The sequence below is a fragment of the Malaclemys terrapin genome, chromosome 1, assembly GCF_027887155.1.
Source record: "Malaclemys terrapin pileata isolate rMalTer1 chromosome 1, rMalTer1.hap1, whole genome shotgun sequence".
Taxonomy (NCBI): domain Eukaryota; kingdom Metazoa; phylum Chordata; order Testudines; family Emydidae; genus Malaclemys; species Malaclemys terrapin.
Window position 1 is genome coordinate 175,481,034 of NC_071505.1, and position 1,153,433 is coordinate 176,634,466.

A 1,153,433-nucleotide genomic window follows, 5' to 3' on the forward strand; every position below is an offset into this window, starting at 1 on the left:
CATTAACTCTACCCCTCCCACCTGTACAGTCAGTAAAATCACTCTATGTTCCTGCCCAGCACCTGCCTAAGCACATAGTGAGTTTATGTTCAGTCTTTGATGGATGGTGCTACACTGAGATCAGTGGCTGACTTAAAACAAAAAATTAAAATAAATGAATGGGGACGTTCTTACAAAGCATCCATAGGAATAATAGTAAGATGGTTCTTGCAGCAATCAGGTCTAGATTCCAGTGTGCAGTTAGGCTGGCTCTGGGTAGCCTGACTGTGAATCTCTCCTCTGCCTCTTGGGTTTCTGGCCTCTGCTGAGATAAGATGTTCAGTGTCCCAGAAATCCCCAAAGGACTCAGTCTTCCATTGGGTAGGAATGTGGAGAGTAGAAAGGTCCCCTCTGGTTACGATATTTCTTTGCCTGCGACACTGCAACCCAACTAAAACTGAAAGTAAAACCAAACCCTTTGTCTCTGAGTTCTGGCTTCTGACTGATTCTGGTAGTGTTGCTAGACAGTTCTATCTTCACCCTAGGCAATCTAAGAAACAGAGTTTTAACTCTTTGCCACCATTGTTGTTGTAGTCCAGGGCAAGTCCCTGTTAGGGCTGGTCTATACTGCAGGGTGGGGTGTGGGGGAGATCGATCTAAGTTACGCAACTTCATCTACGTGAATAACGTAACTGAAGTCAACATACTTAGATCTACTTACCACAGTGTCTTCAGTGCAGTGTGTCGATGGGAGACACTCTCCTGTCGAGTCCCCTTGCGCTTCTCGTTGAGGTGGAGTTGACGCTAGAGCAATCAGCAGTCGATTTATTGCATCTATACTAGACATGATAAATCGACCTCCGCTGGATCGATCATTGCCCGTCAATTGCCAGCAGTGTAGATACTCAGTGTGGTATTTCAGGAGAACCATTTCCAGAGAGGTTACATATGATGCAGCAAGGGAACCAAATAAAGACAATAACTGCCCAAGAACATATTCTAAAAGTGCAGTATTTCATCCTAGATTCTCTTGCCTGGCCTAATCAAATTAGCTTTGACCATTGAAATTTCTTATTTTCAGAAGGCTCAAAATATATGGTTAAGATTGAATGTAGCAGCCTAAGTGGTTTCAATATGTATGGCATCAGGGTAGGATTGCCAACTTTCTAATGGTATGAAACTGAACACTCCTGCCCAGTTCTCTTCCTGGCCCTGGCCTTGCTCGCTCCATCCTCTCTCCCTCTGTCACTCACTTTCCCCAACCTTCACTCACTTTCACTGGGCTGGGGCAGGGGGTTGAGGTGCGGGGAGTGATGGGCTCTGGACTGGGCATGCGGGCTCCAGATGGGGCCAGAAATGAGGGGTTCAGGGTGTGGGAGAGGGTTCTGGGCTGGGGCAGGGGTGTGTGTGAGGGGTGAAGATGCCAGTTGGGTGTGCAAGCTCTGGGGTGGGGCCAGGGATGAGGGGTTTGGGGTGCAGGATGGGCCTCTGGGCTGGGTCCTAGGGGTTTGGAGTTCAGGAGGGGGTGCGGGCTCTGGCTTGGAGTGTGGGCTCTGGGGTGGGGGTGGGGATGAGGGTTTGGGGTTCAGGAGGGGGAGTCTGGGCTGGGACAGGTGGTTGGGATGCAGGGGGGGATGAGGGCTCTGGGATGGGGCAGATAACCCTGTGAGTCTACAACAGATGGTCGATGTAACCAGCCAGGCTGCCAACTGAATGGGACTCCACTTTAATGCTAGGAAGTGCACATCCCTGCATACTGATGCCTGTAGAAGGGACTCTGTCCAGGTGACACCATTTCAGATCCAGCGGGAGCCCATGAACTTTCTTGAAGATGGACAAGCGTACCGACATCTTGGCACACCATCAGGTTTTCGTGTCCAGCAGATGCCCAAGGATACTGAGATCCAATGGGATGTGGCCAAGATTAACTCCTTACTGCTGGTCCCCTGGCAGAAGATTGATGCCTTGAACACTTTCCTGTATTTCATTTGTCCTGAGGGGATCTGCCATGGTGAAGTTACCTCTGAAAAATTAGGCACCATAAGGCAGTTGGTGAAGAAGTGGCTGTTTCTTCCCCAGAGGGCCAATAATGAACTGGTGTACATTTCGCACAAGCAGGGTGGCGCCAAGTCCCTTGAATGTGTGATCTATGTGATGTTGCAGCGATCAGTTACGCATTCTGCCTTCTGATGTTCTTGGACACTACAATGAGGAACATCACAGAGAGTGCCGTGCATGACTTTATCAGGAAGCAAATCGCCATGACCCCTTCCAGCCAAGATGTTGCCATGTACCTGGAAGGCAAATTTGTGAGAGACAGGAGAGACTTTGCTTCACTTTGGACTCGTGCCCACAATGCTACCTGACTGCTGGAGAAGGGTATTGGCTGCCATTGGATGTGGTGAAAGGAAGTCCTGGTGCCACAGGTCAAGAATATGGAGCACACAATCATCACTCCTAGAGCTAGAACCATGTAGGAGAGGACCCTGAAGGATGCCATCCACTGGTAGTACATGGAACACCTGAGACAGAAGATGGACCAGGGCATGGCCTTTGAGGCGATGTGCAAGTGGGAGGGCAGGAACCACTTTCTCTCTAGGGGAAGTTTCAACCAATCCAACTTCATCCACAGGGCCTGGCTCAATTGCATCCCTCTGAATGGAGCAATCCACCATGAGAATTGGGTCAAGTGATGAATAAAGGGCGGCTATGCCAATGAAACATTACCCCATGTCTTGTGTAACTGCAAGCCCCATTCCTGAATCTGGCAGCTGCGCTACAATGCCATCCAAGTTCACCAGTCAAAGCCATCCTGCCATCCATTGGGAAGGTTGCCATCAACTTGTCTATCCCTGGACCGGACAGTCAACTGTCACCAGCCATCATCACTAATGAGGAACAGAAAAGGATCCTCATGGTGGATGGTATAGTTCCTTTCAAGAATAGGATCCTGACCTTCTGTGACGTCCAGGCTCAAAAGATGGAGAAATACACCCCTTTGGCCGATGCCTTGAGAGCTAAGGGTTATGAAGTTCAAACACACATGCTGATAGTTGAAGCCCTGGGCACATGGGATCTCAGTAATGAGCAAGTGTTGTGGGAATATGGAATTGGTCAGTGCTACGCTCGTTTGATGTGGCGACTCCTGGTATCAGACACCATCAGGTGGTCAAGGGACATCTATTTAGTACATATCACCAGACATTGGCAATACCAGGAGAAATGAGCTAGAATGCCATTAAGAAGCAAAGTTGGGAAAGTAACTGAAATACTTCTCTGGCTGCTTGTATTTACTGAGGGACAACCTATATTTGCTTTTCAGAAGCTACTCTTAGTATAACTTTTTATGACTGTGTCCAAATTTTTGGATGCTAATATTTAAACTGTATTGTTAAATTTATTAACCTTAATTTGTGATATTGCAGACTACAGACTATATGTATTTTATGACTTTTTAAACCAAACTTTGTACTTTTGTGGTAATTTAAGCATAATACCCAGATGTATAGAAGCTCTTTCTTTAACCTGAGTACTACATAATACATATTACTTAATATTAGCTTTAATAAAAAAATTATATCTGTTTAACATCACATAGGGTAAGATTTTACAATCCTTACTTTAGCACTTGTTCAAGTATCATTGAGACAACTTTTTATTTCAGAAGGTTGAAAAAGCTACTAGGAGGGAAGCTGTTCTAGACTTGATTTTAACAAATAGGGAGCAACTCGTTGAGAATTTTAAAGTAGAAGGCAGCTTGGGTGAAAGTGATCATGAAATCATAGAGTTTGCAATTCTAAGGAAGGGTAGAAGGGAGAACAGCAAAATAGAGACAATGGATTTCAGGAAGGCAGATTTTGGTAAGCTCAGAGAGCTGATAGGTAAGGTCCCATGGGAATCAAGACTGAGGGGAAAAACAACTGAGGAGAGTTGGCAGTTTTTCAAAGGGACACTATTAAAGGCCCAAAAGCAAGCTATTCTGCTGGTTAGGAAAGATAGAAAATGTGGCAAAAGACCACCGTGGTTTAACCACGAGCTCTTGCATGATCTAAAAAATAAAAAGGAGTCATATTAAAAAATAGAAACTAGGACAGATTACAAAGGATGAATATAGGCCGGGGGAGGGCGGAGAGCGGGGGAGGGTTGAGAGCCCCCGGCGGCCAGAGCGCCGGGAGGAGGGCGGAGAGCCCGGCCGGGGCCCCGCCGCGCCGCCCCCCTCCAGGCGCCACCCCAAGCACATGCTCGGTGGGCTGGTGCCTGGAGCCGGCCCTGCACCCCAAGCGGCGAAGCGGAAAAAAAAGAAAAGAAAAAAAGAGAAAGCCGCGATGGGCGGCATTTCGGTGGCAGTTCCACCACGCCGCTTCATTCTTCAGTGGCAATTCGGCAGCAGGTCCTTCGCTCCAAGAGGGACTGAGGGACCTGCCGCCGAATTGCTGCCGAAGACCCGGACGTGCCGCCTCTTTCCATTGTCTACCCCAAGCACCTGCTTCCTTAGCTGGTGCCTGGAGCCGGCCCTGTTAAAGACTTAACTTAAGCACCTAAGTTTGGAAACTTTGTCTATGGTCTCCAGTTTTGTATTGAACTTGAGTAAGTTCTCCCTTTTCTCTCTCTCTCTCTATAAAAAACTTTGTGTTGTCAACATCTTCTATAACTCCCTGCAGAAGACAGTAGGTAGACATTCTACAGTTACTTTTCACATGCAAAAGGAATCTATACAGAAAGGGTTATTGCTCACAAGTCAAACACTCTCCTTTTGAAGTTCCATAGAACAGGTTGTCAGTGTTCGTAGGAATGATTGAAAACCATCCTCCGAGCATGCTATCCTGATTTTATACATTACATTATCTCTTCAGAGCAATAAAATTGTGTTTTCTGTCATCCTAGGTATATGCATTTCCTTTAATAATCATGAGTGTGCTATTTTCCAGATAATTGCAAACATTGGCAATTCACATTAAAGTTTATGCATAAGGATATTATAGGTACTGTAAATGTTAGGCTTTATAAAAATGCAGGATTAATTTGATACACATCTTTTATGCACTTCCACTGACTGATGTACGAAGTACTAATAAATTTAGCCTGAAGAGTTTCATTGCAATCTGATTGCCTTGCATTTGCATATCATCTCATTTTCTTGGTTTTGCAGTTGCTGTGACATTGACTTAATAGCGAGACAAAGAGACGGATATTGGGATTTGTGACAAAACAAAGGTGAGTGAGCACCCTTTACTAATGTATTCAAGGCTGAATCTTCGATGGAGTTGGTGTAGGGGACGGCATACACCCACATCCCCAGTGCTAGACATAATGGGTGAGTAACAAGAGTATAACCAATAGGGACCATTACAGTCCTCACCCCACTCAGGGTGTATCTATGCTGCAACTGCAGTATGACTGGAGCATTTGTAGGCATAGGTGAGTTTGCTTTAAGCTAACTAGCTTGGGTGCCAATAGCAAAGAAGTGTAGGGTTTGCCACCCAAATATGTACTCGTGTTCTGTCAAGGCTCCTTCCCCACTCTGAACTTTAGGGTACAGATGTGGGGGGCTGCATGAAAACTTCTAAGCTTAACTACCAGGTTAGATCTGGTCCGCTGCCACCACTCCCAAGGTGCTAATTCCCTTCCCTGGGTAGCCTTGAGAGACTCTTCACCAATTCCCTGGTGAATACAGATCCAAACCCCTTGGATCTTAAAACAAGGAGAAATTAACCATCCCTCCCCCCCCCCACCTCTCCCATCAACTCCTGTGGATCAAGATCCAACCCCCTTGGATCTAAAAAACAGGGAAAATCAATCAGGTTCTTAAAAAGAAGGCTTTTAATTAAAGAAAAATGTAAAAATCAGCTCTGTAAAATCAGGATGGAAAATAACTTTACAGGGTAATCAAACTTAAAGAGCTCAGAGGACCTCCCTCTAGCCTTAGGTTCAAAGTTACAGCAAACAGAGGTAAACACCCTAGTAAAAGGTACATTTACAAGTTGAGAAAACAAAGATAAAACTAACACGCCTTGCCTGGCTGTTTACTTACAAGTTTGAAATATGAGAGACTTGTTCAGAAAGATTTGGAGAGCATGGATTGATGTCTGGTCCCTCTCAGTCCTGAGAGCGAACTCTCCCCAAAAACAAAGAGCACAAACAAAAGCCTTCCCCCCACCAAGATTTGAAAGTATCTTGTCCCTTTATTCGTCCTTTGGGTCAGGTGTCAGCCAGGTTACCTGAGCTTCTTAACCCTTTACAGGTAAAAGGATTTTGGAGTCTCTGGCCAGGAGGGATTTTATAGTATTGTACACAGGAGGGCTGTTACCCTTCCCTTTATAGTGATGACATGTTCCATGGCGGACTTTTACTTGTGCAATTAGCTCGATTAGCTGAGTACCCCAGCTATCTAGAATAAAGTTATCTGGGGTATGTCTGCACGAGCTGCAGTCATGCTTCTGATGGCAGTGTAGACATACCTAGAGAGGCAAGCATGCTGCTTTGCAGCCATTATTGCTGTCCTCATACCAGAGTATCTTACATTGTTCTTAAGTCTCTACTCTGTGGAGAAGAAAAGCTGGTGTATCAACATAGCGATGGTTTCACTATCCTCAACTTTAATCCCACCTCCTGTCAATACTACATGCCCCTAAACCCTGTTGTGTACAGGAAGCCCCATTATAGTTGGGCTCTGCAATATGTAGGGAAATTGGCTACTCTAACCTTGTCCTCATTGTTCAGTGCAACCAAACCAGTTCTGCTTAGTCCTCCACAGCTATGGATAGAGGCAGCATTTCTTCACAAATTAGCATTTCACATGTGGATATCTGAGCTAATATGTGGGTTGGGTCATAAAGGAGAGTGGATTGATGGTCTCAGCTGGTCCCTGATCATCAAAGAACATAAGGCTTGATCCAAAAATAAAAGGAAGGAAGTCCGATGATTTTTAAATGGATTTGGAGCTGGACCTTATTCCTTTGGAAGTCAATGGAATTTAAAAAAACATGCTTAACTTTTAAGCATGTGCTTAAATGCTTTTCTGAATAGGATGCACTTAAGCACATGCTTAAAGTTAAGCACAAAAATTTCCCACAAAAAATTAAGTGAAATTTTTCCAAGATTTTTTCAGTTAGCTCTCCTTATAATATAGTCATAGTAAAGTATAGTTAACTTTGGCAGACATAGTGTAGAAGCTTTAAATGTAAGCATAGAATGAAATAAATATGCTATCATATTATAATTTTGCTGTTATACTGCAGGAATAATAAAATATCTGCACTTTGCCCCTATCTTGGGCTCAGTTCAGCCTCAATTTATACAACACAAGCAACGGTCAATTTATTTGAAGCACACAGGCATTTTTAGGGAAGCACCATATTTATATACAAGCAGTTTTGTTTAGAAAAATGTATTTACAGGTTGGGAGATCAATATTAAAACCTGATAAATGATTATAGTCAGGAGGACTTTTTGTGGTAGAATTGTCAGATATAAAAAGATATTTATAGTTCCTGGCCTAAGATGTCACTTTAATTAAGTTATAGTTATTTTACGTGCTGTGAAAAAAAATGAGAAGTATGGTTAACATCTCTTTTTATTGCACCTCACAACTGGATTATGTTGTGAATACAAGCTCATGAAGACAATGGATTGAACATTAAAGAGTGCTTGTGGGCCTTCCATCCTAAGGGCCAAAAAAAAATCTACTCACAATAATTTCTGTAATGGTGATTTTGCAACTATAGGAAGAGAAAGTAAACAAGCTGCATTTTACTTTGCATGTCTATATGCTCTCTCTCTCTCTCTCTCACACACACACACACACAGTCACTCACTCACACTCACTCACAGTCAACTACATGTGTATCTATGTGCCACAAATGTGGAGGTTCTTTCCATGTGATAAATTGTCAGAATTGCATTTGAGGACTGCTGGTAGTAAGCATATCTCTGGTGATGCTCTGAGTTGTTTCTTGGGACCAGACCACCACTTGGTGACTACTGGATGATGGGGTTACAATTGCAGGGTGTGGTGGGGTGGCTGCCCCACCCCCGGAGAGTGTGGGCTGCAGCAGGCCCAGGCGCCTGCGTATTCCGGCAGCCAATGAGAGAAGGACTTGTTGCGAGCCAATCAGAGAACAGATTGGGGCCAGCCAATCAGGGCCCAGCTCAGCCATATAAAAGACTGCTCAGGGAGCGAGCAGTTAGTCTGTCCCAGGCCTTCAGAGGGGAAAGTCTGTCTCCAGAGCTGGGAGGCCAGCACCATGGACAGCGCAGCGTAGGCCAGCCTTAGAGAGCAGGAGAAGGTCCTACTCTGTAGCCTGCCAGGCGGCCGGCCTTGTAGGAAAGGACCTAGTGGGAAGGAGGGCTGTTGGGGAAGCGGTCCAGAGGAACAGACAGAGGAGGAAGGAGAAGGAGGACAGCGAGGCTGTCGCTAGAGGGCCTCTGGACCGGGACTCAGAGTAGTGGGCGGGCCTGGGTCCCCATCCCCCCTTCCCTTTGTTCCTCTTGGCAGTACACCCAGCCATTGGCTGCAGGGAGCGGCCAGCCGAAACTACACCAGAGCCTTGACCGTGGGGATTGGACTTGAAGGTGTAGGACTGTGGGTCATCCAGCCCCCGGAAGGGGGTGTGAATGGACAAAGGGACACTGTTGGAGGACAGGGTTCCAAAAGAGGACGCTGTGCATTGGGAGCAACGTGAGTCCGCATGCCAACCAAAGGCGAGATGACAGGCGGGACACCACCAGAAGGGGGCGCTCTACTGGATCGAACCAATTCCCTGAGACGACCAGTAGGAGGCGCTGCAGTGGTGAGTCCCAACCCTGTCACACAGGGTAATTCCTTCTCTGCCTCAGGCTGTAGTATACCTAGTATGGATGGAATCTTCAAGGAATTTAGATGCTAAGAAATCTCTACTGATTCATGTATTGTAAATCCACTGGGGACCACTGAGATCATATAGTCTGGCTTTCTATATGACACGGGCCATAGGACTTTCATGAACTAATTCCTGTTTGAACTACAGCATACCTGTTAGAAAAACATTCAGTGTTGATTTACAAATTTGCAGTGATGGAAAATCCACCACAACACTTTGTAAATTGTTCCAGTGCTTATATGCTATCACTGTTAAAAATGTATGTATGTCTTATTTCCAGTCTGAATTTGCTTAGCTTTAACTTCCACCTCCTGGATCTTGTTATATCTAGAGCGAAGAGCCCTCTCTTGACAAATTTCTGTTCCCCATGTAGGTATTGATAGACTGATCAAATCACCTCTTAAACTTCTTTGTTAAGCTGAAGAGACTCCTGGAGCTCAATCACTATAAGGCACTTTCGCCAATCCTTTAATCATTCTCACAGCTCTTCTCTGAACCATCCACTTTATTAGCCACCTTCTTGAATTGTGGACACCAGAACTGGACACAATATTCCTATAGCAGTTGGACTATTGCCAAAAAGAGGTAATAAAAACCTCCCTTCTCCTACTTGCTATTTCTCTGTTTACACATCCAAAGTCCTATTAACATTAACCCTTTTGGCCACAGTGTTACACATGGAGCTCATGATGAATTGTTTTTCCACAATGACCCCTAAATCTTTTTCAGTGTCAATGCTTTCCAGACTAGAGCCCCCATCCTGTAAGAAATAATACCTAGCTCTGATATATGCTTTTCTTCAGCAGATCTCAAAACACTTTGCAAAGGAGGTCAGAGATACAAAGGGGTGAAGTAACTTTCCCAAGGTCACCCATCAGGCTCGTGGCAGAGCTTGGAATAGAATCCAAGTTTCCTGAGTCCCAGTCTAGTGCTTGAGCTACTAGACCACACCATCTCCCTAGCTTTGGCTGTATTAAAATCTATACTCTTTGCGTGCGCCCAGCTTACCAAGCAGACCAGATCACTCAGTAACTTGTCCTTTTTGTTGTTTACCACTCCTTCAATCTTGATATCATCTGGAAACTTCTTCAGTAAATATTTTGTTTTCTTCCGGGTCATTGATACAAATGTTAAAATGTAATTGTAAACAGGGAATCATCTTCGAGCAGGTGTGTGTCTACTGAGGTCACATAGGGATCTCTTCTTGTTCCTATGCTATTTGAGACACATCAATTAAGCAGTTTTTAATGTGTGCCATGTTGACTTTGTAATCTAGTTTTTTAATTAAAATGTCATTCAATCCCAAACCAAATGTTTTACAGAAGTTTACATATATCAACCTAATTACCTTCATCAACTTTATTTACAGAGCAGGAGTGAACTGCTATTATTGAAAGGCTTATCACTGAGCTAAATTTGGGTAGAATTGCATGGTGATGGCAAAAGGTATAACCCTGACACAAAGGCCAGTCTCAGGCAAATTTCAAGTCCCTGCTCCAGAAAAGGGCATGCTAGAGCTTGTCAAAGAAAAGATCACAGAATTTTTCACCTTGGCTTCTTGGAAATTGTAGACCCATTTAGCTGTAATTTTCCAGAAACTTTCAGCCTGAAACAAAGACCCCAGGTTGGAAAATTTGAACCTGAACAATTGAAGTTTGACAGAGGGTCTGTCTATGCTACAGACTACTGGTAGCAATGTGTACTGCACATGTAGCTACATGCTGCAATGAAAAATAGGGTGTGTTCCCACTGTGGTATGTAGTTTCACATATCAGTGAAAGGCTCTGGCAGAGGGGAAGGGCTGTGGCAGCTCCCCGCTGCTGGACCCTTTCACTGTGGTGAAGAAAAACTCTGGAAGGAGGTAACTCGGGTTTGCAGTGCATCTAGGAGAAGGAGAACTCCAAATACAAATCCTGCACCCATCTCAGCTGCTGTGCTTGTGGCCTCTGTTGCACCAGTGCGGCAAAAGCTGCTTGGGTGAGAGACTGTGAAAGGCTGTGCACAAACCTCTCTCTCTCGCTCTTAAATCCATTCATAGTGCAGATTGTTCAGCCTCTCCTTTAACATTTTAACCCAGAATCCTGTGGCAATGGGGAAGTGGTGACAGGGACAGGCAGAGCATGCTGTTGGCAGTCCTTAGTCACAACATTGCACTAAAGCATTAGGGTGGTGATCTTTCTCCACAAACCAGGGCAGATATGGAGTTCGTATCCTCCTGGGGTAATGGAGCAGGCATTTTATGCATAGTGCTGCTCTCCCCAATCTAGGGAAAGGGGTCTGGAAAGGAACCCTACACCCTGCCCTTTCCATACCTGACAGGCTACTGCTCCAGGCTGGTCAGCCAATTCAGCAGTTGAAATAAAACAAAAATTCAGACTGAAGTTTGGGTCATGGAATTTCAGAACTCTTCTTGACAATGACCAAAGACGGGAACGAAGAACAGCCTTCATTGCCAAAACACTGAAGAGGTATAACATAGACCTCTTTGGGTATGGTCTTTCAACCAGTTATGAACCCACCATATAGTAATTTCATCTAGACCATATTTCCCTACTTTGCTTAGGAGAATGTCACATGGGACGGGATTGTCAGACTGGTAATAGTAGGATCTCTGTGGTTCTTAACGTGAAGGTTTGAGAACCACTGTCAGTTTTATTGTAAATGCATGGCTGTCTGTGCATTTTCACTGTGTGGCATATGTTTCTTCCAGGCTGAGTTCGCTGAATGAGCATGTTATTAAAATAAGGAACTAATTAAAGAAGTAAGAACCTCAAATGGGACAAAATACTGAAGACACAATGGAAACATGGATATTCCACTTTCTACTATGCAACCCGCCCACCCCTCCCCTGGAGTGTATCTGTGTTGATCAATATTATTAGACTCATCAGGATTACATCCAAGGCCATGTGCAGTGTCTGCAAGAGGAGAGAGCGCCATGGAGAAAATGTCATGGAACCCGGGGGGTAAGGGGATTCTATAGGGAGTCCTGTCCAGAAGCATTCATTGCAGGAAAACGTGCAGGGCATGGTTTAAAGAGTAAGCTCAAAATGAAGGAACTCAAATGTGAAATTGCAGAACTACTAACTGTGGTATGTAACCTATCACTCAAATCAGCTTTTGTATGAGATGACTGGAGGATGTGATGCAGATTTTTTTTTTTAACTCAGAGGTGATTCTGACAATTACAGACCAGTAAGCCTAACTTCAGTACCAGGCAAATTGGTGAAAGCTATAGTGAAGAGATTTTTCCAGACACATAGATGAACATATGGTGGGGAAGAGTCAACACAGCTTTTGTAAAGAGAAATCATGCCTCACCAGTAAGCAGTCATGGGGTAAGAAGGAAGGTCCATTGATGGATCAGTAACTGGTTAAAAGACAGAAAAACAACAGGTAGGACTAAATGGTTAGCTTTCAGAATGGAGAAAGGTAAATACCAGTGGCCTGCAGGGAGCTGTACTTGGACGAGTGTTGTTCAAGGGGTTCATAAATGATCTGGAAAAAGGAGTAAACAGTGAGGTGGCAATGTTTGCAGATGATACAAAATTATTCAGAGTTAAGTCAGAGAAAATCAGAATTATCGGACTGGAAGAGACCTTGAGAGGTCATCTAATCTAGTCCCCCGCACTCATGGCAGGACTAATTATTATCTAGATCATTCTTGCCAGGTGTTTGTCCAAAGCAGACTGTGAAGAGTTACAAAGGTATCTCACAAAACTGGGTGACTGGGCAACAAAATACCAGATGAAATTCAATGTTGATATATGCAAAGTAATGCACACTGGATTAATCCCATCTATACATCCAAAATGATGGGGGTGTAAATTAGTTGTTACAACTCAAGAAAAAGGTCTTGAAGTTACTGTGGACAGTTCTATGATAACAGCCAGTCAATGTGCAGCAGCAGTCAAAATAGCTAACAATGTTAGGAACCACCCAAGCAATGGAGCAGGTACCAGAGGCTACTCCTGTTCCTGGGGATGCAGAGAAGGATGATGAGCTACCTGGGTGTGGGTGATTGTGACAGCATCCCTGGGGTACCTCCTGGAATTGTGGGACTGCTGTGCCCCCTTAACACTCCAGCCTGGGCTGTTTCTCACAATGCTTTGCCAGTGAATAGCAGCATACCTCTCCAGGCTCTATCACTCTGCCACCAACAGGCAGAGGCACACCCAAAGATGCATGAATACTCTGCAAGCCACTCATGAACTTTACACAGAGAAACACCAACAAATCTCTCAGGCCCCCAGCAATATACCATCGTACACTGCTCAAAACCTTCTGTTAAACAGTGCAAGCTTATTAATTAGTTTGTCACTTTGTCAAAGGAAAGTGGACATGCACCAATCCTTGTAACCTGAGCAGATTTCCCAAGCACTTTAGATAATGTTTTAGCCTTACGAGTGAGTTTAACATAAGTTTACTAACTACAGAAAGATTTTAAGTGACAGGCATAAAGGTCAGAGCTTTTTAACTTAAGAAAATAAAAAGTAAACACGCATTCTAAATCCTAAACTTTTAGTCTAACCAAGAGTTAAATCAAACTGCTTTTCTCACTGGACAGTGAGGTAGGTTTCAGTTCTTAAGGCATAGGCTGAATTTCCTTCTAAACCTGGGATCCAGACTCCTCAGTTCAAAGTCTGTCTTCCCAGCATTCTTGTTGTTTTCAGCATATTTGGGGGGAGGAGAGAGATGGCCTCAGGATACCACTGTCCCTTATTTTATACTCTCAATTCATGTCCATGGAAAGTCACACTGTTGAGCAATCCCTATTGTGTGTTGCTTGTGCAACTGTCATCTTTGAATTGTAGCTCTCTTGTTTATAATTCCCCTGCTAGTCAATGTTTGTTTAGTGCCCGTCTGGGTGGGGGGGGTCACCACTTTAGTTGTCACTAGCAGTGGGAGATTCTCAAACTCACAACATATTTCTGTAACAACCATCTCAAACTTTATACACACTGACAGAATGATGAGTTGCAGCAGACCGTGACCTTTCATAGGGCATCTTAAATGGTATTCTGTGTGTGAAATATCACTACTTTATAAGAAGGATGAATATGGGGGGTACAGGGTGCTGCTTTGAGGTACCGTGTGTCACAGTTGTGTCCTTCCTTGTGCCCACAGTGAACAGGGCAGCCTGGAGGCAAGATTACAGCTCTGGATCGAGGGCAGGCTTCAGTTTGCCAGCAAGAGATAGGGCATGACATTTCAGGAAATAGACATACACTGTTGAGGGGCCTAGGAGTGCAGGTACCTGGGGAGCAAGAGTAAAGAGTCAAAAAATGAAACACCTTCTATCCTCACTTTTGAGCTGGGGTATCTGAACATGAGGTGGAGAAGTGCCCTGGCTAAGTTCACAGAGCCAGTCAGTTATAGCACATGTTCCCCTGCTCTCCCCCACTGGATCTGCTGCGCTTTCTGGACAACCCCCTTTTCCTTAAGCCATCTGTAACCTTATCAGAGTAAAAATCGCCAGCCCACTCTGGAGAGAGTGAATGTTCCTGCCCCCCTCTCCCGATGAGGGAAACAACCACAGTTGGGAGGTAAGCAGGGAGAGGCAGGGTCAGTGACTCCTTGGTCTGGTTCTCAGCAGCATTGAGGTTAGGAGAGTCAGGTGGGAGATTTTCGGTAGCTGGTGTTGCACACAGCAACCACGGAGCTGGAGAAGACGCAACTGGGCACAATGTCCATGGGCAGCTGTTCAGTCAGCAGCTGAAACCCACAAGAAGCATGTGAGATTTAGGACCCTCTGTCCCACAGACACTTCCCTCAGAGTATACTACACAGCAACCACCACGCTACCAGCAAAATTCTACCCCGCACCCATCTGGACCCCCTTGCAAATCCTCTCCCAATTCAGCCTCCCCTTCCCCACTGTGTATTCCTAACCCCCAGCCATCTCTCCCATGCCCCTGCTCTTCCAGGGTTTTTCCTGGATTGACAAAAGGGCTGCTCCGCTATCCCTGTGCTTATCGTGTTTAGGTCCTTTCTCATTACTGGTTTCCAGAGCTGTTAAGGGTACACAGAGTGCACTGCCTTGAATTGGAGTTTTGATTGCTGTGGCAGCTCTGAAATTCAGGCACTTGATCAGTTAGAGCAGGGATCGGCAACCTTTGGTTCCACATGTCCTGCTTTCTAGATCCTGTTGCCCTTCTGTATGACCACTTTCAGAGAGGATCACTGTAGAGGTCATACAGAAGATGTTTGTAATGTTACTGGAGTGAAATCAACAGCCCAGTCAGGAGAAAGTGAACATTCCTACCACTTCTGATAGCTGGCAGGTGACCTGAAAGGGGAAGGGGTCAGTGGCTCCAAGCTCTGGGTCAGAACAACACTGAGGCTAGGGGAGCCAGCCACAAGGCTCCCTGTACCTAAAGTTGCACATGACGACTATAGAGCTAATGGGGGTGGGTACAGAGTCCATGAGCAGCTCTTCAATCAGCACCTGTGAGAGACAAAGAAGTGTGAGACTCAGGCCCCACTGACTTCCCAGAGAGGAGGCTTCAAAGACATCGCTAGCAGGATCCCAACCTCTCTCCTGGGCTCTCCTTTCCCAGTTCCCTCCCTCCTACCCAGCAGGGACCACCTGATTCCTCCATTCCCCAAGGCTCTGCTGCCCCTCCATCCAGCCCCACAATTCCCTCATAGTCCTTTACAAATTAATCCCAGAATTTCCCCCTTTTCTACTCCCTAATCCTCTGCCTCAGGAATTCCTGCTTGCTGCTGACCCCTCCAATCTCACTGATTCCCCACCCTGCTAGCCCAGGAAAGGCCCCCTGCTCCCTCCCACACAGGTAGCAGGCACTGTCGCTCACTCACTCTGATCCTCTGCCCCAGCGCTGCTTTGGAGCAGTGGGACTCTGGGGTGTCCTGCCTGCTTTTCTGTGCGGTGAAGCACATGGTGAGGCTGGCATGCAAGAGGTGGATCTGCTCAACCTCATCCTGCACCCACCGAGAGGGGGGTTGGGAGGAAAGAGAGTGTCTGATAGCCACGGTCCTTCCTGCCACACTCAAACCAGCTCCAGAACTGACACACACCCTGGTGAAGTCCAAGAAAAGCCCCCCTTTAACAAAATAAATCTCCTCCTACACATGCAGGGTCAGGAATTGAGACAGTGTCTGTGCGGGAAGGAGACACCAGATTGTGCGGGACAAATATCTCCATTTCACGGGTTCAGGGTCATATGGCATAAGCTTCCCCATATGGGGTTATGGAGTGTCCAGGATAAGCCCTCCCACAGGGGGTCAGGATGGTGCAAGGGGTAGGATGGACTCATTCTGCAGTTGAGCTGGAAACATATTTTACCTTTTCCGTGCCCTGGAGATGCTCTATGATGACTCTCTGAGCACCTTCCTCTGGGGCCAGGTCCGGATAGTCATCCTGGTCCCTAAGGGTTCCCTGCATCAGGGCAACAAAGGCAGAGGGTAACTTCTGCTGCTGCTGGGATGACGGCCTGGGGTGTGGTGGGCAGAGAAGGGTTAATATTTCCCCCTCCTGAGAAAGGGTCCATGGTAGAGAAGGCCTCAGATTCCATCCAAGAGATGTCCTCAGTCCCATTAAGCCTCAGCGTCACAGGACAGAGAAGGCCTCATATTGTCCCAGACCCCGAGGAGCATCATAGACCCAAGAGACAGTTGCTCCTTTCCCTACAACGCCCGGCTATAGGGTATATCTGTGTAGGACCCACTAGTGATAATGGGACTCATGTGGCTCAGGCCCCATGTCTTGGCTGGGATCCTCCACCCCTTCAGCCACAATCCTGCTGGACTCCAAGGAGCTGCTGTCCCCTTTGGGGTAGGATGAGTTATGGGGGCAAGGATCCCTCACCTCCTGCCCTGAGCCCTTGGCCTTGATGCTCCCAAACTCCAAGGTGCTGTAACTGTACTTTTGGGAGTAGACTGAGTTGCTGGTGCTCACCTGGGGCTCCCCCACTGCCTGCCCACGTGGGGCTAGGAAGTCTCCATGGAGTGGGCAGGAAGATGCCTCCTGGGCCATTGGGCTGGGCTCCAGGGTCTTCTGTTTTCTGTAGAGGAAGCCACAGAACAGCCTTGCCCAGCTCCTGCCATGCTCGGGGTACTGCTTGCCCAGATGGATCATAGAATCATAGAATATCGGGGTTGGAAGGGACCTCAGCAGGTCATCTAGTCCAACCCCCTGCTCAAAGCAGGACCAATTCCCAACTAAATCATCCCAGCCAGGGCTTTGTCAAGCCTGACCTTAAAAACTCTAAGGAAAGAGATTCCACCACCTCCCTAGATAACCCATTCCAGTGCTTCACAACCCTCCTAGTGAAAAAGTTTTTCCTAATATCCAACCTAAACCTCCCCCACTGCAACTTGAGACCATTACTCCTTGTTCTGTCATCTGGTACCACTGAGAACAGTCTAGATCCATCCTCTTTGGAACCCCCTTTCAGGTAGTTGAAAGCAGCTATCTAATCCCCCCTCATTCTTCTCTTCTGGAGACTAAACAATCCCAGTTCCCTCAGCCTTTCCTCATAAGTCATGTGCTCCAGACCCCTAATCATTTTTGTTGCCCTCCACTGGACTCTTTCCAATTTTTCCACATTCTTCTTGTAGTGTGGGGCCCAAAACTGGACACAGTACTCCAGATGAGGCCTCACCAATGTCGAATAGAGGGGAATGCTCATGTCCCTCGATCTGCTGGCAATGCTCCTACTTATACAGCCCAAAATGCTGTTAGCCTTCTTGACAACAATGGCACACTGTTGACTCATATCCAGCTTCTTGTCCACTGTAACCCCTAGGTCCTTTTCTGCAGAACTGCTGCCTAGCCATTCAGTCCCTAGTCTGTAATAGTGAATGGGATTTTTCTGTCCTAAGTGCAGGACTCTGCACTTGTCCTTGTTGAACCTCATCAGGTTTCTTTTGGCCCAATCCTCTAATTTGTCTAGGTCCCTCCAGATCATTAATGAAGATATTGAACAAAACCGGCCCAAGTACTGACCCTTGGGGCACTCTGCTCGAAACCGGCTGCAAACTGGACATGGAGCCATTGATCACAACCCACTGAGCCCGACGATCTAGCCAGCTTTCTATCCACCTTATAGTCCATTAATCCAGCCCATACTTCTTTAACTTGCCGGCAAGAATACTGTGGGAGACCGTATCAAAAGCTTTGCTAAAGTCAAGGAATAACACATCCACTGCTTTCCCCTCAGCCACAGACCCAGTTATCACCTAATAGAAGGCAATTAGGTTAGACAGGCATGACTTGCCCTTGGTGAATCCATGCTGACTGTTCCTGATCATGTTCCTCTTCTGTAAGTGCTTCAGAATTGATTCCTTGAGGACCTGCTCCATGATTTTTCCAGGGACTGAGGTGAGGCTGACTGGCTTGTAGTTCCCCGGATCTCTCTTCTTCCTTTTTTTAAAGATAGGCACTACATTAGCCTTTTTCCAGTCATCCGGGATCTCCCCCGATCACCATGAGTTTTCAAAGATAATGGCCAATGGCTCTGCAATCACATCCGCCATCTCCTTTAGCACCCTTGGATGCAGTGCGTCCAGCCCCATGGACTTGTGCTCGTCCAGCTTTTCTAAATAGTCCTGAACCACTTCTTTCTCCACAGAGGGCTGGTCACCTCCTCCCCATACTGTGCTGCCCAGTGCAGCAGTCTGGGAGCTGACCTTGTTTGTGAAGACAGAGGCAAAAAAAGCATTGAGTACATTAGTTTTTTCCACATCCTCTGTCACTAGGTTGCCTCCCTCATTCAGTAAGGGGCCCACACTTTCCTTGACTTTCTTCTTGTTGCTAACATACCTGAAGAAACCCTTCTTGTTACTCTTAACATCTCTTGCTAGCTGCAACTCCAAGTGGGATTTGGCTTTCCTGATTTCACTCCTGCATGCCTGAGCAATATTTTTATACTCCTCCCTCCATTTTGGCCCAGAAAGAACCTCTTCCCCATCAGTGTCTGCTCTGGGAGTGGCTCTCCTTCTTGTTCAGAAGACCAGGCACCTCCACCTTCTGGCCTTTCCTGGAGCTGCTTCACCCACAGCGAGCATGGAGGGACCACCTCCCTATGGCTCCAGGGCCACCTATGGAGCTTTGTTCCTGAACATGCACTTCAGCCAACGGGCATTGAGACTCAGAGGACAGACTGCTCCCATAATTCCCTCTCACCATCCCCGGCATTGTGACTTCAGGGGAGTCCAATGCTTTTAGAGCAGTTGGGTCAGTCACAAAGACCTTCAGTTAGTTGGGAGAAGCAGGTCCCTCCTTCAGCCCCAGGCTGCACTCCCTTTCCTTTTCCCTTAGGCTACAGAAAGAATAGAACTCAGGTGTCCAGACTGCCCCAGGGAAACTATTTTCTGACTAAGATTCAGAAGGTCCCAATCATGAGGTGCAAGGCCCCCTCTATTCCCACTGATTTCAATGGGGGTGTTGTAGGTGCTAAGCTGAAGAACACCGTGCAGGGAACTTGCAGCCCCAGCCCAGGATGAAAGGATCCTAGGGGGCTGTGTCTGGAAATCAAGTCTCAGAGTCATCTCCATTTCTGCCCCTCCCTGAACTGAAAAGGGGAAGCCACTAAAGAAATGCTAAATGCCACTCACTTGCTCTAGATGTTGGAGCCTGGCTAGTGGATGTTCAGTCATTCATTGTCCCTCATCCTCCTCCTCACATTCCAACATCAGTGCAGGATGGGGGGGAAGGTATATTCACTAATGTATTACACTGCCCAGCAGAGCATAGACACTAAGCTACCTACAGTGGCTGGGAAAACAAACACATATCTTATTGCCAAGGAACAAATAGGCCCAACAGCAAGGAATCCAAAACACTGCAGGGATGACATCTCCCATTTTATGATCTCCCAGCACTTTACACACATTCATGAAGCTTTTCAATCCCTGGGCTATAGGGCTTGGACCTAAACATCACTGATGGGAAATTGTGGCCTGGTCAGGGGAAGCCACTGGCTCAGGGTCACCCTAAAAGTCAGTGACAGAGCTAGGGATGGAGCACAGGAGCCCTTATTTCCAGGCCCCTGCACTTACACCTAGAGGAATAGTCCCTCCCAAAGCTGGGAATTGTAACCAGGACTTTATTCCCAGACCCTTTAGCTTGGGTGGGGGGAGGAAGGGGAAGGAATCTGCTCACGGTGATTGGAGGAGGGGATAGGAATGATGCTTTTCTTATTGACTTATGGGACCTTAGGCAAATCACTCCTTCTCTGTGGCTCAGTGTCCTTCAGCAACATGGGAGTCTAATAATTACCTGCAATTGTAATCTGCTGTGAGATTTATCCAGGAAAATCTGCTCTGTTAATGCTATGGAGCATTTGCCTATTAATGGCCAGATCCAAATTCCCAGAGTGTGGTGGGTTCGGATCGGGGTTTCAATTCAGCCCACTTCCTAGATCACAGGACTTGAGACACAGCTAAGCCTTTCCGGGTTCAAAAGAGGGGCTAACAAACTTTTCCATCTCTATTGTCTATGATTCGGGGCCTAAGAGTCCAGACAGAGTCTCATTGCCTAGGCCCCCCATCACCCAGGAACCGGGAAACAATTTCCAGTCCCATTAGCATCTGAACATCAAAATCAGAGGTTTCCTGGGAATTTACAACCCTGGATTCCAAACTGAAAGATGTGTTATTGGCTTTGGATGATGGTCAGAAAGAAATCAATATAGAGTTTGGCCCACCCAGCAAGCCTCCATTGTTCTTCTGAGCTCCTTGGGCTTTAATATCCCTTATCTGATCAATGTGGATTATTTGATCAAGTTTCATTCTTGCCAGGAAGTTGAAAGTATCTATTGCCATTGGAGAGATGGGAAAATGGAGGCGCCAAGAAGGGAAGTGACCTACCCATGGTCACACAGCAAGGCGATGGCACAGCTAGGAAGAGAAGACAATAGTCCCGACTCCTGATCCAATGAATAAACAATTCTCCCTTAGAGGCAGGGATAGAACCCAGGAGTCCTGACTCTCAGCCTCCTGCTCTGATTCCCTTCACCAGCTGTGAAAAATCTTGTGTCTTCCCACCTGTAGCCTTTTGCATTTCTTATAAGTAGAGCATGTTCCATTGGCTGCACAGACACCCTGGAATGGATCCCGACAGCTCCCCTGGGAGACGGGGACAACAATCCTACACTCCTTATTTTAAAGATAGAGAAACTAAGGCAGAGAAAGGTGAAGTGACTTGTTGAAGGTCACACACCCAGTTAGTGACAGATTTGGGAATAGAACATAGACATCCTTATTTTCTGTTGACTATGTCTAGACTCTTGGAGAAATAGAACCAAAGAGCCCTGCCTTCCTCTGGGAGACTAGCTGTAGGAGTCCTGACTTTTAAACTAACCAGCACAGCTCACATGTCATACACTGAATGCTTGCAATGAAGTGCTCTGAAATAAGCTGTAGACCAAGAACTTGTAGTAGAAATTAATCAATAAGTATTTTGGAAGAATTAATACATTCAAGCAAACCCTAAACTGCTCACAGACAGTTGTTGGAGCCAGATTAATCACATGATCTGTTATGGATGATTTGCTTGTTCTTAAAAGAGAATTACAAGGACCCAGATCTCCTTCTTGTTAACTCAATAATAAGGCCATGCTTGGTCAATAAGTGTTGATAACCTCAGTGGCTAGACGCCAAGAATTCCCATCCAATGGCTCAAAGGAGGCACTCATCACTGGAGGGGATCACTGTTAGAGCAGTAGACCAGCTGCACCTCTTTGTGAGGACCTCCCACAATGAGAGCTGAAGAGCAGCGCTGCCCTTCTAATGAAGGCAGGGGGAGAGGGAAAAGGGAAAAAAAAGAAGAATAAAGAAGGGGAGGGAGGGAAAAGGAATCACAAAAGGACAAACTCCAAATGGCCCTAATAATTCTAAGGGGCACAGTCCTAGGTAGGCAATTTTTCTGTCATCTTATCCTAGTGTTTCCTATGCCTAGAGCTCAGCAGGCAATAGATGGATCAGACTGAACAGGTTCCAAACCTCAATAAGGCTCTTAACTGATGTCCTTTGTGTACAAGCTATCAACCAAAAATCAGCATTAGGAAAGGAGAACACTCCAAAGAGGCGCCTTGCTCGCTCTCAGGTGTGTGAACACAAATGCTCCAAGGAGAGCCACAAGAAGGAGATTTGTTGCTGCAAAGTCACAGCCGTCTACAAGGTTACTCCTGCCTTATATGTCTGATGTCAGAGTCTCTCTGCCTCCCCACCATCTTTGCCCAATAGGCTAACATCCTGACAAATGGCCCTGTGAAGTGACTGCTAGATCCACCCCTCCCCTGCAGGGCTCATGCCCTACCCCTGGCTAGCCCCTTTGGATTTTAAATTGCTCCCCTGTATCACCCCCCTTGGCCACTGTTGATTCTTGGGATCAAACAGGCTATGCAGTAAAATAGCAGAGGCTGTTCTCCATGCCATGCTGAGTTTTTCTGAGATTCATAGACTGTAAGGCCAGAAGGACTATTAAATCATCTAGTCTGACGGCCTCTATATCACAGGTCATGAAATTTCACCCAGTTGCCCCTACACTGAACCCAGTAACTTGTGTTTGCTTAAAGCATATCCTCCAGAAAGGCATCCAGTCTTGATCTGAAGACATCAAGATGTGGAAAATCCACCACTTCCCTTTGTAGTTTGTTCCAGTAGTTAATCAACCTCACCATTAAAATCCGTGCCTTATTTCTAATTTGAATCTGTCTGGCTTCAGCTTCCAGCTTTTGTTATACCTTTCCCCACTAGACTAAAAAGATCCCTGATATTTTCTCTCCATTTATATACCATAATCAAATAAACCTATAAAAAGATCACAAGGTGAACAGATTGAGTTTTTTAAATTTCTCACAGCATAGAATTTTCTTCAGTCCCCAATTTATTTTCTGCACCCTCTCTACTTTTTCAAAATGTGGACACCAGAACTGTAACAGTATTCCCGTATCGGTCTCACCAATGCAGTCTCACCTCCCATTCCTACACCATGAAGAAATGGCCTCCATTCTTTCTTCCTAGATGTGTGGCTTTATTAAAATGTATGTTTGAATGAGCCCAGCTCTCCAAGTGATCCAAATCACTGGGCATGACTGGTTTGTCCTCATTGTTATTTACCACTCCACCAATCTGTGGGTCATCTGCAATTATCATCAGCAGGGATTTCATATCAGCTTCCAAATTGATTAAAATGTTGAAAAAATGTTGTGGAGAGCTTTTTTTCAGACCTCAGGCACCACATACCTTCTTCTACAATGGAGCAGGAAAAGGGCTTCCAGCCCAGCTATTGCATAGGGTCAAAATACAGGAAACACATTTTAAGAAGCTGTATCTGCTATGGGGGTATGAACCCTGTGGGGGGTTGAGCAGGGATGGAGACACCTGCTTACAAACTCATTACAAATCTGTAGTGTAGGCAGCAACTAAATCTGTGTCTCATTTTCCCCTGTAAAATGGAAATAAGCAGCCCGAACTTGAAGATCTCCGTTTTACAGATGGGGAGACCAATGCAAAGAGAGGTGAAGTGACTTGTTCATGGTCATAACATGGCTCAATGGCAAAGCTGGGAATAGAAAAATGCAGGTGTTCTGATTGCCAGTCCTGTGCCCTCTCTCTTGTATGCCTGGCCTCTCTGGTCCACTGGGGCTGTGACTGAAGTTAGAAGTTTTTTTTATTTTTTTTCTCTCTCATTTCTCTGAACTCCACAACACCAGAGAGGAAGGGTTTTATCCAGCTGGCTATAATGCATGTGGATGTCTTTCCAAAATGTGTGTTCCTGCTCACTCAGAATTTATAGGCTTGAGGGAGGAACCACTTAGTGAAACCCTATAGCCTGTGTTATGCACTATGCAGGATGTCAGATGAAACTGTCATAGTGCTCCCTTCTGCCTTTAAAACCAAGGTGTTTTTCTGCTGCCGTTGAAAGAAATCTGGACTTATTTTCTATCATTCACTTTCCTTTGGAATAACAAGTACAGTAAAAAGGATTTACTTTTCCATTGTGTCTTGAGCATCTTTGATAGCAAACAATGAATGTTATACCTAATGTTTCTGATTTCAGACTGCCATAGGGTGAGCCGGCTCTTTTAGAGGTTGAGTGACATCTGCCTTTATGCCAGGTTTAGCTACCTTCCCTGGTGAAGGGAATGAGTGCAGAGTTCACATGACAAAGGGGAACACGTGACTAGGGGATGTAAAGGGAACCTGTAATTTGCTAGGAGATAATAGTCAATTAAAAGTCAGGAGCCAATGTGGAAAAGTCTAGGCTGAGCACATAGGAAGAAGCCCTGGGAATGAGCTTCTATGGAAAGAGAAGACAGTATAGATTATGGAGCAGGCAGTCCAAGTGGTTTAGGTACCAGGGCCAGCAACCAAGAGAAGAGGGTGGATGTGAGTGCTTATGTCTTCCTTCTCCAGCAGAGGCTGCTCAAGCCAATCTGCCACCCCAGGCAAAACTTCAGTGTACCACCCCCACTTATAAGTTTGTGTCAGGGACCTATTCCTTGTCTCCCCAGCTGCCCCACGGCAGAGAAGTAAGGGGAAATTACTTGACTGCAAGGTCAGCCAGTGAGTCCGTTTCGTAATGTATACTCAACAAGGGGGTGAAGTAAGGTTGCACAGACAACCCTAATACGGCATTTCCTAACTTTTGAGAAGTTCACTTTGCAACCTTAAGAATGTTCTTTTAGACTGTGTGTGCATGTGTAATTTCCTAGGTTTTTAAAACTGAAAAAAATCAGTAATTCTATCATGTAACATACTGACACCCAGATGGCTGGTTCATCAGCAGGGTTGCAACATTTACATCCACGACATAGACCTCTGCCACTTGAGCTAACTGATTGCAGTAGTTAGTGGTCATCCTCTATGTGGACTAGCACTAGAGGAAGATGAGACACACACTTTGCCAATGGATTTCTCAGATAGTTAGTGACAGCAAAGGAATAGTGAAACTCAGGAATCGTGGGCTCCATTGCACAGGCTCTAGAGGGGAGTGCGCTCTAGTAGGCACAGATTCTTCTGCCCATTTCCCTTAAGCATGACACCTTCTGCTCCATCCCTTCTAACTTGTCCCAGTCCTGTCTCTTCCCAATCCCCGGCTCCTTGTCCCATCTCCATTCTCCTTGCCTACCTAGTCTCCTTGCCTCAGGCTTCTCATTCCAGTCTCCACCTCCCTTGCCAAGCCACACTCAATCTCCCCCTCCAGGTTTGCTGTCTATGACCCGACCATATTACAACTATTATAAATATACAGAAATAAAACCATATATCATTTTATGTGAGGGTGTCCTCACCTAAGTGAAGCTGCTTTTGGGGTGGAAGGTGATCACTTTTAGATGCAGTTTTGCTATGTTATTTCAGGCTAGAAAGTGAATCCCATAACTAAGGCTTATATTTGGTCATGGGTATTTTTAGTAAAAATCACGGACAGGTCATGGGCAATAAACAAACATTCACGGAAGTCCGTGATCTGTCCGTGATTTTTACTAAAAATATTCCTGACAAAACGGGGAGGGTCCAGCACCAACAGTGGCTGGGCTGCTGCCGGGGTCCAATCCCTGCCCTGGTGGGGCTCTGGTGCCCCCCTCTCCTGGGCTGCTGGGGAGGTCCCCCATTGCCTGCCATGGCTGGGCTGCTGGGTGTTCCTCCTGCCTTCCCCATTGCCTGCTATGGCTGGGCAGCTGGGGAGGTGGGAGTGGGGGCTCCTGTCACCTGCAGGGAGTGGGGGGGGGACTCCAGGGAGCTCAGTGGTCCCCCTGCTGCCCAGCAGCTAGGAGCTGTTGGGGGCCTCCACCAGCAGCGGCTGAGACTGCGGGGCTCCCTGCTGACAGCAGTCCAGCTCTGGGGCAGAAAATGTCATGGAGGTCTCTGGAAGTCACAGATTCCGTGATTTCCGTGACATAATAATAGCCCTACCCATAGCCAATTTCAGACCCACTGTAAGTAGACTTGACTGTAATTATCCATTTTTAAATTGTCCAGTATAATAGAGTTAACCCACCTAAATTTTGAGAGAAAAAAGCCAAGTATTTTCAGTACCCTCCTTGAAAGATGACATTGCAGCAGTACTGTCCCTAACGATGCAGCATTGTTTCAGTATTAACTCAGAACGTCACTGAAGCAAACTTCTTTCTGCGGCAGCTAGGGTTGGTTTTTCTGTTGTGGTGATGGTTTTTTTGAGTTCTCCTATCCTATTCATGCGTTAAGACCAAGCACTGCTTTGTTTATGAAATATGATTTTTATTTCCAAATCTTTATCTATATCCTGGAGCACTTTTCTATTTAATAAGCACTATTTTGTTCTTCAGGACTCATCACATTCTATAACATATTTTAACTACATTTCTAATCTATTTAACCACATACCATAAAAATACTATCTATATTGATCTGCAATTCCATTTTTCTTCATTTGCTCTGTTTTCCAATACTGTAACGTGTGAAAACATTCTCACATGTAATTCATCAGCACTATCTAAATAGTGTGTATGTATGTATTATTGGAAGACTTATCAAATCTGATTTTTCTTCTACTGAATTAATAACTTCATTTGTTTTGCTTAAAATATTGTTGGCCCTTTTTTACCTGAATGCTAGTCAAATTTTGGGCCCCGAGGATATTCCAATTGGAAGTAGGAATTGATGGAGTCTGGTATTTTCTTTGATGCAGTTTTGTTTATTTACAAGGAATGTACATATTCCTGCTGCTCTGAAAGCAGGAAGGGCCAAGAACAAAATGAGCAATTTCTTAGCTTATAGTCCCTAGCTTCTTTGGCCAACAGATCCAGCATATTGCAGGGTCGCATTAAGCCTATGCTTTCTTGCTTGGTTTTCTGGCTTTCTGCCTCTATTTCAGTTCTTGTCTGTCCCTGGTTTCTGTGCGAGAGAACACACCACAACAGTGGAACTCCCTGTCCACATGTTTCGGGGAAGATGCTCTTATGTCTTGTTTTAGGTGTAACTCCTTTGGGGTTTCTTTTAACTATTTTAAAAGAAGGGTGAATTCACACATCAGCTTGAGCAGTTTTAATCTAACCCATAATAAAGTTTAACCCACCATTATAATTACAATTAAACTTTTTTTCCCAGTCCAGTAGGAAAGGATTAACCACACTTTCTAAAGTTATACAGTTGTTCCTCCTTTATTTAGTTTATGTGATGTATTCACTGATTGCACATTTGGATACTAAGTCCCTTTCTTTCTGAACACTAAGCAGGTTGATTTAACCACTTGCAGCTAGTATCTTTGTCCTGATGTCTATAATGAAATACTGTCTTGCCTTGTCTTCTTTATGAATGAGTAGTTTGTATTCATAGGTCTCAAGTTTTACAAATAGGGAAACAGAAGTGTAACTGGGACAGGGTTTCCGAAGTAATGGGTTTAACTCTATTACACTCCCATATTTCCTGCACCTCAGCTTAACTCTTTGCTGAAGCACAGGCCAGTGTACTGTCTTTTCAGAAAGAATTACACAGGAGTTAAAATCATAGGGATCTTGTATGTAGAACCCTTGATGAAGGTGCTAATAGTTACAGCTGGATTCAAAGAGAAAGAATTTTATAATTTCTTAGAAAAACAAACATTTAATGCACAAAAATTGTAAATAAAAGTAACTGACAAGTATTTCAAAAACTAAATACAAATTATTAGGCAAGACATCTACTGCTGTTCCTCATACAAACCCCTGTGTGTGTTAGCATATGCATAAACACATTCACCTCTGCTCTTCTTTCAGAGATGATTTCTCAGTTTCTATAGTGTGGCCATAATATGCAGTGTATTGGATTCTTCACCTGAATTCTTCCATGTGTGTACCGAAAGGCATCAGTTCTTTTCAAACACCTCAGAACCTCAAGAACATAAGAAAGGCCATACTGGGTCTGATCCATGGTCCATCTATCTCAGTATCCTGTCCTCTGACAGTGGCCAATGCCAGGTGCCCCAGAGGGAATGAACAGATCAGGTAATCATCAAGTGATCCATCCCCTGTTGCCCATTCCCTGCTTCTCGCAAACAGAAGCTAGGGATACCTTGTCAGCAAACAAGGGACTTCCACAGCTAGCAGCATTCCACTCCTTGTGTTATGAGTTGATTAATCTCTTTAGCTCCAGGTAAGAGAGGAAACCTGTATTCAAAGTAATACAGATATTGGAATCAGCATATAAAATATTAGTTCCCTGGATGTCTATAAGGCTTTCACTCTATACAGCAGTATCTCTTCCCCAGAAACCCAGCTAAATCAGGTAAGATTTGTAAGCCTTCATTTCACCAAGCTCCTATTTTCTTTAATTGAGACAGAATCCCAGTTTAAAGCAGTTAATCAATAATTAAATATTCCACAGGCTGCGTAACCTCTAGTGGTGACAAATGTTCCCCTCCCAGCTCTTCTTCTAGATCCATAAAACATACCGCAGTGGACTAAACATTCTAGAAGAATCTCTAGCAAGTAAAGCTGGAATAGCACTCACCAGGGATAGGGACCCAGCCCTCACAGAAGACACATCCATTGATCTTACCTACATCAGCTACTAAGTCCTAGGGCTTTCCTTTAACTACTATATTTATAACTTGCCCACACACACTCAGGTTGGCTCAGCTCTCCGAGGATAAAGTCCTGCTAGGGTGCTTGGCCTTAATGCAGGTTTCCCATACAGTTTCAGAAACAGCTATTGAGCATCTCTAGCAACTGCCATAACCTTCTTCTGGATGCCCTTCCAGCTGAGTTGTGCTGCCCTGCTCTCTGCACATGTGTGCAGACACAGTCATCAAGCAAAAAGCCATGCATCTTCCCCACTACTTCTCTCCCTTTCTTTGGGCCATAAAAATCTAATGCTGCAATATAAAGCATGTGAGTTACATAAGCACAGAGAAAGTAAGTAACTTGCTAATGGCAAATTTGGGATTGGAACAAAGGCTTCAAAGTCCGAGCCTAGCAACCATGATACTGAAACATTGCTGCTCCTATAAGTAAATTGCTAGTTTGAGTCCAGTTTCAAGTAAACAAGTGTCTCTCTCATCTTCACAGTTCATAATAATTAGCATTCTGGCTGGCAGCCTCAGAAGAATGCTCAAGGATGGAATGATCATGCAGACTGAACTGTCCCCTCATCCCTAGAGTTGGCCCCTCTGATTCAAGGTTGAGACATGAATGGGGCTGTATGATGGGGAGAGTGCACTATGGCAAAAGACTATCTATGCTAAAGACTATCAGTCTGGCATGTTACACCCTCACTAAATTCACTTTGAAACAAAAATTGAAAAAATAAAACTAAAGGAAGCAGGGACCTTGTGCAGGGCTGGATTAACCCATCACTGGGCTCTAGGCAAACATACATTTCTGGGCCCTTACCTTCCAGTATGATTATGCAGTGGTCCTGCAGCTGGGCAGCTAAACTAGATGCTGCCATGGTATGGATGCATTCCTATTAACCCTGTCCTGGCCAGCACAGTGGCACTAGTGATCTATTAACCCAAGCATGTCTAGCTCCTACTGCACAGATGTTGCTCAATTAACCATCTTGTTTCGAGGTTAGTCAGTGACTGGATCCTACTGCAAGGAACACTGCCCTATTAACTGCTTCATGTCTGCCCTGCCAGGGCTCCCCACCCCCTTTCTCCTGGCCAGCTCCCCTTTGCAGGTACTCACCACAGATCCCCTTTCAATGCCTGGATGATGGCAGCAAAGCTCCAGCTGGTCTGGTTCAGGTACTTGTAGCGGATCTTGAAGCTGTGATTGGGAAAGTCCTATTAACAGAAGGGACATGGGCTGCTGGAAGCTGGGCAGGACCCCAGGGGGGAACACTATTGCAGGAGCTGGCCCCAAGGCAGCAGCAAAGAGGAGAATTGCTAGCTGCCTCACTACCCACTCAGGTTTTTCCTGGGTTTGAGGAGTGGCATTGTAACTGGGGTTCCAGCACCATTCAGTGTTGCAGTGCCTAACTTTTAGGTACCATGTCACCCAGTGGAATCCACAGTCCCAAATTAGGTAATCAGACTCCCTATACAGTGCATGGGGAGAGTTAGGTGCCTAGGAATGTGATTAACAAAAGCCAGCAAACTGAGCAGGGAGCTGGCTAAGCTAGCCAATAGTAAATGCCAAGGAGAGGAGCAGGACTGAAGCCCCACCCCCCAAAGATATTTGGGTTCATAGCTCCATGGGGGACTCACAGCTGTGAACCCTCTCCTAGAGTTAGGTGCTTAACCCAGGTCAGCCCTTTCTCACAGGGAAAACAGACTGAGTACTCCCACACAGTAGCTAGAGCACATGCCTGATATGTGGGAGACCTGTTTTCAAACCCTGCTCCGCAGCAGGAACTTTAATCAAGGTTTCCCATGTTTCAGCTGAATGCCTTGACCACCAGGCTGGTGGGTATTCCAGGATGGGATGCTCTTAATCTCTCCTAGTAAGGCAGTTCCACTTTATATAAATAATTAAATATTCATCAACACAGGGACTTAAACTTAAGTCACTTACCTGCCAGGTGAGTGCCTTAACTGCTGAACTACAGGGTCAATCTCTCTCTCTGGACCAATTAATTAAAAAAAAATTATACAACAGGAGAATTTGAAAGAAAGACCACAGACTGCTCACTAGACTGGGGGTTAGGGTACTCAGCTGGAATATGGGAAACCTGGGTTCAGCCTCCAGTTCAGATTTAGGCAACATGGGGATGTGAACACATTCTAAATGAGTACCCAGTCCACTGGGCTATTGGGTATTTTAATACATAGTATGTCTCTGATTTAATCATGTTTCTCCCTCTCCCCCAGTCTCTCTCATGTGCCCATAGCATGCCTACCAGTTTGGGCCATGAAGGCTCACTAGGTGGGGGAACACCTAATTTGAGAATTCCACCAGAACTTATGTATGAGCTATGGTGCCAAGCACCTTGGTAGAATCAGGCATTTAAAGTGGCAATTAGGTATCGCTTTTCCTTTGTGGATCTAGCCCTGCATGCCAAACTTTATTTAAAGGATAACAAACATGCTTTTTCTTTCCATCTAACAAGAAGTAGACTTGGTTAGTTTAAATGAATGAATCATTGGCAGTGAAAGAAAGCCTGGGCATGGGGTTTTACAATTAGTTTCTAATGCAACATGGTGAGGGTCGTTCTTGTCACAGATCTTTTCATATGATCTGGCATGCACTGCACAAATATTCAAAACTCTGCTTTCTCTCTGGAGATTATTTAATTGGAAAAAACATTTTAGCATTTCTTTTGTAAAGTGTGTTCCAAATCACCAAGAATCAGAAACACCGCAGTCTTGTAAGATGATAAGAGCCTGCATCCTATATTTTTAATAGTTGCTCTCAGGAGATTCTTTGAGCTTTCCCAGATATACCAAATACAACAGACTTGCCTGACATTTCTCATTAGCATTTCTAAAAAGCCTTCGCAAATGAGAGTTTACAGTGGTGGCACTGGCTTATTTCACACAGTGCCCATCACAACATGATTGTATTACCAAACTTTGGCAATGTTTTCAGCTGCAGTAACTCATGCTAACAAGAGGTTTCCAATTACTAATGCTGAAAATCTGCTTCTATACAGAAGCTAATTGAGTAATTTCACTCACTGACTTTTTTTTAGATGGGCCCAAAAGTTGTCCAATTTGTATAGTTTATGAGAGGCTTAAATAAAGGATGGACAAACTGGTTTGGGTAATACAGGAACTAATCTGAATTTTTACCTCAAACTGCAACAAAACTCCGAACTGGAACTGGAACTTTTTTAAAGATTCAAATAATGTTACAAAAAGGGACAGCATTAACCTGAAGTGTAGTCATTTTCTAGATATGAGTTAAATGAATTTTCAGGTTCTACCATCCCTCTGACCTCCTACATGACAAGTTTTATAATTTTTTAATCACATTTTCCAGCTTTTAAAATACTTTTCTCTCCCCTGTTGCTATGTAAAACACTACACAGACATACTCCTGGGGGAATTCAGCAAGGCAAAGTGACTAATTGATTATACAGTAGAAAAAAAGTGAAACAGTCCGTACTTGAAGAGCTATCACAAAGTAAAGCTGAAGGAATACAACAAAATATTTTTCTCTAATCTTTTTTCCTTTACTGTAACCTTAAGTGTTACTTGTAATAGTTGCAGCCACAGACATTTCACAGAGAAACCCGAGCTTTATGTTTCTACTTTCATGTGCCTTATTACTTCCTGGATTCAACCAGAATAGGATGCGTGAAAGAGAAACTACTCTTATGGTGTTTTCTACCCAGCTGGAATGAGAAAATACTAACTATCTGCATAGAAAGCTTTTAAGTTTTCAGCCTATATTATGAACCAGAGAGGTTCATACTGGGTATGAACATTCATACACAAAGAAACTAAAGGCTTCTCTACATTTAGAACACTACAGCAGCACCACTACAGACCTTCAGTATAGACGATACCTATGCAAACAAGGCCTGGTCTACACTACGAGTTTAGGTCGAATTTAGCAACGTTAATTCGAATTAAGCCTGGACACGTTCACACAATGAAGCCCTTTTTTTTTTGACTTAATGGGCCCTTTAAACCAATTTCTTTACTCCACCTCCGACGAGGGGCTTAGCGCTAAAATTGGCCTTTGCGGGTCGGATTTGGACCAGTGTGGATGGAATTCGACGTTATTGGCCTCCGGGAGCTATCCCACAGTGCTTCATTATGACCGCTCTGGATAGCACTTTCAACTCAGATGCACTGACCAGGTAGACAGGAAAAGCCCCACGAAATTTTGAATTTCATTTCCTGTTTGCCCAGCGTGGAGAGCACAGGTGACCACGCAGAGCTCATCAGCACAGGTACCCATGATGGAGTCCCAGGATCGCAAAAGAGCTCCAGCATGGACAGAACGTGAGGTACGGGATCTGCTCGCCATATGGGGAGATGAATCAGTGCTAGCTGAACTCCGTAGCAGTAAACGAAATGGCAAAATATTAGAAAAATTCTCAAAGGCCATGAAGGACAGAGGCCATAACAGGGACGCACAGCAGTGGCGCGTGAAAATTAAGGAGCTAAGGCAAGCCTACCACAAAGCCAGAGAGGCAAACGGAAGGTTCAGGGCAGAGCTGCAAACATGCCGCTTCTACGTGGAGCTGCATACCATGCTAGGGGGTGCAGCCACCACTACCCCAACCATGTGCTTTGACTCCATCAATGGAGAATCACGCAACAGGGAAACGGGTTTGGGGTACGAGGAAGATGATGATGAAGACAATGAAGATAGCTCACAGCAAGGAAGCAGAGAAACCGGTTTCCCCAACAGCCAGGATATGTTTCTCACCCTGGACCTGGAACCAGTAACCCCCGAACTCACCCAACGCGTGTTCCCAGACCCTGAGGGCACACAAGGGACCTCTGGTGAGTGTACCTTTGTAAATATTACACATGGTTTAAAAGCAAGCGTGTTTAATTATTAATGATTAATTTGCCCTGGCAATCATGGCCAGTACAGCTACTGGAAAAGTCTGTTAACGTGTATGGGGATAGAGCGGAAATCCTCCAGGGACATCTCCAGAAAGCTCTCCTTCATGTACTCCCAAAGCCTTTGCAAAAGGTTTCTGGGGAGGGCTGCCTTATCCCGTCAGCCATGGTAGGACACTTTACCACGCCAGGCCAGTAGCACGTAGTCTGGAATCATTGCATAACAAAGTATGGTCCTGGTGTTTGCTGGCATGCAGACAACATCCATTCTTTATCTCTCTTTGTTATCCTCAGGAGAGGGATATCATTCATGGTCACCTGGTTGAAATGGGGTGATTTTATTAAGGGAACATTCAGAGGTGCCCGTTCCTGCTCAGCTGAACAGAAATGATCCCTGCTGCTAGCCACGCAGTGGGGGGGGAGGGGTGAAGTGATCATCCCAGAGAATTGGGTGTGTGTGTGGGGGGGTAGTTGGGTTTGTGCTGCATGTTAACCTGGAAACCGCAGCCCCTCCTTTTATATTGCAAACCCATTTTAAATGGCCAACCCATTTATTAAATGGATGCTTGGTATGGGAAATGAGGGCGCTACTGTTTGAAACCATGCCCACATGTTAAGAAGGTTAAAAAAGCCAAAAGACTGTGGCTTACCATGGCTGCCTGCAAGCCGAAATCTGTTGCCTGGCACTGCGTGAGTGATCTCTCACACCAAACCAGCAGGCCCTCAATATAAGAGGAAAAATGCGATCTTGTAACGAAAGCACATGTGCTGGGTTATGTGAACAGCAAAATTTAACATGAAACAGTGTACCCATTGTTCTCTAAAATGTGTCTTTTTTAACAATCTCTCCCTTCTCCTCCACCAGCTGCAAATGTTTCTCCTTCACAGAGGCTAGTGAAGATTAGAAGGAGAAAACGGCGGACTCAGGATGATATGTTCTCGGAGCTCCAGATGTCCTTCCACGCTGACAGAGCACAGCAGAATGCGTGAAGGCAGTCAATGTCAGAGTGCAAAAAAAGCACAATATGAACGAGAGGAGAGGTGGCGGGCTGAATTGCGGGCTGAAGAGAGCAAGTGGCGGGCTGAAGAGGATAGGTGGCGTCAGCTTGCTGACAGAAGGCAAGAGTCGATGCTCTGGCTGCTGGAGCATCAAACTGATATGCTCCAGCATATGGTTGAGCTGCAGGAAAGGCAGCAGGAGCAGAGACTGCTGCTACAGCCCCTGTGTAACCAACAGCCCTCCTCCCCAAGTTCCATAGCCTCCTCACCCAGACGTCCAAGAACGCGGTGGGGGGGACCTCCGGCCACCCAGTCACTCCACCCCAGATGATTGCCCGAGCATCAGAAGGCTGGCCTTCAATATGTGTTAAAGTTTTAATGTTTTAAACCGCAGTGTGTCCTTTTCCTTCCCTCCTCCTCCACCCCTCCCGGGCTACCTTGGTAGTTATCCCCCTAGTTGTGTGATGAATTAATAAAGGATGCATGAATGTGAAGTAACAATGACTTTATTGCCTCTGCAAGCGGTGCTCGAAGGTGGGAGGGGAGGGTGGTTAGTTTACAGGGAAGTAGAGTGAACCGGGGGGGGGAGGGGCGGAGGGTTCATCAAGGAGAAACAAACAGAAGTTTCACACTGTAGCCTGGCCAGTCACAAAACTCGTTTTCAAAGCTTCTCTGATGCGCACCGCACCCTGCTGTACTCTTCTAACCGCCCTGGTGTCTGGCTGCGTGTAATCAGCGGCCAGGTGATTTGCCTCAACCTCCCACCCCGCCATAAATGTCTCCCCCTTACTCTCACAGATATTGTGGAGTGCACAGCAAGCAGCAATAACAATGGGGATATTGGTTTCGCTGAGGTCTATCCGAGTCAGTAAACTGCGCCAGCGCACTTTTAAACGTCCAAATGCACATTCCACCACCATTCGGCACTTGCTCAGCCTATAGTTGAACAGGTCCTGACTACTGTCCAGGCTGCCTGTGTACGGCTTCATGAACCATGGCATTAAGGGGTAGGCTGGGTCTCCAAGGATAACGATAGGCATTTCAACATCCCCAACAGTTATTTTCTGGTCCGGGAAGAAAGTCCCTTCCTCCAGCTTTTGAAACAGACCAGAGTTCCTGAAGACGCGAGCATCATGTACCTTTCCCGGCCATCCCATGTTGATGTTAGTAAAACGTCCCTTGTGATCCACCAGGGCTTGCAGCAGATTGAAAAGTACCCCTTGCAGTTTATGTACTTGGTGGCTTGGTGCTCCGGTGACAAGATAGGGATATGGGTTCCGTCTATTGCCCCACCACAGTTTGGGAATCCCATTGCAGCAAAGCCATCCACTATGACCTGCACGTTTCCCAGAGTCACTACCCTTGATATCAGCAGGTCTTTGATTGCGTTGGCTACTTGGATCACAGCAGCCCCCACAGTAGATTTGCCCACTCCAAATTGATTCCCGACTGACCGGTAGCTGTCTGGCGTTGCAAGCTTCCACAGGGCTATCGCCACTCGCTTCTCAACTGTGAGGGCTGCTCTCATACTGGTATTCTGGTGCTTCAGGGCAGGGGAAAGCAAGTCACAAAGTTCCATGAAAGTGCCCTTATGCATGCGAAAGTTTCCCAGCCACTGGGAATCGTCCCACACCTGCAACACGATGCGGTCCCACCAGTCTGTGCTTGTTTCCCGGGCCCAGAATCGGCGTTCCACGGCATGAACCTGCCCCAGTAACACCAGGATTTGCACATTGCTGGGGCCTGTACTTTGTGAGAGGTCTATGTCCATGTCAATTTCCTCATCACTCTCGTCACCACGCTGCAATCGCTGCAATGGCCTCCTCGCCTGGTTTTGCTTTGGCATGTTCTGGCTCTGCATATACTCCAGGACAATGCGCGTGGTGTTCATAATGCTCATAATTGCCGCGGTGATCTGAGCAGGCTCCATGATCCCAGTGCTATGGCGTCTGGGCTGAAAAAAGGCGCGAAACTATTGTCTGACGGAGGGAGGGAGGGGCGAGTGATGACATAGCTTACAGGTACAGGGAATGAAAATCAACAAAGGTGGCTGTGCATCAGGGAGAAACACAAACAACTGTCACACAGAATGCCCCCCCCCAAAGATTGTTCTCAAAACCCTGGGCTTATCAGTCCATTGATTTCATGGAGGGAGGGGGAAGTAAATGAATACAGAACAAATCCATCTATTTTTTACATCGTAAGCTGGCAGCAGATGGTGCAGCATTACTGATAGCCATCGGCATCTTCTGGGTTCTTGGCAGAAGATGCTGTACTATGACTGCTAGCCATCATCGTCAAGACAGTTCAATAGGACTGCTGGCAGGACTGAGTCTCCAGGAGACAAAACATGTCTGTCCAGGTGCCTCTGATCGAACTCATTGAGGAATACAATGACGATGGATACCAGTCGTAATACACCATCTACTGCCAAGGGATAGCTCAATGGTTTGAGCATTGACCTGCTAAACCCAGGGTTGTGAGTTCAATCCTTGAGGGGGTCACTTAGGGATATGGGGCAAAAATCAGTACTTGGTCCTGCTAGTGAAGGCAGGGGGCTGGACTCGATGACCTTTCAAGGTCCCTTCCAGTTCTATGAGATAGGTATAAAAGGCAAGGAGCTGCTGCTGTATAGCAGTGCAGACCCACGTCTGCCAGCACCCAGATGACATATGGTGACGGTGAGCTGAGCTGAGCGGGCTCCATACTTGCCATGGTATGTTGTCTGCACAGGTAACCCAGGTAAAAAGGCGTGAATCGATTGTCTGCCGTTGCTCTGATGGAGGGGGAGGGGCCTGACGACATGTACCCAGAACCCCCCGCAACACTGTTTTTGCATCATCAGGCATTGGGATATCAACCCAGAATTCCAATGGGCGGCGGAGACTGCGGGAACTGTGGGATAGCTACCCACAGTGCAACACTCCGGAAGTCAATGCTAGCCTCGGTACTGTGGATGCGGTCCGCCGACTTAATGCACTTAGAGCATTTTATGTGGGGACACACACAATCGACTGTATAAAACTGATTTCTATAAAACTGGCTTCTATAAATTCAACCTAATTTCGTACTGTAGACATACCCCAAGAGGGGTTCTCCTGTTGGCATAGGTAATCCACCTCCCTCAGAGGCAGTAGCTAGGTTGATGGAATAATTATTTTGTAGATCTAATGCTGTCTACATGGGAATTTAGGTCAGCTTAACAATGATGTTCAGGAGTGTGGATTTTTCACATCCATGACCAGTGTAGTTAATTTTCTACTGTAGACCAAGCCTTAGGTGCCTAGATAGTCACTGGAATTCACAAAGCCTGGGTTTGGCACCAAGGCTCCCTGTACAATGAATGGCAGGAGATAGGCACCTCAGAATGGGATTCACAAAAGCCAGCACACTTGGCAGCTCTCCATGTAAGCTAGAGAATGGGAGAAGCCAAGTTGAGCGGTGTGTCTTAAGGCATGCCCCCCTCCCCTGCTCCCAGGAAGTTTGGTGTCTGAGTCCAAGGTAGAGGGAGGCACCTCCCTCTGCTTGGGATTCTCAAAGCAAGCCCCTCTCTTGGGGTTAGGTGCCAACGACTATGCCAGCAGCACTAGCAACAGTCAGATAGTGACAGACTTTTTTTAGCTTCTTTTGTCTGAGAGGAGGCAATGTAGTCTAGTGGATAGGTCACTGGGCAGGGAGTCGGGAGACCTGGGACCTATATCCAGGTCTGCTATAGATCTGCTTTACGACCTTGGGCAAGTCACTTCATCTCTGTCTCTGTTTCCCCACAAACCTTTTGTCTTTCTTGTCTATTCAGACTGTAAACTTTTCAAGGCAGAATGAGACTCTAAACTCGATGAAGCCCTGCAGGGGCACATGTATAAGGCTACGATTTTGTCACAGAGGTCACGGAAGTCACGGAAACTGTGACTTCCAAAGACCTCCGTGACTTCAGCCCAGGTCCCTTCACCTGCAGGGTCCCGCCACCTCCCACAGCTCAGGGAGCTGTGAGATATGCCGGCCGCCTGAGGCGGTGAGCCCCCAAGCTCCAAGCTGCCATGGGCAGGGGCTGTACCCCACATCTCCCAGCCATAGCGGCCTGGGGTGTGTGTGTATCCCCACAGGGCAGGGGGACCCCCACAGCTCCCCACCATGGGGGCAGCAGGGGGATCCCTGCAGCTCCCCACCGCAGGGGCTGGGCAGGAGGACCCTGCAGCTCCCCACCACTGGAGGGCCCAGGGGACCCTGGAGCTCTGAGCCCCCATGGGTGGTGGGGGCCCCAGAACACCCAGCCACCCCACAGCTGCCCAGCCCTTCCCATTTTATTATGAATATTTTAGGTAAAAGTCAGGGACAGGTCACAGGCAATAAAGAAAAATATCCATGACAAAATCTTACCTTATTCATGTAATATGAATACGTAATATGAATATAATGAATAACAATATTTTGAAAGTACAGGCCAAAGCTATTTTCACGGAGTCACCAGGCCAGTGTTCTGGAACTACTTCGTATGAAGCCAGTCTGGACTCTGGGGTAGCATGCCTCCTCTCTCTGAGAATACTGTTGCCAGGGCAAGAAGTTTACACAGCTTTGACCTTGTAGCATTCAGCATCTCCTTCCACACCATGTGCTTCCCTCAGTGAGTCCGTCTGGTGGGGCTCCTAGGAAAGCCAAAGGACCCTGCACCCAAACTCCGCTGTCAGATGCGACTTTCACCAGCGTAAAATGAAAGGTTGATTAGTCAACAGGAACACAGTGTAGAACAGAACTTTTTTGCACAGAAATCAGTGACTTTCAACCAAGTCCATCTTGGGGGACCCCCGGGTCAGACGCCCTGGACTCCCCCTCTTCTAGTCCCAAAATGCAGACTGCCCAGCTTCCAGCGACCCGACCTCCAACACACCCATTGCTCCTCCTTCTGGCCTTTGTCTCGCTTCCCAGGCAAAAAGTCACATGGTCATATCCGCCTCCTGGGTCTCAGATTATGAAGGGCGTCAGCCATCACCTACATGTAGAGCTAGGCAGCCTCAGCTGCCCGAGGGCCTCTGCAAAAGTCACACCCCCAGTTCCCATCACCTAAGTATTGGTGCAGTACACAGGGGAACTGAAGTACATACAGTATTAGTATAGAACAATAATACTCACATGCAACATAACAAGGTGAATAAAACCCCACTTTGTCACACCTATAATTTTTATATTATGTAGGGCCTGATCCAAAACCCTTCAAAGTTGGTGGAAAAACACCCATTAACTACAATGGGCTTTGGCTCAGGCCTTTAGTCATTAAACTACCCAAACTCCAATTGAATTGGTTAAGAGTTTGACCTGAATATGGCCCCATAGGTGAAATTCACCAATGTAGGAGCACCATAAACAACACTTCATACATCACTCAGTTTCATAGTGTGGGGCTTAACTGATGTGTAGGGTCTAGTGTGTTCTCCCTGCTCTGGGATGAATATTGGCTTATATCAATAAGGTTTTTTTTTTTTTTTTACTCATTCTGTGCCTACAAGAGGGTCAGGGACCAGTGGAAAGAGCATGGGACTGAGAGTGAGGACTAATAATTTTCCTATCTATTGTATCTTGCATACCAGATTTTGAAGCACTTTACAAAAAAGGAAATAATCAAATTTCACAATACCCTTCTAATAGTTAAGTACTGTTATCACCATTTTACAGATGGGGAAAATGGAACACAGAGAGGTTAAGTGATTTTCCTGAGCGCATATAGGAAATCATTGACAAAGCAAGAAAGAAAACCAAGGATTATAAGGCAAGTGTGTCTATTAATTTAATATTCGAAATACAATGACAAAGTAGGGAAAAGGATGTATGGAGCAGAATGCATATTAAGATTTATAAAAATAAAATGAAAGAAAGGTATACATTTACTTACAATAAATATATAATTAACTTGTAAAGTGCAAAGTAAATTAATGTACAAGTACATACTTCTTGGGCCCTATATTCAGAAAGTGAAATCTAAACTTTTGAGCTCAGTTCAGCATCCTTGACACTAAACACCAAGAAAAACCCTAAATAGAAATGTTTAACACTACATAATGTTCTCAGGTGGAAAGTGTATTTTCAACTTTCAGTGCTGTGCTCAAAACACCTTTAAAATAAATGGTGTTAATTTAGTGTGAGCATAAAGAGGCCTGATTAACAGTTATGGATACTGAAGTCTATTATTTATCCACTAAAGCATGGTACAAGTGAAGAGAATGCAAACTTCCTTATATCACTATTAAAAATGCGTCTTAACTAGGAAGACTATCATGGAGACGAAAGAGAGATAATGATGTCAAACCTTATGGTGGTTTGTGTGATGCAGCATCTTGTCCAGTAGGAACAGGAGTGACACTGCCAAACTTAGACCTCCAGACAGCCATCAAATGGTAACATCTTTTGGTCACAACACTTTGAAGAATGTGATTTATACTTCTTTATGTTAAAGAGTCAAATATTCAGCCTAATCTCAAACAGGGTGCCATTTGTATCCCTGCAATTTTGTGGGTGCAATTATTTTCAGCATATTTGAAGATATCTAAATAGCTATTTGTGTCTATAAATCAAGTACTCAGACAGTCAACTGACCAGAATTGCTCCTTCAAACAAGTGCAGGTGTAAAAACAGAGGCCAGGTTTAAGATAATTGGCCCAAATACTAGAGTCGGTTGAAATTTTTTGTTTTGTTTTCAAAGGTTCATTGAAGTCAATCGAAAGACTCCCATTGACTTTGATGAGCTTCTGGAAAGGGACTAAATATGCTTAAATATACAATTTAAAATATTTATTTTACAACTACCAGCTTTGCAAATTCAGCCTGTACTCTTGAAAGACAAATATTTGAAACTTTTCTTTCCATTTTCAATGTCATCAGAAGTAATAAGCTCTAATCCAAAGTAGGCCACCTGTGCAGCCCTGCCTTCTGTGCATTGCACCATATAGTCTGAGATAATTAGGCCCTATTGTATTCTACAAATATTCACAGAGATTTTATTACTGCAAGCTTGGCAGAATAGTTAATAAGTGAAAGGCAACACCTACAAACTATCAAAGTTAAAAATGACTATCCAGGTGTTTGGGATTTGAACCCACTCCCATTGAAGTCAATGTGAGCCTTTCAGCGGGCTTTGGATCAGACCACTGGAGAAAAAGTGTTCAAAGCAAAACTAGCGACTCCTCCCTATTCTCTAGGACATACACAGGCTAAAAGAGTTGGTATAAAAGTTAATACTTTTTTGAGACAAGAATCAATATAGACTTGGAATAGCATTGCAGCGAGAAAGTGATTGTAATTCAAAGCTGAATTCAGAATGCATTCCTGATCATTCTAGATTTAGAAAAATGAATTAACAATGACATGGGTACAAGGGAGCCAACTCATTGCATGTGTTTCCTAAATCTGAGACATCAGGCTAACAATCTTGCTTAGTATAATGGGAGAAAATTGAGAGATGCATTTGGAGATGTCATGATCACAATCAATATAATTGACCTGAATGGGGAAAACAGCTTTTTTACTCCATTATGGAGCCAATTAAATGATACTATGTTAATGAGACAATACCAGAAGTTGAAAGTAGAAGTGGCAAAGAATGCAGTCAGGGGCCTACAGGAAATAAATTGGATCTCAGTCCCCATTGCAGTCTAGCGTTCCCATTGCAACTGGAACTCTTGTTGTGAGTCATAGAAGAAAGGACAAGTGATTAAAAAAGGGAACCTTAACAGAGGGCTAGATATTGGGGGTGACATGGAAAATGACAATAGGGTCATCGGAGTAACAAGAGGGGAATCAGTGGGGGAATCTGCTGAACATCTTAGATGTCTATACACAAACGCAAGGAGTATGGGGAATAAACAGGAAGAACTGGAAGTATTAGTCCATAAGCTAAATTAGAACTTAATTGGCATCACAGAGACTTGATGGGCCAAGTCTCATGACTGGAATAATTTATATAAGGGTGTAGCTTGTTCAGGAAGGACAGGCAGGATAAACAGGGAGAAGGGTTACATTATACATCAAGAATATATACACTTGTTCTGAGATCCAGAAGGAGGTCAGAAGCAGACTAGTTGAAAGCTCTGGGTAAAGATAAAGAGGTGTGATATCATGATAGGGGTTTACTATAGACCACCAAATCAGGAAGAGGAGCCATTTCTAGAACAAATAACAGAAATATCCAAAACACAAGGTCTGGTAGTAATGGAGGAGGGGGGGTTCAACTATCCAGACAGCTGTTGAAAAAGTAATACAGCAAAACACAAAATTTCCAGTAAGTAATTGGAATGCATTGGGGACAACATTTTGTTTCAGAAAATGAAGGAAGTAACCAGAGAGACAGCCATTTTAGACTTGGTTCTAACAGGGAGAAATTTGTAGGGAATCTGAAAGTACAAGGCAATTTGGGTGCAAGTGATCACGAAATTATAGATTTCATGCTTCTAAGGAACGGAGTGTGAGCAGCAGAATAAGGACAATAATCTTCAAAAGTGGACTTTAACAAACTCAGATAACTGGTGGGTAAGGTCTCATGAGAAGAAAATCTAAGGGAAAAAGGAGTTGAGAGCTGGCTGTTTCTCAAGGAGACAATATTAAAGGCACAAATGCAGACTATCCCAGTGCAAGCAAAAATAGGAAGATTAAAGAGCTCTATCAGGAGCTCTGTTATGATTTGAAAATCAAACAGGAATTTAGAAAAGTGGAAAATGGATAAATTGTGAAGGAGAAGTACAAAAGAATAGTGCAAGCACGAAGGGACAATATCAGAAAAGCTAAGGCACAAAATGAGTTACACCTAGCAAGAGATATAAAGGGGAATAAGAAGAGATTCTTTTCAATACATTAGAAGCAAGATATTTGGAGAAGCTGGTCCAATAAAAGATATTACCTCACCCTCCTTGACTCTCTTAGGAGCAAGAGAAAGACAAAGGAAAGTGTAGTTCCTCTACTTAGCGGGGAAGGAGACCAAATAATGGATGACATCAAGAAGTCTGAGTTGTTTAATACCTATTTTGCTTCAGTATTCACTATAAAACTGTCTACATTGCACACTTCTTTCAGCGGCATGTAGAGTATGTACTTTGGTAGCTCCCCTAAATTGGATTTAAGTAGCAGCGTACATGATGAGGCATAACTTAAGTGAGTAGAGTACAGATACGCCTGAAGGGTGTGAGTGTATATGCAAATACATATGCTACACGGCTCCCCACTCACTCAAGTTGTCGCTTTCCATCTACACTGTTATTTTTAGCCATGTAGAGTCCTGCTGCCCACCCTCTGGAGCCTTTCTGCAATCCCTGCCACAGGAAAAGACTCTGGCAGCAGGGGAGAGGCAGTGGGGAAAGGCTCCAGCAGCTCCCCACTCCTGGAGATCTTCACCCTCTGCAGACAAGGACTTCAGCAGCAGAGGGAGTCTCTGGCAGGGAAGAGCTGATGAAGCCTTTCTTCACTGCCTCTCCCTGCCAAGCCTTTTGCTGCCATGTATAGCTATACATCACAATGTAGACACAGCTTGTTTTTCCACTGTGGTATGTAGTTACACCTACACTACATGTTTCCAGAAGTGGTGTGTAGCATAGATGTAGGCACAAAAAGTTAATGGTGAATAGATACTCAAGCAATTAATATTATTAACAAAGGGGAAGGGATACAAGACAAAATAGTGAAAGAACAGGTTAAAGAATATGTAGTTAAGTTAAATGTATTCATGTCAGCAGGGCCCAATGAAATTCATCATAGGGTACTTAACAAAGTAGCTGAAACAATCTCATAGCCATTAGCAAATAACTTTGAGAGCTCACTGAGGATGGATGAGGACTCAGAGGGTTGGAGAAGGGCAAACATAATAATTATCTTTAAAGAGCGAAACAAGGAGGACTCCAGGAATTATAGGCCAGTCAGCCTAACTTCGATACCTGGACAGATACTGGAACAAATTATTAAACAATCCGTTTGTAAGAAGATAATAGGATAATAAGGAATAGCTAGCATGGATTTGTCAAGAACAAATTGTGCCAACCAACCTAATTTCCATCCTTATCAGGTTTACAGACTTAGTGGATGGGGGTGAGGGGAAGCAGTAGTAAGACTTTGGACATGACATTCTCATAAGCAAACTAGGGAAATGCAGTCTAGATGAATTTACTATAAAGGTTGAAAGACCGTACTAAAACAACAGTTATCCATTGTTCATTGTCAAACTGGGAGGTGCCAGTATTTAGCAGGCTCACAGGGTCGTACCTCGGTCTGGTACTATTCAATATTTTCATTAATGACTTGGATAATGGAGTGGAGAGTATGCTTATTTAATGTGCAGATGACACCAAGCTGGGAGGGGCTGCAAGCACTTTGGGGGGAAGGATTAGAATTCAAAGTGACCTTGACAAATTGCAGAATTGGTTTGATATCAAAAAGATGAAATTCAATAATGACAATTGCAAAGTACTTTGCTTAGGGAGGAAAAAAATCAAATGCACAACTACAAAATAGGGAAAAACTCGGTAGGTGGTAGTACTACTGAAAAGAACCTAGGGTTATAGTGGATCACAAACTGAATTTGGGTCAACAATGTGATGGAGTTGCTAAACAGACTAAGATCATTCTGGGGTGTGTTAACAGGCATGTCATATGTAAGACTGTGACACGCTGTACCTCAGAAGGGCACCCTAGAACCACCACATTCACTACTGTCATATAATTATGAAGTAAAGTATGCCTTGTGAGGTATCATTTTAAAACTGTTAATCTGTTGGATTATATGTGCTATTATTATATGTGAGGTTATGAAGTATTGCTATATATGTTAATGAAATATGTTGTAAGGTTGGGGGACACCCACAACAGCCTGTCAGGTACAACAATGGAGTAGCCAGTGGATTAAAGGGAATCCACTTTCCCAATGGCCATCCCAAAAGATTTATCAGAGAGAGCACATAGACAATGGAGACTGCTTCACCAAAGGGGGCATACCCCAATGTTATAGCAAAAGAACTTTCCAGCAAGTGGGAAGAAACTATATTAGGGGAAGTAACATTATCACCTGGCCTCACTCTCCCACCCACCGCCCCAACTCAACACCTGGAAGAAATGTCTGAAGGACAAAAACTTTGAACTAGGGGAGGGTGGTCCCAGACTGGGAAAGAATTCCAACCTGTGTATTAAGGATCTATGACCTGCGTATGCTATCTGTCAGAGTGAGACAGTGCTTGATTCAAATTCTGATTAGTTTGTAGAACTCAGACTGCGAATTTATTTTTATTTCTTTAACCAATGTTGATCTCTAGATTCTGCCTACTACTTATAATCACTTTTCTGTAGTTAATAAAGCTGTTTTATAGTTTACCTAAAACAGTGTGTTTTGACTGAGGTGCTTGAGAAATCACAGTTCAGTTTACAAATGCTAGTCTTTGTCCTCTCCACATTGAGGGAGGGGCAGACTGGGTAATTAACTTATACTGGCCAGGCTTCTGACCAGTGCAAGATGGTACAGTTCTAGAGTGCACGGCTGGGTAGCTGGGGGAAATTGACTGGAGCCTCCCTATTTGTGGTTCATGGGTGTCTGGGAGAGATCATGCTTGTAACTCATTTGGGTGTGTCCTTGCCTGTGGATGTAAGTGCAGTGCCTGCCATAGTTTTGTGGCTTGATACAGCACCACAGTGTGAGAGGGATACCCCAGGTTGGTGGGACAGAGAGCTCAGCGATCCCACAGTCCAGGTTGCACCCTGGGAACCCCATCAGAAAAGAGGCAATTGTCCCAATCTACTTGGCAATGGTGAGGCCTCAGCTAGAGTACTGTGTCCCATTCTGAGCCCCACTCTTTAGGAAAGATGTGAGCAGACTGGGGAGCGTCTATAGGAGAGCAACAAAAATGATAACAGTTTACAAAACCTGACCTATGAGGAAAGATTAATAAAAATATACATGTTAATTCCTGAGAAAAGAAAATGGAGAGGGGACCTGATAACAGTTTTTAAATATGTTAAAGACTGTTACAAACAGGATGGTGACCAATTGGTCTTGTGAAAGTTACTAGTGACCCCCCCCCCTTAACAGAGCAGCCTTTATGTCAACCAGGGCCATTAGGGGGAAGCAGACACTTCAAGTACACAGTAGCCTGAATTTTTCAACTGTCTTCCCTTCAAGGCCTTACGGTAGTTGGAGCTGGTCCCAAGCCGGTTTTCACTGACCAGATAGCAAAAGCACGGGTCTGACAACCACCAATCAAGTGTTAACACTGCAAGGACCTTTGTCTGAATGTGTATAAAGGATCTGTAAAATGTGTGTAAGACAGAGTTTTTGTACTAAGGTGCAAAGCTCTCCTTTCTTCTGCAGAATAAAGCAACTCTTCCTTATCCCTGTCTGGCTGTTATTGGCTCTCAGCTAGGTGGACCCGATATTTCGGTAACAGTTTCTGGCGACTCCGCCGGGACTCTCCTAGCTCGGACATTGGACTCCGGACGGCTGCGGCGAATTGGGAACGGCGCCAACGGGGTGTTTCGCCCCTTTTCTCTGCTTCACCGCAGCCCCTGGGGTTCATGCTCCGATAAGGTGAGTCCTAATAGGATAAGGAGACACTATCTGGTTCTGGTCTGGTTAACCGGTTAATGAATTTCTGTCTTATACATTTGGGCGTTAGGTGTGTGGACGGAACTGAGCCTCTCATTCGTAATTCCTCAGAGTGGAAGCCATCGCGTGTGATGAAGCTCTGAGGTCGAATTGGGATCCTTCTGTCCCGTCCCCTGTAGCGGTCAGTATTAGTAGAAATTCCTGTAATAGGATCCTATTAGGCCATAATTCCCTCTGTTCTCTGTGTAATTCTCTGTTAGAGTGTCAGCAGGCAGATGGGTAGGTCTCTGGTCTCTGGTAAAACCCTCTGAGGATAGCCCTTTAGATTATATGTTAAGTAAATGGTCTTTACCCGGTGTTTAAAAAGAAATAGTTACACCTTGTGTAGAAATTGATGTGGCTAGTGTTGTGGAAATTGAATTGTGGAGAGGATGTGCATTTTCCCCAGAACATGTGCAGTGTATATTGTAGCAGAGGTAAAAGAAATGCAAACCTACCAATATAGGTTGTGTTGTCTCTTTCAGATCACTGGGTGTTTGAAAGCAGGAGTTAGAAGTAAAAGGCAATCAAAAGTCTGGGAAAGTTAATTGTGTCCCTTTTTTTTTTTTTTAAATAAGAATCTTTAAGCTGTGGATAGCTTTGGATCTGGAAGCAAGCCAGAAAGCATCTGTATTAATGCAATTTTCTAACTAATAAGGTAGAAGCCACTGAAACCTGGGCTGCCTATGAAACAAATAAAGGAAATATGGGGTAATTCCTCTGTTTTGCCTAAAATCAACAAGAGTACGTGTATATAAAGGAAATATTTTAAGCAATGACTGACTGCCCAGAAGGGGTAGACCTCTGTTCTTTTGTCTTTCAGATCATCAGAGAAAACGGATGCCAGCTGAATAGCATTCAATGTACCATGCATTCACTGGCACAATAGGAATTATTTTTGTGTTCTATGGCCAAAATTGTTGTTAAAATTTGCATACCAACAGTCTTTGGAAACAAGGACATGGAAGGTTAACCCATTCCCCATATTGCCCATGGGAACCTTCTGGCTACCTCAGATTTCTAGCCAGAGGGCTGGGGAGGGAAGAAAGCTATTGGACACAAGAGGTTGACTCCAGAGTGGACTCCTCAAAGATGGGTGTGCTTGTCCTGGTTTGTTGCTCCAAAGCTCTGTAATAAAGTTATTTTACTGGAAGGGTGTACATGGCATACATTGAGTAATAAGACTAATGTACTGTATAATGGCAATGTGTATGTGTTCATTTTTGGGAAAAGGTGTATGAGTGAAGAGTGGAAGTTTCCTTTGTAGGTTAAAAGACGCCAAGAAGGGAAGAAGGAAAAAGAACAGAATGAGTTAACTGAAAAAAAAAATAGCTAGCAAGCTCAGTCCAAAGATAAGATGCTGGCCCAATCCAAGGACACTGCCCACAGCTAAGACTTGACTGATAGCCAAGAAAAGGGGGGCCTGAATGTGGCCAAGCAACTATGAGATCTGCAAAACACTGCCAGGCATTAATGAAATGTGTTAGGTTTCTTTTCTCACAGATAAAAGAAGTGCTACCCAAACACCCTAGCAGCCCTGCCATTCATTGAAACAAGGAGACTGAGTCTACGTAAAGTCCATCAATGAAAGACTGCTTTGACTCCACACTGGAAAGGCCCTTTCCAAGTGCTGTTAACCACCAACACCGCTGTGAAGTGCCAAGGACTACCTGCCTGGACCCATGCTTCTCACTGTAAAAAGACCCCTCCACCTCGGGAGGACTCTCCGACTGATAAGCCTATTTCTCCTTCTAGCTCTGCTGTGCCTTCTGGACAGCAGGAAAAAGGAAAAAAGACAAGGTGAAGTGCTAGTAACCTCTCCCTTGTCCACTGACAGACCTACTGTGCCTCTGGATTTTTCTAGAAGAAGCAAAACCATTACAGGGTGATGTGCTAGTAACCTCTCCCCTGTATGATGCTAAACCACACTGTTTCAGGAAAAGAGAAGAAGGAACACTTGCTTCATTGGAACCACCAAAGTCCAGGGATTCCTGACTACAAGAGACATTAAGAACTGACCCTGGTGAAGAAACAAAGAATTATACACTGGCAGGAAGAAACTTGTGGGACCCATGCTTGGGAATGTGGTATAGTACTACGCCAAAAAGAAATGTATTAGGATATCAATGAACTGTGATTAACACTACACTAGGGACTGTTAAATTTTCATTGCCCTTATCCAGTTTCCAGATTACCTCTACATACCCAAATTGCTCACAGGGGGCTGCCATTAGATTAGCACAACAGAGGGCTTGGGTTATTTCCTCTAGAAAGAAGAGAGACTTGACCGGATCCCTTTGGGATGGAGCCAATAATGCAGCAGCAGTTTGGAATATTTTTAAGAACCAAGAACATGATGAGAAATTGGGGCAACTAGAGAAGGCCATTGGCCTTGTTTCTGGAGTACAACTAACCCAGGTACAGGCTGGAGTTGGTGAGTTACATGTTATTTCCGCCCTTAGTTCAATGACCCAGAAGTTGCTGACAGAGATGGTATTGAATATCACTGAGGCTGGAAAGGCATTGCAGTGGGATCTAGCATGCTCAGAGATTCAGGATTTCTTAAATGACCAGCTAATGGCCATTTGGAATGATCTAGAGCATCAGGCTTGGCCCACTGCCCTTACAGACACATCAGGAGTACCATCTGATCTGTGGCCATGGAGACATACTTGGAGACTTTCTGGGTGGAAGTGCAGACATTGTCAGTGCTCCTTCCAAGCATATGGACCGGTTGGGGGGTGTGTGGGCTCCCACATACCGAATCCTGCTGGGTCCATGGGGAGGATGCATGTGGGATTGGGTAATTCACTGAGACATCTGCGAAATTAGACTACCTGGTATGCCCAATTGATTTTTAGTCAGTGCTCCTGGGATTACACCTGACATTTGGATGGGATTAGGGAGTCAATGGACATTTTGGTCATTAGAACCCCCACAGCTTCAGTGTATCCGTAAACTGAAGCCAGGAGAATTTGTTACTCTTCATGACTACGTTTGCTGGGAGGGTAGGGGACAAGGAACTACCCTGACAGGACACTTATTTTTTCAAGCTAATGATAGCTGTGTGTATGTTAATGACACCATATCGCAAGACATACATTTTAATCTCACTACCACTGCAGGCAACCATATCATTTACTGGCCTGCAGATAGAGTTTTTCAAGTAGCCCTTAAGTTCCAGATACCCTTTAATTGGACTAGTTTAGTATCTGTTAGATTTCAGAATTTGTTTTCACTGTTACCAGAGATTCAGAAAATCTCTGAAGTACAAGGGCAAATTCACATGCTTCAAAATATATATCAAGTTGAAAAGTTTGCCTTTCATACTGTTTATAGAGTATCTATTTTATGTACTAAGTATGATGTATTGTGCTTTATGACTAAGGCTGTACAACAACCCCATTATAGTATTGCTATGGGAATCTTATTGCTTGTATTGTTATTAGTTAGTTTAGGATTATGTTATTGTTGTAAAAGACGTAATAATAGTAATATCTTTCATGTCCATGCTCATCATGCATTGTCATTACATCCAATCAAAACCCTTTAGGTTGAAGCATCTGAAGTAAAATCTGAATTCCAAGACTTAATGCAAATAGAGATTTGAAAATGTTTGTTGTACTAGTATACAAAAGGGGGGGTTGTGGAAGCAGAGAAAGAACTGACAGGAAGGGGATGCAATGCATGACAGTTCGTTAGCAAGAGTTAGGCTAACTGTAACCCTAATAACGTGAGATTTGTAGAAGCGAGGAATGTGTGAGGCGAGTGGGAAAAAACTGTGTGAGAAGTTGTTGCGACCTTGTGTAGATAATATGGAATGTAGACTAAGAGTCTACATTAGTGAGCAAAACAAGATATCAGAATGACCTATGTATAAACAGAATGCTGCTGTTGTTTTCCATGCTGTATCTCTTGATCACACCTTTAGTTTTGAGGACTTCCTTCCAGACCTTGGGTCATGGTTTACGGGGCTCTTTCAAACAATTGTTAAATGGATTCTTTTCTTTCTATGTGTTATTTAGACAATAATACAATGTGCCAAATGCCTGTGTAATGCTATGATCAAAAGCTCTGCTGTCCATAAGAAAACCCAGTATCTGTCCCTCCAGCTTGATCACAAATTGCATAACGGGCCTGACAATTTTTGAATTTGTCAGGCCCGAAGGGGGGACTGTGAAAGTTACTAGTGACCCCCCCCTTAACAGAGCAGCCTTTATGTCAACCAGGGCCATTAGGGGGAAGCAGACACTTCAAGTACACAGTAGCCTGAATTTTTCAACTGTCTTCCCTTCAAGGCCTTACGGTAGTTGGAGCTGGTCCCAAGCCGGTTTTCACTGACCAGATAGCAAAAGCACGGGTCTGACAACCACCAATCAAGTGTTAACACTGCAAGGACCTTTGTCTGAATGTGTATAAAGGATCTGTAAAATGTGTGTAAGACAGAGTTTTTGTACTAAGGTGCAAAGCTCTCCTTTCTTCTGCAGAATAAAGCAACTCTTCCTTATCCCTGTCTGGCTGTTATTGGCTCTCAGCTAGGTGGGCCCAATATTTCGGTAACAGTCTCCCTGTCCACTGAAGGTAGGACAAGATGTAAAGGGTTGAAACTGTGGTAAAGGAGATTTAGCTTAGATATTAGGAAAACTTTCTAACCACAAGGGTAGTTAATTTCTAGAATAGCTTCCAAGGGAGGTTGTGGAATCCCCAACACTGGAGGTTTTTAAGAACAGGTTGGCCAAACACATGTCAGGGAGGGTCTAGGTTTACTTGATCCTGCCTCAGCACAGGGGGCTGAACTTGATGACTTTTCAAGGTCCCGTTCATCTCTACATTTCTATGATTCTATAAGGACTCAGTTCTATGAGATGCTGACCAATCTCAACTTTCTTAAAGCTAATGGGGGTTGAGAGTGCCCAGACATAAGTTTCAAGTCCTAAATGGGTGTTGACACACAAGGACTCCTCTTTGTTTTAACTATATTTTCATCTCATTTAGAAAACTGCTCAGACAAGGTCTTATTCTGTTAAAGGAATGCACATTTAGGACATTCAAACAACCTTAACTCTGCCCACAATCCAATAACTTTTTTATTATAATTAAGGCATTTTAGTGTTTGTGGTGCCAAATTAGATAAAACTGCTTTTGAAAGGCACATTTGATTTCCCCCCTCATGTTGTCACTATAGGGCAGAGCTAAGGGTGTTTAGGGTCCTTAATTGTGCATTTCCTAACTTTAACATTATTGGATTACTTTCAAGTTGAACCTTAACTCTGAATCTCCTGGATTTATAATGCTGGATTTTGGGATAATTACAAGAGCCCAATAGTGTATTTGACTATAAAGTCTTGCAGGTTGTTTCCATTAGGAGGAGAGATTGATACTAAAGTCAAGTATTTCTTTGATACAATCCTGTTTATTTACAAAGAATGTACATAGTTCTGTTCTGCTGAATATAGCAGAATCAAACAACAGGCAACAGTTTCCTTATTCAATATTCCAATGCACATTTTTACAGCCAGTACTGTACTTAAAAATCTTTTACTGAGATTTCTCTCAGGACCATGCTACAAGTGTTTCTCTGGCTGTCCTTGCTTTCTGTTGCCTTCTTTGTCTGCTTCTCTGGTGTTTCTGCTGTATCTGCTCTCATGCATACAGCTCTAGCAAAACAGTACTCAGCAAACACCCTCTGCCCACATAGCTCAGTTTCTGACTAGCCTTGCATGTGGACTGTGTTTTCAGTGGTGGCTCCTAGTGTTTCCGCTACCAGACCCCAAAAAGAGTGTAAATGCTTCTTACATTTAGCCTGATGAAGAGCAGCTGTCATACCCCTCAGCTTCAATGAGGTTTCACCCAACCCCCAACATAACAATATATACCAAAGGAAGAGTATAAGAAAATGAAATTCATCTTAGAAAAATATGTCAGGAGAAAAAAAACCCCACAAACATAGGTATTCAGGGGGAAGGAAGAAACTTGGAATGCAGTCATGCTTTTCTAAATAGTCTGTCCCAAGGGAAGTAGTGGGAAACTCATCATTCAGGTCATTGATTTCAATGACTATTTTGGCTGTATGAGGAGTATGGAATTGGGCATATACACCATCCTCCAAGGAAAACTATGTATTAATGAAAACAGGACAAAGATCACATGACACAAAGCCTTTCAATAGACACACTAAACAGAAATGAGGACATGATTGGACTTTTCCATCTCTAGTTTCTATGGGACTAACTCTTGAATCTCCCTTGTCCAGGGAGAACAACCTGAATGGCAGTATTTACCCCTATTCCAGATCCCACGCTGGGTACCCCACAGGTGCTGGGATCCATCCAGAAGCAAAGAGAGGAGCTGGATGCAGAATAGGCAAGTTGGGTTGGAGGGTGGAGGAGTGGGGGTATTCATACTGTCCCAGCAATCTGGCAAAGATCAGAATGGAAAGAGAATACATGCTTAGCCTCTATTATCGTCTGGCTCCAGTCCTTCATGGTTGTGAACCCCACATTTGAGAGGAAGGTCCCAGGAGGCTCCAGACAGCTTTGGAGCCCTAGCTGAATTGGAGATGGATAGGAGTTTATGTTACCCGGTTGTACATTCAAGAGCCAAAGTTCAGTGAACTCCAGCCACATGGCAAAGCTTATGTTTTCAGTTTTTATGAGATTGTTTTTTCACCAATGCCAGCTGGCTTTAGGCGGGCTGGGTATGTGTGTGGGGAAGGATGGGGTGGAAGCAACACTGTGTTGACTCAGTGAACGTTTATTCATTATAAGGCCCCTTGATACTATAGTGATTGATGCTCTATAAATACTTTAGATAGATAGGTACATACATACCTGAATTAATATACAGGAGCTGCTTTAGTTGTGTTCCAAGACTATGGAATACGTTGTGTCCCATGCTGTTAAGGACCACACTTCTCCACACACCTTCCCAGTTTATTGACAAGATCTCCACCAGCCGGTAGCCTTCCATACCTCTCTCCCACACTGAATGATTAACTGTGGGGCTTCAATTCTGTTCCAAGTTGTTTAACCCTTTCCTGTTCTTTCTTCTGAATGATGGCAACCTTCTGACCTCCATGTCACCTACAAAAACAGTAGCCCTTTCTCCTCATGTCTAAGACCCTTTTTACCCCAATGAAGACAAATGCTCTTGACCTGTCCACCTGTCAAATCCTCCAACCCCAAGATAGGAATATGAGAGATTTTCCAGGGCCTTGCATAACTTACTTCACAAAAGCCCTATTAAAACCTAGGGGTAACTTTAAATACATAAATAAATAGGGCCATATCCTACAGTAAATAAATGTAGTTTCACTAAAATTAGTGGAGCTTTCCTGTTTTATGCTAGCTGAGGGTCTGGCCCATGATGCAAATTCAGACAGACTTGAAATGGTACAAGAAATTAATGTCTGAAATATGCTCAGCTGCTGAAACTTTTCAGAACATAATCTGGAGAGTAATTCAGCACATTCCCAATGTTCTTAACTATAGTGATGACATTTTAGTCTTTGGCAAAGCTCAGTAAGTACACAGTCAAACTTGTGGTGATATTTGACTGCCTGAGAGCTACTAATCTAACACTGAAGGAAGCCAAATGTGAATTAAATGAACCAATGCTAGATTCGATGGGCACATTTTCCCCCAGAAACTGGAATACTGCCAGTCCTCAAAGACTAAAAGCAAAGAAATACACAATCAAACCTAACATTTATATTGTAAGAGCCCATCAGAGACAGCCAGGCACATTGAGGCACAGGCTACTTTAACATTACTCCTCTTCTGAAGAGTTTAGGCACAACATCATCATTCTAGGCCAGTAAAAGTCTGCAAGGGTGAGGTTTCCTTTCTTAAATCTACCTCCCTACTGATCCAAAGTTGAACCCGTCAGGGACTTTCACCCATGATCATTATAAATTCTGTCAGATTTTTTTCACAGAATAAAGGACTATGAATCACTCTCTGACTTCTGAGTCTAAGTAAAATATTGTGTGTGAATAAGGATGGTTAATGATGGCCAGGTATTTGGATTTGAAATGATGACATATTTCTTAAGATTGTTTTAATTCTGCTGTTGACACTGACTTCGCCTGTGGCCTTGGGCAAGTCAATTCTGACAAAAAGTGTGTGCTCATTTTGGGTGTCTCGATTTTTGGTTACTCATCTTATGAGACCTAGAATTTGATTTTCAAAGGTGCTGAGCATGCACAGCTCCAAGAGAAGTCAAAGGGAAGGGCTTGTCTTCAACATGTCTGAAAAGCAGGCCCTAAATGTTTTCAGTTGAGGACCCTAAAATAAGTGGGAAATTTTGGCCTAATTTTGTTGACCCAGAACACAAGGGGAGTCAGAATCTGTTTTGGAGCACACAACTTCCTAGACATGCTCAAACCACTAGACTACATCTTCCAGTATAAACTACAACACCACATACTAGTCAATACACATAAGGGAAGAGAACTTGGCAGATGAAATGAGAGATTTCCTTACAATTCCCATCATATACTCTGCAGGGATGATGCAGCTAGACAGACACAGGACCCTACTTTCAGGCAGTGGGAACAAAACGTTCCTGGGCTGTGGAGCTTCTGGCCAGAAGGGATCAGGCTGAGCCGAAGTTTGATGAATTTGAATCAAAGTTTAAAATGCTTCCCTTCAGAAGCATTGCCCAGGGAGGGAGAGAATTCTATACACATGCAAAATCATGGCCTTTTCCCAGGAAGAACGGGGATTGGGGGGGAATGCCTTTTCAGGGGGAGAGGTGCTTTTGTGTTCCAGAGAAACCATGGTTCTGGCTCTATTCCAGTTACCTAATCTGTCCGTGCTCACTATGCAAGTTTAAAGGTTACTTTGTTACATCAGTGCAGCATAAACAATCAGCAACCAAATCCAAGATCTCAGTCAAAGACTGTCATTTATACGATACAATTAAAAGGAATAAAATCTGTCTATTTTTCACATTTTTAAATGGAGGTTCGATTTTAGAAACTGTAAACATAGCATAGAAAGTGGAATATATGACTATGAAAATCCAGAATCTTGCACTTCTGGCTTTGATTCCCAGAAGGAAATGGAGCTACCATGCACCCCATTTTGTTTAGCACAGAATAACAAAATCTGTTCAAGTCAATGGAAATCACCTGGTGAGGACATTAGCTGGAAATAGCAGTTTGTCAGTTTTACAGAATATTTGCATACAAAAACTCGCTAACATTGCTTCCTTGTTTTATTGCTTTTGTTTTTTTCATATAAAAGGGCTCTAGCGTCTTAAAAGCAATTAAAAGCAGTTCAACTTCGTTTAATCATAGTGCCATAACATCTGCAATTCAGTTCCTATTTAATGATTATATTGGATGCCATTTAATAACTGTTTTGAGGTTACTATTTTGGGGTAGAATTTTAAATTGATCCACCTCAATGTGTGTTGTCAATATTATTTATAGTTACATTAAAAATCTTAATAGCAGAAACCCAGTGAGCATAGCAAAGCTTGTTGTTAATAGCTATACAGTCTTGCTAGAATGATAGCCTATTATGTAGGATCAGCATGCCATGGAAAAATGCAATAATTTGGAAGCTTTATCACAGGGAATTAATTAACAAAGAAATATCAGACCTTTATCGGACACCTTTTATAGAGTCATATGTAACAGAGATGGGTCATTATTAATATAATTTAATTAAAAGTAAGTCACACACTGAAACTAACATTCTATAATTTGAGATGACCCAGTAAATGTACCTTTTTTTTCATGAAAATTAAAATTCTGCTAGGGATCGCTTGCATTTGGCCATTTCCCTAAAACACTGACTTTCACCATCGGGGCATTATATATTTCTCTGAAGCCAAGGTAAGCTACAGTAAAAAGAATGATAAATCAAAAAGGCAAGAACTTTACCTGTTCACAATGAAACAACCCACCTCCCAGTCACAGCAGCACTCAGAGGGCTAAGAAAGCATCCCCTTGTATATCTGCAGTGTGCTGACCACGCCTGTAAGGTGCTGAGCACCCTTTGCTGCCAGAGTCCGCAGAAGTTAAGGGCTCACAGCATCTTGCAGGCTTGAGCCCATAGGTGCTGCAGCTCTGATCCTTAGATGCCAATTTCCTTGCTTCCATTTCAGCCTCATCATTCCTTTAATGTCGTTTCTGATGGATGAATTTCAGTGGGTTAAAAGATCCCAATCTCTTAACTTTTTGTTCAGTCAAAGAAAGAGACAGAAACAAGGCTAATAATCACCACAAAAAAGGAAACAGACAGAGAGGCCAAGATGTTTATAGAGACACAACTGAAGGCAGATGTTCCCCCACAACTCAAGGGGGTTTGAATACAATGTTTTGGACCAAGTCAGTGGGACTGTGTCCCTTCTGCAGCTATACCAGAGCTAAATGAAATGTTGATAATTTTGTTTAATTTCTTTTCTTTGGGAGGTGGGGGGGCAGAGGTAAACAATTGGTCAGAATCTTCTGGAGGATGTGAAGGTGAAACAAAGCCAGCTTTGTAGAAAAGGAGCAGACAACCCATAACCACTATTCACTAATTAACTGTTGCTGTTTGGGTTCTTACCTAGGAAAAACTCCCACTGGTGTTACTTTAGGTAGTGAGAGTTTTGCCTGAGTAAAGGCTATACAATGTAGATTGCCTTCATAGTTAGATTCCTGGCTTCTATCCTCGGTTTAACCACTGACTTGATTTGCATCCTTGGGCTAGTCACTCATCAGTAAATATAGGCTAATACTTACCCACCTCACAGAGGAATTAAGAGGCTATAATAAATTAATACTCTTTAAAGTGCTTTGAGATCCTGAGATGAAAAAATACCTTTACACATCAGGTGCATAGGCATCTTTGTTTGTTATTGTTTCTTTTGTAATGCTTGTTTGTCACACATTCACCATTACAGAATGTGCAAATTAGCATTAATGTACCAATAATATGGTGGCTGCATATGAACTTAGAATAAAGATCTGATACGTTTCTAAATGGTTACAAAGATGATCATAAACAGATTAAAATCTCTGAATTGTAGGACTAAGATTTTCCATATTTTGAAAGATCCTTCTTCTTTCTCACACACTGTCACTAGTTCCTGTCTTTTGAAAAATAATCAATGTTGAATATGAACATTGCGTCCATGAAGCCAAGTAAAAAGCTGTTCTGTTGTTTATCCAGTGAAAAGAACAGGAATACTTGTGGCACCTTAGAGACTAACAAATTTATTAGAGCATAAACTTTCGTGGACTGCAGCCCACTTCTAAGTGCCACAAGTACTCTTGTTCTTTTTGCGGATACAGACTAACACGGCTGCTACTCTGTATCCAGTGAAGACACTAGATAAGCCTCTAGCCAATTTTAAGTACCATCACTTTAGCTCTACAGCTCTAAACTTGTCAAGTGATTGCTCATTTTACTAGGACTTCTAAAAAATCTTTCACAGAGCAGCAATGACTCCAGGGCCTGATCCACCTTTCAGTATGAAGTAATTCCCATTGACTCTTCTCATGCAGAAAACTTCTGGAAAGTGCTTCCTATCAATTATGCAACCATTGTCTGTTAATTACAAACAAACAGACTGATTTGTTGGTCTCTTGCAATTTAAACCGTGTTCTTTGAAATTATGTGCAAAGGCTGTGAATGACATATTCACCCCTTGGTAATTTGTCAGTGACAGATTATTCTCTAATTAAACTTTCAAGTTTCAAGATGGATTTTCTTGTTCTCAACAGTACTTTTATCTGGTGGCCTGAGGTAATGGTGCAGGTGTGTGTTAATAATGCTTTCATTATGAATAGGGACCTACCAAATTCATGGCTGTGAAAAACGCATCACGGACTGTGAAATCTGGTCTTTTGTGAACTTCTACCCTATACTATACACAGAGGCAGATTATGGTTTTATGGGGCCCTGAGCCAGGCAAGTGGGGGCCCCTCCCCCCTTTCACCTGCTGCCCTCCTCCCCCCACACACTCACCCTGGCATTCCTGCCGGGGAAATGGGGTCAGGGCATAGGGGACTTGCCCTACCCTGCCTGCCTGGCCAGTGCTCCTCCTGGGGACCCTGCTCCCCAGCAGGAGCACTGGGTGAGTGGAGCGGGACAAGCCCCCGTGCCCAGACTCTGCACCTTGTCAGGAGCGCCAGGTAGGCAGGCAGACTGGGGTGCAGTGGTGCCCATTTTTCCAGGCCACCCCCAATTGGCCAGGGCCCCTGGGCACGGGCCCCATTGGCCCAATGGCTAATCCACCACTGACTACACAGATTTCACAGGGGAGACCAGCGTTTCTCAAACTGGGGGTCCCAACCCAAAAGGGGGTTATGAGGGGGGTTGCAAGGTCATTGTAGCGGGTCACAGTATTGCCATCCTTACTTCTGCACTGCCTTCAGAGCTGAGTGGCCAGAGAGCAGCAGCTGCTGGCCAGCTCCCCAGCTCTTAAGGCAGCACCCTGCCAGCAGCAGCTTAGAAGTAAGGGTGGCAATACCATACCATGCCACCCTTACTTCTGCACTGCTACTTTCAGAGCTGGGCTCCTGACCAACAGCTGTTGCTCTCAGCTGCCCAGCTCTGAATACAGTGTCACCACCAGCAGCAGTGCAGAAGTAAGGGGTGGCAATACTGTGACCCCACTACAATAACCTTACAACCCCCCCACAGCATCTTTTTGGGTCAGGATCCCTACAGTTACAACACCATGACATTTGAGTTTTAAATGTCTGAAATCATGAAATTTACAATTTTTAAAATCCTATGACCATGAAATTGACCAACATGGACTGGGAATTTGGTAGGGCCCTAATTATGAGGATGCATGTATAAAAATAAAGACATGCAAAATGACTAGAAATAATGAGCAACTCCTCAGCTGCTATAAATCATGATAGATTTCAACAGACATATTCTGATTTATACCAGCTGAGGATCTGGTCCTACGTATTCGAATGTTATTCCCAAAGGCCCCAAGCTAATGACACTGAAGTCAATAGAATGACTCCCATTGACTTCAGTGGACATTGGATCAGTTGCAGAAACAACACAGCATGTGGTCCAGATTCAGATATTATTATTCATATGCAATAACAACTTAATGGCACTGATCGCTCTTGCTATTATGCTTCACGAATTAGAGTATCAGAATCTGAATACATCATATCAGTACTCTATACCATTTTTATATAATTACTCTATAATGGATGGTTAACAAAACAGCAGAAATAACAGGCTGTCAAAAAATCTCTTTATTCCTACTCTGGTGTTAGGTTATGTGTAAAACGGAAGTGTTTACTTAAAGTTCTAGAGCAGGTAAATTAAATTTGCCCCCTTCGCCTGCTTAGTGTGCGTGCCTATGCATTTTTGAACAATGTACTTATTTTTCCAGTGAATTAATTTCCAATCTGAAACAAGCATGCTTTCTCTTGGGCTCCTTTTGTCGTCTGTTCTAAGGTGAAGAGTTGAAGTGAAATAGCTGATGTTTTTTCTTTGTGAATATCCATGATATAAGGGTGTTATTCATGTTTTCAACATACAATGAATCACACAGAAATTTGGAGTGCAAAGGCTGCACAAAATTTAAGGAGTTAAATCCTTAATAAATATTTACATTGCTTGTGTAAGACTTTAAATAAATTATAAGTCCAGAATACTGTAACCTTCCATAAAAAAGGTAAACTAACCCCTACAAGACATGTCAGCTTTTAATACATCATGTAAATCCAACAAAAACATCCAGGAGCAGCAGTACTCTTTGCAGAATTTATTAAAACTGTCTTCTCTTTCCTCCTCCTCCTCCTCCATTCTTCTAATAAATGTATTGTGTGGCAAAGATTTTTCAGACTGTGTACATGTTTTAAAAAACTTCTCAATATATATATAATGCCATGGTGATCTTACAAGATATAGCAGCAACACACTGTAATTGCTGTAATTTTTGATGACTCTTAACAGGTTCAGTTGAGATTCTAATTCATGCTTTTCACATTTCCTGGATACTAACACAATTCCCCGTCACAATGGTAAGGATCTATTTATAAATGGCGTACAAGGGGTTAATAAATGATACAAGCATGTTACAGACGTAGCAATTAATACATGGTTATAAGCAACTTATTGACATTTCAACTCTATAGGAAACTATAACTATTGATTAACTGTGTATTAATATATACATTAAACATTCTTTAATCCTTTATAAACTGTTCATAAATCAGGCCCTAATATAAATTGTGGTCAAACTTCCTCTTTTGAGGTCTAAATCTCTATTCTCTCTATACTTCAAGGGGCCTGGGTGTCTCCATTCTATTTCAGACAAGAAAACCGCATCACTGCAATTCTGTATCATCTTTGCTTTGTGACTTCCTCCATCTCTACATTAAATTCAAAGTTGTACCTGTTTTACAAAAGTGCACCATCCTTTTTTCCCCCCTGACCTCATACCATGCATTTCTTCAATTGAAGGTTGTTGTTTAATTTGCAATGGCCATTTTATCTGGAATCATCTCTTCCTTCTGTCTTAGATGCTGAAGTCACAACTTCATCAATAAAATAACCATATCGAAAAGTCTGTTTAAAATGGTTGAACCATATCCAAAAGACTTCTCAGAGCATGTAGATAATGGAGACTGCTTGTCCAGTGGGGGTAGACCTCATGTCACAAGTATAGACCTTTCCAGACCATAGATCTTTATTCATAGGAATAACCTATGAAAGAAGAGGAATGACCTCATCACTTGACCTGTCCCCCCGCCCAGCTCAGCATCTGGAAGAAATGTCTGGAGGACAAAGACTTTGAACTGGGGGGGAGGGTGGTCCCAGGCTAGGAAAGAGTTCCAGCCTGTGTATTGAGGATCTGTGACTTGTTTGTACCATCTATCAGGGTGAGACTTTGCTTAATTTAATTCCTGCTCACTTTGTAGAACTCAGACTGCGAATGTATTTTTGTTTCTTAAATAATCAACTCTGATTTCTATGCCTGCTACTTAAAATCACTTAATATCTATCTTTCTGTAGTTAATGAATCTTTTTGATATTTTACCTAAAACAGTGTGTTTTGGTTGAAGTGTTTGGAAAGTTTCAGCTCAGTTTACAAAGGCTGGTGTAGGTTCTCTCCACATTGAGGGAGCGACGGAATGGGTGATGAACTTATATTGGCCAGGCTTCTGACCAGTGCAACATGGTACAGTTCAGGGGTGCAAGGCTGGGGAGCTGGGGGGAATTGGCTGAGCCTCCCTATTGATAGCTCATGAGTGTCTCGGAGAGATCATTCATATAACTCAGTTGAGTGTGTCCCTGCCTTTGGATGTATGTGTAAGTGCCAGAACCTGCCAGAGGTTTGTGGCTTGACATCAGCATCACTGTGTGAGAAGGATACTCCAGATTAGTGGGTTGGGAGGGCTCAGCGGTTGCATCCTGGGAACCCCATCGCACAGATATACAATGAGAAACAAAGGGTATGTCTAAATTTGTACTGAGTATATGATTCCCAGCTTGAAGAGAGATACCTATGCTAGCTTTGATGAAACCAGAGTGTTAAAAATAGAGTACAGATATTGGGGTGTGAGCAAAGACAGGGGCTAGCCATGCTGAATGTGATCCAGGCCAATATGTGGCATGTACTCAGGTCAGCTAGGCTGTTGCGTTGCTGCAGCTAAACCCTATTTTTAGCATGCTAGCTTCATGAGGACTAACTTGGGTACATTTACTCAAACTGGAAATCACAGCCCCCACCCCCAGCTCAAAGGTTAGACATACCCTTATATATCATGGCTTCTCCGCTCCTCTCTGTTAAATAAGCTGGGAGTTGGTCTGCACAGACAATAGACTAGGGGTTGTTCTCACTTACACCACTGGCCTGTGGTCTCCAAAAGCCATTACAGCAATGTAGGACTAGACTGAGAGCTTCTCCACATCTCCTCCCTTCTCCTGATGTATCCCCATCCTTCCTTTGATGTGTATCCTATGGTAGTGGAGAGTTTCCCTCCAACAAGGGAATTCACCATTGACCATCTGCAGCCAGAATCTGACCCTTTCAAGTTGCCTGAGCAGTGCAAAGGAGCCAAATCCTAAGAGAGAATCTGGCCCATATATTTTAAGTGTTTTTAAGAAGAAACTGGTGAAAAGAAAATTAAGAAATTGATGATCAGGATGTAAAATGCTCATAAAACCAACTACATATGCACCTACTGTATCTTTCTCTAAAGTACATACACTCATCTATGCACAAACATATGTCTTCATGGTCTTTAAGAAGGGTTCACTTTATGTATTATATATTCCCCTTAGGGCTTATGATAAACAAACTGAACCACTCTTTTACATGTTGACTCCAAATCACAAAACTTGCATGTGCACAGGCTCCAGCCACCTCACTTTATAGTGTGTGTGAATGTTCTGCATTGTTCCAATTATTAACAATAATGACCTCCACACAGTGCATTTCCAGAGGTATTACTGACTGGTATTAACAGCCTCAAGCAAACCCACGCAGTCAGGAATCCCCAAGAAATGTCCTGTGCTTTGATCATTATTGCTTCATCATTACAACATAAAAGGAATCAGTAGCAATTAGAGTGTGTTTCAGCAGCTCATCTTTGAACATTAACCCCTTCTAGCTGGCAATTGCTGCAGTGAATTGCTGGTGGTGCTGGCACTGAATTTTGCACAAGAATCCTTGTATCGTGAAAATTAATGTAAATCTCCCTAAGTTGTTGGCAGTGGTGTAGGTTCAGAATTGAGCCTGAGAAAGTGTTGGCTAAAATCAAGTAATCTAAACTGATTCTACATAAACACAAACCAGACCAACAAGGTCTCTGAGAGTGCTGTGGAGGCAGCATGATTGCTCCCAGGTGTAGCCGAAGGTAAAAGATGTTAAGTATCTTCAGGATATAGAGATAAAATATAAGTATAATTAATGTTGTAAGATAAGGCATATTGGCTTTAGGTGGCAAGATATTCAGCATAACCAAACAAGGAATTGGGCCTGAAAAATGTCAGCATGGCAAGTTAATCAAGAGACAACCCTGTACCGTAAAGAGTAAGATTAGAGTAAAAGACATGTTAAGTGCTGATGTTCTGGAAACTATGCAACAACAAAGTAGAAAATATGTGACAATGTATCAGTTTATACAGCAAGATGACCAGCAGTAACATCTTGGGAAATTTTAGCTTGACCACAAATTACTATGGTAACTATGTGATGTAAATGTTAATGAGAATAAGGGGGACTAAGGGAATAGCCAATGAGAAATGGGATACATCTAAATTAGTGGGGTGGAAGTAAGGATAAGGAAAAAGGGGAGTAAGCATAATTCAGGATAAAAAGATGTTGTCTGGCCCATGTGCTGGTGTGTGTGTGTGGAGGGGGAGGGGTGGAGGAATGCACAGGAGGAAGCCAGGATGACAACCACAAGTGATTATGATGAAAATGCTGATGAGGAAGATAATGACTGACACTCCAAAGTCCCCCAGCAGGAGACGTGAGATGCGAGGGATGCCAGGCATAGGGCTAAACACTTTGCACTCTCTATTTTGTCTATTGTATTTCAGTGTGTGTGGGATTGTTTATCTGCTTTATTAATAAAGGTCTTATGATAAATTGAATTTGTTTCTAGTGTGCTTTTAGGTTCTCTTATTCCAATGACACTAATAATATTGCTGATACTGTAGATCTCAGGAGACCAAACCTTTATTGACCACTGTGGTCTAACTGATTAATCAATAATCAATACTAATTAATAAATCGCCAATCCATCAATAAGGCTACACAGGGAACAAAAAGCAGTTACTGCTATTGGCCTATGCAACTGTATAATTGAAAGGAGATGATGCCATTCATATGCCTGTATTTTGCACCCTTACAAGCAGAGGGGTCCCTGTCTGCTTCAAGAGCTGCTGTGAGACAGATGCCTTTTGCTTTTTAGCTCCAGTGCCTTGAGTCACTGTGTTCTGCCTCTCTCTCATAGAGACTTCATAATTTGTTCTTTCCTTTAATTTGAAGTAATCTAGATGGAGAAATGTGCTCTTGACATGTGGGTATGCCATTCATTAATGGCCTCCCTCTGGCTAATGAAGGATGGTGTTAGATTCTGCAGGATGGATGAATGTAGCCAGCCCTTTTCCATCAAAGAAAAGCTATCCACAGTTTAGAGATTGAATGACTGGAAAAATAAATTAGAGGAATGAGAGGGGCATGTTTGAGGCTCCAACTGGGAGCTGAATTAACATTATTGTATATTATCTAGTTACATTTGTTAAATATTCTCTTGATGATAAAATAAATACATCAAAATATACTGGCCAAAATTCTCAACAGTGACTAGCGGTTTGGATGGCCCACTTGAGACATTCCACTGGGGCCTGGTTATTTTTTTAGAAATGCTGAGCACAAATCCCTTGAAAACCAAAGTCTTTTAAGGTGTCTCAAGCTCAGGCACTCAACATGACTAGATTACATTTGAAAGTCTTGGCCACTGTATTGGGCAAATAAATGTCTTACTAGGATAAACAAGTAACATCGTAACATGAAGACACAACATAACTAAGTAGTAAACCATGATGAAAGAGAGAAAAATCAGAAAATCCAAAGGGCTAGACTCACAAATGGAATTAGGTGTCTAACCAAAGTCCAAAAGGTAGGCATCACTGGCATTCACAAAACCCTTGCTCAGCCGCTGATTATCACTGGAGGCATCTGAAGTCCCTCAACACCTAAATGCCAATGTTAAAGTTGCCTAGGTGGCTAAGTTTCTGTCGCTGAACATGCACACTCCTGTCTCAGTCTAGGCACCTGGACAGATAAGCCTCAGTGGGAACCTGAAACTAGGTGCAGGACGATTCTTAAAGCACACCTAACTCCATACAAAAGGGCTGTGTGATGACCTGTCCCTCTAAATGTTCAGGGGACTCTCTTCTCACCTCATGCAAAGCCACTTTCCTGTTAGTTTATTTTTAAGCCATTGAAGGTATTGGGGAAAATATATGGGACTCATTTGCACAGATGCCCAGCATCCTCACTTCCATTAACTTACTCTGAAGGGATGGTCCTCAACATCTCTGAAAATCAGTACCAAGGATTATTACTCTCTCATGTTCTAAATCACCTAGATTCTTCAGTGGCCCCACCCACTCTAACAGAGGTCTCAACTTGGGCAAGTGAATATAGTGGCACCCAAACTCAGAGACCACTTTTTAACATTGGACATGACTTCAAACTGCCTTGTTCTGCACTGCTAGTGAAGACCAAAGTGTCTTATTCTACATTAGTTTCCAAGAAAGGACATATAAACTATTTCCTCAGTGTTAAAAACCTTTCATTTAGAGTAATGTTCAGAATTTATATTTATAAATATGAAGGAGGTAGAATCTCAACTGCAAATTACTGTGGCTGTTATAAAAATGAACAAAAACAAACCCACTTGGCATGCTTTATTATAGAGAGGATTAGCTAGGCTGATATGGAATGCCATTAAAATTATCATATGCACAAAAAATGCTTTATGCCTGTTGGAAAATCCTGTATTGGTGAGTTACTGGCATCCATGCAATATTCTGTCATACAAATACATGGATACATACAGAGTACCAGAACAATTTACTTGCTAGTCACTTGCATCCCATTGGTGAAGCTACAGAACACAACTCTGGAGCAGGGCTACTGATCTGTGCAGTCTGCCGTAAATTATGGTAGTAATTGCTTACTTAGAATTGAGTATCCAAAAAATGGCATAATTGAAAAAAAAATCACTGTAAGCAACTTCCTCAATTAACAGGGAAGAAAGATTTATTTTAGATTGGGTACCTAAAGAGAATTAGGGGAAGTTTGTTATTTCTGCTAATGCAAATATTACTGCTACAGTGATCAGCAGTATTTAATCTTACACCCACAGGTTTTCCGAACTCTCAGACTACAGCAAACATTTGCAACCACCATCAGGAAAGTAGCAACTCCATTTAATCGCTCTACAAAATGCTGATGTGCCCATAGATGCCGTGTACAAACAACTTGCTATGTGAAACAGCTGAAGCAAGCTGTGTCAAGACAGAATTTGAATTATTACATGCTACTGCGTCTATGAAAGCAGAAGAAGGGAGTACATGATTATGGCCTACAGCATGTAGTTAGGGAGGGAGTAATGGTAGCTTTTCAACGTTAGTTATTGATGGAAAACATCTGCTTCCTTTCCTGTCCCCATGAAACAGGCAATTGGGAAATGTTCCCTGATGGTATCTTTCTGAACCAAGTCATTCCTATCTTTAGACTTCTTATGCAACATTTGAATCTCATTTAAAAATTAGGCTTCATAATGGCTTTTTTGGAACACAGGAAATACCCAGATAAGTAGTTTGGGAAAACTTCATTTTTATCTCTCTTCTGTAAAGCTGTACACTAGGACTACGTTTTAATAACTCCCAACTTGTATCAAAGGGAAGACTGCCACCTGTTGAATCAGCAACACCAATCCTAGATTTTTCTTTGGAGATCACCTATTCATGTACTGACTAGGTCAGACCCTGTTTTATCTTAACAGATTCTAGCCCAAGTTGGTACTGTCAACATTAAGATATAGAACACTAAAGTACAGACAGTAAGTCATATCAATGATTTTGGGCATTCATTTTCTACTATTTAAAAAATGCACATCACTTTCTCTCTCACACACACATTTTAAAATAGAACCACTTCCATAAATTCCCTTCATACATAATGTTTCCTGTGCTGCAGGCTCAAGTATATAAAGCATCACTGCATTCAACACTTTGGGGATGTGATGTGAATAAATCAGTGGATGGCCTGCTAAATCATCAAATATGTAAACTTCAGTATCAAACTATTTATATCATAACAGAGAAAGAGATCTAATTTTTAAATGATTTTAAAAGAATTGTGTTATTAGAAGGGAGTTTATTTTTCATTTCAAACTCAACTTTAGCTTGTAGGATGCTAGAATTGATTTCAAACTATCAAAAAGAATAGCTTGAGAGCAATGCAGGGCTTCCAATCAAGAATATCTGATTTCAGGAAGAATGAATACTGGGAAACTCCTGCAGACCATCTCTAACCTTTCAGAGGTCCCCCTTTTTTTTTTCTTGAGTGGGGGGGAGGAGAATATAATTGTTACAGATGAATGTGCAAAGACTCCAAGCTTTCCTCTAGAAGGCATATGTTTTGTTGTATTACTTAATGATGTGCATATACAATCTTTCTAGTATATTATGTGATTCTGTTTGTAGCAGGTAAGTGAAATTGAAATGACAAAATTTATTTCAGAAATGTTATCTTTTTGTGTGTTGAATTTCTCTATGCTGACATACCAAGATATAATGCAAATAGTCACACAATCACAGTAGGGTGGATATTTGCTTCCAGGTCTCACAGCAACATGGTTTACACTTTACACTTTTGCAAACAACATGAGAAATCAGCAAAAAAAAAAGTTAGGTCTTAACGTTTTCTGAGAAACTGGTGAACAATATGATACAATTTCTCCTCCTGGGGGAATTCTGCTCAAAACATTAAAAATTCTGCACACAATATTTTAAAATTCTGCAAATTGTATTTGTCAAAATAACAAAATAATGTTTTTTTTATTTCTCATGGCAATTTCAATTATTTTGATATTTTATTTCAAAATATCTGTCAACAAGTATGTCTGTAACGATACAGACAACAAAAAAGATTAAGGAAATGTTAATTTGATAAATAGATTCCTTACTAGGAATATTAATACAGAACTTTGAGTAATAGTTCATTTAAACTACAAAACAGAAACATATTTCCCACATCCCTCAGAAGCAGTGCAAAGGCTTGGGGGAGTCAGGGGGAGCTGAGAGAGTGGGAAGTAATTGCTGGGAAGGGACCTGGGAGTGAACCTGGAGGGTTCCTGGGTGTGGGTGGGAGAAGTATGGAACAGATTTTCTTTTGTTGGGGGGGGGAGGCGGGGGGAGAGGAGAAGGATTGTTAGGGAGTTGGGAGCCTCCCCCATCCAGACCCTGACTGACCCCTAGCTTCTCCCAGTCAGTCAGGCACATCTGCCCCCTGTCCCCATGTGGCCCTGCACCCCCACTCCTATTCAGCCCCCGCTCCAGTTTTTCCCCCCACTAGCCCTTTTGAACCCCAATCTACATGACCCCCAAGCAACCCCATGTGCTTTGCTCTGTCACCCCATATCCCATGCCTCCTCACCTAGTCCTGCAGACAGGGCACTGTCAGGAATGCAGCCTCTGCTCTCTCCCAATCTGCTGCCGACTGCTACGATCAGCGAGTGGTGAGCCAGTTGTCTCTGTTCTGGTGCCAAAGCAGCCCATGGTGGGGAAAAGATGTAACTGCAGTGCCTCTCTGGCAGCATGCATTTTCTGCACAGAAAAAAAAAATCTGCATGGCACATGAATCCTGTGCATGTGCAGTGGTACAGAATTTCTCCAAGAGTACACTTCTTTTCACAGCTACAGCATCCTCACATTATGATGCTGTGACATACCCAGGGCACAATCTAGACTAATGAGTAGCTATGTCACCCTTTCCCTCTAACCTGGGGTGCCCTTTACAATGCTTTGCTCCAGTAGCCTCCAGTCTGGACTGCTCACAAACAGCCTCCAGCATGCAAGTCACTCCTAGGTATGTCTATGTGAGCTGCAGCCAGCCAGCCACCTCTTGACTCTTACCAGCTTTTGTTATATTGCAAGGTGACCCCAACACACACACCAGTCCTATATTTTCCTCCAGAAGTGTCTCCAGCATTCTTAACAGACTTATTAAGTACTTCAAAATTGGCTTTGACAGTGACTGGCTTATAAGGCTTTCTGCATGTTGATGCAGTCCAGAGGCATGGTGTTTTGCAGCCTTTTCATATAGGCCGTCAGTCTTGGCTTAGCTGATCAGTCTGGCAAACCAAGCTCCTCCACTTTTACTATATAAATCCCTGGTATTCCCACATCTTGAATACTGCGAGCAGTTATGGTCACCCCATCTCAAAAAAGATATATTGGAATTGGAAAAGGCACAGAGAAGGGCAAAAAAAAATTATTAAGCATATGGAACAGATTCCATATGAGGAGAAATTAAAAAGAGTGGGACTTTTCATCTTGGAAAAGAGATGACTAAGAGGGGATATAATAGATGCCTATAAAATTGAGTGGTGTGGAGAAAATGAATAAGGAAATGTTATTTACCCTTTCACTTAACACAAGAACCAGGGGTCACCCAATGAAATTAATAGACAGCAAGTTTAAAAAGGAATTACTTCTTCACACAGTGCACAGTCACCTGTGAAACTTTTTGCCAGGGATGTTGTGAAGGTCAACATTATAACAGGGTTAAAAAAAGAACTAGATAAGTTTCTCAATGGCTATTTTCCAGGGTAGGCAGGGATGCAACACCATGCGCTGAGTGTCCCTAGTCTCTGTTCACCAGAAGCTGGGAGTGGACGACTAGGGATGGATCACTCAATGATTCCCTGTTCTGTTCATTCCCTCTGAAGCACCTGGCATTGGCCACTGTCGGAAGACAGGATACTGAGGTAGATGGACCACTGGTCTGACCCAATATGGCCATTCTTTCATAAAAATTAATTATAATAAAAATGTTTAGTACAGAAACCCCCCAAGATAATGACCTCTCGAGATAGCGATGATGTGAGATAATGATCTTGCAAATAATGCATTTTAAAAATCTTGTCCGACTGGGAAATGTATATTTATATTAATTTCCCAGTCACAAATCTAGCATTCTGGAGCGAAGTCACTAAAACATTGTCCAACAAACAAATGCTCTGGCCGCTGTTGTTCATCGTGCCACCGTTCACTCCACCACTCTGTCCCCAATTCCCCTGCACTGTCACCTTCTGCCACTGTGACCTCTGCGAGTCGGTCTCTCAAGGTTGCTCTCAGTGATTTCAGCTCTCAGTAGGGAAACCTCATTACTAGTGTAGGCTGGACTGTCTCTTCCACAGAAACACTGACCTACAGCAGGTCTAAGCACTTAAACCTGATTATCAGTGATTTCAGCTGTAATGGTCACTTATACCAAAAGACACTCTATGGAGCCTAATCAGCTCTCTCTCTAAACAGGAGAGAGGGGCAGGTCAAATAGTGCCTGTGACTCTTAGGCAGATCCCACACCACCAAACAAAACACCTGTGCCCTACCCTATCTCTCTCTCTCTCTCTCTCTCTCTTCACTAGGATATGGCATCCCAACCTCCTGCTTAGGGAGTGCAGGTCAGTTCAGAGGGACCAGTGCTTAATTTGTAATGAGAGAGGTGCTGGGGCTCAAGCAAGTTTGTTACTTTCATAACTGATGTGGCAAGCCCAGAAGTCCCAGGCCTATGAACTGCCAAGCCTAGAGGTGCCGGGGCTCAACCCTGACAAGCATTCGTACAAATTAAGCACCAAGGGAGACCCCCTCATTCAGGCAGGCTACATACAGTTCTGCTGTCCTCTACTCATACAACAAGGATAACAACATTTCATGACCCCCATGTTCAAATTTTAAAAAATTATGAAAGCTAATGTTAAAAAATTATATAATGCATAGGTTAAGAAAAGAGTGTCTGTACATCTTGGTATAGTGCTTAGATTATCCACAAAGTTTGTCTTAAAAGTAATAAGATACATGTTGTGCATAATCAGCAATAACTCAAATTTAGGTGAATAAATTTAACAATACAGTTTAGATATTAGCATCCAAGTATTTGGGTACATCACTCATGAAAAGTTGTACAGAGACTTAGTTGTGGAAAGCAAATATATCAATGAGTGAAGATTGTCCCTCAGTAATTGAGAATTTAGGGTAGGTTGTCCATTTACAAAAGTGATTTGTAACCCAGCACCAGCCAAAATTGATCACTTGGGCAGCACAGCTCTGTCTGCTGGATACCTAGGCAGAGTAGGCGAGTTCATATAAATACAGTCTGGTCCTGAGGCCTTTCCACCCACCCATGGGTCATCACTAGCTGTCTGGGGGAGTTCATTCAGACCTTGCTTACAAATCATAATTTGAACTCATTAGGTTGGCCAATATAGCCAAAACAAATGTGCCGACATTGCCATAAATAACAGCTGTATGAGGAAGCTAGTCTTTGTTCATACTTTTCAAACCCATTATGCTTTCTCAGGTACAAGTATTTTCTCATATATTGTATATGCTTTTAAAGTGTGTATTAATGTTCAAACTTCCAACCAATGACTAAATTGGCAACACTGCATGTAACTGGGGGGGGGGTGTTAGGAAAATTCAGGGGGGTGTACACCCCTTAGGGGATGTAGGGAAACCCCTGTTTTTAGGTCAGGACCCCTTTTCCAGTTCAATGGCATTTTCCTTTGCCCTTTCTGGTGCAGTGAATCATTGGGCAGAGAGAGAGAGAGAGGAGAGGTTCCAGTCCTCCTCTTGGAAAACATTTCCAGCTGAGATTCAGGAGACAGAATCTATAGGAAAGGATGTTACCTGCTGATTTTCCTAACCTGTTGGTTTCCATTCCTGCTTGATGACTCTGTTTACTGCTTAAATGCAAATTAAGCAGAGCACACATTCCTTTGTTTGAAACAGACCTGTTTGCCAACCTTAGTTTGGAACATGTGCTAATAACACCATACAGAGGAATCTTATAATTACACATACAGTGTTGCCACAAATTTTATCAGGACACTATTGACCAGAAAATTATGAGTTTGCAGTTAATACCTTACAAAACATATTTATACAAAGATTATTACAATAGTGTGTAGGGTGTGGACATGGGTACATTCTGTCACAATTGCATATATGCTAGACTGAATTGCTCATGTTTATTTACAATATTTTTGGAGGAGCCTGGCATCTGACCAGAAACAGTTCAAAAAACTAATGTCAGTGGAAAAAATCCTTCATGTCATCCAGTAACAGAAGAAAGTTTATTACATGTTCAGTGATGAATTAAAATATTTCAAAGATCAAGCATAATACTTTAGAAGAGATTCTAGAATTTCAGTAAGGCTATAGGGCAAGATTGCGGTTCGGTAAGTAACATAATACAATAGAACTTGGGCTCCTAACTTATGTAGCCATTTCTGGAAATCCCATACTACATATTCAAATATATAGATAGATTTAAAAAAAAACATAGATGATTCCTTTGATTTACGCTTAAGAAATTGGGAGTATTAATACATAATTTCTCTCTACAGACAAGTGGGTGCATTTTATAGATAGACAGACAGACCGATATACACCCACACACATATATACTCACAGGAGGGCAATGGGAAACAGATTCTGACTATGTCACAGTTTGATTCTTGGCCTGGTCCTGGGCCAGCACAACTGTTCTTTGCTCAAGGTTTGTGGTAAAGCCACAATTCAGCCCTAAGATCCAGATTCTGATATTACTCAGCATGAGCTAGAGTAACACACCCAACAAGTAGCCCTATTGAAGTCAATGGGACTACTTGTGGACTAAGCTATTACTTACTGATTTTAAGCATGGCAGAATCTAGTCCTAATGTTATATATGGCAAGTGGAAGGTATAAGAAGCTGGGATGAAATGGAATAAGGACGGACAAGAAATTACAGCAGCTGTATCATACAGTCAATCTGTTTAGACATATGCTTCTCATGATCATTCAATTAAACTTAAAAAAATAATTATTGGCTCACTTTTTGCATATAAGCAGCTAATTCAGGGGTCGGCAACCTCTGGCGTGCGGCTCGCCGTCCCAGATCAATCGGGGCTGTGGGAAGCCGCGGCCAGCACATCCCTCAGCCCACGCCGCTTCCAGCAGCCCCCATTGGCCTGGAGCGGCGAACCGCGGCCAGTGAGAGCCGCGATCAACTGAACCTGCGGACACGGCAGGTAAACAAACTGGCCCGGCCCGCCAGGGGGCTTACCCTGGCGAGCCGTGTGCCAGAGGTTGCCGACCCCTGAGCTAGTTAATAAAAGATTTGAATGAGAAGAGGTAACAGCTTGGCATCTCAGAACTGGGAGGTCATTTAATGCATAGAGGGTAGGGTGGTAAAAAAGTCTGTGGGGAAAGATGTTGGGAGGAAAATCAGACAAATGGGGCATTGAGACTGGCATCGTTGGTAAAGAGCAGTGGGAATGGGAAGATATAAGAAGAGGATGTCAGACCGAGCAGAGGTGGAGTTGTATAGGGCCTTGAAACAATGGAAATTAATTTGCTGGTTTTATAGAGTTGGAGATAGATCCCGAAACTTTGGTCCATGACCACAACACAGCTATAGAGCACATGGTAATGGCTCATCTTCTTGTATCCAACTACTATGTTACACTGAAGGAAAGCTGAAATAAATACTAATACCTTTCTCTTTGTTTTTAATGTAAGCATTTCCTGTAACTGCCACAGGAATGTTCTGTGGCTGCAAATGGAGGGGAGAAGTTTGTGCAATGGTGAATGGATAGGAGGTATCCACAAGATAATCTCTCTATTAAGATATGGCCCTCACTGAAAAAAATCTAAAATCCCCCGCAGTTGAAGAAATATCCCAAACTAGTCTATTTAACATTCTGAAAGTCCTGATGATGACATTTCTGATACCCTAGACAATGCTGCTTTGATACTGTGTGTAGTGGCATCAGCAGCATTAAGGGCAATAGGACCAGGGACATTCTCTGGCTCTTTGAACACCATTGCCATCTGATCACCTTAACAGCAGGTGAGCATCTAACTAGAACCCAGATTCTGAACTTGTTACAACTCACCTTCAGTGAAAGTGTCCAATATAATCTCCTCCATCTCTTCCAGGTGCTTCTATTTTATCTGGACTGAAGCACAACGTTCCTTCTATTTTATCTGGACTGAAGCACAACAAACTAGCTTGTGTCTATGCCCCAACCTTAGGCAAACACTGGTTGTTCTATCGTACCATTTGGGGTGGCAGAGATGGAATCAGAAAGTTGGGTGATGTCAGCATATTAAAGGCACCCAAATGCATCACTAACCCTCCTAGTAGGTCCCTGTGTACATAGAACAAGAGCAGTGACAAGCATGTCAAGGGACTCCAAGGCATGGCAATGAACCAGTGAGTGTTGGTTGTCTGAGTAACATAAAGGGGCATATGCAGTTTAATTAGTAATAAACTATTAAAGTGAATCTCAGTGAATTCATATGGTTTTCCAACATATTTGAGGGTAGATGGAGCCTAGCCAAGGCTCTTAGCTTATGAAACAGTATTTCATGGCTAATGAGGGCAAATGCCCTAGAGAGATGAATACATGCTACCCCAACATGCTGACCTTTTCCCAAAGACATAGCAATGTAATGATCTACCCTGAAAAGCACAATTATACTACAACTCAAAACCTGATTTTGATTCAGTTTCTGTATTCTCATGAAATAAATAAGTGGGGGGAGTGAAGAAATTGAGTGGAGACTTCCAATGAATGGATGAGACAGTTTTTTTTTTTGCCTCCTCCTCTTATTAAATAGGTAACAAAGTGCTTTTAGCACTGTATTACTGTCTATACTGTAGTGTGACAATGTTTTCTAGTTGTACCTTCCATCCACTAGACAACACTTGACACTATGGTATATACAATTTTTGGAAAAGGCAATTTGTGTAGCTGGCGGAGTGGATGTCATATGAGAGGGGAAGAATGTAAAGTAAGATGTAGAGGGTCAGGTAGCAAAGTATTATTTTGCCTTAACTGCAATCATATAAACAAATCTTACCTGTGACCTAAGCTGGGTGAAATTTTTCATCTGAGATTTTCTTCTGGCAAAGAATTCAGATTTGGCAACAGTAGAATGCTTCATGACTGTGGGTTTGTTTCACCAAACTGTTCATGATGAAAAAATTCTGAAAAAGTATAAATATTTTGATATGAAATATTTTGTTTCAAAAATTTTGTGGTTTTGGGTCAGATTGATTTTTAAATCTTATTAAAATAATAAAAAAAAAAACACCCACCCACTTTAAAAATATTTAATTTGACCTGAAATCAATTTTTCCCCCACAGCTTTTTGATTTACCAACATTTTTCAAAAAAAAAATTCATGTCAACAATTTAAAAAAAAAATACATTTTAGAACTACTACTGAACCAAAAAAAAAATCTGTTATTCAAATAGCTTTACTTGTGACATCTCTGCTAGAACTAACAACATCCATTTTCTCCCTTGTCTGTCAGCCTCATCTTATGGTTAAGATCATGCCACTGTGTAAATGTGCTGATTAAGTCAGTAGTTGTCCCTAGGTAATGCATCTACATACACATTTTTTAATTACAAAAGGAAAACATTTTGAATGCAGATTAGCTCAGACACTTTCATCATCTGTGACACTTTAAAAGTGAGCTGAGCTCTGATCTGCCATACTCACTAGAGATCTCTTGGGAATGCATTGCCTGTAAAAGCATATCTTAATTTGCTTGGGAGGTAAGGTATTTCCAGCTATTCAATGTTTTTTTCCCAAATACCATAAATCATATTGTGGTCATTAAGTTCATTCCATTTATCCAGTCCCATTTGCTATACTTCTTCCTGCTACCACTTGTCCTATGGCTGTTGGTCAAGCACAGCGTCATCTCTTACTTTTGAAATTAACAAATTTCTCTTCTATAAATTTATACGCATGGGTAAATCTAAATGAAATTTATAGCAACTAGAGCACCTACACTTTTTGGGCTTTAAAAATACAGACCAGAAGGCCTAAATTTGTTCTTTGTAGCAGCAGAAACGTCTTCTTTCCTTTATGAATGGCTTATGACATTAACTCTCCGCCCCCCCCCCCCCCCCAGCTTTCAGCTTTACTTGCCCTACAGGTAACAGAAAACTCTAAGCCTCCCAAACTATAAAAAACTAATGTTGTTAAACTGCTTATTATAGACCAGTACACATTCCAGCAACATTTTCCATGGTAAGAGGTGATTCTATGTCCAGGCAAAAGATTTCAGCAGAACTCTGTTGGGAAGCTGGTTGCAATACCGTAACCATTCTCATGTCACATAGTTCACTGTCCAGTTAGTAAAGGGGTTCTTAATCCCTTCCAGTACAGGAAAAGGAAGTAATAATCTGAGGCCAGAGGGGATCAGGTTTAAGGGAGAGCTAAAGGCTGCCTGTGTGCATGGGGCAGCCACTTACAGGTAGGAGGTGGTGAACACTGTTTTCCCCCCTCTCTCCCACCCCCACCCCCCGCTGGCTGGGAGGGGGACAAGCTTGCAAGCTCAGAGCCTGGGAAAGAAACTTCCCAAGTTGCTACTGAAACCTGGTCTGGAATGTAAGCTGCTGGAGCCAAAGCCCCAGCTCTGCCTGCATGCTGCACTCTGGAGGAGCAGCCAGTTTTAAAAGGCCACAGCCTGCACCGGGCGCCCATTGACAATGCGGTGCCCCAGGATGCCTCACTCATTACCCTTACAGCCAGTGGGCTAGAACCAGCTGCCTGTCCCCACCCCCACTCACCGGGCAGCCACTGCAGAGCTGTAAGCCCCCGCTCCAAGCAGTCCGCCCTGAGAAGCATCCCATAGTGGCTTGTTCAGAGTCATGAACATTTCAGAGTTACGGACAATGTCCATTCCCATGCTGTCCATAACTCTGAGATTCTACTGGATTAAACAAACTGTATCAGAGTGGTTGTGGCCCCTACTGTCAGCCCAAGTAAAGTACTTCTGTTATTTTCTCACTGTGTGTCTGTGTTTATGGGAACCCAATGAGGACAAGAGCCTGTACAACTGAGCACTTCAAACACCTACTGCACTTGGCCTCCAGCTCATGGCGCACACAGCATCAATAAGGAGTTAGTTGTGAGTGCTGTGGTACACAACACCCTGCAGTGGGATCAGTCACAATACTGAACAGAAAGGACTGATTCTATTAATAAGGGCTGAGTGTTCTGGCCCTAGAGTATTTAAAGAAATCAGCTTTACAACTCGGTCCTCAGGTTAAGGTTCCCTGATCAAGCACAGCATGGATACAAACATAAACCAGGGTAAAGGTTGATGAAAATCAAGCATGTTTTAATAAAAGTGGGTGTAAGGTCTGTTTGAACAATATTGTGAACAATATTGGTTTGTCACCAACTCTAAATCCTTTAAGGCTTATAAACAGGTTTTTGAAGGAATCTGGCAGATTTCTTCTTCTTGATCCTAAACCTTGTTAGCAGCCACAGGTAAACTAGGGTACATTTTTTTTTTGGCAAGAAAATGATGGTGATATTGAAATGTCTTGCAAATTTGTGTTGCTTTCACCAAATGGATAGTTTTGGAAAAATCTGGAAAAAATAAAAGCCTTTCATGTCAACATTTTCTAACAGAATGTTTTGATTATCGGTTCAAAATGACCATTTTGAATTTTATAAAATTAAAGGAAATTTCTAAAGTGTTAAAAATGCTCAAAATTGAACCACTATGTTTCTTTTCACATCAAACAAAATATTTTGTTCAACCCAAAACAAATTTTGACTTTTTGAAATTGCCAACAACCCAAAAATCCATTGTGCTCCCAGCTTTAGTCACCGGGGCCATATTTATAAAGTAGACCCCAATCCCTGAGGTACTGCCAACAGTTCAGTTTACCACTAGTTTCAGAATGAAACTAGAGAAAATGTTAAACTAAATTTCAGTAAGAAATGAACATACATTTTCAGTGTTTGGAGATTAGTAGTTACGGATAATCTGCTTTATAATCGCATGCAATAACAACAATCAGTCAGACCACACCTCAGCTAATTCTACCTAATTAGTAATCTACAGTAGTCTACTTCAAATTAGACCTTTCTCACACACCCATATTAACTTCCCCATCACACTTTCTTCTAAGTTTAAGGAAAATTTTCTCTTGCTATTTTCTCCTTTCTCTCTAACAGGTCAAAGATAGTGTTTTCTTTATGAGATGCATGTTTACAGAATATGAATATTATACAATTGTTGTGTACACAAAGCCAAAATTAGAAATAGGTAGCCATAAAACTGCTCTTAAAGCTTCCCTTTGTATTTGAAAATTGTTTAGAATTTCTCCCAAGATTAAAGCAGCACTGATGCTATTTATACTTTAGCCTCTGAATGCAGCAAGAAATTCCTCCCAATTATTATTATTTAATTATGAAGTTATTATTGACTATGGGTGCTGCAAATGGTACTCAGTTTAATCATCAAACTAATAAAACAATTACATCATATTAGTATTCTGAGTTTCATACTCCAAATAAAACGGGTAAGAAGGTCTTCAGCATATTTCTAGTTTAAATGCATCTCTTTCTTTTTTTCCCCAAGACCTGGTATTAATCACCAGCTTTTTGTTCATTGTGATTCCAATCCTTTAGGCAGATCTGTGAGGGTGGACCCTTCAGTCCACATGGAGTGCCATTGAACTTAATGTGTTCAAGGATCAGCTTACTGGATTGACTGATGCCAGGATGGTTACATGTAGATTTATGTGCATGTCAGAAGAGCAAAATACCTGTGTTACAACTGGCTATGCAGATCTAAGAGAAGAACTCTGTTCCAAACATTTAAATAAATAACGCAAATACCCATGTTCTCCTTTTCTTGCTCTTAGGGAATGTGATGAAAAAGTACAGTAAAATCACCATTTAACAAAATTTAATAGCCACATGCTCTCAATCCATTTCCTCACACATTTAACCTTATCCAAGCCCTGCATTCTTTTGAGAAAGTAAAGTCCAGGAAAAACAATGATTCATAAACCATGGCACTGTTAATCATTTCCATATGGTTGTCTCAAGCTCAGTTTCATCAACTGGTGACAATTCCTACAAGTTGCCTCTGTTACCCAATCCTTGTCTTTCAACATTTCCAGAAGCTTTTTTTTTTTTTTTTTTTTTTGTAACCAAAGAAATATTTTAAACCCTCTTCAGCCTGTATAACTGATTCCTCCCTTTTTTCACTGTTTTTTTCACCCCACTTTTTTGTGAGGAGGGGGGTTGGTATAAAAAGCAAATATACAATATATACCCCCAGCAGTTGTGAATACACAAGAAGACTGAATATAAGTGCTAGGTGATTGAAAGAATAGACCCGTGGGAGCTGCAAGCAATGATGAGAGGTCTGGTACTAATCAAACCAGAAAGATGAAATAAAAATAAAATAGATATAGAATGGAGGTAGGTAACCAAGCATCTGCAGCCATTCCAAATGATGGTTTAATGAGGGAGTGGCTACACCCTTTTTAAGATTGATGCTAGCTTCCCAACTTCTCCAGAAAGAAACCTCTCCTGCTGGAATTTCACAGGCCACATGAACTATATAAAAAAATAAAAATGAAGTTTTAAAAGTATGGATCCAAATCCTTGGACCCTGTCAAGGTTCTTTGTCCCACTCCAGCTGCACAAGCCACCCTTAGAGCTTGCCTAAGCAGCTTGGCATAGAGGTGTCCCTGGGTGGAGTAAAGGAAGCTTAGTTTGTTTTATGATGGTGTTTCTCAGCCTTTTCAGCCTGACACCCCTTATTCAAAGTTAACATTTTTCACAACCCCCTAACATTTACGATAAAGGAAAAACATATCAATGATAAGCCTTTAATACAACTACTACATTTAACTTCACAAACTTTGACGATTTTGGTCACCCAAAGTTATGCTGGAATTTCTTCTTCTTTGCTTTAGAAATGTAATACATTTTTCAACAACTTCCAACTCCCCAATTACCTTTCGTGATCCACTGGGAGTCAGAATCCACTAGTTGAAGGACACCTGTCTAGGGCTGGGCCATTCATGCCTAGCAAAGGCAGTTGTTGCCTTCAGTGCTCTAAAACACCTAAGGTAAGTCTACACTGCAATTAAAAATCTTGCAACTAGCTCATGCCAGCTGTCTTGGGCTTGCGGAGCTGTTTAATTTTGGTGTAGATGTTTGGGCTCGGGCTGGAGCCCAGGCTCTAGGACTCTGTGAGGTGGGAGGGCCCTAGAACCTGGACTCCAGCCCGAGACCGAAGGTCCACACTGCAATTAAATATCCCTGCGAACCTGAGTCAGCTGTCATGGGCCAGCCGTGGGTGTCTAATTGCAGTATAGACATACCCCAAGTGCCCTCCTGGTAGCTGGGGAAAGCCTGTGCAGGGAGGCTTCTTAGCCACTGCACCAGTTTTTCCTTGGAGTGAGGGAGGGAGGTAGCAGAGAGCTCTACAGCACTTGGAAACTTCCTCTTACACATGTAATCATTTAAGCCAACTTTCTGGTTGCCTTGTGCTGCTCTGGTGGCATAAAGCCGCTCGAGCTATGGCTGGGGACTGAGCCTCTAAGCTGGCTTTGAATTGTGTGTATTTAGCCATCTGTTAAGTTTTGCTGTGGCACGCTGTTCTATATTTCAGTGTTCTATACTTTGCTTTAACAGTAGTGGAGTCTCCATTGTAAGTTTTCTTTTAACCTGTCCCAGGACTGTTTCACTATAGCGTCTAGTACTAATAAAGAGATGTAGTAGTTGCAAAGGGATCAAAAGTAGCCTAGCCGTCTGTAATAGTTTCATGATAACTCCAACATCTCTCTTCTATACATTTTAAAACTTTTAAAAAAAACCTTTTTCTTGCCGGCATGGGGGAAAAAACCCATTCTGATGCAAAACTTCCACATCCATGCTGGGAATAAAGCACAATCAGTGAAAATTCCCTTCTTCACATCCAGAAAGAGTGCTGGGTTGTGCCAAACAAAACTTGTCTAATATCCCTTTAATTTATGAACTTGCACAACTATCCATATTTTTTTGCTTAAATATATTGATTCTACTTGAGTGGAAAGATGTTTTAAATATTATGGTGACAAGCAGGGGAGAAAATGTAGATTGACTTCATGACCTCTGTCCAAATCCATTCCATATATTCACAACTCTCTTCTATTCATTATTATTATTATTATAAATTCCTCTTGCATATATTCCCTCTTAACTTCATCCTCCTGGGTTACCTAATCAGATCTTTCCAACAACCTTAAATATATCAAGTTTAATTTTATATCTGCCATTTTAATTAAACCTTAGGCAGTTGAAATGCTTCAGACATGTCCTCTCAACTATTTTCTCCCAGGACTAACTAAGCCCAGTTTTGTCAATCTCTCTTCATAGATAGATAACTCCCTGAGTTCCATTTACTGGGCCAGATTCACCCCCACAGGTGCAAGAAGGTTCAGTCTGCACCACCATCCATCTGTTGGGGCAGCTGCAACAGAATGGAATTTCTCCCACTTACCCTTCCAGGAAAGGGCAGCATCAATATTTGATTTTTCCATTTTGCTCATCAAATATCCTCTTCATATTTCTTTCCATAAAAATCTATCTATGCCACAGCTTTTGGCTTCTTTAATGAAGTGCCATTCCTCCACAATAGTTTTAAAACTTATATATGTTTAGTTTTACATAACACTACACAGTCCCCCTGATCCAGCACCTCTTTAAACTTTATTCCCTTTTTGTCTCCAGACTCCTGGTTTAGATATTTTGCTTAATGTGTTTCTGATTTTATCAGAATGGACCATTTATATTTTAATGTACCTGTCTTTGTATCCAGAAACCCCTTGCTGATCACTGCACTTACCATATCCACTTTACTGGACAAAATGCAGTCTAAAGTATTCTCAGTGAGTTGCCTTTAACATACTGAAACAAAAATGGATTCTCTACAAAATCCTAGTCCTTTTTATTACTGGATGGTTAAATATTGGAGGCAAATTAAAAATCCCTAGATATCACTGCAGTCTCTAATTTAATGCTGTTAGCTAACTCAGAGTGCTTCACTACCATGAAATACATGGTGGTAAACATTTCGTCCTTACCCCTCAGTAATTCAGTTCAATCTGACTCCATGTTTCCACACATTTTTCTTTATTAAAAACCATTCTTATCCACTGCTAAAAGTGTATTACTATTTTATATTAACACCTACCCTGGCTCCCTCCCTAGCATTAAAAGTACCCTAACCTAATCACATCCATCACTATAAGTTTATTTAAGTCCAATAAGAATTGATCCTTTGTTCAGCTGGAGTTTTGTAACATGGAAACAGTAACAAGTCCTCAGTATTTGGTTTCTACGCATATGCCAATATATCTTTAATGAAGATTAGCAGTAACTCCTAAGAATCCCAGTCATGGAGCAAGACCCATTTATGCCAGGTGCTGTACAAATTATATTGCTACCTTACTGTTTCAAACAGGACTATGTTAATGTGAACTAGGTACCTTTTAGTTTGTGCTAGCAGCATCTGCAGGGGCAGTTACAGAGCAACACTTCATTGTGCATTGCAACTCAAAACCCTGTAGTCCACACCATGGGGTTGTGTAGACAAGCCCTTTGTTACATAGCCATTGTGAGATAGTTAAGTGACAGAGAACAAGATTTACAACAGACACTTCCATGATCTATGATTCTATGACATGGTACAGGGAAGCCCTTTGGAACACATGAGTAGAGAAAAAACTGCCCTCAATAATGCTCTCTGCATCTAAAATCAGGAGTGTGGGGAATGAATTTTGCTAGTCTGTGGACATTTGTGCTGCATCAGAGAAGAGATCTTCTACACAATACTTGCTAGCTTGTCAAGGACTAGCTGATACATGAAATTATTTGACCTGCTTCTGGTTCCGCTAAACTGTTCATGAAGATGAGGATCTTCAAAGTACTCTGTTGCTTTCATAAAGATCCTGTTCTATCTAAAAGGAACTATTGGTATGTCAAAGATCCTGCTGTTCATTAAACCGTTCAGCTAGCTCTATTTCATGAATCTGCTCAGAAGAAGTGCTGGATAAAACTTTCAGAATTAAAAAAAATGTTTTGCAAAATGTCTTTTTTGAAAAAAACAACTCAAAAACAATTTTGAAAAATATCAAGCAAAGCACTTAAGCACACACTCAACTTTAAGCATATGAGTAGTCCCATTAAAGTCCTATGAGTGTGACTGAGTGTTTTCCTGGATGCGGGGAGGGGCTGTCACGCAGTGGTACCCTGTGATTCCCTTCAGGCCTTAACCACAGATCACAACCACTCCAGGTCTCCTTCACCCTGTTGTATTGTATATGATATTTACAGTAAGTCGCCAGCTTCCCCATTTGCTTGTGGGGAAGGGTGGTACCATTTCTGAAGGAGGAGGACGAGCCAGTTCTGCCTACTTCTGCCTTCCTTCAGGCTTCTAACTCTTCTCCCTGATTGCTTAGATACACCTAGCTGCTGAGGATACTTCCACTCAATTTGCCCCTCAGCTATATCCCCAGTCAGTTAATTGGCTTTGCCAACTGCCTGTCTTTCAGTTGCAGCTCAATTAGTGTAAATGGGCAGAGATTTGAGGGACAGGGTGCTGAGTTAGCTCTTGAGTCAACATACCCTGTTACCAAGTTTCATTCCATACTCCATGTTCTCTACCGCTCACTGTTTCCCTTTCACATACTCTTCCTTGCTATCCTTTTTAGTTTCCTCTCTCACACTCTTCCTGCAGTACTGCCAAACCCAAGGGTTAAAACAAAACAAAAAAATGAATCTACCCCTCACCCCAAACAAATCATAAGAATGGCTTGAAAGTCATTGTGACTAAAGAATCTCTTAATGCCAACTGTCAAGGAGGTTACAAGAATCTCCCGAATCTGATATGTATGTTCTGGTTCTCAAATGAAAGCTGGTGCATTCTGGTCATCAATATAATTGTGAAACACATATACAGATACTATGTAAATATATACTGAAAATATGTTCTTAGGCTGTATCACCAGAAAAGGTGAAAAACAGGTTTTCTGTCTGACAAGAGATGTTTACATGTCTATCTGTCCATTTACAGGTAAATTAAATATTGTCTCATTCACAGTTCGTCTATCACCAGTGTGAACTAAATGTAAATGAGGAATTGTAAGGACAACAGAAAAAAACTAACAGGAAGAAAAAAGCAGCAGAGGAAAATACCTTATCTGGAGGTGTACATCAAAGATTTGCTTGAGGAGGACAGAGGAAACTCCTGTGCCCTTCGCTGAGGAAGTAAAAGGAGAGTGTTTTTACTCCATGAAAAAGGGGTCTCAACCAGGCTTGGTTAAAATGTCTAGAGAGAACTTTGGGTGAGATAACTAATAAATTACCTTTTTGTCTAAAGGAGCTTACGTTTAGTTTCTAACCGACCTCAGCCCTGCCCAGTGGGGCGGGCACCAGGCTCACTGACAGTTGTCCCTTCCACACCCAGGTCTGCCTCTCCTGTCCAGGGGCTGCGAGCCACTTGCACACACTAGCGTGACTAGGGACAGTTGCCAGTGAGCCTGGTGCTCACCCCAGTGGGCAGGGCTGGGGGCGGTACAGCCACGCCGGAGGAGTTGCCCGCATGGGTCGCTGGCTACTGAGAGCGGCGGCCCGACATGCTGCAGCTTTTGCCACTTGGGGCCAAGTAGAACTCTGCAGTGCCACGAATACCAATTTCTATCCACAGATATAAATGTTGTGTCTGGGTAGGGCTCTAATTACTGTTGCCTTCCCCATCTCACACACTCTTAAACAAGGGGAAAGAGGAAATTAGGTGCATGAAGGAAATAGGACGAGCGCAAATGGATAAAAGCTAGAAAGGGAAAAGAGGAGAAAGAGGAAAATGTAGGACCTTGGGGGCCCCTCTCTCTCCTAGCTGGCTCCACTGAAAGAAGACAGTGGATCAGCACAGAGAGGCTGCAGTATGTGCCAAGATGTGGTCCTTAGTTTCTGTCCACTGCCATTGGTTTGATTCTTTCCAAAGACAATTGATAGACAGATATATTCTCCTTATACTATATACCTAAATATAGACATATATGCTCTTTATTTAGACATGGTGTGTGTATATATGTATACACACACATCCCCATCCACCAGATATATAATGCACTGCCATGGCTGTCTAGCATAGAAAAATGTATCATCTGAAATGAATTAGGAAAAACTGTATTTATGTATGTATCATACAATTTAACATGTTTTCCCTTGCATCATTAAGTCACTGAAGGAACAGATGCTTTGTGCACATATTGTGGGGATATTTTATTCCTACTCTGCATTGTCCTGCCCCATCTGATTTAGGTCTACAACTCGGCAGATGAGGACTGAATTGTTTAGTAGTCTGCAAATGTGCTGAATTGAGCTTAGTTACAGCCAACACCCAGGCAGAGTATTCTATTCCATTTTGCCACAGTCCAAGCCTTGTGTACAGGAGACTTGCATGGATTAGAGGTCATCAAGCTGAAACATATGTTTTATTTCCAATGTGACTTTTGGAAAAGTATCTCTTAACAGGGTTTAAATAGGAGCTGCTTAAAAGTGGGTTTGACCAAACAGTAGGAGGCATTCATCATAGAATGGTGACATCAAAATTTGAAAACAATACTATAATCTGGTCATCATAAACCTTATCATATAAGACTATTTTAATTCAAGACCACATTGATAATTTTTAAATAGCTTACTGTAAATGCAAGCACTAATTCCCTGTGATAGGCTATTTAAAAATCCTTCAAAGTAACCTTTATGGCAGATCTGATAATACACTAAAGTTTTCAGAGTCTATAAATATTCCTAAAGGGTGTTTCTTAATATCAGGTCATGTACTAATATATGATGCCAGTTTCTTCAGCAGATGCATATATTTTTAATCATGCTTTAATTTACTTGTCAGAGATTTTACTGGCTGGCACACAGAGTGGCAAGTGGTTGATAAAGCACTCCATGGTTCTCCATTTGTCAATTTCTTGCATGCGTAAAGTTTTGTTTTCAAACACTATAATGTTGTGTCAGGTGGACTGCATATAGGTGTAGGACTCTATTCAATAAGCCATACATGGTGCAGGTGATTCTTGATATTAGTATGGAGTTGGGGTGCTTTTGCAATTTTCAGTTCAACATTGTTTTATTCTTTTCATCCCATTCATTTGGAGGCGTATGGTTGCAACTGGAAAAAGAGGGTTCTTTTCCTTACAATAATTATAAAGGGACAGAACCTCTCTTATAATCTGGCCTCCTAGCACAGTGCTGGAAACCTACCTGACCATTCTGGGTGGGAAGTCCCCTAGTGTTAGGGGACCCCAGATGGCTTGCAACTGGTGTAACCCTGCCATATATGACCTCCCACTGTAGTCACTGGTGTAGGGTACATATCAGGTATCAGAGGGCATGGCTACTGCACTCCAACTAGTCTCAGCTCATTTTGTCAATGCTGGGGCCACAGCCAACCAGCATAGCTTAGAGCAGCCCTGAAGATGTTCTGAAGTATGCTTGGGATAGCGTAGAACTACAACAGGGAGCTAGAAAACTAGATTCCAAGTAGACACCCCTGCACTCTGCCCTTTGTATATATTTATCTTTCTGGGAAATTGATATTATTATACCTACATCAAAGAGTGTTTTGAGGCTTAATGTTTACAGAGAGATATGAAATGCTTTGCAGAAAGGTTCTATATAAATAATTATTGTTTTGGAACAGAAGGAGCCCATGCATCCAATCAAAATCCATCCTGCTTCTTGGGGAAATTATATTATGCAGTTTACTATGTATATTCTCTCTGGTCTTTATGCTGTTTTCAGATACATAGCTGCAACTAGTCATGAAGTCCATGGGAATTGCATTCTGGGATAGACTCGCAGAGCCTGATCTGCCACTGTTATTCCAGTGTCATGCTGGTTTCTGTTTCATAGAAATGTAGGGACCTTGAGAGGTCAAGTCCCTCCCTCTGTGCTGAGGCAGGACCAAATATACCTCTAGTCAAGTGTTTGTCCAGACTTTTCTTAAAAGCCTCCAGTGATCAGGGATTCCACAACCTCCTGTGGAAGCCTATTCCAGATCATAACTACTCTTACTGTAAGAAAGGGTTTCTTAATACCTAACCTCAATCTCCCTTCCTGCAAGTTAAGCCTATTTCTTCTTGTCCTATCTTCAGTGGACACAGAGAACAATTGATCACAGTACTCATTATAAAAAGCCCTTAACATTTTTATCATATTGTTGGCTCAGATTTTCTTTGTGATCTACATATGCGCCAGATCATTTTCAGCAGTACTACCACCTAACCAGTTATGCCCTATTTTGTATTGGTACATTTGATTTTTCCTTCCTAAGATAAATACTTTGCACTTGTCTTTACTTAATTTCATCTTTTTGATTTCTGACTAATTCTCTAATATACCAAGGTCTTTTTGAATTCTAATCCTTTTCTCTGAAGTGCTTGCACCCCCTCCAGCTTGGTGTCATCTGCAAATTTTATGAGCACACTCTCTACTCCATTATCCAAGTCATTAATGAAAATATCAATTAATACCAGACTTAGGACTGACCCTTGTGGGACCCCACTAGATAGGTCCTCCCAGTTTGACAGCGAACCTTTGATAACTACTTTGAGTATGGTCTTTCAACCTGTTATGCACCCTCCTTATAGTAATTTTATCTAGACAGCATTTACCTTGTTTGCTTATGAGAATGTCTTGAGGGACTGTGTAGAAAGCCTTTATTAACAAAAAACCCAAAACAAACACCACCACAACAAAACCCCGCACAGCCTCAAGATACATCACATCTGCTGTTTCCTCCTCCATCCATTAGGCCAGTAACCTGTCAAAGAAGGAAATTCAGTTTATTTGGCATGACTTGTTCTTGACAAATCCATGCTAGGTGTTCCTTATAACCCTCATATCATTTAGGTGCTTACAAATCGATTGTTTAATAATTTGTTCCAGTATCTCTCCAGGTATCAAACTTAGGCTGACTGGTCTATAATTCCCCACGTCCTCTTTGTTTCCCTTTTTAATGTTAGATATGTTTGCTCTTCTCCACTCGTTTGGGACTTCACCTGTCCTCCACAGTTCTTGAAGATAATTGCTAACAGTGCCAAGATTGCTTCTGCTCGTTCCTTAAGTACCCTAGGATGAATTTCATTAGGCCATGCTGATTTGAATACATCTAACTTAGCTAAATATTCTTTAACCTGTTATTTCCCTATTTTGACTAGAGATCCTTCACCCTTGTTGTTCATAAGGTGTTGAGTGTCTGGTCCCCAGTGTCCAAATACATTCAGAGTTTTTAATTTTGTGTCTACTGGAGAGCTGATTGTTTTCTGCGTCGAAGAGAACAGAGCAGTCTGTGCATATTCTGATGCTGCAGAGACAATGAGCCAAGTTTACCTGGTTTTATACACCTCCATTGAATTTGGCCCCGAACACGTGCAGCTGTGGCTTGTATACAACAATGTTCAATTAATAGATTAAGGTGTAGATAAGTGGACTCACCGTTGGCACATTCCCTAGTGGTTGGGCTAGCACAGCAGGCTCTTCTTATCTAGTGCCCCCCCCTGCTGACAGCTGCTCTGGCTCCATGGTGATCTGCCTCTTCTTGTGACTCTGCCCTACGGGCAGGTCACTTTCATGTCTCACCCCTTCCACGGCAAGAGAGTGCGACAAACCAAAGTCCAATTGCCTCACATGGAGTCTTTGAGCCAAGTTCAGACTCACAAGTCCTTCCACACTGGCTCTCTGGCTCTTTGTACCATTTTCTCAGTGGGCCTGTAGGGAACCCAGGTCTTCCCTATCCTCTAACTTTCAGCCCAGGGACCCTGCAGTGAGCTGGTAGGGTCTGTTTATTCAGGACATTGTCCGGCCCTGGGTTCCTCCTTAGGCTTCTTCCTACCTCAGCCTGTCAGCAGGCCTTTTCCCCAGATCCTTCCTAGGCCCACTGTGTATTTTTTTTTCCTTCCCAGGCTACATGTCCTCTTGAACAGCTCAGGGCTCTCAGCCTGTTTATGTTCACCATTCTTTCCCGGGAGGGGGCTCACAGTCCTGCTCCTGAAGTCCCTCAACAAATCCCAAATGAAAATATAAACTCAAACCACTTCTGACATCCTTGAGCTTGAGCTTTCATCCCTCTTTTGTTTCCCCTACACTCTGTTCCTCAGCTGAATGCCCAACCTGCCTCATGGAGCCTTGTTGCTATTTTGAGGTAGATCACAGAAGCCAACTCCTATCCTGTAGTTTTCCCCAGTTCTCCTTCTGACTAACTCCTACCACACATGTAAAAGGAACTCCCAAACTTCTCATTCCTAGGTCTCCCTCTTCCTAGCTGAGCTTTCTCTTTGTAGGCCTTCATGACCATTGTCCAGCTGTATCCAATAATTGGAATTAAGCCACCCACTCAGGATCAGCTTGAGGGATAGTTGCTGCCATCACAAACAAAGCTGGGCCTGAATTCCCTTAAAGAGTCAACCAGCTTGTGACATAGGCAAGAAGGGACCATTAGATCACCTAGTCTGACCTCTTAAACAACACAGGCAATAGAGCTTCATGCACTTACAGAGCTCAATACAAAGTAACTTTGATTTGATTAAAGCGTATCTTCCAGAAACACACATTCTTGAGCTGAAGAGGTTGAGAGATGAAGAATCCAGCACTGTGCTTGGTAGTTTGTTCCAAGAGTTAAATCACCCTCACTGCTAAAATGTGTGCCTTAGTTTTAATTTGTCTGGCTTTCATTTCCAGCCATTGGCTCTTGTTATGCTTTTCTCCATTATAATTAAAGACCCTTTTAGTACCTAGTATTTTCTCCCAAGGCAGGTACTTATACACCATAATTTAAGCTAAGATTTAGTTATGGATATTTTCAGTAAGAGTCATGGACAGGTCACAGGCAATAAACAAAAATTCACGGCCCGTGACCTGTCCATGACTCTTACTGAAAAGATCCATTACTAAATCTCTGCTTCTGGGCCTCACTGCTCTGGGGGCCCCTGCTTCAGCGGTGGGGGCTGACTGCCCCCAGCAGCCCACTGCTCTGAGGCTCCCAGGGACCGTTTTCCCAATGGTCTAGGGGCCACCCCAGGGGTGATACTCTGGCTGCCCCCAGGATGAATATTGCTCAGGGGGTCCCGGGACTGCCCCCAGGACTGATGCTGGGGCACTCCCCAGGGCCGCTTCTCTGGCTGCCCCCAGGACCAATGCTTGGGTGGTCCCCGGAGTCACTCCAGAAGTGACTGGTGTGGGTGCTATCTGGGGCCAGCTGCTCAGGCAGTCCTGGGGTCAGCCATACTGGCTGCTGCAGCTGTGGAAGCCATGGAAAATCATGGAATCCGTGATTTCTGCAACCTCTGTGACAGAATCGCAGTATTAACCCTAATCAAATCATCTTTCCATTTTCTGTTTACTTTAGCCAACAGATGGAGCTCTTTAAGTCTCTCACTGCAATGCATTTTTCCAACCCTCAAGTCATTTTTGTGGCTCTTCTCTGTACCCTCTTCAGTATTTCAATACCTTTTGTAAAAGGTGAGCACCAGACCTGGGCATGATATTATAGTATCAGTCACACCATTGTCATCCATAGGGAGAGGTAAAATCATACACAGTTAAGGATCACAGTAGCCCTTTTTTGCCACAACATGGCATGGGGAGCTCATTCCTTATGCACTCTTAAGACATATTTCTGTAAGTTTCAGATTTACAGCCAGTGCACGAGTTTGACTGAGTCTCCAAGGAATTCCAAATGTAAATAAATGCTATTTTGTTTTGAGGTAATTGCTGGATTTCTTTATACAAATAGCCTAATTTACTACAATGCAGGCACTCTCAGTTAATAACTTTAAATTGCTGTTGACCAAGCACAAGTGGTGAAAAATGTAAGAAATAAATAGTGATTGGGAGCATTTTTAAAGGTTGACTGGGATTTATAGATAGAGATAATGGTCGTGAATGCAAAGTAAAAACTGACTTAGCATTAAAAATGCTCTGAGATTTACAGCAAAATCTTGTGGTCACTCCATTTTATTCAGAGGAAGTTTGGTCTAGTAACTGGTATTTATTGTGTTTTTTACAATGCTGGTAAAATTACACTACTGGTCTCCACTCTGATATATCCAGTTTAGACCATAAATATGTAAATGATACTTTTGTTATGCTGATTTTTTCCACTGAAACAGCAGTTAAACCATAATAACATATTGACTTTCTTAAAATTATGTAATTTGTGCTTTGAAAAAAGCTGCATTTACTTTTCAGTGGAACACTGTACAATATTTTTATTTAATTCATTGGAGGCTTGTGTATCCTCTTTAAAATTTCTCACTGCAGACCCTACTCGAAACCTTTCAGAAATCTCTACAGTCTTTCACCTCAACAGAATACATTATACTGGTGATGTGACAAAGATTTTATAGCCACACGTTATGGGTATGTAGCAGAGCCACAAGTGAGTTACAGAAGTCATTTCCTGAAGTGCCAGCAAAAGACAATTACTACAGCACCTGGCTGCGCATTTTTTCTAGGACATTTTGGAGACAGAAAACTATAGGCAGTGCATTTTTAAAGTTACTTATAATTTGTTTGGAAGAACACTAGGTCTTTAGTTGGAGATATTAGAAACTTGACATTTTCACAAAGATAGTCTCTAGATTGGGCATACCATTTTTAGTAATCCAGTAAAAATCTATTTAAGTTAAAAAAAAGCATGTGATCATGTAACTAAATTTCTAATTGCATATGCAGAGCAGAATAGATGTAAAGGCACTGAGAACACATTACATTTGGAGGTTCTTTACTTCTGAATACTTCACTTTGCAACCTTAATATTCTTAAACAGTTTTTCATTCACATAATTTGTCTTAAATAAGGATGCATAATTCAGAATGAGACAAACTAAGGACCTCATATTTTCTCCTGTACAATTTTCCTCCAAAATTAGAAATATGTGTCTTTTTTACACATGGATATATAAATACGCATCCTGGCATGTGATGAATTTCAGAATTGTAATAAACAGAGGATCCAAGTGATAAATTGCATTTATCTTGGTCTTTTGGCACCTGGACTCAGCAGCCTGAAACATGATAGTGACATGGGGTAACATTTTCAAAACGGTAAAAGTAACTTAAGTTTGAAAATGGGACTTAGTAGCCTGACTTTGGAATTTAGTAGGTTAAACCCTATTGACTTTCAGTAAGGCTTTGCCTCCTAAATGCCCATGTCACTCTTGAACATGGATCCTAAGAGCCTGTTACTTTCGGCACTTTTGAAAATTTTAACCGTAAGAACTACTTTCATATTCTAGAGGGGACTTTCAGGAACTGTAAAGGGATAAACAAGCTGGTTGTCTTCTGGTATGCTACAAAACAAGAGATGGGGTAAAAATGAACAAAAGGTGGCCCTATATGTTCATTAAATGAACATGATATAAAATATTTATACGGTACAGCAAGATGCTTGCATTATATGTTGAATTAATTGTGTAATATAGGGATGTAACATTGCACACATTAACTATGTGACATTCATTGTAATGATCCAGTAGGGAGAGCTAGAGGGCAATATTTCTGCCAGGCACTTATGGTAAAGACTGCAGATTTCATCATTAATTAAAGCAAGGCATTACTACTATGATATACACTTCTGAAGCACCCCTCACCATAGTGCCAAAGCTCTCTTACCTAGATTTTGATTTGCATCAATTGCTTCAAGAGAAACCAACTTTCCTCCCTTCAATTTTAATCTGCCTACTTGCAGTCTGCGTGGTTTCCTTCAGGAACATATCACTGGGGACATTCTGCAGCTGTTAGAGGAATGCCTGCTGAAAAACCTAAATCTTGCTGGCCTGAAGGTTGCAAGACTTGGAGTCAGTATGATCTCCAGTGGTAATGATAATCAATGGTAGGTAAAGTGGATGGGCAGCTCTGGGTGCTTAGCAACGGAACTATCCTTTTTAACTTGAATAAAATTCTGATTTTGGCACAACATCTGCACATCCATGGTTTTTATATACCTTAAATCACTCACGACATCTGTGTTCTTTATATTTCAGTCCAGTGTACGAGTCCCCTCCATTGATAACAGTTTAATCATACCTTTAAAAAACTTCCCCTGGCTATAAACAAATTTAAAGTGTAATTTTCTTTTGGATTTCTCTTGTACAAATATCCTAATTCACTAAAAAAAAATCTCTTCCATTTAGATGAAGTTTTCATCCTAGTTTTTAGGAAAGTTAAACAACATAAGCAACTGTTTCTTTGGGAGACACGACTCTGCCTCAAACTGAAAATATACAGAAATGTACATTTATAAATAATAAGGCTATATATTAGATACAAACTATGCTGAGAACTATGAAGTTAGGCAATATTGTCTACTGATTTAATGTATATTATGCAGAAGCTCCATTACGGTTGCAAAGTCAAGCACTCAAAGTCTTCATGCCGCCCTCTTGTGCATATGCATGATGACAGTCTTTAATTACATCCCTTTTTCCTACAGGACCCCTGCCTCATTCAGTGCACAGGATGGATGATGCTCCCTGAAGGAATAGCTATTCTATGTTGATTTTTATCCTCATAATTCAGTGTGCAGTGCCAGGCCTTATTTACTGCATACTGCCTCCTACCCCCATGCTCTCATCCTCCCCATGACCAGTTGCTGCTCCTCTTTCCCTCTGCTCCTGCCCCTATACTCCATCCTGGCTCCAGTTTCTAACCCTTCTTACACCCAGGCTCCTATCCTCCCTTATCCTCTCAGTTCCTGCCCCATCTCTTCTTCCTGCTCCCAATCTTCATCCCGCTGCACTCCAATCAGGCAGCTTCCTCCTTATCCTCCTCACTGACTTCCTCCTTATCCTCCTTCCGCTCCTCGCTGCCAGAGGGAGCATTCAGAGCACAGGACAGACTTTACTCTCAGTTCAAGTGGTGGGTGCCACCGCTGTCCCCTGCAGTCAGGAAAAGAAACTGCAGGAATTCAGGCTCATCCCCTGCAGTCCCAAAAATGGAGCACGCTCAGTCATAATGTGGGGGATGGAGCGTGCTCAGTGCAGACAATCTTCAGAGCCTACAGATTGCAAATTCTAACAGGTCTCACCTGAGCATGTACAAACATGTTTTTCAGAGGCTCATAGTTTGGCTAGAAAAGGTTTATCCTTGACATCAGGCAAATCCCATGCCAAGTTTCGAGTCCCTGTGCCAAAGCATTGAAACACAAGAAATTCTCAGCTAAGAGTTGTAAGATTTAAAAACAAAACCAACAAAAAACCGTGGACAAACCATTTCCCCCCCTAACCTTGCTCTTAGAAGTGGGTGCACTGTTTTAACTGAACAAAACCAAACAACCCACACACTCCAGCCTGAGGCAGACACCTAGCATGGAAGATTTCAGTCCAAAAGATTTAAGTTTGGCAAAGTTATAAATAACTGAAAACAGTATTATAATGGAAAGTGTTGGGCAACCTTAACAACAGGCAGTGACCTGTGCCACCTATAGTAAATGTTCAGGAAATGCTAATTCCTCATGACAGTTACCTTTTAAGTAGGTGGGCTCAGTACTGGGCAGAAGGACTGGGGACCTTCCCGCCCAGGCCACAGAGCAGCTCTGAAGCCACTGTGACTGAAGTTGCCACTTATCCCCTGTTTTTTCCCCACAGTGGGGGCTATATGCAGTGACAGGTCATCTGGGCTCCCCTCACATTTCCCTCCCTTTTCTCCTCCAGCTACCTCTGCCAAACACTTTCAACTCTTAGTATAGCTTTGCATCGGGTGTGAACCCCTGCATGGCTCCCAAATCCTGTCCTCACTCCTCCACGTACAGTGGCGCAACCCACAAATTCTCTTTCTACTGCCATAGATATTAAGACCAGATTTGCCCCATAATACATATGCCATCAGCTACATGGCATAATAGCCTGCCACTTACCTGCCACTTCCTCAACAGCTCCCTTCCTATTAGTAACATCCTGGTGTAAATGAAGGCAATAAACATCCCTTTCTCTGAAGTTTCTATTAGCACCTTCCAGCCAAAAAAAAAAAAAAAAAAAAAAAAAAGTTACCTTCTCCTGATGTTTTTTGGAAATTATGCAGCTCCTAGAAATTACATAGGAAATCAGATTGACTTTAACCTGTAATGAGAACTGCCTAATAATAAAAATGAGGAGCAGCATAAATTTTATTACAGACTCTGTATGAGTATATTGATTTTGTGCCAACATCTGTTCTTCTCAGAGTTTTTGTCACACAAATGAGGTTCCAGAAATGTAATGCCTGTATTTTATGAAATAAAATGTCCTATGCCATTTCAAGATGACCTTTTCAATATTTGATATTTTGATGGGTTAGCGGTTTCATTGCTAGGGGCCCGATTTAGATCTTGGTTTTAGCCGTCTCAGAGAACACTTTAATTTACCCCAAAAACGTGATACAATAATATCGCTAGCTTTTGCTTGTATTACTCAATGGTCATCTCCTGGCTGTATTCTGCTCTCCCTGTATTCTTCTCCTGCTGGGCTTCACTCTCAATTAACCCTGGCCCTTCTCTCTCACAGGTGATACTGAGTAACCCAATTGGCCTCTCAGGTTTTTGTTTACAGGGCTGGTATGGGATGCACACTCCAAAAAATCTCCCACTAGAGTTTTGGTCTCTCTCACACACAAAGAGGTTGCATTCCTCAGTTATAGAATAGACCGATATCCCATTACCAGGAGTATTGCTTTTGAGAATGATTCTGTGGGGACAGGTGACATTCACTACCATCAAAGTGAGTAGGAGTTTGGAGACCTGATTTATTCTCAGATCAAAAAGGTGCTAAGTCTAACTACAGACATGTTACCTAAAAGTCCCCCTGCCTTGCATGGAATTTCTTGCTTTGCAGAATGAATTCTATTAAGTACTATTGAGTCAGTGTGGAAAAAAAAGCCACACTCTTCCTGCAGGCAGGCAGACTTTTATGTGACATGGACTTTAACCTCTGAGCATGTAGCTAGACTTCTGAGGAGCTAGTTATAATATTTCAAAAGTATCACCCTTAAAAAAAAAATCAGAATACATGAACAAAAATGCAGGCACATAATCAACTGCAAAACCCTTTCTGCAGGGAAATTACAATGGAAGGAACCTAGATTAGCCTCTAGATCAAATGGTTTGAAAAGATGCAATACCATTTTGGATTAATTTAGGGTAAACAGCCTCTGCTTTAAAAGCTGTTGCACGTCCTCAGCAATACCCTGCATGGTTAGGAAAGGTCTAGACAGGTGATTTTCAACCATTTTACATTTGCAGACCCTTACAATTTTTTGAATGGAGTTGCAGACCCCTTTGGAAATCTTAGATATAATCTGTGGACGCCCAGGGTCTGCGGACCACCAGAAGTTGAAAATCACTGGTCTAGACAGAGACAAAAAGGCAGACACCTATTTAACAATGATATGTTAAAGTGGAGGGCAGTTTGGGTGAAAGTGATCATGAAATTATAGTTTGTGATTCTAAGGCATGGTGGGAGGGAAAACAGAATAATAAAGATAATGGATTTCAAGAAGGCAGACTTTAGCAAACTCAGGGAGTTGGTAGGTAAGATCCCATCGGAAGCAAATTTAAGAGGAAAAACAGTTCGAGAGAGAGTTGGCAGTTTTTCAAAGAACAACAGAGGGTCCTGTGGCACCTTTAAGACTAACAGAAGTATTGGGAGCATAAGCTTTCGTGGGTAAGAACCTCACTTCTTCAGATGCAAGTTTTTCAAAGAGACATTTTTAAGGGCACAAGAGTAAACTATCCCACAGTGTAGGAAAGATGGCAAGTATGGCAGGAAACCACCCTGGCTTAACCAGTAGATCATCAATGATCTAAAACTCAAAAATAGAGACCTACAGAAAGTGGAAACTAGGTCAAATTACAAAGGTTGAATATCAAAAAACAACCCAAGAATGTAGGGACAATATTCGAAAGGCCAAAATGAGATTAAACTAGCTAAACACAAAGGGTAACAAGAAAACATTCTACAGATGCATTAGAAGCAAAAGGAAGACCAAGTACAAAGTAGGTCCATTTCTCAGGGAGTGTGGAAAGACTATATCATAAAATGTGGAAATGGCAGAAGTGCTAAATGCCTTTTTTACTTCAGTTTTCTCCAAAAAGGTTAGTAGTGATTGGATGTCTAACATGCTGACTGCCAGTGAAAATGAGGTAGGAACTGAGGCTAAAATAAGGAAAGAAAAGTTAAAAATTACTTAGACCAGTTAGATATCTTCAGATCAGCAGGGCCTGATGAAATACATCCTAGAATACTCAGGGAGCTGAATGAGGAGATATCTGAGTCAGTAGCGATTATCTTCAAAAACTCATGGAGGACAGGAGAGATCCTAGAGGACTGGAAAAGAGCAAATATAAAAAGGAAAATAACCCAGGGAACTACAGACCAGTCAACTTAACTTCAGTATCTGAAAAAATAATGGAGCAAATAATCAAGCACTCAATTTGCAACCACCTAGAAGGTAATAAGGAGATAAGTAACAGCATGGATTTGCCAAGAACAAATCTTGTCAAACCAACCTAATAGCATTCTTTGACTGGGTTACAAGCCTCATGGACGGGGCGGGAGGGGAGTGATAGATGTGGTATATTTTGACTTTAGTAAGGATATTGATATTGTCTCGCATGACCTCCTCATAAACAAAGTAGGGAAATACAAACTAGGTGGAGCTACTATAACATGGGTGTATAATTGTTTGGAGAACTGTTCCCAGAGAGTAGTTATCAGTGGTTCACAGTCAAATTGCAAGGGCACATCAACTGGGGCCCAACAGGGATTGGTCCTGGGTCCAGTTCTGTTCAATATCTTCATAAATGATTTAGCGAATGGTGGAGTGCACATATACAGTTTGCAGATGATACCAAGCTGGGAAGGGTTGCAACTGCGTTGGAGGTTAGGATTAAAATTGATAATGGACAAATTGGAGAAATGGTCTGAAGTAAACATGATGAAATTCAATAAGGACAAATACAAAAGTCCTTCACTTAGGAGGAACAATCAATTGCACACATACAGCAGGGGAAATGACTGCGTAGGAAGGAGTACTGTGGAAAGGGATGTGGGGGTTATAATGGATCACAAGCTAAATATGAGTTAACAGTGTAACACTGTTGCAAAAAAAGCAAACCTCATGCTGGGATGTATCAGCAGCAGGGTTGTGAGCACAACATGAGAAGTAATTCTTCTGCACTACTCTGTGCTGAAAAGGCCTCAACTGGAGTATTGTGTCCTGTTCTAGGCACCACATTTCAGGAACGACCTGGACAAATGAGGAAATCCAGAGAAGAGCAACAACAATTATTAAAGGTCTAGAAAACATGATCTGAAAGGAAAAACTGAAAAAACTGTGTTTGTTTAGTCTGGAGAAGAGAAGAAGGCGGGATGGGGAGTTTTCAAGTACATAAAAGGCTGTTACAAAGAGGGTGAAAAAATGTTCTCCTTAACCTATGAGGATAGGACAAGAAGCAATTGGCCTAATTTGCAGCAAGGGAGATTTAGGTTGGACTTTAGGAAGAAATTCCTAACTGTCAGGGTTGGTAAACCCTGGAATAAATTGGAATCTCCGTCATTTGAGGTTTTTAAGAACGAGTTAAACAAACACATGTCAGGAATGATCTAGTTATTACATAGTCCTGCCTTGCATCCAGGGGACTGGACTAGACCTATTAAGGTCCCTTCCAGTCCTACTCTTCTAGGAGTCTATGTCACTCTTGTGAAATTCAGGTACACCTTAATGACTAAGAGGGGATGAATTTGCTGTATGACAAAAGTGAAGAGTGACACCAAGCACAGCCAAATGTGTGGACAACAGATAAATAAATAAATAATGGCTTTTAAGGAAGGGCAAGAGATATACAGCTTGGCTCACAGAGTTTCACTTCCATCAGAGGGACCCTCATCTGGGGTAAATCACAGTTGGGGATTGTAGAGATGATGACAGCCGCAAAGTTCAGCTTATTGGACATCATACCAAAAAAATGGATAGAAATTACCCAAAAATTGTACAGAGTAATCTCACTGCATAAGCTGATATGAATACTTATGCTCTCCCTATAAGAAAAATATGGTAGAGACTTTTAAATAAAGAAATGAAAGATGTTAATGGAAGAAACACAAGATATAATATAGCCAAGATTCCTAAACATGGTCTATGGAGAATTGGCTGGTCACACGGTGCTGGATCTTCTCCTTGTTCCCAGCTGCCAAATCATATTAAAAGAAGCTAAGAATGCATTAAATACCTCCTAATGTGAATTTCCATGTAAGCAATTACTGTTGAGGTTACACAGATAATACGTGAATAGGGGGATCGTTCATGTGATCCTGAAGTGCCCATGAAACAGTTTTGATATTAAATTGTAATACACACTCCAAAAAATATTTGAGAACCCCTGTATCATGGAATGGAAGGAATGAAGGAAAAGAAATATCCCTGGGACCATGTGATGACTGGCTTCTTTTGCATTTAGGTAGCTGCATGGAGGGGCTGGGAAGGGGAAGAATCCTTCCCCTCAGGTCGCTCCTGTAATATGGATGGGTTAAATATGTTCAAATGCTTATATACTCCATTTCCTGCACTTCAATATAACTCTTTCTGAAGCATGGATGAACAACTCTAACTTTAGGTCATATGAACAGCTGCTAGTCACCTTCCAAGAGTGTATTCCACACTTTCTTAATGTACAAACAATTACATTAAATAGAAAGAAAAGGGATAAAGGATGGCCCAGTGGTTGGGTCACTCACCTGGAATGTTAGACACCTGAGTTCAGTTCCCTGCTCTGCCACACATACTTCCTGTGTGACCTTAGGCAAGTCACTGAGGACATGTCTACAATGCCCCACAACACCAAAGTGCTGCACTGTGACTCTCCCATGTGGATGCTGGAGGCATGAACCAAAAGGTGCTGTGACTGTAGTCCTCTTCAGACAGAACTACATTAATGCAAAGTAGGAACCTTTTAGATCATGCCCACAGAGTCAACACGGGGGGAGTTACAGCGCAGCACTTCGGTGCTCATTGCTATTGACACCCTACTAGTCTAAACTGCAGGAGAGCATAGTACTTCCCTCAGTCGCTCTGTGCCTTAGTTCCCCATCAGTAAAATAGGGATAAATAGAACTTCCCTACCTCACAAGAGTGGTGTGAGGACAAATACATCAGTGATTGTGAGGTGTCAGATACTATAGTAATGTGGGTCAGGTGAGCATAATAGTCGGAAAGAAACCAATGAAATACTAAAACACTTTAAAAAAAAAAAAGATTAGGTAGAAATTTTACCAAGGAGTTCTCCCTCTGCAGACTTTCACAGCTGCAATTGCAATGGAACAGTTCAGTGTAATATTCTCGCTCCTTTACTTTAGCACGCACATATAATCACACATTTCTCCTCTGATCTTTAGAGACTCTTTTTACACTCTTGGCTGACAAAATTTTGTTTAGGTCATCTGTACTCTTCAGAACTGGCATGAAAACTGCAGAAACTCTGGTGAGTTCTGCTCTATCTAGCAGATTTAGGCTTGACTTGGTCTCCTCAGTTCATGTGGTCAGATAGAAAATCTTGCCTGTTGTAAAAATGTTACAGGTTTGAATCATTCAGCATTCCTTGGACTCTCAATAGCTCCATAACATATTGCTCTCCCCACCTGGGCTCTTATTGGCCAAGCCCCCAAGATAAGTATGTGTAAGACATGCAGAACTGCTTGCCAGTATTTATTTAGTATTTGCATATTCGCCAAGCCAAGCAATAGCATTGTCAGTAGTGAAGTAGAGCTCTCAGAGCCCAGCACTGAATTTGGTTAGCAGGTACTCCTTGACAATGTGTCCTATTGTTTGATCTGTGCTGCAGCTGCACCTTGTTTGCCAATAATGATGGCATTCTATGCAGCTTCAAGAAAAAAAAACTACCATACCTTTCTTCTGGATTGAGTCTGGGCACTTCCAGCTGAGTCCACATACACTCACATTGCTCTTCTCCCTATTTGGGCTAATAAAATAAAATAAAATAAAATAAAATAAAATACTGCAGTAGAAAAGCTGTGAGTTACACTCACTTGAGATTACACCAGCCCAATGTCTGAGGTTGGATTTGGAGTCCCTAATATAAATCCTCCAGAGGTACAAGATGAGAGGAATCTGCTCAGCAAATTGCCTGTCCCCTGCCCCTAGCATGACCATGTCCTGTCCCTTGCTGACCTCTTTACTCTGGTACACAGAGTTCCCCTGTAGAACTGAGCTCTAATTTATACAATCCACATCCACATTAAAAGTCTGCCTCCTCAAACTAACTCTTGTTAATCGAATTGTTGATATTAACAAGAAACCAACTGTATGGCCTCTCAATATTTGCTGTAACTGTCTGATGTGATGGAAGCAAAGTCAAAGAACTTTGCAGGAGATTTTCACAGACACAAATGGCAGTCGTGCCGAACTGTCCTTGATGCACTCAGCTTTCCCTCCTTTGTATTAATTGTAATACTTTTAACTATAAGTGGTATAGTACTCCAATGGATGATGGGGACAACTTCTAAGGTTCATGTCTTGGATATGGAATCTGACCTGGACCACAATGAATGCTGAATGAAGCTAGGTAAAGACTAAAGAGAAAGACAAATTCTTAAATGTATGACATTATTGAAAAGCTCTAGACCAGGGGTCGGCAACGTTTGCCATGCGGCTCGCCAGGGTAAGTACCCTGGCGGGCCGGGCCAGTTTATTTACCTGCTGACGTGGCAGGTTCAGCTGATCGCGGCCCCCACTGGCCGCGGCTCCCACTGGCTGCGGTTCGCCATCCTGGACCAATGGGGGCGGCGGGAAGCGGCGCGGGCAAGGGATGTGCTGGCCGCGGCTTCCCGCCGCCCCCATTGGCCCAGGACGGCGAACCGCGGCCAGTGAGGGCCGCGATCGGCCAAACCTGCCACGTCAGCAGGTAAATAAACTGGCCCGGCCCACCTGGGTGCTTACCCTGGCGAGCCGCGTGCCATACGTTGCCGACCCCTGCTCTAGACATACCTAGATGCAGACAAATTTTCATTGATCCTCATGTGCTTTACCTATCAGTAAACTACTAGTTTAAATTTTTGGACAAGTTCAGGCACTTTTAATATCTATTGGTATGAGCACAGAACTAGTAGCAAGGAATTCCTGAATTCTACTCCCAACTCTTGCTAGCTGCCTTTCAGAAAGGGACTTACTTTCATTCTTTCTGTCAATTTTCCCATGTGTGGAATAGAGATAAATCTACTTACTTATACTTGCCTACTTTACAGAGGACTCATGAAGACACCTTAGACAAGGTTACTAAAACAATTAGCAGATGTAAAGGATTAAGTAAAAGGAAAATACTTAACTGAAATTAGATTAATTTTACAGAAGCAGCGTTAATGCCATTAAGCAGCATTAATAATATGGGTTTGTAATATGGATCTTATTATGACGGGATTCTGATGTGTTATGCTAACATCAAAAAATCATTTTTGTTTTGTATTTTTACATAAAATCAACATGAAAAAAGAGTAGCACTCCACCTCTAGTGCACCAGAAAGGAGACTGGCAGTATTGTCAAACCCAAACATTCAAAAATCAATGAATCAGACCCCCCAAAATTATGACACGGTGATTTAAAAAAAATCACAAGTGTTGAGTTCTTTATATTTGCCTTTTAGGTTTTGAGCTTTTAAGAGGTCATGTTTACAAGCTTTTTACCATGAGAATGAGGGCTAGAAAATTACTTTTTAAAAAGTTATTTTTTTCCCCAGATAACAACATGGCTCCAAGAGTTAGGACTTCCAGAGAAAGACCAAATATCAGAAAATTCACAATAAAATTATGAAAGTTGGCAACACTGGTTCATGTACTTATGGGGGGAGATATAACAATCTGATGGCTATTCAATAGCGTATGTGAGATGGGTTTTATAGACCGACGTTCATGTCAACAGAAACTAATTAGCCTTTGTAGTAGCCTCATATATTGGAGGAACATGTAGATGAAACTACCCGCTCACCCCTCCAGGACAAGGGTGTGATGTACATGCAGGATGATTTGAAGAAAAAAACTTCCACTGCCCATGTAGTTCTTTTTGTGGATGAATAGAGGACTACTGCATTTGGGGAATAAGAGATTCTGAGTTGATAGTTTTGGAGACTGAATTCACCAAGGGCCAGACTGTGCAAGCCTTACTCATGACGGTGAGCACTTACTCACGTGAGTAGTCTCATTGGCTTCAGTGGCACTGCTCACGAGTTAGTGCTCACTGACATAAAGGGCTGCATAATCTGGGCCAAAATCAGAACATTTTTTTATTTCTGATTCATAAAGACATTAAAACATTTTAATTAAATAATTTGGTCACAAAAGAAGCATCTTACTGAGTCAAATTCTTCTGTGGTGCAAATGATCTGATGTCACTTAGGTTATACCTTTGTCCCATTATGCGTACAAGCATTTGAAATATGCCTTGAAGGTCAAATCCAATGGTCCTTATTCAGTTTTGACAACAATTTTACCCAGATCTCTTCAGGAGGAGAATAAGTAGTTGGCAGTCTCACCCTGCACCTAAGTACACACACACACACACACGTCAACCTACCCCCACCCCCCAGCCCATTTTCTTGAGTTTTCTTTACTGTTAACTTAAATAACAAATGCAAATCTCATCCCATACTTGTTTGTTCATAGGTTTTCTGCCTGCCCCTCTGCTTCTCCACTCATGTATATTGCAGAGATACTCAAATCCATTCTATAACATTGTCCTTTGATTCAATGGTGCCACTAAAACTCTTGTTGGATAATTATCAAAGACATTATGCAAGTATCTTTTCTTGTTTCACTAAATATTACAGTAAATCTTGTAAAAATATATTATTACACATGATTTCCATGACAAGTCTTTAACAAAACCAAGACATTTCCTCAGACTACAGGGTTTCATTAGTCCTTTGTTTATTCATCTTAGACATGTCCAACTAATCAAGGAGAATTTTGAAACATAACTTGGGATATCCGTTCTACTCTGGCTTTGTTAGAAGCAAAATATCTGCCATAATATCCAAACATTTGAGTGCTTTTTGAAGGGCAAAAAGTATTTTTCAAACTCCACTATTTGAGAGACAGCAAGGAGGATAAAAGGCTGGCCTGGGGTTATGAGGTACTATTGCTAAATTAGGTCCTTATCAGCAAGGTACTTAAGCAGGCACCTCACTTTAAGCATCCAAAGAGTCCCCACTGAAATCAGGTTAGTTTTGGTTTAAGTCTAGGCATATGTTTAATAACTTTGATGAACAAGGGGCCTTAAGGATTTCTTAAGCAGCACTCAGAGGCAACGGGCATCCACATTAATGTTGGGACTTGGAAGTAAAAGACTGCTCTCCACATGTCCCCACTACAAATTTTTAAAATGAAAACCTGAGACATCAGTGAGGAGTATTATGGAGAAGTGATGCCACATGCACATCAGTGGAAAGGGAATTTAGGCCTAGCTTCTTTCTTTCATTTTTGGTGAAGTTAGTTGGACAGGGTAAATTCTTGAGAAATTTGAGTTAGGATTAAGTTTATGTTTTAGATTTAGGGTTATATTTCAGGTTTCAACATAGAGCTAAATTTGAGGTTGATGTTTCTGGCTTTAACATATTCATAATAAAAAGACAAGAATCCATTATGCTCTTAAAAAACAGAACAGTGTGGCTTGGATTTTATTAGATCTGAATAGGATCAAGAATGGGATTATAACAGCAAGTGAGAGTCAACACCTATAGCGCATTAGTTTATGCCTTCACCAGACATTCATATCAGTGGACTCTTCATTTGCATTACATTAAAGTCCAAAGGAAAGCGACATATGAAACTTGCATTCAGATCCAAGCAACAGTCAAGTCAGCCATAGATTTGTTAAATGCATTTATATTGATTAAATGCATTATATTCGGAGAATAATGAACCTGCTTTTGCTGCATTTACCTTATGATGAGCCCAGGCAAGAAAGGAATATTATGTAGAGATGAATAGTAACCTAAAACAGCTGTTTCTGCAAAAAAAAAAAAGCACGCTCTCTGTAACTCTGTCTCCCCCCATAGCTTCATAATTTACTCCCAGTCCATAAGGTCCTTATTTTCAGTGATTGGGATGATGGATGGCTCTACTTCAGCTGCAGCCTGGGAAGATACAGTAATGTATCACTCCACAGGAAAAACAATAGAACAAATGAACCATCAGGACAGGATGGTGGGCAAAGGAGTCAGGGGAATTCTCTTTTGGTGAAAAAAAAAGAGACAGCCATACCCTAGAGTTATGTAAAACACAGCATGGATCTATTGCTCTCATTGTGTGGATACTTATGTGAAACCTGATAGTGAATGGGATCCAAACTACAGAAGAATGGTAAAAATCTTTTCCACTTGAGTACTTGTGTTTTCACAGGAATAGAGGGTGCATTAGATATGCCATAGCTTTATTTCTGATGAAGTGCCTGGTATTTAACTATTAATATTTGAAAGAGAAAAGAGTCAGTTCATGGTTAATCTCTATGAGCTTTAGTTGACTCTGAAGTTTGCTTGTGAACACTACACTAACCCTAAATCATTCTGTGACAATCAATTACAACATTTATGTTTTACAGTAAGTCAGTGTTCAATTTGAATCCAGTAAATCAACAATTGTACTGCCAAAAACTATCACAGCTCTTATAATAATACACAGCAACAGATCTGGTAAAGAAAAAGCATGACAAACAACTTATTACCTAGCATATTCAGTTCCATTTAAAATAAAGGCACAATTACTTGGTAAATAGTGGTGATTATGCTAGGAACTCATACATTAATCTGAAGGTTTTGGCAATGTGCCTGCCCATAACAAACAGGAGAGGTGAAACACATATTTATATATTAGAGACTTTTAAAATTATTCCATTACAATTTTGATGGTCACTATATTAAGCAAAATAAATATATCTACAATTTAATGCATTTATATACAGCTGTACACCAAAGTTCAAGGGCATTTCATCCTTCCAGACCCATTTTAATGAAAGTAGAAGCAAATCCTGAAGCTCTGAAGTTTTGACTTAAATGCTCTAATAGAAGTGATTTTCTACTTTCATTGGGAAGTTGGGTCAACAGTCAGGGAGAATAAGAACATGAAGCTTTGTCTATTTATTATAGGCACGGCTGGTAGTGCCACCTGTTATTAAAATGCCCGCATTTCCCTTTATAAGACCCTTTTCAATTGTTTTCAATTGCTTATAGCTTTGCCAGATTTTAACTGTTTGGGCTGATATTCTCCATGCCAGGTGTCTGCCTCAGGCAGATTTTTTTTAGAAAAATTTCAGCCACGTTTCAGCCATTTCTGAGAATGAATTTAGGGGAAAATACATTGTTTTGTCCCATGTTAAAAAATTCTGGCAAGCTTTTAACAGCTCAACTGCCCTGTGCTTTGGAGCAGGAAATTCAAATTTGGCCAGGGCATGGCCTTTGCGACAGGTATGTACATTTTGCTGTCCCCATGAAAATCTGACTGAATTTGACCAAGTTATAAGCATTTGAAAAGTCCCAGTTCACTCACGCCGATTAGAGACTTCTTAGATTTAAGAAGCTAAAATCTCTGAAGATTCTGTGTTCACAGAACATGCTCCATCCCCTTACAACTGCTACCTGTAGCCAGATAGTGTATGCACCATCTCCACAGAGCAACTGAGCATACTCCAGTCTAGGACTACAGGGGTGAAGCCAGACTTCTGAAAACTGGGGGAAGACAAATCTGATAAGTAGCTGGAGTGCAACGGGAGAACTGGGACTGTCTGGGAAAAGAGAATGTGACAAGGAGCCAAGGATGATATACAATGAGGCAAGGAACCAGGAAGAGGTTATGGGAGGGACTGGGAGACTGAAAATGATGAAGGAAGGGAGACTAAACCTGGGATCAAGGGTCTTGAATGAGGCAGGGATCTCATGTAGAAAAAACAGTATGTGATCATGTAATTAAAGGTGGTGTCATAATGCATCTATGCACATGGGGGTCAAATTAAGGTTGCACAGACATCCTCAATACTGGCATCTCAACTTTTGAATGGTTAACTTTGCAACCTTAATAATGTTCTGATAACATGGTTTTTCTAATGTGTAATCACATATATATTATATATCTAAGAATACATTAAATACATACTTACACATGTCCCAAACCTACAATTGGTTGCTTTTATACTCATGCAGAGTTTCAATGAATGTACAACTGGGACCACATTTATCACATAAATTTTACTAATTCAAAGGAAAAAATGTAGATGTAGCATTGGGTTTTACAGAAAACCCTAAGGAAGTAAGGTTGACAGACAGACTGACTGTTCTGTGTTGTGCTTTCATTGATCATTGGCAGAGGACCTAACATATAGGGAATCTGGGGAAATGCCCTTACAACTACAAGTATAAAAACTTTCATTTTGTCCCTCTGTGTGTGTGTGTTTGTTTTTACAAATAATTGCTTAAATATCATGTTCAAAAGCTGGTGAGTGAGAAATCTGAGACTAGAATGTAACAGCTACATATACTTTTATATGATCCAAGGGCCACATTCATTTGAACTGTATGGCCTCCTACTAGAATATTTAAGATTATATCTATTCTTGTTGCAATATCAATATTTGTTTCACTCATGGAACCTATGGGTTCCTTTAGTTACATTTGCAAAAGGTTAGCTGCTAAATTCTTTGATTAGAGAATATGCATTCTAAATGCAACATATTAGGGAACTGTCCTTTGAGCGTGTGTGTGTGTAATGTTTTTAATCAGATCTGTTACTTGGTGTAATGTGATCCAAGATTCTTCTAAAGCATTTTCAAATGTAAGGTCCTATTTTCCTTCTCACATCTGTGGAAATCAGGAGGAGTTAAATTGTGTAAATAAAAAAACAGATTCTAAAGCTTTAAATTACGGAAAGTTTGGTTCTTTTTTCTTCTCTCTCTAGCTTTCTACTTCTTCTAGGAATTTTAATTACACCAATATTAATTTCAGATATGAATTCCAATTGTTTTTTTCTGAGATTTCACATTAAAATCCATCTGACATTAAGTTTAATTCCAAATTACTCTAATGCATTTTAAGAGGAGGAATGTTTTAAATTACCCTGGGGAAAAAAGTAAGAACTGAAACAAATCACAGTGAGATTTTCAGTCTAGCTAGAAGTAAAACATTTAGAACACTACAATAGTTTCCAACCTTCAGTATCCCTATGAATGACATGGTAACAATAGAGCTGTAAGCAAATTCCCGATTCAAATAGGAAAAGGGGGAAATAGAATATATATTTTTTATCTTGTTAAGATTAATGTTCCAAATAAAACTGAGAGAAATTCAACATGAGAAAAAGAGAGGATTCAGAGTTGTTTACATTAAATCTTTGAATTCTAAAATACCCCAGCAACATCTCAGATCACCCCAGCTTCCATGCACTCTCTAATAAATATACATTCACAGTTAACTACAGAACAGGATATACATTAAATATTATGTGTCTTCGTTTAACAATCCTTTAGGAGAGGAAAATTTCTTTAGTATCTCCACCATCGATCTCCATAGACATGGAAAAACAGGGAGAGATTTTTTTTTTAAAAGTATTATTCATGTTGAGCAAAGTGCAAGTCTTTCTCCATTTTAAAAGACTTATCACCACACATATGGCAGAAACTCATCACAATGCTGTCACGCTATGCAGCATGATTGAAAGATAATGTACTGAAGGTCATGCTATTGTTTTTAAGTCAGATGCCATTTTTAAAACTGTGTAACAGCAACCCTCTGAATCTTCCTGCTTGAGGAGACAGTTTCATAGACTAGGAATTCTTGACAGGATAAGATGGTAGAAAACAGCGTGCAATGAAGAGATCCATTCCAGAAACAGCAAGTATGAGCATTACTGGTAGAAAGTTAATGGATGGTCCAGGGAAGAATTAAGAATTCAACAGAACTGTGAAAGTCAAGGAGACAACAAAGCCAATTATCACGGTAGCTCAAAATGCATAATGGGATGATGAAGGGAAATGGAAATTATGAACATAGAAATATTAGTTTGGAGCTAATTTCTATATTACGGTGCTGACTGAATGGCCTTGTTTCATCAGTGAAGTTACTTTATTCCAAGAAAGCATTTTAAGATAAACCAATTAAGCCTAAGAGTCTTTTCCCCCAAAAGACAAAGGGTGAAATCCTAGTCCCACTAAAGTCAAAAGCAAATCTCCCACTGATTTCAATAGAGCCAGGATTTTTCTCTGAGTGTGCTACTTCAACTATCCGTAGAAAATTCCCTCCCTGCTTCAAATTGCCAGTTGCTAGTTCAGGAAGAGATGAGATTTACATTTACACAAATGAACATTAACCCTCATCCACATTTGTAGGGTAATGTTATACCCTATGAGCTCATGAACTAGTTGCCCTCCAACTATTCTGCTTTAGGACATAGTCATCTAGGCACAGACAAAAATTCAGTGAATTTTTTTTTAATTTAGCATGAAAAACATCTTGTCTGTATCAAAAAAAGTAGATGAGGTACAAATGTACTTCAAGGAGGTTGGTCCTTTCAAATCCAGGCTTGTTAGGTATCCTCAACACAGAATGGACTGATGTTGGCTCTCTTTGCCTAACATTCTTCTATATTCTTTTCTGTCTAGGTATTGTGCTCTGAACACTGCAGATTCAGGAGACTCGAGGGGGTCAAAATGATGAACAGACAGGGATGATATTCGGCTTCTGACCTTAAAATAATTTGCAACTCTGAAAGGTACTGGTCGTGGGATGACAAGATATTAGATGATAGTGACTGTAACAGGTGGCTTGGAGGGCTGGGCAGCCTAATGATTAGAGCGTGTGGACCTCAGTCCCGTTTGGTTGAGGAGCCTCAGTCTTTAAAGGCCAGGAGGGTAGGAGGAACCTCTCCTCTGAGTCCCAGCCCAGCACCTGTGTACATCAACCACTGAGTGGGTGGGGGCCTCCTAGCAAGGAATCAAAATCTGCTGCCCTGGGCTATTTCCTGTCGGCCTGATCAATTTGGGGTGTGGCCCCTCTTGTCCAATTTGTTGGGCAGCTTGCTTCCTATAGGATCCACTCTTGGGTATTGGAGGGTGCCTTGCCGCGGTGCCAGGCTTCTTCACCAGTAGTCAGCTTGCTGAAGATCTACTCAGTGAAAATTTGATCTATGTAGGAACAATCCAACAAAACAAGCCAGATATACCCAGTGAGAGGCATCCACAATTGCAGCAGAAAAAAAGAGGTCATCAGTATTTGGGTTTGCTGGGCCACTCACTCTCATTTCCTATGTTCCAAAGGAGAAAATGTTGGTAATAATGCTATTGACGATGCACCATGACAGGGTTGTAGAAGGAGACAAAAAGAAACCCAACACAATACTGCAGTACAATGACACTAAAAATTGAGTCAGCAACATGGATTATCTTGCAAGAACATACACCTTCAGGTGTAAGACAAATAGATGGCCAATGGTTCTTTTCTTCAGCATGCTTGATGTTGCTGCCATTGCAAGTTTCATCATTTGGGTCAGCAACAATCCTGCTAGGCACCGCACTTGGCCAAGACAAAGAAGGTGCCTGTTCCTTGTAAGTCTAGGAGAATGATATATAAAGAGAAGAGAAGAATCCTTGATGCCTATCATCTCACTATGCCCATCAAAGCAGCACTACCATCAAAACCCAGCCACTACAGGCTCATCTAGCAAACTCGGCAGCAGACACTGCCAAATTTTCCCAAGGTCAGCTGACCAGTAGAGTCACAAACAATGTGGAGAATGCAGTGAATTTATATGCGCTGACCGCTCCACATCAGTGCTGATGTGTGAAAATTGCATTTATGCTCACACTGAATGATACTCCTGCTAGTTCTTTCATTTTGCTACTTAAATAGTTCTTTTTTTTGTGCCTAAAACATTAAAGGAATTGTTCTTGGTTTCTGCATACATTTGGGATACAAACTTCCCCCATGACACAGATACTGTAACTTTTTTCTTGACACTGGATGAAGATTAATAGAGATTTAACTCACTAGAAACGTTAATTGTTTTATACTATGTTTCTTCCTTGTGGATTGTATACATTTCTCAAGCATATGGCTAGGCAGGTAGCCAGCAGATCATTTATGTCCCTTGTTTATTTATGTAATGAAAAACAAACAAAAATTCATACTTCATACCTGCAAATTTTACACATCACCAGTCTGCATAGCCACACTTTCTTGTTCCTGTTACCCCCATTCTCTCTCAAAAGAATTCCCAAGTCCAGGATAGACAGACATCTGCATCTCAACATTTACTAAGGTAAACCCTGAGGCAATAGATAGCCTTGAAAGTCAACAAATTCATGCTGCAGTGGACCAACCGGAGAAAAAAATTCTAGAGATAAGAGCCTCTCCACTCAGAACTCCCAAGCCTCCAGCTTCCCCTAAGTAGTAATCATTAGAAGTGCACACATATTTCTGTGCATGCATCCAAGTCTGGTGTGCACATATTTTGGCACATGTGCTTTTGAAAATCCAGGCCCTCATATTCAAATCTTGGGCTATTAGTAACAGTGTATTAGCTGATCACCACTGCACAGAAAGCCTGTATTTGAGGTACCCAGGCCCAAACCCTGTATGGATTTTGATATTAAAATCAGAACCTTGAACTGCACCCAAGAACTAACTGGAACCCAGTGAAACTTATGGAATATGATTCCCACTTAAACTCTAATGCCCTAGTCCTGTACTCCTCCACCCATACATGATCATTGCCTTCAGTAGACCTCCACCTGAAGGACTGGGAGCTAACTGGGTCACTGTTGAATTGTAAAACTTCAAATTGTCAGACTTCATTGTGATCCTAGCAAGGGGGATGGTGTTTACTCCTATGACCAATTTAATCTAAAAGCCTTATTTACTTTGGGCCAGATCTTGAATGGTGTAAATCAGTGTAAGTGATTGCAATGACGCTGTAGCAATATATACCAGTTGATGATTGGGCTGCTTGTATTTTCACCATATTTTTGTTCTTCCTCCAGCCCAAATATTTTTGTCTTCTATTCACGTACATTTTTTGCACGTTAGTTATCCATGTGGATATCTGTTGTAAGTAAATACCTCTATGCTTATTTGCACCCAAATGCCTTTAATCTGTATTCTTTTGACCACCATCGTCTGAATGATCACAGGGATCACTCACCATGGAATAGTGCTATGTATTGGTGGCGGCTTTTTCTGGCTGTCTGATATTGACATTCTCACACACACTCATTTTTGAAAAAAAGAGAAATAAAAATTAAGGCTGTTTTCTTTTATTCATGTCTATAAAATAATTAAAATGCTCACCTCTTCAACCTACAAGACAGTGGTGAAGTCTGAGGCAGTATAAATTGCCTTCCTGATGAGCACATTAGCTGAAAGAGGTCTGTTCTCCTGCTATGCAGAATTAGTTTATGCCTGTATGGGGGACCAAACCATTGCAACATTAATCCTCGACACCAGTGGGTGGCATATTAATCGCAGTATTGTTGTTTTTGCTCTTGGCTGAGTAATGTCCAGGACTCAGTTGTCAGGTTGCAGGTTCCTTTAGTTAGAAATAAAGATTTTAGATTATCAGGATCCCAGGGTTCCTTCTGACACTGTCTCCTCACTGTACATATCTTGCTATTAATGAAGAAAGATTCTTGGCAGGCAGTACATTAGTGGGATTCCTGTAATGTGCCAATTAACTCTCCTTCCCCCCCAATTTGGAATAAGAAAATAAGGGCCTTTCAGAAATGGGCTGGGATATATAAAATATTATTAAACATTCAACACCAAGTATCAGGATATTCAGACAGTGCTGTCTGCTGACTCAACCACATTATGACTGAATGTTTCTCATATCTCTAAAAGGAAAGTTTTGTAAGTACACATATATTTCTTTGGGAAAAGTTCAAAGTAAAATATGATGATAGATCTTATAAATATGATGGTAAAAATATGGAAAACATATGTGGCAGCTGAAAATACAGTATTTCTGTGCTATGTATCATCACATTTCAGAAAAAGAAAATATTACCTGTTTTATTATAAATTGTGTAGTGAGACAGAAGACTTTTGTTTTATAGCCCTAGTAATCTTCTTCATTTCTACTTTCAGAAACACCGTTTTTAGTCTGGTACATTTATGGAATTCAATTGCACATCTTTCAATATATCAATCTACTAACACAAAGATTTTTTCTTTTAGTGTCTTTCTGCTTAAGGAAGAATGAGTACTTGTTGGAAATCTTTGCACCATCTTTGTTGCATAAGTGCAAGTTACAGTATAATAGTGTGCATTAAAACAACCTTAGTCGAACAAAATATACGTAAGTGTCTCAACTAAATTCTTCTTAGGGGAAAAGTGAGAAGAACTCAGACTGGACAACAGGAATTCTATTTCTTTGTCTTTCAACTGCTGACATTTTGTCTATTGCTCTGCAAAGTATCCTTTCAAAATGCTATTCATGGTTAACTGCTGCCATTATTACTTTAAATTAATTACAAACCAATTCATTCCTTTAACAGGTAATTAGTATCTGGTTATATCATGTATCGAAATATGGTGATATCACATATCAACAAATGAATATGTGTGTCTATTAACTATTTATTCATTTCTATAAGAACAAATTGCCTCCAATTTCATTATGGATGTGCTTCAAAATGCGCAAGATAAATACAAAAACTCTGATTATACAAATAACTCAAAAATTAACTTTTCATGTTATCATTGTGTTCTAACTGACCAAAAAATAGTTCATCTCAAATGCAAGGCAGGCAAAGGATTTCCTTATAACCAGGAATGCCATTGTATATCCGTTCAGGATGTTATTTATTATTTCACTTAATCAAGGGAACAATTATCAGGATTAGTGGCTAGAATAAGGGTCCTTGAAGATGATAGGTATTTAGCCATTGCTCCAGCATTGCTTTAGGGCACACAGATGGACTCCCATGAGCCCTAAGATACTGAGCCTTTTTCTACCTGGGGGCCCCAAAGCAGGTGTGTTCTGCTGATGATGCAGCTCCAAATGGAGCATACCACAGGTGTTGCTAATTAAGAAAGCTATGGGAATATAAAGGAGCTCACATTTTATTGCTGATGGTGGAGTGCCAAAGGTTAGTGAAAAGCTGGATTGTCTGCTGGCCCAGGGTAGATAAGCACACAAAAGGGCACAGAAATGGATTTGAATGCAGCCACTTATCAGTATGCCTTTTAAACTTCATTATGCTGCATATAATGGTGTGCTTTTAGCACTAAAATTGGGAGTCCTTTTATGAATCCACTAATTTATTAACATCAATTTGTGTCACCATTTTAGTGGTTCCTCTCATTTCTTTAGTCAAGAAGTAGAGCACCAAGTCAGCATTAGACCAATCCCAAGTGGCTCTGATTTTCTTGAAATGGTTATTGTGGGCTGTTGGTATAAATCTGTATTTTGTCCTTATTAGCTATTATGGTTCTTCCCCACAATCAGAAGAAAGTTAACCTCATGTAAAACAAAGATATTTATAGTTTGTAATAAATTGTCATATAACCAGAGCTCATTGCTATAAAAATAGGCCAATTATTCAGAGAAAATATATTTATATACCTTGCCATTAAATATTTGGTATTGATGGATATTATGATAAAATGGTGAATATGAACAAAAAGTAATACCAGATTTATTTGGGCTTTGTTTATGATTGACTACTTGGTATCCTTTATACTGGTTAATGGAACATTAATAAGAATTGCCTTGGATTTATGTTAAGTAATAAGACAAATTGAAGAGAATAATAAAAGTTCAAGGTGAGTAAAAGTTTACTGTCATATGTATCTATGTATCTAACTAAGTCTACCTTCCAAAGCCTATGACTCCTGTCCTGGCCATGAAGCTGTAGAAGTTTAGGAGATATAAAAGAAATGAAGTGTATGTTTGTTGTAACCATGAAATCCTCAGTGGACATGTGATATAGGAAACTTTACAAGAAAGCATTGGTAAGATTGGAGCTGTATTTACAGAGAAGCAAGAGAATGCACCACAAAAATGTCAGCACCAAATCTAGGAAAAAATGATTTGGAATTTACAAGTTCCAGTCAAGTAGCTGGAAGAATAATAACTGTATTGAAATAGAGACAAAGACCACCCAACATTCCATAGGACTGGCAGGTAGAGGGTTGCCAGTTTTGGTTGGATGTATTCCTGGAGTTTTCATCACATGACATAATTTTAATTAAAGTTTAATCTTCAAGTCCTGGAGATTCCAGGACAATCTGGGAGGATTGGCAACCCTACTGGCAGGAGAGGAGAAATTGTGAAAGCTTGTAACTAGAACTGGGTGAAATTTTTCAGTCAAAATTTATTTTGGTGGAAAATACAGATTCTGAGACACAAACGTTTTGTGAATTGAGTGGATTTTACTTAATTGTTTTGGTTGAAATAAAAGTTAAAAGAAATTCTAAAAAAAATTTTCTTTTGACATTTTCTAAATGAAAAACATTTTTTGATTTTTCAATTCAAAATTACTTTCATTTTTAAATTGCCTTTAAAATAAAAGAATTAAAACTTTTTGAATGCTCAAAAATCAAAACAAAATGTTTCATTCAACCTGAAACAATTTTTTAATTGCCAACAAACCAAAAAAAACCTGTTATTTTTCCAGCTGTATTTATATTATAACCTTTGTGCTGTCAAGTGTTCTGTTGAACCTCAAGGAAGGAGAACACAGGAAATTCTTGGAGAAATTGATCCAACATTTGTTTACATATCACCAGCTAGCACAGCCTACAATTTTTTTGTGGACTTAGGGCTCTAGCACCAAAGCCAGGGGACTTCCAATCAGATGTATAGCTCTTCTGATGACACATGATATCTTTCACCAGCAGAATATGATTTTAAAAGCAAGAAAATACAGAACTGAGATACTGCTTCCAGAACAAGTCTGTTTCTTTGGTTCCCAGTTATACGTTCCCCCTACTTAAGAGAACACTCTTTTGAAATAAGGCTAAAGTTTGATTCTGTTTTGTCCAGCAAGATATGTCTAAATTTCAGGATTTAAGGATTTATTTTTGCTGCTGTGAATGGGTATCAAATACTCCAAATACAAAATAAAGCAAGAAACTGATACTAACAAAAATGAAACTTAACACCAACAGATTTAATAAACTGATTGAAAAGCACACACCAGGACTCATATCCAAATACTGGCTTGGACTATTGAATACTATTTTTGGATTATCTGATAATATCACCACACTCTACTGTCACATAAGAGTAGAATGGTCAGATGCACCAGCTTATTAAGACTGCTTTGTGCTACACCTAAGGTACAAAGTAGCCTTAAAGCTGGCTTAATTGACTATCTGGGGATTTGATTCCTCCGGCATTGAGGCTCCTCAGGTGGTATCAGTCCAGAATAGTCACTCTCTCCCTGCTTCAGCTCAAAGGGCATAGCTGAACAAGAGGGGCTGTGGCCAGCAAGCTGTTATATCCATTTGGTCTCCTAGGGCTACTCTTGCACCATTGACCAGGGCTGGCACTTAGCGGACTCTGAATCATATATCCATAAAACCTCAGGACACGCACACAGTTCACACCATTTGATCATCCAAGGGCTATGTCTTTTAAAGAATAATTTATTGCAGTTTAAATATGGTAAAATACACTTTTTAAATAGATTTTGAAAATTCAGTTTACTTTTCATGTTTTCAGATTGCAGATGCATATCTGCAGACAATTTTGTATTCACAAATTTGGTGAGTGCAGTTTGTCATCTAAATATCTTGAGAATTTATAGGTGGGCACTGCGCACATTCATATAGCTGGATATTGGGGTGATACCAGTTATACCACAAATTAGTGGGTACAAAAAACTTTTAAAATTTATCTATCTTTTGGTGGCAGGTTGCTAAAAACTTCTAGTCCTGCTGAATGATCTAGATAAGAATTATTTCCAAAAAGTGATCTGCGCACATTTAAACAATGCCTAGTGTATACATCACTTAGGCAATCACTTATTTGCACAACCATGAGCAGCCAGTGATTAGTAAGCACACTCCTGCTTCCACTTTGCATTACTCACCAAATACAAATTACTCACAGGGGGTCAAATCCTACAGGTTTTATAGCTCTAGCACAGGCAGGAACTACCACTGAAGTCAGTGGACACATCCTGGCTCAACCCATGTCCATGGCACTGAGGTCGAGATCCTGAAAGGTATTTAGACTCCTAGCTCCCAACTTCAATGGAAGTTAGAAGCTTAAATACCTTTGAGGATCTGGGCCTGAGTCCTCAACAGCTCTACAGTACTGCTAGGCTCTAATGCTATTTCCTTGAGGGATCAGAGGCTTCCTCAGAGGAAACCATCTGCCCTGTGGGCTTCACAGTTGCCCAAATCTACACCTTATGCAGGGCTGAAGTCCTTTACTTTTCTCTGCCAACCCTAATCAATGGTACTTGGGATACTGGAGGATGACATAAGAGTAGGAATATCTCCTCACTTCCCAGACAGGTTGGGTGACAGTGAGGGAGAATTTAGGGGCTTCACAGTTGACAAGAGAGAGTGATTATTTTGGATCCATTGTTCAGGGAGGGGTCTGAGACCCTTCATATTGAAGAGCTGATCCTCTCTCCTACCCATTAGATTAAAGGGACAGAAATGCCCCTGCTTGCTTAGTAAAGAATCTTTGAGACAAGCCTTTGATAAATATAAAGTTTAAACTGTTTTGAAGCTCAAATAGTCAAATGCAGCCAGAAAGAATTCAAAATGGTGGCCACAAGCAAGCCTTTTTAAAAGTTCTAGTTTAGTTTAATCTGTCTTTCTTGAGGCATAGATCATGCACAAAGAGAAATCTTTAAAAAACGGAGAAACAAAACTTTAATAGGACTGAAGGGGGCAGCAACAATGATGATCCTATAGGAACAAGACACTGATGGCACTAGAGACTGTGGATAAGTGAAGACAAATGAGAAATGCTTACATTTCAAAACAAAGAGCAGGACAAGATTTTAAAATGTATATTTATTGGTAAATATTTGTTAGAGGTTGGGGTGCTGAGTCTATGAGCAAACAGCACATCATGGAGAATGCAGGTTGCAAAGCTCATTGGGCTGAAAGGAATTGTTCATTTCACATGTCATTTGCTGTAGGAGTGCTACAAAGTCAGGAGATTTTTTTAAAATCTAATGCGTATTGTTCCAGGATGAATTCCAGCTTTGATGACCATTCCCCGTTTGGTGTTTGATCTGCATTTTTGTGAGCTGCGCTTATTGTGCCTCTGGAATCTTAGCTATTTTGATTAGTGCCTCTTATTTGTTCAGCACATTTTCACTCTTTATAGTTATTTTATGCTATTTATACAGTCTTGTAAATACACGGTGCTTTACAGAGATTGAACAGAGCGGTCTAACCCCAAAGAATTTCCAGGCTAAATAAGACAAGTACCACCAGTGATAATGATAGACGGACAATGGAGCAAGAGGGTGGTGATGGTGAAGGGCTACAAAAATAATGATCATGTGATTTCTTTTTTAGAATTGTGTCTCTCTCTCTCAATCTGCATTGTATTTTAATTTGGTGCAATTCCTTTTTTTTCCCATTTGATTTTTAAATATTTACAGCTCTAAAAGGACTATAAATGCTTTTCTCTTTTATTATTCTATAATGACTTGGATGAGACAAAGTCTGTCTTAAAGAAGAAGACAGGTACTATGCCCAGATTATAATGGACAGTGATTTAGACTTCACAGTAAGGTATCTCAATGTGATGTGTAGCCAGGCTAATGCTTCTTCAACAGTTACAGTGTCTTTGTTCTACTATATGCCATAGTGAAATCTCCTTTCACTAGCCTGCTGCCAAATGCTAATAGTTTGTAACAAATTTCAGGAACCCAGGCGCGACATGTATTACATGTTTTGTCCATCTTTTATCTCTATAATAGTGCATTCATTAGGGGATAGAAGGAGTAGCAAGCCCTTTTTCTTGCTCAGAAATAGCACTGTTTCTCAAACTGACAGTGAATGGAAAATTAGCAGTGAATGGCATAATGAATGCACTCATTGCAGTTGAGACTTAAGAGCTGATGCATCAATGTAGGCCCCAGGCTTGCCCCAGTCACTGTTTTATAGCAAAGACTGCAAATGTTCTTGGCTTCAACTGTCGTATGAACGTGCAGAAGTCTGACAAATAATACTTAGCTCTTATTGAATTACTGAAAGCCATCTCATTACAAGTATTCTTATAAATTCTTTTCATAAACTGCACGGGTTGATAGATCCGGGAGAAATGTCTTTTTCTTAGTGTAGTGCAACTCCTTTTTTCCCCCCCCCAACTGAGTGTATCACAGTAAAATCTATTTTATGTACCCAAATCTCTCTGATGGAAATCATTCTTAGGTGCAGAGTAGGGTTGCCTGCTTTCTAATTGCTGAAAACTGAATACCCTTGCCCCAACCCCTGCCCCACCTCTCCCCCCGAGGCCCCATCCCTGCCCTGCCCCTTCCCCCGCCGTTCACTCCTCTCCCCCTCCCTCCATCACTCACTGTCCACTCCCCCCTTGCTCCCTCCCCCGGAAATCACCTGCTGCCTGCAGAGCCAGGCTTGGAGGCGCTGACATGGAGCCTGCCCGCCTGCCCAATCAGGGCACAGAGACGGGGGCAAAGCGTGACAAGGCAGGGGCTGGTCCCTGGAGCAAGGGACCGGGGGGGAAGGGGTCGGTCCCCAGACCGAGGGGCCAGGGCTGGGGCAATCTGGGCTGGCAGGACAGAAGGGAGGGCGTTCAGGACCCCCCCCCAGGTGGCGGCACCTACCTCTTGGAGCCTGGTCCGGAAGCCAACCACTGCTCTCTGTCAGGCGTCAGTAGATGAGCAGAGAGCAGCTCCTCCATGTGACTCCAGCCACAGCTGCTGCTCTTCCTGCTCCCCAACAGTTACTGTGGCTGACCAGACGCTGCCAGATTCCCTTTTTGACCGGACACGCCCATCAAAAAACCAGACAACCCTAGTGCAGAGCCAATTCCTCCAGGATATACCACTGCAAGCAAATTAAAACACTGCAGGATACCAAAATATTTTGCTTATATAGGACATTAAATAATTTATCCTTGCGCTACTCCTTAGAGATAACATTATTTCACAGATTAGAAAATAAAAACAGCAATAAATGGGGTCCAAAGGCCACACAGAATGTTAGTGCCAGCACTATCTGTAGAACCCTTGAGCTGCTTGCTGCTAGCTTTGTTAGTACTTGACTTGACAATGCTGCCTCTCTAAAATTGATGCTGCTAATTAGCTCACTGCAAAGGCTCCATCACATGCTCATCTTTATTTTAAAAATGTTCCCTTTTAAGTTTAAAATAGCAAAACAAATTTCCCCATTAGATAGTGCAGTTAAGTATTCTGCTTCATATTTTGCTCTCAAATCTTCTTTTCAACAGATTCACATTGCAGAGATGCAAAGCCTTACGATGTTCATTCCGACTGCCACCAGGAATTCTACTATTCTCTCCTCTCTCTCAAATTATCACAATATCTAAATATACAGTGCAACAGTTAAAGCTGGTATCACTGATGTCGAGGATACCCCAAAGACCTTCCAGTTTAAATACACAAGTACTGCCAGTGATAACAATAGACAGACAATGGAGCAGGAGGGTAGTGACCTGAGACACAAGGTGGGTAATATCAATTTATTCGACCAACTTTGGACAATTTATGGGACACTATGAGAAACATTTAGGGAAAGTAATAAGCTCACTAACTATTTCATATCTTACTTTATTGAAGAAATATCTATGGAACAAGGTGTATTGTGCAACATGCTCCAGAAAGCCTGATCCACAACTGGGAACTCCTCTCCAGTTGTAAGGTGGCTGAGGTACCTAAGGTAGTTTTGGTAAGAATGAGTTATGAAGGCACCTAACATCACAAAATGACCAGAGGAGGAGGAAGTGGTGCCACCTTATAACGTTTAGCCTACTGCTTAGCGTGCTTCTCCTGAGAGATAGGATTTGAATATAGGTCTCCCTTCTCCCACTCTGGCAGAGGTGGGAATTGAAGTTAGGTCTCCCACATCCCACTGACCTATGGTATATTCTGATGGAGGGGAGGGCTCCTCAAATCTCATCTTTTGAAGCTGTTCCACTGTGGCTAACTACCTAGGGACCTGGGCCAGAGCTAGAGAGGCAGCAAGAGAGAGAATGACAATAATCCAGTGGTTAGGGCACCCATCTGAGAGGCAGAATAGGTGGACTGGATCCCCTAATTATTTACGCAAAGTGGAACAGCTGCAACAGGAGAGATTGAGGGAGCCCTAAATTGGAAATATCCCATATATTGGTGGTTAAAGCACCCTCTGGAATCCCCTGTTCAAAACATTTTTCCTTCTCTAGCAAAGGAGGGGAATTGAACCTGGGTTGCCCACATCCCAAGTGAACAATTTAATCACTGGGCTAAAAGTTATAAGATGGGCACCTCTGCCAGATAGATTTTGAATGGGACACAATCCAGTAGGTGGCCTCTGAGGATGCCTAATGGATCAGGTCCTGAGATAGGCAGGCAAAAGTCTATCTTCCCTGGATTTGTGAATTGCTTTGGGTGGTTAGGCAAGAGATAGGTGTCCAGATGCCTAAAGGGAGGCAGCAGTGTGCATACTCAGAGGAAGAAACATAGGAACCAAGGAAACTTTTACAGCAGAAATTTAGGTGCCAACTGAGTTCAGGCACATACAGGGTTTGGTGGGAATTTTCTGGATTGCTGAGATTTAAAGCACTAAAACTGAGATTTAAGCACCTACATCCCAGGTGATTGACCTGCCTATTAGGCTATGGCATCAGTCTCTAGCTAGTTCTACACTGCAAACAATTGTGTGTTCTTATTTCAGATTAGCTAACCTGGATCAAAATAGCATTTAACTCAGGTTAGCAGCTTGAGTCCAAACATAGGCTCCCCTATAGGCTTTTGAAAGCTGACTTGCTCTGTCTTCACTGCTATTTTAACCTTAGTTAGTTAGCACACTTTTTTTTTTTTTTTTTTTTTTTTTGCAGTGGTAGACATACCATCTCTCTCTCAGAGGTTCTCAAACTGTGGTCTGCGAGATCCATTCAGGTTGTCCATGGATAGTTCCCTCTAAGGTGTGCACCTGGGTGGCTGCACATGAGAGAATGAAGGGCCACCCACCTAATTAGTAGAGCTGCGCAGGTGTGGCTCCACTAATTAGGTGCCTGGATGCTGGAGAAGACGCACATGTAAGGTGAGGTGGTGGCCTTCGGGGGAAAAGGGGAGTAGGGGCCAGTGGAGTGAGAAGAGCGGGGGTGGGCAGAATTTGGGACGTGCAGGGCGGTGGTGGCCAGAGAAAGAGCCAACTTTCCCCGGCTCCAGGGCTGCAGCTGCCGGGGAGAGGCCCCCCTCCTTCCCAGCCCCAGCTCTGGGGCTGCTGCGGTGTGGGAGAGGGCACATCCATCTCATTAAAAAGGTAAGCCTACTGCTATTAAAATATGAGTTGTGCGCTTTTATTTATAGAACAAAAAAAGTTAATTAGTTTTTTATCCAAAGCGCTTTACAATAGTTAGCTAATGGTACAAACAACATTTGAAAAGATCGTTAAATGGTCTGTTGAGACCCTCAGCAATTTTCAAGTGGTCCGCGAAAAAAAAGTTTGAGATGAATATTTAATCATTTGTACAAAGTGGAACGCTTAGAACAGGAGTGCCTAAGAGACAGAGGCTTACTAGTCCTACTCTGAATGAGGCAGGGCAGGGCCTTGAACATGGAGATCACACAATCTAGATAAGTGCCTGAATCACAGGGCTATTTGCTGTTCTTAAGTGTCCGGCTTTTTGTAGAATGCAGAATGGGAACAATTTTCAGAAATATTTGCAGGACAGAAAAGCCATTTCACACCCAGCCCTACTCATCAGACAAAAGAATCTGGTGTGCTTAGTAGCATAGAAGCTGTTTCCTTACATAGTTCCACACTACAAATGCACATACACACTTTGCTTTGCTAGATCTAGACTGCCACAGGGAAACAGACTCCCTGCATATAAATTTATTCCTTTATCCTCAATCTCTTCACCATGCTGTCTCACAACATGATGCAATATCACTTCACCATGTGACATCAGCACCATGTGACATCAGCAAACTACCACCAAAACTGGTAGGTCATCCTATTGTGACCTACTTTGTTCATAGTCTCCACACATTCAGGTTCTCGTTACTACTAGTACTACTTCCTCCATAACAGCTATAAGATCCAGCCTTTCCTCTCCAGCCATATTGATCATATTCTTCTATTTGGGTGATCTCTCCTTGTGTAACTACTGTGATCTCTTCCGCTTCTCCAGCCTCTGTACATCACTGTTCTCACCTCTGTTCTAACAAAAATCCCACTGCTGATGTAATTTCTCTCTCTAGGTGTTTCCACAATCTTAGCCCTTCTTCAAACCCCATCACTGACTGCCTCTCTCTTTTTTGTTTTTAACATTAAATTAATTATCTTTGTTCTCAAATGTTCAGCTCAACCCATGTCAATATCTGTTTTTATTCCCTTTTATGCATCTCCTAGCTCCCTCAGCAATTTTCAAGTGGTCCGCCAGTATCTGCACTTCTTTTCTAACTGCTCCAGTAAGGGACTTGATTTGGATTGAAATCTTTCCAGTGAACACAATAGACTCTGGATATAGTTTCCTTTGCCCTTCCTCCCTCCAAAACTTTTCATATTCTTTTAGGCTATCTTTTATGTTTGAAACAGCCTCCCACATGCTATAAACAAGTTCCCCCTCCTTTCCTTATTTAAATCTTTCCTCAACCTCCCACCACCTACTTTTGTCAAGCCTCCCCAAAGGCTGTCTCCATAATGTTTTTCATTTGAAGTCTAATCCTGCATATAGTATTTGGGGTTCAACTGTAAAATCCCCAGGATGCTGACACTGTTTTACACGTTTGCTAAACTCCATGTGTCTTCATTTTGTAAAAGGCCAAAAATCACTGCTTTCAGTCTCCATCATAAATTTGAGCCCATGCTTGTAAATATTCAGAAACTTGTGTATTGTTTCAGTGGCCACTGAGTCCACAGAAGATGGCCTTCACATATTCTAATTTGATTAGCTACCGATCCTCTCTAATTACATTTACAAATAATCCCTATTTTCCAGCTGGAGATAGAGATAAGATTTTTTCCCAAGATTGAGAAAGAAGGGTTAATTATTGCACATTGTCCAATTTATCCAAAGAGAAGGAGTTACTTTTGAAGACTTTAATGAGTGATTTGATTTAGGCAATAATCCCTAGATGTTAATAAGGAATTATATTAATATACTGAAAAAAGAATCCAGAATGACTAGAATGTCCAAAAGGTGTACATGTATGTGTCAGAGCCAGGGAGAAACTTTACAATTTCAGGGATTGAGAAGAGTTTAATTGATAAACTTGACAGGACAGAGCTGGAAAATAAAGACATTCAGACCAAAGCGCTGAATGTGAGACAAATAAGAAATAATAAGAAGACTAGTCTCTGAATTTACAGAAAATATATAGCAAGTACATGTTACAAAAGCATTCAGGATAGAACCCAGAATATTATGAAAATAGCAGTATGAAATCAATTTGATATAAAATCTTTAATATGTTTTCACATAATTTTGCAAATGTATTAATTTCAATACTTCTTTGTGTACATATAATTGTATATGCTTAGATAATTACAGACTATGTGGTTCCCAAAGTGGTAAAATAACTATGCATCAATAATAAAGTATCCATACCAGAAGTGTGTTTAGAGTAACAAATACTAGTATATCATAAATTCTAACTGTAAACAAAAAATAAGTCAAATAATGACTTTGCAGAGTCCTTAATGGAGTTGAAGGAACATTGGCTACAAAGAACATTGGCTACATTTCCTACAAAGAAAATAAAAAATAAAAAGGCTAATGGCTAATAAGGAAGTCACCAACACATGTGATACAATCTTCAATCTCAGATTCTTCCTTAGTCTCTTAGGATTCCAATGAAATATTATTCTGGGAATTGAGAGGGAAAATTATAAATAAAGAAAATAAGTTTTTCTTCTGGCTTCACTGCACTCTGAGATGTCAACAAGAATAGATGCATGTTCACATACACACAGAAGTGAAACATGAAAAATGGATTGTGATCCAGTAACTTTTCACCTTTGGTTAGCAACCTTGTTGAAACTATCTTTTGGGGACCATGGGCAAATATTTGCAGATGAACCTATATGAATAACTACCCTTCCTCTCTCCCTCCACACCTTCTCCAATGGGAAAGACACAGATGCACAGGATTTACCGGGTCCTTCAAAGATGAAGATGGTTCTCAGAAGGTGACAGCCCAGGAAGAAAGGAAAATCATCTGGGGATCATGTACAAAAACAATGTTCTTGTTACAAGGAGTTTACAATCCAGCTCTAATACAATATATAGCACAAAGAGAATAATCAGCCAGGATGAGGAGCACATGGCTCCATAGACAATCAGGAGACATGACATATGCTCCATGACCATCTCCAGATCTTCTATTCACATGGAATCATTCATTGTCCATTTCTCTGCTTACTTCCTGGGCTAACTCCAAACAGGTTAGGCAACTGCAGGCAAGGGGCTATATTAAATGAGGGATGATAAGATCCATACAAGCCAGGTTTAAGGCAAAGGGGAAATCATATGTGTACCTTAGCAGTTTACAGATTTCAACCACAGAGTTGCAGTGGACTTGTCCCATATTAATTTTCAGGATAAATCAGGCAGGCTCAAAAGACCTTTGCTCCTGCAGAAGGTAGGGTTAGGATTTGGTTCCAAGTTAAAAATCACTAATTTTGGAATATTTAAGTTAAGTACAAAAGTTATTCATTTGTATGCATAAAGATGCAAAAGTTAAAATTCACACAGCAAAAATATACACATGTGTTTATACAGACACATTTTCCCTCCGGTCACAATTCAGCAACATATCCCTGTTCAGCAAAACACTTAAGCTCCAGCTTAACTTGAAGTGCATGCTTAAATCCTGTTGCAGTGACCAAGACTTAGGCTTGTGAGTAATGGTAAGCATGTATTTAAGTGCTTTGCTGAACTGGGTCGTTAATCAGTATGTATTCACACACTGAACTGAATACCTATATAGACACTCTCTATACAGGATTCTGAACCTCGCAAGCTTTGGATTCAATCTATGTGCTAGATTCAGATAAATATTTCTGGATTTTGCCAAGCTTGGCATATAACAAAAATACACTGTGTGAAATATAATATACAATGGGCCACATTCACTACTGGCATAAGGAACACAATCTGTTGACATCAGAAAAGTTGTACCTAGTTACATCAGTAGTGAATTTTGCCAAATATTTGGCTATATATTCTCTATATGGATTAACACTAGAAGCATTTATCTGAAACATCCCTGACTCACCCCCCTTAACTGCATTATGACTACTCCAATAAATGGGTCTGGGATCCAAGCTAGCCCTGGGTTTTGTTTTACAACACCAAAACCTGGCACACTTTGGAAAGCCAAAGTTACCATCCACGCAGGCATATCCAAAATTTCTTTATATATTATTCATATGCAGACAGTTCTTCATTCATCATATTTCACATTTTGGTAGAATTAGGCATGCTTGGAGATTCTGTTGCACTCAGTGGAGCAACGGAAACCAATTAGTTCATCGGGACAACCACTGAATAAAAATGGGAAATTATTCTTCACATAAGAAAAATGTCTTTTTCCAAGCAGTTCTGTACACACTAGTTCACCAAACACACTGTACCCAAAGCTTTTGATGATATTCTTAGATCTTCTGACAGCATTTACAATACAACTTGAGATGGGTAGTTGGGCTAAGCAAAAGAGGAAATCAAAATCCATAATGTAGGAACTTTTGGAGCTTTTTCAATTGTAGAATTACACATCCATAAAGAATCTTTTCAAATGAAACATTTTACTTCCAACAATCTAATGCAGAGAACCAGTGGACATATCCATCCATCAGTCCATCCATCACAAAATCTTCGCCTTATTCCATAATACAATAAATATTTTGGATAGGCACAGATTGTGTGGGTATGTTTATATAACATATCCCCCCAGCACTAAAGCTACAATCTCAGAACTAAAGTAAAATCATCTTTCTAAATGGAATATTAATTTTAGCATAAGCTGCTTTTGAAGACTATGCTCTTTTAAAAACCAAAGCTCCATACAAAGGGTAAGGGGGAAGAAGAGGGAGACTGTAGTTGATGAAATGCAAATGAGGCTTTGCTCAGACAGCTGGCTGCTTCTGGATGACATGTGTGATGAATGGCCCTTAAAACATGAGCAGGCATCAGGCTCCAATTCAGTGTCAGACTGGCAAAAACAGCAGCCTTACTGGATGCTTCCTTTAATTAATGCACCACTTCTGCATTAGTCCAGACATTGCCGATAAATGGGAGAGAACTGATATCAGTGGTAATATCAGAAGTCTTTCAACCTTGAAGCTGGGATGCGTTAGCCAAAAGCCACAGTATCGTAAAAGGTTTAATTGTATTTGTAATGTACCAGTGCACCATGACAAAAATGGGAGATACTGTAAGCAGGACTGGGTAAGCCAGTGATAAATGAGTGTGGGTGAGTGATTACAAAGCAAGGAGGAGTGTGAAAACAGACAATAGACAAGCAAAAGGAAGGGGGGTTATGATAGCAACAGCTATTCTAATGTGAAAAGTAGATGCAGAGAGAAACCTGGTTATAGTTTCATACGGGAAAACAAGCACAGAGCAGCTTAACATAAATCTTTCCTCCTAAACAGATTTCATTGACAAAAGTGAGATTTACCATTGCAACACCTCGCTGGTGGACTTCTTGGGGAAAGAGCTTTCCACCAGTCATCAGCTAGAAAGCATTACAACTTACTAGATCGAAATTACAACTCAAGGTTTTCTACTAATTAAGATTAAAACAACAGGCTCTTCAAATACACACATTATTCATCTATTTTGTGGTTTAAAAATCATTTTGATCAATTTAACATTAAACTATTGCAGAATTTTGCACTTTCAATTAAAAAAACAGTATCTTAAAGCCATTCAGCATCATTATAAAATAGATTAGAATGTTAATAGTCTATTTGAGATTTCTATTTTTTTTAAATCTCACATTCAAAGTATGAAAACATATTATTATGTTTACAGATTACCAACCACTCTGGTTTCCTGTCTATCCACAAGCATTTGTAAAGTATCTGCCACCTTAGTATCTAGGAGGAGGCACATAATTAAGGGCAAGTCCTGTTCAAAGTTCTTGATTATAGCCTATACGTTACACTTCTGAGAAATGGGAATCTTTCACCTAATATTCTTAAAGAGATTTGCAATTATTTGATAATACCTTCATTAGGTGACCTTCTGAATCCATTCAAATTATTCTCTCCCCTCTCTGACACACACGTGTGCTTTTTTTATAAACCTTGAAAGAATCAGCCACAATTTAAAGTGAATGCCACACATATACCCCATCCACGTTAATGCTCTTTTTTATTCTTGGATCACTTTGATAGAAAGAGCGCACATGCCAGACATGGGGTGGGGGGGGGAGGGGCGGAGTGAGGAGGAAAAAAGAGAGAAGCCAACGTACTACCCAACACCACAATCCCCTGCTCTAACTGTTCCACTCTGTGAACTACTGATGACTTCATGGACCACAGTGTGGGAATAACTGCCATAAATCATATTATTTAGGAATCACTTGTATACTTTCCTCATTGGAGTTTTTCTATTTAATATAGTCCTGGAAATATGCATTACATAACGCCCTGTAATACAGGAAAATATCCCCACTCAGGATGGCACTTAAATGTGTGCTTACAGTTCAGCACATGCTCAAGTGCTTTCCTAAACGGGGCCTGCAGTAGTAAATCATATTTTTTTTTATTTTTTAAACAGGGGAAATCTTTCTTAAAAGACATCCAGGTAACATATTGGGGACATACAAGACCTTCTTAATAAGAATATGTATTTTAGCCTTTTAGATACTACATTTCTATATATTTTACATATTATCTGCAAATAAACATTCCCCATACTAGTGGCAATGGCTGAATATAAGCTATATAGTTGATCAGTTAAGTTTGAGGGATAACGGAAGGGGAGGGAGATTACTGGTGAAATTTTTTTCCTGTTCCATGCACTGCTTTTGTTGTTAAACTGCTTACATCCTGTCCTAATGTTTCTACCCTTTCTTCTGTTTGTGTAAATCAGAAGTTTCATTGTCTGAAAATGGTAAATTACAAAGCTTTGTGTTGACTAATAGTGCAAATTAGAGGGGTCAAAGTAGTTGGAATCATAACCATTTATTACTAATGTAATAAAACTCAGACATGACCAAGTTTGACATACCAGATGAACATTACTGGCCAGGTGCTTAGGCAAAGCCAGCTTGCACTTGGTGAAGAACCAAAGATGGTTACTTAAGCTTGGTTTACCTATAGGCCCAGAGTAGTCTGAGCTCACACATGCTCTGGTAACATTCCTAACACTGAGGTTGTAGGAGTGGAGCTAGCTGTAAGTCTTAATCCAAGGAGTACCATTATGAAAGGAGAATCCCCAGGTAAGCAGACAAGCTGGCATTCCAGCTGCCAGAAGAGGGGCTAGAATCAGTCTCTAGGTATTGGGGGAAAAAGGAAGTCCATGAATACATGGAATCTCTTTTCAGAATGTAGGCAATGGAGAGCGAGTGTGAAAAAATATGGATACAATCTTGGCCACTTTTTTTTTTTTCTTTAAAGAGTCAGTCGCATACTGTAGCTTTCCAGTTAGATAATACATTTTTGCTCCCTACTTCTTCTTCCCCACCTGGAATTGCAGATACAAATCAATGCAGTATGAGAGGTGCCATTATAGCTGGAAGTTTCAAATCCTAATAGGGCCAGATAATGATTTGCTTTCTCACGTAGGATAGCTCTTTACTCCATGAGTTGAATGCAATGGGACTACTTGAGAAGTAAGGTGCTAATCATTATGAGTGATAATATCAGAATCTGGTCCAGAATTTGATCTGCTTCTATTGAGAGTTCTATTATTCTGCACTGTTTATTAAAAATTCTCTCCATCTTTGAAAACTCAGGAAACCAGAATGACAATAAAAAAGAAATATCAAATTCCTGCTTCCTAATTATGCTGTTATGGGCCCCGTGGACAACCATAGTATAATCACCTTCCACTATCCCAGCTCAGGCATGTCTCTAGCATAGATGAGCCCTAAAGTTACCACAAAATGTTCCCCTAATGGGATTTGATTTGGACAGCATTTTACACTACTGGATGCTAGCTATGAATAAATAGCTATAAATCACTTTGGCCAAGTTAACCCAAAGGCATGTGCCAAATTCCAGTGTCAGACTCTCCAGCACACATTCCATAATAAACAGAAAACTGTAGTTAGCAGAAAACAACCAACCACCAGGGTTAGCTTAAAATCATTGAACCACAAGGCTAGGCACAGATGGCTCAGACTTTCCTATGGGAGTCCAGAATGCTGGTGACCAGTCATGGTGGGCCAGCACTCAACCACTGTCGACAGAAACACACTCCTGGCTATTCTGTTAAAAAGAAAATGAAAAGACCAAGATAGAGTACAAAACCAAACATTCATGAAGGAGATAAAGGATGTTCTAAACATGAACAAAAATCCACATATACAAAGTCTATGAAGAAAGCAAAAATAATTAATCTCTTGTTAAAAATGCAGTTTATATCATAATTGTTTTCTGAGGCTGTGTTTACTCATTCATAGTGCCCAGAGGCATCTTCAAAGATGTAAACATGACCGCTGTAACCCACTCAAACATCTTGCAGGCTTCAGAACTGATCAGAGGCCAATTTACAGCCAAATTTTCTAAACATTATGAAAATTGGTGTGTGTGTTTACGGGGAGAGGGGGGTACCTTAAGAAAAATCCAAGATGGTCGCAATAGAAGACTGAACATATAGAATCTCTTAAGTTTCAAAAGAATTGTGGACCAGAAACCCAGCTGGTGTAAAACACACCTTCTACTGAAGTCAGTAGAGCTACTTTACATGAGCTGATGATCTGCTCTTGTAATTTTTACATAACTGACTCATAGTTTTGAACAGGGGGTTGGACTAGTGGAGCTCTTCCAACCCTAATCTTCTATGATTCATAGGTGTTGTGAGAAATGTGGAAGTTTTTAATTCACAGTGGGATTTATAAAGTTTGTTTGTTTAAGATTGCAAGGGTTCAGACCACTGGAATTTTGGATACATACAGATGCAGCCTGAGTTCAGGTTTGTGATGGCACTTTAAGCCAGTCAAGTTTTGCTTGGTTTGGAGATTTATTATGAAAGTTTTTCACAGAATGATGAATATAGCAGAAACTTTTTCAGAAGGCAGAGAGGGGTGTAGTTGAATATCAACAACAGCTCTAAGCATGAATCTAGTGATTGGTAGATCATTTTTGGCACATGTTCTATCTGAATTCAGAGATATGGGTCCTCTGGGAGCAATTACTTCAGGAACACCATCCACCAAATCCCATTTCTTATGTGCTCCAAATTCAGCACTCTTTGGAATGCCACTAGTTATTTTACTCTGGCTCTGTTCTTAAATGTAACTTTATTTTGTTCCATAACTTTGTCTAAAAAGCATTGTACCAAATTTAATTCTCCATGATCTATTACTCATATCAACCACTTTACATGTTTGAGTCATAACAGTAGATTACACTTTGAAGAACAAGAGAAATGTGCAGTGGGTCAAACCACTCAGGCAACGTATTGATACTTTTCATCACTATCCAACTGAAATCTACCAGTGCAGATTTCCAGTGAGATGTGCGGAATGTGTTATGGAAGGCTGTGTGGTTAAGTCGATAGGGGACAGGGCATCAGGAGACCTGCGGTGTGACCTAGGTACAGAGAGGTGACAGGACTTGCCCTATCTTTCTCCCTTGTCTATTTAGATGGTAAACTCTTTTGGGCAGGGACTGACTTATATTACATGTTTGCATAGTGTAGTACAATGGGGTCCCACTCTCAGCTGATATCTCTAAGTGATAATACAAATAAGATGTGTGTGGAACATTAGTGACAGTGTATCTATGAATCACCATCTTTATTATTCACCTATGGCATGAAAGGATACTACATTAAGATTTAAACAAGATTAGAAAGACTCCCATATTCCTAGAGAATATCATCTACCAAAAAAAACAGAACCAACCAAACAAAAACCCACTCCTGAGCACAGGAACAAAAGAGAATATCCTAAAAGAATTATGGAAATGGAGCTCCAAATATATGATTTATACATATACCTTAGTCACTTCTGAACAAAAGATAGAGGTGAACTAGCAGGCAATGTATTTTTATCCCTCCTGTTTTTCCTTTACTTTCTCTACCCCTTTAAATGAAAGAGGGTCTGATGGGCAGTTCTTACAAAAGAAACATTATAAATCATCTTTAACATCGTGATTTCACACCTTGGTTGTCATAAAATCCACTTTGTTTTATCATAATATTATACCATCCTTTTAAAGATGAATCCATCTGCATTGAACATCGCCACATTATATGCATCATTACACTGTAAGAATAAAGAGCAAAATGAAAGTATGATGAGACCTAAACATCTTCATAACAATTTCAAGTTTGTAGACATGTGAGATGCAATTGTCAATTACAGCATATATTCATTTTTAAAATGATGGACCACTGTGAAAAAGAGAACAAACATTGATTATGCCTGCTTTCCAATTTTTCTTTTGTGTTTGCCTCAGGCTCTGGATATCAACTTTAATTGGAAAATGTGCTTTAAGGAGAGCAGTGCAAAAGTCAGCATTTTATTCAAAAGATTTTTCCTCCTTGATTTTGGTTCAGATGGATTTGTACCATGTGACTTTCACTCAGCATTTCGGGTTCAAGAGAATCCAAATGAGAAAAATCAGTTTCTAAAAAGGGAAGATCAACTAATCAATAATCAGTTCTGTTTGTTGGAATTTTTTAACTCAAAACCATGAAAACCACCAAGTTTCACATGATTACTAACCCAAAGCATAAGTTAGGCCAGAATCTGTTGATATGAGGCCTAGTGTAGCTGAAAGATTTGCAAAGCTTTTTGCAAACTTGGGCTATATTTCAGGTTGATAATTAAAGTGTCAATTCAATAGGATTTGCACTTTTAAGGGCTTTTTTAATTGTTATGTTTTGATTTTTTAATGGAAAGAGTTCCTTGCATTTTCAGTGTCAGAATGAAAGTAACTTGGTCTGGTTTTACGCTAGCTAAGTTGCTCCCCATCTACTCATGGAAAGGAAATTCTGAGAACTTGCTGAAACAGGGACTGTCAAAGCTATAAAGGGAAGGGTAACAGCCCTCCTGTGTACAATACTATAAAATCCCTCCTGGCCAGAGACTCCAAAATCTTTTTCCCTGTAAAGGGTTAAGAAGCTCAGGGAATCTGGCTGACACCTGACCCAAAGGACCAATCAGGGGACAAGATACTTTCAAATCTTGGTGGGGGGGAAGGTTTTTGTTTGTGCTCTTTGTTTTTGGTGGTTGTTCATTCTTGGGCTGAGAGGGACCAGACATCAATGCATGCTCTCCAAAGCTTTCTGAACAAGTCTCTCATATTTCAAACTTGAAAGTAAACAGCCGGGCAAGGCGTGTTAGTTTTATCTTTGTTTTCTCAACTTGTAAATGTACCTTTTACTGGAGTGTTTACCTCTGTTTGCTGTAACTTTGAACCTAAGGCTAGAGGGGGGTCCTCTGGGCTCTTTAAGTTTGATTACCCTGTAAAGTTATTTTCCATCCTGATTTTACAGAGATGATTTTTACTTTTTCTTTAATTAAAAGCCTTCTTTTTAAGAACCTGATTGATTTTTCCTTGTTTTTAGTCCAAGGGGGTTGGATCTTGATCCACCAGGAGTTGGTGGGAGAAAGGAGGGGGGATGGTTAATTTCTCCTTGTTTTAAGATCCAAGGGGTTTGGATCTGTATTCACCAGGGAATTGGTGAAGAATCTCTCAAGGCTACCCAGGGAAGGGAATTAGCACATTGGGAGTGGTGGCAGCGGACCAGATCTAAGCTGGTCGTTAGGCTTAGAAGTTTTCATGCAGGCCCCCACATCTGTACCCTAAAGTTCAGAGTGGAGAAGGAGCCTTGACAGGGACAATCAGGGGAAGAGTATCAAAAGTATTATTCTACTTTTTGTGGATGAGAAGGAAGAACTCTATTAATGCTTTGGGAGAAACCTACCCCCTGGTTTACTGAACTAGATTCTGATGTAAGGCCCAGCTTGAGCAAACATGGGTACATAAGCTGCACCAACCCAGGAGGAGCTCTGGATAGCATTGTTACTCAAAAAACATTTTCTCCTTGTTTTAGGGCATGTGTATGTCAATTTTCTGCTGCCATATACTCTTTACAGTCCCAAACACTGGCTTAGCTCTTCTGAGCGGAATGCGTGGAACCAGGACTCCATCAGTTCATCGCCTGCCCCCACTCACCTGTTCCAGTGAAGGAATAAGCAAATGAATAGTCTACATAGGTGTGTAAGGAGGTGGTCATATGTCTTTTTAGTACTCCTTTGCATGGGTGTACAGTCTGAGTCAGAACCTAACTCTGCCTTCTTGGTTAGTGAGTCACCTAAACACAAGAACATAAATTCATATGAAGTGTTTAGTAAATATCAGAAAGGAGTATCAAATCTATTTGTAGACTCTTTGAAGGACTAGATATCTATTAATATTAGCAGAAACTGGAACTGCTAACTTCCATTAATATCATACAATCACATTACCTACTGTATGCTAAATATCCATGTTCATGCTGCTAGATCGGATCCCAAACTAATTTTTATTCAGGTTTTCAGCAGAACATCTGCTGGGCTGATTCTTTAAGGCTAAAAAATTGCTATTTAAAGAGTCATAACTAAAAGTAATAACTTTAAGTGTTTTGCACACAGCAAGAGAGTAATAAAATTATTTTGACAGCACATTAAAGCCTGCAAAATTAGATAGTTTTTAAAGTCTGAAATATCATGAGATCAGTTTCTGCCAATCATAACCCAGAAGTGTGGAAATTGTCCCTCCACGCTACACAAAAACATTTAAATACTCTGTCTTTCCATTCTTATGCACTCGTTCACAAATTCTTTCAATATACTAGTGTCAGGTCCAAACAAGCACAGAATAAGACTACATAGGATGGGATTGGCAGAGTGTTCCATTGTGGTATATAAGAAATAACATCTAGAACACTGGGATATACCTGTAATAATACATCAGATGACTTGTGGCTCCTCTTTTTACAGTAATAAGGTCCTGAATCAGCAGTCTATTCCTGTTCAGCAAATACTTAAGTACATGCTTAACTTTACGCATATGCTTAAATCATATTAGCTTCAATGGATTTAATCAAGTGCTTAGGATAAGCATGTGCTAAGTGTTTTGCAGAACTAAGGCCTTAATTAGCAGTCATACTGCTTATTTTTCAAAGTGTGACAGGTCATTCAAAGAAAGGAGACACATCAATCACCTCAGTCTTTGGAAGTCTTTGCTGATTTCTTGTCAATTTCAGACTCTAAGGCAAAAATCTACTTCAAAGTTTTCTGTGGGTGATTGTTCCTTAACATGCACCTCCTGTGACTTTTTTGAATTTATATCTTCACCATTATTATTAATTTATGATACAATTGTGACCAGAGGTTATAATCAAGAACAAGGTCCCATTGTGCTAAGTACTGACAAATGGCTAGGAAGACGGGGTGTCTGTATCCACAAAGGTCACAATCTATTTTAAAGATCATAGAATATAGAATATCAGGGTTGGAAGGGACCTCAGCAGGTCATCTAGTCCAACCCCCTACTCAAAGCAGGACCAATTTCCAACTAAATCATCCCAGCCAGGGCTTTGTCAAGCCTGACCTTCTAAGAAAGGAGATTCCACCACCTCCCTAGGTAAACCATTCCAGTGCTTCACCACCCTCCTAGTGAATTTTTTTTCCCTAATATCCAACCTAAACCTCCCCCACTGCAACTTGAGACCATTGCTCCTTGTTCTGTCATCTGCTACCACTGAGAACAGTCTGGATCCATCCTCTTTGGAACCCCCTTTCAGGTAGTTGAAAGCAGCTATCAAATCCCCCCTCATTCTTCTCTTCTGGAGACTAAACAATCCCAGTTCCCTCAGCCTTTCCTCATAAGTCATGTGCTCCAGCCCCCTAATAATTTTTGTTGCCCTCTGCTGGACTCTTGCCAATTTTTCCATTTCCTTCTTGTAGTGTGGGGCCCAAAACTGGACACAGTACTCCAGATGAGGCCTCATCAATGTCGAATAGAGGGGAATGATCACGTCCCTCGATCTGCTGGCAATGCCCCTACTTATACAGCCCAAAATGCCATTAGCCTTCTTGGCAACAAGGGGACACTGTTGACTCGTATCTAGCTTCTTGTTCACTGTAACCCCTAGGTCCTTTTCTGCAGAACTGCTGCCTAGCCACTCGGTCCCTAGTCTATAGCAGTGCATGGGATTCTTCCATCGTAAGTGCAGGACTCTGCACTTCTCCTTGTTGAACCTCATCAGATTTCTTTTGGCCCAATCCTCTAATTTGTCTAGGTCCCTCTGTATCCTATCCCTAACCTCCAGCGTATCTACCACTCCTCTCAGTTTAGTGTCATCTGCAAACTTGCTGAGGGTGCAGTCCACACCATCCTTCAGATCATTAATGAAGATATTGAACAAAACCGGCCCCAGGACCGACTCTTGGGGCACTCCGCTTGATACCGGCTGCCAACTAGGCATGGAGCCATTGATCACTACCTGTTGAGTCTGATGATCTAGCCAGCTTTCTTTCCACTTTATAGTCCATTCATCCATCCCATACTTCTTTAGCTTGCCGGCAAGAATACTGTGGGAGACCGTAACAAAACCTTTGCTAAAGTCAAGGAATAACACCTCCACTGCTTTCCCCTCATCCACAGACCCAGTTATCTCCTCATAGAAGGCAATTAGGTTAGGCAGGCATGACTTGCCCTTGGTGAATCCATGCTGACTGTTCCTGATCACTTTTCTCTCCTCTAAGTGCTTCAGAATTGATTCCTTGAGGACCTGCTCCATGATTTTTCCAGGGACTGTGGCGAGGCTGACTGGCTTGTAGTTCCCCAGATCCTCCTTCTTCCCTTTTTTAAAAATGGGCACTACATTAGCCTTTTTCCAGTCATCCAGGACCTCCCCCAATCGCCATGAGTTTTCAAAGATAAGGGCCAATGGCTCTGCAATCACATCTGCCAACTCCTTTAGCACCCTCGGATGCAGTGCATCCAGCCCTATGTACTTGTGCTCGCCCAGCTTTTCTAAATAGTCCTGAACCACATCTTTCTCCAGAGAGGGCTGGTCACCTCCTCCCCATGCTATGCTGCCCAGTTCAGTAGTCTGGGAGCTGACCTTGTTCGTGAAGACAGAGGCAAAAAAAGCATTGAGTACTACACTAGGTTGCCTCCCTCATTCAGTAAGGGGCCCTGTAAGGGGTCAGCCTCACCCCTGCAGCGCCTCCTGCTGGTCATCTGGGGAATCAGCTCAATCCAGCCCGGAGCATCCTCTGCAGGCCGGTGATCCACCTTGTCCTCTGGCCCTGTGTCCCTCCCAGGGCCTGTATTACTGGGATGCTGCCCCCTGGCAGTACCCCACAGATCTGGGTCTCCCCTCCCTGGGGAACCCCCACCCACTATCCCCACCTTGCCTCAGTACCAGGCCACTGCCAGTCACCATCAAACCCCTGCTGCCTGGGGCAGACTGCAGTATCAGCCACTCATCACTGGAAAGGGGGGTTTGGACCTGCTGCCTTGGCCTACCTCTGGGCTGCCCTGTACAACCCCCCACCCCCAGTACCTCTTGACCTTCTACTAGACCACAGCCTGGGGCTTTCCAGGCTGGAGCTCCTCAGCCCTGCTCCACCCATCTGTCTTAGCTCCCTGCAACCAGACCCTCTCTCTCTCTCTGAGTACAGAGAGAAACTCTATCTGAGCTCCTGGCTCCCAGCCTCTTTATACAGGGGCATGGCCCAACTGCAGCTACTTCCCAAGCAGCCTAGTAGCTGCTTCCCAATCAGCCCAGTTTAGCAGCTCCCAGCTACAACCTTCCCCCAGGGCTGTTTTAAGCCCTTCAGGGCAGAAGCAGGTGTCCACCCCGCTACAGAGCGTGCTCAGGGTCCTCTGTGGCTACCCTGCTGGCTGGAGCTCTCCCTCCTTCTCCTCCTCTCCAGCTGCCCTGCTGGCTGGAGCTCCTTCTCCCTTACTCCCTGGGCTGCTGCTGCTGGCGAGAGCTTCTTCCCTGGACGACTGCTGCTGCTACAACTGCTGCTGAGTGAGGGGCCTTGCCGGCCAGCCCCCCTCCCCACCATCTCTGGAGGGAGAAGCCAGGATCCCACCTTCACCATCACCACTACCGCCTGTGGAGGGTCCTTCCTGCTTGGCTGCCAGGGTTGCCGGAGCTACTGCTGCTGCCGCCACTGCTGCGTGTGTCCTGGGGAGCTGCTGGAGCCTGCAGGTGGAGGAAGAGGACTGCGCGGTCCATCCGCTGCTGGGGGAGCGCACGAGACTCTGGAGACCACTGTGGAGGGGGCCATTCTGGACTGAGTAATTTTCCAACTGTGCTCTAGTGGTGGGGGTCTAGACTGTGTTTGTGGGGACACAGGGGGTGTGGCGTGGAGCCTGCCCCCTGGTCCATCTGTGTCCCCCCCCAAGCCCCCACCACCACCGTTGCCCCCTCCACCACCCCCACAGCCCATTTACTATCTGCCTGCGCTCCTGCCTCTGGGACTCTGCTGCTCTCCTGGCCTGCCACGCCCTCTTGACATCGTTTGGGCCTGCAGTGGCAGGCAGCAGCACATTGACTTTATGCAAGCGCTCGTGGGCGCACCTACCCCCCCTGGACTGACCCCTTCCCCTTCGCAACAGGCATCCCAGCTTTGCCCCTTGCTACCTACCCCATTTGCCCTCTGTAGCCTTTTGCCCCTCCCCAGCTTCAGTTTGTTTGCTGCCCCGCCCTTTTTCCTCTGCAGTTTGGTTCCGTTGTCCCACCCCAGCCCTGCGGTGAGCCCCTTGGTTCCTCTGCCCCATTCCCAGCCTGGTTGCTCCCCTTCCTTTGCACCCCCCTTGCCCTGATTGACCCCTCCCCTCGTGTGCCCATGCCCCCTCCTGTGCGCTTGTGCCCCCCGTCACATTTTGGTTAATCACTGCACCCCCTACTGTTAGTGTGACCTTCCCTCCCCTAGTGCAACTAGAGGAGCCGGTGTCGGTGACTGTCCCCCCCCCCCAAGCCCTTGATACCCCCCCATCTCCTCCCGTTTTGGCGCCCTCCTCCCCTGTCTGCAGCCTAGTGGGGAGGAGTGGTTGACCTGCTTCCCCTTTAGCCGTGTAGGGGGCCAGGGTGGCTGCCCTCCAAACCTGAGGGTAAAGGGCCTTTCCCTCAGCCTGAGTGGGTGGGGCCAGCCCAAGCTTGCTCCACCCCCTGGAAGGGGAGGGGTGGAACAGGAAGTATAAAGGGCAGGGCCCTTAGCTCAGTTAGGGCAGCACCAGGGAGGGAGGCAGACACAGACTGTGGGCTGCTCCCTTCAGAGCCTGCTGCCACACCAGGGGAGGCCCTGGACCCACGGAAACCTCACCTGGAGGACGGACTGGGGCTGCCAGGACTGCCCGCTGCCGAGTACCCAGAGGAACTGGAGGAGTCGGAGGGGGAGCGGGAGCTGCCAGCAGCCGAGTACCCAGAAGAGCTGGACGAGCCTGAGCCTGAGGGGGAGCCGGAGCTGCCAGCAGCGGACTACCCCGACGCACTCATGGGACCAGAGGGATTCGGGCGAGCAATCGGGTAGGAAGTAGCCCAGGGACAGAGCTGCACAGTGGTGAGTCTATGTAGCGGGACGACCCCACTGACCCAGTGGTGGGACCCCCGTTCTGCCACTGTCAGGGCCCTGGGCTGGAGCGCAGTGGTGTAGGGTGGGCCTGCGCTCCCCTACCCGGCAGAGCCACGCCGGGACCTTTGCCAGCGCTCCCCTGCCTGAGGGGCGCGCTACTGACCTTAGCCGGCGCTCCCCTGCCTGAGGGGCGCGCTACTGACCTTAGCCGGCGCTCCCCTGCCTGAGGGGCGCGCTACTGACCTTAGCCGGCGCTCCCCTGCCTGAGGGGCGCGCTACTGACCTTAGCCGGCACTCCCCTGCCTGAGGGGCGCGCTACTGACCTTTGCCGGCGCTCCCCTGCCTGAGGGGCGCGCTACTGACCTTTGCCGGCGTTCCCCTGCCTGAGGGGCGCGCTACTGACTCTGGCTGGCGGCCGCCCCGCCGCTAATTCCCCGCTGACGGAGGCGTGACCCAGGCCGGCCAGTGATCTCATAGCTCCCCACCGCCCCCTAGCGGGTAGGTGGGCCAACGCCGATCACAAGTGGTGGAGAATGCGGGCAGCGCCCCCTATCCCTGCCGGAAGGGATTAGAGCAAGGAGGCAGCGACAGCCCCTAAACAGAAGATGGAGATGGAAAGGCTCATCAAGGTACTGGCCGAGACTCAGCAGCAGCAGCAGCAACAACTCATACAGCAGCTGGGTACCCACCAGCAGCAGTTGCTTCAAACCTTGGGGGCCCAGCACCGCGAACAACAGACCCAATGTTTCCAGCAACTTGCCGCCCTGTGGCCGAGCCCCGGTGGAGCCCAGCCGGGTGGGGTGACCACCCCCAACCCGCCTGCTCCACCAATCCGTCTGGCCAAGATGGGGCCTGAGGATGACCCAGAGGCTTACCTGGTGACCTTCGAGCAGGTTGCTGCAGTAGCTGGTTGGGCGCCGGACCAATGGGCCACCCTGCTTGCCCCCTATCTAACGGGGCCGGCCCAGAAGGCTTACCGGAGGCTACCAGATGATGAAGCCCGTGTTTACGCCAGAGTAAAAGCGGCTATCCTGGATGCCTTCGACGTCACCCCGGAAACTTTTCGGCGACGGTTTCGGGGAAAGCTTTACCCCCCGGGTGCCCGGCCCCAGGCTGTGGCACAGGAATTAAAGGATGCAGCGTGCCGATGGCTACAACCTGAGCATCGAACTGTGGCTGAGGTGACAGAACAGATCATCCTCGAGCAATTCGTGCACATCCTTCCGACTCCAGGGAGGGCATGGGTGTTGCGGCACCGACCTCAAACTCTAAGTGCAGCGGTCACACTTATGGAGAACTTTCTAGAGGCTGAGGCCCCGATAGCACCGACCACCCGACCCCCAAGCTCGGGACCCGGCGCTCAGAAGCCGGAAAGGGGGTCCACCCCCAAAGTCAATGTGCCCGCTCGAGCCAGACGACCAAACGGCAGCGGCACTACTTTTCCCCGACGGCCCGAGGCCCCACAACCCGCACCGTCCGGACGTCTGGCCCGTCCATCGGGCCCCGGCCAACCCCGCGGCCACCCGGGTGACCCTGCACGGCCGGGGCGCACAGAGGTAGGACCTTGCTTTCAGTGTGGTGAGTACGGCCACCTGCAACGAGACTGTACGGCGATGGAATGCAATTTTGGCCAGGTGTACACCGGGGAGCGCCGGGCCCGCCCACCATCCACGGCCAAACTGACGGCCCCCATGAGCATCGCCGGGACACCTGTTGTGGGTCTAGTTGATTCGGGCTGTGGACAGACTCTTGTCCGCCAGTCCCTCCTCCCGGACACCGAGCAGATCATCGGGGAGGTACGGATACAGTGCATACATGGAGATGTGAAACCGTACCCCACGGTGCAGGTCCCTCTCACGGTAGACGGGGCAACTCAGTTAATGAACGTGGCTGTGGCCCCATCCCTTGCCTACCCAATCATCCTGGGCCGGGACTGGCCAGAATTCGTTGAGGTGCTCTGGTCCCTATCTCCGGAAGAGGCTTTTGAGGGAGACCCCTCTGCAACGGACCCAGGCCCCGGCCGGAGCCCCGACCCCGGTGTTGACCCATCCCTTTCACCCAGGCAGGATGGCCAGGAAACAGGGGGGGGCCCCCCGGTGGACATTAGGGACTTTAGCCGAGACCAAAGGGAGGACCCTACACTCCGGTTTGCCTATGAACAGCTGGCACGGGTAGAGGGGAAGGTCGTGGAGGCCCAGCGGGCGACCCAATGGCCTAGATTTGAACTTGATCGGGATCGTCTCTACCGCGTAAAGCGGGACCCGCAAACTCAAGAGGTCCGGACCCAACTCGTGGTTCCCCGCATTCATCGACGGGCGGTCCTAAAACTAGCCCATGACATCCCAGCCGCAGGCCATTTAGGACCAGAGAAAACCGCGGCTAGGGTCCTGGCCAAGTTCTTCTGGCCCGGCATCCACCGCGAGGTGAAGGATTATTGTGGGTCATGCCCGGACTGCCAACGCGCCACCCCGGCCGGGGTCCGGAAGGCCCCCCTGGTTCCGTTGCCAACAGTGGGCGTTCCGTTTGAACGAGTAGCGATGGACCTGGTCGGACCCTTCCCGAAAAGTCAGGCAGGCTACCAGTATATCCTTGTCTTGATGGACTACGCCACCCGCTTCCCTGAGGCTATCCCCTTAAGGAGTATCACTGCCCGCACTATCGTGGCAGAGCTCGTGAAGATCTTCGCCAGGGTAGGCCTCCCTCGAGAGTTACTTACTGACCAAGGGACCAACTTCACCTCTAAGTTGTTCCGTCAAGTATGTGCCCTGCTGGGGATTAAGAAACTGCAGGCCTCAGTTTACCATCCCCAGACAGATGGGTTAGTCGAACGTTTCAACCGAACCCTGAAGGGAATGTTGCGACGTTTCCCCACCCAGGACCTCCGTCAGTGGGATCAACTACTTCCCCCTTTACTACTGGCGGTCCGGGAAGTTCCACAGGCTTCCACGAAGTTCTCTCCATTTGAGCTCCTTTATGGGCGACGGCCCCGCGGAGTGATGGACCTCCTGAGAGAAACCTGGGAACATACACCATCCTCAACGCAGGGCCTTTTACAATACGTCCTGCAGCTGCAGGAGCGGCTGGCCCGGGCAGGTGAACTCGCAAGGGAAAACTTAAAAACGGCCCAAAGGGGCCAGGAGCAGCAATATAATCGGGACACCCAGGTCCGATTATTTGCCCCCGGGGACCGAGTTCTCCTCTTGCTCCCCTCGGAGGAATCAAAGCTGTTGGCCCGCTGGCAGGGTCCGTATGAAGTCCTTCGCCAAGTGGGGCCTGTCAATTACGAAATCCGGCAGCCTGATCACCGAAAGGGAAAGCAGATTTATCATGTAAATCTTTTAAAACCCTGGCGGGAACGGGAAGGACTACTAATTGCCCCGTACCCACCTGAACCAGACCTTGGGCCACAACCCCCCGAAGACTCTGATAATGGGGAACCCCAGCTGGCCGAGACGCTCACTGCTGAGCAGCGGGAACAGGCCCTCTGCTTAGTGAAGGCATTCCCCAGGACCTTCACCACGAAGCCCGGACAGACTACGCTCGCATACCATGCAATCCAGACCGACCCCGGGGTGGTGGTCTGAGAGACGACCCGGCCATTGCCTAGGCGAATGCGAGAGGCTGTGGAGGAGGAAGTCCAGGCCATGTTGGAACTGGGGGTTATAGAGCATTCCCAGAGCGAATGGCGGAGCCCCGTCGTCCTCGTTCCGAAGCCAGATGGGAGCCGGCGGTTTTGTATTGACTTTCGGAGAGTCAACGCCATTTCAAAGTTTGATGCGTATCCAATGCCCCGCGTCGATGAGCTCCTTGACCGGCTGGGAGAAGCCTGCTATATCACCACCTTAGATCTCACCAAGGGGTACTGGCAGATCCCCTTGGAACCCCGATCCAAGGAGAAGACCGCATTTGCCACCCCTTCAGGCCTGTACCAGTTTACTCGGATGCCTTTCGGCCTCCATGGGGCCCCAGCAACCTTCCAGCGCTTGATGGACCGGCTTTTGCAACCTCACACCAAGTACGCCGCCGCCTACCTGGATGATGTGGTCATCTATGGCAGTAACTGGGAGGAACATCTCAACCAAGTGGCAGCTGTCCTCAGGGACCTCCGCGCCGCCGGCCTCACAGCCAATCCCAAGAAATGCCGAATCGGGCGAGAAGAAACCACTTATCTGGGGTACACCCTGGGGCGGGGACAGGTACGCCCCCTCATCGGAAAGGTTCAAGCACTCCAGGAATATCAGGCGCCAACCACGAAGAGGCAGGTGCGTCAATTCTTGGGCCTAGCCGGCTATTACCGGCGGTTCGTACCCCACTTTGCGACCATTACGGCCCCTCTGACAGAACTCCTGACCAAAGATAGCCCCCGCAGAGTGTGCTGGTCTGAGGACTGCGAGAGGGCCTTTCAAACTGTCAAAGACCGCCTGTGTAGTGAGCCCGTACTCTTCAGCCCGGACTTCGATCATGACTTCATTGTCCAGACCGATGCCTCCGGCGTGGGGCTTGGGGCTGTCCTCTCGCAGGAGGTGGACGGGGAGGAGCATCCTATTGTTTACATCAGTCGGAAACTGTTTCCCCGGGAGCGGAACTACTCCGTCCTGGAGAAGGAGGCCCTAGCTGTTAAGTGGGCAGTTGATGCTCTCCGCTACTACCTCCTCGGGGCCCCCTTTACACTGGTCACAGATCATGCACCCCTGAAGTGGCTCAACCGGATGAAGGACGCGAATGCCCGCCTGCAGCGGTGGTATCTCACGCTACAAACCTACGCCTTCACGATCCGCCATCGGGCGGGACGGGACAACGCCAATGCGGACTTTTTCTCCCGTCTGGGGGAGGCGGGGGACACCAGCTCCGAGGTTCGGGAGCTGGATTTGAGGGGTGGGGTATGTAGGGGGCCAGGGTGGCTGCCCTCCGAACCTGAGGGTAAAGGGCCTTTCCCTCAGCCTGAGTGGGCAGGGCCAGCCCAAGCTTGCTCCACCCCCCGGAAGGGGAGGGGTGGAACAGGAAGTATAAAGGGCGGGGCCCTTAGCTCAGTTAGGGCAGCACCAGGGAGGGAGGCAGACACAGACTGTGGGCTGCTCCCTTCAGAGCCTGCTGCCACACCAGGGGAGGCCCTGGACCCACGGAAACCTCACCTGGAGGACGGACTGGGGCTGCCAGGACTGCCCGCTGCCGAGTACCCAGAGGAACTGGAGGAGTCGGAGGGGGAGCGGGAGCTGCCAGCAGCCGAGTACCCAGAAGAGCTGGACGAGCCTGAGCCTGAGGGGGAGCCGGAGCTGCCAGCAGCGGACTACCCCGACGCACTCACGGGACCAGAGGGATTCGGGCGAGCAATCGGGTAGGAAGTAGCCCAGGGACAGAGCTGCACAGTGGTGAGTCTATGTAGCGGGACGACCCCGCTGACCCAGAGGTGGGACCCCCGTTCTCCCAATGTCAGGGCCCTGGGCTGGAGCGCAGTGGTGTAGGGTGGGCCTGCGCTCCCCTACCCGGCAGAGCCACGCCGGGACCTTAGCCGGCGCTCCCCTGCCTGAGGGGCGCGCTACTGACCTTTGCCGGCGCGCCCCTGCCTGAGGGGCGCACTACTGACCTTTGCCGGCGCGCCCCTGCCTGAGGGGCGCGCTACTGACCTTTGCCGGCGCGCCCCTGCCTGAGGGGCGCGCTACTGACCTTTGCCGGCGCGCCCCTGCCTGAGGGGCGCGCTACTGACTCTGGCTGGCGGCCGCCCCGCCGCTAATTCCCCGCTGACGGAGGCGTGACCCAGGCCGGCCAGTGATCTCATAGCTCCCCACCGCCCCCTAGCAGGTAGGTGGGCCAACGCCGATCACAAGCCGCCTCCCACTTTTTCTCCAGTGTGTTTTCCCCTCCCTCCCTGCTCATTATGGAGGGGAACACGGTGGGCGAGCCCCCCTGAGTAGGCCCCGCCACCCCTCCCCCACCTGCCCCCTTGGCCTCTTCCTCAACCTCCACTTCCGTATCACCTACCACCACCCCCGCTGCGGTATCAGCAGCGGCGGGCGACGGGGTGACCTCTGCTGCTGCCACGTCCCTCGCTCCCTCCGATTCTGGGGGAGCCGCCCCAGCCGGCAGGAAAGGCCAGGGCAAGATAAAGGGAAAGAGCCCCGCTAGGAAGACTGGGCCCTCCATGGCAGGGGCTGCCCCCACTGCCACGGCCCTGCCACCGGCGGCGGTGTCCCTTCAAACTGCTCCCTCCATCAGCTCTGCGGGTGCCCCTCCACCTGCCGCTACGTCATCTCGCCCATCCACCGCCTCTGCTTCCATCTATAGCGGCCTGGGCCCCTTCCCCACCTTGACTAGGAGGCATGGCATCCGTTGCCTCCAGGTGCCCGCCTCGCCGCATGTGGAGACCTATGTGCGGGCGTTGGTGAGGGTGGTGGGGCCCACGGCCATCGTGGCAGCCTCCAAAATGTATGGCAAGGTTGTCTTCTTCCTTGCCTCGGAGGCCGCCACCCAAGAGGCGGTGGAGAAGGGCCTGGCGGTGGGGGGCATGTTTGTCCCACTGGAGCCGCTAGAGGACCTGGGTGTCCGTGTGGTCCTCATCTCCATTCCTCCTTTCCTCCCCAATGTCGCCCTGCTGCCCGCCCTTTCTACCCTGGGGAAACCGATTTCCATTGTTAGCCCTCTCTCACTGGGCTGCAAAGACCCCGCCCTCCGTCACATCCTCTCGTTCCGTGCCGTGTCGGAGAGGCGCTCGAGGGATATTTCCTGGTCCCCTATCAGGGGGCCCATTACCGGGTGCACTATTCCACGGGGGTGGCCCGGTGCTACCTCTGCCGGGCGATAGGGCATGTCCAGAGGGACTGCCCCTTGGCCCGGCACGGAGGAGCATCCGGGGCCCCCAAGCCCCAGCAGGACACCAGCCCCACCATTGCTGGCACCCCTGGTTGCCCGGTACCCGGAGCTGCCCCTCCTCCTTCTCGGACCACCACTGCTCCCGCTCGGACCCAAGGGGTACCTCCCCAACCATGCCCAGACGAGCAGGAGAGCTCCGCCTCTGCTACGTGCACTGTGGCAGGGCCCGTAGAGGAGGGTGCGGTGGGGGTGTTGCCGGGCGCGGGAGAGGGCCCTCCCCAGGGGGAATCCGCCCCCCCCTCCTGCTGCCCCATTGTTACCTCCTCAGGTCCTCGAGTCATCATCTCTGCCCCCCGACCCAATCCCTGATACCCAGCCTGCAGACCATGCCATGGAGGGCTGGACCCTAGCACAGGGTAAGCGGGGCAAGCAGAAGGCTCGAGCTCCGCTCCTGCCATCTGGTGCGGAGGCCCCCCGAAAAACCAGGAAGGGAGGCACCACTGCCGAGCCTTCTGCCTTGCCCGCGGGTACATTATATCAACCGTTGCCGGCTGGGGAAGGTGTGGCAGCACCGGAGGATCCCACCATCGGTCCTCCGCGGTCCCTCCTTGCAGAGGCCCTCGTTGAAGCCCCTCCTGCCCCCTTGCCACCGGTACCTCCTGCGATGCCCGAGGAAAGTGTCGCCTCGGGTGCTAGCGGAGAAGACCCCGGGGTGATGGGAGGTGAGCTCCCTTCTATCTATGAGGAGATCAAGGCCCTGGGTCTGATCCCGGTCACCCAGGGGGAGGACGACCCTCTGCCAGCGGGCCTCGATCTGGCCAACCTCACCCCAGCCCCCTCTTCTCAGTCTTCTGTTCCCCTGCCTTCTGCTCCTACCTCAGAGGAACCCCTGGACTCTTTGACCTGCCCGGCTGCGGGTGCCACCCAGCTGACGGCCACCGAGCCTGTTGAGGCGACGGCCAGTGCGTCGCGGCCAGGACCCGAGTTACCAGGGGTATCCCTCGTTGGTATGGGGCAACCGAGTTCCTTCCCGGGTGGGGGCCCCGTTGAAGATTGTTCACCTCCCGTTGCCGTGGCTGTTCCATCTGCCATAGAGCCTGAGCCAGCATCACTGGGGACCCCCTCCCTAACCCTCAGACCCCTGAGCCCGACCGAGAGGAGCTACCTTCCAGAAGTCCAGCTCCTGGGGCCCAGGATCCCACCTCTGTCCCTCTTCCCGACCCTACTCCTGCCCCTGGCCCTGCCCTTACTCCTGACCCGCTTCCTATCCCCTCCACCTCCCATGATGCTATTGCCGCCTCTGGGGATGTCTCCTTCTCTTTCCCGGAGGATGACCCCCAGGGAGCGGCCTTTGTGTTCCCCAGTCCCGACCCACTACGGGCTGCTGTCCTCCCTCCACCGCTGCCCCCCATTGAGCCGGGGTCTGAGGCGGACCGTGTGGCGCCAGTCCATCGGGCGCCACATCGAGGGTCCATCCCTTGCCTGCCCGTCTTGGTATGCCACGGGGCCTTGCCAGGGGCCCCAATGGGGGATGATCGGAAACCAGTGACCCTACCCCCCCCATGCTGCGAGAAGAGCTGCGGGAGTTTTTAGAAGATGTCTGTGGCTCCCGCAATAAGGTGCCACTCGCTCTCCAGCGATGGGGGGATTTCCACCAGATCCTCCGGGCCGCGAGGGTAAAAGGACCGGGAGGCAGGGTGCTGCGGCTTACCAGCGGGTCCGCAGCTGCCATGACTCCTTGCTCACCTTCGGGGTGGGTCACGGTTTGCTGCGCGGCCCAATGGGGGCCGTGAGCGTCCCTGCCGGCGAGGATCCCCCCCAGCCTTCCTCATGCCACCTATCACCTTTGCTACATTGAACAGCCGGGCCTGTAGGGTGGGTCTCCGCAGGTGCTCTCCTTCCTTCGGGAGGGGGGTACTCTGTGGTTTTCCTGCAGGAGACCCACACGGATCCGGCTGCCGAAGACAGCTGGTGGCTGGAGTGGGGGGACAGGGTCTATTTTAGCCATCTCACAGTTCATACGGCTGCAGTGGCTACCCTGTTCTCCCCTGACCTACGGCCCGAGGTGCTGGGGGTTGCCGAGGTTGTGCCGAGCCGCCTGCTGCACCTCCGGGTTTGCATGGAGGGGCTTGTGGTCAACCTTGTCAACGTCTATGCCCCGACATCGGGCCCGGAGCAGCTGCCTTTTTAATCAGCAGGCGTCTGCCTTCCTCGGCTCCTTGGATCCTCGTGAGTGCCTGGTCCTGAGCGGGAATTTCAATGCTACCCTCGAGGAGCGGGACCGCTCGGGGACCGAGCAGTGCCCGGCCGCCATGGACGTCCTCCGGGAGATTGTGGAACATCACTACCTGGTGGACGTCTGGCGCGACCACCACCCAGACGATGTCTCCACTTTCACCTATGTCCGGGTGGAAGCCCATCGGTCGTGCCACTCCTGGTTGGACCGCATTTACTTGTCACGCTTCCATCTTTCACGGGCCCACTCCTCCGACGTGCGGCCGGCTCCCTTTTCAGATCACCATCTAGTCACCGTGACAGACTGTCTCTGTGCGGAGAGGCCGGGGCCGGCCTATTGGCACTTTAACACTAGCTTGCTGGAGGATGTGGGCTTCGTGGCGTCCTTCCGGGAGTTTTGGCTGGTCTGGCGAGGGCAGCGGCGTGCCTTTCCATCAGCGCGGCGATGGTGGGACCTAGGAAAGGTGCGCGCCCGGCTCTTCTGCCGCGACTACACCCAGGGCACCAGCCAACGGAGGGATGTGGTGATAGAGCAGTTGGAACGGGAGGTCTTAGAGCTAGAGAGGGGTCTGGCCGCCAGCCCTGAGGATCCATCTCTTTGCGGAGCGTGCCGGGAAAAGCGGGAGGAGCTCCGGGCCCTCGACAATCATCGGGCCCGGGGTGCTTTTGTTTGATCCCACATCCGCCTCCTTCGGGAGATGGATCGCGGCTCCTGCTTCTTCTATGCCCTGGAGAAAAGGAGGGGGGCCAAGAGGCACGTCACCTGCCTCCTGGCGGAGGACGGCACCCCCCTCACGGATCCAGTAGAGATGTGCGAGAGGGCCAGGGCCTTCTACGCACACCTTTTCTCCCCAGATCCGACCAACCCTACCGCTTGCAGAGTGCTCTGGGACGGACTCCCGACGGTCAGCGCAGGCGACCGGGACTGGCTAGAGTTGCCTCTCTCTCTGGCCGAGTTCTCGGAAGCCCTCCGCCGCATGCCCGCCAATAAATCTCCGGGCATGGACAGGCTGACTGTGGAGTTCTACCGCGTGTTCTGGGACGTCCTCAGCCCAGACCTAGTCACCGTCTGGGCCGAGACCTTGCGGATCGGGGTCCTCCCTCTTTCGTGAAGGCGAGCCGTGCTCGCCTTATTGCCGAAGAAGGGGGACCTCCGTGACTTACGGAATTGGTGTCCCGTCTCGCTCCTCAGCACAGACTACAAAATCATAGCCAAGGCCATCTCATTGCGGCTGGGGTCCGTGCTGGAGGACGTGATCCACCCAGACCAGACCTACACCGTCCCGGGCCATAGCATCTTTGATAACCTCTACCTGGTCCGGGATCTTTTGGAACTTGGGTGTAGGGATGGTCTGTCGTTTGCCCTCCTGTCCCTGGATCAGGAGAAGGCGTTCGACAGGGTGGACAATGGGTATCTCCTGGGCACTCTGCAAGCGTTAGGCTTCAGACCCCAGTTTGTGGGTTTTCTCCAGGTGCTGTACGCCTCCGCAGAGTGTCTGGTCAGGCTCAACTGGACCCTGACCGAGCCGGTCAGCTTCGGGCGGGGAGTGCGGCAGGGGTGCCCCCTCTTGGGCCAGCTGTACGCTCTGGCGATCGAGCCCTTCCTCTGTCTCCTCCGCAGGAGGTTGACAGGGTTGGTTCTTTGGGAGCCGGAGCTGCGGCTGGTCCTGTCGGCGTACGCCGACGATGTGCTCCTCATGGTCCAGGACCCGGGCGACTTGGTGTGGGTGGAGGCTTGCCAGACTATGTACTCAGCGGCCTCCCACCCGCGCTTCAGGCCATCTGGTGGAGCACGGGTCTGCTGCTCTATCTCGGCGTTTACCTTTCTGCCACGCATCCATCTCTGCCGGAGAACTGGCAAGGTTTGCAGGGCAGGGTGATGGAGTGGCTCTGGAAATGGACAGGACTACTCCGGTGCCTCTCCCTTCGCGGGAGGGCACTGATACTCAATCAACTAGTCCTGTCCATGCTCTGGTACCGTCTCAACACCCTGGTCCCGGCCCCGGGCTTCCTGGCAGACCTCCGGAGGTTGATTCTGGAGTTCTTTTGGCCAGGACTGCACTGGGTCTCTGTGGGGGTCCTCCATCTGCCCCTGGAGGAGGGAGGGCAGGGCCTGAAGTGCCTCCACACTCAGGTCCATGTCTTCCGCCTCCAGGCCCTGCAGCGGCTCCTTTATTGTGCAGGTAGTCTGGCGTGGAGAGTACTGGTGCACGCTTTCCTGTGCCGCTTCTGAGGGCTCTGCTACGACTGGCAGCTCTTTTATCTCGATCCGAGAGGTCTTCCGCGAGACCTCTCCGGGCTGCCAGTCTTCTACCAGGACCTCCTCCGAACCTGGAAACTGGTCTCAGCGACCAGGTCCGTGGCGGCCACCGGGGGGGGGGGGCAGATCTCCTCGCTACACATAAGGGCCAATGTAAGTAGTGTGCCATATACTATACCTACCTGATTCTGTCAATAGAACTGGACAAGGATGAAGTATTTGTTTTTTATTGTTATTTTAAAGAATCAGTTAATGGTTCTAACAAGTAGTAGTATTCCTTTTTTTTTTTTTTTTTTTTTTTTGGCTAGGTGCATGGAAGACCAACAAACATCCAGTGTATGGACGTCATGCAGCTCTAGTGTTATATAATCTCCTTCTCCCAGGTGGTATTAATAATCATTAGTCCATTGTATTGACTAACAAAAGAAAACCCATAAAGGATTAATCACAGGAATTAAGTTGGGAGTAGATTTTTCTAGTAAATTGTGGTCTATAGTGAATGTGTTTAATCCAAAAATAATTAGGGTGTTTGTTTTTTTTTTTTTTAAGAACTGAGATGAAAACCTGAGTGGCCACATACAATAAGAATATTCTCTTGCCCCATCATCTTTAGGTCTAGATGAAGGGCTATATTACAGCAGCTCTCTGCAGCCTGTTTACATCTGCCTGCACAGAGGGATAGCTCAGTGGTTTGAGCATTGGCCTGCTAAACCCAGGGTTGTGAGTTCAATCCTTGAGGGGGCCACTTAGGGATTTGGGGCAAAATCAGTACTTGGTCCTGCTAGTGAAGGCAGGGGGCTGGACTTGATGACCTTTCAAGGTCCCTTCCAGTTCTAGGAGATAGGATATCTCCATTAATTTATTTATATAAAGGAGAGAGAAAATTCACCATATAATTACAGGCACATTTCAGCTTTACTGTGTGACTGTACTAAATGAACAAGGTCTCGTACAGAAACCAAACTTATTGCTCCTAGTCAAAAATATGTCCAAGTTTTTCATCCCTAGACAATTGGTTTCCCAAAATCATACAAAATGGGCACGCAGCTCATTGTTTGCAGAGGTTGCCACTGCAGTCAGAGATTCAGACCCATCACAAGTAAAAGAATGAGATTTTTCCAAATTACTTTCAATTGGCTGAGCAGCACAGTCTTTCTGTCAGTTCAGGACATAAAAAAAGAAATTGTTGGGAAATCTGTCATGAGTTTTCACTACAGCTGATCATAAATAAATTTTCCAAAGAATAAATAAAATGAGAAATACAGGCAGAGACATTAAGAAACATTTATTGAAACTTTAAAAATCAAAGGTTTTATCAATTTAAACTAGAAGCAAACAAAAAGGATGTTATAAGATATTAAAAATCATTTTTAAAAATATCAACAAAATTAGGCTCTAATTCAAGAAAGGATTTAAATTCACTTAACTTTAAGGATCTTCTTAAGTCCATCTCTATTCAATAAGAACCTTAGTACATGGTTAAATTTAAGGATGTGCTTAACTCTCATTAAAGTCAGTGGGAATGGTAAATATGGATGGTCTTAAGCATCTGCTTAAATTCCTTTGCTGAATCAGGACCTATGTATTTTAATCCTGCAATTTGTACTGTGTGGGCAGATCTTTTTACCCATATGCAGTCTTGCTGCAGTGAATCAGGTTCTGCACAGGTACAGAGGCCCACCTGAGTGGATAGCATCACAAGAGCAAGGCACAACTTGCCTGGACCACAGACTGTAATTTCATGAAATTATAGAGGCAACAAAAAAAAAAAAATAGGGGGAGCAATAGTTGCATAAATAAAACTATATGCTTTATGCGGTTAAATATTTTTTTAAAAAAATAACTGTGGCATGTAAATGCAGGCAATTTTACATCTGCTGCTAAAATTTTGGCTTTTAAAATGATCCACCAATAGAATTTAAGGAAAGTTAGGTGGTGAATTGCTAGCAGTTGCATCTTTACTGCACAGTCAGGGTTTTATAATAAGCCTGTAGGTAATATATCTCTGCATACATATTTCTCTTCGATGTGAAGAAAGTCTTTGAGGGAAAACTTCAAAAATATGCACTAACTTTCTTGGATTTTGTTCCCTCCAGCTAAAAAAGAAAGTTAGAAATTGATTTTTACTCTCTACTCTGAAAAAGCTAATTCCAACTAAATGTTTCCAAGAAATCAAAATGCCACAATGTTTTAAAGAATATAAGCTGTGAATACCCATACTAATGAAATTGAAATTGTTATTCTGCATATGCAGGGCCACTGTTTTAAATATCCCAACATCTGATAAATTACCATGCATAGAGGAGATAGGATAGAAAACAATTGGACAAGTCTTTTCACTGAAAAATAATAATGCCATTCATTATTCCAGATGCATTCACAGCATCTGATATTGTGCAGTGTGAAAAGAAACCCTGAGTACCTATTGGTAATTAAATTAGAAATTATATACATATTTTACAGTGCCATAAAATGTGGGGATTAGCTATGAAAACAGTTTTCCCTTAGAGTAAATTATTTCTGTGCAAGTAGGATGTAAAATAGAAGTGGAAGACTCCGTTAAACTTCATGATGCATTTGGGGCATCAGAAAACAAATTACATCTAGAAAAGGTTGTCAGAGAAGAGCTGGGGTGACGTTGCATTCTAGGACACTCATCGTGTCTGTTGTTGACAATGCTTGCTTATCAATATTGAATACTTTTTTTTAAAACACCCCAAAAACTCTAGTGAGCATTTAAGTTACCCCTTGCACAGATAGTGATGACTACTGAATTTTTAAGTTTGGTGTTAAATTCTTCAGAAGAGTAAGTATTTAAAATAAATAAGATAGCAATGCACATTTTTGTTTAGCTAACTATTAACAGGGACCCAGCATGATACAAGATCCCACATCCAGAAAGTCCCAAAGAAATCTACTGTGAAAGTGGCCCTGAAAAGCAGCACTTCCTCAACATTTTGACAGGTTTCAGAGTAGCAGCTGTGTTAGTCTGTATCCGCAAAAAGAACAGGAGTACTTGTGGCACCTTAGAGACTAACAAATTTATTAGAGCATAAGCTTTCGTGGACTACAGCCCACTTCTTCAGATGCATATAGAGTGGAATAAATATTGAGGAGCTATATATACACACATACAGAGAGCATAAACAGGTGGGAGTTGTCTGACCAACTCTGAGAGGCCAATTAAGTAAGAGAAAAGAAACTTTTGAAGTGATAATCAAGATAGTCCAGTACAGACAGTTTGATAAGAAGTGTGAGAATACTTACAAGGGGAGATAGATTCAATGTTTGTAATGGCCATTCCAGCTCAGCAGTCTCTCGGAGTCTGTTTTTGAAGTTTTTCTGTTGTAATATAGCCACCCACAGGTCTGACATTGAATGGCCAGACAGGTTAAAGTGTTCTCCCACTGGTTTTTGAGTATTATAATTCCTGATGTCAGACTCCAACGAGAGACTGCTGAGCTGGAATTGATATGCAAACTAGACACAATCAACTCAGGATTGAATAAGGACTGGGAATGGCTGAGCCATTACAAACATTGAATCTATCTCCCCTTGTAAGTATTCTCACACTTCTTATCAAACTGTCTGTACTGGGCTATCTTGATTATCACTTCAAAAGTTTTTCTCTTACTTAATTGGCCTCTCAGAGTTGGTAAGACAACTCCCACCTGTTTATGCTCTCTGTATGTGTGTATATATATCTCCTCAATATTTATTCCACTCTATATGCATCCGAAGAAGTGGGCTGTAGTCCACGAAAGCTTATGCTCTAATAAATTTGTTAATCTCTAAGGTGCCACAAGTACTCCTGTTCTTTCAACATTTTGACAAATTTTTGATAAGGCTAGTGCCAATGTTCCCAGCATCTCAGTAATCATAGAGTGTTAAATGTTCACTGGCCTGGTTGTAGTATGTGCCCACCCCTCCAGCATTCTCCTGATCTGGACCCAGCAGTAGGACATTGAGAGCTCATGCCAGTCACATGTGAGTGGAATGTAAGTTCCACAGTCTTGTCCCAGTTGTGGATAGTAGAGGCCCTAGCCTACTCAGTAAACTCCATCTAACAATACACAACTCCAGCACCCAGACCTCACCACTGACTTGAGCCGCCACTGCCGCTGATTCCTTTCTTCCTGATCTGTTGGTTGAAGTCACTGAGCTTCTCTCCATGATGGTATGGTGGTGAGGGCATGGAAGCCCCAGAGGGAGAGAGAATTCCAAAGCACCCAGCCCTACTGTTTTGTGAAGTCACCTGGGCACTGCATCTTTTGCAGTGACCAGGAAGGTGTTCAGAAATATCTTCTTGACTGGCTGGGGAAGGACTGCTACTGCCACACCCACAATGAACTTGAGGAGGGAAGAATCCCATTTAGGACATGCTCAGATTTGAGCTTAAGTGGACAAAATAGATCTGAAATATTTATTCTTTTTCATTTTCTCACAAAAATTTGATCAGTCCAGAAATAAAATGCCAAACGCCATCGGTTTTGTGTGGCTGTGTTTCATGACACCACATAATCTCAGATAAACAAACATCATTTAATCGATCCCCTCCAGGTAATCTAAACCATTTCATTGTCCCTCACAGTATTTCAATGCATTGTAACATTAACAACCACTGTCACTGGTCTTCACTGGTGATTGAACTTGTCACTTCATGCTAAAGTATCACCCTCCATGCTAAAGGAGTGAGCAATTTAAAGGATTGCTGTAGTGAGTATCTTTGGACCAGCCACTAGAAAAGGACACAATACACACTGAACAGTAGATAACAATAGCAGTCTCGATTTACCTAGTATCTGCCAATATATATACTCCATGTGTCCTTGGGAACATGTTGTTTTCTTGCATTCTTCTATAGTTATATTTCTCAAACCATTTAATGGCATGGTCCAGCTGCCATTCAGTCAGTGGCAGTTTTGCGATTGACTTCAATGAAAGCAGGATCAGATGTCAAATGCCTGAAAGAGTAAAACAAACATTTTATATTCTAGACTATGATTATATTTGCATCTTTTCATTTATCACTTCTGTGTCCTTGTCTCTGCAGTCAAATGTTATGTTGACAAAATATTTTCAGTCTGTGCCAATAAACCTGAGCTCCTCTCTCCTCCTTTTCCAGGTGGTTGCTTTGGTCTCATGTGGTGTTATGTGCTGCTGTTGTGTTTGCCTAACAGGGCAATTTCATATTCCTAATGCTTTCAGTATGGTATTCAATTCCAGCATCCAGTTCTTTCTTTGTTTTAAAAGAGAGAGACTGCCAGGAAAATGGAAATTTAAATAACTCACAGAAACTCTCAAATGTCGATGACACAAAGCCACTTACTAAAGTAAATCATATCCTGGCAACTTAATGTCTTGCAGTAATGAGAAAATTTGAAGTAATGTCTAGTGACAATAGATCACAACTCTACATCCTCACACGAAATACAAGATAAAATGGAAAAATGCAGTGCCTATTAATAGAGGAAACTGCTCTAAAAGCAAATATAGCAGAACAAGCCTTAAATAAATTGCCTGGACCACCTAAGGAGATAATGCCAAGTCAGATTTGGCCCCCAGCTAAGGTTTCATTTACAACATTTAGTACTACCAGCACTGTTTCCATGAATAAAGAAATTCCAGTATAAACATAGTGGCTGTCTAAACAAGTAAGAAGCCCAGAAAACCTGGTGGCTGAACTTTGTGACTTTGTCTTTACCCACAACTATTTCAGATTTGGGGACAATTTATACCTTTAAGTCAGCGGGACTGCTATGGGTACCCGCATGGCCCCACAGTATGCCAACACCTTTATGACTGACTTAGAACAATGCTTCTTTAGCTCTCGTCCCCTAATGCCCCTACTCTACTTGTGCTACATTGATGACATCTTCATAATCTGGACCCATGGAAAAGAGGCCCTTGAGGAATCCCACCAGGATTTCAACAAATTTCCACCCCACCATCAACCTCAGCCTGGACCAGCCCACACAAGAGATCCACTTCCTAGACACTACAGTGCTAATAAGCGATGGTCACATAAACACTACCCTATACCGGAAATCTACTGACCGCTATACTTACATACATGCCTCCAGCTTTAATCCAGACCACATCACATGATCCGTTGTCTACATCCAAGCTCTAAGATACAACCACATTTGCTCCAATCCCTCAGAAAGAGACAACCACCTACAGGATCTCTATCAAGAGTTCTTAAAACTATGATATGCACCTGGTGAAGTGAAGAAACAGATTGACAGAGCCAGAATGGTACCCAGAAGTCATCTGCTACAAGACAGGCCCAACAAAGAAAGTAACAGAATGCCACTTGCCGTCACTTATATCCCCCAACTAAAACCTCTCCAGCGCATCATCAAGGATCTACAACCTATCCTGAAGGACGATCCCTCACTCTCACAGACCTTGGCAGACAGGCCAGTCCTTGCTTACAGACAGCCCCCCAACCTGAAGCAAATACTCACCAGCAACTACACACCACACAACAAAAACACTAAGCCAGGAACCAAACTCTGCAACAAACTCCGGTGCCAACTCTGTCTGCATACCTATTCAAGGGACACCATCATAGGACCGAACCACATCAGCCACACCATCAGGGGCTTGTTCACCTGCACATCTACCAATGTGTTATATGCCATCATGTGTCACCAATGCCCCTCTGCCATGTACATTGGCCAAACCGGACAGTCTCTATGCAAAAGAATAAATGGACACAAATCTGACATCAGGAATTATAACATTCAAAAACTGGTAGGAGAACACTTCATTCTCCCTGGTCACTCAATAACAGACTTAAAAGTGGCAATTCTTCAACAAAAAAACTTCAAAAACAGACTCCAATGAGAAACTGCAGAACTGGAATTAATTCGCAAACTGGAAACCATCAAATTAGGCCTGAATAAAGACTGGGAATGGATAGGTCACTACAAAAACTAAATAATTTTTTAGTTTCTAAGGTGCCACAAGTACTCCTCGTTGTTTTTACAAAAACTAAATTCCCCTTGCTAAATACTCACACCTTCTTATCAACTGTTTGAGATGGGCCACCTTGTTTACATTGGCCTCATTAGCACTATACAAGTGATTTTCACTCCTTCTTGTCAACTGTTGAGAATAGCCCACTTCCAACTTAATTGAATTGGCTCGTTAGCACTGACCCCCCCCCCCTGTGGTAAGGCAACTCCCATCTTTTCATATACTGTCTATTTATACCTCCCTACTGTATGTTCCACTCCATGCATCTGATGACGTGGATTTTACCCCACGAAAGCTTATGCCCAAATACATTTGTTAGTCTCTAAGGTGCCACAAAGACTCCTCATTGTTTTTCCAAATATGATTGACATTCTCTTACGCTGTTTGCAACCCTAATGTTACAGCATTTTGCCAGTGTATGCCGTGACAAAAGGGAAATTGAGGAAACAATGACTACATTCAAGAAAAGGGAAACTTACTAGTCTACTGTATGTCCAACATGGGAGAAAAGTGTCAAAAGTAAAGAGGGTGATTTAGATTTTGAATATACTTTTCATTTGAAAACTCTGAGGTGGTATAAAGAACACACATAAAGACATGTCCTTAAATACAAACGTGGGCGACTCCATTGATTTCTTAGTCTGCAAAGTACAGTCAGTCAGCTTGCAATCGGTTGTGGTCCCTTCTTCTTAGCCCCACCTTTATGATGACTTATAAAGAGCCCAAAAAGAACAAAATAAGTAGTAGAAAAACAAAGACCACACCTACAACCAACAGTCTCTACATAGACCTATGTACAGAACTCAAACTCACCCTCTCCCCCCGCTCCCCGGGCAGCTCCTCTAATTTTCCTCTGCTCCCTGTAATAGGCAGGGATAATTGGCTGTTGCATCAACCCTATACAGTCTAGGCTAGGGAGAGCCCTTGTACTCCATTACAATGAATTTCAGTTTGACAGTGCCCCATTTAGAATGCAGCAACTAAAGGAAGTCAAAGAAACAGTGTACAGAGATCAAGGAAATAAAATAGCATTCACTTCTGAGGTCTGCTATTCCCTAGAGCTGCAGCAGCCAGTGTGGCTGATAGGAGAATGTTAGAGATGCTGAGAATCTGATTCTCCATTTTGGCTGAACTATACTCAGCACAGAAACACAGCTGGAGAGAAATGGTAAAGGTAATTTCAGGCCCAAGCCAACCTGGTCCACAATGTCTGTTAAACCACACTCAGGGCTGTTTTGACTTGATTGCTGGCTCCTCCATTGGCTCTAAAGGGCTATTCCAGCAGCTAGGAATAGCTGGAATGCAATGCACTATGTTCACATCCCCTTTTCCTAGGTCAACTCTGCTCTAAAGCCCTTATGTTGGGACAGGGGTTATAGATTCTTAGATTCTAGGACTGGAAGGGACCTCGAGAGGCCCTCTTGGCAAGACCAAATACTGTCTAGACCATCCCTGATAGACATTTATCTAACCTACTCTTAAATATCTCCAGAGATAGAGATTTCACAACCTCCCTAGGCAATTTATTCCAGTGTTTAACCAACCTGACAGTTAGGAACTTTTTCCTAATGTCCAACCTAGACCTCCCTTGCTGCAGTTTAAGCCCATTGCTTCTTGTTCTATCCTTAGAGGCTAAGGTGAACAAGTTTTCTCCCTCCTCCTTATGAAACCCTTTTAGATACCTGAAAACTGCTATCATGTCCCCTCTCAGTCTTCTCTTTTCCAAACTAAACAAACCCAATTCTTTCAGCCTTCCTTCATAGGTCATGTTCTCAAGACCTTTAATCATTCTTGTTGCTCTTCTCTGGACCCTCTCCAATTTCTCCACATCTTTCTTGAAATGCGGTGCCCAGAACTGGACACAATACTCCAGCTGAGGCTTAACCAGAGCAGAGTAGAGCGGAAGAATGACTTCTCGTGTCTTGCTCACAACACACCTGTTAATACATCCCAGAATCACGTTTGCTTTTTTTGCAACAGCATCACACTGTTGACTCATATTTAGCTTGTGGTCCACTATAACCCCTAGATCCCTTTCTGCCGTACTCCTTCCTAGACAGTCTCTTCCCATTCTGTATGTGTGAAACTGATTTTTCCTTCTTAAGTTAAGCACTTTGCATTTGTCTTTGTTAAACTTCATCCTGTTTAACTCAGACCATTTCTCCAATTTGTCCAGATCATTTTGAATTATGACCCTGTCCTCCAAAGCAGTTGCAATCCCTCCCAGTTTGGTATCATCTGCAAACTTAATAAGCGTACTTTCTATGCCAATATCTAAGTCGTTAATGAAGATATTGAACAGAGCCGGTCCCAAAACAGACCCCTGCGCAACCCCACTCGTTATGCCTTTCCAGCAGGATTGGGAACCATTAATAACAACTCTCTGAGTATGGTTATTCAGCCAGTTATGCACCCACCTTATAGTAGCCCCATCTAAATTGTATTTGCCTAGTTTATCGATAAGAATATCATGCGAGACCGTATCAAATGCATTACTAAAATCTAGGTATACCACATCCACAGCTTCTCCCTTATCCACAAGACTCGTTATCCTATCAAAGAAAGCTATCAGATTGGTTTGACATGATTTGTTCTTTACAAATCCATGCTGGCTGTTCCCTATCACCTTACCACCTTCCAAGTGTTTGCAGATGATTTCCTTAATTACTTACTCCATTATCTTCCCTGGCACAGAAGTTAAACTAACTGGTCTGTAGTTTCCTGGGTTGTTTTTATTTCCCTTTTTATAGATGGGCACTATATTTGCCCTTTTCCAGTCTTCTGGAATCTCTCCCATCTCCCATGATTTTCCAGGAAGGTAGCACAGAGCCATTATGCTGGTTTGATTCCACCCTGGACTTGGAGGACTGAATCAGCTGGGTTTCTCACCCTTTGAAGTGTCACAATGAAAAATGAAGGGCAGACACTTCTTAAAACCATGGAATTAGGTGTATGATGAATGCATCATAGAATGGTCAGACTGGCTCTATGTCCATATCACATAATCTAATCATGTGTAACTTTAAAATACTTTAAAACTTTGAAAGAGCAAAGAGATATGAAAATAAGCAGACAAAAATGTTTAAAATCGTGCAGAAAAAATTGTAGCACCTTACAACTAAAAAAAGATCCATTTTGATGCAGCCAGTGAGTGTTGCACTGAATGAATAGTTTCTGAATAAAAAGATGAGAAACACCTGGGTCCAACACAGGGTGGTAAATAGATCCATATTTGGAGCCTTGTCTTGCACTCGGTTATGCACAGCTGATTCTTGGGTTTCCTCAGGAGCATGCCTCTTACCACCACTCCAGTGAACAATCAGTGCTTAGCTTACTCATGCTGGTCTCAGCCCTTACCTACTACATCTGTGCAGCAGGAAGAAGGGACATGGGGGCCCAATCCAAAGCCTCTAAAGTCAGTAGAAGACTTTCCATTCTCTTACATGGGCTTTAAAGCAGGTCTGTGGTGCAAGACAGGCCTTGAGAAGAGATGCAAAGTCCTACAAAAGGCCATCTTCCCTTAGCCCCTAGGTGCTCACTCCTATGACTAGACTCCAAACCTTACAGCAACACAGCTGTGCCACTGTAAAGTCTCCCATGTAGCCGCTCTATGCCGAAGGGAGAAAGCTTTCCCATTGGCATAATTAAACTACCCCCAGTGAACGACGGTAGCTATGTCACTGGGAGAGCATCTCCAACTGACATAGCACTGTCTATTCCGGCACATTTGTCGGTGAAACTTATGTCGGTTAGGGGTGTGTTTTTTCAGACCCCTGATCGACAAAAGTGCTAGTGTAGACATAGACCTTTGTTTCTCTGACTCCTCAAAATCTCTTTGACAAGCACTCACTCCCCACTCCCTGCCCTTGAACTATCCTGCAATACCAGAAAGAAAGGATGCAACAGGAAATCCATCTGGCCACGGGGTGTTGAGCAACTATGACAGTAGCTCTAAATGTATGTACACAATTTATTAAAAACAAACAATTGATTGACTTCAATGGGACTTGTAGAAAGTCATTGTTGAATATGGTATTATTCAATGTGAATAAGGGTATCAGAATCTGGCCCTAAATATCATAACAAACCACAACAATAATAATAATTATTATTATTAATTTGTATTGTGGTAACACACAAAGGTTGCAGTCAAGATCAGGGACCATTGAGCTACACCTTGTACAAACACCTAGGAAAATTACAGTTGGGGGTCTCTGTTGAAAATCAAGTTTTTTAACTTAAAGATCTGCTTCAATCCTATTTTGAGGCACCTAAGGCAGGTATAACTCTGAAAATCTAGCACACACCTGAGTAAAGATGGAAACAAAGTTTCCGCAGCTAAACTGAACCCTTTTTTCATTGTGTGATATGAATGTCACTGCACAAGATTGCACTGCAGGAAGCTGCACATTTCAAATCCTTTCACGAAAAGACAAAATCCTTTCATGAAATAGGTTCTGTTCAGCTATCCATATAATCTATGATCTATTGTATTTACAGAGGAACTATTAGCAGAGCATCTTAGTGCCCTCCTCTGGTAAATCGTTTATATAAATAGAAAGTTTATTTGATCAGTATTTTTCTGTATTTTCTTTAATTTTATGACATATTTGAGCTTCGTTCCTCAGAGTCTATTATCTCCCTTCTGCTGAGCTTACAGTACAATGAAGTTATAATCCTGTGTTTTGTGACACCGCACTGTTGCTATGAAAATGATTGTGCTGTTGGAAATGTGGCATCATTATGATTTCACTGAGGGAGATAACAGAAGCCTAAAATACATTAGGGGGAAAGTCTTTCATCTAGAGATGGCCTCAAGCTGCCCGATTCAGATCCGGATTTGTAACTGAAGCACAATTTCCCTGAATATAGGGAAAGTGTTCTGAACCAATGTTCCATTTTAGGCCTGTTGCTATGTGAACCACAGGAAGCTTCAGGGTTAGATCAGATGGGTGCAAAAGTGGGTGACAGACCATACTCACAGAGTAGTTATCAATGGCTCACTGTCAGACTAGGGGATGCATCTAGTGGGGTCCTGCAGAGGTCTGTCTTGGGTCCCGTACTATTTAATATTTTCATTAATGACTTGGATAGTGGTGTGGAGAGTACGTTTATACAATTTGTGGATGATACCAAGCTGGGAGGGATTGCTAGAACTTTGGACGATGGGATACAAATTCCAAACAACCTGAACAAATTTGAAAATTGGTCTGAAATAAAAAAAAAAAAAATTCAATAAAGACAAGTGAAAAATGCTTCATTTAGGAATGAGAAAACCCTAATGCACAACAAAATGGGAAATAACTAGCTAGGCAGTAGTATGGCTGAAGAGGATGTAGGGGTTATAGTGGATCATAAATTAAATATGAGCCAACCATGTGATGCAGTTGTGAAAAAGGCTAAAATCATTCTAGGGTGTATTAAATAGGAATGTCATATGTAAGTGGAGTGGGGCGGGCTCTGGTTCTGATTTCCAGCCCCAGACTCAAAAACAGGTTCAGACTCCACTGTCAGTGTATACGCTGAGCCATTTATTTGAGTTCCCTCTACCAAAACCTTCACAATCCCTTGCAACAGTGCTATTTATAATACCCCTGTGCATTTCGCCCGCTCCTCAGGACCTGAGAGGAGCAGGGGGAAGGAGGGAGGTCTAGTTGCTTGGCTGCTACTGGGCTAGCCTTGTTCTCCTCCTCCTAGCACTTCCTTCCTATGCCTTTTTATCAGCCTTGAGCTGAGAGGCCAGTTGGCTTGTTAACTCACCCAGCATGCAGGCCTGATTAGCTAATAGTTGTCTCAATTAGCTTTCTCCTGGGGAATGTACTGGGTGTCAGAGTGTTCAGAGTGCAGGCTCATCTGTCACACACCTCTCTGCATTGCCTACCTGCCAAGTTTCTCTTCTACCATGCCCTCCTTTCTGTAGAAGGGGGCATTGGACTGCTTCTGCTCACCTTTGCCTCCAGGGTGGTTGCCCATTCTCCACCCACAGAAGTCACATTTCATAGGTAGTGGTCACCCCCATAACTCCGTTCCTGTCCATAGGTCCTCACACCAAGGGCAGCCTGTATCCCCACTCTCCTTAATTAGTTTGGAGTAGGGCCTGTTGCTGTCTCTCCTTTTCCTTCCTCTACTAGTGACTCTGGGTCCCCCACAGCTTCATAAACTGGTCCCGAGAGCCTTCTCCCGCTATTCCAGTGGAGAGGTTCCTTAGGACTGCCTACTTTCATCAGCAAACTAGGGCTACTTTCCGCCCCCTGCATCTTATCCTGGGCTGCCTTTTTCCTTCCCGAGAGAGGTCCTATATTCCTCCTGGCTTCTGTCCTTAGGTCTAGGATTTTCTGATTTTTCTATGTCAAACCCCTTTACCTGATTTCTTGTTAGCCCTGCTTCCTGCCATAGGGGATTTACAACTTCCATTTTTCTCTTATAAGGGAAGGGACTCTAGTCAGTTCCTATAATGACCATATGAGGCAGTTCATCCACCACCCCTACCCACTTCCACTTAATCTTGGGGGGGGGGGGGGGGGCGGGGGATCTCTGTCATTAGGCAGACTCTCCTTTCACCATGGATGCACTTACACTTTTAGTTCCTACCTAGCAGCATCCAATTGGGATTCACCAAATACCTTCAGACTGGTGATGTGCCTGATGCAGCATGCACTAGTCATCTCTGAAGCCTCCTCCCCCAATTTTTACAGGGATGGTAAGCATGCTCCTTTTCCACCTATCTCTGCTAATCACAGTCCACCCACAAAATGCTGTGAATCTATAACTGGGCAGTCCTGCATTATATGCCCTGGATGCCTACATGGTTAGTAACCACACCCTGGTTCCCTGAAAGAATCCCCTTCATCTTTTCCCTTTTTTTCTTCCCTGATCATCCTTGGTATGGTAAAATCATATCCCTTCTTCCCTGAGTCCAGTCTCTGAAATGTCTGGACTTAATTCGTGGGAAAGTCTGCATCCACAAATGCATCTGCAAACTTTACCACCTCCTCTGGGGTCATTGGCTGGTGCCTCCAAACCCAAACGTGTGCTTTCAGGGAGATTCTGGAGAAATTGCTCCTTTATTAACATATCTATTATTTCCTCCACACTTTGGGTGTCTGGCCTCAGCCAGCAAGTCACCTTGTTAGTTAATACGTTTTTGTGCAAACACCTTGAGCCATACCCCTCAAGTACATCTGGCAGCCCAAACTTTCTGTTGGTTTTTATTGACCAAAAGGTCTTCCCTATCCAGAATGGCTGTCTTTACTCCATCATAGTCCCAGGCCTACTCAGGGCACTAGAGACCTGGGCTTTCCATGACAAGTAGGGTGCCACCAGGAAGGTCCACAATTCTTATCCCATCCAGCGCCCATTGCTATTCTCTAGAAAGTTAATAAAGACACATTAGGGTCACCCATTGGGCCCTCTGTGTTCTACTGCTGTTCTCCATCACAGGATTCATCAGACCCTGGATCAGTTGTTGCTTCACCTGCGCTTTCTCCTTCATCAACTTTTACAGGCTCGTCTACTGTTCGGTCTGCCACACAAGGAAGCACTGACTTTCCATCTGGTAGGATTCCTGGAACAAAGGCATGGTTTTATGCATCTCTTTTTGCTGCTCCACTAACCACTGTAGTATCTGTTCCATTACCCTAATGCCAAATCCTCACACCAGCAGTCCCATCTGGTCGTCAGTCACCAGAGATGGGGAAATCATGATCTCAGACAAGCCTCCACATATAGCAGGGCAGCTCTGCTCCTGCCTTCTAGACCCACAAAAAAACAGCTCAGACTCCACTGGCTGTGTACACTCTGTGCCATTTGAGTCCCTTCCACCAACATGGTCACAGTCCTTTGCAACAGTACTATTTACAATATCCCCGTGCTTTCTCCTCCCCACACAGGACCTGAGGGGAACAGATGTCTTTCCCCCCACTCCCCCCGAAGCCTCTGTGATATAGCCCTGTTCTTCTCCCCCTCACAGTGCCTAATTGTGCCTCTTTAACATTTGTGAGCTAATGGGCTAATTGTCTCATTAGCTCATCCAGCCCACTGGCCTGATTAGCTAATTACCTTTAATTTACTCCAATCAGCTTTCTCCAGGGAAACTAATGGGTGTCAATGTGATCAGAGTTCAGGCTCACCTGTTAACTCACTGCACTCTGTCATGGCAGGACAGGGGAGATAATTGTCCCACTCTACTCAGCACTGGTGAGGCCTCAGCTGGAGTACTATGTCCAGTTTTGGAGACCACACTTTAAGACAGATGTGAACAAACTGCAGAGAGTCCAGAGGAATGCAACAAAAATGATAACTGACCTATTAGGAAAGATTAAAAGCATTCATCATATTTAGTGATGATCTACCCTATGAAGTTAGGTCAACCTAGCTACATCACTCAGGGATATGAAAAATCCACAACTTAACTGACATAGTTAAGCCGATCTAACCCCTGGTGTAGATAGTGCTGGATAGACAGAAGAATTCTTCCATTGATTTAGGTACCATCCTTCAGGTACCAGTATAGGTACCTAGCTATACTGACAGAAGAACCCACCCCATTGGCGTAGTAAATGTCTACTCTGAGGCTCTACAGTAGGCTGTATATGTTACAGGCTGTGAGGAAGAGGAAGAGGATCAGTTGTTTTCCATGTTCACTGAAGGTAGGACAAGACGTAAAGGGCTTAATCTGCAGCAAGGGAGATTTAAGTTGAATATTAGGAAAAATGTTCTAACCATAAGGCTAGTTAAGCTCTGGAATAGGCTTGCAAAGGTGGCTGTGGATACACCATCACTAGAGGTTTTTAAGAACAGATTAGACAAACATCTGTTGGGATGGTCTAAGTATATTTGGTTCTATCTCAGTGCAGGAGGCTTGACTAGATAACCTCTCATGGTCCCTTCCAGCCCTGCATTTCTGTGTTTCAATAACACACATTATGGGCCCATGCAAGGTGTTCCCATATTGCCTTGCACAGGCTACCTCCATCATGGGTCACAGAGGAGGATGGAGAAGAACCTTTCCAATGTGCCAGCCACCACAGATGAGCCAGTGTAGAGGGGGAAGTCAGGTACTCCCAGTAAAGAGACAATGCAGCTTATTTACCCTCTGGAGCGGGAAGAGCCAGGGACAGAATTGCAACACCGTGGTCTGCTCCAGGAGTAGTGCATCCACAGACAGCTGCTTACTCGGAGCTTACAGTAACTCCACAAACCAGCCCTCAGTATTCAGCAGAAATAGGGCCTAGTCTTGCAACTCTGATTCGTGCAAATAATGCTTACTCTCACAGTTAACCCCATTGAAATCAATAGATCTACTCACATGACTGAATGTTTTAGGGTTGCGTTCACAGCAAGAAAATGTAAGAGAAAACATGTTAAGTGTACTTTGTGTGTCTGGCCCTCCAGAAGGTGCATACAACCTTGCAAGATCAGGTGCTAAAACAATACTTATAAGGGAACCACCATCTGTGGCACAGAGGACATCACCACTAAGAGTTATAAACCTTGGGGACATAAAAGAAAAAGAAGTGTCTGCATGATTAGAAACATACAAAGACAATTGGTAGTACCTTGAATCTGTGTCCTTGCTAATCAAGTGCAGCCCAAATGATACAACTGGTTGAGCTTGAATGAGAAAAATGTAGATGTCTTCTGCCATGTTTTGTTGTTGTCAATCAGATTCTAAGAGAAAAATACTGCAGAAAGATCTAAATGGTGCCAAGCCTGCATATTGAGTATTATCCTCTAGAAAAGATATTCTCTGAACACCCTAAAGGATAAGAATGCATCTCACTGTTATATAACCACATTGCTTTCAGTGGTCCATTTACACCAGCTGAAAATATGCAATCTGTATGAAATATTGTTAATGCTGTATAAGGAGTACATAACTATTAAATCATATGAGAACACATTTTAGCTAACATGAACATAAACCCTTTCACATATAGTCTATGCACATGTAACATATATCACATGCAAAAAATCTATGTTAAAAGAACATTAAGGTTGCAAAGTCTAGCACTCAAATTTCAGAAATTGATTGAATTGTGTTTATGTTATCTCTACAATCTTGATTTGGCCCCCTTGAGTGCACGCATTATGATACAGTGTTTAATTACGTGATCACATGCTATTTTTTTGTCCCGAAGACCCCTACCTCATGCACTACCCAGAACAGAGGGTGCTTACTTAATGAGCAGCTATTCCATAGTTTGTTTTCTCTTCATTGTGCAGCCCCCAGGTCTCATTTACTGCACCCTATTCAAACCCCGATCAAACGATAGAAAAATCTGCGTGAAAATTAATAATTCAATGTGCTTATCTTTACAGTATCTGAGTTCTTCACAAACATTAAAGAACTTCACAACACCTATGTGAAGTGAGAGGGGGGTAGTATTATTCCTATTTTACAAACGAGGAACTAAGGAATAGAAAGAGTAAGGTAAAAAGTTTCCATTAATTTGGGTTGCCCAATTTGAAACCTTGATTTCTCAGAATACTAGCCTTTTATACCACTTTATATGTTCAAAGCACAGCTGCCATTGACTTCAGTTGCAACTGTAGTATTTCTGCAAATCAGATCCCAGTGTATCAAGTTGGGCACCTGGCAAATGAGGACTATATAATTAGACTGTCTATGAAAAGCGTGGTTTAAGTGACTTTCTTGCATCACATTGGAACTCTGTGGTAGAGGTAGGGAAAGAATCCGATTCTCCAAGGCAACTTTCAATTGGCTCAAAGAGGAGACTGTCTTTTCCCCTTTTGCAATTCCCGATCTTGTTCACTAAACACCTTTCAACTTCTGCCATGAAGACAAAGTGGTCCTACAGTCAACAGTCTCCTTCAGTACACAACTCTGAATCATCGCCAGAGTAAGTCCATCCTGTGTACCCAGTGAAAAAAATAGCATGTGATGGAGTAGTTAAAGACTCTATCACAATGCATATGCATAAGGAGCCAAAATTAAGGTAGTACAGCCAACTCCTTAATTCTAGCATATTCTAACTTCTGAGTGCTTGATTTTGCAACCATGGTGATGCTTTTTTAATGCAGTTTTGTATGTATGTGATTTCTTTGGCTTTTAGAAGAGTACGGTTGGAAAAAAAATCCACCATGTGGTAACATATTGACATTCGTGTGGTTCATCCGTATGCTTGGAACTGTTAGATCCACTGCACAGATTTCAGCCACTTGAGCTAATTGAGTAATTGATAGCAATAGTCGATTGTTATCCGATATGTGAACCCGTAATAGAGGGGGATGAAATACATACTTTGCCAATGGGTTTTACAGGTTTTTGCTGGAAGCTGAGGAATGGAGAGACTCAAGGATTATGGGTTCCAGTCCAGGTTCCAGAAGGGGGTGTGCTATACTGGTCACATCTGCCTGCTACCATAAAGTTTGACCCCTTTTGCCCCAACCCCTTGTGCCTGTCCCTGTCCTGTCTCTTCCCCGTCACTAGCTCACTGTTCTAGTCCCATTCTCCTGGTCTACCCAGTCCCAGTCTCCATTCCTAAGGCTTCTCATCCCAGTCTCAATCTCCTTGCCCAGTCAGCCCCAGTTCCTTCCTCACAGCTCCTCATCTGATCTGTTCCTCCCTTCAGCTCCCCTCCCCCTACTGGCTTCCAGTCCTAGTCTCCTTCCTTAGATTCCTCATCCACTCTCCGTCTCCCCATACCTCCTCTCCTGCTCCTTGCTCCAGTCCCCCCCCCCCACAAACATCCCATTGGCTCCTTCTCTCATTCTCTTTGCCAAGCCTGTCTCAGTTTCCCCCTCATTTCCCAGCTTCCTGTGAGATCTGACTTCCCTCTCCCCTACCTTGTGGCATCCCTACTTCTTTTCCTCCCACTTAATCTGGCTTTTGTCCCCCTGCATTTAAATCAGACAGCTTACTCCTCCACTCTGCCTGGGTGCCAGCAGGGGGTTCACTGAGAGCATAGGAGAAACAGGCTCCCTGCTCTCACTTCCAGTGTCTAACCCAGAGCAGCCGTTATAAGAAAAGTCTGGCTTGCCCCTTATAGCCCTGGACTACAGCATGCTCAGACACTCTGTAGAGATGGCACATGGACAGTCTGATTAGCACTAGGAGCTATGAGAGGCTTGCACATGCTCAATGAGGATGGAATCTTCATATATTTTTATCTATTAAAACCTAAGGAAGTATCTACTGAGCATTGACATTTTTCAAATTCATATAATGTGGCTAAATTTGGTTGGATTTTCATAGGGACAGCAACAGACACATCACAGAACCATCAAAATGTAAGATTGGAAGGAATTGTGATAGGTCATCTATCTCTGTCCCTGCACTGAGGCAGGACTAAGTATTAACTAGACCTTCACTGAAAGGTGTTTGTCTAACCTATTCTTAAAAACCTCCAGTGACAGAGATTTCACAAGCTCCCTAGGCAATTTATTCCAGAGCTTAACCAGTGACAGTTAGGATTTTTTTCCTAAATTCTAACCTAAATCTCTCTTGCTGCAATTTAAGCCCATTACTTGTCCTCTCCTCAGTGGATAAGGAGAACAATTTATCACCCGCTTCTTTCTAACAACTTTTTATGAACTTGAAAACTATCATCATGTTCCCCCTCAGTCTTCTCTTCTCCAGACTAAACAAACCAATTTTTATCTAATCTTTCCTCATAGGTCAAGTTTTCTAGAACTTTAATCATTTTTGTTGCTCCTCTCTAGACTTTCTCCACTTTGTCTGCATTTTTCCCCAAGGTGTGGTGCCCAGAACTAGACACAATACTCCAACTGAGGTCTAATCAGTGCTGACTAGAGAGGAAGAAATACTTCTCATGTCTTGTTTACAACACTCCTGCTAATATATCCCAGAATGATGTTTGCTTTTTTTGCAACGATACTATGTTGTTGACTCATATTCAGTTTGTGATCCTCTTTAACCCCAAATCCTTTTCATCAGTCATTCCCTACTATATATTTGTGCTGTTGACTGTTCGTTCCTGAAGTGTAGTACTTTGCATTTGTCCTTACTGAACTTCATCCTATTCGTGTCAGACCATTTCTCTACAGTATTTCATCAAGATAATTTTGAATTCTAATCCTGTCTTCTAAAGCTCTTGAAACCCCTCCCAGCGTGGCATTGTCCACAAACTTTATAAGTGTACACTCTATACTATTATCCAAATAATTTAGGAAGCTACTGAATTGAACCGGACTCAGGTCAGATCCCTGAGGGACCCCACGCGATATGTGTTTCCAGCTTGACTGTGAAACATTGATAACTACTTTGAGTATGCTTTTCCAACCTGTTGTTCACCCACCTTATAGTAGGGTCATCTAGGCTATATTTTCCATAGTTTGCTTATGAGAAGATTTTGTGACTCAGTATCAAAAGCCCTTCTAAAGTCAAGATATATCACATCTAATGCTTACCCTCATCCATCAAGTTTGTTTCTGTGTTAAAGAAAGATAGCAAATTGGTTTGACAGAATTTGTTCTTGACAAATCCATGCTGACAGTTACTTATCATCTTATTATCTTTTAGGTGCTTACAAATTGTTTGATTATTTGTTCCATTATCTTTCCAAGTACTGAAGTTAAGATGACTGGTCTGTAATTCTGGTCTGTAATTCCCTGGCTTGTCCTTGTTCCCCTTTTTACAGATAAGTACTATATTTGCCTGTTCCCAGTCCTCTGGTATCTCTCCTGTCCTCCATGAGTTCTCAAAGATAATCACTAATGGCTTAGAGATCTCTTTAGCCAATTCCTCAGGTATTCTAAAATGTATTTTTTATCAGGCCCTGACCACCTGAAGACATCTAACTTGTCTAAGTTATTCTTAACTTGCTCTTTACCTATTTCAGCCTCATATCTTACTGTAATTACACTGATGTTGACTATGTTAGTTGTCCAATCATTCCTGTTCTTTTTGGTGAAAGCTGGTCATTGCTGTGTTTTCTGATATTGTCTTTCCCTCCTCATTGGTCCTTGGTCTTCCCCTTCCTTCCAATGTATTTGAAACATCCCTGAGACAGAGGCCACCTCTCTGCCAAATTCCAAGTTCTTCCTTTAAAGCATAGAATGCTAGCGCTAGTCAAAGAAAAGGTCAGCAGAATTCTTTAACATGGGCAAAATCATGTATTTTCCCCTAGCTCCCTTTTAGGAAAGGACTGAATTGTTTTGGTTGAAATTTGCTACAGAGATTTTAGCCTGTGGCAGACACACACAGCATGTGAGCCCAAACCGTTAATTATAAGTAACTGAAAACAGATTCTTATAAAGGGAAGTGTTGGGTAGGTAAAGTTTCCAGTCCCACCTATAATAAAAATTACATTATTTTAATATATTATTAATGTTTAGGTATAAAAGTTAGGCACATGTATGGTTGCTTGAACAACATTAATGGTTTGTGCCCCTGGTGCATCCATCCTCTGTGCTGCAAGAAGCAGGGGTCCATGGAAAAAAAGCCCATCTACCCATGAAAATTAATTTCTATCATTATGCACAAGGAGCAGAATTAAATGCTTGATTTTGCAACTTAAGTCTTCTTTTACTATAGTTTTTTGTATATAATCTCTTGGGGTTTTTTTAAGGAAAAGGAGTAAAAACAAATTCTATTGTGTACAATTGTCACATTCCCTGATCCCCCATCTGTCACCATGCATCATCACCACAGTTAGTACCTTGAATTTTCAACACAGACTGTACCACTTGAGCTAAAATACTAACTAGATTAGCTGTAGAGGGCTATAACTGTATTAGCTGGCAGTAGGAAAGGAGGTAGCTATCAACCCAGTGTAGAGGGGTGAGTTACTGAGTCCAGTTGCTGGGAACAGGTTAGGGGCAATCGGGAGCATGGTATGTCTCTCTTTCTTCCCCACCTCAGGAAGGTGGGTGGTTTCTACTCCATGTGTTGCCCCCAGAGTGGGTATGGGAAACTGCAGTCAGGGGGTCCCCTCCATCCCCACCTCCTACAGGTACTTTGGTAACTCCCAGGAGTTCCCAGTACATTCGGTGCTGCTTTGGTGGCAGTATGGGCGTAGCTCTTTAGACTGTTTGTATTCAGTTATGTGGCAGGCTGCCAACATTTTCCAAAGGATCACAAGCAAGAAGAAAAAAAATAAGATTTTTATCTATTGATAACTCAGCTAAATCTGAACAGAACGTCATCAGCCAAAGACAAGGCACTTCTCTAGCCCAAGGTCTTTCTTCCAGCTAAATGTCAAAAGCCTACAATAGAAGTGTTAGAGCCTCTCTCTCTCTCTCTCAAAAAAAAAACAAAAAACAATTTTTTTTATAAAGAGGTGCAGTAGTTAGCCTATATAGAGAGGTCACTACCCACTCCCTCCATAATATAGAACATACTGTCTTTGTTTATTAAATGTGCATGTGCTTGCCATAAAAGGAAAGGAATTTTTAATTTTTTTTAATTTCTGCAGTAGACTCTATCAACTTAGCATAGCACAGCTATCACACTCTTTTGCCCAAAGGAATCAGCATCTATGACTGTTTGCAGCTGATAGCTACAGATCAGTGCTGTTCAAGCATCATTTGATCTACTGAGATGGCACTAAGTGAATATAGTTGATGGTTACATGGAGTTCTAGTTGTCAGCTCCAGTTGAATGCTAGCTGTTTCTTCGCTGGAGATATAAGCTGAAACAACTAATCAAGAGTGAGATCTCATCTGAATACTTAAACACTCTCTTCGTTTGAGCATTAACTAATTTGCATGGCAAAATTCCAGTTTACCATCTATCACTTAAATGACAGCTTGTGCAATAGTAATTCAGCTCTTTTCTTTTACATTGTTAGATTTCTGCCCAAAACAGATTTCTATTTGTAGAAGATATAAGTACAGTGTTTACAGAGGGGCAGATATTGTAAAAATCACACACACAACACATACTTAACACCACTGAAAGAATTAAATTAAAAATGCGATGTGACATTCCATATTCTTTATAAAATATTCTTATGATATGAATATGACATAACAGATACTTCATGCAAGATGGCTCATGTGAGATATCATTGGAAAGGTTATGATTTACTTAATGTGATTTTCCTATTTGTATGCATATATCATTGCTGTATCTGAAATTAGGAATATTGACTATGTATCTGTATTTCAACTATGTTACGTTGCGTGATGCCCACTGCTAACACTTCAGGTACAACAATGGAAAAGCCAGACAGGGTGGATGGCCCATCAACAAGGCCAATGGACTGTAAAAGAGCTTAGTCTTCCTGTGAATGTGTAGGTCAGCCTGTGAAGAATTGCTACAAGGGCCCTACAGAGGCATGTAACCATGTTACCTGACACTGGAACCCATCTTGAATTCTTTACTTTTCCATAAGAAGCTAGTTAGGGGGGTCAAATTAGGAAACAAAGGACTCCCGCCTTATTTAAGGGTGGAGAGTGAGGTAATCCTGGTCATTGGTTCTCCCTGGCTGCCCCACCCAAGATGACTGCTGGAAACAACTAAGACTGAACAGGGGGAAAGAACTGGGCCCAGGCTGGACAGGCATCTGGCCTGTGAAGAAGATTATTAGAACCACATTTAGGGTGAGAACCTACATGTAACCAGTTGCTTTAGTGTATTAAGCTTCGTTTGCGTGCTCTGTTTTATTTTCTTAGTAATCTGCCTTGTTCTGTCTGCTACCTCTTTAACTACTTAAAAGACACCTGTTATAGTTAATAAATTTATTTCTGGTTTATAATACAACCCAGTTTATGTGATTTCTAACTGGGGGAGGCGAGAAATTGTGCATACCCTCTTCCACATGGAGGGAAGAGGCGAATATCTTTGGGTCTGTACTCCAAGGGAGGTGGACATCTGAGTGCTGGAGCAAGTCCCTTAAGCTGAGTCTTCCCAGGGCATATCTACAGCTCGGTGTGTGTGTGTTAGAGAAGGTTTTAAGAACCTGGCTCAGCAAGACAGGTTAAAGGGAGCCCATGATGGCAGAACGGGTAGACTCAGTGGTATCTCAGCACATCAGGTGACTTCCCAAGGGGTCCAACCCGTCACACAAAATATAGAATAAAATGTCAAAAATTGACATTACTCTTCTCCATTAAAAATTCACAACTCCGTTTGAATCAAACCTGGACAATAAGCAATACCTAATTATCTTCCCAAGGGTTCTCCTTTTAATCCAAATCATCAAAGGCATTTTACAACTCAACAGATTTTCTCAAGCATAATTGAAAGTGACCACAGAATTTTCCTTTACAAAATTGCAAATGTCTGATAGTAAATGCAGCTCCACCATTTTGATGGGTTGCAGAAAGAGTTACGCCTGCTGTGTGTCCGAGTGCATAGAAGCTCCGGTTTTAATACAAATGTTACTTCTGGGGAAGACTATTTCACAGCAAATCCATAACCTAGTTACATTCTTGCTCCTGTGTGTCACTCAGGCAGTCCAAAGGGCCCAGAAACTGGTTAGATCTCCTATGTGAGAACTCCATTTTGTGCGAGGGAGTTTTCAGTTTATCCAGAACCAGTGTAGCTAGCTCTGAACCCAACAGCCTAAAGTATGGAGTGTTAGAGCAGGCACAGGTGTGGCCAGAGCACTCTTATACTTTGGCTATTCTCAGCTCATAGATAGTCACTTGGAGACTGCTAGTGGCTGCCTTAATTTAGAGCAGCCTCAAGTTTGTAATCAAAACTTAAGGGGAAGTCGAGAACTCTTAGTCCTTCCCCAAATACCACCTACCTGAAACCCCACTCCCAAATCCAACTATATTCAGTGGTAGTCAGGAGGTGTGAAGGGGCGGCTGACCTCTGCTGTTCTGCTCAAATAGAGAAAGAAGAATTCCACCAGGTTCTGCTGTGATGTGCAAATACCTGGCTCAATGCTGTGATAACCTCCACATCCTTACCTGTGGGTGGGGACACTGCAAAGTCAGCTCACTGCTGCCACCACCTATGAAATAGGCCAGCCTCACTGTCAAGTCAGCTTGCTACCACCACCAGGCAGGTCCAATCCACTGCCACAAACTCATTTTACACAGGGCTGCAGAATTGCCAGCTGGGGAACACAGAATAAAAGAAGCATATCAGAGAGAAAGGCTGCTTATTGGGATAGATCTCCTACCACCTAAAAAATAAACCCCTTATCCCTCTCTTCCCTACTGAACTTGAGTTTTGTTACCAAACCAAGGCCCATTACCTAATCATTCAGAGGGACCCACTCACTCCAGGACATATTTGGCCCAATTTCTATGCCCTTTCATGAGTATAAAAATAAATAATAATTATTATTATCACATTTACAAATCAAAATATAAAACTCCAACAAAAGCCATAACACTCAGTAGGTTGAATCATATGTAAACATATATGTAAATGAAGCTGGCCAGAGCTGAATATTCCCCTTCTCTCCTACAGAAGCAGCAGAGAGTTCAGTCTTCCGGACCTGGGGTTTACAGTTGAGTCAAGGGCCTCTTTCATATATTATCTCATATGAGCCCATTACGTTAATCATATGCTGGCTATCATTTATCCCATACAGGGCTATATTTCCAACCAATAGGCTGAATGAATAGGGCACTACCAAATTCACGGTCCATTATGGTCAATTTCAAGGATTTGAAAATTGGTAAATTTCATGTTTTCAGAGGTTTAAATCTGAAATTTCACAGCATTGTAACCATGGGGGTCCCAACCCTAAAGGTGTTTGGGGGGGTATCACAAACCTGTTGTAGGAGGATCATGGGATTGCAACCTTCACTTCTGTGGTGCCTTCAGAGCTGGACACAGTGGAGAGGTGTGGGTGTGGAGCTATCTGCAGCTTGGAGAGATACCAAAGAGTGACCCTGCAGGGAAAGAGCAAATCCTGTCCAACCCATCCCAGCCTGGACTAGGAGCCCCTTTTGCTGGGGTGCTCCCAGCAGCACAGGGAAGATTGCATCTAACTCCACAAACCTCCTCCAGTTGCAGGAACCTCTGGAGTTGCTGCACAGTCCCAGAGCATCCTGCAGCAGGTGGAGGCACCTGGAGGTGGGTCTGGTCTCCCCAATCCCAAGAGCGGCTGAGCAGGGGATGGACAAGTCCTATCCCTCCCCAGTCCAGCCAGAGCCAGGAACCCCCTATGCTGGGGTGCTCCTAGGAACAAAGGAACATCGGATTTCACAGGGAAAGGCTTATTTCACCTTCCGTGTCGTGTTTTTCACTACTGTGAAATTAGTAGGGCCCTATGATTGAGGAAACCAACAGGAGTAAAAACAAGGGAATATATATATATATATATATATATACACACACACACACGACTTTCATCATATCAGAAGAGCAACTGGCAAGAGATTGCAACAGATCTTCTTGAGAGACCCTTCAATTGAGAAAAACCTAGGCCTGGACCAGTCTTGAGTGACCCTAAGGCGTGAAACCAGACTACCACTCCAAAACATTGGTGCCAGGCAAGGACATAAAATAAAAGCTACTTATGAAGTATTTAGAGTTTAGGAACCTAATCCAAAGATCACTGAAGTCAATGGAAGGACTCCATTCATTTCAATTGGATTTTGTGCAGAATGGGCTTGTCAATAGGGACATCCAGGGACCTTAATCTGAATTAAGTAAAGGTGTGAGTGGATTAAACTGTATTAAATCCCTATATGAACACCCTTATTCAGATTAAAGTGGTCTTAATTTTGTTTAATTTAATTGCCTTCCCAAATGAATTAAGAGGTGTAAATGGCCTTCAAGAGTCTGCTGAACCCACTTGAAGGCCCTGTCCACTGCCAACACATGGGGGCCTTAGTTTTGTAAATGATAATCTGGTTTTTGTCAGAGGGACATCCGAGATGAAATTGAGCTCCATTGGAATCTCTAGGACTCCTAGTGGTTGTAGCACAGACATCTGATTCCTGTGTGCTCTAAATGTCATCATTTGCAAATGTACCAACTTTGTTTTAACATGTGTCATGTTGGCAGTGGGGGAGGGGAGGGAGAGAGGTTGTTATGGTTTATATTGTGCGAAAGTTTTCATAAAACTTATCCTGAAAGTTTTCAATTTTTTTCTTCTAACTCACTGTATGGCTGAAAACATCTTTCAAACCTCCAAGCATTTGACCAGACTCAGGCTGAAATGCTTTAGGCTTCCCTCTGGTTGCTTGTATAGCAGCTCCATTGGTAGTCATCTTTTTTTCATCACCATCTGGAGGTCCATTCAATTACACTTTAGTTTCCTCTCATCCTGATTACAGTATCCCACTGATCCCATTCCACTGTCTCTGCTTTTTAACAGGATCTCCCATCCTGGCTCTGACACTATAAAGCAGTTAATAATGCATGATTAGCTTTTGCATCAATACTTCAGCCTTTGAGGACTGAAATGGGTCTTCAGCTTCTTGGCCTGGGAAGACAAAGACTCAGATTGTGGACCCAATGACTTGCCTTGAGTAATAACAGAACAGTGGAAGTAAGGAAACATTTGAACATCAGCAAGAGATGATAAAGTAGAAGCATCGGAACCTTTTGTTACATGTCTTCCATGACCTTATATAGCTTTTACTGGACTAGAACAAGACAGTAGTGCTCATGTACGTACTTTATATGTTCTTGACTAGAAGGCTGAATTCCCTATGAAAACATTTACACTTTCTAGTATAACTAGGCAGTTTGTATTGATATATCAGAGTGCTGTATATATTTTATTGGTCATCTTTGCACATGCCACACACCAAAAAATCGGTGGCCACATCCTAAAAAATTCAAATAAATAATTTTATAGAAACATTTTTTCCAAAAAGCAACCCATGATAATCATAAGTTCCCTTGTATTTTCCCAGAATAAAATATGATGTTCAGTTAAAAGTTCCTAGTGAACAGAGTGCTGAACGCTCCAATTTTTAAAAAAAATCTTTAACAAACATATTCCCACAGGTGGATGAGTATTCAGAATTGTCCAAACATCTGTTCCAAAAGATACATCAGGAAATTTTGTTGCTTGTGTAGTAGAATATTCCTAGTTCCAGTGATTTACAAAATTACAAAAACAAACAAGCAAGCAAAACACAAAACAAAATCAAAACACCACCACCAAAATCAAACAAAGCCACACATAGGTAAGCAAAATAAACTTTTAAACTATGCTGTCACATTTCAGTCCTCTCATTCCTGTAAGATGGAGTTTTGTAAAGGAAATTAAAAAAAAAAAAAAAAAAAAGCTAGAGAGAAAGAGAGCAATTTTAGGAATATGCATGCAGCATCCAAAACCCAGGCAAACCATTGTACAATATCTGTATGTTTCTCTGTGAATTTAGCTGTTGCTTAAATTGTTGTACTTCACAAAATACCATGTGCCCTGTTGAGATGTTCTTAATGCATCAGGAAGAAACTCACACTCTCTGTTCTGATTGCTTACAAAGAGAAACTGCTGCCTCTTTGGTCTTTTCCCAGAGGAGATGGGCAGTTTGCCAGTGTTTCATTTTCTAGTGCCATTGTTCACCTAGGGCTTTAGCAAAAAGCTTTTGCTTATTTATTACTAATCCTAGCCTAAGTAATGATAATTTTTAATCCTTTCACATTTCATAACAAATTTTTCAGACAATGACACCAAACACACTGTCAGAAATAGCTCAGGCACTTATTTTTTCATTTAGTAGGTAATGCCGTATTTCACACATCCACTGAATTGCTTTATTAGTTCATGAAGCTTGCCTTCATGAACGTTCTATTGACAAAATCTAAATCAGTTTTTAAGGATTCTTTTCAACATGGTTTCATTAGTTACAGTCTTGACAACACAGCAGTAGAACATGTAGCAGTGTTTATTGCATTACTTAATCCTTCTGAATGAGAATCTTTGCGCCACACTGAGTATATTCATAAATTCACAACATTCAATATTTATATGCATTATAGGTTCAGAGTAAAATTGTTTTACTAAATAACACTTGACATTTTATTGAAATAGTAGCAACATAAGAGAAGCACAGAGTTTTTTAAACATGATTTCAGTATGAGTTCATGCTCTGGTTTTAATGTAAATAAGTTTTGGAGGCCCAGTTTAATCCCTGTTCTCCAAACTAAACAGCATAATTTGGTGTAATTGACTGTGTTCGGCTTGGAGAGGCCCAGAACTGAGCAAGCATTGATGCCAGATGTCATCTTACACATTATAAAAAATCTGATCCCTTCAGTTTGATGGCTAATGTGCTATAATTGCTAAGGGATGCTGTGAATATCAGATGACTACTTCTCTAGTGAGGCTAGTTTAGCGTATCAGCCTGCCAATCCCTAATCTACAGTACAAAATAATTTACCTAATTATTTAACTAGTTTAATGTCAACAAGAAAATGCCTGCCAAGCAATTTGCATTGAATTCATACCATGACTTTTTTTTTTTTTTTAAATTGGCATAACATCTGATGTAAGCCATAAACCCATCCAACCTCAAATTTTACTCATGTAACTTTAAAACAATATTTCTATAGACATATATACTTTAGCAGATTATTTGAATCCTTCATAGAACTCTCAAAGTCTTCCTTGTGACCCACCATTTGTGCTCCAGCTAGTAGTGCCAGAAACACTCTAGAGACTGTTTTTATGATTATGTATTTTCCACCCCATGCAGAAACAGTAATCTTGCATGAGGAAATGGAAAATGGACGTGTCATTTAAGCTGTGCACTGAGGTTATTATTTCATCTTTTATACCAGGAATTAAGCGTATCTGCCAACCTCCAGAAAACAAAATCCAGTTGGTAACATATTTGCATAAATGTACAAAGTTTACATGAATGTATATAAAGACAGAGAATGAAGAAGGACAGCGTGAAAGGGGGACTGAGCATATGAGACAAATAGAGAGATCCTAGCATTTTGTTAGTTTTTTCCTTCTCTAACTGCTTTCTCTTTCAGCATTTCAGTATGTTTCTCCCTCTTCACCCTACAAGCTAAAATTTCATTCTCTTCTTCCACCCCTGACCTCCAACAGTTCATAGGATCCCTGCTCCAGTTACCTTTGAGAAGCCAGGGTTGTAGGAAAGGGAACAGGACTTTGAAGATCTTTTCCCGCTTTTAGGCCTGGAGACAGAGAAGATGAGGAGTTGCAGAGCTGTCAGAAGCTACTTCTCCTACAGCAGTGCTGCAACTTTTTAGCAGTGAGAAGGGAGAGAGTACTAGCTGCTGCATGTTCTGATGGATCTGACTGTCACACAGCACAGGGAGACGCTCTGATTGGCTGCCCTTCCCCAGGAAGCTGGAATATAAGGAAGAATAGCCAATCCAATCGGACACCCCTGCAGGCAGACCTATTTGAGAGCCAGGTAAACCCATAAGTTATGGAGTTTCTCCAACAACTTGGCAGGTTTGGTAGGTGGTAGTGCAGAATACATTACATGTGTGAATGGCAGTTGCAGTCCTGGCAGAGGGATAGTCTTGCTGACAGGCTGAACTGGGGAGGGGATGGGAAGTGGAGAAATTTGAGGGGTAAAAGAAAGGGGAAAAATCTTGGGGCAAGGGGAGAACAGTACGGGGAGATATGCTAGGGTAGGTTAAGGGCTAAAGGGCACAAGAAATCTCAGGGCAAGAGGAGATGTAAAGGTTAGCAAGCATGTTGAATCTGGTTGTTTGGAATGAAGGCACATACCTTATTAACTGCATAATCATTCAGATAGGTCTGAGTCTGATCAGGCTTCTGCAATTATCTAGCTCACACTTGGCATGCTCAAAGATTTGGTACAGGAATTAGAATAGTCACAGTGTCTCATTTGCATAGTTTCCCATACTAGAAGCTCAGGTCCTTCAGCTTCCATTGATTTAAATAGGCACCTTGCAGGATTCCACCACTATATCGGAAAACTATCTATCTATCTATCTATCTATATATATTAAAGCTGGAATTATTTCAAGATACAATATTTGTGTAAGTCCAATTCTGACTTTGTAAAGTTCAAGATAGAATATTTGGGTTAGGCCAATTTTGACTTCGTAAAGTTCAGTAGTCGGGATGTTGCCTTTGCTCTATGCAAAACTTGCCTGTTTCTTTGTCTGCGTGAATTATGGTCCCAAACATCACCCATTTTAACTGCTACCCATTTTTGAGGGCCTGTTAATCCCTCAAAAAATCTGTGCAATTGCTACTTGAGATACATCAGGAGCAGAACTAATACCAAACAGCGTTCACTTAAGGATTTTGGCATTGTATGTTATCAAAAACTTGACTCATAATGTCATCTGCCAAAATCAGTACAAAGTCCCTATGATGGTCCTTGCTCATGGGGAGTGTTGTCTAGTAGTCAGGGGCTGAAGGCACTTCAGCATGCGGGGGAGGGGGCGAAGGGGAGTGGAGGAGACGAACAAGGATAAACTGGGGAGAAAAAGAGAAAGGGAAAATAGAGCTAATGGAGGGAAAGATTGGAAGATGGGACAGGGACAGGGAATCTGAGGGAAAGTAAAAGGAAAAAGATTCAGAAAATGAAAGAGAGAGAGATAAGAATGTTATAAACAAGTAGAAGTAGCATAAGGTAAAATTAAGAAACAAGCATTTTATTGAAAGTAATTAAATGTGTTATTATAGTCTGTAAATGAAATGACACTTTCTGTTCAATGACAAAGTGTATTATATGTTTAGGCAGTTTTCCACCACATTTATTCATGTTAGCAGATTAAGGTATTGGAAAAAATGTTTACACCAAATTCAGGCAATTTAAACCATATATAAAATGTAGAGAAATACTATAATGTGCTCCAGTGGTTTTGTTGTCAGAGAGAGACAGACAGAGAGAGAGAGAGATGCAGCCATTTGAAAAGAGAAGCAGGTGAGTCGGGAAAAACAAAGGGAAATCTCAGACAATGGGGCCACAGTATTAAAGAGACATCAGTCTTGAAATAAAAAGCTAATTAATTGTCAACCTATCGTCAGAATCAACAGCATATTTTCTGTTGATATTTACCAGCTGTGAGAGCAACTCAGCCTTGGAATCCAAGGAGGACCATATTCAGATACTAGTCAAAATCACCACTGGAAGTCCACATCATTCACAAGAAACTTTGAAGAACTGGCAATCCTATTATAAAGATATTTCGTATACTAAATTATGACAAGTCGAATATTTTTCCTCATATTTCTACTGACAGGTGAGTCTGATTTATGCCACAGGCCCCCCTTGCTTGCACTCATTTGGAGACCTAATATAGAAATTCAGTTGAAAGAAAACTCTGGTAAAAGTAATTGAAGACAAATTTAAAATTTCAATAGATTTCTCTGGAAATTTGCCTACAAAGCATATTGCTTACATATCCAACTCCATCCAGTAGGTGGAAAATGTATCCCTGTGCACCTGCTTTTAATATTATAACCATGGTGTAGCCAGGATTCTCATAAAGCTCCGAAATGTTCTAGGCCAAGACAATTCATCAATGCCAGGTTGTATGATGATTTATGACTATAGCTGGCTTGGGTACTGTCTCTCCATAACTAGTTATTTTGAACTGAAACCATTCCAAATAGCTAGCTGGGAAAGCGGATGTAGCATTAGAGATAGAGAAGTTGTTTATTGAATTCCTGAGTAAAATCAGCAGCAATAACTTTCACAGTTGAAGGAAAATGTTGGAAAGGTAACTATTGGAGTAAACCTTTCAATTATACAGCACACATGAGTTAATATAGCATGTCAGAGAAGGAAGCTAGACCTTTCTAGGAGATAAGGAATCCTCTAAAATGGATGAAGAGTTATTGGGTTGGGATTTTTCATCAGACTCTGTCAGTGTACCAAAGTAATGAACAACTGAACAGATATCCAACACATATTTGTGAAAAGAGTACAACCTAACTTAGCAGACAGACATGTGCATACATTTAGGCAGGCTATAAGTGAATCTATTTGTACAGTAGGGAACATGTTGGCTCTGAAGCTTCAAAATCCACTATCTGCACAACTAAGAGGCCACATATAATCTGTATCTTGGGACAAAAGAGCAAAATAATATCCGCAACAAAGAAATGGAAGAAAAGAGCAATAAACAAACAGTTAGCAAATGAGTTTTAGTGGAACCAAAAGCAAAAATCCAACTTTTCCAAAAAAAATTAAAAGAGGAGGGACTTCAGCAATCTACAGATATCCACATTCATGTGTAAAAAATGAAGGCACACACAGAAGGAGGGTCAAATTGACCTGTATTGTATGAGTCACTATGGACCAGATGCTGCTCCGCTTCGTTACACTGAGTAGCACCTTACTCCACAAGTAGACACTTTGAGTTCAATGGGGCTGTTGTGGAATAAGTTGCTACTCATCATAGTAAGGATATCAGAATTTGTCACTACACGTCAGTGGATGAATGTACCTCTAAGGGCTTGTGTACACAGGAAGTTTACTGCACAATGAGTTGATGTACACTACCTGGTGTTCAGTATGTATGCTGGAGTAACAGAGTGCACACAGGACAGCTGTATCCTGTTTCAATTTGCATAATTGCTTACATGGGACAGGGACTTGGTCCACACTAAACATACGGCATTCTGGGCGGGTATCCTCTCCCCCATACCCTTTGCTTCACTTTGCTGCAGCATTGTGTGCATTCTGGGATTTTTCTTACTGCACATTTTGGAATTCTGGGACTTGGAGGGTCAAACCTCAAAAATCCCGTGCTTCCTCCATCCTATGGTTCTTCTCCTTCTGGGCAGACTAGGACCATTTTGACAGAACATGTCATTTTCAAATTGCTCTCAGCCACAACAATGCTCCGTGTCACAATACTGGCAACTTCAAATATATAGCAGCTTTCAGGGCCTTATTTGAGCTATCAACACAGGGTATCTTTGGCACTGGCGTTGGACATTGAGAATGTAGAGAATGCCCTGGTCATTCTGGGACACAAGGTTTATCCTACCCTTTCCTGGCTAAAGAAGCTATTTACAGCATACTGGTCAGAAGGAAGGAACTGTTTTTAACTATGACCTTAGCAGTCGCAGAATGACAGTGGTGTGTGCATTTGGCCATTTGAAATAAGGCGGTGCTGTGTTATGGCTAGTTTACAAACGGCAGAGGGATATTTACCTAGGATTCTAGCTGCATGTTGTATTTGACACAGTATTTGCGAGATTAAAGGAGAAAATCTTAACGCTAGGTGGGAGGCTGAAGTGCAGCGACTGTTCTTAGTGGCATGAGCAGCCGGCAGAGTTTCCGCTTGCAGAGTGTAAACCGCCGGGACTCAGTGCTGTCAGGGATGCCTTTTGTTCTCATTTTAAGGCTGGCACCTGAAAATGTGCACTGAAGTTGATTTAAAAGTGGCACATTGTGGTATTCTTTATTTTATATTGTGTGAAAGCTTTTATACTTTGGGAAAAACCCATGACACAACTGTTAAGTATAAAATTGGTGTTTTTGTGGGCTTTATTCAAAAAAGCATAGGACAGACTAGCAAGCTATGCTGTGATATTGTTCACCAAGATGGTCCTCCCCCAGAAGTGCTGCAGGGGGAGTAAGGCGTTGTTAGCTATACCAGGGGCAATGATCATGCTGCAAGGCTGCTGAATGTCTATACTGAAACCAAGCAATTTCTTAGCCTTAGATTCCGCTTTATCTCTTCTGCAGACATGCAGAAAGTACATTGAAAAATAGATCAGGTTGTGTGCTGATTGTTTAAAACCTTAATGGCTCCCAGGCTTTTTCTATGAAATATGTAAGCCCGTGAAAAGCCATTATGCCACCTTTGTCTATTTGATTGCAATAATGATGAAAATGGTATTTGATATACCTCAGCTGAGAGTCTTAAAAGCTGCATGGCTATGCAATCCCTAAGCTAATCTTCTTTTCCTGTACAAAACCCTGTTTGCCATGCCATACAGCTATATATTCCTCATCTGGGAACATTAGCCTTATTATGTGTACTTGCATGCAATGTGTAATGCTTACATGGAAACTGTGAAATCTAAAATAACCTTATTTTCTTCTGTAATGACTGTCTCAGTAAACTTTTGAATCTGGCACAATGGCAAGGCTTCATTATTTGAATCCACCGTGCAAGGAGAAGGGCAGGGGAGGTTGTGGCTGCGCCATGCAGATGCCATTTTAAGCACACAGATGGGTTTGTTATTGGTGGGGGTAGGCAACTGCTGGGCAGGACAGATGGGGGAGGGAAAAGGAAATCAGTAGGTGGGTATGTGCCCTTGATGGCATAGGCTTCTCAACAGTCAATGGTCAGTGCAGGAGCATGAATTAGGCCATGTCTATACTACCACTTATGCCAGCAACACTTCTGTCGCTCAGGGATGTGAAAAGAACACTGAATGACATAAGTTTCGCTCGCATAAATGGTAGTATGCACAGCGCTATGGTGGTGGGAGAGCTTCTCCTGCTGGCATAGTTACCACTGCTCACTAAGGTGGTTTTATTATGTTGACAGGAGTGCTCTCTCCCATCGGCATAGGTGGCTACATGAGCGATCTTACAGCAGTATAACTATGCTGCTGTAAGCTTGCTAGTGTAGACATGGCCTTAGAAGCTGATTAACCATCCCAACTGCCATTTTGAAAACATATTCCTGGGGGTGGAAGGAAGGGCGACAAAACTGGGTAAGGGAAGGACACAGGGAGGTGGGATCTGGTGACTAGGAAAGGCTCCTAGCTCATATCCACCCAAAAAAACAGTGGCCCTCAGGCACCTGGAGCAGAAGTTACCACAGCAGTATCTCACCATCATCGTCATCATCATAAATTGAAAATATAGATACTTATCTGCTGAGCTCCCCACAAGATGATCTTATTCTTGTGTCCCAGGCTGGGCTGGGGTCTGGGAATAGGGATGACTTCATACACAGCCACTCTCAAGGTCCCAAGTTCTGAAGAGATCCTGGTGTGGGGAGAGCTCTTCATTGTCCTCTTGCGATGATTCATGCTTGTTTTCAGGGGCCACAGTCTCCTTGGTGGTGGCAGTGGCAGTGTACCACACTCCCCAATGTCACTGGGTCTGTACAGTGGTGGATTAGCCACTGGGTCAATGGGGTCCGTGACCAGGGGCCCTGGCTAATTGGGGGGGATCCAGAAAAATGGGTGCTCTTGTGCCCTAATCCATTCTGCCTGCCTGCACGGCACTCCTGCCGGGGAGTGGGCATGGGGGCTTCCTCCACTCTCCAGCAGGAGTGCTGTGCGGGTGGAGCGGGGCAAGCCCCCACACCCAGACCCCACTCCCCAGCAGGAGCACTGGGCGGGTGGAGAGGGGCAAGCCCCCACATCCAGATCCCACTCCCCAGCAGGAGCGCTGGGTGGGCCGAGCAGAGGAAGCCCCTGCGCCCCAACTCCATTTCTACAGCAGAAGTGCAGGGGACGAGCTGGGGGAAGAGGGGTTGCAGGCGGAAGCGGTGGGGAGGGGTTCCCACTTGCTCTGGTCCAGGGCCCCACAAAACTGTAATCTACCTCTGGGTCCATAGTAGCATGCTGGCAAAAATCCTGTCCAGCTCCTCACAAAATGGACAGGTCCAATGAGCACCTCCAAACTTGTTTCTTGTTTCCTTGTAAGTTTTCCTGAGCTCGTCACTCTTTATATGGCGCTGGTCAGTGTCCTGGCTGAGACCCTTCTTGGCCATCTTCTTAGTGATATCCTTGAAACGTTGCTTAATGGGTGGTCGGTCACAAGAGCTTGGTATACCAGCACTTCTCCCCAGATGGCAAGGAGATCAGGGATCTCTGTGTGATGCCAAATAGGTTCATGAGATGTGGTGTGATGGAGAACATCTCTGTAAGACTGACATATTTGATTCCGGGAGCAAATGGGATGACCTTGGCCCTGTGCCAGGCTTAAATGGGGGAAAAGGGACATATGGGCAAAGCAGTGCGGGATAGCAGATGGAGGATTGCCCAAATAGTGTGCAGAAACATTGCATGTACACAAACAACAGTGTGCACTAATTCAATTTGCACTGACCCTACTCCTCTTTGAAAGTGTAGTACACCAAGCTGCACTCTGGCATTTTCATTGCACTGTAGCATGTCCACATGGGACATTACTGCTGGTAAACTGGTGTGCTGTAGATTCACATCCTGGCTCGCCATGTACTAGCGCGTCATGTAGACAAGCCATAAAAGAGCTACACAGACATTAGGGAAAATATACTGTTTCTGTTTTTAACAATATTTTCTAAGGGAACATCTTTTATACAGCGCTGTCATCCAGTAGAGCTTTATTAATAGTGCCATGCTGATAATGGACTACTACATTCTTTTTAATGTACCAGCTAGTGAGACGAAACTGAGCATAGTCAGGAGGAAAAAACAACACCCACAAGTGTTAGTGATGTCGATTCTCCTTCACAGAATCCACAAGCAGGTCTAAGTCATATAATTTCATTTCAGTATTATACAAGCAATTTTGAAGATTATAGCAGGATAGCTTTATTATTCACTGCAGTACCTTTCAGCATATCTTGACCATCTCTGACAAGTGTTTCTGAAGCTGCAAACAGTCAAACCCTCAAATTAAATCTGACAAACACATAAAGCATTTTGAGTTAACTTGTCCTCCCTCAGCACTCGCTTATTACAGAATGATCTGCTCTGTTCAGAGTTCTATAAGACATACATTCCTGTGGTGTGTGTTGATTGCAAGTTGATAGTTATCTTATCTGACATTCAACAGCTTTTATATGCTAGGAAATTAACATTAAAAGGAGCTGGGATGCCCACCGTCAGCAGCAAACTTACACTCTATGTCTACGTAGTGGATCTCAGAGCCCGCCAACAATACCACAGACTTCCACTGGTTTCAATCAACCTTGGGTAACAACTGGTAAAATGATTCCACACTCTTGTCAACCTTTAATTTCCGCCAAAACCTGTGTTCTAACCCTGTCCTGGGACAATCAGAAAAAATGTAAGGTTCATTGCTCCTTTAAAGAGTCAGTATTCAACAGTTTTTTGTTTTAACTGGAGTTACAAAACAGTTCGGTTTAAACACAGCACTGGATTGGTTTAGATTAAAAATAAAACAAGTTTGTTTAATTCCAAAGAGACAGATTTTAAAGGAGTACAATTATAAGAATTAAAATCATGAATGGTTACTAGAAATCTTTATTTATCTTGTAACTAAAATGTAATAAGCTAGACTTGATTCAAGGCAAAATCCTCACATGTTTCCATCAAGATGGCTGACCAAATTCGTGGGTCACGATCTGTCCCCCAAAAGTTAAAGGGCTGGTACCTTTGTCATGTTAGGTGAATGGTAGATAATATGGGATTTCTTGGCCCCTTTCTTTTATAGTTCAATGAATCTTTGAAATGGATTCTTCTGAAGGATGCCTCCAGATAAAAGTCTATTTCCAGTGAGGAGGTAGTCAACATAGAGTCTGTCTTGAAGGAAGTTTCCTACTATGTCTTCCCCACTTAACTTGTTTCTGCTAAAATGATTTTTTTTTAGTTCCTGCTTCCTCTAGTGCAATTGAATGAACATTAGACATGTGATTGTCCATCTCCTCTCTGCTGTGATAGTGTGAGACTTGACTCTGCCCCTTGTTAGCTTGATGGGCCTGTTTATATGATATGTAAATACATTTTCATTGTCTTTCAAAGTACTTTGGAAGTAACTGCCCCGGTTGTGAAACCACATGTCTTTCACAGGGTGGGGTAATTCCTGTTTGGCTGGCAACCACATCATAATAATTATAATTTCAGTTTATGTCCATAGCTGTGTTTCAGTTGCTTGCACCTACATTACACATGAACTTTTCATTGACACCTTGCCTGACACTTAGCCACATTTCATGGCATTAAAGAATTGGGGTACACTTGAACTGCTTAAGCCTGCTGCAATTCATTACCCACTATCTAGGTGCCCCTTGCCCTCTGCCTTTTCTTAACGTCACAGACATTTACAATACATAAAGGTTTCAGTTTGCCATAATGAAGACTTCATCATACAGTGAAAATTATTGGCTCGCTTCAGTCCTGTTGATGATTTCCCTCAAAATTTTAAATGTTGTCAGTTTGCCAGTTGGACTGATCCATCTAAGCACAGACATTTATGAAGTTTTAAAACCTTAACCGCTGGCAGCCGTGCTAGAGTTGAAAAATCTCCCAGAATATCATTTCAGCAATAAACAATGGTCTGCCTAAATAAAGATGTGCTGTCCTGACAGTCCTTCCTGAGCTATATGGTAGGAATACCAGCAAAAGGAGAGGGGACACATTGCAGCATTATAACATTACTTCCAAAAATAAGTACCCTGAAGCTATTAAAAGAATAACCTAATGTCAGCATCCTTTTAAACAACATTCAACTTTATAAGAGATTTAGACTCTGGGAAAAAAAATAATATATGGAGATATACCTATCTCCTAGAACTGGAAGGGACCCTGAAAGATCATTGAGTCCAGCCCCCTGCTTTCATTAGCAGGACCAAGTACTGATTTTGCCCCAGATTCCTAAGTGTCTCCCTCAAGGATTGAACTTACAACCCCAAGTTTAACAGGCCAATGTTCAAACCACTGCGAAGCAGTCTAAAGACCATGCTGACAACACCAACTGTTAGCAAGAGAAAAGGAACTATTTACCACAGAGCATTTTGACTCTCATTGGTCTTGTTTCAGGGGATTCATTTAGGGTAAATTTACTCTGCAGGTGGGTGTGTGCTTCCCAGCACAGAACCTCAGATACTCCTAGCTCTGCTTGAGTTATCATGAGTGGTGTTTTGGGCTAACGTCCTGAACATATACTTAGGGAGCCTGAGCAGGGTTGTACTCAGGAACCTAGTCCGTACTACTACCCATACTATTTTTAGCTCGTTAGCTTGAGCAGAGCTATTGCATGTTGGGCTACCTGAGCTGAGAAGCACATTCCCCGCTATAATGTTGACCATCATTAGAGTGCTGTATTGTCAGTGTTTTAAGCACTAAGAATATTTCACTACTTATAATCTGTTTACTAACATTACCTAACAGAGGTGACAGGCAGAGTACTGAATTAAGTGTAACTATCTTCTTTTGGCAGATAACCGTGGTTTTTCTCTAATCTAATTTTCAAGGTTTGTTTTACTAAGCCCACTACTCAGTTTCTAAAAGGAAGTGTAAGAAGTGTTCTAAAATCAAAGAAATAATATTTTCTTAGTGTTCTCTCCACCTGAACCTGAAAGGGGCCAATGAGCCTGATAGGAAAATGGAAATATTTTGTTTGTATTTTTTGTCAACATTTTCTGATCAGCTGCAGTGCTGAGCACTTCCTGCGGGTTGCTAACTACCAAGTGCCAATAAAATCAGCGGGAGTGCTCAGGCTTGTCGGACTGGTCCCATACAGAATGCAAGTATAAAAGTACTGTACTGTTTACAAAAAAATTAGAACCTTAAATCTCCTGCATTGAGTTTACAAGGTGAGTTACAGCAGAATTACAGAGGGAATGGGGAAAATGTCCTGTTTTTTCTATTAACGGTATCTTCTAAAAGAACATTTATACAGCGCTGTCACCCAGCAGTGCTTTATCAACCGAATACCTTACCAAGGTGGTATGCTGTCCCGGATGGGAACATCTGACTAATTTTTTGATAGGTCAAATTATTTTCATATGCTGGGAGGTTTTAGAATCTGGACAATTTCACTCTAGATAGTACAGAATGGTATAATAGTAATAGTTACATGGTACTGATATTGAAAAAAATATTCCTAATAATATTAAAGGGACAGATAGCTTTTTGTGTACTGAGACAATCTATCTATTTGGCCCCATTACAGCAGTCTTTGAGCATTTCACAGTTTTTAACATATTTATTCTCACAGCAGCCCTAGAGAGTCTACCCCTCTAAATTCTGGGCCACCCTTCCTCTCTGAAACAAACCCTGCTGAAATCAACTGGCTAACATATGGGTAACTAGAAACTGAAATAGCTACATGAAATTGAAATAGAAGCAATTTTGCCTCAATTTAATTTTCCAGTGTAGCATTTTCCTCCATAGACTGTATAAAATAGACATGAGATTTCGGAGAGATGTTTTTTGCTTAAGAGAACACAGAACATTTATGGTTAGCAATGTCCAAATCCTCTACGGACTCTGACATCCCTCAAAGAAGATGCCCATCTCCTAGATATACACACATATGTGCTATTTGGTTGACAGTTGTGTTGTTTTGTGATCTCCATGTGAATCTTCTTGTTCTTGAAGAGATGAACTTCTATCTTAGGGTGCATGTGCTGCAGCGTTTCAAGAACTGTCAGTCATTATCAGTTGGAATGCCTTCTGTTGCTGAACCCAGGACTCCTTTCGAGCCAGTACAGTTGTTGCCAATTTGTGCATTGAAGTCATTTGTCATCAACTTGATGTCAGGGTTAGGCCCATCATCCAATACTTGCTGCATCTGCTCATACCTGCTCACTGTTGCCTACTGCATTTGTTGGAGCATTTACTTGGATTATTGTACACTTGAAATGTCTTGTTTGCAGCCCCTCTGTTGTTATTCGGTCATTCACTGGCTCCCAAGACAGTTTGCTGTGGTGGTAAATTCCTATACCTCTTTCATGCATTCCTCCTGCTGAGTATAAGATTGTAAGACCATCAGAGCCCATCTTGCCACTCCCTGTCCATTTCATCTCACGGATGCCAAGCATGTTCAGGTGGCATTTTTTCATTTCTCATGTAACCTGTGCCAGCTTTCCCATAATATACAAAGTACATACATCCACATGCCGACTGTTGTTACAGATTTGGTCATCAGAATTCAATGTCTCAAGATCTCAGCTTCTTTTGCCTTTCGCGGAGATCTGTCCTACTTAGGTTTTGAGCTCCATCTGCACCAACCATTCTCCATTTTTGATTTAACTGAACAGTTTCTGTTGCAATAAAGTTTTACCTGAGTTGGATGCAAACCCAACTGCAGAAACCTTATCTTTTATCTGGGCTTGGGATTGGCACTGTTGCTAACTGATGGTGACTGTGATAATTTTCTGTTTGTAGCCACATTTTAACAAACTCAAAAGAGATCACAAACATTGGGGGGGGGGGGGAGAGTGTTATACCAATAGACAAAGAAATGTAGTTCAGATTCCAGATTGCACTTAGCCCCTGTTCCAGTACAAAGGGGAGACTTCAAGCAGCTCTATAGAATAGATAGTTGGGGGAGATATTACACATTTTATGGAAAGACGAAAAATAACACATGCAAGAGTAAGGCTGTTGACAGAACAGCACATGTTAGAAAATATCATCAAAGAAAGATGGCTCAGGTGGCTGGGACATGTGCACCATAAGGAAGATGGGTGTCATGTTAAGCAAGCAGTGAAATGGGTACCAACGAAGGAAAGAGAAAGTGAGGAAAAACTTGCAGAAGACAGTATAGTGGATATTGAATGTGCTGGCATCACCTGGGAAGAAGTACCATAATTAGTGAGTTACCATAATCATTGGAGTAACTGGACTACTATATGTCAGCAGCAGCACAGGAAGAAATGAGGTCTATGGTAATATAATGTCAAAATTCCTGGGAGAACACCTGGGACTTGGGCTAGTCCCTAAAGGTCAAAAAGTGTTATTGGACCAGTGAAGGAAGAGTTCCCTGAAACTTCCTTATGCATATACACAAATCTAGGGAATGGTAGAAAGAGCGCCATAGCTAATCCCAGTGAGTTATGAGAGTACACAGAAGACAGAACCATGCCATCTAGTAGGCATGACATAAACCACATTTTATGCCTGCTGCTGTCATTTAAAAAAAAACACTTTAGCTGGATTTAAACAAGAGAATGGATCCCTCTTTACTACAAGCAGAGACAAGGATAATGTCATCTCATACTAACTGGCTGAAAAGCAGTACCTAAAATTTCCTTTCTTCCCTCCATGAATATCATTCATTAGTTACTTTATGTGTTTCAACTTCCTTTATAGTCGGGGTGAAATATTGGCCCCACTGAAATCAATGGGAGTGTTGTCAATCATTTGCCAGGATGTCACCCCAGGTATTTTGCCATTGCTGGAAGCAGGGTATTAGACCAGATGTATCAAATTATATTTCTGTACATAGCTCCTAAATTGCTATTGATTCACCCAAATTCATGATCAATGCTTCAAGGGCTCAAAGTATGGTACAAAAGACACTACTGCACATGCCCTTAAATTTGTTGCTGTTAAAATTAAATCGAGCTCTTTCATTTTCTCCAATTTTCTCTCTAGAAGTATGGTTGAAACACTCAACAACACTTACTTAAGAAAAAAATACTGTAGCTGGGCTTGGAAACCTAAGAGAGAGACCATTCCCTGACTGGGTGATACTATTGATCTGTCTTTTAAATATGCTTAACAAGGGACCCCACTGTTTTTCAAAGACATCTAGCGGTCTCTCGCCTGCCCCTGCTCCTCCACCCTGCAGCCTAGGCTATCTAATCTTATTTTACAGACAGCACAAATATACAACTGAAATTTTATAAATGGAAACATAACAAAAAAGCAAAACCTGAAATATCTTAGAAAGAAAGTTATACCGGCATTGGGGGGCAAAATAAGGAAAAATACCAATTTCCACAGTAAAGACCCAGTGGCAAAGAAGAAACAGTACAGGAGAATTGTTGGTGGGCTAATCTAGCAAAACTATTTTTAAGTCTCTGACACCAGATTTGCAGTGCAGGATTTATTTGCCAGAACCCAGTATTTACGCTGGGGGAGGTGATGAGGCAAAAGCATTTGAGGGATTTATTTTCAATACAAAATTGAACAAATTGTCTTTTTAAGAGAAAAATATCTCCATTCACTCAAGAATATAAGGTTTTCAAACGATTAATGACTAGTTGTGCTTTTTCTACATTGCATCTCTCTCTCTTAATTCTAAGATCTGTTTGCTAATTGTTTTTGTGTTTTTCAGCTTTGCCTTTTGTCTTGAATGTAAGTAGGTAATTTCTATGCCAACAACAATTAAGGTCTGTTGGAAATAAAAGAAAACCTTCTTTCCCCCCTCCCCCCACTAGGTTTTTTTGTCACATTTTATGACATAGCCTTTTCTTTGTTTGGGTCCATTTAATTCCTGGCATTCTCCCTCTTCAGGTTATAACTCTATTCGTTTCTTTTCCTGTTGGCACTTGATCATTCTGTAAATTATTGTTGCATGCTTTGCCATCACTGCATATTGCTCTTAATTTCCCCCTAAAAAAATTCCTATATGAAGGCCGGTAGCTGGTTGTGCTGTGCTTGAGTAGAAAGTAATTTTGACTTGTTTGTGAATTCTTTTTCTTTTCTATTGCAGTTGGACTCAATTCATGTTTGTTTGTGTTGTACCCTGCACATCTAACACCCCCCTCCTGTCCTCCCCTCCCCCTGCCCCCAGGGTGACTAGCATCTTTTCTGCTGTCATTAGCAAGGCCTAGCTAGTAAGTCAATTGCACTTTGTTCCTGCTAAGAAAATCAGTAAAGCACATTAACTGGCACTTGGACCAACTATTGTTTGATAATAAATGTGGCCCCCATGTGGGAATTGCTCGCGCTCATTCCAGGGATGTGTAGTTAACAGGTCACCACTGACATACTTAGGCATGTATGGAATTTTACAATTCCCATCCTCATTTCCCTGTTTTCTCACCATTATTTTGGTACCTCTGCATATTGGAGTCCTGTCCAATATGTGGGAGAGGGGCTGCCTATGTCACTAATTTATCTGTAGCAGGGAAGCTGTATTTTTCTTCCTCATTCACTCCTGGAAACGACAGCTTAGTACAGCAATAAATTAATATCTAGGGATACTCATCGGCACTATAGACATTGATTTTTAAATCTCTCAGGGCAGAGCTCTCACTTACATTGTACTGCCCAAATACAGTGGAACTCAGTTATAAGGACAAAGTGGGGCAAGCCTTTTTTTGGTTGTTAAATCCACATCATTACAGGCTGCTACATGAAACTATGCATAACACATACGCTTAGAGGCAATATCTCCACTCTGCAAGGACAGAGTTCTAGTATGCATTTTACTGCCAAAGGAGGTCAATTAAGTTTAATTGGCTCTAATTAGCACTTGCTCAAGCTGTTATATTCTTTACCTGCATCCGAGTGGCTCTCAAATTGGTGCACATCGGTTTCCTGCTTTTCAACACAGCATAGAAATACTAATGTGATCCTTGAAGTCAAAACTGCATTGATCAGCATAAATGACGGCTAACCCGCATAAATGGCAACTGACTTTTAGAAAAACAAAATGTAAGCCTTATTCTGCATTTCATCAGTAAAATAAATGCAAGTGTGCAAATTGTTGATACTTTCAACATGGAAAGGAAAACACTTGCTATAATTCTTCTGAATGGTGGTAATTTGTTTAGGCTCACAAGATGCATCCTATGGGCTGATTAATTTTTATACATTAGAAAGAGATGAACTATGGAAGTTAGCAATAAAGCACGTTAAACAGAATACATATTAAAACATCATTTTTTTCAGTGACAATTCTTTACCGTGAGTCCAGTATCATGGATAGGAACATAATCAAGTAGATTTGACCTTTGCTTAAAAGAGGCTAAACAAAAGGAACTGGTAATGAGATGGAGTGGGCACTCTAGTGGGTGATTGCCACGTTAGGCCTCATAGTAATATAGTCATTAACAGAAAAAAGAGTAGTTAGCATGTGAATTAAACTCATAGATGACATTAAACTTGAAGAAGTAGTGACTACCACTGAATATAGCAAAGTTACAAAACAGAACATTAGATCCATTCTAAAAATCAGGTTAATAGAACTGGAGAAAGACTCAGAAAGAGACAGCCAATGGGAGGATGAAACCTGGATAGCAGCGATGTTGCTATGTCCAGCTCCTCAAAAGTATGAAGGCATCTAATCCCCATTGATTTCAAAAGTCTAGTTTTGCACCTAAACGCAGTCATTAGCTGCAAATTGTAATGAGAAATGGTAGCAAAAGCAACAAAACAAAAACCACCAAAACCACCCTGCCCAACACACACAGCGAAACCAAGGCATTTTTGTGCTGCATCTGGGATACCATGTGCCCGTCCATGGTTCTGACTGCTATTTCTGACCAAGATATGATCAGCACAGGGACCAAGGGGTGGAGGATGAGGAGAGGACAAAGACCATGTTAATTCACCTTTGTGTTTCCCAGTATTCTGGGTCAAGTGCTTGGCATAAATTAGAGCACACTTGAAGCCTCAAGGATGTGCTAATTTACACTAGTCTCCAGTATTCCCTAAGGGGCTCATTCAGCAGCCAAGAATAGACAAATCACAGATGTGGTATTGCCTGGATTAGTTGTCTTTATGACCCCTTTCCCCCCTTAAACTGATGGAGCAGCAGCCACAAAATAACTGAGATTCAGGTCCTCTGTGGCTTTGGCTGATGCAGTACAACTGGCTGCCACCATAGGCCTTCTGGCCTTCCAGCAAACAGACTATAGGCAGCAGTGGGAGGTGACCTAGGGCAGGGAAAATAGGCCATTGTGGAATTGTTGCACAGTAGCCCCACAGAGGCAAAATATAGGTCTTTGCAGTTGTTCCATGCAGCCTCTATTAATGCTGCTCCAGGTCTAGCACTAAGTAGGCTGAATGTAGAGTTAATCTGTATTAATATTATGAATATATGACCTAGTTATTAAGATAGTCACTGCATAGCCATATTGGGATGTGTGAATGGACTGGTTCGGTTTTATAGAGAGCTGTTGGGAAACAAGTAGGAACTGAAACAGTGGCTAGAGATTAGCTAGCTTGGTAGAAAATACTCAAAGGGTCCTTAAGAGACCAGTGGGTAGGCTACTAATTGGGACATGGCTAGCTGCCTGATGCCAGCCAGGTAATGCCAAGGCTGGGAGCACTAAGCACACTAAACCATTAAAAAACCCTATCCAGAGAGGATGTGTGGAGGGGGGTTGAATGGATATCAACTGCTCAGGGGGAAACACTGTGAGAAATTGCAGCAGGGCAGTCTGTTCCTGCCAGCCCAGAAGTGTGTGCTTTGACTGAATGGCACATACCCAAATTTGTAAGGAAAAAGGAAGGTGTAAATCCCAGGTGGGTAGCCATTTATTGTTTTAACCCTATTTGGGGCTTTTATGTGCCTTTGGGTGAACAAGCTGAGTCAGAGATATCATTTAAGAAAAATTGAGGAGGCAGGAGGCATATAGTTGTGTCAGCATATAGGATGATATATGCTTATATTATAGCCTGCAAAGTTAAGTGATGGAAGAGCAAAAAGAAGTGGAAGCCATAATTGAGTAAATAGATGTATAAAATGGCTGGGGGGAAGCTGTCCCCCCTCCCCCTGCCCTATAGCAAATGATACCCTTGAACAGGTGCTCTGACCCAGAAAGCCAGGCTAAGAGTGTTCCATAGAGTTCCATCTCTGAGTGAAGGAAGTGAAGCCTGTCACATGAAGGGTGCCCTTGAGAGGAACTGTAAATGGGGTCTCAAATACAACTCACCCTGTAACTTTGACAGGGGGGTTCTGAGCAAAGCTGGGGTTCTGCCCAGAGGTTAAGTCTAAGAGTGGGCATAGGTTTCTAAACCTGTATGGCTTTGAGTGTGTGTATGTGATGGGGAGGGTGTTAACATGGAGAGAGAGAGAGAGAGAGTGCGTGTGAGGCATTTTGCGGCTGCACTAGGTATTTTGGCACCAGCCTCATTATACACCTGGAATATTGTCTACAACTCCAGGCACCTCACTACTATGAAGCTTTTGACAATAAAACAAAACAAAACAAAACAAAAACAAACCAGAAAAGAGCAGCAAGAAAGCTTCAGGCTAGAAGAACTGACATAAGAATAAAGAGCTAAAAACGATGAGGTATATTGAACTCTGCCCTGTGTGAGTGCAAAAGAGGAGGGAAGATCACAAGACATCTTGATCTTTATAGTCCACTGTCAAACACAAATAACTATGCAAGGCTACAAATATGAGGAATGCTAGACACAGTAAATGGGTCAGAGAGCAAGTGGAGTCACAGCTCCACATCACCCTCTGCACTAGGCAACAGTGCCCTATGGGAACATCATACTTTCCAGAGACCTTTCTGGGGCAGTGGACCCCTTCCCTCACCTCCATTGTTGAACATTGCCTTGGGGAAGCAGCCCTTATAAGAGCAAGGATAAAGGAAGGGTGTGGTGGCGTGATAGGAAAACACTTAAAAAGTCTTTGAAGGGTGTAAACACCCAGGAAGGAGAGGAATTACAGATTGCAATAAAAGAATTTTCCTGATGAAACTATATTTTCTGATTTCATCACATTACTCAAAATTTTAACTATTTGTTACACTCAGGAATCCCTCTCATTCCTGGGTGTGTGCTCCCGTCAAGGATTTTTCCAGTGTTATCCTGTCATAACCCATTTTAGTGACGTTTAAGATTAATGTAACTATATCAATCAATCTGATAGCCTTTATATTTTTATTTATTGCTTGCTATACTTCTTCCAAGTTTTAATAGAAATCTTGAATGAATCCATGTCCATGTCCCATTTGGTTTTCAAAGAGAACTTATTTTTAGTTAAAGGGTTCCAGATGTGATGAATGAGTTAATAAAAAAATCAACTATTTTTTAAGACCATGAGAACTACATATGTCTAAGTTGTGGACAAAGCATGCAAGTGAATTCAAACGTCTATTACAGAACAGAATAGAACTTAAAAAAAAAAACCCATCCTTTTTTGCCTTCACTCCTCAGCTCAATCTCCACTAATTTGAAAAACAAGAACAAAAACAATGGACATGGCTTAAAATAAAGTTAATGTGAAGTTTAAAAAAAACCAACAGTTTCTGCCCATCGCTTTTCAATTCTCAGGACTCTTCCTCAACACTGCTGCTGAACTTTTCCATTGTCAGGCAACATACAGGTTGGAGGCAAACACAAGCTAGAGTTATTTCGGACTGATTCATAATTTTCTAGCTCTCAGTATAGTTTAATAAATACATTAAAACAATCCATGCTTTTTTAAAGAATTCTCTTTCCTCCGCCCCCAGCATTTGTGTACCACAAAGAATGTACAAAAACTGTTTATGTTGTATTTAAGGATCTTAGGGAGATATTTGTAACCTGGGTCCTGCATTTCTTAAACACTTCAAAGCCCTATTGAAATTAATGATGATTTGGGGGTGTATTAAAGATGCAGAGCAGGGCACTTTGGCCCTGGTTTAATAACCTTTGAATCAATGGAAAGGTTCATTCAATAGAATGGGCTTTGGATCAGGACCTTAATGTTAATGTTTAATAAATATTCTGTTTCAGGTTGCCATTTGTATTTCTGTATGTATTGTTGAAGTAGTTGCCCAAACAGTATCTGAAGAGCAAGTACAATTTTTTTTTATTATTTCAACTGTCTTTTCCTTATTATTTACTCTATGCAAACATCAGGGAAAACTGGTTTAGGGCCTGTTTATACTGGGGATATTTGTACCCGTGTACCTACAGGGGTGCAAATCCCCAGGGTAGATGTGCTGCATCAATGTAAAACAGTTTCAATCCAGGGTAAGCCATACAACTGCAAGCCTTGTATTACATTGATTCAGCACATCTACACTGGGGAGTGTGGCACCAACATTGCTAAATTGGTGAAGTTACATTTGTACAACTATTGGCACTCTAGATGAGATCTTAGACACAAGTCCCCCATGATAAGCAATATTTACCACTAGCCTAAACAGGCCACAGCAGAGTTGATTTCAATGATGTCATGCCACTGACACTGGTGGTAAATTTGTCCCAGAGTTCCTAAGAAAGTTAGTAGCAGTGTTCAGCAGTACTTGGTACCTGTAAGTAGACAGTGAACATTATAGCTCAGTATATGTTATAATTCACTGTTTGTTCCCATTTTATAGATTCCAAGGCCAGAAGGGACTGTTGTGATAATCTAATTTGACCTCTTGTATAACTCAGGGCACAGAACTTTCCCAAAATAATTCCTAGAATATATCTTTTAAAAAACATCCAATTGTGATTTAAAATTTGTCCGAGATGGAGGAGAATCCACCATAGCCCTTGGTAAATTGTTCCAATGGCTGATTACTCTCACAGTTAAAATTTTACATATTATTTCCAGTCTTGAATTTGTCTAGCATCAACTTCTAGCCATTGGATTGATTTATTTAGGTTTTTTTTAGGTTATTTACGTTTATTTACTCTTTTCACATATTGACTCCTTACTCACATTATTTTAACATAAATTTGAAATGTGAATGCGTTTTATTTTTTTCCCCAGTAAATATACAATACACAGCTCGACAATACTATTAACCAACTTCTTATGGCAATTAAACTTTGCTGCACTAACAATACCAATGAAACACATTAAGAGGTCATACTTTTTCATGAACAAGATGTAGCCAATAAACAAATTAAAAAAACAAATTGGAAAACTAAGTGCCACCACAACATCCCCATTTTAAAAGCACATTATTCACAATAAATGTTTTTGGTTTAAAAAAACAGAAATAATATTTTTTTTAAATAGTAAATTAAACTGCATTTTAAAAAATATGTATTGTGATTTGTTGGAAGTACACTTATAGAAAAGAGAAAAAAAAGATCACCTGTAAGATAATGGAGACACTTGGCGATACACACGGACAATTTGTTATGTAATATTGTAAGCAAATTATTAATGAACAAAAACATACAGAAGCAGATGGACAAGGTAGTGAATATCATGATACTGCACAGCTTTAATACTGACACACATTTACTTTCCAGTGGAATAGATAAAACATATCTGAAAGTAATCGGGATGGCTTTTGTCAACTTCTCATTATTCCAATTTTAAAATAGAACATAATGAGAAAGGTGTTCCACCAAAGCTCAGCACAAGTGTTCAAATCAAAATCTTCTCTAGTCATATTGAAATGTTTCCAGAGAACCAAAATTTGAGAAGTGTGCTGAAGAATCTGTATCTTCACATATCAGAGTCAGCAAAAATCGGATGCCCTTTTTACCTTTTTTGAATATTTCTGTACGTTTATAGACAATGGCTTTAACTATATCCATTTAATCAGCAGGAAAATTACATATATTCATTGGTTACATATATAAATAAATTCATACATTTTGTTTTTGTCTTGTAACTGGCTAAATAACAGATTTGACCTTAAGTAAAGTTTAAATGCCAATTTTTGATATTTGACAGTTCTGAATACAATTGAAAACTGTAGTGTTTTATTGTATAATGGAACAATTAAATAAAATGAAAAGAAACACATATATTTAGCAGTGTAATTTACTTGTTCTAGGACTTTGCCATCACTAAAAGTGTACTTCACTTAATACTGGTGAACTCCAAGGCGATATACAAAACAACATAGACAGGATATACTTAAAGGGTGTTTAAATGCAAACTTGCATTCATGATTAGGTGATTAATAGAAAAAAAGCTGTAGACTGTAATATTTAAATTAAGTATTGAATGAATGTGGTATACAATACATGTATTGTATTCTAACAAATGTTTGAAAAATTTACTCATAGGGATTTTGGAGGTGCAGAAAGTCTAGAGAAAGTCATGAAAACTAATGATGAGACAGGATGCTGTTATTAATGTCCACTTACAGAGTTTGGTTTATTCAAAAAGTGTATAAACATGCGTTACTTTGTTATTATAGTAGGGTTTAAATTCACACGTTAAAAGTAGGTCAAAGATTTTTTTGTTTGTATCCAATTTCTGAGAACATATTGCATTGAAAGAAAAATATTTACTGCAAACTGAACATAATTTTACCATTGCTTTCTTTTTCAAACACTAAGAATTTTGCTACAAATTCCGTGGAATCAACTTCAGTTATTGAAGACTTCAGTTAATAAAACACAAAAGTTTCTAGACTGCATAAAAACAACTCATGTAAATGAATTTCAGTGGTGCAGCTCTATCTTCTATTTTACTGTACATGTATTGGAAAGTTGAACTAAGATATTTCAACATATTTCATTTTTCAGAAGCATCTTGAATATGTCTCAATAATAAATTGCCTCTTTAACTATTTGCTAGGTAATCCCAGAGTTTATATTGTTTCTTTTTCCTGGGGGGATTTCTGCATTACATGCTGGCTTTGAGAGATTAATTATGGTAATTCTTTTTAAAATGTAACATAAAAACAGCTTTAGTGAAACACCTTAATTTCTTTTGTTTGTAGCAAGTTTTCCCCCACTCTCCTGCCCTCCATTATTTAATTCTATTGGGCAGGTAAAAACTGATCCTAAGAGTTGAGAAGCTTAGCGTTCTATTCAGAGGTCACAGTTCAACTCTGTAGTCTCTTTTTTCATATTCTCTCCTGAAACTCACATTTTCATCTTTTGACACCCCCCCTTTTTTTAAATAGTAAGAGCAACCATGTTGCTTGTTATTAAAAGATTTAATTCTGTCCCTGACATCTTTGCTAACATCAGTTTTGCCTGTCATCTTCCTATTTCTACACCCCAATGGAAAACCATTTACCATACTCCATTACATCCAGCATTATCCAACACAGCTTACAGCACGTAAAACGTTCTTCACACATTCAGTCTTCTTCTTCTTCATGTCACAAGGAGTAGAGTTTTGTGCTTATCACCAAATAAAATTGCAGTGCAAACTTTAAACATAAAAGTTACACAATTAAAAGTTAATATATGGCACCACAGCCTATTAATTCACATATAGTACAACAGACCAATAAGAACAGACAATAATATGAACATAGCTAAAAAGAAGGTGAGCTTGCATAGCAATGCAACAAAAGAAATTATATACAGAGGGAAATCATTTTCATCCTGGAGGGTGACTTTTTTTTTCTTTCTTTTTTATATACTCCTGACAAGAAATAGTTTAAGGTGGATGGTGTATTAAAGAGACGAACACAAGTATCTGTGGGATATGTGTGGCTGTGTGTCTTTACATTGCATTTACAGTTCTTTTAATAGTACATAAATAAAGAAAATGTTCATTGCACTGTTTAGTGTCATCACTTCCATGAGTTCAGACCTGATGGTCCTTCAGAGCAGCTTGGGATGTCTCTTCTCAACTACTCTATAGAAAGAAAAAGAGAAAAAAATGCACTAAATAAAACAAATCCTCTGGCCACATTACCACAGCACATCTCATAAACATATTGGATTTTTTAAAATTGCTTTTAAAATTGCAAGTGGTTGACTTTAAAAATTCCACAGTTACCACCAGTTGTAGTAAAGATACCAAATATGTCTTCCTGTGTGCATATAGGTCAGGAGACAACTGCAGTCTCTGCGTTACCACTGTGTGGTAACTGCAAGTAAATACAGAGGGTCTGGTTCTCTGCTGTCCCTCATGGAGTGAAGTGCCTGTGCTGAGAGTCCACTGGAATGTGTGTGTGTGTGTGTGTGTGTGTGAATGGGACGGAGGGAATCCTTACCTAACTGATTAATGGGACTAGTGTAAATGCTAACCTAGGGCTTGATCCAAAGCTCACTGAAGTCAGTGAAAGTCTATCCATTGACATACCAGGCTTTGGACCAGACACTAAGGCCTTACTTCTTCAGACTGATCCACATAGGTAGACACAATGTCTGCAGAGATCCACTGACAAAGGGACTCCTTGTAGTGAACCTATGTCCTGCTCAGATATTACCGGAGGAATCTGGTGTAGGTACAGTTAAGCAGGATTAGGAATAGTTACAGGGTTGATTGTATCTAAAAAACATTTATTTGAATAGGTCTGAAAAGAATATTCTGTTAGCACACTGCAATTGCTGTCCAGGTAATATCTGTTATGCAGGTACTGCAATAGTACCCTATTTATTGCTTTTACAAGAGAGAGAAACGGTGACCAGAAGTGAAAGAAATACATAAGTGGGAAGAGCAACATACTTAGTATTTTTAAATGACCTCTATATCTTTTTCAAATGGAACATCTGTGCTGAAGTCAGACCTGGGGCTCAGATTGGATATCAAGTAAAACCTGGTTATTTAGTTATGTACTTCAAGTGTTCTCTAATTGTGTCACTTTTAAATTGCACTGCATGTGGAAATTAACATATTCTTTATCAGAGTGAGATACCAATTTTATGGCTCAGACCCACAGCGGAGGCATGCTTGGCAGAGCTCAGAAAGAGAGATGCAAAGATGTCTTAAAGGCACCTTTGCACTCCTCTGATCCTGGGGTCACTCTGTGATGGGTTGTACTCCTAGCTGCCTATGGCACCATCATGGAAACTGGGACCCATAGGATAGTAGCAAAGTCCAAGCCACATCCCTCTTCCTCTGGCCACATTCCCTGCATTGGTTGCATAACGGTTCACCCTAAGGCCTTGTCTACACTGGCAACAGCATGTAGCATAGGTGTAACTACATGCCGCTATGAAAAGCAGGCTGCATTCATACTATGGTGTATAGCTACATGCATCAGTAAAAGGCTCTGGCAAGGGGAAGGCCTTGGCGAAAGACTCCAGCAGCAGAGAGTTTCCACAGCCTTTCCCTACTGCCAAAGTCTTTCCCAGTGGTGGGGAAAAGCTCCTGCAGTGGGGAGGCAGAGGGACACTACACAGCTAAAAACAGGAGTATAGTTTGGGGAAAGCACTTCTTGGGCATGAATAAAGCCATGTAGGATACATACCCTGAGGTTTTGGTGTATCTTTATTCTACTTGCCTAAGCAGTGTCTTACTGTCTACACTGTTATTTATACCTGTGCTGGAGGGTGTACAATATATGTAATCTACATGCCACCATACATGGAGGCCTAGCCTGAGATACCCTATGTATAGAAGAGCCTTCTGGCACTCGGTAATCCAATACTGACGTTGCTTTGCACTGACAAACATCAGCAGGGGTCAGGTATCAGCCTTCTCTAAAGGAGCTGCTGGTGTGGTGAGAAAGTTCCAGAACCTCCTCCAAGAATTCTGGGCCCAAGTGTGTTCTCACTGTGTTTCTCAGGCAGCCAGAACACCACAGTATTTGCTGTCCCTGTTACTAAAAGGTCAGCTTCTATGACCTAACAGTCTTTGAGGTCTCATGTGAGTGTCATCTAGCTGACATACACATGGCATAGTACCAGGTATGACATACATAGTGGTAACAAATTTGGGAAGGAGTTCTGCTGAGCTGGGAAACTTGAGAAAAAGGGAGGCACCACTTTCTTTGGGATGAGCAAAAGGGAGACTGAATCAGGGGGCAGAGAAGAGAGAGAAAGCTGAATGAGAAAGAGAGGGGGTAAAGAAGGGGAGTGATAAGTTTGTCTGCTGTAACCAGACAAGAATAGAACAAAGGCCTCTTTTTAATGCACTTCTGTAACACCATCACCAGTGCCACTTTCAGGTCAAGTAACTTGAATTTGGCTGAAAAATTCTAAAGGATAACGAGTATCAGGGGGTAGCCGTGTTAGTCTGTATCTACAAAAACAACAAAGAGTCTGGTGGCACCTTAAAGACTAACAGATTTATTTGGGCATAAGCTTTCGTGAGTAAAAACCTCACTTCTTCGGATGCATTTCACTCTATGCATCCGAAGAAGTGAGGTTTTTACTCACGAAAGCTTATGCCCAAATAAATCTGTTAGTCTTTAAGGTGCCACCAGACTCTTTGTTGTTTTTTTAAAGGATAACGAGTAATTCTAACCAGGTGACCTGATGTGGTTCCCTTTACACTAGCATCACAGATTCAAGGATGTGTTAAATAGATGACCTGAGTCACAGTACTAACACAGATTAAAAATCATGTTGTAGGGTGAAGGCGAAGATAAATCTAAAGGCACAGAAAGATACATTTCAATTATTCACTTTTTTCACAAGGAAGTGACCTCTCAGAGATGACAAAGATCTGGGTCAGAATCATAGCTGACTGACAAACTGAGCTTCTCACTCTCTGGAGTCCAATCTTGCATCAGTGAAAATTTTATTATAAATTTGTTCTTTTTTTTTTTACATTTGAATTGCAGCAAGAAAGACACTTACATAATTCACCAGTAAACTGTCCTGGATTATTTGATCCCATATATCCTACATCAAGAAGGTCACTAGCATTGCGTTGGTGACCTCCTCGCAAGGCTTCGCCTTTTCTGGGTCCAGTCGATCCTTTAGAAGAAGCTGTTCCTGAAGAGCTGTGACCACCTGGGGATGGGAAACTGGGCTTACTATATGGCACCAGTGCCTCTTCTAGAAAACACAAAATCATAAACATATTATTAACAGCATTATCCAGGTGTGGATATCAAACTCACCCAGTGTGTATTACATTTAGAAAGGGTTTTTTTTTTTCTTTTCTTTTGCCTTATGATATGGCAGTGATACCAAAAAGCCTCCATGTGCATCCTAAACTGCTTCCACAGATAATGAAACCAATGTGTTTGCATGTAATTTTATAAACTAGTTTGCATTAATTATAAAATGAGATTCATTGTGAACAAATAGCAGATGAATTACAGATTGCTTAATAGAAATAGCTGCACATACAATTTCCAGAATAATGTAATGATTATATTTTCCTTTAAGCTTCTAGGAGTGTGTTTTTTCTCCTCTTCTTTAGTTTAACTTATGGTAACACTGCTTCAATCAATTTAGATAAAGAACTGTGGTATCAGCTAATTTAATTAGCTTCCTGAAGCTCAGTAATTTCCAACCATAGAAAGTACATTGGAAAAATCTCATTTTACAAATAATCCTATTACATAAATATTTGTGGGGGAATAAATCTTTCTGTGACACTGTTTCAGGGGCACTACATGGTCCTCTTTGAACAAAGGATTACGTCCCTCTCAGTTTACCCCTCCTCTTGCACAGATGAAGGATTGTAAGAATAGGTGTCTTGGGAGACAGAAAGTCTTTGGGGATAGGCTTGCACCTTTGTGTTTGTACAGCACTTAGCAAAACAGGGCCTCAAACCTGATTGGGTCCTCTGGGCATTATGGTAATAACAGTAGCAGCAGCAAACAACAGAATTGGTTTGATTCCCAAACTGAGGAGTTTAGCTGTTTATTTTGTGGAACTATTTTTATTTTTAGACAGCACTCTAGCTGTCTTGACTAAATCTTAAGGAAGAGAACTTGATAACTAGAGCACCAATTCAGCAAGGTACTTAAGCATATGCCTAACTTTAAATACATGAGTAGCCCCCACTAAAGTCAATGGGACAACTCACAAGCTTAAAGTATGCACTTGCTTAAGAACTTTCCTGAATTAGGGTTAAGATTTTTTCCCTCTACCTATTGCTAAACCATTTAACTGGGTGAGACGTATCTTATTTAATGGCGGGCAGAGACAGGGAGGGAGAAGTAGAGAGGGAGTAGTGGAAATGGAAGAGGGAGATAAGAGATTATATTTGACTCTCTTCCGTAGTCTTAACACCCATAGGTCTAGAATACTAGCACTGCAGGATATCCGCTTCATATGCTATAATTGTGCTGTCCTTGTTGAAATGTAAGCAAACATTTAAAAGACAGAGCAAGATGGCATTTAGCTATCAAAGACTTTTAAATTTTATTAGCAGTTCTTTTCACAGCAAACCCTAACAAGAGAATCAGAGGGAAACTCATTCCAACAGTTGGATGAAATATGCAGCAACCTGCAAAGGCAGCAATAAACACAAGTAGAGGAAATCAGTTTAGCAGAAGCTGGACACATTTCTAGAGTATAGAATGGAGAAGTTTAGGAGAATGAAATATACTATAAACTGGTTTGTTTTCCCAGTTTTGGGATGAAGACTAAGGTTTTGATGAATAGTCCATTCTTTAGCACTTTTAAGGGTGAAATGAAATATTTAGAAACAACCACCACCAAACCCCTCATGCCCTATTATACTGTTACAATAATTTAATAGAATATATGGTGTTATGATGTGGCCTGAGAAATGTGTAATTCATAAAATAAACAATAACAATATAAAATAACAGTCAGATTTTTCAAACATTCTAGAACTTGGAAGATATTTGTCTAAATCCCCAAAACAGCTCTGAAGGACATTTCCCCACCCGAAAAACAGCTTCTTAGGCCCTGATCCCGCAAAGACTTCAGTATCTGCACATGTGGTTCTCTTTGCAGAACCAAGGCCTTAATTTGCATCTACAAAACTGGCGTTTGTTTGTCCAGACAGGTGTTTGTATGACCCACTTGCACTGGACAACCACAATGTTCTCCTTGTTCTCAGAACTACTCTAATCTGATTTGCATAGTGTGCCTATTATTGGGGTAGCTGAGTATATCACATGTAGGTATGTTGCTGCTGTTACTCCACTTAGTGATCCTGAGCATGCTCAAAAGTCATCAGTGAAAATATGGTTTCCAGTACTAGACTACTCGTGCTCTTTTGAAAAATACATGAAATTAGGGGCTTAGTTCTGCACAATTGAAGTCAATGGGGTCTATGCCCTTGATATCAGTGGCAGCTTGACCACGTCCTAGGTGGGACCCTACAATAGAAAGAATAATAATATCTTTATACAGAATTAGGGTTATTATTACAGCTAGTACAGTACTTTAAAATATTTGTTAACAAATGTAACTGTTATTCATTGAATAAATGATCTGACAAACACTGCAAAATTTTCATTGCATAGGTCAATCAATGTTAAAAAGAATAATGTATTCAGGACTCAGCCAAACTCCTTATTGTTTTATATATACAGCACCCAAAGTGGGCTTGGTGTTTCATAGGTAAAGTATGTATGGCCTCTGCCCCAAAGAATTTACAATCTCAAGCTCTGATCCTGCAAACACTTATGCGTGTGCACAACTTTACTCATGTGAGTACTCCCACTGACTTCATTTCTGAACCAAATCAATGACACTACTCAGCAACACAATTTGTCCCAGATGCAGGTGTGTGTAAGACCCAGGTCCAAATGTAGACATGATACACGGAGTCAAAGCAATGAAATGGGGAAGGTAGGATGAGGGAAGAATGGAAGGGAGGATGCAGCTACTGTGGTTTCTTATGCATGTTTTTTTATTCTTCTGATATATATCTATATATCTATATATATCTATATATAGCTATATATATATATAGCTATATGCAAGTGTTTGCAAATGGGTTGCAATTAGCTTTCTATTGTAAAGCAGATTATGACTACTCACTTTCAAACTAAAAGTCATGCTTTCAAAATATTAAGGCTAACACTCAGTAACAATAGTCATTGTTTTGAATGATATCAAGGCAATTGAGCAAATGGTTTTTCAGAAAGACAACAATTAAAAATGCCTTCTTTTGAAAATATTTGTTAAGTGTCTAACCCTGTTATCTGGTGAATGGATTCCCAGTGAACTTCATCATTAATTGGGAAAATAGTTCAGGACAGATTTCAAGAAAAAAATATACTCATAATTAACATTACAAAAATGATGCATGAGTATCCATCGTTAAACCTAATAGAGAAAATAATATGGAGGAAGAATGCTTCAATACAAGAAGTTGGAGTAGAAAAGAAACACACACACACTGAAAAATGCTGGCACAGCTTCAGTGAAGCATTCAACTACTGGACATCACGGAAAGTATTTGAAGACAGAGTTCTGTATGTCCCACACTGAAGGAGAGGGCTGCAGCAGCTCCAAGTGCACCTCCTAAGGTATGCATGAGGGAAAGCCAACTGCCTTGGATCTGTAAAGGTTCACAGGACAGGAACTCTGCAATCATTCTAACCCCTGAGGGGCTTGATTCAACACTCACCGAAGTCAGTGGGAATCAGTCCTTTGTACTCAATGGGTTTTGGCTCTGACTCAGGTGTGAGGTATGAGAGCCTTACAACTGTAGACCCCCCTAAGTTACATAATAGTTAACATCCTCATCAGCCCTTCCTGCGCACTTACTAGACATAGAGATGGGGAATTTTGAGTTTGGTAGCAGAGGAGCTTCCCTGAATATAGCTTCACATAACAAATATACATACAGTATATTAGAGGTGTATATGTAGAAAAAGTTTGTAAGTATGTCTTGTGGGTCAGAGTTAAGGTTGTTATTGGACTGTACCAGGTGAAATCTCACATATTAATATTGTTTTTAAACAAACATCTGTACTGTAAAGGTGGTAGAACAGACATATAAATGACCTTTCACTTGTCCATACTATTGAAGGATTGTTTTGGTTTGTTTTTAATGGCATATTCCTGTTATTTATTAAAATATGGGTTATAGTATTTATTGTAGCAACTGTAACCAAACATTAACATTTTTTTTGCTTTTGTCTAGAACTGAAGACACCAGTCATTTTTCTTCTGAGGCTGTCCTGAGAAGCAGATAAAGGAGGATAACATACAGGTATCAGAGAAGGACCATTCAGAAATCCTTGCTCCAGGACAGGTGCACCTACCTATACCATTGTTTTTACAGATATGAGATGAGCTCTGAGAATTAGATTTAAATCTTTATTGCCAGTGTCATTGTGTAAGTTTAATACACGCATGAGGGTCCAGCATGGCCCTAGAAAAAAGAACTGTATATGCCTTGCTTCTATGCTGTATGTTCCTTGTGCAGTTGTCCCCTTGCATCATTCTATTTTATCAGCACTGGACTAAGATGTGAGACGAAGGCTATGGAAAATAGTTAGGTGTCTGGAAACAGAAGCTGTGAGTGGCTAAACTGAAGGAATCTGTGAATGTTGTAGAGCTGAATCTCCAGTCCAATCTCACTTCCTGTACATGTCTTTACAGGCCTGAGATCCATTTAGAAGTCAAGCTCAGTAATCAGCAAAGACAAATTCACAGTTAAAGTCTATACCAGGGGTCGGCAACATTCGGCGCGCGGCTCACCAGGGTAAGCACCCTGGCGGGCCGGGCCAGTTTATTTACCTGCTGACGTGGCAGGTTCGGCCGATCGTGGCCCCCACTGGCTGTGGTTCGCCGTCCTGGGCCAATGGGGGCAGCGAGAAGTGGCGGCCAGCACATCCCTCAGCCCGCGCCGCTTCCCACAGCCCCCATTGGCCCGGGACGGCGAACCGCGGCCAGTGGGGGCTGCGATCGGCCAAACCTGCCGTGTCAGCAGGTAAATAAAACTGGCCCGGCCTGCCAGAGTGCTTACCCTGGCGAGCCACGTGCCAAACATTGCCGACCCCTGGTCTATACTATCATCAATCGAAGCCTTACTGAGGAAGGTTATTTGGTCATATACTTGAGTAGAGAGGAAAGGATGCTATAAATATAGCTGGGAAAAAATGGCTTAGGCTAAGGAGGGTCAGCCCTCTGTAAGCATGCAAAACAGCTAGTGCCAATTCAGTTGCTGGTTGAAGATACTGGTATATGTGGCCTTACATGTACAATTAAATACATTTTATAAAGGGGAATAATTAAAAGGCTGTTCCTCTTGCCCTGCCCACCAAGAATAGAGTTCAGATTTTGTTTTTTTGCTGCTACGTTTGACAATATTATTAATTCCCTAAATAGTGTAATGAATGCACTGGCTTAGGGGGTGAATGTATTTATTCTTCTAATATAAGTCTTGGCAATGCTGGGGACTATTGGTTTAAGGTGATCTTATATTCTAGTGAGTTATAAACCTCTACTGGAAATGTTTCAAGAAGCTGTCTACACTTCTTTGACTTGTGCAGCACACACACCTGATCCAAATGCTTGTTTATGTTGGGCTTTCCTGAAATCTTCTTGACGTTCTGTGGAGCTTATCCATTCCTGGGTTTGTCGCTGCCACTCTAATGATGTTCTAGCTTGACGATCCAATGAGCTCTTTGTTTCATCTATGTTGGAAGTATGCTGCCTCTCAAGAGAGCTTCCTTTTCTCTCTGCCGAGCCTCCGCGCTGGCCAGGGCCTATTTGCTGCCTTAAACCCTGACCAGGGGGCGGATCTGGTGGTGGTGGAAGATCTAAAAAATGTGAATAAGATTTAGAACAAGCTAATATTTAATTGAAACATGTTTTGTTTGAAATCGCAGAGAAAAAAATTCCCCTAATAAAAGGATCTGAGTCACTTATTATGACTTTTTTAAAAAAAGGAAATTCATGTTAGTCAGAAATGCAGTTTATTTACCCTCACTACTAGCCTCTACCTCCAGCAATTGTGCTACTAACGTCTTCTATGAAATCAAAAGAATATGAGCTACAATTTGTGTTCCTTGATGTATACATAATGTATACTACTGCATTTGTCTCATTCAGCAACAATCAAGGAATTTTGTCAAGTTGTGAAAAATTAATCCATTTTATTTGATTCAGTTTCTTCTGTTTCAGTCTGTTTGGGACATACTTCTCTGCCCCATCCTTGAGTTTCACTTTTCAGTTTCAGTTTTGAATGAACTCAAAATCTAAAAGTAAAATTCAATCAAATCCCACCAAATTTCAAAGATCAAGTTATTTTAAAAATATGTCACCACTGACAATATATTATTATAAGTGTTCAAAATATATTTTAAACAGAGCTATTTAATAAGACGAATATTTTTTGCAAAAAAAAAATCTCACTTTTTCAGAAAAAAAGTTCAGTCAAAACTTGCTATTTTGGAAAAATTTCAGCGACTTCATAAGTTTAAAGAACATATAGTTTACCCATCAAAACAAATGCTCAACTGAACATGAAAGTCACACGATGTTCAGAATAACTTGTATGCTACATTTCAAAGTTTATACAGTAAACCACTAAAGTGGTAGTACTGTTCAAAAAAAGAGGTTTCAAAGTATGTTTGTGATGACAAAAGCATAAGCACATAACAGCGGCCATACTGGGTCAGACCAAAGGTCCATCTAGCCCAGTATCCTGTCTTCCGACAGTGGCCAATGTCAGGTGCTCCAGAGGGAATGAACAGAACAGATAATCACCAAGTGATCCATCCCCTGTCACCCATTCCCAGCTTCTGGAAAACAGAGGTCAGAGGTTAGGGACACCATCCCTGTCCATCCTGGCTTATAGCCATTGATGGACCTATCCTTCATGGAGTTATCTAGTTCTTTTTTGAACTAGATAAGCATACTTTTCTCATTATAGTGAGATAGTGATCAAAGTTGGAAAATTATAGCTCAAAAAAGTGAAATTTTGATTGAAATTATACAATAGGAAAACAAGAGGCCGTGGCTCTTTATGCCTCAAACTCAGATTGTGAGGAATTGAAAAAAAATTGAGGTGTCTCTGACATTCCCCTGAGAAGCTGCCCATGCTGCCTATCTATAGTGTATGAGGAACAGCCTGTAGCTCATCATTGTTATGTACTATATTATGGTTCAACTAATTGTATTGGGAAAATTTTACAGATATGTTGGGAGAGATCCTCAGATTGTGTAGCCCAGTGGAGTTATGCCTGTTTATACCAGCTGAAGCTCTATCCTTTTGTTTTTTACCCTTCAGAAATTACAGCATTTGAAAACTTTTAATTGGAACTTGACCAAGAACAGTGGATAGTATGAAGGAGTATTCCTCTGCTTTTGGAACCTGCAGTGGAGTCTCAGGGTTGTAGCTATGAAGGGACTGAAGCAATTTTTACATATTGATGAGGAGGTCTTGGTCAACAGATTTATTTTAAAAGGATGGCAGTGTTTCAGTTTTATATGGGGTATGATTCCTCATTTTCATGTCCTTGATAGTAGAAGTGATACTTGCATTTCCTATGTGTGGGGCAGTGTTTTCTCCAAAGTTGATGAAACATCTTCCCAGTCAGCACTTCTGTCTTGCATAGTTAAATGAGAAAATGCTGGTTATTTCGGACAACAGGTCAATGTATGGGACAGGAGAATTATATCTGGTAGCAGCACTGTACCTTTGTTCTTGAATGAGGTGCCAATCCCCAGATTGAGATCTCTCTCTTCTGGCTAGCACAATATTATAATAATCTGTCAGTGGGCTTGGTGTATACTTTATGTTCAGTGCTAATTTATTTGATTTTTTTTAGTTATGAATATAAATGTGACCTTCCATGCCAACGACTGTGTTTGAATTATTGTAGGTGGACGACGGGAGGGGTATGGGAGCCTGCCAATGTTAAAATTGCTTTATAGTGTTGGCTTCCAAAATGGCATTCCTTATAATTGATTTTACTGCAATCATAACCAGTTACTTTACAGAACCACGACACTGGCATCTGCTTATGCAATTTGAAATTCAGATTATTGAAGTTGTAACTTACAACCTCTATTTGAACGTCCATGGAATTCAGTAAAGGCAGTCTGTAATATGGAATCTGATTCTCTAACACAGAACTATTACAATTTCACATGAACAAAATAAAATAAAATAATAGGGAGCAACAAATGTGTACGTTTTAAATCTGCAACAGACAGTAGCACAGAAAAAGAACATTAAATTCAAAAATTGTTTCAGTATTAATATTTTACTGTATACAGTGCCTTTCATCTGACTATCCCAATGCACTTAGCAAACTTTCATTAATCAAACACTCGAGAGGAAGAAAGCCTTGTTGTTGAGGTACAGCTTGGGAATCAGGAGATCTGGACACAACTCCTGGACCTGCAGCAGATTTCCTCTGTGACCTTGGGAAATCACTCATCCTCACCTTTCCTGCAATTCCATCTGTAAAATGGATATCTTTGCCTACTGCACAGCAGTGATGTGAATATTGATGTTTGTAAAGGACTTTGAAATGCTTGGATGATATCAGCAAGTTAAACAAGTTATTTTTGAAGGCAGTCTCACACTTTTTTGGAAGTAGGGTAGGTCTGTCTTAGAGAATCTATCTAGGCTGGTTTCACCGTGAATCGAGGGTTGTGGAGCCCATGTTGTACAAAGGCTGGCAGGGGAGGACTGTAAGCACTGATGGCCCTACTAGCCAGTCATGGTCGGATGTAGTGTTGAGCTGTCTAATTGCTTGCTCTCTGTCTCAGGATTGGCTGGGAAAGCAAAACCCTTTCCTCCCTTTTCTAAAAGAAGTTTTGCATTAGTGGTACCCTTTTGCCTCCCTTCTTTTCCTGTGTCTGCAGCATTAATTATCCCTCCCCCGTACCTTTAGCCTTAGTTAAGCTCACCAGACACACTCTGCTGTCTTCCCTGAGCCTATATAAAGATCTCACTGCATCTGGAACCATGATGAGCCCGTTCCCATTTCACAGCAGGCTAATCTCTCCCGCCCACACACCCTGTTCTGTGTGTAAATCAGTGGTGGTGGCAGCACCGCACATAATATAAAATCACCTCATAGTGATCAGTCAACAGGTTGGGATTTGGGCTACCAGCAAAGGATAAGAGCGACTGGATGGATTTACATTCCCACTTCCCTATGGCCATGCTAGTATGGTTAGATGCATTTCCATAGCACACATGGAGGGGAGTCAACTCGTTTCCTAAGGTCAATAGCTCCAAGAAAATTGTAAACCAAGAAATGAGGGAATTTCAGAGGGGAGACCCTGGTACATGATGGTATTGTCTAGTATCTTAGTTGTTCTATCCCAATGGGATTCATCTTTCTGATGTCAGGTACTGATGCCAGCCACCACTAGCAATATCTAATGGCTGGATCATAAATTTGCATGCCAATTTATAATTGAAATGGTGGATGGTGGGGATGAAGGCCTTGTCTTCTGATTGCCTAATTGAGGGACTGGGATTCAGATGCTTTAGCACAAAACCCAAGCAGAGATGGAGGGTTGGCTTGGGCTTAGTCTAGCCCTCCTTATGAGTGTAAAGTTCTGGCTGCCTTGCATGGCCAAGTCAAACAGGCTCTTGGGCTGTCATCAACTGGAGGAAGGCATAGCATATGGTTGGAAGGTAGGCTACAGGCACCCCTTTCTGCAAGATCTGGCCATTCATTGGTTTCCCAGGAGTGATTATTATAAAGCTGCAGCCTATGAGCTGTTCTTTGCAATCAGAGTGTGAGTATCCTCCTTACAGTGGCATAGGCAAAGGTGAGCAGAGGCAAAGACTGGGCAAGTCAGTGGCAAAGATGAGGAAGTAACTGAAGTGCTAACTCCTGCTCCACTGCTTTAGTCACTAGACCAGGGGTTGGCAATGTTTGGCATGCGGCTCACCAGGGTAAGCACCCTGGCGGGCCGGGCCAGATTTATTTACCTGCTGACATGGCAGGTTCGGCCGATCGTGGCCCCCACTGGCCACGGTTCGCTGTCCCGGGCCAATGGGGGCGGCGGGAAGCGGTGCGGGTGAGCGATGTGCTGGCCGTGGCTTCTCGCTGCCCCCATTGGCCCAGGACTGTGAACTGCGGCCAGTGGGGGCCACGATCGGCCGAACATGCCGCGTCAGCAGGTACATAAACTGGCCCAGCCCACCAGGTTGCTTACCCTGGCGAGCTGCGTGCCAAACATTGCCGACCCCTGCACTAGACATACTTCCTCTCTGATTCTTCTTCTATGGGTTTGTCAAGCATTATGTTCCACTAAAGATGTAAATTTAAAATCAGCCAGAAGGGTATAGTATAGTTAAAATATGTAGCTTGCAGTGCTCTGCAATTTACAAGTTTATTAAATAAATAAGTAATGGAAGAGTTTACTAATGAATTTAGAGCGCCGAGAAATGTTCATAATGGAAACTGACACCACACACCACCTGACTTCTGCATTTGCTGGAAGATTTGTCAAGGCTCACTAACCATTAGAAAGAGCAAGAGACTCATCTCTGAGTGAACACAGACTCACAGGTATAAATCCCACCCAAGCATTGTTTGAGGGATCACAAAGTTCAGAGGATCCTATGGTACCAACTGAAGTAGGGAAAAATGCAGCCCCAGGGATGCCCTTCTTTCCGTCTCTGATTTGCCTGTTTGGAAGAGAGGGCAGCTGCAAAGCATCAGGGGGCACTGAAGGGTTGACCAGAACAATGAGGAGAGCATCCACATCCCCACCCTCATTACAGGAGTGGTGAAAATGGCTGATGGCTCTTTTAAAGCTGATTGTTTGCCCGCTGCCCTCTTCAAATCCTTCAGTGTTTACCGTAGCCAGCTATGAGAGCAGCAAAAGTGGTAAGACAGCCACACATAGGAGTAGCAGATGGTGATTGCTTCTTTTGCTAATCACAAGTGTAAGTGAGGTAGGAATAACAGGAGAGGTGGTTGTTCAGGTGATTAGAAGGAACAGATCCACCAAGGATTTGCAGGTTGGAAGAGGGGACTAGAGAGAAACAGGGGTGTCAGAGAACTGAAGAGAAAGACAGAGCCACTAGGGCGTGGAGGTGAATGGAATTCAGGAATGGGATAGCATTACCAAGCAGTGGGATAGGTGGGCAAGGAAAGCATGGCATGGGTTAATATGGACCTTTTGTATGGGTGGCACAAAGAGCATGAGCAAAGCGGAACACAGCATGGCACACTTTGAATTTGTTTTTGGGAAATTCATTTGAATATTGTTACCTCCATGCATTGGCTAAAGTCATGGTTTTGGAGTGCAACCAGATGAAATTCAGTTGTTTTAGATGTGACTTGCGATGAAATTTCTGGAAACCTGAGAGGAGTTAACCCATCCATGGACGAACCAAAGAAAGGTTTGCTTGAAGTCCTGCTCAATGATGAATCAACCAAGTTTTGCACAGCTCTCATTTCAACATTATTCACTTGACAACTTAGAGAGCTTACATCGTGGAACAAATAGCTCATTGGAGCACACATGCTTTAAGGGAACACTACATTTTTTTCAGTCCTGCATGCATGGAACATATCAGTATTACTACAGAGCTGACTTCAAACCAAAGAACTTACCGTCTGTCATTCCCTCCCTGCGATGAGGCAATGGGGGTTGGTCCAATCTACCCCCCTTGTGTTTTTTAGTAGGCCTAGGCCTCTGACTCTGATTCAGGGCTGCACTGGTGTTACTGTCAGTTGAAAATGGGCTGCTTGGCCGAGGTCGCTGAGAGGAAGGGTATGCTTTGCCTAGAGGGAAAAAAAAAGGAAATCAAAATAGAAAACATTATTGCAATGAAGTAGGCTGTGCTCTCATGTGTCTGATCTGAAGTACTGCATATCTTTCCTTTCAGTGCTCACGTGAAAATTGTCAGCCTTTTGGGGCGGGGACCATCTTTTTGTTCTGTGTTTGTACAGCACCTAGCACAGTGGGGTCGTTGTCTATGACTAGAGTTCCTAGGCTCTCTGGTAATACTAATATTATTAATGATGATGATGAAGATAAAGTAAGTGCCCTGCTGAAATATCCGCTGATGACAATCATTTTAAAATATTCCACAATAAGCCAAGTGGGAAACTCAGCATTATATTTAACTAAAACCATTATGTTAAAACTCTTATATGTTGTTTAACTCATGTCTACTTTTTATACTAAACAGATGTGTTCAGAATAATTTCTTACACTTGCAGGGGGATAAAATAGTTTTGCAATTGTATAACATTTATTCACCATATACCATCTCTTTCTCTGTGTATAGCAAACATATACTGGGTCAGATTCTTATCTTTGTGACTCCAGTGTACTGTATATGTGGTGTAACGCCAATGACAGTAATGTAGCTGATTTTACAAAATATATACTAACTCATGCCTGTAGATCTATGGACCCAAACAAAGAGCAAGAACATTTATTTTTGTAAAGATTTCCCCATTATTTTATTTATTATTTTGTGAGTATGCTCGTGTATGTAAAAACTTATTCTGGACACATGTGGGCTAACTGAATTGATTACTCAGAGTTCTGTTTACACTGAAAACACTTCCTCTAAAAAAACACCCCTCCTCTGCTTGACTCTCTTCTAATGGGGCATTCAAGAGTATCACAGCAGGGCTTGTTTGATGACAATTCAGTTGCTTTTTTCATTTCTATTTTTACATGTATATATTAATTCAATCAAATTCTCCAAAGTCTTTTGAATACATTAGCTTATTTTCTATTAAGATTGGATGAGCCCTTTGGAATCTTTTCAGAATGTTTTATTCTTGTTTCATTTGTTTGACATCTGTAACAAGTACCTTAGGACTTTTAACACTGTACTTTGTTTTGAACTGGTGGTTATTCTGATTTTCTTTAATTGTATCCAGAGTTGAATGTGTTAAGGCAACCAAACATCTTGTTTTTCTTTTAAACCCAGAAGGACCAATGCTTAAGCCAAACTGCACAGGACTTGATAGGAGAGATAAGATGGCTGTATGACATCTTTGTGCTCCCCAGGCTGCTTGGGAGTGGTTTTGGTGTCTGGTGAAGACTGTGGGCTGCTCTAACCTAAACTGGCTGTTAAAATCCCTCAAAGAGCCAGTATGCTTGCAGGGGGTCACTGGAGTACAGTAGTGTTCTAAATACACCCCCTTCTTTTAGACATGCCCTAGCACATACCCTACTCTGGAGGGGTCTTTTAGGGTTAGAGATAGCTATGTTGGCTTTCTGTCATCTGGGGTTTCCTTCGTGACAAGGGAATCTTTATCTGCCAATTGGTAGAGTGTTACAGCCCTTTGCACTGCCGGAGTGGTGCAAAGGAATCAAGATCTCTCCCACAATCTCCCAAAGATTGATTTTTAGTAATTCGTACATGCAAGAATTGCTTTTTCAGCATTTGATTTCTTATTTTTCCTAGTTATAGATTCAACCAGAAACAAATACATGCCAAAATAGTGAGGATTTGATTTAAAAATTGTAAGGAAAAGAAATTCAGAGATGAGTCTGAAATCCCATCATTAAGTCACTCCATATTGCAGCACAGATGTTTTGTAAAAATAAACCCTGCCAGCACGTAGACACCATGGAGTGTAAAAATAACCTCCTCCGTGGAACTTTAATCTGCACCAGAGGAGATTAAAGTCAAAGTTTCCTAGTGCGCGTTAATGTAGCACTGTTTGAAACGGGACTACATTAATGAGCACTTGGGAACTTTTAGTGTACACCAGTACGGTCCAGACTGGTCAGTCAATGCATGAGATGCTAGTGAGGACTAAAATTTGGTGCAGACTAAAGCACTTTGTAGACAAGCCTTGAATCTAGGATGAAATTTCATCTTTAAGTGAATTCTTTTGCTTTCATGGATATAAGTCTAACTCTTAATTCAGCATGCAGGCTTTGGAAAAAATATATGACATGTTTGTGATTGACTTAAGTACCTATGAAAGAGAGGGGCTAACAATAGTACTGACTTGAGTCATACATAGGGCAGGCAGGGGATGTGCAAGCTTCCCAGCACAATTCTTTCAGTGCACCTCAGATCTGACCTGTAGCATATCTGTTATTCTTGTCTCTAGTAAAATCTGCTCAGTTGTGCCAGACTGTCTGTATTGGTGATATAATCATCCCGTTATAGGGTTTTATAAAAATGAAAAGAAAAAAATACTCCAAATCATTGAGCTATATGACAATTAGCACAGTGGCACATGGAAACCTGAATGAGTGTGTCATGAAGGAGAGATACTTTGGTCCCAATTCACCAATGCCTTGTTCCCTGCATAGTCACAGGCACCCATGAAAAGTGAGTGTAAGATGCTACCAAATCAGAAGGCTCCAAACGCACCAGTGATGGTGTTAATGACTACACAGGGTATAAGGTAGTGGAGAATCAGGCCTTGAGATACCATCCCTGAATGACAGTCATAAAGAATATTGCCTCTTCTCAGCTAGAGAAATGTCCTGTGAAGAGTCATTATGGTGCATCAGGTAATATGCATTTTAATGGTCCTATGATGACAAGGGATACTTTGGCATGTTCTAAACTGTAATGGTTCATCAAATAGGTAATATGTCAGCATGCAATTTTAAAAATGCACATCAATCGCTTGATAAACCATAACACAACCATCAAATAATTGGGTGTTTTTCAAGCTGGACACTCCCAATACGTGACCAGAAAGATGCACCTTTCTTGCATGGATATGCTACAAAATAATACATTTTAAAGTTTGTGTGTGTGGAGGGGAAGAGGGCCTGTACCTCTTAATGGCCTGATCCACACAACATTAAATCAACATTGACTTCAATGGACTTTGAATAAGTCCCAGTGAGAGCGCACAAAAACTAGAAAGGGTGCAAAAGTTTCAATGCTCTCACACAAGGCTTTTCAAAAAGTCTCTTCAAGCAAAATAATCACTGTTAAATGATATTTTGGCCAAATTCTCCCCAAATTTTGGCACGTCTGAAGGCAGGCAGTCTATTTATTTCCCTGTGAAAAGACAGACTGAACAAATCAATGTTTCACTACTGCAGGGGAACAATTGGAGAGCTTTGTCTGTTTTTAAAAGTGAAATAATTGGTTTTAAAGATTGATGAATTTAACTAAAGAGTCGGGGTGAAATCCCAGCTCTCCTGAAGTCAATGGCAAAACTACCATTGATGCCAATGGAGCCAGGATTTTTTACCTTCTGTCTTTGTGAGTGGCTTGGGTGAGTGCCAAAAACCTTTTCTCCATTTCTAAGGTATAGCATTTGCCATCTAGTCACTGAGGTAATTTTGCATGCATAAAGACTGCAGGATCAGCCTCTATGTTTATGGGCAACTTTCCTAAATGCAAATAATGTACTAAAGGGCAAACTTTATATGAGAATAGTACTAAAAGTTCCAAAGTTATGGGAACAGAGTGGTACTTGCAGGCAGAAATGTGAAATGAGTGTGTAACCAAAAAAAAAGTTCCCTAATTAATATTGTGCTATTAGTTTATGTCAGTTTAATTAAAAAGCAAAGGTTGTTTTGCAGTTTTGATAAAAGTCAGGATACACAAATCAATTCTCGCTGTGTCCAGAACATTTTATTACATTTTACTTATCTCTCTTTTTTTTTTTGCTAGAAATGAAACGTGAAACATGACACATAAGAGGCTTGTGAATTATAAATTACATAAAGTAAATTATATTTAGTCCTCATCTGTTTCAGAAGGAAAGAGTGTGTTGTTTTCAAAAGCAATACTGATTTTGCCACTCTTACATTTAACTTGTAGATGCAGTTGATATATTTTTAATTAATATCCTGAAATCCAAATATAATAAGTTATTCCAGTAAGTGCCATTAAAGCAACTGATTAATAAGGCTGTTAGTGATAAACTTACACCAGCTCATCCCATGCTTAGAGACCCTTCCCAGAAAACACATTGTGCAAAAGAGATGCACTAGAACAGCAGTAATGGAGGTAATGACTAAGTGTGCTCTTCATCACTAGAAATATTATTGATTGTGAGAAGATTTTGCAAAAAATAAATCATCAAAAATTGCATGGCAAAATTAGTAGTCTCTTTGGGCAATATAAAAGGGAGCACATGTCAGTAAATCCATAGTGGAGTCAGAGTAAAGGGAAATAGCAGACTGAAGCTGGTGATTAAAAGCTTGTGCTATTCATTGCTTCGGAGTACTAAAATTAAAACACAGTGGAAGGTTTTGATTAAAGCTATGCAGAAAAAAACTGTCCAACCTCCTTATTCCATGCAGGTTAAACAAATTCTGAGTGAGACTTGAATTCTCTGAAAAGAAGAAGAGAAAGAAAAGGAAGAGACCATGCAGAAAGCATCAACTTTGAGTCTACAAACCTGTTCTTGTCAGGCTGGTTCCATCCAGCCTAAACCCAGCTTTATCTGCTGCTGCAACCAGTGCTTGTGCAAAACTGCCGCTGGTAAAGATCGAGTCATCTGAGGAGCTACCTACACTAGATCTATGACTAGAAAAGTTACGGTCCTCATCAGACGCAGAACCCCATCCATTTACCATTGAACCTAAAAACAAATGTAGGGGTCTAGTGAGTTGTATACATTGAATATCGTATCTGTTTATCTAAAGCTCAAAGGCCCACCAAGTTTATTTTCTCTCATCAAGAAAACAAGTTTATCTGGGAGAGTCTGGCATCAAAGCAGTATCTGTGTACAAGAAATCTTTCGGGAGTAGATGGAATTACATTCATAGGTTGTCCCTTGATCATTTGAACATATGTACAAAATGGGCCAAATTCTGGTATCATCTATACTTATGAAAATTCTGTGAAAACTCCACCAAAGTCTATGTTTTTACTGCAAATTTACAGCAATGTAAAGGAAATCTATTGCCACATGATCTGACTCCATATGTTGTAAAGTAGTACATAGCCTGACATTTACAATGTAAGGCCTTAATTTAGGAGACCATGAACGTGCATAAGTCTCAATGAACTTATTTAAATTGAACATTGAACGCATGCTTACATATTGTCCTGAACAGAGATGGAGTTAAGGAACTATGTAAATGCTTTCTTTAATTGAGGCCTAAACATCGTTATGTGATCTTTAAGTCAAAACTAGAGAGTAACACATACACACTGCAGTTCATTGTAATTCCTTGAGCAAATTCAAAGAGTTTCGGTCTGAAAGTTTTGTTGGGAATAGATTTGCAGGAAATATGTGACTAAATTCTGAATTTAATATTGAGTCACTTACACATTCAAATGCTGCCTTCCTGCCCTGCTAATGGTTACCACTATTGTAAGAAAAAAGTGCAACTACAGTGACAAAAACATATTTAGAAATAGAACGGATCAAATCGCTTGAGAGAGAGAAAGAGAACAAACATAAGTATAATACTTAATACTGATGGAAGGATACATCCTTTTGGCCCCCCAGTTATCTGTAGTTTTTAGTATCTGAAGCATGGTGTTGATATACAGTGTACAGTATAGTATGTACTACATTTTCAAACGTTATCACTGAGTTTGAGATTTTTAAAGTTGCTAGACACCCATATGACTTCAACTGGGGTTATAAATGTGTGTACTTTTGAAAATCAGTCCCAACGTGTCTCAGATTTCCAAAAACTGAGATACTCAAAATCACACTGTGGCCTACATCTCTGCATACATTGCAAATAAGCAAGTGAGCACATGTGCAGCAGCAGAAATGCTGATTTTTTCAAGATATGAATGGATACATGTGGAGTGATAAATCATCCCTTAGATTTACTATACACTTAGTGATGATGTACAAATGTTGTAGTGAAATTTTAATACCTGACCTGCAAACCCTCTTTTTCATTACATGTACAAGGGAGTTATTTAAAGCCTAATGTCTAAAAGAAAACCTTTAAATTATGGATTGCTTATTAGGCCCAAGTTGCTAGGATAGATATTTGTGGTGTTGTAGATTATTAAAAGCTATCTGCAAAAAGTAAAGGAAAAATATAATTGAAATCAGGAATTCAATCAATAACATACACCAGTGGTTTTCAACCAGGAATACGCATAGTCTTGGGGTACACAGAGGTCTTCTAGGGGTACATCAACTCATCTAGATATTTGCCTGGTTTTACAATAGGCTACATAGAAAGCACTAGTGAAGTCAGTACAAACTAAAATTTCATACAGACAATGACATGTTTGTAGTGCTCTATATACTGAAATGTACGTACAATATTTATATTTCAATTGATTTATTTTATAATTATATGGTAAAAATTAGAAAGTCAGCAATTTTTCAGTAATAGCGTGCTGTGACATTTTTGTATTTTTAGGTCTGATTTTGTAAGCAATTTTAGATTTAGATTTTAACTGAGGTGTAACTTGGGGGTATGCAAGACAAATCAGACTCCTGAAAGGGGCACAGTAGTCTGGGAAGGTTGAAAGCCACAGACATACACTGTACTACAAAAAAAGAGGAAGAGGGAGAAGTTTCTGTGCCACTAACTTTTTGAAAACAATGGATTACTTTGCTGCAGTGACCAAATCTTTTAACATCAGCAAAGTGGCAGGCTGTAATAACACAGGTTCATGCACTCCAAAGATACAAGAACAGAAACTGAAGAGGTCTATGGAGGTCTGACAGGCAGAAGGTGTGTTAAGCGCAACAGAAAGTGACAGAGTTTGATTCTGCTTGCCAAGAGCGCACACAAAATTATTACTTTCCAAATAGACTCCACTTGACATAGACAGATGTAAGGATTCTAAGATAACAGCAAGAGAAGGCTGAAACTGAGCCTCCTTAAAGAAGACAATTTCTTAAACAACAATCAAGGGGTCACAGAACATCATACAGAAAGGAGCGCAGTAGCTTGGCAATAGGTATTGATATGAAATATGAAAAACAATGATATAAACAGCTATAAAAACAATGAAAAGGACAAAAGAAAATGAGATGCTATAGGTGAAGACACTTTAAAAAAATTGCTTCCTATGATCTTAAAGTTCAGCATTTGCTTAGTTACCTTGCTGAATTGGGGCCTACGATTTTAACAATATAAATGGAACAAAAGGAATAAGTCTAAGTATGTTTTAAAGAAGAAAATGAAAACATACTTCCATTTGCATACAGCATTCCATCTACTTGCATACCAGTCATGCAATTTTCTGAAGCAGTTGTTATACAGTATGTACTACACATGCATACACAAACTACACACGCACACAGACCAGGTTTACTTAGCAATACCTAAACTTTAATTATTGCCAAACTATTATTACAAGAGTACCTATTTTTCACATGTATTCTTTCTGAAAGTGTTGGAAAGCCCTGGAGACTGAAGTCTCACTTTTAAGTACAGAACAAGTTGTAGCATGGTGAGTAGCAGTGCGCTCCTAAACACACATGCGCGCACATACCTCTTTCCCTTAATCTGTCATACTTCAGCTGTGTTGTGGAAGCACCATCTCTAGAAGTGAAAGGGTAGCTCAATCCTCTTGCTGATTTGATCTTTAGTTGCTGAATCTGTCAACCTGGTTGCCAACTACTGATGAAGTTTTTGGTATTATGGCTTCCTGTACTTTGGTAGCTGAACTGAGATTCGCAGCTCATTTCACATAGATCAGCAAACTGCTATCAAATTGTAGGGAGTTTTTGGTATCCACTGACTTGGGATATAATTGAACTGGGAACTAGGGATGAAGATATCCAGACATTACTACCAATCTCCTGAGCTATTCTGGCCAACTGCTTAAACATTTTTTTTTTCACCACAATCTGTAAAAATAAAAATGTTCCTTTGTTTATCTTACAAATGTGTGGACCCTCACCACTAAAGACTGAACCTTGTTTTGTTGTACAAACACCCTTAGGCCATAATTCAGCTGGGTTAATCTAACACGCTTAGTAAATGATGACTGTTTTTTAATGGTGCCCACTGGCACTGTTTCCCAAACCAGATAAACAATTGTTATCTGAATAAAGGTAGAATAAAAGGTACTGGTGTCCCTCTCAGATCAACTGTGCATTTTCCAAACGGGTTTTTAGTAGGTTTACCTCTTTACATGCAGTAGCTTACTCTGTGTACATCGGAGTTTTTATGTTTTCTGGCAACCATAAATTTTACTTTTGCAGACAGCAGCAGTAAATGCATTATGCAAAACAAAATCAACTATCTGAAAAGTTGAACTCTGTTTTCTTGCTCCATAAAACATTTTTGGATGCTAAGGCACACAGGAAGTTGTTTTGCTCTTACAGAAAGGTTAGGAGGATAGAATTGCTAGTAGATTGCTTGCTACTGATTTTATTATTTCCTGACATTTTACAGGCAATGAAAAAGCTACTTCTTTGTGCAAACTGAATCTTTCAGTACAACTCTGTACTGTTTTTAAGTCTATCCTGCCTGTGAAACACAACCAACCTCTCTTTTCATAGAAAGCTGACCGTTGGTCCAGATGCCTTCAAAACAAGTTCTTAGCTATTGACTAGTACTAGTCCAGGTGTATCGATTTAAGGCTTGATCCTTCAACATGCTGAGCACTCTGGCCCCAATGTGGCAAAGCACTTAGACCTAGCTTTACAAAGGCATTTAGGTGCCTAAAGATGCAGATAGGTGCCTATTGGGATTTTCCAAAGGGCCCAGGTGCCGAATTCCCATTGGCCCTTTTGAAAATTCGGCTAGGCACCTATCTACATATTTTGGTGCCTAAATACCTTTAAAAACTGGCCCTTATGCACTGATCTAGCAAAGAATCCCTATTCAGTAAAGCACTTATAAGCACATGCTTAACTTTAAGCATTGAAGCCAACAGAACTTAAGTAAGTGCTTAAGTGCTTCCCCATCTTAAGCACATGCTTATCTTTAAACATGGGGATTATCCACATGCTTCAAGTTAAGTTCATGCTTAAGTACTTTGCTTGATTAGGGCCAGAGTGTCCAGTGCTTTTGCAGGATCTAATTCTATGAGCCTGATCCTGCTTCCACTGAAGTGAATGGCAAAACTCTCATTGCCTATATTGTGCAGGAGCAGCCCTTTACACTCCTAGGAGCACATCTGGCCCTTTACATTTATTTATTAATACAAAGCATGATCATTGACCTTAGTGGGGTATCATGCAACAGTGGGAGGCTATGGCTATGCTGGGTAACAGAAAATCATGGGAAGTGCTGAATAGTGAATAAAAAAGTGCTCTATCTATCCACTCTGAAAATAAGACCTTGACATATCCTGTATATTATACAACAGTGATTTCCTCCCCTACCAAATATTGAAACTTATAAGTACGAAATGAAATTTGTATGTTCTTAAAATTGTCTCTTGTGGCCAGGGAATCTTTAATAAAAGAATACAAGCCATTCATACAAGTTTGACACTTTATAGGTCCACACATAATCAAGGCATCTATAAACATTTAATGAAAAATGAATTTATGCCACTTAGCCAAATTTATTTGTGTTTTTATTTTCAATCTTTCTAGATGTTTTGGTTTCCATATTGCTGAAAGGCCCAACATTTTTTCTAATTTATTCAAGCTGTTAGAGAAGAAATGCACATAGAACATTAAGTAGTTGCTCAAATGTTGCCGAGCAGTAAAATACTATGATAAAGTGGCATCTTGCTGTGTCTCTACTACATCTTCAGCACTAAAATTAATTTATGATCAGTCATCAATTCATTTACATGTCATTTTATGCTAAATCCATCCTTGCTGATGAATGCGTATCCCCAGATCCATTAAGCTAGGATAAAGCCTATGCTTTATAGTATGACCCTGCTAATTGTTGTATTACCATTTTTATGAGATACAAAAACTAGCAGTTCCCTATTTTCTAAGCACATATTTAATCCATGAACCACATTCTTCCTATTAAATGCAATCTGCCTAACTGCCTATAAAATAAAATCTTTAGCAATATGTATCCCTGAGCAAATCAATACAAATATTGACCTCTGCCTTGGTAAAATATTGGTTAAGTAACTGATGTTGTATAATTTTCCAGAGTTATGACATTTGTGCTCAGACACACTGAATAAACAGCTTTTACCACATAGCTAACAAGCAGAGTGTTTGGGTTTTTTTTAAATTAGGTTGAAAATATGCAAAAGAAGGCTGTTATTTTCTCTGTGCTATACTTCTTGTTGGCATCTTTATTAGAATTTTAGATTATTTCAATTTTGTTACCCATGTGCAAGAATAACTGTTTACTATTTTCAGTCATAAGAACATAAGAATGGCCATACTGTGTCAGACTAATGGTCCATCTAGCCCAGTATCCTGTCTCTGACAGTGGCCAGTGCCAGATGCTTCAAAGCAAATGTAGAGAACAGGGCAGTCATCAAGTGATCCATCCCCTGTCGTCCAGTCCCAGCATCTGGCAGTCAAAGGCCAAAGGACACCCAGAGCATGGGTGTTGGCTAATAGCCATTGATGGATGTATCCTGTTTCACTTGAGCAAATGATGGGTTTGATTAAACTCCCATAAACCCTGTAGTTAACAGGGTTGCATCTACACTAAACTCTTTTCTCCTCAGCTTCCACATAAGTACAGATGCACTAATCGGGGGAATGGCATGAACCATTATGTAGAATGGTCACTGATGTTAGAACACCCAGATGGTCTACCCTGCCAAGAGCAGGTCTATCACAGATGTCAAAGGCTGAAAGTTCTTAAAATGTCTGTACCTTATTTGTAACTAGAGTGCTCACTGTTTCTACACTGCTGGTGGCAAGGCTATGAAGTTTTAAGGGGGTTGGTCAAGGCCTAGGAGATTTTCAATTGACTTCAATGAAAAATGGATCAAATCCCATACAGTAATCTTAGACAATTAAGTCCTTATGTACTATTAAAGCAGAACAACAAGAATTCTGGTCAAAATTATGGCACAAAATTGCATCATAAATACAAACATTACATTAAACCAATGCAATCCTGTCTCCCAAATTTCCCATTACCAATATTTCAATGAACCTGTTAAAAGAAAAGGAGACATAAATGATCAATTAACTGAAAGTTAAGAAAGCAGGAGTTCTATATCAGCTCAATATTTTTATGAAAACCAGCAACTTAATCGTCTAATAAATTATGGATGATTTAGATGCTGGGAAAAAACATCATAGAGTTAAAATAAGTCCTTCTTTCCATTTACTATTACTCAGAATTTTGCTGGAAACAAATTAATGCTTCAGCTTTTAGATTTATAAAATCATTATTCAAAAGTTTAAACAGAATTTTCCCAGCTTAGGTTTCCTTTATAATACCTAGAGACCATTAAGATGTGTTTACTGTGAACTCCTCTTTCCCTCCCTCCCCTTTTTTTTTTTATACATGTCAGCATTTGCTCTCTCACCCACAAACAGGAAAGCTTAAACACATAGAGGAAAATCTCTGTCTGCATCCTCCATCAGCACTAACTAAATCAAGAAGGGCTGGGAAATAAAGACTTTTTGACAATGAAGGGACCCTACTATAATTTCTAAATCTAACATTTCCTAATTTAGTTGACATATGATCATACTGACCCTAATAAAATAGCCTTTGGAAAAATATCCTGATGGTGACTTTCCATTTTGCGCCTCAACCTCAATCTTTTGGAATTGTATCGGATTTTCCATCTATCAAATTATATGGTATGATCAAAGTAATTCCTCCACTTTCAGATAAAAAGATCCACTACCACTGAGAGACCACTCAGAATGCACTAAAATCTGATGGCATCTCCAACAGCTCTGCTTAATCATGGTCTTGGATGTTATTAGGACTTTTCTAGCAACTTCTATTTTATAACTGCCACAATGGGAGACTTCCTGGGGAAACACCATCAATAAATTCCATCACTTAAACATGCCTCATGTCAGAACTCCAACTTCCAAATGCATCTGTTTCCACTGAACCAGTCTGCATAGCACAAAATCTCCCCCTTAGTGGGTGCTGGATGTAAAACTAGTTGGCAGCCTCAGCAGAAAGCACAAGGATTGACTCTGCTATGAAGACCAAACTATCCTCTCACTCCTAGAGATGATATCTCCAGGTCAGTGCTGAGGCAGGCTGACCTCAGAGCAATGCTTCTATCTTTGTTGTCTCTCTGTTCTGAGGCCTTCAGTATCTGGGGATGTGAGCCAATATTTTTCCATAAGTACTAACCTCACAGAAACACCTCTTTTTAACAATAAATGTTGGCTTCTGAGTTCTTAAGGACCAGGTACTATATTTTTGCTCAATTTTCTAAAATATTCAATAGCTTTAGAGAAATGAAACAACATTATAAAAGTCCCAGGAAATCGCCGTTCTAATGTATCTGAAGCCCTATGCAAATAATGAGCTTGTATTTTAACTCATCAGTTATTTTGTTTGCAGGATATGGGGAGACCTCAGGAATGCCTAACATATCAAAGATAAGCAAATCAGGCAATTTGAGAAACCTTTGAAACAATGGGTTCTACATACTGTGCTTATTGCTGAACATCAAGCCTATGGGGGTTAATGGGATCATAAACATCTCAAAATATTATCCTTTGAAACATCCCCCACAAATATAATATGCACTCCCTCATGTGAAAATTATACTATTGCTAAGAGACTCAAATCCAAGAGAGAAAATGAAGGCTTTTATCGTATTTCCCCATACAGTCATCGAAGGAGGCAGAAGACAATTTGTTATCTAGATGCCTGAGATTTTGTAGATCATTTTACTAAACATATGTATTATTTATAGGTTATGAGGTAAAGCACAACTTCTTCCTGCAAAATACAACTTCACAGACTGAGATTTTTAACACACCAATAATTAAGCAGTATTTCTATCTAGGAAAGCAGGTTTTATTTTTATTAATAAAAGCATCAATTGTAATGAACCCAGAAGTATGTTAACTGCAGCAGAAATGCACCTGTCCTTATTTCATTGACATTAGGTAAAGTAGGATACTAATAACAGTTGAAAATGTAAATGTGTGAAATGCTCATTTTCTGATATACAGATATACCAATATTGACATATTAATACACACTGAAGGGACAATATATAGTAAGCTGATTTTTTTTATTTAGTCCTGTATTATCACTGTAAAACCTTTGCTGCATTCCTAATGGAAAGCCATTAGTGAGATATGCAAAAATATGCAGAATTATAGCCTGAAGGAGCTTATGCTAGAAATTCAGGCAAAGTAGCTTACCATATTCGTGCACTAATAAGTCAGCCTTCTGAATTCAAAAATTTAAACTATAACTCTACAGCTTTCATTTGGATCTGGATTTCAAATCACAACACTAGAGCTACAGTTCTTAAATCTTAATTAGCTTGGCAAGCAGTCTGGCCCAGGGTAAGGGAAAAACCAGAAAGTGGGATAGAGCAGTACACTGTTTAATTCAACAAGGGAAGAAGAGGAAAATTACAGGTACTGATGCTTCATCACTGTCACAGTCCTGCCTCCATCAGTGGGAACTGCAATGTGTTTTCAGAGCTGCAATGTTTAGATAAGGGAGTAAAATTCTTAGAACTTGTAAGGCACAGAGAGGTGAGATAAAATTAAGTGGTGCTACATTAATATGTCCCCAGTGAGCAAGTGTACTGTGCAGGCATATCTAGAAATTAGTGCTTTCACATAAAGATCAATGACTGAAGAGACAAACAGTATTTTTAATGAGCTATGTAAGACCACGCACATTTGAGTCATCAGTAAAGCTAAATCATCATGGATGCAGTACGTTACGTACAGGTCCACCTTCAGTTTAAAGGAAAGTTTACTGATGCCTCAGAAAGGGTTCATAATGTTCATGTAAAAACAGCTTTTTCTCAGAAAACTCCATGGCTTTCTGTCTTTCTTTGACAGCAATTTTACTAATTCAGATTCGTTGGAATAGTTTAGTATGCATTTTCAGGCCTTTCTTTGTTGATCCCAGTTGTTACTTTTCTAGACATCCAAGGAATAAGAAACAGTGAAGGAAAAGATGACAGAATAATTAAATATCTTCACTGAAAGGGAACAATTATTAAATACAGCAATATGAAGTGGGTATAAAATATATGTTTCACCTACATATATATTTTCTTCAGTTTACAAATACATTTTGTGCTAATCTAGCCAAGTTTATTCTGAAAAGTCTTTTTACCTCCCTGTGTTCATCAGTGCATGCTTTTACACAGCCAAATATCTAGAAACATTTTAAGATAACATTTACTTTTTATGCTGCTCCCAATATACAAAATACAGTATATCGTTTCAAAGTTAAGGGCTTCCCCCCCACACCCTTTTTATGTAATAGACTTGCTTCCCCAACAGTCTGAACTTTTCATGAAAGACAGGATATAATTGAGTTTTCTTTCATGTCTTTAAAGCTTTTTAAAATTCATGAATTTTCTTATCATTTTGCAGCAAAAGTATTTTCAAATCCTTCTTTAACTTTAGTGTTTAATATTAACATATTTTAAATATCACAGAAATAGAATGGAATACATTTTTGCTTAAAAGGTATTTGATTTATGATGTATTTTAATATTACAAACATATTGGTTCACTCTTAAATGTGTTCGGTTACCTGTCACAGAGCTGTCTAGATTGTCCATACTGGATCCCGGAGTATGCTCTAGACCTCTTAGTGGCCTAGTGATTTCTATAGCTTCTTCTTCAATATCATCCTCATCATCATCTGGAATGTCTGTTTCCAAATCTGAAATAAGGGTTCCAGCTACATATCCAAGTGGTGGAACTGGGGCCAGAGGAGGTTGAGTATTGCTTTGGATGTGCCTATACAAATAGATAAACAGAAATGCTGTTGGGCTGAGCGGAAGACATTGGTCTGCTGGGCCAATGAGAAAAGAGACAAATCTTCCAGTATACCCTGAATGTATTTACAAAATTGTTTGTAAGTTATTTACCCAAGAAGAGGTGACTCAGATATCTATCTCAGGTATGTATATGGTACCTATTACCATAGTATCTGAGTGCTACCTTTTAATGTATTTCTCCTTACTACAACCTCAGTGATGTGGAGAATTGCTATTACCCCCATATTACAGATGGAAAACTGAGGCACAGAGAGAATTTGTGAGTTGCCCAAAGTCACATAAGAAGTCTATGGCAGAGCAGGATCACTTGGGTTCCAGGCTAGTGCCCAAACTGTTAGAACATCCTTCCTCTCAATAGAAGCCAAAAGCTTTCAAATTCAACTTGTACTGCAGGAAGAGGACATTTTTCCCACCCAAACTAGATGTTATTACATGGAATTCAGCCTGAAGACCAGGCAGTGTTCTCCAGGAGAATAGTTTTCTGGTAGCATGGATTGTAGCTCATCTTCAGCACGCATGTATTTAGTTTGCCCAACTAGAACTAATTTAACTAGAGCACAATGAGGTCATTACTGTGGCCCTTCACAACACTGATTTTGAAATCTGTGGATCCTAACAATGTGGATCCTAACTCTGCAGCAACTCTAATAAGGGGAGCAGGATTCAGTCTCTTAGGCCTAGTCTTCACTTACTGGCTGGTCCGGCGGCACGCCATCGATGTTCTGGGATCGATTTATTGCGTCTGGTTAAGACGCGATAAATCGATCCCAGATCGATCCCGGAAGTGCTCACAGTCGGCGCCGGTACTCCAGCTCGCCGAGAGGAGTACGCGGCGTCGACGGGGGGAGACTTCCGGCCGCGTCTGGACCGCGGTAAGTCCGGACTAAGGTACTTCGAATTCAGCTACGTTATTAACGTAGCTGAATTTGCGTACCTTAGTCCGAAGTCCGGACTAAGTGGGGACCAGCCCTTAGCTGTGAGCTGCTTTCTTGAGCAATCTGTTTGAGTGGGCGCTGTGACAGGCAAGTAGGGGGTTCTCCGAAGCCAGTTATGACTTTGCTTGACAGTTTGCAATCTGTAAAGTGGATCCTTATTCATGATTGGTCAGCATGGTAGAAAGCCCAGAATGTTGGTCTTCTTATTGTCAAAGAAATAGATCCCACAGTGAACTGGATAGGGAGGCTAGGACTTGGAACATTTTACTTGCACCAGCAGTAGGCCACATTAGGTCATCTGACTGCAGTTGAACAGGGCTATGTAAAGCAGGTGTGGTCACCGGGTAGCAACATTCCAAAATGGCCTCCCTACCCCTTATTTGGAAGTTGAGAAGGGCACTTACTGAGCAATTTTGCCTGCCTGCTGGTATAAAAGGGCTTTAGGTGGCAAGAGAGAATTAACTTTGGTTAGTGTATATGAATTATTGGTATTATGTATATTTATACAGGTGTGTTTTTATAATCTAAAATCAGGTGGATAGCCCTCCCCAAAAAAGCATGATGAGATTCACAGTGTCATCTGACACCAAAATGGCACCTGCAGTTTGCAGGCCATTGGAAGCATAACACCTGCAAATTACAGCCTTCACAGGCAGGGCACACATTTGTATGCTGGCTCAAATCAGATACTGGAATGGGCCAGGATTAGCTGCTGCCTCAGATTTGGGCCAGTCCCCTGGGCAGGCTAAGGCCTATACTAGGCACTGTGGCACTGCAGTAGGGCCTAATTACCTTGTGGATTGAATGCAGCTTGCAAATGAGCCTAGAGGCTTCCAAGAGAAAACAGCTGGATTTGATTTGGCATGGATTGTCTACCTGTCTGTTCTATTTACGATAGCAAATGTGGAATATAGTTGTGACCTTTGTTTGCCAATGAAGCATGTCTGCTTCTTCACTGGTGGAGTGTCATTCAGCAACTAGTTGTACTTTATCTTCTGAGATTCTCAGGCTCTTTTTTTATTTTCTCTAGATGGAAAAGTTTTAAAAGGACAACTACTACTTAGGGGACAACTAGAAAGCAACTGGCCTTCAGTTCTTGTCTTGTGCAGCTGAAAAGTTCTTTTTTAGTCCCTGAAGAGATTGCTTCTAATGTTTGTTTTATAGTGAAAATGTTACAGTGATATTTGCTTCTTCTTCCTTTGAATAAGCAAAAAACATTCTAACAGACTAGATCCAGTCTATGTAATTTAACAACTTTCTTCCTGTTGTTAAACAACTTCAACTGTTTCTATTATCTTCTTATTAAAATTAGAGGTGCTATTTCAACATACTATCAAAACTCTTAGCTGTGTGGATACTTCAGTCTCATGTAAATGTGAATGAAGCTAATTGTCCAGAAAAATAATGGTTGTATTGATACTGAAGGTGACCGACCTGAAGTTTAAACAGTGATTTAGAGTCTCGTTATTTCCAAAGCCCTGAAAAATTCAATTTATTTGCTATCCTGAAGTATGTGGATAAAAGTTACCTGTTGATGTGGTTAATCAATTGGCATATACCAGCATTCCAGATGAATATCGTGTTTAGATGTATTTTTAACACAAATTTAATACAATACCTATTTTTAGGTTCCATTTTCATACCATAGAGATACTCTTTTTAATATATATGTTTTTTCAATTAACAGTTTCAGTTGTTGTGTAGTAAAAAGGATTTTGGCACTGGATACTGTATTATTACAGTATCATTTTCTAAAATTACATGTGTCTAACTCAAACATTTACCATGTTTGCTTTGCTATGTCAAACTGGTAGGCCCTGGTTAATTCATCAAGGTGGGCTTGAAGCATTGGCTGCATCTCCTCTCGTGGAGAAGGTGTGAGAGTTGCAGTGGACTGTTGCCCAAAGGAGATTGCTGGTGAGGAGGCCACCCCTCGGACAGGTGGTGTAGGCACTCTGTCATCATCTTCTTCAAGCTCATCCTCCAGGCCCTGGTGTAAGTACGTCTGAACCGGTAAAGGAGGACACCAACCATCACTGTCATATCTGAAATCAAGATCATATAAATTTAGTACCAACCAAAACTAACCTCTTCTCTATACTAAAGGGAAAGACAGGCATCTTTATTATTACTATTTATTATTCACATTACTATAGAGCCCTAGTTATAGGCTAGACCCCATTGTGCTAGGTGTTGTACAAACTCAGAAAAGGTGACTTTTGAGGAGGGATTTGAAGGTGGATAATGAGGTTGCTGTGTAGATGTTTATGGGACATGCCTACCCTGACATGTAGTTTGAGTCTTAATTATTATTTTAAATATAAGTAAGGCAATAATTGCTGAAATTTGTCACATTGGTTTTGTTTCTTTGTTCCTTTGGCTCATAATAGCTAAGCAATTTGAACAAAATTTTCTACAACAAACCACATGTCCTTTATCATGTTTTTTAATATTAATCAGATAACATTACCTCACAATTACCAAAGGAAATGAACTAACTCACTTTCTGGACTATTAAACTAAGAGAATGAATTAAAGATTTACCTGCATCTAGACATGAAAACCCAGACTACTGATTAAAAGACAGTGAATAAACTCAAATATTTAGGCATAGCATTTTCGTACTTCCACCTTCCTTCTAACAAGCATATGTTAGATCTCTTCTTGCATCCCCAAAGCAGTGACCATACCAAGGGAGGTTTGGAAGATTTGTTGTTACCATTATTCCACACATAACCCAATCATTACTCCCACACAGTCGGTAAATTAATCGTAACTAGAAAGGCAAGCAGCCTTTTCACATGCTGTTCTATAGCCTGCTCCACTCCACACTACCCTAATATAGCCCAGATGTAGGGGTAAGGGAGGGTGGTTGGCACAGGAGATGTCTATTCTGGTGTGATGTAAACAAAAATCTCTAAATTGAGGAAATTCTCAGTTGGACACTTAGGATATGTCTACACTGGGTTTTAAAACCCCTGGCAGCAAGTCTCAGTGCCTGCGCCTACAAACTCAAGCTCATGCTACAGACATTAAAAATGGCAGTGTAGAGCTCAGGCTGGAGCTGCCATGGGATTTAGAGTGCGGTGTGGACATACTCTTAGGGCCATATTTAAAAAAGGGTATTTAGGCACGCAGCAGGATTTTCAATAGTGCCTAGATGCCCAGCTCCCATTGGAGCTGGATACCTAGGTGTTTCTGAAACTTCCAGTAGGTGCCTATCTGCATCTTTAGGCATCTAAATATTTTTTTAAAATTTTGCCCTTCGGTCCACATTCTACCCCCTTTTTGCTGCATGCTCATTACAAAGGAGCCAGAAACAGGGGAGGGAATATGGCTCTAAATGTAAAATACTAGTGTTCGTTAATACATTATTACATCTTTGGCTTTCGGTGCACTATATGTAGTGAATTCAAAAGTTATGGTTTCCACAAAGATTGTAAACTGCGTGCATTGCCTTTCTGTATTTTATGCAACCTAGAAAAAGTATTAAATGCATACAACAGCAACACACCCAATTCACCCCAAGCACAATGGGAGGTTATATACACATGATAAATTACAGAGCCATCTGATAAATTGCATTTATCATGCACCTGGGCCTCTCTGCCAGCACCTCACCTACTAATTAATCTCTGTTGGGACTGCTTAGATGACATTCTAAATTTCTAAATATCTTCAACACAGTTGCCACAAATTTAAAAAAAAATGCCAAAAATATTTCCTTCTTTCATTCTTCTCATATAAGGAATTCTCAGCTAGAATTACGTTGGTCTGAGAGTAATACTCAGTCCTGGCCCAAAGAAAAGTTTAGGGTCTAATATATTGTAACTCAACAAGGTTAGAAACTGAAGTTGTATTTTCCATTCCAATAAAGCTATTGTTTCTAGTCCTGACATATCACGAGAGAGAGAACATTAAAGTTACATTATGGACAGAAAAGCTATTTTACCCAATATTTAGAGACTTCTAAAATGAATGAAAGTACAATTTCCCTCTCCCTGTGTAGAAGTCTATACAGTTTAGATACATAATTGTTAAAAGAGCTTGACTTTACAGACAGAAGTTTGGTGGAAAGGATCATGTAATTAAAGACAATATCATAATGCATATGCACAGGCAAACTTAATCCTAACCTTTGAATGATTGCTTTTGAAACCTTAATGTTCTTTTAAAATGTTTTATGTAATGTAACATGTACGGAATACCTGATGGAGTGATATAATATCAAGGCATTGCTAGCACTTATCTGTGATGACCTTCACAGCTAACTCATTTCATCTGATATACCTTGCTTAGTTTTTGGAGCTGATGAAACTGTAGCACAGTAAATATTGTTAACATCCATTTTTCTGAGTAAAATACAATTTTACACTTTCATAGTAGCTATCTATAAAATATGAGTGTTTAATATCACCAGGGATTTCTGGCAATGATTCCACAGAAATTCACTTATAGTCCATGTCTGAAACTTGTCCTGGAAAACCCAAAATCTGTATGTTCCCATTACTGTTGTCACTTTATAGTCTTAGGTTTTTTAATCTATTTATATTGGGCTGTTAACGAACTAATATATACTCCATTGACATGTTGCCTTCTCCTTACAATATGAATTAGATAAGATAAACAATGTGATAGGTTGGACTTTATACCGCAGCTTTGTTATAATAAACAATCTTTCAAGCAAGGAAGGTCCCTTTCTTCAGGAGTTGTCCAAAAGGATGTATTTGAACTAAAAGAGTATCATATTATTACCTTCATTACTTTTTCCTCAAGAAGCAATATGATTAACAATTACATTAATATCGCAACTAATTATTTTTTCCTTTTTATTTCTCGTTAGGAATAATCAATAGCAATAATTAAATGTGTCTTATAACTACCTGTCTGCATGAAAGGTTTCATTACTGGGGTCGGGTGGAATGATGTATATTATTAATGATAAAATTAAACACTGAAAAAAATACTAAAAATAAAATGTAATAATAATTAAACAATCAATGTTCAATACAGCCACTATCCAGATTATTAACTAAAACAAGGAGAAAAATACAGTTTCTTGAGAAAGGGAATTGGAAGGGTGCTTGACTGACAATAACTCAGGGAAAGGAGAGAAGGTAAAAAGGGCATGTGGGGGAACTATGAAAAGTTAGGGAAGACAAAAGGGAATGGAGATGGTGTTAGCGGAAGATCAGGAAAGAGAGCTGGAAATATCCACACACATTGACTTTCTGAATATCTTACCCAACAGCCCACGCCATACAAAAGTCTGCTTTGATTTGGAGATGATGTCTCCTCCCTCAATTGAGAGAATAGGACAGATTCTTTAGCTCATCCAGCATAGCTGAGGCAAAAGGAAAGGCTGGGGGGCAGCCACAGGTAGTCAGTTGAAACTATTTTATAATCCTTAGCCACTCAACTCCAGTGCAAGTTGGAGCCACACAGGAACAGTACTAAGTTAGGTCACTGGAGAATATGGCATCATGGAGCTCTGCTATGCCACACTGGTTCCTCACCCCATTCCTTTATCCATTTCTGTGGCAGGTGCCTGGCACAGCAGGTGGCAATCATCTCCATGATCAGGGAGTTCCCCTGTACAGGGGGAATTCTCCACTGGCTATCTTTGGCCATTTTAAGGCCATTTGTGCAAAGTGCCTTAGTGGCACAAAATGGTCTTAGTGACCTGGAGAATTTGGCCCAATATATCCATCTTATGTTACAAGGGTTTGGGGGGAGCATGGGACTGATTTTAGGCCCTTGTACACATCTGGAGAACAGTAAAGAGCTAAGAGTTTGGCTAGATGACCATGACCATTGTTCTTGGTTGCAGACATCACAACAGTTAGTTCTGGACTGGATTACTATAATACACTTCATCTGATGCTACGCTTGAAAACAATCTGGAAACTTAATCTGGTGCACAAGGTTGCTGCCTGCTAATTTAATGACGAGGCTAATGTAGATTGTAATATACCTGTGCTTCACAGGCTGCTGCCTACGTATAGGTCTCCAGGTGCAATTTAATGTGTTAACTTTGATGTATAAAATCCTTTGCAATTGAGTTTAGTTAGGATGCTCACAGTAAGAGTCCATAAATGGAAACTCAGGGATTAGGGAGAGGAGAGGGTTGGAAGTTGAACATTCTCCAGGACACTGTCCTGCTGGTATAAGTTTGTTCATCTTCAGATCACATTGCAAGGCCTGTCTGAATGGATTCAGTTTTCCTGTGCAACATGGGTATTTCCAAATATGTGATTTTAAAAGTTAAAATGTAATGTTATGGTGGGTATTTATGTTAGAAATCAAACGAATTACGATGAATAAAAATATAAAAATAAAAATCTAAGCAACTTTTTTCCAACATGTCAATATTAAAGCTGACATAGGAAATACAATCTTGATTTTGCACTTTCATTTGACTCTAGAGGTTGAAAGAAAAAAGATGCAAAAGGCCAAAAATGTACTGGCTAAATCCTCAGCTGGTATAAATCAGCGTAACTCTACTAATTTAAATGGAGCTGTGTCTATTTCTTCCAGCTGCAGATCTGGTCTATACATTTAATTTATTATTATTTTTTTTTTGGTCATTTTGATGTATTTTAGAAAGTCTGGTTGCCATTACTATCAATGTGACATTATAAGTAACTGAAAAGTGTAATTTGAAAGATAAACACAGCAAAAACTGAGCCTGAATTGTGTGCAACTTGGAAGTGTGTTGTCAATATCCCTGATTACTCTACCCTTAAATAACACTGGTCTACAATTTTTGAGAAGTCGTCTGCTTCAGAGATAAAATGTGCTATTTATTATGTATTTTGATGTGCTGAATTCAAATACAACAATTAAAACAACTGATTGGCTACTGTTTCTAAGATATTTAAGTTTTTACATTTTATGTCTATGTATACTGTGTAGATAGTAGAGTTTTAATCATAAATTGTAAACCTAGGTCTTTTCATGTGTTTATGGTTGCTTTACATGATAATATTTCACCTTTCCTGTTTATGTAACACTTTAAAAATCAGCAAAAGGGATTATATAAATAAAATTTATTATGAAACAAAAGGCAAAAAACTATTATGTACATAGTTTAGTCCTATTCAGTGTCTACTCGGCGCTTCTTGGCTTGCCTCTTGTATTCATTAAATGGAGCATCTCTTGTTACTGCCCAGCAATAGTCTGCAAGCATTGATGGGCTCCATTTGCCCTGATAGTGTTTCTCCATTGTTGCAATGTCCTGGTGAAATCGCTCGCCGTGCTCGTCGCTCACTGCTCCGCAGTTGGGTGGAAAAAAATCTAGCTGAGAGTGCAAAAAATGTCTCTTTATTGACATGTTGCAACCAAGGCTTTTGTATGCCTTGAGGAGGTTTTCCACCAACAACCTGTAGTTGTCTGCCTTGTTGTTTCCGAGAATATTTATTGCCACTAACTGGAAGGCTTTCCATGCCGTCTTTTCCTTGCCACGCAGTGCATGGTCAAATGCATCATCTCGAAGAAGTTCACAAATCTGAGAACCAACAAAGACACCTTCCTTTATCTTAGCTTCACTTAACCTTGGAAATTTTCCATGGAGGTACTTGAAAGCTGCTTGTGTTTTGTCAATGGCCTTGACAAAGTTCTTCATCAGACCCAGCTTGATGTGTAAGGGTGGTAACAAAATCTTCCTTGATTCAACAAGTGGTGGATGCTGAACACTTTTCCTCCCAGGCTCCAATGACTGTCAGAGTGGCCAAGCTTTCTTGATGAAGTGGGAATCTCTTGCATGACTATCCCATTGGCAGAGAAAATAGCAGTACTTTGTGTATCTAGTGTGCAGAGCAAGCAAGAGAGCAACAACCTTCAAATCGCCACAAAGCTGCCACTGATGTTGGTCATAGTTTATGCACCTCAAAAGTTGTTTCATGTTGTCATAGGTTTCCTTCATATGGACTGCATGACCAACTGGAATTGATGGCAAAACATTGCCATTATGCAGTAAAACAGCTTTAAGACTCGTCTTCGATGAATCAATGAACAGTCTCCACTCATCTGGATCATGAACGATGTTGAGGGCTGCCATCACATCATCGATGTTGTTGCAGGCTACAAGATCACCTTCCATGAAGAAGAATGGGACAAGATCCTTTTGACGGTCACGGAACATGGAAACCCTAACATCACCTGCCAGGAGATTCCACTGCTGTAGTCTGGAGCCCAACAGCTCTGCCTTACTCTTGGGTAGTCCAAATCCCTGACAAGGTCATTCAATTCACCTTGTGTTATGAGGTGTGGTTCAGAGGAGGAGGATGGGAGAATATGTGGGTCCTGTGACATTGATGGTTCAGGACCAGAAGTTTCATCCTCTTCCTCTTCCTCGTCTGACTCAAGTGAGAATGATTCTGGTGCATCAGGAACCAGCAGTCCTTCTCCGTGGGGTAGTGGGCGTATAGCTGATGGAATGTTTGGATATTGCACAGTCCACTTTTTCTTCTTTGACACACCTTTCCCAACTGGAGGCACCATGCAGAAGTAACAAGTGCTGGTATGATCTGTTGGCTCTCTCCAAATCATTGGCACTGCAAAAGGCATAGATTTCCTTTTCCTGTTCAACCACTGGCGAAGATTTGTTGCACAAGTGTTGCAGCATATGTGTGGGATCCACCTCTTGTCCTGATCTCCAATTTTGCAGCCAAAATAAAGGTGATAGGCTTTCTTAACCATAGTGGTTATACTGCGCTTTTGTGATGCAAAAGTCACTTCACCACAAACATAGCAGAAGTTATCTGCACTGTTCACACAAGTACGAGTTATCTGTGCTCACTTTGGCTAAACAGAAATGTGTCCCTTTGCAAAATCAAACACTGATAAATAAGAGAGCACGACACAGTATGATTTCTAGAGCTGATATAAGGCAATTTGTTCAGCAGGGTGATGTAAGCTTCGTTATGATTGCATCATCCATGACTTCTAGGAATAACATGATGCAATTCATATCATGGTATGACGCAATAACAGCTTCAGATTGCATCATTCATTGTTTTGCCTAAAAAGCAAGTACTGTCCAAACCCAGTCATAGCTTTATTCATAGATCCAGTCAAAGATGTATTTTAGTGATTTCTGGTTTAAATTGAGATCCCTTCCCTTTATAACTCACTTATCCTCTGCCATTCCCAAGTCAAGGGTCGTATATACTGACCCAATAGCATATCTTGAAAACTAGAGACAATCAACAATTTTAAGCATCGTTTTCTTTCTCAGTGACCCAGAATTAGTAACGTTTGACTACATTTATTTCAGAAGCATTTTGGCTGTAGAGCAGTGTAACCAGTGTTGTTTTGGTGACTAATATAATTTCTTCCATCTAGATAACAGATATTTTTTGCAACTAAGAAGTTAAGCCCTGTGTCACAAAGGCTTTCTCTAGATGGTACTTCAATTCACTTGTCTTATTTATCAGTTTGTCATCTTTAAAGAAGATGGAAGTGGTTTGCCTATTATTGCGGAATTAATTTAGTTAAATATTAGCACACATTGATTTTAAAAAATAATTAAAACACCAAGCTGATCTAGAGAATTATTATTATTTATCATATCTTAAATTTGTATAGTAGTCTATTAAAGTAGATTGCATTTTTGGAAAAAAATCCTTAAATATAGACTGTACTTTGAAGTCCAAAATATATATAGGAAATAGAGCTGCATGAAATTTGGGGTAAAAACTTTTTCCCTGAAAAATGCATTTTTAGGTTGACTGAAATGTTTAAAGAATTTCGGTTGAATTGACCAAATTTGTTTGGCTGGAAAATATATTTGAATAGCTCTAGTAAGGAGTATTACTGATTCTGGCATGCTTACTCAGGCTGAATGGAGTCTTACTCTGGAAGTCATCCCATAAATTCATGGAGCTGGATACTATTCAATGTGAATAAGGGTAGCAGAACCTGGCTTAAAGGCAATATTTTAGATTTATTTGATCACCTACATTTTGGTATTTTGGAAGGAGGGTGGTTTTAAGGGATATGTAGATCTTTGTAAGCATGATAGAGATTAACTAACAGTATACTGTTTATGCCAGATTGTGGGGGGAAACATAAGCATGGATCTGAGCCTTTGCTCATTTTCTGAAAGGAACCATATCAAAACTTTTGTGCCCATATCAAAATAGTGTAAATAACATTTCTTTCCATTTCAGTAACTAACAATTTTTTTCCTTTCCCATGACATTCTAATAGGCTCCAGCTCCTGCACAACATATTAATCTCCAGTAGCCTCCTTTTCCACCCACCTATCTGGAATTCACTGATTGCACTGCCCCAGCCTGCTCTGTGTAAAAGTGTGGCGGGGGGCTTCACACACAGGGCTACCCCTTTCAAACTCTTCCACCTATCCGGTTCCCAGGGGATGAGTCAGTGTCACCACGCTTGCCCCTTGCCCCTTTTACAGCAGTTTTCCTCTCCACCCCCACCCCAGCCATAAAGCACTGTTCCCTTTATTCAGCCAGCCAGACAACTCCCACATCCCCCTCTAAAGGTGCAGAGTCCATTTCTGGACTTAGGGGGCACAGCTCTGTGGCAGTCTCTCTATTAGGCCACAGTCACATCCATATTCAGTATTCCTATTCTGAGTTACATAACCCAGAATATGGCAATGCGAATTCTTCTTTTGGGACTAGTGCCCTAGAGAGAAGGGTCCAGAACAGTTTTGCCACACAATAAGAGGTTGTATCAATAATAAGTGTTGACTAAAGATGCTGGTGGTAGAGAACAGTGTGTGGGGAAAAAAGGGGGAACAGGTAGGAAGGAAAATTAAGGAAATGTGTTGGACAGTCAGAGAAAAGAAAAACTGTAAGGTGAGAAAGAAAATTATGAACCTGATGGTGCTCCGTTGACTTCCACAAGCTCCACCAGAGATGAATTTGACCATTTCCATCTGTTTTCCTACATTTGTTATAATTTATTTTTTGTTATATTGTGATTGTTCTCCTCAAAAATGTTAAATACATAAGTTATGAAAACAAATCACAGGGTTGTTTCTTTACATAAAATGTCCACTCCCATTTAAAAAATGTTTGTGGCATGCTTTTCTGTCCCTGGGAATGAGTTTTAGCAATCCAAAGAGGTTTAAAGTGTCAAGATGCATGTTTAAACTCCGGAAACTCACACATATAGCGTGTCTATAACTTGAGCTCCTATTTCAGTTCTGGAAGTTGAGTATCATCGACTGGCAGGTCTTCTAAAATTATTCCATTTTGGTGTCTCTTTGGTGATTAATCTGTTGCCAGACTTTAGAAAAGTCGAAAAGCCAGATTCTGCCACCCTTCCTCTGCAAGAAGCCCAATTGACTTCATTGGAGCTACTTGCAGAGTAAGGTACTACTTCGCATGAGTAAGGGCAGCAGAATCAGCTCTAAATTATTATGAAGCAAGGTTATACTTGGTGCCCTTTTGAGACACTCTGAAGAGAATCAATGAGACTTGATCATGTAACCATTACTCATGGAAGCAGAGACCCTGGACTTCATTAAGACAATTTACATGATGAAAGGTTGCAGGATAAGGCCCTTATTTCACAGAGATGGTATATTTTCTACCAAACAATAAGCAATATAATAACTGGGAATGCGTTGCCATGGCTTGCAAACAGTCTAAGATAAGGATGTTTTATTCACACTAAGACAAAATTGACTGTGATAAAGAACTACTGATTGTGTCAAAAGAAGAAAAGGCCTCACCCTGCTTCTTGCTGGTCCTCTCCATAGTGCTCTAGCTCTGTGCCTGGTAGCGGCTGCACAGGAGGAGGTGGTAGAGGAACATTGGCCCAGTTAGACCCATTATTTTTCTGGGGCTTGGAAGTATTTTTGTTTTTCTTCTTTTTTCCTCCTTTCCCACCTGCAAAATCAACAAACGTTACAGAAATATAATGGAAAAAAATATGTTGGCTTTGTACACTTTGGAAGAATTCTGATTCCAGATGGCATATCCAAAAAAAGAAGATGTATTTATATCTTAGCAACATCAGCATCGACATGCTAAGGTTGTTTTAAGGTTCTAAATAATAATAAGATGAAATGGGAAAATATTCTACATAATTGCTGAAAATTGCTTCTTTTAAAAATCTGAACCCCATAAAACCTCATCACAATGGTGCATAAACTGAATAAGGTAGAAACATAGTTTTTCTTTATCAAAAATATATGTATTGATTTATTCATGTCTGCTTTACGCCTCCGTGCATTCATTGTTGGAAAAAATAATAGACCACAGCATATTCTTTCAAATGTCAGATTTCAGTGTATTTATAAGACTGTTTTGCATAATCTCTTTCTGTGGAAAACAGAGAGGTTAAGGACACAACCTAAAACTTTGCCATTAGAGTCAATTTCTTTCAGACAGAATGACAAGCATGGTTGTCAAAACGTAAGGTAAAAGTAATTGGGTTTCTGCTGAAACAGTATTACCAAGTTCAATTAAAAAAAAGTATCAATGAGCCTTTCAAAATGTTTTAGGAGAGTATGCTTCACACGGCTTATTTTGTAGAAAGCATGCAAATAGCTTGTGGACAATGGGCACTACAATTGGATGTGCAATTCAGAACTGGGAAGATGCAGCTGGAAATGAGGTGGGTAATATTCCTTGCTTTTCTCCCTCTTTTTCCCCTTTTTGTTCCTTGTCTTGTACCCTCTTTCATCCACACTTTCCTTTGCTCTTTTCAATCTTTTTGCGCTACTTCCATTTGAATCACTCCTTGTTCGGTGGAAACCAATCCGTTTCTACACATCTCTTCTTTACTTCCTCCTTCCTCTCTACCCTTTTTCTTTCCTTTGTCCTCTCTTTATAGTACAACCTCAAAGATACGAACACCAGAGATAGGGACTGACCAGTCAACCGGACAACATGGGGAACCAAAAATAAGCTATCAGGCAGCAGCAGAGACAAAAACAAACAAACCAGCAAATACAGTGCTGTACTGTATTGCATCTTAAAGGGAGGTACCCTCACGCCCTATTCATCACAATGCGGAGCAGCCACTTATAGGTTGGAGGTGGTGAATGTTGTTTTTCCCTCCCTCTCCCGCTCACCCCTGTCTGGGAGGGGAACAAGCTTGCAAGCTCAGAGCCTGGGAAAGAAACTTCCTGAGCTGCTACTGAAACATGGCCTGGAGTTCAAGCTGCTGGAGCTGGAGCCCGAGCTCCTGCCTGCACGCTGAGCTCTGGAGGAGCAGCTCAGTTTTAAAGGGCTACAGCCTGCACCGTGCACCGATTGACACTGTGGTGCCCTAGGTTGCCTCACTCATCACCCTTTCAGCCAGGGAGCTACAACCAGCTGCCTGCTCCCACTCCCACTCACCAGGCAGCCACTGCAGAGCTGTGATCCCCACTCCGAGCAGTCCATCCTGAGGAGCATCCCATAATGGCTTGTCAGAGTCATGAACATTTCAGAGTTACAGACAACGTCCATTCCTGAGGTGTCCGTAACTCTGAGGTTCTTCTGCATTTTATTCTCTCTTTTCCTTTGGCAAATGCAATTTTGGGAGTTAGGACATGTACAAAAGAGATGGTTGTTCCAATCCCCCTGTCATTCCACCCCCCCCTCCTATCCCATGCCGCTCTGTTGTCTGATGTTCCCGTTCCTATGAGATTACAAGAGAGGTAAATCAGTCATCACTCAAGCCTCTTGTCTCCTGTACCTGCACTGGGTGAGATGCAACCAACATCATGGCAAGATTTCCATGCACCTGGCAGAGCCAAAAAACAACCACCCTCTATGTTCTGATCAGTCCTACTCAGAGTGAATTTTCTAGGACTGGTGTGCCAGCATCCTCCCTTGGAACATCAACTATTACTTGTCATCCTTAAACTGGGGTGTTTTCAGGGGGCAATTCAGGGGCTAGATAATGTGGGGGTGTCAGTCTGTCAGTGGAGGTGGATTAAAGATTGTCATAATAGTCTACCAAACAACCCGAATAGTTTTTCATCAATGTGTAATCAGCAGCATCCATCCGAGAAGCCTACAACACAGCTGAAGCCATCAGCATTTCTAGGCCCATCATTAAAATATTTCCCACACATATTTGCCACCACCCCAAATCAACAAAATTTCAGATAGCTCCTCTGAATCCTAGCCAAGAGGAGGAGTGGCAATGACCATGACTAAGATAAATAAAGTCACAATATATTTTGCTATCGCAGCGCAAAGAGAAGATGCAAGCTAGTCTTCAACCACTTGGAAAAACCTGTGGTTATTGTGGAAGTCATGAGATCCTGAGCAAAACCCAGAAGCATCAACCAGAACAGTAAGTCTATATGATTCCAGTACTGGATTCTTCAAGTAGTCAGTCATCTTGTGGAGGAATCCAGGGGAGTAATAATTCCCATGTTAGTTTCTTGATTCTACAGGAAAAAATTAAGTGGACCAACCCACATGAGTTCATATTTGGGATGAAGCATCTCCTACAGCAAAGACTAGCTTCAGAAAGCACAGCCTAATCCAGCCTGTCCATTCTACTCTCATGTTATGCTGATCTGAGTATGCAGTTAGGCAAATACCAGCCAAAATAGGGTCAAAGGTCACAATACCACAAGCAAGACAGGATTTCTAAGCCATGATTGAACTGTAGGTGGTGCTGCCAACCATGCATCAAGCGTGCTTGTCTCATCCCAGCAATATGAGCAGAAAACCAGCAAGGGGCATAATGATAGAGGCAGGGTGAGTGCAGCTCAGGTACACCAGAACTTTTCACTTGTGAGGGACAACAACCCCTTTTGATAGCTAAGGAGTGAAGAGGCAGTAGAGACTGCCACAGCAATCGGGCTGCTTCTTTATACTGAAGTGCTCAGTCACCTCGTCCCTCTCCTGCAGGCTGCCAAGCTGGGGTTCATTTCACCCCAGCTGGAGGGATGCTGCAGCTGAGACTCCCCATTGTAGCTAGCTCATTTCTGTGCCTTCTCTGCCAGGGTTCCTCCTCTTCTCTCTGGGAGGGTCTGAGAGCTGGTAAGAGGTAGGAGTCTGGTAGAGCTGGGTGGGATCTGAGCTGGTTAGAAGGAGTTCTAGCTATGAGACTGGCACAGCAGTCTCTTTTCTTCTTCCCCTCTTTGGAGACAGATTAGGAGGAACTTTCAAAGGAAGGGGAAAGTGTAGGAAAGGAAGACTTTGGAGAATCTTAGTGGGGGGTAGGAAGGAAAATGGGGTAGCAGCATCCTGGAGCAGCTTAAGGAAAAAGGAACTTCCAGGGAATAGATTAAATGCATCCTTGGGAAGGAGAGGATAGAAATGAGGCTGGAGGGACATGGAACCTTGCAAGGACAGGAGATGGACATAAACTGGGGCACCTGAGGCACCTTAGAGAAAAGGGGAACCAGTAAAAGGGGTAACTTTGGGAAGGCAGTGGGGACAAGTAAAAGGAAGAGCTTGGGGAAGGCAGATATAAGGTGCACAATAGGGAGGAAGGAATCTGTGGAAGACAAGAACAAGGAAGGAAGTTGGGGCAAGGAAAGACAGGGGAGACGTTGAACATTGAGGATAGGCATGGTGTGTGTGTGTGACCCTAATAACATACCAATGCAAGAGGTTCATTGTTATCTGCTAATGTCATAACCTGTATCTAAAAGGTGTCATGTAAGATATCAATAAAACACTAATAACATACTGATCATTAATATTGTTTCATGGTGTATGTACGGAGGACAAATTCAAAATTACAAACATATTGGATACTGTGTTATCAAAGTGTGTCTGCCAGGCAGGGCTAAAGTTACCCTACAAAGGAATATAGTTCTGCCACTTTGTAGGTGCTTTCAAGATACAATAAAAGACAACATGAATGTAATTTACATAGACGGTGCTCAGGACCATTAAGCCAACAAGGGGAGCACTACTGAGCATCACAGCAGGGGGAGAAGATTGCAGTAAACAAATCAATTTAGCATTTTAGCAAACACAAGCGGGGAAGAAACCAGCATGGAACTTCCTTCACCACCAGACTCCATGTTGCCTTAAATGAACTTTACCCTGGGGAAGAGGGGGTAACCTTCAGAAAAATCCATTTCCAAGGTGCACTGGACTATAAAAGAGATGAGCAAAGAATGACAAGGGATCTTTCACCTAAGATGACAAAGGAACTGAGCACTTTGGACTTTGTGGGAGATCCTGACCAACAGGGCACTTAGCCATCTTTCTGGAAGGTAGATTGGTAAGGAAACTACCTCGAACATTTTTTTTTAAATTTTATTTCTTACTTTATTGAAAGAACTAACAAATCTTAATCTCTGCTGAGTGGTGCAGGAAAGGGCAGGACTTTGCAGAGCACAGAGTTTTGAGAAAATTTGGGACTGAGGGTAGGGGTTGGGGTCATCTTGCCAGATGTAATTACGGCTGGTGGAGGACAGAGTGTGGCAGTGGTGTAACAAGCAGGCTCCTGGAATCAGATTTGCTTAGTCAGAGCTGCTTAACACACAGGCACTCTCAGTGCAGGCTTGTATGCCAACTGGCAGCCTCCAGCCAAGGATGAAGCAAAGCATTTTGAGGCACTCAGGGTTACAGGGCAGGTAATGACACAACCCCTCATCAGTCTGGATTGCACCCCAGAATCTGATGGGGATCCCGGGAAAGTGGGCACCTTGGACACAAGTACAAGAAGAGGACCTGGGGCAAGGAGAGCTGGGGAGTGTGGGATGCTGTGACAGCTGGACCTTGGGGAGAAATGACAAGTACTGGGAGACCTTGAGGATACTGGGAAGGGGAGGCAGAAACTTGGGGGACTGTTTGAGAGGAGAGATTTGGGAAGAGGGGGACAAAATTCTAGGCGAGTCCTTTGGGGGAGAGAGATCTGGGAGAAGAAAAGAGATTAGTGAGATAAAAGCCGGGGACCTGGATAGCAAACTAAAGGGGCATACATGCAGGGAGGGAAGACTTGAATGATTTTGAGAAGAGACAAGGAACTTCAAGAAATGAATGGAGGACAGAATGGGAAATAAGGAGAGAAATACAAGGTTGGTGGGAAAAAGTGGGGGAGGGAGAGAAATAATATGAGGCTTTGAGGAGAATATGACTTGTATGGAGAAAGGGAGGATGTTTGGGGAGAGAGAAGGAGAGTGTGGGGAGGGAACTTGTATTACTGTGATCCTTGTGGATATGGGCCACATGGTTCTTTGTGGAAAGGGATTTGTCCTCTCCTCATTCTTTATAAGCAAAAGTACTCCAGTGCCTGATCACAGGAACAGAGAACTAGAATGTAATGTCTAGTCTATGTTTGAATATTGTTCCTTACAAGTCTTATTTCTCCATGCCAGTCAGGCCAGAAATTCAAAGGTCTCTTTACCTCGAATTTCAGTGATTCTACAATCAAATATTTGAATGAATCCAGCCCTTGAACAGAATCTGCCAGTTGGACTGATTTCAGTACCAGCAACACATCTAAAAGCTTTATACTGTCTTCTGATACCTAGCACATACTGACTCATATCTCAGCATAGAAATGTCTGCACTTGAAAATATGGATGGAGAGGAGCTAATTTTCTAAGATACGTGTCAATGCATCTCAGATTAGAGAGCAAGTACAAACATGTAAAATACCACAGTCTCTTTTTGCCAACACAATAAGCTTATTTCCTCATCTAACTAGAATCAGTTATTGTTTCCCGTAAAATGTGAGAATACTTTTGGCTACTTAAATTACAGGCCAACAGTTATATCTGTATGAGCTCAACATTTATTTTGAATCATCATTAAAACTGACCTACAGAAACCATTTCTAAAGTTGATCTGTATTGTTATGGTTGCTTCAGTTTATAACAGAATTTCAAAGGTTCAGAAAAAATATGTACCTCTAGTTAAAATCCCTGGAACTCTTTCCTTTTGTGCTTAAATGTAATGACATACTTTCACTTTAAGTGCAAGTTTTTTGATTTTGTTTTTACTTTAAAAATGGCATAATTTTACAATAATACTATTTTAACAAAGTCAAAATTAAAGAGTATTTATAAAGAAACAACATTCATTGTTGTTCAGTGAAAATGTGTTATGTTTCCAATATAGCATGCAGCACACATATACTATTTACATTATGTTTGTATGCAGACTTGAAACAATTTTTGAAATACCAACCATCTTGAGGATTTGTATGGACCTGAGAATTTTGCTGTTTCTGGTGGCTCTGTTTATATAAAATTTATAACCTGGCTCACAGGAGTTGGGATCCAATAATGATTCAACAAAAATATTAACCTCTTCATGAGGCTCAACAGAGATAATCTGTACTGTAAAGTGAAGACTGATTTGAGAATAAATTCAATATTGTATTAGAAGGGTGAGAATGTTACAAAGTAAGATTTCCAATCATACTGAAAGATACAAAGTCTAGAAAGATTTTCCTATTATCTCTAAATAGGTTTCTTGTGCAGCCTGGACAAATAAGATGGTTTTTTTTTTTGTAAAAGCATGTTTTTATAGACTACAATGACACGTTCAGTGAAGTCTAAATGGACAGACACAACATTTAACTGTAAATTGTGATTGAAGTAATCTCTCTTTCATGGTTATAATCAGGACCACAGAGCAAGCTGCTTACAAACACAAATACTTCTCTTTACACACATTGTAACGAAACCAACCTGAGAGGCTGCCACTTCTTTCTGAGCTGTTGTGAGAGCTGGTGGTGCTGAAATCCTGTGACTGGTTGTGTGGCATTCTATTAGACAATCCCTCAGCCAATCGGTAGTCAGGGATGTAAAGTAAGGCTAAGGGTTAAAGGGCAAAGGTCATAGTGGCATTATGTGATTAGTTTACAGCATAAGCACATGCAGAACATGCAGTTAGCAAGTCAGAAGCAGATGTGGTGGGACTGTGGGAAATGTTTTACCTAGCCTGTCCTAATGGAAATATAGATGGGCTGCAGATTATGGTCAGACAAAGAGGACTAAAGCACAGAACAATTTATTTTGAGATGGTGTAAAGAACAGTATGCATGCAAGGTGCATGTTATTAGTTAAGATAAATATGAATAATAAATCAAACTACAATTTTCTAATTCATGCACAGAAGATCCAGTATAAACAGACTCAGGAAAATAAAAGCAGGAATCACCGTTGTTGCCTTTGCTTTGGTCTGGCAGAGAGTAACCGAATCCCATGAGGTCAGTTTTTTGCTGAATTGAGCTTTTCCACTGAGGATCAGGTAAGTCGACTGCCAACTCATGGATGCTGTTGGAATGCAGAATCTGCGTAGTGGCATATGGTGTAGCTTGTGTGATTTGGCTGGAACTGTTGTAACTAGTTTTGGTGGTGAAGTCAATGCTGCTGTAAATGGCTCCATCAGAAAGCATAGTGGCAGTTTTATCCCCTTGGCCTGGCACTGGTGGCAGCACATCTGTGGTGAGCACAGGGAAATGGAACAAATCAGTGACGCACAGGAAGCCTGAAACTATCAAGGTTTAAGATGAAAAATAAATGTGTCATTCTGCACGTTTGCATTTCAGCTGAGACAGGGTCCATGAGCCAACGAAGGGGAGATGATGTACAACCATTGCCAAGCTATCAGCATCTGTGACAGGCCTACCACTTGTCCTTCACGTTTCACTGCCTAAAACCATCTTTTTTCTTCCATACCTTCAACTGTGAAAGTGAAGTTTGGAATATTTCACTACTGAAGAATGTTTTCAATTGTTCGTTCTATGTCAGAACCAATGAAACTATCTGGGCTTTAGGGAAATGATGGAAGTTAATCTACAAATCACAGAGGAAACCATCTCCCTGCAAATATCTAACAAAACTACTGAATGAATGCCCAGGCTTCTCAAAGTAATTCTTTTCAGGGCACAAAGTGCATTTTTCTAAAGTTTTATCCGTCACTTTATCTGGTTTGATTTTAGAACATAAACAAGACATTTCATCTCAACAATACAGGAAAACTGACATGAATAAGTCATTTCAGAATGTGACAAGATTTCAGCTACACTTTAGAGATTCAGGTGATCAATCAATTATAATGATACAGTACACTGCTGGAAATGGAGAACAACTCAGTTCAAAAACTGTACTATGTATAGATTGAAATTAAACCTTGGAAACAAAATATCTGCTCACTTTTCCACATGCTGAATCATTTTACATATTGCAGAATTATAATTTTAATCATTTAGATCTAAATTCTTTCTCCTTCCGAAATTTCACAGTGACACTTACTAGCAGAATACAGTAACTCCTCACTTAACATTGTAGTTATGTTCCTAAAAAATGTGACTTTAAGTGAAATGATGTTACGCGAATCCAATTTCCCCATAAGAATTAATGCAAATGGGGGGGAGGGGTTAGGTTCCAGGGAAATATTTTTCATCAGACAAAAGACTATATTATATATATATATATATACACACACACACATACAGCATAAGTTTGAAACAAACAATTTAATACTGTACACAGCAATGGTGATTGTGAAGGTTGGTTGTGGTGGTGAAGTCAGAGGGTGGAAGAGAGTGGGATATTTCCCAGGGAATGCCTTACTGCTAAATGATGAACTAGAACAGCTGAGCCCTCAAGGGTTAACACATTGTTGTTAATGTAGCCTCACACTCTACAAGGCAGCACAAATGGAGGGAAGAGAGACAGCATGGCAGACAGAGACAGAGACTCTCACCTGTATGTGTGTGAGAGAGAGATGTGCATTATCCCTTTAAGTACGCTGACCCCACTCTAAGTACATTGCCTTTTAAAGATCAGCAAGTTGTGTCTCCCCCTGCTCTATGGAGATGGAGTTAGCAGGGTGCAGAAGCACCCTCTTCCCCTCCCCCTTGTACAACAAGCAGGAGGCTCCCGGGAGCAGCTCCAAGGCAGAGGGCAGGAGCAGCACACGGCAGTGGGGGGAGGGACAGCTGAACTGCTGGCAATTGATAGCCTGCTGGGAGGCTGCCGCACAGGGAACTTAGGGGAGCGGGGAGCTGATGGGGGGCTTCCGGTCCCCCTGGTTCCAAGCCCCCACCAGCTATCTCCAACGGGCTGATCTTTCTGCAAGCAATGGACAAAGCAGGCAGCTGCCAAACAATGTTATAAGGGAGCATTGCGCAACTCTAAACGAGCATGTTCTCTAATTGATCAGCAATGTAACAACGTAACAACGAAACAACATTAACCGGGGATGACTTTAAGTGAGGAGTTGCTGTACTAGGTTTAAATGTGAACACCTCTGAAGTATGAAAAAGTGCCTGGAAGGTCACTGGTACAATGGCATAGGCAGCAACATGCTCAGTTTATGATACTCTCTCAGAGCCAAGTATTTAAAAAATGGCTCTTTTTCTAATTAGTTTAAGATCAAAAAAGTAGTACTCAGTGTGGAATCCAACTGATGGAAAACATGCGAGCACCCTTCTGCTTTATAACATGACTACCAGCTACTGGACATGGACTCTGACTATACAATTTGAATCATAATAATTATGAATACTCCTAAATTCAAAATGCTCAGATCTGGGGTTTTGGTTCAACGCATTGTAAAAATCAGGGTCATTTGTTGTTTTTTGGGACTATTTCCTACTATGTGTATGTCTATACGGCAACTACCACAATGGGACCCTGACTTTGGTTACAGCCTCTAGACACTAACATAACATAACTAACATCTACTATTCTGGGTTCAAATGTCAAATATGGACAAATTGAGGAGGTTTTGGAAATGAGGATTTGGTTTGGGCTCATCTGTATTTTCAACTTTTGCAGGCACCAGTGAAAGGATTTAGATGTCAAATGATCTATTTGGTGAGGCACAATCAGGTATATAAAATGGCTTAAATTCTACCACGACTACAGATTAATTATGGGCACAGAAGTGAGATATAATCAACGAAGAGCACATATTGCAAAACAAGAGTTAATTTTTCAAAAATCAGGCAGTTAGCATCTACTTACATGGGTCTAATGTACTTTCAGTGTTCAGTTTACAGCTATAAAGATTTTTTTTTATAACTACCAGCCCTGCAAACTCAGCCTGAAGATCTGAGAGTCAAGCTGGGTCCTATCTGGCTTGTGTACCATCACCAATAATAAAGATCAGAGGGGTAGCCGTGTTAGTCTGAATGAAGTGGGCATTCACCCACGAAAGCTCATGCTGCAATACTTCTGTTAGTCTTAAAGGTGCCACAGGACCCTCTGTTGCTTTTTACAATAATAAAGAGTCTACCTTGCCTCAGATGGTTCCATGAAGGTGCAATGGATTAAAAATTAGTAAACAATTTTGTTAAAGATGTACAACAATAATAGAATCCAGCTTAATCAGCCTGTGTTGGCTCTGCTGCAGGGATGTTAGGAGTAAAAAACAGCAAAATATACTTATCTCTGACATAATCAGACATGACTCTAAATATATGCACAGAGCAGATCACTGCTGAATAAGGTGGTACCATTTTTATACAGTCACTTTTCAAAGTAGAATTGCACTTCACTGCAAATTTTATAATATGGGGGTCAGTGTGCACACCTCCCTGGTACTTGGAAATTGTCACTTTGTCTTACTACCAGTGAAGCAAAAGTTTCCCATAAATATTGGGAATTTTCAATAGAACTATTTCTTTTAAATTGATTGTTTTAGTTCAATAAAATGCACATGCTGAGCACATGAATTATTAAATTGTCAACTCACAAAGTAATTATATAGTAAAAAATCAAGCACTATCACAGCAAGACTCATATCATTCAACTATACCTCTTGTGGAAAAGCCTAAAAAAAGAAATGAATTTTGCTCCATGTTGTTATACTCAAAGAGGAAAGCATATTCCAGAATCAAGGTTTCTCTGTTGAAAACACTCCAAATCCTAACCTGCACTGCAGATCCTCATGTAATTGAGACAGTCTTGGAGTCCTGTCTGAGTTACAGCAGCCTCTTCAGCCTGCCGTATGGGGCCAAAGCAAATATTTGCAGCATTCTGTGATATGGGCCTGCCCCCAATATGTCCCTCCCACTTGGCACCTTGCCCTGGCACACCTGCTACACCAGAGATTGCAAGGGGATTCTTGTAAGGCAGCCTTAAAGCCATCCTTCACAGTTCCTACACATGGAAACCCTCCTCTGGCCACATCCAAGATGTCTAGAGACCCTTCATGTCACGCCAGAGTGGGCGAGTATCATCCTCTGACTTCAGCCTCTAGGGTTCAAATCAAGGGACTGATACCAGAAGCATCAAGTTATGAATGCAATTTAGCTGCTAAAATTGAAAGAATAAATGTTATGTCCTTCTGATGAATCTGGCCTTCAGCTCCATCACCATTGAAGGCAAAAATCTCTAAAAGCTACTTCCAGTCTTGGGGCCCATAGAGCCAAATGCTGTGAGAAAATGTTAATTTTTTGTACTATGGGTGCTCATGTAAAGATGTGGAAATGCTGAAGAATCATAGTTTCAGGGCCTCTGCAGTCAAGAAGCTGGCAGATGTATGTATAATACTACCACTGTCCTCTTAATATTATCTATAGACATGCCCTCTTTTACATACTTAAAGATAGCTTTGCTATATTGAAAGTTAATATAAAGTGTTTTAATGCAGTTCAGCGCCATAGTGTAGTATCAGAGAGACAGAGTCTGTTATTCAACAAAACAGTGTTACAAACAAGTTAAGAAGTGATTCTCCAGATGGAACTTTGACACACTTTGGTTTATTTCTGCTTCTATTTTTCCATCATTTTTTTAACATTAGAAATTCAGGTCTTTTTTACATTGGAAGGCTTTATGGAGACAGGAGAACTGGTAGGATTATGACATCACAGAACCAAGGAAGTGAGAGGGGATGTGATTATTATTCGGCATGTTTAAAACTCAGTCTTTTGTGTTTTTTTTAACACCTTTTTGACTAAAACACTTGAGAGAAAAGCTCTCTTTGTTAACGAGTCAACACTCAAAAGTAATGATGCCTGAGACCTTCCAAAAGGGCTTCCAATGAAACCACAGCACAAAAAAGACCCTAAAAAAGTCAAAGAGCTCCCCTCTCACTACCTCTCTCCTCAACAACCCCATCACTCAAAAAATCTTTGAGGCTTTCTTTATATATTATGGCCCTGAGTGAGAACAGCCCTCCAATGAGGCTGTGCAAGGGTAGAGAGTTGAGCAACAAGATTCCTCCTCTGTGGAGATGCTCAAAAGCTGCTCACAACTGTCATTCCTAAGTTCCTTGCTCACTCCTGCTCTCCCACATGACCCATTCCTCCAAAAGCGGTAGAGAAAGAGGTGAGGATATTTCCTTGTCCCCGCTACACCATCCTATAGGGCTGATTGCTCATCCTCATACAGGACTTAAATAAGAGTATTTCCAAGAGCCCACCACATCCCTCCCATTCTCTGTGGGAGGTGCCATGACTCGGGGCTTCAGCCCCCACGGTGGGCACAGGGGAGGTGCTGGGGTTGCGGGGTTTAGCTGCAGGGCGAGGGGGTTTGGGGCTTTAGCCCTGTGAGGCTAAAATATTTACCAGCGCTTCACTCTGGACAGCTCCAGCTGAATTTAAGTCCTGCCCTCATACGAAAGGAGCAGCACCTGGAGAATATCTTGTGTGCTTCCTCTGAGGTGATGCTGCCCTCCGGGCTATAGCTTAAGTCACTATCTAGCCCCATGTTTAAAGAGGCAGAAAATGGGCACAAACATAATTCTATTTTCTTTACAAGTCACCTTTAAAGCAGATGAACATTTCATTTTGAATCAACCATAGTACACAGAAAGAACTGTGCTTTTTACCACCCTGACATAAAAAATAATTTGTATATAGTGCTTATCACAGAGCTTAACAAACATGAAATAACTAATTAATCCTCAACACTCTGGTTTGATAGGAATTGTTACATTCCCACTTAGCGTTTTAATCTCTATGACTGAAGTGCCTAATTTGCCACAGTAAGAAGTAATACTGAAATTAAAGTAATAACAACAATGATTTTACAGACTGGGGAAGTGAGAGAGGTGAAAGTCAACATTTTCAAGAGTAGTCTGTGATTTTGGATGCTAAATTGACACGTTGGGCCTGAGTTTTAGAACTGCAGAGTACCCACAACTTCAGATGAAGCCAACGGAACCCGAGGCAGCTGAGCACTTCTAAAAATCAAGTCTATGTTGAACACCCAAATATCGAGGTAGCCAAAATAAGAGACTAGTTCTGAAAGTTTTGGCTGTAATGACTTGCTTCTGGCAACACAGTCCGTTGCAGTTCTGGGGTGGGAGTCAGGAGCTCTCGGCTCCAAGTGCTACACTCAGACTGACAGACCACACCTCACCTCTCTCCCCTTTCTCTACTATTGGTGTTTCTATGATAGATTTAACAATATGAGTAGGACATATAAGGACTGGAAATAGTGATCTAAAATGCGGATAAAACCCAAATATTGCTAATTAGCAGTGTTGTTATGCTTTAATGTATTGTACTAGGTAGCAATTTTACAGCACTGCTAAGGCTCTTTGATGAATAACCTCCCCACAATATATATATATGCACGTGCACAAAACAGAACCCAATATGAAAAACAAACTAAAGTGAAAATAAAATGCGTTATTCACTGCATGATGACATGACTCAGTAAAACCCACCTCCACGACCAAAATTCCCAAGATCGTTGGGTCCACTAGTGCTGTTGTTTACTGGCAGACTGGTGGCAGGCCAAGAGTCTGCAAGCCAAGGATAACTGGGGTCACTTGCATTCAACAGACCTGGTCGACTGAAGCAGGATGAAAAAAAAAGGAAATGAACATGAAAATATGTCTGTTGGACAACTCTGGACAAGATTGTGATCGAAGAGATTGTATCATTTTTCTCCTGCCACAGTATGTAAGAAACAGTTTAGGAGACTTCAATATATTTCAAATTAAAATTGTGTAGGCTTTCATGATTTAAAGACCTTCGGCAGTTAATTAAGGCTGTATACAAAATAACTTTGGCAGTTGAAATGGAACTAGGCATCAGTCGTGATTCTGCCAGAATCCAAATGAACTCTGTTGTCTGTCTGAAACAGGGAGTAGGCTGTATCACGGAAGGATTCTAAACAAGGGTTGAATGATAAATTGCCACTTCAAGGGAACAATCACTCAAAATGACTGCTCTGTATCAGCCATTTCCAGGACTTTGGGCTACTATTTCTTCACTCCTTGAATCCCAAATGTACATCTGTCATCTATAGGCTGGTAGCTCTTTCTTTGAGTACTCTTGTATAGTTTAGAGGAAAATAGGTTTGAGTGGGATTAATGGAAAGTTCACAACAGTATTTTTATCTGTGACTACAGCATGCTTTCATAGTTTTGTAATATTAAACTTCGAGAGCTGTTGGATATCTCAAAAAGGGAAGAGAACTTTGGCCATAAGAAACTGCACTCACTAAGCACAGGATAAATAATGTGGCCCTATCCTGAAATTCAGCATGGCAAATGTGGCCAGCGCTTTGTGTTTTGCAAGGAAAATCAATCTCTTAACATGAAAACCACAGTTCTGAAGGTTTTCCGGATTATTAGCACACTTATGAGGAAGAAGCAACATTTATAATCATTGTAGTTTTTCTGATAGACCCCTTCTGGTACAATCCCTAAGAGAAACATGGGTTTCTATGGAAACGGCAATAAGAAGATCCAGCAGTTTTCTTGCCACATCCACTAGCTCTCATTAGGCCTAATCTCTTTTTGCTAAAATATTGATTAAATGGGAGATTGGAAGTTATTACCAGGGCCTAATTACAATCTCCATATTGGCAAAGAGAAAATAGATGAGGATATATGGGTTTGTTATCAGCTTTTATCAATTTCAATTGAGTAGCCAAAGTTGTGGAATCCAGTCCCATCAATCTACAACCTATTTATCATCCATGAATCATTTATTTTGTGATCGATTATGTGTAATTGTTCACTCACAGCAATTTAGTGGGAGCCAATAAGGAGTCTTAAACAACAGCAACTTCATTTGCTAATGTCTAATTAATGCAATAAACATCCTGGTAACAAATGAACACATTCCTTGTGATATTTACTACTAATTTCTTCTTGGGCATCTGGGAGATATGAAACATCTGGACTTGATTCCTCTAAAGTGCCCAACAGATAGATCATTAAACCTTGTGGTAAGCCATTTAATTCCTCCTAGACTTGTCAGTCTTATAAATGATCTTTTATTATAATAGTCCTTTATCTATAGAAAAGTTCAAGTTCCTAATCAAAAAGAAAATAGGATGGAAATAGATCTTTTTAACAACAAACCTACCTTCCATTGCTCATTAGTCCTCCATCTCCTCTTTGAAAAGTGACTGTTTGGGTTTAAAAAAAAAACACAGGAAAGGAAAATAAAATCAGTTAGTAATAATTAGTAATAAAAAAATCAGAGTTTTCACCACTCAAGACTAAAACCTCTGGGCATCATAACAAAATATAATGCAGCAGTTCCAAGAAAGAGAAACATGCCACATTGAGAGCATCCACTGGACAGATTTAAATCAATCTGCCCTATAGCCTGTAAGCTAAAATTGCAGGATGGCTAAAGAATCCTGAATTTACTATGGGTCCTCTGACGTGACTTGGTGTGTGAGACTACATCAGGTGGTGAAATTGTGTTTTCCTGGCATGCTTCTGCTTCAGTATATAATGACATTATACTGGAATGTTAATGATATCGGTGTCATGATGCAGCAGCATAATGCCACCACACAAATATTTTGTCCCATAGGATAAATGCAAAGAGGTGGCAGTCCCGCTAGAATTATAGTGGAGGAAAAACAAGTATAAATCCTCTCTCTCTTCTCTCACACATTCAAGATAAAAACATCACACATACAAACGCAAATACATCAACATTACATGGGGGGAAATCCCTTCAGTCTTTCACTGAAGGATGCCAAGGATACACTTTGAAGTATATGAATCGTATTAGAAATCCATAAATGGACCCTTCACAGAAAAATCCCTGCCCCCATCGTATATTCACAGGGGTATATTTCAGGATGGCCCACAGTTGTAAACCCCATTTCTCAGGAGCTGCTTTCAAATGTAGGGCAATATAGGCGGTCCTATATTGTGGTCCTATGTTATTAATTCCTTTATATAGTAATTTTAAGCCAACCTTTGCTGCACACTTGCTGAACAGCAAGTGCAATTAATGCACCGTAGAAATCACTAGGTATTATGAAACAAGGCCAATGAGCAGACCTGGTCCTTCAGTGGCAATAATCTATTAATGATTTTCAGAGATCATTCCAATTAAAGTGCCCTACAGCTGACTATTTTAGTGGTCCAGCCTAGATCCTGAAGACCTTGAACAAAATCCACATCTATGAATGAAGATTGTAATTTCAGATGGAAAGAAGTTCCATGGTCAGCTTAGTTAAAAATAACCTCCAAATAAGGAATTCTGATCACCTTCCTAGGGTAGCCATCTTCATCAATATATATACAGTCACCAAAGCATTTGCAAGGTTCTCCAGCTGTTACCCCCACCAACACAGAAATACCTTTGTTGTATCTAGGCTGACTTTAACCATCTCTGTCAGATACTGCACTCTCAGCAAGATAACAATACAGCACCAAGATGGAAATGCCATGATTAGCAAAGAAGTTGACATACATCTGGATATCAGCAGCATATTGGTGATACCTCATATTTTGCCAGTTTATCAGTTCTCTAAGGGGCTTCGCAATACACATTTAACAAAATTTAATGGTGATCAAACTAACCCCTTTGGAATCTCATATAGAAGGGCTTTTGGGGTTGATGATTAATTATCTATTACCACAGAATGGACTACTGTTTCTACTGGAAAGCCACTGTAGTTCTATTTCACATCAGACTATTTAATAGCTGTATTTTGAAAGAGTTAATCTGAAACAATTAATGAAAAGAAAATTGAAAGCGTGGGAAGTATTAAACAAAAACCTGCTTACAAAAACACCACATGCTAAAAACATTGCAGCTAATTAGCTCTTGATCTGACACTATTTTCCAGTTCTGTTGCTTTTTAATGGACTATCAAGTGATTGTATCACTCGCTGCAAAAAGTGAATAAGCTAATGCTAAAGAGCTGTGGATATCATTTGTGAATATGCAAATAAATGGGTGCTGTCTGGCTATGTCTCAAAACATGTTGTTAAGAAATGTATCAGTAGAAGCTAATTTAATGTTCTTTTTCTTCCACATCCTCAATTTCTTCCAGACGTTCTATCTCTGTCAAGGCAACAAAGATATAAACTCAGAAACAGACCACTAATGTATTTAATAATGAACTTTCTGAATTTGGTTTGGTATTTTATAGGGGGCTTCTAGGATAACATAGTCTACATTGAAACTAATTTCACACCTGAAATGAATATGTTTGTTTAGGCTACAGACTAATATTAACATTTTAATTTTAAAAGAAATATTGTCACTCTGTGTGTGTGTGTGTGAGAGAGAGAAATTTTAAATATGACAAATGGGGAAAAATAATATTTTTGGTCACCTACATATTTATATTTGTAGGACTCTCTACCATAGCTAGAGGGGGGAATACAGAAGGAGAACACACCTACAACTGTCCCCAGAGGCGCTCTACTTGCAGAGCCATGAAGTATGCAGGATACTTCTGAGCATGCTGGGGAGCGCATCATGAGAAGACGTGCCTCCTACACTACTTGTATTAAGCTGTAGTTGATCTCCGCAAGCCGGCAGTCTGCTGGGACAGAAGACAGGTGGATGCCACCACTTTGCCCCACCTTTGGGGTCACTAGCATCTAGTGGTAACCCTGCCTTGTCCTTGCGCACAACCTCACTTTCTGACCATCCAATAAAAGCCTTGTGCTTTAGGGGAGAGATACCGCTAGATATTGGCTGAAAGAGAGAAACCCATCAGAGAGAAACAGCTATGGCAGTGTTATTGTTTTTTTATGGGCCAGGTTGTGGCTGGGCATGCGTAGGTGCATGTGGCTTGGAAAGAGGACGCTCCTTATGCTTGCTTCCACTTTGCACACTGATGCAGGAATGGCTACAACCTTCCCATAATGTGGAACACGAAAATATCAGTCACTGTTCTTGTTCGACAGGCTCCGTCTGATCAGCTAAACTCTCCTATCCAAGGCTGTAGAACTTTTTTTGAAACCAGAGGACATTAGTGGCAGATCACAAAATCATTTTGTATTTCTCAGATTTGCAGGAGCACATCCATTTCTCTAAGAGTTAACAAGGAGAAGGAAAAGGCAGCTAATGGCACAAAAGACATGGTCAGGCTGCCAAAATAAGCACTTTGTTTATCACTCCTGTCATTTGTTTTGTCAGCATTTTTTGCCTGCAGTTTGATTTCTGAAATTACAAAACAGGTCTAAATGCTGAAAAGGAGCATATTTAGTGCAACACAGTCTTGTAGATGTCAATGTAAAACAAAATGCCCAGACAAGCTGGCTTTATTCAGGCTGTCTCCATTTCAAATCGATGCTGAACAGTCTCAAGGGGCAATGGGGGAGGAGGAAGAGGAGGGTCTCTCTAAATCTAACCCAACCCATCTTCTCTTGCCTTTTATCATTGAGAAAGCATGAAAGATCTTTCAGCATTATCTGTATCTCATATATGTCCTTAGAATGGTTGAAGTCCTGCATTAGGTGCGAGGAGGAGATTGGCTTTCAAAAGAAGATGGGGGGAAAACAAGAATAGTGATTTCTAAGGGATTCTCACCAGACTATACTGCAAGAACTGCAAAAATTCAGAGTATACTCCAAAGTGCATTTAAACTGCATACAATGTAAAGAAATTATATTATATAAAGAAAGTATATATTTGTATGAAGAAGAGTATATGTTAAAAGAGCTTTTGCATGTTTTTTTAAATATATAAAGAAGTACCGATGCTATTTACTAATATTATCTGACAAGGTTAAACCTAATCTTCATGCCTGTTAGAACTGGAAAAAAACGAATATATAGTAAGTTGACATTTTGAGGCAAGAAGCTTCAGAAAGCTTTCTATGTGCCTATCTCTAATAGGACACATTTTCCTGCCACAAATGAAAACTTTAATGTTGCCAGCCAAGTCTCATTCCTTTTCCTGATAAGCTGTTCCTCAAATATGAATGTGGATTAATCCTCTTTTAATAAGCATTAACTCAGAACAGATAATCAGTGTATAAAAATTCCATCAACTCTTCTGCCTGCCTTTGGATGATTCTGTCAAATAATTTATACTCCTCTAACAATTTTACGAATTATGCATGAAACATTTAGAATCCCATAATTTACTGTTTTTAATTTGTTTATATTTATTAAGTTTCACAAAATCTTTAATCCCTTAGGGCACTAATCACTAAATAAGCTTACCTACTCATAACTGAACATACACATTTACTTTCCTTGCATGGCTGATGGCCTGTCCATTTTTGAAAACACCTTGAGTATTCAAGTGAGTGGTTATTGGCACACCAATGAGTCAGAGGACACATGAAAGATACATGGATATATGGAGTCTCTCCTGTTTCCGCACAGGAGTTATGTGCATTTACTGTACAGAAACCTGTGTAGAAATGTGATGACACATTTGTAACTTTCCCTGCTAAATGAATCAGTTCTGTTCCAGAATTGTAATGGATGGGAGTGAAAGAACTTACATACTGTACTAGAAGGGATACCTGTTTTGTGCCAGCTCCCCTTCTTTGTGCCATGTGCAAACCTGTGTTGCATGTTTGTATCTGGGGAATGTGAGTAGAGGGTGAACATGAAAAACAGGAAATTGGTGTATAACTCAGTTTCAGTGTGCATAGCAGCAATTTTGCTCTTCTAGAGGGTGTCAAATGTGCACAGACATGTCAGGCCAAATTGTCCTCTACAATCTGCACTGCCAATTGCTAAATAAGGAATAAATCATGCATTTGTGGTTCTGACAGACCCCTGAGTCCAGCTTTTGCTTTGCTGATACACTGCCATCTTCCAAGAATATATATTTAACCCGCTGGTTCCAGTTATGTCACTACTGCTTCCCAGCTAGTGGAGTCACTTATTTCACTCACATGGTAGACACTCATACCTTTAGAGCTTTAAGTCTCAGGTTTAATCCCTGCTGATGAATCATGCAGGGGTGGGGGGAAGGAAGGGGTTGTTACAAGTGGTGGCCTGTGAACCAGAAGGCTACATACATATTACAGCTGTTCCACTGTAAATAACCAAAAAGCATGTATAAGGTCATATTATTCATTATTTGTGAATATGTGAAAATGTTCACAAATCCAGAAAGTTACCTAAGTGTTAGCCCAACAGATTAATCTTCTCCAGCCCAACTATGTAGCAGCAGCATTTCATTTGCTATTTGTTATTTTTCTGATTAAAATATGTCAGTGATTCAGTCATGCAGCAGAAACAATACCTTTCTGATGGCCAATCACACAACGTAAATAGCAAATAGTCCAAGTGAACAATTCACAAACTTCCCATAGTCAGAAAATTATCAGTTCATATATTTAGCAAATATTTTCAAATATCGAATACATACCATTTAAAAAAATCAGTGTCAATTTGTGAATAATTTGCAAATAGCGTTGGAAAACAAAAAAAGATGGTCACAAAAAAAATGAAAAAAATATTCTTCCTTCTTTTTTTTTTTTTTTTTTTCAAAACTTTCCAACCAGTTCTATGTATGAAGCAAAGCAAAAATCTAAATTTATCACAAATATACATAATGAACAGTTTGACCAGTACTATTACATATTCAGATATTCATGTTATATGTATTCATGAAGAAAGCAGATGTTTGGCCTGAGCAAAAATGTGCTTCTTTCACAAACAAATATATTAGGATAAATTCACCTCCAATGTAACTCAACTGAAATTCACCTCTGATGAAGGTGAATTTGGTCCTAAGCCTGCCTAAAAATGTAGCCCTGGAATCTATTTTAGCATACATGGGTTACAACTGACTATGGAAGGAACAACCTATAGACTTGAGTCTTCTCAGATCTGTACAAACAGGGAGGTGTTTGGCTAAGTGAAAATTTAAACATTTTATGACTGTAGATCATATAACCAACTCCAAATTCATGCTGTCAGGAACTTGATGCGGATTTGAGACTCTTCTTGGGGAACTCAGAGTCTGGACATAAATCAGTAGATTTTGCTAATCTCCAAATGCACTTTTGTGCTAATTGTGACAGTTTCTGAAGACCATGGGTCAGATTTTGATCTTCGTTCTCCCAGTGTAAATGGACTTCATTGAAGTAACTGGATTTACTCATTATGAGGGAGATCAGCATCTAGCCCAATGTGTTCAGAACACACATGAGCTAAGTTACTGATATACGGTAGTATGTGATTAGGATTTAAAGCATTCACGTTGTGCCTCCCAATGAAATGAGAAAAGCATTTCAGGCTGTGGTCACTGTCTGTCAAGCTGTGCCACGCCTTACTCTTATCTGAACAAACATGCCAATAGTGCTGTTTTGGCTAAGCCATTCATGAGTTTTCAAACCTTCTCTTTGGTACAGTTGTTCCTAATAACGATATAAAGATTGTGTGGGCAGGTGGTATCACCTCCTCCTCCTCCTTGTCACACCTCTCTCAGCAGCCAGCTGTGCCCTCCTGCTGAGCTGCATACAACTCCAGAGATGGCTGAAAGGTAGACAGAGCTGGAGAGAAGCAGCAAGAAGGGAACAGTGGAAGGTTCCAATGAGCAGCAGGGAGAGGAGCTAACTGTACAGGGAGTGCAGAGAATGAGCATAATGTGATCAATGGAGAAAGGGGGTGGACCCATTAGCACGGGGGAAAGGGGGAGGAATTATGGTAGGATAAGCAGAAGCACCATTTTAAAGGTCTGTTTTCAAGAAAGCCAGGAGTCTGGGGCTGCTGGAGGATTCTTGGTGAGTTTTAGGTTGCTCTACTCCACTTTTTATTGCAACTTTTTGAAGAGAAAATAACCTAAAATTCCCTGAGAGGCATGCATGGCCTACTAGTAGTTGGGAGACCAGTGGCCCACAAGCCCCCAACTTATTTGGAAAAATGTCCCTTGTCAAAATTCTTGGCATTTGGCAGGTATGACTGAGAGGTGTACTACATGCCACAAAATGTTGCACACTTATACTGGAAAAGATTGAAATACATTGGCCACGTACACTGTAGTGCATGGGGATAATGTAATAATTTTTGGGATTGTGACACTCATGCTTAGATATGAGAATTGAGGTCAATTATTTGTATTAATTATTACAGTTAACTGGATACACTGTATCTCTTGACCATACATATGTTGGCAAAGCTGTTTGCAACCTGCTGTTTCAGCCACAGTTCGTTTATTCTTCACATAACTTTAATCACACTCATGATAATGGCCTACCGTATGTTACGCCTTGTAAAAAAACGATAACATGAAGTTGGTTGTGGATTGGACAGGCAGAACAAAGGCAAATGCTTCAATGAATAAAAAGCTTTAAAATGCCTTAAAGACCTATCTAGTGTATCAGTGTGTGTGTATGGGTTAATCACTGGCTAGGTTTGACATAAGTGCAGATCTGAAAACCCCATGCAGAGGCAGATTCATGTAAAGTGAAGAGTGGAATCTGGGATAAGTTTTGCTTCTCTGGCCAGGTGCAGAGGCCTTCAGAAATTTGCAAGTTAAATACACGAATCCTCAAGAGCAAAATTTGGCCCTTTGTGACTAATGCCTGTCTATCGTAGTTATGTTAGTTCAAGCATTGCCCTGAAAATTACCTTTCAAAATTGCATAATTTAGAAGGGTTGGATGAGTAAGAAGTATGCAGAATTATAATGAAAGAGAAGTTAATTGTGGTAGATTGTAACCTTCTTCTGAAATCACTAGCAGAGTCAATAACACATTATTATAACAGATGGGGAATGGGAGTGTTTCTCCTTGCACTTGGTTTTATACCTGTATACCTGCTATGATTATAAACACTTATGCTAATGATTGCAATGGCACGTTGGTGAGGTAAGAGACAGACTAATGGACAGTACCTGCAGGGGTGAAGGTGAAGGACTGAACTGCAAAACAAGAGAGCAAACACATTGTGAGTTACAGACCCTGATAACAAGCACTAATTGCAGGGCACAAGGTTCCCTTGGAAGTCACTCATCTATAGTTTAAAATCGAAAGCAGGTTATAACAATTGAGCTTTAAGCACTAGTCAGCCAGCAGCCAATGAGAAATAAAGGTTGAAGAAAGGTGAATAGTGAATTTTGACAATTACATTTGATGGAAGTTAGTTCTGAGGTGGACATGCTATCCTCCTTATCATAAATATTAGGATGAGTTCTGAAATATGATGTTGTACAAGCTTTCATTGTTAAGAGCATACAGCATTTCACAATTCTGATAATGGTCATTCTGTGTCACGATGCAATGTTCACATAACGTTTAGGTGCTGCAAACGTCATGAGAAAGAATGAGCTACATTAGACAACAGCAATTTAAGCTGCATTTCTAAAGTATAAAAGACTGCTCACAAAAATGTGCCATGTCAACTCACATAGACATAGGCCAAAATCCCTTCTCTGGAAAAATGAGGCTTAGTATGCATTTAGTTAGTGCATTTGAAGTACATGAAAAGGTATGACACCTCCAAAAGGAAATGAGACTACTAAAATCCTGATGTGTTATCAGTTTAATGTAAGAAAGTGATAAAATAATGTAACTATCTCCTACTGTTAATTATCCTCATTAGATAGACAGATAGATAAATCTGTATCTATCTGCATGAATTAACAAATCCTCTTAGAGTAGAAACTGTCATCACGTATATACACATTATTAATTACAAGGAAAGAAAGAAAACATCATGTGCAAACAGCACAGCCTACAAATAATGTTACTTCACCACTGCGGTCATTCAGGCACACTCTATAGAATTAATAAGAAATCAACCAGATTTTGGAGTGAGTTTAGCCTGGCATGCTAATATTGCCAGCAATAAACATGCGTGAATTGCCAACAGTGCTTAACCTGGGCCAAGTCATGAAAGGTCTTTTCCTCCTTGAAACCAATAATGTGCTAAAATTAATTAGTATATTGGGCAAGGAAACTAGCTGGAAAATACCTCAATATTTTAAGAGTTATTTTTCATGTAAAATTGGCCAAAAGTTGGAGGTGGTTTTTTTTTCTTCTTCTTTTTTTTTTAATAGGTTCATATGTAATTTTATTATAACTATCTGACTTCTCCACAACCCACAGGAAACTTGAGATATATCAGCTATAGGAGTGTTACCAGTCCTGATAAAATGGGGAAAATACTAGAATTTTTATTTTTATTTTCCCCTTCCAAACGTAATTCTCTGAGGCTAGATTGTGACTGTAGGCAGAACACTGAGCAAAATGTGTGTGTGAGAGCTGCACCATACTGCTGGGGTAGCTCCAGGAGGCATTGTGCTTCATAGACACATCTGAGACCCTACTTCTCACCCACTGCAAGTAAGTAATTTATTGCTTGACTATACCAGCACTACTTCCCCTGTACAGGCTCAGCTACTCTCGCCAGTGAGTTGGGGTGGATGGAGCCAATGCTCTGCCCATTCCCCTCTCCTTCCTTCCTCAGCCCCCAGCTCCAGATAAAGAGGGAGTGGGTGAGTAGCTCTGCTTACTTGTATGTGCCTAATAAGGTGACCAGATAGCAAGTGTGAAAAATGGGACAGGGGATGGAAAAAGCCATGAATATTGGGACTGTCCATATAAAATCAGGACATCTGGTCCCCCTGGTGCCTAAACCCAAAGTCTGGGGCAAACATAGGAGTAAAGTGGTGAAGTTAGTGGGGGATTCATACTCCCTCTTACTGTCATGTGGTTATGTAGTCTGGTTCGCAATCTAGCTCATAATTAGAGTTGGGAACACTGAAAGACTGCCTTTTGCAACAAGAGTTGGGTGAGAGATACAGTTAAGCCTTTCTGTACTTTTGTTATGCTAGATGTGCTGGAGATGTAAAAGACTGTCTTACAGTAATGATGAAATGTGGTCCAGAGCAATGCATTTAAAGCTTCTCATACACTGGCACTTTTACAGCACACGTTAAACAGGCATACGGCATTCATCCATTCCACCTTTATTTGTAAAACCAGCATTGTTAGGGTTGGGTTTTTTAAATTAGTTCTAATAGCACCTGTCCTGTTCATGATAGAACCTGACAAGTTTGTAGTAAATAGTTACTGTTCTTACCAGCATAATTGCTCAGCCCCTTCCTCTTCTTTCTTCGCCAATACAGCCAGATGCTGAAACCCATCAGAATTACCCAGCATGCCCCACCAATGCCAGCAATAAAGGCAGGCTGCTTGACAACATCAGTGATTTGCTCAGTTATGCTGTTGTTATTTTCAGTGATGACAACTTCGTTACGACCTCCTGCACAAAGGAAAGTCAATATCACATGTTTATAATGTACTTGTAATGCAACCAAGAACCAGAGACCTGAAATGGAAAAGAAACAACAGTACTGTGCTTCAAAATAATTTTCCATGGTGGGATACAGGTAGTTGGGTGTGGATTTATAGGGTGTTCAAACACAGATTTGAAGGCAACGTTTCCTGCAAGAGAACCTACAATTCATTGCAGTTATTCAAACATATGTTGAAAAAAATCTACTATACTACTGTCCCTATAAGCTAACAGATGGCAGCTCACAGTCAATTTTTGTGAAATATTATTGATATGGGTATAAGCAGAATACCACAAAGAGAGACAAAGAGACAAAGTGATTGAAACACAGACTATATGCTGTCTTGATTGTATCTAATGATTTGGAATTTATTGACTTCCTACATATGTCCCATTTTCTTTCTCCTGCTTTTAAAACTGAACTGGTAGCTCAGTATCTGGCTTGATAACAAGCCCCTAATCTAAACTGTTATCTGTGGATGGACGTCACACAAATGCCAAAGTGTGTAGCTCCAGAACTGACAAACACTGTGATTGCTCAGTTATTAGAAACTCTCTTCAAAAATATCACACCTCTCCAATCTGAGCCAGAGACTCAAAAATTGAGCAGTTATAAAAATATGAAAATCAGATAACATTTTCTACAAAAAATATGAATAGTAACCTTGTACATGTTTGGTGTAGAACATCTTACTCAGTATGGGGTTTTTTAAATGATGCCAAAATTATCCAACCTTAATATTTAGAGCATAGACATATCTTGCCCCCATTCATGAAACTAGTTACAGTGTTTTTAAGATGTAGAGGAGACGATTCAGTGCTGCAAATACCGTATTATAAAAAGCAAATATTTCGACTCTTAATTACAGGAACTAACAAATTATAAGAACCTATCCCAAATGTAGAATATTGTAGCAATAAAGTGGTTATTTCAGGCAAATTGTTATAAATATTGTAGCATTATGCCTTGCTGTGAACATTTATATATTCCTCTTCTATAATTCAGCAATGGTTAAATTCACTCTACACTTCTTGGAACACAACTGCTGCTGTGTCAGCATACTGGCTGTAGTCTAAAGTAAACAAACAAGGTCATTTGCTAAAGTCAATGCAAGAAAGAAAAGACTTTAAGGATCTGATTCTTATTCCCACTAATGCTCCTTTACACCACTCCAGCAGCTTTGCAGTGGATGTAAATGTAATATCCCCTTTAATGCTCCCTTTCATTGCCAAATCAGTGTAATGGGGCCTTAATAAATGAGACTCAAGTCCAGAGAACATAAGAGTCCCCTTTACTTTATTATGGTCTACTTGTCTAACCATACTCTATCCGTCAGAGCCTCCACCCCTTACTCAGTCATTGATGTCAATTGCAGCAATGCCTTAGTGACAAGCTCGGTTTAGACCTTATACTTCATTCAGAGGTGGCTGAAGTTACTTATTAATAAATATGATGTAGTGTATTGTGTTGCTGGAACTGCTGGTAGTAATCCATGTGATTTTATTATGCTTTTTCCCTATCTGATTACTCATATCAATATTTAGTAATTTTGACTGTCTGCCTTTGTGAACAAAGAGTTCAAATGTTATGCTGGATGTTGGCTTGGTTTTAGTAGTTTTGTTGAAAAATCACTGACAATTGTACTATAAAGAAGAAAAAACAGGGAATTTTAGGAAACACCAGAGAGTAGAGTCAAGGGAGAAAAGCCCTTGACTGATTATGGCTGAGGGCAACATGCACCCTCCTTTATATACATTTGAAACTTAAACCACAGGCTACAAAACCTGCCACAGTGCTTTCCAAAACTTTTAAATTTTATCCGGCCAATTATCAAAGCCCCGGTGTTTCCCACCCATTATATGGTACGAAGGCCAAATACTCAGTGGAAACCACTGGGTAAGGAAAAGATGAGAGGGAGTAATGGCTCCATCAGATGTTTTCCTCGTCTTTGGTGCCCTTGGAACCCTTCTTTAGGTGCATCATAGAGTTAAGTCTTCCAGGGCCAGAAAGGAATGAGCCTCTCTCCTTGTGTACCTCAAGAACTCGAAGGGCCAGAAGAGGATGTGGTGAGGCAATGGAAGCGCTGCTCCTGAAGAAACCATGGAAAAAGGAAGGCCAAGGGAACACTTTGGACATGCTGGCTCCTTGAATAGAAGTCCAGGAATCCAAAGAAAGGTAAGGCACTGCTCTGAATGAGCTCTTCCCTACCATCTACTGATGGGGAGAAAGACCTCAGGAGCAGACCATATTTTTATAGCTGTATCTACTGTGTGACTAGCAAAAATACCTGCTCTGCCAAAGTGATCAATTTTGGCTGTTTTGGGTTAAAATTAAGTCTTGGATGGAGGGATAATGAAATGTTATCTTTATTATATAATTAAAGGGCAAAAAAAAATCCTGTATTTAATATGCCCTAACTATAACCTCACTTGCTAAGGAGGATAGTGATGCCAAATCGAAGTGAAAGTCAGAAGGGGTCGGGACAGGTGTTCGTATCTGGTAGTGTAGGCTCTGTTAAAAGGTTCTTAGATACCATTTTACCCTTCTCCTCCAGTGTTTAAAGAAAGAGATGATTTTCTATCCATACAGAGTCCTTGATCTTACCAGTGATCACTACAGCTGAAATCATTAATAAGCTGGTCTAAATGGCTGAGCCTTAGACCTGGTGAGGGGCCAGTGCTGCAGTGAAAGACGACACAGAAGAGGCAGCAGCAGTGAGGTTCTCCATTACCTGGTGAAATCACTAGAAGCAGGAGGACTGAGCTAGTGGCAGAACATCAGAACCCAGCATTCCAGCTAAAGGGAGCAGGGTGAGGCAGGAGCTGTGGTAGTGATAGTGGTGGGCAGGCAGAGGCATCACTCAAACCCAATCTTCCCCAATCCCTACTGGCAGGAGGTGAACTCATCTGATCACAACTCTGGAGTCTGTGACTCTGCTGAGCTCAGACAACAAATCATGAGCGTGGATGCAGTGAAGGGAAAGGAGAGAGATGTGTTAAAGGGACATTTGTCCATTGGACTTTTTACACCACAAAGGACTACCACCCACTACACTGTGGGGAAGGTATTTTACTTATGGTTTGCCTGCTCTTGAATCATCACTGGGGTGTTTTCCCAAATTACTACTGTGTTCCCTCTCCTTTTAATATACATTTTATTTTGTTATACACAGACAATGTGCATGCAAGTGGAGAAGCACCCAGGCATGATGATTAGTTTCCCCAGATTTCTGGGTGGGGGCTCGAGCTGATTCTGTTTTGTAATGTTAAGAGGAACCCTTAGATATGAACATAGCCCTTGTTGCTACCGCCACCACCTGGTAGAAAGGTTACAGAAAGGAATCTTGTTTCCCTATAGAAACCTTAAGCCCTGGACTGGACATTCTGCCTTCACAATGAGGTCAGAAACAGGTCCTCCATGAGTAGTGGATGCACAAGAAACTCCGCGAGGAGAACCTCAGAGGAGCTTTCAGACGACTTTATCCCTGGCCAGAGCCTCTTCCAGAGGAAGATGCAATCTGTCTCCAAATTAGGTCAACTTACCTTCTAAGTTAGCAGCCTGGATGTTTGTTCTACCCTTCAGTGCTTAGCAATTACATGTGCAAAAGTAATAATTCATTTAAATGTCAAAATAACATATGCTTTGTGATTTCAGTAGCTGAAAAGTAAATGAACACAGATGCATGTTTCCTATTGACGTAAAACAAAATTAATCTAATTGTAAGGAGTTTGGGGAACAAATTACATTAATTTTGTATATATTTATCTGATATTTAATCAAAAGTAATATATATGTCATCCAAGGTATCAATGTACTATTTCATATACTGCAGGTGTTTCTATAACAATGCTGTCAATTCTACTAATTAGAACACATATGAGGGATGTGTGTGACCTGTAACGCTCCATTGTTCTTGCAGACAAAAATATAATGAAATATGTCTTCCTCCCATTGGAGAGTAATGAAGAACAAAACTAATTTGTTGGACCAAAAATTAATTAGACACATCAGATTCGATTGTACCTATTACTGTGAAAGTTTGCAGCTGTTCCTCATATTATTACACCAACTATAAAATGTAAGTATGAACAAGCCAACTGATTACTGAAAGAATAGCTATATTATTAATCAATATTATTTTAAAATTATTTCTTCTTATAATCCAACTACATTTTCTTCTCTAGCATCCTCAATCCTGGTGAGCAAAATTTTAGTTTTTTTTCCTAGAAATAACAAGTTTGACGTATGTTTCTTTATAGAAGCTTTGCAATGTTTGAAGACACGTGCACAGTTCATGGAAAGAACACAATTCATAACTGTTTCTTTGTATTAGACCAAGCAATCAAAGTATAGTTTCAAGATCGTAATTACAAATCACAGTAAGAAAGTATTTTAATGTAATTAGGGAAAAAAAAATTATTATAGATATCTGGATATGTGATTAGAATGGCAAAGTAAGATATCACTGTGGTATTATTTATACTGCACCATAGTTGTGCAGATAATTTTAAAAAAAATCACATTATGGTTCCTTCCCAATGTAATCAACATTTTATCCTGCAAAAACACATATGTGAGTAACTTTATTCACTTGAGTAGCCCCAGGGGCATAAAATATAGAATCACCAAAATATAGGGCTTGAAGGGACCTCAAGAGGTCATCTAGTCTCTGCACTGAGGCAGGACTAAGTAGACCATTCCTGACAGGTGATTGTCTAACCTTTTCTTAAAAACTTCTAATGATGGGGATTCCACAACTACCCTTGGAAGCCTATTCCAGTGCCTAACTATCCTTATAGTTAGAAAGTCTTTTCTAATATTTAGCCTAAATCACATTTGCTCAGATTACGCTGATTCCTTTTTTGTTCTACCTTCAGTGGATATAGAGAATAATTGATCACCATCCTCTTTATAACATCTCTTCACATATTTGACAACTGTTATCAAGTCCCCCGGAAAGTCTATTTACATGAGTAAAGTTACTTACATAAGTATTTGAGAATTGCAACCTATAATGATCCCCCGTTTACAATTACATTTTGAGACCTGTCAGTTAGCCAGTTTTTAATCCATGTAATGTGTGCTATATTGATTTTTCATTATTCTAGTGTCTCAATCAAAATATCATGTAATACCATGTCATCTCTTAGGGAAATCTTAGGGAAATCAAGATAGTCTATAAACAATAGAAAAAAGATGGGATTTAAAGAAAAGTGAGATGCAGACAGTGTGACTGCTAGTAACTGTATCTTGCTTTCTGAATACAAAAGGGAAAATGTAAGTGAAAAAGGGAACCAAAATCAAAACAGAAAAGACCTTATCCATTACTTTTCATCTAAAGGGCATTAAATATGCAGAAAGTGCTACCAGACAAAATTGTTGAGACATATATTCTGGGATCATTAAAGTAAGAATTAAATGACATAATGAGTATAACAATGAATAAATGAAAAGTCTCTAAGTTCCAACTGGCATTTTCCGATTTATGATGTACTTACATTCTCATGTCTCTTCCACCGCCTTACCACAAATATGGAAACATATCTTTCCATGTAGCTCTGGGGTATATTAACCATTTTTGTAAGAGTCAGGGAAGGACTGATGGCTCAGTCCTGCAAGGTGCTGAGCACTCTAGCCCTGGTCCAGCAAAGCACTTTCGCACATGTTTAACTTGACGCAAGTGAGTAATGGGACTACTACTCAAATGTTTCAAGTTAAACATGTGCTTAAATGCTATGCTGGATTAGCACCATTTGTGTTCAGCACCTTGAAGGATTGAACCCTTAAAGCAGTACTTCAAGAGACACCTCATACAAAAATCAGGTTGTTCAAAAGTAATGAACTAAAAGTGAAAGGTCAGTCTCTCGGTAGAGATCATTTGAAGAGAGGCCCCAAATTCATATCTAGTACCCTTCCCAAGGTTTTTGTAATAGCTGAGTTCATTATTTTCAGTCTTGCAAGATTATTTTCCTTGTCATACATACTCCCATGAAGCTTCGATGAGTAGACTCACCCTAAGGGTAGATCTATCTTAATCTCCTTTTTCAGACTCCCCCTCCAAAAAGAAATACAAGAAAAAAAAACTAAATCTAAACTTCTGTATTGCCCTGCTTTTGAGAGGATACATTTGTAATGTGAATGTCATTAACCACTTAAAATGAAGCTTAAATAAGTCTTAAGTGGGAGCTAGGTCTTGTGCTGGCTTTCCTCTGAAGGGTGAATTTCACCCCAACTCAAATGAACATTCTAAGTCTGAGACATTGCTTTAGTTACATTTTCCACTTTTCCACATTTTCAGTAGTCTCTGTCAAGAGTCCTAAAGGCACAGTATAAGAAATAGAAGAGGAGATTACAAAACCTTATCCCAGTACTCTTTTAGAAATAACACATTTTTAAAGCAACATTAACAGTTGGCCCAAAGCCGTAGTTCAAATAGATCAAATTAATAAACAAATCCCTATACTCGAAGCACTTTAATGCAGCTCCACAACAAAAAAGCTCAATTCAGATCTGTTCAGTTGCCTGCCCCACCCCCAATTTATGTTATAGAAGAATCTCAGAAGGATAAGGTTCTAGGTTTTCCTCAGGTCATGAAATTAATTGAGTATGGAAACCATTAATAAGAAACAGTAATTTCAAAGGAAAGAGATGATACTACCAGCTTTTCTCTTTAGTTGGACTAGAGGCCACTTGTTCTTTGGCAGAAGGAAGCCCATCTGCTTGGGATAGCTGAAAAATGCTAAACTTCAAATGCTCAGAAAACCAACTTTAACAGTGCCTTGGGCAGCAGCAGCTCAAATAAGGCAATATTACAAGCATCTCAATAGGATAAGAGAGCTAGTTCTATAAATCTGTCAACCTGCAGGAGTGGTAAATTCGTAATAAAATATTAAATCAGCTGTGCAGGATAATCTATGTTTTTTAATATGTTTCAGGAAAGGAAGAACTATTTCATCTTATTAGCTGTGAGAACTATACAAAAGAGGAAGAGGCAGTGTTGGCAGGCAGTGGTACATTTAAAGTTAACTAGATAGCTCAAATTGAATTGCACCTTGTTTTTTTGCTCCACTGGATTTTTATGCTTTCAGAAGTGATTTATGAAAGCTTTTCTGAAATACTAAACAGGTAAAATAAAATAGAGGAGACAATCACTTACCAATTATTATGGGTTGTGGTTCACTTTTTACTCCAACACCTGCACTTGTACTTGCTGCAACTTCCACTCGATATTGAATACCAGGGTATAGGCCACCTATCACTACAGAGCGAATGGCTGCATCTACTGTTTTGTTGATGTGAAATCGAGTCTCATTACCTAGGCACCAGATCTGGGGTAGGAATTGGAGAAATAAAACAATATGAAAATAATCATGCTTGCAAACAATGGTGCACAAATATTGTATATTAATATACTGCATTGGGAATATATATATTGATATGTTGAAATGCAACTGCTAAATTCCTTTAAACTTTTAGGCCTGATTCTGCAAAGACTTATGCACGTGCTTAACTTTACACATGGCTAAAATTCTCATTCTTGCTCTGGCCTCTTTACACCAGGTAAAAGAGACAGAGCAGCATAAGGGGGCTATCTTAAAGCCCTAGATCCAACCAGTGTGCAGGAATAGAGAAAGACTGCCACTATCTTCCAAGGACCCACTTACCAGCCCTGACATAGGAGGAATGCTGGGAACAGTGCTGGGGGTGGAGAGGCATGCTGGAGGTGGAGCACATAGCATGGCAGACATTCTTCATGGTACTACTGTCCACAGGCAGCTGGGGATGGGATTCAAAAAGCCCCCAAGCAGCCCAGGATCAGTAGAGTTCAAAAATGGCTTAAAAATCACCTCCTTCCCCATGATCCTGAGCTGTAAGTTCTATGCTTCAATTCTTAGAGGCACAGCCCAGAATCTCACCCATTGACTTTAATTATATTAAGCATATGCATACATCTTTGCTGGATCCGGCTCTTGTTCAGTTACTATGGCTATAATCTACGGTTTCCTAAAATTATTTTTTCAGTCTCATTTTTTTCCTATTGAATAGAAAATGAGCATCAAATATTACAACAAGAAGCATGTTGAAACACTCCTAAGAATATTATACAAAATCTCCTTTTAAGTATTTTTGGCTTTCTATCCTGGTAGAAAAAGGGTGTGTGCAATTCCTAAAATGCTATGCTATGTTGTTGCCGTCACAACTGAAAATGTTCAGGAATCTAAATTTTGCGGTCTGACTTATTTTACCCTGTAATTCAACAAACACAAAAAATGCTCCCTACATATCCTGATATGTGCCGTATTTCAAACCAGCACTTTGTGGCGCGAGTGGTATATTATTTCAAGGCAGTTTTGCTTTTCTCTCTTATATTTATTCATGAGCATTTCCTGAGACATTTTAGCATTGAGATGTTCAGGGACTCTTTTTTAGTTGAAGGGATCTGTGGAGACTATTACTATAATATTAAAGAATGCATTAACTACCACTCTAATTCCACTCAAGGGAACCAATACATAAAAAATCTCATATATGCATGTATGTAATTACTGTACCAAAGGAAGGTGCTGCTGGTTGAAAACAACATGTGGTTGCTGACAAAGGGCTGGATTATCACAGACCTTACTTGGCTCAGCAGAAGAGAAAGCAGGAGTAACATCCCCATTGCTCTGATGCTTGGCACTGCTCAGTTTTTGACTCCAGCTTCACAGTACCAGGGGCTACTCATATGATACACCTCCCTGTAAGCAAGGAGTGGGGGATGGAAGAATCCCTGCTTCCCTTAGGGTCAAACAGAGCTTATTTGCAGGCCAGAGTCCTGACCAGGTGCATGAGGGAGTGGGGAGGAGTCATCATGATTTGTCCTGATCTGGTCCTGGTAAAGTACAGTATTACATGGTGCTCCTAATTTAAGGCAGACTGTAAGGTTGCAAACCAGCACTTAGTTAATGAAAGCATTTTAGACTATTTTGACAATGGAATTGTTGTAGGCATAAATGAAGGAAGAAACAAAATTTGCAGATGTGTGTGTAGCTCAGATTGTAGGAAAATGCTGAGCTGTTATATTACTTAATAAGAGAAATATCACATAAGCAAGTAATTACAGATTAATTAAGATTTTCAAAAATAGGTGCATAAAGGTAGGATCCTAAATTCACATTTATTTAGGTACCTAAATAAGGTACCTAATTTTTAAAAGTGCTGATCATACAATGCTTGCCACTGAGGTAAATGGCATCTACTGGGTCACTTTTGAAAATCATGTCAATCAGGTACATAAATATGGAATTAAGAGCCCAAATTTAGTCTCCTAGGTTTTGAAAATCTTGGCCTATGTCCCAATGCATATGTATAAAAGTTAAGAATTAAAGTTGTGTGGATAATTCTTATGCATTTTCTGATGTTTTTAATGCTAACCGCGAAGTCATAACATTCTCTTAAGATAGTTTTTTTAATGGAATTTATATGAAGCAAATATTGACACACTGGAGTTGGTATGAAGATGAATTGATGTGAAAATGACGTTTCAACAGCATAGTTGGTTTAATAAATTGTGGTGTTGACCAAACCAAATAAAACAAAACAACAAACTAATACATTACAAATAAATATTGTGTGTCTTTAAAACACCTACTCAAGAGAGCGAAATATAAAAGAGCCTACACGGATTTTAAAACTAAGTGCCTGCCTCCCTCCTCCATCTTTGAGTCAGATTCACCCACATTGGAGCAGGGGGTATAAATTACACTTTCCTGTGTGAGATGACCAAACTGCATCCACAAGTGGCAATGCCAACACTTCCACTCTTCTGGGACTTCTGTTGGGGCAGGGAAGCTTCCATTTCCACCAGAGGCTCCATATGAGACCCACTATCTCAGGCTATTGAAGATACTCACTAAAATAGTGTATCCCCCATCCACAACCTTTTGACATCCCCAATAGGATTTGTCCCTGAAGAAGGGAAGTTGTGGCCACTTTCCCCAGATGCAACCTCTGGCCGTTATTTTTGCCTCTGGAGCTTTGTTCCTGGATTCCCACTAGCTTCCACTGGCAGAAACCCATGCTGAATCTGCCCCAAGAGGATGGCTTCTCAAGTTAATTCTCTGATCTCTAGCATGTATGCTGCCAAGCCCATCATTTCCCCTGGCATTTGGGTAGAAGATGTGATGAGGGCTGAAAGGGTTTTACTACTATTACACCTGCTGTGCAGGGCTATTTCTGTTATTCTATGTGCTGCTGGGTATTTATTTACTGGAGTGGGATGAACAGTCCATCGGATAGCATTTTGTGACATATCCACGTTGTAAACATTTATTTATGCATAAGTGGTCCAAGCATGGGATTGACCATTGACTGATACAGCCTCTGAGGATGACACCTTGCAGACAGCACATCAATGATGGAGGACAAGAGATAAGTAAAGTGAGCTACTAACCCACTAAGAAACAGAGACAGCATACTAGTGATGTTCAACCTGTTGCTCCAGGGAGGCTGCTTGTGGCCTGCAGTTCTCTAAATTATGGTCCTTAAAGGCGACCGTGGAAGAAGATTTGAATTTGTTTACAAATTGAACTTGTGTTCTCAGGGTCATGCCCTGTGATTTTTACACTGAAGTGTTTTGAGTCAGCTTTGTTGCAGGGCAGGGAAGAAGTAGTAGCTTTGGCTGATCCACTGCCAGCTTCCCTGTCAGGCTGTGGGAGCTCTAGGATAGGAGCTTGGCTGATTCACCCTGAGCCTAGAGTAGTACCTAGTACAAGCTGGCTCCTCTCCCCCTCACAGATCAGTTTTGTTTTTAACATAATGTTGATGCTGCTTAACTTGAGAAAAAAAGGTATTACTGCTCAGACCTCTCTGCTTGTTATTATACAGATGCGTATTTCATTATGTCAAAATCTAAATCCACAAAAAAATGTGATATTCTATAATTCAACCACACAATTTGGTTTAATTCACATCCCTCCCATTGTACATCAATTCTACCTTATACTCCTGGATGATTCCATTTTGGTGATCTGGTGGGGGAGGGTCCCAGGAAATGCTGATGCTTGTACTGTTATGGTTTCCAACTGTTAGAACAGTAACAGACTGCGGAGGGGCACTTGGAGCTATATCGGGTAGAAGGAACAAATAGAAAAATAACATTAGTCCAGTTGCTGGATCATTAATTTTGCTTAAACAGTGTAAGAGTAAGCAGAGAATCTATGAAGTTTGCATTCTCATGGGCTTGGAGATGCATACATTCTTGGGCAACGACAATTATGAAAAATGCCTTTCTGAAGAGAAGCAGAGCATTGAATGAAAATGCAGTAGTTGTGAAACACAGAAACAATGCAAATCACTCTTATTTTATTTGTTTATTTATTTATTTTAGCATGTCTCAAGTTTACATTAGAATTAGTCTCAGACTTATATTCATTTTCTTATACACATGGTTGCGACTGCATGCAGAAATTAAATCTGCTAACTCAGTCCGCCCTAAACATTGTTCTGATCCCCCTATCCCCACTGTCCCTCCATGATCTAATATTGCCTAGTGATGAATAGAGGGGATATTTTTAAAGACACGTATCCTCAAGGTATTTAAATGTAGGATATTCCAGTTTTTGCCTGGCCAAAGAGTTAAAACACATGGGGCTTTAATCTCAGTCACATTGCCAGAGAAATGGTCATATATATTGTTACTCCTTTTGATTTGAGGGATTAGCCAAAATTTTGGGGCTTTGTGGGTTATCCCAGTTAGGAGGATAAATTGATGATGCAGTCAGGTATTTCTCTGAAGCAATTCTGTTTATTTACAAAGAATATCAGTGCTCAGACTTCTCCGGGACAGAGCAGGACAATCAGACAAATGACAATTTCTTTGCTCACAGTTTGAAGCCTCTTTCACACAGCACTGAGCTCAAAAAGATCTCTCTATCCTTGCTTTTCCTCAGGGCCATGCTCCAAGTGCTCATCCAGGCTGTCTTTCTGCTCTTCCTCTGTATAGCCTTTTATTTTGCTTAAAGTGAATTTAATGTTATAATACACCACCGTGGGTTCAGCTCTGGTTGCTACCGTTTGAAGTTCAACAGAGTGAAAATTGCCTCTGGTGCTTTTTTCAAATGTGGAGACTCTAGAAACACACCAAGTCCAAGAATAGGGACCAAATACACAATCACAAGTACAAAGTCCTGTCCATACTACAAGTTTTATTAAAGCAATAAGTAAAGTTACAATTACAATTGTAAATTGTAACTTTAATGTTTAATTATTAACATGCAATAATTAAAACTGCAGTCATACACACATCCACAAAAAATATTCTAGGGTCTGATGGACTTCTCAATAGATGATCATTGCTAGAGGTATGGTTCCTGCTGGAGGGATGAGATCATTCCTTGGGTTTTCCTACTTTTACCCAATCATGGAACCCTCTTTTATATTGTAATTCTGACTATACCTAACTCCTTATACATATGTATGAAGGTGCTCTCTTTTCCTTATCTGTTCTTCCACACCCCATGACTATTGGAGTGCCCCATTTTTCATAGGCTGTTCTTAGTTCTTCTTATTCTCATTAGCATCTACGCACAACATGTAGCCTGCAGTCAAGACAAACATTCAAAGATGTTACAATTAGGTGTCTAGTGGTTTTGGACAATACACTGCAGTCATTACGATCTACTTTTCTGTAACATCACGTGTTGGCACATCTTTACAGTAATCTTGTGACTTTACTGCACAGAGTTATTCCCAGTTCACCCACTTTTGTCAAGTGTTCTTAAGCCTAGGACCTAGTATGGCTAAACTAACATCTTACAGGTCTCAGCCTGCAGGCCTTGCGTTCCAGCCATGCTTTACTTATACACATAATACACACTCATCACTCCTAAATACTTATCAATCCTATACTTGTATAATCCTACAATTTATTTCTATTTAGCATATATTAATTATATATGAAATAGCATATGAACTGACCATAACATCACATAATTGAATGGTCAAGGGATGATAAAATGAACATCTGTAACCCTTTGTGGTGTGCATCTCTCTCACATGCATCCCCACTCAAAATAGCAAAACCTCTCCACCCATACAGTTAAAATTTCTAAATGACCTCACATGTGCCATTGTTGTAGGTGGTGACATGTGCCTGTGTTTTGTTTGAGGCCCCTATTGTTTCAGCTACCTGGTTCCATAAGAAGTTTAATTGCATCTTAAAATTATTTTACATGAAAGGTGGCAATTAAGAGTCCCTCTGCTTCAACGATATTGAACCCAACCCAAAAAAATATCCACCTCTTCTTTTCCCTGGGCGGTTCCTGTTCTGCTCCATCATTCACTCTTGTCCTGCTGCTTTTTGTATGTTTAATCACTTGAGGGTATTGAACATTTATGATATCTCATTCTTTTGCAGCCTCTCTTCCCTTGTCCATGCCCCAGATAAAGAATACAGAAGTGTTGCCACAGTTCCAGGCTAAGTCACCAAAGTGATTTGTGTTATTAAGACATTTCCCTGGGAAAGAATGTCATCACCTTCAGCATGACACCTTTATTCCACAAGTGAGAACGTGTGAACTGCAGAGTCCCCCAATTATTTTTTAAAGATGTTATGGTAGAGACTACATTATCAATTTCACAGCACCATTAGCACATTCATTAGAGAACCCACTGGCATTGCAAGCACCTCTCACTCTTGCTGTGATGCCAAGTTCTGAAAGCCCCAGCAACCTGTAGGTCCAGGGTTTTTTCTAGTACATTTCTGTCACATTAAACAAAAATTTCACTGAGGTCCAGGATTTCCAACTGAAGCCTTTCCCTCAGTTTTCTCCTCTAGCTCTGTATTCCTGTCCATAAAGGACTTGGTTCACTTTGTTGCTCCATTAGTTCTGAGGGCACCAAAACTCTGGAAAAATCCTTTCATTACTGGGTTTTCCTGATTGTTTAAACACCCTTGGACCATAGTTCCCTGAAAAGTGGGCCCAAAGTCACCATCATCTCCCTATTCACCTTTTGATCTTCCCTGGCTTTCAATGCCTGGGTTACCCAAAAGCCCTGGCAGCCTCAGGGACAGCTGGGGTGTCAGGATCACTCAAGTTTCCTGAGTCAGTCCAGGATTCATTAATTTTTCCTATGGCTTCTCAACTACACCTGATGTTTTGCAGAATATGACCTACAAATCTGGATCCAGGAATTTAAACTCCTTTTAATGATTGTAATGGGGGGATCTCACCTCTTGAGAGACTCCTAGTAGCTGGGTGTGGTACACAATCTTTTTCTCATGCCTGGAACCCTCTGTAGGCTGCCAGCTGACCTTGGTGGGGCTTCAGTGGCTTGCCCCTCCGACCAAGTCACAAAGTCCAAATGAAACACTTCTGAGATAGTAAAGAGTTCAATAAAAGAACAGTAACACTGCCCTCACTAGGGTCTTCAGCCCCAGCTCTGGACCCTTTAAATTCAGCCCTGTGTTTAGGTTCTCAAATAAGCTATGTCCCCTTCTTCGGGTTTATGCCACTGTGACTGGTAGAGGAACCTGGGATCTCTGACTACTTTGGGTTCCAACTCAGGGACCTTATACATAGCAGCCACATAGTGCTTAATTTCAGTTTGTTGTTGTTTCTTCCCTGGGGCGCTTCCTACCTAGTCCCCCCCACCTATTTATTTATTTATTTTTGCTTCACTCTTATCTCAGGGTCAAAGTTCTTAGTCCTCTCTCTCTCCCTGCAAACCCAGCTATTCAAATGCAGCCAGCACCAAACTCTGGCTATCCCTTGAGCACCTGTGGTCAGAGAGGAGAACCTGGCCTTGCCTCTCTTGTCCGAGCCAGGAATTGACCTGCTAAGGCCTAGCAGCTCCTTTTATCTGAGCCTGCTGGGTTCTGATTGGCTACTTCTGTGAAACCTCTCAAAGCAGGCCTGGAGGACCCACCTACACTGCTCTTTTCCTCTGAGCTCACTGCTGGTCTGGGATATCTTTGTCTCCCTGCTTGGGATCTTGACCTACCCCAAGCTCTTTGAATGCATGATCCTGGAGACCACCTCCCTCCATAACCATCCTCTATTGGGGTCTTCATTCCAGAACCTATTCCCTTTCTGTCTTCCCAATACCACCTACTGGTATGGCCTCCACTACTGGTACTGTCTTCTATACTTAATGCCACACCCTTGCATCGAGGTGGAAGAGTCCCCCACAAGTGTGAGAACCTAGGGTTCTTCACACAAAGCCCCTCTTATCTACTTTCCTAACTGCCACCTCCTACCTCCTAGCTGTAGGAATATCCTGCTTGACCTCTCCAAAGGGACTGCTCTGACCTGGGATTCTTACCCATAGCCCTCCCCTCAGGACTCTAACTTCCCCCATATGGTTCAAAATATTATGATAGAAAGCATTCTGGAGTTCTTGCCAAACTTCCCTGTTGTTGTTCTATCACGTTGATCACTAGCAGCAGGTTGGCTGTGGTAGCCTCTTCTCTTATGGCGGTCATCTTCTTCTGCTCTTGGGTTGCTGCCTGTTGTTGCTGCAGGATCAACAGACGTGCCTCCATCTTTCCCTTCTTTCAGGGTCTGGTCTGAAAATCCCACTTCTAGTACCAAATCATAATGGGGCCCTCACCTCTTGAGTGCCTCCTAGCAGCTAAGTGTGGTACCACAATACTTTACTTGCCCATTGCAATGTAGTGGTCTCTAAGGAACTGCAGTAGCTGATGTAACTTGTGCAGCACTTAAATTGCTCTAAGTTACTCCAGGGGCAAATTGGCCCCTGGCCAACCCAAATCAGTGAAGCAGAAAGGTGGCCTAAAGCTACTTTTCTCAACCATGCTGAATATAAAATTGGTGCAGTTGAAGACTAGGACCTACGTTCTGTAGCACTTGAAACAGAACTAAGCCACATAATAAAAACAGTATCAATATAAAAAAATCTATTCTCTCTTTAACAACAAAAATGTAAATAAACGTACCTGATTCTAAAAGAAAATTAATAATAAATGCATGAACCTGTAGGACATCTATCTCTATAACCATCCTGCGTTGGGGTCTCCATTCCTGAACCTAATCCCTTTCTCTCTTCCCAATACCACCAACTGGTAGGGCTTACAACACTGGGACTGTCTTCTATACTTAAAGCCACACCCTTGCACCTGCATTATTATTATAGTGGCAGAGATTAAAACTAAGCTGCTTATCCTCTTTGCATTAAAATATAATGGACTGTTTTCTTGAAATACATTCACTTCCCTCCTTAACGTGTAGAACATTCATTTATATACAAAAATACACAATGCATATGGAAAGATAATACCTCACATATACATACTGTACAAACCTATGTAGAGAAAGAGAACTGAACAAATACTGCAAGATATTTTTGAAAAATATTCATTTTGATTTTTTTAAAAAAAACCTTCAGTTCAACTGTATTAATTCCTTCTTTGAGTTTATATTTTATGACTATTACAGTGAATTAATTTTCTGGAATTTTAAGAGGATACAGAATAATATTAATGGAAAGTGAAATTGAAATTAATAAAAGCCTTGAGTCAGACTAATCCAAACAGCAAGTGGACACTATGAAAACAGTGTCCAATGAACACTAAACAAGAGAGCTCAAGTTTAGAATACCATACATTTGCAATGAACAGGTCTGGAACAACACACAGACCAAGTATTAATTATTTCCTGAGGAATTTCAAATAAGTGAATGAATTTGAAAAAAAAAATCACGTTCAGCTTTTAGGATAATTTGTGAACAAAAAAAATGAAAATTATCAAATACATGATCCATTATTATTTGTCCAGTTCTCTCTTGTGTGTGTGTGTGTATAGACAGTCCTGACTTCTCTCTCTATGATAATATTGCTCTGTCAGCTGGCACCATGATATAAATTAAACCACTTGTCTGACTGTGCTGTAGTTATTAAATAGACCACACTGAAAAATAACATTTTTAAAACTGTTTTCTCATTTCCCTTGATGCTAGCTTGTGGAGAACACCTTGCCTGATTCTTGACAGATCAATTATTCCAGTGCTCAGCTTCTTGCTACAGATATGAAAGAACCCAAATCACTGCTCATCTTTTCCAGACGCAACCAAACAGGATTCCATTTGTTACTTTCACAAGGCCAAAGAGGTAGGAGATGAATGGATACTGAATTGTAACAAATGTCTGATCTAGAGGAAAAGTCTAACTGTGGTGAAATTGATTTTTGGAGGTAGGCCTCAGAAGTAACATTCTATGTCAAATTAAATCCAGTAAAAAAGCTGAAACTTCTTTCTGGTAGTACATTGCCTTTGCCAAAGCTATATATTTTGATGTTGCAAAAATATACAGTATTCACAGCACTCTTCCAAATTGTATCTCTAAAGATAGTATAACTGACTTTTTCAAAAGTCAGGACTGAAAAGTCTGATTTTCAAAACAGAATCAGATGTCAATGCAACAAGTGTGATACCTTTAAAAATACTACTCCTTTTATGTATGAATGAGAACTAAATCATATTCACCAAACATTTATTTGGGACTATCTTTACAAAAGTATGAACAGCAAGGTAATTACAAAGATAACTGGAAGAATCAAAGGAAATAGCCATTGAAATACAATCACTAATTTTCTTACGGAAGCTTATGTTACCTATTGGTGCTTTGATAGAAAAAAAAAGTCTATCACACAAGCAGTTAATTACTGGGGGTTGGGGAATCTTTTATAGTGATTGACATTTGACAAGTGGCAACCATTTGTTTTTCTGAAGAAGACACTAGTCAACAGAGTGGCCGAAGGTTAAACTAATATATACATGGACTGTGACTTTAACACATCTGTAGGCAAGGAAAGTTCTAAAAATCTTTACTGTGTAGAAAGTTATTCCACAAGAAAAAGTGGCCTTTAAAGTAGGAAATTAGCTGACAGGTTCTGCTGGGAGGTGAGGGTTACAAATGAAAATGTCACTCCTGAAGTACTTTACAGAAATAGACTACAGATACAAAGCCTTTTCTCTTTTTTAGCGAGTCTTAATTTAACTTTAGCAGGAGACACTTAGATGAACTAAATAAACAACAAAAATCAATTGAGAATGGACAAGGATAAAATCCTCTAGTGAGGGGGAGAAAAATCCTACAATGAAATTCTAGCAAAGCAATTTCAACTCAGTAAGCTTTTTTTCCAATTTTCTTTTTTTAAACTTTTAAAACAAGCTTTGTTCATACTACAGTGAAGCTAATCTTTACTGAAGAATTTAGGATTTATGATCTAATCAAAGCAATGGGAGTCAGGCATTCCCAAATTCTTAACTTGCCTTTGTCAATGACTCCCTGTATGATCTCAAGCAAGTCATAGGACCCTCAGTTTCTCCATCTGTAAAACAGGGACAGCAACTACCTAACTCACAAAACTGATCCCAGGGTTGGTTACTTAACTGTTGTCTAACTAAGTAATTATAACATGTTTGAAGGTGAAAAGTATAATAATAATAATAACAACAATGTCAACAACTATGATGATGACATGTTCCATTCCAAGATCTCAAAGCATGCTGCAATCATTATTGAATAAACTTCCTCACAACACCCTATGAGTAATGGAGATCACATAGACCCATATCTGAATGATAAAAAAACTCAGGCACAGAAAGATTACAGTCAAGATTTTAATAAAATAGATGCCCATTTTGAAAGTCTTGGCCTACATTTCTTGCCTAAGGCTTCAAAAGAAGTCTGTGGCAGAGCCAGGAAGATAGCCCATATCTCTTGACTCCAGGTTTGTAGTTTGGCCACAAGACCATCCAAGAGATGCCAATGGTGGCTCAGATACTGTGGAAATAGGGATGATTAGATAATTGTGTGTGTGTGTGTGTGTGTGTGTGTGTGTGCGGGGGGAGAGAATACTTATGTCAAAGCCAGCTTAATTTCTTCTCTCTTTACACTCCAGTCAACTCTAAAAGCATCTCTTTCTAAGCAGAACAATACATCTATGTTGCATGATGTACACAGGTTGTTTCTTCATTTCGGTGTTATAAGATGGTTGCTACTTCTGTATCGTATGCATGTTCTGATCTGTGTTTTAAGGATATTTTCCTGACACTGAGAAACGGACAACTGGTTTCATTGTGTTTAGCACCATAGAGGGTTGCTTCAAAAGAATGGTGTGCTACTTGGACTAGTCTTAGTCTTTTTGCACACTAATTAAAGGCATTATTGGGAGTCCTTCACCCATCCTCTTCTCCTAGCCATACCATCCATCTATGTTATTTCCCATTCAGAAAAGAATGCCTATTATTACTCAGTGATCTGCAAAAGGTTTCTCTACTTCCAAACCATGGACTGGGTCTGCTGCACCAGCAGCCTGGGTACTTTAAAGGAAATGCTGTTGCAGAACATGTGTCAGAAACCCAAAATTGCTTGCTGCACACGTTGAGGAGACAAAAGGTAAATTTGTTAGTCTCTAAGGTGTCACAAGTACTCCTGTTCTTCTTCTGGAGAAGAGAGGCATAGGACTGGCCAATGCAGACCCCATAGTATTATACCACCGAAATAGATTGTTAGGTGAAATCCTAAAGCTAGTTTTTCATGCAAAACAGAGAAATCTTCAGTGAATTATGTACAGACATTTTGGAAACTAATTAGAACAAAATTATTTGCACAGTCTTCACAATGAACACAATGATTTCCCCTTTGAGACAAGATGGGGAAGCCGGTTGCTTATTTTTTGACAATTATACTAACCTTCTTCAGTAGTACGGGCAGACTTTGATTCACTATCCATTCCTTGGAATTCATTGAAATAGGGTCGAACTTTAATTTCATAAGAAACCCCTTTTTTCAAGTTGACTAGGACAGCACTGCGCTCAGTGGGGACTTTCACATCCAAATTCTGCCATGCCATTGGAGAAGACAGGCCTGATGTTTGGCGATACATTACTCGATAACCCTGAATAAACTGGGATTGGCGGTCAACCTGGAAATAGTATGAATTGGCACATTAATATACATTTTAAAGTACATGATCCATAATCCAATAATGAAACCATATTCATATGTTTATGACAAACAGCAAACTAGTCAGTTGACTGTTACTGACTTCCTCAAAATCTAAAATTAAAGCTTCTTGTGGATTACTGTCATTTCACTTAATTTTTTTAAAGTGGTGTAACTCTCTCATTGTTCCCTTTACTTTATCCCATTAGATATTATGATACACCTACCTACATCTCAAAGCATAAAATAAATAACAAAAATCATAAGTAGATAATTTTCTAGCAATTTGTCATAATGAGTATTGCATGTGAAACAATTAAAATGAACTTGGCTACTGATGTGCTGAAATATGAGAAAGAAAGGAAAAACCATTTATTTTCAGAAAAGTACAAAGCTTTGAAGATGTACTATATGCTTTTAGTTAGTCCATTACTTGGCTTATGGCTGGTCCTTTCATGAGGTATTCAGGAAAGCAAAATAAACATAGACAGATGCAGAAAAACAATGACCAAGAAAATGTGTTGTTTCCTGTGTTCTTAGACTAACCAGTCTATTTGCATTCTGAGGTTACAGAGCACTCATGCCATCAGATGAGGATGGAATGTTGTTGTTGTTTGTATTTAATTTGTTGCCGTTCAAACAGAATTCAAGGTCAGGGTTGTATACAGTAATATAACAATTCTACCCTGTCTTTCAAAACAATAAACATTACAGTAATTGAAAGAAAGATAGTTCTAAATGTATTATCTTGAAGTGACCACAAGCATTTTTATCTGGAAAAAAAGGTATCATATCAAATAACGTTGAGGTATTATACCATACTGTACTGTAACATTTGCACGAATTTGTATTTTAATCTCTAACAGTCAAAATGTTGCATGCTAAAAGAAGATTTTCACTTCTGCAGTTGTCAAGCAAACAGCCAAAGAAAATAATACAAGTAGCACGTTCTGTGTGTCAGTTTGGACATATAGCTGACTGGGTTGTTAACTCTAGTCTTATAGCTGAGTTGTGACAAGAACGATTTCCTTCACCCTCTTGACAGCTTGCTAACTCATCAAAGATTTTCCAGAATTAGAGCTATGCTTGTTTGGGCTATGTCAAGAATAAGTGGGTCCAAGACTGAAGGCACAAACCAAGATCTTCTGACTTCCACTACCTTTACTATACCCCTCACTTACTAGTCATTAAGTTCTTCAGTTCTTATAACATTAAAAAACAGAGCAAGCAAGAAGAAATCTTAATTTACAAGAGCAAAGCAAAAATGTCTTTAATCAAAATTGTCACCGTTAAAAACCTTGCAACATATGTTACAACAACATTAAGCCTGCATTATATAAACTTTTCTACATTCACTTTAAGTGAATTTATGCACTGAAAGAGGGACATAACTCACAATAATAGCTTGTTAATACTGAAAGAATCAAGCTGTGTTTTTAAGAAGAACATTAAGCAGCTGTTTCCAGATGAAGGGAGTCTGTAAATCAGGGTAAATTGTTTTTATCCATGTTTGACTTTCATTAATTAAATGTTTTACAGACGTAAAGACTTTATGAACCTCACGTTTAATACAAAATACAGTATTAACTCCTTTGCATACTTCATAATACATCATTTTCATCTAAACTACAGTATATGTCTGAGCTGTTTAATAATCCAAAGCTAATTTAAAATTCGATTTCTCTCGAAACTTCAGAAAAATACAGTGTCACTTTTAATCTGACTTTTTTTTTGTGCTGAATCTTTAAGAACTGATGGGTACAAAGAGTTGTCAAAAAGGGAAAAATTAAAAAATACTACGCTGAAAATCAGTAGGCTGTATATAAAATATGTGTATATTTGTGTTTGTGACACAAACTATATGCATTGTGACAGACCCAGACCAGTGGGGTACAGGAGTCTGGTAGAGGGCAAATATACTGGTCACTGGATGAGTAGTTTTCTGTTCCCTGATTGACCAGAGCAGGGGAGCTCACCCCAGTTTGTGGTGGGAGTGTGAGGAGCTGGGAGCAAGAGGTGCAAGGAGCTGAGAGGGTATACTGCTGGAGGACTGAGGAGCACAAGTGTTATCAGACACCAGGAGGAAGGTCCTGTGGTGAGACTAAGGAAGGTGTTTGGAGGAGGCCATGGGGAAGTAGCCCAGGGAGTTGTAGCTGTCATGCAGCTGTTACAGGAGGCACTATAGACAGCTGCAGTCCACAGGGCCCTGGGCTAGAACCCAGAGTAGAGGGCGGGCCTGGGTTCCCCCCAAACCTCCCAATTGACCTGGACTGTGGGTTCTTCCAGAGGGGAAGGTCTCTGGGCTGTTCCCCAACCCACATGGTGAATCTCTGAGGCAAGAAAATCCGCCAATAAGTACAGGACCCACCAAGATAGAGGAGGAACTTTGTCACAGCATGTATATGTGCACCTAAGCACCCACACAGAGTACATCTAATAATGAAGGCTCATAAAGCTGCATACAATGAAACTATAACTATTAATTCAGATCACCAGATTTTAGCCATTAAATATCTTCAATTCTGAAGTGTGAGGTATTGCAAGCATTCACTATACTACTAAATATTAGAACAGAAGACCTTGCTAACCATTTTATAACACGTGTCATCATTTCACTTGTGGTGTGTGCTTAGGCACTGCCACCTGAAACACCCTGACATATTGTTAATGTCATGTATTTGGGCTAGACTGTGGCTGGCCCCACAATCAAATGCAAGGAATATCAGGGAGGACACAAGGAAAAGCGTCCCTTCTCTTGTCCTACACAGGATGCAGCCACAGGCTACTCCTAGCTAGTACAGATAGCAATGCTATCCACCCAAAAAAGCTGGAGAGGAGGTGGAACTAAGGGCACCTTTCTTCCTTCAAATAAGAGGGTGCATATGCCTTCAAGGGGCATATAACCTGGTACCAGAGAATAATTGCGGGTGGGCTGCTGCTCTACACTGCCCCCAATATCATGTGATGCCTTAAAAGGCACAATTGATCTCGATGTCATGATGACTATTTAGTAGAGGAAATAACTGTAACACCAACCAGTTTCCTACACAGGGTAGGCAATAAACAATAGATTTTGTACTGAGCTAACATGTTTGTTTTACCTACTAATAGGACCAGTTAAATACACTAGTGACACTTTGTGCACTGTTAGCACTAGTTACAGATACATTTCTATGGACCAGGAAACTGCCTTTTCCAGATCTATGCACATCACCACCAAATGCTGTATGGATTCTAAACCCATTAGATTATACTATCAGGCTATTCAGGTGTCAAAAATATGACACAGAAATTCATCACTTAGCCAAGCCTGTTGCTATGGCTTCCCGGGGACAAGCCCACTAAGCCGCAGTCTAAAGACATTTTGCAGAACACTTTTTTGTATGTAAATTCTCCTCCCAGAATATCCTGAATAAGATGATACTTATAATTATGCCAATAGCAATTCTCCATCTGGACGGAATAACTTGTGAGTTTGGTCACGGCTACTGTACATCTCAGTCTGTGCCAAGTTCAGCAGTAAGAACTCACCATAACCTTGGAAATTCACCAGCATTCATGCCTGGCCAGGATATCCATAAGGGCTAGATGCAGGATCCTAGTGTGCTCTGAAATCACTCAAAAGTAACTACTCCTGAAGTTTGAAGTGGGATATATCTAATATTTAAAGGGCTGCTCATAATTTCTTATCTCTGACACTCCTTTCAAATCTGTGGGGTTTACTTGGATAACTATGGGATGGGTAGCCAGCTGTCTCCCTCTCTCAGTTCCTTGCCTCCCAGCTCCCATGCTCTGTGTGAGTCCGTGTCTTATACTGTGCACAGTGTGTGACTGAAAGCAGAGGAGTGAGGGGCAGTGAGATGAATTAGAATCAATCAGCTGGTTCATCCACCTCTCTAGTATCATCAAAACCAACTTTCTAACACTCCCTGGAAGGCACAGGGGTTGGAGAGAGAAGAAAAGACATTATAGGGACCAGGTGAGTTCTTGGCTGAGAGGGAAAACAATATTGTGGAACAGAAGAGGAGAAAGGGAAAGAGTTGGAATGCAGAGTGGACCAGGGCAGGGTAATTAAGCTGTATTGAAGTGATGTGACAGCAGGAGAATGCCACATTAGAACTGGCACTTTTTTTTTTTTTTTTTTTTTGGTCAAAACAGTTTTCTGTTGGAAAATGCCATTAAGAGAAAGAGTTTCACAAAAAAATTGGCTATCAATTTTGACAAAATTTCACTGGGGGAGGGTAGAGGGTAAAAAGTCCCACGTTGCCATTTTTAGAACAGATGGTTTCAATTATTTGTTTTGAAACAACTTTTAGTTTCATTTTAAATTTTAAAAATGTACATTACAAATGTTCAAAACTGAAACAAAACATTCTGAATTCATCAAAATGAAAGAGTTTGATTGACCTGAAACAAAAAAACAAAAATGCAGAAATATGTTTAAAAAAAAAGATAAAATCAAAATTTGGGCCTTTGGTCCCAATTTGAGTTGAAACATTTTTTTGGAGTCTCTCTTTTTTTTTTTTTGTGGGATGGAAAATCCATTTTCCAATTGATCAGCTGAGCTCTGATACCATTACAAAGAAAAATGAAGGGAAACATAAAAAGAATCAGCAACATAGGTCTTAACCCAGTAAAATAGCAGAGATCTTGTTCAGAATTGTATAGTGTTTCCAGCCTGTGTTTCACCTACATAGACAAATTCTTTCAAACAGCAGAGTTTACTCATCATTTCCTGACATTTAGAAATTTATCCTCTGTAATGGAATGCTCAAACTATATTATAATGTACAGCCACTAGGTGACACCACTTATAACATACCTCATTTGAGCTGGTAACGGCTTTAGGCAGCAGTGCATTCATGTATCTCATAGAGAACACATCTCTTGTATCTCTCTCAACATGATGGAAGCTCTGTAGCCAGTTCATATCTGCTGCAGAAGCCTGACATGCTAGTAGCAGCCTTGCAACCTGCCATGTACAAGGAGTACATGACATCCTCACTTGGGCGTTTCATCAAACCCCAATAAAGAACATTTTAAAAAGAAGGTATCATAAATGCCTTCAGTGGTGACAAGATCTGAGCAAATAATTCATAACAAAAAATTTATTGGACTCATGTAGACTCTTCTTCTTGTCACAGGACATCCACAAGCAGACAACCATTTCTCAAATATATTTGTTATTCAAAATTATTCAATGTCTTGCCATTTTTTAATCATGTGTTCTAATCATGATTTATTTGTGCTGTGCTGGCTAGTTATGATTAGTGAGACAAGTCACATACTATAGTTTCCGTTCTCTTATTATATGAGTGTGAAAGTGTAACCCACACACCTCCTGGGTGTGGTGCTCTGGCCCATCTAGGAGCACTGAGACTACTTAGAGAAAGAGATTAATGAATTTGCTCTACAGCCTTAGCTAATAGGCATAGTGCTTTTAGCTCATGCAGTAGAGTAGAGGCTCATGCACTAAACTTCAGAGGTCCCAGGTTTGATCCTGCCCACCAGCAACCATGGCCTGTTGGCATTACACAAGCATGCTGATTTGAATTCTCACACACATGGTATCATGGATCCACAGGATCTGTGCTACTTCCTAGATTTTAAACAGTCCTTTGGAGGAATCGCTTCAGTGTGTAAAGGGGTCCCTCTCTTCCTTAAGGGTAGGCCACACAATCTCAGCACCTCCGAGAGTTAGCCTCTGTGCTGCAGCACTCCTGTTTCTGCCTACTGAGTCTCCAAACAAGAACTTTTATTTCCTCTTCAGGGATCAATGCACCTCAGCAAGTATTTGCAGTGACACCAGGCAACTTTTCCAAAACAGAGCAGGGTTTATTAGTCAACTGGAAAACAGCACTGGGAAGCCCCTAGGTTAATATAGAGAAGCAAATGTGAAGACCGAGTTCAGACTAGCCAACATCAGGGCTCTACCCAGTAAAGCTGCTGTGGAATTAATTTTGGCTGCCTGTCTCTCTGTCCCTTTCTCTCTTGTTCCAGAGATGCATGTGTCTTGTATCTTGTTGATCTCAGCTCCTAACACAGCCACCTGGTGCCCTTCCCCTTCATTCTACCACTTGGGATCTTTGCTTGGCTTCCCTGCAGAGAGGTGAGGGAAAAAATCTCCTTCCTCTTGGCTATTGGATGCTAGATGTGAATATCCAGTGGAGTTCCAACTGTCTTTCCAGATCGTTAATTGATATGGTCAGTTTCAGGCAGTCCTTTAACAACCCATTCATACCCCAGACAGATACCTCGTGGCTCCGGCTCTGATCCAAGGGCAGATTTTTAACCATTTTTACCAACAGGATAGTAATTCCTAGTCCCAGTGGTGAGCTGGAGCTGGTTCTCACCGGTTGTTAAATTTATAAGCTGGTGTAGAACCAGTTGTAAAGGGGACAGCAGGTGGGCAAACTCCGGTCCGTGGGCCACATCCGGTCCGCGGGACCATCCTGTCCGACCCGCCTGAGCTCCCAGCTGGGGAGGCTCCCCCGGCCCCTCCCCTGCCTTCCCAGGCCCTCCCCCGCTTCCCCTCCCTCTCGCAGAGCCCCAGTGCGCCGCGCCGCCAGCACCAGTGCTCTGGGCAGCTCTGCAGCTCCTGCCGCTTTGAGCAACATTGTAAGGGGGCTGGGGCTGGGAGGAGGGGTTGGATAAGAGGCAGGGAGTGGTTGGAGGGGGTGGAGGTTCTGGGGGGGGCAGTCAGGTGATTGGGGGGGGGGTTAGGTAGGCGTGGGAGTTCCGGGAGTCTGTCAGGATGGTGGTGGATTGGGTTGGGGCAGTCGGGGGAGCGGGGCGAGTTGGGTAGGGGGTGGGGTCCTGGGGGGCAGTTAGGGTGGGGGGTCTCGGGAGGGGGTGGTCAGGGGACAAGGAGTGGGGGGGGTTGATGGGTTACAGGTTCTGAGGGAGGCAGTCGGGGGTGGGTTGGAGTCAGATGGCAGGGGGGAGCCAGGCACATGGGGCTTGTCCTCACCGCGTGGTTCCCTACCGCAATGGTCTCCAAAGTGGGGTGCGCAAGAGGATCCTTCAGGGTGCGCAGCAGGAGGAGCACCGCCAGAGCAGTGCCACTTTCTCCCCTCCCCCTCTCCCCTCCTCAGCAGTTCGGCCGGGAGTCCAAGCGGCTATTTATTTATTTATGTATTTATTGCTTCAACAGTTCGGCTGGGAGCAGGGGGTGCATGCTCAAAAATTTTTTACTGATGGGGTGCGTGATCAAAAAAATTTGGAGACCACTTCCCTACCGGGTCTTCGGCGGCGGGTGTGTGTGTGTGTGTGTGTGTGTTCACTCGCTCCAGGTGAAGGACCCGCTGCTGAAATGCTGCTGAAAACCCGGAGTGAGTGAAGGCCCCCCCCCCAGCCGCCGATGTGCCGCCGAGGAGCCAGTAGTGAACCGGTTATTAGGATTTTGGGAGCTCATCACTGCCTAGTCCAGTAAGTCACTGCCATGCTTATCATTCATAAATGTATTGCAGAAAATTCCAACTTTGTCACACATGGGAATGTGAAATTCAGTTTCCACAAATACTTGTGCCTGTGACTTTAAGATTTGCTTTATGCAAATATCTGTGCCAGTACAACTCCGTTACTTAAATGTTTATAGGAAGAGACATAAATCTGACTCCTCACAGCCTCAGTTAGGCACATCATATCCTAAATTTTCTTAATATGGCCCCTATTTTACTGCTAACTCTGCATAGACAGACCCCAGTGCCTATATAGAGCCCCATTGAAGACTTTAGAGGTCTGAGGGATTCATCTGCATGAAGCTCATAGTGGGATAAGGTCTAAGATTTTTTCTTATAAGAACCCTGACTCAAAATGTTAAAGATGTGCATGCAGATTCCCTGTAATTTCACTTTTTTTTTGACAACCAAAGGAAATAAACAGTTTAAACAATAACAAACGAAAAAAATTGGAAGGATAATGTTCCCTATTCACCCATCTGTAATAATAAAACCTAGCAGAAAGCTCAAAAATACTTCCCAGGTACACTGATTCCTTTGTTTAAAGTTTTCATTTCCAAATTTCCTCCAGTACAAGTTTTCCTTTAAGTCCCATAGAATCATAGAAATGTAAGACTAGAAAGGACTTCGAGAAGTTATCTAGTCCATCCACCTGAGCTGAGGCAGGACCAAGTATACCCAGACCATCCCTCACAAGGGTTTGTCTATCCTGTTCTTAAAAACCTCCAAAGCTGGGGATTCCACAATCTCCCTTAGGCTAGGTCTACACTACCCGCCTGAATCGGCGGGTAGAAATCGACCTCTCGGGGATCGATTTATCGCGTCCCGTTGGGACGCGACAATCGATCCCCGAATCGGCGCTCTTACTCCACCAGCGGAGGTGGGAGTAAGCGCCGCCGACAGAAAGCCGCAGAAGTCAATTTTGCCGCCGTCCTCACAGCGGGGTAAGTCGGCTGTGATACGTCGAATTCAGCTACGCTATTCACGTAGCTGAATTTGCGTATCTTAAATCGACTCCCCCCTGTAGTGTAGATGTACCCTAAGAAGCCTATTCCAGAACTTAATTGCCCTTGCTTTTGGATGCTTTATAGGTGGAGCCGGTAAGCTTTTGTCAAGGTTACCTATCCACTACAATATGCTGTTTTCAATTGCTTATAATATTGCCATACTCTATGAATTTCTCCATATCAAATGTCTGACTCAAATTGAATTTTTTTGAAAGTTTCAGCCAAAATGGTTCAGCTGTTTCCAAGAACGAGATTAGGAAAAAAATACTGTGCTTTGCTCATGTTAAAAAATTCATACAAATGCTTATTTGAGAACTTCCATTCTCTTCTTCACACAATGCACAGCAAATCTGTGGAACTCATTGCCAAGGGGATGTTGTGAAGGCCAAAACTGTAATGGGGTTCAAATAAGAATTAGTTAAATTCATGGAATATAGGTCCATCAATGGCTATTAGCCAAGATGGTTAGGGATGCAATCCATACTCTGGGTGTCCCTAATCTCTGATTGCCAGAAGCTGGGAGTGGACAACTTGATGATTGCCTGTTCTGGTCATTCCCTCTGGAGCACCTGGTTTTGGCCAGTCGGAAGACAGGATAGTGAATCAGATGGACAATTGGTCTGCCCCAGTATGGCCGTTCTTATGAAGCAGGGATTTGAACATTTGGCAGAGAGGTGAGTTACCCTGATGTTAGGGAAGTGCCTTTCGCTGTTCTCATAAAAAATAAAACAAAAAGACCCACCCAAGTTTGGCCAAATTTTAAGACTTCAAAAAAATCTCAGCTTGTACATGGGCAGTAAAACTTGTTAGAGATTGGCAGCTAAGTTCTCTGACGATGCCAACTGTACTCAGCATTGTACAACCTTTCCCACCTCCTGGGTGCTGACAAGACCATGTGTGCCCACCCTTACAGGGCAACTGAGCATACTATAACCCAGAATTACAGAGCAGAGTAGGACTTTCCCTGAAATTGGGCTTCCTGTCTGGCAGGGGCTGCAGTGGCACTAGCCACAGGAATGGAGAGCAGAGAGACTGTCTCTCTCTCTCTATTGCAGGCTGCATGGAAGAGATGGAGGAAGGCAGAGGTGTACAGGGTGTTTGTGGGGGAAGGGGTTTGAAATGGATAGAAAGGGGTGCAGGAAACAGAGTGCTGAGGATAAAAGGAGGAGGGGGGCAGGAGCCATTGGGGGATATAGTAGTGGTTGACTGGAGCAGAGAGGAAGGGGACGGATTGGAGGGTATATACATAAGTAGAGGGGAAGGGAGCCTGAAGTAGAGGCGAATGAAGGGTAGGAGCCAGGATGGTGCGATAAATAGGAGAAAAGGGAGAGGGAGGCAGGAACCAGGAGGGAGTGAATAGGAGCCAGAGCAGAGTGGGGCAGTCATCGGGGCATGGAGCATGCGATAGATGCAGAGGAGAAAGAGGGCAGAAGCTGGGGGCAGGGAAGAGAAGCTAGATAGCTGTAGAGAGGAAGGGTGGAAGGAGGTGGTATCAGAGGGTTGATTGGAGAGGGAGTGGGGAGCAGAAGTGAATGGTTGGGGATTGCTAGATAGGCGCAGAGAGTGGAGGGCAGAGCAGAGGGAGCTAGGGTGGGGAAGCAGAGAGGAACAGAGATAGGCTGGAGGCACAGGGCAGAAGGGTCTATAGTCATTAGAACACACTCCCCTCCAGACTCTGGAATTGAACCCAGGAGTCCTGAATTTCCACATTCTTCTTCTGTCAGCAAATAACTTTGAAATACACTGACCAAGTTTGTGTCTCATTCCTCTCTAGAGTCTGCTACCTACATAGGACAAGAGACTTTTCTAATGCTACTAGTAATTCCCCTAGTTCAAATGGTAGATGTCTGTGCTGTGGAGGTAAAGGTGATACCCTATTGATGCCCTAAATTGAGATCCATATGATAGATTTTGTTTGCAATTGTTTTAAAACTAATTAATAGATTACATCCAAAATCAAGCACTCCACAGTCAGGAGAAGCCAGAAATAAGGTTGTCTCCTGTGCAAGCTTAATTTGGGCCCCTTATGTGTATGCATTATGGTACAGTCTTTAATTACTTGATCACATACTATTTTTTTCACATGACATCTGCCTCATTCAGTGCACAGGATGGACCTGCTCTGAGGATGATTCAGAGTTTTGTAGTGAAGGAAACTATTGTCTATAGGACCCCTGCTTTATCTGAGGTAGAAGGTGTGTAATGAACGAGGCAAGGGATTGCATGAAGAGAAAGAAGGGTCTCATGGTTAAAGAACGCTGAATGCTGCCCTGGGGGGTTGGATTATATCCGTGCCTCTGCCACAGAGCTCCTTTGTGATGTTGGAGAGGTACCTTACCAGAATTTTCAGTTGGCCACTACCAGCATGTTCCTCAATTTCTGGGTGCCCAAACAACCACACATGGGGCCAGATTTGTAGAAGTGCTGAGCCCTCACAACTAACATTTAAGTCAACTGGAGCTGTACTTTGAATGTATAAAGATGATATATACTCTGAAAAATCAGGTACCAGGTGTTTCAAGTTCAGCACCCAAACTTAGTGGACACTTGATAATTTTGGCATTGATATCTTTTGCGTCTCAGTTCCTCATGTATATAATGGAGATAACAATACCATCTAAGCTCACAGGCATGTTGTGAAAATAAATTAATTAACGTTTGTGAAGCACTCAGATACTATGGTGAGAGCACTATAGCAGCACCCAGGAGGAAATTAATAATTTTGTATTCGGTACAGGGTTGGGATGGTGTGCATTAAATAAAGCCTAGGGGCATTCTTGGAATAAAGAAGATAAAAAGAAATATTGAACAACTACCCATTCATTGAATGAGGCAGGGATCCTGTGGAAAAAATACTATGTGACCATGTAATTAAAGACTGTATTGGGGGAAAAGTAAGTTGTAATGGTAATCTTAATACTGCCATTACCTAACTTTTGAGGGCTTAATTTTGCAATTTCAGACTTCTTTTGACATAGATATTTGGATGCAATATTATAGTCAATACATACACCTCTACCCCGATATAACTCTGTCCTCGGGAGCCAAAAAATCTTACCGCGTTATAGGTGAAACCGCGTTATATAAAACTTGCTTTGATCCAATGAACTGTGCAGCCCCCCTCTCCGCCTGGAGCACTGCTTTAAAATTTACATTTTAAAAATAAATAAATAATGGAGATATCCTATCTCCTAGAACTGGAAGGGACCCCAGAAGGTCATCGAGTCCAGCCACCTGCCTTCACTAGCAGGACCAAGTACTGATTTTGCCCCAGATCCCTAAGTGGCCCCCTCAAGGATTGAACTCACAATCCTGGGTTTAGCAGGCCAGTGCTCAAACCACTGAGCTATCCCTTACCATGTTATATCTGAATTTGTGTTATATCGGGTCATGTTGTATTGGGGTAGAGGTGTATATATAAAGTTTGCAAATCACAGAGTTATTATTTCTGGAAAATATTTCTGGATTTTCAAGTCCTGATTTGGAACAGAGGAGACAATTTCAGAATCATTTTAAAAATCTGTAACAACAGAACCCAAAGAAGGGGAGTGACTGATGCCAGTTTGCCAGCCATCAGAATGGTAGAAAGGCATCTAGGTGGTCTGTCATCTAGCAAAGCATTTGAATTCCAAACAGGAATTTCCAGAAGGGAAAGAGTCACATCATTCTTCTGGCATCTGTCTCCTTTTGGATGCTAGCTATGCTGGATCTTTATGCTACATAAGTTGGCTTTACTCTCTGGATAGTGTGGTTGCTATCCCAGAGACTGTGGTTAATTAAATGGTTTTGTCCTGATTGTTAGAAACTTTCTAATTAGCAGCGCTACCTTCCCCCTCCCTCCCCATCTTTTCCTTCCTTCGGGCAATTCTAATGTACCACTGGTGGGCATTGTGTGCTTGTTAGATGGTGTAGGGTGACTGCTTTTCACATCAAGTGATCTAGCAAAAAAAGCTGATATTATAAACCATAACAATTTATATTTTCCTTATGAAAAACAGGGTAGGCACCAATGTGAGAGTTTGTTCACATTATTTAATCTCTTCCTGGTGGAAAGAATTAGTGTGTCTGGATCAAACTGTGCACTCCATTATGTATTCTGAAGCCCTGTTTTACTAGGACCTCCATTTTGTATTATTTGATGAACACATCTAACCTTGCCCAAGGCTAGCCTATTTAAATGCATTCCGGATAGCTATCCTGCCCAGGAAAGGCTCTTGACGCTTCACTGAAGGACTGTCACAGAGAAGCCATGGGGACTACAAACTGGGGCTATCAACTTTGAATGATTCTTAACTACTGACTCACCCCCATGGAACAAAGGGTTTTCTGCACCGGTGCCTTACTGAGGGAGGGGCTGAGCTTTTCAGCTGAGCATGTGGCAAAAGGAGACAGACTGTATTTAAAAAGAGCTGCTGCTCTGAGTTGGAGACCAACCATCACCACATGTAAGCAGGACTGGCTGGAGAGAGAGAGAGGGCAGGAGAGAATTCCCAAATTCACGGTCAATTTCATGGTCACAGGATTTGAAAAATTGTAAATTTCATTATTTCAGCTATTTAAATACAAAATGTCAGTGTTATAATTGTGGGGGTCCTGATCCAAAAAGGATTGGGGTGGGGGGAGTGGGGTGTCGCAAGGTTATTGTAGAGGGGGTTACAGTATTGCTACCCTTACTTCTGCGCTGCTGCTGGCGTTGACGCTGCCTTCAGAACTGGGCAGCCGGACAACAGCCACCACCCTCCAGCAACCCAGTTCTGAAGGCAGGGCAGAAACAAGGGTGGCAATACTGCGACCTTCCTAAAATAGCCTTGCCACAAACACACACCTCCGACCCCCCCCTGCCAGCAACCCCTTTTTGAATCAGGATCTCCAGTTTGAGAAACACTGGTCTCCTCTGTGAAATCTGTATAGTACAGGGTAAAAGCACTCAGAAGACCAGATTTCACAGGGGGAGACAATATTTCATGGTCCGTGATGCATTTTTCATGGTTGCGAATTTGGTAGGACCTAGGTCTGAGTCCCTACCAAGCCAAGCTCTGTAGTGAAAAGGCAATAAGCCTTACATCAGTGCTGCAAAATTCACCACGCACCCTCTTCCCCCCAACACACACACATACAAATACACACTTTTCATCTTCAGTCCCCTCTTCTCTTTTATAGCCTACATGACTCATTAGCTGCTGGCTGTAGTGAGACTGCATGTGTAAACAAAAAATACTGTGCCCATTGCCTGGATCCCTGCAGTAGCATATATAAAATAATCCTTCAAGCCCTGCGCACTGCTGTGGTGCTTAGTCCACTCTCCCCTCTCTGGTATTCCCCTCCACAGGGTAACTGCCTGAAGAACGAAGCACTCATTTGTGGTGTGTAGTGCCCTAGAAAATCTCTGCTTCTATGGTTACAAATCCCTTCCCTGAAGTGCCAGGAAAATAAATGTAGCATTTTGAAAGCTACATACTATAAACTTAGTCCTCGGGAGCCCTAGCCCTATAGTTTGACCTCTTAAACAGAGATGTTGTAGGTAATGTCAAAGAGATTCAGCCTTCCATAATCCATCAGGTGAAGTTAGAGCTTGTGCTATAGAATGAAATACCATTACATACTTAGACCATGCATTATCTGCACGCACATTTGTCCACAAGTGCCTCGTAGGAAGATCATTATTGCAAATAAAGGTCACCAGGCAATGGGATATTGTGGCGGGAGGTCCCCATGGATTGAAGTAGAGAGAGATTATGAAAATATCAATTTATCCTTAATTCTGATACTTCATTTTGCTTATTACACTCAGTTTACACACCGAAGAATAGTGTAAGGATCAGTCACATTTTTGCATTATGGGCTGAGACACATTCTGCTAAAAAGCTCTTCTTTGTCAGTCAGTTAACATGCTTTGTGCTACATGTGAAACTTCTGAACCTGATTGACTTTAACAAAGACAGATAGACACAATGAAAGCGAGAAAGAAAGAAAGAATCCATTCCTTTAGCACATGGTTCATTGTCTGTATAATGTTAGCTTATCTGGCCACTTGTACTCAGGTCAGACTAGGGTTTTTCAGGGCTGAGAAAGAATTGCAGGGACAAGTAAACAAGATTAAAGCTGTCAATGAAAGGTAGCAATTAGAAAAGTCTTACTGTCCAGGTGACTTGAACTGTAGTGGGTGTCAGCACAACAGGATTATGTAGCCGTACAATGACGTCTCCTAGCTCTTTCTGGACTTGCCTGTGATCCACTCCTTGTGCTGGTGGGCTGATATCTGTGAGGCCAACCAGAGACACAAAATGATTATTTTAATAAGTAGCCTCACTTGTATCATTAATTCATTAGGAGGACTGACAAATTTAATATACTGGGTTAAAATAGTCTTAGTTTGTATCACTTTCAAAAACAATGCAGCAGATAAGATTAACCTATGAACTCTGAAAAGCACCAAGTAAACATTCACTGCCATAAACAAACACCACATGTTCTATTACTTAGGCAATTAGAAAATGTTCCTATCTAGCCCAAATAGTCATTGAAAACATTTTTTTCCCTAGCACCTAGCGAGTGATTGGTGAGATGCCATATTCACATGCTTTGAAATATTCAGATGATAATAGTCTTGATGTGCCAGGGTGCCTGCAAATCTAGAGCATAACTAGTTCATATAATCTAAGCAAATGATATTGCAGAAGCTGAATATGTACATTTGCTTGTTTTTAAACTGTCTATGTTATACTCATTACGCTTCTTCAAATTTTCCCTCCTTTTCAATATGTATTACGATTTCCTTTCCTTTTCAGTTTGACACCATTAGAGTTAGAAAGTGAGAGAAGCCAGGGAACCATACTAAAAATAGCAATTTCCTGTTATTTAAGCCTATTCCACTATAGCAAATGTATACATTTTCCAGCTGTTCATGTCTGAAAATGGGATAATGTTGTGAGGTCAAATTGCCCCTTCTCACATAAAAAAAAACATGGGAGAAAACCTCCACAAGATTATCTTGCAGAGATTAGTCCAAATCATGCCTTCAGCAGGAGGGTGGGGAAGGAAAACATGGATTTCCCCACCTGAAACCAGGTAGGTTCCAGTGACTCTGTGTAAGGCCAGGGTACTCTGTGTGGAAGCTCCATCCCACCACACCAATGTGGCTCTGCTCCCTGTCAATAGTGGTCCTCAAGGATTTCCGTGGCGCTATGTGGAAAAAGTTATGCAATCTGAAATTGTATTGTCTTTTCTGTGTGTGGCCTCAAAATGTGAATCCCTCTAGTCTTGCCTCTGGTCTACCCACTCATTCCCCATCCTGTTCACATTTACTCTGAGCTTACCCATCTGCATTCCATGACTACCTGGAGAAGGATCTGCTAGGTCAGTGCTGAAGAGGTGACTGAGTCACCCTTCTGCTCAGAGAAGTGGCTTTCTGTGCGTGGATCTAGTGCGTGGTGAATTGGCTCCCTAGTATGCAGCACTGTGAGAAACACTTCTCTGTCCCAATGTTTTCAAAATTCCATATATTCAAAGATTGGGCCTCATGTTCCTCTCCACAACATAGCATGGAGGGGAGCAAGTCAGCATAGAAACCTTCGTAGGGCTATGGAAGGAGTAGTGCACCTTTACCACATTCTTCCCAAACTTGCCCTTGGAAAGAATTGAGGATCCCTCCCAAGAGGTGCACTAGTACTCTGGGGAGCTTGAGGTGTTATTCTGGGTTAAGAGTCAGAAAGGAGCCACTGAACATGGCACATGTCCATCTGCACACCACAGAATTCCCAGTGGAAATCCACGTAGGACTTACTGCTACTGGAAATCATCACTAACTTCCTTGGTGTCTGCTTTCTTCCTTGAAGGGCAGGGAGTTGGGGCACAGGCAGGGTGCTCAGATTCAATTACTTCACAAAAGTTGTGCTCCTAGAGGAGAAAGAGGGCCCAGGGGCCTGCTACAAAGTGGATGAGCATACATGAGTTCGGCTCAGATTTCACAGATGATCCACTGGAGCCATTGGTTTCACTGACCACACTTACTTCCCCATATATGCTGCCGCAAACTCCTCACCTCACAAATGGAAGATTCAAACAAGGTGACACATTTTCTGTCTGATGGGTATGGGACAGTAATATGTGGCCCTTTGTTCTCTTAACAGGAAAAAACATTATTGTAAAGTAGAGATAATACTGCTCTTAAGAAAGAAAAACATTCAAAGCATGCCTCAGATACTTCAGTTCTCAGGATTTAGATAAAAATCTAGTTTTCATAGTCCAGATTTCAGCTTCATATTTCAAGCAATATTATGGGTTTTGAGTCACCAAAGAGACACTATCTACACAGGCTTTCTATTGACTTTCAAATGTGTGGGATGAGTCTATGGGCCTCCCAAAGGGAATATAATCCAAATATGGAAACCTTAGCAATGGTACAGAAGTGGTGTGCTCAGCAAAATATGCCTATTCAAAGTGAATGAAAAAGAAAAAGACAGACAGATATTAAGATAAATCTATAACAGAGCAACTCAGACTTGTTTATTGAAACTAACTACAAAAAAAAAACACTTTTATTATACTTGGTATAAAATAATTCCCATAGCTACCCATGATTAAATCTTAGAAAATGTTATCTACCAATGGTACAGAACCAACAGCGTGCTATGATTATATCCCCTTTGGGAGGGAAAAATATATTGTGTATACAGTGTGTATTTTTTTAAATATGGACAAATGTCCATAAGCTAAAAAAATTTGCTAATTAGAGCTACAGCAGGATATCACCACTACACCAAACACAAGAACCTACATGTGTTAGTGTTATCCATGTGATTAATTGCATTTTGCATGCAACTTTAACTTCCATATCGGCATTCTGCCCACTTATCCGTCTTCCCAAGGTCTGCATTCTAAATGTCTAGCAACTTCAGGTTGATTTTGAAAAATGCAGCTATCTGAATGAGAAATATGTCCTTCTCTCCCAGAATTACATTCACCTGATGTCCAGGGCAGGAAATAGTAAGTCCGAGACCCAGGAAGATCCCAGGATACTGTATCTTCAAATCATGCCATTGTTAGGTATAGAAAATGTTCTTTCACTTTCTAAAATTACATTGTGTTCCTCTGCCACTGAACCCTATGTCACTGGATTCATGACACTAAGCATATTTGCCTTTACAGATGAGGGACGTGAAATACGGTGCCAATAAATATTTCTCTCTGAAACATGTTCAAATATTTTTTTCTGAAAAATACCTAGCCGATGCTAAATAAAATGCTTTCCAACTCATAAGTAAGGCAGCTTTTCCAAACTCATTCCAATATAATGCTTTTAACCAAACCACACCACAGAATGTGGGTATAATTATTCTGGAGTAGTCTTTGTGTATGTGATTTTCATGTAAACTTGTTTAATCGATTTTTCTGTTCTACGCAAAGTAGTGCACTGCCCTACAAGATGCTACTCATTTGTATATAAAGCTGTAGAACAGATGTGGGCAAACTACGGCCCATGGGCCACATCCGGCTCACGGGACTGTCCTGCCAAGCCCCTGAGCTCCCAGCCAGGGAGCCTAGTCCCTGGCCCCTCCCCCGCTCTCCCCCCTTTCCCTGCAGCCACGCTGCCGCGCGGGCTGCACCCTGGCCCGCCGCTCCTGCTGGGCAGTGTGGGGAGCGCAGCTGGCTCTGGCCGGGTGTTGTGGCTGTGAGCTCCTGCTGCTAGTAAGGGGGCGGGGAGTGGGAGGCACTGGGGGGGACAGTCAGGGAAGAGGGGGTGGTTGGATGCAGTGGAGGTTCTGGGGGGGCAGTCAGGGGATGGGGAAAAGGGAGGATTGGGAGTGGGAGTCCAGGGGGGCCTGTCAGGGGGCGGGGATATGGATAGGGGTCAGGAGGGCAGTCAGGGGACAGGGAGCGCGGGGGGGTTGAATAGGGGGTGGGATCCTGGGGGGCAGTTAGGGGCGGGGGGTCCCGGGATCCCACCCCTATCCATCCCACCCCGTATCCAACCCGGGGCGAGTGGTCAGGGGACGAGGAGCAAAGGGCAGTTGGATAGGGGGTGGGAGTCCCGGGGGGGGGGCTGTCAGGAGGCGGATGTGTGGATAGGGGTTGGGGCAATCAGGGGACAGGGAGCAGGGGGATTGGATGGAGGGTGGGCATCCCGAGAGGGGGCGGTCAGGGGACAAGGAGTAGTGGGGGTTGGATAGATCGGGGATTCTGAGGGGGGCAATCGGGGGCAGGAAGTTTGAGGGGGCGGATAGGGGGCGGGGGGCAGGTTGTTTGGGGAGGCACAACCTTCCCTACCCGGCCCTCCATACAGTTGCACAACCCCGATGTGGCCCTCGGGCCAAAAAGTTTGCCCACCCCTGCTGTAGAAGAATACTGTGTGATATTCTGTTGTATTATTTGTGAAATTAGGTATGACGGTGTTATGAAAAATTACCCGAGAGCCACAAAGGGGCAGAGTTAGATTGTATGGGCAACCTTACTGTAGTCATTGTTTGATTTCAAGTGATTAATTGTACATTTTTAATGTTTTCTTAACATATTTTTGAAAGGAATTTCCTAGGCTTTATGATGAAAAAAATAGAAAATAAAAATGTCATAATGTGCAACTATTGGCTAGATGTGATTGGACTGTTCCATGCCATGTGGCTAAGACAATCTGCTGGCGGGAGCTATTCTCCTGCAAATCTTAGGAGCTTCGCAGTCCCTATCACTACACTTCTGTACTTCTTAGCAGGCTCACAGCTAGAGACACTTTTGGCTGGTTGGATGAGCTTGGGAAAGGGAGTTTGGGATAGGGGAGGGTGGCACAGGAGCCAGGGGCGCCACTGAAACTTTGTTTACATATGCAAAACAACATTCATGACATTGAAAAACTTGGCGCTGGCCATAGAGAAGTTAGACCAGAGCAGGGTAGTCCAGGAAAGAGAGAACAGATCAGACCCAAGCCATCCTGAAAGATATAGCAATTGGGGTTGCCCGGAAATAAGATATACCAGATTAGAGACCACCTGACAGAAGCCAAACAACAATATGGTGTTTGAGAGCTCCTCAGAATGGGAGGGCTAGCCTCAAGTTGTGTTTGCTAGACATCTTCTCGGTGACCAACATGCCAGAGAGAACCATGTATTTATTTGGAAGTTACAAAGGACTTTATTTTAGCATGACCTCAACAACTATTAGCTCCCAATGAACCTAGTATGTTTGGAAGTGTTTTATTTAGAGTTTATTATTTCAATATTATTCAAGGGTGTTTCTGAATATATGGTTATTAAACATACAAAGCGATCAGTAGTGCTCTTAGTGGCTTGAGGAATTCTTACTCAATGTAAGGATTTGCAATCCAATGGTGTAAATTTGCCCAGTATACCCTGCATGTTATTTGCCATATTTTTATTTAATGAAGCCAAATTTTAAGACATAACAGTTATCATGAATACCTGTTGTGAATTAATATAATGTATCATTGCTTTAATTGCTTCTTTACTTTGCTAGTAATGGCTAGTATGAACAGGCTTTTTACTGCATGTCGGCTTCCTTTGTGAGTCTGAGTTGAATCCAAGCATTATTAGAAATCACATCAAAACATTATGCTAATTCTCAATTGATTTTATGATTTAATTCTACTAAACGGTAAGGTATCAAAGAGCTATACATACTCTACATGTTGCAGCATGTGTGGCTGGCGAACAGCTTGTGGAAATGGAAACTACAATATGTCCTGAAGCTAATGAAAAGAACTGTTTTTGCTGAAATCAAATCTCTTGTCAGTATGTCAGATGTAAAGATGTGGAACGTGAGAGTTCTTAAGAGCTAGATTGTGCTATGAGCATGGAGCTTAGAGTCAGGGCTGGTGCACAGCCGCACATCCCTCGGGGAACTGATGGGAAGCATACTGCTTTGGAAAGCAGAATCCCACCTGGAGTCGCCTTGATGCAGTGAGGGTGGGAAGCAAAAATTTGCAACAGACCTTTCAAAACCAAGCCTCTGCCCACTCCTCATCTGTTCTCACCCATCCCTGCCCCTTTGCAGAGAGGAGCCTAGGATCTCCTACCAGTGCTGTGGCTACTACTCTGGGTGACTCTGCAGGGGTGGATAAGCTGTGTACACCCTCCTTGCCTCACTGCACAACCATACAAGGCAAGGAAAAGACCTTTCTGTAAATGAATCATAGGAGATTACTCTGCATCATCCGTGAACAGGAATAAGTCTGATTAAACAATTGTTCATAACTGTTTTCTAATCTGTTCAATGAAGAGTTATGCTGTGGGGTGCAGAATTTGGTCAATGCATTGACAAAGCTCTGCCACACCCTGTGCTCCACAGAGAAGCGTGTCCATTTTCATTTAGACTGAGCATAGAGAGAGTAAATTGGGTATAAAACAACCATTCTGGTTTGTCAGCATTTCACATTCTTTCTGTACAGGTATAAGAGATGGGAGGCAATGGAGGATCACGCTATCTTCATCTTATTGCACTAGCTGTCCTACAGTTGAGAAGTCCTATTTAGGCCACCCTTTTTAGTTTAGTATTCAGTGGATGAATGTAGAGAACATAAAATATGTACATACACACACACACGTGTCTCAGAATAGCTTTTAAAATAATTCTCAGCATGAATTAGATTTACATTGATTCTCTGCAAAAATATTGGGCCTGACTGATTCATACACTCTGGCTGCTTTGTGCCACTCTGGTGATGAAAACTAGCTGTAAACCTGGCTTCTATCTTTGTATCATACTTATATATCCCCCATTAACGCAGTGTTTAGTGCCTCATGATCTTGAACATATGTATCCTCATGAAAACCCTCTGAGGAAGGGAAGTGCTACTATCCCCATTTTACAGATGGTGAACTGAGGCACAGAGAGACTAAGTATGGTATTAAGGCACCTAAAGTTGAAGATAGGAATCTAGTGGAACCAGGGCCGGCTCTAGGATTTTTGCTGCCCAAAGCAAAAACAATTTTGGCCACCCCCCACCTTATTTAATTACCCCACCCTCGGCCCCACCTCAACTCCCCCCCTTCCCCAAATCCCCAGCCCTGCCTACTCCCCCCAGGCTCTCAAGCCTGGGAGGGAGGGGGAGCAGCGGCGCACGAAATGGCTGCTCGGGATCTCCCCCTCCCTCCCAGGTTTGAGAGCCTGGGAGCGAGGGGGAGCAGCAGTGCGTGAATCAGCTGTTTCGCGCGCCGTGGCAGCAGCAGCAGAGGTGAGCTAGGGCGGCCGGGGCACATTTTTAGGGGCGGCATTCTGGCGCCGGCCATGCCGCCCCTAAAAATGTGCCGCCCCAAGCACCAGCTTGTTTTGCTGGTGCCTAGAGCCGGCCCTGAGTGGAACCCAATGTGAGTTGGGCATCTAGGTGCTTTTGAAAATTCCACTAGACATCTATCTTTATCTTTAGGCACCTCAAAACCCTTACAGATCTGGCCTTAAGTGACTTGTCTAAGGTTATACAAAAAGTCTGTAGTGCAGCAGGGAATTAAATTGGGATTTATCACCTCCCCGCTGGTTGAGGTGGGTTTACAGTGTTTTGAGTTACCAGAATGGTGCAAAGCAGCTGAACTAAACTGGCTCAATTTTCAGAGATTTCCTACCCTTCTTTCTATTATCAAGTCATTCAAGCAGAAGTCCTGGATACAGCTGAAGATCACGTGAACAATTAATGATTGACATTACCTTGTGTGCGAACAGGATCTGACATAGGGCTGGGGTCACTCAGACCTTGTGAGTTGATTGCTCTGACCATAAACAGGTAGATTGTATTGGGTCGCAATCCTCTTAAAGTGTAGAGTGTTGTCTTTACATGATTAGCAACTGTTTGCCAGCTATTGCTCACAGATTGGCTGCAATGAAAAAAAAACATGGTTGAAGACTACAGATTAAAGCAAAAAGAAATCATAGAAATATAGAATTGGAAGGGTCCCTGATAGTCCAGTTTCCTGCATCAATGCAGGACTAAGTTTATCTCTGACGGGTGTTTGTCTAACCTGTTCTTAAAAACTTCCACTGACAGAGATTTTACAATCTCCCTAGGTAATTTGGTCCAGTGCTTAACTATCCTTTCAGTTAGGAAGTTTTTCCTAAAGTCTGAATCTCTATTGCTGCAATTTAAGCCCATTACTTCTTATCCTTTCCTCAGTGATTAAGAAGAACAATTCATCACCCTCCTCTTTATAACAAAATTTTACATACTGGGGAGAGAAAGGATTTGTAAAAGAAGTTGGGTTTCATTTCCTTGCCAAGGTTAACCACTGGGGGGGGGAAAATAGCAAGATCAATAACAAAAAAAATGAAACAGTTCTGCTGGTTTTAGTTAATTCATCAAGAGAGTAGACCACATTATGAAACAAAACAATAGTACCATAAAAATATTTCAACCCAGCTGAAGTTAAAACCTTTCCTAATATATTATAGTCCACTAAAATAAAAACCTGCAAAAGGAACAGATATAGAAAAGCGGAAAAGTAAATTTGAATGATAAATGGGGCCCTCTTGAACAAATGTATAAAAATAATAAACCTGTTAAAAGAATAACTTTCTATACTACAGGGTAAATTATGCCAATAAATTGTCTTGCTAAAAGAATGTGTTCTCCTTGAATTAAATCCATATGTAAAATTACTATAGACCCTTTCAAAAACACATCTGTAAAAGAAGAAAAATGCATGAATATATTTTCTTGTGCTTAAGTTTTCAGTTGGACTGTCCTATAAACAGAATATAGCATCTTGCATCTGTAATGATCTCAAGTTTGATTGTTAAAAATAACTCCCTATGAATACATGGTGATTTTTAGAGTCATCGATGGGATGTCACTGCAGCTTATGTAAAGTCAAATGGGAACTTTTGCTAAGGATAAAGAGAGAATTTCATTTCATAGCTGTCGGTTGTATATTATTCATAAGAAAGTTTTTCTATCTTTTCCATTTGGGCTTATTAAAGGTAGTCATTATTTTCATATGAGTCAAAAGACATATTGGAAGTTACCATTTTTACGGAAAACAATTATTTGCATATTTTAGAAATGGCACATAGATATTTATGTAGAAGGATGAGTAGTCATCATTGTAGCCTTTTGAGTTTTTACTGAACATATTTTAGATGACCATAGACTACCATGCCAACTAAAAGGCAAAATATATTTACTCCTTTTCTTTCATTTTAAGACTCTGATTCAGGAAGGTCCTTAAATATGACCCTAATTTGAAGCACACAAATAACCCATTGATTTAGTAACTTGCTGAATTGTGGCCTAAGGGCTGAATCCTGCAAAACACTGTGTGCATCTGTGAGGTGCTCAGCTCCTCAACTCTGATCGACTTCAGACTTGCAGGATCAAGCTCTAAATAATCAGATGTTTGTTTTTTAAATGCTATATTTTATTCCATATGGTATACACATACTGGAATTTCAAAAGGTTTTTTTTTTTTAGGTTCTGCTTTAAGTCCAAACATCCCAACATGTCCAAGGTTTAGGGAATTCTATTATTACCTTTTTTTTTAATCTGTTTTGCCCGACCCTAATTAAACTACCTCCTCTGAAGCTGTCCAATTTGAATGTCAACATTCTCATCTTAAACCCTCAGTGATGATCAGGATTAAGAAAAAAGTAACAGATGAGTGAATGCATAGTCAAGCTATACTTCTGCTGACCTGAAGAAATAGTCTAGTGCTTGTCTAAAAGTTCTATTAAGAAATAGGCAGTTAATAATAAAAAGGAGAAATTCTTGAAGATTAAGAATGAACTCCATGCCATCAAAGAGAAGGCCTTTAATGAGTTAATTGATTTGCAGATGTCCACACAGGTACCATCGTACCAGGAGCACAGTTAACACTAGGGTTAAAACAAAATTAGAAAGGAAAGAGATGAGAAGTGGAAATTTTCACATACCTAAAAGCCTCAATGATATATGCACTAGCTGGTAAGCTTCCAGGGGTGCCTGGCTGCCAGGACAAGGTGACACTGTTCTTAGTAACATCAGTGACCTGGGGTTTGGATGGTGGCCCAGGAAGGTCATTCAAATCATAATTTTTACTGATTATTGCTCCACCAGACTCTGTAAGGGGTAAATAAAAAATAGTTAACTTTTATCCTTGACTGCACAATTTGATTTAAAAAAAGGAGAGCAAAGATAAAAAACTATAAAAATAATTTACAATAGTCAGCACAATGGCCCCAATGCTTACTGACCTAACTTAACAATAACAACAGAGAGTCAGGTTTCCATTTAGAGGCTTATGTTACTGGATGCTTGGCTGTTGGTCTTTATAGAAACTTTTGCTCATAAAAGAAACCAAAGAAAGCAACAACAATAAAAGAAAAAGGAGGGGAGGAGGCAGACAGCCTGATCTACTTTATTTATTTTTTAATAACTGGAATAGATTCACCTAAAATGTCTACACATCAGTCAATAGAAGGCATGAGAAAGCCCCCAACCCTACAAAAAGATCTCCAATTAGGTAGACTCTTTCACCCCACATGAAGCCCCACTGACTTCAGTGGGATTCTTCATGGCCATAAGGGCCTTCCTGCATGGAAACAGTTAGTTTGTTGGTACTCCAGTTTAGACTAGATATAGCTCTCTAACGTACCTTGATACTAATACAACTGGTTTACTATCAATGGAGATTTAGAGATAATAATACCAAAATCTAAGTCATGTGAAGATATCAAGCCTTTCTACCAAAAATATATTAGTCTCAATCCTGGTTCCCTTTAAAACAGATCTGCTATAACAGAGGTCGGCAACGTTCAGCACGCGGCTCGCCAGGGTAAGCACCCTGGCGGGCCGGACCAGTTTATTTACCTGCTGACTCGGCAGGTTCGGCCGATCGTGGCCCCCAGTGGCCGCAGTTTGCCGTCCCGGGCCAATGGGGGCGGTGAGAAGCCACGGCCAGCACATCGCTCACCCACGCCACTTCTTACCCTGGCGAGCCGCGTGCCGAATGTTGCCGACCCCTATGCTATGATATAGTGAACACAAGCTAAGAGAACAACAAGCCTCTGACATGACTTACCTGTCACCTCTAGCACAGCGCTCCAAGATGTCTCCCCACTTGAACTTGTGGCCACACATGTGTAAGTGCCAGTGTCAGATATCTAGTCATACAAAAATGGTTAAGGGCATTTTTGACAAACCTTTAACATCAGGTGGCACAATCCTCTCAATTTTTTTCTGAATATTTCTTGATGTAAAATAAGAAGGACTTAGTCTACATTGTACATCACTAAAGAACACCAGACATTTCTCAAATAATCATTTAATGGTGGCTTACTTTTAGCGAACTATAATAAGATTACTTGCTCTTAATAGTTTAACTCTGTTTTCTCCCCCCCCCCGCCCATTATTCTAATTCTCATATTGTTAATGCCATTGGTACAGGGTATGGGTATTACAGAATGGTTAATTTAAAACATGTCACCAATGTTTTTTTATATATGAAGGAAGATCCAGGTGAATTCCAGTAAAAGTATAATATAACTTAGATGTGACTGAAATTATAATTTAAAGTGTGTCTAAATTGTGAAATGGGTACAGATTTCATTTTTCAGAGGAGATTAAGATTCAGTTTCATAATCCCTGCCTTGATTTACAGTTTCCAATCCCAGCAGGGTTGTCTCACCTGCTTTTATTCTTCTGTTGTAGAGGAAGTATTACTATGCAGTTTATCATGTATGGGTCTTTTTAGATAAGACTTTAAAACCAGTCCTGTCTAGTTAGTATGGATATTAAAGTCCTCAGGCATAACATTTTCTAAAGGGTAAGGCTGGGTCAGTGGACTAGGCCAAATTTCCCTCTTCTCTCTCCACTTTTATGCAGAGTGGAGTGAGCTTGTTGATGAGCTGGCAGCTGCCTTCCACACGAGAGGGGTTTCAGTGATTCAATGATGTATGTGCGTTTCAGTGGTGCTGTATGTCTGGAGTTTGAGACGTGTTTGGGGATGAAAAAGCATTATATTCAAATAAATGATCCAGATATGCAGAGTTTATTTGGGGAAATTGTTTGTGGTCACATTGACACTATTAGAGTTATTTCCCCCCACTTCTTTTTATTTTTTTCTGTCACACTGACTGATTTCCCCTGATGTTTTGTTATTTCTCATTTTGAAGGCTAAGGGATGCTGTGAATGAGACCTGATGTTTGGTCTGGGGAAATCTACTGAGATCAATGGAATACCGCAGTTGGCCAACAGTGTGTAGTCTACTGAGAAGCCCCCAACCTGCTGTGTGTAAAGCATGTTAGCTTAGAGATGGAAATGGAGTGGGGAAAGTGCTGACTCTGATGATATGAGAGAAGAATTATATTCACTGGGGGAAGGCTGCATTGGAACATCTCAATGGATATAGGACTAAATCCAAAATGGTTTATTGGACTGTAAGGGAATAGTATATGCGTGCTCTGAACTATATTAAATTGGAACTGAAATCAATGTGCGCATAGCTTGATTTTCCAGATGGCTGTTGAGGCAAATCAGCAAGATGCTCTTTACAATATCTGCTGATATATATTTTAATTGATTTTGAAGTTTATCACGTTTGAATCGTGTTGGCACTTTCTGCTTCTGACATATTATCGCTGCAGTATACTATTGTTATGGACAGGGCACGACAGGTAATTAGTGATGTAACTGTTTAGTAGATTTGTATAAGCAAGGCCTGAATTTTAAAAAGATGCAGCTGCCTTGAGTCAGAAAGGCTCTCTGATAAAAGCTGAAATATTCAAAATGTGAACCAGTTGCTGGGGAAAGACAAAGGCACTTGACGGGAGATAGCCTTATCAGCAGGGAAGGGGAGCAGCAGAGCATTCTCTGCTGTACTGTTTTACTTTGTGTTTTCTGAGCTGTTGGTTGGGAAAAGGTACCTCCTCATTACTCTACAGCCAAAATGCTTCTGAAATAAATGTAGTCAAACTTTACTAATTCTGGGTCACTGAGAACGAAAATGATGCTTAAAATTGTTGATTGGCTCTAGTTTTCAAGATATGACCAACATCAGTGGCAGCTTTGTGGTGATTTGAAGGTTGTTGCTCTCTTGCTTGGTCTGCAGACTGGATACACAAAGTATTGCTGTTTTCTCTGCAAATGGGATAGTCGTGCAAGAGATTCCCACTACATCAAGAAAGCTTGGCCACTCCGACAGTCATTGGATCCTGAGAGGAAAAGTGTTCAGCATCCACCACTTGTTGAATTAAGGAAGATTTTGTTACCACCCTTACACATCAAGCTGGGTCTGATGAAGAACTTTGTCAAGGCCATTGACAAAACACAATGCAAACACAAAGCAGCTTTCAAGTACCTCCGTGGAAAATTTCCAAGGTTAAGTGAAGCTAAGATAAAGGAAGGTGTCTTTGTTGGTCCTCAGATTCGTGAACTTCTTCGAAATGATGCATTTGACAATGCACTGTGTGGCAAGGAAAAGACGGCATGGAAAGCCTTCCAGTTAGTGGCAATAAATTTTCTAGTAAACAACAAGGCAGACAACTACAGGTTGTTGGTGGAAAACCTCCTCAAGGCATACAAAAGCCTTGGTTGCAACATGTCACTAAAGATACATTTTTTGCACTCTCATCTAGATTTTTTTCCACCAAACTGCGGAGCAGTGAGTGACGAGCACGGCGAGCGATTTCACCAGGACATTGCAACAATGGAGAAATGCTATCAGGGCAAATGGAGCCCATCAATGCTTGCAGACTATTGCTGGACAGTGACAAGAGATGCTCCATTTAATGAATACAAGAGACAAGCCAAGAAGCGCCGAGTAGACACTGAATAGGACTAAACTACGTACGTAATAGTTTTTTTGCCTTTTGTTTCATAATATATTTTATTTATATAACCCTTCTGCTGATTTTTAAAGTGTTACATAAACAGAACAGGTGAAATATTATCATGTAAAGCAACCATGTGTTTACATGAAAAGACCTAGGTTTACAATTTATGATTAAAACTCTACTATCTACACAATATACATAGACATAAAATGTAAAAACTTAAATATCTTAGAAACAGTAGCCAATCAGTTGTTTTAATTGTCATATTTGAATTCAGCACATCAAAATACATAATAAATAGCACATTTTATCTCTGAAGCAGACGACTTCTCAAAAATTGTAGACCAGTGTTATCTGGTAGTGGAAACTCTTTTTTAAGGCAAAGTTTCTTAAGTGCATTTGAGCATTGCTGTTGCAAAGTGGGGTATGGCACTGGACACTGCTGGTATACTTAGAAGGAAAATACTATATGGGGGGAGGGAGAGCTCAGTGGTTTGAGCATTGGTCTGCTAAACCCAGGGCTGTGAAATCAGTACTTGAGGGGGCCACTTAGGGATCTGGGGCAAAATCAGTACCTGGTCCTGCTAGTGAACGCAGGGAGCTGGATTCAATGGCCTTTCAGGGTCCCTTCCAGTTTTATGAGATAGGTATATCTCCATATAAAGAATACTCAGGGTATTCCACTTCTTCCAGGCCATGAAATCAACTAGCAGATTATGAACAGATTACATGTGTACCTAGTGAATTTCATATCCGCATGACAATATTGTTTGCCTTTTAATCTTTTGTGCTATTAAAACACACAAAAAAGGAGAGAAATCAGACAGTCAATGGCAATTCATTGTTTTTCAGCGTCCCATACCATGGAAGATAGGTGTTCCATGTGGGAGGACAGATCATGCCACTGGCAGAGAGACTAAAACCTAACTTCTACATCAGAGGTGGGAAAACTACAGGTCACATCTGGCCCACGGGACCCTCCTGCCCGGCCCCTCTGCTGCTGTTCCCCCTCCCCCACAGCCTCAGCTCGCCGTGCCGCCAGCGCAATGCTCTGGGTGCCGGAGCCCTTGCAGAGCTGTGGACTGTCCTGGTGCTCTGGGCAGCACGGCCATAGCGTAGGGTTACCATACGTCCGGATTTTCCCGGACATGTCCGGCTTTTGGGGGCTCAAATCCCCGTCCGGGGGGAAATCCCCAAAAGCCAGGCATGTCTGGGAAAATCGGGAGGGCTCGGCCCGGGCCTCTTTGGCCGGGGCCGGGGGCATGGTGCCGGGCCGGGCGCGCGGGGCCGGGCCGGGCGGGGGTGGGCGCGCGGGGCCGGGGTGGGGTGGGCGCGCGGGGCCAGGCGGGGAGCCGGGAGCCGGTCCGGGCCCGCGGGGCCGGGAGCCGCGGGGGGTCCACGGGGCCGGGAGCCGGGGGGTCTGCTGGGCCGCGAGCGGGGGGGTCCGCTGGGCCGCGAGGTCCGCGGGGCTGGGAGCCGGGGGGTCCGCGGGGCCGCGAGCCGGGGGGTCCGCGGGACCGGGAGCGGGGGTCCGCGGTGCCGGGGGGTCCGCTGGGCCACAGCGCCGGGGGGTCCGCGGGGGCCAGGGGGCCAGGAGGTCCGCGGGGCCGCGAGCCGGGGGGTCCACGGGGGCCGCAAGCCGGGGGGTCCGCGGGGCCGGGAGGTCCGCGGGACCGGGAGCGGGGGGTCCGTGGGGCCGGGGGGTCCACTGGGCCGTGGCGCCGGGGGGTCCGCTGGGTCCGCGGGGTCCGCCACCGCGGGGCCGCGAGGTCCGCTGGGCCGCGAGCGGGGGGGTCCGCTGGGCCGCGAGGTCCGCGGGGCCGCAAGGTCCGCTGGGCCGTGGGGTCCGTGGGGGCCGCGAGCCGGGGGGTCCGCTGGGCCAGGAGGTCCGCGGGACCGCAAGGTCCGCTGGGCCGTGGGGTCCGTGGGGGCCGCGAGCCGGGGGGTCCGCTGGGCTGGGAGGTCCGCGGGGCCGGGGGGGTCCGCTGGGCCGGGGGGTGCGCCGGGCCGCCGGGGGCCGGCAGTGCTGGGCGGGCCGGGGGTGGTCGGCCGGGGCCGGCACCCCAGGGCCCGAGCCGACCCAGGCTGGAGCCGCCGGGGGGCCAGCCTGGGCCGCGCCTCCTCCCCCCACGCCCCCCTTACCTGCTACAGGCTTCCCGCGACTCAAATGTTCGCGGGAAGCAGGGGAGGGGGCGGAGACTTTGGGAGGGGGCGGAGTTGGGGTGGGGGCATGGGCGGGGCTGGGGGCGGGGCCGGGGCCCCTGGGAGTGTCCTCCATTTGGAGGCACAAAATATGGTAACCCTACCATAGCGCCGCCAGCCACCGGTGCTCCAGGCAGTGCGGTAAGAGGGCAGGGAGAAGGGGGAGTTGGATAGAGGGCAGGGAAGTTCGCGGTGGTGGTCAGGGGCGGGGGTGTGGATGGGGGCGGGGTGGTCAGAGGGTGGGGAACAAGGGGGTTGAATTGGGGCAGGGTCCTGGGGGAGCAGCCAGGAGGGGGGGTTAGCTGGGGTGGCGGGGGCCAGTCAGGGTAGGGGTTGATGGGGCAGCAGTCCCAGGGGGCTGTCAGAGAATGGGGGGGGGGGTTGGATGGGGCAGGAGTCCCGGGGGGCCGTCAGGGGTTGAGAAGCAGAGGGAGTAGGATAGGGGGTGGGGGCCGGGCCACGCCTGGCTGTTTGGGGAGGCACAGCCTCCCCTAACTGGCCCTCCATACAATTTCAGAAACGCGATGTGGCCCTCAGACCACAATGTTTGCCCACCCCTGCTCTACATAGTTTGTATATCAGCCAGCCCCCCCCCAACGACTGTGGCCAACTGGCTGTTTTTAAGGACATGCAGGGAGACAACTGAAAATTTGAATATATGGATGGATTATAATCATCATTAAGCACTTTCCCTGGTTAGCACTGGGTTTCTGGGCATGCTATGAATAATAAGTAAGCAGCTTTTTTGGAGCAGAGAAGGAATTTTCCTGTCACCATTGACTTGGGTATGGAATTTTTTTTCACTTCCTCACAGCAACCAGGATACTTGGCACATAGGGGAACTGTGTAGATTCACATTCAAGATTTATCACAACTTTGGCCTGGGGTCCAGTGTGGTTGCTATAGAACATGGGCAAGGTGGTGTAGGGGCTCCAGAGTAAATGTCAGCATTGAGCTAAGAAGGACCATACCCATTAGATGTACTTCAATGAGCTACTTTGACATATACATTGAACCCTTGTATGCAATAAGGGCAGTGACAATTATTTTGGTAAGATGCTAAAATCCCTATTGGTTGGTTATTGTGAAGGGGATCTAATTGTAGCTTGCCCTGAGATTGGTCCTGTCTAAAGGACTTCAGTTTGGACCTCCACTGGACTCTCTGTTGATGTGGTAGCCTTAACGGAAGACTTAAACCTTCCAGTTTACATTAATTCATAACAGTTGCAGCTTCCCATTTAAACTAGGGCTGTCAAGCGATTAAAAAAATTAATCATGATTAATCGCACTGTTAAATAATAATAAAATACCATTTATTTAAATATTTTTGAACATTTTCTACATTTTCAAATATATTGATTTCAACTACAACACAGAATAAAAAGTGTACAGTACTCACTTTATATTTATTTTTGATTACAAATATTTGCACTGTAAAAAAACAAAATAAATAGTATTTTTCAATACCCACATTACAAGTACTGTAGTGCAATCTCTTTATCATGAAAGTTGAACTTACAAATGTAGAATTATGTACCAAAAAAACTGCATTCAAAAATAAAACAATGTAAAGTTTAGAGCCTACAAGTCCACTCAGTCCTGCTTCTTGTTCAGCCAATTGCTCAGACAAACAGGAGAAAACTGATGCTGTTACATTAGCAGGAGAAAACTGCTGCCCACTTCTTGTTTACAATGTCACCTGAAAGTGAGAAAAGGCATCCTAATGGCACTGTCGTTGCCGACGTTGCAAGATATTTATGTGCCAGATGTGCTAAAGATTCATAAGTCCCTTCATGTCAACCACCATTCCAGAGGACATGCGTCCATTCTGATGATGTGTTCTGCTCGATAATGATCCAAAACAGTGCGGACCAACACATGTTCATTTTCATCAACATGACTCAGATGCCACCAGCAGAAGGTGGATTTTCTTTTTTAGTGCTTCAGGTTCTGTAGTTTCCGCATTGGAGTGTTGCTCTTTTAAGACATCTGAAAGCATGCTCCACACGTCGTCCATCTCAGATTTTGGAAGGCATTTCAGATTCTTAAACCTTGGGTCAAGTGCTGTATCTATCTTTAGAAATCTCACATTGGTACCTTCTTTGTGTTTTGTCAAATCTGCAGTGAAAGTGTTCTTAAATCTAACGTGCTGGGTCATCATCCAAGACTACAATAACATGAAATATATGGCAGAATGGGGGGTAAAACAGACCAGGAGACATACAATTCTCCCCCAAGGAGTTCAGACATAAATTTAATTAATACATAATTTTTTTAACGAGCATCATCAGCATGGAAGCATGTCCTCTGGAATGGTGGCTGAAGCATAAAGGAACATACAAATATTTATCATAGTTGGCACATAAATACCTTGCAATGCCGGCTACAAAAGTGCCATGCAAACACCTGTTCTCACTTTCAGATGGAATTGTAAATAAGAAGTGGGCAGCATTATCTCCTATAAATGTAAACAAACTTGTTTGTCTTAGCAGTTGGCTGAACAAGAAGTAGGATTCACTGGACTTGTATGCTCTAAAGTTTTACACTCTTTTCTTTTTGAGTGCAGTTATATAACAAAAAAAAATCTATATTTGTAAGTTGCACTTTCACAATAAAGAGATTGCACTTCAGTACTTGTATGAGGTGAATTGAAAAATACTATTTATTTTGTTTAGAGTGCAAATATTTGTAATCAATAATAATAATATAAAGTGAGTACTGTACACTTGGTATTCTGTGCGGTAATTCAAGTCAATATATTTGAAAATGTAGAAAAACATCCAAAAATATGTAATAAAATTCTATTGGGATTCTATTGTTCAACAGTGCAATTAAAACTATGATTAATTACGATAAATTTTTTTAATCATGATCAATTTTTTTTAGTTAATTGCATGAGTTAACTGCAATTAATCGACAACCCTAGTTTAAACCAATTTATGGTGTTGAGTCTTTCTTCCCAGTGTGTCTGATTCAAATAATGCATGTTACTGCATTGGGAAGGTTTAAGGAGTATCTTTCTGAGCCTTAAAGGAAAATGGGTATTAAAGAATGAGCCACTCAAGGATCAATAAAAGCTCCATGTCTTTTAAAGTCATACTTAATGCCAGATTTTCCTTTACCCTGCCGGTATTTCTTTTCTCCTTTAGAGATCACGTGCCTCTAACAAAGACATTAATGTGCTGGCACGATTCAACAAGTATTTTACTGTTTGCATAACCGCATGCAGGCAGGCATCCCATGAGCTTCTGCCTCATGGACACTCCACAGAAGCCCATCATCAATGCTCTGAAAGTTTGTTTGAAATCACCAAGCTCCCACCTTTAATTGCTGCTTTCTAACACTACTGGGGAATCTTGACTATTCAACCGCACTGTTTAATCCAGCTCTACAGTAAAAATGCATTAACCTTCATGGCCCAAGCCCGCCTTTAGCCCAGAGAGGGAGGATAAATTGTTTACTCAAGGAAAGCTAGCATAAATTTTTTAATAAATTCCATTTTGTTCCAAGGAGGTTAACAATTCATTTACGATCACTGATGAGATGTTGGCAGAAAACTAAACGGCTGCTCATTTCTTGTTCTTTACAGTTCTGCAGATTATCTTGATAAAACTAAGTACAAGCATTAGTGCTGATGAAATTAAATATTTCCTAAAATTGTTTTTAAACAACTAATGTTTAAACTATATTTACCTTTCTGCATCATATGTATTACATATTTGGATATCTATAATGAGTATCTCTATACTTTATACATAAATACATACATCTATACAGAGGTTGTCATTAGCAAGATAACATTTACTAACAAGGTATTGCAGATTTTGTTTGTACTCTAAATAAGACATAATAGTGTTATCTCAGATATCAATGTGTTAAATTATTGGTAACTTTTGCCTTTTGAATGGCAACCACTCTGTGAGAGTATAGATATATCAAAGAATCAGTCCTCTATCCATGATCTGCACAGCAGCATAAAGCAGCCAGAAAGCTACTTTAAATGAGCGACTGAGAATTACCCCATGCCACTTGGCTCCTGTCACTTCCCACAGAGGGCATTACCCGAGTGGGGAAGGGACAGGCTGGAGCACATAGTACATGCTAGGACCACTGCAAGTGGCATAACTTAGATCTGCCACATGTATCTGATTCTAGAATTGAGCCTGTGTATGCACACAAAACTACACTTTGTCTCTTCATTCACGATTATTTATTTTGTTTTATTTTGCTTTCTTACAAAGCCTTGTACCCAGCTAATAACCAGCAGATTTTGAACACAGGCCTCCTTTATTTAAGAAAGGAGTGCCAATGACTTCAGTGTGACAATCTGCACGTGTAAGGAGCACAGGCAAGACTACAGGAATGGATCCAATTATATAGGAAAATGGCCTATTAACTAAATTCTAAATCCTCTTTGGAAAATAAACATGCTTCAAATATATGGTGTTTTTATTTTATTTTATTTTAGCTAAAAAGTCATTTAAAATGTTTGACGAGAGGCGATCAAGGGAACCAGAATTTCATTTCAGATCAAATTTCACATTGACAACTTTTCATTTTGTCTCTTCTCCCTATCTGAATTCCACCCTTCTAAAATTCAGGGCATCTGATTTTCAGATACCTCAAAACCAAACTGGCCAGACAGTGTTCCATGCCCTGTGCCAAAGAGGGATGAAATATTGCCCTAACCAAGCAGCAGGGGAAACACCAACACACATAGGACAGAACTAGCGTAGCCAGCTCCAGGGTATCTCCCTCTCCCAGTCCCTCGTGTAGTGGATCTGGTAAGGGAGGGAGTAGCCAAAGCCCTAGGCTACAGTCTAGGAATCCCTGGTTGCAGTAACAGCTCCACGGAGACAATTATCAGCTGCAACAAATGAGGCTGCTCAGATTTGCAACTTTGAATGAACTGGCATCCAGCCTCAGGATCAAATGAGATGGAGATGGTGACTAGTCCCCCCTCCCATCTCCTGCATCGAGTGAAGCTCGACCAGCCCCCACTGCTGGGTAATATGTTCTAACACATTTTGTCTATATCCTAATGTGTTACCTGAAGCCTCTACAGAAACGTTAAATCATATCTCCCTTTTTCATTTCTCTAGCAGAGAATTTTGCTCAATGAAAGCTTGTTGTTGAAAGGCATTATTCTAAATGGAGGGACACATGCCAACTTTGAAGATAAGGATGCCTAACTGTTGATGGGGGCTCCTCACCAGCTCAGTAATGACCCAGTCCCAACAAAGATTCATTCGTATTAGTACTCACCCGTAGACTTTTAATCTGCAAGGTCCCCTGCTCCTGTATTGATGTTCTAGGATCTCTGCCCAGGAACGTGAATCCTTCCTTTAACCAACTAATAACAGGAAGTGGGTCGCCAGTGGCCTTACACTTCAACAAAGCTGTCCCATCTACTGCCAACGTCTGATTGGCTGGACCTTGGAGAATGATGGGTGGAGGCCTATCTGTCAAAACTAAATGAAAATACAACAATTACTGAACCTCTCTACTTTTAAAAATCATGTTTAGCAGTTAGTATCTGGTATAACAGAATATAGATTTTAAGAAAATCGTATACGATATCCAGGGAGGTTGAAAATGCTAATTTCTGCAATGCTCACTATGCATTCATGCACCAACAACTGAGAGGATTGACATTTAAAAGGGTTGTGCTTAGTTACAATGAAACAGTACCTAGATGTGAGTGTGCTATTAACAAACATTGAAAGCTTATCACACTTATTTGAGTAAAGGTATGTCTACACTGCAATATTGTATATCCCTGCAGCCTGAGCCCTGCAAGCAGGAGTCACCAGACACAGGCCAGCCGCGGTTGGTTTTTATTGCAGTGTAGGCATTGCTTAAGATTAGCTAATAGGTAAGGTCCTGGTTCAGGAAAGCACTCAAGCACATGCATAGGTGCTGACTACATGGGTGCTCCGAGGCTAGAACACCTATGGAAAAAAAACTAGTGGGTGCTCAACATCCACCAGCAACCATCCCCGATCAGTTCCTCCCCCCACTCCCAGTGCCTCCCACCTGCAGCAATCACCTATTCAGCAGTGGGCAGGAGGCACTGGGGGGTTGGGGGCGGAGTGAGGGTGGGGCCACTCAGGAGAGGGGGTGGAGTGGGGGCAGGAAGAGGCGGGTCAGGGCAGAGAAGGGATGGGAAGAGGTGAGGCAGGATGAGGGCTTAGGGGAAAGGGTGGAATGAGGGCAGGGTCTGGGGCAGAGCAGGGGGTCGAACACACTCAGAAAGATGGTGCCTATGGCAGCAGCGCCTTTTGGCTTAAAGTAGTTTCTATCGTAATATCAGGTTTACATTTTGATTCAATGGCTCTCAGTACCCCACTATACAAATTGTTCCAGCACCCTAGAGCACATGCTTAAGTTTAAGCAGGTGTTTCAATCTCATTGGTTTCAAAGTTAAGCATATGTTTAAATGCTTTCCTGAAAACAGATGGTCTCCTGAATCAGGGCCTTAGATAAAAGCTAAGACAGTTGTCTACCAACCATAACGGTTAGTTAAAAGTGTGCATTTGATCATGTTTCCCATTCATGTTCAATGTGCAAATGTTAATCATTAGGAAATAACATCTAACAACACAAAATCTTTCCCTAACTGATCTAACTGATTGCATCATGCTCTTCAGTGAGGAACAGTTCAGATTTAATCAAGCTGTCTGTTTACCTATCAAATCATGTTATCACCTTTTGAAACCATGAACTCTGTTATTATTCTAATATTTTATATTTGCATGCTTAAAATAGTTCATAAAAGATTCTTAACTAGTGAGTGCCTAGCTGCATCTGAGCCTTATTCTGCTACCAGTGGGATATTGTGAAGATGAGGTAAATGCTCATGTTAAATTTTCTTGCAAGAAAATTTTTTCATAAATAATTCTGATGTTGAACCTATTCCATGCCATCTGTGAAGGAGAAAAACATAGCTTTGTTGTTTCTATAAGACTTGTTTATGGAGAGAGAGAGAGAGAGAGAGAGAGAGAGAGAGAGAGTAAAATAAACAAGGAGCTGGATTCTTCATTAATGGAAATGGAGTTATACCGTCACAACACCAGTCTAACAGAATTGAGAAACAGTTCTCAGATGTTTAGCTTCCATACTGTTATAACTTTAAATCTCTGAATAGTATGTTTGGCATCTGAATGAAAATATTCTGATAAACAGGATTAGCTCCTGAGCTAGTGTTGGTTCGCATAGCTCAACTGATGTCAATTGAGTTACATCAGTTTACTCCAGCTGAGGATCTGGCCCAATGTATTTAGTATAATACATGCCTTTGAATGAAACCAAAATAAATTGAAGTGTGTCTTAAAGAAATGTGGCTTGTATTGTGTTGAACTGTTCAAGACATGAGCCCACAGCATTATCAAGGCTCAAAAGTGCTTTCGGCATACTGTTTAATATATAGGAAAAAGGAGGGCTGATGTAAGCATCTGTTTTTTTATTCAAAATGTTTGTTTTTGGAACTGTAACATCGCAACCACCCTAAAACCTTCTCTTAATCTGGGAAATAAGGCTGATGAATCTACTTGCTGTAATAATACCTTGGGCTGTGATTTCAACAAACTTATTGTAACTAAAAATTTAAAGTGTGCATTGAAAGCTAATTTAGAACATTTGTCACAGGAAATGAAAACTGCCTTGGAAATTCTGAAATACCATACACTGAATTCAGCTATTACACAGGAACCAGTAGGACACAAGAAAAACACAATGGGATGTATTTTCACCTCAAAGCACATGTTTACATCTCACTAGGGTTAAGCACAGTTACACACAACTGTTGAAGAGAGAGTACTGCCCCGTCATTTTAAGAAATAAAAACTCAATCTCAATTTTATGCTGTAATTAAAGAAACATGTGTATGGCCCATCAAAGTACTATATCTACAGCAAAAATATATTCAGGTGACAACTAGGCCACATAAGTTTTCATTTACATTTAATGCAGATCAATGAGTTTTCAGTTTTCTAGGGGAATAGGTATAGATTAAAAGAATGAAAACAAATAATTGCTTAGGTTGAGAACTATACGTCTTTAGTTATTTGTAGCAACTCATTGCCTTATTTTATGGGTAGCAATATAGGTATTTTAAAAGCTTATTGTTTTTTAGATATTGCTCTTTGGCATCTAATTAGTTTTTTTACTGCCCAAATGAGTAGCTCATAATCTTTTAAATGGGTTTGATCAATAAAGTAATTGAAAGTCTCCTGGCCAGAAGGAATCTTCATCTTCAAGGGTGTTATGGGTGAAAGACTACTACAGGTTTCCATGACACTAAGGCTAAAGGTTAAATGAACACTTAGGATTTCCAGTGATCTGTGAACAACTGTATTGTCTTCACTTCTATGACTTGTAAATCTTCTGTAAAATGTTTCTAAATTCTCCTGTTTTTGTCAGTTATTTAAATATATAAACAGGATTCCCATGATATAGGTCTCTCAGTGAATCAGGAACCAACACTTGAGCAGCACTTTGGAAAGATGTTTGTATATGCATGAGGGTCTATCTATCTCAAAGATGGACAAATACAGTAAAAGGTCCATGAATGGTTGCTCTAATTTTTAGGTGAATTTGTTTTGTCCAAGCTCAAACCATTTTGTGTTCATTTTCTACAAACGTGTGTGATTGAGATATACTGGTATGAATATTCATGAAAAGTGAACTTCAATGTGCACACAGTCATGAAAACTGAATTTAAAATGAGCATCTGCAAGCATTCACATACGCATGTAATCTAGTGATGGAAACAAGATCATGTGCCTTATCTGACCAGTCACAACTAAGCAATACAACTTGAATTTCAAGTAGAGAGAGCTGGATACTTACAGAGAACAATTTGTGACTAATCCATAGAGTAAAAAAACATACACAGTGGCCAAAAAGATCAATCAATAAATATGAATAATGAACTGATTAGAGGAAATTGAAATTTACTTCTGAATATTCTGTGCACAAAAAAGAGGCTAAATTTATGGAATAAATTACTAATTGTGAATTATTCTCTCTATATCACACAGACACACAGTTAAATGGAAGCTTTTAGTTTATTTGCATGACCTGCTGTTATAAGACTGTGAGCTGCATGCTTACCTTTGCTTTTGAAAGATTGCAAAGACTGTCTCATTTTTTTTTTTAAATTATGTTACTTTTCCAGATGTGAGTTAGACTCTGGATTTATGTGATGATCTTTCAAGATAGTACAAGATTTGAATTTCAAATATATTGCAAGCTCTCAGCACAGTCCATAATCAGCAAAATTATCACTCAACTCAGCACATTTCATCACAGCAAGTAATCTTTTCTCATAGGAACACTTGAGTTAAAAATATTTCCAGTGAAGACGTCTAAGTGCAAAAATGTAACAACTGAAACACTGCTATATATGGTATAATTAAGCACTTGTTTTTCTGCACATGACATATGTTTTCATTCTGTATTGGAATTTCAATTGAATCCAAATTACTCTGGGATCAAACAAAAATGTGTTCAAAATGAAAATGATGGCTTGCCACTATTATTAAATCATTAACCAAACAGAAAAATTCTGGGCTATGAAGTAAAACTGAAATCACCAGCCAAAAACTGGAAAGCTAATGCTTAAATATATGGCTAATATTTGAAATGTTTATATTTTAATATATTTTTAAACCCTGAAATTAGATTTCTCTACTTTTAAAAACATTAACTTCTATAACCTATACTCAGCATGAGCTGACAAAGAATATTTAGATATTTATGCTTAATTCCCTAACTAAAGGCAATGTCAAAAATTATCTGATACAGTAGTACCTTTATTTATACAATCACAATTGCAAAATACTCTTTTTGCACATTCTTCATGACCTTCATCCACCCCTCAACTCAATAATGAATTCATATTTCTATAAAATAATCTTGTATTATATTACAGTGAGTGTCCTGACTTTCAGGTTCTGGGAGATATTTGAAGAATGCAGGTTTTTCATTCCTTTAGTCATACAGGCACCATTGAATGCTTTCTTAAGGAATGGAGAATACTAAGTACCTTTGAATGTAATTAGTTCAAGCTGAGTTTGCTTTTTGCTATGGACACCTTAATGAGCTTTTTCTGTTGACTGGCTGCATAAGCTGATGCAGATGCAGAAGAGGTCAATTCTGATTTCTTTTTTCATACAGAGAAATAAATAAAGATTAAGAAGGACCAGAGGCCTTGTCTGTCTACAGGAAGAATTTCTCATCACTGATATCCTTGAACCTGACTTGCTCCTTTCGGCCCCTGTTGCAGTAAATCTCTGCAGCAACAGCAGGTGCAACCATTAACAGCTCAATGTCCTATCAGCCAATGTTTGTATGTTCTATTTATTCCAATCACAGCCATGGCATTGAATCAGACAGCGTCGTGGACAGATATTAAAAAATACTGCCTTTCCATTAATTTTAAATGACCTTTTAATCTACATGTAAATTTGAATTGTATGAAAATGCATCATTTTGTCATAGAGAGTAAGAGAAAGAGAAGACTTAAAGAGGTCACAGAGCGAAGGTTAGGCTTTAATCTCCTAGAAACTATTTTAAGGAAATGTAGTGCGTGCTTGTAAAGATGCAAGGATAAGGAAGAAATTATCTTTCCTTGTCATAAAAATATAGACGGCTTTTGGAAAACAACAGAAAAAAAAGGCATTAAATTCATGCTCAAACCTCTATAGCGTGTGTCTGAACCTCTCTACCTGTCACTCGCGATGAATATGCTTTTGTGAAAAGCCAGATTATTCAGAATTAGACATCTTTTCAAACTTTCATGATGTAGGCAGGTCTCTGAGGGAGCTGTAATAGTGGATCTGTGCATGTAACAACAGTTTTAACAGCAAAAATTCATCAAAGTCTGTCAGGAGATATTTAATGAGTCAGTTAAGATAGGGAATAATAAGGCCTGGGAATGTGATGACCTGCTAGGCAAATAGGAATTTCAGCTCCATTTTCTCTAGTAATATAAAGGCATTATTCTGCCCTAGATCCATGAACAGAACTCATACTGATGTTAACAGGATTCATGGGCTCAAATGAAAGGAGATACATGTGCTATGTAGGAAAGAATGCATTTAAGGTATTTTCCTAAAACAAAGTGTGGAAATGACTAGTGACAAATCACACTGTGTTGTAGTATTTGTCAATCTGTCGGATTCCCATCACTGCAGTATCTGAGCACATCACGCATATTAATTATCCTTAAAACACTCATGTGAGGGTAAGGAAGTATTTGAGATTTGGAGATTTGAGACACAGAGAAACTAAGGGCCAGGGTCCTCAGTTGATGTGCGCAGACATAGCTCCCTAGCTTTAAATGGAGTTTAAAATAACTTTAAATGGAGTTATTCCAATTTTCATGAGATGACGATATGTCTCAAAATGACTTCCCTAAGGTAGCACGAGAAGTCTGTTGTGGAGCTGGGAATTGAACCGAGTTTTCCTGAGTTGCTATTCAGTGCTTTACTACAAAACCATCCATTGCTCATTCTGGATTAGAATACGGGCATCTTAGATTTCAGTTCCACTGTATTGAACACTGTCCCTTAACACAAATTATATTTTGAGCTGGTGTATCCCTCCCTTTTCACTGATCGTTTTAAAGAGGTACAAAATTTCATATAATATGCAAACCTGTATTCCATGTTTTTGTGTTCATGGAGAAGACTCTGCACCGAGGTCCTTTTTGCATTATTCATAATTTGTAGAATCCTATATGTTTGCCAATATGAATTACATGATCTGACATGTCTATATTTACAAATTATATTTTAATTCTTCGGTGGTATTGGTTAAAAAAAACAAACAATAGAAATCCTGATTTCTCACCATCAGTAACTTCCAGTTGAGCTTTTGCTAAAATGCTCCCAGCAACCGTCAGCGCTTGACAGATGTAGTAGCCTGCATCAGATCGTTGAATGTTGGTAATAGTGAGGTCGCCTGTTGGTGATACTGAATACCTACTGTTGGGTTGGAGAGGCTGGTTTGGAAAGAGTAGATTCTGTGGAGACAATTCAAATCCCATCAGTGCAAATACAAGAATATTGCTTTTCCCTCAGTCAAGGGTACAATAATTTTCTTTACAAGCATTATGTATAAACAAATAAAAAAACACTACTGTTTATATAGTATCATAGGTGTGCATAGGGCTTTACAGACACATAATAAGCTAATGTTCCCTGCCTGGAGAAGCTTGCAGTTTAAATTAGACACAGCACTATTGAGAATGATGACAGACAATTGTGTTGCCAGTAGGGGTTGAGGTTTGTAAGAAGTTTCAACAAATACATGCGGGTGATTTGTTTCATATGTATCTAATTAGTTCTGAATTTGTTTCATATGTACCTTGATAACTCTGAACTTTATTTTAATAACATACATATCTGGGTGTTACATCAGGAGGAGCTAACACTAGAGTGCACATTAGAAAGCTATCTAAAAGGAATGAATTATGAGTAGTGTTCTGAAATAGCAGAGTGAGATTGTTTGGCAATGAATACTGTTCCTGGCAAAGGGGGCAGCATGAACAAGGCATAGAAGCAGAAGTGGCAGGAGGACACAAAAGGATCATAAAGAAAGAGGGGTTGGCAGAGCATGGGAGGTGAAAGGAGGAGTAGAAGGAAATTAAAACTGAGACATAGACAAGAGGCAGACAGTGTGGAACCTTGAAGGTGAGGACAAGGAGTATAAATTTAATGTGAAAATTGGCAAGGAGATGATAGTTTTGAGGAGGGGGTGGCACACTTAGATTGGGGGTGGGTTATTTTAGTGAAGCCCTTTTAATGGACTGGAGGGGGAGAGATGAGAACTGGGAAAATAGAGTGGAGGAGATTCAGTAATCAATGCAAAAAGATAATCAAGGCAGGAACCAGGGCTTTAGCAGCTGGGGGCAAATTTTCCAGGGAAAAGTGATAACATTTGACAGTGGCTTTGATGCAAGGAAAGAAGGGTTGAGAAGAGTGAGAGACAGCACTTGGGGAAAGACAGGTTAGTGAAAGTGACGGAGGGGGATGAAAAAGGGGAATAGGGGAGAGGGTTTAGGAGTTATGATGAGACGTCAGTACTTAAAGGAGGAAAACTGCCTGAATTAACTAATTCCATAAGAGTTATGGCACGATGATTTATCGATTTATGAACCAGCTTAAATAAAACAAGCACTGAACCAACCCCTATAAAAATATTACAATTGTTAATACCAGTGACATACCCAAACACTGCAGCAACACTACTGTAAGCTATTGATCAGTACTCTAGGGCAGTGGGTCTCACACTTATTTGATTGTGCCCCTCCTTTGTTTCTATAGTTGCTTATGTTCTCCCCCTGCCCCTCACAAGTATATATACCGCTGTCCAGCTCTGAAGGGAGAGTGGAAACCAGCGGCTGCTGGCTGGGCACTCAGCTGTATAGGTAGTGCTGTGCCGGCAGCAGCTCAGAAGTGAGGGTGGCAATGTGATTATGCAATATCACTTTTCACAGCAGACTTAGCACCCCATTACCACCCTTACTTCTGTGCTGCTGCTGCCACCCCGGCGCTGATAGCTGGAGTCCCGTCGCTACCAGGTGAGGGATGTGGATGGGAAGGAGAGCCGGAGCCAGCTAGTGCTTGGGATCCAGCTGTCACCCCAGGGGTTGTGCGGTGGGGCTCCGGCTGTCCTCTGTATCCTATCCCCCCACCTCCTGGATGTGCATGACCCTTTTGCACAAGTCCCTGCCACCTGGGACTGACAGCCAGAACTCTTAAAAGAAAAAACAGCACACAGCTCAGGCCTCCCCTTGCTTGACACATTCCCATGCCTCCTTTGGGAGGCCCGCTCCATAGTTAGAAAAGCACTACTTTAGGATAAGGTAGTTTTGTTTGGCTTTCTAATAATGGGAGTTTGGAAAAGTTCAGTTAAGATTTCGAAGTTTGCCTAAATATGCAGGATGGGATTTTTAAAAGCGCTGAGTGTTGACTAAAACTGTTCCAAATGGAGCTAATGGGAGTTTTACCATTGACTTCCATGTGAGCAAAGTTAGGGTAATGCTGAGTAGTTTTGGAAAAAATCACACCTCCTATCTGACTTGGCTTTGTTGGCAATGTAGATTCAACTGTGCCAACAGAAGAGTGCTTCTGTCGGCTTAGCTAATGTCATTCAGAGAGGTGGTGTAACAATGCCAGCAGAACTCTTTCTGCCGGCTTATACTGTGTCTACATTAGGGGGCTCTGCTGGAATAGCTATACTGGTCAAGGATCTGTAGTGTAAGCAAGCGCTGAATGAAGAATGAGCATAAAAGCCCACTTGTGTGAGAATTTTGATGTGGCAGAGTTTTGCAGCCATTCATCACCCATCTTGAGGATTTGTAGATGGCATCACAAGGTAGTACAAATCAGGGTTTATAATCATTTTCACTGTTGCATTCAAAATATTAATTTCTGATTATGTGACCATCCTTTTTTGATTCTTCAGCATGGGCCAGATCCTGAGGGGCCTTGGGCTCCAGTGAATTCTACACTTCAGTGGGAACTGATGAGGCTTAGCACCCTTCAGGATCAGAGCCCATGGATTATAAATTGCCATAAATTGACCGCAGAGGTGAATTTAAAAGAATGTAAAATAAAGTAAGTGGATTCAATTAACCTGTTCGCTCATTCAGGCCTAATGGTGACATGCTGGGCCACAGAGTGCCACAGTCATCCCTGGCATAACTCCACTGACTTCAATGGCTTTATGTCCATTAATTGTAATTGAGTTACACCAGGGATTAATTTTGCCCACAGTGTTTAGGAACTAGAGACTAGTAAGAGTAAATTCACTGCCTTAAGCTGCTGCGTTTCATTGGAGTGCTGCTGTCAAGCTTTGGGGGAAAAGGCTACCAAATACAAAGGACCAGCTGCTGATGCACAAGTTGGCACAAGGATCGTTCCAGAGGGAACTATTCCCCTCCCTTCCAGCTGGCTGTGCTTAGTGAAACAGGATGGAGGAACAGGTCCAGGATGAAGATTTCCCTGTAATCACTGGAATGGGCTAGCTTGACTAGCTCTACACAATATTACAATAAACATGAACAGCAGCATTGCAAGGAAGATAGTTTCTTGACTAAGGGTATGTCTACGGTGCAATTAAAAACCTGTGTCTGGCCCGACCGTGCAGGCTGACTCAGGCCCGCCAGGCTCAGGCTAAGAGGCTGTTTAATTGCAGGCTGGAGCCTGGGCTCTAGGAACCTGCAAGGTGCAAGAGTCCCAGATCTCGGGCTGCAGGCTGAACCTGAACGACTACACCACAATTAAACAGCCCCTTAGCTTGAGCCTTTGGAGCCTGAGTCAGCTGGCATGGGCCGACCACAGGATTTTAAATGCAGTGAGGACATTTTCTTGGAGACAAAGAAAGCATTGCAAGTCCAAATGACAAGGAGTAAATACTCAGAGATACAGTGTCCCCATACTCTGCATGTTAACCTTAGGTGTGGCCAAAGTATTGTACTCTTCATTTCAATGATAAAATATAGTAAGTGGAGACTCTGCTATTTAATGGAACAATGTCTTACTTCAAAGCCTGGAAAATTTATTTTAGGATGGTAACATTAACCTGCTTAACCTGTGTTGTTTCATTGTTGCTCAATTAAGAACATGCGGGTATAATGAATCACATTGAGCTATGTTTCAAGGTTTGATTATAAACATCAAGATATCAATTTTTATGTTGCCTTTATTTGCCAAAAAAGAACATTCTAACCCTACGGGATCTGGTTCTCAATATTGTAATTAATTTTCCAGGTTTGTAATTAAACAGCTTCAACATGGTACCATCAGTAGGTAATAACATTCAATTAAAGACAGAAGACACATTTTCACCTTAAAATGTTTTTACCCTTGAAGTGATACCAATGGAAGAGGATAAAATAGAGTATTAACACTTTTCAATTACACTAAATGACTTTAATCCTGCAAATGATGCCCTACTTTAATTAGAAGCTCTTCTCTTTATTACAACATGATGGATGTCCACTTTATTAGATTCAAGCGTGACACTATAAGCCCACTTTACATAAACATTACCATGTTATTAAAACCCTCTACAAGAAGGCTTTTTTGAAATGTTTGCTAGCACATCAGCACTTCCTGGTTTAATTTCAAAATGCTATTATATTTTCCTCCTGGAACAATTTGCTCCTTAGTGAGGCCCACAATACTGCACTTTGCAAGAATCAGAACCACGTATTTGATGGTTAGATCTGAGCCTCCTTACACGTTGCATAATCAGATGAATCAAATTGAGTGAAGAATCAACTTAAACAACTTAACAATTGCACAGGTATGTACTCCTGTAGCTGCACAACCCCAGAGAACATAGCGTATTGAGTCTGGTCTCGATCCTGTGACTGGACTGTTGTGCCCCATGCAGCGCTCCATTAATTTCATTGTGGCTCCGTGTGGGTGCACCTTTGCACAGGTCCGAGGTTCCACTCATGTAGATCTTCTGACTGCACGACTGGGGCCTCAAATAATATGTGCAGTAATAAAGATGTCTGTGGACACCTTGGTGCACAGCCATACCAGCCCACATTCTAACATTCTAAGAAGATGAGCTTTTATACAGGATGCAGACTTTCTCCATTCTTAACTCACCTTCTTGTTATAAAGGCACAATTAGATGGTGCAGAGCAGACTCCTCATCAAACACCTAAGGAATAGTGACTAAACTGATGGGACTTCAATGAGGTCAGGTGGTGGCAGCTCAAGGTGGGACTAGACAAGCAGCTTTAACAGGCCCAGACACACATCTGCAGAGAACACTGGGCTACTAATATTCACTGACCCAAACCAAGAGCGAGTTTTGTTGTGGGTGGAGTGATGTGATCAGAGAACTCTTGCCTAGGGCTACTGGTTATTCACTGAGAGAGGTGGGAAAGATTTGAATGGATTACTGCAGGTTTCCTGATTGCTTTAAACTTTATTTGAATATTACTGGATTGCTGCATTTTCCAAGAATTTATGTCCCAATAAAAATAATGCCTTGTCTACATTGGTGGCAGAATGTAGGACAAGTGTAGCTACACGCCAGAGTGAAAAACAGGCTGTATCCACACTATAGTGTGCTTCCCTGTGGTGGGGAAAGGCTCCAGCAATGGGTAGGCAGTGGGACAGTGTAGATGGGGGAGGCACTGCTTGGGCGTGAAGAGAACTGCATAGGGTACATACCCTAGGGTTCTGGCATGTCTTTACTTGCCTAAGCCGTGCCTTGCCGTCTACACTGCTATTTATACCCAGGCTAGGTGGGAGAGCAGTGTACGTACTGTACATGCTGCCATAAGTGTAGACATAACCTGAGTGCTTGGGGGTGGTGGTGGTGAAGTTCTGCCTGCGTAGGGCAACTGGAAGAGGATTTATTTATTTTTCCCAGAATTCTAGGTGGGGGCTAAAGTCAATTTTAATATTCTCCAAAAGGAACTCTTGACATTTTGAATCTGGCCCTTCTAACTACCATTAACCACCTGGCAGAAGGGTTATATATGAAAATATATCCAGTTGACTCCAGGAGAAAAATTATATTAACATCCAGGGCCACAGTCTCTATTTAGATCTAGGCCATTTGTACAATTCAGGTGCCACAAAGGGCAAGCAACTATCCAGAAATAGGCAGCAGAGAATTCCACCAGTGCAATGCATCTCACATGGGTGTAACAATAGCCAGCTCCCTGATGCTCTCCTCTCCTGCCCTTAGCAGAGCTCATGTGCAGGAGAGAATCTGGGTCATGGTTTGCAACATCCAAACTTTACCCACCAAAAGGAAAACCATCCAGACAGTGAGACAGCCTGTCTTCTGACATAACTAGTCTTGGCAAAGCAACAACACTGAAAATTTACACAAAGATTTATCTGTGACAGCATCACATTCAAATCTAAAGCTAAGGAAATCAGTATTGGCTCAGGGTGGTGTCAGAAACTCAGTCATTAAAATGACTCTAAATACCCAGGGGAAATTTTTCCAAAATGAGCCTCAGAAATTGTGCATGCTAGTTTTATGGAGGCAAACAGCTGCATGCTCAAAACCTGCATTTGCATGCACTGTGGCACACATCAGTGCAAATCAGGCAGTTAGATCTATAACTACCTGATTATGACAACACAGGTGCCCTGTTGTAATTACTGTCCCTGATTGGCTAAGAATTGTGTACATCCTCTTATTTTTGTTACCCTGTCTCTTAAGCGCCATACCATATTTATCCCATCCACCTGTTGTCTTGTGTTTCAGACTGAAAACTTTTTAGGGATACAGACTGGGATTTTCTGTATGTCTGTACAACACTTAGCACAATAGGACCCCACCCTAGTTGGCTTCTGGGCGCTTCACAATATAAATGTGCATCAACAACAACATTATTAAAGGATATTTATAGAGTGTAATGAAGCAGACAAGATCTCTTTATAACGTGCATAGAGCATGTGAAAGAGAGTTAATTAAGTGACTTAAAATATTGAATAATGTGCAATTTCAAAAAAGAGGTAAGCGTTCAGATGAAGGGTTTGGACTCACCTGGCTGCCTTCCTTTTGCCAAAAAACAGCAGGCTGGGGATTTCCTTTAGTTTCACAGGGAAAGGTCACTGTTCGACCCTGGGCTACAATCTGGTCTCGTGGCCTTATCACAAACTGCGGGGGAGCTACAATGTAAGAAAAAACATGATGTAAAATTGAGGGAGATTTCTCAAAGAATGGATGAATAATATCAAAGAGAAAAGACAGCATTATGTAGATGTATTTTCATGCCAGAGGACATTCATTAATTAGTATATACACAATTAGTAAATACAAAAAAAAAAAAAAAGACAGAAAAGCAAGCACCTCCATGTATGACCTCCATCAGCTGTAAGAAGGAAAGCATTACAATCACACATATTTGTTTAAGCTCTGATGTCAATAAAAGATGAGGGGCAACAATCGGCCCTTTATGGTGTAGGAGCTGGTTATGTTCTAATCTTGTCCTCAAGCCTCCCCTGGACCAATAGTGATACTCCCATATCATCTGCACTTTAGAGAGCTCACTGTTGTGCTTTAAATCTAGAGACAACTGTGCTTTGCTGTGGTGAGCCCCAGGGTATGGAACTGGCATGTCCTCAACATCCTTTTCAATCCATCTCATCACACTTTTAAAAATGAATGGAAGGGCGGGGTCTGGAAGTGACAGAGGCAGGAGAGGAAAAGTCCAATGCCTCCCCTGTTGTCCTTTAGGGATGAGTGGGAGCAGAATGTGCGTGGGAAGGAGAAGTAGCTATGAAGGAGAATGGCAGTGTGAGATATTGTCCAGGTTTCAATGAGTGCAAGGAGATGAAGGCAGCAGGAGCTAAAAGTCTGTGGATGGCAGTGATCTATGTTGAGAAGGAGCAGGCATCCCAGACAGAACAGAAAGAGGAGAGGGGAGAGAAAAGGGGGAAAGAAGGGACAAAGGGAGGATTGTGATGCCAAAGAGACGTGAGAGCTGTCAGGGAGGGCTGCAGTTGGTGGTGAGGGAGGAGATACATGGAAGACCAAGACCAGGGGAAATGTTGTCAGAGGTGAGCAGTTGAAGGCAATGGAGAATGGAGCAGTGTAGTGTGAATTGACCAGGGGAAAGGGGAGCATATGAAGAGGAGGAAGGGCTGGGGAAATGAGTGAAAGAGAAATGATGATGTGGAGATGGGAGGTGATGAAAATAGAATGGAGGAGGAAGGTGGAAACAAGGCAGCTGAATTTAGGTATGATAAGCAGGGGGCAATAAAGGAAGTGACACATTTAAAACGCATGGCAAGCAAAATCTCCCCACTTTGAAAATAACTGGTGTTCCTTAGGCATTTTATGATTGGACTCTTAGTATTTTACATTTCCAAAGGGTCTCTCCCAAGGGATCCTAGACCATACTTCAAATATTCCCAGCTGCTCTGTTTATGTGCCGGGTGCAGAGCAGCACAAGGAGCCTCCCCTTCTCTCTCATACTCCTGAGTGTGAATTTTCCAGCTCCCACTGAGGAATGCAGTTTGTGTCTCCTGTTAGTGCACAGCACGTTGCTAGCTATCCGACAGGGGTGGGGAGGGAGGGATTGAGGTTGTGCCTTGGAATTTCCCTCAACTTCCATCAATCATCTCTGAGTGGCCTCTGTATTGACAGCGATGGTACTGCTTTGATGTACAGCCCCTAAACTCTAACTCAGATTACAGCCTCCTAGGGCCCTTAGCTGCAGCATGATTCCCTCCCCACCATACTTCTATGAACCCAATGCACATTCACACAACTGTTTCCAGGGTGCAAGAGCAGCAACCTGATGAATAGCAAGGGAAAGCAAACCCTCGCTCTACAAAAGGTGCCATAATGTCTACACACAGCAGGCAGGTTTTTCCAGATTAATCTGAAACACCCTCACACACAGCACACTATAGATAAATCCGTCTGCTATATTTAAAGGGAGAGATGTGATAGACCTATTTCAGATTTGGTTGTAATGGATATTTCAAGGCCGATGATTAGCAGGGCTGAATTAAGGCAATCCAGGGCACAAGGGACAATATAACACAAAGATCACCCCATGACTCCACCTTACCCCACTTGGAGTGAGAGAGGCAGGGATCCCCCTCATCTCTCACAGAGGCAGTGGCAACAACATTGTGGACTTTCATCTCCAGGAGCATCAGAAGAAGTCCCCCAACCCTTGGAAGAAGCAGAGGGCTTGCCTTCATCAATGAGTGGCAAGGGTGCTAATTGTGGGAGATGGGGGTTAATACTTACACCCCAGCTGCTGGGGTACCTGCTTGAGTGGGAGGGCTGGGCCTTCTGTGCTATTCTTATTGCGCCATAAACAAAGTTCTCTCCCAGAGTGGTACTGAAAAGGCTACCGCAGCATATCATGCATTGAGATGAACAGGGCAGCTCACACCCTCACAGCAAGCATTTCAGGCTTTCTGCAGACTCAGGCAGACATTGTTGCACTGATTATGCTCATGTTTCCAAGCTTTTCTTTGCAGTTATGAGGGCTAGAAATATAATTTAAAAATATATAAATGATGAGGTTTTGAGGTAATCACATGATGTCAGGAGTTGGCCTATAGTATCTATGCCTTGATCTGGTACTCGTCATTAGAGCACAAAACCATCCCCTCCAGCCAACTTTTAGGGAACATATGAAAAGCATCTAAAATGACTAAACCATACTTTTCCAATGTCCCTACACAGGGTAACCTCTCTACAGGATGTAATGAAACTTTTTATAGGGAAATCAAAGAGTGCCCCAATTTGTCCCAATGCACTGCAGTGTGGAACTGCAGCTCTGTTAATAGGGAACTTCGGATTTTAATGGTGTTCACAGGATGAAAACCATGACTTCACAATACTGGAACAGATTTACCTATCACAGCCAGGCTGCCCAACCATAATTGAGACTTGATAATAAAATTTAGCACTTACAACAGAAGGAATTCTGGTGGAGTGTCACCTTCAGGGCACCAAAGTGGTAGCACTACTACTTTTACAGAGTGCAGAGTGTGCCCTAAAGCAGGGACTGGTTCAACCTTGTCCTCTTTCAGATGACTCTAGGGCTTTTTTGAATTTATTGGAAAGGGGGCTCCTTGTCAACCACAGATATAGAAGCAGTTTCCAAAGATGGGTAGTCACTGTTATCCCCATTGTACAGATTACATAACTGAGGCACAGAACAGTTAAGTGACTGCTTAAAGTCAGCAGGTCAGTGGCAGAGCTGGGAACAGAAGCTTGGTCTCTCAGCTCCCCCTTCAGTTCCCTGGTAATTGGACCATAAGTTATAAAGCCTTAAAACAAATGTTAATCAAATACATTCATTTCAGCCCTAGCATGCACTGCTATAACACATCGTTGCACTTACCTAAAAACCCAACACATTAGGAAACCTGTCCAAAGAACCTGTTGTGATGTAATAAACCAAGTGTTTTGCCCATCAACCAAACACCCTTCACTGTTTCAGCTGTAACATTAATGGGGTTGGAGTAAATGGAGTGGAAAAACTCTTGTTTAATTGACATTCGCAAGTCAAAGACAATGGCTCTAAAACAAAATATATTGCCTGAATTTCAGAGAACTAGACAAGAATATAAAGAAGAACAATTAAGATTAGAGGTCTAGGACAGTTTTCTTGAAACAGTGTTTGAGAAATTTTAATATGGTACACTGTAAATTAGATTTGATTTCTGGCAAATTATGCTTTGATACTGCATTCAGCAAGAACTGGCTTCAATCAATGTCATGCTAAAGCTCTGTTATGCTAATAGCAGCTTGTGAGGGCGAGTAGGATGATATGGAAATCAGATGGTTGAACATGAATAGAAAGCACAGGCCATGTACGAGTGGGCTTTGAGATGAGGGTCTGAGGGACCCTAAGGTTAATCACATCATGTTTGGAGTTGTTTTTACAGCACAGGATGGTATTCTATGGCATGAATTAAAATGAAGATAGCGAAGATGCAGTTGTGAGCATTGGTATGTTATTCAAGATGCTAATAGTGGCATTCTGTTGCACCCTGTCTTTTTGGATCTTTTCATGCCTGAGTGAATGACTCCTTTATGTTATATTAATAAAGGTATATAAAAGGTAGCCTGTGCTTATGTGTTAAAGAGCCTTAATAAGGGGGGAGAAATGAATATTGCAAAGTATTTCAAAGGAATTCCTCAGCATTTATCATAGCCTAATAGCTAGCAGAATGAGCCCATTGGGATAGATTGCAAGCCATTCATTTTTCCACCCAGGGGTGTTACTGAATTCTAAGGCTATGCTGAGTCACATGGGGCTTATAAAGCATCAGCTGTAGAAAATTTTGACTGAATTAGTTCATTCCTCCCAGCTGAATGCTAGTCACCTTATACGAAATGTGGCAGAATATGAATTGTATATGGCAGGAGCTGAGGCAAATTATCAAGGTAAAATGTACAATTTTATAGTAAAAAGTGTAGTGACCCTATAGGAAGTAATATCACAATGGAATTATTGGCCTTCTCCCAAGAGGTGCTGTGTACTAACAGTTCCCACTGAAATCAATGATCCTAAGGGACTTGTATTGTCATTACCTCCTCACTGGCAACAGCCCCAAACTAGGTGCTATTAGGTCTACATAATATATACTTTGATTTTAATTAAAAGTAAATTTTGTAGTAATATATACTGTATAATCACTTTTGGAAACTTAAACTGAAATAAAATCAGTGCAAATAATACTGTTGTGGGAGTTATGTCCACACTTCTCCACTAGGATCTATTATGCAAATCTAACTAATTGTACATAGTCCACCAAACGATGCGTCAAACGGTGACAACCTAATTAATTTGTTAATTATGCATACTTAGATAAGAATGTTTAAATACACCATAACATCTAGGCCCTGATCCAAAGGGGGACTTTCCATTGACTTTGATGCAGTTTGGATCAGGCTCCCGATGAAATTAAATTTCACAAGAGAAGCGTGACAGTAACAAAATTAAAAGGGCTTATTTATAATTAAAATGTATTCACTTACTATTTGTAGAGTACAATTTGAATTAATGATTTCATAACATCTAATTTCAGCTATTTTATATCCATGGTCAGTGACATACAGCATGAAAATTACTTTGGATACCTTTAAGTTCTAAAAATAGGAGCTCATTTGAAACTTCAATGATTTATTAACATGTTTACCTCAAAAGGAAATGGTGTATCAAATGAAATCTCTAATTCATGATGGAACATATGTGCCTTTAGGCTGTGAGATCAAAAACAAATTCATTCTGAAGGCCTTTTTCCAGTTGCACTTCATTAATTTATGGTCTACTGTCTGCAAGCGGCATGAAAGTTTAATTTCTAAAATCTTTTCACCTTTAAGATGCATCATTTTCATAACCCATACGATACGGGTTGTGTGCTTAGCCTCTGTCCAACACTCAAAGTTCTATTAACTGCTGGGATGTACTACAGATCTACAAAGATCAGACCTGCTCTTCTGTTAGGTAATATTATTACTAACTGTCATCATTGTCTTTTTTTATTTCTTTGGAAGTAGGGATTGGATGACGCTGAAGAATAAGATGACTCTTTGTACACTTGACAAGGATAAATTTCCCTGATTCTCCTGTAACTGGGTGAAACAGAGATATAGAACTGCAGCAGGTGAGAGGCTCATTCTGGGTAAAACAGGTGCTGCTAATTTACAGGTACACTCTAAAGAAATGGTCTGTGACCACTCCCTCAGCTGAGATCATTTGGTTCACCTAGCTGTCAAAGTGATGCCACAGCCTACAAATACTGCTACTGAACTTCTAGCTGTAGCAGTGGGCAAAATTATTATTTTTTTCTGTCTACAGGATGACTGGTCAAAACATTGCAGTCTTTTCCAACAAATTATTACCAAATTATAGTGAATCATTCCTATCAGCACCTCCAGGACAATCCATTGAAACGTGCTGTATCAAAGACGACATATGAAGGCCTCCTCGGGGTTATTTCTCATACAACATGCTGCAGCACAGGATGATCTGGTAAGGTAACTGTGCTTTCCACTAGCTGTCTGTCTAGGTCCAGGTCCAATTCAAGGTCCTGGTCTTCATCAGTAGAGCACACAGGGGTTTGGATCTGGCTCTCAGTGACCACTTCTTTCTCCACTCCCAGGACACTAGTGTCATTCATTATGAATATTTCAGTGGATTTAGGTGCACAGTTTGTTGGTGGGGAGATCATGACATTGTCAGTGGATGGCCTTTGGAATTTGTTGGTCACATGACAAGACTCACGTCTACATAGAGGTGTTTTCCTGAAGGATGGCAGGATTCTCTAGCTCCATTTAAGTACATAAGAATGGCCATACTGGGTCAGACCAAAGGTCCATCTAGCCCAGCATCCTGTCTTCTGACAGTGGCCAATGCCAGGTGCCCCAGTGGGAATGAACAGAACAGGTAATCATCAAGTGACCCATACCCTGTGGCCCATTCCCAGCTTCTGGCAAACAGAGGCTACGGACACCATCCCTAATAGCCATTGATGAACCTATCCTCTAGTTCTTTTTTGAACCCTGTTATAGTCTTGGCCTTCACAACATCCTCTGGCAAGGAGTTCCACAGGTTGACTGTGTGAAAAAATACTTCCTTTTGTTTGTTTTAAACCTGATGCCTATTAATTTCATTTGGTGGCCCCTAGTTCTTGTGTTATGAGAAGGAGTAAATAACACTTCCTTATTTACTTTCTCCACACCAGTCATAATTTTATAGACCTCTATCATATCCCCCCTTAGTCGTCTCTTTTCCAAGCTGAAAAGTCCAGGTCTTATTAAGCTCTCCTCATATGGCAGCCGTTCCATACCCCTAATCATTTTTGTTGCCTTTTCTGAATACACCGCTACCTCGATATAACACGACCCGATATAACACGAATTCGGATATAATGTGGTAAAGCAGTGCTCCGGGGGGGCGGGGCTGCGCACTCTGGTGGATCAAAGCAAGTTCAATATAACGCGGTTTCACCTATATATATATATAGGTTATAACGTGGTAAGATTTTTTGGCTCCCGAGGACAGCGTTATATCGAGGTAGAGGTGTATTTTCCAATTCCAATACATCTTTTTTGAGATGGGGTGACCACATCTGCACGCAGTATTCAAGATGTGAGCATACCATGGATTTATATATAGGCAATATGATATTTTCTGTCTTATTATCTATCCCTTTCTTAATGATTCAGAACATTCTATTTGCTTTTTTGACTGCCGCTGCACATTGAGTGATGTTTTCAGAGAACTATCCACAATGACTCCAAGATCTCTTTTTTGAATGGTAACAGCTAATTTAGACCCCCATCATTTTATATGTATAGTTGGGATTATGTTTTCCAATGTGCATTACTTTGCATTTATCAACACTGAATTTCATCTGCCATTTTGTTGCCCAGTCACCCAGTTTTGAGAGATCCTTTTGTAGCTCTTCGCAGTGTGCAAAGCTTGGAGTCAGGCAATTCAAATAAGAGTCTAAATGTTCAGGAAAATGAGCAGAGATGATTCCTGTTGCATGGAGTCCATTACCTATTCAAACAAATATATGTAAAGCCACTCAGATACTATGGTGATGGGCATTTCCAACCTCTTTTTCTATATATTTACATTGACGTTGAAATGGGGATTATGATATGGAAAGTGGGGGAGAACAAAGGAAATAGGGAGGATTTATGGATTAATACTAATTATTTTTGATGACTGCTTTCTTGGAGCATTGTACTGTGATTAATCCTGCACTTCTGATTTTGGTGATAATGGGATTGGGAAGGATGTTGACTGTCCCATTTCAGGGAGGCGAGAGCACTTTTGAGGGTGGCATAGGAATTGTTGGAAGGAGGGAAATAAACTGGGTTCTCACCCACCATTGTGTGTGGATTGCATCAGCATTTTTGGAGGTTTATGCCACATACTGTATGCTTAAAAGGAGACTGAAATGCCTATTTAAGGATCTGGCTGTTGCACTGTGTCCATTACAAGGTGGAGAGTGTCAAACAATGCTGCTATGAGCTGTGGATATGGCAATCCAGGAGACTAGTTGAGGGGGAATCGGTCCCTTTGAGCTGTATTGTTGTGAGTAGAGGAAATGGGCAGATACAGACTAACAACATATACACTGAGAGTGAAGTATTAAATACTGGATACATTGGCTGAGGCAGCTGTATTTTCTCAGGAATACAGAGCTGGTTGACAGTGGCTCTATTCACCGCTTCTTGTGAAACATAATCACTGTCAACCGTGATAGGATCACAGATGAAGCCCTCACTTTGGAGACAGAACAGAGAACTGAAGGGATGACACTGCAGATTTATTATTAACCCAAATATCGTTGACTGGTTACTCTGTTCAGCATGAAACAAGGGAGGGTGGAGGAGATGGTGAACCCATCTCATTAACGTTTAGCTTTAAAATGAAGAGTGTTTCCCAATCTGATACTGGATTTGATACAGTCCCAGGTTGGGGTAGGGAAGCAACTAGTATTGTTGTGCAGATCCTCTTGCTACACCACAATCAGTACTAATGGCATTGTTTGGAATATCCATACTCTTGTTGTTCTGCCTGGATGGGGAGGTGTGTTGGGTTTGCACAGGGAGCTATGCTTGCAGTCAGTAGCCTGTGTTGGTACATCTTGACTTTGAAGCAATTCCATGGATTTTCTGGGCACAATTTGTTTCCTGAATAACAATGAGCTTGTATGTATTATTTGTCTCCCAGTTTTTCTTCTTCAGATGGGGGAGACGGTAGCTGATGCATACTGTCTTACACTGGACTGGGGTTCTTACCTATAAAAGGTAGTAAAGCCCCAGGCATAGATGATGGAACTCAAACTGATATTTTGGATGGATTTTATAGTAAGAATAAAAGGAATTATTTGGAAAAGATCAGACTTCTATTATCACATCAGAAGCATCTTGATTCCAAGACTAATTGTTTTTATCTTCAATTTAACTTCAGAGTCTGAAGTTCATAAATAATAAAATATTTATTCTTATCTTGTTCTGTGATTTTATGTGGTTCAAAATGTAGACAGTCTCTGAAAAATTTGGAGAAACACACACAAATCACTCTCTCTTTGAAGGAACAGAGAGAAGGTCAAATAAGAGCAGATCAAAGTGCATTAACAACCTGTTAATGCACATCTGCAGGGTCCATATAGACAGTTAGTCTGTGAAAGGCTAATGCATGGTAGATTCATACACCAGATTGCTGTGAATTTCATGGTTGTGTGGACAAGCCCCAGTTTGTGTAGACTGACTCAAAGCCCACTGAAGTCAGGGGAAAGACACCCATTGATTTCAATGTCCACAATGGAGTTCAAATAAGTTCAAATAAGCATCAGACAATAAGCATCCCAAATTGTGGATCCAAGCAGAAAGTATAAAATCCTTGTGGAGTCGAACAATCATTAATGAAGCTCTCCATGAATACTTGTACTTGTAGCAATCTGGGACTCTGTAATGGTACATCATGATTTTGGCACAAATTTGGCAAACACTTGTGGAAGCCTAAACAGAGAAAACAGATGAGTTTGGGAGATTTTGAGGTGGAGAAGTTTGTGGTCCAGCATTTTACTGTTTGGTGGTCAGCTTATTGTTCCTTCAGCTGAAAGTGCTAATCCAGGGATCAGCAACCTTTGGCATGCGGCTCGCCAGGGTAAGCCCCCTGGCAGGCCAGGCCGGTTTGTTTACCTGCCGCGTCCACAGGTTCAGCCGATTGCAGCTCCCACTGGCCGCGGTTCGCCACTGCAGGCCAATGGGGGCTGTGGGAAGTGGCGGCCAGCACATCCCTCGGCCCATGCCGCTTCCCGCAGCTCCCATTGGCCTGGAGCGGCAAACTGCAGCCAGTGGGAGCTGCGATCAGCCGAACCTGTGATCACGGCAGGTAAACAAACCGGCCTGGCCCACCAGGAGGCTTACCCTGGCGAGCCACATGCCAAAGGTTGCCGATCCCTGTGCTAATCTTACCTGAGCCATTTGGGTCTCTATGCAACTACTAGCCAATAAAGTTGCAGCAAAATCCAGTTTGGACACATAAATGCTGTATTGCTGCAAGGCCAAATCCTCAAGTCCTCACTTAACACTCGCTCAGGCAAAACTTCCCTGAAAGGCAATGGGAGTTTTGCCTCAGCACAGAACTGGACATGAAGGTTTGGCCAGTAGATCTAAAAAGGCTAACAACTGCCTGGACAAACTGCCTCAGTGTTTTGTTTTCTTACTAAAACCCAAGGAAATGTGTATGTTGCCCTGTGATTAGGTTTACTCTATTTTCTGATTTCATCACTGATCTGTCTAAAGTGTTCACCAGTTAATAAATAATGAAGAATCATTCTAGCTCACTCACTTTCCATTTAGGGAAGAGATAGCTGCAAAATGTCTGTTGTTGCCTTGGTTAACCGCCAAATCTCTATAGACAACAGCAGCAGACATGTCGCCCTTTGAGGTAGTTATCAGAATTTCTACCTCCGAGAGATGGCACAATCCTGGCAAGTGGGATCTCACCAATCAGCATTTCTGATAATGATGTATAATTCCTGAAAGTCCAATGTGAACTGTGATATTTCCATGACTGGCACTCAAATATAACAGCGTTCACAGTATATAGGGTTTGCTGCAGAGAGAGAAATATCTTCTTCACTTATCATCTAACCAAAGACATTTCAACCACAAAGTGAACTTAGTTTAAAATACAGTTCTTTGCATTTCAGATGTATTGTGCTGCAACATTTCAGATAGGCCATTAAGTTGTGCCAGGTTGATTTACGATGTGACAACTTCCCAGAACAGGATACAATGCATCAAAAAGTTACATTTCACTTAAATTTGAATAGATTGTATCTAATTAGTATTACACATGGCAAATGGAAAGTAGGCAACTTATCTATATGTATCTGCCTACCCCATGTTAGAAGGAACCCTCCATTTTTAGTTAATTGCAGTTAATATTTTTTATACAAGTTGAAAATGAAATCCAACTTCTTGATGCATTCTTTTCTGGGAAGTCGAGTCATATCATAAATCAAGTTGGCTTAACTTATTACAATGGAACTGAAATGCAAAGAACTGTACTTTCAACTGGATATAGGCAATTAATTTGAAAACTGAGTACTGTTTTTGATCTGAAGTGACTTACTGAGTGATCAGGAAAAAAAGGCTGGTAACCAGAAGCATCAGACACATAGTTGATTTTCTTCTTTTTGAACTTAATTTTAAGTTTTCCATCTCAGGCAAAACAGTTTAGCAGTTACTTTTGAAGACTGGGACAATGATACTTTTTTGTAGGATTGATGAATCTTTTTGGCTCCATCCAACTTTGGTGGTGGCTTTTCATAGTTATTCTAATGTGTGATTGCCATAAGAAAGACAGCAAAAATTAAAATGTGTGAAAATATTAACTTGTTCATCTGGAAAATGCATCTGATGAGTGAAATAACAGAAGTAAATGGCCTAAATAGGGATAAATATCCTGCTTCCTAAACCCATCTGTTGTAACTCCTATAGGAAATCTTTCAAAAGCTTATAAATAAAGAGAACATCTATTTGGGAGATTGACAACACATTTATTTCAAGCAGCAAATCACAACATGATGAGTAATCTGGTAAAGAACTGTTAAAAATTCACAAGCTGCCATCCACCTCAGGCAGTACCATGCTTCATTTTTGTATACTATATGCTACTAGCTGCTTGAACAAAAGATGGTGAGCAACAAAAATAATTCAGCTCTGAATTTTTCTACTCCATCTGAAGTTTAAACAAAACTGTAAAAATAAATTCAATAAATAAATATTTGAAACTATCATGGAAAAAACTGAATTGAAAATTAAAAGTACTCATTTTGCAATAAGAATTACATTCTCTTTGAACATTAAAATTCCTCCTCTTTTGCATTTCAAGGAACATTCCATTAAATAATATCCTGGTTTTGTTGTCTAGGTTTTTTTAAAAAAGATGCTTTTCTCCTGAAGCATAAGCAGGAATAAAGAGTGCTAGGACCTCTTCTGGTACATGAATGGGATGAAGGAACAAAATCCTTCAAATTCTACACTGCATGCAGCTGTTATTGTTCTTTTACATGCAAATATATCACTATTAAAAATAGGCATATGTTTGTAGGAGAGGTCTAGGTATTTTAACATTAAGAAATCAACAGTACCATTACCTTTTATCAGAACCTATAATCTTACTGACAGTTGGTAGAGATTGGATTGACCCAAATCCCTGATGTGAATTTACTAAACTTGGTGAAATGGAGATCTGAACCATGTGAATCTGGCCCACCTCCAGAACAGTAATTGCATATATTGTATTGTGGGGAAAGTATTTTGTTGTTGTTGTTGAGACTTCTTGTAGTTATTCAGTTATATATGAATGATAAAAATCAAGCAATATACAACCACTACTACAGTAAATTTGCTTGGTAGTTCCTTACATCTGATATGATTAGCAGCGGTGGCAGGTTTGTAGAAATTTTGGTGTTGCCCAGACCCCCCCCCAACTCTGCCCAGCCCAAACTCTGCCCCCCACCTGTCAAAGGCTCTGGGAGGGAGTTTGAGTGGGGGGGAGGAAGTCTGGGGTGCAGGCCCTAGGCTGGGGATTAGGGTGCAGAGAGGTGCAGGGTGCAGGCTCTGGGAGGGGGTCTGGGTTGCAGGCTCTGGGATGGAGTTTGGGTGCTGGGTGCAGGCTCTGGGCTGGGGCAGAGGGTGGGGGGTGTAGGCTCTGGGATGGAGTTTGGGTGTAGGCTCTGGGCTGGGGTTAGGGGTGGGGGTGCAGGAGGGGGTGAGGGGTGCAGGCTCTGGGAGGGAGTGCAGAAGGCTGGGGTGCAGGCTCTGGGAGGGAGTTTGGGTGCAGGCTCTGGGCTGGGGTGGGGGTGAGGGGTGCAGGCTCTGGGAGGGAATTTGGGGGCAGGAGGGGTGTGTGGGAAGGGGGGGTGCAGGCTTTGGGAGGGAGTTTGGGGATAGGTGGGGGTGCAGGGGTGAGGGCTGTGGGGCTGAGGATGAGGGGTTTGGGGTGTAGGAGGGGGCTCAGGGCTAGGGCAGAGGGTTGGGGTGTGGGGCGAGGGCTGTGGGGTGGGGCTGGGGATGAGGGGTTCATGATGCAGGAGGGGGCTCAGGACTGGGGTAGAGGATTAGGGTGTGGGGGGGATGAGGGCTCTGGCTGGGGCTGGGGTTGAGGGGTTTGGGGCGTTGGAGAGGCTCAGGGCAGTCTGCCCTGCCATTAGTGGATGAGGGGCACTAGGACCCTGCGGCAGCAGTTGATGCTGGGAGCCAGCAGAGCAGAGTCAGCATGAGCTGCAGGCTCTGGGTCCGGGGGAGGTGAGGGGGCAGCAAGCGGGGGCCGGGGGTCACTCAGGGGAGGTGCAGAGGGGCGGCAGGTGGGGCCGGGGATGAGACCCGGCCCCAAACATTGATATTTGTACATTATTCTCAGCAAATTAAATAATATGACAAATACTGTACTAAACAATAATTCTTTTAAAATAACCCACTCTATTTTATGGCCATCTCAGTACGTCAAATAAGGGAGACATTTTCTTTGTACCACATGACTACTTGTAACAAAATAAAACAATTTTAGTATGGTAAACACAAAGATGACAGGAGTGCACCCTTGTGAAGGAGTCATGTGCTTGGAAATAGAATAACTTAAGATCAGGAGATTCAGTACAAGCTTACGAGCTGGAATTGTCACCCTAGGATCTAAAGAATTCAAAAGCGGAGGATCAACGCATTGAAATAATATGAAGCATCGACACAGCAAAAGTCTATTACTTTCGTTGTAATTTTTTTTAATGTGGCTTTTATAGAGCCCAAAGAGCCTTAGCTTATGAATTTTTTCTTCCTTCTCTTTTAAGGGCGAGAAAAAAGAAAGCTTTCCAAAACAAAATGTTTGTTTTCTTGTACTGGTTTTCCCAATGAACTAAAATGTGGGTGTTTATTGTTTATTAGTAGAGCTTTTCTAACCTCCATCAACCTAGCGCTGTCTTCACAGGGGGGGGTTAGATCAGATTAACTATTGCTCATAGTTGTGAATTTTTCACACCCCTGAGTGACATAGCAGGGTAAACCTAACTTTTTTAGTGTAGACAAGGCCTGAGTCACATTCAAACAAAGGGCCCAGTTTACAGCAACTTTACTCCATTTTCACAGTGGTATAATTCCATTTATTTTAATTGAGATCATTTGTATAAATCAGGCTCAGAGTCAGCTTAAGACATTCCAAATTGTGTATACAAACTTAATGTCAAACCCTACACACCTTACTCAGGCGCAATGCTAATGAGAATTTTGCCTGAGTAAAGGATTGTACCTTTCAGGAGTGTTTATTAACTAAACCCTAATTTCTGATGCTAAGGGTTTGTCTTCACCACAGCATTAGCTCGAGATATAACTCAAGTGTCATCCCTAACCGACGCCCATACACACACAAAAATCTGTAGCTCAAGCGAAGTGGTGCTTTAACCTTAAGCTCGCTGGCCCGTCAAGGGGTGTTGGTGGAAGCTCGAGTGCTGCTGAGTGCAGTGGGGACTCAACTACTCTGTGCTGCTAATACAAACACTCCATTGCTGTCTCACCACTCTCACTTGAGCTACACTTGAGTATAGATAACTCGAGCTGACACTGCAGTGAAGACAATTCTTTATATAAAAGGCTAAAACAATGAAATCATTATTCTAAAAAACAACAGAGCTGCAAACAATGACATTCACAATAGTAATTTATCTGGAAAAAAATATCTAGCAAATCCCCCTGAGCATGGAGTGCACAGCCATTAATGAAAATAACAAAAAGAAAATGTATTTCCTTGGAATCGTTTTCAGTACAAGAATAAGTTTCAGTGAGTGACAAGCTTCCTTTTCTTTTTGCTCAATCTTTCAAATTTAACCAAAGTTTCGAAAGAAATTACCAGGATTTGAATTTTCTGAAGGGGGATTCAAAGTGCAGATGGTGATCCAGGGCCAGCTTTCTTATGCACCTTATATTAGCATGCACAATATTTTCATTTGCAGCCATCTTGTGCACTCCAAAGGCAAAACTTACACTCTAAAAGAAGAATTATGATCCAGGAATCAAAACCAATTATGGCAGGCTTTATACAGAAGGACGATGAACTGCCCCAACAGGAAGGGGAGTCCATTCTGTCCTCTCTTCAATTCAAGAACGGGGCATAATCGACTATATTGTTTCAAAGATTTTACACAGGTACAAAAGACACAGGATGTGCAAAGTGTGTGCTTCTTTTCTTACATCAGGAAAAAAAAACATAATGGGCTGCTCATTTAGAGCCTGATCCAAAGCCATTTGAAGTCAATAGGAGTTTTTCATTGACTTCAATGGCCTTTGTACCAAGCCCTTAACACACATCCACAAACTGTTAAGAATGATCCTATTAGTAATTTTGGCTTATTAACACCCCACCCCTCTGTGATATAATTGCTTATTTGTTAGTGATTTGGCAAATGCCATTACATATGATATTCTAGAAGTAATAACAAGTTCAGAGATAGCACGTCTTGCCCAGTCAAAATCAGTTGGCTAGCATTAGAAAGTTAGCACTATTAAGCATTGGGCATTAATAATTGTGTTTAAGTCAGTTAAATGCTGCTGCAAATGAAAGATGAAGCATTGCATGAAGCCGTGCGAAAATGGATAGAAGGATGGTTACTTACCAACAGGGCGAGCTGTAGACATTACAATGGTGTGGTGAGAACATAAAAAAGACATTAAAAAAAAGAAAAGAAAATCTGTCAGAATGCATGACGTGTAATGTTACATTTAACTATGGACACTCCAGCGATCTCTAAACTCACAAATGTCAGTGAAAGTAAGATGCCCGGCTTTATTGTTTAATTGAGAGTTATTGTTATTACATTTTTTTGGAGACAGTAGTTACACAGCTTCTGAATAAGCTGGCTGGAACCAATCATCTGAGAAACATTTTTGATAGGTTCATATGTCGTCATCAAGTATCACTGTTAATGCTTGATTGAAGTAAAATAGCTTTGCATTAGCACAAAGTTCTAGGCCCAGATGAATACATTCATTCAAGCCACAGACTGGCAAATGTCATGCCAATAAATGAAAGGCATCACTGTCTGATTTAAATACCAATTGAATTTTAAGCATGGCCAGTCAGTACTGCAGTAGGAGCTGGAGAAAAGCCCAAGACACCATTTTTCCTATCCACGAAAGCTTACAGCACATCACTTTTTCTTCACTGACAGGGCTGATGAAAATATAACAAATAGGTTGGAATGGCCACAGGGATTTCAATTCAGAGCCTCCCAAATTACTGCTTAGATAAACTTCTACTTCCTAAAAAATTGCTCCTGAATGATTGACAGGTTAATTCTGCTTCAGACTGATATTGAGATTGAAAGCAGTTGCTGCAACAAGTGATTTCTTGATTATAGTAGTAGCCCTTCATTGCACTTGAGTTGGGGGACAGGGCTGTCAGGGCTGCTATTATTAAAATGCAGACATCCCTTTTAGAGGAGCTTAACATTTGGACAGAAAATTCACTTGAGGTTAAAACCTGGGAAGATGAAACTTACCTTATTTTAGCAATAGAATGAGTGCTACCAACCGAGGAGCTACAAGACTTTATTAGCAACTAGTTTCATTTGCTCATTTAGGCTCAGAGACCAGGGTCAAACCTATGTTTTGAAGAGCCCCCATGTAAAGTAACATGTTCAGGGCCTATTCAGTTTTCACCCTTCCTATGACCTGAGCCCTGCACTGTCATAACAACCATTCTTTTTAACTATTTCCTATCTGCTACACACTTCAGCACATAGCAACCTCCATCCCCTCCGCTCTTTGTTAGGTTCCATGACTTTTGGTAATATGAAATATCTTCCCCTTTCATGGACTGGAAAGACAAGAGGTAGGACAGAACTGCAACTTCCCAACCACAGGGCTGAGGGTTCAGTCAGGGAATTCAAACTCTGCCATCAGCTGTGGCTAATGAGGTCAAATGGAGCCATGGATGCGAGCTGGGTATTAAGCTGTGGCAGGCAGGTTGTGTATGTGTGTGCACATGCACATGTAACTTCAGAACTGGGTTTTCAATGGACATGTAAGTTACACAGGACTAGGCCACCCCACACAGTGAATTCTAAAGCATGTGAGTTGTTTCCCCCCTTTTCATGGGACAAAGTGAATATGATGAAAGTAAGGTAATTTCAAATAATAGCTTGTGTCATTACTGTATTGAATATAAAGTTAACAAAAGTTTGGTAATTCAGGGTTAAGACCTTCATTAATTAAAATAGTTCCAAATCCTGATCCCTTTGAAGTCAAAGGAAGTTTACCTACGGGTTCCTTGTTTCCAAAGAGCCTAGAGTGCCAAGCATTCAACATTGAATTTCTTAGCTTTTCTCATTTTCTGTCACATCCTGAATGCTTAATACGCTTGTAATATAGTGGCTTCTTTTGTATTGAATAAACACTCTGCTTATGGCCTTTAGATTATAAAGCCAAGGAAAAAGATAATGGGAAATCTTCTTGAGTGTAGGAAAATCGATTAAATTATATATTTCCTTTTTCCACCTTAATTTGGTCAAGTTCAGGCTCCAGTGAGTTCAAAGGATTTTTGCTTTGTTCTAGTCATTGCTCGTATCACAAGGCTAGGCTAGTAAAAAGAAAGGCTTGACTCAATAATGTATACAGTGGACACAGTTCTAGGAGAATTTAAGGCCACTAAACTAATGGCCAGATTTATTGGGTATTTGATTCTTTTCGTGACAAAGGAAGTGTACACTTTTTGAGAGTTAATTCTTGTGCCTATTTTTATCAAATTACAAAATGGAAGAATAATCCTCATCACAAACAAATAGCAAGTAAAGCCATTTTCAGATTACATCAAGAAAGCCACATTATCACTTATTATCTAAAGTGACATTATGGCAATATTTTAGCAGATGGATTATCACAATACTCTCTTTTCTTTGTTATATACTGACCTAACATCTCCCCCCTTGCAAAGCCACTGGGTGACTTTTTTTCTTTGAATTCAGCAAATTAAACTGAACTGTGTCCATGCATTAAATGGATGGAAATGGAAGTCGGCCTCTTGGGTCAGTTGACCCCTGTTCTAATAAAGCAATCCAGAGAGATTTTGAACATTTGATTTAATGGATGGGGGGGGGGGGAGAAAAAAAGGAGAAGATGAAGCTAAAAATGTTTTTATTAACCTTTCACAGCTCTACTGAAAACCTTCATCATGCACCAATAAACTGTGAAATAGTGTCTGTGTGATACCCATTGTATCAAAATTGCGGCTTATCTTTTTTGAACAAAATAACAAAATATTTTAACTACTATATTTTATTTAATCTTATGGAAATACATTTTCATATTTTTTCTCTCTCGCCATATTTAACATCTCCGTATGTACTGTCACAAAGTACTATCTAAAAACTCATTAGGCTGCTGGGATTTTAAACCTCCTCACTACATCCAACTACACTATGTAAACGATAGGTGGGTACCAGTGTCCAAAGACATTTTCAGAGGAAAAGGTTATGCTTTAACTATTATACTTAACCAAGTCTCTTATTTCTTGGGATGGTGCTAATCTGTCAAGTGAAAAAAAATGGCAGAAGGCTCCATTATGAAATGTTCAAAATTTAAAAAATAAAATAAATATACATTGACTTAAATTGTTCCTAATTTTATTACAGAAAGGAACATGAAAAAACAGTCTACTAACGGAGACAATAAAACCTACAACTAGACACATACATACATATGAATTTGTGCTTTCAGTTACAAATACTGGGACAGATCCTCAGCTGGGGTGAAATTTTTGTCCCATTCTAGGAGTTTTGCCCTTAACTTCAATGGGGCCAGGATTTCACTGTTGGTGAAAATCAGTATAGTGCCATTGGCTGTGATGGATCTAGGCCGGGGTTCCCAAACTTGGTTCGCGGCTAGTTCAGGGTAAGCCCCTGGCTGGCCGTGAGACGCTTTGTTTACCTGAGCATCCGCAGGTATGGCCCCTCGCAGCTCCCAGTGGCCGCAGTTTGCCATTCCCAGCCAATGGGAGCTGCAGGAAGTGGTGGCCCGGCCTGCATCACTTCCAGGTGAGGATATGGACCACTGTGTCAGAATGTGACACTGAAACATGACACTCTCTCAAGTACTGTAGCACTCACCCCGAACTGTGAGGGTAGCAGAGGCTTCCACTTTTCCAACTCGATTCTCAGCAATGCATGTGTAGGTTCCCTCGTCTGTGCTCGTGGCCTTTTTAATGCGTAAGGTGTAATCATCTTTGATGTCATATCTGCATTACAGAAGTAAGGGAAGGGAAAGGAAAGACGTTATGTAGCTGACAATATACATGGCAAAATTTCTCACCTGGAGTTTACCAATCTGATTCTATCTTGGATACATATCAGGAAGATAATTTATTACCTAGAGTTAGATAATTCCACCAGGCATTAATCTTCATGACATTTTTATTGCACTATGCATTAGTTAAAAACTTTACAGCCATAAAATTAGTATTGCTATGTTCACTCAGTATTAGGGCTTTATTAATAATATCACTCACTCTGCCCTTGATCTAGAGCAATATGATAAAATTAAGCTATCAGGCATCAGTTATCAATATATGACAGCTCGGGGTTTATCATGGCTTTAACTGCATGAGCTTCATATTTTACATCTGCTGCTTTGAAAACAGTTTTCCCCTAACAGGTCCCTAGTAAAATTGTCAGCCCCTGTAGGAGGGTGGAGCAGGAAATTACATTGCACTCATTTATGCACAATGTACATTGTAAACACAGGCTTTGCAAAGTGACAGTTTAGACGCAAGGCACACATCAGTTTCCCAGTAGCACAATGTACGAATTTAACAGAATAGGGAGAGGAGCTTTACTTTTTTTTTTTTAACAAAGAAGAAACATTTTCACTGCATTTTTCTCCTCCTTTCTTGATACTTACTCTTATGCTAGGGCTAAAGCTATTCAGAATGTATCTGCATAGTGTGCATACTTCAGTATGCAGTGAACATTCATTTGTAAAAAAAATTTAACTTAAATTCTGAAAGATATTCAGATTTCAATTGCTGTCATCCTGAAAAACACTCTCTTGATAAAATATTATGGCTGTTTTAAGGACCGATCCATTGAAGTCAATGGGAGGCTTTGTCTTTTAATGATTTCAATGGGCACTCTAAGTCCCACAAAGGTTTTTATGAGGTATATTTTACTCCTGAAATATTCCCCTTTACAGAACTTGGATAAACATTTTGTTTGGAGGTAACAACCCTACTATACCTGAAATTAACTGATCTTGACCATAATATTTAGTTGCAGATTTGTCAACTCTAAGGGGGAAGGATGCTCTTGAGGCTAACGTACCAGACTGGACCTCGAGGGAGCTGAGTCTTATACCTAGATCTTCAAAGACGCTCTGTGTGACCCTGAGTAAGTGATTCAGCTGCACTCTGCCTCCTTTTACTTATCTGTAGAATGGAGATTATGGTTCCAATTCAGTAAAGAAATTAAGCACTTGCATAATTTAAATGGGATTTAAGCACATGTGAAAATCTTTTGCTGAATCAGAGCATAATTCAGCTACTTCCCTCCGGAGTGTTGTGAGATTGTGTAGTGTGATGCGGAAGTTATTAATACTTGTAAACCAATTCAGAACCCCAGATGTTAATTTCTGTGCTAATTATTATGTATTGTTATTACTTTTTTATTTTGTACTTGTAATAGATGCAGTCAATATATAGTAAAGATACTGGGATGCTAGTGTACTAACAAAATTTCTGGAACATTAACCCATGAGTTCTACATGCTGAAATACTGTAAAAAGATCAGTTTTGCTAAGTAAAGCTCAAATTATCAATTACAATTAATAGTTGCAGGGATAATTAAAAATCAGAATCCCCTTATTTCATATTCTGCAGACCTTTTATTGCGATCTGAGATCGTTCCCTTTCATATTCAATAAATTCATTAGGTAAGAAGCCATATAAAAATTAACAAAAAGAACAACTGAGGCTAACCATTCTACTACTGGTGTGCAGGATGGTGCATAAGTACTTGTCACTTATGTATTTAGGAATCATATTTAGGTGTACTTTTATTCCGTTTGTCACATTTATCTGATGCATAAATGGTATGCCAGAGGGAAAAGCGGGAGGGTGCTACAGTGTATTCCAGAAATTTAGGGCCATATTTACTGTTGGCTTAATTCCATTGAGCAGAGAATCTGGCCCGCCGTTCCTTGAGCAGCACTAAGCTATTGTAAATATGCATTTAAAAGCCATATGCAGTTATTATGGCACATTTCTTCTGGGGTGTTGCACTGAATTATGTAATTTTGCACACTGTGCTGCACCAGTCAATGATAAATTGAAATCACCGTTTTCATAGAAGAGAAAGGCAAATGGAAGCAATAACTTCCATAAAAATCACAAGAATACAACACCCATTTCCCATACTGATGGAGAAGCTACTGTCTTTGGCAAACAAACTGCTACAAACAAGAGAGAATGCGTATTTCCTTGACACAGGGCCAGCTCTAGAGGAGTAAGACACGTGGGGCCAGATTTGGTTCCTATAAAATATTCTGAAATTAAGACTTGCTACCACATAGAGATTAGGTGAGGGTAGAAAAAAACCTACAACGCAGGGCAGCAACCGGCCGTTTATTTTGCTGAAATGTTTCTGTTTGTTTATTTTTTAAGGAAAGATAACATCCAAATGGCACTCTGACCACTGCTGGGCTAAAACCAGACGGCAGCAGGACTGTGCCTGACTGACTGTTTGGACTTTAATTCAGGCAGTCTGGGACACAACTCTGCAGTTTGCTGTGGGCTGCAGCTGACTTGCTCCTCTTCGTCTCACGGATGTGTTGGTCCTGGCATGCCAGCCAGCTGCCTTTTAAGCCTCAGCAGCCTTTATGCTTTTTCCTGTCCATCATGCAGATTGTGAAAAGGCTACTAGGTGAAAAAGCCAACCGCCTGGTATGCCAGAATGCAGAACTAGAGCACAACCTTAATCACCCACTTGGGTATTGACATGGAGGGTAGAGTAAACATCTCTCTATCAAGGTCCAATCATCAATTACCGGTACTTCAAATTGAGGTCCAGGCCTTCTTGCCTGCACAGCCGCCAGAGCCTCAGTGGGTTTCTGGACCATCCTGAAAGAGCATGCCATCTAGCAACTAGACCAGTGCATGGAGGCACTCGTGGGACATTACAACCATCTGGTGTCCTAAAACATTGATGCAATGCCCCTCAAGTCATCTGTTCCATCCACACTGTCCACATAAGTCACCACGGTTAAATGATAAACTTTGACAGATGAAGCAGGCGGTAAGAAGACTGAAGGAAAATTGGCTCTGAATCTGATCACAGCAGCACAAATGACCCTGTGCAATAAGGGGTGGTGACACTGAATCTTTCTTCTCCTCCACCATGGTCTTTGTAAAGTCACATCCCGCAGAACTGTTGTGGATGGTGAACAATCTAACCAATTCAAACTGCCTTCTCCAGTACCAAAGTCCAGTATCTCCTATTATTAAAAGCTTGCATTATTTAACTTTGCAGGCAAGATCTCCTGCATCTGGATTAATGTCACTGACCCTCTGGAGTATCACACCTGACCAAATTATGGCCATGCTGAGACCTGGAGGTTCTGAAGGCTCTGGGATAGTCCATTTTAACACATGAGAACTGGACCTCTGTCTCTTACTATTGATGAATGGTATATAATTAGTATTTAAATATTAAAAATGTCATATATGAACAATAACCTAGAGCCCCAAAAGAATATTACCATGTGATACCTCTAGTGAACTGAAGATATGTAGCATCAATTTTAAAGCTGCGTGTGTGTGTGTGTGTGTGTGTGTGTGTGTGTGTGTGTATGTGTGTGTGTGTGTGTGTGTGTATAAAAAAAATTGGAGCAATGCAAAGAAGACAGCACAGACTGGGTAATTTGGTCCTTCATTTGTTAGCATACAGCGACATAACTTTTAAGAGCAGTGACAACTAGCAGCCAAGTAATTTATCAGTGAAAACTCTTGACACATGCACAGACTTCCTCATGTCACTGACCCATTTCTACCAATAGAATATTAGCAAGCAATGATGATTGATTCCATCATGGCACCAGTTAAGAATGACCTCAGTCACTGACCCAACCCTATCTAATTAAATACAACAAGTAATAACTTAGTTTAATTACAACATAATTTCTTCAAATGTAGCCCATACATAAGATTTCAAGGAGCTTTAACTTTATGGAAAGTTTGCAGGGCCTGGGTTACTCCATTATTAAGATCATTCAGGGCAGAAAAAGGTCTGATAGTGAATGCTACATTTCTTCCAGAACCCATTTTAAAATTAATTGTAACTCAAACTTATTAAGGGATGAACTTCTAAAGTGTTAGAACATTCATTCTGTACTCAGAGAATAAGTAGGGTAAATTTGGGGATGATACATTGTACTCATGTATAGCAAAAAGGCTGAATCTCAGTGTTAAGGGGAAAAAATCAGCTCAATCGTAATTAATTATGAAGTCACAACCAACGCTTGTACAATATGCATAATGTCAAGAAACACCTTTCAATATACTACCTGAATATTACTGGCTGTTGCCCAAGCTGATGCCAAAATTAACTATAACGTGTAGCCCCTAATGTGTAGTTATATGTATTTACTATCATCTAATAGCTTTTAAATAGTTCTTTTGTTAAAGAGTTTAAGGTACTTAACCTTTCACTCTAGCTTACTCTTCAGCCATCAGTACTGAGTTGAGAGAGGATTTTTAAATAAGCAGTCATTATATGTGTGGATACAAAACAGCCACTTTAAAACATCATATAAAATTATTCCTGTTCTACAAGTAACAGTTAGAATGGGTCTGGCTTTAATAAATGAGAAAAAAAAAAGAGAAAGCGAGCAGATGAAAAAACATTGCTGGTGAGGAAATTCTAATAGAAATTGGGTGATTCTGATTGTGAAATTTGGCAGTCTCTGGCATATATGAATGCACTCATTGTTGCTGGTTTTGATTAATGACAGTTGTACAATAGTGTGCTGACAGTCCCTGCCATGCAGACATGTTTTTTTCTGATATGAAACACTGCTGAAAAAATGCAACCCAATCAGATTTGGCCCCCGGACAACATGTGCTATCATCACTGTACCGTGAATTGAGATTGATTGGTAACCAGCTGTGACAAAGTGGGGAAATGAAAAGAAAAGAAAAAGAAAAGAAAACTGTGACAAAACCATTACCATCTGTTTCACCAAATAATGAATAAAACAAAACAAATTAATCTACAATGCTTAAAAATAGTTAATATATTGAGGTTACTGTCATGCACTAGTTTAGATTTATAAAAAAAATGGTTAAATTAGTTTTCTTCTCCGCTGCTAATGATTTTGCCCCATTTCTAAAACTTTATTTGTCCATTGTTCAGCACCCAATCATCTGTCTGCACTTAACAAATAAAAAAAAGATAATGTACTGAAATTATAAAACTTTTGATAATTCAAATGCTGTGTAGGTGACTGTTAAAATGAAGATTTTGGGATTTGCTATCTTCTATTTCATTAGAGTGTAATACATTTACACAGTGCTTTACAAAATGCATTGAAGGCAAGATTTCCAGAAATGTCCATATAATTAAGCATAGAAAATACACATGTACTTACGTGCCTACTTTGCATGCACAATTAGCACAATTGTGTCTGCAGCTGCAGTCATTACACTCATAGATGGCCTGGTAAATGTCTAACTAGTGATGTGAGCGTGCATTTCCTTTGACTGTGTATTCAATCATTACAATTGTGAATGCAGATAAGACACATCAATGGGCATGAATTTTAGCATTCAGACAGTTCTCCAAATGTGGCCCATAGAAAGTCATGGTCTCTGCAGAAAGCAGTTTACAAGAGGAAGGACCAGATCTTTCACTGGTGCAAATTGGTGAAACTGACTTAAATGAAGTCACGACAGTTTATACTATCTGCACATTTTTCTCCAAAGTATGTTTGCGACATTATCTTTATTAAAAAGAGAGTTTGTGTGCAGACTTCTTGTAGCTACTACACAACGTGAGATATTTTGCTCTGTTTTATAAGCCTACAGCTTAATTTTTTTGTCAGGCTAATTAACAAGTAAAAAAGAAAAGTTCCAAGAAAATGAAGTTATTTTATAATGGAAAGCTGGGATTACAGGCGCACACCATAATGCCTGACCACTTCAGCTGTTTACATTTAAAATTTCACAGTGCTGTAACCGTGGGAGTCCCGACCCAAAAGGGAGTTGTGAGAGGTCGCAGGATCGCCACCCTTATTTCTGTGCTGCTGCTGGCGGTGGTGCTGCCTTCAAAGCTCGGCAGCTAAATGGTGCCGGCAGCAGCGCAGAAGTGAGGGTCACAAGATATGGGGTGGTCATCACTTTTGGGGGGGCCAAGCTTGGTCCCCCCCACAGCCTGCCCAAGGCCCCTTTAATCCCTGAATGCTGGATCCGGAACCAGGGAGGGGCAGTCTGGGGACACCCCTGCAGGGGGTTCCTATCATGCCCTGGGCCGTTCCCGGGGCTGGGTCAGACCCACCTCCGGGAACCTCCACTGGTTGCAGGAAGCTCTGCGTCTGCTGGCTGGGAGCTCAGTTCTGAAGGCAGCACAGAAGTGAGTTATATATAAGATATATGTGTGGATACAAACCAGCCACTTTAAAACATCACATAAAATTATTCCTGTTCTACAAATCACAGTTAGAATGGGTCTGGCTTTAATAAATGAGAAATAAAGAGAAAGCGAGCAGATAAAAAAAACATTGCTGGTGAGGAAATTCTAATAGAAATTGGGTGATTCTGATTGTGAAATTTGGCAGTCGCTGGCATATATGAATGCACTCATTGCTGGTTTTGATAAATGACAGTTGTATAATAGTGTGCTGACAGTTTATATATACTTTAAATTACCTTTATTTGTGTGTGTATGTGTATAAAAATAACACACACACACACAGCTTTAAATAACCTTTATGTAACCTTGAGCCTGGGGATCCCACGCGTTGGTGTGGTTTTGAGATGCATCAGAGTCAACTCAGGACCATTCTAAATTGAGCCAGCTGATAATAGCCCCCAACGCAGCATTAGAGCAGGTGGATTGTGGCAGTCTGCTGCACATAGTGGTTTCCAGTACACTCCCTTTTCCCTGGGCATGCCTCCTACACCAGCAGCAGGGTAGATGCACAGTATAGGGTCTAATATGCTTTCCCTGTATCACCCTGGAATTCACCATGCCATGGAAATCCTCAGGTAGCTTTTTAAAATGGCTTCCTGGTGGTTTTTCACTTGCAGACCAAATGACATGGCCACGGTAGGGCCCAGGATCTGGACCAGGGACAGAGCTAAGTGGCATAAGTTATTATTCACATCTGCTATTGGTACATTAAACACGTGGAAAAAAATTTTTGGCTTCATCTGAAAACATTTATGGTTTGCTATCAGCACATTTTTATAATTAAACTACCATTTCCACTATTAATTGCAGCAATATAAAGTACAAAACCACATGCTCACTATTCTTAAACCAACATATGCTTCTGGCATTTGATAGAGTGGCCTGAAATACGTTAAAATAATATAAAACTCTAACAGTTACATTCATTGTGCAAAATTGCTTCAAGTTCCGAAGTAACACGTGATTTTTCTCCGAAAGCTATGCATTCTTTTGTTATTAATATTTATACAGTGCCATAAGTCACACACACACACACACACACACGTATGTATGTACACATCTTTGACAGCTCAAAATCTAAATAAGACAAAATTCAAAAGTGATGGTTATAGATAAAAAAGGGTAAAGAATGGGAAGGATAATCCATAGCAAAAGACAAATGAAGTGTGTTAAGTTTTCTTTCTTTAAAAGTTACAGTGACTGGTAAGAGACATGGTCAATGCTGGAAAGCTAGCCATAAAGTTTAGGTGCTCAGAAGGGATGTGAAGAAGAAGAGAGTCAGGATGCCATTCTTTTCTGCAAAGAAGTTCTCTCACAGACAGTGAAGTAAATCTGTAACACCAAAATACATACAAAGGACCAAATTTTGTGTTTGACTAAAGGGCTGAAGGGCTTATTAAAAGGATATGGAATCATTCACCTCACTTCTACATTACCTTTTCAATTACAGACAAAATCAGTATTGACTGGAAATTATTACCACCTGATGACTACGTGAAATAGCTTTGTGGTCTCACTTCAGCTCCTGACAGACAGTTCTCCATGCCACAAAAATCAGAACCAATTGTCACCCTTGTTGGCAGTCTGATATAAGAGGCCACATGGGCAGCAGTGATACAAATGTCCCCAGTGCCTGACAAATATACTTCAACGCTGATGTAAAGGACCATTGATTTAAAGGAGGGTAGGTCTCCACGCCAATTCATTATGGGCATGCGCACACTGCAGCTTGGAGTGAGCCAGACTTGTGGTAGCGGGGCTCACACTATCATATTAAAAATAGCTGAATGGACATTGTGGCACTGGCAGTGGCTCAGCCTAGCTACCCGTGCTCAGACCTGGGGGTGGCCCATGCTTCCCCAGGTGCTGCAACATCCACACCATTATTTTTAGTGCACTAGCATGAGCCCCACTACCACAAGTCTGTCTACCCGGGCTGGGAGGCTCGCTCTCAGCTGCAGCCTAGATATACCCATAATGAATTGGCCTGGAGACCTATCCTCCTAGCTCTGAAATGGTTCTTTACATCAGAGTTGAAATGTATTTGTCAGGCACTGGGGACATTACTGCTGCCCATGTCGTAATTCATCTGTCAACAGAGGACTCTCAAGTCTCAGGGCTGTCAATCTAGCACTTTTCACAGCCACAAAATTCACTTTAAAGAAGGGGGGAAATACTACTTCATGTCCATTTCTGCTTATAAATTAAAAAAAGAAAAAAGGATACAGCAATGGCTGGAATTTAATAACCAAGTCTGAGCCAACATCAGCATCTTGAATTCACTAAACATGCTTTTATACAGTTAAAAGAAGCATTTTTTGGAAATCTGAACATGCTGCTTGTTAACATTCTGAAATTAACAGAATTTGTGTTGGCTGGTCTATGCTTCTTTGCCTTAAGTGTGATGATTAACTATGGTAGTCTTGTCAGTGAAATTAACTGCAATATTTTCTAATCTCTATTGTAAATCAAGAACAAAGCATAAAGTGGCCACTAAAGAGGAAAGTATGTTAATGTTCTAATTCAAGCATTTTTGGTGTTACAGTTGAACTCAAAATCATGTTATTAAAATCAGTTGTTTCACTATTGTTGAATTGGTCTCAGCACAAGACCTAAGAAGAGGAGCTGGCACATGTCAGAGGTTTGTTGGTTCTTACAGTACAAAAATTCTTCTGCAGTGGTTTCATGGGCAACCTTTGATTTCTTCTAATGAAATGCTCATCCTTCATATCCTTTACTGGGAGGGAACATACTTAAAATAAGAAAGGACGTCTCCCTGTGTCCCACCTTCCGAACAGTACCAATGAGCTAGTGGTTACTGGTCCTAATTCCTGTTTGTGAGAATCCATCTTATTTCTCTTTCTCTTCTGAAAGGGTTTCCATGCAATTTTTTTCCACACCATTTTTAAAAAAAGTATATGGTCTTATTAGTCAACCGAAGCAGTGTAATTATTTATCAGAAACCCAAATTACTTCATGTCCTTAAAAGAGTGTAGAACATGTCAAAAAGGCAGGCTTCCTTAGCATGAACTCTGAGAACCTGCTCAACATTTCTGAATTTTAGAAGCAAATGTTACAAACAATACAATTACCAAGCTTTTTTATTTGGTATATCCAAAATTTTCCAATACAGTACAAAGGAGAGGGGGAATCAATCCTCAGGTGAAATGGAAGGGCCAACAGGAGAGAATCATGGTGAATGGGGCACCACTTTGATACTTGATAAGAATTATATACAAGACTCATAGACTTTAAGATCAGAAGGGACCATTATGATTATCTAGTCTGACCTGCACAACGCAGGCCACAGAATCTCACCCACCCACTCCTGCTAATAATCAAGACCCCCCTCTCCGCAGTTTTAAATGACTTCATCTGTTTTAGGATAGCAGCAAATAAACATGTTTGTATTGCAGGTCTTGGACCTCTACTTTTGATCTGTTAAGTTGTATGAAATATCCACAAGTTATATTATAGACCAACATATACTAGCCATGTGCTGCATTTAACACTGGACAACAGTATCCTCTGGAAACTGCCTCTAGTCTCTCCAGTTGCACATAAGTATACAAATAGCACATTCAATTTCTTTCTTTTACTATCTCTCCTTGACAAGCTATTAAAAACATCCTGTTTTCTCCCCTATGCTCCTCATAAAGGGAGTCAGTCTCTCCTTGATGGTTAGTTTAGGAAGTAAAATGCTGAGAATGGAAAACACAATGGATGTAAGGTGATATAGTCTGAGTGCTACAGTTAATATGACAAACCTTTCCCCCCTGATTCCTTTATTTAGTACAATTAATTGTTATTAATTGCAATAGAAATTTGCTGATGTAATCAAAGATTAGATCCATCACACCATTAAAACACAGTCTTTCCTCTAATTAATTTTCAGTACACATTAGACTACATTTTGTTACAATCTGTACTAAGAATAACTCGACCAAAGCACTCAGCACTGTAGGGTTATTAACTCATATTTCATTGAAAGGTCATTCTCCCCTTGGTTGTATCTAGAGGAGACTGCAGTTAAATACCTCACTGTTCCATCCACAAAATATAAATGTTGTTATGTAGTGCTTCTTTTGTACAATAGAATTCACAATTACATAGTTTGTTACTTACTTACGGAAACAGCTTTTAAAGCCTAATCCTGAGAGACGTTGGAGTCAAAGGGATAAGTGCTCGGGATCAGGCCCGACCTAAATCCTTTTTAAAAATGAAAGTTTCTGACTTTTATTCATTTAAAAGAACTGATACAAGTCTTATCTGAAACTCTTTCCAAAGAGTCCTACTATTTTGGACACTAAAGGGCTGATTTTTAAAATCCAATCTTGTACCTGCATTTTTGTGCCCACAGAAATTACCAGCGTTAATCCTGGAAACTAGATCTCTACCTGACAATGCATGCAAATCAGAAATCTAATTGATGGAATTTATGCCCCCAGAATGTGTATGAAATTACGTGCAAGCACTAAAAAAAGATACTAGATTTAAAAATGTGTCATGGATACCTCTGCTGCATGGGCCTTATAGTTGAGGCGAAAATGTAGCCAAATTTATACTTGAACAAAATGAGAACTTCTAATTATGTCTAAATTCTCACTTGTGACTGAAGTTGGTGCTCATATTGCTCTGACTGCAACAATTGCTTAATCAAATTAAATATAAAATCAGAGGTTTGAATAATGACTTTTTTTACATATAAGCACAAGAGATTATCCTTTAACAACAGAACATAATGCATGTATTTTTCCAAAATAATTTCTAAAATGAACATTGTCAATTTTAAGTAAATAACAAACCATACCTCTGCTTTTTATGATTTTCTCTGCTGTTTCATATAATAACCCTCAATCTCATAGCACTTAGCAATGCACTTTGTGTAAACTGCATACCACTTTAATTCTGAAGTATAACTTAAGGTTTCCCTGTCTACCTTCTCCCACTGTGTGGATGGCATCTAAAATAAATAACTCTTTCTGCTGGTGCAGTTGCCACTTTTCATTCCTTAGTACAATGCTCATCTAATCAGACAGTGTCTGTAAATGCAACTTACAAGTGCAGGTTGTAATTTCATTAAAGATGTATTTACAGAGCTCAACCAGCTGTTCTGGGCTGGAATACGGAGAAAAAAAAAAAAAAAAAAAAAAAAGACCCATGTGATTGCTACTTAAGACATTTTTTAAGGCAACTGTAAAATACATTCTCTGAGTAAGTCTCACTCTCATGAAGAGCTGGCACTGCTATCTTCTTCTGTGTGAAAGGTTTAAACAGTTATTACAGCGTGTCATAAATTTTAACTTGTAATTGAAAATCTCTTCACTTCCTCAGGAAAAAAAAAATCCTGTATTACTTGCTACATAATTACAGGCTATGCAGCTGCTCTCTTAGGCTTTACTAGGAAATTTGAAGACATGAAACACTGCACAAACTCTATTCGAATTTTTATTAAATAGAAAGCCAAAGAAATGTCACCCCTCCACCAAAGAATCTCAAACAATAACAACGCCCCCCTTCCTGTTCTAAGGATTAAAAGGAGCAGAGTCATGATTTGAGTAAGGCCATATTTGGTTAGAGGTCTTAACTGTTACTCCCCATTTCTTAGGAGTCTATTTGCCCTTCAGTAAGTCCTGTTTACATCAAGCATGTATCAAGGAGACAACTGGACACCTAACTGTCACTGAAAAGGGGTGTGGTATACTGACTTTAAAAAAAAAATCCAATATGTCCTGGTCCCTCTGCCTAACTTATTTGCTTTGAAATAATCTTTTGTCCTCAGTTGCTTTGAAATCATCTTTGTCATGACTACCTGTATCATTTATATGGCAAACCAAGTTTATTCATGAGATAGTGAACCTAATATTTTAGCTAGGGGCATCAGGCTAGCGACTCCACAATTTCCTGTTCACCTTCAGTAGTTTGACATGAGTCACACTTGATTAACTATTCCCCTAGCCTCAGTGCAGTGTGGTAGCTATGGATTGATGTAGAATTTTTAGAGCAATTAAAATAAAATATACACCATGTGCCTCTATCCTTGACTCACAATGCATTTCAGTCTTGGGTCATTGATTCAAAATGGACAGCCTCTGGAATGAAGCTTTACACATCCCAGAGTTCACATTGTACTATTATTTTCCCTGTTGGTTTTGTACCAAAATTTGTAATATAGGGAATTGTTAATCTGTTGGGAGTAGTTTGTGGACTACAAAAGCGTAGAAATGCTGAATAATTCAGTTAATATATAATCAAAACAATATAAGTGGCTGTAGGAGCAATATTATTGAATAAACTGTGTCCATGGAGCCCTTCTTAGAGCTTTCTTAATTGATGACCAGTTTCTTTGGAAACAAATATAGTGTGCTGTAACAATGTGGTTAATGAAGGTGCACCAGGCACCAACACCTTTACGTATTTTCCTTGCAGTACCTACTTCAAAGTTTAAAATAATAAACCTATCTAAAATACTGCTATACCCCCCTACTACTATAGTATCTGAGCACAGCATCTCACAGTCTTTGTCTTTACCCTCACAACTCCCTCACATGCTATTATCTCTATCTAACAGATGAGGAACTGAATTATAGGGACACTAAGGGCCAGTTTTAAAAAGATATTTATGCACCTAATGATGTAGGTTCATTCCTAATGAGATTTTCAAAAGTATCTATAGTGACTTGCCAGAACTCTCACAGGAAATCTGTGGTGGAACAGGGACTTGTACTCAGGTCTCCGAAGTCCCAGGATAGTGCCCTGACCACCTACTTTGTTACCTCTCATTTCTCAGAACTTTTGGAAATCAGGTCTATTATTTAGGCACTTACAAAAGGATTTAAGAGTAAGATTTAAAAAAAAAAAACCTATGTGACTTAGAAGCACCAGTCATTGACTTTCATTGGGATTTATGTTCCTAAACCACTTAGACACTTTTGAAAATTCTATCATAGAAAACTTACTCTAGGTATCCAATTTTGAAATACCTTTCTACAAAACACCAATCCGAACTTCAAATTTCTACTTGAATTCAGTTTAAAAATAACATCATTCATTTATTTTTGTAAATAGGAATCTGAACAAAAACACTAGATTACAACGATATTGTTAATGTAACTTAAAAATACTCAAAGTTTCTTCAGAAGTTATGAGTTGCTTGCTTTTCTTAAATTAATCCAGCTGCAACTTGAGATACACATTGTTCACAAAAGGATCTTTATAATTAAAACTATAATAGTAAGGTTTCTGAGGAGCTGAAGGGCTTTTCAATGACTATGCAACACAAAATTTGGTGTAGTAATAGCTGTATAATTTAACTGTATTATCTCCTAAGTATGATACGTGATTATGCTCTCCTTACTCTTAGATTTCTCAATAAACAGAAAGTTTAAAGAAGAATTTAGATTGATATATAGAGAGAGAGATTTACATTCTTGTAGGCTAATATCCTGATCTTGCACACTACTTTGTACAATTGCTTCCTATGAGGTGCTCATTTCAGAATCAGGGCCTAACACTCTGTATAACAAAATTCATGTTTTAGCATCACTGAACTAGAAATATTTGAAAGCTGAAATTGCTAATGGAAACCGTAATAAACCTTTAACACTAGTCACCCTAGTGGGCACCTCCTATAATCCTGCCATTGTAATCCTGGGATGAAGCCAAGAGGAGAATATTATTTAAAAGCAGAATATACACTAACATTAGGCAGCTGCACAAAGAATGTCATCAGCTGTGGAAATAGGAAATTGACACTCTAAGCTGTAAGACAAATAGATGGGTGGAACATCTGCTCAGAGGAGGGTTTTATTTATGTAATAAGGGATGCAAAGGGAAAACTTTCTGAAGGTTTCATACTGAAATGTAGATGCAAAATGCTTATAATAGAGGTGCTCAGAAGATGCAAGTTAGCTTCATTTTCTCTTTAAAAAAATCTCCCATTCAATCAAAGAGAAAATACTCAGAAGTTGTCTTCACTTCAACTGACAGAGCTGTCATGCTGTCACTTGCCCATCTTTTAGATATTCATTTTGTCTACACTAGACAAATATCTTTGCCCACACTGAACAAATATATATAGTAAAAGCTGTTCTTTCAGATTACTCCAAATTCAGCTGCCTAGATAAAATACAGTTCAAAATGGTTTTAGAGTCCCAAGTACTCTTTGAATGATGAAGATGTCACTTTAAGCTTTTGTTTATATAAATGATAGATTTCTCCTCCCTTTACCTCATCCTTAAAGGTAGCTGAATGGTCATCAAATGTACTAGAGTGAAAGAACTAGAAACTAAAGGAATCTGCTTATTCAGTGAACATGTAAAGCACAGAAAGGGGTAGTATAAATGCCACTCACCCACATACACAGGGAACTGATGGGGTCAACGATGAAGGGAGACAGTCCAAGCAGCCAGGAAGGGAGACACTTGCCAAGGGACAGTAAGTAGCACCTCCCTCTGGGAGTCTCTGGAACTCATTGGCCAGCTGGGGAGTGAAAGGTACTGATTGGCCAGCATTCCCCAGCTTCAGGATTTAATCCAGCATGGAGGCCATGTGGAGCCTCCTTCAGCTCTGTTCCAGCAGTGCACCCTACCCTCCCAAACAAGGAATAGGAATCTGGCCAGATAGATGTGGCAGGTCTAGCTGATCAACTGTTCAGGAGATGAGGAAGGAATTTTTTCTCCTATGGGCCATTTGGCAAAAGACCAGGGAGTTTTTTGCCTTCCTCACAGCACCTTCAAGACACAGTGGGTTAAGTAGGAAGGTTCTTAGTACGTAACTGAGGTACTGGGGTGGAGTTGTTTATTTGTCGTAACCTGTGGCCAGTTGCCAGAATGGCTAATGAATGGTTCCCAGAGGTAAGAAACCTGGGATTTTGGTGAAGGGCATTGGGTTCCTGTGATAGGGTCAGACCTTGTGGCCCTGCTACACCCTCTGTTCTCCTTGGGGGGGATGGAGGGTGCTAAGACTAAGAGAGAGCTGACTCCTGGAGAGTAGACTGAGGAGAGCCTACTCTGCTTTATGGGTTACATGGTAAGGAGCCCTGTAACTCCTGCAGTGGAACCAATTAAATGCCTGGTATAGGAGAGTATGGGTGGTAGGTGGGTAGCCTCCCCTGTCTAAAGTTTAATAAAAGTTGTGATCTTATGCTTAATTCCATGCATGTGTCTGTCTCATTTTACTGCTCTGTCCACATCAAGCCTTCTCTTTACTGCCTCATCAATGTATCTCAGCCTTGACCTAAAGAACTTAGGCCAAATCCCCAGCAGGCCAAATCATCACAGATGTATTTACTTCATGAAGCTATGTCATCATGGAGGAGGGGGAGGTGCTCTAGTCCTCTCTTTAGAGAGAACAACTTTCACGTCCTTCGAATCCTCAGCCATCCTGATGAGACTGCTGACAAGTGTCTGCCTCTTAGCATGACATTGATCCCAGAAAAAAAATAATTGGCTGACTGATACTAACTAACTAAACCAAAGGACTCAACTGAAAGAGTTAAAGAAAGATTGGCATTAATTATGTTACTGTAACCCACACACCTGGGTGTGGTGTTCTGTCCCATCTTGTAGCATCGAGATCCCTTAGAGACAGAGATTAATGAGTCTGCTCTACAGCCTTAGCTAATGGCCATATGGCTTTTAGCTCATGCAATAGAGGCTCACGCATTAAGCTCCAGAAGCCCCAGATCCAATCCCCACGCCGACAAAAGGGGATCTGTCGGTGTTACAAGTGAGGGCTCATCCGCGATTTCAATTGGGAAGTCTCTGAAGCTCGGGATGCGCTTCCTCAGCTAGGGGAAGTATGTAACCCACACACCTCCTGGGCGTGGTGTTCTGTCCTCTCTGGTGGCATCGAGACCACTTAGGAACAGAGATTAATGAGTCTGCTCTACAGCCTTAGCTAACAGCCACATGGCTTATTCATAGATTCATAGATTCTAGGACTGGAAGGGACCTCGAGAGGTCATCGAGTCCAGTCCCCTGCCCGCATGGCAGGACCAAATACTGTCTAGACCATCCCGGATAGACATTTATCTAACCTACTCTTAAATATCTCCAGAGATGGAGATTCCACAACCTCCCTAGGCAATTTATTCCAGTGTTTCACCATCCTGACAGTTAGGAACTTTTTCCTAATGTCCAACCTAGACTTCCCTTGTTGCAGTTTAAGCCCATTGCTTCTTGTTCTATCCTTAGAGGCTAATGTGAACAAGTTTTCTCCCTCCTCCTTATGACACCCTTTTAGATACCTGAAAACTGCTATCATGTCCCCTCTCAGTCTTCTCTTTTCCAAACTAAACAACCCCAATTCTTTCAGCCTTCCTTCATAGGTCATGTTCTCAAGACCTTTAATCATTCTTGTTGCTCTTCTCTGGACCCTCTCCAATTTCTCCACATCTTTCTTGAAATGCGGTGCCCAGACCTGGACACAATACTCCAGCTGAGGCCTATCCAGCGCAGAGTAGAGTGGAAGAATGACTTCTCGTGTCTCGCTCACAACACACCTGTTAATGAATCCCAGAATCATATTTGCTTTTTTTGCAACAGCATCATACAGTTGACTCATATTTAGCTTGTGGTCCACTATAACCCTTAGATCCCTTTCTGCCGTACTCCTTCCTAGACAGTCTCTTCCCATTCTGTATGTGTGAAACTGATTGTTCCTTCCTAAGTGGAGCACTTTGCATTTGTCTTTGTTAAACTTCATCCTGTTTATCTCAGACCATTTCTCCAATTTGTCCAGATCATTTTGAATTATGACCCTAACCTCCAAAGCAGTTGCAATCCCTCTCAGTTTGGTATCATCTGCAAACTTAATAAGCGTACTTTCTATGCCAATATCTAAGTCATTGATGAAGATATTGAACAGAGCCGGTCCCCAAACAGACCCCTGCAGAACCCCACTTGTTATACCTTTCCAGCAGGATTGGGAACCATTAATAACTACTTTCTGAGTACGGTTATCCAGCCAGTTATGCACCCACCTTATAGTAGCTCCAACTAAGTTGTATTTGCCTAGTTTATCAATAAGAATAGTTCATGCAGTAGAGGCTCATGCATTTAGCTCCAAAGGTCCCAGGTTCAATCCTGTCCACCAGTGACCAGGATCTGTCAGCGTTGTATTACCAACATGGGTTTATGGAAAATACATATTGCCAAAAAACCTTAATATAATATTCTCAGACATCTGAAAGGCATTTGACTTGGTATCATAATTTTTTATAAAGAATATAGAATAATACAAAATCAACATGGCATGTATTAAATAGACTAAAAACTGGTTTACTGATAGGTATCAAAATGCAATTGTAAATGAGGGATCATCATCAAGTAGATGTTTTTTCTAATGGGATCACACAGGGATTGGTTCTTGGCACTATACTATTTAATATCTTTATCAATGACCCGGAAGGACGCACAAACCCATTACTGATAAAGTCTGCAAATGATGTAAAGATTGGAGGACTGGTAAATAATGAAGAAGAGAGGTCACTGATACAGAGTAATCTGGATCGTTTGGTAAGACGGGCACAAGCAAACAATATTTGTTTCAACAGGGCCAAATGTAAGGTTATACTTTTAAGAATGTAGGCCACATTTATAAGAGGGGAAGAATCTAGCCTGGGAAGTAGTAAGTCTGAAAAAGACTTGGGCATTATGTAGAAGGTCAGACTAGACTTTCTGGTCTTAAAATGGATGAATCCAAGCACCATTGTAGCAGCTTGTGATGTTCTAAGGACTAAGATGAAGTTTCTAACACTGTACCTTCCAATTATAAATGCAAAAACCTGTTAATGCAATGTTAAACTGCACTATAAAAACACAACATCTGGAGTATTCTCTGGTGGCTAAAGCTGGTTATGATCAGAATGTTAGTGTGCATCTCCCTTCCATTTATGTAAACAATGAAAACCAGTTGTGTGTGTATTTCATATATATATATATATATGAGAAAGCCCTGCGATTGTTTTAAAATGAAACTTGTACTAAGAAGAAATCATATTTGGATATGAAATTAAAGGTAATGCATCTCACAATAGTTAAAATATGAAAAGAAAGAGAAGAGCATATAGGCAGTAAGAATGAACATGATCTAATGCAGTGTTTCCCAAACTTGGGACGCCGCTTGTTTAGGGAAAGCCCCTGGTGGGCTGGGCCAGTTTGTTTACCTGCCGTGTCTGCAGGTCCGGCCGATCGCAGCTCCCACTGGCCGCGGTTCGCTGCTCCAGGCCAATGGGAGTTGCTGGAAGCGACATACTGGCCGCTGCTTCCAGCAGCTCCCATTGGCCTGGAGCGGGGAGCCGCAATCGGCCGGACCTGCGGACGCAGCAGGTAAACAAACCGGCCCGGCCCGCCAGCGGCTTTCCCTACACAAGGACGTCCCAAGTTTGAGAAACACTGATGTAATGAAATATAAAACTTAATTGCAAACCACCATCAGTTCAGAATCTGGCATTTCTACTTACAAGTCTGACTTAATAGTAATAACAATGATTTTTAAAAAACACCTGAACACAATAAATGTCCTAAGCACGAAAGTATACACAGTGAAACAAAAATCAAAAACGAAAGGACATCTTGATCTGCCCACACAGCAAAATCCCAAGTTTGATGTAAACATTCTAATCATAAGCTTCCCTGACGGTGGTTCTCACACTAGATATACACCTCTACCCCGATATAACATGACCCAATATAACACAAATTTGGGTATAACGCAGGAAAGCAGTGCTCCAGGGGGCAAGGCTGTGCACTCCAGCGGATCAAAGCAAGTTCGATAAAACGCAGTTTCACCTCTAATGCGATAAGATTTTTTTGGCTCCTGAGGACAGCGTTATATTGGGGTAGAGGTGTACATACATTTGTTACTGCATTTGGAACAAAAGCTCTGTCAAAAATCTCCCTTTATTTTAAACTGTAAAGTAAAGATATATTTTAATAGATATAAACATGCATCCTATTCAAACAGTACATTCAACATGTGTAATGAATTTAGAGTTATTTGTCCTGTTCTGTTTTTTGTCATTTTATTAATTTTCGGGGGGGGGGGGGAATTAAAAACCCAATCTTGCAAATATTACTAAGAGTATTGTTGCACCATGAGTTGCTACCATTGACTTCAATGGACCTGTGCACAACAGTAAATGTTACATTTGGCAATAGCGTTTGCAGGATCAGTTCCTAAAATATTAGTCTTACCACATTAGGTGCAACTACATTACAGTATACCCAAATTGAATAGGTATTATTATTACATTAGTTTTGATGTCACAATATAGCACTAGTAGGAACATTACACGAAGAAACAAGTTCCAGTTAACACATGTTTAAAAGAACTCTATTATTATTATTATTATTTGGTGAAAAAAGAAAACCCAAACATTAAATATTTAAAAATCCAGAAGAAAGGAGTCCTGTGTTAGCCTGAAATCTTTATCAAACTTAGCAGTTAAAGCAACAAGATCAGCAGTTTTCTATTGGTGGGGTATGAGTCAAAAGTAGATCATGAAGGAGCAATAGATTGGTCATACCCTCCAAATCGAGAGCAGCAAAATCTTTGGATTAATATGTATGCATCCAGGAAGAAAGAGTGGTATGTTTATAATAGATCATTTGTAGCATGCTTTTTTTGAGTACCCAATTTCAGACACCTTAATGGGTTCTGATTTTCAGATGGTGGTTGCTGAGCATTTTCTAAAAATCAGGCCCCTTTAAGTTGTCTTAAGTTAAGCGCCCAGAAATTGAGGCACATGAAAACTGAGGCCCACAAAGGCTACATCTACTCTATGAGCTAGGGTTGTGATTTCCCCGCTCACAGGCACATACACGCGGTAACTTGATTACAGCTAGTGCAAGTATAAATGGTAGCGTAGCTGTGGTAGCAAGGGCAGTAGAAGTGGAGGCACAGCTTAGCTGTGCAGAGTATTTTCCCATCAGTTTCAGCAGTGCTTCTACCCTGCACAGTTAAACTGTGCCACGCTGCCATTGCCTGTGCTAGTACCACAGCTACAGTTCTATTTATACCTGTGTTAGCTCTCATTGAGCTACCACAAGTATGTGTACATGACAGGGGAATGAGACCCCCTAGCTCATAGTACAGGCATGGTCAGAGTCACTTTTGGTCAACAAATGAAGGTGTTAAGAGGACTTCAGTCTACCAAGGGGAAGTCGGGGCGGGGATAGGTAAAGTTTACTACATGTCAAATAAAATGTGCTTGCTACCTTTCACAACATCTTATCAAAACACAAGCTCATATGGAGTATAATGGAGCAAGCCACAGAAAAAAAAACATAAATTTATTTACTGATACTTCAGAGAAAACAAACCTCTTAATACAATGAAACGTCCATTTTCAGTAGAGAGAATTATTTTATTGACAAGGCACGTACTAACGAAATACCTACACATGTTTTTGTGCTATTTTACATGTCACTTTACCTGTCTATATACAGAACATTACAAGAAGAATGAGAAAAGCCAATATAATGAGTATTACACAGTATAGTGTTTATGTGGGAGATGAACAAGGGGTAAGATGATGAATGCAAACTACCTTTAATGTTATTTCTACTTGTATATCAACAACAACATGTCATGACCAAACATTTTACCATTTCTGGAAATATGAACATTGCTTTTGTTTGTGCTTGGTCAGGTAAGGAGAAATGTTTAGTTGTTGAATATGACTGCTCCTGCTGATTCTCCTCCCAGTGAAACCAATGGAAGCTTTGCAATTAATTTCAATGGGAACACCCTTAATGTGTTCACAACAGGAGTTCTTTTCTCCTCCTTCATTTGCTCAGTCCTCTACAGTTCTAGCACTTGAAATTACTATACAAAAATTCACCTCTCTATTAATAACTACCTTTTCAAGGTGTTGCCTTATTTTCCACTTTCACTGGGGAAATATGTTTTTCAAGTTAAACTAAGTCTGTTGTGTTAGTGGTTTCCTGCCTTTCTTCCTGCCAGAACATCTGTTACTAATGACTGAAACATTTTAAATTTATTTTCTCTACTTCTGGCATTTTGTTTCTTTCTTTCCAAAATATTCCAGAAAAGACAGACTTATTTTCTAGCCTCAAACCATTGTGTAAGACTGGAGAAGAGCCAGCAAACCCTTCCAGCCTGCCTTATTTTTATGCCTTTCAACTACTGTTTCCAAGTGGTATGTAAGCACTCTGGTCTGTTTGCCCCCTATAGAGCATCTGTAAGTTATTCTCTGGAATATCAGCTTTCTAAAGTACTTATTATTGTTTCTGGGGGCTCATCAGATATGTTCTTCAAGTGGAGTGAATGTCCATGTGGACAAAATAACTCTCCACCACTCCTCTCCCCAAGACCCTTTTCCATGGGTGATCATACCCCACGTGAATTTCCTTAGTTCACCAGCTCAGGAGCATATTTGATAGGGTAATTTGACCAACAGGCAATAAACTTCCTTACCTATTATATCTGATTACTAGGGTTTTACACTAGAGAACAAAGCAATCAGGGTTAACCAGAGAGGAGAGACTGACAATGAGAACAAGAATGGTTACTCTTACCTTCCTCTTGGCAAATCCACATCATCTTTCTTCCACCGGACTGTTGGCTGAGGATCCCCCTGGACTTGACATCGGAATTCTACTGCCTCTTCCTCCAGAACCACTTGGTTAATTGGTCTCCTGAGAAACGTGGGTCGTTCTTGAAAGAGATTTTTAAATGACATATAGTAAGTTGGGTTGACTAAATTAAAATATTTCAGATATAGATATAGATGAATTGATGAAGATGTGATTGATGATAATGTGCACAGATACACTCAACAGTTGAGAACAAGGAAAGAAAGTCAGTGGCTGCCACAACATATTCTGCATGAAACATAAACATAAAACAGGGGCAGCAAAACTGCATAATCAGCTGCCACAGAAAAAATAGCTTTACAAAGAGAACAAATATTTTAACTGCATCTACTCTAGTTCCAAATATGCAACATCAGGCTATGGAATACTAAGTCTATGGCTACACTGTGAGCAGCCATGCAGGGTCAAAGGGGGCAAGCAAAAAACATCCCATTCTTGCTAATTTCACAATAGCCACACAAAGTTACAGTTGCATTCCCTGCACTCTGGGTAGTGTGCAGACAGTTTGTGGGAAATGAGAATCAGAAAATGTGGCAGGGAAGTGGGGTCACTGCCCTCCCCTTCTGTACCATGCCACAGAGTAGGACCAGTGCACCAGGATCAGTAATCCGCTAAGAGATGGAGTAGATTGCCAACCTACCATGTACAAGGAACAGCCCAGACAGAGATTCATAGAATCACAGAAATATAGGGCTGAAAGGGAACTCAAGAAGTCATCAAGTCCAGCTCCCTGGACTGAGGCAGGACCACGTAAACCTAGACCATCCCTGACAGGGTATAGAACCAACACTCATGAGGAGGGCACCAGAATGTTGGGGGAGGGAAGGGGAGGCTAGAGAGGAAACTGTAGTCAGCCATGGGGAGATATCACCCTGAGCAGGAAACAGCTGGAGTGACTCCTGAAGCCGCAATAGGAACTCCCATCCAGGAGATCATAACGCCCGACACTACAGGGAATGCATTGAACTCCCAGGGTAAGCCTGACAGAGTGAGCCTGATTCAGCTATCCAGGTAGAAGGACTCATAGAAAACTGCTACTTAGACAGAAGGTACTGCGGGCCTTTTCCACTTTGAGTTGGCTGTGGAAGCAGTTATTCTCAGGTGCATTGGTACATTTATTTCCCTTTTGATCCCTTAACAGAAGAGCCATAAGAAGGCCCACAATTGGCAGGGGCCTCCTTGCAAGGACTAAGAAACAGAAGCTGAACATAAGCCACCCAGTGTAGATAAGTGGGGATGGTCAGGGTCTCCCACCGTCGGGGATAAAAACCTAACAGGACTCCTTTACACCATCTCTGACAAGTGTTTGTCTAACCTGTTCTTAAAAACCTCCAATGATAGGCATTCCACAACCTCTTCTGATGACCTAATTCCAGTGATTAACTATCCTTATAGTTAGAAAGTTTTTCCTAATATCCAACCTACATATAGCCTGCTGAAGATTAAGACCATTACTTTTTGTCCTATCTTCAGTGGACATGAAGAACAATCGATCGCCATCCTCTTTATTATAGCCGTTAAACATATTTGAAGACTTAACAGGTCCCCACCTCAGTCTTCCTATATCAAGACTAAACATGCCCAGTATTTCCTCATAAGTCAGTTTTTCTAAATCTTGTATCCTTTTTTTTGCTTTCCCCCTTGTGTCTGTCTGAGTGCTCCTCCTTGCTCTGCTCTGCCCCCTATGCAGGGAGTGTTTTCAAACCTACAGTCTAGCCATAAGAATAAAGGATTTGCCAAGCAATATCAGTCTAATAGGCTATTTACTGTGGCAGTCTGCCTTTCATGATAATCAATACTTGATGCTGTAGAGGAAAGTGAAAACACCCTGCAATACATCTAGACCTGATCTCCATCACTAAAGCCACCACAAGAAATTAATAGGGCTGTTGATTAATCGCCGTTAACTCATGTGATTAACTCAAAAAATATTAACACAATTAATTGCAATTTTAATCACACTGTTAAACAATAGAATACCAGGTGAAATTTATTAAATATTTTTGATGTTTTTCTACATTTTCAAATATATTGGTTTCAATTACAACAGTGAATACAAAGAGTACAGTGCTCACTTTATATTATTATTTTTGATTACTAATTTTTGCACTCTAAAAATGAAAAACAAAAAAAATAGTATTTTTCAATTCACTTCATACAAGTAGTGTAGTGCAATCTCTTTATCATGAAAATGCAACTTACAAATGTAGATTTTTTTGTTGTTACATAACTACACCCAATAACAAAACAATGTAAAACTTTAGAGCCTGCAAGTCCACTAAGTCCTACTTCTTGTTCAGCCAACTGCGAAGACAAACAGCTCATTTACATTTATGGGATATAATGCCACCTATTTATTATTTACAATGTCACCTGAAAGTGAGAACAAGCATTCACATGGCACTTTTTTAGCTGGCATTGCAAGGTATTTACGTGCCAGATATGCTAAACATTCGTATGTCCCTTCATGCTTCGCCCACCATTCCAGGGTACAGGCTTCCATGCTGATGATGCTCATTAAAAAAATAATGCATTAATTAAATTTGTGACTGAACTCTTTGGGGGAGAATAATGTCTCCTGCTCTGTTTTACCTGCATTCTGCCATATATTTCATGTTATAGAAGTCTTGGATGATGACCCAGCACATGTTGTTTGTTTTAAGAACACATGCACTGCAGATTTGACAAAACAGAAAGAAGGTACCAATGTGAGATTTCTAAAGATAGCTAAGGCACTTGACACAAGAATCTGAAGTGCCTTCCAAAAATCTGAGAGGGACGAGGTGTTGAGCATGCTTTCAGAAGTCGTAAAAGAGCAACACTCTGATGGGGAAACTACAGAACCTGAACCACCAATAAAGAAAATCAACTTTCTGCTGGCGGCATCTGACTCAGATGATGAAAATGAACATGCGTCAGTCTGTACTGCTTTGGATAGTTATTGAGCAGAACCTATCATCAGCATGGATGCATGTCCTCGGGAATGGTGGTTGAAGCATGAAGGGACATATGAATCTTTAGGGCATTTGGCATGTAAATATCTTGTGACGCTGGCTACAACAGTGCCATGGGAACACCTGTTCTCACTTTCAGGTGACATTGTAAACAAGATGTGGGCTGCAAATGTAAACAAACTTGTTTGTCTGAGTGACTGGCTGAACAAGAAATAAGACTGCGTGGACTTGTAGGTGCTAAAGTTTTACATTATTTTATTTTTGAGTGCAGGTTATTTTTTAACATAATTGTACGCTTGTAAATTCAATGTTCATGATAAAGAGATAGCACTTCAGTACTTGCAATGGGGGAATTGAAAAATACTATTTTGTTTTTACAGTGCAGATATTTGTAACACAAATAAGTATGAACTGAGCATTGTACACTTTGTATTCTGTAATTGAAATGAATATATTTGAAAATTTAGAAAACATTCAAAAATATTTAAATAAATGGTATTCTATTATTGTTTAGCTGCATGATTAATCGTGCAATTAATCACGATTAATTTTTTTAATCGCTTGACAGCTCTAGAAACAAAATGATGCCCTGAATAATGAGTTTTGTTTAGCCTTGTTATTCTAGCATGCACAGCTACAAAAATTATTATTTGTTAGAATCTTATCCACGCCTGTTTCAAATCTAGTCTCACAGACAAATTCTGACCTCGGTTATAATGGAACAAATCCAAGGTAATTTCATTTCAAGACATGTCACTGATTTTAGCCTCAAAGTTGCCTATGCTTCACCCAAATTTAGTTCCAACATCCCCCCCACCAAACATACACTTTTCCTGTTATAAACTATATAGATCACAATTAAAGAGGGCATAGTAAGAGTCATTTACACTACAGAGAGTAATTTCAAAATAAAGGTGCTTGTCACGCATTGCATCCCACATTTCAGTCTCAATGAGCTGAGAGGTTACATTAAATTAATCCAGATTTACACCATAAATAAGATCAGAATCTGGCTCACAGAGTTTGGCTTCATGACTTCCTGTAGTATTGAATTTCACAGGTTGACTACATTATACACACACATACACAGGACTTTGAAATATATGTATAACACTGCTCTACAGCCAAAATGATGCTGAAATAAATGTAGTCAAACTTTACTAATTCTGGGTCACTGAGAACGAAAATGATGCTTAAAATTGTTGATTGGCTCTAGTTTTCAAGATATGCTATTGGGTCAGTATATACGACCCTTGACTTGGGAATGGCGGAGGATAAGTGAGTTATAAAGGGAAGGGATCTCAATTTAAACCAGAAATGACTAAAATACATCTTTGACTGGATCTAGGAATAAATCTATGACTGGGTTTGGACAGTACTTGCTTTTTAGGCAAAACAATGAATGATGCAATCTGAAGTTGGTATTGCATCATACATGCTATGACTTGCATCATGTTATTCCTAGAAGTCATGGATGATGCAATCATAACGAAGCTTACATCACTCTGCTGAACAAATTGCCCTATATCTGCTCTAGAAATCATACAGTGTCGTGCTCTCTTATTTGTCAGTGTTTGATTTTGCAAAGGGACACATTTCTGTTCAGCCAAAGTGAGCAGAGTTGCCTCGTACTTGTGTGAACAGTGCAGATAACTTCTGCTATGTTTGTGGTGAAGTGACTTTTGCATCACAAAAGCACAGTATAACCACTATGGTTAAGAAAGTCTATCACCTTTATTTTGGCTGCAAAATTGGAGATCAGGACAAGAGGTGGGCCCCACACACATGCTGCAACACTTGTGCAACAAATCTTCGCCAGTGGTTGAACAGGAAAAGGAAATCTATGTCTTTTGCAGTGCCAATGATTTGGAGAGAGCCAACAGATCATACCAGCAATTGTTACTTCTGCATGGTGCCTCCAGTTGGGAAAGGTGTGTCAAAGAAGAAAAAGTGGACTGTGCATTATCCAAAGATTCCATCAGCTATACGCCCAGTACCCCAGGGAGAAGGACTGCCGGTTCCTGAAGCACCAGAATCATTCTCACTTGAGTCAGAAGAGGAAGAGGATGAAACTTCTGGTCCTGAACCATCAATGTCACAGGACCCACATTTTCTCCCATCCTCCTCCTCTGAACTACACCTCATAACACAAGGTGAACTGAATGACCTTGTCAGGGATTTGGAACTACCCAAGAGTAAGGCAGAACTGTTGGGCTCCAGACTACAGCAGTGGAATCTCCTGGCACGTGATGTTAGGGTTTCCATGTTCCGTGACCATCAAAAGGATCTTGTCCCATTCTTCTTCATGGAAGGTGATCTTGTAGCCTGCAACAACATCAATGGTGTGATGGCAGCCCTCAACGTCGTTCATGATCCAGATGAGTGGAGACTGTTCATTGATTCATCGAAGACGAGTCTTAAAGCTGTTTTATTGCATAATGGCAATGTTTTGCCATCAATTCCAGTTGGTCATGCAGTCCATATGAAGGGAACCTATGACAACATGAAACAACTTTTGAGGTGCATAAACTATGACCAACATCAGTGGCAGCTTTGTGGCGATTTGAAGGTTGTTGCTCTCTTGCTTGGTCTGCAGACTGGATACACAAAGTACAAAGTACTGCTGTTTTCTCTGCGAATGGGATAGTAGTGCAAAAGATTCCCACTACATCAAGAAAGATTGGCCACTCCGACAGTCATTGGAGCCTCAGAGGAAAAGTGTTCAGCATCCACCACTTGTTGAATCAAGGAAGATTTTGTTACCACCCTTACACATCAAGCTGGGTCTGATGAAGAACTTTGTCAAGGCCATTGACAAAACACAAGCAGCTTTCAAGTACCTCCGTGGAAAATTTCCAAGGTTAAGTGAAGCTAAGATAAAGGAAGGTGTCTTTGTTGGTCCTCAGATTTGTGAACTTCTTCGAAATGATGCATTTGACCATGCACTGCGTGGCAAGGAAAAGACGGCATGGAAAGCCTTCCAGTTAGTGGCAATCAATTTTCTCGGAAACAACAAGGCAGACAACTACAGGTTGTTGGTGGAAAACCTCCTCAAGGCATACAAAAGCCTTGGTTGCAACATGTCACTAAAGATATATTTTTTGCACTCTCATCTAGATTTTTTTTCACCAAACTGCGGAGCAGTGAGCGATGAGCACGGTGAGCGATTTCACCAGGACATTGCAACAATGGAGAAACGCTATCAGGGCAAATGGAGCCCATCAATGCTTGTAGACTATTGCTAGACAATGACAAGAGATGCTCCATTTAATGAATACAAGAGACAAGCCAAGAAGCGCTGAGTAGACACTGAATAGGACTAAACTATGTACATAATAGTTTTTTGCCTTTTGTTTCATAATAAATTTTATTAATAAACTCCACCAGAGAGGTCCTTTGGGGCCATCTGGCTGTCCCAAGTCAGGATAAAGGAGGAGGGTTGGGCGTGGGGCTAGCAACTCCACCCCATAAAAATCAACTTGCTACAGAAACGCCAAAAATAGAGATAACAGAGACTTTTAGCCTGGAAAAAGAAGGGTCTTCAACTCGAAGACGCATGACGCTGGGTGGTGAAAGTCATGAGGAAGCCACAAAGCCGATTACCCTTCTTGCAACCAGGAGGATTACCATCGGTACATGGAACGTGAGGACCATGTACGAGTTAAGAAAGACGGCGCAGGTCGCAGCAGAGATGAGGAGCAACAACCTGACCCTACTAGGCATTAGCGAGACAAGAAGGACATAAGCTGGACAGAGACGACTCTTGACAGGAGAGTTGTTGCTGTATTCTGGACATGAAGAGAGTGACGCGCCCCACACACAGGGAGTAGGCTTCATGTTGTCCAAGCAGGCACAGAGAGCACTGATTGGTTGGGAGGCACATGGTTCCAGGATCATCACAGTATCCTTCAGAACTAAAAGGAAGAGGATTAAGATGAATGTTGTACAGTGCTATGCTCCAACCAATGACAGTGAAGAGGAGGACAAAGACTATTTTTACAACAGACTTCAGAAAATATTAGAGATTCTCCCAGACAAAGACATCACCATCCTTATGGGAGACTTTAATGCCAAAATTGGACCTGACAACACAGGATATGAACAAGTCATGGGGACCCACGCTCTGGGAGAGATGAGTGAGAATGGAGAGAGATTTGTGGATCTGTGTGCACTTAATAACCTGGTAATAGGAGGTAGCATCTTTCCTCACAAGCGGATCCACAAGAGTACCCGGGTATCGCCAGCAGGCACGACAGAAAACCAGATCGATCATGTCTGTATTAGTAAGAAGTTTAGAAGATCTTTGCAGGACGTTAGAGTTAGAAGAGGAGCAGACGTAGCGTCCGACCATCACTTAGTGGTGGCCAGATTGAAGCTGAAGTTGACGAAGAACTGGATAGGCATGTCAGATAGAAGAGTGAAGTAAAATGTCAGCCTTTTGAGGGATCATAAGATCAAGGAAGATTTTGGACTGATGCTGAAGAATAAGTTTTCAGTACTACAGGATCGGTCTGAGGAAGAGGAAGAGAGTGTATCCAAAAGAAAATGAGAGAGACACTTAGATCAGCATGCCAGGAAGTGCTTGGAATCAAGAAATACCAGCAGAAAGAGTGGATCACAGCAGAGACCTTGACTAAGATAGAAGATAGAAAGAAAAAGAAGGCAGTAGTTAATAACAGCAGGACTAGAGCAGCAAAGGCTAACGTGCAAAAAGAGTATGCTGAAGCCCGTAGAGCAGTGAAGAGGAATATTAGGAAGGATAAGAGAGATTATGTGGATGGACTGGCAGTAGAAGCGGAGCAGGCAGCATACAACGGTAATATGAAACAGCTGTATGACATCACCAAGCGACTGTCTGGAAAGTTCAGCAAGCCAGAACGCCCCGTCAAAGACGAGCAGGGAAAGTCTATAACAGAAATAGAACAACAGATGAATAGATGGGCAGAGCATTTTGAGGAACTCCTGAATAGACCAGCACCACTAAATCCACCAGACATTGACCCAGCCAACGAAGACCTTCCAATCAATTGTGACAGACCAACCAGAGATGAGATCAGAAAAGCCATCATTATGATGAAGAACAGGAAGGCGGCTGGACCTGACGATATCCCAGCAGAGGCCCTGAAAGTAGATCTGGATGCTTCAGTGGAAATGCTGTACCCCCTCTTTGAGAAGATATGGGAAGAAGAAGTGATTCCAGCAGACTGGAAAGAGGGATACCTTATTAAAATCTCCAAGAAAGGAGATCTCAGCAATTGTGCCAACTACAGAAGAATCACACTTCTGTCGGTGCCAGGGAAGGTCTTCAACGGAGTCCTCTTAGAGAGAATGAAGGATGCTGTCAATCCACAGCTAAGAGATGAGCAGGCAGGTTTCCGGCAAAATAGATCATGCAAGGACCAGATAGCAACGCTCCGCATCATAGTCGAGCAGTCTATGGAGTGGAACTCCTCATTGTACATCAACTTGGTTGACTATGAGAAAGCATTCGATAGCGTGGATCGAGAGACTCTCTGGAAGCTCCTTCAGCACTATGGCATCCCAGTAAAGGTGGTTAACCTGATTAAGAACTTATATGACGACATACACTGTAGAGTGATCCATGGAGGGCAGCTTACAAACAGCTTCCAGGTATGAACCGGAGTCAGACAAGGATGCTTGTTGTCACCATTTCTTTTTCTCCTTGTCATTGATTGGATTATGAAGATATCCACTTATGAGCGCAGGAATGGAATCCAGTGGACGTTGTGGACCCAGCTTGATGACCTGGATTTTGCCGACGACCTTGCACTCCTTTCGCATCTCAAACAGCAGATGCAAGAGAAGACCAACGTAGTGGCAGCCACGTCATCACAGGTTGGCCTCAACATCCACAAGGACAAGACCAAGATCCTCAAGATTAACTCTATCAGTAATGACCCAGTCACACTGAATGGAAGCCCTCTGGAAGAAGTGCAGTCCTTTACCTACTTAGGCAGCATCATCGACCAACAGGGTGGCACTGACGCAGACATCAAAGCAAGGATCGGTAAGGCAAGAGCAGCTTTCTTACAGCTCAAGAACATCTAGAGCTCCAGAGAGCTGTCTTTGGCAACAAAGATTCAACTGTTCAACGCCAACGTGAAATCAGTCTTATTGTATGGAGCTGAAACCTGGAGGACAACTAAAACAACCACCAGGAAGATCCAGACTTTCATAAATAGTTGTCTTAGAAGGATTCTCCAGATCCGTTGGCCAGACACCATCAGCAACATCTACCTCTTGGAGAGGACCAGTCAACTTCCAGCAGAGGAAGAAATTAGAAGGAGAAGGTGGGACTGGATAGGACACACACTACGGAAGCAACTAACCAACATCACTAGACAGGCATTGCGGTGGAATCGCCAAGGCAAGCAGAAAAGAGGCCGTCCAAGAAACACCTGGGGACGCAACCTTCAGGCTGATAGCATAAAAATGGGCTATCCCTGGAACCAGTTAGAGCAAATGGCCCAGGATAGAGGACTCTGGAGATCTGTGGTTGGCGGCCCATACCCCTATTGGGGCAACGGGCATGAGTGAGTGAGAGTGACAAGAGATGCTCCATTTAATGAATACAAGAGACAAGCCAAGAAGCGCCAAGTAGACACTGAATAGGACTAAACTATGTACATAATAGTTTTTTGCCTTTTGTTTCATAATAAATTTTATTTATATAACCCTTTTGCTGATTTTTAAAGTATTACATAAACAGGAAAGGTGAAATATTATCATGTAAAGCAACCATAAACAAATGAGAAGACCTAGGTTTACAATTTATGATGAAAACTCTACTATCTACACAATATACATAGACATAAAATGTAAAAACTTAAATATCTTAGAAACAGTAGCCAATCAGTTGTTTTAATTGTCATATTTGAATTCAGCACATCAAAATACATAATAAATAGCACATTTTATCTCTGAAGCAGATGACTTCTCAAAAATTGTAGACCAGTGTAATTACATAAAAAATGGCATTAAAAACATAATTAAAGTTGCCAGATCAAACACTCAAAAGTCAGTAAAATGCCAGAATTGAGTTTTCCCATGCAACCTTATTTCAGCTCCTTTCTGCATATGCATTAGGGGACAGTTTTTAATTATGTAGTTGCATGCTATTTTTTCCACAGTGCATAGAATGGATAATATTAACTAAATGAGCAGCCACTCGATGTTTTGTTGTATTCTCATTGTTTAATGGGTGGCCTCAGGCCTTATTTACTGCACATAATTCAAACCCTGCTCTGAGAAAAAGAATTATTTTCTTAATTCATTAGCTATTAAAGTCATGGGCTTTTCTATGGCACTAATCACTATAGTATCTGAGTGCTTCACAAAAATAATTAATTAATTTTTCCATCACCTCATGAGATGAGGGTATATTATACCCATTTTACAGATGGGAAAGTAAAGCACAGAAATATTATATTTGAAAGTATCCACTACTTTTGGGATCCCAATTTGAAATCCCTAGGACCTCAATTTTCAGTGTAGTTAGCACTACATAGCACTTCAAATGGTCAAAGTGCAGCTCACACTGACTTCATTTGAAGATCCACACTTCTGCAAATCAGATCTAAGCTCTCAGATCAGGCACCCGAAAAATGAGGATCACACAAGTAGTGTCCATCTGTGAAAGATAAAGATATTTAAAAACTCTATTCTGGCACACCTGTGTTATTCATGTGACTACATGTACATGTGAATGTGTGCAAACAGGTATGATGTTGCTTGTTTATATTTTTGAGTGTGTATCTGATTGTAACATAATGCATATGCATGCGTGCACACACACCTCACAGACATGCATATAGCTAATATGTGCAGATTTGCGAGCACAAAATGCAATACAAAGCTCCAGATGTCCAATATTTCATGGAAAATGTAATATTTATTAAATTCTTATCTGTTGCTGTATATGCCTACACAGAATGAGCCACAAAAAAGATCCCAACACATTTTCAGGAGAACCTTGTTGATATGTTAATAACTGGCTCAAAGGTCATAAGGAAGAATACTTGCTTCTGCATCAGGCAGTTTAAGAGCATAGAATCATAGAAATATGTGGTTGAAAGGGACCTCAAGAGATCACCGTGTCGAGCCCTCTGCACTGAGGCAGGACCAAGTATAGTTTGAAAGCATGTTAGAAAGGCAGCATCCAGCCCTGGAGCACCCCCCAAAATAAAAAAGGTGAATGCTGAACACCCACTGGCAGCTCCCCTGATCAGTGCAACCTCCTTCCCCTCCCATCCCCCCCCAGCGCCTCCCATCCGCCATGGATCAGCTGTTCCGCTGCAGGCAGGAGGTGCCAGGGGGAGAAGAGAGGGTGTGGCATGCTTGGCGGAGGGGGCGGTGCAGGGAGAGGCAAGGAAGAAGCGGGGTGGAGGCGGGCTGGGAGCTGAAGAGGCAGGGTGGGGGTGAGGCCTTGGGAAGGAGTGGAGTGGGGGCAGGGACTGGGGCGGCACATTAGAAAGTCGGTGCCTATGGTAGCATCTAAGAATTGGATATTTTCCACAACTGTTAAGAATTTGCTGGAAAGAAAATAACTGTAAGTGGAGACCACAGTTATCAAGGACAAACAAATTACAATAGTTGTTATTTCCAGTTTGCCATCATCTCTGCATTTTGCATAGTGCGAATGAGGAAAAAACAATTTCTCTCTTATGTTGTTTTCTACATTTTGTATCACTCATACAGGCCCCTGAATATGTCCAATAGCTAATTATACAGATATAGAGCGATCAGAGTGAATGCCATTGGCAATGCAAATAACATTCTTTATGTGAGATTAACTGGATTTGAATCACCTGCATAACTTGCTTACGATATTAATCTCTCAGGAGACAGAACGGTGCTTGCCAGCGCATGATAAATAAAATTTGTTTCTCACACAGGCAAGTCAAATCCAGTTTCAGATCAGAACTTTGGAAAATATGACTTTTTTAAAGCTTTGGAAATAAATAAAGTCTAGTGGTATAATTAAACATTGTAATTCTGTCAACAATATTCAGAACACAATATATCTGAGAAAATAGCAGGGAAGAGTGATAAATGAAAATCATAGCCAAGTATAAAAGTTTTAATGTAGCCATTTTAAAAGCTTGAACTGAGTAAATAAAGTGCCCATTGCCCAAGCTATGCTTCACTCATGAATACTCTTTGAAGAGGACTATAAAATAAGTCATGATTATATGTCATGTCAGCTGGTTGTACTATTACTAGTGTGACCTTTATAACTTCAGAATAAACTTTGCTTGCAGTTATAAAAGTGGCTTGTTAATGTAATCAGAAAACCAGATAGACACCTACAGTATGCTGCAGCACTTGCGACAGTCACTTCGAGAAAATTTGGGTTAAGTAGTACACTGGACATTAAGGCAAAATCCTACAGAATCCTTCCTACCCAGATCAGAAGGAGAATCCTAGTCTTTCTTTGGAGGACGATGATCAATGATTAGGGCCCTACCAAATTCACGTTCCATTTTGGTCAATTTCAAGGTCACAGGATTTTAAAAATTGTAAATTTAATTATTTCAGCTATTTAAATCTTAAATTTCACGCTGTTGAAATAGTAGGGGTCCTGACCCATAAGGAAGTTGTGTGTGTGGAGGGTGGAGGGGGGTTGCAAAGTTATGGTGAGGTGTGGGGTTGTGGTACTTATATCTGCACTGCTGCTGGCGGCAGTGCTGTCTTTGGAGCTGGGCAGCTGGTGAGAGTGGCTGCTGGCCAGGAGACCAGCTCTGAAGGCAGAGCTGCTGCCAGTATCAGTGCAGAAGGATGGCATGATATGGTGTTACCACTCTTACTTCTGCGCTGCTGCCTGTAGAGCTGGGCCCTCAGTCAGCAGCCACCACTCTCTGGCTTCCCAGCTCTGAAGGCAGCAGCGCAGAAATAAGGGTGGCATGGTATGGTATTGCCACCCTTACTTCTGTGCTGCTGCTGGCGGGGCGCTGCCTTCAGAGCTGGGTGTCTGGCCAAGAGCTGCCACTCTCTGACCACTCGCCGTGGTTCGCCGTCCCGGGCCAATGGGAGTGGCGAGAAGCGGCGCAGGCGAGGGGTGTGCTGGCCGCGGCTTCCCGCCCCCCCCCATTGGCCTGGGACGGCGAACCGCGGCCAGTGGGGGCCACGATTGGCCGAACCTGCCACGTCAGCAGGTATATAAACTGGCCCAGCTGCCAGGGTGCTTACCCTGGCGAGCCACATGCCAAACATTGCCGACCCCTGTCCTAAACACTACTGTAATAATCTTTGTACAAATATGTCTTGTGAGCTATCATTTGAAAACTAATAACTTACTGAGCCAATAATAGCATGGTGAGATGTATGTAGCAACATTATTTGTAAAGTTATGAACATAAGCTGAAATTATGACTAAAATGGGGTTATCCGACAAGTCTGGGGACTGGATAAACCTGTTTTTCAAGCCAAAAGACAAACTGGCACCTCTAGTCAGGTGTCATCCATGTTGATGGGCAATAACCTATCAAGTGGCCATTCTTTGGCAAAGAAGAGAGGCAGTAACAGATCAATCTACATTTTAGCAAACAGCAACCTGGAACCTCTTTCACCATTAGACTCCAACCTCACAGTGGGAATCAATATTATCTAGGGCTAACACTCAGGAAAATGCATTTCAAAAGTTGACTGGACTTTAAAGGTGAGGAGCAAAAACAGCCCATGTATCTCTCCCTCTTTGTCACCTAAGACAAGAAACGACACCACCATTTTACTTTGGGAGAGATCCTGACCTGAAATTTGGTCAGTCCTGTTCCTGGGAGTGTGCGGTAAGAATTTTATCTTGAACCAAGTCCAGTCTGTTAAGTTTTAGCTAATAGAAAGTATTTTATCTTTCAAAAGAACGAGGAGTACTTGTGGCACCTTAGAAACTAACAAATTTATTTGAGCATAAGCTTTTGTGGGCTAAAGCCCACTTCATCAAATGCATGCAGTGGAAAATACAGTAGGAAGATATATATACACACAGAGAACCTGTTGGATATTTTTGCCTTACAGAAGCAATGGACCTAAAATACCTGAACTCTCCAGGAGAGGGATGGACAGTGCAGAACACGTGTTTTGGGGTGAAAATTTGGGACTAGGAGTGTGTTGAGGTCATCCTGCAAGTAGTAACCAAGTCTGTTGGAAGCCAGAGTGTGGCTGGTGTGCTGCTGGGGTCAGAGTTACTGGACAAGAGCTGTGGCCACACACAGACATTCATGGTGTGACCTGCTGGCTGGCAGGCTGATTGTGAGGAACCCAAGTTGAAAGCTACAACAGCAAAGCATTGTTGAGGCACTCAAGGTTGTAGGGCAGAGGTGACACACCCTCTCACTGGTCTGGATTGCACCCTGGAATGTGACAGCCAGTACTTACTTTTCCTTTATTTAACTAATTGCGTGTATACTGCAGTCCATTAGAGATGCCCTGATGGCCTTCAAATATGTGTTACTGCCCTCTATATGCCCCTCAAAAAAGTTAGATGACCATGTATGGAAATCAAAATCTAATAAAAGGAATCCTAAATGCCTTAATATCTTTTTCTGATATTCCAAGATAATCACTGGAGTGAAGGATGTAATGTGTCCTCTACTATGTAGACTCAATCAAATTTAAAACTCTTTTCTCTTTCTTTATTGGAAAGAAATAATCATTTTTAAAGTGTTTTAGTCTTCTAGTAAGAAACATGACAAACCTGTATAAAAACGCTTTTTAAAAAAAATATTACAAGTAGGGGGGGAAAAATCTGCTTTTTCCCCTAGAGATTTTGACGCAAAGGAAGAACATTAGAGACATTTTTTTCCAGATCTCAGCCAGTGGAGTGAATATTTTGTTAATTGTAGCATGATTTGGATTACTTTCCACCCTAATAGCCTCAAAGCTCTCATTGCAAAAAAGGAGTCCACAGGAGATGAAAGGATGAGTGTGGGTCATGCTACGTTTTAAAAGGTTCTTAGTGTATGCTGAGTGAGCAAGTGAAAATACGATGAAAAAAGCTGGTGTTTCTGTATTCAGGACATTCTTCCCAAGCTATGTCTTTTCTTAGGCTATTTTTTCTTGTCATTTTGGAAGTAAAACACTTATGCAGATACTGTAAACATCTATGCCTTATACACTATTAAGGTTCTGTGAGTTTTCACAATAAAGTGGTAAGAATTGTGAGAGCTACATGCAAATGGACTGGAACCATTATTATTGAAGGTTAGAAGTCTCTCCTCCCACCACCAACCAGCACACTTCTCTCCATTGATTTCAGTGATACCTTTTTCTAAATATTAGGTTCAAACATCTAAGATCTAATCAGCATCTCTTATACCTGGCTGATTATACTATTACGTCTGGATATTCTGGCAGTATCTGTGGGGTAGCAAATATTGTGACATCAGCTTATCTCTTTACAAAAAGTAAAAAATAAAATATATGGAGATACACCTATCTCATAGAGCTGAAAGGGACCCCAACAGGTCGTTGAGTCCAGCCTCCTGCCTTCACTAGCAGGACCAATTTTGCCCCAGATGGCCCCCTCAAGGATTGAACTCACAAGCCTGGGTTTAGCAGGCCAATGCGCAAACCACTGAGCTATCCCTCCTCACCTCAGGATCATGAGCATGGTATATTTGCATTCTTTATATGGAACATTTTAATAACTAACTACAACTAAAATGACTGAAGTTGAGGAAAATAATCATGACCCTTGCCATGATGAATGAAAGTCACACCAACTTCTCTTTCTCTTAAGGGATCTGAATTGAATTGTGGATACAATAACGACTTAGTCAGGTTTCTTGCCATAGTTTATTTAGGAATCTTCCTGTACTAGAATTAAAGAGCCCTTGATATATAGAGAATAGTCAGGATACTTTAGCAAAGTCCATCTTGTAGCCACAGAATGTAGTGCTGGCTCCAGGGCTATAAGAAGGCAAAAACTGGGATCTAACATCTTTAGTAAAGTGCCCTCTTCCAGAGGTATTTTTTTTCCAAATACAGTGTAACCCTTAATGGACAACTCAAATTCTGTCCCTAAGGGTGTTGACCAGGCAGTGTCTTTCTAACAAAGACACTTCCTTGTCTAATGCTGACTGAATAACAGAGTTCATATAGCTTAAAATAAAAGGCTGAATTCAGAGATGGGTCCGTCTTAGAGGAGTCTAACCAATGTCACTTACACCTCCTTCTGGCACCCTCTCTAGTTGTGTTTCACCAACTTAAATTCCCTCTCAAAGCCTTTAATTACTTTGACTTTCCCAGGGCCTGATCAAAAAGCCTCCTGAAGTCAATGGAAAGACTGCCAATGAGTGAGCTTTGGATGAGGACCTTAGATTTAATGACAAATTATTCACACAACATATCGCATATGCATCCTTATGCATCATCAATGAATCGGAACTTTAGAGTCCAAAACAGCGACAAGGAGCAACTCATGCTGAGATCTTTGATGAGAGGAGTGTAGGAAGAGAAGCAATTGACTGAAGACAGTGAGAACAGTAGTTTGTATGGTACTTAACTTACACCTTCTGGTTCTTCAGACACCCTTGCACACTGATGAGTGGGTATAAGTGGCTCTATGGGAGCCTAACTGCTAACAGAGCACAACTGGCTACATTCTCCATCTTGCTCAGCTCAGCACAGGAATGGAGTGAGGGGGCAAAGGAGCCTTTTAAGCCACTTTTGTGCTGCCTGTTCAGACCTGGGCACAATTTAAATTAGACTAATTTATACCTCTTGCACTTCTGAATTTGGTCTTTAGAATTTAGGTGGGGGACAATGAATACATAATACAATAAAATAGCATGTTGCCTTTTGTGATTGAAATTTGTTTAATCGGTCATCCACTGATCCTAGATTCTGTGACAGTGTTCTTGCTCTCTTGCTGCTCTGCTATGAGATGACACCTGGGAGCCTCAGAAGACCTAAGCAAGCAGTGACCCCTGAAAAAGGGGACTGGCAAAGCCTAATGCTGCTCTGGTGTCGCAACTCAAAGGACAGGACTAATTTTGGGATGTGCTGCTTACAGAACCAGTTACATTTATCAAATGTTACTGTGAAAAGTTGGACAATTTCTGCTTGCAGAGGATTCAGGATTTGACTACACGGGACAAAACCCCCTTTTTTACAACAAAAATTGAAAATGCTATTGTGGATCGATTTCATAAATGCACACAAAAATATCAGTTTTATAAATAGAGGGCAAAGTGTAACTTGCTTGTTTTGAGAACAGTTCTAATGGGGATATTTCTGAATATTATTTAGTAAAACTTGTGCATCTCAGTGGGAGGGTTCTGAATACTGCAACCTATCCACATCCCTTTCTTCCCTTCTTTTCTCGTCTCCTCTCATTCCTTTACTATCCCTTTTATTGTGTTTTCATGTATTGCTTTATTTAAGGTGTTGGGTTTACAGGCTTTTGTTTTTAAAATCCCAGACATCCTTGCTGTTCCCATCAAGCCACCGGTCACCACCATGCGGACTCAGTTTTTCCAGAGGCATTACCTCAAGCTAAATTCACTGCACAGGAAACCCAAAAACTATCAGGAGTGACACGCAAAAGGTATTATAGAAAAGCGTTCAGAATCAAAAACAAGCTACAACTGATTTCCGGAAATGTAGTATGGAACTATCCCATTTCCTAGTAGGGTAGCAATGTACACTAAAACTTGCCATAGGGTTTGTTTTTGTTTTTGTTTTGGATTGAGGCTTTTTTAAAAGGGGAGAAGAGTGGTTAATGATTAATGAACTTTTCCTTACCATAATCAGTACTTTCTGTATATTTGCCAGTAACGTTAATAAATCCTTTTAATTTCCCAGTAAAGGCAGATTCATTTCCTGTCCTAGATTTATTTTAAGTGTCAAGGCCAACATTTTTAAACCTATCAGGCAATCCATATTTAGGCATCTAAACATTCAATTTGGTGCCTAACTTTCAGCATCCAACTTTGAACATATTGGCCTGTGTCGTTCTCCTGCTGCAGCAGAAAAAAAAAAAAAATTCCCGAAGAGCTGGAAAAATTTGGACAGCAAGGAAATTCTAAGTACAGATTTCCTTATAGAGACTAACTCAATTATGTGGGATCAAAACTGCTAATTTCACTTACCATTCCCTTTATACAGTACTAGGAACACAGGCATAGAATGTACTTTACTGGTTGCCTGCTATGATTATATCCTGTAGAAAATTTTCAGAATATTGTAATTGACTACATAAAAGTTTGCATATTAAGGCAAACCTAATACTTGTCATGCCTTTGCAGTATGTGAATTTAAATGTATTTTCCACATGATTTTATCCCTCGTATTTAATTCCTTTAACAAGTTATGGGAACCTTAGGGTTTTGTAGACTTGGACTTCAATCTGTTTAGTATCTACAGGGATTATTACCATAAATTACTAGTACTCAAAGTGATGAAGAAGAGAGGTACTGTCTCTCTGTGTCTCTCTCTCTCAATCTCTAATACTATAAAATAATATAAAATAATGTTGATATACTGGTTGTAATGGAAACTATAATCCAATACTGGTATGACTTGCAAAGTGCAAAAGTACCATTTAAAAAAGTCATGTGCTTTCATGCTTCGTCAATGCAGTAAGCAGAGTGGTAGCTTACAGTCATGTAATACTGCATTGTGGCAAATCCACAGGTGGTCATGGAACTTCACTAAAAGGAACCATTTCATGGTCACAATTTGTTTGAAATGGAGAAACAAATCTTGATCTGTGTGTATGTGCAAAGACTGATAACGTATACTATATTAGATAAGACAAACAGGGTCACAAACCAATTTTACAATTATCTTCAAACAGAGTTTTCATGAACCCCATCTAGAAATCTTCTGCTTGTAATGAAGGGATTTACTGTCAAGACTGGGAGTGATAACATGGCCTGAGAGAACACCAGGGAAAAGAAGAAATAGGATCAAGAAATGAGAGGTGATAATAGTGCAGAACTGAAGCAATTTAACAGTTTGTTTATAACAAACTCAGCATTTCAGCACAGGCAATTCCTTAGAGAAACTTGGATTTCTAATGATGGTATTACAGAAAACATGATCAACTTCATCCTAGTAATACCATGCTGGAAAACAAGTGTAGTAGACTGTAGGGTCTACAGAAGTCTGAATGCAAACTCAGACTATCAAGCAGTGATCACTACCATCAGGATCAGACTTCATATTTCAAAATTTGCAAAAATAGTCCAGACAGTTTATAATATCAAAGTTTTGAAAAAATACAGACACTAAGATACCCTTTCAGAATACCGTCGGTGGCCACTTTGCCCTTCATTTAGACCTAGATGACAAAACAATAGAACAAGTCTGGGCAGAGCAAAAAACATAATTCATGCCACAAGTGAGGAGGTTTTAAAGATGAGGCTGTATACAAAAAGGAAAAAGTAGGTGACACCAGAGATCAAAATCACATCAAAAAAAGAAAAACACATCTAGAACACCTGAAAGCTAAAGATTGTGCTGAGCAGAAAAACAAATAGATCAAGAAGGAACTAAAATGAAGAGTCAAAAAAGCTAAAAAAGAATGGCTTGAGAGAAAAGACAAAGAGCTTGAAAAACAACAATGGCTTGAGAGAGAGAGAAGACAAAGAGCTTGAAAAAACTATTACAGAACTTAACACCTGTAACAAGCCAGCTACGTGATGAAAGATCAACTCAAAAGATGGAAAGAACATTTTCATCAGCTACTCCACATGAATAGTCAAGTTGACCCAGATGTCCTTGAGGCCATCAGCTACAAAGGCAACAATGAAGAACACATAATGGAAGTAGAAATTAAAGCTGCAATGATGTTGCTGAAAAACAACAAGGCCCCTGGTCCACACCACATACTACCTGAAGTGTTAAAGCATAGTGGAAGAGGCACAGTCATGCTCCTTTACAAACTATTTAACCTAATTTGGGCAAAGGGTGAAGCCCTGAAATAACTGCAATAACTACCAAGGAATTAAGTCTTACGATTATTCCTAGCACGGTATTCTGTAGAGTGATTCACAGCTGAATGAAAAAAAGAGCAGAAGAAATCCTTTCTGAGTCACACACTGGCTCTAGACCTGGGCACTCCACCATAGATCAGACAGTTGTTTTTGGTCAAATCTTGGCGAGACACACCAAGTTCAACGAACCTCTGTTTTGCACATTCCTTGCCTTTAAGAAAGCATTTGACTCTGTTAACTGAGAGGCTTTGTGCAAAGTACTCAAGTGGTACAATGCTAGAAGCAAGCTGACTCAAGTACTGCAGAGTTTGTATAGCCTTGCTTGGTATGCAGTATGGGTCAATGGAGAGCTGACAGAGTGGTTTGTGAAAACTGGAGTCAAAACAGAGATGAATACTCAGTCCAACACTTTTTGCTTTAAAGTAAAATGTGATAAACTCATGAGATCAGCTTCTTAACTATATAGATATTTTTATCTAAAGACTTTGTGCAGTTTATCCAGCTTCTGTGTGCTGTGCTACAACAGCTTTGATCTCACAGCCCTCTGGGAATAAGAAATTATTTAAACAAGCTATGTTGGTCCAAGTCTCTGTTAAGCAGACACTGTATTAAAAGTGGCTCAATTATACTCGGTAATGTTGTGGGGGAAAGCATTATCTACTGGATTAAGGTTTCTGAGTTTATGCATTTCACCATAGTTTAAATCCACTTAGATTTAAACTATGCACTCACAAAAAAATGACTGCTTCATCCCAGCTCCCAATTTATAACCTGCAACCCTTGAAACTTGTCCTTCATGGAAAATTGTGAAATGTAGCCTGTACATCAGCAGTTACTCTGTCTTTTGTTACCCTGACTTTGTCACCTGGTTTGGCTGTTCAGCTAGATCAACTCAATATTTTGCATGTATAGTAAAAAGAAAACAAAAGTCAAGGAAATAGTTTTACCAAAGACAGTCAGCTCTGCTGGATCGCTGTCTCGTTCACCCACCATGTTGGTACCGACACAAGTGTACATGCCAGCATCACTTTTCCTTGTGTTTGAGATCATTAGTTTCCCACCTCGTATCTGTTTGAAGCAAAGAAAAGACATTTTAATTTACATAAACAATCAGAAATAAAGGGAGGCTCTTAGATTGCAAAGATCTCAAATATGGAGAGGGGGTCTTTTGTTTTTTTAAACAACAAATGTCAAAGCTTTTCTTTAAGGGTTATCAGGCCATCTATTTGGTATTGAACAATACCAATACTAATTTGATATTAAGCTCTTCTGAAGTATATTTGACCCTACTTCTGGTCTTGTCTCAATTTTTTGTATGATGCCCTTAAATTTCAAAACAATTACATTTCTTGCTACCTTTCTTTGGTGATATATGCTGCATCTGGTACACTATTTCTAGTACATTAACTTGTAAGCCTACAGTACCATAGTGGCACTTTAAAAGAAAGCCAGTTTTATCTATAGTAAATTGATCTCAGAATCTGTAGTATTCCCTTGTACTCTCTGTACTTACAAGACCAGATTTTCTCCTTATTTCTGACTGGTGCAAATGGGATGGAATTGATCTGCAGTTGCCCAACTGAGAATTCCCTTGTCTTCTATATCAACCCCACCTCAACCCTAGCACAGGGGCATATTGAGGAAGAGAATGATCAGGTTGATTAGAAGAAAGGGCACAGCTCAGCGCTGCAAATTTCCAGAAAATGTATGTACTCTTTGGGACCCTAGGTAGCTGTTATAAGTTAAAGCAGCCAATAGGTTGATTCAACTTAAGTCAGTGCTGGAGCCACTATAACCTGAGACACAGGGAAGTGCAGTAAGCTCCCTGTTACTATTTCCTCCTCCCTCAGTTTGAGCAGAACTTAATGGAGATAGTCTGGTCCACAACACCTTGAATAGTATATTTTATATATATATATATATATATATATATATATATATATATATATATATAGAGAGAGAGAGAGAGAGAGAGAGAGAGAGAGAGAGAGAGAGAGAGAGAGAGAGATCATTTAACTGCAAATCTTTACACATCAAAGGCAATCGAGTTTCCAAAGGCCACCATTATATCAAATTATACCAGCAGTGAACAAGTTCAAAATGTATTATGTATAAAATAACTACGTTAAAGAAATACTAAGGTTGCAAAGCCAACTACTGAAAAGTTAGGAAAAGCCAGTATTAAGGTTGCCTGTGCAAGGGTTTTACAGATGATAGCCTTCTTCACTACACAACCCTGATTTATTCTCATCTCTGTCCAGCTCAGGTCTTTTACAACCTATGGTTCCTGTCCTTGGTATCTATCAATGCCTCCTCCCCACTCCCCCAACTAATTCCTTCCTCTCCCCCACTTTCGTCCACTTCTCACTCATTTGCATTCAAGTCAGGCTGTTTCCTTGTTCTTCTCCACATCCTCTGGACACTAACACACCGGAGCATGCCCAATGGAAGATGGAATGTTCAGAGAATTTTGCTGCCAAACTCTAACAATTTTCTCCTGAGCATGTGCAAACTAGTATTTTTCAGAAGCTTATAACTTGGACAAATTTGGATAGCTTTTCAGAGGGAAGGCAAAGATAAATCCCTGACATCTGGGCAACTCCAACTCCAAAGCATAGAAGAGTTATTAATAGAAACAGTTGTAACAATTCTTTTTAACATGGACAAAATGATGGGTTTTCCTAAACTTGTTCTCAGAAACAGCTGATCCATTTATGTTTAAACTTTTCAAAATATTCAGCCTATAGGCAGATAGTCAGCATAAAAAAAATTGCTTCCTGATTAAAGTTCAGCAAATTTAACAGTGCATTTTAGTAGAAAATATTAAACAATCTTAACTATAGACTTTGATACCAGGTCTCCCTATGACTAAAGATGGACTAAAGATGGACCTGAGGTGCAAATTTTAAACTTTCAAAGATTAGCACTGGAGAGTTTGGTTTGGCCCATTGTAGAGACAATCTGGGAAATTCTGCTCCAGTTTCAGAGTTCCAAGGTGTTCAGTTGTGGGCCTAGTGAGGGTGTGGTGCAGGCCCAATACAAATACTTACATCCTCAGTCCTACAATAAGAACTGTGCATGGACACCCAATGTTTGCCTAGTGTCCCAGTAACATCAGTGAAGTTCCATATAAGCACAAGAATTTCCCTGCATGGAGCCAATTGAATGACAGGGATTTATATCTTTGTGGATACTGCTATGTAAATTATTCAATGCTCATTCAAATCCATGGAGAAATATACCTTTTAAAAAGCATTGTGGATCAATGGCATTTTGGTAGGACTTACACTGATTCTCTCTTCCCTGTCGTCAATGCGGATTTTATCTTTCTTCCAGTAGATTGTGGGCTCAGGATGTCCTCGAGGAGGCTGGCACTCCAGAATAGCAGGTTCTCCAGCTGCCACAACAACATCGGTAGGGTTTTGGCGAAAGTCATCCCGTAGCACTAATGGAACAAATGAGGAAAGGAAAATAAAACTAGTTGTTAGGAATTGCAACATGATAAAGGCAAACAAATTGTTTTCCCAGTAAAAGTAGCCTCCAAGTTATTCAAATGACGCCTTTGTATACTATGTGCACTGTAAAACTCCTTGCAAAATATGTTATTGGGGGCAGAGGGAAGAGGAAAGATGACTCAACAGGTAGCCTCTCTTATCTAATGAATACAGACAATATGTGCGTGTTTTTACTTTACATTTGCTAAAAGTAAATGCATTGCTCATCATTTAAAAGCAAAAGGACCAATATACACTGTTCCTTTTATCCTTCTATTGTAGATCCACCTGCCAAGTGACATCTGGCCAGCCTGACGCGCTGAGGAGAAATATTCCTTATGGCAGTAGTTCTGGTCTGATACTGAACTCTTTTCATTAAAGATAGCAGCATGCTGGACATTGGTTGTAACCTTTTAAAAATCTGGTGTGCCTGTTCTCTTCAATTGGCACCTTTCTTGTCAGTGATTTTTTCCCCCACTACTGGCTAGGTGAAAAGGTTCTAGATATGACACCGCTGGTATCAAATTGTGGAGTTTTGCCTTTATTCAGGAAGGATTATTTTTTATGATCAAATTGGTGCTAAATAATCAGTGTTTTTGAAAGATGTCAAGAAATTGAGCTGATATACAGTGCACCTGCTTCTTCTATTCCTTTGATATTCTTGCAGCCCTGACCAGTCTTGTCCCATACTGCCTAAAAGAAAAAGCATATACATTGCCAAAAGGTTTGAAAACTAAATTAGACAACACATGCTAGCTCCTTATGTAAATCATGCTGCTGTAAAGCAGGATTAGGTCCAGCTAGCTGGCTCCTGTGTGTGTTGAAATGATATCTACTTCATCGTTATTCCTCCATGTGTGTCCTAGTCTCTAGGTTAATTGTCATTCTTATTAACATCAGACTAAAAATAGCTCTAGATAGAGCTACTGAAATTGAATTTAGGGCATTTCCCCTTCTTGAATATCAGCTACGTATGGGCTTCATTACTGCTTTAACACAGTTCCCACCCTTAATCAAACCACGGCCCTCCAAGAAATTAGAAAACACTTTATCCTAGTGAAAGTGCAGTCAGGAAGAGTCTAATAGAAATTGGTCACTTTCAGTTTATAGGCATTTATTGCTTTCATTGTTAATAAAATAAAAATAACATTTTAAACTGCATATTTTCTGTTCTCTTCTGTACAGACAAGAATAAATTATTATTTACATACACAAGGATTAGCCTCTGAGTGTGCTGAGGTGAGAGTGCATATAATTGTGGAACTCAATATAGGTGTGGGTTTACAGTTATCATTCAGCATTTTGAGATACACAAGTAAATCCAATGGCGAGAGGAAATTATATATATACAAATTATATAACACAAAAGGAGGGGCTATTTAGGCCATTTCTAGAGGTACAAAATAAAAATGATACGAAGTGGTGGGCAACAAACTGCGTTTTGGCAAGGACCCAACCTTTTCCAAAGTAGCACATCTGGTAGGTTGAAGGGCATTGTTTAGTACTGCTTTCCCAATAAATGACTTGCCAAAAGCCTCAACCCAAAAGGTATTTCTGACTAATGCAAATTGCTTGTCCAATGCCAATTTTTGATCCACAATAACTAAATTGAGAGAAAATAGGGTCTTTTGGTTTTTGAGATAAAATGGAATATAAAGAAGGTAGCCCATGATACAGAAATAACATGATGAAGATTATGGGCTGCTAACAATTTGGCACTACAACATGTGTTTGTGGCAATCTTATTAGAAAGACAGTATTTTCCAAATGAAGCCAAGAAAGGCAACATCAGCAGCAATTTCAAGGGAGAGGCCAGGAAAGGAACTTTCAAAACCACCCATTTCTGGAAGTGTCTCTCATATCTGAGAGCTGAAAGAAAAATAAATGTTTTTGAGTGGAGAAATAGCCTCTTGCACAACTGGTAAACTGCTGCCAAGCATCAACTGTTTCTAAAACTAAAAACCTGCCAAGTGACAGACATTAATCCTTTTGAAGAGGCCTATGGACAACATCAAGTGTTCCATCATCATTACATATGGTACTAAACTCAAAATTGTTTTAAAAGTGAAACAGATACATATGACCTGGTTCTTCATTATATTACAGCCTTTTAATGCGATTCCAGAGATGCAAAAGGGTAATAAAATTAGCAGGGTACACCGAAGCATCATGGTTCCATACCACCCAATCACAGTTCCTGACACAGGGTTGAGGCTGAGAGCATGGCTGGGACACTGTGATTGTTTTCAGCAGCCAGAACAGTCTCTGAGAGCCACAGGAAAGCAAGAATAAGTTACAGCAACATGGAAGCTGCTCTGACTTACGCCAGGAGCAGAGTAGGGCCCCAGCCAGCCAAGAATAAGGTTTGAAGTCCCCTTTTCCCCTCTACCCTGTTTCTATATCAAGTGTGGCTTGGATGGAATATAGAACTGAAATTTAGTGGGGAGAAAAACATTGAAACTTGACTCTTGTGCCTGTAATAGATCTATCTAACCATGTACCTCTGAAAGTGTCTTATGTTTTAGAAAATGCAGGAGAGAAAATTGGAAAACAGGAAGAGAAGAAAACAGATGGAGACAAAGGGGAAGCATAATGGTGGTTGGTGAAATAAAGATGACCAAGAACACAGGAATTATGAAGCACGAAACAATGTGTTAGGTGAAATGGGGAAAAAAAGAAAGAGGGTAAAAGGAAGGGAAAGGAAAAGAATAAGGAGAATGAAGAACAAGAGGATGGCGTAAAAGAAAGGGAGGAATAAGTATGAATAGAGATCACTTGATGCCATTTAGGATGAATACGTGACTCAGAGCTCCCTCATACATTATAATAAAGACAATACAAAGCACAAACATCAATCAGATCAGCATGGCTCTCCCAAACATTTCCAAAAGTATCATCCCTGGGAAATAAGAGGAAATGGAGGTCTGTTAGGCCATGTGTACCCTACAAATATTTGCTGCCACAAGTTATGTTGGCATAAAGCCACAAAAGTTAGCGTATCCCTTGGGCATGTCCTACTTGGCTCCTTGCATCAGTGCTGCATGTGCTTACTAAGAGCACTTGTGTCAATGCACAGTGTGGTGCACCCTGGTTAGGTATTCCAGCATGCAACCTGCTGCCATCCAGTGGGAAGTTTTAGTAATACATGGTGGGTGACTGGGAGAAGTGGATCAACTTCCAGCATGCAACTGATTCCATTTCATAATGCTATCTATATCCCATATTTTTTGTGCCTTTTTAAAAAATGAACCCACTTGGCCCTTCTCGCTGTCCTCCATCTCTGTCAGAAGCATGGAGCCTGCACAGCTCTGCACTAGTGTCATAAGCATTGCAAGCACAGGGCACACAATCCTTCAGTATTTGCAGAGCTGCAAGAACTACCACATCATTGGCGAACATGACAGTTTCTTGGAGGACAGATTGCTATGGAACATAGCAAGAAACAATTCAAGGTTGTTGGTGACACTCATGGAGCAGCTGCAGATGGTGGAGCAGCATTTCTTGGCCTGAGAAAAACGCTGACTGATGGGATTGCATTGTAGTGCAGGCTTGGGGTGACTAGAAGTGGCTGCAGAACTTTCAGATGGGGAAGACCATATTCCTGGATATGTGTGCTGAGCTTGCCCCAGCCCACCAGCACACGGACAGCAGAAAGAGCACTGCACTGACAGGACATGTGAGTGGTGATTGCACTGTGGAAACTTGCAACACCAGATTGCTACCAGTCAGTGGACAATCATTTTGGAGTTGGAAAATCCACTGTGGGGGCCATTGTCATGCACGTGCACAGTGCCATTGATAGCCTCCTGCTACGCAGGAGTATGACTCTCAACCATGTGAAAGACATAGTGGATGGATTTGCACCAATGAAGTTCCTCAACTGCGGTGGGGTTATAGACAACACACAAATCCCTATTTTGGCACCAGAAACATCGTGCCACAGAGTACATCTGTTTTTCTATGGTTATGCAAGGTTTGATGGATCACTGAAGAAGCTTCACCAACACTAGTGTTGATTGGTCAGGGAAGGCACATGATGTATGCATCTGTAAGAACACAGAAAGCTACAAGCAGGGACTTTCTTTCCCAACCAGTAGTTTACCACTGGTGATGTTGAAATGCCAATAGTGACCCTGTGGGACCCAACCTACCCTTTGCTCATGAAGCCATACACCCGCCACCTTGACAATACCAAGGAAAGGTTCAACTACCAGCTCAGCGGTTACAGAATGACAGTTGAATGGACTTTGGGAAGACTGAAGGGACGCTGGCGGTATTTACTCACAAGACTGGATCTCAGTGAAAAAAAATACCAATGGTTTTAGCTGTCTGCTGCATAATATCTGTGAAGCAAAGGGGGAAAAGTTGCTTCTGGGGTGGCTGTTTGCTGAGTTTGAACAGCCAGACACAAGGACTACTAGAATGTGGAGCTATACAGCTCAGGGAAGCTTTGAAAGGGCACTTCAACAGCAAGCCACAATAATGTGCTCTACCTGACTCTGCTGTTTGGGACCTGTTAGGAACTGTGGGGTACTTGTTGTACATCTATGAATATAATTATGTCGATGTATCTATTAATTTTATGGTGCTTACTGTACATTTATGATTATTACCATGCTTGTCACTGATCCAATGACTCATCTCACACTGTACAGTAACAATTAAGTGGGCGCTTTCAGAACTGCTAGGCATGCTGCAGCATATGTTGTGAACTAATAAAGATGAATTGTTTCCAAATAATAAAATTTTATTGAGTAACAAAACCAGTACAAAGAAAAAATCTGTGCAATTTAAAAGCAAATATGCTAAAAACTTAATAAATTAATGGAACAGAACTTAACAAGGGGGGGGGGTGAATCATGTCCATTTTAGCTACACATGCAGCAACTGTGGCTTTCACAGGTCAGTGTACATGAAGCTGTGGTTGTCCTTAATGGCCCCTGGTGTGGAGTGGTGGGGGTAGGGTTGTGACTCTTGATGCCATGTGGAATGTTGTGGGAGGTAGGGAAATGCTGCTGTCATAACTATAAAGGGAAGGGTAACAGCTGTCCTGTGTACAGTACTATAAAATCCATCCTGGCTAGAGACTCCAAAATCCTTTTACCTGTAAAGGGTTAAGAAGCTCAGGTAACCTGGCTGACACCTGACCCAAAGGACCAATAAGGGGACAAGATACTTTCAAATCTTGGGGGGGGGAAGCTTTTGTTTGTGCTCTTTGTTTGGGAAGTTGTTCGCTCTTGGGACTGAGAGGGACCAGACATCAATCCAGGTTCTCCAAATCTTTCTGAACAAGTCTCTCATATTTCAAACTTGTAAGTAAACAGCCAGGCAAGGCGTGTTAGTTTTATCTTTGTTTTCTCAACTTGTAAATGTACCTTTTACTGGAGTGTTTATCTCTGTTTGCTGTACTTTGAACCTAAGGCTAGAGGGGAGTCCTCTGAGCTCTTTAAGTTTGATTACCCTGTAAAGTTATTTTTCCATCCTGATTTTACAGAGAGGATTTTTACCTTTTTCTTTAATTAAAAGCCTTCTTTTTAAGAACCTGATTGATTTTTCCTTGTTTTTAGATCCAAGGGGTTTGGATCTTGATCCACCAGGAGTTGGTGGGAGAAAGGAGGGGGGATGGTTAATTTCTCCTTGTCTTAAGATCCAAGGGGTTTGGATCTGTATTCACCAGGGAATTGGTGAAGGTCTCTCAAGGCTACCCAGGGAAGGGAATTAGCTTTGGGATGGTGGCAGCGGACCAGATCTAAGCTGGTAGTTAAGCTTAGAAGTTTTCATGCAGGCCCCCACATTTGTACCCTAAAGTTCAAAGTGGGGAAGCAGCCTTGACAGCTGCAAAGGAGCGTTCCATAAGTAACAAAGAGAAGCGAGCCTGGGATGTTGAACCTATAGGTCCACAAGAGTCTGGAACATCTGTTTTTGTTACCGGAGAAGCCCCATTATGTTCTGGTATATGCATCTCCCTTTCCTTTTCCTGCTGGGACTCCTGAGCCTTTCTTCTGTCTGCTTTTCCTTCCAGGCTGTCTTCAATATTCATCCTTCAGGCGCTTTATTCATGGCCTGATGCAGCACTGCATTGTAGGATCACATTGAACATATCATCCTTCCCCGCCTCTCCCCCCCCTTATCTGGCTCAGGCATTCTGCAGATGTGGAGGGGGAACCCTCAAGGCCGCAACAGCGTCAGCCACAGATAAAATACACAAAGGTACCATTGTCAGAATAGTCACAAGTGAAAGTGTAAGTTAAGATTCAGAACTTGCTTCCCTAAAGTTTTAAACAAGACATGATTATTGACACTTCTGCTTCAGAGTTCTTGTGCATCGCACCACTAACAGCATCAGCTTTGGTGAAAATGTCCCACCAGGGAAATGAGGAGGGAATTGCTCAGTTGCATGACACTGTGGGTATACAACAATGACGCTGAATAACTGGCACCATTTTCCACAGGTGGTGGTGATTTAACTAATATCTCACTCCTGAGGGTAGGCCACCAAAGCCATCTGGATCCATATGTTGCTAGCCTGCTTACTGCAATGGTGCCTGCTGAAGTTATTGCTGACTGACATGGGAAAGCATCCTACTGTGGAGGTAGAAATAAGGCAGCCGTCCCTAGAAAGCTTCAGGAGATGATGCAAAGTACCTCCATGGAAGTTTCATCAAGATCTCTCAGGAGGATTCAAGGCCAGCCTTGTGTACATAAACAAAACGTTCTCCCCGTGGTCCCCCCACCTCACTCTAGAGGGGAATGAAAAGCTGATAACGATGCTACCTCTCTTTGTTGTACCACTATCTCTTCTGCTATGAGTAAATTAATGAAAAGTCAGTAGCTGTGTTCTGTTAAATTGGGGCTGCCAACAGTAGTCACTGTAACAGGAAATACAATTACACACGTATCCGAGGTTCCTTTCCCTGCATCGTGCTCACCCGTGCTCGACTACTGGGAGCAACTGGACTGTGGTGGAGTCTCAAACAGGTCCTGGATTGTGGCATAGTTGGATTCCCCAGACCCCCATCTTCCTCCTCCTCATTGTTCACGCCAGAGGCCTGTGGCTTGGGCTCCTCTGAGGTAACCACAATGGTGTGCCAGGTAGTGGTCTCCACCAAGTATGGTGCATAGCTCTTTGTAAAGGTGGTAGGTCTGTCATTTGGCACCAAATTGATTGTTGGCCTCCCTTGGCCATCTGATATGCCTGCTGCAGCTGCTTTGCTTTCACGCAGCACTGCTGCTGATCCTTGTTGTACCTCTTCTCCCATATCCGCAGTGCAATCTGCTTACAGATGTCCACGTTTCTACAGCTGGTTCATAGCTGTACCTGCACAGCCTCTTCTCCCCACAGGCCTAAGAGATCCAGTATTTCTTGTATACTTCAAGCCAGAGCATGTAGCCAGTATGGTCAGCTGGGCAGTTGTACACAAGAATGGAGAGTTGCTAGATGTACTTGCCAAGCTGGACAATCAGGAAAAGGCATTTCAAACATTCACAGGACTTTAAAGGGAAGTGGGGGGAGCCTTCTTGTCTCTGCGACCCCTGGGCAGCAGAGTTCACAACTGTGATCACACCGGTCAATGTTGGGGATTGTGGGACAGCTGGTGGAGGACTGTCATGGTCGACATAAATAAACAGTCTGCACTCACACTGTATCGACCACAGCATATTGAGCGTGGCTCAATGCCGCTCAGGGAAGTGGTGTTACTATGTCGCTGTAATGGAGCACTTAAGTTGGTGGGAGACAAATCTAAGTGTAGACACATGCACAATTAGGATGACACAAGGCAGCTTATGCCAACCTACCTTTGTGGAGACCAGGTCTTAGAGGCAGAGGTTTCAGAATGGTAACTTGCAATTCAAATGTCCCAGCAGCACCAGCAAGAAACCAAGCAGCACAGGAATCAATGGAAGAAACCAGCATCAGTTGAAAGTTGAGTTTACACATTTTAATGTGGAAACACACATGGAAAAGTTGCACCTCAACTTAGTGCATTCCCCATATCCAACAGCTCAATGGTCTGTGAAAACAGAAAAGGCTGAGAACTGCAGAACATTTTTTCAGCAAATTATTCCCAATTTCTCCATATTTTCAAGAGACCATTAGTGTATTTTAGCAGAACACCATCTCCTGACACTGATTGGAGCCTTTTTGTTCATTCCAGAACCCAACATTTCTCAAAGTCTTTCTGGAAGTCTACAAATAATGGCTGTCTAAAAATTCAAAGGTAAATGGTGAAAGGCTACAGACAGATCCAACTTCTTCATCTAGTTTTCTTTTTTGCTCTATTCTCACCCTCTTAGCATTAGCTGACCCATCTTGGCACTTAGCATGAGATGTACAATCTCCTTTATGTTTGTCATGAGTGTTACTCTACATGTGACAAAAGATACTGACGAGCAGTATGGCCAACATCCGGCCCAGTGTGACGCCACACCATAACTTCCATAGTGCTCCTGATATCCTCAGGCAGTAAGAATCTTCAGGTCACTTCTAAATCCAGATGTCAATTATGACAGCGCAAACAGTGCCATCCCATCCAGCCAGCCTCAGCGAGGCATATTCCTTACATCTGAGGTTCAGAAATCTATGATTGGCATTTTGCTGTAGCACCACTAAGTAGAAACCTTACTGGATTCCTTAGGATTTGATGGTTGAAAAGGATACACATATTGTACATATAGTTTGATGATGATGTTGGGGACAAAAGGTTAATTAAAGTTTGATCAGTCTCTTTGCAGCTCTAATGTATGGTTGTCTCTGACGCTGCTCAAACAAGATAGACGTCTGTGAAGAATCATATCACATTTGAAGTTTTGAAAGGCAATTTGGGAAGTATGCACAAGTATATTAACTGGCAGCAACTACATCCAGCAATAGAAGTATTGAGATAAACACTTGCAGGCAATGCACCTGCTATAATGAACAAAAAAGTCCTGCTACCAAGGCAACTGCTTACCAGCACCTGCCAGCTTAGGACCAAATCCAGGCCCTGGTCAAACTGATGCCCATAAACTCAGGGAATTATATAGAAACTGAATCAGGGCTCTAACAATGTGTTTAAAAGAGCCAGAGAAAAAAACAATGTTTTATGAGGGAGGAGGTGCAGGGGTCAAAATTATTCTAGGCTAGATAGCTATCCCTTAATCCTACTTTCCACTACAGCAGCTTTCAAGCCCTTAGGAGAAAAAACAACATTTTTTATAGGATTTACATTTACATGATGATTACAAATAACCATCTGTCTCCTTCTAGTTTTTCAATCTGGTCCATGTCCCACGAGCCCCAAGTCTGTGGTCAAAGCAGCTAAGCTGGAAGGAAGAAGTACAGGCCTGTCAGAAGGCTTGGAATAATTGCATTCTTTTCCCACCAGCACTCAGCTTCCCTTCTTCTAATGAACGTCTGAGATGATTTGTTAAAAAAAAAAAAAAAAACTGTCCATAATTTTTCCTCCTCATTGAATGATACTGCCTTAAAATACAGCTACATCTGTCAATCTGACTAGAGGGTATAAAACCATACCCAGTAAATATTAATGTGCTGCTGCAGTTTGGGTCCTGGTAGTTTGTCTTGTACCTCCCATTCTGTTTAGTGCTTATCTGAAACTTTAAGCTTTTGTACCACCACAATGTTGGGAACATGACATGCAGCTTGGTCTCCTCCTGATCTGAGGCACTCTCCCACATGCATTTACCCAAATCAGGCAATTTCACCTTCTCCTCAGCCCACACCATTGCTGCTTTGGCATTTCTCTCATATGAGGAATGTTGATATGCATGATCAATATACATTATAGTGCCAAATAACTGACAAATGTCATGATTTATAAACTGAACAGCCTAAAGATTATTACACATTAGACACAGTATGGTGCTGGGGGGTGTCTGAGAATGTTTTGTTTTATTTATTACAAATTGACATGGCCACAGAAGAATCTGAAATTGCCCGAAGAAAGGTGAGGAAGAGAAGCAGCAGTCATGGTCAACCTCCCTTGTGAAGAATATTGCACCTTCTTTGAGGCCACATATGCTCTACCTTTCTGCTTCAGCTGCTGGCTCGGATATATGCTCCATTGAGGCAGGCAACATAGCCTGGACACAAGGTTCACACCAGTACTCTTAGCAGAGAGTACATTTCATATCACTGTATGGGCCTGTATACAGGTAGCACAGTTTCCCTAAAGAGGTGCTGACACTTCTTGGAAAACTTTGAAAAAACATGAAACAATTCTACCTATACATCTTAATTTCTCTCTCTCCCTGGAATCTCCCTTCTCTGCCCTTCCCTTCCCCAAAACAGATATTTCTAAGGCATCTAATATTTAAACACATGGAGCAAAACTTTTAAACTTGAGTCCTAAAATTAACACCAAAATCAGTGGCTTACTTTCTGTGGTGTGGAGCACCAACTGATGTTAATAGTAGGACCAGTGGAAATTACAGTGAGGGACAAAGCTGCAGAACAACATTTGCCAAAAAAAACTTGCATCTTCATTTCTGAAAAATGCATCTACTTCCCCGTTTTAAGTCACAACCTGAAGCTGAGATTTTCCTTTACCCTTTTTCTTGCTAAATACTCAGCTGAACTCTGTATTTAAGTTTCCTCCTTAATACTACTATTTAAAGGTAGTATTCTCTTTATTTACATCTCTCAAGTAGGACCAATAGAGTACTGAAAAATGCCCTGTACGGATTCTAGCACTATAGATTGGATCAGCCCACATACAAAAGCTGCAGACCAGGGATCGGTAACCTTTGGCATGCGGCCAACCAGGGTAAGCCCCCTGGCGGGCCGGGCCGGGCCGGTTTGTTTACCTGCCACGTCCGCGGTTCGGACGATCGCGGCTACCACTGGCTGCGGTTCGCTGCTCTGGCCAATGGGAGTGGCGGGAAGCGGTGCAGGACTGAGGTACTTTCCAGACAAACTCCCACTGAAGACAGTTAGGAGTTCCTTATAAATTCATTAAGAAACTCAGGATTTGAGACAGTCTTAGGGAAATCTTTACACATTTTTCATAGCTTCACTGGACTCTTGCCATTAACTAGCTTATTTCACAAAGGTGCTATACTCTCCTGACCTTTCTCCTTCCTTATTTATAGCATGAACTGCAGCCATTAGTTAAAACCCCGCAAGTCAGACTTTTAAATTTGTCATCAATAGTTAACTCTTTTGGAGGGACTTACTAACATATTTTCTTTCACACTCAATTATATAGGCATGGGAGCATGTTTGCTATAACCTGCTTTTGATTTTTCACATGCCTCTGTTGTACTTAATAAAATGCATGCAGTATAGCTTGTTTCCTGTATGAATGTGCTACTGAAAAACTGTATAATGTCCTTCTGACTCACTGTGTTCAACTGAATTTCCCTATTTTCTGTGAAAGATTTTATTTGACTTTTGGAAGACATAAACACTGGATGTTTTTCTAATCAAAAATGTAACATATTTATGTTTAAGCTTCCTGATTGAAAACAAAGTTATATCACCTATCTGCACTGTGCTGAAGTCCCAATAACCTTCTCTTTTTTTACCCCCTAATGAATTCTGAATGCTGCAGTTAACATTCAGCAATCTCATTACCCATCTACTATAAATCTTCAAAAGCATCATTGTGTTTTGACAGCCAAGCAAGGGAAGGGGAAGCAATACGCATATCCAAGCATTTTTTTATGAATGCAGATTTCCTAAAGACCAAATTTAAATGATTTCAGAAACCTAACACTGCATTTGTGACAGTGAGTGCCAGAGGAGGTGTTGGAAAATCTTTCCCCCACAATGGAAAGCACAATTATATTTTTCTGATGTTGTTGAGTACATTCCCTTTTGATGCATGCACTGTGAAAATAGATTGTTAATGCTAACAAGCAGTCTGCTACTGAAAAATTATATGCTCTTAGAACGAAAGAAACAACATTTATTTTATACTTAAAAGTTCACAGAGGCTTTACCAAAGAGTTGGTAACAAGACTTCAGAAACATTATTTTGGCAAATGTGTGTACAGTTCTTGGCTGTTGGAAGTCTTAAGATTTAACAAGGATCAGACATTTAACAGTTTACTAGAATAGTTATTTAATGATCCTTTAAACTGAAGTCTGACATTAGCTTTTACGTGCTCTTTAGACTTAATGGGCTACATATTGAGAAAACCATGGGCAAGTAATTTATTTTCCCCAACTAATGTATGAATCGTACGTGCCACTAAGTGCAACTAAAAAAGTGCTGTATCTTCAAAGGGTGTCACCTGCATGAAGTGAATGTGAGAAATACAGTCATTCCTGTTTTGCAGCACAAATAAGGGACAACAAGTTTCAGTACTGCCAAAATATTTAGTACATCACCTATGAGAATCTTCAAAGCTTTGTGGAATGTTAATTTTAATTACATTTCCTTCCAAAGGTTAGTCGTGGTGATCAGCAGTAGAAGCCATAGGCATATTTAAGAAGTTCTTTCTATTGTAGCTTTCATTTTATACTCCTGGTACTATTGAGATATTTTGTAAGGTAAAATAATTCAAGTATGAAGTAAACAGACCATGAATATATTTCTATATCATCAAATTAAGAACTCCTTCTCTCCAGCTCCTATTATTTGGACTAGATTTTCAGTATTTCCCCATGTCAACAACTGTCTACCTCACTTCAATTTTACCTTAAGACATAGCTTTTGTTCCTTGCCTCTGTCTCTTAATTTCTCAACAATACTTGAACTTTGGTCCAAATGGCAGAAGCTGCAGAGTAGGAGACTCACACACTAGTAATGTTAAGATTTCATGGGGAGACACACAGTGGGGAGGACAGTGAGAGGTGAAGAAGGAAGGAGAAAAGGAAAAATAGAGCCAATGGGTAAAATTTTAAAAAATGACTAAGTGACTTAGGCTCTGAAGTGCCACGTTCAAGAGTCTCATAGGCTTTTAGGAGCCTAAATCCCATTGAAAGTCAATGAGACTTAGGTTCCAAATTCATTAGGGGGGGTTGAAAATGTTACCCAATGCCTCCAAGCAAGTCCATGGAGCAAATTTAAAACAAGAAGGGCATTTTTAATTGGATCTCGAAGAGGGAACCAATTAATGTTTGTGTGAGAAGCACACAACCTGTTGCATACTAACTCTAGCCCCATATGCAGCAGACTGGATTCAACCCAAGAGTTCTGCTGGACTGAGATGGCCCGGTATCCTTTATTTCTGTTTTCAGATATTTAGCAAACCATGGCCCTTTCACACTTTTAACAAGTGAGGAAAAATGTTAAATGGGATAACAAAGAATAATTTTTCATCTTCTTAATGCCTTATCATTACTGACAATAGATGAAATTCACCTGCCCATAATCCTCTACACACATTTAATATTGTATTTAGATTACAGGTCTACACCATGCTGCAGGAAAAAAGACGTGCTACAACATAGACCTAATATCCAGTTGAATTTATTAGGGAATCATGTCAGTTATAATTTCATCACTGCAAACTACGAAATGAACCAAATATGTGATCCACTGAATAGCACTAGCTGAGACACTGTCTTTCACATACTGTCCCAAAACTGAAAATAACTTTTTCATAAAAAAGCATAACCTGCAAGAAATATTTGGCAAGTTTAGAAAAGTAGGCATGAAACTTTCCAAAATTAATTTCCAAGCAAATGACTTAAGAAGAAGCAAATGCATATGCAAGCATTTTTTATGAATGCAGATTTCCTAAAGACCAAATTTAAATGATTTCAGAAATCTAACACTGCATTTGTGACAGTGAGTGCCAGCGGAGGCGAGAATTTTCTCCCATTTATTTTCAGACGGGGAAAGAAGGAGAAGTAGGAATTCACATAGCCTTAATTATTATTCAGTACATAGAGCAAGAGGGAAGAAAAACTAAAGCAGCAGGAGAAAAGGCCAACAACAATAGCCTAAAGCAACAATTTATAAGGGGAGTCTCAGCATCCTGGGGGAGGCCAGAATCTGGGTGTCCAGTTCCACCTTCCAGTAATACCACTCTGTGCATAAAAATCAAAATGACTTTTAGTATTTGGTTCCATTAGATTCTTTAGATGCTCATACAAATGCTGTGGCATAATATTTTGAATTGCCATGAAACCCCCCCCTCCCCTGCCCCCATCTCCCTAGATATTCTAACTAAAGCGATAGTTCATGTACCTCACATTTTGCACAATGGTATTAGAACAAAAGGGACCAGTCTCCCCACACCCTTCTGAATCCTCCAGCAGCTCGCAGCAAAACAAAGCCAATGCAATTACATGTGTGTGGATTCCCCTAATGCAGTAGTTCTCAACCAGTTTATCACTGTGGGCTGCATATGACCCTATTTCCCAGTGCCCCCACCCTCACTGCCCAGAGCGTCCCGTCCCCGCAACCTGCCCAGAGACCCACCACTGTCCCGCCCCCTGTCCTCTTGCAGCACCTACCAGCCCCCTGCTGGCAGGAGCTCTCCTGCAGGCTGCTTTATGGCTCTCCCCCTCTGCCAGCCCCACCCCCTGACAGACAAGAGCACAAATTTTGAAATTTTAGCACATAGCTGGGCCATAGCTGTGTGCTAATTGGGGCGCGGGTTGAGAACCGGGCTGCCCTAATGTAAGGGAATCCCTCTGCTGGCAAAGCGACATAATAGTCAGTGTTGTGGCATTGCTCCCCTATCCCAACCCATAGCACAGGAGGCATTTTGAGGGTCTAGCCAAAATACTACTAGGCTCCCACAATCCCCAGCTCCTGGAGTAGCCCTTTGGATGTCAAAGCAGCAAAACACAATTTCAGTGCAGCCCTCTGACTGCTCTAAACTGTGGTGGGGCCAGAAAGGGCCCAGTTAGGCCAAGAATTAAGAGAGATAAATGTGGAATAAAGCCACCTTTACAGTTCTTCCCACTCCTCAACATGTCCATGTGTGGCACTGGCATAGCTGAAGATCTTATGAACTGCCCATGAGTATTTTATGACAATGATCATAAAGCATATTAACAGTTCAAGTGACCCCCATGAAAGTGTGAATTTGTATACATTCAAGGAACTACTGTCATTTTTCAATTAGATTAGCCAGTGAGAGTTTTATTGACTAGATAAAATGTTCAGATACCATGGTGATGAACACAGTATAACAACCAAATAAGCAGAGATTAGATTCAATGGAATTTGACACAATGTACATTCATCCCAGCACAGTATTTACCTGCACTTCAGAATGTGTTGTATTCTCTATATTTAGAATGGGAAATTGAGAAAATACAATGGTTCATGTAACTAACACAGAAGATAATTATGATGGGATTTCTCTGTCTCGGTGCCTAAGCACGGCATAATCTGGTTGGAACTGACCCAAAGGAGTGATGCTGTTGTCAGAACAACCAGGAATGTTATGCTGTTCTTTTCCTGTATGGTTCCTAGCCACTGTGGCCCATTAGAGCCTTCACTGGTTTTGCATATATGTAATATCAGAGGTGACCCAATATTGCCTTTTTTTCATCTATAGCTAACCAAGAGACTGCCACCTTTCCTCCCAAACACAGACTTTATTGTCTATGCTCGACATGCTCCCATTAACTATATGTTCTGTGTTCCATTCACATTATTAGATAAACTTTTTTAGTCCTTCAATGGTCTGGGCCTGTATTATTTAAGAGATCACCCTTCCTTTTCATCCTACCATGATAGTTGAGATCTGCTGGGTTATTTTAGCCTAAAACTCAGCAATTCATGCTTCATAGTCTGAAAAGGCTCAAATCTGGCAAGTTGTAGATTACAACATAGTGTGTTCCTTTATTCACAGTTAGGTTTTTGGTAGAACATTTTATTATTATTAATTAGTAGTAATTATTAATTAGTATTATTATTCCAGTTAGTTGGCTGTCTAAGGTCAATCACATTTTTGTGAAAGGCATGGCTCTTTGTGAGTTAGTTTTGATCTCTTTTGTTCAATGTCTAGCTGGCTTTTTGTTATAGTTACTGTACAAGACAGTAAATAACTAAAACAAATACAACACACAAGGGTCTCATATTTCTCTTGACCCAACAGTCTGTGGTATCAACCAAGCATTTGTTTTATTGCTGGTTACAATATTTACTACCAGTATGAGAAAGAATGCTCCACTCATTCAGAACAACAAATAATATTATATTTCAGATATTGAAACACATTTCATGTTCTTTTTTAATTAATCATCTGAGCACTATCCAGTCAAGATAGATCCCTCCATCATACCATTTTAAAACAGGCAGATGTCTCTGTTAGCCTCTTCCATAATAAATATATTGCCATTATTTATAGCCTGTCTTCAGATCCCAGTAACAATGATAAATCCATTAAACTTCACTTTCATTGTTCCCGATGTTTCAAAAAATCCTAGGTGGGATTACAACCTGATAACACAGAATCTGGTGTACATTGTACCTTATTTAGGAACCAACTGGAGAAGAATAAAGTTGACTTAGGGCTTCTAGTATCAAATACTTTTATTAAAAAACTCAGAATAATAGTGAGTAAATCCATGTGTTCACATCAATATAATAATGACATTATTACACCTATTAATAAAAATAGATCTGCTGATGGGGTTTTGGCTGACGGGACATCATAAAATGAATTATATTCCTTCTTAAACAATATAATTAACTCTTAATGAACCTTTCTCTTTCCCCAGTAAATTCAATTTTGTCTAATCCTTGGGTTTATGGTAATGTCGAGCTCATTAAAATGTTACTTAAAACTCATTAAAATGCACACTGAGAGGTAACAGCTTCATTACGGTAATATGTTGTAAAAGAAAAAAAGAATGCTTTATTATCATTTAATTGTTTCCAAAACTGAATACATTTGCATAGTGATAAGGTTCACGGGATATTTTCAGTGGTACTCAATAATTAAGCAGCTCAGTAATTAAAAATGCATTTTCTAAAAATAAGTTTATGTTATTGCCTATTCCCGGTTGTTTTTTCAATTAGAAAAAGTGGACATATCAATACAGTTCATGGAATTGGTGGAACAGATACACCACCATTTCAGCAGCTGATACTAAAAAGATTTTAGTACTTTCGGTCCTTGATAAAATTTTGTTTCCAGCATTTTCTATTGAAAAAATTGCATTCAATATGCCTTTTATATTGTTTAAAGATAGAATGAAGGCTTTATAATGAAGTTATAATACTCTCCAATCTTTTATTTATTCTTTCAAAACCAGGATATCAAATTTTAGGCACATCACTGATCTTTCAGCTTTGGAAGCCTGTTTTCCACCTCTAATTTAAACGTTACAAATGGAAAAGAATTTTGTGGTCTCAGTCTTTATGTGGGGAGAAAAATCACTATAATTTTGATACTATTTATAATCACCATATATGTAGACTATACTGCAGCCCCTTATCTTTACAGCAGCCATACACTGAGCTTGGGGTCAGCTGGGACCCAATTCAGGCTTCAGGGCAAACCAGATTATCCATGAGGCTGCTCTAAATTGTGTCTAGCCTGAACAGCCTTCAAGCAGCTGGGTCAAAAGCCAGGGTAGTTGCAGCACAACAGAGTTCTAGCCATACCCCTTTACCTTGGTCAAATCCACGAGGGTTACACCAACTCTATATCACACAGGATTTTTCCTTCTCTAGGGAACTCCCCAGCTAGGTAGCATGTCATCTTTTTGATTGCTTTTCACTGCTAGAGCAGCAGAAAGTTCCAGTGGCAGGAGCAGGGATCTGGCCCGGTATATAGAAGTTTGAACAGAGTGTATCTGTATTATTGGGATAGTTATTACCTCTAGGTGCATGATGTATAGGTTTAAATGAAAATATCAGACTTGTCTATATAATTCCAATCTGAATAAATTGTTCTGTTTTTTGGAAATTCATCTGGCTAGGTCACAGGTCCAGACCTATCTCCGACATAGTGTTTGGGAGCAGCAAATATCAAAAATATAATAACGATGAAGCCAGTATTTATGGGCTAAAGATAATGCTGCACAGCTCCTTACATAAGCTCCAGACAAAGAAAAAAATGTAACTCTGGTGCTCAATGTTTGCCATGTGGGTATTGGCTGGAAGGTGATGTAATGCTAACTGAGACTTAACACTTGCATTTACACACCTAAACAAGTTTTCCAGAAAAGATGCTGACACACACATGGCTTTCTAGGACATGTAGCCTGGACCCTAAGGATATGTCTACACTGCAATTAAAAACCCACAGCAGGTCCAGGGCAGCTGACTCTGGCTCAGGCTGTGGCACTGTTTAATTGCAGTGTAGACTTCTGGGCTTAGGCAGGAGCCTGGTCTATAGGACCCAGTGAAATGGGAGGGTCCCAGAGCTCGGATTGCAGCCTGAGCCTGGAAGTTTACAGTGCAATTAAACAGCCGCACAGCCTGAGCTCTGCAAGCCTGAGTCAGCTGGCATGGGTCAGCCACAGGTGTCTAACTGCAGCGTAACCTATTCTGAGATGGGGAAAGAAAGAGACATCTTTGAAGCTGAGAGTCAGACAAAGAGCTTTCTACCATGACAGCTTTTCAAGCCCCTTGTAATTTTAGTTTACTCCCAGACAAGTGATGTTTTAGGTAAACTAAGGACATTTATTTCTGTATACATCCTTTATATTGTGATTTTTCCCTCTCTCAATTTTTGTAAATTGTTTATATGTGTGTACACTACAGTACAACCCCAGAGTTACGAACTGTCCAGGCAACCACACACCTCATTTGGAACTGGAAATATGCAATCAGGCAGCAGCAGAGACCAATACAACAACAACAACAAAAAAACCAACACCCAAAAGCAATACAGTACAATACTGTGTTAAACATAAACTACTAATAAGTAAAGTTTCAAAGCTGTATTAAGTCAATGTTCAGATGTAAGCTTTCGAAAGAACAGCCACAAATGTTTTGTTCAGAGTTACGAACATTTCAGAGTTACGAACAACCTCCATCCTAGAGAAGTTCATAATTCTGAGGTTCTATTGTATATACATGTTTCAGAATAGCAGCCGTGTTAGTCTGTATCCGCAAAAAGAACAGGAGTACTTTTGGCACCTTAGAGACTAACAAATTTATTAGAGCATAAGCTTTCGTGGACTACAGCCCACTTCTTCGGATGCATATAGAGTGGAATAAATATTGAAGATATATATATATACACACATACAGAGAGCATAAACTCCCACCTGTTCATGCTCTCTGTATGTGTGTATATATATCTCCTCAATATTTATTCCACTCTATATGCATCCGAAGAAGTGGGCTGTAGTCCACGAAAGCTTATGCTCTAATAAATTTGTTAGTCTCTAAGGTGCCACAAGTACTCCTGTTCTTTTTATTGTATATACAAACACATATAGATATGCGTGCACAAACCCACACCACTCACACTTAAGACACTCTGAGTATGGTTTCAAAACTGATTGCTGAGGGAGTTGCCTGACTGGCATGCCAAAGACAAAAACTGAACTTGAACATGTTGTGATGGCAGACCCAGGAATATGGAACTGCTTAAGTACAAGATCACTGCACAAAGAAGGTCTATGGTTCTTCACATCCATAGAGTGTTAGAGGAGGACAAGCAGTCGTCTTGTAGACAGAAGAAAGAGACAAACAACCTGAAAAGTACTAAGCACAGTAATGGCATAAGTGGTTGGGTTAATTCAAGGTTATTTAACCTCTGTTTAACGAGAACAAAATTTACTGATGTATTGGTGAGGAATGATATTCTTGGGGGATAGCACTGGACTGGGTCTCAAGAGAAACAGCATTAAATTTCCAACCTTGCCACAGATTTCCGTGGGGCAATCGGACAAATCAACTAATCTTCCAGTCCATAGTTCCCCTTCTGGAAAATAGGGATAATAGTTCTTTTCATTCACATTTTGTCTATTTAGATAATTCTTAGCTCAAAGAGCTCACAGTCTTTTATAAGTACTTTCTGCAGTGCTCAGCACAAGGGCTCCAATGGATATTTCTGTAATACAAACAAGAATAAAGTATTCAAAAATCAAACAAATATAGGATACTGACTCCACTAGACCACAGTATGTTGGCCTGCAAATTGTTCTGTAGTACAAGTCCGGTGATGTTTCTAAAATTTGTGTTGATACATCCTTAACAAACACGTGCCCATAGAGATTTACATGGTCATTTCTATAATCTTTCACATTTCATGTTCTGAGCCTTTTCAAAAGAAAACAAACAACATATCACTTCAGCCAAGTAAATAATCTCTCATTTTATCTTTATTGCACACACCAGCAGATAAGTTATGTCATTTCTCTCAAACACAGTGTGAGATGCATGGAAATAAATAACCCAGAGAGAAAATAAGTAACTTCCATTATAAGCATTAATGTTAAACTATCTTTGTTGTGTTTCCATGTATCGAATAAGCAAAGTTAAATGAGATACCATAAATACAAAATAAAAGATAGATGATACATTTGAAAGAAAAGTAATCACATATTATATTTACTAAAACTTCCCATCTCCATTGAAAAGCTAGCAACAAACAGCTTAAAAATACCAGTTGAAAACATTATAGGCTCAATTATCAACTGATATACATGGCAGGTCATCACTCCATAGCCTAAATAATCCACTGCTTAGCATGTGCATACAAGTGCTGATTTTACATTATTTGCAACATTGTGGTCCTGTGTACATCTAAGCCTTAAAGGTATATTTTTAAAAAATCTGCTTATTTTTCTCAATATACAAACAAATGAAACCTATACAATAGAATTAATTTCCACATAAATGTCACCCCTTCTATCTTGTCCTCTCTAATCTGTCCCTGTCCCACTCCTGTCTGTTCCCCATCTCTCACTCCTCATCTCAGTCCCATGCCTTTTGCCAACCCAGTCCCAGGCTCCACGCCTCAGGCTTCTCAGTTCTAGTCTCCTTCCCCTAGATAGTTGAAGTCACTGGGCTTGTTATCCAAGTCCCAATGCCCTCCACTGTGAGGACTGAGGGCTGGGCGGTCAAGCATAATGGTGAGTCACAAACCAGAACCAGGGCTGGAATCAGAGGCCGGAGTCAAGCCAGAGTCAGAGTCAGGGATAGGACATAGGAGCAGAGTCCTGGAGAGAGGGACAGGAAAGCAGAAGTGAAGGAGAATCTGGGATAAGTAGGGCATGAACAAGCTGGTAGTGAGGAACCAGGAAGAAGAGGGAAGGCAAGGCTCATGCAAGTAGATAAGGTCTGAAATGGCAGACAGTCAAGGATTCATTTATTGGTTCAGACAACGTCCTGTGCTTCCTTCTGGCTTACGTAGTGCATCTGAGCCAACTGGTGGGGCCAGATGTCTCTCCCAATAAGGAGCTTTGTGAGCCCTTGGCAAGCTAGAGCTCTACTAATCCTCTGCTTCACTAGTTCCAGTGAGCGGCTGGGTGGTGGCTGTGGTCTAAGTACTGCCTGGGGCTGCCTGGGTTCAAGATCTGCAATCCCTCACTCACATCTTCTGCCACTGTCAGTGTCTTCCACACCCCGTGTCAGTCTCCTTGTCCAACCAGTCCCATTTCCCCCTTCCAACTCCTCATCCAATCTTCTATTCCCTTCCCTTCCTGCTAGCAGGATCCCAGTCCTAGTCTCCCTCCTTGGACTCCTCATGAATTGCAGTCTTCGCAGCAAACCCGCTTCCCAACTCCTTGCCCCAAGTCTTTTTGCTCAGCCAACCCTCATTTTTTCCCTACACCCAGTTCCTTGTCATAAGAACATAAGAACGGCCGTACCGGGTCAGACCGAAGGTCCATCTAGCCCAGTATCCTGTCTACCGACAGTGGCCAATGCCAGGTGCTCCAGAGGGAGTGGACCAACAGGCAATGATCAAGTGATCTCTCTCCTGCCATCCATCTCCATCCTCTGACAAACAGAGGCTAGGGACACCATTCCTTACCCATCCCGGCTAATAGCCATTAATGGACTTAACCACTATGAATTTATCCAGTTCTCTTTTAAACGCTGTTATAGTCCTAGCCTTCACAACCTCCTCAGGTAAGGAGTTCCACAAGTTGACTGTGCGCTGCGTGAAGAAGAACTTCCTTGTATTTGTTTTAAACCTGCTGCCTATTAATTTCATTTGGTGACCCCTAGTTCTTGTATTATGGGAATAAGTAAATAACGTTTCCTTATCCACTTTCTCCACATCACTCATGATTTTATATACCTCTATCATATCCCCCCTTAGTCTCCTCTTTTCCAAGCTGAAGAGTCCTAGCCTCTTTAATCTCTCCTCATATGGGACCCGTTCCAAACCCCTAATCATTTTAGTTGCCCTTTTCTGAACCTTTTCTAGTGCCAGTATATCTTTTTTGAGATGAGGAGACCACATCTGTATGCAGTATTCGAGATGTGGGTGTACCATCAATTTATATAAGGGCAATAATATATTCTCAGTCTTATTCTCTATCCTCTTTTTAATGATCCCTAACATCCTGTTTGCTTTTTTGACCGCCTCTGCACACTGCGCGGATATCTTCAGAGAACTATCCACGATGACTCCAAGATCTTTTTCCTGACTTGTTGTAGCTAAATTAGCCCCCATCATATTGTATGTATAGTTGGGGTTAATTTTTCCAATGTGCATTACTTTACATTTATCCACAGATGTTTCTCTCCTCCCCACTGTTGTCCAGTCCCAGTCTCTTTGTCCAGCCAGTCCCAGTCTAGCCTGCTGTCTGTCCAGCACCTCTTCTGATCTCAGAGTCTACCCAACCCAGCCAAGTGGCTGGAAGTCTCCCCTCCACACTGTTTCCCTCACTGGGCTCCCAATCCCAATCTTTTTCCTGACTCACAGACCCAGTGTGCTTGTCCAACCAGCTTTCCCTCCCCCTTGCCACAGCCTCCCCACCTAACCACTCCCATTCTCCCCCTCCCCTTCCCCCATCAGCAAACAGTCCCAGTCTCCTTGACCAACCACTCTAATCCTCCCAGCCCCAGCTTCCTTGCCAAGCCAGTTCCAGTTTCTGCCCCCCCACAACTTCCAGTCTCTTTGTCCAACCAGTCCCAATCTGCCCCCTAGTTTCCAGTCATAATTAGTCTCCTCCCACCTCCACTCCCAATTTCAAAAGCCACTTTGTCCCAATCTACTTTTTTCCTATCCCCCAATCCAGCTTTGGTACCTTCTGCATTTGAATCAGGCAATTTCCTCCTCCACACTGCCTGGGTGCCAGCAGGGGGGATAATGGAAAGCATTGCAGATGTAGGCTTTTTGCTATCAGTGCTCTGCCCCACCCTGGCCTGGAGCAGCTGGAAACAGCAATTACTGGAGCAGCATACTCAGTCAGTCTGTGGGCATGGCCCAGGCAGGGCCAGTGTTAAGTGATAGCAAGAAGGGCAACTGCCCAGGGCCTCATGCCTTAGGGGGCTTAGCACAGCGGGGCTCAGGCTTTGCCTTTAGCCCCACACAGTCTTCAGCTTTGAAACATTGCAGAAATCCAATGTGTAAGCAGGTAAGGGGAAGCAGGGTGGGGGTTCACTCTTTCTTTTCTGCCCTGGGCCTCAACTAGTCTAACATCAGCTCTGAGTACATGCACAGTCTAATTAGCTATAGCAGCTATGAGAGGCTGAAGCAAGTTAACTGATGATGGAGTCTTTGGAGAGATTAGCTGTGAAGCTCTACCAAGTTTGCATCTGTGAACTGTGATTTTTCAAAGGCTTGTAACTTGGCCTAATTTGAACAGATTTTCATGGGAATGACAAAAGGAACCCTGAATCCAACCCCCCTTCCTCGGCCAAATTTCAAGTCCCTGCTTTAAAACATTGGGGCACTAGAGCTTTTCAAACAAAGTGGACAGAATTTTTTTAACATGGGTAAAACAATGTGTTTTGGCTGAAATTCTCTCTCTCTCAATCTCAGCCTGAGGAAGACATCTGGCATGTAAAAGAATAGTTAAAATCTGGCAAAGTTATAAACAACTGAAAACAGACTCTTATAATAAGACATGTTTGGCAAACTTAATAATTAGCAGTGCTACCAGATCCACTTTTAATTTATCCTGTGAAATTCCTAATTGACACAGACACACTACATGCACAATTGCTGGCATCCTATGAGCCTAATAAGGTTTATCAATCTGCCAGAGGAGGTAGGGGTTGGAGTAAAAGGGGCCAAAACCAGGATATGAGGGATGGATTGCGGGAGGAGGAATGTGAATGAGGGGCTGCATATACTGTGCAAGTCCACTAACAAGGTGTCCTCCTAAACACATAAGAATGGCCATACTGGGTCAGACCAATGGTCCATCTAGCCCAGTACTTAATCCTCTGACAGTGGCCAATGCCAGACGCTTCAGAGGAAATGAACAGAACAGGCAGTTATCAAGTGATTCATCCCACGTTGTCCAGTCCTAGTTTCTGGCAATTGGAGGTTTAGGGACACCTGGAGCATTCCTGACCGTCTTTGCTAACAGCCACTGATGGACCTGTTCTCCATGAATTTATCTAATTCTTTTTAGAACTCAGTTATACTTTTGCCTTTCACAATATCCCTTGGCAAGAAGTTACACAGGCTGACTGTGTGAAGAAATACTTCCCTATGTTTGTTTTAAACCTGCTGCCTATTAATTTCATTGGGTGACTCTGGGTGCTTGTGTTGTGTGAAGAGGGAAATAACACTTCCCAGTGTGTAGTGTGTCTGTGTCAATTAGGAATTTCACAGGATAAGTTATAAGTAGGACTTGTAGCACTGCTAATTAAGGTTTGCAGACACATGTTGTTATAAACAACTGAAAACAGGATATTTTTGCCAGATTTTAACCATACTTTTACATGCCAGATGACTGCCTCAGGCTGATGCATTTTTTTTTAATTTCAGCTAACACATACTGTTTTACTCATATTACAAATTTATTTTCTCCACACCATTCATGATTTTATAGACCTCTATCATATCCTAGTATCCTCCTAATACCATGTATTGTAGTTTATGAGGGTACTACTGCCTTTGCACTGAGTTAGTCTGTCAGCATGAGCAATACAGACTCAGACCTTTAAGTCTGGGGATGCCAGGTTCAGAAGACCATAATTGCTGCAGGGTGGTGTAACATATTGTCAAGCCACTAAAGAGGGACAAACAGCCACACTGTGTTAGTATGGGTTACACAATCCCCCTCGCCAGGGAAGATCTTCCTATGCATCACAGTCCCACAGAAATTCAAATCACTGTAAATGTCTGAAGGGATTGAACTTAAGCCCTCTGAATCTAAAAAACATAATCCTGTACTGACTGAGCTAAAGGACCAGACTGGTTAGATTAAAGGCAGTACCAGAAAAACTTTTAAATATGGTCCAGCCATTAGAAGGTGACAAAGCCGTAATAAATTAATACGGGTTCCATGGGAAAAATCATGTGAATAATGGGGTAAAAGCCAAACAAAAAGAAATAGCAGAAAAAAAGGAAACTGATGGGGGGAGAATGGACCTTTCCTTATAAAAATAAATGTGTGATTTTTACTTTCTTATACAACAGATAAATTTAATTTATAATTGCCAGGTGAGACGCATTAGTGGTTAACAGCACTTGGCCTTAGGTGTCAAGTCCAAAAACACAACTAGGTGAAACAATATTCTTGTAATCTTAGTTAATTATAGTGTCTTATTTGCATCATATTCCATATTAGCAATTTATTTTTACTAACTCTGGTTACTGAATACTGTATATTCAAATGGGGGGAAGGATAGCTCAGGGGTTTGCTAAACCCAGGGTTGAGAGTTCAATCCTTGAGGGGGCCATTTAGGGATCAGGGGCAAGAATCTGTCTGGGGATTGGCCCTGCTTTGAGCAGGGGGTTGGACTAGATGACCTCCTGAGGTCCCTTCCAACCGTAATATTCTATGAACTATTGTTTGCACTGTTGCAACTATTGAAACACACAAATTTCAGACCATATCTTCAGCTGGTGTAAATCAACATTGCACCATTGTAGTCTTCTCTAACATGCAGTATTGCAATGCCATTGGAAGCTTTTATAAATAAACAAAACACAATTTTTATAAGTTATAGTAAATTAGTATCAAAATTCTATTATGTCACAGAAATTTACAAAACCCCTCAAAGGGTTAACCCTGTGAGTACTGAGCACTTCCTACAAGATGGTGAATGTCCTCAACTCACTGAGATTTGAGGACCCTCACCAAGTGGTAGAACTATGTCCTGAGAAATTACTGCCCAAGATTTCGTTTCTGTTTTCCGTGCTGGACATGTGACTGATTTGTGCAGCTTTTGCCATCTATCTGGATGTTCTTTGTTGAGTAATACAGTTATGTGGCTTCCTTCAGTTGCCTTGGGAAGTGGGAAATTGGTTAAAAATATTTCAAAATGAAAAGAGAAAGAGAATGAATGCCAAACAAAGGGGAGAAACAGTCTGCAGAAAATGCTTAAAGTCATTTGTTCCCAATCTTCCCATCCTCCACCCCCTAACCAGTGTATTGGCAAAAGAAAGCAGTCCAGCCCACCCCTTGAAGTATTTAATTGACTTCATAGGGAGTGTTATCAAGAGCTACTCAAGCAGTGCTAATGGTGCCTGCAGATTCCTTACACATCCCATGGCTGGCATACATTGGACCTTAAAAGGGCTAATACGAGAGTGTATTCTCTACTCCGTGTGTCAGTAAGAACCAAGGGCTATCTGGAAAACAATGAATAATTAGACAGTGCTATTCTCAGACAGAAGGAAGGTGTGTAATAAACACAAAATTGGTATCCAAATATACACTCTCCAGCTAACTACCCCATTATGACACTTAGGTTACAATACAGTGATATTTCAAAGAGTGTGGCGTCAATTAATATAAGGAGTAAATTAGAGAATGTGATTTTTTTTTAATTAAAGGTGTCAGGTTTTTTTTGATTGTTTGTTGTTGTTTAAGAGAATATTCTACAACAGGACAGATGGTACCTGATGGGGTTAGGAAAAGTGAGGGAAGAGCCAGGAGAAAGCCCCAAACAAAGTTACAATGGCATTCTTGTGAAGAGTGCAGCAAAACTTGTAAGCCACAGACCTACTGTTTGTATCACCAATTAAGCAAACAAAAACACCAGAATGACAGTGGCTTCTAACAAAATGGCAACATTTAACAACGGTTTAATAATAGTTACCACACTGCAGCATCTGAGATGCCACAGTCAGATGACCTGTAACACTTAACTGGGGGAGCACAATTTTTAAAAGGTTTTGAGGGGGATGTGACCAGGGCTTGATTAATGCAGGGGCTTTAGGGGCTGCAGCCCAGGGCCACAGGCCAAGGGGGACCCCACAAGAATAGATTCATAATTATATACAATTCAGTGGTCACCAACCCGTTGATTGAGATCGACTGGTCGATCCTGGAGCCTCTGCCAATCGATTGCAATCTCTGGGCTGCTAAAAGTCCAGCAGCGCAGCAGGGTTCAGGCAGGCTGCCTGCATGCTGTGGCCCCATGCTGCTCCCAGAAACAGCTGGCTGCTGGCACGTGTTTGCGGCCCCTGTGGGGGGTGGAGATGGCTCCGCGCACTGCCACGCAGCTCCCATTGGCCGGGAACCTGGTGCCTTTCCCAGGCATGTCCCGCTCTGCTGCGCTCAGCCCGACTCCCACACTGGCAGAAATCTGGAGGGGCACATAACTCTGTATACACCCCTCCCCGCAGCCATGCATCATGTCTGGCCACAATTATTTCCATCTTAGATTTTTGGTAAATGCTAATATTTTAATAATGATACATGCATGCTGAATTTCTATAATTCCTTTAATTTACTGACTTCAAAGTGCATTACAAACATTGCCTAATGAAACCTTGCATACCCTTGTGAAGTCAATAAGAAAAGCATCGCTTCACTCTCTACTGAAATGTAGCTCACTGTGAAGTGGCCCACCATATCTCTAACAACACAAAGCAATACTTCAGGACAGTCTGGATCAAGAAATGAAGAGGAATATATCCAGTTGACATCGCAGAGGGAATTTCTATAGGCAGAAAGAAAATACATGAGTTGGAACTTAGCTTCAAAATTAGGTCTAAGATAAGGGGTTTCATGGGAATTTTAATAACCATAAGTGACCAGAAGCAAAGTTTTATGTCTCATCTGAAAGATAGCTCCTCTAGCAATATAATACCTGCAGCACCATGCTCACATATTGGTTCACTGCTGACTCTGAGGGAAGAATATTGCAGAATCACTAAAACCACTTCTAGGAGTATGTGTGTGTTTTTTAGAGCTTTCTCATCCAAATACTGACCCAGACTGACTATTTTTAGTTTGTGATCTGTGACAAGATCACAGCACATTTAATATGACCACAAGCAGTAGAGGATAATTTGTGGCCTGACACCTCTGAATGTCTACATGTTGTGGCTTTCAGCTAGGTATTTAATAGCACTTTATGAAAAGTATCACAAGGAAACTGAGAGAGGCAGAGATGGTTCACAGAATCATAGAAACATAGAATATTAGGTTGGAAGAGACATCAGGAGGTCATCTAGTCCAATCTCCTTCTCAAAGCAGGAACAACACCAACTACATCATCCCAGCCAGAGCTTTATCAAGCCGGACTTTAAAAACCTGTAAGGGTGGAGATTCTACCACCTCCCTAGGTAACCCATTCCAGTGCTTCACCACCCTCCTAGTGAAATAGTGTTTCCTAATATCCAACCTAGACCTCCCCCACTGCAACTTGAGACCATTGCTCCTTGTTCTGTCATCTGCCACCACTGAGAACAGCTTAGTTCCATCCTCTTTGGAAACCCACTTTAGGTAGTTGAAAGCTGCTATCAAATCCCCCCTCACTCTTTTCTTCTGCAGACTAAATAACCCCAGTTCCCTCAGCCTCTCCTCATAAGTCATGTGCCCCAGCCCACTAATCATTTTCGTTGCCCTCTGCTGGACTCTCTCCAATTTGTCCACATCCCTTCTTTAGTGGGGACCAAAACTGGACACAATACTCCAGGTTTGGCCACACCAGTGCCGAATAGAGGGGAATAATCACTTTGCTGGATCTGCTGGCAATGCTCCCACTAATACAGCCCAATATGCTGTTGGCCTTCTTGGCAACAGGGGCACACTGCTGACTCATATCCAGCTTCTCATCCACTGTAATCCCCAGATCTTTGTCTACAGAACTGCTGCTTAGCCAGTTGGTCCCCAGCCTGTAGAGGTGCGTGAGACTCTGCACTTGTCCTTGTTGAACCTCATCAGATATCGTTTGGCCCAATCCTCCAATTTGTCTAGATCACTCTGGACCCTATCACTACCCTCCAGTGTATCTACCTCTCCCTCCATCTTAGTGTCATCTGCAAACTTGCTGAGGGTGCAAATCATCCCATCATCCAGATCATTAATAAAGATATTGAACAAAACCGGCCCCAGGACTGACCCCTGGGGCACTCCGCTTGATACTGGCTGCCAACTAGACATTGAGCCATTGATCGCTACCCATTGAGCCCGACAATCTAGCCAATCTGTTTAATTGGTTTAGCTTGCCTGACTCTACTTGAGTTTTTACACACCCCTGTCTACTATAGGGGCCAGACCTATAACTTCTTATTGACCCAAGTCTTTCAAATAAAAACCTAACCTAACAAAAATGTCATCTCCCATTGGTCTACTTTAGTTGCCCTATGTTCTCTAATAGTGTAGTGCTAATTTCTACACTGTCCCAGTTAGCTCCTTAGCCAGCTTCTTCCATGCACTCCCTCCTTGTAACCACACAGTGCAGCTCCTAGGTCAGGGGTCGGCAATGTTTGGCACACAGCTCGCCAGGGTAAGCGCCCTGGCGGGCCGGGCCAGTTTATTTACCTGCTGATGCAGCAGGTTCGGCCAATCACAGCCCCCACTGGCCGCGGTTTGCTGTCCCGGGCCAATGGGAGCGGCAGGAAGCTGCCGCCAGCAAATCGCTCGCCTGTGCCGCTTCCTGCGCCCCCATTGGCCCGGGACGGCGAACCGCAGCTAGTGGGGGCTGCAATCGGCTGAACCTGCTGTGTCAGCAGGCAAATAAACTTGCCTGGCCCGCCAGGGTGCTTACCCTGGCGAGCCGCATGCTAAACGTTGCCGACCCCTGTCCTAGGTGATTACTAAGAATGTGTAAAATTATAATGGAATTGAGAAGGCAGAAAATGAATGTGTTGGTTTTGCAGTCCAAGAAAATGTAAAGGGGACTATCAGAAAGGATGGCATGATTGCTGAGAATGGAAGTGCACTTTTTGCATTACCTTCACTATAGAAGGTAATGGGGATACATCTATCCCGTAGGCATTCTTAAGAAAAAAACATGATGTACCGTTAGAAAAAAGTTGCTTATGGAAAAATTAAGGAGAAACTTGAGAATTGTAAGAGCAGTAAAATCACCAAGGCCATGGAAGGGAACTCAATCAAAAGTAGCTGAGGTACTGTTAAAGAGAATTATATATTCTGAACAAAGTCATCAACATGATGCTTACCTTTAAAAAAAAAAAGCAAAAGGTGACCCTTGGAATAACAATTCCCTGTGCCTCAGTTTGGTTCGAGAGAAGCTGACTGAGAAAATAATTCAGGACAGACTAGTACAACATTTGAATAAGTATAAACTGATACGGTCAAATCTCCCTGAATGGGAAATCTTAACTCTTTAACCTACTAGAATTCTTGGAAAGGGTTAATGAAATACAGGATAAATGGGAGATCCGGTAAATATAATTTGCTTGGTTTCATAAAACCTTTGACAAGATTCCTGACAAAAGACTATTAAGAAAAAGAAATAACCATAAGGTAAGAGATAAAATCCTGTTGTGGATTAAAAAGTACCTAAGTGGTAAAAAACAAAGAGTTGTAATTAATGGCTGCTTTTCTGAGGGGGCAGAAATTAAGAGTGGAGTACCCCAGGGATCATATGCAGTGCAAATAAAGAAAATCTGCCAATGACACAAAACTCTCTACATCTGTAAAGGATAAATTGGGAGACTGTGCATTGCAAGTGCAGATTATCTTGTAGTATTCTAAATGAAAGATTAAGTAAATTGGGAAAAATAGTATAAATTCCGTATATGTGCTAATTGGCTCAGAAATACTAAAATAATGTAGGTGGGGGAAGATATAAAAGTGTCAAAAGTAATCAAGCACCAGAAACAAATCCATGCGACTTTGTCAATCAGTTTCTAAACTCTAAACAAAATATTACCACCAGAAGCTGTCCAAACACTTCACAAACTGCCAATTGTTAATTTCTGATATTTGTCCAGTATTTTAGACTAATGAATATATCATTACAAAATAGGATTGTTTCACAAAACCTTTCAAATTTCACATAATTTTATATTTATCCAATACTATTCAACTAATTTTGTCCATCATGTTGTCCAATACTTCAAAAATATTGAACAATTAGCTAGTTGTACAAAGTGCTTTTAAAGTTAACTTCCCAAAGTACGTACTTCAGTTTCCCTCCTTGAATTAAAATATATTAGCTGCAATCTTACTTAGGTGTTTTTCTGATAGTCTTGTGCTATTGTCTAATCGAAAGGTCAGTAGCTCAAATTTCCAATCCTGCCCCTCTCCTAGCTTGCATATAGAGGACTTCAAATAGACATTTAAATGAACACCACAACAAAGGAGCTGCCTGCATTTTTGTTGCCATGAAAGCCAGTTCCTACAGTCTTATGTACGAATATGATTGTGTAAAAATTAGTGTTGACTCTTAATGAAGCTATAACACAACACAAAACATCCAGAGCATATTCAGCCAACGAGGTTTGTTAATTTGATCATATTTCAGTTATTACATAAAATCATCACTTTTTCCATAGAACCCCAAAATACTTACCCAACACATACACACATACATTTGAATTCTAAAATTAAAAATTAAACATCAAGACTGGAAAATGCTATCACATTATTTCAGCCAATTCTGAAACTCCAATTTAACCATAAATAAATAAATAAGACTTTCCCCCCGCCCTGTGTAGCCATGTTAGCAACCCCCACATTGCAGCTGCTCACCTAGTACTCCACTGAAACAGTTAGGTGGAAAGGATCAAAGAGGGGTTGGGGATTGGACACAACCTTAGTTCTGTTCCCCAATGCAGTGGCCAGCATAACCGAGCGAGCACAACAGAGGAAGTAATCTGTATCCATAAAAGGCTGTATTAAGTTACCAACATGAAAAGAGCTCTTCCTAGGGCAGTGCAACTATCACCTCCTCCATGTCACTTTATACAGAGCATTGAGTAAAGGTTCATTCTAGACATTCTAGAAAAATATTTAACATTCCTTCCATCCCTCCCCAGGGAAATCACCTAATCCTATATATTTCAGTGAAATCAAATGTTTCCGCCCCAAAGGTCTCCTTTTACAGATTTCAAAAGTTAGCTGTGTGGGTTAAGAAACATAGTAACAAATACATTGATTCCCTCTCTGCTCGATGGTAGTGACATATATTTATTATCTAACTTAATAGGTTAATGTATGAAAACATAGGGGCCTGATCCTGCAAACATTTAAGTTTGATGAAGCGGCTATGCTCATGTTTAAAGTTAAGCACGCACATAAGTGTTTGCAAGATCTTCACCAGAGAGCGTTATCTGAGGGTTAAGTATCATTACTTATCTTTTTAATGGAATATTTTCAAGTAGCTAACCACAGCATTTTTCCTTTAACTATTTTAAATAAAATATCTTTTACTACCATTTTTTTTGCCCTTTTTCATTTTGCAAATGTAATTTCCCCCCTGTTTCCAATGGAGCTTGAAACTAACTTAGTATTTATTTCTACTTCCTAGTTTGGGTAACACTATCAGAGAGTATGGCTCTGTGAATATTGTTTATTCATTGTATACTCCTGCAGGTGGCTTTCCAGAAGCAGAGAACCTAGGTCGTATATAAGCGATGAATATTTTGAAGAAAAAAGAAATCTGAGTAACGAAGTAATGGATTTTTAGAATTAAATACACCTCTACCCCAATATAACACGACCCTGATATAACACGAATTCGGATATAATGCTTTAAAGCAGTGCTCCGGAGGGGCGGGGCTGTGCACTCTGGCGGATCAAAGCAAGTTCGATATAATGCGGTTTCACCTATAACGCGGTAAGATTTTTTGGCTCCCGAGGACAGCGTTATATCTGGGTAGAGGTGTATTTAGAAACCAGGACCCTGTCTCTGTCATGTATATCAGTATTAAAGGTAGGTAAATTGTGAGAATGAATTTGACATTTTGGGCCTTATTCTTATTTACACTAAGGCTCCGGAGCAATGTTAAAAGAGCTTCAAAGTGGATGTAAGGATTATAGTGTGAGAATCATGTCCTGTCTCTAATTACAATATAAGCCTCCAAATTTCATATCATCCCCAGTATCCTTGAAGGAGATCCTATAAATAAGAATAACACTGAAAGGGTAAAATTGTGTGACTGTGTGCGTGTGTGTTTGGGTGGGGAACAGTATGGGGCTGTTCACCTGCCAAAGCACTGAAATAAAAATAATCTCTGCTGTGCTTTACATGAGCATTTAGATCTGCAAACTACCTGTTCTGACCTGTTTAATTAAACTCTCTGCTGGAAATGAATAGCTTTTTCTATCATATAAAATCATTCTGAGCTTCACCATGAGACGCATTCACTTAGAAAAAGAGGTTCTTTTATGGATTCCGTTCCATTCCCAGCTCCAGACCCACTAATGTACTTCAGACAAGTGGTTAAGCACGTCTTCTTCTGCTGCTTTTAATTTTAAACAAAGTTAATTAGAATCAGTGTTTCCTGCCAAAGGTGACAAAGATCTTGCCACCATTTGAATTATTTTACAAACATGACCAGTTAAACAGGTAGTTTATATTAAGCAGTTGAATTAGCAATTTTCATGCTCAGAAAATATGACAATACAATTGATTGTTATATTTTTACCCCCCAGGAAAATGCTTTCCTTTGAAGTCAGAGGCCAGATGATAGGACATCTGTTATACTACAAAGCATTTTTTTTTTAAATCTAAGGTGTCTGTTATGCCCTTCTGACAAATGTTAGTGTATTTAATTCATTGCTGCCAATGAAATGAAAATTGCTTAACTGACACTGTATGCACAGCACATCTTTTCACGCAGGCAGAGCCATTTGGAATTATGAGTTGGCCATATTGGCTTTAACAACTTATTTATACACTTTGCAATTGTGAACAATATTTTTTGGCTAAACTCCAGCTACCAGCTATATTAAAATATATATTCATGTGCATGTTGATTTCCATCATTCATAGAGCTAGCACAAATTATGGAGATAGAAGTGCTATACACTATCTATTACAAGAAAACATGGTAAAGGAACCTGAGAATAATTTACTCATATAGGGCCTAATTTTTCTCTCACAGCAGTGTAAAACAGTAGTAACTCCACTGAAGTCAATGGAGTCATCCCAGTGTAAAAATGGCGTAAGAGAAAAGAATCAGGCCTGTTTTATTTTTAGCTAGCATTTGTGACTACTACTGAGAAAGACCAGGTGTGAAATGAGAGTCTATTGCTTATGTAAAGTTAAAAAATCCTAAATTCCTGACTTTGTATTCAGATTCTTATGAAAAAAGAAGAGGATACAGTGCACCCCAAATGGGGCAAAACAGGGACTAGAAACAAATGAGAGAAGTAAGAATGCTACTGAATAATTAAAATGTTGAAATGTCTATGGAAGAGCAATATCACTATTGACAATTAATCATTTATCTGCTGTTACCCTACTCTGGAATTTGAGATGTCAAAGTTTTCCCCTAGCTTCAAAATGACTGTGAAATCCTGGACACAACTGTACAGTAACTGTGGGCAGGGACATATCTTTTATAGCAATCTGCCAAGTTCCAGAAACTTGAGGAGGCTATCTACTGTACTGGAGGAAGATATGGATTTTTCTGCTCTTGCTTTACTTTCTTTCCTCTCAGAAGCTGTCCATTTCCATCATTCCCCCTCTGGTCCAGCTGGTGATGTGGGAGAGTTGCACACAAACAACCAGCTAGCCCCTTCCTCTCTGAGAGTCTAACCATTACCCCTCCTTGCTCTGAGACTGATGGCCAGAGGAGGGAACCAAGCACCAGTCAGTGCAGGGAACATTCCCTGAAGTGGAATTCAGTTGTCCATTCAGGCCATGTGTTTTAGAAATCAGGGGAGCAGACTGGTGGAGAAACAGAATGATCTGAGCAGGTAGCAAGGAAGGGAAGAACTGGCAGGATATTAGGAAACATTGGTAGCATAACTGTCATACCTCCCCACCCTTACAGATCGGAATCCTGGCAGACTTAGTGGTGGTTTGTGAAATATTTGATGTGGATTAGGGCATACATTACACAGCAGAAACCACACAGATGAACAAGAGAACACTGGTAGGGTGACCAGTTGTTGCCTTTTTGTCCGCAGAAACCATATTGCCTGTGATCAAAGACAGATGTCATCCCACCAGCATTTATGATTGTATTACAGGAAGATTTACACCACAATGCTTTGTTTTTTTAAGCATTCTGTGCTGTTGCTGAGACTTTAATTTATTCACAGGGTCTCAGGTATGTTCTTGCTGTGTGCACATCACAAATATTATTGCACAGAGACAAATGGCAAGCATTCTGGCATTGCCAAACATCTCTCACGTCATTCCCAATTAATTGTTGAGAACTCATTTTGTGCATGAGCACAAGCTCACACATTGAGGGAAAGGATTGCAACATGAAGGACCGGGGCATATTCTAAGGCAATTCCAAGACAACCTGTCTTTGTTCTAACATTAACCTAATTTATTTAGGTCTCACTGGAGTTCCTCATAGTCTTCTCTAGTTTTGAATAATATAAATAATTTTGTGTAATATGTAATTCTTTCCATATCATCATTCACCCAGTTTTCGAGAGCATCAATAAAAATGCTTACCACTGCCAGTCCTAGCCTGGAACTTCCAGACACTCTATTGTTAACCGTTCACCACTGGAAAAAAATGACCATTTATTCCTATTTTTAGTTTTGTGTCTGTGACATGCTGCTGGGTTTCTCAGAATTGTGTGTTACAGTGTTATCCCTCTCAGCTTCAGCAAGTGAGAGTTTTGCTACTACTAAGCTGTGCAGCAACTCACTGACACTCCAGCTTGTCTGTCTTGCCAGCAAAGTCTTCAGAAGCCAGCCCAAACCTTGCCTTGCAGGTAAACAGTGAACCCCGACTCCCGAGTTCCCCAGAGACATCTCCCTGCGATGTCCAGCCTCCTTACTAAACACTCACAGAAGTTAAGTTCATTGCTCCTTTAAAGAGACAATAAGCTGCAGGTCAATAATTTAAGTGGGGTTTGACAGACACTCTTATTTCAATCATAGTGTTGTGTTGGTTTACATTAAAAGTAAACAAGTTTATTTAACAAAAGGATATATGATTAAGTGATATCAAGTATAAGGGATAAAGATAGAAAGGATTACAAGCAAACAAAAGTACAAATATGTTTCTAAGACTAAAACCTGATTTAACAAATTAGTTTCTCTTGTTCAGAGAAGTCTCCCTTTCCAGCATGGCTAACGAGACTTCCTGGCCAGGATCCTTCATCGATCTCAAAGAGCTTGGTTCCTTTGTCTCTTTGGGTAAAGGATACAAAATGGCTTTCTGTTTCTGCTTAAATCTCCCAAAGTTCATTCATCCTGTTAAAGGAGGCAAGAAGGATTCCTGCTGTTCTTCCCTTTCTGTTAACTTCCCATCCCTTTGCTGATTCAGATGTAAATGGAGCTTCCATTGTTTTAATTCTATAAGGCTTAATTTACGTTGGAGGCAGGTAGACAACTACCTTCCCTCCTGTCTAGGAGATAACCTGTTTCTGTGTTTGGTCAGAGACTTTAAAGCTTAACATCAGTGAATATCCATAATTCTTCAGATAGTGTTAATGCATACATTTCACAGTGATATTAATCACCAGTATATCTCAGGCTTTCAAAAAAGACCTTACTCAATACAATTTTAACCTAGTAATATTGTATACAATCAGTTGATTCAATTGCTCACCATTTGAGGTTCAGATGCCCTGTCTTTATAGCCCAGTTAACTTTTGAAATGTATTCTTCTAAAGTGTGTCCCCCAATACAGTTTCTCTCCTGCTGGGATGTAAATGCCACACTGTTTTCTCCTCTGCTTGTTAGCTTGATGTCTTTGTTTATCTTATATATATAAGTATCTTCATTGTCACTGCCTGATGACCAGGCTGGTTAGACATGCAAATACACATTGCTTTGTCTAAGGCAACTGAGTTTATGCATTGCCTACCAAACACATTTTAAGAACATAATTCTAGCACATATTTATAAGTCTTTGTATACACTCTTTACATATGACACACACTGATTTTCAGGACCAGCGAGTTACCAGTTTGTATATTACACCGTACATGACACCTTTTAGATACAGATTCTGATAAGAGTGTGTGTCAGGCCTGACAAGAGTATGTCAGGCCTGACAAGAATTGCTGACACTCAAAGTAGTGTACCATCCATGGACTTCTCTGTCACAATGTCTCAGCCAGTTTTTAACCCATGACAGAACTTTACATCTCAACTAGCACTCTTTTATTTTCTTTCAAGCCTTTTGCAAGGAGCTTTGCAAAAGACTTATTGCAAATCCATTTGAATGTTAATTTCATTTACACATACAAAGAATTCTAGTGGATTAGAGGCAGCATTTTCCTTAAAAGAAGCCATGATGATTTGTCCCTGGACCCAGGTTTTTTTAGGTGGTACATAATCTTGTAAGTAGTTATCTTTTCAACTAATTTCCCTGGTACTGGAACAAGATTTACTAGTCTATAATTCCCAGGATTGCCCCAAGCACATAGATTAAAGATAGGTGCAATATTTGCTACTCTTTTGTTCTCAAGTATAGTAACTCATTTTAAGGAGAGATTGCACAGTTTTGTTAGCACATATGCTAGTCCCCCTCTCCAAGACACCTTTCCAGCCAGTGTTGCCCACTTTGTTAGCTCTGGAACTCAGCTCCTGCTATCCACCATCCTAACATTATTACCAGTGTAGTTTCCACCTGGAGCCTCTCTCTGTGATTAATCCATCAGAAGCTGGCACACATACAGGCTGAATCATCCAAAAATTATAACAACAATTCAAAAGCAGATAACTTCTCATAACCTTAACAAGAGTCAACCTCTACATTACATTTAAGAAGATAATACACCTATTGGCTAGGATAATGCTTAATATATTCCTGAATCAGAAACTTTGCTGCCATGCCAGTAAAGCATAAAAGCGACACTATTTTAGTTTCAGTTTCATTGCAAAAAAATTAAAATAAAATAAATCAGCCTAAGAAATCAGTTCCACTGAGGATAAGCACCTTAGGAGTAGAATATTCCCTTAAGAGTCCTCGCTTAAACTGTACATTGCATATCTGTGAAAGAAAATTAAATCTAGAACTGTAATGAGCAGATATTGGAATTCTGGCAAACAAGACCCTTCAGACTTTGTCTCACTCCCTCATGCAAACTGAGTTTATCAAAAAGACTGTTGCTGCTATCATCACTGAGAGTTATTTTACAGTCTGGTACTAAAGCAGGAAAGCAGGAACCTGAGACAGCATCAGCCGGCTTAGCAAAACTATTGGGCTTTTTATAAGAACGATTTCTCTGAACTAAGGTAAAAAAACCCAAACAAACCCATAATTGCAGTGCGATTCTATATATAGAAAGAGAGAGGGCAAAGGAAGATTGCGACACTGATTATATGGAAAACAATGTACAATTAAGGAAGCGAGGGACAGGAGACCAATGGAAAACAGTGCGTTTTCCTGATCTTTTACTTGCTATTTAAAGGTGAATTACAAAGATTTTTGTAAAAAATGTATCTAAATTCAGAAGAGTGAAAACACTTCTTCTTAAGACTCCTGCATAAAGTCAAGTGTAGTATCAATTTACTATATATACACACGTCCGCTATCAGATGACTGCAGGTTCAACTCAAAGCCCATTGAAATCAATGGAAAGATTCCTATTGACTTCATTGGTATGGGATCAAGCCCATCATCCTTACCCTTCCTGGAAAATGATCTTCATGGTCTAATAAACCTTCTATATCCTTAACTATTGGGGGGGAAAGTCCGTTAGTGCAAACTGGTGTAGCTCCGATAAAGTTAATAGAGCTCTGCCAATTTACAGCAGTTTAGGATATGGCCTCTGATTCTAAAATACAAAGTGTCCCATCCCTGATTTATATAATTTGATGCTTTCAAATCTGAGTTCATAATTCCATGTTTCCCTTTAAACAGTTGGTATCATTACAAACAACTAAACTGGTATCAGTTGGTATCATTATAAACAACTAAAATACAGTCCAGAGTATTTCTTATATTCTCCAGTACTTCTTTAGGTCTTTGTACTGTTGAAAACTGTTGTACGGAAAACCTGGAATCTTGAACTCTACTCTTAGCAGTGTAGAACTTCTGTACACATCACGAATCCAGTGTTCTCATAGGTTATAAAAGGAGTGGGAAGAACTTTGTTGCATCAGTTCTTTATTTAGGCTGCTGCTGGATACAAACTAAGACGAAGCACTGTAATTTTTCATTAGTTGATTATAGTGGCTTTATCTCCCACACTAATGCAGATTGCAAGCCAGGGTGGATAAAAATTCATTTAAAAAAGATTTTTCTTATTTAAATTTGATTTTTTTATTTTGTTATTGAAATTATAATGATTTTTTTCTTTTTAAAAATAAACTTGTTTAAAAAGAAATCTGAATTTAACACACAATGTGTTAAGGCCTAAACTTGTGATAACTTCTTACAACATTTAAATAAAACAAATATACTGAATCCAGTATATACCAGCGTCTATCAAAAACTTTGGTGCTAAAGGCTGCTTTTGTATGTAAGGAAAGAATCAGGAGAAAACCATCTAATTTTGGAGGTCAAGCAATGTAAATATGGCACAGAAAATCATGCACTGTATTAAGGACTTGAACCTGTGGGAGAATCAGGGGGTACGCTACTGGGTGCATGAGACTGGCAAGGTCAACACAGGCATTGGGGCCTGGCCTCTGACTCCAGGATACACCATCATGTATCTCATCTGGATCATCCACTAAGGCCATCTGCGTGGTCTCATGCTTCGAATGTTATAGCTTCTTCTCCCTGAGTGCTGATTGGTTCAGTTCTCAAATTATGAATATTTCTGACTCCACCCATCATGGAAACTTACTCTCTAGCACATGGAAAAACACTGGAGTTTAGGTATCCAAAACATTTAAGGTTGTTTTGTTTAATAAAGATATTTTAGGTGTTATTTTGTGCATTTAATTAAATTGTAGTTGCCATACTAATACAACTTGATAAAAATCATGAGCAAAAAGTTAATTATCTAGTAGATAAGTAATATATCAGTCACCATTTTCTAACCTACTAAAATGTACAGTTGATAAGAATCTGAAAATATTAACCTATACAATTGCATAGATCAATATATATTGCTATAGTGTACCCTCCTACGTAGCACAAAAGATGTACCGAATCTAGTGTAAAGGCTATATTTAGTTGTAAATCATTATATTTTAATGGCTATATCAACCAATGAGACTGTACCTTTCTTTAGAAAACGACTGAAGTACAAATGGAAAAATTGATTAAAATCAGTTATTTAAATTGAGGGTTTCCAATTGGTGATACAATCATGATTTAAATCACCTTGATTTAAATCACCCTGCTGAGCGCTGGCCTGAACAATCATGGAACAGACTACACTACAGCAGGTAATAGGAGAAGGAATTGATTTTAAAACCAGTATCCTGCGCTTAACTGGGAAATCTGCTTAAACGGGATGTCTCCCAGGGAACTAATTTAAACCCAATGATACTTAATAGCTATGATTGGTACTTAGTAAGTACGGTAATTACATTTAATGATGATGCCTTAAGGCAATTGAGTGGCACTTAGGTCTTTTGTATGTCTCATTTTCAGGATACTTCTCTCCATTTTCTCCTCTAACAGCTTTCTGACTCTCCATAACTAGTATAACTGTGGAAAATTTACACACCACCACCTGTTCCTGTTAGTTTGTGCCTTCTGTGCCAAGTGCCGGTCCAGAATACCAAGCGTATCGACACTGCCCTGATTCTCTGACTGGGCTGGCAGCCATCCCTATCTCAGTAAAACAGTGCCTTCTCCCAGTTCCATGTCTATTAATGTGGGGTTCGATCCTGCCACACACACAAAAAAAATCAATGTGAGTTTTACCTCTGACTTCAGCCGATGCAGAATCAGATCCATAGCAGGTTCAACAGCTTTCTAGACAACAACATTATCACTTAAGTGGGGAGCAGCAGTTCCTTTTATGAAAGGCAGTAGGGAGGTTGAAAGACCATCCACTATGGCCACCCATTTAAGAGGATTCTTCTTTGTTTCTTTAAAATATATTTATTTGTCATGTTTGAGTTTACATATACATTCTATTAGGGCAAATTTCGTCAGTGCACAGAAGGCCACCAAAAAGCTCCTGGACTGGTTCACTACAAAAACAGTATACAGTGGACTCTTGTACTAACCTTCTGTACTGGATTAACTTCATGCTTAGTGATTTGGAATCTCTCTCACTTGCACACACGCAAGCTCTGTTTTTTTTTTTTTAAACAAACCTAGGCCGTTCGCTGTAAAAACTAATTCCAAGACTGAAATAGTAAGCAGGGGAGCAATCTTTAAATTAATCTCTCTTTAGGCTCTGAATCTCTTCTGGTTGTTATGAATAAGAAGGGTGTGCTCACCAGGAAGACTGTCTCAATGTCTCAAAAGTCTTGAAAAATCCCTTCTAATAATAACAGGGTGGCTAGGCTACTAGAGCTCATTTTTCTCTCGGAAGTCTGAGCCTTACTGACTGTAGACATCTGTCATTTTTTCACATGGAGAATTTTGTTTAAATAAATGGAAATGTTGCAAGCTAAGCACATGGATACTATATTAAACCCATGCAATGATAGGGCACAAGCAACCGAAATATAGTACATCAAAGGAACTACAGCTCTGTAGATGCCAAAACCCATTGCCCATTGAATGAAGTGGTTTTAGGAGGATTTCCCAGTGAGCTGTGTTGGAAACATGATTCAGTTTTAATGAGAGATGTAGGCCCTTGATTCAGCTACAGTAAAGATATTTTAATGTAATTTTTTACAATTTTGAACGTATTTATTTGTAACTAAAACAAACCCCAAAGCTCTTAGAACCAAAATAAAAAACCTGCCACAGTTATCTTTGAGTAAATGTAATCCTACAGGTCTATTTATATACCACACTCTGAATCTACTATGAGGAAAACAAGAACTTTCCAGTTGACAATGTTATTCTGTTCTCCCTGTATTTTTTTTTTTATAACTATGGCTTATGGCAACATATATTAGTTACTGTAGTAGCCTCCTAAAACACTTGGCAAGATGTACATGGAATTATTACATTTATACTCAAAAGACAGGGTGAAAATGTAGGGGTCTATCCTGCTAATTGCATCTAGTACCTCCCAGCATTGGATCCTAAATTCATCTACCCCCTCTCCCAGTTTCCACAATCTCTTACTTCTGTGTGCTCTGCATCACATTTTCCTTTGGCAAAGATCTTGGGCTTCTCGTAGTCATTTTAGTACAGAAGTTGCATTCCTAAGAGTTTCAATCTACCTATTACCAAGACAAAGACAGTTTCATTTTAATGGGATATTAAATTGTAGCACATTTATCCCTCAGGTTTCTATCTCACCACTAGTCTGTTTGTTGCGTTCCCACTAAAATCAATGTGACTTTATATATATATATATATGAAAAAATCCATGGTAGGATAAGCGTTTTCTTATTGGTCTTTACTTTCTTTTGGTTATATCCACCCTTAAACAATTGATACTTCCAAGTACGCTCATTCCATCAATAGGATGCATTATTTTTGGGTGGTGATTGGTGAGCGTGACTGAATCAGCTTCACTCGGATAACTTGTAAAAATTAATAAATAATTATAAATAGTATTAATGCACTATAGTGGATTTTTCCCCAATGTTACAAAAATACTTAAAATGTTATTTAAGCCTGGTACAATCTATGAGAGCTGGGTTCTATATAAATCTATGGTATGCCCACATCTTGAATACTGTGTGCAGATGTGATCTCCCCATCTCAAAAAAGATATATTGGAATTGGAAAAGGTTCAGAAAAGGGCAACAAAAATGATTAGGGATATGGAATGGCTTCCATATGAGGGGAGATTAATAAAACTGGCACTTTTCAGCTTGGAAAAGAGATGGCTAAGGGGAGATATGATTGAGGTCTATAAAATCATGACTGGTGTAGAGAAAGTAGATAAGAAAGTGTTGTGTACTACTTTTCATAACACAAGAACTAGGGGTCACCAAATGAAATTAATAGGCAGCAGGTTTTAAACAAATAAAAAAGTATTTCTTCACACAACGCACAGTCAACCTGTGGAACTCCTTGCCAGAGGATGTTGTGAAAGCCAAGACCATAACAGGGTTCAAAAAAGAACTAGATATATTCATGGAGGATAGGTTAATCAATGGCTGTTAGCCAGGATGGGCAGGAACAGTGTCCCTAGCCTCTGTTTGCCAGAAGCTGGGAATGAGCGAAAGGGGATGGATCACTTGATGATTACCTGTTCTGATCATTCCCTCTGGGGCACCTGGCACTGGTCACTGTCGGAAGACAGGATACTGGGTTAGATGGACCTTTGGTCTGACCCAGTAGGGCCATTCTTATGTTACTATTATTATGCCTTTTTTTGGATGGGGAAACTGAGCCACTGAAAAGTTAAATGCTTTGTGCAAGGTCAAATAGCATGTCAGTGGCAGAGCTAGAAAGAAAATACAGATATTCTCACTCTGAGCTTTTAGCCCTGACAGCTAGATGGCTCTCCCTCCATTATAATCCATACACACAAAATACAGGCCAGAATCTGCAACTCTTCCTCACAATGAGTAGCTCCTTACTCACAAGCTATCCCATTGATTTCAGTAGGACTACATGCAGAGTAAGGTCTTAATTTAAGAGTGAAATCATCTGGCCACAACTCAACTCAAATTTGAGAATGCTTAGAAAAGTCATTTGAATCTAAGGAATCGCCACCACCATTTTCTTCCTTTACTGGTTCACATTTTATGTCCATACCTAGTGTCTCCTGGGTCTATGGACAGGTAATAGAAAATCGAAATGCAAGTCAGAGGATTTGGGACAAATTTAGCTGATGGTGAAACAATCTGGATTTCAAATACAAGACTTTTTCCTCATCTGTCATAGGAGAACGGTATCTGTCCTCATGCCTATTAACAGTTTACACAGAATGTGTCTACAGAAACCAAAGGCAGCAGTCTCCAACAGATGATAGTGCTGAGAACCTGCTTAGATGGATGCAAAATAGCAGGCAGAACTACATTTCAAAACTATATTTATGGATTCTGCCTCTCCACATCCTCTGCTGTTAGTGCCATATTAGCTCTCAATGGGAGATGGGATGAGGGCATGTTCTGGACCTTGACAGAGGAAGTCGTCCAAATGCCCACTTACTAAATAACGTACTGTTGTAAAAGTATACTAAGTATTGAAAAATACTAAGTGGAGCATGGTTGAATTATTGTAAATATATTTGAAATGACTGCCATGAATATGTTTGCTGAAAACAAGATAGTGGATACAATTTTCATATAAAGTTATCCCTATAGATAATTATAGAGAGTTTTAGCCCCTTAACGCTAATGCTTGTCATAATGGTCATAATGCTTGTGCTAACCTGTAGACTAGGAGCCCAATACAACTCCTGCTGAAGTCAGTGAGAGTTTGTTCATTGACTTCAATGGCAATTTGATCAGGTATCAAAGGCCTGATTCTGACTGGTGCTCTCACCTTCACCATAAACCGCATTTGTTCACCATATCTCAGGACTTGCTTGCTGATCACATGATTTTTCTGACCCACTGTGCAACACATTGTAGGGATAAACTAGTAAGTATCTCTTACCGCTTTTAAATATATGCAGTTTCCTTCATGCCTTCCAATGTATACACAATTTTCCCCCAAGCTATGCACAATGTCTTGTAAGGTAAACAGGGAAGATGTGCTATTTGCCATCAGTTTTTTTTCTTTCAAATGAAAAAGGATGTACTGAGCACAATAGTAGGTGAAAAGTACTGAAGATCTGGATATTTTCATCTGCTGCAAATTAATATAGTTTCATTCTGGCCCAACAATTTTACTTCTGTTCCTTTTTGCTGAAGCCTGAATTTTGTCTAATGCACGTTTAGCTATGGAAAGACTGGTGCTGTTAACATGTACACTGCCATTAACAAAAACAGTAACAGAAATCACTTCTAAGCATTCCAAATGGAAAACACGCGGCATGCTGCTGAAGTATGTACAATAAGCTGGTGTGAGACATCAATCACCAGTTAGCAAGTTTTGCCAAATTTAGAGGAGGGAAGGAATTCTAAATGTTTCTGAAAATGGTCATAAAATTATTCCCACTAACAGGCTGATAACTAGTAACAATAGTAAAGGAAGTCACATATTTGTTTTATTTTAAGAACTACCACCGTAACTCCTTGGCACACTGTCCAATGTGACTTGTTTGCACTTGAAAGCAACAGCTCCAAACAGAAATGGTTTTAACTGCTCTGTCCTTTAGGGTGGAAATTCTACATAGTAAATGCACAACGGCACAAAGGTTTACTTCAGTCAGCCTTGAAAAAATATCACAACAAATCGAGGAAAGTTAATGACATCTGATTGTCTTGTTTACACATTTTCATTCCCCAAAACCATTTTGCTTCATTTACCACACTTTGTCACTATGAGTATGTTTTGGGGATTTCAAATGAACTCTTCCGGTTCTAACAGATGTCAAAGAAGAGGTACATTGGTTTTAATGCCTATTTTGGGGCATATGGGAATAGCTTATCCTGTGTAAAAAGTCTGCTGCAATCACCCAGCAGGATCTCTCTCTATTCTCCTCCATACTTCTAGCCAACTAAATTTACTCAAATTTATGAAGTTATTGTTTATTAGTGCACTGACATTGATGTGTGAGGTTGCTGATGCACACCATTATTATAACACCAGTCAAATTACAAAAGTGAATTCACCTTCATAACACCAGACAGGGAGCTTGGTCTAGTTCAGGGGTCGGTAACCTTTCAGAAGTGGTGTGCCGAGTCTTCATTTATTCACTCTAATTTAAGGTTTCACGTGCCAGTAATACATTTTAATGTTTGTAGAAGATCTCTTTCTACAAGTCTATAATATATAACTATTGTTGTATGTAAAGTAAATAAGGTTTTTAAAATGTTTAAGAAGCTTCATTTCAAATTAAATTAAAATGCAGAACCCCCGGACCGGTGGCCAGGACCCGGGCAGTGTGAGTGTCACTGAAAATCCGCTCGGGTGCCGCCTTTGGCACACATGCCATAGATTGCCTATCCCTGGTCTAGTCAGTAAATACACCCTACACATTACAAATAAGACACAGACTAGAAACAATACTTGATTCCCTTCCTCCAAACATAGTTGAAGGAAATAGTTCTTGGGTTTTCCATTAGATAAAAAGTTTAATAAAGCCCAACAACAAAAAACAGGTCATTATTGGAACAAAGGTTTTAAAGTGGTTAATCAATTACATTATTTTGGGGGCATATTTTTAAAAACCATTTACATGCAATTACCTAAGTAAATATTGCATGCTGCTATCATGATCATGCATACAGGAGAGTGTTTCTACCTGGACATTTTAAGGCACAAAAATACATGCTTTGCATATACAATAATGGTAACTGAACATATAAATTAGGTACACAAATTGTGGATGCATTTTTCCATGGTACACACAAATGAAAAAAGCTGGCCCTTGGAAACTTTCCATTATTTATGCCTCAAAAGTGAGACACTTGGTTAAACTACCAGTCCATGTGCCAATTTTTGCCTTCAGATATAAGTCACATTAAATGAAATAAGTGTGTGCACTGCATGTGAGGGATCTTTTGGCTCCAGTTAAGGTTGTTAATGTCATCTAGAATAAATTGCTTCCCCCTCTCAGAGTCCTTGAATACAAAGAAAGCTTTAAGCCTTAGAACATCAAACATGCAGGCAGCCATGTCTGTGTCATCACATTTTCCTTTTTCTTTTTGGCTTTGGCTCTTACTATTTTTGTCTTCTTAAGTGATTCCTGGGCAATTAAATGGTGCTGAAAAGTAGTTAGTGACCTAAAGTATGATACTATTAACATAAGTCAGAGAGACAAAAAGAATCAATACAAATTTTGCTCACAATTAGCAAATAATTCCATGATCTCTTTTTGTCCTCCAGACAGGATGACTGTGGTATCTCTAAATTCAAGTGAAGATCCTTTGGATCTATTTCAGCAAAGAGCTTATCTCACAAACGTGATGAGTAACGACATAGCTCTAAATGAGCCAATGCCTTTGGATAATTGAGTCACAGACCCAATTACTATATGTCATAGTCAGTAATTATATAAACTGTACAGTATACATGGCCTACTCTTAATATGGGATTCTGTATGTTTTATTATCTTAAAAAAATGTCCTGATTGTGCAGTTCTCTCGCTGTATTCTTGGCAACATACTTCCAATTTTTAATAAATCAGTGGTGTTTACTGATCTCAGCACAGGAAAGAAAAGGAGAAACTCCCTCTGTGGCTTTGAGAAGTCTCATCCCACTCAGTTTTCCCATCGGGGCAGTGCTATTTACCTATTTCACAGAGGTGCTGTGAGCATTAGTCAGGGCTCCTAAAAGGCTTTCAAGATGTAGGCTGGAATTTTCCAAATGGCTTAAGGGAGGGAGGTACCCAGTTGCCAGTAGGAGACGGGCACTAAGCTCCCTTAGGCTCCTTTGGATATCCATGCTGTAAAGTTCTAAGTACAATTATGAGTATAAAAAATGGATTGCAGATTATACTTTTTTCTTTGTAATATTCTCAGAAATACTGGCATCACATGTTATTTTTCCTTTGGAAGCTACCATTTCATCTGTGGTATTTGTTATGCCACTCATATTTGTACTGTACTCCTCTCCCCTTTTACATGAGATTATTCTGTGCCTTTTATGATCTTATAGTAAGTCAAGGTTGAATCAAAGCCATTGCGACGGCCAAAGTGCATGTATAAAATTATAGCGGTAAGTGTTAACCCTGCTTTGTAGGTTCACTTATACTTTTCAATTAAAAGCCCTCTTTAGTATTGAAGCACAGTAGTTTATAGTTTTTAATCAAAAGTCACCTTTAGTATCTAGGTAACGCCTATTTTATGATAATTCACATACACATTTTTAAAATATCATTCTCTATAGCAATGGCTGTAATATAGGCAGGAAGTGTGCTTTATCAGGAATAGCACAAAAACATAGCAGAGATAATACTGACTTGCCATTATTTAAATTATGGTTTGCTTTCTTGTAATGGCAACGGTAGGAGATGGTAAAATAACTATGTCCTCTCTTTTCCAGGAGTGATAACAGTCAAATATAAGGAAACAGCTGTATGTCACGTAAAGGCTGGAAGTGTCTCTTAGTAATGTAGCGGGATTATCATAAACAGAACTTGTCCAACACGTTTGCTATACTTTTTTTAAGTGTTGGAAATTGGCTGGGAAAGGTCAGGATAGCACTTACAGGAGTAAGTTCCAATTTTTGTCAATTTCAATCAATCACACATGAGAATTCTGGATCCCACTGGTAAAATGTGAGTTGGATAAATGAATGGGAAATGTGTTTCACCGGTACTTCTATTTTGCCTGTATGACTTAAGGAAAGATGCTTTCTGGACTGCACTCATCAGTCCATACAAAGCAAGTGGGCCAAATCTTGAAGTACATAATCAGTCCATGAAAAATTTGAAGGCCCAGATCCCAGAAAGACTTACAAACTTGTTTAAATTTACTCATTTTCAGTAGTCCCACTGAAGTCATTAGGATTATTTAAAGTGCATATAGTTAGGCACATGTTGCCCTGTTACATCAGGATTTTCAGTATAAATATGGGCCACTTTTTGCTTTTAATGCAACATACACCCATATAATGTTGGTTCTAATTAAATGAAAATCCTGACTCATGATTTCTCTGTGAAACAGCTTCCTGACAAGCACCAACGTGCAGGAGCAACCTGCACTGGATGATGGAAAACGGAAATAGTGAAAATGATCAGGCACAAAAACAAGACACTGTGTGTCTAATACAATATGGGATTTTCATTTGCAGAGTTATATTGATAGTATTAAGACTAAATCGCCACTATGTCAGAATGTGCATAGCGATGATAAAAGATTATATGCTTTACATGTGACTGATGATGACACATTTGGAAAATATCTGGAAAGAAGAAGACAAAGTGATTTCTCATGCAACTTATGAAACTGCAACATTTACAACATGTCACCCTCAAATTAGACAATAACAGGAAAAAAATGACCTCTTCAATATCAATGTCCCCTGCTCTTCTGTACAATGGCCTTGACAAGAAACCTATTTATTTTCTTCAAAGAAATTGTTCTGAGGTGGTTGTTAGACACAACAGAAGCTTGACTTTTTGGACCTGTGTTGGGTTAGCCTGCCTTGATAAGCACTAAGTTGCATGTTTGTCTCTCTAATACTTAAGAAAAGTTGCACTTCTTCTCCATAGAGAAGGGTTTCTGTTTATTTTGCCTCGTAGAGATTTTGAATCTCAAGATTGTAGAAGTTGGAAATGATGCCAAAAATTATAGCATTTTCTTAATGATGTATCCAAGGAATGTGATATTCAGAATAACCATTTGAAAATTACAACAAAACAAATATTGTAATACAATTGTAGCAGATTATAATAATTCTTTGGGCACAAAAATACTCAATCAGCAGTTGATATTCAAAAAACAAAACAAAAACCTATTTCAAACATTATTTATCTGTTCAGTTTTTCCTAGTAATTTTGAAACATGCACCAAAACAAATTCTAAAAAACAGAAAACATTGATCTTCTAAACATATTTGCTATGCGCATATGACTAAATCTTATTGAATCAATTTCTTTTACTCAGGGGCCAACAGTTAACTAGAAAGAAGTCAGTATTTTCAGAACTATCTTCTTACACGGGTGGCACTATGTACAGTTCCAGATGCATGTTGCTGTCAATAGTTTAGAAAATGGGAGCCTAAAGTTAAGCTATAAACTCCATTTTTAGGTATCTACACAAGTGGCTTGATTCCAGAATTAACGAGCACACAGCAACTCCCAAAATTCAGCACTTTTGAATCTCAGGCCACTTATTATCAAAATATGATTTAGGAACCTATTTTTAGGCACCTTATACCAGTAGTGAGATTTCCCACCCCCATCAAGATCTGGTAGGCATCGGGTAAACAGTGATTAGTGAAAATGAAGATTATATTGATGTTTGGGTTGATATTAAATATTCTGCCTAGTTAACAGAGATAAATCATGCTGTTAAAGAGAACAAAATTAAAAGCTTGCTTGTAAGGGGAAACTTTTGTTTTTATTTTTTCTGCAACATTTTCCCTTTTTAAGCAATCCATAATTTTCTAATTCATAGACTCAGATTTTTCATTCCATGTGATTTTAAAAAGAGAATCCATGCCATGTATACATAAAATAACTGATTTATTTCATTTCCCCATGTAAAATGCCATCTAAACCTTAGATGTGTACTTTAGAAAAGGGCCAGAAAGTGTACTCTCCTATAAGCAGAGGACTGTTACTCTGAAGGCTAATCGTTGCAATGCCTTACAATGTGGTTCTGTTGTGAGAACTGAGAACGCAAAAATGACACCATTTTGCCCAACAAATAAGCTCCACGTATGATGTACAGAGTGGTGTCTGCTTGCTGATTTAACCTTACAAACAAAAATACTTTTGACTACGTTTACAGCAGAGCCAGCAAGCTATATCCTATTCTGGCTCATGCATCCACAGGACTGTTAATTAAGTTTCAGCTGCCGGCTCGAATTACATGCTCCAGCTTCAAGCCTCTCATTGATTTCAATGGACTTTGGATCAGGCCCTAGCAGCTTGGTTCATTCCTGTTCCAAAATCAAAACATTGTGACTGTGTTATCAGGTATGACGTGGCTGTGGACTACACACAGTTTTAGAACCAATTTAATTACTTCATTTAGGGGTATGATTTTTCTGTCAAAATAATTATACTGGTACTACCCATAGTGTGGACACAGTTATATCAGTGTAAAGACACCTTTGTACCGGTATAATTTATTCCCATATGGGCAGGGGAATAAGCGATACTAGCATAAAGCACCTTTATACTGATAGAACTACAAGGACTACATTGCTAGGAAAGATTGTTCTGCTTTCACTGTACTGGTTTAATTAAAGCAGTACAAGTTTTTTGTAGGTACACAAGCCCACGTTTGAGAGGCAAGGCAGCAGTAGCTAATAATAATATAATATAAATATATGGAGATATACCTATATCATAGAACTGGAAGGGACCCCAAAAGGTCATCGAGTCCAGCCCCCTGCTTTCACTAGCAGGACCAAGTACTGATTTTGCCCCAGATCCTACAGAAGCTACAGAACTTCTCTTGCTAGCAGGTGAAAAGGCCAAATGTTTGATCTCTTTCTCTATCCTCACACTCCAGCGCTCTTTATCATATTTATTGTCTAACACATTCAGCTACTTAGTGACTTAGATAAAGTTCGGTGACAGTTACTATGATAACGTGAGCCTGGATTCTTGGAATTCTAGAAATGGAGGTACTTGCTTGTTAATGATTTATAGGATTTTATTAATTTGCCTCTATTAAAATAAATGGCTCTTGGTTGGCTGTAAATAAGGTGGCAGATACTTTTTAATCCATACAAGCTCATAAAGAGACTAATCTAACAATAAGAGTTGTGATTTAATGTCACTGAAATTGTGCGTTTCACTTTCTCCCAAAACACTTATAATCAAATGTCTTTGCTAGAGTAACGCCATTCAAATCGATATAATTATGCCAACAGAAAAAATGAGTTTTTATTTATTTATTTAAATTGTTACATTCTACATGGCTTATATGACATCTGGGGAGTTTGCTCACAATTTTTAATGCAAATGCAGCAGGCTGAATTTTGAGTTCGTCTGGGCGCGCAGCAGCTTTGAAAATCAGGATATAAAAATTATTATTATTATTTAATATTTGTATTACCATAGTGCCTGCACATCTACTTATCATAAAGTAGCAAGACATAATCATACTAGAATAAAATGTTTGGATGTATTTGAGCAGCTGTTATACATTGATTAAAGGCCTGATTCTGAAAGGAGCTGAGTTATACTCTCAGATCCCATTGACACTGACCCCACTCACATATATGCTTACTGATAGGCACGTACTTAACCATCTTGCTGAATTGATCCCTGTAATGAGAGTTGAGGGTGCTCAGCACCGCCTGGAAGTGTTCAACACATTGCAGGATCACACTCTAAATGCATACCAGAATAAGTCAGTTCTGTGCACTCATTAGGCCGAATTTATTCCAGAAGGATCTTTACCCTCGTGTTATATCCAGGATGAATTTGATTCACTACTTATTCTTTCTATTGACAGTAGGCAAATAGCAATGGCAACTTTTATTTTGTAATTGGCTGTACTGCTTTGAGGTAGAGATTTAGGGTGACTGCTTACTTCATGTAGCAAAAACTATATTTACTGTTTTAAAGTGTAGAGAGAAATGGCCTTTACAAAGGAAAAACACAGAGTCATGCTATAGCCAGAACATTTACTGGCATTACTTTTGTTGTTCTGTAGACACGTGCTTTATATTATTGTGTTCAGTCTGGAAGGATGCTGAGCATTCTTGTGAAGTGATGAGTGCCCTCAACACCCAATGAAGTCAGTGGTGGTTAATGGCACTTCACATCTTGCAGGTTGAAACCACTTGTGAATAGTGTGACTAGTGAATGCAACAAAATGAAAGCAAATATTACAAAATAAAAACAACTGTGATTTTGGCCACAATATTTTCAGATGAACACTTCCCAATAACTGTGGAATATTGAAAATGTAATGTGTTTAACTCAGTGAGTATAAATCCAGAACCCAGGGAAATGGATTTTGAAATGATCATTTCAGACAATACGTGTACCTCTAATGAATGCATTATTTGGGATACTTCCAACATGGTTAACAAAGTAATGTTCATAAAGGAGAAAAATGAAAGGATGTTTCTGACCTAGCTTAACATGAAGAATATTGAACATACAAATGGTACAGAATTAATCACACCAAAATTTTAAACTCACTTTTTATCCCAAAGGCAGGTAGAATACATCAAGAAAAGACAGAATATGCACTATGCTTGACTTTGCATAGCCAATGAACTTCAAGGTTGACTGACACTTCCTGTGGATATAAGTCATTTCAGCTTTTTCCTTCCCTGCTTCCCTCCCTCCCATCATCCACCCCCAGCTTTTTATTAAACACTTTCCAGATTTTTAAGTCAAAAAAATTAGTGAAGAGCTGATTTGCCAGACAATTTCCAACAGGGATTCTGTTAAAAACACTAAATAAAAAACATTAATTCAGTTGACTATTCTATTATTTCCATTTTTTTAAAGGAAGGGTTAATCATCATTTTAATGCTTTGTTACTCTCAACGGACATGAATTTTACACCAAACATGCATTCATTAAACTGCTTTTTAAATAAAGTAAATTGCCTTTGTTTGTAGTTGCCATTCTAACAGAAAATATGTTTTCTTTAACATTCCCTTTGCATTGTCTTAAAAGAGGACATCTGACCATCTTTAGAATGCCTTTGAGATTTAAGGCCTTTATTTGAATAATTCATACCAATTTTCATTCTTAAAAGCAGTTGTTTTAAATATCAGTGTTGCATATAATCCCTAAAAAGTCCCAGAAGATAGAAAAGGAGGAATTAGAGGTACAAGTAAGGGTGTGATGAATATTTTCCTTTTTGCAAAAAAACATACAACTTCTATCAGCCCTGCATTGTGGAAGATATGCCCTAAAGAATATGCGTCCACAATTTGAGAAAATGTTCAATTTCATCTCATTGGAGGAAGGGGGACTGGCAATCTGGTGAATTGTTGATTTGTGATTATTGTGGAAGATCTATCTTGTACTTCTCAACCTTTCATCAGCCCAGTATGAGACTCTTACCTACAAAATATGGTAAAACCTAAGGAAATTGCAGGATAGATATAAAAACATGGATTAGAAACCCATGGAAGCAACTGTTTTGAATGACACTCATTCAACAGCTCTTACAGACAAGGCAGCAGTGCAGATTAAACATTAATTTTGGGGATTAATCCCTAAACTATAATTCGTGTGTAGTGCAGACATCCCTCTCTTACTAAAAGTGAAATTTCAAAAGCAGAACGAAGGGGGGATTAGAAGGCATGAAAGCTGTAAGGGGTTGATCATATGATAGTAAAGAAAAGGTCCTGCTTATTTAAAATATAAAGCCCTTGGCAGTCCCAGCGGATGTCAAGGACACAAGAAATGTACTCTATTGCTGCATAATATACCATGGTACAAGTACACTTCAGTGTTGTTGTCAAATTAAACCAGCGTATGTCTACTTTAGTAATAAGCGTGGAAAGGTGAAATGTAATAGAACTAGGCTCTCAAAGGATGCACAGGCCAACAATTAGAACCACCAAAATACGGTTCAGACAAGGGTGTCAGGGGAATAAGAACGTCTGAACATTTGAATTTTATAATTTTCTGATGTGGTCAGCAAAAAAACAAGATCTTTCACAAAAGCAAGTTTCAGATTTTTCAATTACTTAAGTCTGTCAAGTGCTAAAGTATTGCACACAATTTCAGTGTTGCAAGAGACTACTGATAGTCAGCTGCTGCTCTTGAGTAGGCACAGATTCCTTCTGAACTCTTTTAGGTGGTCTGGAATCCCAGATAAAGCTTATTATCCCCAACTTACACGGTAAAACCTGTTACCACCGAATTCCTTTACAAATACCAATCAGGTCTACTTTATGATATGTTCATTTCATTGTCTCCAATAATCTTGGATGCCCTGTTCCTTTGTTGACCTTTGGTGACCCTGTTTCATAGTGGTCTATACTGCGTATCTGCATTGATCTGTAGACAAAGCACTGTCAGATAGAATCAATACATCATTCCTTTAGTAATGAGACTGGTTTTTGCTCAGTTTACTTACTTTAAAAACAAACAAACAAAAAAACCCTAGATCAATAGTGCTAAAGTGATGCATGTTAAATTGGGATGCAATTAGTACCTGTCTTCAAGCTAGTTAACAAGGCACAATAATTTTATGCACAGATTTTTAGTTGAAAAGAATATTTCAAAATTTCCTCATATGTCATTTGGCTATTGAAAAAAGTAGCTTTTGGGACTATTTAAAAATCTCAATAAAAGGCCAAAGAACTCAATCAAAAACAGGGCCAAAGTAATTAAATGTAAAGGTATACACCTTGCATCGATAATGAAAAGACATTTATTGATTAAACTGAAACACTTAATCAAATCTGGTTAGCAAACCAGAATTTCACCAATGAATACTGTTAAATCCATCATACATCCCACTCACTAGCTATTTAGGCTGAGTCGGTCATTTTTTGTAATCATTTCGTTTTTCAACTAACATTCCATTGTGCCTAAGAATATACACATGACTAAAAAGGGGCAACAACTGAGAAGCTTCTGAAGGAAACAGCATTACTGCAATTATTGCTATGATGTGTTTGGCACCATCTGGTTCCAAATTTTAATTGCAATGTGCTAATTATAGCTCGATAAAAATAAAAAGATTAAGCTTATCTGCCACTACTGTCATCAATAGTTAAGCGGAACTGCCTAAAAATGATCAGTATCTCTGCATCTGAGAGAAACAAAAAAATCCTTCAACAAAGACAGCATTTTGTGTAATTTGTAAATTAATTCAGGATTCTTTTTTAAAAAAATGCAATACAGATTGTTTTCTGCAATATAAGTCTTTCCAAAATAGTTTGTGTTTGAACTAAATTTTAATGAGAAAATCCAGTATAAGCCGTTCCAAGTACTAGACTGAGGCTCAGCATTAATTGTAAGCAACAGGGCAGAATAAGTGGGATGTATGCAAGACTTGGAATCAGAATGGCATACTGTGGGCTAATGGGGGTTATCATTACTCCATTTTTGTTCAGTGCTCATTGAGACAAAATTCACACTGAGTTCAAGTCAATAAGTCAAGCTCCTTGTTTTTGCTTTCAGCACGGTCCACAACTTAGCTTCCTCTTACCTCATCTCTGTCAAGCTGTCTGGAGTAGCTCATAACCATGAGTGTCAACTTCAGGACAGACTGTTAAGAAGCAGGGCACAAGCCCCAAATTAGTTGTGTGTTCTATAATTAGATTTCACCAACCAAGTATGAAGTGTGAACTCCTCAAGCACTATAACAGTCTTAACATGGAGTTACAGACAGTCCCCTTAGGTACTCCGGTCTATCTTGCCACCCAGGCAAACTTGCCTTTGTGGTAGATGGTCCCTTGCACCAAAAAAATCACAATAATATTCAGGTTACTCCCAGTCCCAAAGGACCAGTCACTTACCCCAGGTCAATTGCACCTTAAACACCAAAAACAAAGCTTGTAGCCAATTATATAATAAATTAATTATAGATTTATTAACTAGGAAAAAGAAATGAGAGTTATTTGCAAGGTTAAAGCAGGAAAACATACACACAAATGAGTTACAGTGTTAGGTTTCAAAAGGCAATAGAAACTGTATACAAGCTTTTTATGTCCTGCTAGAGCTAACCAAAGCTAAGCAGCATGGGGATCCTTTGCTTATGCTTAGAAATATTGCCCTCTCCAAATTCCAAGTACCATAGTGATAAATAGTTCTTTCTGGTCAGGGATTTTTCTTCTCTTCCTCTAGAGTTCCAAATGATGGGACAGGTGTTGGCACCTGTCTCCTCTTCATCGGTGTGGAAGTTTCGGGGGGGAGGACAATCAACATAGATTTTGTCCTTTGATGTTTCACAATGGCTCATTTGGTTTCAATGGGCCTTCTAGTGTGCAGGACGAGCACTTTACAGTAATTAATGCTTCTTTCCTGTTTGGCGAGTCACATAGCTACAGAGGTTTACAATGCAAACACTCAATATAACTTTATACCATGGGATACACACATATCATGCAACATCCTACAAACATTTCATCAAGTCAAAACACTAAACACATTCTTATAAACTTCTCATCTATTTTAACAGCACTAATACACAGGTGACAGTGAGCCAGACTTGTTTTCAGATACATGTTTGTCAGTGTTCAGTGAGGCCTAGTGGCCTTGACATGAGCTGGCACCTGGTCTGAGCTGGCAAGCTTCCTTTCTTCACTCAGCCCAATCTACACATCTGACTGCTTCTTTTGTGTCCACCTCCCATGTCCATCACTGTCCCTTCCTTCATACAGCTTCTGAAGCCAGGAACCTTCTCTCCTTCCTGACCTTTCCACCATTCCCCCACACTCTACTTTCTAAATGCCTTCAGTAGGGGAGACTTTTAAAAATTGTCTTTGTCCTTCCCAACTACCCTATTTGTGAACTTTTCTTTTTGTTCTCACCTTAATGCAGGCCCCAATCGTGCAATATTAACTCAAGCTGAGCAAAGCTGCATTAGGGCATAAGTACTATAGGCCCAGATCAATGACACCCCCACCCACCCAAGTCATGTAATTGTTAGACAACACATTTTGGGGGGGATAAAGTGTTTCTAGCTCTAACGACTGAAAAGAAAAGCTGGAAAATGTGAACAAGCTTATCAAAGTAGCAACATCTGCCTTAGGCAGCCTGAGCACAGGAGTGCAAAATCATGGGAAAAGATGTGATGGGACCAATGTTGGGGGGAAGTGGCTACACATATGCTTCCTTTTTTCTCCCACAGTATCATGACTATGCAACCCATGAACTGAGTGGAAAAAAATCAGCAAGGCTGGAGATGGTAGGAGGAGATGCACACACTAGGCAAGCTGCCCTTCTTCTCCAATTGAAGGGTGCACAAATGGGAATTATTTACTTCTGTGGGAATTCTGCACCAAAAATAAAAATAATAAGCACAATATTTTAAAATTCTGCAAATGTTATTTGTCAGTAAATAAATGTAGCTCCAGCATAGCAGTGGGGAGCACAGGCCACTGGCTGCATTGTGGTGGGAGATCACCCTGAAGCTCCCCCAGTACAGGGACTCAGCAGTAAGACTGGATGGGACCCTGACACAGTGCAAAGGCTGGGCCTGCCCCAGAAACACCACGGGGTCCTGCCCCTCTGTGCCAAGGGCACCAGGTATGGGTAGGCGGGCTCAGTCCATCAGGATCCAAGTGTGGAGGGGCTTAATGAGGGGAGATCCCAGGTGTGAGGTGAAAGGTTTCTGTGTGGGGCAATCTGGGTGCGGAGGGCTCAGTGGGAGATCTGGATGCACAGGGGCTCGTTGAGGGGTTCCGGGTGCAGGGGCAATGGGATTCTGCACGGGATTCAGGTGATGGTGGTTGGGCTCAGCAAGGGCAGTGTCTGGGTGTGGGGAGATGGGGCATGGCGGGGTGTGTGTGTGTCTGGGTTTGGGGGTTCAGTGGGGGGTTCAGGTGCTGGGAGAGTGGGGCTTAATGGGGTGGGGGTCTGGGTGTTGGGGGCTCGTCAGAGGAATCCAGCTGTAGGGAGGTAGGGCTTGTCAGGGTGACGGTTCGATGGGCCTGCTTATCGAGGGAGCCCCAGCTGGTGCTGAGGGGATGCTGCATGCCGGGCTCCCGCTTCCCCCTGTTATTCCTCTCTCCCCTTTTCTTCTCCATTCCCCTCCCCTCATTCCCACATTCCCCTCCCCCATGCCCTATTCCACCTCCTTCCTTCCCCACTGCATCTTCCCCCCACCCTCATTTCCCCCACCCCCACTTACCCAGCCCCACCACTGGCACTCACTGTTCCACAGAAAACAGGAAGGCTTCCAGCACACAGAAGGGGAGCACAACTGGCACTAGGATCCAGGAGTCTGCATTCAGCTGCAGAGTCAGTGGAACCAGAGACGCAGCCTCTAAGCTGGGCAGCTCTGCGCTTGCAGAAATGGTGGCGGGGGGAGGAGGGGAAGGAGGGGAGAAGAGAGGAAGGCCATGGTATGTAACCCCGTGTGCCTTCCCGATGTCTTGCCTCTGTTTGGGGGGGTAACCCCCCCAAAAAAACTGCACACATAGTCATCCCCCTGTGCGGCTTCCCTTTGCTTCAGGCAGCATTAATTCCTTAGCACAATGTAGTCCAGATTCCAATACTCTTACTCACATTGAGTAGTTCCCACTGACTTCAGTGGGACTCTTTGTGGTGTAAGGTATTACTCAATATGAGCAAGGATATGATAATCTGTTCCTATCTGATTCCACTCTAAAGAGTCACAGACATCCAAAGGTTGGCAGTCAATGGCAGCATGGCTATTGGTACCACTGTGCTAATACCCGCAGAAGAGCACAAAGCTTCCCTTCACACAGCTGGATCGGAATAGTAGCATGGTGTTGGATGGGGGTGGCGCTGCATACCCTTGACACTCCAGAACCTTTTGGAGCCCCCCACACCCTACTAACTCTTACTGGTCCCATGAACTATGGGATAGAAGAATGATTAAACTCCAAGACACTAATGGAGATACAAAATTGCATTGTTCCCCTCTACAAGACTCTGTGCGGGGGGAGAGCACACAGGTTTAAGCTTTACTCAGGCAAAATTGCCAATGATTTCAAAGTGTTTTGCCTTAGTAAACTGCAGGCTTAGGCTATAAAAGTAAGGCCCTGACAAAAACAAGATCAGCACAAGGGGAATATTTTAGTCCAAGTACAGTAACTCCTCACTTAATGTTATAGTTATGTTCCTGAAAAATGCGATTTTAAGTGAAACAATGTTAAGCAAATCCAATTTCTCCATAAGAATGAATGTAAATGGGGGCATTAGGTTCCAGGGATTTTTTTTTTTTTGCCATACAGTACAGTACTATAGTTGGGAGGTGCCCCCGCCTTACCCCACACAGGCACAGCCCACTGGAGACAATGAGGCAGGCAAGGAGGCTGAAGGTGCTGTAGGCTAGGACAAGCACATTGTGCAGCAGCAGCGGCAGCTTCCCCTACTCTGCAAGCACCAGGGGTAGGGGGCTCAACCCTTGGCCTGCCCGCGCCACCCCTTCCCCCAAGCCTCCACCCTTAACCCGCCTCCCCCTCTCTTTACTCTGCATACCGTGTCCTCGCTCCTTCCCCCTCCCGCCCCTGCCTCCTGCCCAGGGCAATCAGCTGGCTTGCAGCCTTCAGGAGGCAGGCGGGAGGGGGGAAGTGCAAGGACTTGGCAGGCAGGCTCCCCGTCCCTCCCCTGCCTCCTGAATACCGCAAGCCAGCTGATTGTCACGGGCAGCAGGAGGGGGGAGGAAGGAGGGAGGTGTGCCATGTCCTCGCTCCTCCCCCATCCTCCTGCCCGCGGAAATCAGCTGGCTTGCGACATTCAGGGGGCAGGCGGGAGGAAGGAGGAGCGAGGACTCAGAGCGCAGGATCCCCTCTCCCTCCCCTGCCTCCTGCCCATGACAATCAGCTGGCTTGCGGTGTTCAGGAGGCAGGGGAGGGAGGGGGAGCCTGTGCGCCGAGTCCTTGCTCCTCCCCCTCCCTCCCGAATGCCGCAAGCCAGCTGATTGCTGTGGGCAGGAGGTGGGGGGAGGAAGGGGAAGGTGCTGATCCTCTGGGTCTAGCGCTGGGGGGGCGAAGTGTAGGGGAGCTGATAGGGGGGCTGCCAGCTATGGACAAAGCAGGCAGCCAAACAACATTATAGCGAAGCATTGCACAACTTTAAATGGAGCATGTTCTGTAATTGAGCAAGGACGTAAGATCACAACAACATTAAGCGAGAGGACATTAAGTGGGTAGTTACTGTATTTCATTCAGAAACCTGAAAATTGTATATACAATGCTGATGTTGTGAGTCCTTCTGGCGTTCTCTAAGTTTAATATTCTCTTTTCTATATTTTTACACATTGCCATTCGTTAGGGAAATAATTAATTTTAAAAGCCTCCCTGTAGCAGGATTAAAAACATGTGGGTTTTACAAATACTTATTTTTCACAGCATTAGCCAACAAGGTGACATTTTTCAAAGCTGTTCTTCCTTCACTTTTTTGGCTAGAGATAGTGTGCATGCTGCAACAATAGATCAAATATAAACAACCTGCTTTTTACCATTCAGTGTTATGCTTTGAAAGTTCCATGCATCACTGGAAATGACCTCATTGATTTTCTTTCTAATCTTTCAGTGGGAAAAAGAGATAAGACTAAAACTCTATGCATCTGTGCATGAAAACATATCCACTTGGACCTCAAAAGATAAATTGAAATTAATTTCTTGCATCTTTCCCTTCAAGTACTTCCCTCTTCCCCCACTCTCTGCATACCATGATATTCTGACCTACAACATTTCCTTTTCATCTTTAGCGTCCACTTACGTCTAACTGTTAAAAACTGTCATCCATCACAGATTGCCAAAAGTTGATTTTTATTTTTTTTAAATTCCAATTCGGAAATGACATACATGAAATCCAGTCTTTAAACATACCACATGCAAGTATTCCCTTTGGTTTCATTTAATCCTACTCAGATTGCTGCTTTTCATGCTGTCAGAAAACTCAAGAAGTCACATAACTAGACACTTTTGGAAGAAGCTCATCTTAAATTCTATCCAGTGAAAATGATGTGTGTACGTATGTATGTATGTATGATGTCATAGATTTAAAGAAAGACAGACAGCACAGTGTGACAGTTCTCACGTTTCTTTTTAAATCTGGAAATTATGCTGCTCTAGCTGTGAATATAAGAATGTTTATTTCATATATTAGCCCACATCTCCTCCTCCTCTCCCAGTGCCTAATAAACATTCAGCTTAATTTGTCAGCATCCAGAACTGTAACTGTAACAAGTTCCAAAGCTGCTAGCCAGAGAGAAAGAACGTCAATCTGAATTGCAAATGCCAGTTTATTCATTACATACATAAACTTTTATAGCACACTTCTCCCATGAAGCATACCAACTCGAATCCATTCAACAATGAAATACAATGTTTAGCAAAAATAAAAAGCAAAAGTTCCCTGGGCCCCCACTTCCTTTTGAGACTAATCACACACTTTGCTGTATCATTCTTTTGTTTGCTTATTTAGGCATCAACTGTGCCTTTAAGGAAGTGCCCCACATGGGGAGCTGCATCGTGGCACTAGGAGCTCTGGGAGGAACACTGTCTGATGCCAGGACAACTCCAGCACACATGAAGGTGCTGCTTCTGCTGCTTAACTGCTTCATGCTGTGCAGAATTCTACCAGTAATGCACCCAGCCTGCTCTGCTGGCTGGTGTTTAGGGGAAGTGGTGCTGTGGCCCTGGCTCCTCCCCATCTCTTACTGTGTCCTTTGGGGTGTCTGGTGCACCGGGGGAAGCATGGGGAAAGGAGTCCATTCAATCCAGCTAATGTAAGGACTGCAGTCGTGAAATACAGTTACTTAAGAAAACAAGGGGAACTCTTTGCCATCCCATCCAACAAAATTGCAGAGATGCATGACCAGTTTACCCCATAGATTGTAAAGTGTTTGAGGGAAAAACCCGCGTCGTCGTCTTGTTCTCAACTGTCTTGTTAATATTGCCAATGCTTATAAATCATATAGTAAATAACAGCCATAATCACTTGCATACTTGCATGCATCTGTGACCACTTTGCCTGCACTCTACTCACTCCAGTGGGGCTACTTCCAACATTTGAAACTTCTGACCAGGTTCAAACAGCTGCCATTTAAAAGAAATAAAAAGTCTACCACATAAATGTTTCCTTTAACTCAAATGTGGAATCTTTTCCATCCCCTTTCTATTCTCTGGCCTCCAGAGAAAATTGTGGAGATCCACCAAAGTTAGGTGAATGGGCCATAAATGATATACGATGTTATTTGTTGACAAACATAAGGTAATGCACCCTGGAAAAAATAAGATGAATGAATGACTCAAATTATTTGGTAAGAAATTAAAGGTAACCATTAGGACAAGACCTGGGAAACACTATGGACTTCTCTCAATAAAAACCTCTTTTAAATGTTCAAAACAGATCAAAAAAATGCAAACAAAATGCTAGGACGCTTACGGAAAAAAATGAAAAATGTTGAAAATAGGATAATACCATTATATAAATCAATGGTACTCTGTGACCTTCAATACTATGTTCAGTTCTGGTCACCTCATCTCAAAAATAATACAGCAGAACAGAGGAAGTTCAGAGACGGGCAATGTGAATGATTAGAGAAATGGAAAGATTACGAAAGTTAAAAAGAGTGGGACTATTTAATTCAGAGAATAGACAAATAAGAGTAGACATGATAAAGGTATACAAAATAACAAACAGGATAGGGAAGGTTCTTATTTAGGACACACTTTAAGGATGCTACCAATATGTCTTTCAGGTCAAGTGATAACATGCACAACATCTGGAAAAATAAAATGAGGCTTATTTAGGGAAACATTACACAGGACAATAGAGAAAGAAGTCAAATCCATCAACGTGATACTCAGAAGCTTGACCAGCACAGGACCAAAATAAATGGCAGAAACTGGTGGATGCTTCTGAAACATCTGGTAGTGGACACTGTCAGAGACAACAAAATACTGTTTGAGATAGACTACAGATCTGATCCAGTATGGCAATTCTTATGTTCCAAGCTTCACAATACACCCATACTCACCCACCCAATTGACAATAGAAGATTCCCAGCTTTTAAATGGGATACACAGAACTTCCTTCTCTCGATCGAAATATTGGACCTAGTCATCAGAATATTTTATATAGAAAAAAGAACAGGAGTACTTGTGGCACCTTAGAGACTAACAAATGTATTTAACTCCTGTTCTTTTTGCGGATACATACTAACATGGCTGCTACTCTGAAACCTGTCATTATATAGAAAAGATATTTCAGGTAATTTTTAGAGATGTTTTCATCATCTGAGAATTATCCTCAGCAACTCATGGAGCAAAGGTAGTTATGGTATTAAAGGTGAAAGGTTACAAAAAAAACCTCACAGTGCTAATATAATTAATTAAATCACCGAAACATTTGAAAATGGTAAAACATGTGACAAACAGAGTAGCTTATGGTGTGGCGTATTATAAAGGTTTTGACAACACTTGTTTGGGATGATCTGCAGAGTTCACTTGCATCTTTGCCATTCATGAGTAAGGTGGGCAAACTCTTGGTGTCAGTATGTCCTGAAGTTTGTGATGAGATGTGACTATGTTCAGTTTGCCATGATGCAAATTCACTTAATCATGATACATAGATCACCACGCTGTAGTGAAAAATCATCACATTTCAACCTAATCATCCAAACAGACAGCTCAGTGACATTGGAAATATTTCAAGATAATAATATGATCCTGCAAGCCTAACTTGGCAGGAGAAAATAACCCATAAAATCCTATCTAAAACAAACAAAAAATATCATTGCAGCTGAAACAGCTAAGAATATTACCAAGAGATAATAAATTAATTAACAAAATACAACAATAAAATAATAAACAATAATAGTAATAATAATAATAAATAATAATAATAATGAATCTGACTGTGATTAAAATGCCCAAAGCTGACCAAAAGGTCACACAGTATCACATATTACATTACCGTGAGGTAATTATGTCAGTGCTTTTAACATTTAGTCACCGGAAGAATTAGGTCACATAACTTCTGGAGACCTGAGAAAAAACGAATTGCCTGTTATAAGCCACAAGGAGATTCTTAAGAGGAACAAAAGGAGTCCTGTATTCTTTTGGCTTGATTTCTGTAGTTAGTTTAAATGAAAGGTTTCAAAACAAAACCATTAATTTGTGCTAAGCTGTTTTGTTGGTTGCCCAGCAAATATAGACTTTAAAGAAACAATCAAAAAATAGATAAAACCAGGAATTCAGACTCCTAATGTCACTAAACTAGCAGCAAGGGGAACAGGATAGTTAATGGCTTTTCCTACCTATTACAGTTATTGATTTCTTACATTTTTATGCAGTACTTATTTTTTTTTATTATTGAGTTAATTAGAACACCCTGCAAACAAAACTAAGCAGACTGGATGATTCAGGTGAAATGAGTCCGCAGAGTACCAGGTGCAGAAACTGCAAGCCTGACAGTTAGGAAGGTGATGTTTTATGGATCCAAAAACCTGCTGTGCTTTTTTGTCTGTTTTTCTTTTTGCTAGTGGGCACCAACAGGCACTTAGCTGCAGGCAACATCCACAGCTTCATCCTAGAGCAGCCTCTTTTCCCTTCTATGCAGCCAACTGACAACAAGGAACATTTCCCTCCAGCTGGGAGGATTCTATATGCAACATCTTTCACAACGTCTAGCAACGGGGTTTCATTGAACAGCCTATAGGAGGTACTGAAAAAGGTACAAGCAGAGCAGGGTGGAACAATTGCAGATGACTGAACTGAAGCTTTAGTATAATCCAAGTCCATTCTCCAAAGGGGCTCTGAATAGATTTAGGCTAATCTGAGCCCAGTGCTTCAATGGGAGCCACAGTAACTTTTCACTATTTCCAGACCCATACTCCAAATATAGTTCCAACAGCTTTAAGCAGGTCCAAGTCTCACCTCTAAAGGGATCTACCAGTGGTTTGGGGCCAATTCGTAGTCCATGTTCTAAAAAGGTCCTGGTCACTCTAAAGTGACTTCAGTGTCCCATTCCAAGATCACTCCTGCCCCAATGCTGTGGTTCCATTTCTGCAAGGAGTCATCTGAATTGGTGCTAAAAAATGGTGCTTGTGTAGGTGAGGCATGGAAAAATCTTAGTCAAGAGCCTTCTGCAATAAGATTAAGAATGGTATTGTCTACCCCATCAAGTAACCTGTTTTCAGCACTTGTTCAGGGTGAAAATTGCTGCCAACAATAGGTGAATTTCTAGAATAGGTGGGAATCGAGTATTGCAACATTACTCTCACATTTTTGTGGCAGCAATGGAGCTCATTCATTCCACTTGTACTGTATTTGTTCATATAGAATCAACTCCGGACCAAATTCTGGCCCAGTGTTCAAGAGTGGTCTTGATTTACCTGGGCAATGCAACTGTGAAAATGAACCTCTCTTCGACAGATGGACAGTTCCTGCCCTACCTTTCAACATGTTTCTACCAATGGGTTTGTTAACACCAATCTCTACAAACTTACCAACCATATACGTGTCACATAACCAAGCTGTTCCACTGTTCTCAGATAGTAAGCCCAAATTTTAAACACATCAAATGGCAAACCTTCAAGTGTTGTAAATCAGGTTAGATTCACTGAAGTTCACAAAGCTACACAGTTTCCACTGGGTGAAAATTTGACCCCTAATTCTATAAACCCTTAGTTTTTCTGTTTAATTAATTATAACTGAGTTGACCAAAGCTAAAGTTTACTGTACAAGAGAAGACTAATTAAACTAAAGAGATTGTTTTATCAATTCAGTTATATTTTACCGTCTTACTCATGTGATATCAATGTATTCTCAGTCACTCAAATTACTTTTTTTTAAGCAGCAGTGTTACAGCTATATCGCAAAACTAAGATTTCCAATCTTTATCTGAAAAATCAACAGACATGTTTTCTCCATAATAAACAATAGGATAAATGTGTGTGTGTCCACACATGCATGGCTTTCTTTTTCACAGTAACCCATGAATACATGCTTTGTTTATTTCACACGTTAGCAGATATGGTAGACAATTGCAAAGGCAACCTTAATTACTGAGAAGATAAGTATAGGATTCCCAAATCAACAATAACAGAATATAGTCAGTTATGGCTCTTTTCTCTCTTTTGTTTTATGAGATATTAGTAGAAGCTCTGTCATAATCAGAGGTCAATTTATGACCCTAAATATTGAAGATACACCTTTTGTAGAATAAATGAACAGAAAGGGGATTTGCTTCACACTCACAATTAATAGTTTTATTTAGTTTACTGGCAAGGCGAATGAGAAGAAAACAATACAACTGGCTCTATACGGAGGAGAATGGTCTCACCGTCCATACCTCTTTTCCTACCGACACAGTCAAAGCTTGCATACTAGATTATGCAACTGCAGCTTTTCAAGTTACTTACCTACACACTCAGTGCCACTCATTTTCACCGTTGATGTGAAACAAATCTTCTGATTCAGTGTTTGAGAGCAGAGGGATTTGGGGAAATATTAGGGTGAAAATGTGAAAGTTTCCAGTCTCCCATAGCTCACCAAAGACGATGATTACAAGAAAGGGGCTTGATCTCCAACATTCAGATCTAGATCTAAATTTTCCCCCCAAATTGATGGGTTTTTGAACCAAGGGTTTTGATTTGACTTGTCATAGACAAGGGGGTCAACTATAAAGTTTGGCTGTGGACAACTGCTTTTACATCTATATGGCAGCTCCATCGTTGGACAGGATCCCCGGCACAAAGTTGTCTGATTGGGTTGGGAGGATAAATCAAGAAGTAGTTTCACACAGTGATTAGAGCACAGAGCTAGAGACCTGGGGATGTGGGATCTATTTCCAGCTCTGTCACTGACTTGATATATGACCTTGGGCAGGTCACTAGTTGCCTGAAGGTCAGACATTCTGAGCTCCCATAGATCCTATTAACTATAGTGAGAGCTGTGGATGCTCCGCAGTTTTGAAAATCGGGGATTTGTTAATCCTTTTGTTCTTCAATTTTCTCACGTGTTGGGAAGAGATTACACTACTTACATTCCTCTCAGGAACATTCATTAATGTTTATAAAGTACTTTGAGTTCTTTGGATAGACGGTGCTAAAGCAGTGCAATATTCTTACCCTTATTGTAAACTATGGCATATTTTCATGTTATTATAGAAATATATAGACTTGACTAATAAGCAAATGGTATATTATAACCCAAGTGTCACTTTTATTTATAAGGTTCCACTGCTATTGATTGGTTTCTCAAAGCTGCAGTTTAAGACATTAGGAGTTTGCAACATATGAAGGAGTAGGGTGTCTTGAAACAGATTAGCCCTACTCTGTATAACAATTGCTAACAATGAATAATCCTCTTTTTCACTTCCAGATTCTCATCTTTATTATTTTATTTTATTTATTTATTTATTTTTTGCGGTGGGGAGGGAAGAGGTTGTTTTGTTGAGAGATGGTAGGGAGAGAGAGAGAGGTGGAGTGCGAGTGGGAGGGATGTTCAATATTAAAGACAACATGCAGCAAATTTCTGGCTAATTAAGAGATAGCTCCACGGTAACATTGGTCGTACAGGGGGAATACCTCAATGCACAGAAGAGCTGGATACATTTATACCAAAATTTATATAATACTAATTATGCCCTGATCTACCCTCATTACCAGAGATGCTCCAAATTTACTTCTGTGCTATGTGAATCTGTGTCCTCACTTGAAGAGGAGTTTTTAAAATAAAAAAGCATTTTGTGTCTGTGGAAAGTGTCAAATCGACCGCAATAGAGAATAAACCTCTCTATTTAGGCAAAAATCATACACAGCAGCAGTGCAGACAGTGCAAGTTTCCACAAACAACCCAACCTGAATTCGAGGGACCACCTCCAGGGATGATAGGATAGCTGTTTCCCTACCTATTCAAACTGTGGCTTCTGCTGAGATTATCACAAGAGTGCTGGTCATGTTGGTGCTTTTAGGGAAAAAAAAAAAAAAAAAAAAATTTGTACAAAGTTGTCTTCCAGTAACTACACTGATCTCATTAACTTAAGTTTTCAGCTGCTAATGACTTTGGTCCCGAACTGGATTTAAACTGATGACCTAGAAGTGAAAGGCTCTGTATCCCATTATTAAATGCCTGAGTCAGCCACTCCCTGATCTTACTTATAGTACCACATGTCATTTATATCAGATGTTGAATAATGAAGTTGAGTTTATGAACAACTTTGTTTATGATATCAGCACAGTAGTGTCCAGGAAATGGACTGCTTGTGTGGATTGATCTAGGCTGAGGTTGATGGTGAGATGGAAATTATTGAAATCATGGTGGAATTCCTCAAGGGCTTCTTTTCCATGGGTCCGGATGATGAAGATGTCATCAATGTAGCACAAGTAGAGTAGGGGCGTGGGGGGACGAGAGCTAAGGAAGCGTTGTTCTAAGTCAGCCATAAAAATGTTGGCATACTGTGGGGCCATACCCATAGCAATGCCGCTGACTTGAAGGTATATATTGTCCCCAAATGTGAAATAGTTGTGGGTGAGTACAAAGTCACAAAGTTCAGCCACCAGGTTAGCTGTGACATTATTGGGGATGCTGTTCCTGATAACTTGTAGTCCATCTTTGTGTGGAATATTGGTGTAGAGGGTTTCTACATCCATAGTGGCTAGGATGGTGTTTTCTGGAAGATCACCGATGGATTGTAGAAGACTGTTTTGCATAGTTATTTGTTTCCAAAAGAGCTAAACTCCAAGGCAATCCCAGATCTTGGGAGACAGACCTGTCCTCGCTTACAGACAACCCCCCAACCTGAAGCAAATACTCACCAGCAACCACACACCCCTGAACAAAAACACTGACCCAGGAACCTATCCTTGTAACAAAACCCGATGCCAACTCTGTCCACATATCTATTCAAGTGACATCATCATAGGACCTAATCACATCAGCCATGCCATCAGGGGTTCATTCACCTGCACATATACCAATGTGATATATGCCATCATGTGCCAGCAATGCCCCTCTGCCATGTACATTGGCCAAACCAGACAGTCTCTATGCAAAAGAATAAATGGACACAAATCTGCCATCAGGAATCATAACATTCAAAAACCAGTAGGAGAACACTTAAACCTGTCTGGTCACTCAGTAACAGACGTGAGGGTGGCAATTTTGCAACAGAAAAAGCTTCAAAAACAGACTCCAACGAGAAACTGCTGAACTTCAATTGATATGCAAACTAGATACAATCAGCTTAGGCTTGAATAGATACTGGGAATGGCTGAACCATTACAAACATTGAATCTATCTCCCCTTGTAAATATTCTCATACTTCTTATCAAACTGTCTGTACTGGGCTATCTTGATTATCACTTCAAAAGTTTTTTCTTTGGCTTAATTGGCCTCTCAGAGTTGGTAAGACAACTCCCACCTTTTCATGCTCTTTGTATGTGTATATATATATCTCCTCAATATATGTTCCATTCTATGCACCCGAAGAAGTGGGCCGTAGCCCACAAAAGCTTATGCTCAAATAAATTTGTTAGTCTCTAAGGTGCCACAAGTATTCCTAGTCTTCTACTAGGCTCTCCCATTCAAATTAATGTCTATTGCTATTCTCTGTGTGGATACTGAGCACCAAAAAGAAAAGGAGATTTTCCTTCTGAGCTTTCCACTGATCACTGTCAGACTTATTACTGCAACACTCTGAGAAAACTGATATTATAAAATGTGGGATATTCTTGCCATGAAAGAGCTTACTAACATGAAACATGATAAAAATAACCAATAACCAATGAACCACCTATGAGCAGTGAGTTCAAAATAAAATATAACTTCCACCCACACATGCACACACTAATGTACGTGCCTAAATGAGTAACTGAGACAATTTACTTGAGCCAGTATTTTCAGACTTGAACATTATTTTTAGAAATCCAAGTAAAGCACCCAAGTATGTATGTAGTTACCTTACTTTAGGGCCAGACATTCGACTGCCTACTTTCTCAGCAGTAACAGTGTATTGCTGCTATTTTTTCAATGAACATAATATATTTATTAATTATTAATTATTATTATTATTATATCAATGTATAAACACGAATCTCTACACCAATGCATTTACCTCTGGGGTGGAACACATTAACTGTTTAACACTTCATAACAATTTAGGATATGAAGTGAAGAATACTGCTTTGTATTAAAAATTTCAAGGGCAAATTAGGTAGGCAAGATGTTTGATCAGATTTGAATCTGGATAGGATTGCAAGTCTAAAACCCTTATTTCTGTGAAAAGTATGATCTTGGAGTCTTCATGATCAGTACCCCTATTTTATATTTAACTAAGATAGCACTTCCAAGGCCTCCCTTTTTCAGCAGTGGTGGAACTGTAAAGTGCTAATGTTGCTCATACTCCTTTTCCTCAAATTTCTACTTGTACCATGACACACAATACATTTGTATAATGAGTTTTTTGCTCTGACACAGTACTGTACCCTACTAATTAAATGTGCCTTCAGTCACAGTTACTCAACAGCAACACACCACTACAAAATTTGGAGCAGCAATGGGAAGCAGTATGAATCAATGGAATTGTGTGAACATTTTCTGCCGCCACCTAAAAGTATTAATGGCATACAGTCATTTGCTGACGATATGTCGATTCCTTCTCCAATGAAAATTACTGGCCATGAATCAAGCAAACATTTACAGGAATCTGCAAATGAAACAGCTAAATCCAGAATGACAAGGAGCCTCATAAAAGCAGCCCATTTACTCTCTGAGCACTCATCCCCACCAGGGGGATCAATAGCAAACCTCATACAATACACTTCTAAATGTCATGCTGCAAATCCTCTTTGCATTTATGCAGTGGGATGTGCCCCTCCCCCAGTTTTAGAAGCTGAAATCAAGTAAAAAGGCTATAAAATGAATAAAAATAATAAATCTGAAAGAGATCCTTTTATCTCAAAGCTGTGATTTTACTGCCTATTCTTCCACAATGCAATGATTATGGCACAGAATAATATAGAGATTTCAGGAGTTACACATGGGGAAATGAAATGGGTGGCCACAAATTTAAGACTACTTTTATCTATCTACATACAGAGATTCAGAAACCGCAGCAGTCAAATTAGTAATATCAAAATGAACACAACTGGTGGTCTGGGTTATTCTGCTTTCTAGAATTGGTGTAAAAATAGACTTTTCAAAGCAGATAATTCAAATAAAGTTGAAGCATTAACTACTCTTGTTAGATGTATATTTTAGAAAAGACTTTGCACTCTTCATAAAGTGGCGGATATTACTAGCAAAGAAGACTGTTGGCAAAATAGGGATAAATAAGAGAATAATCTGTTCTCACTAGAAGAGTGCTGCATATATTCAGCAAAGAAGGACAATATCTAAAATGCTGGGATTCAGGTTCAAAACCAAATCAGGCCATGGTTTTGTAAAGGGTTGGAATTCAACGGCACTCAATTTTTGAAAGGTGTATTTTGGCTGTATCCAAATCTGGGCCAGAAAAGGAGTCCCTTTTGTTCTGGATTCAACTTGGAATCAAAATTATAGAAGCCTCTTCTGATACAGGGATCTGAATCTCAAAGTTTCCCTTCTTTCAACACTTAAAAAGATTGCAGCCCAGGACTTCTGGATTGGCAATCTATATTCAGGTTACATAAAGATGAGAGAAATAAATATTACTACGTCATACTTTATTTCCACTAACTGGCTGCTAATTGGAAAACTAAGTGGTTTTGTCAGGTGTGATTCATGATCATTCAACTAGACTGAAAATATCTTTGGGATAAATGTTTATAATATTATTGATTTTAAATAAAGGGGTTATGTTACCTATAAAAAGAAAGATACACCTTTCTGAATAGAGAAACTTAACGAGTAGCTGAAACCATTCCTTCTGTAATAAAATAACCTCTTCAGAACAACCAAAATACTCTGCGCTCAAATGAAGTACTTATCCTTAAGCAAAGAGATCAGTTGTAACACAGCAGGACTATTTAATGCTTCATAAAGGCTAAAATGTTCCTGAGGAACAACACCTGTGATGTTGTTTTATGGTAGCTCTTCCAAGGGCTATTATACACTTTTTAGTTTATATTACATTGTCAGATCTGTATAAGAACTCTTGTCTTCCAAGGGTACACATCCCTCTCCTGCATCACCAAATCTAAAACATTAGAATAATAAAAGCTTCACACAAGCTGTTGGGAACAAGGACATAGAACAAATTTAATCCCCTAATCCCTTCTCAATTACAGGATATGTCCTCCTATAAAGTTTTATCAACTCCTAGAAAAAAAAAAAAAACCAACAACCACCCATGGTGCCATCCTTTCTGTCTTTCCAGTAGGATATCATTCATTGTAGCACCTCTAAAGGATTAGGAACAATATCTGTAATAAACATATACATCAATATTTAAAATTTGCTCTAAGAATGGCAACATTTCACATTTCAAGCTGTGAAAATGGTTTGGTTTGGGGGATGGCCTGAGAGGCAATAGGCCAGCAGGATAGCACTGGGATTAGCCCTAATTACCTCATGTTTCACCTTAATTAACTACTGATACAGAAGGTAAACTCTGCAGGATCTATGCAGAGACCTTAGGCCAGTAGGCAAGATATCTAAGCCTTCATTGTTTACACATGATAATCTCTCTTTTGAATTCACTTTAATTCCTCAAAAAGATTAGCTGAAAGCTACCCACTGAATATTGATTAGCTATGCTAAATATATATATCATTTTCATATTTGTTTCATACACTGTTAACACTTAAAGAGGCACACTGATTATTTTTGAATTGTCAAAGGAACATAAACTAACTTTGGTTTTGACAACATTGTCCACAATAAAAACCACTGTGAACATAAATGGGTACAGAAATACAGAACAAAAGATCTTCACTATGATCCAGTAAATACCAGTGTGCTACTGCATTGTCAGTTGCAATCTATTGTGTATGCATCTTTGATTGGTGAGCAGAAGGAAAGAGAGAGAACCTGGCAAACACAGAAAATATTGACAAAAAAAGAAAAAGAAAAAGAAAAAGAAGAGAGTTTTCCTGTTTCTGAATTCTTTTTTCCCACAGTTCTGCTTTATTTGCTGTTTTATCAGTTCTCATCTATTCTTCATAGGCCTTTGAGAACAACTGAACGTTAGATTTAGCAGAATTTAAGCACAACATTAATACATTTTTATAACAGTGTATAGTTAAACGGATAAATAGTTTTTCACTCTAGAATATTGCCCCCCCCACACTGATATCAACAGGATACTCATTAAAAATAAGTCTTCATAATTACTCTTTATTACTAAAAATAAAATGAAACTCTCAAAAGTCCCCTTTATTCAAATGTACTGAAGAAAAATAATGTGCTGTGTTTACTTTGGAAGATAAACTGGATTAACATAAAACACAAAATAGTCTAAAACACAAGATGGCTACAAATTGTGGATCAGCCTAGGGACTGAGAGATTGTTCAGAAAAATGTCTAAATCAAAAGATGAACAGTCTCAAACCAATTGTATCAGTTAAAATTTTAAGTGTGCTTTCAAGCACAAGAATCAAGATCTTATCTTATCTTATCTGTACAATGAAGTATTGATGACGTTTATGAATTAATGTTTTTTCTGTAAATAGGTTTTACTGTAATCTTGATGATTAGAATATACGTCTTGAACATTCTGATGCTACTGAGTTGTTAGGTTGAGTTCAGTAGATTAGATTCAGATTTCTCTTATTCTTCCCAAAAGGCAACCTCCCAGAGCACAATGTTCCTTCTTTTATATGTGCTTCATGTGGTAGCTTCAGTAAGAAAGATATTTACAGTGCCAGTTTAAAAGACTCATAGATGTTTTCCTACTCACTGGAGGTGAAGGAACTGAGAACTTTCCCTGGGATCTCACTTTCCTCACATGCATGACAAAATGCCATTCATTGAGGGACAGTGTAATTTCACTGGTGACTGGTGCCCATTCCGGATCACTGCTTCATTTCACTTGTGGTGTCATCTTGTGCTCTGGGCAAAAACAATGGCTTACTAGACTGATAAGGCTTCCAAAGGTATTTAAATAAAAATGTAACATAGTGGAACTTCATCAGTGGCTTTTTGACAAAAAAAAATTACTCTGCATAAAACTAATATTGAAATAAAAGTTAACGTTTTTTTCCCCAAGCATGTTTAAACTATTTTTATTCCCAGTGCAGGACTGAGTCCCCTTTAAGTTTTCTTGGCTAGAGAGACTCTAGACTCATTTCTAGAGACACTTTGGGTCTGCAAGTCACAGTTAACAACGTGTAAAATGCGCCCAACAGAATAGCTTCAAACAGTATTATTTTTCTCATAACATTAAGCAACTTTGGAAAGTCTTCTCCTACACCATAAGCAACCCGGGCCTTTAAAAATAATCAGTGACATGTTTAATTAACTTAAGCATGTTTATGTTATTGTTTTCATTGTCAATAAACAGAAAAAGAGATTTTCTTTTAAGGAAATAAATTACACTCACAGCCTTAAGAATTTTCAAACAAATCTATATTTTTAAAAGCCAACATATGTAATATTAATCATTTGGAAAGTGTTTTTTTAAATTATTTTTAACATTTAAACACGCAAAGCGTGGCCTGCTTTGAACATAGATATCCTATTTTGTATATAAATAGGGCTGCGGTTTTAAATTATGTTTATATTTCAGATGGCCCGGGTTATATTTATCTTAAACAAAATATTTAACCTGTAGTTATATTATATCAAGCTATGATCTTATCAGCTCTCACATGATAAGCAGAGTGGGCTAAGAAAATACTTCAGTGTGAGATCTCTCAAACTTTCAGAGGGTACTGCAGTTGAGGAAGCTGATGATTCACTAGCTAGCTCTTTTCATTCAGTGTCATTATTGAACCAATGCCCCAGTATGACGCCAATGTGCTGTTGCAAAAGGTCATCTTGACAATGAGCTATAAAACTGAAATCTCGTCAGGTGGTTTGGTTAAAGTACTATCCCTAACCTCAAACTGGAATAGTAGCTGAACTTTTTTCCACGGTTTGGGGGGAGGGAGGAAATAAATAGTTTAAATATTTCCTCCATTATTTTTAATTTGTGTTCTTCTCTTCTGGCCTGGAAGAAAAGCAGAAGTGGTGACCTAACTCAAAAGAGGCTGTTCTTATGTTCAGGGTATAGAAAAAAAAAGTACTGAAAATGAGATGAGAGACTTTTCTTGTAAAACTTTGACCGATTTTGCAGTCCTAACAGATTTGAATAAAGATCTAAGCATTCATATGAATACCAAAATTGAACCTTTTGAGGGTTGCCCATTACTAGTAAAAGTATTTTTTAGATTAAATTTAGAAGGAAATAAAATATTTTTTAGCAAGATAACTGGTTGCTCACATGTACAAAAGCAAAAAGTACAATTTTGGTCCTGGTGTCGGCTAGAGATTTATTATTTTTATTTCTAACACATTTTTATTTTTCTTAGAATATCGCTATTTTAAGGAAAAATACTTTAAAAGAACAAAAACAAAAAAACAAAACAAAACATGGATTTCAAATGCTGTTCTAGTGAAATCTGATAAACTGACAGCTGAGGTCATTAGTCACCTGGAAACCAACAGAGCATTTCTAAAATATCTAGCAGTCTGCTTCATTGATCTCAATGGAGCATTTTTAATGAATCCAGGATCTTCATATAGAGCACTGACATTTAGAAAGGATCAGCTCAGAATTAAACACAAAACAAGGATTTTTTCTTCCCTTTGTGAATTTATTGAGGAAAATAATGATTTTCATCCACTAAAGGATAGAAGTTCACATTTAAGTAACAAACATAGAGTATCTTTGACACAATGGGCTTGGTTCTCCTCTCCCTCATGATATAGGTGTAAATTTGTAGACTTATACAGCAGGATATGTGTGAAGAAACTCAATGAGACCTAGTGAGGGTGCCTGAAACATTCCCAAACTGTATAGTTACTCAGGATTTTTAACTTTTATTAATTCAGATTACAGTTTTAGGGTCTGATTCCGTCCTTATTGAAGTCTATGGAAAAACTCCCAATAGACATGGATTGTACTCTTAATGTTTTGCTTAAGGTGTTTTCATCTTGAAGTATTTTACTTCTTTATTTTGTGATAGCAAATAAGCTATCACAAATAAGCAAATCAGAGAGTTATCTGAAATTGCAACAAGATTAAATTTTCCACTTAAAATTCCTCCTTCTCTCCTACTATGTGTTTGTTCAGAACAAAGCACAGTGGTTTCCCAATGCTGATGGGGTTCTCTAGGTGCAACCACCACCTAGGGTTGCCAGGAGCCTGGTTTTCAATCCAGTGAGCACTGCTGACTGGGTCATTAAAAGTCTGGTTGGCAGTGCAGCGGAGCTGGGAGTCTCCGTGCCTCGCTCTCCGTGGCTCCCAGGAAGCGGCTGGCATGTCTGTCTGGCTTGGGGGGTGGCCATGGGGGCTCTGCACACTGCCCTGCCCAGAGCGCCAGCTCCACAGCTCCCATTGGCCAAGAACCATGGCCAATGGGAGTTGTGAGGGCAGCACCTGCCTGGGGTTGGGAGGGGGCAATGCACAGAGCCCCCTGGCTGCCCCTCCACCTAGGTGCCAAAGGGACATTCCGGCTGCTTCCCTGGAGCCACCTGAAGTAAATGCCGCCCGGAGCCCACACCCCAAACCCCCTTCCATGCCCCAACCCCCTGCCCCAGCCTTGAGCCCCTTCCCACACCCTGAACCCCTCATTTCTCACCCCACCCCAGAGCCCACATCCCCAGCCCAGAGCCCATACCTCCTCCCACACCCCAACCACCTGTCTCAGCTCAGAGTCCCCTCCCACACTCCAAACACCTCAACCCCACCCTCCAGCCCAGAGCCTCCTCATGCACTCAAACCCCTTATCCCCAGCCCCTCCCCATATCCCGCACCCCCCAGCTGGAGCCCTCATCCCCTCCCACACCCTACACCTCTGCCCCAGCCCAGTGAAAATGAGCAAGTGAGCGAGGATGGGACACAATGAGGGAGGGAGGGAGGAAGGGGGATGGACTGAGCAGAGGGTGGGGCCTCGGAAAAGGGTGAGGCAGGACGAGGGTGTTCGATTTTCTGTGATTAGAAAGTTGTCAATCCTACCACCACCACCACAATGGGCCAATTTTCAAAGGCATTTAGGCCGCTGGTATGTTTTTCTAAAGCATCTAGGTGCCCAAAACTCACTGATTTCCCATTAGGAACCTAAATACCTTTAAAAATCTGGGCATATGACAAGATTAGACAGATATTTTCTCTTTGTTCCTTTACTTTGTGTTTGAGGATCTTGTGTGTGTGTCTTAAGTAGCACCTCAGTTTGAAAGGATGTATTATAATAAAACAAGAACTTATGCCCTGATTCTAAAAGCAAATTACCCAGTTATGCACAGTTAAGCTCATTCCTCCATCAGACTCAGTTTATATGATGAACTTTTAGAAAATACATTTTCTCGTTGCCACTGAGTGGCACAGAGCATCCAAGCATTGGACTTTTCATCACCTTACTTACCTTACAAAGGCATTCTCAGAGGATAGAGCATAAGTATATCTAGGTCCAAGTAAACAGGTCTGCTGTGAAATTATATATTGAGTAATATAACCAAACAATTTTTTTTAAGCCAGTTCTACCCACTCTGAGTGGAATATGATATAAAAGTCAGATGCTAGATTTTTAGGTTTGTGAATAGGAAAAGTAATATTTTTCAAGTATTTTAAAACTTGATAAACTACTGTATGCCTGTTGATCTCTTTCTCCCACCCCCAGGTATAAACTAAGAGGCACAAATTGCATCAGTGAGAATATCAGCAATTTGATCATGTGCACTAATGGATTTGGGGAAACTGGACAGGTTTTGCAGCATACATCTAAGATTCAAATTTGGACTGTTATGTACACAGCATGGTGATGTATCATTTTAAATTGGGCCCTGGAGTAGAAATCCCCCAACATTAGTGACAGTACAGTGCACTAGCAGAGTGCATAAACAAGCAAACAAAGACAAAATATTGAAACAATGGACGTTGGTTCAGATTTGAACCTTGGGAAGCAAAGTGTGAATTAAAGCTAAAACTACCCCTGGATTCCCAATAGAACTACAAACAGAATAAATAAGAACATCCACTACCATTGTTTAAATGAAGAAAGATTTACTGACCAAGAATACAATTAATTTTTTTGGTGGTGGTGAATTAATGTAGCACTCTTACTGGAGTCATAGTGACTGTAAGTGCTGTTAAACATATAATATTATTCTTAATATAAGCATCATCACACAAGGATGGTTCCTGTCCCAGACTAGAAACCTATACATCTAAAAGGAAGCCATGGAAACCATTTATATTTGGAAAAGTTGTGAAGGCGATTGAAGACAGAAAAATCCTACACAATTAGAAACATGAGAAGGAAAAACTGAAACTCAACTTGCAAAGCAAAATAGGACAACTCAGGGAGAATAATTCAAAGCATACATGCAATAAGAGGGAGAAATCTAAGAAGTACTATGCACAAAAAATTAGATATGCATGTGCCGAGCAATATAGATGCAGAAAATTCCAATGTAATTGTGGCCACATATGTAAACACATTGTGCTGCTATATAGCTCTGGTGGGACAACGCTTATAAAATTGGTTCATTTCTGGCTAACATATTACTAGAAAGTTATTGATAAACTGGAAAGAATTCAGAGAATAACAGAGATTTTGAAAAAGTGTGCAGTAAAACTTGGCTTGTGACTACAAGTATCTACAATGATAGTCTTCAAATATCTGAAGGGTGTGTACAACAATGGCACAGAGTAACTATTCAATGTAGAACTCATTAGAATACTACATGAAGATATAACAAGAAGTAATAGGATAAAATAAAGCAACAAAATAGTCTTAAATATGAAGGGGGGAAATATCCAAGCTTCCTGACAGGAAGATGCACTAGACTAAACTCCCAAGGGAAGTTATAGAACCTGCATCCCTGAAACTTTTAGAAGGACCCTGGACAAATCACTGGAAAATGTATTGTAATGAGGAGGGGTGAAACCTTGTTATGAGATTGATAGGTGGGGCTGATGCTTACTGTTGTGTTAATTGACAGATGAGTTCACACCTAAAATAAAACCTGCACAAGAACTTGGTTTGGGTAGGGATATATGTTCACGGTGGGAGAGCTGAACAAAGACACTGAGAACAGGTAAGAGAGAGTGAGAGCACCAAAAGGAGCATCTAAAAGCATGGGGGCCCCATGCTGGAATAAACTTGCAGAAAGGACTTTGGGTCACGAATGCCTGCTGAAAAAGGGTGCTCTTGAAGATGTGATTAAAAAAAAGCTGGTTTTTGCTATTCGATTGTTTCTGCATTCAGAGATGCTGGACTTTGTATAGTCTTTGTAAATAAACAAAAAACTCCATCATAGAGATACCTGACTATCTAACCAATTTCTACTCCCAACTGGAACACTTACAGGGCTCAATCCTTGACTAGCCATTCAGGTAAAAAGGGGCAGCATTGGAGTCAATAGTGGGATCTTGTTTCCAAGGAGAGAGATTGTGAACAGATATGCCTGTTGAACCAAGATGGAGCAAAAGTATGGTGATGCTTACAGAAATCAAAGATGACCAGAAGGAATTGATACAACACATAAAACAGGAAATGTCTCAAAAGAATTTAAGACAAGACTGGGAGGCTTCTCAAAAGCACCTAACACTGCATCTGGATGATTCCTAGAAAAGGGCTGAGGGATGTCTCGCAGGCAGAGATCAAATCTGTGTTGGAGCAACAACTACAAAGTGTCCAGACAGGCTGGGAAGCCCAGCTGCAAAGCTCCCAGGCTGGAACAAAAGGAAAAACCAAAGAGGTGACCAACAACCTGACTGCCATAGACCAGAAGTTTTGCCACAAAATAATGGAGACCAGGCAAGCTTTTGTCCACATGGAACTTGCTAACAGAGATGAGCGGCAGCAAGGGCTTAAGGAGATGAAAATTCAGCTCCAGAAGGAAATCAAAGGGAGACAAATCACAGTGAAGATAGTAACCTGGATGAGGAATTGAGCCAGTCATAGGACTTGCATAAGACTGGATATTTGCAACATTTTGTTACCCCATTTTTAAACATGACAAGCCCAGAAGGGAAAGATCAGTGATGCAAAACCCCACTAACTTTGAGGGAAAAACACCCTAGGAGGCTTATTTGGCTCAATTAAACATTATAGTTCAAATCAATGGCTGGGAAGATGGACAGAAACGGGGGTTACTAGCAGCCAACTTGGATGGCCCAGGTCTGAAGTTATCCCCAGAAAAGACAGTTATCCAGAACTGGTACAAGCCCTTGACATGCGGTTTGGAGATATCCTTCAACCCGATCTGGCCAGAGCAGACACTAAGTTTTAGGAAGAGAGGGAAAGAAGAAATCCCACCTGAACTAGCAGAGGAGCTGCAGAGACTTGTATTCCTGGCATATCCAGATACCACCAAGCCTTCCAGGAGAGATTGGTAATAGACCATTTATAGATGTTCCTAAAGAATTGGATGTACAGATCAAGATCAGAAAGAGGAGGTCAAAGACACTCAGAGAGGCTGTGGAATTTGCCACAGAATTTGAATCTGTTCTTGCAGCAGTGCACCAGAAGATGACGCACATCTAGTGGGAAAATTGAAAGTACATCTCTGTAACCAATATGTATGATGAAAGAGGTGATTCTGATCTGGGTCATGACTATATTGAACAGTTAGTATAAATGATATATTTGATTTATAAAATAAGGGAAATTGGCAATAATGCAAAAATTAAAGGAAACAGTTTAGTTAAATGCTGGAACTATGAGAAAATTGGCCACAAAAAAAAAGGCTTATTATAAATTTAAGGCAGGCCAAAATTGATTGACACCAAGCTGAAGGAGCAAATCTTGGAAGTTCTAGGATCAACCCCACAGTTTGTGTTTAGAGCTGGACAGTTAGACATACCCTATTTATTTTGTTTTTCAACCCAGGTCAGACAAAAGGTTTGTATGCAATTAGTTTGCAGTGAACTAATTGTCCTGCACGCCACTGGCAAAAACCATGATAACAGCTAGATGTGGTGGTAGCCTTTCATCAAGAGGTCAAAACCTATTTTGAGATCTAGCAACTCAGGGGAATCTTAGTTGCTAATGTTCCTGCGGATCTGAAACAAGAACTGATCCCTGTTCACTTGCTGAATGTTTCTGACAAGCAGAAAATAGTAAAAAAAGTAGAGTATTTTAGTGGTCAGCTGGGTGTTGGCATTTTCAGTTGAACAAGGATCTAGTGACTGCTCCTATCTTGGCCTATGTTTTTAAACATCATTCATACTGAACACAGATGCTTGTGCTTACAGTTTGGGTGACAGAATTTTAGACTGGCTGCCCCCAAATCTGAGAATGTAGCTGTGGAAGTTGAGCTGGAAAAAAGGTGTTACAGAGGTGAATTCCTTATTAGGACAAAATGGGCAGGGTCTCCCTTAGCCAGCAAATTCCAATAAGTGATCCTCAGGTGGTGAATGAAAGGAAACCCAAGGAGATTTGGGTGGGAATACAATTCTTTTAGCTTGGTGATGTGACAGAAAGACATTGTACATACATAAATAGTTAACCTTGTATCATTTTCAATTTGTTAAATTATTTCTTTTCTTTCTGTTTGGGTTGGGTTGTTGGATGTCACCGTTTTAGGCCTCATTGGGACAACAGGAAAAGCTAAAATGGGGGAGTGATGTAATGAGCTGAATAAAACCTTGTAATGTTATTGAGGTTGATAGATGTGAACTCATCCATCAATTAAGAGAATTGTAAAAGCTTGAATCCCATGTAAGACAAAAGGAGTGTGTGAATCCATCCAGGGTAGGGGTAGGATTCAGGGCAAGGCAGAGCACAAAGAAACAGACCAGACAAGAAGCCAAAAGATACAGCTGACAGCACGTTGGCTGACCCTGAAAGAAAGCTGGGGGAGAGGTTATTGGGTCAGGGTTGCAGGCTGAAAAGAGTGCTCTTGGTGCTGTGAGCAAAAGATGTTATTTGCTTCCTTCTGCATTCCGAGACATAGGACTTTGTACACTCTTTATAAATAAATAAAAGGGCGAAGAAATACCTGACTACCACCAATTTCTACTCCCAACTGGGCCATCCACATGGCCCCAAACTTTTACTAAGTGTTTAGGTCAAAAGGGAACAATCCTTCACAGATAAAGAGATGGGAGGGAAGATTGAATAGTTATATTTTTCTTTTTCCACCTCTACCATAGGACTGATTTTATCCCACTTAGTGTTTCCTCCAGAAATTGATCTAAACAGTCACTTTGTTAGGAATATTGGGAAAAAAAATCCTTTTGTATAGAAGGGCTTAGCTTTTCAGGTGTAAGGAGAGGTCTGTTTTAGTGATAAAATGTGTCTTCATACAGAGACAGCATTTCTATCTTCTGTCCGGGATCTCTAAGGATCAATAAAGGTCAGGTGCCCATGTTGAATTGATGAGATCCATGAGTAGATTTTAATGTAGATGGTCATAAAATGCTTCTGACAAACCTGTGAGATCTGGCAGAAGTGGATTAGTTTTCAGAAGGTAGCTGTTAGAGAGGACGATCAGCTATCTGATATGGAGTCTCAAGAGATTCCATTCTGCCACCGCCTTTGTGCAGTGTTTATATGAGGCAGCAATGATTGGGAGGTGTTTGGAGCAGCAGCACCAACAGTAGAAGAATAATGCTCAGATCTAAATCTCCTTTTCATCAGTTCTCAAACAGCAGTATAAAGCCTTAGTGTGTATAAAACCTCTTAGCTAAATGCAGACATAAAGGGCAGTCAAAGATATCAAGCTAACTAAAAATCCAAAAATAGTCTGGGGTCTAAATGTACCCCAAGATGGCAAGGGCATACTTGGTTTTCTCACTGATTGGCTAAGAAAGGGACGTGAATGGGAATGACTTGGCTGAGACTCAGTCTAGAAAAGAGAGGTGGAATCGATTGGCAAGGGAAATCTGGAGCTATTGAAGGTTCTTACTGCTCCATATATTGATGGAATGGTTCCTTGCAATCCTGGGGTACTACTGGTGGATTCCTGGATAATAGCTATGGCTCATAGTGCTATTTCCATTTGATCTTAGGTAACAAGTTGTAGCCTCTTCCCTATGATGTGGATTTCAAATTAGTCAATCCCCCCCCCCCATGTTGGGTCTCTTTTTCTGCAATGTGATCTTCGTGGGGCTATCCTTAAAACTCACTCAAATTCAACATGCATTGGACAGACAATATGATAGTGAAAGCTGATGTGGATACATTACTGTGTGCTGTGAACTGAACTGCCTTTCCATTTGCTTCAGGAGCAATTGCAGGTATTGGTTCAAATCTATGAAACACTGCATGGTTTGGACTAGATAACTAGAGCTGATTTTATAAGCTCTGTGACAACAGATATGCATGCTTGGTGACAAGAATGAGGACTCTAGTTTGAGCATTCCTGGTCCAGGAAATTCCCTTTTTAATGGGCTACATGAAATAGATTGCAGAAGGTAGTACAAGACAAGTTTGTTTGTTCAAGCATTTGCTTGATTTTGGACATTTAGTGAGTTATTTATGGCTAGCTAGGGCAGTCCAGAAAGGCCTTATACTTCTCTGTTGAGGATAGTTTCATGTAACATCAGGTAGGATTTAATCTGTGTCATGCACCTAAATCCTATGGCAAGGGTGTCTAATAAATAAATTAAACATACACTTCCTCAAATTCTTCAAAAATACTACTGTACAGTAGAATTAATCAGAAAAGGGAAAATATATAACTGAAAATGAATTACACATTTACTCGTTTCTCACTTCTGTCTTTTTAAATCCTAAAGGTCAAGAATTGCCATCGTTATGTTGAACTGACTGTCACCCACAGCACAGACAAGAAAACCTCATAGGTGTTCATCTCTTAGCTTCCCTGGTAATATGAAATGGCTTGACCAGGAAAGTGTTTCAATTTACCTTGGTTGCCTAACAATGTAAAATGAAATTGGCAAGATTAAGACAAATGGCATGAGAGCCTTTAGCTGATTGGCTAAAGTATTTTGTATATGTTGGAAAATTCAGAACATCTATCCTAATTGGCAGTGGACAGAACACTTTAGCAACTGTGACTGTGCAAGAGAGCAATCTATCCACAGCAGGGTCAAAGGGTGAGGTCAACAGGATAGGATGGTGATGTTATTATCTGACATGAGTTATCTTCTATAAACTCTCTCTGTAAGACATATGACATTGTGGTGAACTCTGTGATAGATATTAAATTCAAGATCTCAACATGTTGAATGGGATGAACAGAGGATGGGTTTATAAGTTAATTTTGAAAAGCAGAAACAGCCCTTGCATGGCAAAATAATTAACTGACATTACTACAGTTATAATATAGTAGATGGAAGTCTGCAGCAACAATGAAATCAAGGTTCAATCAGTGTTGCAAGGGGAAGACAACACAAGAAGGTAAACAAGGTCAAAAAGTTAATGGGACAAATAATTTTCTATGTAAATCTCTCATTAAAAATGCACTAAAACAGCGATAATGGTCAAAGGAACTTCGGCAGTTCAGCATCATTTAGATGCTCTCTATAGATAGGTTCAGAAAAATAAAATATATTTCTTAAAGGTTTGGGATCAACATTTTTCTAAATAAAACCTGTCATCTAGATTGTGGTTAACCAACTGGAACATTATTGGCATACCTCCCAAAGCACTAATCACATTCCAGTTCTATTTCCAAAGCCACCAGAAATGTAAAAGTAACATTCAAGAATTTCCATGACCTGGAAGGGGAAACCAGTGCACCAGTTATGTTTTCTGTGCAATTTAATGTGCAGCTATCAGCAATGTATTTGTTGGATTTTCTGTTTTTTTTTTTTTTTTTTTTTTAATTTTATTTTGGTGCACAGATCCTTACATTAATCAGAGCATTGTTAGAGGACATGGTTGTCACAGATTGATAATATCCTGCAATATACGAACAAACCTTGTGGAATGAAGATAAACTTTACTGAATTAAGTTAACCCTTATTGAACTATGGCTACCACCTTTGGAATTCATTATATAATAAATGGAAATGTTTATGTACTATTTTGAGATTCTACTGAAGAAGTACCATACAAAGACAAGATTCATGCTATTTCTGGAAGTTCAAAGGTCTTTTTAGAACAATAAGTGTAATGTGGATTTCCCTAGGAAATACTTTGAGGTGAGGGGAATGAAAATTCTCTTCCATTAAAGCCAACCTTTTGAAGATATGCCCTGGGGAGAGAAACCCTTTGTATACTAACTACCTGCTTCTGGAAACTCCAGCTCAAAAGACCCCTGAACTTTATAAAAACGAAACTGAACACGTTATGAGAGTGCTTGTTTTGAGCTAAAGCTCTATTGAACTTGTAACCACAAGGATGCCTGTAAGGTGCGGGTATTGCCAGAGCTCACAAGAGAGCTGGGATGAACTCTGGTAAGCTTATGAGCATGTGTGTAAGTTCTCTAATGGTTATTAATGGTTTCTCTGTAATGCTTTTTACCTTAAGAATAAACCAGGCATGCTTAGAAATAAGTGTGTAGTAACTTATAACTGTAGCAATTACATTGTTATCCATCTCTGAAGAGAAATCAAGCAGGTGTCATAGGGCAATCTGTCTTTGCTGGGAAATGCACAGTGAAGGCAAGGGAACTGTCCAGCCTCAGAATACCCCAGTCAGAAGGGAGAGAGATGTGTCTCCACCCAAAAGAAACAACAGCTGGGAGCAGAAAGCCAAGAGTGGTGCCCTTGCTCAACCACGGAGGGGAAATACAGGTGCAGTTGCCTTGAACGGTGGCAATGATAATAAGACATTCACTAAGAACATTACTATCATCAAAAATGACTTAGGTAGGGCTTGTCTACACTTGAAATACCTACAGCAGCACAACTGCAGTGCTGCAGCTGCGCTGCTGTAGCGCTTCAGTATAGATACTACCTATGCCAACCGCTTAGTTAATCTACCTCCCCGAGAGCCAGTAGCCGAATCGACGGAAGAATTCTTTCATCAACCTAGTGATGTCTACACCAGGAGTTAGGTCAGCTTAACGGTATTGCTCCAAGGTGAAGGATGCCATTCTCAAGCATATACTGCAGTAATCTGAAAATAGCTGATTTCATTCATGGAACCCTGATGTCTAGAACTTTTCTGCAACTGCTGCTATTGAAACGCTTATAGATATGATATTGTAATAATACGCGGAGAATGGAAGGGTCAGTTGGGAGGAACATACAGACATAGAAAAATTATATTTGAGAAGCTGAACAGAACGTTATTGCAATAGATCTGAAACAGTCATTTGTTGTAATCCCTCACCAGACTGCTCTTTTCTGTAGAGAACTCTTGAACCTTGATTCGCCTTCCTGAGCTGTTTAGACTGGGCTACTCTAACTGTCCAACTGTTTTCCAAGGAAAGGGGAAAATTCCCACAGTCATGGTAAAAGGCCTAGTCATCTCCCACACTCTTATTAGCCCCTCTCTTCCTGGTTCAGCTTTTTCTGCTTCCCATTCTCATGCTTCCCAGTGTGGCACTGCTGGTCTGCTAGGCGGGAACTACAATGAACAGTTTCCCTAATTGTCTAATTTGGAACTCTAACAACAACCCAAGTTAACTTAAATGGGAACAAAATGCTTAACATGACACAGCTTGCAATGTGTTCTTAAGATATTCATATCACTGTTCTCTACTTATTTATGCATCAAAACCAAAAATATTCTAATTTTTTTCTAACCTTGCATCACATCCCTTCTTTATAGAAATCCCATCTTTGACATATAAAAGCACATTATTCTTAACACCCTCCCCACCCCAAAAATATACAATTAACAATCAAACTCTTCTCCCCAGTTGCTTGTTCTTCAGTGTGCTGGCACCATGTTGGGTTCACCTGTCCCTCGTCAACCTGTTTTCCCCATTGACTCTACATGCAAATAGGGCTTCCTTTGTGTTGGCTTTTTACCATCCTCAATTTACATTTGACAGAGAGAACTATCTTCCTTCCTGTCTGGAAAAAAAATGGCTCTCCCTTTGTTTGGTTGCAGACTTCAAAGTGTAACTCCAGTAGGTACATATAATTCCTCAAATAGCATCAATACATACATCTCACAATACTATTAGTGACCAATGTGCCAGAAGGGGATTTGATGCAGGCTAACTATCCTAATACAAGCTTACCAGGGACCCTGGGTATGTACTTAGGTTGTTACCTGCACTAGCTAGATTAAGGTAATTCTGCAATCACACCTTCATTTGCAATAGAGACACCTTCTATGAATGTCCCTTTCTTCTAGCCCTGCCATCTCTGATGACTCATCGTGGATAGCTGGTTCCCTGTGGGCTGGGGCAGCATCTGGCATTTGTTCTCTCATGGCTGCTGTAATCAATTTTCAGGATAATCTCCTAAAGGCAGTGTCTGTATTCAGCTACAGATGTCTTCCTCTGGCATCCTTCTGGATTTCTCAAGCCTGGTATCTTCTCTGCTTTGCCTCCATGGTCAAATTTTATCCCTTTGGGTTGGTATTTCAGCTACACTCTTATTTGGAAGACAGTCACAAGCAATTAGAAGATTCTGGTGAAGTACTTCACTCACACCCATTCCTCTTTGGGTTTTCACCTTTTACAGTTGTTTCCTGTTCTCTCGTCTGTAATAAACATCAAGCCCCCAAATATGATTGGAAAGTCCAATGTTCAAATAGCTTTCTAGGTGCAAAACTCTCCCAGTTTTACAGCTGTAATAACCTTCCCCTCTTGTAAGTGATTTTCTACTGTTTGTCATAGGAATTTCATAACCTCTCTCCAACTGTCCTTTCCATTGATCTCCATATTTGATGTGACTATTAGTTCATTGTTCTGTATGAATTTATAGAGGTTAATTACGAGTAATGTTAAAGACCAACCATATACGAGAAAAATGTGGAATAATCAGGTGTTTCACGCTCCGTGTAGTTAAAAATAGGTAAATTTAGTTCTGATAGTCCTTCCAAGTTGACATTTGTTCCTGAATCAATGTTTGTAATATTGGTAACATCATTCTGTTAAATCTTTCAGCTGGGTTTCCTTGTGGATAGTAGGCAATGGAGTACTGGAGCTTTATATCTCCTTATATTCACAAAGGGCTAACTCCTTTGCTTCATCTCCTGAGAGGAAGAACACAGAAGCACAATATATCACTGTCGGTCAGAGGAAAAGTGCAGAGGAGTGGAAGCACGGTCGTCTTTACATCACTTGTACATCTGCCAAATTTTAGGCTGATTCAGGGGCTGAAATCAGAGCAGCCCTGAGGTCTATCCTTGTGACTCTCATATACAGTCCATATGTACCACCACAGTGGTGTATAGAAGTTGGAGCAGGAGCCAGAAACCTTCCCAAACTCTGTTAATTCTCAAATTCACTACTCTGGCTATAGTAAATTTTTACAGGAAATCCCAATGGAAGGATAAAGTATTAAAATATTTAATTAGTAGCTTTCCCTTGTTGCTGAGTTTGTATATCAGGCACTAGGGGTCCTTCAGTATCACCATATCACTCCTGAGTGTGTTATTTTGTTGCCTGTTCAGAGTTGTTCAGGAAAAGAAAATCTACATCAACATTGGTTTTCACCGACACAGATCATGATGAATTTGAAAGCCGGTATTTCTGATACCCATAAAAGCCCTGTGATGTTTAGCATCACTATGGAAAAAAATTAGGGGGTTATGGTGGATTCTCAACCCTTCTGATCATTAGACACAAAGTGTCTTAAACTGGGCACCACAATCCCAAATTAGTGAATAGGTCTGAAAATGTAGGAATTACTATATATTGTGTCAAAAGAATACAACTATAAGCATGGGAAAGTATGAGATTTTTAATTTTGGCCAAGAAACATCACTGTGACCAATGCAATTAAATCATCGCATATACCAGAAGGAAATGAAGTAACTATTCTAAAAATGCATGGCTTATGAAATATTATTTATGCTCCAATTGAGGTTTCTCCACTATCTGGCTGCGTTTTCTTTCATCTTCTCAACTGACAGCTGAAATATATACTACTCAGAAGTATTTGCCATCCTACCCCCACCCTTTATTAATCCAATTTTCTTTGTTATTAACAGAGAACTTGACTACAGTGGAAGCTACCAGACATATGCAACTCTGAAAATCAGACACAAGCTCTCTTAACATTGGGAACCCAAAAACTGAGGCACCAAAAAATAATGAACTTTTGTAATGTATTAATGTATTTCCTCTCATAGATTAGACATATTTGCATTACAATAAAGGGATTTCATTATGTTAAAAACAATGATACATTTTGCCATAAATTTGCATGTGTGTATTACATAATAGTCATTCATAGCATTTCTGAAAATGATAGAACAGATTTTATTGGTTAAAAAAAAAAAAACTACTTCAAAAGTTATCCTAATGCCTAATACTCCTTTCATTGCAGTGAATAAGAAAGTACACCTATTGTAGAATTTTTAAAAAATAGGAGCTTCATCCGTCACCCTCCTTTTAACTGACATTTTTACCCCATTATTATCCATAATATATTCCACTGAGAATTTCTTCCTACTACAGAAAGGGGGAGGATATCAGCCAAAGGCATCCCCCAACAACTACTGCCTTCTAAGCCTGCTCACTAATCATAAGTGGGTCAAATGGTCTTCACGTGAAAGCATCTAACAAGGTCCCAAAGGAGGTATCCCTTTAGTGGCAGCATGGAAAAAACACTATTCCTCTTCAGAGAAGATGGATATTGTCTTCCATGGCACAACTGAGGTGCTGATACTTGCCCCTTTGAATCTGTTATATTCATGGATGTTTTCTGAAACGGTTATATCGTTTTGGAAATTAAGGTCCCAAGACTAGGGAATCTAAGCAGTTGGAAAGGCTCTGTTCAGAGAGATTAGAAATTCTGAAGAGAATGGAACAAAGCTTAAAGGTCTGATGCTGATTTCAAGAAACACACCTAGGATGGCATCAAATTAGCATCAAACCAATCATGTTTCATTTCTTGTTAATGCATATTTTTATATATATTTTTTTTAATTTGATATGGCTTGCTGGAGGTTGTGGGGTTTTTGTTTGTTTGGGTTTTTTTTAAGATTGGATTCAAACCATGCATCTCACAAATGAGATTTTCTATTAATGCAGCATGAAAGAGCCTCTGTGTTAACAGCAAAGAAAATTAGATTGATAAAGGAAAATGGAGAATAGTCAAATCATTTGACTACTGTAGGAGGGATGGATGCCAAATTTTAGTAATTAGGGTCATATGTACAGACCAAGGAGGATCAGATCAATTAAAAAGACAAACCATGTCAATTGCATCAAACCACTGATTTGCAGCTGAGACAGTGGCTTTAGTGAACAGGGTCCTTCACACAAAAGATAACATTTTACATTAATCGCAGGATAACCCATACACACACACACTATTGTATTTACTGCATTTTTCATTTTATAATAATTAATGGAGATATCCCATCTCTTATCCCTCTTGGGGGGAGGGATAGCTCAGTGGTTTGAGCATTGGCCTGCTAAACCTAGGGTTGTGAGTTCAATCCTTGAGGGGGCCACTTGGGGATCTGGGGCAAAATCAGTACTTGGTCCTGCTAGTGAAGGCAGGGGGCTGGACTTGATGACCTTTCAAGGTCCCTTCCAGTTCTAGGAGATGGGATATCTCCATTAATTCTTTAATTCTCCTAGAACTGGAAGGGTCCTTGGAAGGTCATTGAGTCCAGCCCCCTGCCTTCACTAGCAGGACCAAGTACTGATTTTACCCCAGATCCCCAAGTGGCCCCTTCAAGGATTGAACTCTCAACCCTGGGTTTAGCAGGCCAATGCTCAAACCACTGAGCTATCCCTCCCCCCCAAATACTAAATTTTGTGGTATACTCAACATAGACAGAATGAAGAACAGGAGTACTTGTGGCACCTTAGAGACTAACAAATTTATTAGAGCATAAGCTTTCGTGGACTACAGCCCACTTCTTCGGATGCATATAGAATGGAACATATATTGAGGAGATATATATACACACATACAGAGAGCATAAACAGGTGGGAGTTGTCTTACCAACTCTGAGAGGCCAATTATCAGAGTTGGTAAGACAACTCCCACCTGTTTATGCTCTCTGTATGTGTGTATATATATCTCCTCAATATATGTTCTATTCTATATGCATCCGAAGAAGTGGGCTGTAGTCCACGAAAGCTTATGCTCTAATAAATTTGTTAGTCTCTAAGGTGCCACAAGTACTCCTGTTCTTCTTTTTGCGGATACAGACTAACACGGCTGTTACTCTGAAACCTGTCATAGACAGAATGGTTTACCAGTTGTATGACTTCTCAGATTCAATAGTGCAACCTTATGCACCACAAGTCTATTTTCACCAGCTATGTAAAGAAATGCACCTAAATTGAGTAGGCTTAAACAACCAGTCATTTACTTTAGCAGATTCCAAACTACTCTGTCTCCTTCTTGCAAAGTTCTGACTGATTTTCATCACCATCCTTTCTTGTGACAAACAAAATTTAGCTTCCAAAATATATTTAGATTTGAGAAAGGTAAAAAGAAGGCAAAAGAAAAGACCCCTTCAGGAGAAACAAAAAGACACCCCACCGTGCCCCACTGACGCACATTTTAAATCCCATGAAATTAATGTTTAGCTCAAGGATTTGCTGTTCATCTCAGTGCCCTTCAAGCCTGAGGCGGGATTAGGCCAGATTCATGTTCGAACAACTGAAGGAAATCAATAGATTTCACCTTATTAATAATTAAAAGACTAATGCAGACTTTCATGTGATTAAAATGGTGTATAAAATGTATGTACTGTTATAATTGGAAATGCACATACACAAAAGGAGCTTTGAATCAGGCAACAGACCAGAGGGAAAGAGATTAACTTGAAGCATGTACCAGTGACATATGACAGTAAATGGAAAGGAAGGAGGCCACTCAATACCGTACTAACAAGGTATCAACTTGTAGCTGGCCAAATACTTTAAATTACTTTCTTAATAGCCTATGTAATTTCTGGGTTATTTACAAATGCTGAATCACCACAAGCTACATCATGCCCCATCAGCAGCCATCATAAGGGACAGGACAAGGGAAGGCATAATAGAGGAAATCACAATTAGGTGGACTAAGACAGATATGATACACAGAACTACAGTCAGGCAAGTCCCCAAAGTAATTCAGCTACCCCTAAAAACTTCATAGGTTTAATGGAAGGCAGTGATTTTATAATATCCCCACTATACACATTCAGGCAACATTAGAACACATCCAGATCTGTTATGCCATTTTGGAATACTATATTGGAAGTTAAAGGAAACAATTATTCCATGTTATTATTGAAATATCATGTGTCCTTTTTTGTCCCATTGATTAGGTCTTTGAACTATGACTTTGCTAAGCATGTTGCAAATTCCAGTATCTTGACTTGACCTAAATTCTACTCTGTTTGTGCTTGACTAATATATAGTTTTAAATAGTCCTTTGGGGAGGAAAAGAATGGATAGAAGAAAATGAACACTATGGGTTATATGCTATCTGCATTTTTACCATTAAGTCAATGATGTGGCAAGGAAGTAACCAACATCATAATTTGCCTTTGGCGTGATATGTTTAATACTGTGTACCCAAAATCAAATCAAGTCCTCTAATGAATTCAATAGTGTCAATGTTTGGGCTGGATACTAAGCTCATGTAAAACACCATAGCTCTGTTGAAGTCATTGGATGAACACCACTGGCAAGCCACTGAATTAGGACAAAAAATTCTTTGTCCAGTCAAACTGGAAATCATGCACACAAACACGATCTATGTCACAGTTAGTTTGAATGGTGCTTTCATGCCCTTATCTCATTAAATCAAGGTGTTTGAGCAATGCAGCATTCATCCTTAATGCAATACAAATAAACTTTCATGTTTCTATGTATGGAACAGAATCTATACTTGCTGTACTGAGTCCAAACGTACCCCTTCCAGCCCAGTTCTACTTTTTCCAAAGAGCCACTCACACCCTGCTTTGTGGCTGGAGTTAACAAGCCAATTCTGTCATAATAAGCAGGAATTGGTGAGCATCTCCATGGAGGATTCCAACACTTACTAACAGGTTGGCTCTGCAGAAGAAATCTGTACCCTGTAACACTGTGGATTTTTTATTTTTATTCCAATTTAATTTTGTAAGTGCAGATGACAAGATCTAGGAAAACTGACAGATTCAAGTGCCTCTACTCCACTCATTTTACGGAGAAGCTAATGTTTTCTCTTATGTTTTACAGATATATTAGCATATGTGAATTATTAGCTCATTTTATTTTGATACATTGTTTTTTAGATAATTCTTTTGAAGTGAAGGACTTCATGTGTTTGACTTCACACTGTTTCTTTCCACTTGTTCCCATTTTATATGCTCTGGATTAAGCAGATCAAAGAAAAAATGTTATACTTTATAGCTACCTGAGACAGAATGTATTTGACCTCAGCAGCAAAGGTAGCCCTCCAAGATTGCTCAGAGAAGAGTTTCCACAGCGACTATTTTGGAAACCACAGAGACCCAGTCCTCCAAGGGCTAGAGGGTCTAGTAACAGCCAATCATGGCCCTGTTGGCCCAGATTAAAGGAGTTGCCTGTCCTTAGCAGGTCAGTTCATGGCTGGGACTAGATGGGCAAGGCAGGGTTGTCCTCTCTGGCAAAAGGAACTCAAGAGATAGCTAGAGTTTGTTTCTGGCTGCATTTGTCTAGCTGGGTTTGCAGGGAGAGAGAGGACTAAGAACCTTGACCCAGAGATAAGGGTGAAGCTAAAGGGGCCAGGAAGGAAGCAGCCCAGGTAAGAAACAGCAACAAATTGAATCAAACAGTATGTGGCTGCTGATCATAAGGTCCCTGGATTGGAACCCAGAGTAGTGGGTGGACCCAGGTTCTGCTACTGGCCATAGGTAAAGTTGCCTAAAACCCAAAATGAGACAGAGCTTATTTGGAAGCCTAACAAAGAGCTGAATTTAAAGGGTCCAGAGTTGGAGCGAACACTCTAGTGAACACAAATAGACTGTTGATGTATTGGACTCTTTAATATCTGGAAGGAGTTCATTCAGACTTTGTGAATTCCCAGATGGCCAAGCCACTGAAGACCCTCCAAGGCTAGCCGGCAGCTTGTAGGGGATAATGGGGAATGAGAAAATAACTGTGCTACCTCCCACTGCTGCTCTGAGGCTAGGTCTACATTGGGGTGGGGGGGTTGACCAAAGATAAGCAACTTCAGCTATGTGAATAGCGTAGCTGAAGTTGCACATTTTAGGTCGACTTATCTGGCTGTGAGGACGGCAGCGAGACGACTGCTGCCACTACCCCGCCGACTCCGCTTCCGCCTATCGCTGTGGTGGAGTTCCAGAGTCGACGGCAGAACAATCGGGGATCGATTTTATCGCGTCTACACTAGACACGATAAATCGATCCCCGATAGATCGATCGCTATCCGGTGGGTAGTGATGACATGCCCTGAGACACTCAAGAGGTGAGTGTCCCTTTACACTACCTCTTCAAACTAGACATCTCCACCACACTCAATTTTTCAAATCCCTTCTCCTTCTACCTATAGTGTATTCCCCACTGCAAAACCACAGTAATCTGGAGTTGTAAAAACAAAAATCGAGGAGCTGAAAAGATTTCACCAACGAGGTATCCAGTTAAAATTAACTGGAATTCATATAGAAGTTATATTTCAGATGTTGTAAAACTGCTCACTTTACAAATTGAAAATTGGAAAATTAGTCAGAATGAAATAAAACAGTGTCATTGAAAGAAATTAGGCAGTGAGAAAGCTGTGTAATTGATAAGTCTTGATGAGATCATCAGGAAAAGAACTTGAACCCTAGCAACACTTAGTTCTAATAGCTAATTCTTTTGGATCACTCTAAAAAGTGTCAGTACCAAGCCATGAGCTGACACTGCATTCCACACTTTAAACGCCGATTTAAAAATGCTAAATCCCTTTTCCATTTAAGTTACTTTTGGGGAACTTTGCTCTTTCAGGCAGATTTTTGCAGTTTCCATTGGCATATTAAGGTCTTTTCCTGATTTACAGTCAATTTACGGTGGCTGTAAAAGGCCACAAATTGAAGAGCTGTGATAAAGTACTTAAAAAACATCATTGCTTCTCAGCTCAAGCTGGAACTTGGCATTTATTCTTAGTACAGCAAGAAAGATCATCTATAAACATATCTACCATAAATGTGAAAGGAACCCGGCTTGTGTCCTATAGTTTTACAAAATAGCCCTGTTTCATCCCTTATAAAAATATCAAATGCATAGAAAAACTGTGCTGGATGCTATAGAGTGTGTTATGCTGTTACTGTTGAATTGGCTTATTTTATAGCTATCTTTGCCAGTAATCCACTGGCTACTGGGGGGAAAAAGATAAAACTAAGTAACATACAGTATAAATAGAGAGAGTTGAAGAATGATTTGTTGTTTGTCCTTGACAAATGTTATAAATGTTTAAGTAGCAGGAGCTAATTCCGGATAATACTTGGATGATCTAGGTCAGTGTCCAAACATACAGAATGTTACTACAGAAAGTAGAAACCTGATGTGAAATCCTAGCCTCACTGAAGTCATGGCAAAACTCCCATTGACTTCAGTGAGGCCAAGATTTCAATCCTGGTAAATGGATAATCTTGTTGATACCTATAACACGTACTTGTTTAGGAGGGTTCTGCTCATATGTGAAACCTGCAGGTAGTTTAGAATGCAAAGAATGTAGACATTCAGTCTTATGTTATCAGTTCGATTTTCTATTGCATTTTCTTTTTATCTTAGTAAATGCCAGCCTCATTCTGATCACATTTGGACCAGTGTAAATCAGGAGCTATTCTACTGCAAAATAGAATTTCATCCGCTTAAATCCAATGGAGATCAAAATCAGACATATTTGGCAGAGCATTTAGGGCAAGTGACAGGGAGGTAGAACTCCATGGATGATCTCACTCAAGCCCCTTAGCCCAGTGGCTCTCAACCTTTCCAGACTACTGTACCCTTTTCAGGAGTCTGATTTGTCTTGCTTTTCTTGTGTTGTGTTGCCCCCAAGTTTCACCTCACTTAAAAACTACTTGCTTATAAAATCGGACATAAAAATACAAAAAGACTGCCACAGCACACTATTACTGAAAAGTTGCTGACTTTCTCATTTTTACCATATATTTATAAAATAAATCAATTGGAATAGAAATATTGTACGTACATTTCAGTGTATAGTATATAGAGTAGTGCAGTGTATAGTATATAGAGTAGTACAAACAAGTCATGGTCTATATGAAATGGTGGGGGGAAAGGAGGGGTGAGGTAAAGAAGTTAATGCTCACGAGGTAGCTTTGTACTTGCTGCTGCAATCTGATCTGCTTGGCAAAGGCACTGTCCAGCAGATTAAGCAGTTTGATATTTTGGCAGCTTAAAAGGAGTTTTTAGAATGTTATACTTTGCAAAGTGTTTCTCTATCAATTTGGGGCCACCCACTCATAAAATGTTTACAAATATTAGCAAAAAAGTACAAATCAATTCAATTTAACTATTAAATTTCTTATCTCTATGGGTTGGGGACAGGAAGAAAAAAAATCTCCCTAATACTTAATTTAACAGCACCACAACAAAAAGATACACAAGGTGAAAGAGAATGAGAATAAGGATGCCAATCCTGCACAGGGCGTAGCAAATTCTTGGAGGATATCATTGGAGCTGACAGTGCTAAGCATAAGTGCATAAGAAGATATGTATAAAAACAGTTCACAACTATGAAGAGAAACCATCAAAAAGCATTAGTAGGTCTAAGGGAAACAATAAAACCAAATATTATTATAAAATTAACTAGCCCCTAAACTTTTAGTTAATGCCTGGCCTAACTTGTCTATACTTCATATTGTACAGTCTTCTCCTTATCTCTCTGCCAGACACCATGGTCCTGAACTGCAACATCTCTACTTTCCCAGCACAGTTTCAGCTTGTGACATAGACCTAGACTGGAATTGAAGGTTAAGTGCAGTACAACCTTATCTCCCATTTACCTTTTTATCTCATATTAGCAAAATAACCTCTGTTAGTGAAGCAAATAGAAATAACACTCAGACTGTATTAGTACAGCACAATGCATTAACATACATATGTGCTATGTCCCAATAGGTACAATGAGGAGCTTATTGTTGTAGTGCAGATCAAGATTTAAAAATCCCCAAAGAACCCTACAATAATGAACTGAATTAAAATGTTGTATGTCAAAACAAACATATAGCATTATGAATAGGGTTTAATAGGTTTCCAGTGCCACCTTTTGCAATGAGATTGATTGTAATCTACTGATTGAATCATGCTGTGTTGCTATGCCAAACGACCCAAAGGTGATCTGTGTCGCATGTGTCCTGAGGGCCAAATCCTGTCCCCACTGAAGTAAATGGCAAAATACATATTTAAAATGACTGGGAATGCAGCCTTTCCTGTGATGCCTTTCCATTGGGCTTGAGGAGAACACTTTCTTAAGCTATTTTTTCCCCTTCAGACAGACTTCAGCCTCTGAGTAGTCTCAGGTATCCAAACTGGTGATTATCTAACTGTGGGGACTATGGATGGTGTGTATGCTGTAGTACTTGCCTCAAGGGAGCTACAAATGTCAGTAAGATGCAAAAATAGACACAGTGTGAAATCAAAGGAATATAGGAAGTTTAGAAGTCATCGTTTAAGAGCTCCTCATGCAGAGTTGCTCTGCTGAAAACAGCAACACAATATACCTCAGAAGATCTAAGTGAGGCACAAGAGACTGAAAATCTGATAATGGTTTTATGGGCTGGCAGGGCATCCTGGAATACTTTAAATGTTCTATAGATTCCATGGAAACAGAGAAAATGTAAGGACAGAGTCTTAAGTATTCTAAATGTCTGATTTACGAAGAATTCAGAGGAAAACGCCAATGTCTTGTTAGAAAAAATGTACCCTGTGATCTCAAAGTCTGAGTTGAAGGGAAAAAAAAGGGCATCAAAAGGCTAAGGTTTATCACACTTGCCATTTGGGACTGTGCTAATCAGCAGAGGGAAACAGAGCACATTCATCTTTGCACAGACTCGCCACTGAAATAATCTCTGTAACACCCACTGCTCTGATAAAAAGGACACTTTAGCCTAACACAGCTTTAAGGCCACGCAATACATGAAAACAAAGCACTGTTATTTCTGTTAGTACTTTGGTTCTGAAAAATCCCCATCTGCTGCTTTTTCTTTATCATCTTTTGCTTTCAAGTCTTGTCTCGTTTGTGCTCCTTTATTTAAAGTTCCGGGTTTTTATATGTTATCAGGGCTATTTTGTCTTTTTTTCTCTTCACTTCTCAGTCTCCCCTCAACAAAATAATGACTCTCCTGCCTCATCTCTCTTTACAACATACCTTTAGATATGTATTTAATGGGAACGATATTAAAACAAACAAACAATGTGATACCGTGCCATCAATTTCATAGCATATCCTCCCATTGAAATAAAAAAGCAATGAAAAATTAAGGGCACTATATGGACCAGGTGTGATGAAATGAGAGTTTTCTGAAATATTTGTATGAATCCTGTCTGTTTCCCCTATATGTTGCATTGCTACTGGGGTGATGGGAAGAGGGGAGGAGGACTAAGTCTGCTCACAGGGCAGGCTAGGAGAGATAGGTGTGTGTGTCACCTAGCATCTGAGCCTGAATGTGTCATTAAACAATGGAGTAGTAAAGGCTGAACCAATATCAGTGGAGTATCCAAGACAATAGAAAATCCAGTCACCAGGACATTGACCTCTAGCAACCAATGACCCAGAGGGAGATGTATTTCTCCACCTCTCATCAGAGAAGCAGGGCACAGACCCCCAGCTCGAGAACAAAGGACTGGAAGTTGTGACATGAGGGATAAAGTGTTGACTTCTGGAGGAAGCTGGAGGCTCTCTCACCTGGAGACAGACAAAGTGAGAATGAGGGAGACACAGAGCCAGAGCATGGGGTTCACTACAGCTTTTGACTGTAGCTCTGGGCTAACGAGAAGGGAACGTTTTACCCTAAATCTCTCTGTGCTAACCCACGGACTTCCACATTCTGTTTGCCAGGTGACTAATAAAAGGTTACCTTGTTTTGAAAAGGCTGCCTGTGTGGCTGTAAATGCTCTCTGAGAGCACTGCACCCTGGAGGGGGAAGCCTCCCACAGGACTCTAATTTGGCTGGATTTGCTACAGGCAGCCATGGAGACAGGGGATGCTTGTGCCAAAGCCTCAGTCTTGGAGACTTGGAGGCCACAGGCCTATCACTGTGGAACTGTGTGGTACTTGGGGCCCAGCACACTGAACATGTCTGCAGAAGGTGCACAATCACAGACAGTGCTGCCTAGTGATCAGGCAGGGTTTTGGCAGAGGGTCTCCCCGTTGGAGCACAAAGACTGTACTGGGAGCTGGGCCCTTGAACAGTCAAGACCTTTTCCAGCTGGTCTCTCACCTAGGTGAAGACCCCTGCTGTGGTAATGTCCTTTCAGAGGGGGTAAGGGATCCCAGGCTCACCCTCTCCACTGGGCTCTGGACCAGGGCCCAATGGTGGGCTGCTACAACCAACACCTCGGGGCGCTAAGCTGCTGCCACCCCAGACCTACCCCAGTCTCCTTTAGCTTCCAAGGGTACTCCACTGCAATCAGGTCTCCACCCTGCACTCAGTCATCTGCCCCTCCTTTGTGGTTTGCACAGGTCTGTGTTGTCAGGTCCCAGGTAATGAGCTCTTGGGCAGTACCTTCTGCTCAGAGCAGCCACCTGCTCCCTTTCACTGCCTGCTTCTGAACAGCTCTGCTCCCCTTTTTAAAGCCCTGCCTCCAGCTTGTGCAGACTTTGCAGATGTGGCTGGGTGGGCTCATCTCTGGCCCAGAGCTGTTCCTTGACCCCTTTCTCTCCAATGTATAGTTCGTGTACCCCATCTCAGGGTCACTCCCAGGTGGCTGGGGCACAGACCAGACCCTGTGATTCTGACACCAGAGTTGGGAGCTTACTTTTGGGTTCTCTTGAAAATCAATAAATATAGGAGAAGGGCAGATTCTTAGCTGGTGTAAACTTTCATAGTTCTATCAAAATCAAGGAGGTGTAACAATTGACACCAGCTAAGGATTTGCCCTAGAGATTGGGTTGTTTAGTCTGGAAAAGAGAAGACTGAGGGGAGGCATGATAATAGTTTTCAAGTACATAAAAGATTGTTATAAGGAGGGTGAAACATTGTTCTCCTTAGCCTCTGAGGCTAGGACAAGAAGCAATAGGCCTAAATTGCAGCAAGTGAGGTTTAGGTTGGACATTATGAAAAACTTCCTAACTGTCTGGTTAAGCACTGGAATAAATTGCCTAGGGAGGTTGTAGAATCTCCATCATTGGAGGTTTTTAAGAAGGAGGTTAGACAAACACTTGTTAGGGATGGTCTAGTTATTATGCAGTCCTGCCTTGAGTGCAGGGAACTGAACTAGAAGGCCTCTTGAGGTCCCTCTACACAGTTCTATGATTAATACACACTTCTATGATTAATTCTAGGAGTCTAAGCATAATGAAGAGCAAGAACTGGGTGAAATATTTCTAAAGGATAAACGGGATTATCTGGGTCTCTCTCACTTTATCATTTGCCTACCATTGAAGGGCATTGGTGAACCTTGGTCCCTCCTATTTTCTGCCTGTGGCACACATTAGTCTAGTGTCCTGTGGGCTGTAATACTTTGGTCTCATTTGGGACGTGGGTTTAGTGTGTGGGTATTGGGTGGTGCTGGTGGCCTGTGATATACAAGATGTCAGACTTGATAATCTGTTGATCCCTGCTGGCCTTAGACTCTATGATGGAGAAATAAACAAAAACATTTGCCTGTCTGAGTTTTCCTAACAGACAAAAGGTAAGCCAATTGTACAAATATGTGATAAAAATTAATGCAAACATTTTTGCGTTCATACCATAGAAATATCTTCCATTCCATCCTGGCCAGACAACAAGGTCTATTCCAGGCTCCAAATGATATTTCCAGTGGTGGTACCATAATTCTTACTTCCCTGTCCACTTCTGCCCTTGCCTGACTCAGTCACTTTATGTTTGTGTATAGTATTTGTCTGTTCCTTCTTGGTCTGCAATACACCACCCAAAAATGCTAAAGTTGACTATCATGGTACTTCCACACAATATTTCCATATTTGGAATTTCAAGATAAAGGAAGATTTTTGCCTTGAATTTCTGTGCCAACCAAAATGTGAAGGGTGTAAAAAAACAAACAAACAAAAAAAAAGTATAAAACAAATTAACAAAAAATGCTGTAAGCTGTTTAATGAAAAAAGAACTCTCACCATTTTTGCCAACTGGTAAATATGCTTTTTTAACACTATTCCCCTTCTTTCTGAATGATTACAATTAGAATGTTTTTCAAGTGCAAAGTATTTAATCTATTTTTTAAATTTACGTTAATGTAGCAATCACTTCTATCCTTAAGTATTTGGAATAAATTGAGAACTAGCCAGAAACTACTGCACAAAATTTAATCCCCCAAAAACTGTTTAGAATCTTAAAAATAAAAAGTGGGCCACCCTCTGCCATCCTCACCCAAGCTGCACTGTACCTTTCCCCCATGAGCAGCGCAACTCAAGGGGGTTGTGGAGTAAGGTACTATTCAGCATAAGTAAAGATGATAGAAACTGACATGGTATGAATGTAACTGTTTCCTCCCCATTAGTTTGTATTTTGGGGCATCTCTGCATTCACAAATTCCACTCAGGACTGAGATGAAAGTGCAGAGATATCTCTTGCTGCATGTGAGGCACAACTCAAAGTTGACTACTGGAAATCCTGCAAGTCAATTTTCCAGTTTTCCAGACCCAATGATCAAAACTTGGGAATTCTCTGAACTGATTCCTAAGGTTTATCCATGGACACAATCTGGTTAGCAGACCTATGTAGAAAGTCTATGTACCTTTTCAAAGAGAACCACAATTCTAGACCTGAAGATCCCCTAAACATTGGGAAACTTAAGAATCATTATACGAGTTTTACAGTCTGGGCACATCTCTTATTCATTTTAAGCCATGTATGAAAATTAAGGTACCAATTAATGCACCCGTCTTCCCCAAGCCCTCCCCTCAAAAAATAATTAGTTGAGTTTCTAAAGATGAAAAGTAACAAGTTAAATAAAAAATAAATAAAATAACATAGGTTGAAGCAAATACATCAGTTGTGGCTACATGAGAGATGGAAATAGCTGTCTTGGAGAACATTTCCCAATGGGTTGCACAAATGCAATGTCATGAATGCAAATGATTACACCTGATGATTCAGTTACAAAACATAGAAGCCTAGATTATTGTTAACCCTGTATACGTGCCCACTGAGTGGGGCAGGGGTGGGCATCCCCATGGAACTCCAGCCCTACTTGCACATTTGTGCAAGAGACAGTCTATGCAGCTGGAGTTGTTAGCCTGATCTAGAGAGTATCTACACATACTGCATTTATTCCAAACTTCCTGCTTTCCTAGGGTCTGGCTTTATCTGTAACTCAGACAATAACCTAAAAATGAACCCTGGACTAAGTTTTCTTCCCAAACTTGGCTGTATCTAGTGTTCCCTGCAGAAACCTCTGTATCCTAAATGCCCAGTTCTCTTTGTCCAAAGAAAAGAATTGCTCCCACTTCCATTATATCCTGGGTGGAATTAACAAGCCACACCTGCCATAGTGAATCAGCAGGAATCAGTCAATGTCTCTGTGCAGGGTTTCAGCATCTAGATCAAAAGAAGAACACTGTCACATTCAGCCTTCATTCTCTGGCAAACTGGACTGTTTAGACAGCAATGGTCCAGGTGAGGCATTATATACCTCAAACGGAGCTGGCACAAATGAGAACACATATTGTACTCTCCACTGAAACACATGGTTCTGGCTGCTAGCAAACACAAAAAAATGAACTGCTGGTCTGATCTGTTATAATAACTGGTATTTTCCTAATATAGGGAGTTAAAGGAACAGCATCGGGTCAAACATGGCCCAAAATATACCTTTTGTCCAAACAAGCTTTTACAAAATCCAGAACCAAGAGAAATGATTCCATTGAATTACTTTAAAATAATCCCAGTGGAAATACCTAAAAGAAAGAAATAGAGTATCTTTTCCCTCCAACATTTTCTGCCCAAATATTTCAGGTTTTTACAGTAGAATCACAGAATCATAGAATATCAGGGTTGGAAGAGACCTCGGGAGGTCATCTAGTCCAACCCCCTGCTCAAAGTACAGTATCCAGTACAGGGATATAAAAATGTGAAAATGGCAAGCAGTTAACTGATCAGTTTTTATTGTCCACTCTGAATGACATGACTTAACAGTAAAGAAATCCCACAAGTGGCAATTAAAATATGATAACATTTTTAAAAAATTACATTTTTTCAAGTTTAATACTCCGACAAGTTTATTTATGTACGTCTATTAATATAATTTTTGGCCTGTCATTTAAAATCGTGTAAGGATAGGATTTCACTACTTTAGAATGGGATACCAACATTCTACAGCTTTCAAAAAACATGCCATGTCCCTGGTAATTTTGTTTCTGTTGTTGTTAATTTGTCCTACTCTGCTTAGGTTTGGTTCGGGTCCAAAGGCTTGTGCTCTTATTCCTCAGTATTAAGCAATTCAATAATAATTAATGGTAGTATTTTCTGTTGCTAAATTATATACAACTGGCAAAAGGCTAGCAAGAGATTCAAAAAGTGTTCAATGTGAGATCTCTTTGTTCCTGCTATGAGCATGGATAGGCAAACATAAATCAGAGATCTTACTTCCGCTACAGTAACCTCTGCTTGTTTTAACAGGCACTTGGCATGCACAGAACTGACATTCTTGCCAAGAATCACAGTGTGCAGCAACTCTGAGCGAGGCCTGTTGCAAACCCACTGTTGCTACTTAAGTTGTACACAGCAATCCACGAGGACAGGGGTCGGCAACGTTCGGCACGCGGCTCGCCAGGGTATGCACCCTGGCGGGCCGGGCCAGGTTATTTAACTGCTGACGCGACAGGTTCGGCCGATCGTGGCCCCCACTGGCCGCGGTTCGCCGTCCCAGGCCAATGGGGGCAGCGGAAAGCCGTGGCCAGCACATCCCTCGGCCCGCGCCACTTCCCGCCGCCCCCATTGGCCCGGGACGGAGAACCGCGGCCAGTGGGGGCCGCGATCGGCCGAAACTGCCGCATCAGTAGGTAAATAAACTGGCCCGGCCCACCAGGGTGCTTACCCTGGCGAGCCGCGTGCCGAACGTTGCCGACCCCTGCACTAGGATCAGCTTTCCAGATACAAAACATTAACTGTGTACTCAGCATCATAACCAGTATTTTTTAAAAGTCTGTTTCTAGCTCTACAATAATCATACTAACTCCATAAAGAAGCTTTTGAAAATATCCTCAGCAGAACAGAAGATTTTTTCACCTATTGTATTTTACTTAAGAACCACGACTAAGGTGCAAAAGAAATGCCAGAACCCCTCCATGTTAAGGCAAATAATCCTCATCTCAATGCTCCATTAAAAGATTTAAAAAAAGGAGAGGGGGAGGCTATTATGCCTTAGGGGGGGAAATGTCATTCATCTTAAATTCGGTGATCAGCGTAACCCTGTGTAGGTGGGGAGAAAACATAGTTAAGAATCTAATCCCATTCATACGAAGCTAACATTTGAGTCAATACATTGTGTATATTTTTTTCTTGAATCCTAATCATATAGCTCCTGTCAAGACTTCCAGAGTCTGTTAATTTCAACCTTTCATTACCCTCTGGATGAGGTGGGAAGAGAGCCTCTCTGTGTTTAACTCAGATTTCCAAGAATGTCCACATTTTCCTGAAACAGATCCATACCGATGACTTTGAGATACCCTTCAGGTATTTATTCAGTAGAAAAAAAATATATAGCCTCATATCATCCAAAATGTAGTGCAGGCTTAAAGTTTTTATTCTGGCAGGATAGATACAACCCATCATATTCTGATCAATTTACTAATGCTTTTCTAGACTTTCTCCAGAATTTATGAATCTACATAGAATTAAGTTCTTCAGAATTGGATTCAATACTCCATGTTAGACTGAACATGACCTTCTATAATTGTGGTATAATGACATCCTTTCAATTGGTCATCTAGAGGGATTGAATCTGGGAATCTCTCCATCTGACAATATAATCATCTACTGTGTGACCAAGAGGACCACATATATTAACACAGAGGGAGCAGCAGACTTCTCTTCTTATGTGGCCAGCCACCAGATCGGGACAAAGAAGGACCCACACTGGATTAATAGTTTTTAAATATAACAATTTCCACTGTCTTATTTATAGTGCTCCTTATGATTTATATCAGGATCATATTGTTTGGATTCCTTGAGATGAATAATTATTCTAATCCTCTAGTTACTGCTTACTTTCATCGTCAAGTTTTTTAATGGTTGGTCCCGTCCAGATCTTAATTTAATTATAGGTAGTTTTATGATTCTTATGCCAAAATAAATCACTTGTTTATTTGTGGAAAATAAAAGCAGTGCTTGGTTTCTATCCCTTGAATCCAGGTAGGGCTAATAAGTGAGTAATTCCAGGAATTATACTTAACCACCCTGTAAGGTTCTTGGAATTACTCACTTATTAATCCTACCTAGATTTGAGGGATAGAAACAAAGATTGAAACATAAGCCCCATTGAAGTCAGTAGCAAAAATTGTATTGTAGGATTTCACCCAAAGAGTCTAATTAAAGCTTGACTCGATCAGCACTTGGATAATTATAACCCACTGCAAGGAAACCTACAAGAAAACTGTAAGGAAAACTCTGTCTCTAGTCTGGTAGACTTATTTGAAAAAGTCAATAATACAATACAAATGGGCAAGTATTGTGCTTCCCCCACCCCCCTTTATCAATATGTCCAATGCCTGTGACATTAGTAAATATTATTATTCTATAAGCAAAGCTAGTCTTAAAATCATTAGTTAACAAAACTGACCAAGTCTGACCACTGAGGTATCCTACTAACATGTATTACTCATTGTAGTTATGATGACATGCCATTATGCATTTTTAACAGATTCCACATAAATGCTGGCAATGTAAAGATCAAGCTTCTTTTTATCAGATGCATTCTTCACTTTGGTAGACTTGTTTAACTCCTAAAACAAAGAGATTATTTATAAATAGATAACGTGATTATCTAATGTATTGTAAAAATCATGCTTGTCGACAGTCAAACCATATATCTTCAACCTAGTCGACTAGTATATCATTTATGGGAGTATAAGGCACGTCTCTTGACTGAAGGTAGAGGGAGAGGAAGACCTAGAGTTTCCTGGTTCACACCGTTTTCCCTTGTTAGAGATGGAGATCACACGAGTTAATCCCCAAACCTTTGTTACAACAACTGATCCTGGGGAAAGATTAAGAGATTAAAAATTCTCTGTGTCCAACTTCCATGCATGTGTGCACATACAAGTGAACAAGTACTATACTATATCAAATATATACACATTTTCTTCACTACTTACTGTACAGGTAAGTCACTATTCAGAGTATTTATTGCATATGTTACACATGATGGAATGTGTAGCTGTTCTTACATTCTGTCCATGTTATCTCTCTCTCAAGGGGCTATGCCTGGTGTACAATGACCCCTTCTGGAAATGAAGCTTTGCTAACACTGTGAATGGGCACAACAGGCCTCTGGGTGGGTCACATGAACTTTTTCTCCTCCCTTGCTTTTAATTTTCTCCCTGCAGCGATATATTGCTGGCAGCTATAATTTCTGTAGTATACACACTCAAAATATACATTTCTCAGCTACCACCTTTCTTCGGGGGGTATTTGTACTAGAAAGAAATAATTCAGTTTACATGAATTTGTTAGTCTCTAAGGTGCCACAAGTACTCCTGTTCTTTTTTCAGTTTACATGATGTTCTCTATATTTGTCTGCAATTTAGCTCTTAATGCTGTTATCAAATAAAATGTCTGGTATTGCTTAATACATCTATAGATTGGTACTGGTACTATGGAAATATTAACCCATTAAGATATGACTCTATTTAAGGATTTTATAATTAAAATAATCTTCTGTAAAGACCTTTTTTTAAAATTAAAATAGCATTTCCACAATATAAGGATATAAATTGAAGGGTTTGAAATCAGTCAATACATTGCAAATATATAAATAAATGATTCCGATATGATAGAAAGGTTTAATTAAAGTGAGTTCACTGGGTTCAATACTTTGTTCCTATAATTAACACTAACCAGTATGTTTTTTTCTAAAGAGAAGTTCTGGGATTACTTCCTATTTTACTTTAATTATGTGCTCACTTCAATAAAGTGCCATGTCTCCTACTCATGATTTAAATGCTGTACTGTATATATGTAGAAGCAATATGAAGAAATCTCCTTTTCACCTAAACAAAGTTTCAGAAGCTAATGTACAAAAGCCCTATTGACTCTAAATTCAGATAGTTTCTAAATGTTGGAAATATATGCCATTTATTAAGGGCTTACACCAAAACTTATGCTGTTGTTTCCCTTTTCTGTAAGTATCTCTCATCTTCCCAATGAGCAAGGACATGCCTTTGAGACCACCTAAATTAAGGACTATTTTACTTCGAAGTATCACCCCCCACACACCTCTAACACCTCCCTTTTCCTTTTGACTTCTGTACAGAATCCACATCTATCACTGCTGGAAGAGCAATGGAATACCACCTACTGAACAAGAGTCAATGATGCTCTATACATTGCTGAATAGATTCCTCCCTTCCCCTCTAGTTTTGTGCTTTAGCTAGCTGACTTGACTCATTTCTTAAAAAAAAAATGTTTCCCACCCCACCCCTTCATTAATGCTGTACTAAGTTTTACTGTGGATAATATAATTAGATGCTTACTTCTCATATTTGGAAGAGGAATAGTCTATCCTTTTCACTCTACCTTCCCCTCCGTGCCCCTCAGAATACAAGCAAATATTTGGATTTGGATGGTCTCTTGGTACAAAGGGGATCTTCAGAAGGGGATTTTCCTTCACTATAAATACAGGATTCACAGAACCGGATCAGCAAGGCTAAAGGAAGAATATTCTGCTGCTACCTTCTACCATGAAGGCAAAGCAGTGAATTTCAACAAATTAACTTCCTTTTTTTTGTTTTTTGACTATTTCATAGAAAATAGAGTTGAATGAGTGGCATTCACACACCAATCTGATGATGACAGAAGGGATTGTACATACAGAATGCACTGCTCTTTTTCATTTTCTAGTACAGAATCATAGAAATGTAGGACTAGAAGCAACCTATTGTTAAAACCAAAATCTAGTACAGCCTCCTCTGGTTGCTTTCTACACTTTCTCAAATAAAAACAAAAAAGTCTCCAATGCATTTCAAGAATATGTTGGATAGTCTATGCCCTGCTGTATTATTTTCCCACCAGATGCTGGGTAATTGAAGTTCCCCATCACCCACCAAGTCCTCTGCGCTAGCTGATTTTGTTAGTTGTTAAAAAAAAGCCTTATCCACCACATCTTGTCTACAGTAGACCCCCTACCATGACATCACCCTTGTTTTTAACCCCTTTTTTCCATTACCCAGATACTTTCTCATAACAAATGCCCTTCTTCCCACTTTTGTGTCCAGGTTTATGGACCATATTTATTCTACACCTCTTAACTGCCAAGAATCTGATATTGCAAGGTGATTCAGCAGCATTGTTAGACCAGTTGTATCATGCAGTGCTGGAAATTAAGTGAAGAAAGGGGACATTCTCCGCTGCCATTGCACTTTCTGACTAGGTAAATGATTACACAACGTGCATGTAAAACTCTGTCATGCTGATTTGTTAGCATTTTATACTATGTTGAACAAGTACAAATGACCATGCAGATACAAAGCAAGGGAAAATGTGAAGGAGATTCCCAAACCTGAGCCATTCTTTTTAGGTCCCAGATTGAGGTGTCATTAGAGCAGGTATTGGAACAAATTGATAAATTAAACAGTAATAAGTCACGAGGTCCAGATAGTATTCACCGAAGAGTTCTGAAGGAACTCAAATGTGAAATTTCAGGACTACTAACTGTAGTCTGTAACCTATCATTTAAATCAGCTTCTGTACTAAATGACTGGAGGATAGCTAATGTGATGTCAAATTTTTAAAAGGTCTCCAGAGGTGATCCCAGCAATTACAGGCCAGTAAGCCTGACTTCAGTACTTGGCAAACTGAACAAAATTGTCAGAAACATAGATGAACATAATTTGTTGGGGAAGGGTCAACATGTTTTTTGTAAAGGGAAATCATGCCCCACCAATCTACTAAAATTCTTTGAGGGGGTCAACAAGCATGTGGACAAGGGGATCCAGTGGATACAGTGTACTTAGATTTTCAGAAAGCCTTTGACAAGTCCTTCACCGTGACACTTTGTACCTCGGAGGAAACACCCTACACCCCTATGTTCATCTTTATAAAATAATTATGTGGTATCCAATGATTGTGGTGTCATGTTGGGAGTCTTCGGAAGGCTCATGATGCACTGAACATGGTTGTTATAGTGATGTCATAGTAATTGTTACAGTAATGTTATAGGTTATAATTTCACATATGTAGTTATGAACCTGAAAATATAACCTCATGGCTTAAAACAAGCCCAGGGAAAAAACTCTCCAAGAGCAGAGAGGCAGTTCACACCTCATCAGGGCAGGTTTGGGACAAACCCAGCCCAGCCTCACAGGAACAAAAGACACTGGCCTAGGCAGCAACAAAAGAATCTGTTAGACTCTTGAGGGAGTCACTGGCCTTCCTTTGGTCAGTTTGAAACTGCAATGAAGTAATGTTCACCAGACTGTGAAAGGGGGTGGAGGGACAAAGCCAGGAGGGAAGAAAGGATATGATAAAAGGGAGAGAGATTTGCCATGCTCTCTCTCTCTTCCACCTACATCTACAGACACCAAGCGACTGGAGCACTGATCAAAGGGGAGAGCCTGGCTGAAGAGCAACCAGCAAGCCTGTGGTGAGAAGTATCTAAGTTTATAAGAGCATTGAAAGTGTTAAGATCAGCTTTTACTTCATTTGACCAAATCTGACTTGTTTTGCTTTGACTTGTAATCACTTGAAATCTATCTTTATAGTCTAAAAATATTGTTTGTTTATTCTACCGGAAGCAGTGCGTTTGGTTTGAAGTGTGTCAGAGGCTCCCCTTGGGATAACAAGCCTGGTACATATCAATTTCTTTATTAAATTGCCGAACTCATATAAGCTTGCAGCGTCCAGCGGGCATAACTGGACACTGCAAGATGGAGGTTCCTAGGGTTGTGTCTGGGACTGGAGATATGGGCTAGTGTCATTCAGTTGCAAGCAGCTGGGAACAGCTTACATGCCAGAGGCTGTGAGTGAACAGCCCAGGAGTGGGGGTTCTCACAGCACAGCAGGGTAAGGCTGGCTCCCAGAGTCAAGGATTGGAGTGACCTAGCAGATTACCAATCTAGATAAAACCTGATGGGAACATCACAGGGGGATCCAGTGGATATAGTGTACTTAGATTTTTAGAAAGCCTTTGATAAGTCCCTCACCAAAGGCTCTTAAACAAACTAAGCTGTCATGGGATAAGAGGGAAGGTCCTCTCATGGACTGGTAACTGGTTAAAAGATGGGAAACCCAGGGGAGGAATAAATGGTCTGAGATAAATAGTGGTGTCCCACAGAGGTCTGTACTGGGACCAGTCCTATTCAACATATTCATAAATAATCTGGAAAAAGGGGTCAACAGTGAGGTGGCAAAATTTGCAGATGCTACAAAACTACTCAAAATAGTTAAGTCCCAGGCAGACCATGAAGAGCTACAAAAAGATCTCACAGAACTGGGTGACTGGGCAACAAAATGGCAGATGAAATTTAATGTTGATAAATGGAAAGTAATGCACCTTGGAAAACGTAATCCCAACTTTACATATAAAACAATGGGGTCTGTTACCACTCAAGAAAGAGATCTTGGCGTCATTGTGGCTAGTTCTCTGAAAACATCCACTCAATGTGGAATGCCAGTCAAAAAAGTAAACAGAACGTTGGGAATCATTAAGAAAGGGATAGAAAATAAGACAGAAAATATATTGCCTCTATATAAATCCATGGTATGCCGACATCTTGAATACTGCATGCAGATGTGGTTGCTCCATCTCAAAAAAGATACATTGGAATTGGAAAAGGTTCAGAAAAGGGCAACAAAAATAGTTACGTCATATGGAATGGCTTCCATATGAGAAGAGATTAATGAGACTGGGACTTTTCAGCTTGGAAAAGAGACTACTAAGAGGGGATATGATAGAGATCTATAAAATCATGACTGGTGTGGAGAAAGAAAATAAGAAAATGTTATTTACTCCTTCTCGTAACACAAGAACTGGGGGACACCAAATGAAATTAATAGGCAGCAGGTTTAAAAATAACATGGAACTCCTTACCAGAGGATGTTGTGAAGGACAAAACTATAATAGGGTTCAAAAAAGAACTAGATAAATTCATGGAGGATAGGTCCATCAATGGCTATTAGCCAGGATGGGCAGGGATGATGTCCCTAGCCTTTGTTTGCCAGAAGCTGGGAATGGGCGACAGGGGATGGATCACTTGATGATTACCTGTTCTGTTTATTCCCTTTGAGGCACCTGGCATTTTCCACTGTCAGAACACAGGATACGGGGGTAGATGGACCTTTGGTCTGACCCAGTATGGCCATTCTTATGTTCTTAAAACCTTGCTTGCAGTGCGTAAGACGGACATTTTTCTTCGAATCTTTTCATTCATTTTGGAACCAGCTCTCATCTACTGCTGCAGGTTCTCTATGTAATTCACTTATAATACCCCAGGGAAAACAAATTCTGAGGACATTAATCAGAACAACTGACTGATTATCTGAAAAGGAGGAAGCAGATCAGGAACTGGTATGTCTGTGTATTTTGTTCTAAATATCTGTTTTTATCTCTTCTTTTCCATGTAGTCCTGCTTCAGTTCATAAATACAACTTCCTCATGGCTTATTCAAGTGTAAGTACTTAAGTGAAGTACCTATAATGCCACAAGAACTTACCTGAAACTGAAGTAAATGCAAATCTTTCCATGGAGTTGAATGTGATCTGGTTCAAGCTTTAAATAATGCCACTGAAACTTGGATGTAATTTGCAATGCTTGGTGTACCAGAGGCAGTTATATTTCAGTAGTGCCCTAGGAATGTAGCATCTGACGTGCTTTTGTGCCATTTGGGATGAAAGATGTTACTCACATGTAAAATATTACTATAATAAGTCTATCTTAAAAATGTATGCTATTTTTAAACCCTTTGGACTATTTCTAACTTAACAAAGGAAACAGAAGAAGACGACACAGGAAATATGAGGAACAAAAGGAAATGGAATGAAGGGGAGGAGGAAGTGGTAGTTAGAAATAAATAAATGATATTTGTTTCAAATTAAAGCCACCTATTTTCATGTATCCAGTGACTCAAGCATAGAAAGTGTCCTTAGCTAGGCATGAAATAGGGAACATTCAAAAACATGCAAAGATCATGCCTATTAAACATTATACTTGTGCATAATTCCATTTTGCAAGTCCTCTGCATGATCCTGACATCATCCATGCAGGATCCTTGCTCTTCTTCCAGTAGATGTTAAAATATGAGTGTATACATTATAAGTGATTTTGGTAGACAAAGAAAAAAAAAGTCACAAAAGTCAAGTACAGATGCCTGACATATGTATGACCCTTTTGAATATATACGTGGATAAAGTAGAACACTGCTCACCAGTGATTTAATGACTGGTTTTAGGGTTCTGTTCTTTTTAGTGATTTAATGGTCTAGCTAAATGTTTTACATACAACACACACACACACACACACACACACACACACACTGTAATGCTTTTCTGTGTTGCAACTTATCCATTTCAAATTATTCAATTCACAGACAAGAAACATTTCTCCCTATGCACCCACTCCCCTCCAAATCAACCCCACAATGATATATTATAGCCAACTTCCAAATACGGTGAGCCCTGGTACTCCAATGGTTAACCTGAGTGCAGCATTCCTTTGAGAGAATAAACGGAATAAAGTTCTGGAAGCTAGAGGTAATATTTCAGCCTCAGATTTTATTACACACAGTTTCTTTGCTAAGCATAGTGTCTCCCACAGAACTAGAGAAAATTACTATCTCCTGTTCTCAAAGGCTGGAATCCTTCATCACTCTGATAATCCCTCAGTAAGACACAGAAAATCACTTCCAACATCTCCATAATACCTTTAATTTTTCATGTTGAATGTCTTTTTTTATTGCTCATATAAGAAAGGTGCCAAGATCTCAGTTATTACTTATTAGCCCATACCAGTTTATTACTATGTTTAAAATACTGTGCTCCAACTCTCCAACTATGTGCAATATACACAATTATATATCAACTATCTCTTTTTTTTTTTTTCTTTCCAAGAAGTGAGAGGAGAGAGCTGGAAGAAGTTTGTGCCAGATGATGTCATGCATCTAAATGTGGGCATTTGCACCTAACTAGCCTTGGTAAAACAATATACAAGGTGACTTACAGCTCCTTCCCTCCAAAATTAGTGATAGCAAGACATGTATTAGCATACTATTCTATTCTGGGTCACTTTATTTTCTCTTCCTTGAAAGCAAACAGGATTCGTGTCATAGCTAAGAGGGAATATAGCTTCTTCCAAAACTACATCACCACACTACCAGCTCATAACATTATCACTCCACCTGAAGCATCATCTCTGCCAGGTCCGGTCCAGATTCTGATATTTTCATTCTTACTCCCCATTAAAAGGAATACAAATACTCAGCAGAGTAAGGTACAAGGCAACATGATTAAGAGATCAGAATCTGAACCTCAGTTATTAACACTGCTGTTGTTCTACAATGCAGATGTTTTAATGCTACATAACAGTCTAGCAAATAGCATCATGGGGTACTAAAATACCTATATGTGCATGTATATATGAGTATCAAAATCATATGGTACTGAAAATCTGTTTGGTATTTTATCCACAAACAAATGCACCGAAGCCCTCAACCATCTAGCACAACTGCTATAAAACATTTCCCCATTTTTAATGAGCTCCTAGAGTATCTCAGACAGTGTCACTGTAAGGTTCTCTTCTAATTTGTAGAAATAAAACCCTCTAACCAGCTCCCCTTCCCACACTATAACCTTTTACTGGGTACTTTGTCATCATGAACTACAGAAAAATCACCCACAATTTGGTTGTCATGCCTTCCTATTACTTCAAGAAGACATGTTAAAAATCAAGAATAGAAGCAGAAGTGTTTGGTGCATTTGCTACATTTTTGTAGCTAGGCAGCAGTCTGGACTCTATTGCTGCTCTCCCTTATGCCCTCATTTTAGACTCAAATTGAACACATCTCATCCACTGTCACCACCCTCCCAATTATTTTAATGCTCGAGTCAGAATATATGCTGAAGCTGAAAGCTATAGATATTCACCAAACAATATTAAACTTCACTGCTCAAAATTAGGCACCAAAATCTATCTGTGTATAGCTAAAGTGGCCTGAATTTCAGATATGCTGAGCACCCACAGCACCAATGGACACTTTAGTCCCTAAATATGATTTTTCTGCCTGTTTATGAACATTAAGGCCAGAAAGGACCATCATGATCATCTAATCTGACCTCCTGCACGTTACATGCCACAAAACCTCACCCACCCATTCTTGTAATAGACCCATAACCTCTCGCTGAGTTACTGAAGTCATCAAATCACAATTTAAAAACTTCAATGTATAGCGAATCCACCATTTACACTAGTTTAAACCTGCAAGTGACCTGTGCCCCATGCTGCAAAGGAAGGCAAAAATACCCCAAGGTCTCTGCCAATGTGACCTGGGGAAAATTCCTTCCCGACCCCAAATATGGTGTTTAGTTAGACTCTGAGCATGTTGGCAAGACCCACCGGCCATAGCCTTGGGAAAGAATTTGCTGTACTAACTCAGAGCACTCCCCATCTAGTGTCCCACCTCTTGTGTCCACATTGGCGCTTAATTTAAATAACTCCTCTCCCTCCCTGGTATTTATCCCCCCTAATGTATTTATACAGAACAATCTTATCTCCCCTCAGCCTTCGTTTGTTTAGGCTAAACAAGTCAAGCTATTTGAGTCTCATCTCATAAGATAGGATGATCAGAGGAATGGAAAACCTAATATCCCTTCTCTGCACCTGTTCCAGTTTGAATCCATCTTTCAAACATGGGAGACCAGAACTGCACACAGTATCCAGATGAAGTCTCACTGGTGCCTTGTATTATGGAATTTCCTAACACTTCCCTATCTCTACTGGAAATATCTTTCTTGATGCATCTTAGGATTGCATTAGCTTTTTTCACAACCATATAATACTGGCAGGTCATAGTCATCATGTGATCAACCAGTACACCCAAGTCTTTCTCCTCCTCTGTGACTTCCAACTGATAAGTCCCCAGCTTATAGCAAAAAAATCTTGTTGTTAGTCCCTAACATCCAAGTTTCAACATTTTGTCATTTTAAAATCTAGAACCTCTATCACTGTATGCTTCCTATACTATTATTATTTTGTCTCTTTGTCCGCACTTTTGTATCTTGCCAGGGTGATTCACTGGTTTCTTAAAGGGCTGAAACTTCACCATTTCAAAAATCTGAAAGGGAATTTCCTCAAATTTAAAATGATGCAGTTAATATGGGCCCTACTGTGCACTGCATTCCTCATTCAGTGACAGGTCTCTCAAATGCTAGTTGGAGTTTTGGTTACAGAAATAAAGTCTGGCAACTTTTGTGCATCTGACACTAAAACAACACAGTCATTTTCTTACGGTTGTTCTAGTTATTTTATATTGTACAGCAGAACCTCAATACTCATTTGTTAATTACATGCGTATTTTAAACTAGGAAATAAATGATCAATTTCAAATAATGGTTCTTTATAGAAATCACCATTAGTAGATGCAGCACACACTGCAATGGACATATTGGATTTCTCATACAGAGCTTACTATAGTTTGTATACAAAATAAATGCTTTCTGCTGGATCTAGGTACAATGTCATCTATCTGAAACGATCCGTGTCCTTTGAATCTCAGTTGATCACTATATAACCACAATATAATAGCTCTCAATACCAACATAAAAAATGTATTTTCCATTAGAGTTCACATCCCCATTTATTCAGATTTTTCCAGGTGAGTTGGCTTTTTTAGCAGAAAAAGAAATAGTTTTATACTCAGAGTAGAATGAACCCCAGATTCTGTTTATTTGTTTTAAATGCTACAGTGCAATCTTTCACTGAACACTAGTTGCTCTCATGTAGATGCTCTCTTTTCTTTTTCCTGTTGGTGTGGCAGCCTTGATCATCACTTAATATCAAGAAAATAATTTCATCACTGCCTTTCTACAGCAATAATTTCAAGTGGAATCAGAAAAGCCAGCTTTCCATATCATGATTTTAACCAGATATTTAAACCTATGCCAAGAGCTTACACTCACAAAAGGTCTTTGAGCATTAATTTACTTGCTTTCTGTAATATACAATGTTTGGAATAAATATAAAGTGGAGGAATTTGGAAAGGGGAAAAAACACAATATCTGCAATTAAAATTCTCTATTATGGGTTGACATAAGATAGCTCAACTGCTTTAAGGTGATGACCTGCTGTTACTGATCCTGAGAACATAATGAAAAGAGTTAAGTGTTTATATATAGATATGAATAAAATACATAACAAATAATGCCAGACAGTGGGAGTTTAGAGATGTCCGCTATACTGATGCAAATAGTAATAAGGAAGAAATGGAGGAGAATAAAGCATTATAGGATAGATCTAGCAAAATTATTTATGAAGCCTCTCCATTACTAATTAAGACTAACAAACCTTTGTCTGTACACACACCCTAGTTATCCTCACTGCTCTTCCCCATGTCATCCTATACTTGAGCAGATAGAGAGAGGCATTTCTTTCTATATGCAAAAACATAAGAGACCATCTTATCCTGCACTAGGATTCCAATCCAAAGTCCACTGGACACAATGGGAGTTTTCCCACTGAATGCAATTGGCTTTTGATCAGGCCGAAGTAAACACACACAAATATGTGTGTGTGTGTGTGTGTGTGTGTGTGTGTGTGTGTGTGTGTGTGTGTACGTACACTTAGGGGCTCATTGAAAGCCTATATCTATCTATCTATCTGATATCACTATTATTATTGGTCTAGCTTTTCACTGCTGGTCCAAATGGGTTACTCACATAGACAGCAACTCCACCAACAGGGTTTCTGAACTGAGGCTTTTCACTCACTCAAAGTAAGATATTCCATGGCCTTTTAGGAATCAAATGCCCAAAATTCGAAGGGATGCTGTACTATACCTTCTTCACTAAATTTTCAAAGGGATCTCTGTGGCTAAACCCTATGCAACTCTGGAAAAAAATAGCATTTAAGAAAGGATTCTGAGACTGACTATGACTTCATCCTTCTTACTCATGACTATTCTGGTACCTCATATATGAATTATTTATTAAGGATACAACTGTTCTGTGTAACAGTCCATCTAAACTTTCATCTGAAAAAAAAATAAATGCAACAAAATTAAAAGTGCAAAGGAGACAAAGGATGACAGGACTCGCTGAAAGTCAAAAATCAGTAGTACCTCTCTGGGCATTTCTATGCTGGATGACAAATTAGGATTCAGCATGCCTCTTCTAATGCATAAATTAATGTTTAAAGTAACATAAAAGACACTGGAGTAAACTAACTAGACAGTTATTAAAAAGAGGGAGTGTATTGTGGAAGCTTCAGTACATAAGAACACATTGTGCAGTGCAACTTAAAGCTACTATAAAGAACGTGAATCAGCAATGAAAAAAATGGTTTCCCATCTGATGTTTAATGTCGCAGCAATCAAAAGTTTGTACGTGTGTACAATGACCTTATGTGTTCTGCTTCAATTACAAAAGTGTTACTGGATTGAACTACTGTGCTGTAACAACAGACAACATGCACTGTAATGACAGTGATGGAAATTCTCATTCTGTTTGCCTTTAGATTACAAGTAAAAGAAAATTTCATTTTTGTTGTATTCTGAATAGAAGGAAATGCTGGGAGGAACACGCAGGCTCAAACACCTTCTTGAAAAGCTGATCAGAACTTTAATGCAATAAAAAGATAAACACTAACAGTAATTTCTATTGCTGGCGCCTTAATTTCCATGGGTAGACTTCTCCTTTCTCCCCAGAGCACGATTTTCCCTAAAATTCTCTTAGACGAGGTTTCTCCAATCGTTCAACCAGTATCCCAATAAAGGGGAGGAGTCACCTAGTGATGCTGAAGGGCTCAATCAACTAATCACACACTCACTAGCTCCTAAATCCCATCCCCTCTCTTTTTCTTCCATGGTCAACTTTCCTGCCCCTTCCCCACCACACACACTTTATCTTCTCAGAGTCATGCTTCTGTTCTGCTAGATGAGAATCACAATGAACAGTTCCCTCCCTCCCCCTAAATGGTCCAGTTTGTAAACATACATTGTTTTAAGCATGTTGCAAGAGTATGCAAGAATCTCAACAAATATCAGTACTGAAATTAAGATTCTATTTTTCCACAGCTCTACATTGGCAATAAGATATATCCAAGAAGATAAATATGGCTCAGAAACAGAGGAGGAAGTATTGCATCATTCTTGTTAACAATTTCTTGATATTTAATGATTAATTTGTTTATCCTGCTTGGCACTACACAACATTTTGGAAAATAGTTTGATGAACACTCTCTCTACAAATAAAATCACCTTCATCTTAGTGAAGTATCAAGCAAATTTTTTTGTCTATGTATTTTTCATAAAATATGTACTATACATTCCTAAATTGATAAGTAGGGTAGTTGAATACCAGAAAAATATGTATTAAATATTTTAAAAATATTTATCAAATTGATTCATACTGTTCAGCCAACTGGTCAAATAGTGAAATAGATAGTTTACTTTATCAGCCAGCACAAAAAATATAAAGTTTTATTTTTAATCCTGCATATATACCAAATCCAGCACTCGCTCGACAATTTTTTTGTTTTAAATTTCAGATTACACAAATAGCATATTGAAGGCTTCACCCCACTCCATATTAAGGGTACTCTTCAAAGTATACCATATATACCATAATGCTATATGCAAATGATTCAAGTGTTATTATATATAGAAGTAGTAGTTGAGATTTTCAGGTACCCATGTGAACTTAGCATCCAAATCCATTAGGAAGCCTGGAAAATCTCAACCAGTGTCTCTATATATACACACAATTGCCTAGGTCATGAAACTATAGCACTCACATGGTAAAGATTAGCAAGGTGACAAAGTGATATTTAACATTAGAAACATGCATTTTTGAAAGAAATTGTGAAACCAATATTCTGTGATGAACATTTTTTATTTTCTGTCTGCAAAGAAAGAAAGATGGGAGACTAGATTATCTAAGGGAGCAAAGTTAAAGTAGTTTGGATGCCTTAAGTGTGATTTTCAATATTTCCAAATGGTTGGGTTGCAAGTTTGACTCTGAATTTCCTGAGTTTCTAACATTTGTTGTGATTTGTTCTTTAAAGTTTAATGTCCCTGAAAAGTAGAATATTACACATTCAGATCACTGTTATATGAAAAACAAACATCAGATTGTGATAGTTGGCCTACTGGGGTTGTGATGGTAGGAGAGAAAAATGTGGAAAATTACTTTTTCCTGAAACATTTGTACTACCAGGGATCTCATCATTCAACTTTAGCTTTATGACATTTGCCCCCACTTCCATCACAAATGTTTTTAAAGGTCAGTCTGTCTCCCTTCCATTCCATTCTGATGTTAGATAATTCTTAGAAGGCAGGGTGGCCTTTCACAATCACTAGTCTTGGAAGAGACTCACATCAATTCACATAGCTTAACATGGTCCAGTAAAGGAAGCACAAAGCTACAGTAAGAGAAGAATCATGTTTCTAAAGAGTTACAGCCTGAGTCACATCCCAAAAGACATTACAATGTAAAATAAGTTAACAAAAATAGGGTCCTATCAACTTTTTGCATCAAAACATATATATTTTTAATCCAAATTCTGAGCCATTCCAATTCACGGCATATGGAAGTAGTTCCTGCTATCTGCAAGTTCCTCCCCAGCCCAGCTTCTGCCCCCCTCAAAAAAAAAAAAAAAAAAAAAAAGAGAACAAGGAAATACCTTAGATGGTATTTTTGAACCTTGTCTTAGTAGAAACATACTAGAAACTTAATGCATAAAAACTAAACCATAGTAGACAATCTGCTTTTGTTTTCTAAGTGACCTCACATTGAGCTTTCAATCCAGGTGTTGGGGGAACAGAGCTGACACATCTTACGCTTTCAAGACTTTAATGATGCCCAGAGCTTTCATTTTCTTTTATACTCTGACAGTGGAAAACATGGCCTCCTTATGTACAACATAAAACCTAATAAAGTATCCAGCTGTTCTTTCCCTGGTGATTCCTGCCGCTCCAGTCTGTGGTACGGTAATGTCAGATTTTCATGAAAAGGGCTGGAAAACACTGCTGAATAACTGTACCACACCTAAACATGTCTGGTATGCTTGCCTTTTCTCTCTGCCTGTCGGTATATATCAAATCACAGACAGAAGCTTTATTTCCCAGTGGTCTAAACCAGCAAAATAATACATCTACTTAACATCTAGCAGTTTTTACACTGCTCCTTGAGAGTTTTTCTGTCACAATATTTCATGATATATCCTTTGTTTCCTAGCACCTTTTGTGCACTTCAGTTGCTAACCATGCAAGCTGACGTATCAATGCTAGCTAGTGAAGAAGAAGAAAAAAAGAAGGCAAATACACCAAAAAATATTATGTAATAACTGCTCTGTTGATCTAGCATACCTTGGTACTGTGTGCCAAATTCTGCTGTCTGCTACACTAGCATACACTCAGTCCTAGTGAGGTCATCTATACATTGGCATACCTGAGGCCAGTATCTGGACCAGCCACGATCTTTGTTTGTCGATTCCTATGCTAATAAATCATCTAAAAGTCCAAGGAACTGTTGCAGTATCTGCCACACAAAGCATTGACTATGGTTGTTTCAGTGCAACCCATAAAAGACTGCCCAGAATCAGAGCTGCTGTAGTTTCTATGAAGTGCGCTTCACCCCATTGGAGCATCTCCCTAAAAGAGGTGGGAGGAGGGAGCAGGGAGCAGAGGTAAAGTAGTAGCCAACTGTGTGTAAGAATGTTAGCACCTATTAAAGGACTAGAGCAAATTACTGTCCCATCCATCACAGCCATGGAGCTGTGGGCACTGCTGCCTGAGTGATATGCAGTGTAAATTACTATATACTGGAGCTGGTTGGGGAAATATTGTGAAAAATCTTCAGAAAATCTCATTTCTGTTGACATTTTTTATTTGAAGGAGGCGTTAAATTTTCTTATCATCTTTACAAAATCACAATGATTCGGGAACACTTCACACATAGGGGATTCCAGGTTGATGTCTACCTGGGGTAGAGTCACTATTTTACTACTCATGTCACTGTTTACCTACTGGGGAGAAACACCCCATGATAATGTGATTTTGGGAAATGAGTTCTCAACTTGCTCTGTTGGCACTGACATTCTCAGGTCTACCCTTATCATTCTATCCAGATATTTATACCATACCTATCTTTCTGGTATCTAGGCACCTAGTGGCTCAGTATACTTGTTGATCAAAGGGAGTACACCATTGGTATCTCAAGATGATATTGTAATATAGTGGCCAGAGACCTACAAGTTGATTAGGGCTTCAGTTCCCGCCCCTCACACCCCACCCCATATGCATTACATAATTGCCATGTCATTAACAGTATCATAAGGTGAAGCTTCACTCTCCCCACCACCAATGAACATATTGAGCCGAACCTTTGGGTGCATCAACATAATCCAGAGGAGAATACTGGCTTTCCGGAATGGACACTGGAATGGGTCTCCATGTATGTTTTGAAAACTCATATTTACCCCTGCTGTCTCTGCCAGACTCTGCAGAAGTTCCTTTGTGAAGATCTGTCTATGGAAAGGTTTGTTTGGCAGCTTTTTTGCATTGAATTGAGGGGGTTTTCAATCAAGCCCTGAGAGTTACCATCCCTTTACCAGGACTTTCCAAACATCTGAAGCGTCTGTCCTCCATAACTAGAGATTTTGGTATCAGACTTCTCTGCTGAGTCCTTGCTACACAACGGATCTGAAATATCAGTACTTTGACAGAAACACAGAATCTTCATTCTTATTCTAATATAAACCTCACAAACTTAAAATTCAAAATAAAAATGTCAATATCAGATCTGCAGTAATTCTGAGATAATTTTGTTTACTTACCTATTGGAGTTATATAAAATCCCAGTCATTTGGACAAAGGACAGCAATTCAGAAATCCACATCAATGACATGAAAGAAAAAGAAAGGAAAGAGTTAGCTGGGTTTTTTTCCCCTCTTAAAACAAAAAGGCATTAAAATAAACTAGTGTATCCATGTTGACCAACCAGTATTACATTCTGCCTCTAATATGGAGTACATTTGTTTAGGGAACTAACTTCTAGTGCTCTTTTATTTTTCCCTTTACCATTCATTATAGCAAGATAGCTGTGGAAATAGTCATCAAAAATGTGAGCTGTACTTGTTATTACACCTAAATCAAAATTGAACACTTCTGCTACATTTGATAGTAGGCTACACTGGAATAGTTTCATAGCATTTTTGTAAATGACTCAAATGAAATCTTTAGTTGAATATCAACAAGAAGGGATCCAATATGGAAATTATGTAATCAAAAAGAAATTGAACAATTCAGATATGTTTATGGAAAGCTCACAACTTGGGGCATCTCATTTGGTACCAAATAAAGCTGTTATTCATGATGGGCAGCAACAAAAGGGAAAGCTACTATCCGGGATAGAATGTGACCATGGCAGGGCAAGCTGAGGAAAATAGTTTTTGAATAAATGAAACGAAGGACAAAAATTCCATATAAAGATGTATACTCTGGGCCACATCCTAAGCTGATGTACGCTGATGTAGCTCCAGTGACCTCATGCCAGATGAGAAACTGTTCTACTGTGTCTTTCTTCTCCAACCCCTTCTCTTAAATACAGTATTATGACCCAAACCAGTGATTCCTCATCAAGCCTCATACATACATATACATTTTAATTCTCCAAAGCATACTCTCTAACAGATTTGGAAATGACATGCCTTTCAGAAACTTCACACAGATGCAAGATCATTTTTAATGCCTCTGAAGTTATATTGACTGCAATCAGTTCCTGCATTTGGCAGATCTTTGATCTCTTCTAAAATGTGAACTGCACTGCAGAGTTGTCAGATAAGATTTCCTTTTAGACACAAACATGCTGAAAGGCTGTTGTCTAGAGTTGGGCTGGCATTAGAAAACTGAACAAGTCTGGCTGGGCACATCTATCAAATCTCAGACTTTTCCAGGCCAAGCATCTGGAGGAAGACGGAAGTGCCCTCCTCCAATATGAAGTGATTCTAAAGAGATGATGGAATCAGTGTTGAACTGTTCTGGTGTTTTAATTCAGGGAAGCACATACTAAAATTTGCGATATTGGAAATTAAGATGAACAGCCTATTTTTTAACTTGTTTTACTGATAAATACAGGCCTTGAAACAGCACCTCCGGGTATGTCTGCACTGCAGCTGGAAGAGTGCTTGCTTCCCAGCATGGGTAGACATGGGTTAACTTTGCTTGAGCTAGGGCACTAAAAATAGCAGTGAAGCTGGGGCAAGTATGTAACCACAGAGTCCGGGTAGGTTTGTATTCCAGTAGCTAGCCTGACCCACCACCCATTCTACTGCAACTGCACTACTGCTATTTTTAGCACACTAACTTAAGCAGAAGTAGCAAGGGTCTGTCTACCCATGCTGGGAAGCATACTCCCAATGACAGTGCAGACCTATCCTCTGATAAGCAGTAACTTGATTTCTTAATGGTAATAAGTACATGGCAATGTTTTAGTTCCTTTGCAGCCTGCCTGTCCCAAATGCCCAGATCTATACAGAGCCTGCAAATCTAAGAGGAATTTCCTCAAATTTTTCAAACAAATATACTCCACTCCAATTCTACAGAGATCCATGGACGTCAGAAGGGGGAGATAGATATATTTTGCTCACATCTTAGATTCATAGAATATCAGGGTTGGAAGGGACCTCAGGAGGTCATCTAGTCCAACCCCCTGCTCAAAGCAGGACCAATCTCCAGACTGATTTTTACAGCAGTTCCCTAAAGGGCTCCCTCAAGGATTTAACTCACAACCCTGGGTTTAGCAGGCCAATGCTCAAACCACTGAGCTGATTCTGATTCTTGTACCAATTGCTTTCAGTCTGAACATTGCACACAGCTATTTCACATTTGGGGACAACATATACCTTCAAGTCAGCGGCACTGCTATGGGTACCCTCAAGGCCCCACAGTATGCCAACATTTTTATGGCTGACTTAGAACAACGCTTCCTTAGCTCTCGTCCCCTAACGCCCCTACTCTACTTGCACTACATTGATCACATCTTCATCATCTGGACCAATGGAAAAGAAGCCCTTGAGGAATTCCACCATGATTTCAATAATTTCCATCCCACCATCAACCTCAGCCTAGATCAATCCACACAAGCGGTCCATTTCCTGGATACTACTGTGCTAATAAGTGATGGTCACATAAATACCGCCCTACACCGGAAACCTACTGACCGCTACACTTACCTACATGCCTCCAGCTTCCATCCAGGACACACCACACGTTCCATTGTCTACAGCCAAGCTCTAAGATATAACCACATTTGCTCCAATCCCTCAGACAGAGACAAGCACCTACAAGATCTCTATCAAGCATTCTTAGAACTACAATACCCACCTGCTGAAGTGAAAAAACAGATTGACAGAGCCAGACGAGTACCCAGAAGTCACCTCCTACAAGACAGACTCAACAAAGAAAATAACAGAACACCACTAGCTGTCACCTTCAGCCCCCAACTAAAACCTCTCCAGCGCATCATCAAAGATCTACATCCTATCCTGAAAGATGATCTCTCACTCTCACAGATCTTGGGAGACAGACCTGTCCTCGCTTACAGACAACCTCCCAACCTAAAGCAAATACTCACCAGCATCCACGCATCACTGAACAAAAACACTGACCCAGGAACCTATCCTTGTAACAAAGCCCGATGCCAACTCTGTCCACATATCTATTCAAGTGACCATCATAGGACCTAATCACATCAGCCATACCATCAGGGGCTCGTTCACCTGCACATCTACCTATGTGATATATGCCATCATGTGTCAGCAATGCCCCTCTGCCATGTACATTGGCCAAACCGGACAGTCTCTACGCAAAAGAATTAATAGACACAAATCTGACATCAGGAATCATAATACTCAAAAAACAGTGGGAGAACACTTTAACCTGTCTGGTCATTCAATGACAGACCTGTGGGTGGCTATATTACAACAGAAAATCTTCAAAAACAGACTCCAGTGAGAGACTGCTGAGCTGGAATTGATATGCAAACTAGATACAATCAATTTAGGATTGAATAAGGACTGGGAATGGCTGAGCCATTACAAACATTGAATCTATCTCCCCTTGTAAGTATTCTCACACTTCTTATCAAACTGTCTGTACTGGGCTATCTTGATTATCACTTCAAAATCTTTTTTTCTTACTTGATTGGCCTCTCAGAGTTGGTAAGACAATTCCCACCTGTTCATGCTCTTGTATGTGTGTATATATAGCTCCTCAATATATATTCCATTCTATATGCATCTGAAGAAGTGGGCTATAGCCCACGAAAGCTTATGCTCTAATAAATTTGTTAGTCTCTAAGGTGCCACAAGTACTCCTGTTCTTTTTGCGGATACAGACTAACCCGGCTGCTACTCTGAAAAATGGTCAATATTGTATGTGTCTAATATATATATTAGACAGACAGACAGACATACACACACGCATAGATAGAGAGAGAAGGGACCCACATATATTAAGTACTTCATTTCCTCCCCCACCTCCACACAGATGCACTTTCACATAATTAGGGGCATATCACTTGCTCTCTCTGGTATGCCCCCTTCTGTTTCATCAAAGAATTTATAAATCAAAACAAGAGTGCCCCTGGAGGGGAATGGTGGCTCACTGTATTGCTGTGTCTTTCTCCTCTGCATCTGCAGTGCAGAAGCTTAGCTCTGTACAGCTTCACAGGCAGAAGGATGTAATGTTTGGATGAGATGAGGGAGGGAAGAGCAGGATGGCCTGAACTCTGGAAGATCTGTCTGAGCCCTGTCCCCTGGCAATTCTGTTCTGCCAGAAGCATGGCTTCTTGCAGAGGATGATGTGCCTGAACAGCAGGCCAAGCATGACAGATTTTCTGTAGCAAGTCCTCTGTGCAAAATGGGAACATCAAGACCTTAATTCTGAAGGGTCAGGGAAAGAGAATTTTCTTCACTAATCTCACAAATAAATTGGGGGTGGGGAAAGAGACCACTGACACCACTATAATTTTTTTCTCAATATTCACATCTGGATCTCAGTCTATTCTATATAGGTTCTTATAGGCTCCAATTCAGCAAAACATTTAACCACAGGCTTACATTCCGTTTAAATCAGGGGTTCTCAAACTGGGTGTCGGGACCCCTAAAGGGGTCGTGAGGTTATTACATGGGGGGGGGTCGCAAGCTGTCAACCTCCACCCCAAACCCCGCTTTGCCTCCAGCATTTATAATGGTGTTAAATATATAAAAAAGTGGTTTTAATTTATAAGGGGGGGGTTACACTCAGAGTCTTGCTATATGAAAGGGGTCACCAGTAAAAAAGTTTGAGAGTCACTGATTTAAATCAATAAAGCTTAAGCACATGCTTAAAGTGCCTTGCAGACTGAAGGCAGACTGTGCTTATAACTCTGGTGTTTGCCTACAGTTTTAATGAAGTGCTGCTACTTTGGGGAAACACGCACAGCCCTTTAAACAATCATTTTGACACAATTTTATTTTATGCAGATCAGAAAATGATCTGATATTTAAAAGTACAAACATACAACACCTGCAGGCTTATATGAGACATGATGGCCTAGCCCAGGGGTGGGCAAACTTTTTGGCCCGAGGAATAGAATAGAGGGAATAGGAATTGTATGGCGGGCCATGAATGCTCACAAAATTGGGATTGGGGTACAGGGGGTGGGGTAGGGTGCAGGCTCTGGGGGGCTGGGGATGAGGAGTTTGGGGTATAGGAGGGTGTTCTGGGCTGGGACCGTGGGGTTCGGAGGGCAGGAGGGGGATCAGGGCTGGGGCAGGAGTGCAGGAAGGGGTGGAGGTTCCAGCTGGGGATACAGGCTCTGGGGTGGGCTGGGGATGAGAGGTTTGGGGTGCAGGAGGATGCTCCAGGCTGGGAATGAGTGGTTTGGAGAGTGGGAGGGGGATCAGGGCTGGGGTAGGGGGTTGGTGCATGGAGAGAGGCTCAGGGGATGCAGGCTCCAAAGCTCCAAGGGGCACTTACTTCAAGCAGCTCCCGGAAGCCAGAAGGCATGTCCCTTCTCCGGCCACATCCGGCCTGTGGGACCATCCTGCCCAGCTCCTGAGCTCCTGGTCAGGAAGGCTAGCCCCCGGCCCCTCCCCTGCTACCTCTCCTCCCCAGCAGCCGCAGCGTGCCACGAGCGCTCTGGCCCACCGCTCCTTCCGGGCAGCACGGGCAGCGTGGCTGGATCCAGCTGGGTGGCGGGGCTCCAAGCTCCTGCTGCTCTGAGCAGCATGGTAAGGGGGCGTGGGGTGTTGGATAAGGGGCAGGGGGTCCCAGGGGACAGTGAGCAGGGGGCAGTTGGATGGGGCGGAGGTTTGGGGGAGGCAGTCAGGGGACGGGGAACAGGGGGTTGGATAGATGTGGGAATCCTGGGGGCAGGCTCCCAGGGGGTGGGGGATGTGGATAGGGGGTGTGGTCCCGGGGGGCGGTTAGGGGCAGGGGTGTGGTGGATAGGGATCAGGGCAGTCAGGGGACAGGGAGCGGGGATAGGGGATGGGGTCACGGGGGGGAGCAGTCAGGGGACAAGGAGCGAGGATTCTTAGGGGGAAGTCAGAGGGTAGGAAGTGGATAGGGGGCGGGGCCAGGCTGTTTGGGGAGGCACAGCCTTCCTATCTGGCCCTCCATACAGTTTCACAATGCTGATGTGGCCCTCGAGCCAAAAAGTTTGCCCACCCCTGCGCTAGGAGTACCTTTCCCAGACCTGAAGAAGAGCTGTGTGTGACTCGAAAGCTTGCATCTCTTACCAACAGAAGTTGCTCCAATAAAAGATATTGCCTTATGTGACTTGTCACTGCATGATTGTAATGAAAATAAGTTTGAACATTATGTCTTAGATTTTTTTTCTGAAAATTTGCTTTTGCAAGAAATTAATATACAACTGGCTGTTATACGTGCAAATGTCTCTGCAATTATTCTCCTACTATTCTCATAATCTGTACCTATAATTAATTGGAGAAATAGCAGCAGGAGCCAATCGTGTTTTTTATGCAAGTGTCTTAAAATCTATTAATCTACCCTCTCCCTCACACACACATATATGCATGCATGCATGACACAGTTTAAATAAATAACTTCTGAAGTTTTCTGTAGGCTTTAAGTGGGTCATTCAAAGGTTTCCATAGCCCTCCTCTCCTCTCACATTCTGGTGACAGTTGCCTGAACTCTTGATCTTTGACCTGAGAAGAAATTAACCCTCCATAGTCAAACACATAACCCTGAACATTTTAGCAGCCTTAATAATGAGAGGTTATTAAAAAACCTTAAAAGTTCAGCAGAGCATTTCAAGGACGGCAGAATTAGGTTTCAGCCAATACCTACAGATTTATTGGATAACGCAACCTATTTGATTTGTTGGGCGACATGCTCCAAGACTACTAGTTCAGAATTTGCTGGCGTGTAAACAGCTGTTTGACTAATTTAACTACTCAATGAGTAAACACCCCTTGTTCTGGACATATGCAGCTATAAAGTATTAACTCCCCCCCCTCCCTTTTGAAGAAACAATGGAGATTTCCTGGTGTAACTTTCTTGATGCAAATCCAGAAACAGTGCAGAGGATGCAAGTTTATCATGTGGCCCAATGTAGACTTACATCACTGTTATTTTCCATAAGAGTTGTACTGTCCATACACAGTGGTGGCATGGGGGGCAGTCCTTGCACTACTTCTCCAAACCCTGTTCCTCCTTCCACACTCCCTCACTACAGGAGCTCTGCCTCTCCAATAACTTGAAATGCAACTGGTCTATAATGGGGATACATTTCCACTGCATTTACGTATTATAACAATTTTATGAAATAAGGGGGTGCACCTGAGCATTGTAAAGTCAATGGTCAAATTCCCATTGGCTTCAATGGGGTAGGATCAGGCACCAGGTGACTAACTCAGGAGTCTAACTACACATTATGAAATCCAGACTTCCACTGGGAACAGACTGCGCACTTGCCCAAACTCAATGAGGGGTCCAAGCTTGATGGTACCCCATCAATGGGACTGTTCACTGGCGTAATCTGTTTCAGTAAACATAGTAGCAGCAGGTCTAGTCCATGCCTCCTGCAGAGGAAAGCCAGCAGGGGGAAACTGCTGGGGGAAGCACTGTGGGCAGAATTCATGGAGCCAGCACATCCTGCATAGTCCTAATAATTTTGAGACTGCGGAAAGACAAATAGGAAGGTAGATCATGCCAAACTCACCTGATATTGATAACATTACCATATTTTCCTTGTCTAAAAAATTAGTTGATTTAATCTATTTGGACTTCAGTAAAGCATTTGATACAAGTATCAGAGGGGTAGCCATGTTAGTCTGAATCTGTAAAAAGCAACAGAGGGTCCTGTGGCACCTTTGAGACTAACAGAAGTACTGGGAGCATAAGCTTTCGTGGGTAAGATGCATCTGAAGAAGTGAGGTTCTTACCCACGAAAGCTTATGCTCCCAGTACTTCTGTTAGTCTCAGAGGTGCCACAGGATCATTTGATACAGCATCACATGGGAAATGGAGGATGGAGCAATATAAATGGGATGAAATTTAGCAGTACAAAATCACACATTTAGGGACTAATAATAAGAATTTCTGCTATAAACTGGGGACGTGAGAGTTGAAAATAATGGAAGAGGACAAATACCTCAGTGCAGTAGCCGATGACAAGGTAAGTAAGTGCCACCAATGTGATGCTGCCACAAATAAGGCAAATGTGCTCCTAGGATGTATCAGGCGAGATATTATCAGTAGAGACAGAGAAGGATTAATGCCATTTTACAAGGCAACTTATCTGGAATACAGTGTACAGTTCTGGTCACCCATGTTCAAGAAAAATGAATTCAAACTGGAACAGTACAGAGAAGAGCTACTAGGATAATCAGGAGAATTGAAGGCCCATTTTATAAGAGAAGACTAAGGGTATGTATACACTGCAAACTAAGCCCAAGTGTGTGGGACTCAGACTGGAGGACTCGGTGTTTGCAAGTCCATGATTGAACATCCACATTGCATTGTAAGCCTTAGCAGTGTCCTAGGACCTGGATCCTCAGTGCTTGCTGACTCAAATCAAAGTGATTTGTCTGTGGACAGAAGGGGGCTTGGGCTCAAACCTGAGTCAGATCCAGGGCTTAGTGTGCAATATAAACAGACCCTAAAAGCCTTCTTTTATTGTGCCTAGCAAAATGAAGGCTGAGGGGGGATCTGGTGGCTCTCTATGAATACATCAGGGATGGTAACACCCAGGAGAGAAACCTATTTAAACTAAAGGATAATGTTACCACAAGAACAAATGAGTATAAAACTGGCCATGAACATATTTAGGTGGGAAATTAGAAGAAGGTTTCTAACCATCAGAGGAGTGAGATTCTGGAACAGTCTCCCAATAGTAGTCATAGGGGTAAACAACTGAATTTGTTTTGAGATGAAGCTTGATAAGTTCATGAACAGGATTATATGACTGGGCTGCCTGTGGTATCAGGGGACTAGACTCGATGACCCAGGAAGTCCCTTCCAGTCCTGTGTTCCTATGAGGGAAGAGACAGCAAATCCAGGAAGCCAGAGGAGAGGCAGCAATAAGTGGGGGGGGGGAGGAGGGGGCAAAGGGAGGTATCAAAATCTCAGGCAAAGAGGGGGGCAGTGAATACCAGAGGCAGAAAAAAATTGTGACTTGAGGAAAAGGAAGGTTGAAAGAAAATTGAAGACAAGTGTCATAATTAGGCAGGAAGGTGAAGGAAAAAAAGAAGGTGAAAGGATCAGGGCCTTTTAGGAGAGAAAGTAGGACCATGAGGTGGCATGGACACAAGACTGGAAGACAGCATCGTTGTATTGGGGCCAGTGAGGGCTTGCTTCTGTACCTTGTCCAGCCTGGCAAAACATCACTATGGCCTTGAATAGAAGCACATCATAAAAATGTACCAGATTGCCCCAATATCAACACTTTTAATTAGCAGTTACTAAAATAGTGCTGGTGCAATATCTCACCTTGATAAACAAATTCATTGCCACCTTAAAATTCTCAGAGACCTGGAACTTGAGCGATGCATTTAGTATCATAATTAATTCTTTTTATTTGTTGTTCTCTAATTTGTTTGAAACTTCTACTAAGGCACATTAGACTCAGTTCCCCTTTAACCGAACGAATATCAGAGCAATCATATAGCTTCCTAGCTTAACATCAAGACCAAACACAAATGCTTTTATCTTTCTTGCTTTCTTTGGCTTTTAATTTATTTATTTATGTTCAGTCTAGATCAGTGGTGGGCAACCTGCAGCCCGTCAGGGTAATCCACTGACAGGCCGCGAGACAGTTTGTTTACATTGATCGTCTGCAGGCACAGCCGGACACAGCTCCCAGTTCTATCTCAAAAATGTCAAACTTAATTAAAGTGAAACTCACAAAACAGAAGTTTGGCCAGTATATACATTCCTATGGATCTCTACAACCTCAGCAGATTTTTCTGGTTCAGCCACCACACCTGAGTTAGAAGGGCAAGCTACTGCCAGCTAATGTCAGTAGGACATCAGAGAACACCTCCTGAAGAACAGCAGAATGTCAGAGATAGCTGCCAACCAGTGAAAATCTATCATAATACTGAACATTACCAAGGGTGTACTGTCCCTTCTTCAGCATACACCAGGTAACCTGCTAAATACCAACAGCTATTGTAGAGCTGATTAAAAAAGACCTTGTGTGAAGTTACTTAACATTATGATACATACCTGTTCAGTCCCAGCCAAAGAGATCCCCTCCCTGGCTGTGGAAATGGATACAGAATCTAAGAGTGACACAATTCATGCCACAAGCCTGTTATGGAGAACAATTAATTCCAGAGATCAACTTTCTCTGTCACCAGTCCATATTGCTACCCAATATGTGGTAGCTGTTACTGACCTGCAAGCAGATACAAAATTCATTATCTGTGCTGCTGGATATTGAGTTGCAGTATGTAACATGCCAGTGGCTTGGCTTAGGGTAGATAAGGAGATCTAAATTCCCAAAAGAAAAATTTCTCATCACGAAAGACTATGGCTTCTCCCTGTTGTTTTCCTATTTATTTATTTTTGTACTTAGTTATTAAAGCTTTTTTCTCCTGGCTAACTACCCAACCCACATTTTTCAGGAACCAGAATTATCAAGTTACCCAACTACATGACAAGATACAAATGCCTTAACTACTCACTAACCAGGACATGTGGACTATTTCAACATGTATTTGTAATCTTTGCTAACAGGTAGATGTTTGGCCAATTAGCCATCTTTTTTCAACAACTTCTGCATTCCCTTCATCTTAGCCTTCAGATCACCGTGAAGGGAAAGGAAAATGGAAAAAACTCTCTTGAGGCTATTAAAGATAAGTAGGAGAGATTCAAATATGTATAATGCAGAACAAAATCCCACCCTTCTTGGTTCTGCATAACAGTCTGTTAATTTACTACCAATTTATTACTGCGCATTTGAAAATGGTTTCCTGAAGGTAAACCTTTTAATCCGATCCAAAGGAACAATTATATTACTTCTTCCATTTGTCAGAACATGCCTGGTACTTGTTGGACATATAAACCATATTCAGGAAAATAATCCAGCTTTATTGTTCTTTATTCTACTAACAGAATGTGTCCTCAAAATGTCACCAACAATAAACTGTAAAAGGCTTCACATCAACTCATTAAAGACTACCCCTAAGGCAACAAACCACAAACTGAAGTTGCCGACTACCTTAGATGTTATTTATTCATTTCGGAATACCTAGGCATAGCAACTTACCATTCTTTTATTTTATATAAATGTTCATACATTAAGAGTGTGTTTCATTATGGATATGTTGAAAACAACAGAAGAGAAAATGTACAGTAATCTTAATAATACACTTTCATTTCTCCAGTAAGCATCCTTGAAATGCTTTTGGAAAGCTACTATCCCTGAAATCCTTAGGGCTGTTCACCTGTCAGTTTTGACAGCAAAGTCTAAAGTGACAGGACATATAGCTTTTTTTTATTTTTTTTGTGACAATGAATGACAGACTCAATTCTACCATATACAAACGTGGTGATTTACCTTTTCTTTAAAAATAGATTGTTTTCATGTTTGCTACTATGTTAAGAAACAGCAATCGCTAACATGCACAGAGTAGTTTAAAAAATGAGACCATTGCCTATTCACAGCTGTAATTAGAATACAAAATGGAAAGAAATATATGATAGTCTCTACACAATAAGCCAAATTCTGCTCTCAGTTTACTCTGATATAAATCAGAAAATGTCCCATTAAAATGAATGGAGTTACACTGTTCCAAAAGAGCAGTGTTGGTGAGAGGAGAATGGGTCTCAAGGTGCTGGGGAAAAAAAGTGAAAATGAGAGAGTTATAATTGCTCTTTTTCAATAAAATCTTCATTTAAAAAGACCCATGATTATCTGCAGGTGGTTCATTTGTTATTGAAGTTAAAGAACAGAATTTGCTTATCTTGTAAACAGTAAATGCTGCTATAAATAGCGATCCCACATCACAGACAAACTGACAACTAACACCGGAGTACTGTTCAAGGTTAAACCCGCTTGCGGCACCAAGACAGCAAATTAGAGTTTAAAGTATGGAAACATCATATTGCAATGTTATTTCCTAGCATAATCACACACATAAGTGCATACACTGGGAATGCTCTCTGCCCTCTGATCCGTAGCAAGTGATGTCCCTCATCTTGCTGCTTCACACACATGTTCCCTCACAGCATCTATTTATTGTTAAGGAGCTTCCTCAACTCTAGCTCTGGTGTTACATTAGGGTGCATTACCTTGCTTTGTAATTGCGTTATCTTTGTTACATTATTTTCTTATGTTTATTTCACTGAGGTCTATTGATATTGGGCACTACATTAACATCATGGGCTTTGCAGTGGTGAAAATCATATATATATATGCCCATTACATAGATTACCCTTGCGTGTTTATATTCTCTTTGTTTCAATTTTGTGGCTTAGTATTTTTTTATCTACACATTTTATAAATCTAGTACAGTTTGCCCTCAAACACACACACAAGGAAGAACAAAGAGAAACAAAAACAATATTCATAACTTTAAGTAGCCATATCCTATAAATTAGAACAGCTCTACTGAACTCAGTAGCTAAAGATGTAAAGAAGCCCAAGAAGTCCACACTTTGAGTCCAGCATAAGTAAAGGAAGAATTTCTTTAAGAAGCAGCTAGGAAGAGCCAGCTCTCCATTTTTTTCTTTGAAAGATGAAAGCTTAATTTAAGATATTTTAGAAAACTGTAAGCATTCTAGAGAAAAGCAGCTGTGATTTCCATTCAGGATATATACAAATTGACTAATATCTTTGTGACCCTGGGAGCCCCAGAATGCCAACCATCAGAACACCCACCATACTGTAACTCACATCAGGCCTGATACACTCATGGCCTCAACTCACTGTTGTCATAATATATATCCCAGAGGTGTCATGCAATGTATCATATGTAAACTGGTGACACACTGGTCCCAAAAATCACTGCATGATAGTAACACAGCGGCTCACCATTCTGGGAGTCCTGACCAAGATATCACAATCTTTCTCTAAGAAACAGAGGGTCCTGTGGCACCTTTAAGACTAACAGAAGTATTGGAGCATAAGCTTTCGTGGGTGAATGCCCACTTCATTGCGTCTGATGAAGTGGGCATTCACCCATGAAAGCTTATGTTCCAATACTTCTGTTAGTCTTAAAGGTGCCACAGGACCCTGTGTTGCTTTTTACAGATTCAGACTAACACGGCTACCCCTCTGATACTTTCTCTAAGAAGTTCTCCAGATGGATTGAGAATCCTAATGTTCCAAAGGCTGAGACAACAATGGTAACTTCTCACTCAATCCATTGAAAAGGAGAAATCAACAAAGTTATTCGTAATATTTCGAAAAATCACAGTTAATAGTAAATTAATTCAGTCCCTTTTAAACTTTGTGAATTATCTATGAATCTATCAAAATACTTATAAACTCCCTAGCACCATAATATCAGCGCACTTCATAATCTTTAAATATTTATCCTTACAACCCCCCCATGAGGTAGGACAGTGCTAATATCCCCATTTTACAGATGGGAAATTGAGATGACTATAACCAGGTGGCACCAACCTCTCACAAGCACACACAAACCCATCAGGTGTGCATCTGCTCCTCTCTCAGTCTGTGGTGTCCCATCAGTGGTTTCTCAGGTGGTTTTGGTGACTCAGCCCTCCGGCCAAGTCACACAGTGTCTCTATGTGAAACAAAGCAGACCCCTTCTTGGGTATACAGTCCAACAGGGGCCTATCCCAGTATCCCTCCATTGGCAACGTCACTGTAGCCCTCCCCAAACTCATCCCTTCATCAGTCCTTGCAGCTCTTTTTGGGCTAGCCTTCAAATAGTCACTCGATCCTGGCATGGGGACATGCCCCCAGGCCTTCCTCCCTGGAGACTCTTCACCTTTTCTGGCCCCAGCTGTTCGTCTATCTTCAGTCCCAGCAGCCAGTCGGGAGCTCCCTCTTGCTCCCCCAGTTCCTGTCAGCACTGAACTGTCCATGGTGCTGCAGTCCTTCAGGCAGCCTTGAACACAGTCCTCACTCCTCCAGCTCCAGGCAGTAACTAACTATCTCTATCTCTACAGCTCCTTTTATATGGCCCTGACTGGCTACTCCCTGCAACCTGTCTCATTAGCTGCTTTCCATGCAGCCACTCTAGGCAGCCTGCAGGACTTTCTCTACTGCTCCTTTCCGGGACGGGGCGTGGTAGGACCCTGAGGTGTCAAGCAGGGGACCTCTGGGCATAATCCACCCGATCACAGTGACTTTTCTCAGATTTATTATTGTTATTATTTATATTAACATAGGATCCAGGACCTCATTGTGGTAGGCACTGTCCAAATACAAAACAAAAAGGTATACCCTGCCCCAAAGAGTTTACAGCTTAAGAGAACAGAAAACACATGGGTACAGCCAGACAGGGAGTACAATGAAATGAGACAAAATTGTTCAGCATGACAGACTGTGGTTTCAGCACTCCAGCAGCCTAACCATTGTTAAGTTTTTGTAGGCATTGAGGAAAAGGAGAGTTAAGGGTTTTGCAGGAGGAAAATCTGTTATTTGTGCAGATGCATATGGGGAGCTCATCCCAAATATGACAGACAGAATGGGAGAAAGCATGATGGAGCATGTTTGAAATTTTAACAAGTGGACAATGGATGCATTATTGGCCAATCAGAAATAAAGTTGACTTTTTGATAAGCAATGAGAGATAAAGGGGCAGGGTGGGGTCAGACCATAAAGGATTGGAGAGAGAGGATAAATAGCTTATGTTTGATGTGATAAAGAAGGGAGAGCCCATGGGAGGATGCAAAGAAAGGGGTAACCAGGTTAAAGCAAAGAACAGTTAAATTGGAGAGGATGGAGATTAATGTGAGAATTGAAAGGTGGATAAGGAACTGGTTAACGTGGAGACTACAATGAGTTATACTTCAAGATGAACTGTCAGGTTTTAGAGAGCTTACTAGTGGAGTTTATCAGGGATCAGTCTTGGGACCACTTTTAAATAACATTTTTATTAATGACCTTGTCACAAAAATCAGGCACATGCTAACAAAATTTGCAAATAAGATAGAGTTGGGAGGAATTGCCAATATGGAGGAAAACCGAGTATCATACAAAAAGATCTGGACAACCTTGAAAACTGAAGTAATAAAAATGGGATGGAATTTAATAGTAAAAAGTGCAAGGTCATGCTCTTAGGGATTAACAACAAGAATTATTTCTATAAGCTGGGAATTTATCAATTGCAAGTGACAGAAACGGAGAAAGACCTGGGTGTATTGGCTGATACAGGATAACTACGAGCCGCTAATGTGACATGACCATAAAAAAACCCGATGCATTCTTAAGATGCATCAGACAAGGTATTTCCAGTAGACACGGGGAAATGTTAGTACCATTATACAAGGCACTGATGAGACCTCATCTGGAATACCATGTGCAATTCTGTTCTCCCATGTTTAAGAAAGATGAATTCAAATGGGAACAGGTGCAGAGATGGGCTACGAGGATGATCAGAGGAATGGAAAACCTACCTTACGACAGGAGATACAAGGAGCTTGGCTTGCTTAGACTAACCAAATAAAGGCTGAGGGGAGATATGATTGCTCTCTATACGTACATCTGAGGGATAAACAGCAGAGAGGGAGAGGAGTTATTTAAGTCAAGTGCCAATGTTGATACAAGAATAAATGGATATAAATTGGCCATCAACAAATTTAGGCTTGAAATTTGGTGAAGGTTTCTAACCATCAGAGAAGTGAAGTGCTGGAACAGTTTTCAAAGGGGCATAGTGGGGCCAAAAACTAATTGGGTTCAAGACTGAGATTGATAAGTATGTGCAGGGAATGGTATGATGAGACTGCTTACAATTGCATATAGCCTATCTGCAACTGTTAGCAGCAAATATCTTCAACAGGTGCAGAGAGGACACTCGATGGGGAGGACTCTGAGTTACGACAGAGAATTATTTCCCAGTTGTCTGGCTGCTGCTTGGCCACATGCTCAGGTCTAACTGATCGTCATATTAGGGGTTGGGAAGGAATCTCCCCCCAGGTCAGAGATCCTGGGGTTTTTTGCCACTCTCTACTGCATGGGGCCTGGACCACTTGCAGGTTTAAACTACTGTAAATGGTGGATTTTCTGTAACTTGAAGTCTTTAAATCATGATTTGAGGACTTCATTAACTCTTCCAGAGGTTATGGGTCTGTTACAGGAATAGCTGGGTGAGGTGCTGTGGCCTGCAGTGTGCAGGAGGTCAAACTAGATGATAATGATGGTCCTTTCTGGCCTTAATGTCTATGAGTCTATGACAAGAAAAGTGATATTTGCAGTAGGCTGTACCTTACAGATGATATGCAGAAAGAATCAGCAATATTTAAATATGGCCTGAATGTGAGAACCTAGTGAGAGGTCTTAGTCAAAGATGAAGCCCCCATTAGAGGCTTAAATGTCAGGCAGGATAGTAGTGTTGTCCACAGTGATTAAGAAAGGAGGTGGGAGGGAGACTTGGAGAGAAAGCTCTGTTTTAGTTATGTTGCTTTTGAGCAGACAGCTAGGCATACACAAGGAGATGTCAGACATACAGGCCGAGATTTTAGTTTGGACAGGAGACAGGACTAGAATATACAGGACTGGAGCTGTGAGTCACCAGCATAGAGATGATAGTGAAATTTGTTTGTGGATGAGGTTACCCAGAGATAAGGTGCAGAGAAGCAGACCAAGGACAGAGCCCTGTGGAACCCCAGAGAAAGCTGGAAGGGAGATAAGGAAAGATACAACGAATGTTTAGAGAGGTTGGGAAAGCACCAGGAGAGGAGAGAGTCAAAGAATCCAAGGGAGGACATGATTTCATGAAGAACAGCAATGGTTGCCAGTGTCAAAAAAGGCTGACTGGTTCAGGAGGCCGAGAACAGAGCACTAGTTCTGAAATTTGGCTAGTTAAAGGATATTGACAAGAGCAATTGTGTGCAGGGAGAGGAAGTCAGACTGGAGAGCATCTAGGATGGAATTGGAGGAGAGGAACTTCAAACAATGATTGTAAAAAAGCATATTCAATGACCTTAGAAATTCAAAGGTCAAGGGAGATGGTCAGTCAGTTGGAGAGGCAAGAAGATTCAAGGGTGGTGTTTATTGTATTTTATTTTATTTTGGGGGGTTTACTTTGGTTTTTAGATGGGAAAGATGAGAGTATGATTGTATTACGAGGGAAAGAGCCATAGAAGAGTGAGAGATTAAGGAGAAAAATAAAGGAGGAGATATGAGTAGATGCAAGGAAGATCAGGAAATGGTATGGGGATCGGATCACTGTGAAAAGCATAAGGTTTAGATCAGAAGAGCAGAAAAGAAACGTTTGCGTTCATGACAGGGAAGGAGGAGGAGAGAGATGTAAAAGGAAAAATGAACTGAGGGGACAGAGAAGGTTATGTCATAATTTGTCAGTTTTCTCTTGGAACAAACCAGCAAGATCCTGCATGGAGAGAGAAATGGAGGCAGGAAGAGGGAAGGGTTTAAGCAGTGAGACAAAGGCGGTGACAAGACAGCTGCAAATGTGGGAGTGGGAGTGAAATAAGTTGGAGAAGTAGAGTTGTTAGCTAAGAAGATGGCAGAACTGAAGGAAGAAAGAATGAAGTTGTAGTGGAGAACATCAGCCTGGTCGCAGGATTTCTGCCAGGGACGCTCCACAGCATAGGATTAGGAGAAGAGGAAGTGGATGTTGAAGGAGAGCCAGGATTGGATGCTAGCAGCGCAGACTTTGCAATAGGAGAGAGGGACAAAAGAGTTAACAGTGGAGAAGAGTGCAGCATGGAGATAATCAACAACCATATCAGCAGAAGAAAGGGGAGAGGGCAGGGAGAAGAGGGCTGAGAGCAGAGGAGAAGTTATCAATCCTGTCACAGAAAGGCCAAGAGATGGGGGGGTAGGTTTAGGCAGAGAGGGAAAAGCTGATGGGCGATGCCATTACAGTCCAAGTGATGATTCCAGATAGATAAATCAGGAATAGAGAGAGAAAGAGACCCCCCCCAATATCCACAATTACTGTAAAAAAAACAAATATTTACAATTCATCTAGGAAATATAACTCTTCAAGTCAGATTTATTGTTTCCCTGTTTGCTAGAAGCAATGTCTCCTGTAAAACTTGGCTTCTTCCAAAACTTTGCTTGCTTCACATATTCTAAAGTCCTGGAGACAAATTCTTAAGTCCTGGAGGCCCTTTTGAAGCCAATAACAAAGCAACCATTGATTTTAAAAGAGACAGCATTTGACCCCTTCTTGGGAGTACAAAAGGGATCTTTCCAGGACATTTTCAGTGGAGACTTCAGAGACAACAGAGTAACAAGGTCATATATTCTGTTGCTTCCCTAAAATAGGGTAATAAAGACAATGGGGACAAATCGAGCAGGGATGGGGAGTGGAGATTTTCCTTCTGTTCAGCAATAAAAATAAAACAAAAAGGAAATGTATAGACCTGATGGTAGATAAAACAGTATTTGTGCCTAACACAGATAAATTGTTCAAGAACTTTTTATGCAGGTATAAACATGGCTTGTGTGATGATGCCAAGGTCAGTAACATGCTAGCTGTTCTGCTGCTGAACTGCTGCCATGCAAGTTAAACCTGCCCAAGGGCTCCAGCTACTTACTCGCACAGTTAATAGATTTCAAAGAAATATGGAGAAAAACCATCAATGTAACTTGACAGTTTGTGCTGGTTGTTGCTCCTCTTTCACAGGTTTCTCTTTTCCAATTTAGGATACATGCAGCTTACAGTATTGTTCTTGACTCATTTCCAGGGTGTACCCCAATATCCTAGAGGGAAATGAGAGCCCCATCATGCTGCTTTTTTCATTTAAATTAAACTAAAATCCTCAACAAATCCTAGTGATTAGAATGGGGTCCTAAAATGTACACAAAGAATTGGATGCTGGTACAGGCAGGATTCCTGATTTCATGAACCAATAGGCTGATCTGGTAGGATAAACCCTTTTTCCTATATATAGCAACTGTGGGCTTTATCCACAATGTTTGAAACAATGGGATCATGCAAATTCATTTTCAAGAGACAGATGGATGATATCCATTATTAATAGAGCCCCAACTGGATCCTTTCCCTAAACAATGCATGTACAGCCTTTATCAAGATCTGTCAGACAAGAAACCTGATCCAAAACCAAACTTTATTATTTTATTTGTAATGATAAATGCATTGGGTAAATGAATAATAACTACAGTCTATTCAGAAATAACAATTTGGTGAGTACTTAAGATGTTCCTTTAATATGTCTGACTGGTTGGTTCTTCTTAATGAAGCCTATTTTCACATGTGCTATGTAAAACATTCATGGAGGGGAAAGATTCCAAACAAGTACTACACTCTAAACAGAAATTCTTTCAGCGAGAAGAAAATATAATGAACCATGTCAAACAGAACAATTATATTTCTTTTATGAGAGAAATTTGCCCTCCCTTTCCAAAGCCAGAATAATTGGGCTTTGTGCAGAGATCTCTTTGGGGCTGAAGGGGAATGGAATTTCTACTAACTGCCTACATAGGATAAGAAGATCCTATATGGCTTAGATCCTGTAACTCAGACAAATTAAGATGAGATTATCTCAAGAAAATGGTACAAACTGTAGCTGATCAATATTCCCCTTTTCAGACATCCCAGGGATATCCCAATGATGAATATTCTTCAGTGTAATAGAGATAAAGGAAGGAGGCGAAAAACATCAGTGGGATAGACAAGGTAATATTAGGTCCCATCCCTTCAATATTTCTACTGGTACTGCCAAATGTAATATCAAGCATCATACATACAGAGTGAAATCCTTGCCTTATTGAACAGCCATACACTTTTGTGCCCAGGATTTCATCCATTGTTTTGGGCAAGTTCTTGGACATATTTCCAGTTGTTCTGAATAAAATGTTTAATGCTGCTTTTATTCCAGGCCTCCTACTAAGTAATATCATGAAATATTTATCCAATGATAAAAGAATGAAAGCTTCATGCATCTCTTAAATTCCCATTTCCTGGTACTACCAGTTATAATCCATAGAACTAAAAAGTAAACAGTTGCCAGTATTTCAACATGGATGATGCCTATTCTAAGTATAAGAAAAATATGAAAATCTCAGATTCCACTGTATAAGTAACCAATGACAAATGGTGACCACCGTTTGTCAAACTGGGAACAGTTGTGGATCACTTTTCACTGGTAAAACGTTTGCCCTTAAAAACTGTCATTTGCCCAAAATAACTAAATAGCATTACCTCAGTATTTCTGTACTTCTCCATATTTACAATAGACAATACTGCAAATATTGGTAGAGTGAAGTGGTAGGGACAGATATCTTTAAAGCAAGACTTCTCCTTCCATATGTTTATATTGGGCAGGGTGAGGTGAGACATATTCCTAACTAAAAACATCCCCTCAGAGAATGATAAGTGGGCATTGTAGACACTTAAGTTGATAACTTTATTTGCTGAAAGTAAAATTAAGTTAATATTTGCAGTATTCACTGTGCTTCCATTTACCATAGGAAATACTGCCAATAGTGAGGTAAATGCTGATTTTCCCTTTAACGAACAAGGATCTAAGGGTGTCCATGAACCTACTTTTTACTCTCTCTCTCTCTCGAGTATTTTTTAATTAGAGCTCAACTTCCCCCCATTTCTTGCATAAAAACATATGGAAAGGGAGATCTTACTTTCAAGACAACAGCAGGATCACATAAGCAGGGCCGGCTCCAAGCACCAGCCTACCAAGAACGTGGCACCTGGAGGGGGGTGGCACTCCGGCTGGTCGGGGAGAGCGGGGCCGCGGCCGGGCTCACCGCCCTCCCCCGGCGTTCCAGACGGCCGGGGAGAGCGGAGCCACGGCGGGCTCGCCGCCCTTCCCTGCCGTGCTCCAGGGGGAGAGGGGGGAGGCGGGAGGCTTTTTTTGCCTGGGGCAGCAAAAAAAAAAAAAAAAAAAAGCCAGAGCTGGCCCTGCACATAAGACTTGATCCATGAAGTCTAGAATATGATTCCCATTAATTTCAATAGATTGGGCCCATAATAAGTATTTTTTCTAGGCCTGTCAAGCGATTCAAAAAATTAATCGTGATTATTTGCATGATAAAAAAAAATCATGATTAATCATGATTAGTCAAGCAATTAATTGTGCTGTTAATAATGGAACATCATTTATTTAAATATTTTTGGATTTTTTAACATTTTCAAATATATTGATTTCAATTACAACACAGAATACAAAGTGTCCAATGCTCACTATTTTTATTACAAATATTTCCACTGTAAATATTTGCACTGTAAAAAACAAAAGAAATAGTATTTTTCAATTCATCTCATACAAGTACTGTAGTGCAATCTCTTTATCACGAAAGCTGAACTTACAAATGTAGAATTATGTACAAAATATGCACCGAAAAATAAAACAATGTAAAACGTTAGAGCCTACAAGTCCACTCAGTCCTATTTCTTGTTCAGCCAATCACTCAGCCAAACAAACTTGGTTACAATTTGCAGGAGATAATGCTGCCCGCTTCTTGTTTACAATGTCATCTGGAAGTAAGAACAGGCCTTTGCATGGCAGTGTTGTAGCCAGCATCACAAGATATTTACATGCCAAATGTGCTAAAGATTCATATGTCTCTTCATACTTCAACCACCATTCCATAGGAAAGGGGTCAGCAACCTTTGGCACGCTGCTCACCAGGGTAAGCACCCTGGCGGTCCAGGCCACTTTGTTTACCTGCCACATCCACAGGTTCAGCCTATCATGGCTCCCACTGGCCTTCTGATTCTTTAACCTTAGGTTGAGTGCTGTAGCTATTTTTAGAAATCTCATATTGGTATCTTCTTTGTGTTTTGTCAAATCTGCTGTGAAAGTATTTTTAAAACAAACATGTGCTGGGTCATCATCTGAGATTGCTATAACATGAAATATATGGCAAAATGCAGGTAAAACAGAGCCGAAGACATACAGTTTTCTCCCAAGGAGTTCAGTCACAAATTTAATTAACGCATTATTTTTTAACCAGCATCATCAGCATGGAAGCACGTCCTCTGGAATGCTGGCCGAAGCATGAAGGGGAATACAAAAGTTTAGCATACCTGGCACATAAATACCTTGCAATGCCAGCTACAAACGTGCCATGCAAACGCCTGTTCTCACTTTTGGGTGATATTGTAAATAAGAAGCAGGCAGCAGCATCTCCTGTAAATGTAACCAAACCAATTTGTCTTAGCGATTGGCTGAAAAAGAAGTGGGACTGAGTGGGCTTGTAGGCTCTAAAGTTTTACATAGTTTTTAACAAAAGAAAATCTACATTTGTAAGTTGCATTTTCACGATGAAGAGATTGCACTACACTACTTGTATGAGGTGAACTGAAAAATACTATTTCTTTTATCGTTTCTACAGTGCAAATATTTGTAATAAAAATAATATAAAATGAGTACTGTACACTTTGTATTGTGTTGTAATAGAAATCAATATATTTGAAAATGTAGAAAAACATCCAAAAATATTTAATAAATTTCAATTGATATTCTATTGTTTAACAGTGTGATTAATTGTGATTAATTTTTTTAATGTGATTTTTTTTTTTAGTTAATCACATGAGTTAACTGCAATTAGTTGACAGCCCTAATTTTTTCCCTCTATGTATCACCCCCTGGATATCTCTCAACATTTATCTTGTCCTTTGATGCTGTTGTTTGTTATTTACCTGCAGGAACCCTTTGCCCACTCTAAGGTGTGTAAAAGACAAGGAAGGGGACTCGCCACTGTGCCAGCAACAGTAACTTTGATGTATTTTACATCACATATTTCGATGAGTCCCAAGGGGAACAAGCTGCTTAGATCAGCAGTTCCCTGACTTCACCCACTTTACTAGGCCGAGTATTGTGGTGGTTATGTGATGTGGGCTATAGTGTATAGGTGCCTTTCCCTTTCACATGAATCATCTATTTTATATACTCTTCTGCATTTGCCCCCCCCCACCCCCCATGTGCATTGTACAGCACAGGAGAATGGCCTAATTGATCATTTCTGGGAATCAAGATACTACCAATAGATCAAAGTGTGAAAAAGCTGCAGCAATGCAAGTCATATTTTGGATATATACTACTTTTAATATCCTATATCCTGATTGGAACCTATAGAATTCATGCACAAGAAAACTTATATTCAAGCCACAAAAGTTTTCTTCACAGTAGTCAACTTGTGCAAACTAACCCCATCTTCATTGTGTTGGTGATCAACAGCAAAACATAACTGTGAATTTGTCCCATCACAAAAGCTAAGGTAGGTTTTTATGCTTTTGATGTGTACAGTATTTCACCAAGACATTTACAATCTCCCACATGCAAACTGTCCCAGCAGTCATCTCTCTGCCAGACAGACTAGCTCAGCCCAGGTAACCCCCTATCTTTGGCTGAGAGAAACAGTCTCTCCCAACCTCTCCCAAACATGTTCTGTTCACCAGGCTATCAGCTTTTGCTGACACTCCCTGGGCAGCCTCTGGACACTCACCCAACCCCCATCCTTTCCTAGGCCCCATTGTCCTGTCATGATTTAGTTTCCTTTGATCTTTCTTCTCATCCTTGGCAAAACAGCTATGTCACTAGGGTTGGTGCTCAGGAGTTGTCTCTTCACAGCTATAATCCAGGCAATTATTTTTGAGTGTTAGGATGCTCCTTAAGTAGGCCATTGTTTTATCTTTCCTGCTTGGTTCCTTTAACAACCCCTCCTTTTGATCTTACTCCATGGCAGGTAATCCATCAAACACACACACAAAGAAACGCAACATATTCATAAAAATAATCAGATATTCCCCAGTTCATCACACGTCCTCAAACATGGCATCTCCCTCCAAATTCATCCCCTAGTCTGAGATAATATTCATTGCTGAGCCAGTGACAAGTTTAGGGTCTGATCTCTTAACTCATTAGGTGCCAGAAACGGTAGCTTTGTATCACTGAAAAGGGAAAATTCCCAACTTTGTACTGAAATATATAGTGTTTGTTTCTAGACCATGAGGATCCAGAGATATACAAGCTTAGTATCAGACAAAAAATCACAATAGACAAGGGTACAAAAACTACTTAAGCTGATTTTTTGAGGTTTCTAAAATGTTTTCATTTTAGTTTTATTCTATAAATTAAGACTTGTGGTAAGTACAGCATTTCTAGTTTTACATTCTAAGGACACGTGTAATAACATTTTAAGTACTATCTAAAGCAATTGTTCCAAAATATGTAGCATATACAGAAAATGTGATGGTGTGGTATCTAGGTTTTAACGGGTGCTTGCTTGGAATGACATGAATGTGGCTTCATGACTTGTGAATAATGCACGATCCTAAACTCAATGCTTGGCTCTGACATTTATGCCGTACATATCACTACCACAGAAGTAATGGATATACATATGTATGTATTTATGTGTATCGGCAATAGCAGCATAAATTCATCCACACAAAAAAGATGGAGATGAGGGGAAAAGAAAAGAACAAAATCAATAAATATAAATAGATCTCAGAAAATCAACTGATTAAAAATATTGAATCAAAATTGATTTAAAAATAATTCAAATATCAAGTCATGAATGGGGAAAAAAAACATGTCAGTTTTGTTGTTTGTTAGACCCAAATTCTACTGATGCCAAGGTAATACCAGGCGTGAATTTGGCCCTTGGGATAAAGAGTAGAATAGCTCAAATGTCTAAGCACTTATCCTATAGGGATAAACAGAGTATTTGTGGCACTGCCCATGAGCAGAATGATTTCTGTAAATCTCAGCTGAAGAGACTCTGGTGAAACCTATTGTCCCAGTTCAACACTGGTAACACTATGTACACATACAGGCACTGATACTCAACATCCTTGGCCTTCCTGCAGTCATGTTCATCTCTGAAAATGAATGCAAAGTGGATGAGAAATATCATCCATTCTGATTTGCTAGCATTTTAGTCCAATTTTGCACAAGTGCAAATTACACCTTTACCTCGATATAACGCTGTCCTCGGGAGCCAAAAAAATCTTACCACGTTATAGGTGAAACCGCGTTATATTGAACTTGCTTTGATCCACTGGAGTGTGCAGCCCCGCCCCTCCGGAGCACTGCTTTACCGCGTTATATCTGAATTTGTGTTATATCGGTGGCGTTATATCAAGGTAGCGGTGTATTGCATTGTCACAATCTTTTCCCACACTCCTGGTTCCCTCTGCAGGTTGTCAACTTTGCTTGGTAGGTCTTCAATAGCTCAGCCCTCTGGCCAAGTCACACAGTGAACCCCTTCCTGGGGTAGCAAAGAGTTTAACACACTGTTGGCCCTTCAGCCCCATCTCTGAGCCCTTTAACTCTCGGGCTTCTCACCAAGTTTTGTCCCCTTTTCAGGGCTTAGGCCACTTTCCCAGTGGCGAGACCCAGGCCCACCTACTACTCCAGGTCCCAAACCAGGGACACTGTAAACAGCAGCCATGTACCACTGCCTCCAGTGCACTGCTGATATTCCCTGGGCCTTTTCCCATGTGGCCCTGTTCCTTTCACCTATTACCTTAGGGTCACAGTAGTCAGATTCTCTCATTCCTAGAGCCAGTAAATGAGCCCATCAAGCTCCTCTGGCCAGAGTGGAGCCCAGTTCCTCACCCCTCTGGTCTCAGTCAGGAACTGCCCAGCTCAGACCCAGCAGCTCCTTTTATGTAATCCTGCTACACTCTGATTGGCTGCTTTCTATGCAGCCACTCTAGGCAGGCCTGGAGAAACCACCTTCACTGCTCCTGTCCTGGGATGGGGTGTGGTAAGACCACAGAGTCTCCAGCAGGTGGCCTCGAAGGGCCAGGTACATTCAATCACACTAACCATAATAGTATATTATTGAAAGTGAAGCAAATTCTAGTGCTTTCATCTTATTATCCTTCCCCAAAGGTCACCACTCAAGTTACCATTGCTGCCATCAGGAACTTCATTGCTCTGATTTCTAACAAAGTGAAATGCATTTCGATGCATAGTTGAAAGGGAAATGAAGAGGTAGGGTTCCAGGCCATATGATTGCTGAAGCTTTCTGAAAAATTCAATAATTCTAACGGAGCCCAGTAAACAAAAATAAAAAGTGATTGGTGTGCATAACACACCACAGGGGAAATGCTGCAGGAATTAGCTTGTGTTGAGTTAGTTCATGTCCCCAAAGAGCTGCGTTTGAGCTGCTTGAAGCTGCTCACTCCGAGGGATTATCTCATTCAATCTGCTTTAATCACAACTAAATGCTTTCAATTGGTATATACACTGAGACAGAATTAGAGAATCACAAGCCTTCAAGATCCAAGTGACAGTCTTGAAGGGAGTTGCGGGGGCTGGGGGGGGGGGACCAAACAAACTACATGGCTGAAGTAAAAATACTGTAAACCAACATCCACTTTTTCCATTCACTGAAGACAATCTTGTGCTTGACACTCCACAAATGAAGTTTAGAAATCTGGCACACACACACAATGAGCTTGATTCACTATGTTACTCTGCTGAAAATAATAATGGAGTTACAACAGCATAAAACTAGAGAAGCGCAGTGGTGAATTGAGCCCAACCTGTGTATCATTAGGACACTTTTGGGGTGATTACTAAGGCTTTTGGGGTTGATATGCAGTGCCTATCACAAGTATTTATAATGTGCCTCAGTTAATTATGGTACTTCCTACTTCAACAGCCTCCATTCCATGTTAAATAATCTGAAAAGCTGTTAACAAAGACATAAGTAATTACATTTACAAAGGTACAATATGCAGTGAAAACATTACTACCATCAAACAAGCCAAATAGAAGTTCATTGTAGATAGGACAAACTGCAATGCATTCCGGCACAGAAACTAGTTCATGGATCAGACAAAGACACTATTGAATATTTAGGTGATTAAGGTACAAAGTGATACAATCCAGATTTGATGCTAGATATATAACAGCAGATTAAGATTTAATGTTGAGTAACTGTTGTGTGTTTATGTGCATGCCTCTACATTGAGAGCACTATTCAATTGTCAGTTTTCTCACTACTGAATGGGTCAACAGTTTGATTTCTGGTTTATGGCTGGGCTGTCAATAGATTCATACTTTGCCTGTGATTTAAAGCTATCAAATAATTTTATGCTGACATAAGTTGCCTCCTTGACAGTTTTAAAATATGAAACAACAAGCAGTCAGTGTCAGCACTCTTAAATCAAGCCCAAGGGCCCCCACGGCACCACACTATGGCAGCTTGTTACCGCTAAGCAAATGTCAGTCTAGTCAATGTGCGTAGGAGGTTGTCAACTCCCTGGTTGCATCTGCCCTAATAACTAGTCTGCTATAAGGTGAAATTCATAAAGCTTTCGTCATGTTGTCTGAATCCTAAGGTGAAAAGTCTATACCATTGCTTTTTGTGTTCAGGGAATGGTTACTAGCCTTGGTGACTCTGGACTCTGCAGTTCCACAGCAGAGAGGTTGTTATTCTGTATGCTGCTCGTGCTGAGAACTGTAGAAATTACACATAAACATATAGAAATAAATAAATAGCCACCAACCTCATTTTTTCGATTCACTATTATCAGCATGCTATTTTTAACTGTGCAATTTAGCCAGGGGTGTAGCTAGCAATTTGATAAGTGGACACACACACTGGCCTCTCTGTTGGTCCCCTGCCCTCACTATACCCATTATCCCCCTAGTTAGACATACCATAATGTATAAAATGATGACTACACAGTGGATGCTACTAGACAGGGATCTATCAGTGTGTTCATAGAAGCCTAGTGAAGAACAACCCCCCCCCCAAAATGTTGCCCCCATGAACTTAAAATTGTATGTTGTGGCATGCACAGCACATGCCTCCACTTAACATATTAGGCATACATGTTACAAAGATCCACTTCCTTTGGAGAAGTGGCAGAAACTTGATTTCAAGCATATTTCAATGAAAAATCATGATCAGAGATTGTTTTTAATATATACAACAAGTAGATTTTAGGATCCTAATATTAAAAACAGTTCTTTTGTCCTTTAGTCTAAAAGTGTTTTTTCCCTAAAAATGTCTGCAAAATACAGCTAATTCTTATTTTAAATAGTGTCAGTAACAGCAGAGTTTTTTAAAAACAAGATATTGAACAAGTTGCATGATTATATGCGGCAAAAGAAAGAAAAATATAGAGGGCATTAAATTCTCCATAATTTGCACAATCTTCTCCACTCGTGAGTAGTTATAGATACTTCACATTCCCATGTTTTGGTTGTATACCGTATTCAATACAGTGAATTTAGAGTTAGCTAACAAACAATATAACAATGCTTACAATTATTTTGGTTGCATGATTACAAACTCAATGAAATCAGTGTCCAGAGTTCCAGTCCATTACTGTAAATGGACAACGCAGTGCCAACATTCTTAAGGATCCTATAGCTTTATAAGTAATTGTATATTCATTGCTTCTGTGAGTCTATAGTAAGGGTTCAATCTGCCTACCAACTAAGCATGCGCACTGTAAATGGCTGGGCATGCAATGAAGTCAAGGCAGGAATTATGCACTCACATAATTGATTGGAAATTGAAAATATTAACAGTGACTATATAAAGCAAGATTGTTGTTGTATTTTCTACACTCATTCCCGAATATCTCATTGCATAACCTATCTTGCAAGTGGAGAAGAGAATGCCATTTCATTCCATAGCCATGTATCTCTTCTATCAAGAATTCAGCAAAAAATTGTATAATTTCATAGACATCTTAATGATGTTGAATACCCTTATCTAAAAGTGCCAGTCAGTAACTCTGATAAAGGATGCCAGCCCTTGGATATAAGGAAACTACAGTGTCTTAATTTCCCCCTCTCCTTTCCCCCCTCTCCGCCAAATAAAAAGCACTAAAAAGAGAAAGCACCAAGGCTAATGGAGAATTGACCCTGAACCACAGGGTTATATCCATGTTTCTAAGGTTCCCCTAGAACCTATATCCATTTCCACATATACTATAGATCATAATTAGAGCTAATCACATAAACTTCCATGAATGTATTCAATGGATTTCAGAATTCTGTGAAAAGATCCAGTTTGCATTCCCCAATCCTGTGCTAGCTTAGCTCTGCTAGCCAATCAAAGAGTGCTAGGACCATAGCAGTAATATTGCAACTGACAGTGATAGCCTTGAAGAGCCTCTGTGTGCAAAAAACACATGGGACTGAGATTGTAGCTAATGCCTGAAAGGAGTGGAGAGGAGAGAGAAAGCTTTCTCTGCCTCTCTGCAGGACTACACACAATCTAGGCCTAACTGTATTCCTTTTTAAGGCAAAGTATGGGAAAGCCAGCTAATGTTTTTGTTCATTTATTTGTTGAGAGAAATGTATATTTACAGATTAGGTTTAAAAGTATAGAGAACACACAGATTTCTGATGACAAAGAAACAAATATGCTGTTTTAAGTCTGTTTCCCTGTGTACATACAGAAATTACAATGGGGTGCCACTCTTGTTCAATCTTGAGATTCCATGGTTAGCATGGGATCTTGAGAAAATCTCCTAGACACCTATCACCACTGACATAAAATGTTGAAGTTTTAGCCTACTTGTCATGCTTTTAAATACATTCATTTTCCTAAGAAAGACATAAATGGCGTAGAATTTAAACTCTCTTCTTTCTCACTCTGCCAAGTTCAAAGGACGTGCGCACTGCTATCTCCCTCTCACTGTACCTCACCTCTCCCTCCCAGACATACCTGAAAAAGTCTCTGGGTTGAGCAGTCATTCTGGAAGGCAAAATACCAATTTTATGCAATTTAAATGTTGCACACTGTTAACACACCTTTCTCATTTATATTGTACAAAAATAGAGTATATATTGATCAGCGGTGATGCCAATATAGTGTCCTAAGTATTCCTGACTCTTTAGAGCCAAAATTAAAAATACCACTTTCCTCCACTTTTGAAAGTGTCTACTTTCAAACCACAAACAACATTAGTAAAGCGGCTGAAAGATGCTTTTGCTGTGGTATAACAGGTACACTCCTATAAAGACACATCTTTGGGTTCTAATGCTCTCAATGCATTACCTTTCACAAGATGCAAATAATAAAAATAAATCCAATTTTTAAAAAAGTAAAAACACAACAATTGATTTATATTTGGCAAAGGAGAAACACAAGAGCTTATTCTCACAAGTGCTCTGTGAAGTGCTGTATAAGTAACTACTGCAATTTGTGTCTCTCCAGGGGCAAATGCATGGGAATCTAACATCAGTACTGAAAAAAAAAGAGTAAGGAAAGCAAGAGAGAGACAGAGACAGAGAGAGAAGCCATGTCCCCGTTCAATTCTGTTCCTCTGCCATCTGTCACAATTGCTGTCATTCCCAAAAGACTAGGTTTAGAAAGGCCACTACAACTAATGAGCAGTGCAGAAAGGTAGAATCCTGAATCAAGCTACATATAAACATCCAAAAGCCACATAAAACTGGAAACACTGTTAATAAACCCTCAACTACAGGAGGACAAAAGTCCAACACTATTGGTCCCATTGGTGCCTTATTTGTGCTGGTATTAAACTCTTAAGAGATGCATGGCTGGTTAAGAGGAAGGCTTGTCATAGTGGGGTTTGTATATATACATACACACATACATATATGTGTAGTTCATAGTTTATGATTTAATTAATTATTACAGTACTATGCAGTACTAGGAAAAGCACATTGTATTCCATAAAGTTGACAGTATTCAACTGTGGCAACGCAAGAGAAATCAGTCAGTCAGTCTTATGGATGCAATAATAAGCCATCTCACTGGTATACTGACAAGACCTGTCCAGAGTCTTCAGCACTCTTCAACTCTAAGAAACAAAAACAAATTTATTTTGCTTAGGGAAAAATCAAATGCTAGACCATTGAACCATTCCTCTCTCTATTTTTTTAACCTATAAAGAGAAAGGAAATACACTTTCAGGATCATGATGAGGGGTTATGAAGTGAAATTTCATGCAACCAACACATGGTCAGGGGATTGAAGCCTGATATAAATTCATCAACATTCAGTGTGAAAATTAAAGATTAAGCAGACTAGGCAGATTCCCTCCTCTAAACTCACAGGACTGACAACTCTTGCCATGTCGTGAACATTTGATAAAGAAGCCTAATCCAAAGTCCACTGAAGTCAATGGAAAGACCCAAAATTGCTTTAGTAAAGTTTGGATCAGGTCCCAGGTGAGCAAGTGGGACATTGCTCTCCTCAAAATGCCTGGGGAACATCTTTAGGGGAGTGTGTGACTGCCAACTCCCACAACTCAGCACAGGTCTGCTTCCACAACGTGCACAACTAGAACACCAAATATAAACATTTCCAACCCAAACTCTGTGGAAATTTGGATCTGGACCCACACACTGCAGCTCAGATGTTTCCATTCACAAAAATAACAACCCCTTTTGCCCCTAAACCCTGACCGACCAACCAACCAACACCATCAACAAAATGTAAAACCAACCAAACAAAACCCCCAAACAGTATTTTGACACCCAGAAAGCAGAAGTACTGGAGCCACCATGAAGTCAACAAGGGATTTCACTATTGCTATCAATTCTACTTGAAAGGCACGCAGATACTATGGTGGTAGGCATCAGTATAAACATGAAGATCGGACAGACAGAGCTTTATCATGAAATTAGTAAAAATCCTTTAAACCTCACAGAAATAAAGTTCCAACTTGGATTCAAGTTTTGGGAGAAAGATTAAGTCAGTTCTTATGTTAAACTAACCAGTCTTGCCCTTCCCTGCTTTTAATTCCATGACCACTGTAAAGTGTCTAATGAAAGTGCATGCTGGTGTCTCCGGTTAAAAACACACTGTCTCTGAGCCACCTCTTTCCTCAAGTGGATCCTTCTTTACTGAGTCAGCAACCCACACGCTCAGCAGTGCCACTCCAACTGGCATTAATGTAAGCACAGGGGTCAAAGAATAATTGTACTTGTAGTGGTCAGGGAAACCTTGCATGACTGCAAAAACCCAGCAAGCTTCTGACAGCTGAGAATGTGAAAAACTTGACAGGCATAGTGTGTATGGACCTCAGCAATCAGGGCTAGGAGTGGAGGGAGGGCGGTCTGTACATGACTTCATCAGCCTAACACGAGGAAAGCTTGGCAGGAAGAGATTATAATAATGAAATGCTATTTTGGTAACTGTAGGTGTACAATAAATAAAAGACTGTACTTATTTACCAGTTAAATTTATAAATACTATGTATACTTATATAAAAAGCACATGAATATGCAGAAAATATTTGCAACTATGCTCGTAATTGCCTTTTAAGATAATGCAATTTTGCTGACTATTTTGCTCTACTGCATTAAATGCTGACATAATTTTAAGTACCCTTAATTTTGTTGTCTAGAAAATGATTTCACACTTGGTGTCATTGACAGATTTTCTTACTGTATTTTAAAAAGTCACTTCGCTTTTTCCAGTTATGCTGAAACTTCATGTGCTCTCACTATGTAAGAAAATGCATTTAGTTCAGCCAATACTTTTTTTCATCGTTTGCATTTTTATGACAAATGATGCCACAGAGTCTTGGAGACTTTATCCTAAAAGCAGGTATAACATAGGCAGCAACAGAGCAAACCTCCTTACAGAGCTCCACCGACATGTCTTGAATTTGGAGAGAGTCTCTCCAGGAGTGAGAGGGTGACTCAGTCTGCTGAAATGGCCAGTATGTGGCACTAATTGTGATGGCATATTTTGAGATATGGACACCTGACAGGAGACTTGAAGGAGAAATCCAACTCTTTTCAGCTATGCCCCCTAATAGGTGTGGGATCATAACTTTTGGTGGTGCCAATCTATTATTTATTATTTGTAATATGCCATCTATGTGCTACAGTCTTTACAAATGTGCATAAAGAAAAGAACCTTCCCCCAAAGATATTACAATCTAAAAGTCATGATTTAACCAATGGCCTTGAGACGAAATGTCACAGCGTCACATTTATGGGAATCCTCGTTACAAACATCTATGAATTTCTCTAACTAAACTATATTCTGGGGTAATTACAAAAATACATACAAAGCAAGAGACAAAATAATGTGGCAACACTTGCACAAAAGAACAGACAAAATATCATATTTTAAAATATACTGCCTATTAACACATTTTCAATGTACTACATTGTTTCCAAAACAGACTACATTCAACAAGTATTGGAACATGTTCAGAGCTACATTCTATCTAATGAAGTGCACAGTGGTGTAGGTCTGACATGACATTTCAGTTTACTCCTAAGAAAACATTTGATAACTCATGAGTGAGAAGACTGTAGTGTAGTCACTCAAGGAAATGAATGTTGTACAAGACCTAAGCCATCATGTACTTGCTCTTTCTCCGCACCCTTTTTTGTTGGATTTTTCATACACACATTACATCTTCCGACAGTCAAACAACTCAGCTGGCTCTGTCACAGCCCCATATACTCTAGAAGAAAGTGTGATGCTATTGCCCTATTTGGCAGGTCAACAGGTTTTGGTGGCAAAATCAAGGTATTGACTAGACAGCCAGTGGCTAATGCACAGTTCAAATGACCATTTAACATAACATATGTCTCATCGGAAAGTACCTCTTTGCTGAAGCATACTTTGAGAGGACAGAGAGGACTTATATTTTAACCATTTTTCTTCCTATATTTTTAACCATTTAGATGCTCTTGGATGCTGCTAGACTGATAACAATGAAGAATAAAATTATCTGTCCATAAAACAAGTTTGGTATGTGCAGTGGCAGTGACCATCCTAATGCTAGACAAACAAATCAATAATCTATGTATTATTACTATCAGCATTATAAATGCTTCACTATAAATAATACTTGTATAGCTAACACAATGTGCCTCAACCCTGGACTACAGGAAACATTTGAGACATTCAACCTCCTTAAACATTTAGAACAGCATCTGGAGTATTTCGTCGCTTGCCTGCTGAAGCTCCACATATAGAGATAATGGGGTTAGTGTAAAGGGAGAAGTATTAGCCATTGTATTTAAACAAATAACCATCATCGACAATTAACTAGCCATCCAGTTCAGAAATATTCCACTGTGAATTGCTCTTTCAACTGACAAAGTTTTTCACTTTACACTTCATCTTCAGTCAATATTATAATCCAAATGATGACTAGTTTTACAAGCAACAGTTAAAGTGTTGCCTGAGGAGAAATATTACCAAGACCGTCCAAAGTCATCTCTCAAGCACAACTGTCTATCTCAAGGGCAGTACTTTACATACCTACAGATTAAGGAAGAATGTTTCCACATTGGCTGACTTAATCATATTAATAAATTAAACCTGATCCATCCTGATATAGCTTATATACTTGTACATAAGCTAAACACATTCATTCATCTTTATAGTCCTTGCCTTTGTCAGTAGCCCCCGACCCCTGCATTCTTGTCTGCTATAGCAAAGTTAAGTGGTCAATTAAGCCTGGTTCATGGGTACCCTGGGGTTATGCCAAAATGCTTAAACATGGGGAAAAGTAATTTTCCTTTGCCAGCCACCATGAATCCCACACATCAACACAGACCACTACTTGTTTCAATTGTTAATTTTCTTCCTGGGCAATGAAAGCTTATCTGGCATAGGTACAGAGCTCTGATTACTCTGTATTTACTTTTTTTTTTTCCACATTGCACTTACCAGCACTGCATGATACACCACATATTTCATAACTACCAAACTTCGGTCAATGAGGTCTGGATGGGACTTCCTTTCAGCCCCATCAGTGCTTGTGTTTATTGACAACATGCTGTCGAGCCAGGGACAGACACTTCATCATTCTAAAAAGCCAAGCATTTGTCTTCAACACTCCTATCCACAAGGCAGAAATTCCAAGATTCAGAATCAAAACAACATCTCCAGCATGGCTGTCCAGAAAAATCACAATTAAGCCATAATCCTCTTACAGTTTCCTGAGACACAACCATACTTACAAATGGCCAAATAGACGCCTGGTTAATGGAATTGTGCTAGCTTAGACCAAGACTTAGTTTATCCACTCTCTCTCTCAAAGCTGGCCACCTAAATGAAACCCAGAACATTTGCAAGTGCAACTGCTTCATTATCGAAGAAATCTGATTTTTCATTTGCAAATGGGCACTCGTGCATATAGACCAGCTAACTGTGCACATAAATACCCACCTGCACATGCAATGGCTGACTATTCTCATTTGGCAGGTGAGATTTAGGTAGCCAAGTATGGCAACTGTAGCTTTCCAGGCATTTTTATCTTCTTTCATCTAAATTAAGCCAGCTCCTCATCCACACTGATATATCTCTGCTCCATTCATGCCTTCTTTAAAACTTTCCTGTGGTACATAACAGAAGGTCCAATTATTTACCTGGCTGTGCCACAAGTTTGATTTATTTTCATGATTTGTTTTTTACCATTTGTGAGCACAAACAGTACTTCATGAAGCATTTTCTGGGGCCCTTGATTCAACTGTATTGGCTAAATTTGATATTTTATTTTCCTGCACAAGCTCAGGAACAACCCCCCCTCCTCATCCCCCAATACATATGGATTTGCTGCTTTGCCCCAAATAATCATTTACAAAGCATAGTGCACTACTTGTTATTTACTGATTTTAAATAGGATGTTTAAAATATTGTTAAAATATTTACAAACTGAGATATACTGGTACATCACAGGCCCTCATATTTATTTAGCTGGGAAAAATGCAGTGGTTACTGCAGTGCCTTGGCTGAAAACAGCAAATGAGGTAATTATGGGATATCCATAATGAAACTGGGCCAGGTTTGCCAGGAGATTTGCGGAGGGCTGAATGCTTTCCAGAAGTAGGGCAATTTTTCTTTTTGGATGGAAACTATATGAACATGGTGGTTTTAGCAGCAGTATTTTTTGAAACACAGAACCTGTTATTTGTTAGGTGTCCAAAATATGCTCAGTGCTGTCCAAAGCACAACAACAACAACAACAACAAAAAGACAATAGCTGCTCGAGGGATCTTACACTCTGAGTGACAGATGAAGAGACAGAAGACAACAAAATACACTGAGGAACCCAGAGGAGGGAGTTAATGTTGATGGATTTATTTTTGATACTTTGATCTCCTCTAGTATAGTGTTGACAGCTCCCATAAGTCTCTCATATTTGGTGTTCTTTCTTAAAGTCCCGCCACCTGGAGTCAAGTGATTAGTGGAAGATCTTAGCTTTCATTTATTTATTAAGTTTCAAGCTTGTGATTGTGGAGGAAAGCTCAAAGTTCAAAAACCCATGGGCAAATGTAAAGAACCCCAAATTTATTATTTTTTAAAAAGCTCATATTTTCAAGCTATTTTGTAATTTTGGAGGGCTTGTCTCATGATGATTTTTGAATGCTTGAGGTTGGCAATACAGCTAATGTGATGATGGGATGGAGAGAACATCCAGTGTAGGCTTTTTGTGGTGGGGTGGTAGAATTATTATTATTTATTTATTATTATGAAGGAATTGATGGAGAACATGGGCCAGTGAGAGTCTTTGGGGATTGTTCCATGCATAAAGAGAAACATGCACGAAGGTACAGAGACAAAAGAAGGAGAAAGACTGATGGGTCACCGAAGCTGGCATTATCAGTGGAATTTGGGCTAAGGGAGGACGCAAAAAGAGTCAAGGGAGAGTATTTTCAAAAGCATCTAATTGACTTAGGATCCCAAGTCCCATTTTCAAAAGTGACATAGCCGCTTAGAAGCCTAAGCCTGTTGATCTAAGGCAGGGATCGGCAACCTTTGGCATGTGGCTCGCCATGGTAAGCCTCCTGGCGGGCCAGGCCGATTTGTTTACCTGCCGCGTCCACAAGTTTGACCAATCACGGCTCCCACTGGCCGTGGTTCATCGCTCCAGGCCAATGGGGGCTGCTGGAAGCGGTGGACAGCACATCCCTGGGCCTGCGCTGCTTCCCGCAGCCAGTGGGAGCCGTGATCGGCTGAACATGCGGTCGCAGCAGATAAACAAACTGGCCCGCTGCCAGGGGCTTACCCTGACGAGCCATGTACCAAAGGTTGCTGATCCCTGATCTAAGGTCTGAGATGTGGGCCAGGGCAGAATTCTGTATGGTTCTGAAGGCAAAAATGAGACTGTTAAAACAGCATTGGCCACAGGAAATCACTGGAGAGACTGGAAAAAGGGAATTCTTAGGTCTGACTATGGGCACCATCATTTCTGACAGTCTAGAGGTGAAGTATAAGTATTAGGGAAACCAAACAGAAGGATGATGCAGCAATCAAAAGAGAAGATGGACAGATGAGCCTCAATTGTCCATTCATGAATTTCATTCTCTTATTTCTAATTTATTTGCCACTTCCACGGTGCTAAATCATTATGCACTCTCCTTTTTTGGTATTGACACACTTCAGATAGTTGTAGACTGTTATCATGGCCTTCTTACTTGTCACTTAGGCTACGTCTACACAACGGGGGGGGGGGAAATCGATTTCAGATATGCAAATTCAGCTACGGGAATAGCGTAGCTGAATTTGACATATCCGAGCCGAATTACCCCGCTGTGAGGATGGCGGCAAATCGACCACCGCAGCTCCCCCATCGATGGCGCTTACTCCTCCCTGGGCTGGTGGAGTACGCGCGTTGATTCGGGGATCCGATCCGGGCGGGTAGTGAAGACAAGCCCTTAGCTAGGCTATACATATTTAACTCAATCACTCCTCATCAATCATTCCCTCTGGCACCTTACTTTTTGTTGCTGTTTTCTGAACTCTCTCTAATTTGTCAATACCTTTCTGGAACCTAACAGAGTTTTCCACATAGCGATGCACTATAGCTGTATACAATGAAAATATTACTTCCCTGTCCCATGATGAAATGCCTCCTGTGCAGATATAGCCAAAATATATATTGGGCTTTTATACTGCCTTATTATGCCTAATTTGCAGTTCATTCTTATTGTGCTCTGAAAACTGACTCAGTACAAAATGGCAATGGGCATTCTTTAAATGTGCTCAAGTTCAGTGTATCTCCCCCTAGCTAACAGCCCTGTAACCTCTACCTGGGATCTGAAAATCAAGCTATGTACTTTCCTTTTCATGCATCATCACCAATAATAAAAAGTTCTGCAGGACAAATTACACCCTCAGTTATATCTGTGTAACCCACAATCTGTCCAATGGGAATGCGTAAGTGTGCTTTTTTGTCTTCAGTGGACCCTCCTACAGGAAGATATAATATGACCCTTCTATACGAAGTAAGTTAACAATTTTATTGATAATAAATGAGCCTAAAAACATTCTTAGACATCTCCGCATTCACTGCAGTGGGCTCAGGCCCATCAGCTATGTTCACTCTGTAATGTGAACACAAATAAAAAGGAAAACATGTATTTAAGTAGGTAAGCAGGCCTATTTCTGATTACACAAAAGAAGCAGTGCAGTTTTACACAGTTACCTTTTTAGACTAGAACTGCTCTTTCAGTATATATAAGCAATGCAGATACCATGCTTTACCCATCTATTGAATATCTGCCTTATTTTTCTCCAGATATAAATTTTTCCATGCAGAATCTTTTGTGGAATATGTCCATGTTTCTACAGGTCAATCTGTTTTATTTTCTTTCCTCACTGCTGTTTGAATCATATGTGAATTTACTTAAAACCTTGTTTATTGTGTCTTCTAGATCACCAAGGAAGGTACTAAGAAACACTAGATCTAATAAAAATCCCTGTGGTGCCCTACTACTCACAGTTCAAAAGTGAGAGAGACCTTCTAATAATGGCCACTGATAAAGAGCAGCTAAGGGAACACTTGGAAAATTGGAACAACCAAATCAGTTATGCATAATTATTAGGAGTGGAATTCTTGCCCAACTGAAGTTAATGAGAATTTTGCCATTTACTTCAGGGGTCAGGACTTCATCCTAGGTTTTGAAAATAATTGGTAGAGGAAATTATGCCATTACTTAAAAAAAATAGACATGGAAAATTGGGATTATGTACCAGATGATAAGAACATAAGAATGGCCATACTGGGTGAGACCAAAGTCCCGTCTATCCCAGCATCCTGTCTTCCAACAGTGGCCAATGCCAGGTGCCCCAGAGGGAATGAACAGAACAGGTAATCATCAAGTGATCCATCCTTCTGGCAAATAGAGGCTAGGGACACTATCCCTGCCCATCCTGGCTAATAGCCATTGATGGATTTATCCTCCATGAATTTATCTAGTTCTTTTTTGAACCCTGTTATAGTCTTGGCCTTCACAACATCTTCTGGCAAGGAGTTCCACAGGTTGACTGTGTGTTGTATGAAAAAATACTTCCTTTTGTTTGCTTTAAACTTGCTGCCTATTAATTTCATTTGGTGACCCCTAATTCTTCTATTATGAGAAGGAGTAAATAAAACTTCCTTATTTACTTTCTCCACACCAGTCATGATTTTATAGACCACTATCATATCCCCCCTTAGTAGTCTCTTTTCCAAGCTGAAAAGTCCCAGTCTTATTAAACTCTCCTCATAGGGAAGACACTCCATGCCCCTAGTCATTTTTGTTGCCCTTTTCTGAACCTTTTCCAATTCCAATATATCTTTTTTGAGATGGGGCAACCACATCTGCACACAGTATTCAAGATGTGGGAATACCAGGGATTTATATAGAGGCAATATGATATTTTCTGTATTATCTATCCTTTTCTTAATGATACCCAACATTCTGTTTACTTTTTTGACTGCTGCTGCATATTGAGTGGATATTTTCAGAGAACTATCCACAATGTCTCCAAGATCTCTTTCTTGAGTGGTAACAGCTAATTTAGGCCCCATCATTTTATATGTATAGTTGGGATTATGTTTTCCAATGTGCATTACTTTGCATTTATCAACATTGAATTTCACCTGCCATTTTGTTGTCCAGTCATCCAGTGTTGAGAGATCCTTTTGTAGCTCTTCACAGTCTGCCTGGGAGTTAACTATCTTGAGTAGTTTTGTATCTTCTGCAAATTTTGCCACTTTTGATCCCTTTTTCCAGATCATTTATGAATATGTTGATCCAGGACAGACTGCTGGGGGACACCACTATTTACCTCTCTCCATTTTGAAAACTGACCATTTATTCTTACCCTTTGTTTCCTATCGTTTAACCACTTACCAATCCATGAGGGGATCTTCCCTCTTATACCATGACTGCTTACTTTGCTTAATAGCCTTTGGTGAGGGACCTTGTCAAAGGCTTTCTGAAAACCTAAATACAGTATATCCACTGGATCCCCCTGTGACGGGTTGGATCACAGAAACCCCCTTGGGAGCTGCCACCCGATGTGCAAAGACTACCCCTGCTTCTGTTTTCCCTGCCAGCTCAGGACTCCAGCACCCTGTCTTGCTGAGCCAGCCACTCCTGTCTGGCTCGAACACAGATCCAGGGTCTGAATCACTTGTCCCAAAGCTGCAGGTTTACCTGAAAACAGCTCACAGAAGTGGGCTTGTCTTTAGCACTCAGATGTCCAACTCCCAATGGGGTCTAAACCCAGATAAATCCGTTTTACCCTGTTAGTAGTCCTGAAATTTCACATTTGAGTTCCTTCAGAACTCTTGGGTGAATACCATCTGGTCCTGGTGATTTATTACTCTTTAGTTTATCAATTTCTTCCAAAACCGCCTCTAATGACACCTCAATCTGGGCTAGTTCCTCAGATTTGTCATCTAAAAAGAATGGCTCAGGTTTGGGATCCTTCCTCACATCCTCAACCGTGAAGACTAATGCAAAAAATGCATTTAGTTTCTCCACAATGGCCTTATCATCCTTGAGTGCTCCTTTAGCACCTCGATTGTCCAGTGGCCAGACTGGTTGTTTAGCAGGCTTTCTGCTTCTGATGTACTTAAAAAATTTGTTGCTATTACTTTTTGAATCTTTGGCTAGCTGCTCTTCAAATTCTTTTTTGGCCTTCCTAATTATATTCTTATACTTTGTTTGCCAGAGTATATGCTCCTTTTTATTTTCCTCACTAGGATTTAACTTCCATTTTTTAAAGGATGCCTTTTTGCCTCTCATTGCTTCTTTTACTTTGTTGTTTAGCCACAGTGGCACTTTTTTGGTTCTCTTACTATGTTTTTTTTTAATTTGGGGTATACATTTAAGTTGAGCCTCTATTATGGTGTATTTTAAAAGTTTCCATGCAGCTTGCAGGGATTTACTTTTGATGCTGTACCTCTTAATTTCTGTTTAACTAGCCTGCTCATGTTTGTCTAGTTCCCCTTTCTGAAATTAAATGCTACAGTGTTGGGCTGCTGTGGTGTTTTCCCCGCCACAGGGATGTTAAATTTAATTATATTATACTCACACTTACCAAGTGGTCCATTTATATTCACCTCTTGGACCTGATTCTGTGCTCCACTTAGGACTAAATCAAGATAGAATCATAAAATCATAGGGTTAGAAGGGACCACAAGAGTAAAAAGATATTACCTCACCTACTTTCAGGGACTGTAGGCCTTTTTGTATCTAAAAGCATGATAGGACAACAGTAAATGTTGTACTGGATTTGAGAAAGGAAAGAAGACTGATCCTAGTAACTGCTGACTTATAATTAACAGTTTTTTCAAGTAAAACCATGGATTTGGGAAAGCGGAATGTAAGGTGGAGGGGCAGAGATTACCAGCTTATGAAGGATAAAAGAATCATCAGCAATAATTAGCATGAGTTTAGAAAATATAGGTCTTTGCCAATATTTTTTTTTGTTATGACAGAGAGAGAGAGAGAGAGAGAGAATTTAAAAAAAATGGATAACTGCAATTAATATATTTGGACTTTAGTAAATCATTTGATACAATGTTAATATTAATATTTGATAGTAATCTCAAAGATTTAAACAGAGACAGAAAGACTTATTTTTTTATAATTGTTTGCAGGAATCCCTGTGATGCAAAATTACAGAGTACTGGAAGTAATTATTCTTCACAGAAGAATTTATCCCTTGAAATGACTGGTAATAGAGTCCTCTAAGTTCACAATTTCTGAAAAACAAAACAAATGACTGTCTCACGATTATTTTTGTTTATACTGCAGTTGTCCCCAAAAGTTTCACTCAGGCTCAGGACCTGATTGTGCTAGGTATTGTAGAAACACATATCACAATGCTTGCCCAGGGAGCTTACAATCTAAACAGGCAAAACAGATAACACACAAACCAAATTTTAAAAATGTATTAAACAGATCCAGCCCATTACATCTCCTCTTCTTTCCCACTGCCCAGTTAACCTGCTAAACCAGTGCTGCCCCACTGCGCCTTCCTTTCTACCATGTCGGCCTCAGAAAAAAAAAATAAGGCCGAAAAAAAATGCCAGTCAGATGATACCCATTTTAGTGAAAGTGTCTGAAAACCAACAAGGGCCATCCCTTCCTCCCCTTCCCAGCCCCCCACGCCTCCGACCCCAGAAACACAGTCGATGTTGGTGGCTTTTGCCACTTTCCCCTTTGTGGAGTTGTGTGTGACAGGAGGCTAACACCAGAAGTATTTTGAGGAGCAGACAGAAGGGGCCTTTATTGCCAATTCCTACCCAAGTATCATAGCGTAGCTCTTGCTGCTCTCTCCAGTGGATGTGGATGAATAGTGGCGTGGAGGTGCACTCCAGCTCTCTCTTCTGGGGTAGGGACAGAGAGAACAGCATGGTCCCTGGTGTAATACTGTTCCTGCCTAACAGGGTTTTGTGAGGCTTAGAGACCTATGAATTCAAGGAGTTGTAGAAATGTTATAGAGAAATTTGATGTACATTTCCACAAGCAATATAAAAACAAATATAACACAGCTAATTCTACTTTATTAGTTTCTGAAAAAAAGACAGCAAGTTCAACTATGCTATTTTTTTTTTTTTAAGGACTGCATGAATTTCTTTCATTTTTCTAAGAAGACAAATCTCATTTAGTCGCTCACATACAAGCCAATATGAACTTGTTTATTAAGCCAGGTGGCTTTTTGTTCAGTTTGTTTGTTTGCCCAATGAACAATTCATGAAAAAACTCTTTGGCTTTCTGAGAATATTTTAATTGCATGTTACTAGATGTTTGCCCTTGAAACAACACGGCAGAAGCTTAACAGTGCATTCTGAGAAATATATCCGTTTAAAAAGAAACGTTATTTTGCTAAAATTGTGGAGTCTAAACAATGCAGAAAGTCCACTTGCTGTGAAATATGCTACCTTTACACTTCATCTGTATGCTGCACATACCATTTCATATAGTCATGTCTATTTGGGGGAAGATACATCAATATTATTTTATGAGAGGGACAATTTTCTAATGATTGGAGGAGAGGAATTAAGACGTTTTGTGTTATATCACAAGCTCTGCCACAAACTTTCATGATGGTGGACAAATCCAGTACCCTCCCATCCCCATATCTCAGTTTCCCTATCTGTAAAATTGGGATAATATTTTCCCACCTGACAGGGTTACTTTGACAATGTTTGTAAAGCACCTTGAGATAGTCAGATGAAAAGTACCATATGACTGCAAAGTATCATTATTTTTCAACTAATAGTGTTCTACGTACACAAGCAAAATAGAGCAGGCAATTTACATCATTACAAGCAATTGTTTAAATTATTTAAACAATTGCTTGTATTTTACCCTACATCAATGGAGCAGGGTAAAATAGAGCACTTAGCTCATTCCTGTGGTCCTAATTTATTTGCATCTAGCTCTTTTTTGTTTTCATTTCAAGTTATAGCAATAATGAAGAATGTGGATTTTTCCTGTCGACCTTCACTGCATAAAATGTAAACCATTTTCTTCATAAAAAGCACATTTCCCTCTAGAGGCTTGGGATCTGTTCTTCCTAATATTTTACAAGTATGTTGTATATAACTTTTGCAGGAAAAATTGGGGGGTGGGAAGAGTTATTGCCTCCACATCTTAAGTTACTTCCATGTGCTGTCTAGTGAACTTTCACATTTCAAAATAGCTTCCTTTGCAACTTGAGAGTTTTGCCCCTTGCAACATGAGAAATCCCAAATTCCCAACAGGAACTGAAGCCAAACAATATAAAGGTGCTGAAATTGGAATAATTCAGTGTTCAATTTCATGCTGAGCTGCAGCTTTAAAACATTTCAGACTGTTTGTACTATATGCTTTAATTTAATCTTGATAGTGTACATGGGAACCTGTGTGAATTCACAGCACTGAACTTAATGCTTCAGTGCTAAGAGATAAGAAAAAAATCTGTATTATCTGAGCACCATAAACTAAATCCTACTGTCCTTTACTTCCCACCTGAGGACTGCAACCAGCACCATGGTGTCTCTAAGTCCCCATAAGCTGCTGCGTTTGGACTCTGCTGAAGATTTAGAGGTGTGCAGCCTTTGGTTTTACCAGATTTATACACGAAGCAAGGAATGGGGAACTCACTTATTTGAAGGAAGATGAGGGAAGAATGCTTCATTGGTAGGAAGGTAAAACAAACAATTTAAAAATTCACTTTAAATATCTCGATCACAGATACCAGCCTTTCTTCTTATTTAACTGTGCAAAGGTTTCTAAATGGTCAAAATATGAAATAAGCAGGTATTGCATAATACAATTTAATGACATTTTTGTGAGCCAGCAAGTAACTAGATATGGTACCCAGTTCTTCAAGTTTCAATCTGAGTTCTAATTGGGAACCAAAATGTGACACCATGATAGAAGCTATCCTTATGAATGAAAGTAGTTCATGTCTGTTGATAAACCCATCCTCTTATTTCTCTTGGGCACAAACTGACTTAAATATATATGTGGTTATGGAATTCAATTAAATATATTCCCCAACAGGGGTCCCTGTTAAGCAAGAAAAACTACCCAGAGGGGACAAAAGTGAAAAATCAAAACTATGTTTTAAATATTAGATACAGTAAAACCTTTATAGAATTTACTATAATATATATTTAGTATAGTATGTCTAACTGATATATTTGAAGAACTGAAGTATTACAACTACTTAATTGCGACTGCACATTGCTTATAGATATAGCCCATTCCTACAACACATTACACACACACACACACACACAAATATGCTCAGCCTAAAAGAACCTTCTTTAACCTTCCAATACAAGACTTACATGCAATATTTATCACATTGTTATGCGACCAGAGATCAAATTTTATAATACAAATAAAGTGAAAATGGTTCTTCCAATTTGAAGCCCATAAAACACTTATTAAAGATAAAAGCAGGATATTTGGCTATATGGGACTCTGCAAGATGCAGTATGTGCAACAGAATGAAATAGAAATTTCCGTGATGGAAAATCATCCTCTTTCCCTCTTGATAGTATAATAACCTTTTAAATCATGTTTGACATTTGTAAGTTGAGTGAGCTGGCAGCCCTGTAAAATCTATGTGGTAATATATGTGGTAAACCCTTTCTGGCACAGTAATCTCATTGCTTTGTCTAATGGCTCTCACTTCATGTGGCCTACATGTCCCCAAGAGACTTATTTGACTCTGCCTTTCCCGAGCCACTGGTTGCTAATGTTCCTTATTATGAAGAAAGCAGGAAAGTGCCTGGAGGCAATGGCTACTCGGCCAGTGGAACAACCCCAAGTCAACCTTCTGCTGAGCTTTTTTTTCCCAATTTCCTAAAGACTATAAAATATGCACATGCGTTATAAAGGGAGTTCTTTGTGCTACCCCCCACACACCCCCAATTTGACAGTACTATTTACTCTGCTCCAATTGCTAATCTGACAAGCTCCATCTGCTAAGCAGATCTTTTATCTTCTCATCACCCTAAATCTCTGAAGGAAAGTGGACACTAGTGGCATATGTCCATTGCTGGTCCTTATGCTTAATGAGGTACACTATTTATAGGTCTAACGATAAGGACACCTTAGAGACATGTCACATCAAGTTGGGTCAGGAAGGAATGTGAGGAAATAATGGCAGGCGTTGTATGTTTCGCTTTTTCAGCAAATCAATTGATTGGACATACAGCTAGACAACAAACTGTGCAGGACAGTACTGTAAATTCTACAACAATTCATGCATCTACACTTGAATTAAGTTATTGAATGAAATCCAGACAGATCTGTCTAAAATGTTTCTTTGGCAGTGGTCCAGCAATCATCTAACTCTGTATTAGAATATTTCATAAATTTTCTAATCAATCATTCTCCAACATCCTTTAAGGGGGGATCTAAATGACCAAATTTGAACTCAGGTTTTGTGGCTCGTTCCATAGCAAACTGCATCACAGGAATGTTGTTAAAATAAATTCGTTACTATCTGAGAGGCATTCAGAGGCTATTGGGTCCATATCAGTATCTAATAAAATAAAAACCTTCATTTTAATTGAAGTTACTATTTGGGGCACCCACATATTATCCAGATATTACAGAAATATGGTCTAGCCTGCCATATATAGTTTGCATATGTTGAAGGCTTTATTTTGTATTTCATCTTCGCAAATATGGCCTGAACTGAGTCCATCCTACCCCAAAAAATAAATACATCACAATTACAGACTATCAGTGTTTCTTTGTATTGGATCCCAAACAAGAACCAAACCCAATGGTGAAGTAGGTTTTTTTTTTTTTTTTTTAAATATTAAAAATGGTTTCAGAACTAGCGGAAAGTTTACTCCATTACAGGGCAATCTTACAGCCTTCAGAGGCTCGGGCTTCAGAACATTTTACATTTTTTAAACTTCAAAGTAAAGCTTTCTTAAAACCCCCAGATCTTAATCTGCATATGGAGAACTTCCTCAAGCTTCTGAAATGTCTTGATCTTAACTAGTTCCCCAGTGTGGGCCTGAAGGCCCCATAGTGACAGAGTGCATTGACACTCCCCAAGTCATCCATCTTGCCATGGCAGCCAACTATCCAAAAGGGGGTTGATTAGAACACTCATCAAACATGGGGATAAATTTCAATCACATCCAACGTTAAAATAAGTATTTTGAAACTGTTTGACACTAAGACTGCCCAATATCTGATGGGAAATTAATTCAACATTTCACTAGCAGACAGATGGATGCCACACTAGGTCATCAAGGAATTTGCAGGCCAGGACTCCTCCTTTGGTTCCATTGAACTGCATAGAACATAAAGTTCATGCATATTTCCCATTACAGTATAAATGTTGTTCCCACAGAGAACCGCTGGCCTGAGCCTTCAGAATTGACCCTAATTTATCCTCATTTTTACCCAATCTATGTCACAGGCTCAGTACTCCCCACTACAATGACCTGAAGATGTCGTTCTTTAGACAGCATTGATGCTACTTAGTAATTGGTCAGGGAGGTGCAATCACATGAGCCACCTTATCAGTGTTTTCAATGTCTCCTCATGGGATCCTCAGAGTTATGCAGTTTACATATAACCTTTTGTCCACCACTTCTCTTCCTCCTGCCTCCAGTTTATGACTTCCTCCTACTCCATTTTGTGCTATTCCACTTTGCCAACACTTTTGACTCCAACCCAGTATCCTGCCCCCCACACACTCCTATGAACCCTCTCAGTCTTACTTGTACTCCCTCAGTCTTCTTCTGCCCCCTACAGTCCCTCTGCATCCACTTCACTCTTTCCTGCACCTTATCCCTATCTCCTCATTCCTCCTATATTCTCCCAGACCTGCTCATTTGGCCTCCTGTCTTCCACATCCCCTTCAGTCTTCTACTGACCCTCTTCAGCTCTTTTCCGATTCTCAGATTCCCATATATTCTCATAGTGACCTCTACAGCTTCTTAACAAAGTGGCAGCCATTTTTCCTGAGGGCAGCCAGGCTTTACTCCCATGCAAAATAATAGGTTTTGGGCAGGATTAAGGGCAGGTCACTTTGAATGTAGGAAAATGGTGACCATCTTGCTTGACTTCAGCTCTGTTAAAAGTCATGGGAGATGGTGACCATTTTGAATAAGAAAAAAACCCACGACGGAAGGCAAGAATAGACAGATCACATAAAAATACCTGAGATAATATTGCCAGACTCATGATAAAATCATAAGAGCTAGTAGCAGTGTTGGCACCATATAAAGACAGTGAAAAATAATTCCTGTCCTTAAGAGTTTCTAATCTAAATAGACAAGTCAGAGAAAGGACAGAAGAAAGGAAGTATTATTATCCACATAGTACATAGTCCCTTATAGCACCAGTACAGCTGACTAACCCACAATTTCTTCCTCCGCCATAACTGTGTGTGTACTTTCTTTTGGGACACTTAGTCTATTGCAGCATATTGTACTCTAGCAGCCGCAGCATATTGTACTCCAGTAAGCTCCTCTTCCCTCTCCAATAGTGCCATTTCACAGGTCAACCCTCATACTTGTCCTGCTCCTCATACCTCATTAGTAATATTACCCCTTGCCAGAGCCCTGGCTCCTAGATAACGAATGAAAGAAGAGATACAGAGGTAGGTGACTGTAATCTTGACAAACAGGGCTGCGCACATAGAGACGAATAATGATGGTAGTGAATGTATGAGGAGAGCACGGCCTCATTAGCCAGTATAACAATAGGCTTTTTGTTCAGTTCCTGAACCGAATGAAAAGCTTTCACCTTTCCAGAAATTAAAGGGAAAATTTGTTTGTTAGTTGTAATATATTCAATAGTGAACATTTTATCCCAGTCATAAAACTGCCAAACCATTTGTCATGACCGGTAGTCTGTGCATTGCTTTGCTCAGACAAGGCCTAGCACATTAGAATATCTCTGCATCTACAAATCAGCCACTGACAAAGCTTGTACATTGTCTGCCTGTGTCATGACTGGCTCATGCCATAGTATCACCAGTTCCTGAATTACACAAACATCAGATTTCCCCAAACACTTGGAGAAAAAAAAATAATTTCCAACAGAATTTATGACCAAGTCCAAAACACAGGCTCAAGCTTTAATCACATTACACTTCACAGAAAACCACACAAACCTATGTTGTTCATTAATTCACCTAACATGTTCAATCATCCCAGTTCTTCCCCCACATCTGCCTGCCAGACTCCAAAATTATGGAGAAATTTCGATAGCATAACAAAAATATTAAGCTAGAAGCTTATTTGACAGAAAATCCTTCCCACTAGAGGGAAGATTTCAAGTCAGACCTTAGTCACAAGTCCAGTACTTGCAAGGACTGGCTTTATGATTTTCAAGACCCCAAGCAAGAGTGGGGTCCAAGCAACCAGAAAATGGAACATTAGATTTGAATGTCTTCTTTTGGTTGTGTTGCTGGAGGAGATATGAGATTCTGGAAACGTGCAGACTTTTTCCCATGTAGTCTGCGTGCTCGAGATGAAGCTAGGAGAATCCATCAACTGCAAAACTTGTATAGGATGCACAGCCCCAAACAACTGCTTGCTTTGTATACTTTAATGAATACTCAAGTTATAAACCCTTATGGAAAATATATGTGTATGTTATATAGTATTGCTCCATCACTACAATCATAGATTTCTAAACACAGATGAATACAGTGAGTTAAATAATGATGTAGAAGTAATGGAGTCTTCTCTTAATCTTTCTGTACACTCACTTATATTCATTCACAGGAATTCTTGTAAAACACACTTTGTTAATGCCTTTGTTTAGAAGATGTGATTACATTTGTGACTGGGTGCACTTAGTACAAAATCTGCTGCACTTAGCATTTCCTATGCTGATTGTTCACAGAGGGTGTCAGACCAGTGGCTGTCACATGGTCAAACAAGGAAAACAGCACAACAGGCACGTTAATTAGTATAGCATAAGCACAGCAATAATGAACTCTAATTGCCTTGCAGTGGCAGTTACCATAAGGCATAAACCCCATACTAGCCCTCCACCTGTGGTTATGCCTAGAAGGTATAGTCTAAACTAAACATAGGCTTCTGATAAATGCACACATTAAAGGTGCTACTTTATCAGCCAAAAAGTGCATTTGCCAACCTGATGTTTTAATCCTATCACTACTTCCTGCACAACACATATGTATATATATATTTCTGATTTTTTGCCATTTGAACCAGCTCCCACAATTGTAGAAACAATTCATGGTTGGCCAGTTTTGTAGTCAGGTATTTGATCTTAGTATTATTGAGTGAAAAAAACAACAACATAAAATATATTAAAACAGGTTTCTGATACATTAAAGTAGTGCCAAATCATACAGAAGTTACTGGCTTGTCAGAAAACAATTACCAGATATCAAAATATTTACTTTTAATCTAATTCTGGAAGATTCAATGTTGCAGTGACAGTACCTTAACTAAAAGCCTATTCTATACACCAGTGCAAGTGAGGCTTAATAAAATAAACAGGCTGCATAGTATTACTTAACCAGTTTAGCTCACCTTTATGTTAATTTAAGGCAGACTTTTCTCTGAACACTGACTATAAATTATGCTGAATTATGCCACAGTGTGAGGTAGTCTAGGGAAAAAATGGCTTACTATCTGCAAAGGATGAACTGAGACATCAAAGCTCTTAGTCACCACATCTCAAATGCAGTCATCTTTTAGCATGACACTCCAAAGTACTGACAAGATAGCAAAATCTGTGAAAGTCTCAATTGGAAAGACTCTCTCTGCAAATCCTTCTCTCCCAAGAGAAAAACAACATGCCTACCTTTGCCTCCTTACTTCCCTCCTTCTAACCTTGATATCCATATTTCCATCACAATAGGTTTTGTTTTTGTTTGGAAACCTCAGATTTCCTTAAACTCCATTGAAGGATGATTGCATTGGCATTATCACTTTATATGCTAACAGCCTAGTTAATACAAAAGCTTTATTTGGAGACCATTATTCCATGAACTTCTCTACATCTCAGATATTTTTAAAAGGTGCCGATCACCTTAGCATCTACTTTAGTATACCCTGGAAAAGAACATTTAACTTGCTAGTACCTAACCAAGTGCAAATGACAAATTTGACCTATTATCAGGAGGCTAAATTACTTGGTGACTTATCATCAGCAAATAATCAGCTCCTCTCCTTTTTATACCAAGTGAGGGGAAAAGATCATTACTGCCTATTCTATCAACATGAGATCAAGAAATTATGTCCCTTATTCCACATTAAATAGCAAATGGATTTTAGTTGTTGCAAATGTTCTATCTTTAGATCACAAAAGCAACATTTCACTACAAATGAGCAGTTTACCTAGTGTCTTTGAGGCTAAGAGTAATTCATGCAAAAACAGCACAGAAAAATCACTTGCCGTGGTGCACTGCAAAACACCAGGTACAAAAATCTTGCAATAATTCTGTTTTGTAAGCATCTTTCTGTTGTTTACCAGCCTCTCCAGGGAATGGATGCCTGTTAGCAGCAGCATCCTAAACGTATACCATGCATTTCCCTAAAGAATTGTAAGCATTGTGTGACAGTTTAATTCCATTAAGTTAAAATAAATAACACATTTTATTTTTTGGGGGGAGGGGGGATTGCAACCACTGAGATAAAACATATAAAGAAAAAACCATTTCCACTAAATTACTATCACTGTCTAATATCTGGAAGCATTTTAGGGTATGCAACCTGCTCCTTCTTTGGCGATTCAAGACAAAATCAGTACCGTTTAACCACTCTGCAGTGAAGACTTTAAGCATAATAGACTAAATATGTACTACAGCTTCATACAGTGAAGGTTAAATGAATGCACTTAGAAGGATACAGTGAAATAATACATTTTAAACCTTGGGAAACTTGAATCTGACACATTTCAGCTATATTTTTGTTTTCTTTAAATACGCATGAAAGTGAATAAGCCTGAAGACTAAATTGCCCTGCTATCCTTGGAGAGGTCAGTCCTTTTACATTTGAATGAAAGTGCTCTACCAATGTGGGGGTCTAGACAAGTGTGCGATTTGGTCTCAGTATGGAAAGATGGATTTATGTTCACAGTGTCTCCCATACTGAACATTAATAGTACAAAGACAAACATTGTTGGGTTTTTTAAAAATAAATTGTATTCCATGCCCCTTTCTCCATTGTTTTCCTTTCAGTATTACCAACTTCAAATGTTCAAATATCATGCATAAGTCAGTCCCTCTCCCAAAAAAAACAATTGAGATTTTTTTAAAAATAATACATTTAGTGTTCTTTTTATTTGCCTTTTGTTCTGCGAGCCTTAGAGTGTACTTTGCTCATGTCTTCAAGCTTTTCTCCATAATCACAAGGCATAGAAACTTACTTTTCCTTTTAAATGAAAGTTGAGATTCTCTCCTAATCATATGTCTCCAGGAGTTGGGACTTTAGGAAAATGAGAGCTTGAAATTGCTTTTCTCCCTTTAAATTTAATTTTGACCTTTCTTGATTTAGAAAACATTACACTGTGATATTACAAAATAGATTTTCGTTAAATTTGAAGAACTTGTCAAATTATAATTTTTAGGACCTATACAACATAATAAGGTTAGAGTCTATACACATTAACTGTGACTATTTAAACTGAAAGACAAACCAATAAGGGTATTTTAGAAAATTTCTGATGAGTTAATTATGGACAAAACCATTGACAACTACGGCATTTACCCAAGATGGGGAAAGGATAGCAATGGTGTTTAATTATCTCTGCCACTGATTGTGTGTATGACTTTGGGCAAGTCACTTAATCCCTGTATGCCAACATCTATGGCTTATTCAAATAGAATAATACTTATGTCACAGGTGTGTTGGGAGGTTTAAATAATTACATTTTGTAAAGGTCACAAATACTTTCACGTAAGATGCTATATAAGGGCCTGATGGAAAGCCTGTTGAAGTCAATGGGAGTCTTTCCATTATCTACAACGTGTTTTAGATCAAACCTTAACTGCATAAGGGAAAGAACCCAGAGAGCACTGCAGATGATCAGTACCCCTCAAGACCATAATATTCTTATGTAACTAAGAATGGGTGGAGTCAATTCCTTGACCGTGATCCTGCAAACAGATTATTGCAGCACCCCCTGTAATACACCATGTGAAGGCAATAAAGCTCCATGTGTGACATGGGTCTGCTCATGTGGCTATGATCACAGAAGCTGATCCCTACTGTGTAAACATTGGATTAAAATACATTAACTTTGTAAAATAATGGGCTAATGCATTCCCTTAAATTCAAGTCTGGATTAGATCACAAGGGGGAAAAAATGTCTGGTGATCTCCTTTGAATCCCTAGAGAATATCTAGTCACAACACAAAGTCACCAACATATTCCAGCCAGGGCTGGCACCAGGCACCAGCCAAGGAAGCAGGTGCTTGGGGGACCAATACAAAGGGGTGGTCTGTCTGGGTCTCCGGCGGGAATTTGGCGGCGGGTCCCTCAGTCCCTCTCTTTCTCTTTGAGCTGCCGCCGAAGTGCCAAGTGCCAAGTGCGAAGAGGAAGAGAGGGAGTGAAGGACTCACCACCGAACTGCCGCCAATTAATGGAGCGGCGCAATCGAGCTGCCGCCGAAGTGCCGCCGATCGGCTTTTTTAAAATGGATTTATTTATTTATTCACCGCTTGAGGAGGCAGAAAACCTGGAGCCAGCTCTGATTCCAGCACAAGTGGCAGCAGCCTCTGCTCAAAATAGAATCAAAACTGGAACAAGAGTGTTGTTGCAGGTCAGGGCTAGATGAAGCTTTCACCACATCTGGCCACACTCTTCCTGGATCTAGCCAGTGGGAGTAATCCCTCACTTGTATGAGCCCCAGACACATGGATCCAAATTAAAAAACAACAGACATTCCACTTGTGCCCCTGGTTATTAAACATGCATGAAAACATTAGGGGGTATATTTTCCTCATGATCTGCAGTGTGTTTCATATGTAACTGCAATTACTGGGTATGGGAATTGTGTGTTTAAGTCTCCACTCTCAAAGACTATGTCTTTACATGTACGTGGGGTGGAAAAAGAGCAATGTTATCTTTGCAAATTGTATGCTTTGATTGTCAGTGACTTAGAAAGCAGTTTATTTTTAAAACAAACATTCAGAAAATCTTTGATGGCATATTCATCAATCCATCTGCTTCAGTGTAAATTCTTTGAAGTGCAGGTGGCTTGTAACGTCATGTTACAGCAATTAATGAAGTTTTTGAATCTCTTTTGCTCTTTCATGCTCTGTTGAATGGTGAAAAGGGGTTATCATCTTTAATTCTCTATCCAAACAGTATACACAATTAGATATTTTCATACATTTTCATTTCCCTTTCAATAAATGCATGCATTACATGTGTTTAATAGAGTTACTGATTTCAATATAACTACATCCTAAAATGATCAGGATGATAGTTTGAAAAATAAAAGATTAAAAATTCTAGATGCTGCTGTACTCTAAAAATAAAAGTTGAATAAAGAAATAGGAAAAAACAACATGACCCTGCCTGTGTTAACAAATAAGCTCGGGAATTTAATAATACTCTGAAATAAATCATACATTCCATACTGTAATTCTCTAATGAACTAGCTAAATGGGTACATTTTCAACTGTCCCCTCTCAGCTGGCATCAGACCTGCTCAACTGGATGTTATAGGCCCTGTACTGCTAATACCTAATGGTGATTCCCCTATATAGCTCAGGCTCAGGTCGGTACTCCTTAAAAAAAGCAGGTTTCAAGTTCTATCCCTGCTACTGTGAAGTTCCAAATGGCCATGGTGACAGCCATCAAGTGCTAGGTGATTGCAAGAAAGTTAGATACATCCACACACAAATCAGATCAAATTAATTACACATGCCTATGACACACTTTAGATCATTCAAAATTGTATTATTAAAAAAAGCACTAGGATAACCAAAGGATTGTAAGGCTTCTTGCCTAATTGTGAACATGGTCTGTGTAGATTGGACATAATTATCTCAAATGAGTTGTCTACAGTAAAATTACCCTTGCTTTGTGCAAATGGGAAAAGAGAAATTGCATTCCTGTATTTTTCAAACTGGCATTTTCACATCAACTTGTATTTTAAAATAACACAGAGGAGACTGGAAAACCTTGGGTGGTCTGATAGGAAGACAAGGAAAAGAAGAAAACATTAACATGCTCTTTAGTGCAACAATTATACATACCAACCCCTAGGCAGATGGACTTTTGTTTCCAAAGTTACAAAGAATAAGCTGACTGTATGCGGTTGCCTTGACCCTGGAGTATGCTGTAGATTTTAACCTCATTTTTAAAGTTTCCTTCCTTTCACTGTATTATTGTGTTGACCCTAAGATACCATGTATTGTGTTTTCCTTAACCCCTATTGTTCTCTCGGCTACACGGCAGGGTATACAAAAGGATTTTTGTGTATGTGTAGTATACTGCCTATCTATTAAATTAAGACTAAGCATATACTTGATCCATAACAATATATATGAACGAAGTTACCTACTCACCAGTCAGTGCAATGTCAGCACAAGATGTACAGCACACAAATAAATGAAGAGATTTTGGATCTGTGCTAGGGCTTTGTAGACTCTGCAGGATTCTATTACACACTGCTGCTTAGGAAACCAACACTCCAGTTCATTTTGCAGGGGAACCAACCTGTGCATCTTCACTTGCAAGAGAACATGCCACTCCCCTCTGCCCACTATGAGCCCCCTCTTCTAAGTCATACCCAACATTCACTTCAGGACACCTGTCTTCAGTGAGGGCTTGCCTGCACATTCATTGACCTTCAACCTGGTGGCCCTTTCTCTGGGCTTTCAAGAGCTGCTGAGTCATGCAGAATCCCTTCCATTTTTTCCTGTATTTGTGTTGAACAAGAACTTTTGCAAGATCACTGCCCCCACCAAGTCTGAGGGTCTTCCTGTGGGGAGCAGCAAGGAAACAACCCAACCTCTACCAGGGAGTGGAAAAGGGACACTTTCCATTTGTGACTGCTATTGTGGTAAGCTGCAGATGCAGGTGGCACCACATAAGTAACAGCACAGCAGTTTTAGAGCCCTTTGAATTTCTCTATCTTGCACTAGAAACTATAGAGTGTCAATTCCTGAGCATGATGTTGCTAGGACACACCTGACTATTCTCTTAACTACTAAACTAGGCTATATTAGGCAAGACCTAGCCCTGCAGGTGGTAAAATCAATTACAGAAGAAAAGGAAGATTTCCTCCTCCCACTTTCCTTTGCCAATTCTAAGCCCCCATCCAAGGTATATAAGGCAGTAGCCAGACAAGCACCTTCAAACACTCATTATGCCATTTAGCCTCAAAGGTAGTAGGAGTGGGAAGGCTGCCAAAGACAGTAATAGGAAGTAGAGGTTTCTTAGAAGATTTGGGATTTTCTAAATTTCTTTTGGCATCTCCCCTATGATCTGTATGGAAAAGTCCTATATACTTTAATAGAGATTGATATCCTTCCTATATAGACTATAAAGATCAATCTCTAGAATTGTAAAGGACCAATCTCTATTAAATTCTATATGAATTTAAGTCGTTTGTAAGGAACCCTATTGGATCCATCCCTATTAAACTCTAAACAATTATTCCATAATGAAAAGCTTGCATGTCCTACCAGGCTCAAAGGTCATGAGTAACTTTTTGAAGGGGGGTGAGGAGGAGAGGGAAGGAGACGGAATTTCAGAGTTTGGGGAAAATATTTTTATTTAAATATTAAATTTGGAACCAAGAAACTGAATCCAAATATTAACTTCTTTGTGCAGTCTTACTACACAGTGTCCTTCTCCTGCTTAAATCTAATCTATTCATTTGATTTGCAATTGTGCAGGAATCAAGATACCTAATACAGAATCACATTTCTTTGGTATCAGAGTTTCAGTTACTGGATTAAGAGTGAGTCAGATAATATGTTACAGGCTTGTCTTGATTTACAAGAAATATCTGTAAGTATGCTGTGGAGCAACTAGATGTACAGGTCATATGAAGCCACTTGAAACCAGGGTTTGGAAGAAAATGGAGTTTTAACACAAGAGCTGGTTACACAAAATTACCTTGTAATTTATATGATAAGGTTTTAGAGTCTGGCACATTTAAAAAAAAACATAAAAAAAGAAAAAGAAAATAGTCATGCTGGTTGGACTCCAAATTTACAATAAAGCCTGAATGACTGAAAAAAAACTGAGGTGCTCCCAGGTCCACTAGGAAAAGGGAAAAAAAACAAATGCATAATCTCTTGCGCAATGATTTCTTAAAGAAGAAGGTAGGGACAGAACCTGTAAAGAAGGCACACATGGTACTGAAAAATCACTTTAGGAAATTGGAGATCTTGTTAACAATAATAAGCACTCTTCTCTTTACTAAGAGTGAACCTTGTGCTATTTGATATTTTTTGAACCTTTAATTTTTTTGGGGGGGGAGGGGGGGGAGTAGTGGGGGTGATGGGGAAGGTTCAAATCCAGCTTGAGTTCATGAACAATTTCCCCTTTTATTTAAACTCTTTTTCACCTCACATTAATTTTTAAAACATGTTTTTTCTAGCTAAAGGGAACCTTGTGCTTTGTGTGTCAGAGAAAAAAAATGTGTTTGGCTGTGGGCTATATGTACTACACTTGTACAGGATATATTTTTTCCATTAGAACTTCTCTTCTCTCCCCCCCCCCCGCCATACAATATCTTGGTATATTAACTTTTCTCTCTATTTCCTTTTATTTGTTAGGGTGAAATCCTGGCCATACTGAAAACAGAGGTATTTTGCCATTGACTTCAATGGGGTCAGGATTATATCCTCTGTCATCGTTTTTCTCCCTCCTCCTCCCCTTCTCCCAGTCTATTTTAAGAGCAAAAACTAACCCCAAAATAGTGTTCTTTTTGATCCTTTTATGTTCAAGTGGGCTAAAAATTATGCAAAATGCATGTCCCTCTCTCTTTTCCTCATAGTTAAATTTTAACAGTCCTTCTTCTTAGCTGTAGCTACATATGATAATCCTTCCTAGTTAAAGGATGTATGCTACTCTCAATTGACACAACTAACTATCATGGATATCAATGGACACTTCCTTTAGCTCAAGAACAATATTCGGCCCTACAGCTATGCAGAGAAATACTGTATTGTGCAACTGACTACTGGAAAAAACTGCACAGCAATAAATGGTTCTATTTTCAAAGTGGCATGCACAGAAACAGCAGGTACTGGACACCAATGTGCATATATAAGGCAAATATTGATCCCTCTTGAGTAAGTTTGTGTAAACAGGAAGCGCTTCTGGATATTTCCACCAGGGCAATGAAGGGAAGGAATGCTTCCTGTCAGGTAGAAAATGTCTCCAGAGCTACTACTTCAGACTTAGTAGCCCCCGGGGCACCAATGCCACTCTCTTCCTCCTCCCAAGCAAGGAAAATGGCCACCAGATTTTGCATAGGCCTGAATCTACTGGGCCTCAACCCCACATTTATCCTGCATGCTGGAGTACAGAGAGCTACCTATGGAATACAGCTCCATTACATGCAGGGAATGTGGATCCACAGGCATCCTGCCTCTCCAGTACAGGGAATCACATAAGATCTGCTACTGACTGAGCTTTCTGTGCCCACAGAGCATGGGACCCGTTTATGCTCAATACTGTGTCTGGCTTCATCCCACTTCAAAAATATAACCCCCAAATTGCACAGACTTGTACTCTGAAATCTTCCTGCATAGACTAATCCTACTTTTAAATGCAAGGAAGTTTGATCTGATCTGCAGTAAGAACATCTGCCCAGTTTTCTCCGTGTTCAGGCTTGCAATTATATTGTGTGTTGGATTAAAAAAAAAACAGTCCCATAGGCAAAGTCAATTATAACTGTGTGTTTTTCTTTCTTTCTTTTTTTAATTGCAGGGTTTATTGTTTCAAATAGCTGGTTCACCTATCCAAGTTTTTCTTCATTGAACGATTGGAAGAGATCTTTTGGCATGATATAAATAGCAAATGTATAAAAAAGTTACACCAGCCATTTGAAATAATAGTAATAAAAATCTGCAGAAAAGTGATTAAAAATTCCACATATGGCTCAACATTCTTTTAACTATTTAATTTAAGGTAATTTCATACTCATGAAATTTCAGAGAGATGGTTGGTTTGCATGTTAAAAACCAAAAAGAGAAGAATACAAATATTTGAGGCTTCTTTCCAGGATGCTGCTGCTATTAGCCCTCCCTCTTTCTCTTTGTCCACATTCTCCACCTCAAAGCTGATGCAGTGGGCAATCACTCATACATGTAAGCCTGTGATCTGATCTCTTGTCTACATACATATTTCCAAAGAGTCCTGCAATATGTACTGCCTTTTGGGTAAATCAGCCTCTCTGTTCTGCAGTAGTGTCAAGTGATGTTCACAGACAGGACAGAGAGACAATTTCTCAAACTAGTCTCAGAAGTGGGAGAAGACACACTTGGTCAGGACCTTAGAGGGCATGAGTTCTAAACTTACCTTTTCCGCAGAGTACTATCTATACTTCTGTGCACTTCAAAACCTTCCTACTGAAGAAGACTTCAATACTCCTTCCTAGGAAGGAGGCAAATATTCCCTTCATTTTACAAATAAATCAACTGAGAGGCTGCACAAGAACATTTTTTTTTAGAAAAAAATTGGAACAGACCCCAGCTTTTCATTACAATAAACCCAAGAATCACCAACTTCACCACACTACTGTTCAGAATGAATGTGATTTGGCCTGTCTGCAAACCCTAGACCCCCACTACCCTTTCAGGGGTAAGAACAGAATCCAGGAATCCTGATCCTCAACAGTCTACTGCAGGGATGGGCAAACTTTTTGGCCCAAGGGCCACATCAGGGTATGGAAATTGTATGGCGGGCCATGAATTCTCACGAAATTGGGGGTTGGGGTGTAGGAGGGGGTGAGGGCTCTGGCTGGGGGTGCCGGCTCTGGGGTGGGACTGGGGATGATGGGTTGGGGGTGCAGGCAGGTGCTCCGAGCTGGGACTGAGGGGTTTGGAGGGTGGGCGGGGGATCAGGGCTCGGGCAGGGGCTTGGGGCACGGGAGCAGGTCAGGGGTGCAGGCTCCAGGCGGCTCTTACCTCAAGCAGCTCCCAGAAGCAGTAGCATGTCCCGCCTCCAGCTCCTACATGGAGGCATGGCCAGGCAGCTCTAAGTGCTGCTCCATCCAATGGGAATTGCAGGGGAGATGTTTGAGGTGGGGGCAGCGTGCGGAGCCCCCTGGCTGCTCCTATGCGTAGGAGCCAGATGGGAGACATGCCGCTGCTTCCAGGAGCCGTGCGGAGCGAGGCAAGCCCCAGATCCTGCTCCCCAGAGGGAGCTCGAGGGCTGGATTAAAACATCTGGAGGGCTGGATGCGGCCCCTGGACCATAGTTTGCCCACCTTGGTCTACTGCTAACCAAAAAACAGTTATGTAAACCAGATGCAAAGTGTCCATATTGCTTACTCCCCTGTTGACTGATCTATATAAGAGGTAACCGTTCTTTACCTCAAATGGTAAGAGGTTTGTACTGGAAATGTAAAGGTCAAAGGATCAAACTCTGGTACTAACCTACGCCAGTGGGGACTTGCTTTTGATGTTTTTCCTTCCAGTTTTCTTGTTAAACAATAGGTTTGTTTAGCTCAAGCAGTGAAACAACATGCTTAAAAACAGGTCTGATAGTTAAAACAATTATAATATGTCAATTATGGCATGAAATGCACCAAAAACACAGGTGTTCTACATTTTAGTCATTTCCTACATGTTGATTACTTCTGTCACACATTGGCAGATTTAATGGCTGAGAAACATGTCTACATGTCCGTGTACATGAGAGGAATTGTCTTATCTGCACAGTTCCCCAAATCAGCAAAGCAAGGTGCCTGCAAGTTTGCTAGCTATGCTTTAATTAGGCTGCGTACATGGAATTTAGATCAGGTAGGCAGGACAGAGAGTTCATTCCCAGTCAAAAGCCAACACTAGCAGAATCAAGTAACCAGGATGTTTTAGACAAGAAAGCATATGCCCTCTTGTAGATACACAGGCAGCATCTTCAGGAGCAACAGTAATGTAGATTTTTAGCCTACTCTGATTTGATCTCCAGATTCCCTCTATTGACTTCTAGGACTTAATTTTATTCTCCAGCCCTTTAATACATACATACCTTCCCAATTATTCTCCAAGGTTCTTTCTTTATAGACTGGGAAAGGCATTGCCTGATTCAACCTTTACTTACCCATGCCGCCTCCATCTCAGTGCCTCCTGTCATAACTTGTCTGACATTTACCACTAGATTTGTCAACCCAAAAGCTATGTTCTACTTCCGCAGCACTAATCAAGTATGCTACATATTTTCATATTGCTACATGTTGCTTGGCCAAAAAGGGAATACAGTAACTCCTCGCTTAACGTTGTAGTTATGTTCCTGAAAAATACGACTTTAAGCGAAACGATGTTAAGCGAATCCAATTTCCCCATAAGAATTAATGTAAATAGGGCGGGTTAGGTTCCAGGGAATTTATGGCATGAAATGCAACAAAAACAAAGGTGTTCTACATTTTAGTCATTTGCTACATGTTGATTACTTCTGTAATCAACTTTTCACCAGACAAAAACTATATATTATATAGATATACACACAGTATAAGTTTGAAACAAACAATTTAATATTGTTCACAGCTATGATGATTGTGAAGCTTGGTTGAGGTGGTGAAGTTAGAGGGTGGAAGAGGGAGAGATATTTCCCAGGGAATGCCTTGCTGCTAAATGATGAACTAGCACTCGGCTGAGCCCTCAAGGATTAACACATTGTTGTTAATGTAGCCTCTCACACAAGACTGCACGAACACGAGGGAGGGGAGACAGCATAGCAGACAGAGACAGACACACACCTTGTGTGTGGGAGAGAGATTCGCACTGCCCCTTTAAGTAAGCTGACCCACTCTTAAGTCATTGTCTTTTTAAGTGGATCAGAAAGTTGAGACAGCAGCTGCTGCCCCAAGCTCTCTATGTCTCTCTCCCTCTGTGTCCCCTCCCTGCTCTATATGGAGAAGGGGTAAGCGACGTGCAGGAGCAGGGCGGAAGGGGACATGCCTCCCTTTCCCCCCATGCACAGCAAGCAGGAGTCTCTGGGAGCAGCTCCAAGGCAGAGCAGCACATGGCAGTGGGGGAAGGGACAGATGAACTGCTAGCAATTGATAGCCTGCAATTGATAGCCTGCTGGGCAGCTACAGCACAGGGAACTTAGGGAAGTGGGGAGCTGATGGGGGGCTGCCGGTCCACCCTGGTTCCAAGCCCCCACCAGCTAGCTGCAACGGGCTGCTCTTCCTGCAAGCAGTGGACAAAGCAGGCAGCTGCCAAACATTAGAAGGGAGCATTGCACAACTTTAAACGAGCATGTTCCCTAGTTGATCAGCAATGTAACAACGTTAACCGGGACGACTTTAAGTAAGGAGTTACTGTAGTTAAATTGTGATTCAAATCCTTTTCACCACAGTTAATATTTCACAAAAGCAAGACCTCTGATACTGCAAACCAACAAAGTTCAACATTACAGATGCAAAGAGATGTTGGATATTTCCTATCTGGATATGAAGATTTTAAGGGAGGTCAAAATATAGTCTTAGGCTGCAGTACTTGACAGTGGCCTTTTAAACACAAAATTCAATCAGTTAAGAAAGAAAGAAAGAAAGAAAGAAAGAAAGAAAGAAATCTTGTTTAAACAAGTCTGCATATTTGATAAAATCAATATTGGTCATGTTATTCAAATGAAGATCAACAGAGTCTGGCTCAGTTACTGTAGTTTAGTCTGAGGATAGTTTAAAAAGGGTTTTTTTGTTTGTTTTTAATGGCTGTATTCAAGACATTTCCTGTATGCAAACATTGTGACATCTGGGGAAAAAAGGATGTGGGTGCTTCAAAAGTTGTTAATATTTGGGAGATATACAAGTCTTCCTGAAAAAATTAAAATATTTGAACAGATATAAAGTAACAAGTAGACTTTCAAAGAAGAGGTTAATCCTAATTTGAATCTTTATTGTATATGAAATTGCAAGTTTCTACCTTCACCCAACATCCTTCCCAGAGATGCCAGCTATATAATCACATTATTCCAAATGGAACAGGAGTCACAGAATTTATTTGGATAGAGGGGAAATTTTCATGTAAGTGACTTGCACTGTGGAACATACTGTGGTTTCCATTAAAATGTTGCCATTTACCAACTCTTACCACCATATTTCTCTGTTCTTAGGACAGGAAATAACATTTCAGGTGTCATTATGTGGTACCAGGGGAAAATACATGTTCATTATTTAATAGCAACCACCGTAATCTAACTTGACTGGAACAAGAACATATTTCAGAAAAGATGGTTCTAATGCATGCAAATAAAAGGCACGTCATTGTGTATTATTAAGATGTGACTCCACCAAAAAGGTCTGTTAACAATCACAGAAGTGAAGCACAAATGGCCTATGTGGTCATCAGAGCTGAGAGACGGGGGATACAGAACTCTATTATTATACATTTGAAAAGTATCTTTTGTTTAAATTTTCTAGGATTTGCAGGATTTCTGGATTAATGCTCTCCATAGACTCATGTTCCCTCCTGCTCTCACTAGTGCTACCTTACCTTACTCCTTTCCCAGAAAGTATTATCAGGTGTCTCTCCTATCTTCCATCCTTTGGCCCAATCTCAAAAAGGGAACCGCATGAGAAGCACCATTAACTTCTGTGCAGATCCCTTTGTTAGAAAGGAGCCTTTGATTGCCACTGCAATGATTCTTGCTTCCAGGTTGATCACTGTCAGCTAGGCCACCATCCAGAATGATTTTAGCTACATGCTAGAGCAGCCCCTTCCTTTACTCTCCTAATGTCATTAGCCTCCTTCCTGGGCATTCAAAGCTACTCTCACCTCCCATAGGTTTTCAGAACTCACTGATTAGTTTAACCCTTGAATCAGTTTATTAATAGCTAAGGTAAAATTCTTTCTAGCTTTCTTTTTTACTGATTTATCCATATTTGATTCGATACCATTAACAATAAACTTTCCTCCAGTCTGCCAGAAATAAACCTTTTTAATGACATGGTGCATTACTTAATTATGACCTTAATGTTTAGTATCATCTGGATGTGAGCTAAAGGAGTGAATGGCACACATATGCCAAACCCCCAAACCAGGAGGAGCCACTCAGAAGCTAAACTCAGACTTCATACTGGGCATCTCATTTTGGTGTCATGGCTTGGCAGAGCTTAGTTTCTGGGTGGAGCTTGGGAGAATAACCCCCTTTTTATTATTATTATTATCCAATTGCCTACAACATCAAATAAAGGAATAACAGTACTGTTCTCTACAGATCAAATTACTTGTGAATAACAGATCTTGCAACACAATAGGATTTAAAATCCTCTTTAAAAAAGAATGATGCATACCATTTTTTTAAAAAGCATTAAAGATAGATGAGCCAGTTTGGCTAAAATAAAATAACTTATGGAATAAAAATGTATAATCATTGGTCACACGTAATCAGGAATATTCTCTAGTGGTTACATCAAGTGTCTGGTAGATAGGCATCCAGGGCTCTATACCCAACCCTGCATCTGTTGCCTTGTGAAACTTTGGGCATGGTAAGTTCTCTGTGCCTCAGTTTACTCATCTTACTCATGGGAATTTGTAGTAATACTAATACTGCACTTTATTGAGTATTAGTGTGAGCATGTGTGTTTTAGAACAACCACCTATGACATTCTTCCAACAGCTCAAAGCATAACTTTCATAGCTTCCCCCAGGTTGCTTTTCAAGTTCAAAATCCAAAGAGGTCCTGTCTTCTAGAACCCAAGCACCAGCAGGAAAATGAAAATATTAGCTGGGGAATGTTTTGTTTCATCATTCTAGTGTGAGATTACATGTTACTTCCAACAACATCTTTCAAATGGTTTTAGGGGTCATTTTTCTGTGGTGTTGAAAATCTAAAAAATAATAAAAATAATTGCAGAGCTACCACTAAAATCTTTATTTTTTCTTCTTTCCCTAAGCATATGGATATCAATCAAACACCACTTCCCTGGTTCTTCCTTCTCTCACTCCTACACACTAGAAAGGATCATGCATCCACTCCTTTGTTATTATAACACTTTATTCAATTGAAGGGTAGCGGTTAGTATTCTGGCAGAAAATAAAAAAAAATAAAATCAACAGGTTTCCCTCCTTTCCTTACTGTGGACTGAGAAACTATTTTTAAATATTTATTCACACACTCCCCCAGTCACTAGTTTAACCTGGAAATACAAGATAGTTTAGATAAGTGGAACATTTTGTAAAATGATAGCCACCTGCTACCTGCCCTATATTTGTACTGCTGTTAGTAAAAATAAAAGCTCAAATTTAAGTGCTTCCTTAGACTCTCTGCAGGGAGGTTTATTAGTTCACCAAATGAAAAAACCCTGCTACCTTCAACATTGATAAAAGTGGGCTAAAATAATACTGCAGCATGCTCTTGCATTATAAACTTATTCAGAAGTCTTAAAACTCCCTCAAAACACTCTGCCTAGCAGACTGCATAAAGAAATTCATGCTATGATGAAAGAAGGAGAGAAATTGGACTCAGCAACCAAAGGGAAAAACCCACTTTTGCTCTGAATTGATCCTCCAGGCTTGAGCTTCCCTGCTCAATATTGTGCTAGCTGTGAAATATACAAATGAGTTCTCTACTCTGCTTTCCTATAGTGTTGACTTTCATTGCTTATTAAAAGTCATCAACCTTTCATGCAACCATAGAAAGCAAAACCAACACAAAAACTATGGAGACATCAGTGGATTTCTCAAACAACTGCCTAAGAATAGCACACCGAGCAGAGATTTAATCATATTGTGTATCCTTGTTTGCTTTACACAACATGGGTGTTCCCTTAATCCTTCAGCTGCTGCTTATAAATACTCTTTGGGGCAATGCCTGACATGTTAATTTCTATCTAGGGATCCTGCACTGTTTTGAAACTGGTATACAAGTGAATACACACAGGACCCCTATTATATATCTCACTCAAGAAAAATACATTGAGAGATGCTTTAATCATGCAGCAAGGCAAACTTTCCCACTTCTTTTAGACCTTGGCAATCATGACAGTACTGATTAATATAGCAATATGAGTTTTATATGCCTTAAATATCTTAACCAAGAAGGAGCAGCATCACAGCATCGAACAACAAGTTTGGGGACGCTCAAGTCTCAGTGAGCCACCCTGAATCAACTGAGATTCCTCTCATGCTGTAAACAAAAGGAACAACAGAGATGCTAATTTCTGTAGAAGTAAGCAAAAAATGGTAACTTCAGACTTAAAGAAGACTGATGATGTGCTCAGTCCTGCTTCCATTGAAAAAAAATGCAGTTCTGTCCATCAGATTCTCTTCTTTAGCATGAAAGATGTAGCAGAAGTTAAAAATAAACAAAAAATAAAAAGATAACCTAGGTGTTGACTTGTTAGCATCTCATAAGAACATAAAAATGGCCATACCAGGTCAGACCAATGGTCATCTAGCCGAGTATCCTGTCCACTGACAATTGTCGGTACCAGATGCTTCAGAGGGAGTGAACAGAACAGAGCAATTTATTGAGTGATCCATCACCAGCTTCTGGCAGTCAGATATTTAGAGACATCCAAAGCATGAGGTTGCTTCCCTGACCATCTTGGCTAATAGACATATCCTCCATTAATTTATCTAATACTTTTTTAACTCAGTTATACTTTTGATTTTTACAACATCCCCTGAAAGTTAGTTCCACAGTGTGAAGAAGTACTTCCTTATGTTTGTTTTAAACATCCTACCTATTAATTGCATTTGGTAACTGCTGGTTCTTGTGTTATGTGAAGGGGTAAATAACACTTCCCTATTCACTTTCTCCAACCAGTCATGGTTTTATAGACTTCTATCATATCCCCCCTTAGTCATCTCTTTTCCAAGCTGAACAGTCCCAGTCTTTTTGATCTCTCCTCATATGGAAGCTGTTCCATACCCCTACTCATTTTTGTTGCCCTTCTCTGTGCTTTTTCCAATTCTAATATATATATATATTTAAAGGGATGACCATTTTTTTGGCTCTTTGTCTGCTTGACATATGCCCTAATGACTTCATTTAATGGGGAACAAATCAGCAAATGGAAAACAAAGGTCACAGCACTGGTAATTTGCTTAAACAAGTGAGGGAGATTTGTTTGCAGAGAGAAGTCATGTTGCATCATTACCTATGTTACAACAACACAATAGCATCCTTATCATCTGAGTAGCAAATGAAAGGAAACTGAGATTTGTTTTTTCACAGCTTTTGCCACTGAACTGATGTACATACACAAAAAATCTTACTTTTGTAAGACAGATCTCAAGTGTACTAACTTGTGGGCCTGAAGTTTGGTGGAGAAAATTAATAATCTTAAATATTACTCAGTACTGCAGGTTAGAATGACATACAACATCTTGATTTATTAAGTATTAATTACCTATTTTGCCTCTATAGAAAACAAAGATTATGATTCAATAAATTAAGATGAAAGAAGTAGCATACTAAATTTTACTTGTCATACGTAGCTAGAACCTTTGGTCACAACAGAAACAAACTAAAAAATCTAGGTCAGGGAAGGGCAAACTAAGGTCCACAATCTGGATCTGGCCCGTCAGAGCTTTCAATCCAGCCTGCGGAATTGCCAGCCTCGTGGTGCAGTGGGGCTAAGACAGGCTCCCTGCCTGCCCTGGTCCCGTGCTGCTCCGGGGAGTGGCCAGCACCACGTCCCTGTGGCCACTGGGAGAGGGGGATCAGAGGACTCTATGTGCTGCCCTTGCCTGCAGGCACCCTCCCCTCCGCAGCTCCCATTGGCCGGGAACGGGGAATCGCAGCCAATGGGAAATTCAGGAGTGGTACCCACAGGTGACGACAACATGCGGTGCAGCCACCTGCTCCATGCCACCCCCAACAGCCACTGCTGGACATGCTGGCCACTTCCGGGAGCGGCGCAAGACCAGGGCAGGCAGGGAGCCTGCCTTAGCCCTGCTGCGTGCCATTGCCACCCCGGAGCTGCTCAAGGTAAACGGCACCGGGCCGGAGTCCGCACCCTGCACCCCTACTGCATCCCATACCCCAACCCCCTGCCCTGAACCCCCAAACCCCTGCCTTGAGCCCCCTGCTGCACCTGTCCTTCACCCCAACCCCCTGCCCTGAGCCTCCTCCTGCACTCCACACCCCTTCTACACTCCAACCCCCTGCCAAGCCCCCTCCTGCACTCCACACCCCTTCTGCAGTCCAAGCCCCTGCCGAGCCCCCAGCAACACCCTGCACCTCAACCCCCTGCCCTGAGCCCCCTCCTGCACTCTGCACCCCCCTGCACCCCAACCTCCTGCCCTCAGCCCCCTCCCGCACCCCCTCCTTCACCCAAACCCCCTGACCTGAGCTCCCAACCCCCTGCTATGCTCTGCACCCTTCCCACAACCCAACCCCCTGCCCCAGCCCTACATTTATGGCCCTGCATACAATTTCCCCACCCAGATGTGGCCCTTGGACCAAAAAGTTTGCCCATCCCTGATCTAGGTGCATAGGTTGTTCTTGTTTATTTGGTTTTAAAAATGTCAATTTCTCTTTAAGACCAATTCAATAATTTGTTCTTCAGGATAAAAGCTTGCTCTGACTAAACTATAATTAGAGATGACCCGAGACAGGAATAAATCATAGATGTGGAACAATTAGATTGTGTAATGCTGGGATCTCTGCAATGTATTTTTATATCTATCTATGTATTATTCCATAAATAGGACCTGATCCTTATTTCACTGAAGCCTGTTATGAGTTGCCACTGGTTTCAATGGAAGCAGGACAGAACTCACATATAAAGATTCTAGCCCCATTGCAAAAATAAGGCTCAAGCATCTAATTCAAATAAAGTTAAGGGCTCGATGCAGGAATTTTACTGGGCAAGGTCCTATAGTCTGTATTATGCAGGAGGTCAGACTGTGTGATTATATGGTCCCTTCTGCCTTGAAAATCTATGAAATCTTACCTAATATACAATGGTTTTAAGCCAATGGTATCAACAGAGTTGCAATGGCATATCAATAGCATGCAATAGGATAAAGGCTTGTCTACGCTGGGAACTTTTTAAACTCTTTTAAAAAAATTGTTTAGCTGAACCAATTTTACAATGTCAGTGCAATTTCAACGAACTTTGAGGCAGTCTGACCCCCTGTTCTCACTGAACCAGTTACAAAACCAGCACATTGTTTGACTGCAGTTTTCTCTTGTCACTGAGGGGTGATTCTGAAATGAAATGAGAATAAAAAGAGAGTGTTCACATCAGGGATTCCTATTGTTATTTTATTAGAGACTTATTCAAAACATAACTCTGTTACTCGTTTCTAGCTATAATTTTAAAAAGTTGTAAGTATAGTATTTTGTTTGTTCTTCCTCTCTCTCTCTCTCAACACACTGGTGGTTCAGCCATAGATTTCAAATCGTTAATAAAGGCAGGTAGGTAATTTATAAATGAGAAAACTGACCATACAAAGTTGTAATGACTTGTCCATAGTCACACAGCAAGTCACTGGCAGAAGAAGAAATAGAACCCAGAGCGCTTGACTCCCAGTGTTGTAGGGATGACTGGAAAACAGGAATTCCATTTTGCAAAAAAAATTCAGTGTTTCAACATACAGTCTTGTTCTTGTTCTACATTTGGAACAAAAACTAGACTTTTGGAAATCTCGATCTGTCACACACACACAAATATGACAGGAAGAGATATGACCCAATGGACAGGGCACTCCCGTGGGAGGTGGAAAACCCATGTTCAAGGCTTTGCTCTGCTTGATTTGGAGCAGGGACTTGAACCTGGATCTCTTATATCCCAGCAGGCTATTGGCTATTCTGGAGTGGGTCTTTCTTTCTCTCTCACTCTCTAATTTCCATCCTGGACTCTATAAATCACTAAAACTGTGTCATTAAAATATTCTGACTAGCTCTATAATCTGGTGCTATATCCACTGAATCGGGAGTATTGACTTTTTCCTTCTTCTAAATGTAGGTATTTCTCAATTGCCATTTCATCTTTTCACAAGTTGTTGGTGATAAAGAAACACCCATTTTGCAGTGCCTACTCAGGAAACTCTCCCATTTATTCTTAATTTGAGTTTTGCCTAAATAAGATCTGCAGGAGTGAACACAAACTTTTCATTTGAAACTATTGCACAAAAGTTTATCATTGCATCAAAATGAAGAAGTCACTCCCTTCATGGCTCAGCTTGCCACAGGTGAAGAAACCCTGGCCCTCTGAAAGGCAATGGAAAAATTCCTTACTTCAATGGGCCAGAATTTCACCTTACTTCTGTTGCAAAAAAAGTGAGGGGGAAAAGACTTATTCATTCTATTTTGTTTCCCTATGCATCCAGAACTCTGTTCCTCCCATGTCATTGGTGCAAACTTTCTTTGACAAACTATGGTCTAGTCTACACTTGAAACTTATAAGAGTCTACCTGTGTCAGTTAGATTTTTACCAAAATAGTTATAATGCTACAAGACATAGTGTGGATGAAGTTATATGCATATAAAAGTGCCTTATAGCAGTGTAGTTTATTCCCCTTCCTGTACAGGGATAGCTATATTTGGTATAAAGTATGTTTATACCAATATAACTATATCCACGCTAGGGGGATTGTACTGCTTTAACTACACTAGTTTAAGAAATACAACATTTTAGTATAGACAAGGCCTTTTAACACTATTTTGTCCATTCAACTTAGGCATAATTCAGTGTGCAAAGCATCTTGTAGTATCAGGAATAAAGGACACTCTATAAAATAAATTGTATCTGTAATGATATTGTATGTGAATACCTTAGCTTGGTTTAACGAATGATTTTGTATGGAAAAAAATGATAGCTTGTAAGAGGTTATGAGAAGGCTGTCCACCAGGCTAACAGTATCTGATTAGTCTCTATGTCAACCAAATACATAAGCATTGGTCGTGAAGAACATATTAACCCTCTTGGTATATAAAAAGTAGTAACAGGCAAACTATATTAAATTTGAAATATAAAATGCTCCACTGTAGTTCACCAATGGCATTTAAGTATTCTACTTCAACGATGTATGATACTTGCAATGAATTGTCAATTATAAAATACGTATTACTTGAATTCAAGAGAGTTCAAACTAAGTTTAGTGTGTCCAAACTCAGTGAATACCCTTCAGGGAACAGTATTTTTCACCAACTTGCTTTTTTATACTAGTAAGGTCATGTAATATTTATCATTTATTTCAATGAATGTGAAAACTTGATGCAAAATAATGTGCTCTTTTGTATGGAAAGGGTTAAGTTGTGGCCTTTGTGAGCCATTAGCTGGAGATTTATTGGGGGAGTTAGTACTATAGTTCAATATGTGGTGATTGAACAAGGACCATAGGTGCAGAGATAGAGAGAGGAAGAGAACTCAGTCAAATGATGCCTCTGGGGCTTTGCAACATATGGCCCATCAGTCAAGGGTCAAGCCCCCTCACAAATTGCATGCACTTTACATAGCCATCTGCATCAATAAATTACTACTCTTCTGAAGCACAAGCACTAATGCATGAGCAAGAGGGATCACCCCACTTACAAATGAACTGTTTTATTTATTCTTGTTCGCTTCTCCCTTCCACATTGGGATTTTCTTGCGGGGCAGATGTACTAATAAGCACCTTAACTCTTTTCCAGCACGCATCTCTTCTTTTCTAGTGTGAAGCTAATGCCTTAGATCAGACTGAGGATCAGGTGGATCAAGTCAGGAAGCACGTGTTTTTATATTACCTGTTCTCATTTCTCTGTTCTGGATCCTCTTTGCTTCTCCGTAGCTTCCGTATTCAGATACTATATTGCCAATGAGCTCTCCTCATGGAATTTTGAAACTGTTGCATTCAAAATGGTTCCCTTGCTCAAGAGTAAGACCAAACCTACTCTGTAACCAATACCTTTCACATATATTGCAAATCAGCTATTCTATATGCTACTAAATAACACTCCTTAAGTCAGAAGCCTGTAGAGCGGTGTTTCTTAATGATCGTTCCATGGACTGGCACCGGTCCCTGAGATCTCCCTAGCACAGTTTAGAAAGGCAGCAAGCAGTTCCCGGATATGAAAAAGTTTGAGAAACACTGCTTTAGAGCATGTTCAACTACACGTAGAACCTACTTTAAAAAAATCAGTATTTCCTCTTCATTGTAGTTACACCAGTTTCTCAACTATATAAGTTTATATAGTTCAATGACTATATACCCTTGTGATAGGCATGGTGTACAGCAGTGGTTCTCAAAGCGGGTCCGCCGCTTGTTCAGGGAAAGGCCCTGGCAGGCCGGGCTGGTTTGTTTATCTGCCGCGTCCCCAGGTTTGTCCAATCATGGCTCCCACCGGCTGCAGTTTGCCGCTTCAGGCCAATGGGGGCTGTGGGAAGCGGAGTGGGCCGAGGGATGTGCTGGCCACCTTTCCCGCAGCCCCCATTGGCCTGGAGCGGCAAACCGTGGCCAGTGGGAGCCACGATCGGCCGAACCTATGGACGAAGCAGGTAAACAAACTGGCCCGGCCCACCGGGGGCTTTCCCTGAACAAGCGGCGGACCGGCTTTGAGAACCACTGGTGTACAGTATACTGTACGCTAGGTTTGTGTTGGTTGGCATTCCCATTTTTTTCCAGTTTTTACAAATCATATTGTAATGGGATTACATAATATTTTAAATCAGATCAGATCTTTTAAGTTGTGGATTGGGCTATGAGACATGGAGCAATTCGGGCTTAATAGCTTCAGTTTTAGAATCTAGCCTAGCTTAATAATGACCACAGGTTATGGCAACTGGTATTTCATGCCTTACGTGAAATGAGTTGCTGGTCTCAGTCAAATTCTTGGTGCAATGGTTTCTACATCACAAAAAAAAATCCAGTATAACAACTGTCATTGTGCCAAGTAGAAAGTTAAAGAGGAATGGACTCTAAGTGTAGAAGTCTCTGTAAACCCTGAAAGATGATCTCTCCAAGTCAGGTGTGAGACTACCTGTGATGTATCTACATTGTGGACAGACATAGGACCTCAGTTTTCTAATATGATAAACTTGCATCATTTCTTGGGCACTACATTCTCTAAATAAATAAACAAACAAACAAACAAACTGTTGATCTAGCCAGTATCAGACAAACAAAAATAACCTGTAGAAAGATACACAACTTACTTTACACCTACTCTGCATAGAGGCTTCAAATTGGAAAGCCACATTTTGCAAGCACTAAGAAAGTTGTTCTCTTTTTATCTCATGTGTCACTCCTGCTACCACCAATAGGATTTGTATGCAGAGAAAAAAGGAAAAGCACAGGTGTAACTCTTTAATATATTCAGTATTCAAAAAGTAAATGCTCTAATTTTGGGGAGATACACATGGAAAAGAAATTGAACTCCTGTTTTAAGTGCAAAACAAAGTTCAAAATTTTAAGTATGGAGCTGTGATCAATGCTCACATAATAAAACAGAAATGTATCAATTGGTATTGAAAATAAAAACCAAAAATGGTCTCATTGTGTCCTGGACAAAAACTAATTGGACATGAACTTCCTAAGTTACTAAGATCAGATAAATGAGATATATAGCAGTAACTTTTTTTTTTTTTTAAGAAATATTCCGATTCTACTTCACACCACATATATGAATTGGAAAATACTCAAAATCCTTTTGAATTAGACAAAAGCTTGTATTGTAATACTGGCATCATCATGAGTCAGTGGCCCTTGATCTAAATGAAAATATCAATACAAGTGTTTCATAGAAGGAATGGATCATATGTAATGATTCTATTAAAATCAAAGTGGTATTAAAGAGCAAAGAATGTGATTTATGCTACTGTAAATGGGAGTGGTTTTGTTTATTCTTTACATGGGTTTATTGCAAAAGGTCTATTTTTTATTTTCATGTTTAGATTAGTCTTTAAAAGAAAAAGTAAAGTAAATAAGGTTCAACATTAAAAATATTTGATGATTCTAACAAATTCACAAAAACGAGTAAAATTCCTTAATTTTCCTCCCACTTTTGTGCACTCATTCATATTTTGTACTGACTAATATGCTATGCATGGACAGAAATCAATGGACTTACATGGGTCTTGAGGGCTTGATTCTGCAAGGTACTGTGCTTTCCTGTGAAGTGGTGAGAGCTACTGGTGGTTGAAAAATATCTAAATTTTAAAATAAATAAATTATTGGAGATATCCTATCTCCTAGAACTGGAAGGGACCTTGAAAGATCATCAAGTCCAGCCCCCTGCCTTCACTAGTAGGACCAAGTACTGATTTTGCCCCAGCTCCCTAAGTAGCCCCTTCAAGAAATGAACTCACAACCCTGGGTTTAGGAGGCCAATGCTCAAACCACTGAGCTATCCCTCCCCCATTAAGTGAAACATTTTGATGTTTCAAAGCTGTTTTCATTCTGAAGTGTTCAAAATGGGCCCTTTAATGAGTGATTTCTTTTAGCTGTTTTTTTTAAAGTTTTTTAAACATCAAAAACATTTAGATGAGTTTTCAGTGCACAAAAATTGTTTTATAACCATTATATTTCAAATATTTCATATTTTCAACACTTTTTCTCAAAACATTTCCTTTAAACAAGAGTCGTTTTTGAAATATGCTGACCTGCTCTTCGTGGTACTCTTAATACCCACTGAGTTTAGTGGGAATTGAGTGTGCTCAGCACCTCATTGAAGTGATCAGCATCTTGCAGGATCAAGCCATAAGTCTGTACAGAATTTGGCACAATGGAACACTTAAAGTGATCTGAAACAAGTGTGTGGGTATGGATGAGTTGAGGGAAGAAGGGGTCCTACCATAATCTGGGAACAGCAGCACTAGTAAGACAGTGCTTAAAGTGCACCCTTAGTGAACTGGCTCTATTTTTTATTATTTGTTGCTGGGTCTGAGAGTCCCTCCACATTCACACTTTAAGCACTGGCTCAACAGAAACAGCAGTGCAGAGAAGGGAAGAAAAGGTTACAGGACACAATGTAGAATAGTAGCCATTGGAGCCAGCGCAGTCATGTGACAGAAGTATAACTTGTTGTAATTCTGATCCATGTAATATGCTATGGGCCAGGAAATGAAGAGCAGTCTTTTACCAGTACTTCTCTGTGTTACCCTTTATTACACAATAAGAAGCTGAATCATTTTGCCGCCACTGGAGTTTTGACTATAGGCTTTGGCCCTTTTTTTGGTTGGTTTAATTCTAATCTGTAACATTCTCTTACCATACTGATTCCCCCACCTATACTGAATAATATGGTGTCTGACACTGCATGCCTTTTTGATTCTTGAACGCAGATTTTTCGGAAAGCAAAAGTAGTGGTACAACCTTGTATTCTGTCACTCGGAGAAGTCATCATCCAGGTCGCCACAGTCATTTTGTTGGATTCTCTTTGCCAACAAAAGGCTCATTTCAGAGATGTAACTGCAGTATTCATTGCAGAAGTTACTGACACATTTGTATGCAGCCATAATAGTTTTGCAAGATATTTATTTTCCAGCTAGCAACAGACAGTACAAAATTGAAGCAGTGAAAATTACTATGTGGGCCGCCCCAAGCCATTATTTTCAGTAGGGCTGAGACTGTGCCAATCAATGTAAGGACATTTCAGAGAAACCATAAACTGTCCCCACATCTCATTCATGTACAAGATGAAATCTGAAATGTGCTCGTTGGCATCAAAGCAACCTAGAGGAACTGTGACAGTTTATAGCGTTTCCTCCAGATGAGATAATAGACACCTTTTTATTACCTCTTACTAGTTGGCTGCCAAGATACAAATAGCAATATTTTCATTGTTTCTGGTTAAACTACCTTGCTGTAGAAACTCAGTCTCTAACACAAAGGGCTGATCTATAATAAAACCCAGCTCCCCTCCACTGAGTGTATTAGAAAACAGCATTGCGCTGCTGGATTCCTTTGTTCCTCTCAAGGCTGTATTTGAAAAAGAAATATCCTTTGTATTCAGAAAAAAAACAACACTATCCTCAGGACATCAGCACCTTTTTTACACAACAGAATTCATTTTCCTTAGAGGTTGTGTGTTTGGAAAATGAAGTACTATGTTAATTTACAGAAATGGCACAGGAGAAGAACAAGGCTGTCCACCGTGCCCTGCCAACCATGACCCAGAAGGACTATATCAAAAGATGAGAGGATAGTTCATTTTAACAGTCTTTAGCTGCTTTGCTCAGACTGCAGAGGGTGACAGCTGTGGTGGTTGTTCCTGTGGCCTGTTCACTAGGGTCTGACCTTCCTCCCATCATCACATTACACAATATAAAACACACAATAAAGTAACTTCTCTTTTTCTAGTAACTGACAAAATTCGGTTATCCTCCTTTTTGGGGGCTTCTCTGGGATTGCCTGTTTTCCCCTTCACATTCCCCTCCTTCAGAGGTTTTACATTGAGATGATTCTCTTTCCAGGCAAAGAAGCCCTTCAAGGCCATTCTTAGGGCTGGGTCACATTCAGCCTGCCTCAAATGGAAGAAGGTTCATCATCACACAAAGCCAATTAATGGGGAAAGATAAGAAGAATCAGAAGGTGGTAAGGGAAAAAAAAAACAACCATCAGCTCTATTCAGTTACCAGGGAAGAAAATAGTATTTCTCCCCCTCTTTTATAATGTGAAATGAGAGGATTGTCTTGGTTCAGTTCCTAGGGGTCAGCTGTTCACATCACAAAAAACACCAATACAGCTGCCACTAATTGGCACCCTTGGCAGTCACAGCAAACAAGCCGTGGATTGAATGGCTTGTTGTGTTTGCAAAATGAACTGCCCTTTCTTTCACCCTTGGAAGCGGTCTCTCCAGGTCAGGGTGGAAGCACATTGTGTTCAGCTACTCTCTCTGTGTTCTATGCATTAGCAAAGGATATCATTGTAAAGCTTCCTTCCCCTTTCTTGTAAAGCATAGCTGCTGCCATCCCCTTCCCTGAAACTGAACGCACACGGCCTCAGCGGCATTTCGTTTTGCTGCTAGTCTGGAAGTTTGGGATGTTCCATATTACAGTGCAAGGTGAACACGAGGGTCCTGATCTGGCAAACATGTCCTTAACTTTACATGATTTTACTTTACCATGTGACTTTCCAGTCATTTCAATGGGACTACTGACCTGAGTCAAGTTAAGCACGTGCATGTGCACCTGTAGAACCAGGGCCTAAGTAAAACACTTTTGTCTAATGTGTGGATTTTTATTACCGTTTGTAGCCACTTGATCCAGTCCTTCCAATTTCAAAAGTTTCTGAACAAACAACCAATTCAGAATCTACTGGAAGAAAAATGGAGAATCAAATTCCTATAGTTATATAGGTCTGTGCCACAATGAGTTCATTAAATATTGAATCTACACATTCTTGAGTGGCACAAGAATAAGAAATAGAATAGTTTATATTACACCTGGAGAATCCTGCACTATAGTGTCTCTTTAGGGTAAGACCCATTCTGCTACATATTGATAATCTGGTTTTCTAACATGCTGGACGCTAAGGATGCTACTTCTACTGTAATCCTAATAGACACTGTGTATTTTATTTACTGTGAATCATAAAACCAATTTAATAAATTTATCTGCAAAAATCTCCAAAAAGTATAATGGAACCCAGCAGAGACTAAAATACTTGAATATGATTATGTTTTTGAACAATCTTTGGGATTCAACTGACAATTTTATTCCTGACTCATAAGAGATCTATCGAGCAGAATATCTAAGGCATTTCATGTTTCTATAATATTAATATATACCCCAGTAGTCCTCCTGTATACGAGGACCACCTGTTTTATTCCTTTCAAATGGTGCTATAGAAACATAAAAGGAATTAAACTGCTCTCACTTAAGAGTGATTCAAAGAAAAATGGCATCAAAGATGACAAAGGAGTCCCAAAATGGTTTGACCCAGCAAACATCCCACAGGCAGTTCTACTGTCCAGCAAAGCCAGGGAGTGAAAACAGCCAAGAGACAATAAAAGAATCCAGCCAGAGACCCAGATGGCACTACCGTAAAAATACATTCCAGAGCTTGGCATCTGGATTTTGCAGACGCCAGGTGCACCCCATGTGTGGCCATAAATATTGGTTCTGATGGTGGATCTGTTAGAGATTGAGCTCAAATGGAAGCACATTTGCCTCCCCAAATAATGGATGGTGGTAGTGCCAAATTCAATTTAAAGTGACAATTTTTCATGTGCATTGTGATTTCATTGCTGTTAGAATTGTTAACATCAGATATGTGCCTGGCTTGAAACTGGAAGATCTGTTTTTCAATCTGCATTGTCAGTATCTCCATTTCCAAGAGCAGGCTTCATTTAAATAGGGAAACTGGAGCCTAGATCTCACATGTGCTTTGGGAAAAGCAGCTCTCACCATGTGGCTTTTTTTCAGAGCTATGTAGTATTGATATGTGGTTTACTCTTTAGCAGCTGGAACCAAGTAGCCCAGCATTCCCTTCTGGACTAGTCACATGTGTGCTTCCAAGCCACTTGTCTGAAAACAAAACTGGATTATGGCAATCATTTAGAAAGTCACATGTATGTGTCTGGGCCAGGAGACCATGAGTAATTTTGGGTAACCATTTGTTGGGCAGCAATGGCTTGATGGATAGGAATGAAGTGGATTTAGGGGCAGGGTTTTTTACCTGGTGGAAATATTGTGACTGTAAAGGATGCACACATGTGAAAACGAAGTACTTATATGCATATGTGCCTATTCTGCATAAACAACTGGATGCTGCTTCAAACATGGCAGGCATATTCATGCAGACCCTTTGGAAAACTTCATCTGGAATGTTCTTATTAAAGAAGAGACAAAGTTTTGGCATCGGCAGCAATGACTAGTTCAATTATATTCAGTTTTTCATCATCTCCATTTTTCCTCTTCATATACCAAGCATATTCAAAGACCTAATAATCCTACCACTTCACTCACCTTCAGCAAAGGAGAAGAGAGAGGAGGCAGCAGAAAATAGGAGAAATTCTACACCGTCTATTTAGAATTACACAGAAATTTCAAATATGTGTAATAGTTCTTATAAAGTAATGATTCAGTCATGATAAAAATGCATTTGTGCTGTATGAATTTTCATTTTATTGGGACTGTGGAAGCCGATGTCCTTCAGCCATTCAACTGAACTTTGGCTTGCCCTTTCATGAACTGGTTTGGTAGTTACAGTCTTATCTCCAGCTCACCTGAAAACATCACAAGGCAGACATGGAAAAAACTCAGTAGTGGCCATTTTTTTTCTCTTGGGAAAGTTCATGCTCCCAAAGTCTACTTCTGTCACTCTCCTCTCAATGTGGCTTATAGTAGGAATTATGTCTGTGTATCAAGGGGATAATACACCCTACCTGTAATGAAAGACACTTAAAATCAAAAGTGAAGGGGGAAAAAAAAGATGCTTGAGAATCTGCTGCTAACTGTGTCCAGCACCCAAGCTGGAGACCACTTAATGTCAATGAACTGACTCCCATTAACGTCACTCAGTTCTGAATCAGGCTCCTGATGCATGGACTAATATTCTTAATCTTCTATAAACTCTCTATCTATCACTAGCACTAAATCAACACACAGGGAATTTGACTGATGTTCTAATGGCTCCTATCTTTTAAACTGATAAACTTATGTCATTGGGGTCCTGGATACTGATGCAAGAACCTCAACAATTTGAAAATTCAAGATAAACATTTAGGGGGAAACAAAACACTTCAAATATTTCCAAACCCCAAGAAGGGTTCAGTTTGTGACAGGTTCTGAAATTGGTCAAGGGGTCAAGGATAACAAGAGTCTGTGCAAAAGGTGTGTGTGAGAGAAAGTTTAGTTTATCTGAAGCAGATTACTCGTATCTTGATTTTTAGTCCCAGATGTTCTCAGTTTTGTAAAGACTTTAGGCAAAATAGTTACTTATTTTATTAGCTGCTTAAGATTTTTTAGTGTCCTCAAATCACTATTGCAAAAATACACAACATGTTAAGTATATTAAGCATTTTATTGACATATTAAAATAACATCAAGCCAGAGGAAGAAAGTTTAAATTGTTTTAATCTGGAAATCACTATCACAATTGCAGAAAATGACATCTTTAAAAAAAGGGTAAAAATGTCTGGTTTCTCCTCTGGAATATACAAATAAATTGCAATAATTACCTAACAGAATTCCTCCATAGGACAGTGATTTCATTTGGTGGATCAGATAAAACATAGAACAAGAAGAGACCCATGCTTAACTGGACACTCACTCCCCCATCCTCCAGCTACTTATATAATGCTGGTTTAAGTGTATAACACCTAGATTACTACATCCAAGACATTAGCACTGTTCCCATACCTAGACGATTAGGGATTAAATAGACAAGGCATGGAAAGAAGTGGTGTCCCCATGTCAAGTAATTTAATAAATATAAAGATATTATGAGAAGAAAAAAAAGATATCTTACCCCTGATTTTCCCTCTGATTTTAATTCTTCTTCAACTAATAAAGTGAATGTAGTGTTCATGAAAGTTGCTAGCCAGAGACTAGAGCAGTGGTGGGCAAACTGTGACCCGCAGGCCACACGCGGCCCGTCAGGGTAATCCGCTGGTGGGCCTTGAGACAGTTTGTTTACATTGACCGGCCGCAGGCACGGCCTCCCGCAGCTCCCAGTGGCCGTGGTTCGCCATTCCCAGCCAATGGGAGCTGCTGGAAGTGGCGCGGACTAGAGTATTCTAGTCCACTGGACTGGAGTATTCTATCCTCACAAAAGAGAGACATAGCAGCAGCAGCACAAATTCCCTCACACTTAAGAGTTGATGTAAAGAACTGCACAGAAGAAGTCATTTGCAGGGACAACAAATTTTATTGGTCCAACAAAAGCCAAGAATTGTGCTATGTATTCTTCAGCACCATCTACTGTATATTTACCTATTTACATGTATGTAGCCATTCTTCAAGGGGTTATTGGCAGCAACAATGAATGGGTTCAACAACTAAGGGTCCCTCAAAACTAATCACCACCACTAGCTCCAATTGCCATCCAGAATTTATGGTATCCCTGAAAACCTTCATTGGGTACCCTCAATAGGCAACACTTCCTCAATCACACACATGAAGTCTGTGTACAAAACAAGGAAAACTTTATTAGGGGAAAGAGGGAACATAGCATCAGCTTTGGAAAACACAGCATCAATCTATATGAATGCTAACTAAAACACTTCCTCCCCCCTCCCCCATGGTAACTTTTTAACTCAATTCCCCACCCACCAGGATGAACATCCAATAGCCACATCACTTCTACCTCCCTCATATGCTAAACCCCACTCATGATTTGATGTTAGCAGGTAGTGTAGTCCCAGCTGTCCACAGTCCCTTGGGAAGTGCTGCTTGGTCCTGTTCTAAAGCTGCACCAAATAACACAGCTATAGTGATTTTATCTTTATTTAGTGGCTGTGTAGGAGGGGACCTAGCCAGAACTCACTCAGCTCCACTGATGCTTCAGCAAAAAGCCCTCTAAGCATTGCACCCCATTGAGGAGCCATCTCTGAGTCACTTTCCATTAAAGAGTTAGTTCTTCCAACAGGAAAATGGAGGGGAATCATATAGGACCCTTGAGCAGAGTTCTTTCCTTGCTTTGCTCAGGCCACTACCCAATGAATTCTGGATTTGTGTGTCTGGATTAACAGTTATGGTGACTGCCAAAAAGCCAATGAGGAATTCTGGAGTGAACGCTTATGCAAATAAAACTGTCCTTCCTCCTGTTCACCAACAGATGGTGACAGACAGTTCCTTTTCTTCTGGAACTTTAGTCCATCTGGTGGTCTGAGTAAATAGATTATGCAAATAAAGTAGCTCTGAGGCTATTCTTCCCCATATTCACAAAGAGAGGGGAGTAGAGCTTTAGGCCACAGACTTTTCTGTATACACAAACATCTCATTTCTAAAGCACACCTGAAACAACACTGACCTAGCAAGCAATTTCTAACATGGAAAGACAACATGGAAAGGAGTGAGATGGTTTTTCAGTCTCCGTGGTGCATTCAACTCCTATCTTCTCTGCTGCAAATGCTGACCAGGGTGTCAATTAATGCCAAGTGTGTTTGTGTTCATGCCCTCTAGGAATTGGATGATCACTCTTTGACTTCTTTCAGATAGCCCACCAAATTGTTAATAGAGACCTCTCAGTTCCTCTTGATTTTCAAACCATACCATACCATTATTGGAAAAGAAATTTTGCATTTTAACCTACAGATCATAAAAGTTACACAATTAGAATTAGGGAACGACAACACTAAATGGATATATATGGAATGAAACTTACATGTAATAAGTAACAATAAAATTGATTGAGACCAATGAATTTAAAACCTAATAAACTAAAATTTCAGCACCCAGGTTTTATTGGTTCACTCTCAGAAACTGTCAGATGACAGCAAAACCACAAGGAACTTTGTTTGGGACTAGAGTACAAAACTTAAGTTCAGAATCATTCATTAACCAGACCATTTCTTTTTTCTCAAACTCCTTCTCTGACTTTTACTGACCAATTTGAGAAGTATTTTTAGACCTGCTATTGGAATCCTGGGAATCTGGGTCCATGCAAGGAATAGCTAAATCCTCAATACAATTGCATAACTTCATTTCCAATTGGTGACACACATCACATTTAGAGCAGCAGTAGGTTTGCCTGTTGAAGTGCCTGGTAAATTCTTCCCTTAACTTGCCTGTTTGAACCACTTGGGAACTGGATGTGAGCTCTCACACTGCAAAAACATTAAATAGTAAGCTTGTAGCTTTCTAGGCAACCAAACTAGCCTTTTATCATTATTATTATTAATTTGTATTACTTTAGCACCACTTGATTGGAGGTCCAGTAGCCATCTGCTCAAATATGGTATCATCTCAAGTGATAAAGGTCTATCTCTTCCCACAACACACACATCCTTTTCACCTAAGCCAGATCCTACCCTTATGAGTGACACAGTACTTACAAACAAGTTGGTTTTCCAGACACCCTAATAAGATGAAATATTTATCTAGGTGCTTCCAAAGCAATCCTTCAAGTTACAGGAGCTAATACATAAGGTGCTCAGGTCAAATCCAAAGCCAATTTCCCTACTATGGTGGTAACACAATTTCTCTGGTGCTCTCTCTTTTAGGAAGGTTCCTCCATTTTCTTCAAACTGCTTCCCATTCTGAAGCAGCAGCTGCACTGTATGTTGTCATGAAGACTGCTGCTCCGTAAGCATTTCTGAATGGCACTCTTCCCTTTATTCTATAAGCTATTTCTCAATGGCATGCTTACCCTTGCAGCTTAAGATCCTGATGCTAGACCACCAAGCCACTCAGCCAACCCTCGTTCTCTTTTCCACCACTTTCACTCCATTTACATTTATATTTTTATAGAAATGTTGTAATGACTGGCCAATTTAAGGAGACAGAGCTTGAGCGGTAATAGATTACAGTTTCCGTTATCCCTGGTGTTAGGTTTTAGCTTTTAAGCTTCTTCCAGCAGGATTTCTTTAGAAGACAGATAAGATCACAAGGTCACTAGCTCTTGCATCATCAGCAGTCTATTCTTCTCAGAATCCATTTCACCAACCCTAACCAACTGTCTGTTTAGGTGTAATCACTTCCCCACCCTTTTGGGATTTGGCCTCAACCAGCTATTGGCCATCTGAACAAACAGAGAAAATTATCAGGTGGAACAACCACTATACACTTTGTCCCTCCAGGAAAGTCATTTGCCCCTGGCCCACAATCCCAGTTCCGGCATGCTAGGGATTTCAGGCAATCTGTCCTGCTATTGTTAAAAGTATGAGTCGGTTACAGAAGCGTGGCTGAGATGAACTGCTGATTAATTAACATCTGTGGTAAAAGTTTAAGATTGGACTCGGTGTCAATTTCCAGGTGCCATCTGAATTATTCTTATTATAAGGAAAGAGAAAGGTACAGAAATAATTCTATGAATGCTTTTAAAAAAATGAATGAGCCATGCAAACAAGACATACTGTATGATATGGCTTGTCACTCACAACAGCAGCTGGTAATTAAAGGGAGAAAAGGCAGTGCTCTTACAGATTGAAACTTACTTTACTGTAAAGCAGTATGACATGGTTCTCACAACTCTGCTGCACACTTGAAACAATCATTCAGAGCCTTGAAACCCAGGCAAGTAAATGAACATGCAATAGCTGCAAACAGATGTTTGTTGAAGGAAGCAAATTCTCTTTGTTTAAGTCAGCTTGGGATTTAGACTAATATTTAAATGAAGGTTTCTCTGCATCTATTATGTAATTGTGTTTCATTCTGTTTTAGAGGGGCTCATGTTCAAGCACCACAGATATTTTGGGGGTGGGGGAATGGTGGGGGGATACTCCCACTATCCAGACATTGACGAATTCCCTCTTCGTAGAGAAAGAGAATTTGTCTTGTAAGCCTGAGAAGCATAGCCATCTGCTAAGGTCTTGAGTGATTAGCTAACTGAGCTCATGCAGCCATACGATTATTCAGCTCTGCCTTGACCAGCAGCAGGGAGTCCAGTGTACTACAAAGGTTCAAAGGTAAGAGGACGACTAACACCTGGACAGGGCCAGAAACACTTCAACTTGACAAGGGGAGGACAAGAAAGGGTTTGGAAATCTGATATGTCTAAAGGAGGAGATTACCTTTGAACAAACCATTCCCCCCCCCCCCCCAGCAATACAGCAATTTTTCCTTGGGCTGCATTATCTGCAGTGAGTGAGGTAGGTGAAAGGAGTAAGGCAAAATGGAGTACGGGAAATAAAGTAAAGAGGCTGACAAAGAATATCAGGGTTGGAAGGGACCTCAGGAGGTCATCTAGTCCAACCCCCTGCTCAAAGCAGGACCAACCCCAAACTAATCCCTCAAGGATTGAACTCACAACCCTGGGTTTAGCAGGCCAATGCTCAAACCACTGAGCTAGCAGCAGCTAAAATTAAGTTAAATGAATGCTTGCCTTGGTTCCCCTGATTAGAGGAGCTGCTTGAAGGTCTGATCCACCTGACCTGCGCAGGATAGTTCAGCTGGCAGGTATGCATTAAGGTGATTAATGGATCCAGGAATGTACTTTCATGCTACGTGAAATTTCCCAAAATGAACCTCTCTCAATAGGTCATAAACGTAATTCTCCCAACAGTGAGATACTTCCCCCACCCCGACATATACGTCCCAGAGCCAGATGTGAACTATCACCTGCTTTATAGCAAAGTATTTACTGAGTCACAGAAATATTTAAATAAATCAGTTAATAAGTAACTATTCCTGTTTCACCAAGTGAAAGGTACACTCACAAGAGAGTGTCTGGATAACAAACTTTTTTCCTGTGAAAGTGTTCATTGGCTTTATTAATTATTATTGTTATTATTTACAATAATATAAACACAAGGATACCTGACAATATCAAAACGGATCAGAAAAACTGGGGAGGGGAGGAGTTGTGAAAATGGACATTGTAAAAATATTGTTAATTTTCAATAGATACCCCCCCCAAGACTTTTCTGACTAGGGGTACATCTACACTACAGGGGGGAGTCGATTTAAGATACGCAAATTCAGCTACGTGAATAGCGTAGCTGAATTTGACGTATAGCAGCCGACTTACCCCGCTGTGAGAATGGCGGCAAAATCAACTTCTGCGGCTTTCGGTCGGCGGCACTTACTCCCACCTCCGCTGGTGGAGTAAGAGCGCCGATTCAGGGATCGATTGTCGCGTCCCGTTGGGACGCGATAAATCGATCCCCGAGAGGTCGATTTCTACCCGCCGATTCAGGCGGGTAGTGTAGACCTAGCCTAGATCTACAAACTGATATTCTGAGGGGCTCATCTCCTGCACCTCCCATAGACTTCAGTGATGGGATTACTCACATGTTTAAAGTTAACAATGTAGTGCTTTGCTGATCAGGGCCAGAATCCTCAGTACCTTGTCCGATGAATCCCTAGCCCTCTGTCCACTACACAGGAAATGGCTTCCCCTTGCTGCTCTACCCATGTGCCTGTACCCTGACCTGAAAAGATCACTTCTTAATATGAGATGGTAGCTTATTCTCTATGTACACATTTAGTTCTTGGCAGGTCCGGCTCTAGGCACCAGCGTCCTAAGCATGTGCTTGGGGCGGCACTTCTCAAAGGGCAGCACCTTTGCTTCGGCAGTGGCACTCCGGCCCTATTTTTGTTGTTGTTTTTTTGCTTGGGGTGGCAAAAAAACAAGAGCCGGCCCTGGTCCTTGGTCTTTCACCTGAGATTGCCAACAAATGTGCCAGTAATTGACAGTTTGGGTGGTGGTGTGACAGCCTATATAAAATTGATTTAAGGCTACCAGCTCATTTCAGAAAGTCCAATGCAACCTTTAAATAAGATAACTTTCAGTCTAACTTGAACTGAGCTCGAGTTGGACTTATTCCATAAGTGTAGGAGAAGGAGCCTTGTATTCTCTGAACTATCCAATCCACTCAATTGTGCCTCTTCAAAGATCATTGTTCACATTTTCCTATACATGCAGGTTTTACTTTTCTAATTTTAAGCAGTTAAGAAATATAGTCAAAAAATGAATATATTTGAATACTATTACAAATATTGAAAGAAAATAATGATTCATTTATATCACTATCATGCTTTAAGCCTCCCAGAATGCCCCATAAATGGATCTCCAATTCATTTCTTCAGGGACACACCCAGTCCTCAAAGCTCTTAATTGGTAAGCAGAAATTTTCATCCTTCTGAAGCTAACTGGCTTATATATTTTTTGAAATTTCACACTTTTGATGACATTTATTCACAAAATATCACCACCATTTTTCAACCAGAGGTACCTCGGAGGAACCCTTAAATCCTATATTAAACTTCAGGGTTCCCTCCAGTATTTTCGCTGATCGCTCCTCTACTGGACGGAATGAAGAATGACCTCCTATACTGAACCTCAATCTAAAAGATCTTAGCCCCACATAACCACTGAGCAGCAGTCGTTTTTGCCTATTACTTTGAAGACTCAGTAATATTTACATAGACTTGTAGAAATTTGAGATAAACGAGGCAGTGTGTTGAGGGAAAACACACACAGGCACACACACACAATTTGCCTTCCCAACTTTCTCACAAAAAGAAAACAGTTTCTGTAGACACATGGCACTGTACCAAAATCTATCATGACAATGGGCTCCACTGTAAAATGAATAGAAATATTTTGTTTAATTAAAAGCCTCTGATGAGTTTCAGAGCCAAATCCACCTGATAAATGTCACCGGGCAACGTCATTACCCAATCATCATAACAAGGTATTTAAAGCAGATGGCACAGCAACACATCTTCAGCATTACAGCCTGTTAATTTTAGCCATCTCCCCTAAAAAAAAGTAAAATTGTCTCATGTCAGTCAAACATGACAGTACTTTGGATTTCTCCCCCATGATATCCTTTAGCCTTGAGGCGGATATGACAGGTGCCTTATTAAATTCCAAAAATAATATGTAGCACAAGAAGGCAGTGCATTCCAATGAGACAACGGACTGGTTAAAATGCAACATGCATAAAGTGTACTTTGTTTTAGTTTTGGCTATCAACAGTTTCACCATTTTTAAAAATCAAACACCATATTTCCAAAGTGGCTATCAGTATAATGTTTAAAACAGTCCATCCATTTTATTTCAGAGAACTGTGTAGTTCAAAAGCCTTTATAAATGTTGCATAGGTATTAAAGCAGGTGATTTTTTTATTTACTGTTCTCTTGTGCAAATGACTGTGCAGTGATTACTCCACAATACTCCCCCCATCCTTCAATGGGAGGCATGTAGGCACATTACTGCACCAACGCAGAGGCACCGAAGTCAAAAGGGCTTCAAACAAGCATGGAGGTCAGCTTGCACACATCACTTTCTTGAATTAGATAAACTAGAAGAACAAAGCTATTGCTAGCAAAACTCAAACAGAATTAAAGCAGTCAAACGTAAATAAAAAGACAAAGTTAAGATTGTGTATAGAAACTTACTCTGCTTTTGAGAATCCCAGTCTAAGGGAGTTAGGCAATCCCACTAAGTTAAAATATGAGTTGGGCACTCAACTGCTTTGAGTTCTTTTGAAAATCCCACTCAGAGAATAAAATCCTCGCCCTGATGAAGCCAATAGGAATTTTCATAGATTTACAGAATCCAAGGCCAGAAGGGACCATTGCAATAATCTAATCTGACTTCTTGTATACCACAGGATATAGAACTTCCCCAAAAATAATTTATGCAGCAGATCTTTTAGAAAAACATCCAATCTTGATTTAAAAGTGGTCAGTGATGGAGAATCCACCACAAACCTTGGTAAATTGTCCCAATGGTTACTTACTTTCACTTTCAAATGTATGCCTTATTTCCAATCTCTATTTGTCTAGCTTCAACTTCCAGCCATTGGATCATGCTTTACCTTTCTCTAGTAGACTGAAGACACATTAAATATTGTTCCCCATTGATTACAATGGGGCTAGGATTTCACCCATAGTCTTTAATGACATAACTTAATTGACTGAGAACAGATTATACAGGGCCACCCAGAGGATTCAGGGGGCCTGGGGCACAGCAATTTTGGGGGCCCCTTCCATAAAAAAAGTTGCAATACTATAGAATACTATATTCTCGAGGGGGTCCCTGCAGGGCCCAGGGTCTGGGGCAAATTGCCCCACTTGCCCGCCTCCCGCCCCCCCTCCCGGGGCGCCCCTGAGATTATATATAAAATGTCTAAGTCATGTATTTGAATAATTTTGTCAGCAGTCTTGTATAATACAGTTTTTTTTAAACCAGCACCACCTTCCTTATGGATAATTATGGAGAGTGGGCCAACTTTGCTGAGTGTACGTGGCCAAGAGAGCCTTGCTTTGTGCAGTGTACAGGGAGAGCTAGTTAACTACAAAACTAAAGTAGACCCCAATCCTGAAAACTCATATATATGTGTAAAGTTATACATGTGAGTAGTCCCAGAGATATCAGTGGAGCTACTTACATGAGAAAATTTAATGGACTACTTGTGTCAGTAAAGTTGTGCATGTACTGAATATTTGCAGGTTCGAGGCTTGAATTGTCAACTTAACTTGTCTCTCTCTATTCCCACTAGTTCTCATGATAACCTCTGTGCTAATTAAGTATGCTTTGATCTTTCATTTGGACCCATGTGGGTGGACTTTTATTCCCATGCAAATTCCTCTTGCAGTCACAGTAGGACTTGGTAAATCAGTCCATTGAGTGCACACAGTGCAAATTTCTCCACACTTTTCTACACATTCTTGACCTTCAACACCTCATTATCCCAGACCCAGGCCTCTCTGAAGAAAAGCTTGATAATTATGGTCAATTGTCTCTTTTTCTTCTTTTAGATTGTGGACTCATTTGCCCAATTTCCTTTTTCCACTTTGTGACCCAGTTGTTCCTAGCTCTACCCCCACAAGGGTTTAAAGCTTGTGATCTTACCTACAGAACTATCTAACTTCTTGAGTTTGTTTATATTTTATAATATACAGCTGTTCTTCAGATCTGATATGCTGCATCTCCCTTCTCAAACTGCTGTGTCAGACATTACCTCCTACAGCTTTGCCTTCCTACAAGCCACCTTTAAAGACAAAAAGGGAGGATTTAAAATTAGAAAGTTTTAATGTTGATAACACATTATCATAAACAAGCTGCATCTCTGCTGACGTATTAACAGAGCAAGATGACTGGGGTTTGCACTGCTCCGAAGCTGCCCCCAAAATGCTAGTGATCAGAACTCTGCCAACATATGCCATAAACAAAACAGATATTGCTTCATTTTTTAAGTGCAAATCTTTTTTTTTCAGCTCCCTGTGTTTGTTTGTTTCAATTCTTTTATGTATCATCATGCAGATCCTATTTTAGGAACTGTAACCAAAGTGTTACATAACGCAGAGAAAGTAACGTTTTCCTTTGCCAAGAGTTGCACTAAAAGCAAATCAGCAGGGGGGAAAAAGCCCATTCTAACAGGGTGTGGATGCTGTTATCTTTATTTATCAAACAAACACCATCTTGTTGCCACTTTAACTTGATTTTTAGTTTCTTGGATTATGTTACTCTTGTTTTTTCCTGCAGTAAATATAAACTCATCCAAGTACTCCTTAAAATGTGTGAATGCTCAACACTCAGAGAGCTTGTGCCAACTGCAGCCCATAAGGCAATACATATTCCAGCACTAATGTGTGTACTTTTATACAGAAGGGGAGCGAGTGGGGGAGAATCAAAGAAAAAAAGTTAAAGGAAAGAGCTTATGTTCTAAATGTTAGTAAAACAGCTCCACAAAGTAACTTCATGCTAATCAGTGATCAAATGTATTGTCTCATCCTGACATTTATTTTGTTTGGCTATTATCATTTTATTAGGAACCTGGTTAACTAGAAGAAAAATGTCCCAGAATTATTCTTCATTTCTACATATTGAGGCACTACCTGTATGATTGCTCCATTCCTCCACTAGGTTGGACAATAATTTGAGAGACTTAATCAGCCAATGAATTTGAGGGCTCAGATGCTGAATTATTTGGAAATCAGACTAAAGAGAAAGGTCTGTGTTGACAAGGAGTCTGTTTCTTTGTATCTAGCACTAGGTTTCATGTACGCAGTATAGCTGCATCCTGTTACTTTCCAACTAACGCATTGGGCATGCTAGTAGCAGAGTTGCATTGTCCCATCATTTGGGAGCACGTCACCGTAATGTAGATTTAAAACACCACAACAGACAAAAAATACATTCCATTCTGTAGCATAACTCTTTTGAACTGCCTGCAGAACAAGTTCTGAATGGCACAGCACTGCCCTAAGAACATTTTGTTTTCTAGTAACTTAAAAGGACTGTTTCAGAGTAACAGCCGTGTTAGTCTGTATCCGCAAAAAGAAGAACAGGAGTACTTGTGGCACCTTAGAGACTAACAAATTTATTAGAGCATAAGCTTTTGTGGACTACAGTCCACTTCTTCGGATGCATATAGAATGGAACATATAATGAGGAGATATATATACACACATACAGAGAGCATAAACAGGTGGGAGTTGTCTTACCAACTCTGAGAGGCCAATTAATTAAGAGAAAAAAAACTTTTGAAGTGATAATCAAGCTAGCCGAGTACAGACAGTGTGATAAGAAGTGTGAGAGTACTTACAAGGGGAGATAGAGTCAATGTTTGTAATGGCTCAGCCATTCCCAGTCCTTATTCAAACCGGAGTTGATTGTGTCTAGTTTGCATATCAATTCTAGCTCTGCAGTCTCTCTTTGGAGTCTGTTTTTGAAGTTTTTCTGTTGTAATATAGCCACCCGCAGGTCTGTCACTGAATGACCAGACAGGTTAAAGTGTTCTCCCACTGGTTTTTGAGTATTTTGATTCCTGATGTCAGATTTGTGTCCATTAATTCTTTTGCGTAGAGACTGTCTGGTTTGGCCAATGTACATGGCAGAGGGGCATTGCTGGCACATGATGGCATATATCACATTGGTAGATGTGCAGGTGAACGAGCCCCTGATGGTATGGCTGATGTGATTAGGTCCTATGATGATGTCACTTGAATAGATATGTGGACAGAGTTGGCATCGGGGTTTGTTACAAGGATAGGTTCCTGGGTTAGTGGTTTTGTTCAGTGATGTGTGGTTGCTGGTGAGTATTTGCTTTAGGTTGGGGGGTTGTCTGTAAGCGAGGACAGGTCTGTCTCCCAAGATCTGTGAGAGTAAAGGATCATCTTTCAGGATAGGTTGTAGATCTCTGATGATGCGCTGGAGAGGTTTTAGTTGGGGGCTGAAGGTGACAGCTAGTGGTGTTCTGTTATTTTCTTTGTTGGGCCTGTCTTGTAGGAGGTGACTTCTGGGTATTCGTCTGGCTCTGTCAATCTGTTTTTTCACTTCAGCAGGTGGGTATTGTAGTTTTAAGAATGCTTGATAGAGATCTTGTAGGTGCTTGTCTCTATCCGAGGGATTGGAGCAAATGCGGTTATATCTTAGAGCTTGGCTGTAGACAATGGATCGTGTGGTGTGTCCTGGATGGAAGCTGGAGGCATGTAGGTAAGTGTAGCGGTCAGTAGGTTTCCGGTATAGGGTGGTATTGATGTGACCATCGCTTATTAGCACAGTAGTGTCCAGGAAATGGACCGCTTGTGTGGATTGATCTAGGCTGAGGTTGATGGTGGGATGGAAATTATTGAAATCATGGTGAAATTCCTCAAGGGCTTCTTTTCCATGGGTCCAGATGATGAAGATGTCATCAATGTAGCGCAAGTAGAGTAGGGGCGTTAGGGGACGAGAGCTAAGGAAGCGTTGTTCTAAGTCAGCCATAAAAATGTTGGCATATTGTGGGGCCATGCGGGTACCCATAGCAGTGCTGCTGACTGTGTTTGTTTTGTTTTTCATAATTAAAATAACTGTATTTAATTAGTTTTTACAAACATTACTATATTAGCTGTCACATCAGCATTGCTGTAGCACAGTCACGGGCACTGACAACATTACATGTGGGCATATTTTTACATAGATAATGCTAAGTGGACATTTCATTGAAGGAGTGAAAGGAAAAGAGTGTGAGATATTGTCAAAGGAATTATTTGACTCTTTTTTTAAAGAAAAAAGGACAAAAAGTTGGACTCATTAGGTTCTCATACATTTGTGGGTGAGGGAGAGTGAGTACAGATAACATTATAAAAGTAAGGCTCAATTATTACTATTGACTATACTAATGCAATGATGTAATGTGTGGGGAAATGATTATACCAAAACTTATATTAAGCTTCTGAGCATGCTCAGATCCATAGTTTCCAGAAGCCTGAGCAAACATAATCTGAACTGAGATCAAGTTAATAAAAGTGTTTTGACATCTCTTTAGATGACTAAACATTTTAGTAAGCATGCAAGGCTAGTGGGTAGTGTCTCTGGTTGTCTAAGTATACTGAAATCACCATCTAAAATGTTATTACAATAGACCCTACTGGCAACTTCTGAGTTCCAACATTCATTGTGCTAGGCACTGCACATACACAACAGGATATAGTCCCTACCCCAGAGAGCTGACAATATAAATAGGCAAGATGGACAAAGGAAGCATTTAATACCCCCATTTTTTAAGATGGGAAGCTGAGGCACAGAGAGATTAAGTGACTTACTTAAAGTCATGCAGGAAATATTTTTTGTATCCAACAAAACTTTTCAAGGCTTCAGAAACTTTCTTGTACCATTTTGCTGAAAAATTCCCAATGAGGTGTACTCCTGAATCCCACTCTAGTGCCTTAAACCTAAAACCCTCATCCCTCATAAAATGAATTCTCCATCTATTAAACATTCAATTGCTCAGTGGATTACCAGGTGAACAACAGGTCAAGCTTATGGTGCACCAAGACTAATAGTAAACTTGATTGCAGACTGCAATCTGATAGGATCAGACAGATTCCAATCCAAACAAGATTGTATATAACAAGTTATGTCTGAATTTGATGTTCCTACATTACGCATTTGCATCCTATTAACAAACTAGAAACCTTAAATTAGCAACATCAGTGTCCTAAAACATTCGTAAGGTAGTGTGGGTGGGCTTTTTTGGGGTGGCTGTTTCCTGTTTGTTTGGCTCAAGCTGAGTTTGTTGCTGTGAAAAGATCAGCAAAAGTGATTCCAGTGAGAAAGATCAAGGTTATTGTGACACACACAGATACCTGCAGCAGTTCCTATGCACTGCTGGAAGCACCTCTTCTGACTTTTCAGGTACCCCCATGCAATGTTACTTTGAATGTGTGACAAAAAATTATTGCCCATCTAAAGACTTTTCGGTCAATTGAATTTGGACTTCCCAGGCCAGTTTCTCATGGGCAAGTGGCCACATCACTAATAGCACTAAACTAATCATAGTTTACAGCAGATAGGCCAAAGATTGTGTGGAAATCACAGTTATAATAAGCTATCATTCCTAAAGATAGTCTTTTGAGAACAGAGTTTAGGTACATTGGCAGATTACTCTATGGCAGCCTGCATCATTGATGCCATACTATAATTGTCCTCTGGATAAACACTGGACTTTATTCTAAATAGCCAGTGTTCCAGCACCTTTCATAACATTCAATTAATCATTTTAGAAAATGTTATGACACAAAAGGCAAAAATGTCAATAAAGAAGGAGAAAAAAGTATATAATCTCATTTAGGACATTCCAATACTCAAATAGGTCACCTCATGGTCTAAACCTCTGCCCATACTCTGAAAGGAGGGAATAAGGCTATATGCCAGCAGCTCCTCTCAGAGCATTTTTTCCTGAAGAAAGCAGAATGGCTCTGGAAGCACAGAGATGAGCAATCCCTGCTAAACTACCTTACCAGATGTAGTATGTGCTTCCACTTGCGCCAGGCCACGTCCACTTGTTGGTGTGGAGACTGATGGGCCATCACTCTGCACTTTACCTACCCACTGTCTGCGTTAGATTCCGCTCAGTCCTTATGCTGCAATAACACAAGTACTAAGTTTGTGCCAGGTACATGAATTGGGGTGCACATGTTAAATGCAGAAAAGGATCTTTCTACCACTTGTGCACCTGCACTGGCTTATGCGCAATCTAGCCCTTACTCTTTAATTCCCAGTACAGATTCAGAAATCCTTCCACTATTACCTCTTTCCTCAAGTTTTCATTAATCATGTCTCCTAATGGGTTACTGAGTATATTTACCAAAAACTCACAGGATAAAGCAGATAAAGGGCTGGATCTATTATTTATTTATATATTTAAGGAAATTATAGTACCATCAAATTTCATATTTAAAATATTCCAGGCCTTTTAACACTTTTCAAATGAGTACCTAAGCTAATCTTAAATCACTGATGTGTATAGCATCTGCTTATCGCATATATGTATACCCATGTTCTCCAGCAGGGTTCTGTGCCATATAAATACACTTGGCTTGGAAGAGGCCTCATTACAAGCTTCAAGCAAATATTGACATATCAATATTTGTTTTCTTTATTCTATAGATTTTTCCCCATATTTGTTTAGTGAAATATGGAAACTTATACCAAATTGCCAATGTCAGCTTTATCAGCTTAGTACCATCAATCAGTAGCATAATTAATGCTATGTTATAAATTGTTTCCGTATGAAAATGTGAAAGTTGAAAAAACACACTGATTGGACACGGTGCCAATTTTAAATTCAAAACAAAATCTTTATAAAATCAATTTTGTTTAATAGTGTGCACACAATTGAGCTCTCATAAAATATAAGCTTCTGTCTCATAGAAAGTGTAACCCATGCTGTTAAAGTCTCCTGCCAGGACTTGAGCATGATGCAGCTGCTAAAAATGTCCTGGCTTAAGTTGTTTCGGTCCATGCTAATATCACTCACCTAAACATTTGATGAGACTGTTTTAATACACCCTCATTTCATAGCCTAGAGATTTACAAAATAAGCTCTCTGCAGATAAGTTTCAGAGTAACAGCCGTGTTAGTCTGTATCCGCAAAAAGAAGAACAGGAGTACTTGTGGCACCTTAGAGACTAACAAATTTATTAGAGCATAACAAATTTATTAGAGAGCTTATGCTCTAATAAATTTGTTAGTCTCTAAGGTGCCACAAGTACTCCTGTTCTTCTTTTTTCTCTCTGCAGATATGGATTGATTATATAATATACCAGTCCTTCACTGATTATATACCCTTTGCAATAAGTTCACTATATCTAATCAGACACAGGAAGGATGCTACATGGGCAAAGAACTCAGTTAGGGCATACATAAAAATTAGAGAGGAAAACAAAGATAAAAGATCACAAAAATGTAATTTAAAATATATTAATAAAACACCCCGCCCGTCTCCCTTACTCTGTGTCTTACGTAGTATCGCCACGCTCTTCAGGGAAATAAATACCCCTTTCATTGGTTAGATAACCTTTAAATATGTGCATCTTTCATTTCAAACAATGCTTGTAAAAAAAGATGATGTTTTTAGGTATTTAATCGTTGTAATTCACCTACTGTTATTCTTTTTAGTCAATATACACATTAAGTCACCCAGGAGCAACTGTTCAAGCAAAAAGAATCTCACTGCCAACAAAACAATAGAAGAGGTTCCTGCCTAGATTACTCCATACAATATCAGACTGCCTTCTGGCAGGGCCCTAATTTCACTTCATTTTAACACCAACAACCCTAGGGGTTGTTGAGATGGCAATGCTGACAGAGTCCTTTGGGGGTGAAAAGCGAGTGAGAGGGTCAGGTTTCATTTCAGTCAACAACATTAGCTATTGCTCCTCAGTGTATGTTGACGTGGCACCCAAATGAGAGATGATGCTTTTCAAAGTAAGCACAGACAAAGCAATATTAAATATTTAATTTCCAGAGTCAAAGGGGTGAAGTCCCAAAGCTCCAACAAAGCCAATGGTCCTCAGCTAGCTACGTCAACTTTAACGGAGTAAATACCTATGCAAAATCTTTTGTAAGCTCTGAGGTTTTATTAGGAAAACAAAAAAATAAGTATTGACCTAAATGATTGTTTCCACATGTAGAAATTTAAGATTATATTTAAGTAAACAAATAAACAATGGGCTTAATTATTCATTGACTTTCACCTCTTTGAGCCTTACCTTAGTTACACAAGGGGTACTAAAGGTAGTGCTGATTTTGTCACAATAAGTTCAGTTTAGCATGCTTTGCAAAATTGTGCAACTTCCATTAACTTCAACAGGAGCAGGAGCCATTTATCTATGTACATTGTACAAAATTTCATAAAACTAGAAACCGCCAGCTGGCTTTGTTCACACTCTAACACTAAGTGCATTTCAGTTAACTCTTGCCCTTTTTACCACTGTTTTTTGAATGAGTAAAGAGTGTTTAAATAATTATAGGAAAGTTTCTCTCTCCCCCTTCTACCCCCACCCAGGCATGCAGAGAAAAGTATCTGTCATCATTATTCTGGTTTGTTACAAAATGAATAAGCATAAAGATTAATGACTTTGGCTATTGCTGAGATAGTGATAGCAAATCCCTTAGGGGGTTGATATTGTAGGAAATGTTGATATATTCTGCATAATGCCTGCCTTTAGATCAGATTTTAGAACTACAGTATTTTAAAGTGTTTGACTGATTCCAGGGACACAAAGAATTGGTGTGGAGGGTTAGTTGTCATGTTTTGTATTTGGACTATAGCTGGTAGGAAAAAAAACGTTTTCCTATTTTTGCCTGCGGAAAATTCTGACAAAAACAAAAAACAAATCATATTCATAGAAAATTTCCATGGAAAATTTCAAATTTTCAGGCAAAGACAAACAACTGCAAAGTCAGCCAAACCCCAAAGATATTTGGCTGAAAAGCAAAAATTTTCAACTAAAAACACTTGTTTAAGCTGTGCCAGTGCCTCATGAGAATTGTACTTCATGTATACCTCATGTCCCAAATATCTTCTGTGGGCTAAGCTCCCTGGGTGGACTATTCCCAGTGAATACAGGGTGCAGCTGAAAATGAAGCCCAGTGCCTTCGCATTCATCATGTATGATATCCAGAAAGTAAAGGCAGATGCTACTTTTACCCTGCAGAGGATTCTGTGGATAACCATTATTCATCATGTTTTAATATTTACACTTTGCCCAGTAGTTATTGTCCTGTTATGACAGGAGCTAACTTATTTTCCATATGGCCAGAAATGTGTCAGATCCTGGCTAATTATAGATAAAACCATGTTAATGGTTACAGAGCAATGGCATCATCTGTGATGCTGAATGGCAGCCTCTAAACCATGAAGTTTTCCATCTTACAACAGGTTGATAAATTAGAAGCTTCTGATAAACACCATTACCATATTGAAATATTGACATTGTTTAGAGATAATGAAAACAAGTACATGTTTGATTTGATACTGTCTGTGTTATAATGGCAAACGAAGATATCCTGCCTGTTACAATAACAATTTACTCCTGGGGGAATTCTGCACTACTGCATGTGTGCAGAATTCATATCCCCTGCCGATTTCTTTGCTTCAGAAAAAATGACTTTCTAATGGGGAAGCAAAGGGAAGCCACAGGAGCGGGTACATGCCCTGCCCCAGCAACGTGGGTGCATTGTTTTCAGTGCCTGGAGCAGCCAGCAGAGAGGTAAATTACTGCCAGGGGTTAGCTGGGGATGCCCCAGCTGGTGACTCCTATCATGCGCTGGGCTCAGCTGCTAATCCTGTCTGGGCTTGGGGAGGGCAGGACTTCCCCTCCCCTGCAATGAGCAGTTGGGACTGGGTCAGACTCACCCCCAGAAACCTCCCCTAGCTGCAGGAAGATCTGCACCCTCGCCCCTGCTTCCTGCCCCCATCGCTCCTCAGCCATAGGGAGTGGGATCTCTGTATGGGAGCTGCTCCCCATGCACCCAACCCCCATGCATCCAGACCCCCCAATACTAGACAGCATGGGATTGCAAAATCTGTCACATCTCCCCCACTAAAGAGGTTAAATACACAAACGTAATACAATAAGGTATTTCAAGGATATTGCAAGAACATTACCCTGGTATAATAATCAGTAATAAAAATAATATTATATACCTAATTTGTGAGAAACTGAAGAGAAATCTTATAATTTCACACAAAACTGATCAAAACATTTTAATATAAGCACCATTATGGCCCCCATCACTACAGTACCCAAACATCTCTCCAGGTCCATACATTTCCAGAGTGATTGCAATAAATATGGATCGTGATTGTATCATGCCTTGGTATCATAAAATTGAATAGGAATAAAATAGGATCCCTCTACAAGTAGTCTGTTTCAACTTTTTGGTAAACAAATATTAAAAATTAAATTTAAAGAAAATATGTTGTTTAAAATTCTGGTGACTTAAAGTGTCCCTTAACCACAAAGATTTACACAGCTGTCTGTGATTCCCAGCTACTGCACCTAAAATACTCCACCAGCATGTTTTCTCAAATTCTTTGTTTCCCTTTAACACATGACTAATGCTTACTATTGCACCTATAGTTGTTGTTGTTTTTGCTACCAGAAATCTGCTACCACAAATTTATATTTGATAGGAATCATATGGTAGCATTCAGCTTTCAAATAGACCACAAGGAGTCTAATAGAAATGTAAACTAATATAAAATTCATACACCCAGTCTGCACCTATCACTTTTGTATAGTCCCACAAATCCAATTTTCGAACTAATATTCTTTTAATATCATTTCCCCCTTTGCCTTTGGCAGGCCTTATAGCATTCACCTTTGTCCTTAGAGAAATCTAGGTTAATATTACATTTGTGTAGCAGGTTCTACATTTTTTATTTTATTGGAAAAGCAGTCTAGCATGAAAGAATGAAGGCACTATCTTAGAATTACCTGAACCACTGGAGAGATATACTTCCAATCACCAGGGGAAAAATCACTTAATACAGTTCAGTCCTCTTATGAGACCAGCTATTTGCCAGACAAAGCAATTATTTCATTTGGATAGTCCCTGCATCACACCATGAGCATTGACTATAAGCCTAACTGAGGTTAAGCACCTAAATTTTTTTTTTGTACCAAGCCAACCTGTCAAAATTGGTCTTAACTTTTGTTCATCCCCCCCCTCTACTCCCTATGCAGAATAAATAATATATAAGGAGTGAAACTGTACATCTGCCAAATCCCTAAAATTACATTTTTTTGGAATACAACCTATGTATAAAATCAGGGATTAAATAAACCCAGACTTGTATTTAACACAATTAAAATCTGGCCTTCAGAACCATGTCACAAAACCATGAGAAATCATCTTGGAAACTGAACATATTTTTCATTAATTAAGCCCTCAAATATTACATTAATCGTAAGAGTTTCATCATTATGCAGCCTTTTTCCCCCTTAGAAAACACAGCAAAATTATTTGTCTGTTGAGGAATTTATATCACGAGCCTGATATCTGATGGACTCAGACATTTTTTTTTAAAAAGTACATTACATACATGTCCACAGTGTCCATGCACCGCTATGGCACTTCCCCCTGTCTGCTCTGGGGATTAGCTCCTTCCAGGTCCGACGCACCTTTTTGCCACACATTGGCACTCCCTGCTGCACCTCTTTCTCTCTCTCTCTCTGTGACTCAGGGTGCTCTCTCTTTGTCCTCCAGTTAGATCATTGTGTGTTTTCCCCTTCCAGTGTATCAAAGTCTCTCCATCCAAACTATCTCAGTCAGTCTTCCCATTCACTGCCTAGACTGGGCCACTTCCCCAGTCACTGGTAGGGGAACCCGGGCCTGCTCTCTACTTCAGGTTTCACCTCAGGGACCCTCTAATCAGCAGTCAAGCTCTGTACGCTCTCAAATCATGTTGCCATTTCCCTGAGCTTTTCCTTACAGCCTTTCCCCCCTAGGTTTCTTGTCTTCCTTCTCTAATGTCCGCAGAGTTCCTACAGGCTCCTTCACGACAGCCTCTTCTGCTGCCAGCTTCCTGGCTTTATAGTAGCACCATCTGTTCCTTCTCAGCTGAGCTTCTCCATCAATTTGGAGTTACTTAGACCACCTAATTCCCCTCAGCTGTGACCTATCTACTTAACTGGCCCCTCCTCAACTTCATTAACATTTCATAGGGCTAGTGTGAACACCCCATCACAATATGCTTCCAGTTGGTTTATAAACATAACCTGATCATCTTATTCCTCAATGGATAGTTGCAGAGAAGTAAAGGGATAAGTTTCTTCAGGGCATGAGAAATAATTCAGGGCTTGTGTACGCTATCGCGCAGGGTCGATCTAAGATATGCAACTTCAGCTACGTGAATAGCGTAGCTGACGTCAACATACTTAGATCTACTTACCGCAGTGTCTTCACTCTCCCGTTGACTCCGCTTGAGCTCCTCATTCTGGTGGAGTACCGGAGTCGATGGGAGAGCACTCAGCGGTTGATGTATCGCGTCATTTAGGTTTACAGAAACTGAATATAAAGAAAAACCTAAAACAGGAATGGAAATTGTAGTTCCATTTTTATTTGATTTGTTTTTTCATAACAAAGAAAAATCATTAATTGAATTGAAATTGAACTGTTTTCACAAAATATGGACCGTACCCCAATGGAGGGTTGCCATAGCGAGGTGAAGTTCCACTACACCCACTCCAAGCCTCTGATATGCCCCCTGTTGCTGGGAGGGATAGGCTTCCAGAGGACAGATCTGGATCCAGCTCAAATACATCATCAGGGAGTCACTCTATGCTCGGGAAATTCTCTGCTAGAAGTCTGTAACTAGAATTCTGCCTCTTTACGCTACCTGGATAGCACAAAGAAGCCAGATCGCAGAAGAGAATGTGACCTGCTAATCTACTGATACCTGGCCAAACCACATCACTACATCCACAGGCATTGAATATTAAAATAAGACTTTTCAATAATTTATTGACACATGTTAGCAAGAGTATATATTTTAAGTTTCAGCTCAAGATTAATTTTATTTTCACAGTCCAGCGGCCTCACTTTCCCATTGAAATTGTGGGTTTATAAGCAAGTGCTGATCCAACTTTACCGTTCAGCATGGTGAACATCTTGCTATAATACTGAAATGAGTACAACATAAAGACTTATCTGGATATTACAATTCTAGCTGTATATATTTAGCCTGCAATAAGGGACGGAATTTAAATGTTTATAGCTTTTCAAAGACTATTATGTGCTTGCAAATGTTAATTCCGTTTCAATGAAAGAGTCAATCTTTTTTGTAACAATATAGAATGCATTTTAATACACTATTACGCACAATAGGCCAACAGTGAATGGACTCATAATTGATTTAGAAGCACGTATTACTATCTCTCTACCTCTATCTCTTTGGTAAATCATTTTTTAATCGGGCTAGTCTAAGCTGACCCATACAGAGCTTTATTTAATTTATTACAGAATTTATATCTAAGGTTGACTGGTAATGCATGGCTGAAGCAGCATTAATAAAATGTACAGTGAATAACAAAGAGGAAAAATAGAACAAGTATTCAAATAGCCTACGCATATTGCTGAGGTTAAGACAGGTTCTAAATGAGCAATGTTATTCAAATGCTTTGGAAAGTAAAAGAGGGGAAAGGGCTCTGACACCATTAGAGTTTATGCAAAAAATCACTCGGTTTGAAGCAATTAGTAAAAGGAGAATAAGAAAAAAAATCTCACAAAATGCATTAGTTGGCTCTTATTCCTCCTAATGGGGAGGGGGATGGGGAATTATATGCAGGGCTAAACAATAGTTCCAGAGTTCTTATATAAATCTCAAGAAATCTTACTGAAAACACTAGCAAGCCTGAGAACCTGAACCTATGTAACTGAAGCTAATGGGAGCTTTTTCATTTATTCCCATGGGTGAGGATCAGGCCCTTAGGCATGCTGTAGAACTAAGCTCCATGATTTCAGTCCTGTTCTTAGATACATAAGGACCCAGTACTGGATACCTTGTAAAAAATAGCACAGTGCATGCCCAAGAGAAATTCTTGGCAAAAAAGGAGTCCCCTGGGAGAAGTGGGTGGCTCCGGTGATCACTAATAGTATGGAAAGTTTTTCACTTCTAGGCCTGTGTTTCTCAACCTTCTTGATACAGGGACCGGCTTGCTGCCTTCCTAAACTGTTCTAGAGAGATCTCAGGGACCGGCACCAGTCCACGAACCGATCTTTGAGAAACACTGCTTGTCATTATTATTCACAGCTAGTAATTGACATGAAACTAGCTGCTACTCAGTCTAGTGTCCACATCATAAATTAGCAAACCTGATGGCAGTCCAGCAGTGAGGTCAAGGATTGAGTGGGCATAGAAACTCATCTTTAGAGGTGACCTCTCCAGGGTCAGGGTTCAGACATATTTGTTGAGGAAGCATACACCGCTGCCCTCCTCCCGCCCCCATGCTGCACCACTTCTGCAGATAAATACAGAAATTAATCTTCAAGTGCTGTCATAATCCAGAACCTTGCACAAGGATTAAATGCCTATTAAAAATATGTTGTTCATCAGCAAGAGAACAAGCCCATACTTTTAAAATCACATTTATCATTATAGTAATACTTTTCACTGCAAAGTTAAAAAGGATAGAATAAGTACAGTCCATCATTTTATTTACGGGGCAGGTTTAAAATAACTGACTGCAAGCAACATATACAATGCTAATTTTACAGACTTTATAATAGGGCTACTAGCATTTTATCAAGTAACAAGACTAGCAATTCCACATGCACATCAAGGCCAGTAAATGGTCACACCTTTAGAAATTTTAAAACCCTGACTGGTATAAAACTGAATAATCCCAAAGAGAGCAAATTAGTTAAAACAACATAAGAACTCTTATGAGCCACTGTCACCTCTAACTTATCCACAAGAAAGTCAGGAGCATGGTAAATGAGACATTCATTTCTTTTGACATAAACAGTAATTTCCACTGAAAGCTGTATGTTAGCATGGCAGGTAAAACCACTGGCTTGACTGCAAACTTGTGTAAGCCTTTATGTCTGGAGTACAATGCAATACAAGTTCTGTGAAATGCCATCCCTAGATGTGGCTGCTTTTTTACTAGACCAGTAGCACAAAGCAACCACAAAACTAGCTTAGCTGGCTACCCCAAGCTTACCCCTCTGTGGTATAAAACCAGCATAGCTGGCCCTATGACATCTTGTCACATCCTCCCAGCACCCTGTGGCATAGGGCATATGACCAAGGGAAATCAGGCATGGGTGAAGTGCTGCCTTACTCTGGCAATCACCAGCTGCCAGAATGACCCTTGGGGATTGTTGGAGCTCAGTGAAACTTAGAATGGTACTGAGTTTGCTGTAACTGATGCCAAACCAGACCCAGGCAGTCCCAGGATGTGTGAGGGCATGAAAATGGTATATAGCCACCTTTGCCTCTCCTTTTTACCTTCTGGTCCTCCACTGAGTGCAGCTCAGCTGGACCTTAGATTCTATCCCACTGTCTTCCAGATCGATCTTTCCTTCCATCTGCACTTTGAGCATGGTATTTTTCAGATACCACCAATGCACTAAAGCTTTTGTCCAATTACATTCTTTTATCCTAAGATCCAAGTTGTGGTGCATAACACAGGATTCATATATCATCACTTCTGTGGCAAATTGAATGGATGATACAAATAAAATGTTAGATATCTATTATGACTTTTCTGATTTATGTAATATTTTAAAATCGTTCAATAAAGATTTAAACATAAGAACAATGCTACAGATCCAGTGCAGCATGTACTGCAGGGTCGGCAACGTTCGGCGCGCGGCTCGCCAGGGTAAGCACCCTGGAGGGCCGGGCCAGTTTATTTACCTGCTGACGCGGCAGGTTCAGCCGATCGCAGCTCCCACTGGCCGCGGTTCACCGTCCTGGGCCAATGGGGGCGGCGAGGAGCCGCGGCCAGCACATCGCTCGCCCGCGCCGTGTGCCGAACATTGCCGACCCCTGATGTACTGTAAACAGATGTGCCTGGTCCTCCCTCTTCAACGTCCAGGAGGGCAGAAATGTATTATATTTGATGCTATTTTGGCTAGGTGAAGTGGATTACCTAAACAACAGTTCATGCATATTTAAACAGGAAGAACTCTTTGGGATCTGCAGCTTTAAGTGCCCGGAACACCAGATGTCTGCAATTTAATGGGCCCTCATATTTAGAAAAAGAAAATAAATTTAGGAATTGACCGGACTTTAGCATGGGATCAATGCCAATTCCCACAACTAACTCTAAGTTTTGACCACACTGCTGTTCTATCTCACAATATTTGTCTAAGCAAAGAATAAAAGAGAATTCAAGTAGGAAGGGAGTGGTTGCTCAATGAAAACAGCAAATCAACTCTCTTAAGTGAAGCTACATTAAAGAAACATCTCACTGATAAAATGTTTAGCTTTTTCTTTAAACAAAAAATTAAAGGCTAACATTCCCAACATTGTCCCCATGGTTGGAGGAAAGCCTGAGTCCATGAATTCCAGCAGGAAGTACATAGAAGGGGGACTACGGGCTCTGTCTCATACACCTCCCCACTGAAGCCCCAACTGGATGAAAGCCCCTTCATGGGCAGAGGCGGTGTTGGAGGGATGATAGGAGGGTTAGCTGATTTCTAACCTTAAGCCTGCAATTCAGTGTGAGGCAGCCACTTCAGGGGAACCCAGAGCAGCAAGGCTCCAGCAGAAGGCATGCTATACAGAAGTCATCAGTAGCTAGGGAACCTATAGTTAAGAGTCATGGGGACTCTATTTAGATGTACTTTGCCTCTGACAAATGTCCTCAGGGTTTAAAAGATGAAACCCACATCTTCTTCTAGGGGTGGGTAAAACCATTCCCCCCCCAACCCCCCCATGAAAGAGACAAAGGGAAACTCCATGAAGTGTAACTTAGAGTTTTCACCCTTTGGCCCGATTCAGGAATAACATTCGGAGGGGTGAATTTGGCCTAAGTGCAGCTCAAGACAATCATTAATGGCTATACATTAAAAACTTCCTCATTGCTCAAGTTTTAAGGTTATTTATTCTCAGCTTGAATATACACCTTATGCACCTTAGCCATTTATAATAAAAATGCTGCTGCTTAAACAAGTATTCTCATTATACATGTAATAAACCTCACAAGCATTATTGAAAGCTATGTAATAATTTGTCTTTTAGGAAAAGATAAATGGGTAACTTGGGTGCACAGGACTGAAAATTCATTAATGTCTTAATGGTGAAACAGATATTAATCTCTCTTCATTAGCTCAACAAAATTAGGCAAGCTAAGTTAGAAAATGTTCTCAGACATTATTTGATTTCAAATGAATATGCCTGAAGTATGAATCTTCCAAAGAGCTATTATAAACAACAGTCAGGGGAAAAATCATTTGAAAAATTACCTTGACATTGTCCTTTTAATCATACACTGTATTCAAGTAAAACAATTTGAATGTATCTCCTGTATGTGAACAAAAGGCTTCAATATATAAACAGCATTAATTCAAAAACTGCACACAATTAACTCAAGCAATATATTGATACAATTCTTCCAGCATAGTTTGCAAAATGTATATGACGAGAAAAACAAGTGTCGGTATAAATGGAGTTAAAATAATTTCAGGGCTTAATAAATTATTTTTTCACTATATTACAACAAACCCTGGGAAAACTCAGGACTGTTTACCAGATCAAGCTCAAAAATCTACTTCCTCACTTTCCACCACAACAACTGAGGGAAATAAAGACAAGTAATTTTCACTATTCCCGCAAAATCATTTGTTTGCCTTTGGGGAGTGGACAAGTAATAACTTTGGAAGGCTGTCATACAGCAACAGAAGTCTTGTCCTTCACTGAACATCCAAAACAAATAGGCTGTGTTTCCCTCAATTTTTAAAGAAATCAACTTTATGGCTTTACACTCATAGAATTTCCAACCTCCTTTAAGTCAGGGCACTTAGGATTTTCTATCTGGTCACCAAAAAATGTCTATATTCAAAGTCATTATTGCATTTCATTGAATTGAATCAAAGTGATGAAGGTGTTTGTGATTATGTTGACCTCTAGTGGCTGTAAATATATGTATCATGTGATATAAACCCTTATCTTACCCATAGCTAGTGAAGATTCTATTTCAGTTCATCTGATAGAAGCTTTGGTTTTTGGAGCTGAAAATCATGTATTCTACTCCCTATGTGGCATGCATGTGGTTCATTTGAAGCCCACGGTGTGTATATGCACATGACACTGTATTGCTACAATCACTGCAGGCAAAAACAGGATTTCACTGAACTATATCTGATGAGACAAATTACAAAACGAATACCAGATTTGGGATTTTTTTTTCTTCTTTGCTCTCTACTGCACTGCTTCTTAGTTCTTAATATATATTTTTCATGCAAAACAGCTGCAGCACATAGTCTTTTGATCTATCAAGGATCAAATGTTGGATGTTATCCTTAAAGCGTGGAGAAAAAAAGACTCAAATTAATGACCCAACCAAAAGAAAGAAATGGCTTGTAGGTAATTTCTGAGCTAGGAATATTTCTGCCTTTGGATTCAAGACTTAGCACTGTTGATGCTCTACTTTTTTAGAAAGAAAAATATGATTTAGATCCACCAACATCAAAAAGGCAATACTAGGAAGAGAACAAGGTTGATCAGAAATAAGGGGGTATGCCACTAATAGAGAGTATGGCTAGTAAGTTAAAGTGTGGAGAAATTCAATGATAAGTGTATAGTAGAATCAGGTGTGCAGTTTCATAATATATCAGTAATTCCCTCTTATCCAGGACATTTGTCATGTAAGAATCCAAATAATGATGGGGGGGGGGGAAATGTGGTATCTCTTTAATGGAGAGGGGAGAGATGAAACAAAACGAACACAGATATCTCATGACTCTCCTTTGCAATTACATCTGGAACTTTGTTATGGATCTAGCAAAATTTTCACTGCACTGATAAGAAAATTGGGTGGAAACAAACAAGATAGGCTTTTCTTTTTTAAACTAAAACAACAATTTCAGGTAATTGAAAGCACTGACAGAGGATGAAGCACAAAACAGTAAAGTTTGGATCAAAATGTGAGATTGATTACCCATTTAAACCTGCATTATAAGTAGCTTCTTCCTATTAATATTAATTAGATCAAGACTAATGGGCTCCCCTGAGCAGAATGTTTAATAGGTCAGGAGCCAGTGGAAAGGTGGCAGATATTATACTGTACACTGTCCATTGTTAGAAGTGAAATGCTTCTATGCATGTGGTAAACATGTGTCTTGTAACATTGTACCTGTGAGCATCATTACCAGCTTCTTGACTGTTAAGAGTTTGACTATTCACCGTAGAGCTGAAATACTGAAAATCAGACTGCCATTGGCTATTAAAGTGCAATTTTGAAATAGCAGATATATATATACTCCATTTTAATTAACATTCATAAATCAATTTTTAGTGTCTCTGAAAATGTCAGTTTGACAGCACTGGGAACTGAAGCTCTCTGCTTACCCACAGAGCAGGGACAGCAACAGTGCACATTTCAATATGGAGACCAACCAGCATGCCAGTGTTTTGTTCTACAAGCAGTTCCTCGTGAAAAGAGGAACGGTCACTCTTCACATACCCATTCATTGCTTGGCCTTTCATCTGCACCATCAACGAGGCATTAATTGTGGTAGTAAATTTTGTAATGTGGACATGCATTCTACTAGTAACTGGACATATTGCAGGTAGACTATCAAACAGTTGTTGGATAGTAACAGTTATTGGTTGATAGGAAGCTTTTGATATGATTCCAAATTAAAATAAAAGAGTGATCATCCTAAATACACTCACCTTGCATTTACACCAGAAAGCAGAATACATGTATGAAATAGTTTCTAGTGCATTAAAAAAGTTAAAAAAAAAATCCTTCCTACCTAGTGTTCTACTTTTATGAATAAGCAGAAATCAAACCCAAGATTTAATCTTATTTTTTTTTAAACAGACTATTATATGGTCCCAGTGACAGTAGTATCTGGAAACACATGGTATATTAATTCATATTCTGCCTTTCATCTGTTCTGGTCATCAACAGACAGTGTGGGCTCCTGTCATGGATTAAATTTATGCTCTTATGCTATGGAAAAACTGGTTATGAAACTCTTCATCTTACTAGTGTTAAACTCACCCGTCTCAGAAAAGCCCCACACAAGGCCTATGCACCACTTACATTCCACTTGAGCTCTCTAAACAGTATTCAAGTGGGACTGAAGAGCTATGCAGTCCTAGTGCAGTCTCTGCAAAGGATGAATTTTACACAGTGGAAAGGACATCAGGACTACAGCATACATGGTGGCCAAAAGATTTTCAAAAGTGACTAGTGATTTGAAGTGGGCCTCCATTTTTGGTGCCAACTTGAGACACTTTAAAAAGATCTGATTTTCAGAAAATGCTGACAATCCACCCTCTGAAAATCAATCCACTCAAGTCAAACAGCTAAAAATAGCAGCACCCAAAAATCACTAGTCACTTTTGAAAATCTTGGCCATAATGTATGCTGTAGTCCTGATGTCCTTTCCACTGTGTAAAATTCACCCTCTGTAGAGACTATACTAGGACTGCATAGCACTTCAGCACTTAGCCTGTATATATTGGTTTACAACTTGCAACTTATATTAAATGTACTCTATTTTTCTCTGGAGTTTTAAAATGAGATTGACTTCAAAACAGCTCTGATCCCTTGATGAGGCAGCTACTGAAGGAAACAGTGTTGAACTCAACGGCAAAGAAGGGAAGGAAAAGATCTTACATGGATGAATAACTAGCTTAGGCCAGGTCTATGCTACAAACTTATGTTGGTATAACTACATTGCTCGGGGTGTGTGAAAAAACAGTTATACTGACCTAACCCCCGGTGTAGACAGTACTATGTCAACACGAAAGCTTCTGGTGCAACTGCACTGCTGCAGCTTTTTAAGTGTAGACCTGCCCTTAGCAAATGCAATATTTTTGCTGTCACTGTTAAAATATATAGGACTAAATTCTCTCCTGCATGTCACATCTCACCTCCTGTATTACTGTCATGACCCCATACCAGGAAGGGGTCTTAAGAACAGGTCTTAGATCCAGCACATTTATTCTAGTAGTGAATTCCCCTATGGATCATGGCCCATTTGAGCCACCTGATTGGTGCCAAGGAGCCACAACTGATTTGAAAATCTCACCCACACTTGGGTTAGAAACTAATTTATAAATGTAATAAATTCAGCTCTTTTCTTGCAAGATGGCTAGTCTTTTTATTTTATTTTATTTTGCTGATGCTACTAAATAAGAATGGTTAATAATAAAAACACCAGGTTATGAATTAAGAAGTCATTAAGCAAAGGCAACTTATATGAATGAAGATACATTACACACTTTTGTAGTAGACACAGAATTTGTCCCAGTTGCTCCAGTAGCAGTCCTCTCATTGCTACCCACGCCTTTATCTTTTCTCACCTTGATTATTTTAGCCCTGTCTCCACTGGGATGTCAACAAATCAGCTCCAACAGTTGCACTATGTACACAGGTGAAAATTCACAAACATATGCCCACCTTGCATTCTCCACTGAGGCATAGATGACTGCACAAGGTACAAGTGGGGGAATCAGTCCCTAGCCATTACTCCAGGGGGAATTGTGCACCACTGTGTGTGCGCAGAATTCCTGCCCCCGCACAGATTTCTTGCTACCCGCAGAAAAATGACTTTTTGATAGGAAAGCATAGGGAAACTGCAAGAGCATGCACCCCTCCCTAACAGCTCAGGTATGCCATTTCAGGCACCAGGAGCAGTCAACAGAGAGGTAACTCACTGCAGGGCTGGGGACACCCCCGCTGGTGGCTCCTACCCTGTGCCAGGATCAACTGCGAGTCCTGGCTGAGCTGGAGATGGAAGAGAATGGGGCTTCCTCTTCCCCTCACAGCTGGGGCTGTGTGAGACCCACTCCCAGAAACCTTCCCGGCTGCAGGAAGCTCAGCATCCTCCCCCGCTTCCTGCCCCATCACTCCTCAGCCACGGGGGAGCCACTGTACGAGGATATGCTCCCCCATCTGCCCAACCCCTGTGCATCTGGACATTCCCTGCCAAACCTTACCCTGTACACCCAGACCCCCACAGCCCTCCATACCCAAACCCCACCCCACTGAACCTCAACCTCTGTATCTGGAGTCCCCCTGAAACCAGACCCCCACCTCCACACTCAGACCATCTTCTACTGAGCTCCGTGCACTCAAACCCCCACCTTGATGAGCCCCACCTCCTGCACCACCCTGAGCCTCCACATCCAGACCCCCACCCCACTGACCCCACACTACCTGCACCAAGACCACCATTACCCAAGTCTCACCTTCCCAGCATCCAGACGTTGCTGCTGAGACCTCCCCACATGCCAGACCCCCACGCTGAGTCCCACCACCTTCAGCTGGAAGCCGCTGTACAGTCCCATTTCTCCTGCACCTGGACCCCCTCTCCTCCTATAAGCCTCTGTGCATCCAGATGCCCCCAACACCTAGATTCCCCACTGAGCTGCCTGCACCCAGATTGTCCCACACAGAATTCACTCACCCCACACCTGGATCCCCCCCACATTGAGCCCCTTGAGACTTGGATCCTGCCTGGTTGACCCTGCTTGCCCCACACCCAGTGCACCTGGTGCAGAGGGGCAGGGCCCCAGGGCATTTCTGGGGAAGGCCCAGCCCTTGTGCTGTGTCAGGGTCGGGTGCAGCATCACCACTGACTCTGTGTCCTGGGCGAGGAGAGGGACTGCAGGGTGATCTCCCAACTTCATGCAGCCAGTGGCCTGTGGTCCCCAATGTCATGCTGGATCCTCCACATTTAATTATTGACAAATAAAACTTGCAAAATTTTAAAATATTGTGTGCAGAACTTTTAATTTTTAATTTTTTGGCGCAGAATTCCCTCAAGAGTATAACCATGTATCCATGTACTGAGTGTTATGATTTCTTATGTAAGGATTAACTTTTTCACAAGCAGCGCTTACCTACAATAGGTATCTGAACATCTCAAAATGTAATTAAGCACATCTGCTATGACATGTTTGCTGAAACAATAGAAAATTATTACATCCCATCACACGTTGTGCTAGGAATAGCTTCACAGCATTAGAAGCTTTTGTTCTTCTATTATAAACACACAGCAAGAGTAAAACACAATGATTTTACATTACTTGTGTTAATATGTTGTACATAATTAGGCTTGTTGGAAAACCAAACAGTAATAACAACATGCTGATGATATTGAGATAGAAAAGGCAATGATACTGTAGTTCTTTATGTTTCAGTTTCATCAGTGGTAAGCTCACTAGGAATCTGAATAGCCACATTTTGAGGCAATCTGCAGCAAATTGTCTTTTGCACAGCTAGAAGGAAATGTGCCATTTCCTCTAGTGTCACTGTCCGTAACACAAGTAACAGCATATTTCTCGGCCTACACCCCACAGAAAGGAAAAATGCTTCCTCTAACAGTGAAAATTATGAAGCTGGTTTAAGACCATATGAGGCTACATCTGCTGGCAGGAGGTTCTGGCACATCCCCACCTTCATGCCCAGTGATCTGGCTAATTAGGCTACCTAGATATTAGAATTTCTCTTCTGGAAGGGCAGTTTCAGCTGGACACTGTGGATAGTATGTCCTTGAGTCTTTACACCATTCAGACTTGAGGGGTGGGGGAGAGACTTCAGCTCAAAGGAAGAACATATTGGTTCTGGTGCACATGCTCTGACTATTGTGTCACAGGCCAAAAAAGGTGAACGCTTGGCACTTTCCTTGTTGTAAGAAAATCATATTTTCCTCATGTCAACATTTTCTGGTATTTCTATTTGGAGGAAAAAAGTCCTTGCTGCAAAGATAAAGCTGATTCTGTATTTTAAAATGTGAACGATTGGGCCAGTGAATGTGCTAGTGCAGAAATTGATTCATATGGCTGAGGAGGGAGAACATTTCCTCCTCTTTGCCCCCCAAATTTCCAAGGCTGCCAATGTATAAATCAGCCAAAAGACAGCTCAGAGCCTGAGGTCACCCTAAGTCGTGCCATCTCATCAGCGGGGATTGACAGAGTACAGAACATGGTAGTCATGGCACTTCCACCCCAACCAGGGAGTATCATAGAGTATCATGACATCTTTACAGTGCTTGGGGATTTCCTGCACGCCAAGGCAACTCCCTGCTGCCCTTTCAGAGCTAAATGTAAGTCCTTTCTGAATCACCAAAAACCAACACCACAAAGGAGATTTAGCAGGGCTAAGGATCTAGCCCATTGTTTGTAGCAGAATAAGAGAGAAGCCTAAATGTTGTGCATGAAGTACTAGGTTATAACAGATTTTATTTATGAAAACTGAAATAAATATAACCTATGCAACTGACATACAAATTAAATGCAAATCTCTTCAAGGTGTAAAATTAATATTCAAAATTTTGGGTACTTTAGTCATCAGGTCGTTTCCTTCCATTGTTTCAAGTGCCATCATCTACACTGATGCTGTTATGGGCCCCATACTTGGGCACATGCTTAACTTTAAGCATATGAGTGTAGTCCCTAACCAATTTTGATGGGACAACTTATGTCCCTAAAGTAAAGCATGTGCTTAAGGGCCTTGCTGAACTGGAGCCATAACACAGTACTTCTCTCGGTCACATTATAAGTGTGCTGGTGGTAGGTGAGAAAATTAAATCATCATCCTAAAATTAGCTTCTAAATTTCCACTGTCACAAGGTCACAAGTTTCAGAAACATTTCCTTTCTCATCATGTGTGTAACCAATCACACTTTGTGACATCCATTTCCAAAGCTCAAGCAAGGACCAAATGAATCTTCCAGGCTGAATAATTATACCAGGGCTAAATTCTCTGAGCTACTTAGTGTTTTTTGAGAGATGCAGAAAACCTTCAACTCTCATCACCAATAGGAGCACTTATATGTTCATGTCTGAAGAGGCCATCCTTAGAATGATCAACTACATTTAACTTGTAATGAAATCAACATAAAGAACTCCATGGCACATTCTGACCCTCTATACCTCGGGGGGAGCACCCTGCAACCCCCATATTCATCGTTTATATATAATTGTGATATTTCATATAAAGCATGTCATGTGAGGTATCAAGGGAAAGGTTCTGATCTGCTGAAAGCCATGGTTCTATCTAAATATGTATATTATTAGTGCATCTGAAGTATGAGATTGTGTTGCATGGTTGTCACTAAAACATGCTCTGAGTCAGGGAATTGCCCAGATATTAGATCCCTAGAGACAAGGACAAGGGAGCTAACCAATGCCCAGGCGGGTGTCGAACAACCATCAACAGCCATTGTCCAGCAAGGGAGCTACAATACAATGACTCAGTTGCACAAGGTCATGCCAGGGGAATTGTTCAACCTTGCCTTCAACCTTCAGCAATGCCCACCAGACATGCCTGGACGTGTGTTCTCCAAGCACGTGGACTAAGGGTATAAAACAGAACATAGTGGCCCCATGCTTTGCCTTCCTCCTCCCCACCACTTACACTGCAGAGGAGACTAGCCCAGGTTTCAAGGGTGAAATATGTTTAGTATGAACTGTAACATCTAGTGGGGTGAGAAAACTTCTTGATCTAAATACTGCCTAGTGACTTACAGGTTTAAGATTTAGATTATGTGCTTATTTTGTTTTCTTTGGTAACTAACTGACTTTTTGTCTATCACTTAAAATCTATCTTTTGTAATCAATAATCTTGTTTTACTGTTTATCATTATCAGTGAGTTTGCCTGAAGTGCTTGATAAATTTGCTCAGGTTAACAAAGGCTCGTGTATATCCACTTTCCATTGACAAAATGATGAATAAATTAATAAACTTACATTGCTCAAGAAAGGGTCTTGAACAGTGCAAGATGGTATATTCCTGAGGTACAGTGCTGGGAGCTGGGTGGGATTTAGCTGGTGCCTTTCTCTCTGTGTTATTCCTGAGTGGCTCTGGGTGCATTTTTGCAAGATAGCTGGGCAAGGGGCTCCACATGTGGTTGTGCTGAGTGATGATAGCTCCTGGAGGGGTTTGCTGCTTGTCACTAGCAAATCATTGTGAAACACAGCCCAGGCTGGAGAGTTTAGGGGGCACAGTGGTCCCACAGTTTGAGGCTACACACCCAGGGATCCCGTCACACACACCGCCTTAAATCCTAAAATGGGATAAGCTCAAAACAGGTGTTCTGTAATTGTCTACATTATTGAAAACACCATGAGGAGAGACACTTTACTTTTTTAGGATGAAAAATGTTCAACTAACCTTTCTTGAGATTATTTTTACTTATTCTAAAGGACGGTAAGGGCAGCCACACATTAGCAGATAATCGTATCTTTTTTTACTGTATTATCCCTCCCTGAAGTTCCACTAGAAAATTTACTACAAACCATCTAGCATACCTCTAGTAAGATGGACATGTAATCAACTGCAGCAAATTGGTATAAAGTACTGTGAAGCAGAAGTGCTGTACACTGCAGAAAAATGCGTTGATTCCAGTTCACTATATGCAGTCAAAACTAGGGCAAAAATCCTGATGATCAGTAATTTCGCAGTTGGCTGACTTCTCTCCTCTTTGATATTATTTGTAAAATCTTTCTATGGCCTCTAAATGTTTGAGTGAAATAATGTTTCATTCATTTACTTGTGTATAGGAGAAATTAAAGAAGCTGACTTTATTGAAGATGCTAAATAGACAAGAAACACATATAATATCTTAATTAAATTAATGAGAAATCATAAGCATTTTTAAAAATACACACACACACAAGAATTTACAAATCTATATGATGATAAACTAGAAGTGTAAACTAAGAGAAAGACTTAACCAAATTGTGCAGAATGAGGATACCCATTGTGCAGGACTGACAATATTTATGAACTACGCCCATGAATACAAAATTGAATAATGATTTTTCTTACTAAACTGAGGAAACATATACGGTTTTGTGACAGGTTGGATCACAGAAACCCCCTTGGGAGCTGCCACCCGATGTGCCAAGGCTACTTCTATCCCTGTTTTCCCTGCCAGCTCAGGACTCCAGCATCCTGTCTTGCTGAGACAGACACTCCCGTCTGCTCCAACACAGACCCAGGATCTGAATTACTTGCCCCAAAGCTGCAGGTTTACCTGAAAACAGTCCACAGAAGTGTGCTTGTCTTTAGCACTCAGACGCCCAACTCCCAATGGGGTCTAAACCCAGATAAATCGTTTTACCTTGTATAAAGCTTATGCAGGGTAAACTCATAAATTGTTCACCCTCTATAACACTGATAGAGAGATATGCACAGTTGTTTGCTCCCCCAGCTATTAATACATACTCTGAGTTAATTAATAAGTAAAAAGTGATTTTATTAAATACAGAAAGTAGGATTTAAGTGGTTCCAAGTAGTAACAGACAGAACAAAGTAAGTCACCACGCAAAATAAAATAAAATGCACAAATCTATGTCTAATCAAACTGAATACAGATAATCTCACCCTCAGAGATGCTTCAGTAAGTTTCTTTTCTCAGACTGGACACCTTCCAGGCCTGGGCACAATTCTTTCCTTGGCACAGATCTTGTTCCAGCTCAGGTGGTAGCTAGGGGATTCTTCATGATGGCTCTTCTCCCTCTCTGTTCTCTTCCACCCCTTTATATATCTTTTTGCATAAGGTGGGAACCCTTTGTCCCTCTGGGTTTCCACCCCCTCTCACTGGAAAAGCACCAGGTTAAAGATGGATTCCAGTTTAGGTGACATGATCACATGTCACTGCAAGACTTCATTACCCACTTGCCAGCACACACGTATACAGGAAGATTCACAGGTAAAACACAGCCATCTGCAGACAATGGTCCTGGTTAATAGGAGTCATCAAGATTCCAAACCACCATTAATGGCCCACACTTTGCATAATTACAATAGGCCCTCAGAGTTATATTTTATATTTCTAGTTTTAGATACAAGCGTGGTACATTTATACAAATAGGATGATCACACTCAGTAGATTAGAAGCTTTGCAATACCTTACAAGAGACCTTTTGCACGAAGCATATCCCAGTTACATTATATTCACTTATTATCATATTTTTTTATAAAACCATATAAACTACAACGTCACAGGTTTATCTAAATATTTAATATGCAAAAAATATGTATTTAATCAAAATACACTGGGATTTTGAAAAGAAATGTAATTTAGAAATTTAAGGGAAATTCCTTCCTTTTGGAGTTACATTTGGGTAAGAATGGCCCGTAAGTGGTGGATTAGAAAGACCCTGGAGAGTAAGGTTTCAATTCAGAAAAGTACAGTTGCATGTGCTTAACTTTAAACATGCGAGTAGCCCTTCCGACTTCGAATCATTGCATTGAACTGTGTCTTCCTGAGTATGTTCCATAAATATAATTAATCTACACCATGAGTATTCTGCACAATTTGAAATCTATGCAAAATGAGAAAAGGAGTATCCACCAATGACAAAAACAACCTGCAAGTTGAACTAATGATTTTTAAGGGGGCCTGGATAGATCAACGCTTAAAAAGAGCAACAGCCTCAGACACTGAAAATTCATCATCAGATGGCTGCATCAACCACCAATTCAAAATGCCTTGTTTCCTGAATGCAAATTCTCTTTAGAAGAATCCCAGAGGAAGCAAGAATCTGAAAATGGGAGGGGCTCCTGCAGCAATATGAACTCTGTGAAAGCCTGCACACCAACAATGAAAAATTTCTTGAAAAAAAAAGCTCTCTCCCAGCAATGTTAATTCCTCAAGGGGGAGCCTCCAGTGATATGAACTTTTAGAAAACGCTCATGCTCAGCAATGTGGAAAAAAAGAAGAAAAGAACAGTGGAAAACCCACCCCTTTGCAACATTGGAAGGTTGCTGAAGACCAAGATAAGTCTGCATCTATAATTTAACTTTAGGCAGTGATTTACTCAGATCTTCACTCTTTACCTCCAACTGGACTTATTACATATAAATGAATCATAACCATCCAAAGGCAAACACTGTACAAAGGCATCAAGTCAAGCACTTCATTTGTCTTACTTGCTCACAAAAGAAGTGAAGTCCTTAGATAAATAGATAAATAAGTGGTGAAACAGAAAGACAGAGAGACAGGCAGATGAATTAGACAGGCAGACAAAGATTTTTGCACAGGGAATTCTTTTCTCTTTGTAAGTGAATCATTTAGTACGATCTTGACTTGACAGGACATTTCCAAATTCACTGTTTTTTTTTTAATACTGCAAAAGCATCCAGAAAAAACATAATCATAAAAAGACAGAAGACTCTCTCATAACAGCATTTGACTTAATAATAGCTATAATCACATGACGTGCTTTCAAAGGGAAACATCACATTCCCATACAAAGCCAAGCAGTGCCTGAAGGGATCTGCCCACATGTCTGGCGCTTTCCTATTAGTACCCCACAGCTATCCAAGTAAGCTGCCAGCAAAGGCTCTAACTATATTTGATTAGTTTCAGGCCTTCATTTTTAGCGAGTCATCACCCTCTTAACAGCAGATGATGCCCCCTAGTTGGAATCAATGCGAGTGGACCAGCTCACAATAGGCTGAATTAATGATGAAAAATGTGTAGTCAGCCTGGAGGCCTTTGGACATTTATCACCCAATGGGTCTGCCAATTGGTGGGCTGCCCCCTGACTCATCAGGACAATACCTACTCTGCCTTAAAGAGACAGCACACTCTCTAGGATTTTGACTTAATGAGACCTGGGTGAGAGAGGTAACATAACACAACATACTGGATTTGTATTATACATTTAAATACATTTTGAAATGTAATTTCCTCCCAGTCTCTTTTGTAATGCTAATGCAGTGCTGAGTGGATTTTAGTGAATGACACTTAAGCTAATTCAGTTATCTTTAAGATGAGGTAAGACTGTAAAAGGTGAACATTTCCCCTAAATTCTTCTGAACTGTAAAACATTCCTATGTAAATTGTTTGTTAAAAGATAGACTGTTTCTTATTCAACTGGAAAATCATAGAACAAATGATGTGTGGTACTGTCTTGGAAAAATTCTCCTTGCCAATTCATCGAGGGGAAGTAACTTTCTGACAGGCAAGTGAAATCTCATCAGGGTTTCATCATCATCACCACCACCAGAACAAGTGAGCAAGTAGATTTTGTGTTTGGGGTCATAAATATTCATGTTAATTTGCATACCAAAGATAGGATCTTATTACAATAATAGAATTCCCATCATATTGTAGAAATACCTATTCCTAAACTTTTGAAGATACTAAGGGATAATTGTTCAGTGTTCTCCTTGGGGATTTAGTAACATGACTCCCATTAACATGAAGTTGCGTGAGTGAGTCCCCACCATATAGCTGCCTCATAAGTTATTCTTTCAGTTATCAGTTGAAGTGAAGAGGATGTGAAGTGCAATGAGATTTATAAAACAGGTCAGTACAAACAATACAGTTTCTAGCAAAACAAAAGTATGCTACTCAGTAAGATAATATAACAGAGAAATGAAGCATTGTCAAAGTATCTACTTGTCTGAATTGGGGTGTCAAGCTGAAGTTGTTCATACAGAGTATGTCTACATCACAAATGAAGGTGTAATAGTAGGGCAGGTACAACCTCACTAGCATGGGTAACAATAGTAGACTTGGTAGCATGGGCTTCAGTATTGGCTAGCTGCCATAATAGAAGCTGCCACAAACCGTGAGTACATGTCCAGTTTGCTAGCCGAGGCCAAAATCTGTGCCACCATGTCTTCACTACCATTGTTACCAATTACTCCTTCATTTGCAATGTAGTCATATCCTATGTAAGCAACTTGAGCTTGACACCCCAATTCAGACAAATAAGTTCATGCTTAACTTTAAGCCTCTCTTTAAGACCCATTCCCTTCAATGAATCTTAAACACAGACTTGAAGTTAAGCATATTTTTTGTGTGTTCTTCTGAATAGAGTGGATTAGGTGTATGCTTCAGTGCTTTCCTGAATTAAGGCATGTTACCTCACTCCCCATTCTATATTGAATTGTTCTCACAAACTTCAAAGCATTTTGCTGTCAAACAAACAAAACAGACTCATTATTAACATTAACAAATATGCTCAAGGCTCATCTTTATAATGGATTAAAGGTATGGCCTGCATCAGGAAAGTGCCATGAGGGATCTCTTCTAAACTCATAACTTTAAGCCAATGTGAAGCCTTAGGAAAACAAACCAAGGTTTCTTTATAAAAAAAATTACTAACCATTCAAACTGCCTTTTTGGGGAGTGGGTGGGAAGAGGAAAACAAATTATCATCTCAATGGGTTTTTTAATGAATAATGTATGTTTAAAGTTATAGGAAATCCTTTATATTAATTATGAAATGTCTGTAATCTTGCCTTCCATGGCCAGCAGATTTGATGAAGTACTTTTGTTAGGCAAATTTCATAAAGATCCTGGAAACCATCTGTAGTAGTTCCGGGGTGGGGCTCGTCCCTTCCTGGGGCGCCTGGAAGCCAGGCCGCCCCGCTACAAAGCGAATAACAGTTCTGAGCTCAGGCCCTTTGGGCAGGGGCTGAGCACACAATTAACAGTTCTGAGCTCAGGCCCTTTGGGCAGGGGCTGAGCACACAATTAACAGTCCTGAGCTCAGGCCCTTTGTGCAGGGGCTGAGCACACAATTAACAGTCCTGAGCTCAGGCCCTTTGTGCAGGGGCTGAGCACACAATTAACAGTCCTGAGCTCAGGCCCTTTGTGCAGGGGCTGAGCACACAATTAACAGTTCTGAGCTCAGGCCCTTTGTGCAGGGGCTGAGCAGACAACAGTTCTGAGCTCAGGCCCTTATGCAGGGGCTGAGCAGACAATGAACAGCTCCGGCCCTGGGTCAGGGCGGGGCAGCAAACCAATAGTCAGTCAGAGGCCCAGGCCTTGTAGCAGGGGCTGGGTCAGTTTGGGTTAGCCCAGGCCCTAGGTCAGGGCAGGGCAGCCAACGGATAGTCTGTCACGGGCCCAGGCCCCTTGGACAAGGAGGAGGAGAGACTGCCACCCGGCGCGGGGTGGCAGGGGGGAACACAGGCCCGCCCACTCCACTGTGTTCCAGCCCGGGGCCCTATCCGCAGCAGTCCGTCTGCCGCGCAGTCAGTGGGGATCCTGACCGCAACACACTGACATGGGTTCGGGGTCTGCTATCCCCGGGCCACTTCCCATCTCCTCCTCCATGGGTACCTGCTCCTCCTGAGTTCCGTCTGCTGGGTCACAGATCATGGGCTCCTCCGGGCCCCGAGCACCAGGTAGGTCTGTCACTCCCTCTGGGCCCTCGGCGGGGGGAAGCTCAGACTGCTCCTCAGGATACCGGGCTCTCGGCAGGCTCGGCCAGTCCTCCTCAGGGTACCGGGCTCTCGGCAGGCTCGGCCAGTCCTCCTCAGGGTACCGGGCTCTCGGCAGGCTCGGCCAGTCCTCCTCAGGGTACCGGGCTCTCGGCCGGCTCGGCCAGTCCTCCTCAGGGTACCGGGCTCTCGGCCGGCTCGGCCAGTCCTCCTCAGGGTACCGGGCTCTCGGCAGGCTCAGGTCCGCGGGAGCTCGGGCACCAGCGTCTGTCCTCTCCCGCTGCCGGCCAGCTACTGAGCGCTGGGGCCTGGCCTTTATACTTCCTGTCCCGCCCCTTGACTTCCGGGGGGCGGGGACAGGCCGCGGTGGCTCCGCCCACTCTGGCGGCTTTTCTGGCTCATCCCTTCCTGGGGCGCCTGGAAGCCAGGCCGCCCCGCTACACGGCCCCCCCCTCAAGGCTGGCTCCCGGGCACCGGGGCCAGACCCTTCCATACCTCCTAGGCGGGAAAGGAAGTCGGCGTTTGCGTGGTCTCTCCCAGCCCGATGGCGAACGGTGAAGGCATAAGGTTGCAGCGCTAAGTACCACCGCTGCAGCCGCATATTATGGTCCTTCATGCGGGCCAACCACTGGAGAGCAGAGTGGTCGGTGACCAAGATGAAAGGGGCTCCCAGGAGATAGTACCGCAGGGCGTCAGAAGCCCACTTCGCGGCTAGGGCTTCCTTTTCCACCACGGCATAGTTCTTTTCTCGGGGGAAGAGCTTCCGACTGATGTAAAGGACCGGGTGCTCTTCGCCGCCAACCTCTTGGGAGAGGACCGCCCCGAGACCCACTTCCGAAGCGTCGGTTTGCAGGATGAAGGCCTGCTTGAAATCGGGGCTATATAAGACTGGCTCTTGACACAGGCTTGTCTTGAGGGCTTGAAAGGCTTCGTCACACTCACGGGTCCAGACCACTTGCCGGGGGCTTTCCTTCGTTAAGAGTCCCGTCAAGGGGGCTGCGATCGCCGCAAAGTGGGGAATGAAGCGTCGATAATACCCCGCTAGCCCCAGAAACTGGCGTACTTGCCGTTTCGTGGTGGGCGGGGGGCAGGTCGCAATGGCCTGCACCTTGTCCACCAGTGGTTTCACCTGGCCGTGCCCGATAGCGTACCCCAGATACTTAGTTTCTTGTCGGCCGATGTAACACTTCTTCGGGTTGGCCGTTAACCCGGCGGCCCGCAGGGACCTCAGGACGGCGGCGACCTGTTCCAGATGGTTTTCCCACTGCGGGCTGTAAATGACTACGTCGTCCAAATAGGCCGCCGCGTAGTCTTGGTGGGGGAGGAGGAGGCGGTCCATCAGGCGCTGAAACGTGGCCGGGGCTCCGTGGAGGCCGAAGGGCATTCGAGTAAACTGGTATAGGCCCGTAGGGGTGGCGAATGCAGTTTTCTCCCTTGAAGTAGGATCCAGGGGGATTTGCCAATACCCCTTGCTGAGGTCCAGGGTCGTGATGTACCGAGCTCCTCCTAACCGAGCCAACAGCTCGTCTATCTGGGGCATGGGGTAGGCATCGAACTTGGAGATGGCGTTCACACGTCTAAAGTCGATGCAGAACCGTTGGGAGCCGTCGGGCTTCGGTACCAATACGATGGGGCTTCGCCACTCGCTGTGCGAGGGTTCAATCACGCCCAGGTCCAGCATCGCCCGTACTTCCTCATCCACGGCGCCTCTCCGGTGATAAGGCAAGGGTCTGGTCGCGCCGCGAATCACCACCCCAGGCTCCGTTTGGATCCTATGGTACACCAGGGAGGTGGCTCCTGGTTGGGCAGTGAAGGTGTGACGGAATGCTCGTAGGAGGCACCGGGTTTGCTTGAGTTGTTCCTCCGTCAGGGTCTCCCCAAGTTGGGGTTCCTCAGGGTCCCGGGTATGGGCTACCTGGGGCCCTAGCTCGGGCTCTGGTGGGTAGGGGTTAATCAAAAGCCCTTCTCGTTCCCGCCAGGGCTTGAGCAGGTTGATGTGGTACTGCTGTATCCGCTTCTTTCGGTCGGGCTGGTCGATCTCATATGTAACCGGGCCCACTTTCCGGACCACCTCATATGGTCCTTGCCAGCGAGCCAGAACCTTCGACTCACTGGAGGGGAGAAGGAGTAATACCCGGTCTCCGGGTAAGAAGTCCCGTGCTTGGGCGTCCCGGTTGTAGGCCTGGGCTTGCGTCTCCTGGGCGGCTTTCAAATTCTCTTGGGCCCGGTCTCCCGCTTGCTTAAGACGCTCCTGGAGCTGGATCACGTACTTTAAGAGTCCCTGGGCCGGTGACGGGGTTTGCTCCCAAGTTTCCCTCACTAGGTCCAATAGGCCTCGCGGTCGACGGCCGTAGAGCAGCTCGAACGGCGAGAATTTCGTCGACGACTGGGGGACCTCTCGGACCGCTAGGAGCAAGGGTGGGAGTAGCTGGTCCCATCGGCGAAGGTCTTCCGGGGGGAACTTACGGAGCATGTCTTTTAAGGTCCGGTTAAACCTCTCGACCAGCCCATCCGTCTGGGGATGATAGACTGACGTTCGCAGTTGCTTGACCCCCAGAAGCTCACACACCTGGCGGAGCAACCGCGACGTAAAGTTTGTCCCTTGATCCGTGAGGATCTCGCGGGGTAGGCCGACACGGGCAAAAATCTTCACTAGCTCATCAGCGATGGTGCGGGCTGTAATGTTCCGGAGGGGAATTGCCTCGGGGAACCGGGTAGCATAGTCCAACATCACCAAGATGTATTGAAACCCTGCACTGCTTTTGGGAAGGGGCCCCACTAGGTCCATGGCCACGCGCTCGAAGGGTGTCTCAATCAGGGGCATCGGGATCAATGGGGCCTTGGGAGTCCGGGCCGGGGCAGCCAACTGGCAGCGCGGGCAGGAATTACAGTAGTTCTTCACCTCCTGGTACACCCCTGGCCAGAAGAAGCGTCCCAAAATCCGGGCCAGGGTTTTCTCGTGACCGAGGTGCCCAGCCGCGGGGACGTCATGGGCCAACTTCATGACGGACTGTCGATGAGGCCGGGGAACGAGGAGTTGGGTTCGGGTCTCCCCCGTGTGGGGGTCCCGCTCGACCCGATACAGGCGGTCTTGCCGCAACTCAAAGTGTGGCCACTGGGCCGCTCGACCGGGGTCGAGGATAGTCCCATTCGCCATGGCCAATTGTTCGTATACTCGCTGAAGAGTGGGGTCGGCCCGTTGGTCCCGGCAGAAGTCCATGGTGGCCGAGGAATCCGTCGCCGCCCCTCGGGAAGCATCCTCTGGTTCTCCGGCCGAGCTGGTTGGCTCGGGGTTTTCCCTTTCCTCTCCTTCACTCTCGGGGGTCTCCCCTTCTAGGGCGGGCATGGCCCGCGGGTCGTCTCCTGCGTGCCGGCGGAGGAGTGCTGGAAACTCCGGCCAGTCTCGGCCCAGGATCACGGGGTATGCCAGTCGTGGGGCCAGTCCCACCACCATTGATCGGGTGACCCCCTCGATCGTCAGCTGGGCCCGGGTACTCAGGTAGGGCCGTACGTCTCCATGGATGCACTGCAGGCGAATTTCACCCAATCGGGCGTCAGCCGGGGGACCGAAGCGTTGGCGGACTAGCGTCTGTCCGCAGCCCGAGTCGAGGAGGGCCACCGTCGGGTATCCTTCAAGGACCACCGGCACGGTGATCTTAGCCGCCTGGGAAGGACGGGCCCGAGCCTCCCCTGCACAGACCTGGCCAAAGGTACACTCCAGCCCTGGGCAATCCCGCTGGAGATGGCCGTACTCCCCGCAGGAGAAACAGGGCCCCGGGGTGGCCCGCCCCGTCCGGGGCCGGACGCCAGGGGGGGGTCCCGGCGGACTTCGGTGGTCTTTTTGCCCTATGGGGGTCGGGGTCCGAGCGGGTCGCCCGGGTGCCACCGGGGCCCGAGTCCCACCCTCGGCTCCCCGGGACGAAATCCGTGAATCTGCTCGAGCGGGTGTTCCTTTCTTCTCGGGGGTAGGGCGCTCCGCCCCGGGTGGGGGCCCTCTGAGTCCTGGGCCTATCGGCGTGTCAGCCGCGAGGAAGTCCTCCATTAGGGACACGGCGGCGGTCAGGGTCGCTGGTCGGTGCCGGAGGACCCAGGCCCGCCCCCGTGGTGGAAGAACATGGGTGAACTGCTCCAGCAGCACCTGTTCCATTACCTCCTCCGATGTTCGGTGCTCGGGTTGTAACCACCGCTTGCAGGTTTCCCGGAGTTCCTGAGCCACCTGCCGAGGTCGGGCCCCCGTGGGGTAGGTCAGACTCCTAAACCGCTGCCGGAAAGTCTCGGGGCTCACATCCAGGGCATCAAGAATGGCAGCCTTTACTTGGCTGTAGTCTTGGGCGGCTTCCACCGACAGGCCTCGGTAGACCATCTGCGCCGTCCCAGTCAGGTATGGGGCTAATATGGAAGCCCATAGCTCCGGGGCCCAACCGGCGACAACGGCCACCCGCTCGAAGGTGACGAGAAAGGCTTCGGGGTCATCGCCGGGCACCATTTTCGTCAGCCGGATCGGGGGGCTGGGCCGCGTAGTCCCGGCTGCGCCTCCAGGCTGGGCCAGCGTCGCTGCGAGTTGCTGGAGACATTCCCGCTGGAACTCCTGCTGCTGGGTGACCAGGTCTTGCACGAGCTGGTTCCGTTGAGTTCCAAGCTGCTCCATGAGCTGCTGCTGCTGTTGCAGCTGTGCGGCCTGCTGCTCCCTTTGCTGTTGCAGCTGGGCCGCCTGCTGCCGCTCCTGGGTTTCTGTCACCAGGGCCAAGAGCTGGGACAGATCCATGTCTCGGGAGGGGGATCTTTCTCCCCCGGCCCCTCTCTCCCCGGAGTCGAGGGTTCGCGCCCACATCCTGGGCGGAACTCCTGGCTGGCTCGCCACGTGTAGTAGTTCCGGGGTGGGGCTCGTCCCTTCCTGGGGCGCCTGGAAGCCAGGCCGCCCCGCTACAAAGCGAATAACAGTTCTGAGCTCAGGCCCTTTGGGCAGGGGCTGAGCACACAATTAACAGTTCTGAGCTCAGGCCCTTTGGGCAGGGGCTGAGCACACAATTAACAGTTCTGAGCTCAGGCCCTTTGGGCAGGGGCTGAGCACACAATTAACAGTTCTGAGCTCAGGCCCTTTGGGCAGGGGCTGAGCACACAATTAACAGTCCTGAGCTCAGGCCCTTTGTGCAGGGGCTGAGCACACAATTAACAGTCCTGAGCTCAGGCCCTTTGTGCAGGGGCTGAGCACACAATTAACAGTCCTGAGCTCAGGCCCTTTGTGCAGGGGCTGAGCACACAATTAACAGTTCTGAGCTCAGGCCCTTTGTGCAGGGGCTGAGCAGACAACAGTTCTGAGCTCAGGCCCTTATGCAGGGGCTGAGCAGACAATGAACAGCTCCGGCCCTGGGTCAGGGCGGGGCAGCAAACCAATAGTCAGTCAGAGGCCCAGGCCTTGTAGCAGGGGCTGGGTCAGTTTGGGTTAGCCCAGGCCCTAGGTCAGGGCAGGGCAGCCAACGGATAGTCTGTCACGGGCCCAGGCCCCTTGGACAAGGAGGAGGAGAGACTGCCACCCGGCGCGGGGTGGCAGGGGGGAACACAGGCCCGCCCACTCCACTGTGTTCCAGCCCGGGGCCCTATCCGCAGCAGTCCGTCTGCCGCGCAGTCAGTGGGGATCCTGACCGCAACACACTGACATGGGTTCGGGGTCTGCTATCCCCGGGCCACTTCCCATCTCCTCCTCCATGGGTACCTGCTCCTCCTGAGTTCCGTCTGCTGGGTCACAGATCATGGGCTCCTCCGGGCCCCGAGCACCAGGTAGGTCTGTCACTCCCTCTGGGCCCTCGGTGGGGGGAAGCTCAGACTGCTCCTCAGGATGCCGGGCTCTCGGCAGGCTCGGCCAGTCCTCCTCAGGGTACCGGGCTCTCGGCAGGCTCGGCCAGTCCTCCTCAGGGTACCGGGCTCTCGGCAGGCTCGGCCAGTCCTCCTCAGGGTACCGGGCTCTCGGTCGGCTCGGCCAGTCCTCCTCAGGGTACCGGGCTCTCGGCCGGCTCGGCCAGTCCTCCTCAGGGTACCGGGCTCTCGGCAGGCTCAGGTCCGCGGGAGCTCGGGCACCAGCGTCTGTCCTCTCCCGCTGCCGGCCAGCTACTGAGCGCTGGGGCCTGGCCTTTATACTTCCTGTCCCGCCCCTTGACTTCCGGGGGGCGGGGACAGGCCGCGGTGGCTCCGCCCACTCTGGCGGCTTTTCTGGCTCATCCCTTCCTGGGGCGCCTGGAAGCCAGGCCGCCCCGCTACACCATCTCATTAAATTTTGAAAATTTCAAGATCTCTTTATATTTAATCAGGTTATTTTCTCTGCTATCATAAGAGATACAACAAATACATAAATCATAAATTAAGTTTCAAATTGCTAATCATGCTTATTAAAAAGTGACTCAGAAGATTAGTAACATTATTATATTACAAAACAGTTCAGTCAACTTAACAGCTTAAAAATCTTAATAGGTACCTTAAACCTTTTCCACAATTCACAACTCTTTTTCACAAATCTATGACATCCATTTTAATACAAAAATGAGACGTAACCCTTATTTAGGGTTAAATTGTGGCTTTATCAGAAGCTGAGCAAGGAGCAGCACATGGTTGAGGTGCCACAGATTCAGACCAGAGACCCACCTCAACAGCTGTTCTTTGTATGCATAGCCCCAGAGTGGGGTGTAAGTGGTGTGGAAGCAATTGTGTGGGCTTGCCACGCCATGGTATGATATTTTAGGCTTCTATCTCAAACTGGCATCTCTTTTGTCAGACTGTATTATGTAAAAAAAAAATATTCCTCATTCGCACATCAGTGCTACTATATACTGGCCTCTTTTTTGTTCAACTCTGTCGCTTGAATGAAGCATCATCCTGAACATGTTTTTTTCTCAACTATCATAGTTAGTCTATAAATCAGTTCTTTATTATACATATTGTGTTAAAACTCTGATGGGCAAGTACTTTTATATAAAAAGAAACAATAATCTGTTGGCTGAGAAAGTCAAACAGGTCATTTGGTCTCTTCTGTCTTCTTCTGACCAATCTTTGCTATTAATTCACACTGCACACATTTGTTGACCGACAAATCTTAAACAGTACTTTTCTAAACTCTTTCATAATTTGTTAAAAAATGTCAACATGCAGTTTATTTTTTGCTTATTTTTGGAGATCATTTAGCAAGCAGCTCTATTATCTCCTCCCCACCTCAAAGAAAGAAAGAAAGAAAACTATTCATTAACGACTATGCCATGTATCATCAGGCCATTGCTTTATATTAAGGGAAAAATGTTAGTTATAACTTACGCTCTCTGTGTTAGCACATTTTTACAAGTCATCCTCATTGACATCCCAATGTGAAGAATTTATAGGTCTGCTATAAAATTTTATTGCAAGAAATAAGGATTCTCAAATAAACCAAGATGCGTTTTCTGTCTTAAAAGCTCAGCAATGAAATTGCAGGGACTTGTTCATGCACAGTGTTTTTTCCATACTAGAAGAGATATCAGTTGCTACTTGGGTCCTGGGAGATTTTTCTGAGTAAATGAAATGGTCTGAAATGTGGAAGAGTAGTAAGTTTCCCTATGTGTTATTTAGTTAGAGGTGTGATTTAATTCTGATTATTTTTATTAAACTTCTTTTTTAATTTTCTTTGCCTTACTGGTCAATAACAAGAGAAACATCTCCATAAGAATAATTTCAATCAAGGTACAATTTTCCCTAGATTTTACGAAGGACAACAATTAGTACAGCTAGGTGGAACAGTGGTTTAGTGCATTAGTATTTCACCCCTGGAGACGAGGGTTCATACCTGTACTAGGTCACAAGTTAAAAGAGGTTGGCGATCTCAACTAAATTCATAGTGGATATTTAGCCATGTCATGAAGCAACTGCACAATCAGGCATTTCTGTTCAAGTTGAGACCTAGTACTGAAGCAGGGGGTGGGTTGCAGAATTAAGGCATATGAGCTAGGCTGTTTGGGAAAAGTTCACACCACTACCCATTACAGAAACAAGGTGGGTGAGATAATATCACCTCATCTCTCTAACATCCTGGAACCCACATGGCTACATCAACACTGCATATCACTATCCATTGATATTTATGACCAGGGGCGGCTCTAGCTTTTTTGCCGCCCCAAGCACAGCAGGCAGGCTGCCTTCGGCGGCTTACCTGAGGAAGGTCCCCGGTCCCGCGGATTCGGCCTACCCGCCGCCGAATTGCCGCCGAATCCGTGGGACCGGCGGACATTCCACAGGCGTGCCACCAAAGGCTGCCTGACTGCTGCCCTCACAGGGACCAGCAGGGCGCCCCCTGCGGCTTACCGCCCCAGGCACGCGCTTGGAGCGCTTGTGCCTGGAGCTGCCGCTGTTTATCACCTACTTTCATGAGGAAACAAAAATATTAAATTTCCACCCAGGAACCCACCTCCCCTTCACCCTCCCTCCCCCCCCCCACAAAAACCCCCAAAACCCAACCCATATCAAATTATACTTCAAGTGCGTTTTTTTCCCTTTGAAAAGTGACTTGTACAAATTGCATCAATGGGGCTCATGTTCATTATCTTTCAGTTACTTCTTTTTAGGTTCCATGTGTGAAATTCTGTCCCCATTGAAGTCAATGGGAGTTTTGCCACTGACTTCAATGGATCTAGAGTTTCACTCTGTATGTACAATATGTAATCTCTAAGGTAGCTCATTCCAAATTTCCATCTCAAATTTGCTTTGTTTACAAGTAAAAGATGTTTTCCTTCCTCACTGCCAGCCCTGAAAACTCGTCTGGGGATCTGAACATCAAGCTGTGTTCCCCATGGCTTAACCAACCATTGCACTCTGACCCTCCTAAGGTGTGTTATAGCAGCTAGGTTCAGCTGAGATGTACACCTCAGAGTAAAGATTCTGTAACTGGAAATTATAATGGTTGTCACTAAGATACCAACATTTGTCTATAGTTCCCAATCAGAGATCTAATATATTGCAATTATATCCAGGATAGAAAATATATATAACACAATAGGAAACAAATATAACATTTGACATACTTTCCAGTGGCAGCCATTGTCAATTTTTTTAATGAAAATCACTACAGTTAACAGATTTTTTTGTTGATGTATGAGTCAAATAGGAATCAGATTCATCTCTTACAGATATACTGGTTCTACAATCCAGAAGTAGTAACACTTATTTTTATCAATACAGTAACATACAGTATATATGTGAAATACATAGAGAGCAAAATTTTGGTTAATAGTTTGCCATTTTTACATAGGTACATTCTTGACCCTTCCTTCCTCAAATTTAAATGTAGAGTTAGAAAAATGATTTAATTAAGCAAATTTGTAAATCAGACAGGGAAAAACAGTTTAAAACAATCTAAAGTTCTTTGAACAAATCCTGTTCAAACCTGCCTGAACAGAACCTGGACCACAATCTTAACAGAAGGAGAAACCTAGTGCAGCCATAACTTGTGCTGACTTTTCTATTACATGCTATGTTTGTTTCCAATGTCTCATATATAGGTAGCTTCCTGCGACTCCTCCCATATGATACACTCTCATTTATGTTTATCGATGTTCTGCATGATGTCATTTTTTCTGCTGTAAATTGCAATGCCAACATGACAAGTAGGAATCTTTGGCCTGGGGCCGAACTTTATGTGTAGCAATCTGCTACCCTTCTTCCCGTTCTGTGGCTTATGGGTCACATGAGAATATGGCTGGTGAGCGAGGAAAATCACTATAGACACATGCATTTAGGAAATAAGACCCAGCCATAAAATCAAGATTTAAGTCCACATTTCTCAAAAGTTTGGTGATATTCAGAGGGTGTTTTCATTTAGCACTATGACAGAGCATTTGTGGTCTACCAATAATTTGTTTTAAGGTAAGAATTAACAGACTTAAAAAAAAATGTGACTGGGTGTTTTCAAGCGGGGAACATGAATGATCTCCCATAGAGAAGTGCAATGGGGTATGGGTCAAAAATTGACCATAACACTAAGGCCATGTCTACCCTACCACTTATGTCAGCAAAACTTAGGTTGCTCGGGGGTATGAAAAAAAACACACACCGAGCAACACAAGTTTCACTGGCATAAGTGGTAGTGTGCACAGTGCCATGTTGGTGGGAGAAGTTTGTGGTTCAGTTGTCAGTGTATATATATTTAGAATATCAGGGTTGTAAGGGACCTCAGAAGGTCATCTAGTCCAAACCCCTGCTCAAAGCAGGACCAATCCCCAAACAGATGTTTGCCCCTGATCCCTAAATGGCCCCCTCAAGGATTGAACTCACAACCCTGGGTTTAGCAGGCCAATGCTCAAACCACTGAGCTATCCCTTCCCCCTTCAGTTGTCAGTGTAGACGACGGACAACATCCGGGGACTGACATGGCACAAAACTGCATAAAGCAAGAGCTGAACAGACAGTCAAGAGAGGCATATCTGAACATACACACTGATTAAGGGACTTGAAAAGTTAAGTCCTGGGCACAGAAAAACGGGAGGGAAGGGATAATATAGACAGCATAAGATGCTGACAGACCAGAAGAGCATTCAGAGAGAAAATATTCCTTTCAAGCTATTTGCTAATCTGCTTTCTGTATCTAAACAAATAATGCCTTGTTTAATTTAGCATATCAGTAGTGTGACTTTAGATACTACATTTGCACCACAGCTCAGAGATTACACAAACACTTAATTCCATTGTCTTTGTTTTAAATAAATCTTGTTTTAATTAAGTTTACTGCTTTATGAGTAATTCCATGCTGACATCCCCAAGGAGGAGAAAACCCTAAACCGCAAAGGACAGGTGCTGAGGGATAAATTTATATGACCATCCTCGGTGTTGGTCAAGGGGCATGGACACAAGTGTTGCCTTCCAGTGAACTGTGTTACCAACATGCAGTGGTACAAGTAGATTTGTTGTGATGATTTTATTCAGAGTTTCCCAGTATTTAAAGGATAAAGGAGTCTGTGACCAGGATTTGGGCCCATCTCTATACACAATACAGACACATACATAATATCATATGATGTTTAAACAACATTGATATAACTTCAAATTTAAAATGGGATCTTCGTTCATAACTAAACTTAATTCTCTACTTTTTCGAAAGGATTGAAAAGTTTCTCTAATTAACTTTAGCCTAGCACAGTAAAAGACCTGTCATTGTTCACAATAAAACTCATCTTTCCAGTATTATTAATATATTTTCTCCGAGAAGAGGAAGTATTGTTCTTTTCCAACAAGTATCATTTGTCTCTAGCAAGAGCCACCTTAAAGCTTTCAGACATCATGCAGGAGGATTTCTGCTGCCTGAAAGAATAGCGTGACAAAATTATTGGCCTGTTGCCTGCTTTATAATCTCCTACACTACTTCAGGATATCCTTCTTGTATATGCTCCCACATACCTCATTCACCCCTGCAGCACAAGGACTGCATAACAGCTTGATACATATGTGCCAATCACAGAGGAAAGGCAGCTAACTGTTATTTCTGTTCCTTTTCTATTATCCTTTCTGATGGGTTTAAAAAGATCAAAGGCAAGAGGAAGTCCAGCAACAAGCCCTACCCTACCCAGATTTTGATCACAATGGAGTTTTGTGTACATACTATGAATCTCACTGTGTGTATCAGCTGCTGGTCTAATAGGAATTATGACATTTGGTCTGAAAAGAAAATAGGATTCTTTCTTAAGAGTTAAATCAAGAGATAAAAGCTAAAAGGAGGCTACTAGGTCGGGTTTTGTGTACTTTGCTCTCAGAGCTATTATCCTGGTCTTGAGAAATTTCTAGTTGAATAGACTAGAAATCACAGCTTTTTGCTTTAAGTGAAGTATTGTATGGTTGGGCACTCTAACTACTTACTGTGTTACTTCACCTGCTACACACATATCATAAGGCAGCCATCAGAAATGTAGAGTAAGACCGTTTTCCATATTATAAGATTTTTCACTATATTTCACTAAATACGATAAAAAACACAACTGCCAAATCAGTCTCCCAGCAGAGGCAACCTTTGCATTCACTGTATTTGCTTAAGTATGTTAGGAAATGCACCATCCTATCCATTTGCAAGCACAGAAGATTTACAAATACATGTCAATGCAACTTCCTCATGGACACTTTGGTGTGTATGCTGTGATTTTAGTCATGACAATATTTGGGACAAATCAGTAGGCAGGACATAGGACATCTAGTTTTAGAGGCAAAGTACATTGTTTTATACCCACAATAATCTTATGTTTTAATACTGTAATCACCATTCCAGAGCCAACTTTGAAAGACATATTCAAGTTTGTTTTTATTAATTAATTATAATTATTATTCCCTTTTGTGAAGGGTTTGTGAGAGAAAAAGGCATTATGACTCCAAAAACAATCAGAAGATTGCTCACAGGACCGGCCCTGAAATTTCAACAGGAGGGGGCTCAGGGCTGGAGCCAAGGGGTTGAAGTGTGGAGGGGGCTCCGGGCTGGAGCAAACGTTTGGGGGGAGTGGTGCAGGCTCCAGGCAGCACTGACCTCATGTGGCAGATCCTGGCCAATGGGAGCTGCAGTGCCAGTGCTCAGGGCAATGCCTGTGGGCAGAGTCAGTGCATGGAGCCCTTCTGGGCCCCCCTCCACTTAGGAGTCAGACAGGCCAGCCACTTCCTGGGAGCGACGCAGACTTTAAACAGGTATTCCAGTGGAAAACCAAACACGTGGCAAACCTAGAGCCTCACACTCTGAACCCTGTGAGCCTGAGTCAGCTGATCCAGGCCAGCCACAGCTGTGCCATGAGTCTTTTATTGTAGTGTAGACGTACCCTAAAGGTGAAATGCTAGGTGCATTTAAATCAAAGGCAAAACTGCTATTGTCTTCAATGGGGCCAGGATAATACCATAAGCTTTACATAACCTTGACATTATATGTCTGAGGCACTCAATCATGTTAATGTTAATATATATACATTAATATATATATTAAGGCCAGATCATCTAGTCAGGTTGCTTGCATAACACACCAGGATTGCAAGAACAATTTGTATAGTGGAGGTGCTGAGAGACATTAAACCAAACTGTAACCCCTGTATATGATGGAAACCACTTCAAGCCAGGGGGTGCTGCAGCACCCACAGCACCCCTAGTTCCAGGACCTCTGTAACACAGGCCATAGAATTTCACCCAGTGATTCCTACATCAAGACCATAACTTCTGGTTAAGCTAGTCCTTGCCCACACAAGAAAGTTGTATTAGTTTAATTACAAACGTGATTTTAAACAGCTCTACTTAAATCATTGCAAAAGGCTGTGTTGACACTTACTTCAGTTTAAACCAATTTATTTCAGTTTACCTTAAGTTGATTAGAAATCTGTTTAGTCTATACCAAAATAAGCTGCTTAAACTGAAATAAGAGTGTCCACACAGGGGTTTGCTTGGTATAACTAAAGTTAAATCAGTGCATCATTTTTGTATAGACAAGCCCTTAGTGTATTGGCAAGTTCTTCAAACATTTGAGATGCCTCATTGAAGGGGGAAACATAATAACAGAAAATGTGGAAATGGCAGAGGTGCTTAATGACTTCTTTGTTTCGATTTTCACCAAGAAGGTTGGTGGTGATTGGACTTCTAACATAGTGAATGTCAGTGAAAATGAGGTATGGTCAGAAGAGGCTAAAATAGGAAAAGAACAAGTTAAAAATTACTTAGACAAATTAGATGTCTCCAATTCACCAGGGCCTGATGAAATGCATCCTGGAATACTCAAGGAGCTGACTGAGGAGATATCTGAGCCATTAGCGATTATCTTTGAGAAGTCACAGAAGACGGGAGGGATTTCAGAAGACTGGAAAAAAGCAAATATAGTGCCAATCTATAAAAAGGGAAATAACCCGGGGAATTACAGACCAGTCTGCTTAACTTCTGTACTGAGAAAGATAATAGAGCAAATAATGAAGCAATCAATTTTCAAACATCTAAAAGATAATAAGGTAGTAAGTAACAGTCAGCATGGATTTGTCAAAAACAAATAGTGCAAACCAACCTGATAGTTTTCTTTGACAGGGTAACAAGCCTTGTGGACAGTGGGGAAGCTATCCCCACTTGACTTTAGTAAAGCTTTTGATACTGTCCCACATGACCTTCTCATAAATAAACTAGGGAAATGCAATCTAGATGGTGCTACTATAAGGTGGGTGCATAACTGGTTGGAAAAACCATTCCCAGAGAGTAGTTATGAGTAATTCACAGTCATGCTGGAAGGGCATAACGAGTGAGGTCCCGCAGAGATCAGTTCTGGGTCTAGTTCTGTTCAATATCTTCATCAATGATTTAGATAATGGTATACAGAGTACACTTGTAAAGTTTGAGGATGATACCAAGCTGAGAGGGGTTGCAAGTGCTTTGGAGGATAGGATTAAAATTCAAAATGATCAGGACAAACTGGAGAAATGGTCTGAAGTAAATAGGATGAAATTCAATAAGGACAAAGGCAAAGTACTCCATTTAGGAAAGAGCAATCAGTTGCACACATACAAAATGGGAAATGACTGCCTAGAAAGGAGTACTGTGGAAAGGTTTCTGGGGATCATAGTGGACCACAAGCTAAATATGAGTCAACAATGTAATGCTGTTGCAAACAAAGCAAACATAATTCTGGGATGTATTAGCAGGAGTATTGTAAGCAACACATGAGAAGTAATTCTTCCGCTCTACTCCACTCTGATTAGGCCTCAACTGGAGTATTGTGTCCAGGTCTGGGAGCCACATTTCAGGAAGGATGTTCAGAAAGTTGGAGAGAGTCCAGAGAAGAGCAACAAAAATGATTAAAGGTCTAGAAAACATGACCTATGAGGGAAGATTGAAAAAACTGGGTTTGTTTAGTCTGGAAAAGAGAAGACTGAGAGGGGCATGATAACAGTTTTCAAGTATGTTACGAGGAGGAGGAAGAAAAATTGTTGTTCTTAACCTCTGTGGATAGGACAAGAAGCAATGGGGTTAAATTGCAGCAAGGAAGGTTTAGGCTGGACATTAGGAAAAACTTCCTAACTCTCAGGGTGGTTAAACACTGGAATAAATTGCCTAGGGAGGTTGTGGAATCTCCATTATTGAAGATTTTTAAGAGCAGGTTAGACATACAAATGTCAGGGATGGTCTAGATAATTAGTCCTGCCACGAGTGCAGGGAACTGGACTAGATGACCTAGACTAGATCCCTTCCAGTTCTATGATTCTATGTTTAGTTTAAAGACAACTGGGATAGGACAACTGGGATAGGACTATATTTGGATATTTGTGTATTAATGAAAAATTCTCTGCGTATTTTAAAAGTTCTTTGCATGAATATTGAACAATTTATTCCAAATGAACAGTTTATCTTGTCATTTAGGGGTTTTTCACTGACTCTTGATATTTAATTCATAGCTTTCCGATAGTGATATGATGTATCTGAGTTATTTTTTATTATTATTACTTTAGTTTTCGCTTTAATCAAATGGCTTCACTCCACTGGGGGATTTATTTTATAGTGGAATCTGTGTCATTGCAACAAACAGCCTCCCTCCCTCTTTTAAATCAAACCAAGTAAGTGATGCAATAGTATCCTCAGTAGCATGTTGCCTCACCTTTGCTTTGAGGCATTGGTGTAGAGGCAGGTGTCAGAATTCTCTTAATAATTTTGACAGGCCATTTTGCATATAAAAGGAAACTACCACCTAAATTAATGCTCTGGGGAAAGTCAAAAGTATGTTGACAAATATCACTACTTTACCTTCAAGTTATTAATCCTATTGGTGGTAGTGGAGGAGAATCGGATAGGGTTTTGTTTTGAGGATTAGTGCTTTTGGCTTTCATAGTGAAGAATAACAATTCATAATTCAGTTCCATTTTTAATCTTTTTCTCCAAGAAATAGCTGAGATTCATGGGAAGCTCTGATATTTTATTGGTGTGTCTAGTTGCATAGAGCACATTAATAAAAATACTCTTAAAACTGCAAAGATAATTAAACATATTCATATAATCTATAAATCTATTTCATAAAAATGTATGCAGCTTCGGGATTTTCATGTGGACTTTAAACAAACTTCAAGGCTCACTCGCAATTTAACTCCTTTTCTCCTGCATGTAATGTGACCCTTTATTGTCACTCATTTATAAAGACCCCTCATGTAAACAGAGAAATGGAAATAAATAGTCATACGAACAAGCAAAATGTACAAATGCTGCTGAGGATGAACTCTTAAAGGCAGGATAATGCCTAGGTTGAGACTGACCAAAGGAAGTTTTTATTTCCATTAGGAGATACTGACATGAGTGCTTTATAAAGAAACACATTCAACAATACCACATACATTTAGCCACAGAATTTAGAGCAGGGGCCTCAAACTCAAATGACCATGAAGGCCGCATGAGGACTAGTGCATTGGCCCGAGGGCCGCATCACTGACACCCACCCCTTGCTGCTCCCGGCCCCACCCCCACTCTACCCCTTCCATGAGGCCCCGCCCCTGCCCCACCTCTTCCCTGCCCCCATTCCAACCCCTTCCCCGAAGTCCTCACCCCAACTCTGCCCCCTCTCTGCCCTCAGGCGGTGCAGGAGGGGTGAGGGATGTGATGGGGGCTCAGGACAGTGAGTTGAGGTGCAGGAGGTTTGTAGGGTACGGCGGGGGCTCGGGGAAGGGAATTGGGGTGTGGGGTGCAGGAGGGATGCGGGGTGCGGCAGGGGTGCAGGGTGTGGCAGGAGACTCAGGGCAGGGAGTTGGGGTGCAGGAGAGGTGAGAGGTGCAGCAGGGGGTTGGGGTGCAGGGTGTGGCAGGGGGCTCAGGACAGGGAGTTGGGGTGCGGGAGGGTGTGGGATGTGGCAGGGGGTTCCGGACAGGGGGGTTGGGGTGCGGGGTGTAGGCTCCGGCCTGGCACCGCTTACCTAGAGTGACTCCAGGTTGGCAGCACCTCACTGAAGAGAGAGGCTCAGGACTAGGGCAGAAGGGCAGAGGAAGGGCAGCCTGCCCTGGCCATAGTGAAGAGGGACACTAGGACCTGCCGGAAGCCAGCAGCCTGCAGAGCGGAGCGGATTCAACGTGCGCTGCCGGCTCCTGAATCACTGTGTGCTGCAGGCTCCAGGCTCTGGGGCAGTGAGGAGGCAGCAAGTGGGTGCCGGGAGACACTCTCGGGGGGAGGCGCACAGGGGTGGCAGGTGCCCCAAACATTGGGGAGCAGCGCACAGGGAGCTTAGCAGGCACAGAAAATAACTCGGGGGGCAGGGGTGAGGGGAGTTTGGCGGCGACAGGAAGTAACGGGGTGAGGGGGCGTGGGGAGCTCCACGGGCCGCAGGGAAGAACTCTGTGGGCCGCCCGCGTGTTTGAGACCCCTGATTTAGAGCTACCTTCATCTAATCAGAGTTCCCAATTGCAGCTCATGGAGTCACAAGCGTGAGTGAAGATTCTCTTGTTCTGCCTAGTGCCAGATAGAATGAGCATAAGACCAATCACAGGCCCACTCCCATACAACCTATGACAAAAGGATTTGAGGGAATGCTGGTAAGTGGACTAGGTAGAAGGATTCTTCCCAACTTCCAAGAAACCAGGAATTGCATAGGAGCAAGAGAAAGGTGATTATGTCAGCTGGACTCAGAATGAACCAAAGAATAATCATAGCTCACTATCCTGACAATGCTCTGGGGTGTTTTCATTGTAATGTTGCATCTTTATGGTATATGTGGATGATGATGATGCAATGTCATGATATGAAGGGCCAGATCCTTGGTCAGTGTAAATTGGCAGAGGGGACATGTGTATGTGTGTGGCGGGAAGAACAGGCAGGCAGGCAGGCAGGCTAGATTTGCTGCTTGACTGATACTGAGCATGCTCAGTAACACTGCTGAAGCCGCTTTCCTCCCTTCACCCCACCCCACTATCAGCAGCAATAGGTAGCCTGAAATAATAATGCTACACCAATTACATGAGCTTATGATTTGCCTCAATGGTTTGAAACACAATGGCAGAACACTAGGACTTTCCTATTTTGTGGCTATCCAAACTGCATTGAAAGAAGAAGTGATTCCACACCTTGACTGCCACTCTCAGATTCGACAGGAACTTTAGTAATAGAATAAATTATGGGGAACATTTTTTGTACCCCTGCATATGAAGGTAGCTGTTGTTATTTTGTCAGGAAATCTGCCCTTCCCACAGTATTTCTGAAAAAAAAATAGCTTCTTGGACACATTATTTCTATAAATGATATTCTATTGTTAAAAAACAAACAAACAAAAAAAAACCTGCTTCTATTAAACTGCAGAGAACTGGGCTCCTTGTGCCCTGTGTTGAATTCGAATAATATTCCACCAAATGCAAACTCTTCAATGTTACTTTTTGTTATTCCAGACAAACACTGTTGGCAAAAATAAAAAATAAATGTCTGTATTTGTAGAAATGATATTAGCTATCTGAAAATGAAACTCGCAACTTGATTATTAGAATAGCATGTGATACTGAACGTTGTGATCTTCAGAATAGTATGCAATGCATGTGAAGTACATCATAAACTAAACGGGCCATTATATTCATCTACTTATTAAAATAGGACCCTGGAGGGTCTAAGAGAAAGAACTCTTGGATACATGTACAATTGTATGTTTCAATCTTATTCCATGATTTAGTATTGTAACTGACAATATAAGTATCCCAGATTGATAGCATTTTTTATTTTCTTGTACATTAAGATTCACACAATAAATTTGTAATGGAAATGATGATTAAATGGGACTTTTGTGCTACTTAGGTGCAATGTTTCATTGATAATGTAATATAGCAGCTCACTATTTGTTATTGACAAAATACTCCAAATATATTGCCACACATCTTTGAAACTCTCTGTCAATTAACATGCATTATGCAAACATAAGACCAGGCAATATTCTCCAGTGTTTGTAGAGGACAAGAACAAACCTGAAGTTTCTATTTAATGTATTCTCCCTTTCTTCAATTAACTAACACTTGCCTGGGTTTGAAAAAGAAAGTCTTTTTTAGACAACTACAAAAATAAAATAAAATCTAATCCAAACACATATACACTCAGGTTCCTGTCCATAAATCGTTGCTATAAAGCTAAAATGCTTTGCTGATTTTAGATTTTGCAAAGTAGGCTGATGTAAGCTGTGTAGGGAAAAAAATATGCACTTTACAATTAATGTGATTGTCTCTGGAGATGTAGGTGTGCTGTCCAGTAATAAGAATGCCTCAAGAGTAATTATTCATTACACCAATCTTAATAAACAGGTTCCTAATTACCTATATGTATTTTGGGTATAAGGTTGTTTAGAAAGATTTAGTACAGTTCACTATCACAAGCTTGCAGAAAGTCGAACTGTACAGCAGATGTAACAGCCTTGATTCCATGGGTAAACTCAGAACCATTCAGGACTGCAAACAAATTGACAGAGTGCTGGGCTAGAGGCTGATATGGGGTGGCCACCTTTACAATACTTCGATGAAGACAGTGTTTATATGAATCAAATGTTTTAGCAATGTGCCTGTTCAGCTACTTTACAAGGCCCTGCATTTGTTTGGTAGTTTTATTAGTAGAGCTATGGACAATTTATTATTTGCATAAGCCTTGATCAAAAAAACCTCAATGTCCACTCAACCTCTTCCCATGTTTGTGTTTTTCATCCTTTCTGCTGGGCCACCATCCACATAGAATTAAAGAATTGTCCCACAGGAAATCTTACCGCACAATGATGACATTTGTGGAGTTTTGTTTTGTTCAGTTCATGCCCTGTAGCCATACCACCTTGGGCTTTGATCTTTTCAGATCTCTCAGACTGAGCAGGATCATTCCTTGTCTGCTCTTGGCTGGGTGTCCTCCAGGGAAAACACAGGTGCTGTAGGAAGCGGTTTGGTGATTCAGTAGCTGGCACTTTCCCCTCAAAGTGTCTGATCCAAAGCCTATTGAAGACAATGGGGGATTTTCTATTAACTTCAATGGGCATTGGATCAGAGCCAATGTTAGTATTGAGCCAGGAATCCCAGGAAGGTGTGATTGAGGACTGTTTCTGGAACTGCTACCTTTTGATGATATATACAACTGAAGTCCACTTGATATTAAATAGCTCATGACACTTAATCTCAATACCCAGGCAAAATTCCAATTTATCTAATTACATTCTGCCTACCTACATGACCTCCTGAAGTTTCAATTTAATACTCTACACTTCATTTGCTGTCCAGGTGCTGTTAAAGAGTTGTTGTGTTCCACCTTAAAGGTGTCTGTATGTGGTGGGTGAAGTGCACTTATAGTCCGTAAAGCATTTTGTGATTTTAAAAAGTGTGTATAAATGTAAAATATCACATTAAAACTTATACATCTTATTTGTACATCTGTTGCCTGATATATATCATGAGTACCCAAAGGTTAGTTACTGAAGAGACTTCCAGATGTACTGGCAGATGGTATTTAGTATGAAATTTTTCCCATGATAACTATGTGTTTATTTAAATATCAATAGACTAGTAACTTAAAAATGAAAGCCAAACTGAAGTCTGACAAATTTCCAGTATGCACTAGGGGAGAGAAATGTCCAACTACAAGACAAGACCATGGTGGCCTGACTGAGCAATACAACCAAGTATTAGCCACAGCCAGTGGCATCTTGGTCCCAAACCATACCACGTAAAATCACCATGGCTCACCACTGAACTGTGTCAGAAGCAGCATAAAAACTGCAAGACCAGAACACTGATGACACAAAACCTACTCTGATCCTCTCTGACAACAAGGGGATTGTTTGCACAACTATGGGACAGCTGGTAAGGAATTTAAGACTGCCTTGTTCTTTGTCATAAAGTCTGTCAAATCACAGCTGGTTGACCTATTGTTAATAGTCAATTAGCTGATAAACCCATACTGCATCAGTAAACCTTGGATCCACATGTCATCTGCTGCAAACAGCTCTAGAACTACTTCTTGGAAAAGATTAACCAAACAGTTTTTGAGGGATGAATGACAACAAGCTAGAAAAGAGATCCTGAACCATCCTGCTGAATTCCATGACAGTTTAAGCCACTGGACACTCAGAGATTCATCATTCCACTACATGTAACTCACGTTGTTTCTGTTCTCTAATTGCAGTTTTAAGAGTTTTAAGAGACTGGTTGTGCAAAGCCTCCTTTTTCTGCAGAAACAGGAAGACAACAGGGGGAGGTAGGAAGTCCCCAAGAGTAAGACACTGAATCCTTGGGTGGCCATGCAGACTCTGTTTTGATTAATCTCAATCTTTATGTTAATAAAGCATTTGATGCCAAGATACTGTGCTGACTGGTACCCTATAAATACAAAATATAAATTAGGTTAGTTAAACCAGCAAATAGACAAGGCAACCATGAGAGTCAGAAGATATGCATGCATGAATTTAACGCTACCCCTCAGCTAGGTTATACTGAAAAAAAAATTATCTGCAAATGGAACAGAAAGAGATGTTATAGCTTAAATCCACATAGACTGAATGGCTTTTGAAATGTTCAGGATACCCATTCTCTGCAGGTGAGGCATTCTTGTACATTTATCCCATGGCAAATGTATCAAATATAGCTAATCTAATCATAGAGGATCTTAATGCAACTGTCTTTCAACTGGTAAGTACTTTGTCTAGGGTTACCATACGTCCGTTTTTTCCCGGACATGTCCTGCTTTTCGGCAATCAAACCCCCGTCCGGGGGGAATTGCCGAAAAGCCAAACATGTCCGGGAAAATGCCGGCCGGGCACTTCCCCTCCCGCGGCTGCTCTGCTCCGCTCCTCCCATCTCAGACTTTAAGAGCCGAGCTGCCCGAGCCAGCGCTACTGGCTTCGGGCAGCCCCCCCTGCCTCCAGACCCCGAGCCGCCAGCCAGGCACTTCTCCTCCCCGGCTCCAGCTGCTCTGCTCCGGCGGCTCGGGGTCCGGAGGCAAGGGGGGCTGCCCGAAGCCGGTAGCGCTGGCTCGGGCAGCTCGGCTCTTAAAGTCTGAGAGGGGAGGAGCGGAGCAGCTCAGCTGGAGCCCGGGAAGGGAAGTACCTGGCCCGTGGCTCGGGGTCCGGAGGCAGGGGGGGCTGCCCGAAGCCGGTAGCGCTCGGGCAGCTCGGCTCTGTTTTAGAGCCGGGCTGCCCGAGCGCTACCGACTTCGGGCAGCCCCCGTGCCTCCAGACCCTGCACCGCCGGAGCCCGGGAGGGGAAGTGCCCGGCTGGGGGTGCAGGGTCCGGAGGCATAGGGGCTGCCCAAAGCCCGAGCGCTACTGGCTTCGTGGTTTGCCGGGCAGCCTCCAGACCCTGCACCCCCGGCTGGGCGCTTCCCCTCCCGGGCTCCAGCTGCGCTGGGGAAGCGCCGACCGGGGGCGCAGGGTCTGGGGGCTGCCCGGCAAACCGTGAAGCCGGTAGCGCTGGGTCAGCCCTTTCCCCGTGGCTGGGAGTGGGAGGGAGGAGGGGGCGGAGTTAGGGTGGGGAAGGGGCGGAGTTGGGGCGGGGCTAGGGGTGGGGAAATGGGCGGGGCCAGGGCCCGTGGAGGGTCCTCTTTTTTTATCTATTAGATATGGTAACCCTAACTTTGTCAAACGTTCTATCCAATCTCTGTCTACAGATTCTTTCTTTGACCAGCACATCCTCTTCCACAGTATTCATTATCCCTCTCAATCCTGTTACTTACTCTTTTAATAATTTCCAGTCTTTTTGTCTCTCCAATGGCTCTGCTTTTTCCACCCCTCTCTGTCCTAAACTCCTGCTTACCTTCTTCTCATTTCCTCTATGTTCAATTCTACCCTTCACTGATTTACTCCTCCTTACAGTCTACCCAGTCCACCCCTCTGTTGTCCAATTGTGGGTAATCTCTCATCATCACCAACTCTGTTTTTGTGTCGCTCCTCTTCACTCCCACATCTACATGCAATTACTGTCCTCCATCTTGTGTACTTATCTGTCTTTTCATATGTGGGCTGCAAACACTTAAGCATGTGCATATCTTTACATATGCATGTGCTTAAGGGTTTACAGTGTAGATTGTAGATCTCAATTGAGTTCCACGTAGGTTGCAGATTTGAACTCAGACCCTTGGATTGTAAATTCACTAGAATGGGAAATTTGTCTTTATGTTTGCAGAAAGCTTGTAAAATGTATGGAACTACATGTTGAATTTACTATTATTATTAATAGTAATCATGAGATTTCATGGCTTTAATTAAAGGTGTTTTTGTTTATCTGATTCCATCTGTGACATCTGGTAAAAAAATGAAAAAACAAAGCCAAAAATTGTAACTTTTTAATAATTTGTTACAATTTTAAAAGCTTTTTATTTTTAAAAAATTATAATTATTTTTAGGATCTTCATCCAAAGTCTGTTAAAAAAAAATCAATGAGTATCTTTCCATTGACTTCAGTGGGCATTTTGGATCAGGCCCTAGTTAGTTTTAAATATTCATTTAAGGTGCTGTTCAACACTGGAAACTGAAATTTTTCATTCCCAGAAAGCACTGAGACCAGCACTCCCACACCATCTTTAGGATCAACTGTCTCCATGTCAAGTATCAGAGGGGTAGCTGTGTTAGTCTGAATCTGTAAAAGCAACAGAGGGTCCTGTGGCACCTTTAAGACTAACAGAAGTATTGGGAGCATAAGCTTTCGTGGGTAAGAACCTCGTGGGTAAGAACCTCACTTCTTCAGATGGCTTGCATCTGAAGAAGTGAGGTTCTTACCCACGAAAGCTTATGCTCCCAATACTTCTGTTAGTCTTAAAGGTGCCACTGGACCCTCTGTTGCTGTCTCCATGTCAATTCAATGGAGGAATTAAGTCTCCATGACTTAAGTGTTTGACCTCTTCTGAAACTCTTAACAAGGATGCCAAATAGGACCTTTCAAGGTTTTTGGTATTGTTTTTTTTTTTAAATATAGATTTTTTTCTATTGACAATAGCAGTAAGGCCTCCAATCTTATTTCACATAGGTTCCAAACACCAATTACAAAGTAAGAAGCACTTGATCACTTACTCTACAGACCTTGTCTGGAAATGAACAAGCAGCCTAATGGTTAAAAGTTTTATATTCTCTTGCCAATCTCCTGAACTGACATGACCCCTTTATTCATGTTTGTATTCAAGCTATTTTATTGCATTTGTCCAGACCATTTCAGGAAGAAGGAGGGCATCTGTCTTTGAGATACTTCAGCAGACTGGCTGCCTAGAAAAGAGAGTGTATTGAGGGAGGGAGTCAGAGGGATATTACAAAGAAAAAACAAAACCAAAAGTATATACTTAAAAGCTAAAAAACCCAATACGTGTTTTGCCCCTTGTGGTTCGCACTTACTTTTATAGGCTCAGAGCACTTTTGAGGCTGCATCAGGGCTGATTATTATTAGCCTGTATACATAACATGCAGCAAATTGTAGATCACTGTTAATTTCTGTATCCTTTTGGTACACTATGCTCACACTGCACTCCTTTGACAGACACACTAGATACCTTTTTTTTTTTTAATTAAATCTTTACATGCCTGAGAATGACTGTGAAGAACTGATCACACTTGTAGGAGAGAGACTAAGAGTCTGCTGAAGCAAAGAGAGTGCACGCTCTGCTTCAGGACCCACTCCTGCAAATTGCTTGGCATGAGCAGACAACTGCACTTGTGCGCGACCCCACCAGCGAGGCTCTGCATTGGTGCAGGAGTCCACCCATGCAGAGCAGCATGTAGGATTCGGGCATTAGTAGCCCCAGATGTAGTTCGGGAAATGACTTCTAGTTTCTTGGTTTGTTTTTAATCAAAAGATAAGTAACAGATGTACTTAAGAATTCATTTCTTCCCCATCAAAGAGTTAGAGCTTTGCCTTGGGCCATAGTTTTCCAAATGAATAGTCCAAATCTAGCTGCTTCTTTGAACCAACCACAGCCAGTACTAAGCTTGCACTGATGTTGACCCATCAGAGTTTCCTTTCTGTGGTATTGTATCCTTACTACAAGTGGTTTGCTAGTAAACATAACATTGAATGGAAGCTCTGGGTCTCATCAACACTAAACATAGGGCAGAAATGTCTGTGGCTCGTTTCCAGGCTGCAAATTACAGAGTAATTGTCGGTGTTACTCCAAACAAGGCCTGATGCTTTTATTGACTGCATCACCATCTCCTGCACAGCCTAGTGTTCAGTCAATATCTGTCACTGGAGGGGAGCCACTAACTCACTGCTCCTGTCAGTATTTCTTATCTAATTACAAATGGGCTCCGGCTAAAGAAACTCTATCTCCTTAACACAGTCCACCTCAGCAGCAAGTTTGAGCTTACAGATTAACCTATCCATATTATCCTTTTGCAGCTGCCAGGGATTGTCTCCTCAAAAAGTTCTCCCTTCTCTTTGACTAATGCAACTCCTGTTACAGAATGTATATCGTAAAGCAAAGATACCACGACAAGTCACTCTGCATGCAGGCATGTCAGGGAAAAAACAGATAGCTTGTTAACTGTACAGGAGCTATTGCATTTTGATAATTTATATAGTTTGTAAGCAAAGAGAGTTGGATATGACTGCTAATACTAATGTGCTCTGGGTAAAGCCAAATTTTAAAGCAAGGCCCAGGTCCTCAGCTGGTATAAATTGGTGTCGCCAACAGATCTGGCTTCCAAACAGACCAAGTGTTTTACTATAATGTATCAAACCATACCATCTCCATCTGACTTGAGCTAAGTTTCCTGGGGAAGAAACCATGTGTGAGGAGTCTGCTGAACAGTGATGGGTCAGCAGAGAGGTAGATCTGCTGGGAGGGACTCTGTGGCTGCTCTTTTACTCCTGGGGAGTTAGATGAAATGTGGCCAGCTGGGGAGGGGCCCAGGACAGTCAGGAAGGCAATTGGGAGGGTTGATTGTGGAGGAAGAGAATCTGGGGTGCTGGGAAAACCTTAACCCACTAACAGGTACTGTGTCAAGAGAAGGGCTTGTGTAAAACAGCGCTAATGGACCTCGAGAGGGGTCAACATTTACATGTCTGCCTCTTATCTATCCAGCTCCTAGTATGCTGGCAGTGCTCAAGAGATGAATACATTAAAATAAGTGTAACAGAATATCAAACCAATGCATTAGCCAGCTTGAGAGACAAATGTCATACAAAGGAACAAACATGCAAGGCCTACTTTCAACCATGATGTCTCTTACACTTCAGCCAAGCATGCTGCCAGTGCCCCCTGCTATTGATACGACCCAGTGAAAAACAAAATTATTGTAGAGAGGAAAAGATATGAAGATAATAATGAGGGCTGATATTTTTAAAAGAGTCTAAAGGATTGTGACAGTTTTAATGGAAGATGTGTCTGTAAATCCCCTAAATCCCCCCAAAAATATTATGGGCATGTTCTTTCAGTGCATACATCTAACTTCCACTAGTTATTGGGATTTATGTGAGCTCACTGATGGGAAAATATATTCTTAATGAATGGACTGGGAATCTTTTAAAGGATAGAAAGATTCTCTCTCACACGCTCTTTCCATTCTCTTGGTGATAAATCTAATTATACCATGTAACTGGCAAATCAGAAAAAGAAAAGAAAACTAGTTAAAAAGTGAGCGAACATGGGAAACTACTGTCTTTCTACAATGTTTTAAACTTACTCATGGATTAGTCAATGACAAAGCAAAGCAAAATGACTGCTTAAAATATTATTGCCCCAGTAGTCTAAAACTATGGAACTAATACTCTCCCTGAAGCTTTCCTAGTAAAATCAGTGAAAGTCGAAGTTGAAGTTATTTTTGCTGAGTTTTGGTATTAGAAACTCAGGCCAAAGCTAAGTGGGGTTTTGTTGTTGTTGTTGTTGTTGTTTTGGTTTTTTTTTTTTTTTTTTTTTTTTTTTTTTTTTTGGTCCGGATATAGGCAGAGAGGAAGCAAATCACTTACATTCCAATTCAGAAAGTACAATGACCTCAAATTCTCCACCTCTTGCGTTGGGTCATGTTGTCAGATTTGTCATACGGAGAAAATAAAACCCCTTTCAGGTAAATTCTGTGCTATGATAAAGTCTCTCTCTTCTGAAGTGGAAAGAATATGAAGAAACATGAATGGGAATAAAGAAATGTAAAAAGTTTAACTGACAGGCAGCTCACTGGGACTTTTACACAAGACCAAAGTATAGAGCAAAGAAAGAAGCCAAGAGAAGCCACATACAGCTGAAACAATTATCCAACAAAAGTATCCAACAGAACTACACACCTACAGCTTTCAGAGGGGTAGCCGTGTTAGTCTGTATCAGCAAAAACAACGAGGAGTCCTTGTGGCACCTTAGCGACTAACAAATTTATTTGGGCATAAGCTTTCGTGGGCTAAAACCCACTTCATCGGATGCAGGGCCGGCTCCTGCTTGTTGCTTGCTGCGCTGATGCCAGGAGCTGGCCCTGCATCTGATGAAGTGGGTTTTAGCCCACGAAAGCTTATGTCCAAATAAATTTGTTAGTCTCTAAGGTGCCACAAGGACTCCTCGTTGTTTTTACACACCTACAGTTAGGCTACCCTGCTCCTGTAATTGCTCAACTCAGCTGAGATGATGAAGCTGTTACCAGGAGATACTACACTCACATGGCAAGATCAGACCTTTAGTTTGGTTTCTGGATTTAGACATTGAAATGTTCATGTTAAAGTTATACCTAAAAGTTAGCTCTTTAGTATACTTTTGTAAATAGTACAATTGTTTCATAACAAATTTTACCACTGTTTTCTACTCTAACAGCTGGAGCGTGAAGCAAGCTTTACACCCACACAGGGGATTAACAGAGAATAAGACCTCTTCCACATATTCCTTTCTAAGGGCTATGTAGGCCTAATGGTAAGGGTTGCTGCATGAACACCCCACAAGCCTCTGACTCAGTAGGTGGGCAGAGAGGGGTAGGAAATTGATGGGCACCTCATATTCCTTAATGTGTTTTCCTCACAACAGCCCTGTGAGGTAGGGAAGTGCTATTTTTCCCATTTTACAGATTGGGAACAAAGGCACAGACAGCTACATTTTTCGGCACTTAAAGTTACAGATAAGCAACTAGTAGGATTTTCAAAAGCACCTGGGTGGCTAACTCCCATTGAAATAAATGAAAATCAAGTGCTTTTGAAAATCCCGCTCTGTGCCTATCTGCATCTTTAGGTGCGTAAATATATCTTTACAAATATGGTCCAAAGAGACTAAGTAGCTTGCCCAAGGTCACACAGAAAGTCTGTAGCACAGTAGGGACCTAAACCCTGATCTTGCAAATTCTAGGCTAGTCCTTAACCAATGGATGAACCTTCATCCCAAGTGTGCCAGGCAGCACTTGCTAAGCCAGAGCACCAAGGATAGTAATTCCAGCCGTAAATCACCAATTCCCAGGAGCAAGGGGAATGTAGGGGGAAAAACTGTGACTTTCTGGTCTGCTTCTGTTGTAGCACAGCAAAACACCATCTCTTACTATGGGCAGTGTTCTTGCTACACATTCCTATTTCATTATCTCATGCAGTGTTTCCCAAACTTGGAACGCCGCTTGTGTAGGTAAAGCCCTTGGTGGGCCGGGACAGTTTGTTTACCTGCCCTATCCGCAGGTTCGGACAATCGCAGCTCCCACTGGCCGCGGTTCCCTGCTCCAGGCTAATGGGAGCTGCTGGAAGCGGCGCGGGCCTGGAGCAGCTTTCCGCAGCCAGTGGGAGCCACGATCGTCCGAACCTGCGGACGGGGCAGGTAAACAAACTGGGCCAGCCTGCCAGGGGATTTCCCTACACAAGTGGCGTCCCAAGTTTGGGAAACACTGATCTAATGTATAAACTACTTTATTATTGTACAAATAAAAATAATTTCACATTTGCTAACAAATCTCTCAATTGCAAAATATTTTAGACACCTTATCAAGGCAAGAACATAAAAGAGTTAGGAAAAGGTTTCTCAAACACAAACCTCTGAAATGTGCTAATAAAACGATCAACGCGAGATCAGCCAACCAAAGGTCATTTTTTGACTAGCTCAAGTATATGGCACAATATCTATACCTGAATGTGTTTGATGTAGTGCTAGCCAAAATGCATGGCTGCAATCCTAATTAGGAAGAAAAAAAAATGTCTGCAGAAGTTATAGAAGTATTTCATCCCAGCTAATTGTGTAAGCCTTTAAGAAGTAATTGGTGAAATTAAAAAAGCTACAACAAAGAGGCTATCTTTGATCATCTTAAAAACTGCAAATGCAGGATACATCAGTCTCCTCCCCTATGTGATTGTCTTATCGCAAGGGATGACATTGCTTATTCAACTTTCTTATGCAGACAAAAAATAAAGTGTCAAGAATAAATTAGGCAAAGATAAGAGATAAAAAAGTGGCTAATCTACAGATTTGTCATTTTTCACAGAGATCACACAGAATAATTATGATATCTCACTGACAGTGGACTGCCCTAAACCACTTAATACACTGCTAATAAATAACAAATAATCTGGTGGTAAAGATTAAACCCTAATAGGCACTAAATAGGATAATGGATTCAGAAGACAAAACACTGTCTACGTTAAAATTTAAAAAAGCATTACTTGGGAAAACATTGCTATTCTCTATATTCTTTTCTGAGAGTTCAGCTTGGTAGCAAACTAGACCTACAGCTACTGAAAGTCAGCATATCTCCATTGAACTCAGTGGGGGCTATTCCAATTTACACCAACTGAAGATTTAAAATAAAAATTATTATAGGGCCTAAATGACAGAGGCTCCTAACTCCCTGATTTTCAATGAGAGTTAGGGTGGGATTCACAAAGATACTTAGGCACCTAACTCTCATGAATATAAATGGGAGTTAAGCAATCCCAACCGTAGGCCCCTAAGTAACTTAGGCATGTTTGCAAATTTTACTGCAAATGTCATTGAATGTCAATGGGACTCAGGAGTCAAAGTGCTTGCATTACTTTTAAAAATGGGATTTTAGGCACATTTGAAAAATTTACTCCATTATTAGATAGTAACTCTTTAGCATGGAAAATGCCTAAGCCTTGCTTATGACAACACAGTCTGAGGTATCGAAGGAATAAACAGCAGGATTGTAATGACTGAAGATGCCAAGTGCTAAAAATCAACATAATGGTAACTCGGATTCTTCCTTGTGTACAGACTGTGCTGTAGATTGAAACAGCACCAGAAGTAAAGCACAATTTCCAAGACAACAGAAAGTTATTTTTAAAATGAAAAATGGTGAGACACTATTTGGGTCAGTCAGAAATATTTCTCACTATGAATCCAAATTTGCAAATAGTTTTTCCATCTGCCAGTTTACAATACCACAGTCCTAAAACATTTGTACTGTCATTTGCAGAGCCCCTTATCCAAATATTTTGAACAAATATCAATACCCCCACGTGCATAGTGCATAGGAATTGTCAGACCAGTGATCCATGTAGTCCAACATCCTGTCTCCAATAGTGCCAGCACTAGCTGTTTCAGAGGACGGAGCTTCAGAACCTTCAGAAGGCACTTATGGAATTATCTATATTTTCTAATAATACTGTTTGATATTTATGACATGGCTTTCAATTTAATGGAAGTTAAGTTTATGAGGAGACTGTTAGACCATTTCATGATCTCAGGTGTTTTGCAACCAAATTAAAGATCTGTTTGCTAGAGTACTGAATATCAAACATGACGTCAAACTGAGGTTATGAAAAATGTTCCTATGTTGACTGAACTATTTCAACATAATCTCACATTTCTATTGTTACTTTTGCATTGCTTTCCCACATAGTTCAAAGTCCAGTGCCACAGCTTTGGGGCTTGGAGGTTGAGAATCTTGCAAACCTTTATAAGGCTGGGAGTTGGTGGGCCACCATCAACTTAATCATATTTCTGGCTAAAAATGAACCGTGCAGCACTAATGCACAAGTTAAACAAAAAGAGATTACAGGAAAAATTCTCTCTTTTCAGTTTACTTATATTTTGCATTTGACAGCACATTGTGTCAGACAGTTACTTTCCCCAGGTTTTTCATAAAGATCAATGGAGTAGTTTTTGGTTTTGTTTGTTTTTAAAGACAAAAAGTGGCGGTAAAACCACAACAACTGACAAGTGGACTCAAGGGCAGATGTACCTGAAAATGCTTACGGTGTTTTTAACTAGATTTGAAGTTGCTGATGTCCCTTCAAGGGAAGTTAGTTGGTAACCTGGATTTTATGAATTGGAAAAGTATTTGTTTTGGGGTTTTTCCTTCCTCTGTTTTTCTGACGCCTAGAAAACCACTTCTGTTTTCCTTTATGTTCATATAGGCTGGTTTCCTCCCTTCCCCACGGGTCCTTTTCTATTCAACTCCATAGATTCCATTTCCAAAAGGACTGTGAAAAGAATCCATTGCCCCTTCTGAGGCATTCACCTGCAGCAGAACGTCCAGCTACAGTGAAATGATGCTTCCTAACACATAAGCCAGGACACAATGAAGACCTTTTAGAAAGGTACCGTCTATCTTCTCAAGTTGTTGAAGCAACCAGTGACAGGAATGTCATTTTAAAAAAATATAATCCTAATAAAGAGTCAAGTTATTTTCCAGACCAAATAATTCACACAGATTTCTCTTAGTTACAGGACCGTCAAGAAAAATAATTCTTGTCTCAAGCATGAGTGATTATGACAAGGTAGCCAGTATGGTCAAAGTCTCATTAGGCAGCACACGTGCACAGTATACAAGTAATATACTAGTAATCAGTAATCTATTACTTCTAAATCTATTACTTTAGTGAAAAAGCAACTAGTAACATGTAATGGCATACTCTTAAAAATAAATTTAACAACAGTGTTTGCTTGAGGTTGTGGTAATGAGCTGCACATGTATTAATTTAAAATGAATGACTTAAAGGCTTCCATGAGTCAGGGAAAGTCTAGAGATGGAGACTATGGGGAATAGTAACATAGCTAATTTTACAACAGGGAGGGTTCATTTAAGAGCTATGCCTTCTAGGAAACCAACCTCCAGAGGCAGAAGCTCTACTTTGGGTAAAAAGTGGAGATGAAAATGAGCGGTATTGAGTATTCACTGTTCTGAAACCTTGCAACTAGATTTGTATTTGTATCCCTGTATAAATACACCAGCCTAAACAGAGGAGAGGGAAGGAATCAAAACCTGAAGTAGGTCCCTCTATATCAAACTGTCCTATCACAGTTGTAGTCTCAGTGGGATACTAAGGGTGACAGAGTTTGCACTGTGAAGACCCATATTAACAAAAGACATATGTAAATGGCTAAAGGATGGCAGTTTTCCCTGTCAGTGAAGCATTTAAAAAAAATAGGAAAGGAAAGGCTACCTATCCATACTTTTAAGAAGACTACACAGCAGCACACAGAGCTCCTTTTCAAATTAATAACTCATTCTGTTATCACACAAATGAATGTTCAGCACAGCATCTACACATGACTACATCTCCCACGATGAACAATGGACATCCTGTTGAAGAGGGGAGATGATACAATATGAGAATCCTTGCCCATGGTGTATATTGGGAGATGTAGTCTAGGCCTGGAGCCAAGAATCCAAGCTAAGGGTCGGAACCAGGGTCAGATACCAGAGCCAAGGGTCAAAGCAGAATCAGAATTCAGAGGCTGGGATCAGAGCCAGGACTGGTAATTGATGGCTGGAAGTGAGGCATAAGGTCAGGAACCAGTGAAGAAGCAAGGATCAAGGACAGAGCAGGAGCATGGTGGAACAGGAGTGAAGGCAAGCGCGAGGCCGGACACAGGAGCAGCTCAAGAATCAGAAACAGGAATGGGTGCAGGTACAAGCAGGGTCCAGGCAACTATAACAGAAAATCACTTTGTTGCTCGGGCAACTTCTTGTGCCTCCTTCTGGCTTAAATAGCACAGTTAGACTAATTAATGGACCAGACAGTCCTCAAATCAGGGCTGTCGTGGGTGATGCACTAACTGAGGCTGTTGTTCTACTGGCATCTCAGCCCAACCGATTTCAGTGGAGACGGGGCAGATGCCACAATGCAACAACTTTCTGGGAAATCGCAGGCCTGGGACATCATACAGTTAGCATTTCTAAGTCAAAATATGGTGCGGATTTTGGGCTGAAATATTTGTTTTTTGGAAGAAGAAGAAGAACAAGAAGAAAGAAAAAAACGTTAATTAAAAGGTTCATTTAGTCAAAAACCCAATTTTCCATTGAAAACCAGTTAACAGAAAATTTCCAACCATCCCTACTTACACCACCTCAGAAAGGAAGGGAAAGAAAATTGCCTCTCATTTTGGGTACTCATCTTAAGATACACCTTGGGCCTAATTTTTAGCACTCGGAACGCCGATTAATTGCTAAGCATCTACAGTGCAGTTGAAATGTTGAACATAAGGCTCAAAATGTCTCATGTTGAGCACCTGAAGTCAGAGATCACTTTTTTTAAAAGTGGCAATTAATGCATGATTGGACTTCAATGAGTGTAACAGGGCAGAATTTGTCCTGCTCCTTTCATCAGGCACATTTTGCAAAAAACGTTTATGACGTACAAAAGACCTGGTTAATTAGTATGTTAAAAATAATATTTAAAAAAAACTTTGCTAACAAGAAGTTTGAACTTTAACTTAAAAATGGATGTAGATCATTATGTTTGTACAAATGTATGCCATACAAATGCCTTGAACAAAATGGTAATAATAGGTTATTATGTACAGTATCTCTGGGAATGTGCATTTCTAGATCAGGTGTGTTTGTGTTAGGATAACAGTGCAGATTTAATTACAAGAAGGGAGATTGAAGAATATAATCACTTTGCAAACGAGTGTCTTCTCTGCTCTACAAATGCCTTTGGTTTTTTTTACTTATCCTTAAAAGTTCTTGAAAGCCGAGTACAGAAGATTTCTGAGCTGCTAGCAGTTATTTCCTCATGGCTTAATCCACTATGTCCGTTTACTCTGTCTCGTTACCTGACATCTCCACTCTATTCAGAGTTCATCAAACACAGACACTCTTCTGATTAATGGCTAATTTATTATTTGCCTTGCAAATGTTTATCTGCAGGGAGATGAGGTAAATATACTTCAGCTCTGACAACCACTCTGGCTCCTCTTCCTGTCTGATGGAATGGTCAGTTGATGGCATCCCTGAGGAGCCATGCCCTGCCTTAGGTTGCTGAGACAGCCCTCTGAAAGGCAACATATCTATTTTTAATGAGCACAGCACAAAATCAATTAGCTAGTGGCTTGGAAGAGGAAATTAATAATCACTTTTGTTTGGCATTTTCATGAGTCCTATCAAAAATAAACTTCAATATTAATTACGTATATTGGTATTCTTTGGTAACCTGGAGAACCAGTGCTTGAACATAAAAATATGAAATCAAAATCACAGGCTTTCACATCAGTCATTTAGCTGAAAAATGCTATAATATATTAAAAAAAACATTAAAAAAATACATTTTCAGAAAGAACAGACAAAGAGAAGAGAATTGTCTGATGTATTTCTGCTGCCACCATCCATGGGAGACAGCCAACTTCATACGTCATATTATATCCCCACTGCAGCAGGCAATTCTTCCCAAAGTGCTAAATGTTTAAAAATGTGTGTGTACCTGGAAACTAACAACTCTGGAATTATGCCTCTTATTTGTGAAGAGTTTTCTTAGACTTCAGTGCACTGATTTTTTAATTTAAAAAAAGACAAAATTTAGGAATTTAGAAAACAAGGAGACAAAAGGTTATGTATTTAGACCTTAGAAAAAAATGAGGACAACCAGCAAAGTGATGTAAGCTTAATACAGGCGAATAGATGCAGTAAATCATAAGGCATAAAATGCATCCTGTTTTACGCCCAAGGGAACAGCTGTCCCAGAGAAGTTGGTCACCTTTAAAGACAATATTAGTATCACTGCCACCATCCCCTTTGTATTCTATCTGGGATTTAAAATCTGCTGTTTCCTTCACAACTCTGCCATAGACTGCCCAACAGCAGTGTTGAATCAGGACTGCTTTAGGACAGCCACGGCCTGTTTGAGGGGCTGTGCTGTGTATGTCCAGGCCCCACATGGAAGTGAGCATCATTCTCCACCCCAGTGTCCCTCTTTCTGGTGGAGCTACTGTAATCAAAGCCGGCAACTCAAGGAGCGAATCGGGCTAAAAAGAATGAGCAAACTCATTTTGCCAGATTTTGAACTTGAACACTGAGTGACTTGATTGTTATTGGGTTCAGTTGGCTGAAAAAAAGATCATGAAGAAAGAAAAAATATTGCCTGAAAAATACGCTGAAAAATAGAGAGGAGAGAGTGAGCCCAGTGGAAAAACAAATACAGAGACTGAGGGAGACAATAGCAGAGGGCAAGAGAGAGAAAAAGCCTAATTCTAACTGTAAAGGATATATTGGGTGACCCCTGGTCCTTATGTTATGTGAAGGGTAAATAACACTTCCTTATTCACTTTCTCCACACGATTCATGATTTTATAGACCTCTATAATATCCCCCCTTAGTCATCTCTTTTGACAAGTGGAATGGTCCCAATATTTTTAATCTGTCCTTAAACAGAACCTGTTCCATATCCCTAATCATTTTGGTACTTCTCCGTATTTTTTCCAATTTTAATATATCCTTTTTTTTTAGATAAGGAGACAAGAAATGACCACAATATTCAAAGTGTGGGTGTAGCCTGTATTTATAAAGTGGTATTATAATATTTTTGTTTTATCGTCTATCCCAGGATTCGACAACTTTTGGCACGCGACTCGCCAGGGTAAGCACCCTGGCGGGCCGGACCAGTTTATTTACCTGCTGACACGGCAGGTTCAGCCGATCGCGGCCCCCACTGGCCGCGGTTCGCTGTCCCAGGCCAATGGGGGCGGCAGGAAGCCGCAGCCAGCACATCCCTTGCCCGCACCGCTTCTCGCCGCCCCCATTGGCCCGGGATGGCGAACCGCAGCCAGTGGGGGCCGTGATCGGCCGAACCTGCCGTGTCAGCAGGTAAATAAACTGGCCCGGCCAGCCAGAGTGCTTACCCTGGTGAGCCGTGTGCCAAACGTTGCCGACCCCTGGTCTATCCTTTTCCTAATGGTTCCTAGCATTGTTAGCTTTTTTGACTGCTGCTGCACATTGTGCAAAATGCTTTCAGAGAACTATTCACAATGACTCCAAGATTATGTTTCTTTGTATTTTCCTCAGGAGGATTTGACTTCCAATTATTAAAAGCTGACTTTTTGTCTCTTACCATCTCTTTTACTCTGTTTAGCCATGGTGGCATTTGTATGGTCCTCTTACTGTTTTTTTAAATTATTATTACACTGGTCTACAATTTTTGAGAAGTCGTCTGCTTCAGATATAAAATGTGCTATTTATTATGTATTTTGATGTGCTGAATTCAAATATGACAATATTGGCTACTGTTTCTAAGATATTTAAGTTTTTAAGTTTTATGTCTATGTATATTGTGTAGATAGTAGAGTTTTAATCATAAATTGTAGACCAAGGTCTTTTCATGTGTTTATGGTTGCTTTATATGATAATATTTCACCTGTCCTGTTTATGTAACACTTTAAAAATCAGCAAAAGGGTTATATAAATGAAAAGAAACAAAAGGCAAAAAACTATTATGTACATAGTTTAGTCCTATTCAGTGTCTACTCAGCGCTTCTTGGCTTGTCTCTTGTATTCATTAAATGGAGCATCTCTTGTCACTGTCCAGCAATAGTCTGCAAGCATTGATGGGCTCCATTTGCCCCGATAGCGTTTCTCCATTGTTGCAATGTCCTGGTGAAATCGCTCGCCGTGCTCGTCACTCACTGCTCCGCAGTTCGGTGGAAAAAAATCTAGATGAGAGTGCAAAAAATGTATCTTCAGTGACATGTTGCAACCAAGGCTTTTGTATGCCTTGAGGAGGTTTTCCACCAACAGCTTGTAGTTGTCTGCCTTGTTGTTTCCAAGAAAATTTATTGCCACTAACTGGAAGGCTTTCCATGCCGTCTTTTCCTTGCCACGCAGTGCATGGTCAAATGCATCATCTCGAAGAAGTTCACGAATCTGAGGACCAACAAAGACACCTTCCTTTATCTTAGCTTCACTTAACCTTGGAAATTTTCCACGGAAGTACTTGAAAGCTGCTTGTGTTTTGTCAATGGCCTTGACAAAGTTCTTCATCAGACCCAGCTTGATATGTAAGGGTGGTAACAAAATCTTCCTTGATTCAACAAGTGGTGGATGCTGAACACTTTTCCTCCCAGGCTCCAATGACTGTCTGAGTGGCCAATCTTTCTTGATGTAGTGGGAATCTCTTGCATGACTATCCCATTCGCAGAGAAAACAGCAGTACTTTGTGTATCCAGTCTGCAGACCAAGCAAGAGAGCAACAACCTTCAAATCGCCACAAAGCTGCCACTGATTTTGGTCATAGTTTATGCACCTCAAAAGTTGTTTCATGTTGTCATAGGTTTCTTTCATATGGACAGCATGACCAACTGGAATTGATGGCAAAACATTGCCATTATGCAGTAAAACAGCTTTAAGACTCGTCTTCGATGAATCAATGAACAGTCTCCACTCATCTGGATCGTGAACGATGTTGAGTGCTGCCATCACACCATCGATGTTGTTGCAGGCTACAAGATCACCTTCCATGCAGAAGAATGGGACAAGATCCTTTTGACGGTCACTGAACATGGAAACCCTAACATCACCTGCCAGTAGATTCCACTGCTGTAGTCTGGAGCCCAACAGCTCTGCCTTACTCTTGCATAGTTCCAAATCCCTGACAAGGTCATTCAGTTCACCTTGTGTTATGAGGTGTGGTTCAGAGGAGGAGGATGGGAGAAAATGTGGGTCCTGTGACATTGATGGTTTAGGACCAGAAGTTTCATCCTCTTCCTCGTCTGACTCAAGTGAGAATGATTCTGGTGCACCAGGAACCGGCAATCCTTCTCCGTGGGGTACTGGGCCTATAGCTGATGGAATGTTTGGATAATGCACAGTCCACTTTTTCTTCTTTGACATATCTTTCCCAACTTCCCATGCAGAAGTAACAATTGCTGGTATGATCTGTTGGCTCTCTCCAAATCATTGGCACTGCAAAAGGCATAGATTTCCTTTTCCTGTTCAACCACTGGCGAAGATTTGTTGCACAAGTGTTGCAGCACATGTGTGGGGCCCACCTCTTGTCCTGATCTCCAATTGTGCAGCCAAAATAAAGGTGATAGGCTTTCTTTACCATAGTGGTTATACTGCGCTTTTGTGATGCAAAAGTCACTTCACCACAAACATAGCAGAAGTTATCTGCACTGTTCACACAAGTACAAGGCATCTCTGCTGACTTTGGATAAACAGAAATGTGTCCCTTTGCAAAATCAAACACTGACAAATAAGAGAGCACGACACTGTATGATTTCTAGAGCTGATAGAGGGCAATTTGTTCAGCAGAGTGATGTAAGCTTCATTATGATTGCATCATCCATGACTTCTAGGAATAACATGATGCAATTCATAGCATGTATGACGCAATACCAGCTTCAGATTGCATCATTCATTGTTTTGCCTAAAAAGCAAGTACTGTCCAAACCCAGTCATAGATTTATTCATAGATCCAGTCAAAGATGTATTTTAGTCATATCTGGTTTAAATTGAGATCCCTTCCCTTTATAACTCACTTATCCTCCGCCATTCCCAAGTCAAGGGTCGTATATACTGACCCAATAGCATATCTTGAAAACTAGAGCCAATCAACAATTTTAAGCATCATTTTCGTTCTCAGTGACCCAGAATTAGTAAAGTTTGACTACATTTATTTCAGAAGCATTTTGGCTGTAGAGCAGTATTATTATTTGGGATATACATATAGTTTGAGCTTCTATTATGGTGTTTTTAAAAATGTTCCATGCAGCTTGCAGGCATCTCTACTGTTATGACTGTTCCTTTTAATTTCCATTTAACTAGCCTCCTCATTTTTGCGTGGTTCCCCTTTTTGAAGTTAAATGCTACTGTGGTGGGTGGGTTTCTTTACCCCCCTACAAGGATGTTAAATTTAATTACAGTATGGTCGCTATAAAATACAAATACACAGTTGAATTTTCAACCTGTGTGTAGGTTAGCCAGACAACATTGTGACAGGAATTGTAAAGCTAAATCAGACAGCATGAAAAGAATCCATGCAGTCATGGATAACAAAGGCACTCTATATGCCAAGCCGTTTTCTACTCAGTCTGTAAAGCAGACAGAAAATATTCTCATTGCCTTGGTGTATTCTTAAATTCATCTTCTGAGACCCACAGTTCTGTCAAATTGCTCAGTGCCCTTTTTTAAAATCCATTATTATTAGATACCGGGTCCATAGCACAGTGTGGGTAATATCTCAAGCTCATTTTTATATAGGCCCATGGTAAAAGGAAATGATTATTCCTAAAATAGCTATCCTCATTATCCATAGTTGTTTTAGAGTCTAAGTGGTGTGTGAGTTGCTGAGTGCCCAGTTCTCTCTACAGCTTGCTGCGGGACCTGGTCTTTGGAAACATTCCTGAGTAAAGTCTTCATGTGAAGTAGTAAATAACATTCCCCTAGTCCAGGGATCAGCAACCTTTGGCACACGGCCCCCCAGGGTAAGCTCCCTGGCGGGCTGTGCCGGTTTGTTTACCTGCCGCGTCTGCAGGTTCAGCCGATCGCAGCTCCCACTGGCCACGGTTCGCTGCTCCAGGCCAATGGGGGCTGCGGGAAGCCACGGCCAGCACATCCCTCGGCCCGCGCCGCTTACCACAGCCCTCATTGGCCTGGAGCAGCGAACCGCGGCCAGTGGGAGCTGCAATTGGCTGAAACTGCGGACACGGCCGGTAAACAAACCGGGGGGCTTACCCTGGTGGGCTGCGTGCCAAAGGTTGCCAATCCCTGTCCGATTCACTTTTTCTACACCAGTCAAGATTTTATAGACCTCTATCATCTCCCCCCACCTTTAGTCATCTCTTTTCCAAGTTGAAAAGTCCCAGTCCTTGTCATCTCTCTTCAAATGGAAGCTGTTCCATACCCCTAATCATTTTTGTTGCATTTCGCTGTTTTGTATCATTTTTGTTGCATTTTTGTTGCATTTTACAATTCTAATACATCTTTTTTGAGATGGGGCAACCAGATCTGCATACAGTATGCAAGATGTAAGATGTTGGCATACCATGGATTTATATAGAGATACTATGATATTTTCTGTCTTATTATCTCTCTCTTTCCTAATGATTCCCAACATTCTGCTCACCTTTTTGACTGCTGCTGCACATTGAGTGGATGTTTTCAGAGAACTATCCACGATGATTCCAAGATCTCTTTCTTGACTCGCAACAGCTAATTTAAACCCCCATCATGTATAGTTCGGATCATGTTTTCCAATGTGTATTACTTTCAATTTATCATTATTGAATGTCATCTGTCATTTTGTTGTCCAGCCACCCAGTTTTGTGAGACCCCTTTGTAACTCTTTACAGTTTGCTTAGGACTTAACTCTCTTGAGTAACTGTGTCATCTGCAAATTTTGCCATCAGACTGTTTACCCCATTTTTCCAGATAATTCATGAATATGTTGAATAGGACTGGTCCCAGTATAGACCCCTGGGGACACCACTATTTACCTCTCTCCGTTCGGAAAACTGACCATTTATTCCTACCCTTTGTTTCCTATCTTTTAGCCAGTTACTGATCCATGAGAGCACCTTCCCTTTTATTCCATGACTTCTTACTTTGCTTAAGAGCCTTTGGTGAGGGAATTTGTCAAAGGCTTTCTGAAAGTCCAAGTACACTATTTCCACTGGATCATCCTTGTCCACATGTTTGTCGATCCCCTCAAAGAATTCTAATAGATTGGTGGGACATGATTTCCCTTTACAAAAGTCATGTTGACTCTTCCCCAACAAATTGTGTTCATCTAAGTGTCTGATAAATCTGTTCTGTAGTGTCATTTCAACCAATTTGCCTGGCACTGAAGTTACAGAATAAACCATTTTCTTTTTTGCACTGTAAATCTAGCGCCTTATGGGTGAATACAAGCAATTTCTGAATCTCCTTCTTGAAGGGGATGATTCTGCTCTCATAGCACCCAAGCTCAATGGGAAGTTGAGAGCACACAGTATCTTGCAGGATTAGCCCCATAGGGCCTTTTCAGTCACCATTAAAAATCAATGGGAATTTTATCAATGACTTCCATAGGTGCAGGATAGAGCCCTTAGCATCCATTAATAAATATTCGACTCATGTCCATGAGCAGTGGTTTTCTAGATGAGGATAGTGTACATATCTCACTATTAGTGAAAATATGTATATATCTGGATCTTTGTTAGCAAAGGGGGCACAAAATATAGCCTAGTATGTGATTGTTCTACTGCTATGTTAAAAATACAACAGCTAACAAGGTGAGCACTAGTAGGTGAGCACAACTTGCAGGGAACTCGTTCTTCTGTTAACTCACTTGTCACAATACATCAGCAAACACTTTTTTTCCTATGGCTTCCATAAGACACTACAGGATTCCCTATAGTGAATTAGGTGTACCACTTTAGCAAGGTCCCTAACTTAAAATATTTGTAATACACACCTCCAATGTGTCAAATCCTGCACAAACTGTCATTTTACTTTATTTTGAAATAGCAACACAGGAAACCAGTTCCTTGAAATTTTATTCCCAATCAGGATTCTCATGAGTACTGGTGAGAGAGCCAATAACTTTTCCAGGACTAATTTTTACACAGGATGAGGCATACACAGTACAGTGTGTGTCAGTGGCTGAGGCAGGACAGTCTGGCCTTGTTATTCAGACATCATATATGTAACTAGTCCTGACAACTGCTGATTATATCTTTTTTAAAGCACTGCCGCCTTTTTTTGTTTGCCACTTATCCTCTGGTGTATATGCCAGTGCAGACAATGTCCCGTCACTGTAATTGTCACTCAGCTGTCTGTCAGTGACGGGAGGAAAATGGTGACAGTCTTGACATCCCACCAATCGTCCCTCTGGAAAATTGATATCGTCCTCCCCAGTAAACAACAGCTAGAGAATCGACCAGCCTTGCCTGCACATCCCTGAACAATCAGCTTCCATTAAGAGCAGAAGCCACACATTTATCCCACCATACTCCAATCAATAGTACGCTGACTTGTTCTACACTCAAGCATGCAACTGCTCAAGGTCTGCATTTAGCGCAGACAACTTTCAGACACTTCCTGAGGCTCTTTGACTTACATATCTCTTTCAGCTTAAATTAAAATAAAGCATGGTTTAAAGCGTTTTTCCTCCCTCTCCCATTGATCTGGCATATTTACTTCAGCCCACAGGAAGTTTAGCAGATTTATTTGATTAATTAAATTGTATATATGATTATTTAACCTCATTATTAAAGACAATAAATAACAGAAACAGTGTTTTATTACTTATACTTTGCAGTCTTGCATTTATGTTTAGTTGTGCTGTGGAGAAAATAACGCCTGCTCTTTCAGACTGGGCGTAGGTTACACTATATTTACACTCTGCAGTTGCTGTCTGGGTAAACAGTGCAATTTGTTAACCATGCAGCCCACATCTGTTTATACATCACCTTAGTAATCTAAAACTATTTGGGCGATCAGCCTAGTAGTGTAGTAACAGCACTACGTGCTGCCACGTGGGATGCTTGAGATGAGGAGGGGAAGACATTATTCACAACTCACTGATGGAGACTGAGTACTTCACGGACACAAAATGTTTCATCATTTCAGAAGCTGCAGCTGACAGATCCAGTTTGCAAAGCTGCACTGGTGTCAGTCTCAGCACACGATGTGATGCTGTATTTCCAGCCGGGGTAAAGTGCAAAGTCAGCCGCTGTTGACATCTCCTTGCTCCACTTGCCCCGTAAGGTGCAAGAGTTTTGAGGCTACTGCTGGACCCTGGTCTCCTACATCGACTGCATAGTCTAGCCTTATTGCTAAAACTAACCTTTTGAAACAGTTTTAACATACACACCACCTCTCAGGGATGACCTTTACCTACAGTAAGAAAATATGAACACCCTTGTGGTCTTATCAGAAACATCCTTCGACTAATAAACCAGTATAATTTGGGGCTGTGGAGGACACAAGTGGCAGTGACAGCAGCAATAGCACAAGCTATCATACACAATGGCTGACATGACAATTACTGTTCTGCAATGTGGAAATCAAATGTGATGGAAGGTACAACTAGCAGCTTTTTAATTCCATGCTACAGAATAGCAAGTCTGACTCCGAAGCATCCCTCGGTCATTTGACAGTCTCATGTCTCTCTTTACAAAATGTTACTCTAAAGTCAGGTGAAGATCCTTGCTTACCAGCTGTATTTTCAGATGTATAATGGTAAAACCTGATGTACACATTCATATAAGCAACAACAAAAGCCTGTACACTTTAGCAGCAAGTATCCTTAGGAGTCTTTTCTTATCTTCCAAAGAACCACATCAGCACTAACGTCTGTATTTTTACTTACGTTTATATTCAAATATTTTAGGGGTTTAAGGAGTATGATTAAGGCACTTCCTTTGTTTTGGGGGCTAGACACTAATGGTGTGATGTGCAAACCATTAGGGAGTTCATTGTCCCTTTCACTTTGCTAAATGGACACAATCAATACCTTAATGGGAATGTTTGGAAGCATCCTTATGAGGACAAAATTGGCATATTACAACACTTTTTTCTGGCCTGTGCATTAAGTTCATTAACTTTTCTAATTTAAATTACAAATTTCATTTCTCTGATCAAGATGAAGATAGGCCTTTCATTTACAAGCTCAGATTTTTGCTGTGATAATATTTTACAGGGAATAATAAAAAGTTAATGCAGCGAGAGACACATCATGTCACCCCTATTGGTAGACAATTATAGATAAGGTTCCAAATTCCAATAACCCTGACCGGAGGCACTCAGGAACTTCCATAGAAGAATGACAAAAATATTAAGTAAAGAGGCCGAAAGGCTAATCAATCTTATTAGGAAGATATTCACGCTTGCCATGACACAAGCAAAATCCACAAAACCAAAAATGTGTTATTTAATTTTCATTTGATGAACACAACCACATTCTACTTAGTACTGAAAATTAAGTTGCTGATTACAATCTTTTTTACAGGTTTAAAGATACACTTCTCTAATTTTTATATAGCAGAAGCTTGATCGGGCTTTGGAATGTAACTACATCCTACAGAAACTTTCCCCTACTCACATTGAAGCACCAGACTTGCTTTAAAAACAAACAAACGCACACAATACTTGTATAGTGTATTTATTATGGACATATCTATGCAGACACTATATGCATAACACCTGCATATTAATAAATGCTTATAATAGCCCAGGGTTTCTCAAACAGGGGTCGCCGCTTGTGGAGGGAAAGCCCCTGGGGGGCTGGGCCGGTTTGTTTACCTGCCCCGTCTGTAGGTCTGGCTGATTGCGGCTCCCACTGGCCACAGATCACTGCTCCGGGCCAATAGGGGCTGCAGGAAGTGGCGTGGGCTGAGGGACTTACTGGCCACCGCTTCCAGCAGCTCCCATTGGCTTGGAGCTGCGATCCACGGCAAATGGGAGCCGCGATCGGCCGGACCTGCGGACGGGGCAGGTAAACAAACCTGCCCGGCCCACCAGGGGCTTTCCCTACACAAGCGGCGACCCCTGTTTGAGAAACCCTGTAATAGCCCCTCCAAACTATGTTCAGTTTATTGGTTCAGACAGTCAAGAGTTTAAAAGTCTGATGGTGGAGAGTCTGACACTCTCATTCTCACTTAAGTTCCTTATGCCACAAGGAGCCTGTAGAAGGGTCACTCACCAGCTGGTGTGCTCCCTCCTAGCAGTAGGGTAGCCATCTGACTCTTGTGCCACCTGTTGACAGTCTGATGATTTGTCCCTTCTCAAGGTTCAGCTATCTGGGCAGGTCACTTATTATTACCCCAGAAGGGGTGGAACTGTGAGTCCAATCAACCAACAGTCCAATGACTTTGGGTTCAATGGTCCTTGCAACTTTTCTGTCAGGAGGGCTTTACGCCGCCTTCTTTGGTGGCAGGTAGGGGAAACTCAGGCCCTCCCTCTTCCCTAGGTTCCAACCCAAGGACGCTAAACTAAGCATGTAATATCTGCTCCTTCAGATTCCCTGCTACTTCCCTGGTCCACTTCCTACCTTCATCTGCCTCAAGGCCCCTCTCAAAGAGCAACTAGTTCCAATGTTTTGTTCTTGGAGGTTCCAACTCCTTGTGCCACTTCCTCCTTATTTTCAGAGTCTTCCTTAGGTTCCCTGGCAGCAGCCCTTCCCTGCCTGAGCTGTCGCCTTTCATCCCAACTGTTGCTGGTCAAATAATTAGCAACAGGAGGGGAAGTAGCTAGTCTGTCCATTAACCTCTTGGTGACTGTTGCAACATAAGGCCTAGAACCCCCTCACCTCTACCCCCAATACATAGCCCAAATGAAATCAATGAGACTACTTGTGAGGTAAGGTGCTACACCCCACTGGACTACAGGTATTGAAATCTGGTCTAATGTTTGTTAATGAAACAGAAATTCCCAAGAATTCTGTAACTTGGAAGGACTCCTACATTTCCAATTTACATTGAAAGATGAATACAAAAAAAAAAAAAAACTAATGAAAATCACAAGACTAAGGCTATGCTATTAGTCATAATGGGCTGTCCCTTTAAGACATGGACTCAAACAGGAATGATGTGCAGTCACACCTGTCTCAGGGTGAGCTGGGACAATCCCTCCTTGAATTCTCAATTGTGCCCAGGGAACTTAGAATTTACAATGCCCTTTAGGACAGTGCCACTCACTCTTCCTTTTTTTTTTGTCAAGACAACCCCTTTGACTATTGCCGAATGGAAGGAACCCATGGCCCCAGCTCCTCCCTGTTCACTCTGCGGCTGTCCATGACTTCTCCTGAATGTAGGCATTATAATTCTCAGTCAGTTGCTTGTGTTTAGCACAAAGGGGAGTTTGACACAAACTTTGTGCATATGTTTAAGGACCTATCACAACCTTTCCCATTGTGAGTAACTATTGAGTACTGTACCCAGTATATTAAGGAAGGTTAATTTGTTCAGAAAAATCATGCTTGACTGCTCGCTCGCTTTCATAATCAAGGGTACTAATTTTGAATTTAATTTTACTTTCAAAGAGATGAACAGCCCACTTTAAATTCAAAGCAAGAGGTATTTAAGAACACCAGCTCTTGTAATTAATAAACCTTGGCTGTTTTAACATTAATGTTGGGGGCAGGGGAGAATTTGAAGGGAGAAGCAAACATCACTGAAAATAAATGGGACTGTTCAAAATCAGAATTTTAGTAGTGATAAATTACTTATAGATGCTAATAGATTTTTTTTAAATATATGTCATTATAAAATGAACAGCTTAGGATATTACACTGCAGTATATGTCACGGTTCTATTATAGTTTCTGTATCATGCAAGTTGGTGGTTTAATGACTAGAGAAAATCCACTGTCTTAGGTGTCAGCAGATCTTTATTATATTTTCTGACTAGTAGGAATGGTCAATTTTATTCATATAATTTTCAAGCATGTTTGATTTTTAATGGGGAATTACATTTGCAGGCTCTTTGTGTAGGTTCTTAATTTCCAAAGAGTACATTAGAAGACATACAAAGTGTCTGGATGCATTACAAACAATTTAAGATGGTGCTAATAAAGATGACATAAAAACAATGGAATTTGGAGGTCAAGAATATGAAAGGATGTTAAGTAGGGTGACCAAATGTCCCATTTTTAAAGGGACAGTCCCGTTTTTTGGGACTTTTTCTTATATAGGCACCTATTACCCTCCACCCCGTGTCCCGTTTTTTCACAGTTGCAATCTGGTCACCCTAATGTTAAGTAAATGTTCCAGTATCCATCAACCTATACTTCTGCCCACTATTTATTAACTCTTTATGCATTTTGGTAAGTTTGATATGTATCATTCTCTTGCCCTTATGGATATGCATTTCACATCCCAAAATTATGTAAGCAGACAGGTTTTCCTTTGAAATGATAGAACACAGAGCATGCAATGTGTGCTGTCATGCAAAGTTTTAACTGGTAACATGCAGAAAGAATATCTCCCTTTGTAAATCCTTCCTTTGCACTCTATCCCTCCCCCCCATAAGAAAAATAAACACCACTAGCACACTATTAAGTCTATATTAATATTAATACCAATATGAATAACAATTGGGTCACCATATTAAGAAAGGTTAATTTGATCAGAAAATCATTCACTCACTCTTGTAATAAGATGGATTCCCAATAGCAATTTGGGATTTACAGTAGGAACATCTACTTAGAAACAATCTAGCCATGGTTCAGGAGAGAGACAAACCTCTTTCCACTGTATGCATTTTGTAAGAGATTTATTTATGCTCTTAACTTATTCTATTTGAATCCATTTGAGGCAAGGGAGCTAAGGCGGTATAATGAGTGCACTGTTGTGTGAACAGGGGTCCAAGAATGTATTGCAGAAGCAAGAGAATATTTTCAGCCAAGCAATTGTGTGGGTTATTTTTTACCATATTGCACTATTTTGTGTCTTGCATAAGCAATGCATAGCTCTTTATAATAATTTAGAAAAAATCTTGATAGCTCCTTCTTATACCAATGCTTTCAATTTGCTATCTGAGATATACATAAGAAAAAGGATTATTCTGTTGATTTCCAAAGTTGCCTGATCCATTTCTTTTGACTACCTTCTGCTAAGCCAAAATGTATGTTTTTGACTACTAGGTTTTAAAAGTGATTTGTCAAATTAGAAGCATTGCTAAGGAAGTCAGTGCCAACATTAGGTAAACAAAGGAATGAGGGACTACAAGATATTACCTAGCTACCTGTGAGACATACAAACATACAGTGGTAATATTTTGCACTTCTATCATGCCTTCTATAAAATCACTTTACCCAGGTGGCTAAATATTTATCAACCCCATTTTACAGACAGATAAAGTGAGTCACAATCAGTGACTTCAAGTAGCACAGCATAAAGCCTGTACCACTTGAGCCTTCAAAACAGGATTCAATAGCAGTCAATAGCAGCTGTGGGCCCAGGTCTCCCCATTGCCAGTCTTTTGCTCTAGCCATTAAACATACTGTCTCCCTAAAGGGCAAGGAAGAAAATACTTTGCTTTGACTTTCAAAATATTTCTAAATTGTCAAACACTGTTGATGTGTTAGGGAGTACATGGGGAGATGGACCATGAATATTCTTTTAAAAAGACTATTCATAAGCTTAGCATATTTACTAAATTAACTGTAATAACATTTCCTGTCAATTAGATGCCTGTATTCAAGTAGTTTTGTGAAGCTCCATTAGCAAATGAGGCATCTGAAAATTATGCTGAAGCTGCATTTTAACGCAAGATAGAATTTTGTGATGTAGATGTAAAAATCCAATTCAAAATACATAATTATTATTATGGTCATAATGTGTTTTTCTCAAAACCTAAATAAACAACTCAAAGCCTTTGGGACATACAAGCCCTAGGCAGTCGTGCTTCATTGGCTCTATCTTTCGAGAAGCACATGCTATGAAGCTTTCTGAAGTAGAGTTGTAATTACCAGCCTCTTCCAATCCACTGGAGTACTCTTTCCTTTACCTCTTTATGTTACCAGTTAACCATTCAATAATAAAAGATGCTTTAATAATACTTAATATATTCATAATTTCATAGAAAACCAAGGAACCCATACATATGAATTACTGTTTTGAAGAGAAAGCACACACTAAAGCAGTTCAAGTGCAATGCAATTTCATATCTAAGTTATAGTTCCTACTGTGAAACAGCAGAATCACTATTTCACAGGGCCAATATAAACAGGTAACCACACTATAATTACATGGTAAATATCATGCAGAGAGTTGATTTAATATTTTTGCAGATTACTAGGTCTCTCTCCTTGCAGGTACAGTACTAAATTTATTTGTAAGGGCTTATGCTATAAGACAGAACCAAAACATTTACCTGGAGATTGCATAGTTTTAAATAGTAAGTCTTGTGAAATTACACAATTGCAACACTGCATAGTTGTCCAGGTTCTAAAGTAAAGCAATAGCAAAACAAAAAGAATTATATATTGAGTACTATATTTTATTTAAATATACACTATTTTTTATTCAGAAATCTTTCTTATTATTTTAAGTGATTATTTTCACTTTCCTAGCATTGCCATCTTTAGCTTGTGAGTATTACATTTTTTTTTTATTCTTACTAAGGAACTGCATACTTCTAAAGAGTTGATGCTGTTAGCTTGATCCTGTTCCCGTTGGAATGGCAAAGACTCTTATTGACTTTAATGGAGCAGGATCTAGCCCATTGTGTCCAAAGCATTGCTAAAAGGTCTATAGCAGTTTTCTAACCACAGTTACTACAGGTGTTTTGAAAACGATTGTGCAATTGCTTTTAGCCCTCCAACAACTAATATGAAAATGAGCTGTTATGCACAGATGAATGAAAAGGTCTGACTTCTAAACAGTACAAATAAGAAATTCCTTACCCTGCTGGTTTTAAATATAAATTTCCTCTACCAGAATTCCAGACTGGAACTTGCTTTCTTTGGGGGTATATAATACTCTGAAAACTTAGTAATTTCCAAAGTACTTACCTCTGAAAACACTGATTTCTTTGGACTAGCTCTTTAAAATATTTGTGTTATTATTCATTATCAGTATTTTATTAATACCATCCTAGAGTGGCAAAGAGTCCTCCTGAACAATAATGCTTTTGTCACAGTAGCACGTGTTTGCTGACACAGAAGGAAGAAACTATTCAGCTTTATTCTGGTTGTAAGAGGTGCAGGTATTTCTATTGTGCCTCAGTAATTAATCAGCCTGAAGACAGGAACTGGAATAGAGCTGTGAAGTTGTCAGATGAGCACCTCAGACTTACTATGGAGCAGCAAAGAAAATTAGTACAATGTACAGCCCACTGCAAACCCTTTGTCATTATTTCAACTAATTTCGTAACATGAGAATCTTTTGTGCTTCCATGAATGCAAGAACTGTTCCCTATTTCTATCCTTGGAAGCACCAGCCACCCCAAATGGGAGGAGCAGGAAAGAGGTGGACCCATGCCCACCATCCACTGGAGATCATCATTAATGTAACTGAGCTGATCAAAATCTACCACATTTTTAATGAAATTTTAATTGATTATTATTTTTATTTTTTTACCAAGAAGGAGAAAGAAAGCCAGAGAGCTGGTTGAGTTTTTAAAAATAATCAATATAGACACAATGAGTAGGATCCACAAAGGGACTTAGGCATTGCAATGCTACATGTTGAAAGTGCTTAATTTGTAGGTGCCTGGAAAATCACAGAAACAACAACTGCAATCTACAAAGCCTGAGTTTGGCACCTATTCTCCATATATAATGAACAGAGGGAGACAGGCACCTTAAAATGTGATGCACAAAAGCCAGCATTCTAGGTAGGTTACTGTGTAAGATAGCCAAGAGGAGATGCCAACAGGGTGTGTCCTACGCCCTGTGCCTCTCTTGAAGACAGAAGCCTATGTCTGGGACACAGAAAGGCATCCATCTCTGTTTAAAAAAAACAATGAGGAGTCCGGTGGCACCTTAAAGACCGACAGATTTATTTAGACATAAGCTTTCGTGGATAAAAAAACCCACTTCTTCAGATGCATCTCTGTTTAGCTATCCATGAATGGGAACCAGCTGCCTGGAGTCAGGTGGCTTAGGAGCCTAAAGCATTTCTTGTGAGAATGAGTTAGCCACCTGCTCAATCCGCAGAAGACAGCTGGATGAGGAGGTAGTGGTGCAGCTGCCCACCTTATAACTTTTAGCCCACGTTCAATTCCTCCCTGCCATAGGGGGAGAAAGGATTTGAACTCCGCGGAGCTACAGAATACTCTGACGTTGAGACTCCCTCCATTTCTCCTGTTGAACCCATTCTTCTGTGGATAAATAATGACAGAGTGATTGAACCAGAGCAACTGGACCCTGGGTCTTCCACAGGCTGCCCTAACCACTGGACTACAAAATCATTCTTGCTCTCTCTGGCCCAATGTGTATTTAAGTATTTCTCTATAGTGGAACAGTCACTAGACCATAGAGAGAAATGGGAGATGGGAGACCCAGGGTCCAGATCTCCTCCTCCAGTCATTGTTTCATAATTTATCCACAATAGAACAGCTTCAGCAGGAGAAATTGCCTAATCCTTGGAGCACACCAACCAGATCAGGTGACATAACCGAATGCCGACCTTCCTCCCCCCTGCCCCACCCCATTTGTGAATAGCTCAGAGGCTTAGGTAGGAGACAGACAGTGCACATGTCCAGAGGCAGGAACATAGGCATCAAGGAAACTTTTACCCTGAAAAATTAGGCGTTGAGTGAGCTCAGGTGCCTACAAGATTCCGCAGGAGTTTTGTGGATCACAGTGGTGCCTAAAAAGTTGGAACTTATGCACCTAAACCCAAGACTTAGATATTGAAGTATGAGGTTTAGGCACCAAAATATCTTTCTGGATCCCACCCAATGTCTCCTTCAATTCCCACTAGACTACAACATCCTCAAAATGTGCCTTATGAGAGTTAGCCCATAATCATAAAAGTCTAGGCTTTTCTGCTTTGCTTTTTTGTTTATTACCTCTGTATCTCTCTACTTAGTGTCATATCCTAGATAGATAATATATACATAAAAGCTAAATTAATCCTTTAAGAGTATTTTAAAAGTTAAAGGGCAAATTCTACTCTCAGTAAAGTAAATGGGAGTTGCAAACCCATACCCAAGGTCAGAATTTGACTCTAAAACGATGGGCCAAATCCTCATCTGGTGTAAAATGGTATAATTCCATTTGCTTCAATGGCTCTACTCTGATTTGCACCAGCTGGGAACCTGCCCCAGAATATACATCTTCCTTCAACTTAAATGTATAGATTTTTCACCAGTCTGTATACAGGCTTCCCCAGTGCTTATTGTGCTAACAGTATGTCAAACCATGCAGCTCTCAGGCACCAGCCAATCCTGCCTGGCATGTAAGGAGCTTAATTTTCTCCTCCTGGGACATTCTATCATTGCATGGAGTTTTCCCCTGCTTAAAAACGCTATAATTTATTTATTTTTTAAATCCTGAACAAGATTTATATTGGTGGTTATCTTTTATGGTATGAGTGTAATATTGTTTATAACAGACATATTTAGAAATGCTCTTCTCTCACTCATATTATTTCATGAGATGACATTCTTATTATATAAATTCCCTCCTGCTAGTTTATAGACTAGCAAATACAAGACTGGGTGAATGTGCCCAAAAAGCTTTGTCCACACACGTTGAATGGATTCAGAGTTGGTGGTAGTTTAATAAGACATTACCTTGTATGAATGCATGGCTGTAAGTTATTTATTCCTGTTCTGATACTGCATGCATGAACTGCCACTGTTTGATGAATCACTGAGGAAAATGGGATCTGACACACAGCTCTTCTTTCAGCAGCTGGCTACTGTGACAGCATCAATAGAAAAACACATCATTGGTTCTAAAATGCCACATTTTCACCATTTACGTTGAGTAAGACATGCAACTCTTTAAGGAAAGCAGTACTATGTTATCATTAGGGCCTGTGGACACTGTGGAGGGTGTGATTTGCACTCGATTCTGTCATCACTCTTAATCTGCAACTAATCTCATTCCACTCCAAAGAGAGGGAAAGGCTGACTGCATGGTGACACTGGTGCCAGTGATAAAGTACTGCACCCCTTAAAAACTAATTTACAGATTGGTTTCATTACCATCCACAAGTGGTTTCCATCTGAGGGGGAACATTCCCACTCTCATTAGACTCATGTGATCTCTGCTTTAACATTATTTTCATGCAAATAGAATGACATAGGGACGAATGGCATGGAAATTCTATTTTCCTATCATCTTTTTTTGCTGATTGGATCTTCTACTTCATTCTGAGAGATAACATGTGTGCTATCTGTTGATTATTCCCAGAGTTTTTATAATGGAGTTTCACAGCTAAGAAGCTAGGGGAGTTTTACTGTGTCCCTCAACCCGCGTCATCTATTATGCAACACACCTGAGTCAGTTACAATGGGCTTTCTTCAATTGAAAATTAAGCACTATGAACATTTTATCATATGGTTTTGCCCAGTGACCTCTGTGAAATTAGATACATGATTTAGCATAAAAACAGCTATTGCCCAATTATACTTACTATAATGGTGTAATTAATGCAAACCCTCACTTTAGAGGAGTTTATAATTTGTCCATAAAAATGTTGCCTCAGATCAAAACAGTATTATTCTACAATATAGATGAATCCTTTATGATAGGATATCTTCCAAGAGTATCTAAAATGGCTGAAACAATGGCGTCTAAACCAAGGCATTCTGTGCAGAGACAACAATTTTGCCTGTGGATTTTTTCACATATAGCATTCTGGATCCATAATTTGAAAATGTACACTGTTATTAATATGCATTTATTGCAGTCAGAGTGCATGATGAAGGCATATTAATAACAACACACAAATTCAGCAAAATCTTAATAGGTTTATTGACATAATGTGTGTTCAAATACAGAGGTCAAATAGTGGCCGACCTGACATATTAGCAGCAGTACCTATGGGGAGTTAGGCACGACTGGGTGAGTTACAGATGGAGTTTCAATCTGAATTCTGAATTTTCTTCTCCAGTGGAGTTCAATTAGACCTTTAATCACAGCATGAACACAGTTTTAGTATGTTTATTCCCGTTTGTTATAGAAAAATTCTCAGAGATAATTTCACTTAGTCATAATTGAGCATGCTGTAATATTTGATGATAGGAACAAGATTTTATTAAGAATCGTAGCATAATGTGAAGCAATTCTCCAGTCTGAAAAACCACATCTATATAGCAAGGAAATAAGAATCAGTAAGTGGGGGGAAGCATTATAAATTCATGTAAAAAGTACTATTAAGCTAAGGAATTCAACATCCTACCATCTTAAAGCAATCCAGAAGGGCTTTTACTAGTCATATTCTCCCAGAATCCAGCTTTTATAGCATGATTTGTGTCACATGCCATGTAAACGGGTCTCAAAGTATGACATGCCATGACAAATACCTTTTCATCAGTAGGATATATCAGGGGTATAGATAAAAGACATTTAGAAAGGAGATGCTCCCAGTCTGGAGACCACATGACTGGAAATCTTTTTTGCTATCAGTCCTAGGCATGTTGTTATAATTATAGAATCAGTTTTCTAATTTTGCATTTATTGATGTGAATGCACATTTGCACTCAAAATATATACATAATTCTTTATTAAATCAACCTGGGCACCAGCATTATTTTTAGACTGGATTATTCTAAACACGTTTTATTATATACACAAAACATATAGACTTAAATTGACTTTTTTAATATAATCCTTGACATTTATTTCATCCTCTCAAACAAAAGAAAGAATTATTTAAATATTAAGAATTAAATATATGAAATAATATTATTCCTTATTTTCCAGAATCCATCCAACATTTTATAATTCAATCTTGTTTAAAGTAACCCTTCCTTCAAAATTTACAAACTGTAGAGATAATCAGTGCCGTATATAATAGTGAATAGTTACAGTAAATAACTTTGTGTGTGGGTATTACTGAATTTCCTACCTTTCTTAACATTTCTACTATCATGTAACAATAGCAAATTTCCCCTCTGCAGTCCACCTTGCGGGTCTCTCTTACACATGGAATTCACAATGACTGCTCCATGTGTGGAGACCAGTACAAAGCATTCAGCAGAGATCCACAGTGAGGCTAAGAAATATATATATTTTTTTAATCTGTAAGCTTTGTCTACCCAAGAAAGTTGCACTGGTTTAATGAAAGGTGTGATATTAAAATCAATTCCAACCAATATTGCTAAACCAGTGCAAAAGGCTATGTGTACATGCTTACTTTGCTTTATCCTAAGTCAATGTGGAAGTGGTTTAAGCTAAACTAAATATAAGCAAATAAACCAACTTAAGCAAAAACATAAGGGTTTACACCAGTTTAACTAAATTAGTTTAAAAGCTGATTTAAGTTAAACCGATACAACTTTCTCATGTAGCAAGGCCTCAGTGTTAGTAGAAGATTACTGAAGCACGGGGAAAAATCTTAAAGTTAATGATGATAATAATGAATCAGTGCTTATTTGGCAGTTTTTAAACTTCAAAGTGCTCTACAAACATTATTTAACCTTTTCAATGTATCTTGAGGCAGGTAAATATTATCCCCAGTTTCCAGGTGAGTAAACCGAGGCCTTACCAACATACAAATTTGTACTAGTTTAGTGACATCAATTTGGTATAAACTAAACTAAGTACATGAAATTCTGATTCCACTGAAGTCAATGGCAAAACTCCCATAGTCTTCAGTGGGGCCAGGATTTCACTCAATGTCTACACAGCTTTTTTGCACCAGCTCTATTAAATCCGTTTAAAAAACACATCTTAAGTTGAACCAGTGGCAACTCTCCCCATACTAAAGCTATGGGGCAGAGTTTGAGTGAGTTGGGCAAGTCGCAGGAGCAGTCACTGTCAGCACCATTACTCTCAGCCTTCCAGTTCTGTGATCAGGACACTGGACCATGCCTCCATCCAGCTTAGAACTGCTAATTTATTGGGAAGTTTACACAGAGCAACAGCCATCAAATAGTATTACCTGAAGAACAATAAAATAAGCAGCAGTTTCTTAGCAGCAGTTTTGTCATTAGTTGCTGCAACCAGACATAATTTCCAGTGGGGGAAAAAAAAAAACTACAACTTGCCACCTTGCATTATGAAGTCATTCAACCCACAGAGCCTCGATTGATATGTGAGTGTTTGGCTCTAACTTAACCATTAATTTGGACCCTGGATAGGATCATGTATTATACTGGAATCTATTACAGCCTGGCTGGCAATATAGCAGCAAATGAATTAAGAGTGAGACAGTATATTATTTATGATGCACTGCTGTAACTAGAGAGTGGCAGCTCAGAGAAGGGTGTTGCTAAACATATAAAATATGGCATCTATTTCCCCACATCTGTTCTCTCAAAAATGCCAGTGTTACTTTCATAAACATTTCTGAAACCTTCGAATAAAGGTAACTAAACTATGAGAATTTTTCCCAGTCTAACAGTATTAACACAAATGTTCCTGTTCCATATCACTCAGCCTAGAACCTGCAGCACTCATTTTATGCAGGCTATTTCCCTTTTACTACATGTAACAAGTTAATCATAACAGTAGCTTCCTTACACCATTAAAGTTGTCATGGGGTCAGCTGAAACCTGGTATACAAGAACTTAGTTCGTCAGTAACTTTTTAAAATTATTTTCATTGGGTCATTTTGAAACTAGAGAAAAGGACACATACAAGGCGTGGGTGCTCATAGTAATTTTTCTGCACACCTATTTGTATTTTTAATCTGATTTTTTGTGCTTAAAAATTTTAGTTGTTTTATTTAGAAAAATTGTCCATGCAGCAACTTCTCTGTCAACAAAAATTAATAAGAGTGAAACAGTTAGCTTTTCATAGGTGCACCGTAAGAAGACGCTCAGAGTTTGTAATGGAATTAGGCATTTAGAATTATCATTCTAAATAAATTTTATCATAAATTTTACTATTAGACTGAAATCAATAAGAGTCCCATCTGAATCACAGTGTGATATTATGATGAATTCTTGGGATATTCCGAAAAAGCCATTTCTCACTGTTTTGTCAATAATGTACAATCTAATAGAATGACTCAATAAAAAAACCTGAAGTCAACAAGATCTTTTCCTCAAGGGTTAATTTTTATAATAAGAAAATAACTTAATATGATCAGAAAGTAAACAGAAAAACTCCCCAGTTAGCAAGTCCTATGAGCATTTAGTCCCTTTGTGTCCCCATGCAGCCACTCATACCTTTTCCCCTGGGCATATGTGCAGAGCTGAAAATGAGCTGGGGTTGATGCTTTTTTCATAGGATGCCAGGTTACACAGGTTAAAGAACAAGATTGTTTAAAACAACAGTGAGATGGTGACCCATAAGAAAAAGCTTAGGGACCTTGTATGGTAAATCCCATGCTCCAGTGACACATAGTACTGCACGTGCTGAAACACCTAGAAACAATAGGGCAATGTATCAGCCAGAGCTTTACAGGCTAGATCTTCAGCTGCAGAGCTAATGAAGCTATGCACATTTACAACAGCTGAGGGTCTGGCCCTATCATTTATTTATGTATTGCTTTGCTTTAGACAAAGATCTCTATAGCCACTTCTTAGGGCAGGAGGGTACACACTGCTACAGCAGGGGACTTGGGAAATATTCTGATTCAGGCTTAATGTCCCTGAGGCATGGAAGAAAAAAAAGGGGGCCATAGATACCCCAGCTATACCCTCTGAATAGAACATCCTGTATCCGAGGGTGGGCCTATGGCTGTACACTTGCTGCTCCTCCACCACTCCCTTTGGGTGACTAGCATGGCTGTTAGTGCTAGCCTTACACAGACCTCATGCTCACTGCACACAAAGACTGGGAATGTGCTTTGCCTCTGCAAGGGGCACCAGGGATGCAAAACTTCTTTCATCCTTTCCCTCTTCCTTCCGTCCTCAGACCTGGCACACTGGGGGCAGCACTATTCATCAACTAGCGCTTAACATTTAAAGCTGGGATTTTTAAAGGAGCCTAAGGGACTTAAGTGCCCAACTCCCACTGAACTTTAATAGGATTTAGATACTAAATTCCCTTAAACCCCTTCGAAAATCCCTGTTCACAAGTGCACCATGGGTGTGTTAATGCTAATGATTTTTTTTGGCAGCAGATGAAGTAATCGTATGCCTAAAAATGTTTATAAAATACAAGTCTCTTTCTAATTAAAGTAAAACAGACAACTTCATTCACACGTGGGCCCTTTGCAAATCACACAATCTTCAATCATTTATATGTCTTGTGCTTGCTGGTTCTGTGAAATATAAACAGATGGGTTCTAAATGATTTTTCACAGAAATGTAACTTCCATTTCCAGAACTGAGTACCTACAATATATCCTTTAGAATGCTGAGAGCTAAAAAGAAAAAAGAAAAAAAAAGAAAAGAAATCTTGATATATCTCCCACTTCATGTCAGCCAACCATGCTCTCTCTGCTTCTTCAAATCCTCTCTTAAAACCCATTTCTTTCATTAATCATTCCTATGTTGGTCTCTTCACCAATGATCTCCCCACCATCTTTCTTTTCTGCCATGATCCCTCTTACTTTTCTTGTCAGCGTTAGATTAGAAGTTCTTAAGCAAGAGACTGTTTCATTTTTCTACATTTTGTAGAGTGTCCTGTACATTTATTGCGCTATATAAATGCTTAAAAGCAACAGTAATGACAAAACTGATGAGCATGCTGGTGTTTAAAAGGGATGTTTATCATGAGATTCAACAGAATTGAGAAGCACAATAATATTGGTGATTAGAAACTATCTTTCCACTATGTGTTTGAACAATGGGTAGCACAAGCCCCAATCCCTGACTAGGACCTTTAAGCATTACCACAATATGAACAACAAAAACACAGGGCAATGTTATTAGAGATCATCAACTTTATCACCTTGTGCAGAGTCTTACTGCTGCAACAACTACCCTAAAAAGACTCCAGGAAAGCCTGGGGCTAAGTATTTTACAGAAGGATACACTAATGTGTGTGTTACCATGTACATACCTTGAGAACAAGCGGATAGTGAGATTTTGGTGTTGGCTGTTAATGCAGTTCCCTGTATGCTCCTCTATATGCAAAAAGGTCCAGGAAAAGACTGCACTGAGGATGGAAACATTTAGGCTTCCTTGGGCCATAACCATTTTCTAGAATTGCTTGGGAAAATAAATCGGGAAAGGAAAACAACTTAACCAAGGCTACAGAGGGAGTCATTGTCAGACCTGGGATCTGCATCCCTTCTTCTTAGTGTCTCATTCACTAGACAACACTGTAAATATGTCAAACAATGTGAGCCCCAGACATGTATTAAAAATGTATAACAATGTTCAGCTTCTGCTCTTCACCCCCTTTTGCAGGGCTCTTTCTTTTGTTCTTTCTTAAGATGTGCATTACTGTACCTCTTTAAATGGAGGGACTAGAAAGTAAAAGGGGAGGAAAGGGTGATTGAAGAAGTAAAAGGAGAATTATTTGGCTCTGATCCTGCAAACCCATATGCTCTTAACTTCAAGCATGTGACGTTGAAGGGGCTACTCACATGCTTAAAGTTAAGTGTTTACAGGATGGAGGCCTTAGATTGTAAACTTGGTATATTACAAAATGTTAGCAAGCACAATGCTCCTAACGGGGGCTGCTAAGCACTAATGCAATATATATTTTTAATAATTAAAAGATAATGAAAGCAAGAAGGAAATGTGAGAAGGTGGAAGAGAAAAACAAAATGAAGGAGGAGCATGGGGGGGGTGTCAAAGATTTTAAAAACTTTTAAGAAAAAAAAGTCTCACTCCCCAAAGCCCCATGATAGCTACTTTCCATGTTTGCATTTAAAAAGCCTACTTGGGAGTTCAGGATTCATGACACTCACAGTTCTGACAAAGGTTAAGCAGCGAATAAACAGCAGGAGGAAACCGATGAATCAGTGCTGAACCTTTGATTACATATGTAATTAATTAACAACAGATTTCAAAAACACTTTACTGCCCCCCTCACCCTCACACACTGTTCAGTTGCTCATTGTAACAGGGTATCACATTTGGGAAAGGAAGAGGCAGAGATCTATCCTGGGCTGTTCGATGGCTTCATTGGGAGCCATTGCAGGTCACATAAATTAGAGCACTCCTTGGGGCTGCTCTAGTTTATGCTGGGGCTGCTTCAGTTCCCTGTTGCCGTTAGAATCCAGGAAATGCAGAAGTGGCACATTGCCACTGCCCCCCCCCACCCCCCCCGGCTCTGGCTCTTGAGACAGGCAGCTCAGAACCAGACTCATTTCTCACTCCTCATTTCATTGTAAAGGACCATGTGCCTCTATGTTGCAACATAATTAACAATACAAATAATCATCTTGGTGACAGAATGCAGCTACAGTGATTTACTGGTCTGAAAAATCCTGGTGTTCTATCAGTTTAAATGGTATAGCATAGAATGAGGCAGGTCTGCAGATCAGACCTGATATCAAAGCAATCAAGAAATTGATTGAGATACTTAGCTTCCTATGAGGGATCTAAGAAGCTAAAGATCCGCAAATTAAATGCCCCCTCCAAAGCACACTGACATGATAGACCACCAGGGCTCTGAAGTATGTCAATACAATAATCCTCACACTAAAGACTCAAACAGGTATCCAATGATAATACTTATATTGTGTATGGTGTCAATAATTTTCAGATTTTAAGATATTCTTAAAATATCCAGTGATATGACAGAACCTAAGGGCTACAAGGGTGTTTTGTGTCAATAATCCACAGACTCCCTAAATATAGATTCATGGCATCATTACATCTACAGCTTTCAGAGGGGTAGCCATGTTAGTCTGTATCAACAAAAACAACAAGGAGTCCTTGTGGCACCCTAGAGACTAACAAATTTATTTTGGCATAAGCTTTCATGGGCTATAACCCACTTCATCAGATGCATGGAGTGAAAAATACAGTAAAATCCATCTATGGTTATTTGATACAATGGAAGAATTTATCTCAATGGAAGAATAACAACATGTCACTGAAATGTGGTATTGGGTCAATATGCTGCAATCTACACTAGGACGCATTTGCTGTACAGAAAGGAATGACTGCAAAGGAGAACACAATCTACTGGATCAATAATCCACAATTTAAAATATTTTAATAATATTTATAGCTAGTATTCCAAGTTTTAAAAGGATCCTAAAACTGTAGTGATAGAATCTGCTTTCTCAGAAGGATTTTTCTTGCCAGTTTTCTTCAAGGTCTAAGATATATATTGATTTTGTTAACACGGATATACAGATGGAGGAGAATTGCTGGTGACATTCACAGGAACAAAACACAAGTTCTGTTTAAATGAGTTGGCATATTGGTTTCCTCTAAGGGTGGTAATAGATCTTTAGTATAAGGACAAAATAAAGGGTGGGGAATGGAAAGATGAATGTATTATTTCTAGGAAGCTACAGTGGTTTAATTTATCTATATATGACACAGCAAAATCAATTTGACTCATAACAAAAAGATGGTGGGAAAAACAGGGAAATTACAGCAAAACATAAAGGCTCTTGATTCTACTCTCACTTAAACTGGTATAAATGAGGAATAACTCCAGTGAAGTTGATGGTAACCATGGCTCAGAATCTGGTCCAAAATGAATGAATAAATTTAAGAATGTGATTTCAGACTACAGAATTAAGGCTGTCATTCCGACCTTTTGCTTATTCCAACATCTCTTAGCAGCGTAATAATGAGCCATTACACAGTGTCATATATGCAGATGCATGCATGTGCACAAGCGCTTTAAAAAAGATCATTTGAACATTAACTTTAGTTAACACAGATACACCTGTATTAATTGATCTGCCAATGGCACTCATCCATCACACAGAAATTCAATACCAACAATTTGGACAGGTGCCAATTGTTCACAAATATTGCTTATTACTACAGTCAGCCCTGTTTTTCCCCTCTCTGTAGATAAGAATGATTGAAATTTATGTATACATTACAGCCTATGTCAGCATAGCTTATGTCGCTAAGGGGTATGGATAAACCACCTCCCTGAGTGACATAAGTTAAACCAACCTAAGCACCGGTGGGGACAGCGCTATGTTGGCAGGAGAGCTTCTCCCGCCGACATAGCTTCTACCGTTCGCAGAGGTGGTTTTATTATACTGACGGGAGACCTCTCTCCTGTCAGCATTCAGTGTCTTCCCCAAATGCTCTGCAGCGGCATAGCTGCATTGGTACAGCTGCGGCACTGCAGCGCTGTACATGTAGACATCCCCTAAGCAGCAATACTCCAAAGATGTGTTTGCTTTTAAATCTACAGTACCAAAGAAAAAAAATCCCTTTTGCAACGATTGTATCAGTGGCCATTTATAAGTCTATTACCATGGGCAATATGTGAATGCATATAGTAAGAAAATCTATATCTCTTAGCAATAATATCAAAGGGCTTGTCTATACTTACCGCGCTGGTTCGGCGGCAGGCAATCGAACTTCTGGGTTCGATTTATCGCGTCTAGTCTGGACGCGATAAATCGAACTCAGAAGTGCTCCCCGTCGACTCCGGTAATCCTGCTCGCCGCGAGGAGTACGCAGAGTCGACGGGGGAGCCTGCCTGCCGGGTCTGGACGGCGGTAAGTTCGAACTAAGGTATGTCGACTTCAGCTACGTTATTCACGTAGCTGAAGTTGCGTACCTTAGTTCGATTTGGGGGTTTAGTGTAGACCAAGCCAAAGATTTTTAAAAGGCTAAAATGGCCAACAGATACACATGCAAGACATGTAAAACTGCAGTAAAAATGATAATTATTATTTATTGAATGCTCAGGTTTCCCAATTTCAGGGGAATTTTTCCGCTTTTAAGGCCTCATTTCTGCTTTCCACACTTCTAAAGAACATAAATGCAATAGATCAACTCTTAAAATAACCTTGGAAATAAAATCTCCACCTTTGAAATCACATACATTTTCCCAAAGAGAAAGTCTCCTTAAACTGACAAAATATTTGTTTGATTTTCAAGGGTTGTCTGCAGCCAATCCCAGTAAACATCCCCTGAGACACTCCACAGCCGAAAGAATGGGCTCTAATAAGTAACTGCACTGCCGAGCATATAAACGTTTAGCACTGGGACACATCCTCATCTGGTGTAAATTGGCATTGATATCTATGGAGCTATGCCAATTTAACCAGCTGACTGTCTGGCCAGGCATTCCAAATTAAATGACTGAACATAAGCCATGATTGCTGATATTCCTACTTTCAGATCACCTCTATCATTTAAGAATTCTCACTTGCACTTTTAATGACTCATTAATTGACTATGAAGACTGACATATTTGGTTTGCTTAAAGAGTTTAGTAAACGATTCGGTCCCAATGAAAAGAAAAAGGCAAAATGATGATGCTGAATACAAAGACAGAGATTGTCTACAAAATTACCAATTTGGGGTTCAATTAATGACCTTATATCAACAGAACAACTTAAGTGCATCCCAGTAGCTGCTCTAAGGTCAGGACCAGCTCTCGGAATCAAGGAGTGATAACTGATTCTTGTATCCCCTCTTCTTCTCTCCTAGAGCTCTGATAAAGGGGGGGCAGAGGGGAACCGTCTCTCAAAGATTTTATACCAGCAAAGCTCTTGTCATAAAGGGAGGCAGTGTTGCCTTGTGGTTAGAGTGTGCTGAGACTCAGGAAATCTAGGGTTTATCCTTGACTGTATTTAATTGGCTGTGATCTTCGATAAGTCTCTGTGCCTCAGTTTCCCTATCTATAAAGTAGAACTAAAACCGTAATTGCAAGTGCTTTGAGATTTTATATATACAAGGTATTTAGTACAAATGCAAAGTCTGATATTTTATATCTTTTGCCATTTGAATTGTTTTAAGTAAGCAAATGAGCAAGCCCTCACTTCAAAAGTGGAGAACACCTCAGTAAGTGAAAGTCAGACATATCAAATTTTATGTGAATCTGTTAAATTAACAGTATAAGAGTGTATGACTTCAGAGAGGACTGTATTTTTAAAACTGGAGTCATATGTAGCTTCAAGACTTTCTGTCTTTCTTTTTTTATTGAGAAATCTACAGATAACGGATCAAAGCTCATTGAGCGTTAGGAACTGAAACCCCTTCCTTTGGTTAGAATGAAAGGATTGCTTTGATCCCTGTGAAACAGGAACAAGTAAAAACAAGGTTCATTTTATCAAATCTCTTTCCGCCATATGGGACTGGTGAAAGAATGGAATAAGAAGTGTGATCAAAGTTTTAAATATGTATATATGAAGGATGAATAAGCGCTAATTCACTCAATGAATTATAATGTCACCTGTGTCTTCATTACAATTAAAACATTTTATTTTCCAAACAAAAAAATAAGCTCGAATAGATTATAAATGTGTCCCAAATAGCTTTTGACACTATGTGATGATGGTCACATGTGTATTGTTCTTTGTTTCTTGTCTTCAACAGACAACTTGATTCGTTTTATTATTGGTGGTAGTAAGATCAACACAGATATGCGGAAAACTTGACTTCAGAATTTACAAATATGCTAATTCGCCTTCTGCATCTTCTCACTGTGATATAATAATAAATCATTCCACTCAAATTTACAGTTCATCCTCCAATACCCTGAAATAGTTCCTTGCAAAATATTATGAAGATCATATCTGATCTGAACCCACCAAGTTTAGTTCAGCTTTATTTCAAAAACTGTGGCATCCTTTTGTATTGATTTCTTCCATTACTTTAATAAATACATCCTGGATAGTAAAATCTTAATGCTGTGTTCCACCCTACATTCCGTTTAAACAAATAAAAGGAAGTCTTCCATATGGAATTTCAAAATGTGCAGTGCAACCCTCATTTAAATTGTCAGAGTTTCTTCCACTGAATCCAATGTACCTGTATCCTCCTCACACCTGACCTGAATTTAGGCTCATGTACTTACACAGAAGTAAGATCCACTAAATGAGATGGATCAAAGGTCAATATCTGGGTTAGCAAGACAATATATTGATAGCTGTATATAAATGTATCTTTATGGCCTCATACTGTGAATCAGAATTATTAAAATAATCAGAAGCCTGATCCAGCTCTCATTCTGTCAATTAAAGACTCTCATTGACCTGAATGGGAATTGGATCAGGTCTCAAATTAAGTAAATATTGGCATTAGAAAAGGGATCTAGAACACTCATGGTTTTCTCTTACCATGCTGCTACTACTGCTATTCTCCAAGAGCATTCCAATCCAATTGGAGAAAAGTAATGTCTTCACTGCGGCTGCAGCATACGTATGTCATCGAAAAAAGGAGCTTCCAATTAGAATAAGGAGTATCAAAGACACAAAGATCTGTGATATTTTGTCTTATCTTATTGCTAAGTCAAATGATTCCTTTGGCCCCCAGGTTCTGAATGGTTAACCATTCCTTAGAAATCCACATTAACTGAAATGACACCTACTGATAAAAGAAGTGCTGAACAACAGACATTTCTGTTGAATACTCTCCATTTGTTACCCATGACTTCAATAGATATTTCTGCTTGAGATGTACAGTTAGCCAATCATCACAGAAGATAACTATCCAGAGATAAGTGGAAATACTTGTTTAAAACAGGTATTACTGTGGAATATGATGTGTGTATATATTATATATATATATATATATATCTTTTCTAATACATATTATCTTAATAAGCATCTTACATATACATTTTTAAAACGTATGAGAAACACATGCCTGAAGTTCCCCAATTTTTATGAGAATTTGCATATGTCCCTTATGTTGTTTACAATAGTGCACAAATGGCATTTGTATTACAAAAGCAACTCAATGGGAGGATGAAGTTCTCTGTGAAGTAAGTAAAATGTATATAGAAAAATACTAAAATTGAGAAACTCACACTGGTCCTAATTCAGCCATGGTATACCTCTGACTTGCACCCATCTATCAAAGGACTGTATTTATGCCTATGTATGTTATTTTATACCAGTCACTAGTTTTGCTCTCCACTATCTGGTGGCAACTACACAGCTGTCTCTGCAAATAATCACCTTTAGGCAACAATGTTGAGGACGGGGGGGCGGAGGGGGTTGCAAGAGGTTTTTTTGGTCTCCCTTAAATTGATTCCAAATCTTCTGCAACGATCACAACTATGTAAGGGATTTCTTTCCTTTTAAATCCATAAATATGACACAAGCTGAGTGGGCCTACCTTCTGAGAGACAGAAAGGTCTCTATATAAAACTGCAAAATGTAAATTTAGAGAAAAAAATCTTTTACCCCAGGTCTAACTTTTCACACAAATTTTGTATCAACAATGCTGTTCAGAATTGAACTACTGAGTATCAGAAATGTAAAAGGGGAAGTTATAAGCATCTGTCTATAGAATAGGAACTGTTCCTCTGCGTGTAAGGTTATATCATAGAATCACAGGATTGAAAGGGACCTCAAGAGCTCATGTAGTCCTGCACTCATGGCAGGACTAAGTATTATCTAGACCAGTGGTTCCCAAACTTTTGTACTGGTGACCCCTTTCACATAGGAAGCCTCTGAGTGCGACCCCCCCTTATAAATTAAAAACACTTTTAAATATACTTAATACCATTATAAATGCTGGAGGCAAAACGGGGTTTGGGGTGGAGGCTGACAGCTCACAACCCCCCATGTAATAACCTCGTGACCCCCTGAGTGGTCCCAACCCCCAGTTTGAGAACCCCTGATTTAGACCATCCCTGACAGATGTTTGTCTAACCTTGTCTTAAAAATCTCCAGTGATGGAAATTCCACAACCTCCCTATGCAATTTATTCCAGTGCCTAACCACCCGGAGAGTTAGGAAGTTTTTCCTGATGTCCAACCTAAACCCCCCTTGCTGCAATTTAGGCCCTTGCTTCTTGTCCTGTTCTAGCAGCAGTTAAGAACAACAATTTTTCTCCCTCCTCCTTGTAACATCCCTTTATGTACTGAAAACTGTTATCATGTCTCCCTCTCAGTCTTCTCTTTTCCAGATTAAACAAACCCATTTTTTTTTCAATCTTCTTTCATAGGCCATGTTTTCTAGATCTCTAATAACTTTTGTTGCTCTTCTCTGGACTTTTTCCAATTTCTCCACATCTTTCCTGAAATGTGGTGCCCAGAACTGGACACAATACTCCAGTTGAGGCCTAATTAGCCTAATATGTGCAATCAGGCTTTCCCTCAGATGTCCATACCCACTTTTTAGTAGCTTTGACATGGGACATTTGTTGGAAGGTTGAGATAATGTCTGTGGACTGATCTATGAACTCAAAAGTCTCAACATACCTAACAGATCTGCTGATTGACTGATTAGAGGGAGAGGGGGAGCGAAAGAGAGCTTCTGTGGACTTTCTGAGCCAAAAACTACTGGAATGGGGAGGTTCTTTTGTACCTTTGCATAAAGGCAATGTAGTCAAACCACACTGGTGATGCCAGTGGCTTCAGAAGATGAGTGCCCGTTCCTGATTCTCTAAAGAAACTCCTGATGAGTTCCCATGGTGGAAGAACCATCTTCAGGAGGAACCAGACCACCATCTTCAAAAATGGAAGGAAAAGAAACAGCTATTTCTTGCTTCTGGCGATTGGCTTCAAACCACTGCTTGCTGTCATTGTGACTGCTGCTAGTAATGACCACCGTGCATGACAAAGAGCCCTGGGGTCAACCTGCATCATCCCAGCTGGTCATTGAGTGGAAGAAGTCCATCAACATACAAGATATACGATTCAACAGATACAAGAAAGTAACCTCTATCCAGCTAGCAAGACCACTTATATGAAAATATATGATCAGACAACCAGCTAACCTGTCCAACCACCAGCAGCATCCTCCACTAGAGCCATGCCAAGCATTCTTCATTAGTGTCAACCTTTTTAGTTCAGCTCATTTTTCCAATTTGTATTAATATAGGGATGTCTCTACCTTCGTGTTTCTGCATTTTTTTATTTTTTTAAACTCCAGCAAAGGGCTGTCAGTGAATCTGTGTGTGTGCACAGCAGTGGGTGTGGATAGAAGCCACAGAATTGATCTGTGAATGATGCATATAAAATAGTTCTTTAAACACCTAAAACAACCCTGTGTCTAACAACCTTGTTCTCCAAGAGATCACACACCTAGGAGCTGTACATTTAATCCTGAGAAATCGTGTTATTTCACCTAAATTTGTCATTTGAATTTAAAATGTACCAAGCTGTTATATTGAATTGTACTGGCATGTTTCATATAATCTTATATTTGGGGAACAGGAGCTAGAGATTGGCTATTAAATAACCACCTATAAATGGGCATGCTGCCTTAATTGGCATCAGATATGTAGTCTCAACACTGACTTAAACATGGGAGTGATTTGTCCTTCCCTGAATGAGCCTTCACCTGGAATATAAATACTGCCACTAGCACTAAGACTGATAATATCTTTTACTTATGGGGATAAAAACTAAACAATACTGCCTCCTTCCCACATTATTAAATAAAACTTATAGGAACTGTTGACTTACTGTGGTTTAATCAACCTGATAATTAGATTAATTTGGACATTTGAGATTTGCCCACTTCATTCTAATTTGGTTTGCTTATATGTACTTTATTTTATGTTTTTGCTTTGTTATTTGCTCCTGGTGGAATTCTGCACCAAAAAAATAAAAATTCTGCGCACAATATTTTAAAATTCTGCAAAATTCTGCATACTTTATTTGTCAAAATAACAATATAATCACACCAGTTTCAATTATTTTTGATCATTTATTTCAAAATACCTGTCAGCAAGTATGTAACAATACAGACAACAAAAAAGATTCAGGATATGTTTTTTGACAAATAGATTCCTTAGTGGGCATATTAATACAGAATTCTGAGAAATAATTCATTTAAACTACAATACAGAACCATATTTCCTGCGCCCCTCAGAAGCAGTGCAAAGGCTTCTAGGAGTCAGGGGTAACTGAGGAGAGGGAAGTAAATTGCTGGGAAGAAGCCTAGGTGTGAACTTGGAGAGTTGTTGGGTATGGGTGGGAAAAGTATGGAACAGTTTTTTTGTGGGGGCGGGAGGGATTGTTAGGGAGTTTCCCCCATGTAGACCCTGGCTGACCCCTAGCCTCTCCCATTCAGTCAGGCAAATCTGCCCCCTGTCCCAATGTGTTCCTGCACCCCCTGTCCACATGTGTTTCTCCAACCCCATTCAGACACCTACTCCCCCCATCCCAATGTGGCCCTGCACCCTCTCCCCCTGTCCCTATGTGGTGCTGTACCCTCTCCCCCTGTCCCCATGTGTGTCTGTGCCCCCACTCAGCCATTCCCTGTCCCTATGTAGCTTTGCAGCCCTCCCCCCATCACCATGTGGCCCTGCACGTCCCTCCCCTGTGGCCCTGTGCCTCCATTCCCATTCAGCCCCCGCCCCAGTCCATCCTCCCTCACTAGCCCTTATGTGCCCCATCTGACCCCCCACCAGCACCCCACACTTTCCGTCTCCCCATACCTCCTGACCGGCACTGTGAAGAAGGTAGGCTCTTTCTCTTCTCTAGCTGGCTGAGAGTTGCTGCTTTGTTCTATCACCATAGTGCCCTCTGGTGGGCAAAAGGCAGCACAGCAGTAACATTTCAGCAGAAACTTTTTTCTGCACAAAAAAATAAAATTATGCATGGCTCATTAATTATGCATACATTCAGTAGCACAGAATTCCCCCAGGAGTAGTTATTTAGTTTAGCTAATAAATTATATAAATTGGAAATCTGTGTTGTTTGAATGTTTCTTCTCCAGCGGGTCAGGGTTCCAGACCTGATGAATCCCAGGGTAGAAACCAGAGACAGCTCTGTGACCCACCTAGTTTAGATCCAGAGAATTGCCTCTGTAATCCTCCCATAATTCGTGCCCAGTGTTGGCTTAGTAGTAACTATAAAGGCATCATTTAGCTATTTTCTAGCTATAGTACTTACATGACTCCCAATACCATAGTATCTGAGTGCCTAACAATTTTTAACACATTTATCCTCATACACTGTTGTGAGGTACAGAAGTGCTATTATTCCCATTTTATAGATGGGGAACTCAGACAAAGAGAGACTAAGTGACTTGCCAAAAGGTAACACAGGAAGTCTATGCCAGAGCTGGACTTTGAACCCAGGCCTCCAAAGTCCAAAGCTATCATCCCAACCATTCCAGGGACAGTGGGAGAACAAGGACACTGTTCAATTTTGAAGGAGAGTTGACATGCGTATCAATAATTGATTTCAATAAGCAATGTGGTTTCCAGAACCTTTGAGGGTCTGGGGTCGATGCTAGTGAATCAACCTAAAGGCTGACCACTTCCTACAATAAGGCCAAATGCCTCACAATTGTTTAGTTATACTAAATGCGGTTTGACAGAGATGGTATCTCTTGAAAAAAGCTTGCAAAACCTCAGACTTCTAATTTTTTAATTACTATTTTCACAAGAGTCATGGACTAGAGGTGAAACTACTGTAGAAAAACACAGCTCATATACATACTGTAGGTAATAAACCTGCAGTGTTATTAGCTACCCTTGTTAAAATGTTAATGGCTAGCTTGCAATTTGCTGACTCTCAATTTATTTTTGAACAGTTCAGCATTTTCCAGTTTCTACTTCTTATATCCTATTTCCAGAGTACTTTATTCAGTATTTTAAAACTGTTTTAATGAATATTGTATTTCATTTAAAATAAGCAGTAATCTGGCATATTGAACAAGGCTATACACTAATATACACTGAAATATTATAGAATATTGAAACAAGATATAGATTTCTAGATTAGCTGTTAAAACACAGGTACAGGCGATTCATTTATACTCATTCTTATGTGGAAAGGCAAGAGAAACTGTGAGTATATATACAATCTTTTAGATGCCATACCAAATGTCTGACCAGTTTTACTTGACTTTTGAGATGAAAGTCCTACCTTCAAAAGAATTTCTCTGTAGCTTACTTTCTATGGCTGTGGTTCTGAGTATATCTTATTTTGTACTGAAATGGTATTAGTAAATATTTTAGTTCCTCCCACCCTAAGTAAAAACAAGTATAGTAAGTTGCATATGCAGCCTTGAATGTTATTGAGGTACACAGTGAGAGGTGCACCCTAATAACAAAATTATGATAATACAATTTGATTATAATGGGGAAAATAAGCAGAATAATACTGAAAATTCAATTACTCTGGCAGCTCTAACTGGGAGCTACTGTGACTTGGTAACATCTGCTCCTAAAGCATATTAAAAATGACTTTCACATGGTTAACTCACTTACTGACTGACTGCAGTTTCTGAAGTATTTTCTTTGCAAATAATTTCCTTCTTATATGTGTTTTCCTGTTTATGTGTTTTCTTTCTTTCTTTTCTTTTTATTTTTCTGCTGCACTGTTTCACAATGAACTGCAACCTTGGGTGATCCCTTAATAAACCCAGCTCATATTATAACCTCTCTCCATTTGTTTATCCTAAGAAAGTGCTGAAGGAGCCAAATCCATCTTCACAAAAGAAAATGCTCATGGAACGTATTCTGTTAACCCATATACCACACTGCATTTTAGGGTTCTTTTGTGTGTTTTTTTTATTCGGTGTAATAAAAACAACAAATATGGTTTACATGACTACGTTCCCTTGGTTTCCTCTGTTCAAACAAGTTACATCTGTCCCAGTTTTTGAATTCTTCTATCAAAAAGAAAAGAAAAAGCTTCAGAATAAAAGATTTTTTGTCACTCTCAAAACCCTTTAAGATAAAGAGGGACTAAAAAAACAACAAAAAACAACCATCAAAAACTGTGTGTAAAACACTGACTTATTTCCCTCCACCCCTTTTTCTATGTTTTAGTTTTAAGTATTTTCTTTTGTTCTCAATGCAAATGGTCACTGGTTCATCGTCTCTCACCCGGGACAGTTATGTCACATCACTTGACTAATACGCATGCATTTGCCACTAAAAGACATTTTAACTGAGAGCTGTCACATCCGTCATCTCCACTCGGGCTGGTTAAAATTTTTATCTGCCGTCTTGAATTAATTTCAGCTTGCCTGAGCCCAGCAGGGGACTTTAGAGTGGTTTAGTTAAATTCCTTATTTAAAAAAAAAAAGCATTTAGATATATCCCTCTGCATCTAATTTTTGTTTCACATTACTGAAACAATGATGTAATTATACATCCAGCAAAGAGGAAAAATCAGTTGGGGCAGAAAGAGAGAGAGAGCGAAACCAACCAATTTTGACATTTTTGTAAGAAAGCATTTTCTCTTGCTTTCCTGCTTTTTATATGGTTCACTGTTATTTTGCAAATTGACTACGTCCCTAGTTAAATGGGATTAAACTAAGAAGTAAATGTGCAGCATGCAAAGCAAAAAGGGGAAAGACAACATTAACTGACAGTCGAAACACAAGAGCTGGAGGGGAGGGAGAGAGAAACCAGAAATGAAAGATCCAGTCACCAAAATATTTTATACAGATCACGTCTGTGACAAGGCTGAATGTAACGAAGCCAATAATCTATCCTTCTTAAAGCAATCCTTCAACAGTTTGCTTTTTAGGCAGCAAATACATATATTGGTAGGTAAGGAAGTTCAAGCTGTGAATTGGATGAGAGGGATGTTTGAGGCTGAGTAATGCTAGCAAAAGGATCTAAATCTCTTGAAAAGATGTATAAGCCAGCACTGACCTGTGGGAATTTACACCCCCCCGTGACCAGTATTGGACTCTTGATAAATTTATTTTCTTACAGGTTGGAGGCCAGGAAAGCATCTGTGTGTATTCTCAGCATGTGGAAACACACACTAGAAAAGCTCAGCAAGTGCAGGGAAACTAATCCCCAAAGGCCCTGTAGTTAATCTATATTAAATACTACTGTCTGCACAAAAATGTTTGGAAGATCTGTAAAATACACTGGGGCTCCAAACATTTGATTTATGTGCTTGATTACTGTCTAAGTACTTAAATGAACAGGCCCACAACTGTACTATGAGTGAAACCTATCAGAATAAACTTTTAAGAAAAAGAGGTTTTAATCAGGGTACTGAAAAAGGCAAACCATAGATGCATCTGATGAAGTGGGTATTCACCCACGAAAGCTCATGCTCCAATACATCTGTTAGTCTATAGGGTGCCACAGGACTCTTTGTTGCTTTTTACAGATCCAGACTAACACGGCTACCCCTCTGATACTTGAAACCCCATAGATAGAATTTCAATGTCAAGAATATAGGGCTAGGATAAGTGCATCTTTGCTTATGTTATTCACCAAGAACTTGAAATAGTCAAAAATACCGTAAAACAAAAGGGAAAATCAGAGTCCACCCTAAAAATTTCAAAAGGATCTTCTTAGTTTGACAGCTTATCCAAAATTTACATTGATATACATGCATTGTCTTCACTGGCATGCTTCCTGAGCTGAGGACGCCTGCAAGGTGACACAGAGCTGGCTGTACAAACTAGGGTTGTTAGGGACTCCCTCTATGTCAGGAGAATTCCCCCAAGGGTGGCTACTGTGGCTTGTGGTGAACGGTTCCACTGTAAAGGGAAACAATGCAAGATGAATTTCACACATTGACTTGCTGACCCATTGACAGGTTTCTTATTGCTGTTCCAGTCGTACAATGTACAAACAAGCCACCTATCTGTTTTGAAATGGCTATCATGTGCTTCTGCTGCAAGACAACTGGATCAAATGCAGTAAGTGAGATTGTACCATAAAGTTTAAAACCTTTTTGTTCATCATGATTTGAAAGATTTAAGTAGCTGTTGTGGAGGAGTGGGGGGAGGGAGGAAGCTAAATATTTTAAGCTTATGCACTTTAAAATTTATCAATTTAGCCATCTGGCAAATTTACAGCTATTATTATTAATTCTTATTTAAATGGTAATCAAATCAGTTGCTGACACAAAATTAGCCATGCAAGGACCTGCAGATGTACTGCCTTCTGCCCAGGCATTGCAACTCTGTGTACAAAGTTCAAGACTGTTCATCTGTTCAAAGTGCATGGGACAGAGAAATAGCGACAACTTTAAGTGTCTTATTGGGGGGGAATTCTTCACCTGAATTCATAGATGCTAAACTTCAAATACTTTTCTTCTTACTAAAAGGATAGATCACATTTTCCCAGCATAGCAGAATGCGTGGGATACACCACAGGAATTTGTCCCGTCCCTTCTTTATTTCCCTTTTGTCAGATAACAGCTGTATGAGACAAAGGACTGGAGGGAAAACACACTGGAATACACTCATTGCAAGCACTAGCTCAGTCACATTCCATATACATATTGGAGCTTTTTATGAAGCAATAACAAATTATATAAAATAAAATCATTTTACTATGCTAAAATTCTTTCTGAAATTACATTTAACAACATAACAATATTACTGTAAAATCCCTTCAGAAGGTAATATTTAGAACACCAATACGAATTCATTATTATTAATAGGAGTTCATTTTTTAAAATATCACATTTCATATAAAAATAAACCCTATTTTAAACCTCTTTGTAGCATTTTATGATCTTATGAAATTTGCACCGGTTCACACCTAGTTATAAAGTCTGCATCACAAAAATTGAATAGCATAATAGCTCTGCAATTAAATATGTGGCTAGGCACAAAATTCAAGTAGACTGCATAAGTAGGCTGCATATTAACACCTAACATTTCTATCTTCCTCTTGGACTTCTGAATATGGGTAAAATTCTCAAAAGCACCTATATGACTTAGGATCTTAAGTCCCATTTTAAAAGTAATGTAAGCACCGAAGAACCTAAGTCCCACTGACTTTGGTTACTTAGGCTCCTAAGTGCCTGAGTCACTTTTGAAAACAGGACTTATGATCCTAAGCTATTTAGGCACATCTGAAATTTTTTCCATATATGCTTTAGTTTATTCACCATAAGATCCTATCCTTTAGTGTCTTCTATAGTATTTGCTATATACTAGCCACTATTTGCATGAACTATTTAAGAGTCTGATCCTGTAGTATTTACTCATGTGGCTCTGGGCTATTCTTACATAAAGTAGCACCTTAGTGAGCATCACCTGCACAGTACTACAAGTTGATGGGGAAGCTTTTTGCTCATCCCTCTGCCTCTGCACAGACACATGGGGGTTCCTTTCAATGCAGGCTTTTGTACAAGAAACATAGCTAACAAAATTAACCAGAAGAGACATTAACTAGATTGAGTCAGATACTGATTTTACTCACACTGGTGTAAATCAGAAGGAACTACATCAATATCTGCTGTAAGTGAACCAGAATCAGGCCTATAGACTGTACAGATGAGTAGGTAACAGGTTAGATTCTGCCATCCTAACTCACACAGAGTAGTGTTTTACTCAGCACTTACATGACATTAGTTGTAGGATACCCAAGATGAGTAAGGATGTTGGAATTTGTTCCAAAATTATTTGATCTATTACAATAAGAGAAAGAGGCTGCAAATGAAAGTACCCAGAAAAAAATATCTTCTCTCTCAAACATACAGTTAATTTATTAACTAATACTCTAGGATTAACTGCCCACATCTATTCCCATTTTACAGTACACTTGTGGACTCCCCCAGAGCTTCCCTTGTCTCTTCTCTGCCTTTGCTCCTCTGCGCATGATAATGAAAAGCTTCTGCAAGTGATTTCTCCCCCCACCCTTCTTCCCCCGGCAGCTATTTGGATTCAAACATGCACAGCTCATGCATAAGCAAACAGGTGCAAGGGACAGGGGTCTGCCAAACCCCAAGCAAGCATGAGGTACATATGTATCTTGCTGATTGTGGCACACTACTGATAGAAGACGACAAGGCCAGACAATAGGAAGGGTCAGTAGGTGGCTCTTTGATTTTTCTGGCTCCTGACACAACAACAGTATGGGAGTTTGCCTACTGGGGAGAAAAAGCTGTCCTTCTGCACTATAAGATTGAAGCATTGGGGTAAGCAACTCAAGATGCATCTAAGATGCAGATTCTGCATTTCTATTAGTTATTTTCCATGGAAAGGCAAATGCAATCACCATGTGTTTACCTCCACTCCACCAAACCCTCATTCTTTTGGAAGTGGAGAGATAATTAACAGTGAGAACTTCATAATAAAATAAATGGCTCTGTGCACATTGTATGTTTTCCATTTGAACGCCTTCCTTGCAGAATAAGGAGATTCTATAGTACAGTACTACAATAAAGAGTAGTATGCAATCTCTCTCTCTCCCACGAAAAAAAGACTAACTACACTTACAGTCTGACCATTGTTGGTTTACATTCACTTCAAGCTTCTTTTTTTACTTTTTTCCTCTGAGACACTTTTTTTTAAGTTGTGAAATTAAAAAAAAAAAAAAACTTCTAAACCCTTTGCAATAAAAACTCAAGTTTATTATAGCTGTTGTACAAAACTCTTGGTGATGCCTATATGCTACTGGTATGTGAGTCAACATTGCCTTCATTACAATGTGTATGTTCACTCAAGCTTAGCCATGCAATCAAAGTATATTTGTATCCAGATTCAAGGAGGAAAATACGATACCATTACTTAAAGGTAACTGAAAATCTAGGGCCAAATTCACAACTGGTGCAAATTGGTGCAACTTTATTATCTTCAACAGCGCCACACTCATTTACACCAGTAAGGGATTTGGCCCTTAAAATTGGGTATGTTTTTCTTTAATCGTATGCTATTTTCTTTTACTTACCTATTCAGGGAATATCAGCTATTCTTCGTTAAGAGTCATTAATTGTTCTATATGCTCTCCTACAACACATTCAGTGGTTCTCACACAGAAGTCGATATTTACCAAAAGTTGTCATACAATGATATCAGGGTTAATGCAGCTTAAAATAGGAAAAACAATAGGATCTCAGAAATCAAGCTTTCATAACACTTTGCAAATGCAGATTTTTTTTTTAAAGACCTCTTAGGGCTAAATTATGCACCTACAAGACTGAGCTTTGCAGGATATGCAGAAGGAGGTACCCTGTTTGGGTAGAGGTACCTGGAGAAAGTTCTAAGCTCCCGTATCTCCACACATTCAATTCAATTGGTATTGTGTATGCTCAAAAATTCCAAAAACCAGGCCCTTCACATTAAAAATTTCCAAACTTGGAACACACGAAGCACCTAAATTCATATTGAGCCACATAACTGTCCTCATCTTCAGCGCTGCTGAGTACCCAGGAGTTGCCACTGAATTCAGTGGGAGCTCAGCACCTCTGAGAATCAGGCTGCTTAGTCAAATGCCTAATTTTAGGCACCCCCATTTGAAAGTTTTGGCTTCTGCCTCTATAAGGCACAAACCTCCTGCGTACTGCAAGGTCAACTCACTGCTCCTTTGAAAACGCGAACCCTGCATCCTGCACTCCCAAATAGTGACAGCTTCACCTTCACTCCCCATCCCCGCCAAGGCACATATCTTCTGGGGCTGGCTAGTACTGCCCACAGAACTCTCACGTATGACACTGACTGCACCACACCTGAAGCGGGGGGAACATTTTCTGGGCTTGCCGAAGGATGGCGGAGAGGGGGGGTGAGAAAAGGAGGTCAGAAACTGCTAGAAAAGATGAGCAGTGGTCAGTTTTATGTCGCTGAATCACCCCCGGGGAGGGCAGAAGGCTTTAAAGGTGCAAGCCCTTGTCATTGGAAGCCCTTTCTCCAAGCAGCAGGCAAGAGGTGGCAAATATCAGGTTGGGTGAGGACCTGCTGTGGGCATTGTGCTGGTCGCTCCTTTTTAGGGGGGCTAGGAAGGAATTTTTCCCTCACCACCAGAATGGCTTTGGTGGAGTGAGGTTTTTTCACCTTCCCCACAGCAGGTGTCAGGGAGGACCTTTTCTGGTAAGAAGAAAAGGTGGTAGGTTATATGTCACAACTTATTTTGTAAGTGTGGGGCAGATGTCCAGTGCAGGTACTCCATAGGGGAGGCATCCATTGACCAGATAAATGCCCTGGTAAAGGACTTAAAAGGAGGTGCTGGATAAAAGAACAGAACGGTGGAGAGGGGGTTGGGAACTCCTATGATTGGTATGGCAGGGAGCCAAATCCCACCCCATTCTTGTAGCCTACCTTAACCCTCCTAAAAAGAGGGTGGATGGTAAGGTCCAAGCCATGGGTTGGCTGGGGGACCTGGATGGAAAATGAAGTGGGGCTGGTGTAAGCCCCGGGTAATGATTTAAATAAACATGGATTTGCCTGCACTGTACACTTTATCTGCTGGGTAGTCCCAGACATCTATATAATAAAGTTGCGGCCTGATTAAAATCCATATCAAATGTCTCCTGTCCTTCTTTTGGTATAGCCGGAATAGGGTGACCAGATGTCCCGATTTTATAGGGACAGTCCCGATATTTGGGGCTTTTTCTTATAGGTGTCTATTACCCCCAAACCCCGTCCCGATTTTTCACAGTTGCTAACTGGTCACCCTGAACTGGACAAACACACAATCCCCTTCTCCCTGCTTCCCAGTGTAGCCAGTCACATTATGGTGCTTCATGGACAGGTGTACTGGATGTGTAGGGGGATTAGGGATAGGAGTCCCTGTTCACCCACTCTGCTCTAGCACACCCATGCTAGACTAACTGAAATCTGGCTTTAATTTTAAAATCTTTCCTGTAGATTTTAGGCTCTGTAACAATTAAAGCAAATAAATATTTCCTGTTCATTTTCCATTTGCATTTAAGTACCTTCATTATGCAGATTATTAATATTTAAAAGCAAATGGCAAATGATGAATGTGCTATAACCTCTGACAGCTTCTTCCCATGACCCATTTTTAAAATGTTTCAAGACAGATTAAAATAAGACAAAACAAACGATCAGAGAGGTAGCCACTGCTCATTTTTATCATCATGCTCCATTGAGCTAGGGCATTAATAAATAATTGTCTCCCAGTCTAAGAAGTATTACTAACATTGGGAACCTGATTTAAAGCCCAAAGCATCCATGTCTGCTGTAAGCCTGACTTCCAAATTCAGAAATCAGTTCTTTCTTCCAAAAGGGTTAACTTTCAAACTTAAAGAAATCTACAGATCTGTGTTTACAACTTCAGTAACCTCCAGCCTAACCACACACAGCTACCCAGCAACACATTTATATTCATAATTTCTTTTTCTCTTCACTTATATTTTATCTTGAAAGCTAAGGCAACATTCATTTGAATTCTTCACTCTATAATAAGGAAGCAGAAAAGAGATAGCTTAAAAGGCTTAAAAACTAGGTTATTCATAGAGAGGCTTACTGTAATGACAAAGATCTTTCCTTCACTTTGATCTTCTCAGATTTTTCACAGCACAGATAGCACTTCTGGCACCACTGAGGAAAGGCTTCGAACTCTAATGTTTTTTGTCACCTCACAATAACTGGCAGTGAGAACTGCTGGAAAATGTACAGAATTTAAAATCAAGATACTGTAGTAGGTAAACACTTCTATAACAATATCGATATTTGGCTTGGCTATTTTTTCCATCCTGCTATCCTTAACCTCACTTCCAATCAAGATTCAACTACAGAAAGTGGGGAAAAAAAGACAATATATTTTATAGGAAAAAGTTATCGAATGAAAACACCCATTGACTTTAATAGGGCCAGGATTTCACCTAGAGATCCAAAGAGTTTTCTTGCAATGTAGTGGGAAATTGATGATTCAACTTCCAGTGTGTATGCCTTTTTTCTAACTTTTAAGCTCATCCCTTTTTATTTGAATTTCACCTCAGATATAAATTGGCAATTACTGTTATTTAGGTTTTCTGTATACTGAGAGGAAATCGTCGCCTTCTCCCAGCTCCTTCCCCTGTTATCTTAGGCCTCCAATCATTTCTAACCAAGCAGAGTACGGAACACATTGTAAATCATGCAGTCAGCTTCACAATTTACAAAAAGAATCAGCAGAAATGGTTGTCTGACTAGTTACAGAGAGGTCTAATGCTTCAACTTGGGATACACTGGATGAAGCTGCTTACTTGTTTACAGTTGTATAAATGACAGCAAAAAGCTCTTATTGGCAACTGCTTAATGTGGAGGGTAAATACATGAATGCACTAGTGCACTAAGGGACTGTATCACGAAAGTATATGTGCTGCTAATTCAGTATGTGATTCTCAGTGCTTTGTGAAACTATATTAGCTGTTTAATTTTCCAGCATCTGCAATTAGTAAACAAGCAATGTGGTGTAGAGGCCAAATATGGCACTGTTGGCACTACTCATGCAATAGATTTTACCCAAGGATGTAGCAGAAATGAACAATCATTCAGCAAGGCTGCGTGGCCTGCCTCTAATTTATCATGGCTTACATCTCTTGCCTGCCAGTGGAGCCGAATTCATATGTTATTGTCCCAAACCTGTCACTTTCTGGACTGCTTTTTAATCTTCCTCCCAGAATTACATTCAGAAAGGTCACCGCTATCCAATTAGAACCTTATCAAAGATGCACATGCAGGCTGGATTCACGCTTATCAAGAAAGGGTCATAAATCCAGAAATTGCACATCACAAAGTACCATTACCATAATGAATAACTGAAGGGAAAAAAGAGAAAAGTGACAAAAATACCTGTGTATTTGCCAGGCAAGTCTTTTACTCTATTTCTGTGGACACCACGACAGGTGAATGATTGAAATGCTTCTTTAGGAGCACAGGGTGGATAGGAATGGAAGATAAGGCTGTTTAACCAGATCCATTTGCATACAGAAAGTTTGAAAATGTACATTGCTTCTATGAGATGTTTTGTCTATTTTTTAACAAACCTGATTTACACCAAGAAGCACATTGTCAAGAAGGTTTTGGGAAGGCAGTCTTCACTGCAAAATTACCAATGAAGTCAATGGGTGTCTTTTGGCTTCAACCCTTTAAAACAGGGGTTGGCAAACTATGGCCCGCGGGCCATGTCCGGCCCGCGTGACCATCCTGCCCAGCCCTCGAGCTCCTGGTTCAGGAGACTCGTCCCCGGCCTCTCTCCTGCTGTCACCCCTCCCCCGCAGCCTCAGCTCGCTTGCTCCAACCTCACCTGGTGCTCTGTGGTGGCGGCGGTGGCAGCGTGGCCCGGCTCCAGCCGGGTGGCATAGCTCTAGCACTGCCAGCCACCAGTGCTCCAAGCAGTGCGGTAAGGGGGCAAGGAGCAGAGGGGGTTGGATAGAGGGCAGGGGAGTTCGGGGTGGTGGTCAGGGTGTGGGGGTGTGGATGGTGGTTAGGGGGGAAACAAGGGGTTGCATGGGAGCAGGAGTCCCGGGGGGCAGTCAGGAAGGAGGGGGGATTGGATCGGACGGCAGGGGGCAATCAGGGGTAGAGGCTCCGGGGGCAGCCAGGGGACAGGGAAAAGGAGTGGTTGGATGGGACAGGGGTCCTGGGAAGGCATCAGGAATGAGAGGAGGGGTTGAATGGGGCAGTGGGGGTCCAGGGGCAGTCAGGGGGACAAGGAGCGGGTGTGTGTGAATGGGGCAGGGGTCCCAGAGGGGCCACCAGGGAACAGAGGGGGTTGGATGGGGCAGGAGTCCCAGGGGGGCAGGGAGATAGGAGGTGGAGGCCAACCAGCCCTCCATACAATTTACGAAACCTGATGCGGCCCTCAGGCCCGCCCCTGCTTTAAAACCTTACGAAGGTGCATGTGCTTTCAGCAAATGAAATGAATAAAGTTTCTGAGTTTCAGAAAGTTAGTTCAATGTTCTATTTTTATCCAGGCAACCAATTTTAGGGCAGGTAACTAGGTAAAATTAAAGTTACAATTTCCCCTCATTAGAGGTGCACCAATGAGAGAAATGCAGTGTGTCAGAAGAAGATACAGCTTTACGATACTGGCTGTCGCTTTCTGCTAAACTGCTCCCTATACTAGAGGCGCTGGAACAATTTGTATAGTGGGGGTGCTGAGGCCTTGAGTCAAACTGTAAACCCTGTGTATGATGGAAACCGCTTCAAGCCAGCGGGTGCGGCCCCTGCACCCCTAGTTCCAGCAACTCTGCCCTATACTGTTTTGATTGACAACTTGTCGAGGAGTGTTGTATATGCTGAGCAAGTTCTTACTTTTCATTCCAGAGGTGGTTACATTTCAGTGGTGTGTAATGATTTGGAAAATACCATCTAGGACCCTTCAGGTGAAAAGTGTTGCAGCAAAAACATTATTTACTTCTCCTACATTTCCATGTCCTTCATTCAATGGGGTTTCATTGTCATTTGTTCCAGAGTCACACTGGGTTCAGGACAGGCCTTTGTTTGGGCTCCCATCTGTGAAACTGCCTCCCAAAATATATACAGTGCTTTGCAGTCCCTCAGTAGTTCTATTCACAGCCTAGTGGATCCTTTTTATGGGCTAGATTGAACCTTTCAACTCATTCCTAAGTAGGTAAAGGGCACGGGGCTGTGGTATCTTAGGATGAGCACATGAAGGATCTGACTCAGAGTCAGAATTCCCACTACTGCCCTGAAATGAGTGCAGGCTTACTTCCGCCTTCATGCCCAGCCAGCTTTGTTGGCCAGTACACTGAAAAGAAGGCGGTGAAGGAAGGAGACAGTGCTAATACTCTGCCTTTGCTCCAGCCATTTGTTTGAGAACCCAGAGCCAGAATGCAAATAGCCTTATTGTGGATGTGGAGGGCACAACTTCATGCCCTGCACAGCTACATTAGAGCTAGTCAAAATCTAGCCCTTTGTGAATAATTTACTCGATGATAATTTAGGCCTCCCTTTTTCATCAGCTTGTTCCTATTTTTCCCCCCTCGCTCATTTTATTTGAGTGGTCTTTTGTGAACCACTGTGTTTGGTATTAATTTCTTTTCTTTTCTTTTTAAGGGAATTCCATGTGCTCATAAGTGATATTTTAATACAGGGGTCAGCAACGTTCGGCACGCGGCTCGCCAGAGTAAGCACCCTGGCGGGCCGGGCCAGTTTTATTTACCTGCTGATGCACAGGTTCGGCCAATCGCAGCCCCCACTGGCCGCGGTTCGCCGTACCGGGCCAATGGGGGCGGCGAGAAGCCGCGGCCAGCACGTCGCTCGCCCGCACATCTTCTCACCGCCCCCATTGGCCCGGGATGGCGAACCGCGGCCAGTGGGGGCTACGATCCGCCGAACCTGCGCGTCAGCAGGTAAATAAACCTGGCCCGGCCCACCAGGGTGCTTACCCTGGCGAGCCGCGTGCTGAACGTTGCCGACCCTTGCTTGAATAAGTAAGCACGTAAATAAATAAATAAATCAACCTACTGACACTTCAATGCATTTTTCTATCAGGAATTGTTTCCAGGTGTTGCACTGGGGACTTATTGCATTACTATATATGGCAGTTGGAAGGCTGAACCTTGGAGTTTTTAAAGAAATACATATAAGATAACAAGGAAACACATCTCCTTTTTACATTAACCATTGGCAACTTAAATCTTACTTTTCGAAATCAAACGTTACATATGTGGCTCAGGGCAGAGGCTGTCTCTTGCTATTGTGTTTGTGCAGCACCTAGCACAATGGTGCCCCAAAACTGGTTGGAACTCCAGGCTCTGCTATAATACAAAGAATGGATATTGAAACACAATCTATTTTTTGCTAACACAGGATTATTTTTAGATTCTTTGTCTAAAGCCTTAAACGTAACTTTGTGAAAAATGTTAATATTTTATATTTATTTGAAAAACAAAAAACAAACAACCCTAGCCTCTGATTTTGGGAAATGATTTGATAAAACCAACACTTCAAGTGAAGATCTCGACAAGTGCATGTTTTAACTAGAGCATTTTTTATTCTCTGAGAATATTCTCAACATACGTTTAACAAGCGAAATGTAATTGTCCATTAATAGAGCTTAAAATGAGAAATATTACCCAGCACCATATATATGTGGCTGACAAAGGGGCCCCACAGCTCTACCTCCCATTTGTTTTTGGTTTGGCTTTGGCTTTCAGCTGGTCACGAGGAAGTAAAGATATATCCTAGGGTTTTGTTTTTTGGGTTTTTTTTTTTTTTATGTTGACAAGCATGTCATCTGTAGCTCACTAGCTGACATATGAAGCTGTCAGGATATGCCTTGATGGGAAATTGATTGACCTTTATTCATAATTATCAAAACAAAAGAAGAAAAGTGACTTGAGAGAAGCAGCTTCTGCTGCAGTCCAACTTAATGGGGAAGAGGGCCTACTGTAATGGTTTTCAAAGCCTTCACTAAAATAAGAATGCCCATGCAAACCAGGAGATTTACTGCTAGAGATTCCTAATGTTCTGTTACAGGGCAGTTCTGCAATGATGTCACCACTACATTATTCATTTATTATAACAGTTTTGCTAAGTCAGACTTCAACATAGATGTAGTTTTGAAGACTGTACAGTGAACCATATGGTCACAGGCCAGTTTGGAGTGGACACATGTCCACATCACATGACCTAGGCTGTAAACTAGCAAGGGATAGGGATTGTCTCTTTGTTATGGCTGTACCATGCCAAGCACAATGGAGCCTTGGTCTTAGGGTGACCAGATAGAAAGTGTGAAAAATTGGGACAGGAGGTGGGGGGTAATAGGAGCCTATATAAGAAAAAGCCCCAAATATCGGGACTGTCCCTATAAAATTGAGATATCTGGTCACCCTACCTGGCCTACAAGCATTACTGTAGTACAAGATAATTACTATTACTAATAAAAATTAAACTCACAGCTGATAGCAGGTGGTATCATTTTTGGCAGTCATAACAGATTCTGCCCAGAATTTAAAGAGCATGGAGCCAGAACTATGCTATCACACCTAGAGATGTCCTCTCTAGGTCAAGGTTACAGTACACTATGAAGGGAAGCCTGTATTTCAGGGGTCAGCAACGTTCAGCACGCGGCTCGCCAGGGTAAGCACCCTGAGATGTGCTGGCCACGGCTTCTCGCTGCTCCCATTGGCCCGGGATGGCAAACCGCGGCCAGTGGGGGCGCGATTGGCCAAACCTGCCGCGTCAGCAGGTAAATAAAACTGGCCCGGCCCGCCAGTGTGCTTACCCTGGCGAGCCGCGTGCCGAACGTTGCCAACCCCTGCTGTATTTCTTTTGCCACTAATGACTAGTACCCCTGATAAATACAGGTCAGTCTTGCACCTTTCTTCAGTAATATATTCTCTTTAAATAAAACCAGAACCTTGTAAGTAAATAAAATTATTTACAGTAATGCGAACTCTTGCACCATTGTTCTTAAATGTACAGTCAGTTTCTTGTATAATAGCCAGCATTTATGCAGTACTTTACCAACATTTAATTAATTATATACCAAATTGTTTCTAATCAAAATTCTAATGATAGAGTAAATGCCTCAAAAATCATCAAATGCCCACCCAAGCTCCTATGCTCAACTTAGAGTGTCAAATGAGTTAATGGAAATGTGTTAGGAAATGTGTCAATCTGAAAAGATCTTGTTGGTTTCAACTGAGTTGTACTTGTCTTCCATTCCTTAAATTCCTTTGTGGTCATATTTGTTGAATATGTGACTTATTTCCATAGCAATATTTTCTACACTAGACTGAAGACTATGAGTGTTTCCACTCTGAACTCATCATTCAAAGGCTTGTGACCCAACCATAATAGTTTGCTTGGGCTATAATTTAGCACATAAATTCTCAACCTAGGTTCAAAGTAGATTTTGAAAACAAATAAACAAATTCAAACATGATTGGATCTACTGTGTTTTTGTGACTTACACTGTTATCATTCAGAGTTTGTGTGACAGACTACTGAAATACTAGCGACTATTTCAAAAATTAAATTAGGCAGATACTCAGGCTTCTTCTCTTCTTTGAATGTCTCTGTACCTTCCTTGCTTCCACTCTTGGGCATGTCTATCTAAGAGAAAATCAATGCTTTAGGGTCATGTCCTGCCATTTATGATTTTATGATACTCTTTTCCTCCTAATGGAAATTCTAGTGGAAAAAATGTAAACTTGTTTGTACTATTTCCAATTGGCATCTAGGTTTTGGGAGGGAAAATGGGATCTAATGGTCTACTATTTCCAGGGTCCTCCAATAACAAATGAGTTATTCCCCACCGCAAGAGATACCAGTAGTAACTTACAGAGACCAATTGAACGATCAGAACAATATTGAAATTTCCACTAGGATAACAGGAATCCCACAAATGATATTGACCTTTGGTTCGGCCTAGTGACTAACATTTTGTTTACAAAGGGAGTGGGGGGGAACCTTTTAAATTCCCTATTTATCTTCATACTTACCTCCGGCATTTCTAATGCATCCAACCTTGCAGTATCAAGTGCTGTTAACTATTAATCATTAAAGATCTTTAAGCAAACAAACAATATGCTTACACTGACCATGACACTCCATGATAGCATGGAACTTTAGCATTTAGTTGATGCTGAGCCATTCAACAACAAATATACATATTTGGCAGTACAAAAAATAATAGTATCAGGCAAGGTGCAAATTAATATTCGCATGTACTGAACTGGTATCTGTATTATCACTGGCAGGTATCCTGGATGAACAACTGTTTTTGCTGATGGAGTTTAACATTCACTCTCTCTACTTCATTCTCTCTAAATCCTCTTCAGCCTCCGGGTATGTCTACACTGCAATAATGTAAGCCCAGGGTTCAAACTCAGACTCAAGCCTAACCCCCTTTTCATCTACACAGAAATCATGTTAACTCAAGGCTCAGACCCAGGATTCTAGGACCCCACAGGGGTGGAGGGTCTGAGCCTGAATTAAGCCAGGACCCAGGGTTCAAGCTCTATTACTTTGCAGTGTAGACACAGCCCCACCGGACTTGTACTCTGGGAGTCTGCCAAAAGTATCCCACAATCCCATGAGTGAACTTTCTTTATCCTCTGAACAGCCATCTTTGATGGACAGTCAGGTTTTCCCACTCTGCACTATGAACAAAGGTCTAGAGCAGCCACATTTTGGGATGACTCTAGAAAATCTGGGATATTGGGCGCTCGGACTCCGGCCCGCATAATACAGTACAGATGCTGAAGCTCCAGGTTGGGACTCAGGGTTCCACAATTCCTAACCTGGGTTACAAATGAGTGTAGACACTCAAGCACTAGATTAACAAAGCCAGGGTCTGTAACTCTAGTTCTACTAACACAAGGCTTACACTGCAATGTAGACATACCCTCAGAAAGCCAGACCCCCGGGTACAGGGTTCCCCTGATAGTGTGGTTATTCAAGGCACCATCTAGCCGCTAGCATGATTTAAAGCAGTCTACTTAGCCAGCTAAAATGACCAAAATGAACAGGACTAGCCTGTATGCCTGGGGAGGTGGCAAAGAGCTGTCTATGCAGGTTTTAGGCACACGGGGTTATGTTAGTGGGAATAATCTGGTATTTCTTTTTTTACTTTTTCATTTTATTTTCAAACTGCCATTACTAATATAATATCAGCAAGTTCTATTAAATAAGGAATACATCATTACTACACCACTGCTGTGCGGTCTTGGCACTGAGAAAGGAAGCAGTTTGAAGGGTACACACTTTTTCAGGCAGGGAAAGTAATCTAGGATACTCGCCATCAGCCCCAGCTAATAAAATGTCAGTATTCCAGTTTCTCTCCAACATATCCTGCCAGTAACAGGGTTTTAAGGAGATTTAAAACACTCTCAGTAGTGCAATCAAGTGTTGGCATATTGTAGAAGACACTCTGACTTTGCCCACTGGAACATGAGCAGCACATGTTCAAAAGCAGCCAGCAGTGTTGTGGGCCAAGATACGGCTACTCTGCCAAAAAGATTTTTAAAACTGAAGCCAGAAGGTCCAATAATCGAAAATGAAAGTTTTGAGACTCTTGTTCAAACTGAGTAAGTTTCAAGAGATGCCGAAAACTTGATAACTGTCAAGAGATACATTTCAAAGTATGGAATCAACGTGGTTTCATAGAAAATACGTGTTAATACCAAACAAATTAGATATTATTTGATGAAATTGGTTGATCAAGGAAACAGCCATAATGGAATATTCAGCAAGGAATTTGACCACACGACATTCCGATTAGAAAATTAGCACTATTCAAAATCAATACGGCATATAGTAAATTGATTTGAAACTGCCTCCAAGACAGATCTCAAAATAGAATCTTCATTAGGGAATCATCAATGAGAGGATGTGTTTCTAGTGGAGTCCTGCAGGGATCAGTTATCTCCCCAATACTATTCAATATCTTTATCAGTAATCTGGAAGAAAATATAAAATCAGTGCTGATCAAGTTTTCAGATGACACAAACTGGCAAATAAACATAAAATACATAATTTATACAAAGTGATCTGAATTGTTTGTTAAATTGGGCACAATCCAACATCATGCATTTTAATACAGCCAGTACAAGGTCATATTTCTAGAAACATAGGCTGTTAGTCACGGTTACGGGGTGAGAGACTGCATCCTGGAAAGCAGTGACTCTGAAAAAGCATTAGCTATAAATAAATAATCTATAAGTAAATAACCAACTGAGCATAAGCTTCCAGTGTGATGCTAAAGAGCTATAAGAATGATTCCACAGTCTAGAAAACACAAATACAATTATAGAATCATAGACTTTAAGGTCAGAAGGGATCATTATGATCATCTAGTCTGACCTCCTGCACAATGCAAGCCACAGAATCTCACCCACCCACTCCTGTATCAAACCTATGTCTGAGCCACTGAAGTCCTCAAATCACGGTTTAAAGACTTCAGGGTGCAGAGATTCTTCCCGCAAGTGACCCGTACCTCATGCTCCAGAGGAAGGCGAAACCCCCAGGGTCTCTGCCAATCTGCTCTGGAGGAAAATTCCTTCCCGACCCAAATATGGTGATCAGCTAAACCCTGAGCATGTGTGCAAGACTCACCAGCCAGATAATACAGCAAATTCTTTCCTGGATAACTCAGATCCCACCCCATCTAGCATCCCATCACAGGCCATTGGGCATATTTACCGCTAATAGTCAAAGACCAATTAATTGCCAAAATTAGGTTATCCCATCATACCATCCCCCCATAATCTTATCAAGCTTAGTCTTGAAGCCAGATATGTCTTTTTCCCCCACTGCTCCACTTGGAAGGCTGTTCCAGAACTTCACTCCTCTGATGGTTAGAAACCTTCGTCAAATTTCAAGTTTAAACTTCCTGATGGCCAGTTTATATCCTTACAGTGAGAGACGTAAAGAGCTCAATATACTTAACACATCAAAGAGAGGATTTAGAGTCAACTTGATTGTAGTTCATAAGTATGTATGCTAGGAGAAGACATCTTATTTTTAAAGACGCTTTATTGAAGAAAAGGCATAACAAGAGACAACAGCTGGCAGTTGAAGCTAGAAAAATTCAAACTGGAGATAGGGTGCAAAATTTTAATTATCCATTAGAACAACTTACCATGGGATACGGTCAACACTTCACCCCATGCAGTCTTTGAGTAACTACTAGTGGAATAAGCTCCTAATCAAGATGAGTAAAAGACACGAATCTGGTCTTCAATCAGAATCAGATATCTTTCCATCCAACCACAAATTACTGGGTTCAGTAGAGGAATTAATATGTGAAGTTCTATGGCCTGCATTATGCAGGAGATTGCACTAGATGATTCTAATGATCTAGTGAATGTTGACTTTGCTTATTCAGATAACTTCTATAACATATAATCCAAACATTGCCAAGATCAAAGACTCTGAAGATTTTCAGAAAGGGAAAATCATTTTTAGTTTCCTTTAGTCATCTACAAGGCACTTAAGCACTTTTGAAAATCAAGACGCTTACCTAAGTGCCCAAATATGGGTTTAGGAGCCTAACTTCAGACAACTGCATTTGAAAATGTTGACCGTGATATTATATATAGTTATCTTTTATAGCAGTTTAGCAGCTGAAAATAAATAGGAAAAGCCAAAACCATGTGACTGACTAGTTTCCCCAGGACTGGTGTATGGTCCTCTGCAACAGGTGATACATTGGAACGGGTAAATATTACCATCATACAGGAAGGTATGGAGGGGGAGAAAAACAATTAATGTTTTCTTTTGTTTTTACACTAGTCCAAAATTATAATTAATATGATTTTAAAAAATAAATAAATAGGCAAATTTTAAAAATCATCTTGAATTACATTGCAAATTTGCCCTACTTATTTCCTCAAAAGTCCAGCTGGACAAAGAAAGAAGCCAATTAAAGATTCTACTGCCAATATAGCTAAGGGGAAAGTAGAAAGAGAACACAACACAAAAGTAACCTTGTCAAGAACTATTTGCATGGGTAACCTCAGATGGAAGACCAAGTCAACATTTTTTTTTTCTAAAACATTGCAGCTTGCCAACTCTCTCCCCCCCCCCCCTTCTCCCATCTGCCCTCACTTTGGCTAACCTCTAAATTATGGCCTACGTATTACCATCACGCCATAACCAACTACAACTTTCTCAACTAATTGCAATTACAAATGTCTGCCCCATAGTTTCCTGCACTTAAAGGCTGTCAGTACAGTTGTCAGAAGTGTGTAATTGCTGTGTGAGACCCTCACAACTGGCCTCTGCACTGATCTATAGAACCACTCAATTCCACAGCTGTCAGACTGCTGACACCCACTGCAGATAATGACACAGTGTCATCTCTCCAGCTCGTTTACCTGCCGACCCTGCAAACAAATGGACACTGGCAGGGGAGAAAGGGAAGTGAGCAGCAGCTACCAGATTTATCATAATCACTATGATCCATGATGGAGGAAAATCAATTTCTCTTAATCGAGTAGAGTGACTTATTAAGGGTTATGAGTCCTGGCTGGATAGCTGTACTGATTTGATTATGGTGAGAGAGAAATTAGCAGCAAGCCTCCTACACTGTCTTTCCCTTTGTCTTCTGGCTCAGGGCTGTTATTAAATTATTAGCTTATGAGAGTCTTAGTAAGCAGGTCATGCTTTGATCAGGAGGAGCATAAGGAAACAGGGTGCTGAAGGTTTCAGAAGTGTTGACAGGTAGAGACGTGAACATTCACAATATGCCCACTGCAGCATTTTTTGTTTATAATTGAAAGAGCACAGGAATAGCACATGGCTGCTCCAAACACTCAAGCCCTCCCAGAGAGGTGTCAGTCAGGTGCTGAATCAACTCTCTTTCCATTTCTAGATTTGAGCTGGGAATCCTCCACCGAGGAAAGGTTACATTTAATCACTCAGAGTGTTATATAATGTGGCTGCAAATTAAAGCTGAACCAATCCAGCTTGTGAGAAATGCTTTATTTAAGAGAAAAATCTATTGTATTTTTATGAATTTAGTGTAGCCAAAGTCAATGGTAGAAAAAGGAGCACTTCAAAATGCAATTTTGGGGGCCTGTAGAACTTGACAAAGACAAAATGACAACATTCAATGTTTGTGACTATTGCATCGCAGGGCTGGTGAATGTAGTCACTAAGGTCCGCCTTTTTTGTGTCTCTTCATCTCTCTAATATTTTAGAGATGGGGAAAAGCACTTAAATGATACACTGTCGAAGCAGAGCCCTCAAATAGGTTTCCTTCCCCAAACAAAATACCACTGGCATCTGAAAATTTGATTTTGGAAGATGCAGACAAAACAAAGCTCAACGGGGAATCTGAATTTTTAATGTTCAAGGAAGAATTTTGTATTTGAAATATTCTTCGTTTAATCCTGCAAGATGCTGAACTCCTCCTGCAGGGTGCCCAGCACTTTCAATTACAATTAAAATGAATGGGAGCTGACAGTACTCTGCCACTTCTAGTATTAGATGTGGACCATAGGGCTGTTTGTATCTTCTAAAAACACTGAGCCAGATCTTCAGTGAAGTACATGGACATAACTCTGTGACAAACGTCCATTACTCTGTGTCAGCAGCTCTTGTCAGGCCTGACACACTTATTACACCTAACATACTGTTGTCATGATATATACACAAAAGGTGGCATGTAATATGTCATTGGAAAACTAATAACTCACCGATCATTAATATTCTTGTGCGATGTACGTACGATCAACCCACCAGGGATTATACAGACATGCTGTAATTACGACTAAAAGGTGTTTAAACTAGGCACGCAAGCAGGAGTTGATAAACAGGTTTTTTTTCCCAGACAAAGGAATGCAATTCCTCCTGCTTGAATGTGTCTCCCATGTAAATTAAGCAAGGTGTGACTAAAGAAAAAGGAAAGCATATCTGCATGTCAGGCAAACCGCAACCAGGAGTGCAAGTAAAGAAAAAGCAATCACTTGACAGTCTCAATGGGGAATGGAGACTGCACCCCCAGAAAGACTTCCTGCCTCTTGAAGCAGGGCCAATCAACTTTGACAGATATACTTTCAAAGGTGTCCTGGACTGTAAAGAGTGGGGCAAGGAACCCTAAACTCCTCAACCTCTAGGAGACTAGGAGAATCAGAGCCTTGGACTCTGTGGGGATCACAGCAATTGCTGGAAAAGGAAGATGGGGAGGAAACTACCTTGAACAACAACTGTAGCTTGTTACGTTAGATCTTAGCCATTAGAAGGCGTATTTTTACTTTTGTTTCTTTGTTTGTAACACATTCTATCTTAATTCCTTATACTTGGTATCACTTAATCCTATGCCTTTTTGTTAAATAAACTTGTTTTACTTTTATTATAAACCAATTCAGGTGCTGTGATGGAAACCTGCCAGTTTGTCAAACCCCAGCTAAATTAAGGAGCTGTAAGTGTTCCAGGAAAGAGTGAACACTGCAAGGGGGTGTCTTTGGGGAACTCGGGAGTTGGGGTTCACAGTCAGTTACCTCAAGGCAAGGTTTGGGCTGGTACAGTCCTCAAGAGTTTGCTGGCAAGGCAGACAAGTTGGAGTTAAAGGGAGATGTCACACAGTTTAGCAGTAGGAAACTTCTCAGTAGCTGAGGCTGAGACAAGTAATAGAGTTATCAGTAACAGAATTCTGGGAACCTCAGCTGATTGTCACATTGGCAGATGGTTTGGGGGAAATTTGGGACTTGGACATTGTTGGGGGTCACTCTGCAAAAAGTAACTGAGAGGTAGAAGCAAAGGTGTGACCTCGTGTACGCTGGCTGTTGGTGTCAGGGCTGTCAAGGTACCTGGAATTGCACGGCAGGCAGTGACACAACCCCTTATAGGTCTAGGTTGACCACCAAAGTGTTACAAATTCCACTGAAGTTAATGGTACTGTGCCAATTTACACCAGCTGACGATCCTGGACCACTAATGTTAAGACTATTACAACAACCCCAAGATTAACATTTTCAGGCACATTATCTCTGGGCCCTGCCCATGTTGATTTAAATGAAGTTATGTGTTTATTCCATGACCCCTATCTCTCTCCTTCACTGAGATTTTTACAATGGACAAATAATTGAAAGTCTATTTTCACCATTTTGGTGCTCAACACATGCTACCCACAATTCTATATTATAAATAAATTCTATATTATAAATATATATTAATATATGTCCAAGCTTGTGGTGAATAGTGAATGGCTTACAAGAGCTTAGGATCTCAACATTTTATGGGTAAGATTAGTGCTTCTGGTGACTGGTAACTCAGTTCTAATGACTTCACACGTACATACACACAAGGGCATCCTTTAAAAATTCCACCATTTTGAATGATTTTACTAATTATAAATAGAACTGCCCAATCCTCTGCATGGACCAGCACTAAAGCAGGATGTGAGTGTCAGTGGTGAGAATGGTGTGACTCAGAAATTTGGAATTCTATTTCAGTCTCTGGAAGGGATATGCCCAATTTTTCTGCCTATTCCTCTCAACCTTGATCCCTTCAGCCTTGTCCCTCCAGCCTGTCCTTGTCCCAGTCCTGCCTCTTCTCACCATAGCCTCTTATCCCAGTCCCCTTCTCCCCACCTAATCAGTCCCACTCTCCATTCTTTGGGGTTCTTCATCCCATTCCAAGTCCCCTTCCCAGCAAGTCATAGTCTCATCCCTCCAGTCTTCTTGTCACAACCAGAGTGTCTTCGCCACTCCCAGTCTCCTGGCCCCACGATTCCCAGTTCTCCTCCACCATACAGATCCTTGTCCCCAGTTTCATTGGCCAGCTAAGTCACAGTTCCTTTCTCTCCTGGCTCCTCATCCAATTTCCCCTCCCACCCTGGACTCCTGTCACCCACATTCCCCAACCCCCCACTGGCTCCCAGTCCCAATCTCTCTCCTCAGGAATTAAAATATATATATTCTTCCTTCCTAGCATTGCAGCAGTAGTCATTTTTTACCAAATGTTTCAAATTGCTGAAGAAAGCTTTATACTCTGGAGGATAAACGCCGCAGAATTTATAAGTCAAGGGTCAAAAGAGATTTTGCAGCAAGCACTTTGTAAATACTGGAATCCACTAACACCCTATTAGTCAGATTCCTAAATTAACCCTTCAGTGCCTTCAGATGAACATATGTCTTTTACCCTCTAGCATCAATGAAGTATTGTTTAAATCAATGACAGTAAACAAAGTGTACCATTTTATAAGGTTTTAGTCCTCAGAATGATTTAATTCTCAATGAAACAGTAGCTCTGTCAAATTGGTCTCCTCTGACACCTACTTTGATGATACATTTGAATCTGATACAAATTGACACATGACAGCAAAAGGCCTGTATTAATTAGAAAGGGTTACAGCAACATTTACCACTGAGACTTAACTTGGATCATTTTTTTGCTTATCAGCCAATACTCACCCAGAAGCATTCAGGTACATTGTCTCCAGGTGCACAGAAATTAGAACTACAGTGACATATGGTATTACAATGTTATTAAAATATAATGTTACTATGTGTCTTCTGTGAAATGAGTCAAAAAAACCAAAACAAAACAACAATTCTAATTTACAATATAACTTAGAGCAGGAACACAATTAAAATATATCTGCATTTTTAGGAAAACACATTCATCTTTAATCACATGCCTATTTCTTGAATGGGAGGGGACGGGTTGATAATCTAATAGGTTCATTCCACCTCCAACATTCATTATTCTATTATACAGGATAATAGTACTACTAAAGTCTCACATCTAAAATTTCAGTTATTTATTCTATACATCTAAATCTTAACAATACTATATTTTTCAAAGATGCATCTATAAAACAGCATCTCTGTTATTTTCAGTTTTTGTATGTTCATCAAGTTCAACAAAAATGCCAATATTATAATCCTCCATTAATTCCACTACCAAGTATGTTACTTCTAATATAAGAAACAATATGTAAAATGAATGGAAAGCAATCAGCATAGAAGCATTGTTGGTTTGGATTGGGGTGGTGTTGTTTGTTTTGTTTTTAGGAAATATCTTCCAAATTAATCTGCAAACCTGAAAAATGAATAAAAAATTAACCAGCCAAAGAGAGAATTCCAGTTATTTTAGTGTTTTGCTTGTGAAAACCTCTAGCATGCAGCTGCAAAACTTATATGTCACATATTTTCCTTTAAATCATCTTCCAATTGCATTTCAGAGAATGGACTGTGACAATGGTTTGAAGCTTTATTCCCCTCTGTAGCTACAAGTCATCACAATGCTGACTCTAATCAGGTTACTCTGCATCTGTCTGTCACAAATAACCTAGTAACAACTAAATGGATTGCCATAAATCTTTCAATTAGAATGCATAACTTTATTAGCACAATATTTTTGAACTGATTGCATTACTTTAAAAAAGAGCTTTCATTTACTCTGTCATTTGGGGGTCAAATGTGTTCAATGGCTGCATACATATGAACCCTTGCTTCAGCATTATAGTGGTCTCCAGAATTTCTTCTCTTAACACACCATAGCCATACTTGTAAGCTACAGTATGCCTCTCATCCTTCAGAAGATGCTTTGCTCAATGGTATAAAGCTGATTGATAGTGTGGTGTGTAGTTCTGTAGGTTAACTAAACATGACCAAGTTTCTTCATGACACAGGAAGGTCATAGGCCATATTACCACTTCCACGGCAGTGTCATCTCTCATGTACCCTCATTGTGCTTTGTAAAAATAGCTTGTCATCGGATATGTTTTCTAGGAAATGTTATGCCTAATTTTTGTTTGGGGGTTGTTGAAATCTAAATATAACAAAACTGCATGTAATTTGAAATCCATGCCAGGACCACATCTCAGCAAAAGGCATCCTATCAAGCTGTATTCAACTGGCACAGTCATTGTGGCTTTATGGAGATCTGTATCTTGTTTCATGAACTGGGAGAACAACAAAATAGCATTAACTCAATGAAAATTAGAACAGATTGTTTTATTCCATTACTTTCAGAACTACACTCAAGTCCATTCGCTAACTATGCTGACGTTGGTGTTTTTCACAGCTCAAACATACAGTTAAATATTGTACCATAGAAAATGAGATGAACTGACCAGCTGGATTTACATGATGACAGTACTTAAACATTTTAATAAATATACATAATCATTTATACATACATGCAAGCATATACCATAGGTAGAGCAGGTATCAGTATTCTATAGCTAAGGTTGCACAAGCATTTTCATTTAAGGGACCATTTTTGGACTTCAGCATGTTATCCATTCTGGTTGAAATTTGGAAGGATTTTTTTTTCGTTTTCTCTTTCTTCAGATCAGGAACAAATATTTGTTAGAAAGCTTGAAGATTCGGCGATTTTCAAGAATGAAAAAGTGATGGGTAAAAACACTTCAAATGTTTATTTATTTTTTAAAGTAGTTGCAACATTATTTTGAACAGCTCATCCATGGTAATGGCAGAAAGGTAGAAAGGTGAAATTTGGAGATGGTCCCTACATCACAGATCGCCTGTCAGTGCTCTAGTGAAAATTAATAGTAATTTCTCAAAGTTGTAAAATGGACCTTAGCTATGTACACCGGATTCTCTAATGCAATCTCTTCATAGCCTACCAACATTCTTCTGGTGCTCTGCATGTAAATGCAAACAACAAAAACAACAACAATAGGTCTTTTAAAGTAACTTTCACCTAGTGTTGTAGGCAGTGTTGGGACTGTTTTCTCTATGATTAGTAAGAAAGGAAGGAGAGCTCCTTTCATATAATAAGTGAAGATGCATGTACAGGGAGGCAATGGTCTGAAGAAGTCCTGCTTTTATTAATTTTTTATACACACACATACACAGGCTATAGAAAGATGTATGCAGTAGAGTATTCGAGTATGCGGTCTAGCAAATAGCTGAACATGATGGAATGTGTGTCATCATTTTGATTTTTTTTAATATAGGGAAAGAAAGAAAGAAAGACCTATATTAAAAAGCAGTACTATGAAGTCAAGAAATAACAAAATTAAGGTCACTTATGCTATTTTAACACTTTATTCATGTGTGTATGCAATATGATACAGTCTTTTATTACATGGCCACATACTACCTTTTCTACAGGTCCTCTGCTCATTCAGAGCCTGAACGAAAGCTCATTAACTTAAGTGTGCTCTGGATCAGGCCCTTAGTTTTGCATGTTGGAGACAGGATGAGGCTGGACTATGAAGAGAATCAGTCTGGAATCCAAAGCACCTCTGCTCCATTCGGTGTATGGTATGTGCCAAATGACACAGGTGCCTCTAACACTCATTCCTTATTGTAGGTAGAAGTTGTACATTGTTTGAGGCGTCAGGTAAGACTGAAAGAGGCAGAATACTCTTGAGTTAAGACAATAGACTAGGAACCAAGGAAATTAAATTACTTTTCTGCCTCTTTCACTGACTTTCTGGGGCCAAACACTGATCAATCGGGATACAAAAAAGTTATCGAACAGCAGCCTGGTTGACGGGGCACTATCCATCTTGTTCACTGACTGAAAAAGGAGTCCTGCAGAAAATACAGTATGTGATCATGTAATTACAAACTATATAACAACATACACATGGGGGCAGAGTTAAGGTTTCACAGGCAATCTTATCTTTGTTATTTCCTGACTACTTCACTTTACAATCACAACCTTACTGTTCTTTTAATGTATTTTTCTAATAGTGTGTGTATGGATTAATGTGTGTACTACTTTTATGTATACACACACACACACACACAAAACCGATACATTCACTAATGCATAATATTGTATAACATACACATATACTGTATATACTAAATCGTAATATAAAAATATTATGAAGAAACAGCCAAAATCAGTAGACAAATTGATCCCTGGTGTAACACCATTCACAAATCAATAGAACTACAACATTACACCAGAGATGAATTTGCCCCATTTTATCTTCTGTCATTTTATCTTCTCAAGCTGTACACTGAAAACACAGGCTACTTGTTAAAGCCCATCCTGCACTAGTGTTACAATAAACCAAAGATCACTTGACTTAGTCTGGTTTATCTTTCCATACACATCTCTTTTACAGCAATAATCTACGAAATAGTCTTAAACAGATTGTATAGCCTAAGATTAACCAACCTTATTTGATTCAATAATAAAGCTGTGCAGCAGTAAAATAGTTATGAAGGTTATATTAAGGTTTCTGTTCCATACACTGCTTATCATCTTTCCCCACTAGAACCTTGTAATAGATCTAAAATCAATATTCGTGTCATGTCTTAAATTTACCATTTTTCCCCTTAAAAGCAGCTCCACAGGGGCTCATAAAGAATCGAGTGGTTAAATTTCTTTTAAAACTAGTCAATTATAAAGATAGGCCAATTTATTCATTACCAAACTGCTCAGAGTTTAGGTTCTTGATACAGCACTTGATTCTCTGCTGCTGATTCCCCTCCAATCAGCTTTAATAATAAAGTAGCACAGTTCTGAGCAAGCAATTTCCTCTGGCTACTGAAGGAGACCACCACAAGCAGTTTCCATATTTGTCTGTGAAGCAGACAGCTTGCAAAAAATGAAAGCTTGTGTTAGCCATGGGGGCAGTAAGGTGGGAGTGGTGTTAAGGAAAAGAAAATACAGGACATCCACATTCAATTTTAAATCTAACAGACATGGTTTGTGACATTATGTCACTGGATAGTTGTGCTGTCAAGATAAAAGAACACAAAACAAAATTGTTTTAATACTTGAATGCTTGCAATATTACTAAAATGCAGTGTACTTGTATATAGCAGAACAAAGCCTTGGGTTAGTATGGTACAACAGTTTTTCATGCTGCCAGCATAAATGTTAGTTTCAATTCTGTAAAATAAAAGCTTTCTACGTAGCAAATTCATTATGCTTCCCTCTAAATAGTACAAACTCCTCTGAAGTCAATGGTACTGGGCCAATTTACACCAACTGAGGATCCTGGATCACTAGTTTTAAGACTATTGCAATGATCCCAAGATAAACATTTTTAGGCATTTTATCTTTGGGGACTGAAAAGAGGCTATGTGTTTATTCCATGACTCTTTCACTGAAATTTTTACAATGAACAAACAGTAAACGTTACAAGATAATTTTATAGTATGCATTTTTTCTTGGTATTTAGGTGGGAAAATATAGGGACAAATCTAGATATTGAGGAGACAAGAGTCATTCATGTATAATAAAGATTACAACCGGATTCCCATTATAGCCGCAGTTTTCACCATCTTTACTATTAGAATGTCAACAAGACTAAATCAACCCATCTAGAGTTTTGCATAGCACATCTCTCCACAGGGTATGGATTTTTTGGGGGAGTTATTAAAGAAAATACACAAACATTTAATTAACCCAGTTTTTCTTTAATTCTCCTTTTAATTAAAGCTACAACTTTTTATCATGTGATTGTCTGCTTTAAAAAGCTTTTTTTTTTTTTACTCAAGACCACAGAGCTGTGAATATGTGAAGTACTTAGTGTACCTAAACACCTCATTAGATTGAGCTGTATTATGCTTATCTACTGAGATGGAAAACTAAGAATATTAATATGGCAGGTTTGACATCACAACAATTGATGCAAATTCTAGGGTCTAACTTGATAATTTCTGAATGCTTCCCCCAGTGAAAGAGCAGAACTATTGTCATACTGTAAGTGTATGTGTATTAGCCTCACCTCATATTTGTAGCAAGGAACTGTAACAAAGAGCTGGAATGCATTTGCTAAACTAAAGCTTTCCTGTCAATAAGAAGTTGTGTTTTTTTTGTTTTTTTTTTAAATCACAAGAAATCTCACAAGTTAGAGATTTCAAAGGGACATGTCAACTCAAAAAAGCTAGTCAATATCAAAACTGAGTTAAAAGTAGGTTTCAGGTGCTACATGGGCTCCTGAATTCCTCCAGCTTATTTTTGTCCTTTTAGAATATTTTTTCCCCAGTTTTTTTGCCGCTCAATACATTAAAGACAACCACTACAACAATAAAATAAAATAAAATAAAATAAAACAAATATAAAAAGAGGGGAAACTAAGAATCTGCTCCTGCAAACACTTAAGGATGTAAGTAACTTTATGCATGAGTATTCTTTCTGAGTTAAATCAATGTGCCCAAATGTTGGTCAGATCATAATTAATGGCTTGATTCCACTCACATTTATACCAATGGGAACAGGATTAATTTTATCTACGTTATTTATATGACACCTATTACTATAGTATCAGAGCACCTTATTAACTCCCATGTATGTATCCTCATAGTACCCTTCTGAGGTAAGGTATTATCTTCTCCATTTCACAGATTAGGAACTAAAGCATAGAGAGCCCATGGTTGCACAGGAAAGCTGTGAAAGAGCAAGAAATTGAACCAAAATCTCTAGCTAGCGTCCTAATCACTGGATCAGTCTTTCTTGTGATGGAATAGGCCCTGGCTATAAATAGCAAATATATATAAATACATTGTCAGTTAAATACAAATTAAAACAAAGTGTGATTTTTAAGTTGATGGCAGTTCCTTTAAAAACTTAAAATCTTGCAAAATATCCATTGGCGGTAGATAGTTGAACCATAGCACATGTGGGTGCTATCTTTTATGTTAGTGCTAGCAATTACATTTTAGATAAGTCCTCTGGAAAAATCAATCATTTCACCTCCTCCCAAAGCCTCATTCCCCTTTGGCTGTAGGTGACATTAAAGGTTTCAAATGCCATATTAGTTGATGGCTCAGAATTAAATGATATCTTGTATGGATGTGCTACAGTAAATGCGGCTCCAATGTTGATGATGGCTATTTAAAAAAACAACTGTATTTCTTAGACAATGGAAATGTGTGTCAAGATTGTCTATGAGAGAACGGCATATAGATTTGACAGAAACAGCTACATATAAAAAAGATATTTTTTTAAAAAATGTTCACCACTTCACTCAAATACAACTACATTAGCCCCAATAGAGGCTAGAAAGTTGCCATTTCCCCATCTACTAAGGAATGGTCAGAACACTACTGGCATGTTACCAAGACACAGAGTCCTATCTACCTCTTTGATGCTAAAGTAACACTTTCCTTAAAAATCTTTATCATAAAGATAAATGGGGCAGGGATTGCAATTTACTGTATGTTTGTCCCATGCCTAGTACAATCGAACCTGATCTGGTTTGATGCAGGCCTGGGTGAGAGGTTCGATACTGTGACTGGAATTAAACAAGGATGTGTGTTGTCACCAATCCTCTTTGCCTTAGCAACAGTCTGGGTGAGAAAGCAGGCAACAAAAGGCATCATGTCTGATGTAAAATGGATTAGTGGAGACAAGTTCCATGACCTTGACTTTGCCAATGACACTATTTACTAATATTACGTGGAACGGAACAATTGCCCTTGCACCAGAGGTAAAAGAGAAAGGAGCAAAAAATGGACTGAAAATAAATGCAGAGAAAATCAAGATGATGAAAGCAGGAAACTGGACAGCAGATGCAAAGGTGTACATGGGTGGAAAGGAAATTGAACAGGTAGCTGAGTTTTGCTACCTGGGAAATGTGATGACACCGGAAGGTAGCTGGGACAAAAACATTCATATGAGATTAGAAAAAGCACTGTTAGTTTGACCTTCCAAAGGTCAGACTATATCATGCGATTGAACTGAACGTACTACTGTACGAAGTAGAGATTTGGCTGAAGACACTGGCTAACAAGAATTTGGAGGCTATCCATCACAGATGGCTGAGGAAGATACTACATGTTCCATGGAAAGACAAAACAACAAATGCAAGAATAAGGGATCTGACAGAGCAAGACAAGTTAGAAAATATCAAAGAGAGAAGGCTCAGGTAGTTGGGATATCATGGCACAGAGGCCCATTGGTGGTTCACTACTCTGTGTCAGTAGCTCTTGTCAGGCCTCACTACACCCATTTCACTATGGTTATAACCTGATTCTAAAAAGTGTCATACAATAGGTCATTGGAAAACTAATAACGGACTGATCACTAATATTCTTGAGTGATGTACATATAAAGAGTGTATTAAGAGTTATGGACCTATCCTGCAATTATGCCTAAATTGTGTTTATACCAGGCATGTCAGGGGGAGTTGGTAAATAGGTCTGCCCTAGAAAAAGGAATGCTTATTTGCTTCTTTGACCAGCTCAGTCATCAGGAAGAGATAATGAAGGTCAATTTACATATTAGGTAAACAAAGCTAACAAGCAGGGGAGGAGAATAAAGTTTCTGGGTTATAAAGGCAGGGGGTGTAAGGCAATCAAATCAACTGATTTATACAATGGTACTGTACTATAGCAGTTTACCTAATGAAGTGTTTTATGAAAGCTAATTAATATCATTGTAAAATATATGTATTAACACAATATAAGAAATTATGGATACTCACTGATATTAGGCTTCACAGTGTGTGTCCAAACAAAGGAAGAAGAAACAGGCCTCTCCCAGACAGGACAGCTATTTACCTGTCTCCTATGTCAATTAAGCATGGAAGAATCAAAACAATGGAAGCTCCATTTACATACAGGGAATGGGAAGCCCAAAGGAAGGGAAAATCAGCATGATGTCACTGTGCCTCTTGAAAAAAGGAAATTGAACTTTGGAAGATAGAAGCAAAGATAGAAGCCATCTTTGGCATCCATCACTAACCAGATACAAGGGAACAGAGCTCATGCAAGCTGAGAAAGATGGGTTGAGGTCTCTGGGAACTGACTATAAGTGAGAAACCTACATAGGCAAAGATCTTTCATCTAGAAAGACAAAGGGAGCCAGCATCTTGTACTTCTGTAGAAGGTCCTGACTGAGAGAAAGTCAGCCAGGGCTGGGAACATAAGAACGGCCATACTGGGTCAGACGAAAGGTCCATCTAGCCCAGGGATCGGCAACCTTTGGTACATGGCCCGCCAGGGTAAGGACCCTGGCGGGCTGGGCCGGTTTGTTTACCTGCCGCGTCTGCAGGTTTAGCCGATCATGGCACCCACTGGCCGTGGTTCGCCATCCCAGGCCAATGGGGGCTGCGGGAAGCGGCGCGGGCCGAGGCACGTGCTGGCTGTCGGTTCCCACTTACCCTGGTGGGCCGCATCTCTGATCTAGCCCGATATCCTGTTTTCCGACAGTGGCCAATGCCAGGTGCCCCCAAGGGAATGAACAGAACAGGTAATCATAAAGTGATCCATCCCCTATTGCCCATTCCCAAATTGTCTGTCACCCATTCCCAAAGAAGGAATATTAGTGAGATAAACCATCTTGAACAAAGCCTGGGAAGCCGCGGCCAGCACATCCCTCGGCCCGCGCCGGTTCCCGCCGCCCCCATTAGCCTGGGATGGCGAACCGCGGCGAATGGGGGCCACGATCACCCGAACCTGCCGTGTCAGCAGGTAAATAAACTGGCCCGGCCCGCCAGGGTGCTTACCCTGGCGAGCCGCATGCCGAACGTTGCCGACCCCTGGTCTAGAGGCTAGATAGGGTAAGGTGAAGGAAGTAAAGAAACCTGCACAGGGAGGCTCCTGCTGCTCTTAGGTTGGGAGGGAGGAAACAACTTGGAAGCAGACCCAGGAGGACAAAAAACTGTGCCAAAATCTGCTTGGCCCAGATTACCTCCATGACAGAATGATACACTCCATACCTGTGCTGCCAGAAGCCAAACCCAAAAAGAACAAATAATGGCTATGCAGTGAAATCCCTCTGCAATGTAGTAAAAGGTCTTAACATACATAATTCAGCCATACTGCATAAGAATTTAAGGTGAAAGTAAATGATATTTGTAATCCTAAATACTTTCGGTGCTTTAGAAAATCTCTCCTTAATGGAACGTGTGACTCATTTTTGGCATCCCAAACTCTCGTAATTTTAACTGATATAGGAACGGATGTATAATTGGATAAATAGGGACATGAAGAAAGTTCTTAGTTAATTATAGTTCAGCATTGGAGGCCCCAGTCCTGAGAATAATTTGTAGAAGTATTGTGGGAGGGTGCTGTTGGTGGAGTAGATGTTGGGAGGAAATGGGAAGAGGGACTAATAGCTGGGAACATATAGTCCACACACTGGAGACCAGATACTATGAAGTGCTGATCACCTCACAAAAGTTTGTGAGTGCCCTTAACTCTCTCTGATGTCAGTGGGAGTTGAGGGAACTTAGGCCCTTAAACTGGCAAGCAGAACTACAAGTGGCAGAGTTTTAATCTCTTTCCTGAGGGCTTTCTTTTATTGAGTCCAAACAAAAACAAGCCACTCAGAAGAGTGGGTCCCAACTGCCAGGGACCTTGGCAGCTTTTTTTGCCAGATGAGAGGGAAAAGGACACAGTCTTTTTCCTACATAGCCATGACTACAACACTTCCCCTCTTCCTTTATACTCCCACCTCTGATCACTCATGTGATGGACAGGAGTCCAGGTTAGCTCCTCCGGCATGGGAGCTTGTACAGCAGCACCGTTCTACCTTGTCACAAACCTCAGTTCAGGAGACCATGCCTTTGTGGAACAGTACTTAAGAACACGCTCAAGTGCTGTCCTGTATTGAGGCCCTCAGTCCTTGACAAAAGGCATTAATCACCTTTCAGGATCAGGCTTTGGCACCTTAACTCGGGCAACTGCCAGGACACCAGGCGGAACATAAATAGACTGGGTTCTGGTGTCAGTCAATGGTGACATCAGGGATTATAGAAAAACAGATGACTTAATGCTTATACAAATAAAAGTATCTTAATTCAAATATATTAGTTTACCAGTCTGACAGTGTAATAGAAAAGACAACACAGAAAAATACCAATTATATACTTCCTCTTACTTAAATGTCCCATTAATCAATGTTTGTGTTAGTGTGGAAGACAAACCAGCTTTAATTCTAAAATTACCATTTAGTTTCTTTTGACATTCTAGAGACATTTAAAATATTGGTGAACTACAACTGAAACTCTGTACGGACTCTAGTGCACTATTTACTAGTCAACTCTAATAGGTGCTTTTGCAACCATGGAAAAAATGATAGCCTTCTAGTTTCTGTGACATCTGTCCTATTAATTCTGAACAAAATGTTTCCAATATCCAGATCCATGATCACACAGGTAGCTGAGCATGTTATTGTCCAGGCAAATGTGTTATGAATTCTCAGATGATGGACTACACTAAGGCCAGATGTCAGAGGTGCTGAAACTGATAATCCATCAGTAATTTTCTATCTGCCGCAATAGCTCTGACCCATTGAACTAAATAAATATGTTTAATCACCAACTGGTCAACTTATCAAAAAGTGCCACAGGGTAACAGTAGGTCTTGACAAACAGAGGACAGACAGTGCCTGAACCATTGCCACAAGCAGGAAAGTAAAAGTGCACCTTATCTCAGCATCTTATGTTTAGAAACAGACTCAGGGTGAAATCATATTAAGGAAAACAAATTTCATATTAGAAAATAAGCCAGTAGGCTAGAGCTCCTATCTGAAATGCCATGATTCTTTTCTATGGTGTGTTTTACATTCTGGATTGTTTTTCATGTAAGCAAATGAGATTATCTTTTTTTTTTTATTAGAAAGTCCAATTATTTTCTGAAGAGATCAAAGTTTAAGTAGTTCACAGTACAAGCCGAAGGCTTGATTGCTTAGTGGTGCTGTTGGCCTCTGCACCTTTTTGGATGGAGCCTTAAATGATGTATTACCCATCCCTGGACTACAGGTGCCACCAGCTGTGTGACTAAAAAGGAATGGCAGGCAAAGCCTCACAGGTATCACACAAGTCTTATATAAACTCTTCCTGAAGTTTGAAAAACAATCACCATGTAGAAAGTGGTACTTTCTCTAGGTGCATCTACGATAAAGTGACCTAGCTCCCCCACATCGGGTTATTAGTCTCTCACTTTGCTGCTGTCCAGTGTTGGCAGTCATGACAGAAAGCTCTTGAACTTGTTTATTCACACTTGTTTAATCCTGTTTCCACACACTGCCTTACAGTCTGTGAGGCTAAGAAGATGGATGAGGAGAGCCAGGGCCATGAGGGGTCGGGGTCATGATGTCGCTGGATCTCATTAACTACATCACTCACCACACCAGTCACTCCAGAGGTCACCTCAACTGAGGACTCTGGGATAGGTGATGGAAAAATGGCTGGCAGAAATGCATACATTTTTCCTGCAGCTGATGCGACATATGGAAATAAGTATAGACACTGATACTGCCCTTAAGCTCCAAAAGATGCTGGGCTATTGGGTGACAGAAATATTTATATAAACATTTTCTTACAGATACTACAGCAAAAGCCAGAAAAGGCCGACAAATCAGAAAAATCATAATCAGGATGTACAATTAATTTTGTACGTCCAAATTTGTGGGGGAAAACTATGTTATGTTTCTTTTATTAGCTTTTGCATATTTATGAGACTAATTGGGAAAGGGGAAAATAAAGCAAATATACTAGAGATAATATTATATAGTGGATTCTACCAAATTAAATAAAATAGGCTGGAAATCTACCCATCTTATATTCAAATTAAATTGAGCTCACTGTGTTCTTAACAAAGGAGCTTTGTCATAATTTAGAAGCTTGAAGATTACATGAGCATTCCTTTCAGTATCCAGAGCATGAGAACTTTTAAGGGTATTACTCGCAATTTATGCAGAATTTATATATTGTAAAGTGTGCTGTAAAAGAATACTTTCCATATTTCATTATAACTTGAGGATATATTTTTCTCATAACATTGGCAATAAGGATATTAGAATTATAAATGATATTTTCAGATATATTGTATAGCTTATTTGTGCAGCAATTCTGTTTCACAGTTTAAACTTCACTTCAAATAAAACTGTCCCCTTCATGTACCTGTTTGCTGTGACTATTTAGATCTATGCCCTGTGATCAGTCATTCTGAAAGGCCAAATCAGTTGCAAGAGATGGGTGAAAAGGCTACATTTAAACACCACTGCAGTGCTGGAATGAAAAACAACAGTAAAAGGGCTTGATAACATGGGCGTTCTGATCCTATCTTATATTCACTGGTTCACTATACAGGTATATAATAAGGAAATATGATGCAAATCCAGCCTGAAAAAGTTAGAACGGATTCTGATCTCATTTTCCCCAGTTTTACACCAGCGGAGATACTCCCAATTTACACAAGTGTGAGAGAGATCAGAGTCAGGTCCATAATCAATAGATTCTACTCAAGAGAGTGCAAACTCTGGGAGTCCACACTATTAATTCCTCAAAGTGCAGGCACTTAGACTGCATTCATAAGGGAAACCATTTGTCCATGATTTTTATGATTTCTTTCCCCAGAGTCAACTTATCTATAAGCTATGGTTTATATTGAATATCCCACTGAAAAGGAAAAACAGTCTCATAACCTTGCCACAAGGTGATTGTGAACAGAATTTACACAATTAGTTAATTCCTTGTAAAAGACATAAAACTTAAGGGAGGTCGCTATTTTACCCGTTGTCTTGACATGTATATGTTGCCAGAAAATGTGTGTTGTCAGAGTGAAAGAAGAAGTGAAAACAGATTTTGTTTTTTTGTTATATTTCTAATGACAGGTAGAGAGTGGGAAGAACAAAAAGACAGATGGTCCTGTGGTTGAAACCTGTCTTCAATTCCTGGCTCTGCAACAACTTCCTGTGTGAATTTGGGCAAGTCAGAGTCTCTCTGAGTCTAATCTGTAAAATGGGGATAATACTACTTTCCTATCCTTACAACGCCCTTTGAGCTAATCTCACTAAACATTTTTGAGATGCTAAAATACTACAATTGGATCCATATAAGTACCCAGGGAGAAAGAAGAGTCACTTCAATTTGGGACAGGTGACCTATTGCTGGCAATTGAAAAGAGTGTAATGTGAAAGGGTTCCCTCCCCCACATTTCAACTCATGTCTCTCAGCTCCACCCATTGAAACGGGCAGAAGGAACTTCTTCCCTAGGAGGCCCTACCATTTCTGATTTAATTCACCAACTTCTAATTTGTATACTGATTTGTACTGCACAGATATTTTTTTACATTACCAGTTTGTTCATAGTTTTAATCTGAGAAAACAAAGATTCAACATGTTCTCTACAGAAGAAAAAAAAAAATATTCAATTTTGAACTCTGCATGATTCAGAGAATTCCTCCCCCTCTTCCCCAAAGATGGTCTCTCTGGTAAAGATGGGGAAAGTGTTTCAGAGATAATTAAGGGTGACCTAATCTTTCACCCGAACCCAATGCTTTTAACCATTATTTTTCACAATCTCTGTACTTTTCTGATTTCAGTCAGGAGGAGACATGTAAGTGCTAAAATACCCTAATAGCCTTTTCTTGTGTATTTCCACCCTCTTCAATGGACTACATAAAAGTGGTAGTGAAAATCTCACCAGAGAGCTTTTATCTGCAAGATTTCAAACCCAGTTTTAGAGGTCGGATGAGTTAGAATAGTTTGAATAAGGTCTAAACTGATAGCCAATCAGCTGAGTGCTTATCTAACCAGGAGAAAATCTTGTTTAAGGTTAACCAACTACTACATTAAAAATAAGTAGCATCAGGAAACTACCTATTCTGAAGTAAAACACATTCTGAATTTTCATTTAAATTGCAAACCAAATCTTTTTGAAAATTTGAAAAAGTCATTCACTTCTTTTGTCCCCACCTGCAGTTTGATGTGTCTGTACACCCTGGTTTCTGCTACAATTGGGGCAAGCTCAAACATCCCAAAGTCTTTTCTAGTATGACTCCAGCCCATTTCTTTTTCAAAACTAACACATTTACACATGGTTCAAAACCTTTGGGCACTCATCCACACCAAAGCTTTGCAGTTTCATTCATCAGCATAAAAAAACCCCTATCTATTAAAAAAAAAAAGTATGCACTTTAAATCTGCCAAGAGTTTATATTTCTTGTCAGAAGAAATCTGAAGGCTGCCTCAAGGATGCCACCATTGTATTTCTCTGACATAAAGTGAAAGGCTGAGAGAATTTACACATTCACACCAGGTGGAAGGCGTGGTTCTAGTGGACAAAACACAGGAACTCCTACATTTTAATCTCATCTCATTATGACTTCTTCTTCTACGGCCTTATGTAATTAATTTCTCTGTCCCTGCCTGCCAAGTTATAAAATGGGGGTGTGCTATGTATACATTTCTGATTATGGAAGGTAAGCTTTATAAAAAAAGGTGATCTTGTAATGTGATCTAAAAAGTAGTCAGATTTGGGATTATTCTAAACTCCTCTGGAAGAACATTCAACATCTAGCACTCCTCACTCCAAGAACACTTTTGCTCTGGTTCTCACACCTTTCATCCTGGGTCTTGCGAGCTGCATTACCACAGAAAGTGCAACTTTCTTTATGGATCATAGTTGGAGGTGTGGTTACTAATACAGTTTTACCCTGTGCTGTCAAAGTCTTTGAAAAGCAGGACCAAGGCTTTGAATTGATAATGGAGGCAGAATGAGAGTCACAGGAGTAATGGTCTAGTGATGGCTCAGCCCATTGAGAGGACAAGCCGTCATATTCTCTACAAGCTGAAACATCTATATTTCTTCAGCATTTACTACTTCACCAAGTGAATTTAAAACAAACAAAAAAAAAAAAACAACAACAGACCCTATTACAAATAGAATAGGACAAAGTTTCCAAGAAAGCTGAAGGTGGAAGAAGTCATTGCCAATCCTGAATGACACGGCCACTATCTCTACCTCGGCATGCAAGATCAGAGAAGAGTCCAGCATGACCACAAGAATTCACACCCTTTTGTACAACATTGCAGGTATCTGTGATGGAAGAAAATGATACTCTAACTTGCATATAGGGCTGAAAAGAAAAGAATGTTAGAATTTTGCTGAGGAGTGAGTTGATGCTTAAGTGAAGATTACTCTCCCCACACAGATAATTAATAATTAATAATTAATGGAGATATCCCATCTCCTAGAACTGGAAGGGACCTTGAAAGGTCATTGAGTCCAGCCCCCTGCCTTCACTAGCAGGACCAAGTACTGATTTTGCCCCAGATCCCCCAAGTGGCCCCCTCAAGGATTGAACTCACAATCCTGGGTTTAGCAGGCCAATGCTCAAATCACTGAGCTATCCCTCCCCCCCAAAATTTAGATGGGAGTTACCTTACCCAAAGCAGGACCAATCCCCAGACAGATTTTTGCCCCTGATCCCTACATGGCCCCCTCAAAGATTGAACTCACAACCCTGGGTTTAGCAGGCCAATGCTCAAACCACTGAGCTATCCCTCCCCCAAGAAAGAGTAACACCAGAAGCATTCACCGAAGCCCACATGTGTGCTCACTGAAAGATGTGAAACAGATACCTGTCTACTGGGAACTGGTTCCTCTCCCTCCTCCCACTGGTAGAGCCGTCAGATATTATCAGATTGTCCGATCAAAAACACCAATATAAACATCTTGAAATAGCTCATCATCATCAAAAGCCATGGTGAAGTTTTAATGCCTGGAGACTAGAAAAATGAAACACAGAACTTTGTGAATGAAGATAGAAAGGATGAGTGTTAAAAATGAAAAGGAGGAATGATAGGAGTCTAGTTTCCATGAACAAATAAAGTGATTATCTGAATGCCAGCCCATTAATGTATAACATCCACCAACTTTGCCCTAATGATTTCTGTTAATTAGCAGTGTAACGCACTTTGTTAGTATTTAGATCATGTAGTTTTTGCAAATGAAAGGTCTGGAGTGTTGCTTCAAATGAATTTTCTTTTATCTGATTTGACACCACAAAGTAGTACAACATGTCTGAGGCATATGCCAACAATAGCCAGTATTTCAATTAATATTCAAATGGCACTCATAGTTTTCTCAGCAAAGGGAGCAGAGGTGTGGAAATGCAAATGTGTTAAATAATTTGATGTTACAGCGTTATCGAGATCTGCTGTGTTATTTCCTGGACTGACTAAAATTAGAAAAATGTCGGGCACAGAATGAGTACATGAAACACAGACTAATAGAAGATCAACCCACTCACACTGGGAGGTATTTTAAAGATAATAATACATGACTCATTGGCAGTTGCTTAGCTTTCAACCTTTTATCAAGTAGACTGTTCAGAAATTATATAAACGGCAGGCTTGATAAAAATCAAAGGCGAGGGAAAGAAGGAAGCCTCAAAATCAAATGAAGTGATGTGCAAGAGATTATTAAAAAGCAGAATCAGATCAACAGCTTTGCAAAATAGCTTCCACAATGAAATGTCAGCTTTTTCTTTGTGCAAGAGAAAGTAGTGGGCACTGAGCAGATAATTTCAGAAGAGAAACTGGATATCCTAAAGAAATTTGCTTTGCCCTTAACATTTTTTTTTTGGGGGGGGGGGAGTGAGAAACCAATAGTCTATCCAAGGTGTGGATAGCTGCAGAGAAGATCAGCCCATTATGACAGGTCCCTGGGAATGGGTGAATGGAGAGGAAACAGGGGAAAAGATGAAGGAAACCAAAAATGACTGCCTTTTTTGTTGTTGTTTATGGGTACTTGAAACTTTCGTAGATCCAGGTCCCATTTAGTCATATTCCAGCCAGGAGTGACAAAATAGTCGCTAACATTTTAGGTCCTGAATCTACAACTGAGCCTCGGTGCCCATGGGGAGACAAACTGGTGGAGGAGTAGGGCTGGGGTACCCTATTGGAAGATCAGGACCTTAATCAGTAAAAGGTATTTTGAAATAGATTACCTTTCTTTGCTCAATATAGTTACTTGGGGAGCTAGAGCACTATCTGAATCAGATAGCAAGAAATATGCTAACCACAGAAGGTGAAGTTTGGAGAAATACTGAAAAAGTCCAGATGTGTCGGAACTCACCCTGATCTCATAGGTTGGATATCTAGTGAGAACAGGAACTTCCATCATATTTCCGCTCTACTCTGGCTGCAGCCAAATAGGAAATAACACACACACAAAAAAGCCTCTCTCGTGGTAGTTCTGTTCCTGCTACTCCCAGAGGACTAGATTGTGACCTATAAATACATACTAAATTATAAATGAAATAATTAGAAAACTTATTTGACCCTCAAATAGAAATTTGAGCTGATGTTTGCTTCAGATCATGGTTTATCGGAAGTGGTTTCCCTCACTGTTAGTTATATGGTTCTCTAGTTTCATATTTTCACTGTTGAAATAAATGTGTGTGTATCATCTACTGACATGCTCTATCATGTTGTAACTTCCTGCAGTGGTAACCACCAGTGGATTATACCAGATAACCAGTTTCCTGCTACAGAAGTATCCTGTAGAGAGATTTTTTTTGTTTCAATTTTTCTTAAGCCATTGGCCTTTTTCGCATTGATACTATACAGGTTCGCTGAGTTCATGCTCCCCCTAATATACACCTCTCATCACTATTGATGGAAGTTGTGCATCTGTGTTAAAGACTAACAGACTTTTTGATTAGGAATTCCACACTGGGGAGACTTTTAGGGCAAAGAAGGAGTACAATTACATCTCATCATAAGTTACATTTTTGACAGTGAACAGTGCTGATGGGCAGCCAGACAAGATGATACCACATCTGTCTATTTTTTATCCCACTTCAAGTATGAAATTCCGTCATTTTTTCCCTTAAAGTATTTCAACTATTCTTTCTTTTAATGTATCATCCTTATTTATCACATCTGTCACAATTTTCACCTCTAAAAGGAATGTTGCACTCATGAAATGTGTTCTGTTGACAGCCCAGGAGTACCATATTTATCCCCAGAAAAACTGAAGTATGGGAAGGACAGTACCAGCTTCACTCTAATGCCCTGCTCTTCTGCATCAGCCAGGTTCTTAAAGGACCACTAGCCATTGCATTCCACTTTCTGTAGTCATTTATATCCCTGCTAAGTGAACATAGATGACTACCAGTTCAGACAGGTAGTGTTGCCCAGTCCCATGACAAAGGGGTGAATGACTAAAAAGAGTGCATGGCAGTGGCGTATTCATCCTCCAAACATTAGAGAGCAAATCAGCTCTTTGACCACTGAGCCCTTAATTTCCCTGCTGACACTAACACTTAGTGCCAATTGTGAAATTATTTTTTTTTAAATGGGAATATCTGTGCAGTAAAGACTAGACCAAGGTCATCAATGCACTTTACTGTGCCAATGTGCCACAGGTTACTATGTTATGTTATTTTGCAGGTGCTTTGGATTTCAAGTATCTTTGATAAATGTAATTAATTTAATTGTCATCAACACACAGTTGCCCTCTACAAGAGCTTCATAGAATATCTGAAGGGATTATTTTTATAATATATGGATGATTGTTTAGTCAATATTTTATGCCTCTCATCTTTTAATCTTCACATTTTACAAATAAAACTGACATGTTGTAATATTAGATTTCTTGTATAAAAGATTTGGCTCACTTTGGAGAACACCTGCGACTCCTCTTGCTAATCTCAGTCTTCTGCTGTAACCTCTCTTACTCATACAGATAAAGCATCAATTTAGTTTTGGATTTAATGCAAACAGGACCATTATGTTTTGAGAGTGTTCCAAAGCTTGCTATTCCAGCAATCTGTGACCTATAAATAATGCAAGACCTTTTCTTTCTCCTAATGACTTCAGTTCAAGCACAAACCCTGAAAGATGGAGGCCAAAATGTATATTGCAGTCGTGGAATTCAATCTATTTCTGGTTCTCCAATTGAATTATGAATCAGAGTTTGTTCTCTCTTTTGTATCAGCCCCAACCTCCACACTCCTTCCCTTTTAGTGAAAAATACCCCTGCTTTTGAACAATTATTCTTTTTGTATTTTGATATCAAAGGCAAAATAAAGCCTGGCTAATCTGAGACGCTCTTGTGTTTTGTTTTAGAAGAAAGCAAAGGGTGAGGGGGGGGAGATGATCTTTTTATTCATGACCCCTAACCTTTGAACCACAACCTCTTTGCCACTAAAGCATTCAACACCTCATTTAATCTCTCCTCACTGCATTGGCACAGCATTGAAAAAGGAAAAAAAATAATCTGGGGACTTCATCAATTTTTCATGAATTTTCATTTAGGCCAGAGCCCCCTTTTACGCTGGTCGATAGATCAAGCTGCTGTCACATATTTAACACCTGGGGCTACAGCTGTTATCTCTGGGGGCTGCCACTGACTCAGGGTAGATCAGAGACAGCCTGAGTCAGTGCGAGGTCCCCTTATGCTCTTTCTGTTCCTTACATGTGGCGCCCTAGTGCTTGAAACTGAAATCCTACCTACAGTAGTTACCGCAAATGTGTCTCCCAATATTCCCATTGGAAAACTCCACACCATAATTTCAGGCAAGTAAATTTTTTGCTTTGTGAAAAATAGTGCTTTTATTTTCAAAACATTTAAAAAGCACTGAAGGCATTTCACAAAAGACAGATTACTTAAAACCTACCTTTTATACTAGATTATTTAAAATGATCCTAAGCACATTTTGGGCATTACATTTATGATGCTTCTAATACCAACTCTAAGTTGCATAAAAATTCTATGTGTGGTATTTGAAACATACAAACTCAAGATAAACACATTTTTTCTATTTTGAATAAAACAACTATTTTCTGTTCGTTTAAGAGCACAGTGCCTACTATTAATGGTTTAACTATTAAAAAAACACAACAGAATTCCCATACAAATGTCAGATCCATCAATAATGTTAGAATTAGTTTCTGGTTAGTAGGAAATTCTTACTAAAATACTAACCCAAGTATCAATCCAAGCATGATTGAAATGTGTCAATGATGAATTATGCTTTCAAATAAAAATATTTTTGAAAATCTTTAGGAGTAAGACTTTTTTTTTTTTTTAGTTTACTTTAGGAAAACGAAGACAGCAACCACAGGCTCCAATCCAGCAATGGATTAAGCACATGCTTAACTTTAAATATTATATGCTTCCTTGAATCATGGCCCCTAGTAGTTCTAATGATTTCAACTAAACACAGGAATATGAATAAGTTCAAGAATCATGGTGTTTGTGTGGTAGGTGCCCATACAAAACAGTAGGAAAAGGAGACAAGAATGAACCAGTTAGTCACTTGGATCTTTGCCCAGACCAAAAGCATGCGCAGTTTCGCAACAGTAATTTGAGAGACTAATAAAAACAAACGTTTATTTACAAAGTGCCCCTTCTCAAAGGGATTGTTCAGCTTCACATTTTTAAAGAGACACAATTTAATACAGATATTCAAATAATTCGCTATTGATTAATTACCAAAATAGACAAGAGATTCAAGTATTTTTAGATCTGTGAAAAGCAGCCATTTCCCTTGTGCTACAATTAGGGTCCACCTACACTGGAAAAATGATCCATGGCAATGGTTACCAGCAAAAGGACCTCACTAGCGCCTCGTTATCGGTGTTGAAAAAGGTTTAACCACTAGGGGAGAGACAGCAGTTTTCAACACCATTACAGATAGCATGAGTGAGACCTGGCAGAATCTGGCCTATCATGCTTTCTCTTAACAATGCTGTAGTGTCCCAACTACCTAGCAGATAAACGGTTTTTAATTCAGCAACTGAAGTGGTGCAGGGGCACCCGCTGCTGACAACAGTTATCAGCAACAGCTCATTTCTCTAATGGAGATTGACTTTTAGAGAGTCTCCAACAAACTATAAACAGTTACGATGCACAAAGCTTGATGTAAAGCCTTAAAGGGGCTGTTTCCTACAAATCACTTGGAAATTTATTTTAGATCCTTAAGAATAAAAAAAAATAGACATTTGAATGAGAAAATGCATGAACTTTTGCAGTAAACTGGGAAGAGTTGAGTAGTTTTGCAGCCTCCAGTAACAGCTGCATCCCAGTCAGGTGCATTAAGTGACAATCTTTTTACACAGGTGTCCAACATAACGATGTTCTTTGGAAGCAATGCTACCTAAGCTGTAAAAGATGTCTAGGTCACAAAGTTAATAAGACTGTATTTTACTGAGTCTATAGTCCAGTGAAATCAATAGATCCTATTCACAAAATGAGTAAGCGTGGCAGAATCTTGCCCTTAAATCATGAATGAACATGTTTAAAAACTTTTCTACCATCCTTTATGAAGTCCCTCATACCATCATGTTTCAGTTCAAGCAAAGACAAAGCACCATTTAATTTAAATGGCCCAGGAATGTTCCCTTTAATCCCCAAAGAGTTTAATTGGAGAATTCAGTCAGTTAAACTTCAAAGGTACAAAAACAGTAAGATAATCTGGTGTCAGGTGCACGATGCCTTTACAGAAACTTTGGCTATGATTTCAGCTCTCAGATTTCATGTTCTGTGATCCTTCCCTAAAACACCATCTACAATGAAACCTGGTCTTATTATTTTTGCAGTCTTCTGTTATCTGACTTTTAGTTCATGCATGACCTGCCACCAGCTGCAGTGGTTAAAATTGTAACTCAGGAGACTGAACAGTTCGTAACTAGAGACTCTCAGCAGTCATTGTAGTAGAGATCAGTAAGATTTGATGCAATAAAAGCATACTTTTATTTTGAAACAACCAATCATTTTGATGTGATGACTCAAGGTGCAACTGCACCAGTTTTTCTACTTTATATCCAGACAGTAGATGTTTTAATCTTAACATCATGTACCAAGCAAATCTGCAAGTTAAGAAGCCAAACATTTCAAACGTGTTTATACCTGTAATAAAGACAACATAACCTCTCTCAGAGATCTCAACAATCATGCATGTGAATAAAGTGCTCAGAAGAGTAATAATCTAATAGCGTTGGTTGGACACCCACACAGAATGTAGGTTTCTTCAAATAGCTTTGCAACCTCTCTCATGCTGTCCTTCTCTGCAGTGCAAAAATGCCTACAATCCTAAACTGTGCAAACTATGTGATGCTTTTGTGATGGGGACAAGTCTTCACTGAGGACTTGAATGAAAACTATAAACTACCTTTCAGGTATGATTTGAAAAAGCTTTGAAACAAGGTTCTATGAAATGAAAGGTAATGCATTGGCCTACCCTGCTCTACTGTTTAGCTCCCATATCATCTGACAATTAGTTCAAGGGAATGTCCTTTCTGTAATGTATGAAGATAATGACAAACTATCAAGATTAACTAAAGTTTTGCATTGTACACACAAAAGTCAGTTGAAGCAGGAGAAATTCTTTTAAGGAAACTGAACCAGCAGTTCTTCCAATACCCTTCAATTACTTCTGGTAGTTTCAGATATGAACTCCTTCCCTTATTCCTCAAAGACTATAACTGATATCAGCCATTGAGAAGGTACTCTTATCCTCATACAAGGGTGGCTGTATGACAATGGAGGGATTTGGAAACTGAAAGATTAAAAAGGTTAGCCACCTAGAAAAAAAAATAGGCAAAATACTTGGATCGCAGGTCAGCAAGGCATTTAAGTACATGCTTAAGTCCATCCCTCTTCACCCTAAGTGCTTAAGTATGTGCTTACCACAGAAGTCAATGGGGCTTAAGTTAAACACATGTTTAACTACTTTGCTGAGTAGGGAAAGATTGCTGAATCAGGGCTTTGCACCCTCCCTGTACTGAAAATGAAGTCTAAGAAAAGAATTGTGTTATTAGCTTTTTAACCATTTTTTTAAAATTCATTTTTATGAAAATGCACAGACAGCATTAACTGACTTCATTTTGCATGCTGAAATTTATTTTTCTTTCCCGTCTCCTTTTAAACCCAGATAATTAATTAGGGGCAGTTAACATATAGTAACTTTACATGTGAAAGACAAGTTTCTTTAAGATGCAAATAAAATGACCTTGTTTCAGCTTGTTCACTTGGAAGCAGAGCATTCATGCATGAGGGTCTCAGTAATTTCAAATTCTCTAAAAGTTTGGTGATGACTTCACTGTTACATAAAGCCAATCAATAGGAATAAGACTGTTCTAGATATGTTGAGAAATGGTTAACAATTATCACATGCCAGTCACATAATGAATGAGACCTGCACTGAGTTTTTGGCAGAGGGGAACTCTGAAGGGATTGAGGCTTTCAACAGTATAGTACATGAGTCACCAGACTGGAAACTGACTACTTCTGCAGAAGTAACAGATGACCTAATAAGGAGAAAGAGACAGTGCACCCTTATATTAAATGATATTTAAATTTTTAATATTATGGTTCAGTATAACTAACTTGACCCATAATTTCAAAATTAGATTACTCATTAAAGGGAGACTAGGATTCCTCCATGCTAATGTCAATTATGATTATACACAGGCTAGAATAGTACCTCAGTATAAATCATATATTTTGCATGTTCATTGCGACTGAATAGAAGTGTGTGAAAACAGCTTGGCTAAGAGTAATAGTGAAAGGTAAAATGACAGGCTTATCCACATTTATTATCTGCTAACTTGGTACTGCATGAGAGGGCTATATGTTAACATCAAAGCAACTACAAAGTTTTACATGAATTTTAGAAGGTGGTGATCATATTTTGGATTACTTACATGCTACTTCCAGAGATGCATTGCGACTCACAGCTTCACCAAGATAGTTCCTCGCAACACAAACATAACTTCCTTCATCAGGTTTGCTCCTGCGTCCATGTACAATGCGCAAGAAAAATAAAGATCCGCTGGGCAGCAGCATACGGTGGGAGCGGGGGTCATCTTTGTCAGTCTCCACTCGCTCTCCATCCTTGTACCATTCAATAGTGGGAGTTGGCCTTCCCTCAGCCTTACAGTTCAGAGTTGTTGGCTCTCCCTTAGAGACTATCACGTCTGAAGGATGCTCAACAATCCGCGGTGGAAAGTCTTCTTGGCGAAGACGGGATCCTGGAGACAAAGGACAGGGGGGGAAAGTTAATTTTTTTAAATTTTTCATCTTGATATGTGGGTTCTCACTGTTAGGCTCTCTTAATGCAGCAGAGGGGTTTCCAAGCATTTGAGCATGTGTGATGGCACCCATCTTGGCTGTCACACTAAACATTGAATCAGGGACCTCCAGAGCTAAAACTCATGAGCTGCTTCAGCTGAAGCCAAGGCTCTGTAGAGATTTTAGCCAAGGCTTTGAGATTGTAACAGAATCATATCTTCTACAAATGGTGCACAGAGGGGGACCTGTAACACACACTTGCCAGTGTGTCCAATAATCTTTCTGAACAACACATACCTCTGGATACCCATGCCCTCCCAGACTGCACTCATAGCTGTTGCTCTCTTGTTCTTTCACCTGCCTGAATCAACAGATGGGCACATCCAAAATCACTGCATTTTGTTTCCTGGGCCTCAAGACCTATTAGTTAATATGTCTCTACAGATGTGTGACTATGTCTTGTACCCCCTATCACACAAACAACTAGAGTGTGGAGAGAAACATGACAGCTAACCCTTCCTTTGCTCATTTTTAATGCCATAGTTGGGAGGATTTGGGCTTTTAAAAAGTACCGACTCATACATGCTCCTTATTTCCATTACAAAAAAAACCCCTCAGCTATGAGCTATCGAAATTCCCAGTTAATCTATATGAATAAAAAAGAAACAGCTTAAAAAGACATTTCTGACACTGCTCTCTATGAAAGGAGATTCCATGTCCCTTTCCCTTTTTCTTTTTCTACTACCTTCTTAATTTACAACTCTTCTAATTTTTTTTCCTTCTTGACCTCCTCCCTGCTTGCAAGCTCTTTCCCAGGATAGTTTGTGTCTACCATAGGCGTGCTGTATGACAGTGATATACCTTTAAACATTTCTGTGGCTCATTCTAACCTTTTTTTTATTTTTGGTCCCTGAAATCTGTAACAAGGGGTTGCTGTGGTGCAAAAAGAAAAGCCATCCCTGAAATCTATACACTACAAAAACCCTTCCATCTTTCAGTTGTGTACTGTATTTGTATAACCCCTTTTAAGTTCAAACATCAGTTGGCTGAGCCTCTCATCACACCTATTAGTAAGTGAGATGTGTACCAGCTTACAGATGAGTATACCCAACAAAATAATTGGCAGAGCTGTTTCAAGAACCCACGAGTCCTGATTTCTAGTACCCTGCTCCAACTATTAGGTATATACTTCCTTCCTACAATTTCAGTTAGAATCTACAGCACATTGGCAAACAAGTCCTCTTCTGAAAAAGGACCCTAATTTTTCTCCAAATCCCTTCTCATAAAAATGAAACCAATCTTCTTAATTAGCAGCACAAATTACCTAGCTAGTTCAAGATGCTAAAAATGCTTGCAATGGAGCTGCCAATCTAATGTCATTGCACAGAACTGCTTAGACTCATGTAATGTCACCTTCAGCAGCAGATCCATGAAACTTATATGCTTCAACAAAGGATTCTGCAGTGCATTAGTAGTTAGGAAAAAGATTTAACATCACGTTTCAGACAGTATACATTTGAAAATATCTTCTATGCCTCATTTGCCCCCAAAGTTTTGAGAAATAACGTTACATTTCACATATCACAAAGTTTTTCCCCCTTTGGAATTCTGTTTTACTGGCATCTGGATCATAAAACTGAGGCTTGCCCTAGCAATAATGTGTTAAACCAATGCTGCAGATCTGAGTTCTTTTAGTGGCTACAACATCCTTTAACCAATATAGTAAAATTATCTGTTCATCATTTCAAAGGCCAAAAACAGATTATGAATGATATCGCCAGCATGATATGGCCAGAGTATGTTAAAAAAAGATATGTTCCTTATTTCATTTAAAATTTAACTGGAGAATTTGTAATTAGAAAGCATCATTATTCTCTGCCAAGACAGGAATTCAAAGCATTAGAAATATTCACTAAAATAAAAAGCATGAATTTCATATATATCAGTATGCTGGACTGAAAAATAGAATAAGAACATGGGCAAGAGGCCGGTATAATACACCCCATATAACTTTTTAAACATATTTCATAAATACCACTGAACAATTCTTTCCCCCCCCCAGTATTAATTCTATGTTCGCTGGGGATTTCCAATAGTGCCATTACAGCTAGTCAATATTTTGGGTATTTCTGAATTTTTGATGACTTTTTTTTTTCAACCAACTCAGGTCAAAATATTTTAAAAGCTCTAATTGTTGACAAATATTTGTAGTGAAAATTTAAAAAAAAAATTGACAAGCTCTACGTACCAAAATACATGATGGTTTTGATACACAAATGTTTGCAAAGGACTATCAAAATCAGGAGGCAAAGCAGAGCAAAGGATTAAAGGCCTGATTCAACCCCTCTTGGAGTCTTTCCTTTGGTTTCAGTGGGGCTTGCATTTGTTCCAACCTTTCACCTCATGAGGCTGACTTCAAATCCTATCTTAAGGTCTTAATAAAACAATCACAATACTTCAGTCCTCTTCTACACTGATGCAAAATTAACACACTGTTTATCTCATTCTGGCCTGATTAAGTAGCCTCTGGTGAAGAAAGATCCAGGAGTTCAGCAACACAGGTACTGTCAGTCACGGGTGTGGGTGCATAGGCAGAGTGGTGTGGGGAAGCTTGTACAGTTCCTTCCTGGACCATAAGGTTACCTGGATCTGTCCAGTGCTGAGAGTCATCTCACTTTCAGGAAAAAGAGCACCATACTCATTTTCACTTGTGATCTGAACAGGAACAGCTATTCTGAAAACTACTGATTTTATAAAAAAAATGACTATTCTCTGGTAAATATTAAAATGATGAATGTTAAAAGGTCTGGCAATGGCCTTCACTAGTACTTTAATGTGCACAGAGTCATTTGGGGTACTTTTTTGAGGGGGAAGCGGAAGAGAGAGAGATGATGGATTTTACTTCTGCCCCTAATCTATGTAAGAGTACAAGTTGTTTCACTGAGGAAGGCAGTTTACTTAGTGAAAATGGTGCTACGTGGGTAGTGCAGTGCACAAGTTTTTCCCTCAAAGGATTTCCACCACACAGACTTTGTATGCATACGTGCAAAGCCAAATTGCCCCTGGATTTAAGAGTCCCTAAATACTCATTGCCATGAGGGACTGCAATGATTCCAAATGAGCTGTTACACTCTACTGAGTCAAAACACACCTTTGCAGAAAGCCACTAAAATATAAATTTATACAATGGACCATGGTGGCTACTCCAAAGAAGCCTGTAAGATTTAGCTGGGAAAAAATGGGCAGTTAAAAAGTCCCTAAATATATATTTAAACAGTACATTGTAATGGCTCTACTGTGCCTATAATAACCTGATCTGTTGTGCATTAGCATTGGCATATTATCATTTATTAGGGGGCTTCAGAATTACAGTTTCATATATACCTTATGAACTCAGCAAGACAGGAGGGTAACCAACATTGCAGATAACTTTTCAGCTTCACCTCTTCATTTCCTAGCTTTAAAGGGGCTAGTATTATTTTAAAAAAGACTCTAAGGCTGTCACAGTATCTTCCATTATTATTATTATTTATATTACAGTGGCAGACAAAATACATTGGAGGCTATTCAAATCTAGAGGAAGCCATGGTCCCCGTCCTGAACAGCATACAATCTAAAAAGATCATTACTCACATACAACATTTTTCTCCTGAAAAATCATAATAGGATTGACAAAAATTATAAAGAGAAATCACATCACACTCCACTGAACTGCAGCCACCGGATCAGTGTGGCCGGTAGGAAAATTTCCCAGAAGACCCGAGGAACTTAGAATCAGCCAAGACCATTCCAAGAAGTGACAAATTAAGGACAAATTTTCATTGAATTGCAGATCTGACTCCTCACTGATAGGAGGCCCAGGACCCAGCATAGCTTTGCTCCATGGAGCAGGCTGATAGAAAAGAGCGGGGCCCAGATACATAAGAACTCGGGATTCCGTTTGTAATGAATACAGATGCCAGCTGCTTCTTGTGTTTGAGTATTTAGGCATGTGACCATAGTATATATTATGATCTTAGAAACCTGTAATCCCAGCATAGGCGCATACTAGTAAGTGAATATGACAAACCAAGCACTCAGGAGCTGTGCCCACCAGAGAATCACAACAGGAAATTGCAGAAACAGCACTTCCAAATCCATTAACTGAAAGAAGAAAATCAACATGAGCGCTGCCCTTGGCCCTAGGCTAATGTTTTGCTACCCTAGGCTAATGCTTTGTTGTCACCCCTGGGGTGGGATGTGTAACAAGTTGTTTACTGTACATAATTCAAAAGTTATTAACATCACATAAAGACTCTGAAGAAAGTAAACAACCACCATTTGAATTAAGGAACAATGATGCCCTTGGACCATAAGCACCATGCTGTAATATTAGATACCTGATGCAACACTTCTTTACTAAATGAACATAACTACCACTATGCAGAGTTTTTGTTTAAGGTTGCATCAGGATCAACCTACACATCAAAACACTTTGAAAGTATGAAAACAAGAAGTTGAGAGAAAAGTCTCCACTGTTCCTTCACCTTCACAGCAGCTACCGCAATGTTGATAACATAGTCCAAAATTCCACTAGGCAGTTGCTTCTAGCTCCAACATGTTGTTGAGGTCACCATTGCATTTTTGCACAAGGGCACACTGAACCCAATAGAGCTACAGCAATTTATATTAGAGTACCACGGGGCACAGTGTTACCTTTTAAAGAACTTCTATACTGTGTTGGCACAGGCACTTGGGGCAATATGTGCAGGAGAGCTACCAGTGACATCTCAAAAGTAATCTACTGGGAACAATTCAGGTTCTTTCACAAAATACTTATTTGGGGCAGATCCTAAATTGCTATAGCTCAATTGAATTCAATGGAGGTTTTACAATTTACACCAACTGAGGATCTGTCCCTCACTTTTCACTATTGATTTACATGAGTTTTCAAGGCTGTCACTCCTCCCTGGACAATTATCACTAGTGTCAACTAACATTCTTCTAGCAAAGGAATCACTTTGGAAAATAAGGCGGACTGCAAGGAACCACTAATAAAATAGTATTAATTCACTTCACTTTTACCACATAGTAACGTGCCACTTTAAATTAATAAATTAAGATCTGTACTTTCCCCCCAGTTGTTTGGTGAAATAAGTGCAAAATATTAAGTTTTCTAAGCTTTTTTAAATCACACACTTTCAATCTAAGAGACAGCATCGAGTTAAAGGAAACAGATAATAGGAGAAAATCCTAACATAAGGAAAGAATATGTGCCATCTTTCTAACATCTAACTGGCTATGGACCACAGTTATAAGGGATTTATTTTTACATTTCAGATTTTAAAGAATGCCACTATTTGTTACTGTGGCAGCCAACTCAGAGCAAGACAACTGGTGCACTGAGGTTGGTCTCAGTTCTTTAATATTTAATTAAAGATAAACTCATAATTTAGCTTTAAACTTACAAACTCAAAGAGTAACCACTTGGTAATGACATTTAAAAATTGGTAACAAAGATAGGTTTGAGATGCAATGAAAAGAAATGTAAAGTCCTGTTAATGGGGACTATAAGGACAGAATTCAAAATTGAAGAGGAGAAACTGGAGAAGGTGGACAATTGTACGTATTTTGGAAGTACTATCAGCCAAGATGGTATTAGTTCCCGGGAAATAATAAGAAGAATCGGGAAGGCAAATGCTGCATTTGGAAGACTCGAAAACATCGGGCAATTCAAAAACATCTCCCTTAAGACAAAACTGAATGTGTACAAAGCAATTGTTATCGCCATATAGCAGTGAGACATGGCAACTTACCATGAAAGATACGCAAAAGCTGGATGCATTTCATCACAAATGTCTGAGAAGAATATTGGGAACAACATATAGAGATAGGAAGACAAATGAAGAAGTCAGAAAAATAACTGGACAAGGTACCCTTTCACAAATAATCTACAAAAGAAGACATGAGTGGCTGGAACATGTGCTGAGACTGGGGAAAAAAAAAAAAAAACGCTTACCAAATACCATCCTTGAATGGAAGCCAGAAAATGCAAGAAGAAAGAGAGGAAGACTGCGAATAACATAGAAATGAACAGTTCCGAACAACATTAAGCACCTCAACATGGCAAATGCGGGTAGCCCAATGTGCAGCAAAGCACAGAATGGACTAAGGTCTAAGGTCTGACCTAGACCTAGAATGCAGCACCCCCAGCACTCCCCTCCTTGGGATGAAGCAGACAAGCCTTCTTAACTTGTCTGCTGGCTCCTGATTGGTTAGTATCTTTTCCTGGCCTTTCTAGGCCCCTGGAGGACTAAGTCTTGTTGGTACCCAAAATTGAATGGGCTTTTCCTAGGCAAGGGGGGTTTCAGGGTACTGATGCCTGCTGCATCGGGGGGAGAGGGGGAGGAGGAGGGGGAGGGGGAAGAGACACAGAGAGGGCCAGATAGATCCCTCACCCTCACATATCTACTTGTGAATACAGTGGTCTTCGTTTAAAGAAAAGGTTAACATTCATCAAGTTATCACCCTGTGATATCTGAGATAGTGTACCACTAAGCTTCACTATACAGATTCCATAGTCTGCTAACTATCACTAAATGTTGACTCGTTAAAAGATGACTAATGGAAAACACTGTCGTTCTTGCAATAATAATTGGTGGATTTATGATAAGCTGTCACTTAACTACATGAGTAATCAATTCACATCCATTTGTATCTACCTTTGTGTTAATAACTTATTCTATGGTTACTAATAACTTCAGTTAAACTCCAAGGACTACAACAGCCCTCAATTAAGTACAGCCCTGTGCTGGAGGTGACGTCAAGCTGTCACAGGACAGTCTTTATCTCAAAGAGGCAAAATGCTGTCCTAAGCTGCCAGATGTGCAGAGGCAGCACTCCCACAACTACATGTCTGCAAATGGTGGCTCTTACTTTTATACCAAGATACAAATGGGAGTGGGTGTAATACATTTTCTAATTTAAAAAAAAGGTAAAAATAAACAAATAAATCAAACAAATAGAGCCAAAACAGTAGTACAAATTTATTTTTAATCTCTTTCCTATTGTTTTCTCATCACTATTATAGGCAGGGCCGGCTCCAGGCACCAGCAAAGGAAGCAGGTGCTTGGGGTGGCCAATACAAAGGGGTGGCACTCTGTCCGGTATGGGGCGGCACCTCCAGGTCCCTCTCTTCCTCTTTGAGCTGCCACCAAAGTGCTGCTGAAGAGGAAGAGAGGGAGTGCAGGACCTGCCGCAGAATTGCCGCCGCCGAAGAATGAAGCGGCGCAATTGAGCTGCCGCCAAAGTGCCGCCGATAGCCTTTTTTTTTTTTTTCTGCTTGGGCCAGCTGAAAAGCTGGAGCCGGCTCTGATTATAGGACCTTCTTTTCATAATGTAAGGCACTTTACCTAAATCCCCATAAAACTTTTTTTTTTACAAGTTAAAAAACATTTAAATGTAAAATGAATAAGCCATACTCCCATAGCAGTAAGTCACTCCAGAATATGCATTAACAGACTATTGGTGCACTTTTCAAGTGGCTGAAGACACTCATCCTTCAACCTGTACTCACAGAATAGCCTACTATGTAGCCCGTAGGCTTGCATTTATCATATTCACTCTGTTGCCTTCATTATATTTATCTGTCTTCATTATATTCAGCTGTAACACAAGAAACCTACAGTATCCTGTAAGACATTAGCTGAAGCATAAGTTAGCATAAGTGTGGTTAAGCAGGCCATAACCCTTGACATAGATCAAGGGTTACCTTTAAATCTTAGGCACTAAGAAGAGCTTGCTCAATGGTAGGAGACAGAATGTTCCAGTAAGTGCTATCACAAGGCACATGAAAGTAATAACGGCAAATCTGCTTAAGCAAGGGGTGACGGATATGATCATGAGCTGAAATGGTAGTTACATGTATCAATATAGTATCCTATAGAAGGACACCTCAACATTAGTAGGATATGGAAAAACAAATAAGGAAAACTAACCCTTGGATGAATCAAGGCAAATGTGTTTTGTATGAGCTTTGCTGTAGAGGTGCACTGATATCCATACATGTCTCCTAGAAAACATTTCTAGCTAATCTACTACGCTGGTTTCTACTTATTATTGTTTTGCAAGAATTTCAATTAAACCAAAATAATTTGCCCGCGTGTATGAAAGCAACAAATTTCCCATAAAAAACACAAAAAGAAATAGAGAAGTAAATAAAACCCCTCATTTATGAGTCATTCCTGTACAATTAAGTGTAAGGTGCTTTCACTGAACTTTATAAACAAAGTAGCCACACTATCTCACACTAAACAATAAATGTATATAGTCCAGAGGAAGACTTATGAATTTGTCTTATATCTCACACTACCACTATGCTGAGTCTGAGCGGAAAAAATCATCATCTTTTACACTGTAAGAAATAAACTGCTTCCCCCGCCACACATACACACACACTTCATGCTCCTCTAGTTTTGATTTTATCACTTTCAGACAAAAGTTGATTTGATTTATTGAACCTGCTACTTGATGGTAGTCACTTCCCAAAGCCAGCAGGTTGTCTACGTGAACAGCAGTAATATAAGCAGGCTAAGTTCAAAGCCAATTTTTATTTCTCAAATCACCAGACCATTCACAGTTATTGGGATTATGGTAATTCTTTAAGAGGCACAGATTATACACTAGGGAGGATGCTGATTTCGCTATAAGCATCAAGCAGATTAAAAGAAAAACAGCAAAAACATATTAGTTTAACTATTAACAGAGTATACAGAAAGTACTTCATAATACAGTTTTCAGTCTTGCCTTCAAGGCCCTTTTTAGCTCTGCCACTCATTTTTCTATCTGACTTTGTCACCTCTTTGTACACTAGCCACCTATTTGTGAACAGCGTTAGTGTGAAAAAAAGAAACACATTTGTAGATACAAATTATAATAAAGGCCTCCTTAGATAAGTTTATTGGAAGATAGTCACACAGTTACTGCCCACTATCCTACTTTCAAATGTCTATGCTGATTATTCCACTTAGAAAATACTTATGAGCCATACTTATTATCCACATCTCCCAGATATAATGAATAAATATGTTGCTTTCACTACCTTCTTAACCAGAGAATTGGCTGAAAGAAAGCAGAGATCTCAAATAGAGATTCAGTCAGTCACATGCTAGTTGGAACAAAAGATAGTGTGAAAATTCAAGAAAATGAGAAAATGCAACTGGAGTATGAGCTGATACAGTGGCATCAGGCTACCTGATTCTCCTAGATGCATTCCTCTACACAAAGTGTCACAGTCACATTTGTAAGCTTTATAGTTTGCAATTTTTTGCAAATCTTGGCAGAAGTGAAAGGACTCTATGTTTCCATGGAAGGGCATTGAGAGTGAGCTGTGTCACCTGTGTCAAAGTCTGTGAAAGCTTTTCCTATTGCAAAATTAACCCATTAAGCAGCACACCCTACCTTCCACAGAAAACTGTTTCTACAAGACATGCCACCTTTCCTGCACTGGAAGTTTCCTTAGGTCTGAGGAAAAAAGTTAAAACAGTCCTTCAAAAATCTCCAGGAGAGAAAAATCAATATCTGCTATTAAAATATTTAACCAAATATTATGGAAAGAGTGATTTTATTAAGATTCTGTTATACAAAATTTAGACTTCTTAGTGTGATATAACCAATTTTAATGGGAAAAAATACTTACTAAACACAAAAATCTGTTCTTCATTGTACGTGTGAGAAGAATAATTTGTCAGGTGTAATATAAGCAGCCAGCCTGTTGTATTAAGAGTCTTTTCTAAAACACTTTTGCAGAGTACCCTTACTCTTTAAAGTTTGCTATGTTTCCACCACTGCGGCTGCATGTTGTTCTTCTCACACACACCAATGCTAATCAGAAGTCAGTGCAAATTTCACTACCTCTGCAAAGTGGTGTAAATAGCCCACTGTGTATGATTATCTATAAATTAGTCGTGTCCTTGGAGATTAAAAATATTATTATTAATACAAGCCAGTATTGCACAGAAAAATTGAATCAATTTTGTTTGGTTGAACAGAATTTCACCCAGATTAATTTAAACGGTAGTGATCTCTTTTGTTTCCTCATTTCTTACCCTCAAAAGTTACCTCAGATCTATGTTTTCTCTTGACAACTAATTGTTATGTTATCATTGTAGGGTAGTCTGGTTTGGGGAATGGTGTAGAAATTAATCATACACTGTACACTTGGTTCATGAAAAGAAGATCACAGACACTTATCCTTATTCACCTAATTCCATAACTCATATTTATTTAGTTGGTAAAACTTTTCTAACAATAGACTTTTGCTTTTGAGCTTAAAATAATAGAGATTCATTTTTAGATTGGAGTTCCTTGAGTGTTCCACTGTGTCCCCACAATATGACATGATAAATTCACGTCAGGCATGAAAATATAGCGGGAAAAACATTTTGAGCTATGAAAGTTAGTATGAATTGGGGGGGGGAGGAAAGAAGGACTTCTTATCTGAAAAAAAACATGCAGGTAACAAGAGTTCCACGAAGACAATGGGTATTTTCCTCACTCTTTTCATCCAGCGCAACTGAAGCAAAGCAGCTCATCCCGAGAGATTCTCTCAAAGCCATTTCTAAAATTTAGCAAAGTTAAGTATATTCCTGACTCCTCTCGGCACGTTTCCTTTCTGATCTTTTTCTGATCAAGGATGAGAGGAAAACAGACATCTTTTCAAGATTTCCCAGTCGATCCTTTGCTACAGAACTAACATATCATCCCAGCATTGGGATGATAACAATGGCTTCTTATCAGACAATAGAAGGACCACCTTCACATCTCCTTGCAGATCACTGTGAGAACCAAGCCTAATTAGGAAGAGCTGGTCAAGCTTTTAGGATATCCACCCAGGTCCTGGACTCACATCATTTATTGAAAGAAACTGGACTCAGTATTAGTTTTATACATTTTATTAAAACTATTAAACAAAAATAAAATCAAGTATTACATTACCAAAGCTAATCTTCTGTTAACAGTATGAAACAAGGAATAAAGAACAACTATCAAATCAAGGTCAAATCAACAAGTTAGTCTCAATATTGGATTGGAATTAAATAACCAAATTAGTTAAATAATTAGATTCATACAACAAATTCATTCTTATAAATTCCAAGAAAGGATCTAAGGAGGTGGTTATCTGTTTGGTTGTAAACTCCAACTAGATTCATTATAAACCCCAGCTGGTTCAGTATTTTGATACCAAAAACAAATCATCATCTAAAATCTGGACCACAACCTCAGAGCCAATTACACAGCTTCCTTCTCCAATCTGAATTCTTGAGTGGTAGTTAACCCTTTTCTCCCCCTCCTTCCTAACAGAGATGTTATAATACAGATTTTTACAGAATATTTTGACAAGCAGAAGTTTGATCATTCTTGTGTACCAAATTTTGTACATAACAATTGAAGTTTCTTAGGACTTTTCAACACACAACAATGTTTTAATGAGCATCTTTACAAGACTGTGTTTAGGACTACTTAAACCTGGAAAACTTCCTTTCAAGTATTTTCCTGTGCAGACTTTATGGGTGCTCATACATACATGCATCCCCATGATCATACTTTCACATCCTAAAATTATAGGATGAAAAGACAGGGACAAAACACAGAAATAGAAACCAGGAAAAATAAGACACTTAAGATAACGGGGTTCACAAACTATTTAGCTTTCATAGTCTACTGGACTCTTACAGCTTAGTAGCTGGAACTGCAGTCAAGAAGCCAAATAGTGATATTAGTTGCACAGCACTTCTTGCTAGCAAGCTTCCCTCTGATGCAGCTCAAAGGTTGGCTTGTCTGGTGCAGGTAGCCTGTTTCTTGATGTCTTTCCTCTCCCCAAGTTGACTGGACTTGTGGTTCCAGGAACATCAGTCTTCCTTCAGGTGACTTTTTGACCTGAAGGTGAGGCTTCTCATTCTTATCCTTGATTTTTATCGTTTATGATCTTTGCTTACTTCACCTTGCAGTGCCTCCCTTTAAGGACTTCAGTCAAATCAGGTAACTTGGTCAGCCTTAGTTAATGTCAACATGGAAAAGTACTGATTAAGCCAATAATTTGAAAAAAAAAAACAATGTTTTATATAATAAACACAGTAAGCCTGTGACCTTCTCCTTCCCCCCAAAAAATTCCAAAACTACCTAAAATGAAACTACTTTTGAGGAAGTTTTCATGGCCTTGTCTGGGTGAAAAAGTCTTAAGATAATATGTCACCAGTTTAAGGAAAGTTTGAGCCAAAAAAAAAAAACACACCCTATAAAAATAACTAACTGAAAAGACCCTTACAACAGCCAGCCAGCCAATGTTCATCCATCATAAAAATGAAAAATAAACGTGAACATCTTATCCTGGTGCACCTGGAGTACAGATTAGCTCACTTGAGTGTATGGCTACACTTCATGCTGGAAGGTATAAATTCCAGCTCGAAGAGATATACCTGCACTAGCTGCCCTTAAGTACATGCCTAGTGACTTGGATGGGTAGGTACTTGGAGCAGCTAGTTCCTTCTGCTGCTAATGCTGCCAAGGCTATATTATTTTTAGCACACTAACGCAATCAGAGCTACTAGCATGGATATGTCTGATAGAGCTTGAATTTACAACTTCCAGCTGAAAGTGCAGACGTGTTTGAGATTCTCTCTTTCACATACTCTCACTGCTTATGGAACCCCACTCTGAAGTGGGATACTGAAAAAACATAAGGCACTTCTGAAGATTTTCCTCACCCCACAGAATCCTTTTATGCACATCATTTCAGCTTGTTTCACAAACATCTCACATAGTTTAATTAACAAAATTGGTCAATCTTGCCGCAATTACCAAATAGCAACTACCGGTATGTCTCTGGCTAAAATGATGATGACTTCTTTATCCCATCCAAAACAAAGACAACCCCTCTCTCACTTCCATTTACAAGGTGAATCCTCTCTCCCCTCCCCAGTAGTAATCCAGTTATCTGTCCTGTTAAACTGTAGATTGGAATTCTCCAACTCCATCTTGTGCAGGCAGAATTAAATGGAATGCCCTTGGGCCTGATGACAGAGCACAAACACTCTGAGTCATTGTGCCAATTCCTGGCACTCGTTTCGGCAGTACTTACTGATTTTTCCTCAACTCTCCTGTTATTAGTTTATTTATAGTCAAGGCTGGCAGACAGCAGATATGTCGCTTGTAATACTTCAGCTTGAAGGCACCAGTCCAGTGCTTCTCTTGAGCTTCTATGAATGTACTGGACCAAATTCTGTTCTCCATTATATGCATGAAAGCCACTGCAGTCAATGGAGTGGCATACATGTAGCTGAGAAGAATTCTGCCTTTCAAAGGAAAGGCATGATACAGTATCTTGTCCCAGCATTATTTTAGCTTTGATGCATTAACAAAAATTACTGTTCTAAGAAGTGTACTTTTAATGTATGGTCTAAGTCAATGTTTCTGTCTTAATAACTTTATTGGCTTAGGTCTGTTGATTCCATTAATGCATCGCACACTCTCAGTAAACCACCATAAGCAAGAGTCATAGAATGGTTGAGTGTATAGCTATGACAATGCTTACTTTAAATGCTTTACTTCTTCCAGATATGCAAATTATTTAATCTATTTTGTTCCACTATGAGCAGCATGCACAAGGGCACAAGAATAAGGCAGGCTAGTATCCAAGGAGGTCTCTTGCGCTCTCTCCCACACACATACAGGCACTTCTCAGATTGTTTATTGCCATAGCCATAAATTTGTGAATGAGATGTAAAAGTAGTAGGACAAGAAATGAAAGGAATATTACAGAGGAAGCAGATGGTACCATCTCTGGTCATAAACATTAATTGACTTATCATCATTATTTTCAATAAGCATAATGCATGCTGTCTGGGCCATAATAAAGAAAAAAAATATTTCAACCTTCCAACACTTACATATGTTTCATGCAACTGGACCTAAAGGAGGGTGTTCATTACTGCTCCTGAATATTGGGTGTTTTTCTTTGTCTAGAGCTAAAAATTACAGCAGGTGTTCAAGAAATGGAGGCTATTTCATAGGGTTCCTTTTTTACCTGTCAATACTGTACATTTGTAAAACAGATAATGTGAGGGCTTTATAAAAATATAAACACCCACCCATATGGATCTATATGCACCTGTACACATGCCTGGATCACTTATGTTCAGACAAAATAAACTCAAATGGAATACAATAATCTTCTCTTCTGCAGAACTATTTTGTAATTAAAGAAAATACCTCCGAGTTTCCACTACTGTCTTCAATGACAAAACAGAAGGTTATTTCATACATTATCTGTTTGATGTGTTTGTAAAGACTTACTTGCTTCTGTCATTAAAGCAAAAGACATTTTCAAATCTATTTATGATTTGTTTTCTAAAGAAATTCAGATGCAAGAAAGGTCATTTAAAATTATAGTTACAGTTTGTTCTGGTCCATTTACATGCTTAATCTTTTTGGGGCTCTCAGAAAACTGGTCAAATACACTGCTCTACAGCCAAAATGCTTCTGAAATAAATGTAGTCAAACTTTACTAATTCTGGGTCACTGAGCACGAAAATGATGCTTAAAATTGTTGATTGGCTCTAGTTTCCAAGATATGCTATTGGGTCAGTATATACGACCCTTGACTTGGGAATGGCAGATGATAAGTGAGTTATAAAGGGAAGGGATCTCAATTTAAACCAGAAATGACTAAAATACATCTTTGACTGGATCTATGAATAAAGCTATGACTGGGTTTGGACAGTACTTGCTTTTTAGGCAAAACAATGAATGATGCAATCTGAAGCTGGTATTGCATCATACATGATATGAATTGCATCATGTTATTCCTAGAAGTCATGGATGATGCAATCATAACAAAGCTTACATCACTCTGCTGAACAAATTGCCCTATATCAGCTCTAGAAATCATACAGTGTCGTGCTCTCTTATTTGTCAGTGTTGGATTTTGCAAAGGGACACATTTCTGTTTAGCCAAAGTGAGCAGAGATGCCTCGTACTTGTGTGAACAGTGCAGATAACTTCTGCTGTGTTTGTGCTGAAGTGACTTTTGCATCACAAAAGTGCAGTATAACCACTATGGTTAAGAAAGCCTATCACCTTTATTTTGGCTGCAAAATTGGAGATCAGGACAAGAGGTGGGCCCCACACATATGCTGCAACACTTGTGCAACAAATCTTCGCCAGTGGTTGAACAGGAAAAGGAAATCTATGCCTTTTGCAGTGCCAATGATTTGGAGAGAGCCAACAGATCATACAAGCAATTGTTACTTCTGCATGGTGCCTCCAGTTGGGAAAGGTGTGTCAAAGAAGAAAAAGTGGACTGTGCATTATCCAAATATTCCATCAGCTATACACCCAGTACCCCACGGAGAAGGACTGCCAGTTCCTGATGCATCAGAATCATTCTCACTTGAGTCAGACGAGGAAGAGGATGAAACTTCTGGTCCTGAACCATCAATGTCACAGGAACCACATTTTTTCCCATCCTCCTCCTCTGAAACACACTTCATAACACAAGGTGAACTGAATGTCAGGGATTTGGAACTAGCCAAGAGTAAAGCAGAGCTGTTGGGCTCCAGACTACAGCAGTGGAATCTCCTGGCAGGTGATGTTAGGGTTTCCATGTTCGAGTGACGAGCACGGTGAGCGATTTCACCAGGACATTGCAACAATGGAGAAAAGCTATCAGGGCAAATGGAGCCCATCAATGCTTGCAGACTATTGCTGGACAGTGACAAGAGATGCTCCATTTAATGAATACAAGAGACAAGCCAAGAAGCGCCGAGTAGACACTGAAAAGGACTAAACTATGTACATAAAGGTTTTTTGCCTTTTGTTTCATAATACATTTTATTTATATAACCCTTTTGCTGATTTTTAAAGTGTTACATAAACAGAACAGGTGAAATAATATCATGTAAAGCAACCATAAACACATGAAAAAAACTAGGTTTACAATTTATGATTAAAACTCTACTATCTACACAATATACATAGACATAAAATGTAAAAACTTAAATATCTTAGAAACAGTAGCCAATCAGTTGTTTTAATTGTCATATTTGAATTCAGCACATCAAAATACATAATAAATAGCACATTTTATCTCTGAAGCAGACGACTTCTCAAAAATTGTAGACCAGTGTTATTTAATTTTTTTTAAAGGACAGACATGTTAAAGGGTTCTTACCACTCTCACACTGACATGCAGCCCTTGTGTGCCAGCATTCACATTATATGCAAATAGCTTGGCACCACCTTACTGCATCACACTTGTGTGCAGTGGGAAAAAAAAAAAAAGACCGACTTGTGCCTTTACTAAGAATGCTCTTCTTTTCATCACCTTGTATTCAGTACTGGAAGACAGTGGCTAGAAAATAATTATAATCACATCAAATTGTGGTGTGGATTTCTCATTTTAAAATAGTGTTTTTCAGGCTTTTTTTTCCATCTAAAGAACGCAAAGTTATCTTTTTGTGCTGTATCTCAGGTTCAAAGCAAGCATTCATCCTCTAGAACACTGTTGAGATGAAAGAACTAAAAGTCAACAGGGCTGTTGTCAGCCATTCTCTCCAGATTTTAGGACAAACCAGTCCAACATCAGACATTTCAGGTGCAATAAATATAACTCTCTCCAACAGAGTGCTCATGCACACATACAAATCTGTCTTGTTTTCCCCCCTCAAGGAAGAATCTGCCTCTCATCATTAATGTCACAGCTACATCGTGGCCATAAAACAAAATGTTACTCAACTACATACAGTACAGTATATACAGTACCTTATTAAATCTGTGAAAAGGGGGCTTATTACTAGTACCTTGGGATTGATGTGCTCTAGGGGATCAAGACAGGACTTCAAATAACTATGCAGCTGGATTTATAAAGGCAAATTTATTGCAAAACAAAGCCCAATAAATTTCACGCATGCCAAAAGCAGCAGCATGCTTGAGGAGAATTACACAGGTCTAACATAACAGTCAACTGTAGCTAGCTCAGCTAAAGAGAGATTTCCATTTCTTGGCACAATAACAAATCCTCAAGCAGAGAGGGGCTAGGGTTGAGATTTTTTCCTCTGTAAGTAACTTAATGAATGAAGTACTAATTAACATTATGGCATTGATAAATGGAGAGAGAGATTAGGGATATACTCGATATTCAGGCCTTCCCAGATGGACTGTCAAAGCCACATTAATTCCTATCTCATTGGAGCATCTGCTTCTCCCATAATCCACTGCCCCTTGGTACGAACAACACAAACTGTTGTGACTCAATTCGATTTATATCAATCTAATTTCTTTTAATCCAATTTGTATTCCAATCTACTACCTTCTAATCACTTAAATCTTCAGCCTCCATCTGGTAAATTTTCTCTCAAAATTAACAGAGCAGATGCCTCTACAATTGTCTTCTACAGTCAGGCTAATCATGCCCTAGCAGTGGCCTACAGAACTCTCTGAATAGTACGTGACTTACAGCGTTGCCCTTCTTATTACAAACATGGTGATGCAGGAAGGCCATTTTGTCTGTCATTAATTGGTTAATTTGCATAACACTGCCAGGGAAGATGCCTAGAAAACAAAGGCCAAGAGTGGAAAGCTCCATGAAGACAGCGCACCATGCTCGTCATTTGTCACATGGGCATTACACCCTATTACCTATTGTTTGGGGTAACAAATATTGAACTGGATTACAACTAAATACATACCAAAAGTCTAATCTATGTGCAGTATTGGATTGCAGGGTGTTTGGTGTCATTGCCACTGAATTTGCAGCATGACATAGCTCTAAATTTCTTTGGAAAAAAATCTCTCCAAGCTACATTTCAAAACAAATACTGTACATACAAGAAGATAATATTTTCATGACTGCAGGTTGTGCTCCATAACACAAGTGATAAATTAAATAGACTCTGGATAGTATGCAGTTACACTAGTTTCATTCCTGTGGGGAGCTAAATCATTACGCGTAATGGATTCAGTAATTTAAGCTTTCACCTTATATATAAATTGGACAGTGATTTTAGCTGACAACAGCAGGGACAGCATTTACTAAATAATAATAATACCTAAACATTTTACAGAGGAGGTCAGTGTAATTATTCCCATTTTACAGATGTGGAAACTGAGGCACAAAGAAACAAACTGACTTGTTGAAAATCACCCTGCAGAGCCATGAACAGAAAACCCAGGTCTCCCAAGACTCAATCCAGTTCTGTATCCACTAACCCACGCTGCTAAAAACAAACAATACAAGAAAAAGCAAAGATAGGAACATTATCAAGTATTAGCTAGAGCAGGGGTCGGCAACGTTCGCCATGCGGCTCGCCAGGGTAAGCACCCTTGCGGGCTGGGCCAGTTTATTTACCTGCTGACGTGGCAGGTTCGGCTGATCGCGGCCCCCACTGTCCATGGTTCGCCATCCCAGGCCAATGGGGGCGGCAGGAAGCCACAGCCAGCACATCGTTCGCCCGCGCCAAATCTCGCCACTCCCATTGGCCCGGGACGGTGAACCGCGGCCAGTGGGGGCCGCGATCAGCTGAACCTGCCGCGTCAGCAGGTAAATAAACTGGCCCGGCCCGCCAGGGTGCTTACCCTGGCGAGCCGCGTGCCAAACGTTGCCGACCCCTGAGCTAGAGGTTTCATGTATAGTTTAAATGTAATATATAGAGAGCTCAGTCCCCAGCTGTGGTGGAGCAGAATTCAGTATGCCTAGGGGAATGCAAACGTGGTTTTTAAAATCTTTCTCCTTCCTCCAGTACTGGCTAGTAGGTTTAGCCTCCCCCCTACTAGGAAGCTGGTGAATTTTTCAATGACCTGAGGATGGGGAATACTCTGTATCTACAGTATGCCCCATCCTCCAGTTGTTGAAAAATTCACCAGCTACCTTTGACCAGCCACAGAAGGTTGGGGAGGGAGAGGAAGGCTATGCTTGGTTAAGGAGAGGGAAGAATAGGCAGTCTTTTTCCCCCTCCAACAACCTCTCAAGCCTTTCTGTGCTTATTCCCCTCCGTCATACCTACTAAAGCCTCCCTCCATGTGCCTGCCATGACAGGTGGTCCAGATTTTCACCAAGAAACTCTGGTAACACTAAGTTTACAACACCTCCCCATTTAGTGTCATCTGTGAATTTAATTAGCATACAGTTTACCCACTCCTCCAGATTATTAACAAAGATGTTAACAAGACACAGACCAAAAAAATGATCCCTGCGGCAAACCAACCAATACCTTCCTCCAAATCAGTACATTGCTGTCTATCATTACCCCATATTTGCAGTCATCCAGCTAGTTGTTAGTCCATGTGATGACACTGATATCCAAACCAATTTGCATTAATTTTTGAACTAATATTGTGTGGCACACTGTACCAAATGAAGGTATATTACTAGATGCCTAACTCCACTGAGCTGCTTTGCAAATCCCAGCCTACATCTACTGCATTGCTTTTAGCCACTTATTTTTTGTTATACTAGAATATCTAATCTCTTCTTGTTGCTCCGGTTCCACCTGCTACTCCCCAGCAGTAAAGTCTGCTTCACTGCTAAATGCAAGTCAGGAAACATCCACATCATCATCTGTGAGCACTTGCAGTGACACAATCCAGAAGCAGTCAGTCAAACTCTGGCAAGGGGTAGCAGAGTCATTAGAAGAAGCAAGATGGCGATAGATTTAATGTGTTTAACAGTTTTCTAAATTGGTCCTGAAATGAGGAATTAGCAATAAAGGGAATGGGGTAAGGAGGTTTTGGAAGGAAATGCTATTTTTATTCATTAAAATTGATGGAGAAGAAGAGTGAAGCTCTGAGTCAGGTAGCTTTGATGATGTCATCACAATTTTATTCAGCAGAGAAATAAGAATATCGAGGAATAATGTGCTTCCTCATTGCCATTACTGTGTATCAAGGTTACAATTTTATTTTTATCCTCAAGCGTTAAGGTAACAGGGAGTTCATATAAGGATTGATTCCTGAAGAAAGGACCCTTTGGTAGGAAACATCATTATCAGGAGAAAAGGTAAATAATGCCATCCAGCCTCATTTCAGCACTATTATCCACAAAGAGCAGCATGAGCACACATTCCATGCAAGATAAGAGGATTGAAAGAGAAGACAATACAAAACATAGGGCTCCATATATACCCTACTATGGTTTATATATATGACTACAAACCAGACATCTAAGAATGGCATAAAGGATGGGGAGCAATCCACTGTTGTTGCTTATTGTTGTTTGTATTGTGATAGCACCTAGGAGACCCAGTAGTGGACCAAAACCCCAGTGTGCTAGGTGCTGTACAAACACAGAACAAAGAACATATTTATTAATTTATATATATATATATAGATATACACACACACATACACAGGAGGGTGGGTGGGTGGGAATTGGAACTGGACTTAAACACTGAATCTGTAAACCCCTAACCTGGGCCTCATTTTCTCTAGGTAATGAATCTACTACACTTACTGACTAAGAACATTCACTGACTGGCAAATGTTTTTATCTGTACCAAAACCAGATGCAAATCTCATGATTTAAACTTACCTCTAAAATATATAGACTTGTGCTATACACACCTCTACCCCGATATAACGCTGTCCTCAGGAGCCAAAAAAATCTTACCGCGTTATAGGTGAAACCGCGTTATATCGAACTTGCTTTGATCCGCCGGAGTGCGCAGTCCCCCACCCCCCCACCCCGGAGCGCAGCTTTACCGCGATATAGCCGAATTAGTGTTATATCAGGTCACGTTATATCGGGGTAGAGGTATATATTATTTTTCCCTGGAAGCTTATTATGAGGTCATTGCTTTCTCCTCCTTCAAACTCCTTCTCAATACCTACCTTTTAAAGGATGGTTCCCCTACAACTGTGAGGTCTTTGGAACAGAGACTTTCTTTTTACTCCACAGTTGTACAGTGCCCAGCACAATGGAGTCCTGGTCCATGGGCTCTTAGGTGCTATCACAATAAAACAACAATGGATTGCTCCCCATCCTTTGCCTAGGTGCCACAATTTGTTCAACTCTTCACTAAAATGGCAATGACCTAAACATGGAGATCTAACTATTTTTTGAATGCTGAAAAGAAACAGAAACTCAGCTGTCTATGGAATAGAGGTGTAAAAATCTCCACACAAGTACCGTTTAGTGAGCAGGCATAAAATCCAGGCATCCTGATCTGCTTGAATCTCTTAGTGGTTTTCAAACTGATGCTATGCATTCCAACAATAGTGGACCTTTACATATAGGATATCACCAGCATAGTGAATGTACTTAGATATAGATATCAAACAACATATTAATACAAGACCTGAGGAAGACCAGGAAAACCAAGGAGCTTTGTGGGAATACAAAAGAAATACTGACCAAAGGAAATTAGAAGCTATTTGCCACACTATATTTGGCATATGACTAATATGATAAAGTCAGCACAGTCTCATTTAAATCTGTATTTAAAAAGCATGCTATATTCCTGATATACATGCTTGTGTAATAGTGATAGTTATGTCAGATTTTCCGTTCTCAAAGGTTTATAACAGAACTCATGGAAACTGTAGGCTGAAACATGGCAAAAGGAATTTTTACCACCCTAATGTACATTTAGCCTCCAGTTCAGGAAAGGACCTAGGCAGATGCCTAAGTCCCTCTAATTCATGAAAGCATGGAAGAACATGGTTAATTTTACAGGACTTAAGCTTGCGGTTAAAGATAAGCAAGTTCATAAGTACTCTCCTAAATAGGGGTATTTCCTGAATATATGCCTTAAATATAGACATTTTATAGTTAGAGAGGTCTGAGAAAAAATTAATATGGCATAGTTTGAGATGCTTTAGACACTCATCACTCAATCTGCAGTTCTTTTTGTTGAAATATGTGTGACTACTTTTAGACTAGGAGTAGATTGTGAAAGGCATGTAGGTGCCTACTGCCTTTGAAAATTGACTCCTAGGTTATTAATTATTATTATGGGTTTGTTTGTTTTGTGATTCAAATGGACACGTGGGTGGCCAAATTGGTGATCAAATGATTCAAAACTGAATTCCAAGTTCAGGAACTGAGTTGGCTGCATTCCTCCTGGCCTGAAAAGGGTTGTGAACATTGTAGAGATCTCATTCATCCCAGACCATGGACATCACCACCAACCGCTCTTCCTGGTAATTGAGGAGCTATGCTGACTTGTTCTAGAGGCAGTAGCACCCAGGCCTTCTATGCTGGAGGTAGAGCTGGTGTTATACAGGATTAAGAACTGAGGTGAATGAAGGGGGAAACTGTATATGAAGGTGAGGGCTCTGATGGAGGGCAAAGGAAAACAGGTATTATCTGAAACACATGCATTGCATGTATGCCATGACTGTTTAATCCTTTTTTATAATAGGTATATCTGTATTAATCTAATACTGTATCTCTATTCTATAGATATATTCTATAGATAGATATGAAGAATTGTGTCAAAGACTGAGCTGTGGGACTAGAGCTAGTTTCTTTTAGGGATACAAACAGATTGATTCAAAGTCGGTCACATTTTATTTAAATGAATTTATTTTATCAGCCTTTCATTACATGATAAAGGAAACATTTGTCACCTGACCAGCAGTACTGATAAATATGCTTATGTACAGATTTCTATTGTCTGAAATGCAAATAACTTGGCACAAAACAAAGTAAAAACAAAATTCCAATTTTAAATCAATATGCCTATCAATGTACTAATGTGGCAAATTGAAATTTATCATCTCAATAACTATTCTGCAATTCTTAATACTTACACAAAGCAGAAACTGGAGACAGAGTGACTGTCTCATTTGGGAATAGCCTTAATTTGTAGATGCTTATAGGCAAATTTTCAAACATGGACATCTACTGTGCACCATAAGAAATGCCAAACAGGTACTTACATATACAAATCAGGATGGGTCACCTTCCCACACAGACTAAATTTACACTGTAAAATTGTTTGTTTTTACAGTGTAAATTAGATCAGGATCAGGCTGTACGTTTGCAAAAGTGGCAGTTTTGGGAATACAGCTTAGGCACAAATATTTGAAAATGTATTGTGTTAAAGTAGAAACATTCTCCTCTTTGCTTAGTTCAGTTTTTAGCCTCCTTACAGATTGTAAACCAGTGGATGAAACCTCATGCCCAATTCAGTACATCAGCGCAATTCAGTATGCCAGCGCAATCCAACAATTTTTTTTTTTTAAACATGATGCAAAAAAATGAAAAAAGAAAGTGCAATTCAAATGGGCTCAAACCAGACACAATAAGGTCATCCTAAGTGTTAAGGTCAAGCTGTATATTCCCAAGAAAACAGCCTGAAATAAACGAAGTACAAGTTAACAGTGACACTGGAGAGGAAGTTACTTAATATTCATGTTGACAGAAAAGAAGAAAGGATTAATCATGTGGAATTAGCATTTTCATTCAGGACTCAGTTGAGTCCTGTGTTCTAGTTTGAGGGGAAGACGGCGGCTTCACAGTAGCATTTTACATCTCTCATTTATCGAAACATTGCAGCTTGCTCCTAACTGTCATTAACTGATGAATAATGAAAGACTTCCTTACTTTTACTTCAGATTAATCATGCTGTTCCCTTGGTCTTTCCATTCCTGAATGTGTTGTTCTGAACCTTTTTTCTGCTTGTAGGATAAAGGAATCTGTTTTAATTAAATTTCAATTCTATTGGGGGGGAAATGGTCTATAATAAAAGGGCATCACCTAGCATTTTCACCTCATAGTTCTGGTGTTGCAGTGCCATACAATTATCCTTCTGAAAGCACAAGCGTCACTTTTATGTTAATTTTAACCAGTTCTTCTTATGTGTACACACACACACACACACACACACACACACACACACACACACACACACACAAAGTATCTGTCAAAAAATAATGGATCACAGTTACCTGGTGTATGCAACGCTAAGTAAAATTGTTAATCAAATATGTATACTTATAGCGATTAAAGAAAATTACAAATCATTTGCCAAAAGTAATGTTTTAACCCCTTTTAGTTCATACAGCTAACTTATCTTAGGTCATTTTTTAAACCTACCTTTGTTATAATGTCTTTGCATGCCCCCCACTCCACTTAACAAATGTTTACATTGAAATCATAACATTTTATATAGAATATATGTTGTTTTTCCCACAATAAGCAACACATTGATTAGCATGGCATATTTGGCTACTTAATGGAGTCTAATTACTGTAGAAAAATCTAGAGGAATAAAGGATTTGCCAGACTGGATCAGACCACACTTCCATCTAGTTTTGCATCATGCTTGGGGGGCAGGGGAGAGAGAGAGAATGTATAGCCGTTGTACAATGCTGTACAAGGGACAAAATTTCTCATAATCACCTCCAGGTGATCAGATTACATCCTGAAACATAAGCTTTGATTAACCTTTCCACATTTTAACTTATGTAGCAACAGATGTTATTTATGGTTAGAAAATCATCCAACCCTATTTTAAAAAATCCAGCGAATATTCAGCAACCCAGTCCAATTTTTCTTTCCAAAAAGCAACAGCTCTAAAGACAATCTATTCCAATCTCTATCTACTTGACTCTACCTGACAATCATTTTGATTACTTGTGCAATGTTATTCTCAACTAGGATATAATACTATCTAAAATATTCTTCCTAAAATAATCTTACAGGGTATATTGAGTGTGAATGGCTACAAGAATTGGATTAATTGCAGTGGATTATAGAAATTAGAGATTTAAAAAAAATGCCTATTATATCTTTTCATCCATCAATCTACAAATACGGGATCATATGGCTTTATCCAGTCTACTTTTGAATGCCTCAAGCAATGACAAACCCCTTCCCTTGGGAGATTATTCCACAGTTTAATAGACCTCACTGAATTCCAGACTAAATTTTCATTTGCTTAATTTCACCTCATTACACCCATTTGTGCCATCCTAAACAGCATCTCTTCTGCTACAATATCTAAACCCTTGAAAGAGTGGTAGACTCTTACATTTGCATTTTAACTGTGCATTTCCATGCACTAACAGGTTTCAACTTCATTTAAGTTTAAGCCAGTTCTGAACTTCCTAGGGGCTTGCCTTCACTACCGGGAAGATCGACGCTGCTGCAATCAATGCAATGGGTATTGATTTAGCAGGCCTAGTGAAGACCCACTAAATTGATGGCAGAGCACACTCAGGTTGACTCCAGTATCTACCTCTCCGAGAAGAGTAAGGAAAGTCGACCGGAGAGAGTCTCCCATCAACGCAGCTCAGTGAAGACACCGCAGTAAGTCAACCTAAGCTACGTCGACTCCAGCTACGTTATTCAAGTAGCTGGAGTTGGCGTAACTTTGGTCGACTTACCCCAGTAGTGAAGACAAGCCCTACGTTTGTAATGCTTTCCCCCCCCAGCCCCCCAAACAAAATTGTTGCAGTGTTTCTGTAATGTATTTTCCCCAAAATTGCTGACATGTAGTATCAGTCTGAACTCCATCTGAACAGAATTTTTGTCTAGGAATATTGAAGAAGCAACCTAAATTCTTGAGATAAGTACCCATTTAATAGCGACAGGTCTATCAGCTTTACCATTTCATTTACAGACTAGTCAATAACACATTTGCCTTTGCCCACAAACCTTACAAATCCTCATTCCTTTCTTGTTGTCTTCTCTGATTTCTCTCTAGCTTGTGAGCTTCATTCTGACACTAGAAATGCCCTTGTATTACAAGACTAAATTCATCCCTTTGCAGAATGCATAAAGACAGTGCAAAATTCTCAACTTAGTTTTTCAAGGGGATGGAATTGTTATAGATTAGTTTCCCCCAGTTCCCTTAGTTTGCATTTTGGATTTGTTATGTAGGATCAAACCATTGGTCCATTGGGTCTGATATCCTGCCTCTTGCAGTGTTAATGTTACAGAAATCAAACACTAACATATCTAACTAATTTTTGTGGATGCTCTACTTGTGTGGATATGAAGCTTTCTTCCTGAAGCATAGGATTTGATTACTGATATTGTGGGTTGGATCCCATTTTATTTCCTAGCTATATTGTAAACTACTCTAGATCCCTTTATATTATTAGCTGCATAACTGTCCTCACTTGAGTTTTGAAAGCTAGCATCATTATTGTCTCTGCTCTTTTAGTGCAGAATTATTAGTTTTGGATGATCTTTAAAATGAACGTTTTCATGTAGTCTAAATTTACACATTTACTAACATTATCTTCCGCTTCTCACTAATGCTGCTATCTCTAGGAAGTGATATTATCACAGCCAGCAGAATGTGTTCTTTCAGAGCAAAACCGATAACACTGATTTTCAAAGGCTTTTAACGTAACAGAAAAGGGTAAAATGGTCCCCTATACTTGAACATGTGATTTTTCTCCCTATCTAACAAGAAATGCAATTACTGGGGAACGTAGAATGGATCTCAGTATTTTGTTGGAGTTATAGTAGGTATAACCATCTTGATATTTTATATTGTTTACAAGATTCCATCTTGCAATATGTTCACATTAAAACTGTTGTTAGATATTGTTTTCATCAATCTTTCCTGAGTTTGTTTTTTAAGTTTAATTAAGATGTATTTTAACATTACAGAGCCAAATACTTGGGTTATACACTTAAGATACTACACACTGTGGGCAGCACACACACTCACAGTTGCCATTAGATGCTTGCAAGGAATGAAAAATCCTGTCATTTCTAGCCAGGATATCATGTACTAGGACAGCTGAATGCACTACAAGCTATAGGGACTATTCACTGATGTTGTAGCAGCATCTTGCTCTTCCTGTTCATGGCAACATGTGCTCTTGCTGGATTTGGGGGTCAATCAAACTCCTTTGCCATCACACCATGTTCCTGTTGCCAGAGTACATTAACAATGTGCTTCTGCCAGTGCATTCTTATACCTCTTAGCAGGATATGGTTTGGATGTCCATCTTGCATGCACTGATATTTGTAACAATTTTTGGGCTGTTTACACACTTTTCCTCCTCATTACAACCACACAGATATGAACAGATTTAGCTGGATTTATCCCTAAATATTTAATCTGCTACCTCTGTTCTTCTCTGCACAAAAATAGCTGAGACACCCTTTACATCTGTTCCCCATGATTTAGGTATCTAGTGCTATTTCAAAAGGAGTAACATATCTAAAAGGAGCTTTTACAATTTTAACAACTGTTTCTAGAATATACAACATGGAAATTCACAAATCACTTCCTTGTCTTATTAATTATGCCTGAATTAAGTCACACTCTTTTGATGTTCAAGATCCATATCCAAATTGTTAAGCTTGGGCCCATCTATAGTGGCCCTGGAAAGTACAAAAGGCATTTATTTTTATTTCAGCATACCATACACTCTCTTCTAACCATTTGTTTCCAATCACCCTTTTTTTCCCCTCTCAATATTCAGTCAACATTTTCATGGATATTTGTCTTGCTGGAATTGCTTCACTTGATGAGCCAGTATTCCTAATACTTCCTGTGAGGCCGAAGGCAGAATTGCTTATCACAATGGAGTAATCATATTATTGCCCGTGGGGTGATGATACTATTATACATAAATAAACATCAGGCCAGTTCTCTGCTAGTGTAAGTCAGCATCACACCATTGGTTTCGATGGAGCTATGCGGATTTGCACCAGCTGAGGATCTGGCTCATCAGGTTCAGAGGTTCAACATTGTGCCCCTCATTTTGTTTATGGAGAATGTGGCAGATTAAGTCTCTTGAGATGTTCAAGAAGTTGATTATATCACATAAGTAATTTTAGCTGGTGACAAAGCTATTCTGGAAATTTTGATCCTACTTCTGCACCTATTTAAGTAAACTGGAGTTTGGCAACTGACTTAAATGGTGGTAAGCTCAAGGCCTCTGTCACCAAATAGAATGACAGGGACTCTACCCTACATTTTAAGTGGGTGAGAGGTCAATTGATACCCTATAATGCCTTCATACACTACCACAGGGGGCACCACTATGGAAGCAACCTTTGCCATGTTGCAGTATGAGACACAATACTGTATTTGCAATATTTACTGTTCCAGATATAGAAAATACAACAAATATCACAGTATAATGAATGTTGATTTCTTTATAATACAAGTTTTTGTTTGTTTGTTTTTACTTGTAGAAATGCACATAGTTCCTCTATCTTCTTCTCCAGGGTTAAATATTACTCTACTGTCACCACTCTATTCCTCAAACAAACAAAAATAGCCATCTAATTAAATCTGAAGCTCTCTTGACATTAAACAAGTTGATTAAAAAAAGACAAAGAATCTACTGTCAGCACACATAACCCTTTAAGATAAATAAAACCCAGCAAATGTTATTCACTGGAAAAAAAAAAAAAAAAGACTACTCATAATCAGTGCTTCCCCCCAATCCCTCCTGTATAACAAATAGTAAGTCCAAGGACAAAGTCTCCCCTACTTCAAGTCAGTGCATCCCCAGAGATTATAATATCTCATGCATTTTTATATCTAGATACTGTTTTCCCTATTTTTTAGTCTATCCATTTTTTCATCTGCCACATTGTTCTACAATGTGCTGAGAAAGCACTAAGAATGAGGTATTGCTCACATGAGGAATCTCTTCTTGACAGACCAAATAATGAGGATAGTACCAGCAAGAAAGAATGAAAGAAGGAAACTTTATTTTTAAGTGAGTTTGAAGTACGATATTGCCTCTCAGTGCACTTTGGCTAACTGTTAAATGGAAGCTACTAAACTTGGACACTTTTAGATCAGCAAGTCCAGATAATATGCATCCAAGAGTTCTAAAAGAGCTGGGTGAGAAGTTCACTGAATCTTTAATGTTGATTTTCAGTAAGTGTTAGAGCACTGGAGAAGTTCCAACAGACTCGAAGAAATATGATTATGACCCAGGTAATTATAGGACTGTCAGTCTGACATCAATCCCAGGAAAGATACAGGACTCAATTAATAAAGAATTAAAGGAAGGTTATACAATTAATGTAAATCAACGTGGGTTTATGGAAAATAGAACCTGTCAAACTAATTTGATTTTTTATGAGTTTACAATTGTGGTTGATAAAGGTAATAGTGTTGACATAATATACTTTGACTTGGTACCGCACAACATTCTGATTAAAAACTAGAATAAAAAATTAGTACAGAATACGTTAAATGGATTAAAAACTGGCAAACTGATAGGTCTCAAAAGGTAACTGTAACATGATCAAGCGGGTGCATTTCCAGTGGGACCCCACAGAGATCAGTTCTTGGCCCTATGCTATTTAACACTTTTATCAATGACCTGGAAGAAAACAAAATAGTCACTGATAAAGTTTCCAAATGACACAAAAATTGGAGGAGTGGTAAATAATGAAGAGGACAGGTCACTGATTCAGAGTGATCTAGATTGCTTGGTAAACCGGGCACAAGCAAACAATATATGCTTTAATATGGCTAATCGTAAATGTATACATCTAGAACTAAAAAAACATAGGCATTATTCACAGGATGGGGGACTCTATCCTGGGAAGCAGTTACTCTAAAAAAGATTTGGGGATTGAGGTAGATAATCAGCTGAACATGAGCTCCCAAAGTGATGCTATGGCCAAAAGAGCTAATGAAATCCTGGGATGCACAAACAGGAGAATCTCCAGTAGAAGTAGAGAGGTTATTTTATCGCTGAATTTGGCACTGGTGCAATTGGTGTTGGAATACTGTGTCCAGTTCTAATGCCCACAATTCACGGAGGATGTTGATAAATTGCAGAGGGTTCAGAGAAGAGCAACAAGAACGATTAAAGGATTAAAAAACATTCCTTGTCAATTTATTTAGCTTAACAAAGAGAAGTGTAGGGTGACTTCATTACAGTGTATAAGTAACTACATGGGGAATAATTATTTGACAATGAGCTCTTCAATGTTGCAGAGAAAGATAGAACACAATCCAAAGACTGGAGACAAATTCAGAAGCTAGACAAATTTCAGACTGAAAATAAGGCGTCATTTTTTAAAAGTGAGAGTAGTTAACTATTGGAACGATTTACCAAGGGTTGTGATGGATTCTCCATCCCTGACCATTTTTAAATCAAGACTGGATGTTTTTTATAAAATATATGCTCTAGGAATTATTTTGGGACAGTTCGATGGCCTGTGTTATATAGGTGGTTAGACTATATGATCACAATGGTTCCTTCTAGCCCTGGAATGTATGAATCTATAAACTGCACTGCCACTCACTTGTGGACTGACAACAAGGAGAGCAACGTTTTAGGGGTTTGTTTCCTATGTTGTCAAAGTTTAGATCCTGAAACTTCTTATCCCATACTAAGCGTCATTTGTAATGGACACATGGTATTACTAAGATGTTCTTTCAACAAGTTAGGATATTAGAAGACCATTAATAAGCAATTTACATGAGGCCTGGCTGCATTTTATTTTGTTTTGGTTTTAAATTTAGACTCAATGGACCTGATCGTTACCCAGACAAAAGTTCAACTAAAGTCAATAAAAGTTTTGCTTGATCAAATAGTGCATGATCAAGCCCAAAAGCGAGAATCTAAACCTATATTTAGTTTTTCTATATAACTTTCATTTGCAAACTTGGAATAAATAAATTGCATTCCATTCCATTCCATTCCAGATATTGCAGACTATGGACACAATTTTCAAAAGTGCCTAGCTGCCATAAAGCCTGAAGTCCCATTGAAAGTTAGCGGTGGGGAAGAAGGAAACATTTTATTCACCCATATGAGGGGAATGATAGTCCTAAATTTATTTTAGATATCTCGCGGACAGCCAAGAATGGGGTCCACTATTGAGAGCACTATAAGGCAGCAAGATGTGTTGTGATCCCCAAATATTCTCACCTCATTAATTAATCTCTCATATTTTAACATGACTTGAGACAATTGAAACTTAGGGGGCAGGCAGCAGAGCACCAGCTGCAGTCAGCTAGAGAAGAGACAATTAATTATGGTATAGAGAGGGATTTTGTTCTAAAACAATTTTCTTCATATCCAGAAAGCCTCATAAAAGTGGAACTGATTCAGTCGGGAACAGTTTAGTGAATCTATGTTGCCACTATCTGCCTTAGAAGCAGAATTAAATAAGTCTCACTGTGAGGAGTTTGCTTTTTCCATGAGTAAAAAAATAGCAAAAATTAGACCAAATTTGCTGCATCAGTGGTCACGATCTATGACTAGTGGAAACATATGTCACTTCAGTACAAGTTTCAACCAGTTTCACTCACTAATGGCTTAGAGTAACTGCAACTGCTACTGTACCTGTGAGTTCAATATTTGCCCCTAATTGCTAGTAAAATGAAACAGGGAGGTTTAGAGTCTGCTATTATTAATCCCTCTCTGAGGCAAGCCAGTGGGCCAACTCCTCTCAATGAAAAGGTTATCATCAAAAGTAAGATTTTCAACATCAAGAAATGTCTCTTCTGCAGAATAATTGTCTCCATGTCTCTTCCCTTTCTGGACAAACTTATGGATGGGCTGTCAAGAAAGCTCTAGAATCACTTGGATTCTTTAAGTTCCCTTGATACTGTGTCAGATCAGTTCCAGGCTTGATTATGGTATGAAGATTGAAATTATCTTGCTTCTTCTGAATGACAGAGATCAGATATCCATGGACAGAGCCAATACCACTGACCAAGAGTACTGATCGTCTCCTCTGTAGATCTGTGAAGAGGGTAGCTTGAGAATTGCCTCTCAGAGAATTGCCAAAAGACAAGTACATAAAGAGTAAGCCAGTCACTTTTGGATACTAATCAGTTGTACTAATGGGTTAGCCTTGTAAACAAATAAACTTATTTCAGCTCTAGAAAATAATTGTGTCTGTTTGCCTGTTCATTACCTAGATCAGGGGTCGGCAACGTTTGGCATGTGGCTTGCCAGGGTAAGCACCCTGGCAGGCCAGGCCAGTTTATTTACCTGCTGACGCGGCAGATTCGGCTGATCGCGGCCCCCACTGGCCGTGGTTCGCCGTCCCGGGCCAATGGGGGCGGCGAGAAGCCGCAGCCAGCACATCGCTCGCCCGCGCCGCTTCCCGCCGCCCCTATTAGCCCGGGACGGCAAACTGTGGCCAGTGGGGGCCGCGATCGGCCGAACCTGCCGCGTCAGCAGGTAAATAAAACTGGTCCGGCCCACCAGGGTGCTTACCCTGGCGAGCCGCATGCCAAACATTGCCGACCCCTGACTTAGATGGAGATAATTAATATTTTGTGACTCTAATCACAGGTGAAATCCAGTACATTACTGTGAAGCTACGGGAAAGTAGTTTTGACCAACATATGACATGACTTTCAATTCCTTTTAGCTGAGGTATTTAGAAAGACCACATTATGGTAAGAGCAATAAGTTTACCCGTAAGTTGTTTAAACATACAGTACTTAACTGTCTGTCTAATTTTACATGGGATCCAATCAAAGTGATATGCCCTGCTTCAAGTAACACCTTTATATTTCCATAAAAGACAAAATATTTATGAATTACCACACCTCAGTCATATCATTAATTACAATGATATAAAAGGCAGTGAGCATAGATTTCTACTACACAGCAATACTGTGCATTTTAGGCAACATAAAACAGTCGCATCGATCTCTGTCAATGGGCCCAATCACAGGGTTCTCTGTGTGCAATAATAAAGTCCAAAGCAGCTTAAAAAGCTGTGGGTTCACTGCAGAGGACTAAAGCAGTCAAAACCCTAAGCAGAGAGGTCTTACTGCCAAGTTCTATATGCTGAGTCACTGTGGCGGACTCCAGAGGGACAGCTGGGAGGTAATCAGGAGGCAAAGGTTCCATGCACAAATACAGATCTTCTAGGCCAAAGCTAACTTGAGGAAAGCAGCAAGCCATGTCTACCTTCTTCCCCCATTTAACAGTAGTAGCAGCCCCTGCGCCCGTCATCCCAGCTTCACTGAAAGAGATTGGTTGGGGTTGGGTAATCTGTATCTTAGCCCCATAACATTTCAATATGGAGCAAGGTCCTTTTACTTGGGTTTGGCTTAGTTTTCTAACATTTCAGAAACTGTCTGACACCAAGATGATAGGGTAATTGGTATCTTATAAATGCCTAGAAAGAAACGTGAAGACCGAGAAAAGCATGGCCCAAAGTGAGAAAAACATTTAAGAATGAGAATTTTTTATTTGCTTCACAGCTACAGTAACACAGTTCTTGCATTTCTAATTTCCCAAGTCTATGGCCATCTGAATTTATTTAGCTTTTGCAAAGCCCAGTTAATAATTCAATTCCCTCCACCAGCACTTCAAAGGGCCTATTTGAAGAGGAAAGGTGGCAGAATCTAGCCCTCATTGAATAAAATCCATTGGTAAAACAACAATGCAAGAGATTACCATCATGTGGTTTGTCTCTCATGTCTATCTGCCCAGTGAACATAGTTTTTTGACAGCCAATCAACAACTACAGCATGAGATAAAAATATCAGAAGTACCTCAACTAAAATTACAAATTAAGTGACATAAAATAAAAATTATTAGGACAAATGTGCAAAATGATTTCCTGAGCAACAACCAATGCTCCTTTTCATTTCTTTTTTAATGTTTCAATGTGATGTCTTCATTAGCAAATCCTCTGTGTAAAGTTAATCCCTTTTAGCTACTTAGGGCTTACAACAGCTCCCATCTCCCATTCCAGCCAATATGTTCTGCAGATGATACAGTAACAGCCTGTACGAGATATATATTTAATTAAATCTGCTCACCTATAAATAGTTACCACAAAATCATATCGAGTCACTAGTGCTAGAAATTAGAAAACTAGACAGTTTACTTCATGTGAATCACATACGATGCCAGTTCATTATCACATGTGATGATTCTTTTAAACTGAATTCCCAAACTCAAGTTGAATGTTGTCAAATACACAATGGCATTTGACCCAGTGCCTATGGTAAATATTTAATTTACTCAGATTTAAGCTAAACATGCTGAATTGCTTGTTTTGCTGCCTCACTATAATTAGAAGTACAGAGAGGTTCCTTCCATTTTCTAAGCATAAGAGAACACAACAGAAAGGATTTTGTCCTATGTACACGTGAACATTGTATGCAGATAAAACAATCTCTCTCTCTCTCGTCTCTTTGTGTTCCTTATGTTTACCTTATAAATATGTACATGTAACAAACATATGCTATGTAGAACTGATATAAAGTTTTCCAATGAAAACATTTTTCAATGAAAATGACTTTTCATCAAAAACAGAAACCCCCAAACAAAAAACAATTCTTCTTCTTTTTATTGGGGAGTGGTGGGGAGGTCTGACAACCTGCCTTCAACAAAAACACAGGAAATTTTGATGGAAACTCAAAAATTTGCATTGTCTTTAGCATTTTTTGAGAAGAATTTATTTTCCTAATTAGCTCAAATATAATATACATAAAATCCAATTGTATTTAGATCGTTTTCTTCTTAACGTGGTCTTTGTAAACTGCTTCTGTTGGGGAGACTAAAAAGAGAACTAAAAAGATGTGTGTGTATTATAATCCCTGACAGTTTTCCTGTTTGTTGTGTTCTGTGTCCTCAGGCTCTCTCTGATCCTTGTCTTTTTAGGATAACAACTCTTTGGGGCAGGGGCTGTCTTTGCTTTGTGGTTAAACAGCACTTAGTACAACGAGGGCTCAATTGGATCGAGTACTCTGGGTACTACTATAATACAAATAAAGAAGATTGTGCCTGGTCATAATGCAGCCACAGTGGAAAGACTCCTTTCCACTCCCTATATGGCCTTGGGTCAAACTGGAGGACGGGGAAAAGTAGGGAAGTACGTATGTGTGCTCATCCCCTGGAAGTTGACAAGGAATGGGTTGAGCCATGGCTCAATGCCCCCAACCTATCAGCCAGCAGGAACAAGTCTCACAGGAGAAGAAATCTCCACCCGATGTAGATGTGACACCGATTACTTTCCTCTGGGAGCAAGAGAAGAGCAGGGAAGGAATAGGGATCCTCCTGAGATTTCTAGGGCTCCTCCGGGGACAGCACAGTTACATGCTGCCCCATATTCCAGCTTAATCTCGCACTTAATAAATAAGAATATAAATTGTACTATTCTACATTTCTCTCCATGTCTTTGTCTTCTCATAAAGGTCCAAAGACCATCATGGAAGTGTTAAGGTAACTGTCACTAAGCCACGATAAATTACTTTGTTTCTCTCTTTAATGTCTGTGAACATTTGAACTCATGTAGTTTATGAGGCACTGTGTAAGACCCTGGGGTCAGATTCATTTTTATTTATTTTGTATTATAAAAATGTTGAATTAAGAAGCACATCTATCACTTGCTTTAAGCATCTTCAACGACATTTGAAATACGGGCAGTATTGGATTTTCTTCATAGACCTGACAATGACCTTAACCCTGACCTGGAGAGACCATCTTTCTAAGCAGTAAGAAATAGTTCATTTTCAATGCCAGCTCAGTCCTATGAGAATGCCAATTATGCCAGGTTTGCAAAAACAGATGTATGGTGATTTTGTAATATAGACTACTTTACACCAGGGACAGAACTAAAACCATTCATCTCAATTTACTTAGGACCTAAGGCTTAATTTGAACTGTGGCCTCAAAGGTGAAAGGCCATCACTTTATCCAATAATCTACCCATATGTGTTATTTGCAATAAATATAAACCATCCAGATTTACATATGAAAAACTCGTTTTATACAGACAGCTTCTTTTTTCTTATCCCTTGAATTATAGATTTCCATATAATACAATAGGCCCATATGTATAAAATATGTCCATATGTATCAAAAAGTTTATTAGTGCTATTATACCAGTGGTTATGTTTGCCAAACATTCTAAACAACGTTTAATAAAGATGGGCGACTGGTGAAACAACGATACCTAATCAATAGTATGTATGCATGATGACAATTGATTGAGATTCCCCAACTTCGGCTCCACTTCTGTTTACAAATAGTCTAATAACAACCAGTGACACCAGATTTAAAAAAGCAGCTCAGATGCTTACTGAATTTGAGGGCATTTTTGAAATACACCAACCAAAGTGGCACTGTCACACATTTAGGGATAAGGATTCCTGAATAAAAGAAAAAAAATAAGATTCATTTTGGATTAAATGATCAAAAATAAGCTTGAGGCAAACTCTGATTTAAAACTAAGTCACATTAAGGCCCACCAAAGCACAAAAATACTAGTGTTACTTCACATCTGGCTTTGTGTAAGTGTAACCCACACCCCAAGCAGCACTGTGCCTCCTAAGGGACATAGAGCAAGGTTCGCCACACAATTCTGTCAATTTACAGCCATCCTCACCCACAACATGCTGTGCATTCAAGCCTTCAGCCTTTTCATTCAAAAAGCGGCGCGGGCGAGGGATGTGCTGGCCGCGGCTTCCCGCCACCCCCATTGGCCCGGGACAGTAAAGAAACAGGCCCGGCCCACTAGGGTGCTTACCCTGGCGAGCCATGTGCCAAACGTTGCCAACCCCTGTCCTATAGCGATCTTGCGATATATGCAAATAATAAATATACTAGACTAGAAAACAAGGGCCAGAGCCTGGCCCACACTCTGGTGGCACAAAGGGAGGATAAACCTGCTTTAACGTGGAAGTTGAAGATTCCCCATCTGGCATAATCCTCAAATGAGGTAGAGCTTGCACAGGGCATTCTAGGTCACTCTCTCCCAGCCCCTCCACAGTGCAAAGCAGTGGGAGTGGGCACGGCTCACTCTGACAATCCCTAGGCAACATAACAAGCACTTGGGAGCCATTATAAACCAGGGCAAGTTAGAGAAGCTCTGCTAATGCTCTAACTTGTACCAGAGACCAAGTCACCCCTTGCAGCCCAACGACTGGAAACAAACAGTGGGTCCTGTGCTCAGTGTAGTTCATACAGACTGAAGCATCAATCTCCTACTTTTTATTTGTGACCTAAGATCAATTTTAAACCCAGCTGTTGAGACCTAACTTGAATCCACTTCCTTAGTGTTCTCTTTTAATTTTACATTGCATGTTTGCTATACATCAGTTTATAGACTGCAGTCATATCTACATGGTCATGATTCCAGTTGTAGTACTAATTTGAAAACGTACCTCTTTCAGTTCCTAATTATACAAGACAATCTTTTTCTTGTGTCACAGACAAGATAGGTGTTTTCAATGTTTTTTTGTTTCAGAAAAAAATGCTTTTTATCATCTCTAGGCTTATGATGGCATTATAAACTTAGAGTGACCAGACAACAAATGTGAAAAATCAGGACAGGTGGTGGGGTAATAGGAGCCCATATAAGAAAAAGACCCAAAAACAAGGACTGTCCCTATAAAATCGGGACACCCTATATAAATTACAGTTTTATCCTTAGGGTAATTGTCAGATATTAATGATATCTTAGCAGTTGTAGGTCTGAGCAGTCCAGAAGTGAAAAATTAAATAGAAGTTTCAAAAATCTTTCAGGAGAGTCTTGCGCTTGGGCAATGACAAAGCACTTGTATTTGTTTATCATTAAAAACAGTAATATATGGATTCCAGAGATTTTTCAACCAAGGTTGCAGGGCAGAGTGAGTTATGATGCAAATAGTCAACTTTATACTTGTTTTTCCAGAAGTATATAATTGATTTGAGATTGCTTTTTTTCTTTACTCGGATTTGTGATTTCGAACTACTACCTGTAATTACAAAGGTATATTTTAGGCCATAAAGTCTTGGTTCCTGAGAAGAGAAAGAAAAAAACCTTTACTTGCCAACTCTCCTTTACTTATATGGAGAGTTAGAAGTCTAAACGTTTCAAGACATCATTCTGGGATGTATTAGTACGAGTGTTGTAAGCAAGACACACAAAGTAATTCTTCTGTTCTATTCCATGCTGATTAGGCCTCAACTGGAGTAGTGTGTCCAACTCTGGGTGCCACATTTCAGGAAGGATGTGGACAAATTGGAGAAAGTCTAGAGAAGAGCAACAAAAATTATTAAAGGTCTAGAAAATATGACCTATGAGGGAAGATTGAAAAAAATGTTTTGTTTAGTCTGGAAAAGAGAGGACTGAGAGGGGACACAATAACAGTTTTCAAATACATAAAAGGTTGTTAGGAGGAGGAGGGAGGAAAATTGTTCTTCTTAACCTCTGAGGACAGAACAAGAAGCAATGGGATGAAATTGCAGCAAGGGAAGTTTAGGCTGGACATTAGGAAAAACCTCCTAACTGTCAGGATGGTTAAACTCTCAAAAAATTGCCATGGGAGGTTATGGAATCTCCATCATTGACTAATCTGCTCTTAAAAAAATCCAAACACCTGTCAGGGATGATCTAGATAATACTTAGTCCTGCCATGAGTGTAGGGGGCTGGACTAGATGACTTCTCAAGGTCCCTTCCAGTTCTATGATTCTATGATACCTGCTATCTGGCATGCTCTGTCCACTTTTCCTGTAACTCTGTGAGATCCTCAGAGGTAGACAGGAAATTCTTCTTATGGAGCTGAACATGATATAATCAGGAATACTGTCAATGTGTAAAGTAAGGCATACTTTTAACCAGCAGACAACTAACAGGATGTTGGTGTTTTTTTCCTGTATGGTAAGATTTTTACTGATTACAAGTATTATTGATGTTAAATATTTGGTTAGATCATATGAATGACTTATCTGTTCACGTCTAATCTGTTCATTTTAATCCTTTTCATATGGTCTAAACAAAGTAGATTTGGACAAACCCTATGATACTCGCTGCAGAATAATGGCAAATGAGATTATTGGGAAGGATTAAAGAGGAATTGTTCCTGACCCATGCACACACATGGGTATGTCTCCACTGCAGCTGTGAGCATACTTCCCAGCACAGGGACAGACACACTAGCTGTGCTCCAGCTAACACACTAAAAAAATAGCAGCACAGTGTGGGCAGCAGCTCAGGCTAGACACCTGAGTTCAAACCTGTCCAAACCCAAGGGCTACATACTTGGTGGCTAGCCCAAGCTACCGCCCGTCCTACCTCCAGCTATACTACTATTTTTAGCACGCTAGCTTGAGCAGAAATAGGACAAGCCTGTCAACTCACACTGGGAAGCAGAAGTGTAGACACACTCAGAGTTAAGCATTCTGTTCTTTCTATCTAATCCTGACTATTTTCCCTATCCGTGGTTGAAGCCTACCAGACCCAAACAAAGCAAAATTCCTTCTTTCACTGGAAAAGATAAATGATAGAGCCAGTCCAACTTTTAAAAAGAACATTATTAAAACCATCGCTGCATTTGAACATTTTTGGAAGGGAGGAGAATAAAGTAATGATATGTCTGAGGGATGGTTATTTATTTTTCAACTCAGTGATTTTTGCCCTTTAAAACTTGTTCAGGCTGATCTTTGCTTACTGAAACTGCTATTCCAACATTTTATAACTTCCTCAAATCCAGCTTTTCCCACAAACAGATAACTCCTTGAATTATACCCTAATGTATTTGGAAAATGCTTATAAAACACTTTCTATAATCTCTCCCTTGAAGGCAAGATAATATCGTTTAGTCATTTGCACTGACAACTCAGCTACTGTTCCCAGCCTTTAAACACTGCTCACAAATATTTTAACAAGGTTCGGGTTTTTGGTTTTTTGCACTTAACACTTTCTAACCTCTAAATACTGTGTGGATTATTTTAAGGGTTGTGAGTGATGGTTTTGTTTGCATCTTAAAGGAGGAAAAAAAGAAAGAAAAAGAAACATGCAGTATTTTTTCAGTTTTCAAGGGTAACTGTTGGGACCATATGTACCAAAGTTGCAGGCTGATTTGTATCTCTGGTTTTAAAAAAATCTAGTTAAATCATATTATAATGGAAGTCCAAAAAATTACTATCGAGTTATACTATAAAAGGCACATACTCACTGCAAAACACAAACCTTAACGTTCATATTAATCCTTTTATTATTTTTTTTTTTTTTTTTTTGCAACATGGGGGATGTTATCAGTACACACATTATAGTTTTTAAAGTAAGCTATCTATGATCCTAGATTTTTTAACCCTCTTCTTACTTTAGACTTGTATGTGGCTTTTAGGACCTAAAGGCTAAAGATCAAATCTCTGGCCGGTGGCTTACTGCAGCTCTAAGAGTTGCTTGTATAAAGGAGATTAAGTAGTATCCCCAAGTACTCAACATACAGGTAGAACAGTTTTGTTCTAGCATTCCAGTATTTTCACTTCTTGTGTTGCTAGTGAGCTCTAACTTGCTTCCAAAGAGCTTCCAAAGCTAACTCTAAAAATCCCTAACTAAGCCAACTTAACTTTTAAATGTTCTTTCCAGGCCTGTAAGACACATATAGACATACCATTATGATCCTATAAGATCTCACAAGCTAAGGAGACCGGGACAGTCATACTTGGATAGAAGGCTATGGAGGAACACCCAAGATGCTGCAGGATGTGGTGTTAATGATTCACTAGGTAGCAATCTTCCCACTGAATCAATACTAAAATCAACCTTCCAGCTTCACCACGCACACTAAAGACCAGAGTGCTGTTTCTTTGAAATGTTAAACCAAGGTCTGGACCACTTGCAATTAAACATAGAATGACATTAAAAAAAAACATAGGGGCACTGAGATTCCTGTCTCAGCCAAATTCCAACTCTGGACACTACGTTTTATTTACCAAGATTGCCCTTGCAATCATATATAGATATGGTATTCTACATATCCTATTCTGAACCAGTACATCGGTTTTCTGAGCACACCTGAACATTTGCCTTTCTCCACCCCAGAGGCGGCTGCATTTTAATGGCAAGTGAAGTAAGCCTCTTGTTTAGTTTATATAAGAGTTAATAAGAAATGCAGAGTGCCTCTCTGCACCTCAGTTTCCCGAACTGTAAAATGGAGGTAACAATAATATTACAGAATCTGCCTGACACAAATGTGTCAATAACTAATTTCTTAGAGCTAGATCATCCTAGTTCTTAGATGGCCATAAAGAGGATAGGATGGAATAATAATTTCCTCACCTGCCTGCAGGGCTACATACGGCCTACTTAGATCACAGTTCTGGGTGTTTAGGGAAGCACAGGGGCTGCACACCTAGTGCGCCCCGTGGGAGCAACTGAGTGAGACATGGGCAGAGAACAGACTGAGCCTCGGCTCCACAGCCTTCCCTCTTATGTACCAACCAACGGCGTCAGCTGCACATGAGAGGTGGAGTGTGCTGTATCTATATAGCACTATTGCAAATTATTCCTCCATCCTGCTCCAAAGGGAGGCCCAGAAGGCATTGTGTCTCTCTCAGGCACGTCTTCGAGGGCTCCCCTCAGGAAAATAACTATGCACCATCCATTACTCTGGGAAGCATGGAAACAACCCAATATAGCCCTTAAAGATTGTGAAGAACTAGGAGACCCTTGGACAGAAAGTGCTATGTATATCGGTACCCAGTCCTGCAAACCCTTACTTCTAGGCACAGTGCTTTCTACCATCCTTTCTTCATCCCATTGCTGTTAGCCAATAAGTGCCTTGCAATGAAAGGCATTATATAAAAACTTATACACACACACACCCCTACTTAGGCCATACACACAGACATATATGCACATTAGAAATGCCTTGTTCACACATACACATCTCTTGAGAGAACATCCCCGAAAATCAGAATCATCACCAAGGCAGAATGTATAGATGAAGTCTTAAATATGATACTTTCTGTTCTTTCCATGCCACTGTGGAATCCTGAATTATTCCTCTTTTGTTTAGTGTCAGTGAGGTGTTTTTCCTGTCTGTAGTCAGTAGTCTGCAAACACACTGCGGCCTGGCAAGACAGTGGAATAAAACTGCAGAAGAGCGACAAATCAGCTGGCAAAACTGAGAACTCTCTTCTGAGTCTGACCATTTTCTACTTTCACATTTTATTCCATGCGTATTTGTTTACATATAATTGAACAGTTCCCTAAAACTGGAAGCTCTACTCATCAGCGCAGGCATAATGCTGAAAGTGTTCTTTGTAAGAAGACAGTCAGCCTTTATTTTCAAGAGAAATAATTTAGTCTTCATGCTGTTATAGGCACAGCATTGACCTGTTCACAGGTTGATGGCTATGCTGCCTACTTTTGGATATAGCTTTAACTACATTGCTATTTGAGCTAATTGCCAACTGTCTTCATTTAAATGGACACAATCCAGGTGAATCTTCTTTTACCTAATAGTCTTGTAATTACAGCTGTATGCTTAATTTTAAGCCAATCTCTTAAGCTCTGTGTAATTAAAAAACATCAAACTCCATTTTCAGCATTACCTTCCCACGCAGAAGAAACATTATGCACTCACAGGGTGAAATCCTAATTCCACTGAAATCAATGACAAATGCCCACTGGGCTTAGGATTTCACCCAGAGACTACAAGAAATACCTACAATGTACTGACATCAATACTGTGATGCAGTAGGGAGTGGGGCGATGACCCTTTAGTACAGGGGTCGGCAACCTCTGGCACGCAGCTCGCCAGGGTAAGCACCCTGGCAGGCCGGGCCGGTTTGTTTACCTGCCGCATCCACAGGTTCAGCCGATCGCGGCTCCCACTGGCCACGGTTCACTGGCCAATGGGGGCTGCGGGAAGCAGCGCGGGCCAAGGGATGTGCTGGCCGCAGCTTCCTGCAGCCCCAATTGGCCTGGGACGGCGAACCATGGCCAGTGGGAGCCATGATCGACCGAACCTGTGGACGCAGCAGATAAACAAACTGGCCCAGCCCGCCAGGGTGCTTACCCTGACGAGCCGTGTGCCAGAGGTTGCCAACCCCTACTTAGTAGCACTATTCCCTGGGACAAGAGCTGGCTCCCTCCTGGAAACAATTCTCCTGTCTGATCAGCTAACCCCTTCCCAGCAAGCTGAGATCAGAAGGGTGCTGCATCTGTACTGACAGCTGTTTTCCAACCAGCCTGGACACACTAATCTGGCTGTCCACTGGGTGGAGACAGGATCACATCCTCCTATAAGATGCTCCCCCTTCCGAGTGACAGGGAAAACTGTGCAGGACCTGAAAAAAGAGGTGAGGGACATGCTGGCTTTGGGGGTGATCCAGTCATCTTCCAGCCCTTGGACATCGCCGGTAGTGCTGGTCCCCAAAAAGGACGGGTCGATCCGGTTCTGCGTGGACTATCGGAAGCTTAATGCCATCACTGTATCCGATGCCTACCCCATGCCCAGGCCTGATGAGCTAATAGACAAATTGTAAAGAGCTCAGTACCTTACCACCATGGATCAAATCAAGGGCTACTGGCAAGTGACGCTGGATGCAGATGCCAGGCTGAAATCGGCTTTTATCACTCTATGAGTTCCTGACCTTGTCTTTTGGCCTCAAGGGGGCACCAGCTACCTTCCAGCAGCTGGTGGATCAGCTACTGAAGGGGATGGAGAGTTTTGCCGTGGTGTATATTCATGACATCTGTGTCTTTAGCCAAACCTGGGAGGACCATGTGTCCCAGGTTAGACAAGTGCTGGACCAACTCCAGAAGGCTGGGCTGACCATAAAGGCTAAGAAGTGCAAGGTGGGGATGGCTGAAGTATCCTACCTGGGCCACCGGGTGGGGAGCGGCTGCCTAAAGCCAGAACCAGCCAAAGTGGAGGTGATCAGAGACTGTCCCGTTCCACAAAACAAAAAGCAGGTCCAAGCCTTTATTGGGATGGTGGGGTAATATTGAAGATTTGTGCCCCACTTTAGCTCCATAGCTGCCCCCATCACTGAGATATGCAAGAAGGGGAAGCCAGACAAGGTGCTCTGGACCGAGCAGTGCCAGAGGGTTCTCTGTGCACTGAAGGAAACTCTGGTCAGTGGCCCAGTTCTGGCAAACCCAGGCTTTGACAAGCCCTTTATGGTGTTCACCGATGCCTCAGACACGGGATATGGGGCAGTGCTAATGCAGGATGATGAAAAGGGGGAGAGAGACCCCATCGTGTACCTGAGCAAGAAGTTGCTACCCCGGGAGCAAAACTACGTGGACATTGAGAAGGAATATCTGGCCATGGTGTGGGCCCTTAAGAAACTAGAGCCATATCTATTTGCCACTTCACCGTGTAGACCCACCACTCTCTCCTGACCTGGCTACACCAGATGAAGGGAGCCAACGCCAAGCTCCTGAGGTGGAGCCTGCTCCTGCATGATTATGATATAGACGTGGTCCATATGAAGGGGAGTGCCAACATGATAGCGGATGCATTGTCCCGGAGAGGGGGCCCTGAACTTCCCCAGGTCACTGGTCAGAGTGACCCCACTCAGTTCAGTCGTGAAGGGGGGAGAGATGTGATGCAGTAGGGAGCAGGGCGGACTGACCTGGGAATGTTGTCTAGTTTTACCGGGACTGTCTGCATGAGGGATGGGACAGCAAGGAGTGACTTTACTTGAGGGACGATACGTGAGCCTATAACCTGAGCCAGGAGGGGGATGGGGCCAGGTGACACCTTTGCCCGGGAAACTGGACAAAGGCTGGAGGAGGAGCTGGGGGGAGAGAGGAAAGAGACAGCTGCAATGGAGTTTCAGTTTGAAGCTGCCTGGGGAAATGGAGGGAACCCCCCATGGTTGGGGTCTAAGCTCCCCCCCCCCCCCCGCCCCAGAGGGAACTGGCTGAGGGGTCCTGGTTGTACCTACAAGCTCTGCTTGGGACTGTGGTCTGGTCGTCTAATAAACCTTCTGTTTTACTGGCTTGCTGAGAGTCACGGTGAATCGCAAGAGTGGGGTGCAGGACCCTGACTCCCCCACACTCCGTGACAAATACTAATTCATCAGCATTGGAAATATCAATATTAAATTTAAATTCCTATAGGTATAAACATTTTCTCCCAAAAATATTAAAGGTACACATTTTTCAGAGACTTCATAGGCCAAAGTCATCCTCGATGTCATGCCATTGATTTCAGTAGAGTTATACCAGAGACTGTTTTTGGACTTAAGTACTTCCTTGCAGTCTTTTCATATAAGCAGAGCTGCCAGCACCTCTGTAGTTAAGGTTGCCTGAAACATTCACTGTTTGAGCTGAAAATTTCTATGCTTGAGTCTGCCTCAGTCTGAATTTCTTTTCGTAAAGTGCAGCAAAATGGTTCAGCCATTTGCTAGAATGACGTGTGTGGGGGGGGAATACATTGTTTTTACCTATGTTCGAAAATTACCACCACTCTTTCATTGAGAATCTCTAACTCCTCTATATTTTGAGCCAGAGGCTTGAAAATTTGGGATGGGTCAACCTAGGGCAGGGGTGGGAAAACTATGGCCCACAGGACCGGCCTGCCCAGCCCCCGAGCTCCTGGCCAGGGAGGCTAGCCCCCAGCCCCTCCCCTGCTGTCCCCGCTCCCCTGCAGCCTCAGCTTGCTCGCTCCGCCGCCGGCGCAATGCTCTGGGCGGCGGGCTGTGAGCTCCTGGGGCAGCGCAGCTGCAGAGCCCAGCCTGACCCGGTGCTCTGTGCTGCGTGGTGGTGGTGGCGGTGTGGCTGGCTCCAACGCCGCCAGCCACCGGTGCTCCAGGCAGCGCAGAAAGGAGCCGGGGGGCGGGGTTGGATAGAGGGCAGGGGAGTTCGGGGTGGTGGTCAGGGGGCGGGGTGTGGATGGTGGTCAGGGGGGAAACCGGGGGTTGAATGGGGACAGGGGTCCCGGGGAGCAGTCAGGAAGTGGGGGGGGGGGCTGTCAGGAATGAGTGGAGGGGTTAGATAGGGCGGCGGAGGTCCAGGGGCAGTCAGGGGACAGGGAGCAGGGTGTGTGTGGATGGGACGGGCTCACAGAGGAGCCGACAGGGAACGGGGAGGTTTGATGGGGCAGGAGTCCCGTGGGGGAGGGGGGGGGGGAGACAGACAGATAGGAGGTGGGGGCAGGGCCACGACCCCCTCCCCTAACCAGTCCTCTATACAATTTACGAAACCCGATGCGGACCTCACGCCAAAAAGTTTGCTCGCCCCTGCCCTAGGGTCAGCAATGTGCCTTTGGCCATCTCCATGCAAAAAATAACCATATTTGGCTGAGTTATAAACCTCTGAAACATCACCATTTGCAAATGCACAGTAGAAGTTTGTTAGAGCATGGTAGCAAAATTCCCCCAATATTCTGTCTCAACTGAGTCTGCTCCCTCACAGGCTGTTGAGGGAGAAAATAACTTGCGGGGGGAGAGGGGCAATAGGAGCTGGGGGACATGGAACAGCAGGGGACATGCTGAGGAAAAAAGACATGCTAGCAGACAGGGACAGTGGGAAAAGGGACAAAAACAGCATGCTCCGCCCCCACCTCTCCCCCACCTGTAATTGAACTCTTAGTCCCAACATTTCTTTACAGTCAGCAAAAGTGTGCATCTCATCCCCTTTCAGGAGCTGGCCAGCATAAAGGATAACAGCCTACTACCAGTCACAGAGATAACTCAAGTGGCAGAGGTCTGGGAGATGGATATAACGGTTCCAACCCTACTAATGAACCAGGATGTGGGTATCACTATGATGGAATTTGGTTTTCTTCAGTTTGCCTTTTTAAAAATCTGGACAATTACACACAAAATAATATGGTGAAGAACATTAAGGTCGCAAAGCAGTCAAAAGTTAGAAAATGCCAGGATTAAAGGTTGCCCATTCAACATTAATTTGGCTATCTTGTTCTACCATTTTTGATCACATCATCTTTATTTGCTATTTACTCTAGAAAAGAATTCTCTCTGGGGATAAATCAGGGTTGTGTAGTGACGGAGGTAGTTGTCTGTAGGACCTCTGCTTCATTTTTGCAGAAAGATGGAAGCTGTGTGGTGAATTAGATAGGGGACTGCAGGAAGAGAAAGGAGAATCTCATTGGTAAGGGAGTTCAGTGCTGCCGTGGATGATACCTATGGTAATGTTTGGCAATCAATTGGGCCAAAATATTCATAGCTGAATGTTGTCAGCTAGCCAGTGCCCTACTAATCATAAAGATAATTAACCACCATAACAAGGATCTATCCATTGTCACTAGGATTTACTTTTGCATTGACAAATGATTACATAAACGATACAGCTCCTATTGCAATTTACTGGGCCATACTCAGCCTGTAAGTATGTGTTGCCTTCATGGAAGTATTTGTGTGATGTAAATGGCAATCTAAATTTCTGTGGTTAGCAGGAAAAGCCACTGACAGCAGAGTGTAACATGAAGAAAACTCCCTCTAATTTAACTTACATCTGTGTCACCTATAGCTCTCCCAGAGGACATATTCAGTCTTGACCTGAACAGGCACAAATCCCATAGAATTATGCCAGGACTGAATCCGGTACCTAGAGGTAATCTGGTACCCCCAGAAATAAATTGTACCCATTCTGCTCAACCATGGATAAATTGGTAGGAATTACACTATTCTTTCCATTTACACCACCACTTATGTCACCACTGAAACTGGCCTTACATTTCTTTATGATCTGCAAGTCACAAGAATGAATAGCCAAGCCATTCCAAATTAGTAATAAGATCCCTGGCCACAATATGGTTCTGCACTTGAATTACTAGTTTTCCTGTAAAGAAATATTGCATAGGGCTGTTCTGATTCCAGTCACTCATCAGCTCTGCAGCACAAATCCCAATTGTTTATAGCAGAGGTCGGCAACGTTCGGCACGCGGCTTGCCAGGGTAAGCACCCTGGCGGACTGGGCCAGTTTATTTACCTGCTGACGCGGCAGGTTCAGCCGATCGCAGCCCCCACTGGCCGCGGTTCGCCGTCCTGGGCCAATGGGGGCGGCGGGAAGCCGCGGCCAGCACATCGCTCGCCCGCGCCACTTCCCGACGCCCCCATTGGCCCGGGACGGCGAACTGCGGCCAGTGGGGTCCGCGATCGAGCAGGTAAATAAACTGGCCTGGCCCGCCAGGTGCTTACCCTAGCGAGCCGCGTGCCGAACGTTGCCGACTCCTGGTTCATAGTCACATGGTCTCATCTTCATAGGACAGCACATGAGAAACCTCGGACGCCACCTTTGTAGCTTTTTCTTAGGGAACTTCACAAAAATGTTGGGATAACTGTAATGAGATTTTAATTATGCAAACGAAGCAGACTATTTAAAGTGGGAATGGCCTGAATTATGACTATTAAATCATTTTTTCTCATTAATAGGCATCTCACTGTCTAGCCATACAATGAAATGAACCATTTTATGCAAAAGATTTTAGGGGCATCCAAAAATGTTTGGCTAACTTATGTTTTAGATCCGGGGCTCTCAAACTGGGGGTCGGGACCCCTCAGGGGGTCACAAGGCTATTACATGGGGGGGTCGCGAGCTGTCAACCTCCACCCCAAACCCTGCTTGCCTCCAGCACTTATAATGGTGTTAAATATATTAAAAAGTGTGTTTAATTTATTGGGAGGGTCACACTCAGAAACTTTCTGTGTGAAAGGCGTCGCCAGTAAAAAAAATTTGAGACACACTGTTTTAGATCATTTGGGGGAGGTACTGGTTAAGTGATTCACACCAGGGTATAGGATTGAGTCAGATAAATCAGAGAGCTTTGAATTAAAGGGCTTTACATAAAAAGGGTTGTACTGTAGCATGTTGTTAATAATTTTGTACGGTTAGTGTTAACTAAATTGGATTGCCACTATTTGAAATCTTAAAACATGCCTCAGAAAAGCTACATAAATTGCAGTTTGAGAGAATTCTTTGCAAACGGTTCCATAGAACGTGGTCAGAATCTAGGCTGAAAACTGGCAGAACCAGTATGAAGACCTTTCTGAGTGCCTTTTACCCCCAGCAAAAACAGAAGGTATTAATCACTCAACTTTAAAGGCAGCTGACTGAAGCTATTCATTGAGTTGTGCATTGTCACTAATGTGGCCCCATGAATAACTCTCAACCCCTTTTTTTGTTTCTCTGAGTGGTCTCTCAGCAGCACAATTTTTCCCCTCTCTGAAAGGCTTATAGAAGATGGTTGAAAAGAAACAGTATTGGTAAAAACAAAAGTTTTTGAAGAAAAAGTGGGAACAAAGTGGACATATTAGAGACAACTCATGATTCATGGCCCATACTGTGTTTTGCGCCTCGCTCTACCTCAATACACCCTTTGGTTTTACGGCTGGGTAAGAGGCGGCCAGACCACTGCTCTTCTCCTAGCAACCAATATCACTTAGGGGAAAAGGCATGTTGTCTGCTCAAAGGGGGAACAGAAGAATTCGGGGTCATACAAAGCCAGACACATGTTCTACTGCATTTGATCCTAAATTGATCGATTGTCAAAAAGGATTCAGTAAACACTAAACAATTCTGTTTATGTGAATCTTAACAATCCATATTAACTAAATATCTATTTATCTACTTGTCAAGTCATTCATTTTCTTTTAATTCAATGCTCCAGCAATCCCCATTATTATGTTTACAGTTTTTGCCTATAACTGCACATATTCCCTTATTTTTCTGGAGATGTTTTCTTTCACACAGCCATGCACATACATACATGAAGCACATTTTCAAAGGCACAGTTTTAAAGCTCATAGGATTGTATGCTGATTTTTTTTTTTAAATCCCCATATTCCAAAAGCTTGGATTTTATCCTATGTGGAGCTGAATTTTAAAAAACAAACTGTCTGGTTTTATTAGGTGCATGCCACATTGTGCTGCTTAAGAAGATGAAAAGAGTTCATGTAGAAGAAAAGTGCAGAACAAATTTGTAGTTCAGACATTCGCATGAGTGGACACATTCTATTGACTGGCTTGAAATTTCTTAAACTTCAGTCTGGAAACATTACAAATGCAATAGTTTGAGGTGAAAGTCCAGTGATAACCTATAGGTTCTCTTTCTCCAAGATTTGTTTCTTTACAGAATGTTCGCTACTCGATGACTATCCACGTTGTCAAAAGGCAAGTTAACGCACTGAAATTCATTTGTATCATATAACCATATACTTGCAAAAATGAACAAGAACATTGATCTGAATGGAGTTATACCAGCAGAGAATTTGGTCCACAAGGTCTACACAGTGTGCAGCTTAGGATCTTCTCCTCCCACTTTCCAAAACAATAACTCTTGGGCTGAAGCAATCAATGTATGCCATGAAAACAGGCATCCACACTTTCTGCACCACTACAGATCTAACATACAGTGCTGCAGGTTAAAACTCCTCTTTCCTTTTGCCCAATGAAGAAGCAATACGGGCTGTAAAAGCGTAAGCACCTTGAAAAACTATATGGAATTACAGCTTTAAGGTCCATGATTACGGTTCTGATGTACCATTAAAATACGTATCATAACTACTACTTAACTCTTGACATTTTCACAGCAGTAGAAAAGTACCTCTGATACTCCCGAATGAAGGGTTCCTCTAGTCCACTTTGCAGGAGAAAGATGCTGGCTGATATAAGTTACCTGACATTTTGGTTTTAAAAAGGTTAAATTTTTTCCACTCAGTTTCTTCTGAAATCAATGGCTAGTGATTAACAGAAATGAACTACAGAGCTTACGGTGCTTTACAACTTGCTGCTGGCCATTTATTCTTTGCATTATTTGCCTGATGTACATTTATGACAAGCACATTACCGATAAAGCCTACTCATGTTGGCACATTGCACTGCAGTTGCACAGGCAATGCATAAATACATATTAAAAGACTGTGTGCCACATTGGAAATAGTGGCTTAATCATCTAGGTAGTTGCTTCATTCTGTAAGAAAAGAGATTGTACTTCAAATCTTGGCATGTCAGCCTAACAGTGTATTTTCCATATGTTAGGCCAAGAAAACTGTTACTCCATTTAAACCCATCTGAGAAAACGAAGATGGGGAGTGGTGACAATGATCCTGTGACTGAGTAGGAATCAATGGCTTGAGTATAGAGCACTGGACTGGGACTCAGAAGACCTGGGATCAAATCCTGGCTCTGCCACTGATCTACTCTTGACCTTGGGCAAGTCACTTCAGCTCTCTTTGCCTCAGTTTCCCCAGCTGTAAAATGGAGATAGTGATACCAAACTTCTTTGTATAGCACTTTTAGATCTACTGCTGAAAAGTTCTATATAAGAGCTGGGTATTACTATTATTGTTACTTAGCAGAAGTCTGTTGGAACCGAAGAGGTACAATGAAGTCTCAACAGGGAGGGAGATCATGATGTATGACATTCGCAGTAAGTTTGCTCCAAACTAAACTCGGAATGGTAAGTAATTCAGTATGCCCTTGAAAATGTTGAGGAACTAGCAGTTTTAATGTGCAATTAAAGTTGCGGTAGCATTTCCCACTATTCCAGGAGAGTTGTGCACAACATACATAGTGAAAACTCAAAGCCTACAATCTCACTTGGCTTTAGGCTTTGTGTCAAAACTCACACTGCATTGACCCAAAGATCTGCCAATGTTCATGAGCTTCAGTTATCAGCAAACCTAGGCCAATTTATGGTTTCCTGTGGAACTATGGTAACTTTGTGTTAACTATGGAAAACACATGGTTTTGACAAAAATAAACAGGTGAAATTCTGGCTTCAACTGAGTTAACCATTACAAGTTTTGGGCTTTGTTTGAACTGAACATCAACCTTTACTTGGGGGAAGATGTTTGCAAACCCACCCAGGAGCAAAGCCAAAGAGAAAGTTAACTCAATACCTGGTGAAGCAAAACGGCTAACTTGTGCAGAGCTGTAGATAACAGCTGTCATTAAATCAGTTTACAAAGAAACCATTTAGCCAAATAATCAAACAGCTGGTTTATTGAAGGATCAAAATCGAACACAGATGCAGAAGTTTAGTACTTTTTGCGAGAACATTTTTAAATTAACATAGTCATATCACAACGGTCCGTGGATTCTAAATAAGGACTTTCCTGCTAAAGCATAATTGCTCCACACAGGCACCATCAGCTTATTCTGTATGTGTGCTTGGTGCAGTTTCTGTGTTATTGTTCCCACACTTATTTGTATGAGGAATTATTTTTACAGAATTAAAATCCAGACTGTGACTGCTATCATATGGCTGCATGACAGCACAGCCAGGGCGTGGAGCAGAAAAGCCGTAAAAAAGCCCTCCCCTACTTTAGGCACTCCCTCCATTGGCAGGCATCAAGAACTTGAGTGCCAACACAGTCTTAGTACAAGGGAGAAAGAGAGTTGGTGAAGCCTGAGGTGCTCCACACCTTTAAAGAGGGTGTGGTAGGATCATGGCTACCCTATTTCCATATTGCTAATGTTTGGAGGCTACATCTAGCACTATATGACGCTCATGCTGCACTCATTAAAAGGGTGCAGTCATTGCAGCTCCTCAGCATGCTTCCCAAAAAATGCATTGTGCCCCCAGTAGCTCGTACCAGAGCAGGCACACCTAGTTTAATGGTGCCTGCAAAAGCCCCAATCTAGTCCTGAATAGAGTATGCAATTAACTCCGCTTCAGAAGAGGAACTCAAGGCAAAAAACTTGTTATTATTTGCCTTGTGTTTTCTCTCAATGTTGTGAATTACGGTCAGAGTATCAAACCTTGGCTTTGAGTGCCTTGGCTTTAATCAAGCTGGTGTCAAATCTGGAACATTATAAAGACCCTGTTGTCCTAAACTACTCTGTATAACCTTTCAAATCTCAGCCTGGACTCTTTGCCTCCAGTAGGCCAGTGAAAAATAATTCAGCAAAAAGCCTGTGGACCATAAATTAAAAATGAAACAAAGACCTTTTTCTGAATAGTAGCTAATGTAGAGGGGAGAAAAGAGAGTTACAATGTTTGCAGTGCATGTTCACATACTTGTTTCAAGTCTTACAAGTCAGAATTCTATTCACTTGGGAACCCTAAGTTTACTCTATTCTGAGAGCCCTGTGAAAAGTGAACACATACCTGATACCACGTCTTCCAGGGCTACGAGACATAGCAACAGGTAAATTACATTCACAAAGGTCACATTCTGAACTAAAACCAGTGGTTTATTTATCGTGATTCAATAAACCACCTCCTTTCCAAAGTCCTGCTACAAGTCAAGGCAAAATTCTCATCAGGAATTAGGTCCTAAATGAACAGACCTTGTTTGTTTAATTTACACATTAACTATTCCCCTTTTGTTGTTTATACTTATCATTAGTTTGTTGAGGAAAGGACTGGAGGGAAGGACAGAAATTTACAACTTGCTCTTGTTTTTGGACAAGAGCAGTTATCCGTGGTGTGCGCTAAGTAAGATGGGCCTGAGACCAAAGATGACAAAATAAGGCCTCACTTTGTACAACCTAATTCATGTACATAGTCCTATTCAAGTCAAACAAATCACTTTACATGAGTAAAAGTTGACAGAATTAGGCCTCTTTAAGGACTTTCCTCCTGCCCCAATGTTATCTCTGAGGTCAGGTTTAAGGTCAGATTTCTGCATTCCATGCACACCCACAATTCTAAAGATATGATGAGGATGCACCAGGAAAAATTACAAGTGTAAGGATTTTGTACAGTGCTTTCCACAAGAACAAATATTCTGTATTTTCGCCAACACTCACTCACATACAAGGAATAACATTTCTGCTTGAGCAAATAAAGCATTTATTTATTTGGCAAGTGTGAATACTTCCTTTCTTCCGCAACACAAAATGGAGAGATTCCCATAGAAATGAAGAAACGAGCACCAGTAAGCTAGCCTGCTGGCAAGAGAGAAGTAACATCAATATGATTTCTAAGCAATGGGGCAACTATGGCAATGGCAAGTGTACAGGATTGGGATGGAAGGTGGGGAACCAGATGGTACGCAAAGGAAGAGCAGCCATGCCAATTGAGATCACGGAAAAAACCTGACAGTGTTAGGATGGATAAAATAGTAAGTGCTGAACCTGCTAGCAAAGTATTTAGCAGAGATCAACATTTGTATAGTAATTCCAGGGTAATAAATTGATAAAATGCATCAAGCTACATTTAGTAATTTAAACTAAACATTTCAGCAGTGGACAAAGCACGTTCTGGGCCATGCTGTGACCCTTCGTATCAGTTCTTTGCCATCCTGAATGCTGAGTCCTAGAAGCGCACTTGCTGGATGGCCTATTCAGAAGGCATATAAATAAGCCTGTGCTTTCTCTTCTCCCCTGAATTCCCCTTCATGCCTCTCTCACTTTTTAAATAGATTTTTGAAGCCTGCCAACTTGTTTGGCTACAGCCCATTAATCCATTAATCTGTTGTATTGCTAAAATGACACTTCCAGAAGCAACACTGCCTGCTCCCTACACAGAAGACTACTTCTGGAAGGATTGATCTAATGGCACATGCAATCCACTGAGCTGTTGCAGAAGAGGTAGGATAGAGATTTAAAACAATAACTGCTTGTATCATATCCTTTTATTGTGCACCAAGATGAGTTTACCTAAAAAGGAAAGAACCAAATTCACTATGAAAAGACATTGCCTTTTACACACACACACACACACATATTCTTGGAAATGCTACTGCAACATGATAATTTTCTCATTTCCTATCTTTGCACAGGAACGTATGCTGCTGTGATAGCTAATTACTGTACGGGAAGTAGAGAAAGCAAATATTAAGTTCCCAGTTTAGCAAAGCAGCCAAGCACATAAGTTCATCTCTATTCAGCTAAACCCTTAAGCACTTGATTAACTTTAAGCACATGCTTATGTCCCCATAATTTCAATAGGAATTTGAATCAATGGGGCTCAAGCATGTGCATAAGTGCTTTGCTGAATCAGGGCCTAAGGAAGGAAAGGCCAGAGTACAGGAAAGAAAGAGGCAAACTGTATATCTAAACAGCACTTTACTCTTAATGCATTAAAATGCATACATTCCACAGAATCAAAGGTTATCCATCAACAGCAAAAACCAAATGAGAGATCAAGACCCTGTCAGCACAAATACCCACTGGAAGAATATATTCTAGCTTTATATGTAATCTGTGTCCTCTGATGGGCAACTGTGATCTGGATGAGGCCACAGACGTTAACCCTACTGTTGAAAAAGGGGAGTTAGGAAAAAGGGAGACAGAAGGCTTGAACCGCCATTATAGATATCTTTCCTTATGAAAATAAATACCTCAAAAATTTACATACAGAATTATAGGGGAACATAAAATTGTGCTTCATATAGTGTTATTTGTACATGTGTTTATTTAACACCATCAATCAGATGGAAGTGTTGCATTTGCAGTTTGCAATGGGACAATGGATTAAACTGAGTCTTGGTATAAAAAGTTACAACTTCCATTGAGGCAATGAATTGCACCAAGGCTCAATTTGGCCCAATAAGAATACTGGGCAGGGCTTAATGTTCATGTGTAAATATAGCTATTCACAAACTAGAATGTTTGTGAACTTTCCTGTTAGTCTTTGCAGCTTTTTTTCAAATCATTAGTAAAGCTTGAAAGAAAAACCAATAAAGAAAATTACATCGAATCAGCAGTTTTAACCCTGACTTCAACTGGTTTATTTTGGGGTGTGAACTGTGGTAAAAGAGAAATTCCATTTTTTTTCAGAATTGGACAAAATTTGATTGCCAAAGGGAAAAAGAGGGAATTGTAGTTATTCCCTGAGCAAACTGCAAAAGGATATGGGCAGGGCTGCAAGAAAATCATAAGCACAATTTTAAAAAAAGCCCCCATTTTCTGTCATACTCCTATAACACTGCAATTTTCTGGTACAACAAAAGCATAAAGAAAAATTACCACCTAAATCTGCACCACCATCATAGAACTGTGTAGTACTCCCTGTAAGTCACTGAACTAATGTCACAGCAAGGGAAAGAATAGCCACTCTCAAACCCTACCGGATGTTTCTCTCCACTTGAAATTCAGGCCAAGTAAGTATGTTAAGAGTGAGCCTTTAAGGAAGGGGGAAAAATCCACAGGGATATAGCAACTGAGTGGGTGCTGACATAAGTTTTGTTTTATTTCTGACAATGTTTGTGGGTTTTTTCTAAGCAACAATTCAATTATTCCCAAATGTGTGTGTGCTTCATTATAATGGTCTTTAATTTTATTTGTAATACTTTTTTTTTTCCAAAGCAACTGGTGGCACCATGTTACCCTAGGGTGCTACAATCACAACTACGCATCTTTGGGGGCAAAAGTGACAACATGCCAAGGTTGAATGTCAGTGTTTCTTCAAAGTTACTTTTTAGCAATTTTGACAATAAGAGCTTATCTGCAGTTTGTCATGATGTGCTATCCACAAGGCATTACACAACTGTATTTTTTAAAGCCTGTTAATGTAGTCAGTGTTGACACTGTCCCTGCAGTATCTTCCAATGAAACAAGAGAGACTCACATCTATTTTTGGCAATTTCCTCTCATTATTAGTGGTCCAGTGCTGAATTAGTTATCTGCTTCACCTGCCTGCTCCCTTGTCCTATAATGCTAAATCAGAACAAAGGTTCTAGTTGTGTTCCCCATGACAAAAACAGAATAAATTATGTCTTGCTTCTGTTGTTCCAGCAAGCTGGTTAATTGCATTTGTTTCATATACCTCCAAACAGCCTGGTACATTAATTACATTCTGTAACACCAAGCTCCTCTGGTTCCCTCTGTCACTTCCACTGAGCAGTTTAATTGTATTCCTTCTAGATACATACCATTTTTAAACACATACTAATATTTACATGTCTGTATTATGATGTTTACAGTTTTTATATTACACATACACACACTCTCTCTCTGCATTTGTTGCCTTAGATTTGTAAATTGTGATAGGTTTCACAGGAAAAAATCCCATCCCTGTAACAAATGATGCTAGAGGTAGGTGTTTTATCAAAATCCTTTTAGTGTGAGATGTTGCATCCTAATCAGTATGCACATACCATATGCAGAAACTTATTTTCTTATCAACAGGCCAAACTGTAGAGTCAATTGCAAGGCACATTATACAACTCCATGTGAAGCAATACTTTCTCATGTCTCCTGCTCTTAGCTTTGCATTTGTGTGTTTTGCCTACTGCCGTGCTGTTGGGCAGAGATACTCAAGTTGCCTATGTTGGCAAACAATTTCTACAGTAGGGAAGATGATATCACTGCATCTTCATAGAGAGGCCTCACTTCGATTCTGATATATTAAATATTTTTAAGCAGCAGCTTCCTGCAACAAAGTTTGCTCCCACAGACAGGCAAAAATGGCCAGTGTCCCAGACCGTGAAATAATCTAGTGTCCAAAAGCTTGTTTAAAGTTAATATCCAAATGATCCAAATTAGACAGATAGAACAAACATTTGGTACCACTACATACCACGCACACAGGACTTGTTGTAATATATGCATATGTTCTCCAGTTGTGTGCATACAAATACTGTATGTAACATACTATGTATTTCTGCACTGTGCAGCACAGCAGCAAACCATGCTTTTTTAAGTGCTTCAATCGTATCCTTTTACTAAAGTCTCTGGACTATTAAATTACAGTCTGCTTGCCATATAATGCTGATATAATCTTTTTTACCCCTCAGCATCCTTCACTTGTCCACCACAACAAGCACTGTAACACAATCCCAAAAGAAACCCTCTCCAAAAGGCTGCTGAGTTTAATCACAAAAAAATCCTGGGATAATTGGTAAAGATACAGAAACTGAACAAGAAGAAGCAGAAGAAGAAACCTAAGCAAGAGTATTTGCCTTGATAGACTAGGGGGACACACTTACAGGACCTGGACAGAATCCTTTGAATCTTTGAACACTCACATCAAAGGTCCCCCCGTCCCCTCCCCAGTAGCAAGCCTGGCTTCCATACTGTACTTTTCTCTAGTAACACAACCCACTTGCACACTACTTTTGATAGCTTTCCCCTACACCACATCTTACAGTCAGATTTCACACCCTTTAATACATTCCCCTGCCTGCATCAGATTCAAACGAATCGTTTAGGAGCTCATAGCTGCAATTTTCTAATTCACCTCACTTAAATCCAAGGAACAGTTACCCTGTTTTAAATCAGTCGATTCTCTACCTAAAAGTTCAGAAAGAGGACCAGGCAAAATAACAATAGCTGAAACTCAGTGTTACAGCCAAGAGATTTACTACTGTGGGTTCTTCTCTTGCCTTTCTAGCTTAGACTGATATTTTTCCATTCATGACCTATTTTCCATTAAGTTGGCAAACAGGAAGGATTGCTTATTGGAAACATATATGATCCCCCAATTGCTATTTCTTTACTATAAACAAACTTGATTAATATCCCATAACATTAACGCTAACTGCTATCATCCATGTGCTGTCCCCAATCAAATTCAGATGAAGATAAATTCTGCAAAAAGAGATGACAGATTTTTTTTCTAGAACTTACCATAAACTTGAAAATATACAAATCCAAAGAGCAGGAGTGGCATCAGCAGACCCATTTTGACATATTAAAAGCAATCCAGATGGCTTGAGACACCAATCCCAGAGTGACACAAAAAAAGTACCCAAAAACAAGAAGAGGTAGGTCCAAAAGTTTAGACTTTCCTAGCAGCTAATTAAAGTGAAGGGGGGAATCTTAAAAGCAAAAGCTGCAGATGGCAAGGTCTTGACGATGACACTTTTAGATCCATCCAGATTAGCAAAGAGAGCTCCAAAGGCTTCTGCTTTGCACACACAGCCTCCTAAATTCCCACCAATCCAGCTCAAGCAGAGGAATTATTCAAGTGTGTCTAAGACTCTCCTTAGGATCCATGGCAATCCAAAGCCAAGTTCTTTCTTCGGAAGACAAGAGGAAAATACTTAGAAAAGGGATCTGATTCCTAGAAAGTGTTCCACAAACTTCTCAGCACTTTGCAGGAAAAACATTGGTTGGGTTTGGCTATTCTGCCTCCCTCCCTCTCTCTCTCTAATCAGTTCAATCTGCAGAGTTCCTCTCCTAACTTCCTTCAGGGATGGTTAGGCAACATTCTGCAGCAGGGATTTCTTCCCTCAGCATCCTCCAAGATACTCCCCCGCCCCCCAACTAGAAATAAAGAGCAAACTGCTTGAGCCTAGTAACTCCAGCGTGCTGCTGCTGCTGCTGCAGAAGGGTGTGAGCGGCAGGATTGCCGCTGCTGCCGCTGCCGTGCTGTTGTGAATGGGAAAGGCTCAGTGGAAAGAGCGGAGCTGGGCGGTGAGTGTGTGTCAGGCACAGCGTGAGTTTGTGTGTGAGCGCAGCACCCTCCCGCTGCAGCTCACCCAGGCGGCCCCGGCAGCCAGACGTCCCAGTCCTCCTCCTCCTTTCTGCGGCGGCGGCCCCGCCGACTTGCAAAGAAGGGGAGGAGAATGAGAGCGGCTCCCAGTCTGCCTGGGGAAGGGAGGAGGTGGGGTGTGGACTAAACCGCTGTACTCCACACCCACTCTTCGAGAGATAGGGGGTGGCAATACCATTAGGCAGCTCTCGGTCCCTTTCTTTTCCACTCACCCTCCCCCCCGCGCACACACACTTGGGTACAGGGGGAATTTACATGATTGCTTCTCACTGCGTCCCGTTTAATGGGCAGGTAATTTTCTCGGTGAGTGATTTCCTGGAAGTATTCCCTAATGAGTCCTCCTCTCTCACGCACACACAGCGCCTTGGAGTGAACCCCATGGGTTCTCCCCCCCCCCTTTTTTTCTTCTGACCCGCACGCCCTGGGGAAAGGGCTAGGGCCCCGCTTCCAAAACGAACCTGGTCTGACCCGCAAATGTGTATTGCTGGAGCATTTGTTCATTTCACAAAACACGCCTGTCCCACTTTCCCAAGGTCTGGTCAAGACCGCGCTGGGGCTCTACTGCCCCCGGATGCCTCGGGGAGAGGGGAAAAGTTTAGCAGCTGATCCTACCTGTGATCCACTGGGCGTTAAAGGAGGGGAAAATATGAAACCCAACATGGTTCGGCCACGAAACTTTAGGGGGCGATAGGAGAATCTCAGCCAAAAGGGGGTGGAGGGAAGGCTACAGAAAACAGCATTTAGTAGGACGGGGGTTGGGGGGGGGGAAGAGATATAAAAGGCAAATTAAAGTAGGAACAGAAACCTGCATTGCGCAGAACACAAGGTGATCAGGTAAAGACAACAGTTAGATCAAAGGGGTTTGATTATTTCCAGTGTCTTTAGTGTAAACAGTGTGGTTGAGACCACGTGTGATCACAGACTAGCTGGTAGCTATTTGATGTTTGCACTGATGATTAGACAGTGGGTTACAGGAACACACACAGGTCCCTGAGCCAAAAGGAAGGTTGGACGATGAATCTTTAGTTCCCCCTACTGGAACATAACAGGAAACAGCCTCTCTTTGCTTCTTGAATATCCTGCCTTTTGTTTCGGTTTAGGCCTTTTGTGCTATCCGGTAATCTCGGATCGTGCTCTTTTGTACACACACTCACCTCTGTATAGCTACAGCGATAGTAGATTATTTACAAAGACGTGTACATATATATCATATCTGACTAGAGGATAATTCTGTACACTAACATCAGTGCTGTTCTATTTACAGCACAGCGTACACACACCCCATGAAAATAGTAGTGCTGAAGAACTAGCATAAAAAGTGTACTAAATTGTCATGGTACTCTGAAAGCCTTTTACACAGTGTGCAAAAGCTTAAAACTAATGTATTACTTTCCATTCATTTTTCAGTGAACATTGTACTGCAGAAATGAACACATTCATCTTGATTTTAGATAGCTGTTATGTTCGAACAGGGATATTGAGGCTCAAGATTCTTTTAAAGAGCTACAATAGAAACCTGTTAAATGGGGGAGGGGACAGAATTACTCTTGCTTCACCAAGAGTAACAATGCTGTCTTGTCATAAGGACTGTCTTACCTTCTTATGTATGTTTTGCCTTGGTGCATGGTAAATTTGTTCTCTGAATACATCATATTTTTCATGTCAGTTTACTGTAGCATTTTCCTTTTAAATGTACTAGAATTTATTCTTTTAGTAAGTTTGTTCCTCATTTAAGGAACTACATTACATTTATGTAAATGAGACACTGGAGCTTATTTAAATGAATACTTGTGAAATATGTATCTTTTACTGAGAGGTCCAAGTCTAGCTGGAGTTAGCTTTAAAAAGTCACAGATAGAATACAAACATCAAAGTGGCAGTGTAAATGTATTTACAATATAAAGTGTATTGGTTGCCATCTGTAAACAAGCTATAGCTGTTGGATACAAACCTGTATGGCAACTCCAGCCTCTTTATGTAAACCAGGGAACTACATTATCCTATAATATGCCCTGCAGATAAATATATATTTTAATACATCTAAAGACTATTTTGTATAGGAGGCTATAATTAAAGCTAATTAGGGTAAGGTGATGAAAATGGTCTTTTTGTCAATGTACTTCTGAACTGACAATCTTGGAAAAACATCAATCACCTGTTTTACAGCAATATGTAGAATAAGACATGAAATATTAATCGATATTTTCCTTTGCAGTGGACATTTCAAGGATTCTATCAGTTAAAGTTACTGACTTGTTTATTATAGAAAATTTAAAATCAGAAATGGGCTTACACTGCTTTTCTAATAAATGCAAAATATTTATTTGAAATACACCAAATCACTTTACGGTGATTTGTATAGTTGGTACAATCTTACAAACCCTTAGTCACACTGCTTATAATTTATTCACTGGAGCATTCCCATTGAAGTCAATAGACTGCTTAATATAGGGAAGGCTGGTACTACTGCTTTTTAAGATTGCCGAACATGTCCCATTATAAGACCCTGTTTAAACTTGGGCAAAGCTGGGGGTCAGTCTCAGGGTATGTCTACACTACGGGATTAATCCGAATTTAGATAATTCGGATTTGAGAAACAGGTTGTATAAAGTCGAAATGAGTGCGGCCACACTAGCACAGTAATTCGGTGGTGTGCGTCCAAGTACCGGGGCTAGCGTCGATTTCTGCACCGTTGCACTGTGGGTAGCAATTCCATAGCTATCCCATAGTTCCCGCAGTCTCCCGCGCCCATTGGGATTGTGGGTTAAGATCCCAGTGCCTGATGGGACAAAAAACATCGTCGCAGGTGGTTCTGGGTACAGCCTCACTTCCTCCCTCCCTCCCTCCCTGCATGAAAGCAACGGACGGCAGACAACCATTTTCGCGCCTTTTTTCCTGGGTGGGTGAACACTGCAGACTCCATACCACGGCAAGCATGGAGCCCGCTGAGGTCAAGACAGCACTCATGAATATTGCAAACACCTCGCGCGTTCTCGTGGAGTTTATGCTCAGCCAGGACCAGAAAAACGAGGCGAGGAGGCAGCGGCGGCGGCAGCGCAGCGACAAGCATGATGAGGACATGGACACGGACACAGAATTCAGTGAAACCACAGACCCCAGTGCTTTGGAGATCATGTTGTTAATGGGGCAGATTCTATCCATGGAACGCCGATTCTGGGCAAGGGAAACAAGCACAGACTGGTGGGACCGCATAGTGTTGCAGGTCTGGGACGATTCCCAGTGGCTGCGGAACTTTCGCATGCGTAAGGGCACTTTCATGGAACTTTGTGACTTGCTGTCTCCTGCCCTGAAACGCCAGAATACCAAGATGAGAGCAGCCCTCACAGTTGAGAAGCGCGTGGCGATAGCCCTGTGGAAGCTTGCAACGCCAGACAGCTACCGGTCAGTCGGGAATCAATTTGGAGTGGGCAAATCTACTGTGGGGGCTGCTGTGATGCAAGTAGCCAAAGCAATCACTCAGGTGCTGCTACGAAAGTTAGTGACTCTGGGAAATGTGCAGGCTATAGTGGATGGTTTTGCTGCAATGGGATTCCCTAACTGTGGTGGGGCAATAGACGGAACCCATATCCCTATCTTGGCACCGGAGCACCAAGCCACCGAGTACATAAACCGCAAGGGGTACTTTTCAATGGTGCTGCAAGCACTTGTGGATCACAAGGGACGTTTCACCAACATCAACGCGGGCTGGGCGGGAAGGGTTCATGACGCTCGCGTCTTCAGGAACACTACTCTGTTTAAAGGGCTGCAGCAAGGGACTTACTTTCCGGACCAGAAAATAACCGTTGGGGATGTTGAAATGCCCATAGTTATTCTTGGGGACCCAGCCTACCCCTTAATGCCATGGCTTATGAAGCCATACACAGGCAGCCTGGACAGGATTCAGGAGCTGTTTAACTACAGGCTAAGCAAGTGCAGAATGGTGGTAGAATGTGCATTTGGCCGTTTAAAAGGTCGCTGGCTTTCATTATTGACTCGCTCTGACCTCAGCCAAAGAAATCTCCCCATTGTTATTTCTGCTTGCTGTGTGCTCCACAATCTCTGTGAAAGTAAGGGGGAGACCTTTATGGCGGGGTGGGAGGCTGAGGCAAATCGCCTGGCTGCTGATTACGCGCAGCCAGACACCAGGGCGATTAGAAGATCACACCATGAAGCGCTGTGCATCAGAGAAGCTTTGAAAACTAGTTTCATGGCTGGCCAGGCTACCGTGTGAAATATCTGTTTGTTTCTCCTTCATGAAAACCCTCCCCCTTTACTGACTGATTTTCTGTAAGGAACCCACCCTGCCCCTTCCCCCATCTTTCTTTCAAACCAAATAAAGTCACTATCATTTAAAAATCATTTATTCTTTATTAATAGATTAGAAAAAGAGGGAGGGAACCCGGGTGGTATTTGGGAGGAGGATTGCTGGGAAGGAAAAAGCCACAAAGAAAAGGTTAAAAAAATGACAGCCTTTTGCTTGGGCTGTCTACTGGGGTGGAATGGGAAGGTGTACGGAGCCTCCCCCCCCGCGTTCTTACACGTCTGGGTGAGGAGGATACGGAACATGGGGAGGGAGGAGGGTGGAACAGGGGCTGAAGCGGCAGTCTGTTTTCCAGCAGCCGTTCCTGAACCTCCACCAGACGCCGGAGCAGCCCCAGCGTTGCATCCTTCATCCTCTGGTCTTCCTGCCGCCATCTCTCATCTCGATCGTCTCTCCTCTCCTCACGTTGGTCCCTGCTCTCCTCACGTTGGTCCCTCCTCTCCTCACGTTGGTCCCTCCTCTCCTCACGTTCACTGACTTCTTTCCTATACTTTGAAACTGTTTCCTTCCACTCATTCAGATGAGCTCTGTCACTCCTGCTGGATTGCATAATTTCAGAAAACATGTCCTCCCGCGTCTTCTTCTTACGACGCCTTATCTGTGATAACCTTCGGGATGGAGGAGGGAGGCTTGAGGAATTTGCAGCTGCTGTAGGGAGGGGAAAAAAGAGAGAATTGTTTTAAAAGCTACATTTTGCAGAACAATGCTTATACTCTTTCACGGTGACCAACACTGTTCACATTACATAGCACATGTGATTTCTGTGCAAGGTCGCATTTTGCCTCTTAATGCTGAGTGCTTGTGGCTTTGCTGCTAGAGATCACAGGTCTGGGCAACAGAATTCGGCTTGCATGCGGCCATGGTAAGCCATTGTTTTACAGCTTCTGCACCCTCCTTTCCCACATACCAAGCATAGCCTGTAGAGTGCTGCAGAAGCCTGGCCAATCTCAGCCAGTTGGGGGGGGGCAGTGTGGGGGGGCTTGTCTGGGCCCCTTCAGGCAAGTAGAGTGCTGCGGTTTTTCTGTTAACATTCAGCAGCACCAGAAAACAAACTAACCCCCCCCCCGCCATGAATTCTCTGGGATGATCACGGTACCCTTCCCCCCACCGCGTGGCTGGTATCAGGGAAGATCCCTGCAGGCACCAAACTACCCCCCCCCCCCCCGCCGCCGACCCCCCCCCCTCACCATGAATTCTCTGGGATGATCACGGTACCCTCCCCCCACCGCGTGGCTGGTAACAGGGAAGATCCCTGCTAGCCAAACGCGGAAAACTTCAGGGCCAATTTCCCATCTGCGCTTGGCTAACTGCAGGGAAGGATTTATTTTCCGCCACAGGCAAACAGCCCAGTAGGAACGGCCACCTCTGTCCCCTTAATTAAGTTCCCGTATTTCAACCAGGTTACCAGGAGTGATATCACTCTCCTGAGGATTACACAACAAGATAAAGAACGGATGTTGCTTGAATGCCAGCAAACACCGGGACCATACGCTGCCAGGCTTTGTCAGGCAATGATACCAGATTACTTGCTGCAAGCATGGCATGGTCAAGTGTCCTACCATGGAGGAGGGAATAAGGATGCACTGCCCAGAAACCTTCTGGCAAGGCTTTCGGAGTACCTCCAGGAGAGCTTCATGGAGATGTCCCTGGAGGATTTCCGCTCCATCCCCATACACGTTAACAGACTTTTCCAGTAGCTACAGACTTTTCCAGTAGCTGAACTGACCGCGAATGCAAAGTCAGGCAAAGTAATCATTAAAAACCGTTTGCTTTTAAAACAAGTTTTATATTTTAAAAGGTAAACTCACCTGAGGTCCCTTCCATGGGGTCAGAGTCTTGGGTACTGGCTTGGGAGGCTTGGGAGGGTACTTCAGTCAGGGTGATAAAAAGATCCTGGCTGTTGGGGAGAATGGACTGCTGTGTGCTCTCTGCAAGCTCATCCTCCTCCTCCTCCTCTACCCCATCGGCAGAATCCTCAGGCATCGAGACTATCCCCGACCCAGAATCGACGAACAAAGGTGGGGTAGTGGTGGCAGCCCCCCCTAGAATTGCATGCAGCTCGGCGTAGTAGCGGCATGTCCGCGGCTCTGACCCGGAGCGACCGTTTGCCTCCTTTGTTTTTTGATAGGCTTGTCTGAGCTCCTTGACCTTCACGCGGCACTGCTCAGAGTCCCTATTGTGGCCTCTCTCCATCATGCCCTTGGAAATTTTTTCAAAAGTTTTTGCATTTCGTCTTTTAGAACGAAGTTCTGCAAGCACTGAATCCTCTCCCCATACAGCGATCAGATCCAGTACCTCCCTCACGGTCCATGCTGGTGCTCTTTTTCGATTATCAGCCTGCATGGTTACCTGTGCTGATGAGGTATCTGTGGTCACCTGTGCTCTCCACGCTGGGCAAACAGGAAATGAAGTTCAAATGTTCGCGGGGCTTTTCCTGTCTACCTGGCCAGTGCATCCGAGTTCGGATTGCTGTCCAGAGCGGTCACAATGATGCACTGTGGGATAGCTCCCGGAGGCCAATACCATCGAATTGCGGCCACACTAACCCTAATTCGAATTGCTAAAATCGATTTTGGCGCTACTCCGCTCGTTGGGCTGGAGTACAGAAATCGATTTAAAGGGCCCTTTACATCGAATTAAATGGCGTCGTTGTGTGGACGGTTACAGGGTTAATTCGAATTAAAGCTGATAAATCCAAATTAAAGTCGTAGTGTAGACCAGGCCTCAGTCTGAATTGTTTTAGAAATTTCAGCCAAAACGGTTCAGCAATTTCTAAGAACACATTTTGCCTATATTAAAAAATCCTGGCAACCAGTTGAGAAGCTCTGTTGCCACCATGGTTTGGAGAAGTGACTTGAAATTTGGCAGGGAGTAGCCTTTGTGGCAGGGATGCTCCTTTTGCATTCCCTGTGAAAATCCACCTACATTTGGACAAGTTATAAATCCTTGAAAAAATTGCAGTTTGCCCGTCCTGTTTCAGCATGGGAAACATTCTAGATGACCTCCTGAGGAACCTTTCAGCCCTACATGTCTATGACTCTCTGCTCAGCAGAGACATGCTAAGGTTTAGCAGGTTAATTCCCCCTAACAATCCATCTGTACTGGGCATGCTCCAGCATGGATTAGAGATTGCTGAGCAGGATTTCCCCTGCAATGGCAGTTCCCGGCTGGCCCAGGATGTGCCAGGTCTAGGTCCAGGCACTAGAAGTGAGATCACTTCTCTCTCCTGTGTTCTCAATGGTCCCCTGCTGGACACAGGCAGTGAGAACAAGGAAACTGGCAGAATTGAACAGAGTTAGTTCAAGTAACAAGTGTGGGTAGTAGATCTAGTGGTTCTAACTTTACTGATGACCGATGTGGGTGATATTATGATACCACCTTATGAAATTTCTGTGTTGTCATTTTGCTTTTTTAAAAACCTAGGAAATTACACAGAGAGAAAATACGTTCAAAGAACATTATTAAGTTTTCCAACTGAAGCACTCAAAAAACTTAGGAAATGACAGAATTAAGATTGCCCTGCTGCATCCCCAAAGCAGGTCCTCCCGAACACTGAATACGGCAGGGGTCATGTTGAAAAAATAGTATGTGACCGTGTAATTAAAGACAGTCTCAAGGGGCCTGAATTAAGATTCCACATGCAACCTTAATTCTGGCTTTTCCTAACTTTGAGTGTTCAACTTCACATAATAATGCTCTTTGAATCTATTTTTTAAAGTGTAATATCAGTAAAGATTTGCAGACTCCAATCCTATATTTAAAAGATTCTCTTCACCCCACTGAATTGCAGCCCCCTTTTGGGTGTCAGGCTAGTTAATAGCACAGCTCAGTATATCACATAGCAGTTTAGGACAGCACACGTGACCTTAGGCAAGCACTCACTCTCAGTTTTCCTTCTGCAAAAATCTCCCTATCATAGAATCATAGGACTGGAAGGGACCTCAAGAGGGCATCTACTCCAGTCCCCTGCACTCATGGCAGGACTAAGTATTATCTAGACCATCCCTAACAGGTGTTTGTCTAACCTGCTCTTAAAAATCTCCAATGATGGGGATTCCACAACCTCCCTAGGCAATTTATTCCAGTGTTTAACCATCGTGACAGTTAGAAGGTTTTCCTAATGTCCAAACTAAATCTCCCTTGCTACAATTCAACTCTACTGCTTGTCCTATCCTCAGAGGTTAAGAACAATTTTTCTCCCTCCTCCTTGTAAGGACCTTTTACGTACTTGAAAACTGTTATGTCCCCTATCTGTCTTCTCTTTTTCAGACTAAACAAATCCAATTTTTTCCAATCTTCCAATCAAAAGCTTTACTAAAGTTAAGATATACCCCATCTACTGCTTCCCTCACATCCACAAGGTTTGCTACCCTGTCAAAGAAAGCTGTCAGGTTGGTTTGACAAGATTTGTTCTTGGCAAATGCATGCTGTTACTTACCTTCTAGATGTTTGCAAATTCATTGTTTAATTATTTGCATCATTGTCTTTCCAGGTACAGAAGCGAGATATCCAGCAGAAACCACAGGGGAGAACTGAGGTAGGTAGCTCCCCAAAGTGGAATTTGGCCAAGACCACTCACACTGTTGTTGAACGTGGCATGAGATCTTCAATGTCCACAAGTGTCCAGGACATTATGTAACCCACACACCTCCTGGGTGTGGTGCTCTGTCCCATCGAGTGGAACCAAGACCACATAGAGAGAGATTAATAAGTCTGCTCTACAGCCTTAGCTAAGGGCTGTATGGCTTTTAGCTCATGCAGTAAGCTCCAGAGATCCCACGTTCAATCCCAACAACCAGGGTCTGTAGCTGTTACAATAACTCTTTAAATCTCATCTAAAAAATGGCTCACTGGACTGCATGCTGCCTTCCTGTGACTGTTCTCAATATTGGTTCATTATTGACTCAGCTATAGGCTTCACTCTGTATGTATGGTATGGAAGAGAGGTGAAAGGCATACAATGTGTGGAGGTTAGTCAGAGGGCCACACTGAAGGGAAAGTTCCATGAGTAGTATGCTCTGTCTCTGCATGAGTTCCTCTCCTCTTTGCAATCAGTGAAATGATGCTCCTCTTCATGCAGCTGAGGGCATCAAGTCAGTTAAGGGGTGTCAGGGACTATATTTTGCATGTTCCCCCTTTAGGTAGTCAGGATTTATAATTTATTTACCATCATGAATTACTGCTACTCAAATCAGCAACAATTCTCCTGGTGTAGCTTTTCCACAGTGAGTGGGAAGATGGGTAAAGCAGAAGGGAGAGGGGATATCTCTCTGTGTAGAAAGAAGTGCAGAAAGAAGCCATATTACTGGATGCAGGCTATGTATAGAGGCTACATCCCTCCGGTGGAAGTTCAGTAGATTTCAATCCCAGTCTCCACAATTTTGGTGAACTATGCAGTTCCCCAGACCCACTTCAGAAATGGCTCCACCTTCAATGGAGGAAACTGTGACTGAGTAATGGAAGCTTAAGAGCTGTGGATCTTTCTTTCCCTTTCCAAGGTGTTTAACTTGTTTGGTAGGGAGCCATCTGTTTCATCAACACCACCACTTCCTGAATCATGTGAGTTGTCCTCAATGTGTTCCCATTCAAGTACTGAGCAAGCCCAACCCTGCTTAGCTTATGAGGTCTCATATAGTGTAAGACCAGGTTGGTATGGCTGTAGATGAGTTAAAATATGCATTGGCTATTAGTTTTGGTAGAGTGCAGTAATGTTTAGCCAAGAGCAATATCAAGACAAGAAAAAAACAATTAATCTAACAAGATTTTTGACACACATTGTACCTCCAGTTTCTGCAATCACAATTCATTAATTGTGTAAAAGCCTTTAAAATATCTATAATATACTTTTGTCACAATTTTTGACTATTTTACCTACAAAATCATATGGAATTTGCTTACTTTTTAAATGACATTTTAACAGGCATATAGGCACAAGTGTTTATATAGTAATTAAAATGATAACACATAATGGACAGCTATGGATTGTTGAGGGTCTTACACACTATTCATAACTCTCCTAGAAAAGAAAATATGCTGCAATCAAGACAGTAAAAGAACTTGGCCCCAGTGCCACCTCTTGTGGGTTGTAGCGGACAACACACTGGCCATAGAGATAAAAAAACAGTATGGATCCTGCCAACTACGCCACTGTGACGGGTTGGATCACAGAAACCCCCTTGGGAGCTGCCACCTAATGTGCAAAGACTACCCCTGCTCCTGTTTTCCCTGCCAGCTCAGGACTCCAGCACCCTGTCTTGCTGAGCCAGACTCTGCCGTCTGGCTCCAGACACAGACCCAGAGTCTGAATCACTTGTCCCAAAGCTGCAAGTTTACCTGAAAACAGCTCACAGAAGTGTGCTTGTCTTTAGCACTCAGATGCCCAACTCCCAATGGGGTCTAACCCCAAATAAATCCGTTTTACCCTGCATAAAGCTTATGCAGGGCAAACTCATAAATTGTTCGCCCTCTATAACACTGATAGAGAGATATGCACAGCTGTTTGCTCCCCCGGGTATTAATACATACTCTGAGTTAATTAATAAGTAAAAAGTGATTTTATTAAATTCAGAAAGTAGGATTTAAGTGGTTCCAAGTAGTAACAGACAGAACAAAGTAAGTCACCAAGCAAAATAAAATAAAATGTGCAAATCTATGCCTAATCAAACTGAATACAGATAATCTCACCTTCAGAGATGCTTTAGTAAGTTTTTTCTCAGATTGGACACCTTCCAGGCCTGGACACAATTCTTTGTCCTGGTACAGCTCTTGTTGCAGCTCAGGTGATAGCTAGGGGATTCTTCATGATGGCTCCTTCCTCCCCTTGTTCTCTTCCACCCCTTTATATATCTTTTGCATAAGGCGGGAACCCTTTGTCCCTCTGGGTTTCCACCCCCCACCCCCTCTCACTGGAAAAGCACCAGGTTAAAGATGGATTCCAGTTCAGGTGACATGATCACGTCACTGCAAGACTTCATTACTCACTTGCCAGCACACACATATACAGGAAGACTCACAGGTAAATACAGTCATCTGCAGACAATGGGAGTCATCAAGATTCCAAACCATCCTTAATGGCCCATACTTTACATAATTACAATAGGCCCTCAGAATTATGTTTTATATTTCTAGTTTTAGATACAAGAGTGGCACATTTCTCTAAATAGGATGATCACACTCAGTAGATTATGAGCTTTGTAATGATACCTTACAAGAGACCTTTTGCATGAAGCATATCCCAGTTACATTATATTCACTTATATTTTTATAAAACCATATAGACTGCACAACATCACAGGAGGACTTTGGCTTCCTCAACCATGGGATCTTGTTCTAAGGAGGACTGCTGAGCAGAGATGGGGTTCACTTGTGAAGGAAGGGGAAGAGTACTTTAGGATACAGACTAGCTAACCTAGTGAAGAAAGCTTTAAACTAGATTCAATGAGGGCAAGGGACAAAAGCCCACAGGTAAGTCCAAGACATGGTCTCTTGCGTGAAGGATCGGAATCGGGGGGGGGGGGAGGGGGGCGGGAGGAGCATAGGAAAGAACAGCATAGACAAAGGAGAGACAAGAAGGAATATAGAGGGGAAATTAATAAACATTATAGATGTCTGTGTCCTAATGCAAGAAATATGGGGAATAAACAGTGAAGTACTAGAAATACTAATGAAATAATCACAAATACAACATAATTAGCATCACAGAATCTTGGTAGGAAGAATTGGAATCACAGAAACTTGGCCTGTTCAGGAAGAACGGAGGAAAAGGGAGGTGGTGTTGCATTTATATCAAAGATGTATACACTTTCACTGAGGTTGAGATAGAAGTGAAGGCAGACCTGTTGAAAATCTCTCGGTAAGGATAAAAGGTTAAAAAAAAAACAAAAACCCAAGGGTGATGTCATGTAAAGGGCCTACTTTAGACCACCTAACCAGGAAGAAGAGGTGGATGAGACTATTTAAACAACTAACAAAATCATCAAAAGCACAGGACTTGGTGATAATGGGGGACTTCAACTACCCAGACATCTGTTGGGAAAATAATACAGCAAGGCACAGACTGGAATGCATTGGAGTCTACTTTTTATTATAGAAGGCGTAGAAAGTGACTACAGGAGATGCTACTTTGTATTTGATTCTGACAAACAGGGAAGCACTAGTTGAGAATCTGAAGGTGGAAAACAGCTTGGGTGCAAATGAATAATATATTACAAGAGTTCATGATTTTAAGGAATGGTAGGAGGGAAAGCAGCAGAATAGAGACAACAGACTTCAGGAAATTCAGAGAATTGGTTGGTAAGATCCCATGGGAAGCAAGTCTAAGGGAAAAAAGAATTCAGGAGAGTTGGTAGTGTTTAGGGGGGGAGGGATAGCTCAGTAGTTTGAGCATTGGCCTGCTAAACCCAGGGTTGTGAGTTCAATCCTTGAGGGGGCCACTTAGGGATCTGGGGCAAAATCAGTACTTGGTCCTGCTAGTGAAGGCAGGGGGCTGGACTCAATGACCTTTCAAGGTCCCTTCCAGTTCTAGGAGATGGGATATCTCCATTAATTTTTTTTTTTTTTTTTTAAAGGGACATTATTAATGGCACAAGAGCAAACTATACCAATGCATAGGTAAGAGGCTACCCTGGCTTAACCAAGAGATCTTCAGTGATCTGAAACTCAACAAAAAAAAAAAAATCAAGAAGGGGAAACTAGGTCAAATTATAAAGGATGAATATAAAAAGAAACAAGCATGGAATGACAAAATTAGAAAGGCCAAGGCACAAAACAAGGTTAAACTAGTTAGGGACAAAGGGTAAAAAGAAATACATGGGAAGAAAAAGGAACACCAGAGACATGGGAGGAAAAGACAATAACAGAAAACATTCAGGAATGACTGAAGTGTTAAATGCCTTTTTTGTTTCAGTTTTCACCAAAACAGTTAGCAATGATTGGATGATTAACATAGTGAATATCACTGTAAGTGGGACAGGAGCGGAGGCTAAAATAGGAAAGTAGCAAGTTAAGAATTACTTAGACAAGCTAGAGGTCTTCAAGTCATCAGGGCCTGAAGAAATCCTTAAGTATTCTAGGGTGTAACTGGCTGAAGAGATCTCTGAGTCATTAGCAATTATCTTTGAGAACTCATGGAGGAAGGGAGAGATACCTGAGGACTGGAATAGGACAAATGTAGTACCTATCTATAAAAAGGAGAATAAGGACAACCCTGGAGGACTTAAAGATCAATCAGCTTAACTTCGGTACCTGGAAAGATAATGGAGCAAATCAATCAATCAGTTTGTAAGTACCTAAAAGAAAATAAGGTAATAAGTAACAGTCAACACAGATTTATCAAGAACAAATCATGTCAAACCAATCTAACAACCTTCTTTGACAGGGTAACAAGCCCTGTGGATGGAGGAAAGCAGTAGATGTCATATACGTCTACTTTAGTAAGGCTTTTGATCCTGTCTCATGACCTTCTGATAAACAAACTAGAGAAATGTAGTCTGGATGAACCTACTATAAGGTGGGTGTACAACTGGCTGGAAAACCATACTCAGAGTAGTTATCAATGCTTCATAACAATCAAGCTGGAAGGGCACATTAAGTAGGATCCCACCGGGACCTGTCCTGGGTCTGGTTCTATTCAATATCTTCATAAATAATTTGAATAATGGCAGAGTGTACACACTTATAAAGTTTGCAGATGATACCAAGCTGGGAGGGGTTTCAAGCGTTTTAGAGGTTAAGATTAACATTCAAAATGATCTTGACAAACAAGAGACAAAAACGTTATTCAATAAGATGAAATTCAATAAGGAAAAATGCAGTGTACTACACTTAGGAAGGAATAATCAATTGCACAAGTATAAAATGAGAAATGACTGCCTAGGAAGGAGTACTGCATAAAAGGATCACGGGGTCATAATGAGTCACAAACAAAATATGGATCAATGGTGTAACACTGTTGCAAAAAAATGAACATTATTATGGGATGTATTAGCAGAAGTGCTGTAAACAAAAACACAAGAAGTAATTCTTCCATTCTACTCAGCAGTGATAAGACCTCAATTGGAATATTGTGTCCAGTGCTGGGTATCACACTTCAGGAAAGATGTAGACAAATTGGAGAAAGAGAACAAAAATTCTTAAAGATCTAGAAAACATGATATCTGAGAAAAGATTGAAAAATTGGGTTTGTTTAATCTGGAGAAAAGAAAACTGAAGGGGGACATGATAATAGTCTTCAAGTAAAAGGTGTTAAAGGGAAAGATGATAAATTGTTCTCCTTTGCCACTGTGGACAGGGCTTAAATTGCAGCAAGGGAGACTTAGGTTAGACATCAGAAAAAACTTCTTAACTGCAAGGGTAGTTAAGTACCGGAACAAATTACCTAGGGAGGTTGTGGAATCTCCATCATATGGAGGTTTTTAACAACAGGTTAGACAAATACCTGTCAGGGATCATCTAGTTAATACTTAGTCCTGCCTCAGTGCAGGGGACTGGACCAGATTACCTATCGAGATCCCTTCCAGTCCTACATTTCTGTGATTCTATGATTTTGCTGGTTGGACAGAGTCCCAGGAATCACAAGTACATTTTAGTAAAAGAATATATGATATGTAAAAAAAAGGGGAGGTTTTTTTTAGGGGAGTGGTAGAGGGAGAGTTGTCAGGGGAGGAGTGGAGTGTTCATACAAGAATTGTTTACCTCCCTAAGGAGTGCAAGACTATATTTCCCTATTTAGAAAAAGGTGGCAGTATATTGTCCTGAGAGATATGCTGAGCTGGAGTTGCAGAGAGCAGTAGCGTTTTTACAACAGAATACAAATGTCATTCATTAGAACTCCGTGACTATAACCTACAACAGTATTGGCTAAAATTGATAGTCTGCAGAAGGAAAGGTACAATACCTGTCATCCTAATAAATACAAAAAACTATGTTTCAAGAATGTTGAGCTCGTATTGACTGTAAACTCTTGAAGGCAAAGCCACGTATAGATAACTCTGAGCCCAGAGGACAAAATTTTCCATATGTTAGCTGTTTAAACAGACAGAAGTCCTGATTTCTGCAGTCTTATGAAGTAACTGCACACAAATAAGCTGTTACCAATTGCTTGATTTTTCTCAAACTTAATCAACTAGTGACATTCTTTGCAATTTCCAGGGGCTTTGTTTGTTGATGACTCCTATTGAGAGCTAGATAATCAAAGGTAAAGGAAAGGTTGGCATTCTGCCAACCTTCCCCTAACTATCTAGAAGTAAAAATTTCTTGCAGATATAAGAAAATCCCAGGTCTCCTCCTTCACCATTTTTCCTTTAAGCAAGAGGATTTATATAGACAGTACAGTCTAAACTGCACTCTTTACCAGTCTATAGCATGCTCACCACACTAGAAAACAAAATAGAAGGTATTTCTAAACTAGCTACTCTGGCAGGGCTGGCTCCAGGCACCAGCCTGGCAAGCAGGTGCTTGGGGCAGCTGCTTCGGAGAGGGGCGGCACGTCCAGATATTCGGCAGCAATTCGGAGCTCGGAGCAAAGGACCTCCTGCCAAATTGCCGCCGCAGATCACGATCGCGGCTTCTTTTTTTTTTTTTGGCCGCTTGGAGCAGCCAAAACCCTGGAGCCGGCCCTGCACTCTGGAAAGCTGCAAAGAGAATTTAAAATGAGAGAACTGCACACTTCATTACTTCTGTAGACTAAGCTCACTGCACAAACCAGGGGCTCCTTTCATTCTTCCCCACAAGCTCCATGTGTGCCACCTTCCCATCCCCCACTATTTCAGAGGCTCCCTCCATCCCCTTTCTCCCCTCACTCAAGCCAGGGGCTCTGTGTCTCCCCCTTTTCCTCCTCCCCTCTATGCCAGAGGTTCTTTGTATCACCCATTCGCTCCTCCCATCCCCTAATACCCTGGTCCCTCATTCTCTCCTTCCCCCCATTCTAGGGTCCCCCATTGCTCCTAACATCATTATTTATTTTCTGTCTGGGAAACAGACATTTAGGATGTCAACATTTTAAGATCTATTGGGTCAGTGGGCAGAGTTTGTTTTGGGGTGGTTGTTATGCTGGAAGGTCTTAGTGACTGCAATCAACCAGTTCTTTGATCAGCTGTCGGCAATTTCGGACCTGATTGAAGCTGATGGCTATGCTAACCAGATGCCAGGGGCTCCATGTGTCTCCCAATTTCCCTTTCTGGTTTTCCAATTTACCCCAAAAATCAATATAGCGTTCTGCCCTTTGAACACTCCCTGAAATTTTGGTATTGATTGAATTCAGGGGTCAGAGATTATCTATTGTGTTACATCCTAACAGACAGACTGACAAACAAACAGAGAAATGCCATCAAGTTGAGTTGTAGGATCTTGTTTTGCTTGACCAAATAAATATTCTGAATGAAAAAAAAAAGTATATATCTGAACATTTCCGTGCAAACAACCACAAACGAACTTGTCAATGGGAAACATGATTAATGACACAGGATGATATTTTAGATCCCGAAATGCTCAAGTGCTAGGCTACCATATTGACAAAAGAGATACAGTACTGATTTTCTTTCTTGTGTAGATGAACCAGCGCTTAATAGTTTGAAAGTTAATATTCAAGAAGAACCGATTTACATATGAAAGAGTTTGAGGATGTCATAGAAAAATGAATGTAAAGAGTAAAGTTGGGAAGACTGTCAATCTCTCTGATATATTCCCATGCCAATTACAGGAACTGAACCTGGCAAGCAGCAAAATAAATCATGGACATTCATTTTGTGGGACAAACTCTTAATTTTCCTGGATTTTAGCCCTACCACAGTCTAGCTGGGAAGCTTTGGCCCCCATCAAAAAGAGGGCTCTGAAGAAAAGGTAGAAAAGTCCCACCAAATTGAAAATCATGCATGGGTGGAAAGGCCAGATCTTCTTTTGATAGGCTGCAGAAAATCATGTACCACAGAAGACTATAAATCAAGTGTTTTGTTGTTTTGTTTTTTAAAGCCTCAGAAAAGGAAGACTCAGAAATGTCTGATTGGCCAGCTTACCTTGGGAAACTTGTGTTGCAGCAGAGACCCTTAATTCTGAGGCCATAGACTTCTATGTGAGACCTCAGTACTGCTTATACAGATTGTTTCAAACCTCTGCCATTACTGAAATTAGCACACTTGAAAATTGTACTAATAATGCTTTCCCACCTTTGCAAAGTATTCTCCAAATTAAAAAAATACAAAGTATAAATCATGACTATTGCACATGTTTTCTGATAGGGTAACAAAGGCCCAGGGGAGTCATTGGAGAGAGTTGGGGAGTTGCAAAGAGTTAGGTGACATCCACTATTCATTTAATTTGCTCAAGTGTTTTTAGTATATTTTACAGATGTTTTACATGAAGGAAAGCTGTCCTGCACATACATGCCTGAATAAGTTAGCTACAAAGAGCCAGACTCTAATAGATCTTTATTCATATTCCTAATTCACTGATATAAAAAAAGAGAGCTCACTTGTGTAGTAAGATGTTCTTCCACATGAGTATGGACATCAGAATTGGGGCCACAGTGAACATGAATACCTGAGCATTATTGCATTGTTCCTTCATTCTTTTACTTTAATAAATTCTAGTGACCTGTCCAACCCATTTTTAAAAAGTTGAACAAAATTATCCTGTCTGTATTTACTTACAAAATAGAAATAAAATGAAAATTGCAAAAAACAAAAAGCCTACACCAGGGGTCGGCAACATTCGGCACGCGGCTCGGGCCAGTTTATTTACCTGCTGACGCAGCAGGTTCGGCCAATCGCAGCCCCCACTGGGGTTCGCCGTCCTGGGCCAATGGGGGCGGCGAGAAGCGGCGCGGGCAAGCGATGTGCTGGCCGCAGCTTCTCGCCGCCCCCATTGGCCCGAGACGGTGAACCACGGCCAGTGGGGGCCGCGATCGGTCGAACCTGCCACGTCAGCAGGTAAATAAACTGGCCCGGCCCGCCAGGGTGCTTACCCTGGCGAGCCACGTGCCGAACATTGCCGACCCCCGGCCTACACACTTATGAAATTCCAAAAGAACAAAACCATAATTTCAAAAAAAAGAGTTAAGGTTGCTAAGTGACCACAATATAATCATTACATCAACCATAAAACCCAAATATCAAGGAAACGTAGGAGGGCATTACATTTTACACTGCCTAAATGAGAGAGATAAACATATCATGCTTACAAAGTAAGAATGCAAATTTCATCACAGCCACACCACCACCTTAATGTTGACCAACAATAAATACTATTCTATGAATGCCAAACACCACAAAACCTAATGAATGACAAATATATGTACATACTGACACACTAATAAGTGAAGCCCACCCATACACTTACATAAATCAATAATGTTAATGTTATACACTTTCTTATTAAACTACATATGCAACATTCTCAGTAGCTATTGTGTGAGCTTGAAAATATAATTTTTGGTTAATTGCTAATCATATTAGCTGATATTTACCATTTACTTATCTCTCAAAATAAAAAGATATTGTTTATGTATGTTTACATGTAACTATACTTCATAGGTCAGAGGTTTCTGTGATGTGAAATGTGTGTTTATTTCTTCTTGACAGTATAATATGTTTATGTTAATCATGGGCAATGCAAGATTTATTATGTCATTAAGTATCCAGTTCCTTCCTGTTAACAGCATGAGTACTGGAAATAACATGATAGGTAAGTACAGTATTGTCTTTTAGTCTGAAATGTTTTTTTAAATTATGTTCTTTGGAGTAAGTTACTTGTTGCGTAGTAGCCTCTCACCCTCAAATCCTCTGTGTTATCACTTTCATGGTGTCAAGTATCAGGGGGTAGCCGTGTTAGTCTGTATCTACAAAAACAACAAGGAGTCTGGTGGCACCTTAAAGACTAACAGATTTATTTGGGCATAAGCTTTCGTGGGTAAAAACCTCACTTCTTCAGATGCATAGAGTGAAAGTTACAGATGCAGGCATTATATACTGACACAGAGAGAAAAAGGAGTTACTTCGCAAGTGGAGAACCAGTGTTAACAGGGCCAATTCAATCAGGGTGGATGTAGTCCACTCCCACTAATAGATGAGGAGGTGTCAATTCCAGGAGAGGAAAAGCTGGTTCTGTAATGAGCCAGCCACTCCCAGTCCCTATTTAAGCCCAAATAAATGGTGTTAAATTTGCAAATGAATTTTAGTTCCACTGTTTCTCTTTGAAGTCTGTTTCTGAAGTTTTTTTGTTCAATGATAGTGACTTTTAAATCTGTAATAGAATGACCAGGGAGATTGAAGTGTTCATTTACTGGCTTTTGTATGTTAACTCTGAAGAAGTGAGGTTTTTACCCATGAAAGCTTATGCCCAAATAAATCTGTCAGTCTTTAAGGTGCCACCAGACTCCTTGTTGTTTGTGTTATCACTGGCTTCTGAAGGGTCTTCAGCTTTGTCACATTACTGCATACTATGATTTTTTCTAGGTTAAGGTCCTCAATTGTAATAATTTATTAGCTAGATCACGGATCTGGTGTGACACACTGCAGCTCCTGGTTTATGAAGATGTCAACCCCTGTGAATTTGGTCCATCAGCGTATTAGCAGCCCTAACAGCATTAGATACCCTTGCCTGGTTCTAGTGGTGGGCTGTAATCCTTGCATCAGGCAAGGATTCTTTTTTGCAATATGATGCTGTCAACACTTTTGTCATCAGTTACACATATCAGTGGATTATTAACAATATTATTTGTCAGATGTCTATATTAGTTTTGTCCCAGAGCAGCCTTGCCTCACTTCAGCAACAGAATTACTTTTTACATTGTCTCCAGAAATGCTTTTAAATTAAAATTGATGTTTCAGTCAGATGATTTTTTTTTACACTGCTGATGTAATTTAGTTTTCTATCTAAATTTTTCATATAGCTGTAGGATTTATTTTTTAAAACATGATGCTGCTAAACAAAAATGAAGCACTACTGTACCACTACTGTGGGGAAAATGGCCTCCTGTACATGATAAACTAAACAAGTGCTCTTGACTGTAACAATTTTCCAAAGGAAACTTTCTCCTAGAGAGGAACAATCTGAAAGTTTAACCCAAACAGCAGCATAGTGGATTAAACTATTTCATTCATTCATATGTTTAAGTAAATGACCAAAAAAGTAATAAATAAAATCCAAGTACCCACAAGCTTACATACTAACTCTTTTAGTGGTTGTATTTTATAAATTCTGCAACTAAAGACTATAGAGCTTTAATTGCCAAACATTTTATACACAAAGTCACTGAGCTTTTTCCAGGGAAACAGAAATAGTAGAACAGAGATTATTAGGCACAAAATTATTCTGAAAGCTACAGACATGTCGTGGAGATGTAAGGGTTTGGGATATCATGTTATATTTTCCCACATACAGTTTCTTTTTCACATTAAGGGAAATGGGGTGGGGGAGGGGAAGAGACCTAAATTTTCATTACAAAGAACACATTGGGCAGGGCAAGTTTTTCTTTTCCTTCTGAGCTTCACTCAGTACAGGAACTGAATTTGGGAAAGGAAAGGCGAGACAAAAAGCGAGGAGGCAGTTTTGTTCCTCCTTTGTACTTCCCCATATTGTAGGGCCAACTGGAGACCTGCCTATCCCTGGCATAATTTAGAGCAGCCTTAAGGATCTTTAATTCAAGGATCTTTACAATTCAAGTTTTTCTGAAAATGTTAAATCCAAAGTAAGCAAACCAAAATATGGAGCTAAGCAATAAGTAGTTTTAAAAGCAGAAAAGGAGGGTACACAATGCATATAAAAGAGTAAAGACAACAGTTGTGTAGGGACTCTAAATGGTCTGAATGTGCGCTGGATGTATCCTTTTATGGGCACTTAAAAATAAGAATTAATAGTGTATGCTAAAAATAGCATTGAATGGGTTTCTTATCTAAATGCACAGGAATTTGTGTGCAACTCCCATGAGTTCTAATGGGTCTTACACACGTAAATCCCAACACATCACGAGGATACCATAAGGCTTTTTCATTAGCATCATACCAGCCTGTGGAAGAAAACCTCATTGAAATAATGCAGTTGGCCACCCTGCAGATTTTCCCTTTGGGAGTGGTAAAGAGTCTTTGGAATGTTCTATATTCCAAAGAAAATTAACTTCATTTCTGAAATATTTTGCCCCCATCCACCACAGTCCTATAATGGGTTTGCAGGGACATAACATAATGTTGATTATTTAATCATAGCTGTCCTAGTATGGAACTCTGTATATTCTTGTGCATTGACTTTGATTTTATCCTTTGCAATAAATTTAAATTGAATGCCATATGATCTGGAAGTCGGACAGTGACTCAAAATGTGCTAATGTTAAATGAAGTTTAGATGTGTTCTATGACATATTAGTCCTCAAGCCAACATAAAACACAATGTAACGCAAATTAAAAGTTGCAACTTCATACAAGTCAGAAAGGGCTTTGTGAAAGGAATGGATCTGATTTATTGTCCGTCAACAGTCCACAGTGTTTACCCTCCAACAACTTGATATTAAAGTATCCTAAACAATCACATTTCTGAAAGCTTATATAGTTTCACAACCGTTCAACAATAGTCTGTAAACTTGTACAAAGAGACTTTGGCTGTACAAAAATTTTCCTTCCTATTAGGAAACCTTATTAAAAATGGCTTTATTAATATTTTTTGCAAATATAATTCTGACAGTCAGTGAGGGTAGGATGGTTGGGGGTGGAAGGTATGTTTCCTGGATCCTCAGGGCTGGATGCAGCCCCAACACCACTTAAAGCTATCATCATGCCACTGACACAGGGGCTTAGCAGAGCTCTGACACATCCTTCCCCACCATCAACATATCTGGGAGCAGGGAAAAGAGACACAAAGCCTTGCTATGACACATACGCATTAGCAGAGAGATCCCCTGTGGCAGGGATAGGATTACAGATTACAAGTGGCACAAAGGAGCTATGAGTGAGCTAGGGAAACTGTTTTAGAACAAATATAGGTGCATTAATCTCTGGATAAATCTAGATTTAGATCTACTCATTCTTTAAAGCAGAGACTGTATTTATAAACCATTATGTTTCAAATCTATGTACCCAAATAGTATAGACTGTAGTAACAAGACCATTGTGTGTGGAGATGGGGTTTCATATTATATTTTAAAACTTCAGATGTATGTTCTTGTTTCTTATTAACTTTTTAGATATTCTTTGTATTTAAAGCAAATCAGAACATTTTAAATCAATCTGCTTAATATTCTGGACTGACATGCTCATTACGCTGAGCAGTAGGAACTCTGTCATATGCACTTCAGGTACTTACAGTAGGAAATTTTCTACTTTTAAATGCCAAATAAATGTTTTAAGGGAAATCTCTGTTGCTAAAACTGTAATTAGGTTTTTGTTTCATTGAGCAGCACTATTGTATGTCTGACATCTGAACTGTGCTGCTTTCATGGGTCTCTACAATATTCTGAAAAATTAAAGCTAAAGAGAGATTTTTGAGAGTTACTATAGTATGCTACTGCATACTAGTAGCATACTAGTTGCCTGTTTTTCCAATCCATTTATAAGCTATGCTAATCTACTTCCTTCAAATACAGTTAATCACCCACTGTTACTGTATGTGTTCAGACTGGCAATATTATATAGTAATTTCTGTTTGGTCTATGCTGTTTTTCATGCCAGAAATGTCAAGCTATATCTGCAAAACTGTCTGTTTCCTGTTAAGTACATCACCTTATCAAACAGCCTTTAACAGTTATTTTATTCCGCAAGTTACCACAAACCATATAAATTAATGTGTAATGTTGTTGTTTTAAATTATACCTGATGCATCCGAATAAGTGAGGTTTTTACTCACGAAAGCTTATGCCCAAATAAATCTGTTAGTCTTTAAGGTGCCACCAGACTCCTTGTTGTTTTTGATTTAAGACCATTTGCTGTACCTATGTTGTATGAGATTTTATTTGGTCTTGAAACTTAGTCTGTGATGATTTTCTTGTTCCCTTGGGGCCAGATTTACAAAAGGTGTTTAGAGGCACCTAAAGAGATAGACAGACGTCTAATGGGATTTACAAAAATATGTAAGCAAGTCAATGGGAGTTACATACCTAACTCAGCTAGGCACTTCTGAAAAATCCCACTTGGTGCCTATTTGGATTTTTAGTGGCTAAATGCTGTTATGCTGGAAGGTATTAATAGCTGCCAACAAACAGATTCTAGATCTCTCATCAATCACAAACCTGTTTAAGTTGATGGGTGGGCTAAGCACCAGTCTTTCAGGCTAAATGGAAGTAGCAGTTAAGGTCCTTTGTGCATGAGATAGGTGGAAACAATAAAAGCCACTATCCAAGGCAACAGGCCATGTGGCAAGGCCTAATCAGATGCTAAACTATGTGGGCTGAGTGGTTCCCTGATTGCAAATGCAGGGACTAGATGATCATTTGTGGGTGCGTGGTGGGCACTAAAAGCCTGGAGAGGGTCAGCAAACAGGGAAAAACAGTTATGAGCAGGTGTGGCTTCAAGAGGCTGCAGAGACAAAGCTCCTTGGACACAGAATGTTCTACAAAGGCGGGTTTAGGGAATTCTGAGCAAAGAAACTGCCAGCTATTTGTTTCTATTGTCTGATTTTGTGTACATTCTTGGCGATAGCAGGATTGCACCAAAGAATATACCTGACTTGTGTCATCAATTTCTCCTCCTAACTGAAACAAACTTGCAAGGCCTGAATATTGACTAACCACTCTGGCCCTTGGTGCAAATAACATGGATTTCAGTAGCACACAACCAGCTTCTGGAAATTGCTGTCCCATCTGAAGTCCCCAATATCAAGTCCACCAAGTCTTTAAATCAAAAATTAAATTTGACTGATTTTTTCATAAAGAACAAAGCAAGAGGAGGCCATTTTGGTTTTCCAGTCCTATGCCCTGCATTTTGAAGATGCGCTCAGTAGCTCATTCTAAACACCATTTGTTAATGAATGGTGGTAATTAAAGTGCCTCTGATGTTTTAACCTTATTTGAATGATGTGAAAATTCCCCAGCATTTGCTGGTTTTGTTTGCCTCACCACCCCAGAGGCTGAGTTGAAGTTTGGAATTCACCTGAAACACTGAATTATGTTAATTTTGCTTCTTGCTCCCTCCAGTCTCCTTGGGCTGGAGGTAGAATGAGAACCATTAAGGTACTACAATATAGAACACTCTACTACAGATCAAGGCCTCATCTGATTCTGGCACATCAAACTTGTAATACTTGATTGCATGTATCAATGTCCATAATGTTGCTTTACAAATTTCCTTGTATGGTCTAAGATTTCTATGCCCATGATGCACAATTGCTCTTAGAGAATAGGCTTTGATTTTGGGTGGTAGAGAAAAGCATTTGACTCAAATCCATCCTACTACTACTACTGAGTGCATCTATCTTGTCTCAATGGGTAACTGCTGGATAAAAGAACATAAAGAGGTGATGCACTTCTGCCTCCATTTTTTTCCCCATTGTCTATATTGAAAGTTCTACCAATGCCTAGTTTATGCCATAATTTCTCTTTAGGCTAAATTTGGCTTACTTTACAGAGTTTACAGTATTTGAATTAATTACTGCACAATTCAGTGCATTGACTGTTTTAGACAAAGTATGAGGTAATAACCAGCTTTATAAGTTCACCATGGCAGCCAGAAATGTTTCAAACTGACTAATTTGAATGATTTTTTGAGAAGTTGTAAATATTTTTGTTTACAAAACCTTCCAGAGCATAAAGACATCCACGTTATAAAAATATATTGAGAGCCAATTCCAGGAGCACAACACCTGGCACATTTTGGGAGAAAGGCTCCCTCATACTCAGATCACCACTGTGCACAGGGTTGTTTCCAAAAAACAGCTTAGAGAGCAGCCTTAGGAGTTAGGAGTTCATCTGCTGATATGGCCCGCAAGGGACAGAGGTGCTGGAACAATTTGTATAGTGGGGATGCTGAGAGCCATTGAATCAAATTGTAAACCCTGTATATATTATGGAAACCACTTCAAGCCAGGCGGTGTGACAGCACCCATGCTAAGGGACCATCCTCATGATTGGGAGCTGCTGGAGTACAGCAGAGCTCTGGCCATGGTGCTTTTCTTCCAGCTATGTTCCTGACATGCTCTCTGCACTGCGGTCACTTGGAAGTTATCAAAGATGGGAGAATCCCCAGCTGTCTGATTCAGACAGATTTCTGCTGGCTTTGCATGACAGAGTGGAGAAAGATTTGCAGATATCTGGTGGATAGGATCTAGCCCTTCAGTTTGTTTCTTTTTTTAATTCAAAATGTCTGGCTAGCTAAGTACTTAACACCTATTAATCTGAGATCTGAGCTTGGGAAAATGAAAGATGGATGTGATGTCATGAGTTATGTAAGTTTAATTGTGTCTGGAAAAAGAGGAAGTAGACAAGACTCACTTATCATATATATGTCATATGAGTAAGTCAAAAAGCAAGTGAGAAGGACAAGATATTAATTTGTTTTCCCCTCTCATCTAATTCATTAATACCTCAAGTTTTAACTGTGTTAGCCTTTTACCTACTTGCCAATTATTAGAAATTTACATCGGACTCTTAAAGCCTCAAAAATCTATGTGATAGTCACACACAATATTCTGTTGTACATTTCAACCAGGCAGGAGTTATTTATGCTATTTGAACTGAAAGGTATTGAAATTGCTCAAATATTTTCTGCATTTGTAAGCACTTTATCTGGAAGACTTGTAGCAGATAATAACATCCTATTTATGGTTCTTAAATTGTTCTTTTGATCCTGACATTCATTAAATGTTCTCTGTTTTTAGTGGGGGAGGACTTGGGATGGGAAGGAGAAGCAGTGGTAAAAAAAAAATCTTTTGATAATACGAATATTAGTTTGCCATCTACTTATTTGGATCCTTCCCTCAATTTCCAATGACTTTAAAGTCATTTCTTCTGAAAGTTCAGAAGTGAAGTCACTGACAAATCTGATAAAATATCTTGTTGGTTGTTGCTGAAGTAGATACAATTACCATACCACCATGCTTACTTAATTCCACTGAAAAAAAAAAAAGAGTCATCTCTTGTTTCCTTATAAATTCCTTTTATTCTTTACTTTAACATCTTCATTCTTTAGCTTCCAAATAGCAGGCAGGAAAGGAGAATGAAGGAAGAGCATCTAGGTAGTAGAGGTTCAAATCCCATTTCTCTCTCCATACCTCGATCAAGGCGTATGTCACTGCTTGTGGGAGAAGGTGTATATCAGCTCCATCAGGGAACAATAAATTCATAAGACGTACAGCTTTAACAGATGTAAGCTCTATAGGCCACAGGGAATGACTCAGCCAGTCCCTCCACAAAGTCAACAACTTAAATCCTACCAGATAGATAATTTTGCTCAGCAGCACTAATATTGTTTTGTTTAACTACATGAGAGAAGATGTACTCATAGCAGCAGATCTTCAGCTGGTCCATTGGCTTCAATGGAGCTATGACAATTTGCACACTAGCCAAGGATCTGACCCTTAATATTTGCCAGGATTGGGCTAGCTCCTGTTCTAACTAAAATAAAGATATGCCAGTGCTGGGACCTGATTCATCCCCCATTAAAGTAGAATGACTCCTATTGACTTTAATGGGAGTTTGATCATTCCTTTAGTGGCAATAAATGTTTGAATTTTGAAAATAAATATTTTTTTCTTCAAGAATGTGATTGTAATTAAACTATGCTTAGACATTCTTTTGGGGACAGAACTCAAAACTTTCTTCATTGGCCAAAACGTGAGTGGAAGCTTTTCTGTATTAGTCTAGTGTATGAGACAAACCAAAATATACTACCTAATGGGGGAAGAAGTTACGAGGAACTTCAGACTTGAGATTCCACAAGCTCGACTTCTCCCCTTTAACTTGGTTGCCCTTTGTTCCCTATAATAAACTAAACATGAACTATCTAGCTAAGGAGAGGAAGAAGTCCTTACATTTCATAATGTATTATCATCGGACATTGAATTTGAGACTTGGGCCTGAAGAATAAAATTTGCATAGTGTGGCTTTGATTCATGGATGGAAAAAAAGTTTAATATTGCATGATCCTTCAATGACCTTTGAAAAGATGTTCCAAGGAGACTATGAATGAAAATGGAGTATTCTGTTAATATATCATTCATAGACAAGGAAAAGATGTAATCTCTAATAGAGTATTAGCTTTCTATGTGTGAATCTCATAAATCCCAGACAAATACACAAAAGGCCTTTCGTTACAAATTAGTTATAGAGAGAGGGAGAGAAAAAGAGAGAGGGGTGACATCACCTGTACCAAACACCTAAATAATATTAATCATGTTTAAGGAAAAAAGAAATTGGCTTTAGTAAAACATTAACTAAGTCTTGTAAATTGATTTTGGCCTTCCTAGTTAATTGATTTTAAAAATTATTTCCCTAGAGCTTTCGTGGTGAGCCAAATTAAAAAAAATAAATAAATAAAGGCTAATTTTCCCATTGTAGTTGTGAATCTCATCCATTTTGATCATAGATACCTAGAGCCAACTTTTCAAAGGAAGATATTTAAGCATGTCAGTAGTCCCATTCCCATCAGTGGGACTTAGTGACCATACCTGAAATATAGTCACTGACAAGAGTTCATAGTAAGAGGTCACTGACACCCAATAGAGATTTATGAATACAACTGCTTTGTGATTCTCAGCACTTCTCTTGTGTAACACAGGTAAAGTGACCAAGATACCTGAAAATGTCCCAGTTTTTCCATATAATCAATTAAAACTTGTTTTTTTAAATATAACTACAACACCTTTCATCGAAGCATATTGCTGTATCCAGGTTTTCTTTGCGTTTGCCAGCAACAACCTTCCCAATAGCACATATATTCAGTGTGATGTGTTCAGTGTATGGAGTGATTACGAAGTTGTATCTGTGCTCAAAATGAATGCTAATGACACTTTTTCCGTGCTCCACAATAAACTAATTAAAAAGACTGTTACTGGGGAAAAAGTGCACTCCAATAACAATACTAGTGCGGCTGTTGACTTGTTGAATAGAAGTTGGTAGTAGTGACATAAGTACACAATTGAAAAAGAAAAAGAACAAAACAAAACAAAAACAGTTGTCCTTTTGCATTGATTTCAAATGCCTAAAAACCTCTCCACAAACATGTCCTGGTTTCTATTTTGAAAATAAGTTGTGCTGTACATTTGCTGCATGTATAACAGGTGGCACTGAACATATCTGAAAGCAAGTTAATATACAACATAGTGACTAAATACCCTAAACTATGCACATCCCCTCCCTTATAATCCCCTACTATTATACATTAGGTAGAATATAGAAGCAGTTTCTTGATTTCCTGAGTATATAATTTTAAGTATAGGATAGAAAGCCTTTTATACCTACAGCTGACCAGTGCCAATACAGACAAGGTTAGTTGTGACCAAATCATTGCATTCTGATATGAATGTTAAAGGAGTTGGTGGTTTAGTCCCATACCTAAAGGACAGGCATCCTCAGCATTACATCTGGCAGATTTTTTGGCATCCTCAGGAGAGAGAACAAGAATGAAAGCATTGAGCCTGAACTACACCTTTCTGTCTAGAACTGGTCTCTAGAGATAGTTGGAAAATGGAAAAATAATTTAGCAAAAATATCAACGTTTCAATGTCTATTCAATTTTTCAGGGTTCCAAATGGAACAATTTTTCAATTAAAAAAACAGGAAATTAATTTTTTTAAATTTAGTTTCACCTGTTTCTCTTCTTTTGCCATTAAGAGTAATAAAATAAACAATGTCCAGTTTCTCATTTTTTTCCCTTTTGGTACCCTGTGACTTTTCAAAACTTCTTCAAATTTGGAAAAGTTAGCCTGGTAGAATTAAGAGTTTCATTTTTCCTTTTGCCACTCTGGAAAAATTACAGATTTGCAAAAAGAATTAAAAAAAAAAAATAAGAGGAAGAAAAAAAACGTCTAGAATCATTCATTCAGTTATATTCAGTGGGGGAACAGAGGGTAAAAGGTGGGAGATAAAATAAATATCCTAATAATTTGAAAATTTTGACAAAAATGAACAATATTTTTTAAAAAGGTGTTTATGGAAACTTTCCGTTTCAATAAATGGTCATTTTTTCAGTGGAAAAAAAGTTATAAATTTTGACCCAGCTTTTGTGTCTGTCTAAGACAGAGCTGAGGTGAATTAGCAAAAGTGTGTTTAGAACACTTTAACTGCTACTGCCTATGTTGTATATATTCTATGTTCAGAGCTGGTCACTGTTTTTCAAATTGGTATTTGACAAAATTTTTCATCACAAATTTGAATTTTGACAAATTATACACCACTGGTGGACCACTACTGGAACAGTATGTCCAATTTTGAAAATCTTGGCCTATGTTCCTCTCACTGAAGCTCTACAGATTTTGAAAAACAGATCACACATGTTTTGCCCACGTCTGTGAATAATTGATTCACTTTTTGGACCAGCTCTATTAAATATAAAGCAGCAGGGGAGTTCATGTCTGCTTTATAAGGGGACTTTTACTAAAAAAGTATAGTCAAGGAACCACTCATACGAAATTCTGTGCATATATTCTGATGTGGAGCATGCATACAACTAAGACGGTGCTTCTAAGGGTATGTCTACACCCAGCCGCTAATTCGGCGGCTGGCAATCGAAGTTCTGGGTTCGACTTATCGCGTCTTGTCTGGACGCGATAAGTCAAACCAGGATGTGCTCGCCGTCGACTGCGGTACTCCTGCTAGACGAGAGGAGTACCGCGGAGTCGACGGGGGAGCCTGCCTGCCGTGTGTGGACTGAGGTAAGTTCGAACTAAGGTACTTCGAACTTCAGCTACGTTATTCACGTAGCTGAAGTTGCGTACCTTAGTTCGATTTGGGGGTTTAGTGTAGACCAAGCCTAAGAAACAGAAATAATATTCCTTCCTCTATGTTTATGGACAGTTTTGAAAAGGAGGGGTGGCTATACATAAAGAGACAATATGGCCTTTACAAAGCTTCTAGTTTACCAGAGAACTTTTGCTTCATTTGCCCAACACTTCAACACTTACTAACATGCTCCCCACCTAAAAGGGCTTGAGGCTTTGAGCAATCATATCACATATGTTTAATACCAGACAATGGCTCTGTGAGACTGGGAGCTGGAAGTGGTTTTCTAAAAATAGGGACATGAAAGGAAGTTGGGGGAGCTGCATGCTCAGTAGGTTTTTGAATGGACATAAAACTCAGGAATATGGTGATGCCATTATAGTTTGTTATGTGATATTATGTCAAAGACTCATGCAATGACTATCATTATTACAGTCTATCATGTGTAAAATACCTTAAAAAAAGAGCTTATCCCTAGGATTTGGTAATCTCCAAGTGTACCACTCAAGCCTATCTGATAAATATTTCATGTTATATTTCTAAACAATATTTTTTAAAGTACTTAAGGCTTGTGAAAGTTGTGAATTGCTGCTATTGCAGGAATTTATGGTTTGAGAGCGCCTTGGTCTCTAATTAACTTGCCAACAGTGGTGCTACTGGTTGTCATTTATGATGGGAATTGTAATAAGGACACCTGTCTACTTCAGATTCATTTCACACTGGCCAAACAACCATCAGATTAATAAGTTTCGGTCATTACTGGTCTGAGACACAAACAGACAGTATTCCCAATATTATCTGTCTTTATCCATCAAAATCTAACAGCTCAAACAACCTGTCAGATAGCTATAGTAGGCTCTAAAAATTAGATGTGCATTTATATAACAGACTGCAGCCACTTTGATATAGTCATTACAATCCTGTAAATATGAACTGGAAATATTTGTATGATACCTCAGCAGTTAGTATGATTCACTGGATCAATTCTCATTGTTAAAAGACAGTTAAGTTTGCAAAGTGAAGGACTGCAAAGATAGAAAATGACAAAGCTAAGCTTGCCCCATGTAGTGTATGAATTACACTTAAGTCTTTAATTACAAACGATAATGGATCATGCACTATTGATATGACTAGGAAGCTGGTACTATCTCTGTATACACCACTGGTGGACCATTACTGGAACAGTATGTCCAATTTTGAAAATCTTGGCTTATGTTCCTCTCACTGAAGCTCTACAGATTTTGAAAAACAGATCACGTGGGAAAAAATGCATTTTCTACATTTTCTATACTTGAAATCAGATGACCTGTTTTCTAACTTCTTGACTAATAGTAAACATACCAAATTTCTGACCCAAAAGTATGAGATTTTGTGAAAATGGAAATATTGGGGAAACCTCAACTACGGGCATCTTCAAACACTGCCCTATAAACTATATAAAAGCACACCTACACTGCTCATATGCATGCACAATAGGAACACAATTCTTAGTACACTCCATTATTTACTAACACCTCCCGTGATGTTTAGGTATGATAGAGTTCTAAATCTTATGCACCAGATTCCAATTCCCTTATTTACACTGAATAATACCATTTAGCATGAGTAAGATTACCAGAATCTGGCCCTATGTGAGTAGGTAACACATATAGATTATAAATCCTAGGCACAATTGGATCATGTGAGGATGGAATTTAAACCTTAACTCAGTTTGTCTTACATTATAAAAATGTTTATAATTTTCATATAGGTTATTAAATATCCCAGGAATGCTATTTTCTGTGTTTTACTTTGTGACAATACTGAACTATGTGGCACACTTTACAAGTACAGCAAAGGAGTGGGCAATATATATAAAATTCACACCTGTAGCTATAAGAGCTTCAGAGTTATAAATATAGCTACAGTATTTGGGGTTTACATTTATGAAAACATTATATGGTAAAACGCTCCTCGAGAAAACAATCTCTTTTTACAGTATTTGAATGAATCATCAAAATTAAATTAAAACCCATTAATGATAGAGACTTAGGAAACCCAAAACTTTCTAGGCTTTGGAGTGTTGAGAAATCCTCTCTGAAGATTTTCCAAGAGTAGGCGATACATTGTGCCTCATTTGAACATGTCTGACAGGATATACTGTTTTTTTTAATTGAAGATCAGGTTCCCACTGTGGTTTGAAACGTTTCCATTGTAATAATCAGAGAACTATTTTTAGTATTTGTGGAATGATGCTTCAGAGTCCATTGTAAATTCAGAGCATATGTTCAGTGACAAGAAACAGCAGAATCCCCTCCATTTTATGAACTGTTAATGAGTCTATAAACTGATTGTTTGGTAGCCAGAACTCTGTTACTACTGTCGTCGTCCAACATTCCAGTCTGGATTTCTGCTGGCAAAAGTAATTGTTTCCAAAGTTAGAACTCTGTTCTTGTCTTACTTTTAGCCACATAGAAGATTTTTTGTTTTTGTTCTTTTTAAAAAAAAAATAAAGAAATGAGACAATTCAAATAGAAGTGCAGTGCTGTGCTGTTTTACCACTCAGATGAGATGAAGTCTGTGTTCTCCCTTTCAGAGTTTGTGAGCATCTCTGAAGACTTATAAGGATACAAGTGGAAGCTGGAGTGGGGGGAAGGAGGCACATTTGCTAAATGAGTTTTTGCCCTCCAGTTCCCATTGATTTTAATGGGATCAGCGCAGCTAAAACAGCACTGAATGCTTTGTAAACAGATATGTACAATAGTTGTCCAAAACATGGTGAAAAAAGCAGAAATGAGCCAACAAAAATTAATATGCTGCATAGATTTCTTCTTCTCTCTATTATATATATAGTTACACCAGTTGTATCCAAAGGAATGGGATAAGACCACATTATCTAAAAACCCAACCAACTTTAATTCAATGAGAAATCTCACACAGCAATACCCATCTCCCCTAGAGCAGGCAACAGATGGCACCGTGCACCACCGGAAAACACACTTTCAGTTTCCCATTTCCCTAGTCTCTCTCTCAAACCACACCCCCAGCCACTGGGGGGAGAGGAAGTCCATTACAATGTTTCTTAAAGGCATACTTGATGTGTTCTGAGATGGATGCCACATACAAATATCAAAGTCACCCACCTATCTTGATAACCAGTTGAATCTGTCATTCCGTGAAGTTGCTTGACCAAACCTACTAATTTTTTTTTTAAACGGTCATTTAAACAGCTCACATTCAAGAAAGGTATTTGTGAGACAATCCTAATTAATTGTGTCATGAACTTTTATAAGGTAGCTGCGCACTAAAGGAATACATGCTAATCTGTACATTCTTGGTCATCCAATTCTGCCACTAAGTCTTAAGCAGACATATTCTTTTGTGTAATTTATTGTAAAGGAGACTATAGATCATCACTTAACTGGACTGTGATAGCACCTATAATGTGCTGTGCACCATACAGACATGCAGGAAAAGATAATCCTACTTGCAATCTAAAAGACAACTGCAGGCAAAATGATAGGGGTAAGGGAAAACATAGAACCAAAGTGCTCAGGGTAGTGTTTAGTATGCGTCTTATTTCCATATTGTTCCATTCATTTTTATTATAGGGGCACAGTTGGGATAAGAGAGAATGGCAGAAGGAAGGTGTGAATAAATAGGAGAAAGGAAGAAGAGGAGGGCTTTAGGGAGAAAAGGCAGGAAAGGCAAAGGAGGAAAACAGAATGTGGAGAAGTATGGAGGGCAGGGAAAGTCAGGCAGGCAGTTGGATAGTAGAAAGTTGGGGAAACAATCCATCAGCAGACAGAGCAGAATGTCTAGCATACAAATTGTGAAATGTAATCTTCTTCTGACATCACCAGCATCACTGATGGTGGTGATGAAATCAAGAGATCAAGCTGGGCCTCTGCCTGCTCATCTGCTACTGCTACCCTGGTTCCTGCTGGTGGACAACTCCTGTATGCCTGGTAGATAGATTCATCCTTGGGAGCTTCTGCTCTGCCGCCCTACCCCATGTGAGTAAAGGAATGGGGGTTGCTTGCAATGGAGTTCTCATTGACATCCTCTCCCTTGCTACTGTCTCAGCTTCTGTCGGGTTATATCAACTTCACCAATTTTTTTCTGCCCAGCCACAAAGATCTGTGTGTCTGCCCTTTACTATTAAACTGATCATGTAAAACTAAGGATATCTTGCTCACCCATCTTTAAATGTTACTCGCCCTGAGCATACGGGCAAGGAAACAATTTGAAAAATACAGCCATTTGTTGGACAGACTTTTACCACATCATTTTGATCTGCTACTCCATTTTACTGGGGAGAAGCACAGTATTCAAAGATGTGGATATCAATATAGCCAGTAGTTAAGACAGATTGACAGTGAGCCTCTACTCAAGTGCTGACAGGACACTGTCTATCAGTGGCATTTCAACAAAGAGGCCAAAGCTGTTGAAACAACCACTGGAGATTGAACCAGTGGTACATCATAATGATAGGATACCAGTAGCTTTTTAAGTGTGCAGCAAGTAGTATCCCACCACCCTCTCCCAACACTGATGAATGAGGCAGAAGCATCTTGGGATGCCATAGTTCCTTAAGGGCTGAGACAGTCAGGACTACAAGTGCCATGGCTACTTGCAAAGTATAGTTAGCAAGCTGCAGTCTGTCCACAAAACTGACTGGTAAAGTCACAACTCATGCAAAGAAAAAAAAAAAATCAAGATAATCCAGCTCAAACATGGCAACTGCCTCTCCTTTATCTGTTAACATCAAGTAAAATTCACCCCGATGCTGAGTGCTATGAACAAGTTTATGACCCACTTAAGTCCTACGTAAGCCCTGAAAACAGAGGAATGCCCTATACTAATACTGTGATTTATTTTCTTGGTAGTTGCCACAGCTATATCTGCCCTTGAAAATGTGCTGTTTCTTCATATGGTCAGAAAAGGGTATCTCTATGTTATTTTAGGTAAAGTATACCATTGATTTCCCTTGAAGCAAATGCAGGACAACATGTTATGTATGTTCATTTTTTAAGAGGACTTTGCAGGGCAGACCTCTATGATGGTATGCCTAAGATCCACCCCCATCAGTTAATAAAAGACATGAATGTGTTGAAATAAGTTAAATGCATTTGTTTAATTTAGGAGACAGTATTGTTTCTCATTAAGACAATCACCTGCAATTTATTATATTTTAAACATTAAACTTTTCCAAACAAACACTGTTCACTAAAGATTGTATTGAACTCACTTATAAATGGTTAAGTAATAGCCTGATGGAAATATTTGTCACATGCAACTGCAAAAGTTTTAATATCCTTCGTTCTAAAGTGATATTCATCTTAAGGTGCAGGAAATTAAGCATCAACCACAATTTAACCCACATCCACATCTACATCTACATGGTAATTGTACCCACAAGCCCTCCAAATATGCTGTTTTAGGGTACTGTCACCTAGGGACATGTACACAAATCAGTGGAAATTTTTAATTTATCATGAAAAACTTTTTTTTCCAAAAAACTGTGTGGGATACAAATGTACCACACTGTTATCCTATATTTTTAGTATTTATATGGGCATATGTTTGCTTCTAGTGAGAGTATCTTATATTGTAATAGTGGTGAATGTCTCCCCTCACTAAGCTAACTTGTCTTTTTTTTTTTTTAAACACACAAATGTAATTTGCCTATACTAACTGATAACACATTTGTGGTGTAATGTTGTACCCCACGAGGATATATGATGCAATAACTCATGAACTAGTGACCATCCAATTATGTTGTTTTAGGACATTGCATATGCTAATTGATAATGCATTGCCGTGACAGTGGTTGATAGAGTCACCCTAAGATAGAAGGTACTCCAGGGATGTGTGAAAATTGCATTTCAAAGGTTCACACAGAATGAGACTTCTGCTAGTTCTTTCAATTTGCTAGAAGTTTTTTTCACCTAAAACATTCCAAAAAATTCTATGTTTCTGAATGCATTTAATGTAGCTTTTTCATAACTGGATTTTAATTTTTTTTTGACCTAAAACATTATGAATTGTTCTTGGTTTCTGAATTTATTTGGGGTACAAATTTCCCCCATGATGCAGTTAAATAAACTTTTTTCTTGATGCTGGATGAAGGTTAAGGCTTAATGGGTATTAAATCTGTAAATCCCTACACGTTAAAGTGAGATAATACATCTACATTTGCACTTTATAACAGCACAGAGTGTTTGTTCATAAGTCTAATAATATGAATAGTAATATAGTACTAACCCTATATAACTTCAGATTAAGTAGCATCTAAGTCAAGCACAGGCCTTGTGTGGGGTTCGCTGCACAGGGATAAATTTGGCCCTTAGACTGGCAATCGTATGGGCATCTCACAGTGAAATCTGCTTTATATAAACATTCCAGAGACTAAAAAAAGCACTTGAATGGAAGTTGTCTTCTAACAAAGGCAAAGTGGAAGACAGGAGACTGACTGACCCCACTGTGGTCTCTAGTACACATTTCATTGTCCAGCACTGGGCAGAGGGAGGCAGTGCTATGCTGGAGAGCAGACAGTGAGGAATACCTAATGTGGTGCTTTGCTTTGAAGATGCTGAAAAGATTAAAACTTTTAAGCTGAAGGACTAAGATTAGTGTCCATGATAGCAGACACTGGGGTGATAGCCTGACCCCATTGAAGTCACTGGAAGTTTTGCCAGGGATTTCGGTGGGGCAGAATTTCACCTTAGAAGTCCTGCAAAGTTTCTTTTACGTAGTTGTCATGGGAAGAGGATATGTCCTATCAAGTAGATGGGGCAATGATTTCAATGGTAAGAGATTTGTTTTGTATTTACCTTTTTCATGAAGTTGTTAATTCATTGAAAAGGTGTGAGCAAACCCCTCACTCTGCTGAACTTAAAATAAATGTGAATGGCCCTAATAACAAAGCAATTTATTTTTCAGATTTCTATTGCAACGATAACTCCAGTTAAAATTCCACAAATACTATTTTATATGCATTATCTGGCTGTCTCTTTAACATATAAATGAAAAGATTATGTAAGAGTCTGTGTTTAATCTCCTCCAATGTGTGTTAAACATTGCAGAAAAAGAAGCCATTTTTTCTTGAAACAAGGAGGTTATTGACCTAGGTAGCGTAAACCTCACATCTACAATGTCAACAGAAAAAAAAAATCACTGCTGAAAGCTTGAAAGTACTATTTGCCCACGTAAATTCAAAGGCATGGCCCCTTTTTATCTGTATATTTTTCATGCTCACTGCAATGTGAATGTCCGATTAAAAGCTTCTGCAAATAATCTGAGTGTTTTAATTAGGGGCACACAGCTCCCAGACTGGGGTTAATACCCTCACAAACATGCAGATCTAGCTGGGAACAAATTCAGTTTCACTGTATTTTTCCTTGTATTTAAAATCTTCCTGTGTTTTGAACAATGATAAACTAAAAATGGATGTATCAACTTTTAGAGCATCAGTAGTTGCCGAGATACGCATGTTACACATAGAAATAGGTTAACATTGCATATTAATATAATGTCCTGTTCATTTTTATCTCAATAAAAATGATCAATAATATTTCACCCAAGAGTTATTTTTATCTACATAGCTTGACATTACTGCACTGAAAAGTCCCATGAATAAAGTGATATCAGGCATTACTAAGCCATGATTTATACAACATTTATAAAGTATGTTTTAGGAAAACTAAGTGGATGATATAAAGAATCAACAGGATTCCATTTTAATTGGTCTTGTTGGATTCTGAGGAGGTGGGCAGGCGCAAGCCCAGCCATGGCTAAAGGACCCTCCCCCAGCCTACTGGGAGGATCCACTGAGCCCAGGAACTTAATTACAGGGGACAACCGAAAAATATAACAAGGACAGGTGTGAAGGTCAAAAGATCAAAAAAAGGGAACCTGAATGGGTTAATTGATGCAGGTGGCCATTCATTCCACAGAAGTTGTATAATAGATAAATATATTGCAGAGAATTACATTGACAGTACAAAATATTTGTATTTTAATTGATGCAAGTGAGCAACAACCTGAGATGACTTGCATAAATTGCAGATGATTTTTTTTTACCATAGGAAACAAGAGCATCTGATTATCAAGAGATCTTTTTTGGGTTACCTGATGATCATGTCACTATGTGTGTCTCATTGCTGTGTGAGGAAGTTATTGGTTTTGAACTATAATGCTTTGATGTAATGAAACTGGACATCCCAGGGATTACTGTGTAAGTATAAATTCTGTCCCTCAATTAAAGACAGTCTGAGTCCCTCTACTTAACTACACACACACACACACCCCATCTTCTGAGTCGATGCCTTGGGTATAGAATGTCCTGCAGATACAGCTTGATCTTGCAAAGTGGTGAGCACTCTATCCCCAGTCCAGCACAGCATTTAACTTTAAGCTTGGGCATGGAAGTACACCTCTACCTCGATATAACGCTGTCTTCGGGAGCCAAAAAATCTTACCGAGTTATAGGTAAAACTGTGTTATATTGAACTTGCTTTGATCCGCCGGAGTGTGCAGCCCCGCCCCTCCCCCCCGGAGCACTGCTTTACCGTGTTATATCTGAATTCATGTTATATTGGGATAGAGGTGTAATGTTAAGCATGTGCTTAAGTGCTTTGCTGGATTGGGGCCAGAGTGCTCAGCACCTTGCAGGATTCCACATGTAGCACTAGTGATGCAAGGAGAGGATTTTGTCAGATGTGAACTACAATATAACATGTGGATACTGGGGACAATTAATTCCTCTAACCATATCAAGACAGAAGTCTGAATTCCAGAAAGGAATTATAGTTTAGTTAATTCTGCAAAACAGAGGAAGGAATGCACCATCAGAAAAATATTAATTCAACAAATGACCACATTAAAAAAATTCTGAGATGTAAGGCGTAGTCAAAGAAATACGTAGTTATCCTTGATAGCCATATTTGTTCTCATAATGTGTAGGGATTTAAACCATTCCTTGAGAGGGTAGCCATGAATACTCATTTTACAAATCCAGACAATGATTCCAGGATTAAAAAAATTATTCAGCCAATGACCTGCTTTGAACCATGAAAGATAGGACATTGGCTACAGCTCATTTAACTGTATTTTAACTGCCATCTATATTTTTCTGAATTTCCTTTTCCATCGGTACTGATTACCACAATATTTGTATCTGAATAGAAATTTTTGCCTGTCTAATTTAGCCTGTTCATCTCTCTTGAGTCTTTCAGAGGTTAGGACATCAGTATCTTTAGAAGATAGAGAACTTTGGTGCATGCAAAAACTGGATTGTAACATGAAGCTAGGAAAGAGAAGCAATAGTAAAGGGTAAATTGGTAGATTAAGGTCCCCAACTGTGAATGCAATGCTGATTTCAAGATGACAGTTATTCTAGATGTAAGCCTCAGAGGTAGAAGGTTAAAAGGGAAAAGAAATTCTCAGTTCCCCCTATAGGAAAAAGGGAAAATGCTAGCTCCTGCAGGCTTAATTTACATGCAATTTCTCTGCAGTGTGGGTCTGTACAAATTTATGTTATATTTTATGGAATTTGTGTTCTGCTTTTGAAAATTATATTAATGGTGCGTGTAAATGTATTTGTGAAAGTTGAGAGAAATTATTACAGGGAAAAGCAGGCTGAACGGACAGGTAGTGGACTCTGGCTACTGAGCTCAAATTGAGCAAGAAGAGATCAGGGACTCTGTTGCTTTGCTTTGGATTTCCTGCCCTTGGATCCTGAAGGCTGTGTGAAACTGACTTGATAGGACTAACCTGGTAGAAGTGGAGCTGACTTTGTGGGGCTAAACTTACTAGCATCCAAGCTGGTAGAGCTGAGTTTGCTGAACTGTCCTGGCTCAGCTGCTACACAGGACAGTTGAATTCGCTGAACCCAACCTGGCCCGCTGGAGCTCACATTGTGGAATCCAAACTGGCAGTCACAGATTGGAGTGGGGCTTGGTGGTGTTGACATCACTGCACTGGAGCAGCCAGGCTGAAGAATCGTCCCTGCACCTACTTGACCCCTCTGGAGGCTGATCAGGTTTGTGACTGAGGTTTAGATAGGAGGGGATTGTATTTTATTAAGAGTTCTGGGGCCCCCAACAAGTGAGCAGAGAACGCTATGGGTTTGGCCAGACCACTCAAACTGAGTTTTGCCAATTCCATTTTACTCTGTAAATAGATGTTTCTCATTTTCCAAAAAAAGAAATTTGTGGTTTCATAGTCCCAAGGACTTCAGAGTTCTTGAAGCAGGGAAGAAACCCTTGTATCAGCGACCAGGGGAGTTAAATGTTAAGTTTCTGAAATGTCAGAATGGATAAGGTTTTAGATGGGACCTTGAGCCAATTATTTTAAACAGAACCCCTAGACATCATTTGAGCTCAGTGCCTACCTCTTGCTAATGAAACATGGCAGAAGAGTTGCATAATTTGAGATGGCAATGTTTATGAATTGTAATAGAAGTAAACTGCATCACAGACCTCAGGTTTTTAAAGTTTGTGTTGGTTCTGTTACTTCTTTTCAAAGTGTTCATACTGCTTTCTTCTGTCCAGAATTTATTGATTTTGGTAAAGTGAGAAACAGTGTAAGATAAGCTTCTTCAGCACTCTTTCCTTTCTGAACACACATGAGGAGCTCTCTTCAGTTATATCCAACCCTTGTATTAATTCCTTACTATGAGACTCTTGCCCACTGGCTATTTAACACAATCTCAATAACTGGCTTGCCTCATTGTGCAGTAATAAACCTACTAGCCACAGCAAAAAAACCAAAGCTATGTAGAGTTATTGTTTCTGAACTTCAGATGTAGGATGGACAGATATCTCCCTAACACTACAGATATATATGAACTATAGGCAACTTATTTAAAAGCAAAGAATTGATACTTCCAATTAATCAGTTTTGGTCTTCTGTTATTCTGCCACAGTTGGTAGACAAGTAGTGTGTTTTTGACATTTCCATCTAGACAGAACATCAGACACTGTGAAAGTAAGTGACAGTAAAGCTAATTAAAATACTTGGTTTCAGTTACATGAAATTTCAAAAGGGGGAAGAATGGGATGCTGCTCACCAACCATGGTGACCTTTTGCTCCTATAGCTAGTGCTGGACAAGTCATAAGAGGGGTGTAGGTGTGTGTGTGCGTGCGCAGGGGGCGGACAGGGGAACGACGACAACATTTGTTTAATATTTATATTGTGTACTAAATACAAAACTGCAAAGAAATATTTAATCTTGAAATAATTTCATATATAATGTATCAGACAACTACACTGAGGTCAAACTAGGTCTGAATTTGGCCCCAGTATCCTGCACCCCTCACTGATTGTCAGGAGTTTTGCCTGAGTAAGGATTCAGAGCTAGGCCTTAAGAAAATAATCCCCTTTACACAGATACATGGTAAGGAGCAGCAGCACAGAAATGATTCTACATCTAATGTTCCACCTGGGGGGAAGTGGCAGGATAAGGCACATTCCCTCTTCCTACCTATTCCCCAGCTGCCACCAGATTCATTAGGGTCTTTACAAGGCAGGGTACCAATTAGTACAGACTTCAAGGCTTCTCCCAATCTGCCATAATCAGCCCCAATGCCCATGATTAAGGAGTATGGGTTTAAACTGCTGCTTCCCTATCCTGCATTGGCACAAAATATCCCTACTAAGATAACAGAATGATATGTGAATTGATTGTACAGTGGTAAACTGTAGATTGGAAAGTACTGACTTATGCAGTTAATGCAGAAATTGCTGTGCTACTAAATGCCAAAAAGGGAACAATAGATGACTAAGCAGTTTTTCTGTTGTCCATAAAGGCAAAAACACCAACCACAAACAATGATTAAGAGTTTCATCAAGGAGAAAAGGCAAACAGTTGGAAGAAATGGCTTCTTTTCTTTCCCTTGGCCTTTATGTTGCTTGGTGTACAGTAGAGCTGTTTAACAAAATGAATAGCACAAATAATGCTGTGAACACATGTTCTTTGTAAGTGGTCAAGATCTCTAGAGGACAGTGTATTAAATTGCAGATATTATCTATCTAAACCAAAAATCATAAAAGCATGAAATTAGTAATTGACTCAATTTACCTCGTTTATTAGTGGCATAGACCTCTGTTTGAATTAATATTGCCCAATGGAATTTCAAGTGGTAGTGACATGGCGTATCATGACACGAATTAGCGCCTGCTTCTATTACTGTACTTCAAGCCACCCATATCCCCCAATTAGGTTGGGTCTAATCTAATATGCATGCTTTCAGAATTTCTATTGACAATAAAATGTGACTGCTTTTCCCCCCCTGTAATGTCATGTTCATTTTACATAACAGTTAATTTCCTCAGCATTATGTTGGCACTGGATAGTGGGTTACTGGTTATATTCTACCACAAACAGTTATATGCACTGTTACTGTGAGCCATACTGCATGTTCTATTCAGTCACAATTAAGTTAATTAAAAGATAAAAAGTTATTTTATACATAAGACATACAAGTAGCTTGAACAGAATTTCACTGCAGCATGCTGGCCACCATGTTATAACAACAATTTCTCAGCTCATCACAACTGCATTTTATTATGGCGTGAATAAAAAGCAGGATGTTTAACTTTGTAGAATGATAGCTCAATTGTTTTGAAGGAGATTAGATAATTTACTAACAAAGATTTGTATATGACTGACTCTCTCTGACTATCAGAAAGGACTAATGATGTCTGCAATAGGACTACTAATTAGTCCTTGTTATAATGTTTTCCACATTCAATGGTCTATAGAAATATTAACTAATTTGTCCTACAAAATATTCCCATGATGGCCTCTATTTTACAGATGGGGAAACTAAGGAACAGACAAATTAATTGGCTTCCCTAGTCACAGATGAAATAATGAGTCAGTCACAGAGCTCAGATTAGAACCTATGATGACCTCCCATTTTTCATCTGGATCACATTGCCTCACTTCAACCAACCATAAACCAAATGTCATAGTGTCAAAAGAAAATAGCTGATAGTTATGTAAGGATTCTAAAGTAACCTAACCTAAAAATATAAATACACATGTCTCAAAGTGCATAAGTCTCCAGCCCTACCCCTTTTCCCTCACTATAGCCTCCACACTGAGGGCATTGAAGACAGCTGGCCACATTGGGATTCCATTCCACTTAGGGAAGATTCAGCTGGGTTGATTAAAGGTGGATGTCCAGAGCTGCTGAGTAGATGGGGAAGTGTCATCTGGCATGTCTGCTTCCATTTATTCTTTTCCATTTACACTTCTGATGAACATGCCCATTCTAGAGAAGATGCCCATCCAAATACCACGCTCTGAGGTGAAGCTACTAGTTCCCCATGTCAATTACTGCTGGGAAGTGGGCCTGGTCTTGCTGTGGTAGGTTGTTAGCAAAGTCCTCCTATTTGCTGTAATTCAGGAAGTCATATTTGGCAAGCAATGCTTGGTAATTCAAAACCCTAAATTGCAAACTGGGGGAAGAGAAAATCTTGTGGCCTAAAAGGTTCAGTCGCTTGCCCTCCCTGTCATATGGGGTGTAGCGTGGATGATGTTGTCTAGTCCATTCTGTGGCTGCCTGTACCACAAGTGACTTTGGAGGGGGTGTAGGAACAGAAACTCAGATCCCTTGGTTGGTGCATAGTATTTTTTTTGCCCCTTTTGGGGTAGGCGTACATGTGGCCGGCATATGCCAAACTATTCTAGTTGGCTTAAGAATGGCATCATTGATTGGTAGAGTGACTCTGCTTGGCACTGATAAGTGAAATATATCCCAGCAGTTTATACTGAGCATCTTGGATCGCTTCCGGGGGAATGTGAAGTTCTCCTGCCACTCTACATAGGAGATCCTTAACTTGGTGATAGTCATCAGGGTATGGGGGGAGGTCAAAGCCACTTCTACATCAGGTGAGGATGATGGGAATCTCTTCTGTTCTGGTGGTAGCATTGGAGCCAGGCTGTGCAGCTCATCTTCCATTACTGGTTCGAAGCATCTACTTGAAGGCAGTGAAATAGGAGATGCCTCCCTGACAGAACAGATGGGTTCCAAAGCTGGATATTGGGGCCAGGCTCCCTCAAAAGGCAGCATGACTGATCCAAAGGGTGTGTGGAGGGCCCCACCGTGCCAGGAACCAGTGACTCCATGTTGGCTGGAGTGGAGAATACTGCCACTATGTAGAAGGCTGCCATTGGTACTTGTAGTGGTGAGACAAGATGGATGGTCTCTGATTCCCACCCAATTCCTTTGAAGACAAAAACTCCGAGACCAGTTCCATCGATGGTACTGTGAGCCAGCAGAAGAGCATGCCTCACCAGAGTGGCGGGAGGGGAGTGTCTCAGGTGCAGCATATCCGGTGCCGGAGATAATGTCTCCCTTGATTTAAACATCCTCAGAAGTTATGAGGTGTTGGTCTCCCAGGGCAAACACTTCCTGGTGCTCAGCACTTTTCGCAACCTCCCTGGGGTCCAGCACACTTTTTTAGTCCCCAGACTCGTACGGAAGCAATAGTCTTCCCTGGAGTGGATGGCTCTTTAGCTGTGAAGGGCACCGATGTTGACTGTGTTTGTGGGCCCGCACTTGGTACCAGTGGATCTGTCTCTTTATGTGGCTTCTTATGTCTGTGTACTTTAGTGTGTTCCATCCCTATGATGAACTCATGGAAGGAGTCATTCCCTTCTTAGGTCTAGAGGAAGACTTACTGCCATGCTTATGTTCATGCTTCTTTACTTCCCAACTAGGCCTCAGTGCAGGATCCATAATAATGGTAATGCTGGAACTGGTCTCAGACTTCTCAGCTGGAGGCACACTTCAGGCAGCCTCTAGCCTGTGTCCGGGATAGAGGGATTGCTCAGCCAGGATCTGAATGAGGTCTCATGGCAACTTCTATGAGGTGCTTCTGGAGAGCCTGGCCTTCTTGGGTATGGCTCGGGAAGGACTGGCAGATAGTGCACCTGGATGAAATGTGGGCTTCTCCCAAGCAGCAGAGGCCACTATGTTGTTCATTGCTGACTGAGAAGGAACGTGGGCAGGAGGTGCAGATTTTAAAGCCGGGTTTTTTGGCATGGTCCAGTATCTGCATGCCAGTGTAAGAAGCAGGAGGAGGGTTCACAGCGAACCAAAAAAGGATGCCCAGTCTTATTCCTAAAACTAGCAAACTACTAATAATTACTATATAAACACTAAAAATAATAAAAACTGTAAATTAGCTATGTACAATCGTAATTTTTTTTTTAAGTGCGACATGCAGGAGGACAAGTAGTACCAACCCGGACCATATAGTGGTGAGAAGGAACTGGAGACATGGTTGGTCCGTTCCACGCCCTTTATCACCTCAGACGAAACCACGAGGGGAACCAAGAGTGCATGTGTGGACCAACAGACACTGCTACTTTCAAAATCTCCGGGCACATAGTGTGCATGCATAAACCCTCAGTGGAATACAATAGGGACCATCACTCAAAGAAGAGCTCTCAATATCTTTACTATAACTTTACATTTTAGAGAAAAGAAAAAATGGGGGAGCTCACTTTGGTGGGAAAAGCAGCCCGCTGCCTATAACTGTACCTTAATGTGAATGTTTGCAGTTTCTGTTAAAAAATCCTTAACCCTGACAGCGTGTTCGAAATTGAAACAGCATTTCTTATCATAGACTGTACTGGGCATTAAGGACCTGATCCATAGAAGTGAATGGGAGACTTTCCACTGACTTCGGCTCAGACCCCAATTCCCTAGTGATGCCCAGATAGCACTAATGCTATTGAACTAACTTTTCTTACAGTATTTTGAAAGTGTAATACTGTAAAGGATAAAACAAGGTAAAACTTTTTTTAAAAGAAAGTTGTAATAGCAATAATGACCTTGGCATAGGGCAATCCCTGGGGAATTAATGACTGGCTGGGCTAATGGCCTTTGGCTTTGCCTCAGGTCATCAGCTTTCCCCGCTGGTTATTAATCCTCAGGAAATGCCCTATACCTCAATTATAAATATTTAACTTGTGCCATAGCCATAATCAACAATGTTTTTCTTGGTGCTATAAATATGGCTGCAGAATCTTGTAAAATGCTTCATTATACATATTACATATGATATTACTCTATTAATACACATAATATTATAATGCATTAACTATTGATGGCTCCATTGACTTCAGTGGGCTTTGGATCAGGCCCAGCTCCTACATTATCTGTATGCAATGATTTACTATATAGTAATTTATTGTCTATAGAGTTCCTAAGAGCAGGACAAATTGTCAGTTCATGTGCACATATTTCTTCACTACAGTTCTTTAAAAATATATTCCTTTACTATTGGAAAATATAAACTCAGAGAAAACCCATCCTCAATACATTTCTTTTTCTTTTTTCTTTTTTTTTTTTTTTTTTTTTAAGTTAGCTATCTCAGTTTTGTGAATGTTCAAGTAGGTTTACTAAAGAAATGGAGAGCTGAATGTAATTTGTCTACACTGAATTGGATTCAAATTTTGATACAAGCAGAAAAAAACCTTTGACAGAGCACAGTTTATTGATTAAAATGCATTTCATTAATGTAAAGGCCTTTGAGCAATAGAGAAAGAAAGTAGTAAGAAGCACAGAAAAGGTGTATTTTTATGTCAGCTAATAACCCTCCTACCTCCTCTGGCTATATAACAAATTGATTTGTGGCTGCAATGGCTTATTCATTTAGTTTAATGTAAAATTAAAGAAGCTACTGTGGTAAATAATCAAGATTTTACTTAACATTTCTAATCTAACAGCAGCAATTTTAAATGTGTACACATCTTGAGGTATTTTTCTTCAACTGTGGTATAAAAGGAGGCATTTTATGGATTGTGTACCTCCAAGTTTTAGTATTGTATATGATGATTTGACGTAAGCCAGTTTTAAAAATAGGATATAAATCACTTATGAGTTTTTATTTTATTTTTTTTAAAGCAAACTACTAAAATGGTGCCATGATACTCCATTTATTGTATGCGTTTTATAATTAATCAATACCATGAAAGAGGGAGTGTTTCTGTGTGATTATAAAACATCCCTTGTGTTATAAGGAACAAAGTCATATCTAGAATTACTTTAATCATCCAAGTATAATAATTGCCTGGAAATACACTCCCTGCAGTGTCTTATTGCTAATAGAATTATAGTTGGATCACATAGCAACAGTGATATTTAAGGCTGCCTAAGTAGCCCCAATATGAAGGCACTTTTTCTGTTACTTGTAACTTTTACACTTTCACCTGATATTTCAGCTGAATATTGTTTTGAAAGTTTAAGCAAAAACTCACTGTTTTTGAGAGCAACAGTGAGTATGGGATTTATTCCATTTGAGTATTGAACATAGATAAGGAATGGAACCCTTTAAGACTAGGTCTACATTTGGAGCGGGATTCCCAGCTCCCATTCAGACCCTTTTGCTAGCTGTTGTTGAGCTAGTGCTCTAAAAATAAATGTAGCAGGAGTAGCATGGGCAGTGGTGAATGGCAGAACAGGTTAGCTGTACTGTGCTGAGCACAAACCTGCCTGGGCCCCATGGGTAGGTACATACTGGGCATGGCTACCTCCCCAACACTACTAATTTTAGAGTGCTAGTACTATGAACACTAATATGAGTATGTCTATGCGAGCTGGGTAATCATACCCCTTGCTCCAAATGTAGACAGAGTGAAATTCATCCCTATGTGGAGGCCCAGCAGAAGGCCTATGTGCCTTAAGGCCTATTTTGAGGGTTTAAATAGTGTATGTACTTTGTGCTACCCCCATGCACTGTGGTGAATTTCAATCAAAGTGGAAGGGCTCTTTTGGCAACTTGCCCTAGACTTTAAAGAGAAATACAATAGTATAAAAGAGAAGTGCAGTAAAGAGAGGTATTCTTGAAATATGTGAAGATGTTTGGCTTACAAATATAAAAAGTTATAAATAGTTGAAAATTGTGCATTGGCCATATATATGAGTTTGCTTTTTTAATAATTTGATTACCAAATGAAATTATAAATTTCTTCAGGTTGGTGTTAGAGTTCAGGATTCTATGAGTGTGCTTGTGTAAAATTCTCTCTTTGAAACTTTTCAAAGTAGAAATGCATTTGCCAGACCTAGTGAGGATGTTTAACCACTGACAACTGACCTGAGAGCCTGGATTAAGTTATGTTCTTAAACTTTGATAGAACCTATTTCATGAGCATCTAAGCACTGTGATACAAAATATGTAACTAACTAACTAAATAAAAATATTATGCTACTCTTAGTAAGTAGCACAAAAACAACTCAATACACAATATATCCAAACTGCAAGGACCAAAAAGATAAAATAGCAAACCAGAACAAACCAATTAGTTTTATTTTGTACTTTCAAGTCCCCCACAGTACTAACTCTATAGAATTCCCTCTGTCTGGCGGGGTAAATTCCATTAACTATCGCTGAATTCGTGTAAAAATCCATTCCCTTACTGAGAATAGGGTAACTTTTAGGAAGTGGGTTTCTCTATTCAGGCTCCTTTAACCAAAATCAAAAAGGCAAAAGTGATGTTACAGAGAGAGCTCTGCTAATAAACCTAGAGAATGCAACTTCAGGGACTGACATCAAGAGCATCCCAACTGAGTATAACTTTTGTTTATAGGTTATTTTATCGTGAGAGGCATCTCTCAGGTACCACATAATTCAAGGCTTAAAGAGATTGTCTCTGATATCTTGAATGACACCTGTAAGTCAAATGGAAGTTAGTACAGAACTCTGAGGTATCATGTGTGTAAGAGCATAGAAGGCTAGCACGCAGTTTGTGCACTAGCTGAAGCTCCTGGATGGTTTTAAATGGCATTGCTATTTAGAGTGAATTACAGTAGACTAAACAAAGAGAAAAAGGAGAGGATGACCATTACAACACTTCTCAATTGAAGAAAATTGCAACCCTTATCTGGCCATATGTGGAAAAAAAAATGCACCGTGGACCACCATTTCTGCCTAGGAATCCTGAAGCAGTAATGGAATTAATATGATCCAGGCACTGCAAGCTATCTTGTCAGTCTGCTTGAATATATGGCATGTAGACTGCCTTTACTAATTCTTCTTAATGCTTACTTCTGTCAGAAAACACTGCTCTAGTTTTATTTTGGTCAAGTTGCAGCCAATTCACTGTCATACAGATCTCTATCTCCAGCAGAGTAAGGAGACCATAGAACAGTATGCCAATTCCTATGTAGAGCTGTGAATGTTAGCATATAGAACTGCAAGATTTTACAAAAACAGGCTTGCTTTTAAAAATTCAATACAAGATAAAAATTAGAAGACATGCAATGAATACTGAACCATAGGCTCAATGCAGCAAAAACAAAATCAGAAAAACTATAGTCTCTAGAGTTTTGCAATCTGAAAAACTGGGTACAGAAACTGCTGACAGAATGGACAGCTATGTGGTGGAAACTAACTGCCTCTTCCTTTCCTTCAAAACACACAAAACCAGCTGTGAGGTAATGTCCTCATAGGGTCCCTGTGTGGGACAGATAGGCATTAAGATTGGCCTCTGGATGGGGAACGTTTCATTTCCTTTAGAGAGAAATAATGATAGCAAAAAATGTGTGTTACTGATGGATTACGTGTAAAGTTTAAAATTCACACAGTTCAGGAAATAGGCCCAGAACCTCATCTGTTGTAAATCGGTGTAATTCCATTGAAATCCATGGAGCTGTTTTGGTTTACACTACCTGAGGTTCTGGTACTCATTGTCAAGGCTCTCACAGCACAAATTCCCTTTCATAAAAATATTATCACCTTTCACATACTGTAACACTGAGTAACGAGACATACTATGTGGGTATATTAGGCCAAATTCCCAGGTGGCATAAACAGATTTCTTGAAATTAATAGAATTGCACGAGTTTAGGCAAGCAAGGCATACAACCACATGCTTGCACTTCCCATAGGATTAACAGAGGCTTTTAAAAAAGTATTATCATTATATAAACAATGAAGCAGCTTCTAGGAACTCCTTGGGAATCTCACAATCACAAGGCACATGAGAATCTGTATCAAGGGGGGAAAAGCTTGCTCTCTCTTCTGTAAGGTGACAGGTATAATCATTTTGGTTCAACTCACATGGTTAGCACTGTCCCAAAATGCTCAGGCCACTCTCAATATTTGTATGGGATTCAAACCGTCAATTGAAAAAAGGTCATAAGCCAAACTGATGTTTAGCCCAGGAAGGAACTAACCACAAACATTCAAACTTATTTGAGCAATGGGATATTATTTTGCTTGCAGCCATTACATAAAGATGTCTTGTTTTCATTCCCCATCCAGCAAGCTAATCATATTCCGAACTCTTCATTAAGTAGTTAGACCTTAGGGATGCCAGCCTCACCTGCCTCTAATTCTCTGGCAAATGGGTTAGCATTTTCTTCTGTGCCAGCCCTTTCAAGCAGAAAAAGCTTCCAGTCTAAATTTGTTAAGGCACCTTCAAGCCCCTACAAGAAACTGTTGTCTGATAATGGATAGGCAGGTGGCAATTTGTGATTAATTCTCCATATTGGTGAAGAATTATGCATATCTTATTATTTTTGTCATCAACAAATATCCTTTTTTGTGGTCAGAGGGAGAAAATATCTCCTTGGTCCAGTAAGTGTGAATTAGATAGTAACAATCCTATTCTCAGTGGCAGGATTCAAAGATTTGAATGGTTGTTGATATTTTTTCTTTATTAGTTATGGGGTAGAACGTAATCCTTCGCTATCACATATTTCCGTGGTAAATGCTCTAGTTTAACAAAATATTTTTGAACAAAAAAAAAAATCTTAATTTTAAAATTAACCTGCAATTATGCCATCAGATTATTTTTAAATTGATTTTACTGCATATAATCTAAATATATTTTATCCTAAAAGTCCAGAATTGCTTTACATTTTTAAGATTATTGGAAAAGTTTAATAAATGACAAAACCAAGAAATTTCATCTGTTATGAATCCAAAATTTAATATTTTGGACTCAAAAAATCCATTCTTTCTAAAATTGTTATTTTCCATTGCTTTTTTTTTTTTTTTTTTTTGTTAAATAGATGCTTTGGGAGAACAAGTACTCCTTTAGGTTTCAATGTCTTTTTGGCTCCTAACGCAACTTTCATCTTTGCCCCAGCATAGGATTTAACAAACTATAGCTTGTTCCCAGCTTGTATACCTAAAAGCTTTCCACTGAATTCCTTCCAATAAAATCTATTTACCTCAATACTGGATTTGCTGTCCTAATATAGTTATAAATAACATCCATGAGGATGTCAGTTTAATGGCTGTGGAACTGACATGCCTGAAGTTGGCAGCTACACTGCGGGCATTCCTACACTGTTCTGCCACTTAAACTGTGTTCAAGGCAAGCAGAACCCCTGTAGCAGAATCAAAGTGTGTCATTTTCCATGCTAATTTAGTTCAGTCTTTGTGAGAGAGCCATCGCCAAATCCAGCTACTAAGTAGTACGTACAGCAAGTGTCAATTGAACTTCAGAAACCTGAACTGCTGTCCTCAGACACATGCCATTTTGTTCTCTTTGTAGACAGTGTTTAATTACAATTTGATTGGAATGCAGAGAAACAGAAGCAGAAAAAATGCAGTTAGGCATACTATTAACTTATAAACCTAGGATTTTCAAAAACGACTAGTGATTTCTTGTGCCTAAATTGTCTAGTGCTTGAAAATCCTTAAAGGGGCCTGATTTTTCAGAGGGCAGGTGTTCAGCGCTTTATGAAAATCAAGCACCTTTAAAGCATCAAGTTGAGAACCCAACTTTGTGGCATCCATAATTACCAGCTAGCTATTTCTGAAAATTTGGCCATTAAGTATTTCTTATAAAAAAGACATGATACTTTTTAGTGACACTTAACTTGTCACCAAGTAACCAGCTCATCTGAAGGCATTAAAAGGAATCAGGTTTGTAAAAGATTGCCCGCTACACAATTAATATTAATGTCATCCTTTTCTAGGTCCACCAAAGAAAACAGATGGAAAGTCAAGTGGAGTTACAGCAGGTTGAAAGTACCTACTACTGAATGTCTGTGAACTCTGCTGAAATGATGCCATTTGAAACCAATTAACCACCTCGTCTATACATCTCTCCCCAAAGCCTTGAAACAGTAATGTCTCTTTTTGTATTGATTTCCATCAACTCTCATATACTTCCCTGTCATGTAAGCTATTTAAGTAAATGGTTTCTTCCAAGATGTACTTTAATATGCTCAAAAGTGTAAACTAAAGCAGCATGTCTATTAAACAAAAACATCCTATCTATAATAGTGATCTTACATAGAGCAGCACAGAAGGTATGTTTTCCCGTGATTCTCTGAATATTATTTCTTCTGAGCATAAATGATCAGCTCTCCATTATACACCTGGGAAAGAACATGCAATATATGCTGTAATTACCAATAAAATGGAAACACTCAAGATGAGCATGCCTACATATTCAAATACAACAGAGCGAAAAACTACTCCTACTCCCTATTACTGATGCATTTATGAAGAGGATGGAACAGTAGTGGGGAAAAAAACCTTATTTTTAAAGCAGGAAAGAGACCAGGTTTTCTAAAATAAAATTTGCTGGACTTTTGTCCTATAAAACCTATCTAGAAGGCCTCCAGACACCAGCTCTATTTCCCTGTCTGCATATAGTCACATATCTCTGTAATCCTTCAAATTACCCACTGGCCACCTTTGAAGATGGTTCTTAATCCCTTAACCCATGAAATTAAGTCCTCAGCACAGTAATTTCAATTGTTATTAAATGTAAGATTTTAAAGGGATTATTGTTACTCCTGATTAATAGTATTTGTGTAGCACTGTTAGTGTTCATGTTGCTGAAGCAAAGGGAAGAGGAGCCAAACAAGTGACATATTGCCTACCTGGAACAGCTAATACTTCTGAGGCCTGAGTCCGGAACAGGCGATACAAAAATATGATGATAGGTGGGAAATATAAAATGGAATTAGTTACTGAACACATGGGTTGTAAAGATCTTCTGCAAAAGGGAAAAATGTATTAATGTTTTAAAAGGAGACTGTTTTTTTTCAAAAGCCTTTTTTCTCCTTGTTTTTTATTTTACTAATAAAAAAAATCTTGTCTACTCTATTTCCTAGAGTATGCTATATATGCTATACATATATTTGGAAACACAGATATTATAACAATGAGAATATAACATCACAAAGAGATTGAAACCTAAGCAATTGAGAGAGGAAGGAAATTTTATCCAGACTATTTTGTTATTATTTTGTTTTTGGTGGACACAGAGTGATCAGTGATAAACACAGTACTGACAAATGGATCAAAATGTAACTTTCCAAATGGACTAAAGATGTAAAAATCAGCCAAAATTTTGTTCTCAAGATTTTTCTTATACCTCAGCAGATTAACTGGGTTATAGAAATGACAGACTTTTCTTCCTTTATATGGAATATTTTATGCCCAATGTGTCCCCTGGAACGGTAAATAATATAAAAATGTGAGGGGAATAGCTACCTGTCAGCTTCCCTAAATTGCTGTTTATAATCACTGAATAATCAAAATCTGTATCAAACAAAGCTGCAACTGTTCATTAAGTAACTTTAATGAGCCAATGTGTAGATATCATTTGTAATGTCCAGTAGGGTTCAGACTGCAACGGATCTCAGGAGTGAAAATGCACATTTATCTTGTATACATTTGTATATATATGCTTTTCATTATATAGCATATCACCTATAAAAACACATTAATTTTCTGAGGTATGCCCAAATGTGTGACTAAACTCAGGCAGGGAGCATAAGGTTAGTTTATGCAAGTATTAAGTAGATCAGTTTATGTGGCCTAAGATATTTTTTGTTTTGCTTTGAAAATTCTGACTGAAACTGCTGATATATTTTTTCTGGAATACACATTTTTTAACATATATTTTTTGTCTTTCATTCTAGGAAAATATCAGTCTCTGTTGCCTTTCCTCTGTGTGCTTGTGTGTGTAGAAGGGCAGGGGGAAAGGAAGGAGACAGATCTAAAGCCCTTGAGAAATTAACTGTGGATTCCAAAATACCGCAGGATGCACACTCAAAAAAGATTGACTTTAGAAAGTGAGTAAAAAAAATCCTAATCATCTCTATTTAAATGAAATTGTCACATTTTGCTAATGAATATGCTCAAAAGTGCTTATAAAACATTTTATGTGAAGTGAGAATATTAAATTTTTATAGATTATAAACATATTAGTGCAAGAAGCTACCACAAGGGGATTTCCTCTACTTCCATAAGTCTCTTCCTCTTATACCAGTGCCAGAGCTTTAATCTTTTTATGCTGAAAAACAAGTACCCCAAAAATACTAAAGACAACTTATGGCAATTTTCTCCCTTTCATCTGAGGTAAAAAATCCCTACTTCTATGAAAGGGAAAAAAATGGTTAAAATTAAATAGTTTTCTTCCTTAAACAGATATTCAAGCACCACATTTATTGCATTAGCTACGCATCAGCTGCACAAGCCAGCCTTGCTTCCTGGAAGGAATAGTCACTGTCAGTTTGCATTTAGCGGTTATCTTGATCCTATGGATTTAAGCTAGTTAAAATGGTAGTAGATGGAAAAGCTGACATTTAGGCACCCCACACAGCCTAACCCCTCCTGTATTCCATGAAGAATAGGAAAGAACTGGTCATGGCTGCAGTTCTTCTGATAATATTTACCCTCTATGGCTATGACATTTAACAGTATCTGTCCTCTACAGTGCATTAAATAGTTACGTGTCTTGTCTCCACTGGCAATCCCACCTCTCCCTCCACCCCCAATTTCAGTGATTAATGGCAAACCACCACATGTAGACAGAGAAAGCAATGATTTATACCAGTGAAGCTTACCTTTGCTTGAACCTAGGTTGAGTACAAATCATGGGTTTCCTTGTTTGCTATCTCAATTGTTAGCTACTGATTGCTAAAATCAGGGCCAATTTGAAATGTAGACAAGGCCAGACTTGTGATGAAATAAACTCCTGAAAACTTTGTAAAAGCTAGAATTTATTTTTACATGCTACATCTCCACACAGCAATAGGTTGTTCGAAACAAACAAAACTACAAACTTCTTTGCCAAAATGGAGTGCTGCAGAGGGAGCACACCGAGCACTGAAATGGTGAGGCTTAGGGCATCTCATCTTACTTGAGCAACCACTTCCAACAGCCTAGGAAATGGTATTAAAGGCTCTTGGAGACTCCATGGGCAGCCTTCATCAGCATGAAGGGGTGAGACACAAATTTTCATATGCGTGTCTGCGTGCACACACACACACACACACACACACACACACACACACACACACACACACACACAAAGAGAAGCTCCAAAGGATCTCACTTTCTCCAGCCCACTCATCCCATTATCTTCAAAATTTTACACTCCAATTTTTAACAATTACATGGTACGTTAGCCATATGGCTTCCTTTGACTTTCATCGGAGGCACTGATAACTCCATGTAGGGGTGGATTCTCCCTATTACTCATCTGAATGTGAAGAAACAAGGTTTTCATTGAAAAAAATATATTTCTAGCCATCATGATAGCAAATATACCTTTTGAATGTAACACCTGCTGTACTACCAGAATCTGCAGACTATTGTAAAATAAATCTAAACTCCCCTATTCATCTCAATGGGGCCTTAAATCTCAATACTAATTCTGAAGAACAATTTGTCAACATTGTTAACTATTTATTTCATAGAAAGGGGCTGTGGTTCATGTGACACACACTCTTTCTCTCCAAATTCCAGTTTGACATATTCAGAGTCCTACAGCATCTGATAAGTGCCCCTCTAATGCAAACCTAACCCATTTAAGAAATGCTTAGGATAGGTTGCATCCAATTTTACAACTAGGCCAACTGACAAACCTGACCAATTGACACAAGAAAACAGATCTGGCAAAGGATTTCCTAGTGTGCATTAATGGAAGATTTGTTATTTGCAGTCAGCTTATTCAATCAGTCTTAATAAGGCTGATAAGACTAGTCAGCTCCTGTACAATATCTATACTTGCTCTGGAATACTGTGAAGCCCCATTTTGTGGTCAGAGACTGACCGCTCAGAATGATAGAACCCTGCATGAGATTCTTCTGAGCATTTATTAATAGAGATGAGTTTTGGAGAACCATAGAACATTGACTTCACTGAGCTTACTAGGTTAGAAAAAGGAGATCCTCATGAGACACATCAACAATTGGAAGACTGGGAGATTAAAGAACTGACAAAGGAATGATCCCTTTCTTAGCTTACTTGCACATCATCATCAGAGAGGATTTCCTCTACTTTACTGAATTGATTATAGAAATGGAAGAGGCATAGAAAAGAAGATATTGACTGAGCTGTGAATTCGATCCGTGGATCTCAGTGGGTTTGAGAGTTAGGGCTTTGAAGGCATAAATGCAATAAATGGATTGAGCTCAAGCACTCATTCACAACTGCACTGTGTATCTGTTGTATATGGCAATCAGTAAATCTAGCATGGCTCTGACAATTCACAGTTGTTGGAATACATTTGCAAAAACAACATTAATCAATAATCCATCCAAAAAGGTAATCTGAGCCCATGTGCTCAACCATCTTTTATAAAGCTGCAGCTAGGTAGTATACTGTTCCCTCCCCGCCACTGTAAAATTCTGGCCATGCCATTGTATCACCATTTATTGGTTTTGCAGAACTCAAAAATATGGTAGGTACTTCACAAACTCAGAAAGAGATAATGTCCTGCCTTGACAAGATTACTTCAAAAAATAAACACAAAATTAATGTTTGTAATGAAAATGGTCATCAAAACCTGGTGTGGTTTTAAAGTTTACAGAAATCCATTCGCTGAGTGAAAATAGGAAAAGAGTGGAGAGGTTGGACCTAGAGTCTGTTTTGTCCATTACATTAAAATCTTGAATAATGGAGGTTGTATAAGTGTTTTATTTTCACTAGTTTAAAAGTAAAATATTTGTGAATATAGCTGTAAACCATAATATCAGCTCCCACATGGTAGGATGCAGGATTGGCTGCAAAATATAGAACAAAACCATGCACCTTTACAGCAGCATTTCTCTCAGGTTTGAGGGAATACATATTTCTGTATAGATCCTATCTTCTTTTGATTGGTTAAGGTGTGTGCACATCTGTGTGTCATCTGCATACTTTCACAGGGAAATTAAGCCTTGCAGAAACATTCTTCAGCTCCAGGTAGGCTGTTTTTCCTTTTAAAAACAGAGCATTTGAAATGCCCCAGGAAAAACTATTCCTATAGGTGCTCTTGATGCTTCTGAGCATTAAATTAGCATCTTCCTATCTCTTTAAAAAAAATTTGAAAATTAACATTCAAACTGTGTTAATAATAATAGACTTTCAACATGCTCTAATAATTTTAGAGACTGCAATTGTTTGCTATTTATTAAATGGGCCATTTACCAGTGATGAGGTTTTCACGACGCTGTTAGTGGTAGCCTGGATAACTTTTCTTCAGGAAACCCTTGTTAATCCGTTTATGCTCAGTAATTTACAGTATATTCTGTTCAACTAAAAAGTGCAAGATAAAGAAAGCCATTATCAGAGACTAAAATATTCTTTTGGATACCAGAACGGAGCTATGAAGTGAAGACTGAAAAGGGCAGAAATGAAGAGAATGAGAACGAACCAGCATGTGGCCGACAGCGGATATGAAATTGCTGTTGAATATTCTTCAGACTTTTTTTTTTTTTAAATTTCAGTTCAATTTATGAACCAGCAAAAAGCCTCCTGGTAACAGCCTTCCCCCAACCCCCACCCCCCCCCCCCCAGGTTAAGCTGGTACTTCGGCATTACAAGCCAGAATGGACACTGCAGCCTTGCATTCTCTGAAGCTATTCAAATTAGGTTATTGGCACAATTCACTCAAATGTGAGTCTCCTGTGAGGGCACTCTGACTTCCTGATACTCTTCATGTACATAATTTCTCTTTTATATATTCTGTAATTAGAATCACTGCTACTTGTACAAATGTGGATTAATATTTCTGGGGTGAAATGCTGCCCCCCCTTTTTTTAGGAAATGGGAACTTAGTCATTGATTTCAATGGGGCAGAATTTCACACCTGGAGCATCTAGAACCTTGATGCAGGACGCTGCTGAGCACCGCCTCTGACTGTCCTCAACTCCCATTGATAAGCTATAGGAGTTGAAAGCTCAGCTCTTCGTAGGCTCAGACCCTATTCAATTTTTATTAGGGATTTCTTTTCAGACAGAAAACATCTTTCTGGAAGTTTGGGCATGATGAAAGGATTAATTTAGAAACTTATAAACATTTAGTTAACTCTGATTCCAATCCTGAATTCCTTGTACACCAGGAAATGTCAGTGAGAGTTGAAGATACATGAGGCATTCAAAGTTAGATATGGATTCACCAAGGGCAAGTCATGCCTGACCAACCTGATTTCTTTCTATGATGAGATAATTGGCTCTATGGGTATGGGGAAACTGGTGGACATGATATATCTTGACTTTAGCAAACCTTTTGATACGGTCTTCCAGTGTTCTTGCCAGCAAGTTAAAGAAGTATGGATTGGATGAATGGACTAGAAGGTGGATAGAAAGCTGGCTCGATCATCTGGCTTGAGTAGTGATCAAAGGTTCGATGGCTAGTTGGCAGCCGGTATCAAGCGGAGTGTCCCAGGGGTCGGTCCTGGGGCCAGTTTTGTTCAACATCTTCATTGATGATGGGATGGATTGCATCTTCAGCAAGTTTGCTGGCGGGGGGAGAGGTAGATACACTGGAGGGTAGGTGAGACCACATCTGGAGCATTGTGTCCAGTTTTGGGCCCCCACTCCCCCCCACTACAGAAAGGATGTGAAGAAATTGGAGAGAGTCGAGAGGAGGGCAACAAAAGTGATTAGAGGGCTGGGGCACATGACTTATGAGGAGACGCTGAGAGAACTGGGCTTATTTAGTCTGAAGAAAAAAGAGTGAGGGGGAATTTGATAGCAACCTTCAACTACCTGAAGGGGGAGTTCCAAAGAGGATGGCGCTAGGCTGTTCTCAGTGGTGGCAGATGACAGAACAAGGAGCAATGGTCTCAAGTTGCAGTGGGGGAAGTCTAGTTTGGATATTAGGAAACACTATTTCACTAGGAGGATGGTGAAGCACTGGAATGGATTACCTAGGGAGGTGGTGGAATCTCCATCCTTAGAGGTTTTTAAGGCCCAGCTTGACAAAACCCTGGCTGGGATGATTTAGTTGGGGTTGGTCCTGCCTTGAGCAGGGGGTTGGACTATGTGACCTCCTGAGGTCTCTTCCACCTCTAATCTTTTAGGATTCTATGATAATTAGGGCCTGAAAGTTCAGTAGGAACCATGCAAGCATGCTCTTGCACTTGTGTTTTGTCCCATTAAGTACACTGTGGGCTTGTCTTCACTATGGGGATAAATTGACCAAAGTTACTCTACTCCAGCTACATTATTCATGTAGCTGGAGTGGAGGTAGCTTAGGTTACTTACCCTAGTGTCTTCACAGTGCTGAGTCCATGGGAGATGCTTTCCAGTCAACCTCTCTTACTCTTCTCAGAGAGGAGTACCGGGGTCAACCCAAGGGCGTTCTGCCATCGATTTAGCAGGTCTTCACCAGACCTGCTAAAATGGATCTCTGCTGCATTGATTGCAGCAGCGTCTATCTCCCCAGTAGTGGAGACCAGCCCTCCGGTTCTGCATGGACACTAACTTGACTCCAGATCTTTCATCTTATTTATCTTGTAACTAGTAACAGTTTCATTGTTACTGAGTTATTGACATTGATCCATTTCTGAGATTTATTTTCAGACTGATACATTCATTTATATCTTTAAAAGATCAGACTTACCAATTTTTTCAGCAACCATTAATAAAACATAGTGAGCTGATTTAGCAAAGGTGATTATTCACTTCACAGAAACGGTCACCACTTAGATCAAACATGCCATAATGTGGAGCATACATTGTTAACCTTATTGTATTCCAATTTAGTAAGTCATATTTTATGAGGAAGGCTGTCTAGCTGGTAGGATGTAGTCTTACAAGATGACCTTAATCAGGTAAGCAAAGCTGTCTATTACATTTCATATTAAAACAAAAAACGTATACTGTAGATACTGAAGATATAAAATGATTTCAAGAAGTGAGCCAGCTAACGTGATTCAGCTAATTTAAGGGTTTCCAGTAAAGTGTATTAAACAATTTCCTAGAAGATTGTTTGCAAATTTACATTTTAAGGTATCTGGAATATCACTCAGTAGCTTCAATCACTACACATGGAGTTTTAGACGAATGATGACTGCAGAACAAGGAGGGGGCGGGGGGAGGGGGAGAAGAGACAAACTATGTGATTAAGGGAGAAACTAAAAGGAAATAGAAAACCACCCATAGTGGTGCATTTGGCATGTGTTGCACTGCCAAGCATAATACAGGAATCATAACACGCTCAGCAGGGTGCAAAATAGTGTGTGCTGGTCTCTCTGGGAAGGATATTATCCACATTATAGATTATTATGCATTTTCTGCTGGTCGGCACTGGCTGCCTTACAAAACCAGGGAAAGAGCATCTGGCTGGGAATTGGGAAACAAAACAAAGAGAAAATAGCACCAAAATATATGTTATAAAATGTTGGCAGTCAGATTGTGGGGAAGGCGAGGGGGAATAAAAGTGACTGAGTTAGTTTGTAGTAAACCTCAGCTTCTTTGATTTCCATCAGCTTTGCTCTTATCCTTGCTACTTCTACATTGTGCTTTTAACAGCCTAACCTTACTTTTAAAGCCAACAATTTTCAAATTTGGGAGTCTAAATATTCTTCTTTTATAAAGCTGGTGCTTGATCCAGTATTTTTTGTACATCCCCAAACTCAGAGTTTGGGTTGCACAAAAGACACAATACTTGGACCATGGAATCTAGTCTGAATGTACACCCCATTAGGCTAAAGAGACAGTTAGAGGGAGAGAGAAAGTCTTGGCAAATGAGAATTAAACTAAAATCATAAAGGAGTTGGACAAATTGAACTTGTTTCTCACAAGGCTATGGAATATGGCTAAAAAGCGTATGTGTGATTTATAATCCACCTGTTTGCTCATGCCAAATAGCACTGTGGTGAAACCTGAAGCACACAGAGTTTCTAAAATTGTTAACCCAACCTGGATAGGCATCAGCAGAAGACAGCAGATGATGTACGTTTAATATACTGAGGGTCATATTATTCCCTGGTCTTAGGCACTTTACAACAAGACTCCTCAAGTGGCATAAAAAGTTCCACCTTATGGAACACAATTAAAGTTTCAGACATAATTACATTAACTATTATTTTAGAAGGAGAGATTTATGACATATTCAAGGAGATTAACTGGCAATTTGCATATAAGAATAAGATAACTTTGAGATAGAGAAAAAAACAGGTTGGCACATCATACTTATGTCTATTACTGTAAAATTAAGTGCTCTATATTCTATAAAAAAGTTATAATTACTGTCAGCATGGGAATTCAGAAGTCGTCAATGGAGTGAATTTCTGCAGAGTTTGTGAGTATGTATTGACAGTAACATACTGAAACCAGACCTGTAGAATAAAAGAATCCTTCTCTCAGCCCCTTGGATGGAATGATACTTTTTTTTTTAGCCTCGTCTCATCATAGGAGACATAATTGAAATATGTAAAGGTTTTGTTTGATTGCATGTAGATCAAAACTAAGAAAAGGTTCACATAAAAATTATGTGCAATTACATGCCAGTAAGCCTAACTTCAGTACTGGGCAAACTGGTTGAAACTATAGTAAAGAACAGAATTATGAGACACAGATGAACACGATTTGTTGGGGAAGAGTCAACATGGCTTTTGCAAAGGGAAATCATACCTCACCTATCTACTAGAATTCTTTGATGGGGTCAACAAGCATGTGGTCAAGGTTGATCCAGTGGACTTAGGTTTTCAGAAAGCATTTGACAAGTTCCCTCATCAAAGGCTCTTAAGCAAAGTAAGCAGTCCTGGGATAAGAGGGAAGGTCCTCTCATGGATCAGTAACTGGTTAAAAGATAGGAAGCAAAGGAATAAATGGTCAGTTTTCAGAAGGGTGACCAGATAGCAAGTGTGAAAAATCGGGACAAGTGGTGTGAGGTAATAGGAAACCATATTAAAAAAAAAGCCCCAAATATCAGGACTGTCCCTATAAAATTGGGACATCTGGTTACCCTAGTTTTCAGGATGGAGAAAGATAAATAGTGGTGTCCCCCAGGGGTCTGTACTGGGACCAGTACTGTTCAACATATTCATAAACAACCTAGAAAAAGGAGTAAACAGTGAGATGGCAACATTTGCAGATGATACAAAACTATTCAAGAGAGTTAAGTCCAAAGGAGACTGCAAAGAGTTACAAAGGGATCTCACAAAACTGGGTGACTGGGCAACAAAATGGCAGATGAAATTCACTGTTGGTAAATACAAAGTAATACACATTGGAAAATGTAATCCCAACTACACATATAAAATGATGGGGTCTAAATTGGATGTTACCACTCAAGAAAAACCTTGGAGTCATAGTGGATAGTTCTTGTAAAACTTCTGCTCAATGTGCAGCAATAGTCAAAAAAGCTAACAGAATATTGGGAATCATCAAGAAAGGGATAGAAAACATATTGCCTTTATATAAATCCATGGTGTGGCCACATCTTGAATATTGTGTGCAGATGTGTTCGGCCCATCTAAAAAAAAAAATGTGTGTTGGAATTGAAAAAGGTTCAGAAAAGGGCAACAAAAATTATTAGGGGTATGGAACAGCTGCCGTACGAGGAAAGATGAATAAGACTCGGACTTTTCAGTACGGAAGAGACAACTAAGGGGGGATATGATAGAGGTCTATAAAATCATGACTGGTGTAGAGAAAGTCAATAAGGAAGTGATATTTACTCCTTTTCCTAACACAAGAATGAGGGGTCACCAAATGAAATTAATAGGCAGCAGGTTTAAAACAAACAAAAGGAAGTATTTCTGAACACAAAGCACAGTCAACCTGTGGAATTCTTTGCCAGAGGATGTTGTGAAGGCCAAGACTATAATAGTGTTCCAAAATTCATGGAGGATAGGTCCATAAATTAGCCAGGATGGGCAGGGATGGTGTTCCTAGCCTCAATTTTGCCAGAAGCTGTGAATGTGCAACAGGGATGGATCACTTCATGATTACCTGTTCTGTTCATTCCCTCTGGGGCACCTGGCACTGACCACTGTTGGAAGAGAGGATACTGGGCTAGATGGACATTTGGTCTGACCCAGTATGGTCGTTCTTATGTTCTAAAATCTTGAAGTAAATATGTGCTGCTGCTTTTATTATCAACCAGATTCAATACCTTAATGTCCATGTTCTCATTACATGGAGAGAGATGAAGTGGGATGGGAAGGAAGACTGGAAATAGAATAGATGGAATTCTTTTAAAATCTTATTTTGGATTAAATGTAGTAATTACTCCAGCGGTTCACTAGCAGACATCATAGATAGCTTTAATCATGCCTGTGGTAGAAGTCTAAAGAAACAGATAACATCCTATTTGCACTCAGGTCACAAAGTTATTAAAATGAAAGGTATGAGAGAAAGATCAATTTCAAAGACAATTAAAAGTAAATAGAAAAAGCTGATGTTATAGCCACATGTAATGCATGACTCCGATTATAATGCATGTCCTCAGCAGTACCCCCACTAGCACATCCAGTTCTCTTTAAACTATAATCTTTTGCCATTTTCATTGTTTATGTTCTCAATATTGGCATCCAGCATGCTTGCACCTAATGTACAGTGTCTGAGGCCTGGTCTACACTAGTAGGTTATGTCGAATTTAGCAGCATTAACTCGAATTAACCCTGCACCCATCCACACAACGAAGCTATTTATTCGACATAGAGGTCTCTTTAAATTGATTTCTGTACTCCTCCCCGACGAGGGAGTAGCGCTAAATTCAACATGGCCATATCAAATTAGGGTAGGTGTGGATGGAATTCGATGCTAATAGCTCCTGGAGCTATCCCACAGTGCACCACTCTGTTGACGCTCTGGACAGCAGTCCGAGCTCGGATGATCTGACCTGCCACATAGGAAAAGCCCCGGGAAAATTTGAATTCCTTTTCCTGTCTGGCCAGTTTGAATCTCATTTCCTGTTTGGACATCGTGGCGAGCTCAGCAGTACTGGCAACGATGCAGAGCTCTCCAGCAGAGGTGACCATGCAATCGCAGAATAGAAAGAGGGCCCCACCATGGGCTGATCAGGAAGTCTTGGATCTGATCGCTGTGGGGGGCGATGAGTCCGTGTTTTCGGAGCTGCGATCGAAAAAATGGAATGCAAAGATCTACGAGAAGATCTCCAAAGCCATGACGGAGAGAGGGTACAGCCGGGATACAACGCAGTGCCGTTGGAAAATCAAGGAGCTGAGACAAGGGTACCAGAAGACCAAAGAGTCAAACGGATGCTCCAGATCCCAGCCCCAGACATGCCGTTTCTATGAGGCACTGCATTCCATTCTAGGTGTGGCCGCCACCACTACCCCACCACTGTCCGTGGACTATGACGATGGGGTATTGTCAACGGCCGCTTCCTCAGAGATGTTCGCGGACGGGGAAGATGAAGAAGGAGATGAGGAGGACGAGGCAGTCGACAGCGCTTTCAACGCTGATTTCCCCGACAGCCCGGATCTCTTCATCACCCTCACGGAGATCCCCTACCAACCCTCCCAAGGCCGTAACCCGGACCGTGAATCAGGGGAAGGATCAGTAGGTAAGTGTTTTAAACATTTATTTTGAACAGAATAGGAATGGTATCTTAACAATGGGTTTTTCATGATTAGTTTGCCCTAGGCACTTTAGTTTTTAGTCCTTGCCAGTGCAGCTACTGGAAAATTCTGTCAATATGTCCGGGGATAGAGCAGAAATCCTCCTGGGACATCTCCATGAAGCTCTCCTGGAGGTATTGTGAAAGCCTTTGCATGAGGTTCCTGGGGAGAGCGGCCTTATTGCCTCCTCCATGGTAGGAAACTTTTCCACGCCAGGCTAGCAGCAGGTACTCCGGGATCATTGCCTCGCAAAGCATGGTGGCATACGGCCCTGGTGCTTGCTGGCATTCACGCAGCATGCAGTCTTTCTCTGTCTCCATAATCCTCATCAGAGTGATATCACTCATGGTGACCTGGTTTGAATTAGGGGAATTTTAGTATGGGGACTGATTGCCTGTTCCTTTAAATAACTGTAACCGGTGGTTTACAGCCACGTGGTGGAGGTGGGACAGGGGCAGAATGCAGGGATCTTTCCCGAGGACAGCCGCGAGGGGGGTGGGACAGGGGCAGAGTTCATGCTGGCTGGATTGCCGGCAGCAGGAACTGGCCAATGCTAAGAGCATTGCTTGGAATGTGAAAGGAGGGCACTGCTATAAATTAAGCTTTAAGTAGCCAAAAGTCTACGGCTTACCATGTCTGCCTGCTAGCCAAATTCCGTTGTCCGGCCCCGCTTTTGTGATCTGTACAGCAAGACTCCAGGCACTCAATGGGAAGGCTGAAAATTCTACCTTGTACTGAGTGCGCATGTGATAGGTACTGTGCATGGTCTTGTTCACAGAGAAAGACTGTATTCATTGTTCGCAAAACTGTATCTTTGTGAGGAATTCACTCCCTTTTTCCCATCCCACAGCTGCGAGTGTCTCCCGAGCTACCCCGGCATCCCCCTCCCAGATGCTGGCGCAGATCAGGCGACGAAAGAGAAAGACACGGGACGAGATGTTCTCAGAACTTATGGGCTGCTCCTGAGCCGAGGCGGCACAGCAGACCCAGTGGAGGGAGAACATGTCACAATACCAGCGATCACACAACGAACGGGAGGACAGGTGGTGGCAGAAAGACCAGCAGGCGACTCAAACGCTGCTTGGTCTAATGAGGGAGCAAATGGACACGCTCCGGCACCTTGTAGATGTTCTGCAGGACCGAAGGCAGGAGGACAGAGCCCCGCTGCATTCTATCTCTAACCGCCCTCCCCCGCCACAAAGTCACATCCCCCCCTCACCCAAAGTCCAAAGAAGGAGGGGCAGCAGGGGCTGTGAAAACAGTCACTCCACCCCTGCAGACTGCTCAAGTAGCAGAAGGCTCTCATTCCCAAAGATTTGATAAGTCCTTTCCTTCACTCCAAAAGCACCTCACCCAAGCCCCTGTCCCAGTTTCATCCCCTAACTGTGTAGTTGTTAATAAAAAATACGTTTCTGTTAATTACTGTTTCCGTCATGTTCTTTTAGAGGAGAGTGTGTTTGAAGGGGGGGGAAGGGGTTGTTAATTGGAGAGGACAGACACCTTTACCAGAGTACAGACATGGGGGCAGATTCAGCAGAAGGTCTCACACACATTGCAGTCACTAGGCACCCTGGTCAGTCTGGGAGGTGGTTTTCATGTTCTGTGTGGGGGGGCTATGTGAGTTTGTGGCAGGGGAGGGTGGTTACAGATCTTATGCAGCGGTCCTTAGCCTGGATGACAGAGCCACGCAGCATGGGATCTGTAACCGCCCTCCCCCACCACAAAGTCACATAGCCCCCACACACAGAGTCCCAAAAAGGAGGGGTGGGAGGCTCCGTTGAAACAACCAGTCCACCACTGCAGACCACTCTAGAGCAGGAGCCTGTCATTCCTCGAGTTTAGAAGCGTCCTTTCCATCACTTCACCCGCTCCCCACCACAGTCTGTGTCCCATTTTCAACACTTTACCACAAAATCCTTAATAAAGAAAATGGTGTTAATGAACAAAGTTTCATTTATTTTATTTTTAAAGGTGTGTTGGAAGGGGAGGGGGAAGGGGTTGGTAACTGGAGAGGATAGTCAACATTAACTGGGTAAAGAAACGGGGGCAGGTTCAGCTTCTGTTTAAACAGACTTAATAGTCACAGGTTACCCTGCTCACTCTGGAACCTAGCTTTCAAAGCTTCCCGGATGCACAGCGCGTCCCACTGGGTTCTTCTAATCGCCCGGGTGTCTGGCTGGGGGTAATCAGCAGCCAGGCGATTTGCCTCAACCTCCCACCCCGCCATAAACGTCTCCCCCTTGCTCTCAGAGACTGTGGAGCACACAGCAATCTGCAATAACAATGGGGATATTGGTTTCGCTGAGATCAGAGTGAGTCAGTAAGCTTCTCCATCTCCCCTTCAGATGTCCAAAAGCACACTCCACCACCATTCTGCACTTGCTCAGCCGGTAGTTGAAGAGTTCTTTTTCACTGTCCAGGGCACCTGTATAGGGCTTCATGAGCCAGGGCATTAGCGGGTAGGCTGGGTCCCCGAGGATCATTATAGGCATCTCCACATCCCCAACAGTTATTTTGTGGTCCGGGAAGTAAATACCTGCCTGCAGCCGTCTAAACAGACCAGAGTTCCTGAAAACATGAGCATTGTGAACCTCGCCTGGCCATCCGACATTGATGTTGGTAAAACATCCCCTATGGTCCACCAGTGCTTGCAGCACCATTGAAAAGTAGCCCTTTCGGTTAATGTACTGGGTGGCCTGGTGGTCCGGTCCCAGGATAAGGATGTGACTTCCAGCTATAGCCCCACCGCAGTTTGGGAATCCCATCGCAGCGAAGCCATCTATGATCACCTGCACGTTTCCCAGGGTCACTACCATTGAGAGCAGTAGCTCAACGATTGCGTTGGCTACTTGCATCACAGCAACCCCCACAGTAGATTTGCCCACTCCAAATTGGTTCACGACTGACCGGTAGCTGTCTGGCGTTGCAAGCTTCCAGAGGGCTCTGGCCACTCGCTTCTGGACAGTCAGGGCTGCTCGCATCCGGGTGTCCTTGCACTTCAGGGCAGGGGACAGCAACTCACAAAGTTCCAGGAAAGTTCCCTTACGCATCCAAAAGTTTTGCAACCACTGTGATTCATCCCAGACCTGCAGCACTATGCGGTCCCACCAGTCCGTGCTTGTTTCCCGGGCCCAGAATTGCCATTCCACAGTATCAACATGACCCATTGCCAACATGATGTCCACGGCGCGGGGTCCCGTGCTTTGTGAGAGGTCTGTGCCCCTCTCAGACTTAATGTCCTCACCGCGCTGCCGTAGCCTCCTCACCCGAGTTCTCAGCATCTGCCTCTGAAAAAGGTGGATGATACGGTGCGAGGTATTGACAACGGCCATAACTGCAGCGATGATCGCAGCGGGATCCATGCTCGCAGTGCTGTGGCGTCCGCGCTGTCAATCACCAGAAAAGTGCGTGAACTGATTGCCCGCCGGTGCTTTCATGGAAGGAGGGCGGGAGGGAGGGTTGAATGACGACAGTTATCCAAAACCACCCTTGACACATTTTTTGCCCCAGCAGGCATTGGGGGCTCGACCCAGAATTCCAGTGGGCAGCGGGGACTGCGGGAACTGTGGGATAGCTGCCCACAGTGCACCGCTTCCAATGTCTATGCTTGCCCCGTTAGTGTGGACTCACAAAGTTGAATTACTGTCCTTAGTGTGGATACACACGTTCGACTTTGTAATATCAGTTCCACAAATTCACTTTAAGTAAAATCGAACAACTCTCGTAGTGTAGACATACCCTGAGACTTAAGTACTCAACTTTCTTGAATTAGATCTGATCAAATATATTAAGTATTGTTCCTATGTATATTTCACTTTTTAAACATATTTTTATTACAGATTTTGAATGACCCATATTAACTTTGAGTCCTGTAAAACCTTTATAGATTTTTTTAACCATATCACTCTGCAGTGCAATATTAACTAATTAGTAGATCCAGGAATAAAGCTAGCTAATATTTCAGAAGTCTGATCATTCCTTCTTTCAATATCAGGTCTGTAGTAATGGAACCATTCACAATGGATCTGAATGCAGCTCTATTTCATGTTCAAAAAGAATGCCAAAATAACTATGTAATTTCATTTTTTAATTTAATTAATTCCCTTGAGGAAAGGTTGGTTTCAGTGACCAGTATAGTCTAAGAAATGGAGATCAGAAAAACAATATTTTATTGATTTACTTACACAAAAAGTATAGATCCAATTGTGAACAAGTTCTTCTTCCATTGACTGGTTCAGTAATACAAATAGATTTACTGTTTTAGGCTCCAGTTTTCACTCAAAATTAAATCAAATTATACATGTCCCCTCTCCTTGAAAATGCAGATTTTGTTCATGTATTCATCCCTGTATAAAGTGTTTTCTATATGGCTTTACTTTGACCTGAAAGGTAGAGCATATGAAAAGAAACCTGAAAATAATGTCATCAACAGGAGAAATATTCCATTCCTGGCATCTAAGTTAAAGATCTTATTTTGCACTATTGTCTCCCTATAGCCTATAATGAATATAAAAAGAACCAAAATGATCAGGAAGATTCTGGGACCTTCAGTGGGTTTAAATTAATAGTTCTATTGAGGTGAATAGAGTTATGAAAATTTATATCAGCTGACCTTTATTTTCCAGTTATGCCAGGAGATCTTAGACCCCACTAGTCTAAAAAAAGGGGGAAAATGCCACATTGGAAGCTGTAAGAAATGACATTCTGAACTTTCACAGAACAGCATAAATCTGACTCGTCATAACAGTGTAAAGACTGAAAATAGGTAGAGTTCTTGTTCTCTGCTGCTGAAGGCAGAACAATGGCAAACTTCAGATCTAGGCCAAATTCTCTTTTCAGCTACATTAAAGGAACCAAGTTGTCATCAATGGATTACACTAGAGTACTAGAGAAAAAAATTGTCTCAGATGTAAGCTAATGCAATTCAGAAGGCTCTGGATCAAATTCTACATGGATATAAATTACACCTTGCGTACACAAGTCAATCAGAAACACCTGCTCAAGTCACTTGTAACACACACAATTGCCATTCAGTATGTGTAAACTGTCTTGCATACCAAAGGGGAGCAAGGGAAGGTAGAGGAGAGTGTATAGTAAAACAGGCTTTCCTACTGTACCTTACACCTTCATGTTATTTGCTTTTTAGGCTGTAGTTTACATGAAAGTTGCTGTTCAAGAGTGTAAGAGTACAGGGTCAAGCCCTTAAATTAGTAAGCTTATAATAAAAAAACTCTTGGTTATTACTTATTTGGGTCAGATATGAACCAGTAACTGATACCAGAAACTCAAAGAACAAAGATATTTAGTCATTGAGATCATCTGCCAAGACCACTGTCCACCCACTACCCATCATTCATATGAATCAATAACTTTTCCTTTTCTTTGCTATGCACATATACGAAAAAAACCCTGTGTGAAACTTACCTAGACACAAGCAAAGCTAAAAACATATGTCTGGTTTAGGGTTTTCTTATAAATCCCAAACTCAGTCCAGGCTTATGAATCTTTTTGGTGAATCTGGGCCAAGTTTTGGATGGAGAGAGAATGAATGAATATAAATGGTTTTGGCATTCTTAGTTTTGGGTGAATTATAACAAGCTTCAAAGCAAAATTCAAGGGCTTTATAACAAAAATACAAGGTGCACAGGAATGCCTTACAAAGCTCTAGTACATAATGTGAAGTTTTCAGGTACTCTGTATGATGGTTCAGCAAGGAGTTAATAGACATACAACTGACTCAGGGTAATGAAGCCAAAAAAAACTCAAGCCCTCCATTTGTCTAACCCTTGGAAATAGGCAAACAGGCAGAATATTATACATAGTGAAGAATGCTTGCTCAGCTGTAAAGTATTTTCATATATGTAAAGGGAAATAAGATGTTATTAACATTTTGGGTGAAATCCAGGGCTGCTTGGGGGGGGGGAGGGGCATGGGGCAAGTGGGGCAATTTGCCCCAGGCCCTGGGCCCCACAGCGGCCCCCACGAGGATATAGTATTCTATAGTATTACAACTTTTTTTTATGGAAGGGGCCCCCGAAATTGCATTGCCCCAGGCCCCCTGAATCCTCTGGGCTGCCCTGGTGAAATCTTGGTCTCATTGAATGTTTCTGTTCCAGAAACACTTGCAATTAAGTAAAAACAAAACAAAAACCCAGAAGATACACAATTTGATCTTACCCATTGTGTGGAGGGGTGGGGGTGGGGAGGGGGATCAACATGCAGCTATTATGAGAGTTCATAATTCTGAGCTAGAAAATGGATGTTTGTACAATGCTGTGAAACTAATCTTAGAAATTAACTGTATTTTTTTCCCCTTAGTATAAATGGTGGAGAATGAGGCCCCTGAAAAATTAGAAGAGTCTTTGTCATTAGCCTTTGTAAAGAATGATATTTTTAGAGACAGAGGGATATGATGGCTAGAACTCAAATGAAATATGAATTTGGCTTTAACAGTATTTTCAATAGAAGTGTTGGGGGGAGGGGGAGAATACAAAATAATGCAGGAAATAGTTGTGTTTGACACCTTGCTCCATCAGCAGAATCACTGAAAATGCTTTCTGCAGTCAGAGGGATAGACTAAGGCAATGGATATGATGTAATTAATATTAAATATGCATATTATTTGTCAAGTGTAAATCCCAAGTGCAACTCTTACTACAAATAAATATCTTGCGAATCTAAACTGTTCAAGAAAGGTCTCGCTCCAGTTGCAAAGTCCAAATTAAGTTAGGATGACTTCTTATAACTAAAAAATTGACACACATGTTCTTGTCTGTCAGATAAAGCTTCTGGAGTGTATACCAAGAGCTGTGTGTGTAGATAAGGAAAATAAGAACCTGAAATTATTGCTCTTTTGAGTTTACTTTGGTCATCTCTCTCTCTCTCGCTCTCAATAGAGCCATTCCTTGCTATAGTATTTACACTTAACTAATGTAAGGAGATACAAGACAAGTGTGTATGTGCATGTGCTTGAATATCTTGTTTGTTTTCACATCTTGCAGCTTACACCAACAGTCTGACTGTTGGAACTCAATGAACCAGCCACTAAATTTGTCCTCTAGAATGGACCTGGATCAATAACTAATTTTGAAAACTGATTAGTTTGCAGCAGGGAAGTAGACACAGTCCCGAATCTTGCCGGGGGATATAATCAGCCAGTAAATAGCAATATTAGTGCACTAGGTAAGAGGCTGCTAATATCAGAGGAAGGGAATATGGCCCAATTCTCTTACAAAGGCCTTCTTCACAAAGGATGATTCAAATCCTTTTTTAAAGGAACATAAATTGTAAATTGAACTTTTTTTTTGATGTTGAAATAAAGCTTAGTTTTATCACATTCTATACTTGGTTAATAAGAAATGTCTGTAAATGCAGCCTAATAAAGCTTGCAAGTGAAGCCTTGGGTGATTATTAAAAAGCCACAGACATTTTTACACATCTTTGCTGGTTGTGAATTCCAGATGTTTCCAACATGAAAAATGTTATGTTCTAACAGTTAATGTTGTATCATCAGCCATTCAGAAGACGTATCTTCCTATTAGAGCTGGAATGCTGCTATGGTGATAATTGTAAAATTCTAACCTAGAAGGGAGAAAACAAATGTGTATAGTACAAAGAGGGCAAAGGTATCTATTAAGCCAATAAATGGGAAGACAACAAAAGGTAATAGGAAATTAAGGAAGGATGCACAAATTTATACTGGATGCTTTGAGATATACTGTAATTAACAGTTTTTATTTTTACATGCAATGTGCACAGAGTAACTTCTGGATAGATAATAGCCTTTTTGCATGTGGGGAGATGTGTGCTGTGTTTGGGACTATAGAGCTCTTCCTGAATTACAGCCCCCTACTCAGGAAAGCACTTAAATCAATCTGTATTCAGGACAACATTTAAGCATGTGCTTAACTTTAAGCATGCATTGGGATTTACAGCACATGCTTAAGTGTTTTCCTGAATAGGAATGCTTTTCCTAAGCCATGGCCCAAACGCACTAAGGATGAAAGTCAGTGCTGTGAAAAAGACTAGCCAAAAGCCTACACTCCATTAAAAGTCTCATTTAAATCCCATGCAAAACCAAAACAGACTAAGTTGTGCACCTGCTGTGTATTGGTCCTCTGTTCAAGGGTGATTTTCATCTTAAGTCTAGCTATTGAAGCATGTATCTGCATTATTGACAGAACCAAACAATGAGCATCAATCAAGCTCGAACTAAAACTCCTAAAGTTCTACCAGAGCATGCCCTGGGTCTCGTGTAAAACTAGAGATGGGTTATTTGGAGATTAGTTTCTTTATGGACTGCTCCTTAGTCCTGATGCAATTAGAGTGGATCTTCCTAGGGTATTGTCTCTCTAATATCCTGGGAGCAACATGGCTACACCACCACTGCGTACGAAAGCTAGTATCACATTCAGAATGAAACCACCATATCGTTCATCTCATCATTCTGATCAGGAACTTTCTAGTTTTTATTTATTTACTTTAATGCACATTAGCCCAGGTATGAGCATTGGGGAGAATGAAAGCTGGGGAGGAGAACAAAGGGAGAGTCATGGCACTGATTTTTAAACTTCATGGGGATTCCCCTCTCCTCTTTTAATCACCAGAAAAATGGAAGGAAACAGAAAGTAGATGGCATTATTCATTTTTTTTTTTTTTACAATAGTGCCTACATTATTTTAAAAAATTAAAAAATGACATTTCTGAACACTGAGGGTGATAAACCATTGGAACAAACTACCAAGAGATTCGCGATCACCTGATGTCTTCCAACCAAGATGCAATACCTTTCTGGTTGATAGATTACTGAGCTCAGTGCAGGGGTGACTGGATGTAATCCTATAACCTATGTAATGTTAAAGTCTATGAAGAGGTTCTAACCAAACTTAGGATCCCATTGAGCTAGGTGAAGTTGTGAGTGACTAAATTATTTGGGGCTATCTAAACAGACAAGACAGAGTAAATGATGGATTCTCCATAAATTCAAGTCTTTCAATCAAGATTTGAGGACTTCACTCATTTAGAGGTTATGGGCCTATTGCAGGACTGAGTGGGAGATGAAGGTCTGTGGATTGTGATGTGCATGAGGTCAGACTAGATGATCATGATGGTCCCTTATGGCCTATGAGTCTATCACACTTAGCTTCAAATGTTAGCCTGCACCTTGACAGCATTTGACAATCATGAAAAGCTGTGTTTTGAAGCCATGTTAGTGTTGTGTTTTAGCCAATTCCATCCCCCCAGGCTAAAACACAGCCAGATAACACATTTTGAACCATGTTAAACGGCATCTTTTGGGGAATTTTCAATTAACATGACTGAAAAGCATACCCTTCACTCCTCCTCCCCAGCCCCCATCAGCAAAGGTAGAGGCTGGGAGAGGGAACAAAGGTACACAGAGCTGACATGACTCATGGCAGGTTACACAGCAGGTCAGTAGCAGAAGTAGGAATGCAACCAATGTCTCTAGAATTCCATCAGCAGAACACACTGCTTCCATTTGTTTAGACTGAACCTAGAGAAAGCTGTGAAATCCTTCATTTTTATTTTATTGTTTTTAAGGTTTAAGAAAAGCTATATTTCATATGGACATTCAACAGCATGATGCTATGGAGGACATGATAGGCAAACCCAGTTATCAATGACACCACTGAAGTACTGAAGCATTGAAATACCACTGCATCTCTCTCAGCTGGTCCAAAATGTTAATTCCCAAGATAGAGCCCTCATTGAACAGATTTGAAGAAGCATTAAACTGATGGTTCCAAGGAAGGAAGTAAACTATGCAACAAAATGGTTCAAAAAAATGAAAAAGGTTGAACAAAAGTCTCAGGAGACTTAAGTTGCATAAGAATTTTTAAAAGTATGAGATAGTTATTTCTTTTCTCAGCGAGTGGTAGTGACTGGCATGAAAGTACAGCTATATAAGGTAAAGTGAACGGTCAGGGTAATGGTGTTGACAAACCATTGTGCAAAGATCACTTGAATTTGACAGCAAAACCTGAGTCATTTAATGAACATACATTTTTCACATTTCAAATGGAAAATTTATAGAAAATGCAGACTCTGCTGAAAACAGGAGCTAAGAGTAGTAGTCTTTGATTTTTGTTCATATTGATGAGAAAGGACTGTCCAAGCAAATTGTGCCGTGAATATATCTGGCCAAAAAACCAACGAGTTATGGAAAATTGGAGCTTGGAATATTCATGTAGCTTCTGCTGTAGAAGCAATAAATGCCCTAGGTATGTATGGAATGATCCTGCCTGTTGTAGGTCTGACATTCAAATTTCCGTCTTCATTTCCCCCAGTTTCAATGAGATGAAGAGTATACATATACTTTTGCTTGTATTGAGAATACCTCGCCATGTGTTTCTAATTACCTCCTCATTGTTTCATTTTGGTAAATGCTGTGCATTTTGCACATGCATGCATATAGGTAACTATACATACTTTGTCTCCACACACACATATATTGGTATTTTGATGCTATGGGGGGGGTGCTTTGCTTGCAATTCATTCATTGGATTATATATCCCAAACACTTTACAGTCTCCCCTTCTCCTCATCTTTTTGTGAATGCAGGGCCGCCCAGAGGATTCAGGGGGCCTGGGGTCTTTGGCGGCGGGGGCCCCTCGCCGCCGAATTGCTGCCAAATTGCTGCTGAAGACCTGGCACTTCGGCAGTGGGTCCCGGAGCGGAAGGACCCCCCGCCGCCAAATTGCTGCCGAATTGCCACCGAAGACCCGGAGTGGAAGAAGCTCCGGGGGCCCAGGCCCCAGGAGAGTTTTCCGGGGCCCCCGGAGCAAGTTAAGGACCCCGCTTCAGGGGCCCCGGAAAACTCTCATGGGGGCCCCTGCAGGGCCCGGGGCAAATTGCCCCACTTGCCTCCCCCCTCTGGGCGGCCCTGTGTGAATAGCATCTAAGCCCCTTTAAGAACTTAGCCTGAAAAAAAAAATGGTGTCTCAAATTATTTGATGAATTCATGTCAAATTTGCAAAGTTTCAGGTCAACCAAAACTTTGCATCTTCCAGTGAATGAACTATTTGTCTGAAATTTTTTCCCCAGGGTTAGACGGAGTTTTTTTAGGAGAGCTCAACCCACCTACCACATTGTACTGGCCTACACGATCCAAACTAGTTTAATGAGGCCTGATTTCTGTACACTTATTTGTCTTCCCAATTTCCTCCATCTCATCTCAGCATACACTTGTATTCTATCAAAGAGAGCAATGTCTCTTACCCTAGAGAAGGGATCAAGTAGCATGCAAACATTGTAATACAGCACTGGGTAGTCCTATTAAATGTTGAGTCATTGATTTGCTTTTCAGTCCTCTGGAAGTCTGCAATTACTACTCAGTTTTTGTAAGGGAAACTGAAGAAAGCAAAAAGAACAGTAGTACTTGTGGCACCTTAGAGACTAACAAATTAATTTGAGCGTAAACATTCGTGGGATACAGCCCACTTCATCAGATACATAGAATGAAACATATAATAAGGAGATATATATACCCATACAGAGAACATGAGAAGGTCGGAGTTGTCCTACCAACTCTAGGAGGCTAATTAATTATCACTTCAAACGTTTTTTTTCTCTTAATCAAGATAGCCCATTACAGACAGTTTGACAAGAGGTGTGTGAATACCTAACATGGGGAAATAGATTCAATGTGTGTAATGGCTCAGCCATTCCTAGTCTCTATTCAAGCCTAAGTTGTTGGCTTGAATCTATTTCCCCATGTTAAGTATCCACACACCTCTTGTCAAACTGTCTGTAATGGGCCATCTTGATTATCACTACAAAAGTTTTTTTCTCTTAATTAGCCTCTTAGAGTTGGTAGGACAACTCCCACCTTTTCATGTTCTCTGTATGTGTATATCTCCTTACTATATGTTCCATTCTATGCATCCAATGAAGTGGGCTGTAGCCCACGAAAGCTTGTGCTCAAATAAAGTTGTTAATCTCTAAGGTGCCACAAGTACTCCTGTTCTTTTTGCGGATACGGACTAACACAGCTGCTACTCTGAAACCTGAAGAAAGTGAGATTTTTTAAAGACAGGCAGAATTGTGGGCACAGCCAATGAGGCAAACAACCTCTTCCTATCTTTCAAGCACTCACACAATTCTAGTATGATTTGACTCCCACAGGCTTAGAATCAGTAAAGCAACAGCAGGTATAAGTAGTTGAGAATAAGAAGTGAGAACCCACACATCCATCCACTAGGGACTAATGTGCTATAAAGCATAGATGCAGCAAGTAGTGAAAATGTACTTAAATATATAGAATAGTCAACTAAAATGTCAGATAAAAGTGATTTATAATACTGAGATGGTGAGACAAAGGAGGCAAAATAAAAACAACAAAGAAAAGGATAATAAAGGCATTAAGAAATAGCAAACTGAACAAAATGAGTAGCAGGGCCGGCTCCAAGCGGCGAGGAAAAAAAAAAAAGCCGATTGAGCTGCCGACAAGTGAAGAGAGGGAGCGAAGGACCCGCTGCCGAATTGCCGCTGAAGACCCGGACGTGCCGCCCCAGCAATGGACAGAGTGCCGCCTCTTTCTATTAGCCGCCCCAGGCACCTGCTTCCTTCGCTGGTGCCTGGAGCGGGACCTGATGAGTAGTAAAGGAGAACGGTCAGACACACACCATAGCTAGATGAAAAAGGGAAGGCAGGGAAAGCCCAGCCACACAGTTTGTTTCCTTTTAATGAAATGTATTACTGCTAGTAATTCCATAGTCCCATTTATTTAGTACTTTGCAAACAATCAATCAAGTCTCACAACAAGCCCGTGAAGTATTGTTATACCTCATTTACAGATGGATAAGCAGATACAGTGGGTTGGTGTGGCTTGTCCAAGGTCACATATGAATCATTAGTGAGCTGGGAATAACCCAGGAGTCCTGATTCCCAGTCTTTTGCTTTAACAGGCAGAAATTCTGCTTCTCCGGTTTAAATAAAAGAAACTAACTCCAATTTCTGCCCCAGAATACTGCATTTAAATCACACAATGAATTGGGTAACTTGTCAGGCAGTGTAACTGGCAGAATGGGTGAAGCTGTCTTTTCCCTCAGCCAACATTCTCAGCTCTGTTTATGAAACAGAATACTTTTAGCATGTGAGTTGGACAGAGAATTACAAGCAAAGCAGCCAATGTAGCATCAAAGTCTCAATAAATATGTGGATTACCCTCACCTAAAGGTTTACCCCCTCCCTCTTTGGTTTTTATCAATGTCAATTAAATGAACTGTCAGATGAGCACGACATGGCAAATTTGCACATGTGCTATGTTTTGCAGACAGTCAGAACTTGCTAATGTACAGTCTTAGTAGGAATGACAGTTTTTATTAAACATCAGTGGACAGAAGTGAATTGCATCAATTTTCGTCAAGCAATAATGAACTATAAAATTGGTAGAGAACTGCAGGAGGAAAAACAAAAACAATCTGCTGTTGCATGAGTTAAAGTAGCAAGTGAATCCAATAGAATTCTTAGTTTCATATCCTGAAAAACCTGGTACAGCAGCCAAGTCTGTACTTGCTGACAGAGGAGTCTTGTGTACATAGGAGGTATAGGGAGATGTGTTTTCCTAGCCCTGGGGAGGAGAGGGCAATCTTTGCAACTGCAACCATTGCAGGAGGCCAAATGTGGTATCAGTTAAAACAGGCTTTTATAGGTCACATTGCACTCTTTATCCAAAAACACACTGAATACTTTAAAAAGAGGCAATGTCAAATTTCACCCTCCAGCCCTAAAATGTCAATACATACCTCCTAATCACAGAAGAACTTACATCCTAGCTAAAGGAGCTGGGTGACCAAACCTAAAGGAATAAAGTTATTGGATTGATTAGGAATGTGGAAACAGATTTTCAACTTCCTTTGTGAGCTGGCAAGAGATCTCTGAAGCCACAGGGCCAGATTCTCTGGTCTGTTAAGGCTGATTTGTTTTAAGGCCAGATTAACTGACCAGTGGAGAACTCTTCCCCAACTCCAGTTTTAAATGAATCCTATGCTATTGTCAGGCTGCCATAGTAACTTGTCCTGCTATTTCAAACAACTTCCTGCCTGTCTGACCTTGAGCAAGTCACTTAACATTTCTGTGCCTTGGTAAAACAGAGAGACCTCCAGCTGCCAAGGTGTTGTGAGGCTAAATCCATCAATTATTGTGAAGCATGCATACACTGTATGGAGGGGGACCATAAAAATACCAGATACATAAAATATACATTGTAGCCATGAACCAGATATGATGTAATTGCGTTCTCTCTCCTACCCACCCTAAAATACACAACCTGCCTGGAAAGTCCAGTACTATAATTCTGCCAGAATCTTCTGAGGTGGAAGTGGACTTAAATGACAATGAAGCACTAGCAGGATAGGACAATCCCCTTATGTACTCACTTCTGAAATGAAAAAGTATGTCTTGCTTGATTTCAACTGCTGTCAAGTGCTTTCGACTGTCCTCCTCCAAGCTTTTATTCAGAGTGTATTATTTCTTGGTACAGCTGGGAAGGTTGCTACTCACTGACACACAAGTCTAATACTGAGACTACAGAGTGGAATGATTGACATTCTTAAATGGTAAACAGAGACTTTTTCAACCAGCAAGTGCTGCTGCTGCTGCTGCTAGAGATGCTGATAAAGCTTCTGACACAGATAGTGATGTGTAATGTCAGCTCCAGATAAGGAGGTTACAACATTGTGAAAAGGAATCCCCTGAACATGAATCCCATGGCACCAAAGCAGCATTTAACAGTGCAGACCTTCCTGACTTCCAGGGAGATGACTGACTAAGCAGCTGGGAATGGCGTCAATAACTTACTGCCAGCAGGACAGAGGGAAAGAACTCCAAAGATGTACTTACTATTTAAGTTTAGTTTCTTGCTATCCATTCAGAGATCTTTTGGATGAAAGATTACCTTTGAGGTGCAATACTCCAATAAAAATTGACTACATAAAGTCACTTCTTACTCAGTTTCCTCTGTATGCAGAGTTTTATAGTATGCCAAAAAAGCCTTCTTCCAATTGATTATGCTATTGCATAGTTTATTAAACTACTGCTATTGCTAAGCGATTGTGCTCTTAGATCCAATAATTATTGATTAGTGTTTCCTAGTTTGTTAAGGCTTAGGCCAGTGTAACATGCTCCTTGTAGAGTGACTTTTTAGACAGTGTCACCTGCTTAAAAAGATAGGCAGCCTTTCAGCAACGGAACAATTTCACCTTAGCTTCCAATGAGTAGAAGTGGAATTTTCATCGTACTGAATGATTTTCACAACAACATAACTTAATACTGTAGATTCCCAAACAATTTTAAGTCGAGGAAACTTTTCTGCCAGGTTTAACTTTGAATATGTTTCCATTGCTGAGGTGGAAACCTCTGAAAATAGGTACTTTTAATGGAAGTATTCACACATCCCTAGATAGAATAGCACAAACAGAACTGCTGTAATACAAATATTTTCTAAAGATAGCTTGTAGTTTTCCATAACCTTAACACTTAATGATATCTGATGTCTGGAAGGTATTAGAGTGTGGTTGTAATAATCACTATAATTGTAACAGTTCATGCTAGCTAGACGGCACATCTATTCTTCATCTGTCCTTAAACTAATTTGTTCAACATATGAATATATCATCCTCATCAATTTCAAATGCCTCCTTTGGCTATGAAGGCAATTAAGGAATATACATTATGTATGAGTCAAACACAGCAAACTTGCAAAAATGCTTTTGGGTAGAGGGTAAAAGAGCAGTTTTAGCTGATTTTTGCAAGTTATTCTAATCAAAATCCCAAGTCACAGCTGACCAGCAATCAATTACTCCTCTGTATATGGATGTGCCTTGCACAATTATAGTCATACTGTAGTTCTACACTAAGTAGACTGAATCTGATTATTTTCAGCTTTAAATACAATTAATCAACAGTCTTTCCCCCCTTATTGAAATAAAGCTTTATGGATGACAATCAGATCATAGCATTTTAAGCCTTCTCCAATGTTCAGACATACAATTAAGAGTTAATTTTCAAATACCTTTTGGTCATTGGTACATAAAACCTGGCACATGGCAGCCCTGGACTCTTCAAATTAATTCTGTCCTTCAGGGGGAATTCCCCCTACAGAACACAGACCTGTGTGTGCTCAGTACTTTAACCTCAATGGGGCCCTGGATCCAATTTGGGGCTAAATTCTAGTGCAACAGGAATATTCCACAAATGATATCAATAAAACAGTCACTTCATCCAGGAACGGAGGAATTCTAAAGAGCTAGGGGTATACGGTGACAATATACAACTTTGCACAGAAAGTCTGAGAAATATGAATAAGACTGAATTGCTCAATGGATGTTACAGGGAGCATTCTTCTTTGTGGCTGCTAGTTCTAACCTGGACCAGGATGGTAGAGATGAAAAGCTGCTACCATCTGATTGCTATCTGATAGTCAATATGACACTACTTGTTTGCCTCAGTCTTGTTCCTACTACATAGATGTCCCATAAGAAATTCACCACCAATGTGTCACCCTGGTAGGATCAAATGAGTATTAAAAATGAACCAATCCACCCTTTAACCTTTAGAGCTGGTCACCTCAAAGTTAAGGGACCGTGGCAAAATTTGCACTACTGCTGCCTGTACTGTACTTGTTCAGGGCTAGATTGTTACTAAGCTAAAATGGACCTGCAGGGGTAAGGCAGGTCTTATTCCCTCACACTGCCTATGCAAATCAGAGAAGCAGCACTCTTCCCCTCTCAAGCAAGTTAGTAGGGAGATGCAGGAGTGTCCAGAAGTCACCAGTTAGCAGAGCTGGCTAGGCTCAAGAGTGCGGGGGAAGTAAGATGTGTCCTAGAGAGGGGTAAAGTAGGTAATTTCTGCCAGCATAGCAGGAGTACATCTTGGGAACAGCACCACTTGGACTGATGTGATTGCATGTTACCTCTTACCCACAGCTAGATGCAAAGAGCACAACCTAGAACACAGTGAACAAAACAAAGGACTTCCTTCCTCAAGGCTGGTAGCTTGTTATCCTTCACACACATTGAATTTAATAAAAGAAAGTGATTAAATTAGAAAAAGGGAAAAAGCTGTATGGGAGACGAGCAGCTTTCCTAAAAAACACACAACATTTTGTATTATTTTACACAAGCCAATAGCGTCTTTTTTAATTTCAGTTTATAATCTTATGATTACAATAGACAAACACTTAGAAAAAAACATTAATAATTTTTAACTGGTATTATTGAAAAATTCAGGGCTTTTTCATTGTTTTATTGGTCATTACTACAAAATCCTTTTAAAAAGTGATGTGAATACAAGTTACCAAATTATATATAGCATGTATTTTCTCAGCCGTGACATGATTTGCCATTGCAAATACCTTCTGGGTATTTCGTAGCAGTTGGTAGGGATACTAACCTAATGCTTGTAGATTTAATTATACAAATACTGTATATATTTCAATATGTAATGTGGGAATCTTTCTTTCTTCAGCAGCATATATTTTCCTCACATTAATGCAGTGACTTTGGATTCTGACGTTTCCACCAGAGTTGTCTTGACAAAATATATTGAGTTAACTATAAATACTACTTCCAGATCATTTATCCTGTAATAATCATCACAGATAATCTCAGATCCAGTAATTCAGTTGGACTACTCACATGCAGATACTGAATACATGCATGGGTAATTGCAGGGTGGGGATCTCAGTTAGAAAAAGTCCCTTCAACATGTTATAGATGCAGGACTACTCCTACAGTGGAAGAAACACACAAGAAGTTTGTCTTCTCATCAAGAATGAGTTATTTGACAAGGAAGAAGAGGTCATCTTCTTCTTAGAGAACTTACTAAATGGAATGGGCCAGATACACAGGGCATTCTATACTACAATAGAAGACGGCGGCAGTGAGTCTCAGAGCTAGCATCAGCTGACTCCGACTTACACTATGGGGCTAAAACTAGCAATAAAAACGTTCAGGTTTGGTTGGAGCCCAGGTTCTGAAACCCGGCAATGGGCGAGGTTCTTAGAGACTCCACCCCAAGCCCAAATGTCTACATTGCCATTTTTAGCTTAGTTGACATAGGCTCAGTCTTGCTGACACAGGTTTTTTTAACGGAGGTGTAGACAAACCCTCAAGTTGATATAAAATGGCACAAGTCCATTGAGGGAAACTTCTCCAATTTACACCAACTAAGGATCTCAGCCAAAAATGTGTGGAGAGAAGGGCAAAGCATTGTCTCCTTTGAAAACATGTTTTGTAGGAAACCGAAGAAAGATTTAGATATCACAGGCTCCCTACTGTTCCTGAGCAGATGCCTGAAGTACTTGTGAAGTCATCGCTAAAAAATTCAGTTTAGAGTTGGCTCAGATTTGTCTCTCTTCATCTTGCTTTCACAGAAGTGTCTCTATTTTATATCATCTTACATGTAATTCTGTTTTTGAGCACGCTATGTATAGTCTAACCATTTTCACGGTGTAACTCCTCCCGGCTGCCCTTTCCTACATTCAGCTCCAGCATTTTCCACCCTCATGTTGCAGTCCCAAGTCTAGAAGCAGAGACTGTGTGTCCTAGGAAGGGTTTGGAGTATCGAATGGTCCACAGTGAATAGTGGAACATCCGCTCATTGTGTGATTATAGACTGTGATGTTGTGCTGATTTCTAAAATAGAGGCAAAAGCTGTCATGCATGAATTGTAATTAAAAAAAAAAAAAAGAGAAAGGAGAAGAAAATAGAGTAGAATGAGATTCATTGTTTGAAAGGCAGGTGAGTATGTGCACATGCTCAGTAGTAGATATTTTCAGATATGTAATGACATATACTGCATGTCTGAGATTACATTAGAATCTAGACCTCTCTATTTCTACTTGGATAATAAAATCTGGTTTAGCTGTTGTCTGAATACCGTTTATTCCTTATGGATGTAAAAGTCAAAATGTACTTAGCATGATTTCCATTTTTTCACACTCAGTTTAATCAGGAAAGTGATGCACAATGGCATTAGTTTGGAGTGGAAGATGGTCAAATCAGCCATTGCCTTTAGCATTAAATTACTCTGATAATTAACGATGATTAGCTTCATTACTTTAAGTCATGTGCAGTAGCAAGTACACTTCACGGTGGCATTCATAGTAGTGTTTTTAATTCACTGAACTATTTAATGTCACAGCTACATTTACATTCTTACCCAAACGTAAATGAGGTCAGAATTTAAGCCATATCCAGATGTGATACTTTACTCCACCCCAATTTAAAGATTATGATCATGGCTGCCTGGCTTTTGCACAGACTAAGCATGCATTAACCCTCTTCAGTAGAATGGAGGGCTATGGTTTGATGCCAATGGCCACGCTGAGATGTATTTGGTTTGCAAAGTCGTCCCTGATGTTAACATCAGGAGGCTTAGATCGGTCATGGGACTGCTAATTTGCCATAAAAATAACCTAACGGTTGAAATCAAGTATCCTACATTACAACAAGACAATAAAAAGGCCCTTGTATTATCTTATCCTTATTTTAGGGCCCTATAAAGCAAATGGAAAAAGCAAACACAAACCCAAAGCTATTTGGCTCGTGGGCATAAGAAAGCCAGCGTATTAATGTTTTACTAGACTGAAAAGGAAACATATGTTGCCGTAAGCCCAATGATTTTGACCTGGTTCAAGAGTAGCCAACCTGTCTCACAACATACATGTATCATAAGCATAACCAGTGTAAATGAGCACCATTCCGAGTGCTACCATGGACTGCGGTAGACTTAGAGGGAGAGGGGAAAAAAATACAGTTGTCTGCAACACCTCTGTGATACTGTCCATATGTTTCATTCACAGACTTTTCCCTGACAAACTACCCTATGTGCTAGCTTAAGTCTCCAGCACTGGCCAAAAGGGACAACAGCAGGAAATTTGAAAATACAATAGTCCTAATATTAATTCACAGGAAATAACCTCCAAAGTGTGTTAGAAAGAGGGGACAAGCAAAACTGTATTTACCACTTCTTCACAGAAGCTTATTTGCAATTCTGACATCAGAATTGAAAATTAACAGTCATTTTATGTACACTAAATTCCCCTTGCATCTTTCTTCCCACTACATAATCTGCTCCTTCCCCCCTCCAACACTGTAACCCCTGCCTCTGTTTCTGTGCCTTTGCACATGCCCTCCCAATAGCCAATTCATTTTCTTAGCACAAGGGGACATTTTACTGACAATGCCAGGGAGTAACAGAAAAGTTCTGAGGATTCCAAAGGTTTGCTGCTACATATCCACATGACTCTCCACGTGGGGATTTGTTTGGAAAAGTACATTGACTACTAAGGGGAGTGTAGCTAGACCCAGCAAGATTTCATTTTTCACCTCCCTTAATGTTTTAGTAATTTTCCAATCCAAATCACTATTACGAAAGTATGAAAAAAGTTTCAAAGAAATTATAGCTGTTCACTCTGTATATCATTTCATGACACTTTTTTGGGGAAACTTCTGTGACATTAGGATTTCGTTTGTAGAATTTTACCAGTGCCTGTTTTCCTTTGTGTAGCATGACACTATAGTCACAGTGGCTCTCACCAGCCTTTGCGTCATATCCAAGTAGCTACCTATTCCTTTCTCCATGTATTTTAAGAGGTCAGAATACTTTCCTCTCTCTTTTAGGTCACCAGTCAGTAACAACTCCAAATTAGCATCCAGATCAGATTAGTTGAAATTAAGATTATTTTATTTGGAGTCAATGTCTGTTGAGATAGACAAGCACACTAGGACCTTCCAGGAATTACATATAATCTGTAAGAAACACCCTGTGGGGCAAAAAAGGCTGCCTGAGAAAAAAAGGCTGCTGCTACAAAGAGAAGTGGCCATGATAAATTCAGAGGGTGAGTATTTGTGCACTCATTGGAGTATTTGAGGGAGTCTCCAGGGAGTTGCTGAGGCCATCCCCTATTCCCAATATTTAAGAGCAAGTGCTCTGTACCCCAAGCTAAAAACCACCTGTGGAAGCCTCTCCTGCCACATGATAAGAGAACTGATGTGGCGGGGTTTCTTTCAAAACAAGGGTGTAGTGGGGAAGTCAGCAGGACAGATATTATAAATAAGGCTAAGATTTTGTCACGGATATTTTTAGCAAAAGTCACGGACAGGTCATGGGAAGAAAGAAAAATTCACGGAGGCTGTGACCTGTCTGTGACTTTTACTAAAAATATCCATGATAAAATGGGGATCTGTGGGTCTCCACACCGCCTGAAGAGGGGCAGCTGCACAGGAGCTAGGAGCCGCCTGCAGCAGCTGGGGGCTGCAGGGTACCCCTGCTGCCTGGAGCTCCTGGGCTGACCCCATCACCCGCGGGGGCCAGGAGTTGTGGAGGCCACCAGAGGTTGGGGGGTACCCTACAGCTCCTGACCACCACAGGCTGAAGTCATGGAGATCGCTGGAGGTCACGGACTCTGACTTCCGCGACCTCCGTGACTAAATCGTAGCCTTAATTCTAAAGTTACCCATGAGCACAAAGCTGTCCAGTCCTCCTCACAGCTACTTGGAGAGTGATATGATCTATACCCTCCTCTCACAAGAGATTTTGTGTGAAATTGGTTGAGGTGGGGGGAAGGACACAGGGTCTATGTCTGGCTAGTGTATATCTGATTCACTTATCCCAACTTGTAGGCAAGGAGAAAATTATAATACATATATGGAGATATACCTATTTCATAGAACTAGAAGGGACGCTGAAAGATCATTGAGTCCAGCTCCCTGCCTTCACTAGCAGGACCAAGTACTGATTTTTGCCCCAGCTCCCTATGTGGCCCTCTCAAGGACTGAACTCACAACTCTGGGTTTAGCAGGCCAATGCTCAAACCACTGAGCTATCCCATCCCCCGCAGTGATCATAGCTGGCCCATACTAATATTTCTGCACAAGGAAATACATTTTTTAGTAGTAAGTGAGCAGAAAAGTACACAGGATGTAAATAAGACTAAGTGAGACTTTCTCAATCTATTTTTAATCAAAATTTTGAAATGTTTGCTACATGGTACAAATCACCACTTTACCTCAGATTTTTTGAATGAAACCTCAACAAAAGTATTCAAAAGGGGACTTCATATTCTGAAACCTAAAAGTCTGGTCAGTTTTCAATAGTTTCTTTAAAATTGCTCACCCATTGCTACAGTGTAAAACAGAAACATGGAAAAGTAATTGCTCTTTGCATCTGAAGAGCTATTTCTTTGGCTCCTACAAGATTATTTATAGGAAGGATATTTCGTAACAGTAACACCATATGTTATAATGTGAACCAACTGCAAGCACTTGCAGACTTCTTTGTAGGTGCCACACTGGTTTTTTAAACAATTAAACCATCATTTATAGTGAAAGCTGTCAGATACACAGGTCCTAACCGGCATTTGAGCTTTAGAACATATCAATCAATTTATTAAGAATTAATCTGAAGCCTTGAGTTCTCTTAAAATTGCCTAATGTTTTGGCAAACTACTTGAAAGGGTTCAGTAAGAATTTATAAGTGTAGCTTGGAATCTTTTTTTCTGGCCCAACAAAGGGGATACTGTTTCCATTCTGAACATATCTCTGTTCTAGTTTAATACAGTAATGGATAGGTTTGCCAAAAATCACAATTTTTAATGGCCTTTGGCAAAACTGTAGATTTGTCTTTGCCTTCTTACTGTGTACAGCATTTCTGCTGTTAAAACTCCTCTTAGTGTGCTTGGAAGTGTCAAATGTTTCTGGCCTTGAAAACACAATTTGTGCATTGACTAGAAAGTATAAACTTGTCAAATAACCACATTGCCTCTTCTGAACAGAAGAGTAAATGGCACTGAAGCTGAAAGGTCTAATTTCTGGTGATTTTCAGCCCACGACATAAAAATGTCAGGAGGCCTGGGTAAATTCTAAAACATGGAAGTCCTATTAACTCCATAAAATGTACTGAAATTATGTGAATGATGTCACTCTGAACAACACTTTTAAGAAACAGATACTTTGAAAACTTTTTACTGGTTGGTCTTGGCCTTAAATACATAGCAGTGTGCATGGTTGCATATATAAAATTAGCTAAGAACAGGTTCAAGCTATTAATATACAATGCGTGTAACTACAAAAGGCAATAAGTGGTATCATTCATGTTATTCAAAGTTGTTACAACTTTGAGGTTTCTGGTTTTCAAACATTCCACTTTAACAACAAACAATGAAACAAAGTGGTACTGATGAGCCCTTACTTCAGTTTTTCGCCCAATGTATATACTTAATGAAAACTATAGTAATGTCACATAGGAAGGAGATAAAAGTCATAAGATAAAAATCTACACAGGGAACATGCTTAGGCATCATAGGCAAACCGATTCCAAGCTGCAAAGCTGTGGCTACAGATATGAATGTGAATACACATAGAATCATAGAAGATTAAGGTTAACAGAGACCTCGGGACAGAGGTGGGCAAACTATGGCCCGCGGGACAGTCCTACCCGGCCCTTGAGCTCCCAGCTGAGGAGGCTAGCCCCCGGCTCCTCCCCTGCTGTCCCCCCTCCCCCACAGCCTGAGCTTGCCGTGCTGCCAGAGGTCTGGGCGGTGGGGCTGCGAGCTCCTGACGGGCAGCACAGCTGCGAGAGCCACTGGCCTGCCCTGGTGCTCTAGACGGCGTAGCTGGCTCCGACTAGGTGGCATGGCTGCCAGTCCTGGTGCTCTGAGCGGCATGGTAAGTGGCTGGGGAGCAGGGGGTTGGATAAGGGACAGGAAGTCCCAGGGGCCAGTCAGGGGACAGGGAGCAGTTGGATGGGGCGCAGGTTTGGGGGGGCAGTCAGGGGGATGGGGGGGTTGGATAGGTGTGGGAGCCCTGGGGGGCCTGTCAGGGGGTGGGGGTGTGGATAGGGGTTGGGGCAGTCGGGGACAAGGAGCGGGGGGGGGGTTAGACAGGGGGTGGAGTCATGGGGGGGTGGTTGGGAATGGGGGTCCTGGGAGGGGGCGGTCAGGGGACAAAGTGGGGGGGGTGTTGGATGGGTCGGGGATTCTGGGGGGGGCAGTCAGGGGGCAGGAAGTGGGAGGGGGCAGAGGCCAGGCTCTTAGGGAAGGCACAGCCTTTCCTACCCGGCCCTCCATACAGTTTTGGAACCCCGATGTGGCCCTCAGGCCAAAAAGTTTGCCCACCCCTGCCTCAGGAGGTCACCTAGTCCAAGCCCCTGCTCAAAGCCAGAACAACCCCAACTAAATCATCCCAGCCAGGGCTTTGTCAAGCTGGGCCTTAAAAAAAACCCTCTAAGGATGGAGATTCCACCACCTCCCTACGTAATCTATTCCAGTGCTTCTCCACCCTCCTAGTGAAACAGTTTTTCCTAATATCCAACTTAGACTTCCCCACTGAAACTTGAGACCATTGCTCCTTGTTCTGTCATCTGCCACCACTGAGAACAGCCTAGCGCCATCATCTTTGAACCCTCCTTCGGGTAGTTGAAGGCTGCTATCAAATTCCCCCTCACTCTTTTTTTCTGCAGACTAAATAACCCCAGTTCCCTCAGCCTCTCCTCATAAGTCATGTGCCCCAGCCCCCTGATCATTTTTGTTGCCCTCTGCTGGACTCTCTCCAGTTTGTCCACATCCTTTCTTTAGTGGGTGACCCAAAAGTGGAGAATACTCCAGATGTGGCCTCACCAGTGCCGAATAGAGAGGAATAATCATTTACCTCAATCTGCTGGTAATGCTCCAACTAATGCAGCCCAATATGCTGTTAGCCTTCTTGACAAGAAGGGCACACTGTTGACTCATATCCAGTTTCTCATCCACTGTAATCTCCAGGTCCTTTTCTGCAGAACTGCTGCTTTGCCAGTCGGTGCCCAGCCTGCTGCAGTGCACAGGATTCTTCTGCCCTAAATGCAGGACTCTGCACTTATCCTTGTTGAACTTCATCAGATTTCTTTTAGCCCAATCTGCTAATTTGTTTAGGTCACTCTGGACCTTATTCCTATCCTTCAGCATATCTACCTGTCCCCCCATCTTAGTGTTATCCACGAACTTGCTGAGGGTGCAATCCACCCCATCATCCAAATAATTAATGAAGATGTTGAACAAAACTGGCCTCAGAACTGACACCTGGGGCACTCTGCTTGATACTGACTGTCAACTAGCCATTGAGCCTTTGATCACTACCTGTTGAGCCCAACGATCTAGCCAGCTTTCTCTCTCTTTCTCTCTCTCTCTCTCTCTCTATATATAAATATAACATACACATACACACACACACACACACACACACACTGAAGTAGGCCAAATGTTCCTTCACTTTGATGGGACATTTCACTGATATATCAAGTGAAATCTTTTCTGCTAATAAAAGTGAACCTTTGCTAAATGTATTATTGAATTGGGTGCTCTCTATTTTCCCCTAATGCACTTATTGTCTCACTTGCAGGCCCCTATTCCACAGTGATGAATACATTGATGAGAACAGAAAAGCGTACAATTTCAGGGTGGGGCAGGAGGAGGATGAAAATATTTCTGTCCCTCAGGTTAAATCCTGACCATCTGGAAGTCAAAGAGAGAGTTTTGACATTGACTTCAGCGGAACCAGGATTTCACTTCTCAAGATGCAATACAGGTTCTCTTTCCTTGTACTTTTTTCACTACAGTTCAAATCCTGCAGCCCTCATGCACATGAGCAGTCCCACTGGCTTTAAAGGGGCTAGTTGCATTACTAAGGACTAAATAGCTTGAGTACAAATTTCAGGGTCATACCAAGCTTTCCAAGGAACCATATTCCTTTAAGTCAATAATTGACAAATATTTGAGGTACATTTAACAAATTAAAACACTGGAGCTGTTATTTCACTGAAGTTATTATACACACTATCATATCATGCTGAATCTCTAAGAATACGGATACTTAAAAACGAAAAATATTTTTAAGTTACATAAGATTTGACCCACTGTATATCATGTCTGCCATTGCCTGCCAAAATATACAGGACAGAAACAACCGAAATCCGAGCTAACCACATAAAACAATATTGCAATCTTCTGCAGTGTGTTTCAAGCTGCCAGTTTTGTGAAACAGCTCTTACAAATTCTTCTAAAAGGGGGACTATGTATTCAAAAAGTGAAAAGGGAAAAATGTGGACTGTCCACCTTCTTTTGCCCTTTCCTCCCACCTTATTAATTCAGAACTTTGCATGAAAGAAATGGCAGTAATTAGCCTTGACATGGACCAGTGCCAGAGACTTTTCTATCAGGTTTCTTTCCTGTTTATGTTTGAATTACTCAGAGGCTGCCTCTGTGCGCCCTTTGGACTCAACAAATGTGGCTCCCACTGTTCCCATGGTACAAAGAACGTAATCTTAGCTGACTGGGTTCTGTTGTATATCATCATATTTCCTTATTTCAACTGTGGATTCTTAAAGCAGTGGAGAAAGATTACTGCTTTAAGAATCAAAGTTTTAGTAGTAGAAAGTTTTCATTTAGGTTAGAAATGTTGCTTTGATTGAAGGCTTGTTTGTGCTCTGAGATTCTAACGTTTGGTCTAGCAAATCTATTAGGAGAGTGATAGGAGTTGGATTCTGATCTGGACAGTTTTAATTGGTAGTGTAGTTTTCCAATTACCAACTCTTTCTGTCTCCAATTTTGACATTATGAATTGCCATACTGGATCAGGTCCAAGTTCCATCTAGTTCAGTATACTGTCTCAGAGAATGGCCAGAATCAAATGTTTCAGAAGAAGTTTCAAGGGATACTGCAATGGGGATAACCAGCTCTGAGAATGCCTTTTCCTAATCTCCATTAATCAGATGTTGACTTACATCCCAAAGAATGAGTTTTTATATCTCTCCTAAAACTCTTCTGTATTTTAACCTTTTCTGTTGTAACTCTGGATGATATTCTTTAGTTTATAAACCATAGACAGCCAGAAAACAGCAAACTATACTTGGAACTTTAGATAGTTTGAAACTAAGTGTTAGAGTTCAACTTTTTGATGAAAAATTTGATTTTAGGGAACAAATTCAGAACACTTTTGACCAGCTTTATTAATTATCTATCTACATATCCTGATTTTTATAGTTAGTGTACATTTTCTGAGGAACTTTGAGATTTCTAGGTATCTGGTTGGCCAATGTTCATTAAGTGCTGCTACAATGACTAGAGGAATACCACTTGCCCAATAAAAATTTTGGATGGCAGTTTAAAGCACAACCCATTGAGGGATACTCTAGAGATCCATCAGTGATCAGGTTTGCTGATATTTTTCTTCTTTTCTTCTTGAATTAACTTGGGGCTTGTGAAAGTGAGTGACAAAGTAGCCCTAGCTCAAATCATGGGAAGTGCAAGCCAGGTCATTGCATTAGTTTCTTCAACCATCAATCACAGTGCACTTAAATAGGGATGGCAACAGACTGCTTCCCTAGTTCTGTGCTTCTCTTGAGCTGGGGTTGCAAATTTGGCCAGATTTCACTCTTATCTTAGAATGTTGTTTACTGGGAAACAAGATGATTAACTCATTTTCACTTATTTTTAAACAGGGGCTCTAAAATGGGGGGGGGGCAACCTGAGCCTGAGAAGGAGCCAGAATTTACCAATGTACATTGCCAAAGAGCCACAGTAATACGTCAGCAGCCCCCCGCCCATCAGCTCCCCCTCCCAGCGCCTCCCGGATCAGCTGTTTTGTGGTGTGCAGGAGGCTCTGGGTGGGAGGGGGAGGTGCGAGGATATAGCAGGTTCAGGGGAGAGGGTGGAGTGGGGACAGGGCCTGTGGCAGAGCCAGGGGTTGAGCAGTGAGCACCCCCTGGCACATTGGAAAGTTGGTGCCTGCAGTTCCAGCCGCGGAGTCAGTGCCTATATAAGGAGCCACATATTAACTTCCGAAGAGCCACAGGTTGATCACCCCTGCTCTAAACAGTAGATTAATACCAAACACCGCTCCCCCCCATCCTTTTTGTGATGGACATTTGGCTCTGATACAGCCCTTTGCCCTCCCATAAACCTTAATCTAGTGGATTATCTGATCATATAGGTATAGGAGAATAGAATAACTCAGATTTTTTTCAGAAGATGGAATGAAAATAAAATTCTATACAAGATTTTAACAACATTTTTCTTCTGCATAAGGATTCCTGGAAGTCTCTGGGGATTTGGTATCCGATAAGGTCCCTTTTCATTCTTATGTCATTAGTTTGAATGTAGCCTTAGACAGTGGTGACTCAGAGTCTGACCTTTGACAGTCATTTAGTATCCTGTGTGAAAGGAATCATCGCCTGATTTTCAGAGGGGTTGGCTTCAATGCCTGCTCATCACCTGTAACAATCAGGCTGTATATGTCAATCCAGTTCCATGTGCCCACTTGGAAAAAAAAATTATCTATCAGTCTCTCTCTCTCTCTCTCTCTCTCTCTCTCACACACACACACCCCACCCATCAGAGTTGGAACAAACTGACATTCATCTTTACAGCCTCAGAAAAGGGTCCAAGTACTGAATGGACATGAAGACTGACAGTGTATGGCCACCTCTAAAAGGTGGTTCTTCTTGCCAGAAAGGAGGACCACTTGTGGTACAATGTGGAGAACTTTTCATTGTCTCTGCCTGTGGCAAAGATGGAGGATCAGACTCTCCATGGCATCTTTCACCAGTACAAAGTGTGCTTAGAAAGAGAGAAAGATATAAATATGGAAATGTGTGTAAGAGACAGTGGGGAGGCGGAGTTGATCCATGGAAAATAATTTATTTCAATGCTTACAAATAAAAATTATTACTATTTGTCTCTGTAATGTGACATCTACATGAATGTACATTTATAGTTGAAGGGATGATTACAATATAAACATAGCAGATGCCACAACAAAGTTAGATCATCTTTGCTTAGTTCATAGTCTAGTTAATTGAAATGTAATCAAAGGATAAAAGAGGGATAGCAGGAAGAGAGATCCTGAAACTCTGCCGGCTAAATATGTTCCTAAATACATTTTGATTGGATGACCTAATTGGAGACTGAACTAAGGGTCCCGAGGCAACTGTCTCAGTACCATACTAGGTAACTTAATGGGTCAACAGCATGGTTTGAATTCTCTATCCCCCTTGCAGAGTCAATTTTTCCTCTCTAATTTCTCTAGTCTCAAGCTATTTACATAGGATTCTATAGATTTTTTTTGTGTGTGTGGACTCTAAAGCTATCCCCTAGCTATAATTCTATTTGTAAGGTTCACTGATCTCAGGGCTATTCAATATGAAGGCAATTCTGGAGAACATTATGTCTATATGCTTATATGTGTGTGCATGCGCGCACACACACACATACCCACACCCACCCCACACCTCCCTTACTACATAGATGTTCACATATTTCTTCAAACCATACAGGAAACTTCGTTGAATTTCTGAGAACTCCTTATGGATAACTGAACTGTAATTGCAAATCATAGACTGAAAAGGTAAAAATAAAATATTAGAATTTTTTTACATTGAAACACCAGAAAGAGGTTGAGCATTCCTATTACTAGGATACCATTGTCAAATTCCATAACGGAATTCACTTGATAATTACACATTAGTTATTAGTATTATTCTCTTTTGTTATCTTATGCATTGTATTGTATTGTGGTAATAATGGATGATAATGTGCCTTGGGAATGGAACATCTCTGAATATCATTAGGAGTTGAATATATAGAAGGAGAGAAGTGAAAAGATAAAATTGCTTTTTCTGCCTGATAGTATAAATGGAATGTTATACGATAGGAATGAAATAATGAGATGCTAACATTTATTATGTATATGAATTTCTCTGCTACCATAGCATGGAAAACACACACACTAAAGACAGTATTAAGGAGTTAGGGATCTTGGCATAAATCCAATCAGAAGTTTGAACTAAGATGAGTTTGATGGTTTCAGTTTACTTCCTAATTGATGGTCATCCACACTACAGAAACACATAAGAATTTGTTACAAGCCTGCACAGCTGGTTATTTCTGCTTAGAGGGAATAAGGGGATGTAGCTAATATGGATACTAGGAAACATCTATTTTAGGAAGGGTGGTCCTTTCCAGGGTGACCAAGAAAAGGTCATCAAAGAGCAACAGAGATTAAAAATAAATATATATATATCAAAGGACTCCTTAACATTAATATAAGTTTAGAATAGTAAAATGTGCTTCCTACCTATTTGTTTTAACATTCAAAGCATGAATATGGAAATGAAGAAATGTTCCAAGGAGAAATATATACACAAATAAATGGTCACCTTTTGAAAACCAACATTTAGTACAAAGTGGCACTGGCAATACCACTGTTTGTCTTTATTTCTCTATAAGTAAATTTCTATGGTTTCTTAAAACCCATGGTGGATCCAGTAGGAAAATGATTATTTTTAAATGGCAACCACTGCACACATATCCACAAACACGTAGCATCTTGCTCCCAGAAGAGGGGGGCAAAAGTCAGCAACTACAGAGGGGCCAACCCTTGTAAGGTCAGCAGAAAGAATAAAGGTGACCTGCGAAGTATTTTAAATATAAAAAGCCACTAACAGTTCAGTTTTACCTTTTTTTGTTTCTTTTTAAAATTTAAAGCAAAGCTGAATATGCCCCTCCTCCCCCTTAGAGATATCAACAATGTCAAGACAGGTCTTCCTGAGTTTTATTATAGAACTTTTGGTAGTCTTGCATTTATATTGATCTGGAAACAAGATAGCAATGGCCCAGGCCTTTGCAACATAGATGTACCCTTCTGCTACAGAACCTCAGCTGAAGCACAGCAGGATATAGCATAAATGTCCCTGAGGCACAAATGACACTCCCAGTGACAATCCCAGGATGCCACAGTTGATTGAGAAACACAAAGCCACTTAATTAGGAGCAGACAAAGTCAAGGAAAGACTGGAAGGTGTAAATAGAATTGTGGGAATCATGTATGCAGGTTTCTCACTTGGACATGGTATGTGATATCTCTGGAGCTCAGGAGCAGGGCCAGAATAATCATAATTAATCTCAGTGTCCCCTTATTTAAAGCATGATGGATAATGGTAGCTGGCCCAAACTGTGCTGGCAAATGAGTCCTCATGGCTATGAGAGCTCCCATAGACTTCAGTACAGTCAGGATTTCAATTCCAGCTAGAGCTGGTTGAAAGTTCAGTCAAACCTGGTTTTCAATGATTAGACTATTCTTTCATGAAAATCAGCTGCTAGAAATATCAATTTTTCTTACAAATACTTTGGTCTATAACTGAACTATTTAAGATAAAAAATGGGAGTTTTAGTGCCTCATGGGAGTTATAGGTTGTCCTCACATCCCACTTCTCCTCTTTAGGCCAGGATCCCCAGCTGGACTACATCTCTCACAATGCTACAATTAAAGTTTTTCTTCTTTTCATTGAAAATTGTCAGCAAAAAGGACTCTCTGACAGGGTAGAAAAACCTCATGCCTGACAGGAAGGGGACAAAAAGGAGCCCTGGGCTCAATTAGCCCTACCCTACTACATCTGTGGTCAGTGTTGGACTTAAGAGGATTAAAATCTAACAGTTGGGGGTGGTCTGGGAAGGTGAGCAGATAGCTGTGCTCCTGCACAGCATTTTTTCCCCCACACCCAGATGGAACCTTTTTGAGGGCCAAGAGTTTGGTGGGTTTTGGAAAAGAGGAATGTGTGGTTGTCTTATCTGTCAATATTCCTGCTTCCTGCTGGAAGAAATGGGTACAGTGTCAGATTCCTTTGATCACAGTGCATTTCTCTGGAAATACAGAGACTGCAGTCTGCTTGAGAGGAGGAGGAGAGACCTGGTCTGGGTGATTGATTAGACAACAGCCATGGAGCCAGTTGCTAAGTAGGAATTCAGGCTCTCGTAGCTGGGGTCTGGCCTACTAGAAAGCGAGATGAAGATGAGTCCAGCTGGCCTGGGAAGAGTTTTGTTCATTGTATTTAAACTAAGTAAGGGGGGGCTGAACATTTTGAAGTGACTTGGGTGGAGTCCCAAGTCACCTCTACAGCTGCAGTAGGCTAAAGAACATTGTGAGGGCCTGAGACAGAGCTCCTCCAGAGCTCCTCCTCACTACCTCCAGCCACGAAGGGTGTGTGTGCTGGGACAGCACCTCAGACCCACACTACTTTTGGATCAGCTCTATTGCTAGCTTTTCAGCCCCTTGGAGGAGGGATTGAGTTTACTCTGAGCTTTGCATATACCAAGAGTATCAATATTTAGGAAAGAAAAGATTTTATTACTCTTAGCACGCCTCTATTAGTCTTCCCTTGCTTAACATTTCTTTTCTCCCCATCTCCTTCACCACTCATTTTTTTCTTACACATCCCTTAAAATGTAACTTTATGCTTAACTACTTCCACATGCAGCACTGAGAAAGCACCCTAGAACATTGCAAGATCTATCACTGTATAGTGGTATTTAATGTTTAAATACAAAGATGGGGCTGAGGTTTCCAAAATGCCTAGTATGATCTGTGCAAGATGACAGCACATATGCGCCAAATGGCCATCTCTCCAGCTTAAATCCTGGGAGCTGGGGGAATGCTGGCCAATCAGCACTCCTCCTCCCTGCAGCTAGCCAAGGGGTGCTAAAGACTCACAGAGGGACAGGCTACGTGGTGTGTCTCAGTGAGTGTCCCCTCCCTCGTTGCTGGGCGTGTCCGCTTTCACTGCCCACCCCATCAAGTTCCCCCAACTGTTGAGGCAGATAAGTGGCATTTTTCATGTCCCTCATGCTGTCAGATTCTAGAGAAATGTTCTGTGATGAAAGTAACCTAAAACAGGGGCCATTTCTTTTAGCAGGTAGCAGGAATATTGAAGGATAAAAGAAAGGTTGCTCTCTCCCCCACACTTGCGTCTCTTCACTCCAAAACCTACCTAGCCCTGGAATCTGAACAAGATTCTGTTCATTTATTTCTATGAAAGCTATCTATTTATTCCCTTCTTATCTGGGTGGATCAGGTTACCAGAAAGTGTAACAGGCATACAGAAACTGTGGCCATTTCATGGGGATAATAGAACCAAAAGCCATAGTGCTTTATCACTGTAGCTGTGAGAAAATAGTAGGTAATTGTCAGGGGTGAAAGCAAGCCAGTACGGTACAGCGTACCGGTCCGGCTTCTCCAGGCCATCAATTTAAAGGACCTGGGGCTCCCGGCAGCAGCCAGAGCCCTGGACCGTTTAAATCGCTGCCCGAGCCCCGCTGTCAGAGCCCTGGGGTAGCGGCGGGGGGCCCCTCAGGATGCGATTTAACTTGCCGACGGAGTCCCAGAGGCTCCCAGCTGCCGCCACCACCCTGGGGCTCGGGTGCAGATTTAAAGAGCCCGGGGCTCCAGCTGCCGGTACAACCCCAGGCCCTTTAAATTGCTACCCAAGCCCCTCTGCCAGAGCCCCCGGGGTAGCGGCATCAGGACTCCAGCGATGATTTAAAGGGCCAGGTGCTCCAGGCGCCACTACCGCAGCTTGGCCCCGGGCCCTTTAAATCTTGATTTAAAGGACACAGGGATTTAAAGGACTGCCTCTTCCGGTTGAGGCCACACCCCTTCTGAATGAGGCCCCACCCCCTGCTCAGGATTCCAGCATACTGGTAAGTCCTTTAAGTTACTTTCATCCTGGTAATTGTAATTTCTAGGGCTAACTAAAAGAGACCTAAGACTAGTGCATTACACAAGATTTTTTCACTCACCTCTACTTCATGGCTTTAGCAATATTATTTAACTTAAGTACTAGAATGCAGTACTATGAAAAAACAAAAACCCAACACTTATTTTTTCCTCAGCTATCCAATTCTCTTGTTGCAAAATTCCCTATTCAATTTCCAGACTCAGAGGTCTGAATAAACTCTGCTACATAGCTGAACTTTGGGGCACAAATCTGAACTGCTAAACCTATTGAGATATGTAGACTTCTGCCCGAATATATCTGCCTTTGTTTGTTTTAGTTTTAAATTACTGACAAGTTTGAAAAAAGATGAACTGTTGCCCATCTAGACAGTGTTTGATCTGGTCTCATTTTCACTAGACCCAAATGATGCTGTTTCTTTCCTTCTTTTTCCCATATCTGGGAAAGATTAAGGCTTGGGAAAGGGGAAAGATGGTGGTTTTGTGGTCAGAAAAGTAGACCAGGAATCAGAAGATTTAAATGCAGCTCCCAAATTTGATACAGACTGTGCACCAGTCTCAGTTACTGTCTATAAACTATCGTGAGTAAAAACCTCACTTCTTCAGCATCTGAAGAAGTGAGGTTTTTACTCACGAAAGCTTATGCCCAAATAAATCTGTTAGTCTTTAAGGTGCCACCAGACTCTTTGTTGTTTCTGTAGATACAGACTAACACGGCTACCCCCTGATACTTGTCTATAAACTATCTCTCTTCCACACAGAGATGCTGGGAATAAATTAATTTGTAAATTACTTGGATATTACAATGATGAGCACCATGGAAAACCCTATAAATAAAATTTTAAAATAACCTGACTGAATTTTAATCCAAATACGACTGAGACATACAGAAGTTGGTGGAGAGGGGAGTAAATGTTCTAATTATTGAGAGCTTTTGATCAGTAAATTTATCTGGATACCTGATTTATCATTTTTATCATGCTTTTGAAATTGTCTTGTCATCCATGACTTTGTGATCTAAGACCAGATTTTAAAAAGGTATATTGGTGTCAAAAGATGCAGATAGACGTCTGATGGGATTTTCTAAAGTGCCCAGGAACCTAACTCCCATTTGATCAGTTACTGACTCTTTAGTCCTCTGTCTCTCTCTCACCTACTCCCCCCACCCCATTTTCTACATGCAAAGCTTCAAATAATGTTTAACGTTTAAAACTAAACTTTCTCAACATTTTCATTTAAATAAATGTATCAGTTTTAGAGATCTAGGTATCAAAGCTAAAAAAAACTTCCTTCTTTAGTCTCAGTACTATTTTAACATGTCCATGGGAGGGGGAGCTAAGGATTTTTTTCTTTTTGGGAAAGGAAGACCATTTGCAGCATACATCCTACATCTGGCAGTCGTGCATTGATGAACACATGTAGCAGCAGGAACCTACGTATCCCTCTTGCCCTTTTTAGAGTTACCATGAGTTGTGCTTTTCCAGACAGGGAAAACACCACGTGGAGGCAAAAGGCTTTTTTCTAAAATCTCCACAGTTATAGGAATGAATCACAAATTACGAGCAATAAATTCTGAATATTTGCTAGATATTTTTCTACCATATGTGGTACACTAGTCTATAATTAGGTAATGCACACAAATGTATTATATACACACTACATTGTCTAGCTTGATGCAGAAAAAAATGTGTGTAAGCAAAATGAACAGAATTCTTAATATTTTATTGGAACTTTTAATTTACAACAGAAGCAGCTCATTTTATATACGATATCTTCCTCATACTACCTGCTTTTAGTTTCTAGGGCCTTTTCCCTTCAAAATTCCCAGATCATCATGAGAGCCCTGGTATGTGCTTCTTGCGTGAAAAAGCATTTGCAAGATTGGTCCCTAAAAATGTGCCAGTATTATATAAAGTTGAAACAGTTAGATTTAATCCAGTGATAGAATTTAACCAAAGGCATTCTTGCTATTCATACATTTTGCCTGAACAGTTTTTGAGCAGGACTTCTCCCATTTAAAATTATATTCTAAATTTTATTGGATTAAATTGCTTGGTCAAAAAAACCACCATATAAAGGCCTCAAACATGCTTACATTTACAGGCTACAATTAAAAAAAAAAGTGTTCTACACATTCAAATCCTCGAGCTCTATTTTGTAGAAAGCTGCTCTTTGTTTTGACTATGGATCTCTGATAACACAGAGTACCGTAGAGTTGTGGAGAGAGAAAGTATTCCATGATCATCATAGAAAGAAATCCTCATGATAAAAACAGCTGTATTCCTTTAGCAAATTTAGACATGCATACAATTGAGAGTTACTTGCTCAGTTGACACGATGTACAAAATATACGATCCTAAGTAAGGCTGCTCTCAGTTACTTGTATAAATCTGAAATATAAATGCACTGATTTCAATGGCGTTGCTGCAGAGTTATCCCAATGTAAAATGAGAGCAGAGACTTTATCTAGGTTACTGTATAGTAGTCATCATTGTGATACCTGAGCATCTAAATAACTAGTAGGTTTAGGCATACATTTTGGTGGGAGGCAATCAGCAAATCTTAGTTTCCTATAAGCTAGGGGAATGTAATAGTTTACAATCATACAATGGTTCATATCACATGGTGCCATTTTTAAGTCTGGCGTACAATGGATCTCAATCAGAATGCCTGAACACTACATTAATACAACAGTAACACTAGTCCTGCTGGAAATTAGTATGCTCTACAAAGGGAGGCAGGCATTATTTGCATTTTAAAGATGGTGAAACTGAGCTGTAGAGTGCTTATATATTTTGCTTAAGATCATGCAACAGACTCCGTGGAAAAAACAGGGACTAGATCATGAGACTCCTGGCTCCCAATTCCGGATGTATGTGAATAATAGGAACATCCACAGTTACATGAGAAAGGATAAAAATATGTAAGGAATATAAAAACCCATGCTATGCTGTAGGATTTGTCCCCAGGAAGTTCGTGATTGGCTTAAGGAAAAACTTGAATGTCAGTGGGGTTCGAGCACCTAAATTCCCCTTTATGCCCCACTAGCTGATCTGGTATGGCAATTCCTATGTTCGGTCACAGGCCTATGTTGACACCTATGGAGTAGTTAGTCCGTGGTTCAAACCCTAGGACCGTCCCAAAACATGAACTCTTATGGGGTGGTGCACAGCCACTGCACCCTTATTACCATGACAACATTTCCAGTAGAGAGGAAATAATGTTGCTTCCGTTATTGCAGCACTGGCTTTAGCCCTCTTTGCCCCTTTTCTATAAAGACTTAATTGAGAGATCATGCCTCTTTGCCAGATGCAGGAACAGTGATTAGGCAAACCTATTTGCATACAGGAGTTGCGGCTACTTATCCTAATGCTTTACACAGTGCAGGACTACCTACAGGGAGCATGAAATTGCAAGGGAAAGGCAACAGCCATTCTGCACCAGCAGCACTAAACTTCGGGCTTTCTACAGAGAGAAACAAACCATTAAATGGCATTAAAAGAGGAAATCAGGTATAAAGAATGGAAATATTTGACTTGGAATTTGACCGGAAGAGTGGGGCTAATACTTTTATTTTTTTTTAACTTGGCAATGGGGATTTTTAATTGCCAGAGGTTTTACAAAGCTTCACATCTCATCTGAATGCTCATCTCTCCAATGTAAATACTGTGAGGCTGGCTGTGTATTGACTCATAGGTAGGGTTGGAAGTATTAGATTTATTGGTAAATGAGTAAACAGTTTCTATGTTACAGTGAAATCAATCGAAAAATATTTTGATCGATAGATAATCAAAATTTACAGACCAGCGAAATAAGAAAAATGCTGCTTGAGGACTTCAATAAAACTCTAAGGATATTTATTGTGTATATTTTGACATGTGATGTTGATAATTTGTTTTAATGGTTATAAAGCTTTGAGTCTCATCATCCACAGTCATTAAATAGTTGTCTGACACTCTTATCTACCTCCCTTCATAATTGCCCCCAACTGTGAAAATTTAAATTGATAAAAACAAAACAAGCAAGCTTAAAATCAAACATCAGTTTTGCTTGAAATTATACATAAACGTCAAGTACTGCCAGTCCTACTCATAGAAATAATGCTGCTCTGTTTCAAATTCATTAACTTCAATGGCAGCACTATAGTCTTGCACCCATGTAACTGATTAACAGAGTTTGTTCCTGCGGGTTTTACTTGGCATTCTCTCAGGCAAGAGCTAATTAGACCCAGTACATCTTACTTTCTGAGACCACAGTCCAAGGTGGTATGTCTTCAAGGCCAATACGCAGATGGGAGAAAAGTAGTTGTCATTCTTCAGTAACTGATGTTTTATTTATTTTAATAGAAAATATTCAAGCTAGCACACTCCTGATGCTTCCCCTCTCTCTCCTCCAAGAAACAAAATTTGAGGACAGGAAAGGCTGGGGAGGTAGTAGAGAGGGAATTAGATTAGTACTAATCTAAAGGTAAACTGAAAGATTTTGGTAACTTATTAGCACATATTTGTGGGTAATATTTTTGTATGAACATGCTAAGCATGAAAAGGAGGAATGATGCCATTTACAGAGGGAAGATAAAAAAATATGTAAGTTTTAACAAGTAGTATCCTTAGATCTGTAGAAATTCTACACCTCTAACTTACCCAGGCTGGTTTAAGCATAACTTTCTAGACTAGGGTTACCATATTTAAAAAAAAAAAAAAAAAAAAAAAAAAAAAAAGAGGTCACTCCACAGGGCTCCGTCCCCGCCCAACTCCACCCCCAGCCCGCCCCAACTCTGCCCCTTCCCCAAAGTCCCAGTCCCATCCCAAACTCTGCACCTTCCCCCAAAGTCCCCGCCCCAACTCCACCCCCTCCCAACTGCTCCACCCCCTGCTCCTCCCTCTCCCCTGCTTCCCGCGAATAAAATGTTCGCGGGAAGCCTGAAACAGGCAGGCAGCAGGTAAGCTGGGGCTGGGGCTGGGGCGGTGGTGCGCGAGGAGGCGCAGCCCAGTCCGGCCCCCCCGGCTGAGTGGCTCTGGCCCTGGTGTCTCTGGCCTGGCCCGGCCCGGCTCGGCTTGGGCCCTGGGGCGCCGGCCCCGGTTCCGGCCAAGTGGCTCCAGCCCGCCCCAGCCCCGGCTACTCCAGCTCGGCTCGGGCCCCAGGGCACCGGCCCCGGCTGAGCGGCGCTGGCCGGCCACCGAGCACCCCCAGCCCCGGTCCGAGTGGCTCCGGCCCGGCTCGGGCCCCAGTTCCAGCCGAGCGGCGCTCGCCAGCGGCCGAGCACCACCGGCCCCAGCGGCTCTGGCTCCAGCCCGGATCCAAACCCCACGACCCCTCCCTATTTTCCCGGACGTGCCCGGCTTTTTGGAAGTTCCTCCCGGACGGGGATTTGAGGACCAAAAAGCCGGACATGTCCAGCAAAATCCGGACGTATGGTAACCCTATTCTAAACAGATAAATTGTTAAACTGACCCCAAATCTAGATAGACCAACTGCAGTCAAGCCATGTTGTAATGAACCTTACAACAGGGTGACGGTCTTTAAATCATTAGAGGAATCACTGTCTCAGAAATATTGGTAGATCATAATGCACAAAGTTTTAGAGTACTTTCAGTGCTTCATTTATATAGCAAAAACATGGAAGAATGTAAAATGTACACTAGATTTACAGTGCAAGGTTGTAAATTGTTTTAACAAGAATGACATTTTTCTGGTTAAAGCTATAAAGGTCTCACTTTGGGGCTTTTATTTTTGGAAGGTTGGGAGAAATTGAAGGGTGGAAAGAATGAACATAAAGGGCTCTGCAATCAGAGATGGCAAGATTTTAAGCATGCAACATGTGTGAACGTTTACACTTGGCAATTAACTAATAAATCACCATCCTCTATTTTTGGCCATGTTTTAATCAGTACCATGTTTCTTCCAGCAACATGAGATAAAAGCATTTTCTAGAAAGGGGGAGGGGTCCAGACAGTGATTTACACACTGTAAAGATCTATGTCATTTTGAAAACTCAGCAATGGCCTAGATAATCAGACTGTTCTGTTGTGGGACTATAAGCATTAGCCTATATACTAGTTCAATTCAACATGTGATTTTAAATTTCTATATTAATACACAGAAGTAACATGAAATAATGATCTCAATCTTATTTGCATATATTCCCAACTCTCTAGCATCCCCTTACATTTGTTTTATATCTAATCACGTCATACAAAACCAGTATGACTGATGAAGCACATGCAGAACCAAACCTTTGGTGGAAGGAAGTTGACTGGTACGAAACAAAGGAGAATAATTCTATGTCTGCAGACGAGTTAATTGCCTATTTCATTTTAAGTGGTTTCTTGCATGTGTTAATCCTGCATGCTGAACAGTTTCTCCCACCCTGTATTTAACTGTGACACTCTGTCTATTATTGGACCAACTTCTGTTGGTTGTCTTCAAGTCAGAAAAGGTAACCAATTACCTCTCCCACCTTGTCTTTCTTTTATCCTAGGACCAACACAGCTACAACAACACTGTAAAATTCTGATCATGGCAGATGGCCAAATACATGTAATTTATACAAAATGCCTCTGACTTCACAGAGGAAAATATTTACCATGTGTCAGTCATTCATTTCTCACACTTCCACACTTGGCAAGCTTCCATGGATGGAAGCTCCATTGGCACATGGAGTAGAATGAAAGTTGTCTCAACTTCAGAGATTAAACCAAATGGGAAATCTAGTAGCCAGCATCAGTGCATTTCTTGATAAGCTTTCCTTAGAAATAATATACAATGAAGACACAGAATACATATTACCTGAATACTGAAGGCTCTCAACCACAAAGGCAGGATGCTTGGCAAGAAAGCATTGGAAATGATGGAGGACAAAGATCAGCTGGATTTCTATAGTTATTTTGTTGTACCTTTAAAAAAGGGTTTCTAAACTATCAATTCTTTGCTTATGAAGAGGAGAAATTGGAGCATAGCGACTATAATACACATACTTACATTTCAGCATATAGTGATGTTAATATGGAACCTAAATGACCCGGCCAAACATTGTAGGTAGTGTATCTAAATGCTTATTTTAATGTTCTTTCCCTCTCCTGCCTTCCGCTTCCCATCCTCAGACTGCAGCATTAATGTAGCCTATTCAGCATAGCTTACTGGATACTTAAAATGAGACCTGATGAAGAACTCTGTGTAAGCTCATCTCTCTCAGAAGTTGGTCCAATAAAAGATATTTCCTCACCCACCTTGTCCTAAATGGTCTATATCTTCAAAAGTGACTACTGATTTCGGATGCCTCCATTTGAGTGCTAAACTCGAAACATCTCAGAGGCCTGATTTCCAGCATGGGTGGTTGCTCAGCACTTTGTGGAGCGGCGAGTCAGGCTTTCGGGTGTTTCAGGTTAGATGTACAAAAATCATCAGTGGCTTTTCCAAATCTGAGAGATCCTTTTTGGGGGATGAGAAGGAAGGAAGGGGAAGAATAAAAAAACCCAAAAGACAATGAACAGTGAAAACACTTTCCATACTCATTAGCATGATAGCTCAGCTAAAGTGACAATAAATCAAGAGTATTCAATATTCATTGCATCTCAGATTTGACTTTACCATAACATTACCTATGCTCATACTAATATTAATTATGAACTGTATCCGCATTGCTGAAAGTGTGAAAAACACCATCCAGTAGGGGCAAGAAGAATTAGCCAGGACAGGAGATAGGGAAAATATACATTAAGATGGGCAGGCCTTTAACACCACATGGAAGGGTTGCACAGGCACGGGGGGGGGGGGAGGGGGGGGGGGGAGAGGGGGAAGAGGAGGAAGCATGATTACTTTCATTTAATTGATTTTATATCATTTAATATTTAGACTGGGAACTAGTGTTGAGAATTTAATGGCAACCACTGCATTCTGATTCACAGAATGACAACTAGCTTTCCTACACATCAGAATCTTTACTGACAGATATAGCCAGTGAAATCCTGAACCTACTGAAGTTCAGCAGGACCAGGATTTCATTCAATATGTGCAAAATACAGGAGTTGATGTAGCCACCTGATTCAATGGGTGTACTGTACTAAACTGCCAACAACCATCAGCAGCAGCACCCACCACCCTGGCATTGCAATCCCAGCCTGGTCTAGAGGAGAGGCCCAGGGAGTTTGGGAGGGGCTGGAGAAAGAAGCCATCCTGCATTCACCCTGCAGGAACAGCTTCATTCCATGGGGTTGGGCCCAGCTCCCTACTCCAGGTCTTGTGACCTGGAGCACAGGGTGCTGCTAAAAGGGTCTCAGAGTCACTAAGGGTTGGCTCAGCCATCTGTAGGATAGAGCTAGGGCCTCCCTACTGCACAATGCTGGGAGAAGTGTATATTTGCCTGTTTTTGCGCCATTGGTTTCATGATTTCTTTGAGTGCAACTGAACCCATCAATCCCCAACTAAACCGCCACTGGCAAAATGAGGTAAAATAGATTTAGAATCTTCCTATAAACCTTCCAGTAACAAAAAATGCTAAATTGGAGTGGGTGAAAATTCTGCCAGTTCAGTATGGTGTACCTGATATTTAAAATGAGACTTCAGTTCCTGAGAATGTTGGTGATGCACAATTTTCCTCATTTAGCTAATTTGCTGGGATCTGGAAGGTAAGAAGCTTCATTTAATCATAGTTATGATTTATGCTTTTAATCAATCTCCCAATTTACTGTAATGTTTACATATTTAAACAATTTACTGTTTAATGGAAATAATTTCATTAGTCTTTTTTTAATTTATTTCACTAATTAATGGTGCAACCATGCACACTTGGATTGTAAGACTTTTGAATTCTAGTATGTACTGTAGTTGGAGTATGATACTTAAGTGTGTTGCAGAAGGTATATAACAAGTGTTATTAAATGAACAGTGTCTTATATCTGTAGTATGTCTTATCAACTAATCAAGTTGTAGGCTGACTGCTATTTCCTGATGATAAATCATATGACTGTAGCTTTCTAAAGAACATCAGTCCCCACCTCCATCAGCGGAACTGACAATCTCTAGGTTACACAGACATTCAGAACTTCTTTAAGCAAGAGTCAAATCAAATAATAGAAAATACAGAAAGGAGCAACTTATATGCAAAGAAAGTGAAGACTAATGCTATTCAAATTTCTATATCTATATTTTAATTATCTCAAAGTCCTCTTCTAAGTCTCACTCCTAACTCGGAGTATAAACTGTATGTTTACCATTGTTCTGCCAAGTTGCTGGCATTAGTTATTTTTAAAATTGATTGCTTGGTTGATATAACAATATGGATAGAATTAAATTTTATAGCTAGATAATTGTCTCCTGCTCTGGAAAATAATGGTGTCTGCTTTGCCTTGATATTTACATTATACAGATACCTTGTTTTCTCATGAGAATTTAATAGCAGAAGCTGAGAGACTTTTTATTCTTTCACATAACATTCAGTTGTAGTCAGATTGTGGCTGAAGCATATACACATGTGTATTGATGTTTTTAATGCCTCAGAGGAGAGCAAATACACACAAGTGCAAGCTTTACTAAAGTATTTCACAAAGTATTGTTCACAGGCACCACACACATATTACAGTCTCCCTCCCATTCTGTTAAGTATCCTGATTGTGGCCTAATTTAACCCCAGATTCCAAATATGATTAAAATATCTAACGAAGATAAACAGATGAAGCAATACCCCTAATTTCATTATTAAAGTTTAAACTAATATTTGGACAATTTATTTTATCGGTCCAAGCTGAATTCCAAACCTACCCCAAATTCCTCCTTACCCCAAAACCAAACAAACAAAAAACTAAACTTTGGGATTGTTGAAAATCCAATTTTGCAGTTTGGACCCACTTCTACCAAACTCTGACACTATGTTGAATGTTATTGTGTATGTGAGTTCACTATATAATGAAAGTCAATGGGACTTGTGCTTTTAAGTCACCAAGGGCTGGTCTACACTAAAGCTGCAAGTCAATCTAAATTAGGCTACTTCAGTGACTTCAGTTATGTAACTGAAGTCGACGTAACTTAGGTCGACTTACCACAGTGTCTACACCCTACTATATCAATGGGAAACACTCTCCCGCTGACTTACCTTCTGCCTCTTGAGGAGGTGGAGTAGAGATGTTGAAGGGAGAGTGCTCTGTCATTGACTTAGGTGGTCTTCACCAGACCCACTAAAAATCAACACTGCTGCATTGATTGCAGTGGTGCTGATTTAGCCGGAAGTGTAGACATGGCCTTAGAATATGTCTAACTGCAATAAAGCACCTGGGCTGGTCCATGTCAATTGATCCAGGCTCACAGAGTTCGGGCTTCAGGGCTACAGAATTACAGTATAGATCTCCCAGGCTCCAGCCGGAATGTCTGGACTGAAATTTTGTAGTCCTACAGTCTGAGCCTCATGATCCCAAATCCATTGACATGGGGCAGCTGTGGAAGATTTATTGCAGTGTAGACACTTAAGAAAGATCCATTCCTAGATTTTTTGTGAGCACAAGAAAATTGTGTCTTTTCCAGTTTTCTAGCTTTGCAAGATACTTGTAGAAATTTGCCTTACACCTTCCTTTTGTCCTCCCAATAGTTAAACAGGGACTTCCTAAAATTCTATTTTACTGTGGATGGAGTTTCTACAATACATGTTTAATCAGTTCTGAACAGGAAGAAAAGAGAAAGAAAAAATATGGATGGCTGGGTTGATGGAGAGGAAAGAAGCAGTGGAGAAGAGAAATTTTTGTAGAAAAAAAAAGTTGCAGATGAAGAAAAGCTATTAAGAGGTACTGGGCTGCCATTATGGTCATCCACGTATGGGTTACACTCTCACTGTTGGGTGTAATTTCCTCCTGGCCACTTTGGGAGGTGTTTGTCCCTTTAAGAGCATCTCCACCCCCTAACAGGCAGATAGCAATGATGCCTAGGGCTAGGAACCACCATGCCAGTTGCCTCTCTGTGCCAACCTGCCTCTCACCAGCCAGGACACCAATGGGGTGTGTGTGGAGGTGGTCTGTCTTGAAGTGCTCCCCCTGTTGATGCTATACCACCTTGGCAGCTTGGAACTGCTGCACTAAAGGTCCATCCAGTACGTCCCTCGGCCCATGCCGCTTCCAGCAGCTCCCATTGGCCTGCAGCGGCGAACTGCGGCCAGTGGGAGCCGCGATCGGCCGGACCTGCGGATGGGGCAGGTAAACAAACCGGCCCGGCCTGCCAGGGGCTTTCCCTACACAAGCGGCGACCCCAGTTTGAGAAACACTGTCAGAGGCAAGGTTTCTACACTAATCTGCTTTTTCTTTTCCTCAAAAGGAAATTTTAAACAGATTTCTTAACTAAATTTTGAAGAAAAAATGTTGGGATTCCTTTAAAATTCATTTTTCTATGTTTCTCTTCAGCTACTGCATTATTGTTTCTGCTTCTCCTACATGCAGTCTCTCTCAAAGTGTGCCTAAATCTTCTGTTCTACTTCAATTTTTTTATTGCTCCTGCTGATAAAATAAAAATGAAGGGTTAAATTTTGGCTTCATTGAAGTTAATGCAGTTTTGTCATTGATTTCAGAGGAGGCATGGTTACACACACACACACACACACACACACACACACACAGAGAGAGAGAAATTGGAATGAAAGTATCTCAAACTCACGAGGATAAATCCTGATGTCTTCCAGGTCATGTCCCTGAGGGGAAATACCATATACAGACCCTCCCTGCTTAATATTTTGAGTCTCCTTCATTATCAGTCCTATGACTGTGCAAAGCACAGCCTGCATAGATTGTGTTCACAATGCTTTGACTGGAAATTAAATGAGAAATTATCCTGATAGGAGGTATACATCACTCTATGCCCAAAATGGTTTTGCTCCCACTGTGCCACGGGTACACACACCCTGTTTTCAGTTTTTATAGATCATAAATCAGCTAAGCCTCAAGTCTGAACACACAAGTATAGGTGGAATGCACATTTATTGTGGATACTTTTGTTTGCTCTGCATTGAAAGGATCAACATTTCACACACACACACACACACACACACACACACACACACACACACACACACACACACACCTCACTACACACTAATACTGAGCCTCATAATTCTAATCCAGATTTAAGTATCCACGACACTCTACTTTACAGCCCTCTATCAACTAAATCCTACGGTACTCGGCGCTCCTATCCTCCATCACAAAAATACTGTGTGCATAACCGTTTACATGCACAAAATTAAATAGCTTTCACTGCCTCTTCCACCACCCTTTCTCCTCACAAAAAGGAAAGTTTAAAAGTTAGGAGTCATCCAGCACCCACTCGAACTGTTGAAAACATGAAACGTCATGCTAAACTGACTTTTGACATTCTGAGAACAGTATCCGTGACTCTGAAACTACAAAAGCAGTTTCAAGGAGTAAAAAAATAAATATAAAGCTAACCACCACAAACAAACAAAAAAACCCAATGAAGAGTGGTGATATTGTTGCAAGACATTTCACAAAATGACTTGTTTTTAAATAATCCCTACTTCCTCTGCCTATAGCTAAAATGTGGTGAGAGTAAGCAGTTTTCCCCTTATAAGTAATGGCAAATCTCATATTGTACAAAATGTATTTCATTTATACTACAAATTAAACCTTTGATATTTTCCATTTTTTTAAATCTGTCACTTTGAGTTTTTAATAAATGGTGGTACTGTGCTGGAAACACCAATATTTCCAGTAGGTAGAAATAATATGTATTCAATCACTTTGAGGCCCTCAAGGTGGCATAAATACAGAAATTATAGTGAGTATGAGTGAGGGGAAGAGAAAATTACAGAGGAATATTTGATTCAACATGGTTAAATAAATTTGCATCAGTAAGCATCTTGTTTTTTAAAAGATATTTTAAGATCAGCAGCAACTTGTGCTATTCAGAATTTAGAGGAAATATTTGAGTATAGTGTGATAGCTCAGTAAAATGCAACAATTCATATAAGCTGTGCCTATTTACTTCTGGAACTGCTTATATTGTCAAAACCTGCTGCTACTGCTTTCAGGGTTAATTCAAACTACTTAGGAGGGAGGATGCTAATCATTTTTTGTCATACTTCAAAACTCTAATTTATGGTGTACCTCTTCGATACCAACAGAATGCCAGGTTTACACAGCACAGAGCGAGATAAAGTAGTACTCAGTGTAATTTAAAAGGGGTTGACCTTTAAAAGCTGTTAATCTACATGTGCATTATAATTAACCAATTAAAAGATTCAGTCTAGGACCAACATAATTAGATGCTCTTTCATTGCTGACTACATCATAACCATAGACAGATTAATACAGAATCTCTCATTTTCTTGCATTTTCAAGCGTCTCAGTCTGTAGTTTCTGCAAGACAATGGGTATTTCCCAAAATGGGATCTATGTAGGTATGGACAGCATGAACAGTAGATGGATTCCTTAGCTAAACTGCATTCCCTATATGGTTCTCAGGAATAATGTTTAGAAAATGCTTCTAGGCATAACCTAGAGACTGCTTAAATACCTGCCTTCAGGGAGGAGGAGATGGTAGTTATGATACAGGCCACTGTGGTTAATAGTAGAAAATTATTACCAATGACTATTTTCTGAGGTCTGTGAAGCCATCTAAAAAGATAAAAAAAAAAACCATCTATGGCAATGTATTGTATTTAACCATCACAGCTAATGGTCCTTGACCTAAACCCAGTGGGAATATACCGTGATTTGAAACACCTGCAGATTAATAATTAAAGGCAACTAAGCACAGAGACAATTAATATAGGAAGTCTCCTAGGGGAGGGAGAAGGGCCGAACAGAGTTTCAAAAATGTGAATGCTTCAAATTTCTTTCAGTATTCTTACTTCCTAGAGACACCAATACTATTGCAGTCATTCAGACAAAGCTTCCATTGATGTCAATGAGAGTTTTGCTCCAGTAAGAACAGCAAGATTACAGATACATGAGTGATTTGGGCCCATCAGGTCAGTGAGAGGTCTAAAACTACTAGATGGTGTTTGCATGGAAGAACAAAAAGCAGCCATTCCCTTGGCCCACAAATGTAATGACTCCACTTTGTGGGGATTATCAGAGAAACACAAAAAAGGTCATTCGAGTAATGTGTTTTCAAACCTAAACTCTTATTTTAAGAGCTTGAAAAGAAAGGCATATCTAGTTATGCATAAATGTCAATTTTACATTCAACCCTAAAAGAAAACTGTTTATTACACTAATTTTATATGAAAATACTTCGCAAATAAATAAAAGCTTCAAGAAACTGATTTCACTTGGAAATCTTATCACTCAGTTATAGTTTCCCCTCAAACGACGTAATATGCAATTAGTGCTTCACTGTTCATTTTCTCTTCAAAGCCCACTGTTAAAAGTAGCAAAGGCTAATATATTCCTCAGCAAAATGGAAAAATGATAAAGTGAAAAAGATACATAAAGGGACTGTTCTGGCCATGTGACCGAGTGATTAAAAAAAACACTTTCAGGGTAAGAAATCTCAAACATTACAGGAATACAGGTTCATAAATTATTTATAGCCATAAGGGCCCCTGGAAAACATGCAAAATTCAGCCCCTAAATCATTTAGTTTCAGAACTACTCCAGTTATTTTTCTTTGTCTTTTAATGAATAAATAATTTGATTCAATATTTCAATGTATTCAGGTCCCACAGCAGAATTTCCCCCATCAAAAAAATAGACATCAAAGCTAGCTGGTACTCCTCAATTCCCCTCTCTTCACTCCCCACCCCCTCTCAGCAGCAGTTTTTTAATAGTTTACAAGATACTTAGGAGCTGATGTGGAAGAATATCCTATCCATTGATTCAGTTCAGTTGTAAAAGGTTTGAATATAAGAACAATACACAGTGCTAAGCAGTAGCAATATTTTTGTCTCTTTTGTTAGTGTACCAAGGTGGGAAGTGGTGCTGGGAGCTTGCTTTCTCCTCCCAAAAGCACCTACACAGTAATAAAGCCAGATATAGACCTTCTGAGTGACAGTCAACTAGTTTGGCAACGTACCTTACAGTGCTCGGCGGTCCCAAGGTGGCATGATCAGTTGATTTAGGAGAATGGCCAAGTCGCAGTTCCAGCTGAGATGAGCATATTTTGCTGCTTGCAGCCTGTCCCATTCTGGAGCAGTAGCAAGCAGCACTGCAAAGGATGTCTCACTGAACCATCCCGCTCTGCATAGTCTGGTTATCTTGTACCTTACAGAAACTATGACACCATCCTGTTGACATATGTAAACCCATCTGGACAACAAAGGACTGTAGGGCTCAACACAGCCAGAATAAAATTATAACAAAGCAAGTCTCAGCAAGAACACAACAAAACTTGAGCAACTTGAAAGGAAATGGAAACATTCAATTATTTCAAAATAAATATATTTAGACCTACCTCCTACCATTTGGTTTGTTTAATACTATTATATAGGCATAGTGCCACCCACTGTTATATTTAGACATTTAAAACAAAAGCAAAATTATGAACCTATACATTCTTCTAATATTTAGAACAAAGTGTTTAAAAAAGGTTTTAGGGGTATGGCACGCAAGGCATAAGAGGCTGATCTTTGCTCCCTGGACCAAGTCACCTGACCTGCATCAGGTTTACAAAAAGTCATATTCCTGTCATATGGCCAGGGGTAACATGCATAGAGTCCATTGGCTTTAACGATTACAGCTGTCCAATTTTCCTGTGTGTGTGCTAGGGATAGGAGAATCATGTGATGAAGTAATGTGAGTCAGCTCAGTCTGTACAAAGATATTCATATTTCAAAAATACAAATGAATCCACTTGTGAAGGGAAGTGTGGCCTTGTGGGTAGAGCACTGGACTGGACCGAGCCTCAGAAAACTTGGTTCTAGTCTTGGCTTTGTTACTGCAGGGTGATCTGGGTCAAGTCACTTCACCCCTCAGTTTACCCTTCTGTAAAATGGGGATAATGAAACGGACCTCCTTTATATTGTGCTCTGAGATGTACTCTTGAAAAATGCCTTATAAGAGCTGGATATTGTTATGGTTATTATTGTGTGGCTCCTAATCCCTTTGCAAGGTCAATCTGTGGTTACAGAGATGCTAGGAAGAGTCTGTAACGGAGTCTCATACTCATTTAATCTCTAAAACAGCCAGGACCTTTGAGGCTGATCCTGCAAGTGATTCACATGGAACTCCCATGTGAAATGCAAAAGGCTAAATGAGACCTGAAAGGTCATTAGAGATGCTTCCTCCATCCCTAGCTGTGCACAGGGCAAAGCAATCAGCAATCACATCTGAACCCAGGGAACATGCAACCAGAGCTGACACACAGGATATGTCTACACAATAGCTGGGAGGTGTGATTTCCAACTCAAGCAGACCTACACACTGTAGTTCTGCTCAAGCTAGATTGCTAAAAATAGCAGTGTGGCTGTGGTGGCATGGACAGTGACTTGGCCTAGTTGCCCGAGTACATCCCTAGGACTCTGGACAGTGCTGTACTCTTATGTCCTGCCACTGACACACAGAGCTAGTATGCAAGAGAGACTTCTGCCCACTTTGTTTAAAAACCTCTAGCAGAGCCACTTCAGAGTGATTTAACCCAAACTGAACAAATGCCTTACACCCTCAGTCCTTTGTTTGTTTACTTTTTACCAGTGGAACATTGTTATTTACAGTACATACCATAAGAATTATATTAATGCCTTGGGAGGCAATATATCTCACATGTGATTTATACTGTGACCCAGGTGATTTAAAGTCAAAGAGGACTATGGTTTCTCAAGGCATCGTACTGTCACTATCATGAATATTTATTGTATTGTACACCCATTTACGAGATCACGTCTTTGGAATTTCCAAAAGTTTTTGCTTCTGTTCTCCCTCCCTCTCCCCCACTCCATACTTAAAAGAGAACACTGTAGTTCTGATCCAACGCTGTAATACCATGCAGGGTAATTATGTCTGAATATGAAAGACCATGATTAAAAGAATGGGCAAAAATCCTGCCCATATATCCTAACCACGGTGGAAAGAAAATGGCATCGAAACCCCCCCACTCCCATTGCAACCAGGATGACAGGATTGCATCATCAAGGGAATAGTAGGAGAAAAATACAACACAAAACTCACAACCAAAGAGAAAAGACCTAGAGATAATTCGGAGTCTCTTGAAACCCACAGTTGACCAACAGAAATTGCATACAGTGACAAATATTAGACAAGGACTACTCTTTTCCTGAATAATAACACTAACCTGTATCATTGTGTGGTGCTTTGACTGACCAGAGATATCTGACTACCTGCAGGACCCCTATAACAAGAATACATCGTCCAGTCTCTGCTCCTGCATCACTGTACTGACCTGGGCAGATTATCCCACTATGTTGTAAGAGGTTTTGTAGCTCGTCTAACTATGAACACAAGGCAAAATAACAATTTCCGAGTTTGACCTTTCATTGTTGGCTCTACAACAATGGTACAACAGCAGCAGTATGTGTCCTTTTCTAGGGATACATAGGTCTGTACAGTAGTTTTATGTTAGATCCTGGATCTCATATACTCCTATTCAAGTTTAAGTACTTGCACAAAACAATGGAACCCATGATTCTTATAGTGCCCTAGAAACTTGCATTGGCTAAGAGAAAGGTTTTTAGAAAACAACAACCTGTTTGGATAACCCAAGCACAAGCTGCTCCATAAACCAGTATTGCATTGCTCAAGGAAAATCATCCAACCTATTGTAACTCTAAAAGAAACTTCTCCTCAAACTTAAAATCTCTCAGGTGCCATAGTAAAGTAAAATATTTGTTGTTCTTGGAGCCCTCTTACCTTATTGAATCCAAGCCTGAACTTTTGAAGCTTTACACACTATTCACTGTAGCATAAATCAATTTTTAGAGAACAATTAAAATATGTATGAAGTTTTCTTGCCCTGTTGCACATGAACTTTACCTCAGCAGAGGTTTAAATATTGACTGTTCCATTGCCAAATGACATTAATTAACCTTTGTGATGTTTAATGTGCATTCCAAGTAATCTTAGTCTATTACTGCTCTCCTGTAGTCATTTCCTGAGTTTTGAGAATGCCATGAAGGGTTAATATCAACCCGTAATTACAGCAGAATGACAAGAGCACACTAATAGTATAATGTGAATCTACACTGATATTACACATCAAATATTAAGGGGCACATGGTCCTTAACCTGCCAAGACCCAGAAGTAGTAACATGGCTTTAGTAAAACAATCTCAAGAAAATAGGAAGAGAGAATATTTGAAAGAATAAGATTTTTTATTATCTTTTTTAGCATATATAATAATTCCTAAAACTTCATTTTTGTGATTCCGCATTTTAATGTCATTAAATTCTGGTAACAGGTAATAGCTAAGCATACACCAAATGCATGTGGCAAAAGCAAATCTGGGTATCAAAATGAATGGTGAAAGTTGTAACATTCCATCAAGAGATTAGTTACATACTGTCAAAGATGCTTTATAGATATATAGGCAGGTCCCTGACCTAAACGGCTTACAAGCTAAATAGACAACACACAGAGGACAGGGAGAAAGGGATGCATCTCAGATGGGCACAAAGTTTTGAAATGGTAGCATGGATACCCCAGGCATCAGACATCTTAGTGCAATATATACCCTGTACAGTGAAAGATTGTGGCTGCTTTGGTCGGATTATGAAAGCAACTGATATAGGAAATGCAAGGACAACCTGCATGGATTTGAACATGCGGGGGATTGGGGAAAGGGAAGAGGGTGTTGGGAGTTTATTACTTCCAACCTCAGAGTGAAAGATCTCTCATTCCATCCCACTGGCTGGCTCCCCAGTGGATGCTCTAATTAATGAGTAAAGGCATGTGCAGGCCCACAGCCAACTGGTTTGTAGCTCTTTTGAAAAGGACTCCTGTTCCACCAATTTCAGCATGTCAACAGCATATCCCTGCCCTGAGCCAAAAAAAACAAAAAAACAAACAAAAAAACCAAAGCAACCTCAACTCCCCACTAACTCATTTTACTTCTGACACCAAGTTAGGGGTAAAGAGGGTATTCACTGTAGTTAAAGGAATGCTTCAGACTGACAGAGAAAAAAAGAAACCATTGTCCTATATCTGCCCTCTAAAGACAACCCGGCATCCTTAAATGAGAGTTATGTATGTGCCCATTCAAAGATCATATTGAGTTCTTCTAAGTTTGCAAGAGACATTATGGACAATTGCAAAACTCTTGACTTAACATGGCTTGCTGATTACAGAATAAATGCCAATTGATAGATTGTGTCTCTTCAGTGTCAAAAGAATAATCTACGTAGTATATAGGAAAATCACAAAGCTTCCTAGGCCTCTCTAGTACTGCAATTAATTTTTCCAACATCATTATGACCAATCCCCCCCCCCCCCAAAAAAAAACCAACAACAGGTGGTATTTTTTGCCATCTCCGCTGAAAGACATATGACCAGATGTACACACCGCTAAGCTGTAGATAATAGATACACATCAAGAGGCAATGTTTTCATCTTCCAATCACCTCACTTTATGCCATTGCAATTTTTGTGGATTTTACCCGTCTTTTCCTGAAGTGCCTTACTGAGTGAATTTCATGCCAACTCAATAGTGACAAATACCCAGACAACAACAACAAAAAGCCAAGCCAGTACCCAGTGAGGAAATCTCTTCCCTACAATACGTTCCCACTATTCAATTCTAAAAGGAATGTGGCACTTCTGGCTATGGAAATATATGGCAGACTGCAGGTAAAACAGAGCAGGAGGCATGCAATTCTTCCCCAAGGAGTTCAGTCACAAATTTAAATTAACACATTTTTTTAAAATTAGCATTATCAACATGGAAGCATGTCCACCAAAGCATGAAGGGGCATGCAAATGTTTAGCATATATAGCACATAGAGAGAGAGAGAGAGAGCATAAATACCTTGCAATGCCGGCTACAAAAGCGCTTGTTCTCACTTTCTGGTGACATTGTAAATAAGAAGTGGGCAGCAATATCTCCCGTAAATGTAAACAAACTTGTCTTAGCAATTGGCTGAACAAGAAGTAGGACTGAGTGAACTTATAGGCTCTAAAGTTTTGCACGCTTGTTTTTGAGTGCAGCTATGTAACAAAAAAAATCTACGCGTGTAAGTTACACTTTCACGATAAGAGACTGCACTACAGTACTTGCATAAGGTGAATTGAAAAACAGTATTTCTTTTGTTTATTATTATTATTACAGTGCAAATATTTGTAATAAAAATAATATAAAGTGAGCACTGTACACTTTAATAGAAATCAATATATTTGAAAATGTAGAAAAACCATCCAAAATATTTAATAAATTTAATAAATTTCAATTGGTATTCTATTGAACAGTGCGATTAATTGTGATTAATTTTTTTGAGTTAGGACATGAGTTAACTGTGCTTAATCAACAGCCCTACTACTATGTTTTTTAATACTCATTTTACCATAATACGGACTGAACCTTCAGATATTTGTGAAAAAAAGTGAATTTCTCACTGCATACATATTTTAAAAACATTTTTACCATAGCATTTTTCAATATGCTTAAACATAACAGCCTATGCTGGATGAATACTACAAAATTAACACACAACATTCTAGACATTAACACCTTCTTGACCTTTCAAGAAAAGGATGGGCCAGATGCTCAGATCTTACAAGTCAGCCTAGTTCCACTGATTTCAATGGAACAGTGAAGATTTATACCATTTGAGCTTCTAGTTCAGTATTTTAACCTTTGTCTCTCTATATAACATATTGTGACAGGGTCAGGCCAGATGGCTATAGAAGAGATAGAAGGTAGATACATTAGCCCCAGATTAAGCAGGTCCCTTTTCCCTGAGTAAGATAATGGGCTGTTCCAGAACAATTAGGAAGTTGCTGGAACCAATTAGGACAGGCAGGCTAATCAGGGCCTGGTTTAAAAAGCACCTCACTTCAGTTAGTGAGGTGAGTGCAAGGATCTGGGAGCAAGAGGTGCGCAAGGAGCTGAGAGTGAGAAGGTGTACTCCTGGAGGACTGAGGAGTACATGCATTATCAGGCATCAGGAGGAAGGTCCTGCAGTGAGGATAAAGAAGGGCTTGGGAGGAGGCAATGGGGAAGTAGCTCAGGGAGTTGTAGCTGTCACACAGCTGTTACAGGAGACATTGTAGACAGCTGCGATCCACAGGGCCCTGGGCTGGAACCCAGAGTAGAGGGCGGGCCCAGGTTCCCCACATCCTCCCCCCCGCCCCCCAACTCCCTATTTGATATAAGAGGACTTGACCTGGACTGTGGGTCCCACCAGAGGGGAAGGTCTCTGGCCTGTCCCCCGTCCCACTAGGTGGGTCAGCAGAGACTGCAGGGATTGTTCTCCTCTCTTTCCTCATGCTGGCCAGTGATTAGGTTAGCTGAGTGAATGGCAGGTTTGAGCCACTAGCAAAAGTGGCCAAACTGAGAGCTGCTGTGAATCTCTGAGGCGAGCAAATCCGCCAATAAGTGCAGGACCCACCAAGGAAGAGGAGGAACTTTATCACAATATGCATTACTCATGAAGCTCTAGAAAGCATATAATATACATTTTAAAAATTGTTCAAATATGCATTTAGTGAAGATCAGTTCTACAGTTATTATTTGAGTTTATGAGCCAGAAATTAGGGAAAATTTGGCTCTAGATTAGATCTAAAATTTGTACCTGGCTACTACAAGGTGATACCACTACAATATGATAGCCCAATTCCATTTTACTTTTAATACCCTTTACTGTGCCTAGGTACTGCAAAACTTTTGCATAGGCACCTGATCTTATATTGAATATGTGGCATGACCCAGGTAGATAAAGTAATTAGGAGAAGGAGGAGTGAAACTGACCTATAAACTCTGAGCTGGATGTTTGAATGGTTGTGTGTGTGTGTGTGTGTGTGTGTGTGTGTGTGTGTGTGTGTGTGTGTTTGTTTCGTGGTCAATCAACACTGTAATTTGTGGAAAGTTTGAAGGGTTCATATCTGGCTTTGGTTTGGGAATTTAGTATTGTCTTCACTTAAAGTATTTTTTTCCAGGTAGATTCTTAATCAGTAACTAGGTGTCAACAAGATAGTTCATTAGTTATATAAATTGAAGTCATGGAATGATTCCGCACTGTAAAACCAGTAGGAATGGCTGAATGATTAACGGAATTCATTAAACGACTGAACAGATCAGACACTTGAGAAATTCTTGAAGAATTGGAGAGTGGAAGTCGAGATGTGCAGGTGCTGGTACTTAATTTCTACAGATTATGAAAATTATCCTCTTCTAGCAGTCATTCATTCATTCAATCTGATTATACGTGTTAAAGTCTGTTGCTTTTCTCATTCATTCCTGATTTTCCAAATTGTGTTATCATCAGGGTTAAGCCACAAACTTGGCCAAAGTATTCATTGAAAGGGAGTGGGTTAAATATATAAAGAAAATCCAATATACATTTCAAAATTGCTCTTCCATAGAAACCCTGAGCAAACACTCAATATCCAGCAGTATACAGCCATTTCAAGTAGGAATTAATAAAAGCATATTGATGTGTGCACTTCATGTAACAAGATATCTTCAAGTTCCCTGATCACAATCTACTGGACACACGTTTCCCTACAAGTTATTTATCAATTTTGGAAGCTATGTAGTTTGAGTGGATAAAGAATACAGCATCATACAGCAACTATGAAAAGGTCAACTGAATGTACTCCAACGTGTGACATGGTAGACAATTTCATTAAATTAGAGATGTAAAATCAGTATTAGATCATCCAGTTCATCTTCCTGCCAAAGCAGAGTTGTTCCCTGTAGTTATTTTCTCATGTTTCATCCAGTGTTTTAAAAGATCATCATTTCCCTGGGGAGGATATTATTGAGCCCAATACATCTCACCCTCAAGAAGTTGCCCACCCCATCCCAGATGTTCACAGTAAGTTTTCCTCTTTCTTAATTTTCTCTCACTGGATGGGCTTATTGCATTATGGATTGTTGCATTATGTGAAAGTTCATCCTAAAGCATCTAAAAGTATTATTGACCTAACTTTCCCTCTGATTATGACATGTTGAATATGCTGCAGCCTGTTTACCACAGAATTTTTCACCTATGGAATCCAGCCTTTGTTAGGATACTATATGCATTGCATTTGACTTTAGTCAAACTACTAAAACCACTTTCTAGACAGCATACTTTAGCTAAATAACTCCTAGTGTCACTGAAAACATTCTCTGTATATGTAAAATGCCAAAACTATACTCATTCCAGTAGCTTTACAGATTGGTAGAGCTGTTCTCAACATTAATTCCTTCAGATCTGTATAGAAATTGGAGGGGGGTGACAGAAATCACAGCTACTTCCATGACAATACAGAAGAGATTTCCATCACAGTGTCTGAGTTGGACTGACTGTATCGAAAACCACAACATCAAAGAGCAAAGAATCAGTATCCCAAAGTAACAGATCCACAACCAGGCTGTGAGCATCCTAAATACTATAACATACACATGGAAAAAATGTTTGACTATATAATGATATAAATAAAACCAATCTGCTTCACTCTATTTTAGCACAACCCTTTTTGTGTATTGAATAGCGTTTTAAAAGGGAAACTTCTATGACAAATTTATAATTCTTCTATTTTGGAAAAGACAATTTATTATTAAGTGGAGTGGAGTGCACTGAGTAATGGGATTCAAACTAGATCTGCACTGCTGGTTCTGGGTCGTTAAAATCAAAAGAACATTTTTCACAACTTGGAGTCTGGAGGCACTTTGAAAACCCCAGACTTTTCTCCCTTTGAACCAATGAAATGGAGTGAAACATATAGCCTCTGGGCAGTTTTTGGTACTGAAAGATCAAATAGAAGTTATTACAGTGCAATTTACTTGAAACCTAAAAGAAAGGATCTGTTGAGAGACTTGTGTATTTGTCTACTGCATAGGGAGGAAAAAAAGTAAAATCTTGTTATTGAAACTGAAGTTGTGTTAGAGTGTGCCCAATCCTATGACTGAAAAATGCACTATTTGGTACTGGATCAGGATCTAAATTCAGCAAACAGGAGAAAGGTCCAGATTGGGACCTATCATTCAGTTAGTCATAACCGAGTCATCTGAAGTTTGACCTATACTTAAAAAAAAAAAAAGGAACAGGTCACATTAACAACTATAAATGAATTATCTGATTATGAGTGTCCTTGTTTCTATTCACAATCCCAGCTTTGGTGGACGTATTCATTATTCATAAGTATCCTAATGACTTATGTCAACATATTTTAGCCTCTAGGTTGTTTGTGCACTTTTTTCCCCCAGTTTGGTTTGGTCACCGAAATCACAATTGTTCTGCTCTCACATTGGAGGACAAACTTGGAGAATGAGTTGTGAACAGCAAATAAGGCAATTCCATTATGAGCTTTTGGATGACTAATCATTTAAATTAACTTTTTGAATTTGTTAGACTTTTCATAATAAAATGCAGAACTCCACCTAAGCAAAGAGCAGCATCACCCTGCAAACTTATTCCCACATAAATATTTCCCTCCATTACATTTTCTATTCTTTGCCATGCTTCAACAGATATTGGTCAAAGCTTTCCAACAGAGAAGTTCAGCCAACAAGTTATCATGAAGAAGATCAGCTCCCCAATACTTCTCACTTAAGAATCGAAACTCCTAAATGTTGCACGGTGATTTCACACTATTCTTTGACATTTAGCCATCTTTGAAAATTAGCTTTTCATGCTATAGTATTCTTACTGCCTCCCCTGTGCAGTGTCTTTTGGAAAAAGACCACCACACTGCCTGTGAATACCACAATCCTGACACACGCAATATGATGGGTATACAACAGTACCAGAAAAGTCACTCACATATTTAAATTAGCTCCTGCTGCCTTGGTCTATGTCCATTTCAGTGCTCAGCCCACCCAGAGTCTGTATCAGGACACTCTATAGGGTTGATAGTATGATCCTATATCCCTCTTTGAAACTAGCAACTCAGCAATTCATTCCTGTTCCATGACTCCCCGTTTTCTCTAGTTCCAAAGGAAGGCAAACTCTAAAGATGGCCTGGACATATTTACTATGACCAAGAGTCTTACTTGCAGATGCATGAGAGAAAATATATATTCAAGAAAATGAACCCAAAAAACCTCACTTTTCAGTTGAGATGTACCAGAGATGAATTTAGTCTAATTTGCATAAACACATGATATTGGTCCTAAAATCTTAATACGGGGTAGTTGAACAGAATCAAATTTTGATTAACAATCTTGAGCGTAGAACTGATCAACAATTTCCATCCCACAGAAAATTCCAATATTTTTGGCATTTGTCCCATGATGCTGTATCAGCCAGAGCTGAAGACCATAGTGCACCATGGGAAGGGTAGTCTGGCCTGGGAGCAGAGCTTCTAGGAGAGCTAGAACTACAGATCCACTAAGGCGTTACAATGACTCAGGAGGACACAACCTGACAAAATATTTAATTTTAAATAGTTTAAGGTTCCAACAAAGTGTTTCTCCCCCCCACCCCCACTCCTCCTGAAAAGGTTGACTGATGAAACACCATTTTCTGGTGGGAAAAGATTTGATTTGACAGGTTGCAGCCAGCCCTATTTTAGTATAGCAAGCAGCTCAAGTTCACATTTTTTCCTGAGCTACATATAAACAGGCCTTGCTCAGACCCCTCTGAAATGCTGTCCACCACCACCCTAGAAGCAGTTGTCTTTTCATCTACTTCAGATGCTTTGAGAAAGCTTTTCTGTGGAGAACACTACCTTCTCCTTTCAAGCAGTTTAAGTGTTGATCATCCTTTGAGAGATTTCAAGACTCTAGGAACACTTCATGTGAGCAACTAGCTGCTTACATTGTCCCGCTACTATAGTTCCTGGGAATTACTATGTTTTCAGTGTCATAAGTAGTATGCTTGGTATCTTCCCCTATGGACCCTATGACTTGTCAAGCACATGTTAGCAGCAATTAGTTTCCAGTAATCCTGTGATACTTCCAGTTCTGCATATGCATGGATTTTTCCCACTTCAGACACGAGCAAAGTTCAACATTTTGCATTAATTCACAAACACACTGCTACCAAGCACAACATTAAAAATCCTAATCAAAGACCAGATTTAAAAAAAAAAAAAAAATAGGTAGGTTGATCAATGGTCACAATCTCATTACGTAAACCATAATTAGGCATACAGCGTAGTCACCTGAATAGATCTACACTACTCTATTGTGCATACATGTCCTATTTTAGCATAGTCTTAACATCCCATATTGTTGCATGAAAAAAGTGCCCTTGATTTTACATTTCTGTCTCCAGGAAAATATTTTTAAGAGTGTTTAAGTGACTCAGCTGCCTAAAACCAGTTTTTAAAAGTCACTCAGGGATTTAGGAGATTAAGTCTTATTGAAAGTCAATGAGAGAGACTCTTAAGTCACTTGGTTGTGTTTAAAAAGTGTATTCCAGGTCTCTTATCATTGGTGGTGTTGAAATATCCCACAGTTCAACTTCCATGAGGAAATATTCCAGACTGAAGAGATAGGATATTACAAAATGTTGGGGGACAGGTTTTTAAATTCCATAAATCTAGAGAGGAATCCAAATTTTGGAGGGTCAAGGTTAGAACTATTTTATATATCATAACCTGTTAAGTCTTTACCATCTGTACACTTGGACTATTTATTTTTAAGCTGGAGAAAAAAAAAGATTTTGCTAGTATGGTTAAACAAAATCATTCAAAAGCTATGAAAAGGCTGGATGTATGTTTTAAGTCTAAAATAATCAGATTTTTGCAATGTCTAATCCTTTGGAGCCTATGATGCCTTATCTCTCTGTATACGGGCCAAATTCTCAGACAGCAAGCAAAAGATTACTTAAGAAAACAATTAGTTCTGAATATCACTTGTTTTCTGAAACTTGTATTTCTTAGTGAGTAGAGCAGAGGTGTGTCAAGGAATCTGGGAACCTATTCCCACTTTTGCTACTGATGTGCTGTATGTTACTGGGCAAATCACTTAAAACCTCTGTGCCGACCTTTGACCCATGACTGGATGCATAGGGCTGGCCTGAGCCACCTTACATGTTCGGTCCCCCTCCCGAAACGTTCCTTCATGATCCCAATCGAGCCAAGTAGCAGAGATGTGGGAAGCGGGGGGAAGAGGAATAGGTATGGGCTGGGATCTCAGCAGCAAGGCAAGGCGCGAGTGCGTGAGACTACTTTTGGGCTCAGAGCCAGGACGTGAAGCTATTGGACTATGATCCAGCTAGTGGTGCAATGCCCCTTAGGGGGCTGGGATAGCAGAGCAGCAGGAAGGATGCTCCGGGTAGCTGGGAAAGACCAAAGAGACTCCAGATAGCAGCCCTGGGGAGATGTGGGGATGCGGCAGAAGAGGATGAGTGGAGGCAGACTGGGGCAGAAGGTGGGGCTGGATAGGGCTCTGTGGACTGGCCCCAAAGGACAGGGGGGTGGGGAGGACATGAGGACATAAAGCCGGGATGGGGGGTTTGGGCACCGCTCAGGGAGCAGAGGGCACAAGGCTGGAGGGGGTGGGGAAGAGAAGAGACACCTCTGGGAACTACTTGGAGCACAAGCAGCCACCCAGGGATCCTGTGCTGGGGAGTGGACATGACTCCAGCCCCACCTCAGTTTCAGCCTGCATGCAGAGGCCATAGCTGTGGTTAGTGGGTGGGAGCACAAATGAAAGGTTCTGAGGCGTCACGTTTGTCTCGCCCTGCACCCCCCAGATTTCTCAGGACACCTCTGCCAGGGATGCCCAGAAGAGGAGGCAGCAGGTAAGGAGGAGAAGCAGTCCCAGTTAGGCAGGGGAGGATCTCAGCCAGCACCTCTCTCCCCACTGCAAAGACACAGAGGTAGCACTGCCTCCTAGCTTCTGGGCATCCCCATCAGAGGCATCATGAGAAATCTGTGGGCATACCCCACCCACACTCTCCTCCGCTCACGTGGTCCACTTACAAGCATCTGGCGGTCTGTATTTGGCCTGCAGTCTGCTTATTGACTACCCCTAGTTTAGGGCATTGCTTTTAGTTGCCTCTCTGCTCACACACTTACAGCAGCATTGCCAAATATACAGTGTGGAACAACTAGACACTCTTATTAAAGAGAAGGAAAGAGATAGGAAGGAGAAGAAATAAGATGGGGAAGGAAAAGGACAAAGGGGGAAAATAAATAAGGGGGGAGGGATAGCTCAGTGGTTTGAGGATTAGACTGCTAAACCCAGGGTTGTGAGTTCAATCCTTCAGGGGGCCATTTACAGATCTGAGGCACAATCAGTACTTGGTACTGCTAGTGAAGGTGGGGGGGTGGACTCAATGACCTTTCAGGGTCCCTTCCAGTTCTATGATATATATATATATATATATATATATATATATGGAAATATACCTATGGTGGGGAAGGAAAAATCACACCTTCCAGGTGGCATTTAGGTTTGAGGTGGTGGCATCACCTGGTTCCCTCTCTTTAGTTTGGTCTGATCAGGGCATCTTTCTGTATTAGGATGAAGAAGGTCCAGGGTCGCAGAAGTTGGTAAACTTCAGTGCAGTGACCAATTTCTCCCCCCCTCAAAAAAAAAAAATCTTTAAGGACCCAAAAAGGGAATGGTGTTTGGAATGGCACACACTCTCGTTATTTGTTCAATCTCTTACACACCAATTTTGGTTCAGGGATTTGGTTCTACTCCTTTCTTGTTTCCCAAAAATGATCTCTTAACACAGTCCTTAAGTTATATTAATAGGCCTTTTTGTTTGGACTAATTCAGTCCGTCTTTTTTTGCACCTTTTCGCATTGATATTTGTTGTTATAGGTTATAGTGACATCTTATGAACTTGTACTCACTATTTACAGTTTAGCTGACAATTAGAGTAAATTTGTAGGCCCCATTATCACAACAGTCCCTACAGCTTCTTTTGAAGACCCAGCCTCATTTCTGTTCTCTTGATTGAGGAAAAACAAAATGAACAGATTCTTACAGTTAATAAAAATTGACACCAGTTTTTTGCCTCTGGGATAGAGCTAAAAGGAAGAATAGTAGAAAGCTAATGAAAACACGTAGCTTGAGTGACCAATTACATTTTGAAAAAAAAAATATGTATTTGAGCTCTTGACCACCATACCTTCCAGATTTTTGAAAAATAACCTTTTACAAACTAGCTCCTTGCTTTCCCTTTGGTGAATGAAACAGCAGGGACAATGAAGAATGGGAGAACCACTGGAATGGCAAATAAGTCCCAACTGAACAGATTAAACTCCATGCCCCTCCATCCAACATTTCAACCCAGTGGCCCATATTAACTGTGGGAAAGAGTCGCAGGTCTCACTTCTGAATGTTATCCTGCTAAGAAAAGATGGAGAGGGCTAATTATGTTCCCCTGAAAAACTTGCTGTCTATGTGTGAGATGGGAGATTAAGACAATTGCAGGGAACAGGGAAATTTGAGCCTTTTATGATGCCTCAGAAAGGCATTCTGGGTTGTGCTGTCAGACAATTGTAGGGAGGAAGCAGGCCTGCTAGACAGATGTGCAGCATCTAAAAATGTATAGCATTTCAGATGCTACACATAAGCATCCAAATTTGTGGACAACACTTAGCACAACTGAACCCCAGAAATTTCTGAGCTTTGCTCCTAATTACTTGCCAAATTTGCCCATTATAAAGTTTAGGAGTAAAGGAATTAGCCATTTTGTCAGTCACCTTTAAAAAAAAAAGGCGCATTGCTCGTAACTTATATTTCAAATTAGTGGTTTGATGCCACCAATTATACTAACTTCGCCAGCAGTCCAAAGCAGAGATACCAATTAGAATACATTATGAAACGAGAAACAAGTCTAAGTTTGTTCTCCTGCTACAGTCAAAAAAAATATATCAAAGTACTGCAATCAGACATTTCTAATATGAATATTCATTGGCAACTGTTCGGGACAGATTTATGAATGCTTTCACCTGCTGCTGGAAAGAAAAAGAAAAACATTAACTTGCAAAATAAAGCTATTAACGTAAGCAAAATGAAAAAAAAGACGACACACAGATGGATGATGATCCTGGCATTATGCAATCTTGTGAGGAAAAGAATGGATTCATTTTTCATATTATGAAAACATTTGTTTCATATATGCAGATTGTCCAGGTCTAACTCACTATCTCCACACAACACTCTAAACAGTATTCCTGGTTTATGTGAAACAATGCACACAACTACCTGATTACCTTGTGGCAGAACCACATGCAAGAATCATTTTTTAAGGACTGACTGCTATACTGATTGCTATAATCTTAAATTGTTTGAACCCAAGAGGAAGTTTCCATTTACAGAACAGCCTTTTGTTGCTTAGGATGAAAGGTTTTGATTATAATACTTTAATAATGAAAAAAAAATACTTAACACTTCTAGAGTGACTTTAGTCTGAGAATCTGAAATTGCTTTTAATAAATTAAGTCTCAACCTCCCCATGAAACAATGAAGCACGAGTCCCATTTTATAGATGGGCTAATCAATTATCCTCTATGTACATCACTTCCCCAAATTTAAAAAGCAGGTCAGAAGCAGAGCTACAAATTCTGTGCTTTACATAATCAGAGGAATCATGGCCTATTGGTTAAGTACAGTTTTAACTGACACCAAAGAATCACCATGGCCCCAGATTTGCAAAGATTTGTGCAGGTGCTTCACTATCTTCACCAGGAACAGTTCCATTGACTCCAATGGGAGAATTCACAGTGCATACATTGAATTAATATGATTAAGTGTTTGTAAAACTGGAGCCAAAGTTTTCATTTCAATGGTTTATTATAAGATAGGTGAAATGCAAAATATTCTCCAGGTTCTATTAATAGCCTTAGTGCAAAATTAATCCCTAATCTTGCACTTTCATCCCTTCCATCCAAATGCCACGCTACTGACATCAATGGGGCTGTGTGCACGCATAGGGGTCAGCTTGCATGGATTAGCTTGCAGGACTTGGGGCATAGACTGGAAATAGTTTCCAAGAGAGGGTGTATTCTATATATGCCAATACTTCTTACTTCCAATAAAGCCAGCATTCTCTGGCAAATACTGGAGGTATGTAAAAAATAAATTAACTTTTTCCAAAACATCTGAAAACTGGTGTCTTATTGTGGGCTGAGGACTGACTGGAGATTGTTTGGATTGGAATAAATATTGTTTGTCCTGAACAGGATTTTCAATCTTACTGCCAAATCATTCAGATAGCTCAAAAGGAAAACAACAAACAATTGGATTTAGAGAGTAAGAATGGGGAAATATTAAACTGAGAGTTCTGTCTCATTGGGTTCTCAGTGTTTTACTGCACTGCAATGTCTGCTGAAAGAGTTTAAAGCCTGCATTGATTTATACACTGCACATATTCTCCATGAATAACTTCCTGCAGGCACTGTATAAATTGTTTTTTAATAAGGAGTTACAGAAACAAAAGCAGTTGTTTCTCTTGTAATTAGGAATGAAACCATAATATACTATACCAAGATTTAAAGAATCACCTTTATGCAAGGGTACCATATGTGGAGTGGGATACTTACATTTATTCAACAAGTATGAAGTACATCCCGGACTACAGTTAAATTCTGACTATTACTCCTTTCTCACAGACTACACTGGCATTTTCTGTAATTTACTGGTTTATGATTTTTTTGCCATATTCTTTGCTATTCAAATTAAGATTGGTCCCCTTCACTGATTAGTCCCTTGTGAAGCCTGTTTTCCATTTTATTGAATTCAGTTTTACTGTATTCTCCAACCTACTGGGTAATTTAACACATGCTGTCAATTTTTAGCAACAAAAGGCAGCTGTAGCAAAAGTGTTCTTAGCAGAAAATACTTACCTTTCCTTCTCTTCTCACATTAGATTAGAGGAAGAAACAGGATGATATTTAGTCTGGCAAGCGTGATCTCAAGTTTTGCCCTTGTGAGTTATGCACCAGAAACCTAGTGTTGTGTGTTTACATGGCAACTTCTTAACTAAAAGGTTTTTTTTTTTTTTTTTTTTGTAATGGCATATGTAGGGAAGATGCAGAAATCTGGGTTCCTTTATTACTGTGTGAATTCATGGGAATAGTTTATTTCATTCATTCCTCAAATTTTATAATCACCCCTCTTTTCTTTACCCTTATTGATAAAAGTTGACTACAAGGGTTGGTACTGCACTACTGGCATGATTTTGCAATCTCAGTTTCATCTCAGACATTTCTATAACCCCCATTAATGTAGTATCTGACACCTCACAAACTTTTTATGCATATATTCTTAGAGCATTTCCCTACTTCACAGGGATGTTATTTCCCCACATTTTACAAATGGGAATCGAGTAGAAATGTGCAGGAAACTGTTTTCCAACTGTGTGATATTTTCCTCAGTTTTGAAAAGTTTTCTGTTCTGCAGCAGGATAACTATTCATGGGAACAGTGACTTGAACCCCAGGTTCCCAAATGCCAGGGGAGTGCCCCAGCAGCTGGGTGACAGAGTCAGGCTAGTTCAGACCCACTAAATATTAATTTTTTACCAAGAAGAATAGCTCCTACTGGGTCCTAAGGGAGAGGCTGATAGATTTCCACAACCCAAAATAGCCAATAGCACAGTAGTTAGGGCACTCCCCTCAGATGTAGGAGACCTGGATTGAAGTCGGTGCTCTGAATCAGGCAAAACAGAGACTTGAAACTAAGCCTCCAATGTTTCCTATATCCCAGATGAATGCTGTAACCACCAAACTTTTAGCGGGTGTGGGTTGGTGTCTCTCTCACTCGATCTCCAGCGAGAATCTCAGCTTGGACCTGAGAAACATTTTAGATGAAAGTTTAATTGAAACCTCCCCTTTTACAGAAAAAAAAAAAAAAAAAAAAAAAAAAAAAAGTGGTGAATTGTCTTTTTCCCCCAGTGGAAAACTGTTCAAGCAAAACATTCCCAAGTAGCTCTAGAGCTGAGGAACAGAGATGCTAAGGGGAAAATCTGGCCTCATTAAAGTCAAAATTAAAAATTCCCGTTGATTTTGGAATTTTACTCTAATTTATTTGTCCAAGATCATACTGGAAGCCTGTGGTAGAGCAGGGAATTGACGCTTGGTCTCAGGTCCCAGCCTAACTAATGGAGTATTCTTTCATCTAAACAAAATTAAATACATGTACAATGATTTAACATTAAAACAGAAGCATTCATTTTCCATATAATGTATTTTAGCAATAGGAAAATATCTCAATTTGTCATGACAGTCAATATCATTGGTCATTTAAATGCTTATTCTTTATTGCACCGTTTGTCCATTTGCCATGAGACAGTAATATTTTAAGATTTAAATGCTTAAAAATCTAATTCCAAAAATCCCCTTCTAAAATCTTTTCCAAAAGTGTGCCAAAAACCATATCAGATTTATAAAAAACTGATTTTTATTTCACTGTCATACAGACACAAACACTGTCACACATAGATACAACTAACGAAATACTGTAATAGAAAAATGATATTCAATGGCACGTTTACCATATGTGCTCATTGTCTAAACAAACTATGCAAAAACAGCTCTCAACTATATGATTTTTTTCAGCCACTTTTTGAAAGAATGGAGAAAATGTGCCAACTCCTACCTTAAGTTTTGTGCCTGCTTGAATCAAGAGCTATATTGTTTCATACCACTTCATCTCTCTTTTTATTTGTGAAGGGTGAGAAAAAACAACTCCTAGTTAAAAGGGCCAGACTGGGTCCTGAGCCTACACCCAAGTAGGTTGGAATAAGGATCCCCACACACTCCCTTAGCAGTGTTCAGTACAACTAGAACATCAAGACACAAGGGCTACACCAGTAATCCCCACCACACACCAACAAGCAACTGGGTTGGGAGTGGAGTAGCACATGACACTGTTTCCTCATCACTCACTTTGATGAGAGACTACCCTACTTTGAATTGCCATGCTCTGTCTGGTACAAGCTCAGGTGTTTCAGATGCGAGGTAGTCAGACATGTGGCAAATGACTACAACCTGGGGACTCAGGAACGGCCATCAGTGCTGCTGTCGTGCAGTAGAGGACACTGCATATCTACAGAATGACTGCTTCTCTCGTACTGGTCTATCAGGAAGATTTTCCCAACTCCATACTGCTGACCCTGAAGCTTTTCAATGGCTAAAATTTGTGTGATGTCTGTCTAAGCCCTTTTGACTTTAAAAACCAAAATAAAACAAAACTTCTACATCTGCTCATCTTCCTGCCTTGCGTTTTGAATCTTTTCTCCTTTTACTACCACTTATGCATTTGCTATCAACCAACCAACAATTGTTTCATCTATGAACTATCACCGAACAGATCTGTTTGGCCACATATGGGGTGCAGAATGCGTCCCTTCCTCCTAAGTGGTCAGGGCCGGCTCCAGGCACCACCCCACCAAGCATGTGCTTGGGGCGGCATCTGGAAGGGGGCGGCGGGGCAGGGCGCTCCGGCCCGAGAGCGGGGCAGCAACTGGGCTCGCCGCCCTCCCCGCGGCGCTCCGGCCGCCAGGGAGAGCGGAGCCATAGCGGGCTCGCCACCCTCCCCGCAACGCTCTGGCCACCGGGGGCTCTCCGCCCTCCTCCCAGCGCTCTGGCCGCCGGGGAGAGTGGAGCCGCGGCAGGCTTGCCACCCTTCCCCTGGCGCTCCGGCCGGTTGGGGATTGCGGGCCTGCGGCTAGGCTTGGTGCCCTCCCCTGCCACGCTGGGGTGGCGGGTGGCTTTTTTGCCTAGGGCGGCAAAAAAGCCAGAGCCGGCCCTGTAAGTGGTTAGCAAAAAGAGGAGAGAAAATAATTGGAAAAAATAGGAAACTACAGATCTTGCCAGGCTAATTCAGCATTTGAAACTACTTTTAAGAACTTTTTTTTAAAATGACTAGATTTGTTGATTATTATCCCTTTAAATTCTTTGCAAATTCATCAAAGATTCTTGAAAATCCTCTATTTTTCTTTACAGTAAAAGGGGACATTTGCTTACTGCAGAGGAGCGGTCCCTTGTTTTGGTTAAGTGCATAGCACACACTGCCAATATGGTTGATTTTTCTGATCCCTGTCATTTTCTACAAAAGAGGATTCACACACTATGAAAACTAATCTACATGATAAATCACACTTCACAACAATTTGCATTTAAGAAAGGATTGTACAAGTGGCAGATCAACACGGCAGACAGCGGTACTGGAGAAATCTAACTAAACAGGCCAATAGACATGAATAGGGATGTGAATTTACTTTTGTAAAGGAAAATTAATATTGACATTCCCAGTGTAAAAGACCATTAAAAGTAAAGGAGTTGGTTGTTGTTGCTGGCCCTCTGCACAGGGGTGAATTTTATTTCACTAGTGTCCTTTTTATTTCTGTTGCAGGAAAAAAAGTTAAAAATGAAAAAGAGGCCTGAAGCAATAGTTGAAGTACCTCAATGTTTTCTCCCTCCCATGAAATGTAAACCTCTATTTTTGAATTGTATTAGTTCTTAGAAAGAAAATTCATACCTACCGAACATAGAAAATACTGGCATTTTAGAGTGAAATTTAACAAGAGCTCTTAAGTAAATCTAGTGCTGTTGTCACTCCAGGCAACTAACATCCTCTATCCACAGGACAGGTGCTGCACGGACAATAGTCCTCATTCTGCTCTGTCACTATGCCTCAAGTCTGACCTGGATGGAACATTCCTAGATGGAAAAGTGACATTTCTGTTTGAACTTGTTTTTGTGCCTCTATCTGGGCATAAACATTGAATGTTACAGAAGATAATGTCACTTCCAGAAACAAGACCAGTGCGCACTATTCTTTTTAGAACCTTACAGTCAGCTAGCAAGAAATCACTGCTGAGAAATGCAAGGCTCTCACTCTCCCTCCTTTACCATATAATCCAACTCCAGTTCAAGTCAACCTGAGTCTTTTTCATGAACTTGAATGTATATTGGGCTGTACCTTAAGAAGGAATTACTATTCAATTATTTTTTATTCTAGTTAAGAAACTCTAGACTTAAATTCTTCTTTCTGAATGGCTGAAACCAATTTTTCTTAAGACAGGAAAATAGTAGTAAGTCAATGAACACAAGTTAAGATAACATATCAACTTTTCATCCGTTACTATACCAGAACTATTAAAATGCCACGACAATCAAATTTATTTTTATAAGGATTTGTGATTTCCAAGAATATCTGCTAACAAACAATATCTTAATGCTTATTTTTCCTCTGACAGCCTTTAATCAATACATTACTATTAAACATTATTTTGGATATTCAACTCCTGTATTTAAATTATGGATTTGTATAGATGACAAGAATAATCATTGTTATTTAATTATGTGTTCTTAATTCTATGCATTTCAAATATGACAGAGGGATTGTTTTTATCATTTACTGCACTGTAAGTGTTCAGAGTGTTGGTGTATAATTGGCAATCTTTTTAATGATTGAATGACAAATAAGATTTATCTGACCATAGTCTGCATAGTATTATTGTTAGACTGATGCCCAACATTGATGGGTATGGTATAAGAACTTGAACAGAACAGAAACTGCACACAGTTGTGGTCAGAAAAAAGGAACACATTCTGATGAATGTTTCACCAAGGTCCACTTTTGTATTCAAATATTACAGTGATAGTTGGAGAGGGAAAAAATAAAAGCTAGATTTTGCAGCTGTGGCACACTCAGAACAAAATTAGTGATTTTGGGTGGCCAACCTGAAACACATTAAAGAGTCCTGATTTTCAGAGGGTGGGTAATCCGCACTTCCTGAAAATCAGGATCCTTTAAGATGTCTCAGGCTGAGCACCCAAAGCCTGAGGCATTCATGTAAAAATCGTCATTTTTGAAATGTAGGCCTATACGCCTAAAGAAATAGGGACAGATTTCTAAAATTCACCTATTTTGAAAGGGGAAACCTAACAGCACTTCATAATAGTACAACTTTCAGGGAGAAAATAGAGCTGTCTGAAGGATTAAAAAGAAATACGCATTTACAGATCACTATCACATCTTCACAGAGTATCTTTGTTGCTCTGTGTAGAAATCCTTATGTAGACATGTACACTGCTACTACAAAGTAGCAAGTATCTTATTACAGATGTGAGAGAGAGAATCTGTGCTGGTCATATCCACTTCAAATATATTTTGTTTTTAAATGGCCAGAGAGTGATGGGGACATTTGATATTACCAAGCATACTGTTCCTTGAGTAGCCTTCAGATAGGTTCCACACCCTGTTCCTCACCACTCAGACATATAAACTCTTATTTTAATTCCCTGCCTTCTGACCTCTTTTCTTTCTACAAAAGATCAAGAACTGGCTTCCTTAAATTTAACTCCCATACAGTTGAGGTTGACGGAAGGGAGAGAAAAACTCAGCAGGAGTTTATTAGCTTAAGGAAAATATTGCCACTGCTGATGGGTATTTTCTTGCTAATATGTCACATTTAGCCATAGGCTCAGAACAGCTGGATATCTAGGGAGAGTGATGCGGCCTAACTGTTTTGTCACAAATATTACACTGACATGCCTTGACTTTGATACACAGCTAAGCCACCTCAATTCTCATGCAGAGGGTACAACTATTCTACTCATATCAGTGATTGCATCTGCTAGTTTTTTCCTGTAGCTTTAGAAGAGTTTTTTTTTCTCACCTTAATTAATCCTTTGCTCTTAATACAACATATATTACTATTCTTTAGTTGTATCTAAAAGTAAATGTGAAGCATCTTGAGGACATTAAAGGATGTAGATTGGGTTCACAAATTAAAAAAGTCCGTTTCTACATATCTGGCAAGTCTTCCTGTTTAAAATTTCCTTCCCCCAGCAATATGAGAACACCTACACTTGTTGAAAATTTATGAAAGCTGGTCAAATCATCGTATTCCTGGAAATATCCCTGGTTATATAACTGAAAGAGCAAAATTCTCATTGTGCTTATATAAAGTAATAACCTACCCCAATCCACAAAGTAAACTGAATCGGTGTACAGTACTTAACCTGTGTAAAAATTCAGATTATGAAATTGTAGCATGCCAACATATGGGAAAGTGACTAATCTTAATTTTTTTTCTAAACAAACTCAGTGCATGATATAGCTATTCAAAAGTCTGCAGCATGGTTAAAGGAAATTTTTTAAAAAAGAGCATTCATCTAAGCATATTAAATGTATCTTGGATATATATTAAATATATATCCAGCTGTAAAGGCTGATAAACAAGTCTTCAATAAATTACACCCAAGCTAAATGAATTTTAAGTACCTATAAACATTCCTAAAAACCCTCAAACCTCTATGTACCTGCTTTGTTTGTGTAAAGAAGCATATCCTAGCTCATGCATGGAGCACAACAGAAATAACTGAGTCTGATTGCTATTTCTGAGATAAACGCAGAACTCCAAAAATTCTCCCATTTAAGCAAATCAAAGCCTGTCTATTTTCTCAGGGTTTCCTGGGAGAGATTTTGGAGATATGATTGGTCCTTCTGTTTGCTTTTAAGACTACTGGTATGTTTCTTTTCCATTGTCATTTAAATTTTTGTTCTTTTATTAAGAGACTTGTGATTAGTGCATTTTAAAATTAATCAAATATTAATAAAATTATCCATGTTATTTACCACCTTGGCCATTTAAGACTTTTCCCTATTCTGCAGAAAAGCAGCCTTTAAAAGGGAGTTCAATGTTATTCATGGAATTCAATCTGAACTGCAGTAAATCCCTTGCAAGATGGAGCAGCCTTGATGGGCCAGGACTGTCGAAGCAGTATAGTGAGTTACGGACTGTTTATAGGATGGAGGGAAGAGAAATCAAGCAAGAACAGTATATTTGAGTCAGATTATAATAAATGCACAACTGCATGCAAAGACCTCTTGGTCATTAAGGAAATTATGCACACAGTCTGGATGGAGTTGCAGGGAATTTATGGCTGCAAGGAAACCTCTCTCTATTAGCACATTTTATATATATATATATATATATATATATATATATATATATATATAAACACACACACACAGACAGAGTGTAACTCCTCACTTAAAGTCGTCCCGTTTAACGTTGTTTCATTGTTACATTGCTGATCAATTAGAGAACATGCTCATTTAAAGTTGTGCAATGCTCCCTTATAGCGTTGTTGGCTGTCGCCTGCTTTGTCCACCTCTTGCAGGAAGAGCAGCCCGCTGGAGGTAGCTGGTGGGGGCTTGGAACCAGGGTGGACCAGCAGCCCCCTCCCCCCATCAGCTCCCTGCTCCCCTAAGTTCCCTATGCAGCAGCATCCCAGCAGGCTATCAATTGCCAGCAGTTCAGCTGTCCCTCCCCCAGCTGCTGTGTGCTACTCCTGCCCTCTGCCTTGGAGCTGCTTCCCGGAGCCTCTTGCTTGCTGTGCAGGGTATGTAGGGGAAAGATGGGGGCTAATGTCAGGCTTACCCCTTCTCCATATAGAGCAGGGTGGGGACACGACAGGGCTCAGGATGAAGGGAGCTTGCTGGCCGCAGCTGCTGTCTCAACTTCCTGATGTACTTAAAAAGGCAATGTATTTAGAGTGGTGTCAGAGTATTTAAAGGGGCAATGCACATCTCTCTCTCTCACACACACAGGGTGTGTCTGTCTCCCATGCGATCTCCCCTCCCTCCATTCGTGCTGCCTTGTAGAGTGTGAGGCTACATTAACAATGTGTTAACCCTTGAGGGCTCAGCCGAATGCTAGTTCATTTAGCAGTAAGGCATTCCCTGGGAAATATCCCAACCCCTTCCACCCTCTGACTTCACTGCCTCAACCAAGCTTCACAATCATCATTGCTGTGTACAATATTAAATTGTGTGTATTTTATAGATAGATTAAAAATATTAAAAAATATATATGTTAAGCGAGAAGTTACAATCTCTCATATCTTATTTGGTGGGGAGAGTCAAGGACAATAAAAAGAAATGCTTGAGCAGATCAGACATTCCATCCAGTGAAAGGCAGTGTTATACTCCCAAGAGCAGTGGAATGTCAGAGCAATATTACACTCTTCCAGACTCCCAAATTAGTAGAAATGTGCAGGATGCCTAATCTGACACAATGGAGTTGAATAACCCAGTTATAAAAAACACATCTGCTTTACGTTTATGCATTACAACATATGGTCAGTTTTAGTCACTTGTGCATGTACACCTTCTGTGCATGTGCAGTTACAAACCGGTCTAAAAAGTCTAAACTTTACTTTTAATTAATTATTTTTGAACACTGCTCATTACTTTTCATTTTCCAGACATATCACACTTTAGACATTTGTTTAAACATCTCCAGGTCAGAAATTTAGAAAATGGTTGCCACAAAATGCAAAACCCATTAACAATCTTTCAGCAAAACACATCTTTTACTGCCATTGGTACTCAAACAAAATAATATCCATACTGATAATATCTCATCTGCTAAACAAGTGACTTTTTTTTTTATTATTTCTAGGAAAACAAAGTTGCTATACTTACAATAAACCAGAACATTCATTTTTGAGAGGTGATATTAAAGCTTACAGTCTCTGTAAATTGAAGCCAGTTGAAGATGAGATAGCATCTACAATCCAGTATTTCTGAGTACCATCAGCATAGAAAGCAACAATGAACATGCTTTTGTTGAAGGAGGAGAGTCTTGTCATTAAAGCACAGGACTGGGAATCCAGAAGTCTAGGTTCTATTCCTGTTTTGCCACAACCTCAGTGGGTCTCTGTTTTCCCATCAGTACAAATAGAGATATACTTCCCTACCTCACAAAGATGTTCTGAGTATAAATTCTTTGGGGTATTTCCTGAGCCAGTGTAAATTGTCATAGCCTCACTGACTTCAATAAAGCTATGACAACTTTTACCAGCTGAGGATCTGCCCAATTATTTGTGAGACTATCAGATGCTACAATAACCCCATCTCTAAAATGAAGTTAGTAGGTATGAAACAGACAGACATACCAATTTAAAATATATTGTCTATACCTATTATCCAATGAAACCTGGATTATCTGAGGACCTTCAAAAGATTAATGATGCACATAAAACTGAAATGATCAATAACTAGCTGAAATGACTCAAGGTGGATATTGTATCCCTCCAAGAAACATGGCTAGCATCAAGCGGATCTCTCAGATGAAAAAAAGACTACAAATTTTTCTGACGGGAAAAACACGGAAGAAACGTGTGAATATGGAGTGGGATTTGCCATCAAGAACTCACTTCTGGGGATGATCGAGCCACCTACAAATGGATCAAAGAATTTTGACATTATGCTTGTTCACATCTGAGGTTCCAGTCAACTTTGTGAGCGTGTGTGCTCCAATGTTCTCCTTGTCTTCAGACATCAAGGACCGGTTCAAGGACCAGTTGAACACCAACCATCAGCAAGATTCCGAAACATGAATATGCTTTCCTGCTAGGGGACTTCAATGCAAAGGTGGGAGCTGATCATTAAGCATGGACCAACTGTCTTATTAACATGGAACTAGTACAATGACTGAAAAACGTCAGACTGCTATAATTTTGTTCCTATTACGACCTCCATGTTACAAACTCATTCTTACAGACAAAGGAACAACACAAAGTGTCTTGGAACCATCCCAGATCTGGCCATTGGCACCAACTGGATCTTATCACCACAAGGCGTACCAATCTTAACAAAGTCCTCATTACTCGCAGTTATCAAAGTGCTGATAGACCACTCTCTGGTATGCAGTGTCACAGGAGGGTAAGATTTAAACAAAACCACAAAACACAGATCTAAGGAATGTCCTTGTATTAACATCAGTGCCATAGTGGACCAAGAAGTCACAGCATTACAAGAACATACTACAACAAGCCCTTGACACCAGTGATTGTGCCACAAGCACCCAGCTGAAGTGGGAGCAACTGAAGAACACAGTCTATGATGCAGATCTGTCAGTCTTTGGGAAGAAGGAAAACAAGACCAACAATTGGTTTGATGCATTTTCCAGTGTGTTGACACTAGTGAGACAGGCCAAATGCACAGCCCAAACAAACTACAAGAGAGACCCAAATGAAAAAAAGCTTACAAGTGTTGAGAGTGGCAAGAACCAAGGTACAACAAACTTCTCGATGCTGCACCAATTACTATTGGCTGCACTTATGTCAAAGTATCCAAGTAGCAGCTGATGCAGGCAACATCAGAAACATGTATGATGGGAACAAGAAAGCCTTGGGTCCAACTTCAAAGAAGACATCCCCATTGAAAACCAACAATAGGGGAAACAATCAAGAACTGCACTAAGCAGATGGATCACTGGGTAGAACACTACTCTAAGCATTGCTCTCATGAAAATGCAGCAAAGAGTCCTGTGGCACCTTATAGACTAACAGACGTATTGGAGCATTAGCTTTCATGGGTGAATACCCACTTCGTTGGATGCATGAAAATATTATTAGAGATGAAACCATCAAAAGTCTGCCTATTATGAACCAACTCAATGTTGAACCAACTATTGAGGAGCTAAACCTTGCCATAGACGGTCTCCCCAACGAAAAGGCTCCTGGAAAAGACTGCATACTGTCAGAGGTCATAAAACATGGAAATCCTATTCTATTGCAACATCTTTATGAGTTGCCCTAACCTTAACCTAATTCTCCACCAAGGTGTTCAGTCCCAAATTTAATTAATGCATTATTTTTTTAAATGAACATCATCTGCATGTAAGCATGTCCTCTGGAATGGTGGCTGAAGCATGAAAAGGCATATGAATCTTTAGCGCATCTGGCATGTAAATATCTTGCCACACCAGCACTATGCGAATGCCTGTTCTCACTTTCATGTGACATTGTAAATAAGTATCTCCCATAAATGTAAACAAATTTGTTTCTCTTAGCGGTTGGCTGCACAAGAAGTAGGACTGAGTGGACTTGCTGTCTCTAAAGTTTAACATTGTTGTGTTTTTGAATGCAGTTATGTAATGGTGATAAATGAAAGGGGGGGGCGTAGCTCCCTTTTATGGACATACAGGCAGCCAGTAGCGATAAAATCCCTCAGTTGCTGTTCTCTAATTGTTCTACCTGTAAAGGGTTAAAAAGTCTCACTGCTATATATAGTTAAAAGGAAGTGAGTGGGCACCTGGTCAAAAGAGCCAACGGGAAGACTAGAACTTTAAAATTGAAACAAGAGACTCCCCTTTTGTCTGTCTGTCTGTTCTCCTGGAGAGAGGTGAAGAGGACAGCAGCTATGCGGTAAGATCTTGGGCCAGGTTTGGAAAAAAAAAAAAAATCAGTATCATACCTAGAAACTACATATCTGGGGTTTTAAATGAGTTAGTAGATCAGGAAATGTCTAGGAAGATGCAACTAGGTTTATTCCTTTTATTTTGTGGATTCCACTGTGCTAACCCCAGGTGCTTTTGTTTTGCTTGTAACCTTTAAACTGGACCTCAAGAAAGCTATTCTTGGTGCTTAATTCTTGTAGTTGCTCTTTTAAAAATCTAGCAATAGTCTGAGTTCCCAGATGTATTTTCTCTCTTTATTAATAAAATTTACCTTTTTTAAGAACAGAATTGGATTTGTGTGTCTTAAGAGGTTTGTGCACATGTTTAATTAGCTGGTGGCACCAGCTGATTTCTCTCCCCCCCTTTCTCAGCTCTTCCCTGGGGGTGGGGGGGTGGAAGGGCTTGAGGGTACTCCACAGGAAGGAATTCCCAAGTGTGCCTTCCTGGGCTCTCAAAGAAGTTCTGCACTTGGCTGGTGGCAGCATCATTCAGTTTTGGGTCCAATTTTATTTAATCTATTCATTACTGACCTCGGAACCAAATATAGGAGTGGGCTGATAAAGTTTGCGGATGACACAAAGTTGGGAGGTATTGCCAATTCGGAGAAGGATTGGGATATCCTGCAGGGAGATTTGGATGACCTTGTAAACTGGAGTAATAGTAATAGGATGAAATTTAATAGTGAGAAGTGTAAGGTTATGCATTTAGGGATAAATAACAAGAATTTTAGTTATAAGCTAGGGACGCATCAGTTGGAAGTAATGGAAGAGGAGAAGGACCTCGGAGTCCTGGTTGATCACAGGATGACTATGAGTCGGCAGTGTGACGTGGCCGTGAAAAAAGCTAATGCGGTCTTGGGATGCATTAGGCAAGGTATTTCTAGTAGGGATAAGGAGGTGCTGGTTCCGTTATGCAAGGCACTGGTGAGACCTCATTTGGTGTACTGTTTGCAGTTCTGGTCTCCCATGTTTAAAAAGGATGAAATCAAACTGGAACGGGTACAGAGAAGAGCCACTAGGATGATCCGAGGAATGGAAAATCTGTCATATGAAAGGAGACTCAAGGAGCTCAGTTTGTTTACCTTAACCAAAAGAAGGCTGAGGGGGGATATGATTGCTCTCTTTAAATATATCAGAGGGATAAATACCAGGGAAGGAGAGGAATTATTTCAGCTCAGTACTAATGTGGACACGAGAACGAATGGATATAAACTGGCCGTCGGGAAGTTTAGGCTTGAAATTAGATGAAGGTTTCTAACCATCAGAGGGGTGACATTTTGGAACAGCCTTCTGAGGGAAACAGCGGGGGCGAAAGACCTCTCTGGCTTTAAGATTAAGCTTGATAAGTTTATGGAGGGAATGGTTTGATGGGATAAAGTGATTTTAGTCAATAGGTCAATAACGTGCCATCGCTGGTAATTAGCAACAATGGTCAATGATGGGATATTAAAAGTTACTACAGAGAACTTTTTCCAGAGGATCTGACTAGAGAATCTTGCCCGCATGCTCGGGGTTCAGCTGATCGCCATATTTGGGGTCGGGAAGGAATTTTCCTCCAGGGTAGATTGGCAGAGGCCCTGGAGGTTTTTCGCCTTCTTTCACAGCATGGGGCAGGGGTCACTTGCTGGAGGATTCTCAGTGATTTGAAGTCTTTAAATCATGATTTGGGGACTTCAACAGCTGAGTCAAGGGAGAGAATACTTTCAGGAGTGGGTGGGTCAGCTTTTGTGGCCCGCATCATGCGGGAGGTCAGACTAGATGATCATAATGGTCCCTTCTGACCTTAGAGTCTATGAGTCAGCGAAAAACTCTCAAGGTTACAGCTTAATACAAGCCTGGAGTGGCCACTATTAATTTTTAGAATCCTTGCGAGCCCCCACCTTCTGCACTCGAAGTGCCAGAATGGGGAATTAGCCTTGACAGTAACAAATAAAATCGACATTTGTAAGTTGCACTTTCATGATAAAGAGATCACAGTACAGTACTGGTCTGAGGTGTATTGCAAAATACTATATCTTTTATCATTTTTATGCAAATATCTGTAATAAAATTAAGTGAGCACTTTGCATTCTGTGTTGTAATTGAAATAGATATATTTGAAAATGTAGAAAAACATTTAATAAATGTCAATTGGTATTATATTATTTAACAATATGATTAAAACTGTGATTAATCGGGATTAATTTTTTAAATTGTGATTAATTTTTTAGTTAATCTCATGAGTTAGCCATGATTAAACAACAACAACCCTAAATTAATATTTGTCACATGTCAGCCAGAATGTTAGTCCAGTTTTGGACTACATCATGTATTTTTTGCCCTTTATGGCCTCGTAAGTACTAGAATGTAATAGTTTCTAGTAAGTGGCATAATGGTCTGTAATATCTTTTAATACTATATATTTCATATTGCATTAAAACCTATGCATTACTTGTGTATCCATTTTAACTTCGATACAAATCAAATTATATCTACAACAACCATTACCACCACTTTTCCCTCCCAGAGATCTGATTATACTGATAGAAAGGTATAGCAAAGGGTCACATCCAGAATAACAGAATTGGCTCGGCTATCCACCCTAAAAGGTAAATATTTCATGGATTGTATGGATACTGTAATGTTTATAAAAAGGATGCAGCTAGTCATAGGTCATGCAACAAGCTCTCCTGAATGCTGCTAATCCTAATGTGTCAGAGTTTTCTCATCCCTAATCACAGCGTTAATTTGCAGGAATCAAGAGCTTAGACATTTACAGAAGCAGGATTGTTATCTCCAGTCTAAGCATAATGTAATACTTCCTATATAATTAGGCTCTCTCATGTTGTCTTTTACTGGAAGGATGAGAGCCTCATACTTAATTTCTCAACGAAGAGCCATGTTAGTGTATCAGGCTAGCCATGGCATACTAAGTATGTGAGTTATGGTGTTGCGTTACTTCACACAGGTGGCTGTGTTCCAACACTACTACAGGTCTCTCCATTCAATTTAGGCCATCCTGCTAAACAGAAGGGGAGGATATATTGACTGGGAAGATGTCACACAATTCCTTACACATGCACATTGAGTTCCCAAAGTTCGTCCACTGATCCTGCAACACTTACAGCAATTATCCTTGAAGGCAGTAGGACATTTACATGAGTAATTATGCAAGATTGGGCCCCTAGTAGCAACGAGGAACAATTATCTCTACTAGTTGGATATGGAAGGAGGGGAGGACAATTAAGACAAAGGCATAGAAGGTTAGGTCTAGCCTTGTGCCGCAGTACCTTTCATTTGTCCTGAGAAGCAGTCATGAGTTCCTGAAGCTGCAGTTTGTGGAAGCTGGCAGCAGCAGCAGCGGCAATTACTAATAGAGGTTTCTCTTTGCACCATTCATCTAGCGCTTTAAAAGGTGGCTTATACGGATAGTCTTTCATTGGAAAAAGAAAAATAGTACAGCTGTAAAGGAATGACACGCCAATTACATATCCTACAAAATAGTCAGAGGACAAATAAATCTGCACATCTGTCCAATTTTTTGACTTAACACTTTATAGACATGGCTAGTTTCTTAAGTGTAATCACTAGAAACGGCTTGCCAGAGGTGTTGTAATGGCGCTCACGCTAACATGGTAAAACCCTGTTAAAGACACATCTGATGACTATATTCCTGTCTAATGTCTCTAAACAAAGCTCACTGTTGCAATGGTCATTGTTTTGCTTCTGATATTTACCTGGCAAAGATTTATAGACCTGTTAGTATTTTCTAAATAAATAAAAGTAGTAAAGGTACCTTGTGGCATAAAAAAGAGTGTTCTGCTCTAAGAATACTCTGGAAGAGAGACATGTTTGTAGATATGTAAATAGTTATTAAGTACGCCAGTAGATGGCACTCAAGAATGTGCAGAATTCTGCACAGGTTTTGCAGAACCAATAAGAGGCAGAGTTGTGCACTGCAAATGGTTTCCAATGTGCAGTTCTTTAAATGAATAGTAGAATTAAAAGGATAGAGAAGGGAAGCCTGAAGTTTCTAACCCCAATAACTGCAAACAAAGTGACATACTTATTGCATGTATTGTGGTTTTCAATCCTTTAAGCCAGAGTTAGAACTTACACATCTACGACCCCACTACAAATATCAGGGTCTGCGGATCCAAACTTGGTAAGGAAAATGTGACTTAAAGCTACCTTCAGGCAGCAGCTGATGTTTCTCCTGTTATACGAGACATTCTAAGGTGGGGAACATGCAGGGACGGGGGGAAACCAGGGCAGTGTCAATGAAGGATCTGGGGCAAAAATCTGTCTGGGGATTGGTCCTGCTTTGAGCAGGGGGTTGGACTAGATGACCTCCTGAGGTCCCTTCCAACCCTGATATTCTATGATATTCTATGATCTTGGCTGGCTATATAGCTCCCTGAGAGATGCTATGTACTGATGAAAGTTGCAGCATCCCAAAATCTAGTTGTTAAAACCACCTATTCTCCCCACTCCAAGGTGCGTCAAACACAGCTCTGACACATCTGAGGATCTGGTCCATCATTCAAAAATGCAACAGTTATAGAACTGACTGGGGGGGTGGGGGAGGAAGAGGGGCATCACACTCTTGACTAGAGAATCAGAAATTCTCATCATCTAAAAAGAGTTGCAGAGGCTAATACGTCTACCAATATAAATCATAATAAAGAAGCAGTGTTTTAGAAAGCTCTGGGATGTAGGATGCTGTGCATTTTCAGCAAGTAAATTTAGCCATACAACTCCCACTGAGGTCAATGGGAGTCACATGGACAAGTGTCCATACATCCCACTGAAAATCAACTTCTGCTTGGCTGGCAAAGAGCTATGATTTTGAATGTCAAATGGTAGAAAAAAATGCCATTTTCAACTGCAAGTATCATGCCAGAATGTCAACTGGAATCTTGCAAATCTAAGGCAGCATTTGTGGACAGATTTGCTTTTAGCATTTATACCCTCCAAGTGGTGTGCCAAAATAATAAGAATCACAGCTTTTTGCAAGAATGTTAAAACTAATTTTTCTATGGAAATATATATATTTATTACATGATAGGTTACATATTGTAAAGATTATCAGGATGTTTCCTTTCAACGTAGAAACAGACAGCAGATTCACTGCTGATTTAATTGCTAGTTGCATGAACAGCTAATTGCTGTACATTCCATACTTCTATTTGTGTTTTGCTTTTGTGTCATTTCCTTTATGTGAAACTCCTCTCTCATTTATAGAGGATGTCAGTGTCCTGTACCGTTCAGCTACAGCTGGAACTCAAATGTCTGACATTTGTTTTCCTGCAACATCTATATGAGCAGTTCTTGCCACTGTAGTTTTATTTGTGCGCACAGCAAATATGCTGATAAGTTTGAAATCTAAATATGCATTTTGCACTTACTCTGATTGTTAAAGCTATTTTTCCAGCATGAAAATGAAGCACTTACGTTGTACAACTGTCTGTTTGAAGTGCATGTGTATAAAGCACACTGTATTATTTTAAAACAAATATATTAATGAAAAGTCATATAGTAATAAATTTAAGAAATACTAAAAACACATTAAGATGGTCAGCCATGCAGTTGACTAGACTGGCTTCACATTCATAACACTATAATTTTGAATATAATGGACAAGCTACATATAGTGAAAACTAAATAGTGTGAGATTGTCTATTTTATTTAAATTTTGTAGTAGGGGAGAAATTTTTATAAAAAAGTCTTTTAAAAGCTAATTTTGTTATTTCATATACAAGTACAGGAGACTGAGCTTGATATCACACAAAGCAGCTTTAATAATTTTAAATATCTAATGTATAAGGCATGACAAAAATGGTTTCTTGATACATGATAGCATCTTTCTTCAAGTTCAAGGCAATCTAAAAGACAACACTAGACTGGTAACAGAAGCAATGCATAAAAATTGCAGTAGTTGCCATTAAAAAGTAAGGATTTAGCCACAGTGGCAAGAGAACAGTCATTTCATCTTTTGAATACAGGGAAATACTGCAGTAACTCAGATCCCACTATGTGCTAACTGTTGGTAGGTGCTGCCCACTGTAGATGCATACACTGAATTCATTCCCTCTGAAAATTATTTGTTGTTGCAATTTAGAAACAATAATAGGAGCAGAGAGTTAAATCCTGCCCTCTAAGCCCTCAAATCTGAGGTCAAAATTTGAACCATTTACATTTGTATGTTGTTCCTTCAGTTCTACATTAAAATAGATACTCTGAACATCAAGTCTCATTCTCCACCTCCTGGAATTTTGTGCAATCTTTTACCCCTATAGAAAGTGAGTGAAAAAGAGAGAGAGATTGTTAAATAACTACCAACTCAGAATTCTCCAGTCACGGTGATGGCAGTTTACATCCACTTTGTGCAAGGACAAAGGGCTACACAAGATGCAAGGGAGTGAAGAGTCAGGCCCCACAGGTTTTTAAACTAATTATACCGTACACTCCGCAACCTTTTCAGTGTTTACAGCAAAGAAAGGCAGATTTTGAAGGGAGACTCCAAAGAAAGGGAACCAGGAAAAAAAAAAAAGTCATTTATAAATGATTGAAATTCCAGTAGCAGTCAAAATACTATCCACTTCAGTATTTCCTATTTAATAAAAATAAAGAGAAAGAAGAAAAACCACCACCTGAGTTATTAAAGGTTTCAGTGTGAGAAAACAGAAAAAAAAGACAAAAGTTGTTAAGTAAAGATACACATTGGAAAAATCAGATATAGCTATATCAAGGTAGACAATTGTCTAAAGAGCAAATCAGTTATTGGCTGTATGAACTTCTGGACAGAGCAACATGCACACAGTTCTACTAAACTGCTAACAACCTGCATGTTCAGAGAAAATGGTTATTTCAGAGTGAACTATGAAGCACACAAGTACTTTCACTTAAATCTGAATAGAATTCCAGGTATATTCTTAGTACATTATCATGCCACATATTCAGTGGCATGCAACTTTAGATCAAAGTCATGCTTTCGTTTCTAATCAGAAGTTTTCATTTTTCCCCATCAGTCTCACAGCAAATTTACCAGTCCAGAGAAGTGAAATGTTATCTTAAGTAGAGACTGATAATATGGAAGTATACAATAGAGCAGACTTGAAATTCTCATCTGTGAAAAATAATTTGAGTGAAGCAAAATTAATTTATTGTAATTTTAGTAGTGGCACCATGAGCATGAATGAAATAAATTATCTTCACTTTATACTGCATTTCAGGTGTCACACAGTTTCTTGAATATCAGAACAGCAAAAGTGGAGGGTGAATTCTAACATTTTAAAGGCCAGTTGGGACCATTTTGATCGTGTAGGTAGGCCTCCCTCATAAACATGTCTTAGAATTTCTCACAGAAGGGCACATCACCTACAGTGAAACATTGTTACTGGATTTTCAAAGAAAAAAATCTGTGCCACCCTCCTCAAAGGAGATACATTTTAAGTGGAAGAGAAAAAGTAAGTATATATAGGATGAGTTCCTGTGTTATGGAGCATTGGAAAGGTTCTCCCTTAGATGGGCATATTGGGTTTCTTCTGCTTTTATTTTTTTCTTGCTGGGCCTAAAGTATATTCTTTTATATCACAATTGGAGAATATTTTGATTTTGTGATCGTGGAGATTAATGGAAAGAGGAGGCACACATCCGAGCCTTAGGGGGGCTCACATCAGTGGGGCTCTAGGTGATCGCTACTTCCCACCACCCAACACAGATGTAATGAGGTTGAGTAGCATCTGCAAAAGAGAAACTAAACATTCCTCAAGAAAAGGTTTTTAATGACTTATGACTATAAAGGCAACACAGACAGAATGTGCCTAGCAACTTTACGTGTACTGTAACCATCCCCAACCAACACAAATTCATATGCAATACTGATACATTAAATTAACTATAGTTTACTAATTTTAACGTACCTATTAACTTATTTAATAACTTATAAACTTTTACTGACTTTTATGATAAACATGATAGTAACTTATACTGAAGACAGGCACAGCGACTTGTAAAGCTTTTATGATTTATAAACTGCTAACTTCACCAATGCTGTACCCGGTTTCAGCAAGGCACAAAACATATACAGTTTCTATATATTGATTAACTATTGACTACTACTATTTCTAAACAACTTAAACAATTTACTAAATATACTTACACTATAGTATTAATACAGATTTAAGATTAATCAGCTTGAGCATAACCAGACCTTTTTAGTTCAAATCTTACCCTGCATTCGTCCAAAGATACATTACCTTCAGTTGACCATTTCCTGCACTAGCCAGGCACAGATAGTCAGTGAAGCGCAAGTCCCTTTAGTTCAGGGGGTGTATGTGAGACTGACAAAGAGTCATTTCTTTTAGGTCAACACACACACACACACACACACACACACACACACACACACACACACAAACCCCTGCGCTGCTGCATCTTATTTATATGGTATTTGCTGTCTGTGTTTCAAAACAGGTCAACCAATCAAGGTGGCCAAATGTTCTAGGGTGGTATTTGTGGATGTCTTGATCTTATGAACTGTCCACCTGTGCTCAGCTCATCTGTTCTCTATGTGGCTAATTGTGGTCAATTTCCTAGACTGAAAAATGCTTGAGTTAGCTTAAAGAGGTATTTGGTTGCAGAGCATAGTAACCACAAGTCTGTATCTACCTTTACAGAGTTTCCTCTTTAGTCTATAAAGCTTCCTAGATAGATTATGCTTATGCTTGCAGGATTTAACTGTACTCGCTTCTTACAACTTCCAGAAGTGTGAGGCCTAACACTGCTCAGCCTGGCACATTAATCACAGTGATCAATAACTCCACATACATTACTTGTATTTCATTATGAGCAGATTTCAAACACTGATCTACTACCTCCATGATACCAGCTAACTCTTCATTTACTACTATAAATTGAGGAACTATATTCTCGAAGAAGACATAATAGAATGAAGTTTGACTTGAAATTAAATATTCTTTATCAGTTATTCCAGTGGATTTTCCTGTTTGAGAGTTGATGAAGGAAGTGGGTTGTATTTAACAAGGATGTGCCTGAACAACTTATTCAGCAGATAACATATGGCAACTGGAAATTATTATTTGTCATCTTTTTCTTTTACACTTTTTGGCTTCAGAGAAGGAGTCACTGACAATTCAGTTCTTGATGTAATATAGCTATAGACATCATATATGAAGGATAGAGAGGAGAGAAATGTTTCTCTGTTTAAAAAAACCTCAAGGCAAACTGGATTCCTAAAGACTGCTACACAGCAAGGGTCCAGCCCCTAGATACCATATAATCTTACCATTATAAAATTTGGCTGACAGTTATCAAAGTTTCAATTTTAAGCCTGCTGAGCAGCCCTTATTTGAGGCTTCCATAAATCCATTTTAAATTGTGAGATAAGCCTCCATTTGCAATGCCATTACTTCACCTGCCTCCCAATCACTTTAAGACAGAGGAGTGCTGCATATTCTCCATAGTGCATGAGGAGATACGGATGGTGTGCAATCCCTATTAATGAATCCTGCTACTTAATTCCACACATAACACATTGAAAACATGCCCTATAATGTCTGTCATCTAAGGCTGCACCCACATACACTATTGACACATGCCATGTATCCTCATGCTTTGTTTTTCTACCACTGAAATAACATGTCTGACTGCAAGAGAACCTAAGATTTTCTAACCAGTGCACTTTTATAGATCTGAGAAGGCCTAGTGTATCCTTCGATAATGAAAAATTAACTAAAACTTTAGAAATTATATAAGTAGTATAGGCTTGACTCATAAGCTGTATACTGAAGTCTAACTAAAGCCAAAAGCATAGTTTTAAAAAAGAAGAGCTTTCTATATACTGTGGGAAAAAGAAAAATCATTTCCTCCATCACCTCCCATTCACTGCCCACATTTTTTTCTGGATCCCTAAATCCATCTCAGAATAAACCCAAAGGCATTTGGCCAATTTAGTCCTAGAAAATATGCTGAAGTTGAATGGATTCTATCAGATTCCTTTCTGCTCCAAGAAACCAGTTAAGCAAAAAGGATTTCAGGATTCTGAGGCAGAAAACATTTTAAGGAAGTGGTGATGTGCCATATTAAATAGGATTGTGTAGTTGTTATGACGACTTCATTTTCTGAGTTTATAATCCCATCAATGAACATCAATTCTCATAATTACTGAGTCTATATAGGCTGTAACTCAAAAATAATAGTACTGAAAGTTAGTCTCAACTTTAATGAGAACTATCCTTAAATTAGTAATAGCTTGCTTCAATTGTGTCTGAACTGATTCAAAGCTTTTTCTGAACTATTTTGCTCACTGGTAACTGAACTTTTTCAGGCTAAGGTCAATGGCAGTTAAGTTCCAATCTTTGTGCTGATAGGTCAGTATTTGGCAAGTCACATGATATTTCTCTTTTATGCCTGGACCTCTTGAGCCAATCCTCATATAATCAGAAGAGTCTGCCAAAATCAGCACAAGCTATTTTCAATTGGTTTTACAGATAGAAAATGGACTTCATTCGAGAAATCTGATCCAGTTGGACACATTAAGGGAAAAATAATTTTCTCCAATTTATAGCCCATGTCAATATTTGACACTGGCAAAAAGTGACTTATTACATTTCATTTCTCTAACTAGTTTGGGAATCATCTTATTCTATATCTGACCTAATGTAAGTTTCTCTGAGTTTTACAAGAGGAAATGTATTTATTTCAGCAGGAATGAGAGTTCTCATGTTGCACCACAGGCTATTTTTCCTGGATAGAGTCCTACACTAAGAGGTAGTAAAAGTCTTTCTGGAATCCCCTCATTTATTGCCTGGGGAAATGATTTATATATGGTAATAGCCTCTTTGCATATTGTAACCTATTACATTAAGATTTAAGTTTAAGTTACCACATATGGATACATGGTTAACAAAAAAGAAAATGTCCATAGTATATGAAGGCCCTTAAACTTGAATTTTAAGAACTTAGAGTCATGGCTATCAGTCTCACACTTGAAAGCTGAAGGTACCTGAGAGTTGAAAGTAACAGTAAGTTTACAGAATTCCATCTTAAGCTGTTTTATACTGGAATACAATTATGTCTTATGCATATATAATCAAACTGTTTCGTTGACAGTTTTAACAAATCCAGCCCCAGAATCTTGGAAAAGACATTCCTAGGATGAAATCCAAAGCTTACTGAAATCAAAGGCAAAACTTCCCTTCAGTGGAGCCAGGATTTCCCCCCCCCACACCCCCCATCGTGGAACTAAATCAGTACACAGACTATATTGTTCCAGTTTCCAGCTTTTTTTTTTTTTTTTTTTCCTGTTTTCTCTAAAGACCCAAGCTATATCTGTTTCTAGAATCCTTTCAATTTGTGCAGATGGGGGGGGGGGGGAACACAACAAAGGAACCTCTTCATAAAACCTTATAGATTATGACAAATGTAATAAGTTACTCAGAACCCATTGACCTCCAGAGAGGTACCAGGTAAGGCCGCCCCCATCATTGATCATATTTCCAATGGCCATGGAACATTTTGCACACAATCAATCAGAAAAGATAGTATTTTGTGAATAAATGCAAGTCTAGAAAACCAAGTTGTGCAATAGGAGAAGATTTTAAATGAGGATTATGGACCTCTTCATCTCTATGCTTTGTATTAGGAATATAAAGAGAAGTCGCAGGCTTTTGGTGTCAATTGTAACAATCTTAAATATTAGTACTTGACCTAAGTGTTCAAATATATTTACAGTGAAAAATACAGAGCTAATTTCTAATCTCGTGTAAATTAGCAAAAAGATGAATGCAGCTGCGCCAGTTTACATCTAGTTCTGATTCTGTTGGGAAAAAATACCTGATAAAGTATATAGCAGGGCATATTACCGCCCATTTGCAACAATTATAGGATTAGGCACATAGCGTGCCTATGTGGAAAAGACTTGCATATGATATGGACATGATATCACTAACCTGGATGGCTAGAATCATATGGGTAAAAGTGATCATATTCTCATATATTACATTCTTTTTTTAAAAAAACCACTTGCAATAGAAATGTGTGCTAAGCTTTTAGAAGAATTACAATTAGATATAATCCCAATTTCCTCTGGACAACACTGATCTCAATTCTTATAAAAATGAGGAGGGGGGCGGGGGGAAACCTTCTCTACTTTTTCCTAGCTTGTTTAATTAAAGGGGAGAAAGTGATGATGCAAGTATATTGCACAATATTGATAAGATGCCAATATTTAATTATATACAATTAAAACATTTCAACCCCCTCCGAAAATAGAGGGATTCAATAGACCACTTTCAGATTGACAAAGAGATAAACTCTAGAAGCGCTCAAGGCATAATTTCGTGACTATATGCCAAAGTTATTAAAATGAATATGGAAGAAAAATGTAATTACACAAATAAATGGAGAAGAGCATTTAGGTAAGGAAATTCCCTTGGAACTTTTAGTCTCTTATTTAGCACAGGGTAGCGGATTCTTCTGTGTGTGCAACAATTACAAAAATTAAGTTAATATTTTGATGGTACTCCGTACCCTCTCCTTTAAAGAAAGGCTACAAAGATGTGTTCAGTGAATGTAGGGGAGTGCGGAATGAAAGGTATCAATATTTGATGGGAACATCCTAGAGGAAAGGAATGTTTCAGGATTTTAAAGGGGGAAGAGTAAATAAAACTCTACCTTATACTAGGTTATCATAATTATGTACACTGTTGTCACCAATAAAAAACGAACATTACAATAAGTTAATTTTTCCTTCAACCACACCTGCTCTGCAGTACCATCTAATGAGAGCTGCACGTTTGAATCAATATTGTGGAGCTATCACTAACTTTTTTACAGTATTAAGCCATACTCATCAGGAATAGTGTCACACCCATTAGCACCTTCCACAACAGCCATTGCCGCATATATACATAAGGAAGAGATTTAACACAGACTGGCTATAACCAGTTGTAGTGAAGCAGGGGCCACATCATTTGTTCAGCACTGCTACCTGCCTACTAGGAATATCTTCCTGCAAACCACACAATTGCTGCCTGAGAACTTAGGTTTTATAAACTTAAAGATAACAGAGCTCAAAGAATAGGGACCATGGATGACATAAGAACATAAGAATGGCCATACTGGGTCAGAGGTCAGACCAAAGTATCTTGTCTGCCGACAGTGACCAATGCCAGGTTCTCTCCCTCTGGGGCACCTAACAGGTAATGATTAAGTGATCTCTCTCCTGCCATCCACCACCCTCTGACAAACAAAGGCTAGGGACACCATTCCTTACCCATCCTGGCTAATAGCCATTAATGGACTTAACCTCCATGAAATTATCTAGTTCTCTTTTAAACCCTGTTATAATCCTAGCCTTCACAACCTCTTCAGGCAAGGAGTTCCACAAGTTGACTGTGTGCTGTGTGAAGAACTTCCTTTTATTTATTTCAGACCCGCTGCCCATTAATTTCATTTGGTGACCCCTAGTTCTTATATTATGGGAACAAATAAATAACTTTTCCTTATTCACTTTCTCCACACCACTCGTGATTGTATATACCTCTATCATATCTCTTTTCCAAGCTGAAAAGCCTTCTTTAATCTCTCCTCATATGGGACCCGTTCCAAACCCCTAATCATTTTAGTTGCCCTTCTCTGAACCTTTTCTAATTCCAGTATATCTTTTTTGAGATGAGGAGACCACATCTGTATGCAGTATTCAAGATGTTGGCGTACCATGAATTTATAGAAGGGCAATAAGATATTCTCCGTCTTATTCTCTATCCCTTTTTGAACGATTACTAACATCCTGTTTGTTTTTTGCTTTTTTGACAGCCACTGCATACTGCGTGGACGTCTTCAGAGAACTATCCATGATGACTCCAAGATCTTTCCTGATTAGTTGTAGCTAAATTAGCCCCCCATCATATTGTATGTGTAGTTGGGGTTATTTTTTCCAATGTACATTACTTTACATTTATCCACATTAAATTTAATTTGCCATTTGGTTGCCCAATCATTTAGTTTTGAGAGATCTTTTTGAAGTTCTTCACAGTCTGCTTTGGTCTTAACTGTCTTGAGCAGTTTAATATAGTCTGCAAATTTTGCCACCTGTTTACCCCTTTCTCCAGATCATTTATGAATAAGTTGAATAGGATTGGTCCTAGGACTGACCTTTGGGGGAACACCACTAGTTACCCCTCTCCATTCTGAAAATGTACCATTTATTCCTACCTTTTGTTCCCTGTCTTTTAACCAGTTCTCAATCCATGAAAGGATCTTCCCTCTTATCCCATGACAACTTAATTTACGTAAGAGCCTTTGGTGCGGAACCTTGTCAAAAGCTTTCTGGAAATCCAAGCATACTATGTCCACTGGATCCCCCTTATCCACATGTTTGTTGACCCCTTCAAAGAACTCTAATAGATTAGTAAGACATGACTTCCCTTTACAGGAACCATGTTGACTTTTGCCCAACAATTTATGTTCTTCTAGGTGTCTGACAATTTTATTCTTTACTATTGTTTCAACTAATTTTCCTGGTACTGACATTAGACTTACCGGTCTATAATTTCCGGGATCACCTCTAGAGCCCTTTTTAATTATTGGTGTTATATTAGCTATCTTCCAGTCATTGGGTACAGAAGCGGATTTAAAGGACAATTTCACATTTGAATTCTTTCAGAACTCTTGGGTGAACGTCATCTAGTCCCGGTGACTTGTTACTGTTAAGTTTATCAATTAATTCCAAAAACTCCTCTATTGACACTTCAATCTGTGACAATTCCTCAGATTTGTCACCCACAAAGGACGGCTCAGGTTTGGGTATCTCCCTAATGACCAGCTAGGGAAGCATGTGTCAAAGTCAGAGAGGCTAGGGAGCAGGTCCAGCCATTTGTAGGGAAGAACTTGAAATGGATGAGGGTGGTGAAATGGTGGCTACTCAAGAAATTGATTGGAAAGATGAGCATCAGGTGGGATACAGAGGATTGTCCTTCTACTCAAATCCTAGTAGTTGTTAGGAGGAGAAAGACTAACACTGTGTGATGAAGTGAGAATGTTTTTAATGTTTTCTCTGAATACTGTGCGTGTTTCATTTCCCCCCCTATGTATTACTCACATATGTAAGTATTGAAATCATTGCAGAGATCCCTAGAGGGCAGCTGGAACTGCCGACGGGGTGCCTGGGCACATAGAATGACTGACACATTGTATCCTGGCCCTCTCCTCTGCAAGCAGCAAGCCGAAGGTGTTGGAGAACAAAGACCAGGTGACCTCTGATGTTGCACTCCATATGTTTTATGAAAATATGTTTATAAGTATGAATATAATGTAACTGGAATATGCTTTATGCAAAAGATCTCTTGTAAGGTGGTATTACAAAGCTTATAATCTCCTGAGTGTGTTCATCCTATTTGTATAAATGTATCATTCTTGCATTTGAAGCTAGAAATATGAAGTATTACTCTGAAGTACTATTCTAATTATGCAAAGTGTAGGCCATTAATGGTGGCTTAGGATCTTGATGGCTCCTATTAACTAGAAAAAAATGGTTGTAAATGGCTCCGTTGACTTGTAAGCCTTCCTGTGTGTCAGACCGGAAAGAATGGAGGCTTGAGGTCTCACAGGACATGTGACCATGTCACCTAGTATTCCAATCCATCTTAAACCTGGTGCTTTTCCATTTGGAAGGAGAGGTGGGGACCCAGAGAGACAAAAGATTCCCACCTTGTACCAAAGCAATAAAAGGGGGTGGAACAGAACAAAGGGGGCTGCCAGTCATGAGAAATCCCCTAGTTACCACCTGAGCTGGAACTAACAAGAACTGTACTGGGAAAAGGATTGGGCCCAGACTAGAAAGGAGACTAGTCTATGAAAGAAGTTTATTTGAACATCTCTGAGGGTGTGTGTGGGGGAGCTGATGAAGGCTGCCAGTTGCTGCTCAGCACCACCATTTTTCCCCCATGGGTGCTCCAGCCCCGGAGCACCCACAGAATCAGCACCTATGGTTTCAGAGCACCGAGATTGAGTTCATGACACACTGTAATGTCTTTGAGTGACGACCTTCCACTTCAATATTATTTCCCACACCGGCGCACACTCAAAGTACCCAGGCTGCTGAAAATATTGGGAATAGCAGGAGAGAAGCCAGGGAATTGATCTGAGTGTGGCTGTTTGAAGCTAATTTTTTTCAGTCTCCCCTTAATACAATTGTCTTAAAGTCCTCAATTGAGGTTATACAGCAGAGATAAATTCCCCTCCTCCCTCCCCCCCCCCCCAGTACCACCACAATTGAATTATTTGTTTGGCCAAGGCAAAAGTGGTTGCTATGGTGGTGTGATTGATGTACTGTTTGTAGCATAAATCAGAGCAACAGTGGGGATCATTTAATTTGTGAAAATTAAGAACACTTCCACTAACTACTTTGCACAATTACCAGTGAACACTCCTATTTTCATGTGAGGAATTTGTGGCTGGTTCAATAATTCAATCTGGATTCCAATACTATGCTTGGCCCCTAACTCTACAAGGGGATAAAACAAAATCGTGGATCCAAATGCCTCCTCATTTTAGGTATGTTTTAAATCTGGATCCAGATCCATATTTTCAGCAGACGTCCAACTTTAATTCAGAAAGCTCTGCCTTAGCCCTTACTGTTAGAGTCTTGAAGATGGTGCTATTGCAATAGATCAAGTTACCAGGAAAGAGCCTTCACTACCCCAATACAAAAAAGGGTCAGCTGGATGTCACTTGTTCTGTAACATGAGGGATGAATCCTTCCTCGTTCACTGTTGAACTTCTACTTGAAATGTGCCACTAATTTGGGAGAAAGAGAAAGGAAATAAGATGAAGAAGCAGCTTGTGTTTCAGGCATATGCTGAAGCAACATCTCCCATTACATATAGGAGTCATTAAGAACTGTGGGTGTAAAGAAAGTATTTTCTGTTGATCACCATAAAACTGCCTCCTTTGTGTCAATGAAATGGACTCTGAAGATGTCAGGCTCCAGCTCAAAATAATGTTGGTTTCATTTTAATTTAAGTTTATATATGAATTGGGGAAGGAAAAAATCATAAAAGTGAAATTATTCCTAGATAGCCAAGAGAAATAATAATGTTTTGATTTTTAATTCATCCTCCTTATTCCTAGCATGCCAATCCACTGCACTGCTTGCAATGAGATCTATTCCCTGAAACCATAATCAAACAAAAAAGTCAACTTGATGAGAACAGAACTGGGACTGAAAAACTGCAGATCAGCTCAGATTAAGTAGAATCAAGAAGGCTATACAGACTTGCATAAAACTGGAAATAACCAAAAACAAACAGATTCCTGATGAAGTTATGTTAAACAAAAAGTCTGTGTTAAGAAAGATTCCAAGACACTGCCAGTATAAACAACCACTGAATGAACCCAGGATACCTAGAATGAAAACTCATTAAGTACAAATTTTCAACATGTGGCTCAGAGGAGGAATGCTACTTCGCTTTATAATACTGTACATAGCTGAAAACACTTAGCTAGTGCTAAACTTTGGGATTTTGCACAGGCCATAGCTAGGGTTGGTGTTCAAAGAGCAGTCTTTACAACTATTCTGTAATTTTCACCTCAAAGAGTCTGATTATGGAATACTTACTCATATTGGTGAACCCTTACTCATGTGCATAGCTCTATGAACTTCATGAGACTCTGTATAAGGGTAAGTGCTCACCGTGGTGAGCAAAGTTCCACATTTGGATCCTAATTCTCAGTTCTACAGTCACTTTTCCTAAACATCTTCACAATATACATGCTAAAGAAATAGTCTAATGCAGGGGTTCTCAAACTTCATAGCACTGCATTCCCTTCTAACAAAAGTTACTATACAACCCCAGGAGGGGGACCAAAGCCTGAGCTTGCCTGAGCCATGCTGGCCTGGGTGTAGTGGGTTGGGCAAAGCCAAAACCTGCACCCATTGCCCTAGGCAGGGAGGCCAAAGCCGAAGCCCACGGGCTTCAGCCCCAGGTGGCAGACTTGTAACCTGAGCTCTGCCACCCTCGGCTGAAGCCAATGGGCTTTGGCCCCAGGCAGTGGGGCTCTGGCTTCACTCACAAAACCCAGCAAGTCTAACACCCACAGTTTGAGAACCACTGGTCTAACTCCATCAAGAAGTGTAAAGCCTAACAGGTACTTTATTTTCCAAGAAAGGAAACTCAAGTTTGAGTGAGATTCAGAGGGGACTGGGACAGGGAGACAGGAAGGACATCCTTAATATAAATTCTCATTCTGTTTTTTTTCCCCCCTGATATAAAAGATTCAGAAGAAAAATAAGTGCTCCCCACAGAATCAGTATTTATCATCCATCTGTAAGGACATTCAGTTTACTTGTGAAGCATTTGTGATCAGCCCATGATAATTATTTCTACTGAGCTTTTTCCCCTTTATGCCAATAAGCTTGCATGCAATTTGCAGTTTAAACAAACAATCTTACTTTAAAATCTCTTTATCATGCAATTGATTGTCAAACAATTTACTTGGTTTTGTGAAAACATGTATGAAGTTCAGTACAGGGAAAAGTTGCATTCCATTTGCAGACATCAAATAGCATCTCTCCCTTCGCCAAAACAATATTTTACAGAGGTTGTCCATTAGGGGTCTGATTTTCACATTATCATGTACATGTAACAATTCAGGAGCTTCTTTTTAAACTATTCCATAATTCTCATTTAAACTAAGGTCACTTCTGGGTCTTGTATTATTTGCTTCCCATACACCTGCCTGCACTTTACCTGGACTATGAACAAAGAGGGATTTATACGGTTCAAAAGTGATATAAATGAGTTTGGACTTAAGCAAGTCAGGGAATTTTTGTGACTTCCCTCACAGAACTCAACTGATATAAGAACAAGAGTGCATTCAATGTAATTAAATGTGGTAAATTCAAAACTGAAAAGAATTTTTTTCATACAACATGTCAGACTGTGGAATCAATTGATGCAGGAAATTGTTGAGGCCAAGAACTTAACAAAACTCAAAAAAAGGATTGGACATTTAAACATAATAATATCCAGAGTTATTATAATTTGTGCCAACAAAAATTTGGAATTCGTGATTCCGCGCTTAAAGCAGTCTCTATTAGAAACACGGGAGGAGCTCCCGACCCCCACCCCCACCCCCTGCCTACTATGGAGTTCTTAAACCTTCCTCTGACGCATATGGTATTGGCCACTGACAGATCCAGGATATTGTACTAGATAGACCACAGGCTTTGATCCAGTATGGCAACTGTCGTATTAATATATTGTTTGTGCTAATTAAGCTAATCACTAATCATGGTTTACTATCCAACACAAAGTTCTACAGTTGTCTGCACAATCTCATGAATCCCTCTGATTAGTTTTGGACTTGTTCCAAAACACTAAATGAGAGGCTACCATACATGACTGAAGTCTAGGATTCCTGAGTTCTCTCCCTGGCTTTACCACTGACTGGTATTTTTGGACTGGAGCTCAGTGAATAGCTACAAACAGTATTTGTGAAGATGTGGGTAAATCTGAATCACCATTAAAAAAAATAATCAGACCATGTTTGTACCCTTTTTTTCCTAACTTTTCTGTTAATGTTTGTGTGATCAGTTTCTCTCTCACACAAGGCTGAAGCTTATATTATATGAATATGCGTGCTTAGTGCAAACCAGCAAATTTGGCCAATGTAAGGTAACCAGTTCTGGTACATTCAGAAAACGAAAATTATACCATTTAAAAAAAAAGGCACTAAGCTCTCAGTTATGAATACCAAATACTTATGGTAGTAACTAGCTTCAAATAGTTAAACTCCTCATTGGGCCATTAGGATCATGAAATCAATTTACTGAAAAAGTAGTAAAATTATGGACCTAGAATTTCAAGAGTGACTAGTAATTTGATGTCTCAAGCTGGGCATTTAAAGATTGAGCTAACAAAGGGGCCTGATCTTCAAAAAAAGGGTTTAATACCCGTCTCCTTAAAAATGTGGTCTCAAGTTGGGCAGTCACAGACTAAGGCAGTGAAAAACCACTTGTCACTTTTGAAAGTGTTGATCATAATCTATTCATGGACAATCTGAGAAAACATCAGATCAACAAATTGACTGTAGAAAATATTGAATTATTTAAGCCATAATTTTTAAATTTGGCAGCCAAAATCCATATAAACATTTTCCATATCTCATTTACATTTAGATGCCTACGTTTAGACACTCAAATTGGAAAATTTTTGGCCTGAACTTCTCCCCTCAATTTTACATAATCTGTAAAAAGGAGGTGATCATAACCTGTTTAGCTCACAAGAGGTTTATAAGGCCTGATTAATTTAAAAGGCTGTCTGAGAGAAGGTAAAAGTTTGAGAAATACAAACTATTTTACTAAAAATATTTCTCCACCCAATATTATTAAAGAAGAAAATTTATATTATAAATAATGTATCACCTACAGGGCTTCTTTTTGCTTACTTCAGTGATTTATCTGATATTTCACAAGATTCTTCCATTTGGATGCAAGCCAGAGTTAGTCTTTTAATTACAGTTATTTTCCTGCCCAGTATCATTTTGATAATGTCAGGGAGAAACAAGGAATTCCACACAGAGTAACACATGTTTTGAAAAATAAAATAAAGAATTATGTTCTTTTTCAGCATCATGAATATTGTGACTCGAGAGAAATCAATAATTAATCTACAGCTAAAATGGCACACAGTTAAAAGGTCACGTGTACATAAGTGAAAATGTGTGTGTTGGTGAAGAAAGCTTGAAAAGTAAGAGGTTAGATTGTAGATACCATTTTATAAACAGGAACGATCATTTCTTTCCTAGTAGTCAACTTACCTTTCTTTTTGAACATAGTTTTATACTTCACTGTACTTAACTATGCTCCCCAGCCACAAATAAAGTAAGCCCATAAAACCAGGAGGGAGGCATAGATTCTTTACAAAGAGATCTTCATAAGTTTGATCTTGAGAGTGGTGTGTGAAAAATTACAAAACTAATGTAAAGGAAAACTTTAAAAATTTGTTTAAAAATTAAACTTCACACTGAACAGAAGAATTATTTTTGTAATGCACAGAATAGGCACAATTCTAGATGAATTCACACCCATAGAAATTCAAGGAGATATTTCACAATGATCCATATGTTCTTTGTGCTAATGTCACTCCACAAGCCGTTTTACAGATTTATGATGATTATTAAAATGTGTTACTAAGATCCAAAAATAGAAGAGGAAGGAAGGTTACTGAACTAAAAACACAAAGGAGGCATATTCTCCACCCCTCCCCCCCACTTTAGACTAAGCCCATTTCATTGTGTCCTATAATTTAAACAAGCAAAAGATGCAATTAATCTGAAAAGCAGGCTTGTTCCATATGGGTAAGACTTTGTTGTGGTCCCTTACAACCTATTTACTTATTGTAAGTGTTCATTAAACTTTGAAGTAACGGCAATAAGAGGTTAAATCAAAATAAGCAGAAAAATGTTAAAAATAGAAAAAACAAAGCACTTTCAACAGGGAATGGTATGGACATTCCAGTGACTGAAAACATCAGGAGGGAAATCAAACTGGTCACAATCCTGATGGGTTCTGTGAATGTATATGCTTCAAAGACAATAGTTCCATTCTTACTATCAGATGAATTCTATCTCGTGGATAAGACAGACTAAGTGTGCATGTGTGCAATTTAGTAATTAATATAGCATTCTGCAAGGTTCAAGGTGATGTGATGCATACCTAATCTTTAAGTAGCTGTTCCAAGTTAAAACATAAATATCGATATATGGACTTTAAGTGCTTTTGTTAATTTCCAGATATAAAGTTCCATTAGCATATTCAATTACTAACTAATTAGTGTGCTGAAGTGTTTGATATGGCAACAAAGCATGTGGGATATGGAGAAGAGCATACCTTTCCCTTCTAATCATCTAGAAATGTTTTTGATATATGAAGTGAATCTTCAGCATCACGTAGGGGACGTTAGCCGGCAAATAGCATAAATGGGATGCCATAAATCATGATAAGTATTTTTACCTTAAGTTGGAGGCTTCAGAATATTTTAAAAATCAAATGTATTGAACTATATTTAGTGTGACAATTTTTTTAGGATGCAAATATCAGATATTTCTGAGATCTGTCATTGTATTTTAAGTAAGTAGGAATTGAAGCAGTACAGGAACAGTGTAGCTAGGTGGGAACAGAGGTGTTAACAGGAGGGTATTGAGACCTAAAACATTATTATGGAATTTAGAGGACAGGGTGACAACAAAACAAAAGCTCTGGTTGGGAAGGATTCTTGAGATGTACATGCCTCCAGCCAGTTCATTATCATTTCCACTGGCTTAGCTGCCCAGAGGCATCTTCAGGTGGCCAGAGAGTTACCAGGTGTTTAAGAAAATTGGGACAAAGCAATTAATTTGGTAGACCCAACAGGGAAACTGTAAATAGGGTCATACTTTTTCATCCTGGCTAGTAAATGTCATTGCTTTGATTTGCATGGCTCTTTGGTCACTGCTGTAATATAGTACCATACAATAGCCTACAATTACTGCTCATATCCTAAGAATATTAGAGAGACAGCCCCAGGAGGAAAAGAGGGTGTAATTAAAAACACAATCCAACATGAAAAACCTATAGCCCATTTTATTGTCTTTATAAAGAGTTTTAGGAGTAATTTACAAAGCAAATGGAACATCCATCCCACACACTTAAAAAAAACACCACACACACACAAAGTTAGATCCAATTGTCAGTGCAATTAAAAATGAACAAACAAATGTGTGCGCGTGGGGGGGAGGCAGCATTTAATATAAATTTGGATTTTAAGTACAAATGGTATACAGATTTTTAGTGAATTAAACCAAAGGTCTTTAACAAAATGAACAATGAAGTGAATACAAAGGGCCATGAGAAGAGGGCTGAGGGAGAGTGGCAGTGGCATTCTAGCTATCCCTTGCTCTGAGCACTTACGTGCATCCAGGGTACATCCCCCTAAATCCCACTGAGAATTTGGGAAGTGCTTTAAAACAGACAAGACAAACTGTACTGAGTGCCCTCAGTTGCCACCAATACCAAGGAAAGGAGAGAGGATGCTGGGAACTTACAGACCTTAAATCTCAGGAATAAGCACTGTATTGCCTTGCACAAACACAATGTTCTGAAAGCAATGACGCCAAAGCTGCTGAAAAAGTAAAGCTTAGATTTTCATGTAATCCACTGGTCACTGGGTGTTGTGTCTCCCTATGAGCCTCATCTATAAAGGATGTGATCCTCTAACACCTCTGTTGAGAGCCTGGCTTTTTGGTTCAAGATGTTGACACCCATGGTTTTAGCTCTGGATGTCCCTAGTTCAGTCCCTCTGTGTCTGCCTAGATGGTAGCCATCACATTTGCAAGACTGAAACCCAGAACACTAAGACGAAAGTGAGTCAGATGTACTATGATTGAGAATTCGCATCTACCATTTGGTAGCACTGGCCTCGACTAAGTTTGAACATGCAAGCTCTTGAACATGCAAGCTCCTGACAATATATCTAGAGAGGCTCTTGAATTGGTTCCAGACATTCCATTTACAGCAACCTCCAGTAGTATTATGTCAGGCATATAACAGCATAGAGTTGCAAGAAATAACTGCCCTATCATATTTAAAGATTTGAAAATTGAATACACCCCCTGCTGCCTAAGGCTTGCCATTCTGTTGCATGAGTATGTAAGATGTGCTCATGGAAGCTTCACCAGGGCCAACTGGAAAGGCCTCTTTACAAAGTGGTTGCAGAGATGCACCAGTTGCCTTTATTCTGGTTATGTACTCCTTGGTAACCATTGCCACATAGACACAGGAAATGGCCAATGATTCTGTAATTGCATAGCCACTGATCCTTCCTCAGTACATGTAACTTCCTCTTCATAATTGGATGTACAGAGCCCATATGAACTCTTTGGTCCATGACATTCAAAGGGTAAAGACTCCTTTGCAAGCTCCATGTATCCTCCCATGTTCCAAACAAAGCAAAATTACATTGATTCTACTGTTGTCAGGGCCCTTTGACCCAAAAAGGTAGAGGCAGGACTTGCCCCCAACTCAGATATATGATTACTATTCTGTATAATTCTACCTCTGTCTCTCTCTCTCTCTGAATAAGTTAAATGAAGAGGCAGAAGTGAACTTTTTAAAAAAATATAATATAATATAATATAATTATTTGTTAGATATTTATAAAGGTACTTACAATATTTATTTTGTGTAGATAAACTGAAAAAACTGAATTCCAGACATTTAATTATATTACATCTACAGCTCAGAACTGCTTCTGAACTTTACTTTCTTTCCACAATAAACTATTGCTAACGCATGGCATCAGATCAAAGCTACCAACATACTGCCATACAAAGATCATTGTTATTTGGAGATTTACTCTGTTACAGAAGTTTTGATACATTAATTTAAATGAGTTCTAAGTATGTTTGTAAAATTCTAAAGACTTAGCTTTTTTTGGCTAAATCCCAAATCAGTATACAATTTTTAAGTTCTGACACAAAAGGACCTCCTCAAATATCCATTGCAACAATCAGCATAGTATTTTCATACAACTTATTGAGAAGAGCCAATATACTTCATGCTTATTGCACAAAAAATCCTATTATCTCATAATTTTCAGCCCTTTATAGGACAATTAGACAAGTCCAAGAGATATGAGAGAAGGAGAAGCCATATATATAAACTAGGGCCCTAAACTTGCACATACTAACTTTACTTGACTTCAGGGGGAATCACATGAACGATTCTTTGCAAGATTAGGGGCCTTGGAATGGTAACTGAAGAGAGCCCTTAAGTGAAAAGTACCAAGGTACTATATCTGAAGATATTTTGGGTAAATAGGACACCAATGAATCTAAGAGTTAATTTCTGATGTTTGTTAACAGAAGTATATTGAAAAAGTAGACTCAGACCAGTATGCTATATCGGCAATACATGGTTTGCAATGCAGTTCAAGTTAGCACAGTCAAATAAATTGCACTCAAGCTAACCTAGCTTTAGTGAGAGTGACCATACTTCGGAACAAGACTGTTACACACAGTGATTGGATTAACTATGGATGAGTTGTAACTTGAGTTGGTGTTGCATCCCCATTGCATTACTAGCTTGTGTTTCAGCCCATACCTACAGTGATGGGCCATCAGAGGCTATGGCTACACTAGAGAGAGTGTACAGTGGTGCCACTGTAAGTTCTCTAATGGAGGTGCTCTAAGCTGACAGGAGAGAGCTCTCCCAGGGCAGGTCTACACTAACCCCCCAATTCGAACTAAGGTACGCAACTTCAGCTACATGAATAACGTAGCTGAAGTTCGAAGTACCTTAGTTTGAACTTACCTTGGTCCAGATGCAGCAGGCAGGCTCCCCCGTCGACTTCGCGTACTCCTCTCGCCGAGCTGGAGTACCGCAGTCGACGGCGAGCACTTCCGGGTTTGACTTATCTCGTCCAGACAAGACGTGATAAGTTGAACCCAGAAGTTCAATTTGCTTGCCGCCGAACTACCAGGTAAGTGTAGACCTACCCCCATCGGCTTAATTACTCCAGGCCCCCGCTGAGAAGCGGTAGCTATGTTGGCAAGAGAAGCTTTCCCACTGACATAAGCACCCGTGTGGACAGCACTAAATCGGCATAAATTGTCACTCAGGAGGGTGGCTAATTCAAACCGGAGTGACATAACTTGTGTCAACTTGAACTGTAGCGTAGCCACAGCCTAAGCTTAAGTTTAAAGCACCGCTTAACTTGAATTTGGCATTTTTGCATGTGGATGGGAAGAGAGTTAGTTATAACTCAAGCTAACTGTGCTGTGAAGACAGGGTGTGTGCGCGCGCGCATGTGCGCATGCTCTCTAAACCATGTTTCTGCAGTTAGACATTTTTAACTTTGAGTGTACATGTGTTTCTACTTAAGTTGTAGGTTTCAGAGTAGCAGCCATGTTAGTCTGTATCTGCAAAAAGTCTAAGGTGCCACAAGTACTCCTGTTCTAACAAATTTATTTGAGCATAAGCTTTCATGGGCTACAGACCACTTCTTCAGATGCATAGAATGGAACATATAGTGAGGACATATATATATATATATATATATATATATATATATATACACACACACACACACACACACGAAAAGGTGGAAATAGCCATATCAACTCTAAGAGGCTAATTTAATTGAGATGAGCAATCATCAGCAGGAGAAAAAAACCTTGTAGTGATAATGAAGATGGCCCATTTCAGACAGTTGACAAGAGGTGTGAGGATACTTAACATGGGAAAATAGATTCAATTTGTAATGGTCATGTTTTGGTTTACTGTTGAGCTATGAGTAACTTCAAAGTTTCAAAGCCATTACACACATTGAATCTATTTTCCCATGTTAAGTATCCTCACACCTCTTGTCAACTGTCTGGGCCATCTTCATTATCACTACAAAAGTTTTTTTTCTCCTGCTGATAATTGCTCATCTCAATTAAATTAGCCTCTTAGAGTTGATATGGCTACTTCCACCATATATATATCCTCACTATATGTTCCATTCTATGCATCTGAAAAAGTGGGCTGTAGCCCATGAAAGCTTATGCTCAAATAAATTTGTTAGTCTCTAAGGTGCCACAACTACTCCTGTTCTTTTTACTTAAGTTGTAGGACTTTTTAGTTTTATTATTACTGCTACTAATACCAGATATCAAACTAAAATAGTAATTTAGCATTTGAAGAATAATCAATCTTTGGCTGAAATGCTAGTCTAAACAAATGAGTCTTTTCTATCTTAACCATTTCTAATGAACTTCACACTGTAGTTTCCTATGTTCCCCATTCAGCAATGTGCTTAAATACATGCCTATCTTTTAGCATGCGAGTAGTGCCATTGAAGTAAAAAGGGACATGCTTAACACTAGGCATATATTTAAGTACCTTGCTGAACTGAGGCGTAGGCACACAACACAAATGAGAAATCACATTTTCTTCCCATGGTGGCAAAAACTATCTATCCCTACCTTGATCTCAGCTATTCCACATAGGCCTGCATGGAAAGGTGGATCTTGAATAAACTCTTAAAAGTTACAAGATTCAATTCATTTTGACAGGTTTCAGAGTAGCAGCCATGTTAGTCTGAATCCACAAAAAGAAGAGGAGTACTTGTGGCACCTTAGAGACTAACAAATTTATTTGAGCGTAACCTTTTTTGGGCTACAGCCCACTTCATCCGATGCATAGAATGGAACATATAGTAAGGAGATATATAACCACACATACAGAACATGAAAAAGGTGGATGTAGCTATATATATATAGATATATAGTGATAGACCCAGACCAGTGGGGTACAGGAGTCTGGAAGAGGGCAAATATACTGGTCACTGGATGAGTAGTTTTCTGTTCCCTGAGTGACCAGAGCAGAGGCTGCACTAGAGTAATCAGGAACCTGCTAGAACCAGGGCCGGCTCCAGGGTTTTGGCCGCCCCAAGCAGCCAAAAAAAAAAAAAAGCTGCGATTGCAATCTGCGGCAGCAATTCGGCAGGAGGTCCTTTGCTCCCAGCAGGAGTAAGGGACCGTTCGAATTGCCGCCGAATACCTGGACGTGCCGCCCCTCTCCAGAGCGGCCGCCCCAAGTGCTTGCTTGCCAGACTGGTGCCTGGAGCTGGCCCTGGCTAGAACCAGTTAAGGCAGGCAGGCTAATTAGGACACCTGGAGCCAATTAAGAAGAAGCTGCTAGAATCAATTAAGGCAGGCTAATCAGGGCACCTGGGTTTTAAAAAGGAGCTCACTTCAGTTTGTGGTGAGAGTGTGAGGAGCTGGGAGCAAGAGGCACAAGGAACTGAGAGTGAGAGGGTGTGCTGCTGCTGGAGGACTGAGGAGCACAAGCGTTATCAGACACCAGGAGGAAGGTCCTGTGGTGAGAATAAGGTAGGTGTTTGGAGGAGGTCATGGGGAAGTAGCCCAGGGAGTTGTAGCTGTCATGCAGCTGTTACAGGAGGCACTAAAGACAGCTGCAGTTCACAGGGCCCTGGGCTGGAACCCGGAGTAGAGGGCGGGCCCGGGTTCCCCCCAAACCTCCCAATTGACCTGGACGGTGGGTTCTTCCAGAGGGGAAGGTCTCTGGGCTGTTCCCCAAGCCAAATGGTGAATCTCTGACGCAAGAAAATCCGCCAATAAGCGCAGGACCCACCAAGCTAGAGGAGGAACTTTGTCACAATATATAAAAAGATGTTGTGTACTGTAGATGGATGCAACCCATTCATTATGGATATAAAATCCTCCATGAAAAGTCACTAGTCTAAAAGATGTCCGTGAGTGCGGTATTTTTCCACTTAACTTAGCCCTCTAACTTAAACAAACAAAAAGGTACTGTAAAAAAATAAAACCATGACCCGTTTTCATTATCTTTGAATTCAGCTCCATTATTAAACTGAATTAAGGACTTGACACAGTAACCTTTCTTCACAAAGAAATCATGGCTATGTGATTAGTCCCAAAGTCACTAGTTCTACTAGGTAAATAAAGGTTTCAGAGTAACAGCCGTGTTAGTCTGTATCCGCAAAAAGAAGAACAGGAGTACTTGTGGCACCTTAGAGACTAACAAATTTATTAGAGCATAATGCTCTAATAAATTTGTTAGTCTCTAAGGTGCCACAAGTACTCCTGTTCTTCTTTTTTAGGTAAATAAAGACAATTTAGTGAGCAAGAGCACTTATTCTATTTTTGATGCCATGCAAGACTTCTCTACACAAACACTTAGTTTATGGCAAGCCAGGGTGTGAATCTCGTGCCCTAATCTGCCATGCATTAACTGTCTCTGTGGACCCTGCTGGCATGCACTAAAAGTTCCATAGTGCACTTTTCATCTATTCACGTTTGATCTACCCTGCTTCTAAAGAGAACTGCAGAACTTGTAGTGCACGTAAGCAGGCTCCATATGGACAGTGTTAGGGTTACCATAGTTAACAAATAAAAAAAGAGGACCCTCCATGGGACCTGGCCCCGCCCATTTCTCACCCCAGCCCCAACTCTGCCCCTTCCCTGCCCCAACCCCGTCCTAACTCCGCCCCCTCCTCCCTCCCACTCCCAACCACGCAAAAAGGGCTGCCCGAGTGCTACTGGCTTCACGGTTTGCCGGGCAGCCCCCAGATCCTGCGCCCCCGGCCGGCGCTTCCGCAGCACAGCTGGAGCCCGGGAGGGGAAGCGCCCAGCTGGGGGTGCAGGGTCTGGAGGCTGCCCGGCAAACCGTGAAGCCGGTAGCGCTTGGGCTTTGGGCAGCCCCTATGCCTCCGGACCCTGTGCCCCCGGCAGGGAACTTCTCCTCCCGGGCTCCGGCAGGGTCTGGAGGCATGGGGGCTGCCCAAAGCCCGTAGCGCTCGGCTCTTAAACAGAGCCGAAGAGTCAGGGGAGGAGCAGAGCCGCCATGGGAGGGGAAGTGCCCAGCCAGCATTTTCCGGGACATGTTTAGCTTTTTGGCAATTCCCCCCGGACGGGGGTTTGATTGTCGAAAAGCCGGACATGTATGGGAAAAACCGGATGTATGGTAACCCTAGACAGTGTGCAGCTGCTGAGTGCAGTGTACATTCACACCCAGCTTGCCATGAACTAAGTGTTTGTGTAGAGAAGCCTTACACTTATTCAATTTTTGATGCCATGCATGTACAGATTTGAGATCAGAACCAATCTCCTAGGGCCTGTCTGCACGGTGACTTAGTGAGCAAGAAGCCAGAGTGTGAATGTATAGCACACTAGCCTGCCACTCACTAAACGGCCATGTGGACCTTACTGCTGTGCACTAAAATGTTCCATAGTGTGCTTTGATGTACTACAGTATAAAACTGTAGTTCAACACAGTGAGCCCTGAAATGGCTACTTCAGATGCTGAAACTTACTGAAGAAAAACAAAAACAACCCTGAAGTCACTGATTTCATGTGCCCAAAGGGTTTAAGTTTAACTTTTTTGTGTGTGTGCTTCTTAGAGCTCATAATGGCTGCTTCTTTTTCCTCCAATAATTCATAAGAATATTGACAAAAGAACAGGAACGCATGGCAGACGCACTTGGAAAGAGTAGAAGAAATAATTTATCTTAAATAGTTTGAGGAACACACATTTCTGAAAGAGAGCACATATGCATGTGATTATTTATAGTTGTACAAGTTATATTCAGAAGGAGCCAGATGGTTCTAACAGCACATATGCTACCTTCAAGTGAGAACTTCTGAAGCAAACTTGGGACACTCATTCCTATAATAGAGCTGGCAGTGACTTGGAGGTTCTTAGGACTCCATTCAGCTTTGAAATCCATAACAGTTGCACTCGCTTACACAAGAGTTCAATTTGGCTTAGAGTCAAAGAAATAGACTAAAAGGAAATAGTTTGCAAGGACTACCCCATAGCGTCTTTAACTGGGTTCAGCATTCATAGCTGAAAAGTGGAACAAGTGAAAAAAACCACCAAAAAAGCCCTACACACGCCAGTATGAAAAAGTAGCTTTTTAAAGTTAAGGAACTTCTAGCCAATGCATATTTTAAATTTAAATATTTTAACAAAATGCATGTGTTAAATTTGCTTTTCAATTAATGAAAAATGCATGAAAATGGGTCAGAAATGTTCAGGTTTTTTTTTTTTAAATCAATTCAAGGATCAACACTACTCAATTACTGATTGATCGGATTCTGGTTTGCCAGATGTTAATACAAGAGTTAAGAAGGATGAAACAACCTTATTTTACAAGGCACCAACTAGATAACAAAAAACAATGTATTTAGAAGTAGGGGGACCAGACAGCAAATGTGAAAAGTTAGGACAGGGAGTGGGGGTGGGGGTTAAATAAGAGCCTATATAAGAGACCCAAAAATCAGGGCTGTCCCTATAAAATCGGGACATCTGGTCACCCTACTTAGAAGTCATTCTTGTAAGATGTGTCAACACTTGCTTTAGTACGAGATAAATTGCTAGAATTTCCCATACTGCCAGGGTCTAACTTCCACCTGGACAGCCACTAGAAATAGGGAGAGACGACATCTATTTAGCACCTTATCCAGAAGGCAACAGGGTAGATTTACTCCCACAGGCACAAGGACTGCAATTTGTACTTCACTGTCTGGATCTAGATTGCCTTGTTATACAATGTTGAATCTGCCTTTCCTGCCACTGGGAATGCACCCCACCCCCACCCCATTGCCCAGTTCCACCAACTTTGTGGGCTGCACTCTGTGATCAGCTATAACCCTCCCGGTGAAGCACAGATATCAGAAAGTGTGCACCAGTGAGCCACAGATTGACTTTCTGCTGCTGGAGGCTCTAAGCCTGTGTTCTTCTACAACACACAATAGAACCTTGCTGTTCTATTCACTAATACGTGACAAACTTGCAGCTTTCCATCTGAATTTTAAACTCCCAGCAGGTCTATGGATAATTATTTGGATCTCTAATTTTTTTAAATGCAAACCTGCCAGAAATAAGTGATTAAAACGTAAGCATCAGAAGACTTCACATTGTCCAGCTGTCACTTAAACTAGCCAATTTTACCTTAAATAAAATGATTGCAATAGCAGCCTATTTCTCTTTACTTCCCTATACTAAAAGGAATAACCTGAATTCTGCAAACACTAAGATAAATACAGAATCAATCAATAAAATACTTTACTGAAATTGGACAATTTTCTAAGTAGTAATCATTGTGAAAACTACTAATTTTTAGGGCTGTCGATTAATCACAATTAACGCACACGATTAATTAAAAAATTTGATTTAAAAAACCCAATTGATCAATTGCACTGTTAAACAATAGAATACCAATTGAAATGTATTAAATATTTTTGGATATTTTCTACATTTTAATACCTCTTGTATTCTGTTGTAATTGAAATAAGTGTATATTTTTTATTACAAATATTTGCACTGTAAAAATGATAAACAAAAGAAACAGTATTTTTCAATTCACCTCAGACAAGTACTGTAATACAATCTCTGTTGTGAAAGTGCAGTTTACAAATGTAGATTTATTTTTGTTACATAACTACGCTCCAAAACAAAACCATGTAAGCCTTCAGAGCCTATAAGTCCACTAAGTCCTATTTCTTGTCAGCCAATCCTTAAGACAAACAAGTTGGTTTACATCTGCAGGAGATAATGCTGCCTGCTTCTTGTTTACAACATCATCAGAAAGTGAGAACACGCATTTGCATGGCACTTTTGTAGCTGGCATTGCAAGGTATTTTAAGTGCCAGATATGCTAAACATTTGTATGCCTTTTTGGCCACTATTCCAGAGGACATGCTTCCTTAGTGATGACACTCGTTGAAAAAAGTGTTAATTAAATTTGTGATTGAACTCCTTTTAGGAAAATTTAATGTCCCCTGCTCTGTTTTACTTGCATTCTACCATATATTTCATGATATAGCACCCAGCACGTTGTTCATTTTAAGAACACTTGCACTGCAGATTTGACAAAACGTAAAGTAAGTACTCATATAAAATTATTCTACTTAACTGCCAGGGGGAAAATTTATCATGTACACATGGGAGAAAGAAGGACAAAATGCAGGGTCAGCTATAAGTAGTCAGGAAGTTCCTTCAAGAGGAAATGTAGCCAAACTCCAAACCTGGAGACAATGGACCTTTCTGTGCCTCCGTCCTGTAGATAAACTGCTTAGTTTGCAAAATAAGCAAGGAGGAGGGGGCAAACAGATGAACAATAAGGGATCATAAGAGGGGCAGATACATGTAGCTTGCTAATTATGTATGGTAATGATAGCAAATTTTGGCCAATCATAGAGCAATAGATCATCATAAGCAACGGCATATAATGCTTTGGTGTAAGTGTTTTCTTTGTTCTTGCTGACTTATGAGCTCGAACCCAATTGCAATTGAAATAAACAGATCGCCCCTCCTGGGGCTCCTTGTTTGGCTAGCTGTGTCCGTCTCTCCTTATTCCTCAGCTGGAACGGACAGAAATTTCTATGACAGTTTTGGCGACCACGAAGGGACTTCTCCAGCTCAGAACCGCTCTGGGGCCCCTCCCTCGAGAAGGACCAGCGCGCGCCGAGGTGAGTTCAGCTTGCGTTGTACTGTCTTGGGAGTTGGCCCCCAGCAGGGACTATAAGGAGGACTCTGAGAGACGGACCACAAGCAACGAGACAGATCTCGTTGGAAGAGACCTCATCAGGAGACGGGTAAATTGTCTCTGTTTTATGTTATGTGTACACAAGGGTCTTAGACCCGACGGTTTCCTTGGGACAGCCTCGGTGAAATTACTGGGACATCCGTCTGGCAGTTAAACACTTTTAGAGTGCCAGCCCAGTATAAAAACAAGTTTCAGATGACAGGAGATTACCCAGGCAGGAACAGAGGCTGACTGGATAGGCTGGGTGGTCTCCCCAGGACATAAAGGAAACGGTCACTGACTCCAGGGCTTTGTTCTCGGTAACACTGCGGATGGTGGAGAACTGAAGCAGGGAATTTAGGATTCAGTTAGACTTGACATGGGAAATTGTAAGGGGAAATTCGATGCCGGCACATTTCTGGGATGTGTTCTCAGGAATTGGGGAAGACTTCGCCTCAAAACCTTGACAACCATCCTGGAAGATTTAAGACCAGAACGAATGAATTATTTGTATTTGTTTTATAGCGCTGCTCCAATTTGCAAAGATAAAGAGTGCACTCATGTTACAACAAACTAAACCTCCTCCTTACCAGCAGTGTAGAGTAGAAGATGATGATTATAGGCCTGTTCCCCCACCAGCTGCGTCCCCTCAACCCCTTCCCGTTCAGGTAAGTCAGGTGGTCCCAGGGACCGCCTCTGCACCGGTGTAGGATCTGCCTCTAGCCCTATCCTGACCCCGAGCCACATTGTATCCTGATCTGCCAGTGGCCTATATACCTGAAGCCACGTTCGCAGGCGAAGTCTGCCCGAATCCTCGACCAGCTCATGGAGTTAGTCTTCTAAGTGTGTTCCTGGAGACATCAATTTCAAGTTAATTAAACAAGAAGGACAGGAACCTCCGGTACTCCAATTGCCCTTAAAACAGTACCCTGTTCATACCGGAGAGGGTCAGGTTGTTAACCGCTATGTCCACACTCCTTTCTCTATTGGTAACCTATTGAATTGAAAGATTACCACCCCAAGGGTCAGGGACAACCCAGAATCTGTACATAGGACATTGAAAGAAAGGAAACAAGTGCTCAGTCGAGCTCAGGAGTCTATAGGTGATTTACCCTATAGGTAAATACCCGATAGGCCACCAGGATGGAATGCCCTGACAGCAGGAGATGTAACTGGGGGTGATCCTAACTGAGATTACAACAATGCTGGAGAACAATATAAGTTAACCTCTTTAAAGACTGTAATTTTAAACTGAATTAAGAAGGCTGGGCAGAGAATTACTAATTGGAGTAAAGTAACTTCTGTCCATCAAGACCCAGATGAACACCCTTCAGACTATTATGAAAGACTGATAAAAGCTGTATGTTTGGGGGTCTAGATCCTAAAGCAGAGGCAAATATGCTAGTGATAAGAGGATTGTTTAGAGACTAGGCTGCAGAAGATATCAGGTGGAGATTAAATGATATGGAAATTTTGCAGGGATGCCTCTCTCTCTCTCTCTCTCTCTGATAGTGGCTATTGCCACCAGAGTGTTTAATGGGTGAGAAGCCTGATGAAAGGCTGAGAGGGTGAAGGAAGAAAAAGGGAAATATAAGAATGTTGGTGGCTGTTTTGAAGGGAGCAGAGCCTGGTGTCAGCAGAGGCCGAGGAAGAGGACAAGGGTTCTTTGGTAGAGTGGGACCCAGTAAAGGGGGGTCCAGAGGACTTTTAATTTGTTATTACTGTCATCAAGAAGGACACATGAAGAGAGATTGTAAACTGAGAGCCCAGGGACAACTTAAACCTTCTCAAGGTGTTAATAAGGGCCAAGGTCCAACTTGGACACCGCCTAATCAACCCTTCTAGGGGATGATGCAGGATGGGGACTTTATGACTGATGGGATAAAGGGGGTTCCACATTGTTATGTTGCCCAGTGTTTTCCTTATCCTGCAATGATCCCCTGAGTTCCTTTGATGATTGGAGGAAAACAGTATGATTGCTTATTAGACACAGGAGCCACCCTTTCCATCCTTACTGATTTGGATCTTCCTAAGAGTGGCAAAATTGAACGTGTTATGGGAATTGAAGGAAATCCTTTTCATTGTCAGATTTCCAAACCTTTAAACATACACATAGGGCCCCTGTCTGAGGAACATGCCTTCCTACTTACCCAAGGACCAACCAGTTTATTGGGACACGATTTGCTGTGCAAACTCCAGGCTATTATTCACTGCTCTGACCAAGGCATTCTTTTGAGCCTGTCAAATGACTGTCAACCCCTTGATGGCTCTAATGAATCCTGAAACTCCTTTAAATTTAGCAATGCTTCCCAAGGATTTGGAAAATGCTGTCCCACCTTGGGTATGGGGAACAAAAAACACTGATGTGGGATTACTGAAGTCAGCTGAGCCAGTTCGGATAGGTAATAGGACAGACATAGACCACCCTCGCATTCCCCAATACCCTCTCCCATGAGAAGCAATAGAGGGACTGACTCCTTTAATTGAGTCATTTTTAAGGGGTCATCCCAGATATCATGGGGGCATCTCCCTCAGGGGTATGTGGAATCCCCTGCTATATTTTCAGCTGTGTTGCATAAAGATTTACAAGATGTAATTCTCCCAGGACAGTCTATGTTGCTTTTGTATGTGGATGATCTTTTATTATGCTCAGAAACACAAGAGACTAATGAGCAGGACTCGATAGAGTTTTTATGTGCCTTAGCAATGAAAGGACACACGGTGTCACCCTCAAAGATTCAATATTGCTTACAGGGGGTGAAATATTTAGGGCACATACTAAAACCAGGAAAGAGAAGCCTTGCTCAGGAAAGAATAAGTGCCATTTTAAATGTACCCCAGCCAAAGACAAAGAGACAGTTAAGGGGGTTCCTCAACATGGCAGGATTCTGTAAGTCCTGGATTCCTGGGTATAGGGAAATGTCAAAACCACTAGTGCAGATGAACACTAGGGATGAACCTGACCCAGTGAAATGAACTAAAGATGCTACCGAATCCTTTGAGAGTATCACGACGGCCCTTGCATTGGCACCTGCCTTGGGATTCCCGGATTACAGGAAACCTTTTACCTTATTTGTTCATGAAAGGACGGCCTCTGGTGTTCTTACACAAGCTTTAGGATCACAGCAACGGCCTGTGGCCTATTTTTTCAGCACTACTGAATCCTGTTGCAAGAGAAGCAGTAGAATGTCTTAAAGCCCTAGCCGCTGCAGCTTGTTAGTTGAGAAAGCTCAAGAGTTGGTACAGGGACATCACCTAGTGGTAACAGTTCCACATGCTGTTACTCTCCTTCTAAAATTAATGAAATACCCAACCTTTCACTAATGAAAGCTTGACTAGAGGATCAGTGGATGGTGTAGACCTTGCCTGGACTGAAACTTAAATTCACTCGAAAGGGAACCCCAAATAGGGTCCCCAGTGCAGGAGCGATGCTTGTTGGCCAACCGGCAAGGCCAACCCAAAGTAGGTGACTACAGGGCAGCCAAAGCCCTAAATGACTGATATCAGTTTTCGATGGATATAGAAGATTGGACTGTGTTATTTGGATTAGGGCTCCTTGTTTGGCTAGCTGTGTCAGTCTCTCCTTATTCCTTAGCTGGAAAGGACAGAAATTTCTATGACAGTACCAATGTGAGATTTCTAAAGATAATTACAACACTTGACCCAAAGTTGAAGAATTTGAAGTATCTTCCAAAATCTAAGAGCGATGAGGTGTGGAGCATGCTTTCAGAAGTCTTAAAAGAGCAACACTCCAAATGCGGAAACTGCAGACCCCGAACCATCAAAACAGGAACAAACCAAACCAAAACCAACAAAAAACAAACAACTTTTTGCTGGTGGCATCGGACTCAGACCATGAAAATGAACATGCATCGGTCTGCACTGCTTTGGATTGTTATCAAGCAAAACCTGCCATCAGCATGGATGCATGTCCTCTGGCATGGTGGTTGAAGCATGAAGAGACATATGAATCTTTAGCACATCTGGCATGTAAATACCTTACAATGCCAGCTACAAAGGTACCATGCAAATGCCTGTTCTCTCTGGTGAAGTTGTAAACAAGAAGCAGGCAGCATTATCCCCTGCAGATGTAAACCAACTTGTTTGAGCGAATGGCTGAACAAGACGACAGACTGAATGGACTTGCAGGCTCTAAAATTTTACATTGTTTATTTTTGAATGCAGGTTTTTTGTACATAATTCTACATTTGTAAGTTCAACTTTCATGATAAAGAGATTGCATTATAGTACTTGTATGAGGGGAAATAGTATTTTTTTAATTTGTTTTTTACAGTGCAAATCCTTTAATTAAAAATATGAAGTGAGCATTCTACACTTTGTATTAGGTATTGTAATTGAAATCAATATATTTGAAAATGTAGAAAACATCCAAAAATACTTAAATAAATGGTATTCTATAACTGTTTAATCTCATGATTAATCTTTATCGCTTGACATCCCTACTAATTTTTATTTACATTGTTTCCCAAAATTTACAACTAGCTTTTAGAAAACCCATCCATGAACAATTGGTATTAACATACAAGCCCTTATCTTAAACTAGACATTAGCCTCTCTTTTTAAGGATTGTTCTTAATTTCATTAGGTTACCTAACTTCATAAAGGGCTACCAAATATCTCAACTAAAATAGCAGCAAGTTTTTGGGAGGTGGGAGTGAATCTGACCTCTGAAATACTAATTCAACTCCTTAGCTACAAACCCAATGTTTGTATTGTAGAGCTCAATGAAAAAACATCCATCAACTTGATGAAATGATAAAATGAGTTTAACCAAATCATTGAAATTAAACAATGACTTCTAATCTATTTCAACCACCATGAGAGAACCAAACACACCTAGAGGTTATAGGCCTTTAAAAAGATCCATTCAACTTTTACCAGGTTATCAGCACTACCTCACAGTAGGACAGCATGTGATCAGACAGGGAGAAGCATCTCCCCAGCCAGGTGTTTACACAAAACCAAACTCAAGTAACAATCCATTGTAAAACCCAGGAAAAAAGACAAGGATGGGCCATTCAAGTTAATACAAAGACATCGAGACCACTGGGGATTTCCCGATTTTGAATCTCTAGAGTGACTGGAAAAAAAAAAAAAATCCTGCAAACTGTTTTACAATGGATGGTACTTGAAGTGAAAGTCATCTAGAAATGGAGGGTATATCTACACATACTTCAATGAGACATCCACTCTGTTTAATTGCAGTGTGGATATTTGGGCACAGGCTGGAGGCCAACCCCTGGGACCCTGCAAGGTGGAAGTGTCCCATAGCTCAGGTTCCAGCCCAAACATCTACACCATAATTAAACAGCCCCTACACAGCCCCTTAGCCTAAGCCCCGTGAACCACAAGTCAGCTGGCACAGAACAACCACGGGTGTCTAATTGCAGTGTAGACATACCCTGAGGGACAGCTTCTATGTGTGAAGCAGTCTGAAATGCTGGATGCCTACTACAGTTTGGAGTATGCTGAGAAATTCTTCAAAGGCACTAGGTAACTTGTATTAGACAAGGAAATTGTGTCTAATGTGCAAGCGTAAAGCCTGAGATTGTGTCTTTATATTTCCCGTGTAACTTGTATGTTTGCTCGGTCTTAATATTTTATCTTTGAATCTGTGTTTTTTTTCTATTAAATAAACCCTGCTTTTATCCCAAGCAGGATTATGCAAACTAGGTGGCGTATGGGGGCCAAAGTAAGCTGGTATCTGGGCAGTGGGGGTGGTTTCACACCTTTGGGAGTGACATACCAAAGGTGAAAATTCAAAAAGAGTCTCATGGTTAAGAGCTCAGGAAGGACAAATTTGGGAGTCTCAGGATAGGAAGCACTGTTGGTGTCACTTTGCAAAGAGTAACTAGGTTGAAATCTGGGTAAAACCTTGTGATTGTAAGCAGATTCAAATCAAGTTTGGTAACATACACATTGGCCCTGCTTGAGATCTTACAGCAAATCTTTGCCCAGAGTGAGATTTTTTTTAAATATCCAAAATTATAACTGTGTGGATGAATCTTATTAAATGTAAATTAAAGTATTTCTGTCATTAAGATGTATCAAATGAGATATACAAACCAGCAAAAAATATCAATTCTTATTTTTCATAAGAACACTACTGATACTTTCAGACTATTTTCCAACAGCTACAAAGTAGTGCATGGAACAGTTGCAATGGAACAGGAGAAAAATTTAAATTTTTATCTATGCAAAACACAAACATACATCAGCAAAGGAAGTCTGGTCTCTAAAAACATTAAGACTGAATGACAATTTCCTACGCCTTAAAAACCCAAAGGCACCATTGTAAATTCAGGTATTGCATGGCAATAAGTCCAACACACAATTTATTGTATTTTTTTAGCATAATGCAACTGTTGCCTAGCAACATTAACTATTTAAGCATAGAGCAGGGGAAGATCAGAAGTCACACTACATTTCCAAGCAGTCTAGTCACATCACTCTTACTTCAAGTGTTTTCTGCAGTATCAAAATAGCACAAAAACTGACTGAGCAGAGCTAACATTTCTGTATTTAAGTACTTCATTGACTATACAGAAGCACTGTATAAAAAATAAAATCTATTCAAGAGTACAAGAACTTAAGATAAAATTGTTAGCATAAAAACCGTTCAAAGAGAAACCAGCAAGTTTCACAAAAGCATAACTCCGCTTAATTTAGGTCAAACCAAATGAAACTGAAGGATATGCAATATTTCAGATTATGCATAATTTTAAAGAGAGGGGGCGCGGGCGAGGGATGTGCTGGCCGCGGCTTCCTGCTGCCCCCATTGGCCCGGGATGGCGAACCGTGGCCGGTGGGGGCCGCGATCAGCCGAACCTGCCGCATCAGCAGGTAAATAAACTGGCCCGGCCCGCCAGGGTGCTTACCCTGGCGAGCCGCGTGTCAAACGGTGCTGACCCCTGGACTACAGGGCTAACCCGCAAGGATTTATGTATTCTAGTCCTAATGGAACTGTAACAAGACTATGACCAATGAAATTACTTGAAGTATTCCCTTGAATAAGACTAGTAGAAGCTAAAATGCATTACAAATCATTTACCGTGCTTTCATCAATGTAGCGCTAAGATCATACTTGCAATATTATACCAGCTACAGTCCTTCTTCCACTATATTCAGTTTATAAAAGTAATATGAAAATCTGTGCACTTGGGTCCTGATCCAAAGCCCTCTGGAGTCAATGACTTCAATGTGCTTTGGAGAAGACCCATGATGAGAATATGGTGTAGTTCATCAGCAAATTGAAATCCTGACCTAAACAGAAGCCAGTGGCAAACTTCTACCAACTACAATGGGCCAGGATTGCACCTTACATTTCTTACTTTAAATTAGTATTGATGCTCAGGTGGATGAGGTAGAACTTCCCAGTGGGGCACAGAAACATCCAGAAGGAGTTGGTAGACCACTGGAACCAGAAACACATGACTGGATGAACTAAGGCAAAGGAAAGAGAATATCATTACAGTGTGCTCACTTTGTATAGCTAGTCCTGGGAAGTTTAGATTTAGTATCTCAGATTTCAAGGGCAGAAGGGACCATATGATCATCTTGTCTGAGCTCCTATATAACAGACCAAAGAACTTCACCTAATAATTTTCTGCATCAAGCCTATGTATTTGCTTTTACTGGGCTCATTTTATCCATATTAAAAACAGTTGAACTCAAAGGGTATGTCTATACTGCAATTAGACATCCAGGGCTGGCCCATGCCAGCTGACTTGGGCTCCCTGGGCTTGGGTTAAGGGGCTGTTTAATTGCAGTGCAGACATTCAGGCTCGGCCTGCAGCCAGAGCTCTGGGACTCTCCAACCTAGAGCCCAAGGTCCAGCCCAAGCCTGAACATCTGCACTATAATTAAAAAGCCCCTTAACCCAAGCCTTGCAAGTCTGAGTTAGCTGGCACGGACCACTGTGGACTTTTAATTTCAGTGTAGACAGACCCTAAAGTTGATGGATTTCTTCTCTCATTATATCAGTTCCTGGGCCTGGATTAGACAGCAGGGTCTTACTGGCTGCCATTTTGAACACTCACCATTAATACCAACAGCCCAATTATGGCATTCTTCAATTCTTTCAAAGAAAGCAAGAATTAATCTTTATCGAACACTTTATGATCTGACAACAATTCACTGCAAATAATTTTAAATGATTTCACTAAAACAATTCTTTTAACAAAACAGAAAACTCAATGCAAAGTGCAATTCTCCCTAGAAAGCCTTATGTTCAACAAAATTCACCAATGAAAGCAAAGTTACAGCAAAAACAACTGTTTTAAAATACTAGGGACATAATCACAACTTCATGCAAACTACTTTCCATTCATCTCCTATTAGTATTAGTGAGAATTGTTCAGATTTGATCTACACATTCCTCATGTTTTGCTATTTAGGTAAGTAATAAAGACTATTAAGCCAAAATAAATACTACTACTAACAACTGTTCTGCTAAAATGCAGCATGTCCATTTCTAAAGGCACAGAAATACAATAGATCTTTGTTCTCCTTACAATTTAAATATTGCTTAAATACTTGTTTAGTTTAATTAAACTTCCAGATGTAATACCTCCTGCTGTTTCCTGAGGAAACAGCATCAGTGTATATATGTATGTACGTATGTACATAGCGGATTCTTTTTGTTCTCTATGATGTTTTGGCATGTCCTGGGTTAACCCCTAAATATGCAAGTTTAACCTTGTGAAAGAAAATCTGTTGCACAGAATGTTTAAAAGGCACTGTAGCTTTAAAGATGGCTTTTGCACTTAGGGGGAAAGTTATTTTCTGGGGAAAAGTAAAAGAATGAAAGGATGAATTATAAATATTCACCCCAACAACATTAGACATTTTAGCAATATGTTTCAAGACAAGGTACCTGACCTGCTGATCTTACACTGTCTGGCCCGAATCCTACATTGTGATCCATTCGTGTGGACTGCTGCACCCACATGGATCTGCAATTGAGTCAACAGGACTCCACGCAGGCCCAGCAAAGCACTCACACAAATCAATGCAGAATCGCCCCCGCCAAACAAACGAACAGAAAAAACCCCACATAAACATACACACTTCATATGATACAGCCAAGGTAGTTGCCAAATTACTTTCTTTGTAAGTTACATATTTTGCTTATTCAACTAAATGGCTAGTGAAGGCAGAGAATCTGCTGTTTGTCTTGGATCTCAGCCTTTCAGTTTAGAGTCTAATGCAGGTGTAGCCACAAGACTTATTTATTTAAGCTATATGTGGGAGGAATAGTTTTAATTTTGACCTCAGGTCCATGGCCATTTGGGAAACAGTTACTAAGTGGCAATTTCGTTTTGCGTATTGAAAAAAGAAAAATGACATTAGTAAGGGGGAGGGGAGTATGAAAACAAAACAAAAATTGAAGGTGTCTTTAAGAAAGTCAGTTTAAATAATCTGAAACTAAACACACTAAAATGACTTGGTTATAATTGTTTGGCTATTGCATGGCACCATTACAGAGCAGAGTTAACATTGCTTGGATACTTTAAATGTGTATTTGCATTCCTTGGCTTTTTTCCTCCTCCCCCCTTTTCAATGTAACCACAACTCTGAATTTTCTGTAATTGTTAGCTTTTGTATAAAATTTTGTACAAAATTACAGTGTGTTTATATATATATATATGACACCCACCCCCCCACACCCCACCCCCCCAAAGCATCAGCAGAAGGGAACCAAAAAGATCCCTTTTTTGGCTACAAAAACAAATGCTCACATCTGTATTCCCACTAAATGAAAGCAAACATTTTCAGGGCACAGGGCAGTGGTAATACAGTGAGCCTTCAAAAGAGAAAAGTAAAGGAAGCATATACCTTGTCTGAGAAACAAAGAAACTAAATACTTTTTGTAGGCTCAGGCACTAAGGGGATAAATTAATTTATATCATTTAAATGGCAAATAATGGGATAGATTTTTATATGGGCCATTACCTATACAGATAATGATTATAAAAAGAGACATATGAAGCCTGTGGTAGTATTTACCTTTTGAGATATTGACTTTCTTTGCACTTCCTAATACAAAATGGGAAGACAGTGGTTTTTGGACCGGCTTAATGACTGTAAACAGCAAGTCTTCTGACCAGTGTAATTTTCAGTTCCTAGTATATATATCAGTCAATAAAGGCAATGATAGTCAACTCACTAATTCCTTTATTCTTGTGCTAGATCAGGGGTCGGCAACATTCGGCACGTGGCTCGCCAGAGTAAGCACCCTGGGGGGCCGGGCCAGTTTATTTACCTGCTGACGCAGCAGGTTCGGCTGATCGTGGCCCCCACTGGCCTCGGTTCGCCGTCCCGGCCAATGGGGGTGGCGGGAAGCGGCGCAGGCTGAGGGATGTGCTGGCCATGGCTTCCCGCCGCCCCCATTGGCCCGGGATGGCGAACTGCGGCCAGTGGGGGCCACGATCGGCTGAACCCGCCGCGTCAGCAGGTAAATAAACTGGCCCGGCCCGCCAGGGTGCTTACCCTGGCGAGCCGCGTGCTGACCCCTGTGCTAGATGAACATACAACATGTCTAGCTATATATAGCTATCCAGTCCACTTTGTTCACTATTACTGCTGGACAGATCACAGTGTATAATGGTTAAACAGATAAGTTATGTAAAGCAGTCAGGTTCTATTCATTGTACTGTATTGCTTTGCAACAAAAAGGAAAAAAGTTCTTTCAGAATCATGCATAGGCAAAAAGCTTTCACAATTTTCTGGAAGTTTACTTGAGAAATAGCACAGAGGTGCTAGGATGAGGTGGTCAAGATTTGCTGTCTTGCATGTGTAGTAGGAAAGTTTGGATGTCCTCTCAAAGAAATTCCATCACCATGTGAAGGCCTGAAAGGATTTTCAGTGGTTTTGAGACACAAAAATATTAACCCTTAGAGTTATTCCTTGTCACCAGCTATTCCTCACTTTTTCTGAAACCTGCTCAGCTTCCCTAGTGGATAAGAACAAACTATGGATTTCTCTTGTAATTATATGAAGTTCTGGTCCCCTCAGAATAAACTCTGGCTATCCCATTGATTTCAATTGTAGTTTTCTGCGTGAGAGCAGACACTAATATTAAAGTGCAATATATATATATTTATTCTAAAGATGAAATGTGAGCGAGTCAGCCAGGTTTTGAAAGTTTCAGTCTTAACTGGACATCTGCATGGAGTAATAAGCTTATAGCAATGTTTTATATTTATAATACCTTTCATTCAGATGGATCCCTAAAATATTTTATGGACTTTTACTAAAAAAAAGTATATGAACTAATGTGTATTACATACAGGATCTATTGCCATGCCAGCTATTTTAATTATGCAAAAATAAAAGAATGAGATTGAACAATTAATAAAATGCTAAACTAAAGGAAAGTAAACAGAACAAAAAAGATATTTGCCTATTTATCTGTATAGTGAGTTCCAGAGATACTTTTTGAATTTAAGGGCCCAGCCCTGAAAGGAGACATGCCCTGGTATCTACTCTTCAATGGGGCTCCACGCAGGCACAGGGCTGTACTTACATGCAGTCAATTTCAGGAATGTGGTCTCAATATAAATATTTTTTTTTAAAAGTTAAAAATTACATTATATTGGACACTGCATAATTTGGAAATAACACTTCATTCATTCAGTACATTTCTTCCTTTGCTACTATAATCCCTATCCTATAAAGTCAGTGTTTACATTTTATTATAGTAAGTGAAGAATGAATTTTGTTCATAGTTTATCCTAATAAAATATTATGGTGCTACCTGGTATTTCTACAATTAAGTACCTTAATTTTCATTGAAAATCCCTGGTTTCATAGGTTTATAAAACTCAAGCACAAAAGTTTACTTTAGGCTAGAATAGTGTTTCTCAAACTGGGGTTGCCACTTGTGTAGGGAAAAGCCCCTGGCGGGCCGGTTTGTTTACCTGCCACGTCCACAGGTCTGGCCAATCGTGACTCCCACTGGCCATGGTTCCCTGCTCCAGGCCAATGGGGGCTGCTGGAAGCGGTGCGGGCTGAGGGACTTACTGGCCACTGCTTCCAGCAGCTCCCATTGGCCTGCAGCAGCGAACCGTGGCCAGTGGGAGCCGCGATCAGCTGGACCTGCGGACGGGCCCAGCCATCCTGGGGCTTTCCATACACAAGCGGCAACCCCAGTTTGAGAAACACTGTGTTAACCCAAGAGTAATATTTTATTTTAACCCAAATGTGTTGTTTGGACCTTTTAGAAATACATATGCATACATAGAAATAGGTGAATTAGACAGATTCCTTCATTCCCCTCCCTTCCGCCGGCCAACTCTTTTTATAGGATTCTCTTAAAGATCCAGTTTCCTTTTTAGAAAGGAAATATAAGTATGATTAGTTCAATCTGCAACAACAAGATTCTTATATAAGAAAGAAAAACAAACAGAGATGTGTAGAGATGCATAGCTCCCGAATCGCCAGTCCACAGGCGCGGCAAACTGCTCCCATGGCTACGAGGCAGGAGTGACCTTCAATCCAGCGTTTGTGTTTGGGAAACTTATTTGGCTGATTTGATTGTACCCTCGCAGCTGGTGTTCACGCGCTCAAGAGATGGGTTCGTTATCTTATGTGCATGTATACTGCCTGGCTCTTCTATGCGCAAGAATGTAACCACTAAGAAGAGTTGTAAACAAAGTAAGGAGAGAAATAAAAACCCCAGGAAAAGTTTTCCTGGGAGGCTTTTTGCAAGAGGCTTGTAAAGCTCTCTAGCTACCACAGACCTGGCGTTCTGTTTCCTTTCCTGCGTCGTCGCCACAGCTGGTGACCCCGACGTGATACCCCTCTACTCACCGGCTGGATACGCCGAGCGCGCCCGCGGCTGTTTGCCGCCCCTTATTCGTGAGTATGGGGGGGAAACTTTCCAGTGCCCAGAAGGAGCACGCAAGAGAGTTACAAGAGATTATACGACAGCGATCATGTGTCGCTGTCCCGGTCGCTCATATTGAGGACCTCCTAAGGGAAATAGATCGCCAGTGCCCCTGGTATCCAGACTGCGGGTCATTGCAGCTTTTTGATTGGATACAGATTGGGATCACCTTGTATAGTAAACCCCGTGCCCCAGTTCAGTGCCTGCTGCTCTGGCAGCGTTGTAAGGAGGCACTGGAGGGGATCGGCCCCAACAGCCCCAAGCCGGTCCCCCTTTTGCCCCCAGGTGATGGGCCACCCCCCTCCTGCCCACAGCTGACCCTCCCTGCGCCGCCGCCCGTGGCGGCGCCCCCCTGCCTACCGGTCGGGCAGGGGGGCGCTGTCGCCGCGGCGGTGCGGCAAGCGCGTGAGGCCGGTCTCCTGACCGATGAGGAATCCAAGTGTGGGTTCGAGGCGTTTCCCGTCTCTTGGCGGGATAATGGAAATGGGGGGCAGATAGTGGACTGGGAGGCTCTCCCCTACTCAGTTCTGCGCGAGCTCCGCAAGGCAGTTCGTGAGACCGGGGTGCGGTCCACTTTCACCCTGGGGATCTTGGAAGGTGTGTCAAACGGTTACTTCTTGCTCCCCCAAGATTGGAAAGACATGTGTCGCATGGTGCTGTCTCCCGCGCAATACGTTGTGTGGGATAGCGAGTACCAGCGAGAGGCGCTTGCAGCAGCAGCGCAAGGTGGGGGGGCTTATCTTGCTGAGCAGTTATATGGCACAGGGCAGTTTTCGAGCATCCCCGAGCAGGCGGCGGGCACGCCCCGGGTAGCTTTTCCCATCATTGGCCAGTGTGTCCGTCGCGCGTTCCGCAGGGTCCCCGCTGCAGGCGAGTCCTCTAAGTCCTTTGCGGTTACTCGGCAGGGTGCCACCGAACCATTCCACCAGTTTATTGACCGCCTCCAAGAGGCAGTCCAGAGGCAGATTGATAACCCGCAAGCCCAGACTGAACTAATGATAAAATTGGCTTACGAAAATGCCAATGCAGACTGCCGCCGTGCCATGCAGGCAGTGGTCGGGCGCCCCGGGTATACCCTGGCAGAATTGCTGCAGGCGTGTGCTGACGTAGGCACTCAGACCCATCAGATGGCCCTGCTGGCAGCTGCCCTGCACAAGGGGCAGAAGCCTCAGGGGAACTGCTTTAACTGCCAGAAGCCCGGACATTTTTGGCGGGAGTGTCGGGCCCCTGCGGGGGGCATGTGTAAAAACAAACCCAAGCCCCGGACAGACCAGAGGCCCCGCACGCTGTGTCCGAAATGCAAAAAGGGCTACCATCGGGCTGCGCAGTGTCGCTTGGCCGGGGGTGACAGCCGGGTCTTGGCTGCTAACCGAGACAACCCCCCGGGAAACTAGTAGGCGGGCCTGCGACCAGCCCGAGACCCAAGGCCGCGCCCCTCTCCGTGCACGACGCCCCCGCCGCCACAAGGGGCAGTGCGGGGATTGACCTTGTTAATCAGGAAAATATGGATATCACTCTCCCCGGGGAGGTCCTCCTCATGCCGTCCCAGATTCAGGGCCCGCTGCCGGAGGGCATGGTGGGCCTTGTCCTACCCCGCTCGTCCGCCAGCAAGCAGGGCCTGTTTGTGGTGCCTGGGGTGGTGGATTCGGACTATGGTGGAATTATCCATGTTCAACTGTGGAGTCATCTCCCGAAACGGCTGTTTCAGGGAGATGCCTGGGCGCAACTCATACTTGTGCCCTACTCCCTTCCGGCAGGGGGAAGAAACGTTCCCCGAACCGGAGGCTTCGGGTCCACCGACCAGCGCACTATTCACCCACAAGTGGCAGCAGTTGTTAAAGACATTGGAGCACCCCAACCCAAACGCATTTACTGCCTCAACGATCAGCCATTCGAGGGTGTTATCGACTCTGGGGCAGACATTACCGTCATTGCCGCTGCGCAGTGGCCCGCCCATTGGCCCACAGAGCAGGCTCCGGCAGTTTGGGGTGTGGGCGGGGCACAGGACTCACAACGAAGTGCCCGATGGTTGGAGGTTAGGGCGCCCCAAGGCATCCGCCGCGCCCGTATCCGGCCTATCATTCTCCCCGTCCACCTCAACCTGTGGGGCCGTGATTTATTGACACAGTTCACTGCCACCATCCATATCAATGATTAGGCATACGGCCCTCCCCCTCCGTTGGCTCACTGACGAACCCGTATGGGTTGCGCAGTGGCCGCTTCCTTTAGAAAAGCTGGAGGCCCTCCAGCACTTGGTTAATGACCAGCTGAAGGCAGGACGTTTGGAGGAGTCCACTAGCCCCTTTAATACCCCCGTGTTTGTGATTAAAAAGAAATCTGGCAAGTGGCGCCTCCTGCAGGACCTTCGCGCCATTAACAAAATTATACAGCCTATGGGTCCCCTGCAGTGTGGTACCCCTAATCCCAACCTTATTCCCTGTGATTACCGGTTATTTGTAATAGATTTAAAGGATTGTTTTTTTACCATCCCCTTGCACCCTGAGGACCGGGTGCACTTTGCCTTCACTGTTCCGGTTTTGAATCACTCCCAGCCCACTCCACGCTATCAGTGGAATGTGCTCCCTCAAGGCATGTTGAATAGCCCCACCTTGTGTCAGCATTTTGTTGCGCAGGCCCTACGGCCCTTCCGCGCAGCACACCCAGATGCCTTAATTTACCACTACATGGATGACATCCTGGTGGCTCACCCCGTCCTCCCTGATGACTGGCTGGACGAACTGCGCCACCAGCTTGCGGCGTGTGGCCTGGTTGTGGCACCGGACAAGATCTAGCGTCAGCCACCCTTTTTGTATCTTGGTCACTGCATGCTCCAGTCATATGCCCGTCCAGTTTGTCCCGAGTTGGTATTGCCCAACCCTCTTACGTTTGTACAGCTTCAACAGTTATTGGGGTCCCTTAATTGGATTCGTCCTTTTTGCCCTCTGACTACCTCCATGCTGTCCCCTCTTTTTTCTGGCCTTCGGCAGGGCCGTCTCCCCGGAGATATCATTCCCGTTTCCCAGGAACAGCGCCAAGCGGTCACCCTCATTAACCAGACCCTGGCCCAGGTGTGGGTCGACCGCCGAGAAAGGGAACAGCCCCTTTTTGCCATTTTGCTTCCCACACTCTCACAACCGACAGCTGTCCTCGCCCAGGAGGGGGCGGCAGCGCGTCTTCGTTTAATTGAATGGATTTATTTGACCCACTCCCCTCCGCATACTATTCAGACACTCCCTCAACAGGCCGCAGAGCTGATTTTTAAAGTGCGAGAACGGTCCCGTACCCTCTTGGGTTGGGACCCCGTTGCCATTATTGTCCCCATCCCGGCTAAAGACTGGGAACGCACTGTCTCTTGCAGTGCCACCCTCCAATTGTCTCTTGCTGACTATGTTGGGGAAGTTAAATATCACATTCCCCCTGACCCCCGTCTTTCATTCCTACAACAACGTTGCCTTCACCTCCGGCCGTCCTTGTCAACCGTCCCCATTAAGGATGCACTTACCCTTTTTACGGACGGCGGCCCAACACGAGGTGCGGTCAGCTGGCAGGTGCAAGGCACTTGGCAAGTCCGCTTTACCCTGCCTCAGCGCTCCCCACAGCGCGCAGAGTTGGCTGCTGTCATCCTGGCCTGCCGATGCTTCCAGGATGACCCTTTTAATTTGATTACTGACAGTCTTTATGTTACTAATGTTCTTAAGTCTCTTCCAGGTTCCTATGTGTCGCCCTCCTGTGATGACAATTTGTTGGCCCTTTTTCTTACCCTGCAACAGCTCCTTTCCTCCCGCTCTAGCCCACTGTTTGTGGCACACATTCGCAGTCACACCACACTACCGGGCCTATTAACAGAAGGCAACACGGTGGCCGACCAGGCGGTCAAATCGGTGGCCTCAATTTTTTCCTCCCCAATCGAAAGCCACGCCTTTTTTCATCAATCCGCCAAGGCCCTTGCCAAGCAGTTCACTCTCCCATTGTATCAGGCGCAGGCCATTGTTCGCCAGTGTGACCTTTGCGCTTCTCTCTCCAATAGCCCGGAGGTAGGGGTTAACCCTCGTGGAACCTCGGCCAACCAGCTCTGGCAAATGGATGTTACACATTTCCCTCCCTTTGCCCCCTGGCAGTATCTTCACGTGTGTGTAGATACCTTTTCCCATTATGTGTGGGTCACCCCCCAGAAGGGTGAGGCCTCTTGTCATGTTATTAATCACATGATTCGCGCTATGGCAATCATGGGTCACCCATCCCATCTTAAGACCGACAACGGCCCCGCCTACTGTAGCTCGGCCTTTGCCTCCTTCTGTACCACGTGGGACATTGTCCACACGTTTGGTATCCCGTATAACCCCACAGGCCAGGCCATTGTGGAACGAGCCAATCGTGCGCTCAAACAAGCCCTGGTCCGCCAAAAACAGAAAGGGGGGATTCCCGTAGGCCTTCCTCCCCGCCAGGAATGGCTGGCTGCAGTGCTTTTTACCCTGAATCATTTGAATTTGACTGACAACTACTCTGCAGAAGAATGTCATTTTCGCAGCTACCAGGCCTTGCCCCGCCCCTTTGTTAAATATCGCAAGGCCCCAGACCCTCAGTGGCATGGCCCAGTGCCCCTTATAACGTGGGGACGAGGGCATGCTGCCGTTTCTCTTCCTACAGGTCCGTTGTGGGTCCCGGCGCGTAACGTCCGCCCGTGGCACGGCCATGGCCTGGCACCAGGGACTATCGAACCCCATTCCACAGTTCAACCTACATCTGCAGGATCCCGAGCGTCCTCGCCAGCGCCCCCCGCGGGGGCCCCCGCAGCGCATAACCTGGGGACAGGTTAAAGCCCTTTCATTGCAGGCCGAGCAGCTGCGAGTGCAGCAGCAGCTAGAACCTACCGCAGAAAATTACCTTGTGACATTGTTAGCTTGCCTTAATGCTAATTCACTCCTTATTTTGTGTGTATTGGGGAGTTTCCTGTTGGCCCCTAGCTGCCAAGGCGAACCCCAGATGGAGCAGCGGCTGCAGTTTAACACCTGGGTCCACCTGGCAGAAGTATTAAATCAATCTGATTTCTGCCTGGCCGTTGCCCCGGAAATGCAAGGTCTGTTAAGTACCTGCCTTGTTCCTGTCTGTAAACCACCCAGCAACATCTGGGGTGTGAGACAGTGAAAGAAATGTGCTGTTTTAAGCTTGCTGATAATAGTTTTGTATGCAATAGCAAATTGATATGCTGAAATGCTATGCTTAAGTCATCCGCCAAGACGTTTTTCTTCCTTGGTAGGATTATATTTAGTTATAGCCACCCTTAGAGTGGATGAAGACCCTTTTATAGTATGGGGTCCTAGTTTTGATGTTTGACGTTTTACTTTGCTGCTTTGTTTAATGTATACCCAATCTAGTGGCATTGTGTATGCTACCCTGCGAGAGTGTTTTGTTTAAACACCGCATTTATAAAATAAAACAGGGGGAGATGTAGAGATGCATAGCTCCCGAATCGCCAGTCCACAGGCGCGGCAAACTGCTCCCATGGCTACGAGGCAGGAGTGACCTTCAATCCAGCGTTTGTGTTTGGGAAACTTATTTGGCTGATTTGATTGTACCCTCGCAGCTGGTGTTCACGCGCTCAAGAGATGGGTTCGTTATCTTATGTGCATGTATACTGCCTGGCTCTTCTATGCGCAAGAATGTAACCACTAAGAAGAGTTGTAAACAAAGTAAGGAGAGAAATAAAAACCCCAGGAAAAGTTTTCCTGGGAGGCTTTTTGCAAGAGGCTTGTAAAGCTCTCTAGCTACCACAGACCTGGCGTTCTGTTTCCTTTCCTGCGTCGTCGCCACAGAGATGAGAGATCAAATTTTAAGGTCAGATACTGGGTATGTTCAGTAAATTCAATTTGAAAATAAAAGATATTCTCAACAAAATTGTTACCAGTTTTTTAAAAAAGTGAATTTTATCAAGTCCTTTAAAAAAATTCCTCAAAGATTGTGCCACCCATAAAATAAGAGAATACTTTCAAGACCACAAGAGTATGAGAATCTACATTTCACTAATACTTCACACATACAGTATCTTTTTATAGAGCACTATAAACATTAAATTTCAGCATGACTGGAAACCAAATATTATGGAAAGCCACAAATATGTTCGCATCAGATTCATTTTTATATGTCAAATCGGGTTTCTCTCATGAATAGGGGTCTTTTACGCATAAGAACATGGTATGTGTTAACCTTGAATAAGGAATGCTTGAAACAGGAGCTGCTCGGAGAAATGTCCAGGTTAAAAGGTATCAGTCACTGGCCTCACTGAAACCCATCTTAAAAGACGAGGCAAGGAAAAAATACACAGCTATCTTCTGTGATTGGGTGCTCCAGATAGGAGAAAACAGTGCTTGCAAAAAAAACCCACCACACACTGATCAAACCTTTTATAGAAGCCAAAGTTTTCACACTCATCAAAGCTTCTGCCAGGAACAATGTCTCCTCCTTACATAAATATTTGCATGACCTGACAAGAATAGTCATTCACTCTGAGCAGTCTACTCTTGTTCTGGTCAGCTAACATCAATACAGAAAGTCCAGTGCAGGTCACTCTGCAGTGAACATTTCAACCAGCTGCTGAATGCATCCCAAAATGTCTTTGGACACTAATATTAGGACTGCTGTAAGTTGGCCACAAAAAAGTTGGTCTTAGCAATTTCATCATCATCAAAATCCATAGAGCCATAAATTAGCCTAAAGGAAAGGAGGCAGAAAACTGTGGAATTCCTATGGAACTTAAAGCATGGATGAGTTATTCTTTTGTGGCTGCAGAGACAGCTCAATATTATCTGGAAAACAGAGTCAGTCTCATCTGACTGGCAAAATGGGATTATTTTACCGCTGTGAAAATGCAAAGACACCAAACACTGTTGCAACTATTTTAGCATTACCCTTCTAGCTGTTCAGGAGAAAGCTTTTGCTTCCATCTTGTTGGCCCGAGACACTAATATCTTAAGGAGAAAGACCACCACAACAAGCTGGCATTAGTCATGGTGTAAGTCCCAGACAAGTAAATGCATTTTAGGAGTAGGTCTGGATGAGAAGAATCTTACAGACATTGTTTTTGCTAGTAATTTAGTGCTAGTTGTTGAATTAATGGACAAACAGGTTGTGGCACTTAAAACCCAGGAAAGGTCAGCAGCAAAAAAAAAAAAAAAAAAAATATCAATCTGAAAATTAACTGGGGCAAAATCAACATTCTTCTGGTCAATAACTTTGAACATGCTACAGGTTTTGCTGTGGATAAGTTGGGTGGCATCAAGAAAGAACCTGAAGCCCTCACAAAAAAAAATAAAATAAAATATATCAAATCATAAAATCAGTAATGGGGAGTTTCATCAAACCAAGCATCTCCATAAGCAGAGAGAGTAAGCTGAGGCTGTGCAATGCTTTGGCAGTCAGTATCCTGACTAATTGGACTAAAACATGACCCCTCACAAGACTGAAAAGAAACTGCATGTCATTAAAATTAACCATCTCTGAGTGACCAAAAAAATTGTTCAAATTCAAGTTGAAGAGCTATACTTTCTAGCTAAACAGCTCCTGTTCTGTCAACTGTCACCCAATGGTCTCTAAGATGGAATGATCATTTGCCTCAAATGTCTACCAGCTTCCCTGCAAGAATTATCTTTGACTTCAACCCAATGAAAGCTGGATGAAAAAGACCTCCGGGAAGACCTAAAACACAATGTTCAGACAACATCAAACACCTGCCCCTTACAAGCAATTCTACCTCACAATGCACCAGATTTGTTCCTAGACAGAATATTCTGAAGTCACATAACATTTGCAGTGGCCTCTAAGCTGTCCAGACAACATATGAACTTTAGCTCTATTGGGCTCCCACACTAAAGTTAACTAATGTGCTCTGTGACACCAAGTGCTGGGTATTTGAGACTTGCTTCCCCCAGCTTATCTGACAAGCTGTATTTTAGATTATATCATTGGTTGTATCACCCAACCATTCTATGGTTTTCATAGAACAAGCCACACACCACAAAGCTTTAGTCCTGTGTGTATATAAAACTTCACTTCACTGGCACGTATGGTGTTTAATCTTTCTGTTTAAAGCATGGCTCCCCTCTATCTGGTTGAAAATGATCTGAAGAAGGGGGAAGCCAAAATAAACTAAATTAATGAAATATATGTCGTCTTTAAAATGGTTTCAGGGAAGAAGCAATGTTATTAAGGCCCTAGTTCAGAGATTCCAGAATTAGGCCTGGCAGTCTGGCACAACCACAGGAGCCAAAAAAAGTCTTCAAGAGGCTGTAAATCATTGTCAGGAAGGTCCAAATATGTACAAAGTTATCCAGTGTTAAGCTGTTGAAGTGACAAGGACAAAATATTTATAGTAGTCAAATTTTACTTAAAACTATTAAAAGCTAAGATTTTATAGGTGGTCTTAGTAGCCCATGGGCAACTGGAAGTTTTATTTTATAAATGCAAAAAGAAACATCTAGGCCCCCAAAATGCACACTCCCCCCAGTAATGGAAACCAAGAACCAGCCCAGCCCAGAGTCATGAAACAAAGTCCCTGGCTCACTCAAACTAGTCTCCTGCCACAGAGTAGAGTGCACCGCCCCCTCAGCTGTCTTCTGTTTAAATAATCTAGCCTCAGGGCTGGGCAGGTTACACCCAGTTTGTTTGGGTTGCAGGCTCCAGCCTGTCCCTTAAAAGGGTAGGACATTCTTCACAATTGTGTATGCTACTTCAATTGTAGGAACAAATGGGCCAGAAACAGAAGAGAGTTTAAAGAAGTAACATTAACATTTTTAATTCTCAGACATCTGTAGACCTGGGAGATGGGAGCGAATGATCTGATCCACAAAAATAGTAAAGGAAAGATCCCAGATGCTGAATATAGACATCTAAACATAGGGACAAAATACTCACATGTGAAAGTGTTCATGCCTGGTCTCCAAAGGAAACACTAAACAATACATAATCTATCAGGCTGGGGTACATTACGTACAGGAAAATATAAACTCCAAAAATCATTGACAGAAAATTCCAGACCAGGAATTGGAATTTAAATCTAAACATTGTTTGCCTAAACTGGCAATTTTTATCATTCAAAATTGAAATGCATTCTAGAACTTGCGTGCATATTCCATAAAAGGGAAACCTTTGCACTGAAGTGTGAAGTAATTCATTGAAATATACTGATTTGCAGTGATAATAGTACCACCTACTTTTAACCTGAAATACTGAATCCTGAACCAATTCTATTCCCAAAAGAACACAAAATGATTTGTACTTCTAATGAAAACTAAATGCCTTCTGATAGGAGTCTAAGTAAGAAAGAATTTCTTTAACTGGAATTCTAAGAATCTCAAGCATCATGCAATGTTGTCCTAACAGCATACTAGAAGAAAGTATTTGACATATAGTACCCATCCTACATATCAGTAAAATCAGCATCAGCAAGAACTAAAACAATAGTTTAAAATGCCCATTTCTATCATCTTTTGGCATTTAATTTTAATTATTTAATAAGGATTCAAAGTGGGAGGTTAATAAAATTAATCAGTAGGTGTTCCTATCAATGAGCAGAATGTGAGGAGCCTAGTACATGATGGTCTATCAATGAATCAAGAGGGTTGATATTTTTCATTAAATGGAGAAGGAGTGTATGTATTTCAATGAGATATTTACGTACAGCAGGTTAATTTCAAGGATGAACACAATTGAGACTGAAAAATATTGCAAGTGAGAAGTAGTGCAGCATAATCCTGTGGTGCAAAGAGAAGGAAAAGTAGAAATCTAGCAGTGTTCATAGCAGGTAAATGTGTCTGTCCGGTCTTCATGAAAATTCTAATAGCTTTATTTATTTTTATAAAATTTGTCATTTATCTTCCAGATTTAGTTTGAACTGTCACATGTGTGGTTTCAATTAACCTAAGGTTTTAGTCATAAAAGCCTAGGTAAGGAAGAATTGAGGGTTTCATGTTTTGAAACTAGAATAGTGGAAAATTAAAGCTTCATAAAGGTCAAGCTTAGGCCCCAAATATGGGCTGAAATGTACTTAGATGAAAAGCTGCCTTTTGGCTTGCAGCAAAGCCACATACAACTGCTGTAGTGAACAGTGTGATTTTTTTTTCTCAAATGGACACTCCTCACACTCGTATATACCATTTTGCACAATGGATTCCTGCTAGTATGGTTGTCTAAGACAAAGTTTATCTGTGACAGGTCTGAAGACTGGTACTGGTCCCCATACAATTTAGGGAGGCAACAAGCTAGTCCCTGGTACCAAAAATGTTGAGAAACACTAGTCTAAGATATTAACATCCTGTTGGCATTGCCAGCTTGAAAATCTGAACCTGAAAGTCAGTTCAAGTGATCTGGATCAGGAATGATGAAAGCTAAATTACAGAACACACACTTCTAGACTTCAACAGAAGGCCGGTGATCAGACATTATTTTAGTATTCCCCGTTTTCTAATCCAGATTCTAAATAAAATGCTGCATCATGTTCATCTGATCATGAAGTAAAACTATTCTTTGTCTTTAGGATCTGAAAATATAATAGCCTTAGTATACTACATCGTAGTGTCTACACTATGCACCTTTTGGCAACACAGCTGTGCCGCTACAGCGTGGCCGCTGTTTGTCAGCAGGAGAGAGCTCTCCTGCTGACAAAGTGCTGTTCGCACCGGCGCTTTTCGTCGGCAAAACTTTTGTCATTCAGGGTTGTTTTTCCCCCCACATCCCTGAATGACAAAAGTTTTGCTGATGAGAATCCAGTGTAGATGAAGCCTAAAAGTACCCTCCTATAATTTGGACAAAAAATGCGCAGGGGTGAGGAGGAGGAGGGAAGGAATATGAAAGTAGACTGAGAAATAACGCAAAAAGAAGAACAGGAGTACTTGTGGCACCTTAGAGAAATAACGCTAACTGATACAAATTAAACTCACATAATTGCAATGGTTCCCTTATTTAGTTTCTACCTACTTGTGTTGACAATTAGAATTAATGTATACCCTGACAGAATTATATCAAAATATTATATTAGGATTATATGTAAAATTGCTGTAAAAACTCATATAAAATAATTAATACTAATTAAAAGAAACCAGAGTAATAGCTACTATTGACAACTAAATCTAACTCTTGGGCTTCCTGGAAAGTCTTACTTGTCTGCTAGATGTGTCTGTCACTAAATCTTTGAATGGGAGGCTCTTCCTAAGGCACTTGGGTTGACACTTGTTTTGGCCAGAAAGGCAGCCCTCTATTTGAGCTGCTATTGTTTCAGTCACTTTTTGCCATTCATCCTGAATGAAATACAGCAGTTTATTCCCACTCCATATCAACAAGGTGTAACCCAACCCATAACAATATCATCAAAATGGACTCCAGTGCTACCATCCCAGAGTGTTTCTTTAAATGTGCATTTTGAGGAAGGTTGGTGTTGTGTTTCAGAATCTAGACTGGGAGATAGGAAATCTGGGTTTAATCCTTAATCTATTAAATGCTTCTTGGGCAAATAACCTCCTAGTTCCCTACGTGTAAAAAGGGAATATTATTTCTGAACCTCACTTAGTCCATTAAAGTTTGAGGTGTTCAAAACACAGGTGGTCATGACTGCATATACATAGATAGAAATGCATCAGTAAATAGGTATTCTGGGAAGTTTTCTGCAAAAAAGTGGGTACTACACAGGGCTGTACAGACAACCAGACTAGAGTTCATTCTGATATCCTCCAGTAGGTGGTTGCACTGTGTAGGATCCAGCACCAAGAAGCCTAAGTCTCCAGCTCTTCAAATATTCACTTATGTATTTCCAGTTGAAAGGCCCCAGAGAATGCACTGGTCTTTTGGGGGCTGGAAATGGAGCAAGAGTCTTTAAGGAATCCTGGTCCAAGACCACTGAAGGCCTTGAAGATAGGACCAGAGCTTTAAATTGGACCCAGAAACAAGCAGTGAGCTGCGAGGTGGTGTATAAAGTGTTCAGTGGCAAGTCCCAATCCAGGGTTGCATTGTCCAGTGTTGTACATACTGGAATTGTTGACTTGTCTTGATAAAGTATCTCAGGAACAGAGTTTTAATACAGTCAAGTCTTAAGTAACAACACATTGGTCCAAGTTGCTGGGTCATCTGCTGTAGAATTAGCATTTTTGGAGGTTGAGTAAGACATTTATTGCTACTTTAACCAATTATCAGGCAAAGATATTAATGTATAAATCTTTACCAGCTCTCATTTCTAAGATTCTTGACCAATTAACTAGGGAGAGAATGGCTTCTCATGTTATGGATACTTCTGGGAAATAGAAGCCCTTTAAGCTTAAAGGGAAAAGTTTTAGATTTCCTCTTTCCATCTCTAGTGTCCTGATGCCCTTTCTAAAAAGGTTAAATAGGGTTGAGATAATACTTAGTTTTCCCCAGAGAGACATTTAGAACTAAAATCTATTTTCTCTCACCGTCTTAAAAATGGGCAATTACAATTAAATCGACAAACTTTGTTTTGGCATATTTCAACACAAAAAGGCATTGAGCGGACACTTGGGCTCTAGCCATCTGCTCTGTTCTTGTGAGCAGGACAAGCTAGGTTTAGAAGGCGTAGAGAAATCCACAGTGATGCATTGAGAGAGAGCAGGAGTAATTATTTCAAATATTTCCCCAGCTGAAAAGAATGGTGTAGAGAAGTTGATTACGTCTATCAGCATTTGCCTGCAGTTTCAAGGCTATGTTTTTAATAGATCAACCCTCTAAATCTAGTATCAGAGGGGTAGCCGTGTTAGTCTGAATCTGTAAAAAGCAACAGAGGGTCCTGTGCTTCCTGCATCTGAAGAAGTGAGGTTCTTACCCACGAAAGCTTATGCTCCCAGTACTTCTGTTAGTCTCAAAGGTGCCACAGGACCCTCTGTTGCTTCCTCTAAATCTAGGGTTAGTTACCTACATCTGGTTGATTAATTTTTGATGCAACATTTTTCATCAAAAAATAAAATAAAAAGCTGGTTTTGAAACCTGATTTTTTTTGTGTGTGTGAAATGAAATTCTTTTGTAGCTAATCCTGTTTTACAATTAGAGTATGAAGATTTTGTCTGGGAGGACAGGTTTTGAAGTTTTTCTAGAGTAAGAACTCAAGTTAAAAAAAAAAAAATCCATGGGGAGATCCTCAGCTGATGTACCCAGTGACTTCAGGGGAGCTATGGCAATTTGAACTAGCTGTAGATCTGCCCCAAGTGTGTGTGTTTTTTTTTTTTTTTTAAAGATTAAAGTTGATACTGGTCATTGTCTGTATCGTCACTTGTACTTTCTCCAGTGCACTCTAATATAGTAACCCCCCCAAAAAGCAATTACAAAGTGATGACTGAGTGGTTTTAGAACTTTGAGGGTATATGAATGATGTAAGAAAAGAGGTTTCAGATTCTAGCTCTTCCCCAAACTCACTTTCCAAAGTATTCACATTCAGGATGACATCACGATGTCATGGATGTTTTATGCTCCACACATGTGCATCTTTACATTTTCTACCATGTAGACTCATCTTTCAAAGCAAACATGATGGGGCATGTACAGTTCTATCTAGACAAATGGTAGAATATTTTCAAGCATTGGGGCATTAACTTACCAGAAAGGGCAAGGGCAGTAGTTTTCTATATCATCTTCAATATTATTGGAAGCAGCAGGAGCAAGTGACCAAATGAAAATATGCTTTTCTTGAGAGCTGAAGCCTCTCAGAATTCAAAGACAACCATGCCTAGCATCCAACTCCACTACTGGGCTATTTTGAAGACCACTTTTTATGCCTTCATATTCCCCTCTCTTATAAGTTCCTCACTGATTTTTGTTAAGCTCTCAAAGGACTCACGCTTGGAGTTGTTTTCAAATGTGAGAAAAAAAAAGTTGCCTTGCTAGACTGGCTCCCTGAGTCCTCAGATCTTGAATTAAGATATCTGTATTATAAAATGTAAGAACTAGACATGATATTATAAAATGCAGTCAAAATGCTTTTGTATGTGCTACACCCTGAAATTAAAGATCTCTCCCATCTTGGGCTGATTAGTTCTATAGGAAATATCAGCCGTTAGTGTTCTGAAAAGCTTGCAGTTTAATTGGGAATTGCCTATGTAGCCTTTCCCTGCTATAGTATTCCAGGTCATTAGGATTTAAAACAAAGCAAAGTTACTGTCTAAAGGTTCCCAGTCTTTAAAATTTCTCAGTCTCTATTTTGTTCTTACATCAAATATAAATACAGGCTTTCAGCTAAAAGCCCAAAACACCAAAACACTAGGGTTATGAATGGATTTAATGTGTCTCCATGCCCTTCAGAAATATTAATTAGTAAAAAAACAAAAATAATAATCCTCAAACATTTACTTCATACCTCAAAATAGTATCCAACCAGGTGTTTCCTATCCAGAGAAGTTACTACTGGGGAATGGACCAAACATTGTCTCATGAGCATTACACATCAAGTGCCATAAAACAAAACGTGAGGGAGAAAGTAAAGCAGTGAGGTTTAAGAAATCTCTATACACCTGTTTCCACTTTGAGTGTTTCAAGGTGTTTTACAAAATAATAATTTGTTTAGTCTCACAAATAGAAGTGTTAAATAAGAAAGCTTTTTCCCCTCCTCTTCAGTTACCCACTTTTTAACCCCACAAGAATTGAAACATTTGTTTCTATAGCTGTTTAAAAAATATGGGGAAACATTCACGAACAAACATTTTTGTTTATTTTTCATAAGCACATAAGAACAGCCATACTGGGTCAGACGAAAGGTCCATCAAGCCCAATATCCTGTCCTCTGACAGTGGCCAATGGCAGGTGCCCCAAAGGGAACGAACTGGCAACTGACAAGTTATGATCAAGTGATCCATGCCCTGTCACCCAATCCCAGCTTCTGGCAAACAGAGGCTAGGGATACCATTCCTGCCTATCCTGGATAATAACCATTGATGGACCTATCATCCATGAATCTAGCTCCCTTTTGAACCCCATTATAGTATTGGCCTTCACAACACCCTCTGGCAAGGAGTTCCAGAGGTTGACAGTGTGTTGTGTGAAAAAATACTTTGTGTTTGTTTTAAACCTGCTACCTATTAATTTCATTTGGTGGCTCCTTGTTCTTGCATTATGAGAAGGAGTAAATAACACTTCCTTATTTACTTTCTCTATACCACTCATGATTTTATAGACCTCTATCATATTCCCCCCTTAGTTGCCTCTTTTCCAAGATGAAAAGTCCCAGTCTTATTAATTAATCTCTCCTCACACGGAAGCCGTTCTATACCCCTAATCTTTTTTTGTTGACCTTTTCTGAACCTTTTCCAATTCCAATATATATTTTTTGAGATGAGGCGACCACATCTGCACACAGTATTCAAGGTGTGGTCATATCATGGATTTATATAGAGGCAATATGATATTTTCTGTCTTATTATCTATCCCTTTCTTGATGATTCCCAACTTTGTTTGCTTTTTTGACTGCCACTGCACATTGAGTGGATGATTTCAGAGAACTATCCACAATGACTCCAAGATCTCTTTCTTGAGTGGTAACAGCTAATTTACACTCCATCATTGTATATGTATAGTTAGGATTGTTTTCCAATGTGCATTACTTTGCATTTATCAACGTTAAATTTCATCTGCCATTTTGTTGCCCAGTCACCCAGTTTTGAGAGATCCTTCTGTAGCTCTTTGGAGTCTGCCTGGGACTTAACTATCTTGAGTAGTTTTGTAACATCTGCAAATTTTGCCACCTCACTGTTTACCCCTTTTTCCAGATCATTTATGAATATGTTGAATAGGACTGGGCCCAGTACAGATCCCTTAGGGACTCCACTATTTACCTCTCTCCATTCTGAGAACGGACCATTTATTCCTACCCTTTGTTTCCTATCTTTTAACATATTTCAAGTTTTGAAATATGAAAATAGCTGATCTAAATTTCAAATTTTCAATGAGTAACCTATGTCAAATATACTTTCCTGAGGTAACTGCACTTCTCACCTCTTTGTGGCTTCCTTGAGGGAACCCCCACTTAAGTCTTGGACCTCCAGCTATCACTGTGTTCAGAGCAGGATCCCACAGTCCACTCCTTCCAGACTCCTGCAACTTACTATGGTTCCCTCAATAGGTCTGACTCTAGTTCAACACCTGCAGTCCTATTTTCTGAGAGGTAATGACATGGTCAACCAGTGACCAGCCAGTTTTCATAAGAAAAAGTTCTGGTTATTCAGAACAAGAGCATTACAGAGAAAAGTAGATCTTAAAAACAATACATGCCTAATTTACAAGTTGTTTTGAAGAGAGAGTTGGTTTTTTTGTTTTTTGTTTTTTTAAACCAGACTGGGTTCCCCAAGCTCTCACTGTGGTAATTAAAACACCTGTATTACACATGTAATAACTAAACATAAGGTTATCAGAGACAATCAGACAAAGCTTTTGTCTGAACTACATCCTGAAAGTAAAGGGGTCCTCTATTTTGAGGTCCTGGCAGGTTTCCAAGTGCTTCAGGTCCCCTTATAGGGCCTGTCCCTCTTGGTCACAGTCTTATGCCATTTCTTGGATCAGGTGAGAGAGTGTGACCTGTCTTCCTATATCAGGGTGGACACTTTATACAGTTTTCAGTTACTGTTTCAGCCCTCTTGGACCAGGTCAAGCTAGTATTTTCAACTTCCCCCATGGAATGAAGCTTCTCCAGACTTGCTTCCTAGGGTCTTGCATTTATCAGCTCCAGAAGTTTCCTCAGAAAACTATAGCTCCCCATGGAACCAGAATACAATTCCCAGCTCAAAACCAGTGACAGGGTTCAGTCACAGAGATCCCCATGGGACTGTCAACTGATGTACTGAAATTACCTCTGAGTCGATTTTCCCTGGCAGCTTGGGACTCCAGAACCCTGCGTTGTTGAGCCAGACATTGTAGCCTGCTGCAACACAGACCCAGGGTCTGGGCCACGCCCCCAAAGCTGCAGACTTTAACTAAAAACAGCTCAGCAGGTTACCTCTCCAGCACCCAGACACCCAGTTCCCAATGGGATCCAAACCCCAAATAAACCAGTTTTACTCTGTATAAACCTTATACAGGGCAAACTCAAATTGTCCATCCTCTATGGCACGGATAGAAAGATATGCACAGCTGTTGCTCCTCCAGGACACTTACTCTGGGTTCATTAATAAACAAAAGCAATTTTACTAAGTATAAAAAGTAGGATTTAAGTGGTTTCAAGTAATAACAGACAGAACAAAGTAAGACACCAAGCAAAATACATTAAGAAACTGATTACAAGTAATATCTCACCCTCAGAGATGTTCCAATAAGCTTCTTTCACAGACTAGACTTCTTCTTAGTCTGGGCCCAATCCTTTTCCCTGGTACAGTTCTTGTTAGTTCCAGCAAACATCTAAAGTGGTAACTAAGGGTTTCTCATGACTGCCCCCCCTTTGTTCTGCCCCAGCCCTTTTTATAGCTTTGGCACAAGGCGGGAATCTTTTGTCTCTCTGGATCCCCACCCCTCCTTCTAAATGGAAAAGCACCAGGTCTAAGATGGATTCCAGTTCAGGTGACATGATCACACGTCACTATAAGAACTCCTTCTTCATTACCTAGTAGCTGGAAGACATGTACATATGAAGGCTTGCAGGTAAACAAACCCATTCACTGTTCACTGATTCTGAAGTACCCTTAATGGCTTCCACTTAACATGTTTACATCAGTAATAGGAGAATAAGATATAAACTTGTAACTTCAGATATAGAAATAATACATGCAAACAAATAGGATGAACACAGTAGATTATAAGCTTACAAGAGCCCTTCTGCATAAAGAATATTCCAGTTACATTATATTCATAAGCATATTTTCATAAAGCATATGGAGTGCAATGTCACACCTTTAGAGTTGATACAATTTTTGGCTGTTCTGTATGTCCATAGTAGTCTGGGTTTAAAAATTAACAAAAAACAAAAACCCACCTGTGGCAAAGTACCTTCTTCTCCTCAGCAGGCTCAGTCCTTTTTAGCCTTGGAGACTCAGGCTTGGGCAAAGCAAATCCTTGTAGGTAGCACAGGGTCTGGCTATGCCTTCCCTCAGTCAGTCCCTTGTGCTTGTTTTTCTTCCCTTCTGGGGACAGAGCGCAGCCTTCCTTGCTGGAAGGGCTCAGAGCCTTGCTGCACCTAACTTACTGGCACCTTCCCTGCTTCTCTCACTCTCTTCCACACCGGGGAGGGGTTTAAAAAGGTTTCAAGCAGTTGGAGCCAGCTGAACCTAATTAGTTCCCTTGTAACCCCTTTTCCAGCTGAACCTTGTTTCCCCATGGTTCTCTCTTCTCAGTGGATTGGAAGAGGGCTTTTAACCCCCTGGGACTAATTACTAACCCCCACCTTTGTAGCTGTTTGTCCTGGGTTTGCCACACACCCAAAAAAGGTTTGACAGACACTAAGGGTATGTCTACACCCAGCCGCTAGTTCGGCGGCTGGCAATTGAAGTTCTGGGTTCGACTTATCGCATCTTGTCTGGACGCAATAGTCGAACCTGGAAGTGCTCGCCGTCAACTGCAGTTCTCCAGCTAGACGAGAGGAGTACCGCGGAGTCGACGGGAGAGCCTGCCTGCCGCGTGTGGACCAAGGTAAGATCGAACTAAGGTACTTCGAACTTCAGCTACGTTATTCACGTAGCTGAAGTTGCGTACCTTAGTTCGATTTGGGGTGTGAGTGTAGACCAAGCCTAAGGGAATAACTCAAAATTACATAGGAAGTCTCTGGCACTGCTTGAACCAGAAGACCATTCTAGCTTATAATCCTATACCTTAAATCACAAAACCGTCTCTCTCTCTCTCTCTGAGGCAGAGATACACAATCAGTTTGGAACAGATAAACTTTGCCAATTCCCCGGCTCATCCTTCAGTTCAAATTCAGTGGACGACTGAGAAAGAAACCAGTAGCATTTTAAGAGAGCTACTACCAACTTAATAGATTTACTTAAAGTTGCAATGAATGCACTTTCAGCTTCTTGGGGTTCCACATACAGTTAATTTATAGTCCAATCCAAATGCTAACCCTCCAGAAGACAGTAACAAGCAAGCAGCCATAACCAAGGCCGCCCACGGGGGGGGGGAGGGGACAAGTGGAGCAGTTTGCCCCAGGCCCTGGGCCCCACAGGGGCCCCGCAAGCCCTGCCCGGCGGCGATCCGGTTCTTCAGCGGCGGGAGGGCTCTTCAGTGCTGCCGAAGATGCAGAGCAACTAAAGGGCCCCCTGCCACCAAAATGCCGCTGAAGACCCGGATCGCTGCCGGGTGAGTACAAGCGCCACAGCTCCCCCGCTTTGCCCCAGGCCCCCTGAATCCTCTGGGCGGCCCTGGCAATAACATATGGCCTGATATTCACCATTCTGCCTTTTGCAGCTTATGGACCTACTCTTGAACTGGCAAAAGTGGGATATTGACTTTATTGAAGAATTCAAGTATGCTTGCCTGTTGGACGGGGGGAAAGGGGTGGGGGGAGGAAGGCATACTGGCGGCTTCTGCTGTTAAAATACCACTGAGAGCAGATGACTAAAAACACTGGTCTACATTAGGGCAGGGGACATCTTTTTTATATGTATTTTTAAAGTGACTAGTACAGTGGGGCCCCAAGCCAGGTCCAGGGCCCCCTGGTGCTACCACAGTGTGTTATAAATATTCCTGTGTTTTGAAAAACTGAGTTGGATGACATAATACCAACATTGAGGGTCATCGTTGACCAAGACAAATCAGGCTCTTCATCATGTCAAATAATTGAAATTAAACCTTTAAGATTTAAACATCATTGGCTGACAAAATGTGTCCCGGTCACACAATGACCACTCTTGTGCATCTTTGCAAACACACTTAAGGGCATTAGCAGATTAAATATCCTTGTAGCAAGTAGCAAATCTTTTCCCCAAAAACAGTTCTATGATTTTGTTTTAGAGCACATACTCTGCACCTAAAAAAGCAATATATATATATGGAAAATAAAACTGCATTGCCAACAGTATAGCATAAATTCATGAACTCATGCTTTAGGTTTCATTGAATATTTATTCAGCTTCAAAACCAGAACTGCTACTTCTCCTAGATTCAGCAAAAATCTTATATAACTGACCAATGTTTTAAAATTAAAGCAATTTATTCAGTGGATAAGGAATTGGACTTATTACTTATCTCATAAATATTCTAGCATTAGTTGTGGATAGCCATCATTCTACACCATGATATCTCCTTAAGAAGTCAATCTATTCACAGTGGATGACAACTTACACAATGAATTTGAAAAGAGTCTTCAACTCCTCTATATAATAAGGCTTTTGTGAAGTGTGTGATTTCAGATCAGTAAAATGGCAGACTAGCAGTTAAACACATTAGAATTCTGCATGCCTTGCTTAGTCTAATTAAGTCTGCTATTTTATGCCAAAAGTGCCATTAGTTTCCATTAAAAGCCCTGATACAGTGCTGACTGATTGTGTTTGAGCTAGAAAACAAAAGATAATCGTAATACATCTTTCCAGATTAAGGGCTTTGTTGTAAGGCTAGAAGATTCCCAGTTCAATAGCGTATCTGAACGGCCACCTCGACTTGAATAAAGACAATCAACCTTTAATAGCAAAAATTTCAGAACACTTGTTAAGTCAGAGCTGGCTGATTGGAAGTCAGCCAGCAAGCTATTTAAACACATTCAAGGGTTGTTACTGTGTTCGTAAAAGGTAGCTGGAATCAACTGACGTGTGTCACAGTTTTATTGTTGCACTGAAGTTTACTTTGAAGAAATTGTCTACTGGATTGGGGAGTGATTTAAAAAGTCACGGTAATTTTAATTCCATTTACATGTTCTACATTTTCCTAAAAATTTAGTTAATTTAATACTTTTCTATGTAAAGATGGATTCTTTTTCTCATAGGACTGTGAGACACCAAACTGGCTTTCAACAGCTGGAATGACATTGGAAGCCAGGACTTGATAAATGTTATACAATGGTCGCTCTCATATTTGCTACTTTTGCCTTAGATAGTTATTGGTTACCTCCATATTTATAGCATTCCCTTTAGCTAACATACTGGAAATACTGAGAACATCCTGTCCATTCATCATGGCAAAAGGGGCAATTTGTTGTGTTTTTTGGAAGGTCACCAAGATAGTACAAGGACAAAAAGGATTTTCACACACTTTGATGACAGGGGAAGGAGTGCTATTATATCAGACTTCTTGTGGTGCCACAGCCTGATCCAAGTTGAATTATTTCATTTTTTCAGAGCCCACCCATGTATAACACAGTGGAGGAAATTAAACCCTATCATTGACTAATAGGCCTCGCCGTAGGAAAAATACATACTCAATTCAAGTAGAAACATCAAACTGCTAGAACAACATCTGAGGGTGTCCCACAGGCCATACGAAACACTTTAGATTTTTAAGCATCATGTAACACTGGTGAAAGCACCACTGGAGGGAGGCAAAAGGGGAAGAAAAGAAGGAAATTTGCTCTTCAAAATTGCTGACTAGATCACAGTCATATAACTCACTCTACATCCCTTCAGCGTTGTCCTATGGTTTGTGATCTGCACAAAGAATAGGGGAAAATTAACAGACTATGAAATGTTAGGATCTTGGTTCATGCTCTTTATCTGCTGGGTATTCTATGTAGCCTATGTGAAATGACTTGGTGGTCCTTCTTTCAGTTCACGAACATGAAATCCACGCCAGCAACCCCGGATGTGGAGAACTCTGCACCAAAGCTTTCCCCTTCCCATTGACCTGTGGGGTATGCTTTTTTTGCCATCACTACACACACCTCTTGATGCCCCTAAAAAGCTGAAGAATTAACTCTGCTGCTCTGGAGTTACTCATACATCTGCTGATTCCCCAGTTTCTTCAGCTGTCCTTAGCGGAGGTGCGCAATACCACACTGGGTGGGGGAGGGTCAGGCTCAGTTTGGTAATGTCTAACTTTAGGTGCCTTGCAACTTAGTGGAATCCACAGCCCCAAGTTGAGCACCCAGGCTCCCTATAGGGAGAGTTAGGAGCCTTAGAATGGGATCCACAAAAGCCTGCATACTAAAGTGGGGAAACCAAGGGGAGTGTGGCTTAATACCATGCCCCTCCAAGGCAGTTAGGTGCTTAAGTCTTGGCCAGAAGGAGGTGCCTCTTGCTGCTCAAGATTCACAGCCCTAAACCCTCTCCTGAGTTAGGGACCTAAGCCCGCTCATGAACATTTGAGAGGGTAATGCCCTGTAATCAGAGCACTCACCCAGAATGTGGGAGACAAGTTCAAATTCCCCCTCTGTCTGATGTGGAATAGGGACTTGAACCCATGTCTCCCACCTCCCAGGTGAGGGCCCTGACCACTAGTCTGTAGAGTCTTTGTTACTCAGTCTCTGGCTCAATCACTATTCATTTATACATAGGGTGAACAGATGTCCCGATTTTATAGGAACAGCCCCGATATTTGAGGCTATTACCCCCTACCCCCATCCCGATTTTTCACACTGGCTGTCTGGTCACCCTATTTATACATATTAGACTGGCTTAAAAAGAAGAGACTGATAGAGACCTCTCCAGAACATCCTATAACCCAGAGGATAGGCCACTCAGAGATGACATGTTCAGATCCCTGCTTCACCTCAGGCAGAGTGGAGATTTGATCTCCCACGTCCTGGATAAGTCCTTTAATCACTGGGATAAGCTTTATAATAGGAAATGGCATCACCTTCTCCATTTTGTGCAGGGTCCATTCTGTTATATGGTCTCTAAGAATGCCATATCAGGCTCTGCAGGAAAGATAAGTGGGGAAAATGCCTATGCAACACTGACAGACCCCAGTCATTGTCGGGCAGGATCAAATCTGAGGCCTCTGGAGCTTAGTGCATGAGTTAAAAGCCATATGGCCCTTCGCTAAAGCTGTACAGCAGACTCATTAATCTCTCTAAGTGGTCACTGTGCCACTAGATAGGCCAGAACACGACACCCAGTAGCACAGTTGCCAACTTTCAGGTGGTAAATAAGCACCCCGACTTTCACATTAAGCAAAAAAAAAAAAAAAAAAAAAAAAAAAAAAAAAAAAAAAATCAAGCGAATCCCATTTCAAAACAAGTCAATCCCTAAGCACTCCAATGCTATGTGACTAGATCCCCTGCTGTGAACCCATGACTCTCTCCCCACCTTATCCCTGCTTGCCCCCTCTTGCCGGGAGCCGATAAAAAAAAAAAACAAGCCAAAAAACTAGCCAACAAGCAACTCACAAGCCCAATTTCTGCAGTTTTTTTGTGGGCTTGGCATGTCCGCCCAGGAGGTATGTGGGTTAAACCTAGTTTGAGCATCCTACTGAGGCTTAGGCATAAGTTAGGTGTCGGGCAACAACTTATGCTCAGTGGTAGATGTTTAGGTGCTTAGGGGACTTTACTGGAGAGAAAAAAAAAAACGTAAGCACCTGGGGAACTGAGCCAACTAAAACATTAGGCAACAGCTGAGCAAGAGTTTTGAGGATCTACGTTTTCAACATGATACCTAAAGTAGCAGTTAGGAACCAAAATCCTTTTGGAGTTCTGGCCCTGGGAGCCAATTGCTGACGAGACTTAGTAGACAGATTTATCGACAGGCAGCAGATGAACCAGCTACACCCAGATGCTGGGGCATTCAATTAACAAACGATCCTGAACTTTGTCTCAGCCAAAAGGTGTTTATGCATCCATAAACAAGACATGGACTTCATGCTGTAAGGGGAAGAGCCACTTGCCGAAGAACACCTGGCTTGCTGTGACTACTTGAACTTTGCTTGCACTGTAAGTAGATGAACTCTTCAGTGCTCTCCGCTGCATGTGATCCCACCTGCACTGGGGCTTCTGGTGGCCCAGCTCCAAGGTTGTGGACCTTGGTCCTCTGCCGTGAGATGTTCAACCCCATAGCCTGGGTGGCATTTTGGAGTGCAGGGCTGAAATTCTCTGACTTCTCCACAAGCAGGACAGTGTAGTCTTGGTAAATGGCCAGTTCTTCACCCATCTTGATTCCGATGTGTGGAGCAGCAAATCTTAATATCCAGTTGATAGCTTGACAGAATAATGCCAGGGTGAGAATGCATCCCTGCCATGTACCTGAGATTCTGTAGAAACACAGTGGGAAGCCATGAGACACCATGCACTCTCACCAGTATGGAGTGTGAAGATTGCACCCAGATTGAACAGAACCTGTGGAACGCCAACTTCTTTCAGCACAAGCCAAAGTGCTGACCTGTCAACTGAATCAAGAGCTGCTTTGAGGTCAATAGATACCACGTGAAGCAGGTGGTTAGATTCTCAGTGCAGCTCAGTCAGAAGAGTACAGTGTACATTGTCAGCCATCCAACAATGAAATCTGATTGCCGTGCACTATGAAGTCTATTAGGAAGAGGCTGCATCCTATCAAGCAGCATTGTGAGTGAAGACGTGTTGTTACTGAACGACACAAAACTGCATAAGCAAGCAAAAATGTTGGGCCAAAGATGGCCACCATTCCATCTAACCGGTTGGAGGGAGAAATGTTTGATTTGATTGGTAGTGGATGACCACACCGTGGGTCCTGAGAGGAGGGAAAGAAATAGGGGAAACCTTGACTGCTGTGGGCACTTAACCCTCTCAGAACACACTGGTCTAGAATGGAAGCAGGAGAGAATTGATGGTCTCAAACCCCTCCCTTTCTTGTATGTGAAGCCCTCGGGGCATGGAGCCATATTTCTTCTGCAGTTGTTGGTCCAGCTTCCCTATCCAAGAATGGAAGTCTAATTTGAACTGGGCTTCCATAATATTGTGGGTTTGACCAATCACCAGTTTTTGATATCCTATCAGGAAGGAATATTTCCCTTGGATCTGTAGTTAGAAGTAGAGTGAGTCAGAAGTTTTCCAGAAAAACAAACACTTAGTTTTTTTGAAAATGCTGATTTGACAAATCTTTTGCTGAAACCTGCCAGTGTTCAATGGTTGACAGCTCTATTGCAGAGCGCCTGACAGACTCTGGCAACCTTGCTGGACCTGGGTCTCTGGGGGCTGATAGGTTCTCCATTATGGAGCAGGAAGCCTGCCAGCCACTGGAGCTGGGGCTCCTGTGGTTCTAAGCTCACAGCTCTGTCAGGTTCCCTGTCATACAGTGAGAAGCAGAAGCCCTGAGAACTCTAGTTCGGATGGGGCTGTGGAGCAGCCCAACCATGTGAGGGCTTTCAGGATCCCTGCTTGGAACGGAAAGCCCTGAGAGCCCCAGCTCTAGTGGCATAAAACTTCCAGCTCCATTGCAAGGAGCCTGAAAGCCCTGAGAACCCCAATACAAGCCAGAGCCCTGCTATGCAGACTCCCAGGGTTGCCCACTCAGGGTATAGCAGCAGTAAAACTGTCAAGAATGTCTCCAAAACGAAACAAAGACCATCTTTTGCTATCTCTGAAACAAAACTTTTCAACTTGCTTTGAAATTTAACAAGTTTGGTTTTGTTCTGATATGGAATTAACCCAAATTCTGAAAACCTGAAGTTTCTCATGAACAAAAACCACGAGTTTTGGCCAGCTCTAGTTGTAAGCGAGTTTGTAATTTTGTCAGCGCTTGCATTTTGTGTGCAGGTGATAATCTCTAGGGGGCCAGCTTCAAGGGGTAAACATGAAACAGAGAAACTGGTAGATTCCATTAGCCTGGAGAAAGAAGGGGAACCGCAAGTCTTCACAGACTGAGGGTCTTGTCACATGCACTCATCACAGGTGAAAGGTGATAGGATTCTGAAACGGGCTGAGTCCTAGGAATAAGCCTGAATGGAGTCAGTCCCTACATTATGGTTATACAGCAGGGAGACATTTAAACAGCACATTGGACTCAAAGAAATGCCTAGTATTTTGGAGGGGGCGGGGATTAGCTCAATTAAAGTTATAGTTGTAGCCTTCTATTTAAAATCCCTCCCTGGGTTTTGTTCTCCTGTGTCCCCCAATCAAACCATTAATTGGCTTCATTTGTAGTTAGCCTTTTAGGCTATATCAAGCAATTGTAGTTAATTTATGACAAAACAATTATAAAGCATCAACACACTCAATGCAATGGATTCTGTAAAAGATCAATAACTAGCAAATATTTTTGAAAAATGTTAATGATATGGATGGCATTAAATCAAATTGATCTGCACAAATATAAACACGTGATATTAATAGATTCTATATTCAGTCGTTGCTGTGTTGCTGAGGTAAAAGTCAATTCAAGCATTGCCAAAGATAATAAGCTACTAACAAACAGACAAAAATATAAATATAGATAAGATTTCTTTTCTAAACTGTTCTGCTTTTTATAACATACCACACAGCAGGAGAGTTTTTTTTTGCCAGAAACTTTCCAATATAAACATGTGTGTAATATTCATAGAAAATGTTAATATGGACTTTAAATAAAACCTGTGACAACAGGCGTTTTGTTTGCATAGATATTTTTATATTATTCCATCATGTCTGGATGAAGTGAAAGTATGATTGTTTTCATATTGCCTAAACTAAGGTTTGCCATGGGGTTCAGAAACATTTGAAGTTGACTCAAACCTTTGTCCAGAAACCAAACTCTGACCTTTCTAAGGTTGTAAAAGCATGGTTAATTTTCACTATTCTTAAACCTTGCATCTCTGCATGTCCTCCTTTTGGCTGGAAGTACTAAACTACTTGGGGGAAGGGCGGCAGGGAAGGGAGAGCTACACTTGTTGAAGACTACTCAATACCCAGAAGAACTCACAAGAAAGCCTGATCTAGTTTCTGTTTTGATAATCATCTGAAACTTCAGATGTTCTCAATGCACCTTGAAATCCTCAGATTAAAAAAAGTTCCAAAGGAGATGCAAGTTATTTGGATCATCATTATACTAATCAATCAATCATTATTTCTATTGCCACCGCAAAAATCAGCACTACACAAGACAATAGAAGAAAATAAATATCCCATTGATTGTCTTTGCTAAAATAAATCTTGCAGTACAGTAAGTGGCAACTGGTGTATACCAATATTTAATTACACAAATTTTATACTGCAATATCCAAACACCTAAACAAATATTTTTCTATCATATACATTTGTAATATACAATTAGATGTGTAATAAATATTTGATTAAATGTCATTCCCCTCCTACCACTTTATATAACATTTAAACAAAATCCAGTTCTTATTTTGTACTTGAAAGCACCCAGATTTCGGGTGAATAACATTCACTCAAAGTACAATTTGCCTGCTAAAGTACCCAGAGAAAATGCATGCAACTTCTAGTACTAAATCTATGTTCATAGGTTTACATCGAAAATTGTGTAGCATTACACATTCAATATTTTTAGCAGCATGTAAGAAAGGTTGCACTGAAGTATAGCAATACCATGTTACATTTGCATAACCAATTTCAAGTTAAACCTTAAAAAGCCATTTGGAGAAAAAAAACCAAACACCTTGGGAAGAATAAGAGGAAGACATATTACCATGGTCTGAATAATGCCACATTCCATTATTGATTAAAGTGATTTTGCCATGACATTTCATTCATCAGATTCCATTTCTCATTATACACAAACCTTGAATATTTATCAAGCTTATGAGACTTTTCCTCTATGAGGCTATGTTATGTTGAAGGGGCTGTGTTGTCTTTCAACTCCTTCCTTCTCACACTTGACCTTACAACCATCACTTTTTATTTCATTATAATAACTACTATTAAGTATTTATATTTAACAAGGTGATTTCAATGGTTCGCTCTTTTTCAAGCAATCCTGTTATTTTAAGTTAAGTTTTATTATATCAGAATGCATCTGTCATCATTTAGTATTAATACTATAATCTATTGAGGACATTAAATCCTTCACCATCCACAATTACAAGACAAAATTTGATCGTTAAGAGTCCAACCCTCCATTTACTGGTTAACTAAACCTCCTGTTGATTTCAAGGAGTGTTTATGGAATCGAGGATCAATTCTCTTATGAAAATAAGTCAAAGTGAGAATGCATTATACTACATCCATGGAAAGCCAAAAGGGAAATTGTTGCATAACAAAGGACTTAAAATTGTTAAAAATTAATCTGTTTCAAAAAGCTAGATTAACTGCCTATGAACACTTAATATTGCTGGCAAATGTTGCATTTAATAATAAAATGATTCTTCTAGCTAATGTAGAAAAAACAGAAGAAGCCTGGATGAGATGGTACCTGCCTTCTTAAAGAGTAACCTCTCTCCTCAAAGTTCTCACACACACACACACAAATTTTGAATGTTAATGCCTTTAGCATTCTGAAGTCAATGGAAAAACTCCTTTTGATGTCAACAGGCTTTGGACCACACTCATGCTATATCTTAGTTTAATATAACATCAGTTTAGTTAGTTCACCTTGAAGCAAAGTACATACTACTACTAAGATCAATATGAATATGGTGTTATCTTTAAGGCATCTGCAAATAATTTATCAGTATAAGACATTAGATTTTAGCAACAATTTGGGGCAATTCATTTAGCAAGCTTGGGTTTGCAACTGAATATGACTTGCTTATGTGCTTAAATGTATTTGTTGAATACTTTGAATTATGTATATATAGCACATAGATTATATTCTGAGGTGAGGTGAGCTGCATTAGTTAGTATTAATAGCTATGTAAACTACATAGTATATTTTTGTTCCGTAATTGTAGGAGTATGATTCGGAACATGGGAAAAAGATTCAAAATTCATTTTCTATAAATATTTGAGAATATTCACTTATTGGTCACTATTTAAAAAAAAAAAAAAAAAAAAACCATCAAACTCCTGTCACTAACCTCCAGCAGGATTGCTAAAATATATTTGTAGAAGGGGGGAGGAGGGGGGAATTGCTTACAAAACTGAAATATATTAAACATTAAAATAGATTTTTTTTTATATTAAATAGATTTTTAGTATTCATTCACCTGTGCTGATAAAAGATCAAAGTTATCCTAATGTGATTTAATGAATTTTAGTCACCTGGGATATCTAGAAATCCAAGACTACATTTCAGTGTCTGGGATTGATTTAGAAAAACAGTTCAACATGAACCATTAACCAGAAACTGGAGCTGTTTGACAGCACAGCAAACTGCAGTGTTTGCAAAAGAGAACATTTTGGAGGCTTAGAAATACAAGACATTGAGTGTGTCTTGATCATCTCAACATCTACTCTAAACCCTCAGGATTTTATTATTTTAGTTACAGATGGAGCTGACAGCAATGCTGTTGTTAAGATTATGTAACACAGAACTATAGAGGAGATCAAGTATGAAATAGTATATAGGTTGCACATGATATATGTTTTAAATGGTGTTATACAAGGACACTAACAAGTACATTCATTTCTACTCCCAAGAATAAAAATGGAACAGTTTGTAGAAAATGTCAAATAGTAGTCAATAAAAGCAATCATACCAACTGATATTTAACTTGAGTCAGTAGTAAGGTATTGTATTTTTGAAAAGCAATATTACAGTGAATTTTTTCACCGAAGAAGAGGAATCAAAAGAAATATCTAAGACAGATCCATCTGGAAGAATAGATGAAGCAGTTACAATATATTTCCTACTTTTTAATGTCTTGTATTCTCTTGCTTGGCCCTTAAAGATAGAGATCTCTTCAGTCTAAAGTATTAAATAATATACTAAAGAAGCCCAGACCATTTTATTCTCCTTGAAAATGAATGTAGGTGAAAACAAAAGCAACCACTGTTTTCTACATACATCTTTACCATCTCTTTGGCTGTCTTTTAGCTTTCATCTGTTGACATTGCACTTCTGCCTTCAAAATAAAAATTACTTGTGTTGCTGCATATTCATAAGAAACTGTGATATTTAAAAATTCAAGCTGTGTTGAAGTCTTTACTCAGATTCTCTGTGTTCCTTCAAAACTTTCCTCAACTGTTGCAAACCCACAGGAGAGCTACTGGTTTATGGAAATATGCCAGGTGTTTCTTTCATAACTTTTTGATTAATCTCACTTTTCTTGAGAACTATTGTAATGTGAACAGAATAAAGAGCATGAACTTTGAATATTTTTTTTAAATAATCTGATTGATTAGAAGTAGTCACTTGACCAAAAGTAAATTTGAACTATTGCGCTCTTAACAGGGAAGAGTACAGTTTATATCTGACAATCTCTGACCAAGAAGGCAACTGCTTTGTTAGCAATAAATGATGCAGCAGACAGGCAGTGAGGCAAAGTTGAATAAAGGCTATTTAGTGAGCATGCATAGAGCCTCGTGTTACATGCTAAGAGAATGGCGTTTATTCAGTAGCAGCTTGGCCACTACCTTGGATTCTTAAGCTCCATAGGCTAGATTCAAAAAGGAACTTACATGTGGTGATGTTCAGTGTTAGTATATAGGTCTGTTTGTTAGCCTGGGATAGAATTTTGGGTTTGACTTTTTGATACTCTTATATCTTATACTAAACAAAGGACAAAGACACGGATGTTGCTTCTGCCTAGTCAGATGGGTTTGTTAGTACAATGGGAACAGATACGAGCAGTTAAAGTGTTACTCGAGAGCACACACGAAGATTGCCTCAACCCCTTTCTCAAAGCAAAAATCAAGCAACCAGTTGGGAGGGGCAAAGGGAACTTGAGGGGGAAGGTATAAAAACACTAAAAGACCAAAGAAATGCCCAAGCTCACATCTTACCCATCCCATGGGATACAAAAGAGGTGGGATGAAGACCCTGACTCACGACTCTCCCAACATGACCATAAGTTGTAAGGGGCATGACTAGGGGTGTGCATTGCAGGTATATTTAAACCTGCTAAGGAGGAGAAGGGGAACGGGAGATGAGAATGGGGAATAGGGACACAGGCAAGGCTCTGTGGCATCAGAGCTGGGAATGAAACACTGGGAAACAGAGTCTGCCGGCATGTAGAACTATGGATATGTTTGCTTGGAATTAACCCCAATAAACATCGCATTGCCTGCACTTTGGACTTCTGGTCTGTTTTCTGTCCGTGTGACAAGACCCAGGGGACAGGGTGAAGGAAAAGCCCTCTAACATTCAGAGTCACCACCACTAACTTTTCAGTGCCTATAAAAATAACTGGGATTCACAAAGTCTGCATTTGGCTCTGCCTAGGCTCCCTATGAAATGAATTGGGAGAGATAGGTGCCTCAGTGTGGGATTCACAAAGACCAATATGCTAGGCAGCTCCTTGCCTAAGCTAGCCAATGGGAGATGTCAAGTTGAGGGGTGTGTGCTGAGCCCCACACCTCTCAGAGAGATGCCTAAATCTAGGCTGCAAGGAGACGCCTCCCTCTGCTTGGGATTCTCATCTGTCAACTCTTTCTTGCTGTTAGTCACTTACGCTGTTTTAGCAAGAACCAGAGGGATGGCACAGGGGAAAGAGGACCACCTCCTTCATAACCTTTAGCCCTGTGGTTATGATACTCATCTGGGATGTGGGAGACCACCCAGTTCAAGTACTCCCCTCCAGCTGAGAGGTAGGAGGGATTTGAACAGTGATCTGCCACTTCTCAGGTGAGTGCACTAGCTACTGGTATGTGGGATATTCTGAGGTAGGGCTCCTCAGTTTGTTTTGAGAAAGCTTTTTGACTGTGAATAATAAATTAAACAGTCATTGGAGCATGGGAACTAAGACCCTAGGTTTCTCTCCTCCCAGCTGACTGCTCTACCTCTGCGGCTACAGTGTCACTCAAACTTGCATATTATCTCCCTCTTCCCCTACCCCCCAATCCATTTTGTATAATTTTGCCTATAAGAATCCAATCCAGTAAGTGAGGTCTGACTATATTTACTGGATCAGGCCCCACAGTTGAGTTAGGTGGGAAAAAAATGCCCCTCTTCCCCCAGTTCATGCATCACTCTGGAGGTTAGGCATTTGGAGGCCTGGTGTGCAGCTGCAACGTGCAGACTCGGAGGCAAAAGCATAGGTAACTAGGAAACTTTTACTGCAAAAATTTAGGTACTGAGTGTCGACCTTACAGGGTTCACGTGCAGCTGCCTAGAGGTTTTGTGAATCAGTGGGGCCTGATTCTGGTATTCTTGTAAATCTACCCCCAATGTCACACCAGACTAGGTCACTCCTGAAATTTGATCCTCTTTTTCTAGACCCAATCCTTGTAATACCATGATCAGTTGTTACTAGCTGCATCCCCTTGGAAAGTCAAACTGATCAGTGAATAAAAGTTTAGGTGTAAAAATGTTCATGGCACTGATCCTACAATCAGATCCATGTGGGTAGAAACTAACACCCATTCAGAGCCCCACCAAATCCAGTAGGGCACTAAATGGGGACAAGGATCTGCCCATATGGATTGGACTGTCAAATTGGGATTGGGAAGGAATTGTGCTTAAATCTTTACAAACATAAGAAACTTGTGGAAGAGTCTGACAGGGATTAAAAACTCAGTCAACACGATAAATACATAACTCAATCTGAACACCGTGATTGTTCCCAAACAAAAAAAAAACAAAACAAAACAAAAAAAAAAAAAAAACACACAGCTGGGGGCAGGTGAAGGAAGTTGCCCTAAAATGGGGAAGTTAGGGTCTTTGAATGGGCATATTACCCTCGATGTTGTGCTATTTTCCATTGGAAAATATTTTATGGCTATTGCCCTCAGACCCTTTAAATATGTTTAAAAGCCATCACTCAGAAAAAAGTATAATTCTTTTTATTAGAATGTGTGTAGAACTATGTTGGTACCTCAGTTACCTGAGAGTATTAATTAAACCTATAGATGAATTCCCTTCAGCCATAATCTCATTCCTTGTGGGGTGGAGGAGAAAGAGGGGACAACATACACCTGAGTGATCAGGTTTCAACAAAAAGAGCTCAGGGAAGGGGAATTTCAAGATCATGCTCTAGTAATTCTTTGTGTTACAACTCTAAGTTAGAAGGTTTTCAATTATTAAAAGTTCCTATAGAAGTTATAGAAATTTTCAGGTCACAAAAATAGCCAACTGAATTTAGGTGGCTATAAACAATGTGTGGGATATACAGTATGGGAAGAGGATTAGCATCATTGTTTTTTGCATCAGAATCATAAAAGAAAAGCTTTTTAGAGATGCTAGGTGAGATCCTGGCTTCAGTGAAGTTAATCAGAAAAATTAATTGATCTCAAAGGCATCAGAATTTCAGCTCTTATGGTTGATAATGGTTGAGGACTCTGCACTTGCCAACATAGTGAGTCTCAAAATTAGAGATGAGCAAACGTGAATTGAGCCAATGATGTAAACACAGAGTCAAGGTCCTTTAAATGTAGTAAGTTTGGAACAAATAAAGTAGTTGCTTACAGAGCAATGGAAGAAATAAAGCAGGGTTTCTCAAAACAGGGGTCGCTGCTTGTGTAGGGAAAGCCCCGACAGGCCGGGCCGGTTTGTTTACCTGCCCCGTCCGCAGGTCCAGCCGATCGCGGCATCCACAGGCCGTGGATCGCTGCTCCGGCCAATGGGAGCTGCGGCCAGTATGTCCCTCAGCCCATGCCTCTTCCAGCAGCTCTCATTGGCCTGGAGCAGTGATCCGCAGCCAGTGGGAACAGCGATCAGCCGGACCTGCGGACGGGGCAGGTAAACAAACCGGCCTGGCCTGCCAGGGGCTTTCCCTACACAAGCGGCAACCCCTGTTTGAGAAACCCTGAAATAAAGTGTGTGTGTGTGTGTGTGTGTCTAGCAAAACAGTTTCAATTTCCCAATGCTAATTATCTCCATTTGTTATTTAGTTTCCAGTTTTCCTCCTAAGGTAAGTTAAAAAAAGGCATGATATCCCAACATGCGTGATATATCGACAGCACCTCTGCTATATTGACAGAGTAACGTTGTCACAATGTTCACTTGTCATCCCTAGTTCATTTACAAAGTGTAATCTGCAGACTTCTTTAACCACTCCACTTCTTCAAAAATCACAAAGTAGCTACAACATTAAGATTCAGACCTATAATTCTCTCAGTACAGATTTGATAAGCATCTCTTCCTTAACTGCATACACAAAGGAGCTCATAAAAGTATATTTTAATGTGAATCATAGTGGAAAATGATCCCCCACTCTCACAGGCCTTGGGAGACAAGCCAATTGTTGCTTACAGACAGCCCCCCAACCTGAAGCATATACTCACCAGCAACTACACACCACAGAAACACTAACCCAGGAACCAATCCCTGTAACAAACCCCATTGCCTTCTCTGTCCCCATATCTACTCTAGCGACACCATCATAGGACCCAACCACACCATCAGAGGCTCATTCACCTGCACATCTACTAATGTGATATATGCCATCATGTGCTAGCAATGCCCCTCTGCCATATACATTGGCCAAATCCGACAGTCTCTACGTAAAAGGATAAATGGACACAAATCAGACACTTCAATCTCCCTGGACACTCAGTAACAGATTTAAAAGTAGTCATTTTTCAACAACAACAACAACAACAAAAAAAACCTTCAAAAATAGACTTCAAAGAGAAACTGCTGAACTACAATTCATTTGCAAACTTAACACCATCAATTTAGGCATGAATAGAAACTAGGAGTGGTTGGCTCACTACAAAATTTTCCCTCTATTGGTATTGACACCCTCATCAATTATTGGGAGTGAACTACATCCACCCTGACTAAATTGGCCTTCAACACTAGTTTTCTCCCTTCTCTTCATCTGCCAATCTATATTTATGCCTGTATCTGTAATTTTCACTCCATGCATCTGAAGAAGTGTTTTTAACCACTTAAGCTTATGCCCAAATAAATCTGTTATTCTTTAAGGTGCCACTGGATTCCTCGTTGCTTTTGTGGATACAGACTAACATGACTACCCCTCTGATAGTATGTATAGCTGTAGAGCTGTAAAGCTTGAAGCATATCTGTGTTTGTACATTGCAGTTGTACTGAACATTTTACCTATGTTGATTTCAATTTTCTGTCCATTTTTAAAACCGTTTTCAATTAAGAGAAATTTATGTTTTGTGGTATTATTGTACTTTCATGCTAACTTAAAATCAGAAGTGTTCTAGAAATGCAAGATTTAGTTCACCCAAAAACACTGGAATAGCAAATACTCAAAATATATTAAAGTTACTTTAAAGTTTTGAATGGAACAATAGGCATTTCCCATTTATGAAAACATTTCCCCACATTCATTGTGAACTCACCTCTGGGTTCCATTGAAAATTAGTGTGGAAGTCAGGAGAGAAATGTGAAATATCACTAATGGGGAAGTGTCTATTCTATTAGTTATAATATTTCTGTGATACTAACTTCATATTTGTAGGTAGAGAATACTGATGCTATACCCTGAGATGAGAATTAGCAAAGGAAGCTTTAATTTTTAAAATGTAGGCTGAAATTTGTCTCCAGAAGACCAGATGGTGCAGTATTAATCCAGCTCAGGGATACGCTGGAATTCAGGCTAAGATCAGACATCACTGGAATCTCAAACTTACTTTCAGTTCATTTCAACTTGGGCTGAGATCTTATCCTTGTGGCATTTCAGGTGAACTAAAGCAGAATTGGAAGTTTTGGATCCACCACGAATTAAAGGGTGTCTGCTTAAGGCTGCCATCAGTTGGTGTGAAAATCCCAGTTCTCATATAATTATGCATATATCCAGAAAAATACAAATATGAATACATGCATAAGCTATCTGACAAAACCCATTTAAAAGGCAAAACCAAGCCTTTTCTTAAGAATGGTACCCTGTTATTCATGGTATTTACATACAGGATATGCATATGATACATTAGCAACTTAAGACCAAACAATGAGACTATTTAAATTCAAGAGGAAATGAGGCCATCTGCCATTTAAGATAGCATCCTCAGAAAGACAAAGCAGCAGCAGTGTATGGCCAACAACAGTGTTATTATTTAACCTGAAGTGTATTTTTGATTATTGTACTGTTAAGATATTAAGAGATATACAGTTGTTCCAGCCCGAGAACTTTGGGTCCAAGTGCCTTTAGGACTTAAGAATATTCTTATTTTATGCATGTGTTCAGGCAATCCCTTCCAGAAAGGATTACCAAAGCAACCTCAGAGTGGAGCTTACTTGAAACAAAACTTGAGAGGTTTTCCAAAAAAATAACATTTTTCAGTGAGAAGCAGAGGGATTGTAGAAGAGCAAGATTAAAATAAATAGACTTATTTGATGTCCACTGTCTGCTAATGTACCTGGTGGTATAACTATTTTTATATAAAGACCCAGTGTCACTAATCTGACTTTTTAAAAGGAATTAAGATATTTACTGGTATATATTAGCATGTTAAAGTAGTTACACTTCTTATTCTAGTGTATAGTATTATTTTCCTTCATTTTTATTCGTGCTTTCTTATTCTGTGCCACTCAAACATATTGTTCTACTATGAAACAGACACAATGTGCCAATATGATCTCAAAGAAAAAAAATAGATATTGGACTACTTGGCCCACTTTAGCACCACTATACAAAGACTTAAGGACTGCTGGTGGAAGTATCTTTAGAAAGGCATCTCAGTATCTTTTGTTACTGCAAATAAATTGTACAGAAGTTTGAATTGCAAATGAAAATTAAATAGTTTTAACTGAAAAGCTAACTTTCAGAATAGTATTTACACTAAAGATATGATTTATTAGCTTTTTTCAAAAGGCATCAATATATTTGATTATTCACTGATGAGCAATTATTTAAGCACTACTACTACAAGTGCACTCTTATGAGGCAATATATTCTCTAGTGAATAAGTTACAAGGCTGATCTTGTTCAGAGAACTAGATAACCACCCTTAGAAACTATCACAGCACCACTTTTACTGCAATTTTGCTTATTGGTGTTTGTATTGTTGGGGTATTTAAAAAAGGGGGCGGGGGGTTACAATTAGGGCTGGCCAGAAAACGAGAATTCTGTTTCATGGAAAATGTCTAAGTTTGTTTTCTTTCTGCATCAGGACAAAAAAGTCACACCTTTCAAAAATTTTCTTTGAAATAAAATGAGACACACTGACTATGGCTTGGTGGTTAGGGCACTTACTTGAGATGTGGGAAACTCCAGGCAAAGTGGAGACTGGAACCCAGGGCTCCCACATTAAACACAAGAGCCCTAATCACAAGGCTACTGAGGCAAGCTGGCTGTGTCTCTTTGCCTCAACACCCCTCTCCCCCCAGTGTTGAACCTGAGTTCTCTTCCCAGCAAGATGCTGGTCAAAAACAAAACAACAAACAAAAAAACCAACATATTTTGGTTTCAACCAAACAGCATTCGAAGACAGAAAAAGGTTTTATATATAAACACAACAACCCAAAAACCTTTCAAACTGCTCTAGTTATGATAAAGTTATGGACTTGACTAAAAACACACACACCTCTCAAATACTCCAGAACAATTTGTAATGGAAAAAGGCGAGGAGGAAGAAGGTGGGTCCCGTCAGCACAATAAGATATTGAAAATATTGCACCCCATAATCAGTGTCCCATAATCCATTTAAATAATTCAAAGTAGAATGTGCATTTTAAAGGTAAGTCATTAAGCATTAATTACATATTCAGAGGGAATATCGAGCCATTTCATACAGCTTCATATACTAGCTCAGTACCTCACAGATATTATGGAATGTAGGTGAAATTGTTGACGAACTAAATTGTGTACACAACTGTCATCAAGTCCTGCTTTACAAAGCCCCACTTAATAGCAGCAAGACTCTGCTGAACACCCCTGATCCCATTGCATTCTTTCTTTAAACATGATGGTGCAGAAGTTTGGCAAGTCACTTCACCTCTATTTCCCCTGACATTTATCTTGAAAAAGCATATAATTTAGTGAGAAAGACTGCCTCTGTGTGTATGAACATGGTAGCTCATTGGGGCACTAATCCTGGTTGTGGCCTCTAGGTGTGTGATAAATGAAGGGTGGGGGGAGGGTATCTCCCTTTTATAGACACCTAGCCAGCCAGCCAGCTATAAAATCCCTGTTAATGGTTGTTCTCTACTTGCTTTACCTGTAAAGGGTTAAAAAAGCCCATAGGTAAAAGGAAGGGAGTTGGCTCTTTTGGTCAGATGCCCACAGGAGGGTTAGAACTTTTTAAAATTGGGAAAAAACTTTCCCTTTGTCTGTCTGTTGTTCTCCAGAGAGAGGAGAGACAGAACAGCAATGCTGTAAGAAGGTTTAAACCAGGTATGAAAAATCATCAAACCAGACCTAGGAATTACTTATGTGAAACCCCAGATCTGTAAGTAGATCAGGGAATGTCTAGAAAGATGCTATTAGGTTCCTCTTATTTCTTTATGGCTTGTGGACACAGTTAAAATCACAAGTACCTGGGTAGAGATTAGGAGAATTAGGTACAGGAATTTTTAAATTAATGGAGATATCCCATCTCCTAGAAGTGGAAGAGATCTTGAAAGGTCATTGAGTCCAGCCCCCTGCCTTCACTAGCAGGACCAAGTACTGATTTTGCCCTGATCCCTAAATGGCCCCCCTCAAGGATTGAACTCACAACCCTGGCCAATGCTCAAACCACTGATCTATCCATCCCCCCATTTAGACAAGGAGCATTCTCAGAAAGAAATGGTTAGAGGTAGTTGAGAAATGAGAGGAAGGAAGACAAGAGAAAGACTTTGGCCAAGGGTTGGAGAAAACTAAAGTCACTGGTATTCAGGACAAATCATTAATAAATACATAGCATTTCTGCACATTGATCTGTTTTTTGTAATGACCCCACAGACTGGGGCCATCTGGCGAATGTTTCATCCCAATCTCAAAGTGGGAGAGCCAGGTAAAGGGGCGGGAGAGAGAGCGTGTAAATGAACCTGGCTAGGAAGAGCTAGGTTGCTCTCACCATTCTTCCAGCCCATACTAATACTGTTGATAAACCCTTCCCAGCCCCCAAATGCTCTTCCTTCTAAGAACTCAGTCCTCAAGAGGCTACACCCACCACCACGACACTCTCAGCTCAAAACACCCCCTTCACCAGCCTCCACATAGAGATTGAAGCTCCAGGAATCCTATTTTATCCAAACTTGCACAACCAGCTACCATTGCTATGGGAAACAAGACTGGAGAGAAAATAGAAATTTGGATGCACGTGTTGGAGGGAGGGATGAGCAAGGAGAACTGGCATTAGGGGACAGCAACATAGGAGAATGGGCCAAGTGTTATCCAGCTGTGTAGTTCCATTAAATTTAACGGGACTCTGTGCTTCTGTAACTATACATGGCAGGAGTAGCCATTTGAAGAAACAGGCCCAAAGTTTGTATGTGCAGTGCAAATCAATAGAAGAATGTGTAAGTGTAACAATGTTTGAGTGTGCTTATTTATACGAATTACCATGCAATATTCAAATTACATATGTGACCAAGTTTTGAGTACATAAGGGCCTATCACATAACAGATGCTTATATGATTTACTCAGAAACACATTACTTTTAAAAGGAACAAACTGCATTTTCAGGTATAATGTTGGATTAAGTCTTTCAATCCTCACTCAGGCTGTTTTAGTGGAAGTTATCAAGTGGTATTACGGTAAGAGGTAGGATTACTAAGAGGAAAAAAATATTTAAAACTTAGTTCCCCCCCTCCTTGTTTTGGGCTTGACTAGGGTCAGACTGGGAGGGGAATGAAGATACTTGACTCTAGCTCCAATCACCACAAATTATACCCATAAACCAAGTGTTGCTGAATATTTCCACTAAAATGATCCATGGTGAAATAGTTAATGCTGCCATCTACAGTCATTAGTCTTCAGAATTAATATCCGGTTGAGACTGATAGATGCAGAGCTCATCTCTCAAAGTTACTGCTTCAGATTCAAGACTTCATCAGTTCTCATTCAGAATGGTTTCTTCATAACCAGAGGGGCTATAAAATTGTTTAATTTTTGTATGTAGAAAAAGCTTGAATTCTGCAGAAACAGATGGGAAGAACAAAAAAGGGATACTGCATTTTGGCCAGTACAAGCTCACTCTAAGCCCTGGTGGTTAACTCAAAAGGCATTATAGGAGCACAAAAAGGTGGGTACAGCTATAGAATGGTAACTTCTGAGTCTTAGTGAAAGATTAATGGGTATAAAAGACAAAGCTTAGTGATCTGTTATATGACAGACATGGCCAAATAAAAGCAGATTCAAGTCTATTAACATGTATAATTATATTAATTCCTTTAAAAATTGCCTAAAACTCAGCTGGATTTAATATTTCCTTCAATCAACATGCAATATGTGCTGTAGAATAAATTATGAATAAAATATAGACAATATGAAGAGAAATAGACCATTAATTTAATTCCATGACATTTTCAACATCACCTTTGTTAAAGTCATGGATTTTATTCAAATGGATTTTATAGAGCTTTTGAGGTAAGCAGTCTTTGAAGTCTCCTCTTTATTTGTTGTTACAGTTACCATGAAATGTCAAAGAAAAATGGTTTATTACTATCAGAGGTGCTTTATTAGTCATTTAAGGGGAATATCAAAATGAGATTCTCTAGCCAAGAATAGACTTATAAGGTCATAAATTGTCCATGTTACTTTATAGGGTTACCAGGTAGCAACTGTGAAAAAACGGGACGGGGGTGGGAGGGTAATAGGCACCTATATAAGAAAAAGTCCCAAAAAAACAGGACTGTCCCTTTAAAAATGGGACATCTGGTAATCCTATTACTTTACAGATAAAAATTGGCATTGTAATTATCCGTTTCCCCCAAGAAACTCCCTGGGGTTGGGGTGAGGGAACCTCAATTTGAAGGCTTTATTCTCCCCTGATTTGCTTTTGTCTATCTCAGATCAGTCTATAACAGGGGTCGACAATGTTTGGCACGCGGCTCGCCAGGGTAAGCACCCTAGCGGGCCGGGCCAGTTTATTTACCTGCTGACACGGCAGGTTCAGCTGATCGCGGCCCCCACTGGCCGCGGTTCGCCGTGGGAAGCTGCGGCCAGTACATCCCTTGCCCACGCCGCTTCCCGCTGCCCCCATTGGCCCGGGACGGCGAACCGCGGCCAGTGGGGGCCGTGATCAGCTGAACCTGCCACGTCAGCAGGTAAATAAACTGGCCCGGCCCGCTAGGGTACTTACCCTGGCGAGCCGCGTGCCAAACATTGCCGACCCCGGTCTATAATTTTTACCAAAAAAATTCATGTTATGCAGCTCTTTTGTTAGTTGCATTTGAACTTCTTCCTGATGCTAGAACTTGAATTTCTTTTCAGGCTACATTCTAGGTAATGAGGGGGAAAAAATTGTTCAAGGGGGGAGCTTATACAAGTGGCATGGATGAAAGATGCAGTCTAATTGCGTAGAGAAGATTCAAAACCTATTTAAATAAGAAACACTGGACCATAAAGTTGCATTACCTACATAACATCCAAACGTAGAATCAATCCCACATTTGACTACACCCATACAGATTTCTATTGACCCCAATGGTGTAGGGATAGGTCTTGCACAGTCAACTGAAGGTCTCAGGTTTAGTAAGTGGAAGATTTAAGATGAAATAAGGCACAGTTAGATATAGGAAAACCCAGAATCTTATCTTCCATTCATGGGTACTGCCACCAGTTCTAGACTATGCAGACAGAGACTGTTGTTTCCTGTATGTTACCTAATAAAGATAGCTACATGGTCACAGCAGAGAAAGCACAAAGTAGTATGCAGTACATTAAATTAAGTGGCATTTCCATTGATAGTTAAAAATAAATTTCTCAGCCCAAGTTCTGCTCTTATGTCAATTAATTTTAACAGTCAAACATAAGCAGAATACAGCTGAAACCAACAGTCAAATATTCTTGCCTTGACCAGGGGCAGCTCTATGTTTTTTGCTGCCCCAAGCACAGCAGTCAGGCTGTGTTCAGCAGCATGCCTGTGTGTGGTCCGCGGTCACGCGGATTCGGCGGTGTTTCTGTGGGTGATCTGCTGGTCCCGCGGCTTCGGTGTACCTGCCACCAAAACCTCTCACAGGCATGCCTCTGAAGGCCGCCTGACTGCCGCCCTCACAGCGACTGGCAGGCCGTCCCCCGTGGCTTGCTGCCCGAGGCACACACTTGCTGCACTGGTCCCTGGAGCCACCCCTGGCCCTGACCCAAGAGTCAGTACATGTATTCTAGACGTACTTGGAACCTATCACACCGCTAATGCTGCTAGCCTACTGTATTTGTAGGCTCAAGGAAAAAAAAATATAGAGAACTATATTTGTAGGTCACAAAGGCGAAGTGGAGCTTTGCTTGTGAAGCAAAGTAATTATAAATGCAGAATGCTTAATATTACTCAGTCCAGGCAGAAAGTTTCTTTGCTAAAAGTGTTTGCAATTTAATAAAACTCTTCATAATGCTGAAAATAGCAGTGACACCACCATATTAGAGCTTTCAGGTTAACAGGACACTTACCCATTTCTTTCCTGATTGCTTTTTTAGGTACTTTAGGAAGAAGATTGTATGCTATACCTATTTGAACATGAAAGCTCCTTCAGCACTTGGTTATAAGGTTAGGAATTTAGACTCCATTGAAATGTCCAACTTTAGGTGCCTTGCTGCCTAATGGAATGCACAGCCCTAGGTTAGGGATCCTGACTCCAGTCAATTATTTTTTGTCAAGGTCCAAATTTCTTGGTAACAATATAGTCAAGATTCAGACTACAGAGAAAACAACAACATGAATGATAAGTAAATAAAGATTTTGGGACCATTCAAAAGCATCTGGTGATCAAGATTTGGCTTGCAGTCCATCTATTGACTACCCCTTACAATGCATATGGAGAGTTAGGTGTCTAAGAATGAGATCTGCAAAAGCCTGGAGGCTTTCGATCAGTAACTATCTGATTTATAGATGCCACTGAGTAAACAAACATCTAAAATGATACAATTTGGACTCAGTGCCATAGTTCCTACAATTTTATTGCAGGCCCTGAGATATGAGCAGAAAAAGTAGCCATTTTTTTAAAAAAAGGTCTAAAAATGCCTTCAGTTAGGCACTCATTTTAAATGATAATGAGTTAGAGAGGTAAATCTTTATAGTCAAACTAAGGTTCGTGCAGATCTTACGGTAAGTTTACATATAAGTAATTTGATTTGCGTTTCAAGGGTCATATCGCTGGTGTAACTTGAAATCTTAAAAACCACAAAGGCAGATACTCAACACTTACACAAATTAACCAGGATTGTATTGGTGTTACCCAGGATTTACATCAGTGTAACAATGCAATAATATGGCCCATAAAGCCTCTCTCACACTGTCTGTATGCTGCTAACCAGACTATAGCTGAGCCAGAAGATCAACTGTGCTGTAGCACTTTAAACACAAAATAAGCCCTTTTTGTGCTAAGCCTTATGTACGAATTATTAAGCATTAAAAAAAAATTCCATATACAAAAGGTGCCAAAAGTAAATAGAATCCAGGTGTCAAACAGCCAAATGGAAACACAGTCCTATAGAAACAATTAATTATGCTGATATAGAGTACAGAAAAACTAAGTCATAACTACAAAATTAGCAAAAAACCATTAAATATCGTACTGCTGGACGTTCACTTATTTTCTCTAGTGATAGAATAATTTGTAAAGAGTGACAAATAGAATTAAATGAAACTTAATGCACTTGGGTTTGATACTGACTTCTGTTGCTTATCCTGAAAAGGATATAAGAACTACAATATTTAAGAATAGGAGGATTGTACTACCGCCCCCATCCCCCCTCATGCACACTTTAATTCTTAAGTAGATGGATAAATTATGAGTAATTTATCCACTTAGGAGGGAAACATATAATTTCTTTCTATCAAGTAGAAATCATTATGCAAAAATCCTTCAGAGGTCTGTTAAATCAACACAAAGAGCTCTTGCCAGAGCATAGCCATCCGGCCTACTTTCAAAACCCCCTGCAGGAGACCAGGCTGTCCAGGTACGCCCTCTGCAGACAAAAGCACGCGTGCACACCCCCACAGGGAAGGCTCTGTGGTTCCTTCATTATTACCTCACACACACACACACACACACACACACACTCCAGCATTTCAACTAATTCTATTGCTCGTTTATTCATTCCACTCCCTTGCCCCTGGCCACAGCTCTTCGGTACTTCAATTGTTTTTCCTGGGCTTGGTCCTTAGTTTCCCCTCTAACAGTTGTTCAAAAAATACTGTCCTCCCATTCTGTGATTACAAGAATGCAGAAAAGACTATGGTAACTGCACTCTATGGGTCGCCTGGGCTTGTCTCAATGTCCACTCTGCCTATGCCCTCTTTCTTTCTGAAAGGAAACATGCTGCTTCACGCAGCTACAACATAACACAAAGCATTTCACTCCAGGCTGCCTTTTCCTCTCCAACCTTTGGCAGGTCCTTTCCAGATACGAAAATTTCCTACCTTCTCTGAATTATCCCCTCTATTTATGTAATAATCTCTGATCACCCCTAGTCAGTTATAATTAAGTCTCCGTATCATGTACAGCTGGCGAATAGCTACCAGGTCACAGGTAAATCTGAGCCCGGGTCTATACTAGAAACGTATGTTGGTATAACTACCTCGCTCAGGGGTAGGGGGAAATCACACTGCTAAGCCGCACAGTTATAATGACCTAACTCCCAGTGTAGACAGTGCTATGTCAATAGAAGAGTTTCTCCTGCCGACATAGCTTCTCCCGAGAGGCAATAGCTATCAGTGTAGACAAAGGCACAGCTGCACCGATGCAGTTGTGCTGCTGCAGCGCTGTAAGTGTACATAAGCACTGAGCCCGACTTGTCTTAAAGGATCAGCCAGCCTGTGAAGCCCTCACAAGAATCAAACAATTTTGGCATCATGAATATTCTTGGGTCTGGAGGCTTATGCTTTCAGAAGTGACTAGTGATTTCAGGTGCCTGGCTTGAGACCTTGAAAAGGCTCAGTTTTCAGAGGGCTGGGGTGCAAGTTTTTCTGAAAAGCAGGCCCTTTCAAGGTGCTGGAAGGGTAAGAGGACTGGGATGCAGAGGGGTGGGGCAGCTACCAGAGGAGTGAGCAGGCGGGGTGTGTGTGCGGGGGCGGGGCGGGCAGAGAGGAAACCCAACCAAACTCCTGTCAGCAAGCTTCTGAAATGCTTCTGAAAAGCTTCTGTAGAAACACTGTAGAAAGACTAGCGGACGAGATGAGGTAGAAAGGAGTCAGGGCACAGCTAGAGTTGGTGAACTTTGATTCAGCTTTTCTAGCTTGAAGGCTCTGAGCTGGAACCCAGTGGAGTTGGCAAGCCTGGGTTCCCCTACCAATCCCCTGATAGACATAAGAGCAGATAGGGTTTTCAGATATGTGGGCACTAGGAATAGACTAACAGCTCTACCAGCCTGAGTGAGCTCAGGTGCCATGACAGACCTGGCCAGAGGGGACACCATGGTACTGACACACCAATTTAAACACCCAAACACCTTTGAGGATTTGGTGCTTTTGTACTTATGAACTGACTTTCAGTAAAACTTGAGTCATATTTAGACTGTTAATCACTTGGGCACTTTTTTTTTTTACCCTAGGTCTCTGTGATACACATTTAGTTTTCAATTGTCTGTTGCCAAGCCAGCATCGCCAAACGTGTATTGGATCTGGTTTTATACTGAATGGATATCCGTCATTACTGGTGATAGAGTAATCATTTCCTTTGGCTCTAGTTAAAAGAATGACACACTCTAGAGCACTTTCTAACTACGACATCAAGAACAGAGGTTGATCACAACAGACAGCCTTGCCAATTTACATGGCTTTCAATTCACGGAGTGATAAAACAGCTCAAGTAAGCAGTTGAGAGAAAGGTCAGAAATATGTTTGACACAAAAATAGATAAGGCCCCAAAATGTCAAGGTGTTCTACATGGGTATGCCCATATAGAGCTCCACTGAAGTCAATGTCAATTTGCACATCAAAGGTTTGACACATAGAACAGCTTGCAGGATCAGCCTAAATTTGGCAGAGGAAAGGGGAAAAAACAAACAAAAAAACAAAAAAACACCCACAAAAACACTCGGTAAATGTGATGGCCAAAATTCACATTCCACGAATTTTAGGAAGTGAATCCGGGTTTGCTTTGAGTCATAGCGAAGACAGTGGTGATTTGCAAAATCTGAACAGATTCCAGTTTACAACTCAAGTATCTCCAAACTTTGACTGTGTTAGAATTCTGGGTTTGGGTTAAGTACTAGCTCTTCTTACAGACTTTATATTTTATATAAACACTTCTCTCCTCCCCAATTTCACATAAATATAAAAAAATAGAACATGGATGCAATTTAGGAAAGCACAGAACATAGGAAACATTTTTGCCTGAATCTTAGCTAACATGTTTACAAACAGTTCTATTTTCTAGTATTATGTAGAAATAGTAATGTACGCATTCGTGAACTAAAAATGGACTTGGAATGCCAATAAATGGAATTTTATATCATGTTTGTTATCCACTAAATAATTCATTGTTCCATTTTATACACACAGCCTTTAATTAACTTACTGACTCAGAGGCATGATACTGCTAATCCCTTCATTTCCCCAAGCCGCCCCCCTCACCCCCCCAAAAAGTATAGAACATGTGAGTGTAAGCATAAGACTGGGAGTTTATTAAGAAGGAATTTTGCATCAGAAAACCTCAAACAGCTGGATCCTCTTCTCCCCAGCTATGAAGACCAGATTGAGTAGTGATTGGTAACAACTGTTAACTACTGGCTTTTTCTTGGAGCCCTTGAGGCTCCAAATCATTTGCCCATACAACTGTTTTTAGAGTCATAGTCAATGGTATAAACCGGATATTAATTCAGAGTGCTATTTTCCTTCAAAGTTCACTGTATGCATAAGACTTGTAATAAAATTCATTTGTCTGGAAAAAAAATCTAAAATGACTTTAAAATTAGGAGTGGAGCTGAATACTTTGAGAAATTTTAAACAATTTCATAGTTTAAAGCAATATGAAGCCTCTATTTTCCAATACACCCTCAAACATTAGTGTTCCATTCAGCCACAGTTTTGCTTTATCTCCCTATAGCTCAAAGTCTTACTGGCAGAGATTCATCCAGTAAGGAGCAGCTTTTCAAGGCATCAGAGATAGGGATAGGAGAAAGGAGGGTGAAATCCTTTGCTTGTATTATCTTCCAGTGGTATTCACTTTAACAAAAAGGATACACACAACAGTCAAGTGTTATGACTGTAGGAGGAGCTATTGCTGCTTTAGAGTTTAAAAAAGTGATCCCACTCCTGGGCATGCGCACGGGGTGTGCTGGGTGTGCCCAGGCACACCCTAATGCCTGCGGGCTGGATCCGGCCCCTCAGGGCTTTGGATCTGGCCCACAGGATTTGCCCCCTGTGGTGCCGCAGGCCCCGCCCCCAAGCTCCCATGGGCTGGGAACGGGGAACCACAGCCAATGGGAGCTTTGCGAGAGGTACCTGGAGGCATGGCAAGGGCAGCATGCGGAACCCTGTGGCCCCCCCCTCAGGGGCCGCACAGGGGCGTGGAGAGCGGCGTGGGGCCAGAGCAGGCAGGCAGACAGGGAGGGAGTGCACCACTGCAGGTAAGTGGCACTGGGCCGGAGCCCGAACCTCTCCTGCACCCCACCCCCCAACTCCCTGACTTAAGCTCCCTGTCTGCAATTCGCACCCCTCCTGCACCCCAAACCCCTGCCCTGAGCCCCCTGCTGCACCCTGCACCCCCAGGCACGCCAACTCCCTGCCCTGAGACCCCTGTCGCACCCCTCCTGTACCCCAACCCCCTGCCCTGAGACCCCTGCCTGCACCTCGCACCCCAACCCCCTACCCTGAGGCCCTGCTGCACCCTGCACCCCAACCCCCTTCCCTGAGCCCCCTCATACACCCCACACCCCTCTTCTGCCTCAATCCCTTACCCTGAGCCCCTTCCTGCACATCACACCCCCTCCCACACTCCGCATTCCCTCCCGCACCTTTATGATGTTTGCCTTTAGAAAAAAAAATTCCCTGGGTGCACACCCTAATGAAATGTGCTGCGCACGCCTATGACCCCAGTGTCTACTGATCCTTCCATTATGCAATTCAGGATAAAATATCTCACTGTGCCTGAAGATTCAGGCACAACCACCTACCTTTCTCTTTTTCCTTTATTAGACCTAAATCCTGTTACTTCTTATAGTATATGTTTGTATATATTTTTGATTAGTAAAGGTACTTGAGAACATATATTTTAAAGGTATTCTAATTGCACGCAATCTAATTCAGGAGGTTGTCTGTATGACTTAATAGGAGCTATAATTCCTTCATTTTTTTCCCTGGTTCTAGTTTACTTAATTAAGTATTACACTAGAGGATCCCTTAGGCCCTCTCATTATTTCAATCTATTTAATGCCAACATATCACTCAGATTTGTGTCTGTGCTCTTATTCACCTTAAAAACCTGTACAGGTTAAAAAACTTGCCTGGTGACTATCCCTGAGGAGGTCATAGCTTTAGTGCAGCAATATCTGGCTTAACTACAGCAGAAGTCCTGGTAACCCCTGAAGTCATAAGAAACTTATTTAAGCCTTTGCCTTTTTACTAGCTCCCAAATAGCCCCTGCTGGGTGAAATCTCCTGCTACCTTATAAGAGACTTAATCACCTCTGGCTGGATGAGTATTAACAGTTCATTTGCATAAGTACTTGTCATTATCATTAAGTGTGTTTGCTTTCAGACTTTTTTTTTTTAAAGTCCTTATTAACTCTTTCATACCAGGAGCTGCCTGATTTATCTGCTATGAAGAAGTTCTGTATCTTGAACATCAGTATTCCCATTTAACTCAGACAGTTTTCCCCATCTACCACAGTGACATCTTATGGTAATGTCCGCCTGAGGCATCCCCTGCTGAAGTTAGCAATAAGCATTTTGAAAGCATTTCCTCTGTTTTCATAGAGAGGGATAAAATCCAGACTAATTCACCTGCTGTTGTATCAAACTAAAATAATTATATATTCAACTATTAGTATCTCACATATGCTTTAAAATACACTAAATTCTTACACCTATTTCTTCTGACTGTAACATATGCAATGTTGACATGCATTCCACTCAGTTTCTCTGTGTTACATACCAACACACATGTATGTCCTGGGAATTACTGTTTTTAATAATAAATAGTTTTAGTAATAAATATTGACAATCTTTTTCCAGGAAGACTCTTTGGTAAGGGGATAGAATGCATGAACAGAGGGACACCAGGCTTCATTTTATGGGCATCCACTTTTCAGCAAGAGAGAAGGCATCACTACAGAAGTTAAAGCCCGAGCGTTCAAGGAAACCTATTTGGCAAGAAATCTAAAAACGGGAAGCAAATGAGAGGAAATGCAGTGAATACAGTTTGTCAGCAAACTACGAACAGAGTAAGCTTTCAGAAAGGGTAGTGTTTTGTCATTAAGCAAAAGTTTGACTATTTCTCCCTTCCTCGTTGCTGCTAATGTTATAGGCCAGGAGTAGGCAACCTATGGCATGCATGCCGAAGGTGGCATGCAAGCTGATTTTCAGTGGCATTCACACTGCCCGGGTCCTGGCCACCGGTCTGGGGGCCTCTGCATTTTAATTTAAATGAAACTTCTTAAATATTTTAAAAAAACCTTATTTACTTTACATACAAAATAGTCAGGGGTGGCTTTGGCGGCAATTCGGCGGCGGGTACGCTGAAGGCGTGGGACCGGCGGACTTCCCGCAGGCGCACCGCCGAAGGCTGCCTCACTGCCATGCTTGGGGTGGCAAAATACATAGAGCCGTCCCTGACAATAGTTTAGTTATATATTATAGACTTATAGAAAGAGACCTTCTAAAAATGTATTACTGGCACGCAAAGCCTTAAATTAGAGTGAATAAATGAAGACTCAGCACACCACTTCTGAAAGGTTGCTGACCCCTGTTATAGGCACTAGGGCAGGGATCAGCAACCTTTGGCATGCGGCTCACCAGGGTAAGCCCCCTGGTGGGCTGGGCCAGTTTGTTTAACTGCCGCATCCACGGTTCGGCCGATTGAGGCTCCCACTGGCCGCGGTTCGCCATCCCAGGCCAATGGGGGCTGTGAGAAGCGGCGTGGTCTGAGTGATGTGCTGGCCACTGCTTCTCACTGCCCCCATTGGCCTGGAATGGCAAACCACAGCCAGTGGAAGCCGCGATCGGCCGAACCTGTGGATGTGGCAGGTAAACAAACCGGCCTGGCCCGCCAGGGGGCTTACTCTGGCAAGCCACGTGCCAAAGGTTGCCGATCCCTGCACTAGGGCATGCCTGCTTTCAGCAAACCACCTTAAAACCGAATTCTCTCTATTTACTGTGCACCTGTTTGATTCTCTATAAATAGCATCACTCATCACCATATTCTCAGTTGAAATTTACTTTGCACCTTTTTGCAATAACCTAGTTTCTATTTCAATGCTTTTGTAGCAAGAATTAGCTGATTTGTAGTATTAACTGATACAGTCAAATCAGATTCACAAACTTTTATTGCAAGCACTTTTGCCTCATTCTTAATGTTTACATATATTTTAAGGCATATTTTATTATAAACAGTACCATGAAAAAATTAAAACATTCTTGCATTTTAACAGAAAAACGGACTAAACACTCTAAACAGAGTTGGAGAGAACATAGTACTGACAGCATGTTTTTAAGCTTGAAACATTTTACTTTTCAGGAGCCGAGAACATCTCTCTTTTAATAGAGACATCTTGTTTGTCAGGCTTAATCTCAAAACAAACAAGGTGTAATGAAGCATTAGTGGCATTTTATATATAGTTCATTATAGGGTTTAGTGCACTAGTGAATTTTTAACTAGCACCAGCAGAGTCTACACAGTCCAGTTAATACACAACACATTAGTATGCTTTAGAAATCACACCCCAGAGCGCACATTGCCCCATCATGTAGACAAGTCTTAATTCTGTCTCAGGTTAGTCCATCTGAGAACTGGACAAGTTCAATTTGTTCAGCTTTATTCTATAACAATGCTCAATAGTCTCACTGGACAGCCAGTAGCTTGTAAGATAGTGTGCGTTTTGTGAGCGCCCTTCTTTCAGGTAGGAAAGTGGTTTTGATTTTTTTAAGGCAGTTGGTAGTCCCCTTGATGATCTCTACTATTTTGTAGACCTTGAATACCTCTGGGCTTGTGCCACATACAAAAGCGTAGAATATTTTACCTATTCCAATTTCTCCACACTGCCATTTGCTTCCAGGGGAATTTGGAAGCTCCTCCCCGCACCGACACCTCTTCTAGTTTTCTGCCAGGTTCCCTTCCAGAATGAGGGATTTGAGAGGCTGCATTTGGTTAAGTTTTTATGAGAGACTCAGTTTTCTTTTATCCCAATGTAATCAAGATATGACACACATGTATGATTTAAAAACAAAAACAACAAAACTGTTTCCTGGCCCCAATTCTATGATGTGTATCAGGGGACAAAGATTAAAACTCATGTAACATGGCAAGGGGCAGTAGCCACTGATTCCATTCCCTAACATTACACTAAAAGCCTTCATTGATCCACAAATCAGATACAAAAGAAGCAGTAGCAATAAGAGCACTTTGTATGTACAGGGAGAAATTAAATATTAGGATAACAAACAAACATCACACACCCCTTTGTGTACAGCCTTAGCTCAGCATGAGGAATGACATCTCCCACATTTAAAAAAAATATGTTATAAGGGAGTGAAAAATAGGGGTTTAGAATAGAATGCCTCCTTCAAATCTAACAGTAGCATTATGCAGTATTGCCAATTGCAGGAGTTCAAAAATCAAAATCAGACCCCTAAACTCATGAGATTAGCTCCCACAGCATGAGATTTAAAGTTATAAACATACAGAGAGTCTCTTCTCTGACTTTTTACTTCATCCTGCTCACTCTTAAAGGTGAGCAACAGCATTGACATCTCTCACAAATGTAGTGAGGCAATTTTGGTCCCCAATACTAAAGCTCTCACTAGTGGGGCCAACTGAAGTCAGGGCCCAACTGGGGGTACTGAAAATATAAAGTCAGAAATAGGGTCTGCTCTGAAGAGCTTATACTACGACTTAGGAGCTGCAACTAGGATTCACCACAGTTCTCTCATTTAGAGTATGTCCATGCTGCAAGCCAAGGTGCCTTTGCAGCGTGCTGTGACTTGGTCCTCTACTCACCACAGGTGGAGCGTCCTCCTGGCCATTCTGAGGATTAGCTTCACAAGGGCAATAATACATCTTTCCATGGTTGCATGCTGTCTCTCTCTTGGTCTGCAACCCTTCTTGCTCACTGAGCTGCTACTGTCTCTTTGTGACTCAGTCCTCTAGCCAGGTCACTATACATGTTTTCCCCTTCCAGAGGATCAAAAAGTCTTTCTTCAGCAATCTTGGGCAGTCTTTCCATTCACTGCCTCATTGCCAGTTTCTCTGTCTTAGGTAGTCTTCTCACTCACTGCCCCATGTCCTCAGTGGCTGGCAGGGAAACCCAGGTCCACCCTCTAATCTGGGTTCCAGCTCAGGGACCCTCTAATTAGTAGCCAAGGTTAGCTTACTATGTTTCCCACCATATTGAGCTCTCCCCACCCTCTGTGTTTGCCAGCCTCTCAACTCCCTCCTCAAGAATAACTGCAGGCTACCTGTCCCTGCAGCCTCCAAATACTCGCTCGCTCGCTCGCTCACTCCTTCCTTCCTTCCTTCTCCCAGGGAATGACTGCAGATTTTCCTAGCAGCCCCCTCTGCTTCCAATTTTCTGTCTTGATACATCCAGCACAGCTCATTCCTCCCCAGCTGGGCTCCCTCCCTCAGTCAGGGGATTGCTTAGACACCTGATTCCTCTCAGCTGTGGCCCATCAGGTTAATTAGCCCCCTTCTCAATCGACATTAACCCTTTCATGGTTGGGGGGGAAACACCCCATCCCACCTGGGTAGACATTCAAATAGCAGTGTAGACATGGTAACGCAGGCTTCAGCATGGACTAGCAATGTATGTACTGAAGGTCTCAAGTGCTTGTACTGCTGTGCTGAATTCCGCACTGCCACATCTACACTGCTGTTTTTAGCCAAGGTATCGTGGCTAAAGCTAGCCACATATGTCTACCCTGTGCTGCAATCACACCTCTGATTGTCATGCTGTCATATCCATCAGATGGAAACAGTTTTTAATCCCTGATGAGCTAGGCAGGATTCTTTGCACCCAAGTTGCACATTTTTTCTGAGACTGTGTGACAAAGTAAACAAGACTGGCCCCGTGTTCGGACAACAAGGATGTGAATATAGCGCATACCAAAGTGCTGCCCTATAACTCCCCTATGTGGATGCTGTGGATGTGAATGAAAAGGTCCTGCTTTACATTAATGTAGTCCTGCCTGAAGAGGACTATATTAATGCAAATTAGGAAGCTTTTAGTTTACCTTTTAGCACACTTTGCTATACATTCATATTCACATTCTCATAATCCAAACTGTGGTCAGTGCAGACATAACCTTAGATCCTTATAATTAGAGAGATGAGTCTATTCCTAGCTCTTCCTGATGTGACCTTGATCGAGCTCTCAGTTATGTTGTCTGTGAAATAGCAGCTAGGAGAGAGAAGGCCACCACCGCACTACAGAGGAGGCAACAGACTGGCAAGGAGAACTTACTGGAAAATATTCTTCCTCTCAAGAAAAAAACAGAATTTTTAAAGAGTCTTCATCCTGAATTGGGATGAAAGATCGCAGATTCCAAAATTTTTGCAGGAGGCAATGATGGACAAAATTTCACTTTGGGAGAACAAAAACAGAATTTTTGTTGGCTTACTCTCTGGACTCCTCAGGCTGCTGCCCAAGGATTTGGGCAGCCTGGGTTGCCAAGGAATCTGCTGCTCAGACAGTTAGAGTTTGAACGTCTGGACAGCCAGCTGCCCAGTGAGTCAGGGATCCGATAGAGTTGGCTGCAAGCTGTAGAACTTAGAGAGGCAGGTGAGTGAGCTGGCAGGAAATCAGGCAGAAAGTTTTGTTGAAATAGCTACATTCCTGCAGAATATTTAGATTTCAGCAAATTGACATTTTCAAATGGAAAAAAAAAATCCTGAAAATGTCTCACCAACTCTACTGGCAAATCCCTCATCTGCCTCCCAATAAACCATTTGGAGGAGCCATCCTGAGGAAAGAGTGGATCCGGGATTTCCCTAGACCAGTTACATGCAGTGTTGCCAATTTAGTCGTTGGTTGGAAATTTGAATTGAAATTGAAACATTCATGAAATGATTTGTAAGCAAGGTCTGAATGAGCTCTCCCCTGACAGCTAGCAAGTAATCAGTTTTGTAACCCAACACCAGCCAAAATTGATCACTTGGGCAGCACAGCTCTGTCTGGACACTGTGCTAGGCAGAGTAGGTGTCCAGTATGGTTCTGAAGCCTTTCCACCCACCACTGGCTCATAACTAGCTGTCAGGGGAGAGCTCATTCAGACCTTGCTTACAAATCATATAATAATTCCTGTCTGTAGTGCTCAGCCACTAAACTTCCAACCCATCGGATGTGAAGATGTTGGGTTTGGATGGATAATTTGTCCTTGATTCTGAGAGTGTACATCTAGCAGATAAGAATATAAGAATGGTCCTACTGGGTCAGACCAAAGGTCCATCTAGCCCAGTATCCTCTTTTCCAACAGTGGCCAAAGCCAGGTGCCCCAGAGGAAAGGAACAGAACAGGTAACCATCAAGTGATCCATTCCTTGTCTCCCATTCCCAGCATCCAGCAAAAGGAGGCTAGGGACACTTCAGAGCATGGTTTTGCATCCCTGCCCATGTTGGCTAATAGCCATTGATGGACATATCCTCCATTAATTTACCGAGTTCTTTTTTTAATCCTGTTATAGTCTTGGCCTTGACAACATCCTCTGGCAAAGAGTTCCACAGATTGACTGTGCGATGTGTGAAGAAATACTTCCTTTTGTTTGTTTTAAACCTGCTGCTCACCTATTTGGTGACCCATAGTTCTTGTATTATGAGAGGGGGCAAATAACACTTCCTTATTTACTTTCTCCACACCAGTCATGATTTTATAGACCTCTGTCATATCCCCCCCTTAGTCATCTCTTTTCCAAGCTGAAAAGTACCAGTCTTATTAATCTCTCCTCATATGGAAGCCGTTCCATACCCCTAATCATTTTTATTGCCCTTTAAAGGAATCTAGCAACAGAGCTCACAGTCCATTGTTGAATTGCTTGGCAGAAGCTCGACCCCATGTTGCGACCATATTTTCCTCACCAGAGCTGTGTGCTGTTGTCCCCTTGGCTGAGTTCTAAGCCTTAAAGAGACAGAGTAGTAGAAATAAAAAAGAGCTCTGGTATTCAACCACTTATGTGTAAAACACCCCATTAACTCAAAAAAGTCTATATACACTAGTGTACAATATTCCTTCTGAGTGTTACACCTCCCTTCTCCTCCCTTTTATGTTTTATTCACAAATTTCAATTGTCTAGTCCAGTGGTTCCCAAACTTGTTCCGCCACCTGTGCAGGGAAAGCCCCTGGAGGGCCGGGCCGGGCCGGCCCGTCTGTTTATCTGCCAAGTCCGCAGGTTCGGCTGATTGCAGCACCCAGTGGACGCGGTTCACTGCTCCAGGCCAATGGGAGCTGTTGGAAGCAGTGTGGGCTGAGGGACGTACTGGCCACTGCTTCCAGCAGCTCCCATTGGCCTGAAGCAGTGAACCACGGCCACTGGGAGCTGCAATCAGCCGAATCTGTAGATGTGGCAGGTAAACAAACCAGCCCGGCCCGCCTGGGGCTTTCCCTGCAGAAGTGGCGGAACAAGTTTGGGAATAACTGGCCTAGTCTTTTTAAGGACAATATATTGAGACATCAAAATCATTTTCCTCCTAAGCTCTAAACTGGTTATGTATGTGAATTTGCAGCCACACAACTTCATGCCTTGATGCCATTAGATATCATGTTTATACATACAATTACCATGATGATAGGTATGATATAATTAATAGTCAAATAAAAGCTAAGCAGAGATAAGCCAGGTCTGTACTTCGATGGGAAACATTTTATTCTGTCTACCTAAACTCCCCATACAGTTTCAGGTCAAGACCATATTTTTTTTCATTTTGTGACACACTGTAATATGTAGTTATTTTACACTCTTAAACAATATGTTGTTTTTAGCCCAGAGAGTGCTGCATTCCAATTGTGGACACAGTGATCTCTCTGTTGTAAGTTACTATAGGTATCTATTTTCTAAGACCAAGTGTCTGCAAAGAAGGCTTTTCGAAGTCTCTATGTAGCGAAGCACAATGAACAACAATGTGCTTACTGGTAATTCCAGTTTGGAAATGACTAGAATTCTGTTATTCTAATCCATTTCAGAATGCTGCTGCTGCTGCCACTCCCTGGAAAATGCTATAGCACCAGAAAACAAGCATAAATCTGCACTGATTATCCCTACTTGAATGAGTGAAAACTTGGGCTTACTCTATTAAAGAGTGCTGCAAACCAGGCTAACATTATAAACTTAATTGCCAGACTCCTGTGTGTCATGTTTGCACTAGGTTTAACTGTTCTGGAACAATGTCTCTACTAATATACATTAGGTACAATTAGGTTTCCATGTACAGCAGGAATTTTTGTTTTACAAAGGTTTTTATTATCAAGCCATTTTATGGAGCCAGTGCAAATAAAAGGCGACTTTCCACCTGCACAGGTTCGATTTCCCATGTTACTCATTAGTGTACAACAGACTGCTGGTGCAGTATGGGGTCATGTCCCAGATGCATCTACTTATACCGGATCTCTCTAAAAACACATTGCCAAAAGAAGGTATGTACTGCTTAGTGATCTCCAGCAAACACCACCAAATAATTGAGGTTCTGTCCTTTGAAGTGTGCGGGGGTGGGAATCTCTTCTTCTCCTCCGTCTAAATGCAGTTTGCATTGTTAGCACCGGATATGATAGACAGCTTTGAGTGCTAAATGCAGCTGCATATTGATCAGCATGGGCAGACTGTCATGAAGCACTTCTCTTACTCTATCCTATGGAAAGAACCTTGGAACATTGTGCTCCTTTGTTAAGGAGTAAAGACGCACAGGCCCAGATATGGATTTTGCAATAAATGTGTAGCACAGAAAGAAGAGGCTTCTGGATGTGTGGGTTAAACAATACAGATCCTGCAGGGTTTGGTTCAGAGGGTACGGGCAGAATTGCTTTTCTAAGTAACACTGTCCCTGCACGGGTGATGCTATAATCCTCTGTTTGTTTTGACTGGATCTGTGACCCATCTTTGATTCCAAGTATTTAAGAATATCTGTGTGATTTATAGTTTAGGAGCCTTTGTATTCCCAATCCTTCACATACCGTGGTTTTATAGAGTAAATATAATCAGGAGTTAAAAATAGAGCATGATCCACTGACACACAGAAATGGAAGAGGGGTGAACAAAAATCTGACTGAATTCTCCTGTTGGACTCTAATTATTCCATTGGTTGGGTGTAAACAGTCTGCTTTATTTTAGGCTGATAAAATCTCATTCTCTAAAACTAGAGCTGGGCCCAAATTACAAAGTTTGGATCCTAATACACACTTCCCTAGAGTTTTGGAATGTTTTGGGATTTCAATCCCTCTGTGTATTTAATTTAAATAAATACTGAAGTGACCTAATGTTTGTGTAAAAAAAAAAATAAATAAAATAAACAGTGACAAGGACACCTCAATTATAATTTTCAACAAAATCTAGAGTTAATATTGCAAAGAGCTTTTGGAGTTTAAACCTACAGAGTCCATTTGATTTCTTTTTAAATGCTAGATTTAAAAAAAACAAATACCATAGATTAATACAACATCTACACTGAAGTTTGAAAACTATGGAACTCTTCTGGCAGCTTTCCCTCAGTTATTGCATTCCTAATTATCAAGGTGAACATGTTTAATTTGCTTTATCTACCCTTTAACTTTAAAATTGAATTTTCTCACTGGATTTGAGCAAAACACATCTGGAAACAGTAGATAAATGCAAACATTTCTGATGGAGACCAAAGTGTCTCTCAGATATTCCCTCAAATGTGCTAAAAAGACTACACACTGAGTCACTTCCACAGTAATGGGATTAGAAATAGCCTGCAGGGAAGCATGTGCCAAATGGTGCCAGCTAGCAAGGATTATAACAAAACTTTGTGACATTATGAAAATACCTCAGAGTGAGGCTGTGGGTCCTGGAGTACTGCTTGCCAATTCTAAAGAATGTGTCTCATTAAAATGACTGGAGTGTGCTGAAGCAATGATATGTGTAAAAACATGATCTTCCTGATAGCTAAGTAGCTAATCTTTTTCAAGCATCTTGTCAGTTGACCAAACACATAAATGTCAATTAAAACTGAGAGAAAAAAAAGTCATGTGTTGAGAAACAAAAACATTTTAAAAACATAAAACATAGTTTATTGTGGAAAATGTAAGGATAAAGAATATGTTCAAACTGGAAGCTAGATGCTATGATATTTTCAAAGATCTAAACAGAACTCCTAATAACTTCCAGTGGGAGTTGTGGGTGCTCAGCATTTCTGAAAATCAGACTCACAGTGTCCTCCATTTGGCACCCAAAAGGAGATGCCACTGTTTAAACTTTGCTCTGGACCACCTAACTTACACATTGGAGCTGTGTTGGAACCGTAATTCTGATTTCATGGGAAAGTCTGATTTTGACATTTGTTTAGTTCCAAATCAGAATGACAAAGAATTTAGAAATTTCCCACAACATGAAATTTGATTTATTTTGGCTCAATCAAAACATTGTGTAGAATCTGACATTTTAATGTCTTTTATTCTTTCAATCTTATTTTATAAGCATTAAAGTGTTTTTGAAACAAAATCTGAACATTACATTCCAAAAATGCCAACAAATTGAATGTTTCAATGTTACCAAAACGCATTCTTTCAATATTATTTTCCAAAACAAAGTTTTGTTGAAATCAACACTTCCTATGGGAAGTTTTGGTTTGGATATAACAGCATTTTTCTGAAGGAAAAAGAATTTCATCCAAAATATTTTGATCAGTTCTACTAAACAATAAATCTTATTGAATTTTAGTATTAAGAAAAGTTTTTTAAAACAATAATTAAGTTAAAAATTGCATCAATTTGGTAAGGTAAAATTATTGATACAAAGGAAATTAAGTTTAACCCTCTACATGTGGTTTCTGAATCTTTAAAGATAGTGTGCTTGTACACAGGAATGTAAATTTAGAAAATGTAGTTACAGTAAATAAAGTAATCTATGGTTACTCATTGACTTCAATGAAACTACTCACAGTGTATATATACACATATGTGAATCTTTGGAGGATTAGGGCCTAATTTTTTATTACGATAGTCATAGCTTTAGGTAAAAAATAGCTCCTTATTTTGTTTTTTTAAAAGTGCAACAAAGACTGACTGTTTTTATGCATTATGGCCCAATCCTAAAAACATCCACATGCTTAATTTATTACCAGGAGTAGTAGTCCTGTATGATCAAGTTAAGCATGTGCATGTTTGCAGGTCAGGAATTGATACATTCCAGCATTTAATTGTACATATAACATGTATGATGTTAATACTATTATTGCAAAAAGTGATGCCATAACTTGACTATTTTGTCTATACAGTAAAACAATATGGAAATTTATGATGCTGTGATCTTTTGATCTAAGTGTGCTAGATTAACCAGGTGACTGGGAGATAGAATTATATTAACAAAGCCAGCAGATGGCACTGTTATTCTCATCCATTTGGTATAGCAGTCATTATTATATAAGCAATAAGTGAGACACTCATACAATATAAAGGGAGGATAATACTACCTGTGTGCAGGTAATAAAAAAGATGCATAATAAAATGCACCTATGGTAGCCCATTTTGCATTTCACCATTTGGCATAGTTTCCTAGAAACAATCTTTTTGACTTTATATGGTAGTTTTCAGATTACTTCGAGTTTAAATACGAACGAACACCCGATAAATAATTTATTAATACGTGCTCAAATGAAAACACTAAACTGATCAGGGCATGGAGGTGAATGAAAGATAGACACAGGGATGGATGCAACATTATTACCTTAACAATGGCAGGGAGCACTGCCCTCCCTCCCCACTCACAAATAAGGTATTTAATTGGGCCCAATGCACGGTTCAGGGCTCCTACCATATAATCAATAGCTCAAGTAAACATTCTTCAGCCTAATCTCTAGGACTCAGCTCACTTCTGAATCCTTTTGCCCTTCCCCTGTGAGAGGGGATAATAAAGGCTACCAAAGGGGTACCAAGTCTCTCCTTCTCCTTACGGACCAAAGATCCTGCAATGCTTCCTAGAGGTAAGCGGGGTTGAGAGCCGTCTAGCTATCACCTCCCTTTAGTGTAAGGGAGCCTGCCATGGGTCAGCTACCCAACTCCACCAACCACAGGCAACACAAGCACTCCCCTCTCGGCCTCGCAGGACCTGCTATCACTCTACAGGTTAGTGATTGGCACATCCCAACCTTTGAGCATCTCCCTGGAGTGTCCTGCTCTTGGTCCATTGGACACTTGCAGCATTCACAGATTTGATCTTTCCAAAGAAACAGTACACCCCAACTTACCAGGTGCCCCGAGATCATGGCTCCACTTAGCACATAGCACTTAAATTATGTTTATAATGAAATCAAGTGTAAGTTTATTTAACAAAGCACAGAGATTGAAGTAGTAGCAAGTAGAAGTATTGGAAACAAATGGTTACATATCAAATAAAATCATAACATGCATTCTAGAGTCTCGACCTAATTCATTACATACACATGTCTAGTCAAGTACAGTTCATCCACAATCTCTGTAGCGTTTTACAGCCAGGCTGGCTGTGATATCCCTTTCATGAGACAAGCACTCTGTCAGATTGCCTCCTTGGTGAAGGATCCTTGTAGAACCCTATTCATACCCCATGACCTCTGCCTGTTGGCACCACGGGATCCCTGAATCACAGCTCGACTCACCATATTCCGAGTCTCATTTTCCTCTGGCAGCTGTTCCTTTGAGCCTTTAACTGCCACAAGTTGCAATCAACTACCATTCCTAAATTACCTCCTAACATTAGAATTCCTATTCTTACTCTGTTAAACCTAAGCTGGGCCTCCACAGTGCTGCAAGAAAAAAGAAAGAAACAGCTCGATATACTGCAACAATAGGGAGGGTGGACATGGCAGCAATCCAGCAAGATGGCCCTGGATTCCTGTGAAAGCTTTAAATTGAGAGGGTGGGCCATGAGCTCCCCTAATCCACCTGGCTAGCCAATAGTAGGCAGATAAGCCCCTCCCCCATGCACAATTCCACATGAACTTTGAGGCACAAGCAGGCATTCAGCTTCAACATGTCTAGGCATATATTCTCTCCTCCCCATCCCAGGCGTTGGTCACCTCCTTGCTGGTCTGACCAAACTTCACCTCTGCTGGGACAAGGAGGGGCATTTACATGTGCAATTTTTTTCCTATGAATATTCTAGTAACATTTGCAAAACAGCAAACTTTAGGAAAATATTCTAATATATTAGCAGAAGGATATTTCAAAATTTGTGATTTGAGTATGCCCACAAGCAATACATTCAGGGAATGGAATTGTACTGTATATGATTTTAATACTAACAAAGGCATGCAAATTTCAGATATCAACATTATATACTGGAATGATATTCAATGTCTCCATTACTTGTTTTCAACTGCCTCCCTTTAATGCAAGATAAGCACAAACTCCACAAACGTTAGGATAGAGCAGTTTTACTTCAAGAAACTGAACAAAATATTTTATTATATATATTACACCATTTGATTTTGGTCAGTCCAATAATAAAAATGAGAACAAACTAATAATTCATATACAAACTCATTTAGCAAATTCCAGCTTTGTTTTGTTTGTGAATGCACCATGAAATGTACTCTTAAGTTTAGGTTCTGATCCCCATGTGATTAACTTAATAACATGAGTATTTTCATTGACGCCAGTGTAAAGCAGTAGTGAATAAGGGCTCTTTGCATTCTCCACGGTTGTATATAGAAGAAAACATAAGCTAGTAGGCTCCAGTATTTTGCAACTATGTAAGGAAAAATTATTTGGGCCTAATTTCCCACTTTCCCTAGTGAGAAGCTTAATAATAACTGATGATAATACTTGGCACCTATGTGCCACCTTCATCTGAGGATTGCAGATTACCTCACAGCACCATATAAGATTCAACATCTATTTGAAGTAAGTAAATACCTCAATCTACTGTACATATGGATCAGCTGAAGCATTAAAGCCTGTTTTTTTCAAAAGCTGTTGCACACTCAGTTCCAATGGAAATCAAAGGGAGCTGAGGAAGCTCAGCACCTTCTGTGGTGAGGGCAGGTGCAGGAGGAGATGGTATAAGTGACTTGTCCAAGGTCTCACAACAAAATGAATGGCAGAAATAGATTCAGGATTCTGAACTCCCGGTCATGTATTTGAACCAGAACAGCACAGCGCCTTCCTTTAAACACTGCAAATGTCTTACAGAATATAGAGGGTAAGAAACAAACGGGGAAAGTAAACACTCCCAAAAAATGAGTGGAAGGACAATAAATGACAATACAGCCTTATGACAGATGTGTTAATCTAGGAAAGAAATATTCCTTCCATACTTCTGGAAATTTTGGTGTCACACCAACAATACAAGCTGTTTCCTGTCCATGTTTCCATAATCATTAGTCTTTGTTTTGCTCCTGCCTTTGCTTCTTTCATCAAAATCCTTGTTGCATTACCAAAGAACTGGTTGTTGGCTTTCATTAATTCAGTCAGTCCAAGCAGTGTTGGGGGTTGTGATGTTCTTCTGGTGTTATCTGGACTGGTGATTTGCTAGGTCACTCCAACCTTCGACTCAGGGAGCCAGCTGTACCCTGCCCTCTGTGAGAACCCCCACTCCCGGGTTGTTCACACACAGCCGCTAGCATGTAAGCTGCTCCCAGCTACGTGAGTGAGCACTTTTGGCCAGCTGCTGCTTGGATTGTGCAACCGAATGACACTAGCCAATATCTCTGGTCCCAGACAGAACCCTAGGAACCTTCGTCTTGCAGTGTCCAGTTATGCCCACTGGACGCTGCAAACTTATATGAGTTCATCAATTTAACAAAGAAATTGATATGTACCAGGCTTGTTATCCCAAGGGGAGCCTCTGACATGCTTCAAACCAAAAACACTGCTTCAGGTAGAATAAACAGACAAATTTATTAACTAGAAAAAATAGATTTTAAGTGATTATAAGTCAAAGCTCAACAAGTCAGATTTGGTCAAATGAAATAAAAGCAAAATGCATTCTAAGCTGATCTTAACACTTTCAGTGCCCTTACAAACTTAGATGCTTCTCATCAGAGGCTGGCTGGTTTCCCTTCAGCCAGGCTCTCCCCTTTGATCAGTGCTTCAGTTGCTTGGTGGTGGTGTCTGTAGATGTAGGTGGAAGAGAGAGTGAGCATGGCAAATGTCTCTCCCTTTTATCATGTACTTTCTTCCCTCGTGGCTTTGCCCCCCCCCTTCAGAGTCAGGTGAGCATTACCTCATTGTAGTCCCAAATTGACCAAGGGAAGGGGGGTAACTCACTCGAGATTCCAACAGATCCTGTGTTGCTGCCTAGGCCAGTGTCCTTTGTTCCTATGAGGCTGGGCTGGGTTTGTCCCATGCATTCCCTGATGAGGTGTGAACTGCCCCTCTGCTCACCCTCTGCTCCTGGAGAGTTTTGCCTGGGCTTGTTTTAAGCCACGAGGACACATTTTCAGCCTCATAACTATATACATGAAATGACAACCTATAACATAACTATAACAACAATGCTCAGTGCATCATGAGCCTTCCGAAGACACCCAACATGACAAACTTTGTATTGGATACCACACAATCATATTATAAGGATGAACATGGGGTGTAGAGTGTTCCCCCGCAGTACAGAGAATCACAGGGGTGGGTGGGTGTTTGTCTGTCTATGTGTGTGGGTAGGAGGGCGGGGAATTCCCTAAAATTCTTTTCTCTTTTTCATTCCCATCCTGTTTGGCATTAGTATTGGCAATGATATTATTAGGACCTTATTAAGACTTCACTGCTATGGCGACCCTCCTATATCATTGTAGCCCTCAATGCTTTTTTATTGATACAGGCCAAAATTTACAAAAAAAATTAGAGCCTAAAGTTAAGCTGAGTCTCTATTACAACCCTAAATAAGTGGCCTACTTTTCAAAAGTGAAGAGTACCCAGTGAGGTCAACAGGAGGTGTTGAGTGCTCAGCATTTGGAAAGTCAAATACAAATTTAGGAGCCCAACTGTAGGGTCTTACTTTTTTTAAATCTTAGACACATATTTTGCTGTGTTAGCTATTTGTGATTTCTCTCAGCTCCCAGGTTTTCACTCATTGAGTTAGCCTTACCAACAATTTCAAGCTCAACTAGTAGCACTGGGAATACAAGTGAAGTGCATTTATTTGTCAAGCTATTGTCAGTATAAAGACTATTCATATAAACATTAAAAAAAAAAAAAAGCTGGGCAGTCCTCACATATAAAAGCTGTTTGGTATTAAATCATGTTTATTGGAAACCTTTACAATTCTGTGCTGTGTTATTTTGCTATTCTTATCTCAGTACACAACAAGAAACACTTGTAAATCCAATAAAACGGAAATGAGACCATATCTCTGTAAACTTATATTTCCATATGTGATGTACTGCAGTTCAGTTGAACTTCACGATAGTGTAGTTTCTTCCTTGAACACTTTCAATTCCCTTGCTACCAAGAATACTCCTATAAAGGCACCCTACTCTATTAGTGCATTGGGCACATTAATGTCAAAGTCATCTGTTCCTTAATGTACTTTGTACAAATATTTTATTAAATAAATGGCAGGAATCTTACTTGGCTTATGCTCATCCTGTTACTTTATGATTAAATGCTTCCAACGTAAACCTACTACTCCTAGAAAAAAACCTTTAAATTTATGTTGGAGTTGGAGTAGTAAGCTTTGAATGAGAGCCAGTTGCTATTCTTTTGTTTGAACATTTTGTAGGTTCCTTAAATGAAAAGGAAAAAAATCAGGGCCAGATCCTCAACTGGGTTAAACAGTCATAGCTCCATTGGTGTTTGTGCAGTTATTGCAATATACACCAGCTAAGGACCTACCCCAGACAGGGCAATGAATGCTGGTTACATGATTGTTCCAATTCCTTACTTTGAAATATGAATGTCTATGGTATACTCAGGGCCGGCTCCAGGCACCAGCCCACACAAGCTTGGCACCTGGAGGGGGGCGGCGCGGTGTTCCGGCTCCGGCCGCCGGGGAGAGCGGGGCCACAGCCGGGGCTCACCGCCCTCCCCCCGGGGCTCCGGCCGCCCTCCCCTGCCGCGCTGGGGGGTGGGGGATGGCCGGAGGCTTTTTTGCCTGGGGCGGCAAAAAAGCCAGAACCGGCCCTGGTTATACTCTAACTTTAGTTAAGGTTGTTTAGGCATTTTCATTCTCAGTTTCTGCTTAGAGTCACTCATAACTTTTCCAAATAGATGGAAATTTTCCACACAGGATTTCTTCCGAAGTTTGGGCATGAGTGGGGAAAAAATATATCCCCCTTTTACACCACAAGCTCTAGTCATTCATGAGTGGGGTTTCTGTAGAGGAGCAGCAGCTCCCTGTAATCTCATGTCATGAACTCCAGCAGCTGCAGCAAAAGATGAGCATAAAACAGGGGTCTAGTTCTGCAGGCTCAGTGTTGATGGTAGGAGGGAGATGGGGAAAAGATGCTGGGTAGCAGCCTCTCCTGAACCCTGGCTGCAATGTTATTTTGTGGGACAGCTGCTGTTCCTCTTCAAAATGCTTCTGCTAAGTTCCCTGTTCCTAGATATGAGCACCCTCCTTAGCTTCACCTCCTCTAGCTCCAGGTCCTACTCTCTCTGGCCCCTTGAGCTGCAGAGCAAAAACTTAATGGTGCATAAGATGAATGGGGGATCCCCAGAGCAAACAATTCTTGGGGGCTGGATCTGTCTTGCATGCCATAGGCTTGACACAAACTGGTTTACATTTTAAGACTTTACAGACAGTGTCAGACACAACTGGGCCTCAAAGCTTGAGCATCACAATAATAAATAATAATAATACAATAATAATGCTACAATGCTATCACTACAAATAAACCCCTAGGTGAGTAGCCTTTGTCAATGTAAGTTTTCCAAGTGAGCTCACCATTACCCTTTCCTCAAAACATTAAAAACCTCACACCATCAATAAGGCTGAGAGCCTACAGAGATATGTGGGTGCACATTTCTTGAAAAAAATCACTGCTCTGATTGCATATGAGGCTATACATTTCTGCGTATCTGTGCTGTAACAACATGCTTGCATTTCCCCAATTAGGATAAAACCCTTATGGAGAATAGGAAAGGGTTAAGTTTGTAACATTTCTCATTGTTGCTAGGTCCATGGAAAATGGATTAATGGTGTGCTATACTCAATCCATGTTCCAGTTGTTGTCAGAAGAATGAAACCTCACAATGGCTATGCCTAGAACTGCTTGTGATACACACTGGAAACTGTAGTGCAGGTTGTATTACAATATCCTTTGAACCAGCGTTTCTCAAATGTGGCCACTGTGGCTGCATGCAGCCACCAGGGGCTTTTCTTGTGCCACAGCCTCCTGGGCTGTTATTGGGGGGGAGGGGAGTAATCAGCCCCTCCCTGTTGCTCCTGGATGCACCTGGGGCACAATGCTGGAGGACCAGGCAGACGGTGAGTTCCCCACCTTCCCATGGGCAGTGGGTTCAGGCTTTGGGCTTCAGCCCTGGGGTAGTGGGGTGGCAGGCTCTGGCCACAGGGCTTCGGGCTCCGGTCCCCCCACTGCCTCCCCCACCCCCATTGTCCATGGCCCCCGCTGTCTCTCCCAACCTCCCGCCGCCAATCCAGGGCTTACTTTGTCCCCAGGCTTGCCAGTACTGAGTAAGTCTGCTTTGAAAAGTAATACTTGTATGTTTGTTAATATCACTTTTCACAACAGGCTTACTAGCTAGCAATAAATAAATTACAATGATTTGGATGTGTATATGTGCATATTTATTTGTTTTTCCTAAAGCTGATTAAGTATTTTAGGAAAACGTGTAAGAGCGTCCACCAGCAAGACTTGGTGGCTGCACTCTGAGACCACCAAAAAAATTTATCCTGGTAACCCCTGCTTTAAACATTCTGTACTTGAGGGTACTGTCCCTGTTCTCTGCTATCATGCAGGTTGCTGAATCTGTGAAAGATGACAATGGGAGTTCAGCAAATCAAATTACAGAGTATTGTAAAGGTCAAAGTAATACTGTGTATGCTATTCCTTTCTTTCAAATAATATATGAAAGATTAAGAACTTCATTCTTTTTGTAGGTACTAGGAATAGAAAATTGTACTTGAAGGGCTCAAACCTCAGCTGGTTTAAACATGTGTAGCAAGCCTGACTATGGATCTATGCCACTTGGTGCACCAATTGAGGATCCAGTCCTATGCACCTATTTTAATAACAAGATAATAATCATGGAGTGACTCAAATGCCACCTCCCAGACATGGAAACATTTCCACTGTCTGAAAAATAATTATGCCCAGGTTTCAGCTAGTAAACTATTCCATGTAATATGAATAGTGGTCTTAATTACAAATATAAAAAAACTTGATGTGAATTAGATAAATCACTGGACAGTTTTCCCTAAGCATCATTCAGGAGCCTATTAATTTCCAATAAGTTGGTACATACAGGCACATAAAGCAAGGATAGAGTGGGCAGTAACTGTGAAATATGACTACTTGTTTCTGCCTCACAGATTTTAGATGACCATTTACTGTCTAGAAGATACTGTTGCATAGGATACAACTGTAAAACACAAAGGATTGAGTTCTTATACTGAATATTACCCTAAATTGTAAATAACACACCCTAAATCTTTAAAAGATTAAAGGGAGAAAGATTATTTTATCACAGCTAGAATATGTATGCCACAAATATCCACAGTCATATAATTGAAAATGGGACCTGGAGTGACAGAGTGTCTAAAATTATTTATTAACTTTCAGACTGTATGTACAAAATTTATCCTTAGCCTAATTCCACAACTACTAAACAATTGTAAAAACTAAACAATTGTAAAGTGAACCATTGCTGGTGAAAATGCAGTTTAATATCAACAAAACTATTTCTCTACTTGTTCATACAACCAGAAGTAGACCTGAACCAAAATCCTCGATCCAAGCACTGACTGAATTTTGGATGGGTCTGGATCCAAGTTTGAATATTGCAGTGTGTGCCTATACCTACTACACAGAACACATGCAATAGAAGTAGGGTGACCAGACAGCAAGTGTGAAAAATTGGGACAGAGGGTGGGGGGGTAATAGGAGCCTATATAAGAAAAAAACCCAAATATCGGGACTGCCCCTATAAAATTGGGACATCTGTTCACCCTAAGTAGAAGGCAGATGCAGTCCAAACTTCCTAACATTGTCAAGTTCATGCTTCTCAACCTTAAATGATAGGGACAATCTGTAGTCATTAGAGTACAGTCAGTTTCCAAACTGAGATTAGCCTTTGGACAGAGATGATCAGTAATGGTGCCAAGTGCCCTTTTTGTGATGTGGACACCTTTGAATAATCTGAAAGAGCCAATAGGACAGCGAATACCTTTGCATAAGACAGGTCAATACCAACTGGCCTCCCGTTAAGTGTGAAGGCCATTTAAATATCATTGTAACCACAAATACAAACAATTCCCAGCTTGTGGAAGCACTTCAGTTTTGTTCCATTTGAAAGGTTCCATAGGCTTGGAGAGAGTTTCTTTAAACTTTACAGGGGGAAGTGGAACCAGTAATATCACCGACAACTGAACAAATGTTAAATGAGACCACTGTATACATTTTGTATTACACCCCCCCCACACACACAAACACCTGTTGAAATTTTAAAGATTGTCAGTTTACAACAGCCTTGTTGTAAACAGCTTTATATTCAAATTTACCCTAGTTAGACTGCCAGAAAATTTTAAAGTTTTTTTTTTTTATTTCAAAACCCGAGCATTAAGTTTGGTATGGATTTTTCCCCACTTCTAACAGAAGAACAAAATGTCTCAAACTGATGTGCTTATGCTTATGAATTATTACTTCAAACTTAATCAAAAAGGTTTTAGGGGAAAATAGTGAGAAAAATATACTGCAGCATTTAGAGTTTCATCCTAGAATTTTCCCTTTGTAGCTAATAAGTCTAGAAACTGTGGGTTTAAAATTAACAGATTCCCAATTATAGCAGTGATAGGTACAATTATAAAGCAGCACTAGTAAGTGACATTAAAAAGAGAGTGGTCGCTGTTGCATGATACTGTAATCCTCCAAGTAAACTTACTGGGGCCCTGACCTTGCAATAAACTTAATACAATTGCCAGAAATTTGCACCCATCTGGCTCCCCAATTACTTTAGCGAGCTACGTGGGGCAGGTGAGCTTTGCCTGTGCAGTCAATTGCAGGAGCAAGGCCCAGGGTTGTACCATCATTTGTATATTGATACTATAGACATGAACATCAACTAACTGCAATTTTAGAAAAATAAACACTGATTACAGACTGTACTTGGCATGAAAGAAAAAAAACACAATAAAGCAAACATACTAGATTACAATTGTGATTTCTGTGGTTTATTCCTCTTATGTTAGTCAAAACAGTCTGGCTACATTAAACCTCAGCTGCCACGGTTTGGCAATATAACATCACCTTATTGGCCGCAAATACTAGTGAAAATACTGGTAATGCTTTCAGAGGTTGTTCAGAGGCTAAATTTTAATGTCTAAACTAGCATTTGGATGCAATAAACCAGTTAAAATAAACTGTTACTTTCTTCTGTGAGGAGTATGCATTTATTTTTGTTTTCTTATTTCTTCTGGGAATATGCATTGATCACTGTATACTGAATGTAAATGACAATCTCTCAAGATCAAAGCTCACTAAATAGCTTTACTATTATAAAATTATTTCTATTTCTAGATAATGTATACTTATTTCTAAATGTAATAGAGCTATTATGTATTAAAACCGTTCAAGCATAATTGAAAGTACAATACATTCCAACTACTGTATGAATGGCTATAGAACATATTTATAAATCACATAATTTAATCATTTCCACTATATTATAGTTTCAAGGTGTATCTTATATTAAAGTGAATGAAATAGCTTAATATTTATGAAAATCAGACACAAAATACAAACTAGTCTCAAAAATATTTAAATATCTAAACTGAATATTGGAGCAAATTCTCCCCCCGCCCCATCCCATAGGGAGTTACATAAAAGCCTTCTATCTTGGTTTTCCAGTATCTTTCCAGAAGATTTAAAAATCCTTTATGATTTAAAAATTGAAGTATTAAGCTTTGAAAGCTGTTGCAAAAGCCATCTTCGATATACCTTTTATACATACTTATCTCATGATGAACAAAACGTATGCCATTAAAACATGGAATTATACAGTGTAACAATGGAAATGTACTCTATTTTATCATTAATATGTATCAATCCCTTAACCTTATTAATGCACCTCGGAGATGAATGAAGACAATGCTGCCACTTCCCACACTATATTTTAATCTGTAGTAAGACTTTTATGTTTACTCTCCTTTGTTCAGTCTCTTCACTCCTTTTTGCATGTAAGACACACTAACTTATATGGATGAAACACACAGCAATAAATATTCGTGTGTGATATTGTGTGTGCATAATTCTGTCAGTGCCCTGATCCTATACATCAACAAAAATCTGGATTGCAGGCTTGGATTTTCCATTTCCCCCTTCCCCCAAATATTTATAGTACATAATCTGGATTTACATTAAACACACAGAATTTCAAAGCATTTGGACCTAGATCATGCAAAATGCCTAAGACTCTCTGTGGAATCCAATAAATAGGTCAGCCTCGGTTTCTCCCTGCACCCACCTCAACAGCACTAGCACGCTTTACTATTGCAGTCCTAAACAGAGTAGCAAGAGAGAAATGTAGAATAATTTTTTTTAAAGGAGGTCACCAGAATACATTGTATTTGAGATTGTTTTCTTTAAAAATACTACTACAAGTTTTTCTCCTAATAAAAGTACTTGTTTTAAAGATGTATATATATGATTTGTAAATTGATACATGATTTGGTCATGTTTACTAGCATATCAGTTAGCTTTTTTTCCCTCTTTCCCAGTTTTCCATGAATGTTCATTCCTGATGATTTTGGCTCATTCTGTTCTCTAAACATATTTTCTTCAAGGCTACTTTGGTTAATATATGTACTGTACAATAAACATTAGGCATATTTGTGCGGCCTTTATGGCAAAAAAACCCCCACCCATTCGCATAATGCAACAACGCACAGTGCATGATGAAACATCTGACATTATAGAACACTGTTTTTTCAACAGAGACAAAGCATCTACAGTGTAGGTAAGTCATCAGACATGAGTTTAAGAGCATTGTTTATCCCTTAAAAATTAAGCAGAAGGACTCCTGTTCTAGTTTTAGTACAAACAAGTATTTCTAGCCTGCTAAATTGTCACTTGGTAAATAATCATCTTCTGACCTGGGGACTGTGTTAATTAGATGACTGAGGCACAAGGACATTTGCGGTATATTCATCTAGGCATTGTGTCAGGAACCATTGTGCCTGGCTACCATGTTCATAATCCTGACAGCACAATTTCAACGTGATTAGAGCAAAGTGACTAATAGAAAATTATTTGTCTGGTTTTGTATTAAAAACACTTGGCAAAATTCATCAAGTAATTTATTCAATTAAGATATTGTGAAAAATAAATCACTATGAAGCTTGGTGAATAATTATAAAACAATTGTCAAATAAGTTATTTTAAAAACATTATAACATTCAATGAAAATTATTCATCTAAATCTCCTGATGATATAGTTTCTTCTTTAAATACATTTCTCTGTTATAAGGGAAGTTAGCAGCAATTGGGGTATCAGGGAGAGCTGCGAAAATAAAAATATTTATTTCTGTGTTTGAATGTTAGCTGGAAACTCAAGATATAGGAGCAGATTCTCAGCAGGCGTACATTGTCATAACGCCATTGGCTTCAGTGGAACTATGACAATTTACACCAGCTGACAATCTACCCCCAGAGGATATACATTTGTATCCCAAAATTGTGTATAGAATAATGAACTGTGACTAGTGCCAGTCAATTTGCTACTTACTAAAATGAACTACGGCATAAAATAGGCCAGTGCAGTTACTAGTTTCTGGCTGAAATGTCATGGAGTATCAGAAAAGCCATAGTTTACCTGGTATCTCTGGTGTTGATTCATACCCACTGAACTTGAAGGGGATCTTTCCATTGGTTTCAATGGGCATTAAGTCAGTTCCTATATTCCCAAATTAATTTAAGGACCTGATCTAGCAGTGAGGTCCCTTTGAAGCCAATGTGAATCTGTGCAAGCATAAACAGCAAGGCTCCCTTTGGAGAAATTAAGTCACCACACTAAGATTGTTGGCACTGCATTTTAAATCCTGCCATGGTTAACAGCCATAGTTATCTATCCCAATGAAGAGGTTCTGTGACTCCATTTACACTTGAGTGCATTTATCATCCAGTGTGGCATTATGTCAAGTACAGTAGAACCTCAGGCCTGGTCCCCACTTAGTCCGGACTTCGGACTAAGGTACGCAAATTCAGCTACGTTAATAACGTAGCTGAATTCGAAGTACCTTAGTCCGGACTTACCGCGGTCCAGACGCGGCCGGAAGTCTCCCCCCGTCGACGCCGCGTACTCCTCTCGGCGAGCTGGAGTACCGGCGCCGACTGTGAGCACTTCCGGGATCGATCCCAGAACATCGATGGCGTGCCGCCGGACCAGCCGGTAAGTGAAGACTAGGCCTCAGAGTTATAAGGAATGGAGGTTGTTTATAACTCTGAAATATTCGTAACTCTGAACAAAACGTTATGGTTGTTCTTTCAAAAGTTTACAACTTAACATTGATCCAATACAGCTTTGAAGCTTTATTATGCAGAAGAAAAATGCTGCTTTTAACCTTCTTAATTTAAATCAAACAAGCAAGAAACAGTTTCCTTACTTTGTCAATTTAAAAAAAAAATGTTCACTTTATATTTTCGTAGTTTACCCTTAACACAGTACTGTACTCTATTTGCCTTTTTTTTTTTTTTTTTTTAAGGTCTCTGCTGCTGCCTGACTGTGTACTTCCAGTTCCAAATGAGGTGTGTGGTTGACCAGTCACTTCGAAACTCTGGTGTTTGTAACTCTGGGACACTACTGTATAAGATAGTCAAACAATGACAGTAGGTAGGAATTCATGGCCAGTGTTTAATTCATTATTAGAACACTTGTTGGTTTTTGGTAGGCAAATGTAGGGAAAAAGAAATTTACATTTGAAAAGGCAACTTTGACAACTGTTGAAATTGGAGAAGGCAGCAAAGGTAGATTCATATTCCCAAGATAGTTGCTAATGTAATGACATCACTGACAGACCTGTCATTCATCTTTTTGGGGAGCCTCTATTTCCATTTCTTGATCCCAGGCACATTCCACTTTGGGGGCATTACTGTTAAGAATATGAATTGCAGACAGATTTCTACCACAGAAGTTGGTCATTGGTTAGCGGCAAGCAATATTGTAACAGCTGGCTCCTTCTACTTATTTCCCTTATCAGAGACATAGTATTAAACCACATCCCCACTTCCAGGTTTGCAGGTTACCTCTAACCTTGGCTTGCATATACATTAGACATCCTGAGCTACAGGCTTTTGCTTAAGATTCCTCCCTTAGAATTCCCCACCTTGATCTGAGCCCTAATTAAATCTTAAAGTATTTTAGGTAGATAACATTAACAGTAACGCTGACTTACCTTTGTTGCAAAGTCATAGCTGCTTTGATTGATAATTTTCAGTTCTTTGTTTTAGCCATGAGAAGTCTCAGAAAAACATCAAGCCTCATTTCCTGGGATACATAAATATGGATTTAAGAGCCTAATTTTAAGCAACCAGTTTTGGCTTTGGGTTTTAGTATCTAAACAAATTACCCAACCCAACTGCAGTTGTTAGGGCTGTCAGTGCAATAAACATTTCCACTAGCTTGACATTCTTGTTTGATGGTGAAATATACAAATAAGTTGCCAAACTTAACTGAACATTTTCTTGGATAATACACCTCCAAAGGTATTTCTGAGAAATTACTTGTCCCCAAATAAATCCCTCTAGAAAGATAAAAAGCTGATCTTGATGATTGTCAGCAGGATGGAATTTAATATTAGCATCTATTCTTGTGATCCTGATTGGCAATAAAAAGAGCCAATTTCTAATGTGATAAACTTCAGCTGGGGTTTTTAAAGTAAAAGTTTTCTATTTAAAGTTAATGCCAGTGACTCAACTATGAGAGTCAAGGAATACCCAAAGATGTGGCTCAAAAGATAAAAAGATAGATGGTAGCAAAAACAGGATAAGAGCGGTACTAATCAAATAAAGAGGATATTTAACAGTAAATAATGGAGAAGTCTATAATCAGATACAGAAAGACTCTGAACATTTAAAAGATTAATAGATGGCAAAGACAGTTCAATGCAGATAAATGTATCATAATGATGACTTTGAGTCTATCACATAGCTCTGTGCATCATAAAAATAAGAAATATTAAAGAGAAAGCGATCAAAACTTGCCTGCATGCATCACTTATGAGTAATGGGGAACAGTAAGATGAAAGACAAATTGCATTACATTTGATGAGTCTTTTCACACAAGTCTAGGAGCTTTATGGAATATGAGGAATGAAAAAATGCTGCAGAAGAGCTGAAAGAGACAAAGGCAAGTCTGAATGTCATAGAAAATTAGAGAAAACTTTTAAACATTCATTAAAGATTAGCCAATAGTAGTTGGAAGAAAAAAATCACGATTCTCTATCATAGAAAGATAAAATAGATGTTTACAATCAAATCTGAATATGGTGTTCAGCTACAGTGGTTTATATTTATTTGCCTTGTCATCGGACCAAAAGGACAACTTGAAAGTAGAAAATAAGGTTCCAATCCTTCAACTGACAACATGTTCATGGAATGCTGTGCCAACATGAAGCCTAAATGAGGTCAATGGGATTCCATGCAGTGCGGCAATCTGCCCACATATTGAAACTTGCAGAACTGAGGCCTAAGACATTAGTGTTCTTTATTTGGCTGTCATATATTACACACATTAAAAATGGCATTAAAAGAACATTATGGTTGCCAAATCACGCACTCAGAAGTTAGGAAATGCCGGAATTAAAGTTGCCTATGAGACCTTAATAGGGCACCTTTCAATTATGCATTATGATACAATCTTTATTAACACAATTCCATTTTATTTTTCCACAGGATCCCTGCCTCATTCAGTGCACAGGATGGATGCTGCTCTGGGAATGAATCATTGTTGTCTGATGTAGGAGGTAGTTTCCTTACCCGGCCAGTCCTACTTGGTCTCCCTCAACTCTTGGGCTCCTCAGGCCAGTCCCAGTCTCGCTCCCCTTTTGAGATTCTGATCTCAGTTTTTCCCGCTAGTATCCAGTCTCTCCCCCTCCACAACTGGCTTCTTGTATCTCTCTGCCACTGGTCCCACCTCCTCCAGCTCTGATTCCCAGTATCCCCATCACAATTTACTCCCTCGCTACCCCCCAGATCTAGCCCTTGCCCCCTCTACATTTGAATCTGGCCCACAGCTGCTGGAGCAGCACTTAGCCTCTGGAGCTCAGTGCTGAAGTATACTCACCACAGATGGAATCTTCAGAATTTAGCTGCCAAAATGAATATCAAGTTTCTACTGAGTATATGTGAATTGACATTTTTCAAAGTCTTAAAATTTGGTCAGATGCAGATGTTTTTTCATGGGAACAGCAAAAGGCATATCTGTGAGACAAGGACATCACCCTCCCTCTGCCATATTTCAAGCCCTTGTTCCAAAGCATGGGGGAAATAGAGATTCTTATAGAAACAGCTGTAAAAAAGAGTAAACCTGGGCAAAACATATTTTTTCCCTAACCTTGTTTTAGAAAAGGCTGACCCATTTTTTTCTAGAAACTTAAAAAAAATAAATAAATCTGATGCAGATACCCAGCATGGGAAATTTTAGCCTGAACTTTTAAAGTTTGGCAAAGTCTTCAGGTCTTATCATGAGAAGTGTCAGGGCACCTTAACTACAGGAAATGCTACCAGATCTACTTATCATATAACACAGCTTACTTTGGGCCAGATTCTGCCACCCTTAATCAGGTTAAGTAGTATTTTATACCACCAATCGTACACTAATTGTGAATAAAAATGGCAAAATCTGGCCCTCTATGGCAGCTAGTGAACAATTTACTTTATACATGAATCAGAAGTTGATCCAGATACTTTTTATAATTATACATTTTACAGCAGTTAGAGTTTAAAATCCATGAACACTACAGGGCAAGAGAACAGCACATATGTAATCTTTACAATTGTCAATATTGTCTCTTCCCATCTACATTTTGAATTCAAATAGCTTATTTTCTGTAAACTAAAATTCGTTTTAATACTAGTAGTTACTAGTTTATGACCTGCACCTGGCATTTGCAAAAAGAAGACGGACAAGAATAGGAAGACATCCTGCAACATTATTTCTGTGCAATCATTGAAATACCTGAGTTGGAATTAATACATCTTGTCTTTGAGATTCAAATCATATCATTTTGCCAACATTGTCTACCTGTTCAAGTTTCTTTCCCCTGGACTTGGGGGGAGCGGGTGCAGCTTCAAAGCCACAATAACCGCTAGCTGTATTTATGATCGGCTCCCTTATTTTCAAATGAAGTTTTATTTGTTGAAGCTCGGGATTGAGATGCTTTACCTGATAAGTACCTGCATATATCTGAAACTTGTCATCAGAACTGATTTCCTAAATGATCATATCAAATAAGCAAAGGATCTGACTATTATAACATAGGCACTATAGATGGGGACATTTTTTTTGTAATATGTTTCTCAACATATTTGTGTACTGGCTTCTTTTTCCAAGTTGCTCGTCAGATGCACAGTAAATTATTGTTCCAGTTAATTGGAGCCTTCTATATTTTGATGTTTTGACAAATCATTTTAATGTTACTGTCACAGATGTCTCATGTAATTACTGGATCTCTCCAGAACAAGGAGTTCTTTAGAGTTTCTCTTTATTGACTATTTCACTGCTGTGCACCACCACCAATTTACATAATTTACCATGGCATGGAGATTCCTGCTATTTACTCCTGCTATTCATACAATGTACTGTGTCTTGGGGAAAGGCCAAATGGGGATGTTCATCTCCTTTGAATCCCCAGATATGATCCAGACTCTACTATTTTTGTTCCAGGCCAAGGGACTCCTTTTCAACATTCATGATAGCAGAAAACTTGCAAGAAAAGCTGATCTCATAAAATTTTATACCAAGAACATTTTTCAGGATGTCGGTGCCATTGAATCCAAATCAAACAACACCTAGGCTTGAATCAGCCTTAAACCCCAACAATAGCCAAAACCCAATCCTCATCTGACTAAATTATGGTGAGACAGGGAGAGGTCATGTGTGGCCCAAATAGATACTGCTACCAAAAATCTCTGATCTTTGGCTCAGGTCTGTAAAGACACTTAGGGTACGTCTATCCTACCTGCCGGATCGGGGGATTGATTTATCGCATCTTGTCTAGATGCGATAAATTGATCCCCGAATCAACGCCCGTACTCCACCTTGGCAGGAGGAGTAAGGGGAGTCGATGGGGGATCCGTGGCGGTCGACTCTCCGCCGTGAGGATGGCCAGGTAAGTCGAACTAAGATACTTCGACTTCAGCTACGCAAATAGCATAGCTGAAGTTGCGTATCTTAGTTCGAACCTCCAAGCTAGTGTAGCCCAGGCCTTAGAGTGGAGCCCCATTAGGGACACCATTCGAAGCAGCAGCTCTGGCTAGGGAGCAGTGCAGAGCCACCCCTTCCCTGGAGGTGCACTAATAGAGCTTGCCTGAGATATACACACCTCTGGTGCTGCTTCCTGCACATGGGAAATATACACATATGTGCACTTTGTATCAACCAAGCCCACTAGCCTCACCCTGCAGGGCAATGCAGAGGTGGGACAAAGTCATGATCCTGACCCTTTCTTTGCTCTTGCAGTAGCGGTTTGCAAATCCTTTCACTCTTGCTTAGCTGAGCAAGACCAACACAAAATTTGATGCTCTATGAACTAGCTCTAAGCTCCTGTTCTTCCTTATTGTGACACTGAGCCAGAAAAGGGTTAAGCAACTAGAAGGCTAAATGACCCAAATTCAATCTTTAAAGACATATTAGTAAAGTATGCAAATGGTAATTAAGGTCACTCCTTATAAATAGCTAAGAAAGCCATGTTAGATAGATGACAGCTTTGAAATGTAGACTTGTATTGTTAAAGAATTAGACGAAGATAGTGATTGTATTTGTTGGTGTTTATCTATATCTTGTTAGATATGAAAAATGTAACCTGCCAGTTCTTGTCTGTTACTATATTCTATTGATTCAGAGATCAAAAGGGAACATTAACCTTTAGAGGAAAATTGGATGTAATAATATCATTGTCTATATTTCTCTTTCAGGTTTGTACTAAACGATCTATGAACTGCTTAACGGGTAATTACCTTATGCTGATGAATGCAACTAATTACCTGTGTATACATAAGAAACAGGAGGTTTTACTTCAAAGCCACAATGCATTACCTATTCTTCATTTAAGGAATGCCTGTTGTATAGTCATGCTGTCAAGAGGTTATAATAGCCTGCCAGAAATCTATAAAAGAACTCTAGGACCTGATACTGTCATCTCAGATCTGCTTAAACTTGGTTAGGGGATGCTTGAGTCGCAAGACAGGTCTCCAGTGCCAGTCTCAATTACCCTGCTACTTCTTATGGAAGAATTTGTACAATATCTATATATGGACTGCATATTTGTACTATAACCTGAAGAACTGATTCTGGAAATAGCTTTTTGCAACTCAGCAGCTCCCCCATCTCTACTAAAAAAACTGACTTAAGAACTCTATTCATATCTGTATGTATAATGATCTTTTAACCATAATACTCTCTCTCTCTCTTTTTTTTTTTAATCTTAGTTAGTTAGTAAGAATTGGCTGTAAGAATGTATTTGGGTAAGATCTGAAATATTTACTGACCTGGTGGATAATGTATCTGATCTCTTGGGATTGGTAGAACTTTATGATGAACAAGACTTTCAGTAAGCCTCCTCATATTTGTCCTGGCTGTCTGGGTGGGAGCCCAAGGCTGGGTTGCTTTAAGGAGGGAGCTGTGTTTTTGTCTTCTGGGTAACCAGTAAGGTATTGTAGAAGCTGTTTTGTTGCTGGGTTGGTGAATCTAATTATTAGAATAAACACCAGTTTTGGGGATCATCATTCTTTGCAGTTTGCAATTGAGCAATTTCACTGTAGCCCCATCCAGCGACATTTATTAAGGAGTTTTTTCTGCTTTTATATAGTGTCTTAGAAAAGAAAACTTTCCCAGTAAAATAAAGTTTCACAGCAGCATGCATATACTCATCGACAACATCATTTTTAATATCAATAGCTAATGAGATTGTAATCTCCAATATTTATGGCTCTCAGTAAACAGCCGATAGCTAAGACATTTATCTGAATCTTTGTACTGAGTGCACATATAACATTTGCAGATAGCCCTGGTATTTTCTGCCACTAGATTATTCTGAATAAGGTACAGATTGTGAATATCAAGGGTTTATTTTGAGGAGGGCGAGAAGTGGGGAATGGTTGACTCTATGCTGTACTGTGAGTCCAGCCAAAATCCTCAGATTATTTGAAATTAAACGGAGTGAACAGATAATATCAGAGACAGTTGTAAATGACAAATAACAGCAAGCATTTATATAGCACCTTTCATCTCCAAGGATCCTAGAGCACTTTATAAATTTAAATATGTATTCAACCCAGGCTGTTTGCTGTGGGTAGGGAGTTGGAGATGTTGCCTTCCCACTCCACCTCCAGCTGCCTTCCCCTGTCAGCTATTCAAGTCTATAGTTATGTATAGCAGCACTACTGTCTGCCTTGCTGAAGCACTGCTCTGTGTACTCTGGTGTCCTGACCTCTATGCACAATCCAATACATCTTGTACACAGCATTACCAACCCTAAACCTTCAAAAACAATGAGTCAGGCCCCAGAAAAAAACCATGAAATTAAAAATATATAACAATCTATCTAGGTTCTGCCCTATTTGCCTTCTGGTTTAGGAGACTGGAGTATGCACTCCGGTCACATATTCAAACAAATATGAGGGATAGAAACATGTAAGAAAGCTGAGATTCTCATGCAATCACATGAATCTGAGAATTGGGGCTTAAAGAAAAAAACAGGGCCACCCAGAAGGGAGGTAAGTGGGGCAATTTGCCCCAGGCCCCGCAGGGGCCCCCACAAGAGTTTTCAGCGGGTCTTTGGCGGCAGGCCCGTCAGTGCTGCTGAACACACCTGGAGCGAGTGAAGGACCCACTGCAGAAGACCTGGAGCTTCTTCCGCTCCGGGTGTTCGGTGGCAATTCAGCGGTGAGGGCTTCTCCCGCTCTGGGTCTTCAGCGGCAGGTCCTTCACTCGCTCCAGGACCCACCGCCGAAGTGCCTCAAAGACACGGAGTGGAAGGACCCCTGCCACCACAGACCCCAGGCCCCCTGAATCCTCTGGGTGGCCCTGAGAAAAACACCAAATATTGCAAGACTGCCAATGAAATTGCAAGTGTTGGGCAATGCCCTGGAACAGCACCTCCAAAACCTTCTTCTTTGCCTCCTTGCTAACCTGTTCCATCCCCACTCCAGTGTTTCTAACCTGCTCCCTGCCTCTAGCAGCTACTGCCCCTGAGTGATTCTCCCCACTCTTTCCAGATCTCTGCATTTACATATACAGTAAAAGCTTTGTTTTCTGGCATGTTGGGGAAATGGGGGGAGGGGAAGGAGGGTGAAGGTTAGTCAAAAATTCCAGTTGACTAAGAGTTATACTTACCTATAGAGGGAGGGAGTTTGAGTGCAGGAGGTGCCTCAGGGCAGGGGGTTGGGGCGCAGGCTCTGGGAGGGTGCTTAGGGCAGGGCGTCGGGGCACAGAAGGGGTTTTGGGGTCCAGGTGGTGCTCAGCTCAGGTAGCTCCCCGCAAATGGCGACATGTCCCTGCTGCTCCTAGGTAATGCCAAGTGGCTATGCGTGCTGCCTCCGCCTGCAGGTGCCGCCACTGCAGTTCCTGTTGGCCACGGTTCCTGGCCAATGGGAGCTGCAGATAGAGCTCACGGGGTGGAGAAGGGGCAGCGCATGGAGCCCCATGTCCTTTCTCTCACCTAGGCACAGAAGGGGCATGTTGCCGCTTCAAGGTAGCCACGAGGAGCCAGGTAGGGAGCCTACTGGTCCCGCGCCAACCGTACATTTAAAGTAGATCAGAAATGCCTGTTTCTAGAGCATTCTGGTTGGTAAAGTACCAGATAACACAGATTTTACTGTACTGCTCTACTTTCTCTTAAATTTTCACTGACCCTTGGCCTCTCAAAATGTCCCTTTTACCCATCTCTGCTCTAGGTCAACCAGGGAAATGCAAGCAGTGGGGAAAGGAATCAGGCTTGAGGGAAGTAGCGTATTTATTTTAAGGGAGCAGAGCTGTACTATGTCTGCTGAGCCTGGTGTTGAAAAAATCTGATTGGAGAGGCTTATATTCAGGTCAGGGATATTGGACGGGGTCAGCTTGGAAGAAACAGGAGGAGAAAGCTGGACAGTGTTGTAGGCAGAGTAAGGTGGCTGGCTCTGCTGGTCTCTGTGCTTGTGCCTGTGTGATGGGCATTATATTGTTGGTGAAGGAAGCCAATAGGTTCAAAGGAAGGAAGCAGTGGAGGGACACAGAATGTGCTGGAAAGAACCAGGAGGGCTGGGTTTCTCAGCTGAAGCAGGGATGGTCAGATAGTGGCAACCTGGTGAAGGAGCCGGGATTGCAGAGGGACGATGCCGTGGGGAAAATGTTCAGCTACTTACAAATGCTCAGCCAATTGAAGGATGGGCTATGGAAGGAGCAAGAGTTATTTTGAACTGGGGGAGCAAATTGTTGGTTGAACCTGGCATTTCTAACCAGGGAGTCAGTAGCCAGGTTGGGTTTAGGTGATAGGAGGTCTATCGTGAAAGGAGTCCTGGAGGGTATAGTCAAGGTTGCAGAGCCAGATACATAATCTGACTGGAGTGATCAAAAATGTTTGTCTATGGCTGTGGTTTATATGGATTTGGTTAGAGTAGTTTGTGCAGGACTGAGAAGATGGGTCAATGACTTTGTGATCAGTGGGTGAATGCAGAAGAAAATGTATTTAATGCCTTAGAACCTGCTAAAATACAGGAAATTACATTTGACATAACATTTCTAGGAGAGGATCTCTGGATGCCTCAACATTTATTTATTCTTGCCTCCTTACAATGTTAACTTTTCTGCTTGGTTATCTACAGTCCCGTTCAAACTTTTTTATATAAGAGTCAATTCATACCCCAGTGAAATGCAGCTATCCCTTGGAGGAAGCATGAAAGCTGTTACACAGAACCCAGAAACACTACACAACAGTTTCAGACATGAAGTGAAGAACAATTATGTATTTAGTCAAAACTAGAGTAGGACTTTAATGAGGACAAATGCAATTGCCCATGCCTGGAATGTAGGGCTAGATTTTGCCACCCTTAATTGAGTAGTGTCTTACTCCTTGAATAATTCCACTGCTTTCAGTATGAGGGAAGGGACAGAATCTGGCCCCTTAATGAGCATCAGATTACAGAAATTTGTTTTTACACTTCGGGCATGAGATACATCTTCAGTTGCAGGTCCTTGCTATCATAGAAGAGCATAAGTTCAGTTCTGAAGCAAGCAAGTCCTGTACTGAATTAACCTTTGTTTATTTTCAAATGGACCACAACCCGGCAAACCTTTACTCATATGCAGAGCCCCATATCATGGCCTGGGAATACTCATGAGAAGGAAGTGTGTGTATATTTGGGCCATTAATTACAGTCTTCCTGGCTCAGAACAGATGTAATATTCCACTATAATAAAGTGATCAAAACAACAGAGGAACTGACCAGGAAGCTCTGTGAGTGACCCTGTGTTAGAAGTCAGAACTGAATGGGTTAATGCTTGTACACAAAGCGATGATAACTAGCTGGATGTTGGGCTAAGTTAAGTGTTATTTTCTCCCTTAGTGCTGTAGGCAATAACCTGCTTAACTGCTTGTGAATAATTATCAGCTACTGTAATATTCTGACAAGCTGTCAGAATACAAGGGCTTTAAAAGTTGATAATGTATAAAACATTCTACCGGCATATTGATATTTATAAAATGTTCTTGCATGCTGACAAATTAAAATCTAATTTAAGAAAGGTAGCTCCAGAATACATCAGGATTATTTTTTGTAAGGAAGTGGGGCCTCATTGTGTTAGGCACTATTCAAACACTTGTTAAAAGACAATCTACACATATTTAAGAGAGCTAGAATTGATATGCAAACTAGACACAATCAACTCCGGTTTGAATAAGGACTGGGAATGGCTGAGCCATTACAAAAGTTGACTCTATCTCCCCTTGTAAGTACTCTCACACTTCTTATCACACTGTCTGTACTCGGCTAGCTTGATTATCACTTCAAAAGTTTTTTTTTTCTTTTCTCTTAATTAATTGGCCTCTCAGAGTTGGTAAGACAACTCCCACCTGTTTATGCTCTCTGTATGTGTGTATATATATATCTCCTCATTATATGTTCCATTCTATATGCATCCGAAGAAGTGGGCTGTAGTCCACGAAAGCTTATGCTCTAATAAATTTGTTAGTCTCTAAGGTGCCACAAGTACTCCTGTTCTTATATTTAAGAGTGTTAGCTTCTTAGAGAGAGAAGAATTATGTAGGTCCCAATCCTGCAAGTTGCTGAGACTTAAGGCAGTTGAGGGTACATAGCAACCCTCCTAAGGTGCACAGCTTCTTGCATCATCAGCTCCTTAGAAGTGAGGTTTAAATAGTAGCAATGGGAAGATTTAATTTTGGAGTGGAAAATTTAGGCTGAAGTAAATCATGCTTGGTCTTAGTTGGGATCTCTAGGCACTATCATAATATGAACAATAATAAAAGGAAAACTTCCTGACAGAGAGGTCTAGTTTGTTGTACAATAATGTCCTAAGGAAAGTGCTGGAGCCCCATTGCTTGGGAGCTTTAGATTTTTATGACAGAACACTAAAGGGGAATGTAGCAAACAAATCCTGTGTTTGAAACAATCTATAATGTATCAGAGGAGTAGCCCTGTTAGTCTGTATCCACAAAAACAAGGAGGAGCCCGGTGGCACCTTAAAGACTAACAGATTTATTTGGGCATAAGCTTTCGTGGGTAAAAAAACCTACTTCTTCAGATGCATGGAACCATGCATCTGAAGAAGTGGGCTTTTAACCCATGAAAGCTTACGCCCAAACAAATCTGCTAGTCTTTAAGGTGCCACCGGGCTCCTCATGTGTGTTTTTTTTTTAATATATAATGGTTTATCTGATAGTCTTTTCCATCTCTATTTTTTATGATTCCATGACCAAAGTCTAATATTGCAGTTCTTGGTCCTTCTAATGCAAGAGGAAACAAAGAGACAAAACAAAGAGACATGCATTCCTATGAATTCCAGAAGGTCTCCCCATGCCTATTAGCAATCTGTCCACATTTAAGATGGTGAAGCCTCCTTGTCTTGGTAATTGTGTATCAGTGAGACTTGCTTTCACCCATTAGGACAATATGATAGTAGGGTCAAAAATAAGGTGTTAGTATCTGTGTATCCAGTAGGACAGTCAAAGCAGAGTGACTTGCTGAGAAAACCCTGCAAAAACCCAACAAGCTGGTACTATTAGATCATATGTACATAAGTGGAGCTGTGCAAATAATTATTTTTTTGATTTACTGGCAATTTCTGAAAAAAAAAAGGCATTTGGGGTTGAATCAAAAATGATTTTTTTTCTGAATTTTAAGCAAATCAGAAGTAACAAAAATTATTTTGGGTCAAATAAAATGCTAAAAAAAATATAGACCAAAACAATTAAATGAGCTCTGATATGAATTCACAAATCATTCAATATCACTGAATCTGCATTTTTCACCCAAAAAGTTGTCTGAAAAACTTTGCCCAGCCCTATACATCAGCAGTAACTGAATTTCACACTAAATTCTGCTTGCTTCTGCATGTCTTTTCAAGCTACCATTTGAGATGCAACATCCACATTGCTATTAGTGCGATAACTCAAGCCGCTGGTAGAGCAAGTCTGTGTATCTGGGCTTGGAGACTTGTTCCCAGCTGCAGTATAGCCATACCTCCAGGGCCCTGGCCCAGCAGAGCTGGTGCAGCTCCACTGCTGAAAAGAGGTCACCATTTGAGTGGCATACACCCTCTGCAAGCTATGCAGCAGTAATACAAAGGTTGCCGCTAGCATCACTGGCTTTTGTGGAGGAGCAATAGGAGCAACTAGCAATCTTTCACCATGAAAAGAGTACATTGGCCACAAGTTCTGCTATCACAAGTGAGCCTGGAAGGATTCCCAAGACCTTGAAAAGCCCTCTAAATGCACAGGCCTATGTCAGCCTGTGTGTGTAGAGTTCCTTAATTTATGTATAGGTTTACCATACGTCCTCTTTTTCCCAGACATGTCCGGCTTTTCGGCACTCAAACCCCCGTCCGGGGGGAATTGCCAAAAAGCTGAACATGTCTGGGAAAATGGCAGCTCTGCTCCTCCCCTGACTCTTCAGCTCTGTTTAAGAGCCGAGCTGCCCGAGCACTATGGGCTTCAGGCAGCCCCCTTGCCTCCGGACCCCAGCCGCCAGCCAGGCACTTCCCCTCCCGGGCTCCGGCGGCGCAGGGTCCGGAGGCACGGGGGCTGCCCGAAGCCGGTAGCGCTCGGGCAGCCCGGCTCTTAAACAGAGCCGAAGAGTCAGGGGAGGAGCAGAGCCTCCAGCCGTGGCTGCTCTGCTCCTCCCCGACTCTTCGGCTCTGTTTAAGAGCCGGGCTGCCCGAGCGCTACCGGCTTCGGGCAGCCCCCGTGCCTCCGGACCCTGCGCCGCCGGAGCCCGGGAGGGGAAGTGCCCGGCTGGGGGCACAGGGTCTGGAGGCAAGGGGGCTGCCCGAAGCCCAAGCGCTACCGGATTCATGGTTTGCGGGGCAGCCTCCAGACCCTGCGCCCCCGGCTGGGCGCTTTCCCTCCCGGGCTCCAGCTGTGCTGGGCAAGTGCCGGCTGGGGGCGCAGGGTCTGGGGGCTGCCCGTCAAACCGTGAAGCCGGTTGCGCTCGGGCAGCCCTTTCCCCGTGGCTGGGAGTGGGAGGGAGGAGGGGGCGGAGTTAGGGCGGGGAAGGGGCGGTAGAGGGTCCTCTTTTTTTATTTAATAGATATGGTAACCCTATTTATGTAACGATGTTAGGGTTAAAAATCACAAGCTGCAAAATTTGAGAAGTGACAGACTAATGTCTTCAGCTATCTTAGGTCTTCATAACAATTTCCATTTCTACTACCTGAGTGCCACCTAGCAAAATTGAAATTTGCATAGTCAGGGCCCTAGCTAACTTCATGGCCTTCATGTCTTGAGCTCCTTTTTTGTCTTAGGTTATAGGAAGCTCTGCTTGGAGCAGGATTTTGTTTTTGTATAATTAATTCTGCTTATGTTGGAAGGACTTTATCTGTATTATGAGTTTCCCTAAACTTAGTTACCATTTTGATAGTTCATACATCAAATCAGTATATACAATAAAGATAGATGCTAAAGGAATTTCAGCACACTGAACTTCTGGTTTGTATGGGTATTATTGAGACATCTACAATATATAAACAATTGTAACCCCCTCTCCATGATTGATGGGTAATGCAGCAAAGACCTAATGGAGCCAAAGTTCAGAATGTCTGTTCATGCTTTGCTGAATCCGTCTGTGTTAAGTCAAATAGTCTGTGTCATTTCAAAGAACACTCATCTCCAAGCAAACTGCTAGTAAAATATGTTTTCAATAAAAGTGACTAAAATGTGCTAGACAATGCCTTTTGGTTCTTAGGTAGAGACAGACCTTAATGTGTGCTTTTGTTACCTTGCCAGCATATTCTGTCAACCTACATTTCACTTACAGCAAGTGTGCAGCATTAATGCAAGCATCCATGAAATAGTATCTTGTACAAATCAAAAGATCTCAGAAAGGAATATATATTCTATTTTATAAATGTACACTTCTATTACTTCTATTACCTTATGAGTTATTAGGCATATTCTGAAATGCATTTATTTTTTATTCAGATGGGCTGGATGTTCAAATTCTAATTTAAGAATCACCACAGATTAAAATGATGTAAAGACTCAGAGCAACCTACACAACTTCTGTTGTGCCTAAAGGGCCAGATTTTCAAAAGAACTCAATGCCCAGTAGCTTCTGGCTAAATATATATATTATTGCAAGGGCAGCCTGGTGACCTACAAAAATAAATACTGAACTACACACCTGACTTCAATTATTTGTCCGATGTCTGGGAAAACTGGGATGATTAAAATAATACTTTTCAAAATGTAACAAATTTGGCCTTTGTTGAGATTCTGGAATGTTTGACTAATTTATCTACTCTTATAATTGTGTGCTTTCCTGGGTAATCAACAGGGACTGAAATAAGGGCTCTTGTCTTAATTCCCTGCTGGACCCACGAGGAGAAGCACCTGTAATTTCTCAAGGAAACGTGACCAATTTTACAGACTCAGGAGGTTCAGAAAAGCCCCCCAAGCTTTTCATTGCTTATCTGGAGCAAACTCAAATTCTGAAACTTTGAAGGTTCGCCTATCACTTGTCTCAGGAGTCCTTGGGCTGGAAAGACCTGAGGCAAGGCAGTCAGCCTTTGAAAGTGAGGGGAAAGTGTGTCTTGAATCACTCTGCAGAAAGTGTCTTTTTGGATGATTCAGGAAAACAACCCATAGACTGGCAATGAGTTGGAGGGTGAGATACTCTGTGGAATGGAAAATAGCAGGGAAAAAAATCCTCTTTGATCCCAAATGAACAGGGCATTTTTCTGGTAAAGGAGAAAAATAATAAAAAGGAACCATAAATGTATGCCAGAATGCTCTTTCCATTCCACCAGGATGCTTATTCTTGAAACTGGATTGTTCCCATTTAACAATGAAGACCAACCTATTTAATTTTTTTGTTTGTTTTAAAAGCAGCAAGTATTTTACCCAGACAGGAGGGTATTCTATCTGCTCCAAGTGCAAGAACTGCAGCTAATGAAATGGAACAATCACAATAACGCTTTGCATTAGGATCTCTATTGTTGCTGCTGAATATGAGGCAAAACCAAGGCCAGGAGATTCGTTATGCGACAGCGAGAAGGAAAAAGAAAGAAAGGAGGTGGGAGTGGGACTAAGTGCAAAGACATCACTGAATGCTTGAGCCTTTTTTCTAAGAGTCTGAGTAAGAACAAAAGAGAAAGGAAGGCCTGGATTAAACAATATAATGTTCTTAGAGCAAACCCTGCAAACACAGCTAATTATAGATTTGATATATTTCTCCAGGCTGCAATTTTTAGTAGTTTTATTATTCTAAAGCATAATACATCATCAGATACTTTCCACATTATCATCATTTAACATCTCCAAATTACAGTCTGCAGGCCTGAATTTGGTCTAAGTAGCAGAATAGCAACTACTGGAAATGTTGTGATGGATGTCAAATATTACATGGTTCATATTGCTGAACTAGACAGCACAAAGAAAGATGTTGTTACAGTTCTAAAACTTTAATCTACCCACCTCCTATTGTTTGAAAGTGAACAGCCCATTCAGTCTCCATTGAATATGCATGTTAATAATAGGATCAGAGGCGCTTTTTTTTTTTTTTTTTTTTTTTTTTTTTTTAAACAGTAACAAAGCCATGGTGCCAGCTGGATGGCAGGTTAGTGACTTTCTTTGAAATGCAAAGGAGTTTGCCAGAGATTCAGAAGAGACATCACCGGATATCTTAATAATATGAGCTTGGGTCTGCAGTCACCTGTAAGGCTCTCAGATAAAGCATTTCCCTATTTTACAAATTGTCGTGAATGGTACACAGGCAAGCGTTTATGTACTTGCAGACTTGCCAAAATTTTGTTTTGGGTCAAATTCTCTGCTGGCTCTGCTTTGAAGTCAGTGGTGATGTACAAACAAAGAAATTGGTAATAGCTGTTTTGCTACAGTTTACCAACATCAAATATCTTCAGCCTTCCTTGGAAAGGTAAACAAACATATGGTTCAGACCTTGTAGGATGCCAGCTGGAAGAAAAGGAAAGCAAAGTCTTTCTTTCCGGAGGAGGTGGGCCTGGGAAAAGGAGGTTACATATTCCCCAATGAGCACTACTTGCACCCCTGAAATGCAGTCACTTCTGCAATGTGAGAACAGGTATCATGTGGGCACTTGGCACACAGGAAGTTGATGGGAGAGAAATGTTTGGTCAAGCACACACACATAAGCTTCTGCAGAATTGACAATGCCATGGCAATTTACGTAATATTCACGGAGAGCTCTCAACCCACAAAGTCAGACCATAAGTTACATGCAATCCTAGAAGAACTGAGTCAGCCCTACTGTTTCAGAGACCTTGGGTGTTTCAGACTTAAGGGCTTGGCCAATAAGCCAACTGTTTCAAAACCACTTTTGTTTGATTCTGTATCATGAATCTTATTAGGCTTACACTGTATACTGAACACTCCTGGTCAGACCACTGACTGAAGGATTCCTGTGGAACACCTTGATAGATATCCAGGGAGACACAGACTTAGGATAGGTAAAGAAAATAGAGTGAAAGCCCTTTTCCTGAACCCCATTAGAGAAATGGGCTTTTGGTGGTGTGACGGGTTTGGTCACAGAGACCCCCTTGGGACTGTCACCTGATGTGCTGAGATTACCTCTGAGCCCATTTTCCCTGCCAGCTTGGGACTCCAGAACCCTGCCTTGTTGAGACTGACATGATAGCCTGCTGCAACACAGACCCAGGTCTGGTCCACACCCCAAAAGCTGTAGGCTTTAACCAAAAACTGCTCAGCAGGTCACCTATTTCCAGCACCCAGACACCCAGCTCCCAATGGGATCCAAACCCCAAATAAATCCATTTTACTCTGTATAAAGCTTATACAGGCTAAACTCAAATTGTCCACCCTCTATAACACTGAGAGAGAGATATGCACAACTGTTTGCTCCCCCAGGTATTAATCACTTACTCTGGGTTCATTAATAAACAAAAGAGATTTTATTAAGTATAAAAAGTAGGATTTAAGTGGTTTCAAATAATAAGAGACAGAACAAAGTAAGTTACCAAGTAAAATAAAGCAAAAACATACAAGTCTAAGCCTAATACATTAAGAAACTGTTTACAGGTAAAATCTCACCCTCCGAGAAATTCCAATAAGCTTCTTTCACAGACTATACTCCTTTGTAGTCTGGGCCCAATCCTTTCCCTTGGTACGGTCCTTGTTAGTTCCATCTCAGGTGGTAACTAGGGGATTACTCATGACTGGTGTGACAGACCCAGACCAGTGAGGTACAGGAGTCGGGTAGAGGGCAATATAGTGATCATTGGATGAGTAGTTTTCTGTTTCCGTTAGTGACCAGAGCAGGGGCTACACTAGAGTAATCAGAACCTGCTAGAACCAGTTAAGGCAGGCAGGCTAATTAGGACACCTGGAGCCAGTTAAGAAGAAGCTGCTAGAATCAATTAAGGCAGGCTAATCAGGGCACCTGGGTTTTAAAAGAAGCTCACTTCAGTTTGTGGTGTGAGTGTGAGGAGCTGGGAGCAAGAGGTGCAAGGAGCTAAGAGTGAGAGCTACTGGAGAACTGAGGAGCACAAGTGTATCAGACATCAGGAGGAAGGTCCTGTGGTGAGAATAAGGAAGGTGTTTGGAGGAGGCCATAGGGAAGTAGCCCAGAGAGTTGTAGCTGTCATGCAGCTGTTACAGGAGGCACTATAGACAGCTGCAGTCCACAGGGCCCTGGGCTGGAACCCGGAGGAGAGGGTGGGCCTGGGTTCCCCCCAAATCTCCCAATTGTCCTGGACTGTGGGTTCTTCCAGAGGGGAAGGTCTCTGGGCTGTTCCCCAACCCACATTGTGAATCTCTGAGGCAAGAAAATCTGCCAATAAGCGCAGGACCCACCAAGATAGAGAAGGAACTTTGTCACACTAGCCACCCCCTTTGTTCTCTTTCCCCCCCCCCACTTATAGCTTTGGCACAAGGTGGGAATCTTTTCTGTCTCTGGATACCCCACCCCTTCTTCTAAATAGAAAAGCACCAGGTTTAAGATGGATTTCAGCATCATGTGACATGGTCACATGTCCTGTGAAACCCCCAACTCCATTCTTCCTGGGCTGGCTTACAGGAATACAGGAAGGCTTGCAAGTAAACAGAGCCATTTACAACCAATTGTCCTAGTCAATGGTCTATTCATCAAGATTCTAAACCACCATCAATGGCCCATACTTTGCATAATTACGGTAGGACCCCAGAGTTATACTTTATATTTCTAGCTTCAGATACAAGGATGATACATACATACATACAAATAGTAGAATATATTCAGTAGGTTATAACCTGTTATGATACCTTACACGAGACCTTTTGCATAAAGCATATTCCAGTTACATCATATTTACACTCATAAGTATATTTCCATAAAATAGATGGCGTGCAACATCACAGGTGGTACTTGCATGTACTTTTCCAAAAAGCAGCATGGAATATTCGCAAAGGGGGTGGGGTTTATTCCCCAAAGCACTGCTTTTGTAAGGACTTGTGCTTTGGGCCATTGGAGAGGAGAGAAAAGAATCTGCATGGTAAAAGAGAAGGTTGGGAGATAGTTACACTGCCTAAGTGTAACAGCAGAAACAAACATGGAGGAGGAAAAAAAAACCCTCTGAAAATAATTTGTGGCTTCTGGTAATAAGAAGATTGGGAAGAGAAGAAAGTCATACTGACCAGAATCAGTAGAACTGCAATTAGCAATAGCAGGTAACTGAAGAGTAGTGAGAATTCCTCTCCTTCACAAAGATTTCAATATTTCATTTCCCATTCCTATCCTAATAAAAAGTGGGTATAATATGAAAAGTTGTTAGCTCAAATGCCCCCTTCCATCATCTAACTGTTATGGGAATATGAGACATTAATAGGATAAAAACATGAAGGATAAATATGAAAATAGACAAGGAAGTGACAAAAATTTGGTTTAGAGCCTGAAGTGCAGATTATTATTCTTTTGAAACATTTATTGTAATACCACTTAGAGGCAAGGTGAGCTGTACAATGCTAAGTGTTGTAACACCACCACAAATGCCTATAATAAGGGGTTTTGTACTAGTAGTGGGACCTCTCAAAGATTTGAAATTTCAGTTGTTTTCCAGAGCTTTAAACACATCCAGGTGCAGAACTCAAAATATAAACACTGAGCATGGGTGTGGTGTTGTGTGTTAAATTGGTGATCTCACTCAAGAACCAAAACTTAAAGGTGAACATTTATATGCATTAACTTTCCCTGGTCAGTATCCCATCATATAATTTGTTCTTTCTGAATGCTGGCATAATTCGTCATGAACTCTCTAGACCATTAGGCATGAAAAGCCATACAGCATTTAATAGCAAGGCATTTTTCCATTGACTGCACTCAATCTTGAATTTGACATATTACTTCAGTGTCAATAATTTCAACGCTCCATTCATACAGCTCCTCAAATGGGAATCTCCACTAATTTTTCTATATTCCTTTTGCAAAGGTCGGCATTTGAAGAATACAGCTTTTCTCCATCACTGTTAAGAGACTGGTCCATGGACAGTCGGGCCCAGTGGACATAGCAAGAGTTAGACTGTAGATCCAAACCAAAGGTCAGAGCCAGAACTGGGAATCAGTAGCCATTTCTGGAGCCAGAGCCCAGATCAGGAACCAGGGTCAGGGTAAAGAAGCCAGAACCAGGAACAAGGGGAGGTAGCAGGGACTGAGCAGCAGCAAGGTGGGTGAACAATGGAGGAATGGGACTAGTAGTAGGGCTGGAGCAAGGCAAGGCGCAACAGACACAGGGAGGAGTGCAGCTGCAGGCATGAACACATTGAGCATCCAAAGAGCCACTGTTGCTGGGCTTAAAAGCCAGCTGGCTGCCTTTCCTGACCAGTCAGAAGGTGCAGTCAATCAGGTAGCCCACTGCAGGCCAACTGTACTTGCTGGGTTCCCAGGAGACTGACTCTGCAGCAGGCCCTGATCCCTGACAGTCACAACCCAGCTACTTCTTTTGCTTCAGCATGCAGCAAAGCCATAATCTGGTGTTGGTGACATCTGTGTGGCCAGGGAAATGACTTACAGATTCAGTGTTTTGTGGCTTTGGTGCAGAATTGAAGAGAAAAAAAATAGGCTGAGGAGTAGCAAGCAAAGTTCAAAAACAAACAGCTTCAAAAATTAGTAAATATGGCAAAAATACTTTATAAAGGGAAATAACTTACGTCAGAACCTGACTCTAGATGGTTACAAGTTTTAGAAATGAGAATCTAAGAGAATGAGAAAGTCATGGGTGAGTGTGAGCTGAACAAAGAAATCAAATTGATAACAATTGAATGTAATCATGGAGAGGGTACCATTGATGTGTCTTTCAGATTAGAGCCTGCAAGGTCCCAATGCAAACATCCTCCTGACAACAAGCATCTTAAAAAATGTCCCTTTCGTATTGTTTAGTCATTTCCCAGGGTAAACTTCATTCATTCATTTTTAATAGTAGTACTGAACTCAGTGAAAACAAAGAACTATTAGCTGCCTGTATGAGACTCTCTTTCTCTCTGCCAGTCTGACAGATCAAAACTATGTGAATGATATGATATAATGATGTAATTAAAATAATTTCTAGAATTTCTGGAGTTTGCTAGTTACACAGTCCAAGACAACCACCCACTTCAGTATCCATTCACTGAAGTAACATAACACTGGAAAAATTCTGGTTGTTGGATTTCAGAGCACTGCATATTCTGTAGCAATATTCCTCCATGTTCCCCAGTTTTGACTCCTTTCCCATCCAGTAACTTATCACAATTTTGCTTCTAGACCAGGTAATATTGGTATCACCATTGATTAAGGGCTTGTCTACATGAACAATTGATCATGGCAAGCTGGGGTGTGAATCTACTCCCCACTATTCTTCTGTGGAGTAACTGTGAATGTGGACCCTGCTAATGACAGTTCATTAATGCACTTTGATCTAGTCCTCTTTGAAACAGGACTAGATCAAAGCGCATTAATGAACTGTCAAGGTACATCAGCAGGATCTACACAGACAGTTTCTCCACAGCAGGCTAGTGTAGGGTAGATTCACACCCCAGCTTGCCGTGAACTAATATTCATGTAGTCAAGTCCTTAGAAATAAGGGAGGCTGTGTCCCAGACAACAGCAACCAAATGAAAGCACCCAGAAGCCCCAGTCATGGGCCAAAACTCTATTGTGCCAGGCACTGTACAGACAACAAAAAAGAAGATCCCTTTCCCAAAGCACTTTACAATTGTCCATTTTAAAATGTAGGACTTCATGGCTAACAAATGTGCACTGAGATGGGGGAAAAGGGGCTAAAGTAGCCAACTAGACCCTCCAGATTGTGTATTGGGCTACAATAATTCTGGGTAATTTTGCATTTGTTTTACTGATCTTCTGTGGCCTCATTCTTGTGAGTGAAAGGTGTTTGCATAAGAGAAAGTTAGCTAGAACTCCTTTAACCTATTCATGCTTAAATTATATGGGACAGATAACTGTTAAAGACAGTTGTGAAAGTCTGACTAAGGAGGAGCCATAAGCAATGGTTGTAAGGCAGGGGTTGGCAACGTTCGGCATGCGGCTCACCAGGGTAAGCACCCTAGTGGGCCGGGCCAGTTTATTTACCTACTGATGTGGCAGGTTCGGCCGATCGTGGCCCCCACTGGCCGCGGTTCACCGTCCCGGGCCAATGGGGGTGTCGGGAAGCCGCGGCCAGCACATCCCTCGCCTGCGCCGCTTCCCGCCGCCCCCATTGGCCTGGGACGGTGAACCGCAGTGAGTGGGGGCCATGATCGGCCGAACCTGCCGCATCAGCAGGTAAATAAAGTGGCCTGGCCCGCTAGGGTACTTACCCTGGTGAGCCGTGTGCCAAACATTGCCGACCCCTGTTGTAAGGCATGCTGTAAGTAGGAAGGAAAAGCCAATAGTGGACATGAGAGATAGGGCAGAGAGGAAAGCACCACAGAAGAAAACATGGAATGGTGCCTCTCCTAGATTAGAGTCACTGGTCTATATACCAATATACTTTCTCCCTCCCAAGAATACTGAATTCAGAACCCAATTCCTATATCTGCCAGCCTTTTTTGTTTAGGAATATCAATATCCAGCTAGGAAGTGTGATGTCCAGCAACACAAACTGCTACCATTTTTTGTGTTGTATATGGGTATAATTATTCTCCATAAAAATTCAAAAGAGGAAAATGAAATGTCTGGCTCCTGACTGTAAATGGTAAATTCATTGTTGGATTGGAACTAATAAAAGTCACCGTTGTCTGGTATCTGCCAGTTAGCAGCATGAAGAGAAATCTGATTGCAGAGAGAAACAAAGGCAAGATGTGGAAAAGGGAAATACATACGTTTTCCTGTGATTCAGAATGCCCAATGTGGATGACTGATCACTGCACATAAGAGGAGAAGAAAATCCCATACGCTGGAAGAGTGTGAAGAAAGTTGCTTTTAAATTCAATTACAGATTGTCCAAAGTTCACCAAAAGGTAAGAATTTCACATCCCAGAAAGTAACAACTGTTTGTCATTACAAATAGGGGTTAGACTTGAACTGGTGACCTCAAGGTGAAAGGATATATATTCTATTACTAATCCCTTAGGCCATGCAGTCCCTAGGCTCAATTACTCTGACAAGGCAGAGAAAGCCATCATCCACCAGATCAGTTTGAACTTAATCAAGTTCTCTAAACAAAAGAAAAAAATTATCCTGCATCTCAAATCAAGTTTCTTTCTTTACTTAGTCCTGAGATGCTGTTAACACCAGGGACAATGTTACCCCAACTTATTTTTATTTACTTATTTATTTTACCAATTAGATTCTCATTAAAAACAAAGCAAAAAACTTTGGAAGTTTTAGTTCAAAAACAATACAAGAATTCTTAAATAACTGATTATTTATCCTGGGGTAAGAAACCAATATTAGACTTACACATGTGCCTAACTTTACTCACTCCGAGTAGTCCCCCAAGAAGACTAATCACAGCACATATAGCTAAGCACATGCACAAGTCTTTCAAAGATCAGGACATAAAGATATACTTGTTAGGCATTCACACTGCCTATCAATTTGATGCAATAGATAGCAAACCAATTACATCTATTTTTTTCATCATTAACAACAGTTGGAAAACTTACACTACTGTTTATATAATTACTGAATTTTGACAAGGACTTTTCTAGGGAGTAGCACATGGTTACTCCAGTCTGATTTGACCCTATGACATATTTTCCTTTTTTTTCCTGAGCCATAATTTTGAATTACCAAGAACACAGGCTTAAAAAGAATGCAGATTCTTTTAACCTTTTAAAGTAGCATATTAGCTTATGGTTTCAATTCCTATATTAAATTCAACAGAGTGCAGAGCAGCTGGAAATTTTCTGTAGCAGTTTCTGACAATTTTATCATGGGTCAGGTTCTGATCTGTGTTACACCACGTAAATCCAGAGCTATTCCACTACAGTTAATAACTCTGGAATGTTTACAGGTGTAAAGAAGATCAGAATCTGGCCTCAATGCCAAATGAGCAATTGGCAGTGACCTGAAGTTGTGAAATGGCTCATTCACAAAATCTGATCCTCTAGCAAAAAACAAACAAAAACAAAACAAAACAAAAAACACACACCACCAAAAAAAAAAAAAAAAAAAAAAAAAAAACCCAACTCACTGTTTTTCCAGATTTCTCTTTCTTTCTGGGATAATTTCATTAAAAATGCTGAAATATTTAAGGGCCTCCTGGAAACATTTAAATTAAAAAAATCATACAACCCATAATGAAGAAAATACTAAATATGAGAAGAGATTCAGGTGTCAATTCCTTTCTCTAGAAACATTAAAATGCTATTGGTAAATGATGCAGGCACAAATCATAAGCAAATCATTGTTAATAACTAAACTCTCTGTAAAGTACAATGGTTCCAGTAAATGTCAGAACACATCTGCTCTATTTAAAAATTAACTATATCATTAAAATTATATTACTAGTTAATTTCTGAAAATGTTTAATTATTAGCGAGGTAACTTTCCAGCTTCCAGAAAAGGATTAGAAGCATTGTGCTTCTATGCTTGGATCTTCCTTTTCCAGTTACTTTAAATTTTAAGAGGATTATATTTTCAATTATTTTGGAGATTAAGCATAATATCTATCATTGTTATAGATGCAAAGTCATCAACCTTTGTGTCAAGACAAACTGAACCCAATTTTGCCAAGTCTGAGCATCGTTAAATGGTATTTTCCCCCTTTTAAAGGGGGACATCAATGAAATTGTGCCCCACTTATGCCTACAGCAGTAAGCATAGCCCAGAATATTTCTTCAAAATGATTTAGCATTCCATTAGATCTGCCTCCTCCCCATCATTTGCTTCTTTTAGTACTTAGAACCAGATGAGTTTAACTGGTGACTTTTAATTTAGAAATGATCAACAATTAAGCTATCCTAACTTTAGCAATATTACCCTTTTAAAAATGTTTTCAGATTTAAGTTACAAGAGGTTTTAGCTCATTATACCTGCCTATCGTTTAATCTGAGCACTTTTTAATCTGTAGCTGCTAAAGCAGAAACATTAGAGGCAAGTACTCAAGGGATTTTGCATGAGCTGTGCTTTATGATTTCCCATTAACATTCTTCTAATGGCTCTCCAATCCACAAAGTGCATTTTTTTGAAGAGCCTTAACATATCAGCAGAGGCAGAATGACAGCTACATAAAACCAAAGCAGTTTTAATACAAATAAATCAAACATCTTCCTTTTCAGAGCTAGCCAGGTACTATAATGCAACTTAACCTAAGTACTTGTACAAATACATTCAATTGGTTAATTGCCTTATTTAACAGAAGGTAAACCGACAATACTTGCACCTGACAGCTCTAGGTGGATGAAACGTTTATCATTCAAATCAGAGTTATAACATGAAAGCAAAACACAGACATGGACGCAAGAGAAGAGATAGTGAGAAAAAATACTTCTAAATTATGTTGTGGACACTTTCTCTAATGGATTGTTCTCTTAATTCAACCAACCTACCAGCATGCTCTAGAAACTGATTAGCAGCTGCACACAGTCCTGTGCTTATCTGGTATACAGATGCACTTGTTTGCATACTTTAGTGATCCAACAATTGACTGTTGTGGCAGAGGGTGCATAGGAAGAAGGAAAAATCATTCATTCATTCACAGATAGAAGATAGTCTACATGCTGTTAATGATGACTGTGGCACCAGGTCAGAGAAATGGAGGTTGCTTCACATCACTCAGCATAAGCCTTCTGGATAATCAAGTAGAATCAATGGCAGGTTCCAGAGAAAGGCTGACCCAATCACTCTAATAGCACTGTGGCTGCAGTTATGCAGTCACATGAGGATGTATTTAAAGGGAAAAGGTAGATGGGGTTTTGATTCTGGCAAGGATAGTCTCCGCTTGGACAATAACATGGTGTACATAAACATCACAATGTTTAATATTAATAATCACAGAACTAATAACTAGGAAAGAGTCATGGATTCAACCCGAGGGGTAGACAGAGTCAACTCAATAGCCATCTCCAATAGACAGTTTCTTTTGAAAATTCCACCTGATAGCATAAGGTGGAATGTTAAGTATATGAGAGACTTTTACATGTAGAAATTGTCAGTCTCAAATACAAGCATATTAGCTAACTCCGTAGGGACATTTTGGCCCTGATCTACAAAAACACTAATGCATGTGCTTAACCCAAACCATGAGAGTAACTCCTTTGATTTTAATCAGTTTGAAGGCTTTCATGGATACTCTTTTGAGTCTTGTCTTAACTAGGAGAAACATGTTCTCCCACTTCAGCTGTGTGCAGTGAATCATTTGACTGACTGACAGAAAAGTGGGTTATTGCTCCTAAAAGGGGTCCCTTTGAAATTGGTGGCAGGTGACCAGGAACAGAGAGGTTATACCCTAGGCAGTTTTTGAATAGCCCTCTCACTGGGGTTGGGCTGGCAACATCCACCCTTGGAATCAGGGTTTCTTTGTGATCTGCTATAGGCATTATGCTAGCCACCTTTCTCCCTTAGGGGTGGGGAAAGAATGTTCCCCCTCACTCCCAGATTGGTGAAGGCAGGGTGGATTGTTTTACCTTCTCCACAGCAAGTCAGAGACCCAGTGGGGTAGGCAAGGGGGTTAAGTTAAAATGTCTTAACTAAGTGACTTAAAAAAAAAAAGAGAGAGAGAACAGATGTGCAGTGCAGATACTCATGACAGAAGGGACATAATGATCAGATAAAATGGACTGGAAGGGGATTTAAAGGAAAGTATCCCTTAAGAGAGTTGAGGAAAAGGGGTTTGGGGCCTCTAACATCTGGTACAGCAGGGAGCCAACCTCCCTTCTTTTCCAGCCTCCTTAACCCTCATACAAGGGGAGACTAGCAGGGTCCCAACAATGGGCTGGCTAGGACCAGGTTGAGAAGGGTGATGACTGATGATAACCCTCCCAAATAGGTGGAAACGATTAAGGTAATAACAATGACCTGCACTGTACAATTTATTGTGGGGTACTCCCAGATATTTCAAATGAATAAAATAGTGGCCTAATTAAACCACCCTCACCTCCTGGCTTTCTTCCAGCATGGCCAAAGGTATTTTCTTAACTCAAATTAAGATTTAACCTTAAGTTATTAGACAGACTACAAACTTTGCCTTGACTAGAATTTTATCTCTAGTTAGCTAATTGGAAGAAAGAACACACCATTTTTCTTAGTGAAGGTTCAGCCATAAGTAGAACTCCGCAGTCACTGCCAGTAAATTGACCTTTCTATTTTTCTTGTATAGCAGCAAGTGCTAAGAGTGTCTTAAGTTCCTCTAAATTGTTTTCATTTAGCGTTTTTGGGAAGTGGCTACATTATATTTAATTTTCTACTCCCATTGTCCCAATGACTGTTTTGAAGCTTAGGAAGAGTAACCTCAAGTTAAAGCAAAGGATATATAAATTTGCTTGTCTAATAAAATTGTGTAATATGTACTTAAAGACAAGAAGAACAATCATGAGTCAGGCTTACAAAAAGTAATTACAATTCACTTAAGATAAAAAAACAGATTGACAGTAAAAAACAAAACAATCCCTGCCCCCCAAAAATACAAAAATAAACATTTCCTAGTTAAAATTCTAATTTGTGATATTCTGATCATAATCTTTGTTTAAGAGATTGTATTGAGCGATGTTGGTAGGCGATTAGACGACAGAATACAGGATCCTGATTGTGATATCACACCACTGATTGCAGTTATTTAACCCAGATGTATATCATAATAAAATCAGGGCCAGAGGCTTTGTGTCTTAATTTTTTAGTTTAAGATAGCTGGACGTTCTCATGTACTTTCAGCTCTCTGGTGCATAATCAGAAGTCCAGACCCATTCTTCCTCTTAAAGAAGGAAGAATTCAAAAGTCTAAGTAAGCGATCTACACTCGGGTGTAGAAAAGCCATGCACCCTATATTAGCTGTCTGAGTATAGAAACAGAATGAGCATGGCAAATGGTGAAAACAGGTGTGCAAGTGATGTTCATTCAAAGAGTATTATGCCTTTTACATTATAGAGAAATACACTTAAAACAGCTAAGTGGTCTCCAATGTAGGAAAGGAACCAGAATAATGCTTTGTCTAATTTTCCAGCTTAGTTTTTGTTGTTAGTCTCCTAACAGAGAAATCCAGCAAGTTTGAATCATGCCTATGCTGATGTTATAGAAAGTTTTATTTCTGCATCCTGCACACTTCCCATGCATGCAAGGGAATCCAGGAAGGAATCATTCCTCCCCAAGAGTGTATGAATGATACTGTATTTCACCCCTCCAACACAAAACTATAGTGAAAAATGCCTTAATCTTGTTGCCTGTGAAGCCACATCCAGTTGATCTCACTCTTCATGCATTTTGTATATTACCAAAGCTGACACACACACACATACATACACACACACACACACACACACACACACACACACACACACACAGTGGCACTTTCAGCAACTCCATTAGGTGAGTCAAAGAAGAGCTTCCCTCTGGCCAGTCTAATAGGTGAATAATAACAATGCTAGGCTTAGCTCCTTACAAAATTATTCTTTGCATGTATTACAGATCAGCACTAGTGGCTTGCAGTACGTGTTGCCTAGATACGAAAGATGAGACTGCAAACAGCAACATTTATATAAAAGGTTCTGATCTGATTGTAATGGTGAATAAAAGTAGTAGATGGATACAGGGGTCAGCAGTACAGTAGAACAGCCAGCTTGGGATGTTTCATCAGCATTCTGTCTATTGAGCAGGAAATTGTGGTCTGAAAGAGACTGCTCTGGACCTTCTTCAGCTCGTTAAGTGAATCCACTTATTTCTAAGACAGGAAGCCAACCGTAAAGTTCTTGTTGCAGACCAAGCTGTGGAGTTGTGTGACCACTGGCAAAGGTGTCTATGTCAGCCAGCAAGAATGAGGAGAATTTGGTGTGTGGGGGGGGGAAATGGAACAAAGTCACCATCTGTTTTAAAAACCATATTTGGGGCTGCTTTTGATGAAATATTGCATTTTTGATAAACAATTTTTTGTGTGAAAAGTGTCTGATTTCTACAGAAAATTGTGACTGTACTGAAAAAGAACCAAAATCTGATGCAAAATGGCCAGAGACTCTTATGATGTACTGTGGTGGCACAAGAGGGGAGACCATAGGGCATCATGAAGATGATGTCCAGCCAGGGAGGTGAGCCCGTAGAGGAGAATGAGAGCTTGAGGCACCCAAACTACAGTTCCCCATTACGCATTGCAGTGGCATTTCCAAATGCAAGTTTTTGGTTTTCATCTGAAAGCTTTCTATTGATTTTTTTGTTTAATTTAATCTAAATTTTCCATGGGGGAAAAAATTCTAACCAAATTTAACCATATTACATAGAAAATTATATGTCTTTGCTACAGAATTTTATAATAGGGTTCAAAAACCAAATTAAATATTATTGAATCATATAGAGTTTAAGCATTATTTCCATAAAATCCTATTACATTTCTACAGAACTATTTTGGTTTCATCTGCAGGGTGGATATGTACACAGATTATTCTTTATACATTTAAATATTCACAATGTAAGCAACATATTCAACTGTGGAAGAAGATAGACTTACAGTTGTTCTGTTAATGACGCATTCTCCTTCAAAGATGATCAATGGTATTTGACAGATTCTTTCACACTTCGCATCTATTTTAAGATGCTTCCAGATTCTTTTCTTCCATAAAAATCAGACACGCGTATAGGGCCTGATTTTCAAAACTGTGAGTACGGTGGCTATGATTGTGTGCACTAACGGCCAGTGATGTCCAATCAATCAGTTTGTATGTGGGAAGAAGTACTGGCATGTGTAATTAGTAATTGTAGGTCCAATTGCAAACACATTTCTGTACACAATTATGCAGGCAATTTTGATAGGCCTTTAGTCCTCACCACCATCAGTTCTCATCTTAAATTAGAAATATGTGATCTATTTCCAATAATATTTATAAGCAAAATACAAAATTAGAGATGGACCTGAGTCACAAAATTCAGATCCAGATTTTGAAATTATTTCCTTCAATTTGTGGTGGTAGAGGAGCAGGCAAGATATGGTGCTGGTTAGGACCCATTTCTAATTAAAACGATGGCTGTTACTCAGAGCAACTAAATAATGTGAAAGTCATCCTTACACTTCAATACAAACCTGTTTATATGGTATCAATAAACCTACCGATGTATGAACAGATTTTACTTCCAAATGATTTTCTTCAGATGGAGGCCAAATTAAAATTGAGCTGTCAATAGCATTAGCTTCAAAAGGCAGGGCATTTTTGTTTAACCATTTAGTACATTCTTCCTGAAAAACTACAAGTATGTTTATTGTTTATTTATTAGTCATATCAAGATGATTCTGAAACAGGTATAAGCTAAAGTAGCTCTAATGCTTCATTATAACGAAACCAAGAAGTGATTTGACCCTGATATCTATCTAAACTGACCCTTTTTTCCCCTCTCAGAGGACTCCCTGGTCTTCTACTGAACAGATATGTGACATTTTGTTACATGAATTCTGAATAAAGGAGCTTACGTGCCACTGACTAGGAGAAGACGCACAGCTGTAGATTTTAAGTTAGGCTGTCATCTCTCTTTTTGTGCATGATAATAGCTCAGAATGAGACAAACATTCCTCATTGATAACAACCATTGTGTTTCTTCCAGTTTTAACCAATATTCACGAAAAAGGGTAAGAATTTGTTAAATCAGAATAAATCCCAATTGCAGAATAAATGGTCATTTTCGCAGAGTCATATTTTTCTAAAAAAACGTATTGTAAAATGTCATTACAGGATATTCTCAGTATAATGGCTTGTACTGGTCACCGGGGCCTCAAGTAAGGGGCTTCACAGTCATGATGTAATCTGTTTAGCCGAGTTCTTAGTGACAGGCCTACTGAGAAAGATTTGGGAGTTACATCCCAGCTTCCTGAAATAATCTGACCCAACTGACCTACATTGATTCAAATCTTAAAGGAGGCCAGGCTCCTTTTAGAGGGGAAAACCCAAAGTTTGTGGAGTAGGAACCCAATTAATCTTTATATTACTTCCCCTTTGTGCCAACTAGGAAAGTGTGTGCCTCCAAAGTGAACAACACTGACACAAGACACTTGTGCAAAAGGCACCAAGCCAATGATTGTTTCTTAAGGAGGTGGACTCTCACACTGGTACAGGAGACAGGTCAAGGCAGGTCAAGATTGGAATGAAAATGGAGGGCTATCATGGTGGACAACTGAGAAGCATCTGCACTCTGGCAATTCAAACCTTATAGGGGTTACTCAATAGGGATGTAAATTATGGCATCCTCAAGACTGTCTTTGCCTGACCCAGTGGTGAACCAGCATCTTATGGCAGCCTTTGAATAGGTGAGGTGAAAGCTGCTTCCCTTCCATTTCTGCACCAGCTCCTGCACAGAGTTGAGTGTGCCTCTATAAGACAGAACAGGGAGCTATGGAGGCAGAAGAGCTGCTCTATTTATATTATTTTGTTTGGGGGATATATTGTTTGATTGTAGATTACAGAGTGTTAATCTGCATGAAGGGAATGTGTCCAGAGACTTCACTACTTCATGTTTAATTTTGGTTACACTAGGGAAAATAATCTGTAAATAAACCTGAAATGCCAAAGGTGGTTTCCACTGCTTAACTTGGGATTCCTGCTGAGCTTCTGACCAACTCCCTGCCAAACTCAGCAATAACCTTAGCAGGAGGTGAAGGTAAGACAGTCTCTTTCCAAAATCAATATGCACACTTATAGTTAATATCTACATTTCCCAATCTCTATTTTGTAGATAGAGATTTGTTTTTCCAAAGGTTACTTTCAATATTATAAATCATCGGAAAAATAGAGTTGTCCGTGTCTGTACTGTTTGATATCTGGGGCAAGTATCCCCTTAGGTAAAGCTGACAACCCTTCATAATAGTCAGCTATTACATTATTAATCTCTTCACTCATAAAATGTGCTATTCTTTTTATTACCTCAGTCAGCATGTAACCCACCTTCCACCTCTAGCTATCTTTAATAGTGTTCCGATTTAGGTTGCACAACTTAGCCCGTCAAATTCCTTTTGTATGTTTTTCCCCCTTCTCATTTGCTGACATGATTTGAAAACCCCACCTTAAAGTTTTGACAGTCTATTTTAGGATAAACATTTCTAGGTCCATGTCAGAATGAGCTGTGGTAATTGAAGTCTTTAAAGACAATCAGCACTTCTTAAGCTGATGGTCAGATAATGCTAACACAGTAGGGCTTTATTCTAAACCCTGCACACTACACAGAGATGACTCATTCCTCAGATAAAACATTCTAAAGAAAACCGATTTAAGCTAAAGGCTGATAAAAAGATATGCAGATAAAGAGACACGTTATTAAATAGTGCACTGGATGCTGCATGTAGGTAGCAATCTTCCATTGGCAAAGGAATAGATTCGATGACCCAAAATGCCATTTCTTACATCTATGATTCTATTTTATAACAAACTTCCCCTGCTTGAAAATGCCATATGGTAATAATGTGAGAACTATAAGGGACAATTTTTTGGCTAACTAGAATTTAATTTGATTCTGTTAGTTAGCGGAAGGATTCACAAGAGTCCACTTAATCCCAAGCTCACCACATAGTATAGTTTAGAAAAGTTTACAAAGAGTACTTCTGTGGGAAAGAAAAGTTGGCAGAATCTGACTGCAATTACTCTGTGGTACTAATTAAACTTAGCCATAAAGGAAGTGGTGATATAATGGAACACTAAAATGAAAATCTGCTAATATAGTCTTGTGATCAAAGAACACAAAAAGAATAGTTGAAATGTTGTGGCCAGCATGGTGATGTAGGTCTAATATACTTGTTTGGGTTTATTGCTCTTCGTTTTTAGGTCTGCAGGGTATGGAGCCTCTAGAGGAGGAAACTTTTTGAGGAATGGTGTTGACATGTCAAAAGGGACAAGACTTATCTAGGTCTCATTATCTAGTAAGGTGGTGGCTGTGATGTGTGACTTTGAGGTTGATAGGCATGAAGGGGAGGAAATCATTTAATGATGACGGTGTGACACTCTGCCCCCATAGTCTTCATAGAGATATTGCTAAGCTATGGGTATGGCATAATTATGATATATTTTATGCATGTTAAGGCATGTGAGATAACATTGGAAAGGTTATGGTTTATTGAATATGATTATCCTATTTGTATGTATGTATCATTTCTGTACCTGAAGTTAGGAATATTGACTATGTATCAATTACAATTGTGTTTACACCTGGGAAATGCCCACTAGACAGAATGCAATCAGTTTAGATGGCTAGCCAGCAACAAGTCAAAGGACCTTTAGGGAGAACAATAGGTCTTTGAAGATGCTAATCTCCTACCTTCCTGGAAAGCCTTCCTTTGGATGCTGCAAATCTAGTTTGAGTTGTGGCTGCAGGTCATGTGATCACATCACCTTATATTGGACTCCATGATAAAATTAGTACTTTTCCACTGACCGGGATGGGCGGGGGGGCGGGGGGAGAGAAGGCTGGAAGACAAACGGTTCCCGCCCTATGTAAAACCTATTTAAGGCAGGAGAGTGATATAATCGTGGTTAGTTCTTCACTGAATCCCTGGCCAAGATGACTGCTATAAAACACCTAAGACTGAACTGGGAAAGCAAGGATTGAACCCAGACTAGAGGGTGTCTGGCCTGTGAAAGAAATACTTGGAGTTTTTAGCTGCAAGCAAGAGCAGCTTGCCTTCAAGAACCTCTGTAATATGCCTAAAACAACATTTAGGGTGAGAATTTGCTAGTTATAACCAATTTATTTAGTATATTAAGCTTTGCTGTGCATATCTTCCTCCACATTGAGGGAGGGGGCAAATTTCAATAAGCTTACACTGTATAGTTCTCTGTGCAGCACAAGATGGTGAGATTCTGGGTTTGCACTCCAGCAGGGGGGAGATGGAGGGGTGCACTTGAGTATCTGGGCAGTTCCTTAGCTGAGCTTTCCCATGCAGCGATCATCTCAGCATCTATATGAAACTGCAGCAGGGTGTGTCCCTACCTGTGTGTGCTGCTAAAGCGCAGTCTGAAGCCTGAAGGAGGGCTTGACTGGCTTGCCTCACCAGAAAAGTATAAAGGGAACCTAGGCTGGTGGGTCAGGTGGGCTTATTGGTATCCCAGTTCCAAGTGGCACCCTGGGGGAAACTTGTCCCAGGGGGGTCCACCAGGCTTTGATGGAGACAAAGAAGAAACACTGATGGTGAAATTAAAATTGGTTTGCAAGTATAACATTCAGTTGAATATCATGTTATGCTTTTCTTTTATGTCAAGGCTAAAAAGGACCGTTAGGATAGGCTAATTTTTAAGTTGCTCAGAATGACAAGTGTTCTAATGGCAAAACTGCAATATTTGGTTCGCTCCTGAAGTGCATTCTAGATAACGAATAACAAATGTTTAATTAAACTTTAATAATCCTGAAGGAGCCTATCAGCACTTTTGACCATGATCTTGAAGTCGAGTTGTTCCCCACACAGTGTAATCAGCCAGGTATAAGTCTCACATGCTTCCAGGCCCAGTATTATCTTGTTTTACATATATTATATGAAGGTTTTGATCCCAAGAAAGTTACCAATTGTAAATAAAGAAATTAAGTCAATAAAATCTTAATAATGAACATCACGATGCAAAGAAGAAATGGATCTTTTCCTAAAATGCTAAAAATATATCCAATCAATCCTAATTTGCTACTTAAAATAAAGGAGAGTAGTAGAAAACTAAACGCAGTTTGTTTATTGTGTAAGATGGGGGCAGTTAAAGATCAATGTTTTAAGTGGAATATCCCTACTGGATGATAGTGTTATCACAAGGAAAGAGACGTATTGATATTTGATACTGCTCATCCACTATCCTAATCATTATTGTCAGAAAGTCTATTAAAGATCATAGGTCAAGAATCTAAAATGAAGTATGCTATAAAAAGAGAGCGAGCAAGGGACATAGATGGACATACATGCTTGAAATCCTAGTTTCATGCTAGAATGCTTTACACCAAGAAAAGTATTAATGTTACTAAAGTGTCATTTGATAGAATAATTAAAAAGCTGTAACCTAGAATAAGCCAAATCTTTCTAGTTTTAAAATATGTAAAAGGTTGATGTTTTAATATTTAAAAAAAAATACTGAAATCAGCTACTCTATCCTGTATGAACTTATTCTGATATATATTTTGTTTAAAGATCATGCGCAACAACTCAACACATTAATGAGAAGTAAAGTTATCTTCCCCCCCTTGATTTGGAGGGGTTTTAAGTTTAAAAGAGAACCACACCCACGTCTCAACCCATCTAATAATTCACAAGGTAAGTAGGTGCTTAGTTATTCCCATGAATAAGATGTGAAATGGATATTTAATTACAAGTGGCATTTTTGAGCCTAGAGCTAGCGGGAGTCATCTTACTGATCAGAGATGTCACCTGACACTCTGTGGAAGGGACTGTAAGCCAAGTTGTCTGCTTAGAGAATGGCTTGACACTAACAAAGGGACAAATATAGCCCAGTTTTACATTGGCTTCTTCAAGCACACACCCATTTGCAATAATGCCCTTTCGTGCAGAAATTCAGCAGGGGATGAGGTTGCAGTGGCAAGAACCTCTTCTTAGAGGTGAGTCACAGGGAGCTAAAGCATCCAAAGTAGTGAGCAGTGTTGACCAGCATAGTTGCTGGAACTAGGTGGGTGTGTGTGTGTGGGGGGGGGGGGGGGGCGGGGGACTGCTGCTGCACCCCCTGACTTGAAGTGGTTTCCATTATACACAACAGTGGTTCCCAAACTTGTTCCGCTGCTTGTGCAGTGAAAGCCCCTGGCGGGCCGGGCCGGTTTGTTTACCTGCTGTGTCCGCAGGTTCGGCCGATTGCGGCTCCCAGTGACCGCGGTTCGCTGCTCCAGGCCAATGGGAGCTGCTGGAAGTGGCGGTCAGTACGTCCCTCGGCCCGTGACACTTCCAGCAGCTGCCATTGGCCTGGAGCAGCGAACCGTGGCCACTGGGAGCCGCAATCGGCTGAACCTGCGGACGTGGCAGGTAAACAAACCGGCTTGGCCTGCCGGGGCTTTCCCTGCACAAGCAGCAGAACAAGTTTGGGAACCACTGATATACAGGATTTACAGTCTGGGTCAATGGCTCATTATAAAAATTGTTCCAGCGCCCCTGTTGAACAGGCAAGAGACCTGGACACAGACTGGGGGACCATACTTTTCCAGCAAGTCCCCTCACTAATTGCTGCTGACAGAATACCTGGTTGTAAACTAAGCCTGCCATAAGAGGGCGGCAGCAGCAGAGACCCACCTTCCTGTCCCGGAGTGAATCCCACTGATGCATAGAGAACCAGGCTGAACAAGGAGGCATAATTTACAATCCCCCTGTGCCAGTTTCAGTGAATCTGGAGCTAGATGTTAAACTTTTTTTAAATATATAACCTTAAAGGGGTACCTCTCCTCCCCCCCGCAAAGCATTCTGGAGCAGGTTGGAAATAGGCCTACAGTCAATTCAACTCTGCTCCCACACTGAGAGTGTCACAAAGGATAAAATTCTTCAGCAAGATGGCTGCCTCCAGCACTAGACTCAGGAATGCCAACTGTAATTAAAAATGTTGAAAAAAACAATACATTTAATGATTTATTCAGGGTGACAAGTGATTTCTTAACTTGGGAACCCTTGGGAGCAAAACAGGTCTATGATTTTCCTTTCCCTGTGCTTACACCATCCATTATCCCTACACTTTTCCAAGTGTAATATTAAAGACACATTTGGTAATCTTTTGTTGAAGTCATAATAAAGTGTCAAACTAATTTACTCCTTGGGAATATTTTTCTAGTTTCTTGTATTAATTTCCCTTAAAGCTAATTTAGACGCTTGTAGTCTGTATATTATGCATCTGTCTATATCAATAATCGTGCAAGTTTGAACAAATTAAGACATTTTACACCATTTAAACATCCCAGAGATGTTGCATTTTCAATGCAAGTGGAAAGACTTTACTTTAATTTATGAATGTTTTCTCATTAATCTATTAATTGTTTTGGCAGCTAATGCCTAAAAGCAACAGCTACCTGGCAAGGACAGGATATCTGTCAGACTATGCAGGGTGCCCACATTCAGTAGATAGATGAATAGGAGCACTGAAATACATTTAAGCCCAGATAAGGTGGCTCATCACTGGACTGGCTTGCCAAGCTAGTTTCATTATATCTTATAGCGTTCATTACAGCTTAGTGAATATTGTCAAACCCTCCCATCAAAAACAAGCTTACTTTTCCAGACAGTGACACTCCACAATCCCCTGAGATGTCATTAGCAATACTAAAACTTGTTCACAGGTTCTTCACTGAGCCCAAAGAGAGACACTAATAATTAGAAATAGTTTAAATTTTCCAAGTTTTGATCTTTTGGGGGGGGGGGGGAAGGGCTGATTTTTAAAGGAATGGTATTTGAAAAAACAAAACAGAACCACCCTTTTTATTTTTGACCAACTTTGACCAACCTTTCCCCCCTAAAAAACAACAACCCACAACATTTTTCACTTTTTTTAAAGCCAGCTCTGTTTATAAGAACAAAAAGCAAGATTTTCAAAAGTTACTTTAGGCATTTAGGAGTTTACTTCCCATTGACTTCCAATGGGACTTAGGCTCTTAAGTGCCTACAATCCGATGGAATTTGGCTCAGAAGTGCCTAAAACACTTTTGAAAATGAGATTTAGACTTTTAAATCAGTTAGGTGTTGCAATGCTGAGTGCAGCAATGCCTAAATATCTTTAGAAGTCTGGGCCTGAGCCATTTTTGCAGTAGATCAATACGTAGTAGTTATTATTGGGTCACATGTAGCGGACATGTCTTCCTTATTATAGTTTGTATAAGGCACATAGGGAACCAACGGTAAGTTGCACTAGGTGGTCTATGATTTTTTTGCAAGTCTTTTTAACATGATATCAAGTCTAGCTATAATCTCCAATTGCCTTTCAGAAGAAAATCTACAAATAAAAACTACAGACAGCCTTTTAAAATTTCTTTGTATTTTCAAAGCAGTAGACAGTGATTCAGGCATGCAACTACCATTAGAGACAATGGACTGAATTTCTTTCTCAGCACAATCAGAAGAAAGCTAGGTATAATAGAATTAAGGAGGCTGAATCCGAACCTAGATTGGCCCCTAAATAAGTGATTTTTTTTATGAAGCAACAGAGGGTCCTGTGGCACCTTTAAGACTAACAGAAGTATTGGGAGCATAGTCTTTCATGGGTAAGACTTGCATCTGAAGAAGTGAGGTTCTTACCCACGAAAGCTTATGCTCCCAATACTTCTGTTAGTCTTAAAGGTGCCACAGGACCCTCTGTTGCTTTTTACAGATTCAGACTAACACGGCTACCCCTCTGTTACTTGATTTTTTTATATTACTTTAATTATGAAAACCTTTAGGGAACAGTTAGGATTTTATTATGAGTATTTAGAATACCTTATTTTACTGTTTATTAATATACAGAGGGTTAAGAGCAAAATTGTAAATCCTATGAAGGAGTAACTCTGCACTCCTACCCCCTTCCTTCCTATTGTGCTGTCTAGATCTGGGGAAAATTCAGAAAATATGTCTAGTTTTCTTGCTACTGAGGCCAGGATAAGCTGCCAAAACCTCAAAATCTTGGCTTGTATTAGTATTATGCTAATACTAGGAGCTAATACTAGGAGCGAGATAGTTATTTTTGTCAGGAAGCTTACATTTTTTGGTACAGAGGAAGTATGTTTTCTGGAAGGCAAGGAATTATTCCGCTGTTATTTTTTCTGGTCAGACTACAGGTATTTCATTTTGAAGATAAATAGGAGCATAGTTCTCTCTCACACACACACACACACACCAGCATTTGTCTGCACAATAACATAAGTTTTCTCCCAATGTACAAATGCCCTAGAACAGTCGATTCCTGTTCTCATGTTTACACCATCAATATGTTTAATTGGACTTCACTTAACTGTATTAATGGATTTAAGTTACTTAACATATGCATGTCATTTGAGAGTTATTTCATTGTATGCTAAATTAAGCTTAGTTGTAAATCTCAGCTCTTTAATCCTGGAGCAACTCTTCCAGCTCCACAGGGGCATTATTATGCGCATGCATCAACCTGAGAGATCTGATCACAGAATGTGTCTCCCTTCCTGCACAGTGGAAGTCCATGGGAGATGTATAAGAATCAGGCAAGGAGTGTACAATAAAACCTACTATATAGGCAAGTCCAGTATTGCCACATCTCTGGTACAGATTTGCAATAGTAAGCTGGGCTTTTAAATAGATGAACAGGCATAACAACAGCACCAGCAGGGAACGGACTGGTTGATATTTTTCATCTCTAATTTCTATGAACAAATACAAAATGAGGTATTAATCTCATTACAAAGTTCTCTGTTAAGTAATGATCCTTTTACTAGATCATTACAGAAAATATTCAGATACATGGCAATATTGCCCACCAAAATGATGCAATCAGCTCTTTTCATTTGCCTGTTATGTTGAACAACACCCTGTATGGAGCTATTTGTATTTAACTGTTCATTCAAGAAGGCTTCTCGACCACATTAAGTGCTTTGAGTGTCATTACAAAAATCACCCACATTATACACCATGTAATAACCTCAGACCATATGAAGATCAAACCTAGTATTTTACAAAAAGAAATGAAACAAAAATATGGGAAAGCAGAAAAGCTTACTGTGTTTGATAGATATTTCTTCAGAAAAAAATTGATCAAATCATGTTCCTTAAAAAAATAAAAACTAGACAGAAATCATTGAGTTGCATCCTGTGAGAGGAAACTGGGTCAAAATTGATCGGGATAGTCAAGATTATTATTACATGCAGAGAATGTACAATGAAATGTGATTAGATTGAGTGTACCCATCAGTCCCTTTTGCAAGATAGAGCACAGAAAAGCACAGCCTTGATGAGAGGAATCAATAGCATTGAAAGCAAAATTGGAGGGCTGTCAAATCAACTTAATTCCTATTTTCTGAATGAGTGGAGCAGGATCACCTCATGCACATGCTAATAACCAAATTAGTTTGCTTTAGACTCCTATACGGAGTCAGTCCACTATGAAGCTTATACTATTGCATTTTAAAAACCATATATTTAAGTCTGTATTTGTAAGTAAAAATATTATATTTTCTCTGAAACCTGTAGATATTTGGTTATGTATACTACTACTTCATATCATTGTGTCGGCTTGCTGACTAGCAATCCTTATTTTCTTAATGCTCACAAGATACGTTAATCACAGGGGCACAATTATATACAGCAAAGCCAAGAATATGTCTGAGACTCAGCTAGAAAACTATCCACTAGAACTTAATAAAAATTCCCTTTGGGCCGATACTGCTCATGAAAGCTCTCCGTGAGAATGGGGTGAATACTGACAAATTTGCAAACATTTCAGCAATTCTTAAAATAGTTCCATTTTGACTGTACTTGCACCTCTTTGATTAGCTGTGAGAATTTTCTGGAAAGCAATGCTTCATTTGTGTAACTGAATGAAGTTGGAAACTGATTTTCATTTCTGTCACCCACATTTGCTTAGGGAAGGAGAAAATAGAAGGAACTTTGGGTTCACACTTCAGGAATTGTTCAGAAAACAGCCATGATGTTATCAGTTCTCTTCCCTTTATGGTTTGGTCAGAAAACTTTGTATTATCAGAATAAGATGTTTGATGATAAATTGCTGGGTCTCAATACCTAGTACTTGTGCTGACCACAAGAGTGAGGCTGGATGTCGTGGTGATGGAGGTGTCCCCTGCCATACTGACTAGATCTGTGCAGAAATCACATTTTGTGGTAAGTTCTGCAATTTTGAAATTTTTAATTGTAAATTGAAATGAACACAAAGATTTTTGAAATTTTCCATGAAATGAAACAAGAAAATAATGATTCTACTCAAAACTTCATTTTGATTTTGACTTTAAATTTAGGAGAATATAGACTCCAACAAAATGTCATTTAGAAATGAAGCATTCTGTTTGGAAAATATTTAAATGTTCCATTTTGATGTATTGAAATGCTTTATTTCCCAAAACAAAACTTTCAAAATCCGTTTCCCATGGGACATTTTGGTTCTGTGTTTTCAAACAGAAAAATGGTCTGTTTGAAAGTTTTTGCTCAGCTCTAATGCTGATGGAATTGATAACTGCAGTCAGAAAAGTTACAGGCAAAGAGAGGATGGCAACCATGACCCACCAAAATTATCCAGTCAAAGGAAGATCCAACATTTTGCATATGGACAGCTTCTTTCATTTTTAAGATGGTTCTGGTCTGTTTTGATACTGTAATCTCATCAGAAGCCATGAAAACCCATAGTCAGCAGTTTTTAGTTCCAACAAACTCACTTTATAAAGTTTATGTGAGGCTTCTTTCAATAAGAATTTTGTGTAACATGTTTCTAGGTTAAAGCTACCTTCCTTCTCCACAATTTAAGATTTCAACACAAAGTAGGTTTCAGCAAGACAGTCCCACATACTTGAAAAGGGTCTTCTCTAGGAGGAAGATTCACTTGCGCTCATAATACAAAGGCTCCACTTCCACAGTAACCTGCTCCCTCTCAACCCCACCACAGTGTTGTACTAGCCCTCTTGAATCCAGCTGTACGTTCCAGACTTTAATCTTTTGAGTTTGCCTAGTTAAGTCTCTGAACTTCGCCTCTCAGAAAATAGATGATTCATTTCCTTGTCTCCATGGTCAGCAGGATGCACAGTCAAATACTGATTACATTATCTTCTGCTGTGTTAGAGGCTGCAGGAGAAAAGCAGAGGTGAGAGGCAAAATTCATATTCTAGAGAGCAATCTCACTTTTCCAAGAGGAAGAAGTGAAAGACTTAGTGGAGATTTTCAAAGCCACCTAGGAGATTTTTACATCAAATTGTCATTCATTTTAAATAGGAATGCGGTATTCAAATGCCCTACATGATGAGCCTTCCAAAGCCCCCTTTTTTAAGGAATCTCAGTCCTGCAGAATTGCCTTGTACTTTTTAGGCAAAACTGATAGTTAGAAGTTTCTTAGGAAAGTTTTAAACCTTTTGTTCTGATCTCTTCCAAAGTGCATCACAAAGAGAGGTTTTTTTTTCAAGTCACAATTAGAGCCGGTTAAAAAGCATATGCTTATACAACATCCAGAGCCTGCTCAAGGACTTCCATGGACTTCAATGGATTTTGGGTAAGGCTTTTCTTATATGATATTGGCTCTTACATAATGCTTTTCAGATATATGTGAAAGGAGATAAGGCACCTTTTAAAAGGCGTTATCCCCATTTTACAGATGGGGACACTGAGATTTGAGTTATGCAATTTACCCATTGTCAACCAACAAACTGATGGCAGAGCTGGGAGTAGAATTCAGTCGTCTTGCTTCTGAGTCCAGTACTTATCCATGAAACATCACCATCTCCCTAGTGACTCCTATAATGCACTGTGCCTTATTTTTTGGCTTCTTAAAGCGTGCATGAACCAGTTATTTATAAACCTATTCAATAAATCAAAAATATTTATATTGGATAATAAGTGGTAATCAATGAATTGTATAAGTATCCAGCATTGGTATTTACATTTCAACACTAGTCACCCAAGAACAGTAGATGGAACGAATATGGGCCAACTCGAATATACACATATTCAAACAAGTCATGCAGACAATTTTTAAAAGCTTTGAAAATTCTCGATGGGTCTAATACAGTCATAACATCTCTCTCTGTATGCATATATAACACACAGACACATACACACACACACAGAGTTTTGCAAGAATGTTTTTGCCATTTCATTTCCCATTATTTAGCTAACCCCCATTTCAGTGACACGATTTTTGCATCAATTCACTACTCATCCATTTTTGCACAGAAATGAGTCATTTAAAAAAAAAATATCTTAGCAAAGCTATCTATAAAATTGGGTGCATTTTAGAGTTCTTAACCAGAAGAGTCAATTTCATTTTTTAAAATTGTTTTGCATATTGTTGTAAATATTTTGAACAATTTTAATTACAAACGCATCTGGTCTCTGACCAAGCTTTGCTCCATCATTAAGTTTTATTATAAGTAACGTTTTATAGTGGCATTACAGTGGTAAAGTTAAAAGGACTTTTTGAGTTGTCATTGCAAGAGATTGCTAATAGCAATACATGATGATACACTATTATACTTCAGTGGCACATTTCAGTATATGTGCTATACATGCTTATAGACTACAAACCAAGCCATCAAAATCTACAAAATGCACCATGTTTTTCATATGTATTCTAAAACATACTTCAGTACCATGGCCATGAAGGAATTTAATCGTTCCAAGTTGCAGTGGGGGAGGTCCAGGTTGGATATTAAGAAACACTATTTCACTAGGAGGGTGGTGAAGCACTGGAATGCATTACCTAGGGAGGTGGTGGAGTCCCCTTCCTTGGAGATTTTTAAGGCCTGGCTTGACAAAGCCCTGGCTGGGATGATTTAGTTGAGAATTGGTCCTGCTTTGAGCAGGGGGTTGGACTAGATGACCTCTTGAGGTCCCGTCCAACCCTGATATTCTATGATCCTATGGGCCTACTGATAATGTATTGTATGTCAAAGCACAGTATTTTTCATCCATTCAGGTCTCTTTGTTTTAGTACATACTACACTGATTCAGAGTTAACCTGACTTTGGTACATCATAAAGCAGCCTTGAAGTATGAGAGCATTGACAGAAATGAAGAGAACTGAAATCAAAGCAAACAGAAGAAATTAAAGATATGGACTTTGCTTTTCTAATTTTTTTCCTTCTTCAGCAAAAGTAAAAAAAAAAATAGTTTAAAAGATTGTGACAAACCACACCAATAAAATAAAATATAATAAACACATAACTCCATATTGTGGTTTTTACTTTGTTTTGTTTATTGAAGAACTTAGAGAAATCTCATCCACCATGGGAATTTGACTGCCTAGGCACAAAAAGGCAAGATAACTATTTACTGCTGCTTAAAACCTCTTATAACTCCAGCTGAAATGGACAGATATGTCCTAATATCCATGGATTTTAATGGCAGGTTAACTAAGGAACGGCATAGCAGGTGCACTGCAAGGTCACTTGACCGAGATTTAAAGGTTTGTTTCCTTCCCTTTGTCTATTTTAACACATGCAGAGCTTACAGGCATTCTGATATTTCCCTACTTTCTTTGATCCATAAGGGAGGTAGGAGATGATGACATTCAAATGCAGCAGTCCCTAAACTATGCATCCCTCTGTGGATTATCTTGGATATAATGCTATTTGTCCTTGCTTCCCAGTATCCTGACTCTCCATCAATTCTTCTGCTAATACCTTATTTATCATGGAACAATGTAGAGCCAAGGGAAGAGGCAAATGTATCTATAAATAAAATGAATGGAAGCCAGGTGGCAGCATACAATGCAGCAGGAGGAGGAAATACTCTCATTGTGCTGTGATTTAGAAGCAAAGTGGACGCAATACAGGAACTGGGCTTAGACAAAAGCAGAGATGCAATCCCTTAATATACTGCTGTATGTTACTATGTAACACCCTACCTAGCATTCTATGTGTGCCTTTTTCCTCATGCCCCATCCTCAGCAGCACCCGTGACAGTCTGGATGCTCTTGCCTCTCCTATCTTATTCACCTCCTTACCTTTCATACGGGCAGTGCCGGCGCTAAGCATAAGCAGACTAAGGGCCCTGAACAGTTCAAGGGCCCTCCCATTCGCTTTTTTATCATGTATGGGGGGTGGGGGGCAAAATATTCCTGCTTAGGGCCCCCAATGGGCTAGCACCTCCTCTTCATACTGGCACCACTGGAAATATCACCCAGTTTCCTTCCCCTGCATGGCCACCAGCACCAGGTATATGGAATACAGCTCAGAAGTCCCCAGTACTCTAGATGCCCCAACCGGGGAGGTAGGAACAACAAGGTTTCTTCATTCTGCCACCTTTACTTCAACCAAATGCATGGGGGATCCATTCAAGCACACCAGGTTCCAGTGGGTGACCATCTCCATCACCAAGTGCCTTCCTCATGTGGCTTCTAGAACTGAGACGATGATGGGAGGGACTCCTTCACAGTCTGCAGAGTGGACATTTCTCTGGATCTCAGAACATGAATTTCCCTCAGAACCTAGATTCCTCCAGCTGCAGTTCTCAACTTTATTGATCTTTACATGTATATAACTTACTCTGCTTCACTGTGCCTCCTGCTCTCATTATCCTGACCTCCTTTCTCTTCTACCCACTCCATCCCTCCTTTCTCTCCTCTCATTTTTCCATTGGACCCAAACCTTGTAATCCTTCCCCTTTCCCCACACATAAATGACCTGATATAGGCTGAGGTTTGAAGAAGAGTTAAATAATAGAAATAGTTAGACTATTCAATCTAAATATTAGAACATGCATGTGAGCCAGAGTTATCCACAATGTTACACAAAGTGAAGCGGCAGTCAAATGTAACAATATTAGCCTAGCCAACTGTGTGTGTATGTGTATATATATATATAAAATAAAATCTTATTACTTATTACTGTCACCATCCTCCTTCCTTCCTCTTGTCACCATTACTACCCTCCTCTTTCCTTCCTTTTGTGTGTTATACCCCTTATTGCACCTGGGCTTAAAAAAGATTGTATCTTCCTATGTATTTATACATCCCTTAGCACATCCTGACTAGGACCTGTGCCTCAAATAATAAATAAGAATACAGTAATGTTATGATCCTATTTAAATAGGCTTTTCTCAAGCCCTCAAATATCGAGCAAAACCAAGCAAGGACTTTTCTGAGCTCTATACTATGTAGATGGTCTTTATAAAAATAAAATTAAATAATACCCATGTCAAGCAGAGCTACTCTCTGCATGTGCTTCACTTGTCTTCTCACCTGAACTATTTAAAAAATGCACTTTTTAAATGGTGGACATTCCAAAATGGTTTTTTTGTACAAGTTTAAGTGAAGGCATTAATTAGGATTTGGCCCACATGGGAGTTGTGTGTGGCCCCAAGGACAGATAGACAAATGCAAAGGCTTTTCTCTGATACTAAGTGTGAACTCTTGGCTTATTTGGACTCTTGATATAACAAGCACTGAACTAGCTAATTAGCTTGGCGCAGTTTCAGACAGTTGGATTATAGGCAGTGATAAAGTGCAGCAGAAGGCACCTCTTGGCATGCTTCCCTATAACTCATCCATTTCAGTGAGGAATTCCAATGGACGACATGTTTTAGCATGTTTTGAAACTGTAGGGCTGCTTCAGGATAAAGAGCAGATATTTCATTTATCACAGCAACATTCCGCTATGTGCCCATGCAGTAAGCACAGAGTAATACATCTAATATAAATAAGTCACAGCAATGATGCAAGCTACTGTAAGTTATTCTTGGCTGAGTAGTGGGTATTTTTGTTTTTATTGGAAAGTTTCACACCCCATAAAGTTGAAGCAGTGCACACAGAGATGGATGTGCTGAAGAGATCACGCCGAGTATTCTCTCACTACTGTTTTTAAAGCCTGTGTGATTAAATTACCCCCTTGTCCTTCCCGCTACTGACCTTGTTACCAAGATGCCTTACACCAGCTATATTTGGTTTAGGTAAAGCACTTGCGGTTCGTATGGGTATGTTTAAAATTACTTGGGAATATAGATTACAAACTAACAGTCTGCACTATTAAACTGGCGCAGGTAGCTGAACAGAACGCAGACAAGGCTTTGTGGTAAGGAGGATTACAACCCTTCTGTAATATCCACACTACCAGCAAGTGTCACTACAGTATAAGTTTCAATAATGAACAGTCAGAAAATGGTGTGGTTATTATAGGATAGAATTAAAAGTAGCATCTTTAATCTTTGCTTTCATGACTTCATTTGCTTTCAGCGAAGTAGCATAATTTTAGGGTCACATCCAGTGACAAAAATTGGTGATGCAATTGTAATTAACAATGGTTTGAGTACAGATACAGCAACCTCGAGTTAAGAAGCAGTTATAGTGAACAATAATCTCACTGTATTTCTGCATGTTTTTCAACTAATCTTTTTAATCACTTAACACTGATATCGAGTGAATGTGTTTGCAAATACCACAACAGCACAATTTGGGAATATTCTATTCAGTTATGTTATTTGACAGAGTATACTTTAGCATTGTTATGGAGCATATATTCATTCTCTCTAATAACACCTGAGCAGATTGCCCCCCCCCCCCCTTTTCAAAAATGACGAATATGAGCTGATGTGGTGGTGGATTTCATGCAAATGATGACAAGAACACAAAGACATGTAGTACCAGAGCTAGGAGCATAGCATAATCTCTATGAGAAGGTACCTGAGAAGTATCATGTGGGTTTAATTTTTAATCCTAGAACACAATTGGCCCAAGCCTGCATCATTTCTCATCCACATTACATTCTTTTTGATGTGAATGGATTCATGGGGCTCCGTTTTCTATTCTCATTACAGTCTTTGTCACTAAGAATGAGGTATCCAAATTTTAATGCCTCATATATTTTGTCAGCTGTAGTGGTGTGCTCTACTACTTTGACCTTTTTGATTGGCTTGCCATTTCAGTTCTTCCTATTTACAGCCTCATTAACCTGTGGGGGAGAGGTGGAATGGCTAACCAATCAACATATAGTATACTGAAAAGGTCAGCATAGTCCAGTATATTTACAGTCTTTCACAAGATATTTGAAGGTTAAAAATTTGGATTTCCTATTCGAGTGACAGAGATTGGAACACTAGCAAAGATGAAGTAACATTAATCCATTCTTAAGGTAGATATGGCAATGCTAGGAAGTAAGGAAATATCCTAACTTCATTTTACTGAAGCACTGGATTTGTCATCTTGTAGACCTTTGCCAAAGACATACTTCGACCCTTATTGTATGACCTTACTTGGATATGCAAGATCTACAGTAGTTAAATCCCCGATTTTAAAACAATCTTGAAGTTAAACAGGCAATTAAATATTTTAGGGTTAAACTGTGAGAAAGCAAAAACAGTTCAATCAGTTCTGAGTCTACAGGGGACTTTTTACACAGAAAATATCAAGACTTGCCAAAATTCTTATCTGCACACTTCATAAGCATCTTTGCTAATAGAAAAGAAAATATTTGTGATATGTAGTTAGTGCCACTTATTAGATAAACATGTAACTGGTTCATAGAACAAACTTCTATGTGGACCACAAAGCGATATGACAAAATGTAGACTAAACAGCAAGTTTGCTGTTAGGGAGCATTGTGCTGTAGGAGATGCTTTCTTTCAGATAAGTAGCACAACTGGGCTAATGACCCCTTATGGTCATTAACAGTGTTGTGAGATGTTAATCCTGAGGACCTGGCCAAATTCCAATAATTTGTAATTACATTCTGTTTGCAGTACCTAATCTCCCCCTACAGTTTCAGCTGAACATGGCATTCTTTGTCTCCTGTGTAAATTGTTGCATAGTATGCTAGGTGTTGTTAAACAGCTCTGCATTCAAACATAGAGGTAATAGTATTTCAGTGATGGAAGGAAGTGGGAATCATGTTACATATGTCAGTTTGTATGTCAGTTATATTTATGACATTCTTTGGGAAGGCTCTATATAAACAGATACACCTCTAACCAGGGCCGGTGCTTCCATTTAGGCGACCTAGGCGGTTGCCTAGGGCACCAGGATTTGGGGGGGCGGCATTTTGCTGCTGTCGGCGGCAATTTGGCGGCGGGGGGTCCTTCCGCACTCCGGCAATCCTTCACTTGCTCCGGGACCCGCCACCGAAGTGCCCCGAAGACCGGAAGCGCAGAAGGACCCCTGCCTAGGGTGCCAAAAACTCTGGGGCTGCTCCTGCCTCTAAAAAGCAAGATGTTGGTTTCTCCTTTCATAGTGAAACCCTACAGATCTCCACCCCCACACGGTACACTCTTGCCAGACACTCAACTCATACAATGAACACTACTGCGTGGAGGTCTCCTGGGTGCACCCTCGAGGTCAGGCATAGGCACCACAGGTGAACTTCGGCCTCGGTTTTGCCTCACCCAGGATATATACAAGTTCAAGCAGTTCAAATTAAGCAGTAATACTGCACGTTCATTCAATGATCTTTCTGAAGGGACTTAAAATGCTGTGTGAACTGCTCTTCCCTTGGAAGAATGACCTTGTGGTCCTAATTCAGGTCTGAACAATTTCATAAACTCCTGTAAATAGATGAAAAGGAAGGCATGAAGCAGAGGTTCTAAAACTGGGGGTCGGGACCCCTCAGGGGTCGTGAAGTTATTACATGGTGGGGTCATGAGCTGTCAGCCTCCACCCCAAACCGCACTTTGCCTCTAGCATTTATAATGGTATTAAATACATTGCAAAGTGTTTTTAATTTATAAGGGGGTCACACTCAGAGGCTTGCTATGTGCTATATGAAAGGGGTCACCAGAACAAAAGTTTGAGAACCACTGTCATAAAGGTTTTTTTGCCTCAGAGAAAACAAGCCATTGCTGCAGATGCTATTTCTCATTAACTTGTTGCTTGCAAATATCACTTGAAGTCCATATAATATCGCATGTACAAAGACAGAGTAACACAAAGAAACCCGATCAATCCTTTTGGATTGAAGATATAAATTAGAAGAACAGATATGAAAAGGTTACTCACCCTGTGCAGTAAACTGAGGTTCTTCAAGAAGAGTGTCCCTTATGGGTGCTCCACGATAGGTGTGGCAGCGCCCCCTGTGCCTAGGATTGGAGATCATCAGCAGCAATGCCCATCTGACCACATATGCACACCTCCCCCATCTAACGCCATGAGCGGGATGTATATATAGTGCTGTGCAGTCTGACCGCCTCCCCCTACCCCCAGTTCCTTCTCTGCCGCAGAGCTTATGTTTCAGCTCCAAACCGGAGGGGAGGTGGGTGGGATTCATGGCAATGCACATCTCGAAGAATGTCAGTTACTGCACAGAGTGAGTAACCATTTTTTCATTGAGTGATGTCTCTGTGGGTGCTCCACTGTAGGTGACAAGAAAGTAGTGCCCCTAATAGGAAGGCTGGGGCTTTGGAGCAGGTGCAGATGCTAGGACAGTATGTACTAGGAAAGTATCTACTGTGCCATTGTGAGTAATGGTATAGTGACAGGAAAAAGTGTCCACTGATGCCCATGTGGCCACTTGCAAATGTCAGCAAATCAGGATATTATTGAGAACAGCAATGGAGGTGGAGATTGAGCGGGTGGAATGTGCTCTAATTCCAGAAGGAGGATGTTAACTGTGTAGTTGGTAGGACAGATGTATACATTGCAAGATCCACTTGGAAAAGCATTGCTTAGAGATGGCTGTGCCCTTGAATCTTTCGGCTGCTGAAAGGAATAAGTGTGGTGATTTTTTTGAAAAAGACTTAGTTCTGTCCAGGTAGAAAGTTAATGCTCATCTGACATCCAGGGTGTGTGGTGCTGCTTCCTGTTGGTTGTTGTGAGGCTCCGGAAAGAAGCAAGGAAGGTGGGTACGTTGATTGAGATGGAAAGAGGATGGTACCTTGGGTAAAAATTTTGAATGTGGACATAATGTAACTTTGTCTTTATGAAAAGATGTGTACAGGACATACACATATGGGCTCCATTTTTGCTGACACATCAGGCAGAAGTAAAAGTGACAAGAAATGCTGTTTTCATAGATAAGGGAACATAGGAGCATTAGAACATTAGAACATAACCATTAGAACAGAGGTTAGAACAGAGGTCTAGTAAAAGAGAGTAGGACGAGGCCAGAGTCCCAGGATGGGGTGGTTCCCATATGTGAGTGGAAAGATTTTGGAGACTCTTCAGGAAATGTTTCATGAGTGGGTGTGTGAAGACAGAGTAGCCATCTATGTGGCAGTGAAAGGTTGTGATGGCTCCCAAATGCACTGAGATGGAGTTAGTGGATAATCCCGATAATTTAAGGTGTAAAATATAGTCCAGGATAAGTGGTAATGGAGCATTCATTGTGTCAATCTGATGGGAGGGGCACCAGCATTGGAATCTAGTCCATTTGTGGTGGTAAATGTGTCTAGTTGTGTTGCATCTACTATTCAGGAGTACATAACTGCTTCCAAACAGGTTATTTCCAAATCCTGGAACCATGGAGTAGCTAGGTTTTCAGGTGGAGCAGCTGGTGGTGGGTGGTGGAGCAGGATAGATAGGAAAGGGATGGAGTATCCTTTCCTGAATGATCTCTAGGACCCACTGGTCTGGGGTAATTAGCCTATATGATGGGAAAACTGGGGCTAATTGGTTGCCAAATTGCTGAGATGTTAAAGATAGTTGGTGTAGCTGTAACAGGGGAAGGCATTTCAGGGCCTCGACCACACCTTCAAAATTGTTGTTTGGCTGAAGATGCGTGAGAGGTTGCTCCTTGAGGAGTCCCCTGTGTGTGTTTGGTAGGGTGCTTCTGGTGCTGAGTGTCATAGTGCTGCCAGGGAGTGTATTGCATTGGTCAGGATCACATGGGAAGAGGGTATTTCCCCGGTTGCCTCTTCGGCGCTGGTGTGTAGATGCCAAGAGAGTGGAGAGTAGCTTGGGAGTCTTTAAGGGAGTGTAATGATTCATCTACATGAATGATTTGGGGCCCTCAAAGGGTAGATCCTCCACCGTGCTTTGTACTTCCTTAGGAAGGCCAGAGAGGTGCAACCATGATGCCCGTCTCATGACTATGTCAGTTGTTATTGAAAAGGCAGTGGTATCCATTGGCTAAAGAGGCTTGCAAAACTATATAGGCTAAGAGGTGTCCCTCAGATGAGAGTGCCTGGAGTTGTTCTTTTTTGCCTTCATGAAGGTCTTGGCAGAGTTCCTGTATTTTAGAATAGTTGAGTTGGTTATACGTGGCCATGAGAACCTCATAATTAGATATGCAAAATTGGAGCATGGCGGATGAATAAGCCTTGCGTCCCAATAAATCCAATTGTTTCCAGTTTCTGTCATGATGGGTGGATTGAGGTTGGTATTGGCATCCTTTTTCTTGCACTGCATTAACTACTAAGGAATTTGGATTGGGATTGGAGAAAAGAAATTTGCGGGGACACAAGAAGAAGAAAGTATGAAACTACACTAAAATTGACAGGTAAGGTATTATCTAAAGGGTTAAAAAGGAGAAGTGGGCTCTGCTGAAGATTCCGTCCCAGATCAAAGACAGTAGATAAGGAACTGGGGGGCAGTTGGACCACATGGCGCTATATATACATCCCACTCAGGGCACGAGATGGGGGAGGTGCATGTGTGGTCCAACTGACACTGCTGATGAAGATCTCTGATCCCAGGTGCAGGGGACATTGCTGCACCTACAGTGCAGCACCCACAGGACATCACTTGAAGAAGTACTGGAAGTTTAAATCATTCTGCCATAGCTCTCCTTTGGATTCCCCTGAGTTTCCAAACACTAATCTGTTGTATGTAATAGGAATAAAATATGACCTGGAACTGTTTTGAGCCCAGTATTTTGTTGTCAACTTTTTCTCACAAGTTTTTGAGAGGGTGAGGGGTGAGAAGGGAACACCTTTAAAATTAGCTATATTTTATTGCAAGCTAGGGTAAAGAAATGTTCTCCACCAAAAATAACTGGTCTGAAACTGATGATCCGGGATTGTTCTAAATTTCAGTGAGCTATTTTGAATTGTCCAGGCATTCCTTCTGAAAATATCTGATTCAAAAAATTTAAATCAACTTAGTTTCATTGAACTCTATGGAGCTATGTTGATTTAAACCAGCTGAGGATCCAGCCTAGTATTGTGAAGAGAACATTAGTTACTGCAACACAAAGCATAAGTAAGATGTAGGAATTTTATATCATAGAGGTTGGATGGGAATAATATTTGAGAAAAGTGAAGATGGACATACTGTTTCATGGTTTTTTTCAGATTTTGCTACCTGACCCCTTTTTTTTAAATTTCTGTATCCTCATTATCTGGATATCTGTTGTCATTTTAAGTGAACTAGCTCCTATTATAGACAAGCTAATACAACACTACATTAAGATCTTGTACCAGTAAATATATATGGTATAGTAGATGAACCCAACAATGAAGAATTTTTAACTCCCTTTGTTATTTCTTTGAAGAGGTCACAGGAATTATCATATTGGATCAGACAAATGATCAATCTAGTCAGGCATAACTATGCAGTTTAAGCAGTTTAATGGAATAGCTTGCCAGCTTCTGCCTAACTGCTGTAAGTTAGAGGTTGGCATATGACTTGAAGACGGAGGTTTGTGTCTCTTTCAAAACTTTCTTTTTAAACATTTTTATTACTCTGTAATTTTGGGTGTTTTCATTATCCATATAAATGTCCAATATGTTTTGCAGAATAAAAATCAGAAAAACACAAAACTTGTTACTCAGGAATTCAGTTAAGAGAATACTGCAAAAAGACATTCAATAATATTTGTTGGAATAAAACCTACAAATTCAGTTCTGTGGTATTTATTATCCCTTTTATTTGCTATCCACAAACATCCACAGAAGTGGATTTTTGTTTGCAAAAATGCTCATGGAAAGAAAGTCATAAAATACTTGAGGTATTCATGTCAGAAGGTTTCATGCGATAACCCTAACAGTTTGAGGATTTGGGAGCAGAAATGTTCCTGTTTGACATAAGTGACCGATGGTTTACTATTTGTGCTGTGTTATTAAGCATCTATGCATTTATATAGTCCCATCTCCATAAAACATAGGTCATAATAGTCATGAAAAATAGTTTGAGGGCAATCCACAGCCAGAAATATGGTTTTAATCAAATAATTTCAAACAAAATAGCAAAAACCCAGATCTCTTTAATAGATATTCTTAAAGAGAAAGAAAAGATTAAATTATCAAATAACTTGTTTGCTGTGAATAATTCACCCATCTCTGCTTGGGAAAGGATAGTTATGTAAACATGAAATTAACAATTATCTTTTCAAGTAGTTACAAATGGCACTATAGAAGATATCCATTCTGTAGATGTAAGCCTTTCCCGCATTAATTAAAATGGAAATTATCTTAGTTTTTCCTTCATCTACTTACCTAACTTATTTTGCAGACACTGAATTTTTTGATAATATAATTGCTTCTGTATTTTCTTGTGACAGTACAATAATCATAAATGGTTTTGGCTGTCAAAATAATAGGCCATAATAATTTGGTAGCTATTGAGTAGGACAAGGAGAAAGTGATTTTGTTATTGGAAGATCTGCTTCAATAAAATCTAACACAGATGCAGCCAGGCTAAAATTACAGTTTTTCCACAGGCTGAAATTCAGTTTCTTCCTTATTTTTTAAAGAAAGTACTAAAAAGAGTGGAGAGAAGACATATCATCTAAGAAAACCTAGATGCTACATATTCTTGTTATGTATGTGTAACAAAAAAAATCCCTTCCCCCCCCCCAAAAAAAAAACCCCCAATTGGGCTTGATTTAATTAACACTGGAGCAAATACTGCACAGATATCCCCTAAGATGTGTGGTTCTGTTTGACAGGGTCTGGCAACCTAGGAAGCTGCCTGGGCTGTGAGGAACCATGCATCGCAGAACAGAAATCTACAAGGGCACTCTGGGCATAGACTGGTTTTGAGGGTGGGTCGCTATACAGGTGCTCCAGTCACTCTCCTCTCTTCACTAATAAAGGTGGCACATTATACTTGTAGGTGCTACTAGAGCTCTGAAGCTGCAGTGATCTCACTACTCTATGGCTGTATTACCTGGGAAATATGTTAGCAATGGTATTTGACTTATTATGTATATACATTCTGTTCTATCAAAACATCTGAGTTAGAGAATATTAAGACTTAAGTGAAGTGCTCAAAAGACAGGAAATTCCACAGGTGACATTGCAGAGATAACCTTACTTGAAAATACTTTGGGGCAGTGGCTGTCTTTATTCTGTGTTTGTATAGTGTCCAGCATAATGGGGTTCTGCTTCATGACTGGATCTCCTAGAAGCTACCGTAATATATTAATAGTATTATTATTATTAATATATTTCCAAGGGCCAAGATTTTCAGAAGTGTCTAGTGATTTGGGGTAGCTCAATTTTCTATGACAATTGGAGGGGCACATTAAGGGCACATCTGAAGACTGCCCCCAGAAATTCACAAGTCACTTCCCCCCTGCACACTTCTTGTAAACTTGCAATGTATTTGTTGCCAGTGTTATGGAATCCTTTTATTGGCATGTAATGTCAGGGTCAGAAGAAGTTGTAGGCAGATTGACCATCTCACCTATCAGGGCCGGCTCTGACTTTTTTGCCGCCCCAGGCAAAAAAAGCCTCCCGCTGCCCCCTGCCCCCCAGCGAGGAGCACGGCAGGGGAGGGCGCCGAGCCCGGCCGCGGCCCCGCTCGCCCCAGCCGGCTGGAGTGCCGCAGGGAGGGCGGCAAGCCCGGCCGCGGGCCCACTCTTCCCGGCCAGCCAGAGCGCCGGGGGAGGGCGGCCTCGCTCTCCCTGGCTGGCTGGAGCACCGGGGGAGGGTGGTGAGCCCGCCGTGGCTCTGCTCTCCCCGGCGGCCGGAGCGCCGGGAGGAGGACAGAGAGCCCGGCTGGGGCCCACTCTCTCCGACCGGCCAGAGTGCCGGGGGAGGGCGGCCCCGATCTTCCCGGCCGGCCGGATTGCCAGGGGAGGGCGGTGAACCCGCCGCAGCTCCGCTCTCCCCGGCCAGGGGGGGCGGGTAGCGACCCCGGCCGTGGCCCCACTGTCCCCGGGTGAGCACCGCCCCCCTCCAGGTGCCGCCTCAAGCACATGCTTGGAGGGTTGGTGCCTGGAGCTGGCCCTGTCACCTATTATTTATCTAAGACACATGGCTTTTATGAAATGGCTTTGCAATTACCACATGGCTACCACACGAACATAGATGGAGTACATATATTGTATAGATCAGGGGTCGGCAACGTTCAGCACGCGGCTCGCCAGGGTAAGCACACTAGTGGGCCGAAGCAGTTTATTTACCTGCTGACATGGAGGTTCGGCTGATCGCGGCCCCCACTGGCCGCAGTTCACCATCCTGGGCCAATGGGGGTGGCGGGAAGCCGCAGCCAGCACATCCCTCGACACGCGCCGCTTCCCGCCGCCCCCATTGGCCCGGGACGGCGAACCGCAGCCAGTGGGGGCTGCGATCAGCCGAACCTACAGCGTCAGCAGGTAAATAAACTGGCCCGGCCCGCTAGGGTGCTTACCCTGGTGAACCGCGTGCCGAACGTTGCCGACCCCTGGTATAGATCAATGTTTCTTAAACTGGGGTCGCCGCTTGTGTAGGGAAAGCCCCTGGTGGGCCGGGACGGTTTGTTTACCTGCCCCTTCTGCAGGTCCGGCCGATCACGGCTCCCACTGGCCGCGGTTTCCTGCTCCAGGCCAATGGGGGCTGCTCGAAGCGGCACGGGCCGAGGGATGTGCTTCCAACAGCTCCCATTGGCCTGCAGTGGCAAACCATTGCCAGTGGGAGCTGCGATCGGCCGGACCTGCGGACGGGGCAGGTAAATAAACCAGCCCGGCCCGCCAGGGTCTTTCCCTACACAAGCGGCGACCCCAGTTTGAGAAACACTGGTATAGATAGAGACAGACTAACAACTAATAATTTGGGGGAATCTGTCGATGTAATTAGTGAATTCTGGTTGATATTGGGAATTTTCTATGTATCTGTGCAAATGTCATTTTGAACATGGAGCTTGTTTGCCTTCTTCACTGTCTTTTGCGTCCATATTGAACTGAAGCCCACAGAAATTAAGAGGAGAAATTCTTGCACCTGAGACCGAGCTAACAATACAGGGTCTTTAAATTTTGACAATTGTCCATTGAAATGGCGTACCCTTGGCAGTCACACAGGTCTGAACTCCAGGAGACAGTTAACTAAGCAATGGATCATCTGGTAAGGGACTCTGTTCATCTGATGTGACTGATAAGGGGGCCACCTGACAATTGAGGATGGGAAGCTATAAAAGACCATCTCTCACTGGCCTTTGTGGGGGAGCACTGACTGCAGGGTTAAGAGAGACTCCATGATTAATGGCGTTGCTGGAAGTGGGATTCAGGACATTCCAGAACACTCTGACCAAAGCCCAAAGAACGCTGGCAAGGAAACAGAGACAAGGAAATGTATACACATGCTCTATTATTTTTGTCTGAATTTGTGTACTTGTGTTTGGAAACCTTTGCAAAGCTTGTGTGTGTTATGTGCTACGACTATCGGTCTAATGATGCAAACTGTAAACCCCAGAGCACATTCTTGAGCTACTGGGGATCAGCACTAGTCCCAGGGGCAAAGCAGGTGGACCGTGGAGTCTCAGCTCTCAAAAGGGGATGCTAAACAGAGGCTCTGTAACCCCGAGAATATACACAGAAATTCCTAGTCAAAGGCAGTGCGTGGACTCTGGAAATCTAAAGCGCCCCAGGCTCAGTGAGGTGCAACCAAAACAGCAATCAAGTGAGGGGCCAGCAGAGGGAGCTTTACCAGGGCTGTGAGACATGATATACACAGAAAAAACTCACCACGCGTAGAGCAGATTATTTAGCTATTCAAATCACGCACGTCCTCAAGAGCAATTTTACTACTTGTCTAGTCCTCAGTCTCTTTGGGCACATTTCCACTAAGAATTTATGAAAGTAGCATTTCTTCCAAGAGTTACTTTTGTGGGCAACTGCACAGAGATAATTTTGCGAGGCCTTTGACATTTCATATTGTGAAGAGAAGCGATGAGTTTTTCCTTTAAATCTATGATCGTTGAACAGAAAGTGCCTGTAACTTTATGCAAAGGATTTTAAAAGAAATCCTTGTTCTTTAAGTAATGAAATAGACATATCCTCTTCCAAACCAAAATTAATTACACCTAGAGCAGAGGTCCCCAATCTATGGGGTACGCCCCCCCAGGGGGGCACCGAGAAACAATCAGTGGGGCACGGCTGGTATGTTGGCAGTGGGGCTGCAGAATGGTGAGGAGCAGGATCTGTTTTAGGATTTGTAGAGTATCATTACTGTAGAATCTAAGCCCCAATCTTATTATTTATATTACAGTGATATCTAGGAACCCCAGTCTCGGATGAGAGCCCCACTGTACTATCCAGACAATCTGGTATTTCTTTGGTGGAGAGTTAAGCAAAACAGGTGCAACCCGGCTCAAACATGAACCTTTAAAAAGGCAACAGGAGATGAATGCATCAGAACCTCCTTAGGCAATGCTTAATTTGTAATAAAAATGGTGCCAGGGACTCAAGCAATTTTTTTACTCTCATAACTGACGCAGCAAGCCCAGAGGTGCTGGGGCTATGAACTGCCAAGCCTAGAGATGCCGGGGCTCAGCTCTGGCAAACCCTAGCACAAATTAAGCACTGAGCTTAGGACATCAGTACTACTTTACACTCCCATAGTATTTTATATGGCTCTGAAGTTAGTCATGGCCATACCATCTTCTTTGTTTGGCTGTTGAAAAAGGTGCTCTGTGAAAGAACATGATGAGACCATTGATGCAGCATGAGCTGTACTAAACCTTTACAATGAAGCTAGAAACCAACCGGAAACCAGGCTGCTTTCAGGTTTCCTCAAAACCTCAGAAGGCAGACTAGGTTTCCAAAAAGAGGATGAGCACTAACCCACATCAGTGAAATGCCCTCTCCCGCTCAATGCTAGTTTGGGGAAGTGATAGAACACCCACCCCCAACATTTTATGTTAAGTAGGGTTACCATATTTAAAAAATAAAAAAAGAGGACACTCCACGGGGCCCAGGCCCCGCCCCAACTCCTCCCCTTTCCCACCCCAACTCCGCCCCTTCCCCACCCATTCCCCAAAGTCCCCACCCTAACTCTCCCTCCTCCCTCCCAGCCACGTGAAAAGGGCTGCCCAAGCGCTACCGGATTTATGGTTTGCTGGGCAGCCTCCAGACCCTGCGACCCCGGCTGGCGCTTCCCCAGCACAGCTGGAGCCCGGGAGGGGAAGCGCCCAGCCGGGGGCTCAGGGTCTGGAGGCTGCCCGGCAAACCCGTGAAGCCGGTAGCGCTTGGGCTTTGGGCAGCCCCTATGCCTCCGGACCCTGCGCCCCCAGCCGGGCGCTTCCCCTCCCTGGCTCCAGTTGCGGTGCTCTTCCCCTGACTCTTCAGCTCTGTTTAAGAGCCAAGCTGCCCGAGCCAGCGCTACCGCTTCGGGCAGCCCCTGTGCCTCCGGACCCCAGCAGCCGGAGCAGAGCAGCTGGAGCCCGGGAAGGGAAGTGCCCGGCCGGCAGATCGGGGTCCGGAGGCAAGGGGGCTGCCCGAAGCCAGTAGCGCTGGCTCGGGCAGCTTGGCTCTTAAATAGAGCTAAAGTCTGAGTCAGGGGAGGAGCAGAGCAGCCGCGGGAGAGGAAGTGCCCGGCTGGTATTTTTCCCGGACATGTTCGGCTTTTTGGCAATTCCCCCCGGACGGGGGTTTGATTGCCGAAAAGCCGGACATGTCTGGGAAAAAACGGACGTATGGTAACCCTATGTTAAGATGCTTGCCTGGGTCTCCTAGTGAGCTTTCTCTTATTCTCTGTCTGGGGCAGGGATGCTCTCATTACTAATTAAAAAAGATTATCAGTATTTGAATAATAAAATAATAATAATAATAATAATAACAATAAATAAATGTTTTAGAAGTTTTCAAGCTAGCCTCGTGGTCTGACTCATGGGTTTACCTCAAAATGATATGAAATGTGTATGGTTTCACTGGCAAACTAAGTGAAACTGCAGTTTACAGTTTAACTTTATATTCATTTCAGCTTGAAACTCAAAACAGATCTTATGTGTAAATCTACATACTGAAACTCACAAAAAGGCTGGCACAAACCCCTGCAAAATGACATCACAGTTCTGCATATCTTTACCTGCATTGCACTTGGAAGGCAGCATGGTAGCCATAATTAAATCATCATAAGTAAAGATCCAAGGCCAGTATTTTACATACTTTTAGAACATCAATTCAAAGACTTAAGTAACCATGTATTTTTCCACCTAATGCCCTAAGACAGATTCCCACACTCAAGCTGCCAACAGCAACTGAAGGAAGTAAAGAACATGGAACACCCGCTCTCCTTCCCAAGCCCCTCAACTTCTCAAGTGAGGAGAGCCTAATTGTCAAGCATGTTACAATTACTTCCTTCGTGTATGGTATACCTCATTCTATAAACAAAGTACTTTACCATGAAGTAAAAAGGGGACACCCTAGAAAAGCTGATTTTCAGACATTGACAGAAGCTCAGAATACTATCTAATGCAACATAAAATTCCACTTCTCTAATCTATGTGGTTGAAAACCTGCTGAGATGTGGGTTTCATTTAAAACTTTAGAAAGGCAAAGAAATAAAAATAACGTTCTCCAGATTAATGCACAGCCTTACTTATGGCTAAGAAAATGAAAATAATTACTAAACGTCTTATTTATGTGGAATTGCTGATTTTTACAATGCAAACAAATGTGAACCTATGGGGAAAAAAGATTAGGGTGAAATAAGAAACTGACAAGAAGCTTTTTCTGTATAATTATGTTGTAAACACAGCAATATCACATACCAAGATTACATAGTTATTTCTAGTGCCTCCTGCCCCACCAAGTGGACTAATAGTGTTATTTTTTATCACTTTGTAATTTGTATACTTTAAGAGTGAGAGAAGTACAGTAGGTTTCCATAGCAACAAAAGCTAATTCTTTCCAAATTTAGGTCGGCGCTTTTAACATTTACTTACATGGCAGCTTGCTTTCATATGCAGCTTTGAAATACAGTAATATAAAGCACAGTTTTAATCTGCAGAGCTAGAAAATGCGGGGCGGGGAGGAATATAATATACACTTGGCATAATATGCAAATCTACAAATGAACCCTGAATTCCCATTTCTAAATGTCATAGCAGTTCTGAAAAATCTATGTTAAATCTAGTGCTAAAGGAGATAGAAAATGGTCTCATTTTCAGCATTTGTTAGATAATAAGGATTGTTAAGTAGGATGCCATTGCAGTTCACATAAGAGCCCTACAAAATATAAAACTGTCAGAGTTCCAGCTTTCTCAGTGACAGAGGCAGGTCAGTGATATCAGGGTTAATTAACTTATTGCATTCAATAAAATATGTTGTCTCACAGGAAAGTAACATGACCAAACAATAGAGTCCAGGTCTGCAGCGATACAAACGAAAGTGACTGAAATCAGAACACGTGCAATTTCACTGGATTCTCTGAAAACTCCAGGATTTTTGGCTATAAAAGACTTTCTTCCACGATATGGATTACTAACTAGCACACCCCTAATGATGAGGGACCTGTCCACCCACCCCAGAAATCTCTTTTTGACCAGTTCTCAGCCTGACCCCTCTCCGTAGTAGCTAAATTCTTCCACACCCTCCAGTGACAAGGAGTCTGATCGTGGTTATTTTCCTATTAGAGCACTGAACCTCTCCGTTCCCCACTCCTACCAGGAAAAAATGATCAAAATAGATAGATTTTCATTCCACATCACAGCTGTTAAATTAGCACTTTCAGATGTAGCCTGTTTGCAGCATTTCTAGTGCCCAGACTGCATAATTCATGCTCCAGTATGAAATGCTAAAGCAGCAGTGACTTTATCACATCAAAAGACTAAAGAGCATGTTTAGAAGTGCCCTTAATTTATTGCTGTACAAGGATGAAAGCAAGATCAGACCATATCAAGCCCCCCATTCCATGGCAACATAGGCACTCATAAATTTTCTATAAACAACTTATTTTCATGAAATCCTTCACAGATAGTAGTTTTTTTCAGATTGTGTGTTCTAAAATGCACCATTATTATATATCACCCACGTTACAGTCTAACCATTTCCCAATGGGAAAACCCTGTAGACTCCTCAGTGGTACTTGAATATGGTGCTGGAGATGACTTAGAGATGGAACTGACTCAGGTTTCCTTTTTTCAGGTTCCAGAACTTTCCACATCCCCCACATTAATGACAAACACTACCAGTCTGCTCTCCTAACCCCACAATTGATAAACCTCATGTAATCCTTCTCCATCCTTCCCAGTGACACCCAACCCCTTTGCAAATCTTCAGAGAGTGAATAAAACATGTTAAAGACAATGTTAAGGTGGATGAACTATACTGGTGATGAAATATTAAGTCTCTTCTTGCATGTATTTTAGATACAAAAATCTATTTTAAAAAGTAAATATAAAGAGATGGGAGTCCAACTCCTAGGGCTTCTAACAAGTGCCAATGCAGATTTTGCTGTCACAAAAAGGAGATATCACTGGTCCCAAGGCCATGCCAATAAAATAAAGACCACTAAAGGTTATGAAGGATTTTATTTTCCTTGAAACTTCATTCTGCATTGGATTATTTTGTCACAATCAAGGAACTCAGACTCTGGCAATGATGCAAGAACTTGAAAATGGTGATGGATTTGATGATGGTTGTAACTTCATACATAACAGAACAGCATAGGGTACCCAGGAAAAGAAAAAAATAGCAACAGCAAGACAGTCAAAGAGTCTTAAGCACACCAAGTCCCTCTGCCCGCAGGGAAAAAACCCAACCAAAAAATCCTTATTCTTTTTCATTTAGAAGATTGAATTAGAAGAGCAGTTTTGTCATCACAAATCAGGTTTCATCATGGCTTGTGTTCTGATTTCCATGACAGTGACCTACTCAGTATTTTCCCCAAAGTTAAATATTATTAATCTATGTATTTGTATCATGGTAGCACTCAGGAGCTCCAGCCATGGACCAGCACCCTTTTGTGCTAGGCCCCAATATGCTAAGTAAATTTTGTACTGAATAACAGCCTCAATGAGCAGTATCATTCATCAATACTCTGTAACTTCCCATGACAACAGGAAACAAAATCCCAGACAAGATGTGCCTCATCTCCAAAGTTCTAAAATGTTTTAGCAACATAAGGAAATCCTTAAAGTGTCCACATGGTATATGTTTCACATATCAGACCGAATATATTGCATTTGGGCCTCTGTGCCCATATTAATATAAAAAATATTACTATTGCAAGTTTTTAGCAAGGAACCACAGGTTTTAAAAATATATTTTAACAGGGTTCACTCACTGCAAGAGCGCCTCCTTCTGGCCAAACATGCCATGTGGCTCTTTCTTAGGGTGACCATATGTCCCGATAAAATCGGGACTGTCCCGATATTTGCTTATTTGTCCTGCGTCCCGACCTACCTTCGGTCGGGACGCGAATTGTCCCGATATTTTGCCTCTGCTCACAGGTGGAGCAGAGCCCGGAGGGGGTTTGCGCCCTCCCTGCCCCGACTCCGCCCCCTCCCTGCCCCATTGGATCCCTCCCCAAATCCCCGCTCTGGCCCCACCTCTTCCCCAAGTATGCCGCATTCCTCCTCCTCCCTCCCAGGGTTGCACTGATCAGCTGTATGGCGGCGCAAATACTGGAGGGAGGGAGGAGGTGGAGACGGAGAGGTCACCCTACTCTTTCCTCATATGGCACCCCTTGCCACTGGGCACTCCATCGCTGTAGTGATCTATCGTCCCATAATTCACAGCACTCCCTCTTCATGACTCAGCCCTCCAACTAGGTCACTATATAGTCCTCCCTTTCAAGTTATCAGAGTCTCAGTGGACCAGGTCCTGGACCACTTCCCAGTGGCTGTAGGGAATCCGAACCCAGATCCTCCCTCTACATTAGGTTCCAGCCCAGACAGTCTATAAACAGCAGTCAAGAACTGTAGAGTCCCCCCTTCCTTGCTACTGTTTCCCTGGGCTTCTTCCTACTCTGCCTTCTCAGGCTTTCTTTCCCCTCAACTTCTCTGGGGTTGGCCTTTCTTAAAGGACTAGGATTTGAGGGCTTATTCCCCCCTGGTTTCCTCTTCTCTGTTCCCAGCCTCTTTCCCAGTAGCTACAAACTTCCTCCCATTATGATCCTTTCTCAGCTGGACTTCATCAGCAATTAGTATTTATAAATCCATAGGATTCCCATCAGATGCAACTGTGAATGTTAACTGACACCTTTTGGGCCACCTTAACCCCTTCAGGGCTGGTGTCAATTGATCACCCTATCATATATATATTAAATAAACATTCTGGTTTCCACTCCTTCTCCCTTTAAGTTGTGAAATTTCCTGACCTCTTCACTATAAAGGTGCAGCATTCAAGTACCAACTTACTCAGCAAATTTGTATATCATGCCCAGTTGTTCCCACTAAGCTGAATCTCTGCCACATGTACTTTCCTGCTGAGCTGCCATCCACTTCTAGTGGGCAATGATAAGCCTGATTCTGACCTGCAGCACATTTTGACAAGACACACTTCAGTTTGTGCCTGAGTTCCTGAGACTGACTCAGCCAATGCCACAGTATGAGGTACATGATTGCCTGAAAAAGCTCTAGGATCTCAGCTGTGTTATATTTTCCAAAGTTATCCACTAATTCAGACCGCCAGAATTATGTAACAGTACCAGGAATGCCCATTTCCAAACAAGTTTAGCGCAAATGAGTAAAATCTCTAGAGTCTGTATTATAGTCAGATAGGTAGCAAATTCCAGAACTGTAGCTGTGCAGTGTGCTGGAGACATTTTTGAGGAAAATTTGGCAAATACTTAACACTCCTAAATTGATGTTATCAAACTGTTTCTCTTGTTACATTCCAACTCCTCTTGTACCAATTAAACTTTCCAATTCAGTCAAACCATATCTTCAAGGCTTTTAATATAGAACAGGGGTCGGCAACGTTTGGCACGCGGCTCGCTAGGGTAAGCATCCTGGCGGGCAGGCCAGTTTCATTTATCTACTGACGCGGCAGGTTCAGCCGATCGCGGCCCCCACTGGCCACGGTTCGCCGTCCTGGGCCAATGGGGGTGGCGAGAAGCCGCGGCCAGCACATCGCTCGCCCGCGCCGCTTCCCGCCGCCCCCATTGGCCTGGGATCGCGAACCGCGGCCAGTGGGAGCTGGGATCGGCCAAACCTGCCGCGGCAGTAGGTAAATAAAACTGGCCCGGCCCGCAAGGGTGCTTATCCTGGCGAGCCGCATGCCAAACGTTGCCGACCCCTGATATAGAAGCTTCAGGGATATACTATTGATGCTTTCTACATGTTGTTGACTTTTAAATATTTAGTCTTGCATTATGCATTTATCCTGATCCCGGAAATTCTTTAAATATCTCATCATCTTTTATCAAGAGATGGCTTCACTGGAAAAGCCTTGTTTGGAGGATTTGTATTACATTTTAATAGCAATATTTCCTTTTCAGCTCAGGGCATGTCTAAAGCATGAACTTAAATCGACCTATTGTAGGGATATTAAAGAAGGAACTAACAGTGATTCCCCCAAGAGACAGTGACCCCCTCATAATTTGGCCCTCACACTTTAAAATCCAACAGTTTCACCAAGTACAAAAATCTCTTGGGTCTTCTGTTAAAACTTGTAAGCTACTGTCTGTAGAAACCATTGATTATATCTATCCTGTGACTACTATGTAAAACTTACAAACAAGTTAACTGACTTTGTTATACAATGTAAACAAACACTATAAGCTGTTAAGTGTCTTTCACTTCATTCAACTGCTCCTAGGACAGACCCCCACCCTCTGTGATTAAAGGGCCGGGAGTCTCAAATGAATTAGCACACACTCTGAAAGTGGTGGAGACCATAAATTAAAATATGGTTAAGGGATGGAATGTATGCTGATGAATGCTTGATATACATGGATGGTTAGGGAGGTGCCAGCCTACAAAAGGAGTATCCATCGGCCGAAGAATGTGTCAAGTGGATGACCAGAAACCCCCGGAGGGTAAACTGGGACCCACCCCATCACCTGGAAGGATGAGAAACACAAACTTTGGACAGTGTGGAGCCACCAGGAATGTGCCACTTTGGACAGGAATGTGCCATCTGCTGATTGAGTCAGCAACAGCAGGATGAAACAGCTCCCATAGACTAACATAGGAATTAATTCCTATAAGAAGGGACTCTAAAGACTGATGACTTTGAGTCTCTGGTTCTGCTGCCAGCCTCCAGGAGCATCAGGTGCACCTGACACAGACTCGGCTCCATCCTCATGACCAAGATACCTGGCCAGTAACTTGGCATGAGCAACTTCTAGGCTGGTAACTATAACACCTATACAGAACTTGAATGAATGATTGTGTGAATGAATCTCTCTCTCTCTCTCTATATATATATATATGTGTGTGTATGTATAAGAAATAAGTAGTCAAACAACGTTGTTTATTTTTATCTTTTGCTTTATCAGTATATTTACAATAAATGTGGCATCTTTGCCTTATCCCTCTTAATAAGATCCTGCTGGTTTTTATTCTATTGGTATAACATTTTGGTGGAGAATTGCGAAAGGGGGAATATTGGTAAAATGCCTCAGTTATTGTGAACATTGGTGTGCACACAGCCGGCTCTATAGAGAGCG

The 1,153,433-nt window shown here is 40.9% G+C and overlaps 2 protein-coding genes and 1 long non-coding RNA gene across 15 annotated transcripts; 1 reads left to right on the forward strand and 2 right to left on the reverse strand.

Moving 5' to 3' along the window:
• Window positions 1-201,691: 201,691 nt before the first annotated feature.
• ROBO2 (roundabout guidance receptor 2) lies at window positions 201,692-826,723 on the reverse strand. 13 transcript variants are annotated; one of them, XM_054047036.1, is made up of 30 exons: window positions 825,830-826,723; window positions 767,348-767,674; window positions 405,835-405,992; window positions 403,495-403,615; window positions 382,558-382,696; window positions 360,446-360,573; window positions 341,322-341,446; window positions 334,635-334,806; window positions 328,044-328,249; window positions 317,824-317,905; window positions 316,697-316,862; window positions 314,483-314,649; window positions 306,973-307,094; window positions 292,117-292,348; window positions 283,398-283,522; window positions 279,577-279,748; window positions 272,204-272,386; window positions 270,015-270,041; window positions 262,312-262,354; window positions 260,658-260,785; window positions 254,190-254,471; window positions 253,718-253,843; window positions 246,842-246,998; window positions 236,916-237,176; window positions 233,947-234,155; window positions 223,806-223,988; window positions 219,066-219,236; window positions 213,027-213,287; window positions 207,436-207,636; window positions 201,692-204,541 (listed from the first exon to the last, which is right to left on the reverse strand). In XM_054047036.1, coding segments are annotated over exons 1-30 (4,731 nt in total). In that variant the 5' UTR covers window positions 825,885-826,723; the 3' UTR covers window positions 201,692-204,539. The 13 variants fall into 13 exon arrangements, with proteins under 13 accessions (XP_053903011.1, XP_053903072.1, XP_053903020.1 ...); XM_054047097.1 differs by lacking the exon at window positions 213,027-213,287 and having other exon boundaries at window positions 207,436-207,591; XM_054047045.1 differs by lacking the exon at window positions 270,015-270,041 and having other exon boundaries at window positions 201,693-204,541.
• A 4,391-nt stretch (window positions 826,724-831,114) lies between these two features.
• Window positions 831,115-832,910, reverse strand: LOC128847602 (GRB10-interacting GYF protein 2-like). Its single transcript, XM_054047145.1, has 2 exons — window positions 832,827-832,910; window positions 831,115-831,666 (listed from the first exon to the last, which is right to left on the reverse strand). The coding sequence occupies exons 1-2, from the start codon at window positions 832,840-832,842 to the stop codon at window positions 831,152-831,154; spliced, it is 531 nt and encodes a 176-aa protein (XP_053903120.1). The 5' UTR covers window positions 832,843-832,910; the 3' UTR covers window positions 831,115-831,151.
• Window positions 832,911-866,667: 33,757 nt separating this feature from the next.
• LOC128847609 (uncharacterized) lies at window positions 866,668-884,577 on the forward strand. The gene is made up of 4 exons (XR_008446925.1): window positions 866,668-866,891; window positions 878,801-878,950; window positions 880,763-880,915; window positions 884,428-884,577. It is a non-coding gene; the product is annotated as an uncharacterized LOC128847609 (long non-coding RNA).
• The last annotated feature ends 268,856 nt before the right edge of the window (window positions 884,578-1,153,433 follow it).

What these genes read in the sequence shown, in the direction of transcription:
- ROBO2 (XM_054047036.1), bottom strand. Translation starts at nt 825,884, where the DNA reads ATGGGTCTGCTGATGCCACTCCTGCTCTTTGGATTTGTATATTTTCAA. An exon ending in GAATCATCCAGGAGTATAAG is followed by an intron (nt 279,749 to 283,397) that starts GTAGAATTGATG and finishes TTCCTACCCCAG; the next exon opens with ATCTGGTGCCTAGGTAATGA. An exon ending in CTTCACCTTCACCCCTGCAG is followed by an intron (nt 262,355 to 270,014) that starts GTACTGTCCATT and finishes AAACCCAAACAG; the next exon opens with TCACTTTTCAAAGAGGAGAT.